General features: G+C 47.3%; 4 protein-coding genes across 5 annotated transcripts in view; 1 reads left to right on the forward strand and 3 right to left on the reverse strand.

Annotated features, from left to right (window-relative positions):
- Window positions 1–80625: 80625 nt before the first annotated feature.
- On the reverse strand, window positions 80626–214397 carry bin3 (bridging integrator 3). The gene is made up of 9 exons (XM_085970912.1): window positions 214282–214397; window positions 202919–202967; window positions 165767–165807; window positions 165461–165522; window positions 154722–154858; window positions 152066–152106; window positions 118779–118920; window positions 117064–117198; window positions 80626–82684 (listed from the first exon to the last, which is right to left on the reverse strand). Exons 1-9 carry the CDS (start codon window positions 214287–214289, stop codon window positions 82538–82540), a joined length of 762 nt encoding a protein of 253 aa, XP_085827038.1. The 5' UTR covers window positions 214290–214397; the 3' UTR covers window positions 80626–82537.
- Window positions 214398–254684: 40287 nt separating this feature from the next.
- egr3 (early growth response 3) lies at window positions 254685–259765 on the reverse strand. The gene is made up of 2 exons (XM_085970913.1): window positions 258667–259765; window positions 254685–257427 (listed from the first exon to the last, which is right to left on the reverse strand). The coding sequence occupies exons 1-2, from the start codon at window positions 258827–258829 to the stop codon at window positions 256436–256438; spliced, it is 1155 nt and encodes a 384-aa protein (XP_085827039.1). The 5' UTR covers window positions 258830–259765; the 3' UTR covers window positions 254685–256435.
- Window positions 259766–416516: 156751 nt separating this feature from the next.
- pebp4 (phosphatidylethanolamine binding protein 4) lies at window positions 416517–974657 on the reverse strand. 2 transcript variants are annotated; one of them, XM_085970914.1, is made up of 8 exons: window positions 974531–974657; window positions 970119–970235; window positions 953317–953434; window positions 812664–812762; window positions 607843–607888; window positions 589285–589457; window positions 567806–567922; window positions 418457–418544 (listed from the first exon to the last, which is right to left on the reverse strand). In XM_085970914.1, the coding sequence occupies exons 1-7, from the start codon at window positions 974629–974631 to the stop codon at window positions 567830–567832; spliced, it is 747 nt and encodes a 248-aa protein (XP_085827040.1). In that variant the 5' UTR covers window positions 974632–974657; the 3' UTR covers window positions 418457–418544; window positions 567806–567829. The 2 variants fall into 2 exon arrangements, with proteins under 2 accessions (XP_085827041.1, XP_085827040.1); XM_085970915.1 differs by lacking the exon at window positions 589285–589457 and having other exon boundaries at window positions 416517–418544.
- Window positions 974658–1030875: 56218 nt separating this feature from the next.
- rhobtb2a (Rho related BTB domain containing 2a) overlaps window positions 1030876–1081542 on the forward strand; it is a 75758-nt gene continuing 25091 nt past the window's right edge. The window contains exons 1-8 of the mRNA XM_085970917.1: window positions 1030876–1031305; window positions 1043474–1043675; window positions 1051210–1051313; window positions 1052255–1052440; window positions 1054503–1055494; window positions 1061350–1061468; window positions 1075387–1075537; window positions 1077862–1077950. Of these exons, the coding sequence (XP_085827043.1) occupies window positions 1043496–1043675; window positions 1051210–1051313; window positions 1052255–1052440; window positions 1054503–1055494; window positions 1061350–1061468; window positions 1075387–1075537; window positions 1077862–1077950 (1821 nt within the window). The 5' untranslated portion in view covers window positions 1030876–1031305; window positions 1043474–1043495. The remainder of the gene's footprint in view (window positions 1031306–1043473; window positions 1043676–1051209; window positions 1051314–1052254; window positions 1052441–1054502; window positions 1055495–1061349; window positions 1061469–1075386; window positions 1075538–1077861; window positions 1077951–1081542) is intronic.

Here is a 1081542-nt window from a genome sequence, read left to right on the forward strand (position 1 = left end):
GCCCCTATTACATTTTTACTTATATTTTTTATCCACCCCTTTGTTTTGGTTTTTCCCTCCCCTTTCCTTTTTTTCTCTCTCCCACATGGCAGCTGTCTCCCATTCTGCCAGAACATTTCACACCTAATCTGAGCCGTCTTTTGTCTCCACTAGTCCTATCACCATCTCGTCTCGTTTTGAATACCTCTTAATGTCTCTTCACTTCTTTTGTTCTCTCCCAGCCTGGCCTTTTCATCACAGAATCACAGAAACCCCACAGTGCAGATAGAGGCCATTTCGGCCCATCGAGCCTGCACCGACACATATCCCACCCTATCCCCGTAACCCCACGTATTTAATCCCCCTAACACTAAGGGTCAATTTATCATAGCCAATCAACCTAACTCGCACATCTTTGGACTGTGGGAGGAAACCGGAGCACCCGGAGGAAACCCACGCAAACACGGGGAGAATGTGCAAACTCCACACAGTCGCCCGAGGCCAGATTCGAACCCGGGTCCCTGGCGCTGTGAGGCAAGAGTGCTAACCACTATGCCACCGTGCTGCCCTTTTGATCTATTTCATTCCCTTTCCAGTTTTGAAAAAGGGTTAGACCCGAAACGTCGACTCTAATTTCTCTCCACGGATGTTGCCTGGCCTGCTGAGTTTTTCCAGCATTTTCTGTTGTTATTGTGGAAGAGGTTACGGGTCCTCAAAACAACTCGCGCCATCTGAGAAATGAAGAGAAGGATTAGTTGGAACAGGAGCTCCTTGGAGTGAGAGAGGCAGAAGCCTGGAGCAGAGTGGAGCGAGGCACATGCAGTGATCCGGAGTTGGAAGAATGGAGGATGCAGGCTGGGGCGTATTTGTGGAGAAGATTCCCCAAATGGAATGCAGCGAAAGTGTGGAACAGAGGATGAGGATCGTGCAGTCGATTCGCTTGGGCACAGGGTGGAACTGGGCAAGGGTGTGATGTTGGGTGTGCAGAACTTTATCAAGGGGCAAGACTTAGGCCATGACGTACTGGAATAGTTTGGATTTTGAAGAGTGGAAGGAATCTAGGTGAGAAAAGCGTTAAAAAATTAATTCTTCAGGTGGTAGAGGCACAGGTGAAAGTTTCAGCAGTGGGGAAACAGCCCAGTACCCAAACGGAGAAGTGTGCTTATTCATAATGGGGTCATTTTGACTTCAGATGATCATGTAAAACATCTGCTCAGCCCCACCCCACCCCCCCCCCCCCCCCCCTGTTAAATACTCTACCGATTTTACTTCAATGGAAACCGAAATCAGGAGAGGTGTGAATCAGGGGACAGAGCTGATATTGCCCGTTTTACTCTCGCCCAAAGACACACTGACCCCCAGTGTCTGTCTGCTATCTCCACAGAACAAGCAAAGCCCAGTGATTAGCAGGGTGCTTGTGAAGAACATCACTGACGTTGGCACCAACGCGGACAGAATGAGCTACAGGGCACCGACGATGGGGTCCGCAGGTAGAAAGTCCAGGTCCAGACAGCGAGCTGATTGCTCCTTTTTGGCTTTTTAATGGTCAGTGTTGGAACACATGGTCCATGTTGAACTGTTAACTTGCCGCCACACACACACACACGACAGTGGAAGGCGGCATACCGTGAGGGTGGATGAATATATTTGTTGGCATTGCAATCCGCCACTGAGCATCTGGCATCTGCCGTGGCGACTTGTGCAGCCAAAGCCAATGATCAGTCGGGTTGACTGAGTTCAGCGGTCTCGAGACAGCTTCAGGAATTTGCAATGTGTGATTTACTTCACACGCAGAGGAAACGGATGGTGTGTTATCGACAGAACAGGGACGCTACAAGTAGTGTTGGCATATTTAACATTTTGAAACGTGGGAGCTGCTTTTCGTACCAACGTGTTTAGTTGCAATGTTTTTTTTGCAACCTTGCACTCTGGATAAGTATCGCACCTGGGACTAATTTTTATTGGCAAGCAGCAAGAAGACAGACTGCTGCTGCTCAGTGTTGTTGGAAGCCTGTCCTGTTTAAAAACAAGATTTCTGCAGAACACAGGAGCATGCCACACCCCATTGTGCCACACCCCATTACAGCAGCTCCCACTGCTCCAGCACAGTTCATCGTTCCGCATAGCAGACTCTTGCAATCCAGAATGTGCTTCAACGCAGCCCAACACTAAACAGTCGATCGTGCAGCCGCAAGAGCAATCGCACAGTAAAGTGCAACAGCGCACTGTCCAGACAGAGTGGTGCGCGGTGTAATGGCTCCCAAAACAAGCGCTCTACTCGGATCTCCGGCACGGCAAGAGAGCCCCAGGTGGGCAGAGGAAACGCTTCAAGGACACCCTCAAAGCCTCCCTGAAAAAGTGTAACATCCCATCGACATCTGGGAATCCCTGGCCCAAGACCGCACAAAGTGGAGGAGAAGCATCCGGGAAGGCGCCGAACACCTCGAGTCTCTTCGCAGGGAGCAAGCGGAAGCCAAGCGCAAGCAGCGCGCATCAACCCAAGCACCCCACCCACCCGCCCCTTCAACCACCGTCTGCCCCACCTGTGACAGAGACTGTAGGTCCTGCATTGGACTCATCAGTCACCTGAGAACTCATTTTTAATGTGGAAGCAAGTCATCCTCGGTTCCAAGGGACTGCCTAAGAAGAAGAGTTGTAAATAGGACCACGCCATGTGATCCAGCAGCATAGACAGCACTGCACAATCCAGTACAAAACCAACCAGTCCACCACCACCACCACCACACGCTCCCAACACTTTGGGCTCAGCATTTAGCGCAAAGCTACATCTATTCCTTGCCCCTGTCCTCGCTGTTGCTGAGGCCGAGGCACCGGACCACAGGCAGCAAGCCGTCCCGTTCGCCGTCCAAGACAGCCACACAACACCGTGGGACAGTAACCTTCAAGGAAAGAAGAAAGAACTTGTATTTCTAGAGCGCATTTCATGACCTCCGGACGTCCCAAAGCGCTTTACAGCCAGTGCAGTGCTTTTTTGGAGTGTAGTCACTGTTGTTATGTCGGAAACGCGGCAGCCAATTTGCTCACAGCAAGCTCCCACAAACAGCAGTGAGATAGTGACCAGATAATCTGTTTTTTAGTGATGTTAGTCGAGGGATAAGCATTGGCCCCAGGTCACCGAAGAGAACTCCCCTGTCCAGTACGGTATGTCTCAATGCCTCAGCCTCGAATCAGCAAACAGCCGGGCCCCTCCAATCAGGAGCTGTGATCCATCACTGGCTGCCTTTTAGGGGCATTTCCTGCCTCGACACTCCAGGACACTCACCTGGGGCAGTTACTGAAGCAGCAGTATCTGCAGGTTTTGCTAAATGTTGAGCACACCATAAACTTTGAGTGCATTTTGAAAGGACAACAATGGCTGTCCCAGAAGAGTTAAATCCGGATAATCCAGGTTAGATAAAGGCGGTCATTTGTCAGTAAAGTGCACACTTTTGGCTTCATGCAGAGAAACTGCCATCCCACACTGTGCTCTTATCCACTTGCGCTGTGGTAACTCCATCCACTTCAATGCAGTTTAAGCTCCTGTGGCTTCCAGCACCTGTTCGCCCGCAGTGGGCATGTGGTGAGCTCGTCAAAAAGCGTTAAGTGCAAGTTAATAGATCCTGTTAAAACTGCCAATGTGAGCATTGGATAGCACTGTCTTCAAACCCAGACAGAAAATAGTAGGGTGGGTTTTCCAGCTCCACTGCCGAAGCGGAAGGGCTCGGAATCAACGGCCTCAACCCTTGCCCACACCGCCCTTCTGGGATTTCACAAGGGGAAATCTCTGAAGGTGCAGGACAGGTTAACAAAGCATATGGGAATCCTGGGCTTCATAAATATTGGCATGGAGTATAAAAGCCAGGAAGTTGTGCTAAACCCGTATAAAACACTAGTTCGGCCCCAGCTGGAGTATTCTGTCCAATTCTGGGCACCGCACTTTAGGAAGGACGTGAAAGCCCCGGAGAGGGTGCAGAAGAGATTTACTAGAATGGGTCCAGGGATGAGAGATTACAGTGACATGGATAGACTGGAGAAGCTGGGGTTGTTCTCCTCAGAGCAGAGAAAGCTAAGAGGAGAATTGATAGAGGTGTTTAAAATTGTGAAGGGTTTAGATAGAGTAAATAAAGAGATACTGTTTCCAATGGCTGAAGGGCACAGATTTAAGGTGATTGGCAAAAGAACCAGAGGCGATATGCATTAAAACTTTTTTACGCGACGTGTGGTTAGGATTTGGAATGTGCTGCCTGATAGTGGTGGATACAGATTCAATAGCAGCCTTCAAAAGGGAATTGGATAAATACTTGAAGGAGAAAAAAAATTGCATGGATATGGGGAAAGAGCGGGGGAGTGGGACTAACTGGATTGCTCTTCGAAAGAGCCGGCGCAGACTCGATGGGCCGAATGGCCTCCTTCTGTGCTGTACTATTCTATGATTGACATTGTCCGCATGCCCGATACGAGACTCCCAAAACAAGTGCTCTACTCGGAGCTCCGGCACGGCAAAAGAGCACCAGGTGGGCAGAGGAAACGCTCCAAGGACACCCTCAAAGCATCCTTGAAAAAATGTAACATCCCCACCGACACCTGGGAATCCCTGGCCCAAGACCGCACAAAGTGGAGGAGAAGCATCCGGGAAGGCGCCGAACACCTCGCGTCTCTTCGCCGGGAGCAAGCGGAAGCCAAGCGCAAGGAGCGCACGTCAACCCAAGCACCCCACCCACCCGCCCCTTCCACCACCATCTGCCCCACCTGTGACAGAGACTGTAGGTCCCGCCTTGGACTCATCAGTCTCCTGAGAACTTATTTTTAATGTGGAAGCAAGTCATCCTCGGTTCCGAGGGACTGCCTAAGAAGATGAAGATTCTATGATTCTATGAAAATAAGTGGCAGGCTAAACCAATGGAAGGCAAATTTGAAGGAAGAAAATGGTGTCTAAGCAAATGATACAGCACCTGCACCCCCATTTTATGGTTGGCAAAGTGGAGATGCTACTGCATAAGGTGGGGTGCAAGGAGGGGGTGCTCTGTTTGGCCCCGCAAGGGCACCCTCGCTGGAGGTGCAACATACCTGGCAGGAAGTGGCAGCTAGGGTCAACACTGCATGGAGCACCTGCATGGCCTGGGAACAGGTGTGAAAAAAGGTGGTTCACCTTAAGCGAGACTACCAAGGTAAGATTCCCAACAGTACCACTTAGCAGATAGATGGCCCAAGTGTGTACGCCACACTGTGTTCCCTGCTAGCCTGTTTCTCATTTACTCTTGGCCCAAGGTCTCGCACAACCTTGCAGCTCTTTCATTGCTTCTGCCCTTACACCAGGAGGGCACACACTGAAACTTAGAGCTAACACCAACAGATAGTTCAAATGAAGCAACTTGGAATTAAGAGGAATAGACAGTATATAAGGGAGACTTCCATGATGCCATGAAGCAACCTACCTGCAGAAAGATCATCAACTGGAACCAACACCCCCCAAAGATTGTACTGGCATTTGACATTTTGGGCTACGGGCAAAGGGCAGGGGAGTGAGACTAGCTGAGAGTCGGCACGGGCTTGACGGGCCAAATGGCCGCCTTCCATGCTATGATTCTGTGACATGTGGAGAGAGTTTAATTAATTTGCGTCATTTCAGGATGCACCGTGTGGCAACCGTGATTGCGGTCTGTGTATTTTGCCTCGAATTTGGAGGCAGCTCCCATACTAATTTGCCACGAATATAACATCATTGGCAAAAAAAGATGGGGAAATTAGAATTTTTTTTTACACAGCAAGTTGTGATCTGGAATGAGCTGCTTGCAAGGGCGGTGGAAGCAGATGCAACAGTAACTTTCAAAAGGAAATTGGATAAATACTTGAAAAGAAACATTTGCCAGGGCTATGGGGAAAGAGCAAGGGGGAGTGGGATAAATTGGAGAGCTCTTTCAAAGAGCCGGCACAGGCACGATGGGCCGAATGGTATCCTGTGCTGTGCCGTTCTATGGTTCAGTTGACACAAACTGAAGTCTTAGCCAGATGGCCAAGGCAAGGTATTGAGCACAGGCCTGTTGCTTCCCCAGTGGGAAAGAGGGAAAATTGGCAGGCTCTCGATACTTTGCTTTCCTGTTTCATTCTTCTCCTGCAGAGGCCCAATAGCAGGTCGCTCGTGATATGCCTATCAATTAGTCCAATAAAAGGCGACGAGTTAAGAACGTAACTGAAGGTTTTTATTGGCTAAATAACAGAGCCCACCCTCGTGGGTGATCCGATCCAACAGGGAGGAATACTAGCCAGTCAGCTACCTTTATACCTGGGCAGGTAATGGGCGGAGTCGGAGGTGGTCAGCCCAGGTATAACAGTGCGACAAGAGGCGACCTCGTGTAGTGATGTGACAGTGAGAACAGTGAGAACAATATACAGTGATAACTATAACAGTGGTTTACCACATTCACCCCTTGTTTAGATTAGAGTCCGGCGGGGTGAAGTGTATTACCAGCTCTGGTATGTCAGTCTGTCCGGAGGCTTCGTTAGCCTCTCCGATCGTCGCAGCGGCGGTGTTACATTATCCGGTGTTAAAGCTGGTGTCTGCGTAGTCGGCAAAGGCTCGTGGGGTTCCGGCATGCCGTCTACCTCGGCTGGACTCGGGGGGTTGGGAGGGGGGGGTGAGGGTGCGAGGTCTCGTAAGGAGACAGTGTCCTCCCGTCCGTCTGGGTAAGCCACATAGGCGTACTGGGGGTTGGCGTGCAGGAGGTTCACCTTCTCGACCAGGGGGTCCGTTTTATGGGCCCTCACGTGCTTTCGCAGCAAGACGGGTCCCGGAGAGGTCAGCCAGGTTGGTAGGGTGGTTCCCGTAGTCGACTTCCTGGGGAAGACAAACATTCGGGCATGGGGGGTGGTGTTAATGGCAGTGCAAAGTAGTGACCGGATGGAGTGCAGCGCAATCGGGAGGACCTCTTGCCAGCGGGAGGTTGGGAGGCCCTTAGACTTTAAGGCTAAGAGGGTGGCCTTCCATACCGTCGCGTTCTCTCTTTCCACCTGGCCGTTCCCTCGGGGGTTGTAGCTGGTGGTCCTGCTTGCTGCAATACCCCTCTCCAATAGGAACTGACGGAGTTCCTCGCTCATGAAGGAGGCGCCCCGGTCACTATGTATATAGTTCGGGAACCCGAACAAGGCGAAGAGTTTGTTCAGGCATTTAATGACCGTGTTACTGGTCATGTCTGGGCAGGGGAAGGCAAAGGGGAAACGGGAGTACTCATCAACGATGTTGAGGAAGTACACATTACGGTCGGATGACGGTAGGGGCCCCTTGAAGTCGATGCTCAGACGCTCGAAGGGGCGGGTGGCCTTGATCAGGCTTGCTCTGTCCGGCTTATAGAAGTGCGGTTTGCACTCAGCACAGATCTGGCAGTTCCTGGTCATGGTCCTGACCTCCTCGATGGAGTATGGCAGGTTGCGGGCCTTAATGAAATGGTAGAGTCTGGTGACTCCGGGGTGGCAGAGGTCATTGTGGAGGGTCTGAAGTCTATCACTTTGCGCGCTGGCGCATGTAATGCGTGAAAGAGCATCAGGGGGGTCGTTCAGTTTACCGGGCCGGTACAAGATCTCATAATCATAGGTGGAAAGCTCGATTCTCCACCTCAAGATTTTGTCGTTCTTGATCTTGCCCCTCAGCTTGTTATTAAACATGAAGGCAACCGAGCGTTGGTCGGTGAGGAGGGTAAATCGTTTGCCTGCCAAGTAGTGCCTCCAGCGCCGTACTGCCTCCACAATTGCCTGGGCTTCCTTCTCGACCGACGAGTGTCGGGTCTCGGGGCCCTGTAGGGTCCTTGAGAAGAAGGCTACCGGCCTACCCTCCTGGTTAAGGGTAGCGGCTAGGGCGAAGTCGGATGCATCGCTCTCCACTTGGAAGGGGATTGACTCATCCACTGCGTGCATTGTGGCCTTGGCTATGTCTCCCTTAATGAGGGAGAAGGCCGCGCACGCCTCTTCCGTGAGGGGGAAGGATGTGGTTTTCAGGAGGGGTCTGGCTTTGTCCGCATAATTGGGTACCCATTGGGCATAGTAGGCGAAAAGCCCCAGGGTTCTCCTAAGTGCTTTTGGACAGTGGGGGAGGGGTAGCTCCATGAGGGGGCGCATTCTTTCGGGGTCGGGGCCGATGACTCCGTTCTCTACTACACAGCCAAGGATGGCAAGGCGCGCTGTGTTAAACACGCATTTCTCCTTATTGTAGGTGAGGTTCAGCCGTTGGGCCGTACGGAGGAATTTCTCCAGATTCACGTCGTGGTCCTGCCGGTCGCGGCCGCAGATGGTGACGTTATCTAGGTAGGGGAATGTGGCCTGCAGTCCGTTCTGGTCAACCATCCGGTCCATCTCCCTTTGGAAGACCGAGACCCCGTTGGTGACACCGAAGGGGACCCTAAGGAAGTGGTATAGGCGCCCATTCGCCTCGAAGGCGGTGTACTGGCGGTCCTCGGGGTGGATAGGGAGTTGGTGGTAGGCCGACTTAAGGTCGATGGTCGAGAATACGCGGTATTGTGCAATCTGATTGACCATGTCAGATATGCGGGGAAGGGGGTATGCGTCCAGCTGGGTGTATCTGTTTATGGTCTGGCTGTAGTCGATGACCAGGCGATTTTTATCGCCGGTCTTAACGACCACGACCTGGGCACGCCAGGGGCTGTTGCTCCCCTCGATGATGCCCTCCTTCAGGAGACGCTGCACCTCAGAGCTAATGAAAGCTCTGTCCCCAGCGCTGTACCGCCTGCTCTTGGTAGCGACGGGTTTGCAGTCGGGGGTGAGGTTAGCGAACAGGGAAGGTGGCGGCACCTTGAGGGTGGATAGGCTGCAGGTGTTACGCGGTGGGCGGTTTAACCTTCGCTGGTTGTCGACTGTGAGTGGGGGGAGGGGTCCACCGTATGCTAGGGTTACACTTTGGAGGTGGGATTGGAAGTCCAGCCCTAGTAGGACGGCAGCGCAGAGCTGGGGGAGGACGAGGAGTTTAAAGTTTTTATACTCTGTACCCTTAACCGACAAGGTCACAGCACAGTAGCCGCTAATGTCCGTGGCGTGGGACCTCGATGCCATCGAGATTCGGTTGCGCGTTGGCAGGACAGGGAGGGAGTAGTGGCTCACCGTGTCTGGGTGGATGAAGCTCTCCGTGCTTCCGCTGTCGAACAGGCAGGTCGTGGCGTGGCCGTTTACTTTGATGTCCATCATCGACTTGGACAGGTGGTGTGGGCGGGCTTGATCCAGAGTGACGGAGGCTAGCGTGTAGGTAAGCGAGTCGTTGTCGTCTGCGGGCGAGGCGGTCGTCGGGTCCGGGGGCCCGGTGGCAGTCGGGCGTGGTGTGTAAAATGGCGTCTCCCACGAGGTAGGACAAAATGGCGGAGAAGATGGCTGCCCCCATAACTCACATGAGGCACTATTGGGGTCGGTTGCCTTGATCAAAGATGGCCGCCCCCATGACTCACGTGTGGGGATACTGGCCTCAGTTGCCGTGAAAGAAGATGGCCGCCCCCACAGTTCGCATGAGGCACTGCTGGCCTCTGAAGATCCGCTCCTGCAGGCCTTAGAGAAGTGGCCTTTCTTCCTGCAGGTTGTGCAGGTAGAGTTCCTGGCTGGGCAGCGCGACCTCGGGTGCTTCTCCTGGCCGCAAAAGAAGCAGCCGGCGGCCCGATCGCGGGTGCCCGATGTCGGAGCCGGTACCGGGGGTGGCGGGCCCGGTCGGGTCCGGGACGCCGACGCTGAGGTAGGTCCCGGGGGCGGCGCTGCGAAGGGTATTGCGGTAGGTGTCGGGCCCGAGTCCCAGGGTCGCGAGCAGTACCTGGAAAACGCCTCCTGGTCCTGATGGGCCACCTCCAGGGAGAGAGCGAGGGCTTCAGCTTTGTCCAGGTCGAGGTCTTTAGCTTCAAGCAGTCTTTGCCGTGAGTAGTCGGACCGTAGGCCTTTCACAAAGGCATCGCGGATATTATCTTCCGTATTTTCAACAGCCGTCACCGCTTTAAAGTCACAGTTCCTGCCGAGTGCTCTTAGCGCCCGTAAAAATTCAGCTACAGACTCTCCTGGCTGTTGCGGGCGGGATCTTAGGAGGTGCCTGGTGTACATGTAATTTACCGGGCTGCGGTACTGCTGTTTCAGTAGGTTGATAGCGGCCTCGTACGTAGTCGTGTCCTGTATGAGTGCGTATACTCTCGGGCTCGCTTGGGCGTTCAGAAGTCTTAGTTTGGATCTCTGCGGGGCGCCGGATTCTTCCAGGTAGGATTCGAAGCAGTCCAGCCAGTGTTTGAAGTTGAGGGCTGCGTTTGGTGCCTGTGGGTTTAGATCCAGGTATGGTGGTTTCAAGGCTTGCAGCCAAGCCGGCTGGTGTGGCCCGTTGTCTGGAGGCTGCTGTTGCTGTGCTGCTGGGTGAGCTCCTTGCTGTTGCTGTTCATTATCAGACATCTTTAAAATTTAGCCAATAAAATTGATATGCCTATCAATTAGTCCAATAAAAGGCGACGAGTTAAGAACGTAACTGAAGGTTTTTATTGGCTAAATAACAGAGCCCACCCTCGTGGGTGATCCGATCCAACAGGGAGGAATACTAGCCAGTCAGCTACCTTTATACCTGGGCAGGTAATGGGCGGAGTCGGAGGTGGTCAGCCCAGGTATAACAGTGCGACAAGAGGCGACCTCGAGTAGTGATGTTACAGTGAGAACAGTGAGAACAATATACAGTGATAACTATAACAGTGGTTTACCACAGCTCGCCTGCCTTCCTCACTGGGGAACGACACAGAGAGACTTCAGCGAGGAAAGAAATCTACTTAAAATGGAATATTTTTTCACATAAATACTCTTTTTATAAAAAAAAAAATTAAAAAAAATATTCGCACACAGATTGAAGTGGCGGGGCGGGGTAGATTTTCGAATTTATTCCCTGGATGCTAAACATTGCCTCTGTGGAGTCAGAGAGAGGGTGGAAAGGATTGCACACTCCTAACCGAGCTCTTCCATTAACCTAAGGAGAAGGAAATTCCGGAGGGCATTATTATGAGAGTACCGTCCTCCCCACCTGAATTTCATCCCTTGCTTTCCGCTCAGGTGATGCGCAACTCCCTGACGCTGCGGATGGAAGTCTACCCCGAGGTGTTCTGTCACGAGAGATTGCCCAGCGGCCATTTGTCGACGATGCCCTGAAGCCATGCCACCGCAGTGGAGCGAACAATCTGTCAGAACCCCCAGACTGATGAATGGAGCTGACCATTAACCAGCCAGCTAGCTCTAGACGATTCCCTGACCACTAATTGCTAAACGTCACTCGCCCAACTTGCCCCCCCGGTGACCTCTGTGTGAAAAATGTCCTCATTTGTTTCGCCATCTCTTTGAAGAGGACAGTCCGCCAATTACCAAAAGATCAATGGTGCTTTCGCCTTCGAGCAGGGGGGCTTAGATCTTATTTGTCAGGGCAGGTTCTCTCATGCCGTCATTGTCAATAACAGGTGGGGGAGGGGCAGGATTAACCAATAAAGGACAGACAGCTAACTGAGGAGAGTACATAACCCGGGCAAGACCCCACTGAAAAACATTTGCCAGTCATTTCTAGTATTCTTTTCAAAAGTTGTAATTAATTTTCAAATTTTCTTTTTTAAACTTACAGAGCGAATTTCAAACACTGCCCAGTTCTCTCAGGCATGAGGCAAGCACTTGTCATATTCCAGCTGGTCACGGCGCCCGGTAAGCCGAGTGCAGAGTCTGGTGCCCGGGCTCCACAGACGGCCTCGGCTGCTGATGTCGGTGTGTAATTGAGCCGCACAATCTAGAGCGGGGCCCGGGCGTGACTCCTGGTGTGTGCTGTGTTAACTGATGTCAGCCCAGTGAGCAGTTCGGGACCAACAATTGGCCGGGCCGGGGAGGAGCAAAATCGGCCAAATGCAGATTCTGCCTTAAAAAACCAAAACTAGCAAATATGAACAAAGCGTTAACCCCAAGAAGCCCTTAAGACATTCTCTATTCTTATTCTTAATTACAGACCGCAAACATCAAAGATCATTGTTGTAGCGATCAAAGATCTATTCAGAAGTTAATATAATAAAATACCGCACACAGATTCTCATAGTTAAAAGGTTGACAATTTTTCCCTGACGGTTCCACAAGCTATGCTTTAAAACCGAAGAACCTCTGCAACATCAGGGAATTTGTATGAGTCGCAAGCAGCTATAACACGTATCATCATCATACAAAATAATCTGGTGCACTGCAGTCAACATTGAGATGGATTGTCAAGAGCAAACTTGCATTTTCACAAAACAAAATAGATGAGAAGCAATTCTCATTGGCGGCACACCAGGCCATTCCTTGTCAGAAAAATTCCACTCGTGTCGAATTTTACAATATTTCAACTGCAGTTAAGACACATTGCAGAAAATTGACTCGTACTTGATTAACACTCTCTGGATGCTATCCACAGAATCCAATCACTCAGATTGGAAAGGAACTCTGAAATGGCTCAAAATTATATACAAATCCTTAACCGTTCCTATTTTGACCTACTTTCACAACCTCAGGACGTCCCAAAGCATTTTACCACCAATTAAGCACTTTTGCCGTGGAGGGACTGCAGCGAAGATTCACCAGACTGATACCTGGGATGGCAGGAATGACGTATGAAGAGAGATTGAGTCGATTAGGCTTATATTCGCTAGAGTTTAGAATAATGAGAGGGGATCTCATTGAAACTTATAAAATTCTAACAGGACTGGACAGACTAGATGCAGGAAGGATGTTCCTGATGGCGGGGGAGTCCAGAACCAGACGTCACAGTCTAAGGATAAGGGGTAAGCCATTTAGGACAGAAATGAGGAGGAATTTCTTCACCCAGAGAGTGGTGAAACTGGAATTCTCTACCACAGAAGGCAGTTGAGGCCAACTTATTAAATATATTCAAGAAGGGGTTAGATATATTTCTTAAGGCTAAAGGGATCAAGGGATATGGGGAGAAGGCAGGGACAGGGTACTGAATTTGGATGATCAGCCATGATCTCATTAAATGGCGGAACAGGCTCGAGGGGCTGAATGGTCTCCTCCTGCTCCTATCTTCTATGCTTCTATGTTGAAGTGTAGTCACTGTAGGAAATGCAGCAGCCAATTTGCGCACAGCAAGCTCGCACAAACGGCAATGAGATAAATGACCAGATAATATTTTTTTTTAGTGATGTTGGTTCAGGGATAAATGTTGGCCAGTATATCGGGGAGAACTTCCCTGCTGTTGTTCGAAATAGTGCCATGGTATCTATTACGTCTACCTGAGGGGGCAGACGGGGCCTCGGTTTAATGTCTCATGCGAAAGACGGCACCTCTGACAGTGCAGCACTCCCTCAGCACTGCACTGGGAGTGTCGGCAGAGAATAAGTGCTCAAGTCTCTGGTGTGGGGACTGGAACCCATGAGCCTCTGACTCGGAGGCGAGAGTGCTGCCCACTGAGCCACGGCCATAAGAATGCTAACAGTAGAATGGTCTGCCATCTGTGGCCATGGCGCTGTTGTGTAGCTGTTAGAAATCTTTATTTTGTAAACCAGACACCTAAAGTTACATTTCCTGAGTCCTCGCAAGGGTTGCCAACTCTGGTTGGACACATACGGGAGGTTACATCACAAGATCTGCAGTCTCCAACCATCCTGCCCAAACAGCCTTTTTTTCCCCCAATTTGCAATATTTTTATAACTAAGAAAAGTGTAAAAAGAAAATGTAAAAAAAAACATACAATTTCTTTCCCTGGTTACCCGCAGCAGTGTCTGGGAGATTGATGGTTAGCTCCTGGGCAATCCTGGAGGATTGGCAACCCCAGTCCCCCTCATACCGTGAATACTCATCAGAAAACCACAAGTCCACCGCCCACCATTTTCTGTCCGTGGATGTAAAATGGCGAGCAGTGGGCCTGTGCTTTAACAACGCACGATCACGGAATGCGAGGTACCTCATCGCTGGCAAGGATATACCCTTTCGTGTCCACTCTTCCCACTTATAAGTCTTACGATGTGGCGGGCTCGGCTGTTAACACTGCTTTAAATTAGTTATCACCAGGAGCGAAGCAAACATTAAGCCCTGATCTCACCCTGTGCCCCGCCGACACATTACCCCCTTGACTGGTTTGGGAAAAGGTAATAAACCCCAGTCACTGGGCTTAACACAGAGGTTAAATCTTAGCTAGCATTTTAAAGAGGCCAACTTAATTGTTTTAAGTTTTTATTAATTGTAGGAATGGCCGCTAGAAACCCATGTGCAGGAGTTTTATTCGTTCCTGGGATGTGGGCATCGCTGGCGAGGCCAGCATTTATTGCCCATCCCTAGTTACCCTCGAGAAGGTGGTGGTGAGCCGCCGCCTTGAACCGCTGTAGTCTGTGTGGTGAAGGTGCTCCCACAGTGCTGTTAGAGAGGGAGTTCCAGGATTTTGACCCAGCGACGGTGAAGGAACGGCCGATTATATTTCCAAATCAGGATGGTGTGTGACTTGGAGGGGAACTTGGAGGTGGTGGTGTTCCCATGCGCCTGCTGCCCTTGTCCTTCGAGGGGGTAGAGGTCGTGGGTTTGGGAGGTGCTGCCGAAGAAGCTTTGGCGAGTTGCTGCAGCGCATCTTGTAGATGGTACACACTGCAGCCACGGTGCGCTGGTGGTGGAGGGAGTGAATGTTTAAGGTGGTGGATGGGGTGCCAAGGAGTTGAGCATTCCATTGCAAATCGAAACGAAGATGGCAGTAGGGGGGTGGTTGTGGGTGCGGGCGAAGAATCATAAGGAGTAGTTTTATTACACACACAAAAACCCCTGGTTCCTCAACATAATTCACCATTACAAACACATCCTAAAAATAGGAGCAATCTTTTTCTTGATAATTCACTGGTTAAGCCCCAACCGAATTATTGTGTCCAATTCTGAGCACCACAGTTTAGGAAGGATGTCAAAGTCTCAGAGAGGGTGTAGAAGAGATTTACTAGAATGGTACCGGATGTGGAACTTCAGGTATGTGGAGAGACTGGAGAAGCTGTGATTGTTCTCTTTAGAGCAGCGAAGGCTAAGGGGAAATGTAACAGAGGCGTTCAAAATTATGAAGGGTTTTGATCGAATCGTTTGGGAGAAACGGTTTCTACTGAAAGGAGAGTCAGTAACCAGATGACACAGATTTAAGGTAATTGGCAAAAGAACCAGAGGTGAGATGAGGAGAAATGTTTTTACGCAGCGAGTTGTTGTGATCTGGAATGCGCTGCCTGAAAGGGCGGTGGAGGCAGATTCAATAGCAACTTTTAAAAGGGAATTGGATAAGTATTTACAGCACAGAAACAGGCCATTTGGCCCAACAGGTCTGTGCCGGTGATTATGCTCCACACGAGCCTCCTCCCACCCCTCTTCATCTCACCCTATCAGCATATCCTTCTATTCCTTTCTCTCTCATGTACCTATCTAGCTTCCCCTTGAATGCGTCTATGCTGTTTGCCTCAACTACTCCCTGTGGTAGCGAGTTGCTGAAAAGGAAATATATTGCAGGGGTAGTGGAACTAATTGGACAGCTCTTTCAAAGAGGCAGCACAGGCGCGATGGGCCGAATGGCCTCCTTCTGTGCTGTAAGATTCCATAAAATCACACATTGTTCAGAGCCCCATACTGATGAATAGAAGCTAATTCAAGAATTATTTCAGCTGATAATTTTACTCTGTGCAGTTAAACATATTCTCTACTTATAACTTGGCACGAACGACAACCTGATAGAACATAAGAAATAGGAGCAGGAGTCGGCCATTTGGCCCCTCGAGCCTGCTCCGCCACTCAATAAGATCATGGCTTATCTTCTACCTCATCTCCACTTTCCTGCACTATCCCCATATCCCTTGATTCCCTTAATATCCAAAAATCTATCGATCTTTGTCTTGAATATACTCAATGACTCAGCATCCACAGCCCACTGGGGTAGAGAATTCCAAAGATTCACCACCCTCTTGAGTGAAGAAATTTTTCCTCATCTCAGGCCCAAATGGCGGACCCCTTATTCTGAGACTGACCCCTGGTTCGAGACTCCTTAGCCAGAGGAAACATCCTCCCTGCATCTACCCTGTCAATCCCTGAAAGAATTTTGTATGTTTCAATGAAATCACCTCTCATTCTTCTAAACTCTAGAGAATATAGGCCTAGTCTACTCAATCTCTCCTCATAGGACAATCCCCCCATCCCAGGAACCAGTCTGGTGAACCTTCGTTGCACTCCCTCTAAGCAAGCATATCCTTCCTTAGGTAAGGAGTCCAAAACTGTACACAATACTCCAGGTGTGGTCTCACCAGGACCCTATATAATTGCAGTAAGACATCTTTACACTTATACTCAAATCCTCTTGTAATAAAGGCCAACATACCATTTGCTTTCTTAATTGCCTGCTGTACCTGCATGTTAACTTTTGGTGATTCGTGTACAAGGACACCCAGGTCCCTCTGAACACCAACATTTCCCAATCTCTCACCTTTTAAAAAAATACTCTGCTTTTCTATTTTTCGTACCAAAGTGGATAATTTCACATTTCTTCACATTATATTCCATTTGCCATGTTCTTGCCCACTCACTTAGCCTGTCTATATCCTCTTGAAGCCTACTTGCATCCTCCTCACAACTTACATTCCCACCTAGCTTTGTATCATCAGCAAACTTGGATATATTACATTTGGTCCCCTCTTCCAAATCATTTATGTAGATTGTGAATGGCTGAGGCCCAATCACTGATCCTTGCGGTACCCCACTAGTTACAGCCTGCCAACCCGAAAATAACCCGTTTATTCCTACTCTCTGTTTTCTGTCCATTAACCAATCCTCAATCCATGCTAGTATATTACCCCCAATCCCATGAGCCCTAAATTTGTTTAATAACCTCTTGTGTGGCACCTTATCAAATGCCTTCCAAAAATCCAAATACACCACATCCACTGGTTCCCCCTTATCTATTCTGCTAGTTGCAACCTCAAAAAACTCTAACAGATTCGTCAAACATGATTTCCCTTTCATAAATCCGTGTTGACTCTGCCCAATCCTATTATTATTTTCTAAGTGCCCTGTTATCTCGTTCTTAATAATAGATTCTAGCATTTTCCCTACTGCAGGAAACTTTCGATTAACCGGCCCCAAATAACCGGAACGCTTTATCCACCGGCAAAATTCAGGAGTCGGTTCAGGTAACTTTTTTTACTTTTATTACTTTTTTTACTCTATTTGTTGCTGTGCAGGAGTGTAGCTGAAGCTGTTGCTAAGCTACAGAGACGCTTGCAACTTGTGCCCATTGTTTTGAAGCTGTTGGTCAGCAACAGTGTTTGTTGCTTTATACGGAGCTCCGTATCTTTTACTATAGCGTTCGGTTATCCAGAATTCTTGATGAACCGGCACCACGTCGGTCCCGTCCGTGCCGGATACCAGAAAGTTTCCTGTACTGATGTCAGGCTAACTGGTCTGTTGTTCCCCGTTTTCTCTCTCCCTCCTTTCTTAAATAGTGGGGTTGCACCTTCGAATCTGCAGGAACCGTTCTAGAATCTATGGAATTTTGGAAAATGACACCCAATGCATCCACTATAGCCACCTCTTTCAAAACCCTAGGATGTAGGCCATCAGGTCCAGGGGATCTATCGGCTTTCAGTCCCATTAATTTCTCCAGTACTATTTATTCACTAATACGAATTTCCTTCAGTTCCTCATTCTCGCTGGACCCTTGGTTCTCCACTATTTCCGGGAGGTTTTTTGCGTCTTCCTCCGTGAAGACAGACACAAAGTACAGCAGCCAATCTCCTCACATATAAAAAAAAAAGAGCCAGGCATAATTAAATTAAAACAACTGAAGTGCCTATTAAGTTAATTTTCAGCTAAAGTGGAAGGTATAACCTGCTGCTTAATCATGATGAACAATTTAACCAGCATCTTTGAATAAGCACCGCTGTTTAATTCAGTCCGCGTGGCACTTGGTGAATGGCAGGAACACTTAAATCAAATGTTCGTTCAGCTTCATTACAAATGCACACAGTGTTGGATCAGTGATGCGTGCAGCCATAATAATGTTATTGGGATGCAAATGAGAGGGAGCTGAAACTCAACACGGCTTCCCTCGCACAAAGAATGCTCTTGCCTTGTAATTGTAGCGGGGGATCACAAGCCTCATGTCTGGACTCTCGAAGATAATCGTTTAAAGGGGTGCTGTCCCTTCGTGTGGCTTCACTGGAAATGAATAATAGTGAATGTAAAGCAGGCAGGATGTGAAGAGAGACCAGATCTGGCTAATAACTCTGAGGGCTGCTGCAGCACTTCCTGACCAGAATGGAAAAGCGTCGGGACCTTACAAATTATAAATTATAAACACACACAGTTCTCTAATGCTGCTTTGCAAAATTAAGCATGAGAAATTTCCAGAAAATGATTTACTGTACGCAGAATGTTTGGTGAAGCAAAGCGATGAATCTATTTTTTTGCAAACTAAAAATGTCTTCAGTACCTGAGATGGCTTTAAAGGAGGGAGATTATGCTTAACCTGTATCGAACCTTGGTTAGACCACACTTGGAGTACTGTATACAGTTCTGGTCGCCATATTATAAAAAGGATATCGAGGCACTGGAGAGGGTGCAGAGAAGATTTATAAGGATGGTACCAGAAATGCGAGGGTATATATATCAGGAAAGGATGAACAGGCTGGGTCTCTTCTCTTGAAAAAAGGCTGAGCGGTGACCTAATAAAGGTCTTTAAAATTATGAAAGGTTTTGATAGAGTGGATACAGAGAGAATGTTTCCACTTGTGGGGAAGAGCATAACTAGAGGCCATCAATATAAGACCGTCACCAAGAAATCAAATAGGGAATTCAGGAGAAACTCCTTTACCCAGAGAGTGGTGAGAATGTGGAACTCGCTCCCACAGGGAGTGGTTGAGGCGAATAGTATCGATGCATTTAAGGGGAGGCTGGACAAGCATATGAGGGAGAAGGGAATCGAGGGTTATGCTGATTGATTTGGATGAGGAAAGACGGGAGGAGGCTCGAGTGGAACATAAACGCCGGCACGGACTGGTTGGGCCGAATGGCCTGTTCCTGTGCCGTATATCCAATGTAATCCTGTGTAAAACTCTAGTTGGGCATATTCCTGGAAATTTCATCGAGTGACATCTCACCTCTAACCACCCTGCCAGTCAAACAGACATTTTGTTTAATCCTTCTCCAATATTTTTATAAGTAATAAACAAAAAAAGTGAAAAATACGAACAATTATTTTCAACACCCCTATGATTTTTCTCCCAGACTTTGCTCGCAACAGTGCCCTGGAAATTAACATTTAATTCCTGGAGACTCCAGGGAAAGCCTGGAGGGTTGGCGACCGTACTTTAAAGGAACATTGTCCCGTGAAAGGTCTGGTTAAAGGATGTTGCCACTGCCAATTGCGATATCCAGTGGCACCCGTTTGTGAGTGTTACTTTAATCAGTGCGGTTTTACGATCACTGGTGACCACAGGGGTGTGCCAGCTGGGATGAGGAGGGGAGGTTTCCCAGTGGTAACGAGTGGCAGTGCCCTTAAACAAAACACTGTAGACTGCTGGGGAAAAAAGTTTGGAATTAAATCCTAGCTCGACAGCCTGGCACCTTCCATCAATCTTAGCCCTACCCCATCCAAGCACAAGTGAATGTCCAAGATTGTTGTTCCACTTACTACACTGAGCAAGCAACAACAGCCAGAGTCTAGACCTCATTCCTATGATAACTTAGCTGGTTAAGTAAGTACCAGCAAGGTACTGTACCAGGTTTGGTCAATGCTAAGTCAGCCGTGGCTCAGTGGGCAGCACTCTCTCGCCTCTGAGTCAGAAGGTTGTGGGTTCAAATCCCACTCCAGAGACTTGAGCACAAAAATCTAGGCTAACACTCCCAGTGCAGTACTGAGGGAGCGCTGCACTGTCGGAGGTGCCGTCTTTCGGATGAGACGTTAAACCGAGGCCCCGTCTGCTCTCTCAGGTGGACGTAAAAGATCCCGTGCCACTATTGCGAAGAAGAGCAGGGGAGTTCTCCCCGGTGTCCTGGGGCCAATATTTATTCCTCAATCAACATCACTGAAACAGATTATCTGGTCATTATCACATTGCTGTTTGTGGGAGCTTGCTGTGCAGAAATTGGCTGCCACTTTTCCCACATCACAACAGTGAACACACTGAAAAAGTACTTCAGTGGCTGTAAATGCTTTGGGACACCCGGTGGTTGTGAAAGGTGCTATATAAATGCAAGTCGTTCTTTTTTTTAAGCTGGGGTGATGCAGGAGGGTCGCTGCAGTTGGCCTCATTCATTCTGTGTTAGGGAGGGGAGACTGACCACAATTCAGCAGCCCATGCTAGAAGTTCGCGTGGATACTAGGCACACACGAGCCAGCTTAATGTCTCCTATTGGACAAGCACTCCTTGTCGAAGCTCTCACATGAAGAACAGAAAGTTAGGCAAGGTACCCACTTCCCACGGAACTGTACCCTGGCAAGGATTCGTGAGTCACCAGTTCATTTCCTGCCTGCTCCTAAACATTGAGACTGCCCCTGGTCAAAGTCACCACTGACGTCCTTTGTCACCATGACTTTGGCTTACTATCCCTCCTTGTCCTCTTCGACCTCTCTGTGACATTCCACATAAGAACGTAAGAAATAGGAGCAGGAGTCGGCCTATTCAGCCCCTCGAGCCTGCTCCACCATTCAGTAAGATCATGGCTGATCTTCTACCTCAAATCCAGTTTCCCACCCGATCCCCATATCCCTTGATTCCCATAGTATCCAAAAATCTATCGATCTCAGTCGATAGTGTCCATTTGATGCCCAATTTCAGCTTGACCACTTAACTACCTCTGTGCTGTCCAACACCACAGATGAGTCACTGCCTCCACCATTTAATATTGGGAAAAACAAAGCAATCTTATTTGGCTCCTGCCAAAACCTCTGCCCTTGTCACTGACTCCATTCCCCCCTCCGCAGCTGCTTGTTCGAGTTTAACCAGACTGAGCTTCAAGCCCAAAATATAGGAACATAGGCCATTAACAAACGGGAGAGGACTGTCTGGTCCATCCAGCCTGTCCCATACGATTGTGATGCCTTGTGGATCACAGTAGTTAGACTCCCCACACCACTCAATAGGCGTGTAGGTGATCCAGGAGACCACAGTGGCCCTGATACACTACCTACCTTTTTGTACCAGGTGAGCTCTGGCCCAAAGTGCTTATTTCCATCCCCGTACCTTTGTCCACATCTATCCTAACCTCATTCCCACTGCTGCTGAAATCCTTCTCCGGGCTTTGTTACCACAAGACTCAACTTCTCCTCCCAAGCACAAGCCACAACTCCTAGGAAACTCTGCACTGCTCACCCATCACCCCTACCCTCTGGTAACCTCCACTGATTCCCTCGCCCCCATCATTAAAGTTACAATTCTCGACCTCAATTGCCTGGCCTCGGTTTCTCACTGCTTCGTTATCACTGGAAGAACCTTCAATCAGCCAGCACCTCAGCCACCTCTCAACACCTCTTCCCATCCACAGAATGATACCCAGACTTCAAGGGTTAAGTTACGAGGAGAGGTTACACAAATTAGGGTTGTATTCCCCAAAATTTAGAAGGCTACGGGTTGATCTGATCGAAGTTTTCAAGATATTAAGGGGAATGGATGGGGTAGATAGAGAGAAACTATTTCCGCTGGTTGGGGAGTCTAGGACGAGGGGGGCAGAGTCTAAAAATTAGAGCCAGACCTTTCAGGAGTGAAATTAGGAAACACTTCTACACACAAAGAGTGGTAGAAACATAGAAGATAGGAGCAGGAGTAGGCCATTCGGCCTCTCGAGCCTGCTCCACCATTTAATGAGATCATGGCTGATCATCCAAATTCAGTACCCTGTCCCTGCTTTCTCCCCATATCCCTTGATCCCTTTAGCCTTAAGAAATATATCTAACTCCTTCTTGAATATATTTAATGAATTGGCCTCAACTGCCTTCTGTGGTAGAGAATTCCACAGGTTCACCACTCTCTGGGTGAAGAAATTCCTCATCTCAGTCCTAAATGACTTACCCCTTATCCTTAGAACCTCTGGTTCTGGACTCCCCCGCCATCGGGAACATCCTTCCTGCATCTAGTCTTTCTCGTCCTGTTAGAATTTTATAATTTGGTAGTAAGCTTGGAACTCTCTTCTGCAAATGGCAATTGATGCTAGGTCAATTGTTAATTTTAAATCGGAGATTGATAGCTTTTTGTTAACTAAAGGTATTAAGGGATATGGGCCAAAGGCGGGTACTGTATATGGAGTTAGGTCACAGATCAGCCATGATCTCATTGAATGGCGGAGCAGGCTCGAGGGGCTGAATGACCTCCTCCTGTTCCTAGAAATCTTCTGGCCCATACTTTCAGTCCTCTTTTGTGAAGAGCCTTGAGCCAGTTTCTACGTTAAAGGCACTGAATAAACGCATGTTCCTGAATTCAGGAAAGGTTAGACAGAGTAAAGGGGAGAAAATGGACTGAAGAAAATACAGTGGAACAAGCTAACTGAGGTAATATTCTGACGACTAAATACAATTGCGATTAGTAAGTAATTCACACTCGTTCACACCACCCAGTCTAGCCGACGATAGCTGGTTTAATGAGTCCACAGACCAGCTTTTAGGCTTTGTGATAGTCGAGTGGCATAATGAAACCTGAGAATTTTTGTTAAGAGCCCGCCAGGGTTCTCAAATCCAACAGGCAGCTTTCAATCTAATTTGCTTCTGTATTTACTCTTAAAATTTCGCACCATTTAGGGAATGGAAAGCTAATGTACCTGGCCAAAATGCCGAAATGACTTCTGCGCAGTGCGCAAAAGCCTCTGGAGTTGGTGCGTTAAGCACTTGAGTGTAATCTCTGTAATACAAAGCATTTTTCCAGCAGATGTCTTAAGTGCCTTTTTACTATAGAATTGAAGAAGGAGTTTAGTCTGTATTTCAGGATTTACGAGACGTGCACTAGAATCTAATCGGCCCACAATCTGACGAGTACCATTTAATACTCGTTGGCAGCTGGGATGTTTGCCGTCTGGGGTGGAAATCAGTGAAGGAGTTTATCGGGAGCAATGTTTTCCTGATGCTCTTTTGCCAGAGTACAGGAAAGGAATGGAAATTTAAGGGTGAGTGAAGTGGCGACAAGCACGTGATGGGAATTCCCCGTGCAAGGTTTGGATACTTATTCTGCGTCTGATTTTCAGGTTAAGATCCAAGAGTTTGCACAGCCCCCCCCACCCCCCGGTCCCCAATAAAGGGTGGTTCTTCCAGCTGTTCTCACATTCACCAGATGTTCAAGGGGTGGCACAGGCTTAGATTTAACAGACAACATCTTGCATTATACAGCGCCTTTAATGTAAAACGTCCCAAGGCGCTTCATAAGACATCGGAGCAGGAGTCGGCCATTCGGCCCCTCGAGCCTGCTCCGCCATTCAATAAGATCATGGCTGATCTGATCTTGGCCTCACATCCACTTCCCTGCCCGCTCCCCATAACCCTCGACTCCCTTATCGTTCAAATATCTGTCTATCTCCACCTTAAATATATTCAATGACCCAGCCTCCACAGCTCTCTGGGGAAGAGAATTCCAAAGATTCACGACCCTTTGAGCGATTATCAAACAAAAATTGGCACCGAGCCACATGAGATAGGACAGGTGACCAGAGCTTGGTCAAAGAGGCCGGTTTTAAGGAGCGGCTTAAAGGAGGAGAGAGAGGCGGAGAGATTTAGGGAGGGAATTCCAGAGCTTCGGACCTCGGCAGCTGAAGGCATCGGGAACAATTATGTAAACACTATTGTAGAACATCAGTATGCACCATGTACCGAACTGAACATGGGCCAAGAGCAAAGAATGAGTCGTGGGTCACCCAGGATACCTTCACTTTGCCAAGATAGTACTACTACAATATAGACATTTAAGTAACATTTCTACGTTTCAATTCTATATTTTAATTAATTGTCCAATACTTAGCTCTCTACATTGTCTATGGTTTTGTCCAAAGTGAGACTTGCGCATATACAGGTCATGAATAAGTCCTAAAGCATTATTACGACAGCTTTTGTGTCACCTCTGTGCCCCAAACGAAACACGTGACTTTTCTGTCAGAATCAGGGGATTTGATCGAGTAGATCGGGAGAAACTGTTTCCAGTGGCAGGAGGGTCGGTAACCAGAGGACACAGTTTTAAGATAATTGGTAAAAGAGCCAGGGGTGAGATGAGAATTTTTTTTAACGCAGCGAGTTGTTGTGATCTGGAATGCGCTGCCTGAAAGGGCGGTGGAAGCAGATTCAATAGTAACTTTTAAAAGGGAATTGGATAAACACCTGAAAAGGAAGTATTTGTAGGGCTACGGGGAAAGAGCAGGGGGGAGTGGGCCGAATTGGAGCCGACTCAGGCGTGATGGGCCGAATGGCCGAATGATTCTATCATTCTGTAAAGCTGGCTCCCGGTTAGCGGAGTGGGGCGGAGGAGGAGGTTTAAAGTCTAGTTTGTAACCGCGACGGGAGGGGGGAAACAATGAGGTGAGGAGCGCGTTCCTGAGCGCTCATGACGTGACGGTGGGCGGTTTTAACGCCCTCCTCCTGGCGGTGGCGGCACGGAAATGCCGCCCGGTCGTTCGCCGTTTCTGCCGCGGCGCCCAGGAACGGCATCACTAAAGTGACATCACGGAGCAGTTTTATCTGCGTTTTCTCCCTTCAAAAATGGAATATGAGTTAGGTGGGGAGGGTTCAACATCTTCTCATTTGTTCGGACGCTCACAAGGTCTATTTATAGAGCGCTTTTAACGTAGAAAAACAGCCCAAGGCTCCTCACCAAAAGAACCAGAGGAAACTTGCAGAAACATATTTTATTTATTATACTGGAACGCACTCTGTTTGGAAGAGGTCTAACATTCCTCGGAATATTATATAATGCACGCCATTTGACCGAGCTGTAACTCTTTTATTTCCTAATGTTTTCAACTTCGGTCCTTTTAAGTCATTCACCCTACTTTAAAATGAATCGAAAACCCGCCCGGTCCTTGCGAATGTCTGGAGCGACGTGTGTTGGTTTTAATCACGGAGGCACTTGCGTTCTGTGGAGCTGATCTGTCCTTGGTTCAATCCTTTGCGCCGACCAAACCCCGCCATTCTGATGTGGGGGGGCCTCTCGCGAGGCGCTTTGCAACAAACGGAGCGATAGGCAAATGGCTCCTGGCTCTGAGAGGTGCAGATTGGTGGAAAGGGGGAGGGGAGGGGAAAGGTGCGTAGTTTCGAAAGAAATTGTCTTGTTTGTTAAAAGCAACACTCAAAGACTTGTCTCGTGGTAGAGAAGGAATCGCTCTTGTTCGGGTTGTGGTCCCTATAATTTCCCCCTCTCTGCTGCCACTCCAGATGTTTCACCCAGCAATTACACTCAGCCTCTGAGCCTCAATTACTCAATCCACTCGCCTTAATTACTAAATTAATGCTTCACGAAGAGCAGTAATATTTCAAGTTTTTTCCACAGAAAGAGAAATGAAGATTGAGAGTTTAACCCTCCGCAAGCTTAGTTCGGTTCAGCTGTTTTGTAGAAAAGCTGGTATTTTTCCGATAGTAATGCCTTGAGATCTACAGAAGCAGTGGAATTTTAGCAGTGGCTGTAGTGTATCGTGTGTGAGATTTGTCTTCAGTGGAGTCTGGGGGACATGGACTCCTCCCTGGAGATTTTTCCCACATTATTTAGTGCATTTTGAACTGGGCTTTTTACATACAGGTAGATACTTTTGCTGTGTGTGCCATTTCCTGGTCAGAGTATTTCTTTCCCCCTCTAATATTTTTTGGGTGCGTGGCCCCTTTAACGGGCTGTGTGGCCCCTTCAAATTTCCACGCATGCGTGGGTTTTTAACTGCGCAGGACCCCCAAACCGCCGCGCGTCCACACAGTTTAACAGGAAAATTAGTCGCAATTATAAGATGGTCACCAACGCTCCCTTTAATCTGCGCATGCGCGGTTTTTGCATTTAAAAGCCGGGTGATCCGACTGCGCGGGAGCACGTCCACGCAATTTAAAGGGAACGTTAATGGTCACTAATAAATCCAATAAGGAATTCAGGAGAAACTTCTTTCAATCAAAGGGTAAATATTGCGAAGCTCCATGTCATTAACAAGTCCTTGTACAAAGTGACCACAAAACTTCAGCAGAAACTTCTTTGCCCAGCGAGTGGTGAGAATGTGGAACTCGTTAATGGTGTTCACTTGTGCGACATCGGAGACTGACCGAGAGAGGGGGAGACTGACCGAGAGAGGGGGGGAGACTGACCGAGAGAGGGGGGGAGACTGACCGAGAGAGAGGGGGGGGGAGACTGACCGAGAGAGAGGGGGGAGACTGACCGCGAGAGGGGGGAGACTGACCGAGAGAGAGGGGAGACTGACCGAGAGAGAGGGGGGAGACTGACCGAGAGAGAGGGGGGAGACTGACCGAGAGAGAGGGGGGGAGACTGACCGAGAGAGAGGGGGGGAGACTGACCGAGAGAGAGGGGGGAGACTGACCGCGAGAGGGGGGAGACTGACCGAGAGAGAGGGGGGAGACTGACCGAGAGAGAGGGGGGAGACTGACCGAGAGAGAGGGGGGGAGACTGACCGAGAGAGAGGGGGGGAGACTGACCGAGAGAGGGGGGGAGACTGACCGAGAGAGGGGGGGAGACTGACCGAGAGAGGGGGGGAGACTGACCGAGAGAGGGGGGGAGACTGACCGAGAGAGGGGGAGACTGACCGAGAGAGAGGGGGGGGAGACTGACCGAGAGAGAGGGGGAGACTGACCGAGAGAGAGGGGGGGAGACTGACCGAGAGAGAGGGGGGGAGACTGACCGAGAGAGAGGGGGAGACTGACCGCGAGAGAGGGGGGGAGACTGACCGAGAGAGAGGGGGGGAGACTGACCGAGAGAGAGGGGGGGAGACTGACCGAGAGAGAGGGGGGGAGACTGACCGAGAGAGAGGGGGGAGACTGACCGAGAGAGAGGGGGAGACTGACCGAGAGAGAGGGGGAGACTGACCGAGAGAGAGGGGGGGAGACTGACCGAGAGAGAGGGGGGAGACTGACCGCGAGAGGGGGGAGACTGACCGAGAGAGAGGGGGGAGACTGACCGAGAGAGAGGGGGGAGACTGACCGAGAGAGAGGGGGGAGACTGACCGAGAGAGAGGGGGGGAGACTGACCGAGAGAGAGGGGGGGAGACTGACCGAGAGAGAGGGGGAGACTGACCGAGAGAGAGGGGGGGAGACTGACCGAGAGAGAGGGGAGAGACTGACCGAGAGAGGGGGGGAAACTGACCGAGAGAGAGGGGAGACTGACCGAGAGAGAGGGGAGACTGACCGAGAGAGAGGGGGAGACTGACCGAGAGAGAGGGGGGGAGACTGACCGAGAGAGAGGGGGGGAGACTGACCGAGAGAGAGAGGGGGAGACTGACCGAGAGAGAGGGGGGAGACTGACCGAGAGAGAGGGGGGGAGACTGACCGAGAGAGAGGGAGACTGACCGAGAGAGAGGGGGGGACTGACCGAGAGAGAGGGGGAGACTGACCGAGAGAGGGGGGGGGAGACTGACCGAGAGAGAGGGGGAGACTGACCGAGAGAGAGGGGGAGACTGACCGAGAGAGAGGGGGGGAGACTGACCGAGAGAGAGGGGGGGAGACTGACTGAGAGAGAGGGGGGGAGACTGACCGAGAGAGAGGGGGGGAGACTGACCGAGAGAGATGGGGGGAGACTGACCGCGAGAGAGGGGGGGAGACTGACCGAGAGAGAGGGGGAGACTGACCGAGAGAGAGGGGGGGAGACTGACCGAGAGAGAGGGGGGGAGACTGACCGAGAGAGAGGGGGGGAGACTGACCGAGAGAGACGGGGGGAGACTGACCGAGAGAGGGGGAGACTGACCGAGAGAGAGGGGGGGAGACTGACCGAGAGAGAGGGGGAGACTGACCGAGAGAGAGGGGGGGAGACTGACCGAGAGAGGGGGGGGGAGACTGACCGAGAGAGAGGGGGGGAGACTGACCGAGAGAGAGAGGGGGAGACTGACCGAGAGAGAGGGAGACTGACCGAGGGGGAGACTGACCGAGGGAGAGACTGACCGAGAGAGAGGGGGGGAGACTGACCGAGAGAGAGGGGGGGAGACTGACCGAGAGAGAGGGGGGGAGACTGACCGAGAGAGAGGGGGAGACTGACCGAGAGAGAGGGGGGGAGACTGACCGCGAGAGAGGGGGGGAGACTGACCGAGAGAGAGGGGGGGAGACTGACTGAGAGAGAGGGGGAGACTGACCGCGAGAGGGGGGAGACTGACCGAGAGAGAGAGGGGGAGACTGACCGAGAGAGAGGGGGGGAGACTGACCGAGAGAGAGGGGGGGAGACTGACCGAGAGAGGGGGAGACTGACCGAGAGAGAGGGGGGGAGACTGACCGAGAGAGAGGGGGAGACTGACCGAGAGAGAGGGGGGGAGACTGACCGAGAGAGGGGGGGGGAGACTGACCGAGAGAGAGAGGGGGAGACTGACCGAGAGAGGGGGAGACTGACCGAGGGGGAGACTGACCGAGGGAGAGACTGACCGAGAGAGAGGGGGGGAGACTGACCGAGAGAGAGGGGGGGCGACTGACCGAGAGATGGGGGGGGAGACTGACCGAGAGAGAGGGGGGGAGACTGACCGAGAGAGGGGGAGACTGACCGAGGGGGAGACTGACCGAGGGAGAGACTGACCGAGAGAGAGAGAGGGGGAGACTGACCGAGAGAGAGGGGGGGAGACTGACCGAGAGAGAGGGGGGAGACTGACCGAGAGAGAGGGGAGACTGACCGAGAGAGAGGGGGGGAGACTGACCGAGAGAGAGGGGGGAGACTGACCGAGAGAGAGAGAGAGACAGAGAGAAGCAACAGAGAAGAGAGATAAACAAACAATCAGAAGGGAGAGACAGAGAAATGGCACAAAGAACTTCAGCAACAGCTAAGTGAGAATTCTCTGACTTACTGTGTGGAAAACCAGGGAAGGTTGACCAGTCACTCAGTAATTTCCAGGCTGTAATCTCTCGGTAAGGTCAGGACCGAGTGTTCAGCCAGTCTGTTTGTGGTCACAGGGAACCCGTGAACACTACTGCAAAGAGTGAGACTGACTGTATTTGATGTTTTCATTCTTACTAATGTGAGTGTGAGAGAAATTGTACTTCTCAAACCTTACTGCACTGGCTCAAAGAGTTAAACAAAGTTCGGTTCAATTGATCCCCAACCAAACAATGACGTGCGGAGAAAGTGGACCAGAAATTGTTCAGCTCGCCCTTGTCTTCAGTGTGCAGTGAAACATCACGCTCCCCTGCTCCCAGCCTGCCTAGAGACACCTGACCAGCTTCTCCCAGCAGTGGAGTAATTGGATCCCGAGCCCCACACCCACCCTTTTCAACAGTGGAACCCAGTGTCGGGTCTCCCCCGCGGTGCGTTTAGACCAGGCTTCCCCCCGGGGACCAGAGGGATGTGTGTCCCACATGGCTCGCTATTCACTGTTGCACACGCCCGCCATTTGTCACAGCGCACACGATGGCCCTAAGGTTACATCTCGTCGGAGGACGTCTGCAGCGTGTGCCAATTTACATACAAAATCAGCTCTTGCTGCGGGCTTGCACAGTCATGCGGTGCTATTGTACGGAGCAATCACGTTCTGCCTGCTGACTGAGTTAGCAGCGCACGGTTGTGACCAGTGCAAACCCTGAAGGTAGTTGCCTTTTTCCAGCAGCATGTGTTGGAGAGGGTGCAGAGGAGAGTTTACAGTGACATTCAGTTACGTGGAGAGACTATCGAGAGAAGCTGGGATTGTCCTCCTTCGAGCAGAGAAGGTTAACGGAGATTTAATAGAGGTGTTCAAAATCATGAAGAGTTTTGATAGAGTGGTTCGGGAGAAACTCTTTCCACTGGCAGGAGGGTCGGTAACCAGAGGACACAGATTTAAGATAATGGCAAAAAGGACGGGGGAAATTAGTTTTTTTTACGCAGTGAGTTGTTGTGATCTGGAACGCGCTGCCTGAAAGGGTGGTAGAAGAAGATTTAATGACAACTTTTGAAAGGGATTTGGATAAATACTTGAAAAAGAAACATTTACAGGGCTATGGGGAAAGAGCAGGGGAGTGGGACGAATTGGTAGCTCTTTCAGAGAGCCGGCACAGGCACGATGGGCCGAATGGCCTCCTCCTGTGCTGTAAGGTTCAGTGATTGTACGTGCTGCCAGCACAGAGTATCGCTCGAAAGCTCTCAATTTTGGCATCAAGGGAGATGGAGGCTGGTACGCCGTTCCCCAGGGCAGAAAGCACAGCCAGAGGACGCATCTCCCCAGATGCTCGTGTGTGATTGCCTGCAATCAATTTAGGATTGGCGTCGGCAGAAACCTGGGAACAGCCGAGACGGTAGAGCTGAGGTGCGACTCCACGCTGGTGCCTGTGCTTTGCCTTCATCCAGCTCATATTGGAAAATTATGGGCCAGTTTCCTATATGTACTGGCTTTTCCAGTATGCCATTGCTCCGTGGCTCAGTGGGCAGCACTCTCGCCTCTGAATCTGAAGGCTGTGGGTTCAAGTCCCACTCCAGAGCACAAAAATCTAGGCTGACACTCCAGCGTAGTACTGAGGGAGTGCTGCACTGTCAGAGGTGCCGTCTTTAGGATGAGACGTTAAACCGAGGCCCCGTCTGCCCTCTCAGGTGGACATAAAAGATCCCATGGCCCTGTTTTACTGTTGAAGAACAGCAGGGGGATTCTCCCCGGTGTCCTGTGTCAATATTTATTCCTCAACCAATATCATTAAAAACCGATGATCTGGTCATTTATCACATTGCTGTTTGTGGGAGCTTGCTGTGCGCAAATTGGCTGCCGCGTTTCTTACATTACAACAGTGACTACACTTCAAAAATACTTCATTAGCTGTGAAGGGCTTTGGGATGTCCTGAGGTCATGAAAGGCGCAATAGAAATGCAAGTCTGTCTTTTATGCAAGGGCACTGGGCCTTGTAGAATTTACCTTTCCATCTCTTGGTTTCTCTCTCATCACTGTTGGGGAACTTGAAGAATGGGGGTAAAATTAATAACAAATGAAATTAAAAGTAGAAACAGTTTCAATCCAACAACTTGCATTTATATAGCGCCTTTACTGTAGTAAAACGTCCCAAGGTGTTTCACAGGGAGCGATTACCAGACAAAATTAGATGCCGAGCCACATAAGGAGATATTAGGGCAGGTGACCAAAAGCTTGGGCAAAGAGGTAGGTTTTATGGAGCGACTTAAAGGAGTAGAGGTGGAGGGGCTTAGGGCCCAGGCAGCTGAAGGCATGGCCGCCAATGGTGGGAGCGAAGGAAATCGAATCCCACTACATAATAAAAAAAGAAAGAAAAATTGCGCCGCTCACAATACTCCATGGTTACTGGACCACACACGGATGCCCAGATCGCACATTCGCACTAAGTAGGTTTTTTCGACAGTGAGCTGAATTTAAAATCTTTGCGTTGGTCACTTTCAGCTACTCTCCTTTTGTCAGCTGCCTCTGTTGGCGAAGAGCCCAGTAAAGCTGCAGGGGACTGAACCGCGTTACAGAGCCCACGGCAACTTGTTCAATCAGAGCAGTACCCTGGCAGTCAGCCCATGCACGCATCCTCCAGCTAGCGGGAAATCTTCACATTCCATCGTGCAGTGTTACAGAATATAGGAACCCCTGTGATAATAGGAACGATTTATACAACCCCGCCTCCCCCCCCCACCGCCATCACCTGCCATTCTTACCCACTCCCCGCCCTGCCCCCACATCCCCCTCCCCACTTAACCTCCCGTAATCGACCCTAAATACAGTGATTTAAAAATTTTTTTACCCCCTCCCGCTTTATCTGTTAATTTGTCCTGACTATTAAGCTATTCGAGATAAACTAAGAATGAAAGTGGTGAAACTGAGAAAGGCACTTAACTGAAAAAATCTGATTTTGTTCATTATTTTGCTGGTTGCTTATGCTTTGGTCCACATCCTTTCACCCTATCAGCATATTCCCTTCTCCCTCATGTGTTTATCCAGCTTCCCCTTAAATGCATCTGTACTATTCGCCTTAACCACTCCCTGCGGTAGCGAGTTCCACATTCGCACCACTCTCTGGGTAAAGAAGTTTCTCCTGAATTCCCGATTGGATTTATTAGTGACGATCTTATTTTTATTGCCCCTAGTTCTGGTCTCCCCCACGAGTGGAAACATCTTCTCCACATCTACCCTATCGAACCCTTTCATAATTTTAAAAACCTCTATCAGGTCACCCCTCAGTCTTCTCTTGTCTGGGGAAGAGCCCCAACCTGTTCAATCTCCCCCGATAGGCATAGCCTCTCAGTTCTGGTGTGATCCTTGTGAATCTTTTTTGCTCCTTTCCCAGTGCCGCTATCTCCTGTTTATAATATACAGAACTCTGCCAAAAATGCTGACCAAAATATTTTGATGAGAATGTTGGAGGCTAAATTAGTGAATAACAGGAGGTTCCTGTTGCTCTGTTACAATATTACACATCATACCACAAGCATTCTAGACACCTTTAGTGGGCCAAATAATCAGGCATCACCAGAGCAATCAAGACATCTCGGCTTTGTTGGAGTTGGCCAGACATGCTCCTAATACTTAGCATTTTCTTTTGTCTAGTCATAATTACGCTAAGCTTGTGGGTTTGGCGGAGGTGATAGGAGGTGCGGTCTTATAATGCACACCCTTCATCCCTCCCCCGCCGACAGTCATCCTTGAGGTTACTTACCTCATTGGGGAACAGCGGCCCACGTAAATCAGCACTAATTACAGAAACGTGCGTGGAAACTGCAAATCTCCAAGCGCTGTTTACCCATCAGAGTTGTTGTGCGTCGCGATAAAATTTGAACCCTCCGGTAATTTGAATTAAGCAGTTGCATTAAAACGGCACAGGAGCCCTTTTAAGTACGATTCACGTTCGAACTATACCGCAGTTCAAATTAAATAACTCTGAATTAATAGGCGTACACTACAGTGCAATTTTTTTTTCATTCATTCACGGGATGTGGGCGTCGCTGGCATGGCCGGCATTTATTGCCCATCCCTAATTGCCCTTGAGAAGGTGGTGGTGAGCCGCCTTCTTGAACCGCTGCAGTCCGTGTGGTGAAGGTGCTCCCACAGTGCTGTTAGGGAGGGAGTTCCAGGATTTTGACCCAGCGACGATGAAGGAACGGCCGATATATTTCCAAGTCAGGATGGTGTGTGACTTGGAGGTGGTGGTGTTCCCATGCGCCTGCTGCCCTTGTCCTTCTAGGTGGTAGAGTGTCAGACAGTTGGTGGCACGCTCGCCTCTGAGTCAGAAGGTTGTGGGTTCAAGTCCCACTCCAGAGACTTGAGCACAAAAATCTAGGCTGACACTCCAGTGCAGTACTGAGGGAGTGCTGCACTGTTGGAGATGCCGTCTTTCGTATGAGACGTTAAACCGTCTGCTCTCTCAGGTGGACGTAAAAGATCCCATGGCATGATTTCGAAGAAGATCAGGGGAGTTCTCCCTGGTGTCCTGACCAATATTTATTCCTCAATCAACATCGCTAAAACAGATGATCTGGCCATTATCACATTGCTGTTTGTGGGATCTTGCTGAGCGCAAATTGCCTGCCGCGTTTCCCACATTACAACAGTGATTACACTCCAAAAGTACTTCATTGGCTGTAAAGCTCTTTGGGACGTCCAGTGGTTGTGCAAGGCGCTATATAAATGCAAGTCTTTCTTTCTTTCTTAGCGGACGTGGGTTTGGGAAGTGCTGTCGAAGAAGCCTTGGCGAGTTGCAGCAAGATGGTGAACACTGCAGCCACGGTACGTCGGTGGTGGAGAGAGTGAATGTTTAAGGTGGTGGATGGGGTGCCAATCAAGCGAGCTGCTTTGTCATATTATGTGTATCTGAGATAAAATCTGTTCTGATTGATGTACACCATTAGATATACAAGGGAGGTGTGTGCAGTCAACCTCACTCAGCACTATAGAAGCTTCAGATAATAGACGTTCGACAGGTAATGATTATATTTTTGTGAAAAAATAGCCTATAGAATGTATGATCATTAGCTTTAGTAACCAGTGCACAACTCGAAGGTACCTTTATAAGACAGCTAAAGGCAGACTTGCTGTTCTCCTTCAATCAGCTTCCCTCCATAGTACAAATACGTCAACAGTTAAAGAAAGAACTTGCATTTATATAGAATCATAGACTGATACAGCACAGAAGGATGACATTCGGCCCATCGTGCCTGTGCCGGCTCTTTGGTAGAGCTATCCAATTAATCCCAATTCCCCCCGCTCTTTCCCCATAGCTCTGCTCATTTTTGCACTTCAAGTATTTATTCAATGCCTTTTTGAAAGTTACTATTGAATCTGCCTCCACCGCCCTTTCAGGCAGCGCATTCCAGATCATAACAACTCGCTGCGTAAAACATTTTTTCCTCATATCGCCTCTGGTTCTTTTGCCAATCACCTTAAATCTGTGTCCTCTGGTTACCGACCCTTCTGCCACTGGAAACAGTTTGTCCTTATTTACTCGATCAAAACCCTTCATGATTTTGAACACCTCTATCAAATCTATTAACCTTCTCTGCTCCAAGGAGAACAATCCCAGTTTCTCTAGTCTCTCCACGTAACTGAAATCTTTCATCTCTGGTCCCATTCTAATAACTCTCCTTTGCACCCTCGCCAAGGCCTTGACATCCTTCCTAAAGTGTGCTGACCAGAATAGCGCCTTTCACGACCTCAGGATGTCCCAAAGCGCTTTGCAGCCAATAAATTACTTTTGAAGTGTAGTCACTGTTGTAATGTAGGGAATGCGGCAGCCAATTTACGCACAGCAAGCTCCCACAAACGGCAATGTGATAACGACCAGATAATCTGTTTTTAGTAATGTTGTTTGAGGGATAAATATTGGCCCCAGGACAGTTGGAGAATTAAATGTCAGCTTCAGTTATTGGTAGCACTCTTGCTCGAGTTTGGAGGTTGAAGATTCAAGCGCCACTCCAAGACTTGAGCACATAGTTCAGATAATTCAAAGGCAGATAATTCCGTGCAGCTCTGAGAGGTGACTGTCGGTGGTGCCGCCTTTCAAGTGAGACACATGATTGTTCGTCTTAATAGAAAAGCTTCCACTGCACAAATTGAAGAAGAGCAGAGAGGCCTTCCCATGTCCTGGCCAACATTACTCCAACCGACACAGCCCCAAAAACAGATTATCAGGCCTTTCATCTCATTTCCTGTTTGCGGGATCCTGCTGTGCACAATTTGCCTGTTGCGTTTGCCTACATTACAACAGTGATCAACAGCAATGCGTTGGCTGCAAAGCATTTTGGGACTTTGAGGTTGTATAAAAGCCAGGTTCTTTGCGCGAAAGTTGTAAAGTTAGGAAACACTTCTACACGCAAGGAGTGGTCAAAGTTTTGGAACCCTCTTCCGCAAAAGCTGTTGATGCTGGGCCAATTGTTAAAATTCCAACACTGGGAAAATCGTCCGCTCGCTATTTTGGTAGATAAACAGCCCGCGACCGTTCACCGCTGAGCACGTTAACGGGAATGGTGAGCAGATACGCGATAGTTCCCCAAGTGAACTGAGAGAGTGCAGGAGGACAAGGAAAAATCACCGGGGCCTGTTCTTCACCATCAAACTACCGGTTACATCGTGGCATTGCATTGGCCTGACAACAGGTTTCCTGCCCTGGTGGCTAGAACGTGGCAGAAGGGATACCTAGAATCATAGAATCACGCGGCACAGAAGCAGGCCATTTGGCCCATCGTGCCTGTGCCGGCTCTTTGGTCGAGCTCTCCAATTAGTCCCACTCCCCCCTGCTCTTTCCCCACAGCCCTGCAAATTTCTCGTTTTTAAGTATTTATTCAATTCCCTTTTGAAAGTTATTATTGAATCTGCTCCCACCGCCCTTTCAGGCAGCGCGTTCCAGATCACAACAACTCGCTGTGTAAAACAGATTTTTCCAGTCGCCTCTGGTTCTTTTGCCAATCACCTTAAATCTGTGTCCTCTGGTTACTGACCCTCCTGCCACTGGATATCAAAAATGTGGTAAAATTATCACTTAGCTTCACCCCTTTGCCTTTCCGGGTATGATGCGGCCCGCAGTAAATACGCAGCTTCAGTTTTGGTCAGTCATTGTGCACCCGAGCCCTAACATTGGCGCTAGGAGTCAGTCTCAGCCGCTTGCTGTTCCCCGTCCTTGGAATGATACCCGGACTCCAAGGGTTAAATTACGAGGAGAGATTACACAAACTGGGGCTGTATTCCCTGGAATTTAGAAGGTTAAGGGATGATTTGATCGAAGTTTTTGAAAGATATTAAGGGGAACTGAGAGGGTAGAGAGAGAGAAACTATTTCCGCTGGTTGGGGAGTCTAGGACTAGGCGGCATAGTCTAAAAATTAGAGCCAGACCTTTCAGGAGTGAAGTCAGGAAACCCAGACGGTGGTAGAAGTTTGGAACTCTCCTCCACAAATGGCAGTTGATGCTGGGGGCCAATTGTTAATTTTAAATCCGAGATTGATAGATTTTTGTTAACCAGAGGTGTTAAGCGATATGGGCCAAAGGCAGGTAAACGGAGTTTGGTTGCAGATCAGCCACGATCTTATTGAATGGCAGAGCAGGCTCGAGGGGCTGAATGGCCTCCTGTTCTCATGTTCCTAAAAGAGCCTCTATTTCCACAGCTGTGCAAAGTGAATTAATTGCCCAATACCTTTTGGACAGACTAATTGAATGCAATTATTTTCAAGGACCCCTCAGCCCACTAACTGTCTCCCACCCGTGAGATTTAATTCAACAGGAGCAAGAGTAACCAGAGCAAACAGGATTCGTGTTTGGTAATTAAAGGTGGCAGGACTGAAACATTAGTGAAAAGCTTGTAGTTTGACTTACCATGCTGCTGACTGCAAGTGTCATTGTACGCTTTGATGCTGAACTGGGACCTGTACAAACTTTGACACAAGACAGTGTCACCAAATCTGAGATCTAAACTTGGCCTAATTCAAACTATCTTTGATTTGATGGTGTCTTTTTCTTAAAAGAAAAAGTTAGTGCAGATCAACAGAATTTTGATGTGATTCTCTCTCTCTCTGCCTCTGTCAATGATGTTGGCGACTTTAAGCTTTGCATCAAAGGTAAGCACATTTGCTCTCTGTTTTATCTGTCGCAGTGATTCAGTGAATGTTTTTCAGGTTTGCATCTGTTTTGATACTAAATATTTAAAAGCAGAATTCATGAATTGTGCAGACTGTTCCCGGCGCCGTAATTCTTGAAATTAACTTCCCGAGTTATGATATATTTTTGAGAGGATGTTGAAATCTGCATATAATGGATCGGTGATTGTAAATGTGACGCAGGTTGTGCTTTTAATACTTGCACAGAAACTTTATTCCTCTTTCTTGGAAATACTTGAATACAGAACAAGGCCCAATCACAACTTCCTAACGCAAATACACTGAAAACAATGGGAGCAGAGAATAGGTCCACATACCAGATGCACAGCCGGACAATGTAGGCTAATTACAAAGTTGTGATTAAGCTTCCCTGCTGATGGAATGTGTGAAATCACAAGCTGACGTCAAACTCCGAATGGTTATCTCTTTCTCCTCTGAGTTACCTCGCCTCCAATCGGCGCTGTCTTGTGGCCACAATCATTCACCGGGGCTAAAAGGGGTGTGTTATCAGGGCAGGTTGCACAGACTAGGCTGGTGTTCCCTTGTCTATAGAAGATGAAGAGGTGGTCCAATTGAGGGAGTGGGACTAATTGGACAGCTCTTTCAAAGAGCCATCGCAGGTACGATGGGCCGAATGGCCTCCTGTGCTGTATCAGTCTATGATTCTGTTAGATGATTACAGGATTTGTTAGGGTCGAGAGAGAGAAACTATTTCCTCTGGTGGGGGGAGACCAGAACAAAGGGGTATAACCTTAAAATTAGAGCCAGGCCGTTCAGGGGTGATGTCAGGAAGCACTTCTTCACACAAAGGGTGGTGGAAATCTGGAGCCCTCTCTCCGCCCCCCCCCCCCCCCCCCAAAAGCTGTTGAGGCCGGGGGGTCAATTGAAAAATTTCACAACTGAGATTGATAAATATTCTGATGAAGGGTCCCAGACCTGAAACGTTAACTCTGTTTCTCTCTCCACGGATGCTGCCTGGCCTGCTGAGTATTTCCAGCATTTTCTGTTGTTATTTCAGATTTCCAGCATCCGCAGTATTTTGCTATTGATAAATATTTCTTGGGTCAGGGTATTAAGGGTTACGGAACCAAGGCAGGTAAATGGAATTGAGGTGCAGATCAGCCATGATGTAAATGAATGGCGGTACAGGCTCGAGCAGCTGAATGGCCTCCTCCTTGTTCCTAAGATGGTCCTTGCATTAATGCATTCAATGCCCAAAGGAGCTGTCATTACAGTGGAACCGTTGGAGGACGTCCAATCCCCTGACCTTCTCGCACATCCCGTTTACACTTTGACTTTCGTTCTGTCGCGATCGCAGTCAGGGTTGCAAATCCAGAGTGAAAGCAGCATCTGGGCTGTTGCAAACCATCCAGCTACAGCATAACTGAGGGAGCTGGTGTATAATGAGGCGATGGTACAGCACAGTCACTGTTCCCCTGTGTGCACTAACTCTTGTGCTGCGAATACTGCAGAACTTGTGTCTTCATCGCCGTGATATTCGAATGAGTTCATCATTTGTACGCATTTCTCCAGCGCCTTTCACGACCTCAGGACGTCCCAAAGTGCTTTACAGCCAATGAAGCACTTTTTGAAGTGTGGTCACTGCTGTAATGTAGGAAACGCGGCAGCCAATATGCGCACAGCAAGCTCCCACGAACAGCAATGGGATAAATCAGCAGATGATCTGTTTTAGTGATGTTGTTTGACGGGTAAATATTGGCCCCAGGACACCGGGGAGAACTCCCCCCAGCTCCTCTTCAAAATAGTGGCCGTGGGATCTTTTACGTCCACCTGAGAGGGCTCGGTTTAACGTCTCATCCGAAAGACGGCGCCTCCGACAGTGCGGCACCTCCCTCAGTACTGGCACTGGGAGTGTCGTCGGCCTGGGCTTATGTGCTCAAGTCTCTGGAGCGGGACTCGAACCCACGACCTTCTGCTACCCACTGAGCCTCGGCCGATGAAGCTGGCAGCCGAAGCAGTGTGGTGGAGCGGATTCCTCCTTTCCCACCTAATAGTCACTGAGGTATCTTTGCATTGCTAAGCTGTAAATGGAATTTAGGATTTATTAAACTCTGAACCAGTCCCTACAATTACTGAATAAGTGTAATATTTACAGAACAGGCGCAGAGCTAGAAATGCTGTCGTCATCACTCACAACATCTCGAGATATTATGACGTATGAGGAGAGATTGGGTCGATTGGGCTTATATTCGCTAGAGTTTAGAAGAATGAGAGGGGATCTCATTGAAACTTATAAAATTCTAACAGGACTAGACAGACTAGATGCAGGAAGGATGTTCCCGATGGCGGGGGAGTCCAGAACCAGGGGTCACAGTCTAAGGATAAGGGGTAAGCCATTTAGGACTGAGATGAGGAGGAATTTCTTCACCCAGAGAGTGGTGAACCTGTGGAATTCTCTACCACAGAAGGCAGTAGAGGCCAATTCATTAAATATATTCAAGAAGGAGTTGGATATATTTCTTAAGGCTAAAGGGATCAAGGGATATGGGGAGAAAGCAGGGACAGGGTACTGAATTTGGATGATCAGCCATGATCGCATTGAATGGCGGAGCAGGCTCAAGGGGCCGAATGGCCTACTCCTGCTCCTATCTTCTATGTTTCTATGTTTATGCATCAGACTGGTGTCAGTCACCTCATTTATTAACAGTTTCATTGTTTGACCTTCAAGCTGTGGGTTGAAGGTCGCCATGGTGATTTGAGCTCGGGCCTACCCATGCAGCCTGTACAGTGAAAGCAGGCCGCACACTGTCGGCAGTCAGCGGGAGTGACAGAAGTTAAACTGTCGGCAGCGAAGGATTCCGCCACATTAATGGTTTTTACATTCTCACCCTCGCGTTCAAATCCCTCCATGTCCTCGCCCCTCCCTACCTCTGTGACCTCCTACAGCCCTCTGAGATCTCTGCGCTCCTCCAATTCTGGCCTCTTGCGCATCCCCTGATTTCCATCGCTCCACCATTGGCGGCCGTGCCTTCAGCCGCCTGGGCCCTGAGCTCTGGAATTCCCTCCCTAAACCTCTCCGCCTCTCTCTCATTTAAGTTGCTCCTTAAAACCTACCTCTTTGACAAAACCTCTAATTCTGCCCTCCTGAGGATCCCTGATTATAATCGCTCAACCATTGGTGGCCGTGCCTTCTGTTGCCGAGGCCCTGAGCTCTGGAATTCCCTGCCTAAACCTCTCCACCTCGCTACCTCTCTTTCTTCCTTTAAGAGGCTCCTTAAAACCTACCTCTTTGACCAAGCTTTTGGTCATCCGCCCTAAATTATCCTTATGTGGATCGGTGTCATTTTTTTGTCTTAAAATACTCCTGTGCAGCGCCTTGGGACATTTTAACTACGTTAAAGGCACTATATAAATACAAGTTATTGTTGTTAGCTGTCCTAATATCTCCTTATAGAATCATAGAATAGTACAGCACGGAAGGAAGCCATTCGGCCCATCGAGTCTGCGTGGCTCTTTTGAAAAGCAATCCAGTTAGTTCCCCCGCACCCTGCTTTTTCCCCATATGCGGCTCGGTGTCAAAATTTGTCTGATAATCGCTCCCATGAAGCGCCTTGGGGAATTTTACTACGCTAAAGGCGCTGTATAAATGCAAGTTGTTGTTATTATTATTGCCGTCCTTACCCGGTCGAGGCCTGTACGTGACTCCAGTCCCACAGCTACTTGGTTGACTCTTAACTGCCCTCAGAAGTGACCTCCTCAGTTCAAGACCAGCACCACCTCCTCACGGGCAACTAGCGATGGGCAATAAATGCCGGCCTTGCCTGCGACACCCACATCCCAAGAATTAAATGAAGAAAACGTTAATTATAAAGAGCAGAGCGTCCTCCCTTCTGATGTTTTGGCCAATCTTCCCTGACTTCTGATGAAGCACATTTTTGGGTTATCACCAGTGTGTAAAACAAGTGGAATTCCTGTCACCTGGTCGAGCTATTTCAGTCTCTCCATCTTGGGTTTTGGAATGTTGTAAAGCGAACTTGCTTTGATTCGAGCAAGTTACACCCCACACACTCGTTATTTTGGGGGCTTTCTCAACAATTTGTCAGTGGAGCACGTTCTTCACAAATGTGAAACCCTCAAATGAAGATCATTCTCGTGCCCTCCTCAAATACATCCTCGCAATCCCAACAAGCATTAGAAGATAAAACTGTAGACCGACATCGGAATAGACGAGCGAAATTAAAATATTTTGTTTAGAGCTAAGGGGCACAGTCTCGGGATAAGGGGTCGGCCATTTAGGACTGAGATGAGGAGAGATTTCTTCACTCAGAGGGCGGTGAATCTTTGGAATTCTCTACCCCAGAGGGCTGTGGATGCTGAATCATTGAGTATATTCAAGGCTGAGAGCGATAGATTTTTGGACTCTGGGGGAATCGAGGGATATGGGGATCGGGCGGGAAAGTGGAGCTGAAGTCGATGATCAGCCATGATCTTATTGAATGGTGGAGCAGGCTCGAGGGGCCATATGGCTGACTCCTGCTCCTATTTCTTATGTTCTTACAGTGTCACAATTGTAAGTCCGTGCATCATATGCTTGAACTACGGAAGTAAAGTACCAGTCAATGATTCGAAGTTGGCAGTTATAAATAACTACAGAAGGAGCAGGAGCATACAAAGGGCAGTCAGTTCATTGTAAAACAGCAGTACCTCGCCACTGATGGGACAAAGTCCAAACATTTGTTGGGTTTGATCGGACGTGCTCAGTGTCGATCATTTCCTATTTTAAGAGGTTTAGTTTGAGAAGGCAAAGCTCTCTCACGGGTTTTGAGATGGAACTTTTTTTCTGATTTGGGCTCAAGTTTAAACTCCATCAATCTAAGTTGGACTCTCTTTAAAAATCCAAAGTCAGTGTTGTTCTCTGCCGGGTTTCCCATATTTCTCTCATTTTGGGATACTTTTTCTTCCATCTTTAGGTCCCTCTATGCCGCACACCATTCCCCCAGTGAGAGGGAAGGCTCCCAACATCTTTTAAGGCATCCAGCAGCGCTGGTCAGTAACTGAATACTAACATAAGAAATAAGAGCAGGAGTCGGCCATTCGGCCCCTCGAGCCTGCTCCGCCATTCAATAAGATCATGGCTGATCATCGACTTCAGCTCCACTTTCCTGCCCTATCCCCATATCCCTTGATTCCCCTCGAGTCCAAAAAATCTATCGCTCTCAGCCTTGAATATACTCAAAGACTCAGCATCCACAGCCCTCTGGGGCAGGGACTTCCAAAGATTCACAACCCTCTGAGTGAAGAAATTCCTCCTCATCTTGGTCTTAAATGGGCTTATCCTGAGACTATGCCCCCTAGTTGTAGACACTCCAGCCAGGGGAAACAGGCCTAAATGGCCGACCCCTAGGTAGCGCTTAAGAACAGACTAATTTACTCAACGTGCAGTTTTCCTTTGTCCCAAAACCTTGTTTGTTTTCTTCAGTACCTTTCCCAGACAGGCTGGCTGGAATCCGGCAGGGAACCGTAAGTACGAACCATTCGTTGGCACACCAACACCTTGTGCTGTTGGGCATCCTCAATAACTTCACTTCACCTTGCAACCAGCTCGTTTAAAAGTCTGACAGGGTAAAATATAAGATCGAACGAGCCCTTTTTTGTTGTTGACCAAAGCACTACCTTAAACAGCTAGTGGACAGTGCAGCTGTAACCCAGACTGGCTTGAGTGGAGCATTTAACACCGAGGAGCTACATTGACATATCTATGCCCTTTGAATTGATTCTCATTAATTATTAAGTTTATGTTAAGTGCAAATGATTTTTTTCCCCCCTCCCAGTTTACATTTTGAGAACCAGTGGAGTCAGATCTTGCATAATTGCAACTTTAAAAAAAAACTTTCCTCCAGAGTGTAGCTTTATTCCGATAACACTGCCACGAGAATTGTGTTTCTCTTATTTTAACCAGCAATAATCATTTGAACCTCCAGACTAATCTAGCACAAGGCACTAAGTATCTATTCCGTAACCCACAACCCCTGAAGTCCAAAGGCAATGCCATAGAACCTCATGGAGGGTGAGCTGTGAGACAATCGAATCCCAGTGGCAAAGATCTCGGTGAATATTACATAGAATTCTGCAGCACTGAAACATTGCCGGTGTTTATGCTCCACACGAGCCTCCTCCCATTCTATTTACTTCATCTCACCCTGTCGACATAACTTACTTTTTCCTCCCTCATCCACCTCTCTAGCTTCCCCTTAAATGCAGGAATATATATTTTCTGTGCAACAGCGACTACACTTCAAAAGTACTTCATTGGCTGTAAAACGCTTTGGGACGTCCTGAGGTCGTGAAAGGCGCTACAGAAATGCAAGTCTGTCTTTCTTATTAATTTACCCACGTTGCATGCTAAACTGCAACAAATTCCATTTGGAAATTATGCAAATTCAAAACATTTTGAGCGGGATCGGGGGGGGAGTTAAAGGCGATGCTTGTACCCTATTATTTCCTCTACATTTTTACATCTTTTTTCTTGACTCTACTTCACCCAGCGAGTGCTTGTATTTGCTGACATCCACTTAATCTGATTTCCATTTCAGTGGTGACAGTCAGTTCATGCTGTCGGGTGGCGGTGCTCTCTGCCCTTTCATACTGCCCCTCCAGACTAAACCATTTACACACTGGGGGCGGGGGGGGATTGAAAGTACCACACAGTCTCCAGGAGAGCTGAACTGTTCCCCCACAATTTTAATTTCTCTATAAGTAACTTGCAGGGCTACGGGGATAGAGCGGGGGAATGGGACTGACTCGATTGCTCTACGGAGAGCCGGCATGGACTCGATGGGCTGAATGGCCTCCTTCTGTGCCGTTATGACTCTTATGACAATATATTTTGAACTCATCTGACCACTAGAGATGCACTAACAATTCTCTTAAATTCTTTCGGATGAGACGTTAAACCAAGGTCCCGTCTGCTCTCTCAGGTGGACGTGAAAGATCCCGCTGCCACTATATCGAAGAAGAGCAGGGGCGTTCTCCCCGGTGTCCTGGGACCAATATTTATCCCTCAACCAACATCACTAAAATATTGATTATCTGGTCATTGTCACATTGTTGTTTGTGGGAGCTTGCTGTGCCCACATTGGCTGCCACATTACAACAGTGACTACACTTCAGAAGTATTTAATTGGCTGTAAAGCACTTTGGGACGTCCGGTGGTCGTGAAAGGTGCTATATAAATGCAAGTCTTTTCTTTCCTCTTTCTTAAATGCTTTGACTTAATGGAGGTGAGTGGCAGGGATCAGTCGTAATGGGGCAATCATAAAATGTGACTAAAAGCTTTCTCACTGGCGAAGAGCAAAGAGACCTGCAGCCAGATTTAGGGGAAGAGGAATTTACATGTTCATTGATAATTTTGAGTGGTTATAGTAAACATAGAATGATCACCTGAAATTGTTTAGCTTCTTGGGAAAGAAATAATCCAGTTAGATGGAGTATTTTGTTCATTTAAGCTTTTGGATATTTAATGTCCTTCGCCGCTTTGAAAAAATCTTACCATCTCACAATTATATTTTTAAAAAATTACTTTTAAATGTTCAGTGTTGAATCAGAACTGTTTAGGTTGAATTAGTATTAAAAAGAAATATTTACTGGCGCTTACTACAGAACAGTTCTAACTGAAACCTGAAACTATACCGACCAGAAACCCTGTGGATGGATGGAAACAAAAACAAGGTTCGGATGGCACAACACATCAAAAATAACCCATTTCCCCGCCTCCCCCCCCAACAAAGCTAACATGCCAGTAGACAAAGAGGAGTGAAGCAGATTGTTCGGTTATGTGGAGAATGAATTGATCATGTGTGAGCAGAAAAACTGCAAACCCAGTTCCAACAACTCCCTGTGATAGGAGCAGCCCCCAGCACTGAATTCAAAGCGGGAAGTGTGCAGTTAAAGCCTTTTCTCTGTCTTTTGGCTGATTGTTACAGCTGTTTCTCTGCACAAACTGACAAGCTCTTGTATGTATTTTACAGTCCCTGTAGTTTTGACCTGGAACCCATTTATTCATTTGCATTTATAGGTGCATGAAAATATCTACATTGCAGGGATACTCTCAGCCCTGACTGTTCCTATTTTTCCCTACTCACTTTCTGATTTAAGGATTTGGTATATCTGAACAACTTCTTGGGGACTGCAGTGCAAGATACAGTATTTTCAAACTACAACTTAAATCGCCGTACCTTCCTCCATAGTTCTTTGTAGTTAAACCATTCTCCAAAGGCAATATTTCACCAGCTCCACTTGTTTGACTCCCTCCTTGAAATAGCACAGCAATGTTTCCAAGTCCATGTTACTGTGTGGTACCTGCACAGATTAAACCTCTCGCACTCTCTTCCATTGTTTCTTTGCAGAAAGATCCAGCCAGGACAAGCAGAAGTTGTGCTCCCCCGAGCTGTTCAGTTAGCTGCATTTACTGGCAGTCTCACTCTCTCTCTCTCTCTCTTTCTCTGAGCTCTCCATCTCCTGGGGTAGCAAACAGGCTGACAAGGCTTGAGCGTGCACACACTGCCTTGGCTCTGAGGCTGGCAGACTCGCCGCTGTCCAACTATTCTGCTCCACCACCCCTTCTCATTACACATTCAACCCACAGGAGGCTCTGCCGCTGATTGGCCATCGGGCTGAGCAGGGACTTTCTCTTTTAAAGGGACAGTCTCCCTTTCTGCTCCATCTACTGAGCCTGGCCCCTCAACCTGCCAAAAATAAAAAAAGAACATCTTCACAAAGCGCGTGCCGCACTGTGCACCTAACCAGTCATATACGGAGTCAGTCTCCCTCCATTTCTCCACCTCGGCTAAAAAATTAAAGCTTTCTCCCCCCCCCCCTCTATTCAACTGTTAAAACGTTAGTAAAGAATTAATAGATTATTTGGTGCTGACTGACCTTTTCAAATAATAATTAATACAAAAAGATAAATCGGTTCCAATCCAGCCTCAGCTGCCGTTCTCACTCACATGTTCCCAGACACCGAGTTGCTGATCTGTTAGAAAGACTTGTATTTTTACAGCACCTTTCACAACCTCCGGATGTCCCAAAGCGCTTTACAGCCCATGAAATACTTTTGTAGTGTAGTCGCTGTTGTAATGTGGGAAATGCAGCAGCCAATTTACGCACAACAAGCTCCCACAAACATCAACGAGATAGATGACCAGATAAACTCTCTTTTTCGTGGTGTTTGTTGAAAGATATTGTCCCAGGACACCAGGGAGAACTCCCCTTCCCTTCTTTGAACTAGTGCCGGGGGATGTTTTATATCTCCTCCTGGATTTTGTGCTCAAGTCTCTGGAGTGGGACTCGAACCCACGACCTTCTGACTCCGAGTGCTTCTCACTGAGCCACGGGTTAACGACGAGGTTGTTGGAGACGAGTGTTTTACTGATGGGAGTGAGGGTGAATCAACCCTGGCACATTCTGGTTGCATTTGACCATACTGGCTGACAGAAGGACGCTGGCAGTACCCACAGCGGCGTCTTTTGACTGTAATGTTTCCTTGCTGACAGCTCTCCTGATTGCCAGCGAGCTCCCATGTCATTGCGATGCGAATCCATATCAATTAATCGTTACTCAGCACGTAAAGTGCTTCACTGCCTGATAAAAATGATGGAATCCAAGTCTGGTCCACAAGAGCTCTGCCTTAAAATAGCACCTCGAGCAACAGAAAGGGTTGCAACGAGAGCCAAAAAGGACATCCTCATTCCGTCAATGCCTGAGAGATCTTCTCACCAAACATTGAATTTCTGGGTAATGTTTGTTTTCACTGATTTCAGCCAGACAATAAAATACCGATCAGTAGGTAATCAATTATACTCGGGATCAGCAAAAAAATACACTCTACAAATCAGCATGCTGACACGCACCTCATCATTCGTTAATAATTCAGTCTAAACAAACCCAGTAGGGAAGGGGGAAAGTGACAAAGAGCAGATAGTTTTCACACATTGCCTGAGGTCTGGCAGTAGATTATGCTCTCTCTCTCCTCCTCATGAACCAACCTTAAAACCTGCCTCTTTGACCAAGCTTTTGGCCACCTGTCCTAATATCTCCTTATGTGTCTCGGTGTCAAATTTTGTTTGATAATCGCTCCTGTGAAGCACCGTGGGACATTTTACTGGGTTGAAGGCGCTGCATAAATACAAGTTGTTTTTGAGATCAGCCCCCTGTCCCGAATTGCCGTGTCTTCAGCTGCCTGGGCCCTAACCTCTGGAATTCCCTCCCTAAACCTCTTCGCCTCTCTCTCCTCCTTTAAGACACTCCTTAAACCCGACCTCTTTGACCAAGCTTTTAGTCACCTCTCCTAATATCTCCTGATGTGGCTCGTGTCAAATTTTGTCTGATCAGCATCTTGGGAGGCTTTACTACGTTAAAGGCGCTAATTAAATGCAAGTTGTTGTTGTTGTAAAATGTGAGCTGAAACCTTGTGTGTTGGCAGGCTGTTCCCCCATGGGGGGCACCATGGCCCAGCCTGGTCCTGCGCTCTTCCATTTTTAATACACGTGCCCATCCAGCAGGGCTGGGGGGGCGGCGTCACCGGATGGCGATCAGGATGAGCAGCCCTGCCAACTCGCCCCCCCTCCCCTCTCCAGCCCAAGGGCACTGCAAACAATTGTCGTGGCCCCCCTTGCTCCCACCTTGGCTTGAGATCTGCGACCTCAGTGTAGATTGGAGATTGAATCTGGGGTCCTGCAAGATCGCGCAGCTCACTGCGGGAGCTCGCTACGTGTCTCCGAAACCACGCGTTCTGTGCTCGAAAGGTTCCTGATCCCTGGCTGCGAGGCTTCCCGACAAGTCTGTGCAAGGTTGTGTGTGTAATGTCTCTTGAGTTGCTGTACCGATGCCTGTCAAGAACCCTGAGCATTTGTGGGGTTAACTCTGCTCTTTGTGCATGCGGATCCGAGATAACAATGCTTTCGCAAAGCGGGCAGGTGCCAAAAAAACGTGCTCGTGCTTGCCTGAGTGCAAACCGGTTCTTATTCAAACACAACTGAACAAGTGGGACACGGCTCAAGAAAGGAATGTAACTCTGTGCAAGCCTCTGCATATTGAGTATCTGAGCTGCACAGGACGTGTATTAGTCTGGGAACAGCCTTACTCACGGGAGAGTGCGATTTTATAGGCATTCCTCCCACCTTTCCCTGCCTATCCTCTCCCCGCCCCACCTTTCTCTCCTGAATGTCTGGCCCATTGCTAAGGTGCAGCTCTCCCTGTCCTGGTGGTCTTCCAATACCTTTCCCAAGTGGCAACTATTTGTCTCTGAGCCTTGACAATGCAGGTCTTGAAGATGTTCTTAACGTGCACTTGAGTGGCTCTTTGAGGCCTCAAGATCTTCCTTCCAATTGTTACAGTTCTTCTAAGAATCGGTGCCATTTCAGTCGGTGTTACAACGCACTGAGAGATCTGAAACAATGATCCTCTTAGGCAATATTACACTGAATTAAGAGTTTTGCCTTTATTAAGGACACCAGCAAACCATTTGGGCGCAAGAAGAGGAACAATACTAAGATCTAGATCGGTAATTCGTGTTCTACTGCGGTCCACAGTGAGACAACACTGGGATCCCCACTGCTTATCGCTGCCTCTGGTCCACACCCCCCACTTGAGATCAGATCGGGGGTGCAGTGTTGTCACTAATCTTTACAATTATCATTGATCGCAAGATCTGTGTTTCATACTCTGTGTGAGAGGTTGCAGCCCCTATTTAATTATTTTGAGGGCTGCTGCTCAATTTTTGGTTATATTTTAGCCCTTACGCCCCCCCCCCCCCCCGATCTTTGGCTACTCGATGCAAATGGGGGGTCGGGCAAGTCGGAGGACTTGCTTGTGGGTCTGCACCAGGGCCTGGCGAACACGGCTATCCTCAGGCCGAGGATGAGTGCAGTCCGTGGGCAGGATCATTCTGCCTGCCTGCCTCTCTTCCGTGCTCTTGCTCATGGCCCTGGTGAGGGTGCGTGCGGTGTCTGCCGGTACCTTTGGGGCCTTCCGTGACCGGTGGGCTAACCTCCTGGATCCCCAAAACCTTTCCATCATCTGCAAGGCACAAGTCAGGAGTGTGATGGAATACTCTCCACTTGCCTGGATGAGTGCAGCTCCAACAACACTCAAGAAGCTCGACACCATCCAGGACAAAGCAGCCCGCTTGATGGGCACCCCATCCACCACCTTAAACATTCACTCCCTCCACCACCGGCGTACCGTGGCTGCAGTGTGTACCATCTACAAGATGCACTGCAGCAACTCGCCAAGGCTTCTTCGGCAGCACCTCCCAAACCCGCGACCTCTTCCACCTAGAAGGACAAGGGCAGCAGGCGCATGGGAACACCACCACCTCCAAGATCCCCTCCAAGTCACACACCATCCTGACTTGGAAATATATCGGCCGTTCCTTCATCGTCGCTGGGTCAAAATCCTGGAACTCCCTCCCTAACAGCACTGTGGGAGTACCTTCACCACACGGACTGCTGCGGTTCAAGAAGGCGGCTCACCACCACCTTCTCAAGGGGCAATTAGGGATGGGCAATAAATGCTGGCCTTGCCAGCGACGCCCACATCCCATGAATGAATGAATAAATAAAACAAATACCCTGGCAATAATACTATGATTTAGATTAAAAGTTTCCTTTTGTTTTGTTCAGATTAGACTTGTGTTTAAATTATTCTATTATCTGTGCTTCCTGAACAGAGGCACTTACAGAAATGTTTATCTGTTGATGACACTGGGCAGCAACAACAACAACTTGTATTTATAAAGCGCCCTTAACGAAGTAAAACGTCCCAAGGTGCTTCACAGGAGCGTTAGCCGACTAAATTTGACACGGAGCCACATAAGGAGCTATTAGGACAGGTGACCAAAAGCTTGGTCAAAGAGGTCGGTTTTAAGGAGCGTCTTACAGGAGGTGAGCGAGGCGGAGAGGTTTAGGGGGGGAATTCCAGAGCTTAGGGCCCAGGCAACTGAAGGCACGGCCGCCAATGGTGGAGAGATTAAAATCGGGGATACTCTAGAGACCAGAATTGGAGGAGCGCAGAGACCTCGAAGGGTTGTAGGGCCAGAGGAGGAGCGTCACTCTTGTTGGTCAACTAAAATAGATATTTGGCAGTCTCCCTTTCAAACCGATCACCTCCTCTGTCATTTACTAGTGCAGTGTAGTGTGCTATAGTGTCTGAAATATGACCGCACGGATAGGTGTATCCTCCTTGTCAGCAGGGATCAGCTCCCTGCTTTCCACATCACTGCCTCCCCAGTCCTGCCTATTGTTGGTCTGAGCTGAAAGCAGAGCGACGACGCTTTGCCTCCCGGACAGAGGGGGGCGGTGGGGGGCACGCTCCAAGGCCTCTGTTTTCTCTGCAGCTTAACCATCAGGACCTGCCAGCGTAATCCTGTAATCACACAGGTTCACCTCACCTACCGAGAGCCTGCTGTCAGCACACATTCAGGGGGCAGGAGCCTGCATGCAGAGAATCCCGATTACCCAATTCCAACCCCAGGGAATTTAATGGGAGGGACTGGAAGCATTTCCGAGCAGCCCGGCCAGGTTTAAATATTCAACTGAGAACGGATTCTTGTTGGACACAAATGTTCTGTTTTGGCTGAAAGGGCTGTTCTTAGTCTTCCGTTAATCACAATTTAATTTTCTTAAACCTTTTTTTTTAGCTAATTATCCCCCCCCCCCCCCCACAGAGGTACGGTCAGCAGCTATCCTACCCCTCACCCAAGCGCCCAGTCTTCAGTGAGTGTCGTTAGGCTATTTGACTGTGGAGGCCTCACAGTGGAGGTGGTCCTTTTCTGATTGCACAGCGACCAGCTCCATTCACAACTCGTCCGATGATGAAGCAGCCCACGTCAGAGCCAGGATAAGATCCAGACTGGCGTTGACAAGTGGCGGCTAACGTTTGGGCCAAGTAATGACCGCCTTGAACAAGAGAAAGTCCAGCGACCCCTTGACCTTCAATGACACTACTATCCCCGAGACCCCTACCAACACAATCCTGGAAGTTAACATTGGCCAGAAGCTGAACTGGATCAGTCCAATCAAGGCTTAAAAGATTAAATTGTGAGGATAGGTTGCGCAAACTTGGCTGGAATTCCCCTGTTTATAGGCTTGATTTAGTCGAGCTATTTAAAATGCTGAAGGGATACGATCAATCGGATAGATACAGAGAAACTATTTCCTCTGGTGGGGAAGTCCAGAACAAGGGGGCATTACCTTAATATTAGAGCCAGCCATTCAGGAATGAAATCAGGAGGCACTTCTTCACACAAAGGGTGGTGGAAATCTGGAACTCTCTCCCCCAAAAGGCTGTGGATGCTGAGGGTCAATTGGAGCTTTCATGACTGAGATCGATGGATTTTTCTTGGGTAAGGGTATCGAGGGAGACGGAGCCAAGGCAGGGAAATGGAGTTGAGATGATCTGATTGAATGGCGGAACAGGATCGAGGGGCTGAATGGCCTCCTCCTGTTCCTATGTGGCTACAAGAGCAGGACCGATGCTGGGTATTCTGCGACGAGTGGCTCACCTCCTGACCCCTCAAAGACTCTCCAGCACTTACAGGGAAGGCTAAAGTCGGGAAACATTGGCAGTGGACAAGGTCCCGCTCTGTCAGAGAATTACTGCCCATATTTCTAGGGGAGGTGGGCCTAAATGATCAAAGACACCGCTTCATTCAGATAGCGCCAGGGTACTGTAAAAAGTGTGTTGGATAATTGATTTACTGTCACAGAATGAATAGCCGATGGGTGTTTGAGTTGTAGATTTCAGTCTATAGAACGGGGTTCAAAGGCAGTCAACACGCCCAGCCCAGCCCATAGCCGAGGCTCGCTCTGTAAACAGCAACGATTGCCTTTGGGAGAACTTAGTAAACTTTACACTGCAATACTCAAGTAGGAGTCAAACTGGAATTTGTCAGGTTTGTGTGTGTTTAGTGCCTGGGTCATACAACCTCAACGTGGCTGGCATCTCTCACACAGACAGGTGCTAATGAATCCTGAACTCTGGGTGGGAACCCATGCTTCTTTAACGATTTGAATTTAATGCGATATTAATCGCAGTCTCGCTGATTTGTGTCCCCCATTGCTTAATTCCTTTCAAGACCAGAAAGTCCTGAAAAATAAATCGCAGACACAAACTCCTGCAGAAAGAGAGACGTGCGACAACACCACCAACAGCTTGCATTTATATTGCATCTTTAATGTAGAAAAACATTCCAAGGCACATTGCAGAGGTGTAAGGGAAACTAAAAACTTGGATATTATACATTGCAAACAACTCCCTGATAATTCAAAGTTGCGATTTTGCACTAAAAATAATTCAGATTAAACAGTGTAAATAACATAGCGAATTAGGAATTTAAAATAATGTTGAATAATCAGACAATTTGATTGAAGTGACTCTGAATTGAGGAGTGGACTGTACAGCGGTTTGCAGAGGTACGGAATGCATCAGTGTAGATCCACATCTGAGAGCTGGTCCATTCTCCATTCATTCTGCACAGTCTCCTTACCTAAGGAAGGATATACTTGCCATAGAGGGAGTGCAACGAAGGTTCACCAGACTGGTTCCTGGGCTGGGGGGATTGTCCTATGAGGAGAGATTGAGTAGACTAGGCCTATATTCTCTAGAGTTTAGAAGAATGAGAGGTGATCTCATTGAAACATACAAAATTCTTACAGGGCTTGACAGGTTAGATGCAGGGAGGATGTTTCCCCCTGGCTGGGGAGTCTAGAACCAGGGGTCACAGTCTCAGAATAAGGGGTCGGCTATTTAGGACTGAAGAGGAGAAATTTCTTCACTCAGAGGGTGGTGAATCTTTGGAATTCTCTGCCCCAGAGGGCTGTGGAGGCTTAGTCGTTGAGTATATTCAAGGCTGAGAGCGATAGAGCTTTGGACTCTCGGGGAATCAAGGGATATGGAGATCAGGCAGGAAAGTGGAGATGAGGTAGAAGATCAGCCCCGATCTTATTGAATGGCGGAGCAGGCTCGAGGGGCCAAATGGCCGACTCCTGCTCCTATTTCTTATGTTCGAAGTAAAAGAATTTGCATTGTATATACCTGTAGCGCCTTTCACGACCTCAGGACGTCCCAAAGCGTTTTACAGCCAATGAAGTACTTTTTGAAGTGTAGTCACTGTTGTGATGTAGGAAAAGTGGCAGCCAGTTTACGCATAGCAAGATCCCACAAGCAGCAACGTGATAATGACCAGATAATCTGTTTTTAGTGATGTTGGTTGAGGGATACCTATTGGCCCAGGCAGCAGCAGTGGCTTAACTAACATGGATCTGAAGTCTTCAAGTTAAACCTCAGGCACCCGTGATTTTATTGAAATAACGGACAGGGATAGCACGGCAGCTTTGGGTTGGTCACAGAATATACGGCACAGAAACAGGCCATTCGGCTCAACTAGTCTGTGCTGGTGTTTATACTCCACACGAGTCTGTTGTCTGACAACAAAAGTGGGTGTGCAGAGGCTGGAATGGTCAGTGAGTTGGACTGATAAGGTAGATAGAGAGAAACTATTTCCGCTGGTTGGTGATTCTAGGACTGGGGGCATAGTCTAAAACTTAGAGCCAGACCTTTCAGGAGTGAAGTTAGGAAACACTTCTACGCAAAGGGTGGTAGAAGTTTGGAACTTACTTCCGCAAACGGCAATTGATGCTGGGCCAATTGTTAATTTTAAATCGGAGATTGATAGATTTTTGTTAACCAAAGGTATTAAGGGATATGGGTGGGTATCTGGAGTTAGGTCACAGATCAGCCATGACCTCATTGAATGGCGGAGCAGGCTCGAGGGGCTGCATGGCCTCCTCCTGTTCCTATGCTCATTAACAGCTAGGACCAATCACCCATAACTGAGGCAAGATGTGAATCCACCGGCCTTCCTGCTCGTGATTCTTCTGAAGGGTTTATCAGTGTGATCTCAATATAGAGGCATCAAAACGTTCTGACCCCAGCTGGAAGCAGCCATTTGTAATGCTCAGCCTCTTGACAGTTCTTGTCTCAGGGGCTGTGAGAGTTGAAATGTTATTATTTGTCTTATTCATTGAAAGTATTGATTTTCTATTTTCATTAAACTTGCATTCACTCTTTTCATTGATAAATAGAAGGGCCTTTTACTGAATCTTCATCCCGACTGCAAGGATGTTTACGCTGAGGAATGGAACATGTAACACTGAGCACTCCCAGAACAGTGGTTTCCAACCTTTCTGTTTCAGGATCCCTCTCCCTGCAGACTATGGCACTCTCCTGGGATAACCCCAGCAAATATTGACACAATCCCAAGGCAACCCTGCAAATATTGACACAATCCCGGGGAACCCTCTCTAAATATTGACACAATCCAGGGAACCCTCTCTAAATATTGACACAATCCCAGGGAACCCTCTCTCTAAATATTGACACAGTCCCGGGGAACCCTCTCTCTAAATATTGACACAGTCCCGGGGAACCCTCTCTCTAAATATTGACACAATCCCGGGGAACCCTCTCTCTAAATATTGACACAGTCCCGGGGAACCCTCTCTCTAAACATTGACACAGTCCCGGGGAACCCTCTCTAAATATTGGCACACTCCCAGGAACCCCCTACCCTAATTTACTAAAGACACTTGGGTCCATTCTGCAGTGATCTTCACTGGGAGGGGAGCAGGAGGATCTCGGGAGAAGTTTGGGATAGTCGGCTTGCGCCCATTTCATACCTTGACTTAATGAAGGACCCAGGCTTAATGCAACCATATTTAAATGATCACCCAACACAATTCATACTGAACATGATCTTTTTCCCCTTTTATTCCCCTTAAGGTGCAATGCAAGTTGATAAGGTTATTAAAGAAACATCCTGGGCTTTTTAAATAGAGGCATTAAGTACAAAAGCATAGAAGTTATGCTAAATCATTATTAGTTAGGCCTCAGCCACAGTATTGTGTCCAATTCTGGTCACCACACTTTAGGAAGGATGTCAAGGCCTTGGCAAGGGTGCAGAGGAGATTTACCAGAATGGTCCCAGGGATGAGGGACTTCAGTTACCTGGAGAGACCGGACAAGCTGGGATTGTTCCCCTTAAAGCAGAGAAGGTTAAGGGGAGATTTAATGGAATTGTTCAAAATTATGAAGGGTTTTGATAGAGTAGAGAGGGAGAAGCTGTTTCCAGTGGCAGGAGGGTCGGTAACCAGAGGACACAGATTTAAGATATTTGGCAAAAAAACCAGAGGGGGAGATTAGAATGTTTTTTTCCGCAGCGAGTTGCTGTGATCTGGAATGCGCTGCCTGAAAGGGCGGTGGAAGCAGATTCAATAGTAACTTTCAAAAGGGAATTAGATACATGCTTGAAACTGTAACATTTGCAGGGCTATGGGGAAAGAGCAGTGGGAGCGGGAATAATTGGAGAGCTCTTTCAAAGAGCCGGCACAGGCACGATGGGCCGAATGGCCTCCTCCTGTGCTGTATCATTTTTATTGCTCATTTGGGAATGGAAGCAAAGGAACCGCCATGTCCCAATGGAGCTCTTAAAGGGGAATGGGTTTGTTTTTGCAATGTTTGCAGTACCTTTTAGCCTTACATTTTTTTTTCCATATTTCGGAGGGGGGTTTTTTTTCCTGAGGGAAAGTTTTGGAAGCTTTTTGTTTTTATCTTGGATTCGTTTCTAAAGTGCCTCACATACAGTATTCCAGGGTGGAGGTACAATGGAAGGAAAGCAATGTCGTTCACAGCCTTCCCTCTGCACTGCACCAACTGTGTGGTTTAACCCACAACCTTTGAGAGTGTCTCCTACTGAACTGTCCGTCATTTTCATCCCCTTCATTGTGAAAGGGCCGATGGTGTGGTTCTTTACAACGAGCACCAAGCAGGCCTGTGGTGGAGCGATTAAAATCGGGGATGCTCAGGAGGCCAGAATTCGAGGGGCGCAGGTATCTCGGAGGGTTGCGAGACTGGAGGAGATTACAGAGATAGGGAGGGGGGTGCGAGGCCAGGGAGGGATTTGAAAACAAGGATGAGAATTTTAAAATCGAGGCGTTGCTTAACCGGAAGCCAATGTAGGTCAGCGAGCACGGGGGGGGGGCGGGGGGGTGCTGATGGGTGAACGGGACGGGGCAGCAGAGTTTTGGAGGACCTCAAGTTTACAGAGGGTAGAACGTGGGAGGCCGGCCAGGAGTTCGCTGGAACAGTCAATTCTAGAGAAAACAAAACAAATCCGCAATCTGCATCCTTGGTCAGGCCAGGAGTCCACTGGGAGCCTGTGGTTATCAAGGTTAAGATGTCAACCGAATCATTTAAAAAATAATTTATCTTTTTGTTTGGTTGGAGTTTTCAATTTACTGAGCCATGAATTTCTCCGCCACAAGCTCCTATTTGTTGGCACCAGGTGAAGGCAGCCCTCGGAATCCTGCTGGTTTTCAATCAAAATAACAAACTGAACAGCTGATAAAAAAGCAGATCAATATTTTCAATGAATAACACAAATGATAACCTTTGCATCACTGAGATTCCCTGGAGCAAACTGAGCCTCGATAATCCCCTCAGGACACTGGCTATTATTACAAATGGGCAGCTCAGAATAAACAGCTGGGGTCAGAAAGCTATTTAGATATTTTCAATTTCATGTTTTTGTAGTTCTTCCTTAAAAAAAATAAAATTCTGGCTAGATCTGACCAGAAAATGTGAGCTATTTTATACAAAGACAAAATAAATCTGTACTCTATAGAGAGTTCAAGATAAGACATGTTTCCTTAAAGGATTGAGGTACAGTATTCACCTAACACTTGGCATCTGTGCCTTCAGCTGTCTCGGCCCTGAGATCCCTAATCCTTTTTGCCTCTCCACCTCTCTCTCCTCCAAGACCCTCTTTAAAACCCACCTCTTTGACCAAACTTTTGGTCACCTGTCTGAATATCTCTTTATGTGATGAGGGTGTCAAATTTTGTTTGATAATCGTTCCTGTGAAGCAACTTCGGACGTTTTACTATGTTAAAGGCGCTATATAAATGCAAGTTGTTTGGTTCAGTGTCAATTTATTTTTGATTGTGAGGACGTGGTTCTACATTAAAGCATGAGATAAAAAATGTCTTCTTCATTCTCAGGATGTGGGCGTTGCTGGCAAGGGCGGCCTTTATTGCCCATCCCTAGTTGCCGACTGTGAGCTGCCATCTTGAGCTGCTAGTGTCTTGCTCGGCCAGTTAAGAGTCAACCACGTTGGTGTGGGACTGGAGTCACATATAGGCCCAGATCGGGAAAGGACGGCAGGTTTCCTTCCCTGCAGGACATTAGTGAACCAGTTGGGTTTTTACACCAATCCGACAGCTTCAGGGTCACTTTTTTACTGAGACCAGCTTTTTATTTCCAGATTTTTAAAAACTGAATTCAAGTTCTCAAACTGCCACGGTGGGATCTGAGCTCGTGTTCTCTGTATTACTGGTCCAGTATCGTAACCACTGCACTACCGTACCTCGAAAATAAAACTTACTGTATTTATTGTGTAAAAAAAAATCACGACTTAATTCAAGTGACAGTATAAATTAATTTTCTTTAGACTGAAGAACTTTCTCAGAAGCCCTTTATTTGGAATCGGTGGAAATAAAAATGGGGAAAAGATGGGAAACATGCTGTCGGTTCACGGTCGCCCATTGTACCCTATTACACAAAGACAGCATTACCCCCTTTGAATGTCACCCAGTGGGCATTTCCACATGGAATCTACAGCACAGAAACAAGCCATTCGGCCCCACTGGTCCATGCCGGTGTTTCTGCTCCACACGAGCCTCCTCCTACCCCTCTTCATCTCATCCTGTCTGTATTACCCTCTATTCCTTTCTCCCTCGTGTTTACCTAGCTTCCCCTTAAATGCATCTGTGCTATTGTATCAGTAACTAGTGGTGTTCCGCAGGGGTCAGTGCTGGGTCCCCAACTCTTTACAATCTATATTAACGATTTGGAGGAGGGGACCGAGTGTAACATATCAAAGTTTGCAGATGATACTAAGATGGGAGGGAAAGTAGTGAGTGAGGAGGACAAAAAAAACCTGCAAGGGGACATCGACAGGCTAAGTAAGTGGGCAGAGATTTGGCAGATGGAATACAATACTGGAAAGTGTGAGGTTATGCACTTTGGCAGGAAAAATCGTAGAGCAAGTTATTATCTTAATGGCAAGAAACTGGAAAGTACTGAAGTACAAAGGGATCTGGGGGTCCTGGTGCACGAAACTCAAAAGGTTAGTATGCAGGTGCAGCAAGTGATTAAGAAGGCCAATGGAATGTTGTCTTTCATTGCTAGGGGGATAGAATATAAAAATAGGGAGGTATTGCTTCAGTTGTACAAGGTATTGGTGAGACCGCACTTGGAATACTGCGTACAGTTTTGGTGTCCATACTTAAGAAAGGACATACTTGCTCTCGAGTCAGTACAAAGAAGGTTCACTCAGTTAATCCCGGGGATGAGGGGATGGACATATGAGGAGAGGTTGAGTAGATTGGGACTCTACTCATTGGAGTTCAGAAGAATGAGAGGCGATCTTATTGAAACATATAAGATTGTGAAGGGGTTGGATTGGGTGGATGCGGGGAAGATGTTCCCGATGATGGGTGAAACTAGAACTAGGGGGCATAGTCTTAGAATAAGGGGCTGCTCTTTCAAAACTGAGATGAGGAGGAACTACTTCACTCAGAGGGTGGTAGGTCCATGGAATATGCTGCCCCAAAAAGCTGTAGAAGCTACATCATTACATAAATTTAAAACAGAAATAGACAGTTTCCTAGAAGTAAAGGGAATTAAGGGTTACGGGGAGCGGGCAGGAATTTGGACATGAGTCTAGGTTCGGATCGGACATGGCCCTGTGGGTAGCGGAGCGGGCCCAGGGGCCGTGTAGCCTGATCCTGCTCCTATTTCGTGTGTCTAATTCTGTTAGATGCAGGAGATGGTTCTGTGATAGTGGATTGGCGGTTAGGATCAGATCAGCCATGATCTTATTGAATGGCGGAGCAGGCTCGAGGGGCCGATTGGCCTACTCCTGCTCCTATTTCTTATGTTCTTATTCACCTCAACCACTCCTTGTGGTAGTGAGTTCCACATTCTCACCACTCTCTGTGTAAAGATGTTTCTCCTGAGTTCCCTATTGGATTTATTTTTGACCACCTTATAGTAATGACCCCCTCGTTTTGGATTCCCTCAAGTGGAAATATATTCACGTCTACCCTGTCAAAGCCCATCATAATTTTAAAGGCCTCTATCAGGTCACCCCTCAGCCTTGTCTTTTCTAGAGAAAAGAGCCCCAGCCTGTTCAATCTTTCCTGATGGGTATAACCTCGCAGTTCTGGTGTCCACCTTGTAAATCTTTTTTGTACCTTCTTCAGTGCTTCTATATCCTTTATATGTAATCCGGAGACCAGAGCTGTGCCCAGCACTCCGAAATTCCTTTGCCCACTATTTTAACAGAGGATTAACCCATTTTTTTTCAAGCAGGTCAATGCCTCGGATAAAATAGTGGGACAGAAGAGGGGCACGGGATTGGGCAAAGTTGACGTGTCCAATCGACAGCCCACAACCCACGTGTGGTCCTTGAGCTCTGGAAATCCAGCGCACAAAGCCCAGGGCTAGTCCAATCTATTTGCAGCATTTCCATCTTTGGCGCACATCGGGAATGCCTCCATAGAAACATAGAAAAATAGGAGCAGGAGTCGGCCAGTCGGCCCTTCGAGCCTGCTCCGCCATTCAATATGACCATGGCTGATCCTCTATCTCAATACCATATTCCCGCTCTCTCCCCATACCCCTTGATGCCTTTTGCGTCTAGAAATCTATCTATCTCCTTAAATATATTCAGTGACTTGGCCTCCACAGCCTTCTGTGGTAGAGAATTCCACAGGTTCACCACCCTCTGAGTGAAGAAATTTCTCCTCATCTCAGTCCTAAATGTCCTATCCCGTATCCTGAGACTGTGACCCCTCGTTCTAGACCCCCCAGCCAGGGGAAACATCCTCCCTGCATCCAGTCTGTCTAGCCCTGTCAGAATTTTATACGTTTCACTCCATCCATTAACTTCATCCACAAATTAACGGGAGCATTGATTTAAACTTCCCGTGTAGCCCATCGAGGTCCCCTGGTGATCCGTGTAGACCAGAAGCTTGGCCACTCCTGCGTCAGGTGATCAGACACCAAGATCCCTCGTTAAAATGGGGCATCCTCGCAAACTGACTCGGTAATTTTGTGTTCACTTCTGTCGCTTACCTCCCGAGATCCCAGTTTCTGAAAATCCAGCTGTTGAAAATCTCTGTGCTGTGGCTTTGAACAAAATGCTGTGGATTGCGCCCCCACACCACTCCCCCCACCTTGCTCCCTCTTGCACGCTCCCAGGTACTAATTCATCAAAAGGCCGTGCCGACAACTATCGCTCAACCATGGCCTACTCCTGCTCCTGTTTCTGATGTTCAATGAACGGATGCTGTGGGTGTGCTTCCTTCCTCGTGGTTGCCAACTCTGGTTGGGCTTATTCCTGGAGGTTGTATCACGACCTCCCAGTCAAACATCCTTTTTTTTTCTCCCATCCCCAATATTTTTCCTTCTCCCATCCCCAATATTTTTCCTAAGAGAATGGAAAAAAAAAACACTTTTTTAATGATTTTTTTCTCCCGAGTTTTGCTCACGGCCGTGTCCAGGAGTTTAATCTTCAATTCCTGGAGACTCCAGGGCAATCGTGGTGGGCTGGTGTCCCTATTCCTTCTGTGACTGTGAGGATACCAGGGAAATAAGCCTGGGCTTCTCAGCAAACTGCCCTTGGGTATGGCTCTCGGCTCAGCTGACTGAAGGAGACAAACGCTTGCTTTTAAGAAGCGAGTGACTGTCAGGAAGATGGGACGACTGTTTAAAGGAAGTGACCAGAAGGACACGTTTTGTTATAGTCCCTTGTGATTTTGAATCCTGCTTAAACGAGGTTAGATTCTCAACCTTTCTCCGGATCCCCCGTCCCTGTGGAGAGAGAAGTGCGGCATTAATGGAACATCGAGGAATCACAGGCGGCTTTGAGGAGTAATTCAGATTGCTCAAAATCTGCATCTTGTCAGCAGGGAGTTGAAACCTTTTCATTATTGCTTGCGATAAAAATGTTACAGTGCACCGCGGGTTTAATCCGTCTCATGAGGGAGATGACAGAATAATTGGTGCCGGATAGACAGTTGTTTCTGTTTCGAGCTGTGCGAATGTTAGAGCTGAGTCTCTGTTGAACCTTTTTTCCAATTACGCATGGTTTGCCGTGTTAGAATTCAACAAAGATCTTTAGCGGAGTGAGCAGAGCCGATCAGATTCTTGAGACCTGCTCTCATTCGACACCCTTAGGCATCAAACCATTTGCATTCAAGGCTGCTTTTCCAAGACAGATACCAATCTCAGACTGCAATTTGTAGATTCCAATGCACTGTCGGCAAAGCAGAGTTATACTGGTGGTCGCGCCTTGCTGTCAGTTGCAGTAAATCCCTTGGAGCATACGCAGGGCCGCAAATATTGTAATAAAGCAGCACTGTAAAAGAGATGTGGGAGGTTCACTGCCCGCACTCTCCGCGTTATATAATGTGGCTTGCTGGAGGTAGCAGGGTGCCCAAGGTGAAGACGTGTGAGAGTTGAGCAGTACAGCGTATTGAGATTGTGATGCACACCTCCCACGTTCCAGGGAAGAGCAAGGGGTATGGGGAGAAAGCAGGGACCGGGTACTGAACTTGAATGATCAGCCATGATCGCATTGAATGGCGGAGCAGGCTCGAGGGGCTGAATGGCCTACTCCTATCTTCTATGTTTCTATGAAAGATAAAATAAGGGGAGACATGTGACCAAGATAGCGGGCAGGGGCCAAGACAACGGGCAGTGAAGTTTGCCAGGAAGTGGCCAAGTGTGCAGATTCCAGCAACACTTTCTGCTGCACATGGCAGCACTGTACAAAATCTGGTGGATTGGGTGACTTTAATTCTGTAAATTCCGTCCTTCTCAATCAGTGCACTTGTCCCACTCCAGAGACTTGAGCCCGTAATCCCGACTGACACTCCAGTGCAGCGCTGCACTGTCGGAGGTGCCGTCTTTCAGATGAGATGTTAAACCGAGACCCCGTCTGCCCTCTCGGGTGGATGTAAAAGATCCCACGGTACAATTTTGAAGAAGAGCAGGGGGGAGCTCTCCCTGGTGTTCTGACCAATATTTATCCCTCAACCAACATCACTAAAACAGATGATCTGGTCATTATCACATTGCTGTTTGTGGGAGCTTGCTGTGCGCAATTTGGCAGCTGCGTTTCCTACATTACAACAGTGACGACACATCGAAAAAGTACTTCATTGGTTGTAAAGCGCTTTGGGACATCCTGAGGTCATGAAAGGGGTCGTAGAAATACAAGTATTTCTTTCTTTAAGCACAGGCCCACCATTCCTTCGCACAGGCCCACCATTCCTTCACACAGGCCCACCATTCCTTCGCACAGGCCCACCATTCCTTCACACAGGCCCACCATTCCTTCGCCCAGCATGGCCACTGGTTCCAAGCGAGCGACTCAATGGCATGGTCCTCGCCTCTCTTCACAGGCCACCTTCTTGCGCAGACGGACGTTTATCTCCGACGTTGCTTTCTGAAGTATTTACAGAGGTCGCAATGAGGGAGTGTTACACTATCATTTGCATTGAAAGTGGAAAGATAAATATTTACATACATAAACACTGACCTCTCCTGCTTTGGTTTTTGGTAAAACGCTGAAAAAGGTTAACTCAACAGAGCCTGTCAAATAGAAGAGATTAAACCTGAGTCGCAATCTTGATTCTCTCCCTAAATCTCACCGCCCCTCTCTCCTCCTTTAAGACACTCCTATAAAACCTGCCTCTTTGACCAAGCTTTTGATATTACCTGTCCCTAATATATCCTTATGTGGCTCGGTGTCAACTTCTGTTCGATAATCGCTCCTGTGCAGCGCCTTGGAACGTTTCACTATGCTAAAGGCGCTATATAAATGCAAGTTGTTGTTGTTGTTTACGGCTGAGGCAAAGGCGAGGTACTTGGGTTTGGATAAGCTGAGGTAATCAGCAATTAAAAATCGCAGAATAGAAACAGCTCGGAGTCCAAGTTTGACGTCAAGCTGATGAGCTGAAGTGTGGAATCCTGATTCCTGCAGTACTTTATCTCAGCGAAGGTGCTGACTGTCCTCTTGAAATATGATTCCCGCCACGTGTAACTTCCATTATGTAAAAGACAAATTAATTATTTTAACCTAACTTAAATAGAACTTTGGTATTTATCACCCGCAAAGTCTGAGGTAATCGGGTTATATTTGCCACTGAAGTTACAACCTCTGTAATAGAATGCAGTGCAGCAGACTGGATAAGATGGGTCCTCTTTTGCCCTGCTGTTAATGCCGTTGGGTCTGTTTACAGATCAGTCCCAGGCCATCCATTCTGTGTGGGGCTCTGGCCGTTTGCTAATGTGTTCCTTATTGTTTGTCCAGGTTGAGTGTCTTTCTGGGTTTTCACTGCACTCGTTGGCTGTTTCACTGGGTCAGTTGGTACCAACGAGCACAAAGTTCTGTGGATTTGCGCCCAGCTGCAAGATTTGGTTGCGATATTGGGGAATTCTGCGATGTTGGAGGTGCCGTCCTTTGGATGAAACGAGACTCTGTGAACCTGCCCCCTGGTGGCCGTAAGCGATCCCACTTAAAGAACATCAGGGACTTCCCCTGGTACCTTGGTCAACATTCCTCCCTCAACCAACAGCGCCAGATTAATCTGCTCGTTCAGCTGCTGTTTGTGGGATCTTGCTGTGTGTAAATTGGCTGCTGTGTTTGCCTGTATAACACCGCACCTCAAAGTATTTCACTGGCTGTGAAACACTTTGGAATTTCCTGAGGATGTGAAAGGCGCTATATAAATGCAAGTTCATTCTTTCTGTCATTTTGTCCCTACGATTTCTCCCCACTATCAGTCCTGGGAATTCTTATTCCTTCTCTTTCTCTTCAACAACAAAATTCACAAAAGAAGTTCTGAGATGCCAAAGTGAAATGGGTTTTCTGTGGTGCAGGTGAACAATATTAATATCAATATAGTTAGAACTCCATGGGGTTATTACCGTTATTAGCTAGATAGAGTGGATGGGAAGGACCGATTTCCCTTAGCACTGAGGTCAATAACCAGGGGGCGTAGATTTAAAGTAATTGGTAGAAGGATTAGAGGGGAGTTGAGGAGAACTTTTTCACCCAGAGGGTGGTGGGGGTCTGGAACTCACTGCCTGAAAGGGTGGTCGAGGCAGAAACCCTCATCACATTTAAAAACTACTTGGATATGCACTTGAAGTGCCGTAACCTGCAGGGCTACGGACCCAGAGCTGGAAAGTGGGACGAGGCTGGGTAGCTCCTTTTCGGCCGGCACAGACACAATGGGCCGAATGGCCTCCTTCTATGCCGAAAGAATGTTCCTGATGGCGGGGGAGTCCAGAACCAGGGGTCACAGTCTAAGGATAAGGGGTAAGCCATTTAGGACAGAGATGAGGAAGAATTTCTTCACCCAGAGAGTGGTGAACCTGTGGAATTCTCTACCACAGAAGGCGGTTGAGGCCAATTCATTAAATATATTCAAGAAGGAGTTAGATATATTTCTTACGGCTAAAGGGATCAAGGGATATGGGGAGAAAGCAGGGACAGGGTACTGAATTTGGATGATCAGCCATGATCTCATTAAATGGCGGAGCAGGCTCGAGGGGCCGAATGGCCTACTCCTGCTCCTATCTTCTATGTTTCTATGATTCTATAAATTGGTGGAGATTAACGTGCTGAACAAGATGTGATGTTAATTTTTATTCTTTAACTGAGGAGCTTTGGCTCCAGAGGAAACGTGGCTGTTTTTATTCAATAACCTAAGAGTTTGTTGCACTTTTCACCGCGGTTACTCCAGGAACCCTGGTTTTCAAGCCATGTTGGACTGACCTCTGGTGGCGACACCTTGCATGTGCTGCACCTCGCAGAAGTATTTCTGCAAGGGATCTCTCTCGACAGAGATTACTTGTCCCAAGGATTTTGCTTTCCCAATGATGTGTTTTTTAATCTCCTGTCGAAACGATAATGCAGGTTGTGTCCAGTGACCTGTAAAGCGTAATCTGTTCACACTGGTCAGCAAACGTCCACTCCAACAATTAATGTGCGCTGACATGAGAATAAGTGGGGTATTTACTGAGGAAACACTTTTCGGCTCCAGGGAAAACTCTGCTAAATTTATGAAGCAACTCGAAAGGTTGTGGCGTTTTAATCCCAGGTGGGGAAGGACTGAACTCTGGTGGCGACCAGTCAGTGCTTGCCCCAGAGCTCCTCAGCACTAAATAACAATTCAAATGTGTACCCTCCTCAGAAACCACCACTCTGTGCACCTATTCTCACAAGCAGGGAACAGTAGTGCAGTGGTAATGTCAGTGGGCCACTAATCCAGAGGCCTGGACTAATGATCCAGAGACGTGAGTTCGAATCCCACCACTGCAGATGGGGAATTTAAATTCAGTACATAAATCTGGAATAAAAAGCTAGTAACAGTAACTATCGGATTGTGGTTAAAAATCCCATTTGGTTCACTAATGTCCCGGTCTGGCCGATATGTAATTCCAGACTGTGGTTGATTCTTAACTGCCCTCTGCAATGGCCCAGCAAGTCACTCAGTTGTAACAAATCGCTACGAAAAACAAGAATGATAATAAAACCGGACGGATCACCTCAGCACCAGAACTCTCTCCCTGACAGCACTGTGGGAGGACCTTCACCAAACGGACTGCAGCGGTTCATGAAGGCAGCTCACCACCTTCTCAAGGACAATTAGGGATGGGCAATAAATGCGGCCCACAGTGACGCCCATAAACGAATTTTAAAAAAATTAAGCCTCGTCTCACTATCATATACTGATGCCATGTTACAGGAATAAACTTGTGGGCAAATATATTCGCTGAATTTTATTCCAAGTCCTTTGATTATTTGAGAATGGCACAAACTTTTGTACAGATTTTTTTGAGTAGGCACTTGGCCAAGAGGGGAGCAGTGTCCCAGGACCCGACTCTCCGTGTCGAACGTACACTGCGCTGCGTATTTTAAAATAAATCACTCAAATTTACAACAGCTTGCACCTTCTGTAAACTTGAGCTCATCCAAAACTCTGCTCCCCGTGTCCTAACTCGCACCAAGTCCCATTCACCCATCACCCCCTGTGCTCACTGCCCCGTGTCCTAACTCACACCCAGTCCCGTTCACCCATCACCCCCTGTGCTCACTGCCCCGTGTCCTAACTCGCACCAAGTCCCGTTTACCCATCACCCCCTGTGCTCACTGCCCCGTGTCCTAACTCGCACCCAGTCCCGTTCACCCATAACTCACACCCAGTCCCGTTCACCCATAACTCACACCCAGTCCCGTTCACCCATCACCCCCTGTGCTCACTGCCCTGTGTCCTAACTCACACCCAGTCCCGTTCGCCCATCACCCCCGGTGCTCACTGCCCCGTGTCCCAACTCACACCCAGTCCCGTTCACCCATCACCCCCTGTGCTCACTGCCCCGTGTCCCAACTCACACCCAGTCCCGTTCACCCATCACCCCCTGTGCTCACTGCCCCGTGTCCTAACTCACACCCAGTCCCGTTCGCCCATCACCCCCGGTGCTCACTGCCCCGTGTCCCAACTCACACCCAGTCCCGTTCACCCATCACCCCCTGTGCTCACTGCCCCGTGTCCCAACTCACACCCAGTCCCGTTCACCCATCACCCCCTGTGCTCACTGCCCCGTGTCCTAACTCGCACCCAGTCCCGTTCACCCCCTGTGCTCACTGCCCCGTGTCCTAACTCACACCCAGTCCCGTTCACCCATCACCCCCTGTGCTCACTGCCCCGTGTCCTAACTCGCACCCAGTCCCGTTCACCCATCACCCCGTGCTCACTGCCCCGTGTCCTAACTCGCACCCAGTCCCGTTCACCCATAACTCACACCCAGTCCCGTTCACCCATCACCCCGTGCTCACTGCCCCGTGTCCTAACTCACACCCAGTCCCGTTCGCCCATCACCCCCTGTGCTCACTGCCCCGTGTCCTAACTCGCACCAAGTCCCGTTCACCCATCACCCCCTGTGCTCACTGCCCCGTGTCCTAACTCGCAACAAGTCCCGTTCACCCATCACCCCCTGTGCTCACTGCCCCGTGTCCTAACTCGCACCAAGTCCCGTTCACCCATCACCCCCTGTGCTCACTGCCCCGTGTCCTAACTCACACCCAGTCCCGTTCACCCATCACCCCGTGCTCACTGCCCCGTGTCCTAACTCGCACCAAGTCCCGTTCACCCATCATCCCCTGTGCTCACTGCCCCGTGTCCTAACTCACACCCAGTCCCGTTCACCCATCACTCACTGCCCCGTGTCCTAACTCGCACCAAGTCCCGTTCACCCATCACCCCCTGTGCTCACTGCCCCGTGTCCTAACTCGCACCAAGTCCCGTTCACCCATCACCCCCTGTGCTCACTGCCCCGTGTCCTAACTCGCACCAAGTCCCGTTCACCCATCACCCACTGTGCTCACTGTCCCGTGTCCTAACTCACGCCAAGTCCCGTTCACCCATCACCCGCTGTGCTCACTGCCCTGTGTCCTAACTCGCACCAAGTCCCGTTCACCCATCACCCGCTGTGCTCACTGCCCCGTGTCCTAACTCGCACCAAGTCCCGTTCACCCATCACCCACTGTGCTCACTGTCCCGTGTCCTAACTCGCACCAAGTCCCGTTCACCCATCACCCCTGTCCTCTGCTGCCCGTGTCCTAACTCACACCCAGTCCCGTTCACCCATCACCCCCTGTGCTCACTGCCCCGTGTCCTAACTCGCATCCAGTCCCGTTCACCCATCACCCCGTGCTCACTGCCCCGTGTCCTAACTCACACCCAGTCCCGTTCACCCATAACTCACACCCAGTCCCGTTCACCCATCACCCCGTGCTCACTGCCCCGTGTCCTAACTCACACCCAGTCCCGTTCGCCCATCACCCCCTGTGCTCACTGCCCCGTGTCCTAACTCGCACCAAGTCCCGTTCACCCATCACCCCCTGTGCTCACTGCCCCGTGTCCTAACTCGCACCAAGTCCCGTTCACCCATCACCCGCTGTGCTCACTGCCCCGTGTCCTAACTCGCACCAAGTCCCGTTCACCCATCACCCCCTGTGCTCACTGTCCCGTGTCCTAACTCGCACCAAGTCCCGTTCACCCATCACCCCTGTCCTCTGCTGCCCGTGTCCTAACTCGCACCAAGTCCCGTTCACCCATCACCCGCTGTGCTCACTGCCCCGTGTCCTAACTCGCACCAAGTCCCGTTCACCCATCACCCGCTGTGCTCGCTGCCCCGTGTCCTAACTCGCACCAAGTCCCGTTCACCCATCACCCCATGCTCACTGTCCCGTGTCCTATCTCGCACCAAGTTCCGTTCACCCATCACCCCTGTCCTCTGCTGCCCGTGTCCTAACTCGCACCAAGTCCTGTTCACCCATCACCCCCTGTGCTCACTGCCCCGTGTCCTAACTCGCACCAAGTCCCGTTCACCCATCACCCCCTGTGCTCACTGCCCCGTGTCCTAACTCGCACCAAGTCCCGTTCACCCATCACCTGCTGTGCTCACTGCCCCGTGTCCTAACTCGCACCAAGTCCCGTTCACCCATCACCCCCTGTGCTCACTGTCCCGTGTCCTAACTCGCACCAAGTCCCGTTCACCCATCACCCCCTGTGCTCACTGCCCGTGTCCTAACTCGCACCAAGTCCCGTTCACCCATCACCCCCTGTGCTCACTGCCCCGTGTCCTAACTCACACCCAGTCCCGTTCACCCATCACCCCCTGTGCTCGCTGACCTACATTGGCTCCTGGTCCAGCAACACTTCAGTTTTAATTTTCTCATCCTTATATTCAAATGCCTTCATGACCTCGCCCCCCCCATCTCTGTAACTTCTCCCAGCCCCACAACCCCCCGAGATCTCTGCGCTCCTCTAATTCTGGCCCCTTGAGCATCCCCCTGATGTCCTTCACTGCACCATTGGCGGCCGTGCCTTCAGCTGCCTGGGCCCTAAGCTCTGGAATTCCCTCCCTAAACCTCTCCTCTTCACTACTCTCCTCCTTTAAATCGCTCCTTAAATCCTACCTCTTTGACCAAGCCTTTTGTCACCTGTCTTAATATCTCCTTATGTGGCTCAGTGGTTTGCCTACTAACCCTCTTGTGGAGCGCCTTGGGATGTTTCACTACATTAAAGGCGCTATATAAATACAAGTTGTTTTTGTTCCTTAAGTAAAAGGATGTCGAGGAGGTGCTTTACAAGGGACAGATTGACATTGAAGGGGTTTGATCCCATTGGTGTATGCTTTCTGGCTGATTTGATCTAAAGAGGCCCAACCTTTCTTTGACACTTCTGTAGACCACAGAAGTTTAATCATAGAGGTTTCTAGCAGAGGAAGAGGCCATGGTGCCTATGCTGCCTCTGCTAGAATAATCCAAAACTAATCCCACTGCCCCGCTCTCTCCCCATAGCCCCATATCTTCCTCTACTTCAAATATTTGTCCATTTTTCCCTTGAAAGGTGTAATGATCTCTGCTTCAACCACTCTCTGTGGCAAAGACATTGCAACCTCCTTCTGCAGAAGGAGGTTTCTCCAAACCCCTCTCCTCTCATATCTTCATGTCATGTCCTTTGCTCAACTCTCATTGAGTAGACTAGGTCTATATTCTCCAGAGTTTAGAAGAATGAGAGGTGATCTCATTGAAACATACAAAATTCTTACAAGGCTTGACAGGGTAGATGCAGGGAGGATTTTTCCCCTGGCTGGAGAGTCTAGAACCAGGGTCACAGTCTCAGAATAAGGAGTCGGCCATTTAGGACTGAGATGAGGAGAAATTCCTTCACTCAGAGGGCAGTGAATCTTTGGAATTCTCTACCCCAGAGGGCTGTGGAGGCTCAGTCATTGAGTATATTCAAGGCAGAGAGCGATAGATTTTTGAATATCAAGGGATATGGGGATAGTGCAGGAAAGTAGATGATCTTATTGAATGGCGGGAGGGGCCGAATGGCCGACTCCTGCTCCTATTTCTTATGTTCCCTCAATCTGTCTAAGTGACCTGGATTGCCTGGGGCAGCCCAATTTCAATTTGAAGACTTTGGTTTGTCACCAAACCGTTGCCCCATCTCTGTATCTTTGCTATCAAGTGCCCGCCCATGCAGCTGGTCTGATTGGTCAAAAGGCACCATGCCAGCTGTTCACTGCTCCAATCCAGGCGAGCTATGACTTTCTTTCAAATTCGCACCGGAATGAACACCCGGGCATGGCACGGTGTAAAGAAGGCTTTCTCCTGTCGCTGGCTACACAAAAGGAGTCGGGCAGCTTCCTGCCTCCGAAGCACTATCTAGTTTGAGTGACGAGCCGAGCACTTGTACATCTTCCTTCAGCAAGCAAGAACTTAGGAGGGAGCCCAACGCGATGGGCTAGAGTGCATCAGGTGGCTGTGCCATCGTTCCATGATTTGAGGGAAATTTTGGATTCTGTTCAACGCTGCTTCTTTGCTAGAATTTCCTTCCCAAAACTCTGCCATTTCGCTGCCCTTGCCTGCAAAAGCCTTGCATCAACTGCGAAGATGATTATCCGTGTCTTTAGGAGGACATAGTAGGTTCGTTGACTGAGCAGATGGATGTCAGATGAAGGTTAATATAAAGAAATGTGAGGTGATATGTGTCAGGAGGATGACTAAGGAGGGTATGTGCACTGAATAGGAAAACTTTAAAAGGAACAGAGACTTAAGGTGCAGAAATACAAACCTATAAAACTAAGGTTTATATCTGTGCTAACTGGTGGTTGGAGTACCTGGCCTAGCTACAAAGCACCTGGCTACAAGTCTTACTCTCGTTGGGAGACAGAAGTGGTGTTTTTGTCTTGAAGGTAGAATTCTAAATGGTGCGAGCACAAAAGGATGATCACTGTGCAGAGAACTGCCTTTGACTCCCAATGGTGATAGGTTGGAGTTTGGGTTATCCTATTCGAATTCTGAAGTAGAAATACCTCCCAAAAGGATCACTTTCAGGCATGGTGTCTGGTGGCTGTGCGGTTAGAGGGTATGGCTGATGATCCGAAAAGTATTGAGTTCAAGTCCCAGCTAGGGCCTTAGTTATGAGCGAAGATAGAAAAGGCTAGATTAGTTAATTTAATGGTGAGCTCAATGCGGAGTAAGATCTGATGCAAACTCAGTGATAATCGTAGGGTGTGCCACCAGAGACTGCTGGTTTTACTACTCTCTACAACTAAAAATTTCCAAAATAAATCACTAAAACCTCATCCAGTGTCAATGATAGGATTTGAACCCAGGCCAATTTACTCTTTTAGAGGCATTGCTCTGCTGCTCTGCCACCAAAGCTTTCACACTAAGAACATTTTGGAACTTAAACTTAACATTTGAGTACCACAGTTGTTTAACCATAAGATAAATACATTAGGAGAAAAGTACAACCTTGTCATAGCAAGTGGTCTAATGGGTAGAGCACTTGAAACATGCTCCGAGAACAATACTCTCAGTATTGTGGTTCAAATCTTTGCTGAACGTATAGCAATTAACTTTATGCACATTTTAATTAATTACAATTATAAATTGTTCCAATTAAATTGATAGTTAAGTATCTCAAATTATTTCAATAGAGAGATACATGTTTGTAAATTCAACTCTCCAGTGACCTTGCCATTTGTGCAAGTCTCTTGCGATTGATGTCACCACTCAGTGAAACGCGGGCATTCCTTGTAAGCAGGACACTCGCACTCACAGCTCCAACAGGCTTCAGATCATAGCAATACAAAGTAGTGATGGAGCTCTGCCTGGTGAACTTGCAGCTAGACCAGGTGAGAGCTTCCCATCTCACCAAATGCAGAGGGCAGGTGTCTGCACAACACTGTATATCGAGCATGCACACATTGCCCAGGTTGTGCCTCTCTTCTTCTAACCATCGCTCACTGCGGTGTTGTTTGGGAGCCACGCTGACTCTAATTAACTCGCTGTAATTTGCTGGTGTGTTGTGATTAATTTTCACTGACCTGCAGTTATGCTGCTGGCCACACGAGGGCAGACTGGCACCAAACCTGTGAGGAAGGAAGTGGCCAGTCTAGTCTGTTCAAATCAAAGAAGGTCTTTTGTGACATTTTTCAACTTAACAGTTTGGTCACAACATTGTGAAACCCAAGTGGAATCTCTGGCTGAAACCGAGATCAAATGCACCATTTAGATGTGATTGAAACAATCTTCGATAGCAGTGCAAAAATCTTTTAAAAAATCCCCAAATCTCAAAGCTGCATAATTTTACAGAAATTGCGAATGACAAAATTTCACGAGATGTGCATTGTGGAACCACGTGGCACATTTGTGTCACAAGCTGGGGGGAGGGTCACAGAGTAATGGGATATGAGTCGCGCCCCACATTCTGCCCTTGTTCGATTATGGAGAAGTAGTGGCAAAGCATTAGGACTGAGTTAAAGAAAGACTTGCATTTCTCCAGCGCCTTTCATGACCTCAGGATGTCCCAAAGCGCTTTACAGCCAATGAAGTACTTTTGAAGCGTAGTCACTGTTGCAATATAAGGAAACATGGCAGCCAATTTGTGCACAGCAAGCTCCCACAATGGGATAATGACCAGATAATGTTTTTTGGTAATGTTGACTGAGGAATAAATATTGACCAGGACAACTCCCCAACACAAAGTCTCACAGGCTCTTTGACATCCACCGGAGAGGGCAGACGGGGCCAGTTTAATCCGAAAGACGGCACCTCCGACAATGCAACGCTCCCTCAGTACTGCACTGGAGTGTCAGCCTGGATTATGGGCTCAAGTCTCTGGGCTGGGCCTTGAAGCCACAACCTTCTGACATCAGTGGTGAGAGTGCTACCTACCACAAAGCCAATTCTGACATGTTACCAGGGGCCAGTGAGCCGCAAGACAGCTAAAGGTGAGGTAGAGTTCTGAAAGATAATTACAAGAGTGAAATAAGTATCTTTTATTGCTGCAATTCCTGTTACATTGCATAATTCTGCATGGTTGTCAGATAGATAGATAGTGGTGCAATGGTTTTTAGATATATGGCTGCCTCCGATGCTAATAGAATTGGCTGCTGGATCAATTTGGTTGTGTCACTCCTGACCTGCGACAGGTGGCTTGGGGATATATCTCCTGGGCGGATGTTGTCCCTCTATCCACCAGGTTCAAGTTGGGAAGCAATTTTCAGTGAATCTTTCCAGGTTGACTATTAAAGGCTACCTTATCATAGAAATTTACGGCACAGAAGGAAGCCATTTGACCCATCGTGTCTGTGCCGGCTGAAAAGGAGCTGTCCAGCCTAATCCCACTTTCCAGCTCTCGGTCCGTAGCCCTGTAGGTTACGGCACTTCAAGTGCATATCCAAGTACTTTTTAAATGTGATGAGGGTTTCTGCCTCTACCACCCTTTCAGGCAGTGGGTTCCAGACCCCCACCACCCTCTGGGTGAAGAAAGATCTCCTCAACACCCCTCTAATCCTCCTACCAATTACTTTAAATCTATGCCCCTGGTTATTGACCTCTCTGCTAATTCTTTTCACTCTATTTGGACCCCTCATAATTTTATACACCTCAATTAAATGCCACCTCTGTGCCAAAGAAATCAACCCCAGTCTATCCAATCTTTCCTCATAGCTAAAATTCTCCACTCCAGGCAACATTCTCATAAATCTCCTCTGTACCCTCTCTAGTGCGATCACATCCTTCCCGTGATGTGGCAACTAGAACTGTGCGCAGTATTCTAGTTGTGGCATAACCAGTGTTTTATACAGTTCAAGCATAACCTTATATTCTGTGCCTTGGCTCATAAAGGAAAGTATCCCGTATGCCTTCTTAACCACCAAAAGAAATTGATAGCAGTTCACACCAACTTGGCAGATGACAGGATCCCGCCGAACAGAACCCAATGCACCATGTTACTAACATGTTGGATTGTCTTTATATTTTTGGTTCTCGGATGTGAGCGACACTGGCGAGAGAAGATGGCAGAAGCCACTTCAGCTAAGAGTCAACCATGTATTGAGAGTCTGGAATTATATGTAAGCCAGACCAGGTAGGGGTAGCAGGATCCCTTTCACAGTCATCTTATTCCTAAACCAGCCCACAAATTTTCCAAATTTATTAAATTCAGTTTTACAACTTGCCACAGTGTGTTTTGAACCCTCTACCTCTGGGTTGCTCATCCAATACCCAAATCACGAGGTTACTGAACTCATATGACTTAGAAGCCAACATCCATTTAACCTTTACCACATTTTAACCAGTTTTTTTTTGCAATTCTCAATTCTGCACCTATCTTAAGTTTCATGAAATGCAAACGGCACAAAATTAGTACACGATCGGAGCCATCCTGCCATCAACCGCTGGGCAGCCTGTTTAAGTCAGGCAGGTCGAGGTGATTCATCACCCAAAAATAAAGGTGATGTGCAGGTCAACGAAATGTGGGACAGCCTCGGGACCCATGGTGTGGGTCAGCAGTACCTCCCTGATGCATGAAAGGGAAGCTAAAATAATATTTCAATGAGTGAAGCATTATTTTTTGCATTACAGTATTGTCCTATTTATGGCATTGACCCATCGAAAAGTGAAATACTTACACATTTCAGTCAGTTATTGTGAGCTGTGGTAATGTTTCAATGACATGTTACTTCCTGAAACAATTTGCCATCTTTTTTTTAAGGCTGGGCCTATTTTTAAAAGGATGGCGTTGTGACCATTGAATGGGAAGTGTTGAGACCTTCCATCTCCTTGGAAGCCCTCAAACGAGGACAGTTTATCGATCATTTAAGAAGGATTGAATTTCTTCTCAGGAATCTCCCCAAGTTATTTCATCATCAGTCCGATGACAAGATCTCTTTGGAAAAAGAGTGAAATTTAGGAGGCGGGAGAAAGCTTTTTACGTTTGGCAAGTTAAGCTTTCTCCCTCTTATCCATCTCCAACAACACTTCCTGCTCCCCTCTCTCCCCAAGCTGTGACAAGTATTGCCCATCCCCTTTCAATTGGTGAACACAAATTTTAGCAGTATGACTTTTGCGGGAAAGTTACAAGTTGTCCATGGAAGGCAACTGTCTAGCTACCTTTGAAAATGGAAATGAGAGCTGTCCTATGGCTCAAGTTGCTGATGACAAAATGTAGCCAAACAACACAAATCGGAAGGTCCCAGCTGCAATGTCCTTTCTGTGCGGAGTTAGTTACTCTCGGCAAGTGCAGGAGGAACACTACAAGTGGTCCCTGTGCCAAGGAATGCAAAAATCAGCCTTGGTTACCGTTCCCAATTGTATTCACTGGCCCTGCAGGAAAGCGAAAGCACCAGGTGAGATAGATTCAGGTACAGGCCTGCTTCCCCACATGACCAAATAGTCTGGACTCGCACAGGAAGAATAGCCACTTAGGCAAGGTAGCCTTGGGAAAGTCCCATCAGTGGGACTGTACATCTTCAGGAGCATTGCAGGGCAGGGGAGAATGTGAAAAGCAGACATGAGGCGAGAATGATTGCACCTCTCTGAGTCCTGTCGCTGTATATCTCAAGTCGCAGCAACCACGACCGAGGCAACACAAAACAAGAGTAATTGCCAAGAACTGACAACTGCAAAACGCTGTGTGCTCAGCCACAAAGGTCATTCTTCTCTTCCAAAAAGGGGTCCCACGGTTAGGTTGGTGTGAACAACATACAAAACAACTTGGGGAGATTCCTCAGAATGAATTAAATCAAACCAGTTCCAGGGCCTCCAAGGAGATTAAACATTTCAATGCTTAACCGCTCCCCAAAAGGTACAATGTCAATGGGCCACAATCCAAGGCCATCGCAGCTGTTGGCCATGATTTGTTTTGGGAACTCAGAATGGAATACCAGTATTTGTTACCTGGAATGAATCCTTCCTTGCTAAAACAGATAACTCTCACATACCAAGATCCAAATAAATCATTTTAGCCAGGAACTGTTGACTAGACTGGAGGACAGACTGACCTTATACCACCACCCACCCCACCAAAAACCCTTCTGCCTCTCCACCTCCCTACCTCTCCATCTCCCTCTCCTCTTCCCCCACTGCCTCTTCCTCCCTCTGCACACCCCCGTCTCGACGCCCCTCCTCCCCAACTCTTCTGCCTCTCCAACTCCCTCCCTACCTCTCCTCTTCCCCACTCTGCCTCTCTTCCTCCCTCCACACCCCCCACCTTCCCCACTCTGCCGCTCCACCTCCCTCCCCCTCCCTACCTCTCCTCTTCCCCCCACTCTGGCTCGATTCTTCCCTCCGCACCCCGCCTCAACGCCCCTCCTCCCCCTGGACCGCTTATACCCTCGTTAAAACCCACCTCTTTGACCAAGTTATTGCCCACCCCTCCTAACCTTCTTTGGCTCCACTGCCCTCAGCGCCATGGGATGACGTTAAAGGCACGCTATAAATGCTGCTGTTCACAAGGCCGGGGGACCATTACAGAGGAACCTCACCGAGGAGTAACACGCACTGTTGTTGTGTGCAGTTGTAGAAGACAAATCAGATTATTTTTTTGCAGAAAGTCTGTGTCATTTTTCTTCAAAGAAATGTTTTTATTAAGTTTTATTGTGTCCAGTCCCCTCAGAGAGGCAATAGGTCCTCATGGAAAGTGGGCAAAAATGGAGGTGTTGCATGCCTGAGGTGCCAGCTGCAGCCTGCATCTGATCACACAAATATCATCCAGGAATGAGAGAACATCTGCCATGTTTGTTTTATGATAAACATCTCGACATAATTGTGCTTTGAGAAAAACAATAATCCTAGATTTTTTTCTTTCACGAAATGCGCTGTGCATCAAAGTGATGAGTGTCTTTGTTCCAGTTTCTGATTTCTTACTCATATCAGTTATCCCCATTATAATCGCAACAATCCCAGACATTCCTCACAGGAAAAAGTTTCCCCCAACATGACACATCTCCAGAACAAAACTAGAAGTTTACCTCACTTTGGTCATCTACGTGTACCTTCTCAAACTTCCACAGATCTCGGATAAAGATAGCTTAAAATAGTTTGAAGATATTATCAGGGCTGCAGGTCTCCGGTTACTTGCAAGTTCACTCAGGAATAGTGAACGGATGATATTATTCCACAACTGGGGACTTTGTTCTGGCAATGTTCACTCAGCACAGACTTGTGCAGCACTCACGTCAGAAGTTCCTAACTTGCTGTGGGGAAATGGCAGGTCACAATTTAAGGATCCGATGCATGAAAGTGAATGATTTGCATGGATACAGATCCCACCAGGCTATCTGATGCATTGAGGTGCAATTTTTGCCTCCACTATGTTAAGATATGAGAGTAGAACATCTTGTGTTACTAAAAATTTAGGGAGGATTTTACAGTAATCCTCTTGCACCTATAGGATAGGAAGGATGTTCTTGCCATTGAGAGAGTGCAGCAAAGATTCACCAGGCTGATACCTGGGATGGCAGGAATGACGTATGAGGAGAGATTGGGTCGATTAGGCTTATATTCGCTGGAGTTTAGAAGAATGAGAGGGGATCTCATTGAAACTTATAAAATTCTAACAGGACTAGACAGACTAGATGCAGGAAGGATGTTCCCGATGGCGGGGAGTCTAGAACCAGGGGTCACAGAATAAGGATAAGGGGTAAGCCATTTAGGACAGAGATGAGGAATTTCTTCACCCAGAGAATGTTGAACCTGTGGAATTCTCTACCACCGAAGGCAGTTGAGGCCAATTCATTAAATATATTCAAGAAGGAGTTGGATATATTTCTTGAGGCTAAAGGGATCAAGGGATCAGGGGAGAAAGCAGGGACAGGGTACTGAATTTGGATGATCAGCCATGATCTCATTAAATGGCGGAGCAGGCTCGAGGGGCCGAATGGCCGAGTCCTGCTCCTATCTTCTATAGGGTAGAGTACAATTTATTTTAACAGTCCTTCGATGAGGTACAGCATGTTGCTTTATAACTCAGGATGACAAAAGGGACACTCATCTATTTAACAATTTAAAAACACTGGTCAATAGAGCTGTGCGATTGTTTGGTTTTACAATACAGTGACGTGAAGTGGTTGGGTCAGACCCCATTTGCTCACCATCGTATTTAGAAATTAAAATGTGGATCCGCAGTTGCTGTATTTTGCAGATACACGTTTTTAAAAATGAGATTCTGATTCATCAGGTCATAAATAGTTGCAGTAAATCCAAACTTCCAGTGGGGGTCACTGTCTCCCACTGCACAATCCACATGCAAAATAACCCCTGTCCCTTTAAATTAAAGAATTACCACAACTTTGAAGAAAGTTATCCAGAGCAGGGGAAAGCTAATATTGACTCAGGCCGGCTCCCCACTAATGACTTTCTGCGGGCTGGATGGATCCAGGCTTCCGTGAAAACGTCTGGATCGAGTCCAGGAGCACGCAAGGCCTTTTCCATAATCTCCAGCCCTGGAGTGGCTCAGGGAGGCACCCAAGACCCAAAGAAGTGAGCAACTGGTGTGTAAAAATCAACCACTAAAAAATGAGAGAGATGGCACAAGTGAGAGATAGAGAGGGAGAGAGAGATACACAGACAGGAAAAGAAAACTGTAAAAAAGCCTTCCGCCTCATCGTTTCCTCTTTCAATCCCTCATGGACGTTAGTGTTTAGCAATATCATTTAAAGATGCTCCTAACAGAAACTAGAGTCTGAATCACACCTTTACATTCACTCTCCCAGGCCAAGTTTAGGGGAGTGACTTGTCCCAAAGTGGAAACACAGGGGCCTGCTGAGATGTTTGAGTGTTGCCAAATGAGTCTAGTCTAGAAATCTATCGATCTCCTTCTTCAATATATTCAGTGACTTGGCTTCCACAGCCTTCTGTGGTAGAGAATTCCACAGGTTCACCACCCTCTGAGTGAAGACATTTCTCCTCATCTCAGTCCTAAATGTCCTACCCCGTACCCTGAGACTGTAACCCCTCGTTCTAGAATTGTGGGGGTGGGTCCTCTCATATGTCTGGCCTACCCAGTGTGTGCGAGGATGGCGGATTGAGGGAGAGGAGAAGAGCGAAGAAGGGAAGGGACTCAGAGACTGCTGCAAAAAGGAAATAAAAACAGAAGCATTAAATATCTTGCCTCCGCAGTGTTTAAAGTGTTAAGACATCAGAGCTGAACATCTCGTATTACTGCAAATGTAGGAGGCCATGGGCAGTAACTGAAGTATTTCCTCCCAAGAAAACAATAAAATGGGTGGAAATCTTATACAGGATTTTACAGTAACCTTCTCGTACTTTCAGGTACAGTCCAATAGCAGTTGTTGATTATGTAACACCTTAAATTCTTCACAGTAGATTCCTTGAAAGCAGAAAGGTCGTCCCTTGTCCTGCAGGAGTGCCAACAGCCCATTAATCTAATAAAATGACCCATGATGATAAATCAGTCCGAGTTAAAGAGACTAAATAATGCCTTGGCTTCCATCATTTTTAAATCACATTGACTTTTAGTATTAAATATAACACTTAAAGACAAAAGACGTTTCTCTGAAAACTGTCTTCAACACAAGACCCAGTAGTACTCAGTGAGAGGAATGAGTTTGAAACTGGCCATTGTGAATTAGAACCCTTGACGTTTACAGCACTGATGGAAAATTGAAACGTATAAAATTCTTACAGGGCTTGACAGGGTAGATGCCGAGAGGCTGTTTCCCCTGGCTGCAAGGTCTAGAACTAGGGGCATAGTCTCAGGATAAGGGGTTGGCCATTTAGGACCGAGATGAGGAGAAATTTCTTCACAGAGGGCGGTGAATCTTTGGAATTCTTTGCCCCAGAGGGCTGTGGAGGCTCAGTCATTGAGTATTTTCAAGACTGAGAGAGAGATTTTTGGGCACTGAGAAAATCAAAGGATATGGGGATAGGGTGGGAAAGTGGAGATGAGGTAGAAGATCAGCCATGATCTTATTGAATGGTGGAGCAGGCTCAAGGGGCCAAATGGCCGACTCCTGCTCCTATTTCTCATGTTCTTATGAGGCCATTGGGCCCATCAAGTATCTCAAGTACTGTCTTCCTTCAGTCCATTCACAAGGAACTATACTGATGGGCAAAATGGAGGCCAGGACCTCAAATGCTAGAAGGTGGTCTGATCGATACGGCTTCCTCGACTTTCCACTGTTGCCTGGTGGCTCCAGCCTCGCACCTTTTGTGGCAGAGAGTGATTTGCTTCCAGTCGTGCAGCAGTGTCTTTATGAACCAGCCACTGTTGGTAGGCGGCGATGACTCGCTCTGACTTGCTCTTCTCTCTCCCTCCCACTCGTCAGCCTCGACGGCAACAGCAACCCAAGATCTGGCATTCAGCTGAGAGGGGAAATCTCCACATCCCATCACTCCACGTTGCCCCGGGGGAAACGGTTTTAAAAACTTGTGCGCTTCCCAGTGCCAACTACTGTGGGCCTGCAAAACAGGTGACCCCATCACAGCGACAAGAGTCGGTATCGTGCTGGTCTAGTGAGCTTTTAATGGAGTTCAGGAGACAAGACAACTTGATTCGTCCTGCACAGGGACTGAGGATTCCACAGCTCTGAAGGAGACTCGAGACAATGCTTATTAACCCGCAGAACATTATATACGGACATCCAACATTATTTACAAACATTACAAAATTACATCTTTTTAAAGCTAATTGAGTGCAAAGTGAAGCACCTTTTATGTGCTAGTGCATTTTTCTTGTATCAGAAACCAAGAGAAATAGTCAATCAAACAGCTACATTTCCCATCACCCTTCAACGCGCAAAGAATAGTCCCACATTTTCTTCATATCTCGCTTCTCCACCCCGATGGTTTAGTGTTGGTGCTCAGAGCTCTATAAGTCAGCAGTGTTAGGACACGACTCCATCAGCGAACATGAACACTACACGCACCACGAAGCAAATATACAATACAGCAATTTGGTACAGGGTAACTGGGTAACACGTGACAAAATGTGCGCTTAATTTAAAAACGTGAAACACATTCAGTACTAAAAAAAAATAATGGGGGTGTGTCAAAGTTTATTGTCTCCTTGGGCCCCAATTTAAATCCAGTAATTTAAATGCATCTCAAAGCGCAGACACCAAAAGATTGCGGTGTTCTGACTTGGGGTTTATTCACCAATGCGGCAACTGCACCAACAGCCCTTTCCCAACCTCACTGAATTCAAACAAACGATCAACCACTAAATAAGAGAAGGGGCAGACAACACCAAGTCGCCTGGGCTTCGAGGGTCTGATTGTCGGAAGTTGGGAGTAGCATGTGGCCCGTGGGCTCCAGTTTGGACATCCCTGGGATCAAGTAACAATTTTCTCTCCATAAAGTCTATAAAGATATATTAAAAATGTGTGTAGTGTCTGGTACAACACCAAGTTTATCAGAGTCAGGCACTCTGACCCATCACCAGTAATTTATATCACCCTAATAACGAGTTAAACACTCCCTTTAAATTAACTATTTTTGCCCGGTGCAAGAATTTAAATACAACTTTCTTATCTTTGTGTTAAACTGACTAGATTCCCCTCCCAAGGATGAGATGGCCCACTGAAACACCCCTCCCCAACGAACAGGAACTCATGGATCTTAATGAAACTCTGCCTGCTGGATTCCCACATTGGACAGAGACTCTAACAAACTGGATGTGATGGATTCATTGTAACTGCAACACTTTAGGGGCAGGACAGAGGTTCATGGCCCACTCCTCCCCGATTCCAAACAATGCTTCCCGGGATAGGTAGTCACAGAAATCACAGAAACCCCACAGTGCAGACAGAGGCCATTTCGGCCCATCGAGCCTGCACCGACACATATCCCACCCTATCCCCGTAACCCCACGTATTTAATCCCCCTAACACTAAGGGTCAATTTATCATAGCCAATCAACCTAACCCGCACATCTTTGGACTGTGGGAGGAAACCGGAGCACCCGGAGGAAACCCACGCAAACACGGGGAGAATGTGCAAACTCCACACAGACAGTCGCCCGAGGCCGGATTCAAACCCGGGTCCCTGGTGCTGTGAGGCAACAGTGCTAACCACTATGCCACCGTGCTGTTGGGCCATTGGGCACTTCATAAACAAGGAGGGAGTGAGTATGAGAAGTGAGCCATTCTCTGCAATTTCCTACCGACCGGTCAAACTCCAGGATCGGCAGAAGCCGGAGAATAGGTCACTCGCTGCCCACCAACTTTGGCCGCGGAATGTAGAAAAGGGAAAGGGGTTAAAAATGGAAGATCTCAATCATAATCCATCGACATTGCTGCTTTTCCCCAACCCTAACAAAAAGTGTACCCGCAAGTGATTCCCCATTTACACACAAATGTGGCTTACTCTGAACACTAGACAGAGCCCAGCATTGAATAAGTGTGCAGTTTACGTGATTCAGTCATCTGCCACTATAGAGAGGGCCCGCAGATCATTGAGTTTCGCTTCGTTTTCCTTCTCCCGTTGTTCGTCAGTGATTCCCTGCTGGTCAATCTGGCCAGTGAGGTCTCCAAATATCTTGGACATTTCTGTATAGTACACAACCTGCAACAGAAACAGGAGGTGAAGCTGATGTTCCGAATACATGCCTCAGACTCTGCTACAAATTACAACTTTACAGTGACCACGTGGTCAATCTGCCATTCTGGCCAGGCACATTCAATTCGGGTTGCCACCTCCGTTGTGCCATTGTTGCACTGTGCTGGCTGGCATTTGAGCAGTGGGACGAGTGGGGGACCTCTATATACATTGTGCACTCGCATCACTGTGCACAGATCATATTGCTTGGGGCTTGTTGACTGCAGTGAGTGCAGCCCGACAGATTGGGAAAAAAATTGTATTTATGTAGCGCCTTTCAGGACGTCCCAAAACGCTTTACAGCCAATGAAGTACTTCTGAAGTGTAGTCACTGTTGTAATGTAGGAAACGTGGCAGCCAATTTGCACACAGCAAGCTCCCACAAACTGCAATATGATAACGACCAGATAATTTTGTTGTGATTTTTTTTTATTCGTTTATGGGATCAGGGCGTCGCTGGCAAGGCCAGCATTTATTGCCCATCCCTGATTGCCCCTTGAGAAGGAGGTGGTGAGCCGCCTTCTTGTACCGCTGCAGTCTGTTTGGTGATGGTACTCTCAGTGCTGTTAAGGAGGGAGTTCCAGGATTTTGACCCAGCGACGATGAAGGATCGGCGACATACTTCCAAGTCAGGATGGTGTGCGACTTGGAGGGGAACTTGCAGGTGGTGGAGTTCCCATGCGCCTGCTGCCCTTGTCCTTCCAGGTGGAAGAAGTCGCGGGTTTGGGAGGTGCTTCCGAAGAAGCCTTGACAAGTTGCTGCAGTGCATCTTGTAGATGGTACACACTGCAGCCACGGTACGCCGGTGGTGGAGGGAGTGAATGTTTAAGGCGGTGGATGGGGTGCCAATTAAGCGGGCTGCTTCTCGAGTGTTATTGGAGCTGCACTCATCCAGGCAAGTGGAGAGTATTCCATCACACTCCTTACTTGTGCCTGGCCTATGTGACTCCAGACCCACAGCAATGTGGTTGACTGCCCTCTGAAATGGCTTAGCAAGCCACTCAAGGGCAATTCATTGCACTTAGTCTTATCACGGGCTTTTTGCGTGTCTGATACAGCACGGCTCCTTCTACAGGGGATCTGGGACCTGTGAGAGCAGGAAAAGCAACAGTGTGTCTCCTTAACCAATCAGCTTGAAGAATCCTCACTAAGCCACGCATGGTCTAAACCAGGAAGTCTGAGCTAGAATATTTAATTTAATGTAAAATCATGTACAGAAGGCAAAATGAAGAGTGGGAAAGAAAGATGGGATTGAGAGAGAGAGAGAGAGAAAAAGAGACAGAGAAAGAAAAAGTAAAAAGAAATCATTTTAATTTTAATAAAATCTCCAGTAACTCAAATCTGATGGAATGACACTCCAGGGCAAAATGGACAGCAACCTCCGGATTTCCAGATAACTGCGAATGCACGGACGCCGGAAGTTGCTGTCTGATTTACTCCATCATTACGGTGAGCGCCGTTAGCCTCGCCATTATTATTACCACAAAATACGGGCCAATGTTTGCAATATTGGGGAAACAAATCCAACAGGATCAGAGAAAGGGTTTTCCATTTAGTTTGATGGTTACTTTTGGGTCTTTGAAAACCTTTTTTAAAAATGTGTTCCTGGGATGTGGTCGTTGCTGTCCTTTGAGGTGGTAGAGGTCGCAAGTTTGGGAAATGCCATCAAAGAACCTTGCTCCCCACTCAACAAAATTTTTAAATTGACAGCATCAAAACTGAAGTACATCATCAGTCCACTGAAAACCTTAGACAGACTGGGCCTGAATTTGTGGTTGGAGGCTTCCCGCAGGCTGCTGCCTCCAAATGGCAAAAAGTCTACGCACCTGCCTGATGGTCCTGGATCCAGGGAGACTCTCGCTCCTGGGCCTCTAGGCGTATACATGTGGAGAGGCCCACGTATCCCGGGGCGCAGGCAGTTTGCAAATGCCCCTGGGATCACGTGGACCGGCCCAACTAATGAAAGAAGGGGGGTCCCCATTCATCCATACATACGGAAACCCCATGGGCATGAATGGGGATCACATAAAAAACATTTACATACCAAATACAATTTAAAAATTACATATTTAAAATGTATTAAAATACAATTTAATTAAACATTTAAAACAAAAATTAAATTTTCTGGAAAATAAATTTAAATGCTTTAAAGGGGCTAAAAATAACCTTAACTTATTTTACAAGTGTTTTAATGCTTAAATAATTGAATTTTTTTTTTTTAATATTCATTTAATCTCTTACGCTGGTAAAAGCAGGCCTTACTGCTTTTACCAGCCGTAAGAATGTCGCGGGCATTCACTGGACAGTCGTTGGGCAAATAGCCCAACTCCACCCACGGGTGTCCATTTCCTGGGGATGGCTAGGATCTGTCAATTAGATTTTTGGCAGATTGCAAGTTCTGGGTTTTCACACGGGGGCCCTTATGGGCGCATATGCATCCGTAGGCACCGGAAAATATGGGCCATTGTGCAAAACTCTGTGCTTATCCAAGCTAATCTGGGTTATTCATAGCAACTGGCACTTCTGCGCCTCTTGTCAGCTGTGGCCCAGTTGGTAGCACACTCGCCTCGGAGTCCGAAGGTTGTGGGTTCCAGTCCCACTCCAGGGACTTGAGCACATAAAGCTAGGCTGACACCAGTGTAGTGCTGAGGGAGCGCTGCACCGTCGGAAGTGGTGTCTTTCGGATGAGACATTAAACCGAGGCCCTGTCTGCTCTCTCAGGTGGATGTAAAAGATCCCATGGCACTATTGCGAAGAAGAGCAGGGGGGGGCGGTTCTCCCCAGTGTCCTGGCTAATATTTATCCCTCAACCAACATCACTAAAAACAGATTATCTGGTCATTATCACATTGCTATTTGTGGGAGCTTGCTGTGCACAAATTGGCTGCTGCATTTCCCACCTTACAACAGTGACTGCACTTCAAAAAGTACTTCATTGGCTGTAAAGCGATTTGAGACGTCCGGTGGTCATGAAAGGCACTATAGAAATGCAAGTCTTTCTTTTTTTTAAGTCTAGACTTTCCAAGATTGTATATAACACTCAATCTAAACGTTGCCCGACAGGATGTGGAATGACCTTTACTAGAGTAGATAGTGACAATCTTCCCATGCACTCAAAAAAGTCATCAAGATAAGCCATAAGCTGATAAGTTTCCCTTCAGCAGGTACCAGCTAGCTAGAGCTGCAACAAACATCTTGAAAATGATCTGTGCTACGAGGGGAATCAAAACAAAGGTGAATCTTTTCTGTTTCAGGAACACACTGGTCTCGCCCAACATGAGGCAGAGCTCTAGATTGCTCTAAATTCAAGGTAGTTGATCTGAAATGAGTCATATGGAAGAAATCACACCCCTTTGAACCCCCAGCACCTCTTACGTGGGATCACCATCTGGTGAAGGAGGCATCAATAAATCTAGCTACTACTGAGGGTGAAATGTTGCTATTCTGGATCCAACCCTAGAACGTGTTGAGCACTTTGACTTATAATACTTTTCAGGGTGATGACAAACAATATATCAGCAGGTTCAACTAGATAAGTCACTACACTTCAAAGTAATTTGTTGTCCGCAAAGCACTTTGGGATGTCTACGATGTAACAGCACTGATCAGCAGAGTAAACTTCCCCTGGTGTGGGAGAAACCATCAAGAAACATCTTCTGCGTAAGATAGGAGAAAGATAACTAAGAGCCCGCTTCCAAATGAGGCTGCGTATCGCGGGTTGGGAGTGGATCAGCGGAGGCCCAATTGGAGGTCGTCCTCAAATGTTAAGTGTCCCTGGTGGCTTGTCCCCAAAGTGTGGTGACCATTTCCTGACTCTTTGGGGGAGCTTGAACAAGAGGAGGAATCAAGAGAACAGATTTTAAAACGTTAGGAAAACTGAAGAAAATAGGGACTGAAAAAGCTTGAGGAAAAACTCAACTCACTTATACCCCAAAACAGCCAGCGAAACACGACCAGAAGATGAAAGTAAAGAACCAAACATTATATGGAATGCAGTACTTGCACATCGAGATAGCAGAAAAGCCCATTTAGCATGAACAAGTATACCATGATCAAAGTCCAAAAGGCATGACATTCCCCCGGGCTCTCTCCACTGGGCAATTAGTCCCTCCATTGATATTTGGGAGATAAACAAATGAAGAAGAGTCTGCACTATGAGAGTAGATCCAGAAATTTGGTGCCTAAACTTTTATGATTTTTCAGAGGCAGTAATTAATATTAGTGCAGCTAATGACTGAGCAAATAATGAATCAAATTGAAACTGTGCAGAAAACATTATTCTTTTCATTTTGAGATAGAGATATGTTCACCAGCAGGTTTCTCAAAACTAATAGACACTTGACATTTGCTGGAGAAACAGCTCTGATAAATCAATAGCTGACTGTATTGACAAACAAATCCGGTTGAGAAATGGGTTGGTCCAGACAGACACTCAAAAGAAAAGAGCCTTTGTTTCATGTCTGACCCCAAAGAACAAATATGGATTCTGCACAGTTAGCATCAGAATATTGTGATTTGACCTTCTTAATTATATGAAGAAAAATAGCTTCAGGCATGTAGAAGCCAGTTCAAGATTTTCCAACTTAACAAGATAGCTCAAAACACAACATATTCTCAGCCAACATCACCATAATCTAATTTTGTCAGATTTTATTCAGCGCAATTTTGAAAGTTAGGGAGATAGCTGCAGTTTATTTTTTGTTGAAACCACACTTGAGGTCAAGTGTGAAATACATCATCACTTTGCATCCAATGGCAACAGCTGGATTAAGGAGACCTCAGTTTATATCAAAGCTCTGACCAGCCTTTCAACGGCCCTCTGCAGAGGAGTGGTCAGTTTTTGGCTGGATTGAATGATGAATGTTGTTGGAGGGTAATGCTGCATTTCTGGGTTGGAGTGGGAGAAGACAATACTTTGCACGACACGTTTGCTGCTTTCTGAACCTAATAAAGACTGGGAAGAAGTCTAAAGCAAATACTACAAAAGTTGAAGCGGCCAAGCAATAGGAGGATTGTATCTTCAGTATGTTTTGAGTTCTTTCATTACAATATTTCATCAACTTAATACATTAAGCACCGCTGTTTCCACGTACCGGAAACTTTTTTTTATCCGGCACCGACGGGACCGATGTGGTGCCGGTTCATCAAAAATTCCGGATAACCGAAAGCTATAGTAAAAGATACGGAGAGCTGGCAGCTTCGTATAAAGCAACAGACCCTGTTGCTTAGCAACAAGTGCAGAACAATGGCCACAAGTTCCAAGCCTCTCTGTTGCTTAGCAACAGCTGCAGCCACACCCTTGCACAGCAACAGATCAAGGAAGGCAAGTAGAATATGAAGTAAAACTTACCTGAACCTACTCCTGAATTTTGCTGGTTAACCGAGATATCCGGTTATTTAGGTGCCAGTAAATCGAAAGTTTCCTGTATCATTTTTGGAAGATACAGATTTAGAGGTGAGGTACCTCACCAATATTGCAAAACAGATCTTCGGATACTTGGTGTCAATGGATATAAAGTGGACTAAGTGCCCTGAAATGATCACTGCTTCCCCCCGAAAAGACTGCAAGCAGTGATGTAACAAAAGGCCTCACAACCAGAGAGAAGATTCAGTTTTCATGATAACAGTGAAGGTTATTTTGCTGCTAAAGGTTAAATGCTTTTATCTCGTGCAGATATCAAAGAAAAACTCGATTAACTCAGCGGTACCCCTCCCACACTTTAGTAGACGAGAGAAAAAAAAAGGACTCGCATTTATCACAACCTCAGGACGCCCCAAAGCATTTTCCAGCCAGTGAAGTACTTTTGAAGTGTAGGCACTGTTGTAATGTAGGGAACGCCGCAGCCAATTTGCGCACAGCAAACAGCAATGTGATAATGACTGGATAATCTGTGGGGTTTTTTTTTTAGCGATGTTGGTTGAGGGATAAATATTGGCCAGGATGAACTCCCTATCTCTTCGTCGAAATAGTGCCGCGGAATATTTTACGTCCACCTGAGGACAGACAGGGCCTCGGTTTAACGTCTGATGCTCAGCACTGCACTGGGAGCGTCAGCCTAGATTATTTGCTCGAGTCTCTGGAGTGGGACTTGAACCCACAATCTTCTGACTCAGAGGCGAGAGTGCGGCCCACTCAGCCACAGCCGACACATAAAAGCCAGCCCCATAATATGCCTCAGCTATTTTGAATATTAATAATAGCACAACAAAAAGAAGCAAACATCATTTATTTATGTTCAGAGATGGGTGTATACACAAACAACAAATGTGGGTCAAGCACAAGAATTATATTTTGAAATGGCAATTGAAGTGATGCTTCCGCCATATTAATACTTTAACATTTTCTTAAACTGAATTTTCAGCAGGACATTCAGTAAGTTAATAAAAATGCCAAAATGGTTTTTTTTAAAAAAATGACAAGTACTGTTTTAAGTGTGACCTCACGCGTCCAGGCTAAATCAGTCATTCTGGCTAACGGGCATAAAGGGATCAACAGAGATACAAAGGCAGGAGTGGAAAGTATGGCTACTCGACAGCTTGCAGTTTACAACCCTCATAAGTCGCACTTGGGAGGAGAAATGTCTGCAATTAAGATATTAGAGGCCAGTTCTCATCTCTCACCTGTCCTCCAGACAAGGTCATTCTAAGAAGTAGCAGCTCCAACTGCCCTTGAGGTGGGCTGCTGGCAGTACCAGAACTGAGGAGGTGGGAATATTTGAGGGGGAAGTGTTTCCGAAAACTGTAGGGACAATAGAGATGGAAAGTTGTGGATCCAAGTCCAGAACAAGACCACTCCGGGGCAGTTCCAATAGATGAAGGAGCCCAAAGCCTCTCCACACTGTTAACCCCTGCTTTGCTCATCCTCTTAAACATTTAACTGTATTCGCTGCTCACGATGTGGTCTCCTCTGCATTGGTGAGACCAGATTAGGTGATCGCTTTGCTGAACACCTCCATTCAGTCCGCAAGCGTTAACCTGAACCTCCAGTCGCTTGAGATTTTAATTCTCCGCCGCACTCCCACGACAATCTCTCTATCCTCAGCCTCCTACACTGTTCTAATGAAGCTCAACGGAAACTCTAGGAACAGCACCTCATCTTTCGATTAGGCACTTTACAGCCATCCGGACTCAACATCGAGTTCAACAATTTCAGACCATAACCACTCCTCCCATTTTTTCAGCCAGCTGGTGCTGCTAATGGTTCTGCTGTTGCCATTTACACCTCCTCTAGACCCATCTTTTGTTTCTTTACTTGCCCCATTACCCATTTGCCTTGTACCGTCACCCCTTTTGTCATTTAATCTCTCCTGCCTTCCACCCTATCACAGAACCTTCCCTTTTGTTCTTTCCTCCCCCCTTTCACTGCCTCTGAACTTGCTTAAAACCTGTTACATCTCCAACTGTTTCCAGTTCTGATGAAAGGTCATCGACCTGAAACGTTAACTCTGTTTCTCGCTCCGCAGATGCTGCCTGACCTGCTGAGTGTTCCCAGCATTTTCTGCTTTTAGTACAATTTCACTAGTTATTTAGAAAGTTTCCCGATACATTTGTCTTTCAGATTGTTTATGGATAAGGTTTTCTTCATATTTTTATGCTGAACAATTAGAAAAACATCCCGCTTTCCAAAGCAAATACCTTTCAAAAGGATACCACAGTGATTCATGGCTTTAACTGAAAGCTACCCTGGGTTAAGGGTAAATTTTGTAACAAGCCCTACACTTGATTGCACTTAGAAAGCTCCTAAATATCGGTTTGTGGGAGTTGCCATCGGTTAGAAGAGGGTCTGAATACATACTAGCTGGGGTAAGGAGGACAGAAAGTCAGTGGTTTGTAGAGGGCTCCAGAAATGTCAAAAGAGCTGCTGTTTTCTGTTTGTTTTTCAAACTTTTATTCACACTCCGATTCTAGCCAACAGGAAATTGCAGGCAGGAACAGGCATCACTTCTGTGACTGACTCAGTGAAGGAACGAGGGGGCTCAATCTCCTTTTCCTGGTTTTAAAAAAATCTTATATTTAAATCTTCATATGTCAGACCGAGTAATTATTTAATCTGGACATCGTGGTTGAAGACTTTCTTTAAATAGCCGCAGTTACATTGCGATGCAGTCTTCATCAGCAAAATTATGCATATTATTTTTGTAAAATTGACACTTAGTAGTTTCGAATCAACCCATAAAAACAATCAGCTCCAGTCCAGTGTGCCAGCTGCCTCCAGATTATGGCTTTGATGGTGATGCGTGCTCACAATACACTTTTCCTTCTCTTTCAAATACTTAGAATTTAAAATCTTGAGGCTTGAAATGATAGTTTCCCTAAATTAGCAGAAAGGACTTTCCAACACATTTGACATTCATATTATCTACAACACTCAACTTTCTTTCTCAAGTGCCTGAATGCATCATTGTCTCGCAATTATGCCCCCATCTCTTCTGGTTTAAGACTATCCAAACAGGTTTCTGCCATGCCCATGGCACTGAGACTATAAACAGCATCCTGCGTGACCACCACCAAGACTCACTCACTGCCCCTCAACACGACGGACCACCCCAGTACTGCCTGAACATCTGTTCCGTGGTCCATCTGTATCCAGGTTCCACGCCTCCTTCAAATATCTACAATGCAGTAACACTTCCAATGACTTAGCCCACTGCACCTGCACAGTCACCTCTGGTGTAAGTCAGGGCTCCCCCTCTTCATGATTTATATGCTAGCCCTGTGTGATAAAATCTTGAAGTGCAGGTAAATCTTTTACATGTAGCATGGCACTCAATATTTCAATTTTGATTCTGAACTCATTCATTTCTCATCTGTTATTAGCACCAATGAAAAGTATGGAGAGAAGTATTCAGAAGAGTGCAACATAGAAAAATAGGAGCAGGAGTCAGCCATTCGGCCCTTCGAGCCTGCTCCGCCATTCAATATGATCATGGCTGATCCTCTATCTCAATACCATATTCCCGCTCTCTCCCCATATCCCTTGATGCCTTGTGTGTCTAGAAATCTATCTATCGCCTGCTTAAATATATTCAGTGACTTGGCCTCCACAGCCTTCTGTGGTAGAGAATTCCACAGGTTCACCACCCTCTGAGTGAAGACATTTCTCCTCATCTCAGTCCTAAATGTCCAACCCCGTATCCTGAGACTGTGGCCCAACACCAAAACCCTATAATGTTATTAAACTTGCCTTTATATTGACTCCTGTTCACTATATTTGCAGAAATAGCACTAATGTAGACATTTATTGTATTTTTTTAAATTTCAAATTACTGAAGTGAGAAATGCAGAGTTGATGTTCCATTTTCTTCTGTCTGCAAAAGCTCTAAAAACATTGATATTACACTTTTCACCTCAGTTTACCCTATAATTGCAAACATTAAACCAACGGCACTGTTTTCATGTAAACTGAGAATCGAGGCAATGAATTGGCAATTTGTGTTCAAAGTTATCGAGTTGCCCCGAATCTACCGGTAACGTACAATCCATATAAAGCACCATTCTTCTACAACACATTCATCTCTGTGGACACTAACAGAAACGGACAGGTATGGGAAGGTTCCTATAATAATTCCCAGACTCCCACCAGCCCAGTGCGTTGCTTAAAGTCGTGAGCTGCTCCACACATTGGTCAGGTTTGGTAGAAAGAAAAACATGCTCGTCAGCCAGGCACCTCCTCAAGCCCCACACACAGGCTGTTTACACGCCAACAGAGACGAGGTGCTAGATCTATCTCGCGATGGCTTTCTTTTTTTTTGCCTTTTGAAAGCCCTTGTATGTGGAGACTGTATAAAACTAGTAAGCTGTGTCGACTGGCTGCCTTTTAAATGCTTATTGCATTGCCATTTGAACAGTGTGTGTGTACAGCAAGTATCTTTTCAGTCAGCAGCAGTTGTGAATCAACGGAAGGACTTCAGCTTAGCAGGATCAATAATAGCTGTTGAGAAACATTCTAAAAATTCTGCAGCAATATTTCTCACACCATGTATTTCATTCCAGGCAGCCAAATCTCTTCGGTGTCAACTGAGCTTACCTCTTGTAAATTTGGGTCAAACACCTTCATCCCACACAGTTGCACTGCTCAGCTCGTCCCCAGCTACTTGCTAATGGCAGTGTGGGCTGCAGTGAGTAATACGGCTATGACTGGCTTGTGAACTGCACCCAAAACGCAGCCCCCACAGCCAGGGAGGCATCGAGCATCCTAATCACATCTTCAAGAAATGCCCTGTTGCTCGTCATTTTTTTTAAAAAGTCAATAGTCCCGACTGGCTTCGTTTTTTTAAAAACAGTTTTAATAAGATTTATAGAAAAATCTGTGCAGTCAACAGATGTTGAACACTGCTGCCCTATCATAAAAATTATCTGGATTAAATCTCAATAGGGTGAAATTACTAAAAAATTAATTGTCTGCCACTTATATTTCTAGCTGGTTACAGAGAGATTTTTGTTGCGGTTTCCTTGTGTTCGTGGTGAGAGATGGCGGTACTGGGGACAGAGGGCATTTTTATAATCAAGCTCCTGGGAGATCAGAAAGAACACAGATCACACGGAACAAACAGCAAGCTCTACCAAACACTGCTGGACTCTGGTAGTTCACCGTCAGAGCAAGCCCTCGTGAGGTCACGTGGCTTTTCCATTTCCCTACATTTGACCAGGAGTGGGTGGGGAGATTTTCAGGTGGGTGGCTTATATACTGCTTTGAAATGGGTTATGGGCCACACAAAAGGGACATTCAAGTCCCAGAGGCAGTTCAAAGAAGCACCACAATCCTGATTTCAAGCATCAAAGTTACGGGGAAAGACTGGAGGAATTCGGGCTTTTTTGCCTTGAAAGGAAGTGACCGAACCAGAACCAGATATAAAATCTGATAAAGCAGAAGACGTTCTCAAAAATGACTCTCAAACTAAACCATGACAGTAAGATCAGGAACATTGGAACAGGAGTAAACCATTCAGCCCCTCGAGCCTATTCCGCCATTCAATTAGATCATGGCTGATCTGTATCTTAACACCATTTACCCGCCTTGGCAACCCTCAATACCCTTACCGAACAAAAATCCATCAGTTTTCATCATTTCAATTGACCCCCAGCCTCAACAGCTTTTTGGGGGGGGGGGGGGAAAGAGAGTTCCAGATTTCCACTCCCCTTTGTGTGAAGAAGTGCTTCCTGACATCACCCCTGAACGGCCTGGCTCTAATTTTAAGGTTCTGCCCCCTTGTTCTGGACTCCCCCCACCAGAGGAAATAGTTTCTCTCGATCTAGCCTATCAGCTCCTTTAATCATCTTAAACCTCAGATAGATCACCCCTTAATCTATTATACTCAAGGGAATACTAGCCTAGTCCATGTAGCCTGTCCTCATAATTTAACCCTTTGAGCCCTGGTATCATTCTGGTGAATCTGCACAGCTCCCCCTCCAAGGCCAATACAGCCTTCCTGAGGAGCGGTGCCAACAACTGAACGCAGTGCTCCAGATGGGGTCTGACCGGATCCGGCTTTATATAAACTGCAATAGCACTTCCACCCCTCGTTATTCCAGCCCCCTTCAGATAAAGGCCAGCATTCCATTCGCCTCTTAAATTATTTTTTGTACCCGTCCACCAGCTTTTAGTGATTTCTGTGCTCGGACCCCTCAATCTCTTGGTTCCCTCCACAGTTCCGAGCTTCTCAACATCCTGCTTTCTTGGGTCCGAAGTGGTTGACCCACGGTGAACTCCATCTGCCACAGTTTTGCCGAGAGAGCACAGGTAAAAACTAGTGACGGGCAAATTTAAGAATGGCATCAGGAATTTCTTCTTCACTGAGCGATCAATACATGGAATGGATTTCAGGTGAATGTGGAAAAAGCTGGAATAATTGAAGAAACAACTGGATGCGATGATGCGGGAGGCAGTGTTATCTTCCAATATAATATCCTGTAACCCTGGGCAGAGCATAAGCAAATTTAACCTGCTCTGACTAATGGTAGAAGTGTCGTACCTAAATTTAAAAATAAAACCATCCGTGATTAAACTTAAGACTGGCCTCATCGTGAACTCCATTGGACTGACCGGGCAGTAGCTCCAGAGAACCTTCGTATCCTTCGGCCAACAGGTTTTTTGGTGATGGTGAAATAAACCCCAATGTTGCATCAATTAAACAGTACATCAAAAATTGGGGACTGCTTCAACCGTAGAATTTTAACCCACAGAGTGCAAAGAAATGCTCAAGCATTCAAAAATGATGAGGGTTTTTGATAAAGGTAAATGGGGAAAAACTATTTCCAGATTGGAGAGTTGGTAACTAGAGGGCTTAAATTTAAGATCGTCACCAGAAGAATTGAGAGAGATGAGGAGAATTGTTTAGGCAGAGGGAATACCCTAGCAGAAGCAGAATCCATGATAGCTTTTAAAAAAGGAAAGTGTGTAAATATTACACAAGATTGAATAGGATATACGGCACAGAAACAGGAGACACGGCCCAACCAGTCCGTGCCGGTGTTTCTGCTCCACTCGAGCCTCCTCCAGGCTTTCCTCGTCTACCTCTATTCCCTTCTCCCCCATGGGTTTATCAAATCCCCAAACACTACAGACTAAGTAACAAGAGAGGTGGATTATAAATAGCTGAGAGAGATTCAAATACATTTTTAAGCAATGCAAGAAGTAGACAAGAATGTTATTGGGAGAAACATAGGAGAGTATGTACAGGGCTAGAGCAAGCTCTGTAGTTCATCTGGACAACCCCAATCCACCTGGCTAGTGTCAAGAGCAATTCTTCTCGCTTGCCTGAAATGCATCGATACTATTCGCCTCAACCACTCCCTGTGGTAGCGAGTTCCACATTCTCACCACTCTCTGGGTAAAAAAGTTTCTTCTAAATTCCCTATTTGATTTCTTGGTGACTAGTTTATATTGATGGCCTCTAATTATCTGAATATATTTGAAAATATATATATATTTTTAAAGGCTATGGGGCAAGAGCAGGTAGAATGGGACTACGCGTGTAGCTCTTTCAGCGAGTCAGCACAGGCACGATGGGCCGAATGGCCTCTTGCTATACTGTAAAATCCTATGATTGCAGCAGCAACACAGGGAGAGGGTGTAAGCGTCTTATTTTTGTTTGGGGGATGGGGGAGAGAATACTTCTGGCCCATATTTTATCACAGTCCAAACATCCTCCAAGGGCGCCGCAGCCGCATTCATACTTTGAGCCACCAAATGCCTGAGTATTTGAGCAGCAAATTAAATGCAACTTGGATCAGAAAAAAACTGCTGCTGCGACCTCTCGTTATTTCTGCAGGCAGTACAAGGCTCGATACCGAACCCTCTGGAAAATAGAATAGCAAAATACTGCGGATGCTGGAAATCTGAAATAACAACAGAAAATGCTGGAAATACTCAGCAGGCCAGGCAGCATCCGTGGAGAGAGAAACAGAGTTAACGTTTCAGGTCTGGGACCCTTCATCAAAACTGGAAAAAGCTGGAGATGGAACAGATATTAAGCAGGTACAGAGACCGGGGGGTGGGGGGTTTAGGAGGGGAGGAAGGAATTGAAAGAACATCCTGTACTTTTGTAAGAGGCAGGAAAGATAAAATGTTGCAAATGGGAATGGCAAAAATCATACTGCATGAAAAATGGGGGCAGGGGTAATTATCTGAAATTGTTGAACTCAATGTTGAGTCCGGCAGACTGTAAAGTGCCTAATCGAAAGATGAGGTGCTGTTCCTCGAGCTTACGTTGAGCTTCATTGGAACAATGTAATAGGCCGAGGACAGAGAGATCAGAGTGGGAGTGAAGTGGAGAATTAAAGTGACAGGCGACCGGAAGCTCAGGGTCACCCTTACGGACTGAACGGAGGTGTTCCGCAAAGCGGTCGCCCAATCTGCGTTTGGTCTCCCCAATGTAGAGGAGACCGCATCGTGAGCAGCGAATACAGTATACTAAATTGCAAAATAGGTCTGGAAAATAGGTCCTGTTCTTTCTATTTACAGGACATTGTTCAGTCAGTCATGGCTTTGTGCGGTGGGTTTACGCCTACATGGAACCAAGACGACTGAACTGATCAAACACGTCACTTGGAGCACGGAACGCTTTGCTGCAGGGAGTGGCTGAAGCAGAGGCTATTGGATCTTTATAGATAAACATTTGAAGCAGAGGTAATTACCAGATAGAAAGACTTGCATTTCTAGAACACCTTTTGCAAAGCGCTTTAAAGTCAGTGAAGTACTTTTGAAGTGTAGTCACTGTTGTAATGTAAGAAACGCGGTAGCCAACATTCGCACAGCAAGCTCCCACAGTGGTGACCAGGTGCAAAACAGATAGTTGCATTTGTCGAATCACAAAAAGGGAACACACATGTCTGGGGTTTTTTTTTGTAAATAAGTATAACTGTCAGAGCATGAACAGGAGATACTGTGTAGAGACGGGGGGGAGTTTGGATCATAATCTGTAAAAGGAACAATGTCGCTGCCTGTGAGGTGCACATTAACTGAAGTATTGTTACCACTCTTCAGAGAAATAAAAGCACCAACTATCCAACCTGGAGCCCAGGCTGGCCGGCAATCTAATCTACCAGCCTCACTTGTGACTTTTCTTTTTGTTTAGATCTTGGTCGGGCCACCACATGCTGTGAAGTGTGCATAATGACACCGACCGTCACTCTACTACAGTCGAAGGATAGCGAGCAGGAGAAACTCTTTTATACAGACAGTTGTGAGGCTGTAGAATGCACTACCCAAGTTAGTGATTGAAGCAGAGATCAAGTCAACATTGGAGAATAGGTCAGACGAGTGGTTAAACGAAAGAGGGATAAAGTTACTGCTCTTGCGGTTGGTAAACACCACTCAAGACAGGTTGTGTTTGCCTGTTGTAATTTAAACCAGGTATCTTCTCCAGGTTCAAATCAGGGGAGAAGGGGAGGGAGAGGCACAATGGGCCAAATGGCCTCCTTCTGTGCTGTATCATTCTATGAGGGAGGAGAGGGAGGGAGGGAGGAAGAGGAGGATCGTTCCGTGTGGAAATATTGGGGGTGGGGAGTCGGGTGATGGTGGAAATGTTGCTCAGTTGGGGGGGGGGGGGGGGGGAAGGGAGGGAGGGCCAGGGCAGTGAGGAAATGTTGCTGAGGAAGTCGTTTGTCAGAGGGCACGGGGGAGGCGTGTGAAAAGGTTTCTAAGTGGAGGTGACATTGGCTACTCATAGAATAGAATCATAGAAATTTACAGCACAGGAGGTGGTAATTCGGCCCGTCGTGTCCGTGCCGGCCGTAAAAGAGCGATCCAGCCTAATCCCACTTTCCAGCTCTCGGTCCATAGCCCTGTAGGTCACGGCACTTCAAGTGTATATCCAAGTACTTTTTAAATGTGATGAGGGTTTCTGCCTCTACCACCCTTTCAGGCAGTGAGTTCCAGACCCCCACCGTCCTCTGGGTGAAGACATTTCTCCTCAACTCCCCTCTAATCCTATCAATTACTTTAAAGCTATGCCCCCTGGTTATTGACCTCTCTGCTAAGGGAAATAGAGTGGATCCACTCTATCTTGACCCCTCAACATTTTATACACCTCAATTAAATCTCCCCTCAGCCTCCTCTGTTCCAAAGAAACCAAGCCCAGCCTAGCCAACTTCCAACTTTGGTCATTCGTGGCGGATGGGGTGGGGGCGGAGCAGGGCCAAATCTGGGAAGAAATGTTCGACTTGGTGAGGTGGGAATGTTGCATTTGGCCATACTGGATGCAGGGGGGGCAAAGCTGGATCCGAGGACGAGACAATGCAGAAAGATGAAAGCACTCTGGGGGAAAAAAACAGGCCTGCGATCGTGGCACAGGGAATCCAGGGCATGAAAGGAAAGGACTCTGCTCACTTTCATGTTCCTATTCAAAATAACCAGAGAGAATATTCAACTTATTGCTGGTGAATCGGGGTTGGCTGTAGAGGAGACAAGGTCGACGGACGGAGCAACGGGACAGTCTGAACTCCGCTTAGACCGTAATTATTTTTTTTCAGTAGCCAAGACATCAGGACACTAAAAACTTAGAACAAAAACATTTGGTTAAAAATACAACAATATAAAAGTTTTATTGAACAAATAAATAACTACCTCTGGAAACTCGAAGGGGGGGGGGGGGAAGGCAAGAGGGCGCAGACAGCAGAAAGGCTGCTTCAGTCGCCGATCGCACAGTGTGACAAGTCAACATCGGCAAAATGTGGAGGTAGAAAATTAGAATGGGGAAAAAACTGACACAAAAATACAAATTCAAGTGGCACAAATGTATTATTATTATGCACACATCGATAACTCATGGTCACCCTATAAAAAGATTAATTGCTATTAGATCTCGCTAAAATAATGACATTCTGATAGCAGCTACACCTGAGCAGTTAGCTTAACAGTTGCAGTTGGGAGCCCATACCCGAGCATTCTGTCACACTGCGAGTTGATGTACTAACATGCTACGCATCATGGATGCATCATGGATTAAATGAGCCAAGAAACACTTTTTGAAGAGAAATGTGCCATCAATCCAATCTAGTTTAGATGAAGTACTGGAGCTGGCAGCATTACAGCTGGTGGCAGTACAGCAAAGGATTAAAGAGAACTCATCGGTACCATGACAGCATGAGGAACCATATTAGTGACACATGCAGAGGGAGCGGAGAAACAGGCCATTGGAATTAATCACAGGCAATTATATCTGTTCCAATTCCAGTCTATCTTAAAATGAGTTGCTAATCAAATTAAGACGTCGAGGCCCTTCTTGACATTTATTTCGACCGTGGGAGCTCATTATAGCAATTTTATACACCCCTCAACTTTAGGCAACTTAAGGTCAAAAGTTTGACGATTTCTCATCTGGAGTTCTGCAGTTGTTTAATGCACTCAGAGCTATCTATCTCTTGCGTGGCATTTTCTCTGAACTGACAAGCAGGAGCAATAGGACGCTGCGTTCCATTCTTACAAAGATCCAAGCAATCAATGATGCAGTATTCATCAACCGCCTAAACACTGGGTCACAGTTTCAGGGCAATTCACATCAGTTACGTCAGTAGCGAAATGCTACTTACACTAATTAGTACCATTTCTTGGTTAGAAAAAAAAACCTGTACAGACAGACTTGTTTTTAAATTCCTCTCCCCACCCAATTTACTCCCTACCTTCTCTCCTGAAGACCTCCTTACTGGGGCAAAGGTTTCACAGGCACCAGTTGCCCTCCACTGCCTCACTTAAGTGGCCATTTCTTTTTGAATTTGTTTTAAAAGGAGAAGGTAGCAGAGGAGAAAATGGTAATGTGTAGCAAAGCCTCCGGCCTCTGCCCTCTGATCCCGTGCGAGAAGGAAGCCATGGAGCACAACGGAAGGCAGGCAACAGTGGGAGGGGGCGATGAGGAAATAGGAGGGCAGGTGCGTTCATTCTGCTTCGCTTCTTCTGTCATCCCGTTGTCCACCGTATTGCTGGCCAGCAACCCATATACTGAAAACCTCACGTCAACCTGAAATCATCCAAAACTCGGCTACCCTTGTACTAACTCGCACCGAGTCTCATTCACCCACGTGCTCGCTGACCTACACTGGCTCCTGGTTAAGCAACATCTCGATTTTAAAATTCTCATCCAGGTTTTCAAATTCCTCCATGGCCTCGCCCCTCCCTATCTCTGTAACCTCCTCCAGCCCCACAACCCCCGCCAGCTTTGGTCATCTGCCCTAATTTCTCCTTATGTGGTTCGGTGTAAAATTTTGCTTTATGACACTCACATGAAGCACCTTGGGATGTTTTACTACATTAAAGGCACTATATAAATACAAGTTGTTGTTGTTGTTATACTCAGTGTGTTCATCAGCAACCCATTCTAATCTCTCTCTCCATCTTGTTTTCCCTCGAGATGTGGCTGAAAGAAGGGCTCTCTGCTTCCACCCTGCCGGCACTTCATTGCATGTGCCATCAATCACTTTCTCCCTGCTGAGGTAGGAAAATTAAAAAGCAAAATGCTGAGGTACAGAGGGATCTGGGGGTCCTTGTACATGAATCACAAAAAGTTAGCATGCAGGTACAGCAAGTAATTAGGAAGGCAAATGGAGTGTTGGCCTTTATTGCAAAGGGAACGGAGTATAAAAGTAGGGAAGTCCTGTTACAACTGTACAGGGTATTGGTGAGACCACACCTGGAGTACTGCACAGTTTTGGTCTCCTTATTTAAGGAAGGATATACTTGCATTGGAGGCAGTTCAGAGAAGGTTGACGAGGTTGATTCCTGGGATGAAGGGGTTGTCTTATGAAGAAAGGTTGAGCAGGTTGGGCCTATACTCATTGGAGTTTAGAAGAATGAGAGGGGATCTTATTGAAACATAAAAGATTCTGAAGGGGCTTGACAGGGTGGATGCAGAGAGGATGTTTCCCCTCGTGGGGGAATCTAGAACTAGGGGGCATAATTTCAGAATAAGGGGGCACCCATTTAAAACGGAAATGAGGAGGAATTTCTTCTCTCAGAGGGTTGTGAATCTTTGGAATTCTCTTCCCGAGAGAGCCGTGGAGGCTGGGTCATTGAATATATTTAAGGTGGAGATAGACAGATTTTTGAACGATAAGGGAGTCGAGGGTTATGGGGAGCGGGCAGGGAAGTGGAGTTGAGGCCAAGATCAGATCAGCCATGATCTTATTGAATGGTGGAGCAGGCTCGAGGGGCCAAATTACCTACTCCTGCTCTTACAGCTTATGTTCTTATGAGCTCCAGCCCAAAGACCTCTACCCAGAAGGGCATTAGACTCCGAGTCAGTGGGGTGTGTACAAGTGACACACAGAGGAGGAGGAGTCCAGGGTGGAACAAGAGGGAAGAGTCACTGGCATACGTTTCAGCAATGCTGCCCCTCAGTTGAAGAGCCTGGGGACCCAGATGAGGTTGCTGGCAGAGCAGAAAACGTATGTGCAGCCACTGGCGATGGTCTCAATGTGCAGCAGATGGCGGGTCAGTTGAAAGGGCTGTGCAGCCACCCCAATGGATTACTTCACAGCACAGAATGCCCAGGCCGATCTGCAGAGAAGGTCCCAACGACAGAGGCTATGAGGGCAGTCTGTGTTACTGCCGTGGTTGTTCAGACTGCTGCTAGAGGTCTGGGCGCCAGATTGGAGCGTGTGGTCCTTTCTATTCTCCAAACGATTGGGGCTGCGATACAGGCAGGTACATCCACTGATATCATTGGAACAAATAGGACTGCTTTCTCGCACAGCCAATGCACGGTGCCAAAGGTATGACAGGAATGTGCTCATAGGATACTGCTGTCCTCCCACCAGCTCTTTCAGAAGCCTGAATATGACAGAAAGGATGCTGCAGCAGCATAAGAGATACATCTGGAGATGGGGCCATCTCATGTCCAGAGAGACACAGCACTCAGCCACCTCACGCCCTACTCCAAGGTGCAGCACTAGATTAGGTTTACGAGTTCAAATGGCACACACTGGCAACAAGGGGACGCACAGCGATAAGAAGACAGAGGCACGTGCTGACGGTACTGGTTGTAAGTAAAATGATGGCCGTGCTGAAGTAGTTGTGTGCACAGACATTGTTTTTGGCAAGGTTTGGAAGTGGTTTTGCTGAGGTAGTATGAATGGGAGCTGTGTGAGTTGATGCGCACAGAGAAGGTCTGTGCAGGATGGCATATTTGTGGTGGGAAGGGGAAAGATGCAGACAGGACTGTTCATACAGTGGCCATCAAAAGAAGGTCTCCTGTATCATATGGGACAAATGGCTCTTGCACCCCACAACAGTGTCATCCTCCAGATAGATGGCACTTCTCTGGCAGATCCCACCCTACTTCTCTTAGCGACCTTCATCCTCTGGGGCTCTTCGATACACCGTGCAGCACACTACTACCATCTTTCAGATTCTAGGTGGATGATAGAGCAGAACACCCCGCAGATCGATCCAGGCGCCTAAAAAGCCCTCAAAATCTCATGTGTTTTATGGCTGGGGCAAGAGTGTACCTCGTTCCACCAGTGCTCAGCTGGTGACCTCAGAGTGCCACAGGTCTCGCTGTAAAGGCTAGCCTTAATCTTCCCAAAGTATCGTGTGAGAGAAACCAGCATTGTATGAAACAGTTGGTGGTCACAACAGAGCAGGGTAGTGAGAAAATGGAATCCTTTCCCATTACGTACATCAACAGGATGGAACAACAACAACAATTATTTATATAGCGTCTTTAATGTCCCATGGTGCTGCACAGGAGTATTATAAGCCAAAAAATTTGACACCGAGCCACATAAGGAGAAATTAGGGCAGGTGACCAAAAGCTTGGTCAAAGAGGTAGGTTTTAAGGAGCATCTTAAAAGGAGGAAAGAGAGGTAGCGAGGCGGAGAGGTTTAGGCAGGGAATTGCAGAGCTTAGGGCCGAGGCAACAGAAGGCACGGCCGCCAATGGTTGAGCGATTTTTATCAGGGATGCTCAGGAGGGCAGAATTAGAGGAGTGCAGATATCTCGGGGGGGTTTGTGGGGCTAAAGGAGATTACAGAGATAGGGAGGGGCGAGGCCATGGAAGGATTTGGAAACAAGGATGAGAATTTTGAAATCGGGGCGCTGCTTAACCGGGAGCCAGTGTAGGTCAAGGGAGCACCATAGCTGTGTGGGTACAACAACGAACTCTGAACTGTGGTAGACCGCTGACTGCTTTAATTACAGATAACATCATAGGCAGCAGGAAAAGGCAGAAGCAAAATACAAGAATCAAACTTACACTACACACTAACATCCTGCAGTTATTCGAGAAGGACAAAGTCTTTGGTGATGCACACGAGCTTGTTCTTACTTAAGGAGCTCTACCTTCCTCCCTCCCTTTCTCTCCATAGAACCACAGTCAATTGGAAACTGAAGGATGGCCACCTAGCCTGCTTTTTTATACATTGGGTCCCTTCCATGTAGAAGCAGTCCTATGCAGATTGGATTCAATAAGGTGGACCCGAGCATACCAAGAATACATAAAGCAATGGGTTAATGTCCTATTATCATGGTTCCACTCAGTGCTCACACCGTTCCAATCTGCCAACAGTTTTTAGATTGCTATTACCAAGACAAAATCATAAAGTTGCAGAGAATCCCGTGGGAATAAAGAATGAGTTTTGTTTTGGGCAGCCAGTGGATACGCAACAATAAAAGTAGATTTAGGACAGGCAGCCACACTGAACAAATTAATGAGGGCTATTTGCGTTGCAGACGTGTGTATTGACCAGGCCTAGACTAACCACCACGGAACAAAGGAAATTTCATAGACATTCCAAACGCACAGCTGGCTGATGTTACTTTGAAAACCTATTTTCCTACTTCAAATTAAAAAATTCCAAAAAACTAGACCAAAATTCCCTACCTTGTCTCTCCAGCTGTCAAAGGTCAACTATCTCCAAGAAGACAACCTTGGCACAGAGGATTGACTTAAAGTAAAAGAATCATGATTGGTACCAGGGAAGTGTGCGTGATTGTGTGATGACCAGGATGGAGTGGAAGTCCTTGTGGTTCACAGTATTGCATTTGGGGTCTCGGAAGGCTGCGCATATCGTCAACACAAATTTTGGGAAATTGCACAATATAGAAGAATTGCAGTGCCCAGTCATTGCTGCGTTTTCCTGGAAAACGTGAAGAATATGTTTTGCCCTGGTGAATAAAGCATCAGTGACACTTTGTGCCTCGACTGACATTCACCCAAAGAACCCATCCAGACACCCATCACTGCCTCCTTACAAGCAGCAACCTCGGCTGCCCCATCCTCCTGCCTAGTGTGCCCACTGGGGGCTAACCTCCTTCCTGTCCCGCTTGCACCAGAATCATCCTGAAGAGCAAAGATGACCCTGGGCTCCTATTCCCCCCCGCCCCCAATACCAACCATCTCTTTAAACCGTTCTCCCAGCCTCTTCCACCCATTCAGCTTCTTCTTCCTTTTGCCCACCAACCCAAACCTCCCCACCATCACACCCATAAATCTGCCTCTCTATACTTTCTCTCCCATCTTCACTCATGCCCTCTCTGAACTCATCTCATCCATGAGTCCCAGCCCGTTGACTCCATTCCATCTAAACAACTGACCACTCAACTTCTCTTCTTGGTCTCTACACTGGCTGACATTGTAAATAGTTCCCTCTCCTCAGGTACTGTCCCCTCCCTTTCAAAACCACCGTTGTGACACCCCTCCCTGGTAAGCAACACTCAAGGGCTGCAGCCAAAATTTAAAGGGATGCAGCCACTTTTGTGGTCAGATTGGGGTGGGGTGGGGGGGGGGGGGGGGGAAAGAGAAGAGGAGGGAGGAAAGAGAGTGGGGGAGGAGAGAAGCTGTTCCAGCCTTTCCGAAGGCTGCAAATATTTTACAACCATTTTCCAGCTTTTCCAATGAGGCAAAAGTGGCCAGAAAAATTCAACGAATGGCAAAATAAATGTGGAGGCAAGATGTGGCCAAGAGAGCAGCACTCCCTGTATGGTATCTGGGTGAGGTGGGAGATGCTGGCGCATGAAGCAGGTACGAGGAGGGGTTGCCATCCAAGGTCACTCTCCCCATGGGACAGCAGTGCCGCATGCCTGGCAGCAGTTAGCACCCAGGCTCAATGGTGTGTACAGTACATGGGAACACATGTAGAATAGGATTACATAGAATATACGGCACAGAAACAGGCCATTCAGCCCAACCAGTCCATGCCGGCGTTTATGCTCCACTCGAGCCTCCTCCCATCTTTCCTCATCTAACTATCAGTATAACCCTCGATTCCCTTCTCCCTCATATGCTTGTCTAGCCTCCCCATAAATGCATCTATACTATTCGCCTCAACCACTCCCTGTGGTAGCGAGTTCCACATTCTTACCACTCTCTGGGTAAAGAAGTTTTTTCTGAATCCCCATTTGATTTCTTGGTGACCATCTTATATTGATGGCCTCTAGTTATGCTCTTCCCCACAAGTGGAAACACTCTCTCTGTATCCACTCTATCAAAACCTTTCATCATTTTAAAGACCTCTATTAGGTCACCCCTCAGCCTTCTCTTTTCAGGAGAAAAGAGACCCAGCCTGTTCATCCTTTCCTGATTGGTATAACCTTGCATTTCTGGTATCATCCTTGTAAATCCTTTTTGCACCCTCTCCAGTGCCTCTATAACCTTTTTATAATATGGCGACCAGAATTGTACACATCACTCCAAGTATGGTCTAACCAAGGTTCGATACAAGTTTTGCATAACTAAGGTGGAATACCTTTAGAAAGATGCCATGGCAAGACACTCACTTAACAGAAAGATGATCAAGTTAGCATATCTGCGGAGTGTGCGCATATATGAATTGCAGGGGTCTGTCTTTTTAAAACTACAGAGCCTAATTGCTCCCAAGTAAGCGCTGGGTGACTTCAATTGAAACTAAATGATAATCAGAACACAAAACTTGTCTTGTCTGCCAAACTAATTTGCCCAATGTATACCACTTTCCTCAGCGAGTTGTGCTGGTTCAGTGGAGCGTAGGCTGCAGCACAAGCAGGAGAATCACCAACATCGCACTCATGGCTGTGTGTTAGAATGTTTCTTTCATGAACGTGAAAGACTGGCCACTGAACAACAGAAGCATAGAGTCACCGCCTATTGCCCAAGTAAAAGATGGAACACATCATTCAACAGAGGCATTCTCCAGTTTCTGGGGGGAACCCCTGTACGTTTTTGCTGAGAACTTGCTTGTCTTTTCACATCCCTCAGAAATGTGATGCTTTCTAAGAAACTCGGGAGGATGCAAATTAAGTAAAGAGGAAGCATTAACAAGATTAGGTAATCTGGAATATTAACTTGAAAATGATGGGTGTTTCCCCCCCCCCCCCCCCCCAAAAAACATAACTGATTGTTTTGAATCCCAGCCCAGTTTTCAATGCTAACTTGTTTACCTGACAAAACACGAGCTGAAATTGAGTGATCCAGATCTTGTGCTGAATCTAATCCACAATTAAGCATCCCTCCATACTTTTGAATAGCTGATTGGCGTGGACAGGGCACGAATGTGGAAGTTGCCACAAAAAAAAAGCCTCAATGCACGACACTACATCCCCCACAAGGGGAATGCACAACACATCTAGTACAACCAGCTGTCTCCCACGTTCACGTTTCAAATCCGTGACATCTAGTGGCTGCAGTCAAGCACTGAACAGGCTGCTGCTTTTTTTGCATATCAAAAAAAAGGATGTATTCCAGGGCTTCGCAATCACAGCAAAGTTCACAAATATTCGTGGCCAGATTTGGAGTGGGATGTCTTTGAAGTGCAGTCCCCTCCAGGTGTTCTGATATATATTAAAGTTTCAAAGTTTGCAGATGACACGAAACTCGCAAATGGAGTAAGCAGTGAGGAGGATAGTAGCAGGCTTCAAGAGGACATAGACAGACTAGTGAAATGGGCAGACACGTGGCAGATGAAATTTGATGCTGAGAAGTGTGAAGTGCTGCATTTTGTAAGGAAGAATGAGGAGAGGCATTATAAACTAATGTTAAAGGGGGTGCAGGAACAGGGACACCTGGGGGTTTATGTACAGAAATCTTTAAAAGTGGCAGGACAAGTTAATAAGGCTGTTAAAAAAGCATATGGATTCTGGGCTTTATAAATAGAGTCATAAGAACATAAGAAATAGCAGCAGGAGTAGGCCAATCGAACCCTCGAGCCTGCTCCGCCATTCAATAAGATCATGGCTGATCTGATCCTAACTGCCAATCTACTATCACAGAACCATCTCCTGAATCTAACAGAATTAGACACACGAAATAGGAGCAGGATCAGGCTAAACGGCCCCTGGGCCCGCTCCGCTACCCACAGGGCCATGACCGATCCGAACCTAGACTCATGTCCAAATTCCTGCCCGCTCCCCATAACCCTTTACTTCTAGGAAACTGTCTATTTCTGTTTTAAATTTATGTAATGATGTAGCTTCTACAGCTTTTTGGGGCAGCATATTCCATGGACCTACCACCCTCTGAGTGAAGTAGTTCCTCGTCATCTCAGTTTTGAAAGAGCAGCCCCTTATTCTAAGACTATGCCCCCTAGTTCTAGTTTCACCCATCATCGGGAACATCCTCCCCGCATCCACCCGATCCAACCCCTTCACAATCTTATATGTTTCAATAAGATCGCCTCTCATTCTTCTGAACTCCAATGAGTAGAGTCCCAATCTACTCAACCTCTCCTCATATGTCCATCCCCTCATCCCCGGGATTAACCGAGTGAACCTTCTTTGTACTGACTCGAGAGCAAGTATGTCCTTTCTTAAGTATGGACACCAAAACTGTATGCAGTATTCCAGGTGCGGTCTCACCAATACCTTGTACAACTGAAGCAATACCTCCCTATTTTTATATTCTATCCCCCTAGCAATGAAAGCCAACATTCCATTGGCCTTCTTAATCACTTGCTGCACCTGCATACTAACCTTTTGAGTTTCGTGCACCAGGACCCCCAGATCCCTTTGTACTTCAGTACTTTCCAGTTTCTTGCCATTAAGATAATAACTTGCTCTACGATTTTTCCTGCCAAAGTGCATAACCTCACACTTTCCAGTATTGTATTCCATCTGCCAAATCTCTGCCCACTTACTTAGCCTGTCTATGTCCCCTTGCAGGTTTTTTATGTCCTCCTCACTCACTACTTTCCCTCCCATCTTAGTATCATCTGCAAACTTTGATATGTTACACTCGGTCACCTCCTCCAAATCGTTAATATAGATTGTAAAGAGTTGGGGACCCAGCACTGACCCCTGTGGAACACCACTAGTTACTGATTGCCAGTCTGAGAATGAACCATTTATCCCAACTCTCTGCCTTCTGTTAGATAGCCAATCCTCTATCCATGCCAGAATATTACCCCCAATCCTGTGATTTTTTTATCTTAAGCAATAATCTTTTGTGTGGCACCTTGTCAAATGCCTTTTGGAAGTCTAAATACACTACGTCCACTGGTTCCCCTTTATCCACCCTATATGTTACTTCCTCAAAGAACTCCAGCAAATTTGTCAAACATGACTTCCCCTTCATAAAACCATGCTGACTTTGTCCTATTAAATTATGATTATCCAAATGTCCTGTTACTGTCTCCTTAATAATAAACTCCAAAATTTTACCTACCACAGATGTTAGGCTAACCGGTCTATAGTTTCCAGCCTTCTGTCTACTGCCCTTTTTAAATAAGGGCGTTACATTAGCAGTTTTCCAGTCTGCCGGGACCTTTGCCGAGTCCAGGGAGTTTTGGAAAATTATTACCAATGCATCCACAATCCCTACCGCCACTTCCCTCAAGACACTAGGATGTAAGCCATCAGGTCCAGGTGATTTATCCGCCTTGAGTCCCATTATTTTACCGATTACCACGTCCTTAGTGATTTTGATCGTGTTTAGCTCCTCCCCCCCTATAGCCCCCTGTTTGTCCAGTATTGGGATATTCTTAGTGTCTTATACTGTAAAGACTGATACAAAATATTCATTGTGTTTTTGCCATCTCCATATTTCCCACCATTAATTTCCCGGTCTCATCCTCTAAGGGACCAACATTTACTTTAGCCACCCTTTTTCTTTTTATATAGCTATAAAAACTCTTACTTTCTGTTTTTATATTTTTTGCTAATTTACTTTCATAATCTATCTTCCCTTTCTTAATCAATCTTTTTGTTATTTTTTGCTGTCTTTTAAAGTTTTCCCAATCCTCTATCCTCCCACTAGATTTGGCTACCTTATATGCCCTTGTTTTTAGTCAAATACTATCCTTAATTTCTTTACTTAGCCACGGATGGCTGTCTTTTCTTTTACACCCTTTTCTTCTCAGTGGAATATATATTTTTTGGAAGTTGTAAAATAATTCCTTAAATGTACACTACTGATCATATATCGTCTTACCCTTTAATCTATTTTCCCAATCCACTCTACTCAATTCCGCTCTCATACCTTCATAGTCTCCTTTATTCAAGCTTAGCGCACTTGTTTGAGATCCAACCTTCTCACCCTCTAATTGAATATGGAATTCAACCATGTTATGGTCACTCAAGGAGGCTGAAGGGATGTAACCTGTCACCCCTGATCCTCTCTAACTTTTACCGCTGCACAATAGAGAGCATCCTGACGAACTGTATCACAATATGGTATGGCAGCTGTAGCTACTATGACCGGAAAGCCCTGCAGCGGGTAGTCAAAACTGCCCAACGCATTACCGGCACCCGGCTACCGACCATAGAGCACATATACCAGAAACGCTGTTTACGGAGGTCACGGTCCATCATCAAAGACCCTACCCACCCCAGCCACAGTTACATACTGCTCAAGAAACCCATCCCTAATACACTCAATGAACTCATCCTCAAGGCAGCCCTGCCCAATTTGATTTGTCCAATTAATATGATAGTTAAAATCCCCCATAATTATAGATGCTCCCTTATTACAAGCCTCAACTATTTCCTGATTGATACTCCGTCCAACAGAGTTGCAACTGTCCGGAGGCCTATAGACTACGCCCACTAGTGTTTTTTTCCCCTTATTAAGTACAATAGCAAGGAAGTTACGCTAAACCTTTATAAATCACTGGTTAAACCTCACCTGGCGTATTGTGTCCAATTCTGGGCATCAAACTTCAGGAAGGGCGTGAAGGCCTTGGAGAGGGTGCAGAAGAGATTTACTAGAATGGTACCAGGGATGAAGGATTTCAGTTAGATGGAGAGACTAGAGAAGCTGGGGTCATTTCTCCTTAGAGCAGAGCAGAGAAGAGAAGATTAAGAGGAGATTTGAAAGAGACCTTCAAAATCATGAAGGGTTTTGATAGAGTAAATAAGAAACTGTTTCCACTGTCAGGAGGGTTGGTAACCAGATTTAAGGTAATTGGCAAAAGAGCTAGAGGTGAGATGAGGAGAAATAATGAATGCAATCAGCCTCCCCCATGGGGAAAAGCAATTCAAGTGGCAATAGCTAGAATGATGTGGAGATGCCGGTGTTGGACTGGGGTGGACAAATGTAGGAAGTCACACAACACCAGGTTATAGTCCAACAGCTTTATTTGAAATCACAAGCTTTCGGAGCGCTGCTCCTTTGCCTGACGAAGGAGCAGCACTCCGAAAGCTTGTGATTTCAAATAAAGCTGTTGGACTATAACTTGGTGTTGTGTGAATATCTAGAATGATACAGTACAGAAGGAGGCCATTCAGCCCATCGTGCCTGGGCTGGCTCTTTGAGAGAGCTATCCAATTAGGTCCACTCCCTGGTCTTTCCCCATAGCCTTGAAAATTTGCTTTTCAGGTATACATCCAAATCCCTTTTGAAAGTTACTACTGAATCTGCTCCCACCGCCCTTTCAGGCAGCGCATTCCAGATCACAACAACTCGCCGCGAAATGAACTTTCTCATCTCATCTCTCCTGTGGCTCTTTTGCCAATTATCATCAATATGCAGTCTTGCATGTCCACATAACACGCTGCCAAACAATCGTTTCTCAATGACAGGCATTTTTAATCACATTAAAACTATTTCTACCAAACAACAGTAAAGAGAAGCATGGACTGACCCCGTAAGCTCAGAGTTCTGCAAAAATAAGCCTCGAGTGGTCAACATGACGATTTTGGTTTCCTAAAAGTTTGACTTTTACAAACGTCAATAGTTCACTCCCACTCGCACAAAGGTAAAGAAGAATTCCACACACGTAGCAAATAACCTTTGAAAGTAACCCAAACTTTCCAACCAAACTGAGACCAACTTTTGCATAAAGATAAAAAAAACAGGAATTATCAAAACACTATACATGGGACTTTTCTGACATTAAAAACCACAACTACAAATATATTTTCACTGCAGCCAAACAGCAACTTGCTGCAGAATCCACTCATAATATAATGATTATGTAAAGGTAGAACATTTTCATTGATTTGCAAAAAGGAACACACCTGATCACTAAACTCTGAACGAAAGGTGAGCTGCCTAGATTGGCAAATACGACTTTACACATTCCTTGCAGGGTTACAACACTGAATGAACAGGATCCAAGTCCAGATCTTCAATCACATTCATTCAGATCTCCAAAGGTTTTATTTAAAACAAGCTAAGAGGAAATTCTGAGGTATTTGCTTTACACAGCAATAGAAAATATTTTGGTATCTGTTCTTTGTTGAACATGCTCTCACATGGGCAACAGCTGAGGCACTACAGCTTGCTTATGAGTACAGGAGGGTCGGTTAATGGATATGGTTTTTCACTTAAATTTACAACAAAACAAATAAATGACCCAGCTTCCTTTCTGGTGCAGCCTACACACCTGTAACATCATAACCTGTCTTTTCTCGGTTTGTTTATTTCTAGCATTTGCCGTTTGTCCACTTTGTAATAAAGTTGCTCAGTGGGTTGCATTCTCGCCTGTTGAGCCAGAAGGTTGTGGTTTTGAGTTCCACTTCAGAGACTTGAGCCCATAATCTCGGCTGACACTCCCAGTGCAGTACTGAGGGAGTGTCTTTTGGGTGAGGCGTTAAACCGAGGCCCGTTCTGCCCTCTGAGGTGGATGTAAAAGATCCACGGCATTATTTCGTACAACAGCAGGGGGGCTTTCCCCGGTGTCCTGGCAAATATTTATCCCTCAACTAACATTACTGAAACAGATTATCTGATCATTATCGCATTGCTGCTGTGCGCAAATTGACGGCCACATTTCCTACATTATAAAAGCGACACCACTTGAAAAAGCGCTTTGGATGTCCTGAGGTTATGAAAGGCGATATATAAATGCAAGTTTTCTTTTCTTTTACGTTCAGGAGGAGCAAGACCTTGAATCTGCTTTTACTATTTTGTCACAGGCTTCACGTTTGCTAAAATTGGAACTAGAATGTGGTTTAACGCAATCAACATTTCAATGCAGTTTCCAACTGACCCATGGTGGGCATTTTGTTGCTCTGTTTGATCCTCCTTATACATTTCTCAATCCAAGTCTGTTTGGAGGAAACTTTAAGATCAAACAAGTAGTGCATCCACAGCTCTCGAGGCAGAGCGTTGGTTTTCCAACCCCGAGGATCAGGGGTTTTGAATCCCAGCCTCAATCATTTGAACTTGGCTGACTTCCTTTGGCAAGAGTTTGCCAGCTCTTGGCCGAGCTAGTGGAAGGAACGCCGCACATTATCAAGCCACCGCACCTCAGAAAAGGGAGGACATGTTGGCAAAGGCCAGTCCTACCCCGCAGAAGCAGCTCTTTCATCAGTTGGTTGCGAAGTGAGGGTGTCAACAGCCAGAAATTAGTTTTCATCCAAGAAAGCCCAGCCCATCTGGCTAAAGGATAAACAGGCAGAAAGTGAGCTTTTTTCCCCCCAAAGCCGCTGAAGGTTGTGCCAACAAGCTACAAGATTCTAATTCTTCTCATTTGAGGGAGATTATTTCATTTATACTTGAGAAATCAGCAAGTAGAATCTGGCAGGTTAATGTTACACTGAGATTACAGGTTGTTTATCAGATTTGTTTTCAGAATATATACGGCATTTTGGGGAAAATACAAACTTAAATTTTTTTTAAAGCTTAAGATCAGTTGTGACTGTTCCCCCTGGCACTGTAGTCCTTGAAACTTTTGTTGGTATGGCTGCTGTATTTTGCAAGTCAAAAGTCAATACGGAAAGAACTAATCGAACTGAGAACTGACCAATAATTAATTGGAATTTCAAACAATATGCTAAATAGCCACGGTTAAAAGTTTTCATGGGAGAGAACTGAAATTAGAGGAATGTAATTAAACTGGTAGGTCAAACAGCTTATAACTCTCAAATTCTGCACAATGACTACCTGACCAGCAAGCTGTAGTGAATTTTGTGAGTCAGTGCTCCATCTTTAGCCCATAGATCCTGCTGTAAGACCAAGCTGTAGTCAATGAGTGTCTGCCATTTATTGCCCATAGACCATAGCGCAAATCAATGGCCCAGAAATTCGGGTCCCAACGCGCGAGTACGCACGGGGTACACACGCGTCGACCCAACCAAAGTGCCGGGTTCCTGCATGCACTGCGCATGCGTGGGAAACCGGCACTTCCGTTCCCCTGAAAGAAGGGGTTCAGAGGTCGAACGCGTGCGCCGGGGAGGCAGCGCGTGCGCATGGAACTTACGGTTTTTTGCAGGTTTCTCCGGGAGGGTAAGTCTCCAGCAATTACACATGTAAAAAGCAGTCGCAAGGCCGGCTTTTAACAAGGTAAGTGGTGAATTAATTAAAATTAAAACATTTTTTCCACAGGTTTATTATTTTTAAATACTTTAAAGAAAGGTAAGTTTATTTTTAGCCCCGTTAGAAAATGTAATTATTTTTTCAAAAGTTTAAATTATTGTTTAAAATAGGTATTTCATGTAATTTATAGTTATTTTTAAAAAGTGATTTTTAAAAATTTATTTGAAGTTTTAGTGACGTTTTGGGGCTTATAGTATTTATAGGTTAGACAGCATTTCTGTCAAACTTATGAATGAAGCATTCCCTGCTACCATTGGCTCTCCATGGCCCACGTGATCCCAGGGGACGCTTCGAACTAACTGCGCCCCTGGGATACGCAAGCACTGCGCGCCGGCAGTTGGAGGAGGCCCAGAATCGGAATCCCACACGGGCCCACAGCTCAACGGCCGGCGCGCTAGGTAAGTGCAGGTCGGGGGCTTGCACCCGCAGGAAGCCTCCGACCCGAATTTCTGGGCCAATGTGTTTTATGCTCCATCTGCCATCTATACCCTGCTGCAAAAGGTGTTCACGCTTCACCTATAGCCCCGCACACCACTAGTGTAAGGTAGAGCATAGATTTTATTTAATCTTCACTGTTCGCCGCTAAATTTCTCTGCGATCCTGTGGATCTAACAATTTGTCAACTGCGATCACCTTGGGTCAGCTGACTAATTCTGCACCATTACCAACAGGTAAATCTGCTCACACGCTCATTATAAAAGTGAGCTGATTATTATATAATTTACTGTGCAACATTTCACTCTTGTGGTACTGAACTACCAGAACACTTGCTGAACACTCCTGCCAGCGCCACTCAGATTCTTAAGAACACAGAAGAACATAAGAATTAGGAGCAGGAGTAGGCCACACGGCCCCTCGAGCCTGCTCCGCCATTCAATAAGAACATGGCTGGTCTTCTGCAGCCACTCCACTTCCCTGCCCTTTTTCCATATCCCTTGATTCCCCTAGAGTCCAAAAATCTATCTATCTCAGCCTTGAATGTACTCAACAATTCAGCATCCACAGTCCTCTGGGGTAGAAAATTCCAGAGATTCACAACCCTCTGAGTGAAGAAATTCCTCCTCATCTCTGTCTTAAATGGCCGACCCCTTATCCTGAGACTATGCCTCCTAGTTTTAGACACTCCAGCCAGGGGAAACAACCTCTCAGCATCTACCCTGTCAATGCCCTTCAAAATCTTGTATGTTTCAATGAGATCACCTCTCATTCTTCTAAACTCTAGAGAGTATAGGCCCATTCTACACAATCTCTCATAGGACAGCCCCCTCATCCCAGGAATCAATCTAGTGAACCTTTGTTGCACCACCTCCTTTAAGAACATAAGAAATAGGAGCTGGAGTAAGCCACTTGGCCCTTCATGGCTGATCTTCTACCTCATCTCCACTTTCCTGAACTATCCCCCGTATCCCTCGATTCCCTTAATATTCAAAAATCTATCGATCTCTGTCTTGAATATACTCAACGACTGAGCCTCCACAGCCCTCTGGGGGAGAGAATTCCAAAGATTCACCACCCTCTGAGTGAAGAAATTTCTCCTCATCTCAGTCCTAAATGGCCGACCCCTTATCCTGAGACAATGCCCTCCAGTTCTAGTCTTCTCTTGATAGACCAATGATGCCTAAAGAAAATGCAGTGCATGTTACAACAGACTATACTAGGAACACAGTCCTGACTCACTGCACACAGAAAACCAGGAAATACATTTTTCCAGAGATGAGTGAAATAATTTTTCCTTTTTTGTTTCGTTTGCAACCACAGGCAGGTATGGTCCCTGGAAAATCCCAGATACACTAGAAGCTATTAGGAAGTTTTTCAAATTTAATGCAAAACCACACAATACAACAGATTGCACCAAAGGGAATGTACCTCATCAAAGAGAGTTTCTGGTAAACAAATCAGACAAGAAAAGAACACCCATTTTCTGCTTTAAGTTCTTAGTGTCAGCCGTGGCTCAGTGGGCAGCATCCTCACCTGTGAGTCAGAAGTTTGTGGGTTCAAGTCCCACTCCAGCACAAAAATCCAGGCTGACACACCAGGCGGATTCATACTGTAGCTTGTACGTGCCTTCAAAAAGCAATCACCGGGTGCACAATCAGTCTGTAATCTAAGCAATCACAGTGATTCCCGTGTTAAGGAATTCATGTGCTGCAAAGAGATTCCCCCTGTCCGGTGTCACTCCGTCTGTCTCCTGCTCTGAAACCGATGACTTGGAACTAGATTATCTTATTGACAAAATATCCCTGCAGCGTCCAAACAGACCACAAGTCACTGGTTTGATTCCCAGTCTGTGCTGCATTAGCAAATCTCAGGCAGGGCAACATTTGGTACAACTGGCCTCAGAAACCTTGAAGTAGAAAATCAGTCACTTCTAATCAGTATATAGTGACTCCCGCTGGTGCGTGTGCATGTATACCTGTGTGTATATAAGTGTACGTACGTGCAAGAATGGATGGGGACCTTGGTCAGGAACAGGACAAGGCTCCACTGCAATCCAAAGTGGATTAGCGTCCCAATACCCAAGAAGATTTTACATGAAGAATAGCCACTTGAACAAGGTACTAGAGTTTAGTCAGCACTCGCAGAGTCATACCCCATCGAGGGTTAGTGCCTTCAGAAGAGAGGAGTAAAGTGGGAAGGAATAAGCTGCTGTATCTGGCAACCATTACTGTCTCATCTCGGCCTTTGGAAACATTTCAACACCTGACCTTCAGCGACGTATTGCTTCAATCCCAAATAGTGATTTTAGAAAACAAAATTGTGCAATCATAAAGCTGTATGGCAATTAAAGTGAAAGAGTATAAGGTGTCCATAAAATATCCAAGATTTAAACAGTAGTTTCCCATTTTCTCGCTCAGAAACGCTGCGTTCTGCTCAAACGCTCGTCCTACACACGTACTTTAGTGTGAAGTGAAATCTACGGGTTGCAGACGAGTGCACCAATCCTACTCGCGAAACACAGCAAACTGTGAAACATCATGCAAAGCACTCTAATCACTTGAAGCAAACTCAAAAGCACATATCCCATGGAACAGCAGCCCATCGCTATCAATGGATCTGAATGGCTACCTACAGAACCCATTCTGCTCCAGTGCTGGAGAGATAACTGGCTTATACTGAGCAACTGGTAACCGAGTCCGAGGAAATAGACAGCACGAGAGTTAGGAAAAGTCAAACCAGCGTGCCTACCTGTGCACGAATCAGAGCTTCAAAGCTTGGTTGAAAGTAATCAATGCGACTATTGTAAAACTTTGGCATCTCTTCAAGTAGCTGCTTGTTTTTGGCTTCAAAATCTTCGCGGACTGGCCTTAGCTCCTCTCTTGCCTAGAAAATAGAAACAAGCGAAGAAATGTGATCTTAGGGTTTTGTACCATATTTTAGACAGGCAATGAGGAACTAGAGCTGGAAACAGCTGTTAAGAGGGGAAACAATGGATTGGCCATTGCCGAGTTCAGCTGATCCTGACTGAAGTTTGAGACTAATTCTCAACATTTATTGCTAACACAATTGGGAAGATATTCAATCTGGTCGTGGAACTATATTTTAATCAATTAACAACCTGCACACAAATTATATTTTTATAGAACGACAAAAAGAGAGAATCAGCCGTAAGCAAAGACCGAAATATGCGAAGAAAGATACTTATGTACACTGCAAGAAGGATTCAACCAGCCAAAAATAATCAGTCCAAATGATTTAACCTTTTGAGGACCTCAACAGCATTTCAGATTGAGTGCTGCTGTCGGTTGTGTGAACTCTGCCCAAGTAAACTGCAGAATTAACTTGCTCTGAATCAGCACGAGAGATCTTTGCTTAGCTGCAATTAACCTGGATAAGTAGCCTCATGTGCAGTGAGGAAGAAAACTAAGATTAATTTTTTTGCTTCAAGAATACCATGTTAAAAATATTATTTTACATTATTATTGAACTGCAGTAGGTCAAATTTTAGTGTTTTACATAGCCATAGAGTCAAAACTGCACAGAAGGAAGCCATTCAGCCCATCGAGTCGGTGCCGGCTCTCTGTAGAGCAATCCAGTCAGTCCCATTCCCCCGCTCTATCCCCGTAGCCCTGCAAGTTTATTTCCCTCAAGTGCCTATCCAGTCTCCCCTTGAAAACATTGAGTGTCTCATGTTACATGAAAGAGGGATATGTCTTTTTAAACTGAAATTGCCACGATAGTTAGTGGGGCAAATGGCAGACTATGGTTCTTTTTACATAAGAACATAAGAAATAGGAGCAGGAGTCGACCATTTGGCCCCTCGAGCCTGCTCCACCACTCAATAAGGTTTTTTTGATTCACTTTTTTGTTACTCTCTCCCCTTTCCCGCTTCAAATATTTTGTCCTCTTCCTGTTTCCATTTGACCAACCCTTTCGGCTCCTCCAATGACTCCGCAAGCTTATCCAATGATCAGATATGCCAGGAAGGTGTCTGGTTCAATACCTGCTCTGTGCAGAGTTTGCTGATCTTGGCTGGGGCAGCAGTGCAGTGGATTCAGCGCCGTGGGTTAGGGCGAGGAATACACTGGCTCCAGTTCCTGATCACTATCCAGCAACCCGTGATGCGTGGACGTCAGGATTGGGCTCAGCCGTGTGGTTGGCCAAATGTCCTGTCAACGTTGTCAGTCAAAGCTGCTTTTCCCTTTATCTGATCCATGCTTGGAGAGGAAGGTTGAGTGAGCGAGAGGAGGGAGGAAAATCAATGGGGAAAAAAAAATCTGTTGCTGCTTTTTCTCCCCTCTCTCCTGTAGACCACAATTGGTTGGAGCGCTTCCTATTCTACAATCACTCTTTCTGGCTCACTTTGCATTGGAGAATAGGGTCCAAAGTGTGTATTTGAAATCTCGTCAACCCTTCCACATTCCTTACAAAAAATGCCAAGGAGAGTCTTGTTCCCACCTTACCTGGTGAAGCTTCACAAGCACAGGACCAGATTTCTCCTTCTCTTCATATTTTTCCACCTTGGACTGCAATCTTTTATAGTCCTGCAACGCCTGTTCGCGTCTCTTCACCGCCATGTTCAGACTTGGGAAAACGTTACTGAACCTTGATAACAACAGAAAACAAATGAGGAAAAGCTGCTAAAATGTCAGAGTTATGGACTCGAGCGTGGTACAGTCAGTTATAAAGCCCACCAGGCACTTGCACTCTGAGTCAGAAAGTTGTGGGGCAAAATCCAACTCCCAAGACAGGAGCTATCTACGTGCAGCACCAATGTAATGCTACACTGCCAGGGGTGTCATTTCTCACAAGAGATACGAAACCAAGGCCCCGTCTGCCTGTTTAGGTGGATGTAAAAATAGAATCATAGAATGGTTACAGCACAGTAGGAGGCCAATCGGCCCATCAAGCCCGTGCCGGCTCTCTGCAAAAGCACTTTAGCTCGTCCCACTCCCCTGCAAATGTTTTTCCTTCAGTTACTTGTCCAATTCCCTTTTGAAAGCTACCACTGAATCTGCCTCCACCACCCTTTCAGGCAGTGCATTCCAGATCCTAACCACTCACTGCATAAAAAAGTTTTTCTTCATGTCGCCTTTGGTTCTTCTGCCAATCACCTTAAATCTGTGTCCTCTGGTTCTCGACCCTTCTGCCAATGGAAACAGTTTCTCTCTATCTACTCTGTCCAGACCCCTCTTGATTTTGAACACTTCTATCAAATCTCCTCTCAACCTTCTCTGCTCTAAGGAGAACAACCCCAGCTTCTCCAGTCTATTCACGTAACTGAAGTCCCTCGTCCCTGGAATCATTCTCATAAATCTTTTCTGCACCCTCTCTAAGGCCTTCACATCCTTCCTAAAGTGCGGTGCCCAGAATTGGTCACAATACTCCAGTTGAGGCCGAACCAGTGTTTTATACAGGTTCATCATAATTTCAACGCTTTTGTACTCTATAGCTCTATCCATGAAGCCCAGGATCCTGTATGCTTTTTTAACTGCTTTCTCAATTATTGTTTCTAAAAGCTTCCCCACTGCCGAGGTTAAACTGACTGGCCTATAGTTGCTTGGTTTATCTTTACACCCTTTTTTGAACAAGGGTGTAACATTTGCAATTCTCCAGTCCTCTGGCACCACCCCTGTTTCTAAGGAGGATTGGAAGATTATGGCCAGTAACTCCGCGATTTCTTCCTTCACTTCCCTCAGCATCCTAGGAAGCACCCCATCTGGTCCTGGTGACTTATCTATTTTAATTACAGCCAGCCTTTCTGGTACCTCCTCCATATCAATTTTTATCCCATCCAGTATCTCAACTACCTCCTCTTTGACTGTGACTTTGGCAGCATCTTTTTCCTTAGTAAAGACAGATACAACGTACTCATTTAGTACCTCAGCCATGCCCTCTACCTCCATGCATAGGTCTCCATTTTGGTCCCTAATTGGCCCCACCCCTCCTCTTACTACCCGTTTACAGGAAACTTTGTTATATCCGGCACCGACAGGACCGAGCTGTTGCCGATCTATCAAAACTGCCGGACAGACAAAGTTAATGTTGAAGCATACGGAGATTATCTGACAACAAACACTGTTGCTTAGCAACAGCTTCAAACAGTCGGCCTGTACCTTGGAAGCATCTCTGTAGCTTAGCAACAGCTTCAGGGAGACCTTCCAAAGCCTGACTGTTGGGGGAAAAAAAGCCACAAGAAGAAAAACAACCTAACAGAACGGCTCCCGATTTCTGCCGGTAGATCAAGGTTCCCGGACATACAACCTCCGGATAAACCAAAGTCTCCTGTACTATTCATATGCCTAAAGACGACTTTTGGTTTCCCTTTTATGTTAGCTGCCAATCATTCTCATACAAAAGATCCCAAGGCACCATCCAAAGAAGAGCAAGTAGTTCTTCTCAAATTCTCACCACCATACTTCCTCAAACAACCACCAAAAAAGCCCCAAACTGATGGATCACTCATCTCACTTATTGTTTGTGGCTGTGTGTGAATAGTCTGTTGCAGTTGCCTATGTACCAACAGTGATTTGCACTTTTAAAGTACTTCATTGGATAGGAAGCACTTTTGGGACATTCAGATCAATTACTTGGTGACTAAGTCCGAACCAATATTCCACTGCTACTTAACATGACATAAGGATCAAAGGCGGGTAAATGGATTTGAGGTACAGGTCAGCCAAGATGAAGTTGAATTGCGAAACGGGCTCGAGGGGCTGAATGGCCATCGATGACAAGTTGGTGCTCCAACGTGTTCTGCCAGATACCATCTCCCCCTCTCAGAGATCGAGGATGATGCGAGGCAAATTGGTTCTACAAAATAGTTTTGCACATCATCTATAGAGGATGGTTTTGAAGCACAAGCGGTGCCGATGTTTAAGAGAGGATCTGTGAATAATGACCACTGGAAATGGATGTATTGGCACTTCTTTAAAAACTGCTGCAACTCTCCTTCATACACGTGTCTGTTCTAAGAAGGTTCCACACCGCACATGTTAACCCGTTCTTTTTTAGATGCTGACTGGCTTGCTGCATTTTCTATTTTCACTTCAGATTTCCAGGACCTGCGTAGCGTCTTCCTCGAGCATTCCCAGGTCAATGGCACGAGCGGCACAATGTTACCACAAAAAATGCACCTCAATGTTGAACCTATGCGAGGTCCCGCTTTCAGCAACAGTGCGACACACTGCTTTCGTACACGATCAGAGATCACAAGGGCCTCCACAAATCAATACAAAACTTGTTCAAATTCGGAGGAGCTTAACGCTCAACAGTTTCACTGCAGATGTATAAAAGCACATCATACAACACAAACTGGGCAGAGCTAACTGTTTCAGTGACCAATAGCAAATCTTTCAGTGCCAGACTCCAATCTTCTATGAACAGGAACAAAGTCCCTTTTACTGCTATGCTTTTGGCCTACACCAACTGCCATCATTCAAGTACTCATTTTGAGATTTTCTCTTTTAGTTAGAAACTTAAATTAAGCAAACTAACTATTTTTGTGCGGGGCTAAAGTGCTTGTTCTGAAACTGGAACCCAGATTCGTTTTATTTTGCCATTTGGCAGGGTGCCCTTTCGCTGCTTCCTCATTCCATGCTGTAGCCCTCAATTGGGAGGGACAGGACAGTTTGGGATGCTGGCTTCTGCCTCGCTATGAGCAGCAGCAGCTCAGAGGACGTGTCCTTTTGTCGGGGCAGGACAGGGGCTGCTAATTTGCCCTCCCACTGGAAATGGAGCGTTTCCCACTGCAGCACAAAGCTTCAAGTGCCAGGCAAAACTTACCCAGGCTGGGTCTCTTTCCTCTTGAAAAGAGAAGGCTGAGGGGTGACCAAAGAGAGGTCTTTAAAATTATGAAAGGTTTTGATGGAATCGAAACAGAGAGAATGTTTCCACTTGTGGGGAAGAGCAAAACTAGAGGCCATCAATACAAGCTAGTCACCAAGAAATCCAATAGGGAATTCAGAAGAAACTTCTTTACCCAGAGAGTGGTGAGAGTGTGGAACTTGCTATCACGGGGAGTGATTGAGGTGAATAGCATCGATCCATTTAAGGGGAGGCTAGTTAAGCACATGAGGAAGAAGGGAGTCGAGGGTTATTCTGATGGAGTTAGATGAGAAAGGATGGAGAAAGGCTCGAGTGGGGCATAAACACTGGCATGGACTGGTTGGGCCGAATGGCTGGTTTCTGTGCTGTACATTCTACATAATAAGGATGAATGTCAATCAAATCAAATCAACTTTTATTGTCATTGTTAGTGCACAAGTGCAGTACAACGAAATGTAGGCTTGCGGCTCCCGAGAGTGTACATTTAGATTAAGACATTTAAACATTCAACATACATTTGGCTTGTAATACATTAACATAACCATAATAAAGTGCATTGGCAGATGTGCAGGCTTTAGAGTTTATTTGTGGAGTTCAGTAGGATGACAGCCCTGGGAAAGAAGCTGTTCCTAAATCTGGTCGTACGGGTGCGAATGCATCTGTAGCGTCTCCCACATGGCAGGAGGGTGAATAAACTGTGGCTGGGGTGGGTAGGGTCTTTGATGATGGACCGTGACCTCCGTAAACAGCGTTTCTGGTATATGTGCTCTATGGTCGGTAGCTGGGTGCCGGTAATGCGTTGGGCAGTTTTGACTACCCGCTGCAGGGCTTTCCGGTCATAGTAGCTACAGCTGCCATACCATATTGTGATACAGTTCGTCAGGATGCTCTCTATTGTGCAGCGGTAAAAGTTAGAGAGGATCAGGGGTGACAGGTTACATCCCTTCAGCCTCCTTGAGTGACCATAACATGGTTGAATTCCATATTCAATTAGAGGGTGAGAAGGTTGGATCTCAAACAAGTGCGCTAAGCTTGAATAAAGGAGACTATGAAGGTATGAGAGCGGAATTGAGTAGAGTGGATTGGGAAAATAGATTAAAGGGTAAGACGATACATGATCAGTGGTGTACATTTAAGGAGTTATTTTACAACTTCCAAAAAATATATATTCCACTGAGAAGAAAAGGGTGTCAAAGAAAAGACAGCCATCCGTGGCTAAGTAAAGAAATTAAGGATAGTATTCGACTAAAAACAAGGGCATATAAGGTAGCCAAATCTAGTGGGAGGATAGAGGATTGGGAAAACTTTAAAAGACAGAAAAAAATAACAAAAAGATTGATTAAGGGAAGATAGATTATGAAAGTAAATTAGCAAAAAATATAAAAACAGATAGTAAGAGTTTTTATAGTTATATAAAAAGAAAAAGGGTGGCTAAAGTAAATGTTGGTCCCTTAGAGGATGAGACCGGGAAATTAATGGTGGGAAATATGGAGATGGCAAGAACACTGAATGAATATTTTGTATCAGTTTTTACAGTAGAAGACACTAAGAATATCCCAACACTGGACAAACAGGGGGCTATGGGGGGGGGGGGGGGGAGCTAAACACGATCAAAATCACAAAGGAAGTGGTACTCGGTAAAATAATGGGACTCAAGGCGGATAAATCACCTGGACCTGATGGCTTACATCCTAGGGTCTTGAGGGAAGTGGCGGTAGGGATTGTGGATGCATTGGTAATATTTTTCCAAAACTCCCTGGACTTGGCAAAGGTCCCGGCAGACTGGAAAACTGCTAATGTAATACCCTTATTTAAAAAGGGCAGTAGACAGAAGGCTGGAAACTATAGACCGGTTAGCCTAACATCTGTGGTAGGTAAAATTTTGGAGTCCATTATTAAGGAGACAGTAACAGGACATTTGGATAATCATAATTTAATAGGACAAAGTCAGCATGGTTTTATGAAGGGGAAGTCATGTTTGACAAATTTGCTGGAGTTCTTTGAGGAAGTAACATATAGGGTGAATAAAGGGGAACCAGTGGACGTAGTGTATTTAGACTTCCAAAAGGCATTTGACAAGGTGCCACACAAAAGATTATTGCTTAAGATAAAAAATCACGGGATTGGGGGTAATATTCTGGCATGGATAGAGGATTGGCTATCTAACAGAAGGCAGAGAGTTGGGATAAATGGTTCATTCTCAGACTGGCAATCAGTAACTAGTGGTGTTCCGCAGGGGTCAGTGCTGGGTCCCCAACTCTTTACAATCTGTATTAATGATTTGGAGGAGGGGACCGAGTGTAACATATCAAAGTTTGCAGATGATACTAAGATGGGAGGGAAAGTAGTGAGTGAGGAGGACATAAAAAACCTGCAAGAGGACATAGACAGGCTAAGTAAGTGGGCAGGGATTTGGCAGATGGAATACAATACTGGAAAGTGTGAGGTTATGCACTTTGGCAGGAAAAATCGTAGAGCAAGTTATTATCTTAATGGCAAGAAACTGGAAAGTACTGAAGTACAAAGGGATCTGGGGGTCCTGGTGCACGAAACTCAAAAGGTTAGTATGCAAGTGCAGCAAGTGATTAAGAAGGCCAATGGAATGTTGGCTTTCATTGCTAGGGGGATAGAATATAAAAATAGGGAGGTATTGCTTCAGTTGTACAAGGTATTGGTGAGACCGCACCTGGAATACTGCGTACAGTTTTGGTGTCCATACTTAAGAATGGACATACTTGCTCTCGAGTCAGTACAAAGAAGGTTCACTCGGTTAATCCCGGGGATGGACATATGAGGAGAGGTTGAGTAGATTGGGACTCTACTCATTGGAGTTCAGAAGAATGAGAGGCGATCTTATTGAAACATATAAGATTGTGAAGGGGTTGGATCGGGTGGATGCGGGGAGGATGTTCCCGATGATGGGTGAAACTAGAACTAGGGGGCATAGTCTTAGAATAAGGGGCTGCTCTTTCAAAACTGAGATGAGGAGGAACTACTTCACTCAGAGGGTGGTAGGTCCATGGAATATGCTGCCCCAAAAAGCTGTAGAAGCTACATCATTACATAAATTTAAAACAGAAATAGACAGTTTCCTAGAAGTAAAGGGAATTAAGGGTTACGGGGAGCGGGCAGGAATTTGGACATGAGTCTAGGTTCGGATCGGACATGGCCCTGTGGGTAGCGGAGCGGGCCCAGGGGCCGTGTAGCCTGATCCTGCTGCTATTTCGTGTGTCTAATTCTGTTAGATTCAGGAGATGGTTCTGTGATAGTAGATTGGCGGTTAGGATCAGATCAGCCATGATCTTATTGAATGGCGGAGCAGGCTCGAGGGGCCGATTGGCCTACTCCTGCTCCTATTTCTTATGTTCTTATGTTCTTAGGAAATATAGGCACTGCTGGGCCTTCTTCACCAGAGAGGAGGTATTGAGGGACCAGGAGGGGTCTTCCGTGATGTGGACTCCGAGGAACTTAAAGCTGTCCACCCTTTCCACCACAGCCCCATTGATGTGGATGGGGGGGGTGACTTCGCCTTTAGACTTCCTGAAGTCCACAATGATTTCTTTGGTTTTCTTGATGTTGAGGGCCAGGTTGTTATCGGCGCACCACTTCACGAGATGCTGGACCTCCTCCCTGTAGGCTGACTCATCGTTGTTGGTGATCTGGCCTACTACCGTGGCATCATCCGCAAACTTGATGATGGTGTTGGAACCATGAACAGCCACACAGTCGTGGGTGAAGAGGGGGCTCAGCACACATCCTTGTGGGGCCCCCGTGTTCAGGGTCGGGAGGGGGGGGGGGGGGGGGAGGGGGGGGGAGAGGTGTGGTTACCTAATTTGACAGACTGGGGTCTGTTTGTTAGGAAGTCCAGGGTCCAGTTGCAGAGGGAAGTGTTCAGGCCAAGAGTTTGGAAGCCAGCTTGTTGGGGACGATAGTGTTGAATGCTGAGCTGTAGTCTATGAACAGCATTCTGATGTAGGTCTCTTTGCCATCTAGGTGATTCAGTGCCGAGTGTAGAGCAGTTGTGATTGCATCCTCCGTTGATCTGTTTGCACGATCGGCAAACTGGTGTTGGTCAAGAGAGGCGGGAACACTGGCTTTGATGTGAGCCAGGACCAGTCTCTCTCAACACTTCATTATGATGGGTGTGAGTGCGACAGGTCGATAGTCGTTCAGGCACGTCACAGCCGTTTGTTTTGGCACAGGAATAATGGTAGCGGTCTTGAAGCATGTAGGGACTACTGGGATGGAGCCTGGAAGCTGAACCATGACGAGAAAATATAAGATAGCGAGGAGTGACTAACCACACTGGAACTCTTTCCACTGGTGCGGAGAAGGCCGAGAGGGGAGACTTAGTCAAGCTTTTTTTTTTAAAGTTAGAAGGGTTTGGATAAGATCACTAAGGAAATACTACTTCCTCTGACTGGAGAGTCAATGATGAGGGGTCAGTAATTTATGATTGTAACAAGGGAGAGTGAGGAGAGGTGTGAGGAGATATTCCTTTATACAGAGGGTTGTTGGAACACGTATTGCTTTGCCACAAGGAGCAGTTCAAGCAAAGACCATTGCATCTTATGAAGGAAAAATGGATAAATATTTGAATCAGTGGAAGATCCTGGGCTACAGGGAAGAGACTGGGACAGTGGGGTTCATTTTGCATTGCTCTGGCAAACAGCTGGCACAGACATGATGGGCCAAATGGCCTCCTTCTGTGCTGTAATCATTCTATTGCTGGTCTCTCTACACCAGAGCTTGTTGGCTGCTGGGCACCTGTGGGAATAGTCGGTAGCCTGCTGAAATGTACAGTGGCTGCTGCTGCAAGCAGTTTCTTTTTGGAGTTTATACCCGTCTTTTCTCACCTGCATACCACAGTTAGTGGAACTATCAAAAAAAAAGTGGACCAATTCACCAGCTTGGTGTGGGTCTATTCGCATCTCATTTAAAAGGCGAGCAATGCCCAACTGTAAAGAACACGTCCCAAACAAGCACTGGTGGACCCGGCTCTTAATTAGGGCAATTCTTTCAACAAAGGTATGTGGTGAGCAACTCCCAATGAGATCTCTTCATCTGCACGTTATACGGTGATATTCCTAGCAGGATAGGGAATCTCATTTTGTTGAAGTGCTGGGATTGGACATTCGTTTCCACCAGTAGGTGTCGTACTGTCAGTTCAAAAGACTTTCCTTGCCAAAGAAAATCTCAAAAATCGGAATTATACAGAATGACGTAGAAGTTACAGCACAGAACAAGGCCATTGGGCCTAACTGGTCCATGCCAGTGTTTATTCTCCACACGAGCCCCCTCCCACCCTACTTCATCTCACCCAATCAGCATAACATCGGAACAGGAGGCCATTCAGCCCCTCAAGCCTACTCCACCATTCAATTAGATCATGGCTGATGTATATCTCAACTCCATTTTCCCGCCTTGGTTCCATATCCTTACCTAGCAAAAATGATCAATCTCAGTTTTTAAATTTATGATTGACCCCCAGCCTCAACGACATCACCCTTGTTCGGCCTTGCTCTAATTTTATAATTTTATGCGCAATGGTCCATGCCAGTGTTTATTCTCCACACGAGCCCCCTCCCACCCTACTTCATCTCACCCAATCAGCATAACATCGGAACAGGAGGCCATTCAGCCCCTCAAGCCTACTCCACCATTCAATTAGATCATGGCTGATGTATATCTCAACTCCATTTTCCCGCCTTGGTTCCATATCCTTACCTAGCAAAAATGATCAATCTCAGTTTTTAAATTTATGATTGACCCCCAGCCTCAACGACATCACCCTTGTTCGGCCTTGCTCTAATTTTATAATTTTATGCGCATTCTTTGGGGAAAGTGAACCAGACAGTAAAAAAAAGTGAGAGAATACAAGTAGCATCCTTCATGTAAGTGAGAGATAAAGAGTAAGTGAGATTAAAATTGAGGGAACAATGTTGTGTTGTGGCAGAAATTGTGAATATTCATTGTCACCAGCGGAAGAAAAAACGATAGGATGAGGCCCAGTCAGAAAGATATGGAAACATTCAAGACTTGCCCTACAAAGATGACAGCATGTGTATCTACAGAATGCCAAGGCTGGGGATAAAAAAATGATTGCTGGAAGGACAGCAGTGGGAGAAATGGCTCAGGCACAATAAATGAACGTGGGATTGTTGTGCAGTTCTGCTCAGTGTACAACCTTGTGGTGGAAGGTACACTTCATGCACGCAAGGATATCCGTAAAGGAGTCAGGGAGATCCACAGATGACAGTACGAAGAAGCAGTTTGATTACACTGCAATCAACAGGGAATGGGAAAGTACAATAAATATCAGACTGTACAGAGATGCATATTTAGGAAGTTACCAATATTTACTAACCTCCAAACTCAAAAGCAAGACTGAAGTGTATGGAAACAGAGAAGCCAGGGAAGGAGAGCAAGCAGCAGGTTGGGTGGATTTCAATGCAATAACATTTCTCTCAGTCAGAGATGGGCAAAAGGTCACTTTCTAACAAAGTCAAGAATGGATTTACCTTCAACCACAGAATGAGAGCAGGAGCAAACAGTGGGTCAAACTTCCTGATGAAGAAGCCAGAAACAAGCCAAAGGCTGAAAAGGCGCAGGGAGTTGGCAAAACAGTAGCACAAAAAAAAATCAAGAATCGTGGAGATAAAATACAACGCACTCATCAAATATCTATGGATGCAGGAAAAAGAAAATGAAGGACAATTAGTCTTTGAACAGAGCTACCAAAAAGTGACAACTCTCAGACTGTTTATCTACTCTGATCACTGAAACTTGTCTGCCGACAAAGGCCAGAGAAGAAACTTGACTCCATCAACATCAAAGATACTTGAGATCAGCGGGACAGATAAGGTGAAGAAAAAGATAGCCAGAAAAGAAACCCTGCAACAGCTAGTAAGCCCACGTGTGGACAAAAGCACTTCAGGTGGCTCAGTCGTGCTCAGAATGCAAGACTCCGGAATATTGTGCCAAACATCAAAATTGGCAGCTGAATGGAAAAAGGAAACGTGGAAGAACAAAGACCCAGCAAAGCCATGTAGAAAAGGGCCTTCCAGAAGCTGGCAACATGCGCGATAACTAGTCAAAACACAGGAATGTGGCAACAGGAGTAGGCCGTTCAGCCCCTCGAGCCTGTTCCGCCATTCAGTTAGACCATGGCTCATCTGTATCTCAACTCCATTTACCCGCCTTGGTTCCAAAAGCAGAGCGGAGTGGGAAAGGCCAGCATTGGGTGTGTGTACCCAGTGCACTGAAGGGCCTATAGATGGCTGGGTCATTACAAGAACCATTTTTTTTTAATGTTTGCAGAAATTTTACAGCATTCAAAAGAAGGCTTTTATTCATTAAGGTTCCTGGTCCAGGACCAGCATAAATCAAAAAAGTGGTTTGTGTCCAGCACTACTGGCTCCCAAACCTAAAACCATCCCACACCCTCGGGAGTTCATGACTGCCTGTGTAACCAAGGTTTCCAAGCAACTTGACTTAAACATCATCTTTACATTTTAAACCAATCACAAACAAATGCTACGTTTTACACGTATAAACAGAAGATGAGAGAGCTGTATGACAGGTATGTGTGTGTGGTTAGAGAAATATTACACGTGTGTGTGAAAAACAAATAAAATTGCAACTCACAGCAAAAAAAAAATTATGGGGGATAGTCAATACTGAGGAGGACTGCAACAAATTACAAGAGGACATTAATAAACTTGCAGAATAGGCATATAATTGGCAAATGAATTTCAACATAGTTAAGTGTGAGGTATATCTTGGCAAGAAAAATAAGGAGGTCACAAATTACTTGGAAATTAAGAATCTAAATGGGGTAGAGGAGCAAAGGGATCTGGGAGTGCAAATACACAAATCACTAAAAGTAGCGACACAGGTTAGTTAATAAGGCCATAAAAAGCAAACAAAGCACCAGGGTTTATTTCTCGAGGGATAGAATTGAAAAGTAGAGAAATTATGCTAAACTTGTATCGAACCTTGGTTAGACCACACTTGGGAGTACTGTGAAGTTCTGGTCGCCATATTATAAAAAGGATATAGAGGCACTGGAGAGGTTGCAAAAAAGATTTATAAGGATGATACCAGAAATGTGAGGTTTTCCCTATCAGGAAAGGATGAACAGGCTGGGTCTCTTTTTCTCTTGAAAAGAGAAGGCGGAGGGGTGACCTAATAGAGGTCTTTAAAATGATGAAAGGTTTCGATAGAGTAGATACAGAGAGAATGTTCCACTTGTGGGGAAGAGCAAAACTAGAGGCCATCACAATCACAATGTTCTGATCCACTAACTGTTCAAATTCATTTTTGTGCTAAAAATGTCAAAATTATTCAATAATCAGAATTAAGCAACATAAATTATAAGGCTAGGGAAGAATTTAGTGCCCAGGAAAATTCAACTTCCCAGATAATTCAAAATAAGGGTCTTGGAATTAAGAGGAACAGACTGTACTGTGATTTCAGCTGCTGTAACAGTTAATGATCCACCTTTGCACCGTGAAGCAATCAGTCTTGATATTTTACTCTCATTAGCTTTTCTTGTCCATCCCCTGTTTAACATCAGCACAGCCAGTGTAGGTTGGAAAGTAGTAAATGGTTTCTGGCTTAAAGATTAAACCCCAACAAGCTATCTCTATTCACTATTTAATAAGTCAGAATACAATTTAGTTGATATTCGCTATATTGTCTACAATAAAGTGTGGGACTGAATTTCAGAGTAAAATGGGTTAAAGGGGTTCATCACACTGTCTTTTCTTTTAATTCTGCGATTAACATTTAACAGGAGTCGAATTTGGTGCTGAAGTTTCTGACTGGCTTCATCCAGAAACTGTGTCCACTACATTAATCTAAGCAGCAGGTTGCTAGCCCCACTAGCCTGAACCCACAGAGAGGAACTTGTGCCTCACTTGGGGGGGGGGGGGGGGGGGGGGGGAACCTGACAGAGGAGAGAGAGATGAAACAAATCTAAAAGTGAATAAAAACAAATTGTAACTTCAACATAATCAGTTTTTAAGGATAAAGCTACGCAAGACTAATGCCTTAGAAGTCGAAACAACTAAAGTGAGGCAAAATAGTGCCAAGTAAAGAAAGAACTTGCATTTTTACAGCTCCTTTCACAACCTCAGGATGTTCCAAAGCGCTTTTCAGCTAATGAACTACTTTTGAAGTGTAGTCACTGTTGTAATGTAGGAATCGCAGCAGCCATTTTGTGCACAACAATCTCCCACAAACAGCAATGAGATAAATGGCCAGATAATCTGTTTTTTTAATGATGTTGGTTGAGGGATAAATATTGGCCAGAACTCCCCTGCTTTTCTTCAGAAGATTGCAGTGGGATCTTTTACATCCACCTTCTATGAAAGGCAAGAATGAGAGCAGGATCAAACAGTGGGTCAAACTTCCAGTTAAGAAAGCCATAAACAAGACAAAGATTGAAAAGGCGAAGGGAGTTGATAAAACATTAGCACAAAAAAATTCAAGAGTCATGAAATACAAAGTACTCATCAAATATCTGTGCATGCAGGAAAAAGAAATTGAAAGAACTATTAGGGGGAAAAATTTGGTTGCTTTGCGCCCTGGGAGGGCACTAACGGGGCACAAAGCACCTAGCGCCTGGGCGCGGCGCCGCTAAAGCCGCCCGCGAAATTCAGCGGGAGGTTAGCGGTAGCTGGTAGCGCCCCGCGGCACAGCACCTCCGGCAATGACATCATCACCGTGCGCAGGGCCCAGCTCGCGCCCCGGCTGCAAACTTGGCTTGCGCCCCCTGACCTACAGCCGGCGCTATGCTATGTCCAACAGGGTTAGGGTGACTTTTTTGCAGCTGGGGCAGCACTAATTAAAGGGCAGGTGCCGGGCGGACATTTTTTATTGGGCCGCCTGCCAGCACCTGCCTCCTCTTGCGGGGTGCTGGCCGTGATCGGTCAGTCCAGCACTCCGAGTGCCAGGTTCTTTTGCCAGCAACCCGCTCCCCTGTGGTTCAGCAGAGCCCCGGTGCCCTCCCCTTTAATCAGGGGAGGGAGGTCTGCAGTACCGCGGCGCAATGTGCCAACGCGCGCGGCGCTGCTGCACGTAGCGCTGTGATATTCAATGGGAGCGCCCCAAGAGGGAGGGGTAGTGCTTCCAGTAGCGCCCCGCCTCCTGCTTGGGGCGTAACCATTCAATTTCGGGCACGGGGGCGCTAACCTTTTCCCCGGTGAAGTTATCGCCCCAAAGGGGGTGCGAGCAAATCTGCCCCCCTTAGCCTTTTAACAGAGCTACCAAAAACGATTGACCAGGACAGGCGTATGCCAGAGGTGACAACTTGGGATCCATCAGTAATGGGTTACAGGATGGCAGTGTTCATTCTGGGACAAGACCCAAGTGGAAAGGTGAAATAAATCCTGTTGCAATGCAATCGAAGGCACAACATTCAAGTTCATGCTGCCATTACATTATGCATTTTTTCCTCTGAGTCAGAAGGTTGTGGGCTCTCAGTCCCACTCCAGAGACGTGAGCACAAAAATCTCGGCTGAGGGAGTGTAAACTGTCGGAGGTGCAGTCTTTCGGATGTCATGTTAAACAGAGGCCCGTCTTCTCTCAGGTAGACGTAAAAGATCCCCTGGCACTATTTTGAAAAGCAGAGGAGTTATGCCCACTGTCCTGGCCAATATTTATCCCTCAATTAACATCACTAAAACAGATTATCTTCTCATTATCACATTGCTGTTTGTGGGAGCTTGCTGTGCACAAAATTTGCTGCCGCGTTTCCCACAATACAACAGTGACTACACTTCAAAAAGTTTGGCTGTAAAGCGCTTTGGGACGCCCTGAGGTCATGAAAGGCACTATATAAATGCAAGTCTTTCTTTTTGTTCTGTCTTTCTGGGTTTTGTATTTTAACTTGCGCTCGCCAAACTTCAGGGTCGAAAATCAGAACTAATGGTTCACGTTCAAACCTTAAAAAGCTATTTAAGTGATGTAAAAACAGCAAGCAAATGCTGTAGGGTCAGAACTGTTCGTAGTACTAAATCTTGGCAAGAACTCAGAAGAACAGTTTTATCAACACTACATAGCTTTTCTGAAATTCTCAGTAGCTGATCACACACCAATTTTAGCTGAAATCGGCAACACATCAAACTTCACTGGGTTCAATCCACTAATTCACCAATACTTAGCATTTTGAAATTCTTTCAAAGAAAATTCCCAGGAAAGTATTGAGAAATGCAACCAAATTATTCAGAAGAATTTGCAACCCTGCCTTCATTGACTAACAAGGAAAAAGCGTGGCTGTTAAATATTCAAGAGAGCAAACACCTGAGGCCACTCCCAGACCACTTCCGTGTGGAATTTGTTTTAAACAACACAGGATAATTCATCAGCGCTTTGTTGCCTGCAGTCAGGCAATAAAGCGTCCATCCAATAGTAATGATGTATTTACAGGGGTGGATTATGTAGTTCTTTCTGTAAAAATAAGTCAATTCCCAGCAAACTGATGATAATTCTAATGAGCAGAGGAGATATTATTTTGGATTACCTTTGCACAAGCTTAGTTGCTCTGTCCTCCTTTGGTGGAGCTGAGAGATTTGGGGAAAGTTTTCTCAAAGTGGCTCCTTGAAAGTTACTCAGCAATTGGCTTTCCGGCCCAAGATTTGTTTAGCTATGAACCATTATAACTAGTTTTTTTGTTGTTGAGAAAGTGATTTTCAAGTGTTTTTAAAAGGCCAAACATGACTCACTTCTGGAGGAACCGCACATGTTTTCAACCATACCAAGTGGGACAGGAGGCGAGTATGTCACAATTCTTGGAGTGGAGCTGGAGTTTGAAGTAAAAGGGTGATGAAATAAGCTGGTCTGCTGCCAAGCTATGATGACTGTCTCATTTTGTTTCCCTTCCCTGAATGAACCGAATACTCCAGGGCAGGCTCACAAAGAATGTGCTGCTAGTCTGTGCCGAGTAACCATAGGTTCGTAACACAGAAAGGAGTGGAAACTTTGGAGCAACAGCGATCCCACTATCTTGTGTATTCCTGTGCTACGGTGCTCAAAAATAACAGGCTGAGTGGGATCACTGAATGCCAAGTTCCTGCTCATGGATATATAACTTGTATTTATACAGCGCCTTTAACACAGTAAAATGTCCTACGGCACTTCACAGGAGTGTTATCAAACCGAGCCACATAAGGAGATATATGGGCGGACGACCAAAAGCTTGGTCAAAGAGGTAGGTTTTAAGGAGTGTCTTAAAGGAGGAAGGAGAGGTAGAGAGGTTTAGGGAGGGAACTTCAGAGCTCAGGGCGGAGCGATTAAAGCAAATAGAAAGCCATAGTTTGACAATATGCTACCCTCACAGCACCACGAGCCCCTAACATGCTGTGCCGCGAGTGCCAGATGAGTCGACACCCACATAGAATTACAACCTCAACTGTTCCACTGCGAGAAGAGCAGACACTTTTCGGAGGGCTAACTAGCTCTCAGAAGGAGTCTGAAAGCAGCCCACCAGCAACTGGTGCATGACACGGGGAGACCAGCGGGAAGTACTGGGGGTACAGCCGTGGCTCAGTGGGTAGCACTCTCGCCTCCGGGGCAGAAGGTTGTGGGTTCGAGTCCCATTCCAGAGACTTGAGCACTTAATCTAGGCTGACACTCTAGTGTAGTGCTGTGGGAGCGCCGCACTGTCGGAGGGGCCGTCTTTCGGATGAGACGTTAAACTGAGGCCCGTCTGCCCCCTCAGGTGGACGCAAAAGATCCAATGGCACTATTTCAAAGAAGAGCGGGGGAGTTCTTGGCCAACATTTGTTCCTCATACAACACCTGAAAACAGATTATCTAGTCATTATCACATTGGGAGCTTGCTGTGCGCAAATTGGCTGCCTCGTTTCCTACATTACAACAGTGACTATACTTCAAACAATACTTCATTGGTTGTAAAGCATTTTGGGACATCCTGAGATCATGAAAGGCACTATGGAAATACAAGTCTTGCTTTCTATAATTGTACATTAATTAAAAAAACACTATCTAATAAGTAGGATATCTTTACAAGTATATTACTTTGTTCGTAAATTTCCCATGACGCCACTCATGGTGAGTCAGAGGATTCACTGTTTTATTATAGGGCTGTTTATGCCACGTCGGGGTAATGTCAGGGACATGGATTTCTAGGACTGAATAATAAAAATTGTATTTCTACTGAATGGTATTCTGGAATTTTTACTGACCGCAGCCCAGTAAGACATCCAAAATAATGGCGGAACAAGTGATGGTAAACCGTGCCTTTGAGATTCTTCTTGCATGAGAGTTGCCAGTGATGGCATTGCCTGAGAGAATCGGTGTGCAGCCTCACCGCTGTTCTTGGGTTGACGTAGAATGTTGAGTTGAGCAGCTCCTGTGCTCGTCGGGAAAGCATGGAGGTCTGATTTGAATGCGAGGCTTTGGTGCTGCTCTGGTCATGGAGGAGGACTGAAACCTGACCACATCCTTTCAGTTGATCCTGACATTGGATAGGTTATTCTCAAGTCTGCTGGTTTTACCTGGCTATGGACTGTACGGAGTCCTGGACCAAGATATGTACTTTTTCTTCCCCCCGCCTGACTGTCAAACAGTGTGATCGTATTTGTAGGATACAGGCGATGATAAATAGGACTAAACATTCTTTTCATTCCTCCACCAGCTTTCCCAGCCAACTTCACGACTTGCGTGCTGTATAAATCACAAGGAGATGTCACCAACAAGGGAAACGACACTTGCGGCGACATCCACCAGGTTGTCAACGAAACAGAAAAGTTGAGTTGGCCGAAAAATATTTTCCCAATGGTCCCTAGGAAGGACTTTCTATTCATTTTGCTGAAAGGGATCAAACAGACAGCAGATGGTGGGTCAGGATCTGCAGCAAAACTGTGGCTGGACTCGCGCCTTGCAGCAGTGGCAAATCCTCGCCTGCGGACTAAGACAGACGTTAGCTGCAATGGCAGACTCACGTCGTCACTTTCAGTTGCAACACACACTGGTGCCAGAGCGAAATGAGTCAATGAGTATCGTATTTAAATCTAACAATGCTTTCATCACGCAAGCCCATTTACAGAGGCTTAATCTGACCTTTCGTCATAAGCAGCACAAGCACTTACTTGTGCAGGCAAGACGACTCAGACAAAAACAGGCATTGTGGAGGTTGTGCGTTTGGACCCTTCAGGAGGTTATAGTAGAATTATTCTAATTATGACTAAGGGATGCTGCACACCTTTTCTAATGAGAAAATGTCAGACCTTTTGTGTAATATGATCTACTCTGACGTTTTATTCAGATTGCTGCAGCCTGAAGGAACAGGGAAACAGAAGTCATGCAAATTGCCTTTCACAGTACATACACTATATCTATATATTATATATATATATAATATACACACACACGCATCTTTTCAAAAAAAACAGCTCATCGCAGTTGCAAACACAGCCTCCAGTAAAATGTCACTCAGCCAAGCTATAATGCATTTGCCTCCACTTGCCCATCCAGCCCTTTGCATTTACATAGATTCCACTTGTAACCACTTGCTTTCAAGTGTCACCCGATCTGCGTAAACAAGTAAACCAAAGCTATTGTTTCAGACAGACCTGCTGCTTGTACACAGTACAGGTTACTTTCATGAAAAGGAAAGGTAGTAATTACATCAGATCCAATATTGTTGTTAAGTACAATCTGACGCCGGTTAGCTAAATAGGTAAAGATTAGTGTTCCATAATCAGGTCTCAAGTTGCAGAAAATTAATGATTAACTTCAATAAACAATACTTTGGTGGGGATAAAATAACTGAATTTAAATGAAACAGGGGGAAAGAATTTCTGGGAAATGAGACATTAGCACTGTGATAAATTCTTTCGTTGAAACAAAACTGGTTAGTAAAAGAATTTGAAAATTGCTAATACTGTATACCGTAATGGAAGTGTGAAGGTCACAATGTGAACTAATGAGCGACAATGTTGGGATAAATTACAAGGAAGTTATACAACAAATGGATTCAAAAGACTTCCTAAACCACGAGAATCAAACTTAAACATTTCATAATCACCCTGAATTTTTGCCAACTTTCCTGCAGCTCACTTCTACACTACTTTTAAAATATATACATATATATATATATATATTACAGTCTTTTCAAATTCATTATTAACAATTTCCAAAAGCCTATCCACCAAACTGAAAAAGGTTCTTCAAAACAAAGGTTTCTAACAGTTGGGAGTTCAATCAATGTGAAATACTGTGACACAAGTAAACGTAATCAGGAGAAGTGACCTCAGATAAAATACAAACCCTTGTGGGAAGGGATGTCCAAATTGTGGCCCCTGAACCACGAGTGGCTCGCAAGCCATTGCAGTCTGGCTCTCAAAGCCCTGACAACTCAGACTATAGAAGACTGCAGCACTGGACGGGACCTGTCAGCCCATCCTGTCCGTCACGTCCTTGCTAGAACAATCCAAAACTAATCCCACTGCCCAACACTCTCTCCATAACCCTGTATCTTCCTCCGCTTCAAATATTTTATCCAATTTTCTCTTAAAAGGTGCAATGGTCTCTGCCTCAATCACTCCCTGTGGCCAAGTATTCCATGCTCCAACAATCCGCTGTGTAAAGAAATTTGTTATAATTGGTCTCCTCACTCTCAGTGACAATTTTGAATTTGTGACTCCTCATCACTGACTTCCAGAGGACAACCAGAGGAAATGGTCCTTCCCGGTACATTCCATCAAAACCCTTCATAATTAAAAAAAAACCTCTATTAAATCTCCCTCTCTGCTCCAGTGGAAATAGTTCCAGTTTCTCAAGTCTCCCTGGCATCATCCTGGTGAATCTCTACTGTCCACTTGCTATAGTTTTAATGTCGTTTCTATAATCGGGTACCCAAAACTGTACACAATAGTCTAAACAGTGGCCTAACCAATGCTTTATTATCATTACCTCAAAGCCCAGGCAACTCGGTCCTATTTGTACGTATATTCTTCTTTGTCTTGTTTGAACATTGTGGGCCTGGAGGATTGGAAAGTGTTGCTTTTAATGCTGTTGCCTCATGTTGAGATCTACGCAACTGGAGATCTACGCAAATTAGCAGGGACTTGGATTTGAACTTTATCCGCCATCCCCAAGGCTCCATGGTATACACCTATGTGTCCTGCAAAGGCTAAAGATTCAGTATGGCTGCGAGAGAGTCCTCATGGCTTTTATGGTGGTATGTGGACTCAAAAGGACAAAAACCATACTAAGAACCTATACAAGTCTGTAATTCAATTTCTAAAAAGTGCGCGTGTTCCCGCTGTGAAAAATATCCAGTGCTACCGAACAAGGAGTCAACAGTACAGATGAGACCACCTCAGAAATGGCGGATCCAAATTATTAGTGGAGAATATTGAAATTGTGTTGAACCAAATTTTTCTAAAGTTCTCCATTTTCTTGTTTTCTCCCAGAGAACGGAAAGTGAATCTGTACTGGATTTGATGGAGAAAAATGAGGAGCTGACAATGATTATATGGCAATTATTTCCTTGAGGATCAGAAACCATCTCATAAACCATGAAAATGAAACCCAAGTGTCAGCCATGCTCAGTTGGCAGCACTCTCGCCTCGGAGTCAGAAGGTTGTGGGTTCAAGTCCCACTCCAGAGCTTTGAGCACAAAATCCAGGCCAACTCTCCAGTGCAGTACTGAGGAAGGTGTCATCTTTTGGATGAGACATTAAACCGAGGTCCCGTCTGCCTTCTCAGGTAGATGTAAAAGATCCCATGGCCACTAATTCAAAGAAGAGCAGGGGAGATATCCCCGGTGTCCTGGTCAATATTTATCCCTCAACCAACATCACTAAAACACAGATTAACTGCTATCATCACATTGCTGTTTGTGGGAGCTTGCTGTGCGCAAATTGGCTGCCGCGTTTCCTACATTACAACAGTGACTACACTTCAAAAGTACTTCATTGGCTGTAAAGCGCTTTGGGATGTCATGAAAGGTGCTATATAAATTGAATAGAAAAGTCTTTTATTGGAATGAACTCAGAGATTATTAAACATTTCAAGTCAGTTCAATGTTTTGTTGATTTTTTTTACGTGTTTCAGCATGGTTTTATTCCATTTTAGGTCCCTTTTCTCACCAGTAGGAGCCGTTATGAAGATGTTGGGTTACAATTAACAACAGACAATGACAACCTGTGTGTAGTTGGTACTTGAATATGGCTACAGTGAAAGACAATTGTGATATAACCACTGTAGGTTTAGCGAGCAATCAGAACCAACAGTTGGTTACCTGGAGGCAACCAAGTTAATATATTTAATGTTTGAAGTGGAATATTGGTCTGGAAGGGGACGGTACGGTTAGTCAAAAATACTTCCCCCTACAAAGACCATGAAAAGAAAAGTTGGAAAACCTCCAAGCAAAAATATTCCCATTTAAGCCTATCCAAAAGCTTACCACAACAAGCCAGACAAGGCCCAGTTCAGTGAGAATATCCCACTGACCTGTCTTCAGCCAGTTGCTATTAGTCAACAGAAATCAGCAGCCTCCCAATAATCATTCCAGCACAACAGTGGTATTATAAAGTTCTGTACCAGCAAGGAGCCGAGCCAGGATGCTCCTTAATAAAGATTAAGGGTTACAATAAAGATCAGATTTGGAGTCAATGCCAAACCTCAATTGCTGGAATTGCAGTCAAAGACCCTACAGCTGGATACATCATCCAGACGTGTCTTTTTCAGTCAGGAGACACCAAAACGGGCAGGTGTCCAGCAGGCTGTATTTTGATGGATGCAAGAGAGACCTTCTGCTCTCTGGGAGAAGATAGAGTAAATATGTTTGTTTTTTCTAAAAAGGCTGGTCTCTGCCGAATTGACTTTACCCCTTGGCCCCTTGGGAGAGTACTCCTGGATCGTAGCCACCTTTGAGCCTGAACTGGATGATGAGCGGTTTCACAAGCTTATTCGCATGGAACAAGAGGTCTAATGAGCCACTTATCCCTGCTTAATAAAAGGAACCTTTCTAGGAATTTATACTAAGACTCTGTTTTCTTTCTTTTATTTAAGGTTACTCCTGCAACACCCATTTTTGAATCATCGAGTGTTGAGAGAGTGGCGGCTGATTACTACACAACACAATGCTAAACCACTGGAATGGGAGCGGTTTCTCACTCTCTAAGGGTGTGGATTTAATACTGGCCCTGTAATTAGAGACCGCGTCCACCTCTTATAATTTGACAATTTATAAACTACCACATCACAGTATACTGATAACACTGTTAATTCATAGCAGTGAAAAGGCCCCATGGAACTCTGTTGTAGGTTCAAGTAGAGAGAGACTAATCTGCCAGACACACTTGCAATGTGCTCCATCAATTGTAAGTGGGAGGACTCTCTCAGGAATATCCATTCACTGTCTCCAGCTGCATGAGCTCAAGCCTGGTCCTCCCACACTCGAGTACATGGAACTCAAATTCCACAAAGGGGAGACGGTGGGCTCTTTGGTGAAAGGGAAAGCGAGTAAATGCAGCCAACACTCATAAGAACCTAAGAAATAGGAGCAGGCCCCTCAAGTCTACTCTGCCATTCAATAAGGTCATGGTTGATCTTCTACATCAACTCCTCTTTCCCACCTGATCCCCATATCCCTTGATTCCCTTAGAGTCCAAAAATCACATCGCTGTTTAAGTTAGGGATTTACCACATCCCAATCTGTCCCTGACCAAGTCAATGCTCACTCATCCCTGTTAAGATCCAGGTCCAATTATTACTCCCCTTTTCCTTGCACCATCATCCCTTTTGACATTTAATCACTCCTACCCTCCACGCCATCAGACCTTCCCCTTTGTTCTTTCCTGCCCCCCAACCCACAATTTTTCCCTGGCTCTGTACTTGCTTAAAACCTATCCGTCACTAATCTTCCAGTTCTGATGAAAGGTCATGAACATGAAATGTTAACTGTGCTTCTCTATCCACGGCTGCTGCCGGTTTTGAGGAGCAGCATTTTCTGTTTTTAATTCAGATTTCTGGCATCCACAGTATTGTCTTTTTGTCTTGTTACAAATATTGTGATCCACCTGGATTTGTTCCCTTGAATAGAATTCTAACCTCAAAGTTCTATTGGCAAAGAGCGACTTAAGTCCAACGTGAAAATGGTTCGAGGCGTGTTTCTATTGTCACCTTCTGACTTGCAAGACAACAATTGCCGACCCCTTATTCTGAGACTGAGACCCCTGGTTCTAGACTCCCCAGCCAGGGGAAACATCCGCCCTGCATCTAACCTGTCAAGCCCTGTAAGAATTTTTTATGTTTCAATGAGATCACCTCTCATTCTTCTAAACTCTAGAGAATATAGGCCTAGTCTACTCAATCTCTCCTCATAGGACAATCCCCCCATCCCAGGAACCAGTCTGGTGAACCTTCGTTGCACTCTCTCTATATCCTTCCTTAGGTAAGGAGACCAAAACTGTACACAATACTCCAGGTGTGGTCGCACCAGGGCCCTATATAATTGCAGTAAGACGTCTTTACTCTGATACTCAAATCCTCTTGTAATAAAGGCCAACATAACATTTGCTTTCCTAACTGCTTGCTGTACCTGCATGTTAACTTTCAGTGATCCGTGTACAAGGACACCCAGGTCCCTCTGAACACCAACATTTCCCAATCTCTCACCATTTAAAAAATACTCTGCTTTTCTATTTTTCCAACCAAAGTGGATAACTTCACATTTCTCCACATTATATTCCATTTGCCATGTTCTTGCCCACTCACTTAGCTTTTCTATATCTCCCTGAAGCCTACTTGCATCCTCCTCACAACTTACATTCCCACCTAGCTTTGTATCATCAGCAAACTTGGATATATTACATTTGGTCCCCTCATCCAAATCACTGATATAGATTGTGAATAGTTGAGGCCCAAGCACTGATCCTTGTGGTATCCCACTTGTTACAACCTGCCAACCCAATAATGACCCCTTTATTTCTACTTTCTGTTTTCTGTCCGTTAACCCATCCTCAATCCGTGCTAGTATATTGCCCTCAATCCCATGACCCCTGATTTTGGTTAATAACATGAGGACAAGGAATTGGAGACGAGACTTCAAGCTTTTCAAAACAAAATGCATGTGTGGAGCACACGAGGAGTGACCCCCTTTAAATGAAGCCAGTATCTGATATTGAGAACACACTGGTGGAGCATTTACGTGTTATTAAAGTGGCACGTTATTCTCAACCAACAGTGGCGAGGCACACAAGGAAGTTGAGACTGAGTAGACTAGGTCTATATTCTCTAGAGTTTAGAAAAATGAGAGGTGATCTCATTGAAACATACAAAATTCTTACAGGGCTTGACAGGGTAGATGCAGGGAAGATGTTTCCCCTGGCTGGGGAGTCTAGAACCAGGGGTCACAGTCTCAGAATAAGGGGTTGACCATTTAGGACTGAGATGAGGAGGAATTTCTTCACTCAGAGGGTGGTGAATCTTTGGAATTCTCTACCCCAGAGGGCTGTGGAGGCTCAGTCATTGAGAATATTCAAGACAGAGATCGATAGATTTTTGAATATTAAGGGAATCAAGGGATATGGGGATAGTGCAGGAAAGTGGAGATGAGGTAGAAGATCAACCATGATCTTATTGAATGGCGGAGCAGGCTCGAGGAGCCAAATGGCCGACTCCTGTTCCTATTTCTTATGTTCTTAAATATTTCTGCTCCTGGTGACAAAATATTAATTTAGAAATAACTTTTGCTTTCACAGTACATGAATGGGCAGAGTTTGCCATTTCCATGCTGTTGTGATAGTAGTTACTATCAGTCCAGTCAAAGTTAAGTAATTCCAGCTTTTATGTGAGTCCCAACAGAGTGAACTATGTCTACCGAATTGGTCCTTTGCTTTGATAACGGCTTTAATTCTGTTGCGGAGCCACTACTGTAGATTAAGGATTCCAAGGTTTGAGGGAATAATCAAGTAAGAAAGAGAAATTGCATTTATATAGCGCCTTTCACAACCTCAGGACATCCCAAAGCGCTTTACAGCCAATTAAGTATTACAGGAATGAATGTTTAAAGGGTTATCGCCAGTCTCAGCCATCTCGTGTGTTAAATCAGCCTGTCAGCAGTCTTGTGTGGGTACTAGCACGGAAGTGGACTTGGTATGGTTTTAATTTAGCTTCTTGCTCTGCCAGACAACATTTCCATATTGCAGCCTTTAAAAGACAATAAGCTGGTTTGACCACAAAAATGGAGATAGCTGACTGATCAATATCAGTTCAGAATCATAGAAGAGTACAGCACAGAAGGAGGCCATTCAGCCCATCGAGTCTGCGCCGGCTCTTTCGAAGAGCAATGCAGTTAGTCCCACTCCCTGGCTCTTTCCCCAATTTTTTCTCCTTCAAGTATTCAAGAAGAATGAAAACAATCCCTGTCCGCTAGCAGAAGGCACCACTAGCTACCTTCAACGCAATAAATAAATCAGGAACCACCATATCGCAAAAACTGTTCCGTGCTCTCTAACTCATTTCAATGAATAAGCTGTGATTGGTGTTTAGTTGACCGACATTCTTATTTGTTTCCACAGAAGGTTAAAAAAAAACTCTCTCTGGTACTAAAATCCATAGACAGAGCGAATAGCTGCCAATTAGCTGATAACTTGTTGCTTAGTGACATAGCATCCGAAGTAGCAACAGAACTGAACTCATTTCAATATTTCAGGCAGCACTGAATATCAAAATGAAGGGACTGCTGGCTTTCAGAGTCACTGATCAAAGCCTGAATGTTTCCTTCTGACAGTTTTGCCGGCGCTGACTCGGATAATAGCGAGCGAGTGGGGAAAGGAGTCAGAAGCTGTCACCGAGAAGCTCAGGCAGGGATTGAGGCAGCAAGCTACAGCAGAATTTTTTTAAAATCCTGAACAAACCAGTTGCACCGAACATTGGTATAGCAGCACACTTGTGCAATGGATGTCAGTTCCCCGCACAGCAAGCTCCCGGTATCACGCAAAACTGCTAAATAGAATGAAGGGAAATCAGAGGTCGAGGCATCCGTTTAACTCAAACACACCTCCTTTCCCTGCCCCTAACCCCGACCATTGTTAATTTTTCTCCCATTCTTTCCTGCGGTTTCAGAGGCACTTGCACCTCTCCAGCAAGTGACTGTTCTCCATGTATCAGCCGAGATAGTGACTATTGGTGATCTATCCTGATAGCAGACCTCCTGAACCCAATCTTGTCCGCTCCAAAGTCTGCACACGGGTACTTTCCAGCACATGGGGTGGGTGGGGGGGGGGGAGGGTCAATGAACACCTACCGACAAGGAGTGGTAAGCCAAGCTTGACTTTCTCTTCCCTGGCCATGGGGCAACCGTGGTGTCCGACCTGAGGTTAGCTAACTCAGCACAGACAGAGGAATCGAAGCTGTGACGACCTGTTCTGTGCACTTTCTAGTCATACATTCTCTGCCATGTGGGCGTCGCTGGCAAGACCACGATTTATTGCCCATCCCTTGTTGCCCCGAGAAGGTGCTGCCGAGACCTCTTCTTGAGCCGCCCGCTGCAGTCCGTGAGGCGCAGGTGCTCCCACAATGCTATTCTTTGCAACAGTTCGATACAACCAAGTACTTTGTTAGATCACTTCAGACGGCAGTCGAGACTCAACCATATAGGCCAGACTGGGGATGGTCAGCAGGTTTCCTTCTCTAAAGGACGTTAGTGAGCCAGATTGGTTTTTAATGACAAAAATCACACTTTCGTGGTCACTTTTGCCAGTTTTTTATTTCCAGATTTTAAAAAAATGAATTCAAATTTTCAAACTTCTGTGGTGGAGCTTGTATTCATGTTCTCTAGATCATGTTCTCAGGTTAGTACCGTGCTATTTTCCTTGGCTATTTCTCTACCCATTAAGCCCTGGCCATAACCTTCACTTGGAACAGCTTCACTGACTCACACCGATTAATTTTAAGGCAGCACAGGCCTCTGAACAGAACATCTGCCCACCCTCTAACCCACTGCATTGATTGGGAACGCCTTAAGAGGGGAAAAATATTTTTTTTAAATAAAATAGCACAAATGTGAGAAGTGAAATAAATATTTCTCATCGAGACATGTGGGTTCCTGTGACAATCATTGCATTGATACTGCCTTCTGGGTTTTTTTTTTGGGTCAATTCAAAATATTTCAACACCCATTTCTGCTGTCATTTAGGTCCCGCCCTGAGTACACACTATTCCCCAGCTGTGAAAACGTATGAAACCGCAGAATATTGCTGGGTCCACAATCTCAGAATGGAAAGTTTAAAAAAAATATATATGGCTTTGATTTTTGGGAGTGGAAATGCTTCGGCAGTCATCGAAGTGTTAAAAGGTTTGACGGTACAGTATTTACAAAAGAATCGAGCTGATCACCGAGATGGGAAATAAATCGGCAAACAGTGTAAACCATTATGCACAGTTATTCAAGTTAAAGGAATGCACAGAACTTTTCCACAGCCATTATGCTAATATATACAGACTGACGGCGAGAATTCGTGATTACATCATGCATTCCGCAGCCTACGTCACGCGGCAGCTTCTTCCCCACTGCAGCAGATGTGCAATCTTAAGCTGTAAATCAAGTAAAAGCAACCGAGAAAGAGGAGGCATCGGATATTTAAACAGCCTTCAGGAATGCCTGCTGTCCCCAAAGTGATCCTACACGTCCGTCCGTCCACCCACCAGGAAGTGGAAATTGAAACCAGTCTGTTCCGGCCAAGTGGTTTAAAATGTGAGGCGCTGCTAGCAGTATTTAAAAAAAAAGGCTGAATGAAAGGGAAATGTGAATTCATTCATTGAACTTCAGGCATGATCTACTGAACAGTCAATGAACGAGCAAAGGAAGTGCACGCAGAAGGCAGGAAAGATTCACAAAGAAAGAAAGAGTGGGGAATTTATTACACAGGATACACAGCACAGAAACAGGCCATTCGGCCCAACCAGTCCATGCCGGCGTTTATGCTCCACTCGAGCCTCCTCCCGTCTTTCCTCATCTAAATCTATCAGCATAACCCTCAAATCCTTGCTTCCTCGTGTGTTTATCTAGCTTCCCCTTAAATGCATCTATACTATTTGCCTCAAATACTCCGTGGCAGCGAGTTCCACATTCTCGCCACTCTCTGGGTAAAGAATTTGCTGCCAGGTTTCCAGCATCCGCAGTATTTTGCTTTTGTTTTAGAGTGTAAATGGAGAACAAGTCCCAGTCTCACACTCTGATTGGGAGCTCCACCTCTATTTCTCTTTCACAGAGCTGAAAATGTTTCCGGACACAAACCCATTCCAGTTATTTTAATCAAGTCTTGCTTGGTTGGGGTGTGTAGAGTGGATCCGAGCGGTTTCTGTTGTAAAAAAAATCAACTGCTTTTGTTTCTACTTCTCAGAAGGATGTGCAAATCAGTAAAGATTTGCAATTATAACTAAATACAAGTCGTTCATTGGCTGTGAAGCACTTGGGATGTGAAAGGCTCTATATAAATGCATGTTTTTTCAGGATGCATGCTCACGGACGTTGCTGGGAGACAGGAACTTGCATTCTTTCTGAATGCTGGACCTTGGAGTGCACTGCTGCAGAGTATTTCTGAGTCTGAATACAGCGTAGCCCTCAAAAATAAGTCTTGGTCCGAGCTCCATCAATGTGAGAGAGAGATAGAGATATCAGGGCACAGGAGAATATGCTGCAACTCGGAATATTTAACCATTTAACAAAAAAATACAGAAACAATACTGTGGGACATCGACAACAACTAGCATTTATGTAATGCATTTAACCTAGTAAACCGTGCCAAGGTGCTTCACAGGAGTGGAGCATTATTAAACAAACTTTGACACCGAGCCACAAAAGGAAATTACGGGCCATAATTTGCAAAGGCAGGGCATCGAACGACGTCTGCTGTTAGTCAGACTTGCCCTTGCACGTTTAGGTTTTAAAAAAAAATTCTGTGGCAAGCTGGTGAAAGTCCAAACTGATAACATCGCAGCGAGGGAAACCGGGCATCTGGGACCCAGGTGAACAGGGAAAGCAACAGGGTGTCTCCTTAACCAATCAGACTGAAGGACTGTGAACTTAACAGCGTGTGGACTGAGAAGGAAGTGTAAAATAGTGGGTGAATTCAGTGTTAAATCAGGTAAAGAAAGATAAATAAAGAGTGGGAAAGAAATATTAGATTAAGAGAGGGAAAGAGAGACAGGAAGGAAAAGTTTTTAAAAATGCAAATTTTAAAATTTACATTTTTATAATCTCCAATAAATAAAACCTCAAGAAATGAGACCCCACACTTGTAATAGTTAATTTTCAGTGCCAGAGAGGTTGACTGGCAGTAATTAACACATCACCTCGCTAAAAGGGTACTTGGACTGAAATGGACAAGGCAACTTTCAGTGGTGAGTTTAGTTCATATCTACCATGCAAATATAGCAACTTCAAGCCATTCAATACATATTTCAATGGTGAAACAGACAGCAAGATGCCATTTTCTCAAAACTAACAGCGAAGTGATGCAACTCAGACAGCAACTTTTGGATATTCACATATCTGGCCCTTGCCTGAAGTTGCTGTACAACTTGAGCATGAATAATAGCGAGCGCCATTAGCCTCACTGTTATTCTGACAGCAAACTTTTGCCCATTAAGAGGTGACCCAAAAACTTGGTCAAAGACATCGGTCTTAAAGAGTGTCTTAAAGGAAGTAAGATAGGAAGAGAGACAGAGAGGTTTAGGGAGGGAATTCCAGAGCTTAGGGCCTCGGCAGCTGAAGGCACAGCCACCAATAGAGCGATCAAAATCGGGGATGCATAAGAGGCCAGAATTGGAGGAGCGCAGAGATCTCAGAGGGTTGTAAAGCTGGAGGAGGTTACAGAGGTCGGGAGAGGTGAAGCCATGGAGGGATTTGAGCACAAGGTGGAGAACTTCAAAACATCACTGGATAATATAAAAATATACCAAAACCTTTCCAGAGCCAGCCTACATATGAACAAATCGATCAAGTCTGTCTTGATACAAATTATAATTTCCTTTTCCTTTATGATTTTGGTAATGTGTAGGAGTTTGGGTCTCTGATTTGCAGATCAGATCGGTGTGGAGACCTTGTACGAGGGTTAATTAGATTATGCTTCATCAAGGCATTAATTAGACATACAATGCCTAGGTCAGGTGTAGCTGACAATTCTTTATGTTGTTTGACGCACCATTGTCTCTTTGATCTGGCTTGATCAACAGCTTCTTATCAAGAGGTCAAATGCTGGTTTCCAATATAAAACAGCTATTATTCTAGTCTAGTACACTTTTATTTGTTTCTAAGGCAACATCGGAGCTCCACGTCGACGGCAAGCATGTTACCTCATCCATATACAAACACAACAGTAAGCTAATAAAAGGCAGCGTCCTCCGAAAGACTTGCTGTTTATTGAACTTTGTGAACGAAATGGTCCTAATGAAGGCATTTTAAAAATCTTGTAGACTGATTAAGTATTTGTTTTATAGGTATTTGCACAGTGTTCTGCTGTGTTCTGTATAATCTTACTTCTTGTAAATAAATTTGATCTGTAATTTTAGCCTGAATGATGCATTGTGACAGGGTGGTACTTTTCCACCTATCACAGTGATCAGGGAGGCAGCTGGTGCAACCCCCGGTGCGTAATAACTCAGTAAAAGGCTAAATTTTAATCCTGTTGCAAGTTACCACTGTTCACAGCATGCATGAGGCTGTACGTTTCTGGTAATAGGCACTGCAGGTCTGCCAATGGAGACTGAATTTTGCTGCAAACACAAGTTGAGTTTGGAGAGAGAGAGCGCACAAAATTTAAATAGTCGCTGTGGATTATCTTACCAGTAAATCGGCGTTTATTTTAATTTTGGGCTGTTTCAGCAATCATTATTTTTCTCATGTTACCTCTTCACAAATATGTGTAGTTGGTTTTATTTTACCAGGCAGCGTGGACCTAACTGGAGGCGCTATCAGCGGCGGCAGTGTTGAAACAGCGGGAGACCGGGCAGCGCGGACCTAATTGGAGGCGGTATCAGCGGCGGCAGCCTTGAAACAGCGGGAGACCAGGCAGTGCGGACCCAATTGGAGGCGGTATCAGCGGCGGCAGTATTGAAACAGCGGTAGACCGGGCAGTGCGGACCGAATTGGAGGCGCTATCAGCGGCGGCAGTATTGAAACAGCGTGAGACCAGGCAGTGCGGACCTAATTGGAGGCGGTATCAGCGGCGGCAGTGTTGAAACAGCGGGAGACCGGGCAGTGCGGACCTAATTGGAGGCGATATCAGCGGCGGCGGTACTTGAAACAGCGGGAGACCGGGCAGTGCGGACCTAATTGGAGGCGGTATCAGCGGCGGCAGTGTTGAAACAGCAGGAGACCGGGCAGTGCGGACCCAATTGGAGGCGGTATCAGCGGCGGCGGTACTTGAAACAGCGGGAGACCGGGCAGCGCGGACCGGTGAGAGTAAAGAATTGAAAAGTAAGCAAAGCGTGACGTCACCAGAAAGCAGGTAAGTGATTGGTTGGTGAGTTTTTCTCTATCTCTCGCGTTTTTCCAAACTTGGGCGTCTAAATTTAAGCCCTTTGGTGTAGATCAAAAGATGTGTGTCCCAAATTTTAAAAACAAATTAATTAATTAATTGAGATGGGAGACCAGGCAATGTATTGTTGTTGTTGAAGTAGGAGCTGGTGGACACCATTGAGGTCCAGGGCGACCACATCTGCAGCAAATGTTGGCAGCTCGAGGAACTTCGGCTCAGAGTTGATGAGCTGGAGTCCGAGCTTCGGACACTGTGACACATTAGGGAGGGGGAGCGTTACCTGGACACCGAGTTCCAGGAGGTAGTCACACCCACTAGAGTAATTACTTCCAATTTGGCCCATGGTCAGGGACAGGAGGGTGTGACTACAAGCGAGGCAGGTATTGGGATCCAGGAGGTAGTGATTGAGGAGCCTCAGCCCTTGGCCTTGTCTAACAGGTACGAGATTCTTGCTCCGTGTGTGGACGAGGGCAGAGACTGCAGGGAGGATGAGCAATCTGACCACAGCACCGTGGTACAGGGAGCCATTCAAGTAGGGAGAGTAAAAAGAAATGTTGTAGTGATAGGGGACAGTATAGTCCCAAAGCGCTTTACAGCCAATGAAGTACTTTTGAAATATAGTCACTGCTGTAATGTAGGAAATGCAGCAGCCAATACGCACACAGCAAGCTCCCACAAACAGCAACGTGATAATGACCAGATAATCGGTTTTTAGATCCAAGTCATAGACGTTGCTACAACAGGCAGTCACAATGATAAATCACCACAACTAGCTTCTGGAATGTTCATAAGTTGATTTTTAAGACACTCCCAATTGTTTGAGCTTTGTGTATTGTACAGTAAACGACATGTACATCATCATCAACAATATATATATATGCGTGTGTTGATACAAAGGACAACTGTAGTAACTCATCTTATAAAAATGTTATCTGATTAAGTGCCACTCACGAACCAATAGTATGCCTCCCATTGGAATAGTCCGACACTGAAAACTCATGAGACTTTCCTTTGAAGTTATTTTCACTTCCCATGCTTGGCAGGTTGATGGCATGAATGAGCTGGCCTGAAATTTTTATTTTGTGCGTGAGGAAGCGACAGAGACAAAATAATTGTTGGTTTTGCGAAACAGCATTGTGTGTGTGTGGGTGTGTGGGAGGCAGACTCTTGTTTAGCTTAGTTCAGTGATGTCATCACTGATGAAATCCTAATTCCTGTCAAATGGCTACCTTTAGCATGAAGCAGGCTTGAAGATTGAAAAGGGTTAGCTTTGCATTTTTACTCGACGCCCATGTTTGAAAGTGACCTCCAGCAGTGGGGCCGGTTTGCTGAAAATTCCATGAACCAAATCAGTGAGCGTCACTGGCAAGGCCAGCATTTATTGCCCATCCCTAATTACCCTGGAGAAGGTGGTGGTGAGCCGCCTTCTTGAACCGCTGCAGTCCGTGTGGTGAAGGTACTCCCACAGTGCTGTTAGGGAGGGAGTTCAAGGATTTTGACCCAGCGACGATGAAGGAACGGTCAATATATTTCCAAGTCAGGATGGTATGTGACTTGCAGTGGAACTTGCAGGTGGTGGTGCTCCCATGCGCCTGCTGCCCTTGTTCTTCTAGGTGGAAGAGGTCGCGGGTTTGGGAGGTGCTGTCGAAGAAGCCTTGGTGAGTTGCTGCAGTGGATCTTGTAGATGGTACACACTGCAGACATGGTGCGCCGTGGTGCATAATAATCAATTGGGGGGCTGAACAATAAACCATTATGTGCAAGAATGGAAATTTCAATTCGAATTGCACTCAACTGGGCAATCCATCTCCGCTTCCCCGACGGAGCTTGTTTGATGCTCTTGACCAATCTGTTACGTCTGACAGAATCAAACTGGCTGTGGAGTAAGATTGGGGAGGTGGGGGGGGCAATAGCTGTAATTTAAAGTAACCCCTGCTGGCTTGCCAGCTGAGGAATATTTGCCTCAACAGCTGTGAAGCTGAACATAGTTTTTAATTTTGCTATTCAGTGGAAATAGACAACGATCTTTGTGACTCAGATTTGCTCGGCCTGTGACTCTAACTCATTGGTTGAATCATCTCCTAGAAACTCCCAACCCACCCACTCAACTCTCCCCCTCTCCACCCCCACCCAAGTGTTCAACAAATGGCTACGAGCCATGGGAACTATGTTGTGGTATTGTTTGTGTCTGAAAGTTCCTCGAGCTGATTCCAACACTCAAAACACTCCTCAAATTCTTCTGACCCCAACAGCATCCCAACAAAATAGGAGAAACCGGCAAAGCTTTCACTGCAGCTGCTGCACAAACTGTTCATTCACTTCTTTCAAACAAGTAATCGATACGTAGGTTCAATACTTCAGCAAGAATTAACATTTAGCTGTCAAATTGTTGTACTTACTTTTTTAAGGGTTCAATGGCTGTTTTCTGAATCTGATTGACCTGATGAAGAAAGGTAGGATATTTTGCATAAATTTAGCATTATGAACTGTGATATGAAGTATAACTTGTACATAATAAATGATGCACAGGGGACACTATGAATGAGTAAGGACAGAAATAAACTGGGTAGTTCCACTGGTCTGCAGTGTAAATAATTTTTATACATGATGCAGGGGACAATTTAAACAACTTTTACACGTGACTACCTCCCATTACATCACGTTCTGGGAATGATCTCTAAAATCATTTAAGCACAAATGAAAGTATTTAATTGATAGAGCCCTCGCGACACCAAGTACTATTGCTTACATTTGTGAAGAGGCGTGGGGAGAAGATTTGGCCCATGACTCGACAAGAAAGTAAAAAGTAGCCCTTTCCAACTTAGCCATCGTCCTGTCTCTCAAGTCTCAAATACTTGCCTTAACGGATAAGGGTGCGAAGTAACCAACACCTCATACCTTAAAATCTCATCTCTGTATTTAAATCCCTTCATGGCCTCGCCCTTCCTCATCTCTGTACCTCCTCAAGCCCGACAACCCCAGACCACAAACTTTGTCCTCTTGTGCAGCCCTCCTTCCCTCACTTCGCCCCACCACTGGCGACCATGCCTTCAGCTGTCTAAGACCCTCCCTCAGGAATTCCCTCCCTAAAATCCTCCACCTCTTCCCCCCACTTTCAAACTATACTTAAAACCCACCCCTGTGACCAAGCCTTTGGTCACCCCTCCTAATATCTTATTCCCATGCCCAGTCCATTTTCTGAAGTGATTCGGGGCATTTTTCTACATTGAAGATGCTTATATGAATGCAAACTGGTGTCGTCATGAAATACTGGGTTTTACAGCAAGAGATATAGAATATAAAAGTTGAGATGTAATGGTGAAACTATATAAAACCACAGTACGTCCACAGTTGGAGTAATGCGTGCAGTTTTGGCTTCCACACTATAGAAAGAATGTTTGGGCAACAGAGAGGGTACAGCGCAGTCACTGGGACACTGCCTGGTATAAGGAAATACAAATACAAAGAAAGACTTAGAAATCGCAAGAACAGAGGATATTATGGGGTGATTTAATAGAGCTGTTTAAAATTATGAAGGGATGGGACAGACTGTTTCCAATGATTGAAGGGTCTAGAACAAGGGGACATTTATATCAGATTAAATACAAGATTTAGGACTGAGAACAGGAGAAACTTTTTTTTTTCTAAACACAGAGGGTTGTGAGACTTTGGAATGCATTACCTAAGTTAGTGATTGAAGCAGAGACCGGGGCAACATTTAAGAATAGATCGGTGGTTGAAGGAAACGAGAATGAAGAGATATAGTTAGAATCAACGTTCCCTCTAATTTCTATGGCGCCATTCAAAATACCACGCATGTGCGGTTTTGCATTGAAAAGTCGGCAAACCGGCTGCGTGGGATCCCTGGAGCAGCCACGCAGCTTAAAGGGAACGTTAGTTAGGAATACTGCTTGTGTGTAGGACAAGCACCAGCATGAACTGATTGGGTCAAATGGCCTGTTTCCGTGTTGTAATTTCGATACAATTCAATGCATTTTTCCCCCCCCCCCGTTCAAGGCAGTATTTATTGACTGTCCCCAGTTGCTCTGAAGGCACGGAGTCAAAAACATAGCGTGCGACTGAAGTCTCATGTAGGCCAGAGCAGGTAGAGTGGCAACTTCCCTTCCTCGAAGGATAGTGGTGAACCATTTGGTCGTGTGTACGACAATCTGGCATCTTCCATGGTTATTTTCTGGTGCCAGCCCACAGATTACTAGTTTTTAATGAGTTTAGTTTCACAACTTGCCATGGTGGGATTGCAACTCATTCACCCGGATTACTAGTTCAGTTCCATAACCAGTAGGCCACCGTCTCCCAACCGTTCACCAATTCAGAGAGAGCGCTGTGCGTACGTCTAAGCCTATACATGTCCTCGGCCCGAGAATCTGACTCGCAGCTGTCAATATAAATGCTGGCTATGAATGGATAACATAGCTACAAGAACCGTCAGTACAGTAGAATTGCAGCCATTAGAGTCAGAGACAGAGTGTCCAGGAAACAATTCACCATTCATTACCAGGGCTACGGCTTATGCCACATCACACTTCTAAAAATTTGTTCTCACGGTCCCGGCAAGGCCATATTTATTGCGATTAGTTTTTACGTCCATCTGAGAGGGCAGGCGGGGCCTCGGTTTAACATCTCGTCCAAAAGACATCACTCCTTCAGTAATTCATTGGGAGTGTCAGCCTAGATTATGAGCTCAAGTCTCTGGAGTGGGACTTGAACCTGCAACCTTCTGTGAATGGGATGGTGGGCCTTTCAAACCTTGCGGCAATCATTTTTACAACTGGGTGGCTTGTCCATGAAGGCAATTTCCCAGGGCATTCGTGAACCAGGTAGAGTTTTACCAAAGTACAGCATCTTTTATAGTCAGTTTTCAGTTGTACCAACCCATGAATCATCAGAATTTGGATTTCACAATTTGCTGCAGTGGGATTGACAACCTCTGGGTTACTAATCTAGCACCGTTACCACTACACTACCCTACTGTTGCAATCTTCTGTCCGATGCCATTTATAACATGCCCTACTCGTGTGCAAATAAAGTACAAACCTTTTCCTGATTGAAGGCATCCATTCGACGCATTGCAGTGTCCAGAGCAGTCACCGTCTCCATGAACATCTGATCTTGGTCACACAAAGGGTTGGTCAGCAGATCAGAAGAAATTTTCACTGCGGATTTTGACATTGCTAAAAAGAAGAATATTACAATCCTTGTTTAAAAAAAAGTCACCAATGATGGGAAGAAGCCGATCTTCATACATGCCGTCCAGTCAAATGTCATTATTCTGGAGACTGGAGAGAAAAATAATTGTTGGAACATTTAATACTTTCATATGACATTCCCCTATCCGCTAATATAAATGGGTTAATGTCTCCACTAAAATAGCAGAGAACTGTGATAAAAATGCGTTAACATTCATCCACTAGTAACACAACTTCTTCAGTGTTGTGCAGAGTATCCATGCCCAATCCTGCTCTCTTCAACAGAATACAACATTACAGATTTAGCCAACTTTTAATCTATTAACTTAAAATCCAGGAGTATAAAACTGCGCCTTGGCGCGTGGTTCCCATATTATCAGTTTAATGGGAGTGATGTACGTTCCGATCGGACATCGATTCCTGAATGGCTTTTGTATTCACGATGCTGAGAGAGTCGTGGATAACACATTTGATGAGGTGGTCACACCGCAGGTAAGGGCTGCACAGGCAGAAGGGAAATGGGTGACCATCAGGCACAGCAGTAGAGGCAGGCAGGTAGTGCAGGGGACCCCTGTGGCCATCCCCCTCTCAAACAGGTATACCGATTTGGATACTGTTGAGGGGGATGACTTACCAGAGGAAGGCAGCAGCAGCCAACTTCCCGGCACCAGGGGTGCTTCTGCTGCTCAGGAAGGGAGGAAAAAGAGTGGGAGAGCAATAATGGTAGGGGATTCTATCGTAAGGGGAACAGATAGGCGTTTCTGTGGCCGTAGACGTGACTCCAGGATGGTTTGTTGCCTCCCTGGTGCCAGGGTCAAGGGTGTCACTGAACGGCTGCAAGGCATTCTGAAGGGGGAGGGGGAACAGGCAGAGGTCATGGTTCACATTGGGACCAACGACATAGGTAGGAAGAGGGATGAGGTCCTGCAACAAGAATTTAGGGAGCTAGGTAGCAGATTAAAGAGCAGGACCTCAAAGGTTGTAATCTCTGGATTACTCCCGGTGCCACGTGCTAGTGAGTATAGGAATAGGAGGATAGAGCAGATGAATGCGTGGCTAAAGAGTTGGTGCAGGAGGGAGGGCTTTAGTTTCCTGGATCACTGGGCCTGCTTCTGGGGAAGGTGGGACTTGTACAAGTCGGACGGGTTGCACCTGAACCAGAGCGGGACAAATATCCTTGCAGGGAGGTTTGCTAGCACTGTTCGGGGGGGTTTAAACTAAAATGGCAGGGGGTTGGGAACCTGAGCAGGGAGACAGAGGAAAGGGAAACAGGGATAAAAGCAAAAGATAGGAAGGAGAAAAACAAAAGTGGCAGTCAGAGAAATCAACGGTTTAAATCAAACGTGGCCACAGTAAATAATAATTCTAATAGGTCTAAGAGCGTTAAAAAAACAAGCCTGAAGGCTTTGCGTCTTAATGCGAGGAGCATTTAATAATAAACAATAAAGTTGATTATGATTATGATGATGATGTGGATGAATTGGCTGCGCAAATAGAGGTAAACGAATATGATTTGGTTGGGATTACGGAAACGTGGCTCAAGGATGGCCAAGACTGGGAACTCAACATCCAGGGGTATTCGATATTCAGGAAAGATAGGCAAAAAGGAAAGGGAGGTGGGGTAGCATTACTGGTTAAAGAAGGGATTAATACAATTGTAATGAAGGATATTAGCTCTGATGATGTGGAATCTGTATGGGTAGAATTGAGAAATACTAAGGGGAAAAAAACATTAGTGGGAGTGGTATATAGACCTCCCAACAGTAAGGCGGAGGTTGGGGATGGCATGAAAAGGGAAATTAAAGAAGCGTGCAATAAGGGCACAGCAGTCATTATGGGTGACTTTAATCTACATATAGATTGGGCCAACCAAATTAGTAACAATACTGTGGAGGAGGAATTCCTGGAGTGTTTACGGGATGGTTTCCTGGACCAATATGTCGAGGAACCAACCAGAGATCAGGCCATCTTAGACTGGGTATTATGTAACGAGAAAGGATTAATTAGCAATCTTGTTGTACGAGGCCCCTTGGGTCTGAGCGATCATAATATGATCGAATTCTTCATTAAGATGGAGAATGAAGTAGTTGACTCAGAGACCAGGGTCCTCAATTTAAATAAAGGAAACTACGATGGTCTGAGGAGCGAGTTGGGTAGGATTGATTGGGGAATGGCACTCAAAGGGTTGACGGTGGATAGGCAATGGCAAACATTCAAAGACCGAATGGATGAGCTACAGAATTTGTTCATCCCAGTTTGGCATAAAAATAAAACAAAAAAGGTGACTCAACCGTGGCTAACAAGGGAAATTAGGGATAGCATAAGATCCAAGGAAATGACATATAAATTGGCCAGAAAAAGCAATAATCCTGAGGATTGGGAGCAGTTTAGGATTCAACAAAGGAGGACAAAGGGATTAATTAAGAAAGGGAAAATAGAATATGAGAGTAAGCTATCAGGGAACATAAAAACTGACTGTAAAAGCTTTTATAGATATGTGAAGAGAAAAAGATTGGTGAAGTCAAGCGTAGGTCCCTTGCAGTCAGAATCAGGGGAATTTATAATGGGAAACAAAGAAATGGCAGACCAACTAAATACATACTTTGGTTCTGTCTTCACAAAGGAGGACACAAATAACCTCCCAGAGTTGCCGGGGAACATAGGGCCTGACGAAAGGGTGAAGCTGAAAGAAATCAGTATTTGTAGGGAAATGGTGTTAGGAAAATTGATGGGACTGAAGGCCGATAAATCCCCAGGGCCTGATAATCTACATCCCAGGGTACTTAAGGAAGTGGCCCTAAAAATAGTAGATGCATTGCTGGTCATGTTCCAGAACTCGATAGACTCTGGAACAGTACCCATGGATTGGAGGGTAGCTAATGTTAACCCACTATTCAAAAAAGGTGGTAGAGAAAAAGCGGGGAATTATAGAACGGTAACCCTGACATCGGTAGTGGGGAAAATGCTAGAATCTATTATAAAAGATGTAATAGCAGAGCACTTGGTAAGCAGTGACAGGATTGGACAAAGTCAACATGGATTTACAAAAGGTAAATCATGCTTGACTAATCTACTGGAATTTTTGGAGGATGTAACTGGTAAAATAGATAAGGGAGAACCAGTGGATGTGGTGTATTTGGACTTTCAGAAGGCTTTCGATAAGGTCCCACATAAGAGATTAGCGTGCAAAATTAAGGCACATGGGATTGGGGGCAAGGTATTGACTTGGATAGAGAACTGGTTGGCGGACAGAAAGCAAAGAGTTGGAATAAACGGGTCATTTTCCGAGTGGCAGGCAGTGACTAGTGGGGTACCGCAAGGATCGGTCCTAGGACCCCAGCTGTTCACAATATATATTAATGATCTGGACGAGGGAATTGGATGTAATATCTCCAAATTTGCAGACGACACAAAGCTGGGTGGGAGGGTAAGCTGTGAGGAGGATGTCAAGAAACTCCAGTACGATTTGGACAGATTGGGTGATTGGGCAGAAACATGGCAAATGCACTATAATGTGGATAAATGTGAGGTTATCCACTTTGGTGGCAAAAACAGGAAGGCAGATTATTATTTGAATGGCAATAGATTGGGAGAAGGGGAAGTGCAGAGAGACCTGGGTGTTCTTGTGCACCAGTCGCTGAAGGTAAACATGCAGGTGCAGCAGGCGGTTAAGAAGGCAAATGGTATGTTGGCCTTCGTAGCAAGAGGGTTCGAGTACAGGAACAAGGATGTCTTGCTACAGTTGTACAGGGCCTTGAGTATTGTGTGCAGTTTTGGTCGCCTTACCTGAGGAAGGACGTTCTTGCCATGGAAGGAGTGCAGCGAAGATTCACCAGGCTAATACCTGGGATGGCAGGAATGACGTATGAGGAGAGATTGTGTCGATTGGGCTTATACTCACTGGAGTTTAGAAGATTGAGAGGGGATCTCATCGAAACCTATAAAATTCTGTCAGGCCTGGACAGACTAGATGCAGGAAGGATGTTTATGATGGCCGGGGAGTCCAGAACCAGGGGTCATAGTCTAAGAATAAGGGGTAAGCCATTGAGGACTGAAATGAGGAGGAATTTCTTCACCCAGAGAGTGGTGAACCTGTGGAATTCTCTGCCACAGAGGGCAGTGGAGGCCAGTTCATTAAATATATTCAAAAAGGAGTTGGATATATTTCTTAAGGCTAAAGGGATCAAGGGATATGGGGAGAAGGCAGGGACAGGGAACTGAATTTGGATGATCAGCCATGATCTCATTGAGTGGCGGAGCAGGCTCGAAGGGCCGAATGGCCTACTCCTGCCTTCTATGTTTCTATGTATTGAGCCAGCCAACAATGGCCCGAGCTGCGTATCGACATTCCCCTATCTTGCAACACTTGTCTAGTTCTGAAAAGGTGCTTTGCCAGTATCCTCGCTCCCAGGATAAAAGAGAGGGAAGAAATGTACGGAATGTAACATTTGGAGGATTGGGAAACAACAAGCACATATTACAATAGCAAAATACTGCGGATGCTGGAAATCTGATATTATTCCCATTTGCACCTCCTTTAGACCCATCTTCTGTCGCACTGCCGCCCCCTTTTTGCCTTGCACCATCATCCCTTTTGACATTTAATCTCTCCTGCCTTCCACCCTAATCACAGACCTTCCCTTTTGTTCTTTCCTCCCCTTCCCTGCCTCTGTACTTGCTTCAGACCTGTTGCATCTCTGGCTTTTCCCAGTTCTGACCTGAATCATTTACTCTGTTTCTCTCTCTCCACAGATGCTGCCTGACCTGCTGAGCATTTTCTGTTTTTATACTACATATTGGCCCAGAAATTAGGTTCGGGGGCTTGCCGCGCGTGCAAGCCCCCGATGTGCACTTACCCGGCGCGCCGACAGCTGAAGCCTGGGCCTGCTTGGAATTCCTGTCACTGGCCCGGTTCAGCTGTCGGCGCGCTGTGCTTGCCTGATCCAGCGGCGTAGTTAGTTCGGTGTGCCGGCTGGGATCAGGTGAGCACTGGGCAGCCAATCAGGGGAGGGAAAACTTCATTCATGAGTTTGATAGTAAGAACTGTCAAACTCATGAAAAGTATGGGCGCCCAAAACACTACTTAAACTTTAAATAAAATTTTTAAAAACATCCTACTAATTAAATGAACTATAAATAACTTTAAAAAACTATTTTAAACAATTATTCAAATTTTTAAAAAAAATAATTTTTTAAGAAATCAGGTCTAAAAGTACTTGCCTTACTGTAAAGTCCTTAAAAACAATAAAGCTGTGGAAAAAATGTTATAATTTTAAATAATAGACCACTTACCTTAAAGAATCAAGTCCTTACGTTTCCTTTTTACATTTCTAAAAAGTTGAGGCCCTTACACACGGGCAAACCTGTAAAAAAGGAAGTTCAACGTGTGCGCGCAGAGTCCTGCGCGCACGCGTTGGACCTCTGAACCCCTAGGAGGAAATGCCGGTTTCCCGCGCATGCGCTGTGCATGCTGAAATCCGGCACTTCCAACGGGCCCACGCGCGAGTACCCCGTCCGTACTCACGTGTTGGGACCGGAATTACTGGGCCCTTATTTTGTTACCAAGTTTGGGGCGGGGGGGGGGGGGGGGGGGGGGCGGGGCAGGGAAAGGAAAGAGAAAAAGCTCGATTCACATTACTCAAACAAATGAAGCAGAATGCATCAGGCTTCGTGTTATGTATAAGTTAGTGGTATTTTAATAATTACCAGCAGTTAGTGGAAAATGGGACTTGTACATTAATGGAAGTTGTGCACCTGACAGTGCATTTCAAATCTCTAGGTTTGCTGTTTCGTTATTCTCACAATTCACCCAGTAAATTGCAATCATAGCCCATTTCTCTGAGTCATTGACAGGTTTGATGTTAACTCTTCTTGATCTGATCCCATCGGCATCAAATAACAGGACAAAACCCAGCATGCCGTGCCCCACCCTTTCAGAGTTCGATTCTGGTGCTCTGGTGATGTCAGCCCGTGGCTCAGTGGGTAGCACTCTCGCCTCTGAGTCAGAAGGTTGTGGGTTCAAGTCCCCACTCCAGAGACTTGAGCACGTAATCTAGCCTGACACTGCAGTGCAGTACTGAGATTAAACCAAATCTCGCCTACCCTCTCAGATGGGCAACAACAACTTGTATTTATATAGCGCCTTTAACGTAGCAAAACATCCCAAGGCTCGGCACAAGAGTATTTCAAGACAAAAAATTTGACACCGATCCACACAAAAATAAACTGGGGGCAGGTGACCAAAAGCTTGGTCAAAGAGGTAGGTTTTAAGGAGCGTCTTAAAGTAGGAAAGAGAGGTAGCGAGGCGGACAGGTTTAGGCAGGGAATTCAAGAGCTTAGGGCCCAGGCAACAGAAGGCACGGCCACCAATGGTTGAGCGATTATAATCAGGGATGTTCAAGAGGGCAGAATTAGAGGAGCGCAGATATCTCGGGGTGGGGGGCGGGGGGGGTTGTGGGGCTGAAGGAGATTACAGAGATAGGAAGGGGCAGGGCCATGGAAGGATTTGAAAACAAGGATGAGAATTTTGAAATCGAGGCGCTGCTCAACCGGGAGCCAATGTAGGTCAGTGAGCACAGGGGGGTGGGCAAACGGGACTTGGTGCGATTTAGGACACGGGCAGCCGAATTTTGGATGACCTCAAGTTTATGTAGGGTGGAATGTGGGAGGCCAGCCAGGAGTGCATTGGAATAGTCAAGTCTAGCAGTAACAAAGGCATGGATGAGGGTTTCAGCAGCGGATGAGCTGAGGCAAGGGCGGAGACGGGCGATGTTACGGAGGTGGAAGTAGGTGGTCTTTGTTATGCTGCGGATATGTGGTCAGAAGCTAATTTCAGGGTCAAATACGACACCAAGGTTGCGAACAGTGTGGTTCAGCCTCAGACAGATGTTAGGGAGAGGGATGGAGTCGGTGGCGAGGGAACGGAGTTTGTGGCGGGGACCGAAAACAATGGCTTCGGTCTTCCCAATATTTAATTGGAGAAAATTTTTGCTCGTCCAGAACTGGATGTCGGACAAGCAGTCTGACAATTTAGACACCGTGGAGGGGTCGAGAGAAGTGGTGGTGAGGTAGAGCTGGGTGTCGTCAGCGTACATGTGGAAACTGACGCTGTGTTTTCGGATGATGTCGCCAAGGGGCAACATGTAGATGAGAAATAGGAGGGGGGCCAAGGATAGATCCTTGGGGGACACCAGAGGTGCAGGAGCGGGAAGAGAAGCCGTTGCAGATGACTATCTAGTTACGATCAGATAAATAAGAATGGAACCAGGCGAGTGCAGTCCCACCCAGCTGGACGACGGTGGAGAGGCGTTGGAGAAGGATGGAGTGGTCAGCCGTGTCAAAGGTCGCAGACAAGTCAAGAAGGACGAGGAGGGATAGTTTACCTTTGTCACAGTCACAAAGGATGTCATTTGTGACTTTGATGAGAGCCGTTTGGTGCTGTAGTAAGGGCGGAAACCTGATTGGAGGGATTGAAACATGGAATTGCGTAAAAGATCCCATGTCACTATTTCAAAGAAGAGCAGAGGAGTTCTCCCCAGTGTCCTGGGGCCAATATTTATCCCTCAACCAACATCACTAAAATAGATTATCTGGTCATTATCACATTGCTGTTTGTTTGCTGTGCGCAAATCGGTTGCCACATTTCCTATATTACAACAGAGACAACACTTTAAAAAAAAAAAATTTTTTTTTTTTTATATAAAAGTACTTCATTGGCTGTAAAGTGCTTCGGGATTTCCTGAGCTCATAAAAGGCACTTTTTAAATGCAAGTCTTTATTTTTTACTAGATCTAGCGGATACCAAGAGGAAGGTTAAAAATGTACAAATTTAGGGAGTGCAATCCAGAATGTTTCAAGTTGCTTTTCACTAAAATGCTGATTTCTCTAAAGGCAGCTACATATTCCCTGTCAAGCTGAAGACAAGTAATACATTAAAGGTGTTTTATTTCCAGCATTCAACATTTAAAAAAAAAACTCAACATCCAGCTTGAGTTGCAGTGTCAATTATCACTTTAGTGTGAGTCATGCAACATTCACTATTTCTTTTTGTCAGTGACCATTTAGCTCCATTATATAACATGCATCCACATCTCTCATGTTATTTTAAAAGTATAATGGGTGCAAGAGCTTGTGCAAAGCAAAAGCACATCTTGAGGTTCTAATGTGCCGCAATTATCCTTCGGTTCGAATATGTAATCATATACTCATACTTTGTTGTCACTGTACTTAGTTCATGGCTCTGTGTCCATAGCACAGAGGGACATGGAGTGAGCCTTGCGGATGCCCCCAAGGATTTCTTCTAGTCTGTCGTATCGACAGTGAAGTGCCCTGCTGCAGCTAACTCTTGCAGCCATGGCCAATCTCCCCGATACGCTCCTGTTTACTCTTTGGTATCTGCTGCCTAATATTAAATCTTAATTGGTTCCTGCCAAGTAAATAACCTTTGTAATCAATGATCACGAATGTAGAATGAAGAGGAATTTACATTCATTAGATGTTCCCCTATGAGTATGTTTCACAGGAAATCTTTCTCCTTCATTTGCTAAGAAACAGTGAGCTCTCAATGATTCAGCAGTGGTGCATCGGGTGAATAGACATAAAGGTCACTGGGTAGGAAGCATCATGCTGACTCAATTGTTTTTTTTGGATGGGAGTTAAGAGAGTTTTCAGAGACTTGAGCACAAAAATCTAGGTTGACACTCCAGGGCAGTACTCAGGGAGTGCACAGAATCGGAATCCCTATTATCCCTCTATCCTCGAGCACAGAATCCGAATCCCTCTTACCCCTCTATCCTCAAGCACAGAATCCATATCCCTGTTACCCCTCTATCCTCGAGCACAGAATCCGTATCCCTCTTACCCCTCTATCCTTGAGCACAGAATCAATATCCCTGTTACCCCTCTATCCTCGAGCACAGAATCGGAATCCCTGTTACCCCTCTATCCTCGAGCACAGAATCCGTATCCCTGTTACCCCTCTATCCTCGAGCACAGAATCCGTATCCCTGTTACCCCTCTATCCTCGAGCACAGAATCCGTATCCCTGTTACCCCTCTATCCTCGAGCACAGAATCCGTATCCCTGTTACATAAGAACATAAGAAATAGGAGCAGGAGTAGGCCAATCGGCCCCTCGAGCCTGCTCCGCCATTCAATAAGATCATGGCTGATCTGATCCTAACCGCCAATCTACTATCACAGAACTATCTCCTGAATCTAACAGAATTAGACACAGGAAATAGGAGCAGGATCAGGCTACACGGCCCCTGGGCCCGCTCCGCTACCCACAGGGCCATGACCGATCCGAACCTAGACTCATGTCCAAATTCCTGCCCGCTCCCCGTAACCCTTAATTCCCTTTACTTCTAGGAAAATGTCTATTTCTGTTTCAAATTTATGTAATGATGTAGCTTCTACAGCTTTTTGGGGCAGCATATTCCATGGACCTACCACCCTCTGAGTGAAGTAGTTCCTCCTCATCTCAGTTTTGAAAGAGCAGCCCCTTATTCTAAGACTATGCCCCCTAGTTCTAGTTTCACCCATCATCGGGAACATCCTCCCCGCATCCACCCAATCCAACCCCTTCACAATCTTATATGTTTCAATAAGATCGCGTCTCATTCTTCTGAACTCCAATGAGTAGAGTCCCAATCTACTCAACCTCTCCTCATATGTCCATCCCCTCATCCCCGGGATTAACCGAGTGAACCTTCTTTGTACTGACTCGAGAGCAAGTATGTCTTTTCTTAAGTATGGACACCAAAACTGTATGCAGTATTCCAGGTGCGGTCTCACCAATACCTTGTACAACTGAAGCAATACCTCCCTATTTTTATATTCTATCCCCCTAGCAATGAAAGCCAACATTCCATTGGCCTTCTTAATCACTTGCTGCACCTGCATACTAACCTTTTGAGTTTCGTGCACCAGGACCCCCAGATCCCTTTGCACTTCAGTACTTTCCATTAAGATAATAGCTTGCTCTACGATTTTTCCTGCCAAAGTGCATAACCTCACACTTTCCAGTATTGTATTCCATCTGCCAAATCTCTGCCCATTTACTTAGCCTGTCTATGTCCCCTTGCAGGTTTTTTATGTCCTCCTCACTCACTACTTTCCCTCCCATCTTAGTATCATCTGCAAACTTTGATATGTTACACTCGGTCCCCTCCTCCAAATCGTTCATATAGATTCATATCCCTGTTACCCCTCTATCCTCGAGCACAGAATCCGTATCCCTGTTACCCTTCTATCCTCGAGCACAGAATCCGTATCCCTGTTACCCCTCTATCCTCGAGCACAGACTCCGTATCCCTGTTACCCCTCTATCCTCGAGCACAGAATCGGAATCCCTGTTACCCCTCTATCCTCGAGCACAGAATCCGTATCCCTCTTACCCCTCTATCCTCGAGCACAGAATCTGTATCCCTCTTACCCCTCTATCCTCAAGCTCTTCTATGGCCATTCAGACACAAACATGTTTGTGAATGTGGTGAAAAGACTGCTTTGCCTCCCTGTCTCCAGGCAGTTGGCTTTCCAGATTACCCACACTCCTCCCAGTTCATCTTAGTGCAGCACATGTACCTACCTACATCTGCTTCAGTACTTTTCTTCATGTCTTTGTGAAGTTTCTTAATCTGATCTTCCAGCCTAAAGACACAACAGGAATTAAATAAACATTCTCAAAGTTGGTGAACATCTCACGCTGGAAAAATGGGACTATTTTTATTGCCACAAAGGATTTACATTTTCTGTCTGAATTAAATGTTTCAACTCAATGCCATCAACCAATCAAACATTGTGCTTAGAAAACACAAAATTAAAGAACAAGTAGCTTTAAAAAGGCAGCGTCGTATTTCTTCAATTTGTGCCTGATTTTAAGTCTTATACTTACTGTTGGAGCTTGCCATATTCTCGCTCAAAATCTCTCTCCACCTGCAAATTTAAAATAGGAGAAAAAAAATCAATCAGCAAAATGATGAAAGATATAAAGGACTCGACGTGACGGTTGGACTGTGACAGCTTCTGTACAAAATCCACATTTCAAAATCAGCATGGTAAGCATTCGTAACTCTAAGTTAGCAGAAGCGATAAAATTATCAACAAGCTGGTCAATTTACGATTGGGCGATTGTTCGTAGAATCATAGAATAGCACAGTACAGGAGGCTGCCATTCGGCCCATCAAGTCTACGCCAGCTCTTTCAGTCAGTCCCACTCCCCCGCTCTTGCCCCAGATCCCTGCAATTTTTTTCCTTCAAGGATTTATCCAATTCCCTTTTGAAAGCTACTATTGAATCTGTTTCCACCACCTTATTAGGTAGTGCATTCCAAATGCTAACCACTCATTGTGTAAAAATGTTTTTCTTCATGTCACCTCTGGTTCGTTTGCCAATCACCTTAAATCTGTGCCCTCTAGTTATCGACCCTTCAGCCAATGGAAACAGTGGCTCCATAAAAATCTCTTCATAGTTTATTACAGTATGGCATTGGCAAGGAATGCCATGCATTACCGGGGCTAAGTGGGAGCAATTGGTAGAAAATTTCACCAATACTGTACTCTTCCCACATACAACCAAGGGCACGAGGGTCGTATTTCCCTTCAGTCTTTTCTTACTCAAAACACACATTAATTTTTCTTTTGCCCGAGATACAGTAGTCCTCTTTATTGAAATTATCTGATCATTTTCTTTAAAGCAGAAAAATTAGTGTAGAGCACATGTAGGAACATATCTGTATACAGTATCAACTTGTTAAAACAGTCGTCATACTCAGGTGAACAGTTATGAAATCTGTGACTGCCTTATTAATACCATAAATGAAATCAGGGGATGGTCTAAACCGGGCCTTTGTAAGTGATGTGTATGCGGAATGCAATTTTAGATCTTCGCTACATGTGATAGGTTGACACTTTCTAGACTGAAAACCGCGGTTCAGGAAAGGTCAGGTGTTTCACCCTCTTCCCTTACTACTAGAGAGGAGACACGTAAAATTGGGAGGGAGAATGACCTTGGGCTGAACTCCCTGGGGCCTGGTGAAGCATCATTCAGAAGGGGTGGGGGTTATCGAACATTCTGCTCTCTTGGCCAGGAATGGAGCGTAAAATGGAGCGGACAAGGAAGGTGGAAAAAAAATACCTCATCACTAAACCAAACAGTATCGCACAAAAAGGTTAACAAGTACGCAGCATGCTTTTCACACTTGGGGAATGTTTACTATCGAAATCCCCAGCTGTGTTGGGCAGTGGGCTAACTCCAGTCCGATGCCGCCTTTGAGACGTTTATACTGCAGCTGCGGTGTGCAATCACGGGAAAGATCCCATTCAACTGCTGCTCCAAAGAATAAACTAAGGACACTGAACAACGCCTATAAATAACCACCAGACAGGTGAGTACACTGAAGCCTAATTTAACTGCCTTACATATTATCTCTGTTGTCTTTGATGCTGTTTTTCTGTCCCTCCTCTTCTGCCTCTAGAATTCCCTCCCTGAACCTCTTTGCCTCTCTAACTCTCTCCTCCTTTAAGACGCTCCTTAAAACCCACCTGTCCTAATAACTCCTTATGTGGCTCGGTGTCAAATTTTGTTTGATAATCGCTCCCATGAAGCACCTTGGGACGTTTTACTACGTTAAATGCGTCATTTCTCACACTTCTCTTCCACTTTTCTTTTCCATTTTTCTCCACATAACTCTTCTTTTCTGCTTCTCTCTTTGTACTTTTCTGCTTTTAATCCTTCTCTTCTTACAGTTATGGTGACAGGCATGGTGGGGAATAAAGGCACCAACAGCTGAAGGCTGCATTTGGGGTAGGAGAAAATTTGGCACTCAGTGACTCCCTTCCCATCCCTTAACCCGGTCATGTCCCTCACCTCTTCACGTTCCTTACCAGAACAGGCTCGAGGGGCTGAATGGCCTTCTCCTGTTCCTATGTTCCGTCCACTCCCCTACTCCCATCATTACCCCTGCCTCTTTCTGTTTGAACTACTCACTGAACCCTGTATCCTGAACTCCCCCTTGCTCTATTGTCACTCATTTCACACTTAACCCTCCATCCACCTCTCACTTCCACCTGCAGCCCCTCGCCCTCAAACTTACATTCTTCCCCAGGTCCTCCCTTCCTATCAAATCAAATTAGAATGTGGAAAGAACCCGTCTGTCTTTCTCTGCCATTTTCTCTCTTAACCCAACCCCTCTTTCTCTTGCAAACTTCTTTGAACTCAAGCCACTCCTTCTCCTCCCTCCCTACCTTCTTGTTTCCCTCAAGAAGCTTTGCTTGCTTTCAAGATTAAACTTTTACAATAACAAAGGAAGGAAACTGTGTGCCTCTCCTTCTATAAACTTTAGAAAATGTATCTCACAGGTCTTAGAAATTAGAACCAGTCTCACAGGTGTATGTGATCAGCACTGACCATTTTGAATTGTCAACAAAAGCGTGTAGCGATGAGTAGCTGGCTTCAAAATTCAAGTTCTTTTTAAAAATTGAACATGAACCTGAACAAAGACACCCTCATCCCCTCCCTCCCTCTGCTTAATACATTTTCTGAAATTTATAGAACACAAAACAAAAGCTACAACAGCTGTATAATTAGCATGCTGTCCTTTTTCTCTCGCACAGACACGTCAAAAAAAAAGTTTTTCCTGTTACGCTCTTGAAAATTGTCCCCTTGTTTGTTCTTCAATACTTCTTGAAGAAATGCTGCTGGGCAGAAAGTGCTAGCAGCTGAAGAAAATATTCCACCATTTTGTTGCCCAAATAAAAATAAATTCCCCGATAGGCACTTTCATAGAATTTTACAGCACAGAAGCAGGCCATTCGGCCCAACAGGTCCGTGCCGGTGTTTATGCTCCACACGAGCCTCCTCCCACCCCTCTTCATCTCATCCTTCTATTCCTTTCTCCCTCTTGTATTTATTTTGCTTTCCCTTAAATGCATCTATGCTATTCGCCTCAACTACTCCATGTGGTAGCCGGTTCCCGCTGCTGCACTCACCGCTCTCCACTGGTTTAGGAGCCACGCTGCCATCGGTAAAAGGCCTTCACCCGGAGGGCTATGGCCCAATCCGCGACTTCCGGCCGCCTTCTGTCCACCTCAGCCGCCAGTCTCCGTATCTTCGTCTCCCGTCTCCAAAGCCCATTGCTAAACTCACCAGCTGCCTCGGAGACAATGACCCACCTCCTGACGTACATGGGACGGGATCAGGCTAGGGATCAGGTGGAGCGGCTGTTCAGCCTCAAAGCCAGGCTTTGGCAGTCCGGACAGAATCCATTGGCGGCATTGACTTTGAGTGAAGAAGTTTCTCCTGAATTCCTTATTGGAATTATTAGTGACCATCTTATATTTATGGTCCCTAGTTTTAGCCTCTTCTTGGTATCATTCTCCCTGCACACACTCTATTTGCATCTGGTTCTGTGCAAGAAGCTTTGAACTAATTTCTGGAAGACTGTGTACAGTTTGGCACTCATAATGCTAAATCTTTCATGTGCTCACCAGTCCACAACCATTGACAACAACATGTACACATCATATATAATGCAAGTGCAGCTGCAGACTTGGCCGAGTTACTTCTGTTTAACGTACAGGTAGACTATCCTTTATCCGAACTTCCGAAAACCGAAAACCTCTAAAAAACCAAAAGTTTTTTCGTTCAGCGTAAGTCGTGCGCACGACCCCGACCCCCGCCGACCCCCCCCCCGCCGACGCCCGTGCCAACCCCGACCCTCGCCGACCCCCACCCCCGACGACCCCGCCCCCCCCCCCGCGACGACCCCCCCGCCGACCCCCCGACAAATTTCCCAGTCTTATAAAATACCTTCTGAAATCCGAAATTTTCCGAAAACCGAAACACGGCTGGTCCCGAGGTTTTCGGATAAAGGATAGTCTACCTGTACTTGGGTTTCTTTACAATATTAACCAGATCTTTTAGTTGGATTACTTCAGCCCCCCTGAAGCGGAAGACCTCTTTTCCTGGGTGGGATAACATTCCAAATTCCTCCAGCTTATCACGTGACAATCCCTCTCTTGCCTCTAGAACCCACCCCTTTCAGAAGTTTTCGCGTCTCTCTCTCTCTCTCTCTGCTTGTTGACACTACTTTGATGAGTGCTCCTGCAAAATACCTTCCCTGCCTGCCTTCTCCTAAGCTACAAACCCACAGTCCTATTCGCTCTACCCCAGTCTATTTACTTCAGAGCAGCATCGACTTAGAGGTAACCTGATAGAGGGGTATAAAATAATGAAAGGGCTGCATAGCATCCCTATTGATAGATTATTCCAGTTTAACAGATTGTGGAGACCCAGGGGGCATGTTTAAACTATTTAAGAGTAGGAATAGACCAGATGCTGTGCGGTTCTTCCTTTCCAGAGATTCTGGAATGCGTTGCGAGCTGGTGCAGTGGGTGCGAACTCTCTGGACTGGTGCCTGACTGGGACAGGGGTCACATCAGATAGAAGGCAAGTGTTTTTCGAAATAATACTTTGTCCATGTGATCTCCTGGTCTAGTTTCGAGAAAGACGGGAGAGGAAATTTACAGAGTATTGGCCTGGTTTTTTTCCGGTTTTTGTGGTGTGGGGCAGGGTGATGGACCAGCTGGTCTTTTCCTGCCTGTTTGTATGTACCTCAATGCATCCTCTACTTGCAATCAAGACTCAGGGCACAGACTCCTAATCCAACTCATTCCTTCCCAGAGCCTCGAAACTTTTACATAAGATCATAAGACGTCGGAGCAGGAGTAGGTCATTTGGCCCCTCAAGCCTGCTCCGCCATTTAATAAGATCATGGCTGATCTGATCTTGGCCTCAACTCCACTTCACTTCCCCGCCCGCTCCCCATAACCCTCGACTCCCTTACCTTTCAAAAATCTGTCTATCTCCACCTTAAATATATTCAATGACCCAGCCTCCACTGCTCTCTAGGGAAGATAATTCCAAAGATTCACGACCCTCAGAGAAGAAATTCCTCCTCATTTCCGATTTAAATGGGTGCCTCCATATTCTGAAATTATGCCCCCTGGTTCTAGATACCCCACGAGGGGAAACTTTTCAACTACTTATCCTGCCTCAGCCTTCAGTACCTCCTATGCCCTGTAGGTTTTTATTTATTTCGTGACTAGTAGCTGCAGTATGGGTTCTAGCCAGGCAACACCTCATATATATATATAAGCTGGAGTGCCCGGCGGTGCCGAGGCTTTTTCGAGGGCATGTTGTTATTGGAAGAGAGAGAGCGCGCGCGACTGGGGGGGGAGGCGGGAGAGGGGAGGCGGGAGGCGGGAGGGGAGTCCCCGAGCCCCACTCCCCGATGTCCCAAGCCCCGCCCCCAATGTCCCGAGCCCCGCCCCCAATGTCCCGAGCCCCGCCCCCAATGTCCCGAGCGCCGATCTCCCGAGGCCCGATCTCCGCCCCCCCCAATCTCCCGAGGCTCGCCCCCCGCCCCCATGATCTCCGGAGCCCTGCCCTCCCGAGCGCCGATCTCCCGAGGCCCGAGCCCCGCCCCCCGATGTCCCGAGCCCCGCCCTCCCAAGCGCCGATCTCCGCCCCCCCCGATCTCCCGAGGCTCGCCCCCCGCCCCCATGATCTCCGGAGCCCCGCCCTCCCGATGCGCTCTCCCAAGCCCTGCGCGCGCGCCCTCCCGAGCTCCGCCGTCCTGAGCACCGGCCTCCGGAGCCCCGCCCTCCCGCTCTCCGGAGCCCCGCCCTCCCGCTGCGCTCTCCCGACCCCCGCGCGCGCGCCCTCCCGAGCTACGCCTTCCCGAGCCCCGCCCGAGCTGGCTTCAAGACCAGAGAGACACCGCCGCGCAACCTACCGCGTGAGTCCCGGCCGGACTCAAGTCGCGCTCCGGGCGGAAGATGACGCAGACGCTGACTCCCGCCCCGCCCGCCTTTACTAAGATGGCGGCGGTGGCGATGCTCGGCTCAGGCCCGCCCCCTCCAGCCTTCACAAAGATGGCGGCGATCGCTGGCCTTTTGTTGATAGCGACGGGAGGCGCCTAGCTCGGGCGTGTCTGGTCAACAGACGCCCAGGCTTTGAGGCCTGGAAAAACGGTGAAAGGTAGGAAAATTATAGAGGTTAGACAAAAGATTTACAAATGAATTAACTTTTTTAAAAAACAATGTCGTCTTTTAAAAGCAACTTTTTTTTTGCTGGAAATGTAGATTTGAAAAGAAACACGCAGAAAGCGGAAAAAAAGAAATGAAAAGTTTGGAATCAAGATGGCGGCGACTCACCTCGGTTCAGAACGAAAAGGCCCGCCCCCACACGCACCGATTGGTGGACCATCAGGTCACCGAGGCATAGGATTGGTCAATCGTCCCGTCACTCGACCGTCGGAGGGCCCGCCCGCACGCGCCAGGAACCCGCCGTACGATTGGTCGACCTCGACGCTAATGAGCGGAATGTTGAAAGTTTTTTGGATACCGCGGGCACAATTTTTGTCCGGCCGAAACGTAAATACGCTTAGGACGGTTCTGGAATCGTCAGCTTTCTTTTGATGTAACACACGTGTAGGTACACTCTATAACTTTCGAGTTTATTCAATACAGACAGACAGAAGTAGAGAGAGAGAGAGGGAGAGAGAGAGAGAAAGAGAGATAGATAGATAGATAGATAGATATAGATAAGCCCAACAACAGAAAATGCTGGAAACACTCAACAGGTCAGGCAGCATCATGGAAAGAGGAACAGAGTTAACGTTTCAGGTCGATGACCCTTTGTCAGAACGCCTCATATATATGCATAAATATAGTGTCTGGCTCCAACTGCAATTCTCCAGCCCAGAAGAAGCTCTGCCGACGTTTTCACAGACACGTACACAGACCTCCTCTCCCAGCAGTTACAATTTCAGCTTCAGACGAGGTTAGCGGGAGAACCTGCCCTCTTTAACCAACTCCGAGTAAGTGCTAAATTTTGCAAGGAGGTCCCAGCACCTCGCCACTACCAAGAGTACTTTTTTTTATTTTTTTTTTAAAGCAGTTTTGGTACCACAGTGAGTTATCGGTGTCAAATCCATCCTCCAAGTGATCTTCCGGCCGTTTCTCTGATGCCCTAACTCTGGAGTTATACTGCTGCTGTTCACAGAAATGCTCAAGTTGCATCCGAAAGGTCCACTCTGTGTGCCCGAATCACACTTCCTAATTTACCTAGCTATTTTAATAAACCTTTTCATTCTTGTTGGGACCCCGGATAATGGCCCTTAGTCCTTCAAATAAACCAATGCATAAAATTGGGAGGAATCACGTACAATGTTTTCAATTTATGTCATGCTGGATCTCTGCAGCCTACAGCGAAGGTGCACCTTCTTGGTATTAATGCCTCTTTTCAATGAAGTGATACAGAAGCAACTTTACTGTGGCCCAGTCAGCACCAGCGCTGGCACTAAAAAGAACGATTTTCATTGCAGCCTAGATAATTTCGGTGACACCATTTGACCCGCCGAACACTCAGATCGATGAATCATTCACAGTATTAAGGACTGGCCATTCACAGTGATTAGCGTGGCAATAACAATAATCAGCAACTCAATCTATTGCGACATTTACAAATGTCACAAAAAAAATCACTGGTGACAACATTTGGGGAACAAAGTGGGATGTATAGATAGCCCTGGCATTGCATAATTACAGTGAAAGAATACTTCAGGAAATTGTTGCAAAATCATGAAGGGTTTTGATAGAGTAGATAGGGAGAAACTGTTTCCAGTGGCAGGAGGGTCGGTAACCAGAGGACACAGTTTTAAGATAATTGGTAAAAGAGCCAGGGGTGAGATGAGAATTTTTTTTAACGCAGCGAGCCGTTATGATCTGAAATGCACTGCCTGAAAGGGCGGTGGAAGCAGATTCAATAGTAACTTTCAAAGGGGAATTCGATGTATACTTGAAGAGCTATGGGGTAAGAGCAGGGGAGTGGGACTAATTGGATAGCTCTTTCAAAGAGCCGGCACAGGGACGATGAGCTGAATGGCCTTCTTCTGAGCTGTAAGATTCTATGGGGGAAAAATACGGTTGCTTTGCGCTTCCCGTTAGCGTCCTAAGAGGGCGCAAAGCAACTAGTGCCCGGGCACGGCGCCTCCTGCGAAATTCAGCGAGAAGTTAGCGGCGGCGATGACCAGTAGCGCCCCATGGCGCTGTGCCGCCGGCGATGGCATCATTGCCATGCGCAGCGTCCCAGCCGCGATCTTCGGGAGCGCCCCCTTACATACCGCCGGACGCCATGTCCAACGGGGTCAGGGGGGCCTACCTACAGCCAGGGAGGCGCTATTTAAAGGCGAGGCGTGGGGCGGACATTTTTGTTGCTGGCCGCCTGCCAGCACCTGCCTGCGCTCCCGTCCCTGGCCTCCTGAACCCCCCCCCGCACCCCGCGGAGTGCCGGCTGCGTTCCAAGAGCCCGGCACTTCTCTTCAGTGCCGGGCTCTTTTGCCAGCACTCCAGATCCCCGGGGGCCCAGCTGGGCCCCAGGTCACGTTGCACAAGGCCCCTCCCCTTTAAGCAGGGGAGGAAGGCCTGCAATACCGCGTGCAGCACAATTTGCCACAGCGCCATGCGTAGCGCCGCGATATTCATTCACAGCACCCCAAGGGGGATGCGGGGTGCTTCCAGTAGCGCCCCGCATCCCTCTTGGGGCGCTACCACTCAATTTCCGTTGCAGGGGAGCTAATTTTTCCGGGGTGCTACTTTTAGCGCCCCAAAAGGGGGCAGTACTCAATTTTTAGCCATGATTTTAATTTTATTTTGTGAGCCTTTGCCAGGATCCTGCCACTTACCCAGGCCAAAAATTAAACTTACCTACAGATGCAGATCTTTAATGATCCCGTGCAGGCCCACGTTTAACGGTACAGAGAAGAAAGAAACATGCTTGTCTTGAGAAAACCTACCACGGTACTGCAACCGAACTATACCCTATAAATGAGCAAAGTAGACATGCCACAACGATTCTCCTCTTAACTTGTGATACCCTTGGCTGGAGCTGCATGCAAAGGGCTCAGACAAATTTGAAGAAAGACCTGCGCCTTTCATAACCTCAGGATGTCCCAAAGTGCTTTACAGCCAATGAAGTACTTCTGAAGTGTAGTACTGTAGAAATTTACAGCTCTCTCACAGCTTAAAACGCTGCAGGATCCATTTTCTAGCTGCAACCTAAAATTGGAATTAGTGTTGCCCTTCCATCTGTAAAGACATTCCCAGAAAGCAATATTCCAAGAATAACTAGGTGAACGGTCCATCACGCAGGATAGGTGCACTTGGGTGTCACTGTATGCGCGCTTCAAACCTCCAACATTTCAACGTGACTTTTCGGCTTGCTGGAGAAGGTGGCACAAAAAATAGGATGGAACAAGTCCACTGTGAAGGATGGCCCAGCACTTCTACAAGATGCCCATCGGATACTCAATACTATCTTAGTGGCTGCACGAGCTTTGTCACATCTGTGTTCATTTGGCTTTCCGACATTACAACAGTGACTACTAGGTGGGAAAGTGAGTTGTGAGGAGGACACAAAGAGATATATAGACAGGTTAAGTGAGTGGGCAAGGAGGTGGCAAATGGAGCATAATGTGGGGAAGTATGAAATTATCCACTTTGGTTGGAAGAACGGATGAGCAGAATATTTTTTTTTTTTAAGTGAGAGACTGGTACAGGAAACTTTGATTTATCCGGAGGTTGTATGTCCGGAATGCTCGATCTAACGGCAAAAATCAGGAGCCGTTTTCTATAAGTTTTTTTAGTTCTCGTTCTTTTTTTTTTCCCGGTCTGTAGCTATAGCAACAGCTTCAGCTAGAGACGCTTGCAGCTGCAGCCGACTCTTTACAAGCTGTTGCTAAGCAACAGTGTTTGTTGTCAGATACGGAGATGAAAACCTCCGTATGCTTCCACATTAACTTTGTATGTCCGGCAGTTTTGATAGATCGGCAACACGCCGATCCCGTCGGTGCCGGGTATCACAAAGTTTCCTGTAAATGTTGGTGTGCAGAGGAATTTGGGTGATCTCGTACACAAATCACAGAAAGTTTACATGTAGGTACAGCAAGCAATTAAGGCAAATTGTATGCTAGCCTTTATTGCAAGAGATTTGGAGTACAAAAGAAAGCAAGAAAGACTTGTGTTTCTATAGCGCTTTTCATGGCCACCGAACATCTCAAAGCGCTTTACAGCCAATTAAGTACTTTTGAAGTGTAGTCACTGTTGTAATGTGGGAAACTCGGCAGCCAATTTGCGCACAGCAAGCTACCACAAACAGCAATGTGACAAGAGTAAGAAAGTCTTGCTGCAATTACATAGGGCTTTGGTGAGACCACACCTTTTGATAAGGTCCCGCATAAGAGGTTAGAGTGTAAAGTTAAGGCACATGGGATTGGGGGCAAGGTATTGACTTGGATCGAGAACTGGTTGGCAGACAGAAAGCAAAGAGTTGGAATAAACGGGTCTTTTTCCGCGTGGCAGGCAGTGACGAGTAGAGATCGCTCCTTGGACCCCAGTTATTCACAATATATATTAATGATCTAGACAAGGGAACTAGATGTAATATCTCCAAATTTGCAGGTGACACAAAGCTGGGTGGGCGTGTGTGCTGTGAGGAGGATGCCGAGAAACTCCAGGATGATTTGGATAGGTTGGGTGATTGAGCAAAAGCATGGCAGATGCAATATAACGTGGATAAATGTGAGGTTATCCACTTTGGTGGCAAAAACAGGAAAGCAGATTATCTGAATAGCAATAGATTGGGAGAAGGGGAAGTGCAACGAGACCTGGGTGTCCTTTTGCACCAGTCGCTGAAGGTAAGCATGCAAGTGCAGCAGGCGGTTAAGAAGGCAAATGGTATGTTGGCCTTCATAGCGAGAGGGTTTGAGTACAGGAACAAGGATGTCTTGCTGCAGTTGTACAGGGCCTTGGTGAGACCACACCTTGAGTATTGTGTGCAGTTTTGGTCGCCTTATCTGAGGAAGGATGTTCTTGCCATGGAAGGAGTTCAGCGAAGATTCACCAGGCTGATACCTGGGATGGCAGGAATGACGTACGAGGAGATTTTGGGACGGTTGGGCTTGTACTCGCTGGAGTTCAGAAGAATGAGAGGGGATCTTATTGAAACTTATAAAATTCTGACAGGACTGGACAGATTAGCTGCAGGAAAGATGTTCCCGATGGTCGGGGAGTCCAGAACCAGGGGTCACAGTCTAAGGATAAGGGGTAGGCCATTTAGGACAGAAATGAGGAGGAATTTCTTCACCCAGAGAGTGGTGAACCTGTGGAATTCTCTACCACAGAAGGCAGTAGAGGCCAATTCATTAAATATATTCAAGAAGGAGTTGGATATATTTCTTTAGACTATAGGGATCAAGGGGTATGGGGAGAAAGCAGGGACCGGGTACTGAAATTGGATGATCAGCCATGATCGCATTGAATGGCGGAGCAGGCTCAAGGGGCCGAATGGCCTACTCCTGCTCCTATCTTCTATGTTTCTATGTTTCTACACCTGGAGTACTGTGCACAGTTTTGGTCTACTTATCTAAGGAAGGATATACTTGCCTTCGAGAGGGTGTAACGAAGGTTCACTAGATTGATTCCTGGGATGAGAGGGTTTTCCAATGGGGACAGATTGAGTAGATTAGGCCAATACTCTCTGGAGAATGAGAGGTGATCGCACTGAAACATTTAAAATTCTTAGAGAGCTTGTTAGATCGAGGTAATTTCAGTGGACCACACTGATTTGAGGTCAACACACTGAAATAAAAGTTTGCGAGTCCGGTGGTAAGTTTTAAATAGTCGATTTATTGCATCACTTGATTTACACTGTTTGACTTCCTTCAGCAACTAACATCATATTCAAAATGGCTGGTTTTTATACAGCAGCAGATGTACCCACCCCCTTTATTACCATTGGCTCAGCAGCATGCATGCAGAGCTATGGTTGGTTCAACTACATCACACTGATTGGATCTCTGATACATCAATCATTCCTTTGTTCTCTAGTTAAGCAGAATCATCACTTCCAGTTTTAAGCTAAGATCAGCACTTTCACAGTTTAAGCTAAATCAGCATTTTCATTGTTCTCAGTTTTTAAGTCAGCCGATGTGGCGTTACCAGCTGTGATTGCATCTGATACATCACACCATCCTTTGGCATGTGGTCAGCTTAAGCATAATCTGATTTCTTTAAATCATTAGATTTTAATCATATTAAAATCTATGTTATTAAAATATATATATATATATTCCCTAACAGAGCTTGACAGGGTAGATGCTGACAGGCAGTTTCTCTGGCTGTGGAGTCTACAACTAGGGGGGTCACAGTCTCGGTATAAGGGGTCAGCCATTAAGGACGGAGAGGAGGAGAAATTTCTTCACTCAGAGGGTGGTCAATCTTTGGAATTCTCGACCCCAGAGGGCTGTGGAGGCTCAGTCGTTGAGTGTTTCCCAGACTAAGATCGATAGTTTCCCTGCCACTATGGTTGCTGGGTAAAGAACCACCCATTGTATTGAAAATGTTTACAGTGCTGTTACCGCCGAATTGGAGCCTGAACGGACCCAGTGATATACAGGGTCGACGTATACCCAACTTCGACTTATAGAGCAATAAACTCAGACTACTGCGGACCTTGCTGGAATGTGCGAGTACACTTTTATTTACAGAGCGCTCTGGGAGAAGTGCTATACACCCCCTTGGTGCAACAGCCAGCTTCTCAGCTTTACAATAGCAGCCGCGCTCCTTTTATACAATTTAAAAACAGGAAAGATACCATATTACATTAATTCCTTGGCCAATCTGGTACTTTAGCATCCTTTAACTTTGGCCAATCCGATACCTCAGCAACCCTTAATCACATTCTGTCAAAAAAAAGTTGATTATATTATTATACCGTTAGCAAACAACTTAATTATATTACTGTTCTGTACAAGTGACATCACACGTTTGGTGTAAGCAGATCAAGTCAGCTGTCTGTTATGCCAGTGTCTGCAAAATGTCAATGAATGTCAAGTATTTCAGCAGGCACTACGGTGCCATTTTAAAATTTCCTCCAACAGTGCATACATTGACCATTTTGAAAATAGGGACACATGCAAAAAAAGTCAGCTGATGCCAGCCCCCAAGGTGTCCGTAATTGACAGATTTTACAGTATATGAGTAATTTGAGACATGACATGTGGTACGTCTCGGAAGGAACATGTGAATTTGGACTAACAGCAGAAAATGCTGGAAAAACTCAGCAGGTCAGGCAACATCCGTGGAGAGAAATTTGAGTTGACGTTTTGGGTCGAACCCTTCTTCAAAACTGGAAAGAAAATCTGCGATCTGACAAAAGAAGTAAAAGAAACAAAAGCAGAGAAAGAGACAATAAAAGGTGTTCGAAGCTAGACGAGATGGTAATAGGCTGAGATTAGGTGTGAAGTGTACTGGCAGGGCAAGAGATAGCTGCCAGGTGTGACAGAGAAACAAAAGGGGGGGGGGGGGAAAGGAGTGGAAAAATTACAAGAAAAATGTAATAGGAGCCGAGGTTATGATCTGAAATTGTTGAACTCGATATTGAGTCCGGAAGGCTGCAGAGTGCCTAATCGGAAGATGAGGTGCTGTTCCTCGAGTTTACGTTGGACCTATGGTTCCCAAAGCTCTCCACCACTGGGGGTTTTCCTCACCTCATGTCTGGGTCTGTTCTAGACCGATTGAAAGGGCTGGATTTTCTCAAATGGGAAGTTTTTGGAGGCGGGACTGCTGCTTGCCGGCTTTCAATCCCGCCTCCATCAGCTTCTGGCCAACCAGCGGGATTTCCCCCTGACTGACCTTGTTAAGCCCGCCCAGCGGACTCAGCAAGCCAATTAGGGGGAAGTCAGTGACCGAGCACATCAACGTATGACGTGTCATCTGTCAAGAGCTTTTGAAAGAAGAAATGTCATCGTTTGACAGCTCTATGAAGCTCTCAAACACTGACATTCTGTGTAGTTTGATGAGTCCTTGTGATCAGGACTCATCAAACCTTTCAACTTTGCAGAAATCACCTGGCTGTTGGGTCGGAGGATCCAACAGCCAATCTGCAAAATCTACAATGAAGATGTCAGGACTCTGGCTCCACAACGGCTGAAGGCTGTAAGGAGAAACAAAAGTAAGTTAACATTTTCTAACACTTTACACTCACCTCACATACTTACCACGCCACACTTGCACCCATCACTCACCTCTACATCTCACTTTCAGACCCCTCCGATCCCCGCAGACCTCATCTTCACCTCCTACACCCTGGTGCGGTTCCCCCTGGTCGGGAAGGCCGCACTTCACCAAAAATTGGGATAATCCTATTTTCTGCCTGTTAACTACCTGTTAATAGGCGTTAATCCCTTCCCGCCTCCAAGGAGACGGGACCCGGGGCTGGGCGGCTTCCCGCCTCCTGGCAAGAGGGCACGGAGGCGGGTTTGCCATCCGCCCCCAAATTCTGCAACTTTCCCAGCAGTCCCGCCTCCATGGGGCTGAGAAAATCCAGCCCATAGAGATTGATCGCTGTGATTAGTCTACAACTCCATGGTCCCTGTATCATGGTAAAAGGCAAACTAGATGGACCTTGATCTTTTTTTCAATCGAGCAATTCCCATGTCCCTATTAACACTAAATTCACGATTGAAATGAAGCACTTGCACATATGGTGTGGCAGCACTGTGGACTGGTCAGAGACCAGTGATTTGAGGACGGATTCAGTGAAATGGGAGCCTCGCCCAATCTCTTACACCCTTGCACTGGTGAGCCCGATCTCCACTGGCAGCACAATCTGCCCTGAACGGCAATCGAACTGAGGAATATTCCCGGACTGGACCCAACGAGTCACTTGTCAGTATAACACAAGAAAAATACGTAATTTTACCTGTTCTGTGCTGCAGGCTTTTGCTGCACTTACAATGCAGGAAGAATTACTTCTTCAAATTCAATCAGAGCTGCCATTTTCCAACAGCATTGAAGCCTCTGAGGCCTCTGCAAGTGGCAACATGCGCAAGCGTTCCGCCGCATGCCATTCTATCACGTGCCACGCCAGCTAGAGTTGCATTGGGGCTGGTTGCACAGGAATTCAAAATAAATAGCCTGGGTGTTAGATCGGTTCAGTTAACAGTGACACTGTTATTTGCCCTGGATTTCCAAACTGAAGAAGCAACTGCATTGTGCCCATTTAATTAAAGACTTAGCAATACTGTGCATTAAGAGAGGCAAAGCGTAATTGGTCTGTGGTTTAACAAAGCTACTGTTTATCGGTTACTGTACTTGCCTCAAGCAAAAGATTTTTTTTATATATCAAGAAATTGTCCTGCTTTGCCGAGTTAGGATGCTTCCATATATGTCATAACAAATCAGCACACTCCTGGTCGTTATCATTCTGCCCAGCATTGGTGCAAGGGGCAATAATATGTAACCGCTGTGCACTATATACCAAATCAAGTGACTCTCAGCAAGTTTCTACACTTGCAGAACATCGACAGTCACTAAAGTTATGTAGAGAAACAGCTACTTCGCCTGGCTGGAGTGTCTAGAACCAGGGGGCATAGTCTCGGGAAAAGGGGTCGGCCATTTAGGACTGAGATGAGGAGGAATTTCTTCACTCAGAGGGTGGTGAATCTTTGGAATTCTCTACCCCAGAGGGCTGTGGAGGCTCAGTCATTGAGTATATTCAAGACAGAGATCGATAGATTTTTGGACATTAAGGGAATCAAGGGATATGGGAATGGGGGGAGAAAGTGGAGTTAAGGTGGAAGATCAGCTATGATCTTTTTGAATGGCGGAGCAAGCTGTATGGCCTACTCCTCCCACACCCTCAACTAGGTCCAATGATTCCTCACCCACTAGTCTGCTCGACCTGAACACTGCACTCGGTCTGGACTCCCCTTGCGGAATGCCTTGGGCGGTTGGCTAGTACTGTTAAGTGTCCTGTGTCTGTGTCAGCACAGTGTCGTGTGGCAGAGTCGCTTCACTTTCCTTTCACCAATTGGATCTCGCGACCAAAGGCCACTATGCCTTCAACCAAACATGTTCTCAAATTCCAGATCCCACAGATGACCATCTTGTCAACTTGCCCATTCAATCAATCATATCTCGGCAACAATCAGATCCCAGAACCATCTCTGTGGTGCAAGTTCTGATTGGTTCAATCATTAAAAACTTGTTATGTTCTGCTCCAAAGCAGGATTTCATGCAAAGTACAGCCATGACACAAGATCCTTACCCACCCCACTATATACTCCTGGAGATAAACTTTATTACCTCGGTAACACTGGGGGAAAAAAATCAACAGGCTCAACTCGGAGTGCAACTTACCCCGCGAGCAGCCGGCCACACTCCTATACCCAGGGCCAGCCCAGTTCAGGGGCCCGAAAGTGAACTGCCTAAGCACAGGAGACAAGCCCGTGCTGCTGACTAAACCGCTCCCCGCGCTCAGCTGCTCGATTTGCCCGTTCCATGTTGTCCTACTTTCTCCCCACTCCCACAGCCCAGGCCTGCCTATAGGAGAGAGAGAGACAGAGAGAGAGACAGAGAGAGAGAGACAACGAGAGAGAGAGACAACGAGAGAGAGAGACAACGAGAGAGACAACGAGAGAGAGGGACAACGAGAGAGAGAGAGACAACGAGAGAGAGAGACAACGAGAGAGAGAGAGACAACGAGAGAGAGAGACAACGAGAGAGAGAGAGACAACGAGAGAGAGAGAGACAACGAGAGAGAGAGAGACAACGAGAGAGAGAGAGACAACGAGAGAGAGAGAGACAACGAGAGAGAGAGACAACGAGAGAGAGAGACAACGAGAGAGAGAGACAACGAGAGAGAGAGACAACGAGAGAGAGAGACAACGAGAGAGACGAGAGAGAGAGAGACAACGAGAGAGAGAGACAACGAGAGAGAGAGACGAGAGACAACGAGAGAGAGACGAGAGAGAGACAACGAGAGAGAGACAACGAGAGAGAGACAACGAGAGAGAGACAACGAGAGAGAGACAACGAGAGAGAGACAACGAGAGAGAGACAACGAGAGAGACAACGAGAGAGAGACAACGAGAGAGAGACAACGAGAGAGAGACAACGAGAGAGAGACAACGAGAGAGAGACAACGAGAGAGAGACAACGAGAGAGAGACAACGAGAGAGAGACAACGAGAGAGAGACAACGAGAGAGAGACAACGAGAGAGAGACAACGAGAGAGAGACAACGAGAGAGAGACAACGAGAGAGAGACAACGAGAGAGAGACAACGAGAGAGAGACAACGAGAGAGAGACAACGAGAGAGAGACAACGAGAGAGAGACAACGAGAGAGAGACAACGAGAGAGAGACAACGAGAGAGAGACAACGAGAGAGAGACAACGAGAGAGAGACAACGAGAGAGAGACAACGAGAGAGAGACAACGAGAGAGACAACGAGAGAGACAACGAGAGAGACAACGAGAGAGAGACAACGAGAGAGACAACGAGAGAGAGATGAGAGACCATGAGAGAGACGACGAGAGAGAGACGACGAGAGAGAGACGACGAGAGAGAGACGACGAGAGAGAGACGACGAGAGAGAGACGACGAGAGAGAGACGACGAGAGAGAGACGAGAGAGAGAGACAACGAGAGAGAGAGAGACAACGAGAGAGAGACAACGAGAGAGACGAGAGAGAGAGAGACGAGAGAGAGAGAGACAACGAGAGAGAGACGAGAGAGAGACAACGAGAGAGAGACAACGAGAGAGAGACGAGAGAGAGACAACGAGAGAGAGACGAGAGAGAGAGACGAGAGAGAGACGAGAGAGAGAGACAACGAGAGAGAGACGAGAGAGACGAGAGAGACGAGAGAGAGAGAGAGAGTGAGAGACGAGAGAGACAACGAGAGAGAGACAACGAGAGAGAGACAACGAGAGAGAGACAACGAGAGAGAGACAACGAGAGAGAGACAACGAGAGACGAGAGAGAGACAACGAGAGAGAGACAACGAGAGAGAGACGAGAGAGAGACACGAGAGAGAGAGACAACGAGAGAGAGACAACGAGAGAGAGACGAGAGAGAGAGACGAGAGAGAGAGACGAGAGAGAGAGACGAGAGAGAGAGACAACGAGAGAGAGAGACGAGAGAGAGACAACGAGAGAGAGAGAGAGACGAGAGAGAGAGACGAGAGAGAGACAACGAGAGACAACGAGAGAGAGAGAGACAACGAGAGAGACAACGAGAGAGAGAACGAGAGAGAGAACGAGAGAGAGAACGAGAGAGAGACAACGAGAGAGAGACAACGAGAGAGAGACAACGAGAGAGAGACAACGAGAGACAACGAGAGAGAGACAACGAGAGAGACGAGAGAGAGAGAGACAACGAGAGAGAGACAACGAGAGAGAGACAACGAGAGAGAGACAACGAGAGAGAGACAACGAGAGAGAGACAACGAGAGAGAGACGAGAGAGAGACAACGAGAGAGAGACAACGAGAGAGAGACGAGAGACAACGAGAGAGAGAGACAACGAGAGAGACAACGAGAGAGAGAGACGAGAGAGAGAGACGAGAGAGACAACGAGAGAGAGAGACGAGAGACAACGAGAGAGACGAGAGAGAGACAACGAGAGAGAGAGACAACGAGAGAGAGAGACAACGAGAGAGAGAGACAACGAGAGAGAGAGACAACGAGAGAGAGAGACAACGAGAGAGAGACAACGAGAGAGAGACAACGAGAGAGAGAGACAACGAGAGAGAGACAACGAGAGAGAGAGACAACGAGAGAGAGAGACAACGAGAGAGAGAGACAACGAGAGAGAGAGACAACGAGAGAGAGACATAATCCTGCCCATTGCACTGTACGGTAGTGAAGTATGGGGCCCGCTAAATCACCAAAGCTACACTAAATGGGAAAAACATACAATAGAAGCCCTACATGCAGAATTCTGCCGAAGCATCCTTCGCACCCAAAGAAAAACGCCAACAAATGCATGCAGAGCCGAACTAGGCAGATACCCACTGATAATAAACATCCAAAAACGAGCACTAAACTTCCTAAATCACCTCAAATCTAGCTCCCCAGACACCCTTCATTTCAAAGCCTTTCAGACCCAAGAGCTAAACCCAGAAAAGAGTCCCCTGAGTCAGCTGCTACGGAAACTAAGTACTCAGCCGGACCCTGACCAGCCCCAGACCAACACAGCCGTCCAAACACCAATCCAAGTGAACCAAATCATTAAAAAATGCAAAGAAACCTACCTGGAACATTGGAACAAAATAACCGAAAGCCAAAGCAGATTAGAATGTTACCGGGCCCTAAAAAGAGAATATAAACTGGCAGACTACCTCACGACCATCAGAGACACAAAACAGAGACAGACCCTCACCAGGTACAGACTAAGCGACCACCAACTGGAAATTGAAAAAGGCAGATACAAGAAATCCTGGCAGCCTAGAGAGAATAGAATATGCGATCAATGTCTGGCTGGCGAGGTTGAAACAGAAATGCATTTCCTCCTAAAATGCGAAAAATTCAACACATCAAGAAACATATTATTCAACAAGCTAAGCCAAACAACCCCAGATTTCAAGGAATTGGATGATCTGTCAAAATTGAGATTAGTCCTAGAAGGAGACAGACCATACCTTGGGGCCAAATATGTAACAACATGTCACAACCTGAGGACTGTTTAAAATTAAGACTGTTTAAAATTAATATTGAACGTACCAAATGAAGTACAAAGACTGTTTAAAATTAATATTGTTTAAAAGTAATATTGTATGTACCCAACAAATGTCAAATCGATTGACACCTACAGAATGTTGGAAAACTGTACCTTTTTGCTATGTAAGCTTTGGCAATATGGTTCTCTGTAAACTTTCATGCCAATAAAGCATTTTAATTGGAAATTGGAATTGGAGAGACAACGAGAGAGAGAGACAACGAGAGAGAGAGACGAGAGAGAGAGACAACGAGAGAGAGAGACAACGAGAGAGAGAGACAACGAGAGAGAGAGACAACGAGAGAGAGAGACAACGAGAGAGAGAGACAACGAGAGAGAGAGAGAGAGAGACAACGAGAGAGAGACAACGAGAGAGACAACGAGAGAGAGACAACGAGAGAGAGAGACAACGAGAGAGAGAGACAACGAGAGAGAGAGACAACGAGAGAGAGAGACAACGAGAGAGAGACAACGAGAGAGAGAGACAACGAGAGAGAGAGACAACGAGAGAGAGAGACAACGAGAGAGAGAGACAACGAGAGAGAGAGACAACGAGAGAGAGAGACAACGAGAGAGAGAGACGAGAGAGATAGACGAGAGAGAGACAACGAGAGAGAGAGACAACGAGAGAGAGAGACAACGAGAGAGAGAGACAACGAGAGAGAGAGACAACGAGAGAGAGAGACAACGAGAGAGAGAGACAACGAGAGAGAGAGACAACGAGAGAGAGAGACAACGAGAGAGAGAGACAACGAGAGAGACGAGAGAGAGAGACGAGAGAGAGAGAGACGAGAGAGAGAGAGAGAGACAACGAGAGAGAGAGACAACGAGAGAGAGAGACGAGAGAGAGAGACAACGAGAGAGAGAGACAACGAGAGAGAGAGACAACGAGAGAGAGAGACAACGAGAGAGAGAGACAACGAGAGAGAGAGACGAGAGAGACAACGAGAGAGAGAGACAACGAGAGAGAGAGACAACGAGAGAGAGAGACGAGAGAGAGAGACAACGAGAGAGAGAGACGAGAGAGAGAGACAACGAGAGAGAGAGACAACGAGAGAGAGAGACAACGAGAGAGAGAGACAACGAGAGAGAGAGACAACGAGAGAGAGAGACAACGAGAGAGACGAGAGAGAGAGAGACAACGAGAGAGAGAGACAACGAGAGAGAGAGAGACAACGAGAGAGAGACGAGAGAGACGAGAGAGACAACGAGAGAGACGAGAGAGAGACGAGAGAGACGAGAGAGACGAGAGAGACGAGAGAGACAACGAGAGAGAGACAACGAGAGAGAGACAGAGAGAGACAACGAGAGACAACAAGAGAGAGACAACGAGAGAGAGACAACGAGAGAGAGACAACGAGAGAGAGACAACGAGAGAGAGACGAGAGAGACAACGAGAGAGAGACAACGAGAGAGAGACAACGAGAGAGAGACAACGAGAGAGAGACAACGAGAGAGAGACAACGAGAGAGAGACAACGAGAGAGACAACGAGAGAGAGACAACGAGAGAGACGAGAGAGAGACAACGAGAGACAACGAGAGAGAGACAACGAGAGACGAGAGAGAGACAACGAGAGACAGAGAGAGAGACAGAGAGAGAGACAACGAGAGAGAGACAACGAGAGAGAGACAACGAGAGAGAGACAACGAGAGACAACGAGAGAGAGACAACGAGAGACGAGAGAGAGACAACGAGAGAGAGACAACGAGAGAGAGACGAGAGAGAGACAACGAGAGAGACAACGAGAGAGAGACGAGAGAGAGAGAGAGACAACGAGAGAGAGACAACGAGAGAGAGACACGAGAGAGAGAGACAACGAGAGAGAGACAACGAGAGAGAGACGAGAGACAGACGAGAGAGAGACGAGAGAGACAACGAGAGAGAGACAACGAGAGAGAGACAACGAGAGACAACGAGAGAGACAACGAGAGAGAGACAACGAGAGAGAGACAACGAGAGACAACGAGAGACAACGAGAGACAGAGAGAGAGACAACGAGAGAGAGACAACGAGAGAGAGACAACGAGAGAGAGACAACGAGAGAGAGACAACGAGAGAGAGACAACGAGAGAGAGACAACGAGAGAGAGACGAGAGAGAGACAACGAGAGAGACAACGAGAGAGAGACGAGAGAGAGAGAGACAACGAGAGAGAGACACGAGAGAGAGAGACAACGAGAGAGAGACAACGAGAGAGAGACGAGAGAGACAGACGAGAGAGAGACGAGAGAGACAACGAGAGAGAGAGAGACAGAGAGACGAGAGAGAGACGACGAGAGAGAGACAACGAGAGAGAGACAACGAGAGAGACAACGAGAGAGAGACAACGAGAGAGAGACAACGAGAGAGAGACAACGAGAGAGACGAGAGAGAGACAACGAGAGAGAGACGAGAGAGAGACAACGAGAGAGAGAGACGAGAGAGACGAGAGACGAGAGACAACGAGAGAGAGACAACGAGAGACAACGAGAGAGAGACAACGAGAGACGAGAGAGACAACGAGAGAGAGAACGAGAGAGAGAACGAGAGAGAGACAACGAGAGAGAGACAACGAGAGAGAGACAACGAGAGAGAGACAACGAGAGAGACGAGAGAGAGACGAGAGAGAGAGACAACGAGAGAGAGAGACAACGAGAGAGAGAGACAACGAGAGAGAGAGACAACGAGAGAGAGAGACGAGAGAGAGACGAGAGAGACAACGAGAGAGACAACGAGAGAGAGACGAGAGAGAGACAACGAGAGAGAGACAACGAGAGAGAGACAACGAGAGAGAGACAACGAGAGAGAGACAACGAGAGAGAGACAACGAGAGACAACGAGAGAGACAACGAGAGAGACGAGAGAGAGAGACAACGAGAGAGAGACAACGAGAGAGAGACAACGAGAGAGAGACAACGAGAGAGACGAGAGACAACGAGAGAGACGAGAGAGAGAGACAACGAGAGAGAGAGACGAGAGAGACAACGAGAGAGAGAGACGAGAGACAACGAGAGAGAGACAACGAGAGAGAGAGACGAGAGAGAGACGAGAGAGAGACGAGAGAGAGACGAGAGAGAGACGAGAGAGAGACAACGAGAGAGAGAGACAACGAGAGAGAGAGACAACGAGAGAGAGAGACAACGAGAGAGAGAGACAACGAGAGAGAGAGACAACGAGAGAGAGAGACAACGAGAGAGAGAGACGAGAGAGAGACAACGAGAGAGAGAGACAACGAGAGAGAGAGACAACGAGAGAGACGAGAGAGAGAGACAACGAGAGAGAGAGACAACGAAGGAGAGAGACAACGAGAGAGAGAGAGAGAGAGACAACGAGAGAGAGAGAGAGAGAGACAACGAGAGAGAGACAACGAGAGAGAGACAACGAGAGAGACAACGAGAGAGACAACGAGAGAGACAACGAGAGAGAGACAACGAGAGAGACAACGAGAGAGAGACACAACGAGAGAGAGAGACAACGAGAGAGAGAGACAACGAGAGAGAGAGACGAGAGAGAGAGACAACGAGAGAGAGAGACAACGAGAGAGAGAGACGAGAGAGAGAGACGAGAGAGAGACAACGAGAGAGAGAGACAACGAGAGAGAGAGACAACGAGAGAGAGAGACAACGAGAGAGAGAGACAACGAGAGAGAGAGACAACGAGAGAGAGAGACAACGAGAGAGAGAGACAACGAGAGAGAGAGACAACGAGAGAGAGAGACAACGAGAGAGAGAGACAACGAGAGAGAGAGACAACGAGAGAGACAACGAGAGAGAGAGACAACGAGAGAGAGAGACAACGAGAGAGAGAGACAACGAGAGAGAGAGACAACGAGAGAGAGAGACAGAAATGCATTTCCTCCTAAAATGCGAAAAATTCAACACATCAAGAAACATATTATTCAACAAGCTAAGCCAAACAACCCCAGATTTCAAGGAATTGGATGATCTGTCAAAATTGAGATTAGTCCTAGGAGAAGGAGACAGACCATACCTTGGGGCCAAATATGTAACAACATGTCACAACCTGAGGACTGTTTAAAATTAAGACTGTTTAAAATTAATATTGAACGTACCAAATGAAGTACAAAGACTGTTTAAAATTAATATTGTTTAAAAGTAATATTGTATGTACCCAACAAATGTCAAATCGATTGACACCTACAGAATGTTGGAAAACTGTACCTTTTTGCTATGTAAGCTTTGGCAATATGGTTCTCTGTAAACTTTCATGCCAATAAAGCATTTTAATTGGAATTGGAATTGGAAATTGGACAACGAGAGAGACAACGAGAGAGAGAGACAACGAGAGAGAGAGACAACGAGAGAGAGAGACAACGAGAGAGAGAGACAACGAGAGAGAGAGACAACGAGAGAGAGACAACGAGAGAGAGACAACGAGAGAGAGACAACGAGAGAGAGACAACGAGAGAGACAACGAGAGAGAGACAACGAGAGAGAGACAACGAGAGAGAGACAACGAGAGAGAGACAACGAGAGAGAGACAACGAGAGAGAGACAACGAGAGAGAGACAACGAGAGAGAGACAACGAGAGAGAGACAACGAGGGAGAGACAACGAGAGAGAGACAACGAGAGACAACGAGACACAACGAGAGAGACAACGAGAGAGAGACGAGAGAGACGAGAGAGACAACGAGAGAGAGACAACGAGAGAGAGACGAGAGAGACAACGAGAGAGACAACGAGAGAGACAACGAGAGAGAGAGACAACGAGAGAGAGAGAGAGACGAGAGAGAGAGACAACGAGAGAGAGACAACGAGAGAGAGACAACGAGAGAGAGACAACGAGAGAGAGACAACGAGAGAGACAACGAGAGAGAGACAACGAGAGAGAGACAACGAGAGAGAGACAACGAGAGAGAGACAACGAGAGAGACAACGAGAGAGAGACAACGAGAGAGAGAGAGACAACGAGAGAGAGAGAGAGACAACGAGAGAGAGAGAGAGACAACGAGAGAGAGAGAGACAACGAGAGAGAGAGACGAGAGAGAGACAACGAGAGAGAGACGAGAGAGAGAGAGAGACAACGAGAGAGAGAGAGACAACGAGAGAGAGAGACAACGAGAGAGACAACGAGAGAGACAACGAGAGAGAGAGACAACGAGAGAGAGAGAGACAACGAGAGAGAGAGACAACGAGAGAGAGAGACAACGAGAGAGAGAGACAACGAGAGAGAGAGACAACGAGAGAGAGAGAGACGAGAGAGAGAGACAACGAGAGAGAGAGAGACGAGAGAGGAGAGAGGAGAGAGAGAGACGAGAGAGAGAGACAACGAGAGAGAGACGAGAGAGAGAGAGACGAGAGAGAGACAACGAGAGAGAGAGAGAGACGAGAGAGAGAGACAACGAGAGAGACGAGAGAGACAACGAGAGAGACGAGAGAGAGACGAGAGAGAGACGAGAGAGAGAGAACGAGAGAGACGAGAGAGACGAGAGAGAGACAACGAGAGAGACAACGAGAGACGAGAGAGACGAGAGAGACGAGAGAGACGAGAGACAACGAGAGAGAGAGAGACAACGAGAGAGAGACAACGAGAGAGACGAGAGAGAGAGAGACAACGAGAGAGAGAGAGACGAGAGAGAGACAACGAGAGAGAGAGACAACGAGAGAGAGAGACGAGAGAGAGAGAGAGACAACGAGAGAGAGACAACGAGAGAGAGAGACAACGAGAGAGAGAGACAACGAGAGACGAGAGAGAGACAACGAGAGAGAGACAACGAGAGAGAGACAACGAGAGAGACAACGAGAGAGGCAACGAGAGAGACAACGAGAGAGACGAGAGAGACAACGAGAGAGACAACGAGAGAGGGAGACAACGAGAGAGGGAGAGACAACGAGAGAGAGACGAGAGAGAGAGACAACGAGAGAGAGAGACAACGAGAGAGAGAGAGACAACGAGAGAGAGAGAGACAACGAGAGAGAGACAACGAGAGAGAGAGACAACGAGAGAGAGAGAGACAACGAGAGAGAGAGAGACAACGAGAGAGAGACAACGAGAGAGAGAGACAACGAGAGAGAGAGAGACAACGAGAGAGAGACAACGAGAGAGAGAGAGAGACAACGAGAGAGAGACGAGAGAGAGAGAGACAACGAGAGAGAGAGAGACAACGAGAGAGAGAGAGACAACGAGAGAGAGAGAGACAACGAGAGAGAGAGAGACAACGAGAGAGAGAGAGAGACAACGAGAGAGAGAGAGACAACGAGAGAGAGAGAGACAACTGTTGTGTATGTAACCTGTTCCACCTTAAGAGAGCTTAAGCCTGTTCCACCTTAAGAGATGTACTACTTTCTCAGGCTGCTGTAGACGTAATACCGGGGGTGAACACACCGGTATATAAGCACTGTGCAGTAATCTTGTATTCAGTATAGTCCCTACCTCCAACCAGTAAAGACCTGTTTTTATTGTTACTTATTAGTCTGTGTCTTATTTAACTAAATAATTCACAGACTTAACACTGGCGACGAGTCAGGTTCTTACCCTGCGGCAGTTATTCCACGGCGGTTGAAGAGAGGTTTCAAACCACACCACCCCACTGGAAGCGACAGGCATTAGGACCCTGAAGCCTCCATCAGCTTGTGAACCGGAGTAGAAGACAGGGCTGGGGAAGACAGAGGTACAGGGCGATAGCGATCGGCAGATAAGGGCCGGGCCGCTTTGAAGTGAGGGGCGCAGCCGGGCCATCGATCGCAACCACCGATAAGGGCCGCACTCGGGCTGAAAGGGCAGCGGCTGCAGAAATTGAAGGCGCGAGAGCCGCGGTGCACAGCGCGGGCCATCGATCGCGATCGGGAGATAAGGGCTTTGGAGTGCGAGGCGCAGCCGGGCCATCGATCGCAAGCACTGATAAGGGCCGGGTCGCTTTCAAGTGCGAGGTGCAGCCGGGCCATCGATCGCATCCACTGATAAGGGCCGCACTCGGGCGATCGCGGCGAAGATAAGGGCCGCACTCGGGGGCTGAAGGGAGACGGCGTCGGGGGACGGGTGAAGACCGTCAAGCGCGGGAAAACCGCCATTTTGTGGGCGGAGGACGACGGCAAGAGCGGGAAGCCGCCATCTTTGATAACAAGTAAAGAAAAGAAAATCTGAGAAATTGCAAATCTACAATGCCTAAACACGGGAATATTAGCACCTTTGATAGTGACCTCGAAGATTGGGCCATATATGTTGAAAGAGTAAAAAATTATTGTAAGGCCAATAAAATTCGTGACCAAGACAAAGCTCTAACATTATTAAATTTAATGGGTGCGAAGACATACGGGCAATTGAAACACCTGTTATCACCAGATGAACCGGCGGATAAGACGTTCGATGAGATTGTTACTGTCCTGAAAGATCATCTAAACCCCACGCCGCTGATGCTAGCGGAACGATTTAAATTTTACGACAGAAGGCAGCTACAGCATGAAAGCAATGCTGAATATTTGCTGGAATTGCGTAAATTAGCAAAATATTGCCAGTTTGGAACGGGACTGACAGATGCACTACGAGACAAATTTGTGTGTGGTTTATTTAAACAGGATACACAAAAGCGACTGCTCGAGGAGAATGAGCTGACGCTTGAGAAGGCGGTCACTATGGCAGCAGCACACGAAGCCGCAGCGAGAGGCACGGCAGTAATGCAGCTACGGTCACCGGAGCTCAGTGCACACAAATTGGGTGAGAGTTCTGGCAGATGTTATCGTTGTGGAAAGACAACGCATGATCAGAACCAGTGTTGGTTTAAAAACCAAGAATGTAGAACTTGTGGTAGGCTTGGACATATAGCTAGAGTATGCAGGTCAGGGAAGAAGACCAGCAACAAGAAGTCACCGCAAGGAAAATACGCAAAAGTACACAAGGTGGCCGAACAGGAGTCCGATTCAGACGCTAGCAGTAATGAACTGGCTGGCTTAAGCAGTATTGAACTGGCTAGCTTAAGGGTACTCAACGTTGGTAAGGGTGCAGACCTCCAGACAATTTGGGTTACTCTTCAGATAGAAGGAGTCCAAGTAAAAATGGAATTGGACACTGGATCGGCATTGTCGGTCATGAATAAGAAAGATTACAGAAGGTTATTCCAACATATTCCCCTACAGGATACGGAGATTATATTGACAACCTACACAGGGCAGAGAGTGTACCCCATCGGGACAATAAAAGGTTGCAGTGGCCAACAAGGGCGAAGGAAGTCAAATAATGGACTTATATGTGCTACCGGAGGGAGGTCCACCACTACTAGGCCGGGAGTGGTTTAGAAACATAAATATGGACTGGCATTCGCTAAAAGCCATAAAGAGTGAGAACTCGGTGCAGATAATCAGCCCAGACTCTAGAACTGATGATGGTCAGACCAACCCATGTGCAAAAGACAAAGTTTCAGCACAGAATTCCACTGAGCAACAACAACATAGTTTAACAGAGAATTCTGAGTCTGTCAAGTCGACTGATATGCACATTTTTGAGGGACACTGGGCTCGAACTCAACTCCATTTCAAACTACAACAGCAATTAGAACAAATGATTCGCCGTTTTGAGCAAGAGATGAATGAAATAAAAAAGTTCTTTGTTACAGAGTGGGAGAATCTGGAAAGGCAACAGAAGCAACTGATGGAGAAAATGGAGCAGGAGCACACCAACCATCTGCGCAAGGAGGCCGAACGAATCAAAGCTGATTCAGGTTCTGAAGGTGCGTGCCATAATCTGGTGTCAGAAGAGTTAACGGTCAGCCAACTTCTTCATATGCTGAGGGACAAGACTCTGAAATGGGAAAAACTTGAACACGAGCTGCGATCTTCAAAGGAAAAGGGTTCGGAGCTCTCAAAAGTCATTGAGATGGCTGATGTGACGACACAGACTGAAACGACTGCAACAGAGCAGCCATTGGATGCCAAAAGTACGCTGACTCACGTCAATGTAGAACAACAGACCGCTGAAACAGCTGCTCCGGTAGAGGGATTGCATAGTCCGATCAATCAATCTCCAAAGGAAGTTGAAGTATTAAAATCACAAATGAGGTCACTAGTAAACGACTTGCTGAAAGCCCAGAAAAAGCTGGATGCAGAGGTACACATGAAGAAGTCTCTTCAGGAAAGATGTCTGGATTTGGAACAAGAGCTGGCTAACGTCCAGCTGGGTATGGAGGAAATAGACGACCCTCTCACTGGTCTAGCTCAGGACGACACCGAATATTACCATGACCTGGTGGACGACACCGAATGTTACGATGTCCTGTCCTGCCCAGCTTGTAACTTCGACTCCCAAAGTGCAGAAATCATGGAGGAGCACCAAAAGTCTACGGAACATCGGGAGAAGCTGGCTCTACGACGGAAACAGGAGGAAGAGAAGGAGGAACTGCGCATGCAGCTGGCAGCTGTGGCAGCTGACAATGGAGCCCAGAGAGTCTCCAAGAAGCAGAAAAGGAAAAGTAAAAACAGAAGATGACCCATCTGAACCATTATCACCTCTACCAGATCACACACGTGGTCCCACCGAACGGAGCCAAATCAGTTCGGAAGTTCAAGCTGTTAAATCCATGAAAGGACTATTGAATGAGTAACGTGAACCGACTACACCACAGAGATTGAATCTGTGAACTGTTTTCCGCAGAGACTGAATCTGTGATATGTTACGTTAAACATGAAGTTATATATGTATATATGTTATTACGTTATGTTAAATGGGGGGATGACTATAAAGCTAAGAAGGGAGGAGTGTTGTGTATGTAACCTGTTCCACCTTAAGAGAGCTTAAGCCTGTTCCACCTTAAGAGATGTACTACTTTCTCAGGCTGCTGTAGACGTAATACCGGGGGTGAACACACCGGTATATAAGCACTGTGCAGTAATCTTGTATTCAGTATAGTCCCTACCTCCAACCAGTAAAGACCTGTTTTTATTGTTACTCATTAGTCTGTGTCTTAATTAACTAAATAATTCACAGACTTAACAACAACGAGAGAGAGAGAGACAACGAGAGAGAGAGAGAGACAACGAGAGAGAGAGAGAGACAACGAGAGAGAGAGAGAGAGACAACGAGAGAGAGAGAGAGACAACGAGAGAGAGAGAGAGAGAGAGAGAGAGACAACGAGAGAGAGAGAGACAACGAGAGAGAGACAACGCGAGAGAGAGCGCGAGAGAGAGAGAGCGCGAGCGAGAGAGCGCGAGAGAGAGAGCGCGAGAGAGAGAGCGCGAGAGAGAGAGCGCGAGAGAGAGAGCGCGAGAGAGAGAGCGCGAGAGAGAGCGCGCGAGAGAGAGCGCGCGCGAGAGAGCGCGCGCGAGAGAGCGCGCGCGAGAGAGCGAGAGAGAGCGCGCGCGAGAGAGAGAGAGAGAGAGAGAGAGCGAGAGCGCGCGCGAGAGAGAGCGCGCGCGAGAGAGAGAGAGCGCGCGCGAGAGAGAGCGCGCGAGAGACCGCGCGAGAGACCGCGCGAGAGACAGCGCGTCTTGCTATCTTGCTCCAGACAACTGATACAGATGAAAAATCAACAGTGCAGAAAGAAAAATAGCAGATTGAGGTATAATCACAAACTGCAAAGTTGACAGGGAAAAATGTTGAAGCAGGTCCAAGGAAAGAGTGAAATCAGCATCAATCTCACTGTTACAGCATCACAGTTTAGGGATTTTTTCCCCTCTGCTTTTTATGTTTATTGGAATAAATGGTACTGAAGTTGTCCACGTCACTTTTGATGTCAAGCATACAAAAGAAACCAGGTAGGGTTTCCTCTCCTCGGAGGCGAGTACGCCAGGAAGCATCAATAACCCACGCCTGGATAGATGTGTGAATGCTGGAGGACGGAGTCAAGATCGGCTGTGGGCCTCTCTATAGCCTCTCAACACTCACACGTGAGGAATGGTCACGTTGATGAGGTACTGGAGGTCACGGAGCCCGACCCCAGTAACCGTCAGTTCCTGCAGGAGAGGGCAGGAGAAATTGTCAAAAGAAAACGGTGTTTCTTGGTTTGTATTAAAACCTATCTTCACAGAATCTACAGAATCTACAGCAGTGCAGATAGAGGCCATTTCGGCCCATTGAGCCTGCACCGACACATATCCCACCCTACCCCCCGTAACCCCACGTATTTAATCCCCTAACACTGAGGGTCAATTTATCATAGCCAAATCAACCTAACCTGCACATCTTTGGACTGTGGGAGGAAACCGGAGCACCCGGAGGAAACCCACGCAAACACGGGGAGAATGTGCAAACTCCACACAGTCGCCCGAGGCCAGATTTGAACCCGGGTCCCTGGCGCTGTGAGGCAACAGTGCTAACCACTATGCCACCGTGCTTCTTCTTTGACCAAGCTTTTGGTCACCTGTCTTATTATCTTTTTGTGGCTCGGTGTCAGATTTTAACGCTCCTGTGAAATGCCTTGGGACGTTTTTACTACATTAAAGGCACGGTGTAAATAAATACTATTTATATTGACATTGTACACAGGAGCATTATCAAACAATATCTGGTGCCAAGCTGCATTAAGAGATTGGGGCAGGTGACCAAAAGCTAGTCAAAGAGGGAGGTTTTGAGGAGCGTCTTAAAGTCGAAGAGAGGCGGAGCAGTTTAGGGAGGGAATTCCAGAGATCAGGACCAAGGCAGCTGAAGGCACGGCCGCCAATGGTGGAGCGATGAAAATTGGTGACGCGCGAGTTGTTGATGCCTGCAGAAAAATAAAAAGTGTTCTGAACACAGCCGTCAAACTGCAAAGAAGGCTGACTGCTGTGCCTGTCTCTCTATGTACCGGTCTTTTAACACCTCTGTGGTATGTAGACATTATAACACTGGAGCCAACAAGGTGACTGTACTTAATAAACTACCTGATAAGACTTGCACAGGTGGCAATAGCAGTTGCCAAAAGAATTTGGCCATGGGTGTGCCTCACAAAGTGATTTCCACAATTATCGTATCAATCCATTATTGAAACGTCCATCAGCTTATTGAAATTCTTTGGTACTAATCAGTTCGACACTATAGCACTGATTTCCCAACCAAACCAAACACTCGTACAATCAAGCCTCATGCTTGCTTGTCACACTCAGGATATGTTTTGTCAGCACTCAATTCGCACAAAAGCTTGTTACACTTGAGAGAGTTGAAGAAAATGCAAAACATTGTCCCACTCCAGAGACTCGAGCAGACAACCCAGCACGATATTCCAGTGCACTGCTGAGGGAGCGCTGCACTGTCAGAGATGCCGCACTTCCAGTGAGACGTTAAACTGAAGCCCAGTCTGCCCTCTCGGGTGGATGTAGGAGATCCCTCGACAGTCGAACAGGAGAGTTCTCCCGATGTCCTGGCCAACGTTTATCTCTCAACCAACAGTGCCAAACCGATTATTTCACGGTGGTTAGTTGGGACCTTACTGTGCGCAAATTGGCTGTCGCATTTACCTACATTACAACAGTGACTAGAAAGAGGAAGGAACTTTAATATCCTTCGAGTCCCAAAGTGCTTCACAACCAATGAAGTACTTTGAAAGTGCCGTCACTGTTGTAATGTAGACCACACTTCAAATGTACCTCACTGGCCATGAAGTGCTTTGGGACGTTAGTTCCTTCTTTCAGCTCTCCCACATCTACTGTTAGCTGCTTATGAACCTGCATCAGTGCCACTTATGATGGGGTCTCTGGCCGAGACCGCCCTACCAACGAAGTTGGAGGAGGTCAAGTAAAAGTAAAAGGGCTCTGGGTGGGGAAGCAATAGAATCATAGAAATTTACAGCACAGGTGGCCATTCGGCCCATCGTGTCTGTGCCGGCCGAAAGAGAGCCTACCAGCCTAACCCCACTTTCCCGCTCTCGTTCCGTAGCCCTGCAGGTTACGGCACTTCAAGTGCATATCCGAGTACTTTTTAAATGCAATGAAGGTTTCTGCCTCTACCACCCTTTCAGGCAGTGAGTTCCAGACCCCCACCACCCTCTGGGTTAAAAAAGATGTTCCTCAACTCCCCTCTAATCCTTCTACCAATTACTTTAAATCTAAGCCCAAATAGTTGTGGAAGAATAAACCAACAGAAAGCTGAGGAAACTTGTATTTAATGTCTATTCAATTAAACTTTGTGAGGGCAATGTTAGCTTTTTCCACATAGTGAAACAAATAAAAGCTCTGTAACACCCCAGTTTCAAGGCTTTAATCATAAGCTTATCAATGACAAGGTGCTGGCCTGTCAATATTTGGACACAGTGATAATAGCTGCTACTATTTGCTCAATTGATCGTTTCCTGCAGTTGGTACTTTTTTTTATATTTTGCGGTTTCCATGAAATAGCTAACAGGACGTTTTCCGACTCTTGTTTAGTAAGAGTCAACGAGATTCGCTTCCAACTCAACTAGGCATTATTTTCACAAATGTTTTACTCTAATTATCAGAGCGCAGCCCGCATTATCTGCTGCAACGGGAGGGGCCTTTCTGGGGGGACAACAGAAGTCGGTGAATAATTGAGAGTGCGTGCATTTTGGTTAGACAGGGATGGTGCAGCAACATCATGCGCGGTAGAATGAAAACAAATATAATACAGTACAAATCTTTCTAAGGCTGTGAGCTTCCTTTTGGAGATTAGCATTAGAGTAAGGCTCTGTCCCGTGAAAATTCTCCTGGATAATCTGGGACGTCGAGAATAATCGAGGTTCCCCTGTGCACATCTGTAAAACTTTGTGGGGAAACACAACTGAACTCCAGCGTGTTAAAACACATGCTGCCAAATTTAAACGACCGATCGATAAAAATGAAAAAACCCCAACCCCACCCAAAGCAGCACTGCTGAAATCAGTAGAACGCTAAACAAAATTGTGACTCAATAAAGTAACCACTCAAGCCTCAGGGCAAATTATAATACATTAATAACACTGTGGTGTTGCGCTGTCTACCAGACAAGACTGCTTACACAACTTTACAGTTTGTAAGATATACACCACGGGCTGCGTTGGAGCACGTTACAAGGCTGTGGCGCTTGTGGTGACATCATCAACATCAGCAAAGCTCTTCTGAGCCCCGGAGCTTCCCGCAGCTCCCTTCGACACAACTGCTTCATTATATAGGTGTGTGCACCAACCATTGATTATGGTGTGCAGCCTTCCACAATCTGCCAGGACAGTCTTCTGAGCTATGTCACGTGGCAGGGTAAGATTATGCAACCTCATTTCTACAAGAAAGCTGCTGATACAATACATTAGCACCAACAATTATCTCTCACTGCAACGAATGGTTATAATTCGTGCTCTGTTGTATCGCACGTAACTTTGCACGTTACAAGTTGTATAATAATCATCACGTTTCCCTGCTTTGTACGCTATTAAAGATCACTGCTTTATCACCACTCTTGCCCAAACTAAATATTTATTACTACATTTAAGGTGCCTTAAGAAACATAAGAAATCGGAGCAGGAGTAGGCCATGCGGCCCATCGAGCCTGCTCCACCATTCAGTAAGATCATGGCTGATCTTCTACTCCACTTTCTCACCCTATCTCCATATCCGTTGATTACCTTAGTGTCCAAAAATCTATTGATTTCAGCCTTGGATATACTCAACAACTGAGCATCCACAGGGGTAGAGAATTCCAAAGATTCACAACCCTCCGAGTGAAGAAATTCCTCCTCATCTCAGTCCTAAGTGGGCAACTCCTTATTCTGAGACTATGACCCCTAGTTCTAGACTCTCCAGCCAGGGGTAACAATGTCTAAGAACTGTTGAGGAGGAAAGATGTGCGTCCAGTTACACAAATTATTACAAGCTAGTGCACAGGTACAAATAGGCTAAACTGATGCCAATTCAACTGGCCGCTTTGTAAACCCAATCATTAAAAAAAAACACACACAAATATTTTCTAAGATTTAGCTTTTCAGTCCCCAGTGTAGTTTTTCAAACAAAGCAAAGCAAACCCCAAATAACACAAGGGTGACCTTGCACATCAGTGTTAGAGCGCAGGTTCTCCAAGGGAATCCCCTTGCTCTGCATCACACATCGCATTGTTTGTTGAAGGCAAATGACAGATTATTACACAAGAAGCCCTATGACTATAAATACTTTTATAATGACATATGTGGAGACAGTCTTCAGGTATGTATCCACAAATTCTATCATATTTAAACCTTTCCATAAAACCCACATTTTAATTCATTTCTTTGTTACATAGGTTGTACAGCACAGAAACAGGCCATTCAGCCTAACTGGTCTATGCCGATGTTTGTGCTCCACACAAGCCTCCCCCCACCGTACTTCATCTCACCCCCAACAGCATATTCTTCTACAGGAAACTTTGGTTTATCCGGAGGTTAACTGTCCGGAATGCTCGAGCCACCGGCAAAAATCAGGAGCCGTTTCGTTAGGTTTTTTTTCTTTTCGTTGCTTTTTTTTCACCAGTCAGGCTCTGCAAGGTCTCGCTGAAGCTGTTGCTAAGCTACAGAGACGCTTGCAAGGTACGGCCGACTGTTTAGTAGCAGGGTTTGTTGCCAGATACGGAGCTCAAAATCTCTGTATGTTTCAACATTAGCGCTGGTTTGTGCGGCAGTTTTGATGGGACGGCAACAGCTCGGTCCCATCGGTGCCAGATAGCACAAAGTTTCCTGTATTCCTTTCTCCCTTGTGTGTTTATTGAGCTTCCCCTTAAATCTATGCTGTTCGCCTCAACCACTCCCTGTGGTAGCGAGTTCCACATTCTCACCACTCTCTGGGTAAAGAAGTTTCTCCTGAATTCCCGATTGGATTTATTAGTGACTATCTTATATCTGTGGCCCCTAGTTTTGGATTCCCCCACATGGAAGCACCTTCATTACGTCTACCCTATCGAATCCCTTCATAATTTTAAAGACTTCTATTAGGTTGCCCCTCAGCCTTCTCTTTTGTAAAGAGAGCCCCAGCCTGTTCAGTCTTTCCTGATAGTTGTAACCCCTCTGTTCTGGTATCATCCTTGTAAATCTTTTTTGCACCTTCGCCAATGCTTCCAAATCCTTTTTTGTAATATGGAGACCAGAACTGTGCACAGCGCTCGGCGTGTGATCTAACCAAGGTTCTCCACTTCTCTGCTTTTCAATTCTACTGCTCTCGAAATGAACCCCAGTGCTTTGTTTGCATTTGTGATGACCTTGTTAACCTGCGTTGCTACTTGTTGTAACGTCAATAGTGAATTGCCAAACAAATCAAAGACGGAGCTACTGTAATAATTCGTTGAGCAAGCAGACAGCCCTCAAAATAAAAATAACATTAAACACAACTGAAAGATTTTCCTCTTAGTTTTAGTTTTTTTTTAGAAAATAAATTTCAAGAACTGAAGATACACTGCCCTGAACCCGAGATGACCCAGAACGCTCCAGAGGTAGTGTCAGAAAGTTAACACGACGAATCATAGGATAGTACAGCACAGGAGGAGGCCATTCGGCCCATTGAGTCTGTGCCTGCTCTTTCGAAGAGCAATAGAATCATAGAAACGATACAGATCATTTATCTGCATTACAACAGTGATTATCCTTCAAATGTAATTCATTGGCTGTGAAGTGCTTTGGGATATCCTGAGGATGTGAAAAGCGCAATATAAATGCATGTTTTTCTTAAAAACAAACAACATCCACTTCCTGCAAACATAATACTTACTTCCTGTCACGCTTTGCTGATTGGTTCAAAGTAGAGCAGCAACAATTCAGAACTGAAGCGGTAGGGAACATGAATGAAAAGCGACAAAATCGGCTAGAAAATTACCAGTGAAAAACTACGAGGGGATGTCACAGAAACAAAATCAAGATGCGGAGGCAGCCTCGACCAATCAGCCCTGGTGCAAATCCAAATTGGCAGCCCGGCAAAGTAGAGGGTTTCTACTTTATAATAACGTATGGCAAAATGGGAAATATAGAAGCAAACCAAATGTTTGCAAGTAAGAGCTAAGGGGGCAATTACGCATGTTTTGATTTTCATATCCATTATTATGGGGATTATTACAGGAATACTGTATCATGTAATGCACAATCTACTATTCGGCTGTTAAGGAACGATTGTGTGTCTTAAGGCCATAAAGTCTATTGGTTAAGTAATCACAGCAACAGGTCAGAGTTTAATAATGTTTTGGTGTAGGAACAGTGCCTGCAAGTTTCAGGACTTCAGGCCAGAAGCACCCAGCAATTATACGACAGGTTAACTTCTCTGGAACGAGAAGGCGGCACATTGGACACAACAGGCCGTTTAACTGGGCATGTGCGCTCGCCGGGAGTCTGATTGTCGCGTAAATAACGCATAAAGTGCTGTTAGCCTCTCTGTTATTTTTACAGAAAAATCTGGCCCAATCTGTTTGTATACATCAGATTTTGGAGAGATGGTGAAATTTCAGTTTCATATTATGCCATGCTAATACCCGTGACTTCAAAAATACACACACCCAAACTGAACAAATTAATAAGGAATCCTCCAGCAGCAGGGGCCGATCGGGAAAACAAAGTATTCTCCAAGTTTGACGTCTTCTACTTACAGTCTTTGGTACAATCTGCTTCTTAGGCTGACCAATCTTGAAAGGAATCCTGCAAAACAAAATTCAAATTTTACCATTTCAACTCTGTACAGTATTTGCTCAGAGCCCCACTTTACAGTGATGGTCACAAAGTGCTGAGTGAACATTAAACCCTGCTACTCTAACGTACTTCTTGCACACGCTAGATGTCTCCCCATACTGTGTCAAAAGATAATTAATGGAAACAGAACACACAAACACTTTTGTGTTATGGTGCAGTACGTCCAATACTGCAGAGTCCAACTTGTTCAAGAGCGCACTGGCCAGCGACTCCACTATTTATTGATTTGAAATACAAGAATGAAATAGAAGTTATGAGTATAACGCTTTAAATCACACAGTCAGCGGGCAAGCGAGTGTTCTTCACTAACTTTGCTCAGCGACAATGCTCAGTCGTTGAATATATTCAAGACAGAGGTAGATAGATTTTTGGGCACTAAGGGAATCAAGGGATATGGGGAGAGGCCGGGAAAGTGGAGTTGAGATAGAAGATCAACCATGATCTTATCGAATGGCGGAGCAGGCTCGAGGGGCCGTATGGCTGACTCCTGCTTCTATTTCTTATGTTCTCACGTAACCCCAAACAGCCACTCTCGTGAATGCTGTACCGTGGAAACATTGTTAACTGGTCTGTGTCCGCAGGCTGCCAAAGAGTAAGAGGGTCCAACTCCTGCCGATTTCAACTGTGCCAGCTTGAGGAGTTGTAGAGTTTGGGAAGGGCGAGAGGCAAAGTAAAGCACCTACTAAAACCTAGAGTTTAAATAGAGATCGTTCAGTCGCTCTATGGATTCTGGGATAGCCTTAATTCCCCTCAGCATTTCCTTGCTTTCTTTCAAGAGGACGAAGCGGAGGAACAGGACTGAATCCTACTCTCAACGTCCCACAGCCTAGGGGGCTGTGAATGGAGGCCTGAATGTACCATAAGCCACGGGCCTGTTGTGAAGACGACACCAGGCTGCATCAAGAGTACCACTTGAGTAAGCTGAAAGCTTTTTTGCAGCATCACCTGTGTCAGCTGTGGCTCAGTGGGCAGCACTCTCGCCTCGGAGTCAGAAGTCCCACTCCAGAGACTTGAGCACAACAATCTAGGCTGACAATCCAGTGCAGTACTGAGGGAGTGCTGCACTGTCGGAGGTGCCGTCTTTCAGCCGAGACGTTAAATCGAGGTCCCGTCTGCTCTCTCAGAGGAATATAAAAGATTCCATGGCACTATTTCAAAGAGGAGCAGGAGAGTTCTCCCCGGTGTCCTGACCAATATTTATCCCTCAATCAACATCACCAAAAAGCAGATGATCTGGTCATTATCACGTTGCTGTTTGTGGGATCTTGCTGTGCGCAAATTGGCTGCCACGTTTCCTACATTACAACAGTGACTACACTCCAAAAGTACTTCATTAGCTGTAAAGCGTGTTGGGACATCCTGAGGTCGTGAAAGGCGCTATAGAAATGCAAGTCAGTCTTTCTTTCTGAAAACAGCTCCTCCCCTGCAGCTATTTCAAGCACTCAGTTTCTACTGACCATGTGAGGAACTCACTGGGATGAGTTGGCATCCTTTGCACGCAGCATATTTGTAAAACAGCCTTCCCATCCCAACCTTGCTACTCAAGGATAACCATTTCTGAATTAACAGATGATAAAATACAGACAAATGGCTCGAAACCCAAGAAGCCACAGTGATCTATAACCAAAACTAACCGGCATCAGAACAAGAGAGACAGTACAAGAGGTCTGACAAAGTAATGGTAGAATTATTGCAGTTACGGTATTATTGTTGGCCTAAAGTTTTCAACGGGTACTCACGATACACAGAAGATAGGAGCAGGAGTAGGCCATTCGGCCCCTCGAGTCTGCTCTACCATTTAATGCGATCTTGGCTGATCATCCAAATTCAGTACCCTGTCCCTGCCTTCTCTCCATACCCCTTGATCCCTTTAGCCTTAAGAAATATATCTAACTCCTTCTTGAATATATTTAATGAATGCAGTTTTAAAAAAATTGTGCCACATCAGTTTCTTATATTTTTCGATACAAACTGATCCTCAATACTCCAACTACCAGAGTTTAAATAATGCTTTAAGTTTGTAATTATAGAATTTCAAATTGCTCAATCCTTTGTGAAGTTTGATCTTTTGAAACTTATTATTGACAATTTTGGAGGCAAGGAAATCACCTTGTATTCTCAGTGCCAACGTTTGATAAGACCCATTGGAGAAACGTCAGAGAGCGCTCAAAATGCAAGCGGCACTTCATCCAAGGTAACTCAGTTTAACACGCCACGGACAAATGACCTCACCCAGTGATTTCTATCATCTACAATCAAGTAAAAAAAAAAGGGAATTGCACAAACAGTTATACTCGTCATTCTGAGAACAGCATCAGTAAAATATCAGTTGACTGTCTGAAAACCACAGAATGAGTATTAAAAGGACAGAGATGGGTAACAATAGCAAAGAGCAGAGTGAATAGAGAAGGTATGAATAGTCGGCTGGATAAAGGAAGGGTTCTATAAATGATTATTTTTATCTAGCATGTTCTGAAAAAATTTCTATCATTACAGCATCAATATTACAGTGAGAAAGACACTCCTTATATCTCAACTGTATTATTGCTGCAATATTACATGATTCGTGAGCCTGGTCGTGTGTGAGATAAACTGACAGGCCCACAAAGGAAAGAATTCCTTGCAGATGCCAGTGGTCTAAGGGCAATTAAAAATGTTCCATTCTGTAGACTGAGAAAAGATATGTCTCATTCACTTGAATTGTTTTGCAATACCATTTCTGGAACATCACTGGAAGGTGCCACCCTGTTCATTGTCACAATAGGACAGCCGAGGTTGCTGCAACAGAACGTTTGGAAACAGACTTCTTGCTTTGCCTCACACTCCCAATTTTCTCTCGCTTCCCGCAGGTGCTCCACAGCCAGCAGTCCTCACCTCGCGGCTGGTGAGCTACACCCAAGTGTCAGGAGGTTATTTGGCTATATGAGGCATCACAGCCAGGCACAAACCTTCTGTTCTGCATAACTTAGTACGACAGTATATGGCACATGTGCCCACTGCACCATCGGGAGAAACAATTGCAGAATTCATTTGAAACCAAGTGGAATAAAACAATCCACAATGCACAAAAAAAATTCCTTCAGATTACAGGAAACCCTGTGCTCTTTATATTAATTGCCCTCTGCAATTTGACCAAATCAATACGTTGGGGCCGACTTCAGTTCGCTGAATGGACTGCTGTGTGGCAAATGTCATTTAATGTGGACAGTGCAGTGTCATGAACTCGGGGCAAGAAAATTCCAGGCCAGTAAAAGTAGCTGATCGGTACCTGGAACAATAGCGGATCGTGCATTAACAAAGTGGATCAACCTTTATTCTTTTTAATGTTGCTTCAAATGAGAGCTGGTTTTTTTTTTATTTGCCGATGGGCAGAAAACAAAAAGCTAGACCTGCAATCTCACTGAATTTACAGACTGCTTAAACGCTGACAGTCCTGAGAAGGCACAGCGGGTCAGTCAGCGATGGCTCCACCATCAAATCTGACAGAGTCTCCCCCCCCCACATCCAACCTGTTATTAGTCCGTCCTTTCTCTTCCAAGTGCAGGTGGATCTGCCTTGCTCTTGCAGCATTTGCAGTTTTGATGTGACTGTTTTTGTATTGATTTGCAGCCAGCGGCTCCAGTAGCTTGGGTCTCCCGCAGCAACAGGCGGACGAAGGTAAAACGAACAGCTTCTGTTAAACTGGCAGCCAGGGAGGCCTGTTGTTCCACGGGGTCTTGGAGCCTGCTGGTGGGCTGACTCTGGCCACTGAAGGAGTCGCAGCACCATTTGGGAATGTCCCTTGACGATGTCAACAGAAACCAGGCGAGCACGACATCTTCACCGTTATAACGACGCCACGCCGTAATTACACTGGGCAAGCGCAAATCCCCAATTCACAAACAGGCAAACATGAAGGACATGGAAAGAGCAGAAGGCCCATCAAGCCGACTCCACACCTTATGTTGGCTCGAGAATTGCGACTAAACACTTCCTAACCCCGCCACACCACAGGGTGAACAGCAAAAAACCCGGTGCCGATAGGGGAGAAAATACTTCTTCAGGCGATCAAAATCAGTTCAGGAGATCACATGGACCATGTGTTATCCACTTACCTTCTATTTAAATTTGTCAAGGCAACTTTGCTTACATACAACGTGTTTTGCCATTGGCTCAGAGGAGGTCCGTTGTTGCAGGTCTCCAATATAAAACAAGAGTGTTCTGACAATGGCAACCAAAAACTAGTTGCATAATAAGTGACCACCGCAAAATGGTAACTACAATGGCCACCACATCACCACTTTCAGCCCTTGAACACTGACTGCATTCTTTACAAAAGCAAAATACTGCGGATACTGGAAATCTGAAATAAAAACAGAGACTGCTGGAAACACTCAGCAGGTCAGGCAGCATCTGTGGAGAGAGAAACAGAGTTAACGTTTCAGTTCTGATAAAAGGTCATCGACCTGAAACGTGAACTCTGTCTCTCTCGCTCTCTCTCTCTCCACAGGTGCTGCCTGACCCGCTAAGTAATTCCAACATTTTCTGCTTTTACTGCATTTTCGTAAGCTGTGCCAAGCCCCGCACCACTTCACTGGGGTCAAGACGGTGGCTTTAAAACATGTGCATTATACACCTGTGCCCACTGCACCGTTTAAGCCAGTACAACCCCTGGTTTCCAGGGCACGTCTAGCTCAAGTACGGTGCCTGGGAATGAGATCTGGTAGCAGGAAGCTGCACTGCAGACACAGTTCCCTCATCCTGCCCGCAGGCCAGGGGTGGGACTCCATTTCCAATCATTTTTTTATTGCCATTTCAAATGAATTCCACGCACTTGAACTCAATGACTTGCTCATAGGAGAAGTGCAATTCGTTGACTGAAAACCTCGGCCCTTCATGAACAAGAAAATGAATCTTTGACAACAGTCCCAGTTGCACTCGCCTATAAAGCTGGACTATGTAATTACGGCATTAGCAAAGGTCCTCACCAATGGGGAAAATCACCGTGCTCAAACTAAACAAACGATCACAAAGCAACGTCCACAAAGAAAACTCTCAGAACAAGTTCAGACCAATGAACAATCCCCATTGTCATCAACGCTGAGCCCACAGGAACAGAAGAAAGAAATGTCACCATTATCTTTCCACTGGCTTTCTGGAACTTGGACAAAAACATTCGACAATGGAACTGCAATAAAACCCAAGATGTCCTGAAGAAGAGTGTTATTATTTTGTCAGCTTGCAGGACAGACAAGAGTCCAGTTCAAACTACAGCCTAGATTGTCTTAAATGTTGACCCGAGCAGTGATTATACACTTGAGATCACGGGGCAGCATATGAATTGCGGCATGCTTCAAATTCCGATTAATATTGAATAAAGTGCTCTTTCACGATATTACAAGCAGCATTTTGGACATTGTGTATTTGCATGCACTTTGCTGCTATTAAAATGAGCACAGCCTGCCAGCCATTCAGAGTTTTATCAAGGGCAATTGTACAGGCTTGCAGTGGCAAACCTGCGATGCCAGAGGCCTCGTGTTCAGATGCAAATAAGGTCGCATTTGCACAAGTGCTGACAAAGTAAGAAAATCAATGTCAAAGAATATTAACTGTGCAGGAAACATTCCAAATAGCTCGGCGTGGCCTTGGCATTCAAAGTTTAAAAAGTGAATTAATAGCGGATTTCTTTTCTCTCCCAATTAACAATGCCACTGAGCACTGAAACCGCCATCACTTGGGGCCGCTGGTGACTTGAGCTCTACAGCAGCAGCATAAAGGGCCACGTGTGTGTGTGCGTGTGCACTTTGGATTTTATTCATTCTTAGCTTTCGCATTGACAAACACTGCCAGTCACCTCGTCTATTTAGCCATTTCACCGATACCTTGTCTTTGCTCTGCAAAAAGCTGATAATGCAACACAAAGTTCCCAGTGCTCTAAAGCTGGACTGATCGTCACTTTTGATGATATTTTCTTAGCAGGGCAAAAAAGTAACAATGATAATTCTGTTCAAGCGTAAAGCACTAACCTCACAGCTCACTGATTATGGTTACTCGACTTAGTGTATGTGTCAACCAACAAACATGGGCTTCAGCCACCTGGGCCCCAGCGGCGACTCTCTCCCTAAATCCCTCTGCCTCGTCTCCTTTGAGGACCTCTTTAAAAGCCACTTCTTTGGCCAAGCTTTTGGTCATCCCTCCTATTCTCTTTGCTTGGCCCATCAGCCATTCTCCTCATGCCTGTCTGGGAAGCACTTTTGGACATTTCCTGCGTCAAGGGCATCACGACACAAGTTGTTGATACTCAGATCCACGAGAAATGCAGGACGGGATTTAACAGCTGCCAAATTTCCTGGGGGCTGAGGTACCAGGCAAAGGAACAGGAGGAGGCCATTCAGCCCCTCGAGGACTGTTCTGTCATTCAATTAGATCATGGCTGATCTGGATCTTAACTCCATCTACCCGGCTTGATTCCGTAACCCTTAATACCTCTGCTGAACAAAAATCTAGCAATCTCGGTTTTGAAATTTTTAATTGACTCCCAGCCTCAACAGGGGAAAGAGTGTTCCAGATTTCCGCTACCCTTTGAGCGAAGAAGTGCGTCCTGACATCACCCCTTGAACGGCCTGGCTCTATAAGACAATACTGTCCCCACTGAGGACAATCGAAGCACTCCCGTGAGTAGGATGGGACGGGAAAGACACGGTCAACACTGCTGTTTGCAATGGGAGAAAGGCAGGACCCTGAAGCACCTCAGGCACCACCACTTGAACCAAAGAAACAAATTCAAGTGGTCGACAAGTTGAATACCTTAAAAGACTTGTCTTAAAATCTGAGAGACAGAAATCACAACCTCTCAGGGAGCTTAAAGTCGTAATGAAACACCAGAGGAGAAAAAACATTGCTTTTCAGTTTGATGGTCTGCAGCAGCCCAGTGGCATAAGCCATTAGTGTGATGTGCCTCTATTCCAATCGCAGCTTCCCTGACATCTGGTCTCCGGAACTGTGTAAATTGACAAGTGAGCGTACTCCAGAACCAATGAATGTATAAAGCTTCTTACAAGGGTTTATAAATCATCTCCACAATCTGTGCGCACAAACATTCAGTACATTTATTGTTAACTTCCAGATTTGGGAATTTTGAACTTCTCTTTAGCAGCTTGGTATTTGTTGATTTGAACTACAACAACCACCACAACTTGTATTTATATAGCGCCTTTAACGTAGTAAAACATCCCAAGGCGCTGCACAGGAGTATTATAAGACAAAAAATTTGACACCAAGCCACACAAGGAGAAATTAGGGCAGGTGCCCAAAAGCTCGGTCAAAGAGGTAGGTTTTAAGGAGCGTCTTAGAGGGGGAGAGAGAGGTAGCGAGGCGGAGAGGTTTAGGCAGGGAATTGCAGAGCTTAGGGCCCAGGCAACAGAAGGCAACTTGTTGTATTATTATTGGCTTAAATCCCTCTGCAATCAAGTGCTTCATAGGAACAGGAGGAGGCCATTCAGCTCCTCGAGCCTGTTCCGCCATTCAGTGAGATCATGGTTAATTTATATATTAACTTCACCTTGGTTCCATAACCCTTAATAACCTTGCCTCACAAAAATCTCTCCGTTTTGAAATGTTCTACCGACCCCTAGCCACAACAGCTTTTGGGGGAGAGAGTTCCATGTTTCCACTACTCTTAGTGTGAAGAATTGCTTCCTGACATGACCTCTGAACGGCCTAACTCTAATTTTAAGGTTATGCCCCCTTGTTCTGGACACCCCCACCAGAGCCAAGAGCTGCTTTTATTTCTGAAAGCACTTGCATCCAAGGGATGTCTTGAATTTATTAGTCAGTTTTGTAAAGAAATTGCATTTATAGCGTCTTTCACGACCTCAGGATGCCCCAAAGCGCTTTCCAACCAATGAAGTACTTTTGAAGTGTAGTCACTATAGTAATGCAGGAAACGCGGCAGCCAATTTGCGCACAGCAAGCTCCCACAAACAGCAACGTGACAATGACCAGGTCAGCTGGGGCTTTTTTTTTTTAATGATATTGGCTGAGGGATAAATATTGGCCCAGGACTCCCCTGCTTTTCACAAAATAGTGGCCGCGGGATCTTTTACGTCCACCCGAGGGGGCAGACGGGGCCTCGGTTTAACGTCTCATCCGAAAGGCGGCACCTCCGACAGTGCTGCACTGGATTGTAAATCTAGATTTTGTGCTCAATTCTCTGGAGTGGAGCTTGAACCCATGACCTTCTGGTTCAGGGGCGAGAATACTGAACCACTCTTGTCGCATTTACATGGGCAGTAAATAGATAATGAATCCACAAGGTGCACTTAAACACTGGGCCAACATTTGTGATCGGAGGCTTCCCGCGGGCGGACGCCTCCGACCGGCAAAATGTCTCCGAATTTACCCGGTGGCCTGGGAAGAATGACGGCTTGCGCTCCTGGGCCTCTCCGGGTCCGCGCAGGCAGAGCGCCACGTATCCCAAAGGCGCATGCGGTTCGTCGGCGCTCCTGGGGTCACGTGGGCCGGCCCAACCAATGGAAGGGGGGGAATCCCCATTCATACTTTTGACAGCTGTGTACGTACAGAACTGTCAAAAGGATGAATGGGGATCACCTAAAAAAAATTTTTAAAACCTTACATATTTAAAATTTATTAAAATGCCATTTAATTAAATATTTTAAACAAAAATTTAATTTTTTGAAGGAAAAATTTTAATGTTTTTATGGAGCTAAAATTAAACTTACCTTTTTGAAGAGTATTTTTAATTTATAAATGAGTTAGCAAATTTCATTTTTCTATTTTTTTTTAAGCTCTTAAGCTGGTAAAAGCAGGCCTTACGTCTGGCTCGAGGGGCCAAATGGCCTACTCCTGCTCCTATTTCTTATGTATGTTCTTATAAACCTTCTGTGGCATTGTAGCATTCTATAAGGGCCATATGCAGACTCGCCCCATACAATATAGTGTACAGACAATACAGAAGGTGTCTTTGTGACAGGACTCTATATTGCACAACACACTATTTTAACCTAGTGGTAGCACGGTCACCCAAGTCAGAAGGTTGTGGGTTCATGGCCCACTCCAGAGACTTGAGTCCATGATCTGGGCTGACACTGCAATGCAGTGCTACACGTCGGAGGTGCCGTCTTTCAGATGAAGCCCAGTCCACCAGTCAGATGGATTTAAAAGATCAAATGGCACTGTCTGGCCAATATTTAACCCTCAACTAGTATCACTGGAAAAAGCTCATCTGGTCATGGATCTCTTGCTCTTTGTGGGAGCTTGCTGTGCGCTAATTGGCTGCCACGTTTCCTGCATCACAACAATGATTACACTTCAAAAAGTACTTCATTGGCTGTAAAACGCATTGGGAGGGCCGGTGGTCGTGAAAGGCGCTATATAAATGCAAGTCTTTCTTTTCTTCTCATTATAATATTTCCTTACATTACAACAGTGACTACACTTGAAAAGTATTTCATTGGCTGTGAAGCGCGTTGGGACGTCCAGAGGTGATGAAAGAACCGATACAAATGCAATTTTTTTCTTTCCTAACATTTGTTAAAAATAAATCTGATAAATAAGTTAACAAAAACAGTTGGTGGTGCAGTATATCCTGTGTGGTTTGGTTTCAGCGCAGGTGGAGATAGGATGGGTGTGAATCGGTTTGTGTGTGATGTGGGTTCAACATGTTTGTTTATTCTGTGAACACTCAGAACAAATCAATTTTCAAAAGAAAGACAACTACTGTAACCAGAATCGGACATCGCACGTACAGCCTTGCAACCCTACTGAACCTGAACCAGGACAACCTGCAGCCAGTGCACACAGCCACAACGACTCTGCTGCTGTATTAACAAGGAAGAGAAGAAAGAAAGACTTTCATTTCTATAGCACATTTCACGACCACCGGACATCCCAAAGTGTTTACAGCCAATGAAGTACTTTTTGAATTGTAGTCACTGTTGCAATGTAGGAAATGCAGCAGCCAATTTGCACACAGTAAGCTCCCACAAACAGCAATGTGATAATGACCAGCTCATCTGTTTTTTTTAGTGATGTTGGTTGAGAGATAAATATTGGCCCAGGACACCGGGGAGAAATCTCTGTTATTCAAAATAGTGCCACGGGATCTTTTATGCCGACCTGAGAGGGTAGACAGAGCCTAGGTTAAACGTGTCATCGAAAAGGTAAGAGGGAACTTTGGAAATAATCGCACACACTGGGCAACATTCTAAAAGTTACTGCCTGCCTACCACAAGTCCCGGATCCAGCCCCGCTCCCCGTTCCGGCCCACAGCTCAATACTGGATCCAATCCCAATCGCACTCCTCGCCCAATCCACCTCAATCTGTCCCAGACGTCCTCCCAACTCTCGTTCCATCCCCCTCTATCTCCAGTACCAGGACTAAGGGACTGGGGCCAGTCTCCCCCTTCCCAGGGACTGGGGACCAATCTCCCCGCCCCCTCTCCCCACAGGGACTGGGGGGCCAATCTATCTCTCTCTCCCCCCCCCCCCCCCCCCACCTCTGGGGACAGGGGACCAATCTCTCTCTTTCCCCCCCCCCCACCCCGGGGACTGGGGGCCAATCTCTTCCCCCCCCACCCCAGGGGCTGGGGGCCAATCTCTCCCGCCCCCCCCCCAGGGACTGGGGGCCAATCTCCTCCCCCACCCCGGCGACTGGGGGCCACCCTCCCCGCCCCCCCCCCCCCCGGCCGGGGACTGGGGGGCCACTCTCCTCACCCCCACCCCGGGGACTGGGGGCCACTCTGTCCCACCCCGGGGACTGGGGGCCACTCTGTCCCCCCCCCCCCCCACACACCCCGGGGACTGGGGGCCACTCTGTACCCACCCCCACCCCAACCCCGGGGACTGGGGGCCACTCTGTCCCCACCGCCCCCCCACCCCGGGGACTGGGGGCCACTCTGTCCCCACCCCCACCCCCGGGGACTGGGGGCCACTCTCTTCCCCACCCCGGGGACTGGGGGCCACTCTTCACCCCCCCACCCCGAGGACTGGGGGCCACTCTTCACCCCCCCACCCCGGGGACTGGGGGCCACTCTTCACCCCCCCACCCCGGGGACTGGGGGCCACTCTCCCCCCACCCCGGGGACTGGGGGCCAATCTCCGGGGGTTTGAGGCAATTTTTTCCCCTTCCCCGATTTTCAGGCCTACTCTACTCTCACTCAGAAGCCTGCCGCTCGATTTCCACGACCGCGGCCTCTCGCGGTTCCTGTAAGCCGGCCCTCATCCACGGCCCCGGCCCTCACTCCTCAATCCCCGGGTTGCTCACCAGCTCATGCCGCCTTTTTTCTCTCTTTCTTTCTTTCCGCGGCCTCCCAGTTCTCCGCCCGTCGCCTCACAACCCGTCGCCTGGAGACAGGGGTCACGGCCGCGGGGAAGAGGGGTCAAAGGGTCACGCACGGCGGTGGGGGGGTCAGCGGCGTAATGACGTCATCCAACCCCTGGAGCCGGAAGTTGCTGCAGATCAGAACTGCACAGAGCAAGATCCCACACTGCACCCTGCACACAGCAAGATCCCACACTGCACACAGCAAGATCCCACACACTGCACACAGCAAGATCCCACACACTGCACAGCAAGAGCCCACACTGCACAGCAAGAGCCCACAAGCCCTTTCACTGACATTACTACAGCTTTAAACACAATTAAACCTAAATGATTAATAGTAAAAGAAGAAATACTTACATTTCTACAGCGCCTTTCACAACCTCAGGACATCCCAAAGCGCTTTACAGCCAATGAAGTACTTTTGCTGAAGTGTAGTCACTGTTGTAATGTAAGAAACACGGCAGCCATTTTGCGCACAGCAAGCTCCCACAAACACCAATGTGATAATGACCAGATAATCTGTTTTCTAATGGTGTTCACTAAGGGGTAAATATTGGCCCGGATATTGGGGAGAACTCTTGCTCTTCTTCGAAATAGTGCCATGGGATCTTTTACGTCAACCTGAAAGGGCAGACAGGGCCTCGCTTTAATGTCTCAACGAAAGACGGCTCCTCCGACAGTGCGGCACTCCCTCAGCACCGCACTGGGAGTGTCAGCCTGGCTTTTGTGCTCAAGTCCCTGGAGTGGGGACTTAAACCCACAACCTTCTGACTCAGAGGCGAGAGTGCTGCCCACTAAGTAAACAACAGTAAATATTAAACAGCAAAGAAATGAACCCGTTGACATGAGGAAAAACATTTTTTTTACGCAGCGAGTTGCTCTGATCTGGAACGCGCTGCCTGAAAGGGCGGTGGAAGCAGATTCAATAGTAACTTTCAAAAGGGAATCAGATAAGTACTTGAAAAGGAAAAAATGTGCAGGCCTGTGGGGAAAGAGCAGGGGGAGAGTGGGACTAATTGGAGAGCTCGTTCAAAGAGCTGGCACAGGCACGATGGGCCGAATGGCCGCCTTCTCTGCTGCATCGTTCTATGATTCTATTATCCTGCAGCAACAAAAGAACAAGCAAATATGGTACTTGGGGAAATCAACAGGAAAATCTTCCATGGCATGAGGAGGGTTGCCAACCGGAGTCTCCATTAATTAAAAATAATCTGCAAAACACCGCTGCAGAAACCCAAGAGAAAAATCATAGAGGGCATTAAAGTGAATGGTTTTTTTTTTCTCTCCCCACGTTTGTTCATTATGTATAAAAATATTGGAGATGGGAATAAAAGCAGTTTGACTGAGAGCCAAGATTCATCCAACTGGGTAACGTAAAATTTATTTGCTTTGTTTTAAAATAAGTTACACCGTGTGAAACAGGAATTTGTAAATGTAACAATGTCCTCCCGGGGAGCACAACAAACACAGACACACTCCCAGAGATTCCCACAAACACAGACACACTCCCAGAGATTCCCACAAACACAGACACACTCCCAGAGATTCCCACAAACATTGACACACTCCCAGAGATTCCCACAAAAACTGACACATTCCCAGAAATTCTCCCACACACTGACACACTCCCAGAGATTCCCACAAATACTGACACACTCCCAGAGATTCTTGTTGTGTCCGTGTATAATAAGACACAGACTGCGGAGAACGGTACAACAGGTGTTTACTCACCGTGGCTCACAGTGGAACTGATCTGTACAGATCACTACTCAGGGCTATATACAGATGTGGTCACTGCCGGTACTGCAGTATACATGAGCTGGAAAAGATAGTTCCCCACTTAAAGGTACATACTTTACAATTCCTCCCCTTTTAGATTAACAGTACCATAACACTCATTTAACAATTAAATATCAAACTAATTACAATTAACACTTTTAACATGCAACATTAGCTGAAAATAGCTTTAAGTTCCTCGGAGTCCACATCACGGAAGATGTTTGTGGTCTACATTAATGACTTGGATATGAATGTAAAAGGTATGATCAGTAAGTTCGCGGATGATACAAAAATTGGTAGGGTGGTAAATAGCGAGGAGGGTAGCCTCAGTCTGCAGGACGATATAGATGGGTTGGTCAGATGGGCGGAACAGTGGCAAATGGAATTCAACCCGGAAAAGTGCGAGGTGATGCACTTTGGGGGGATTAACAAGGCAAGGGAATACACAATGAATGGAAAGACCCTAGGCAAGACGGAGGGTCAGAGGGATCTGGGTGTGCAAGTACACAGATCCCTGAAGGTGGCGGAACAGGTGGATAAGGTGGTAAAAAAGGCATATGGGATACTTGCCTTCATTAGCCGAGGCATTGAATATAAGAGCAAGGAGGTTATGATGGAGCTGTATAAAACACTGGTTAGGCCACAGCTGGAATACTGTGTGCAGTTCTGGTCGCCACACTACAGGAAGGATGTGATCGCGTTAGAGAGGGTGCAGGGGAGGTTCACCAGGATGTTACCAGGGCTGGAGCGCTTCAGCTATGAAGAGAGACTGGGCAGATTGGGTTTGTTTTCCTTGGAGCAGAGGAGGCTGAGGGGGGACATGATTGAGGTGTACAAAATTATGAGGGGCATAGATAGGATGGATGCTGAGGAGCTTTTTCCCTCAGTAGAGGGGTCAATAACTAGGGGGCATAGATTCAAGGTAAAGGGCGGGAGGTTTAGAGGAGATTTGAGAAAGAACTTTTTCACCCAGAGGGTGGTTGGAGTCTGGGACTCACTGCCTGAAAGGGTTGTGGAGGCAGGAACCCTCACAACATTTAAGAAGCATTTGGATGAGCACTTGAAATGCCATAGCATACAAGGCTACGGACCAAATGCTGGAATATGGGATTAGATTAGACAGGGCTTGATGGCCGGCGCGGACACGATGGGCCGAAGGGCCTCTATCCGTGCTGTATAACTCTAACTCTATGACCTCTCCTGGTCCCTCAATACCTCCTCTCTGGTGAAGAAGGCCCAGCAGCGCCTATCTTTCCTAAGGAGGCTGAAGGGATGTAACCTGTCACCCCTGATCCTCTCTAACTTTTACCGCTGCACAATAGAGAGCATCCTGACGAACTGTATCACAGTATGGTATGGCAGCTGTAGCTGCTATGACCGGAAAGCCCTGCAGCGGGTAGTCAAAACTGCCCAACGCATTACCGGCACCCGGCTACCGACCATAGAGCACATATACCAGAAACGCTGTTTACGGAGGTTACGGTCCATCATCAAAGACCCCACCCACCCCAGCCACAGTCTGTTCGCCCTCCTGCCATCTGGGAGACGCTACAGATGCATTCGCACCTGTACGACCAGATTTAGGAACAGCTTCTTTCCCAGGGCTGTCATCCTACTGAACTCCACAAATAAACTCTAAAGCCTGCACATCTGCCAATGCACTTTATTATGGTTATGTTTATGTTAATGTATTACAAGCCAAATGTATGTTGAATGTTTAAATGTCTTAATCTAAATGTACACTCTCGGGAGCCACAAGCCTACATTTCGTTGTACTGCACTTGTGCACTAACAATGACAATAAAAGTTGATTTGATTTGATTTATATATTCAGTCTTTGGGGAGGCTTCCTGATCCTTTCTGGATAGCGCCTTTCCCGAGTGTCTTGCTCTTGGTGCGGAGGCGATTCTGGCCCCCTGTCGTCGGTTGGTTCATCAGCTTCCGATGCTACTGTTTCTGGGGTAGATGCGACCTGTACGTCGGGTTCATCACCAGGTACGTATGGGCGAGGCATGGGGTTGACTTGTTCCTGGGACTCTAGGATCTGGTCAGCATGGCGTCTCACGATGCTCTCCCCAACGTCCACTGTGTACATTAGTGGGCCCTGCCGTGTGCATATCGTTCCTGGCTGCCATTTTTCTGTTCGGTAGTCATGGGCCAAGACTGGTTGCCCTACATTGAAGCTCCTTGTTGGCTTCTCATGGATGTGCTGGAATTGCTTACTCTCAACATCTCTTCGTACGTTTGGTCTGAGCAAATCCAGGCGAGAACTTAACCTTCGGTTAAAGAACATCATGGCTGGGGCCTGGTTGGTGACTGCATGTGTCGCATTCCGGTAGGCGAACAGGAAATTGTCCACCTTGTGCTGCAGCGGAATGTTGTCATTGTACATAGCCTTTATTGCCTTCTTAAAGGTTTGTACGAACCTCTCAGCCAATCCATTTGTGGCTGGATGATACGGGGCGGATGTGTAATGCCTTACCCCATTCTTTTTCAAGAACCTCCGGAACTCTTCGGACACAAACTGTGGTCTGTTGTCGGAGCAAATCTGTTCTGGCAAGCCATTCCTGGCAAAAATGGTCCGTAGGACTGCAATAGTTTTCTCTGTGGTGGTGGAGGACATTTTGATGACCTCAAGCCATTTCGAGTGCACATCCACGGCTATTAAAAACATTGAGTCCATGAATGGACCAGCAAAATCAATATGCACCCGTTGCCATGGAGATGAGGGCCACTCCCATGGGTGTAGAGGGGCTTGTGGTGGTGCATTTTGGACTTTCTGGCATCCTGAGCAGCTCTTGGTCAGGTCCTCGATTTGTTTATCGATTCCCGGCCACCACACATAAGCCCTGGCTAGGCTTTTCATTTTTACCCCTCCCAGATGACCCTCATGAAGCTCATTGAGCACTCTATCCCTTAACTTGGGTGGAATTACCACTCGGGATCCACACATCAAGGTCCCCCGGCACACTGACAGCTGTTCTCTCCTTGTCGAGAATGCTGGCAACAGTGAGTCACCATGTGCTGGCCATCCCTTCACCGTCAAATCATATACCCGAGACAGTGTCAGGTCATTTCGGGTTTCCTTTTCGATACCAGCGTTAGTTACCGGTAGGTATTCAACGATAGTCGAATGGAATATTTCGACAGGATCCACTGCTGGTGCTTCCTCCGCAGTAGGCAGTGGCAGGCGTGATAGCCCATCAGCATTTCCATACTGTTTCGTGCCCTTATATTCAATCTCATAGTGGTGCACCCCAAGAAAAAGTGACCATCTTTGTAGTCGTTGCGCAGTCATCACCGGAACGCCCTTCTTCGGATTAAAAATGGAGACAAGAGGCTGGTGATCAGTCAGCAAGGTGAATTTCTGCCCGTGCAGATAGTGATTGAACTTTTTCACTCCTCACACTAGGCTGAGGGCCTCCCTGTCAATCTGGGCGTAGTTACGCTCGGCTGAGGTTAGTGATCGTGACGCAAAGGCTATTGGCCTCTCTGAGCCGTCTGAGAATTTGTGCGACAGCACCGCTCCAATGCCGTAGGGTGACGCATCACATGCCAACCGAATCGGTAATGCTGGGTTGTAATGGGCGAATACCTCTTTCAATGTGATTCGTGTTTTGCTCTTCTGGAAAGCTCGTCTACATTCATCACTGTAGTGTATGTACCCGTCTACCTTTAAGAGAACTATTGTATGTAACCGTTCACCTTTAAGAGAACTATTTTAGGTGTGGCACTACTTTGTTTGGCTTCTGTATACTGTAATACCGACGGTGACCACACCAGTATATAAGTGTTGTGTCAGGATTTATTGGGCAGATTCGCCCTGACCTTCAAATAGTAAAGTTCTGTTTTAAGTTACTCTGGTAGTCTGTGTATTAATTAACTAAACAACCCACAGACTTTACAGTCACTCCACTTCCATGGCACCCCAGTTTGCAGTAGGGTGTTCAGTGGGTGTAGTATTGTAGACAAATTTGGCAAGAACTTATGGTAGTAGTTTACCAGCCCGAGGAACGACCTCAGTTGCGACACATTTTCCGGTGCTGGAGCCTTGACTACTGCCTCAATCTTCTCTGGGGACTTATGTAACCCCTCTTTATCGATAACGTGGCCACAATACGAGATCTGTTTCCTAAAAAACTCGCATTTGGGGCGGTTAGCTCGGAGCCCATATTCCTGCAATCTAGTGAGCACCTGCTCCAGGTTGGCAAGGTGATCACTGTCATTTTCGCCCGTGACCAGGATGTCGTCCAAATAACACTGGGTCCCTGGGATCCCTTGCAGGACTTGTTCCATTGCCCTCTGCCAAATAGCCGGAGCTGATGTTACCCCGAATACCAGCCGGTTGTATTAGTAGAGACCTTTATGGGTGTTGATTGTGAGGTATTTTTTTGATGCTTCTTCTACCTCCATTTGCAGATATGCCTGAGCCAGATCAATCTTAGTGAAGCGTTTCCCTCCAGATAGCGAGGCGAAAATATCTTCAATCCGCGGAAGTGGATATTGTACAGTGTGAAGGACCGGGTTCACTGTTACCTTAAAGTCCCCACAGATGCGAACCTACCTTGGTTCCCCAGGCGTGCTGCTCAACGACTTTTTCATCACAGGGACGATGGGTGTAGCCTACTCGCTCCAGTCTACCTTGGACAATACACCTGAACGTTCCAGACTCTCCAGCTCTGCTTCGACGGCTGGGCGGATCGCATAAGGTACCGGTCTGGCCTTAAAAAATTTTAGCCTTGCGTTTTCTTCAATTTTAATCGTCGCTGTCCTGCCTTTTATTGTTCAGAGTCCTTGCTGGAACACTTCTTTCGCGTCAGTTAGGATCTTTGACAGTCGCCCAGGTGTGACGTCGTCATCCTTTTTGTCAGCCACAGTCAGTGCCTGTATGGAATGCCAATCCAGTTGTATTTTCCGGATCCATTCACGTCCCAGTAATGGTGGTCCTCCATCTTGCAATACATACAGTTCTAGTTTTGGTGTTTCCTTACCGTTATATATAACGGTCACCCTTATTTTTCCTTTGGTGTAGACTTTTTGCCCCGTGTACGTCTTCAAAATAATTTTTGTGTCTCTCAAGGGTATGTGTGAGAATAGCCGCTCATAGTCCCGTCGGTTTATGACTGTTAGGGCTGATCCTGTGTCCAATTCCATCTTTACCTGGACTCCTGCTATCTTGAGAGTGACCCAAATGGTTCGGTGATCCTCCGTTGTGATCACATTATGTAGTTTCAGACAACTCAGTTCCCTGCTTTCGGCGTCGTTATCACTCTTTTGTTCATCTGAACTATTCTCTGTCATCTTATGTACCTTCTTGTACTTTTCTTTGATAGGTTTCTTATTGCTGGTTTTCTTTCCCGACCTGCAGACTCGTGCTATGTGTCCTACTTTTCCACACTGTCTGCACACTTTGTCTTTCAACCAGCAATCATTCTGGTCGTGTGTTGTTCTGCCGCAGCGATAGCACTTTGCTTGTGCCATATTCTTGCGGTCTCTGTTGTATCTCTGCAGCGCCCTGTGCTGCTGCTTCATATGATACCGCAATGCTGAAAGCCTTTTCCAGCGTAAGGTCCTTTTCAGATAAAAGCCGTTTCTGGGTTTCTTCACTTTGAAGCCCACACACAAACTTGTCCCTTAAGGTATCTGCCAGTCCCGCTCCAAACTGGCAGTGTTTCGATAGTTTGCGCAGTTCTGTTAAATAATCAGCATTGCTTTCATCCTTATGCTGGTTCCGTTTGTGAAACTTGAATCTTTCTGCTATCAGCAGCGGTGTGGGGTTTAAATGTTCCTTTAGTATCGTTACTATGTCTTCAAAACTCTTTTCCATTGGCTTCGTTGGGGTTACTAGATTTCGTAATAAACCATACGTCTTTGCACCCATTAAATTTAACAATACCGATGCTTTCTTGTCATCTGACACCTCATTTGCCTTGCAGTACACCTCTATTCGTTCGACATATGTAGTCCAATCTTCGACTTCATTGTCAAATGCGGTGATACTGCCACTCTTCGGCATTTTGGGTGTGGTTTAAAATGGCGTCGCCCAATGGCTTAAAATGGCGTCTCCCACGCTTTCCTTCCTCCCCTGCTGCTGCCAACGCTGCTCCCGGCGGTTCTCGTGGCAATGGCGGCGCCCTGTAGGTTTCACGCGCTTCTCCTGCGCTACTGCCAACGCCGCTCTCGGCGGTCCTCGTGGCAATGGCGGCGCCTCGCGGGTTTCTGCGCGTCTCTCTCTCCCTCTCTCCGACGCTGCTCGGCCCCTGAACACCGGCTGCGCCCTGTGCGCTCTGCCCTCTCTCTCTCTCCCTCGTCGACGCTGCTTGGCCCTTTGCTGTGCCGCTCGGTCGTCATCCTCGTGCCATCCTCGTCGCCAATGTTGTGTCCGTGTATAATAAGACACAGACTGCAGAGAACGGTACAACAGGTGTTTACTCAACGTGGCTCACAGTGGAACTGATCTGTACAGATTACTACTCAGGGCTATATACATGTGGTCACTGCCGGTACTGCAGTATACATGAGCTGTAAAAGATAGTTCCCCACTTAAAGGTATATACATTACAATTCTCCCACACACTGACACACTCCCGGAGATTCCCACAAACACTGACACACTCCCAGAGATTCCCACAAATACTGACACACTCCCAGAGATTCCCACAAATACTGACACACTCCCAGAGATTCCCACAAATACTGACACATTCCCAGAGATTCCCACAAATACTGACACACTCCCAGAGATTCCCGCAAACACTGACACACTCCCAGAGACTCCCACAAACACTGACACACTCCCAGAGATTCCCGCAAACACTGACACACTCCCAGAGACTCCCACAAACACTGACACACACCCGGAGATTCCCACAAACACTGACACACTCCCGGAGATTCCCACAAACACTGACACACTCCCAGAGATTCCCACAAACACTGACACACTCCCAGAGACTCCCACAAACACTGACACACCCCCAGAGTGTGATGAAAATACTGACACACTCCTGCGGGCCACCTGCCCAAGCTACCCTAAGAACAACAGTGCTATCTTTGCCAAGAAATCTTTGCCAAGAAAAAAACATTTTTATTAAAATACAGCAACAGAAATAGCGTACCTTTTCGCCAATAAAATACACAGAAACCTGGTGACATTACAAGCCCCGAGGGTTGCCAACTCTGGTTGGATGTATTCCTGAACGTTTCATCACATGAGCTCTCGCCTCCAACAGCCCCACCCCCACGCTCCCGCCATTGGTCAGCCGACATGGCCACTGACACACTCCCAGAGAGCCTGGATGCTTCTTCTCCACTTTGTGCGGTCTTGGGCCAGGGATTCCCAGGTGTCGGTGTGGATGTTGCACTTTTTTAAGGAGGCTTTGAGGGTGAAGCGTTTCCTCTGCCCACCTGGGGCTCTCTTGCCGTGTTGGAGCTCCGAGTAGAGCGTTTGTTTTGGGAGTCTCGTATCGGGCATGCGGACAATGTGACCCATCCATCGGAGCTGATCGAGCGTGGTCAAAGCTTCGATGCCGGGGATGTTGGCCTGAGCGAGAACACTGACGTTGGTGCGCCTATCCTGCCAGTGGATTTGCAGGATCTTGTGGAGGCAGCGTTGGTGGTACCTCTCCAGTGCTTTGAGGTGCCACTGCTGTACATGGTCCATGTCTCTGAGGCATACAGCAGGGCGGGTATCACTGCTGCTCTGTAGACCATGAGCTTGGTGCCGCGTTTGAGGTCCTGGTCTTCAAACACTCTCTTCCTCAGGCGACCGAAGGCTGCACTGGCACACTGAAGGCGGTGTTAGACTTCGTCGTCGATGTCTGCCCTTGTTGACAGTAGGCTCCCGAGGTATCTATTAGGTGGAGGTATATGCAAAGAGATTTACATTAGATGTCAAGAGGTGCTTCTTCTCCCAGAGAATCGCGGACCTCTGGGACTCGCAGCCGCCTCGTGCGGCGGACACCGACTCGCTGAATTCCTTCAAGCGAGAGCTGAACTGGTTTCTGGCTGGGGCGGAGATCACCTCGTACAGAAAAAAAAAGACTTGCATTTATATAGCGTCTTTCACGTCTCAAAGCGCTTTACCGCCAATGAAGTGTAGTCACTGATGGAAAGCGGGAAACGCGGCAGCCAATTTGTGCACAGCAAGCTCCCACAAATAGCAATGGGATAAATGACCGGATAATCTGTTTGTTTTTGTTATGTTGGTTGAGGGATAAATATTGGCCAGGACACCAGGGAGAACTCCCCTGCTCTTCTTCAAAATAGTGCCCATGGGATCTTTTACATCCACCCACGAGGACAGACGGGGGCTGGGTTTAACGTCTCATGTGAAAGACGGCATCACCGACAGTGCAACACCTCCCTCAGTACTGGCACTGGAGTGGTTAGCTTAGGTTTTTGTGCTCAGCTTTACTGGAGTGGGATTTGAACCTACAATCATTCTTACTAAGACATAAATGTGCTACCCACTGAGCCACAGCTGAAGGTAGGAACTGTAGGGAATTCAGGGCCAGCGTGCTCTCCTGGACTAGTCTCGGTCGCCCAGCTGGGTCGGTAGAGGAATTTCTCAGATTATTTACCCCACCCCCCCAATTTGACCTGATTTTTTTAAATCTTGTTTTTCGCCTCTCCCTGGAGATCACATTGCAACAGTGACCACACTTCAAAAGTACTTCATTATCTGTACCGTGCTTTGGGCTGTCCCGAGGATGCGCTATAGAAATACAAGTCTTTCTTTCATCTCTTTTGTAAAAGTTGAGTTTCAATAATGGTAGTGTGGCGTTGCCACATTGGGGAAACACTGGCCTAGAAATTCCCTTGGGTTTGCGCCCATTTAGGGGCGCAAGAGTGGGTTGCGCCGGAAGTTGCGTCGCCGCTGAAATTAGGTGGGCCTTTAAATCGGCGTAAGCCGGTAGCGCTGCGCCAGCACCGATGACGTCATCGGTGTGCGCAGCGCCCCGGTACCGCCCGAAACCACGCCGATCCCCATCTTCAGTAGCGGCCGCCTCTTCCCTGGCGGCCGCTAACAACGTTTTGAAAACCTGGCCGTACTGCAGCCTTAGAGGCGCTATTTAAAGCGGAGGTGCGGCCGGCCACTTTTTCGGCGGCCGCCTGCCCGCACCTCCTTCCCCGGCCTCCTCCACCCCCCCCCCGCGGCATTGCCGGCTGGTTTCCGTGGAGCCCGGCACTTCGCCGTTGTGCCGGGCTCTTTTGCCGGCACTTTCAACGGGGCTCCGGCCGTTGCAGGCACCTCCCCCTTAAGAGAAGGGGGAGGCCTGCAGTACAACAGCCTGCCGCTCCGCATCGGGTGGCGCAGCGGGACCGGCAGCGCTGAAATTCACTTTCAGCGCCCCAAGCGGGGCGGGCACACCCTGTACCAGCGCCCGCTTCCGCTTTGGGGCGCTGAAAGTGAATTTGGGGCGGGCACAACTGGCTCGGCGGCGGGCGCTAAATTTCCGGCGCAAACGTGCTGGCGGGGCGTCACCAAATTTATAGGCCACTGTGTGTATGTAGATAAACCTGTATAATCCCCTTTTAACTGCTGTATTCCCCTCCCCCCGCAAGACAGTTGCAAGCTGAGAGGAATAAGGCATGTTCAGACTTGCCTGCTGCTAAGAGAAGGAAAACCAATCAGGTTCCAGCAGGTGACCAATCCGTGAGTCATCACAGGTTCGCGGGCTTTACGAATTCAGTACTGTATTGTGAGAGTTGGAGTAAAGACCTATTTCTTGTAGCTCGCTGTGTTGCCTATTTCTTTACGCGGGAGACCGTAGTCTCCCACATTGGTGACCCCGAATGTCGGCGGCCGAAGCCCCCGACTCACGTAGCCCTACAGAGGCCAGCAACGACCCGACGGCAACCAGCAGCAGCCCGATGTCGGCCGGCGCCGCGTCCTTGAAGCTCCCCACCTTCTGGGAACACCAAGCACCAGCTTGGTTCGCGCACACGGAGGCCCAATTCACCCTTCGCAGGGTTCAAGACGATGAAGAAAGGTACCTCCACGTAGTCTCAGCACTAGCAAGCTCCACCGCCGCCGAAGTTCTCGACCTGCTGGGGAACCCACCACAGACCGGCAAGCACTCAACCATTAAGGGCCGCTTGCTGCAGGCTTACGGCCTGTCCGGGGAGGCGAGGGCCCGTAGGCTTCTTTCACTACCAGGCCTCGGCGATTCTACCCCGACCCAGTTGATGAGCTGGATGCTTGCGCTCCTGGGCTCTGAACTGCAGTGCTTCTTGTTTCAGGCCCTTTTCCTCAGCCTGCTTCCTCAGCAGGTACAGACTGCCCTCGCGGGGTCCCCGATCACGGACTGCGTACAACTGGCAGCCGCCGCGGACAAAGTCTTCGCCGTCGCCCAACTCGGCTGTGCAGCCGCGAGGCTCCCCGACACCACCGAGCGCGCACCGCCACGCCAGGCCGCAGAACTATGCTACTACCACGCGCGTTTGGGCCACGAGGCCCAACGCTGCAGAGCACCCTGCTCTTTCGATCAAACCAAGATGGCTGCCCGGCCCAACGCGCCAGCCCCGTGCCGCCGTCTAGGCCCGCTCGACCGCACCCCCGCTGCCACAATGGCCATCGGCACCGCAGGTAAACTGCTGTACATAACCGACACCCTTTCAGGGCGCAGATTCCTTTGCGACACCGGAGCCCAATGCAGCATAATTCCTGCCTCCCAGCTCGACATCCAGGCAGGCTGCAGCGGCCCACCCCTCGTGGTGGCAAATGGCGCAGCCATCGCTACTTTTGGAAAGCGACGGGCCGAGGTTTGTTTCAACGGCCAGCGATTTACGTGGGATTTCGTGACGGCCTCGGTGGCACATCCCTTGCTGGGCGCCAATTTTCTTTGTGCCCACGGACTCCTGGTCGACATCCGCGACAGGCGCCTGATCGACGCAGCAACTTTCGCTTCACTGGCCTGCCAGCAGAGCAACAGCCCGGCCCTCGTCGGGTCCTGCTCTGCCCCGGCGGATGACGACTACGCCCGCCTACTCGCAGATTTCCCGAGGCTCACACAACCGACCTTCTCAGCCGCGGCAGCCAAGCATGGTGTCGAGCACCACATCGCCACTACGGGACCACCAGTGTTCGCCCGAGCCAGACGCCTGGACCCAGCCAAGATGGCGGTGGCCAAGGAAGAATTCGCCACGATGCAGAAACTGGGCATCATCCGCCGCTCGAACAGCCCCTGGTCGTCCCCCCTCCACATTGTGCCCAAGCCGGGCAGTGGCTGGCGCCCCTGCGGCGACTACAGACGGCTCAACGACGCCACCACGCCCAATAGATACCCCATTCCGCACATCCAAGACTTCTCGGCACACCTAGCAGGAAAGTCCGTCTTTTCCAAGGTCGACCTGATTCGCGGCTACCATCAGGACCCCGTCCACCACGCAGACGTCCAGAAGACGGCGGTCATCACCCCCTTCGGACTGTTCGAGTTCCTGCGCATGCCCTTCGGGCTCAAGAACGCCGCACAGGCCTTCCAACGGCTCATAGACTCCGTCCTACGGGACCTGAGCTTCCTGTTCGTCTATCTGGACGATATCCTCGTGGCCAGCACCAGCAAGGCCGAGCACATCGCGCATTTGCGCTCTCTTTTCCAGCGCCTCAGCCAACACGGGCTAATTGTCAACCCGGCCAAATGCCAGTTCGGAGCAGCCCAAATTGACTTTCTCGATCAAAGAATCTCGCCAAGGGGAGCCATTCCCCTACCTTCCAAGGTGCAGGCGGTGGCGGACTTTCCCCAGCCCACCTCGGTCAAGGCGCTGCAGTAATTTTTGGGGATGGTCAATTTCTATCACCGTTTCGTGCCCAAGGCCGCCTCACTCATGCGCCCTCTCTACGAAGCCACCAGGGGCAAAACGGGCAAAGAGCAACTCACCTGGTCCAGCGAGATGGCGACAGCCTTCCACCAGACCAAAAGCGCCTTGGCCAACACCACACTACTGGCCCACCCCATCCCGGGCGCCAAGACCGCCCTCACCACGGACGCCTCGGATTACGCTGTCGGCGCTGTCCAGCAACAGTGGGTCGAAGGCGCGTGGCAGCCACTGGCATTTTTCAGCCGACAGCTGCGCAAGAACGAGCAGGCCTACAGCACGTTCGACAGAGAGCTCCTGGCCCTGTTCCTGGCAATCCGGCACTTCCGTTTCCTCCTGGAAGGCCGGCCGTTCACCGCATTCGTGGACCACAAGCCGCTCACTTTCGCCATGGCCAAAGTAACCGAACCCTGGTCCGGGCGCCAACAGCGCCAACTCAACTTCATCTCGGAGTTCACCACGGACACCCGCCACGTCGCCGGCAAGGACAATTTGGTGGCTGACTGCCTCTCAAGACCCTCGCTCCACGCAGTGCACCCGGGCGTCGACTACGCCAGCATGGCGAGAGACCAGGCCGCCGACGCGGAGATCCAGGCCCTCAGGATGTCAACCACCAGCCTCACTCTGGCCGACATCCACTTCCACGCAGCCGGCACAACCCTCCTGTGCGACGTCTCAGTCCCCTCGCCTAGGCCGGTCATCCCATCCGCCTGGCGCAAGCGAGTTTTCGACATCATCCACGGCCTCTCACATCCAGGGATGCGTGCGTCTCAGAAACTCATGTCCGCCAAGTTCGTCTGGCCTGGACTCCACAAGGATGTGAGAGACTGGACCAACACATGCGTGGCGTGTCAGCGCGCTAAGGTCCAGCAGCACACCAAGGCGCCATTGGAGTGCTTCCCGGTGCCCGAGAGGCGTTTCGACCATGTTCACGTCGATCTGGTAGGCCCCTTGCCGCAGTCGCACGGTTTCACACACCTGCTCACGATCGTCGATCGCACCACCAGATGGCCCGAGGTGGTTCCCCTCGCCTCCACCACCACGACCGACGTCGCGCGAGCATTCGTCTCCACATGGGTGGCCCGGTTCGGCGTGCCGACCAACATATCCTCGGACAGAGGCCCCCAGTTCACCTCCCACTTGTGGAATGCCATCACCGCCGGCCTCGGCACCAAGTTGCACAGGACAACAGCTTACCACCCGCAGGCCAACGGGCTCTGCGAGCGCTTTCATCGTTCCTTGAAAGCCTCCCTCCGCGCCAGCCTGGCCGACACCAGCTGGATCGACAAACTACCCTGGGTCCTCCTGGGATTGCGCACCGCGTCCAAAGAGGACCTCCGCGCCTCCACGGCCGAGATGGTCTACGGCCAACCGCTCAGAGTACCAGGCGACTTCCTCCCCCTGACAACGGAGCCGTGGTCGGCCGCCAGACAGCTTTCCCTGCACCAGGACGCGGCCCAGCAATTCCGTCCAGTGCCCACTTCGCAACACGGCCCGCAGCCGTCCTATGTGCCTCGGGACTTACGACATGCGGAGTTCGTCTTCGTGCGCCGGGACGCGCACAGAGGCCCGCTGCAGGCACCATACACCGGCCCCTTCTCAGTATTGGAGACGGGGGACAAAGCTTTTCTTATCGATGTCGGCGGGAAGCCGGACCTTATTTCAGTAGACCGCCTCAAATCGGCGCACCTGGACCTCAGCTTCCCGTTTCGTCCGGCTCTTCCCCCACGGCGGGGCAGACCTCCCGCATTGGTGGCGGCCCCACAAGAGAACCAAGACACGCCAGAACCTTACTTCCCGGCCGCCACCCCACCTTCGCCGGCAGCCCGTCCAGCCAGCCCACCGGCAAACCAGCCACCAGACCAGCCGACGAACCAACCTGCCGACCTCCCAGACAGCCCTCCTCACACGCCAGATGGCTACTACAGCCGCTACGGCCGTTTGGTCAAACCTCCGCAGAGACTGACTTTTACAGTTAACGAGGATTCTGGGGGGGCGTATGTGGCATTGCCACATTGAGGAAACACTGTGTGTATGTAGATAAACCTGTATAATCCCCTTTTAACTGCTGTATTCCCCTCCCCCCGCAAGACAGTTGCAAGCTGAGAGGAATAAGGCATGTTCAGACTTGCCTGCTGCTGAGAGAAGGAAAACCAATCAGGTTCCAGCAGGTGACCAATCCGTGAGTCATCACAGGTTCGCGGGCTTTATGAATTCAGTACTGTATTGTGAGAGTTGGAGTAAAGACCTATTTCTTGTAGCTCGCTGTGTTGCCTATTTCTTTACGCGGGAGACTGTAGTCTCCCACAGTAGTGTGTTTTTTTTCACTGCTGTTGTGGGAGTCTGACCGTACTCTGGAACGGAGTAACTCCGAGGTTGGGATAGTTCATTGGGATGTAGGATACCTTGCACTGCCGGATTAGTGCTGTTAGCTCAGGGAGCAGCACTCTTGCCTTCAAGTTAGAAGGTTGTGAATTCAAGTCCTGCTCCAAGAGACTTGAGCACAAAATCTAAGCTGACCACCTCACTCAGAGATGCCACCTTTCAGACAAGCTAAATTGACACCCTCTCCGCTCTCTCAGGTGGACGTGCAAGGTCCCATGGCACTATTATGAAGAAGAGCAGGGGAGTTCTCCCTGATGTCCTGGCCAACGTTTACCCCTCAACTGACATCACTAAAAAGCATATTATCTGGTCATTTATCTCATTGCAGTATGTGGGAGCTTGCCGTGCGCTAATTTGCTGCCACATTAAAACAGTGACTACACTTCAAAGAGCACTTAATTGACTATAAAGCACTTTGGGACATCCAGAGGCTGTGAAAAGTCAGTATATAAATGCACGTTTTTGTTGATTTTTTAAGACACCTTTTACATCGAGTTACATCATGTCTACAACACAGAAACAGGCCATTTGGCCGGTGTTTATGCTCCACACGAGCCTCCTCCCACCATTCTTCATCTCACCCTCTCAGCATCTCCTTTCTCCCTCATGTGTTTATCCAGCTTCCCCTTAAATGTATCTGTACTATTCGCCTCAACCACTCCCTGTGGTAGCGAGTTCCACATTCTCACCACTCTCTGGGTAACGAAGTTGCTCCTGAATTCTCCTAATATTGGATTTATTAGTGACTATCTTATCTTTTTGGCCTCGAGTTTTGGTCTCCCCACAGGTGGAAACATTTTCTCTACCTCTACCCTATCGAACCCGTTCATTGTCTTAAAGGCCCTAATCAGGTCACCCCTGAGCTCAGCCTTCTCTTTTTCAAAGCATTTGCAAGTGGTTTAATATTTCCAGGCAGGCATGAGATGGTTTTACCACTTACTGAAGCAGAAATAGACAGTTGGCACAGCTAGCTGAACGTCTACTGTAGTTTACGCCAAGTTTCAGCCATGCATGCCTGGACTGTAATCCTGTTTGGCGTCCTGCCAAAAGCTGGTCAGAGTGCATTCCCAAAACAGGTAATTCCGGTAACCTGGTAAGATAGTTGGAGGGTGGGACGCACCATCAAGGTGTTTCAGTCTGCTGCTTAAATAGTAAAAACAGACAATGTTGCGAGTGTCAACCTGAAGGACAAACAAAAAGAAGGCTTCATTTTTTTTTAAGTGCCTTTCATGACCTCAGGACGTCCCAAAGCGCTATACAGTCAATTAATTATTTTGGAAGTGTAGTCACTGTTGTAAATCTAGGAAATGCAACAGCCAATTTGCACACAGCAAGCTCCCACAAACAGCAACGTGACAATAACCAGATAATTTATTTTAGTGATCTTGGTTGAGGGATAAATATTGGCCCAGGTCACCAGGAGAACTCCCCCTGCTCTTCTTCCAATAGTGGCTGTGGGATCTTTTACATCCACCCGAGAGAGCAGACGGGGCCTTGGTTTAACGCCTCATCTGCATGACGGCACCGCCGACAGTGCAGCACTCCCTCAGCACTGCACTGGAGTGTCAGCCTGGAGTTTGGTGCTCAAGTCTCTGGAGTGGGACATGAACCCACAACCTTCTAACTCAGGCAAGTGTGGTACCCACTGAGCCACAGCTGACGCCATTCTACCGCTCCATGGCACAACACAAGAAAGCATCGACCAATTGTGACACTGCATTAAATACACCTTTATTATCATTAATAATGCAGATGATTCATGTGTAGCATATAATTCTGCTGGAAGGGAAGTCCTAAAATTTGTTGGCATCGCCCAATTGTTACCAAATTTCAGCTCAGCTCCTTCCGCAGGTAGCACTGACCTCGTCAGTACTGTTGTGTGCAATCTTAATGTCCATTCTTACCTGTTGCCTACTTGTGCGTGCGTCCTTAACAATGGGCAGACTAGTCAGTGAGGTAATGCCAATGAAGAAATTCAAAATACCAAGAAGAAATATGTAAAACAGGTGAACTAACAGGACAATCTGTGTTTCAGGAGAAACCAATCATTTGCATTCTCACAGTACTTTTTCAAATGTTGGCCTTTATCACAAGGTAGTTGGAATAGAAAAGTGAGGAAGTGATGCTTCAGTTGTACAGAGCCTGGGTCAGGCCCCACCTGGAGCACTGGGTTCAGGTTAGGGCACCGCACCTGAGGAAAAATATTGGCCTTGGAGGGAATACAGCGTAGATGTAGATTCACCAGAAATGATAGAAAGGAAAGAGAGACTTACATTTCTATAGCACCTTTCATGACCACCGGACGTCTCAAAGCGCTTTCCAGCCAATGAAGTACTTTTTGAAGTGGAGTCACTGTTGTAATGTAGGAAACGCGGCAGCCAGTCTGCGAACAGCAAGGTCCCACAAACAGCAATGTGATAATGACCAGATAATCTGTTTTTGATATGTTGATTAGGGTTAAATTATGAGGACCGTTTGCATAACCTTGATTTGTAATCCCCTGACTACAGAAGATTGAGGGGTGATATAATCGAGTTGTTTAAAATGATAAGGGGATTCAATCGGGTAGATACAGAGAAGCTGTTTCCTCTGGTGTGGGGTGTTGGCGGGGGGGGGAGTCTGGTGGGGGCTCAATGGCCTCCTCCTGTTCCTCAGTTCCTCTAAGAACACAAGAACATAAGAAATAGGAGCAGGAGTCGGCCATTCTGGCCCTTCGAGCCTGCTCCACCATTCAATGAGATCATGGCTGATCTGCCTCAACTCCATTCACCAGCCCTATCGCCATATCCCTTGATGCCCTTACTACTCAGAAATCTATCGACTTCTGTTTTGAATATACTCAATGACTGAGCCTCCACAGCCCTCTGGGGTAGAGAATTCCAAAGATTCACCACCCTCTGTGTGAAGAAATTTTTTCTCATCTCAGTCCTGAATGGCCTACCCTTTATCCTGAGGCTGTGGCCCCTGGTTCTAGACTTCCCAGCCAAGGGAAACATTCTCCCAGCATCCACCCTATCAAGCCCTGTAATAATTTTGTATGCTTCAATAAGATCCCCTCTCATTCTTCTGAATTCAAGTGAATACAGGCCTAGTTTACTCAATCTCTTCTCATACGACAGTCCCGCCATCCCAGGAATCAATCTCATGAACCTTCGTTGCACTCCCTTCTATGGCAAGTATATCCTTCCTTAGGTAAGGAGACCAACATTGTACACAGTACTCCAGGTGTGGTCTCACCAAGGCCCTATACAATTGGAGTAAGACTTCTTTACTCCCGTACTGAAATCCGCTTGTAATGAAGGCCAGCATACCATTTGCCTTCCTAATGGCTTGCTGCACCTGCACATTCATTTTCAGTGACTCATGTACAAGGACACCCTGGTCCCTTTGAGCATCTGCATTCCCCAATCTTTCACCATTTAGGAAATACTCTGCCTTTCTGTTTTTTCTACCAAAGTGGATAACTTCACATTTATCCACATTATATTTCATCTGCCATGTTCTCGCCCATTCACTGAGCCTGTCAAGATCCTCTTGAAGCCTCTTCACATCCTCTTCACAACTGACACTGACACCTAGCTTTGTATCATCAGCAAATTTGGAAATGTTACATTTAGTCACCTCATCCAAATCATTGATATAGATTGTGAATAGCTGGGGCCCAAGCACCAATCCTTGTGGTACCCCACTAGTCACAGCCTGCCATCCTGAAAAAGACCTGGTTATCCCTACTCTTTGTTTTCTGTCTGTTAACCAATTCTCAATCCATGCTAGTATATTACCTCCAATTCCATGTGCCCTAATTTTGTTCACCAGCCTCTTGTGTGGGACCTTATGAAAATCCAAATACACCACATCTACCGGTTCCCCTTTGTCTACTCCACTAGTTACATCCCCAAAGAACTCCAATAGGTTTGTTAAACAGGATTTCCCTTTCATAAATCCATGTTGACTCTGCCCAATCTTACTACTGTATTAGTTTCTAAGGCCTAGAAATTCAGTGGCCTGCGCCACCAGTTTGCGCCCAAAGAGGGCACTAAGTGGCTTTTGCGCCACTGGCCACACCTACCGCGATATTTAGCGGGGCGCTAATGGCGGCGTTAGCCTGTAGCGCTGCGCCGCCACCGATGACGTCATCGGTGTGCGCAGCGCCCCGCTATCGCCCCGCTATCGCCCCGCTGGCCATATTTGGTCGCGCCCGCCTCCTCAGCGCCGGCTGCAAATAGCGACCGGTACACAGGGGCCTACCTGTGGCGGTAGTGGCGCTAGTTAAGGTGGAGGTGCGGCCGGCCGCTTTTTCGGCGCCCGCCTGCCCGCACCTCCGTCCCCGGCCTCCTACACCCTCCCCCCGCGGCATTGCCGGCTGTTTCCCGAGAGCCCGGCACTTCTCCTTGGTGCCGGGCTCATTTGCCGGCACTCGCAAGCGGGGATCGTGCTGTTGCAGGCACCTCCCCCTTAACAGTGGGAGGAAGGCCTGCAGTACCACAGCATGCCGTGCCGCAGCGTGTGGCGCTGCGGCCCTTAGTGCGCCGAAATTCAGTTTCAGCGCCCCAAGCGGGGCGCGGGAAGCCTCGTTTAGCGGCCCGCTTCCATTTGGGGAGCAGAAACTGAATATCCGGATGGCGCAAGTGGCTCCGCACGCAGCGGTAATTCCGGCGCCCAGGCGAGCTTGGCGCCCCAAACTGAATTTTTAGCCCTAAGTGCCCAGTTATTGCATCCTTTATAACAGATTCCAGCATTTTCCCAACTACTGATGTGAGGCTAACAGGTCTGTAGTTCCCCGTTTTCTTTCTCCCTCCTTTCTTAAATAGTGGGGTTACATTTGCTATCCCCCAATCTGCAGGAACTGTTCCAGAATCTATAGAATTTTGGAAGATGACAACCAATGCGTCCACTATCCCAATGGCCACCTCTTTCAAAACCCTAGGATGTAGATCATCCGGTCCTTGGGATTTATCGACTTTTAGTCCCATTAATTTTGCTAGTACTGTTTTTTTTACTAATAATAATTTCTTTAAGTTCCTCATTCTCGTCACACCCTTGGTTTTCTCGTATTTCTGGGAGGCTTTTTTGTGTCTTCCTCCGTGAAGACAGAAACAAAGTAATTATGTGATTTCTCTGCCATTTCCTCATTCCCCATTATAAATTCTCCCGTCTCTGAATGTAAAGGATCTACATTTACCTTCGCCAGTCTTTTCCTTTACACATACCTATAGAAGCTTTTACAATCCGTTTATATATTTTTCGCTAGTTTGTGCTCATATTCCAACAACCAATAGAATTTCATGTACAGCAACCTACTTTGAAGTGCAGTGACGGTTGTTAAGTAGAAATGCTTGGGGATAGAAGAAAAACTGTATCTTGTGAAAACATGGTAAGTTCTCTGAATCTGGTAAATATTAAATTAAGGGCATCTTACCAGGGAAATGCTTGCAATGTATATATAGGACAATATGTAGTAGGATGAATGACTCATTAAACTGTGCTGTTGTTTGCATGACTGATCTAACGAGATGGTATTAAAGCCTTGAGATATTTTCTGAAGACTACCATCTTTTACTTACAAAAAGAAAAAGAAAACAAATGAAACAAGCTAGAAATGATAGAATTATAGTCGTTCCCGGTTTGGGAGGAAGCCTTACTCTGCACACCATAGTGTAAATAATGTGTTTACATCTCACTGCACGTAGTGAGCTGAGGAAATAATCATTTTTTTCCCCCTAATAATTGAAGAATGATTTTTCTTTAAATTAGTTTCCTCAGGGCTCGCATTTGGATTTCAAGAAATAAAAAAAGCTGCCGTCAGTAACAGTGACCGCGAAGCTGTGCGATTGTCGCAATTGGTTCACTGATGTCCCTTTAGGGACGGAAACCTGCCGTCCTTACCCGGTCTGGGCCTATAGGTGACTCCAGTCCCGCACCGACGTGGTTGACTCTTAACTGCACTCTGACATGGCCCAGCAAGACACTCAGTGGGGCAACTAAGGGAGGGGCAATACAGGAAACTCTTTTATCCGGCACCGACGGGACCGGTGTGGTGCCGGTTTATCAAAAAGTCCGGATTACAGAGAGGTATAGTAAAAAGGTACCAGAGCTCCATACACAGCAACAAATTCAGGCTTCCCTGTTGCTTAGCAACAGGTGCAGGAACTCCAGCCACAAGATCCAGGCATCCCTGTTGCTTAGCAACAGGTGCAGGAAACCCGGTTACACAGCCACAGATCCAGGAACGGCCACTAATATGAAGTAAAACTTACCTGAACCTACTCCTGAATTTTGCCGGTTGACAGAGATTTCCGGTTATTGAGGTGCCGGTAAATCGAGAGTTTCCTGTAAATGCCGACCTTGCCAGCGATGCTCACATCCCAAGAATGAATTAAAACATTTCTTTTTTTTTTAAAATCGGACGTTTTTCGGTAGAGGGAAAAATGTTACTAAGACGCAGAGAGTAGAAAGGGAAATTAAATTTTAAATGAGCAGGTTAATATCTCGGACAGCGGGGTGCCACATGAAGGCGTTAAGCATTCATCCGCTGTTGCCGCTGATGGCTCAGTGAGCTTAATGGAATGGACAGGACTCCCATTCTTCTGCTGAACTGAGACGTTGCCAATGCTGCATCAAATCATCCACATGAGGCTGTGTTTATAGAGGAACTGTCGAGAGTGGAGGTGCAGCCTGCAGCACCCTAGTTATACTGAAATAAAAACAGAAAATGCTGGAAATGCTCAGCAGGTCAGGCAGCATCTGTGGAGAGAGAGAAACAGAGTTAACGGGCTGGATTTTGCCAATGGGGAGCTTTTGGAGGCGGGACTCCCACTGATCGGGTTTCAGTCCTGCCTCCAACAATTTCTGGCCAACCCACGCTATTTTCCCTTGATTGACCTTGTTAAGCCCGCCCAGCGGGCTCAGCAGGCCAATTAAGAGAAAGCCGGTTACAGAGAACGTCAGTGTATGACGTTTCATCTGGTGAATTGTCCTCGTTTGACAGCTCTGTGAAGCTGTCAAACACTGACGTTCTCTGTAGTTTGATGAGTTCTTGAATTCAAGACCTCATCAAACCTCTTTCTTTTGTAGAAATTAGATGGTTGCTGCATTGGAGAATGCAGCGGCCATCTGTCATCTCTGCCGTGGAGGCCCGAGACTCTCCGCATACCCACCGACTGAAGCCTGCAGGAAGAAACAAAGGTAAGTAAACTTTTTCCAACACTTTGCACTTACCTCAGATACTCATTTCTCCACACTTGCACCCATCACTCACCTCCACAGCACACTTTTGAACCCCTCCGACCCCCGCAGACCCACTGCTCGCCTCGCTGACCCTGGCAGGTTTCGGAGCCTTCGGGAAGCCCGCACTAGTGAGGGCAAAATGGTGATAATCCTATTTTCTGCCTGTTAACTACCTGTCAACAGGCAGTTAAGTGGCTGTAATCCCTTCCCGCCTCCAAGGAGACGGGACCCGGCGCGGGACGGCTACCCGCCTCCTGGCAAGATGGCATGGAGGTGGGATGGCGATGGGTTGGGCACCCGCACCCAAATTCTGCCATTTACCCGGCAGTCCCTCCTCCAAACCTGCCTCCCCAGGGCTGGCAAGATCGCGCCCAACGTTTCAGGTCGATGACCCTTCGTCAGAACTGAAACGTTAAACTCTGTTTCTCTCTCCACAGACGCTGCCTGACCTGCTGAGTGTTTCCAGCATTTTCTGTTTTTATTCCAGATTTCCAGCATCCGCAGTATTTTGCTTTTGACCTTAGTTATACTGTTGGCTCTGAGGGCGAGTCCTGATATATGACTACCGATCAACTTGTCGTCCTATGTCAGCACATTGGATTCCACGTTCAACGTGAACGCAAAGGGCTGGACTCGCACTGTAATTCAGACTGGCATGGCTGCAAAAGAGGAAAAATCTTGCATTCAGAATAGCGCCTCTCATGACCTCAGGACATCCCAAAGTGCTACACAGCCAATTAATTACTTTTGAAGTGTCGACTGTTGTAATGTAGAGAGCCTCATCGGCTAATTTGCACACAAACTTATAAAATTCTAACAGGACTAGACAGACTAGATGCAGGAAGGATGTTCCCGATGGCGGGGGAGTCCAGAACCAGGGGTCACAGTCTAAGGATAAGGGGTAAGCCATTTAGGACAGAGATGAGGAGGAATTTCTTCACCCAGAGAGTGGTGAACCTGTGGAATTCTCTACCACAGAAGGCAGTTGAGGCCAATTCATTAAATATATTCAAGAAGGAGTTAGATATATTTCTTAAGGCTAAAGGGATCAAGGGATATGAGGAGAAGGCAGGGCCAGGGTACTGAATTTAGATGATCAGCCATGATCTCATTGAATGGCGGAGCAGGCTCGAGGGGCCGAATGGCCTACTCCTGCTCCTATCTTCTATGTTTCTATGTCCCAAAAATGAGATAAACAACCAGATAGTTTCTTTTAGTGGTGTTAGGTGGAGGAAAACATGTTAGCCAGTACAACTTCTCACGTACACCAGAGAGTACAGTATTTCCCTCGATGCTGCACGGTCAAGATTGTGTGCTCAAGTTCTAGGAGTGGGACTGGAACCGCACAACCCTCTGACTCAAAGGCACGAGTGCCCACCCACTGAGCCACAGCTTCCACCTACAAATGCCTGTGACACATATATGACCAGTCTGGGCGGCAGTTATCGTGTCACTTTTTACACGGAGGGGCAGCAATTCCGAGTGCCCATCAAACAGCCTCCAGGAGACCGCCTCACACAGCTTGGGCTTCACCCCATGTGTGAAGTGGGATTTAGAAAGTGATCAGAATCCTTTGGACCATATGAACTGTTTTTTTTTAAACTTACTGCCGCATCATTTCAATGTTGTGAGAAAGTGCGGAACCCTCTCTGGGTGGCCAGAGTGCAATTTGCAACCAATTGCAGCCAACAGTATAATTAGGGTGCTGCAGGCTGCGCTTCCACTCTCGACAGTTCCTGTATAAACACAGCCTGATGTAGATGCCTCTTTAGTATGTGAATAATGTGAGTGGTAATTCAGAACTCTAATGCTTTGGGAGAAAACTTGCAAAAGATGCTCATACGAACATCCGGTTATTTGATTCTGTTCAATTCTCAGCAGTCTGCTCCCTCAGATTTTAAATCTCTGCAATAAAGCTACAATGACATTGAACTATCTTTCGAAGTGGACTCAATGATTTTTAATGCTTTCCTAACATGCACAATAATGCAGAGCGTCCCGTACCTCACTGGCCCTCTCACTCAGGCCTCCAGCACGTCCTTCACTCCATTTCCTCGCCACCTTCAAGGGCAAAGTTTTCAGGGCCTCGTCCACACTCTCTGGAACCCCCTCCCGCCGCCCCTCCACTTCGCTCCCCACCTTCTCAAAACTCCAAAGCTCTTCAGCCGGGCTTGTGGTCCGCAGACCTTATTACTGTTCCCGAGACTGTTAACCAGAAGCTAAACCATCCTCAGATACCGTTCATCACTGAAGGTAAGCATGCAGGTGCAGCAGGCGGTTAAGGTATGTTGGCCTTCGTAGCGAGAGGGTTTGAGTACAGGAACAAGGATGTCTTGCTGCAGTTGTACAGGGCCTTGGTGAGACCACACCTTGAGTATTGTGTGCAGTTTTGGTCGCCTTATCTGAGGAAGGATGTTCTTGCCATGGGAGGAGTTCAGCGAAGATTCACCAGGCTGATACCTGGGATGGCAGGAATGACGTATGAGGAGAGATTGGGTCACAGAATCACAGAATCACAGAAACCTCACAGTACAGATAGAGGCCATTTCGGCCCATCGAGCCTGCACCGACACATATCCCACCCGATCCCCGTAACCCCTACACCAACACATATCCCACCCTATCCCCGTAACCCCACGTATTTAATCCCCCTAACACTAAGGGTCAATTTTTTTTTTATTTTTTATCATAGCCAATCAACCTAACCTGCACATCTTTGGACTGTGGGAGGAAACCGGAGCACCCGGAGAAAACCCACGCAAACACGGGGAGAATGTGCAAACTCCACACAGACAGTCACCCGAGGCCGGATTCGAACCCGGGTCCCTGGCGCTGTGAGGCAACAGTGCTAACCACTATGCCACTATGTCGATTGGGCTTGTACTCGCTGGAGTTTAGAAGAATGAGAGGGGATCTCATTGAAACTTATAAAATTCTGACAGGACTGGACAGACTAGATGCAGGAAGGATGTTCCCGATGGTCAGGGAGTCCAGAACCAGGGGTCACAGTCTAAGGATAAGGGGTAGGCCATTTAGGACAGAAATGAGGAGGAATTTCTTCACCCAGAGAGTGGTGAACCTGTGGAATTCTCTACCACAGAAGGCAGTAGAGGCCAGTTCATTAAATATATTCAAGAAGGAGTTGGATATATTTCTTAAGGCTAAAGGGATCAAGGGATATGGGGAGAGAGCAGGGACAGGGTACTGAGTTTGGATGATGAGCCATGATCTCACTGAATGGCGGAGCAGGCTCGAGGGGCCGAATGGCCTACTCCTATCTTCTATGTTTCTATGATGACGCTCTTCTTAAGTGCCTTGGGATGTTTTGCTATGTGAAATGCGCTATATAAATGTAGGTTGTTGTTGTTACTTGTACACTCTCCCTCAGCTGGTTCACTGATGTCTTGGGGGCGGGGGGGGGGGAAGGGAACTTGCCACCCCTACCTGGTCCGGCCTACATGTGACTCCAGTCCACACCAGGTGGTTGACTCTTGCTGCCCTCTCAAGTGGTCCAGCAAGCCACTCGGTTGTCCAACAAGCACAAATAAAGAAGGCCCACCACCACCTCCTCAGGACAACTAGCGATGGGCTGCAAGGACTACTGAGAACAAATTGAACAACATTCCTAAGCAACACAAAATGAGCAGCTGGGTGTGCCCGACACTGCTACAAGCTTTCCTCGGGCCAACATGAATCTTGGCCCAGACGGTTTTCTGCCGACATTTACGAAGAAATGATTGGTGAATTGGCTGGCCTATTCCCAGAACATTGTTATACAATACAAGGGTATTTTGGGCTACAGAAACAAGGCGGGCAGATGGAGTTAAGATACAGATCAGCAATGATCTAATTGAAAGACAGAACTGGCTTGAGGCGCTAAATGGCCTCCTCCTGTTCCTATGTAACATCAGGACTTTTTGGTTAGTTTAAAAAAAAAATTCGTTTATAGGATGTGGGCGCTGTTGGCAAGACCAGCATTTATTGCCCATCCCTAATTGCCCTTGAGAAGGTGGTGGTGAGCCGCCTTCTTGAACCGCTGCAGTCCGTGTGGTGAAGGTACTCCCACAGTGCTGTTAGGGAGGGAGTTCCAGGACTTTGACCCAGCGATGATAAAGGATTGGTGATATACTTCCAAGTTAGGATGGTGTGTGACTTGGAGGTGGTGGTGTTCCCATGCGTCTGCTGCCCTTGTCCTTCTAGGTGGAAGAGGTCGCGGGTTTGGGAGGTGCTGCCGAAGAAGCCTTGGCGAGTTGCTGCAGTGCATCTTGTAGATGGTACACACTGCAGCCACGGTGCGCCAGTGGTGGAGGGAGTGAATGTTTAAGGTGGTGGATGGGGTGCCAATCAAGCAGGCTGCTTTGTCTTGGATGGTGTCGAGCTTCTCGAGTGTTGTTGGAGCTGCACTCATCCAGGCAAGTGGAGAGTATTCCATCACACTCCTTACTTGTGCCTTGTAGGTGGTGGAAAGGCTTTGGGGAGTCAGGTGGTGAGACACTCGCCGCAGAATACCTAGCCTCTGACCTGCTCTTGTTGCCACACTATTTATGTGGCTGGCCCAGTTAAGTTTCTGGTCAATGGTGACCCCCAGGATGTTGATGGTGGGGGATTCGGCAATGGTAATGCCGTTGAATGTCAAGGGGCGGTGGTTAGACTCTTGCTTGTTGGAGATAGTCATTGCCTGGCACTTGTGTGGCACGAATGTTAGCTGCCACTTATCAGCCCAAGCCTGAAAGTCGTCCAGGTCCTGTTCCATGCGGGCATGGACTGCTTCATTATCTGAGGAGTTGTGAATGGCGCTGAACACTGTGCAGTCATCAGCGAACATCCCCATTTCTGACCTTATGTTGGAGGGAAGGTCATTGATGAAGCAGCTGAAGATGGTTGGGCCTAGGACACTGCCCTGAGGAACTCCTGCAGCGATGTCCTGGGGCTGTGATGATTGACCTTCAACCACCACAACCATCTTCCTTTGTGCTAGGTATGACTCCAGCCAGTGGAGAGTTTTCCCCCTGATTCCGATTGACTTCAGTTTTACTGGGGCTCCTTAATGCCACACTTGGTCAAATGCTGCCTTGATGTCAAGGGCAGTCACTCTCACCTCACCTCTGGAATTCAGCTCCTTTGTGCATGTTTGGACCAAGGCTGTAATGAGGTCGGGAGCCGAGTGGTCTTGGCGGAACCCAAACTGCGCATCAGTGAGCAGGTTATTGGTGAGTAAGTGTCGCTTGATAGCACTGTCGATGACACCTTCCATCATTTTGCTGATGATTGAGAGTAGACTGATGGGGCGGTAATTGGCCAGATTGGATTTGTCCTGCTTTTTGTGGACAGGACATACCTGGGCAGTTTTCCACATAGTCGGATAGATGCCAGTGTTATAGCTGTACTGGAACAGCTTGGCTAGAGGCGCTGCTAGTTCAGGAGCACAAGTCTTCAGCACGACAGCCGGGATGTTGTCGGGGCCCATAGCCTTTGCTGTATCCAGTGCGCTCAGCCGTTTCTTGATATCACGGGGAGTGAATCGAATTGGCTGAAGACTGGCTTCTGTGATGGTGGGGACCTCAGGAGGAGGCCGATATGGATCATGTAAGATGTTCTTACATCTTTCTACAAAAATTAATATCAACTTAAAACAAATCCAACAACAACTTGCATTTATATAGCGCCTTTAACGTAGTAAAACGTCCCAAGGCGCTGCACAGGAGCGATTATCAAATAAAATTTGACACCGAGCCACATAAGGAGATATTAGGACAGATGACCCAAAGCTTGATCAAAGAGTTAGGTTTTAAGGAGCGTCTTAAAGAAGGAGAGAGAGGTGGAGAGGTTTAGGAAGAAAACTCCAGAGTTTAGGGCCTTGGCAACTGAAGGCACGGCTGCCAATGGTGGAGCGATTAAAATCGGGGGATGCTCAAGTATCATAAACACAGATGTACATAGATTTTAGGTATAAGATTGTATTTGAATGACTGGGTAGTCAATTGTTATGTCTTATGAATGAGATAAACATTCTGTTTACTATTGTTGATTGAAGTTTGTTGGATGTGTATCAGATGATTTTGTAAATGCTAGCAGACCTCCCGTGCTGTTGCTCACGCTGAGTTGGAATGTTCACTGGTTTATAACAACAACAACTTGTATTTATATACATAGATACATAGAAGATAGGAGCAGGAGTAGGCCATTCGGCCCTTCGTGCCTGCTCCGCCATTCGATGAGATCATGGCTGATCCTTTAATTCAGTATCCCGTCCCCGCCTTCTCTCCGTAACCCTTAACCCCTTTTGCCCGTAGAAATATATCTAATTCCCTCTTAAATATATTTAATGAGCTGGCGTACACTGCCCTCTGTGGCAATGAGTTCCACAGGTTCACCACTCTCTGAGTGAAGAAATTCCCCCTCATCTCTGTCCTAAATGGTTTAGCCCTTATCCTTAAATTATGTCCTCTAGTTCTGTTCTCACCCGCCAAGGGAAACATTCCTTCTGCATCCAGTCTGTCTAGACCTGTCAGAATTTTATACACTTCTATGAGGTCCCCTCTCAATCTTCTAAACTCCAGTGTGTACATCCCTAAACTACATAGTCTCTCCTCATAGGTCATTCCCGCCATTCCTGGTATCAGCCTGGTGAATCGCCGCTGCACCCCCTCCATGGCAAGAACATCCTTCCTCAGATGAGGCGACCAAAACTGTACACAGTACTCGAGGTGTGGTCTCACCAGTGCCTTTAACGTAGTAAAACGTCCCAAGGCGCTGCACAGGAGTATTTTAAGACAAAAAATTTGACACCGATCCACATAAGGAGAAATTAGGGCAGGTGAGCAAAAGCCTGGTAAAAGAGGTAGGTTTTAAGGAGTGTCTTAAAGGAGGAGAGAGAGGTAGAGAGGCAGAGAGGATTAGGGAGGGAATTCCAGAGCTTGGGGCCCAGGCAACAGAAGGCACGGCCACCAATGGTTGAGCGATTATAATCAGGGATGCTCAAGAGGGCAGACTTAGAGGAGTGCAGATATCTCGGAGGGTTGTGACGGGAGTTTAGGTCATATGGGGAGAACAGCAGGGCTACTGATTAACAATGACTCAGTAAGTCAAGTTCCATTTTTATTAACTGGTATTCTAGGATTTGTACTGGTGCTTTAGGGATTGAATTCTACGAGTCCACCCATTATTCTACGAAAACCGCAATGATTGGCCTTTGTATATCTCCCATGGCGTTGCTCACAGTGGTTCGACCTGTTTTATAAGAACAAGGGTGTTACACCAAGTAATATTATCAGAGACTCTGATTTAGCAGCACTGGGGGCAGCGTGGTGTCTGGTAATAATGAGACAGGGTTTCAGGGTCTAGCAATACTTTGAAGGGGAGGTGGGAATCCCAAGATCTGGGCGAGCTGGAAGGTACTCCTGTAATTCTAGGAGCCCTGGGATAGGCCCTGAGATAGTCATAGAGTCAGAGTTATACAGCACAGAAAGAGGCCCTTCGGCCCATCGTGTCCGCGCCGGCCATCAAGCCCTGTCTATTCTAATCCCATTTTCCAGCACTTGGTCCGTAGCCTTGTACGCTATGGTGTTTCAAGTGCTTATCTAAATGCTTCTTGAATGTTGTGAGGGTTCCTGCCTCTACCACCCTTTCAGGCAATGAGTTCCAGATTGCAACCACCCTCTGGGTGAAAAAGTTTTTCCTCAAATCCCCTCTAAACCTCCTGCCCCTTACCTTGAAACTATGCCCTCTGGTTATTGACCCCTCTACTAAGGGGAAAAGTTCCTTTCTATCTACCCTATCTATGCCCCTCATAATTTTGTACACCTCAATCAGGTCCCCCCTCAGTCTTCTCTGCTCTAAGGAAAACAACCCCAGCCTGTCCAGTCTCTCTTCATAGCGGAAGCGTTCCAGCCCAGGTAACATCCTGGTGAATCTCCTCTGTACCCTCTCCAATGCAATCACACCCTTCCTATAGTGTGGCGACCAGAACTGGACACAGTATTCCAGCTGTGGCCTAACTAGCATTTTGTACAGCTCCATCATAACCTCCCTGCTCTTATATTCTATGCCTCGGCTAATGAAGGCAAGTATCCCATATGCCTTTTTAACCACCTTATCTACCTGTCCTGCTGCCTTCCTATCTACCTGTCCTGCTGCCTTCAGGGATCTATGTACATGCACACCAAGGTCCCTCTGATCCTCTGTCCTTCCTAGGGTCCTACCATTCATTGTGTATTCCCTTGCCTTGTTAGTCCTCCCAAAATGCATCACCTCACACTTTTCAGGGTTAAATTCCATTTGCCACTGTTCTGCCCATCTGACCAACCCGTCGATATCATCCTATAGCCTGAGGCTTCCCTCCTCACTATTTACCACTCCACCAATTTTCATGTCATTTGTGAACTTACTGATCATACCTCCTACATTCATAGCTAAATCATTAATGTACACTACAAACAGCAAAGGACCCAGCACCGATCCCTGCGGTACACCACTGGACACAGGCTTCCAGTCACAAAAACAACCTTCAACCATCACCCTCTGCCTCCTGCCACTAAGCCAATTTTGGATCCAATGTGCCAAATTGCCCTGGATCTCATGGGCCCTTACCTTCTTGACCAGTCTCCCATGCGGGACTTTGTCAAAAGCCTTACTGAAGTCCATGTAGACCACATCAACTGCACTGCCCTCATCCACACACCTAGTCACCCCCTCGAAAAATTCAATCAAATTGGTCAGACATGATCTCCCCCTGACAAAGCAATGCTGACTATCCTTGATTAATCCTTGCCTCTCCAAGTGGAGACTAATTCTGTCCCTCAGAATTTTTTCCAATAATTTCCCTGATGTTAGGCTCACTGGCCTGTAATTCCCTGGTTTATCCTTACTACCCTTCTTGAATAATTGTACTACTTTAGCTGTTCTCCAGTCCTCTGGCACCTCCCCTGTGGCCAGAGAGGTTCTGAAAATTTGTGTCAGAGCCCCTGCAATCTCCTCCCTTGCCTCACACAGCAGCCTGGGATACATCTCGTCTGGGCCTGGGGATTTATTCACTTTTAAGCCTGCAAAAACCTCCTCCCTCTCAATACTAATTTGTTCAAGTATATCACAATCCCCCTGCCTGATTTCTATGTCTACATCGTCCTTCTCCATAGTGAACACAGATGCAAAATATTCATTTAAAACCTCACCTACATCTTCTGGCTCTACACACAGATTGCCACTTTGGTCCCTAATGGGCCCTACTCTTTCCCTGGTTATCCTCTTGCCCTTAATATACTTATAAAACACCTTGGGATTTTCCTTTATTTTGCCCGCCAGTGTTTTTTCATGACCCCTCTTCGGTCTCCTAATTTCTTTTTTAAGTATCCTCCTGCACTTTCTATACTCCTCTAGGGCTTCCACTGTTTTCAGTCCTTTGTATCTGTCAAAAGCCTCCCTTTTTTCCTTATCCATTCTCATATATCCCTTGACATCCAGGGTTCCCTGGGCTTGTTGGTCCCACCCTTGACGGGAATATGTTGCCATTGTACTCTCTATTTCCTTTCTGAAAGACTCCCACTGCTCTGATGTGGATTTTCCTACAAGTAGCTGATCCCAAGCCACTTTGGCCAGATCCTGCCTTATCATATTAAAATCGGCCTTCCCCCAATTTAGAACCTTTATTTCCGGTCCATCTTTGTCCTTTTCCATGACAACCTTAAATCTCACCGAATTATGGTCAGTCGCCAAAATGCTCTCCTACTGACACTTCTACCACTTGCCCAGCTACATTCCCCAGAATTAGGTCCAGTACCGCCCCCTCTCTTGTAGGACTTTCTACATGCTGGCTCAAAAAGCTCTCCTGGATGCACTTTAATAATTCCACACCCTCTAAGCCTTTCACACTAACTATCCCAGTTAATATTGGGGAAGTTGAAATCCCCTACTATTACCCTATTATTTCTACACTTCTGAGATTTGCCTACATATCTGTTCCTCTATCTCCCTCTGACTGTTTGGGGGCCTATAGTACACTCCCAGCAAAGTGCTTGCCCCCTTTTTGTTTTTAAGTTCTACCCATATGGCCTCATTAGAGGAACCTGCTAAGATATCATCCCTCCTTACAGCAATAATTGACTCCTTGATTAATATTGCAACACCCCCACCTCTTTTACAACCCCCTCTGTCTCGCCTGAAGATTCTATACCCCAGAATATTGAGCTGCCAGTCCTGCCCCTCCCTCAACCATGTCTCTGTGATAGCAACAATATCATACTCCCATGTGTTCATCAACACCTTCAATTCATCTGCCTTACTCGCAAGACTCCTTGCATTAAAATAAATGCCATCCAGCCTTGCCATACTCCCTTGTGCCATTACATATTTGCTCTGCCTTCCAGGCTGCCTTGCTTTTTCCTCTATATTTGGCTGTGCATCACCCCCTACTATAGCTCCACTCCGTATCCCATCCCCCCTGCCAAGTTAGGTTAAATCCCCCCCCCAAGCAGTACTAGCAAACCTCCCCACAAGGATGTTGGTCCCGTTCCGGTGCAACCCATCCGACTTGTACAGGTCCCACCTTACCCAGAAGCAGACCCAGTGATCCAGGAAACTAAAGCCCTCCCTCCTGCACCAACTCTTTAGCCACACAGTCATCTGCTCTATCCTCCTATTCCTATACTCACTAGCACGTGGCACCGGGAGTAATCCAGAGATTACAACCTTTGAGGTCCTGCTTTTTAATCTGCTACCTAGCTCCCTAAATTCTTGTTGCAGGACCTCATCCCTCTTTCTACCCATGTTGTTGGTACCAATGTGAACCACGACCTCTGACTGTTCGCCCTCCCCCTTCAGAATGCCCTGCAGCCGTTCAATGACATCCTTGACCTTGGCACCAGGGAGCAACATACCATCCTGGAGTCACGTCTGCGGCCACAGAAACATCTATCTGTTCCCCTTATGATAGAATCCCCTGTCACTTTTGCTCTCCCACTCTTTTTCCTCCCCTCCTGTGCAGCTGAGCCACTCATAGCGCCACCGACTTGGCTCTTGCTGCATTACCCTGAGAAACCATCTCCCCCATCAGTATCCAAAACGGAAAATCTGTCAGAGAGGGAGATGGACCCAGGGGACTTCTGCACTACCTTCCTAGTTCTTTTACTCTGTCTGGCGGTCACCCATTCCCTGTCTGCCTGTGCACTCTTTACCTGTGGTGTGACCATCTTGTTAAACGTGCTATCCACGAAGATCTCAGCTTCGCAGATGCTCCACGGTGACTCCAGCCGCAGCTCCAGCTCCAAAACGCGGATTTTGAGTAGCTGCAGCTGGAGACACTTCCTGCACATGTGTTCGACCTGGATACCTAAAGTGTCCCTGACTTCCCACACAGCACAGGAGGAGCACTCCACGCTGCCGAGCTGCCCTGCCATGTCCTACCCTTAATTTACTCCCTTTAAATTAAAGAATATTAAACACACTAGGGACCTTCCTTCCCTTTAAACACTACTTACTCTAAACTAGAAACCTTACATTTACTTTAATGACTGTAATGTAGAAATACTGTAGAAATACTCACCGCTGGTTCTCTGTCCCCTCTTGTGCAGCTTTTTAGCTCCTGCTCTCCTGGAAGCTGACAAAGATAGAAAAAGAAAGGAACACCTCACCAAACTCACAGCTTAACACTCTGTTCCAATCTGCACTCCATGACAAACTGCACTCTAGCCTCCCTTATTTATACTGCTGAGATTTAAATAAGTGAGCTCTCTGGCAGTTACAGAACCAGATTAGACCATTAATGAATTAATTACTCTCACCTGCTCTCCAGCACAGAGCTTGCTTAGCCCTGCCCAAGCCTGGAAGAAACTTAAAACTTGAAACAGTAAATTTAAATGCTAATTGCAAGCACACAAGACTAGAATTTATAAAAATAAGAGATTAACCTTTAAGATTTACTCCCTCACTCACCAAACTCGCAGTTTAACACTCTGTTCCGATCTGCACTCCGTCTGGGTTCACCGGATGTTAAGCAACAATTTGTATTTATACAGCGCCATTAACATAGTAAAACATCCCAAGGTGCTTCACAGGAGCGATTATCAAACAGAATTCGACACTGAGCCACATAAGAAGATATTAGGACAGGTGACCAAATGCTTGGTCAAAGAGGTCAGTTTTAAGGAGCGACTTAAAGTAGGAGAGAGAGGCGGAAAGGTTTAGGGAGGGAATTCCAGAGCTCAGTAATAAAGCACTTTCCCAGTATCAGAATGATAAAAGAATGGTTAGGGAGGAAGTTAAAACTATAAATGGGAAAAGTGGCGGAGTAATTGAAAACTGAAGGAAAGTCTAATGTGATTTAATGATTATTGTCTAGAAATATTCACCAGGGTGGAAATTACTGACTCAGGCTCCACAATGAAATCCCCAGCGGATTTTGAAATCAGTACGAAGGAGGTACATGATTGGTTAAAGGGACTGAAGATTAATAAATTCCCCGAGGCAAACGGCATATAGATTCTAGGGTGATTAAAAAGTCTAGGGAGGAATGTTCTGGGGCATTGGTGCGAAAGACTCATTGATTACTGGAGAGATTCCACAAGATTGGGAGCAATCATTACAATGTTACAAGCAACCATTCCTACAATACAACAGTGACTACACTTCAAAAGTACTTAATTGGCTGTAAAGCACCTTTGGGACGTCCTGGGGTTGTAATAGACGCTGTAGAAATGCAAGTCTTTCTTTTTTTTCAAGCATACTATCAGCATTTAAACAGAGAGACGAATTTAACATGCTCATTAATGTAACAATAATATAATCAAAACCATCGTAAAGGCTGGACCTGAAAAGCGATAACTTCCTAAGAAATAGCCAGCATGGACGTAGATGGGCGAAATCCTGCTGTACAAATCTCCTTGACTTCTCTGGGGAAGTTGCAATTAAAGTAGACAATTCCACCAATTATGTATAACATACAAAAGCAAAATACTGCGGGTGCTGGAAATCTGAAATGAAAACAGAAAATGCTGGAAATACTCAGCAGGTCAGGCAGCACCTGCAGAGCGAGAAACAGAGTTAACGTTTCAGGTCGATGACCCTTCGTCAGAACTGGGAAAAGTTGGAGATGGAACAGGTTTATAAGCAAGTGCAGGGGCAGGGAAAGGGGGGAGGGGAGGAAAGAAGAAAAGGGAAGGTCTGTGATAGGGCAGAAGGCAGGAGAGATTAAATGACAAAAGGGGTGATGGTGCGAGGCAAAAGGAGATGGTAATGGGACAAGTTAAGAAACAAAAGATGGGTCCGGAGGAGGTGTAAATGGCAACAGCAGAACCATTAGCAACAGCTGCCGTCCGCAAAAATGGGGGCAGTGGTTACGATCTGAAGTATATAGTTATACCCCAATTATATAGTTTATTTCAACAGTCAGAAAGGCCTTGACGAGGTCTCACATGGAAAATGAAATCAACAAAACCAAAAGGCCTTGAGAATGTAGAGTAGAATGTGGCAATGGGAAGGAATTGGATAAATAATAAGAAACAATACATGTGAGAGGCACAGTGTCAGCACGGGGCGAGGTTCTGCATGGAGTACTGCGTGGCTCAGCACTCTGACCTCTCTTTTATCAATGTAAATTATGTGGATTGATAACCAGTTGTAAGCTTGTTAAATTTGTAGATGGCAACAACAACTTGCATTTATATAGCGCCTTTGGCGTAGTAAAACATCCCAAGGCGCTTCACAGGAGCGTAAATCAGACAAAAAATTGACACCGAGCCACATAATGAGATATTAGGATAGGCGACCAAAAGCTTGGTCAAAGAGGTCGGTTTTAAGGAGCGTCTTAAAGGAGAGAGAGGTGGAGAGGTTTTGGGAGGGAATGACACTAAAATAGGGAAGTACGATAGCAAAATACTGCAGATGTTGGAAATCCAAAATAACAGACCTCACCGTCCTTGGCCTCTTGTATTGTTCCACGGAAGCTCAACGTAAACTCGAGGAACAGCACCTCATCTTCCGATTAGGCACTCTGCAGCCTTCCGGACTCAATATCGAGTTCAACAATTTCAGATCATAACCTGGCCCCTATTACACATTTTTTCTTGTAATTTTTCCACTCCTTTTCCCCCCCCCCTTTTCCTTTTGTTTCTCTCTCACACCTGGCAGCTATCTCTTGCCCTGCCAGTACACTTTACACCTAATCTCAGCCTATTACCATCTCGTCTACCTCTTTTGTTTCTTTCACTTCTTTTGTCCGATCGCAGCCCTGCCTTCGATCTAATTTCTTTTCTTTCCAGTTTCGACCCAAAACGTCAACTCAAATTTCTCTCCACGGATGTTGCCTGACCTGCTGAGTTTTTCCAGCATTTTCTGTTGTTATTTAAAATAGAGGAAGCATTGGCTAGACAATGTACTTAATAACTTGCAGAAGGATATCGATCAGTTATGCAACTAAATGAGAAAATAGAAAATTAAATCCAATAAAATATTGTATATTGGGTGAAACAATGTAGATTTACATCAAAGGAGAGAGAGTTGGAGAGAGAACTGGAGTTACATTACTTTCAATGTGGAGACAACGAGGAGAGATAAAATAGCAAATAGAAGGTTGGGATACAAAGGCAGAACAGTGGAGTATAAATTGACAGCGGTTATGCTGAAGGTTTATAATACAATGGCCAGACGATATTTGTTGTACTGTGTACAGTTTTGGTCATTGGATTCAAAAAGGGTTGGAGAGGGTGGAGAGACGTTCAGCAATATTGCTCTCCCAAGTGTAAAGGGGGTGTGCTCTGCAGAAAGATTAGAGATGGTTAACTTCTACTGTCTCAAGAGGCGGGGGAGGGGGGGTCCTCATTAAGGTACAAAAAGTATTAATTGATATATTTAAAGATATAAAATAACAACAGAAAATGCTGGAAAAACTCAGCAGGCCAGGCAACATCCTGGAGAGAGAAACAGAGTCAACGTTTCGGGTCGAAACCCTTCTACAGAACTGACATTAGCAGTTAATACTAATGCTATTGAATATGCTGCTGGGTGTCTGGGTGAGTGAGTTGGAATATCGCAGGGACCAGCTTCCAGGGGCTGACTGGCCTTTCTCACCACTGAATTTTGTTCTGATCTTACCGCCTACAACAATTAGGTTGCTAACAAAATAAGTAAGTTAAATTTACACATTCCTTGCGATTCTAATGAAATATGATGATAGATTGTGCAAGTGAACACACGAGATCACTCGGGCCACAATGGGATGAAATTGAACTTCTGGGATTCTGTGGGAAGTCAGACGAGGGTTTAAAGCAACTCTCAAGTGGATTGGAGATGGTGGGGCCAGTGTTTAATCTAGAAAAACATAACGTGCTAGGAAAAATTGGGCGGTCAGCCTGGGCCTCACGAGCACACATAAAGTGCTGAATCCTTTGCTTTGCGACATAGGACCTTGTGCAGTGGTTTGCAGAAGCTCGCCACTTGTACCAGCGCCATACCATTGCACCGTGGGGTGAAATTGTACCTTCGGTGCCCGTTATTTCACGAGGCAAAGGCGGGTATTTAAATGGCTGGTCGTTCACCAAGATCCTGGGTCCATACAACAACAATACTATCATGCAGACTCCGCCATTGGTGTTAGGCTGCAACTATGTGTGTTTATCTGCAATATTTTTTCCGTTTTCTGCGGAGAATGCTCTTGCCTCCACAGCCTCCGACAACGAAGCAATCTGTGCACAGTTCCAGACTATTCTTCGGAACCTTCCTACCCGGCTTCCCCAACTTATATACAAATAGCAACGAATAGCAGAAACCTGTAATAATGAGCACCAGGTTGAGCTGTCCCGAGGCCCGCACTATGTTGGGAAATTAAGTCATTAATTAAAGACTTTTAAGACTTGAGTTTGGTATTTATTAAATTGTTCCTCAGTGTCATGTGAAATCAAATAAACTTTATAATGTTTGTGTTTAATATTTTATAATTCCCCTTTTGAAACTAAATTAATAATTTCCCCTTTGATGCTGCGCTTCATTCAACATTTCGGTTAGTTTTATTTGGCACGAACTAAATAAGTCTTTAAAGTGAATGATTAATCAAAGGTTCGCTGTAATCAATTTTGCTGGGATCATTTTAATTTGGTAACAAGCCTCACTGAATTATTACAAAGCACTTGCTACAACGCAAGTTTATTATTCACTTTACGCAGCCAATATCTCAACTTTGGGAAAAGACTTTTAAAGTGTTTATTTTTTTCCTATTGATTAGTTTCTATGTGTTACAGAATTAAAGTCCAGCTGTTCTTGGGGTATTCATAGATAGACAGATAACCATTGTCGACTTGGTTTATTGAGGGATTTTTGGAGCAGCATTATGCTGGGAATTTGACCCATATTTTCCAAAGCTCCAGCCTCTCTTGATATATTTTATTTAGCTTGTCGGAATACTTATTGCATTATTAATTGCATTTCAAATAGTTTTCTGTATGATCAGTGGTTATTATATGGAATACCTGGGTGATGTTATCTGATAAGTGAGTTGATGCGCAATGTTATTGAAATGTTTCTCTGCTCCTTTAGTCACTTTCTATAAACTTCGTGATTTTTTTAAAGAAAGACTTAAAGAATGCTAGATTTAGAAATTCTCAGACTATCTCTGAGCTGAAAGGTCTATTGCAGAGAATTACATAGAATGTACAGCACAGAAACAGGCCACTCGGCCCAGCTGGTCCATGCTGGTGTTCCTGCTTCACACGAGCCTCCTCCCACCCTCTTCATCTCACCCCATCACCATATCCTTCTATTCCTTTCTCCCTCATGTGTTTATCTAGCCTCCCCTTAAATGCATCTCTGCTATTCCCCTCAACCACTCCCTGTGGTAGCGAGTTCCACATTCTCACCACTCTCTGGGTGAAGAAGTTTCTCCTGAATTCCCTCTTGGGTTTATTAGGGACTGTCTTATATTGACGGCCCCTAGTTCTGGTCTCCCCCACAAGTGGAAACATCTTCTCTACGTCTATCCTATCAAACCCTTTCATAATTGTAAAGACCTCGATCAGGTCACCCCCTTAGCCTCCTCATTTCTAGAGGTTTGGATTGGGAGAAAACGTTAGACTTAATGTTGCAAACACAGGGATCGGGATAACAGGGAATGAGAACAGAAAACAGCGGGAGATAGGCAGACCAAAAAGGGATTGAGAGAACGACTCAATTTAATGTAGTCTAGAGTTTTTAACTCTTGAAATTGGAGTCAATAAAACACAGGGGTTTTCTGAGCAAACACAATATATTTATGTCTCAACATTTGCGCACGGTGCAAATGGTACAACAATACATTAGTTATCTTTCAAATGCCTATACTTTAACTAAATTACAGTATTTGCATTACAATAGACAAAAAGCCAATGAGAACATCGGTGAGGAATCACCATCTCTTCACAAAATCAAGCCTGTACCTTATTATAAGGTACAATTAAATCTTAAAAATAAAGCCACAAAATATAATACATCTCTGTTCAAAATACTGTACTTTATGCAAAAATCTTCCAGGAAAAAAGCATTTCTCACAAGTTTCTTCTTAACTGTAAATATCAAACCATTTTGATCCCATGTCTGACAGAAAACTTTTCACATGCAGACATTACAAACTGTATAGAGCCAAAAAAAACCCATCTGCCATGAAAGAAGAGCTTAAAACTTTTTTGCGCACAGATTCCATGGAAAGAAATGTTATCGTGCAGTAACATGCTTTGATATTAATGACTGGGAGTGCTCAGTCAAGGTGCCGAAGTGCTCCCCCTTTTTTAAAAAAAAAAACCAAAATGACAAAAAAAGGGGAAAATGAACAACACAAGTTCTGATTGTACAAGTGACGTGGTTGACCTGCGTTCCCATTTGCGGCTGCTCCCCTGATCCAACCCAATGATCCTGTTTGTCTTCTGAAACTGCAGTACACACACACACACACACACACATACAAGTCAAAAAAGATAGCATCAATTCAAGGGAGACAGGACACAACACACTCGGTCTGTCTGGTGGTTGTTAGAGGGCAGGGAGGGGTGGGTGGGGGGGAGGGGGCGGCTCCCGAAGACAACGTAGGTGCTTCTTGACTTTTTAAAAATGTTTTTAATGTGATTGTTATCATTTTGAACTCTCGGCTCGCAGTTCACTGGGTAGCAATTTTACCCTCCCGAGATTTAAAGAGGAAAGCAAGTTGTGCAAAGTTGGGAGAGCAAACAAGTATTCTTGGTGAGGTGATGGGAAGAGTCTGTCTTGAATTGGATCAGTTCATAAAATCTGATGGGGTTATAAACAGGTTACTGTGCCCAACAGAAGATTGATGCTGAGCACGTGGATTATCAAAAGTGTGCTCAATAAAAGTCCACTGGATTTCAGTAGTTCTGTTGTTTTAGGGGGACAGTATTCAAGGTCTGTGTTGTCTATTAGTAGTTGCATTCTTCAAATAACATGTCAACAAGATAAACCAAGGGAGCGTTCACTGCATTAAGGTCTGACATTGATTTATTCATCAACGAAATTGTTCCTGATTGTTGCTTCACGTCGCAGTGCTAAAATATTCCACCGTGGTGGCTGCCGCTTTCGGAGCTGCGCCGTAATTACGCTAAGCATTGGCGGAAGGGTTGCGACTGAAACGCACACTCATCAAAATCTGCGCAGAGCAGGTCCACCAGACTTAGTGGAGCTTTCTGAATTGTTGCATCCTGGGCCGTTCGCCAGTAACCGAATTGGGTGCAATTTCACATTCACGGTTGCGCCCCCAGGAAAAATGGGCGCAGGTGACCTCGGCCCCGGAGTAAAAGGTGCAAAAGTCCACTGCACAGAAGGTGGCTCTTTGCGGCTGTGTGCACGGCCGTGCTCACCATCGATTGGTGCTTTAGTACAATTCAACCTCTCGCGTTTTTGCACATTGCGAGAAACCAGTCTAAGCACAGGTGGTCACCGTGTTGGTTGTTGCCGGATTGGGTGCCGTTGGGTTCTTGTCCAGTTTTTTGTCCTTCTGTTTGAGGTGGATCTTGGCGTGCCTCTTGCGCTCGTCGCTCCGGGCAAATTTGCGCCCGCAGAAGTCACAGGAAAAGGGCTTCTCGCCAGTGTGGGTCCTGATGTGAGTGGTCAGGTGGTCGCTGCGGCTGAAGCTTCTCATACAGATGCGGCACTGGAAGGGCTTGTGGCCCGTGTGGATCCTCAGGTGTCTGGTCAACTCGTCTGATCTGGAGAACCTGCGGTCGCAGCCCTCGGCTGGGCAGGCGTGGGGCCTTTCGTGGACAGGGGTTTTGCTGGGCCGGTTGGGGTACTTCCTTGGCCGGATGGGTTTGAGGGTCAAGGGCTGTGGGTGGGGGCTGAAGTTAGCGGGCATCTGTTTGGAGTCCGTGTAGGCTTTGATGGTGGTGAGTGGGGTGAGAGGAGGGGGGATTCTGATGGGGTCCACAGAAGAGGCGAAATGTTTGTGTTCTGTGATGGAGCCCAGATCATTCTGGTGATGGAACAGGTTGTAATCCGGAATGACGGAAAAGATATTGCTATCTTGGGTAGATTTGGAGTGATAATCCTGGTTTGAATATGGGTTGGGAGTGGTAGTAGCAGGGTTGTGATAGACCTGCTCCTGGTACATTTCACTGCACTGTGGGTAAGAGTTTGGTCCCTGATAAAGCTGCTCCATCTCGCCCTGGTTTTGTACCATGGTGCAGGCTGTAGATGTCTGGGTAGTGGTTGAGGGGGAGTGAGAGACCCCGAAGAAGCCCGCCAAGTTGATGATGTTTTCTGAACACCAGTTCGAGCCCCCAAGTGGCCCAGGAGGGGAGTCGAAGGCAAATTTGCCCAAGTATGTGAGAGTCTGATTGCGGCTGGAGGTCGGCAGAGTATGAGGGTAGGACAGGTCCTGATTACCTTTGTCCATTCCAACGTCCATCAGTCCGTCTGAGCGGGGGAAATGAGAATGTCCATCATTAGTCTTTCAGTAATAATAATAATGCTACTTTAAAATGGTTAATATTCACCTTATTATATACGTATTGTACATATAGCTACAGATACACACCTACACCTCGCCCTAACACACAAACACATTGCTGTATAATTGAGTTGGCGTTGAGCAATTGTAGGCTATTTAAGTGTTTGTTCAAATGTTGACGCTAGTTTGTATGGTATTATAACTGATGGTAAACCGCAATAAAACCCGGACTAAACACACCAACAGGAAATGCTCCAACACTAAAGTCACTGCGTGTACGCGTGTCCGTTCATCCCCCGGTGCTCCCACCTCCACCTTAAAACCAAGTGGTCACAATGTCAAGATGTGTAAATAATAAAACCCTATATTTTATTTAACGTGCAACTTCTCTATTACATATTCAGCTGCGGCATACACGAGCTAAAAGACACATGACGGGGGTGCTATTGTGTATATTAAAACAACTGCAATATAGGGTTCAATATCCTACATTGCAGAGTTTCATGCACCTAGTGAGAAATATGTATTTAAATATATCGTGTTTGCCGGATAGTTGTACAGTCCTATTGTGGAGAGCACTTTGTAATCGATGACTTTGGTAGAATACTCGGGGACTCCATTATATTCTAGATGCTAAAACTATATCGTATTCCAATTTATGAATATACTACAGTATAAACATCACTGGGAATATTTTAATGCAGCATTATGGATATAGTTCAGATATTTATTAATTTATAAGCCTCTTTAATAATTTATATTATTCCTGGGTATCAAACCTACATATTAACTACAGAAATGTTCCAAATACAAAACGCGATATATTAAACAAGCTACCATGTCAATCTCACATTTAACCAACTCCATGCTATAGAGACAAGCAATATATTGTATTATTCCAGATCGTACAACTCTAGTATTGCTGTAACTGTACAGCATTCTAGATAATAACAAGAACCATTCGGGCCAGTCACAATACAGTGTAGTAATCCACTGTCATGTACATTGATATCACTTCGGCACAGCACGGCATTATTGCATGCAATATCTCTACATTGCAATTGTAAATCCGAAACATAATTAAATATCTATACATTTATTATTAAATGCACAAAAAAAAGACCCGTTCAACACCAAATCGAGTGCATCAATATTACTTTATAATCGCTCATTGACATTGAGGTGAGGCAAGTGAGGTGTCTTACCTCCACCCATCTGACTGTAGGCGCTGGCTGAATCCGAGTTAAAAATGTTCATGGAGGTAGGCACCGCCGAGACAATCTCATCCTCAGGGTAGATACTATCCTGCAGGTGGTTCAACAAACTACTCATCGTCACTGGGATCTTCTCCACTATCTTCCCTGTCATATCAGAGCGCAAACAGCGGGGGGATCCTCTTCCAATAAATGAATAACAGTCGCAGATCACAGCGAATGTATATATATATATATATACAGAAATAGAAATATAGATTTCCTTTTACAATCCGCCAGGCTCTTCCAAGCTGAATTAGATTGAAGCTGTAGTTATTGAGTTAATATCAGAGAGAGAAAAAAATTATTCAATCTATTTCTCTCTTGTCTCTGCTGAAAGCTTGCAATGCAATACTGTACTGCTGGAGAAATATGGTCCTCCGGTATATATAGAGCGAGAAGGAAAGCCCCATGACGCAGGTGCCCTTACATGGACATGCACAGAGCCGAGCTGTGGTGACGTTGAAGGTGGAAGCGCACCATGGAACATTGGGGCTCGCAGCTGAGTGACAAGAGCCGAGCCTCAGGGGAATCAGTGACCCAGCCCAGGGACAGCCTTTGCAAAAAAAACCCGGCAAGGCCAGTTTAAAAAACAATAATCCGGGGAAAGGATTGCATTGTTTCAACGCACGGGTGCATAAAAATAATATATTTTTTTAAACCCGCCCGCAGCTGCACAAATCGCCCTTGCATATGTTTTTTTTTGCAGATTCGACCCGCAGCCCAGAGAGAGAGAGAGAGAGAGAGAGGAGTTGCTGCACTTTTGCCGGCTTTTGCCATCTTCGAGCTGACTGGAACTCCATATTAGGGCAAAGCCCGGTCGACGTCACGGCACTCCCCGTCCAAATTTGGCTCATTTTCCGGTGTATGTGTGTGTGGTTCTGGTCCCTGGAGTGGAAAATACTGTCTGATCGGAACCCACATCCTTAAAAAGCAGCGACGTAATGGTTACTTCTGGGCACTCTCAGATTTAAAATTGTAAAGTAGGAAAAAAAACAATTAAAAAAATAACAACGCTTCAGCTCATCCACTTCCTGATTTGAAAGTAAGATTTTTTTTTGGTGTTTTATTCTGTCCCCTCCTCTCGTTAGTTTCAGAGCCATTTTGATTTCTTGTACCGACTTTTAAGCCTGGCTTAAATACACTCAATTGGGATAATAGCAGATGGCACCGTGGCAATTAGAGCAGCGATTGTCACAATCAGTCTGATGGCACATCCTACAATTAGCAGCCAGTCAGCTGGGCGCGATTGCAAAGTTGCTTTCTCTCTCTAGCTCTCTCTCTCTCCCCCTCTCCCCCACCCCCTCCCCAGGCCTGAACATAACAGGCAGGCCTGCCCCCAGCTCACTTAATATCAATTATTTAACAACAACCATTTATTTTCAAAACACAATATATGTATTTTTAAAATGGCGATCAGCACTGAGGAGCAATTGATCTGAAATGCACAAAGTGACTGTCCTGAAATAAATATCTTTAAAGCGAAACTGTGCATAGTTCCAGCTTTATATACAATCAAATTCTTCGACAAATAATAACAGGTAGATTAACATATGCAATAGTTTATTATATATATATAAAGTAGGTATTTACTTATTATTGTATGCAGTGCCTAAATGGGGCACGGTGCTATATCTGGCTGTAGACCATGGGTAAGATGTTGCTCATGGGTGTCATTCTACATGTCATGTGATAGGTGCACCTTTTCATGTCTTAGACCCCCCCAGCCCCCTCAGCACTGCTGGCGAGCATTGGTCCACACCGCTCGCTGGCATTGGTCAGCACCGCTGGTGGGCATTGGTCAGCACCGCTGGTGAGCATTGGTCAGCACCGCTGGTGGGCATTGGTCAGCACCGCTGGTGAGCATTGGTCAGCACTGCTGGTGAGCAAAGGTCCACACTGCTCGCTGGCATTGGTCAGCACCGCTGGTGGGCATTGGTCAGCACCACTGGTGAGCATTGGTCAGCACCGCTTGCTGGCATTGGTCAGCACCGCTGGTGAGCATTGGTCAGCACCACTGGTGGGCATTGGTCAGCACTGCTTGCTGGCATTGGTCAGCACCGCTGGTGAGCATTGGTCAGCAGGGTTGGTGGGCATTGGTCAGCACTGCTCGCTGGCATTGGTCAGCACCGCTGGTGAGCATTGGTCAGCAGGGCTGGTGGGCATTGGTCAGCACTGCTGGTGAGCATTGGTCAGCACTGCTCGCTGGCATTGGTCAGCAGGGCTGGTGAGCATTGGTCAGCACCGCTGGTGGGCACTGGTCAGCACTGCTGATGGGCATTGGTCAGCACCGCTGGTGGGCATTGGTCAGCACCGCTGGTGAGCATTGGTCAGCACCGCTCGCTGGCATTGGTCAGCACTGCTGGTGGGCATTGGTCAGCACCACTGGTGGGCATTGGTCAGCACCACTGGTGGGCATTGGTCAGCACCGCTCGCTGGCATTGGTCAGCACCACTGGTGAGCATTGGTCAGCACCGCTCGCTGGCATTGGTCAGCACTGCTGGCGGGCATTGGTCAGCCCACAGTTTCCAAGTATTTCCCAGTAGGCCATATATTTCAAGATGCAATACAATCTCAAGATCCCTCCCAATTTTTTTTTAACAGATTTTTTGCACATTATTAAGCAATGTCTGCTTTATACCGGCCCTGCATCACTGCCCCCTACTGGCCCCAGATACGTTAAGACCAGGATGGCCACACCCCGGTTCCCACGTCTTAGAGACACCTGTAGGACACCTGTAGGAGGCCTGATAGCAGGCTGTAGCTGACAGTGCCTATCTTTGCTCATGCGGCGGAATAAAGGGACTGGGCAAGGACCGGGTGCGCGCCCTAACCCTAAAATGCAGAGCTGTCGTTGAGACAGTTTCCTGCCGGCTCCCACTTCATAAATACAGGTGGGCAGTCCCTGCAGGCACGCTATGGCAAAAATAATAATGGTTGTTCTGGTGGCGATGGGGTGTTGCCCGAGGCTCTCCGCTCCCAGTATCGTGTACTTTGGTTTTTACTGATTGACAATTCAAGATGTCACTGGGTCCCATATCTCGGCTGTGTTCAATCCACTCTGCACCGGTTGATATATACGCCTATTGCTCGGCGTTAATTCTAACCCTTCAAAAGGGCAATCTGTGTGTCTTAGAACCCTCAGCAGGTAACGCTCGTTGTGATACAACTACAGGGACTTTGAGTATTCGGGATGAACTTGGCATTGTTGCAAAGCGAAAAGGGAAGCAAAACGCTGCTGGCAATCTGAAATAAGAACAGAAAATGCTGGAAATACTCAGCAGGTCAGGGCACCATCTGTGGAAAGAGAAACAGAGTCAACGTTTCAGAAGTGAGGGGAGGTCATCGACTGGAATACATTAACTCTGCAACCTACAATGTCCAACATTTCATAGAATGGTCCAGCAGGAGGCCATTCGGCCCATCGGGCCTGTGACATAAGTAGCAAACTAGCAAATAGACGTACATGCATTTATATTTGTAAAAAAATATGCTTTTCTTTCAGTATTTGGCTAGTTAGGCTGAAGGTAGCAGCATGTCAGGTTGCACATGTCCGCCAATGACACCCAGCTCGACCCCTCCACTGTCTGTGATTCGTGGTGTGGAGATGCCGGTGTTGGACTGGGGTGGACAAATGTAAGAAGTCACACAACACTAGGTTATAGTCCAACAATTTTATTTGAAATCACAAGCTTTTGGAGCGCTGTTCCTTCGCCAGGTGAAGTGGAGAGATGCCTATAGACACAGATTATATAGTCAGAGAATAATGCCAGATGATTACAGGTAATCTTTCTAACTGCCATTTATCACACCTCGGCAGAGAGATAATCACAGCAATCAAAGGTGTGAATGGTGTCCAAACAGGTTAGTCAGGAAAACATTACATCAAAGAACAATGAGGTGGGGTCACAATGGGTCAAATGTTGCAGATGCTGGGGTCTGTATGAAAAACAAAAAACAGACAAAAAAAATTTTTTTTGGCTGGAAATCACAGCAGGTCTGGCCGCATCTGTGTAGAGAGAACAAGCCAACGACGACTCGAGTCTGGGTGACCCTACGTCAGGTGGGGTTACATGTAGCATGACACGAACCCAAGATCCCGGTTGAGGCCGTCCTCATGAGTGCGGAACTTGGCTATCAGTTTCTGCTCTACGATTTTGCGTTGTCGTGTGTCTCGAAGGCTGCCTTGGAGAATGCTTACCCGAAGATCGGAGGCTGAATGTCCTTGACTGCTGAAGTGTTCCCCGACTGGAAGGGAACACTCCTGCCTGGCAATTGTTGCGCGGTATCCGTTCATCCGTTGTCGCAGTGTCTGCATGGTCTTGCCGATGTACCATGCTCCGGGGCATCCTTTCCTGCAACGTATGAGGTAGACAACGTTGGCCGAATCACATGAGTATGTATCATGTACCTGGTGGGTGGTGTCCTCACGTGTGATGATGGTATCTGTGTTGATGATCTGGCATGTCTTGCAGAGGTTGCCGTGGCAGAGTTGTGTGGTGTCGTGGTTGCTGTTCTCCTGAAAGCTGGGTAATTTGCTGCGAACGATGGTCTGTTTGAGGTTAGGCGGCTGTTTGAAGGCGAGTAGTGGAGGCGTGGGGATGGCCTTAGCGAGGTGTTCGTCGTCATCGATGACATGTTGAAGGCTGCGAAGAACATGGTGTAGTTTCTCCGCTCCGGGGAAGTACTGGACGACGAAGGGTACTCTGTTGGTTGTGTCCCGTGTTTGTCTTCTGAGGAGGTCTATGCGATTTTTTGCTGTGGCCCGTCGGAACTGTCGATCGACGAGTCGAGCGTCATATCCCGTTCTTACGAGGGCGTCTTTCAGCGTCTGTAGGTGTCCATCGCGTTCCTCCTCGTCTGAGCAGATCCTGTGTATTCGCAGGGCTTGTCCATAGGGGATGGCTTCTTTAACGTGGTTAGGGTGGAAGCTGGAGAAGCATTGTGATTCGTCACAATGCTTGTCCCACATCCAGCACTGGCTCTTTCAATAATACAGGTTGGAAGGAGCCACAGTGGCTGGAATTTGTTTCAGAGTCCCCAGAGTTTGTTCTTAGTTGTGAAAATATACCCCACCCTATATATATATTTATATACACTGGTGCTTTGTTGTGTTCCATCAACTGAACAGGTTGTGCCATCAATCTGCATTAATTATTCCCCACCCCAGGTATTTTTCAAAAATGCTGTGCAGTGTCCTCAGACTCACTGCTCAGGCTCCCCATCAAGTGTCAGGTTTCAGACAGTTCTGGTTTCTATTCACAATCTTGACGCAGAACGCTCTGCTGTGGCAATCTAAAAATCAAAAAAAATATAAGCAACAAAAAAACCCCCCAACAGAATGTGATTTTCAGTGAAATCTCCTCCATTAAAAAAAACATTTTTCTTTCTGATCTGATCCAGGGATTCGCTGCACACTCTATCGCCTGTGATCAGTTTAATGTGCAATACAAGGTTGCACTTTCCTCAACAGCATAGCCCCTAATCTTGCAGTAAGACGTCAGCGCAACTTTGCAAATTGAGAAATCAATAGCGTTTTATGAAAATGTTTTATCAGCTCGGTGTGTGTCCCTCCTCCCCACCCCCGACGCTCCTGTGCTCCTTTGAGGAAGGTGACAGTGGGCTGGTGAGCCAGGAAGACGGTGCATGCAAAGCCAGCCTGAAGAGGGCAGTAGCTGGAGCTGAACTTGACCAGGCTCCTGTCTCGAAGGAGCGCCTGTGTTGAGCAGGCAATCACTGCACGCCCAGGAATAAAGGGATTCCCCCGAATGACGTCTGTGCTTCCAATGCTCACAGGTCCAGGCAGGATTCCGATACCTGCAACAAAAAAAACAAACTGACCTCCCACGCACCGCAGTGGAAAGATCTCCCAAGGCAGGCTCTGCTCTGCTGACATTCCGACTCTTAAAAGGGGCAACATTCAAGTCGCTGAAATTTGAGGGATATTTTTCTTTCTGTCGCTTTGCAGCCCAGTGGACAATAAAAACTGCAGCCACATCAGTGTTCAGACAAATGCAATGGTCTGGAGTTAATTTCATGGGTAAACTCAGACTCCTGTGATTTCACCAAACATGCGGTGACATTTTTCCACGTGTTTGAAAAGGGTAGAATCCCTGGGACCAGAAAGGGCCATTTGCACACACACAGACACACACCCGCACAGGATCGGCCGCGTTCCGGGCTCGACCCGGTTTATTTAATCTGGCGTGAGGGCTGATCAACTGCAAACACATATTCAAAACAGCCGAAACTCGGTGAAATTTCTTCGAGACTCGAACAAGTGAAAGCATCCTAACGCCAGCTTCAGTTACGGCCGATATGACTCAGGCTGGCTCCACTCCACAGATGGCAATTCCGAGGTCGAGCAATGTGTGGCCATCAGTGTGCTCCGTGGATTATCTGAAATTGTGAATCACTCTCTGGTAATTTAACCTGTTGGCCAGACGCGTGGGGACATTTCAGGACCTGCTTTCTTCTTTGACCCAATTGGTACTTTCTGATCAAGATTCCCAGTACAAACTGATCAGTATAACCAGCTTATGTGTAACAAGCTTACACCGATCAGCAACGTTCCCCTTAAGCTGTGGGGCCGCGCAGCGCTCCGCAGGCTCCGCGCAGCCGGCTCACCGGCTTTTAAATAGAAAAAACGCGCATACACGGAATTCTGAATGGCCCGCGCAGTCTGTTAAGGGGGCCGCGCGGGCCAAAATAAAAGAGGGAAATTGGACTCTAGGGGGATGTGGCGATTGGGCAGGAAAGTGGAGTTGAGGCCGAAGATCAGCCACGATCTTACTGAATGGTGGAGCAGGCTCGAAGGGCCGTATGGCCGACTCCTGCTCCTAATTCTTAGGATCTTATGGAACATTGCCGATCAGTATTTATACCGATCACTAAAACCAACTTATTCTGACTAGTATAACTAACTTATACAGACGAGTATAATCCACTTGTACTGATCAATATAACCGATGGAATGTGTGCAGGTTTCATTTGAATGAGTTTTGGTAACGTATTTTTTTAAATTTGTTTTTATGGGATGTGGGCGTCGCTGGCAAGGCCAGCATTTATTGCCCATCCCTAGTTGCCCTTGAGAAGGTGGTGGTGAGCTGCCTTCTTGAACCGCTGCAGTCCGTGTGGTGAAGGTGCTCCCACAGTGCTGTTAGGTAGGGAGTTCCAGAATTTTGACCCAGCGACGATGAAGGATCGGCGACATACTTCTAAGTCAGGATGGTGTGTGACTTGGAGGGGAACTTGGAGGTGGTGGTGTTCCCATGCGCCTGCTGCCCTTGTCCTTCTAGGTGGAAGAGGTCGCGGGTTTGGGAGGTGCTGCCGAAGAAGCCTTGGCGAGTTGCTACAGTGCATCTTGTAGATGGTACACACTGCAGCCATGGTACGCGGGTGGTGGAGGGAGTGAATGTTTAAGATGGTGGATGGGATGCCAATCAAGCGGGCTGCTTTGTCCTGGATGGTGTCAAGCTTCTTGAGTGTTGTTGGAGCTGCACTCATGCAGCTAGTTGCCCTACCTTTCCCCCTCGTAGTAATGTACCTCAACTGTACCCGAACTATCTCTTTAAAGGTTCGCTTACAGTTTTGCCTGCTAATCTTTGATTCCAGTTTACCCGGGCCAGATCCATTCTCAACCCACTGAAATTTGCCTTCCTCCAATTAAGTATTTTTACTCTAGATTGCTCCCTGTCCTTTTCCATAGCTAATCTAAACCTTATGATACTATGATCACTGTTCAATAAATGTTCCCCTATTGACACTTGCTCCACTTGACCCACCTCGTTCCCCAGAACCAGATCCAGCAATGCCTCCTTTCTGGTTGGGCCGGAAACGTACTGACCAAGAAAGTTCTCCTGAACACATGTCAGAAATTCTTCCCCCTCTCTGCCCTTTATACTATTATTATCCCAGTTTATATTAGGATAATAGAAGTCCCCCATTATCACTACTCTATAGTTCTTGCATCTCTCTGTAATTTCCCTGCAAATTTGCTCCTCCATATCTTTCCCACTAGTTGGTGGCCTAGAGAATACACCTAGTAGTGTAATGGCACCTCTATTATTTCTTAACTCTAACCAAATAGATTATGTCCTTGACCCCTCCAGGACATCCTCTCTCTCCAGCACTGTAACATTCTCCTTAACCAATATTACCACCCCACCTACTTTCTTTCCTTCCCTATCTTTCCAGAGCACCTTATATCCAGGAATATTTAATACCCAATCCTGCCCTTTTTGAGCCAGGTCTCTGTTATCACCACAACATCATGTGGCTATTTGCGCCTGCAGCTCACCAACCTTACTTACCACACTTTGTGCATTTACACACAAAGACTGTAAACTTATCTTACACCATCCTGTGTTCTCTTAGTCTGACCCCACCTAATACCTTACTATTTCTTACTCTAGTGCTATCCGTATCTCCCAATCCTTTGTGCCCTTTGTTTCTCCTTTCTAATGCTACATCCTGGTGCCCATCCCCCTGCCAAATTAGTTTAAACCCTCCCCAACAGCACGAGGAAACCTACCCACAAGAACATTGGTTCCGGCTCTGTTGAGGTGCAACCTGTCCGGCCTGTACAGGTCCCACCTCCCCCAGAATCGGTCCCAATGTCCCAGGAATCTGAGGCCCTCCCTCCTGCACCATCTCTCCAGCCACGCATTCATCTACTCTATCCTCCTATTTCTATACTCACTAGCTCGTGGCACCAGGATTGTTACCTTTCGGTCATTCGGCCCATCAAGCCTGTGCCGGCTCTTTGAAAGGGCTCTCCAATTAGTCCCACGCCCCTGTTCTTTCCCCACAGCCCTGCAAATATTTCCTTTTCAAGTATTTATCCCATTCTCTTTTGAAAGTTGTGACTGAATCTGCTTCCACCGCCCTTTCAGGCAGTGCATTCTAGATCAGAACAACTCACTGCGTACATTTTTTTCTCTTCATCTCCCCTCTGGTTCTTTTGCCAATTATCTTAAATCTGTGTCCTCTGGTTACTGACCCTCCTGCCACTGGAAACAGTTTCTCCTGATTTACTCTATCAAAAACCCTTCATAATTTTGAACACCTCTATTAAATCTCCCCGTAACCTTTTCTGCTAGAAGGAGAACAATCCCGGATTCTCTAATCTCTCCACACAACAGAAGTCCCTCGTCCCCAGTGCCGTTCTGGTAAATCTCGAAGGCCTTGACACCACTGTTCCTGTTAAGCTGCGCAGCCGCAGCGGTCTGGAGGTCCCGCGCGGGCCACCAACTGGCTTTGACACGGAAGAAACCGCACATGCGTGAAAATTTGAATGGGCCGCGCAGCCAGTTAAAGGGACCGTGCACAAAAAAAAAATGAGAGGGAACATTGCTTGGCACCCTTCCTAAATGAAGATGACCCAATATCCCACCACTGTTTAACACTGGAGCCATTGAGTTGCCGAATGTAGTGTAGATTTCAGATCACTAACGCTAACAGTCCAGGAGATGCTTGCATGTCTTAAAATTTTACTTTCCGATTCAAAATTTATCCTGTATCTGGGAGCAGTAAAGTTTCTGCACGAATCACAACTTTAAAATAACTAAATGTGAAATATTTTTTCTGTCAAACATATAGATGGAACAGCTGAAACAATACGTTTCTATATCAGTCATAAATGAATGAATATCAATTGATAAATTATTGCCTTGCATTTTTTTTACAGCAAGGAAACTGTTGCATTAGGAATTCCAAGTGTAGCCTAACCTCAAAGAAGGAAAAGAAGAGACAAATTAGCTATAATTTCAAGCAATCAAATCTCTTTCAGTGGCATCAAACTGTATATAATATATACTGGGCAATTTCCCTGTAATCAACTGCAAATTATTTCTCAATAAACCTGCAGCAGTGACGTCAGAGGACAGTTTACAGCCCTTCCACGAACATTAAACTGGCCTGTGGTATTGATTAAAATAGTGGCATTTCAACCAACATTAGCAGCAATTATCAGCTTAATTACACTAGCAAACTTGTTCTGTATGCGTTATATAAAAATAAAATGCAGCAGGAACTCATGCCAGGGCTTTAATCTGATCTACAGGTTATGTGCTCAACTCCTGATCAAACTGCAACCTTGTCATTCATTCTCTGCTGATCATTATTCCAACACAAAAAAACACGTCCTAAATACAATACTCTACCTCCTGTAGCTCTGCGTCAGCCTTCAATCAGCGGTAGCACGCTTGCCTCGGAAAGTTGTGGGTTCAAGCCCCACTCCGGGACTTGAACACCTAAGGCGGGAAATTCGGCCAGGTTGGGCTCGTTTTACAGTCAAACCGGCGCAAAAGCAATCAAAATGGCGGGCGGGCGGCGTGCGCGGACATTCTGAGCCGGAAGCGTGCCGCCCGCCATATTCGAATATTATGGGAATGGTAGCGTAGTGGTTATGTTACTGGACTAATAATCCAGAGGCCGGGACTAATAAGCTGAGTGACGTGAGTTCAAATCCCACCACGGCAGCTGTGGAATTCAAATTCAGTTAATTAAATAAATCGGGAATTAAAAAAGCTAGTATCAGTAATGGTGACCATGAAACTACCAGATTGTTGTGAAAACCCATCTGGTTCACTAATGTCCTTTAGGGAAGGAAATCTGCCGTCCTTACCCGGTCTGGCCTATATGTGACTCCAGACCCACAGCAATGTGGTTGACTCTTAACTGCCCTCGGAAATGGCCTAGTATGTACCAAACTGCTACGGCAAAATCAGTCCACCACCTTAAACATTCACTCCCTCCACCACCGGCGCACCGTGGCTGCAGTGTGTACCATCTACATGATGCACTGCAGCAACTCGCCAAGGCTTCTTCGGCAGCACCTCCCAAACCGACGACCTCTTCCACCTAGAAGGACAAGGGCAGCAGGCACATGGGAACACCATCGCCTCCAAGTTCCCCTCCAAGTTATACACCATCCTGACTTGCAAATACATCGGCCGATCCTTCATCGTCGCTGGGTCAAAATCCTGGAACTCCCTCCCTAACAGCACTGTGGGAGTACCTTCACCACACGGACTGCAGCGGTTCAAGAAGACGGCTCATCACCACTATCTTCTCAAGGGCAACTAGGGATGGGCAATAAATGCTGGCCTTGCCAGCAACGCTCACATCCCATGAACAAATAAAAAAAAAATATTTGAATAGCATCAGAAGAGGTGCTCTGGGCCTGCCCCTGAAACAGGCGTTATGCACATTTCATATGCAAGTAAGCGGCCGAATGCCTGTTCGCTGCCTGCCGCCTTTGACAAATTGCTTTTCCTGAAGACAATCTGACATGAAATCTTGTCGTTCATGTGTAAATGACTTATGAAATGATACTGGGCGGCCTACTGGTGGCGCTGTCCAGGGAGAGTATAAATACTCGGGCATGGGCCCAGCTTGCTCAGGACATTCTTTAACAGGAACTAGTGAAGGACACAACTAGACCTCCATGTTGAAAAACAGTTGATTAAAGCCTTGTTTAATACTTAGACTAAGTGCCTAGTAGTTTTCTGATGTCACAATCGATGCTGGAAAAGCTGCATTCAGTGTTTGGCCTAACCAGCGGGACAACAGCAGGTTGCCACCAAAAAGGTGCATTTTGTAAAATATACTGCGATGGATGCGGACCCTGGAGGAGCAGGAGTGTTCCACTATGGCTCCGACCGTTGCCCGCACCCGCTCGGCCCACTCCCAGTCGCCTCCCTTTCTTCCGATCGCTTCCCCCGCCCTCTCCTGGTCTCCTGCACCCACCCCGCCCCCCCCTCCGCCCCCGCCGGTCGCCACCGATTGCTTCCCCTTCCCCTCTCCTCGGACCTACCCGAGGGCAGCTGCCAGTGACGCAGTGGCCCGAAGTTACAATACCCTTTGCCGGAGAGCTGCCTGGGGATGTCCAGCAGGAGTGTGGCAGCTCGCTGGTCTTGGGTAGGTGAGGGCTGAGGCCCAATAGGCCGACCCGTTGTGGCACCATCCAATTTCTAGGCCATAATCTCAGCTGACACTTCAGTGCAGTACTGGCGGAGTGCTGCACTATCAGAGGCATTGGCTTTCTGATGACATGTTAACCGGGGGCCATGTCTTCCATCTCACCCGGATGTAAAAGATCTTATGCTGCTATTTGAAGAAGAGCAGGGGTGTCCTGGCCAACATTTATCCCAAAACCAACATCACTAAAATAGTTTAATTTGTCATTTATCTCATTGCTGTTTGTGGGAGCTTGCTACACGCAAATTGGCTGCCGTGTTTCCTACATTACAACAGTGACCGCACTTCAAACGTACTTCATTGGCTGTAAAGCGCTTTGGGACATCCTGAGGCGGTGAAAGGCGCTATAGAAATGCAAGTCTTTCACTTCTGGGGCAATTAATAATACAGGAAACTCTTGATTTACCGGCACCTAAACAACCGGAAATCTCTGTTAACCGGCAAAATTCAGGAGTAGGTTCAGGTAAGTTTTACTTCATATTAGTGGCCGTTCCTGGACCTGTGGCCGTGTAACCGGGGTTCCTGCACCTGCACAGGGAAGCCTGGATATGTTGCTGTGTACGGGGCTCTCGTACCTTTTACTGTACCTTTCTGTAATCCGGACTTTTTTGATAAACCGGCACCACGCCGGTCCCGTTGGTGCCGGATAAAAAAGAGTTTCCTGTATTCACTTCTGCAACATTCTCCAAAGAAAGAAAGAAATAACCTGTCAAGTTTTTTTTTTAGTGATGTTAGTTTTAATGACCTTGGCTGGAGGATAAATATTGGGCCAGGACACTGGGGAGAACTCCCCTGCTCCTCTTCGAAATAGTGGCTATGGGATCATTTACATCCACCTGAGAGAGCAGACGGGGGCCTCGGTTCAACGTCTCAACCGAAAGACGGCACCTCCGACAGTGCAGCACTCCCTCGGCACGAGCACTAGAGTGTCAGCCTAGATTTTGTGCTCAAGTGTCTGGAGCGAGACTCGAACCCACAACCTTCTGACCCAAGGCGAGAGTGCGACCCACTGAGCCACGGCTGACATAAAATGAATGGGCAGCGCCAGAAATGGATGCAGTTGAGCCTAAGTTTGGCGTTTCCCCTGGGCCCCACTGTGAAACAGTATCTATGTAACGTCTGGTTGTGTTGATGACTGACGTCTTGTACACACTGTGAACAATTTTGTTTTACGCACCCTGTTCTGAATAGCTTGTACTTGAATAAATAGCATTGCTTTGTAAAAATAGAAATCTTCTATTTATGTAAATAAATATTGCACGCTGTACCCAACTTCCAAGCAGGCAAGAGTCCCTGCACAGTCAGGGCCGGTTTGCCAAAATAAACCCAATCACAGAGCTGACATTCTCTCCTTGTTTTGTAAGTGGGCAAAATGTCAAGGTTAACAAATCGTCAAGAAAACCGTGGGAACCCACGTGCTCGAGATGTGCGGTTCCTGTGAATGGAATGCCGTTAGTGGCAGTGAGAAAACCCAGCAGCCAAGCTCGATGCGCCTGCAATGATGATCTTTTGATGCTTTTCAAGCAGCTGATGACTTTGCTGATACCAGAAAGTCCAATAATTTAGCCACGGAATGGATCAGGGCAGTAGCAAGAAGTGCGTATCATGAACCAGGACCTGCAAGTCTTGGTGAACGCTGTTGCTTTGCTCCAGACAACATCTCTCCACTCACCCATACAGGGACCATCATTGGATCTTGTGGAGTATTTGATCACTCAATCTTTACCCATACTTACAACCAATTCTCAACCCGGAGCCATTTGTCTCCAGTGTAACAGTTTTGTTCCACGTCTTAACTACTTTCTGAGGAGATGGCTTGAGGAGTGTCAGCCATGGCTCAGTGGGTAGCACTCTGAGTCAGAAAGTTTGGGTTCAAATCCCACTCCAGAGATTTGAGCACAACATCTACGTTGACACCCCAGTTCTCCCCAGTGTCCTTGACAATATCCCTCAACTAACATCATTAATAAAACGGATTATCTGATCATTACCACACGTGGGATCTTGCTGTGTGCAAATTGGCTGCTGCGTTTCCGACATTACAACAGTGACTGCACTTCAAAAGTACTTCATTGGCTGTAAAGTGCTTTGGTACGTCCTGAGGTTGTGAAAGGCGCTATATAAATGCAAGTTCATTCTTGTCAATTGTAAAAAATTATCCCTCTCATTTTATGCTCACAATCTAAACTAAACCATTCAACGATGCCTCTTAGCATTTTAAGGATCTGGACTATCCCTTCCTTCAATCTTCTTTGCTCTGATGAATGAAAGCTCAGCTCTGTGAGTCCCTTCTCACAACTTGAGAGCCCAATCCCAGAATCATTGTCACTTTTCCCTGAACCCTTTCCATGCATCAGTGGCCCGGAAATTCCTTGGAGCCGCTCCCGCTCCCTGCCACAACTTCCGGCAAACTCATGGCTTTGGAGCAGGAGCAGCTGCAAGGGACATTCTGGGCCAATGTCTTTTTTCAAGGCCAAGTGCCCAAAGTCACACACAACACAATATTTGAAATCTGGCCTCGCTCGCAATCTCTAAAAGGTTAAAATAATGTCCTTACCCTTAATCTCATGAAAAATGTTTCCTGAAGATAAATCTGTAGTTCACAATAGAACAGCAATCCATCCTCTCTCTATAAATGCCAAAAATATCAAGGACTATAAATGCCAATATTACACTCACAGTCTGGTGCAAAGATACATGGACTACTGGGTAACAGATTCAAACGAAACGTCCATGGTTTGGTGACAAAATAGGGGTTTATAAAATACTAACCATGAATGGCCCATCATGTCTACTATGAAAATAGCCAATGAAGTGCTGAGCATTAACAGAAATTAAAATTTGAGGCATGGCAGTTGAGTTTGTTTGGGAATGCGGGATTTTATCGTGTCTTGCTGCCATCTTGCCGTCAATTGGATCAGTCCTTAAGCTATCTGCTAATGCGCATTAGAGCAAAGGGATCAGAATTCAGCCAATTGCCAGTAACACCAGTGCTTCAGTTAACAGTTTAAGTCTGATTAATATCATCAACACCACTTAGGTGTATATTTAAATGATTAATTTTGTAATCCCAGAGTGTATGATGCAATGAATGGCTTGTGTTCACAGAGCAAACACAATAGCTACTGACTGCATTCTGGGCAGTAAAATCAATGGAGCATATCAGTGATTTTACTGTAAGTGCTGTTCCTCCACTGTCACGCTCTGTAACTCTCCGAGTCAGTTCACTAGAGTTGGCATGTGTACTGTTTAAACAGGATAGTTAAAAAAACTTACAGAAACATTGAGAAGCAAAAGGGACATTGAGGATGATGATTTTTTTATATATATAAAATAAGATAATAATTATGACTACTGGACATTTACTGTCAATAATGTTGTTGGGTGTGGGTTTATCAGCTCTTTGTGAGATTATGTTAATCTAACTTAACTCACTCCTCCTTCATTGTGACCCCCACATCACTGCCAACACTTAAAATAAATGGCTGATCTGTCAAATCTTGCAGTGAAATTATCCTCACAAAAAGCATTTGACAATTTTATTTTATTCAGCGTAGATTAAAGAGACACATATCATTTTCAATACAGTGGCATTCCCTGCAAGTGAGACGATGCTGATGGAATTTATAATGAGCTTAAAAAAAATGAAAGGATTTCCCAGTTATTTTTTCATGATAGTGGTGCCTCTTTAAACCTGATGGAAAACCGGACCTTCGGACAATGTAAAGATAAAACTGCTGTGCACCATTCAATGGAAACCAGCGTGAGTTATTGCTGGAGGCCCTTGGAGACTCTTCCAGCCTTGGCTCAGTGGGTTACGCTCTTGCCTGTGAGTCAGAAGGTCGGAGAGTCCAGTCCCATTCCAGAGATGTGGGCAAATTATTCCGGCTGACACTTCGGGGGCGATTTTGCCAGCCCTGGGGAGGCGGGTTTGGAGGCGGGACTGCCGGGAAAATGGCAGAATTTGGGGGCGGGTGCCCAACCCGTCTCCATGCCATCTTCCCAGGAGGCGGGTAGCCGTCCCGCGCCAGGTCCCGTCTCCTTGGAGGCAGGAAGGGATTAAAGCCTATTAACTGCCTGTTATAGGATTATCCCCTTTTTTCCCTCACTAGTGCGGGCTTCCCGAAGGCTCCGAAACCCGCCAGCTCAACGAGGCGAGTACTGGGTCTGCGGGAGTTGGGGGGTGCAAAAGTGTGGTGTGAAGGTAAGTGATGGGTGCAAGAGTGGAGAGGTGAGTATTTGAGGTAAGTGGCAAGTGTTAGAAAAAGTGTACTTACCTTTGTTTCTTCCTGCAGGCTTCAGTCGGTGGGTATGCGGAGAGTCTCGGACCTCCGTGTTGGGAATGACAGATGTCCGTTGCATTCTCAGATGCAACAACCATCTCATTTCGGTAAAAGAAAGAAGTTTGATGGGGTCTTGAATTCAAGACCTCACCAAACTACAGGGAATGTCACTGTCTGACAGCTTCACAGAGTTGTCAAATGATGACAATTCATCTTGATAGATGAAACGTCATACGTTGACATTCTCTGCAACCGGCTTTCCCTTAATTGGCCTGCTAAACCCACTGGGCGGGCTTAACAAGGTCAATCAAGGGAAAATAGCGTGGGTTGGCCAGAAGGTGTTGGAGGCGGGACTGAAACCCGACAAGTGGGAGTCCCGCCTCCAAAAGCTTCCCATTGGCAAAATCACCCCCTTCAGTGCAGTACTGAGGGAGTGCTGCAGTGCCAGAGTGGTCGTCTTTCAGACGAAATTGAAACCAGTCTGCCTGTACAGGTGGACATAAAAAATCCCACGGCGCTATTTGGAGAAGAGCAAAGGAGTTCTCCCAATGGCCTGTCCTACATTTATCCATCAACCAGCACCGCCAAGAGCAGATTTGTGTCACTGTTTGGGGAACAGATTTATGTCACCTTGGAAGGGGAGAAAATTGGGGGAAAAGTTTAAAAATCTTTAAAATCCTGTTTACTATTTATGAATAGTTTTGTTGTTGTACAGTAATAATGACATCGTTGTTTTAAAAGGGATATTGAGCTTGAAGGGAGCTGAATTAATATACATAATAACAGTATCTTGCATTTATATAGCGCTTTTAATGCAGTAAAATGTCCCCAGGTGCTTCTCAGACAAAAAATTGACACCGAGCCAAAGAAGGAGACATTGGGGGAGGTGAGCAAAAGCTTTAGGGAGGGAATTCCAGAGCTTAGGGCCCAGGCTGCTGAAGGCACGGCCGCCAATGGTGGAGCGATGGAAATAGGGGATGTGCAAGAGGTCAGAATTGGAGGAGCGCAGAGATCTCAGAGGGTTGTGGGGCTGAAGGAGGTTAGAGAGATAGGGCGGGGCGAGGGCCATGGAGGGATTTGAAAACAAGGATGTGAATTTGAAAACTGAAGCGTTGCCGGACCGGGAGCCAATGTAGGTCAGCGAGCACAGGGGGTGATGGGTGAACAGGACTTGGTGCGAGTTAGGACACAGGCAGCAGAGTTTTGGATAAGCTGAAGTTTACGGAGTGGACATGGTGGAAGGCCGGCCAGGAGAGCGTTGGAGTGGTCGGGTCTAGAGGGAACAAAGGCATGGATGAGGGTTTCAGCAGATGAGCTGAGGCGGGGATGGAGACGGGCGATGTTACGGAGGTGGAAGTCGGCGGTCTTGATGATGGAGAGGATATGGGGTCGGAAGCTCAGCTCAGGGTCAAATAGGATGCCAATGCTGCAAACAGTCTGCTTCATCCTCAGACAGTGGCCAGGGAGAGGGATGGAGTCGGTGGCTAGGGAACAGAGTTTGTAGCGAGGACCGAAGTCAATGGTGTCGGTTTTCCCAATATTTAACTGGAGTAAATTTCTGCTCCTGCAATACAAGCAGCGTGACCAATCAGAAACAGAAGAGGCGTTGAGAGAGCTAAGGTAGTGCTGGGTGTCATCAGCAAGTATGTGGAACTTGACGTTGTGTTTTCGGATGATAACTGAAATGTACTCAAAACTGGGCATCCATGAGGCGCTGTGGGCCATCAGCAGCAGCAGAATTGCATTCCACCACAATCTGTAACCTCATGGCCCGGCATATCCCTCACTCTACCATTACCATCAAGCCAGGGGACCAACCCTGGTTCAATAAGGAGTGTAGAAGAGCATGCCAGGAGCAGCACCAGGTGTACCTAAAAATGAGGTGCCAACCTGGGGAAGCTGCAACACAGGACTATATGCATGCTAAAAAGCGGAAGCAGCATGCTATAGATGGAGCCAAACGATCCCACAATCAACGGATCAGATCAAAGCTCTGCAGTCCTGACACATCCAGTCGTGAATGGTGGTGGACCATTAAACAACTAACGGGAGGAGGAGGCTCCATGAATATCCCCATCCTCAATGATGGTGAAGCCCAGCACGTGAGTGCAAAAGACAAGGCTGAAGCGTTTGCAACCATCTTCAGCCAGAAGTGCCAAGTGGATTGTAACGTCCGTGTGTAATTGAGACACGGACTGCAGAAGTTGGTTATAACAGGTGTTTACTGAATGGAGACAAAACTGGAACTACTATACAAAGTTACTACACAGGCTTATATACAGGGGTGGTCACTACTGGTACTGCAGTATACAGGGGCTGCAGAATATAGTTCCTTCTTCAAGGTACATACACTACAATTCCTCCCCTTTTAGCTAAACAGTACATAACATTTGATTAATAATTAAATAACATATTTACAATTACAGTTGCTATATACATTAGCTGAAGTTAATCAATTATAAATTCAGTCTTTGAGGAGGCTTCCTGATTCTGTCCAGATAACGCCTCTTTGGGGTATCAGGTTCTTCTGGCAAAGTTGATTCGGGATCAACGTCGTTGTTTGGCTCGTCTGCTTCCAATATCACCGATTCTGAGGTAGATGCAATTGGTACTTCGGTTTCATCACCAGGTGTATAGGATCGTGGTGTAGATTTGACGTTTTCCAGTGACTCTAGAATCTGGTCAGCATGGTGTCTTACAATGCTCTCTCCAACGTCCACGGTATACATTAGAGGTCCTTGCCGTGTGCAGATCGTTCCTGGCTGCCATTTCTCTGTGCGGTAGTCCCGGGCCAAAACTGGTTGACCTATCTTGAAACTCCTGGTTGGCCTTTCATTCATATTCTGAAACTGCCTGTTCTCCACATCTCTTCTGATGTTTGGCTTAACCAAATCCAAGCGGCATCTTAGTCTTCGATTGAAGAACATCATGGCTGGAGTTTGGTTGGTAACCGCATGTGTCGCATCGTCCGGTAGGCAAACAAGAAGTTATCCACCTTGTGTTGTAGGGGTATGTCTTCATTACACATTGCCTTGATAGCCTTCTTGAATGTTTGAACGAACCTCTCAGCTAATCCATTGGTGGCTGGATGATATGGGGCGGATGTGTAATGCTTAACACCATTGTTCTTTAAGAACCTCTGGAACTCTTCAGACACAAACTGTGGTCCATTGTCGGAGCAAATCTGTTCAGGCAGCCCATTTCTGGCGAATATGGTTCGTAAGACTGTGATAGTTTTTTCTGTGGTGGTTGAGGACATTTTTATTACCTCTGGCCACTTTGAATGTGCATCCGCTGCAATTAAAAACATCGAGTCCATAAATGGACCAGCAAAATCAATGTGTACCCTTTGCCATGGAGATGAGGGCCACTCCCATGGATGTAGAGGGGCTTGTGGTGGGGCGTTTTGGACCTTCTGGCATCCTGTACAGCTCTTGGTCATCTCTTCGATTTCTCTATCGATTCCCGGCCACCACACAAACGCTCTGGCTAAGTTCTTCATTTTTACCCCTCCCAGATGACCCTCATGAAGCTCATTGAGCACTCTATCCTTCAATTTGGGTGGAATTACTACTCTGGATCCACACATCAAGGTTCCTCGGCACACTGACAGCTGTTCTCTTCTCGGCGAGAATGCTGGCAACAGTGGTTCGCCATGTGCTGGCCATCCCTTCACCATTAAATCATAGACCCTGGAGAGTGTCGGGTCATTTCGTGTTTCCTTTTCTATGTTTGCATTCGTCACAGGTAGACATTCGACTATGGTCGAGTGGAATATCTCCACAGGATCCACTGCAGGTGCTTCTTCCACCGTCGGCAACGGTAGGCGCGACAATCCATCAGCATTCCCATGCTGTTTAGTTCCTTTGTACTTGATGTCATATTGGTGTGCCCCTAGGAAAAGGGACCACCACTGTAGCCGTTGTGCTGTCATTATCGGGACGCTCTTCTTAGGGTTGAAAATGGAGAGAAGAGGTTGATGATCAGTTAGTAGAGTAAATTTCTGTCCGTGCAGGTAGTGATTGAACTTCTTCACCCACCACACCAGGCTGAGGGCCTCTCTGTCAATCTGGGTGTAGTTACGCTCGGCTGCAGTTAACGAGCGTGATGCAAAAGCTATCGGCCTCTCTGAACCATCAAGGGATTTATGTGACAATACCGCTCCAACGCCGTAGGGAGACGCATCACACGCCAGTCTTATCGGTAGTGATGGGTTGTAGTGAGCCAATACTTCTCTTGAGGTGATCAGGCCTTTATACTTCTGAAAGGCCCGCTTACATTCATCGCTCCATTTCCATGCTACTCCAGTTTGTAGCAGGGCGTTCAGTGGGTGCAGAAGTGTGGACAAATTCGGCAAAAACTTATAGTAGTAATTCACCAATCCGAGGAATGACCTCAGTTGCGACACATTTTCAGGCGCTGGAGCCTTAACTACCGCTTCAATTTTGTCAGGGGACTTATGTAACCCCTCTTCATCAATCACGTGGCCACAATACGATATTTGTTTCTTAAAAAACTCGCACTTGGGGCGATTGGCTCGTAGCCCATGTTCTCTTAGTCTCGTGAGCACCTGCTCTAGGTTGGCAAGGTGTTCACTGTCATTTTCACCTGTCACTAGGATGTCGTCCAAGTAATACCGAGTCCCCGGAATCCCTTGCAGGACTTGTTCCATCGCTCTTTCCCATATAGCCAGAGCTGATGCAACTCCGAATACCAGTCAATTATACTGGTAAAGACCTTTGTGAGTGTTTATCGTGAGATATTTCCTAGAGGATTCTTCAACCTCCATCTGCAAATATGCTTGCGCTGGGTCAATTTTTGTAAAACGTTTCCCTCCAGATAGTGAGGCGAAAATATCTTCTATCCTCGGAAGAGGATACTGTACTGTGTGAAGGACTGGGTTCACAGTCACCTTGAAGTCCCCACAGATGCAAACCTTCCTTGGCTCCTCAGACCTATTGTTTAACGTTTTCTTCATGACAGGAACGATGGGTGTCGCCCACTCGCTCCAGTCTACCTTAGTTAACACGTCTGCATTCTCCAGATTCTCCAGCTCTGCCTCGACGGCTGGGCGAATTGCATACGGTACCGGCCTTGCTTTGAAAAACTTGGGAATTGCATTCTCTTCTATTTTTATCGAGGCGGTTACGCCTTTAAGAGTTCCCAGTCCTTGTTGAAACACCTCTTTAGTGTTAGCCAAGATTTTTGACAATCGTCCAGGTGTGACGTTGTCATCCTTTTTACCAGCCACAGTCAGTGCCTGAATGGAGTGCCAGTCTAAACTTATCTTTCTGATCCATTCACGTCCCAATAACGGTGGTCCACCATCTTGCAGTATGTACAGATACAATTTCTGTATTTCCTTGCCGTTGTATTCGACAGGCACCCTTATTTTCCCTCTGGGGTATACTTTCTGCCCCGTATATGTCTTCAAGACAATGGATGTGTCTTTCAAGGGTATGTGTGAGAATAGCCGCTCGTAGTCTCGTCGATTCATGATGGTCAGGGCTGATCCTGTATCCAATTCCATTTTGACTTGGGACCCTGCTATCGTGAGGGTGACCCAAATGGTTCGGTGATCCTCTTTTGTGATTACGTTGTGTAGTTTGAAACAGCTTAGTCTCTTGTTCCCGGATTCACTATTACTCTTCTGGTCTTCGGAACTACTGTCCGTCATCTTTTGTACTTTCCTGTACTTTTCCTTAGTAGTCTTTTTGTTGTCGTTAGTCTTCTTCCCGGACCTGCAAACTCGTGCAATGTGTCCCATCTTTCCGCATTGCCTGCATGTTTTGTCCTTGGACCAGCAGTCCTTCTGGTCATGAGTTGTTCTGCCACAGCGATAACATTTTGCAAATCCCCGTGTCATTTCATGGGTGCCGTATTCCTGTGGCTTTTGTTGTATTTCCGCAGCTCCCCTTGCTGCTGCTTTGTATGATACTGCCACGCTGAAAGCCTTATCTAGCGTCAGCTCTTTCTCTGAGAGTAACCTCTGCTGGGTTCCTTCACTCAGGAGTCCACAGACAAATTTGTCCCGTAGGGTATCTGCCAGTCCTGCTCCGAACTGGCAGTGCTTTGATAGCTTGCATAGTTCCGTAAGGTAATCAGCATTGCTCTCATCTTTATGCTGATTTCTCTTGTGGAATTTAAATCTTTCTGCTATCAGCAGCGGTGTAGGATTTAGGTGTTCCTGTAGGATATCAACAATTTCGTTAAAACTCTTCTCCATCGGTTTGACTGGAGTGATCAGGTTCCGCAATAGGCCGTACGTTCTTGCGCCCATTAAGTTTAGTAGTACCGATGCCTTTTTCTCATCGGCTACTTCAGTTGCCTTGCAATATACTTCGACTCTTTCCACATACGTGGTCCAGTCTCCTATTGCATTATCGAAGGCAGAGATATTGCCAGTCTTCGGCATCTTGGAGATCTAAGATGGCACCTCCCGCGCTTTGCCTTCTTCCCCGATTGAACGAAATGGCGCCTCCCACGCTTTGCCTTCTTCCCCGCTGGATTAAGATGGCGCCTCCCGCGCTTTCTGTCTTATCCGCTGCTGCCAGCACTGTTGCTGGCGTTTTTATGCCTTGATGGCGACGCCCTATGGTCTTCGCGCACTTCCCCCCGCGCTGCTGCCAACGCCGCTCTCCGCGGTCCCCGTGGCAAACTGCAGCTCCTCGCGGCTTTCTGCGCTTCTAATTTCTTTTATTTTAATTACTGTTCCCATCGTCAGAGCAGACCCTATGGGACACTTCCTTCCCTCTTCTCGGGTCTGTACGCTGCCCGGCTTCGTAGCACCGGCCGCGCCCTGTGTGCTCCACCCTCTCTCTCTCTCTCCTCTTCCCGACAACGCTGCTCGGCCCCGTTGAAAAGCCATCCGATCGAGCTCTAGCCCACCGTAGCGCAGGAAGGATCAGTGTACTACCTGCCAGCAGCCCGATTAGCTGGAACACCATAGACTGGATAACCAAGCCCAGCTCTCGACAGCCTCTCCTGCAAATCTTCGAATTCGATGAATCAGAGGGCGGTTGCCCACAGTCGACGCCTGTTTCTTCTGTTTGTTTTTTTTTCTTTTTGGATTTCTTCCTTCTGGCTTCGACCTCTAACAACTTCGCTTCAGGGATGGATCCCCGTGAGGTGGTGCAGAACTGTCGGTAAGTTCGGATCTGTTCGTCGCCAATGTAACGTCCGTGTGTAATTGAGACACGGACTGCAGAAGTTGGTTATAACAGGTGTTTACTGAATGGAGACAAAACTGGAACGACTATACAAAGTTACTTCACAGGCTTATATGCAGGGGTGGTCACCACTGGTACTGCAGTATACAGGGGCTGCAGAATATAGTTCCTTCTTCAAGGTACATACACTACATAGATGATTCATATCGGCCTCCTCCTGAGGTCCCCACCATCACAGAAGCCAGTCTTCAGCCAATCCGATTCACTCCATGTGATATCAAGAAACAGCTGAGCGCACTGGATACAGCAAAGGCTGTGGGCCCCGACAATATGCCGGCTGTCATGCTGAAGACTTGTGCTCCAGAACTAGCCGTGCCTCTAGCCAAGCTGTTCCTGTACAGCTACAACACTGGCATTTATCCGACAATGTGGAAAACTGCCCAGGTATGTCCTGTCCACAAAAAGCAGGACAAATCCAACCCAGCCAATGACCGCACCATCAGTCTACTCTCAATCATCAGCAAAGTGATGGAAGGTTTCATTGACAGTGCTATCAAGCGTTACTTACTCACCAAAAACCTGCTCACTGATGCCCAGTTTGGGTTCCGCCAAGACCACTCGGCTCCCGACCTCATTACAGCCTTGGTCCAAACATGGACAAAGGAGTTGAATTCCAGAGGTGAGGTGAGAGTGACTGCCCTTGACATCAAGGCAGCATTTGACCAAGTGTGGCATCAAGGAGCCCTAGTAAAACTGAAGTCAATGGGAATCAGGGAAAACTCTCCACTGGCTGGAGTCATACCTGGCACAAAGGAAGATGGTTGTGGTGGTTGAAGGTCAATCATCACAGCCCTAGGACATCGCTGCAGGAGTTCCTCAGGGCTAACCATCTTCAGCTGCTTCATCAATGACCTTCCCTCCAACATAAGGTCAGAAATGGGGATGTTCGCTGATGACTGCACAGTGTTCAGCGCCATTCACAACTCCTCAGATAATGAAGCAATCCATGCCCGCACGGAACAAGACCTGGACGACGTTCAGGCTTGGGCTGATAAGTGGCAGGTAACATTCACGTCCCACATGTGCCAGGCAATGACCATCTCCAACAAGCAAGAGTCTAACCACCGCCCCTTGACATTCAGTGGCATTACATCGCTGAATCCCCCACCATCAACATCCTGGGGGTCACCATTAACCAGAAACTTAACTGGACCAGCCACATAAATATTGTGGCAACAAGAGCAGGTCAGAGGCAAGGTATTCTGCAGCGAGTGTCTCACCTCCTGACTCCCCAAAGCCTTTCCACCATCTACAAGGCACAAGTAAGGAGTGTGATGGCATATTCTCCACTTGCCTGGATGAGTGCAGCTCCAACAACACTCAAGAAGCTCGACACCATCCAGGACAAAGCAACCTGCTTGATTGGCACCCCATCCACCATCTTAAACATTCACTCCCTCCACCACTGGCATACCGTGGCTGCCATGTGTACCATCTACAAGATGCACTGCAGCAACTCAGGAAGGCTTCTTTGGCAGCACCTCCCAAACCCGCGACCTCTTCCGCCTAGAAGGACAAGGGCAGCAGGCGCATGGGAACACCACCACCTCCAAGTTCCCCTCCAAGTCACACACCATCCTGACTTAGAAGTATATCGCCGATCCTTCATCGTCGCTGGGTCAAAATCCTGGAACTCCCTCCCTAACAGCACTGTGGGAGTACCTTCACCACACGGACTGCAGCGGTTCAAGAAGGTGGCTCACCACCACCTTCTCAAGGGCAATTAGGGATGGGCAATAAATGCTGGCCTTGCCAGTGATGCCCACATCCCACAAAGGAATAAAAAATTGCTGAAGCACCCTTTGCTAATCACTGGATGTCTGCTAATCAGCTCTCTCACACAACTGAGCTCATTAACTCCTCTTGGTGAGTTCATCAGAATTCAGTATTTCAACAAATCACTCAATGGAAAAATAACAAAAAAATAGTAAATTTAACCTTAATTTTTTTGCTTTTTTTTTTAACAACCTACAGTTAAATAACGCTTTTAACAGAGAAAAACGTCCCAAGGCGCTTCACAGGAGCGTTATCAAAGAAATGGATGCTGAGCCAAAGAAGGATATTTTCGAAGGGGCAATGAAAGGCTTGGTGAAAGAGGTGGGTTGGTCTTAAAGGAGGAGAGGTTGAGGGAGGGAAATCCAGAGCTTAGAGCCCAGACGGCTGAAGGCACGGCCACCAATGGTGGGGCAAAGGAAGTGGGGGAGGTGCAAGAGGGCAGAGTCAAAGAAATGGAGAGATGAGGGAGGGGTTGTAGGGCTGGAGGAAATTACAAAGGGAGGGGTGAGGCCATGAAGGGACTTGACGGACAGACAGATGGTTTGGGCAAGGTAGTGGACTATCCCCATGGGTGAGGAAAAGAGAAGGGGAGAAAACTGGCAGGACAAAGCGAAGAGGGGGTCCTGATGGCGAGTTTCCCTTCAACCACACACACACACACACACAACTTGGAACGGATTGGAGTTGCCGAAAAAAGACTGTGAGATGAGCACTCTGCATTCGAACCGCAATTTTATTTTATCACTACGTTTGGTTGCCCTATGTCTTATATGCTTCGTGCAGTGAGTGAAAGGCATCGTGACAGTGGTATAACATGTTGAAGGGTGGGGCGGGTGTCCATTATTACGTCAACAAGCTACACTGAGAGCAATTAGTGAAAAGATAGCACACATCTGTGTTGGTCTGGTTTACTGGTTCCAGTAAATGGTAAAAGTTTATGCAAATGTTGCTGTCTGGTTAATGAACTTCTCAATAATCAACTGCCGCTCTCTTTAAGGGTTTCTTTTACTTGGAGCATTTTTGCGTGAGGCTTCAGATGTTTATTTTCCGTTCTCAGCCGTGGTCTCAGAGCCAGTGATCCCCTTGAACTGCTTTCTCTGCCCTTACAATGCACTCCAATGACAGACGCTACTGACGTTGTGGAGCCAAGCACCTAAGAGGAAATAACAACAGAAAACGCTGGGAAAACTCCGCAGGCCAGGCAGCATCCGTGGAGAGAGAAACAGAGTCAACGTTTCAGGCCGAAGACCTTTCGTCAGAACTGGAAAAAAGCAGGAAATGGAACAGATTTTGAAGCATGTTTAGGGGCTGGTAAATGGGGGAGGGGAGGAAAGAACAAAAGGGAAGGTCTGTGATAGGATGGAAGGCAGGAGAAGTAAAGAGACATTAAGAGATATTCAAGGCAAGAGGAGATGGTAATGGGACAGGTTAAGAAATAAAGGATGGCTCGAGATGGAGTGTGAATTGTGCTGGCAGAATGAAGGACAGCTGCCATGAAAAAAAAAGGGAAAAAAAAGCACAAACAAAAAGTGTGGATAAAAAATATATATATGTGATAGGGGCCGAGGTTATGATCTGAAATTGTTGAACTCTATGTTGAGTCCAGAGGGCTGTAAAGTGCCTAATCAAAAGATGAGGTGCTGTTCCTCGAGCTTACGCTGAGCTTCCGTGGAACAATGCAAGAGGCCAAGGACGGTGAGGTCTGAGTGGGAGTGGAGCGGTGAATTAAAGTGACAGGCCACCGGGAGCTTGGGGTCCCCCTTACAGACTGAACGGAGGTGTTCCGCAAAGCGGTCACCCACTCTGCGTTTGGTCTCCCCAATGTAGAGCAGACCACATCGTGAGCAGTGAATACAGTATACTAGATTGCAAGAGGTACAAGTAAATCGCTGTTTCACCTGGAAGGGGTGTTTGGGGCCCTGGACAGTGGGAAGGGGGGAGGTATAAGGGCATGTGTTGCATCTCCTGCGCTTGCACGGGAAGGTGCCGGGTGAAGGGGAAGGGGTGCTGGGGGTGATAGAGGAGTGGACTAGCGTGTCGCGGAGGGAGCAGTCCCTACGGAATGCTGAAAGGGGAGGTGAGGGGAAGATGCGTTTGGTGGTGGGATCACGCTGGAGGTGGCGGAAATGGTATAACATGTTGAATGTGGAGGCTGGTGGGGTGAAAGGTGAGGACAAGGTTTACTGTGGGACAGTAGCTGATTTGTTTATAAATACCTGCTAAATATTCATAATGGTGGATGTGTTGACATACACAACAGTCACTGCACTTCAAAGTAATTCACTCTCAGGCTGATTCACACTTCTAGGAGGGAGAAGCATTCAGAGATGACACATGGCGGGTGGTTGTGGGTGTGCAGCCTGTGATCTTTTGCCATGTGCCTCCTGTGAGTGCAGAACCAGCCCTTGTCTGTGAAAACTTTGAGATATCTCTGAGAGATGTGGTAAGGCACTGATGATGTACTTGAGGATTCAAAGACAGAATCTATTTGGTTAGAATTAAGGAACAATAGAGGAGCTATTACACTGTATACTACAGCCCACCAAATAACGGGAAGGAGATAGAGGAGCAAATTTACAGGCAAATTGCAGAAAGAGGCATGAGATTTAGAGTCGTGATATAGGGGGACTTCGATTATCCTAATATAGATTGGGACAGTAACATTGTAAAGGGCAAAGAGGGGGAGGAATTCCTAGCAAGTTATACAAGAGAACTTTCTTGATGAGTGTGTTTCCAGCCCAATGATGAAGGAAGCAGTGCTGGATCTAGTTCTGGGAAATGAAGTGGGGGCAAATGGAGCATGTTTCAGTGGGAGAGCATTTGGGAAAGAGGGATCATTATAGCATTAGGTTTAGAGTAGTTATGGAAAAGGACAAGGAAAAATCAAATGTGAAGATATTCAACTGGAGGAGGGCTAATTTCAGTGAGTTGAAAAGGGATCTGGTCCAGGTGGATTGGAATCAATCAGAGTACCCTTCATCGTCCAGTACTTCCCCGGAGCGGAGAAACTACGCCATGTTCTTCGCAGCCTTCAACATGTCATCGATGATGACGAACACCTTGCTAAGGCCATCCCCACGTCACCACTACTCGCCTTCAAACAGCCACCTAACCTCAAACAGACCATCGTTCGCAGCAAATTACCCAGCTTTCAGGAGAACAGCGACCAGGACACCACACAACCCTGCCACGGCAACTTCTGCAAGACATGCCAGATCATCAACACAGATACCATCATCACACGTGAGGACACCACCCACCAGGTACATGGTACATACTCATGTGACTCGGCCAACGTTGTCTACCTCATACGTTGCAGGAAAGGATGCCCCGGAGCATGGTACATCGGCGAGACCATGCGGACACTGCGACAATGGATGAACGGACACCGCACAACAATCGCCAGGCAGGAGTGTTCCCTCCCAGTCGGGGAACACTTCAGCAGTCAAGGACATTCAGCCACCGATCTTCGGGTAAGCATTATCCAAGGCGGCCTTCGAGACACACGACAACGCAAAATCGTCGAGCAGAAACTGATAGCCAAGTTCCGCACTCATGAGGACGGCCTCAACCGGGATCTTGGGTTCATGTCACGCTACATGTAACCCCACCTGACGTAGGGTCATCTAGACTTGAGTCGTCATTGGCTTATTCTCTCTACACAGATTCGGCCGGACCTGCTGTGATTTCCAGCAAAAAAAATCTTTTTTTTTTATTGTTCTTTGTTTGTTTTTTGTTTTTCATACAGACCCCAGCATCTGCAACATTTGACCCCTGGTGACCCCACCTCATTGTTCTTTGATGTAATGTTTTCCTGACTGATGTGTTTGGACATCATCCACACCTTTGATTGCTGTGATTATCTCTCTGCCGAGGTGGGATAAAGGGCAGTTAGAAAGATTACCTGTAATCATCTGGCAGTGTTATCTGACTATATAAGCTGTGCCTATATGCATCTCTTCACTTCACCTGACGAAGGAGCAGCGCTCCGAAAGCTTGTGATTTCAAATAAAGCTGTTGGACTATAACCTGGTGTTGTGTGACTTCTCACATGCTTCGTGCAGTGAGTGAAAGACATCGTGACAATGGTATAACATGTTGCAGGGCGGGGCAGGTGTCCATTATTACATCAACAAGCTACAGTGAGAGCAATTAGTGAAAAGATAGCACACATCTGTGTTGGTCTGGTTTACTGGTTCCAGTAAATGGTAAAAGTTTATGCAAATGTTGCTGTCTGGTTAATGAACTTCCCAATAATCAACTGCCGCTCTCTTTAAGAGTTTCTTTTACTTGGAGCATTTTTGTGTGAGACTTCAGATGTTTATTTTCCGTTCTCAGCCGTGGCCTCAGAGCCAGTGATCCCCTTGAACTGCTTTCTCTGCCCTTACAATGCACTCCAATGACAGACGCAACTGATGTTGTGGAGCCAAGCACCTAAGAGGAACTAACAACAGCAAACGCTGGAAAAACTCAGCAGGCCAGGGCAGCATCCATGGAGAGAGAAATAGAGTTAACGTTTCAGGTCGATGACCTTTCGTCAGAACTGGAAAAAAGCAGGAAATGGAACAGATTTTGAAGCAAGTTTAGGGGCTGGGAAAGCGGGGAGGGGAGGAAAGAACAAAAGGGAAGGTCTGTGATGGAAGGCAGGAGAAGTAAAGAGACATTAAGAGATATTCAAGGCGAGAGGAGATGGTAATGGGACAGGTTAAGAAACAAAGGATGGCTCTAGATGGAGTGTGAATTGCGCTGGCAGAGTGAAAGACAGCAGCCATGAAAAAAAAAGGGGAAAAAAAAGCACAAGCAAAAAGTGTGGATAAAAATATATATGTGATAGGGGCCGAGGTTATTGTCTGAAATTGTTGAACTCTATGTTGAGTCCAGAGGGCTGTAAAGTGCCTAATCGGAAGATGGGGCGCTGTTCCTCGAGCTTACGTTGAGCTTCCGTGGAACAATGCAAGAGGCCGAGGACTGTGAGGTCTGAGTGGGAGTGGAGCAGTGAATTAAAGTGACAGGCAACCGGAAGCTCAGGGTCCCCCTTACGGACTGAACGGAGGTGTTCCGCAAAGCGGTCACCGAATCTGCGTTTGGTCTCCCCAATGTAGAAGAGACCACATCGTGAGCAGCGAATACAGTATACTAGATTGCAAGAAGTACAAGTAAATCGCTGTTTCACCTGGAAGGGGTGTTTGGGGCCCTGGACAGTGGGAACGGGGGAGGTATAAGGGCATGTGTTGCATCTCCTGCACTTGCACGGGAAGGTGCCGGGCGAAGGGGAAGGGGTGCTGGGGGTGATAGAAGAGTGGACTAGGGTGTCGCGGATGGAGCGGTCCCTACGGAATGCTGAAAGGGGAGGTGAGGGGAAGATGCGTTTGGTGGTGGGAATCACGCTGGAGGTGGCGGAAATGGTGGAGGATGATCCGTTGAATGTGGAGGCTGGTGGGGTGAAAGTGAGGACAAGGTTTACTGTGGGACAGTAGCTGATTTGTTTATAAATACCTGCTAAATATTCACAATGGTGGATGTGTTGACATACACAACAGTCACTGCACTTCAAAGTAATTCACTCTCGGGTTGATTCACACTTCTAGGAGGGAGAAGCATTCAGAGATGACACATGGCGGGAGGTTGTGGGTGTGCAGCCTGTGATCTTTTGCCATGTGCCTCCTGTGAGTGCAGAACCAGCCCTTGTCTGTGAAAACTTTGAGATATCTCTGCGAGATGTGGTAAGGCACTGATGATGTACTTGAGGATTCAAAGACAGAATCTATTTGGTTAGAATTAAGGAACAATAGAGGAGCTATTACACTGTATATTACAGCCCACCAAATAACGGGAAGGAGATAGAGGAGCAAATTTGCAGGCAAATTGCAGAAAGATGCATGAGATTTAGAGTAGTGATATAGGGGGACTTCGATTATCCTAATATAGACTGGGACAGTAACATTGTAAAGGGCAAAGAGGGGGAGGAATTCCTAGTAAGTTGTAAATGAGAACTTTCTTGATGAGTATGTTTCCAGCCCAATGAGGAAGGAAGCAGTGCTGGATCTAGTTCTGGGAAATGAAGTGGGGGCAAGTGGAGCATGTTTCAGTGGGAGAGCATTCGGGAAAGAGGGATCATTATAGCATTAGGTTTAGAGTACAGGAAACTCTTTGGTATCCGGCACCGACGGGACCGGCGTGTTGCCGTTGATCAAAAATTCTGGATGACGGAGAGGGTTATCTACCGAGGGTATTTTTAACAAAGAAAAATAAAAAAATCAAGAAATGTGCAGTATACAGTAATTGGGTACTCACCTACAGAATGTTGTGTTAAATGGATGGTGGAAGATGCTTGATTAAGTACAGTACTGCCAGTTGAGGGTAATGCAATGCAATGACTACCAGCAGCGTGGGAGACACACAGTACCCCTGTAAAATGGCGGATCGGAAGAGACTACCGGCAGCGCGGGAGAGTCAGACTCCTGTTATTGAGGGGTTCGGACTCCCGACAGCGCCAAGAAGCCGAGTAGTGGCAGTTTGGAGAACTACCCCCACTGACTAACTCGGCCACCACGGGAGACTCGGACTCGGCAACATTGCCGGTTATTGAGGTGTTGTTTTCGGAGTGAGAATTTTGCCGGTTAATAGAGAGTTCCGGATAATTTAGGTGCTGGTTAAACGAGAGTTTCCTGTAGTTATGGAAAAAGACAAGGAAAAGTCAAATGTGAAGATATTCAACTGGAGGAGGGCTAATTTCAGTGAGTTGAAAAATGATCTGGCCCAGGTGGATTGGAATCGAAGATTGGCAGGTAAAACAGTAAAGGGGCAAGCCTTCAAAGAGGAGATTGTTCGGGTACAGACCAGACATATTCCCACGAGGGGGAAAGGAAGGGCATCCAAAGCTAGAGCTCCCTGAATGACTAAAGATATAGGGGGCAAAATTTGCCTCCTTTGCGCCCGCTGCTAGCACCACCGGGGGCGCTAACAGGGCACAAAAGGCTTATCGCCCAGGCGGGGTGCTAATAGCTCCTGCTGAGAAATTCGGCGGGGGCCTGGTGCTATTGGCTATCGACCCCTTAGCACCCTGCGGCCGAAAATCAGCTGCGCCCCGCAAGGCTGCCATGGGCGGTGTCAGCGACAGTCTCGTGGGAGGCGAGCCGGGCCGCACGCCGCTGGCGGGGTGCTAATTAAAGGGGCGGTCCGGCTGTGCCCCGTGCCAACATTTTTTATTTTACCTCCAGGTCGGCCGCCTCTTGGCGGTCCTTGGTGTGGTACCGTGGCCGCCGTCACGCCGTCCGGCGCCGCGTCTCGGGACCGGGCTGCGGCCATGGTACCATGGCGCCCTGGTGGGCTAGTGGAGGCTGTCAAATGGCCTGCAGAGCGCGCAGCGGCCCTCCCCTTTAACGGAAGGGGAGGGTTTCTGAAACGCGTCAGCGCTATGCGGAGCGGAGCACCAATTTGCCTCGTAAAAGTGGTCACTTTGTACAAGGCTTTGGGATGTGAAAGGGGCTATATACTCAAGCTCGTTCATTCTTTCTTTCTTTCTTTCCTGAACTGGTGAGCTCCATCGGAGCGCCGGGTTGGTGCACACAGCTCCATGCAAATGATGCCCGGGGACTCAAAATGGCTCGGGCCTCACGTCAGCAAGAATCGACTGGGCGGCAGGACCGCTACAGCTGCCGACAGCCCGTTTTGCGCCAAATATTTAAATTGGCCCCATAGCGCAACAGAGGGGCTTATGGTGCTGGTTTCTGTGTGTACAGACAAGACAGACGGAGGCTCTAGCATCGAAGGTGGAGCAGAGGAAAGGAGGATGCGAAATAGAGCAAAGCCGCAAGAACTGAGGGCACGCACGAGCACGAAGAGGTTGCAGTGGTAGAGTGGGCTTTGTAACGGAGGACAGAAACTTTGACTGCAATGTGGTTGGCAAACAAAGAGCCAATGAAGGTTAGTGGTGACGCGACTTAGTGCAGATTGGGTTATGGGTGGGTGCGTTGTGGATTAGCTGGGCTGGAGCTTGAGAAGTCAATGAGGAGAATATTGGAGATGCTGGGCATGAAGGTGACGAAGGTGAGGTTTCGGCAGCAGTGAGGTGAGCTGAGGGCACAGGAAGAGATGGAAATACTTGACATAAACTTCCAAGATGGTTCAATGGGTTGAGGCAGGAAGGTCGCAGGTTTGATCCCTCCTCTGTTGAGTTTGCTGATTTCAGACAGGACGGCCATTGGGAATGATACAACTCGCTTCCACTCTCCAGGAATTCAGAGGAGAAAATCAGCCAAGATTCCTGCTTCTCATTACTATCCAGCGACTGCTTTTGGAAAGTGCAGATGTGTGGACATCAGGTGAAGACAGGATCCAGCTCGCTGTAATGCCCCTTACAATTGAGTTGCCTGTCCAGGCTCACACATGTAATATATCCACTTGAGTCAAGTACTGGAGCACTATAAGGCCCACTAAGCCTGCTCCTATCTCTGACTCCTTCACGGTGAGGATGAAGATTTGGAATTTGATGTGTTGCGAGACGAAGAGCATTTGGAGGTTAGCGAAGACAGCGATCGTGGAGGAAGAGGACACAGCACGGAATTTGCCAGTGCTCAGTGAGCTCCTGTTTGGGTTAAAGGAGGTGGTTTTTCTGCTCTTGGGACTGATCCTGCTGCCTGCTCTTTTCTTCAATTGCCCTTCTCCATCCTTTGGAGATGGACCATGAAGTGACCTGACTGAGGACGTTGTGAAACTCATTGATTGAAGGGAATCGGGGACACCGGAATTCTGAATTAGGCTCTCTGAAGAGAGGCTCCATTAACTGAGCACTGCAACTACCAGGCACAGTGTAAAAAATTCAAAGGAGCTGATGGCCTAACTCCGTTCTTACCATGTGCACTGTGACACAAACAGTAACAGTTACACGCAACACAGTTGTGTGCACCATGCGTGAAAAAATGATTCCATTCGGCAGTGAGAAGCGGAGTTTCACATCTCTAAATTAACATGCATATCTTTATTTGGATTTATTTCTGGTGGACTTTTGTGTCAGTACGGCAGAGATTATATTTGGTACGCTGGAGAGCAGACAGGCTCGCAGATCGCAGGAAGGTTGAAGAGGCTTTTTTTAACTCCTCAGTCACAAAGTGGCTAAATCTTTTCATTGCAAAAATCAACCCTGAGATGCTTGAGAGGGGCCTGTCCCATTGCGATCTCTGGTATAAGGTGGCTGAATGTGTATTGTAGGGGCCGAGAATTGGAATTTCCCACAACATTAAATTATGTTGCGGGGACGGGGTGGGTGAAAGTAAAAATACTGTGTGTTACTAATGACAGAAAGGAAGTGACGCATGGTTTAAAGAGTTGCAAAAATGTAATTCTGTGCCATCAAGAAGACAATAAAATCCATAATCTTGGGAAGATAAAACCAAGTGGTGATTCCTGCTTTGTGCTACAGGATGTGATGGAAATAAAAGTTGCTTTTTAAGAACGATGCTCGACTATAGTGGGAATAGCTATTGTCAAAACTACAACAATGAGAAATTGTTGAAGGACTACTCAGAAGAGCAATTTGTTTCTTTCTGAATTCGACTTAAATGGGTTCGACGGCACTCAAAATCTAATTGCACTAGAAGTTGGAAAGTACAATGAGGTGTGTCATCTGGAAAAAAATAAAGATGATTTCGAAATAAATGCCGGGGGGGCAGACCCCACCCTCAAAACGAGTTCTGCAGTTGAGTACTGCAGGCCACCCCCGCTCAAATGTAAGATCATCATATTACCAATCCCAAGGGTTTAGACTGACTGAGTAAACAGACCAAGAATAGACTGGTAAGAGACTGCTTTATTCCAGAGAGATTTTACAACAAAAGCTACTTCTCAGGTCGCAGAGATGCCTGGTACTCTGTGTGGAGGTGCACCGTACCTACTGCTGCTGCTTAGAAAGGGGCAGGAAAGTCTCATTAACTGTCTAAGAAGAAAAATAAGGAAGTCTTGCATTTATACAGCCCCTTTCGCAACCTCAGGACGTCCCAAAGCCCTTTTACAGCCAGTGAAGTCCTCTTTGAAGTGGAGTCGCTGCTGCTGCAGGGTAGGAAAGGTGGCAGCCAATTGGCGCACAGCAAGATCCCACAAGCAGCAATGTGATAATGACTCAGATAATCTGTTTTAGTGATGTTTTTTGAGGGATAATTATTGGTCAGGACACTTGGGAGAACTCCCCTGCAGTAGTACTGTGCAATGCTCTAAACGAAACTGCAATGCTTCAAACAGAATTATTGCTATGTGATAAACAACTGGCATAGATTTTTTTTTAGCAAGTCATTTTACTTCTTGCAGAGTGGATGTGTAGGGGGTCTGCATTGTGCAGAGCAGTAGGTGCTGAGCTTTGTCCTCTGGATCTTGGGCCCAAATCTACTCCAGACTGATGGGACGATAGTTTCGACTGGCTCCTAACTATAAGGGTCTTCCTCAATCCAGCCCGAAGCTGGGCACCAATTGGTACCGAATTAGCAGTCTCCCTCCAATAGAAGAACAAGACAGTGTGGGAAATGGGGAAATTTAGGCTTGCCCTTCTGAGGTTGCGATAGGGTTACTAACTCTGGTTGGACACCTGGAGGTTTCATCACATGGCCTCATGCCTCCAACTGCCCCGCACCGGCCCCACTCCCACCATTGGTCGCCCAACATGCCCATCCTCGTGGTGCCCCACCTTCAGTGTCAGCTGTGGCTCAGTGGGTAGCTCTCTCAATCGATTAATATATGTTACAGGAGACAAATTAAACTTCAGGTTTTGATGTTAAAATGTGGTGGCGGAATGGCTGTGCAGAGCGGCAGAATTGATTTGTATCATACAATGAAATGATCATGATATTGCAAATGTTCTTAATGTTCAATAAAGTATATCAATAATTTAAAAAGAAGTGGGTAGCTCTCTCGCCTCTGACTCAGAAAGTTGTGGGTTCAAGTCCCACTCCAGAGACTTGAGCACAAAAATGAAAGCTGACACTTCAGTGCAGTACTGAGGGAGAGCTGCATTGTCGGAGGTGCTGCCTTTTGGATGTGATATTAAACCGAGGCCCCGTTTGCTCTTTCAGGTGGATATAATAGATCCCATGGCACTATTTCAAAGAAGAGCAGGGGGAGTTCTCCCCGGTGTCCTGGACCAATATTTATCCCTCAACCAACATCACTAAAACAGATGATCTAGTCATGATCACATTGCTGTTTGTGGGTGCTTGCGGTGCACAAATTGGCTGCCGTGTTTCCGACACTACAACAGTGACCACACTTCAAAAAGTACTTTATTGGCTGTAAAGCGCTTTGAGACGTCCTAAGGCCATGAAAGGCGCTATATAAATGCAAGTCTTTTTTTTCCTTTTCTATCTGATGCGATCTCTGCTCCAGCCAGGAACCGGCCCAGCTCCCTCTTGAAGGCAGAGAGTCGGCGCCCCCACAGCAGCGGGCAATGCGTCCCAGAGGCTCACTACTCTCTGGGAAAAGAAGAATCACCCAACATCCAGTCCATTCCTACTTCTTAAAATATCTGTAAGGCAGCAAGCTCAGTCAACTCCTCCCATCTCCACCTCACGTACCTTATCCACATCAATCCAATACACACAATCAGCAAAACAAATTTGGGGAACAGTTCTCTGGTGCACATCAGGTTTATCCGCAGGTGGACAAAGATACCACAGAGGGCAGAGAAATGTCCTATTTTCCACAAAGCTAGAGCTAGAAGTTCCAGTATAACAAAGGTCTTTGCCTTAAAATTAATGGAAAGACAATTGGGCCAGGTTCTGTAAGAGTTGGGTGATTGTCGCTGCTCAAGTTTCCTCTCTGCGTTCCGCCTGGATGATGCTTAACGCCCAGGTGCTAACGATGACAATCTACCCCAACATCTTAGTTTTGGAATTATGCTGTGTGTCCCCTGAAAGTGCAACTGCCTCTGCTTAAAAGTCTTCATGCAGTATTGTACGTCTACAACTAAACTGCCCGTGGCCCTGCCTTTGTCTTAAAATTAGGTGAAGGAAAATTGGGGCGGGTTCTTTAAGGGTTGGGTGAACCCCCCGCCCAAATTTCCTCTCTGATGCTTAATGTCCAGGGGTATGAGTATTTTTATATAAAAGATGGCAACTGAGTTGGGAGGGAGACTTCAGGAACTCACTCCACATTGCCGCATACTAGTCAGATCCTGCTACACAGTTACAGGCAATCTCTTGTAGTATTTTCCCATAGTAAGTCAGGGAATATGGCCTCTTCCTTACCTGTCTCGGCTGTTCTCGTGTTGCTCTTTCATTCACCGTTTCTCCTCCACTGGTTTTGTCTCTCTCTTTCTTTTTTGCGATTAACTCTTTCCTTGGCTTGTTATGGTGTGGTGGGGAAGGGAGCCAGTGATGGCTGCAGGCTGCATTTGGAGTGGGGCAGGGGGAGGGGTGGGGGCGGAAATGTGGTCCACAGTGGCTTCCTCCCCATCCTCTTGCCTAATCACTCGTGCTTCCTCACCCCCTCACACCCATTGCATCCCTTAACCCTTCACCTTCCCATTACCCACTCCTCTTCCTACTTCCCTCTCACCTCCATCCCTACTCCTACTTCTTCCCCCTTGAACTGTTTGCTCAACCCCTTTATCCTCCCCTTCTGCTCGCTCCATTGTCACTCACTTCGCCCGTAAATCTCCATGCACTCCCCCTACTCTCATGTGCTCCAGCAAGGGCAGTTGACAAGAGGCCAGAGGCCCCCTCACCAGTTTCCCTCCTCCCCTCTCCTAAAGAGGCTTTGCTTTTTTTCAAAACTCAACTTGTTCCTTTTTTAAGAAGAAATCAAATTAGATTGAGGAAAGGCATTGTCCGTCTTTCTATTTGTGTCTTCCCCTCTGTCTCACAGACGTTAGAAATTGCATCACAGGTGTAAGCCATTTGTACTGATCTGTTCGCACTGTCAATAAAATACAGGTGAGGTAATGAGTTGGGTTCAAAATTCAACTTTTTTTTAATATGACCTGAAGAAAGACACATTTTTTCCACTCTAATCTCTCTCTCTCTCTCTCTCTCTCTCCCTGACTCCAATATCTCAACAGGTATGTCATCAGAACACACTCACATCTCTCACTCACACACACACACACACACACACACACCCTCTTTGTTTAAAAAAAAACCCACGCATAGGGAACGGTAGCGTAGTGGTAATGTCACTGGGCTATTAATTCAGTCAGGCCTTGGCGAATGATCCAAAGATGTGAGTTTAAATCCCACCACAGCAGCTGGGGAATTTAAATTCAGTTAATTAAATGAATCTGGAATAAAAAGTTAGTATCAATAACAGTGACCATGAAATAATTGGATTGTTGTAAAATCCCATGTGGTTTACCAATGCTCTTTAGGGAAGGAAATCTGCTGTCCTTACCTGGTCTGGCCTATATATGACTCCAGGCTCACAGCAATGTGGTTTCCTCTTAACTGTCCTCTGAAATGGCCCAACAAGACACTCAGTTGTCACCACCATCTTCTCAAGGACAATTAGGGATGGGCAATAAATGCTGGCCTTGTCAATGACGCCCACATCCCATAAATGAATTAAAAAAAAGAATTTTACCCAAGTGAAGCTTTTAAAATTTCCCCTCTTTGAATAATTTTGAAAAACATTTGAACAGAACCTGCTGGAAACTGAAGAAGAAACGTTCCCCAGTTACAGGTGACTGATCGATACTGATGCATTCTGAGAAATTGGGTGCACTGCACATGCTCAGACCACACAATCTGCGTTCAGCTCACAGGGTCACAGCTCTGGGCAAAAATCTCAACTCCAAGCCCAGGCTTTTGGAAGAGCCTGGGCCCTTCAAGTAAAAAGTTTAATGAAGGCATTGCAAGACAATTCAATGGGTAAATTTCATCATGTTATCGTGAAATATGTATTTTTACATTGTTTAAAAATCTTGTTTAAATCCTTTTTTTTCAGACATTTGTAAGCTCAGTCACTTTAGGGAAAAAAATGGTAGGTGAAAGAAATTTCAGAAAGCATTTTGAGAGAATTGTGGGAATGTGGTGACCATATTGCTTAATCAGCGTGATGAGTTTGCACAGGTATTTTTCACCATAGATGTCGACATAGCAATTTATAATGTCAAAAGTTGACCCAAAAAGTGTAACAAAAACATAACAACAGGAAGTCACAGACACAGGAAGTGCGTGCATATGTAATCTATTTTAATATATTATGGACATAGATGTAGATCTGCTGTTGTCATTCCAGAATTTCCAGCTTCGTTTTATGTTTTCATCATTCATCAGATTTCCTTTTATCTCTCCCAGTTGATTCTCCACCACATCTGTTCAAGGTGTGGCTCAGTGGCAGCATTCTCATATCCGAGTCCATAGTCCAGGCTGACACTTCAGCGCAGTACTGAAGGAGTGCTGCACTGGACCTACGACTTACATGGGTCTTCCATTCTGCCGTTGCAATATCTCACTCTCTAGCGGTCCCCTGTTCCAATAAATTAATTGAGCCAGGTGTCAACGTGCTTGTTTCGTGACACAAAATTGGATTATGACAGGCTGCTGTGATGGACCTGTGTGAATTTGCAGGACCCACTCCGTCCACTTAGTTTGGGGTGGCGGGGTGGTGGGGGGGGGGGGCGCGGGGGAGGGAGGGTGGGAGAGGCTATTCAAAGAAGAAGAAACTTGTAACATTGTCTTGTGCTTTCACTCTGCTGTGGGCTTGTTTGAGGCTGACTTAGCAAACGGAACGATGTCAAACTAACATCTGTGCTTAAGAATTAGTCAAATCAGCTTTTAACAGGAAATTGGGGGCAAAGGACCATAAAAGAAAGGCAGGAGATGGTGCACAGATGTTAGTGTGACATTGCTCTCCAGCACCCTGGATTAAAAGTGAAAGTGCCTTGAGTGCACCAGTATTAAAACCAGGACCAGTACCGAGGGGACCAGGACCAGTACTTTGGATACCAGCCCGGACCGGTAATTGAGACAATACTGAGTGTACCACACCAGAGCCAACAAAGCCAGAACTGTTGTCAAGGGTAGACAGATCAGGGCAGTAACAGGACTAGTACTGATATCACAACCAGATTTGTACCAGAGTCGCTCCTTTGGTTACCAGATCTGTACTGAAGTTACCATTTGAGAGTACTGGGGCCAGCTAGTGAAACGGGTTCTGAATAAGTGCCGGGCAGCTCGTGAGGTCCAAGGGAGGGGGTACCCGATTGCCGTTGGGGAACGGGTGTCAGTGCAAGAGCTGAACCAGGACAGTTGACGAAGTACGCATGACAGAGCTGTACAAGCAATCCCCGGTGCCACTACAAGTTGTTCAAACTCATTCTTTCAGTCCAAAGGTTCTGGGACCCGAACCGAAATGTCAATGGAATGAGTTGGGGGCTAAGGGTAGGAGAACATGCATTACAAAAGGAGCATGTGCCTAGCCAACAGCTCATTTTATTGGTGTTTCTCCCTTTCTGTGATAGAAGTGTAACCACAGCATCAACTTGGATTTATACAGCACCTCTAACGTAGTAAAATGCCCCAAGGTGCTTCACAGGAACGTTATCAGACAAAATTTGACACCGAGCCACATAAGGAAATATTAGGACAGGGGACCAAAAGCTTGGTCAGAGGTCGGTTTTAAGGAGCATCTTAAAAGAAGAGAGAGAGGCGGAGAGGTTTAGGGAGGGAATTCCAGAGCTTGGGGCCTAAACACCTGAAGTCACGTTCGCCAATGGTAGGGGAGGAAAATCGGGGATGCGCAAGAGGGCAGAGTTAGGGGAACACAAAGATCTTGAAGGGTTGTAGGGCTGGAGGAGGTTACAGGGATAAGGAGGGGTGAAGCCATGGAGGGATTTGAACACGAGGATGAGAATTTTAAATTCTAGGTTTCGGTGGCCTGGGAGCCAATGCAGGTCAGCGAGCACAGGGGGTGATGGGTGAGCGGGACTTGGTGCGGGTCAGGACACGGGTCAGCGAGCACAGGGGGTGATGGGTGAACGGGACTTGGTGCGGGTCAGGACACGGGGCAGCGAGCACAGGGGGTGATGGGTGAACGGGACTTGGTGCGGGTCAGGACACGGGGCAGCAGAGTTTGGGATGAGCTCAAGTTTACGTAGGGTGAAGGATGGGTGATTGGAAGCTAGCCAGGAGAGCAGCGGCTCCTCAAAGTGCATCAGCGGCATTGGGAAAAGCTGATGCTTGAAAAACCAGCACCAGATGCTCATAGTTTGCTTAGCAGTCGTAGTGTTGTATTTGCTAGTGTAACATAAATATGTAAATTACCCATACTATGGGAAAACGCAATCTAAAATAAATCCAGACTTTCTAATTTGTCTTGCTGTTCTGCCCAAGTCATTCCTTGAGCTTGATGAGTCATGTTCTCCAACATTTAATGTGCAATTTGGGGGCTGTAATAAGCCTGTGGGCGGGCTTACCACTCCTTATCACATTTTTTCTTCAGTAATTTATTCTCAGTTCTGAACCACTTTTGCCAAAAAACCTTAGGTAAACACTGAGCAAGTAAGAATGTGTACATGAGGGGGCGGCCTGGATAATTGGAGGCTGCTTGCTGCAGGTTTGAAGGTTGTGCCAGGTCTTTATTTTGCCACATATTTGGAGCACCCAACAGGACATGTTTTTGAAGGGGGAAGGAGATTATTGCTCTTTAGAGAAATCGCACTTCAACAAGACAGAAGGAGACAGAAGTATAAAATTACGAGGGGCCGAGATAGAGTGGGTTGGAAGGACCTATTTCCCTTAGCAGAGAGGTCAATAACTAAATGCACCACACAGATACAGAAATACACAGAGAATATCACAGCTAAACACGCTCCAACAAAACTGCATAAATTCAGGAGCCTGGAATATTCTTACTCTTCACCAGACTAGGCAGGGCAGGCAAAGATTTTCTTTTCCACTCTCAAGGCTTGGGTATGGTTTCCCAGTCACCGCCCTTTCTGAAACCTTGCCCAGGTAGCCATTCTCTGTGTGTCAGTCTAACCAGTGAACGTCAGTCGCAACTCAACCATGGAATGCATCATGCCTTTGTCTGATGTCCATACAAGAAAAAGTTCCAGTAGCGATGACTGGATAGTGAGCAAGAGTGGAAATTCTGGGGGATCTTACCTTACCTATCCCGGAGGCTCCGAGACCATTAGCAGCACCCCAAATGCTAGTCCAGCTGAGGTTACCAGCTCATTCTGGATTAGGGATTGAACCTGGACCCTCTGGTTTTCTATGGCCCTGGGCAGGGGAGAAAAATGATACCAATAATCAACTATTGCTGTCTCATAATGACACTGCACACAGCAGATAAAGCTGCTAAGCTGCTAATTCACATCTCGTTGGTGCTGTATTCCTTTTATACATCTCAGTGTTACCCAAAGTATATTTATGGTATGCGGTGATAGATGCTGATCATTCTCTAACAACTGGTACAACTGGCATATGTCTCAGTGTCAGCTCCTCTACATACATCAGAACATAAGAAATAGGAGCAGGAGTGGGCCATACGGCCCCTCGAGCCTGCTCCGCCATTCAATAAGGTCACAGCTGATCATCCACCTCAACTCCACTTTCCCACCCTATCCCATGCATGTCCCTTGATTCTCCTGGAGTCCAAAAAACTATCTATCTCAGTCATCTGGGGCTGAGAATTCCAAATATTCACCACCCTCTGAGTGAAGAAATTCCTCCTCATCTCAGTCTTAAATGGCCGACCCCTTATCCTGAGACTATGCCCCCTAGTTCTAGACTCTCCAGCCAGGGGAAACAACCTCTCAGCATCTACCCTGTCAATCCCCTTCAGAATCTTGTATGTTTCAATGAGATCACCTCTCATTCTTCTAAACTCCAGAGAGTATAGGCCCATTCTATACAAGCTCTCATCATAGGACAGCCCTCTCATCCCAGGAATCAATCTAGCCTTCGAGCCTTCTCCGCCATTCAATAAGATCATGGCTGATCTTCAACCTCAACTCCACTTTCCCGCTTTAATATATTTTAATATTATTTGATATGTTTTACAGATTTACTTTTATATCAAACTATTTGAGAGCTTAGCAGGTGATAGAGGTGCCTTTATGCATTTGTCCAACATCGAAGATGGACAGGAACTATATAATATAAAAACAGAAAATGTTGGAAATACTCAGCAGGTTAGACAGCATCTGTGGAGAGAGAGAGAAACAGAGTTAACGGCTGGATTTTGATTGAGGAGGCGTGTAGGAGGCGGGACTACAACTTTCGGGGTTGTAGTCCCACCTCCATCGAGTTGTGGCCAACCCACGCGATTTTCACTTGATTGACCTTGTTGAGCCCGCCCAGCGGGCTCAGCAGGCCAATTAAGGGCCACCCAGCAACAGGTGATGTCACAGATTGACATTTCATCTGTCAAAAGCTTTTGGGTAGGATTGATTGGGGAATGGCACTCAAAGGGTTGATGGTGGATAGGCAATGGCAAACATTCAAAGACCGAATGGATGAGCTACAGAATTTGTTCATCCCAGTTTGGCATAAAAATAAAACAAAAAAGGTGACTCAACCGTGGCTAACAAGGGAAATTAGGGATAGCATAAGATCCAAGGAGACGACATATAAATTGGCCAGAAAAAGCAATAATCCTGAGGATTGGGAGCAGTTTAGGATTCAACAAAGGAGGACAAAGGGATTAATTAAGAAAGGGAAAATAGAATATGAGAGTAAGCTAGCCGGGAACATAAAAACTGACTGTAAAAGCTTTTATAGATATGTGAAGAGAAAAAGATTGGTGAAGTCAAGCGTAGGTCCCTTGCAGTCAGAATCAGGGGAATTTATAATGGGAAACAAAGAAATGGCAGACCAACTAAATTCATACTTTGGTTCTGTCTTCACAAAGGAGGACACAAATAACCTCCCAGAGATGCCGGGGAACATAGGGCCTGAAGAAAGGGTGGAACTGAAAGAAATCAGCATTTGTAGGGAAATGGTGTTAGGAAAATTGATGGGACTGAAGGCCGATAAATCCCCAGGGCCTGATAATCTACATCCCAGGGTACTTAAGGAGGTGGCCCTAGAAATAGTAGATGCATTGCTGGTCATCTTCCAGAACTCGATAGACTCTGGAACAGTACCCATGGATTGGAGGGTAGCTAATGTTAACCCACTATTCAAAAAAGGTGGTAGAGAAAAAGCGGGGAATGTAAGCCTGACATCGGTAGTGGGGAAAATGCTAGAACCTATTATAAAAGATGTAATAGCAGAGCACTTGGTAAGCAGTGACAGGATCGGACAAAGTCAACATGGATTTACAAAAGGTAAATCATGCTTGACTAATCTACTGGAATTTTTGGAGGATGTAACTGGTAAAATAGATAAGGGAGAATCAGTGGATGTGGTGTATTTGGACTTTCAGAAGGCTTTCGATAAGGTCCCACATAAGAGATTAGCGTGCAAAATTAAGGCACATGGGATTGGGGGCAAGGTATTGACTTGGATAGAGAACTGGTTGGCGGACAGAAAGCAAAGAGTTGGAATAAACGGGTCGTTTTCTGAGTGGCAGGCAGTGACTAGTGGGGTACCGCAAGGATCGGTCCTAGGACCCCAGCTGTTCACAATATATATTAATGATCTGGACGAGGGGATTGGATGTAATATCTCCAAATTTGCAGACGACACAAAGCTGGGTGGGAGGGTAAGCTGTGAGGAGGATGTCGAGAAACTCCAGTACGATTTGGACAGATTGGGTGATTGGGCAGAAACATGGCAAATGCACTATAATGTGGATAAATGTGAGGTGATCCACTTTGGTGGCAAAAACAGGAAGGCAGATTATTATTTGAATGGCAATAGATTGGGAGAAGGGGAAGTGCAAAGAGACCTGGGTGTTCTTGTGCACCAGTCGCTGAAGGTAAGCATGCAGGTGCAGCAGGCGGTTAAGAAGGCAAATGGTATGTTGGCCTTCGTAGCAAGAGGGTTCGAGTACAGGAACAAGGATGTCTTGCTACAGTTGTACAGGGCCTTGGCGAGACCGCACCTTGAGTATTGTGTGCAGTTTTGGTCACCTTACCTGAGGAAGGACGTTCTTGCCATGGAAGGAGTGCAGCGAAGATTCACCAGGCTGATACCTGGGATGGCAGGAATGACGTATGAGGAGAGATTGTGTCGATTGGGCTTATACTCACTGGAGTTTAGAAGGTTGAGAGGGGATCTCATCGAAACCTATAAAATTCTGTCAGGCCTGGACAGACTAGATGCAGGAAGGATGTTTATGATGGCCGGGGAGTCCAGAACCAGGGGTCATAGTCTAAGGATAAGGGGTAAGCCATTTAGGACTGAAATGAGGAGGAATTTCTTCACCCAGATAGTGGTGAACCTGTGGAATTCTCTGCCACAGAGGGTGGTGGAGGCCAGTTCATTAAATATATTCAAAAAAGAGTTGGATATATTTCTTAAGGCTAAAGGGATCAAGGGATATGGGGAGAAGGCAGGGACAGGGTACTGAATTTGGATGATCAGCCATGATCTCATTGAATGGCGGAGCAGGCTCGAAGGGCCGAATGGCCTACTCCTGCTCCTATCTTCTATGTTTCTATGTTTGTATGACAGATAAAATATCAGCGTTTGACAGCTGTTTGAAGCTGTCAAACACTGACAATCTGTACTCCAAGTCAATTCCTTCCTCTCAGGCTGATTTAGAGATCTCTCCAGAACAGAAAGCTGAATGCTGCAACTTTTGACAGCTCGCGACCATTCTGCTTTCTGTGCCGGTGAGATGAGGGACTCCCGAGACCTGAAGGAAGGAAGGCCGTAAAGGTAAGTAAATGTAAGTAAAACGTCTTTAAACACTTTACACACACCAAACACACTTACCTCTGCACTCATGCACCCATCACTCACCTGAACACCGGACATCTCGAACCCCCCAAGCCCTTCAGCCCAACAGCCCGTCTCGCTAACTTGGCGTGGTTTGGAGCCGTCGGGAATCCCACACTTCAGCAATAAAAATAGGGATTAGGCTAAAAACTGCCTGTTAACTACCTGTTAACAGGCAGTTAATTGGTACTAATTCCCTTCCCGCCTCGGGGAGGTGGCTCCCAGCACAGGTCGGGTATCCGCCTCCTTTGAAACTGGCATGGAGGCGGGTTGGGGGCAGGATGGGTTCGTGCCCCCTGATTTCGAGATTTTAACCCCCCACATGCCTCCAATCCTGCCTCCACGGCCCAATGAAAATCCTGCCCAACGTTTCAAGTCGATGACCTTTCATCAGAACTGAAAAAAGTTAAGAGATGCAACAGGTTTTAAGCAAGTGCAGAGGCAGAGAAAGGGGGGAGGGAAGGAAAGAACAAAAGGGAATGTCTGTGATCGGGTGGAAGGCAGGAGAGATTAAATGGCAAAAAGGGATGAGGGTGCGAGGCAAAAGGAGATAGTAATGGTAGAGGAACCACATAGATGGGATAAATCTCTTCTGTACATTCACAAAATGAAATGAGGTGAAATTGATCACACAAGTGAAAAGACGCGAGCTGTGCACACTTTAATACTGGGGATTAGTCAACTAGCTTCAGTTTAAATATTTGGGTCGCTTTGACAGAAACTTTAACCTGGATCTGATCTTCTAGTTGCTATCAGTTTGGGTTCAGATTTCTTGCTGAACCGACAGTTTTGCGACTTTTCAATAAACTTCAGAGCTCTGTGCCTGGACTGGAATTGGATTCTCCTTCCAACTTGTCCTTTCAATTCAGTCAATATCCAGAAGAAGGAGCTGGATGCAACCACTCAAATCCTACCTCTCCTCAGTAAACTTTAGAGAGAGACTAAGAGCATTCATTGCCAATGTCATGACACAATAGGAATCACAATGACATCTATGGGGGCATGCCTAGAAGGTTCAGGAATAACGTGAGGAAATCCACCTGTTAGTGCCATTCTGAATATTTATTTTACCCGTGGCTGTTTACGAAGCTATCAATAGGATGTATAATGTATGGAGCTGGCGTTTCTGTGCTCTAATGGAGATTACAGCATTGTGTGAAACAGATGTCGAAACTGTTATGTATTGTGTGTTCTATTGTGTGTTCTCCTCCCACCTGTGGTGGCGCTGTCACAGGAGATAAATGGTTGGGTGTTCTCTGTTAAGTTTAGCTCTCTTTGTTCGGAACTTTCCAGAACATCCTTTCCTTCCAATAAAGCACTTCATGTTTGAATCTCTGAGTTCTGAGTCCTAAATTGTGTCTAGGTAGAAAGGTACCGACACAACAAGTGGCAACGAGGAGCGGATGAATCTGTGCACGTTACGGGTGCAGTGAGTAAACAGAAATTTTAATTTGAAATGTGAGATGGCTACTATATTAGGAAACATCGGTGATTTTGATGAAAATGTGGAGCGATGGAGTGCATATACGGAACGTTTTGACTATTTTGTATTGGCGAATGCGGTGGCAAATGAAAAGGTCGTGCCTACCTTTTTGAGTGTAATCGGGCCGAAGACATTCAATTTACTTCGCAGCCTCGTGCAGCCAGATAAGCCAGGAACTAAAACATATAAGCAACTAGTGGAAATTCTTGGAGCACATTTTTCACCAAAACCTCTGGTTATTGCTGAGAGATTTAGATTTCACAAACGGAATCAAGAGGAGGGGGAATCAGTGACGATGTTTATTGCTGCTTTAAAAAGGTTATCAGAACACTGCGAGTTCAAGGAGGTGCTGAAGGACACCATTAGAGACAGACTCGTGTATGGTCTGCAAAATGCAACCACACAGAAGCGCCTTCTTACTGAGGACAACCTTACTCTTGAAAAGGCCATTGAAGTTAGTGTCTCCATGGAGATGGTGGAAAAGGAGGCTCACCAGTTGAGTTCAACAGGGAGAGTTCACAAGGTGTCGTCTGAGCCTAAAGGTGCGCGGAACGGCACATGTTACCGTTGTGGGAAAACGGGCCATCACGCTAATGACTGCTGGTGTACGGAGCTGGAATGCCGAAATTGTGGCAAAAAGGGTCACATTGAACGCGCCTGTAGAGGTAAAAAAAGAACAGACAGAGCTGGGAAGCATGGAAGCAAAATGTCTGTATTTGGACAAGAGAGGAAAAAGAGTGTTCATTCAGTGCAGTATGATGGAACAAGCAAAACAGAGGGGAGCGACACCTCTGAGGAGGAAGAGGTGCACATACTGACGGTTGCAGGTGATTCAAATGGCTACTGGGTGTCACCACTGGTGGAGGGACAATCAGTGCGGATGGAGGTGGACACAGGCGCGGCTGTGTCCCTTGTTTCAGACACTGTCTACAACAAAATGCTAAAGCATCTTACCCTTCAGCCGACAAACATTGTGTTAAAGACGTATACCGGCGAACCTGTGGCCATGAGAGGCGTCATTGAGGTGACAGTTAAATTGAACGGACAGACTGCAAAACTGCCACTATATGTGGTAAAGGGAAATTACCCATCGCTACTGGGACGTGCGTGGCTAGAGAAAATCACGCTGGACTGGCCTGCAGTCCGCATGATGTCAAAAGGGGAGTCAGGTCTGACTGCAGTGTTAAACAAACATGCAGAACTCTTCAATGGGGAACTTAGGAGCATGAAAAAGATCAGCGTGAGACTGGACATTAAACCTGACAGCAAGCCGAAGTTTCACAAAGCCCGAGCTGTACCCTATGCAATTAGGCCAAAAGTTGAGGCTAACTTGGAGGCCTTAGTCGAGAATGGAGTCCTGGAGCCTGTGAGCGTGAGCAAATGGGCCACACCCATTGTTCCTGTCCTGAAAAAGGATGGATCTGTTCGAATCTGCGGGGATTTTAAAGTGACTATTAACCCGGTGCTGTCTGCGGAACAGTACCCTCTTCCCCTCATTGATGATCTTTTTACGGGCCTGGCCGGAGGGCAAAAGTTCAGCAAAATAGACTTATGCCAGGCTTATCTACAAATGCATGTCGATGACAAATCAAAGGAGCTGCTGACAATTGTGACACACAAGGGGCTATACAGGTACTGCCGCCTTCCGTTTGGAATTCCGTCGGCCCCTGCTCTATTCCAAAGGGCAATGGATCAGATTTTGAGTGGACTGCCAGGAGTCCAGTGCTACCTGGACGACATCCTTGTCACTGGGACAAATGAGGAGGATCATCTTCTGAACTTGGATGCGACACTACAACGACTGAAAGAGTACGGACTCAGAGTTCGTAAAGACAAATGTGAATTCTTTCAGTCTTCAGTTGAGTACCTGGGGCATGTGATTGACGCTACTGGCCTGCATAAGGCGCCGTCAAAGGTCAAGGCGATCGTGGAGGCCCCAGCACCCCAGAATGTGAGCCAGTTACGTTCATTTCTGGGGCTACTTAACTACTATGGGAAGTTTATTCCAGACTTAGCAACATTGCTGAAGCCGTTACATCAGTTGCTATGTCAAGGCAAAACATGGAAATGGACTGAACTGTGCAACGAAGCTTTCGCCCAAGCAAAGAAAGCATTGCTGAAATCGGAGGTCCTGACACACTTCGACCCAAAGCTACCCGTGCAGCTAGCATGTGATGCATCACCATATGGTGTGGGAGCAGTCATATCCCACATCATGCCTTCGGGTGAAGAGAAACCTATCGCCTTCACATCACGCACCTTGAACAAGGCCGAGAGTAACTATGCGCAGATCGAGCGCGAGGCCTTGGGAATCGTTTTTGGAATTCGAAAATTTCATCAGTACCTGTTTGGGAGAAGGTTCACACTCCTGACGGACCACCGTCCATTGACTTCAATCTTCGGGCCCCACACCGGAATTCCGTCTCTCGCTGCAAGCAGGATGCAAAGGTGGGCTTTACTATTGTCAGGACACACATACGACATCAAATATCGCAAATCAGACTTGCACGGCAACGCAGACGGTCTCTCGAGGCTACCCTTGCCTGTTACTCCCCCAGAGCCTCGTCAGATAGACATCTTCTACTTTAGACAAGTGGAGGGAGCACCTGTCACTGCAGTTCAGGTGCGAAGGTACACCCGCAACGATCCAGTCCTGTCTGAGGTAATGGACGATGTCATTCGAGGGAGAGCTATTGGAGATTCTCCTAGTTTGAAACCTTACATTTCAAAAAGAAATGAGCTCTCCGTCCAGGCAGGTTGTCTTCTTTGGGGATGCCGTGTCATCATTCCGCCACCTCTGAGGGAACCTATACTGCAACAACTTCATACAGGCCACAGTGGGATGGTTCGGATGAAGGAAATGGCAAGAAGCTACTTCTGGTGGCCAGGTCTCGATGGGAATATTGAGGAGAAAGCCAAAACATGTTCCCCATGTCAAAGGGTCCGGAATGTTCCACAGCTGGCAACCCTACACCCCTGGGATTGACCTGCAGAAGTGTGGCAGCGAGTACATGTGGACTTCGCCGGTCCTTTTGAAGAGAAGATGTTTATGGTGGTTGTAGACGCTCGTAGCAAGTGGCCGGAGGTCGCTGTGATGAGGTCTACCACGGCAGAGAAAACAATTGAGAAACTTGGTGAGATGTTCAGCCGTTATGGCTCACCGGAGCAACTCGTAAGTGACAACGGTCCACAATTTGTATCACAGGAGTTTGCAACCTTCCTGCATGTGAATGGTGTCCAACACATCAGGTCTGCGCCCTATCATCCCTCTACTAACGGCCAGGCAGAAAGGTTCGTGCAAACTTTGAAGCACGCCTTGAAGGCATCGCATGGTCAGGGCTCAATCCACCAACATCTGAATAGCTTCCTGTTGTCCTACAGGAACGAGCCGCATGCCACAACCAAAACTTCCCCCGCTTCGCTCATGATGAAGAGGCAGTTGCGGACAAGTTTTGACTTACTCAAACCTCCAAGGGCAGAGCAGGTTGTCCATCGTCAACAACAAGCTCAAGTTGAAAAGAGAGAGAAAAGAGCCAAGGAGAGACGGTTTCATCCGGGAGAGCACGTCCTAGCTCGAAACTACAACACTGGACCGAAATGGGTTCCTGCTACGGTGATCGCGCAGACGGGCCCTGTGTCTTACACGGTTGAGACTGCTGAGGACGTCGTCTGGAGAAGACACACAGATCAACTGTTGCTAGGAGCAGAGACAGCCACAGAGGCTCCAACGGCTGGTTGGCCTGAACTGTTTCCGGATGATACCGCAAACCAGCATCCTTTGCCACAGTGCTCTTCTCCAACACAGGAAGTCAAAGAGACTGTTCCACCTGTGCAAACTCCTGACTTTCGACTGACACAGGCGCCTTCTCCATCCAGGCCTGTGTCAATGCCTACTGCTGTGGAAGCCAGCGATGACCGCCGGTATCCTGTCAGAGAGCGGCGGCCTCCAAGACGCTTGGATCTGTAGGCTTAGTGACTTACCCACAAGACTGGGGCAGAATAAACCCCAGGGTAAAGTCAGGGGTTGAGGCAGTCTACCTCTACCCTAGGTTTGTTGAGTGCATTGAAAGTAACTTACCTGTTGAGGAATAATGTGGACCTTCCATTTAAGAGGGGAGGAAATGTTATGGATTGTGTGTTCTATTGTGTGTTCTCCTCCCACCTGTGGTGGCGCTGTCACAGGAGATAAATGGTTGGGTGTTCGCTGTTAAGTTTAGCTCTCTTTGTTCGGAACTTGCCAGAACTTCCTTTCCTTCCAATAAAGCACTTCGGCCTAGAAATTGGGTTTTGGCTTAGCCAGGGCTTTAGCGCCGGAAATTAGTGCCGGCGCTAAGTCCCCTGCGCGCGCCAAAAATTCAGTGGCGCCGCGCCCAAACGGCTGCCGGCGCTACTGAAGGGTCTTAGCGCCTGGAAAAGGGCGCTAACTGCCGTTTCGCGCCGCAATTCCGGCACTGCGGCACCCGATGCGGTGCGGCAGGCTGGGGAAGTGCAGGCCTCCTCCTTCCGTTAAGGAGGAGCTGCCTGCACCCGGCCGCGGCCCGCGCAAATCTCCTCAAAAATGAGCCCGGCACCTCGGACAAGTGCCGGGCTTGCATCTGTTCCGGGGGGGGGGGGGGAGAAGTCCGGGGAGGGAGCTGCGGGCAGGCGGCCGGCGGGAAAGCGGCCGGCCGCCGCGCCTCCTTAAAGCGCCGGCGCAGACTCCGGCAACACTCGTTTGCCGGAGTCTTAGTTGCGGCTGCCACTGGCGAGGCGGCCGCAACTGAATTTCGGCTTGGGGCCGGGTTACCACGGCAACCGGGACGCTGCGCACACCGATGACGTCATCGGTGCCGGCGCAGCGCTACCGGTCTACCGCCGCGGAAGGGCCCCAGGCAATTTAGGAACCGGCGCCAATTGCAGCGCTAGGCCCTCTAGCGCCGCAAAATCGGTGCTAAGGGCACTGAATTTCTAGGCCTGTATGTTTGAATCTCTGAGTTCTGAGTCCTAAATTGTGTCTTGGTAGAAAGGTACCGACACAACAGAATCGAAATAAAAAAGCAAAAAAAAATTGTGAATTCTGGAAATCTGAAACTATTTTGTAATTTGTTTGGATTGATTTACTACCGTATTTGGCACTCGCCTATAATATTTGTTGGGTGTGTAAAGTGTTTTCCAATATCCCTTCATTTCACTGGGGAGTGCGGTTGAGAATGAGATGACTAAATTTGTTTATGTACATTGGAAGTATACGTGTGCAATTTAGAGAGCACTCAACAATGAGGTGAGTCTGTGAATATATAAATCCCTAAGTTATACTTTCAGGATAACAGCCCTATTAACAAAGGTCTCAACACAGAGTTAAGGAATATAGACACTGGACATAGTCCTATTTTCTGGTAATCTCACCTTCAGAAAGAGATCTAATAAAAAACACACATTTAACTCGCTGAAACTGTCTTCAGCACTTGGGAGATTTTTTTCTCGAACATTAACAAGACTTAAACTGTCCTTTGTTATGCGATCAGAGTTTCTTTCGTGTTGCCTTGCTGACGAGGCTCTTTGTTATTAACTTCAATTAGAAGTGGCTTGTCAGAAAGGCTGAAGGGATTCCATGTGTTGTGTGGTTTTAATAAAGGAAGCTTCTTAGAGAAAATGACAGAGCTTAGTTAGGGGCTTTGCAATAACTCTGTGCTGGTGCAATATAGTATCCGTAAATTCTGGCTCCACTAAGCAAGAACAGCTGGATGAGCAGATGTTGCACCACTGCAGTTCCTGCCATTAGTTATATACCCTTAATTTGAAAACAAAATGTTTCCTTTATGTAAGTGCTTTTTAATTACACTGGATAATTTTTTTTCCAATTTCTATGAATGTTGCAGTTTACCACAGTGGAGATAGAAATTATATTTCACTGCAGTGAAATATAATCTTTGATGTATGATTCCCACTTCACCATAGAAACTGCCCAGCAACCAATCAGAAACAACAACCGTTTACATTACTTACACAAACCTTTTCTCTCTCTGACTGACACCAGCCATAGAGCCACAATTGATTAAAAAAAAGCGGGCGGCAATATGGAATCAAATCAAACTTGTTTCCTATGGACATATTGGGACAATTTAAACAGAAGCTGGTTATAGAAGTGCCTGTGCTTTCAATAAGCCTGTCTGGTCCAAATTCTCAATTGGAAGAAACGTATTTAAATGCCCTGAATTGAATGCCATATAACTCAGTACCTGGCTCCAATGAACTAGTTAGCAATAAAGGACTTGTCAAAATGTGGTCAGTGTTTGGTTTGTCCCACTGAGTTGTATAGTTTGCAGCCGGTTCTTCTGCATCGTACCTCAGCATCTGGCATGTCAATCTCACGAGGGAGTTTTGCTCTTGACAAATACAACAACAACTTGCCATTTATATAGCGTCTTTAATGCAGTAAAACGTCCCAAGGTGCTTCACAGCAGCCGAATGAGGCAACAACAAAAAAATTCAATGTTGATTTGGTATTATTGGGCCCCGCCCCCAAAATGCAAATGTTCTCATCTTTTTGTACCTTTTGAAAAGGTCATTCAATTGAGCTATGATTGGCGATCAGAACGGGCAACTAAAGTAAGCGAACCGTGCTCTTGCTGTCTCAGAAACTGAAGATTATCGAGGGTAGGAATGGGCCAACAAAGAAAAGCAGGAACAGCAGACAAGCGTTTGAGCATGCTCCCTCTGCAGTCTGTGCTACTGACAGAAGTAAGGGCAAGATCATGGAGGAGTCGCAGCAAAGTGCTAACACCAGCGAGGAAAGAAAATGTCAGGGCAACGCTCCAGATCAATGAAGACCCTATTGTGCTGACACACTCACAATTAAAAGAGCAACAATAAATAGAGAAGACAAACTAGGCACAGCAAAAGTCACTTGCTGATAGACTGGTGTTCCACTTGAGCCTGCAACTGGCTGGCTGTACCAACAGCAGTGGACTCATGCATCAGGTTCAAACAAACTCTCAAAAATAGGAGATGCTGATAAGGTGCCTGATGCGTCTTGGTCAAGAGCTGACCGACCGTCCATCCTTGCTGAATAAGCAGCTTCTAGACTGACGCTGCTACAGGGGTGAAGGTGCCATCTCTTGGATGAGACGTTAAAGACCTGTCTTTTCAGGTTGATGTTTAAGATCCCATGGCACTGCTCGAAAAAGTGCAAGAGCCTCTGATGATGTCCCAGTCAGTGTTCTTCCTTCAACCAACACCATCATAAAAATACATTAACTGTACCTTCATCTCATTGCTGTTGTGGGATCTTGCTGTGTGTAAAATGTAGGCAAATGCAACAGCCATTTTACACCTCGAGCAATTAATGTTATATGAAGCGCTCTGGGCGGTCACGAGAGATGTGGTCAGGCAAGGCATGAATACAAGCGGCAGAAATTTCTTTAGGGTTTCTATCATTCCGCCGCGTAACATGTGTAAACTGGCCTTCCGGCGAACTTGCGCCAAAGTCACGCCGGCGGAGAGGAGGAAGCCACGAGGAAATTCACGGTGCCGTGCTTTTTCTTTTTTCCGATTACACCTTTTATGGCCATGATGCCAACCAATGATGGAGCACAAATCAAAAGTTAAAATGGAAGAACATTGCAACTTAATGTAATCTTTCTCTTACCTCATGTTCATCCTACACTTTGTGATTGCATCATTGTTTCTGTTGTGTCGGTACCTTTCTACCAAGACACCGTTTAGGACTCAGAACTCAGGCTACGAGCGTCTACAACCACCATAAACATCTTCTCTTCGAAAGGACCGGCGAAGTCCACATGTCCTCGCTGCCACATTTCTGCAGGCCAATCCCAGGGGTGTAGGGTTGCCAGCTGTGGAACATTCCGGACCCTTTGACATGGGGAACATGTTTTGGCTTTCTCCTCAATATTCCCATCGAGACCTGGCCACCAGAAGTAGCTTCTTGCCATTTCCTTCATCCGAACCATCCCACTGTGGCCTGTATGAAGTTGTTGCAGTATAGGTTCCCTCAGAGGTGGTGGAATGATGACACGGCGTCCCCAAAGAAGACAACCTGCCTGGACGGAGAGCTCATTTCTTTTTGAAACGTAAGTTTTCACACTAGGAGAATCTCCTATAGCTCTCCCTCGAATGACATTGTCCATTACCTCAGACAGGACTGGATCGTTGCGGGTGTACCTTCGCACCTGAACTGCAGTGACAGGTGCTCCCTCCACTTGTCTAAAGTAGAAGATGTCTATCTGACGAGGCTCTGGGGGAGTAACAGGCAAGGGTAGCCTTGAGAGACCATCTGCGTTGCCGTGCAAGTCTGATTTGCGATATTTGATGTCGTATGTGTGTCCTGACAACAGTAAAGCCCACCTTTGCATCCTGCTTGCAGCGAGAGATGGAATTCCGGTGTGGGACCCGAAGATTGAAGTCAATGGATGGTGGTCCGTCAGGAGTGTGAACCTTCTCCCAAACAGGTACTGATGAAATTTTCGAATTCCAAAAACGATTCCCAAGGCCTCGCGCTCGATCTGCGCATAGTTACTCTCGGCCTTGTTCAAGGTGCGTGATGCGAAGGCGATAGGTTTCTCTTCACCCGAAGGCATGATGTGGGATATGACTGCTCCCACACCATATGGTGACGCATCACATGCTAGCTGCACGGGTAGCTTTGGGTCGAAGTGTGTCAGGACCTCCGATTTCAGCAATGCTTTCTTTGCTTGGGCGAAAGCTTCGTTGCACAGTTCAGTCCATTTCCATGTTTTGCCTTGACATAGCAACTGATGTAACGGCTTCAGCAATGTTGCTAAGTCTGAAATAAACTTCCCATAGTAGTTAAGTAGCCCCAGAAATGAACGTAACTGGCTCACATTCTGGGGTGCTGGGGCCTCCACGATCGCCTTGACCTTTGACGGCGCCTTATGCAGGCCAGTAGCGTCAATCACATGCCCCAGGTACTCAACTGAAGACTGAAAGAATTCACATTTGTCTTTACGAACTCTGAGTCCGTACTCTTTCAGTCGTTGTAGTGTCGCATCCAAGTTCAGAAGATGATCCTCCTCATTTGTCCCAGTGACAAGGATGTCATCCAGGTAGCACTGGACTCCTGGCAGTCCACTCAAAATCTGATCCATTGCCCTTTGGAATAGAGCAGGGGCCGACATAATTCCAAGCGGAAGGCGGCAGTACCTGTATAGCCCCTTGTGTGTCACAATTGTCAGCAGCTCCTTTGATTTGTCATTGACATGCATTTGTAGATAAGCCTGGCATAAGTCTATTTTGCTGAACTTTTGCCCTCCGGCCAGGCGCATAAAAAGATCATCAATGAGGGGAAGAGGGTACTGTTCCGCAGACAGCACCGGGTTAATAGTCACTTTAAAATCCCCGCAGATTCGAACAGATCCATCCTTTTTCAGGACAGGAACAATGGGTGTGGCCCATTTGCTCACGCTCACAGGCTCCAGGACTCCATTCTCGACTAAGGCCTCCAAGTTAGCCTCAACTTTTGGCCTAATTGCATAGGGTACAGGTCGTGCTTTGTGAAACTTCGGCTTGCTGTCAGGTTTAATGTCCAGTCTCACGCTGATCTTTTTCATGCTCCCAAGTTCCCCATTGAAGAGTTCTGCATGTTTGTTTAACACTGCAGTCAGACCCGACTCCCCTTTTGACATCATGCGGACTGCAGGCCAGTCCAGCGTGATTTTCTCTAGCCACGCACGTCCCAGTAGCGATGGGTAATTTCCCTTTACCACATATAGTGGCAGTTTTGCAGTCTGTCCGTTCAATTTAACTGTCACCTCAATGACGCCTCTCATGGCCACAGGTTTGCCGGTATACGTCTTTAGCACAATGTTTGTCGGCTGAAGGGTAAGATACTTTAGCATTTTGTTGTAGACAGTGTCTGAAACAAGGGACACAGCCGCGCCTGTGTCCACCTCCATCCGCACTGATTGTCCCTCCACCAGTGGTGACACCCAGTAGCCATTTGAATCACCTGCAACCGTCAGTATGTGCACCTCTTCCTCCTCAGAGGTGTCGCTCCCCTCTGTTTTGCTTGTTCCATCATACTGCACTGAATGAACACTCTTTTTCCTCTCTTGTCCAAATACAGACATTTTGCTTCCATGCTTCCCAGCTCTGTCTGTTCTTTTTTTACCTCTACAGGCGCGTTCAATGTGACCCTTTTTGCCACAATTTCGGCATTCCAGCTCCGTACACCAGCAGTCATTAGCGTGATGGCCCGTTTTCCCACAACGGTAACATGTGCCGTTCCGCGCACCTTTAGGCTCAGACGACACCTTGTGAACTCTCCCTGTTGAACTCAACTGGTGAGCCTCCTTTTCCGCCATCTCCATGGAGACACTAACTTCAATGGCCTTTTCAAGAGTAAGGTTGTCCTTAGTAAGAAGGCGCTTCTGTGTGGCTGCATTTTGCAGACCACACACGAGTCTGTCTCTAATAGTGTCATTCAGCACCTCCTTGAACTGGCAGTGTTCCGACAACCTTTTTAAAGCAGCAATAAACATCGTCACTGATTCCCCCTCCTCTTGATTCCGTTTATGAAATCTAAATCTCTCAGCAATAACCAGAGGTTTTGGTGAAAAATGTGCTCCAAGAATTTCCACTAGTTGCTTATATGTTTTAGTTCCTGGCTTATCTGGTTGCACGAGGTTGCGAAGTAAATTGAATGTCTTCGGCCCGATTACACTCAAAAAGGTAGGCACGACCTTTTCATTCGCCACCGCATTCGCCAATACAAAATAGTCAAAACGTTCTGTATAAGCGCTCCATTGCTCCACATTTTCATCAAAATCACCGATGTTTCCTAATATAGTAGCCATCTCACATTTCAAATTAAATTTTCTGTTTACTCACTGCACCCGTAACGTACGCAGATTCGTCCGCTCCTCGTTGCCACTTGTTGTGTCGGTACCTTTCTACCAAGACACAATTTAGGACTCAGAACTCAGAGATTCAAACATGAAGTGCTTCATTGGAAGGAAAGGAAGTTCTGGAAAGTTCCGAACAAAGAGAGCTAAACTTAACAGAGAACACCCAACCATTTATCTCCTGTGACAGCGCCACCACAGGTGGGAGGAGAACACACAATAGAACACACAGTACATAACAGATTCAAATACAGTAGATCAATTTTTAGGTTTTGTTGAGACATTTTCTGGTCCCGATGATGGCCGTCAGTTGTTGAGGCCTGTGGGTTTTTAGAATCATCGAATTTTAGAGCACAGGAAGAGGCCACTTAGTCCCATTCCCCTGCCCTTCCCCCATTTGGCTCGTCACAACCATGCCCACTTAGGGGTAAAAGTATCAGGTGCCCGCTGCAGGCGTGCGCTGGGAGCGCTCATAGCAAAATCGCGCCCTCCCAGGCCGTGACTTTCCGTCCGTTAGCTTTAATGGACGGAAGATCGTGGACTTAAAGGGCACAACTTTCAACATGTGTTCCCAGTTTGAACAAGAAGTGGACACAATTAGAATTTTACCACTTAGTCCTAATTCCCTGCCCTCTCCGCATACCCTTTCAAATGCTTCTTTTTCAAATATTTATCCACTTCCCTTTATTTTGGATTCAGATTTCAGCCCTAGTTCCAGTAGTGCATTCCATATCCAGAAAACCTTCTGTGTAGCAAACACATTTTTCCCACCCTCTCCCTTTATTTTTTTGGGGCTGATCTAAAGTGTTTGCCTTCTAGTTACCAAATCACTGGCCAGTGGAGTGGTTTTCCCTTATTTATATTATCAACACCCATCATCGTTTAACCTTCTCTTTTCATAGGAAGGTAGGAACAGGAGGAGGCCATTCAGCCCCTCGAGTCTGTTCTGCCATTTAGTGAGATCATGGCTGATCTGTGACCTAACTCCTTCGGCCCATATCCCTTAATACCATTGGTTAACAGAAATCTATCAATCTCAGATTTAAAATTCACAATTGATCTGGCATCAATTGCCGTTTGCGGAAGAGAGTTCCAAACTCAGGGTGGATAAAGGGGAACCAGTGGATGTAGTGTATTTGGACTTCCAAAAGGCATTTGACAAGGTTCCACACAAAAGATTACTGATCAAGATAAAAAATCACGGGATTGGGGGTAATAGACTGGCATGGGTGGAAGATTGGCTATCTAACAGAAAACAAAGAGTTGGGATAAATGGTTCATTCTCGGGCTGGCAATCAGTAACTAGTGGTGTTCCGCAGGGGTCAGTGCTGGGACCCCAACTCTTTACAATCTATATTAACGATTTGGAGGAAGGGACCGAGTGCAACATATCCAAGTTTGCCGACGATACAAAGATGGGAGGGAAAGCAGTGAGTGAGGAGGACATAAAAAACCTGCAAAAGGACATAGACAGGCTAAGTGAGTGGGCAGAGATTTGGCAGATGCAATATAATGTTGGAAAGTGTGAGGTTATGCACTTTGGCAGAAAAAATCAAAGAGCAAGTTATTATCTAAATGGAGAGAAACTGCAAAGTGCTACAGTACAAAGGGATCTGGGGGTCCTGGTGCATGAAACACAAAAAGTTAGTATGCAGGTGCAGCAGGTGATCAGGAAGGCCAATGGAATCTTGGCTTTTATTGCAAGGGGGATGGAATATAAAAACAGGGAAGTCTTGCTGCAGTTATACAGGGTATTGGTGAGACCACACCTGGAATACTGCGTGCAGTTTTGGTTTCCATATTTAAGAAAAGATATACTTGCTCTCGAGGCGGTTCAGAGAAGGTTCACTCGGTTGATTCCGGAGATGAGGGGGTTGACGTATGAGGAAAGGTTGAGTAGGTTGGGACTCTACTCATTGGAGTTCAGAAGAATGAGAGGCGATCTTATCGAAACATATAAGATTGTGAGTGGGCTTGATCGGGAGGATGCGGTGTGGATGGGTGAGACTAGAACTAAGGGGCATAATCTTAGAATAAGGGGCTGCCCTTTCAAAACTGAGATGAGGAGAAACTTCTTCACTCAGAGGGTAGTAAATCTATGGAATTTGCTACCCCAGAGAGCTGTGGAAGCTGCAACATTAAATAAATTTAAAATGGAGATAGACATTTTCCTAGCAGATAAGGGAATTAGGGGTTATGGGGAGAGGGCAGGGAAGTGGACGTGAGTCTAGATTCAGATCAGCCATGATCCTATTGAATGGCGGAGCAGGCCCGAGGGGCCGTGTGGCCTACTCCTGCTCCTATTTCTTATGTTCTTATGTTCTTAAACTTCTACCACCCGTTGTGTGTCGAAGAAAATGACTGAAAAGAGCCCCAGTTTCTCTAAGTTCTCCTCAGAACTAAAGTCTCTCATCCCTGTGATCATCTGATTCAACAACAACAACAACTTGTATTTATATAGCGCCTTTAACGTAGTAAAACATCCCAAGGCGCTGCACAGGAGTATTTTAAGACAAAAAATTTGACACCGAGCCACATAAGGAGATAGTAGGGCAGGTGACCAAAAGCTTGGTCAAAGAGGTAGGTTTTAAGGAGCGTCTTAAAGGAGGAGAGGCAGAGAGGGAGGGAATCCCAGAGCTTAGGGCTCAGGCAACAGAAGGCACGGCCACCAATGGTTGAGTGATTATAATCAGGGATCCTCAAGAGGGCAGAATTGGAGGAGCGCAGATATCTCGGGGGGTAGTGGGGCTGAAGGAGATTACAGAGATAGGGAGGGGTGAGGCCATGGAGGGATTTGAAAACAAGGATGAGAATTTTCAAATCGAGGTGCTGCTTAACCGGGAGCCAATGTAGGTCAGCGAGCACAGGGGTGATGGGCGAACGGGACTTGGTGCGAGTTAGGACACGGGCAGCCGAGTTTTGGATGACCTCAAGTTTACGTAGGGTGGAATGTGGGAGGCCAGCCAGGAGTGCGTTGGAATTGTCAAGTCTAGAGGTAACAAAGGCATGGATGAAGGCTTCAGCAGCAGATGAGCTGAGGCAAGGGCTGGAGATGGGCGATGTTACGGAGGTGGAAAAAGGCGGTCTTTGATATGCTGCGGATATGTGGTCGGAAGCTCATTTCAGGGTCAAATATGACACCAAGGTTGCGAACACAACACAATAGCAAAATACTGTGGATGCTGGAAATCTGAAATAACAACAGAAACTGCTGGAAACACTCAGCAGGCCTTTTGTCAGGGTCATCGACCTGAAACGTTAACTCTGTCTCTCTCTCTCTCCACAGATGCTGCCTGACCTGCTGAGTGTTTCCAGCAATTTTAATCATCTGATTCAATCTCTTCTGTACCCTTTGCAGCATGAACACTGGGCACAATATTCTGGCATGCAAGCTCACCAATGATTTGCAAAGATTTCGCTCGATTACTTTGCTTTTGCACTCCCTGCCCCATTTGTAAAACGTAGGATTCCACATATTTTCGATTACAGCCGTATTAATTTATCCTCCCACTTTTAAGTTTCGATTACCAATAGTGTGGCGAGTGCTAGCAGTCTGATTCAGAACTGGATTTTGGTGTCTTAAAACTGGTGCTTAGAATCTAAAGTTAAAATTAAAATCCCCTCAACGGACTTAAATGTGACAAATATAACAGAGCTTTCGAGCAGGTACATTAGCAGGCTGTGGGATTTGGGAATATTTACAAATCGTTTTATCCTCATTAGCCATCGGTGCGAATATTCACAAAACGTTTGTGGCGCTGGGTGCCATCCAAACTCCTGTGGAAAATAGGCGCTTCCAACTTTTTTCTTTTCATGCACGAAATCAAAAGTAAGGTGGTCCAGTCCATCGTGTGAGAACAGAAGCAGAAACTCCACTGCCTGCTCCTATGAAAAGTAACAGGAGCTCAGGGGCACAATCGACTCACAGTCAGCACAATATCTTTGAAAGGAGACTCTTGAGTGACAGTGATCCCCTTCGCAACAGGCTGACGAGCAGCCATCTGCTCCTCCCATATTGCAAAGAGCGCTGTGGCCATTACACACGCTATACACGTAATAAAAGTATGAAAATCAGTACGACACTTCTCAAGGATGGGTCAGATGGGACAGTGCACTGGAGCCACTGCCTACCTGCAGGAATGCTGCTTGCTAAAAGCTGCTAAGCTTGCCTTCAGGCACCACTTTCTCATTCAAACACAAAAGCTAAATACTGCGGATGCTGGAAATCTGAAATAAAAACAGAAAATGCTGGGAATACTCAGCAGGTCAGGCAGCATCTGTGGAGAGAGAAACAGAGTTAACGTTTCAGGTCGATTACCCTTCGTCCCACTCCTGATCTCATGATGGAGCGAAGGACGTTGGTGAAGCAGCTGAAGATGGTTGGGCCAAGGACACGCTCCTGCAGTGTTGTCCTGGGACTCTGAAGATTTGCCTCCAACAATCACAACCATCTTCCTTTGGTGTCGAGTATGAGTGCAGTCAATTAATTTTAGCGGAGAGGAAGAAATGGAGAAGGAGGAGCGTTGATCCCAGCTCGGTCAATGTCCCACGGCAGGCAGGCTGCCGATGGAGGCCCATTGGAACAAACGTGCCAAGGGCCAGATGTGACCAGCAGCCGGCAGGAGGTGGGCTGGAAGCAGTTCGAGCTTGTTCTGTACTACTTATTGCCTAGTTTTCCACACAAACTGAGGTTCATTTTCTTGAACTTCGAAGAGGTGAAAGAGATTCCTTAACAAGCCCAGTTAACGTTTCAGGTCGATGACCCTTAGAACTGGAAAAAGCTGGAGATGGAACAGGTTTTTAAGCAAGTGTAGGGGCAGGGAAAGAGGGGAAGGGAGGAAAGAACAAAAGGGAAGGTCTGTGATAGGATGGAAGGCAGGAGAGATTAAGAGACAAAAGGGATGATGGTGCAAGGCAAAAGGAGATGGTAATGGGACAAGTTAGGAAACAAAAGATGGCTCGAGATGAAGTGTAAATGGCGATGGTTGAAAGATTGACAGCTGCCATGTGAGAGAGAGAAAAAAAATGGAAAAAAAAGATAGGGGCCGAGGTTATAGAGTCATAGAGTCATAGGGCTAGATTTTCAGTATAGACAGTTTTGGGGCGCTAACCTTAGCGCCCGCCCGAAGTTAGCGCCCGCCCCAAAGTAGCGCCCCGTTGCCGGAAATTCAGTGGCTTCGCCCTAAGAGAGTGGTGGAGCGCTAAAAGAGGCGTTCCACTCCTACCTTTAGGCGCTAAGCCGGCGGTCCAGAGGGATAGCGCCCAGGCGGGGCGCAGCACGGGTGCGGTCATTTTTGCACTGACAGCAGACCCCGTGGTGCCGACCAGCTCTTAAAGGGGGAAGGGACGAATTGGTCTGCTGCCACGCCCTGCACACTGCAGCCTTGCAAAGAGGCCTCAACACTGCTGCTCAGCCCCAGGGAGTCATGGCAACGCCAGAGAAGGCCCGTCAGCGTGCCCTGCGCTTCTCAGAGGGTGATCTGGACATAATGGTCACAGCTCTGGAGGTGAGGCGCAAGATCTTGTTTCCAGAGAGTGGGAGGAATCCAACCCACCATGACTACACCAAAGCCTGGAAGCAGATCGCCCAGAGGGTGACGTTCACCGGCGAGGCCCCCAGGACCCACAAACAATGCCGTAAGAAATACAACGATCTGACCAGGATTGTGAAGGTGAGTAGCCTTTCCAGTCTCCTCCTCATTCTTGCATGTACACCTGACATGATGGGCAAAGGGACCTGAAAGTCCTATTGGCCAGCCCTCAGCCAGCAGCATTGGGACAGTCATGAGCATCAAATGGCCATTCGGCACTCTACACTTTGGCCAAGCTATTCCACCATGGGAGGCAGTGCACACTACATCAGGGCTTCACTCTGTCCAAGCTATTCCACCATGGGAGGCAGTGCACAGTACATCAGGGCTTCACTCTGTCCAAGCTATTCCACCATGGGAAGCAGTGCACACTACATCAGGGCTTCACTCTGTCCAAGCTATTCCACCATGGGAGGCAGTGCACACTACATCAGGGCTTCACTGCGCACTTACAGCCCGTCCTTTCTCTTGCAGGCTAAAGTAGCGTTTAATCGCCAGGCCCGTGCCGGGGTGGCCGCGCCAAGCTGCAGAAGCTCACTCGGCTGGAGGAGCGCGTGTGTGTGCTCATGGGAGCCCGTGTGATTGTCCCCACAGCGTGCGGTGTATCCGACCCTCCACTGCCCGGCAATGGTAAGGACCTCGCCTTTTGGCCCTCTCGCGTCGCACTGGCCCATCCGAGCTACCTCCTTTGCCACTGTCCCACCAATGCGCTGAATCCCACCAGTCCTAACTCCCTCGCTGACGCCGTCTCCTCACTCTGAAGCTACTCTTGTGCATTCCTGCTTTCAGCTGGTGACGACCAGGACCCTGAAGCTGCCAGTGACAGCACCTCCGACCAGGAGGAGGAGGAGGAGCAAGCCGGACCTTTGGGGGAACAGTCACGTCCCGCAGGAGAGGAGGAAATGCTTGACACCTCCTCACTGGACGAGTGCCTGGAGGAACTGTCGCAGGGCAATGCAGCTTCTGGGACCAGTGGCGTCCAGCCACCCAGCAGCCGTGCGCGTGGCCCGCGGCCTTCCCCCCAAAGGGGGGAAGGATCAGAGGGGAGTGCTGCTGCTCGGCACACTCGCCGTCACCAACGCGGCAAGGGTCCCCTAGTTCGGCCCCCTCCTCCCCAGCGGGAGAGTCGCGACTCCAGTCCGGACACCTTCACTTCGGAGGAGGTGCGGAAGCTGGATAAGATGGCCGACGACTCGGACCGGCGCCACACGGAGCTCATGAGCGTGGTGGGGCGCATGCCTGAGGCCATCGAGTCGCTGGCGACCAGTGTGCGCGAGTTCGGGGCAGCAACTGCCGCGACTGGCCGCATGCTGACTGATGCCGTCAAGACCCTGGCGGATGTGATGCGCGCGCACACCAGGACCACAGGGCCACTCACTGCTGCCACACGCGCTGTCTCAGGCAGGCATCGCCAGGGCAGGCGCCGCGCTGGACCATCCCAGCAAGCCGCCCGTCGGCTGATTGCTGCGGATCCTGCAGTGCGGGCCCGGCCGAGTGCCACCGCGCCACAGCACCAGCCAGCGCATCCCAGACGCCAGCTGGCCCACATTGCGCCATCCGTCGCCGCCATTCCCCCTCTGGGGCGTCAACGGCAAGCGGCTGCAGCTGATGGTGGCCAGGCTCAGGTGCGCCACTCAGCAGACGGCCCCTCGAGGCCCAAACGCCGTGTAGGCCGCCCCCCAGCGGCATCTGGCGGAAGGGCATCTGAGCCTCAGGCGCCTTCCCCCAGCCTCGCAGCAGCCACTGGGCAGAGCTTGCGAAGGAGCAGCAGGCAGGGCAGGGGAGGCAAAATGCTGGCCAAGGTCTCGCCCTCGCGGGCCACTCAGTAGAGGGTGTGGGCAGCTTTCCTTTAATATGGCGGTGGCCATCTTTATTTTGCCCATGGTTGTGCTTTTGGAGGGCTTATTTTTTGCGTTAGGCCGACGTTGAGGCCCGGTTTGAATAAAGGTGGAGTGGCTCCTCCCCAGTTTGTGCGACTGAGTCGTTTGTTGGGCTTTTTGTGGGGCCCGTTTATTGTTTTTGGGGATTCATGTGGGAAGGGCTTTTCATTTTTGTGCAATAAAAAATTATCTTTATTCATGCAGTCTCCATGGTTGTTCTTCTTAGTGTTTGTTGGCTTCGCCGGCTGAGGGGTTGCGAAGCGGCTGCATTCATCTTCCCTCATGGCCCCTGGCCATTCCCTGACAGGGGGCTTAGAAGTACCGTGTAATAAGGTGGCGTCGTGCGGCCCTTGGCCCTGGTCGCTCCCTCCTGGGAACGTACTCCTGCTCCTCCTCCTCCTCCTCATGCTCCTCCTGCTCCTCCTCCTGAGGTGCTGGTCCAACGTCAGGTGGCAGTGCCTGAGTCCTGCGGATAGCCAGGTTGTGTAGCATGCAGCAAACCACCACAAATTGGGAGACCCGGTCCGGCGAATACTGGAGAGCTCCTCCGGAGCGATCAAGGCAGCGGAACCGCTGCTTGAGGACCCCAATAGTTAGCTCGATGATGTTGCGGGTGGTTTGATGGCTCTCGTTGTAGGCCTCTTCAGCAGCGGTCCTGGGCGCGCGGAGCGGGGTCATGAGCCAGGTGCACAAAGGATAGCCTTTGTCCCCGATGAGCCATCCTCTTGGGGGAGGCTGTGCCTGGAACATGTCATGCACAGTACTCTGCCGCAGGATAAAGGCATCGTGGCTGCTGCCTGGGAAGCTGGCATTGACTGCCATGATGCGCTGCTTGTGGTCACATACCAGCTGCACATTCAGAGAATGGTAGCCCTTCCTGTTGCGATACTGCTCGCCATGCTCCAGAGGGGCCCGCAAAGCCACATGCGTACAGTCAATGGCGCCCTGCACCAAGGGGAATTCCCCGAGTCTGGCAAATCCCAATGCGCGCTGATGCTGGCTCTCGAGGGCCATGGGGAAGGAGATGAATTGGCTTCTCCTTCTGAACAGTGCTTCGGTCACGTGGCGGATGCAGCGATGCGCGCCATACTGGGAGATGTTTGCTATGTCCCCAGCAGCGTATTGGAAGGAGCCGGTGGCATAGAAGTTCAATGCCACCGTCACCTTCACTTCCACCGACAGAGACGTCCTGCACCTGAGCTTTGGCCGCAGATCTCGGCGAAGCAGGTGGCAGATCTCTGCAATCACCTCCTTTCGGAATCGGAGCCTTCTAACACATCGCGCGGCACTCATGTTTAGGTAGGAGCGCTGCTGGCGGTATAGCCTGACTGGGTAAGGCCTACGTGGCCGACGCCTGTAGCCCCCTCTGCCTCTAGCCAGGGCTGCCCCTCTCACAATGCGTCTGCGAGCCCTACGGACATGGCGCTGCAGCTGCGCGTTGGCACCCCATGCAGCCCCCATCAAATCCTGGCAAACAGTCTAATTTCCAAATGGCCACTTGCAGCGCTATTGCCTGAGTCCAAAAATACCCGGCTCTTGCTGCTTGAAACCAGTTAGCTATCCTCCTTGTTGTGTCTCCAGAAATGCGTTGCACAAGACTGTTTTCTGAAAAAAGGATGGCCTTTATACTGGAGAGGACGTTCCCTTTAATTAGCGCCCCCCGGGGCCCGCGCTGGTTGTGTTGCGTTCCTTTTTCCAAACGCTCCGGCCGCCCGCCGCACAATGGGGCGGTCCGACTGAAGTTTGCAATCGGGGCGGCCAAAGGGCGTTGCACGAGGATGTGACGTCATTTTCTGCGCGCGCATCCGGGCGGGCGCTAAACTTTGCGCCGGCGCTAACGGGCAACTTAATTTGGGGCGGGGCGCAAACTGCGCTGCGCCCGGGCGCTACACACATAGCGCCCGGAAATCACTTCTCTTAAGGCGCTAACTGCTGGCGCAAGCTACTGAAAATCTAGCCCATAGAGTTATACAGCACGGATAGAGGCCCTTCGGCCCATCGTGTCCGCGCCGGCCATCAAGCCCTGTCTAATCTAATCCCATATTCCAGCATTTGGTCCGTAGCCTTGTATGCTGTGGCATTTCAAGTGCTCATCCAAATGCTTCTTAAATGTTGTGAGGGTTCCTGCCTCCACAACCCTTTCAGGCAGTGAGTTCCAGACTCCAACCACCCTCTGGGTGAAAAAGTTCTTTCTCAAATCCCCTCTAAACCTCCCGCCCTTTACCTTGAATCTATGCCCCCTAGTTATTGACCCCTCTACTAAGGGAAAAAGCTCCTCAGCATCCATCCTATCTATGCCCCTCATAATTTTGTACACCTCAATCATGACCCCCTCAGCCTCCTCTGCTCCAAGGAAAACAAACCCAATCTGCCCAGTCTCTCTTCATAGCTGAAGCGCTCCAGCCCTGGTAACATCCTGGTGAACCTCCTCTGCACCCTCTCCAACGCGATCACATCCTTCCTGTCGTGTGGCGACCAGAACTGCACACAGTATTCCAGCTGTGGCCTAACCAGTGTTTTATACAGCTCCATCATAACCTCCTTGCTCTTATATTCAATGCCTCGGCTAATGAAGGCAAGTATCCCATATGCCTTTTTTACCACCTTATCCACCTGTTCCGCCGCCTTCAGGGATCTGTGTACTTGCACACCCAGATCCCTCTGACCCTCCGTCTTGCCTAGGGTCTTACCATTCATTGTGTATTCCCTTGCCTTGTTAGTCCCCCCAAAGTGCATCACCTCGCACTTTTCCGGGTTGAATTCCATTTGCCACTGTTCCGCCCATCTGACCAACCCATCTATATCGTCCTGCAGACTGAGGCTACCCTCCTCGCTATTTACCACCCTACCAATTTTTGTATCATCCGCGAACTTACTGATCATACCTTTTACATTCATATCCAAGTCATTAATGTAGACCACAAACAGCAAGGGACCCAGCACCGATCCCTGTGGTACCCCACTGGCCACAGGCTTCCAGTCACAAAAACAACCTTCGACCATCACCCTCTGCCTTCTGCCACTAAGCCAGTTTTGTATCCAATGTGCCAAGGCACCCTGGATTCCATGGGCTCTTACCTTCTTGACCAGTCTCCTGTGCGGGACTTTATCGAAGGCCTTACTGAAATCCATGTATACCACATCCACTGCGTTACCCTCATCCACACACCTAGTCACCCCCTCAAAAAATTCAATCAAATTAGTCAGACATGATCTTCCCTTGACAAAGCCATGTTGACTATCCCTGATTAATCCTTGCCTCTCCAAGTGGAGACAAATTTTGTCCCTCAGAATTTTTTCCAATAATTTTCCTACCACTGATGTTAGGCTCACTGGCCTGTAGTTCCCCGGTTTTTCCCTACTTCCCTTCTTGAATAATGGTACTACATTAGCGGTTCTCCAGTCCTCTGGCACATCCCCTGTGGCCAGAGAGGTCCTGAATATATGTGTTCGAGCCCCCGCAATCTCTTCCTTTGCCTCACACAGCAGCCTGGGATACATTTCATCCGGGCCTGGGGATTTATCCATTTTTAGGCCAGCTAAAACCGCCAATACCTCCTCCCTCTCGATGTTAATATGTTCGAGCATATCACAGTCCCCCCGCCCTATTTCTATGTCTACATCGTCCTTCTCCATAGTGAAAACAGATGCAAAAAATTCATTTAGAACCCCTCCTACATCTTCCGGCTCCACACACAGATTGCCACTTTTGTCCCTAATGGGCCCTATTTTTTCCCTAGTTATCCTCTTACCCTTAATATACTTATAAAACATCTTAGGATTTTCCTTTATTTTGCTCGCCAGTGTTATTTCATGGCCCCTCCTTGATCTCCTAATTTCTTTTTTAAGTATCCCCCTGCACTTTTTGTACTCCTCTAGGGCTTCCTCCGTCTTTAGCCTTTTGAATCTGCCAAAAGCCCTCCTTTTTTCCCTAATCCATTCTCGTATATCCCCTGACATCCAAGGTTCCCTGTGGTTTTTGGAACCACCCTTGACCTTTACGGGAACATGTTGCCATTGTATGATCTCAATCTCCCTTCTGAAAGCCTCCCATTGCTCCGATGCGGATTTTCCTACAAGTAGCTGATCCCAGTCCATTTTGGCCAGATCCTGCCTTATCGTATTAAAATCGGCCTTCCCCCAATTTGGAACCTTTATTTCCGGCCCATCCATGTCCTTTTCCATGACCACCTTAAATCTTACCATATTATGGTCACTGTCACCAAAGTGCTCACCTACTAGCACTTTTTCAACTTGGCCAGCCACATTCCCTAGAATTAGGTCCAGTACCGCCCCCTCTCTTGTAGGACTTTCTACATGCTGGCTCAAAAAGCTCTCCTGGATGCACTTAAGAATTCTACACCCTCTGAGCCTTTCACACTCTGACTATCCCAGTTAATATTGGGGAAGTTGAAATCCCCCATTATTATTACCCTATTATTTGCACATTTCTCTGAGATTTGCCTACATATCTGTTCCTCTATCTCCCCCTGACTGTTTGGAGGCCTATAGTACACTCCCAGCAAAGTGCTTGCCCCCTTTTTGTTTTTAAGCTCCACCCATATGGCCTCATTAGAGGAACCTGCTAATATATCATCCCTCCTTACTGCAGTAATTGACTCCTTAATTAATATTGTGACACCCCCTCCTCTTATACCTCCCCCTCTGTCTCGCCTGAAGATTCTGTACCCCGGAATATTGAGCTGCCAGTCTTGCCCCTCCCTCAACCATGTCTCCGTGATAGCAACAATATCATACTCCCATGTGTTTATCAACACCTTCAGTTCATCCACCTTATTTGCAAGACTCCTTGCATTAAAATAGATGCCATCCAGCCTTGCCCTTATATGTTTGCCCTGTCTACCAAGCTGACTTGTTTTTTTCCCTATAATTGGCAGCACATCACCCCCTATTTCAGCTCCCCTCTGTATCCCATCCCCCTGCCAAGTTAGTTTAAACCCCCCCCAACAGTGCTAGCAAACCTCCCTGCAAGGATATTTGTCCCGCTCTGGTTCAGGTGCAACCCGTCCAACTTGTACAAGTCCCACCTTTCCCAGAAGCAGGCCCAGTGATCCAGGAAAGTAAAACCCTCCCCCCACACCAACTCCTTAGCCACTCATTCATCTGCTCTATCCTCCCATTCCTATACTCACTAGCACGTGGCACTGGGAGTAATCCAGAGATTACAACCTTTGAGGTCCTGCTCTTTAATCTGTTACCTAGCTCCCTAAATTCTTGATGCAGAACCTCATCTCCCTTCCTTCCTATGTCGTTGGTCCCAATGTGGACCACGACCTCTGCCTGCTCACCCTCCCCCTTAAGAATGCCCTGCAGCCGCTCAGTGACATCCCTGACCCTGGCCCCAGGGAGGCAACAAACCATCCTGGAGTCACGTTTGCGGCCACAGAAACGCCTATCTGTTCCCCTTACGATAGAATCCCCTACCACTATTGCTCTCCCACTGTTTTTCCTCCCTTCCTGAGCAGCAGAAGCTTCCCTGGTGCCAGGAAGCTGGCTGCTGCTGCCTTCCCCTGGTAAGTCATCCCCCTCAACAGTATCCAACTTGGTATACTTGTTTGAAAGGGGGATGTCCGCAGGGGTTCCCTGCACTACCTGCCTGCCTTTGTTGCTCCGCCTGATGGTCACCCCCTGTGCAGCCCTACCCTGAGGCGTGAACAACTCGCTAAACGTGCTATCCACGAGCCTCTCAGCATCGCGCATGCTCCAAAATTCATCCACCTGCAGCTCGAGCACTGTAATGTGGTCTACAAGTAGCTGCAGCTGGATGCATTTCCCGCACACATGGTCGTCAGGGACACTGGCAGCGTCCCTGACTTCCCACATGGAGCAAGAGGAGCAGAACACGGGTCTGAACTCTCCTGCCATGACTTACTCCTTTAATTAATTAAAAAATTTATTCAATACCCCAGTTACAGGTATACTCTAGGGCGCTTTATTTACCAACTGTCCCCACTACACCAGAGACCCTAGAAATTTAACACCACAGAAGTCAAGCTTGTATTGAAAAGAGAGAAATACTCACCAACCAATCACTTACCTGCTCCCTGGTGACGTCACACTCTGATTACTTTTTACCTCTCTCCCCGCTGCTGAGTTGGTGTGCCTCGCTGCTCTCCGGTTTTTATACCGGGCTCCGACTCACTGCTCCCGCTGGTCCCGACTGGTCTCGGGCCTCGCTGCTCTCCGGTTTTTATACCGGGCTCCGACTCACTGCTCCCGCTGGTCCCGACTGGTCTCGGGCCTCGCTGCTCTCCGGTTTTTATACCGGGCTCCGACTCACTGCTCCCGCTGGTCCCGACTGGTCTCGGGCCTCGCTGCTCTCCGGTTTTTATACCGGGCTCCGACTCACTGCTCCCGCTGGTCCGGTCTGAAATTGTTGAACTCGATGGTGAGTCTAGAGGCTGAAAAGTGCTGAATCGAAAGATGAGGTGCTGTTCCTCAAGCTTACGTTGAGCTTCATTGGAACAGTGTAAGAGTGGAACACTGTTGTTAAGTCTGTGTGTTCCAGTTATATTTAAGGTCAATTACTGACACAGACTACAAGAATAACTTTTCAATAGGTCTTTACTATTCGGAGGTCAGGGCTGTACTACCCTGCAAATTACTACACAGCACTTATATACTGGTGTGGTCACCACCGGTATTACCGTATACAGCAGCCAGAGAAAGTAGTACATCTCTTAAGGTGGAACAGGTTTAAGTTCTCTTAAGGTGGAACAAGTTACATACACCACAATCCTCCCTTTTTAGCTTAACAGTTATATCCCCATTTAACATAACATAATAACATATATACATATACAACTTCATGTAGAAACAGTTCAAAGGTTCAGTCTCTCAGGAGGCCTCCTGATTCAAGTTGGATAACGCCTTTCAGGGGTCTCTGATTCTTGTTGCTGAGGTAACTCCTCTAGTTGGTCTCTTATGTCTTGGACATCATCATCAGGTACATTCACTGCCGAGGTAGATGCTTCAGGTTCACTAACTTCTTCCACGGTTGTCTCTGTCATAACCATGGGTTCGGCCCTTGTTCTCGATTCCACCAGTTGGTCAGCATGACGCCGTATTACATTTTTACCAACATCTACCATGTACCTCAGGGATCCTTGTCTGGCCCGAATTGTTCCGGATTGCCATTTCTCGTTTCCATAGTCCCTGGCCAACACTGGTTGTCCTACCTCGAAACTCCGAGTGGTCTTGTTATTTATATGCTGGAACTGTTTGTTTTCAACTTCCCTCCGCACATTTGGTTTTAACAAGTCCAACCTGGACTGCAACCTCCTGTTGTAAAACATCATGGCAGGACTTTGGTTTGTCACTGCATGAGCGGCGTTTCGATATGCCAGTAGAAACTTGTCCACCTTATGTTGTAGTGGAATCTGATCTTCGCTCATGGCCTTTATTGCCTTTTTGAATGTTTGTACAAATCTCTCGGCCAACCCATTTGTAGCCGGATGATATGGGGCAGAGGTATAATGTTTCACCCCATTCTTCTTTAAGAATTTTTGGAATTCTTCTGACACGAACTGTGGTCCATTGTCGGAACATATTTGTTCTGGCAATCCGTTCCTTGCGAATATCGTTCTTAACACCGCAATTGTCTTTTCTGAAGTAGTGGTAGTCATCTTGATCACTTCTGGCCATTTAGAATGTGCGTCCACTGCAATTAGAAACAGGGAGTCCATGAATGGACCAGCAAAGTCAATATGTACGCGTTGCCATGGGGCTGAAGGCCATTCCCATGGATGCAGCGGTGCAATCGGAGGTGCATTTTGCACTTTTTGGCACCCTGAGCAGCTTTTCGTCAGCTCCTCTATCTGTTGGTCGATACCCGGCCACCACACATAAGCCCTAGCAAGGCTTTTCATCTTGACTCCCCCCAGATGACCTTCATGCAGTTCCTTTAGAACTCTTTCCCTTAACTTAGGAGGAGGGCAGCACGGTGGCATAGTGATTAGCACTGTTGCCTCACAGCGCCAGGGACCCGGGTTCGAATACGGCCTCGGGTGACTGTCTGTGTGGAGTTTGCACATTCTCCCCGTGTTTGCGTGGGTTTCCTCCGGGTGCTCCGGTTTCCTCCCACAGTCCAAAGATGTGCGGGTTAGGTTGATTGGCTATGATAAATTGACCCTTAGTGTTAGGGGGATTAAATACGGGGATAGAGTGGGATATGTGTTGGTGTAGGGGTTACGGGGATCGGGTGGGATATGTGTCGGTGCAGGCTCGATGGGCCGAAATGGCCTCGATCTGCACTGTGGGGTTTCTGTGATTCTGTGATTCTGTGAATAATCACTCTCGTTCCATACATCAATGTTCCTTGACAGACAGACAGCTGGTCTCGTCTTGCCGAGAATGCCGGTAACAGAGAATCACCATGTGCTGGCCATCCCTTCACTGTCACCTCGTAGACTCGGGACAGTGTCGGGTCGTTCCTGGTTTCTCTTTCAATACTTGCATTGGTGACTGGTAAACACTCGATGATGGTCGAGTGAAATAACTCAACAGGGTCAACCTTCATTGTCTCCTCTTCTTCAGGTAGTGGCAGGCGCGACAGCCCATCAGCATTACCATACTGCTTTGTACCTTTGAAAAGGGACCATCTCTGGAGTCTCTGTGCTGTCATCACCGACACACCCTTCTTAGGGTTAAAAATGGATACCAACGGCTGATGGTCTGTCAGAAGCGTAAACTTTTGGCCCTGCAGGTAATGATTAAACTTCTTTACTCCCCACACAAGGCTGAGAGCCTCCCTATCTATCTGAGCATAGTTGCGCTCAGCGGAGGTCAATGATCTGGATGCGAACGCGACTGGCCTCTCCGTGTCATTTGGCAACTTGTGTGAGAGTACTGCCCCAATACCATATGGAGAAGCATCACAAGCCAAACGAATAGGCAGTGTTGGGTTGAAGTGAGCCAACACTTCCTCTGAGGTTATCAATTCCTTGCTTTTGCGAAAGGCCTTCTTACAGTCCTCGCTCCACTCCCATGGTACTCCCTTCTGCAAAAGAGCGTTCAGCGGGTGCAGTACCGTGGATAAATTTGGCAGAAACTTATGGTAATAGTTAATCAATCCTAGGAACGACCTCAACTGAGATACATTAACCGGAGCGGGAGCCTTCACAACCGCTTCGATCTTGTCAGGAGACTTATGAAGTCCCTCCTGGTCAATGACATGGCCACAGTACGAGATCCGCTTCTGAAAGAACTCACATTTCTGCCGATTAACTCAAAGTCCATATTCTTTCAATCTGATGAGCACCAGTTCCAAATTTGCGAGGTGTTCCTCGTCACCATCTCCTGTAATCAGAATATCGTCCAGGTAACATTGTGTGCCTGGAATTCCCTGTAATACCTGCTCCATGGCTCTCTGCCAAATTGCTGCAGCCGATGCCACTCCAAAAACCAGTCTATTATACCGGTACAAGCCTCTATGCGTGTTGATCGTGAGGTACTGGCGTGACTCTTCCTCAACTTCCATCTGTAAGTACGCCTGCGCCAGGTCTATCTTGGTGAAGTGTTTCCCGCCCGACAATGAAGTGAAGATATCCTCAATCCGCGGAAGCGGATACTGCACCGTGTGAAGCACCGGATTAACAGTGATCTTGAAATCTCCACAGATGCGAACCTTCCCTGGTTCTCCCGGCTTGTTGCTCGAAGGACGTTTCATCACGGGAACAATGGGCGTAGCCCACTCACTCCAGTCTACCTTAGACAGTACTCCTGAACGTTCTAGCGCTTCCAGCTCCGCTTCCACAGCAGGTCGTATCGCATAGGGTACCGGTCTGGCTTTGAAAGATTTTGGTTGTGCATGTTCTTCAATCTTGATGTTTGCCGTAATTCCTCTCAGTGTTCCCAGTCCCTGCTGGAACACCTCTTTAGCATCGTCCAATATTCTGGACAATCGTTTAGGTTTGACATCTGTTTCCCTGGCATCTACCGTTAGTGCTTTTAAGGAATGCCAGTCCATATCCATTTTTCTAATCCACTCCCGTCCCAGTAGTGGTGGACCTCCTTCAGGTAGCACATATAAGTCCATTCCTCGGCTTTCTTTGCCCTTGTGGACCACCTTTACCTCTATCTTTCCGATGGGGTATACTCTTTGCCCCGTGTATGTTTTCAATACAATCTCCGTATCCCGTAGGGGAATATGTTGGAATAACCTATTGTAATCTTTCTTATTCATGACCGTCAATGCTGATCCAGTGTCCAATTCCATCTTCACTTGGACTCCTGCTATCTGAAGTGTGACCCAAATTGTCTGGAGGTCTGCTTCCTTACCAACGTTGTGTACTCTTAAGCTACCCAGTTCATTACTGCTGGCGTCTGAATCTGACTTCTGTTCTTTCGAACTGTTCTCTGTCACCTTGTGTACCTTTCTGTACTTTCCCTGCGGTGACTTTTTGTTGCTTGTCTTCTCTCCTGACCGGCATACTTTAGCTATGTGACCAAGCCTGCCACATTTTCTGCATTCCTTATTTTTGAACCAGCACTGGTTCTGATCGTGCGTTGTCTTTCCACAATGATAACATTTTACTGTACCCAAGACCATTTGATTTGTGCTGAGTTCCGGTGACCGTAGCTGCATTACCGCCGTGCCTCTCGCTGCGGCTTCGTGCGATGCTGCCATAGCGACAGCTTTATCAAGCGTCAGCTCATTCTCCTCAAGCAGTCGCTTTTGTGTCTCTTCTTTTAACAATCCACACACAAATTTATCTCTTAGCGCATCTGTTAGTCCTGTTCCAAACTGACAGTACTTTGCTAGCTTATGCAATTCAATTAAAAATTCAGCATTGCTTTCATCTTTCAGCTGCTTCCTGCTGTAAAATTTAAATCGTTCCACCAGCATCAGCGGCGTGGGGCTTAAATGATTTTTCAGGACGGTAACAATATCCGCGAAAGTCTTATCCGTCGGTTTCTCTGGTGATAGAAGGTGTTTCAATTGCCCGTGTGTCTTCACACCCATTAAGTTTAATAAGGTTAGTGCTTTCTCCCCATCTGGTATCTTATTTGCTCTACAATAAACTTCTATGCGTTCTACATACGTGGTCCAATCTTCGATGTCGCTATCAAAAGTATTAATGTTCCCATGTTTAGGCATCTTTGCAATTTTTTTTTCCCAAAATGGCGGCTTCCCGCGCTTGGCGGTCTTTCCTGCGCTCGTCTTCTTCACCCGCTGGCTGCAATGGCGATTGCTGTGCTGCTGCCGGTCTCGCCTCCCCAGTGGTTAACAACTCCCCCGACGCTGCTTCTACTCCACCGCGGTTCCCGTGGGCATTCGCGCTTCCCTGCCGTCGCGCCTCGCAGCCCTTCTTGCAGCCCGGTTATGTGCACCCGCTGCGTTCGAATTCACCGCGGCTCTCGCGCCTTCAGCTGCCCCAGTCGCTGCGCCTTTCGGCCCGAATGCGGCCCGGCCCTTTTCACCGGCCGCGGTCGATTTCACCGCCCTCTTTCCTCCGTCTTCCCTCCCCTTCGCTACAGCCAACGCGGCCGACTTTCGCTGATTGGCTTACCCACCACCGTGGTAGAAGGAAGATAGCTGTCTGCCGCTGATGGGGGCTTCGAGTTCAGAATTTCTCTTCTTCACTCCGGGTCCTCGATGCCTCCCGCGCGACGTGCTGTTCAGCAGGATGGTGAGGGTGGATGCCTCTTCTCGACGCCTGTTCTGAGGACGAAGCTGCCGTGGATGTAAACTGCCGCAGGGTAAGATCGGACTCGTCGCCACTGTTAAGTCTGTGTGTTCCAGTTATATTTAAGGTCAATTACTGACACAGACTACAAGAATAACTTTTCAATAGGTCTTTACTATTCGGAGGTTAGGGCTGTACTACCCAGCAAATTACTACACAGCACTTATATACCGGTGTGGTCACCACCGGTATTACCGTATACAGCAGCCAGAGAAAGTAGTACATCTCTTAAGGTGGAACAGGTTTAAGTTCTCTTAAGGTGGAACAAGTTACATACACCACAACTGTGACATCTCCAGCTTTTTCCAGTTCTGATGAAGGGTCATCGACCTGAAACGTTTACTCTGTTTCTCTCTCCACAGATGCTGCCTGACCTGCTGAGTATTTCCAGCACTTTTTGTTTTTATACCACTTTCTCATTGTTTTAGCGGAACCATTGTTTTAGCGAGTTGTTGTGAAAGTCTTCGTTCCACACATCCTGCTCTGAAGGCTCTGCTGCAGAGTCACCGGCTGGTTTTTTTTTCTGTCGTGCACGTTTCTTGCCACCCAATACTTAGACTTTGCAATCTGTTTTGTAAAAAAAATGTAAAGGGCTTCCTGCCTTTGCTATCGTAGGGGACACTCCAGTGAAGAGTTAACTGAAGCACTGTGTCGACAAGCACCCACTGATCATGATAGTTATCTGACCGACATCACTAAAAAAACAGATTATCTGGTAATTATCTCATTGCTGTTTGTGGGAGCTTGCTGTGCGCAAATTGGCGGCTGCGTTTCCGACATTGCAGCAGTGACTACACTTCAAAAAGTACTTCATTGGCTGTAATTGAGTAGATTGGGCCTATACTCTCTGGAGTTTAGAAGTGTGAGAGGTGATCTCATTGAAACATACAAGATTCTGAAGGGGATTGACCGGGTAGATACTGAGAGGTTGTTTCCCCTGGCTGGAGAGTCGAGAATTAGGGGGCACAGTCTCAGGATAAGGGGTCGGCCATTTAGGGCTGAGATGAGGAGGAATTTCTTCACTCAGAGGGTGGTGAATCTTTGGAATTCTCTACCCCAGAGGGCTGTGGATGCTGAATCATTGAGTATATTCAAGGCTGAGATCGATAGATTTTTGGACTCTAATCGAGGGATATAGGGATCGAGCGGGAAAGTGGAGTTGAGGTCGAAGATCAGCCATGATCTTATTGAATGGCGGAGCAGGCTCGAGGGGCTGTACAGCCTACTCCTGCTCCTAATTCTTATGCTCTAATGTTCTTAAAGCGCTTTGGGATGACCTGAGGTCATGAGAGGCACTATATAAATGCAAGTCTGTCTTTCTTTCTTTATGACACACTGGTCAGCAGCAACCAGCAATAAACGGCTGCTTAAACTTTTCAAAATTGCTGCCTTCCCTAAGGCCTAGAGTATCATTGCCTGTACACATGTTCACAGTGCACCAACCATGTTATGACATATCCAAACATCAAGGGTTATTATTCTGTCAACATGCTACTGGAATGTGATCCCTGAAAGTTAAAAAAAACTACATCTCAATGCACGAATCCTGGGGAAACATGATCCTTTTATTCTGGGCCAAACAAATGTCTCATGGGTTTTTGAGGAGAAGGAAGGATGGAAGGCTTCTCAGAGTTATGTGTAACCGTCACTATAACCCACAACTGCTGCCATACATTTGCAACTGAGCGCAAAAGACAAGGCTGAAACCTTCGCGACCATCTTCAGCCAGACATGCCAAGTGGATGATCCAGTGCAAGGGCTAATTTTCTGCTTAGATGCTCCCGGCATCGAGAGACTTGCTGGTTGGGGAATCACAGGGCCACAGAGCTGGAGGCAGTGAGTCTGTAATCGGTGCTCCTTGCAAGCACCACTTGTTTCCTCACTTCTTCTTCTTCTTCGGCAGTCTCTCGGGACCGAGGATGACTTGCTTCCATACTAAAAATGAGTTCTCAGGTGACTGATGAGTCCAATGCGGGAGCTACAGTCTCTGTCACAGGTGGGGCAGACGGTGGTTGAAGGGGCAGGTGGGTGGGGCGCTTGGGTTGACGTGCACTCCTTGCGCTTGGCTTCCGCTTGCTCCCGGCGAAGAGACTCGAGGTGTTCGGCACCTTCCTGGATGCTTCTCCTCCACTTTGTGCGGTCTTGGGCCAGGGATTCCCAGGTGTCAGTGGGGGTGTTGCACTTTTTCAAGGAGGTTTTTGAGGGTGTCCTCGAAGCATTTCCTCTGCCCACCTGGGGCTCTCTTGCCATGTCGGAGCTCCGAGTAGAGTGCTTGTTTCGGGCACGCGGACGATTTGGCCCGTCCATTGGAGCTGATCGAGTGTGGTCAAAGCTTCGATGCTGGCGATGTTGGCTTGAATGAACGCTGTTGGGGTTGTCCATGAGGGTCCTGACGCTCTAGGTCCCGAACTTCATTTTAAAGGGTGGAAGATGCCTGTTCATGAATTCTTTTAATGTGGGGTGGCAGTTGCACACCAGCTACCACACGGCTTGACAGAGCAAGGTCTTGGTCCAATGGCAAGGGGATCCAAGACGATTGGAGACCAGGCTCTGCTACATCGGCCTAGCACACACACACACAAACATACTCCTGCTGTCCTCCCCCCTTGTTTTCTCGCCAGCATATTAGTGAGCGGTGTTCCGTCACCCGAAGACTGAGTGCGACAGTCCAGTAAAGGGGTTACCAGAACGTGGAGGGTCTTGTCACTAAGTTGCACTTTTTCTTGATTGTTTTTGACCTATTATCCAAGTATATTCCACACTCCACAGCATCATTGACAAACTGCTCAACATTTATTTATACCGATTATGTGGCTCAAAGGCTGCTTGAGAAGCCTTAAAGAGTCATTAAGTGTGTTGGGTGCTAATTTTTCACCACTTCTATCTAAATCCCATTCTCAGGAATTGAATGTCTCAGAGCTCTGCACTCGGCCAATTTCACCAGCAGGTTAAAAAAACTGGGCCTTTCGCCCATCCTTTAAGAAAAGGGAAAAACACAGCCCTGAGGTTAAAAAGGAACTCACTTTTAGCCCCAGGAGTAATCAGCTATCACACCGCTGCACTTTGCTCCGTGTTAGGGTTGGATCTCCTCCATCCAACTGCCCCCCCGCCGCCCCCACACTCCCGCCATTAGTCGCCCAACATATCCATCCTCGTGGCACCTTCTGCGGCCAATTAGAAAGCGAACGGATGATTCTTGAGTGTCAGACAAACAGCCTTTCCTTTTCCAACTCCCACATTTTTTAAACTAATAAACAAAAGTGTTGATAGGTAATGATTTTTTTTTTTTTTTAACATGCCCCCCCCCATGATGTTTCTCCTGGGTTGCCCTGGAGATCTGGAGCTTCATCTTCAGTTCCTATAGATTCCAGGGCAATCCAGGAGGGCTGGCAACCCCTGCTCTGCGCAGAAACACGACAACATCTTCTGCAAGGCCCAAAAGTATAGGTGACTGACTTAGAAAAGTATCACGGGGTAAAAATATTGCCTCATTCGTTCATGAATTAAGAACGAAAGTTGAGGTTACAGGCAGTGACTTGACACAGTTCACGCTACGCATACGTACGGTGGGTAGGATAGTTTCTAAAACTATTAATGGAAAAAGGAAGTGAGGCCTTGATAACTTGAGCAGAAATAGAAATACAGAAAAATAAAAATTTCAACCACTTCCCATGCCGCCACGTCACAGGTACCATCACATGGTTCACAGCTACAAACGAGGCAATAGCAGTGCTGACTTCACACAACTTCCTGCATCACTTGTGCTTTTTTTCCTATTTTCTACGGTAAACAGGCAGTTGTCAAAACCACCACAAACAGTACATCCTGATAAGGCTCTGCTGTTACAAACAGCAGCGTGTGTTGCAGAGCGAATTCCACTTAACTCCTCAAGATTGTGCTTTCTTTTGTAGTGGTACAATCCACCCAGGTTCAAAATACTCGCATTATTCAGAGAGCTGCTGCAAATACACGAAAAAAAATGCCCCCCCTGCTGCTGTGCTGTCATTTTATTTGTGATTATTTGGTAGGAAGTTGCAGGGGTAGTAGCTGTGGCTGTAGCTTGGCGCAGCGCTGTGACAAAGGCCAGACTGAGAGGAGCTGAAACTGTCCGGGTCCTGGTCTCGGGGATTTATACCGGGGATTGCTTCTGCTGCTGATCTCCAGCGCTGGAGCATGCCGGGGAGTCAGTGGGAGGTCACCTCTGTGCCCCGTGCCACTAGGGTTACATCTCGGGCACCCGTCCGCCAAAGGAGATTGGAAATCCTGGTGGAGTAATCTAGGTCCAGTGGCGGCGGCGGCAGTGCCACCTTTAACCAATATCACGAAGCCCCAACAGGCCCCTTTATAAGATCTACTGGAGCCCAGGGCCAAGGCCCCAGCTGGGGGGTGATTTTGCCAATGGGGGCGAGTTGGAGGCAGGACTGCTGCTTGGCGGGTCGATGTCCCGCCTCCATCGATTTGTGGCCAACCCACGCTATTTTCCCTTGATTGGCCTTGTTAAGCCCGCCCAGCCGGCTCAGCAGGCCAATTAAGGGGAAGCCGGTTACAGAGAACGTCAGCCTATGACGTTTCATCTGTCAAAAATTTTTGACAGATGAATTGTCATCGTTTGACAGCTCTGTGAAGCTGTCAAACACTGACATTCTCTGCAGTTTGATGAGTTCTTGAATTCAAGACCTCATCAAACCTCTTTCTTTTGCAGAAATGAGATAGTTCTTTCAATGGAGAATGCAACGGCCATCTGTCATCTCTGCCGCAGATGTGCGAGACTCTCCGCATCCCCACCGACTGAAGCCTGCAGGAAGAAACAAAGGTAAATACACTTTTTCTAACACTTTCCACTTACCTCAGATACTTACCTCTCCACACTTGCACCCATCACTTACCTCCACAGCGCACTTTTGCACCCCTCCAACCCCCGCAGACCCACTGCTCGCCTCGGTGACCCTGGCGGGGTTCGGCGCCTTCGGGAAACCCGCACTTTTGTGGGTGAAATGTGGATAATCCTCTTATCTGCCTGTTAACTACCTTCCCCTTCCCGCCTCCAAGGAGACGGGACCCAGCGTGGGTTGGCTACCCGCCTCCTGGCAAGATGGCACGGAGGCGGGTTGGGCACCCGCCCCCAGATTCTGCCATTTTCCCGGCAGTCCTGCCTCCATACCCGCCTCCCCAGGGCTGGCAAGATCGCGCCCCTGGTCTCCGCATCCATCAATTGGAAGGCTGCTCTGCCTCTTCTCACTGGGTATTCAGACTCCCTACCCGGATACAACCACAGCATACAAGGGGGTAGAAGTTATGCCGCAGCTGTGCAAAACCCTGGTTAGACCACACCTGGAGCACTGTGAGCAGTTCTGGGCACCACACCTTAGGAAGGATATATTGGCCTTGGAGGGAGTGCAGTGTAGGTTTACCAGAATGATACCCGGACTCCAGGGGTTATTTTGTTTTCCCGGGAAATGGACGTTCTGAGTTTGTATTTTTATTTTTCCGTAATTTTTATGGAAGATCGGCAGAAACAGCTCTTCTGCTGGAGAACCGCCTTGCAGAAATTCCAGGCAGAAGCGTTTGTGAAATCGGAGAAGAGGGAACAAATAAAAATCATCTTGTCATTCCAGACGACAAACCACCTGACTATTATGTGGCGCCTGGCTTTATTTTTTAAATGAAACAATAAAAATAGCCTTTGGACAACAGATGAATGGTTAAGGTGTAAGGATCCTCTGCTGTTTTGGGGTTTATTGAGTCTAAGGATAGTACATCCTACACAGCCTCTGTGATTTAAAGTCAGACGCACTCAATGTATTGAAGAACTGTTGCACGTGTAAATGGAATAGCTTCTTTGGATTGCAGTGACGTCTCACCAGAGCCACTGACGTCAGAAAGTGCAGAAGAAAGGTGGAGGAGAGGTGCTTACAGCCAATTGGACGCTGCTCACTCGGACAAAGGGGTACAGTCTGACGTAAGAAAACTACTAGGCACTTGGTCTAAGCGATAAGGAAAGCTTTAATCAACTGTTTTACAACATGGAGGTCTAGTTGTGTCCTTCACTAGTTCCTGTTAAGAATGTCCTGCGCAAGCTGGGCCCGTGCCCGAGTATTTATACTCTCCCTGGACAGCGCCACCCGCAGGCCGCTCAGTATTATTTCATAAGTCTTTCTTTCATGAATGACTGATTCATGTCACAGTCCATTTTCTGAACAATGGCCGAGGGGTTGCTACTCCCTTATGCCACAGCACAGAGCATTAAGAGGGCAGGAAAGACCATCTCTGGGGGCAATTCTAACTTTGAGTCATCCCCGGTGTCCTGGGGCCAATATTAATCCCTCAATCAAAATAACAAAAACAGGTTATCTGGTCATTTATCACATTGCTGTTTGTGGGAGCTTGCTGTGTGCAAATTGGCTGCCGCATTTCCTACATTACAACAGTGACCACACTTCAAATAGTACTTCATTGGCTGTAAAGCGCGTTGGGACATCCTGAGGCCATGAAAGGCGCTATAGAAATGCAAGTCTTTCTATTTCTTTCTTTGAACCATAGTGTACAATGGGCACTAGCAAATTAGCCACCCGCTACACACCACAGTCGAGTTTCCTTTCTATTGAAGTCAGTGGAAATTATCCGTCACCCACGCTCAGTTATCTGTCAGGGGCTAAGGGGGCTGAACAGAGGCAAGATATTGCCACAACAGGAGGCATGGGAAATTGGCGGGAGAGCCCAGGCTGATTTTGTACCGGGGCCGAGTTTCCCATCAATGCTGTGTCTGAATAAAGACATTCCAAATGCATCTTGTCAGGATAAATGAGTAAAAAAAAAATTGTAGCATCAAAATGCCTTTGTAATAAAGTAAAAACTTATTTGTTTTGGTCAGCCAAGTGTCTGCTACATGGAAAAACGTGCCACAATGTTTAAGTGTCTTCGATCCAAAGTGCAGAAGATAAAGTTTCTGACTGTCCAAAATGGATGTACAAACTTTCTCCCTATAGGGACGCACCTGACTGAGCATAGTCCAAAGAGCTTAAGTGCAGGTTGGCAACAGTCAAGCCCTCATGTGCACAGGGTCCCAGCCATCTGAATCCGTAGAAACATAGAAGATAGGAGCAGGAGTAGGCCATTCGGCCCCTCGAGCCTGCTCCACCATTCAATGCGATCATGGCTGATCATCCAAATTTAGTACCCTGTCCCTGCTTTCTCCCCATATCCCTTGACCCCTTTAGCCTTTAGAAATATATCTAACTCCTTCTTGAATATAGTTAATGAATTGGCCTCAACTGCCTTGTGTGGTAGAGAATTCCACAGGTTCACCACTCTCTGGTTGAAGAAATTCCTCCTCATCTCAGTCCTAAATGGCTTACCCCTTATCCTTAGACTGTGACCCCTGGTTCTGGACTCCCCCGCCATCGGGAACAGCCTTCCTGCATCTAGTCTGTCTAGTCTTGTTAGAATTTTATAAGTTTCAATGAGATCACCTCTCATTCTTCTAAACTCTAGCAAATATAAGCCTAATCGACCCAATCTCTCTTCATACGTCATTCCTGCCATCCCAGGTATCAGTCTGGTGAATCTTCACTGCCTCTCTCCATGGCAAGAACATCCATGCAGCTTACCAGCCCAGAGCACTGGTGAATTTTCTGTTGCTTGTCCAGACCATCCTGCTGAGTTGCAGGGTTTCCTGGAACCGTGAGAATCCCAGCTTCCAGTGACAGGTCCACCCCTCCAGGTCTAATTAGTGAAGCATCCAATCATCAGCAGCTCTCTGGATTACTGCGCACTTGCCTGGTATCAGACACCGGATTACCAAGTCTGCCAGGTCGGTGCTTCTGTTTCGATCTTCCATTGGCAGCCGGGTCATCTTGGGATCAACTTGACCCAACTTATCTTCCCCCCCCACCACCGCAAAAGTAGGGTCATCATGAGTTGCTCATTACAAAACTGACAAACGTGATTGAACCCTTGCAAGGAGGACCTCAGATACCAGGAACTCCTTATAAATGGAACGGTGAACAGTACAACTCACCATCAAACGTGAGAGTGCAATGCCGCCATCCTTCTAACCACAGTTCTAACACACGGCACGCCCCCTTGAATAGTGCTGCCAGTAGGTGGAGGTGCGGAGTTTCAGCAGGGACTGTTTCTCGATTTGGGACAGAATTATGGTAGGCACGGAGCCCTGGTTCTTTCAGCACGTCTTACCCGACCTCCCAGCAGCTTTTGTTCCAAGCTTCACAATTTCCTCGTCAGCTAGATGGGGGACATCCACCCTCAACGTGCCAGCTACCTCAATGATCTAGTTGGTCCACTCCCAGGCTGTGCACACATCGCCATACGAACATACGACTTAGGAGCAGGAGTAGGCCACTCGGCCCTTCGAGCCTGCTCCGCCATTCAATAAGTTCATGGCTGATCTGATTACTCCACATTCCCGCCTACCCCCTTGCTCACCAAGAATCAATCTACCACAGCCTTAAAAATATTCAAAGACTCTGCTTCCACCGCCCTCAGAGAAAGAGAGTTCCAAAGACTCACGACCCTCTGTGAGAAAACATTTCTCCACATCTCTGTCTTAAATGGGTGATCCCTTGGCCTAGAAATTCAGTTGGTTGCGCCAGCAGTTAGCGTCTTAAGAGAAGTGAATTTCGGGCGCTATGCGTGTAGCGCCCGGGCGCAGCGCAGTTTGCGCCTCGCCCCAAATTAAGTTGACCCTTAGCGCCGGCGCAAAGTTTAGCGCCCGCCCGGCTGCGCGCGCAGAAAATGACGTCACATCCTCGTGCAACGCCCTTTGCGTGCCCCGATTCCAAACTTCAGTCGGACCGCCCCATTGTGCGGCTGGCGGCCAGAGCGTTTGTAAAATGGAACGCAACACAGCCGACGCGGGCCCCGGGGAGCGCAAATTAAAGGGCACGTACCCTGCAGTATAAAGGGCAGCCATTTGGCAGCAAACACTCTTGTGCAACGGATTTCTGGACACACAACAAGGAGGAGAGCTAACTGGTTTCGTGCAGCAATAGCTCAGGTATTTTTGGACTCAGGCCAAAGCGCTGCAAGTGCCCTGTTGGAAATTTGACTGTTTGCCAGCATTTGATGGGGGTTGCATGGGGTGCCAACGCGGAGTTTCAGCGCCATGTGCGTAGGGCTCGCAGACGCGGGGTCAGAGGGGCAGCCCTGGCTAGAGGCAGAGGGGGCAACAGGCGTCGGCAACATAGGCCTTACCCAGTCAGGGTATACCGCCAGCAGCGCTCCTACCTCACCATGAGTGGCGCGCGATGTGTAAGAAGGCTTAGATTCCGAAAGGAGGTGGTTGCAGAGATCTGCCACCTGCTTCGCAGAGATCTGCGTCCAAAGCTCAGGTGCAGGACGTCTCTGTCGGTGGAAGTGAAGGTGACGGTGGCATTGAACTTCTATGCCACCGGCTCCTTCCAATCCGCTGTTGGGGACATAGCTAACATATCCCAGTTCGGCGTGCATCGCTGCATCCGCCAGGTGACCGATGCCCTTTTCAGAAGGAGACGCCAATTCATCTCCTTCCCCATGGCCCTGGAGAGCCAGCATCAGTGTGCAGTGGGATTTGCAAGACTCGCGGCCTTCCCCTTGGTGCAGGGCGCCATTGACTGTACGCATGTGGCTTTGCGGGCACCTCTGGAGCATGGCGAGCAGTATCGCAACCGGAAGGGCTACCATTCTCTCAATGTGCAGCTGGTGTGTGACCACAAGCAGCGCATCCTGGCTGTCAATGCCTGCTTTCTAGGCAGCTGCCACGATGCCTTTATCCTGCGGCAGAGTACTGTGCATGACATGTTCGAGGCACAGCCGCCCCCAAGAGGATGGCTACTCGGGGACAAAGGCTATCCTTTGTGTACCTGGCTCATGACCCCGCTCCGCGCGCCCAGGACCGCTGCTGAAGAGGCATACAACGAGAGCCATCAAAGGAGCAGAAACATCATCGAGCAAACTATTGGGGTCCTCAAGCAGCGGTTCCGCTGCCTTGATCGTTCCGGCGGATCTCTGCAGTATTCGCCGCACCGGGTCTCCCAATTTGTCGTAGTTTGCTGCATGCTACACAACCTGGCTCTCCGCAGGATTCAGGCACTGCCACCTGACGTTGGACCACCACCTCAGGAGGAGGAGCAGGAGGAGGAGGAGGAGGAGTACGTTCCCAGGGGGGAGCGACAAGGTCCAAGGGCCGTCCGTCGCCAGCTTATTGAACGTAACTTCTAAGCCCCCTGTCAGGGAATGCCTTGTGGCCATGAAGCAAGATGAATGCAGCCGCTCCGCAAGCCCTCAGCCGGCGAAGGCAACAAAGACTAACAAGAACAACCATGGACACTGTCTGAATAAAGATAAATTTATATTTGACAAAAATGAAACCCCTTCCCACATGAATCCCAAAAACAATCAACGGCCCCCACAAAAAGTGCAACAAACGACTCACTCCCACAACCTGGGGAGGAGTAACTCCACATTTGAACAAACCAGGCCTCAACCTCGGCCTTAACGCAAAAAACATACCCATAAACAAAACAACCATGGGCAAAATAAAGATGTCCACCGCCATATAAAATGAAAGCTGGCCACACCCTCTACTTAGTGGCCCGCGAGGGCGAGACCTTGTCCAGCCTTTTGGCGCCCCTGCCTGGCCTGCTGCTCCTCCGCAAGCTCTGCCCAGTGGCTGCTGCGAGGCTGGGGGACGGCGCCTGAGGGTCAGATGTCCTTCCGCCAGATGGCCTTGGGGGGCGGCCTACATGGGCTTTGGGCCTCGAGGGGCTGGCTGTTGATTGGCGCACATGTGCATGCCCACCATCAGCTCCAGCCGCTTGCTGTTGACGCTCCACTGGGGGAGTGGCGGCGACGGATGGCGCAATGTGGGCAAGCTGGCGTATTGGAGGCATTGGCTGGTGATGTCGCACGCTGGCACTCGCCCGGGCACGCACTGCACGATCCGCACCAATCAGCCGAAGGGCGGATCGCTGTGCTGCTGCAGCGCGGCGGGTGTCCTGGCGATGCCTGGCTGAGGCAGCGCGTGTGGCAGCAGTGAGTGCCCCTGTTGCCCTGGTCTGCGCCCGCATCACATCCGCCACTGACTTGACGGCATCAGCCAGCGACTCCATCGCCGGAGGCATCCGTTCCACTACCTCCATCATCATCCGGCCACTCTCGGCATTTGATGCCCCAAACTCCCGCACACTGGTCGCCAGTGACTCGATGGCCTCAGGCATCCGTCCCACCACCTGCATGAGCTCTGTGTGGCGGCGGTCCGAATCCTCGGCCATTTGGTCCAGCTGGCGCGCCTCCTCCGAGGTGAAGGTGGCTGGACTGGAGGCGGGACTCTCCCGCTGGGGAGCAGGGGTCCGAGCTAGGCGACCCTTGGCACGTTGCTGGCGCCGAATGTCCGCAGCAACTGCACTCCCCTCTGATCCTTCCCCCCTCTGGGGGGAAGGCCGCGGCCCACCCGCAGCCCTCCTGGGTGGCTGGACGCCACTGGTCCCAGCAGCTGCATTCCCCTCCGAAAGTTGCTCCAGGCTCTCGTCCAGGGAAGACGTGTCCAACACTTCGCCCTCTGCTGCAGGACCTGAGTCCTCCCCTGATGGTCCGGGTTGCTCTTCCTCCTCCTCCTCCTCCTCCTCCTCCTCCTGTTCGGAGGGGCTGTCACTGGCAGCTTCAGGGAGCTCTTCGTCACCAGCTGAAAGCAGGAAGGCACAAGAGTAGCTTCAGAGTGAGGAGAGGGCGTCAGCGAGGGAGTCATGACTGGTGGCATTCAGCGCATTGGTGGCACAGTGGCAAAGGAGGTAGCTCGGATGCGCAAGTGCGACGAGAGAGGGCCAAAAGGCGAGGTCCTTACCATTGCCGGGCAGCGGAGGGTCGGCTTCTCCGCACGCTCTGGGCACAATCACGCGGCCTCCCATGAGGCCACTCACGCGCTCCTCCAGGGGAGTGAGCTTCTGGAACTTGGCGCGGCCTCCCCCGGTGATGTCGCGGCGCTTGCGATTATTCGCAAGTTTAGCCTGCAAGAGAAAGGACGGGCTCTAAGTACGGTGTGTAGCCGTGACGTAGTGTGCACTGCCTCCCATGGTGGAATAGCTTGGCCAGAGTGTAGCCCTGATCTAGTGTGCACTGCCTCTCATGGTGGAATAGCTTGGCCAGTGTGTAAAGTGCAGAATGTGCAATTGATGCTCATGACTGTCCCAAAGCTGCTGGCTGAGGGCTGCCCATTAGGCCTTTCAGGTCCCTTTGCCCATCATGTCAGGTGTACATGCAAGAATGAGGAGGAGAGTGGAAAGGGTACTCACCCTGACAATCCTGGTCAGGTCATTGTATTTCTTCCGACATTGCACCTTGTCCCTGGGGGCATCGCCGTAGGACGACACCCTGGTGGCGATCTCCCTCCAGGCTTTGGTGTAGACGCGGTGGGTGGGATTCCTGCCAGTGTCTGGGAACAAGATCCTGCGCCTCTTCTCCAATGCTGTCAGCATGATATCCAGATCACGCTCTGAGAAGCGCAGGGCACACTCACGGGCCTTCTCATGCGTTGCCATGGCTCCTTGGGCTCAGCAGCAGTGTTGAGGCCTAGTTTGAAAGCTGCAGTGTGCAGGGCGTGGCAGCAGACCAAATCGTCCCTTCCCCCTTTAAGAGCTGGCCGGCGCCACGGGGTCTGCTGTCAATCAAAAAATGACCGCACCCGCGCTGCGTCCCGCCTCGGCGCTATCCCTCTGCACCGCCGGCTTAGCGCCTAAAGATAGTCGTGTAACGCCTCTTTTAGCGCTCCAGCAACCTCTTAGGGCGAAGCAACTGAATTTCGGCGAAGGGGGCGCAACTTTGGGGCGGGCGCTAAAGTTGGGCGGGCGCTAACGTTAGCGCCCCAAAACTGGCAAAACTGAATTTCTAGGCCCTTATTTTTAAACAGTGACCCCTAGTTCTAGATTCACCCACAAGAGGAAACATCCTCTCCACATCCAGCCTGTCCAGACCCCTCAGGATCTTATATGTTTCAATCAAGTCACCTCTTACTCTTCTAAACTCCAGCGGATTCAAGCCTAGCTTCACAAAACATAAACTTAATCTGAGTCATTGGGCCCAGCATGAGGCTGAGACCTCCTCTAGGGCGCTGGAGCGGACTGCAAACCCCCTTCTCCCTGCAAACACTTCACTTTTTCACCAGACGTCCTCCTCACAGCCCGGTTCTGGACCTCGTACATGAGCCAAAGGAAACCCTTCCTGTCTAAAGATAAGGGGTAAGCCATTTAGGACTGAGATGAGGAGGAATGTCTTCACCCAGAGAGTGGTGACCCTGTGGAATTCTCTACCACAAAAGGCAGTTGAGGCCAAGTCATTAACTATATTCAAGAAGGAGTTGGATATATTTCTTAAGGCTAGGGGGATCAAGGGATATGGGGAGAAAGTTTGGTACTGAGTTTGGATGATCAGCCATGATCTCATTGAATGGCTCCTATCTTCTATGTTTCTATGTTTCTTTGTTACACACCAGGGGAGTTTTTGAATCAGGAAGAAGAACCATTTGGGCACAAGTCTTACCACGGCTTAAGCTGCTTTTTGGAAAAATAAAAACACAAATACGGGGGTAAAGATTTCGGCCTAGAAATTCAGTAGCGTTCGCCAGCCGTTAACGCCTTAAGAGGGGTAGATTTCCAGCGCTAGGCACTTAGCGCCCGGGCGCAGTCCGATCTGCGCCTACGCCCAACTTCAGTTGACATTTAGCGCCGGCGCAAAGTGTTTGCGCCCGCTCAGCTGCGCGCGCAGCTTATGACGTCATTTCGTCGTGCAACGCTGTTTGTGCGCCCCAAACCGGAAATTCAGTGGCGCCCGCCCAATGTGGGCGTGGCGCTGTTAAGAACTGTGAACTGGAACGCAGCAGAGGCCCTGCGGGCCTCGGGGAGCGCTAATTAAAGGGCACTTAGACTGAACTATAAAGGCCAGCCATTTTGCTGCAATGACTTTAGTGCTTTGGATTTCTGGACAGAGACCAAGGAACAGACCTTACTGATTTGGGACAACATAGGAGAGGTATTTTTGGCTTCTGGCCAGAGCTTGGAAATTAGACTCATTGTGATTTCACTGTTTGCAAGTTTATTATGGGGGCTGCATGGGGTTCCAACCCTCAGTTCCAGCATTATGTGCGAAGGGCTCACAGACACTGTGTGAGAGGGCCAGCCATGCCTAGACGCAGAGGGGCCATCAGGCGTCGGCAACGTAGGCCTTACCCACTCAGGGAATACCGCCAGCAGGTGTCCTATCTCACCATGACTGCCGCGCATTGTGTTAAGAGGCTGCGCTTCAGAAGGGAGGTGGTTGCAGAGATCTGCCAGCTGCTTCACAGAGATCTGCGTCCACAGCTGATGTGCAGGACGTCTCTGTCGGTGGAAGTGAAGGTCACGGTGGCTCTGAACTTTTATGCAAGCGGCTCCTTCCAAGCCGCTGCTGGGGACATAGCGAACATCTCCCAGTTCGCCGTGCATCGCTGCATCCGGCAGGTCACCGATGCCCTTTTCGCAAGGAGACACCAATTCATCTCCTTCCCCATGACCCTAGAGAGGCAGGAGCAGCGTGCAGTCGGATTTGCCAGGATCGCCGACTTCCCCATGGTGCAGGGCGCCATTGACTGCACGCATGTGGCTATGCGGGCACCTATCGACAATGCCGAGGATTACCGCAACCGGAAGGGCTACCATTCCCTCAATGTACAGCTGGTGTGTGACCACAGGCAGCGCATCCTAGCTGTCAATGCCCGCTTTCCAGGAAGCAGCCATGATGCATTTATCCTGCGCCAGACTACTGTGGCTGACATGTTCGAGGCACAGCCTCCACCAAGGGGATGGCTTATTGGGGACAAGGGCTACCCTTTGTGTACATGGCTCATGACCCCGCTCCGCGCGCCCAGGACCCCTGCGGAGGAGGCATACAACGAAAGCCATCAAGCCACAAGGAACATCATAGAGCAAACGATTGGCGTCCTCAAGCAACGGTTCCACTGCCTGGATCGTTCCGGCGGATCTCTACAGTATTCGCCGGATAGAGTCTCCCAGTTCGTCATCGTTTGCTGCATGCTGCACAACCTGGCTATCCGCAGGACTCAGGCACTGCCACCTCGCGTTGGACCACCACCTCAGGAGGACGAGCAGGAGGACCATGAGGAGGAGGAGGAGGAGGAGGAGTACCAGCCCAGGAGGGAGCCACAAGGTCCAAGGGCCGTCCGCCGGCAGCTTATTGAACGACACTTCTAGGCCCCCTGTCAGGGAATGGCTTGTGGCAATGAACGCACCTGAATGCAGCCGCTCCGCAAGCCCTCAGCCGGTTAACGCAACAACCACTTGAAACATGACACCTGGACAAGCTGAATAAATAAAAAGCTTTATTTAACAAACTCAGGGCCCTTCCCACATGAAACAGAAAAACAGACAAGACCCCCAAAAAACAGTCAAAAACATATCTCACTCCCACAACCTGGGGAGGAATAACAAAAATTGTCCTTCCAATTGGCCTTCATCCTCGGCCTTACCAAAATAAGCCCCCCCCCTCCAGAACACAAACACCCCCATATAAAAAAACATTTGCCTTCATCTTCGGCCTTACCAAAATAAGCCCCCCCCTCCAGAACACAAACACCCCCATATAAAAAAAACAGTTGGCAACACACTCTACTTGGTGTGCCGAGAGGGCGAGTCCTTGTGCAGGCTTCTCCGGCCCCTGCCCGACCTGTTGCTCCGCCTCAACCTGGGCCCTGTGGGTGTTGCAAGGCTGGGGGAAGGCTCCTGAGGGGCACAATGCGTGACGGCAGATGCCCTTGGGGGTCGGCCTGCATCAGTCTCTCCAGCAGCTCGTCGCACCTTGGCTGGGGGAGTGGCAGTGGCAGCTGCAGCAATGGGGGCAAGCTGGCTGATGCCAGGCGCTCGCTGGTCGCCAGAGACACTGGCACTCGGCCGGCCTGGCACTGCAGCAAGCGCTGCAATCTGGTGAAGGCCAGACCGCTGTCCTGCAGCAGGGCGGCGGGTGCCCTGGCGATGCTTCCGTGACACAGCGAGTGTGGCAGAAGTGAGTGCGCGAACTGCCCTGGTCTGTGCCCGCATCAGATCAGCCAGTGTCTGGACGGCACCACTCATGAACTCGCGACTCGCGTCCTGTGCTGCCGCGAGTTGCTCGACACCCCTGGCCTGTGCTGCCGCGAGTTGCTCAACACCCCTGGCCTGTGAGTCCCCGAAATTGGCCACACTATGAGCCAGGGACTCAATGGCCTGAGGCAACTGTCCCACAACCCCCATGAACTCGTTGTGGCGCCGCTCCGAGGCCACGGACATTTCATCAAGGAGGCGCACCTCCTGGGCGAGGACCGTCTCCGGACTGGAGGGTGGACTCTCCCTCTGGGGAGAAGGCTGCCGAGCTGCCCGACCCTTCCCGCATGCCTGGACGCCACTGGGCCCAGCAACTGCCCTCCCCTGCAACACTGCCCCCCTCTGGGGAGAAGGCCGCCGTGCTGCCCGACCCTTCCCGCGTGCCTGGACGCCACTGGGCCCAGCAACTGCCCTCCCCTGCAACACTTCCCCCCTCTGGGGAGAAGGCAGCCGTGCTGCCCGACCCTTCCCGCGTGCCTGGACGCCACTGGGCCCAGGAGCTACACCCCCCTGCAACACTTCCCCCTGGCTCTCCTCCAGGCAAGACGTGTCCCCTCCATTGCCATCCCCTGGCGCGGATGAGGGTTCCCCCGATGTGCCGCCTTCCTCTTGGCAGGAAGGCACAAGAGTAGCTTTAGAGTGAGGACAGGGCGTCAGCGAGGGAGGCATGAGTGGTGCCATTATGCGCATTGGTGGGACAGTGGCAAAGGATGTAGATCTGAAGCGCAAGGGGAACCAGAGAGGTCCAAACGGTCATGTCCTTACCATTGGGTCCCAGCACAGGGTCGGCATCTCCAATAGCAACGGGGCCAGTCACCCGGCCACGCACGAGTCGAGCCACGCTCTCCTCCAGCTGACTGAGCTGCTGGAACTGGGGACGGCCTCCCCCGGTGACAGTCTGGCTCTTCAAATTCCGCGCCAGCTTGGCCTGCAAGAGAAAGGACGGCCTCTAAGTACAGTGTGGTGCCCTGTTGTTGTGTGCACTGCCTCCCATGGTCGAATAGCTTGGCCAGTGTGTTAAGTGCAGAGAGTGCTATTGATGATCATGCCAGTGCCATAGCTGCGGGAGGAGGGCTGGCCATTAGGCCTTTGAGGTCCCTTTGCCCATAATGTGAGGTGCACATGCAAGGATGAGGAGGACACTGGAAAGGGTACTCACCCTGACCAACCGACTGAGGTCGTTGTACTTCTTGCGGCATTGGTCAGCAGTCCTGGGGACATCGCTGTTGGCTGACACCCTCAGGGCGATTTCCCTCCAGGCTCTCCTGTACTGCCTTCTGGGAGCCTTCTTGCCACTGTCCGGGCACAAGATCTCTCTGTTCTTTTCCAACCCCCTAAGCAGCACCCTCAAAGCATGCTCTGAGAAGCGCTGCGCTCGTTCACGGGCCTTCTGCATGGCTTCAGGCGCTATTTGGGTCCACCAGCAGTGTTCAGGCCTAGCTGCAGGGCTCCACTATCCAGGGCGTGGCTGCAGACAAAGTCGACCCTTCCCCCTTTAAGAGCTGGCCGGCGTCAGGGTGTCTGCTGTCAATCAAAACATGACCGCACCTGCGCTGCGCCAGGCCTCGGCGTTATCAGTCCGCACCGCCGGCTTAGCGCCTAAAGATAGGAGTGCAACGCCAGTTTCAGCGCTCGCCCAAACTCCTTGGCCAAAGCTACTGAATTTCGGCGAAGTGGCCTCCACTTTCCGGCGGGCGCTAACTTTAGCGCCTGCCCGACTTTACCGCCCCAAAAGTGGCTATACTGAATTTCTAGGCCTTCATCTTTACTGCATTGCCAGAGGTGATTACGTCATGGCTGACAACACAGTTATATTACAGGCGAGTGAAGTCTCAAAATGTAAAGCGTTATTTGAGTAATGGAGACAAAACACTGGATCAATCAAATGTCACATCAACCTCAGTTAAATAAATATTTGGTGATTATTAAGTGACTAGAAATTTTTAAATCAAAAAATGTCAACCGCCCTTCCCCCCACCGCCACCACCACCCCCCCCCCACCCACCCCCCACTTTCATGTTGGTGAACAGAATCCCTTTTTTCTGCAATATACTGCGAAAGGAATAGTTTTATTGTGGCAGATTATAATTTGCAGCCCTCTCCCGCTGGGTGTCCCAGGAGCTGCGACACTGATGCCTTCAACTGCTGATGCGGGAGCTTGGCATTGAAGTGACAAGTTGTCAGACGCTGGCAGCCGGAGCTGCCCTGGGTGTAATCATTTGCCCCGGGGTTGTCCTGTGGCGGGTGCCATGCCGCACACCTCAGGTTTGCCTCCTTGGGGCCTACGCCGAGGAAATCAATGGAAATATTGGTGAGCTGGTCGGCCTGAGACCGGCTCATGACGGGGGAGGCACCTTTGGGTCCCATTTTACAGTCGTAGTCACAGCAAAACAAAAGGGTTTGGTTTGTACATTCCAGTATTATTGACTGTAGTGAATTTAGTTTCGGCAAAAGCAATGGTTGTGAGCTAGCTCGCTTGACATTTCCATGCCAAAGGAGACTTTAACTTGTCAATTAAATCTGGGCCAGTGACGCAGAAGAGGTTTAATCCAAGGGGAAAACAAATTAAAATGTTTCAACCATGGGTGCATTTCAGTATATTCATGTGACAATATTCTGACATTAAACCAGTGACTACACTTCAAAAAGTACTTCATTGGCTGTAAAGCAACAAGAGCAGGTCAGAGGCTGGGTATTCTGCGGCAAGTGTCTCACCTCCCGACTCCCCAAAGCCTTTCCACCATCTACAAGGCACAAGTAAGGAGTGTGATGGAATACTCTCCACTTGCCTGGATGAGTGCAGCTCCAACAACACAAGAAGCTCGACACCATCTAAGACAAAGCAGCCCGCTTGATTGGCACCCCATCCACCACCTTAAACACCCACTCCCTCTGCCACCGGCGCACCGTGGCTGCAGTGTGTACCATCTACAAGATGTACTGCAGCAAATCGCCAAGACTTCTTCGGCAGCACCTCACAAACCCACGACCTCTACCACCTAGAAGGACAAGGGCAGCAGGCGCGTGGGAACACCACCACCTCCAAGTTCCCCTCCAAGTCACACACCATCCTGACTTGGGAGTATATCGGCCAATCCTTCATCGTCGCTGGGTCAAAATCATGGAACTCCCTCCCTAACGGCACTGTGGGAGCACCTTCACCACACGGGACTGCAGCGGTTCAAGAAGGCGGCTCACCACCACCTTCTCAAGGGCAATTAGGGATGGGCAATAAATGCTGGCCTTACCAGCAAAGCCCAGATCCCATGAACGAATTTTTAAAAAAGCTCTTTGGGACGTCCTGAGGTCGTGAAAGACGCTGTATAATTGCAAGTTCTTTAGTTCTTTAACATTAATGGATATTACAACTGACACATTAGGAGAATTTGCAGTGAGGATGGCCATTCAAGAGGAACTGGTTGTGTTGTGTTTGCAGCTGCAATCAAGCAATGGAAATAAATGCAAATGTTGAATACCAATCCGTGATCAAAGGAAACATCACAGTACAATCCATTAGACACCAATAAGCAATGTACCTGACCGAAATAGAATCAGAATAATCTTTTACCAAACACTGTTCCATTACAGAAATGTCTAACAGTCTGTGGTCAACAGCTCGGCTACCCACTTCCTCTAAGGCGTTACGTATTTCCTTGATCTTTCAACATAATTAGCAGCAAAATATTTCTACATTTAGAATTCAGTCATCGACCTTGTTTAAAAAAAAAATTAGGGTATAAAACAAATGTCAGGACCCGTGTTTGATTTTAAACGACACTCTGTGGTTTTTGTGTTAGCCGACGCAAGGATCATTGTCTTCTTTCCAAGTCCAGGGCATCATAGAGTGGATGAGCTTGGAGTGCTGGGTATAAATGAAACAGAAACAAAGTGCGCGGCCATTTTCCAGGAAACTCAGCAATTAGCAGCAAACACAAAGCAAAAGAACGTGTGTGCTGATGTGGCCGCTGGAGGAGGATAGACCTGAAGCCAGTGGGTGCCCAGAGGCTTGGCAAGCTATTATGCACAATTCACCACTATCTCACAATGTTCCCCTCACCTGAATTCAGAATTACAATCCCCTCTACCTTCACAGCCCACATAGTAATATAAAGGTGGGCTGAATTCCATCTATTCTGTGTTCCCAACATCTGACAACACCACCGACTCATTTACACCTGGATAGGTCTCTTTGTAATCACACTTTCTCTTTCTGTAAAGTCATGCAGTGAGTTTTACAGATGTGCTGTGATGCAGCGTGATACAAAGAGGGGCAGCACCCCTCCTCCTTGCCCACACAGTGAGTTCCCGATCTCAGTCATATCCCTCCCTTTCTCTGTAACCTCCTCCAGCCCTACAACCTCCCTCCCCGAGATCTCTGCGCTCCTCCAATTCTGGCCACTTGAGTATCCCTGATTTTAATCGCTCCACCATTGGTGGCTGTGCCTTCAGCTGCCTGGGCCCTAAGCTCTAGAATTCCCTCCCTAAATCTCTCCGCCTCTCTTCTCCTTTAAGACGCTCCTTAAAACCTACTTCTTTGACCTTATGTTGGCTTGGTGTAAAATTTTGTTGGATAATTGCTCCTGTGAAGCGCTTTGGGAAGTTTTACTATGTTGAAAATGCTATATAAATGCAAGTTGTTGTTGTTGCTGTTACCCATGCCTGATGCCTCTTTGAATGTGCAATTAAGGGGCCGAATGCCTGCCCGAGATCTCCTCACCAAGATTGGTTAGCCCTGAGGCAGCTGGCGTATTGTGGGCTGCACTCGGGGAAACCAAGCCCCAGAGACCACCTATCAACCAACCAAAGGAACGTACCTGAGTGCGGAGCCGTTAAACCATCGCTGCCGCCACCACCTCCCTCCCTCCGCTTGCCCACTAACGACGCCCACCCCCACCTCAGCCCAAGTCCCAATCTCTAACCCCAGCCCCCACCTGGCCTGCCTCGACCAGTGGCCTGATCTTCCTTCATTCTTTGCCAGTGAGCTCTTAGTGCCTTGTGAATGAAGTTCAAGGTCCAATATCAGGGGCTTCTCGGACCTCACCATTCAGGCGAAGGAATGTGCCCTCCTAAGCGCCCAAAAATGGGCGTGCCTGAATTTCCAGGCCATTGAATATAAAAGGACTATAAAATAATAACTTGTTGACAAACACAGATACACGCCCACTACAGAGACTCAACTGTTAACTGAACAGGAGTCGGAACTAGATCACCTCTGCTTACTGAAATCCAAGTGTACAAGATCCCCACTGATGCTCTGAGATCTTCTTTAATGTTCCATTACCTTTTGTGCAATTGGTTTAATTCAAATGTGAAAAGTGTAGAAACAAGCTATTAATCATCTAAACTAATGGGTTGATAGTAATTAATGTAAAATCTTTTATACAAGTTAAACCTTAAACATTCACTCCCTCCACCACCGGTGCACCGTGGCTGCAGTGTGTACCATCTACAAGATGCACTGCAGCAACTCGCCAAGGCTTCTTCGACAGCACCTCCCAAACCCGCGACCTCTTCCACCTAGAGGGACAAGGGCAGCAGGCGCATGGGAACACCGCCACCTCCAAGTTCCCCTCCAAGTCACACACCATCCTGACTTGGAAATATATCGGCCGTTCCTTCATCGTCGCTGGGTCAAAATCCTGGAACTCCCTCCCTAACAGCACTGTGGGAGCACCTTCACCACATGGACTGCAGCGGTTCAAGAAGGCGGCTCACCACCACCTTCTCGAGGGCAACTAGGGATGGGCAATAAATGCTGGCCCTGCCAGTGACGCCCACATCCAGAGAATGAATTAAAAAAAAAAGTTCATACCAGTTCACGACCTGGAAACATGGTGTGACTTAATGAAATGTTAACATAGAAACATAGAAGATAGGAGCAGGAGTAGGCCATTCGGCCCCTCGAGCCTGTTCTGCCATTTAATGAGATCATGGCTGATCATCCAAATTCAGTACCCTGTCCCTGCTTTCTCCCCATATCCCTTGATCCCTTTAGCCATAAGAAATACATCTAACTCCTTCTTGAATATATTTAATGAATTGGCCTCAACTGCCTTGTGTGGTAGAGAACTCCACAGGTTCACCACTCTCTGGTTGAAGAAATTCCTCCTCATCTCAGTCCTAAATGGCTTACCCCTTATCCTTAGACTGTGACCCCTAGTTCTGGACTCCCCCGCCATCGGGAACAGCCTCCCTGCATCTAGTCTGTCTAGTCCTGTTAGAATTTTTATAAGTTTCAATGAGATCCCCTCTCATTCTTCTAAACTCCAGCGAGTACAAGCTCAATCGACCCAATCTCTCCTCATAAGTCATTCCTGCCATCCCAGGTATCAGTCTGTAGGAATGCAGCATCAAATTATTTGCCAGAGGAGAATTCAAATTCCAGCATTGTTTGTCGCTTTCACTTCTGTTCCCCTCTTCTCCTCTATGAGCAGGTTTAACTGGTTTTGAGCGGAGGCCAGTAACGAATGTGTCCTCTCAATCAAAACAGAGAACCTTTGAAAGCAGAGTCTAACCTTGGGTAAAGGATGGTATTGAAGCAAGATAGCAGAATCTGAGATTGACCGCTTTTTCTGCTGCGATTCCTTTGGGCAGCAGGTTTGCCTGAATCAACCAGCTCACCGGGTGAGGACAGGTAACACTTACCTACAATCCCCAAGCCCCCTCACTCCCCCCCACAACCCCCCCACCTGCCGAGGAGCATCACTGACAGTAGCTGTGGAGGGGCCAACATGGACTCGACTTTATGTTCCTGCTAACCCAGCTTGCCAGGGGCCAAATTGCGGGGGAAGTACAGGGAGAAAGTAAGAGAGAGAGAGGGGGCAAAAGAAATAAGGGGGCACAAAATTCAAAGTTGCACTTCTTGATAACTTGAGTTGCACATTCTCGTCATGTCCTGGACACGAATATATGTTAAAGTTCGTTCAGGGTGATGCTTTAAAGGTCATCAAATGAATAATTTGCAGAAATTAAATGGTTACTTCCTCTCCTTTCTTTATTTAATGCTGATTACACACATGCTTTGTTTTCCCCCCCAAGCTGTGGTGTGTTGCATCGCAGACTTCCTTTATTTTTGAACTTAAAACTTCCTTCCTTGTAATAAGGCATGCTTTCATGATGAGTGCAGTTCGAAGCAGGAAGTTGGCCTATAGGTTAGGTTTTTGTAACTACACTATTATATGTTTGTTAGGACACTCGGTAATTAATCACTTTCACTGATGTGTGGTCCTCCACAGGACGCGTGCAGCTAAAGTGTTTTCTATTAGAACTGGCTGCCAGTTCCTAACCTCTGCCACTCTGCAGCTTTGATGCATCTTGCAAGAATCCGTATGGCTGATCGCCACGAACCAGCCACCAGTTTCAGTCCCCATGGTAAATCCACAACAGACTGCAAACTACAAATGTTCCTTGATCTGTGAGGAAATTATATACAGTGCAAGCTTATACCAAACATGTGGCGGGTGGAGCCCCCGTGGCAGCATCTTCCGCCTAAACTGTTTGCTTTTAAAGAAACAGTCCCAGTCGAAGAGGTCCATGGGTGCAGCATGTGATGGTTAATGAGAATCTATATCACGTGTCATAACGTCACGGACCACAACAGCAGAGCCTTACCTGACTCACCACAGACGCTCGGACCTCACACCTCAGTCTCCTTTCATGTCACTGGTGAAGGGGAAAAAAGTGCCTGTTACTCGGTGATTTCAGTTCATTCTAACTCAGAACTTCCACTATTTATAATACAAAGGATGTTTGTTTTGCCAGTGTCAGCTGTGGCTCAGCTGGTATCACCTTCGCCTCTGAGTCAGGAGGGTTGTGTGTTTAAAAGTTCCACTCCAGGGACTTGATCACATAAAGCTAGGCTGACACTCCCAGTGCGGCGCTGAGGGAGCCCCGCACTGTTGGAGGTGCCGTCTTTCGGATGAGATATTAAACCGAGGCCCCGTCTAGCTCTCTCAGCTGGACGTAAAAGATCCCATGGCGCTATTTTGAAGAAGAGTCGGGGAGTTATCCCCGGTGTCCTGACCAATATTTATCCCTCAACCAACATAAAAAAACAGATTATCTGGTCATTAGCACATTGCTGTTTGTGGGAGCTTGCTGTGCACAAATTGGCTGCTGCGATTCCCACATTACAACAGTGACTACACTTCAAAAGTACTTCATTGACTGTAAGGCGCTTTGAGACGTCCGGTTGTCGTGAAAGGCGCTATAGAAATGCAAGTCTTTCTTTTTTTAATAGAAGCGCAAAATTGTACAAAGTCCATGTTTAAAAAAGTAATCAGGTAACAAAAGAACAGAGATGCTTCATTACTTTTCCTTCAAAGAAAGAAGAAAGACTTGCATTCCTATCGCGCCTTTCACAACATCAGGATATCCCAAAGAACTTTACAGCCAATGAAGTACTTTTTGCAGTGTAGTCACTGTTGTAATCAATGCTCCCTTTAAGCTGTGCGGCCACACAGCGCTCTAGGGGTCCCGCGCAGCCAGCAAGCTGGCTTTTAAATTGAAAAAAAAACGCGCATGCGCGGAATTCTGAATGGGCCGCGCAGCCCGTTAAAGGGGCCGCGCGGCCCAAAAGGAAACGACGGGAACATTGGTTGTAATGTAGGAAACGCGGCAGCCAATCTGCGCACAGCAGGCTCCCAATGTGATAAATGACTGGGTCATCAGTTTTAGGTTAAACTTTTTAACTTGCCACCTCAGCCTCGCAGATGGTTCTGCAGCGGGCGAACAATTGGCATCGCCGGTTTTACGCCCGGACGGCAAGTTGACGATCGACTACAAGGCTGTGTTACTTTTGTCACCAAAATGTTATTTCAAATGAATCAAGTTACAAAAATAATAATTAACATAAGCGTAAATAAAGATAGATCTCCTGCTATTAATAAGTTACAAAGAAAAAGATTGCATTTATATAGCGACTTTCACAACCTCAAGTCGTCCCAAAGCACCTTTGCAGCCAATGGAGTCCTTTCGAAGTGTGGTCAAACTCTTTGTAATTTAGGGAAATGCGGCCGACAATTTGCGCACAGCAAGATCCCACAAACAGCAATGTGATAAATGACCAGATAATCTGTTTTAGTGATGTTGGTTAAGGGGTAAATGTTGACCAATTCCCATAATTTTTAACTTTTGATGCTGGTGATTAAAATATAATGGCAAGAGGGCAGAGCCAGCACATAAAAACACAACACCGGTATCGCACTGGCCCCAATCAAAATAAAACTGAAATAGTGAAAATGTACAAATCAATTCGACTGGACGACCACCTGTTCTTCTGGTGTAAAGTTGGTGTTAGACCCCAACACTTTGCGATCTGATCTGCCACACCTGAACTGCACTGGAAGTGCCCCGGATACAACATTAGCTCGGGCAGCTTTTAGTCATCCAGGGTGCCCGCCTGAAACAGGTGTCAGGCTCCATAAATATGCAGAGCGGGGGCCCTCCAATGAATGCGAAATCGAGGTACAAATAGACCCACATAAAACGCTGGCCCACTGCTAGCGCGTCTGAGATCCCCCCCACCCCCCGGGGTCGCTCGCCTCGCCCACACACCCAAATCTGACCAGGTCGCCACAGGAGCTGGCGGATTTCTCACCCTCCCTGACCTGCGAGCTGCGTCACGCCACCCATTTTGGTGCCCGCAGCGCGCCAGCAGCATTTAAAGGAGACACAATGCTGAATTTAGCTCGGCCCTCAGGCTGGCACGGGCAGGCACGCAGAGAGTCATCACTCCGCCCACTTTGCACCCATTTTGGGGATGTAACTGGTAGAATAGATATGGGAGAACCAGTGGATATGGTGTATTTGGACTTTCAGAAGGCTTTCGATAAGGTCCTGCATAGTTAAAGCACATGGGATTGGGGGTAAGGTACTGACTTGGATAGAAAACTGGTTGGCAGACAGGAAGCAAAGAGTTGGAATAAACGGGTCTTTTGCCGAGCGGAAGGCAGTGACTAGTGGGGTACCGCAGGGATCGGTGCTAGAACCCCAGTTATTCACAATATATATTTGTGATCTAGACGAGGGAACTAGATGTAATATCTCCAAGTTTGCAGACGACACAAAGCTGGGTGGGCGTGTGTGCTGTGAGGAGGATGCAGAGAAACTCCAGTATGATTTGGACAGGTTGGGCGATTGGGCAGATGCATGGCAGATGCAGTATAATGTGGATAAATGCGAGGTTATCCACTTTGGTGGCAAAAACAGGAAGGCAGATTACTTTCTGAACGGCAATAGATTGGGAAAAGGGGAAGTGCAACGAGACCTGGGTGTCCTTGTGTACCAGTCGCTGAAGGTAAGCATGCAGGTGCAGCAGAAGGTTAAGAAGGCAAATGGTATGCTGGCCTTCATAGCGAGAGGATTAGAGTACAGGAGCAAGAATGTCTTGCTGCAGTTGTACAGGGCCTTGGTGAGACCACACCTTGAGTATTGTGTGCAGTTTTGGTCGCCTTATCTGAGGAAGGATGTTCTTGCCATGGAGGGAGTGCAGCGAAGATTCACCAGACTGATACCTGGGATGGCAGGAATGACGTATGAAGAGAGATTGGGTCGATTAGGCTTATATTCGCTAGAGTTTAGAAGAATGAGAGGGGATCTCATTGAAACTTATAAAATTCTAACAGGACTAGACAGACTAGATGCAGGAAGGCTGTTCCTGATGGTAGGGGAGTCCAGAACCAGGGGTTACAGTCTAAGGATAAGGGGTAAGCCATTTAGGACAGAGATGAGGAGGAATTTCTTCACCCAGAAAGTGGTGAACCTGTGGAATTCTCTACCACAGAAGACAGTTGAGGCCAATTCATTAAATATATTCAAGAAGGAGTTAGATATATTTCTTAAGGCTAAGGGGATTAAGGGATATGGGGAGAAAGCAGGGACAGGGTACTGAATTTGGATGATCAGCCATGATCGCATTGAATGGCGGAGCAGGCTCGAGGGGCTGAATGGCCTACTCCTGCTCCTATCTTCTATGTTTCTATGTTTCTATGTAAGTCGAATTTCGCGGCCAATAGTTTATGTTGCTCTTGGGTATCCAGAATACCTGCTGGCAAGACATTCACTTTGCAATATGACGTGGGTGACAGGTTGAGGGATGAAGGTCATCTCAAAGCAAGTTGGTAAGAGTTAGTGATCAGTTTTTAGAAAGCAGCACTTTCAAAAATGTAATGGGTAGAGGTTTTAGTTTATCTTGCAATTTATATTGGAAGATAACCAATTAAAAAATCACGGGGGTAAATTTAACTTTGGCGATTGTGTAAAATGGGCAATATCGAATTAGTCGGCCGGAGACTTGAGCACAAAAATCTAGGCTGACGCTCCAGTGCGGTGCTGAGTGAGTGCTGCACTGTTGGAGGTGCCGTCTTTCGGATGAGATGTTAAACCGAGGCCCCGTCTGCCCTCTCCGGTGGACGTGAAAGATCCCATGGCCACTATTTCGAAGAAGAGCAGGGGAGTTCTCCCTGGTGTCCTGGGGCCAATATTTATTCCTCAATTAACATCACTAAAACAGATTATCTGATCATTATCACACTGCTGCCTGTGGGATCTTGCTGTGTGCAAATTGGCTGCCGCGTTTCCTACATTACAACAGCGACTCCACACCAAAAAGTACTTCATTGGCTGTAAGATGCTTTGGGACATCCTGAGGTCATGAAAGGCGCTGTAGAAATGCAAGTCTGTCTTTTACATCCCGGCTGATTTTTCTTTCCAATGAAGTCAATTGAATGGAAAATTGTGCAGCGTGTATAATGGGCAGCCGATTCCTTAACGCCCATTTTACACATCGGCCAGAGTTAAAATGACCCTCACTGTGCCGTATTATGCAAATACTGACGATGGTTGAGGGCAGGAGGAATAAACTATTGTCCTTCAGCTTACCAGAGTGACTGAAAGTATGTCATGATTTTTCCGCTCTGGAATCTCAGGGACAACCGCCTACTCAAACCTCTTTGTGCTGATAGTTCTTTTAAAACTGACCGAGTTTCAACTCGTTTTTACCATTCGTTCTTGTTTTGCTAACATCTCTGAAAGTTAATGCCAGCCAACGTGAATTAAGGGGCAGTAGTGAAAGTGACTTTCTAACAAGCAGCAGTATTTATCAATTTGGTGAAGCGTTTCTGTTTCAGGGTGCGGAATAAGCTGTATTTTATGTTTCTAAGTGAGGTACAGGAGATGACATGGCTGGGGGTGGGGGTGGGTTGCGGGGGGGGGGGGAGGTAGCGGAGGAAGGGGGTGGGAAAAGGAGGAAGTGATTCGTCTGATGCTCCGGCCAACATGAGTGTGGATCAGGTTTGATGGACCAGCTGGCCTTTTCCTGCCCGTCAGTTTCGTATGTTGGGAATGAGTTGAAGGCAGTAATTGTGCAAATGGCTTAGCAACTTTATTTCCATTTAAAGTTGATATACCTATCAATTCCTCCAATAAAAGGCGAAGAGTTACGAAGGTGACTAAAGGTTTTTATTGACTAAATAACAGAGCCCACTCTCGTGGGTGATCCGATCCAAGCAGGAGGAATACCAGCCAGTCGCTCACCTTTATACCTGGCCTGGTGGGTGGAGCCAAGGCGGAGTCGGCAGTGGTCATCCCAGGTATAGCAGTGTGGCAAGAGGCGACCTCGTACCGTGATACAATAGTGGTCAGTGATACAGTTATAACGAACAGTGGTGAACAGTGCTAACTACTAACAGTGATACGATAGTGAACGTGGTTTACCACATTCACCCCTTGTTTAGAATTAAGTCCGGCGGGGTGAAGTGTACTACCAATTCTGGTAGGTCAGTCTGTCCGGAGGCTTCGTAAGCCTCTCCGATCGCCGCAGCGGTGGTGTTGCCTTATCCGGTGCTGCTGCCTTATCCGGTGTTGATGCTGGTGTTTGCGTGGTCGGCGAGGGCTCGTGGGGTTCCGGCATGCCGTCTACCTGGACTGAGGTTGGGGGGGGTGGTGGCGGTGTTTCCGGATCGGCTGAGGGTGCGAGGTCTCGTAGGGAGACAGTGTCCTCCCGCCCGTCTGGGTACGCCACGTAGGCGTACTGGGGGTTGGCGTGCAGGAGGTTCACCCTCTCGACCAGGGGGTCCGTTTTATGGGCCCTCACGTGTTTCCGCAGCCAGACCGGCCCCGGGGCGGTCAGCCAGGTTGGTAGAGTGGTTCCCGTAGTCGACTTCCTGGGGAAAACGAACATTCGTTCATGGGGGGTGGTGTTAGTGGCCGTGCAAAGTAATGACCGGATGGAGTGCAGCGCTGTCGGGAGGACTTCTTGCCAGCGGGAGGTTGGGAGGCCCTTAGACTTTAAGGCTAAGAGGACGGCCTTCCATACCGTCGCGTTCTCTCTTTCCACCTGACCGTTACCTCTGGGGTTGTAGCTGGTGGTCCTGCTTGCTGCAATACCTCTCTCTAGGAGGAATTGCCGGAGTTCCTCGCTCATGAAGGAGGAGCCCCGGTCGCTGTGTATATAGTTCGGGAACCCGAACAAGGCGAAGAGGGCATTCAGGCACTTAATGACCGTGCTACTGGTCATGTCGGGGCAGGGGAAGGCAAAGGGGAAACGGGAGTACTCATCAACGATGTTGAGGAAGTACACATTACGGTCAGAGGACGGGAGGGGCCCCTTAAAGTCGATGCTCAGGCGCTCGAAGGGGCGGGTGGCCTTGATCAGGCTTGCTCGGTCCGGCCTATAGAAGTGCGGTTTGCACTCCGCACAGGTCTGGCAGTTCCTGGTCATGGTCCTGACCTCCTCGATGGAGTAGGTCAGGTTGCGGGCCTTAATGAAATGGTAGAGTCTGGTGACTCCGGGGTGGCAGAGCTGGTTGTGGAGGGTCTGAAGCCTATCGATATGCGCGCTGGCGCATGTCATTCGTGAAAGGGCATCAGGGGATTCGTTCAGCTTGCCTGGCCGGTACAAGATCTCATAATCGTAGGTGGAGAGCTCGATTCTCCATCTCAAAATCTTGTCATTCTTGATTTTGCCCTTCAGCTTGTTATTAAACATGAAAGCCACCGAACGCTGGTCGGTGAGGAGGGTAAATCGTTTGCCTGCCAGGTAGTGCCTCCAGCGCCGTACTGCCTCCACGATCGCCTGGGCCTCTTTCTCGACCGACGAATGTCGGATCTCGGGGCCCTGTAGGGTCCTTGAGAAGAAGGCCACTGGCCTCCCCTCCTGGTTCAGGGTGGCGGCTAAGGCGAAGTCGGATGCGTCGCTCTCCACCTGGAAGGGGATGGACTCGTCCACTGCGTGCATCGTGGCCTTGGCTATGTCTCCCTTAATGAGGGAGAAGGCCGCGCACGCCTCCTCCGTGAGGGGGAAGGAAGTGGCTTTCAGGAGGGGTCTGGCTTTGTCCGCGTAATTGGGTACCCATTGGGCATAGTAGGCGAAAAGCCCCAGGGTTCTCCTAAGTGCTTTAGGGCAGTGGGGGAGGGGTAGCTCCATGAGGGGGCGCATTCTTTCTGGGTCGGGGCCGATGATTCCGTTCTCCACTACGCAGCCGAGGATGGCAAGGCGCGTGGTGTTAAACACGCATTTCTCCTTATTGTAGGTGAGGTTCAGCCGTTGGGCCGTACGGAGGAATTTCTCCAGATTCGCGTCATGTTCCTGCCGGTTGCGGCCGCAGATAGTGACGTTATCTAGGTAGGGGAATGTAGCCTGCAGTTCGTTCTGGTCAACCATCTGGTCCATCTCCCTTTGGAAGACCGAGACCCCATTAGTGACACCGAAGGGGACCCTAAGGAAGTGGTATAGGCGCCCATTCGCCTCAAAGGCGGTATACTGGCGGTCCTCAGGGTGGATAGGGAGTTGGTGGTAGGCCGACTTCAGGTCGATGGTCGAGAATACTTTATACTGTGCAATCTGATTGACCATGTCAGATATGCGGGGGAGGGGGTATGCGTCCAGCTGGGTATATCTGTTTATGGTCTGGCTGTAGTCGATGACCAGGCGGTTTTTATCGCCGGTCTTTACGACTACGACCTGGGCACGCCAGGGGCTGCTGCTCCCCTCGATAATGCCCTCTTTCAGGAGGCGCCGCACCTCAGAGCTAATGAAGGCTCTGTCCCCGGCGCTATACCGCCTGCTCTTGGTAGCGACGGGTTTGCAGTCAGGGGTAAGGTTAGCAAACAGAGAGGGTGGCGGGACCTTGAGGGTGGAGAGGCTGCAGGTGTTACGCGGTGGGCGGTTTAACGTTTGCTGGTTGTTGACTGTGAGTGGGGGGAGGGGTCCACCGTATGCTAGGGTTACGCTTTGGAGGTGGGATTGGAAGTCCAGCCCTAGTAGGACGGCAGCGCAGAGATGGGGGAGGACGAGGAGTTTAAAGTTTTTATACTCCGTGCCCTTAACCGACAGGGTCACGACACAGTAGCCGCTGATGTCCGTGGCGTGGGACCTCGATGCCATCGAGATTCGGCTGCGCGTTGGTAGGACAGAGAGGGAGTAGTGGCTCACCGTGTCTGGGTGGATGAAGCTCTCCGTGCTTCCGCTGTCGAACAGGCAGGTCGTGGCGTGGTCGTTCACTTTGATGTCCATCATTGACTTGGACAGATGGTGCGGGCGGGCTTGGTCCAGGGTGACGGAAGCTAGTGTGTAGCTGAGCGAGTCGTTGTCATCTGCGGGCGAGGCGGTCGGGCGTGGTGAGTAAAATGGCGTCTCCCACGAGGTAGGGCCCCATGAGGCACTATTGGGGTCGGTTGCCTTAATCAAAGATGGCCGCCCCCATGACTCATGTGTGGGGATGCTGGCCTCAGTTGCCCTAAACAAAGATGGCCGCCCCATGACTCATGTGTGGGGATGCTGGCCTCAGTTTCCCTAAACGAAGATGGCCGCCCCCATAGTTCGCATGCGGCACTGCTGGCCTCTGAGGATCTGCTCCTGCAGGCCTTGGAGAAGTGGCCTCTCTTCAGGCAGGTTTTGCATATGGAGTTCTTGGCTGGGCAGCGCGACCTCGGGTGCTTCTCAAGGCCACAAAAAAAAACAGCCGGCGGCCCGATCGCGGATGCCCGATGTCGGGGCCGGTGCCGGGGGTGGCGGGGCCGGTCGGGTCCGGGACGCCGACGCAGAGGTAGGTCCCGGGGGCGGCGCTGGGAAGGGTGCTGTGGTAGGGGTCGGGTCCGAGTCCCAGGGTCGCGAGCAGTACCTGCTGAATGCTTCCTGATCTTGGTGGGCCACTTCCAGGGAGATAGCGAGGGCTTCAGCTTTTTCCATGCTGAGGTCTTTAGCTTCCAGCAGTCTTTGCCGTGAGTACTCGGACCGTAGGCCTTTCAGGAATGCGTCGCGGATATTATCTTCAGTATTTTCGGCTGCCGACACCGATTTAAAGTCACAGTTCCTGGCGAGTGCATATAGCGCCTGTGAGAATTCGGCTACTGATTCTCCTGGCTGTTGCGGCCGTGATCTTAGGAGGTGCCTAGCGTACATGTAGTTTACCGGGGTCCGGTACTTCTGTTTCAGCAGGTTGATGGCGGTCTCGTAGGTAGTCATGTCCTCGATGAGAGTGTATACTCTCGGGCTCAGTTGTGCCTGCAGGACACTTAGTTTGGATGCCTGAGGGACGCTGGATTCTCTCAGGTATGATTCGAAGCAGACCAGCCAGTGTTTAAAGTCTGCGGCTGAGTTTGCTGCTCGTGGGTTCAGGTCCAGGTACGGCGGTCTGAGGGCTCGCAGCCAAGCTGGCTGGTGTGGCTGTGCTCCTGGGAGCTGCGCTGGTGGCTCCTCCGCCGGTTGTGACTCGTTGTCGGACATCATTAAATTTAGTCAATAAAATTGATATACCTATCAATTCCTCCAATAAAAGGCGAAGAGTTACGAAGGTGACTAAAGGTTTTTATTGACTAAATAACAGAGCCCACTCTCGTGGGTGATCCGATCCAAGCAGGAGGAATACCAGCCAGTCGCTCACCTTTATACCTGGCCTGGTGGGTGGAGCCAAGGCGGAGTCGGCAGTGGTCATCCCAGGTACAGCAGTGTGGCAAGAGGCGACCTCGTACCGTGATACAATAGTGGTCAGTGATACAGTTATAACGAACAGTGGTGAACAGTGCTAACTACTAACAGTGATACGATAGTGAACGTGGTTTACCACAAAAGTGTTATTAGATTCACCAGCATTTTGTGTCTAGTTCTGGAGGAAGCTTACCACAACGACATTTCCTAATCCGCGACACCCTGGTCCACTCCTCGATCACCCCCAACAGCCCCTTCCCTTCCCACGGCACTGTAGTGTATGTACCTTTAAGAGAGAACTACTTTTACAGCTCCTGTATACTGTAGTACCAGCAGTGACCACACCTGTATATAAGCCTTGAGCTGCTGATGCACTGTCGAGGGCTTATTGTTCTGTGATTCACGGAGATACGCTTATTAATCTTCACAATGCCTTATGTCATCCTGGGGTTACGAGGATGATACACTTTGTACGCAGTAAGAACTTGCCTTTTTCAGTTGAAGACGCCAAGCGGATGACTTCATCATGTTCTATCTGTGCTCGGTGTAAACCGAATTTCTTTAAGTCTCAACGAGCTCATCTTATAAAGGCTACTTCTCCTTTTGAACATTTGAGCGTCGATTTTAAGGGGCCTCTTCCTTCAACTACTCAAAACCGATATATATTTACTGTTGTGGATGAGTTTTCAAGGTTCCCTTTTGCTTTTCCTTGTGCAGATGTATCAGCTGCTACAGTTATTAAATGTCTGACTCAACTTTTTGTCATCTTTGGGATGCCTGCGTATATCCATTCGGATCAGGGAAGTTCTTTTATGTCTTCCCAGTTGAAGGAATACCTTCAGAGTCGGGGAATTTCTACTAGTAGAACTACCCCGTATAATCCCCAGGGTAATGGACAGTGCGAATGATACAATGGGGTGATTTGGAAGGCAGTTATGTTGGCTTTGACATCCCGGAACCTTAAGAATACACAGTGGGAAATGGTACTGCCTGATGCCCTGCATTCCATTAGATCATTGCTTTCAACGGCTACTAATGTGACCCCCCATGAAAGGCTCTTTAACTATCCGCGGAGATCTACTACGGGATATTCGGTACCTTCATGGCTTACTATGCAGGGACCTGTGCTGCTTCGATGCCATGTTAGATTGTCAAAATATGATCCTTTGGTGGAGGAGGTGGAGCTGTTGGAGGCAAATTCCCAATATGCTCATATTCGATTCCAAGATGGGAAAGAAAGTACTGTTTCAATTAAAGACTTGGCTCCTTGTGGGGGCCAGCCCTCTTCTGAGGATATTAACAATAGTCATGATTCAGATAATGTGGATGCTGTTACAGATACTACGAATATTTCCAATCCGATTGCAGATAATTATACTTCTATTAGTCAGCCCTTGATAGATGTTTATGACCGTCCCAGTTTACCTTCTGATGGGATTTCTAATCCGGAAACCGTTGAAAATCGGGATATGGATAGCCTTCCTGCTGAAGATACTTCTGTGCCTTCTGGTGTGGGAGGGCAAGGAATTTCACCAAGGTTAAGAAGGTCGACACGAACAAGATATCCGGTCGACCGATTGAAAATGGACTTTTAAATTGATAGTAATGTTTTAAAATTGTTGAAATATTATAGTATATTGTTTTAGTTGAGAGATACTTAATACTTATGTGCAATGTTACTATTTGTTGTTGTTCACTTAGTATTGTGTCATGTGAACAGTTTTATTTTTGTTGTGCATAGTTTTAGTTGTAAATAATTAATTATAAATTGTAAAGGTTATTTAGGTTGGAGTATATTTTAAAAGGAGGGGTGAATGTGGTGATTATTCCTTGTTTAGTAAAAGTATTGTGATTGGTTGTTTGTTAACTGCCTTGGGATATATGTTGTAATCTCATTGGTAGTTGATGATCACATGATGTGTTGTGGCCACCTTAAATTCAGTTCTTTTCCAGCTTTGGTTGGGACTGGATGTGGGAAGATGTGCTGCAGATTTTAAAGTTAATAAAGCCTAGCTTTGGAAGGCAAATCTATTCTTTATTTCAATTTATTAACTTTATGTTAGAATGGAGTGATATCTTCAACCAGAACGATTCAAGGCTGACCCCAATTCTGCTGGAGTGGATGATAAATGGAAACATTGGTATTGTACATTTAAAAACTTTTTGGGCGTGTTGGATCAAGAGTCTCTAAATAAGCTGAATATGCTGATCAACTACATTGCTCCGGATGTATATAAATATATTTTGGACTGTAAAACTTATGAAGTGGCTATTTCTACATTGGAAAAGATTTTTGTTAAACCAAAGAATGAAGTATTTGCACGTCACCTTCTATCTGCCCGTAGGCAGCAGGTGGGAGAATCTTTGGATACTTATTTACAAGCACTTCGGTGCCTTAGTGTTAACTGTAATTATAAGGCCGTGACGGCTGAAGAATATAAGGAAGAATCGGTACGGGATGCCTTTATTAATGGATTACTGTCTAGATCAATTCATCAGCGGTTGTCAGAAAATAAGACTTTGGATCTTAAAAGTGCTTTTGAGCAAGCTTCTACATTGGATGTGGCTCAGAGAAGTTCGGATTCTTATGCTCTTTTTAATCGGCCTGCGACTATGGTTTCGGCAGTTTCGGATGAAAAGGAATTATGTGGACTTAATGGTAGTGGTTTACTAGATTCTGAAACAGTTTCTACTTCGGCGGCTGTTGCCTCTAGGATTCAGAAGTGTTATTTTTGTGGGAATATCCGGCACCCTCGTCTGAAGTGTCCTGCTCGGGAGGCTGTGTGTAGTAAATGCGGCAAGAGAGGTCATTATGCACGCGTGTGCAAATCATTAGGTTCAATTACCTCCTCCTCTCCTGGTGTGGGAGGGCCCTCCTCCACTACCTCCTCTGTGACTATTCAGCCTTTAGATAGGGCGTTTATTGCATCAATTTCTGCTGCATTTGCTCATGGCCTAAACAAAGCTATAGTTACTGTAATGATATCAGCAAATAGTGATGATATTTGTCTGTGTTTGATTACTTATGCCTTACAGCATATTTGTCTGTGTTTTTGATTGCTTGTGCCTGAGCAGCAGAGGTCATGTGACACAGACAAGCAGGCTGACAGTTTTACTTTTGGTTTTGATTCTAGATGCATCACAGCATGGTGTGTCTTGTAAAAGGCTGTATAAAGAGTTGAATATACTTTAGATTAAAACTCATTCTCTTTCATAAATGAGTCGTTATTGAACCCACAAAGAAATCAATACAGTTACGGCTCAAGTTAATGGGTTGGAAGTGAAGGCCCTTATAGATACGGGCAGTACTGAGAGTTTTATAAGTCTTCAGTTTGCGAAGGAGAAGCATTTGAAAATTTCGCCTGTTACGTATCAGGTGTGTATGGCTCAGACGACCCTTACTTCACAAATAGCTGGTTGTTGCTTTGTGAAAATGATTCTTCCAGGTAATACGTACACTGATATACGCCTATCTGTTTTGCCTAATCTCTGTGCGGATATTTTGATTGGACATGATGTGCTTCAGTTACACGAGTCTCTTAGTCTTTCATTTGGAGGGACTAAGCCACCTTTATCTATTTGTGGATTAACCTCTTTATCTATTTCTCCATTATCACTTTTTTCCAATTTGATGTCGGATTGTAAGCCAATTGCTACCAAGTCAAGAAGATATAGTAGTCAGGATAGAGAATTTATTAATTCTGACGTTCAACGTCTCTTATTGGAAGGAATCATTGAACCTAGTTGTTCGCCTTGGTGAGCACAGGTAGTTGTCATGACTAACGAGAGACACAAGAAACGAATGGTGATAGACTATTCCCAAACTATTAATAGGTATACTCAATTAGATGCGTACCCTTTGCCTAAGATTGATGAGCTTATCAACAAAGTATCTCAGTATAAGGTTTTTAGCACTATTGATTTAAAGAGTGCTTATCATCAGATTCCTATTGTTAAGAAGGATCAACCATATACGGCCTTTGAGGCTGGTGGAAAGCTGTATCAGTTTTGCCGAATACCATTTGGTGTTACTAATGGTGTTGCTTGTTTTCAACGGGCAATGGATGCTTTTATAAGTGATAACTCCCTCTCTGACACCTTTTCATACTTAGATGACATCACAGTGTGTGGCAAATTAAGGGTGGAGCATGATTTTAATTTAAAAAGATTCCTTCAAGCTGCGGAAAAAGTTGGTTTAACTTTTAACAAAGAGAAATGTTATCTTTTCGACTACTGAGGTAAATCTATTGGGGTATATTATCTCGGGAAACAAGATTAAACCAGATCCAGAACGTTTGCGACCATTGATTGATTTACCTTGTCCTACTAATTCTAAGGCTTTGCAACGAGTTGTTGGACTGTTTTCTTATTATTCTAATTGGATTGCAAATTTTTCACGGAAGATCCGGCCTCTTATTCGGGTTACGACATATCCTCTATCATGGGAGGCCAGGACATGTTTTGAGAATTTTAAAAAGGATATTTTAGGAGCAGTTGTGCATTCTATTGATGAGCAGGTTCCCTTTGTGATCGAGACGGATGCTTTGGATTTTGCAATTGGGGCTACTCTGAACCAAAATGGAAGACCTGTGGCCTTTTTCTCACGTACTTTGAATAATAGTGAAAAAAGACATTCTTCAATAGAGAAAGAGGCATACGCAATAGTAGAAGCATTGCGTAAATGGAAACATTATTTATCGGGGCGACATTTCACGTTGGTAACTGATCAAAAATCTGTGTCCTTTATGTTTGATGTTAAACATTTTGGAAAGATCAAAAATGATAAAATAATGAGATGGAGGATTGAGTTGGCATGTTACCATTTTGACATAGTTTATCGTCCGGGGAAGGATAATGTTGCTGCTGATGCACTGTCGAGGGCTTATTGTTCTGTGATTCACGGAGATACGCTTATTAATCTTCACAATGCCTTATGTCATCCTGGGGTTACGAGGATGATACACTTTGTACGCAGTAAGAACTTGCCTTTTTCAGTTGAAGACGCCAAGCGGATGACTTCATCATGTTCTATCTGTGCTCGGTGTAAACCGAATTTCTTTAAGTCTCAACGAGCTCATCTTATAAAGGCTACTTCTCCTTTTGAACATTTGAGCGTCGATTTTAAGGGGCCTCTTCCTTCAACTACTCAAAACCGATATATATTTACTGTTGTGGATGAGTTTTCAAGGTTCCCTTTTGCTTTTCCTTGTGCAGATGTATCAGCTGCTACAGTTATTAAATGTCTGACTCAACTTTTTGTCATCTTTGGGATGCCTGCGTATATCCATTCGGATCAGGGAAGTTCTTTTATGTCTTCCCAGTTGAAGGAATACCTTCAGAGTCGGGGAATTTCTACTAGTAGAACTACCCCGTATAATCCCCAGGGTAATGGACAGTGCGAATGATACAATGGGGTGATTTGGAAGGCAGTTATGTTGGCTTTGACATCCCGGAACCTTAAGAATACACAGTGGGAAATGGTACTGCCTGATGCCCTGCATTCCATTAGATCATTGCTTTCAACGGCTACTAATGTGACCCCCCATGAAAGGCTCTTTAACTATCCGCGGAGATCTACTACGGGATATTCGGTACCTTCATGGCTTACTATGCAGGGACCTGTGCTGCTTCGATGCCATGTTAGATTGTCAAAATATGATCCTTTGGTGGAGGAGGTGGAGCTGTTGGAGGCAAATTCCCAATATGCTCATATTCGATTCCAAGATGGGAAAGAAAGTACTGTTTCAATTAAAGACTTGGCTCCTTGTGGGGGCCAGCCCTCTTCTGAGGATATTAACAATAGTCATGATTCAGATAATGTGGATGCTGTTACAGATACTACGAATATTTCCAATCCGATTGCAGATAATTATACTTCTATTAGTCAGCCCTTGATAGATGTTTATGACCGTCCCAGTTTACCTTCTGATGGGATTTCTAATCCGGAAACCGTTGAAAATCGGGATATGGATAGCCTTCCTGCTGAAGATACTTCTGTGCCTTCTGGTGTGGGAGGGCAAGGAATTTCACCAAGGTTAAGAAGGTCGACACGAACAAGATATCCGGTCGACCGATTGAAAATGGACTTTTAAATTGATAGTAATGTTTTAAAATTGTTGAAATATTATAGTATATTGTTTTAGTTGAGAGATACTTAATACTTATGTGCAATGTTACTATTTGTTGTTGTTCACTTAGTATTGTGTCATGTGAACAGTTTTATTTTTGTTGTGCATAGTTTTAGTTGTAAATAATTAATTATAAATTGTAAAGGTTATTTAGGTTGGAGTATATTTTAAAAGGAGGGGTGAATGTGGTGATTATTCCTTGTTTAGTAAAAGTATTGTGATTGGTTGTTTGTTAACTGCCTTGGGATATATGTTGTAATCTCATTGGTAGTTGATGATCACATGATGTGTTGTGGCCACCTTAAATTCAGTTCTTTTCCAGCTTTGGTTGGGACTGGATGTGGGAAGATGTGCTGCAGATTTTAAAGTTAATAAAGCCTAGCTTTGGAAGGCAAATCTATTCTTTATTTCACACATATACCCTTGAAAGCTACAGAGATTGTCTTGAAGACGTACACGGGGCAAAAAGTCTACCCCAAAGGAAAAATAAGGGTGAAAGTGATATATAAAGGCCAGGAAATACCTAAAATGGACATATATGTATTGCCAGATGGAGGACCACCACTACTAGGACATGAATGGATCCGGAAGATACAATTAGATTGGCATTCCATACAGGCACTGTCAAAAATGCTAACTGACGCAAAAGAAGTGTTCCAGGAGGGACTCGGAACACTAAAAGGCATAACAGCAATGATTAAAATAGAGGAAAATGCAAGCCCAAAGTTTCTTAAGGCCAGACCAGTGCCTTATGCGATCAGACCAGCTGTCGAAGCAGAGCTGGAAGGGTTGGAACGTTCAGGAGTACTGTCCAAAGTAGACTGGAGCGAGTGGGCTACACCCATCATTCCTGTAATGAAGAGGTCGTTGAGTAATATGCCTGGGGAACCAAAGAAGGTCCGCATCTGTGGGGATTTTAAGGTGACAGTGAACCCAGTCCTTCACATGGTACAATATCCGCTTCCACAAATTGAGGATATTTTTGCCTCGCTATCTGGAGGTAAACGCTTCACCAAAATTGATCTAGCCCAGGCGTACTTGCAAATGGAGGTAGAAGAAGCCTCGAAACAATACCTTACGATTAACACTCATAAAGGTCTCTATCAATACAACCGGCTGGTGTTCGGGGTAGCATCAGCTCCGGCTATTTGGCAAAGGGCGATGGATCAAGTCCTGCAAGGGATTCCAGGGACCCAGTGTTATTTGGACGACATCCTGGTCACGGGCGAAAATGACAGTGATCATCTCGCCAACTTGGAGAAGGTGCTCACCAGATTAAAGGAATATGGGCTACGAGCTAATCGTCACAAGTGCGAGTTTTTCCAGAAGCAGATCTCGTATTGTGGCCACGTCATCGATGAAGAGGGGTTACATAAGTCCCCTGAAAAGATTGAGGCAGTAGTCAAGGCTCCAGCACCGGAAAATGTGTCACAACTGAGGTCGTTCCTCGGGCTGGTAAACTACTACCATAAGTTCTTACCAAATTTGTCCACGGTATTACACCCACTGAACACCCTACTGCAAACAGGGGTACCATGGAAGTGGAATGAGGAACGTAGACGAGCTTTCCAGAAGTGTAAAGAATTGATCACATCAAAAGAGGTGTTGGCCCATTTCAACCCAGCACTACCAATTTGTTTGGCATGTGATGCATCACCCTATGGTATTGGAGCGGTGCTGTCGCACAAATTCCCAGACGGGTTGGAGAGGCCAGTAGCCTTTGCATCTCGGTCACTAACCTCAGCCGAGCGCAACTACGCCCAGATTGACAGGGAGGCCCTCAGCCTCGTATGGGGAGTAAAAAAATTCAACCACTATCTGCATGGGCAGAAGTTCACCTTGCTGACTGACCACCAACCACTTGTCTCCATCTTTAATCCTAAGAAGGGCGTTCCAGTGATGACTGCACAACGGTTACAAAGATGGTCCCTGTTCCTAGGGGCGAATCAATATGAAATAGAATATAAAGGCACGAAACAGCATGGAAACGCTGATGGGCTATCGCGCCTGCCACTGCCTACTGTGGAGGAAGCACCAGCAGTGGACCCTATCGAAATATTTTATTCGTCAATAATTGAACGATTGCCAGTAACGAACGCGGATATAGAGAAGGAGACCCGCAATGATCCGACGCTGTCTCGGGTATATGATTTGACGGTGAGGGGATGGCCAACACATGGCGACTCACTGTTGCCAGCATTCTCATCCAGAAGAGAACAGCTGTCAGTATGCCAGGGGACAGTGATGTGTGGATCCAGAGTGGTGATTCCACCTAAGTTAAGGGAGAGAGTGCTAAATGAGCTTCATGAAGGTCATCTGGGGGAGTGAAAATGAAAAGCCTTGCTAGGGCTTATGTGTGGTGGCCGGGAATCGATCAACAAATCGAAGACCTAACCAAGAGCTGCTCAGGATACCAGAAGGTCCAAAATGCACCACCACATGCCCCTCTACACCCATGGGAGTGGCCCTCCTCTCCATGGCAACGGGTGCATATTGATTTCGCTGGTCCATTCATGGACTCAATGGCCTAGAAATTCAGTATAGCCACGTTTGGGGCGCTACAGCCGGGCGGCCGCTAAAGTTTGCGCCCGGCGCAACTTCGCGCCACCTTCGCCGATATTCAGTGGCATCGCCCCAAGAGGTTGCTGCTGCGCTAAAACAGGCGATGCACGACTATCATTAGGCGCTAAGCCGGCGGCCCGGGGCGATACCCCCGAGGGCGGGCGCAGCGCAGGTTCGGCAAGTTGCTGATTGACGGCAGACACTCTGGCGCCGGTGAGCTCTTAAAGGGGGAGGGTGGATTTGTTTGCCTGCCACGCCCTGCACACTGCAGCCCTGAAGCAAGGCCTGACCACTGCTGCTTGATCTGTACAACGCCCAGGACTATGGAGAAGGCCAACGTTTGCACCCATTGCAGCCCCCATTATATGTTTCCAATCAATGCTATGGCTCTGAAGTTAAAGACAAGTGCAAAGCTGTGGCCTGAAGCCACAAGTACCTGTGCGAGTGTTGAGCCAAACCACAAAGCTCTCTACCTTTGTCTCTCTGCAAAGATCCGTCTCTCACAAAGAAGGAGTGTTGCAAAATGGCTGCCATTTCTACTGCAGGAGGAGTGCCCTTTAATTTGCGCCCCCCTCGCCCCGCAGCGACTGGGAACCGTTCCCCTCTACCAGTCGCTAGGGGCGCCAGGCGCACAATAGGCCGGCGCCACTGAATTTCCGGTTTGGGGCGCACAAAGGGCGTTGCATGATGAAATGATGTCAGGATCTGCGCGCGCAGCTGAGCGCGCGCAAAGGCTTTGCGCCGCCGCTAAATCTTTACTGAAGTTGGCCTAGCGCCCCACATCTCCTCCTCCTAAGGCGCTAGCGGCTGGCGCAAACAACTGAATTTCTAGGCCAATGTTCTTAATAGCAGTGGATGCTCATTCGAAATGGCCTGAGGTGATAAAAATGTCCTCAACCACTACAGAGAAGACGATTGCAGTCCTACGGACCATATTTGCCAGGAACGGCTTGCCGGAGCAGATTTGCTCTGATAATGGACCACAGTTTGTGTCCGAAGAGTTTCGAAAATTTATGAGAAGGAATGGGGTAAGGCATTACACATCCGCCCCGTATCATCCAGCCACCAATGGATTGGCTGAGAAGTTCGTACAAACCTTTAAGAAGGCGATAAAGGCCATGTGCGACGATGAAATTCCACTACAGCATAAGGTGGACAATTTCTTATTAGCCTACCGAAACGCGACACATGCAGTTACCAACCAGACCCCGGCCATGATGTTCTTTAACCGAAGGTTGAGATCTCGTCTGGACTTGCTCAGACCAAATGTGCGAAGAAATGTTGAAGATAAACAATTCCAGCACATCAATGAGAAGCCGACAAGGAGCTTCAACGTAGGACAACCAGTCTTGGCCCGTGACTACCGAACAGAGAAATGGCAACCCGGAACGATATGCACAAGGCAGGGGCCATTAATGTATACAGTGGATGTCGGGGAGAACATTGTGAGACGCCACGTCGATCAGATCTTAGCGTCACAGGAACGAGTCAACCCCATGTCTCGCGTCCCTGGGGATGAACCTGACATACCAGTAGCATTTACCTCAGAAACAGTAGCAGTGGAAACGGATGAAATAACCGACGAAAAGGGTCCAGAATCGCCTCCGCACCAAGAACAAGAACCTCAGGAAAGGCGCTATCCCAAAAGGATCAGGAAGCCACCCCAAAGACTGAATCTATAAATGGACTATTGTTGTTTAATGTACATGTTAAAGTGTTAATTGTTATTTGAACATTATGGGTATTACTAATCTAAAAGGGGAGGAATTGTAGTGTATGTACCTTTAAGAGAGAACTACTTTTACAGCTCCTGTATACTGTAGTCCCGGCAGTGACCACACCTGTATATAAGCCTTGAGCATGCCTCTGTACCCCAGTCTTGAGACTACCTTACTCCAGTAAATACCTGTTGATTGTTAAGTTACAGCATCCGTGTGGTTATTGAAAAACATCATACTCTCAGAATCACGGATCTAACAGGCACCTTCTCGAGCAAGCACAGGAGATGCAACACCTGCCCTTTGACCTCCCCCCTTCCCACTGTCCAGGACCCCAAAAACACCTTCCAGGTGAAACAGCGATTTACTTGTACTTCTTGCAATTTAGTATACTGTATTCGCTGCTCACGATGCGGTCTCCTCTACATTGGGGAGACCAAACGCAGATTGGGTGACCGCTTTGCAGAACGTTTCCATTCAGTCCGCAAGCGTGACCCCGAGCTTCCGGTCGCCTGTCACTTAACTTCTCCGCTCCACTTCCTCTCTGACCTCTCCATCCTCGGCCTCTTACACTGTTCCAATGAAGCTCAACGTAAGCTCAAGGAACAGCACTTCATCTTTCCATTGGGCACTTTATCAGCCTTCTGGACTCAACATCGAGTTCAACAATTTCAGACCACAACCTCTGCCCCTATTTTTTCAGACGCCAGCTGTTGATGATTCTGCCGTCTCCATTCACACCTCTTCTCGACCCATCTTTTGTTCCTTTACTTGTCCCATTCCCGTCTTCGTTTGCTTTGTACAATTGTACCTTTTGTCATTTAATCTCTTCTGCCTTCATCGCCACAGATGCTGTCTGACCTGTTGTGTATTTCCAGCATTTTTCTGTTTTTATTTCCTAATAATGGTCGCACGTCAGAATTTGGAATTCTAACTGGAGCAAAGCGATTTTAAATTGCAGAACTGAAGAGGGGCTGTGATGGATTTTTCTTTAAATTGCCGCCCACTTTAGGGCAGATTTGGAGTGGTAAACTGAGTAAATGGGGGCAGTAATGCACACTGCCTCAGAAACTCTCACGAATCCAGCACCGCACCACAATTTTCCTGGAAAATAAATCGCCATTCCCTGTTGAGGCAGAGAACCTGCTCACCTGGTATTTAAATGGGGCGAAGAGCTAATCTAGTTTACAGCTGCCGTATTTGTATATAACAAAACAAAGACTTTTTAATTGGTTATCTTCCAACAAAGCTGGCAAGATAAACTAAAACCTTTACTCATTCGGTTTTTAATGTGCTCTGATCCATTTCCCCCAACTTCTGTACCAAACCTACCCCACATAATCACCCTCACTGTATATTTTTTTAAATTTGTTCATGGGATGTGGGCGTCGCTGGCAAGGCCAGCATTTATTGCTCATCCCTAGTTGCCCTTGAAAAGGTGGTGGTGAGCCGCCTTCTTGAACCGCTGCAGTCCGTGTGGTGAAGGTACCCCCACAGTGTTGTTAGGGAGTTCCAGGTTTTTGACTCAGCGACGATGAAGGATCGGCAATATACTGCCAAGTCAGGATGGTGTATGACTTGGAGGGGAACTTGGAGGTGATGGTGTTCCCATGCGCCTGCTGCCCTTGTCCTTCTAGGTGGAAGAAGTTGCGGGTTTGGGAGGTGCTGCCGAAGAAGCCTTGGCGAGTTGCTGCAGTGCATCTTGTAGATGGTACACACTGCAGCCACGGTACGCCGGTGGTGGAGGGAGTGAATGTTTAAGGTGGTGGATGGTGCCAATCCAGCGGGCTGCTATGTCCTGGATGATGTCGAGCTTCTTGAGTTTTGTTGGAGCTGCACTCATCCAGGCAGAAGCAGCACCTGTAAGGTATCCCTATGATATAAAGGGCAGAGGATGAGGACTTGGAAGAGGCTAGATCGGATGTTCTTAGGGTGAGGCATTGCAGAAGATGTTTGTTCCCTACATCCACATACCCACTCACCAGGGCTGACAGACCGAGAAGGCCTTACTTTAACTTTTCTGAACTTCAATATCTCAGAAGCCTGTGCTTCCCCCTGGAGGCTACTGGGGGGATTTGGCAACTGCTGGCTGAAGACCTGCAGCCCACATCCAGGGAAACGGCATTATCTGGTTGGCCAAGATTGTCACTCTGTGAATTTCTTTGCAACTGGTTCCTTCCAGGCAATGAGCACTTCAACAGCTGTCAATCTGCTCAATGACTCCTTCACCTCCACCAATGATGCCCTATTCCCAGTGATACATTGACTTTCTCCTATCCTGGCCATTCCTCCTGGTATGACCTCCATCTTCACTCCGTCATGTCCAATGGGCACAGATTTGAGTGTGCCTGGTGCACGACTAGTTTAGCCAGCCATCACTAGATCTATCTGAGGCACATCAAGAACAATCAGGCCTCCCTCTCTTCTGCTAAAACCGCCCACTACTCTAGAATCACCCTGCAGACAATGATCCCCAGCTTCTTTTCTCCACTACCAACCATCTCCTTAAACCCCTCTCCCCTGTCCCCCCACCCACCACCATCATCTCAACAACAAGTGTGGGGAGCTCATTGACTAAGATGATCATCTGTTCCACTGCCTCTGCTGCTCCCCCCCCCTCGCCGTGCCCACTAAGCCCAATCTCCTCTCAGACTCCCTCTGCCCTAGCCTTAACCCAAATCTCTCTCCTGTTTCTCTCCTATCTTCCCTCAAGCCATCTTTGAGTTCATCTAATCCAGATCTTATTCCTTGACCCCAGTTCCATGAAACTGCTGACCACCCAACTTGTTAAATATTCCCCTCCCCTCAGGTATTGTCCCCCTCCCTGTTAAAACTGCCAATGCTACACATCCCTTCTCATAAAACCCACACTTGACCCCTTTATCATTGCAAACTACCGTCCCATTGTCCATCCTCTCTTTTTTCTCCACGTTTCTGAACAAATCTGAGCCCATGTTTCCCACAACTCCATGTTCGAATCTCTCCAATCAGCTTCCTGTTCCTGCCACAGCATTGAAAAGGCCCCAACCAAAGGCATGAATGACATCCGCTGTGACGGTGACACATTATCCCTTCTCATGTTCCTCGACCTCTCCGCAGCCTTTGACATGGTCGATCACACCAGCCTCTTCCAACACCTTTCCTTCATTCTTCAGCTCCTTGGGATTTTCTTCCTTGGTTCCACTCTTGCTTATCTGACTGTTGCTGGAGCATCTCCAGCAATGGCTTCTGCTGCCACACTGTTACCTCCAGGGTCCCCCAAAGATCTATCCTTGGTCCCCTCATCTGCCTCATCTTGATGACATCATTTGTAGACCTGAGGAGGTGGGTTGGGGGCGGGACTGCTGGTTTCTGGGTTCTAGTCTCGCCCCCAGCGACGTCTGATGAATAAACGCTATTTTCCCTTGATTGGCCTTGTTAAGCCCGCCCTGCGGGCTTGCCGGCCAATTAAGGGAAAGCCAGTGTCAGATGACGTCAGTGCATGACGCTTCATCTGCCAATTTTGTTAAAGGGACAGGCCCCATAATTTTTTGACAGATGAATTGTCAGTGTTTGACAGCATTGACGTGCTGTCAAACACTGACAATCACTGTCCAAAGGTGAGCCCTTGCACCCAGGCTCACTAATGACTCTCTCCTTAGGAGAAAACAGATGGCAGCTGCATGTGAGATTGCAGAAGCCATCTGTCAATTCTCCCAATCAGATGAGGCTTCACAGAAACATCAAATCTTGTCACCTGCAGATACATAGAAACAGAATAAAAATATTTCTCACTACATTCTCTCACCTGTCGTATTTACCTGTGCACCATTGCACCCATCACACTACCTCTGCAGCTGTCATTTGCACACTTACACTGCAGCAGACCCACAGCTCGCCTTGCTGACCCTGGCGGGGTTTCCCGCCGTCAGGAAGGCCGCATCAGTAGGCGGAAAATGGGGGAAAGCCTCTTAACTGCCTGTTAAAAACCTGCTAACAGGCAGTTAATTGGCTCTAATTCCCTTCCCGCTGCTAGGAGACGGGTCCCTGCGCGAGTCGGGGACCGGCCTCCCGGGAAGATGGTTCGGAGGCGGGCTGGGAGCGGGGGTCGGGACCCGCTCCCAATTTTTCCCATTTTCCCAGCAGTCCCACCTCCAAACCTGCCTCCTCAGGGCTGGGAAAATCCAGCCCATGGGGTCAGCTTCCACGTGTAAGCTGACAACACCCAGCTCTACCTCTGCAACACCTGTCTTGACCCCTCCATTGCCCTCTTTGTTGTCAGGCTGGTTTTCTGATACCCAGTCTTGGATGAGCTGCAAATTCCTCCAGTTAAGCATTATGAAGACTGAGGCCACCTTCAGCCCCTTGCCACCAATTCCTCCCCGGCCACAGTCTCAGGCTGAGCCAGACCTCGGCATTCCGAACCCATATAGCAACCATCACCGAGACTGCCAACTTCCACCTCTGTACCGTTGCTTGTCACTGCCCCTGCCTCAGCCTATCTGTTGCCGAAACCCTCACCCATGCTTTTTGTCAGCTCAGACTTGACCATTCCATTACTCTCCCGGCTAGTCACCCATTTGCCACCCGCCATGAAACTTTAGTTCATCCAAAACTCTGCTGCCCGTATACCATCCTGCGACATGTCCTGCTCACCCAACACTCCTGTCCTTATTAACCTACATGGGCTTCTGATCCCCAACGCCTCAAATTTGGAATTGCCTTGTGTTTAAATGCTTTCATGGCTTGGCTCCTCCCTATTTCTGTTCCGGATGGAGCATCTTCTGGCTGTGGCAAAGAGTGCCGAGCCCATATCTGAAGCTCCGATAACCCAGGAGTGAGAGGAGAATTCAGCCCATTAAACTCTTACATAGATTGTTAAAACTATTGTGGACTGACTCATATTGTAAGATTGAAGTGGACGCTAGATTGGGTTAAAACCAGCTGACCCAGGGTGTATAAGTGAAATTGGTGGCAACCTCACTTGACACCATAACCAACTCAAGATATATGTTGATCAGAACAAGATGGATAGTGAGCTATTTTTAGCCTGTAATTACTTTTTTCCTTTTTGCACAATTAACTGCAGGGCAGTGTGTGACCCGCAGCAGTTTGCAGTAGAAATTCTTTCACAAGTGGGAACAACTCATGACTCACGAGTGATACAGACACAAAACAGTTGTCATGGCTTTCGGGCCCAAGTGGAAGAAATTTGGTGATGCACACCGAAGCCGGACTGATCTTCTGCAGATTTTACCACTTGTTTTTTTTAGCTTGATCACTTCGTGTAGTGAATGAAAACGTCTGATTTTACTGAAGCGAATGGTCATTTCAGTGGCCAATGAAATTGTTGACTGGATTCTGTGATGCTTCCTCATTTTATGCTCTGGAAGAGGGTTTTGAGAATTGGAAGCTTGTCAAGGGCTTGTCCTTTCCCACTTTTGGCTGGTTGTAAACCATTGGAAAGCTTCAAGTTCTCACAGGGGTGTCGCCAGACCATCTGTCTCCGATCCTTTGCTTATTTATAGTATTTAGCAGAGGCATGTTGCGTTACAATTTGTTCTTAATTCAGCAAATCTCCTATGGCCACACTCATGGTGAGTCAGAGGTGTTGTAAGAGCAAAGATTGTTATGTCTACTCACACTATCAGGGACACTAATTTATCAGCACTGGGGGCAGCCTTGAGTCTGGCAGTAATGGAATGGGGCTCAGGGTCCAGCAATACTTTGAGGGGTGGGGTCCCAGGGTCTGAGCACTGAGATGGGGTTCCTACAGTTCTGAGAACACTGGGGCTTCAGAGAAACATAGAAACATAGAAGATAGGAGCAGGAGTAGGCCATTCGGCCCCTCGAGCCTGCTCTGCCATTTAATGAGATCATGGCTGATCATCCAAATTCAGTACCCTGTCCCTGTTTTCTCCCCATATCCCTTGATCCCTTTAGCCTTAAGAAATATATCTAACTCCTTCTTGAATATATTTAATGAATTGGCCTCAACTGCCTTTTGTGGTAGAGAATTCCGCAGGTTCACCACTCTCTGGTTGAAGAAATTCCTCCTCATCTCTGTCCTAAATGGCTTACCCCTTATCTTTAGACTGTGATCCCTGGTTCTGGACTCCCCCGCCATCGGGAACATCCTTCCTACATCTAGTCTGTCTAGTCCTGTTAGAGTTTTATAAGTTTCAATGAGATCCCCTCTCATTCTTCTAAACTCTAGCGAATATAAGCCTAATCGACCCAATCTCTCCTCATACGTCATTCCTGCCATCCCAGGTATCAGTCTGGTGAATCTTCGCTGCACTCCCTCCATGGCAAGAACATCCTTCCTCGGATAAGGCGACCAAAACTGCACACAATAGTCAAGGTGTGGTCTCAGCAAGGCCCTGTACAACTGCAGCAAGACATCCTTGCTCCTGTACTCTAATCCTCTCGCTATGAAGGCCAACATACCATTTGCCTTCTTAACCGCCTGCTGCACCTGCCTGCTTACCTTCAGCGACTGGTGCACAAGGACACCCAGGTCTCGTTGCACTTCCCCTTCTCCCAATCTATTGCTGTTCGGAACACTGGGGGCAGCCTTGGTATAGTTGCTGGGACCTGGAATCACTGGGAGAGAGGATCCGGGAGCATTGAGGAAGGAGGTTTGAGGGTCTGGGAGCATTGATCGTAGCCCTGGGTTCAGAGAGCACGCGAAGGCGGTTTAGGGATTTTTGAGCATTGAGAGGGTCCCGGGATCTGGAACTGCTGGTGGCGGGGAAATCCTGGAAAACAGAGTCCAAAATTCCAGCTGGTGGTATATATACTGGAAAGGGGTCCGGTAGAATTGGGGATTGCTGGGATCTAGCAGAATTTGGAGGGCGGGAAAGTCTAGCAGCCTTGGAGGGGGCGGGAAAGCGAGAAAATAGGACTTGAACTGCGCTTCGCTCCTTTTAGACCATCAGGCCCCAGCCTCCACTGCAATCCAGTCTGCCAGCCTCTGACACCCATCTGTAGCTCATTTTGCATCATCAGGCCCCCACCCACCCCTCCCTGCCGTTAGCCGGATCCTATCTTTATATGCAATCTTATGTTTATAGCAATTTGTGTGTTGCTAGTGTGTTTGCTAACTTATACAGTCTTTAATAAACATCGGTTTCCATAAACAAACAAAAATTACCTCATAAAGTTAGTGGCCCACAAATTCGGGCGTTGGGTGCGCAGGGTGCATGTGGGGAAGCTCAGGGGGGCGCAGGGATGTGCGGGGGTGGGCGCTTGGGGTGCGGAAGGATGCACAGGGTGCACAGGGAGGGGGTGCTCGGGGGCGCGGGGGAGTGTGTGGGGGGCTTGGGGGCGTGGGGGAGTGCGTGGGGGCACAGGGGGCGAGAGGGAGTGCGTGGGGGGTGCAGGGTGCACGGGTAGTGGGGGCTCAGGTGTGCGGGGGAGTGCGTGGCGGGCTTGGGGGCGTGGGGGAGTGCGTGGGGGGCTCGGGGGAGTGTGTGGAGGGCTCGGGGGAGCAGGGGAGTGCGTGGTGGGCTTGGGAGCGCGGGGGAGTGCGTGGGGGGCTCGGGGGCGTGGGGGAGTGCATGGCGGGCTCGGGGGCGCGGGGGAGTGCGTGGGGGGTGCAGGGGACGAGGGGAGGGGGCGCAGGGGAGTGTGTGGGGAAGTGCAGGGTGTGTGGGGAGGGGGGCTCGGGTATGCGGGGGAGTGCGCGGGGGGCGCCGGGTACATTCCCTGTACCTAAAATGGTGAGGCCCGAGGCTTTACACCCGGTGGTAAAATCGGCGCTAGCTTCCTGCCCGCCACATTGAGGCCTTAGTAGCTCAAGAAATAGGCGCCCGCGAGCATCAATTTTTAGGTCAGCGAGTTCATTGATTACACAGTTTCCCAGTTTTTAATATAAAAATTGTAATTAAAAAAAATCCGTTTACCTCTAAAAATGGTTCAGTTGAAAAAAATATTTTAACTGAACATTCAACTTTTTGACTGAGGAAGAAGAAATCTGTTCTCGATCAACTATCTTTGAGAGTTCAAAAGAAAGCGCAGGTGTGTCAATCACAGGTATCACCCAGGTGTGTCAATCTCAGGTATCACCCAGGTGTGTCAATCTCAGGTATCACTCAGGTGTGTCAATCACAGGTATCACCCAGGTGTGTCAATCTCAGGTATCACTCAGGTGTGTCAATCACAGGTATCACCCAGGTGTGTCAATCTCAGGTATCACTCAGGTGTGTCAATCACAGGTATCACCCAGGTGTGTCAATCTCAGGTATCACCCAGGTGTGTCAATCACTGGTATCTGTGTCAATCTCAGGTATCACCCAGGTGTGTCAATCTCAGGTATCACCCAGGTGTGTCAATCACTGGTATCACACAGGTGTGTCAATCTCAGGTATCACCCAGGTGTGTCAATCACTGGTATCACACAGGTGTGTCAATCACAGGTATCACCCAGGTGTGTCAATCACTGGTATCACCCAGGTGTGTCAATCTCAGGTATCACCCAGGTGTGTCAATCTCAGGTATCACCCAGGTGTGTCAATCTCAGGTATCACACAGGTGTGTCAATCACAGGTATCACACAGGTGTGTCAATTACAGGCATCACTCAGGTGTGTCAATCTCAGGTATCACCCAGGTGTGTCAATCACTGGTATCACACAGGTGTGGCAATCTCAGGTATCACACAGGTGTGTCAATCTCAGGTATCACTCAGGTGTGTCAATCACAGGTATCACTCAGGTGTGTCAATCTCAGGTATCACCCAGGTGTGTCAATCACTGGTATCACACAGGTGTGTCAATCTCAGGTATCACACAGGTGTGTCAATCTCAGGTATCACTCAGGTGTGTCAATCACAGGTATCACTCAGGTGTGTCAATCTCAGGTATCACACAGGTGTGTCAATCTCAGGTATCACACAGGTGTGTCAATCTCAGGTATCACTCAGGTGTGTCAATCACAGGTATCACTCAGGTGTGTCAATCTCAGGTATCACAGGTGTGTCAATCACAGGTATCACACAGGTGTGTCAATCTCAGGTATCACACAGGTGTGTCAATCTCAGGTATCACACAGGTGTGTCAATCTCAGAGGTATCATCGCATCACTTTACTGACTCAACACTTCACAATAGAAAAGTTGTGCATATTTTAAATGAGACTTAGCTGAAATAAATCTTTGGAAATTCAATCTCCGGTTTGTTTCAAAGGGGGAAATATTCGGTATCGACCATTTTGGTGCGCTAACACAGCCCGTGCGTGAACTTTAGCGCTGGTGACCGCGAAATTCAGTTTTAGCGTCCCAAGAGGGAAGTGGAGCGCTAAATCAAACGCTGCACACTCCTCTTAGTGCGCTAAAGCCAGAGAGGGGCGCAACCGCACAGCGCTACTCAGGTTCCGGCGCTGTCAATTACAAGTCCTCAGACAGACTGGCGCCTTCCAGTTCTTAAAGGGGAGGTTCAATCATGCTGCACAGCCTCACCCTGATCTTTGCTGCTGCAAGGAGCTGCAAACCATCCTTGAGAAATCTCCTGGCTGATCAGAGGCCCAGGGAGAGAGCTCGCCGGTTCAGTGACCAGGCTTTGGAGGCTCTGGTCGCGGCCGTGGAACGCTGACGGGCAGCGCTCTTCCCGGACACTGGCAGGAGGCCATTGCCGCAGGACTTCAGAAGGATGTGGAGGGAGGTCGCCCAGGAGGTGGGGGCCAGAAGTGTGGTCCACAGGAATCCCGCCCAGTGCCGCAAGAAGTTCAACGACCTCACGCGGGTGGTCAGGGTGAGTAGATGCTTCAAATACCTCTACATCCCACGATCTCAACCTCACTCTGTGCACAGACGGTGTAAACCGCCAAATCCCCAACACTCACCCACCAACTATGCCCACCCTACTAAAAGTCACAACCACATCTCACGCCTTGCATACATTAACAGCTATTCAACTATGGTAGGCACATCTGCCAAGCACATGGCTGCACACTCACTCACACACTGCCCTTTTTCTTGCAGGCCAAGCTTGCTCATAACAGGAGGGAGCAGCAACGCACGGGAGGAGGTCAGGCGGAGCTGCACCCCCTCACGGACCTGGAGGAGCGAGTGTACAGTATCATTGCGGCCCAGGTCGTGGGCGCTGTGGCCGTTGGAGACGTCGACCTCCTTGGGGACAACAGCGGTATGTTCATCACCACTCCCTCTTCTCTCATACCACTTCCCCATCACACCACAAGCCCTAACCACTTTCCATCTAAGTATACTGTCTCCATTCCTCGCTCCCTTCCTGTCCCCCTCCCCTGACGTTAAACCCACTCTTGTGCCTTTATGCTTTCAGATAATCAGCCACCATCTGACCAGCCTGTCCCTCAGCCTCCCAGTCGCAGCGACGCGGGAGAGGAGGAGGAACAACAAGCCAGAGCCTCACTGCCTGTGTCTCCCGAGGGCGAGAGGTCCGATAATGGGACCACGTGGTCGCTGGAGGGGAGCAGAGGAATTGGGTCTGATGTGGGTGAAGCTCCGGGACCAGCGGGCTGCAGCAACACCACGGGGAAAGGGAAGCTAAGGGGCCATCATCCCAGAGGGTGAGTGAGCGCGCGAGTTCTGCTGCACAGGACTCAGGTGGGGACCTTGATGTGAAGGCGATGACCACGCAGGCGATGAGCATGTACACCAAGCTCATGGGTGTAATGGCTAGGGTGCCTGAGAGCATGGGTGCTCTGGCTAGGAGCGTGGAGGAGTCCGCCTCCAACATTGCACTCACCTCTGCGCAAACCTTCAAGCCCTTCCTTGGCAGTTTGTGAAGGATGGTTTCCTCGCAGAGAGACCGTGGGGACCCAGACCTCATGCCGCGTGTCATGGGTGAGGGGGCAGCAGCTACTGCAGCACAGGCCGAAGCAATGCAACGGTTTCGTGCTGTAATGGAGTCAGTGGTGGGTGGCATCCAGTCTCAGAGTGCTCTCATGCAGTCTCAGATTGATGCCACGCAAGCGCTGACTGCTGCCATCATTGCTGGGTCGCACACAGTCCACCGGGGATCTCACGGTGCTGCAGCAAGCCTGCAATCTGTGCTCGAGCAGGTTGCTCCGGGTGCTGAGGGACTGCCCCGGGGGTGTGGCAGTGTGTCGGTCGAGCAGGAAGGTGCTGTCCTCTCTCAGGATGACAGCATTCCTGCTCCCACCACTGCCACTCTGCCATTGCACTTGCCACAGCCTGTAACCCAGCCAGCCCAGACTGTCTAATGAGGCGATCACGAACGGCCCTGTCTAATGAGTCGATCACAAACGGCTCTTGCAGGAGGAAGATTGAGTGACTCCCTCCTCCGTTGTTGCTGCTCCTCCTCCCCCGCCTCCTCCTTCTCTTCTCCCTCTTCCTCCTCCTGAGGTGGACCTACAATCCCTGGTGGCAATGGCTGGGCCCCCAGAATGGCCAGGTTGTGCATCATGCAGCACACAACAATGAAAAGGGAGACTCGATCAGGGGAGTACTGCAGGGCTCCTCCAGAGCTTTAGCACCCCGATAGTCTGTTCGATCAGGATCCTGGTGGCGCTATGGCTGTCATTGTATCCGTGCTGAGCAGGAGTGTTGGGGTTGCAGAGAGGTGTCATCAGCCAGGTCATCAGGTGGCGAGTGGATAACCCTTGTCTCCGAGCAGCCAGCCGCGAGCTTCATGTGGTGGGTGGAATAATGCTGGGACTCCAGTCTCACGCAGGATGAATGCATCGTGGCTGCTGCCAGGATAGCGGGCATTGACGGCGAAGATGAGCTGTCTGTGGTCGCACACCAACTGAACGTTCAGAGAGTGGTAGCCAAATTTGCGGTTGCTGAACACCTCTACATTGTAATGAGGTGCCCGCAATGCCACGTGGGTGCAGTCAATGACGCCCTGAGCCATGGGGAAGCCTGCTATCCTTGCAAAGCCACATGAGCGTTCATCTGGTTTCTCTCTGGTCATAGGGAATGAGAAGTACTCCCTTCTCCTTCTGTACAGAGTGTCTGTCACCTCCCAGATGCAGCAATGAACGGCAAACTACGAAATGTTTGCAATATCCCCTGTTGAAGCCTGGAAGGAGCCGCTGGTGAAGAAATTGAGAGCGACTGTGACCTTAACTGTCACTGGGAGAGACGTCCTGGTCCTGATCTGAGGCTGGATGTCTGGCTGCAGGAGGTGGCAGAGCTCAGTGAGCACCTCCTTGCTAAGGCACTGCTCCTCTGAGAGATGAATGTAGGAGAACTGCTCCCAGAATACCCTGAGTGGGTAAGACCTGTTGAGAGCCCTGTTGGCCCTCCTCCCTCTGGCCACGTTTTGCAATCTTTCTCTCTGCCTCCGCTGCCTCTGACGGTGACGCTGGAGGGCGAGGTCCAGTGCCAGTACAGCCCCCATTAAGTGTTGGAAATGTTGCACTATCAAATGTAACCCAAATGAAAGTGATAATTTTTTCTCAGGAACGAAACTCCTTTAAGTAGGAAAAGCTCAAATGGGTCAAACTGCCTGTCTGCTTCTGTCAAACTGACAAAGAAGCATTGTTTGCCGACTATAAACAAACTCGGAAGTTCAAGCCTTTAACTAGCGCTCCTGCAGCTCTCATCCAACTGCAAACCGCCTCCTCTATTTGTTGTTGCTAATGGCAGGCGCTGAGGCAGAGGTCGAGAGCATATTTCCGGTCCGGGGCGTTGCGCGGCCGGATGATGTCACGATCTCCAGCCACAGGTGGGCGTGGCGATAGTGGTTAGTGTCGCTGCAAACCGCCAGGTGAATTTCGCCGGGGGCGCCAACGTTGCCGCGCCCGGGCGGAAAGTCGTTAGCGCCCCCCCGGAGGCACTAAGGTATCCAATTTCAAGCCTAAAGTCTTTAGAGGAAAAAAAGCAAATAAATTCTCAAATCCTCACGGGGTGAGGGTTCATGCCCTTCAAACCTTCAACTCCTGGTGATGCACAGATTGCTTGCTGGGAAATCTTGCAACCTGCACGCGCTCAGAACACACAGGCGTGACTGAAAGCTCTGAACAAATGTTGTGAGCTATTTTCTTCATTTTTAAAATTCGTTTTATGGGATGTGGGCATCGCTGGCAAGGCCAGCATTTATTGCCCATCCCTAATCGCCCTTGAGAAGGTGGCGGTGAGCCGCCTTCTTGAACCGCGGCAGTCCGTGTGGTGAAGATGCTCCCACAGTGCTGTTAGGGAGTTCCATGATTTTGACCCAGCGATGATGAAGGAATATATTTCCAAGTCAGGATGGTGTGTGACTTGGAGGGGAACTTGGAGGTGGTGGTGTTCCCATGCACCTGCTGCCCTTGTCCTTCTAGGTGGAAGAGGTCGCGGGTTTGGGAGGTGCTGCCGAAGAAGCCTTGGTGAGTTGCTGCAGTGCATCTTGTAGATGGTGCACACTGCAGCCACGGTGCGCCGGTGGTGGAGGGAGTGAATGTTTAAGGTGGTGGATGGGGTGCCAGTCAAGCGGGCTGCTTTGTCCTGGAAGGTGTCGAGCTTCTTGAGTGTTGTTGGAGCTGCACTCATCCAGGCAAATGGAGAGTATTCCATCACACTCCGTGACATAAGAAAACTACTATGCACTTGGTCTAAGCGTTAAACAAAGCTTTAATCAACTGTTTTACAACATGGAGATCTAGTTGTGTCCTTCACTAGTTCCTGTAAAAGAATGTGCTGAGCAAGCTGGGCCCATGCCCGAGTATTTATACTCTCCCTGGACAGCGCCACCAGCAGGCTGCTCGGTATTATTTCATAAGTCATTTCCACATGAATGACAAGATTCATGTCACTCCTTACTTGTGCCTTGTAGATGGTGGCAAGGCACCGTCTTTGTGTAGTTGCTTCCTAAATCATGCAGAGGCCGGAGGTGGGCTCTGTCACTCCCAATTTTCAATTCCGCACACAGGGAATTGCTTATAGGTGTCCTAGGTCAGTGCAGAGTGGAGGCAACTTGCTGCCCCAGAGGACAATTAAAGGGTGAGTCAAGTCACTCCGTCTTCTTCATATCCTAGAGTGACACTGGCAGAGGATCAGAGGGCAAATAAATATAGTAAGAACATAAGAATTAGGAGCAGGAGTTGGCCATTTGGCCCCTCGAGCCTGCTCCGCTATTCAATAAGATCGTGGCTGATCTTCTACATAAACTCCACTTTTCCGCCCGATCCCCATATCCCTTGATTCCCTGAGTGCCCGAAAATCTTTAGATCTCAGCCTTGAATATACTCAACGACTGAGCCTCCACAGCCCTCTGGGGTAGAGAATTCCAAAGATTCACCACCCTCTGGGTGAAGGAAAGCGTGTTCTTGTTGTGATGCTGCAGGATCTGTGAGATGAACAGTTAATTGGCACCCTGTCAAAGTACACTAACGGACTCGATAGACTATATTAAGTTAGGAGACACTTAGAAATGAGGAAATAACTCATAAAAGGAAAACAAGGGGGTGTTGAGATACCGCGGCAAACGTGGGAGTCGAGACCAGAGCCAGTGAAACAGTACAGCTTTTTAATTCGGCCTCATGGCAAAACAGGAACTAGAAAAGCCCGCGCATCCACTTAAATACTTTCCAGACAGGAAGTGCTCCCGGCAGCCTGTCCCTGCGGGAAACAAGTTGCTGGAGGAAAGGGCCCCCGGCTGGGGGCTTCTGCTTAGACTGTCTGTGCCACCGTGAGCGGATTATGTCCAGTGGTGGCGTGTCGCCACAGAGCTCCCCCCAGAATCCGCTTAGGAGGAGTGGACGAGTCGTGACGGTGGTCTAATGGTTCTGCCGCAGCGGCTCTGAGTGGTCGCCGGTCTGGTTGGTTGGGTCGGGCGGTTCGCCGCCGGCTGTGCTGGCTTGCCGGGGGGATGGCCTCTAGTTGGAGGCTGGGCCACGGGGACCTGTTCCCCTGGTTCGGTGTGTGCTGGTTTGAGCCGGTCGATGGAGACTGTGTCGACCCTGTCGGCGAGTCGCAGCTTGAAGACCTTGTCCCCGGTTTGTAGTACCTCGTACGGTCCGTCGTACGGGGGTCGCAGGGGCCCACGGTGCACGTTGTGTCGCACGAAGACGAAGCGCGCCTGCTGTAAATTTGGCGGGACGTGAGGTGCGAGTTCGCCGTGTCGGTTGACCGGAAGTGGGGCGAACTGCTGAGCGGAAGAGAAAGAGTTGAGCCGCTGCTGTTCGGCTGACCAAGGCTTGGTAGGCTCCGGAAGGAATTCGCCTGGGACGCGCAGCGGTTGTCCGTAGACTAACTCCGCTGCCGAGGACTGGAGGTCTTCCTTGACCGCGGTGCGTAGGCCGAGTAGCACCCACGGCAGGCGGTCAGTCCAGGTACTGTCCTGCAGGCCGGCGCGGAGTGAGGCCTTGAGTGACCTGTAGAAGCGTTCACAAAGTCCGTTGGCCTGCGGGTGGTACGCCGTGGTGCGGTGGAGCGTCACCCCGAGGTTGCGTGCTGTGGCCGTCCAGAGTTCGGAGGTGAACTGGGCGCCTCTGTCGGAGGTTATGTCGGCCGGCACGCCGAACCTCGCAACCCAGGTGTTAACGAACGCCCTGGCGATGTTGGCTGTGGTGGTGGAGGACAGCGGCACTGCCTCAGGCCAGCGTGTGTAGCGGTCGACCATCGTGAGTGATATACCTATCAATTCCTCCAATAAAAGGCGAAGAGTTACGAAGGTGACTAAAGGTTTTTATTGACTAAATAACAGAGCCCACTCTCGTGGGTGATCCGATCCAAGCAGGAGGAATACCAGCCAGTCGCTCACCTTTATACCTGGCCTGGTGGGTGGAGCCAAGGCGGAGTCGGCAGTGGTCATCCCAGGTATAGCAGTGTGGCAAGAGGCGACCTCGTACCGTGATACAATAGTGGTCAGTGATACAGTTATAACGAACAGTGGTGAACAGTGCTAACTACTAACAGTGATACGATAGTGAACGTGGTTTACCACATTCACCCCTTGTTTAGAATTAAGTCCGGCGGGGTGAAGTGTACTACCAATTCTGGTAGGTCAGTCTGTCCGGAGGCTTCGTAAGCCTCTCCGATCGCCGCAGCGGTGGTGTTGCCTTATCCGGTGCTGCTGCCTTATCCGGTGTTGATGCTGGTGTTTGCGTGGTCGGCGAGGGCTCGTGGGGTTCCGGCATGCCGTCTACCTGGACTGAGGTTGGGGGGGGTGGTGGCGGTGTTTCCGGATCGGCTGAGGGTGCGAGGTCTCGTAGGGAGACAGTGTCCTCCCGCCCGTCTGGGTACGCCACGTAGGCGTACTGGGGGTTGGCGTGCAGGAGGTTCACCCTCTCGACCAGGGGGTCCGTTTTATGGGCCCTCACGTGTTTCCGCAGCCAGACCGGCCCCGGGGCGGTCAGCCAGGTTGGTAGAGTGGTTCCCGTAGTCGACTTCCTGGGGAAAACGAACATTCGTTCATGGGGGGTGGTGTTAGTGGCCGTGCAAAGTAATGACCGGATGGAGTGCAGCGCTGTCGGGAGGACTTCTTGCCAGCGGGAGGTTGGGAGGCCCTTAGACTTTAAGGCTAAGAGGACGGCCTTCCATACCGTCGCGTTCTCTCTTTCCACCTGACCGTTACCTCTGGGGTTGTAGCTGGTGGTCCTGCTTGCTGCAATACCTCTCTCTAGGAGGAATTGCCGGAGTTCCTCGCTCATGAAGGAGGAGCCCCGGTCGCTGTGTATATAGTTCGGGAACCCGAACAAGGCGAAGAGGGCATTCAGGCACTTAATGACCGTGCTACTGGTCATGTCGGGGCAGGGGAAGGCAAAGGGGAAACGGGAGTACTCATCAACGATGTTGAGGAAGTACACATTACGGTCAGAGGACGGGAGGGGCCCCTTAAAGTCGATGCTCAGGCGCTCGAAGGGGCGGGTGGCCTTGATCAGGCTTGCTCGGTCCGGCCTATAGAAGTGCGGTTTGCACTCCGCACAGGTCTGGCAGTTCCTGGTCATGGTCCTGACCTCCTCGATGGAGTAGGTCAGGTTGCGGGCCTTAATGAAATGGTAGAGTCTGGTGACTCCGGGGTGGCAGAGCTGGTTGTGGAGGGTCTGAAGCCTATCGATATGCGCGCTGGCGCATGTCATTCGTGAAAGGGCATCAGGGGATTCGTTCAGCTTGCCTGGCCGGTACAAGATCTCATAATCGTAGGTGGAGAGCTCGATTCTCCATCTCAAAATCTTGTCATTCTTGATTTTGCCCTTCAGCTTGTTATTAAACATGAAAGCCACCGAACGCTGGTCGGTGAGGAGGGTAAATCGTTTGCCTGCCAGGTAGTGCCTCCAGCGCCGTACTGCCTCCACGATCGCCTGGGCCTCTTTCTCGACCGACGAATGTCGGATCTCGGGGCCCTGTAGGGTCCTTGAGAAGAAGGCCACTGGCCTCCCCTCCTGGTTCAGGGTGGCGGCTAAGGCGAAGTCGGATGCGTCGCTCTCCACCTGGAAGGGGATGGACTCGTCCACTGCGTGCATCGTGGCCTTGGCTATGTCTCCCTTAATGAGGGAGAAGGCCGCGCACGCCTCCTCCGTGAGGGGGAAGGAAGTGGCTTTCAGGAGGGGTCTGGCTTTGTCCGCGTAATTGGGTACCCATTGGGCATAGTAGGCGAAAAGCCCCAGGGTTCTCCTAAGTGCTTTAGGGCAGTGGGGGAGGGGTAGCTCCATGAGGGGGCGCATTCTTTCTGGGTCGGGGCCGATGATTCCGTTCTCCACTACGCAGCCGAGGATGGCAAGGCGCGTGGTGTTAAACACGCATTTCTCCTTATTGTAGGTGAGGTTCAGCCGTTGGGCCGTACGGAGGAATTTCTCCAGATTCGCGTCATGTTCCTGCCGGTTGCGGCCGCAGATAGTGACGTTATCTAGGTAGGGGAATGTAGCCTGCAGTTCGTTCTGGTCAACCATCTGGTCCATCTCCCTTTGGAAGACCGAGACCCCATTAGTGACACCGAAGGGGACCCTAAGGAAGTGGTATAGGCGCCCATTCGCCTCAAAGGCGGTATACTGGCGGTCCTCAGGGTGGATAGGGAGTTGGTGGTAGGCCGACTTCAGGTCGATGGTCGAGAATACTTTATACTGTGCAATCTGATTGACCATGTCAGATATGCGGGGGAGGGGGTATGCGTCCAGCTGGGTATATCTGTTTATGGTCTGGCTGTAGTCGATGACCAGGCGGTTTTTATCGCCGGTCTTTACGACTACGACCTGGGCACGCCAGGGGCTGCTGCTCCCCTCGATAATGCCCTCTTTCAGGAGGCGCCGCACCTCAGAGCTAATGAAGGCTCTGTCCCCGGCGCTATACCGCCTGCTCTTGGTAGCGACGGGTTTGCAGTCAGGGGTAAGGTTAGCAAACAGAGAGGGTGGCGGGACCTTGAGGGTGGAGAGGCTGCAGGTGTTACGCGGTGGGCGGTTTAACGTTTGCTGGTTGTTGACTGTGAGTGGGGGGAGGGGTCCACCGTATGCTAGGGTTACGCTTTGGAGGTGGGATTGGAAGTCCAGCCCTAGTAGGACGGCAGCGCAGAGATGGGGGAGGACGAGGAGTTTAAAGTTTTTATACTCCGTGCCCTTAACCGACAGGGTCACGACACAGTAGCCGCTGATGTCCGTGGCGTGGGACCTCGATGCCATCGAGATTCGGCTGCGCGTTGGTAGGACAGAGAGGGAGTAGTGGCTCACCGTGTCTGGGTGGATGAAGCTCTCCGTGCTTCCGCTGTCGAACAGGCAGGTCGTGGCGTGGTCGTTCACTTTGATGTCCATCATTGACTTGGACAGATGGTGCGGGCGGGCTTGGTCCAGGGTGACGGAAGCTAGTGTGTAGCTGAGCGAGTCGTTGTCATCTGCGGGCGAGGCGGTCGGGCGTGGTGAGTAAAATGGCGTCTCCCACGAGGTAGGGCCCCATGAGGCACTATTGGGGTCGGTTGCCTTAATCAAAGATGGCCGCCCCCATGACTCATGTGTGGGGATGCTGGCCTCAGTTGCCCTAAACAAAGATGGCCGCCCCCATGACTCATGTGTGGGGATGCTGGCCTCAGTTTCCCTAAACGAAGATGGCCGCCCCCATAGTTCGCATGCGGCACTGCTGGCCTCTGAGGATCTGCTCCTGCAGGCCTTGGAGAAGTGGCCTCTCTTCAGGCAGGTTTTGCATATGGAGTTCTTGGCTGGGCAGCGCGACCTCGGGTGCTTCTCCTGGCCACAAAAAAAAACAGCCGGCGGCCCGATCGCGGATGCCCGATGTCGGGGCCGGTGCCGGGGGTGGCGGGGCCGGTCGGGTCCGGGACGCCGACGCAGAGGTAGGTCCCGGGGGCGGCGCTGGGAAGGGTGCTGTGGTAGGGGTCGGGTCCGAGTCCCAGGGTCGCGAGCAGTACCTGCTGAATGCTTCCTGATCTTGGTGGGCCACTTCCAGGGAGATAGCGAGGGCTTCAGCTTTTTCCATGCTGAGGTCTTTAGCTTCCAGCAGTCTTTGCCGTGAGTACTCGGACCGTAGGCCTTTCAGGAATGCGTCGCGGATATTATCTTCAGTATTTTCGGCTGCCGACACCGATTTAAAGTCACAGTTCCTGGCGAGTGCATATAGCGCCTGTGAGAATTCGGCTACTGATTCTCCTGGCTGTTGCGGCCGTGATCTTAGGAGGTGCCTAGCGTACATGTAGTTTACCGGGGTCCGGTACTTCTGTTTCAGCAGGTTGATGGCGGTCTCGTAGGTAGTCATGTCCTCGATGAGAGTGTATACTCTCGGGCTCAGTTGTGCCTGCAGGACACTTAGTTTGGATGCCTGAGGGACGCTGGATTCTCTCAGGTATGATTCGAAGCAGACCAGCCAGTGTTTAAAGTCTGCGGCTGAGTTTGCTGCTCGTGGGTTCAGGTCCAGGTACGGCGGTCTGAGGGCTCGCAGCCAAGCTGGCTGGTGTGGCTGTGCTCCTGGGAGCTGCGCTGGTGGCTCCTCCGCCGGTTGTGACTCGTTGTCGGACATCATTAAATTTAGTCAATAAAATTGATATACCTATCAATTCCTCCAATAAAAGGCGAAGAGTTACGAAGGTGACTAAAGGTTTTTATTGACTAAATAACAGAGCCCACTCTCGTGGGTGATCCGATCCAAGCAGGAGGAATACCAGCCAGTCGCTCACCTTTATACCTGGCCTGGTGGGTGGAGCCAAGGCGGAGTCGGCAGTGGTCATCCCAGGTATAGCAGTGTGGCAAGAGGCGACCTCGTACCGTGATACAATAGTGGTCAGTGATACAGTTATAACGAACAGTGGTGAACAGTGCTAACTACTAACAGTGATACGATAGTGAACGTGGTTTACCACAGTGAGGAGATAAGTTTCGCCTTGCGATGGCGGCAGGGGACCGACGATGTCGACGTGTATGTGGTCGAAGCGGCGGCTGGGTACCTCGAAGTCTCCCAGGGGTGCTTTGGTGTGCAGCTGTACCTTAGCCCGTTGGCAGGCGAGGCAGGAGGTGGCCCAAGTCCGAACATCTCTGCTGAGGCCGCGCCAGACGAAATGCTTGGAGAGGAGTTTGACGGATGCGCGGGAACCCGGGTGAGAGAGCCCGTGGAGCGCGTCGAAGACGCGGCGGCGCCAGGTCTCAGGGACGACCGGCCTGGGGTGGCCGAGTGAGATGTCGCAAGTGACTGCCGTGGCTTCGGGCCCGTGCGCGACCTTGGCTAGGCGTAGCCCTGGCAGGCTGGTAGCCGCCGAGAAGAGGTCTGGGTCCGTGAGCTGGTCCGCTGCTAGTTGTGCGTAGTCGACCGCGAGGTGATTCGCACAGACGGCGGGACGGGAAAGGCAGTCGGCGACCACGTTGTCTCTACCGGAGACGTGCTGAATGTCCGTAGTAAACTCGGACATGGCCGCGGGCTGGCGTTGCTGCCTAGCGGACCAGGGTTCGGTGTGCTTGGTCATCGCGTATGTGAGTGGCTTGTGGTCCACATACGCGGTGAAGGGGTGGCCTTCCAGGAGGAACCTGAAATGGCGGACCGACAGGTGGCGCGCGAGAAGCTCGCGGTCGAAAGTGGAGTATTTGACCTCCGGGGGGCGCAGTTGGCGGCTGTAGAAGGCAAGTGGCTGCCACGCGCCATTGACCCACTGCTCGAACACGGCCCCGACCGCGTGGTCGGAGGCGTCGGTGGTGAGCGCGACCCGGGCATCGGCCCTCGGGTGCGCGAGCAGAGTGGCGTCGGCGAGCGCGTTTTTGGTGGCGTCGAAGGCGGCTGCCGTGTCAGTGGTCCAGGCTACGTCCATCTTGCCGGATTTTCCTCGGAGGGAGTCGTATAGGGGCTTCATGAGGGCTGCAGCTCTGGGGATGAACCTGTTGTAGAAGTTCACCATCCCGAGGAACTCCTGGAGGCCCTTGATGGTTGTGGGGCGGGGAAATTGCTGGATGGCCTGCACCTTGTTGGGCAGGGGGACGGCCCCAGCAGGGGTGATGCGGTGACCGAGAAAATCGATCTCGGTTCGGCCGAATTGGCACTTCGCCGGGCTGAGGATGAGCCCGTGTTGGGCTAGGCGCCCGAACAGGATGCGAAGGTGTTCGAGGTGTTCCTGTTTGGAGGAGCTGGCCACGAGAATGTCGTCTAGATAGACGAATAGGAAGTTCAGGTCCCGGAGGACTGAGTCCATAAGGCGCTGGAAAGCCTGTGCTGCATTCTTGAGGCCGAAGGGCATCCTCAGGAACTCGAACAGGCCGAATGGGGTGATGACGGCCGTTTTGGGGATGTCCGCGGTGTGTACGGGGACTTGGTGGTAACCGCGCACCAGGTCGACTTTGGAAAAGACGGTTCGTCCGGCCAGTCGGGCCGAGAAGTCCTGGATGTGTGGCACCGGGTATCGATCGGGGGTGGTGGCGTCGTTGAGGCGGCGGTAGTCCCCGCAAGGGCGCCAGCCTCCGCCGGGCTTGGGGGCGATGTGGAGGGGCGAGGCCCAAGGGCTGCTGGAGCGGCGGATGATGCCGAGTTGTTCCATGGTGGTGAACTCGGCCCGCGCGATTTCCAGCTTGGCCGGGTTGAGTCTGCGGGCGTGGGCTGAAACTGGGGGGCCGGTGGTGGGGATATAGTGTTCCACCCCGTGCTTGGCGGCTTTGGCCGAAAAGGTCGGGTTAGTGAGGGCGGGAAACTCAGCTAGGAGTGCCGAGTAGTCGTCCGTGGCTCTGGCGAGGCAGTAGGTCATCAGGCCGGCCGAACGGGCCGGGGTTAAGGCGCCGGGGATGGGGGCCATAGTGTTGATGTCGACGAGGCGGTGCCTCGGAATGTCGACAAGGAGGCCGTGGGCGCGTAGGAAGTCGGCGCCGATGAGTGGGCAGAGGACCTTGGCTGTGAGGAACTCCCAGCGGTAGCGGCGGCCCGCGAGGTCGAGCGTGACCATGCGGGTGCCATATGTGCGGATGTCAGAGCCGTTGGCTGCAGCCAGTGTGATACCCCGTGTGCCGCGTTGGATCTCGAGGGCGGAGGCGGGGGTGATGCTGTGCTGGGCCCCTGTGTCGCACAGAAATCGGCGGTTGGTTCTGTCGTCAGTGACGTACAGTAGGGGCTCCTTCTGCCCCGCGGCCATCGCGGGGGCCGGTGCGGGGGGGGGTTTGAAGGTACACGGTGGCGTGCAGCGTTGAGCCCTAGCGCCAAAACGGGTGTGGTAGTAGCAGTGACCCGGAGTGGTAGGGCGGTCGGGCCTAGCGGCCCAGGAAGACCGCGTGGTCGTTGCCGTGAGGTCGGGCGCGACGTCGTGAGCGGCCTGTGCAGAGAGCAGCCGGTCGGCCTTTTCGGCTATATCATTCAGGTCCGTGGAGTCGGACTCCACAATGAGCGGGCGGATGCTGGCGGGGAGCTGATGAATGAAAAGCGTGCGAAAAAGGGCGCCGGGATTTTTGTCGTCTGAGAGGGACAGCATGTGGAAAAGCAGGTCTGATGGTGAAGCGTCACCAAGGCCGGGGAGGTCCAGGAGTTGGCAGTGGCGCTGGTAAGAGGACGTTTGAAATTTTTTAAATAGCGCAGCCTTCAGATGTTCGTACTTGCCCTCCGTTGGTGGATTCTGCAGCGCTGCCCAAACCTTGGGGACTGTAGCGTAGGTGAGCGAGGCGACGAGGTAGTCGTACTTCGTGGCGTCGACTGTAATGCCTTTCAGCCGGAATCTGGACTCAGCTTGAACGAACCAGGCTTCGGCGAGGTTCTCCCAAAAGTCTGGTAATTTAACCGTGACTGCGTTTGTATCCGCCATGCTAGCTTAGGATTCGTCCTGAGCGTCGGGGTCACCAGTGTTGAGATACCGCGGCAAACGTGGGAGTCGAGACCAGAGCCAGTGAAACAGTACAGCTTTTTATTTCAGCCTCATGGCAAAACAGGAACTAGAAAAGCCCGCGCATCCACTTAAATACTTCCCAGACAGGAAGTGCTCCCGGCAGCCTGTCCCTGCGGGAAACAAGTTGCTGGAGGAAAGGGCCCCCGGCTGGGGGCTTCTGCTTAGACTGTCTGTGCCGCCGTGAGCGGATTATGTCCAGTGGTGGCGTGTCGCCACAGGGGAAAGATAATTAAAAAGATCTTCAAAACTGGTGAGGCTCATGGGCTGGGACCACTGCTGCAGGTGTAGCGTGCACTGACCTCATGCGACCAAGTAAAGTCAATTCATTTGCATATTTCTTGGTGCCTAGGGTGTAACACCACATGGATTAAGAGCTACAACGCCAAGCGCCAAGAGTCAGTGAAAGGCCGCTGGCTGCCCGTGAAGGGTCTCCACCAAGTTCAAATTGAAGGTCTGCCTGTTGTGCTGCCTCCTGAAAAGTGGGCCGCAATGTACGGGTGGCCTTTCAACAAGCAAATGGCCACTCCGGAGTGAAGTATAAACAGGCCTCCCCTCAAGCGCCACGATTGGACTGGGTGCCTACAGCACCACTGAGAGGCTGCAGTCACATTATGTGGAGACCCTCCAATTTACTTAATAATTGGGGCCTTAATGAGGTTCGGGCACAGTTGGTGCACGGACCCCTGCTTCCCGCCCACACTGCTCTACGGTCAGCACGCAGGACGTAGAGTCGGCTCCGGGCCTTTGTACGCGATACTGTAGAGCCTCGGCACCCAAAACACCACAGCGTTTCGGGCATTGCTAGCTCCATAGTGCTGCCTCTTAATTTTAACTTAGATATGTAGGAAAAGTGAATGATAGTGTGGGGACATATCTATGCAGCGACATTCAAGTCTGTACTCATCATTCCTTGCACAGTGAGATCCCAATCTCAGCTGGACTGTTGCAGAGAGGCAGCTGACACTTGCAAGGTGCTTCTCACTGGGAGGAAAAGTCAAACGGAAAGTAACCTTGGCTTGGTCTCCACTAGGAGCTAACTTCAACTTGCAGTGTGGCGCAGGTCAAGGCTAAGAGCAGACAGTCTACCCAGTCTCTTATCCAGGGGACTATTGTTAGAAAATCTGAAACGGGAGAAGATCAGCAAGAGGAAATAAAATAAACGGGTCATAATCGTTGCTCACCGATGTACCTCTTCTATTGCTATCGAAATGCTAACAACTCTACCATCATGAACAGCCGCTGCAAAGGCAAATTTAAAAAGTGCACATCTGAAAGCAGAAGTGGGATGGGTGGTGGTGGAGGGTATCTGAAGATAACACAGGAGCACCAATAAACAAAAGTGTGAGACTTGTTTATTTCTGTAGGAAGTATAGTTGCCAAAGGTGGGAAGCATGAGAACGAGATAAACTATTGGGATTAGGAAAGCCAGTGGGAGTTGCAATTGGGCTTGCAAACAATCTGGAGGAGTGTAGTAATCTGAATAGACGTGGTTAGGATTCCTGCCAGGATGCATGATCAGACTATTACTGTACTGAGTGAAAAGCTGGTTCCTCAGAAAGACAGATGAATGTTAATGAGTTTTTCACCATGGCTGGCTTGGTAGGATATTCCATATTAAATACAACAATTTCATCACTAATAAAGCAGTCGGCAGACATAAGAACTAAAGAACAATGAGTCCCTTTGAAAGTAGGGACAAGCGAGAAGGTTAAGATGGGTTGAGCCATTTGTAGAGAATGAGTAACAAGCGAATTCCCCCTGGCAAGCAATCAACAGAGAGCAGCAGCAACACACAACATAAAAGAAACATTTCAGAGCGCTTTACAAAGGGGAGCGTTGGCCAACGGAGAGGAAAAGGAGGGATGCTGGGGGAAGAGGGAAGCAAAGGCATGGTTGAGTAAGTTTTCATTTTTAGAGGGAGCGGTAGCAAGACAAAATAGTCTTGGGAGAGAATTCCAGAGAGTCGGGCTTCAGTGACTGAAAGGTTGGCCTCCAATGATGGCGCGGAAGGAACAGGAATCAACTGGCATTAAAGGGGTGGAGGGTATGACATGGGATAGACAGCTGGAGACGATCACTCAGCTAGCAAACCCATGGAGGCACTTGAAAACAAGGTCAAGGATTTTGAAATTGATTCACTACGGTACAGTGAGTTCAGCAAGGCCAGTGGTGATTGGTGTGTGGGAAAAGACCTTAGGGGCTGGATTTTGTGAATGGAGATGTGCTGGAGGCGGGACTGCTGCTTGTCGGGTCTCAGTCCTGCCTCCGTCATGTTCAGGCCAACCAGCCGGATTTTCCCGATTGACCTTGTTAAGCCCACCCTGCGGGCTCAGCAGGCCAATTAGGGGGAAGTCAGTGACAGAGCACGTCAATGTCTGATGTGCTATCTGTCAAGACTTCTTGAAAGAAGAAATGTCAGCGTTTGACAGCTCTGTGAAGCTGTCAAACACTGACATTCTGTGTAGTTTGATAAGTCCTTGTGTTCAGGACTCATCAAACCTTTCAACTTTGTAGAAAGCAGATGACTGTTGGTTCGGAGGATCCAACAGCCAGTCTGTGAAATCTACAACGAAGATGTCGGGACTCCAGAACCCCCACGGCTGAAGGCTGCAGGCAGAAACAAAGGTAAGTGAACATTTTCTCACACTTAACACTCACCTCACATACTTACCACTCCACACTTACACACATCATTCACCTCTACATCTCACTTTCAGGCCCCTCCGACCGCCGCAGACCACCTACTCGACTCCTCTAACCCGGCGGGGTTCTCCGAGGTCGGGAAGCCTTCACCTGAAAAGGTAAAATGGCACTAATCCTTTTTTCTGCCTGTTTACTACCTGTTAACAGGCAGTTTAGAAGGATTTAATCCCTTTCCCGCCTCGAGGAGACGGGACCCAAAGCAGGACATCTTCCTGCCTCCTGGCAAAAGGGCACGGAGGCGGGATGGGGGCGGGTTTGCCATCCGCCCCCACTTTCTGCAACTTTACCGGCAGTCCCGCCTCCATGCCCGCTTCCTCGGGGCTGACAAAACCCAGCCCTTGGTCTCAGAGATACACAGGCTTTATAGCACAGAAACAGGCCATTCGGCCCAACTGGTCCATGCCAGTGTTTATGCTCCACACGAGCCTCCGCCCACCCTACTTCATCTCATTCTATCAGCATAACCCTCTATTCCTTTCTCCCTCGTGTACTGATCTAGCTTCCCCTTAAATGCTGCTATGCTAATCGCCTTAACTTGCCCATGTGGTAAAAAGTTGCCAATTCCACGCACTCTCTGGGTAAAGAGGTTGCTCCTGAATTCTTTATTGGATTTATTAGTGACTGTCTTATATCTATGACCCCAAGTGGAAACATCTTCTCTGCATCTACCCTGTCAAATTCCATCATAATTTTAAAGGCCTCTATCAGGTCACCCCTCAAGCCTTCTCTTTTCTAGAGAAAAGAGCCCCAGCCTGTTCGGTCTTTACGAAGAAAGGTATGAAGCAAGGACAGCTAAGTTAGGGGTTTGTACACACATTCCAATCTTGGCTGGGCTGTCTGGAGAGATGGAAATGTAATTCCCTCATCAAGTGGGAGAGCCAAAAAAGGGCCCTCTGACAAAATCTGGTGGATGGTTGCAGATTTGTGTTGGCAGAGGTTTAGCTGCAGATTACAGGTGCATGATACAGAGCAGAGCTCAGACGGAGAGAAAATAATTTTTAAACAGGTGACCAAACACAAGAAAACCTGCTGAAATCTTGCATTTTACTGGAGAACACTGTACTGTTTATTGACGTAACTTTTTACACGCCGTATTCAGATTAGCTGAAGTTTGTGAAAGGTGGAGGCAAGGAAGGCATCTGAGAAGCCGATCGTTGAGGCGTGAATTAGGATTGCAGCATTGGTTGGGGGGTGGGGAGAGGTGAGGGCACAGGAGGGCTGTGCTCTTGGCGAGGGATTGGTTCTGGGGTAAAAAGTTCAGCATTGGGTGAATCCCAATCCCAAGGCTGCCAACAACTAATTTCAGTCAGCAGGTGCAGCAGGCGGTTAAGAAGGCAAATGGTATGTTGGCCTTCATAGCGAGAGGATTCGAGTACAGGAGCAAGGCTGTCCTGCTGCGGTTGTACATGGCCTTGGTGAGACCACACCTTGAGTATTGTGTGCAGTTTTGGTCGCCTTATCTGAGGAAGGATGTTCTTGCCATGGAGGGAGTGCAGCGAAGATTCACCAGACTGATGCCTGGGATGGCAGGAATGACGTATGAGGAGAGATTGGGTCGATTAGGCTTATATTCGCTAGAGTTTAGAAGAATGAGAGGGGATCTCATTATAAAATTCTAACAGGACTAGACAGACTAGATGCAGGAAGGATGTTCCCGATGACGGGGGAGTCCAGAACCAGGGGTCACAGTCTAAGGATAAGGGGTAAGCCATTTAGGACAGAGATGAGGAGGAATTTCTTCACCCAGAGAGTGATGAACCTGTGGAATTCTCTACCACAGAAGGCAGTTGAGGCCCATTCATTAAATATATTCAAGAAGGAGTTGGATATATTTCTTAAGGCTAAAGGGATCAAGGGATATGGGGAGAAGGCAGGGACAGGGTACTGAATTTGGATGATCAGCCATGATCTCATTAAATGGCGGATCAGGCTCGAGGGGCCGAATGGCCTACTCCTGCACCTACCTTCTATGTTTCTATGAAGCAGGCAGCCAGGGAGGTTGCTGGAATTGGAACCAGAAGCATAAGTGCTGGCGGGAGCCAAAAAGGATGGTCTTAGTTTTTGGTGATAGTGAGCTAAAGGAGATTTTGAATTACCCAGGAGCTGAGGGTAGACATGCAGTTGGAGATGGGGTGGTAACAGGAATCATTCGTGGTGTTTGGAGGGATAGAGTTGAACATCATCATACGCATGTTTTAAGCTGAGAGCGTGCTTTGCAGATGATATCACTGATAAGTAACATGTTAATAATGAATGGATGTGACCCTGGGACACACCCGCGGTGACTGTGCAGGCACAGGAGGAGAAACAGCTGAGGACAAGGTCAGAGGAGAGGAAGCGGTTAACAACGTGGCCAAGCATCAACCAAGAAGGCGAGGTTGGGTAGTCGGTAGCTGGGTTAGAAGGGATCATAGGAACAGGAGTAGGCTATTCAGTTTCTCGCTCACTCACTTTAAACACACAACGCAGCTTCTTTTCCTCAAATAATTTCGAAAAAGAACAGAGCAGAAATTGCAACTAGCTAAAGAAAAATCTTCCATCAACTCAGCTGAGCAAATCCTGGGAAATTGGGTACACTGCACACGTTCAGACTGCACAGTCTACATTCAGCTATCAAATTCATACCTCTAGGCAAAAGTGTCCACCCAGGCTTTCCATTCAGGCACTGCACCGGCAACAGTGAGGCAGGCGGGCACTACCACCGCCTCTAGAGATGGTCATCTGACCCTGGCCATATCTTTGGTCTCAGGGTCATTATGGGAGACAGGCCCCTTGACCTCTGCTGGGGAGTCATGCCACTCTGGAGGTGGAGTCAGGCCGTGGCTGGAGAAAATAGCAGCCAGTGTGCAGCCTCCGCAAACATTTATTTTTATACCTTTACACTTCTTGGTGGAGCCTGTACATGGCTGGACTATGAAAGCCATTGCTCAGGCCTCACTTCTGCATTTGGTTCAAAGCACCCCCCCCCCCCCCCGCTGCCAACAGGTGGCCCCTAATGCCCAGTATTGCAACAGCGCAAATAGTGGGAAAGGTGGCCGAGGCCATGTTCCGTCATTAGTCTTTGATTGACATGTGATTGGCGGGGGCATTTGCCCTGCCGGAATTGCCCTCCAGAAAACAAGAGGAGCTGGGGATGTGGCAGAGCATCTTAGCATGGCAGGTATTGGCGAGTCACATCTGTTGCAAGGTCGTGTGTTGCTGATATCGTTGCAATGCTTGTTCCTCTTGTGTTTCCATTGTTGTCCCTGAAGAGCCACCACAGTTGCATGCCCAGAGGATGCTGAGCCTAACACTTCACAGCACACACTCCGGCACTCCCTGCACCTGCTGCAAGCACCAGCACAGGAATATCCACGCTGGGAAATTCCGATTTAGACTTTGAGGAAGGAGCATTGAGCGCAGCACACAGCACAAGTCAGGAGCAAGTCCAGGTGGCAGCAGAGGAACAGGAACAAGCTGGCAGGAAGGCCAGCTCAAGGGAACCCTCAGCTGCTCAGCTCTGAGACTGGTGTTGTGTAGAGCTTGTATACAAAAGAATGCTGCCTTCTGAGCAGCATCAATACATGCAGGGAACGCCCGTTTTACATCCAAAACATGAGCCCTCATGCACTGAAAGTCGGGTCTCGATCTTTCAGGTCTGTTTTGCAGAATGGGCCTGTTGTCATTTTGAATTGGGGCTTCTTTCAGTCGTCCAGCCCGCTTGAATGAGATTGACGGGCGCCTATTTATGCTGATGAAGGTACCGCGCTTAAGGACCCAAAAAGCCCTATTCTACATCTCTGCCATCCTATTCCCCAATTTCAAATCAGCCACGCAAATCATGGGCGAGGACAGGCTGGAGGGCGCCATTTCTAGCGATATTTAAAGGGATCATCATCTGCTCTCAGGTAAATCAATGGTCAGTGTATTTGGACTGCTCGTGTGCTGATTTTGTGCTTTTTGCGACTTTTGGCTGATGAAACTGGCAATTGATTGTGAAAGTAATATGGTGAGTAACAACAACAACAACAAATTGTATTTATATAGCGCCTTTAACGTAGTAAAACGTCCCAAGGCGCTTCACAGGAGTATTAAAAGACAAAAAATTTGACACCGAGCCAATAAGGAGAAATTAGGGCAGGTGACCAAAAGCTTGGTCGAAGAGGTAGGTGTTAAGGAGCGTCTTAAAGAAGGAAAGAGTGGTAGCGAGGCAGAGAGGTTTAGGCAGGGAATTCCAGAGCTTAGGACTTAGGCGACAGAAGGCATGGCCACCAATGGTTGAGCGATTATAATCAGGGATGCTCAAGAGGGCAGAATTAGAGGAGCACAGATATCTCGGGGGGTTGTGGGGCTGGAGGAGAATACAGAGATAGGGAGGGGTGAGGCCATGGAGGGATTTGAAAACAAGGATGAGAATTTTGAAATCGAGGCGTTGCTTAACCAGGAGCCAATGTAGGTCAGCGAGCACAGGGGAGATGGGCGAACGGGACTTGGTGCGAGTTAGGACACGGGCAGCCGAGTTTTGGATGACCTCAAGTTTACGGAGGGTAGAACGTGGGAGGCCAGGCAGGAGTGCATTGGAATAGTCAAGTCTAGAGGTAACAAAGGCATGGATGAGGGTTTCAGCAGCGGATGAGCTGAGGGAAGGGCGGAGATGGGCAATGTTATGGAGGTGGAAATAGGTGGTCTTAGTTATGCCGCGGATACGTGGTCAGAAGCTAATTTCAGGGTCAAATACGACACCAAGATTGCGAACAGTGTGGTTCAGCCTCAGACAAGTGTTAGGGAGAGGGATGGAGTCAGTGGCGAGGGAACGGAGTTTGTGGCGGGGACCGAAAACAATGGCTTCGGTCTTCCCAATATTTAATTGGAGAAAATTTCTGCTCATCCAGAACTGGATGTCGGACAAGCAGTCTGACAATTTAGAGACTGTGGAGGGGTCGAGAGAAGTGGTGGTGAGGTAGAGCTGGGTGTCGTCAGCGTACATGTGGAAACTGATGTTGTGTTTTTGGATGATGTCGCCAAGGGGCAACATGTAGATGAGAAATAGGAGGGGGGCCATGGATAGATCCTTGGGGGACACCACAGTTAACGATGCGGGAGCGGGAAGAGAAGCTTTTGCAGTTGATTCTCTGGCTACAATTAGATAGATAAGAATGGAACCAGGCGAGTGCAGTCCCACCCAGCTGGTCGACGGTGGCGCGATGGTGTGGTCAACTGTGTCAAAAGCTGCAGACAAGTCAAGAAGGATGAGGAGGGATAGTTTACCTTTGTCACTGTCACAAAAGACGTCATTTGTGACTTTGATGAGGGCCGTTTCGGTACTGTGGCAGGGGTGGAAACCTGATTGGAGGGATTCAAACATGGAGTTGCAGGAAAGATGGGCATGGATTTGCGTGGCGACAACATGTTCAAGGACTTTGGAGCGGAAAGGGAGGTTGGAGATGGGACGGTAGTTTGCAAGGACCGTGGGGTGAAGGGTTGGTTTTTTGAGGAAAGGGGTGATGACGATAGATTTGAGGGAGAGTGGGATAGTACCTGAAGAGAGAGAACCGTTAACAATGTCAGCTAACATAGGAGCCAGAAAAGGAAGTTGGGTGGTCAGCAGTTTCGTGGGAATAGGGTCGAGGGAGCAGGAAGTGGGTCTAATGGACAAGATGAGCGTGGAAAGGTCATGAGGGGAGATCGGAGAGAAACTGGAGAAAGATGTGGGATCAGGGCTAGGGCAGGGGAAACCTTAGAGGTGGGCTAGGGGAAGGAAGGGAAGCGGCAGAGGCAGCTGAACAAATGGTCTTAATCTTAGAGACAAAGAAGTCCATGAGCTCCTCACACTTGTTGTCGGAGGTGAGGGTGGAGGAGGCAGGGGAGAGGGGTTTAAGAAGACGGTTAGCAGTGGAGAATAGAAGCTGATTCTGGAATAGTGAGCAATTTTAGCAGACGAGAGCAGGACCCAGTAATGCTTTATGTGGTCCAGCCATACCTGGTGGTGAATGGCTAAACCAGTTGTCCACCATATCCGTTCGAGTAAGCAGAAGGTCTTCTGGCAAACTTCTGATTGTTTTTACACTGTTGCTGTGGCTGGAAGAAGAGGACGAGGATGAGGATGAGACATTCTTGGCTCAAGTAGGGAGCTTAGAAGGGGAATCAGCAGTGGGGGACCAAAGTGGCCAAAAGTGTAAATTTAGTAAGAAATCAAATAAGCAGTGATAAAATAATGCTTGTTCATCATTTTGTTCAAATTATTGTACTAAAATTGGATATAGTTCTTTATAAAGTTACAATCTATTTGAGATTTTTCACTTGTTACACGTACAATTCTAAGTGATCCAGTCTGACTAGATGATGTCTATAAAAGGACCACTTGTTATCTTATGTTATCCGATGACATTTTGTTATCTTGAGTTATCTTACAAGATATTCACAGGGTTTAGAGTCAAGAGGAACACAAAATCGTGTGACTGGTAATGCAACATGTCACAGGTCATTAACAGGCGACGAAAAGGTCAATTTAAAACTGCAACCAAATTAGAAAATGCAGTAATTAAAATATTGGCTGCAGCCTGGGTGAGCAACTTGGTAGAAGTTGAGCTGAATTTTCCCAGTCGCCTCATCCTGGCTGTTCCAGGAAATGGAGCCTTGTTGAAATTCCCCAGTACTGAGGCAGCTTGAAAACCTGACGATGCGGCAATACCACGCCAATCACTGCAGCACCATGTTTCAAACACAGCTTCGAGTACCGTGCACCCTGAAAATTCCCACATTACTAATAACTGAAAGGTCACGATCTATATCTGAATTAGCTGACCACATTTGTTTACTTCTGAGAAATTATACACAGCGCTTTTCTAATTCACCGGTTACAGTGCTCTGTAATCTAGTTAACTTTAATAGCTCGGATGGCTCTACTACTGTGTTAGGGATTTTCCCTATGTAGGCTATTTTAATACAGGTTCGGTGTTTCCCCAGGCCACATTACCAGACTGTGTTTGTATCAAAGTGGAAAGACGATGATCAAATGTACCATGAGACCAATAGTTGCCAATCCCTGCGCATGTACACTAATCCCGGCCCGTTGGCACCTGCACCAGATTGACTACCCGGCTCTTGGGTACAACATGAGAAGCTCTGTCTCAGGACTGCTGGTGCCTGGTGTTCAGTGCAACCACTTCATGAAGTATTTTTATAGCCAGAGTAAATTGGTTCCTGAATCTGGGTGACGCATACTTTCAATTAATGCCCCAAACCCATTTCAATGCCAGTTTCGGACAATGATTAAGACTGCTACTGGCACACTTAAGTTCTGATACCAAATATTCCTTGCACTAAAACCCAGTGTTTAAATCCACTGAAATCTACATTTGAAACTTTACTGGCAACCGGTAACTCTGTTGTTTCCTTGTATTTCATTGGATGTGAAGGCTTAAAAAGGCATCACTTTCAACTTTTCATTTATGCAGAGGGGAAACAACTGCCATTTGTTCCTCTCGCCACTTAAGAGTGCCTGCTTTAAATGGACGCCCCCATACAAAACCGCTGGTGGGATTATCACTCCCTCTGCTCAGCAGAAGCTGGACGGACTGGGAGTTCAAACCGTGTGGTACGTTTTACTGCTTCGCGGCTGTTTTAACACCAGGCGGTTAATGCGTCAGCCGGATTCAGGCAGACACCCCAAAAAAATGTACAAATCAGCAGCCTATTGTTTAGACAGGACACCAAATCAATCTTAATGGCCTACTGGCACAGTGGAGCTTCCAGCGTGGTTGCTCTGACCAGTAAAACCTACTGGAGCAGAGGAGGAACTGCAAGGGAAGTTTGGACCTCTCCCGACTGGGGCTCCCCCAAGTTCTTCCCATGAAAATCTTCTGAACCAGCCCTCCCCCCGTGACTTACCTGAGTGCCAATGGGTGTCCTCCAGGCTGGGCAGGGTGGCAGCTGGCCAGGGTTTTTCAAATCTTTTCATTCATTCATTCACGAGATGTGGGCGTCGTTGGCAAGACCAGAATTTATTACCCATCCCTCGTTGCCCTTGAGAAGGCGGTGCTGAGCTTTCTTCTTGAACCGCTGCAGTCCGTGTGGGGAAGGTATTCCCACAGTGCTAGCTGTGGCTCAATGGGCAGCACTCTCACCTTTGAGTCAGAAGGTTGTGGGTTCAAGTCCCACTCCAGAGATTTGAGCACACAAATCTAGGCTGACACTCCAGTACAATGCTGAGGGAGTGCTGCACTGTCGGAGGTGCCGCCTTTCAGATGAGATGTTAAATTGAGGCCCTGTCTGCACTCCCAGGTGGACGTAAAAGATCCCATGGCACTATTTTGAAGAAGAACAGGGGAGTCATTCCTGGTGTCCTGGCCAATATTTATCCCTCAACCAACATAACAAAAACAGATTACCTGGTCATTATCACATTGCTGTTTGTGGGAGCTTGGTGTGCGCAAATTGGCTGCTACATTACAACTGTGACTACACTTCAAAAAGTACTTCATTGGCTGGAAAGCACTTTAGGTGGTTGTGAAAGGCACTATATAAATGCAAGTCCTTCTTTGTGTTAGGTCGGGAGTTGCAGGATTTTGACTCGGTGATGATGAAGGAACGGCCGATATATGTCCATGGACTGGGGCCTCCCACGGCGATTCCTGGGTGGGAAGTCTGGCGCCCCTCTTCTACTGGCTGCCCTTCAATAGTTGCCATTTGTAGTCTGTGAATCCCAATTATCTGGGGAATGTTATCTTCACTCAGGAGTATAAAGTATTTTGGTTAGGATGATGCCATTGCCAGAAATTTCACACCTGCCGCTTTGGGAAGTTTACCCCCAGTCCCATTTATTCGGAGATCGTGGTTTGCAGGCGCTTTTCAACCCAAGTAAAGCACTTTGGTGCCAAAAATTAAAACAGGTAACTGATCCACTCCCATCAGTTTCCAGGTTAGGTTAAAATTACCCTCACTGTGTCTGTCGCCAGCTCTCGATCCTCGGCTGGAGCTGTCTATACACATTTCCCTTGCCCCATATCCTTTTATATCCTTCCTTTCCAAATACTTATCCAATTGTCACTTGTGGTAAAAAGTCAATTAATCAGAAAAAAAAGTGAAGGAAGTTGATGCGGGAGAACAACACAAGCTCTGCTCCAAGGATACACAAGATCTGAACTTGACACAACATGAAAGCTTTCCCGCCTCTGTGCAGTTTGTAAGTGGATTGATTTTTTTCTCCCATTGAAGCCAACAAAAACCCTACTTTTCCCAGCATTACACAGTTTCTCTAAATGCATGAATATGCCTGTCAACTATTTTGTAACTAATTGACCTAACTCAAAAACAATACTTATTTCAGTCTTAACACCGCTGTGTCAGTCAGAAATATCAACCCACAGGTATGAAAATTTCAAATCTTTCCACAAGCAAAATGTGCTCGTTAACTGTCACAGTTGCTTTTGTTTTTTGCTTTGCAGAAACACAAACCACACTGGCTTGTTATCCCAGTGCTGTTGCCAACAGTGTGAGGTTCCTGCACATGTAACTAGGACAGCAAGATGTCGGGATAATTGGTGCAGATACCCACAAACGCCAGTCACACAATGGCCTCGATACTAAACCCCTCACAATGGGCAGGAGAGGGTCGGCGGGTTAAAGAGTTAAATACGGGGAATGTGACACCAACCCATCGCGCACGCGCCCCCGCCTTTTTTACGGTGGCGGATATCGGGGTGTCCGAGTGTTCCACCATGGTGAGGCAGGACACTTAATTAATGTATTTAAATCGGGCTCCCACAGTGCAATTGGGAGCTGGATTTAAAATTGACTGCTGGTGCACGGGTTTCCCGGGGGTCGGGAAACCCGGCAATGAAAGGAAGACGGGAGCTGCTGGCTCCACAAATGTGCCACTTTCAGCACTCCTTGTGGGCCAGGAGGAGCAGCAGTGCTCCTCACTGGCCCCTCAAGAAAGCCTTTGGCCTCCCGCAGCCCCAATCGCCAGCCTTCTGCCCCCAGCCCTCCCGATTGCTGACCTCTCTCCAGCTCACATTATCGCAGCCTCTTTCCTTCCTCCCAATTGCGGGCCTCTTCACCCCTCCCGATCACGGACCTATCTGCCATCTCCCAATTGACAGGGCCCGTCTCCAAGTGTCCTGCCACTGGTGTTTCTGTCTGACTGCCAGCCGGCCAGGCTGTCCCATTTGGTTGGCTGCCGGACGGGAAACGGAGCTGAAAACTGTTCATGAGATCCTGCCTTTATGTTGGGCAGGACCTCCGCATCCCCTGATGCTTCTACACTTCGTCAGTCCAGTGTTTCAGCTCTACTTCGACAGGAACACCCGATACTCCCATGGTTCATGGTACGTCTTGGTAGGACCACCAGTGCTGCAGAGGAGTGCTACAATAAGGCACACATGAAGATAAAAACAAGAACTAAGCAAGCCATTGGATGCTCCAAGGAAGGCTCCAGTGTCAGGATAGGCTCCGGGGGTGTCTTGCAGTATGGCCCCAGCACCGTCTTGAAAATTGTAGGTAGTACGTTTCGTGCTTCACGGCTTTCTAATCAGGAAAGGATGCCGGAGATCCTGATGTTGACGCTGAAAACCTAGAGGCGGAAATTTGAAATGGCGGTCTCTATAAGGATACAAATAACTGAGAATAAGGAAGATATTTTCTACAAGTTAGGACATGATGTTAAATATAAATTTGGCAACAGAGAGATGGGAGAGTACTTTGTCTTTGATGCACTTAATAATATGTTGAAAGATCAAACATAAGTTACATCTCATTCAATTTGTGAGTCCCACTCATCAAACAAGCTAATCTAGAAGTGGATATCTAGGTCATGGGGTGGCAAAATCAGAAATGTATTTTGTCTGATTTAGTTAAGTCTTTGTGATGAGTAAGTTGGATGCATTTTTCACTACATCAAGCAACATTTTATTTGTTGATTCTAAACTACAGAGACACAGGAGGAAAAAAGTGAGTAAAAATGAAACTCCAGGAGGATAAAGTAACAGCAGTTCAGTACTCACATACCAGATCACCAGCTAAGCATCAATAGCACAGTACCTGTATTTTCTTTTGTCAACCTTAGTTAGTTTATCAAAAATCAATTCAATGGACAATTCAAAACGTACCAGTCTTAATTTATTACCCAAGTCATGAAACTTAGAAAATAAATTCTGCTCACTTGTTAGTCAATATTTAAAATAGATAGTACTGTCGTCTTATGATGAGCCAATTATTACTTGGGAAGCAATTGGGTAACTTTCTCTATAGCCTCAAATACACCTTTGTTTTAAAAAAAGTACTTTCAAATTTCCATGATTGAACAGGTAGAAGAAACGTGAGGCAGTCTGGTGTTCCCAGTTCCAGCCCTCGTCATGTCAGTCTTAGGACGACCCATCACTCAGACTCGACCATCCTCACTCGCTCAGGTGAATGGAGTCATGTAGAAGCAAGGATTTAGTTGGGGGAAAGAACTGAAATGAGCAAATATCACTCAAGAATGGAGAAACCTTGGCTTTTCATCCTAGATCTGGGAGGTGATCTTCCAAAGGTATATAACACAGTCAGGGGAATGGAAAAGATAAATCCAGAATATTACTTTAAATTAAATCATTGGAGTAGAACAAGGACACATAGGTTCAAACAAACAGAAGGAAAATTTTGTACTGATATCAGGAAGTTCTTCAACATGGAATCGACCTCCAGGTAAGGTAGTGGGAGCGATTTAAGCAACAATTAGATGTTGTAAGGGGAGAACTGCAGGTTCTTTCCCAATTGATGGAGCGAATAGTCTTCCTCATCCTAATTATCTTGTGATCTTGTGAAGAAACAGTTTTCTTTTAAAAAGTACGTACAGAGTAGTGGTCATGGCTAAAGACAACCACCTTGGTCCTCAGACTGACGAGAAGGGCTTTGCTGTAATAATTAGCCATTTTAAAAAAATGTAGTTGGACCTAAATGTGTCTTGATATGATAGTGTTTCCACAAATATTTCTCATGATGTATGGCCAAAACACAACTGAACCAGGAAATTCATATCCGTATTACTCAGTCTAATTGCACAATCAAACGAGAAACAGGAATAGAAAAAGAATCTGCTCTCCACCTCTCAAACTAATGATTTCTGGAATAAAAACAGAAAATGCTGGAGATACATTTTCTGTTTTTATTTCAGATTTCCAGCATCTGCAGTATTTTCTTTTTGTAATGATTTCTGGAGTAGGTTTGGTAGAATTAGGTTTTATTAAACGTCTCACCCCCAACTCTTCTCCTCTCCCCAAAACACCCTCATGACATTTCAATTTCCTTATAATCTAATAATATTTTGGTGTAATATTGCCCAACACACATCGATTAGTGCTGAATTAAATGCTCAGAGCTGAGCCCGGGACCTAAATCCACTGAGAACTGCCAGATGACACTTGAATTCATTTTACTTAGGATTCGTGGTAACATTTAGGCAGGAGACCTTCCCAGCCATAGGAGATCGGTCTGTCTGATTAAAAAAACCCTGAAAGAGACGGCAACCTATCCTTTCTCAGTACTAACACGCAGAGATTAAATAAAGCTACCTAAATATCATGGATTTTTCTGTTCCTGTTATTGCCGATAGAAAATTTTCAATTCTCAGTTTCAGTTGCAATCATGACACTGACAGGGGGTTATCCCTCATTATACATTTTTTTTGTTGTAAAACCTGTGTAGGCAAACAACAAAAAGCACTATCTTATCATGCCTTGGTATTAGTCAAGCAAATGCAGTGAAGGAGTTGTTCTGGTGGTGGGTGTAATGCAAAGCTGAAGTTCCTCTTTGAAAGCTTTCATAGTATTGCCATTCTTTCAGTCTTCAAAATTCTGGATCTTCAGTACGGTTGATGCCACTGAGCTTCCAAGGTTGAACCTGGACAAAAACGAATCCACGTTCCAAGAACCTGAGCCAAAAAATAAAGCAACATGAGTGTAAATCAACCACGAGTTGCAGAGCTGATGTTAACACTCTACAATGGAATCCTGTTAACTGTAATCTGTTGAGGCATGCAAAAGTTGTTTATAATCCAACTTGCCTGTATATGTAGGAATGGGTATATCAGAACTAGCATACTAAGGGATTTGTAAACATTTGCTTATGTCAGGTTTGTGTATGTAGATTTGAAGATTTTAAGCTGTTAATATGTTAGAATTACCAGATAGCAGTGAATGACTGCAGGGTTTAATGTGCTCTCGGGATTCAGAAAATGATCAAAAGGAATGTTTATGACAACACATGTAACTCCAAGATATGATTTCCACCTTGTAATCCTTTCGTTTATCTTGTGTTCTTTCCAATATATGCTACATATTTCAGTTTATGTTATTGATGAGGGAGGCTTCTTGGTAAAATTCCAATACATTTTTTATATATGTCTTTACAATCTTGCTACGTGTAATGAACAGGGATATCGACTCCCTTAAACTGGTTAGTCCTTATCCATTTCTACCCCAGTGTTGTTTGTAAACACAATGTGAGGCCTGGAACATGCCTCATTATTATGTTCCGGCTGAGGGCTTAAGGTGAATACGGTGGGGCGGGGTGGGTGGGTGTGGGGGGTGGTGGGTGGGGAGAGCGGGGGGATTGGGGGGCGCGGGGGCGAGGCAATCTGGAGGGGATGAGCAGTGGCCGGCAGCAGCCCTCAGTTTTATCATGGAGCTGGGAGGAGCACCCCTGAGCCTCCTGGCTCCACGTAAAGGGAAGTATTTTTTAGGGTTAGGGTTAGGCGGCCTCCAGTGATCCCTTTAAGTCGGCCTAATACCCGTTTTAGGCACCAGGCCAGAGATTTCTCTACTGCCCTTGAACCGATAAGGTGTTGTACATGGTTCTGATGGTCTCAGACACGGTGGCTGGATCCCTAAATTGGGCCTATTTGCACACGTTTTTCACCCGGAAAATGGACGTAACGAGGTCCAATATTGCTCCCACACTTTCCAGGAAGGACCAATGGACAGCAACCAGAAATTTTACCTTACTAAGGCTGAAGGCACTGAAGCTAACTGTGGCAAAAGATTTCTGCCCCGGTTGGGATCAGCTAACTTAGCTTGGGACCATACTTGTGCTAAGTACTGCATTATTGCCACCTACCGCCCTCCCTCAGCTGATAAATGGCCACTCAGTAGTAACAAACTGCTACGAAACAAAATAATGAGAAAGAAACCGGACGGACCACCCGGCATCGACCTCGGCACCGGCTACAGACACTGCAATGGCACATCCAGCCCAGTCAACACTGCAAAGTCCTCCTCGCCAACATCTGGGGACTTGTGCCAAAATTGGGAGAGCTGTCCCACAGACGAGTCAAGCAACAGCCTAACATAGTCATACTCACAGAATCATACCTTTCAGCCAATGTCCCAGATTCCTCCATCACCATCCCTGGGTATGTCCTGTCCCATCGGCAGGACAGACCCACCAGGGGTGGTGGCACAGTGGTATACAATCGGGAAGGAATGGCCCTGGGAGTCCTCAACATTGACTCTGGACCCCATGAAGTCTCATGTCTTCAGGTCAAGCATGGGCGAGGAAACCTCCTGCTGATTACCACCTACTGCCCTCCCTCAACTGATGAATCAGTACTCCTCCATGTTGAACACCACTTGGAAGAAGCACTGAGAAGAGCAAGGGCACAGAATGTACTCTGGGTGGGGGACTTCAATGTTCATCACCAAGAGTGGCTCGGTGGCACCACTACTGACTGAGCTGGCCGAGTCCTGAAGGACATAACTGCCAGTCTGGGCCTGCAACAGGTGGTGAGAGAACCAACATGAGGGAAAAACCTACTTGACCTCGTCCTCACCAATCTACCTGTCACCAATGCATCTGTCCATGACAGTATTGGTAGCAGTGACCACCGCACATTCATTGTGGAGACGAAGTCCCGTCTTCACACTGAGGACACCTTCCATCGTGTTGTGTGGCACTACCACTGTTCTAAATGGGATAGATTCAGAACAGATCTAGCAGCTCAAAACTGGGCATCCAAGAGGCACTGTGGGCCATCATCAGCAGCAGAATTGTATTCCACCACAATCTGTAACCTCATGGCCCGACATATCCCTCACTCTACCATTACCATCAAGCCAGGGGACCAACCCTGGTTCAATAAGGAGTGTAGAAGAGCATGCCAGAAGCAGCACCAGGCGTACCTAAAAATGAGGTGCCAACCTGGGAAGCTGCAACACAGGACTACATGCATGCTAAAAAGAGGAAGGGGCATGCTATAGACAGGGCTAAGCGATCCCACAATCAACGGATCAGGTCAAAGCTCTGCAGTTCTGCCACATCCAGTCATGAATGGTGGTGGACCATTAAACAACTAACGGGAGGAGGTGGCTCCATGAATATCCCCATCCTCAATGATGGTGGAGCCCAGCACGTGAGCGCAAAAGACAAGGCTGAAACGTTTGCAACTATCTTCAGCCAGAAGTGCCGAGTGGATGATTCATATCGGCCTCCTCCTGAGGTCCCCACCATCACAGAAGCCAGTCTTCAGCCAATTTGATTCACTCCACGTGATAACAAGAAACGGCTCAGCACACTGGATACAACAAAGGCTATGGGCCCTGAAAACATCCCGGCTGTCGTGCTGTTCCAGAACAAGCTGCACCTCTAGCCAAGCTGTTCCAGTACAGCTACAACACTGGCATCTATCCGACAGTGTGGAAAACTGCCCAGGTATGGCCTGTCCACAAAAAGCAGGACAAATCCAATCCGGCCAATTACCGCCCCATCAGTCTACTCTCAATCATCAGCAAAGTGATGGAAGGTGTCATCGACAGTGCTATCAAGCAGCACGTACTCACCAATAACCTGCTCACTGATGCCCAGTTTGGGTTCCGCCAAGACCACTCTGCTCCTGACCTCATTACAGCCTTGGTCCCAACATGGACAAAGGAGCTGAATTCCAGAGGTGAGGTGAGAGTGACTGCCCTTGACATCAAGGCAGCATTTGACCAAGTGTGGCATCAAGGAACCCTAGTAAAACTGAAGTCAGTGGGAATCGGGGGGAAAACTCTCCCCGATATCTAGCACAAAGAAAGATGGTTGTGGTGATTGAAGGTCAATCATCACAGCCACAGGACATCGCTGCAGGAGTTCCTCAGGGCAGTGTCCTAGGACCAACCATCTTCAGCTGCTTCATCAATGACCTTCCCTCCAACTAAAGGTCAGAAATGGGGATGTTCGCTGATGCCTACTGCAGCAACTCACCAGGGCTTCTTCACCAGCACCTCCCAAACCCGCGACCTCTTCCACCTAGAAGGACAAGGGTAGCAGGCGCATGGGAACATTACCACCTCCAAGTTCCCCTGCCATTCACAACTCCTCAGATAATGAAGCAGTCCATGCCCGCATGCAACAAGACCTGGGCGACGTTCAGGCTTGGGCTGATAAGTGGCAGGTAACATTCGCGCCACACAAGTGCCAGGCAATGACTATCTCCAACAAGCGAGAGTTTAACCACTGCCCCTTGACATTCAATGGCATTACCATCGCTGAATCCCTGACCATCAACATCCTGGGGGGTCACCATTGACCAGAAACTTAACTGGACCAGCCACATAAATACTGTGGCAACAAGAGCAGGCCAGAGGCTGGGTATTCTGTGGCGAGTGCCTCACCTCCTGACTCCCCAAAGCCTTTCCACCATCTGCAAGGCACAAGTCAGGAGGGTGATGGAATACTCTCCACTTGCCTGGATGAATGCAGCTCCAACAACACTCAAGAAGCTCAACACCATCCAAGACAAAGCAGCCCGCTTGATTGGCACCCCATCCACCACCTTAAACATTCACTCCCTCCACCACCGACGTACCGTGGCTGCATTGTGTACCATCTCAAATCAAAATCAAATCAACTTTTATTGTCATTGTTAGTGCACAAGTGCAGTACAACGAAATGTAGGCTTGCGGCTCCCGAGAGTGTACATTTAGATTAAGACATTTAAACATTCAACATACATTTGGCTTGTAATACATTAACATAAACATAACCAGAATAAAGTGCATTGGCAGATGTGCAGGCTTTAGAGTTTATTTGTGGAGTTCAGTAGGATGACAGCCCTGGGAAAGAAGCTGTTCCTAAATCTGGTCGTACGGGTGCGAATGCATCTGTAACGTCTCCCAGATGGCAGGAGGGCGAACAGACTGTGGCTGGGGTGGGTAGGGTCTTTGATGATGGACCGTGACCTCCATAAACAGCGTTTCTGGTATATGTGCTCTATGGTCGGTAGCCGGGTGCCGGTAATGCGTTGGGCAGTTTTGACTACCCGCTGCAGGGCTTTCCGGTCATAGTAGCTACAGCTGCCATACCATACTGTGATACAGTTTGTCAGGATGCTCTCTGTTGTGCAGCGGTAAAAGTTAGAGAGGATCAGGGGTGACAGGTTACATCCCTTCAGCCTCCTTAGGAAATATAGGCACTGCTGGGCCTTCTTCACCAGAGAGGAGGTATTGAGGGACCAGGAGAGGTCTTCCGTGATGTGGATCACGGATCAAGATGCACTGCAGCAACTTGCCAAGGTTTCTTCGGCAGCACCTCCCAAACCTGCGACCTCTACCACCTAGAAGGACAAGAGCAGCAGGCACATGGGAACACCACCACCTCCAAGTTCCCCTCCAAGTCACACACAATCCTGACTTGAAGTATATCGCCATTCCTTCATCGTCGCTGGGTCAAATTGCTCCCTAACAGCACTGTGGGAGTACCTTCACCACACGGACTGCAGCGGTTCAAGAATGCGGCTCACCACCACCTTCACAAAAGCAACTAGGGATGGGCAATAAATGCTGGCCTTGACAGCGATGCCCACATCCCAGAAACGAATTTTTAAAAATCCCTTTGCGATCTCTCTGGAGCTTTTGACACAGTTGACCACACAATCTTCCTCCATCACTTTTCCTCCGTTGTTCAGCTGAGTGGGATTGCCCTTGCTTGGCTCGACTCTTACCTATTCGATCAAAGCCAGTGTAGCTTCAGCAATTACTTCTCTTCCTGCTCCCAAACCATTACCCATGAAGTCACCCAAGGATCTATCGTTGGCTCCCTCTTCTTCAACATCTTATGCAGACAAGGGTTCAGCTTCTAGAGGTTGGCTGACAACACCCAGCTCTACCTCTCCACCACCTCTCCCGACCCTTCCACTGCCTCTATGTTGTCAGACTGCTTGTCCGATATGCAATAATGGATGAGCTACAATTTCCTCCAGTTAAACACTGGGAAATCTGAAGCCATAATTTTTAGCTCCGGCCACAAACTCCATAGCCTTGCCATCGATTCCATCCCCCCAGACTGAAACATACTGTTTACAATCTCGGCTCCTACTTGACTCTGAAGTGAGCTTCTGATCCCATATACTCTCTGACGTAAGAAAACTACTAGGCACTTGGTCTGAGTATTAAACAAAGCTTTAATCAACTGTTTTTCAACATGGAGATCTAGTTGTGTCATTCACTAGTTCCTGTAAAAGAATGTCCTGAGCAAGCTGGGTCCGTGCCCGAGTATTTATACTCTCCCTGGACAGCGCCACCAGCAGGCCGCCCAGTATTATTTCATAAGTCATTTCCACATGAATGACAAGATTCATGTCACTCTCCATTATAAAGACTGCCCACTTCAGCCTCTGTAACATTACCCATCTCTGACCCTGCCCCAGCCAATCTGCCATCAAACCCATCATCCCATCCATGCCTTTGTCATCTCCAGACTCAACTATTCCAATGCTCTCTGGGCCACCCTCCCATCCCCCATCCTCTATAGACTTCAGTTCATCTCAAACTCTGCTGCCCGTTTCCTATCCCGCAACAGGTCCTGCACACCTATCACTGCTGTCATTGTCGACCTACACTGGCTCTCAGTCGTCAAATGCCTTCAATTTAAAATTCTCAGCCTCATGGCTTTGCCCCTTTGTATCTGTAACCTCCACCAGCCCTATAACTTGCCCTGATCTCTCGGTTGCTCAGACTCTGGTCTTTTGTCCATCCCCCACCCCCCATTCTCCCCACCATTGACAGACCAAACTTCAGCTGTCTCAACCCCACACTCTGTAATTCCCCCCCTAAAACCCACTGCCTCTCCACCATCCTCTGCTTCAGGACACTCCTTAAAACACACCTCTTTGAACAAGGTCACTCCTCCTAATATCTCCTTGTTTGGCTTGGAGTCCATTTTTGTCTGATTACATCCCTTGTACTGTCTTGTGAAATTTTGCTATGATAAAGGTAATATAAATGCAAATTGTTGTTGTTATATCAGAATTTCCTTTAAGAACTTGTCAGACAAGAACAGGTTTCCAATGAACTGGATCTCGATGATATTTCTTCCTCATGTCTTTCTGACATTCATATATCTTTGTTATGTGCAAGCACTCATTTTATTTATCTCATTTTCTGAGTAGGATTTTGTTATTTTTACTGTTCTATTTCTTACTGACAATTGGGCCCATTTAAATTTTTTTAATGCAGGCAGTAAGTCTTGAGCATTTGGATACATTTTCCTTTTGAGCTTTTTTACCCATTGGGGTTGCGGTTTGCAGGGATTATTTGAATCCCTGTTTCAAAATGCACAGTGTTCTCTTGGAGGTAACCCTGCTCTATGGCTGTCCTTTAATTTCTCCCATTAGTCATCTAATAATAGCCCGCAATCACACATTGTGGCTCACAAATTCACAAATGGGAGAAAGCTGTCATTCTTGTTGCTGCAACTATAACCAGAATTTTCCCACGGAGGTGTCCACCGGCTACATTTTGCTTTGTACTTTTTATATTTGCTTTGTCATTCAACTTAAATGCAAATGGGTTCATAGTCATTTTTCACTTTGCATTAAGCAATGTGTCTATTAACTGTTGAGAGGTGAATCCAGTTTCTTTGATTAACTTGATTTTCGCCCCCTCACTTGAGGTCTTCACAAAGCCGTCAGGAAAGCTGAGCAGACAATCCGCTCTCAGATCTCTGCTTATTTTGATCTTGAGACTACTTGTAAAAGGTGTGTGAAACTGGTTAGGGTGTTTCACCAATTGATATTCCCTCTCTCACTGTAAGGGCAGGATTTTCAGTGGGCCGTGGAGTCGGGATTGGAGACGTGGGGGGGGTTAAAATCCCGAAATCAGGGGTCCCGACCCCATCCCGCACCCAAACCCGCCTCCATGCCAGTTTCAAAGGAGGCGGGTACCCGCCCCGCACTGGGACCCGCCTACCCGAGGCAGGAAGGGATTAGTGCCAATTAACTGCCTGTTGACAGGTAGTTAACAGGTAGTTTTTAGCCTAATCCCTATTTTTAAGGTTGAAGTGTGGGATTCCCGACGGCTCCAAACCACGCCAAGTTAGAGGAGTCGGGCCGTCGGGTTGAAGGGCTTGGAGGGGTCGAGATGTTGGTGTTCAGGTGAGTGATGTGTGCATGAGTGCAAAGGTAAGTGTGTTTGGTGTGTCTAAAGTGATTAAAGAAGTTTAAACGACCTTTTACCTTTTCAGCCTGTAGTGTCCGTGTGTAGATAAAGACACTGAAGACAGGAGTTGGTTCATAGGTATTTACTAAGCAAGTCTGGGGGGGGGGGTTTCGAAAGGATATACACAATACACAGGCTTATATAGCCCAAGTGGCAATTACCGGCATTACGCACACCTGGGGCTCTTAAAGGCACATACACCATAATTGCTCTTAAAGGCACATACACCACAATTCCTCCCCTTCTAGCTAACTAGTACATCATATTTTAAGTAATTATTAATTACATGTTATATGCAAAATAATATACATTGCTGTATTAATTAATTATAAGTTAGTCTCTCAGGGGGCTTCCTGACTCGGTCCGGATAACGCCTCGGGGGTGTAGTAGTTTCTGGTGGTGTAGTAGGTTCTTCTGGCAAGGCTGATTCGGCTTGAAGGCCAGTGTCGGGTTCATCGGGCTCCAGTATCACCGGATCGGAGGTAGATATGGGTATCTCTACTTCATCGTTAGATGTATAGAGTGGTGGTGTAGGTTGTCCCTTTTCGGATGACTTGATGATTTGGTCAGCATGGCGCCTTATTATGCTTTCTCCGATGTCCACGGTATACATCAGTGGTCCTAATCGTGTGCAGATAGTTCCAGGCTGCCATTTCTCGGTACGGTAGTCCCGGGCCAAAACCGGTTGGCCTATCTGGAAGGCCCTAGTTGGCCTTTCATTCATGCCCTGAAACTGCCGGTTCTCCACGTCCCTTCGGATGTTGGGCTTGACCAAATCCAGCCGGCATCTTAGGTTTCTATTGTAGAACATCATGGCGGGAGTTTGGTTAGTAACCATATGCGTTGCATTCCTATATGCAAATAAGAAGTTATCCACCTTGTGCTGAAGTTTTATGTCTTCATTACCCATGGCCTTGATGGCCTTCTTGAAGGTCTGGACAAACCTTTCAGCCAATCCATTGGTGGCGGGATGGTATGGGGCGGACGTGTAGTGCTTTACCCCATTGTTCTTTAAGAACTTTCTGAATTCTTCGGACACAAATTGCGGTCCATTATCAGAACATATCTGCTCCGGCAGCCCATTCCTGGCAAATATGGTCCTTAATACTGTGATGGTTTTTTCCGTGGTGGTGGAGGACATCTTTATTACCTCCGGCCGCTTGGAGTGTGCATCAACTGCGATTAAGAACATTGAGTCCAAAAATGGACCAGCAAAGTTGATGTGCACCCTTTGCCAGGGAGATGAGGGCCACTCCCATGGATGTAGAGGGGCCTGTGGCGGAGCATTTTGGACCTTCTGGCATCCTAGGCAGCTCTTGGTCATGTCTTCGATGTCTCCATCGATACCTGGCCACCATACAAACGCCCTAGCTAGGTTCTTCATTTTCACTCCACCCAGATGCCCCTCGTGAAGCTCCTTTAGCACTTTATCCTGGAGTTTGGGTGGAATCACCACTCTGGATCCACACATCAAGGTTCCTCGGCACACTGACAGCTGTTCTCTTCTTTGCGAGAGCTGGCAACAGTGGTTCGCCATGTGCTGGCCATCCCTTCACTGTTAAATCGTAGACCCGTGAGAGAGTAGGGTCATTTCTTGTCTCCCTTTCAATGGCAGAATTTGTCACCGGTAGACATTCCACTATGGTAGAGTGGAATATCTCTACTGGGTCTACTGTAGGTGCCTCTTCTATCGTTGGCAACGGTAGGCGTGATAAACCGTCAGCATTCCCATGCTGTTTTGACCCTTTGTATTCAATGTTGTATTGGTGTGCCCCTAGAAAAAGGGACCACCTCTGTAGTCTTTGTGCCGTCATAATGGGGACACCTTTTTTAGGGTTGAATATGGAGATGAGGGGTTGATGGTCAGTCAGCAAGGTAAATTTTTGTCCGTGTAGGTAATGGTTGAATTTCTTCACTCCCCATACCAGGCTGAGTGCTTCCCTGTCTATCTGGGCATAGTTACGCTCAGCTGAGTTCAATGGGCGTGACGCAAAAGCTATCGGCCGTTCCGAGCCATCAGGGAATCTATGGGACAATACCGCTCCTATGCCGTAAGGGGATGCATCGCACGCCAGTCTGATTGGTAGTGATGGGTTGTAATGAGCCAAAATTTTCTCGGATGTGATTAAGTCTTTACATTTATGGAAGGCACGTTTACAGTCTTCGTTCCATTTCCAAATCACTCCTGTCTGTAGAAGATCATTAAGAGGGTGTAGAATAGTTGATAAGTTCGGTAAAAATTTATGATAGTAATTTATTAATCCCAGGAATGACCTTAATTGTGAAACATTTTCAGGTGCTGGGGCTTTTATGACTGCTTCAATTTTTTCAGGTGACTTATGCAACCCTTCCTTATTAATTATGTGGCCACAATATGATATCTGATTTTGGAAAAATTCGCACTTGGGGCGATTTGCTCGTAGGCCCCGTTCTTTCAGCCTAGTGAGCACCTGCTCCAAATTGGCAAGGTGCTCGTTGTCGTTTTCTCCTGTTATAAGGATGTCATCTAGGTAGCATTGAGTCCCCGGAATCCCTTGCAGGACTTGCTCCATAGCTCTTTGCCAGATAGCTGGAGCTGATGCTATTCCAAAAACCAGTCGATTGTACTGGTACAGGCCTTTGTGTGTGTTTATTGTGAGATACTTTTTAGAGGTCTCCTCAACCTCCATCTGTAAATATGCCTGTGCCAAGTCAATTTTTGTGAAACGTTTCCCTCCGGATAGTGAGGCGAAAATATCTTCTATCCTCGGAAGAGGATACTGTACCGTGTGAAGGACCGGGTTTACAGTCACCTTAAAGTCCCCACAGATGCGAATTTTTTTCTGTTCCTCAGAGTTATTTTTCAATGTTTTTTTCATGACTGGAACGATGGGTGTTGCCCATTCGCTCCAATCTATTTTGGATAATACGCCTGCCTTTTCCAAATTCTTCAGCTCTGCCTCGACTGCCGGACGTATTGCGTATGGCACCGGTCTTGCCTTAAAAAATTTTGGAATTGCTGTATCTTCCACTTTTATTGAGGCGGCGATGCCTTTCAAGGTTCCTAGTTTCTCTTGAAACACTTCTTTGGCGTTGGCCAAGATGTCTTTTAATCGTTCAGGTATGATGTCATCATTGTTTTTTTCCTTACTGGTCACCGTCAGTGCCTGAATGGAGTGCCAGTCTAAACGTATCTTCCTTATCCATTCACGTCCCAACAACGGTGGACCACCATCTTGTAGAATGTATAAATACAACTTTTGTATTTCTTTGCCGTTGTATACCACAGGCACCCTTATTTTTCCTTTGGGGTAGACTTTCTGCCCCGTATATGTTTTTAAGATAATGGATGTGTCTTTTAGAGGTATATGCGAAAATAGCCTCTCGTAATCTCGTCGATTTATTACGGTTAGAGCTGATCCTGTATCTAGCTCCATTTTAACTGGGGACCCTGCTATTGTGAGGGTAACCCAAATGGTTTGGTAATCCTCTTTGGCAAGTACATTATGTAATTTGAGACAGCTTAGTCTCTTGTTTCCGGAGTCGCTATCGCTATTCTGGTCTTCGGAGCTATTGTCCGTCATCATTTGTACCTTCCTGTACTTTTCTTTATTGATTTTTTGTTTTCTGTCAGTGGATTTATTTTGTCCAGATTGGCATACCCGTGCAATGTGTCCAATCTTACCACATTGCCTGCATGCTTTGCCCTTGAACCAGCAGTCCCTCTGGTTATGGGTGGATCTGCCGCAGCGATAACATCTTCCGAACTCCTGTGTCACTTTATGGGTGCCGAAGTCCTGTGTCTCTTGTTGTATCTTTGCAGCTCCTTTTGCTGCTGCTTCGTATGATACAGCCATACTGAAAGCTTTGTCCAATGTTAAATCTTTTTCAGAAAGCAGTCTTTTTTGTGTTCCTTCACTTAAGAGACCGCAAACAAATTTGTCTCGAAGATAATCCGATAGTCCTGCTCCGAATTGGCAGTACTTTGATAGCTTTCTTAATTCGGTTAGGTAAACAGCGTTACTTTCATTCTTGTGTTGATTTCTCTTGAAGAACTTGAATCGTTCCGCTATCAGCAGCGGTGTTGGGTTTAAATGCTCCTGCAGGGTATCAACAATTTCTTTAAAAGTCTTGTCCTTTGGTTTGGCTGGAGTGATTAAATTTCGTAACAGCCCGTATGTCTTCGCGCCCATTAAGTTCAGAAGTACTGAAGCTTTTTTTTCATCTGTTATTCCATTTGCAGTGCAATAAACCTCTACTCTTTCCACGTGTGTGGTCCAATCTTCTATTTCGCCATCAAAAGCCTCAATATTACCAGATTTAGGCATTTCAGAAAAGATATGGCGCTTCCCGCGCTTTTTTTTTCTCTCTGTAGCAACGATATGGCGCTTCCCGCGCTTTCCGCCGCTGCTACCGATAACAACGCTGTTTTACTGTGGTTTCAGTTTATTCACTGTTGGAGACTCGTTCCCGACGGAGGTCTAAACGCTGACCTGCTTGCCGCGCCGGCCGTCTCTCGAGTGCACCTTCCCAGTCCGTTATTGCTTGCCTCCGATTTCGCTGCCTGTCTCAGCTGTAGAGCCCGCCGCTGGAGCTCCAGCCTGACGCCCAGGAAGGATTAGCGCAGTACCTGTCACCAGCTTGGCCAGCTGGTGAAACCACAGTTTCTCTTACTTCCTTGAGTCTTCTGGACGCTGGAGGAATCGATGTCCTTGAGGTGCTGCCGAATTGCAGGTAAGTCCGTTTCCACTTCGTCGCCACTGTAGTGTCCGTGTGTAGATAAAGACACTGAAGACAGGAGTTGGTTCATAGGTATTTACTAAGCAAGTCTGGGGGGGGGTTTCTAAAGGATATACACAATACACAGGCTTATATAGCCCAAGTGGCAATTACCGGCATTACGCACACCTGGGGCTCTTAAAGGCACATACACCATAATTGCTCTTAAAGGCACATACACCACACAGCCTTCCTTCCTTTAGGTCCCGGGAGTCCCTCATCTCACCGGCACAGAAAGCAGAATGGCTGCGAACTGTCAAAAGTGACAGCCTTCAGCTTTCTGTGCAGGAGAGATTTCTAACTGAGTCTGTGGAGAAGGACTCATGTTAGAAGTAAGACTGTCAGTGTTTGACAGCTTCAAACAGCTTTCAAACACTGATATTTCATCTGTCAAAACCTCTTGACAGATGAAATTTCAGTCTGTGGTGTCACCTGTTGCCGGGTGGCCCTTAATTGGCCTGCTGAGCCCGCTGGGCGGGCTCAACAAGGTCAATCAAGTTAAAATCGTGTGGATTGGCCGCATTTCAATGGAGGCGGGACTACAACCCCGAAAGTTGTAGTCCCGCCTCCAACCCGACTCCTGAATGAAAATCCTGCCCAAAGTGTTTAGCCTTGGCCTGGCACTTCCCCCCTGGCGTGGAGCCCATCATGTGCCACAGTGAATCATCCTGAAAAAAATTGTTTTGCTTGGAAAAACAAACAGCTATATCCTTTAGTAAGTTACTTTTTATCACCTCTCCCCGCACTCCAGTCAACATGAGTTTTCAATTGAGGATGGGAATAAACACTGCTTCTCTCCTAGGTCTCTGCCAATGCCTCTCTATGGCTTGCTGCAAAGAGGGGTCCCATCCTCACCTTTGAGAAATCACCTTGTTTTGGAGCCTCTTGTCGATGCTATAGTTTTTATTTGGAAATTTACAGGAATGTGAGCAGAAACTTTCATCCAACGGCTCCTTGGCACGGCATCCTTTAATGTCAAAGTGCCGCCTCCGAAAAGAGACATTTATATATAAGAGCCGGTGCAGGCATGATCGGCTGACTGGCCTCCTTCTGTGCTGTATGATTCTATGAATCTATAAAAGTTGAAAACATAATTCTACTTCTTGATTTTAACATTTACCCATCAATAAGAACATAAGAAATAAGAGCAGGAGTAGGCCATATGGCCCTCGAGCCTGCGCCGCCATTCAATAAGATCATGGCTGATCATAATAAGATCATGACTAATCATGTAAGAATTTTGACTTAGCATTATTAACCTTTAATAATAAGAACCTTTTCAGGGCCAAGCCGCAAAGAAGCTCATCGCCTATAGTCCGACGAGCCATTGGGGACTAAATGTGCATGTTTAGACAGGGATTTAAATTATAAAGCAAACAGCAACCCCAATGGGTAAAAAAGCTTGCAGTTTGGCACAGGTTGAAAGGCAGATGCATCTTCCACTCAAATCGTCGTCATTTAATCCCAGCATTAAAATAATAAAATGGGCCCAATTATCAGGAAGAAACGTAATAGTTAAAAACAAAATCCTACTCAGAAAATTAGATCAAAAAATCTATAAACAGTCAGTTTACCTACAGCTGATGCAGTTGCTAGGAGATTCTCCTCTACTGCTATGGTGATGGGTTTTAGTTTCATTAGCAAGGCTGGGGCACCTTTTAAACACCCGATCATAGCAGAAGTGGCACATCTCCTAGCAACAGTTACAGATAGGTAAGCTGCTTTTGCTTTTTTTCTTATTCTATGATTATGGAAAAATGAACAAGCCATTGTGCATTAATCATGTGATCTTGCATACCAGAGGTGGCTTGTGGAGAAGTTTGTGATCTGGAATGCACTGCTTGAAAGGGTGCAGGAAGCAGATTCAATAATAACTTTCAGAAGGAAATTGGATAAATACTTGAAAAGGAAAAATTTGCAGGGCTAGGGAGAAAGAGCAGGGGAGTGTGATTAATTGGATAGCTCTTTCAAAGAATCGGTTTTTCCTGGAGTGGGCCTTTGGCGTAGCGGTAGCATCCCCGCCGCTGGGCCAGAAGGCGTAGGGTTTCGAACCCCACTCCAGACAGTCCCGGCAAGTGGAGTCGGAGCTCCGGCTCTAAATTCTAGGTTGACATCCAGCGGGATACTTGCGTCCATGGGTGGGTGTGGGTGGCCCCCCCCCCTCGTATGGGTTGTGGGAGCCCGTAAAACCCTCCCGCCATAGGACTAACCACCCTAATGGCTGGTACGAAGATGGTTACGGTCACAGAAGGAGCGTTAATCGCAGCCAGAAATCCTTCCACCACTTCATACAGTTCCCCAAAGGGAACAGTGTGAAGACACGTACGACGATGACCGGCTTTCCCTTAGTTGACCAGTAAGCCCGCAGGAAGGTCAATCAAGGGGAAATAGCGTGGGTTGGTCAGACGTCACTGGGGGCAGGACTGAAACCCGGAAACCAGGAGTCCCGTCTTCAGCACGTCTCCATTGGTAAAATCCAGCCCTCGACTTAGTTGGTATTGGACTGTGGATACTTGTTTTGTTTTACATAAGTACATTTTTAATCCTTAACGCAATATTCAATACACATACTGTTCTATCTGTATGGCATTCCTGTACATTTTGCTGGGTAAGGAACTAATTTCTTTTGGATGTGGCCTTCTTAGCTGCATAGCAGCAGCGATGCTGGTGAAGTTAAATAGAGCCATCTGTTTACTGTAGGCATTACCAATATTACGCAGTAAATCAGAATCCTTCTTCTAAGCTGACAGATCAGTGCAGTGCTGAGGGAGTGCTGCACTGTTGGAGCTGCCACCTTTCAGGTAAGACGTTAAACCAAGATGTTAAACCAAAGCCCCCTCTGCCCTCTCAGATGGACGTAAAAGATTTCTTGGTCCAATTCAAACCAGAGCAGAGCAGATCTGCCGCTGTTCGGGCCAATATTTATTCCTCAACCAACATAATTAAAAAATAGAGTATCTGATCATTATCTCACTGCAGTTCGTGGGACCTTGCTGTGTGCAAATTGGCTACTAAATTTTGCCTACATTACAACAGTGATTACTCCTCAAAAAGTACTTAATTGATTGCAAATCGATTTGGGATGTTCTGAGGTTGTGAAGGGCGCTATATAAATGCAAGTTCTTCTCTTGGTTATTTGTTCATAACTGTGCGCATAAAAAATACATTTATGATTTCCCTACCAATAACAAACAAAGGAATTCTTTCCGCATATGCGCTCCAAATGGCCTATGGGACAACACAGGCCGTACATCAGAAAGACCAATAAGAATTCAATTTCCTGCTGCAGTGGTATATTTTTGACGTCAGTCTTTCACTACATCTAACTATTCAGAGCATTGCAAAATTACACTTATGCGGCTCTTTGAAAGCAGTTGAAATATTATAGAGACTGTTCTTGTTTGCTTCTTTTCCAAATGCATATTAATAGACGGCAGCAATTCCAAATCAGCCATTCGAGCAAATGCAAGGATTCCACAACAAATACAAGTTGATGAGTAGCCTGGGAAAATAAGTTGGTAGCTTTGAGGATGTCATAAACCATGATAAGAAACTGTGAGCTAGTTATAAATATCACCCACATACCAAGATTAAATTATAGCCTTAAAATCACTGCAAGTCTGTCATTTTCTCATTTACATGGTTTAGTTGGTGTTTTTTTCCTATTTCTTAATCATGTTTACACTGACAAGTGTCTAACACTACAAACCAATACCTTGATGCATAATGATGATCAACGAAAAGACATTAATGCCACATGATACCATTTCAGTATTACTGGCCTTTGCGTTGCAGTTGATTACCAGAATTTACTGTCTTTGGTATAAAAGTTGCAAAGTTTGAGTTGCTCGTTTGATTTGCTTAAATATCAGACTGTGTCTGATGCAAAGATAAAATCACTTCCTTGATTTAATTAGCCGTATTGTTCTTTTGATTGAAGAAAACGGAATTGTCCCATTGTGAGTATTTGTATGTTCAATGCAGGCATGCAAATTATTCTCATCACCCACAAGATAATTTAGGTAGTCACCATTATATTTGTGACCTCTGGTATACTATTGTTAATTGGATATACATAATTATATAGAGTTATTGTCGAAATTGTCTGGGAAAAACGAGATCTTGGAGCCAGATTTAGTTGTGCTCACGGATACCATTCGCCCAGTTTCACAGTGGTTTACATTAAGATGAAGTGGAGGTGCTGCTGCATGAGATGAGGTCCATATGAGGATGACTACCATACGTGCCACTGAAAGGCATGGATCAGCATGCCTAGCAAAAAGAGGTAGCCGCACTCAGTAATAACAGAAGAAATAGGAGCAGGAGTAGGCCATTCAGCCCTTTAAGCCTGCTCTGTTATTCAATATCATGCCTGATCTTCTACCTTAACTCCACCTTCCCGCACTATCCCTCGAGTCCCTTAGTATCCAAAAATCTATCGAGCTCTATCTTGAATATACTCAATGACTGAGCATCCACAGCTCTCTGGGGTAGAGAATTCCAAAGATTCACAACCATTTGAGTGAAGAAATTTCTCCTCATCTCAGTCCTAAATGGTCAAGCCCTTATTCTGAGATTGGGGGCGATTCTCCCATTGGAGGCGAGATGGAGGCGGGTTTCGGTTTGGGTGGGTTTGAAACCCGCCTCCACTGATAGTTTTCAAAAAATGGAGATTTTCCCTTGATTGGCCACTTGATTTCAGAGGTGTGCAATGCCCTTGGTCAATTAGTGTTTTGGGGCTGAAACCCGCCTCTGTTGACATCACTTTTCCAGTCTGATTTTATGGCTTCTTGCTCCCTTAGCTCATTCCACAGGATTTCTGCCTTTGCTGCACCACCTGCAACATATTCTGAGAAACCACAATGTCCAATTCCAAGGCAAGGGCCTCCCTGAGGCTCTCGGATGAGGCGCAGCAAATGTTGTTTGAGGGGGTATCAGCTAGCAGGGAGGTGCTCTTCCACTCATCTGAGAGGAAGAGGCCTCCGAAAGAAGGCTGTGTGGGTACAGCTGGCAAGGGATATAACCTCCAGATCTGTGTGCAGATTGGGAGAATGTTTTTGTGTATTGATGAAATGCCATCCCTGTTGGAAAGCATTAAAATGATTTGATGCCAAAATGTTGGCGCTATGGCATCTGTTCTTTCGCCTTAAGCAGCTCCACATTGTGGGCTCTGTCACACTTGTGTTGTCGGGTTGGTGGCCTGAGTGAAAGGAGGCCAGAGAGTCATGTCCATTGTCAATGATGTCTTAGGATGGAGCCAAGGACATGTGCCAACTTGGGCAACCTGACATGAATCAGTCATTCATGAAAGAAAGACTTATGAAATAATACTGAGCGGCCTACGGGTGGTGCTGTCCAGGGAGAGTATAAATACTCGGGCACGGGCCCAGCTTGCGCAGGACATTCTTAACAGGAACTAGTGAAGGACACAACTAGACCTCCATGTTGTAAAACAGTTTATTAAAGCTTTGTTTAATGCTTAGACCAAGTGCCTAGTAGTTTTCTTACATCACAGCCTATGCAAATCTCGCCATGATAAGTTCACCCCTTGCATCCCGGGCAGCCATGTGCTCGCGCGCTGCCGCTGCTGCTGCTCCTCCTGCTCAGCCTCCTCCTCCTCCTCCTCATCTGAGGAGGGCTGAAACTGAGCCACTTGCTCCTCAGGAAGCTGCAAGCCATGACGCTGTGCGATGTTGTGCAGTGCACAGCAGACCACGACCATTCTGGAGAGCCTGTATGGTGTATACTGTAGGGGTCCACCTGATCGGTCAAGGCAATGGAAGTGCATCTTCAACAACCCAATGGTTTGCTCGATGATGGACCTGGTCGAAGTGTGGCTGGCGTTGTAGCACTCTTCTGCCTTATTAGCTGGCCTGCTGATCGACATCATGAGCCACTTCTTCAGGGGGTAACCTTTGTCACCAAGGAGCCATCCGTGAAGTTGGTTTGGCGGATTGAAAAGCGGAGGAACACAGGAGTGGTTACACACCAGCTGTACGTTGAGGGAGTGGAAGCCTTTTCGGTTGACAAAGATAGCTGGGTTGTGATGGGGTGCCCTAAGGGCCACATGTGTGCTGTCTATGACGCCCTACACCATTGGCATGCCTGCCATATTTGCAAAGCCAACCGAACGGGCAGTTATACTTGCTTGAGAACTGGATGTAATTGTGGGCCTTAGCAAAAAGGGCATCGGTAACCTGCATGATGCAACTGTGGGCGGCCGACTGGGAGATGCCGCTGATGTCTGCTGATGATCCCTGGAAGGAGCCTGAGACAAAGAAGTTGAGTGCGGTGGTGACTTTGACGGCCACTAGTAAGGGGTGTCCACCCGTTCCTCTAGGCACCAGGCCTTGCTGCAGCAGGCCGCAGATCTCTTGGACAACCTCTCGCGAAAGTCTCAGCCTCCTTTGGCACTGCTGCTCACTCATGTTGAGGTAGCTCATCCTTTGTCTGTAAACTCTCTGTCGGGGGTATCTCCTGTGGTGAGGTGCCTCGGTGCGCTGGCGCCTTCTGCCCTGTGCAGCATCAGGTGGCTGAGCAGGAGGTTGGGGCTCCTGCTGCTGTTGCTCCTGAGCTGCCTGGATCTGCTACTGCCCTGGGTGCTCCTCATCCAAGGTCGATGGAGATAGAAAACAAAGGTTCCCATGCTGCTTGCAGATGCCTCATTGCAAGTGGGGAGAGGATCTTCCAAGGAGGTCCCACAGTTGAAAGATTCAAGCTGCAGCACCTTCGACTTCGGAAGGCCTTCTAAAAGTGCTCAAAGACCTTTTAAAGCAAAGTTCTAGCACTTGCAAGTAATCCTTGATGAAATAAACAATGTATTGTTGGACCTGCAGCTGTGAGGAGACCACCCACGAGTCAACCCGCCAGGTTTACCCGGCGTGGTTTAGGAGGGTCTTGGAACACGCCGAAATGCTCGAAAAATCACGAGGGCCTCTCAAAATAGGCTTAGAGAGGCTCTTAACGAGCATTTAATGATGTTAAGTAGCGCTATGGCCAGCTGGAGGCGGGACCGTTTCCCGACCTCCAAAACCGGCACCGGCAAAATCCCGCGGAGGCGGGTTCCGAACCTGCCCTCATTGATTCTGATTTTCCCGCCTTCAAACCCGCCTCCTCCGACGTCAGAAAATCGCTCCCAGAGACCCCTAGTTCTCATCTCCTCAGCCAGGGGAAACATCCTCCCAGCATCTATCACCTCATTCTTCTAAACTCCAGGGAATATAAGCTGAGTCTACTCAATCTCTCCTCATAGGACAATCCCCTCATCCGAGGAATCAGTCTAGGGCACGATAGCAAATATCGTTCCTTAGGTAAGGAGACCATATAAACACTACATCCCCTGCAAGATCTGGGACGAGACACGGAAGAATATGACATTCTTTAAGGAAGCTGCCAAAGTAAGTCTGCCCAGCAGTTCTATATACCAGGTTCATAGCCTACAGAAGCATGTGACGAAGTATTACCAGGCAAACTGTTGCACATTTACTGATGCAAAAATTATGATGCAAAAATTACACAGAACATTAAGGGGGAACAATTTGGTTGCTTTGCGCCTCCCCTTTGCGCCCTAGAGGGCGCTAATGGGCCGCAAAGCAACTAGCGCCTGGGCGTGGCGCCGCCAACGCCTCCCACAAAATTCAGCGGGAGGTTAGCAGTGGCGGTAACCGTTAGCGCCCCGTGGCGCTGCGCCGCCGGCGATGATGTCATCGCCATGCGCAGCGCCCCGCTCGCACCCCTGCCGTGATCTTCGGTAGCGCCCCCTGACTTACCGCCAGATGCTATGTCCGACGGGGTCAGGAGGGCTTTCCTGCGGCCGGGGCGGTGCTAGTTAAAGGGGAGATGGCGGGCGGCCATTTTTGTTGCTGGCCGCCTGCCAACACCTGCCCCCGTTGCTGTCCCCGGCCCCCGTGAAGCCCCCCCAGCGAGGTGCCGGCTGCTCTCCCTGAGCCCGGCACAGGAGGCCAGCACTCCCGATCCCTGGTGGCCCAGCTAATAAGGGGAGGAAGGCCTGCAGTACTGTGGCGCGACGTGCCGCGGGGCGCTTCCTGTAGCGCCCCTCCTCCTTTTCGGGGCGCTGCCTGGGAAAATCAGCCACGGGGACGCTAATATTTTGGGGGCGCTAAAAGTAGCGCCTCGGCGAAATTAGCGCCCCAAAGGGGGGGCGCGACTCCATTTTTCCCCCTAAAGCTTTGTTATTGCTGACCATATGTCATCCTAGAGCACACATGACAGCTGTAACTAATAATTGAAATCCTTGGCACAATCCCATCTTCATATATAAAAGCATTGTAACACAACTGAGCTGCATGTTTTCTTCTTGACACTTACGATGGGCTAAAGCTTCGGTAAATGTCTGTCACTATGCATTTGCTTCTTAAACTTACAACATGTCATGACGACTTCTCTGCTTTCACAGCAAGATAGCACCTAATAGGCAGAACAGAACCAAACTGAAGGAGGGCATCATAATTAGAAGTCCATAATTCCTGCAACAAGCTAGTCTACAATAGCATCAAAGGGGTAAGAGAAGGTGAAACCACCAGCTTTCTATGGGCCAGTACCATCCAGGGGTTATGTCTCATCCCCATTCTCACTCACTCCAACAGAGGCATCCCAACATTGACTCCGGACCCCATGAAGTCTCATGGCTTCTGGTCAAGCATGAGCAAGGAAACCTGCTGCTGATTACCACCTACCGTCCTCCCTCAGATGTTGAACACCACTTGGAAGAAGCACTGAGATTATCAAGGGCACAGAATGTACTCTTGGTGGGGGACTTCAATGTCCATCACCAAGAGTAGCCCACTACTGATCGAGATGGCCGAGTCCTGAAGGACATAGCTGCCAGTCTGGGCCTGCGACAGGTGGTGAGAGAACCAACACGAGGGAAAAACCTACTTGACCTCGTCCTCACTAATCTACCTGTCGCAGATGCATCTGTCCATGACAGTCATTGTGGAGACGAAGTCCCATCTTCACACTGAGGACACCCTCCATCGTGTTGTGTAGCACTACCACCGTGCTAAATGGGATAGATTCAGAACAGATCTAGCAGCTCAAAAGTGGGCATCCATGAGGCGCTGTGGGCCATCAGCACCAGCAGAATTGTGTTCCACCACAATCTGTAACCTCATGGCCCGGCATATCCCTCACTCTACCATTACCATCAAGCCAGGGGACCAACCCTGGTTCAATAAGGAATGTAGAAGAGCATGCCAGGAACAGCACCAGGCGTACCTAAAAATGAGGTGCCAACCTGGGGAAGCAGCAACACTTGACACATGCATGCTAAAATGCGGAAGCAGCATGCTATAGACAGAGCTATACGATCCCACAATCAACGGATCAGATCAAAGCTCTGCAGTCCTGCCACATCCAGACGTGAATGGTGGTGAACCATTAAACAACTAACGGGAGGAGGAGGCTCCATGAATATCCCCATCCTCAATGATGGTGGAGCCCATCACGTGAGTGCAAAAGACAAGGCTGAAGCATTTGCAACCACCTTCAGCCAGAAGTCGTCTTCTTCTTAGGCAGTCCCTCGGAACCGAGGATGACTTGCTTCCACATTAAAAATGAGTTCGCAGGTGACTGATGAGTCCAATGCGGGACCTACAGTCTCTGTCACAGGTGGGCCAGATGGTGGTTGAAGGGGCGGGTGGGTGGGGTGCTTGGGTTGACGTGTGCTCCTTGCGCTGCCTGCGCCTGGCTTACGCTTGCTCCCGGCGAAGAGACTCGAGGTGTTCGGCGCCTTCCTGGATGCTTCTCCTCCACTTTGTGCAGTCTTGGGCCAGGGATTCCCAGGTGTCGGTGAGGATGTTACACTTTTTCAAGGAGGCTTTGAGGGTATCCTTGAAGCGTTTCCTCTGCCCACCTGGGGCTCTCTTGCCGTGCCGGAGCTCCAAGTAGAGCGCTTGTTTTGGGAGTCTCATATCGGGCATGCGGACAATGTGACCCGTCCATCGGAGCTGATCGAGCATGGTCAAAGCTTCGATGCTGGGGATGTTGGCCTGAGCGAGAACACTGACATTGGTGCGCCTATCCTGCCAATGGATTTGCAGGATCTTGCCGAGGCAGCGTTGGTGGTACCTCTCCAGTGCTTTGAGGTGCCTGCTGTACATGGTCCATGTCTCTGAGGCATACAGCAGGGCGGGTATCACTGCTGCTCTGTAGACCATGAGCTTAGTGCCGGGTTTGAGGTCCTGGCCTTCAAACACTCTCTTCCTCAGGCGACCGAAGGCTGCACTGGCACACTGTGGCGGTGTTGGACTTCGTCATCGACGTCTGCCCTTGTTGACAGTAGGCTCCCGAGGTATGGAAAGCGGTCTACATTGTCCAAGGCCTTGTCGTGGATTTTGATAATCAGGAGGGGTAGTGCTGTGTGGCGGGGGAAGGTTTGTTTTACGGATGTTTAGTGTAAGGCCCATGCTCTCGTACGCTTCGGTGAAGGTGTTGACGATGGTTTGGAGTTCGACCTCTGAGTGAGCGCAGACGTAAGTGTCGTCTGCATACTGTAATTCGACGACAGAGGATGGGACGACCTTGAATCTGGACTGGAGGCGACGGAGGTTGAACAGTTTCCCGTTTGTTCTGTAAATTAGCTCCACTCCAGTGGGGAGCTTACTGAGGGTGAGATGGAGCATTGCAGCAAGGAAGATCGAGAAGAGCGTTGGAGCGATGACACGGCCTTGCTTGACCCCAGAAGTGCCGAGTGGATGATCCACATCGGCTTACTCCTGAGGTCCCCACCATCACAGAAGCCAGTCTTCAGCCAATTCGATTCACTCCACTTGATATCAAGAAACGGCTGAGCGCACCGGATACAGCAAAGGCTGTGGGCGCCGACAACACCCCTGCTGTCGTGCTGAAGACTTGTGCTCAGGAACTAGCCGCTCCTCTAGCCAAGCTGTTCCAGTACAGCTACAACACTGGCATCTATCCGACAATGTGGAAAACTGCCAAGGTACATCCTGTCCACAAAAAGCAGGACAAATCCAATCCAGCCAATTAGCGCCCCATCAGTCTACTCTCAATCATCAGTAAAGTGACGGAAGGTGTCGTCGACAGTGCTATCAAGCGGCACTTACTCACCAATAACTTGCTCATTGATGCCCAGTTTGGGTTCCACCAAGACCACTCGGCTCCCAACCTCATTACAGCCTTGGTCCAAACTTGGACAAAGGAGCTGAACTCCAGAGGTGAGGTGAGAGTGACTGCCCTCGACATCAAGGCAGCATTTGACCGAGTGTGGCATCAAGGAGCCTGAGTAAAACTGAAGTCAATGGGAATTGGGGGGAAAACTCTCCACTGGCTGGAATCATACCTAGCACAAAGGAAGATGGTTCTGGTGATTGAAGGTCAATCATCACAGCCCCAGGACATCACTGCAGGAGTTCCTTAGGGCAGTGTCCTAGGCTCAATCATCTTCAGCTGCTTCATCAATGACCTTACCTCCAACATAAAGTCAGAAATGGGGATGTTCGCTGATGACTGCACAGTGTTCAGCGCCATTCACAACACCTCAGATAATGAAGCAGTCAATGGCCACATGCAACAAGACTACACTCAGTCTTAGGCTGATAAGTGGGAGGTAACATTCGCGCCACAGAAGGGCCAGGCAATGACTATTTCCAACAAGCGAGAGTCTAACCACTGCCCCTTGACATTCAACGGCATTACCATCGCCGAATCCGCCACCATCAACATCCTGTGGGTCACCATTGACCAGAAACTTAACTGGACCAGCCACATAAATACTGTGGCAACAAGAGCAAGTGTGATGGAATACTCTCCACTTGCCTGGATGAGTGCAGCTCCAACAACACTCAAGAAACTCGATATCATATAGGACAAAGCAGCCCGCTTGATTGGCACCCCATCCACCACCTTAAACATTCACTCCCTCCACCACCGGCGTACCGTGGCTTCAGTGTGTACCATCTACAAGATGCACTGCAGCAACTCGACAAGGCTTCCCAAACCCGCGACCTCTACTACCTAGAAGGACAAAGGCAGCAGGCGCATGGGAACACCACCACCTCTAAGTCACACACCATCCTGACTTAGAAGTATATCGCTGATCCTTCATCGTCGCTGGGTCAAAATCTTGGAACTCCCTCCCTAACAGCACTGTGGGAGTACCTTCACCACACGGACTGCAGCAGTTCAAGAAGGCGGCTCACCACCACCTTCTCAAGGGCAATTAGGGATGGGCAATAAATGCTGGCCTTGCCAGCGACGCCCACATCCCATAAACGAATAAAAAAAAACACCGGCATGGATTGGTTGGGCCGAATGGCCTGTTTCTGTGCCGTAGATCTTATGTAATCCTATGTAAGCCTGAAACAGCAGTCTGCCAATGGACCAAGATGGCACAACACTTCACAGCACTCTGCATTCCTCTCATTAACCTTTCCAACCAGCAGCACAACAACATACATCCCTGATGATTCAGTTAGTGAACTTGAAGTAGCATCTGGTATTCCAAAAAGTTGGGAGCAGCAAGTGGTGGTCCCAAAAGAGAAGACAGTACCTGCGGAACACTATCAAGGACATTCTGTACTTTGGTAAATGCAGCAGTGTAGTGAAATTGGGCCATATTATGCTTCTTTTGTATTCAGCAAATGAGGTCTATTTTAACCTGAAACAAAAAGAGCTCAGTATACTGGTAGTCTTGTCTTTCACTGGCAGTGCCAACCCTATGGCACAGATTGGCCACAGATATCCTTGCAGCATATGAACATGAGTATGCCATTCAGCCCCTCAAGTCTGTTCCGTCATTCCATTAGATCATAGCTGATCTGTACCTCAACTCAAGTTCCATATCCCTTCATACGATTACACATCAAAAATCTATCAATGTCAGTCTTGAAAATTTCAATTGACCCAACATCCACAACATTTTGGAGGAGCGAGTTCCAGATTTCCGCTAGCCTTTGTGTGAAAAAGTACTTCCTCATTGTTTTGAAAATAAGGGGGCTCTGTGTGTGTACACCTCTAGTTTGTGCAGTAATATTTAAGGATGACTGAATAGTGATCTGGAGCAGAAGTCTCAGTGATGTTTTCCCCTTTTTGAAGTCTGGGGCTAAGAGGCAATCATCGTATCCCTACAGTCGCTGCTGCCAACTCAAAACAAACAGGGCATCCAACCCAAGACCTTCCTCCTTTCTATAGTTCAGCTGTTCCCTAACCAACTGAGCCATTGGTGAGCTCTGTTGGATCACATTAACCTCCGTAACAAAAGGTCAGCTTTAAACAGTCACATATGTTGACTGTGACTCAATGCCCCTCCACATCGTCTTTGACCTCTCCACTGCCTTTGACATCATCGAACAGGAACAGAAATAGGGGCATGGAAAAAAATAGAAATGACAGGTAACTTATTGAAATACTTCTTGAATTGCAGCCATTTCAGGAGCATTGTAGCGAGTGCCATGCCTCTGACATAAAAGCTCTGGGGATGAGAATAGGGTTCAGATTAAATGACCGTTGAAATAATAGCAGGACTATAATTGACAAACACATTACAATTCCCCTGGTACATTCATTCAGGGCGTTCACTTCAATTTTCAAGTGTTCTCTCTCGATGTATCTTGTTCCTACTGTCACTTATTGTTTTGGTCAGCTGGGTGGTTACGATGTACAAAAACCCATCACCATCTCCAAATTCTGTTAATGTCAGTGCAACTGTCACTTAGTTTATAATCTAATTTATTTGATCAAAGACAAGCAAAACAAATTTAAGAAGCCAAACCATCTGCTGACTATAGTGAACTCCAAAGTTAGCAAGGATTTTAACCATGTCAGTGATGTGATTGATAGATTTTTGTTAGGCAAGGGTATTAAGGATTACGGAACCAAGGCGGGTAGATGGAGTTAAGATACAGATTAGCCATGATCTAATTGAATGGCGGAACAGGCTCGATGGGCTGAAGAGCCTACTCCTGTTCCTATGTAATCGCCTTTGCTTCCATCATGTGCCAAGATAATCACTGGCATGGTTATGCCGTTCAACAACACTTACACAGCATCTTTTAATGTAGAAAAATGTCCCACAGCAAAGCGGGACCGGACACTGAGCAGCAGTATGACAGCTGGTTTAGGGGATTGTTAGAAGTTTCAATTTAAGAGGGAGGTTTTGAGGAAGTCTTTGAAAGTAGGAAGAGATGTGGTAAGGCTTTGGGAAGAAAGTGCTGAAATGTGATGACTGAATTCAGTATTGCTTAATTTGCCACTTTTCAATGAGGGGTTGTGGAACGTCACCTTTCAATTTTTAATGAGAGATAAACATCTCAGTTGTATTGTTTTGATTGTATAGAGAAAATGTGCATACTCTTTCGTCTTGTCTTTTAACAGATCATTGAAAAATTGTCTTTTGGTGAGACATTAAATCAGGGTCTCATTAAAGATCCCATGGGATTGTTTAAATAAGAACAGAGGGTTTTCCTGGTGGCCTAGTCAGCAATCGCACATTGGTAGCTCTCTCGCCTCTGAGTCAGCAGGTTGTGGGTTCAAGTTCTGCTCCAGAGACTTGAGCACAAAATCCAGGCCGACACTCCAGTGCAGTACTGAGGGAGTGCTGCACTGTCGGAGGTGCCGGCTTTAACATAAGAACATAAGAACATAAGAAATAGGAGCAGGTGTAGGCCAATCGGCCCCTCGAGCCTGCTCCGCCATTCAATAAGATCATGGCTGATCTGATCCTAACCGCCAATCCACTATCACAGCACTATCTCCTGAATCTAACAGAATTAGACACACGAAACAGGAGCAGGATCAGGCTACACGGCCCCTGGGCCCGCTCCGCTACCCACAGGGCCATGACCGATCCGAAACTAGACTCATGTCCAAATTCCTGCCCGCTCCCCATAACCCTTAATTCCCTTTTCTTCTAGGAAACTGTCTATTTCTGTTTTAAATTTATGTAATGATGTAGCTTCGACAGCTTTTTGGGGCAGCATTTTTGGATAAAACGCTGAACCGAGGCACCATCTGCCCTCTTTGGTAGACGTAAAAGATCCCATGGCATTAAACGAAGAAGAGAAGGAGTTCTCCTCAGTGTCCTGGGCAATATTTGTCTCTTGACCAACACCTGAAACAGATTATCTGGTCACTATCTCATTGCTGTTTGTGGGAGCTTGCTGTGCGCAAATTGGCTGCCACGCACCCTACGTTACAACAGTGACTACACTTCAAACGTACTTCATTGGCTGTAAAGTGCTTGGGATGTCCTGAGATTGTGAAAAGTGTTAAATAAATGCAAGTTATTTTGTCTTTTTTTTAAATTCATTCATGGGATGTGGGCATCGCTGGCAAGGCCAGCATTTATTGCCCATCCCTGATTGCCCTTGAGAAGGTGGCGGTGAACCGTCTTCTTGAACCGTTGCAGTCCATGTGGTGAGGGTAATCCCACAGTGCTGTTAGGGAGGGAGTTCTAGGATTTTGACCCAGCGACGATGAAGGAACGGTGATATACTTCCAAGTCAGGATGGTGTGGACTTGGAGGTGGTGGTGTTCCCACACACCTGCTGCCCTTGTCCTTCTAGGTGGAAGAGGTCGTGGGTTTGGGAGGTGCTGCCAAAGAAGCCTTGGCGAGTTGCTGCAGTGCATCTTGTAGATGGTACACACTGCAGCCACGGTGCGCCGGTGGTGGAGGGAGTGAATGTTTAAGGTGGTGGATGGGGTGCCAATCAAGCAGGCTGCTTTGTCCTGGATAGTGTCGAGCTTCTTGAGTGTTGTTGGAGCTGCACTCATCCAGGCAAGTGGAGAGTATTCCATCATACTCCTTACTTGTGCCTTGTAGATGGTGGAAAGGCTTTGGGGAGTCAGGAGGTGAGACACTCGCCACAGAATACCCAGCCTCTGACCTGCTCTTGTTGCCACAGTATTTATGTGGCTGTTCCAGTTAAGTTTCTGGTCAATGGTGACCCCCAGGATGTTGATGGTGGGGGATTCGGTGATGGTAATGTCGTTGAATGTCAAGGGGCAGTGGTTAGACTCTCGCTTGTCGGAGATAGTCATTACCTGGCACTTGTGTGGCGCGAATGTTACCTGCCACTTATCAGCCCAAGACTGAATGTAGTCCAGGTCTTGTTGCATGCGGGCATAGACTGCTTCATTATCTGAGGAGTTGCGAATGGCACTGAACACTGTGCAGTCATCAGCGAACATCCCCATTTCTGACCTTATGTTGGAGGGAAGGTCATTGATGAAGCAGCTGAAGATGGTTGGGTCTAGGACACTGCCCTGAGGAACTCCTGCTGCGATGTCCTGGGGCTGAGATGATTGACCTCCAACCACCAGAACCATCTTCCTTTGTGCTAGGTATGACTCCAGCCAGTGGAGAGTTTCCCCACCCCCCCCGATTCCCATTGACTTCAGTTTTACTCGGGCTCCTTGATGCCACACTCAGTCAAATACTGCCTTGATGCCAAGTCACTGTCACCTCACCTCTGGAATTCAGCTCCTTTGTCCATGTTTGGACCAAGGATGTAATGAGGTCTGGAGCCGAGTGGTCCTGACGGAACCCAAACTGGGCATCAGTGAGCAGGTTATTGGTGAGTAAGTGCCGCTTGATAGCACTGTTGACGACACCTTCCATCACTTTGCTGATGATTGAGAATAGACTGATGGGGCGTTAATTGGCCGGATTGGATTTGTCCTGCTTTTTGTGGACAGGACATACCTGGGCAGTTTTCCACATTGTCGGATAGATGCCAGTGTTGTAGCTGTACTGAAACAGCTTGGCTAGAGGCACAGCTAGTTCTGCACGACAGCCGGAATGTTGTCAGGGCCCATCACCTTTGCTGTATCCAGTGCACTCAGTGGTTTCTTGGTATCACGTGGAGTGAATCGAATTGGCTGAAGACTGGCTCCTAGAGAGCAAATAATACAAATGACAACAGAGAAGGTCATAGACTTAGGTAGCAGTGGGGAAATTAAAAACCAGAGCATGTCAAGAAGGGGCAGAAGGTATGGAGTAAAAGGTAAAGTAATAAAAAAGGGCAAAAGCAGGAACTAAGTGTCACAAAACATATTTGAAAGTTCTCTATCTGAATGCACGTAGCATTCGTAACAAAATAGATGAGTTAATGGCACAAATAACTACATATGGGTATGATCTTGTGGCCATTACAGAAACATGGCTGCAGGGTGACAATGCCTGGGAATTAAACATACCAGGTTATTTAACGATCAGGAAGGAAGGGGAGGTGGGGTGGCTATGTTAATAAAGGAAGGAATCACTGTAATACAGAGAAATTATATTGGGTCAAAAGATCAGGACAATGAAACAGTTTGGGTGGAGGTAAGGAATAATAAGGGGAAAAAAACACTAGTGGGCGTAGTCTATAGGCCTCCGAACTGTGGCAACTCTGTTGGACGGAGTATCAATCAGGAAATAGTTGAGGCTTGTAATAAGGGTAAGAAGTCACACAACACCAGGTTATAGTCCAACAGCTTTATTTGAAATCACAAGCTTTCGGAGCGCTGCTCCTTCTTCAGGTGAAGTGGAGAAATGCATAAAGACACAGCTTATATAGTCAGAGAATCATGTCAGATGTTTACAGGTAACCTTTCCAACTGCCATTTATCACACCTCGGCAGAGAGATAATCACAGCAGTCAAAGGTGTGAATGGTGTCCAAACAGGTCAGTCAGGGAAACATTACATCAAAGAACAATGACCCACGGCGAAGAATCACTGAAAAGACTACACGATAACATCAACAAGTTCCATCCCACCATCAAACTCACCATGGACTACTCCTCAGAATCGGTCTCATTCCTGGACACACGAATCTCCATCAAAGACGGAAACCTCAGCACTTCACTCTACCGCAAGCCCACGGACAACCTCACGATGCTTCACTTCTCCAGCTTCCACCCTAACCACGTTAAAGAAGCCATCCCCTATGGACAAGCCCTGCGAATACACAGGATCTGCTCAGACGAGGAGGAACGCGATGGACACCTACAGACACTGAAAGATGCCCTTGTAAGAACGGGATATGACGCTCGACTCGTCGATCGACAGTTCCGACGGGCCACAGCGAAAAATCGCATAGACCTCCTCAGAAGACAAACACGGGACACAACCAACAGAGTACCCTTCGTCGTCCAGTACTTCCCCGGAGCGGAGAAACTACGCCATGTTCTTCGCAGCCTTCAACATGTCATCGATGACGACGAACACCTCGCTAAGGCCATCCCCACGCCTCCACTACTCGCTTTCAAACAGCCGCCTAACCTCAAACAGACCATCGTTCGCAGCAAATTACCCAGCTTTCAGGCGAACAGCGACCACGACACCACACAATCCTGCCACAGCAACCTCTGCAAGACATGCCAGATCATCAACACAGATACCATCATCACACGTGAGGACACCACCCACTAGGTACATGGTACATACTCATGTGACTCGGCCAACGTTGTCTACCTCATACGTTGCAGGAAAGGATGCCCCGGAGCATGGTACATCGGCGAGACCATGCAGACACTGCGACAACGGATGAACGGACACCGCGCAACAATCACCAGGCAGGAGTGTTCCCTCCCAGTCGGGGAACACTTCAGCAGTCAAGGACATTCAGCCTCCGATCTTCGGGTTAGCATTCTCCAAGGCGGCCTTCGAGACACACGACAACGCAAAATCGTCGAGCAGAAACTGATAGCCAAGTTCCGTACCCATGAGGACGGCCTCAACCGAGATCTTGGGTTCATGTCACGCTACATGTAACCCCACCTGACGCAGGGTCATCCAGACTCGAGTCGACATTGGCTTGTTCTCTCTACACAGATGCGGCCGGACCTGCTGTGATTTCCAGCCAAAAAAAATGTTTTTTGTCTTTTTTTTGTTTTTCATACAGACCCCAGCATCTGCAATATTTGACCCCTTGTGACCCCACCTCATTGTTCTTTGATGTAATGTTTCCCTGACTGACCTGTTTGGACACCATTCACACCTTTGACTGCTGTGATTATCTCTCTGCTGAGGTGTGATAAATGGCAGTTGGAAAGGTTACCTGTAAACATCTGACATGATTCTCTGACTATATAAGCTGTGTCTTTATGCATTTCTCCACTTCACCTGAAGAAGGAGCAGCGCTCCGAAAGCTTGTGATTTCAAATAAAGCTGTTGGACTATAACCTGGTGTTGTGTGACTTCTTACATTTGTCCACCCCAGTCCAACTCCGGCATCTCCACACCATGGCTACTATCGACACCACAAACTGCCGGCTCAAAGTGGAGAGGATCTCCAAGAAGATCGCGCATATTGACACAGACATCAAGTTTCTACAGAGATGCAAGAAGGCAGACAAGATCCCGAAAGGACTACAGATCACTAACCCACTCAAGTCGACCTACAACACAGACTACGCTGAGAGACTCTGCCGTCGTACCTCTCGCACACTCCTCAACCATCTCGTACACCAGCTCTACAGCAGATGCCGCAACCTCGAAACCGAGATGGAGTCCATGTTCTCAGCCTGTGCTCAGGACGCAGCAGACCAGCTACGAGACACCGCCAAACAAACAAGGCAACGGAACTACGCTACCAACATGCACACCAAGAACAGGAAGCTTGAGAAACTTGGCATCACCAGCAGCAGCAACCAAGCCTCCCCCGGTACCACGGTTGAAACCACAGGGAAATCCATCGTCAACCTGTCCGACCACACCCTTCAACCAGACGAAATTGAAGTTCTCAGCCGAGGGCTCAATTTCTGGGGGGAAAGTAGTGAGTGAGGAGGACATAAAAAACCTTCAAGGGGACATAGACAGGCTAAGTAAGTGGGCAGAGATTTGGCAGATGGAATACAATACTGGAAAGTGTGAGGTTATGCACTTTGGCAGGAAAAATCATAGAGCAAGTTATTATCTTAATGGCAAGAAACTGGAAAGTACTGAAGTACAAAGGGATCTGGGGGTCCTGGTGCACGAAACTCAAAAGGTTAGTATGCAGGTGCAGCAAGTGATTAAGAAGGCCAATGGAATGTTGGCTTTCATTGCTAGGGGGATAGAATATAAAAATAGGGAGGTATTGCTTCAGTTGTACAAGGTATTGGTGAGACCGCACCTGGAATACTGCGTACAGTTTTGGTGTCCATACTTAAGAAAGGACATACTTGCTCTCAAGTCAGCACAAAGAAGGTTCACTCGGTTAATCCCGGGGATGAGGGGATAGACATATGAGGAGAGGTTGAGTAGATTGGGACTCTACTCATTGGAGTTCAGAAGAATGAGAGGCGATCTTATTGAAACATATAAGATTGTGAAGGGGTTGGATTGCGTGGATGCAGGGAAGATGTTCCCGATGATGGGTGAAACTAGAACTAGGGGGCATAGTCTTAGAATAAGGGGCTGCTCTTTCAAAACTGAGATGAGGAGGAACTACTTCACTCAGAGGGTGGTAGGTCCATGGAATATGCTGCCCCAAAAAACTGTAGAAGCTACATCATTACATAAATTTAAAACAGAAATAGACAGTTTCCTAGAAGTAAAGGGAATTAAGGGTTACGGGAAGCGGGCAGGAATTTGGACATGAGTCTAGGTTCGGATCGGTCATGGCCCTGTGGGTAGCGGAGCGGGCCCAGGGGCCGTGTAGCCTGATCCTGCTCCTATTTCGTGTGTCTAATTCTGTTAGATGCAGGAGATGCGTCTGTGATAGTGGATTGGCAGTTAGGATCAGATCAGCCATGATCTTATTGAATGGCGGAGCAGGCTCGAGGGGCCGATTGGCCTACTCCTGCTCCTATTTCTTATGTTCTTATGGCTTCTGTGATGCTAGGGACCTCAGCAGGAGGCCGATATGGATCATCCACTCAGCACTTCTGGCTGAAGATGGTTGCAAACCCTTCAGCCTTGTCTTTGCACTCACGTGCTGGGCTCCACCGTCATTGAGGATGGGGATATTCATGGAACCTCCTCCTCCCTTTAGTTGTTTAATGGTCCACCACCATTCACAACTGGATGTGGCAGGACTGCAGAGCTTTGATCTGATCCGTTGATTGTGGCGTCGCTTAGCCCTGTCTATAGCATGCTGCTTCCGCTTTTTAGCATGCATGTAGTCCTGTGTTGCAACTTCCCCAGGTTGGCACCTCATTTTTAGGTACACCTGGTGCTGCTCCTGGCATGAAGGGTCCCAGACCTGAAACGTTAACTCTGTTTCTCTCTCCACGGATGCTGCCTGGCCTGCTGAGTATTTCCAGCATTTTCTGATGCTCTTTTACACTCCTTACTGAACCAGGCTTGATGGTAATTGTAGAGTGAGGGATATGCCGGGCCATGAGGTTACAGATTGTGGTGGAACACAATTCTGCTGGTGCTGATGGCCCACAGTGCCTCATGGATACCCACTTTTGAGCTGCTAGATCTGTTCTGAATCTATCCCACTTAGCACAGTGGTAGTGCCACACAACACGATGGAGGGTGTCCTCAGTGTGAAGACGGGACTTCATCTCCACAATGACTGTGTGGTGGTCACTGTTACCAATGCTGTCATGGACAGATGCATGTGCGACAGGTAGATTGGTGAGGACGAGGTCAAGTAGGTTTTTCCCTCGTGTTGGTTCTCTCACCACCTGTCGCAGTCCCAGACTGGCAGCTATGTCTTTCAGGACTTGGCCAGCTCGGTCAGTAGTGGTGCTACCGAGCCACTCTTGGTGATGGACTTGAAGTCCCCCACCCAGAGTACATTCTGTGCCCTTGCTACTCTCAGTGCTTCTTCCAGGTGGTGTTCGACATGGACGATTCATCAGCTGAGGGAGGGCGGTAGGTGTTAATCAGCAGGAGGTTTCCTTGCCCATGCTTGACCAAAATGTGTTCGCTGTGTAACAACAGTCACTCCACATCAAAGCAATTTGTTGTATGTGAAACATTTAGCTTTCTGAGACATATAATTAAGGAACTATGTAAATGCAAGTATTTCTCATCCTTCTGGATCAGTACTGTTTGTATAACACTATTTTGAGTGAGATGGTGCAATCCACGCGGAGATAAATAGGAACAATCAAAAAAGCAAATAACTGTGTGACTAACAAAGGGAAAAATGAGTCAGCATTAAATACAAAATATTTACAATTAAAAACCAGAAGATTAATTTTATGCATTTAGTGTTGTTTTGCAAGTTTAACACTTAAAAGAAAATCATTGCTCTGCATTAACAACATGGAATGTCCCAATTATTTGCATTGCTGCTGGAGGGCTCCATTGGAGCAGTCAATCTGCCATTCCTCTTTTGAGAACGAAAGGTCTCTAGCAACTGGAGATGGAAGGATTCCACTGCTCAAATACTCCAGGGTGATTCAGAATATTTTATTAAATTATTAGTAAGTATGAGCAAGGCCTCTGACCAGTTTTGAACCATGACAGAACCCAAGACAGACACAGTTTAACTCAGTTTCAGAACAGTTCAATTTTCTGCATCAGTGCAGCTGCTGTAAAACCAGGAGGCAACATCAGGAGATTCACTGATAATCTCTGTTATGAAATAAATACATATGATTTAATTTTAAAACTAATGAGCAAGACATTTGCTTATCACGGGTTTAAGTACACAAGTATATACTGCCTTATATAAACTAAGGGGGAAAAATTCTGTTGCGCCTGTAAGATTCGAAATTTTCAGCAATAATCACGCAAGAAAACAGGATAAAATAAGACAGTTTATTGACCAAAGTAAGCTTGCACAGAAAAACCTTTGATAAAAGGGCATACAAAATGGCCGCCGGGCCTCGTGATCAGTTTCTGGACCATTTGATTTCTGTTACTGCAAGCCAGACAGGCTTGTGGATTGAAGACAGTGAGCCCGCGAAAGCCAGTATCGGGAAACCGAAACTCAGGGAAACAGCATACATATTCAATGGATTCTAAGTACAAGACAGTTTCAGGCAAGCAGGATGGGACCCATCAAGATATGGGCGGACAATGCATGAACACTTAAACCCATTTAATGTACAAAGGAGAAACCGTTTAACAGCCATCAAGGGAAATCTCCAGACCGATCAATATGCGAACCGAGTCACGGTGACAATGTAAAAGACATTAAAAGACATTATCGGCCAGGAAGGCCAGTTAAGTTATCACCGGCTCCCGTTACAAGACAAAGCGCCCCTGCAGAGATTTCTGCCCGCCAAAATCTTACAAAGATTGGACTATGATCTGGCGGGAGATAAGGCTGGCCCAAAAAGGGTATAAATATGGATTTTGAAAAGTCCATCAGCGCCTCTTCTACCTCGGTAGCTTCGGAATCGATCAAGACGCTTCTTTTTAAAGACGCTTTGGACGGACAATTTCGGTGAAAAGACAACGTGGTCGGTGTTCAGCCAGACAAGGCTCGGCCACGACGGGAAGACGACGAGGGTGGCCCGGGTGCTGTTGTCGGGAGATCATCGACGACCCAGGCCGAAGGAGAAGACACCCTCGGGAAAACGACGATCCAGGCCGGAGAAAAGGACACGCCGGGCCTAGCACTTCCGTGCCTCAACATCCCATCGAGGTGTTGTTCTGTTCCATGAACCCAAATCCACAACAGACTTGGTGGATTTCAGCCATGACGAGCACTCACCGAGGCTGTGTCCACTGCCTCATCGCCTGAGAGAGAGAGAAAAACAAGCTGCGCCAGAAGTTTCCAAATCCACGTGACGACGGAAAGCTGTGCCAGAAAGGCTGCGAACCCCTCCTTTTGCGATTCTGATATTGGTGAGCATGATCCCGAGTTCCTCAAGTCGAAACTTAGTGTAGGTATTAGGGGAGGGAGTAAGGTTAAATCGTAATGTGTTCCCCCTTTTTCGACGTGCCGTGTGTTCCCCATTTCCATAGAGTCAAGTTCATAAATTTGTGCATGATTGTAGTTACTTTAATCTGTGCCTATTGTAGTGTCCGTGTGTAGATAAAGACACTGAAGACAGGAGTTGGTTCATAGGTATTTACTAAGCAAGTCTGGGGGGGGGGTTTCTAAAGGATATACATAATACACAGGCTTATATAGCCCAAGTGGCAATTACCGGCATTGCGCACACCTGGGGCTCTTAAAGGCACATACACCACAATTGCTCTTAAAGGCACATACACCACAATTCCTCCCCTTCTAGCTAACTAGTACATCATATTTTAAGTAATTATTAATTACATGTTATATGCAAAATAATATACATTTCTGTATTAATTAATTATAAGTTAGTCTCTCAGGAGGCTTCCTGACTCGGTCCGGATAACGCCTCGGGGGTGTAGTAGTTTCTGGTGGTGTAGTAGGTTCTTCTGGCAAGGCTGATTCGGCTTGAAGGCCAGTGTCGGGTTCATCGGGTTCCAGTATCACCGGATCGGAGGTAGATATGGGTATCTCTACTTCATCGTTAGATGTATAGCGTGGTGGTGTAGGTTGTCCCTTTTCGGATGACTTGATGATTTGGTCAGCATGGCGCCTTATTATGCTTTCTCCGATGTCCACGGTATACATCAGTGGTCCTAGTCGTGTGCAGATAGTTCCAGGCTGCCATTTCTCGGTACGGTAGTCCCGGGCCAAAACCGGTTGGCCTATCTGGAAGGCCCTAGTTGGCCTTTCATTCATGCCCTGAAACTGCCGGTTCTCCACGTCCCTTCGGATGTTGGGCTTGACCAAATCCAGCCGGCATCTTAGGTTTCTATTGTAGAACATCATGGCGGGAGTTTGGTTTGTAACCATATGTGTTGCATTCCTATACGCAAATAAGAAGTTATCCACCTTGTGCTGAAGTTTTATGTCTTCATTACCCATGGCCTTGATGGCCTTCTTGAAGGTCTGGACAAACCTTTCAGCCAATCCATTGGTGGCGGGATGGTATGGGGCGGACGTGTAGTGCTTTACCCCATTGTTCTTTAAGAACTTTCTGAATTCTTCGGACACAAATTGCGGTCCATTATCAGAACATATCTGTTCCGGCAGCCCATTCCTGGCAAATATGGTCCTTAATACTGTGATGGTTTTTTCCGTGGTGGTGGAGGACATCTTTATTACCTCCGGCCACTTGGAGTGTGCATCAACTGCGATTAAGAACATTGAGTCCATAAATGGACCAGCAAAGTCGATGTGCACCCTTTGCCAGGGAGATGAGGGCCACTCCCATGGATGTAGAGGGGCCTGTGGCGGAGCATTTTGGACCTTCTGGCATCCTAGGCAGCTCTTGGTCATGTCTTCGATGTCTCCATCGATACCTGGCCACCATACAAACGCCCTAGCTAGGTTCTTCATTTTCACTCCACCCAGATGCCCCTCGTGAAGCTCCTTTAGCACTTTATCCTGGAGTTTGGGTGGAATCACCACTCTGGATCCACACATCAAGGTTCCTCGGCACACTGACAGCTGTTCTCTTCTTTGCGAGAATGCTGGCAACAGTGGTTCGCCATGTGCTGGCCATCCCTTCATTGTTAAATCGTAGACTCGTGAGAGAGTAGGGTCATTTCTGGTCTCCCTTTCAATGGCAGAATTTGTCACCGGTAGACATTCCACTATGGTAGAGTGGAATATCTCTACTGGGTCTACTGTAGGTGCCTCTTCTATCGTTGGCAACGGCAGGCGCGATAAACCGTCAGCATTCCCATGCTGTTTTGACCCTTTGTATTCAATGTTGTATTGGTGTGCCCCTAGAAAAAGGGACCACCTCTGTAGTCTTTGTGCCGTCATAATGGGGACACCTTTCTTAGGGTTGAATATGGAGATGAGGAGTTGATGGTCAGTCAGCAAGGTAAATTTTTGTCCGTGTAGGTAATGGTTGAATTTCTTCACTCCCCATACCAGGCTGAGTGCTTCCCTGTCTATCTGGGAATAGTTACGCTCAGCTGAGTTCAATGAGCGTGACGCAAAAGCTATCGGCCGTTCCGAGCCATCAGGGAATCTATGGGACAATACCGCTCCTATGCCGTAAGGGGATGCATCGCACGCCAGTCTGATTGGTAGTGATGGGTTGTAATGAGCCAAAATTTTCTCGGATGTGATTAAATCTTTACATTTATGGAAGGCACGTTTACAGTCTTCGTTCCATTTCCAAATCACTCCTGTGTGTAGAAGATCATTAAGAGGGTGTAGAATAGTTGATAAGTTCGGTAAAAATTTATGATAGTAATTTATTAATCCCAGGAATGACCTCAATTGTGAAACATTTTCAGGTGCTGGGGCTTTTATAACTGCTTCAATTTTTTCAGGTGACTTATGCAACCCTTCCTTATTAATTATGTGGCCACAATGTGACATCTGATTTTGGAAAAATTCGCACTTGGGGCGATTTGCTCGTAGGCCCCGTTCTTTCAGCCTCGTGAGCACCTGCTCCAAATTGGCAAGGTGCTCGTTGTCGTTTTCTCCTGTTATAAGGATGTCGTCTAGGTAACACTGAGTCCCCGGAATCCCTTGCAGGACTTGCTCCATAGCTCTTTGCCAGATAGCTGGAGCTGATGCTACTCCAAAAACCAGTCGATTGTACTGGTGCAGGCCTTTGTGTGTGTTTATTGTGAGATACTTTTTAGAGGTCTCCTCAACCTCCATCTGTAGATATGCCTGTGCCAAGTCAATTTTTGTGAAACGTTTTCCTCCGGATAGTGAGGCGAAAATATCTTCTATCCTCGGAAGAGGATACTGTACCGTGTGAAGGACCGGGTTTACAGTCACCTTAAAGTCCCCACAGATGCGAATTTTTCTCTGTTCCTCAGAGTTATTTTTCAATGCTTTTTTCATGACTGGAACGATGGGTGTTGCCCATTCGCTCCAATCTATTTTGGATAATACGCTTGCCTTTTCCAAATTCTCCAGCTCTGCCTCGACTGCCGGACGTATTGCGTATGGCACCGGTCTTGCCTTAAAAATTTTTGGAATTGCTGCATCTTCCACTTTTATTGAGGCGGTGATGCCTTTCAAGGTTCCTAGTTTCTCTTGAAACACTTCTTTGTCGTTGGCCAAGATGTCTTTTAATCGTTCAGGTATGATGTCATCATTGTTTTTTTCCTTCCTGGTCACTGTCAGTGCCTGAATGGAGTGCCAGTCTAAACGTATCTTCCTTATCCATTCACGTCCCAACAACGGTGGACCACCATCTTGTGGAATGTATAAATACAACTTTTGTATTTCTTTGCCGTTGTACACCACAGGCACCTTTATTTTTCCTTTGGGGTATACTTTCTGCCCCGTATATGTTTTTAAGATAATGGATGTGTCTTTCAGAGGTATATGCGAAAATAGCCTCTCGTAATCTCGTCGATTTATTACGGTTAGAGGTGATCCTGTATCTAGCTCCATTTTAACTGGGGACCCTGCTATTATGAGGGTAACCCAAATGGTCTGGTAATCTTCATTGGCAATTACATTATGTAATTTGAGAGAGCTTAGTCTCTTGTTCCCGGAGTCGCTATCGCTCTTCTGGTCTTTGGAGCTACTGTCCGTCATCATTTGTACCTTTCTGTGCTTTTCCTTATTGATTCTTTTCCCGTTAGTGGATTTTTTATTTTCAGATCGGCATACACGTGGAATGTGTCCCACCTTTCCGCCTCGCCTGCATGCTTTTTCTTTGAACCAGCAATCCCTCTGGTCATGGTTGGATCTGCCGCAGCGATAACATCTCTCGAAACCCCGTGTCATTTCATGGGTGCCGAAGTCCTGTGGCCTTTGCTGTATCTTTGCCGCTCCTATTGCACTGAAAGCCTTGTCCAGTGTTAAATCTTTTCCAGAAGATACCTTTTATTGCGTTTCTACACTTAGGGGATCGCAGATGAATTTGTCTTGCAGAGAATCTGCCAGTCCTGCCTCGAATTGGCAGTGTAGGGTATCAACAATCTCCTCAAAATTCTTGTCCATCGGTTCGGCTGGAGTGATTAAGTTGCGTAACAGCTTGTATGTTTCTGCGCCCATTAGATCCAGAAGCACTGAAGCTTTTTTTTCATCTTCTATTCCATTTGCAGTGCAAAACACCTCCACTCTTTCTACATATGTGGTCCAATCCTCTATCTTGTTATCAAAAACATCAATATTGCCAAAGTTAGGCTCTGTTTCGTTATCAAAAGCATCAATATTGCCAGAATTAGGCATTTCAAAAAAAAATATGGCGCTTCCCGCGCTTTTTTTTTCTCTCTGTAGCAACGATATGGCACTTCCTGCACTTTCCCGCCGCTGCTACCGATAACAACGCTGTTTTACTGTGGTTTCCGTTTATTCACTGTTGGAGACTCGTTCCCGACGGAGGTCTAAACGCTGACCTGCTTGCCGCGCCGGCCGTCTCCCGAGTGCACCCTCCCAGTCCGTTATTGCTTGCCTCTGATTTCGCTGCCTGTCTCAGCTGTAGAGCCCGCCGCTGGAGCCCCAGCCTGACGCCCAGGAAGGATTAGCGCAGTACCTGCCACCAGCTTGGCCAGCCGGTGAAACCACAGTTTCTCTTACTTCCTTGAGTCTTCTGGACGCTGGAGGAATCGATGTCCTTGAGGTGCTGCCGAATTGCAGGTAAGTCCGTTTCCACTTCGTCGCCACTGTAGTGTCCGTGTGTAGATAAAGACACTGAAGACAGGAGTTGGTTCATAGGTATTTACTAAGCAAGTCTGGGGGGGGTTCTAAAGGATATACACAATACACAGGCTTATATAGCCCAAGTGGCAATTACCGGCATTACGCACACCTGGGGCTCTTAAAGGCACATACACCACAATTGCTCTTAAAGGCACATACACCACACCTATGACGTGTATTTTGTAATGCTTCAAACTGTTTAAAAATAAAAGCATCGATTTCGTGCTATTCAACCTGGTCTATTGAGTCCTTTTCTCTGCACTACAGTTCTCTGCATCTAAGTCCAAGGTCTAGAACCGTAGGGGAGAGTGGGTCGAACCACTCAAGGGTAATTATTGCACAAAGCCTGGCAGGAGACCAGAACGAGCAAGAGAAACCCCCTACAGAAATGGCGACCGCGGCAGGACCTTGGCAGCAAGAAAGTAGTGTGTTAGATCAAGGTCTGAATAAACGAAATGTGATGGATGAAAGAATAGTGGATTATGTTTTTGGAAAGGTAAACCTCACAAAACAATGGATATCTGACCTATTAAGGGATAGGCGCCCGCTAGACGCAGCCATCAAGTGGACAGAGGGTAAAGAGCATAAGAAATCTGTAGAAAAGGCGGTCTGGCTGATGTGCTACAAGAAGCAAGTCCAGCTTTTGGACCAAGTCGTTGTAGCACAGACAGCCCAGATCAAAGGGTTGCTTACAGAAGTAGAGGAAAAGGTTGCGGGAGGTCAAAAACTGATTGAATCGCTTAACGCGCTGAATCAGGAACGCCAATCCACAACTCACCGCCACGAAACCCGAGTAGAGTATTTAAAATGTCAGGTCATTGAAGCCAAGGCCTGTGAAGGTAGAATGAGAGAAAGGTGTTTCCGTCTAGCTAAGCAAATAGAGACCCAAGAGGAAAAACTTCTGGGAGCCAGGGCAGCATATAAGATGGCCATGGAGGATAGATCTGAGAGCACCGACCACAGCGCTTGCCGCCGGGAGCAAGAGGACCTGAGAACGGCCCTAGCCAAGGCAAACGGGTTGGTGTGTCTCATAAACCCACCAGCGAGCCAGCTATTGCTAGCCAAGGAATCCAAAAGACCGATTCCACAAGAGATAGTTCAGGAACCAACCCCCGAACCCTCTGCGCCTCCTGCTTATGATGAGTCTTGGACTCTGGGAAAGGAAACGGAGACGGTAGATGAAGAGATTCTTGAGGTAGAGCAACACCAGATAGTAGAGTCGGGGCCGGCGCCGATGTGTCCAACTCGACACCGGAGGCTCGGTCCGAACGAAGACAATGGCGAGGACGGACCCCTTGTGAATCAGATCATAATGCCCCACAGCGCACAACAGCTGAGGGCAATGATAAGTCACATCCCAAAACTCTCCGAGTCAGGAGATCCCTCCGTCCATTTTAGGGACATAGAGCAGACCGCAGCCGTTAATGACTGCGACGGGGTTGAACAGTCTAAGATGCTGCTGTTCTCCCTGGACAGCTCGCTCCTCCAGTGTCTCCCTGACGAGAGCAAGAGAGGGCACAGGGAATATGGGTTGTTACAGGACGAGATCCTGGAGATTATAGGAGAGGGTGACGGAACTCCGTTCCTCCGTTTAGAAAAGACAGCGCAGCTAGAAGGAGAACCCCCACGGGCTTTCGCCGGAAGGTTGTGGCCCGTGTATCGACGCAGCTGCCCGGGAGGACCGGACCGGAACGCGCTAAATGGTGAACAAAGGGCTCATTGGCTCCGGTGCCTGGTAGCAGGTTGCCTGCCAATAGTGAGGGAGCAGGCCAAAGCATGGTTTGACCCCACTAACGCCCGCTCCACGGAAGACGTAGTGCTCGATCAGCTCACGATCAGTTACAGGAACAACAAGGGTAGGAAAACGCCTGTTTTAAAAGGAAAGGTACATGAGGTAAGGCCCGCAGCTTCTGCTGAAAAGGAATGGCATCAGGAGGGGAATCGCCCTCCCCAAGCCAAAAGCAGTTGTTACGGGTGTGGGAAGGAGGGTCATTGGCGCAGGGACTGTAGAAATCCATGGAAGGATAATAGAGGGAGATTCCCCGCAGCCCAAGCCCAAGCCCAGACCGTTGCCCCAGCACCAGCCCAAAACCCAACCGTTGCCCCAGCACCAGCCCAAAACCCAACTGTAGCCCCTGCCTCAACAAAAGGAGGTGGTGCGGTTGTGGATCCCGCTACGATTGAGTCAATTTTAGAGACTATGCGGTCTCTGATGACCTCGCAGGGGAAGGTAGCAGTCGCCAACAGCCCTATCGCTCCCGAGACCCCAACCGAAGCACCTAAATGACTGACGCCTGCGCAGCCCGTCTACTTGTGTCCGCTCCGCTATGACGCCTGGAGAAGACCTGTGGTGGAAATGGAGGTGGAAAGGGAAAAGGGTAGTTACCTGTTGGATACGGGAGCTTCGTGCACCGTGATCCACACAGCTAGACCTTTTGCCTCACCTCTGTCCACCCAGGCTCCATTCTCGGTAGCGGGTTTCACAGGCAGAGAACAGGCTGGCGCGTACTCCATCCCGCTCTCCATTCATTTGGGAGCACTCCACACCACATGGACGTGTATCCTATTGAAGTGGAGTGAGGGGGGTGGAAAAGGCATCCTCGGGGCTGATTTCTTGGTGGAACACGGGATCCTCATGGACCTGAGAAATAATTGTCTCTGGGGAGCCGAGAGCGGTTTAGGTAAGGTAGTTGTAATCCCAGGGAGGGGAGAAAAGGGGGCCCTGTGCACCATGAAGCTGTCAGGAGGTTACGATCTCGAGCTCATGGTAGCGAACGTCCCAACGGACTTGCAGGCGTGTGTGTCGGAAAATCTGACCGCGTTTGCCACCCACAAGCACGACTGTGGGAGAGTCACTGGGTTTGAAGTCAGCGTAGACGGGAATCCCATGATCCGACCCCAAAAGCAGTCTAACTTCCCCAAGGAGGCAGAACCCGACATGGAGACCGCAATATCTTCATTGGTGCAGCAGGGCGTATTGAGACCAATAGCCACTCACGTGAACTCCCCCTTATGGCCGGTAAAGAAGCCGGACAATTCGTGGAGAGCTACGGTGGACTACAGAGTCCTCAATAGTAACATCCCAGCCTGCGCGCCCACGGTAGCAGCAGTTGCAGACCTAATAGGGAGTATTCCAGCATCGGCGACAACGTTCACGGTGCTGGATATCTCGAACGGTTTTTGGTCCATTCCGCTGCGGCGGGAGGATCAATACAAGTTTGCCTTTACTTTCAAAGGGCAACAGTACACTTGGAACTGCTTGCCACAGGGTTTTCACAACAGCCCCAGCATTTTCCATCAATGCATGGCGGGGAGTTTAAAAGAATTTAGCCAGCCCAACCAGATAGTACAGTATGTGGACGACTTACTCCTGTTCACGGACACAAGGGAGGAGCACGGCCCACTATTAGCCGAATTATTGGAGCTGTTAGAAAGGAAGGGTTTCAAAGTAAACCCAAAGAAAGCACAGATCGGCCAGCAGGAAGTCAAATTCCTGGGTCTGGCCATCCGCGCTGGAGAAAGAGCCATAGATAAGGCCAGAAGGGAATCAGTACAAGATCTGCCGATCCCCAACACAGTAACGGGTGTAAGGTCCTTTTTGGGATTGACCGGGTACTGCAGAGATTTCATCGAGGACTATGCTGCCACAGCAGCCCCGCTACTCCGACTCTTACACAAGGGGATCGAGTGGTCTTGGGATGAGGGGTGCCAGGCAGCATTTGAGAAGTTGAAAAGAGATCTGCAGACCACGCCAGCCCTAGGGGCCATAGATGGGGGAGAGGAGTTTTTCCTGGAGGTAGCCGCTAGTGGGGACAGCCTGAGCGCCATGCTGCTCCAGGAGCGGCACGGCAAGCTGAGACCAGTAGTTTATTCCTCCAGGGTGCTCACAGATGTAGAGAGGAGTTTCTCCAATTGCGAACGGCATCTCCTGGCCACGCATTGGGCTGTGAACAGATCAGTGATCTTCACAGGAACCTCTCCCATCACGCTCCTCACCCATCACACCCCCACAAAGATGCTTCTGGATGGAAGGATTAAGGATGGGACCGTAAGTAGCGCTCGGATTGCGCGCTGGACCCTCCTCCTTTCCCAGATGGATCTCAAAGTTAAAGGCCTCTGCGAGCCAAAGCTCGCAGCCAACATGGTATATCCCGGAACAGCCCATCGGTGTTCCGTAGAAGGGGTATGGGAGGTCAACATAGGTTTACGGGCCGGGATACACCCCACAGGCCGCGAAATCTACGTAGACGGTTCCAGCACTGTATCTGCTGGCGAACGACTCACAGGGTGTGGAGTTTATGACCCTGCGGCAAACATTGCCCTGGCAATTAAGCTCCCCAGCACTATGAGCGCACAGCAGGCTGAACTGTCCGCGGTGGCGTATGTGGTTACCCACCCCGAGATTTTCCCAACCCCATACACGATTTGCTCAGACAGCATGTTCACATGCAATTCGTGTACGGAGTACCTCGCCATCTGGTCCCGCCGCGGATATACCTCCGCGGACGGACGGCCTTTAACAGTTAAGCCCTTGCTGGAAAAGATCCTGGCAGCTGTGGGGGAGGAAGGGGAAGTGTTCATCCATAAGGTGAAGGCTCATTCCACCACAGAACCCCGCAGTCAGGGCAACCGGCAGGCGGATGCGCTAGCCAGGGAGGGTGCCCGCAACGGCATTCTCTGGGACCCCTATGGACCCGGACCCGTGGCGGCGATCCAAGGCAGGGAGGGAACTCCAGGGAACACAGGGGTGACACCGCCCCCAGACCTAAAGACCGTCCAAACCCTGGATCCCGCCCTAAAAACAGTCCTAAAAGCCATCACAGAAGGCAAGCAGGTAGAGGGTCCATACAGTACGGCAGCCCTCTCAGTCAAAGAAGGCATGCTGTTCCGAGAGGAGCAGTGGGTTGTGCCGCAGCAGCACCGGAGGGAATTCCTGCAACTGGCCCACGAGGGTCCAGGGGCAGGACACCCCGAGCCTGAGGTTACCTGGCAGCGGGTAGAGCAGGCGGGATGGTGGCCGGGACTTCGGGACGATGTCCGCGAGTTCTGCATAAGCTGTCTTGTGTGCGCTGCAAACAACCCAGACCCCCACAAAAGGAAGGTGCCCATGGGGCACATCAGGAGGGTAGAGGGACCATGGCAGTCGATTCAGGTCGACTACATAGGGCCCCTGCCCGCCGCCCAGGGAGGATATAAGTACTGCCTTGTCCTGGTAGATGTGTTCACCAAATGGGTAGAAGCTTTCCCGTGCAGAACAGCTACGGCACTGGGCACTGCTAAGATCTTGATTCGGGAAGTGTTCTCACGGTGGGGACTCCCCCGTTTTGTAGAGTCCGACCAAGGGAGTCAGTTCACCGGTCAAGTAATGCAGAATGCCCTCATGCTCTTGGGCATTGAGGGGAAGTGGCACGTAGCATACAATCCCCAGTCATCCGGGATTGTTGAACGCATGAATCGGACCCTCAAGGAAAAGCTGAGGAAAGAGACAATGGGCTCGCCCCAGAAATGGGCAGAGGTCCTGCCTTTAGTCCTCATGGGGATCCGGGCCAGCCAGTCCAAAAGTACGGGGTATTCCCCGCACGAATTAATGACTGGAAGGATCATGCGAACACCCACCCATGTACTAGCCCCGGTGCTCACTGAGGGCCAGCTCCGAGAGGTGAAGCGAGACAAATTCGTCCAAACCCTTTTGGAGCGCCTGAAACAGATTTATGGGCAGGCGGCTGGGAACATGGGAAGACAGTATCAGGGAAATCGACTGTTACTGGAACCTCGTAAGCAACAAGAGTGGGTAGTCGGAGACCAGGTCATGGTCCGAAACTATGCCAGGGTAGGGAGTTTTGAACCATTGTACATGGGGCCTTACAGCATTGTAGACAAGGCCAGCCCCATGGTTTATGCAGTGAAGGTGCCCCGACGTACCAAATGGTTTCACATTAACCAGTGTAAACTGTTTAAATCGGGTGCACAAGGGCCAACGACAGGGACCAGGTCTGAGAACAAAAATCCTCAGCCGGTAACAGAGTCACAGACCACACAGTCTGGAACAGTAGCCTGCGTGAAGGGAGGGGCCACCCCATCGGAGTGGGAGGTCTCCCCTCTAATTTGGGATTCGGACGAGGAAGAGCCCGAACAGCTCGACCTCGCCTTAGACCCAATCACGGAGGAGGAAGAGTCAGAGGACGACGATCCCGCCCTCGACTCAAGCTTGGGGGAGGTAGGGAATGGGGGCGGAGACTCACTACCTGTAGGGACAGGTGAGGCGGAGTCGGAAGCCACAAATCCCGGCCCCGGGGGGGTGGAGCCTGAGGGAGGGGAGCTGGAGCCGGCAGCTGTGGTGGAACCACAGGCTGTGACGGTGACAGTCCCAACCCCCGGTCCATCAGCCCCGGGAGCCTCACCCAAAGCAGCCCCTCGTAGGTCGACTCGAGCGCCCCACCCCAGAAAGTTTTGGCCAGATTCTCCCCATCCTTCCCAACCTCGGTTTAGAGCAGCCCCAGAAAGGCATGGTTCCCGTTCAACAGCGACAGGCTGCGGGGGATCAAAGCCGAAGGTCAGTGCAGCCCCACCACAGGGTGCGGCACGCTGCAGCCCTCACAGGAATTCAGTAGGCCGCCCGGCGGAGGGCGGCGCTGTACATAAGTTAAGTTAGGTAATTATGATGATAGTTTAAGGAATATAAAGTTTACAGTGTTAAGAAATGTTAAGAGTACAATTTTGAAGTCTGCCCGGTATGTGTGCTTGTTTGGAAGCGGGGTCTAGGAACCCGCGCGTCCATTTAATTAGGCCAGCACCTATTGGGAGCCTGGCTACATCATTTTATTGGTTACAGAAACCTGGGATATGATGAAAAAGATTCTCATCGTGTTCGTGGCGATCGGGTGCGGGTGGGCCTACCGAGGCCGCACCAAGGACGTCATCATCTTCGGGTGTTCCGGGGACACGGCCCCCATTGCGACGGATGGGACAGGGGAGCGAGAGGTTGAGGAAACCGCCACCTACTTCCACCAGGGGAGATGGCCAGGTTGGCTGGGGACGAATTCTACGGAATACTCCAGCAATTTCGGTTTTGCCTACCAAGAGACTTCGTTAACGTGCCCTCGGGTGAGGATCCTTGCACCCAGAGTCAGCGTTACCGTGGGAAAGAGGATCTGTCTGGTGTGTAATGGGAACGTACCACTAAGGCGATGGTGGTGGCTGCGAAAGCTGGGAAAGGACATGAAGAACTCTACGGTCGAGTGGGAGCGACTGGGTAATAATACCCATCGGACTATTACGGGGACTCACGGACAATTACGTGTGTGTTGGGACAAATGGTGGGAACCAGATGAAGGAATATATGTCTGTATGTGGGGTTCAAAACACGTTTGCCCCAAGGGCGTATCCATCTTCTTCCAGAGGCAGTGGCAGGATGAAGGAAAGGGGATGAGATGGGATGTCAGCACTCGAGCGTGCGGAGCCCCATACTCCCCTATTCCGGTAAACGCCACTGAACTCATCATCTGCCCATGCAAGCCCCTGCCCACGCTTCCGGTAGCACTAGCCCAGAAAGAAGGGTGCCCCACCACCACAAAGGGACCCGGGAACGGTTTAGTATTGGTACCCACCAGTCAGGTGCTGTACCAAGGGGTACACTACGCGGTGGCCTCAGTGATTTTAAACCTCACTGAGGTACGATTGCCGGAGTGGTGTCCCAAAGAAACGGAACAATTATACCAGGTCCTGTTAACCCGAATGTTTAAACAGTTTTACGAGTTTGACTTTGCCGACATCGACAAAGACAAATTATACACCACACCACCAGAAGTTTTGGATTGAGTCGGGAGGCAAAGAAGGGGTACAGTAAATGACATATTCACTGCTTTTAATACCGGGACATCTGTCGTCAACGCTCTAGATAACGTGGAGCTGCAGACACAGATCAACGGTTTAAAAGCCCAGTTAAGGAACATACTGACAGACGAAAATAAGGTAGTGGGTTCTGAGTTACATGAAGACCAGGCCATGACACTACACTTTAAGGAAATAATAGCTGAGCTGGAGAAACACGCGAGAACGGTAAATGCGCTCATTAAGGAGGATCGGAATGCGTCCGATCAAGCTGCGCAAAACGAGGCCTGTGTGCTATATGGGGCGTGGTTACTGGGCGAGGGCCGCAGTAATCTTGAGGATTTAAAACAGGGTTTGGTCCCGTCCTGGATCAGCAACAAGCACTTGCTAGCGCTCCACCCTTTTGAGAATGCATTAAGCCCGTGCCAGCTCAGACTAGCTGCAGAAGCGTACCCAGTCCCAGTGGACTGTGGACGTTCGAATCATACTATCATGGGAATAGTGGTAAGAATGCCGGTGTTGGGTCCCACAGCAAAGCCCGCCCCGGTATACAGGGTGGAGAATATTGGAATCATTCAGGGGGGCGCGCACATTCGTTACGCAGTGGTCCCGCCTTACGTCATCAGATGGGAGCGTACAATGACAGGCACCGACCTCTCGGGGTGTCGGAGCCGGGGAGCACACATCATCCTGTGTCCCCAGCACTTGAATGCCTTTTTGAAACCACAGTGCGGGTTCAGAACCGCTAGCGCGAAGCCGATAAATTGCACCATGGAGGCAATGGCAGAGGACCATGTGCCCCCGCAGGTAGCATATATCGGGGGTGGGACATACTGCGTCACCACTGCAGCGCCTCACTACCGCTACGGACAGCACGAGTGGTGTTCGATCAGTGATAGCAGTTTCTGTTTCAAACCCAGGGCCGAGGTTCAAGTGGCACAACAACGAATTGTCCCCATTCCTGCACCCTCCACCGTTCACCTCACTGTAAAAGAGAATTTCACGGACTTGCAACGATTCGTCGCACATTTTGGTTATGTCATTCCCCCTCTTCCCGAACACCTCACCAAGATTTTAAAAGCCGTTATAGTTTCACAGAAACATTTTTACACACTGGAGCAGAAGACTTTAGAGATAGGAAAAGACAAATTGGACATTGTCATCCCACCATGGCGGGACTTGTTCACTAACATAGAGGTCCCGGCCTGGATTAGAATAGCATCCCACATCCTAGTAGTGTGTCAGGTTTTAATTGTGATATTTTTGCTGTTCGTGCATTGCAAGAGAGGCAAACGCCTCCAGAGGCATGAGAACACAGGAGAATGGAGAGAACGCTATGTGCGAATGGGGGAAGAAGACACCCCACTTTAAGCTGCTAGTATTGAAAGTTAGGCGTCCCTCCATTTCTAGATTTTGGCCATTTGCGCGTTTTTTTGAGTATATGAATATTGTTATGTCATTAGTCGTTGTTAAGTTTTTGGATTAATAAAAGGTGTATGCAGGTGGTGCAAGAGGGTATCGACCCCTGCACATCTGACAGATGAATGTGTTATAGTTCAAGAAGTACTGCCTATGATTGTCCAAATGTGCACAAGGTCATTTTCGTTTTTTTCGGAAATGGGGACTGCATGGGTCGAGAGGGTCATAGATAGTTAAGTGCCAGGAATGTTTGGATGTGGGGAATCAGGGAAAATTTGCTCACCAAGGATCATTGATACCTCTAGCAAGCTATCAGTATCACAGGGGGGGCCTGTAAGATTCGAAATTTTCAGCAATAATCACGCAAGAAAACAGGATAAAATAAGACAGTTTATTGACCAAAGTAAGCTTGCACAGGAAAACCTTTGATAAAAGGGCATACAAAATGGCCGCTGGGCCTCGTGATCAGTTTCTGGACCATTTGATTTCTGTTACTGCAAGCCAGACAGGCTTGTGGATTGAAGACAGTGAGCCCGCGAAAGCCAGTATCGGGAAACCGAAACTCAGGGAAACAGCATACATATTCAATGGATTCTAAGTACAAGACAGTTTCAGGCAAGCAGGATGGGACCCATCAAGATATGGGCGGACAATGCATGAACACTTAAACCCATTTAATGTACAAAGGAGAAACCGTTTAACAGCCATCAAGGGAAATCTCCAGACCGATCAATATGCGAACCGAGTCACGGTGACAATGTAAAAGACATTAAAAGACATTATCGGCCAGGAAGGCCAGTTAAGTTATCACCGGCTCCCGTTACAAGGCAAAGCGCCCCTGCAGAGATTTCTGCCCGCCAAAATCTTACAAAGATTGGACTATGATCTGGCGGGAGATAAGGCTGGCCCAAAAAGGGTATAAATATGGACAATGGAGCCCAGAGAGTCTCCAAGAAGCAGAAAAGGAAAAGTAAGAACAGAAGATGACCCATCTGAACCATTATCACCTCTACCAGATCACACACGTGGTCCCTCCGAACGGAGCCAAATCAGTTCGGAAGTTCAAGCTGTTAAATCCATGAAAGGACTATTGAATGAGTAACGTGAACCGACTACACCACAGAGATTGAATCTGTGAACTGTTTTCCGCAGAGACTGAATCTGTGATATGTTACGTTAAACATGAAGTTATATATGTATATATGTTATTACGTTATGTTAAATGGGGGGATGACTATAAAGCTAAGAAGGGAGGAGTGTTGTGTATGTAACCTGTTCCACCTTAAGAGAGCTTAAGCCTGTTCCACCTTAAGAGATGTACTACTTTCTCAGATTTTATTTTCTTTACTTGTTATCAAAGATGGCGGCTTCCCGCTCTTGCCGTCGTCCTCCGCCCACAAAATGGCGGTTTTCCCGCGCTTGGCGGTCTTCACCCGTCCCCCGACGCCGTCTCCCTTCAGCCCCCGAGTGCGGCCCTTATCAGCGGATGCGATCGATGGCCCGGCTGCGCCTCGCACTTGAAAGCGGCCTGGCCCTTATCTGCCGATCGCTATCGCCCTATACCTCTCTCTTCCCCAGTCCTGTCTTCTACTCCGGTTCACAAGCTGATGGAGGCTTCAGGGTCCTAATGCCTGTCGCTTCCAGTGGGGTGGTGAGTGGTGAGGTTTGAAACCTCTCTTCAACCGCCGTGGAATAACTGCCGCAGGGTAAGAACCTGACTCGTCGCCAGTGTTAAGTCTGTGAATTATTTAGTTAATTAAAACAGACTAATGAGTAACAATAAAAACAGGTCTTTACTGGTTGGAGGTAGGGACCATACTGAATACAAGATTACTGCACAGTGCTTATATACCGGTGTGTTCACCCCCGGTATTACGTCTACAGCAGCCTGAGAAAGTAGTACATCTCTTAAGGTGGAACAGGCTTAAGCTCTCTTAAGGTGGAACAGGTTACATACACAACAATATGGATTTTGAAAAGTCCATCAGCGCCTCTTCTACCTCGGTAGCTTCGGAATCGATCAAGACGCTTCTTCTTTTTAAAGACGCTTCGGACGGACAATTTCGGTGAAAAGACAACGTGGTCGGTGTTCAGCCAGACAAGGCTCGGCCACGACGGGAAGACGACGAGGGTGGCCCGGGTGCTGTTGTCGGGAGATCATCGACGACCCAGGCCGAAGGAGAAGACACCCTCGGGAAAACGACGATCCAGGCCGGAGAAAAGGACACTCCGGGCCTAGCACTTCCGTGCCTCAACATCCCATCGAGGTGTTGTTCTGTTCCATGAACCCAAATCCACAACAGACTTGGTGGATTTCAGCCATGACGAGCGCTCACCGAGGCTGTGTCCACTGCCTCATCGCCTGAGAGAGAGAGAAAAACAAGCTGCGCCAGAAGTTTCCAAATCCACGTGACGACGGAAAGCTGTGCCAGAAAGGCTGCGAACCCCTCCTTTTGCGATTCTGATATTGGTGAGCATGATCCCGAGTTCCTCAAGTCGAAACTTAGTGTAGGTATTAGGGGAGGGAGTAAGGTTAAATCGTAATGTGTTCCCCCTTTTTCGACGTGCCGTGTGTTCCCCATTTCCATAGAGTCAAGTTCATAAATTTGTGCATGATTGTAGTTACTTTAATCTGTGCCTATGACATGTATTTTGTAATGCTTCAAACTGTTTAAAAATAAAAGCATCCATTTCGTGCTATTCAACCTGGTCTATTGAGTCCTTTTCTCTGCACTACAGTTCTCTGCATCTAAGTCCAAGGTCTAGAACCGTAGGGGAGAGTGGGTCGAACCACTCAAGGGTAATTATTGCACAAAGCCTGGCAGGAGACCAGACCGAGCAAGAGAAACCCCCTACACGCCCCCTTTCGCACCCCGAAAAAGTTAGCACTCCGGGCCGTAAATTGAGTGGTAGCGCCCCAAGCAGGAGGCGGGACGCTTGGAAGCGCTCCCCCTCCCTCCTGGGGCACTACCATTCAATATCACAGCGCTAATTGCAACAGCACCACGTGTCGGCACGTAGCGCTGCAGTACTACAGGCTGATTAAAAGGGAGGGGCCTAGCACAGCGCGCACCGGGGCCCCGGGGAGCGGGGTGCCGGGAAAAGAACCCGGTACTCAAGAGGAGTGCCGGGCTGACCGATCGCGGCCGGCGCCCCTCATGAGGAGGCGAAAGGGGGCAGGTGCTGGCAGGCGGCCCCAAAGAAAATGGCCGCCCGGCACCTGCCCTTTAATTAGCGCAGCCGCGGCCGCAAAAACACCACCCTGACCCTGTTGGACATTTCGTCCAGCAATAGATCAGGGGGTGCGACCGAATTTGGCGGCCGGACCACTGTGCATGGTGATGACCTCATCTCTGGAGGCGCAGCGCAGCGGGGCGCTACCGCCGCTGCTAACCACCCGCTGAATTTCGCGGGAGGTGTTAGCAGCGGCGCGCCCGGACGCTAATGGGAGGCGCAAAGCAACCCAATTTTTCCCCCCTAAGTCCCTTGGGTACTGAAACTCACAATAAATGTACAATTTCACATTAATTTTAACTTACTACAATTTGGCAGAAAAGAGGCATCAGCCCCAATTTTAACTGCCGGTGGGTGTCGTACGAGTGGTGGTGAGGATGATGGGAAACCATTTGGTCCTCCGCAGTGTGAGGCCCGGGTGCTTTTGACATCCGGGCCTTATCCACATGGCCCACATGAAGCACTAGCTGGTTGACGGCGGGAGTGGGATTTCAGGACACAGACAATTAATGGATTTATGCTGATAACAAGACTCATATGAACAGTAATCTTGATGAGCATTCTGAAGCAACTGCCAGAATGCTATTTGTACCTGGAAGGCGTCAAATATGAATGGGCTTGGATAGTTGATGTGGTAAAATGGACCAGCCAGCACTCTGAGTTTAACAACCATTAAAATGCAGTGAGATACCTAGCTGGAGGGTGCTTCAAGGTCTGAGACCCCATCTGGTCATGGTTCTACACGAGCGGAAGAGGCTTGCTGTCCATCATTCTGGGGCTACTTTGGGGCAGTGCAGGAAGTTTAACTTCCTCGCTGAAGTTTGTCAGAAAACACCGAGACGTTGGTACTAGATGGAAAATGCTGATTATTGGCATAAAAGTGTTGGTTGGTATGTGTTACCAGTATTACCTTTACTCCCATTGTTTATTTCTGGATACCAGGGAAAATGGAGCAAATACATGTATTAAGCAAACATTCATTTTCAAGAAAAGGCCTCTTAGCCTCCATGCGAACTTGTCTGTAGCCTTTGAGCAGGCCAACGGGAGTTGATGGCATGAAGAAGTCTCTCAATAATTAAAACAATTCAGGAATATGTTCTGGGCTACTTTGGTGTGGCTTACTCGGTAACTTACAGCATTGTCTACCCCAACTAGATGTTGTGCTGAGTGTCAGCCTGTGGTTCAGGCACCAGTGACCAAGTTAAATCATATCTTGACACAGGGGCAGAGTGTAAATCCCACCCTGTTTGCTTACATACCAAAGGGCCAAGATTGTCGAAAAGTTCTGACGAAAGGTCATCGACCTGAAACGTTAACTCTGTTTCTCTCTCCACAGATGCTGCCTGACCTGCTGAGTTTCTCCAGCATTTTCTGTTTTTATTTCAGATTTCCAGCATCTGCAGTATTTTCTTTTTGTGACCAAGATTGTCTGTTGGGAGACATACTCTGCGCCACAGTTTGGAGGTGTCACAAAGTCAAACGCAGTGCTCCAAGCTCCGAGTGATTGGTTTGCCAGGTGGACTTGTTCTCTGTTCACCTTGCCTCAGCACAATTTAGCTGGATATGGGTCGCCCATTCATATCGAGCGACAACCATTACTAATATCATTGAGGTGGCTATTGTAGGCCTCCCTGAACAATGCTGTGCTCCTGGGACCACCATTCCAGATTTCTTGCTGAAGCCTGGGAGTCACTTTAACCTAACCTGCCCCGGGTTTTCCGCCCATTTTACACCTGCCCCATTTTACTCCAAGCATAAACCTCTGGTCTATCTCCACTGACTTTGATAATACCAACCTGTGAAGCGATTACCACAGAAGCAGGTTCAGCTGCAAGGACCTCACAATACTATTAGCATTTGGGAACACAAGGTGGCAGCTGCCATTAAGCTGAAAACAAGTAGACAGTGTCCTGCTGAAATGTTGACCCTTGTGAAGAAGGGACACCAGTTCCTAAAGGGCTTCAAAGCAGTCTGACCTTTTTCCGGGGCTGTTCCAAGCAAGACATCTATGAATACCATGTCGTGCTGTCGTATTTTGGCACTAGGAGATGAGATTTCTCATGCTTGCTGGACAGCTGAATAATGGCCACACAGTAAGATACTGGATGGCAATCAGTGCTCCTGCAACAGCACCCCTGCAGGGTGCTTTAGGGGAGGAAAAATGACTGCTGAGAAATATATATATATTTCTTTTAAACGTCCACTCTAGCAACAACACCTAAATTACTAGTAAATGTAAACTTTCAAACTAGCAGCATTTCGTTTGTAGGGAACTATTGTTTAGGCAACAAAGGTGAATGGTTATGTTTAGGTATTTGTAAATATACAAGTTAGATATCCAGGCCTACACACACCAGCAGAAAACCACATCTTGATAATGGATGCTTACCTCTGTAACAACTTGGCTTGAATTTAGTTATTTCTGTGCTCTACAACATTGCACCGGGTTTTGTGGAGGTGTCTTAAAACTACACAGTTCCGTCCGTGGTATCCTGTTGAACTACAGATACCTACTTCTGACATTTTCCTGCATCACTGACTTCTGCCTCTCTTGGTCCCAGCAGTTCCTTCTTAGTCACCCTGCAAAGAGCAGATCAGTGCTGCACACACACACACACATACACGTCTTTGCCAGGATGACTCATGCTCTCGGACACCATTACTGGTGGCTCCAGTCAGATGCTGCAGTGCTGGGTAGTTGGGGATTTCCGAATCTCTGCATTGCTGAACTCAACTTGACGAGAAAAGATTTTTTTTTTTTTAAAAGCTGATTTCTTTCAACTGCCAAGTCTTTTCTCTGACCTATCCTCCAAATGTTATGATTTCCATTCTTTCAGTATTGTGAAGCCATTTCGAAATCATAAGAACATAAGAAATAAGAGCAGGAGTAAGCCATACGGCCCCTCGAGCCTGCTCCACCATTCAATAAGATCATGGCTGATCACTGACCTCAACTACACTTTCCCGCTCGATCTCCATATCCCTTGATTCCCCTAGAGTCCAAAAATCTATCGATCTCAGCCTTGAATATACTCAAAGACTCAGCATTCACAGCCCTCTGGGGCAGAGAATTCCAAAGATTCACAACCCTCTGAGTGAAGAAATTCCTCCTCATCGCAGTCTTAAATGGCCTACCCCTTATCCTGAGACTGTGCCCCCTAGTTCTAGACACTCCAGCCAGGGGAAACAACCTCTCAGCATCTACCCTGTCAATCCCCTTCAGAATTTTGTAGTGTTTCAATGAGGTCACCTCTCATTATTCTAAACTCAATAGAGTTTAGGCCCATTCTACACAATCTCTCATCATAGGGAGCCCATCTCATCCCAGGAATCAATCTAGTGAACCTTTGTTGCACCGCCTCCAAGGCAAGTATAAATCAAACTAGATGAGCCCATTAATCTTTCAACTTTAGAACAGAGATGTCCTAATTAGTTTTATATTCACATTTGTTTTCCCTCAGTATCCCCTCATTTTCCATTATAGCAATTACAGGAAACTTTCGATTTACCGGCACCTAAATAACCAGAAATCTCGGTTAACCGGCAAAATTCAGGAGTAGGTTCAGGTAACTTTTATTACTTGCCTTCCTCCATTTGTTGCTGTGCAAGGGTGTGGCTGCAGCTGTTGCTAAGCTACAGAGACACTTGCAAATTGTGGCCATTGTTCTGAAGCCAGGGTTTGTTGCTTTATACGGAGCTCTCAGCTCCGTATCTTTTACTATAGCTTTCGGTTATCCGGAATTTTTGATGAACCAGCACCACGTCGGTCCCGTCCGTGCCGGATAAAAAACGTTTCCTGTATAACTTTTATTGGAGCTATCAGCGCCAGTCAGTATCACCACGACAGCAACATTAGCTATAACAAACTCATTTTTGAAACAAATTATTGTAAAAAGATAGAAAGAGGATGACTGGATGGCACAGTGAGTTAGCACATTTGCCTTGCAACTCTTGAGATTGGAGTTTGAGTCCAATCCAAATGGCTGGATCAGAAATCTGCTGTGACTGTTGCCTTCTAAGTTGGGTTCTATGTGAAATAATATCAGCACATTCAGTTGAATAGGAAGCTGTTCCGAATTTAGCACTAATCAGCAATTGCATTTAGACAGTTGGTGTGACAAATGGAAAATGGTTTGATGTGGGATTATTCTTTTGAGGTTGGGGTCAAAGTACATTATTGTGGTAGGGTAGAGGTAACTTTTTTCACATCTATACATTCTTCCCCCCTCCTTCTTCTGCCATTTTTTCTACCTTTCTCTCATGAAGGCACTGACTCCTGGCCAATTGGTCATCCTAAATGCAAGAGGCTAGCCATGAATGTCAGCAGGCTTTTCGCCTGCGGGGGCATGACCTTCAAATCCAATCTAGTTCTTGCCTGAAGTTCACACATGCATTTGCCAATAGCAATTGCTGGACAGCAAGCAGGAGAATGAAACCTGGCAGAAGGTCCCCTCCCAGAAGTACAGTAGCCAACAATAGCACCCCAAATGCTGCCCCAGATTGCGATTAGGGTCAGGAGGGAGCCAAGTGGAGTACTAGCAGCCAACCTGCAATATAGGGATGACACTGCAAGTGACAGTCAAGGCACAGTGTAAGATCAAGTTCTGAATGTACTATGTGATTCGTGCTGTCTGAAAATATGCGTGGCAACTTCTGACAAAACACAAAGTTGGAGCAGGCAACACCTTTGCTGCGGCAATGAATGTAACGTTAAACTCATTGAACTTTTGCTACGTACAGCTATGCAGCAAGGATGCTTATCTCCACTAAGAACGCATTAATTCTCCCGATATACGATGGACATTTTGACTGAAAGTGACCATAGCTGGATAGACATGACACCCAATTATTGTGCTGGCACACTCAATTTCAAACAGGAAATTAAACCTATTTGACGAGTTAACAGAATAAACAACAGTACAAAAGCAACCTTCACTTGACATCAGAAAACGTATGGACTATGAGGTGCAGTGTGTCAGAATATCATCCTGTCACCTCTTTCTCGGTTTCAATTACGCTCATGCAGGCAGACTGGATAATGGATTCTGTTGAAATGAATCCATGTAGCTTCTATCTACAGTACTTCAAATGACACCAGCCAACAATAGAGAACTGTCGCTGAATTTAGTACTAACTGGGCAATCTCATTCAGCGAGGTGCAAAGTCGGGTGCTGGAAACAGAAATGCGATACTTGTATAGTAGTGGATGGCCTCTGAGGTGGTATTGAAGATAGGATACTAATTGTATTGTGTGGTACTGTTAAAAAAAAATCCATTTTCTTTTGGACTGAGCTTGAATTTTGCATTTTAGTTCAATATCAGGGTGGTCACAGAACCTAAATATCCAATCCCAACATTCTGCAGCATGCGGTGTGTTTCGGCACTGTCAACTCCACTGTACCATAGTTCCATAACAGTGTCTGGACCAATTAGAGTTAGTGTGTTAGAAATGCTGGCTTTACTGTGGCTTGTAGGATCTCGTACAAATATCAAATACTTATTTCTTTCCTTATCCTAACGGTGACACAGATTCCACCACCAGGCAGCGATAGGACCCATGCACCTTCCATGGACTTTGAACAACTTATCACAAAGATGAGAAGCTATGATGGGGTGAAGCAGAATGAATAAGAACAGGAAAAATAGTCTAATTTCAACAAGAAGCCAGCAATCCTGCTGAAATGAGGACAACTACCCTGACTTCATGTTCCAACTCCTCCATCTACTTCTGATGGAGCAGTTAGTGTTTTTTTAACTCAGAGACATCACCAGTGTTCAACAAGTCAAGGCTGTGCTTACCTAAAGCAGCCAGCGAGTGGCATCTGAACTGATCTGAACTGTGAAAATGTGAGAACATTCTAATAGGTCTGAAAGGGCTTAAAGATATTAAGCTTTTCATGTATCTCTGGAAATCTCCCTGCAAATGAGTTTACAGTCATATTATTGACACAATATGGAAACATTCTTTGTATCCTACATCATCAGATAATGTTCTGCAAAAAGTACGCTGAGTTCAAACAACACCGTCAGCATATTTCACCACTATATAAAGGACAGGCAAGGTGAATTACAGCTATAGACGCAGTCTTGAGTTGCAAATTCAAAAGCAGTGAGGACCCTCTTCATGGCTATGTCCATCCTCTGACACCTAACATCCAGTATAAAATAAATACAATATATTCCCTATTTCTTTATGAAAAATGGCTGGTGCCATACAAAAATAAATCCATTATCCAGGTGAAGAGAGCATTGTTAATGAACAACAGATGTGTGATGTCACAAGCCGAATCACGTAATCGACATTTAGCACTGGAGAGGCAAAGTGTCAAAAATAATCTGTGTGCTCACAAAAGAATTTGCAGTTTACAGACATAATTATGAAAAAGAGAGTGCTGAAGTACCTTGTATGTATTGTGATGCTGTTAAGAGCAGCAGAGATAGGGAGCGGGAAATTGGTCTTTGTTGTACTAGTTTTCCGGGCGTAAAATGGGAGCAACGAGAACCAATTTTGGGGCACAACATCCCGAGCCTGATCTCCGCCGTAAATAGACCGACAAGTTCATCCAGTTTTACAGCGGCCTAACCAACGGTCCTTAATGGCTGGAGGCTGCCGAAGAAAAGGTAAATACATCCTTTTTCACTCCTCCTGGCTCCACAGCACTACTGCCGGCCCTCTTCCCGCTCTCCTTTCCCACCCCCCAGGACTTAACTGAGAGCCGCTGCTGGCAACCGAATCCACATTGGTCCCATCGGCGACCAAGGAGCTGCTTCTGGAGGTGAGACAGGCACCCACAGTTCACCGGCAATATTACAATGAGGTCAAAGGCCCAATTTCTGTCAGGTTCAGCCTAGCACTGGAAATGCGCGGTCAGTTAGGCCCCCAAAATAGGAACCATAATGAATATCTAGCCCTGGGATTTTCAAAGACTTACTCTGAATTTATTTACTTTTCATCAACAGCTCAACTGACAAACTAATGTACCAATATTCTACATCAGGACAAAGTCATGTCGATGTGCAACATGTACCTTCTGAAAATCCCGTGTTCTCGCACTTTTATCAGAGAGTAGTTATTAGTTTCCCTGGGGGCAATTTTGTGAATGGAGGCGGGACTGCTGCTTGTCGGGTTTCAGTCCCGCCTCCATCGAGTCGTGGCCAACCCACGCTATTTTCCCTTGATTGACCTTGTTAACTCCACCCAGCAGGTTTAGCAGCCCAATTAACGGAAAGCCAGTTGCAGAGCACGTCACCGTATGACGTGTCATCTGTCAAAAAATTTTGACAGATGAATTGTCTTCGTTTGACAACTCTGTGAAGCTGTCAAACAGTGACAATCTCTGCAGTCTGATCAGGTCTTTACAGAATTGAGATGTTTGTTGCATCTGAGAATGCAACGGACATCTCTCATCTGCAACACGGATGTGCGAGACTCTCCGTATAGAAACCGACTGAAGCCTGCAGGAAGAAACAAAGGTAAGTACACTTTTAAAAACACTTAGGACTTACCTCAGATACTCACCTCTACACTCTTGCACCCATCACTTACCTTCACACCACACTTCCGCACCCTCCCGACCCCCGCAGACCTAGTTCTCGCCTCGCTGAGCTGGCGGGTTTTGGTGCCATCGGGAAGCCCGCACTTGTGAGGGCAAAAACGGGATAATCCTATTTTCTGCCTGTTAACTACCTGTTAACAGGCAGTTAATAGGCTTTAAATAGCCTGGATGACGTTCAGGCTTGGGCTGATAAGTGGCAGGTAACATTCGCGCCACAGAAGTGCCTGGCAATGACTATCTCCAACAAGCGAGAGCCTAACCACATCCCCTTGACATTCAATGGCATTACCATCGCCGAATCACCCAATATCAACATCCTGGGGGTCACCATTAACCAGAAACTTAACTGGACCAGCCATCTAAATACTGTGGCAACAAGAGCAGGTCAGAGACTAGTTATTCTGTGGCGAGTGTCTCACCTCCTGACTCCCCAAAGCCTTTCCACCATCTACAAGGCACAAGTAAGGAGTGTGATGGAATACTCTCCGCTTGCCTGGATGAATGCAGCTCCAACAACACTCAAGAAGCTCGACACCATCCAGGACAAAGCAGCCCGCTTGATTGGCACCCCATCCACCACCTTAGACATTCACTCCCTTCACCACCGACGTACCGTGGCTGCAGAGTGTACCATCTACAAGATGCACTGCAGCAACTCGCCAAGGCTTCTTCGACAGCACCTCCCAAACCCACGACCTCTTCCACCTAGAAGGACAAGGGCAGCAGGCGCATGGGAACACCACCACCTCCAAGTTCCCCTCCAAGTCACACACCATCCTGACTTAGAAATATATCGCCGATCCTTCATCGTCGCTGGGTCAAAATCCTGAACTCCCTACCTAACGGCACTGTGGGAGTACCATCACCATATGGACTGCAGCGGTTCAAAAAGGCGGCTCACCACCACCTTCTCAAGGGCAACTAGGGATGGGCAATAAATGCTGGCATTGCCAGCAACGCCCTGGTCCCATAAACGAATTAAAAAAAATTCCTTCCTGCCTCCAAGGAGACGGGACCCGGCGCGGGACGGCTTCCCGCCTCCTGGCAAGAGGGCACGGAGGCAGGTTGGGGGCGGGTTTGCTACCCGCCCCCAAGTTCTGCCGTTTTCCAGGCAGTTCCGCCTCCATACCCGCCTCCTCGGGGCTGAGAAAATCGCCCCCCACCGTTACAGATGTATGTAACATGGATGTCCCATTAAAATCCCTTGTTGACAGTAATTTACACCAATTTGTTAATCAAAATGGTTTCTTTGGGGGCGATTTTCTCAGCCCCGAGGAGGCGGGTATGGGGGCGGGTCTGCTGGGAAAATGGCAGAATTTGGGGGCGGGTGGCAAACCTGCCCCCAACCTGCCTCGGTGCCCTCTTGCCAGGAGGCGAGAAGCCGTCCCACGCCGGGTCCCATCTCCTTGGAGGCGGGAAGGAATTAAAGCCTTTTAACTGCCTGTTAACAGGTTAACAGGCAGAAAATAGGATTATCCCCATTTTGTGCCCTGAAGTGCGGGCTTCCTGACCTGGGGGAACACCGCCAGGGTGTAGGAGGCGAGCAGTGGGTCTGTTGGGGTCGGAGGGGTCTGAAAGTGCGCTGTAGAGGTGAGTGATGGGTGCAAGTGTGGAGTGGTAAATATGTGAGGTGAGTGTAAAGTGTTAGAAAATGTAAATTTACCTTTGTTTCTTCCTGCAGCCTTCAGCCGCTAGGGAGCTGGAGTCCCAACATCTCCATTGTAGAGATCACAGACTGGCTGCTGCATCCTCCGATCCAACAGTCACCTGATTTCTGCGAAGTAGAAAGGTTTGATGAGTCCTGACCACAAGGGGGGAGAAATTGGGTGTTAGCGCCTAAAGAGGCAGTCAGTGGCTGTAGCGCCACTGGCTGCGTCTCCGGCGATATTCAGTAGGGGCGCTAATGGTGGCGTTAGGCATTTGCGCTGCGCCGCCACCGATGGCGCCATCGGTGTGCGCAGCGCCCCATTCGTGCCCCGTTCGCGATATTTGGTAGCGAACGCCGCAATTGCGCCGCTCGCTACCCGTGCCCGGTTCACGGGGCCTTACTGTGCCGGCAGCGGCGCAAGTTAAGGTGGAGGTGCGGGGCGGCCGCTTTTTCGGCGGCCGCCTGCCAGTACCTCCATCCCCGGCCTCCTAACCACCCCCCCCGCGGCATTGCCGGCTGTTTCCCGAGAGCCCGGCACTTCTCCTTGGTGCCGGGCTCATTTGCCGGCACTCGCGAGCGGGGATCACGCTGTTGCAGGCACCTCCCCCTTAACAGTGGGAGGAAGGCCTGCAGTACCGCAGCGTGCCGTGCCGCAGCATGTGGCGCTGTGGCACGTTGCGCTGCAATAGTCAGTTTCAGCGCCCTAAGAGGGACGTGGAGCGCCTCGAGCCTTGCCCCGTCTCCCTCGAGGGGCACTGAAACTGAATTTCTGGCGATCGGTATCACTCCGATTGCTGCACTAAATCCTGCGCTCAGGCGACTTTTGCGCCACTTTGGCGCCCCAACCCAATTTCTAGGCCAAGGACTCATCAAACGACACAGAATGTCAGTGTTTGACAGCTTCACAGAGCTGTCATACGTTGACATGCTCTGCAACCGGTTTCGCCCTAATTGGCCTGCTGAGCCTGCTGGGCTGGCTTAACAAGGTCAACCAGGGGAAAATCCCGCTGGTTGGCTAGAAGCTGACGGAGGCGGGACTGAAACCCGACAAGTGGGAGTCCCGCCTCCAAAAGCTTCCCATTGAGAAAATCAGCCCTTTTACTTCTGAAGTTCAGCAGGATCAGCATTTTTCCCTATCAATGATTCTTTTCCTTACACTACCTTTCCATTCTCTTTAATTTTTTGTTAATTCTAGTATCTTATTCATCTTATTCATTTTGCCCATTTCATATTTTATTTTTATATTTCGGGGGCCTGAAATTATGGTGTGGGATACGAGCAGGTGAATACTTCACACATTTGTCTGAAACATACATAGAAACATAGAAGATAGGAGCAGGAGTAGGCCATTCAGCCCCTCGAGCCTGCTCCGCCATTCAATGCGATCATGGCTGATCATCCAAATTCAGTACCCTGTCCCTGCTTTCTCCCCATATCCTTGATCCCTTTAGCCTTAAGAAATATATCCAACTCCTTCCTGAATATATTTAATGAATTGGCCTCTACTGCCTTCTGTGGTAGAGAATTCCACAGATTCACCACTCTCTGGGTGAAGAAATTCCTCCTCATTTCTGTCCTAATGGCTTACCCCTTATCCTTAGACTGTGACCCCTGGTCTGGACTCCCCGACCATCAGGAACATCCTTCCTGCATCTAGTCTGTCCAGTCCTGTCAGAATTTTATAAGTTTCAATGAGATCCCCTCTCACTCTTCTAAACTCTAGCGAGTATAAGCCTAATTGACCCAATCTCTCCTCATACGTCATTCCTGCCATCCCAGGTATCAGCCTGGTGAATCTTCGCTGAACTCCTTCCATGGCAAGAACATCCTTCCTCAGATAAGGCGACCAAAACTGCACACAATACTCAAGATGTGGTCTCACCAAGGCCCTGTACAACTGCAGCAAGACATCCTTGTTCCTGTACTCAAACCCTCTTGCTACGAAGGCCAACATACCATTTGCCTTCTTAACCGCCTGCTGCACCTGCATGCTTACCTTCAGCGACTGCTGCACAAGGACACCCAGGTCTCGTTGCACTTCCCCTTTTCCCAATCTATTGCCATTCAGATAATAATCTGCCTTCCTGAAATTCATTTGAGGAGAAATGTTAACACATTTGGAATTGTATTCAGAAAACTTTCAGGGCCCTAGTTTTTAAATAGTTTCCCCTTATTTCAGTTTTGTTCTTTTCTACAACCCCCTGAGATCTCTGCACTCCTCCAATTCTGGCCTCTTGAGCATCCCCTAATTTAATTGCTCTACCAATGGTGACCATGCCTTCAGCTGCCTTGGCCTAAGCTCTGGAATTCCCTCCCTAAACCTCTCGACCTCTCTCTCCTCCTTTCAGACGCTCCTTAAAACCTACCCCTTTGACCAAGGTCATTTGTCCTCATCTGTACTTCAAAAGTACTTGATTGGTTGTGAAGCACTTTGGAGCGTCATTAGGTCATGAAAAGCATACATTGGGCAACTAGGGATGGGCAATAAATGCTGGCCTGGCGACGCCCAGATCCCATAAGCGAATAAAAAAAACATAATTGCAAGACTTTCTTTTTTTATTTAGTCATGTTTTGCTCATTTATTTCCATGTTATCCTTATTTTATTCAGTATTTTTATTATTTATGAAATGTGTAAATTTAATTTGTACATTTCTCTGTATTTTTGTGGCCTTATGTGGCTCGGTGTCAAATTTTGCTTGATAACGTTCCTGTGAAGTGCCTTGGGACATTTTACTATGTTAAAGGCGCTATATAAATGCATTTTGTTGTTGATGTTTTAACTTGTGCTTAGTTTCTTTACAAACTCTTATTTTTTTACCTGGTTTTCCTCCTTGTTTTTCTTTTCCCTTTAATTGTTTATCTGTATTTTAATTCCTACATTACACTTCAAAAGTACTCATTGGTTGTAAAGCGCTTTGGAACGTCATTAGGTCATGAAAGGCACTACGTAAATGCAAGGCTTTCTTTTTTTATTTAGTCATGTTTTGCTCATTTATTTCTGTGTTATCCTTATTTTATTCACTTTTTAAAAATTTATAAAATGTGTAAATTGTATTTGTACATTTCTCTGTATTTTTTCATCTATAGCTCAGGCAGTAAGCATTTAATTCTCCTCTGGGCAGTGAAGGGGGTGGGGGGAAGAGAAGAGAGGGGGCGAATTGGTTTCATCTGTTCATGGTTGGTATCGTGAGTCAGCAAGGCATTCCTTTGGGGGTGGAATGTATGCTGCCTGCCTAAATCTCCCACCATCCAATCAGGAAAAGCACTGAAGGTGGTGGAGAATTCTGTGTTTACGACCACCCCATGCAATCTAACTGTAAGGAGGAAGGAGCGTGAGTCATAGAATTGCAAAGGAATATAAATAGCAGTTTGGTGATTATGCAATATGTAATCTAAAGGCAAATTTTCTTATGTTAGGCTTCAATGTACATGAAAATTAGACAGGTGAGACATTATCAGACATAGGATTCAAAAACTGAAATGCCCAGACCATTCACTCTTACAGCTGAGAAAGCTTTCTAATTTAGTTACCTGGCTAATTATCAAGAAAGCAAAATCTTCGCAATAACTAGCTCACTTTGGATAAATCTCCATAATTGAATTGTTTTTCCAAAGTTGGTGATTTCTGTCTTCTGCTTGATGGACTAAAAGATGAAGTCCCAGTGATTGCTCCATTACGTTTGGTTGGTACAGTCCCTGGGATGTCCCACCCTCTCTTTGCAGTGACTCTCAAACGTGAGATTTAAAGAGCTGAAATTTATTTCCTGATTATTTTACTCTCCAACGGTCTGTAACGTGATAGGAATTTTTGCCATCCATTATTTACCACCAGTTAATGGCCAACTGTCTTGTTATACGAACACATTGCATTATAGCTTTACTTTTTCACTTTTTATGTGTATATGCATGCATCCATATGTTTTCTTTGAATTGGAAAAATAAAAACTATTTAGTAAACCTCCCAACAAACCCAGTAAACCTCATTTGTATGGCAACATTGCAGAAACATTTTCAAAATCCCCAAATAACTGGATACAATTTGATAAAGCTAAATTAAATGAATTAAAAACAGAACCTGTCAACAAAATGCAGTCAAGACCAAAGCTTACAAATAATGCAGCCTTATAACTGAGACTTCCCTTTAAATCTGTCATTTCACGTAATCCTCAAACACCCCTTTCTGTAGCCTGTGCATCTCGTATTTCCTCTGAAGAGACTGACGTGGTGCATTTCAGCAACATCTTCTAAGGTTTACAGATCCTTTGCTAAACTCTTCTTATTGTCACAATGCTGATTATCTTCAATTTTTCCTCTCTAATTTGGAATGATAGTGAGCAGGCTGCGCTATACACCCAAATTACTACCACTTGAAATCATTTATACTTTTGCTCTCGCTTTAGTTATTATTTCCCTTCCTTGGAATCCCCCAGATTATGCACCCTGCCACAGTTAGGAGAGGAGGGAAGCAATCTGCTCCAATAGCTCAGCCAAAGACACGAGGAAGTAAAATTGGGAATGCTAATCTCAGTTGTACTATCACAGATGTCAACCAGCATCCTACCAACTTGCCCAGACAATATCACATCCTAATACAATTACAACAAAGCTACCATTTGTGCCCATCAATCTCTCTTCCCGCTCTCAATTTTTTGACTAAACCACCCTCCAAAGGCACTGTGACTTGGCTCATGTTTCGAAAAACATGCCTGTGGTGAAATACCAATCTTACATTTGTATGTCAATTTTTTTTTTTGCAGTCACAGGAGATGTGTTGACATTTTAAATGGTGCTTTGATTCTCAGCAGACCAAACCAAACTTCAAATGGAAAGAAAGATTTCCTCAAGGGAAGGTCTTTGTAAAATTGGGCAAAGATGTGTGAAGCCATTCTTGAATTATTTTCTGGAAATGAAGGATGATGCTGTCGTCATGTCAATTTTAATCATATCAAAGTCAAGGAAATAAGCTTCTCCTCTAGGGTACTTGTCTTTAACATTTGGTGAAGCACTATTAAGCCATTGTGGAGCTGTTTTAATCATGGAAGGACTGATAGACAGTTGCAAAAACTGGATCATCATTGTGCACGTAACATTGAAGTCATTCACAGAATCAAGAGTTACAAATATTAATTAGAAATATATTATTTTAGAATAAACAAATACCTTATTTTCTTACCTTTCAGTTTAAAAAAAATCTTTCTGTGCTTTCCTGTCTTGGTCTCTTTCACTCTCTGTCCGTTTTTTCTGTTCTCTCCTGTTAGTCTCTCTGCTTCCCCTCGTTTTCTGCATCTCTTTACATTCTCAGCCCTTCCACTTCCTCCATTTTCACTGTCCTGTACCTGCTGTGTTGGCTCCTTTCCCCAGCCCAGTTCGTCTCTCTGATAATAACATGAAACAAATCTTTCCTAGTTTAAATAACTGTATTTTACACAAGAAATCTGACCGATCTTGTTCTCAATAGCTGCTCACAAATCCAGCTCCACCACCACCCACCCACCAGCTGATTGTATGTAGAGAGCTCTGTGTTGAAAATAACTGGTGCGATACCCGACCTTGGATTACTTCATGATATCTTCGGGAGGATAGTGAATGGACTCCCGCCGCTCAGAATTTCCATTATTTGTCTTGATAAACACATGAAATAAATAATTCAGTAAAATGTAAGAAAAAAATAATTGTCAATGAAAAGCCTTTCAGAAGTTGATAAACTGAGCAACGTGAAGAATGTTTGAGTTTATAGAAAGAAAAAGTACTTTTTTGTAACATTTGGTGAAGTTGAACACTGAGTGAAAAAATGTACAAACCTCCCAAGGTTTCCAGGCTTTGTATATTCTGTAAATTTGTCGGTGAGATTTTGTTCAGAATTGACTCTCAAAACAAAATGGTTTTGATCTCTGCCAATCGCATTGAATACTAATGTCCTACATTACAACAATGACTGCACTTCAAAAGTACTTCATTGGCTGTAAAGCGCTTTGGGACATGCTGAGTTTGTGAAAGGAGTGATATAAATGCACATTCTTTCTTAATATATGCACTAGGAGATGGTGCAGTCTGCTCCATGAGGGCTCACTGCTCTCCAATTTTAACTAAAGTTACTACTTTGACGATGCCAATATAGTTTGATGGTAGGGTCATAATTTACACACAAGTTTTCAACTCAAATACTTCAGGCACTTTAGAATTGATTCACAATATACCTGTATCTTGATACCACTGTATTAACAACACTGTTACACGTTTAACATAATGCCTCTCCTGTGATACCAGTAACTTAATACCGGATCAGAAGACTACCAAACGGGTTAAAAGGTGGCAAAGGAGTATCCCTGAAACCAAGTTCTTCTTCTATCTGGAGTCCAAGCTATTCCACGGCCTTATCTCCAAAACACTGAAAGCCGTCAGGGTCCTGCTTTAAATATGCAGATTATGTCATGGGGCTCTGACTACAATTTTAACAATAGGGTGCCAGGACACATGATTAGAGGAAAAAATTACTTAAAATATTTCAATTTTCATTCTATTGTTGGCATTTTAATTGTCATTCAGATAAGCTTTGCTTTGCAGTGTGAAAATATAGCACAACCACTGCCACTTTAGCACTGTGCAGTTTCTCCCCTCAAACCCTGTGACTTGAAATGTGGGCCTGCAAATATTAGCATCTGAACTATTATCGTATTAAAGTAGTGAAATTTCTTTGTTCACTATTGTAAAGAGGCACAGATAATCAATGGGTTAATGCCTTCATTAAAATAGCAGATAAAGGAATTTTATATCATCACGTTAAGTGTTCAGATGCTAATATTCAAAGAGTCTGATTTCAAGACATTGGTTTGTAATGCTGTGGATGATGCTGTTAGTTAGTTCTAATTGCAATATAAACAGTCAGCATATAGGGCATAACATTCCCAAGTTAAGCAATGAACATCAGGCTTTTAAAATTCAGAATAGTAGTGTTAAAACCAGGGAAGGGAATTTTCAGATTTACAGTTTTAATACAGTTTGCTTTTCTGAGGTCGCTCCCTGGCCTTTGCCAATGTTTGCTCATGTGGGTTCTCAGTGCTGTGAACGTATTCTGTTAAATAGGGTGGGCTGGCCGTAATTACTACCCACCCCTAGTTTTGCAGCTTCGGGCAATAAAGCAAGCAAAAGCATTTTTAACACCATACCACCTCACAAAATATGTATTCTTAAATATCACCTGACTTTGAACGGTTGGAGTCTTGCCCGCAGTGGAGCAGGTCTGCAGCTGTCAAGCCCTATTAACTTTGCCTCTGGCCTGTATTTTATTGCCAGGCTTAATACCACTTCTTCCCCTTTGCTCTCAACTGGTAGCGTAGTGTTCTAATAAGGGAGATCGGAACTTGCACAATCCCAGCAGCTCAGATATTTAAAATACATTTTGGAGAAGTTTTTTTTGAGTGTAGTATCTTTCAGGATAAAATAAAGTACCGCCACCTGTTAATGACTAAGGAACACTGGGGGGAAAATTCGGTAAGAGGGCGCTAACGGGGTGCAAAGCAACTAGTGCCTGGGCGCAGCGCCGCTAACGCCACCCGCGAAATTCAGTGGGAGGTTAGCGGCGGTGGTAACCGTTAGCGCCCTGCATCATCGGCGTGCGCAGCGCCCTGCTCGTGCCCCGGCTGCGATCTTCGGTAGCGCCCCTTGCCTTACCGCTGGACGCTATGTCCGACGGGGTCAGGGGGGCCTACCTGCAGCTGGGGCAGCGGTATTTAAAGGCGAGATGCCGGGCGGTCATTTTTGTTGCTGGCTGCCTGTCAGCACCTACCCACTTTGCTGTCCCTGGCCTTTTGTGAAGCCCCCCTGCAGAGTGCCGGCTGCTCTCCGTGAGCCTGGCACTTCTCCGGGTCGCGCTGCGCTGGGCCCCTCCTGTTTAATAAGGGGAGGAAGGCCTGCAGTACCGCGGCATGTAACACAGCGATCTTGACTCGCAGTGCCCCAAGAGGGAGGCGGGGTGCTTCCAGTAGCACCCCGCCTTCCTCTTGGGGTGCTACCGGTGAATTTCAGGCGCGGGGGTGCTAACTTTTTCAGGGCACTCAAAGTAGTGCCCCGGCAAATTTAGCGCCCCAAAGGGGGTGCGACCCAATTTTTCCCCCACTGCCTCTAGTAGAGAAGAAGTCACAGAATTGTGTCACCTACATGAGAAAAAGCTGCTAACAACAGATGGATGATCATGACAGCCACCAGTAAGGTGATCACTGCTTTTTATCGCGAGCTTCTTTTGGGCTAGTGATGGAGACATCAGCAGTATCAGCCAATTTTCTGTCCACAGAAGCATCCAACAGGTGACTGATGCTCTATGCAGGAGAGTCAACACCTGCATCTCTTTTCTCACGGACCAGCAGCAGCACTATGACAGAGCAAACCTGGAAATTGCTTCCCCAAAAGTGGTGGATACTGGGTCAATTGAAATTTTCAAGACAGAGAGTGATAGATTGTTGTTGGGTAAGGGTATCATGGGATAACAACAACTTGCATTTATTTAGCGCCTTAAACATCCCAAGGCACTTCACAGGAGCATAATCAAACAAAAATTGATACTGAGCCAAAGAAGGAGATATTAGGACGGGTGACTAAAAGTTTGGTCAAAGACAGAGGATGAGAGAGAGGTGGAGGGGTGGAAAGGTTTAGGGACAGGATTTCATAGCTTAGGGCCAAGGCAGCTGAAGGCACGGCCGCCAATGGCGGGGCGAAGGAAGTTGGGGCTGCACAAGAGGCCAGAGTTGGAGGAGCGCAGAGATCTCAGAGGGTTGTAGGGCTGGAGGAGGTTACAGAGCTAGGGAGGAGCAAGGCCACAGAGGAATTTGAACACGAAAATGAGAATTTCAATATTGAGGCGTTGGTGGACCGGGAGCCAATGTAGGTCAGCGAGCACAGGCAAAGATATGGAACAAAGACAGCTAAATGGAGTTGAGGTACAGATCAGCTATGATCTAATTAAATGATGGAACAGGCTCGAGGGGCTGAATGTCCCACTCCTATTCCTATGTTCCTATATTTCATAATGCTTCAGTGCACGGGCTCTTGCATGCTGAATAAGGGCTCGAGAAGCGCTGACGTAGATAGGAACCATTTCAGACCAAACAACTTGTGAAACTGCTATGCTCACTAATACTCTTAACTATTTTAGCACTAAACAAACCAGACACGTATTGAAGGAAATGCTATAACATACTTAGTCTACCTTCATAAAACATGATTATTGCAGTAACAGTCATCTTCAATTCATCATTGATCTACTGGCCATCAATTAGCAAATTTTATCAAAGGGTATTGGAAATGGAACTCTTTTAAATGGTGTTTAGTAATATAAGATGTTCAGTGCTCATCACAAAACTTGGCCCACCAGCAAAATGCAAAAAGTTCTTATCTTATCAAAAGATCTAGTAACCTAATGACCATCCAGAGCTATGTAGCTCACAGAATACGTTGGAAGTGCCAACGAGCTGCACTTCATGGAGAAAACAGATCTGCTCTATGAACTCAGCTAACTCTCCCGTCAAAGGTGATCCCTTATATCTGGAGTTACTCTTTCCTCGTTCCCCATTATAATTCATCCCAGATGTATATCTCACAGTAGGTCTGAGGTCATGGCTCAGAGGTGAAGTACTGTGACCTCATTTCCATTTGATTATTAATGTCACTATGTGGTCTGCTACACTGTCATTCTGGATGAAATCACCATCAGGAGCCCTGGAGTGGAAATAGAATGTGGTAGGACAGGATCTGCATGTGTATTTGCGCCACATATACTACGTATGCAATTATAAAGGAAAATTCATTGATCCTGTACTCTCAGTGGGAGCTATGTTCAAAAGAAGTGCAGGATTGGCAAATTCATCCGTAGAAGATCCCGTATTTGGTCTATGCAGTACAATTCTTTTTTAGATTAGTCAGAAAATCTAGGATTGTATAGACTTTCAGACTTTTTAAATAAAAATTAGCATTAGAAAAACAAAGTAGAAATACAAGTGTGCCTTAAAAGCTGACAGGACTTCCAGTGCAAGTCAAAAAAAAAGTAAGACATTGTGGCATGTCAACTTCAGGTGATCCTCAAAAATGGTCTCAATGAGTGTTAACTATGAAGCCCATTTAAGGAGGGGAAAAAAGATCACAGCCATTAGGGCACATTACGTCTAATCAACCTTAAATGAATACACTGTGTATCACATGTAGGTGTATTATCAAAATATGAAGCAGATCTGAATGTATTGTACGTCTCTTGTGGTCCCCCACTGCCCCATTACCACAGTAAAACCACAGAAAGTTAGTCAAATATGTAAAACAAAAACTGCCAGTCAGGTCTCAGTGGTGACTGAATATGTGCAGACACGGTTTGTACAGTATGTTGCTTACTCTAGATTAGCTCCTTTTTAAAAGCATTTCCTGCTCAGATTTTTATCAGGAACTGAATATAGTGTGCTGTCATTTGGCAATACTATAAAGCAATGAGTCATTTGTTTTAATCTGCTAACCAAATAGATCAGCAGTTCTGGTTCCACATCTTGAAAATACCTACACACTACAGACATGTTCCATGAGGCGTCAATTCAAGCTTAAGCCACAGCTAGGAAGTATTTGGTAATGGAAAGTTGAATTTAGAAATTCAGAAAAAAGACTTAATTTAATGGAAAATAACTAACAGGAAGTAAATTCAACGTAAACAGATGTTTCAGTTCCTAAAGCCAGATTGCATTATGTTAGGTAAACTCAGAGAGATAAAAATAGTTTGTGCCAAAATAACAATCAACTATTTCAGTTTCCCCTGCACCCCCCACCCCTATGGGATAAGGAAAGAAGGACAAAGATTTCCTCTGCAATATAAGTGTAGAGAAATCTTAAAAGTCATTGTCAACGAACAAGCTTATGATTTTGCAACAGCGAGTAGAGAGCTGAAATCTTCCTCCAAATCATACAAGAGTTGGAGTCCACAGCCTGTGTCTACCGCCTCTAGGAGGAAGGAGATGTGTTAGTGAATGGCTAGGACATGAATGTATGCAATAAATTAGGAGGTTTGTGTCATTCAGTTGTTTTAGTAATTGAGTAATCTAATGTCAATTGGAATGATAAATTTAATATCGGACCAATAGACACCCATGCAAAATCAAGTTCTTGGTAAAACAAGCAGTTAGATACTGACATTACATGATGAGGCACGCCTTGATTTTAGTTGGCAGATAAGAATGAAGACTTTTAAATAAAACTGCTTTAATTGTGGGGAAAGGACAGGGAAAAGTGTCTAAAGGGATAGCTCTTTCAGAGAGCTGGCATAGCTGCGATGGGCCAAATGGTCTCCTTCTGTGCTGTAAAAGTCTGTGGCTGGCAACTTCCTGGGACCTGCTCCCGCTCCGCCACCGTAACTTCGCCGTGAATGTACAGCACAGAAATGAGAGCAGCTCTGAGGGAATTTCTTGGCTCCGGTTTCAAGTGAAACTTTGTAAATGCAAATTCTTGCAGAAAAATCTTTTCCCAATCCCAGTAGAAATTCCATTATAGTCAGTTGAGAGTTTTAACTTGATAAGGCTCCTGATAAGAACTACTTATCAGAGAGCTTGGACCTGTGGGAGAGCAGCAGCGCGACCGGCGGCACTTAAAACCGGCGGGTTCAGCAGAGGCGAGGTCAGAGAGCTTGGACCTGTGGGAGAGCAGCAGCGCGACCGGCGGCACTTAAAACCGGCGGGTTCAGCAGAGGCGAGGTCAGAGAGCTTGGACCTGTGGGAGAGCAGCAGCGCGACCGGCGGCACTTAAAACCGGCGGGTTCAGCAGAGGCGAGGTCAGAGAGCTTGGACCTGTGGGAGAGCAGCAGCGCGACCGGCGGCACTTAAAACCGGCGGGTTCAGCAGAGGCGAGGTCAGAGAGCTTGGATCTGTGGGAGAGCAGCAGTGCGACCGGCGGCACTTAAAACCGGCGGGTTCAGCAGAGGCGAGGTCAGAGAGCTTGGACCTGTGGGAGAGCAGCAGCGCGACCGGCGGCACTTAAAACCGGCGGGTTCAGCAGAGGCGAGGTCAGAGAGCTTGGACCTGTGGGAGAGCAGCAGCGCGACCGGCGGCACTTAAAACCGGCGGGTTCAGCAGAGGCGAGGTCAGAGAGCTTGGACCTGTGGGAGAGCAGCAGCGCGACCGGCGGCACTTAAAACCGGCGGGTTCAGCAGAGGCGAGGTCAGAGAGCTTGGACCTGTGGGAGAGCAGCAGCGCGACCGGCGGCACTTAAAACCGGCGGGTTCAGCAGAGGCGAGGTCAGAGAGCTTGGACCTGTGGGAGAGCAGCAGCGCGACCGGCGGCACTTAAAACCGGCGGGTTCAGCAGAGGCGAGGTCAGAGAGCTTGGACCTGTGGGAGAGCAGCAGCGCGACCGGCGGCACTTAAAACCGGCGGGTTCAGCAGAGGCGAGGTCAGAGAGCTTGGACCTGTGGGAGAGCAGCAGCGCGACCGGCGGCACTTAAAACCGGCGGGTTCAGCAGAGGCGAGGTCAGAGAGCTTGGACCTGTGGGAGAGCAGCAGCGCGACCGGCGGCACTTAAAACCGGCGGGTTCAGCAGAGGCGAGGTCAGAGAGCTTGGACCTGTGGGAGAGCAGCAGCGCGACCGGCGGCACTTAAAACCGGCGGGTTCAGCAGAGGCGGGACCAAATCAACAGCAGAGCAGAGAGGCCCACAGCCCCGAGACCGGAGAAGCAGCGGACCTGCGCGGGAGCAGCCCGAGGCGGGAGAGCTTAAAGGCTTGAGAGGGAGCAGTCAGAGGCACCGACCAATCCAGGTTCCAGGAGAGAGCTGGTGCAGTCGGGAGAGCAGGAGGCCAGTAACTGCTGGGGCAGTCGGGAGAGCAGGAGGCCAGTAACTGGTGAGTTTAAAAGCTCACCTTTCGCGGGCTTTTTCTTTCACAGCTGGTGCAGTCAGGAGAGCAGGAGGCCAGTAACTCTTATATAAGTGGAGCTGTTGCTAAACCCGAAACACTACAGTGTAGTGTCTCCCACCCTTCCACCTCCTCTAACCTTTTAGGGGTTAGGGGAAGTTGAAAAGGTAGGTTCAATTTATTTTATTTCAGGAGCCTAACCTAGGTGGAAAAGGTTCCAGGACAGGAGGCGGCAGTGAAAATACAACACCAGAAAACAGGTAGGTGACTGGTTGGTGAGTGCTTTCACAAACTTATTCTAAGTAGAATTCAATAATTAAGCTAAATCGTAGTAAATAAAAGGGTCTTGTAAGGGTTAAGTCATGGAAGGGCAGCTCAGACCCGTGTCATGCTCCTCCTGTGCCATGTGGGAAATCAGGGACACTGTCCCTGACAATTATGTGTGCAGGAAGTGTGTCCAGCTGCAGCTCCTAGCGGACCGCATGGCGGCGCTGGAGCTGCGAATGGACTCACTCTGGAGCATACGCGATGCTGAGGATCTTGTGGATAGCACATTCAGTGAGTTGGTCACACCGCAGGTAAAGGCTAGCTCAGACAGTAAATGGGTGACCAAAAGGCAGGGTAAAGGCAGGAAGGTAGTGCAGGAGTCACCTGCGGTCATCTCCCTCCAAAACAGGTTTACCGTTTTGGGTACTGTTGGGGGAGATGACTTATCAGGGGAAGGCACCAGCAGCCAGGTTCAGGGCACCATGACTGGCTCTGCTGCACAGAAGGGCGGGAAAAAGAGGGATAGGGCTATAGTGATAGGGGATTCAATTGTAAGGGGGATAGACAGGAGTTTCTGTGGCCGAGACCGAGACTCCAAGATGGTATGTTGCCTCCCTGGTGCAAGGGTCAAGGATGTCTCGGAGCGGGTGCAGAGCATTCTGAAGGGGGAGGGGGATCAGCCAGTTGTCGTGGTACATGTAGGTACCAACGATGTAGGTAAAAAGAGGGAGGAGGTCCTACAAGCTGAATTTAGGGAGTTAGGAGCTAAATTGAAAAGTAGGACCTCAAAGGTAGTAATCTCTGGATTGCTACCAGTGCCACGAGCTAATAAGTTTAGAGAGAGTAAGATAGATAAGCTAAATACGTGGCTTGAGCAGTGGTGCAAGGGAGAGGGATTTAAATTCTTGAGGCATTGGAACCAGTTCTTGGGGAGGAGTGACCTGTACCAAGGGGACAGTCTACACCTGAACTGTGAGGGAGCCGATGTCCTCGGGGTAATATTTTCTAGGGCGGTTCGGGAGGATTTAAACTAATTTGGCAGGGGGATGGGAACCTAGGTAGTGGAAAAGAGGGAAGTCATATGAAGTCAGAAATAGATGGTGGAAAGGTGAGAAGCAATAAGCAAAGGAGAGAAACACAAAGGGCCAAACTAATTCATAATGAGAGTGTGAAAAAAGCAAGCCTGAAGGCTTTGTATCTTAATGCTAGAAGCATTAGGAACAAGGTGGATGAATTAGTTGTGGAAATAGAGGTAAACAAGTATGATTTGATTGGGATTACAGAAACGTGGCTGCAGGGTGGGCAAGGCTGGGAACTTAACATCCAGGGATATACAATATTTAGGAAGGATCGGCAAAAAGGTAGGGGAGGTGGGGTAGCATTGCTGGTAAAGGAGGGGATTAATGCAATGGAAAGGAAGGATATTAACTCGGATGAAACGGAATCTGTATGGGTAGAAATGAGAAATAGCAAGGGGAGGAAAACGTTAGTGGGTGTGATATATAGGCCTCCAAATAGTAATATGGAGGTGAGGGAAGGCATAAAAAGGGAAATTAGAGAAGCGTGCGATAAGAGCACAGCTGTCATCATGGGTGACTTTAATTTACATATTGATTGGACTACCCAAATTAGTAAAAATTCTGAGGAGGAGGAATTCCTGGAATGTTTTCGGGACGGTTATCTGGACCAATATGTCGAGGAGCCGACTCGAGATCAGGCCATTTTAGACTGGGTATTGTGCAATGAGAAGGGACTTATCAGCAATCTTCTTGTACGAGGCCCCTTGGGTCAGAGCGATCATAATATGATCGAGCTCTCAGTCGAGATGGAGAGTGAGGAAATTGAATCAGAGACTAAGGTCCAGAACTTAAATAAAGGGAATTACGAGGGTATGAGACGGGAATTGGGTAAGATTGATTGGGTGGTGTTTCTGGGGGGATTGACAGTGGATAGACAATGGCAAGCATTCAAAGATAGAATGGAAGAATTCCAGAACATGTTTATACCGGTTTGGCACAAAAATAAACCTAAAAAGGTGACTCAACCGTGGATAACGAGGGAAATTAGGGACAGCATAAAATCAAAAAAAAGGGCATATCAACTGGCAAAAAAAAGCACCAGACCGGAAGATTGGGGGCAGTACAAGATACAGCAAAAGAGGACAAAGGGATTAATCAGGAAGGGGAAAATAGAATACGAAAGTAAACTTGCAGCAAACATAAAGACAGACTGCAAAAGCTTTTATCGGTATATCAGGAGGAAAAGACTGGTAAAATCCCAAGTCGGTCCCTTGCAGTCCGATTTGGGAGAATATATAATGGAGAATAAGGAAATGGCAGACCAATTAAACTCATACTTTGGTTCTGTATTCACAAAGGAGGACACAAATAACCTCCCAGGAATATCGGCAAACATAGGGACTAATGAGAGGGAGGAGCTGACAGAAATTAGTATCTCTAGGGATATGGTGCTGGGTAAGTTGAGGGGACTGAAGGCCGACAAATCCCCGGGGCCTGATAAACTACATCCTAGGGTACTTAAGGAGGTGGCCCTGGAGATAGCAGATGCTCTAAGGATCATCTTCCGGAACTCCATTGACTCGGGAACAGTACCCGTGGATTGGAGGGTAGCTAATGTTACCCCAATATTTAAAAAGGGGGGTAGAGAGAAAGCAGGGAATTATAGACCAGTAAGCCTTACATCGGTTGTGGGCAGAATGCTAGAGTCCATTATTAAGGATAAAATAGCGGAGCACTTGACAAATGGGGAAAGGATCGGACAGAGTCAACATGGATTTACAAAGGGTAAATCGTGTTTGACTAATCTGCTGGAATTTTTTGAGGAAGTAACTGGTAAAATAGATGGGGGAGAGCCAGTGGATGTGGTGTACCTTGACTTCCAGAAAGCCTTCGATAAGGTTCCACACAAAAGATTATCATGCAAAATTAAGGCTCATGGGATTGGGGGCAAAGTATTAACGTGGATAGAGAACTGGCTGGCGGATAGAAAACAGAGAGTTGGAATAAACGGCTCGTTTTCGGAGTGGCAGGCAGTGACCAGCGGGGTGCCGCAAGGATCTGTCCTGGGACCCCAGCTGTTCACAATATATATAAATGATCTGGATCAGGGAATTGGATGCAATATTTCCAAATTCGCTGACGACACTAAACTAGGAGGAGGGGTGGGCTCTGATGAGGATGTCAGGAGGCTACAGTGCGATTTGGACAGGTTGGGGGAATGGGCGGATACGTGGCAGATGCACTATAATGTGGATAAATGCGAGGTTTTACCACTTTGGGGGTAAAAACAGGAGGGTAGATTATTATCTAAACGGCAATAGATTGGGAGATGGGGAAGTGCAGAGGGACCTGGGTGTTCTTGTGCACCAGTCACTGAAGGAGAGCATGCAGGTGCAACAGGCGATTAAGAAGGCAAATGGTATGTTGGCCTTCATATCAAGGGGGTTCGAGTATAGGAATAGGGATACCTTACTACAGCTGTACAAGGTGCTGGTGAGACCGCATCTGGAGTATTGTGTACAGTTTTGGTCGCCCCATCTGCGGAAGGATGTTCTTGCCATGGAAAGAGTGCAACGGCGATTCACCAGGCTGATACCTGGAATGGCGGGAATGACCTACGAAGAGAGATTAAATAGTTTGGGCTTGTACTCACTGGAGTTTAGAAGATTGAGAGGGGATCTCATCGAAACATATAAAATTATGGCAGGCCTGGACAGGCTGAATTCAGAGAGAATGTTTCCAATGGCTGGGGAGCACAGAACCAGGGGCCACAGTCTAAAAATAGCGGGCAAATCATTTAAAACAGAGATGAGGAAGAATTTCTTCACTCAAAGAGTGGTGAGCCTGTGGAATTCCCTGCCACAGAGGGCTGCGAAGGCTAATTCAATAAATATTTTCAAGAGAGAATTGGATATATTTCTGAAGGCTAAGGGGATTAAGGGTTACGGAGAAAAGGCGGGGACGGGGTACTGAACTGGTAAGATCAGCTATGATCTCAGACGAAGATCAGCCATGATCTCATTGAATGGCGGAGCAGGCTCGAAGGGCCGAATGGCCTACTCCTGTTCCTATCTCTATGTTTCTATGTTACTTTGGTGGTCTATTGCAGCAGAGTTGACTGCTTGGTTATGATTGATATCAATAGGGGATATGCAGGGGAAGAATTGTTGCAGTGCAGTTTAATTGGAAATCTAGGTTCGTGGTCATGATTCCCCTCAACATTAGCTCCCAGTCTTATCCAGACTATTAGTGAACAGAAATACAAAAAGAAAATACTGCAGATGCTGGAAATCTGAAATAAAAACAGAAAATGCTGGAAATACTCAGCAGGTCAGGCAGCATCTGTGAAGAGAGAAACAGAGTAAATGTTAACTCTGTTTCTCTCTTCACAGATGCTGCCTGACCTGCTGAGTATTTCCAGCATTTTCTGTTTTTATTTTATATTAGTGAACAGGTGCTGAATGAAGGCCAGATGTTTCCACACAGTGAGGTAACAAACATTAACAGGCAAAATAACCAGAGATGCTTTGGCACATCATTTAGGAAAGCCTGAGTATATATGTAGCTTAAAAAGGGAGAGAAAAAGTTAAAAGGTAGCTAAAAAAATAAAATAAAAAGTGAATTAAAATCCAACAGGTTTACTAATGTCCTTCAGAAAAAGAAAGAACCCTTGAAGCCATAATGTTGTATGTGTATGCGCAATGATACTCTAGGCCTTAGGGACGACAGCAATTTTGAAACGTTTAAACAGCCGTTTATTGCTGGTTGCTGCTGACCAGTGTGTCATAAATTAAGAAAGACAGACTTGCATTTATATAGCGCCTTTCACAACATCAGGACGTCCCAAAGTACTTTACAGCTAATGCAATACTTTTGAAGTGTAGTCACTGTTCTAAAGTAGGGAATTGCGGCAGCCAATTTTCACACAGCAAGATCCCACAAACAGCAATGAGATTATGATCAAATTATCTGTTTTAGTGATATTAGTTGAGGGAAAAATATTGGCCAGGATGCCAGGAAGAACTCCCCTGCTCTTCTTTGAAATAATGCCTGGGATCTTTTGCATCCAAGTCACACAGCATCTTGACTTGGAAATATGTCGCGTTCCTTCATCGTCGCTGGGTCAAAATCCTGGAACTCCCTCCCTAACAGCACCATGGGAGTACCTTCACCACACGGACTGCAGCAGTTCAAGAAGGCAGCTCACCACCACCTTCTCAAGGGCAATTAGGGATGGGCAATAAATGCTGGCTTTGCCAGCGATGCCCACAAATTGTGAACGAATAAAAAAAAGGTCCACCTGAGAGGGCAGACGGGGCCTCAGTTTAATGTCTTATCTGAAAGACAGCACTTTTGCACACTGCAACACTCCCTCAGTACTAAATGAAATATCTCTGGAGTGGGACTATGAACCCATGATCTTCTGACTCTAAGAAGAGAATGCTATCAACTGAGCCATGGCTGAAAAGCTACTATACCCTACCTGTTCTGGCCTCGATATGACTCCAGTTCCACACTATGCGGTTGACTCTAAATGTTCTCAGGCTACAAGGCGTGGGCAATAAATACTGCCTTTCAGTGCATTCACAAAATCAAATGAAGAAAAAGTTAAATGGTACCTGCAGTATTGTCCCACAATCAAAATCATCTCTGATTGCTAAGCTTATTTGGGTGTTTTTATATTTGTGGTATCTTCTTGCGTTCTTTTCAGTTCTTTTGCATGTTCTTCATTGTTTTCTTCCCTCTTTTCTCCCAAGTCCACACACAGGAATTGTTTTGCTAGTCACTGTGAGTCTGTCACAGTAAAGATTAACCCGCAAAGGAGTGCATTCCAATGATATAATAGCTCTCCAATATTTTGCCTGAACAGCCATTCTTCCAAATGTGAGCCCTAGCAGCGACTGTCAGCTGGCTGGTGGCTCATGGATCTCATCCCTACTCAACATCTCCACATGCACACTTTCCAACAGGAGCGATTGGATCATGATCAGAAGAGGGAACACAGAGACTGACTTGAGTCCTCCCCTGCCCAGCTGCAGTGTCCTTAACCCTTCACCAGCAGAGATCAGCCTAGATCAGGCAGTAAACTTGTCTTTCATATTTAGTCTTTGATTTGTTTCTGTTCCCATTTCTGCATATCTAGTCAAGATGGGATACAGGAAATATCTGAGTAAGATTGTACAGTTGTACTACTATGTTTCTGCCTCTAGATGTTGCTAATGTGCATTGTGTTTAAATGGCACTTTAGTGGCGCCAAGTGGCAGAACCAAGAACTACAGAAAAATCACACAAAATGTTCTCTCCATGGGTCTGACAGAGGACAGGGAGTGCTTTCTGCTATTTTGCAATCCAAATTGGGATGAAGAGGTCCCAAATATCTAACTTCAGATGCCTGGATTTTTCCTTCACCTCTGTAGCTGTAATTACTTCTTGTGCACACAAAGTGGAACTCAGAACCAAAGTCTAGGGCAATGATAGCTTACTCATGGCCTACACAACATGATTTTCCAGTCTTGTGTGAGTTCAGTAGGCTTCACAATAACTTCCTGACTCACTAATTTAATAAGTAAGCTTCAGGAGACCCTGGTTACTCATGATGCATTAATGGACATATTTAACCAGCCACAACCCCCAACTAACCCCTCCCTCGAGTATCTCCTGTCTGTATTCTGCCGAAAAATGTGAACATATATACTCAAGTTTGCAAAACGTTTCATTTTTAAATTTTTGCATCAACTCCAATTTCTTATTTATTTTCTCCCCTTATAGTTAAATACTATTCCTGGTGAAGATAACAAGTAGTTTATGTCAGTTGTAGGGTGTCAGGACATCAGACATGGTACGTAGTGTGAACTCCCTGTGAAAAAGTACTCGAGCTTAATTCACAAATCTTATAGAAATATCTTTGCATACATGAAATCACAGGTAATGTTATGGATTGATGTAATGGCACTACAGTGAGAGATGATGTATCCAATAGGTTTTAAGATAATAATGGCAGAATAGAGAAATTTTAGATCTTATGTGTATCTGGCCTCCTGCGGAATTTGTAAATCAATTCAAATATTATACCGAGGTTATAATTTGATAAATCTGTGGGTAACCATGGAAACAGAGCACGCAGCCATTGCTACAGAGGCTGCATGCTTCTTTTGCCCAGAGTCTGCCCATCGCAATGAAGAGATGAATTGAAGTGGACACGTTCTGGTGATGGTGGCCTGGAGATCCCTTTGGAGCCTATCTGGGCATTGGTCTGAGTGGAGCTGGTACACTGGTGCCATGTGTGAAAAGACACAAAAAGACGTTTCAGTCAGTGTGGAGACAAATCAAAAACATTCAAATCACTGTCTGAAGGCAGTTGAGGTGAAACTGATGCTGGTATTTTGGGATTCCTGGCTGTCACCAGAATTTATCCCTAGCACTCCACCATTGATAGCAACATCTTCTAGATTCTATGCAGAGGCCCTCAACTATTGATTTGTTACGTTCTCATTGAAAGAGTGAGTCTCGCTAACGTGGGACCTTTTAAAATTCGGTGATTTCAAGTTGTGATCATCCTTTATATCCCTTTATTTGTTCTGGTTTTCAACACTTCTTGCTTAAATTGAAGATACTGGTTTGTACAAGTTACCTAGGCTGGCAATGCTCAGGAGCAAGATTAACATGAGAAGAGACAGTGGCCTAGAAATTGGTCCGTGTGGGCGCTACTCAGACTATTCAGACCCAAAAATGGCGGGCAGGAAGCATGCGCAGATTTCCAGCCGGAAATACGCCACCCATCATATTGGGGAAGGGTAAACAAGAGGCGTCCTTTACCCATGCCGGAAGTGGGCGTTAGGCTCGTTGCATATGCAAATAAGGGGCCATTTGGCCCAGCTCCGCCCCCCACCCCATCCGCCACGAATGACCAAAGTTGGAAGTTGGCTAGGCTGGGCTCGGTTTCCTTGGAACAGAGGTGGGTGAGGGGAGATTTAATTGAGGTGCATAAAATTTTGAGGGGTCAAGATAGAGTGGATCCTCTCTATTTCCCTTAGCAGAGAGGTCAGTAACCAGGGAGCATAGCTTTAAAGTAATTGATAGGATTAGAGGGGAGTTAAGGAGAACTTTCTTCACCCAGAGGGTGGTGGGGGTCTGGAACTCACTGCCTGAAAGGGTGGTAGAGGCACTTTTAAAAAGTACTTGGATAATCACTTGAAGTGCCGTGACCTACAGGGCTATGGACCAAGAGTTGGAAAGTGGGATTAGGCTGGATCGCTCTTTTTCAGCCGGCACAGACACGACGGGCCGAATGGCCTCCTTCTGTGCTGTAAATTTCTATGATTCTAACGTCTGTTTGAGGTTCAGTCTCCTTGATTGGTTTGCTCTGAGACGGCCGGCACCATCACGGACTACACTCAGGGAAAACAAGCCCTATCGATCAAGAAGGGAAGTAATTTTCCTGAATATGGAGTTGGGAGGGGCAGGAGTTCTGCTCCTGATCCCACATTAAAGGAACCAATTGGCGCCACTCCCCCTCCCCCTCCCTATCGCTGCTGCTCCCGAACTGCGACACCCAATCTCATCCGTTCCCAACCGTAACCCCCCCCCCCACATCTCCACTGCTCCCGGCCCCGTGTTCCTTGGCCCCGCAATCCCCAGATCCACTTACCTTACACAACACTTTGCTGGCCTGAGGCCCAATATCTAGGGAGCCTTGGCCTCACCATTCAGGCGCAGCGAAAGTCCCCTGCGGCCCCCACACATAACGAAACCACTGAATTTCTGGGCCACTATCATTAATTCAAGTGTGTTTCAGCACCCACTGTACATGCTAAGTCAGTTTTCTCACGCACTCAGACTCAGTTCAGCTTCTGATAGACGTAAGTACCTCCAATGATGTCATCAGCAATCACTGTTTACTAAACTCAATACTTTAGGCGGTAACTCACTATCGCCAATCAATCTCCAGCACTTGCTGACATATTTCCAAACAACAGAACAAAGCCAATAGATAATAATCATCATTTTTCAACCGTTTTTAAAAGGGCTGTAGGTGGCAAGACTCTCTTTAATGCAGTCAGCATTAAGTTTAAGGCCTTTAACTCAACCACAACAGGATTCTGAAACAGTGACTGTGACAATTGTTAAGGGCAAATGCAGTGGGTCCTGGTGCAGAACTGAATGCAAAATCTGTGCCGAGCTAATCAACTAAGCCTGGGATGATGAAACAGTGAGTTTAGACGCTACTCTACCTTACACTCAAGGCTGCCACCTCCAGTTGTGGTCACAGAAAATCCCACTGCTTCAGAACAAGCACAAGCAAATATTTTTACTGATGTGTAAGTACACAACATATGACCACTTTCCAAACTTGTTTTAATGGGGATTTCCCCACCTTTGAAAAGGAGAGTTTGACCTAATGGAATAAAGTACACGCATTCAGTGCAAGTCTATAACTGTCAGCACTTACTGATGCCCACGTTCTTTATTTACTGATACAACCATGTTAGCATTTAACGCCTTTGACACAATTTTATGCATTCCTAAGAACAATTTGAAACAATATTAGACATGGTATTCCTGGCACATTCTTACCTAAAATTATTATATGAATAAATCCCAAATAACACATCCCATAATTCTACCTTTTTAAAAAAATGTATAAAGACTATAACTCGAGATTTGCTAAAGATAACCAGTTTTTCCAGGGTTCCAATTCTAACCACTGTGTATAATGTGGTGCAGAGTCATAAAAAATAACCTAGTCCACCACATATGACCGTGATAAGCTGAAATTACATGCATAATGCGGCTTTAATAGCCAGTTTAAAAATATATATTTAAATATATGCACAACAAATCAAATCAGATAGACAAGGAGGTAAAGTCCACAGTTGAGAAGGTAGCATGACCAAGATGGTGAACGCTGAGAAAATGTTAAATCTTTTAATTTTATGACTTATTTGGCTGTAAGGGTTGAAAATGTCAAGGGGAAAATCCCTTAGGTTCATAGAATCACACAACACAGAAGGAGGCCATTCGGCCCATTGTGCCTGTACTGGCTCTTTGAAGGAGCTATCCAAGTAGTCCCATTCCCCTTCTTTCCCCATAGCCCTGCACATGTTTTCCTTTTCAAGTATTTATCTGATTCTCTTTTGAAAGTTATTATTGAATCTGCTTCCACCACCCTTTCAGGCAGCGCATTCCAGATCATAACTTATTGCATAAAAAAAATTCTCCTCATCTCCCCTCTGGTTCTTTTGCCAATCATCTTAAATCTGTCCCCTTTGGTTACTCACCCTTTTGCCAGTGGAAATAGTTTCTCCCTATCTACTCTATCAAAACCTTTCATCATTTTTTTAACATCTCTATTAAATCTCCCCTTAACCTCACTGCTCTGCTCCAAGGAGAACAATCACTGATTTTCTAGTCCCTCCACATAACTGAAATAACATGCTGTTGTACATCCAATTCATTTTACATCTGATCTTTCAGTGTCCAATACAATCACTCCCTACCAAAAAGGTGGGAAGAAAAACTGTTCTATTTCCCAGCAGTACAGTTCTATGCTTTAAAAAGTAGAAATAATAAATAAATAACAAAGGATCTTTTCTTGCCAAATTCCCATACTTCGATTTCGAGATGTGCACACAGACCCCCAAGCAAGAAAACAAAAGCCTTGCAGAAACGCTGGATCAATAAAAGATAATGTTGCTATTGCTGTTTTTGGAACCATTTCAGCCGGGCACTGGGTACTATTAAAACATTCTTCCAGCAGATGTTTCTGTGAATTAAAGCACGCTCATGTGATGTTACTTGTTTCTCAGATGGAAGAAACTAGATAACAACTGGTTCATTCCCAAGGGCTATGAACTACAAGGATGTCCCATATGCTTATTTACCATTGTTGTTGGCTTTGTTACAATTATTATTTTCAATTTAATTTCAAGTGGAGCTTCTGTGCGATAGACTGTAAGCAACTCAGCCAGACAAATGCAGGGGAGGTCAGAAACTGCCTGTGGTTCTTGGTCAGCAGATAAAGCAGAAACAATGTACCAATTTGTACACAAATCACAGTCAATTCAAGTTTGCTCAATTCACGTCCATTACGAATTATTCACAATTTGACCCCGCTTGGACTGTTTCTGATGTTGAATTGTTTATCCCGGGTGAATGTGGACCAAGTGCTGTAACAGGTAACACTTAAAGGTACCTGGAGAATGTACAGCACAGAAACAGGCCATTCCGCCCAACTGGTCTATGCCGGTGTTTATGCTCCACACGAGCCTCCTCGCACCCTACTTCATCTCACCCTATCAGCAGAATACTGGGGGAAAAAATTGTAAACAATGTCACAGACTTACATACACTGCTTTCAATTATACATTTAGACTGCATATAATACATGAAAAATCTGTGTTGATGACATCTGAGAAATGAATGTCGACTTATAAATGTTACCACAGAATTATGACTGAGGAATCCATGACTTGATATCACTATCAGCAGGTACTAAAATCAGCTGAGTTTATTGTTCCATAGCTAGAATTAAGTTATAAAACAACAGTTCCTCCTGAATAGAAATACGCAGCAGTTCTGTCGAAGATCCCACTCAAAATGTTATACTGAGTTTTCTCTTTTCAGATGCTGTTGTGTATTTCTAGGCCTAGAAATTCAGTTGCGTTCGCCAGCCGTTAGCGCCATAAGAGGGGTAGATTTCGAGCGCTAGGCACTTAGCGCCCGGGCGCAGACCGATCTGCGCCTACGCCCAACTTCAGTTGACATTTAGCGCCGGCGCAAAGTGTTTGCGCGCACTCAGCTGCGCGCGCAGCTTATGACGTCATTTCGTCGTGCAACGCCGTTTGTGCGCCCCAAACCGGAACTTCAGTGGCGCCCGCCCAATGTGGGCGTGGCGCTGTTAAGAACTGTGAAGTGGAACGCAGCAGAGGCCCTGCGGGCCTCGGGGAGCGCTAATTAAAGGGCACTTAGACTGAACTATAAAGGCCAGCCATTTTGCTGCAATGACTTTAGTGCTACGGATTTCTGGACAGAGACCAAGGAAGAGACCTTATTGAATTGGGCCAACATAGGAGAGGTATTTTTGGCTTCTGGCCAGAGCTTGCAAATTTGTCTCATTGTGATTTCACTGTTTGCAAGTATATTATGGGGGCTGCATGGGGTTCCAACCCTCAGTTCCAGCATTATGTGCGAAGGGCTCGCAGACGCTGTGTGAGAGGGGCAGCCATGCCTAGACGCAGAGGGGCCATCAGGCGTCGGCAACGTAGGCCTTACCCACTCAGGGAATACTGCCAGCAGGTGTCCTATCTCACCATGACTGCCGCGCAGTGTGTTAAGAGGCTGCGCTTCAGAAGGGAGGTGGTTGCAGAGATCTGCCAGCTGCTTCACAGAGATCTGCGTCCACAGCTGATATGCAGGACGTCTCTGTCGGTGGAAGTGAAGGTCATGGTGGCTCTGAACTTTTATGCAAGCGGCTCCTTCCAAGCCGCTGCTGGGGACATAGCGAACATCTCCCAGTTCGCCGTGCATCGCTGCATCCGGCAGGTCACCGATGCCCTTTTCGCAAGGAGACACCAATTCATCTCCTTCCCCATGACCCTAGAGAGGCAGGAGCAGCGTGCAGTCGGATTTGCCAGGATCGCCGACTTCCCCATGGTGCAGGGCGCCATTGACTGCACGCATGTGGCTATGCGGGCACCTATCGACAATGCCGAGGATTACCGCAACCGGAAGGGCTACCATTCCCTCAATGTACAGCTGGTGTGTGACCACAGGCAGCGCATCCTAGCTGTCAATGCCCGCTTTCCAGGAAGCAGCCACGATGCATTTATCCTGCGCCAGACTACTGTGGCTGACATGTTCCAGGCACAGCCTCCCCCAAGAGGATGGCTTGGGGACAAAGGCTATCCTTTGTGTACATGGCTCATGACCCCGCTCCGCGCGCCCAGGACCCCTGCTGAGGAGGCATACAACGAAAGCCTTCAAGCCACAAGGAACATCATAGAGCAAACGATTGGCATCCTCAAGCAACGGTTCCGCTGCCTGGATCGTTCCGGCGGATCTCTACAGTATTCGCCGGATAGAGTCTCCCAGTTCGTCGTCGTTTGCTGCATGCTGCACAACCTGGCTATCTGCAGGACTCAGGCACTGCCACCTCACGTTGGACCACCACCTCAGGAAGACGAGCAGGAGGACCATGAGGAGGAGGAGGAGGAGGAGTACCAGCCCAGGAGGGAGCCACAAGGTCCAAGGGCCGTCCGTCGGCGGCTTATTGAACGACACTTCTAGGCCCCCTGTCAGGGAATGGCTTGTGGCAATGAACGCACCTGAATGCAGCCGCTCCGCAAGCCCTCAGCCGGTTAGCGCAACAACCACTTGAAACATCACACATGGACAAGCTGAATAAATAAAAAGCTTTATTGAACAAACTCAGGGCCGTTCCCACATGAAACCCAAAAACAGACAAGACCCCCAAAAAACAGTCAAAAACATATCTCACTCCCACAACCTGGGGAGGAATAACAAAACTTGTCCATCCAAATGGCCTTCATCCTCGGCCTTACCAAGACAAACCCCGCCATAGAGAACACAAACACCCCCATATAAAAAAACATTTGCCTTCATCTTCGGCCTTACCAAAATAAACCCCCCCCATAGAGAACACAAACACCCCCATATAAAAAAACATTTGGCAACACACTCTACTTTGTGTGCCAAGAGGGCGAGTCCTTGTCCAGGCTTTTCCGGCCCCTGGCCGGCCTGCTGCTCCGCCTCAACCTGGGCCCTGTGGGTGTTGCAAGGCTGGGGGAAGGCTCCTGAGGGGCACAATGCGTGACGGCAGATGCCCTTGGGGGTCGGCCTAGACGAGCTCCGGCCCTGGAGGGGCCGGCTGCTGACTGCTGCAGCTGTGGCTGGGGAGCATCAGTCTCTCCAGCAGCTCGTCGCAGCTTTGCTGGGGGAGTGGCAGTGGCGGCTGCAGCAATGGGGGCAAGCTGGCTGATGCCAGGCGCTCGCTGGTTGCCAGAGACACTGGCAGTCGGCCGGGCTGGCACTGCAGCAAGCGCAGCAATCTGGTGAAGCCCAGACCGCTGTGCTGCAGCAGCGCGGCGGGTGCCCTGGCGATGCGTGCGTGACACAGCGAGTGTGGCAGCAGTGAGTGCCCGTACTGCCCTGGTCTGTGCCCGCATCAGACCAGCCAGTGACTGCACGGCACCACTCATCAACTCTGCACTCGCTGCTTGTGCTGCCCTGAAATCGGCCCGACTCGCGTCCTGTGATGCCCTGAATTCTTCGTGACCCCTGGCCTGTGCTGCCCCGAATTGTTCGTGACCCCTGGCCTGTGCTGCCGCGAGTTCTTCTAAACCCCTGGCCTGTGAGGCCCCGAAATCGGCCACACTATGAGCCAGGGACTCAATGGCCTCAGGCAACCGTCCCACAACCCCCATGAACTCGGTGTGCCGACGATCCGAGTCCGCGGACATTTGATCAAGGAGGCGCACCTCCTGGGCGAGGACCGTCTCCGGACTGGAGGCCGGACTCTCCCTCTGGGGAGAAGGCAGCCGAGCTGCCCGACCCTTCCTGCGTGGCTGGACGCCACTGGGCACTGGAGCTACACCCCCCTGCAACACTTCCCCCTGGCTCTCCTCCAGGCAAGACGTGTCCCCTCCATTGCCATCCCCTGGCGCGGATGAGGGTTCCCCCGATGTGCCGCCTTCCTCTTGCTCCTCGTCGTCCTCCTCTTCCGAGGGACTGACACTCGCAGCCTCAGGGACCTCCTCCTCACCAGCTGAAAGCAGGAAGGCACAAGAGTAGCTTTAGAGTGAGGACAGGGCGTCAGCGAGGGAGGCATGAGTGGTGGCGTTATGCGCATTGGTCGGACAGTGGCAAAGGATGTAGATCTGAAGCGCAAGGGGAACGAGAGAGGTCCAAACGCTCATGTCCTTACCATTGGGGCCCAGCACAGGGTCGGCATCTCCAATTGCAACGGGGCCAATCACCCGGGCACCCATGAGTCGACCCACGCACTCCTCCAGGTCACTGAGCTCCTGGAACTGGGCACGGCCTCCCCCGGTGACAGTCCGGCTCTTCAGATTCTGGGCCAGCTTGGCCTGCAAGAGAAAGGACGGCCTCTAAGTACAGTGTGGTGCCCTGTTGTTGTGTGCACTGCCTCCCATGGTCGAATAGCTTGGCCAGTGTGGTGCCCTGTTGTTGTGTGCACTGCCTCCCATGGTCGAATAGCTTGGCCAGTGTGTAAAGTGCAGAAAGTGCTATTGATGTTCATGCCAGTGCCATAGCTGCTGGAGGAGGGCTGGCCATTAGGCCTTTGAGGTCCCTTTGCCCATAATGTGAGGTGCACATGCAAGGATGAGGAGGACAATGGAAAGGGTACTCACCCTGACCAACCGAGTGAGGTCGTTAAACTTTTTCCGGCATTGGTCACCAGTCCTGGGGACATCGCTGTTGGCTGTGACCCTCTGGGCGATTTCCCTCCAGGCTCTCCTGTACAGCCTCTTGGGAGCCTTCTTGCCACTGTCCGGGCACAAGATATCTCTTCTCTTCTCCAAACCCCTAAGCAGCACCTTCAAATCATGGGCAGAGAAGCGCTGCGCTCGCTCATGGGCCCTCTGCATTGTTGCTGGCGCTATTTCTCTCCAGCAGCAGTGTTTAGGCCTAGCTGGAGGGCTGCAGTATCCAGGGCGTGGCAGCAGACCAAGTCGACCCTTCCCCCTTTAAGAGCTGGCCGGCGCCAGGGTGTCTGCTGTCAATCAAAACATGACCGCACCTGCGCTGCGCCCGGCCTCGGCGGTATCAGTCTGCACCGCCGGCTTAGCGCCTAAAGATAGGGGTGCAACGCCAGTTTTAGCGCTCGAGCAAACTCCTTGGCCAAAGCTACTGAATATCGGCGAAGTGGCCTCCACTTTCCGGCGGGCGCAAACTTTAGCGCCCGCCCGACTTTACCGCCCCAAAAGTGGCTATACTGAATTTCTAGGCCCTAGCCTTTTATTTCTGATTTCCAGCAATTCAGATTTGATTTTTTATCTCTGTTCTTCCTACCTTCCAAATTGCACAGCACTATTTAAAAGTGACCAGTAAAAGGCAAGGACATTCCATCTTCAGCTACTGAATTTTGAAATAATGATCAACTCTTCAGCTGTTGAGAAATTTACAGAATAATCATGCCTGAAAGTGTGAGATAATGATCCCCTATTATCCAATAAAAACGTTATGAAAAATTACTGTGTCACCACACAATAATGTTATGTGCCGAAGGTTCCTGGTGGGAGTAGCAAAGGGAATCCTGTTTGATTCCAGGGCACAGCTGACGACCAACTTGTTGGAATTCATAAAGGTCTTAAAATAATTCCACGGGATACAAGCAGACAAATACTTAACACTTTGGTATTTTAACTGGGGTAGTAACACTGTTAGTTTAATCAGGGTAATGCCTCTTTTAAAATGGTGCAGGAAGGATTCTCACACAAACATATGAAGTGTCTGCATCCTCGTAAACCAAGGCATAATTTCAAGTCTATTGTCTTTCCAGTGTCTTTTAAAATGTATTCGTTCATGGGATGTAGGCGTCGCTGGCAAGGCCGGCATTTATTGCCCATCCCTAATTGCCCTTGAGAAGGTGGCGGTGAGCCGCCTTCTTGAACCGCTGCAGTCTGTGTGGTGAAGGTACGACAGTGCTGTTAGGGAGGGATATCCAAGATTTTGACCCAGTGGCGATGAAGGAACGTCGATATACTTCTAAGTTAGGATGGTGTGTTACTTGGAGGGGAACTTGGAGGTGGTGGTGTTCCCATGTGCCTGCTGCCTTTGTCCTTCTAGGTGGAAGAGGTCGCGGGTTTGGGAGCTGCTGCCGAAGGAGCCTTGGCGAGTTGCTGCAGTGCATCATGTAGATGGTACACACTGCAGCCACGGTACGCCGGTGGTGGAGGGAGTGAATGTTTAAGGTGGTGAATGGGGTGCCAATCAAGTGGGCTGCTTTGTCCTGGATGGTGTCGAGCTTCTTGAATGTTGTTGGAACTGCACTCATCCAGGCAAGTGGAGAATATTCCATCACACTCCTTACTTGTGCTTGTAGATGGTGGAAAGGCTTTGGGGAGTCAGGAGATGAGACACTCGCCACAGACTAATTAGCCTCTGACCTGCTCTTGTTGCCACAGTATTTATGTGGCTAAACCAGTTAAGTTTCTGGTCAATGGTGACCCCCAGGATGTTGATGGTGGGGGATTCGGCGATGGTAATGCGGTTGAATCTCAAAGGGCGGTGGTTAGACTCTCGCCTGTTGGAGATAGTCATTGCCTGACACTTGTGTGGTGCGAATGTTACCTGCCATTTATCAGCCCAAACCTGAATGTTGTCCAGGTTTTGTTGCATGCGGGCATGGACTGCTTCATTATCTGAGGAGTTGTGGATGGCACTGAACACTGTGCAGTCATCAGTGAACGTCCCCATTTCTGACCTTATGTTGGAGGGAAGGTCATTGATGAAGCAGCTGAAGATGGTTGTGTCTAGGACACTGCCCTGAGGGACTCCTGCAGCGATGTCCTGGGGCTGTGATGATTGATCTCCAACCACCACAACTAGGTATGACTCCAGCCAGTGGAGAGTTTTCCCCCCCGATTCCCACTGACTTCAGTTTTACTAGGGTTCCTTGATGCCACACTTGGTCAAATACTGCCTTGATGTCAAGGGCAGTCACTCTCATCTCACCTCTGGAATTCAGCTCCTTTGTCCATGTTTGGACCAAGGCTGTAATGAGGTCGGGAGCCAAGTGATCTTGGCGGACCCCAAACTGGGCATCAGTGAGCAGGTTATTGGTGAGTAAGTGCCGCATGATAGCACTGTCGATGACACCTTCCATCACCTTCTAAAGTGTGAAGACCCTTTTGTTTAATTTTTACTGTTTTTTAAGATAGATTCTGTTCACTAATGTTGAACGGCAGCAGTATGCTGAAATCACCAGCACACCAATCAGCAGCGTATAGAATAATTTTCTCCTAAAGGTTCATTGATCTCTACACATTATTTGTGCAGCTATATTTTACAATATATAAAAGCTATATAATTTAAACAAGTGTGCCATGTATGTTCCTAATCTACCTAACTATCCCTCTATCCCTTCCACCATACAAAGCAAGAATTAGTATCCAAAATCAGAACAACTCTTGCTATCGTTGAGAGAATGGCATTTAATGTTGCAGCACCAATGCACAATGCCCATGGAGCTTCCTGATCTCAGCAGCAATGTGCAGGCAGGCACAGAGCACAGGCCATGTGTCTTCCCACAAAGAGTAGGAAAAAAAATCAGATTAAATTGTTGCCGGGTTCCTGCCTACATTCCAGTGGCCTTCTAAAGAGTAGCTTTAGAAGGCATTCCAGGATGTGGAAGCATGTTATCCACCCTTCATAGTTGGTGAATGGCCCAGTCAAACATAAGCAAGGAGAGGGAGGAAATATGCTTTAATAAACTACAAGGTCATTTTAGGTTTATTAAATAATGAAAGGGCTGGATTGCATGCCTATTGATAGATCATTTTAGTTTGACAGATTAGGGAGGACCAGGGGACAAGCATTTCAACTACACAAAAGCAGGAATAGGCTAGATGCTGGGCAGTTCTTTTCCTAGAGAGTAGTGAGCCTCTGGAACAGGTTGCCGGCTGGTGTGGTGAGTGCTAACTCTCTGCATGCCTCCAAGAGGGAGCTGGACCGGTTATTGGCTAAGACAGAGATCCTATCACAGAAAGTAAGTTGATTGCAGATAATCAACAAATGGTTTATGTGATCTTCTGGGCTGGTTTTGATCACCTGAGGGGGTGATCAGGGCCCACCCTTATTGGCCTTGGTTTTTTTTTCTGCTTTTGTGCTTCACCCCAGAGATTACATGGCTGCTGCGGTGAAAGGGGCGTGGGGGGGGGGCTGGTTGTGTAGCAGGTAGTGTCTACTCACAATGCTCCATTGAAACATAGAAGATAGGAGCAGGAGTAGGCCATTCGGTCCCTCGAGCCTGCTCCGCCATTTAATGAGATCATGGCTGATCATCCAAATTCAGTACCCTGTCCCTGCTTTCTCCCCATATCCCTTGATCCCTTTAGCCTTAAGAAATATATCTAACTCCTTCTTGAATATATTTAACGAATTGGCCTCAACTGGCTTTTGTGGTAGAGAATTCCACAGGTTCACCACTCTCTGGGTGAAGAAATTCCTCTTCATCTCTGTTCTAAATGGTTTACCCCTTATCTTTAGACTGTGACCCCTGGTTCTGGACTCCCCCGTCATCGGAAACATCCTTCCTGCATCTAGTCTGTCTAGTCCTGTTAGAATTTTATAAGTTTCAATGAGATACCCTCTCATTCTTCTAAACTCCAGCGAGTATAAGCCCAATCGACCCAATCTCTCCTCATACGTCACTCCTGCCATCCCAGGTATCAGTCTGGTGAATCTTCGCTGCACTCCCTCCATGGCAAGAACATCCTTCCTCAGATAAGGCGACCAAAACTGCACACAATACTCAAGGTGTGGTCTCACCAAGGCCCTGTACAACTGCAGCAAGACATCCTTGCTCCTGTACTCGAATCCTCTTGCTATGAAGGCCAACATACCATTTGCCTTCTAACCGCCTGTTGCACCTGCATGCTTATCTTCAGCGACTGGTGCACAAGGACACCCAGGTCTTATTGCACTTCCCCTTCTCCCAATCTATTGCCGTTCAGATAATAATCTGCCTTCCTGTTTTTGCCACCAAAGTGGATAACCTCACATTTATCCACATTATACTGCATCTGCCCAATCACCCAACCTGTCCAAATCATACTGGAGTTTCTCGGCATCCTCCTCACAGCACACACGCCCACCCAGCTTTGTGTTGTCTGCAAACTTGGAGATATTACATCTAGTTCCCTCGTCTAGATCATTAATATATATTGTGAATAGCTGGGGTCCTAGCACCGATCCCTGCGGTACCCCACTAGTCACTGCCTGCCACTCGGAAAAAGACCCGTTTATTCCAACTCTTTGCTTCATGTCTGCCAACCAGTGCTCTATCCAAGTCAGTACCTTACCCCCAATCCCATGTGCTTTAACTTTACACGCTAATCTCTTATTGGTCTCCAGACATGATGGCCCTGATTTTCGGGCAGCTGTCGGGCGGCTTTTCAAGCGGCCGTGGTCTGAAAATCGCGGAAAAAGCGGGTCGGGATCCCCCACCTGATTCCCCGCCCCGTCCGACTTTCGGACTGCCGTTTTCACGCGCCCCGCTTCAGTCCCGCCCGCCGCTGGCGGGACTGGTCGTCGGAGCACTAACAAGCAATTATCTGCTTGTTGAAGTGGATTTTCCCATGCCGTTGCGACTTTGGGGCTTTCCCCACCTGAAACCCGCCTGCGGGGAACCCCGCCGATGAGAGCTGGCGTGAAAACAGCTGGCTTGCTTGCTTGCAGCAGCAGGTCGCTGAGGGCTGAAGATATTTAAAGAGGCAGCATTTGCAGGCTGCAGGACCTTGTTGATCAAGGCTTGGGGGAACTATTTGAAGCCTTAGGAGCAGCTGCAGAAAGTTGGAGCCTCACACACTTCTTCAGTGTGAGCTCCTGGGAAGCCCCTCTCACCACCCTAACTCAGGACCTCCTCAACCGAGGCATCTGCTAGAAGCATGGGAGGCCTTTGGCACCTTCCCTTCCTGGCATTAGAGGATCTCCAACAGCAGAGGTGGCAGCAGCAGAACCAGGAACAGCAGGATGATTACCAGGAGCACCAGGCTACTGCTCACTCACCTGAAGCTGCACAAGCCAGAAGGGGCCAGCGCTTGGAAGTGGCTTGAGAGCACCTTGCTGCGCTTTAGGAGGCCAGTGGGACCCGTTTCTGCACTGGCAGTCCTACTCAGAAGGACTTCCATGAAGATCTGTTTTCTCTGTTCAACAGATGGCCAACGCTCCTCAAGAGATGTCATTCTCTTATGAGCACTCACCATGTTTTCCGTACCCTGGCGAGTTATCTCCTCCATGGAGGTTGCCAACCTCCATGGAGGAGATTCCCGTGCTGCGTTCATGCACCAATGACTCCACAAAGGCTCTGCTCATGGTCGCTATGGACTCCTCCATTCGCTCCACACTCGCAGCGACCCTGGAGACAAAACCTGCCAGAGACTCCTGCATCTGTGCATGGAGATCCATCACCTCTTCTCTTGCGGATGGACCCAGAGGCAGAGGGTCGAGATGCAGCGCAGCTGAGCTGAGCTGGCAGAGCCCTGCACCCTCCGACGAGGACTCTCCACTGCTGTCCCTGTCTCCAGAATCTGCTGAGGCTCACTTGTCAGCTGTGAAACACCAGGTGACAACACTACTCTATGTCCCGAAGGTCCCCCCGAGGTGTGAGTGTCTGCGCTGGTGTTGGGTGCGCTTACTTCTGCTGACGCTGCACCCTCAGAGGTTGGAGCTTCCTCTGAGGAGTCTGGCTGCACGGCCTCTTCCTCCTCCACAGTGAGGACGGGGGCTCTGGATGGTACTGTGGGGGAGTAAAGGAAGGAGTTAGAGATATAATGCCAAGGTTCCTCTGGTGACTCCCAGCGAGTTGGCATCTGCTGACACCTGCATCCATGCAGCATTGGTCTCAGTGGGAGGCCTCTTCCTCCCTGACCTAGGGAAGAGGACTTCCCTGTGGGCCCTAACCCCATCCAATAATGCCTGCAGTGAAGCCTCGTCGAATTTGAAGGCAGCTCGGGGTCTGGCACTGGCCACAGCTGCTGCAGGCTCCTTATGCCATCCTGTATGGTTCATTTGGAAGCCTTCAGAGGATGCAGTGCTTGCCATGGACCTTGAAAGCACCACGAATGATGACATCATACTGTGGGGATTTCTGACTCGATTTAGACAATTAGCAAGGCTTCCCACATGCTGGGAATTAATTGGCCAATTGAGGGAAAATTGCGTGGGGCTGGCTGACACTTTTTTATGTGTGTCAGAAACCCCACATTCGGGGAAATCCGACCATTTCCCACACAAACCGAAAATCGGGGCCGATGAGTGCGGGCAGGTTTGATGGACCACCTAGACCTTTCCTGCCAATCATTTTTGTATGTTCATATACTCTCAGACAGATAATTGTGAGCAGCTATTTTTTCCTGACATCTTACACACTCAACAGCTGTAACATTTGATACTCCATTCCCAAACCAGCGTCTTTCTTTGCTTTCCCGCTCCCTCTGATCATTTATTGCCGACTGCGGCTCTCCCATGCTCCCTTATTAGAATTCTCTTCTATGTCAAAGTTGCAGTTCATGCTTCTGCAGAATTAACTTTCCTTAAATAAATGTCAGCTACTAGCTTTTCCAGTGGAAATAGTTTGAGCAAGTTAATAAATTTGAAAATTAACACTGGTGCAAGCCTAAGTTTTGTGACAGCACCAACTCACCTGACAACTGGAAACAGAGACCCTGGTCCACAAACCACTTGTGTAATACAGAAATATATTAACCGCTTATGAGTGGGCTCTGCTGGGAAGTGCATTTCTGTATTGGTAATTGTTCCAGATGAGTTTCATTTTATGCTTTTATTCATTGTGATTTTTTTGAAGTGTTCATTTCCAATCACCTTAACCAAGCAAATGCAAATTATTCTTGCAACAAAATACTGTCAAATCGTTGATATGCAAATCCAATATAGGTAAATGCAAAAGGAATTTATAAAGTGCCAATTTCCCCCTGACAAATAAGCACAAAGCCACTGTGCTCACTTCTGCTTTATACAAATCTGGCGAGAAACAGCCCTGGCATCCCCAAGTACAAACCCAACACGAGATTCTGTTCTCACGGAATATTAAAAGAAAAGACAAAATGATTTTGTTGAAAAAAATGCATTGTGAACACATTACCAGCTGTAAAGAGTTAAAATGGTTGATGTGCCAACATCACAAAGATAAATGGTAATGATAAGCCTGTGTCTATGCATGGTGGTAATCATTAATGATCTCTATGAGTCACACAAGCATCTTCAAAAGTACTGTTGAGGGAGGGGGTGGTGGTGGGAAAGAGGAGTATTACAGAACTCTTATCCATTAATCATATGAATGCTTTTTATATCACCATACAGGGATTTTACACCAAAACCACAGGATGCTTAGGAAAGAAAATGACCTTTTCTGAGAGACTTTTTTCATTGGAATACAAGCCTAGGCTTCTATTAAAGAGCTTGTTTACAATGGGATTGAGAGTACGGTGTAGGGGAAGGAAAGATTCAGTATCTCCTCTCTTTTTCCCTCTTTTATTTTCTTCTCATTTTCTTATTTTTTGCCCTCATGAAATCTTACCTTCAGGCAAGCAAGGCACGGATTTCTTCACATCTTCAATAAGAATTTTGGAAATCTAAAATCAGAAAATACCATCTGTCCCAGCAAGCTCGCTCCTTCCAAAGGCCCATCACCCCACCATGGGCTCACATTATCAGGGAGCTTCCAAGAAAATAAAGATCTGTGAAATTTTGGCCAGAGCTCTAAAGGTAATCTGGTAAAAGTCTAGCTTATTAATCTGATGCTACAACAGAACAGTATTCAATCCTAATAAATTCCACTTCATGGTCACAATAGTACAAGAACCATCGAGTCCAATGGAGCATTTTGTCATCTGTGCCTGCTTTTATCACTTGAATCCCACATCCTGGCCACGATTTCGCCCACCGAGGCGGGTCCGGTGCGGCAGGGGTGCAACCCTGCTGCTGGCTCCAGCCGCTCTGTGAAATGAATTTCATGCTGATTGGGCTTGTTAAGCCCGCCCAGAACATTTGCCAGCCAATTGAAAGAAGCGGGTCTGATGATGTCACTTGATGACACGTCATCAGCCGGTTTCCATAAAGGGACCATATGCAAATTGAGGTGCTGCAAACACTGACAAGCACTGCATAGAGGTGCATGGCTGCACCCATGCTCTCCCACGACTTCCTCCATATGCTTATGGAGGGAGTCACAGCACGCAGGAAGGTTCTCTTCCCTTCCCATGGGCAGAAGAGACCTCTCTAGGAGATCAACACAGTCTGGTTGCACATTGCACAGGAGGACACAAACAGGGGTGTCTTTAGGAGGACCAGGCTGCAGTGACACAAACGTTTCAATGATCTCAGTTGATCATGAAACGTTACTGCAAAGCCACATTCAACTTCATCCTGCTGTGCCACTTATCACATCCCCATCACTCTGCCTTCCCTACCCTACTCCTGCACATCCTTACTCACACCAACGTACCCTGCACCTCTACCCCTCCCTCTCTATCTACATTATCACTTCCCCATCACACTCACCCTCATCCTAATCCAATCATACCAACTAACAAAACTTGAATGTTTTAGCCAATGTTCATGTGAAGTTTCTGTTAATGTGCTGTCAAACACTGATGTCTTTATTTCAACACTTTGCATTCTTGGACAGATTTGTGTGCACCTTTGGAAGTGGCTTAGTGAGTTGCAGTGAATGGTGAGACATAATGGTACCCCCCGCAATGTTGATGAGTGTGAAAGGAATGGCTTGAGCATTGTAGGAATGCTTTACGGTGTTGGTGTGGGGTGGTGCCAACCTGGCGCATCATGTGCCAGCCAGGTGTACAGTGTCAAGTGAAGTAAATCTGGCTATGGTGAGGCCGTCCCAGGCAGCAATGTGGTCGGGTGCTGATGCCCTGTGTCCTGTGCAGCACCAACTGATTGCGGAGAAGGTTGGTGTTGTTGTTGGTGCTGCTGGTGTTGGGGCTGATCGTGCTGGGATTCTGAGGACCAAGGTGAGATTTTTTCAAGGGCACCGATGCTGATGGAATAGATGGCAGGTGAGGTTGAGATGACAGAAGTGATCTGTCAATGATGAGAGAGGTTGTTCTAATGAGGTGACACTGGATAGAGAGTTTGCTCCAAACACTTGCAAGCTGCATAAAGCTCAATCTGTCTTCCAAATGCAGTAAGCAACAGCTTCTAACCTTGGAAAGTGAACACCTATGCAATGGGAACTTTTATAGACCATTTGCAGCTGTCAAGTAAAGAAACCATCACATGCTGACACAACATCCGACCTCCTTACCTGACGTCATCCCCGAGCAGCAGGGAAGCCGCTGGCGAACTCTAAAAATCTAAAGGTGAGCTTAAAATAGTTTTTAAGTACCTGTTAACAAGCTCCTAATAATCTAAATTGCCTCCCCCGCCGCTTAGTGTCTGTTTAGCGATGACAGACCCAACATCTGGGAGACTAGCGTGGAGGCGGGTTGACAGCAGGTTCCCTACCCACTGTCAAAAAAAAAATTCCATGCTGACCCGCCACCAAATGAGCCTGCTGACCCCCTGAAAAATACCCCCCTCTCCCCTGCCCCCGAGTCTACACTGAAACAGATGATCTGGTCATTATCTCATTGATGTTGGTGGGAGCTTGCTGTGTGAAAATTGGCTGCCACGTTTCCTACATTGCAACAGTGACTACATTTCAAAATGTGGAGATGCCGGTGTTGGACTGGGGTGGACAAATGTGAGAAGTCACACAACACCAGGTTATCGTCCAACAGCTTTATTTGAAATCACAAGCTTTCGGAGCGCTGCTCCTTCGTCAGGTGAAGTGAAGAGAAGCATACAGGCACAGCATATCTGCTGTGCCTGTATGCTTCTCTTCACTTCACCTGACGAAGGAGCAGCGCTCCGAAAGCTTGTGATTTCAAATAAAGCTGTTGGACTATAACCTGGTGTGTGACTTCTCACATACATTTCAAAAGTAATTCATTGGCTGTAAAGTGCTTTGGGATATCTTGAGGATATGAAAAGTGCTATATAAATGCAAGTTCTATCTTTTCTCTTTTACATACAATGCTAATGTCATTTGTATTGCATTATTATCCCTTGCTACACATGTTCACGGGTTTGCTTAGTAATGTATTCAGGGGTAAATTAGAGTTGCCAGCTTTCTGAGTGTAAATGCCCTGCAATGGACAGGATTCAATTCTCCCAAGGAGGGTGTGAATTGAATTCTAAGGTGCTAAAGTGCTTACAGGAGTTGTGATCTTTCAGTCCTATAGTTTGATTAAGAGATGAACCTTTAGCACTTAATTTTTTTTAAATTTGTGGTCATGTAAAGGGAGTTTGAGAAATTAAACATTTGATTGATTTGCACCCAGTAATGGCATCAGATGCTCACAAGTTAGGCAATAGCAGTCAGTCAGATGCACTGAAGACTCCTAACTCTTCTTTGCATAATATCATACGATCTTCAATGTCCACCTAAACAGGCAGAAGGAGTTTGGTATAAAATCGCATTGGAATGATGCCATTTCTGACAGTGCAGCACTCCCTCAGTATTGTATCTGGATTCAGTCCAGGTTCCAGTGGTAACTATCTCCAGGTACCAACCTTTTCCCCTCTTAGTACACAGTTTTAGAGCACATATTGCTTGGTTTCTGACTTATTTCACTTGTCTTCCTGTTGCAGTCATTTGCTGCTGATGTACAGCTTTCTTAAACAGGGATAGTATGGGCCAATGACTCTTTGTAGCTGGCACCAATACAAGTTTGTTGTTAGTTAACAGGAGATAGGCCTGCAAGAGAAAACTCAACTGAGTCCAAAAAATTGTTGCGTGCTATGTGTGGAATAGTAGGTGCTAATACATGTCCCACCATTCTGTGAATGGCTTGACCACAAATATGCTCGAGATCAACTTTAGGAAAAAGCTTCCACATGGTGAAATATTAGTCTTACGTGGCCTCGCTCCAGAAGCTTTGCTTTGCCAAAAATGTGTGACTTTTCTTCTTTATTTGTTAAAAGTCTGGTTGAGTTTCGTTACAAGGCTCTATATTGTAACTATTTCCTTGCTCCTTCTGACACTCTTCAATCACTGGCCTGGCTCTCTAGACCCTCTCCCCAGACCCTTGTACCTTTCAAAAAAATCCTCAAAACTTTTCTCTTCAACCTTTCTTTCATCCCAACTTTTCTGTTTTATCTTTGACTTAGAGTCCACCATCTTTCCTCTGCCTATAAATTGCTTTGAAGCATCTCTCTGTACGTGAGGAGTACTACAGAAATGTACTTTGCTGTTCTTAAATTTTATTCTCGACAATGCTGATGGTACAGAATAGAAATGAGGCATTTATTGTGATGGAAACCAGTTAACAAACTATCAATATGCACGAAACTAATTACCCTGTTTATATTACAGCCTGCCTTTTTTGTAACCTATTTACAGTACTGCAGTGATTCCAATTTGAATTATATTTGTCTGTTGAATTCGCTGGTTCTTAGCACTGAATCATTTACAATAATAGCTGGAGATGAAAAGTACCCAGTTCAAAGCTGTAATATCGCAAGAACTTGAGCATCATAGTCCCTCCATCAGCAAGCCTTACTGCCATTTCCTTGGTACAGATGGTTGGAAAGAGACTTTGAGATGTCAGTTTTTATCTCAATGCATCACGAGACATTTGATTCAATCACTGAGCTTTAGGAACAAATCAAATCTGGTTGGAAACTGGAGACAGAGAAAGTTTCTTTTTTATTCAACATCAGTTGTGGATATTCTTCACTTTTGTGTTTGTTTCCCCAGCTCCCTTGATCCATTTGTACTGTACACTCCCTTGGTGAGAAAGCAGACAGGGAATATGCTTCCAGGTCTCTGCCAATACCAGTCATAAGTTGGCCACTCTGAAATATATGACAGAGTCGTCAAGACTGTTTGCCCTGCGATTTTTTTTTCTTCCTCTGGCCTCTATTTAACATTTTCCCCTGATGGCTGATACCAATACCAAGAATTCACTGAGTGTAGTACTGCAAAATCTCCCATGTTCTAGAAAGCACTGTTGTTCACACAAAGGGCAGTGGAAATCTGGAACTCTCTCCCCCAAAAAGCTGTTGAGGCTGGGGGTCAATTGAAAATGTCAAAACTGAGATTGATAGATTTTTGTTTAAGGTTGACGGAACCAAGGCAGGTAGATGGAGTTAAGGCACAGATCAGCCACAATCTAACTGAATGGGGGAACAGGTTTGAGGGGCTGAATGGCCTACTCCTGTTCCTAGGTTCCTTAACTCTGCAACTTTTACAAAACAATTAGGGGTGGTGTTAGGACTGTGCAACCCTTGCAATTGTTTGGGGCCCTGAGTCAGTCAGGGGTCCCCAGTGGATCCGCTGTGCTTAGAGTGTGTGTAACTCATAGGCCCCGATTTTCTGCCAGCCGTCAGGCGGCTTTCCAGGCGGCCGGGGGCTGAAAATCGCAAAGAAAGCGGGTCGCGACCCGCCTGATTCCCCGCCCCGTCCAACTTTCGGACCGCCGTTTCTCCACGACCCGCTTCAGTCCCACCCGCCGCTGGCGGGACTGGCCGTCGGAACACAAATCACCAATTATTACCTTGTTTAAGTAGATTTTGAGGGGCCGTTGCGATTTTGGGGCTTTCCCCACATGAAACACGCCTGCGGGGAACCCCGCTGATGAGACCTGGTGTGAAAACAGTTGCCTTGCTTGCTTGCAGCTGCAGGTCAATGAGGACTGAAGAGATTTAAACAGGCAGCATTTGCAGGCTGCAGGACGTTGTTGATGAAGGCTTGGGGGAACTTTTTGAAGGCTTAGGCACAGCTGTAGAAAGTTGGAGCCTCACACACTTCTCCAGTGTGAGCTCCTGGGAAGCCCCTCTCACCACCCTAACTCAGTGCCTCCTCAACGGAGGCATCTGCCAGAAACATGGGAGGCCTTTGGTACCTTCCCTTCCTGGCATTAGAGGATCTCCAACAGCAGAGGAGGCTGGAGCAACTCCAGCAACAGCATCACCAGCAACACCAGCAGCACCAGCAGGAGCGGCAGGCTGCGGCTCACCCACCTGAGGCAGCACAGGCCAGAAGGGGTCAGCGCATGGAAGGCCGTCGGCGCAGGAGATACCCCCCAAACAGGGTGTACAGACACAGGGTCAGCTACCTCAACATGACTGAGCAGCAGTGCCAGAGGCGGCTCCGACTTTCGCGAGAGGTTGTGACTGACATCTGCGCAATGCTGCAGCAAGACCTGGAGCCCAGAGCAACAGGTCCACACTACTTGCCAGTGGCCATCAAAGTCACCACCGCACTCAACTTTTATGCCTCAGGCTCCTTCCAGGGATCAGCAGCAGACATCAGCGGCATCTCCCAGGCTGCTGCACACACATGCATCACGCAGGTAACCGATGCCCTCTTTGCCATCGCGCACAATCACATCCATTTCACCAGGGATCGCGCAAGTGTGAGGGTGTGAGCGCGTGGATTCGCTCAGCTGGCAGACTTTCCAAGGGTGCAGGGCGTCATTGACTGCACACATGTGGCCCTTAGGGCACCCCACCGCAATCCAGGAGTTTTTGTCAACCGCAAGGGCTTCCACTCCCTTAACGTTCAGCTGGTGTGTGACCACAAGAAGGTGATTTTACATGTTTGTGCCAGGTTCCCTGGCAGCTGCCATGACTCCTTCATACTGCGCCAGTCTACTGTGCCTCCGTTATTCAGTCCGCCAAACGAACTTCAAGGATGGCTACTTAGAGACAAGGGATATCCCCTGCGCTCTTGGCTAATGACGCTGTTGAGGAGAGCAGCCAGCGAAGCTGAGGAGCGCTACAACTCTAGCCACATTACCACCAGATGCATTATCGAGCAAACCATCGGATTGCTGAAGATGCACTTCAGATGCCTCGATAGATCAGGTGGAGCCCTACAGTACTCATCAGCCAGGGTCTCCAAAATCGTTGTATGCTGTGTACTTCACAACATGGCACAGCGTCGTGGCTTGCCAATTCCGCAGGACCAAGAGGCTCCTCACAGAGCCGCCTCAGATGAGGATGATGCTGAGGAGGAGGAGGAGGAGGAGATGGAGGAGGAGGAGGACGGAAACGAGCATCCTGCAGTGGCCCGCCAACCAGCGGCACCAGTGCGCGAGAACATTGCTGGGCGGAATGCAAGGAACGCACTCATCCTGGGCAGATTTGTGTAGCCTGGTACATCAAACACTGCAGCCTCACTGCTTCTTAACTGACCATGGACAGTGGCCCATGCCTGCACTTTCCAACAACTTTGACCAGCTTGCAGTCATCTGCAAGTTATCCTAAGGCCTCTATGTGACATCCCCATTCGCCAAATGACAGACATCATAACTGCAGCAGCTGGCACCAGATTTTTTATGTACAGGAAAATGATGGCATTAAAACTATTTACAAGACTGGATGGTGGAATAGTTCTGTGAATGTGAGCATAGAGAGAGAGGGAATGGGTAAGGGTGCATGGATGTGACTGTGAAGTGGGATGTGGAAGAAGAGATTGCTGAAGCTGAGTGCTGTTGGGGAAATGGTGTGGAGATGCCGGTGTTCACTTCACTTGACGAAGGAGCAGCGCTCCGAAAGCTTGTGATTTCAAATAAAACTGTTGGACTATAACCTGGTGTTGTGTGACTTCTTACTGTTGGGGAAAGGCAATGGGGATGAGGTTGAGGGTGATGGAAACTTCATACTTACTTTCCCTGTGCGGTGAAGGTCATGGAAGCGCTTCCTGCACTGCAGCCAGGTGCGACGGGTGACACCCAGAGAGTTTACCTCTGCTGCCACCTCCATCCAGGCAGCCGTGGACTCTTTGGGAGGCCTCTTCCTCCCTGAGCGAGGGTAGAGGACCTCCCTGTGGGCCCTTACCCCATCCACCAAGGTCTGCAATAACGTCTCGTTGAATTTGGCCGCAGCTCGGCCTCTGCCGCTGGCAGCAACTGGTGCAGGCTCCTCTGCCATTGTGCAAGAGTGGTTGAGAAGCCTGCAGAGGTGGAGAAGCTTGCTGGACACTTTGAAAGCACCACGAATGATGACATCATACTGTGGGGCTTTCTGACACAAATTGGACAATTAGCAAGGCTGCCCACATGCTGGGAATTAATTGGCCACTTGAGGGAAAATTGCTTGGAGCTGGCTGACACATTTTTTTGTGTGTCAGAAGCCCCACATTCAGGGAAACCCGACCATTTCCCACACAAGCCAAAAATCGGGCCCATAGAATTGCAAATTAAATTGAATTGTTTGCAGAGCTAATGTAACTCCACTATTTAAAAAAGGTGGTAGAGAGAAAACAGGAATTATAGACCGGTAAGCCTGACATCGGTAGTGGGGAAAATGCTAGAGTCCATTATAAAAGATGTAATAGCAGAGCACTTGGAAAACAGTGACAGGATCGGACAAAGTCAACATGGATTTACAAAAGGTAAATCGTGCTTGACTAATCTACTGGAATTTTCTGAGGATGTAACTGGTAGAATAGATAAGGGAGAACCAGTGGATGTGGTGTATTTGGACTTTCAGAAGGCTTTCGATAAAGTCCCGCATAAGAGATTAGCGTGCAAAGTTAAAGCACATGGGATTGGAGGTAAGGAATTGACTTGGATAGGGAACTGGTTGGCAGACAGGAAGCAAAGAGTTGGAATAAACGGGTCTTTTTCCGAGTGGCAGGCAGTGACTAGTGGGGTACCGCAGGGATCGGTGCTTGGACCCCAGCTATTCACAATATATATTAATGATCTAGACGAGGGAACTAGATGTCATGGGCAGGATTTTCGTTGTGCATGGAGTCGGGATTGGAGGTGTGTGGGGGGTTAAAATCCCGAAATCAGGGGTCCCGACCCCTTCCCGCACCCAAACCCGCCTCCATGCCAGTTTCAAAGGAGGCGGGTACCCGCCCCGCACTGGGACCCGCCTACCCGAGGTGGGAAGGGATTAGTGCCAATTAACTGCCTGTTAACAGGTAGTTAACAGGCAGTTTTTAGCCTAATCCCAATTTTGATGTTGAAGTGTGGGATTCCCGACGGCTCCAAACCACGCCAAGTTAGAGGAGGCGGGCCGTCAGGTTGAAGGACTTGGAGGGGTCGAGATGTCGGTGTTCAGGTGAAGGATGTGTGCATGAGTGCAAAGGTAAGTGTGTTTGGTGTGTCTAAAGTGATTAAATAAGTTTTACATACCTTTACTTACCTTTTCAGCCTTCCTTCCTTTAGGTTCCGGGAGTCCCTCATCTCACTGGCACAGAAAGCAGAATGTGCGAACTGTCAAAAGTGGCCTTCAGCTTACTGTGCAGGAGAGATTTTGAACTGAGTCTGTGGAGAAGGACTCAGGTTAGAACTAAGACTGTCGGTGTTTGACAGCTTCAAACAGCTGTGAAACACTGATATTTCATCTGTCAAAAGCTCTTGACAGATGAAATTTCAGTCTGTGACATCACTTGTTGCCGGTGACCCTTAATTGGCCTGCTGAGCCCGCTGGACGGGCTCAACAAGGTCAATCAAGTTAAAATCGAGTGGACTGGCCGCATCTCGATGGAGGCGGGACTACAACCCCGAAAGTTGTAGTCCCGCCTCCAACCCGACTCCTGAGTTAAATTCCTGCCCAATAGCTCCAAGTTTGCTGACGACACAAAGCTGGGTGGGCGTGTGTGCTGTGAGGAGGATGCAGAGAAACTCCAGTATGATTTGGACAGGTTGGGTGATTGGGCAGATGCATGGCAGATGCAGTATAATGTGGATAAATGCGAGGTGTTCCACTTTGGTGGCAAAAACAGGAAGACATATTATTATCTGAATGGCAATAGATTGGGAAAAGGGGAAGTGCAATGAGACCTGGGTGTCCTTGTGCACCAGTAGCTGAAGGTAAGCATGCAGGTGCAGCAGGCGGTTAAGAAGGCAAAGGGTATGTTGGCCTTCATAGCGAGAGGATTTGAGTACAGAGCAAGGATGTCTTGCTGCAGTTGCACAGGGCCTTGGTGAGACCACACCTTGAGTATTGTGTGCAGTTTTGGTCGCTTTATCTGAGGAAGGATGTTCTTGCCATGGAGGGAGTGCAGCGAAGATTCACCAGGCTGATACCTGGGATGGCAGGAATAACGTATGAGGAGAGATTGGGTCGATTAGACTTATATTCGCTAGAGTTTAGAAGAATGAGAGGGGATCTCATTGAAACTTATAAAATTCTAACAGGACTAGACAGACTAGATGCAGGAAGGATGTTCCCGATGGCAAGGGAGTCCAGAACCAGGGGCCACAGTCTAAGGATAAGGGGTAAGCCATTTAGGACTGAGATGAGGAGGAATTTCTTCACCCAGAGAGTAGTGAACCTGTGGAATTCTCTACCACAGAAGGCAGTTGAGGCCAATTCATTAAATATATTCAAGAAGGAGTTAGATATATTTCTTAAGGCTAAAGGGATCAAGGGATATGGGGAGAAAGCAGGGACCGGGTACTGAGTTTGGATGATCAGCCATGATCTCATTAAATGGCGGAACAGGCTCGAGGGGCCGAATGGCCTACTCCTGCTCCTATCTTCTATGTTTCTGTGAGACAGATCCTGGCCGTGCTGTTATTCACTTCCTTTTTACCTGTTTGTCCTTTTCTGTTAGGTCATCCAATTTTCTCTATTTATCTTTTTAAAGTTGGCAAATAAGCAGGTGACAAAGCTCAGACAACTGAATTGAATGCAGATGAAGTAGGAAGTTTGTAGTCCCATTGTCTCGTGAAATGTAGGGCCCCCAAACTGAACCTCTGCACGGGGCCCTCCACAAGGCAAATGTGTCCCCTGCACCAAGTTGACAAAGAAATGTTCAAATATTACAGGGGAAAAATTTGGTTGCTTTGCGCCTCCCGTTAGCTCCCTAAGAGGGCGCTAACGGGGCGCAAAGCAACTGGCGCCCGGGTGTGGCGCCGATAACGCCTCCTGCGAAATTCAGCGGCAGGCTAGCGGCGGCGATAACCGGTAGTGCCCCGTGGCGCTGCGCTGCCAGCAATGACGTAATCGCTTGCGATCTTCGGGAGCGCCCCCTGACTTACTGCCAGATGCTATGTCTGATGGGGTCAGGGGGACCTATCTGTGGCCGGGGAGGCGCTATTTAAAGGTGAGGTGCGGGGCGGCCATTTTTGTTGCTGGCCTCCTGCCAGCACCTGCCTCCGCTCCCGTCCCTGGCCTCCTTACCCACCTCCCCTGCGCGGAGTGCCGGCTGTGCTCCATGAGCCCGGCACTTCTCTTGAGTGCCGGGCTCTTTTGCCGGCACTCCCGATCCCCGGGGGCTCAGCTGGGTCCCAGGTCGCGCTGTGCAAGGCCCCTCCCCTTTAAAAAGGGGAGGAATGCCTGCAATGCCGCCGGGTGACGTGCTGCAGCGCCACGTCGCGTCACGATATTCCCTCGCAGCACCCCAAGAGGGAGGCGGGGCGCTTCCAGTAGCGCCCTGCTTACCTTTTGGGGTGCTACCACTCAATTTCCGTCGCGGGGGGCGCTAATCTTTCCGGGGTGCTAAACTGAAGTTAGCGCCCACTCAATTTTTAGCCCTACATGTTGTAATAGGACGAACAGGGATGTTACTGAAGAAATATGCTATCTCCCGAGAAGGAATCATTTAAATCACGTTTCTATGGAAACAAGGCATTTGAAAACAGGTCTGTGAAGGCATTAAAGAGTTTGGCATAGTATCTCAACCTACCTTCAAATTAGGCAATAATGATTGAGAAGGTGTGGGTTTTAACCCACTCGGGTTCACTGCGGCATGAGGCAAAACCAATTGAAGGGATAAAAACATTTTAGAAATGCTCTCCAATAGATGACTGGCTTCATTATGATCCAATATTTCCAATAACTCCCATTTTTATAGAATATGAAATTCCTTAAAAAAATAATAACTTACTATGTTTGTCTTACAGACCATAATTAGAATTAAAAAGATTGCAAGAGATACTGGAAATCTCAATTAAAAACAGCCAATACTGGAAAAACACAGCAGCATTTGAAAGGGAAAGACAGATTTAGGTGAGAGAGGCCATGAAAGGCAACATGAGGGACAGGCTGGAAAGGACTTCGCTGCAGATGGACAAGAGGAACAGAGAGAGATCTGAAGGCTATAAACAAATTGAAATGGTAGTAATTCATATCAATTGCTTTTAGCAATGATATAAATGGTATGCAGCGAGCAACATAACTGACTCATCCCTGCTGTTCCTGTTTGTTACGGTGCCCAACATCACTCACTGTAACTACCACTGCCCTTTGTACATCCTTTCAAATCTGCTTTATAATTTTCTTTCTTGACATCTTTCAGATTAGCTGCATCACACCCCAGTCTGAAAATAATACCAATGAGAAATTTGGAACTATGAATAACATTTAACTAAGTGTACAAGATACAATTGAGCAAACTCCTCTTCCTCCATAATGAAGACATTTTTTCTGATGAACGAATCTGAATTTTCAGGACCTTCTAGCAGTAACAGCACCATTTTCAGAGCTTGAATGTGATATTGTAAAATGATATTAAAGTTGATCGAATTGCACAAATTAATTTTTTTTTTACAATATGTAGGTATTATCATTTAATTTCATTGGCAAGTATTCCCACTGTATCTACCAGACTAAAAGAACATTTACTAGATGTAACAAACAGTTATAAACTTATATTCTACAATGATCTGATGTGTTAAGTACATAGAATTACATTACATCGAATTACAGCACAGTAACAGGCCAGTCGGCCCACCTGGTCCACACCGGTGTTTATGCTCCACATGAGGCTCCTCCCACCCTGCTTTATCTAACCATATCAACATATTCTTCTATTCCTTTTTTCCTCATGTACTTATCTAGCTTCCCCTTAAATGCTTCTATGCTACATGCCTCAACCACTCCCTGTGGTAGCGAGTTCACATTCTGGGTAAAGAAGTTTCTCCTGGATTTTTTATTTGCTTTATCAGTGACTCTTGTATTTATGACCCAAAGGGGATGATTTTGCCAATGGGGGCACGTTGGAGGTGGGACTGCTGCTTGTCGGCTTTTAGTCCCCTCTCCATCAACTTGTGGCCAACCCATGCTATTTTCCCTTGATTGACCTTGTTAAGCCCGCCCGGCGGGCTTAGCAGGCCAATTAAGGAGAAGCCGGTTACAGAGAACGTTAGCGTATGATGTTTCATCTGTCAAAAATGAATTGTCATCATTTGACAGCTTTGAGAAGCTGTCAAACACTGACATTCTCTGTTGTTTGGTGAGTTCTTGTACTCAAGGCTCACCAAACCTATTTTCTGAGCAGAAAGCAGATGGCTGTTGCATCGGAGAATGCAGCAGCCATTCTGTCATCTCTGTCGTGGAGATGCCGGAGCCTCTGGATCCCCAACGATTGAAGCCTGCGGGAAGAAACAAAGGTAAGGAAACTTTTTCTAGGACTTTTCACTCACCTCACATACTTACCTTTCCACACTTGCACCCATCACTCACCTCCACAGCGCACTTTTGGACCCCTCCGACCCCCGCAGACCCACTGCTCGCCTCGCTGACCCTGGTGGGGTTTCCCGACGTTGGGAAGTCCGCACCTCTGATGGAAAAATGGGGATAATCCTCTTAACTGCCTGGTAACTACCTGCTAACAGGCAGTTAAGTAGCTGTAATCCCCTTCCCGCCTCCAGGAGACGGGACCCGGCACAGGTTGGGTACCTGCCTCCTGGGAAGATAGCACGGAGGCAGGATGGGTACCCGCCTCCAGATTCTGCCGTTTTCCCGGCAGTCCCACCTCCATACCTGTAGTGTATGTGCTTTAAGTCAGAACTACTTTTTACAGCTCCTGTATACTGTAGTACCGGCAGTGACCACACCGGTATATAAGCTGTGCGCATGCCTCTGTACCCCAGTCTAGAGATTACCCTCCTCCAGTAAAGACCTGTTATTTGTTTATGTACAGCATCCGTGTAATTATTTATCCACTGAACCACGGATCTAACAGTGGCGACGAGTGTTGATGCGAATCTACCTGCAACATAAAAAAAAAAGTCGAGTCCAGGAACACGGGCGTCGACCGCGAGTAACCGCCCAGCAGTCAGGCAGAGATCCAACTTCGCTGGGGAGGCTGTGGAGAGCCGGGCTTGGTTCCCCAGCCACAACGAGCAGTAAGAGACTGACGACAGGTCCAGAGCAGACCCTTCCCGAGCAGTGGCGGCTGGAGCCGACCGACGGCAGAGAGAGAGAGCCGGGCAGTGTCGACGGGGTAAGAAAGAGGGTGAAGAGAGCAGGGCGCAGCCGGGGGTTGATCACCGAGCGGCGCCGAGAAAAATACTGCAAACCAGAGAGAGAGAGGGAAAGAAACAGCCGGGTTCTAGACTGAGCGGCGTCGACAAATATCAAGAGAAGAACGCGCAGAGCACAGCCAGGGATCATGGGCTGATCAGGGTCCGCGGGGCGAAGCAAGGGGAGACGCCATTGAGCCGCGGAGAAGCAGGGAGAGCGCGGGAGGCGCCATTGAGCCGCGGAGAAGAAGGAAGAGCGCGGGAGACGCCATTTTGCGAAGCCGCAGCGGAGAAGACGGGCAAGTGCGGGAAGGAAGGAAAGCGCGGGAGACACCATTTTGTGCCAGCGGAGAAGAAGGGAACGCGCGGGAGGCGCCATTGGTGATAGTTAACGCACAACCAAGGATGCTGAAGAGTGGCAGTATCTCTACGTTCGACAATGAAGTCGAAAATTGGGTGACATATGTGGAACGTATTGAGGTGTACTGCAGGGCGAATGAAGTGCCAGATGCTAATAAAGCACTGGTTCTGTTAAATTCCATGGGTGCAAAAACTTATGGGTTACTGCGAAATCTAATAACCCCAGAGAAGCCGGTAAACAAGAATTTTGAAAGCATAGTAGAAATCCTACAGGACCACTTAAACCCCACACCGCTGCTGATAGCAGAACGATTTAAGTTCCATAAAAGGAACCAACACAAAGACGAAAGCAATGCTGAGTACCTAACGGAACTGCGCAAGCTATCGAAATACTGCCAGTTTGGAGCGGGACTAGCAGATACGTTAAGGGACAAGTTTGTGTGTGGGCTACAAAGTGAAGGAACCCAGAAACGGCTTCTATCAGAAAAGGACCTTACGCTGGACAAAGCTTTCAGTATGGCAGTATCACACGAAGCAGCCGCAAGGGGCGCTGCAGAGATATAACGGAGACCGCAAGAATATGGCACCAACGAAATGACCTATGGAACAGGGAAGTGCTATCGTTGCGGCAGAACAACACATGACCAGAAAGATTGTTGGTTCAAGGACCAAGTGTGCAGACTGATGCGCCTCAATAACTTCAAGGCTCAAAGTTAACTGGATAAAACAAGGCTTTTATTAGCAAAGAAAGATGCCTGTGTCTTCACCTAGCATTCTGCTGTTCTGCTGCAAGACAAGCCTGGGCTTGTCTTAAGTAGGGCCAGGTATGGGCGGAGCCGACACACCCAATGGGGAGAAAGGGGGCGGTGCACTATATACAATACAAGGTAAAAACACAGGAGCAGGCAATACAAACACAGGAGCAGGCAATACAATATATATAGTTAAATACAGAGTCTGATGAATGACATATTTCATCACATTCACCCCTTCTACAGATTTAGTCTGTCCGGGGGTGTGATAGTCCTCTGTGACCGACGTAACGGTTGCGGTGCCGCGGGTGCCGGCTGGGTGTCCCGGTGACCTCCTGGGTCTCTGCCGGGGGCGCCACCGGGGTTGTTGAAGGAGTAGGTGGTGGGGGTACCGTTGGCTGGTGTTCTTCTGGGGGTGATGAAAGAATAGTGGGTGGAGTGGGTGGGTAATTGTTGTTGTGGTTGTTGTCGTTGTTGCTGTTGTTGTTGTAGTCGTTGTCGTTGTTGCTGTTGTTACCGGCTGGGGCGAGGTCTTTTATGGACACAGTGTCCTCCCGTCCATCGGCGTGCCGGACATACGCATATTGTGGGTTGGCGTGGAGCAGGTGTACTGGCTCCACGAGAGGGTCCATCTTGTGGCCCCTCACATGCTTCCGCAAAAGTACCAGACCTGGGGTGGAGAGCCATGACGGTATGGATACGCCTGAGGTGGATTTCCGGGGAAACACAAACATTAGCTCATGAGGCGTGGCATTAGTGGCGGTACACAATAGTGACCGTATTGAGTGGAGCACATCTGGGAGGACTTCCTGCCAGCGGGAGATAGGGAGGCCCTTGGTCCTTAGAGCTAGAGTGACTGCTTTCCAAACTGTCCCGTTCTCTCGCTCCACCTGACCGTTACCCCGGGGGTTGTAGCTGGTGGTACGGCTCGTGGCAATCCCTTTGGACAGCATGTACTGGCGTAGCTCTTCACTCATGAAGGACGCCCCCCTATCCGTGTGGATATAGCTTGGCATACCGAACAGGCAGAACAGGCTGTTGAGGCATTTAATGACCGTGGCGCTGGTCATGTCTGGGCAGGGGAGGGCGAATGGGAAACGGGAGTATTCGTCCACAATGTTCAGGAAGTAAACATTGCGGTCGACGGACGGGAGGGGGCCCTTGAAATCTAAGCTAAGCCGCTCAAAGGGCCGTGTAGCTTTGATTAGGTGGGCTCTATCAGGGCGGTAGAACCGAGGCTTGCACTCAGCGCAAGTGCGGCAGTTCCTGGTCAGAGACCGAACTTCCTCAATCGAGTAGGGTAAGTTGCGGGACTTTATGAAGTGGAACAGCCGTGTGACCCCTGGGTGGCAGAGGTCGTTGTGGAGGGTCTGTAGCCGATCCCCGGTGGCGTTGGCACACATCCCTCGTGAGAGGGCGTCGGGGGATTCGTTAAGGGCCCCCGGCCGGTATATGATGTCGTACTCGAAGGTGGAGAGCTCGATCCGCCACCTAAGAATCTTATCATTTTTAATCTTCCCCCTCTGTTTATTATTGAACATAAACGCTACCGACCGCTGGTCGGTAAGTAGGGTGAAGCGTTTGCCGGCTAGGTAGTGCCGCCAGTGGCGCACTGCCTCCACGATGGCTTGGGCCTCCTTTTCCACGGAGGAGTGTCTGATCTCGGGCCCCTGGAGGGTCCTCGAGAAGAAAGCTACGGGCCGCCCCGCCTGGTTGAGGGTGGCCGCCAAGGCAAAGTCAGACGCATCACTTTCCACTTGAAAGGGAGTGTTCTCGTCCACTGCCTGTAGCGTGGCCCGCTCAATATCCTGCTTAATGCTTTTGAAGGCAGCATGGGCCTCAGCAGAGAGCGGGAAAGAGGATGCTTTCAAGAGGGGGCGGGCTTTATTGGAGTAGTTAGGGACCCATTGGGCATAATACGAGAATAACCCCAGGCACCTTTTCAGGGCTTTGGGAGTGTTGGGCAGGGGCAGCTCCCGTAGGGGGCGCAATCGGTCGGGGTCTGGTCCGATTTCCCCATTCTCCACCACGCTGCCTAGTATGCAGAGGCGCGTGGTGTTGAAAATGCACTTGTCCTCGTTGTAAGTGAGTTTGAGTTTTTGTGCGGTTTTCAGAAGCCTCGCGAGGTTTGAGTCGTGGTCCTGTTGGTTGTGGCCGCAGATGGTGACGTTGTCGAGATAGGGGAAGGTTGCCTGCAAGTGGTGGTCATCGACCATGCGGTCCATCTCCCTCTGAAAGACCGAGACCCCATTCGTCACCCCAAAGGGGACTCTGAGGAACTGGTAGAGGCGTCCGTTTGCCTCGAAGGCGGTGTACGAATGGTCCTCTGGTCTGATAGGGAGCTGGTGGTACGCTGACTTGAGGTCGATAGTGGAGAACACCCGGTATTGGGCAATTTGGTTCACCATCTCGGATATGCGGGGTAGCGGGTAGGCGTCTAGTTGGGTATAGATGTTGACTGTTTGACTATAGTCAATCACCATCCGCTTCTTCTCGCTACCCCTCACCACCACCACTTGGGCGCGCCACGGGCTGTTGCTGCGTTCAATAATGCGCTCCCTCAGGAGCCTGTCTACCTCGGTCGCGATAAACCGCCTGTCCTCCCAGCTGTACCTCCTGCTTTTGGTCGCTATTGGCCGGCAGTTAGGGGTAAGGTTCGCGAATAGCGAAGGTGGCTTTACCTTCAGGGTAGCCAGACCGCACACTGTGAGGGGCGGCTGGGTCCCACCGAAATTGAGCGTGATGCTTTGGTGGTGGCACTGAAAATCCAGGCCCAAGATCACGCTCACACATAAATCCTTCATAATTAACAGTTTAAAATTATTATATACAGTGCCTTTAACGGACAATCGTACCGCGCAGTAACCCGCAATAGTCGATATCTGGGTTTTGTCGGCCATAGAGATCGTGCCCTGAGTAGGGACTATAGTTAGAGAGAGTCGTTGTACCAGACCAGGGTGAATGAAGCTCTCCGTGCTCCCGCTGTCAATTAAACATTTAACCTTGCACCCGTTTACCTCGATGTCCACCATCGATTTGGATAGTGGGTGCGGTCTGGACTGGTCCACTGTGATCGACGCCACTGTAGGGCCCTGATCGGGACAAGATGGTGGGCCACACGAGGCCGGGTAAGATGGCGTCCACGATGTCTGCTCGCGAGATGGCGGACCCCACGAGGTCGGACAAGATGGCGTGCAAGATGGCCGCTCCCACGGCGCGCACGCGGCGGTGGCGGGTTTGCCTGCGGGGTTCCCTCTGCACACCTTCCCAAAGTGCCCCTTCTTACCGCACTTACAGCAGGTGGTGCCTTTCGCCGGGCACAGGTTCCTGGTGTGCTTCGGCTGCCCGCAGAAGTAGCATTTGGGGCCCCGATGCGTCGCGGCGGTCGTAGGGCTTCTGGGGGGAGAGCAGGGCCCCGACGGTGTTGGGCTACCGGGCGGGGAAGATGTCTTCCAACATGGCGGTGCCCTTGGTGCGTACGAGGCGGCGTGGGCTGCGCGGCCTGAAGAGTAGGAGTCAGAGTTCTTCTGAGCCACATCCAGCGATCGCGCTGTGTCCACAGTCTGTGTCAGATCTAGGCCCGTTTTCTCTAGCAGTCTCTGCCGGATGTAATTAGAGCTAAGGCCTGCGATAAAGGCATCCCGAATAAGCTCGTCTGTGTATACCGTGGCTTTCACGTCTTTGCATTTGCAGTCTTTGCCAAGCACTTTTAGGGTGACTAGAAAGTCCTCTAGCGACTCTCCGGGTCGCTGTGTGCGGGTAGCAAGCAGATGCCTGGCATACACCTCGTTGGTAGGCCGCTGATAGTGGGCCTTTAGAATGTTGCAGGCATCCAGGTAGGTGGCGGCGTCTTGGATGAGTGGAAAAACCCGGTGGCTTACCCGATTCTGCAGGATCCCGAGTTTCACATCTCCAGTGGCTCTAGAGGCTGTGACGGCTTCGGAGTTGGCCATAAAAAATTCCAAGCACTGGAACCAGTGTCCAAACCGTGCCGATGCATCCGAAGCATGCGGGTCCAAATCCAAGCGTTCCGGTTTCAAAAGTTGATCCATCGTTGAAAGTTTGCTAATAAAATTGATGCGCCTCAATAACTTCAAGGCTCAAAGTTAACTGGATAAAACAAGGCTTTTATTAGCAAAGAAAGATGCCTGTGTCTTCACCTAGCATTCTGCTGTTCTGCTGCAAGACAAGCCTGGGCTTGTCTTAAGTAGGGCCAGGTATGGGCGGAGCCGACACACCCAATGGGGAGAAAGGGGGCGGTGCACTATATACAATACAAGGTAAAAACACAGGAGCAGGCAATACAAACACAGGAGCAGGCAATACAATATATGCAGTTAAATACAGAGTCTGATGAATGACATATTTCATCACACAGACAGTGTGGGAAAGCAGGACACATAGCAAGAGTCTGCAGGTCTGGGAAGAAAACCAACAGTAAGAAATTTCCACAGGAGAAGTACAAAAAGGTACACCAGGTGATGGGCAGTGGTTCAGACGAACAGAAAAGTGACACAGACTCCGGAAGCAAGGAGCTGGGTTGTCTGAAACTACATAATGGCCCAGTAATTCCTGTCGGGGGCTTGCCGCGCGTGCAAGCCCCCGATGTGCACTTACCCGGCGCGCCGACATCTGAAACCTGGCCCGCAGTGGATTTCCTGTCAGTGGCCCGGTTCTGATGTCGGCGCGCTGTGCTAACCTGACCCAGCGGCGTAGTTAGTGCGATGTGCCGGCTGGGATCAGGTGAGCACTGTTCAGCCAATCAGGGGAGGGGAAACTTCATTCATAAGTTTGATAGTAAAGACTGTCAAACTCATGAAAAGTACGGCACCCCAAAACACTACTTAAACTTTAAATAAAATTTTAAAAAGCATCCCAATAATTAAATTAACTATGAATAACTTTTAAAAAACTATTTTAAACAATTTATCAAATTTTTGAAAAAAATAAATTTTAAAAAAATAGGGTCTAAAACTAAACTTACCTTACTGTAGATTCTTTAAAAATAATAAACCTGTGGAAAAAAAATTTCTAAATTGTACTAAAAGACCACTTACCTGTAAAACTAAGTACTTACGTGTGGTTTTTCAATGCGTAAAAACCGGAGCCCTTTACACATGCGCAAATCTGTAAAAATACAGGAAATCCAAGTCGCACGCGCTGCCCAATACCGCGCATGCGTTCAGCCTCTTAACCCCTTGGGTCAGGGGACAGGAAATGCCGGTTTTCAGCGCATGCGCTGTGCATGCTGAAAACCGGCAATTCCTCCTGGCACACGCGTGAGTACCCTGCCCGTACTCACGCGTTGTGACAGGAATTACTGGGCCAATGTAACCGAAATGGAGGATCACCAGACTATCTGGGTTACACTCAAGATAGACGGAGTCCAAGTGGAAATGGAATTGGACACAGGGTCAGCTCTAACAGTCATAAATCAAAGAGACTACAAGCGGCTATTTTCACACATACCCTTGAAAGCTACAGAAATTGTCTTGAAGACGTATACGGGGCAAAAAGTCTACCCCAAAGGAAAAGTAAGGGTGAAAGTGACATACAAAGGTCAGGAAATACCTAAAATGGATATATATGTATTGACAAATGGAGGACCACCACTGCTAGGATGTGAATGGATCCGGAAGATACATTTAGATTGGCATTCCATACAGGCACTGAAGGTGGAGGCCAAAAAGGATGACGACGTCACACCTGGACGACTGTCAAAAATGCTAACTGACGCAAAAGAAGTGTTCCAGGAGGGACTAGGAACACTAAAAGGAATAACAGCAACAATTAAAATAGAGGATAATGCAAGCCCAAAGTTTCTGAAGGCCAGACCAGTGCCTTATGCGATCAGACCAGCGGTTGAAGCAGAGCTGGAAGGGTTGGAACGTTCAGGAGTACTGTCCAAAGTGGACTGGAGCGAGTGGGCTACACCCATCGTTCCTGTAATGAAGAGGTCGTTGAGTAATACGCCTGGGGAACCAAAGAAGGTCCGCATCTGTGGGGATTTTAAGGTGACAGTGAACCCAGTCCTTCACACGGTGCAATATCCGCTCCCACGAATTGAGGATATTTTCGCCTCGCTATCTGGTGGTAAACGCTTCACCAAAATAGATCTAGCCCAGGCGTACTTGCAAATGGAGGTAGAAGAAGCTTCGAAACATTACCTTACGATCAACACCCATAAAGGTCTCTATCAATACAACCGGCTGGTGTTTGGAGTAGCCTCGGCTCCGGCTATCTGGCAAAGGGCGATGGGTCAGGTCCTGCAAGGGATTCCAGGGACCCAGTGTTATTTGGACGACATCTTGGTCACAGGCGAAAATGACGGTGATCACCTCGCTAACTTGGAGAAGGTGCTCGCCAGATTAAAGGAATATGGGCTACGAGCTAATCGCCACAAGTGCGAGTTTTTCCAGAAACAGGTCTCGTATTGCGGCCACGTCATTGATGAAGAGGGGTTACATAAGTCCCCTGACAAGATAGAGGCAGTAGTCAAGGCTCCAGCACCGGAAAATGTGTCACAACTGAGGTCGTTCCTCGGGCTGGTAAACTATTACCACAAGTTCTTACCAAATTTGTCTACGGTATTACACCCGCTGAACACCCTACTGCAAACAGGGGTACCATGGAAGTGGGATGACGAACGTAGACGAGCTTTCCAGAAGTGTAAAGAATTGATCACATCAAAAGAGGTGTTGGCCCATTTCAACCCAGCACTACCAACTCGTTTGGCATGTGATGCATCACCCTACGGCATTGGAGCGGTGCTGTCGCACAAATTCCCAGACGGGTTGGAGAGGCCAGTAGCCTTTGCGTCTCGGTCACTAACCTCAGCCGAGCGCAACTACGCCCAGATTGACAGGGAGGCCCTCAGCCTAGTATGGGGAGTAAAAAAATTCAACCACTATCTGCATGGACAGAAGTTCACCTTGCTGACTGACCACCAACCACTTGTCTCCATCTTTAATCCTAAGAAGGGCGTGCCAGTAATGACTGCACAGCAGTTACAAAGATGGTCCCTGTTTCTAGGGGCGAATCAATATGAAATAGAATATAAAGGCACGAGACAGCATGGGAACGCTGATGGGCTATCGCGCCTGCCACTGCCTACTGTGGAGGGAGCACCAGCAGTGGACCCTATCGAGATATTTTATTCGTCGATAATTGAACGATTGCCAGTAACAAATGCGGATATAGAGAAGGAGACCCGCAATGATCCGACGCTGTCACGGGTATATGAATTGACGGTGAGGGGATGGCCAACACATGGCGACTCACCGTTGCCAGCATTCTCATCCAGAAGAGAACAGCTGTCAGTATGCCAGGGGACAGTGATGTGTGGATCCAGAGTGGTGATTCCACCCAAGTTAAGGGAGAGAGTGCTAAAGGAGCTACATGAAGGTCATCTGGGGGGAGTGAAAATGAAAAGCCTTGCTAGGGCTTATGTGTGGTGGCTGGGAATCGATCAACAAATCGAAGACCTCACTAAGAGCTGCTTAGGATGCCAGAAGGTCCAAAATGCACCACCACATGCCCCTCTACACCCATGGGAGTGGCCCTCCTCTCCATGGCAACGGGTGCACATTGATTTTGCTGGTCCATTCATGGACTCAATGTTCTTAATAGCAGTGGATGCTCATTCAAAGTGGCCTGAGGTGATAAAGATGTCTTCAACCACTACAGAGAAAACGATTGCAGTCCTACGGACCATATTTGCCAGAAACGGTTTGCCAGAGCAGATCTGCTCTGATAATGGACCACAGTTTGTGTCCGACGAGTTCCAAAAATTCATGAAAAGGAATGGGGTAAGGCATTACACATCCGCCCCGTATCATCCAGCCACCAATGGATTGGCTGAGAGGTTCGTACAAACCTTTAAGAAGGCGATAAAGGCCATGTACGACGAGGATATTCCACTACAGCATAAGATGGACAATTTCTTATTAGCCTACCGAAACGCGACACATGCAGTTACCAACCAGACCCCGGCCATGATGTTCTTTAACCGAAGGTTGAGATCTCGTCTGGACTTGCTCAGACCAAATGTGCGAAGAAATGTTGAGGACAAACAATTCCAGCACATCAACGAGAAGCCGACAAGGAGTTTCAATGTAGGGCAACCAGTCTTGGCCCGGGACTATCGAACAGAGAAGTGGCAACCCGGAACGATATGTACAAGGCAGGGGCCATTAATGTATACAGTGGATGTCAGGGAGAACATTGTGAGACGCCACATCGCTCAGATCTTAGCATCACAGGAATGCGTCAACCCTATGTCTCGAGTACCTGGGGATGAACCCGACATACCGGTAGCATCTACTTCAGACCCAGTAGCAGTGGAACCCGATGAACTACCCGATGAAAGGGGGTCAGAATCGCTTCTGCACCAAGAACAAGAACCTCCGGAAAGGCGCTATCCCGAAAGGGTCAGGAAGCCGCCCCAAAGACTGAATCTATAAATGGACTTTTGTTATTGAATGTACATGTAAAAATGTAATTGTTATTTGAATATTAAGGGGGTATTATTAATCTAAAAAGGGAGGAATTGTAGTGTCTGTGCTTTAAGTCAGAACTACTTTTTACAGCTCCTGTATACTGTAGTACCGGCAGTGACCACACCGGTATATAAGCTGTGCGCATGCCTCTGTACCCCAGTCTAGAGATTACCCTCCTCCGGTAAAGACCTGTTATTTGTTTATGTACAGCATCCGTGTAATTATTTATCCACTGAACCACGGATCTAACAATACCCACCTCCCCAAGGCTGGCAAAATCGCCCCCCTAGTTTTGGACTTCCCCACAAGTGGAAACATCGGGCTCGATTTTGCCAGGCCCGAGGAGGTGGGATTGGAGGTGTGTGAGGTGTTAAAGTCGCAAAAACTGGCGGGCGGGCCTGAACCCGCCTCCATCCCGCCTCCGAGCAATTTTCCCACATGCGAGTTTTCTGACCCCGTCTCCATCCCGCCTCCAAGAGGCGGGATGGGCCCTTAAGGCCCTTAACAACCAGTTAAGTGCCTCTATAATCCCATTTTGAGAGGCCGTTCTGATTTTAAGTTTTCCCACATGCTGCACGCCTCCTCTGAAACACGCCAGTGAATCCTGGGGCCGGCACAAGTGGATTGCTTACTAACAGCTGCAGCTCCACCATTAAAAAGGAGTTTTCACCAATCATCATTTGCAGGTGGCAGAACTTTGTTGTCTCAGGTCTGGGGGAACTTTTAACAGGCCTACTCATTGGGCCAGAAATTCCAGGCCAGTAGCGTGAGTACGGTCGGCTTACTCACGCTTCTGGCCGTTGGAAATGCCGGCGTTCAGCATGAACAGCGCATGCGGGAAACGCCGGCATTTCCAGACCTCGAGCGCGTGCGACTGCACAGGCAGCGCTTGCGCAGTGAACTTCGTGGATTTCATTCATGAAATCCGTGAGGTTAAGTCCTTAGAAGTTACACTGAAAAAAAGCAAGTGTAAAGTGGTTCATTGGCTGCGGAGGAAGATATATTTTATCGTGGAGCTTTTGAAATGCAATATTTTTGTTTGGGAAAGGGAGGGAAGTTATTTTAAGAAATTTTAAGTAAGTTTTAAAGTTAAAATTTTTTAAATTTTTTTTTTAAGGGTTTTCAGAACGGTAGGTAGAAGGAGCAATTGTGGCTGTGTGAATGGAATGTGAGAATGAGTTATGTATGTATGTCCACATATATTCCTTTACGTATATGTATGTATGTTTTATATTCCTTTACTATGAATGTATGTTTTTAATTATGATTTTCCAATAAGTTACTTTCTCTGAAAGTCATAATTAAATAATACATTCATACACATAAGTAAAGGAATATATACATAACACGCAAAGGAATATATACAGACATACATACTTTCAGAAGCTCCACGATAAGAAATATCTTCCTCCGCAGCCTCTTTAGCAACTGTACCCATGCTTTTTTCATGTGTAAGTTGTAATGACTGGACCTCACTGAAAGCATTAATGAAAGCGGCGAATTATACTGCGCACGCGCTGCATGTGCAGTCGCACGCGTTCTGCCTCTGAACCCCTTCGTTCAGAGGACAGGAAATGCCGGTTTTCCCCACATGCACTGTGCATGCTGAAAACCGGCATTTCATCCGGCCAGATGCGTAAGTACCCCGACCGTACTAGCGCATTTGGAAGGGAATTATTGGGCCAACATTTTACATGTCAATAAAATAAAAAATTTAACACTTGCACGACTTGCCCCCTCGCATCTGCGACTGAGGGTCCAAGGAGGTCCATTGCGCAAGAGGTCATCATCGGACGTATCCTCACACTGTTCCCTTTGGGGAACTGTATGAAGTGGTGGAAGGATTTATGGCCGTGATTAACGCTCATTCCGTGACCGTAACCATCTTTGAACCAGCCATTAGGGTGGTTAGCCCTATGGCGGGAGGGTTTTACGGGCTCCCACAACCCATCTGAGGGGGGGGGGGGTCCACCAACACCCACGGACGCAAGTATCCCGCTGGATGTCCACCCAGAATTTAAAGTTGGAGCTCCGACTCCACTTGCCGGGACTGTCTGGAGTGGGGTTCAAAACCCTACTCCTTCTGGCCCAGCGGCGGGGATGCTTACTGCTACGCAAAAGGCCCACTCCGCACAAAAGGTGACACCCATACGTTTCCTGCGCCTTTTCCCTCCCCGTGACTGGAGCCCTATGCTGCCATTTCACGTTGCTAATCGGATTGGGCGTTTGTCATAGCGGTAGGATCCCCGCCGCTGGGCCAGATCAGGGTAGGGTTTCGAACCCCGCTCCAGACAGTCCCGGCAAGTGGAGTCGGAGCTCCAGCTCTAAATTCTGGGTTGACATCCAGTGGGATATTTGCGTCCGTGGGTGTGGGTGGCCCCCCCTCCTTGTATAGCTTGTGGGAGCCCGTAAAACCCTCCCGCCATAGGACTAACCGCCCTAATGGCTGGTTCAAAGACGGTTACGGTCACGGAATGAGCGTTAATCACGGCCATAAATCCTTCCACCACTTCATACAGTTCCCCAAAGGGAACAGTGTGAAGACACGTATGATGACGACATTGCTAAATAAAAAAATGGAATTAAAAAAATTCTTTTAGGGCTTTTAAAAGTCTTTAAATTGCTTTAATTCTCTTTAAAACTACTTCAGATTACTCAAAATAATGTAAACATTTTAAAAAGTTTATAAAAGTTACCAAAATCTTCAAAAAACTTCCAAAAACCTATTTAAACTGCTGCTTTGCATGTAAAAAAGCAAAGCAGCTTGACAGAAACATTGGGGGCGTGTCCAGTGAAACTGAGACCTCAAGGGGCGTGTCTCACTTACACTGCACGCTCCTGGGTCCGCGCTGGCTGCACTCCTGGGCGGCGTGACGTCATACGCTGCCCGGGAATGTGCTTTCTATTTCTCCAAGTTCAGGCGTCCCAGAAGCTGATCGGCAGGAGCGCGGGGTAAGTGCAAATACGGGGCTTGCACGCGCTGCAAGCCCCGTTCTGGAATTTCTGGCCCATTGTTGTGGAAGTTTGGAGCCTGACACCCATCTTCAGTGTGACCTCCTGGGAAACCCCTCTCCCCACCTTGAATGAGCGCTTCCTCAACTGAGGTGTATACCAGAAGAATGGGAACCATTTATTTCCTTTCCTCCTGGACATCAGATTCAGACGAAGACCAGCTGCAGCAGCAGCAGAACCCTGAACAGCAGCAGCACCAACTGCTGGAGCAACAGCAGGAGCTCCAAGCTGCTGCTCACCCACCTGAAGCTGCACAGGCCAGAAGGCGCCAGCGCATGGAAGCCCGTCAGTGCATGAGATACCCCCCAAACAGGGTCTACAGACAGAGGATCAGCTACCTCAACATGACTGAACTACAGTGCCAAAGGAGGTTCAGACTTTCGCGAGAGGTAGTGGGTGACATCTGCACAATGCTGCAGCAAGACCTGGAGCCCAGAGGAGCAGGTGGACACCCCTTACCAGTGGCCGTCAAAGTCACCACCGCACTCAACTTTATTGCTTCAGGCTCATTCCAGGGATCAGCAGCAGACATCAGCGGCGTCTCCCAGGCGGCTGCACACACTTGCATCACGCAGGTAACCGATGCCCTCTTTGCCATCGCGCACAATCACATCCATTTCTCCAAGGATCAAGCCAGTGTAACTGCACGTTCGGTTGGGTTTGACAATCTGGCAGGCTTTCTAGGGGTGCAGGGCGTCGTTGACTGCACACATGTGGCCCTTAAGGCACCCCATCACAATCCAGGTATTTTCGTCAACCGCAAGGGCTTCCACTCCCTCAACGTACAGCTGGTATGAGACCACAAGAAGGACATTTTGCATGTTTGTGCCAAGTACCCTGGCAGTTGCCATGACTCCTTCATCCTGCGCCAGTCTAGTGTGCCTCCGCTCTTCAGTCCGCCAGACCAACTTAACGGATGGCTACTTGGAGACAAGGGCTATCCCCTGAAGACGTGGCTAATGACGCCGTTGAGGAGCCCATCCAACGAAGCTGAGGAGGGCTACAACTCCAGTCACATTTCCACCAGATCCATAATCGAGCAAACCATCAGCTTGCTGAAGATGCGCTTCAGATGCCTGGATAGGTCAGGTGGAGCCCTGCAGTACTCAGCAGCCAGGGTCTCCAGAATCGTCGTGGTTTGCTGTGCACTTCACAACATGGCACAGCATCGTGGCTTGCAGATGCCTGAGGAACAAGTGGCTCATCACATAGCCTCCTCAGATGAGGAGGAGGAGAGCGACAATGACCAGCTTGCAGAGGCGCATCAACCAGCGCCAGCAGCATGCGAGCACATTGCTGGGCGGGATGCAAGGCACGCACTCATCTTGGCCAGATTTGCTTAGCCTCGCCAATCAAGCACTTTTGCCTCGCAGCTTCTTACCAAAGCATCGACAATGGCCAAGAACCTGCGGTTCCTACCACTCTGACCACCATACTGACAATTGCAAGTCATCCTAAGCCCTCAATGTGGAAGCCCCATTCGCGATATGACACACGCCACAACTGCAACAGTTGACATCAGAATTTTTAATGACAATAAGCAACTGATGGCTTTTCAACATTAAACATAACATTTCGCCCAAGTGACTACCCTTGTGACTACTTGTGCATTATCTTCCTCTTACGCGTGTTCCTACGTGGTGCTTCCCCTGTGGCTTCAGCAGATGTGGAGGCCCCTTGCTCACTTTCTTGCTGCTCCTGTCTCGACACCTTTGACGGGTGTCCTCTGGGGTTGCGAACCTGTGAGGGCTCGGCAACAGTCTGCTGCTCCTGCGGCTGTGCAGGGGTTGAAACGCCGATCTCAGTTGGGTGGGGACTCTGGTGGGGCTTTGACCGAGGACTCTGCAGTGGCATGGTCGTGTGAGTGCTTGGAGAGGAGCCCCCACTTCCTTCTTGTCTGCCACCAACATCCCTCTCATGGGTCAGCCCCACTTCAGAGCTAGCAAGTGGCTTGACAGCACCTTGCTGCAATTCAAGGGGGCCATGAGGACCCTTTTCTGTACTGGAAGTCCTACTCCCCAGGATCTGCCTGAAGGTCTGGTTTGTTTGCTCAAGAGCTGACCATCGCTCCTCAAGAGATGTCAGTCTATTCTGAACAAATACCATGTTTTCCATACCCTGGCGACTAAGCTCCTCCATGGACGTAGCCATCCTCTCCTCTACCGTAGCCATCCTCTCCTCTACGGTAGCCAGCCTTACCATGGAGGTAGCCATCCTTTCCACGGAGGCTGCCATCCTTTCCGTGGTGATGCGTTCATGCGCCAACGCCTCCACAAAGGCTCTGCTCATGTTAGCGATGGACTCCTCCATTCGCTCCACACTCGCAGCGACCCTGGAGACAAAACCTGCCAGAGACTCCTGCATCTGTTTCTGGAGTTCCAGCACCGCTATCCTTCTGGATGGTCCAGGACGCACAGGGTCGACATGCAGCTGAGCCGAGCTGGCAGAGTCCTGCGCCCTCCGACGAGGACTCTCCACTGCTGTTCCTGTCTCCATCATCTGCTGATGCTCACTTGTGAGCTGTGATACACCAGGTGACAACACTACTCTATGTCCCGAAGGTCCCACCAAGGTGTGAGTGTCTGCGCTGGTGCTGGGTGCGCTGAATTCTGCTGACGCTGCGCCCTCAGAGGTTGCAGCTTCCTCTGAGGACTCTGGAGGCTCAGGCTGTTCCTCCTGGATAGTGGGGACGGGGGCTTTCGATGGTCCTGTGGGGGAGTAAAGGAAATAGACAGAGATGTGAGGCCAAGGTTACATGCACATTGAATATTGCAGATGATCAAAAGTCAATCTGTTAGAGCATCAGAATCATTATCAGTGACTCATGCAATGTCAATGAGAGAGATGATAAACTATTCTGTTACCAGCTTGCTCTGATGCACCGTCTGTCCGTCCCCCACTTGCGCATCCTCCTCCACTCCCACGATCTCCAGAGCCGCCTCCTCCCAGGGGGTGAGCTGGGCTACTGAGGGTGGCTCTCCTCCTGTCCTCGCTCTTTCCCTCTTATTGTGGGCTCTCTTTTCTTGCAATGAGGGAGACAAGTGGAGTTTGAGTGAGAATGAAGGAGTGAGTGTAGAGAATCCATATCATTGATGGTTAGGAGACAAAGATGGAGTGAGGTGGCAAGACCAAGGGCCCTCCCTGTGTGTTGTAAGTTGTTTTCATAGCATCACAGCGATAGGGAGTGTGAGGGCTGCATAGTCGAATAGTTAGGTGAATGTGACCATAGAGAGAGAGGGAATGGGTAAGGGTGCAGGGATGTCAGTGTCAAGTGGGATGTGGAGGAAGAGGTTGTCAAAGCTGAGTGCTGGTGAGGAGAGGCAATGGGGATCAGATTGAGGGTGATAGGAAAGTCATACTCACTTTTCCAGTGTGCAGAAGGTCATGAAACCTCTTCCTGCACTGCAGCCAGGTTCTGTGGCACATAGACAAAGAGTTGACCTCGTGGGCCACTTGCATCCACATAGCTTTCGTCTGCTTGGGAGGCTTCTTCCTCCCTGAGGAAGGGAAGAGCACCTCCTTATTTCCTCTTGCTTCCTCCACCAGAGCTTGCAGGGCGGCGTCATCGAACCTTGGTGCAGACTTTGGCCTACTGCTGGACATATTGGCTGGAGGAATCTATCACAGCAAAGGGCATAAGGTTTGCAGTCTGCAGAAGAAGCAAGGCCGCTTGCAGGCCTTAAATCCAGCAGCACTGACGACGTCGGCGGAGGCGACTTTCAGGATGGAAAGACTAAGTGGGCCAGGGGGTCCCACACGCTGGAAATCAATTGCCCAATTCGGGGAAAATTGCATATTTTTCCCACATCAAATTGGAGTCGGGTGGCTAACACGAAAAGCGGCTGACACGCCCCCAGCCCGCACCAATGGCAAAATCCAGCCCATCTACCCTATCAACCCCCTTCATAATTTTAAAGACCTCTAATCAGGTCACCCCTCAAGCCTTCTTTTTTCTAGAGAAAAGAGCCCCAGCCTGTTCGGTCTTTACGAAGAAAAGTATGAAGCAAGGACAGCTAAGTTAGGGGTTTGTACACACATTCCAATCTTGCTGGGCTGTCTGGAGAGGTGGAAACGTAATTCCCTCATCAAGTGGGAGAGACAAAAAAGGGCCCTCTGACAAAATCTGGTGGATAGTTGCAGATTTGTGTTGGCAGAGGTTTGGCTGCAGATTACAGGTGCATGATACAGAGCAGAGCTAAAACTGAGAGAAAATAATTTTTTAATAGGTGACCAAACACAAGAAAACCTGCTGAAATCTTACATTTTACTGGAGAACACTGTACTGTTTATTGACGTAACTTTTTACACACTGGTAGTGCAACCTGAACCAATGCAATATGCACCTTCACATTTAAACCAGTGTCGCTTTGTAGGGCATCCCTCTAGATCAACTCACACTAAGGCTTTCTCCAGAGACTATTTTTAAAATTCTTGACATGCTATTTATTGCAGTAATTGAATCAATTGACATTCTCTCAGTGTCTGCAGTTTCTTCATTAAGCAAAGTAAATTCAACACGTGATGAGCCCACAGCTCACCTATATTCCAATAAAGAAGGGCAATCTCTGTCTTACAAGTACAATAACAGCAACACATAATACGAGTGATTGCAATGAAATGCCGTTAACTAGCTATTCTCTCAGAGGTAAATTATATTCCCTTTTATTATTGGCCTTAACAATGGTAGCCTTCCATTCTAGTAAATATATAAGAGAAGCAGTGGCTGTCATTTCTAAAGCCGTAGTTTCTCTGGATCTTGGCTTGTTTGTGGCCCTAAATCAGACGTTCACCACTGAATTTCCAATGTAAGAGATTCAGCAATGTAATTGCAGTGATCAAGGTGGTCTTGGCTCTAACTCTCGGAATATGAAGCTGGCACCTTTGGCAGACGATTCCCTACAGAGGGAGGTTTCAATCTCAGCTGGGGCAACTGGGGAAGGCACTGACAGGCGGCATGATGCTTCTCCACAGGGAGAGGTTGAAAATTGGCAGATAAAGCCTTTTGCTTGTTCACCTCTGGCTGCGTGCAGGAAATAGTCATTCAGTCTCCAGATTGAGGCATGGGTGTACTTGGAGAGGAAGATTTAAAAAATAAACTCTAGTCAGAAAGTTTACCTTTAAATACAGATAGTTAAATTATTTTTAAAAAACCAATAAAAATAAAGACATTGTGTGAATTTCCTCACAGCTCACAAAACAAAAACAAGATTCTGCAGTACTGTCGTATTTATTACAGCAGTCACACTAGAGATTCATCTATTTCATCTCTTGTCTCCCTCAGGATTCGAGAGTATATCCCAGCTGACGTAGCTGCTCCTTTATTCAAAACACACATCTATGACCTCCATATACAGTACAGGGCTAACTTTGCAAGTTTGTGCTCCAGTTTCAGGGCTTTGCCTGCTGGGAGTGCATATCAGGAACTTGGGCACATTGCTGTAATGATTTTCCATCCATTAACTCCTGCATTTATAACATTACCCAGACATTGTAAACATTCCTGAGCCAAAATAATTGTCTACAGTTTTCACGAGTGGAAAACCTCATTTTACACCTGTCATTTCCTGATTCGCTGTCATATTTCAGGCTGATTCATCTTTGAAATGATCTTGTTCTTGTCTGCGCTCCTTCCAACATCTTTTTCTTTTGGGAAGGTCTCGATGTCAGTTTCCTTAAGCACTTTTCTTACAAACTCAAACCTGAATCTGTTACTCTCTGTCATACTGAGTTCACATAGCCCAGGTCTAACAATTTATCTCGCTCTCACTATGTTGCTTGTGGAAAACACATAGGTTTCCCGGTACATTGCCTGCCATCTTGGAAGGCAGAAAATATTCACAATACTACGCCACTGATCAGATGTATTTGAAGTAAAATGACTCACAGAGGCAGAAACTTAGCCAAATTATTAAATGATACATTTCAGAATTTACAGTTCACATAATTGGTGACTGCAAGAGTCCAGTGTTTCCACAGCTCCTTTGGCAAATACTCTAAGTGCTGAACATACGAAAATGACAGGCAGGAAAGGACCTAGTAGTCCATCTAGCCTATCCTAGGAAGCTGCTTACGCCATTCCCTCGCTCCAGATTCATTTAGCTGCATAAAGGACAGGTCCAAAAACTAGCAGTCAGCCCTGGGACATTTACCCATCTGATCTCCTTTTACGACAAAGCACCTTTTTATCCCCGAAGAAGTCAAGCAAATAAACCGTTAACAGTCTTCGCACCTTCGGAAACAATGCATTGTAACAGTTGAGTTTAATTCCTAGGACTTTTCCACATCTCCACTATACTATTTTAACACATAACAGTAAAGAGAAATCGCATATAAGCCTTCCTCATTATCCCAGAATGAATCTAATGGATAGAAAGTTGAGATGAATATTTCATGCAAAGTATTCTTAATCAATCTAATCCCGATGAAAGATACTTACAATGCAGCCAGACATGTGGATCAGCCATCCAGACCAACCTTACCACAGAATAAAGGACATTTTCACAATGATGTCCCTGGGACATAGGCTGGGAATCTCCTCGGAATTGCCGTAACTTTGTTGGAAGAGCAGCAGAAACCACGGCTATGCATGTAAACATGGTCTCCACTGCACTTCCCACAAAGTTACGGTGCGAAGCAAGGTGCAGCTCTGAGGAAATTCCCAGCCATAGTTAATCCTTAATACTGACATTGTTTCAGCTATCTCAAACTACATCAAACTAAAGACAAGAAAAATCCTAATTTTGTCACTGAGCTATATGGTTGCAAACCCTCCAATTATTACAAACATGGCTCTCTTTTTATCTGTCTTGCTTCCATCATTGCTAACATAAAAAAATCTAACAGGAACTGTTGCCCTCAATGCATTTCTGTGCTTCATCCTGTCCTGAAGCATGGTTTCTCAACATGGCACATGATCTCTCTTGAGCAGATTGAGAATCCAAGGCAAACAGAGGAGGATGCTGAGCTGCAATAGGAACATAAACACTCGAGATACTTAAAATAGCCACTGGTCACTGGAAAAACTTAAATCACTGGGCACCCTATGGCCTAGAAATTCAGTATCGCCACGTTTGGGGCGCTACAGCCGGGCGTTCACTAAATTTAGCGGCCGGCGCAACTTAGCGCCACCTTCGCCGAAATTGAGTTGCATCGCCCCAAGAGGTTGCTGCAGCGCTAAAGCAGGCGATGCACGACTATCATAAGGCGCTAAGCCGGCGAGCCGAGGCGCTACCACCGAGGGCGGGCGCAGCGCAGGTGCGGCGAGTTATTGGTTGAAGGCAGACATGCTGGCGCCGGTCAGCTCTTAAAGGGGGAGGGTCGATTTGGATTGCACCCACGCCCTGCATACTGCAGCCCTGAATCTAGGCCTAAACAGAGCTGCTTCAAGAACGCTACGCCCACGACTATGGAGAAGGCCAGGGAGCGAGCGCAGTGCTTCAGCGAGGGTGCCCTGAAGCTTCTGGTTGGTGCAGTGGAGCGCAGGTGACCTGTCCTCTTCCCTGACAGTGGCAGGAGGCCGCTGCCCAGCGAGTACAGAAAAGCCTGGAGGGAGGTGGCGAACAGAGTGACCTCCAACAGCTTGGTCCCCACGACACCCACGCAGTGCAGAAAAAAGTTCAACGACCTCACTCAGGTTGTCAGGGTGAGTACCCTTTCCAGTATCCTCTTCATCCCTGCATGGGCACCTCACTTTATGGCCAAAGGGTCCTGAAAGCCCCAATGCCCTGCCCTCATCCAACAGCTATGGGACTCTCATGAAAATCACATGCACATTCACCACTTTACACACTGTCAAGGCTATTCGACCATGGGAGACAGTGCAGGCAAGTTGAGGGCTTGACACTGTCAGGGCTATTCCACCATGGGAGACAGTGCAGGCAAGATGAGGGCTTGACACTGTCAGGGCTATTCCACCATGGGAGACAGTGCAGGCAAGATGAGGGCTTGACACTGTCAGGGCTATTCCACCATGGGAGACAGTGCAGGCAAGATGAGGGCTTGACACTGTCAGGGCTATTCCACCATGGGAGACAGTGCAGGCAAGATGAGGGCTTGACACTGTCAGGGCTATTCGACCATGGGAGACAGTGCAGGCAAGATCAGGGCTTGACACTGTCAGGGCTATTCGACCATGGGAGACAGTGCAGGCAAGATCAGGGCTTGACACTGTCAGGGCTATTCCACCATGGGAGACAGTGCAGGCAAGATGAGGGCTTGACACTGTCAGGGCTATTCCACCATGGGAGACAGTGCAGGCAAGATGAGGGCTTGACACTGTCAGGGCTATTCCACCATGGGAGACAGTGCAGGCAAGATCAGGGCTTGTCACTGTACTCAGAGGCCATCCTTTCTCTTGCAGGGCAAGCTGGCCCACAATCGGAGGCAGCAGCGATGGATCGGGGAGGCCGTCCTGACCTTAAAGACCTGAGCGACCTGGAGCAGCGAGTGGAGCGGATAATGGGAGGCCGGCTGATTGGCCCCGTCGCCACTGGAGATGCTGACCCCGTTCTGGACAGCAATGGTAAGGTCATCACCTTTTTGACCTCTCTCTTTCCACTTGTGCCTCACACCAGCATCCTTTGCCACTCTCGAACCAATGCAGTGCATTGCAGCACTCATGCCTCCCTGCTTTCAGGTGATGAATCGCCAGGTGAGGAGGCGGGCCCTCAAGCTGGCACTGTGACTGATTTGAAATTCGAGGAGGAGGAAGAGGAAGCCGGCCCATCAGTGCCACCCTCAGCCGAGGCAGCCCATGGCCATGATGGGGACACGTCTTCCCTGGAGGGGAGCAGGGGGGAAGGGTCTGATGACGGTGAAGCTCTGGGGCCCAGCGGGCTGCAGTAACGCGGGAGGGGTGGGGAAGCTCAGCGGCCTTCTCCGCGGAGGGTGAGTGCGGCCTCCAGTCCTGCTACGGTGAGCGCAGAGGAGGTGCGGCTCCTTGGTGAAATGGGCGCCCAGGCTGAGTGCAGGCACATTGAGCTCATGGCTGCAGTGGCAAGGATGCCTGACTCCATAGAGTCACTGGCAAGGAGTGTTCAGGAATTCGGGGCAGCACAGGCCAGGAGTCTGCAGGACTTCGGGGCAGCACAGGCCAGGAGTCTGCAGGACTTTGGGGCAGCACAGGCCAGGAGTCTGCAGGACTTCGGGGTAGCACAGGCCAGGAGTCTGCAGGACTTCGGGGCAGCACAGGCGACTTCCAGCCAAGTACTTAGTCGTGCCATGCAATCACTGGCTGGTCTGATGCAGACACAGATCAGGGCCACACGGGCACTAACTGCTGCCACCCTCGCTGGATCGGCCAGGAATCGCCGGGGCCCTCGCCGCGCCGCAGCAGCCCAGCAGTCTGTGCTTCAGCAGATTGCTGCGCATGCTTCAGTGCTGGCCCGTGCAAGTGCCAGTGTATCGGCCGACCAGGGAGTGCCTGTGCTCTGTCAGGTTGGCAGCATTCCTGCTGTCAACACTGTTACTCCTCCACTGCAGCTGCCACCACCCGTAGGACAGACTGCTGCCGCCCAAGCAGAGTTGGAGCAGTCAGCAGCCGTGCCCTCCAGGCCCAGAGCTGGTCCAGGCCGTCCCCCAAGGGCATCTGCCGACTCACCATCTGACCCTCAGCAGCCTTCCCCCAGCCTGGCTGCAGCCACTGGGCTCCCATTGAGGAGGAGCTGCAGGGCGGGAAGGGACAAATCGCGCAAGCGAGGCGGATCACCCTCGCAGGCGAAAAAGTAGAAGGTGTGGCAAAATGTTTTTTATATATGAAGGCCGAGAATGTTGTTTGTTTTTTATATGAAGGCCGAGAATGTTGTGCTTGTTTTTTATGTGAAGGCCGAGAATGTTGTGTTTGTTTTTTATATGAAGGCCGAGAATGTTGTGTTTGTTTTTTATATGAAGGCCGACAATGTTGTGTTTGTTTTTTATATGAAGGCCGAGGATCATGGTCATTTTTGTTTAACTGTTTTTTTCATTTTCTCCAGGTTGTGAGAGCCAGTTATGTGTCTGACTGTTTTTTGGGGGGTTTCTCTGTATTTGTTTGTCATGCGGGAAGGGCACAGAATTTGTTAAATAAAAAATTGTCTTTATTCAGATTGTCCATGTTTGCACTTTGAACTATTTGTTGCCTTGACCGGCTGAGGGTTTGTGGAGCGGCTCCATTCATGTTCTTTCAATGTCACAAGCCATTCCCTGAGAGGGGGCCTAGAACCGACTTGCAATAATCCGCCGACAGACGGCCCTTGCACTTTGTGCCTCCCTCCTGTCTTGGTGCTCCTCCTCCTCCTCCTCTGGTGGTCCTCCTATGTCTGCTGGCAGTGGCTGAGTCCTGAGGATAGCCAGGTTGTGCAGCAAGCAGCACACTACAACGAAATGGGAGACTCGCTCAGGCGAGTACTGAAGGGCTCCCCCGGAATGGTCCAGACAGCGGAACCGTTGCTTGAGCACGCCGATTGTGTGCTCAATGATGTTCCTGGTTGTTTGATGGCTGTCATTGTATCGTTCTTCAGCAGGGGTGCTGGGCGCAGGGAGCGGGGCCATCAGCCAGGTGCACAAAGGATAGCCCTTGTCCCCGACAAGCCAGCCTCCTGGGTGAGCCAGGGCTTCGAAAATGTCTGCCACAGAAGTCTGGCGCAGGATGAAGGCATCGTGGCTGCTGCCTGGAAAGCGGGCATTGACAGCTAGTATGAGCTGCTTGTGGTCACATACCAACTGGACGTTGAGCGAATGGTGTCCCTTCCGGTTGCGGTAATCCTCGGCATTCTGCAGAGGTGCCCGCAAAGCCACATGCGTGCAGTCAATGGCGCCCTGGACCATGGGGAAGCCCGCTATTCTTGCAAATCCCATTGCATGCTCTTGCTGCTTGTCCGGGGTCATGGGGAAGGAGATGTACTGACGTCTCCTTCTGAAGAGGGCATTCGTCACCTGGCGGATGCAGCAATGTACCGCGAACTGGGAGATATTGGCAATGTCCCCAGTAGCGGATTGGAAGGAGCCGGTGGCATAGAAGTTGAGAGCCACTGTGACCTTCACTGCCACCGACAGAGACGTCCTGCTCCTCAGCTGTGGCTGCAGATCTCTCTGAAGCAGGTGGCAGATCTCAGTGACCACCTCCCTTCTGAATCGCAGCCTCCGAACACACTGCTCCTCAGACATGTTCAGATATGAGAACTGCTGGCGGTATACCCTGGGTGGGTATGGCCTCCTGTGCCGACGCCTGTTGGCCCTTCTCCGTCTGGCCATGACTGGCACTCTCTCTCGGCGTCTCTGAGCCCCTTGAATGCAATGCAGAAACCCAACGTTTCCACCCATTGCAGCCCCCATTATATGTAGCGACTCAAGGCTATGGCACTGAAAGTTAAATCCAAGTGCAAAGCTCTGGCCTGAAGCCAGAAGTACCTGTGCGAGCGCTGAGTCAAAGCAGAAAGCTCTCTCCCTTTGTCTCTCTCCAAATCTCTCTCTCTCACACAGGAGTGAAACAAAATGGCTGCCACAAAGAATGCAGGAAGAGTCCCCTTTAAATAGCGCCCCCCCGCACCCCACAGCGACTGGGAACCGTTCCACTCAACCAGTCGCTGGGGGCGCCAGGCGCACAGAAGGGGGGCGCCACTGAAGTTCCGGTTCGGGGTGCACCAAGGGCGTTGCACCATGAAATAACGTCAGGATCTGCGCACGCAGCTGAGCGGGCGCTGCGGTTTTGTGCTGCGGCTAAATCTTGACTGAAGTTCGCGCGAGGCGCAGATCGCGCCGCGTCCAGGCGCTAGCCGCTTCGCGCCCCACTTCTCCTCCTCCTAAGGCGCTAGCGGCTGGCGCTAACAACTGAATTTCTAGGCCCATGTGTTTTCCACTAATGTTGGAGCCTTTGACATTGCTCAGAGGAGGAAATTAAGCACCTTGATCTTGAAATTCTGGAAACAGTAAGAGAAGCCAACATACATATGGAAAAGACAGTGGAAAGTAAGGAAAGTAACTAATTGGTGAAAATTAATGAACTGTAATTAAGAAGCCTCAACTATTGAGTTGTGAAAGTAATTGTACTTTTAAAAAATTGGGCCTTTATTTTAACCTGAGTGGTTGCTGTCGTTTCAGTGGCTCTCATTTCTTAATCTTTTTCAGCAGCAAAAACTGGCAGATAGGTTTGAGCAAAATTCCCAAGTCCTTGGATATCATTAACCCTGGTTTTAATTTGTGCAGCAGTCTTCTTAGTATTGTACAATCTGTGAAATAATAATCACGCTCACAAATTTTTCAACAGGTTGCAGAGATGTAGAATGTTTCAGTGATTTAAATTCGCCATTTTCGTATTTGAAGGGGGAGTGTCAGCAACAGGAACCGTCTGAAATCCAAGCATTGAGAAGAAATATGACCCTTTTTTTGTTTCTGCTTCGTGGAATATTTTTGGCAAAATAACAACTGAGCACATGACTGGGAGCATGTGCCTAACTAAGAGTTAGTATCGGACAATGTGACGGGGGCTGGAATACAAAGGGGTGGAAGTTATGCTACAGTTGTATAAGGCCCCATCTGAAGTACTTTTTAAAAATTCATTCACGGGATGTGCGCGTCACTAATCCCTAATTGCCCTGGAGAAGGTGGTGGTGAGCCGCCATTTCAGAGGGCAGTTCCGGGTCAACCACGTTGCTGTGGGTGTGGAGTCACATAAAGGCCAGACTGAGTAAGGAGGGCAGATTTCCTTCCCTAAAGGACATTAGTGGGCTTTTATGACAATCCGGTAGTTTTGTGGTCACCATTACTGATACTTGCTTTTTATTCCAGATTTTCATTTAATTAGTTGAATTTAAAATCCCATGGTGGGATTTGAACGCTTACCTCGGGATCATTAGTCAAGGCCTCTAAATTACTAAAATAAAAACAGAAACTGCTGGAAACACTCAGCAGGTCAAGCAGCATTTGTAGAGAAACAGAGTTAACGTTTCAGATCGAAGACTCTTCATCAGAACTGGAAAAAGTTAGACAATAGCAAAATACAGCAGATGCTGGAAATCTGAAATAACAACAGAAAATGCTGGAAACACTCAGCAGGCCAGGCAGCATCCGTGGAGAGAGAAACAGAGTTAACAGACCTGAAACGTTAACTCTATTTCTCTCTCCACGGATGCTGCCTGGCCTGCCGAGTGTTTCCAGCATTTTCTGTTGTTATTTTGGAAAAAGTTAGAGATGTAACAGATTTTTAAGCAAGTGCAGGGGCAGGATAAGGGAGGAGGGGAGGAAAGTCAAAAGGGAAGGTCTGTGATAGGATGGAAGGCAGGAGAGATTAAAAGACAAAAGGGATGATGGAGCGAGGCAAAAGGAGATGGTAATGGGACAAGTTAAGAAACAAAAGATGACTCTAGTTGAGGTGTAAATGGTGATGGCAAAATCATCAAAAGTTGCCATGTGAGAGAAAAAAAAAGAAACAAAAATAAGGGCCGAGGTTATTGTCTGAAATTGTTGAACTCGATGTTGAGTCCAGAAGGCTGTAAAGTGCCTAATCGAAAGATGAGGTGCTGTTCCTCGAGCTTACGTTGAGCTTTGTTGGAACAGTGTAAGAGGCCGAGGACAGAGAGATCAGAGTGGGAGTGGAGCGGAGAATTAAAGTGAGAGACGACCGGAAGCTCGGGGTCACGCTTACGGACTGAACGGAGGTGTTCCGCAAAACGGCCACCCAATCTGCGTTTGGTCTCCCCAATGTAGAGGAGCAGCGAATACAAAAAACTAAATCGTAAGAAGTACAAGTAAATCGCCGTTTCACCTGAAAGGAGCTTTTGGAGCCTTGGACAGTGGGAAGGGAAGATTACTCTAGATTACTAGTCCAGCAACATAACCACTATACTACTGTACCACGATTACTTCTGGGCACCACACCTCAGGAAGGATATATTGGCCTTGGAGGGGGTGCAGCGCAGATTCGCCAGAATGATACTGGGGCTAAAAGAGCTAAATTATGAGGACAGATTGGATATTCCCTTTTATGCCCTTCAGTAAGATTAAGGGATAATCTAATTGAGGTGTTTAAGATGATTAAAGAATTTCATAGGGAAGATAGAGAGAATATTTCCTCTGGTGGGGTGAGTCTAGAACAAGCAGACATAACCCTAAAGTTGGAGTTAGGCTGTTCAGAGGTGATGTCAAGAAGCCCTTATTCACACAAAGGGTAGTGGAAATCTAGAAATTTCTCCACAAAATGGCTGAGGGTCATGAAACTGTCAAAACTAAGACCAACAGATTTTTGTTAGGTGAGGGTATCAAGGGAAATGGAGAAAAGATGGGTAAATGAAGCTGATGTACAGATCAGCCATGATCTAATTGAATGGCAGAACAGGCTCGAGGGGCTGAATGGGCTGCTCCTGTTCCTATATCAATTTAAGAGGTTGCCCCAGTCAGTATCGAGCCTTTGTTGTGCATTTCAGTGCCAGTGTTATCATTCGGAAGCAAGAACCCTGAGGATCTCAGCACTTCTCAACAGCTGCAGAGGACCTAACAGATAATGCGTGATTTCCAAGCAGATCTTTATCTGTCAGAAGATATGGCATGGCATGTCTCCACAAGCTGTATTTGAAGCTATAGAAATGCAAGTATATTCTCCAAGGAAGGAGATATATGAAACAATCTTTTGTAAAATGATTTTATGGAGAGACGACCTCACACTGGAAGCACCTCTTACCCATCTCCTTCAATTAATCCAGAATATTTCAGCAAACTTCTCTTGCTAATTCACCTTTCTCATACAGTCAGTGCAGTAAATCCTTCAAACCAGTCCTCCCCATTCATGTCACCAACATCGAATGTTGAAAATACATTAAAAAGAAACAGCAGATGCAAAAACACCAAAGCCGAAGGTTTTTTTTCAGTAAATGGCTTAATTTTTTAAGAAGTGGTAACGGAGAGATAACCTCTGAGGTTGGAGGATGTGTTAATAATTGACTTAATCAAAATCTAAACAAGAAACAATAAAAACTTTTATAGAGGATTTGTGTAAAGGAACTGAATGCCTTCTCATGAATTTTTAAAATCTAATTACCAAGAGAAAGGCTGTGTTCATAACTCAGATCAAAGAAGTTGTGAATGAGTTATAGTCAGCCCCATAAGTGCAAACAAAACCTGGATTTCACTGGGAAGCACTAAGCAGAATTCATACCATTGTATTTTTAAATACGTATTATTATGCATTATGTCATTTTCCTTAAGCTCAGAAACTTGAGTAACTGCTGCTTGATATCAGAGCCATTGCGATGATACTTCTAGTTACACATTTTTGGGGCTATACAGCTGTTAAAATGACAGGAATTAATATTTTACTTTAAAAAACTAAATACCATTGGAGCTAATAAGTCACACGCTACAAGTTGAGTTTACAGGAGCTCTCTTGTCTCCAGTGTGCCTTTTTAATTTTTATTTGTTGTTAGTTATATTATACAATTATAATTTTGTTGTTGTTTTCCTACATGTCCTTTATTTTCCTGTTCACCTGGTCTTGACACCTCGGCAACTGATAGGATGGTCTCTCCACCTGCTCCTAGACGGCCATCAATGCCATCTGTATCTGGCCATCAGTGGACAACAGGCACTGCCTGGGTATGACTCAAGGGCAACTAGGGATGGGCAATAAATGCTGGCCTTGCCAGCGACGCCCACATTCCATAAACGAATAAAAAAACAAAAACTCTCTCCTCCAATTCTTCCTCCTCTACTTAGCACTTGCCACTCAATACAGGTCAAATTGGGAAAGAAGATGGATTAGGAAACTGATGTGTTTCCCAATTCTGAGACTCAAAGGGGGCGATTTTCTCAGCCCCGAGGAGAAGGGTATGGAGGCGGGACTGCCGGGAAAATGGCAGAATTTGGGGGCGGGTGGCAAACCCGCCCCCAACCCACCTCCATGCCATCTTCCCAGGAGGCGGGTAGCCGTCCCGTGCCGGGTCCCGTCTCCTTGGAGGTGGGAAGGAATTAAAGTTTATTAACTACCTGTTAACAGTTAGTTAACAGGCAGAAAATAAGATTATCACAAGTGCGGGCTTCCCGAAGGCTCCAAAACCCACCAGGGTCACCGAGGCGAGTAGTGGGTCAGCGGGGGGTCAGGTGCAAGAGTGTAGAGGTGAGTAACTGAGGTAAGTCCAAAGTGTTTTTAAAAGTTTCTTCCTGCAGGCTTCAGTCGGTTTCTATACGGAGTGTCTCGCACCTCCATGTTGCAGATGAGAGATGTCCGTTGCATTCTCATATGCAACAAACATCTCATTTCTGTAAAAGAAAGACGGTTGATGGTGTCTTGTATGCAAGACCTCATCAAACTACACAGAGGGCTGGATTTTGCCATTGGGGTCGGGCTGGGGCGTGTCAGGTGGTTTTCGTGTCAGGACCCCGACTCCGATGTGAAGTGGGAAAAAAGTGCGATTTTCCTCTAATTGGGCACTTGATTTCCAGTGTGGGAACCCCTGGCCCAATTAGTCTTTCCATCCTGAAAGTCGCCTCCGATGACGTCATCAGTGCTGCTGGATTTAAGGCCTGCAAGCAGCCTTGCTTCTTCTGGAGACTGGAAACGCTTTGGACATTGTATGAAGGACTTCATTTACCTACCAAGTCCACCAGCAAGCAAAAGTGTGCACTTCGATTTGATGAGCCCTCCCTCCAAACTCTGGTGCAGGGCGCAAGATCTAATAAGGAGGTGCTCTTCCCTTCCTCAGGGAGAAAAAAGCCACCACAACAGACTAAAGCTGTGTGGCTGCAAGTGGCCCAGGAGGTCAATGCCATCTCTATGTGCCGCAGAACCTGGCTGCAGTGCAGGAAGAGGTTTCATGACCTTCTCCACACAGGAAAAGTGAGTATGACTTTCTCATCACCCTCAATCTCATCCCCATCGCCTCTCCTCACCAGCACTCTGCTTTGCCAACCACTTCCTCCACATCCCACTTGACATTGACATCCCTGCACCCTTACCCATTCCCTCTCTCGCTATGGTCACATTCACTTAACTATTCGACCATGCAGCCCTCACACTCCCTATCACTGTGATGCAATGACAACAACTTACAACACACAGGGAGGGCCCTTTGTCTCCTTCTAAGCATCTATGCTATGGATTCTCTGCACTCACTCCTTCATTCTCACTCAAACTCCACTTGTGTCCCTTATTGCAGGAAAAGACAGCCCACAATAACAGGGAAAGAGCGACGACAGGAGGAGGGCCACCCTCAGTAGACCAGCTCACCACCTCGGAGGAGGTGGCCCTGGAAATTGTCGGGATCGAGGAGGATTCCCAAGTGGGGGACAGACAGGCGGGTGCATCACAGCAAGCTGGTGACAGAATAGTTTGGCACCTTTCTCATTGACATTGCATGAGTGACTGATAATGATTCTGATGCTCTAACAGATTGACTTATGATCATCTGCACAATTCAATGTGCATGCAACCTTTACCTCACATCTTTAACTCTTTCCTTCACTCCCCCACAGGACCATCGAGAGCCCCCGTCCCCACTGTCCAGGAGGAACAGCCTGAGCTTCCAGACTCCTCAGAGGAAGCTGCAACCTCTGAGGCCGCAGTGTCAGCAGAATTAAGCGCACCCAGCACCAGCGCAGACACTCACACCTCGGTGGGACATAGAGTAGAGTTGTCACCTGGTGTATCACAGCTCACAAGTGAGCATCAGCAGATGGTGGAGACAGGGACAGCAGTGGAGAGTCCTCGTCGCAGTGGAGAGGATGCTCCCAGCTCGGCTGCGCTGCATGTCGACCCTGTGCGTCCGGGACCATCCAGAAGGATAGCGGTGCTGGCACTCCAGGAACAGGTGCAGGAGTCTCTGGCAGGTTTTGTCTCCAGGGTCGCTGCGAGTGTGGAGCGAATGGAGGAGTCCATCGCTAACATGAGCAGAGCCTTTGTGGAGGCATTGGCGCATGAACGCATCACCATGGAAAGGATGGCAACCTCCTTGGAAAGGATGGCTACCTCCATGGTAAGGCTGGCTACCGTAGAGGAGAGGTTGGCTATGGTAGAGGAGAAGATGGCTACGTCCATGGAGGAGCTTAGTCGCCAAGGTATGGAAAACATGGTATTTGTTCAGAATAGACTGACATCTCCTGAGGAGCGATGGTCAGCTATTGAGCAAACAAACCAGACCTTTATGCAAGTCCTCTGGAGTAGGACTTCCAGTGCAGAAACGGGTCCTCATGGCACCCTGCAGTGCAGCAAGGTGCTGTCCAGCCACTTGCTAGCTCTGAAGTGGGGCTGACCCATGAGAGGGATGTTGGTGGCATACAAGAAGGAAGTGGGGGCTCCTCTCCAAGCGCTCACATGACCATGCCACTGCAGAGCCCTCGGTCAGAGCCCCACCAGAGTCCCCACCCAACTGAGATCAGCGTCTCAACCCCTGCACAGCCGCAGGAGCAGCAGACTGTTGCCGAGCCCTCATAGGTTCGCAACCCCAGAGGCCGCCCGCCAAAGGTGTCGAGACAGGAGCAGCAAGAAAGTGAGCAAGGGGCCTCCACATCTGCTGAAGCCACAGGGGAAGCACCACATAGGAGCACACATAAGAGGAAGATAATGCACAAGTAGTCACAAGGGTAGTCACTTGGGTGTAATGTGTTTAATTTTGAAAAGCCATCAGTTACTTATTGTCATTAAAAATTCTGATGGCAAACTGTTGCAGTTGAGGCGTGTGTCATTTCACTAATGGGACTTCCACATTGAGGGCTTAGAGCGACTTGCAATTGTCAGTATAGTGGTCAGAGTGATAGGAATCCGCAGGTTCTTGGCCATTGTCGATGGTCTGATAAGAAGGTGCGAGGCAAAAGTATTTGATTGTGCAGGCTAAGCAAATCTGGCCAAGATGAGTGCGTCTCTTGCATTCCCGGCCAGCAATGTGGTCACGCTCTGGCGCCTTCTGGCCTGTGCAGCTTCAGGTGGGTGAGCAGCAGCTTGGCGCTCCTGTTGTTGCTGCTGCTGTTGGTGGTGCTGTTGTTCATGTCTCTGCTGCTGCCGCGGCTGGTCTTCGTCTGAATCTGATGTCAAGGAGGAAAGGAAATAAATGGTTCCCATGCTTCTGGTATATGCCTCAGTTAAGGAAGCGCTCAGTCAAGGTGGCGAGAGGGGTTTCCCAGAAGGTCACACTGGAGATGGGTAACAGGCTCCAACAATGGGTATGCCTGCTGAACATTCCCCCAGACCTGAGACAACAAAGTTCTGCCACCTGCAAATGACCATTGGTGAAAACTCCTTTTTAATGGTGGAGCTGCAGCAGTTAGTAAACAATCCACTTGTGAGGCCGCCAGGATTAACTGGCGTGTTCCAGAGGAGACGTGCAGGACGTGGGAAAAGTGGTAAAATCAGAAAGGTCTCTCAAAATGGGATTATAGAGGCAATTAAGTGTTTGTTAAGGGCCTTAAGGGCCTATCCCGCCTCTTGGAGGCGGGATGGAAATGGGGTCAGAAAACACGCATTTGGGAAAATCGCTCGGAGACGGGATCGGGCCCGCCTGCCATTTTTTGCGATTTTACCAGCTCACACACCTCCAATCCCGCCTCCTCAGGCCTGGCAAAATTGAGCCCAGAATGTCAGTGTTTGACAGCTTCACAGAGCTTTTCTTCTTTCAAACATTCTTGACATGACACGTCATACGCTGACGTGCTCTGCAACCGGCTTCGCCCTAATTGGCCTGCTAACAAGGTCAATCAGGGGAAAATCCCGCTGGTTGGCCAGAAGCTGATGGAGGCGGGACTGAAACCTGACGGGCTGGATTTTCATTGGGCCGTGGAGTCGGGATTGGAGGTGTGTGGGGGGTTTAAAATCGTGAAATCGGGGGTCCTGACCCCATCCCGCCCCCAACCCGCCTCCATGCCAGTTTCAAAGGAGGCGGGTACCCGCCCCGCACTGGGAGCCGCCTCCCCGAGGCGGGAAGGGGATTAGTGCCAATTAACTGTCTGTTATCAGGTAGTTAACAGGCAGTTTTTAGCCTAATCCCTATTTTCATTGTTGAAATGTGGGATTCCCGACGGCTCCAAACCACGCCAAGTTAGCGAGGTGGGCTGTCGGGATGAAGGGCTTGGAGGGGTCGAGATGTCCGGTGTTCAGGTGAGTGATGGGTGCATGAGAGCAGAGGTAAGTGTGTTTGGTCTGTGTAAAGTGTTTAAAGAAGTTCTACTAACCTTTACTTACCTTTACAGCCTTCCTTCCTTCAGGTCTCGGGAGTCCCTCATCTCACCGGCACAGAAAGCAGAATGGCCGCGAACTGTCAAAATCTGCAGCCTCTGCTTTCTATTCCGGGGAGATCTCTAAATCACCCTGAGAGGAAGGAATTAACCTGGAGTACAGATTGTCAGTGTTTGACAGCTTCAAACAGCTGAGAAACGCTGATATTTCATCTGTCAAAAGCTCTTGACAGATGAAATTTCAATCTGTGACGTCACCTGTTGCCGGGTGGCCCTTAATTGGCCTGCTGAACCCGCTGGGCGGGCTCAACAAGGTCAATCAAGTCAAAATCACGTGGGTTGGCTAGAACTTGATGGAGGCAGGACTACAACCCCAAAAGTTGTAGTCCCGCCTCCGACCCGACTCCTCAATGAAAATCCAGCCTGACAAGTGGGAGTCCCGCCTCCAAAAGCTTCCCATTGAGAAAATCACCCCCAAAGTGTTGGGGGGAGAAATTTGGTTGCTCAGCGCCTCCCGTTAGCAGCTCCGGGGGGCGCTAGGAACTTAGCGCCTGAGCATGGCAATTTTAGCGCTGCTCGCAAAATTGACCAGTCGTTTTGTGGCAGCGCTAAACACTACCGCCACAATCTCCTGCGCCCGCAGATCGTGACGTCAGTCAAGCGTGCATCGCCCCGGACCAGATATTGAGTCATGCCCCCTGCCTTAACGCCTGCCGCTAGGAATGACAGGTAGAGGGGAACATTTTCAAGTCGGGAAGGGGCTGGGGGAGCGCTATTTAAAGGCGGGCGCTTCCTGCCTTTTCTTGTCGGCAAAATTTTTGGTTTTAACACTATCCTAAGGAGTTTCGGCCCTCAGCGCCACTTCTGATGTTCCTAAGCTCTTTCCCTGGGCCTATCCATTAGTGCTTCTAACACAATTGCTTTTGAGGTCTCTCCAGGCTGAGATTCAAGGCTGCAATGAGCAGGGAGTGGCTGGCCAGCAAGATGGCCCCTCCCCTTTAAGAACTGGACGGCGCCAGTCTGTCATGGTAATTGGCATCGCCTGAGCTTCGGTAGCGTTCTGAGGTTGCGCTTCGCTCCCTGACGTTTGCGTCTTAAGAGAGGTGCGTAGCGCCTGATTTAATGCTCAAATCACCTCCAGGGGCAATAGAGGCAAATTTTGCAGTCGGAGGTGATAATTAGCGCCCGGCCGATATTAGCGCCCCAAAATGGGCGATACCGAATTTTTCCCCCTTGATGTTTTAACACTGAGCACCACCATACTGTCCTCTGGAGCACATTTATAAGTTTATGGACTAGATGGTCCCCCACCGTGCAGGGTGAATACTCTGCATACGAATGGTGATAGCTGAGGAGCCCCAGATATTGGGCCTCACTGGAATGAAGACAGTGCTGTTGGAGGAATGGGCAAAGATCAGGACGTTGCTAGCACCACATCAGCCCATAGGTAAGAGATGGACTCGGGTAGGGATCACTGGCCTTGGGGGTTTGCGAAACTAAGGCAGTTAGTGCAGATATGCCCACATTCAAACTGTGAGTGTGGCCCCATTTTGCTGGACTTGCAAAATCAGGGCTTCAACCTTGGTATACTGTGGTTTTGTTCCTTTCTAATTTTTCTGCAATCCTATCTGCAAGAGAAGACACGTCAAGTGTAAGAGAGATGGAGATCTTCCACCTTTTTCACAAAGTAAACAAAATTAGAACCGTGAATTATTTTGTGACACATCTGCAGTGATGTGAAGGAGATCCTTTTCAATAAAATGACCTGACAGTCACACTTTTTAAACATGCAAATTAATATTTGTCAAATCTTTTATAGTAGCATCAACCTATTGCACTGAAGGTCACAGGTGAATGGGGAAAATAAATGGTTTCCTGTTTCATTCTGTAAGTAATCCTGAGGGATATGTTGACCTGTCTAGGACAACCTGGTAGTTCTTTTTCCTTTTAAATATATTTTTTCTGATGTCAATTGTGAGTAAAAGCTGAGTAATTACCAGTGCCCTCCAAGACAGTTTTAATGCCGCAAATTAAAAGCTCCTCTCGCCCACTGCAGTGTTCACACAGTTTGACGTTTAATGCAAATTCCTCTGGCAAGAACTATTCCATGTGTACAAGAAATAGACATAGGTGGTTATTTGTTCAATGAAGATCAAGTTAGAAGTTCTATCAGAAAACATTTATTGCGCTCACATGCACGGTTCCCTGGCCAAGGAGTCATGCTCCCAGACTTGCTCTTTGGTTATGGGGAGGCTAATTCAGCAACAGTCAGAAACTGGTATCAATGATCCCGTCTCGCTCAGCAATGAAAGGATTTTTCACTGCAATGCAATTTTCATGCACCTTTATACATCTCATTTGTAGTAAGTTGAGACAAAAGTCTAAGTAGAGTGCACAGCATATATTTGCTTTGGGTAAACACAACAGTGACAGCTTCAGTGTGAAGTGGGTTCGCTTTGCACCAATGTTAAAGTTGTAGTATAAATCTGGAGTCAGGGCCCAGCCTTACCCAGGAGTGAAGCAGAGTCTCTGGAGTCAGGTTGACACTACAGCTATAATTACATGGAATCTTACTGCACAGAAACGGGTCATTTGGCCCAACTGGTCTATGCTGGTGTTTAGGCTCCATACGAGCTTCCTCCCACCTTACTTCATCTCACCCTATCAACATATCGTTCTAATCCTTTCTCCCAACACGACTGTTGCAGTGTAAATGCAGCCTAATTTGTGAGTTTGGTGAAAAGACCCTAACATTTTGAAATCCTAGCTTGAATTCTAATCTATTCTCGGTAACCTTTTCAGTATACGATAAAAGGTGAAACATACTTGTGCTAAATTTGTAAACCTACCCAACCGTAAATTGAATTCACCCACCCCATTATTATGGTGATTTAATACAGTACTATGCAAGCTTTATAGCAATTCAAATGATTACTGGTTATTTATTACATAATTTGGAGGCCTAACCCATACAATATTACTCCCAAACACCAAATGAAAGAATATAAAACTCCATAAATAACAGCTATTTTACTTCTACATTTTTTATAAAAAAGCAGACACACCAAGATATCCTTAGTCAAGCTGAACTTTAAAAGGAGCCACTTTGGTCTTTTGTGTGGGCTCGTGTGGGTGTCAGGTATGCTAAATTAAAAGTGGGAGAAATTACTGTGGAAAGCAGTTCGGATATCTTAGTCATGTTTGGACAAACACAATAAGTCATCTACATACGACCTAGAACTTTAGGGTATTATTGATAAAGGTATCAGCAATGGAACATTTCTCTTGGTCTCAATGATAAACCTGAATTTAATATTCATTCCAGGGCCAATGCAGTCCACAAATGAAACATGTTAATGCGGACAAACTACAACTGCCTGAAGCAGGATTATTTTCTTAGGTACTCCACTTACCCATAAGGTAAATGGAATGCAGGACAATGACTTAGTCTGGTGAACAAAAAACGTATTTAACTTCTCTCCTCTTTACACAGGTCAGGCGCAATTCCATCCTATGGTGTTGCTCGAAGGGCCTCTGGAGACAGTAGCAGTACCTCATTCACATTTACGCACTGCCACAAAAGCTTTGGCTTCTAATGGCGGCATCAATGAAATGTAAAAGCGCCATAAGGGTTGAGTGTCAGCTTTGCAATTGGAGTTAATGTTGCAGGTAAGATGTCCCGACATCCTGTCAGAATAGTAAAATACACTTGTGTGTGTGTCTCTGTAATGTTTTGGAGATCTGTAAAGAGCTTACACATCAATATTTTGAATCGGTGAAGAAAAAAAGTCACCGTTAAAGCCAAACAATTGAGAAAAGAAAATGTTGCTACGTGCTTAATTTTTCATATCCTTACCTAAGGAATTTGCTTCATTTTTAGTCAGTGAGAGGACTGTATCGGCTGGATGCTCATAAAGGAAGAACTGGTAGTGATGGTACCCTGTGCCAGATGGTGGGGTGGGTGGCCTGTATCCTGAAATGCAATGAAACAAAATTAAAGTCATAAATACCAACATTTTCACATTAAGGGGTCCTTTACTGAGAAAGCTATCACACGACTTATTTTTTTAAATTAGATAGATTTATCAAGCACATCAGCTCCCTCAAATGTGCATTACATTCACTCTGGCTTTCTGAGGTAATCAGCATAAAAGTTAGTGTCAAGTGATGCGGAACTTTTAAATAGCTAGGTGCTGATATTGTAACCACAGTCATTGTACATAAAAACAATACAAAACCATATTTGAGTGATGCAGTGTGTGAAAATGTTGTGCATTCACATTTAAGACCAGTACACAATGCCAAAATAGGATGGAATAAAAGTCTCCTTTCTCTAAAATCTGTAATAGTCCCCAATGAAATGTCTTGGCTGATGTCAACAGAGTTCAAAAGGAGAGCGAATTAGTTCAGCTAATCAGTTTGGATTCAAACCAGTCTTATGACATAAAAGGGCAGTAACCCCCACTGCACCTAAACCATGTCCCTTCACTTGCTATTTATAATATGTTTTATTGTGAAATAAAATTGTAAACAGTGTTGCTGGCCTTCAATAATTAACTCAGGAGCACAATAGAAATTTAATAATAGACTGAATTTTATTCTTTGGAATAATACCAGGTGTATATTTATGTGCTCCAGAAATACATAGAAGTTGCAACACAGAAAAAGACCATTCGGTCAAACCAGTCCTTGTTGGTGTTTACCCTCCATTCGAGCAAACAGTTCTAATCACGTTATCCCACCCTGTTCCCATATCCCTTGAAACCCTTTTCCTTCATAGAGTCATAGAGTAATACAGCACGGATAGAGGCCCTTCGGCCCATCGTGTCCGCGCCGGCCATCAAGCCCTGTCTAATCTAATCCCATATTCCAGCATTTGGCCCGTAGCCTTGTATGCTATGGCATTTCAAGTGCACATCCAAATGCTTCTTAAATGTTGTGAGGGTTTCTGCCTCCACAACCCTTTCAGGCAGTGAGTTCCAGACTCCAACCACCCTCTGGGTGAAAAAGTTCTTTCTCAAATCCCCTCTAAACCTCCCGCCCTTTACCTTGAATCTATGCCCCCTAGTTATTGACCCCTCTACTAAGGGAAAAAGCTCCTCAGCATCCATCCTATCTATGCCCCTCATAATTTTGTACACCTCAATCATGTTCCCCCTCAGCCTCCTCTGCTCCAAGGAAAACAAACCCAATCTGCCCAGTCTCTCTTCATAGCCGAAGCGCTCCAGCCCTGGTAACATCCTGGTGAACCTCCTCTGCACCCTCTCTAACGCGATCACATCCTTCCTGTAGTGTGGCAACCAGAACTGCACACAATATTCCAGCTGTGGCCTAACCAGTGTTTTATACAGCTCCATCATAACCTCCTTGCTCTTATATTCAATGCCTCGGCTAATGAAGGCAAGTATCCCATATGCCTTTTTTACCACCTTCTCCACCTGTTCCGCCGCCTTCAGGGATCTGTGTACTTGCACACCCAGATCCCTCTGACCCTCCGTCTTGCCTAGGGTCTTTCCATTCATTGTGTATTCCTTTGCCTTGTTAGTCCCCCCAAAGTGCATCACCTCGCACTTTTCCGGGTTAAATTCCATTTGCTACTGTTCCGCCCATCTGACCAACCCATCTATATCGTCCTGCAGACTGAGGCTACCCTCCTCGCTATTTACCACCCTACCAATTTTTGTATCATCCGCGAACTTACTGATCATACCCTTTACATTCATATCCAAGTCATTAATGTAGACCACAAACAGCAAGGGACCCAGCACCGATCCCTGTGGTACCCCACTGGCCACAGGCTTCCAGTCACAAAAACAACCTTCGACCATCACCCTCTGCCTTCTGCCACTAAGCCAGTTTTGTATCCAATGTGCCAAGGCACCCTGGATTCCATGGGCTCTTACCTTCTTGACCAGTCTCCTGTGCGGGACTTTATCGAAGGCCTTACTGAAATCCATGTATACCACATCCACTGCGTTACCCTCATCCACACACCTAGTCACCCCCTCAAAAAATTCAATCAAATTAGTCAGACATGATCTTCCCTTGACAAAGCCATGTTGACTATCCCTGATTAATCCTTGCCTCTCCAAGTGGAGACAAATTTTGTCCCTCAGGATTTTTTCCAATAATTTTCCTACCACTGATGTTAGGCTCACTGGCCTGTAGTTCCCCGGTTTTTCCCTACTACCCTTCTTGAATAATGGTACTACATTAGCGGTTCTCCAGTCCTCTGGCACATCCCCTGTGGCCAGAGAGGTCCTGAATATATGTGTTAGAGCCCCCGCAATCTCCTCCTTTGCCTCACACAGCAGCCTGGGATACATTTCATCCGGGCCTGGGGATTCATCCACATATCTAATCTTGAATGATGATATAGTTTCTGCCGAAACCACTAACCCTGGAAGTGAATTCCGCACCTTCACAACTCAGTGTGAAAAAGTTTCTCCAGCTGTTGGATGCAATATCCATCCCTTCCACTACCAGTGCAATGTGGCGACAGTATCTACTGGCTACAGGAATGCAGCAACTCAAACAAGCTTACTTAACATCACCTTCCGGCCCCTTGACTTCTACCACTGAGAAAGACAATGTCATGGGAACACCAGCACCTCCAAGTTGCTCTCCAAGTCATATACCACCCTAACTTAAACACTAACTGCCACTTCTTCATTGCCGCTGGCCAAAGTCTTCAAATTCCCTAACTTACAACATTGTGGCAGCACCATCGCCACAAGAACTTCAAGAAGGAGGCCCACCAACGCCTTCTCAGGGCAACTAGGGATGGGCAATAAATGCACATTTGCCAGTATTGTCCACGTCCTGAGAACAAATACACAGCTAGTGCAGTTTAGGAGCCAAGGTGGAGGATTATGGTTCTGAAGGAAGGCTCTTGATGGGAATTGTACCAAAGTATGAGTGCTGAGCAGAGGCTGGGCGGCTGAACCATAGTGAGAAAGAACTGAAGTGCAAGTCATTCCTGAACTCTGTACACAAGTCTTTGAAAGCTGTTGGAAAACAGCACTGATAGACATATGGGAGCAGACTGGCTGACTGCCCAGGGAGTGGTGCATGCACTGTGTTAAAATGAATGAAGACTGTTAATTCACTACTAAATTGTTCAGCTGCACCATATTTTTTCCCCATAGTTTAGTTTCATGGATCCAGAGCACCTGTCTGTAATTTCAAACAGTGTTCAAGATAAAAATGAGTTTGCTTTGTGATATACCTATCAATTCCTCCAATAAAAGGCGAAGAGTTACGAAGGTGACTAAAGGTTTTTATTGACTAAATAACAGCCCACTCTCGTGGGTGATCCGATCCAAGCAGGAGGAATACCAGCCAGTCGCTCACCTTTATACCTGGCCTGGTGGGTGGAGCCAAGGCGGAGTCGGCAGTGGTCATCCCAGGTATAGCAGTGTGGCAAGAGGCGACCTCGTACCGTGATACAATAGTGGTCAGTGATACAGTTATAACGAACAGTGGTGAACAGTGCTAACGATAGTGAACGTGGTTTACCACATTCACCCCTTGTTTAGAATTAAGTCCGGCGGGGTGAAGTGTACTACCAATTCTGGTAGGTCAGTCTGTCCGGAGGCTTCGTAAGCCTCTCCGATCGCCGCAGCGGTGGTGTTGCCTTATCCGGTGCTGGTGCCTTATCCGGTGTTGATGCTGGTGTTTGCGTGGTCGGCGAGGGCTCGTGGGGTTCCGGCATGCCGTCTACCTGGACTGAGGTTGGGGGGGGTGGTGGCGGTGTTTCCGGATCGGCTGAGGGTGCGAGGTCTCGTAGGGAGACAGTGTCCTCCCGCCCGTCTGGGTACGCCACGTAGGCGTACTGGGGGTTGGCGTGCAGGAGGTTCACCCTCTCGACCAGGGGGTCCGTTTTATGGGTCCTCACGTGTTTCCGCAGCCAGACCGGCCCCGGGGCGGTCAGCCAGGTTGGTAGAGTGGTTCCCGTAGTCGACTTCCTGGGGAAAACGAACATTCGTTCATGGGGGGTGGTGTTAGTGGCCGTGCAAAGTAATGACCGGATGGAGTGCAGCGCTGTCGGGAGGACTTCTTGCCAGCGGGAGGTAGGGAGGCCCTTAGACTTTAAGGCTAAGAGGACAGCCTTCCATACCGTCGCGTTCTCTCTTTCCACCTGACCGTTACCTCTGGGGTTGTAGCTGGTGGTCCTGCTTGCTGCAATACCTCTCTCTAGGAGGAATTGCCGGAGTTCCTCGCTCATGAAGGAGGAGCCCCGGTCGCTGTGTATATAGTTCGGGAACCCGAACAAGGCGAAGAGGGCATTCAGGCACTTAATGACCGTGCTACTGGTCATGTCGGGGCAGGGGAAGGCAAAGGGGAAACGGGAGTACTCATCAACGATGTTGAGGAAGTACACATTACGGTCAGAGGACGGGAGGGGCCCCTTAAAGTCGATGCTCAGGCGCTCGAAGGGGCGGGTGGCCTTGATCAGGCTTGCTCGGTCCGGCCTATAGAAGTGCGGTTTGCACTCCGCACAGGTCTGGCAGTTCCTGGTCATGGTCCTGACCTCCTCGATGGAGTAGGTCAGGTTGCGGGCCTTAATGAAATGGTAGAGTCTGGTGACTCCGGGGTGGCAGAGCTGGTCGTGGAGGGTCTGAAGCCTATCGATATGCGCGCTGGCGCATGTCATTCGTGAAAGGGCATCAGGGGATTCGTTCAGCTTGCCTGGCCGGTACAAGATCTCATAATCGTAGGTGGAGAGCTCGATTCTCCATCTCAAAATCTTGTCATTCTTGATTTTGCCCTTCAGCTTGTTATTAAACATGAAAGCCACCGAACGCTGGTCGGTGAGGAGGGTAAATCGTTTGCCTGCCAGGTAGTGCCTCCAGCGCCGTACTGCCTCCACGATCGCCTGGGCCTCTTTCTCGACCGACGAATGTCGGATCTCGGGGCCCTGTAGGGTCCTTGAGAAGAAGGCCACTGGCCTCCCCTCCTGGTTTAGGGTGGCGGCTAAGGCGAAGTCGGAGGCGTCGCTCTCCACCTGAAAGGGGATGGACTCGTCCACTGCGTGCATCGTGGCCTTGGCTATGTCTCCCTTAATGAGGGAGAAGGCCGCGCACGCCTCCTCCGTGAGGGGGAAGGAAGTGGCTTTCAGGAGGGGTCTGGCTTTGTCCGCGTAATTGGGTACCCATTGGGCATAGTAGGCGAAAAGCCCCAGGGTTCTCCTAAGTGCTTTAGGGCAGTGGGGGAGGGGTAGCTCCATGAGGGGGCGCATTCTTTCTGGGTCGGGGCCGATGATTCCGTTCTCCACTACGCAGCCGAGGATGGCAAGGCGCGTGGTGTTAAACACGCATTTCTCCTTATTGTAGGTGAGGTTCAGCCGTTGGGCCGTACGGAGGAATTTCTCCAGATTCGCGTCATGTTCCTGCTGGTCGCGGCCGCAGATAGTGACGTTATCTAGGTAGGGGAATGTAGCCTGCAGTTCGTTCTGGTCAACCATCTGGTCCATCTCCCTTTGGAAGACCGAGACCCCATTAGTGACACCGAAGGGGACCCTAAGGAAGTGGTATAGGCGCCCATTCGCCTCGAAGGCGGTATACTGGCGGTCCTCAGGGTGGATAGGGAGTTGGTGGTAGGCCGACTTCAGGTCGATGGTCGAGAATACTTTATACTGTGCAATCTGATTGACCATGTCAGATATGCGGGGGAGGGGGTATGCGTCCAGCTGGGTATATCTGTTTATGGTCTGGCTGTAGTCGATGACCAGGCGGTTTTTATCGCCGGTCTTTACGACTACGACCTGGGCACGCCAGGGGCTGCTGCTCCCCTCGATAATGCCCTCTTTCAGGAGGCGCCGCACCTCAGAGCTAATGAAGGCTCTGTCCCCGGCGCTATACCGCCTGCTTTTGGTAGCGACGGGTTTGCAGTCAGGGGTAAGGTTAGCAAACAGAGAGGGTGGCGGGACCTTGAGGGTGGAGAGGCTGCAGGTGTTACGCGGTGGGCGGTTTAACGTTTGCTGGTTGTTGACTGTGAGTGGGGGGAGGGGTCCACCGTATGCTAGGGTTACGCTTTGGAGGTGGGATTGGAAGTCCAGCCCTAGTAGGACGGCAGCGCAGAGATGGGGGAGGACGAGGAGTTTAAAGTTTTTATACTCCGTGCCCTTAACCGACAGGGTCACGACACAGTAGCCGCTGATGTCCGTGGCGTGGGACCTCGATGCCATCGAGATTCGGCTGCGCGTTGGTAGGACAGAGAGGGAGTAGTGGCTCACCGTGTCTGGGTGGATGAAGCTCTCCGTGCTTCCGCTGTCGAACAGGCAGGTCGTGGCGTGGCCGTTCACTTTGATGTCCATCATTGACTTGGACAGATGGTGCGGGCGGGCTTGGTCCAGGGTGACGGAAGCTAGTGTGTAGCTGAGCGAGTCGTTGTCATCTGCGGGCGAGGCGGTCGGGCGTGGTGAGTAAAATGGCGTCTCCCACGAGGTAGGGCCCCATGAGGCACTATTGGGGTCGGTTGCCTTAATCAAAGATGGCCGCCCCCATGACTCATGTGTGGGGATGCTGGCCTCAGTTGCCCTAAACAAAGATGGCCGCCCCCATGACTCATGTGTGGGGATGCTGGCCTCAGTTGCCCTAAACGAAGATGGCCGCCCCCATAGTTCGCATGCGGCACTGCTGGCCTCTGAGGATCCGCTCCTGCAGGCCTTGGAGAAGTGGCCTTTCTTCAGGCAGGTTCTACATATGGAGTTCTTGGCTGGGCAGCGCGACCTCGGGTGCTTCTCCTGGCCACAAAAAAAACAGCCGGCGGCCCGATCGCGGATGCCCGATGTCGGGGCCGGTGCCGGGGGTGGCGGGGCCGGTCGGGTCCGGGACGCCGACGCAGAGGTAGGTCCCGGGGGCGGCGCTGGGAAGGGTGCTGTGGTAGGGGTCGGGCCCGAGTCCCAGGGTCGCGAGCAGTACCTGGTGAATGCTTCCTGATCTTGGTGGGCCACTTCCAGGGAGATAGCGAGGGCTTCAGCTTTTTCCATGCTGAGGTCTTTAGCTTCCAGCAGTCTTTGCCGTGAGTACTCGGACCGTAGGCCTTTCAGGAATGCGTCGCGGATATTATCTTCAGTATTTTCGGCTGCCGACACCGATTTAAAGTCACAGTTCCTGGCGAGTGCATATAGCGCCTGTGAGAATTCGGCTACTGATTCTCCTGGCTGTTGCGGCCGTGATCTTAGGAGGTGCCTAGCGTACATGTAGTTTACCGGGGTCCGGTACTTCTGTTTCAGCAGGTTGATGGCGGTCTCGTAGGTAGTCATGTCCTCGATGAGAGTGTATACTCTCGGGCTCAGTTGTGCCTGCAGGACACTTAGTTTGGATGCCTGAGGGACGCTGGATTCTCTCAGGTATGATTCGAAGCAGACCAGCCAGTGTTTAAAGTCTGCGGCTGAGTTTGCTGCTCGTGGGTTCAGGTCCAGGTACGGCGGTCTGAGGGCTCGCAGCCAAGCTGGCTGGTGTGGCTGTGCTCCTGGGAGCTGCGCTGGTGGCTCCTCCGCCGGTTGTGACTCGTTGTCGGACATCATTAAATTTAGTCAATAAAATTGATATACCTATCAATTCCTCCAATAAAAGGCGAAGAGTTACGAAGGTGACTAAAGGTTTTTATTGACTAAATAACAGCCCACTCTCGTGGGTGATCCGATCCAAGCAGGAGGAATACCAGCCAGTCGCTCACCTTTATACCTGGCCTGGTGGGTGGAGCCAAGGCGGAGTCGGCAGTGGTCATCCCAGGTATAGCAGTGTGGCAAGAGGCGACCTCGTACCGTGATACAATAGTGGTCAGTGATACAGTTATAACGAACAGTGGTGAACAGTGCTAACGATAGTGAACGTGGTTTACCACACTTTGTTTGCTTCTAATGACCTTACAACAATATTAGTTGCTCCTTACAATCATTTCATTAGAGGAGTCAAACATCTAATCTGACCCCATGATCTGTATTGAAGGATTACAACAGGATCAATTAAAAAGATATTTCCAGGTAATGGAGACGTTAATGTTTTAACAAAGTCAGTGAACCACAACATGTCGAAGATATTGATGGGAACAGAGAAATATAGATCTAGAAATCACTGCTTGTAATATTAGCATACTGAACGTTTGTACAATATTCCTCAGTTCACAATTATTTTAAATAGGATAATGCCTCCTGTAAAATAGCTAAGGAAAGTCATAAAAATGCTTTAAGTGAACATCCTCTAATGTTACCAAATGTAATTCTAAGCCATTCTGTTTATCACACAAGTTGGGTTGGTTTCACAAATTAATTACACCTAAAGTCCTGAATGATACATCAACATTTGCACCATGACTGTGATTGATAAACTCTTTATAAATTCTAGTGCCACCACACACTTTTTTCATGGATTTATTTCTTATATTGAACAGTTTAAATTAAATGAACAGTTTGGGCTTTTCTAACTTCAAACCACAAATGCTTCCCTTTTTACCCTTGCCAGCAAGACAAAGTCAATTTAAAAGTTATTTTGTTGTAGTAACATAGAGGAGAATTTTAACCCCCTATGATGGGTGGTAGAGAGAAAACGGGGAATTACAGACCGGTAAGCCTGACATCGGTAGTGGGGAAAATGCTAGAGTCCATTATAAAGATGTAATAGCAGAGCACTTGGAAAACAGTGACAGGATCGGACAAAGTCAACATGGATTTACAAAGGGTAAATCGTGCTTGACTAATCTACTGGAATTTTTTGAGGATGTAACTGGTAAAATAGATAAGGGAGAACCAGTGGATGTGGTGTATTTGGACTTTCAGAAGGCTTTCGATAAGGTCCCGCATAAGACATTAGCGTGTAAAGTTAAGGCACATGGGATTGGGGGCAAGGTACTGACTTGGATAGAGAACTGGTTGGCAGACAGAAAGCAAAGAGTTGGAATAAACGGGTCTTTTTCCGAGTGGCAGGCAGTGACTAGTGGGGTACCGCAGGGATCGGTCCTTGGACCCCAGCTATTCTCAATATATATTAATGATCTAGACAAGGGAACTAGATGTAATATCTCCAAATTTGCAGATGACACAAAGCTGGGTGGGCGTGTGTGCTGTGAGGAGGATGCCGAGAAACTCCAGGATGATTTGGACAGGTTGGGTGATTGGGCAGAAGCATGGCAGATGCAATATAACGTGGATAAATGTGAGGTTATCCACTTTGGTAGCAAAAACAGGAAGGCAGATTATTATCTGAATGGCAATAGATTGGGAGAAGGGGAAGTGCAACGAGACCTGGGTGTCCTTGTGCACCAGTCACTGAAGGTAAGCATGCAGGTGCAGCAGGCGGTTAAGCAGGCAAATGGTATGTTGGCCTTTGTAGCCAGAGGGTTTGAGTACAGGAACAAGGGTGTCTTGCTGCAGTTGTACAGGGCCTTGGTGAGACCACATCTTGAGTATTGTGTGCAGTTTTGGTCGCCTTATCTGAGGAAGAATGTTCTTGCCATGGAAGGAGTTCAGCGAAGATTCACCAGGCTGATACCTGGGATGGCAGGAATGACGTATGAGTAGAGATTGGATCGATTGGGCTTGTACTCGCTGGAGTTTAGAAGAATGAAAGGGGATCTCATCGAAACTTATAAAATTCTAACAGGACTAGACAGACTAGATGCTGGAAGGATGTTCCCGATGGTCAGGGAGTCCAGAACCAGGGGTCACAGTCTAAGGATAAGGGGTAGGCCATTTAGGACAGAAATGAGGAGGAATTTCTTCACCCAGAGAGTGGTGAACCTGTGGAATTCTCTACCACAGAAGGCAGTAGAGGCCAATTCATTAAATATATTCAAGAAGGAGTTGGATATATATTCTCAAGGCTAAAGGGATCAAGGGGTATGGGGAGAAAGCAGGGACCGGGTACTGAATTTGGATGATCAGCCATGATCACATTGAATGGCGGAGCAGGCTCGAGGGGCCGAATGGCCTACTCCTGCTCCTATCTTCTATGTTTCTATGGGACAGTATCAAGGCCGGGGGGGGCGGGGGTGGTAAATTGATGAAAATGTGAAACCCGACCCCAGCCCTCCGCAAACCTGCCAACTTCTGGTTTAACCACGGCGGGTTTGAGGTCAGCCGAGTAACCCGCTCTGGTGAGGCGGGTCAATGATTTTAGCAGCCATTTAAATTTAACGCCTGCGGACGGGGTTTTCCAGGGCTCGGGAAACTTGTCAGCTAAAGGGAGGTGGAAGCTGCCGGCTGCAGCAGGTAAGGGCTATTCCAGAAATAACAACAGAAAATGCTGGAAACACTCAGCAGGTCAGGCAGCACCATGGAGAGAGAAACAGAGTTAACATTTCAGGTCGATGACCCTTCGTCAGAACTGGAAAAAGTTAGAGGTGTAACAGATTTTTAAGCAAGTGTTGGGGCAGGGAAAGGGAGGAGGGAAGGAAAGAACAAAGGGAAGGTCTGTGATAGGCTGGAAGGCAGGAGAGAATAAGAGACAAAAGGGATGATGGTGCAAGGCAAAAGGAGATGGTAATGGGACAAGTTAAGAAACAAAAGATGACACTAGATGAGGTGTGAATGGCAATGGCAGAATCATCAACAGCTGTCATGTGAGAAAAAAATGGAAAAAAAAATAGGGGCCGAGGTTATAGTCTGAAATTGTTGAACTCGATGTTGAGTCCAGAAGGCTGTAAAGTGCCTAATCAAAAGCTTACGTTGAGCTTCGTTGGAACAGTGTAAAAGGCCGAGGACGGAGAGATCAGAGTGGGAGTGGAGCGGAGAATTAAAGTGACAAACAACCGGAAGCTTGGGGTCACGCTTACGGACTGAACGGTGATGTTCCGCAAAGTGGTCACCCAATCTGCATTTGGTCTCCCCAATGTATTCCAGTACTGCCTGCAGTCTAGGAAGAGCAGGAATGCTTCCCATCGACATCTCAAGCAAACCAGCCATGATCTGATCTCTCTAACCCCCAACGTTTTCCATCCACCCCGCGATCTCTCCCTCCCTCCTCTCCGCTGCGCTCCGAGCCCCACTCCACCCTCAATCTTCTTGATTGCCGAGGACTGACCCGGGCTGCTGCCTTGTAGCCGCACAGCTTTCCTGCCCAGCAATCAGCCAGCCTCTCATTCTGGCCAGCTGCCGGGCCGGAAACGGAATAAAACATTTCAAATGAGGTTATGCCGTTAAATTCAGCAGGAACTCCGCCTTCCCGGTGTTTCCCGCCCACTGACAGATGCCCCCACTCCCTCCCCACCTCCCTAAATATTGGGACCATAGTGTTTCACCTTCTAAAGCAGCCTTAGCACCTTTAGTGGGGATTGATTTGCTCCAAAGTGCAGCATAGCATGTGGATAACGTGATGATGAACCACTGTGCTGAGTGGTTATTGTTGGTGGCAACGGAAGTTAGATAAGAGCTGGGGTTTTCTGCTCCTATGCGCACTAGCTTACGATTTTCTCCCTGCTCTTTATTAGAATGAATGGGTGGGGAATTGCAGGTTGGTGAGCAGGGAAGTGGGAAACCCCGACAAGGTGTCAAAAAGTAAAACACTCACAGCGATTAAAAAACACTTGCACACTCTGCTTTTCGTTTTACTATTTTGCCAATAAACGCACAGGAAGGTTAAAGTTCACCTGCATACGCCATGCAAATATGAGTACTGAGATCACATGTCCAATGACTGTGCCTATTACTCATTTTAGATTTATGAATCAATCAGAAATGCAATTAGCCACATTTGTTCCCAATTAGCCACGTGTGGCTACAGGCTAATGTAGTGCTGTAGAAACACATCTGATCAGCAGGACACATGGTGGCAGAGCACTGCAACATTCTTTTCAAGCAGTCACTTTGAAAAACATAAATAGAGCAATCTTCTTATCTAAGCTTCTGCGCAAAATGCACAGTTAATACTATTCATGAACAATGGTCCTGTAAGCACCAAGGCAAACTTGCAGTGTTCCGCCAACTTGCTTCCTGCCTTGTTTACAGCAGGAATTTACGAACTACAAACTAAAAAGTCAGCTGTGGCTTGTGGGTAGCACTCTTGCCTCTAAGTCAAAAGGTTGAGGGTTCAAGTCCCACACCAGAGACTTGAGCACAACAAATCTAGGCTGAAGCTCCAGTATAGTACAGTGGGAGTGTTGCACTGTCGGAGGTGCCGCCTTGCGGATGTGACGTTAAACCGAGGCCCTGTCTGCTCTCTAAGATGGATGTAAAAGATCCCAGAGCAGAGGAGTTATCCCGGTGTCCTGGGCCAATATTTATCCCTCAATCAGCATCACTAAAACAAATTATCTGGTCATTATCATGTTGCTGTTTGTGGGAACTTGCTGTGTGCAAATTGGCTGCCATGTTTCCTACATTACAACAGTGACTACACTTCAAAAGTACTTAATTGACTGTAAAGCGTTCTGAGGCTGTGAAAGGCACTATATAAATACCTGTGAATGCTCTCAACAGCTTTAATCTCAATATATACTTCTGCAGAGACCTGAAGAAGATCCAGGATCATATAGAGGTATATAAGATAATTATGGAAAAGATAAATCTGGAATATTACTTTAAATTGCAAGAGTAGGGCAAGGGAACATAGATTGAGGCTAGTAAAAAGTAAATTTAAGACTCATCTCAGGAAATTCTTCTTCACACATACATATGGATTAGACTTCCAGATAAAATAATACAGGCAAAAAACCCTGGGATTGTTCGAGAAACAACTGGTTTGGGTAATGGGGTAGGATCTAGGATGGATGAATTAAGATGGGACGAATGACCTTCCTCATCCATGATCATGTTGTGATCATGCGTAACAAAGAAATTACCGCTTTAAAACTTTATGTAGTCTTTGCAGTCCAAACAGCCCCCACCAGTATCAGTGACTTGCTTTCAGATGATCTGATCATTGTTTAACTTGCAGAGTTCCACTGTCAGCAGGCAGCGCACACATTATACAGCGGCATGCTCACAGCGAGAAAAATGACTGCAATTTCCATGCAACATCAACTTTTATCTCACAGTTCATTAAACTCCATCTTGTTTTAAAATGGTCAGCTGTATAAACGCATTGGCTTTGGCGAAGCAGATCATGCTCTGATGGAAATCTGTGTGCTGTGCTTGTTATAGACAAGTTTATTTAATAGTGTTTGAAGCAGCTTTATCCAGTTTTGCTACATGAAATATAACTGTTAAAAATAAAATGTGCATACAACTAAATCCAATGATAATACTGATGTGACGCCACTGGATATGGGAATATTAAACGGCAGTGCCATGAAGTGGGAAAACATAGGTTTCAGCTCTCATTCTGCGCTGTTCCCATTCTGAACCATGCGACAAAGGAAGGGTAAAATGGAGAGCAGGTCCTCACTGAAAGGCATGGAGGCGGCAGAGAGATGCTGTATCTGTGCACTGAACCTGACAACGGGTGAGGAAATTTGCTGGTCTCAGGAAAGTTGCGAAGTTAAGTACAGTATTGCTCACATTTTGCTTAATTTCGAAATGTTGCCTTAACAACAATTCATTGTAAGCTTAGTGCAGCATCACTGGCAATTGTTCAAGTAGTTTCCAAACATACAGGAATGCCAGCATTTCATCAGGGCACTCTACATTGCTCCCATCGCAATGTGTTTGCCACGTGGGCCATTAAATGTGCCAAGCAATGAACACAAATCACACTATACTCGAATGTTGGATGTTCATAGACTTGCATACAGGCTGCTGCTCTGGACATCTGGATGACCCAGATCTTCTGCTTCATTCTTTATTCCAGATGCCATTTTTTTATCTGCTTGAAGAAGACCGCAGAACAGGTGCCAGTGCCTGCAAACACACGGGAGAGCCATCATGTAACTTTGTCAACCCTACCCTCCCCATGTGTCCTTCGACAGTCCTTTGTATCTGCGTTAATGTAGCTGGCTGTCCTTTGTACAAATGATCGCCTTAGTTTTGCAGAGTGGTTTGTTAATGGCAAAGACTTTGGGGGTGATTTTAACCCTATCTACCTGGCGGAAACCAGGCAAGTGGGTAGTTAAAATCGCCCAGGTTACTGACCCGCCCTGGAGCTACCGGGAGCTGGCCATTCCTGATTTTAACCTACTCGACTGAGCAGGTAGCAAGAACACTAGCCCAAAGCTGGCCGGGTCCAACTTTATATATGCATGTCGAGTCCCGATGACATCACTGGGAACCGTGTGCAACTTTGACTTGCCGACCTGATTGGGAAGTCACAGTGGCTTTTCTGCCAGGTGAAGACAGTGAGGAAGAGGATCCAGGGCCAGAAGAGGCCCAAACAGTTCAGTTTATTTTACTTTTCTTAGGGGGCCAGAAGGAACTGGAAAGCTCAGGCCAACCCTACAGATCGCGAGACCCCTGTGGGACGGCCCCAGCAGCCAATCACGCCTCCTACTTGCTATCAGCGGGCGGCCTCTGCACCGGTAGGCCGGCGAGATTTAAATAAACCTTGGAATTACAATACCTTGGGCCTCATTTCTGGAGCAGCAGGTGCTTAATATCAAAGAACGAGAGAAATTTAAGGTTTAGACACCTCTAGTGAGCTATGACTTTGACAAAAGCCACAACGGATCCAGAGGTAAGATACAAATTTTATAGACAGGAACACCTGTGGAGTTACAAATACAACTACAACCGAAAGATTAAGGTGCTGCCAAGCTGTACTATTACCGTCCTCACCGCTTATAGCAGGCACGTTGGTGTTAACACGATTGGCCCGCTATAAGCGGTGGACGGTAAAACCATCATAGGTTGTAGGAATGAAACATTAGCCCCAGATACTCTCTAGACCAATCAGAGTGTAAACTGTTAATTCGGTTTTGTTAAAAGGGGAATTTTTTAAATGATTAAACTGCTACAGGCTTCTTCTACAGGCAAAACTGGGCTACCTGTGGAAAAAAATGGTTCAGCTTTCCTCCCATACCTATTACCTATCTCGTACATCAATCACATCCCGATATTGACTGGGAATGATTGAATGAATGACATCTGTGTAGTGTATGTGCCTTTAAGAGCCCCCTGTGTACTGTAATGCCGGTAATGGCCACTCGGGCTATATAAGCCTGTATATTGTGTTGCATCAGTTAGTTCACCTCCAGACTTTGTTCAGTAAACACCTGTGAAACTAACTCCTGCCTTCAGTGTCTCTATTAACACACGGATACAACAGTGGCGACAAATTGGAAACGGACTTACCTGCAATTCGGCAGCACCTCAAGGACATCGATTCCTCAGACGTCCAAAGTCGAAGAAAAGGAAGAGAAAAAAAACAAAAACTGTGGTTTCACCAGCTGGCCGAGCTGGTGGCAGGTACTGCAATAATCCTTCCTGGGCGGCAGGCTGGGGCTCCATCGGCTGGCTCTGCAGCGAGGCCGAGCAGCGAAGGCGGAGGCAAGCAGAAACAGACGGGGGGGAGCACTCGGGAGACGGCCGGCGCTGCAAAGCAGGTCGGCATTCGGACCTAGCAGAGGGGGGGAAAAGTCCCAGAGAGTCCGGCGGGAACGAGTCTCCACCTGTAAATAAAAAAATAAAAAAACCTGCGGAAAACAGCATTGTCAGCAGCAGCAGCGGCAGGAAAGCGCAGGGAGCGCCATATTTTTTTCTGCAAGAAAGAAAGGAACGCACGGGAAGCGCCATTTTTTTCCAGGATGCCTAAGGCTGGCAATATTGATGCTTTTGATAGCGATATAGAGGATTGGACCACATATGTGGAAAGAGTGGAGGTATATTGCACAGCAAATGGAATAGAAAATGATAAAAAGGCATCAGTACTTCTAAATCTAATGGGCGCAAAGACATACGGGCTGTTATGAAACTTAATCACTCCAGCCAAACCAAAGGACAAGAATTTTAAGGAAATTGTTGATACCCTACAGGAACACTTAAACCCAACGCCACTGCTGATGGCGGAACGATTCAAATTCTTCAAGAGGAATCAGCACAAGAATGAAAGTAACGCTGATTACCTCACCGAATTAAGAAAGCTATCAAAGCACTGCCAATTCGGGGCAGGACTGGCAGATTCTCTTCGAGACAAATTCATCTGCGGTCTCCTAAGTGAAGGAACAGAGAAAAGGCTGCTTTCTGAGAAAGAATTGACACTGGACAAGGCTTTCAGTATGGCTGTATCATACGAAGCAGCCGCAAGAGGAGCTGCAGAGATACAGCAAAAGACACAGGACTTCGGCACCCATGAAATGACACAGGGTTTCGAGAGATGTTATCGCTGCGGCAGATCCACCTATGACCAGAGGGACTGCTGGTTCAAGGACAAAGCATGCAGGCAATGCGGAAAGATTGGACACATTGCACGGGTATGCCGATCTGGACAAAAAAAATCCATGGACAGGAAAAAAAAAATCAATAAAGAAAAGTACAGAAAGGTACAAATGATGACGGACAGTAGCTCCGAAGACCAGAAGAGCGATAGCGACTCCGGAAACAAGAGACTAAGCTGTCTCAAATTACATAATGTAATTGCCAAAGAAGATTACCAGACCATTTGGGTTACCCTCACGATAGCAGGGTCCCCAGTTAAAATGGAGCTAGATACAGGATCAGCTCTGACCGTCATAAATCGACGGGATTACGAGCGGCTATTTCCGCATATACCTTTAAAAGACACATCCATTATCTTGAAAACATATACGGGGCAGAAAGTATACCCCAAAGGAAAAATAAGGGTGCCTGTTATATACAACGGCAAGGAAATACAGAAGTTGTATTTATACGTTCTACAAGATGGTGGTCCACCGCTGTTGGGACGTGAATGGATCAGGAAGATACGTTTAGACTGGCACTCCATTCAGGCACTGACGGTGACCAGTAAGAAAAAAAATGATGATGACGTCATACCTGAACGATTAAAAGACATCTTGGCCAATGCCAAGGAAGTGTTTCAAGAGAAACTAGGAACCTTGAAAGGCATCACCGCCTCAATAAAAGTGAAAGATGCGGCAATTCCCAAGTTTTTTAAGGCAAGGCCGGTGCCATACGCAATTCGTCCAGCAGTCGAGGCAGAGCTGGAGAATTTGGAAAAGGCAGGCATATTATCCAAGATAGATTGGAGCGAGTGGGCAACACCCATCGTCCCGGTCATGAAGAAAACGTTGAATAATGATAAATCTGAAGAACAGAGAAAAATTTGCATCTGTGGAGACTTCAAGGTGACTGTAAACCCGGTCCTTCACACGGTACAGTATCCTCTTCCGAGGATAGAAGATATTTTCGCCTCACTATCCGGAGGGAAACGTTTCACCAAAATTGACTTGGCACAGGCATATCTACAGATGGAGGTTGAAGAGGCCTCTAAAAAGTATCTCACGATAAATACACACAAAGGCCTGTACCAGTACAATCGACTGGTTTTCGGAGTAGCATCAGCTCCAGCTATCTGGCAAAGAGCTATGGAGCAAGTCCTCCAAGGGATTCCGGGGACTCAATGCTACCTAGACGACATCCTTGTAACAGGAGAAAACGACAACGAGCACTTTGCCAATTTGGAGCAGGTGCTCACTAGGCTGAGAGAATGGGGCCTACGAGCAAATCGCCCCAAGTGCGAATTTTTCCAGAAACAAATATCATATTGTGGCCACATAATTAATAAGGAAGGGTTGCATAAGTCACCTGAAAAAATTGAAGCGGTCCTAAAAGTCCCAGCACATGAAAATGTTTCACAATTAAGGTCGTTCCTGGGATTGATAAATTACTATCATAAATTTTTACCGAACTTATCAACTCTTCTGCACCCTCTTAATGAACTGCTACAAACAGGAGTAATTTGGAAATGGAGCGAAGACTGTAAATGTGCCTTCCATAAATGCAAAGGCTTGATCACGTCCAAGGAAGTTTTGGCTCATTACAACCCATCACTGCCAATCAGACTGGCGTGCGATGCATCCCCTTACGGCGTAGGAGCGGTATTATCGCATAGATTCCCTGATGGCTCGGAGCGGCCGATAGCTTTTGCGTCACGCTCATTGAACTCAGCTGAGCGTAACTATGCCCAGATCGACAGGGAAGCACTCAGCCTGGTGTGGGGAGTGAAGAAATTCAACCATTACCTACACGGACAAAAATTTACCTTGCTGACTGACCATCAACCCCTCGTCTCCATATTCAACCCTAAAAAGGGTGTTCCCATTATGACAGCGCAAAGGCTACAGAGGTGGTCCCTTTTTCTAGGGGCACACCAATATGACATAGAATACAAAGGATCAAAACAGCCATGGGAATGCTGACGGTTTATCGCACCTACCGTTGCCAACGGTAGAAGAGGCACCTACAGTAGACCCAGTGGAGATGTTCCACTCTACCATAGTGGAATGTCTACCAGTAACAAATTCTGCCATTGAAAGGGAAACGAGAAATGACCCGACTCTCTCACGGGTCTACGATTTAACAGTGAAGGGATGGCCAGCACATGGCGAACCACTGTTGCCAGCATTCTCGCAAAGAAGAGAACAGCTGTCAGTGTGCCGAGGAACCTTGATGTGTGGATCCAGAGTGGTGATTCCACCCAAACTCCAGGATGAAGTGCTAAAGGAGCTTCACGAGGGGCATCTGGGTGGAGTGAAAATGAAGAACCTAGCCAGGGCGTTTGTATGGTGGCCAGGTATCGATGGAGACATCGAAGAAATGACCAAGAGCTGCCTAGGATGCCAGAAGGTCCAAAATGCTCCACCACAAGCCCCTCTACATCCATGGGAGTGGCCCTCATCTCCATGGCAAAGGGTACACATCGACTTTGCTGGTCCATTTATGGACTCAATGTTCTTAATCGCGGTTGATGCACATTCCAAGTGGCCGGAGGTAATAAAGATGTCCTCCACCACCACGGAAAAAACCATCACAGTATTAAGGACCATATTTGCCAGGAATGGGCTGCCTGAACAGATCTGTTCTGATAATGGACCGCAATTTGTGTCCGAAGAATTCAGGAAGTTCTTAAAAAACAATGGGGTTAAGCACTACACGTCCGCCCCATACCATCCCGCCACCAATGGATTGGCTGAAAGGTTTGTCCAGACCTTGAAGAAGGCCATAAGGCCATGGGTAATGAAGACATAAAACTTCAGCATAAGGTAGATAACTTCTTGTTTGCATACAGGAATGCAACACATATGGTTACAAACCAAACTCCCGCCATGATGTTCTTCAATAGAAGCCTAAGATGCCGGCTGGATTTGCTCAAGCCAAACATCAGAAGGGACGTGGAGAACCGGCAATTTCAAGGCATGAATGAAAGGCCAACTAGAACCTTCCAGATAGGTCAACAAGTTTTGGCCCGGGACTACCGTACCGAGAAATGGCAGCCTGGAACTATTTGCACACGACTAGGACCACTGATGTATACCGTGGACATTGGAGAAAGCATAATAAGGCGCCATGCTGACCAGATCATAGAATCATCCGAAAAGGGACAACCTACACCACAACTCTATACGCCTAATGATGAAGTAGAGATACCCATAGTATCTACCTCCGATCCGGTGATACTGGAACCAGATGAACCCGACACTGGCATTCAAGCCGAATCAGCCTTGCCAAAAGAACCTACTACACCACCAGAAACTACTACACCACCGAGGCGTTATCCGGACCGAGTCAGGAAGCCTCCAGAGAGACTGACTTATAATTGATTAACTGCAGCAATGTGTAGATTATTGTTCTTGTAACATGTAATTAATGATTACTTAAAATATTATGTTCTGGTTGGCTAAAAGGGGAGGAGTTGTAGTGTATGTGCCTTTAAGAGCCCCCTGTGTACTGTAATGCCGGTAATGGCCACTCGGGCTATATAAGCCTGTATATTGTGTTGTATCAGTTACTTCACCTCCAGACTTTGTTCAGTAAACACCTGTGAAACTAACTCCTGCCTTCAGTGTCTCTATTAACACACGGATACAACAATCTGTATCAATGTAATTTGAGAAAATATAAAAAGGGCTTCTTTGCTGCAATACAAGGAGAAATAGTTTGTTACTACATCGGTAAGTACGGGGGATTGAACTGCCCAAATAGCTGGTGCACTTAATGGGGGAGAAATTGAGTATAGCCCCGTTTGGGGCGCCAGCCTCGCCAGGGCGCTAAAAGTAGCGCCCCGGAAGCATTCGCGTCCCCGCACCGGAAATTGAGTGGTTGCGCCCCAAAGGGAAGCGCGGCGCTACTGGAGGCGTCCCGCATCCCTCTTGGGGCGCTGCGAGTGAATATCATGGCAGTACGTGCCGCAGCGCCACACGCTGTGGCACGTCGCGCTGTGGTATTGCAGGCCTTCCTCCCCTTCTTAAAGGGGAGGGGCCTTGTGCAGCGCGATCTGAGGCCCAGCTGGGCCCCCGAGGATCGGGAGTGCAGGCAAAAGAGCCCGGCACCGAAGAGAAGTGCCGGGCTCTTGGAGCGCAGCCGGCACTCCACGGGGGGGGGGGCGGGGGTGGTTCAGGAGGCCGGGGACGGGAGCGCAGGCAGGTGCTGTCAGGCGGCCAACAACAAAAATGGCCGCCCCGCACCTTGCCTTTAATTTGCGCCTCCCCGGCTGCAGGTAGGCCCCCCTGAACCCGTCGGACATAGCGTCCAGCGGTAAATCAGGGGGCGCTGCCAAATATCGAGGCCGGGGCGTCAGCGGGGCGCTGCGCACACCGATGATGTCATCGGCAGAGCGCTAACGGTTAGCGCCACCACTAACGTCCCGCAGAATTTAGCGGGAGGCGTGGGCAGTGCCGCGCCCGGGCGCCAGTTGGCTTGCAACCCACTTAGCGCCCTCTTAAGGCGCTAATGGGTGGCGCAACCAACTGAATTTCTCCCCCAATGTGTTTTAAATGGTGACTTTGTAACTGACTTCTTTGACACTAGCAAATGGTCAGTGCCACTTGTCTGATATAGGTTGGCTGCCCATGATAAGTGTGGACGGTGTAGGTGGTGGGGACTGTACTTGAAAAATCTGCAAAGATAGCATGCTTTGTCTGTTTAACTCTTTTATAAAATGTTTCAACATGCTTTTGTTACCTCCAGACTTGACTATTCCAAAGCTCTCCTCACCGGCCTCCATAAACTTGAACTCATTCAAAACTCTGCTGCCCGTATCCTAACCCGCACCAAGTCTCACTCACCCACCACCCTTGTGTTCGTTGACCAACACTGGCTCCCAGTCCACCAACACCTCGATTCTAAAATTCGTATCCTTGTATTCAATCCCTCCATGGCCCCTCCCTATCTCTGTAACCTCCTCCAGCCCTCCAACCCTCCAAGAGCTCTGCATTCCTCCAACCCTGGCCTCTTGTGCTTCCCCCATTCCATTTGCCTCATCATTAATTGGACCTGTATGTAACATAAGGATGGATCCTAATTTATTGCCTAAAGTGGAAATGTACCTGTTGGGCATATTTCCTCTGATCTTCCTCCTCCACCACTTGCAAACACAAAGGATGCTTAGCAGGATATCCTTTATTCTTATATATGCAGCGCACAACAAAATGTCCCTGGGGGAAAATGCAAATATAGCAGATGCGATGTGGCTTGAAGAAGCTCCCAGTTGAGTAATATTCTGGCAAAAGAACAAAGGGGCTAAATAATAAAACAGATAAACAGCGAAGAAGCACTACAATAGGTACAAATGAGTGAAGCGCAACAAATTCAAACAAATGAGTCCACCTTAAGAGACAGCACCCAACATACGCAAAGGGTCTTCCCATGCAGTACCAATTTAGACAGGCTTTGAGCATCTGAACAGTTACTCAAGCACTCCAAATAAACTGAGGTCCCATCTGCCCTCTCAGGTGGACGTAAAAGATCCCATGATATTTTGAATAAGAGCAGGGGAGTTCTCCTGGTGTCTTGGCCAATATTTATCCCCCAACCAACATCACTAAAACAGATTATCTTGTCACTATCTCATTGCTGTATGTGGGAGCTTGCTGTGTGCAAATTGGCTACATTACAACAGTGACTACATTTCAAAAAGTACTTCATTGACTGTAAAGCACTTTGGGACATCCTGAGGTTGTGAAAGGCACTACATAAATGTCTTTCTGACTTTCTTATTATCAGAGCTGCACTACGCAGGCCCTGTGCACTCAGCAAGCCTCAATGTCCCACAATGCCAGGTGGCGGTGCCTGGCGCACAGTGGCACAGAGCATCGCATTATCTGCTACATATTCAAACACACACACTGCTAGTTTTTTAAAATTAGCTTTATATGCATGAGAATTCAAAAACAAACTACAGAACTGTAATGTACAAAAAAATTGAAACACAGGCTGCCAATCAGGGTGATTCTGCGCCACAATGCTGTTTATGTTACTTTATAATGTGGCAACATGGTAATCTTTTAATTCATTGACATAAACTTTGGTTTCTAGCAGGTAATCTCCAAATGCCACCTTGAAAAAAATGACAAAACATTTCACAGTTTTAAACTGCTTTGGATAGTTCTGATGTCTTTATTTGATAGAATTAAATTCTGAATATAACATTTACATTTTTTTCTGAAGGGCAGGAATATTTTCATTTTATCTGCAGATAAAGAAATGTTTGGTGGTTTAATAGCATTATTTTCATTTATTTGATTTGATTTCCCTTCTCCAGCGACCCCCCCTTGTCATACCTCCTTCAGCAAGTTGCTGAGGGTTACCTCCGCCCTACTGTGCCAGGTGGGATTGAGTTGGTGACTTTATGACTAAACCATTCCTCATCTTATTAAATGAGAACTCATTCCCAGCCAGTTGTTTAGACAGGCCAATAACATCAGCAGCATCATAGCTGGTTTTGCCTCAGTTAACCCATCAGCTTCCAGGTGAATGATGATCCGCTGCTGGCAGGGACTGACATTCCCTCAATTCCTGAAGAATCTTTACATGCAGGCTTCTTGGAAATAATGCAGCTCATTAAGGAGCTTCACTATGATACAGTTTCCTGCTGGGGTATCTTGTGGTTAGAGAGATGCTGGCTGGAGCAAAAGAAAATAAAGTTAGTCATGCAAATGAATATATATGACACTAATTTTACATTTTTAACAAAATGCTCAAAAGAGAAATGACTGATATTTTGAAGATACAACAATCAGATTTTTCACAAAATTTGAACAGGCACTTCTTCCAATGTTTCAGATAAACAGAATTAGAGGACATGTTATTTTCTGGCGATTGAATGAGGCAACATAACCAGCTACATGAAGGAACACTAGCATTTCTCACTTTAATACAGAAAACATTTATGGATCCCAATAATATTCGATCAGGGAATCAGCAACCAGGATTTCATTGCTACCATCATGATGATTAGGGAGCTGGATGATGAACAGCAGCTTTCCAAAGATCACGATTAAGCATGTGGTATAAGGAAGAGCATAGAAGGATGAAAATATTGAAGAGTGAAGATGAGAAGGTGAAAATAGGTGGTTGAGTTTCAAAGGATACCAGAAAGAGCTCAAGAGATGCAATGCTTTTCTGGCTTTCAATGGAAAGAAATAACATAGGATGAGGAAAAGAGAGGCCAGTTGACCCTGTCAAAGATTGGGGGAAATGTTCAATATGCACGGTACAACCTGCATATAGCTCAGTTTTACAGAAAAAACACAAGCACCTTATCGGATAAGTTGAATATGTCCCCTTGTTACTGGATAATGGACAATTCAGCAGTTGCTTCTTCAGAAGACTTCTCCCTTCACTCTGACTCATCTTGATTAGGATGGCTTTCCCTCAACCTCCATTAATATTGCAGAAGTCAACTCCACATGTTACCCTGATGTCCTGACTGCAATTACTCTAGAAAAAAACATAGCAGTCATCCATGTTAGGATCTTACCAAAGAATAATATAAATGAAGAGAGAGAATTTAAGTTCAGAACAAAATTACTCACCTTGCACCAAGTCTATCTGTACAGGTGACTTTGGCTCTTGGCTGGAAGTGGAAGCCAGGTACTCAGCACAGTGCAGAATGGAAAGTGATTTGGTTCCCATCACTGTGGCTCAACTTCTCCATCTCATACCAATATTCAGCATTCAGATTCTTCAACCTTGTCTAAGTTTGGGAAGTCACACAACACCAGGTTATAGTCCAACAGCTTTATTTGAAATCACAAGCTTTCGGAGCGCTGCTCCTTCACCTGATGAAGGAGCAGCGCTCCGAAAGCTTGTGATTTCAAATAAAGCTGTTGGACTATAACCCGGTGTTGTGTGACTTCCCACATTTGTCCACCCCAGTCCAACACCGGCATCTTCACATCTTGTCTAAGTTTGCATGACATCTTTGTGGATGTCTAGCTGCCAGCATTTTAAAAAATCTCTTAAAATCAGCAGCACACCCATGGAATCCATTTGAGCAAAAAGCAATAACAATCTGTTGAGAAGGTTTGATGAAGATGGGTGGGAGGAGACTCATGTGGAGCATAAACACTGGCAAGGTCCAGTTGGGCCAAATGGCATATTTCTGTGCTGTAATTCTATGTCTATGCCACTCTACATCACCCTGTTTTTGTTTCTTCACTTACTCTGCAACACTAATTCAGCCATGTTTCCCTCACCAAAATATTAGGATTAAAAGTGTTTATATGAGGGTGCATATGGTGCAGCAAACAAGTTTTGGATGATGAGGGTGTTGGAATATATTTTAATCTAAATCAGGTCTAATAAGCCTAAATTAATAAGATTAATAGACTCTTAGGCAAATACAGTATTGAAATGTCACATATTTTGTACTCGATAAAGTGGATTCCATCTAATGCTATTTCCATGTCCTCATTTTCTGAAGGCCCGATTCTTTTTAGTGGATGCGCATTCAGATCTGTCACTTTCTGTTGTCAGTTCTTGCCTATTGCTACATGACTTTTGTATACAGAATTCATGTGCACACATGCTTTTCATTTTCATTCATTTCTGACACCAGCCAGAAACAAGCACCAGCAGCTCCCTTGAAATGGGATACATAATCAGACGCTGCAAAAACTTCAGTGGCAGTCATTGACAAAACTGAGTGACTTATTTCATAGTGGCCTAATTTTGTAAAATACTTCATCTTGAATATTTTTCTGAGGGAAATATATATTGGTGTTAACCCCAGTTACTGTCACTGTTTCAGCTGGCAAAGTGTTGGTGTCAATAACAGGAACCTGTTTTATTGATCAACAGCAGCACACTTCAGAAAATGGTGTCAATGGAATACTAATGAAGCCTCTACATGTAGCTTTAAGGTTTTCGTGCCAAGGACCAGCAAAGCCTCAAAAGCTCTGTTTACAATGGTGGCTAGCAGGGAAAGTAGATCACGGCTACACAGAGGCTGAGCTCACAGCTGGACAAATAAAAGAGAGATTGGCAGACTCTAAATCAAAAGCACGAAGAACACTATGGGGTAGAGGTTGGTATGAATTGCGCCCATTTTGCGGGCGTAAAACAGGCGCAAAGCATACCAATTTACCAGTGTGACGGCCCGACTCAATGTGCAGGCGTTGGTCCCATTGCTAAATTCATGTGGCCCTTTTTTGTAGTTGTCCCGGTGGAAGTAAATTTGCGGCCTAACGCCTATTGAAGGTAAATTAGTCAGCGATAAGCGGGGCAGGCCTGCAGTATCTTTAAAGGCAGCACTCCTCTTACTTTTCTTAACAATACAATCATTTCCAAGAAATAGGCTTTACATTGCCTTCTTTACCTATTACCTGATTATTTTGATCATTATGCTTTACGCTTATGACAGAAGGAAAAGGAGAATATGATTATCACAGTTTTTAGTAATTTATCAGCATGTAAAGATATCATGTACTTGCACACATTTAAACTCTGTTTTTAAATGGATCCTCAGCTTCCTTTTTTGGAAGCACTTATTTTATTGAATAACTTGTATTTTAATGGAACTCTGTTCAAAACCTGAACTGATAATCCTGACATTAAGGCCCAAAGTACTCAAGGTAAAGTGACTCTGGATAGAGGAACTGTGGAAGGATGAAAAGCAGAGTAAGAGTAAATGGATGATTCTCAGATTGGCAAAGTGTAACTGGCAGTGTGCCCCAGGGATTGGTGTTGGGACCTCTCCAAACACATAAAAGATTTGGACATGGGCACAGAGGGAATAATACGTTTGTGAACAATACCAAATTAGATGGCATAGTAACCTGTGAGGAAGAATGCGTGTGTCTGCTAGAGGATGCAGATAGGTCAGGGGAATGGGCAGATATTTGGCAATATGAGTAAATCTGAAGTAAATCTGAAATTTTGGGAAGTAAAAAGAGAGAATGGAAAAATACCCTAAATGATAAAATTCTCATGGAGTGATGAAGAGAGAGGTCGAGGAATATAGGTGCACAGACCTTTAAAAGCAGGATTGCAGATAGAAAATGCCACAAGAAAGGGAATTTTTGAATTCAAAAGCAAGATGATGATAAATAAATAAAAAACATTGGCCTCGATATTAACGTCCCCCCACCCACCCTGTCCCAAGGAGATAACTGAAAGCACAGGTGAAGAGGCAGATTTTAAGGAGGCTTTTGAAAGTAGGAAAGGGTGTAGCAAGATGAAGAGATTTAGAAGAGGTCCAGACTGTCAGGGAAATGGGGGCTCAAACTTCTGCTACAAATGGTAGATCGGCAGGAAGGGGAAGCAGGCAGTAGAGCAGAGCTGGAAAAGCACAGGGTGTGGACAGGGATGAAGGGCTGGTGGGGGCTGCAAAAGGTAGAAAGAGGCAAGACTGTGGAGGGACTGGAAACAAGGACAAGGATTTTGAAATCAATGCAACAGAGGTCAGCAAGGATTGGGGTGATAGGTGAGCAGGATTTCGACTGAGTTAAAGGAGCTATATAAGTTGTTGTTGATTTGGTGTGCCACAGGTAGCAAGTGTTGTGTGAGGCAGTGTTCATGTAAGATGGAGTTCAGGAGGATAACAAGGGGCATAAATTTAAGATTATTAGAAACATAAAGGGGGAGATTGGAGATTTTTTTTCATGCAAGGGTTATTAGAATATAGAACATGTTATCGCAAGTGGCCATTCAAGTGGAGTTAATCACGGCATTTGAAAGTGAATTAGAGAAACACTTAAAAGAAAAATATTAAAGAGTATGGGAAAAGAGCTGGGAAATGAAATGAAAGTAGATAGCTCCAAAGTGGAGCTCATACTGGCAAGGGCACAATGAGCTGGAACTCCTACAATAAACTCTTACAAATGTGATTCAAACAAATCAGATAGCGCATTCCAATGAAATTCAAGAACGTTGCTGCATTTCATTGAATTTACTACTGCACAATGGTACATTTTTCCGGCAGCTGCATTCGGTACAGACACCCATTTCTTTTATTGTTGTGTAAAGATCAAGTGTCAACTAACTCATTCTAAAGTCAGTATCAAAGTTTTGGACAAGGTTGTTATCTCATTTTATCATGCATTTAACAATTTTCTGTAAATTATCTACACATTCTGGCCCATAGTGATGATGTAGAATCAAAAATGAAAACTTCCTTCCTTTATCCTTCCTATCATAAGGATAAAGGAATCAACATTCCACTGATGTAATATTTTTTGTCACTTTTCCCCTACTAAATGGATGCAACATACTTTGCCATATCCCACAACTAACATTCAAAGGAAAATCTTGTCCTATTTGTAGCTCAGTGGGTGACTGCACCACCGTGTATGGTGCTGAGCCAACCAGGGAGGTCCCAGATTCAATCCCTGGTCTGTGCTGAGTTAGCTCATCTCTGTCGGAGTGCTTGTGAAACAAAGCCAAATTAGCTTTTAATCAAGCACTGTTGCGCTCATCACAGACAATTTCACTCATTAAGAGTGGCAATCTCTCATCTCGGTTTAAAAATGCAACCGACTTTTGTGAATGTCACTCTTAAAAATAAACATAGCTCCATATGTTTAAGTGGGTTTGCAATCTGTGTCACTCTTGCTAATCGTAAATGTCACCAAAAGCAGTTCCCTGATGCAGTTACATTCTGAACACTGTAACACAGAGGGAGCGGTAGCATAGTGGTAATGTCACTGGGCTAGTAATGCAGAGACGTGAGTCCAAGGCCCCGATTTTCTGCCAGCCGTCGGGCGGCTTTCCAGGTGGCCGGGGGCCGAAAAAGCGGGTTGCGACCCCCCCCCCGCCTGATTCCCCGCCCCGTCCAACTTTCGGACCGCCGTTTCTCCGTGACCCGCTTCAGTCCCGCCCGCCGCTGACGGGACTGGCTGTCGGAACACAAATCACCAATTATTACCTTGTTTAAGTAGATTTTCCGGGGCCGTTGCGATTTTGAGGCTTTCCCCACGTGAAACACGCCTGCGGGGAACCCCGCTGATGAGACCTGGCGTGAAAACAGTTGGCTTGCTTGCTTGCAGCTGCAGGTCAATGAGGACTGAAGAGATTTAAACAGGCAGCATTTGCAGGCTGCAGGACCTTGTTGATGAAGGCTTGGGGGAACTTTTTGAAGGCTTAGGCACAGCTGTAGAAAGTTGGAGCCTCACACACTTCTCCAGTGTGAGCTCCTGGGAAGCCCCTCTCACCACCCTAACTCAGCGCCTCCTCAACGGAGGCATCTGCCAGAAGCATGGGAGGCCTTTGGTACCTTCCCTTCCTGGCATTAGAGGATCTCCAACAGCAGAGGAGGCTGGAGCAACTCCAGCAACAGCATCACCAGCAACACCAGCAGGAGCGGCAGGCTGCGGCTCACCCACCTGAGGCAGCACAGGCCAGAAGGGGTCAGCGCATGGAATGCCGTCGGAGCAGGAGATACCCCCCAAACAGGGTGTACAGACACAGGATCAGCTACCTCAACATGACTGAGCAGCAGTGCCAGAGGCGGCTCCGACTTTCGCGAGAGGTTGTGACTGACATCTGCGCATTGCTGCGGCAAGACCTGGAGCCCAGAGCAACAGGTCCATACTACTTGCCAGTGGCCATCAAAGTCACCACCGCACTCAACTTTTATGCCTCAGGCTCCTTCCAGGGATCAGCAGCAGACATCAGCGGCATCTCCCAGGCTGTCGCACACACATGCATCACGCAGGTAACCGATGCCCTCTTTGCCATCGCGCACAATCACATCCATTTCACCAGGGATCGCGCAAGTGTGAGGGCGCAAGCGCGTAGATTCGCTCAGCTGGCAGACTTTCCAAGGGTGCAGGGCGTCATTGACTGCACACATGTGGCCCTTAGGGCACCCCACCGCAATCCAGGAGTTTTTGTCAACCGCAAGGGCTTCCACTCCCTTAACGTTCAGCTGGTGTGTGACCACAAGAAGGTGATTTTACATGTTTGTGCCAGGTTCCCTGGCAGCTGCCATGACTCCTTCATACTGCGCCAGTCTACTGTGCCTCCGCTATTCAGTCCGTCAAACGAACTTCAAGGATGGCTACTTGGAGACAAGGGATAACCCCTGCGCTCTTGGCTAATGACGCCGTTGAGGAGACCAGCCAGCGAAGCTGAGGAGCACTACAACTCCAGCCACATTACCACCAGATGCATTATTGAGCAAACCATCGGATTGCTGAAGATGCGCTTCAGATGCCTTGATAGATCAGGTGGAGCCCTACAGTACTCATCAGCCAGGGTCTCCAAAATCATTGTGGTATGCTGTGTGCTTCACAACATGGCACAGCGTCGTGGCTTGCCGATTCCGCAGGACCAAGAGGCTCCTCAGAGAGCCGCCTCGGATGAGGATGATGCTGAGGAGGAGGAGGAGGAGGAGGAGGACAGAAACGAGCATCCTGCAGAGGCCCGCCAACCAGCGGCACCAGTGCGCGAGAACATTGCTGGGCGGAATGCAAGGAACGCACTCATCCTGGGCAGATTTGCGTAGCCTGATACATCAAACACTGCAGCCTCACTGCTTCTTAACTGACCATAGACAGTGGCCCATGCCTGCACTTTCCAACAACTTTGACCAGCTTGCAGTCATCTGCAAGTTATCCTAAGGCCTCTATGTGACATCCCCATTCGCCAAATGACAGACGCCATAACTGCAGCAGCTGGCACCAGATTTTTTATGTACAGGAAAATGATGGCATTAAAACTATTTACAAGACTGGATGGTGGAATAGTTCTGTGAATGTGAGCATAGAGAGAGACGGAATGGGTAAGGGAGCATGGATGTGACTGTGAAGTGGGATGTGGAGGAAGAGATTGCTGAAGCAGAGCGCTGTTGGGGAAAGGCAATGGGGATGAGGTTGAGGGTGATGGAAACTTCATACTTGCTTTCCCTGTGCGGTGAAGGTCATGGAAGCGCTTCCTGCACTGCAGCCAGGTGCGACGGGTGACACCCAGAGAGTTTACCTCTGCTGCCACCTCCATCCAGGCAGCCGTGGACTCTTTGGAGGCCTCTTCCTCCCTGAGCGAGGGTAGAGGACCTCCCTGTGGGCCCTTACCCCATCCACCAAGGTCTGCAATGACGTCTCGTTGAATTTGGCTGCAGCTCGGCCTCTGCCGCTGGCAGCAACTGGTGCAGGCTCCTCTGCCATTGTGCAAGAGTGGTTGAGAAGCCTGCAGAGGTGGAGAAGCTTGCTGGACACTTTGAAAGCACCACGAATGATGACATCATACTGTGAGGCTTTCTGACACGAATTGGACAATTAGCAAGGCTGCCCACATGCTGGGAATTAATTGGCCACTTGAGGGAAAATTGCGTGGAGCTGGCTGACACATTTTTTTGTGTGTCAGAAACCCCACAGTCGGGGAAACCCGACCATTTCCCACACAAGCCAAAAATCGGGCCCCAAATCGCACCACGGCAGCTGGGGAATTTAAATTCAGTTAATTAAATAAATCTGGAATAAAAAGCTAGTATCAGTAATGGGAACCATGAAACTATCGGATTGTCGTAAAAACCCATCTGGTTCACTAATGTCCTTGAGGGAAGGAAATCTGCCGTCCTCACCTGATCTGGCCTATATGTGACTCCAGACTCTTAACTGCCCTCTGAAATGGCCTAGCAAGCCACTCAGTTGTAAGAAACCGCTACGAAAAACAATAATAAAGAGTGAGACTCGGCATCGACTACGGCAACAGCACACCCAGCCCAGTCGACCCAACAAAATCCTCCTCACCAATATTCCCCATCCCTAATTGCCCTTGAGAAGGTGGTGGTGATCCGCCTTCTTGAGCCGCTGCTGTCCGTGTGGTGAAGGTACTCCCACAGGGCTGTGGGGTGGGGAGTTCACGGATTTTGACCCAGCAACAATGAAGGAATGGCTATATACTTCCAACTTTGGATGGTATATGACTTGGAATGGAACTTGGATGTGGTGGTGTTCCCATGTGCCTGCTGCCCTTGTCTTTCTAGGTGGTAGTGGTCGCGGGTTTGGGAGGTGTTGTCGAGGAAGCTTTGGTGAGTTGCTGCAGTGCATCTTGTCGACGGTACATACTACGCCGGAGGTGGAGGGAGTGAATGTTTAAGGTGGTGGCTGGAGTGCCAATCAAGCAAGCGGGCTGTTTTGTCCTAGATGGTGTCGAGCTTCTTGAGTGTTGTTGGAGCTGCACTTATCCAGGCAAGTGGAGAGTATTCCATCACACTTCTGACTTGTGCCTTGTAGGTGGTGAAAAGGATTTGGGGAGACAGGAAGTGAGTCACTCACCACAGAATACCCAGCCTCTGATCTGCTCTTGTAGCCACAATATTTATGTGGTTGGTCCAGTTAAGTTTCTGGTCAATGGTGATCCCCAGCAGGTTGAAGGTGGGGGATTGAAAGTGGTTGCACCTAGGAAACTGACCTGAGGAACTCCTCCAGCAATGTCCTGGGCTGAGATGATTGGCCTCCAACAAGATTCTTCCTTTGTGCTAGGTATGACTCCAGCCAGTGGAGAATTTCCCCCGATCCCCATTGACTTTAATTTTACTAGGGCTCCTTGGTGCTATACTCGGTCAAATGCTGCCTTGATGTCAAGGACAGACACTCCCACCTTACCTCTGGAATTCAGCTCTTTTGTCCACGTTTGGACCAAGGCTGTAATGAAGTCTGGCGTCGAGTGGTCCTGGTGGAATCCAAACTTAGCATTGGGTAACAGGTTATTGGTGAGTAAGTGCCGCTTGATAGTACTTGGATGACACCTTCCCTCACTTTGCTAATGATTGAGAGTAGGCTGATGGGGTGATAATTGGCTGGATTGGATTTGTCCAGCTTTTTGTGGACAGGAAATACCGGGTAATTTTCCACTTTGTCAGGTAGATGCCAGTGCTGTAGCTGTACTGGAACAGCTTAGATAAAGGCGCGTTTAGATCTGGAGCAGAAGTCTTCAGCACTAAGCTGGGATGTTGTCGGGCCTATAGCCTTTTCTGCATCCAGTGTGCTCAGCCGTTTCTTGATATCACGTGGAGTGTATCAAATTGGCTGAACTGACATCTGTAATGGTGGGGACCTCAGTGGATCATCCACTTGGCACTTCTGGCTGAAGATGGTTGCGAAGGCTTCAGTCTTCTCTTTTGTACTCGCGTGCTGGGCTCCGCCATCATCGAGCCTCCTCCTCCCGTTAGTTGTTCAATTGTCCACCACCATTCATGACTGGATGTGGCAGGGCTGCAGAGCTTTGATCAGATACGTTGGTTGTGGGATCGCTTAGCTCTGTCTATAGCATGCTGCTTCTGCTGTTTAGTATGCATGTAGTCCTGGTGCTGTCACTGGCGTGCTGTTCTACATTCCTCATTGAACCAGGGTTTGTCCCCTGGCTTGATGGTAATGGTAGAGTGAGGGATATGCCGAGCCATGAGGTTGCAGATTGTGGCGGAATACAATTCTGCTGCTGCTGATGGCCCACAGTGTCTCATGGATGCTTTGAGCTGCTAGATCTGTTCTGAATGTATCCCATTTAGCACAATGTAGGGTGTCCTCAGTGTGAAGATGGGACTTGGTCTCTACAAGGGAGAGGCTGAGGCCTTAAAATAGAAACTTTAATAAAAGCAATAAAAGACAATTCAATTAATAAATGTAATGCTATTGCCAATTTAAAATTTTTTTTTTGCTTAAATGCTTAATTTTGGGAATAGAATCTTCAGTAACTCAGAAAAAGTGGCAGTCGAAAATAATTTTCACAAATCATTCTAAGCGAATTGTGGGAAACCAGAGACCAAAAATGCACAGAATGGCGAGTTTAACAGTCAAAACCCATTCGAAATGTGGACATCGAAATTTATAATAGAAAAACGTGATGCAAAAAGTCTGACAACAGGAAGTCAAGTTGAACAGACAGGAAGTGCACATAGACGTAAGATTTTTAATAAGATACAGAGGGATATATAGAAGGCAGGTAAGATGCAGTCCCTAGGTTGCTGTGATGTGAAACTTGGAGGCCGTGGTTCTACAGGCTGGGGGAGAGACAGGAGGATAGTTTGCTATTGGGGGGAGAAGTTGAGCAGATGGAATGTGTTTCTCCTTAAGATCCCTCTCATGCACCGCAACAGCCAGTTTGAACAAAACTGGTAGAAGCTAAGGAACATAGCATCTGCCTGATTTTTCGGTCACAGAGTTGTGTGTGGTATGAGGCGACAGGGGGAAGGGGGGTGTGGGGAGGAGTGGGGAGAGAGAGAGACAATAGATAGTACAGCATTTACCAGATCTAAATTTTGCTGTGAGGTTGTAACAAATGTGTTAACATGTTGGTACAAATTTCTATAGTCTGCTATTTTATTTCATAATAAATGGGTTCGTTTTTTCAAAAATTGTAACAAAGGAATCGCCTACAAACTTGTTTCTAATATTGCACAACATGACTTCTTCCCTGTGTTTCTTTCATATTTCGCTTTAATGAAACATGACACAAAAAACGATTTCAATGTAATTGGTGTTCGTCTATGTACAAAGTTTGCTTTCAGTTTCATGAACAGAAGTATGATCATTGCAAGACTGCAATGTTCTCATTATTACTGCCACCAAATTGCTGGTACACAAAAGCTTCTGTGCAAGTCTGATATAAGAGCAATATGATGTCAACTTCAGTAACCACAAAACTAGAAGTTATAGGCCTAGAAATTCAGTAGGCTTTGCGCCCACTTTTCGCCCAAAGAGGGTTTCTGCGCCAGTGTAAGAGGGTGCGCTGATATTCAGCGCTGCGGTAATGGCGGCGGTAGCCGGTAGCGCTGCGCCGACACCGATGACGTCATCGGTGTGCGCAGTGCCCCGATTCTGCCCCGCTTCTGGCCCAAACCCCATATTTAGTTGCGGCCGCCTCTTCTGCAGCGGCTGCAAACAGCGCTGGAAAAACGGGGCCGTACTGCTGCGCAACTGGGGCGCTTTAAGGTGGAGGTGCGGCCGGCCGCTTTTTCGGCGGCCGCCGGCCCGCACCTCCCTCCCCGGCCTCCTACACCACCCCCCCCCCGGCGGCATTGGTGGCTGATTCCCGCGAGCCCGGCACTTCTCCGTGGTGCCGGCCTCATTTGCCGGCAGAATCCAGCGGCGATCTCATGGCTGCAGGCAGCTCCTCCTTAAGAGAAGGAGGAGGCCTGCAGTACCCCAGCCTGCCGCACCGCATCGGGTGGCGCAGCGGCAGCTGGAGCGCTGAAATTCACTTTCAGCGCCCCAAGCGGAGGCGGGCACACCCTGGAACAGCGCCCGGTTCCGACTTGGGGCGCTAAAAGTGAATATCTGGCGGGCGCAACTGGCTCCGTGCGCAGCGCTAACTTTTGGGCGTTAGCCTGCTGGCGGGCCTTAACTGAATTTCTAGGCCATAGACTTTAACAAGTTGGGTTTTAATCACTAAGATCAGAGCTAACATCTCAACACACTGACTGGCTCGCAGGAATGAGTCATACAGATCCTGGGATCTTTATGTAAGAGAAGTCAGGGGCGGAGCCAAGAGCCAAGACCTGGAACCTTCCAGGTTAGTCAGGAAAGAGGAAGTGAAACTATACACCGTGTGGGGGAGGGTAATATACATGAGTGCAAAACGAATACAGGCAAGAACGAATACAGGCAAGACAAACAGATTTCATTACATTCACCCCTTCTTTAGATTTAGTCCATCGGGGTGATGTTTCTTAAAAGTTGGTATAAGTGAGTCTGTCAGGAGGTTTTGCGGTTCTCAGTGATCGGCGCAAAGCCGGTTGGGGTGCCTCTAGGGGAGTGGATTCTGGTTCCTCCGCTGTCCGGGCCTCCGCAGCGTCTTCCAGGTTATCTGCAGTGTCCTCCAGGTTAAAGTTGGGTATTGATACCTCTGGGCGTCCTGTCTCTTTTTGGTGTAGGTCTTCCTCGGGTAGTCTCTCATCGTTCTCTCCGCTCCCCGAGGGAGCGAGGTCTTTTATGGAAACAGTGTCCTCTCGCCCGTCAGAGTATTCGATATAGGCGTACTGAGGGTTTGCATGGAGGAGCTGTACCTTTTCCACAAGGGGGTCCGTTTCATGGCCTCTCACGTGCTTCCGCAATAGTACTGTCCCCGGAGACGTCAGCCACGCGGGTAGAGATATGCCCGAGGTCGATTTCCGGGGGAAAACGAACATCTTTTCGTGAGGGGTAGCGTTAGTGGCTGTACATAACAGAGACCTTATGGAGTGGAGCACGTCTGGGAGGACTTCCTGCCAGCGGGAGGTCGGAAGGCCTTTTGACTTTAAGGCTAACGTGACAGCCTTCCAAACAGTAGCATTCTCCCTTTCCACTTGCCCATTACCCCGGGGGTTGTAGCTAGTGGTTCTGCTAGTGGCTAGCCCCTTTGAGAGCAAGAACTGGCGCAGTTCGTCACTCATAAATGACGTCCCCCTATCGCTGTGTATGTAGTTCGGCATGCCAAACATGCAGAATAGATTACCGAGACACTTGATGACCGTGGCACTGGTCATGTCTGGGCAGGGAATGGCGAAGGGGAAGCGGGAATATTCATCAATGATATTGAGGAAGTATACGTTACGGTCGGCAGAGGGAAGGGGTCCCTTGAAGTCCAGACTTAGGCGCTCGAATGGCCGTGTGGCTTTGATAAGGTGTGCACGGTCAGGCCTGTAGAAACGAGGCTTGCATTCCGCACAGATGCGGCAGGCTCTGGTCATTGCCCTGACCTCCTCGATGGAGTGGGGCAGATTGCGGGACTTTATAAAATGGTATAGTCGGGTGACCCCTGGGTGACAGAGGTCGTTGTGGAGACCCTGTAATTTGTCCGTATGAATGCTGGCACACATTCCCCGCGATAGGGCATCTGGGGGTTCATTAAGGGCTCCCGGCCTGTACATAATATCATAGTCGAACGTGGATAGTTCGATCCTCCACCTGAGTATTTTGTCATTCTTGATTTTCCCCCTTTGTTTGTTATTAAACATGAAAGCCACCGACCGCTGGTCGGTGAGCAGGGTGAAACGTTTGCCGGCTAGGTAGTGTCTCCAGTGCCGCACTGCCTCCACTATAGCCTGTGCCTCCTTCTCGACAGAAGAGTGCCTGATTTCAGGTCCCTGAAGGGTTCGGGAGAAGAAGGCCACAGGTCTCCCAGCCTGATTGAGGGTCGCAGCTAAGGCAAAGTCTGACGCATCGCTTTCGACTTGAAAGGGAATGCATTCGTCCACTGCACACACTGCAGCCCTTTCAATGTCCTGTTTAATACTGGTGAAAGCCTCCCGAGCTTCAGCTGATAGTGGGAAGGACGTCGATTTAATGAGGGGTCGGGCCTTATCAGAGTAATTGGGCACCCATTGGGCATACTACGAAAAAAATCCCAGGCACCTTTTTAAAGCTTTGGGATTGTGTGGCAGGGGCAGTTCCTTTAGGGGGCGTAATCAGTCAGGGTCCGGTCCAATTACCCCATCTTCCACCACACAGCCGAGGATACAGAGACGGGTTGTGTTGAAGACACATTTGTCTTCGTTGTAGGTTAGATTCAGCTTTAGGGCAGTTTTTAAAAATCTCGCAAGATTTAGATCGTGGTCTTGCTGGTTGTGCCCGCAGATAGTGACATTGTCCAGATAGGGGTAGGTAGCTTGTAGTTTATTCTCGTCAACCATGCGGTCCATCTCACGTTGGAAGACCGAGACCCCATTTGTTACCCCGAAGGGCACTCTGAGAAAATGGTAGAGGCGTCCGTTCGCCTCGAAGGCGGTGTATGGGCGGTCCTCCGTTCTAATGGGGAGCTGGTGATACGCGGATTTGAGGTCGATAGTCGAGAAGACTCGGTATTGCGCAATCTGGTTGACCATTTCTGATATGCGGGGTAAAGGGTAGGCGTCCAGCTGGGTATAAATATTAACAGTCTGGCTGTAGTCAATTACCATCCGTTTCTTTTCGCTATTTTTAACTATGACTACTTGGGCACGCCACGGACTGGTACTGCATTCAATAATGCCTTCCCGCAGGAGTCTGTCCACTTCCGCCTTGATAAAGTGTCTGTCTTCCAGACTGTGCCGTCTACTTTTGGTCGCTATGGGCCTACAGTTCGGAGCGAGATTAGCAAATAAAGAGGGCGGGCTGATTTTTAAGGTTGATAGGCCACAGACTGTGAGTGGCGGCTGGGACCCGCCATATGCTAGCGTGACACTTTCGTGGTGGCACTGGAAGTCCAGGCCCAAGATTACATTAACACAGAGTTCTGGCATCACGAGGAGTTTAAAATCCTTGTAGTCCGTGCCTTTTACAGTCAGTGTTACCACACAGTAGCCCAAAATGTCCGAAGTGTGGGGCTTAGCAGCCATAGCAATTCTGCTCCGTGTAGGGGTTACCGTTAATGAGTGCTGCCGTACCAGGCTAGGGTGGATAAAACTCTCGGTACTCCCACAGTCAATTAAACATTTCGTTAAATTCCCGTTTACCTGTATGTCCATCATGGATTTTGTCAACGGGTGTGGCCTGGATTGATCCACCGTGATCGAAGTCACTGTTGGGCCCTGGGCGGCTGTTGAGTCGGGAAAAGATGGCGGATCCCAAGATGGCGGCCCGCACGGCACGCACGAGGCGGTAACGGAGTTGGAAATCGGATTCCCCCTGCAGACTTTGCTAAAATACCCCTTTTTCTTACATTTGAAGCATGTAGCGTCCTTCGCTGGGCATCGTTGTCTGGGGTGCTTGGCCTGGCCGCAGAAGTAGCATTTCGGGCCTCGAGACATTGCCGCTGTAGTAGGACTCCTGGGTGAACTTCAGTGTGGGGACTCCGGCGGTGTAGAGCTGGTCTGAGACCTGGATGGGGAAGATGGCTGATTCCAAGATGGCGGCCCGCTCGGCGCGCACGAGGCGGTGAGGGCCGCATGGCTGGAAGAATAAGAGTCAGAGTTTTTCTGGGCCACGTCCAGCGATCGCGCAGTGGCCACTGCCTTTTTAAAGTCCAGGACCTCCTTCTCCAGCAGTCTCTGCCGGATATAATTCGATTTGAGGCCCGTGATGAAGGAATCGCGGACCAATTCGTCAGAGTACACGTTGGCCGTCACGGCCTTGCAGTTACAGTCCCGGACCAAGTCCTTTAGGCCCTGTAAGAAATCGTCCATTGATTCCTCAGGTCGCTGCCTGCGTGTAGCCAGCAGATGTCTGGCATACACTTCGTTTACTGGCCTCTGGTATTGGGCCTTCAGGATAGTGATGGCCTCCGTGTAAGAGGTGGCGTCCCGGATGAACGAATAAATCCAATTATTAACGCGAGTAGTCAGTAGACTCAGTTTATCTACTTCGCTAGCGGATGAGGCCCTCACGAAGAGTTCGAAGCATTTGAGCCAGTGTCCAAATTGATTTGATGCTTCAGCAGAATGTGGATCCAAGTCCAGACGCTCTGGTTTTAGGAGTCGATCCATCCTAGTATTCTTTAGTGATTAAAATTGATGTGCCTTCAATAACCACAAAACTAGAAGTTATAGACTTTAACAAGTTGGCTTTTAATCACTAAGATCAGAGCTAACATCTCAACACACTGACTGGCTCGCAGGAATGAGTCATACAGATCCTGGGATCTTTATGTAAGAGAAGTCGGGGCGGAGCCAAGAGCCAAGACCTGGAACCTTCCAGGTTAGTCAGGAAAGAGGAAGTGAAACTATACACCGTGTAGGGGAGGGTAATATACATGAGTGCAAAACGAATACAGGCAAGAACGAATACAGGCAAGAGAAACAGATTTCATTACATCTATGTACAAAGTTTGCTTTCAGTTTCATGAACAGAAGTATGATCATTGCAAGACTGCAATGTTCTCATTATTACTGCCACCAAATTGCTGGTACACAAAAGCTTCTGTGCAAGTCTGATATAAGTGCAATATGATGTCAAAAGTAACTAGAGGAGTGTTTCTTTAAGGTGCAATAAAATTAAGTCAAAGTAACTGTCCAAATGCACTAATTGTGACATCTTGTGGTGAATCTGTACCCATGATCTTTTCCTGAAGGGAGAAACAGGTTAATCACTGTGCAGTGAATGTGTGTACCACTTGCTGAGTTTGACTAGTCCTTTACATTGTATATGAATATACTGCAGGCACAGCTCCAGCAGGACCCAAACAGAGCTTTGATGCTGTTTATGGGTGTGTTTCCATACCGTTAAAGTGTTCAAATGAAGGTCCCCATGTAAATCGGGTGGCACAAGGCCTATAAATACTACCTCGCATTAGTACCAGCTTTTAGAAAATGTGTTTCAGGAATATAAACTAGCCAAGTGCTGTTGGGTTTTTGGTGCATTAGAAAAAGGTATTTTCAGTGTCCTTAGTTTCACCTTTCCAGATACAATTGTATTTTGTATGAGTCACTATATTTGACTTCAGTTTTATTCATCTGTACAAAGAGGCATTCAGAAAGTCTTCAGGCAAGTAAAATTGACCCTATGGGTACTTTTAACACAACAAAAATGTCAGTGGGAGAATATACCTTTAAGATCACTGTGAACAGCCTTAGTTGTTCTCTTTATTCTGCAAGAATTAATAAGCACACCTCCTCTTCTGACTAAGTCACTGAGCAATACTTGTGTCATAGAACTGGAGGAGTGTTTGTCCCAGCCCCCTACTTGTAGCTGAAGGTGGAATGGTAGGGGTGAGTGGCTATGATGGGGGTGGAAAACAGCACATAAGCAGAGAAGTGATCAATGAATGCTTACCTGAGAGTATCGTGCCTTGAACCACTCCAGCCTGTAGAGCTCTCCCCTGTCAGTAGAAAATGAGAAGGATAAGAGATACTGAAAAATACGCTTGAAGATTCTTGATAGATTAGTATTGTACAGCTTCAAACAATAAGTAGCCTACAACAATTATTCAGATTTTCCCCACAATATAACACTGGGTTCCCTTAACCTGCATCAGCCTCCTAGAATGAAGGCCTGTTGGTCTGGCTCACCATTCTATGACAGCATTAACCAATCTTAAGTATTAAGTACAATTGCAGAGTAAAACCGCCTCTTCCCTGCTCCGAGAAGGAGCCTAAACCCAATCCAGATTACAACTCCTAAATTCACCATTTCTCACACCGGCCATCCTCACAGCTCCTATAGCAACATTGCCAATATGTGCCAAATTGCACACAAATTTGTGCTGTGGAATAACACTAAGTGGTAACTGGTTTGAGTCTGCTTTACTTATTCCACATTGGATCCTTAAAATAAGACTGAAGTCTGCTCTGGATTTAAACCCAAATCCCTGATGTGGAAGGATCGTGTGCCAGCCCACAGCATCATCGGTACCCCATAAGAAAAAAAATCTTTAAACTGAAGAATAATAAAGGACATGAGGACAAGGTAGAAGACTGATGGTCTCTTCCTTCTTCCTCAAGTTAGCAAATTTAAGGCCGTTTATACATTCATTTCACATGGGGCAACATGGACTCACCGGTGGGAATTTTGAATTTGTGCGACAGTGTAAAATGAGTCACAGCAAATTGGCAGCCCATTTTACATCTCTCCTGTAAAACGGGCTGCCGATTCGCTGTCACCCATTTACACAATCACACCAAGTCAAAATTATCCCCACTGTCTTCAAAAAATATGTTAACTGGCACTCACATTTAAACCCCTAACACATTCTCATGCAGGCAGTTATAGATTCAAATGCCGCTGAGAATTGTTTCTAAAAACCCAAGTTCAGCACAGAACTAGCGAGCTGTCAGTTACTCGTCATCTCTTAGACTGCTGATCAAGATTGCCTTTCCTACCCAGATCTGCAAAATCAGTTCAATACACCCCCAAATCTCAGACTAGTGTTCCTGTAAAACAAGTGCAAATGTCCATTAGGGCACCGTAGCTTTATCTTTTGATTTACAGTACAGTAGCAAGTGCCAAATATGGTAGAGACAGGGCAATATGTTGTTTGTGAGAGATTTGCTGGTTAATAATGTTCAGGTAGGAACACAAAACTGTCATTGTCATACATTCGAGTGAGCAGATGTCTTAAAATTCAAAAGCTGCTTCATAAGTTACTGAGAATTTTGTAGATTTTTGATTTGTAAGGGGAAAGTGTTGACAGATAATATTTGCGATGGGAAAGCTAAATAAGAACTGGCATTTGGAGAGAAGGTGCGCGTCAAAGGAAACCTTGGAAGGGCCACAGCTGTGATTGAACTTACAGAATGGAGTGGGAGAACGGGGTAGTGCGGGAAGATTGAAACGAGGAAATGCACAGTAAAAATACAATGGTGTGGCCCAATTAGGATCTGCAATTTCCTCCAGTTTATCCAGCAGCCTCAAAGACAGCATCATACTGAAAAGTTGTGACTCTATTGTGAATATGTAACAATTCTAATGATGAAATCTGCACTGTCACTTATGTCATCACAAACAAGTACAAGCACAGGAGGAAAAACATCTGTATGTGTTACATTTATCCTGCTGGCAAAATCATGGTGGGTACGTGGTGTTTCCCATAGGGTAAATGTAGCACACAGAGGAACATACCCTTGCAGTTTGGTTTCAAGTTACCTTTTGAACTAATATGATCTTAGAAAAGTACCATTTCATCATGTAACCTTTATTTCAGTAGTAACGGCATATTTTCAAGTGGGCACATATATCTGTGTGCAGATTGAACACAGAGATGTATGTTATAGTCCACAATTACTGTTATTAGCAGCTAAACCCTTGGCATGCTCGTATGATATTCCTCTATCTGCCATCTTAATGCAACCATTGATCCATTTAACTGCACCACAATAGCAGGGAGGAATGTCATATGAGAGCACTGAGCACTCGTCTCCTAATATTAACAGTCGTTTGTTGGTTTATATGTTTACATGTATATACTTATTGATGCACACGCAAATCTGTGTTGAAACCAGCCACCAAGTGTGTATAATGTACACTGCACCACTCTCAAAAGAGAAAGAAATGAAACTAAATAGCCTGGGGTGGAAAGTAAATTCCTGTATCATTTCTGCAGAAGGTCAGAATCACATTTCTCAGCTAACATACAGTCAAGTGTACAACCATAAATCAATGGCTTACAAGACTGTCCTTTTACCAAGGGGCTGAGTTCAAATCCAGTCCAGACAGCAGTGATAATGATCATTTTCCTCCGAAAGTTCCAAGTAACATTAATTTGAATAATCTTAGCATCATTCACAGTGGGCACAAGCCCAATGTATAAAGCTACTTGGAAACCTGGCACAACTCAGCTAATTATGTCATTTCAGTGAATGCTTAATCACTCTCAAATCTTAGTCTTTTCCATCTTTGCCATTGCACACTCATCCATTGTGTATATGTTTCATTTTGTATATTTTGCCTGTCGTTTATCAGCACTAAACTTCACCTGCTATTGCTCAGCCCATACCTTAATTTGTCCCGATCCCCAGAAATGCTATCAATCTCCTCTATAGTTGTTAGCTGGCCACATAGGGTGAATACTCAGCACATTTTATGGGAGAGAAATTCGGTATCGCCCCGTTTGGAGTGCTAAATTTTGAAATCGTGAAAAATTAGTGCCATGCGCTAATGAGTCTGAGGTTTCTCTAAATTGGCTTTTAGTGTTCCTGGAAAGAGCTGGAGTGCTAAATCAAGCGCTAATGACCTAAGCAGGGTGCTACAGGGGTGCTACCAGCAGAGCGATAATGAATTTCAGGTGCTATGCAATCAGGAATGATCCTTCACACTGGCCCCTTCCAGCTCTTAAAGGGGAGGTTGCATCATTATGCAGGTCCTCATTATCAGCATTGTTGGCTGTGAAGGCAGCCTGCTAGGAACTCAATCCCCTGATCATGATGGCTGATCCCACTCCCAGGGAGAGAGCTTGTCGTTTCACGGACGAGGCATTGGTCGCGGGAGTGGAGCGAAGGAGGGCAGTGCTGTTCCCGGACACTGGAAGGAGGCCATTGCCTCAGGTATTCAGAACAATGTGGAGGGAAGTGGTCCAGGAGGTCTCAACCAGTAGTGTGATCGTATGCAGCCTGTCACAGTGCCGGAAGAAATTCAACGACCTCACTCGGGTTCAACAGGTCCTACATACCAGCATCTGAACCTCAGTCTGTACACACTGTACAAACCACCACAGCCCCATTACTCACCCACTAAGCATCTGCACCTACTCAAACTTGCATCCACAGCTCATGCCTTGCCTGCAATCACAGCTATTCAACTATGGCAGGCATATCTCCCAAACACATAGCTGGACTCTGACTCGCACACATTCGTTTCTCTTGCAGACCAAGATGGCCCACAATAGGAGGGAGCAGCAGAGAACAGGCGGGGGTGATGCGCAGCTCCAGCAGCTCTCAGACCTGGAGGAGCGAGTGCTGCGCCTCATTGGGTAGCAGGTGGTGGGCGGCGTGGCCACCCTTGGGGGCAAAAATGGTATGTTTATCCCCTCTCCTTCTCTCATCCTACTTCCCCCTCACACCACAAGCCTTTCTCAATTTCCAGCTCCTGATGCTGTCTTCATTCCTTGCTCCCTTCCTGCCCCCCTTCCCTCACCTTAATGTGAGTCTTTTGCCTTTATGCTTTCAGAGAATCAGCAACCAGATGACCAGCCTGTCCCTGATCCTCCCACTAAGAGTGAGGAAGGAGAGGAGGAGGAGCAAAGCACCACATCACTGCATCTATCACCCGCAGGCGCCACCTCAGATACTGGCACTACGCGATTTTTAGAGGCAAGTTTAGTAGAGGGGTCTGCACAGGGTGATACACCGGGGACGAGCGGGTAGCAGCAAGGCCAGGGGGGAAGGTTAGCTCGGGAGCCAGCTCCCCAGAGGGCGAGTTCGCGGGCGAGTTCTGCTGCGCAGGACTCCGATGAGGACCTCGATGGGGAGGCGTTCACAAGAATGGTGATGAGCATGCACACCGAGATGATAGGTGCAATGGCAAGAGTGCCCGAGAGCCTGTCGGCAATGGTAAGGAGTGTGGAGGAGTCCGCCTCCAACATTGCACAGAGCTCTGCGCACACCATGGAGCCCATCCTTGGCAGTCTGCAAAGGATGGTGGACTCTCTGAGAGACCGTGGGGACCCAGACCTCATACCGCGTGTCATGGGTGATGTGGCAGCATCCATTGCAGCACAGGCGGAAGCTATGCAATGTCTTAGTGCTGTAATGCAGTCAACGGTTGATGGCATCCAGTCTCAGACTGCTCTCATGCAGTCGCAGTTTGATGCCACAAAAGCTCTGACTGCTGCCATCATTGCTGGGACCACCACAGTCCACCGGGGATCTCAGCAGCAGCCCACGAATGTGATGCAGCAGATTGGTGGGGATGCTGAGGTGTTGCTCCACGGGAGTGGCAGTGTGTCAATGGAGCAGGAACCTGCTGTCCTCTCTCAGGAGGACAGCATTCCTGGTCCCACTATTGCCACTCCGCCATTGCCCTTGCAGCTGCCTGTCATGCAGCTAGCCCAGACTGCCGCTGCCCATCCTGAGGTGGCGCAGTGTACAGCCGGGCCTTCCAGGTCCAGAGCTGGTCGAGGGCACCTTGCAACGCCATCTGTAGTTTCTGGGACCGACACTCAGCAGCCTTCCACCAGCCCTGCTGCAGCTACTGGGGAGACATTACGTAGGAACACTAGATCAGGAAAAGGCACTGTAAATAGGGCAAGTAAGGGTTTGCACAAGGGTGATTAGCTATTATTGTTGCTGTATATATGTGGTTGCTTATTTTGGATAAATTTCTTATTGGAATGTTGCAAAAATGGTGCTGTGTCTCATTTCAGCTTTGGGGTGTGATATGGAATAAGAAATTGTTGGAATGATGGGGACTGGATGAGCAACCGGGAAGTGGTCTCAAATTCATTGCAGTCTGATGAGGCGGTCATGGACCACCCTTCCACAAGGCTGGATCCTCCGTCGCTGCTGTTCGTGCTCCTGTTCCTCCTCCTCCTCCTCATCCTCCTCCTGCGATGGTGCGACTGTGCCTGGTGGCAATGGCTACACCCTCATAATGGCCAAGTTGTGCAGGAGAAAAGGGTCACTCGCTCAGCCAAGTACTGGAGGGCTCCTCCCGAATGGCCAAGGCAGCGGAACTGTTGCTTGAGCACTCCGATGTTCCTAGTGGCAGCATGTCTTTCATTGTATGAGTGTTGGGCACGAGTGCTGGGGTTGCAGAGGGGTGTCATGAGTCAGGTGGAGAGCGGCGAGCCCTTGTCTCCCAGCAGCCATCCGCTAGCTTGATGTGGTGGCTGGAAAAGTGCTGGCACAGGATGAAGGCATTGTGGCTGCTGCCAGGGTAGCGGGCATTGACGGTGAGGATGCGTTGTGTGTGGTCGCACACCAACTGCCAACTGCACATTAAGTGAGTGGTAGCCTTTGCAGTTACGGAATACCTCAGGATTGTTGAGGTGCCCGCAAAGCGACGTGGGTGCAGTCAATGGTGCCCTGCACCATGGGGAAGTGTAAGTGCAGGGTTCTCAAAATTCCCGCACTCCCCAAATTATGGATCAAGGGACCCTGTTTGGACAAGTTATTAAAAACAGGGTACCCAAAATGGCTTCTGTAACCTCGTGACCAAAACCAACAGGATTTTTAAAGCAGGGCTCTGCAGACAGGCAGGCCCGGAGACGAAACTTAAAATGCAGGAATCTGTGAAAAGACTCTGAAGCCAGACAGCCAAAGTAAACACAGAATATGCATTCATTCGACTTGAAACAGATCAAGCTAGAATGGGCCTAAAATCGAGGCCATTAGGTTTCTGCATATTTAATCGGTAACAGCTCACAGTAGCCATCAAGTCAGGATGGGGACAATTAAGTTTCATCCATGACAAACAACCAGGACATCGGGGCCATTAGACTCAGAGACAACCACTCCACAAGTCGTTAAAATAAATGGCTGTAATCATTTTAAACGAGCCCGCCAAAAGTTAGACAAAGGACTGACCTGATTTGGCGCGCAGATAAGGATTGAAGAACGGGTATAATTGTAGGCCCATCAGTGCCAATCGCTCTCTTGGCTCTTGACTCTTGCTCCTGCCCTCAGCTTGTGGCCTTGGCCTACTGCCTCTCGTTCTCGTGCCCTGGCCTCGTGGCGGGCCCTCTTCTCACTCCCCGCGCCGCTCAACAACCAAGGACACCCATTACACCGGGGCCAAACGCGGGAGAACGAGACCCAAGTTCAAAACCACACAGGACACACAGGCCACAAATGGGCAGACGAGACGAGACGAGACGAAGAAGAAGGTAAACCGGTAAAGGCAGAGAAGGGCAGCGGAAAGACACATTTGGGGACAAACGCCCAGTTATAAGCTGGTGTTTGGTGAATAAGTTGGCATTTACATGCATGGACAATAAAACCCCAGAGTCATAGCCCAGGTGAAGAATAAGCTGGCGTTCAAAGAATGGGCAGCAGCGTCCATGACGAAAAAACTGGCGTTCGAAGCATGGGTAGTAAAATCATTTGGACGATAAAGACCGCCAACCGACCCCCAACCGCAGCAATACCGTCGAAGACCGCCCGAGGAAGAAGAAGACCCATCGTGACTCGACGACGACATTAGCTGAGAAAAAGGAGGGTGCGTCGCATAAACAACTTCAGCGCCGCGCCCTGAGACCACGTGGCGACAGGATACCCCAAAGGACAGCAAGAGCGGACCTCAAAACCAACCCAATTAAAGCAACAGGTTTTGGATCGGTGAGCATGAATTCCTGGCCCCTCAGAGCTTAATCTAGTTAGGTATAGGGGGTGGGATAAGGATAAGGGGATTGTTAATGTAGTTGTTTTCCATCGATGTGCCGTGTGTTCCCCATTCCCATATAAGTGTAAATTGTTTATGCCTGTATTTCATACCAGTAATTTTCATAAGATTGTTTTATTCTGCTTTTAGTAAAATTTTGGTTTTCTTGCACCAAACCACTTGTCTACTCGATTTTCTGTATTGCCGCCTGTACTTAAGTCCGGTGTCTAGAACCCAGGGGTGTGGGAGCGATTCGAACCGTTCAAAAGACAGTCAGAGGCGAAGCTGACTGGGCGCACGCCACCCCCTACAGAAGCCCACTATCCTGGCAAAGCCACATGCACGCTCACGCTGCTTATGAGGTTATGAGGAAGCAAATGTAGTCCTTTCTCCTGCAGAGAGCATCTGTGACCTCGCGGGTGCAGTAATGGACGGCAAACTGTGATATGTTAGATATGTCTCCAGTTGCACACTGGAAGGATCCGCAAGGTGTAGAAATTGAGGGCGACGGTGGCCTTGACTGCCACTGAGGGAGACATGGGCCTAGAAATTCAGTTGTTTGCGCCAGCCGCTAGCGCCTTAGGAGGAGGAGACGTGGGGTGCTAAGCGGCTAGCGCCCGGGCGCAGCGCGATCTGCGCCTCTTGCGAACTTCAGTTAAGATTTAGCGGCGGCGCAAAACCTTTGCACGCGCTCAGCTGCACGCGCAGATCCTGACGTCATTTCATGGTGCAACGCCCTTTGTGCGCCCCGAACCGGAAATTCAGTGGCGCCGGCCTATTGTGCGCCTGGCGCCCCTAGCAACTGGTAGAGGGGAATGGTTCCCAGTCGCTGCGGGGCGCGGGGGGCGCTAATTAAAGGGGACTCCTCCTGCAGTATAAATGGCAGCCATTTTGCACCACTCCTTCTTTGTGAGAGACGGATCTTTGGAGAGAGACAAAGGTAGAGAGCTTTCTGGTTTGGCTCAACACTCGCACAGGTACTTGTGGCTTCAGGCCACAGCTTTGAACTTGTCTTTAACTTCAGTGTCATAGCATTGATTGGAAACATATAATGGGGGCAGCAATGGGTGGAAACGTTGGGCTTCTCCATTGCATTCAAAGGGCTCAAAGACGCCGTGAGAGAGTGCCAGTCATGGCCAGACGGAGAAGGGCGAACAGGCATCGGCAAAGGAGGCCTTACCCACCCAGGGTATACCGCCAGCAGTTCTCATATCTGAACATGTCTGAGGGGCAGTGTGTTCGGAGGCTGCGATTCAGAAGAGTGGTGGTCATTGAGATCTGCCACCTGCTTCACGGAGATCTGCAGCCACAGCTGAGGAGCAGGACGTCTCTGTCGGTGGCAGTGAAGGTGACGGTGGCTCTCAACTTCTATGCCACCAGCTCCTTCCAATCCGCAACTGGGGACATTGCCAACATCTCCCAGTTCGCGGTATATTGCTGCATCCGCCAGGTGACCAATGCCCTTTTCAGAAGGAGACGTCAGTTCATCTCCTTCCCCATGACCGTTGACAAGCAGCAAGAGCGTGCAATGGGCTTTGCAGCATTAGCGGGCTTCCCCATGGTGCAGGGCGCCATTGACTGCACGCATGTGGCTTTGCGAACACCTTTAGAGAATGCCGAGGATTACCATTCGCTCAACGTGCAGTTGGTGTGTGACCACAGGCAGCTCATCCTAGCTGTCAATGCCCGCTTTCCAGGCAGCAGCCACGATGCCTTCATCCTGCGCCAGACTTCTGTGGCAGACATGTTCGAGGCCCAGCCTCACCCACGAGGATGGCTTCTCGGGGACAAAGGCTATCCATTGTGCACCTGGCTGATGACCCCGCTCCGTGTGCCCAGCACCCCTGCTGAAGAGGGATACAATGACAGCCATCAAGCAACCAGGAACATCATTGAGCAAACAATCGGCGTGCTGAAGCAACGGTTCCGCTGTCTGGATCGTTCCGGGGGAGCCCTCCAGTACTCGCCTGAGTGAGTCTCCCATTTCGTTGTCGTGTGCTGCATGCTGCACAACCTGGCTATCCGCAGGACTCAGCCACTGCCAGCAGACATTGGAGGACCACCAGAGGAGGAGGAGGAGGACCAGCACAGGAGGGAGGCAGAAAGTGCAAGGGCCGCCCGTCGGCGGCTTATTGCAAGTCGGTTCTAGGCCCCCTCTCAGGGAATGGCTTGTGCCAATGGCAGAAGATGAATGTAGCCGCTCCACAAGCCCTCAGCCGAGCAGGGCAACCAGGACTTCCAAAAGAAAGAATGGACAGTGCGATTTAAGAACATTTTTTACTGTGACACCTCTGTGCCCTTCCCACATGACAAACTAATGGCGAGAAACCCCCCCCCCAAAAACACAAATACACCAGTCTCGGCCTTTACAAGTAAAACAAATATACCAGTTTCGGCCTTTAAATATGAAACAAATACACCAGTCTCGGCCTTTATAAGTAAAACAAATATACCAGTCTCGGCCTTTAAATATGAGACAAATACAGCAGTCTCGGCCTTTATATATGAAACAAATACACCAGTCTCGGCCTTTAAATATGAAACAAATACACCAGTCTCGGCCTTTATATATAAAACAAAACATTTGGCCACACCTTCTACTTTTTCCCCTGCGAGGGTGATCCGTTTCGCTTCCGTGACTGGCCCCTACCCGCCCTACAGCTCCTCCTCAATGGGACTCCAGTGGCTGCAGCAAGGCTGCTGAGGGTCAGAGGGTGAGACGGCAGATGCCCTTGGAGGTCGGCCTGGACCAGATCTGGGCCTGGAGGGGTCGGCTGCTGACTGCTCCAACTCTGCTTGGGCGGCAGCAGTCTGTCCAACAGCTGGTGGCAGCTGCAATGGAGGAGTGACAGTGTTGGCTGCAGGAATGCTGCCAACCTGACAGATCACAGGCACTCCCTGGTCGGCTGATACATTGGCACGCGCACGGGCCAGCACTGCAGCATGCGCAGCAATCTGCTGAGGCACAGACTGCTGGGCTGCTGCGGCACGGCGAGTGCCCCGGCGATGCCTGGCCGATCCAGTGAGTGTGGCAGCAGTTAGTGCCCGTGTGGCCCTGGTCTGTGTCTGCATGACAGCAGCCAGTGAATGCACGGCACGACTGAGCACTTGGCTAGAAGCCGCCTGTGAAGCAGCAAAGTCCTGCTGACTCCTAGCCTGTGCTGCCGCGACGTCCTGCAGACTCCTGCATGTGCTGCACTGAATTGTTGCAGACTCCTGGCCTGTGCTGCACTGAATTGTTGCAGACTCCTGGCCTGTGCTGCCGTGACGTCCTGCAGACTCCTGGCCTGTGCTGCCCCGAATTCCTGCACACTCCTTGCCAGTGACTCTATGGAGTCAGGCATCCTTGCCACTGCAGCCATGAGCTCAGTGTGCCTGCGCTCAGCCTGGGCGCCCATTTCCGCTAGGAGCCGCACCTCCTCTGCGCTCATCGTAGCAGGGCTGGAGGCCGCACTCACCCTCCGGGGAGAAGGCCGCCGAGCTTCCCCACCCCTCCCGCGCTGCTGCAGCCCGCTGGTCCCCGGAGCTTCACTATTCTCCGACCCTTCCCCCCTGCTCCCCTCCAAGGAAGACGTGTCACCATCATGGCCATGGGCTGTCTCGGCTGAGGGTGTCCCTGATGGGCTGGCTTCCTCTTCCTCCTCCTCTATGTCTGACTCGGACACAGTGCCAGCTTGAGGGGCCGCCTCCTCACCTGGCGAGTCACCATCTGAAAGCAGGGAGGCACAAGAGTTGCTTTAGAGTGAGGACAGGGCGGCAGCGAGGGAGGCATGAGTGCTGCTGTGCACTGCATTGGTTCGATAGTGGCAAAGGATGCTGGTGTGAGGCGCAAGTGGAAAGGGAGAGGTCAAAAAGGTGATGACCTTATCATTGGTGCCCAGAACAGGGTCAGCATCTCTAGTGGCGACGGGGCCACTCAGCCCGCCTGCCATGATCCGCTCCACTCGCTGCGCGAGGTCGCTCAGCTGTTTCATGTCAGGACTGCCTCCCCCGGTCTGTCGCTGCTGTCTTCTGTTATGCGCCAGCTTGGCCTGCAAGAGAAAGGACAGCCTCTAAGTACAGTGTCAAGCCCTGATCTTGCCTGCACTGCCTCCCATGGTCGATTAGCCCTGACAGTGTCAAGCCCTGATCTTGCCCGCACTGCCTCCCATGGTCGAATAGCCCTGACAGTGTCTAAAGTCCTGAATGTGCAAGTGCTTTTCATGACAGTCCCATAGCTGCTGGATGAGGGCTGGCCATTAGGGCTTTCAGACCCGTTTGGCCATAAAGTGAGGTGCACATGCAGGGATGAGGAGGATACTGGAAAGGGTACTCACCCTGACAATCCGAGTGAGGTCGTTGAATTTTTTCCGGCACTGGGTTGGTGTCCTGCCAACCACGCTGTTGGACGTGACCCTGTTTGCCACATCCCTCCATGCTTTCCGATATTCGGCGGGCAGCGGCCTCCTGCCACCCTCAGGGAAGAGGATATGGCGCCTGCGGTCCACTGCGCCAACCAACAGCCTCAGGTCACCCTCGCCGAAGCGCTGCGCTCTCTCCCTGGCCTTCTCCATTCTCCTGGGCGTGGAGCTGTTCCAGAAGCAGTGTTCAGGCCTTGCCTTAGGGCTGCAGCGTGCAGGGCGTGGCAGCCAAGCAATTCCACTCTCCCCCTTTAAGTGCTGACCGGCGCCTGACTGTCTGCCCTCAATGAGCAACTCGCCGCACCTGCGCTGCGCCCGCCTTCGGTGTTTGCGCCCTGGATCGCCGGCTTAGCGCCTAATGATAGTCGTGCATCGCCTGCTTTAGCGCAGCAGCAACCTCTTGGGGCAATGCAACTGAATATCGGCGAAGGTGGCACTAAGTTGCGCCGGGCGCAAAAGTTAGCGAACGCCATGCTGTAACGCCCCAAACGTGGCTATACTGAATTTCTAGGCCATGGTGCTCCTGATGTGAAGCTCGAGGTCTGGCTGCAGGAGGTGGCAAGCTCTATGACCACGTCCTTGGTGAAGCGGAGCCTTCTAAGACATTGCACCTCAGTGAGATTGATTTAGGAGAAATGCTGCCAGAATTCACTGTGAGGGTAAGGCCTCATGTTGAGAGCCCTGTTGGCCCTCCTCCCTCTGGCCACATTTTGCAATCTTTCTCTCTGCCTCCGCTGCCTCTGACGGTGGCGTTGGAGGGCAAGGTCCAGTGCCAGTACAGCCCCCATTAAATGATGGAAATGTTGCACTATCAAAAGTAATCTAAATGAAAGTGATAAATTTTTCTCAGCCAGAATACTCCCTGAAGTTGAGAACGCTCAAAACGCCTGTTCGCTTTTGTCAAACTGACAAGGCAGCATGCTTTGCCGACAAAAAAAAAGTTGACGTCTTTATATAGCGCTCTTCCAGCGCACATCCGACTGCATTCCGCCTCCTTTACCTGTCGTTACTAACGACAGGCGCTCAGGCAGGGGGTGAGAGTGAATTTCAGAGCCGGGGCGCTGCGCACCCGGATGACGTCACAATCTCTGACCACAGGAGATAGGGAGATAGGCTAGTGGTTATTGCTGCCGCAAACCTCCACTTCAATTTTGCGGTGTCAGTACTATCGCCGCGCCTGGTCGCAAAGCTGGTAGCGCTCCATTAGAGCCCCCTGGAGGTGCTAAGGTGCCCAATTTCTCCCATTTGGTTTTTTAACAATTTTCTGCTAAGAATGTTAGGTATGTAATCAAGGTCCCTTTTCCTTCTAAAACCTCCTGATTCTATCAGCACTACTTAAATGAGAATTGAGTCACAGGAACAAACTTGAGAAAATTGTTTATAATTTCAGTTAACATAAAAAATTCTGATTTCTAAACTTTACTTACATACTTTACATACATATAAAAAAAACAATGGCCTGGAAATTGCGGTCGGAGGCTTCCCGCTGGGATACGCCACCAAACTGAAAAAAAAATGAACTTATCTGCTGTGTCCAGAGCTTCGGACTAATCCGGTCCTGGGCTTGCAGGCATACACCTGCATAAACGCTCACGGATCCCGGGGCGCATGCAGTTTACAAACGTCCCCGGGATCATGTGGGCCAGGCCTACCAATCAAAAAGGGGGATACATAAGAACATAAGAAATAGGAGCAAGAGTAGGCCAATCGGCCCCTCGAGCCTGCTCCGCCATTCAATAAGATCATGGCTGATCTGATCCTAACCGCCAATCTACTATCACAGAACCATCTCCTGAATCTAACAGAATTAGACACACGAAATAGGAGCAGGATCAGGCTACACGGCCCCTGGGCCCGCTCCGCTACCCACAGGGCCATGACCAATCCGAACCTAGACGCATGTCCAAATTCCTGCCCGCTCCCTGTAACCCTTAATTCCCTTTACTTCTAGCAAACTGTCTATTTCTGTTTTATATTTATGTAATGATGTAGCTTCCACAGCTTTTTGGGGCAGCATATTCCATGGACCTACCACCCTCTGAGTGAAGTAGTTCCTCCTCATCTCAGTTTTGAAAGAGCAGCCCCTTATTCTAAGACTATGCCCCCTAGTTCTAGTTTCACCCATCATCGGGAACATTCTCCCCGCATCCACCCGATCCAACCCCTTCACAATCTTATATGTTTCAATAAGATCGCCTCTCATTCTTCTGAACTCCAATGAGTAGAGTCCCAATCTACTCAACCTCTCCTCATATGTCCATCCCCTCATCCCCGGGATTAACCGAGTGAACCTTCTTTGTACTGACTCGAGAGCAAGTATGTCTTTTCTTAAGTATGGACACCAAAACTGTATGCAGTATTCCAGGTGCGGTCTCACCAATACCTTGTACAACTGAAGCAATACCTCCCTATTTTTATATTCTATCCCCCTAGCAATGAAAGCCAACATTCCATTGGCCTTCTTAATCACTTGCTGCACCTGTATACTAACCTTTTGAGTTTCGTGCACCAGGACCCCCAGATCCCTTTGTACTTCAGTACTTTCCAGTTTCTTGCCATTAAGATAATAACTCGCTCTACGATTTTTCCTGCCAAAGTGCATAACCTCACACTTTCCAGTATTGTATTCCATCTGCCAAATCTCTGCCCACTTACTTAGCCTGTCTATGTCCTCTTGCAGGTTTTTTATGTCCTCCTCACTCACTACTTTCCCCCCCATCTTAGTATCATCTGCAAACTTTGATATGTTACACTCGGTCCCCTCCTCCAAATCGTTAAAATAGATTGTAAAGAGTTGGGGACCCAGCACCGACCCCTGCGGAACACCACTAGTTACTGATTGCCAGTCTGAGAATGAACCATTTATCCCAACACTCTGCCTTCTGTTAGATAGCCAATCCTCTATCCATGCCAGAATATTACCCCCAATCCCATGATTTTTTACCTTAAGCAATAATCTTTTGTGTGGCACCTTGTCAAATGCCTTTTGGAAGTCTAAATACACTACGTCCACTGGTTCCCCTTTATCCACCCTATAGGTTACTTCCTCAAAGAACTCCAGCAAATTTGTCAAACATGACTTCCCCTTCATAAAACCATGCTGACTTTGTCCTATTAAATTATGATTATCCAAATGTCCTGTTACTGTCTCCTTAATAATGGACTCCAAAATTTTACCTACCACAGATGTTAGGCTAACCGGTCTATAGTTTCCAGCCTTCTGTCTACTGCCCTTTTTAAATAAGGGCGTTACATTCGCAGTTTTCCAGTCTGCCGGGACCTTTGCCGAGTCCAGGGAGTTTTGGAAAATTATTACCAATGCATCCACAATCCCTACCGCCACTTCCCTCAAGACCCTAGGATGTAAGCCATCAGGTCCAGGTGATTTATCCGCCTTGAGTCCCGTTATTTTACCGAGTACCACTTCCTTAGTGATTTTGATCGTGTTTAGCTCCTCCCCCCCTATAGCCCCCTGTTTGTCCAGTGTTGGGATATTCTTAGTGTCCTCTACTGTAAAGACTGATACAAAATATTCATTCAGTGTGTAATGAAATCTGTTTGTCTTGATTCTGTATTCATTTTGCACTCATGTATATTACCCTCCCCCACGGTGTATAGTTTCACTTCCTCTTTCCTGACTAACCTGGAAGGTTCCAGGTCTTGGCTCTTGGCTCCGCCCCTGACTTCTCTTACATAAAGATCCCAGGATCTGTATGACTCATTCCTGTGAACCAGTCGGCGTGTTGAGATGTTAGCCCTGATCTTAGTGATTAAAAGCCAACTTGTTTAAGTCTATAACTTCTAGTTTTGTGGTTATTGAAGGCCCATCAATTTTAATCACTAAAGAATACTAGGATGGATCGACTCCTAAAACCAGAGCGTCTGGACTTGGATCCACATTCTGCTGAAGCATCAAATCAATTTGGACACTGGCTCAAATGCTTCGAACTCTTCGTGGGGGCCTCATCAGCTAGCGAGGTAGATAAACTGAGTCTACTGACTACTCGCGTAAGTCATCGGATTTATTCGTTCATCCGGGACGCCACCTCTTACACGGAGGCCATCACTATCCTGAAGGCCCAATACCAGAGGCCGGTAAACGAAGTGTACGCCAGACATCTGCTGGCTACACGCAGGCAGCGACCAGAGGAATCAATGGACGATTTCTTACAGGGCCTAAAGGACCTGGTCCGGGACTGTAACTGCAAGGCCGTGACGGCCAACGCGTACTCTGACGAATTGGTCCGCGATTCCTTCATCACGGGCCTCAAATTGAATTATATCCAGCAGAGACTGCTGGAGAAGGAGGTCCTGGACTTAAAAAATGCAGTGGCCACTGCGCGATCGCTGGACGTGGCCCAGAGAAACTCTGACTCTTATTCTTCCGGTCATGCGGCCCTCAGCGCCTCGTGCGCACCGAGGGGGCCGCCATCTTGGAATCAGCCATCTTCCCCATCCAGGTCTCAGACCAGCTCTACGCCGCCGGAGTCCCCACACAGAAGTTCACCAAGGAGTCCTACTACAGCGGCAATGTCTCGAGGCCCGAAATGCTACTTCTGCGGCCAGGCCAAGCACCCCAGACAACGATGCCCAGCGAAGGACGCTACATCCTTCAAATGTGAGAAAAAGGGGCATTTTAGCAAAGTCTGCAGGGGGAATCCGATTTCCAACTCCATCACCGCCTCGTGCGTGCTGTGCGGGCCGCCATCTTGGGATCCGCCATCTTTTCCCGACTCAACGGCCGCCCAGGGCCCAACAGTGGCTTTGATCACGGTGGATCAATCCAGGCCACACCCGTTGACAAAATCCATGATGGACATACAGGTAAACGGGAATTTAACTAAATGTTTAATTGACTGTGGGAGTACCGAGAGTTTTATCCACCCTAGCCTGGTACGGCGGCACTCATTAACGGTAACCCCTACACGGAGCAGAATTGCTATGGCTGCTAAGCCCCACACTTCGGACATTTTGGGCTACTGTGTGGTAACACTGACTGTAAAAGGCACGGACTACAAGGATTTTAAACTCCTCGTGATGCCAGAACTCTGTGTTAATGTAATCTTGGGCCTGGACTTCCAGTGCCACCAGGAAAGTGTCACGCCAGCATATGGCGGGTCCCAGCCGCCACTCACAGTCTGTGGCCTATCAACCTTAAAAAATCAGCCCGCCCTCTTTATTCGCTAATCTCGCTCCGAACTGTAGGCCCATAGCGACCAAAAGTAGACGGCACAGTCTGGAAGACAGACACTTTATCAAGGCGGAAGTGGACAGACTCCTGCGGGAAGGCATTATTGAATGCAGTACCAGCCCGTGGCGTGCCCAAGTAGTCATAGTTAAAAATAGCGAAAAGAAACGGATGGTAATTGACTACAGCCAGACTGTTAATATTTATACCCAGCTGGACACCTACCCTTTACCCCGCATATCAGAAATGGTCAACCAGATTGCGCAATACCGAGTCTTCTCGACTATCGACCTCAAATCCGCATATCACCAGCTCCCCATTAGAACGGAGGACCGCCCATACACCGCCTTCGAGGCGAACGGACGCCTCTACCATTTTCTCAGAGTGCCCTTCGGGGTAACAAATGGGGTCTCGGTCTTCCAACGTGAGATGGACCGCATGGTTGACGAGAATAAACTACAAGCTACCTACCCCTATCTGGACAATGTCACTATCTGCGGGCACAACCAGCAAGACCACGATCTAAATCTTGCGAGATTTTTAAAAACTGCCCTAAAGCTGAATCTAACCTACAACGAAGACAAATGTGTCTTCAACACAACCCGTCTCTGTATCCTCGGCTGTGTGGTGGAAGATGGGGTAATTGGACCGGACCCTGACCGATTACGCCCCCTAAAGGAACTGCCCCTGCCACACAATCCAAAAGCTTTAAAAAGGTGCCTGGGATTTTTTTCGTATTATGCCCAATGGGTGCCCAATTACTCTGATAAGGCCCGACCCCTCATTAAATCGACGTCCTTCCCACTATCAGCTGAAGCTCGGGAGGCTTTCACCAGTATTAAACAGGACATTGAAAGGGCTGCAGTGTGTGCAGTGGACGAATGCATTCCCTTTCAAGTCGAAAGCGATGCGTCAGACTTTGCCTTAGCTGCGACCCTCAATCAGGCTGGGAGACCTGTGGCCTTCTTCTCCCGAACCCTTCAGGGACCTGAAATCAGGCACTCTTCTGTCGAGAAGGAGGCACAGGCTATAGTGGAGGCAGTGCGGCACTGGAGACACTACCTAGACGGCAAACGTTTCACCCTGCTCACCGACCAGCGGTCGGTGGCTTTCATGTTTAATAACAAACAAAGGTTGAAAATCAAGAATGACAAAATACTCAGGTGGAGGATCGAACTATCCACGTTCGACTATGATATTATGTACAGGCCGGGAGCCCTTAATGAACCCCCAGACGCCCTATCGCGGGGAATGTGTGCCAGCATTCATACGGACAAATTACAGGGTCTCCACAACGACCTCTGTTACCCAGGGGTCACCCGACTATACCATTTTATAAAGTCCCGCAATCTGCCCCACTCCATCGAGGAGGTCAGGGCAATGACCAGAGCCTGCCGCATCTGTGCGGAATGCAAGCCTCGTTTCTACAGGCCTGACCGTGCACACCTTATCAAAGCCACACGGCCATTCGAGCGCCTAAGTCTGGACTTCAAGGGACCCCTTCCCTCTGCCGACCGTAACGTATACTTCCTCAATATCATTGATGAATATTCCCGCTTCCCCTTCGCCATTCCCTGCCCAGACATGACCAGTGCCACGGTCATCAAGTGTCTCTGTAATCTATTCTGCACGTTTGGCATGCCGAACTACATACACAGCGATAGGGGGACGTCATTCATGAGTGACGAGCTGCGCCAGTTCTTGCTCTCAAAGGGGATAGCCACTAGCAGAACCACTAGCTACAACCCCCGGGGTAATGGGCAAGTGGAAAGGGAGAATGCTACTGTTTGGAAGGCTGTCACGTTAGCCTTAAAGTCAAAAGGCCTTCCGACCTCCCGCTGGCAGGAAGTCCTCCCAGACGTGCTCCACTCCATAAGGTCTCTGTTATGTACTGCCACTAACGCTACCCCTCACGAAAAGATGTTCGTTTTCCCCCGGAAATCGACCTCGGGCATATCTCTACCCGCGTGGCTGACGTCTCCGGGGACAGTACTATTGCGGAAGCACGTGAGAGGCCATAAAATGGACCCCCTTGTGGAAAAGGTACAGCTCCTCCATGCAAACCCTCAGTACGCCTATATCGAATACTCTGACGGGCGAGAGGACACTGTTTCCATAAAAGACCTCGCTCCCTCGGGGAGCGGAGAGAACGATGGGAGACTACCCGATGAAGACCTACACTACAAAGAGACAGGACGCCCAGAGGTATCAATACCCAACTTTAACCTGGAGGACACTGCAGATAACCTGGAAGACACTGCGGCGGCCCAGACAGCGGAGGAACCAGAATCCACTCCCCTAGAGGCACCCCAACCAGCTTTGCGCCGATCCCTGAGAACTGCAAAACCTCCTGACAGACTCACTTATACCAACTTTTAAGAAACATCACCCCGATGGACTAAATCTATAGAAGGGGTGAATGTAATGAAATCTGTTTGTCTTGATTGTGTATTCGTTTTGCACTCATGTATATTACCCTCCCCCACGGTGTATAGTTTCACTTCCTCTTTCCTGACTAACCTGGAAGGTTCCAGGTCTTGGCTCTTGGCTCCGCCCCTGACTTCTCTTACATAAAGATCCCAGGATCTGTATGACTCATTCCTGTGAACCAGTCGGCGTGTTGAGATGTTAGCTCTGATCTTAGTGATTAAAAGCCAACTTGTTTAAGTCTATAACTTCTAGTTTTGTGGTTATTGAAGGCCCATCACAGTGTTTTTGCCATCTCCATATTTCCCACCATTAATTTCCCGGTCTCATCCTCTAAGGGAGCAACATTTACTTTAGCCACCCTTTTTCTTTTTATATAACTATAAAAACTCTTACTATCTGTTTTTATATTTTTTGCTAATTTACTTTCATAATCTATCTTCCCTTTCTTAATCAATCTTTTTGTTATTTTTTGCTGTCTTTTAAAGTTTTCCCAATCCTCTATCCTCCCACTAGATTTGGCTACCTTATATGCCCTTGTTTTTAGTCGAATACTATCCTTAATTTCTTTACTTAGCCATGGATGGCTGTCTTTTCTTTTACACCCTTTTCTTCTCAGTGGAATATATATTTTTTGGAAGTTGTAAAATAACTCCTTAAATGTACACCACTGATCATGTATCGTCTTACCCTTTAATCTATTTTCCCAATCCACTCTACTCAATTCCGCTCTCATACCTTCATAGTCTCCTTTATTCAAGCTTAGCACGCTTGTTTGAGATCCAACCTTCTCACCCTCTAATTGAATATGGAATTCAACCATGTTATGGTCACTCATTCCAAGGGGATCCTTTACTAGGACATTTTTAATTAATCCTGTCTCGTTACACAGGACCAGATCTAAGGTTGCTTGCCCCCTGGTCGGTTCAGTTACATACTGCTCAAGAAACCCATCCCTAATACACTCAATGAACTCATCCTCAAGGCAGCCCTGCCCAATTTGATTTGTCCAATTAATATGATAGTTAAAATCCCCCATAATTATAGATGTTCCCTTATTACAAGCCTCAACTATTTCCTGATTGATACTCCGTCCAACAGAGTTGCCACTGTTCGGAGGCCTATAGACTACACCCACTAGTGTTTTTTTCCCCTTATTATTCCTTATCTCCACCCAAACTGTTTCATTATCCTGATCTTTTGACCCAATATCATTTCTCTGTACGGAATCCCCATAAGCATTTAGAAATCCTCAAATAAATAAAATTTCACCCCACTTAAATAAAAATAAATGATCACATGTTCAAAATTAATTAAAGCATTTAAAATAAAAATTGTATTTTTTGAAAAATAAATGTAAACATTTTAAAATGGGCCAAATTTTACCTAAACTAAATTTAGATGTATGTGTATGTTTAATTTATTTTAACATTTATTTTAACCCGTATGCTGGTAAAAGAAGGCCTACGCCTGCTTTTACCAGGCGTAAGGGTTTCATGGGCAATCGCTGGGCAGTGGTTGGGCAAATAGCCCCACTCGGCGCCAGCGATAGTGATTTTGTAGCAAATACGATGGATCAGCCCAAGCGAAACTTGACAGATCGCAAGTTCCAGATTTTCGTGCATGCAGAAACCTGGAACTTGCGGGGCCATTCTGAAGGCTTCTGCTGTCGGAAGCACCATAAAATCCAAGCCAACAAGTACAGTACACAGTCACAGAGGTATTTCCTCTGTTATAGAGGATGAAACTTTAATGAGTATGCCACACAGGACTGAAGCTATAACAGAGAGACAGGGATCCTCTATTTGAAAGAGATCATTGTTTTATGGTGGGAACTTTAATTGCTCATCAAATGGAAGATTAAATGCACATTTCTATAATCAATAATGATTTGTTTACAATGGCATGTAAACGGTATGATGAGCTGTGAAAGAAAAAAAGCATGTATTTTGTCTTTGCATGTCCTGGAGTCCCAAACAAGAGCTCATCAACATGTTAAAATGGAGGTGTTATAGGGTGTGTGTAACGGCACAAAAGATGATGGGCTAAAAATTTGAGTAGCGCCCCAATTGAGGCGCCAGCCTTGCCAGGGCGCTAAAAGTAGCGCCCCGGAAACATTCGCGCCCCCGCACCGGAAATTGAGTGATTGCGCCCCAAAGGGAAGCGCGGCGCTACTGGAGGCACCCCGCATCCCTCTTGGGGCACTGCGAGTGAATATCGTGGCGCAACGTGCCGCTGCAGGCCTTCCTCCCCTTCTTAAAGGGGAAGGGCCTTGTGCAGCGGGATCTGGGGCCCAGCTGGGCCCCCGAGGATCGGGAGTGCAGGCAAAAGAGCCCGGCACCAAAGAGAAGTGCCGGGCTCTTGGAACGCAGCTGGCAATCCGCGGGGTGGTGGGGGGGGACGTTCAGGAGGCTGGGGACGGGAGCGCAGGCAGGTGTGCTGGCAGGCGGCCAACAACAAAAATGGCCGTCCCGCACCTCGCCTTTAATTTGCGCCTCCCCGGTCGCAGGTAGGCCCCCCTGACCCTGCGGACATAGCGTCCAGTGGTAAATCAGGAGGTGCTGCCGAATATCGCAGCCGGGGCGTCAGCGGGGCGCTGCGCACACCGATGATGTCATCGGCAGCGGCGCAGCGCTAACGGTTAGCGCCACCACTAACGTCCCGCGGAATTTAGCGGGAGGTGTGGGCAGTGCCGCGCCCGGGCGCCAGTTGGCTTGCGACCCACTTAGCGCCCTCTTAAGGCGCTAATGGGTAGCGCATCCAACTGAATTTCTCCCCCGATATGTGCAACCTCTGTGAAAATGTAACTCGGCAAAACCGAGCAATTTTCAATCCAGCCAGAACAATGTGGTAATGGCAATAGCTCACTTATGGAATAAACTCAGGATCAAACAAGACACCGAGGTTGCATAACACTGCATTTTGCCAGGGAGGGTGAGGGATTGGGAGCCAGAAGCATGTAGGTGCTAGCAGGAGCTGAAAAGCATTGGTTTGGTTTGTCCATGTTCAGCTGAAGAAAACGTCAACTCACTTAGGGCTGAATGTCAAACAAACGATCAATAGTGGTAGAATTAGGTGCCATTGGTCTACATTTGGAAACTGACCCTGCAAGACAAGAAATATCATCGATAATAGGAGGGGTCCAAGGTTTGAGGTCTGGACATGCCAAGGATGGCCATGCACGTATGAGAGGAGAAGTCATTGAGGAGCTGGTGACTGAACGGAGGCAGGAAAGAGTGGAACTATAAGGAAGTGGTGCATGCAGATCAATCACCAATAGTGGTGAAGAAATGAAGTGGTCAACGTGTTGAAGGTGGGAGAAAGCCACAATCAAAGAGAAAGTTTTCTGACCAGGCTGGTCTGGTGCTGTCGGCAGAGTAGAGATTGGATTTGAGGGACTCGAATAAGGAAACTGAGAGAGAGGACAATGGAAAGAATGAGTATGTTGGAGATTGGGCTTTAGAGATGTGAAAGGTAGGTTTTTAAAAAGATGAAATCTTCCCTGTGACCACCCCTGGATGAGCTGGTCACTCGCTTTGCTGCGTTCAGGCCCAGGAGTTAAAAATCGAGTTCGAGATGTTTTTGGCTGCAACCAGCTCAGAGTTTGTCCAAACCTTCTCCTGCTCTTTTCTTTAATCATATTCTCTGAGTCATTCACTTGTAACAAAGCATTTGTGCATCACTTCACCGTGTAACTCATTCTATTGAAAGCTATAAGTGAAGCCTGTTCACAAGCATACCATTGCAACTCATCCTCCTCTCTCTTTCTCTCTGTGTGTTAGAGGAGACCAAGCCAGGCTCATACTTCACTGAGGGGGACTGCCCTTGCTCTCCATCACCTACAGACATGTACCTGTAGCCATGATGCCACAGAGGACATCAGCAACATCAGTGAATTGCAGGTGTTAGAGATATTATGAAGGTGAATAATGAGTTGTTGAGAAGACATTGCATTTTTTCTCATGGCAAGATTCCCCAAAATTTAGGGTGTCACCCATGTATTGGCTCCTGCACACAATTTCTTTGCTTAAGAACTGCAAGGGTTTCCACTCCATCAATACACAGGTCATCTGTGACCATCAAAAATAGGATCAAGCCAGTTTCCCAGGTCGCAGTCATGATGCCTTCATTTTAAGGCAGTCCACTGTGCCAGTATAGTGCAAAATTGGCTCCTGGGAGACAAAGGCTCAGCACATTCCCCAGACAGCCAGAAATATCAGCAGGGCACAGAGAGAAGAAGAACCAAGACACTACCAGGATCATCCCTGAACATGAGGCCTCTAACTTCAACCTTCCTCCTCTATACCCTCTGGCCCAAAAATATGCAAGAAAGCATCTTCAAATGCACACAAGGGCTTGATGTTTTGTGGGCCTGCTTCAGACCCCCTCTGCTTTATTCTGTTATGTGACATATTGGCCCGCATGCATAGTTGAAAGGTTACAGACGTCAGGAGCAGATATATTGAGATCCAAGTACCCATCCTTCAGCCCACTGTAGGTGTGATTGCATGGATATACATCCTGTAGCAAGATCCAGTAAACCTGTTTTCTCCTGAATTCACAGCACACCACCAAACTGACTTAGTTTGCCTTACAGCAAATGAGTAGCATCTTCAATGATAATTAGTAACCAGATGAGATGCGAAATTGAGCTGCAGCGGTTTCCGGCTGTAAGTATAGCACGGGTGTAAAATGCAGCATTCTCATCTTTGCCCTGAGCAGGGTTGTGGTCAGAATTTTTACCAGTTTTGGTCAATACCAAATAAATTAAATTAAAAGCATATGTGACTTTTGAAAAAGTCTCACATCCTTTTTTTTGTAAATGTAAGAAAGCTAAGTGCTTAACTTGATCTAAAAAAGTCAAAAATTACAGGTTAGTAAAAGTAAAAAAAGTTGTTGAGAAATCGGTCTCATTTAGCATTGTACTGTATTTCTTTGCTGAAGAGACAGTTCAGCAAAGTAGCTACTTGGGTTGTGGATAAATTGAAGTATCAAACAACCCCTCACAATAAAATGGAGTACACTTCATCCAGCAAAATTCTTTTCATAAGTCGTCGGATCTTTCTTCTAACAGTGTGTATTAGTGTTTTAAAAGCTTACTGCTATAAAAGTGCAAAGTTAAAAGCCAGAGAATGTCAAGATGAATAGCTTTAATCATATCCCATTTTGATTTTCCCTCAGCAAATATATATAGTGCTGCATCAACCAAGCAGATTTCACCAATGCTATTTATCATTCCAACTCTCCTGTAGATCCTCAGCTAATGAACTGTACAGCTTCAGCTTTTAACTGGGCAACAATCAAGGCTGAAGTCTGCGAAGTGAAGCTTCTGACAGATTGTGCATCTCGTTGTGTTAAGTAGCTACTTTCAGTTCAATTTCTCTACCTCCCTCTTTCATAATCCCCTCCTGTAGTGTTTCAGTACCATCTTCCAACAGTGTTAGCCATGGCTCACTGGTAGCACTCTCATCTGAGGCAGAAGGTTGTGGTTTCAAGTCACACTCCAGAGACTTGAGCACAACATCTAGGCTGGCACTTCAGTGCAGTACTGAGGGAGTGCTGCACTGCCAGAGGTGCCATCTTTCGAATGAGACGCTAAACAAGGCCCGAACTGCTCTCTCAGGTGAATATAAAAGAGCCATGGCATTATTTCAAAGAAGAGCAGGAGAGTTCTCCCCGGTGTCCCGGCCAATATTTATCCCTCAACCAACATCACTAAAACAGATGATCTGGTCAATATGACATTGCTATTTGTGGGAGCTTGCTGTGCGTAAAACGGCAGCCGCGTTTCCTACATTACAACAGTGACTACACTTCAAAAGTACTTCAATGGCTGTAAAGCGTTTTGAGACGTCCTGAAGTCATGAAAGGTGCTATAAAAATGCAAGTTCTTTCTTCTAACAGCTTGAACAAGAGGCCAACACCTCCTCCACAACTTCCCATAATAGGATTGCTCTGGCTGCTCACCAATTATTATTAATAATGGCTTTTATAGAATCATACAATCACAGAATGATACAATCATAGTACAGAAGGAGGCCATTCGGCCCATCGTGCCCGTGCCGGCTCTTTGGTAGAGCTATCCAATTAATTCCACTCCCCTACTCTTTCCCCGTAGTCCTGTAATTTTTTTCCCTTCAAGTATTTATCCAAATCTCTTTTGAATCTGCTTCCACCACCCTTTCAGGCAATGCATTCCCGATCACAACAACTTGCCGCATAAAAAAAGTTTCCTCATGTCGCCTCTGGTTCTTTTGCCAATCATCTTAAATCTGTGTCCTCTGATTACCGACCCTTCTGCCACTGGAAACAGTTTCTCCTTATTTACTCTATCAAAACCATTCATGATTTTGAACATCAAATCTCCTCTTAACCTTCTCTGCTCTAAGAAAATAACCTCAACTTCTCCAGTCTCTCCACATAACTGAAGTCCCTCATCCCTGGTACCATTCCAGTAAATTTCATCGACACCCTCTCCAAAGCCTTGACATCCTTCCTAAAGTAGCCAGAATTGAACACAATACTCCAGCTGAGGCCTAACCACTGTTTTATAAAGGGTTTAGCACAACTTCCTTGCTTTTGTACTCTCTTCCTCGATTAATAAAGCCAAAGATCCCGTATGCTTTTTTAAACAGCCTTCTCAACTTGCCACCTTCAAACTTGCCACCTTCAAATATTTGTGTACAGACACCCCCAGATCTCTCTGTTCCTGCACCCCTTTAAAGTTGTACCATTTAGTTCATATTGCCTCTCCTCATTCTTCCTACCAAAATGTATCACTTCACACTTCCCTGCGTTAAATTTCATCTGCCACGTGTCTGCCGATTTTAGCAGTCTATCTATGTTCCCCTGAAGTCAGTTACTATCCCCCTCATTGTTGACTATATTTCCAAGTTTCGTATCATCTGCAAACTTTAACATTATGACTTGTACAGCCAAGTCCAGGTCATTAATTACGATTAATTAAGAAGGGGAAAATAGAATATGAGAGTAAGCTTGCAGGGAACATACATAATCATAATAATCATAATCAACTTTATTGTCATTGTTAGTGCACAAGTGCAGTACAACGAAATGTAGGCTTGCGGCTCCCGAGAGTGTACATTTAGATTAAGACATTTAAACATTCAACATACATTTGGCTTGTAATACATTAACATAAACATAACCATAATAAAGTGCATTGGCAGATGTGCAGGCTTTAGAGTTTATTTGTGGAGTTCAGTAGGATGACAGCCCTGGGAAAGAAGCTGTTCCTAAATCTGGTCGTACGGGTGCGAATGCATCTGTAGCATCTCCCAGATGGCAGGAGGGCGAACAGACTGCGGCTGGGGTGGGTAGGGTCTTTGATGATGGACCGTGACCTCCGTAAACAGCGTTTCTGGTATATGTGCTCTTTGGTTGGTAAACTGACTGTAAAAGCTTTTATAGATATGTGAAGAGAAAAAGATTGGTGAAGTCAAGTGTAGGTCCCTTGCAGTCAGAATCAGGGGAATTTGTAATGGGGAACAAAGAAATGGCAGGCCAATTAAATACATATTTTGGTTCTGTCTTCACAAAGGAGGACACAAATAACCACCCAGAGATGAAGGGGAACATAGGGTCTGATGAAGGGGAGGAACTGAAAGAAATCAGGATTTGTAAGGAAATGGTGTTAAGGAAATTGATGGGACTGAAGGCCGATAAATCCCCAGGGCCTGATAATCTACATCCTCGGGTTCTTAAGGAAGTGGCCCTAGAAATAGTAGATGCATTGCTGATCATCTTCCAACATTCGATGGAATCTGGAACAGTACCCATGGATTGGAGGGTAGCTAATGTTACCCCACTATTCAAAAAAGGTGGTAGGGAGAAAACGAGGAATTACAGACCGGTAAGCCTGACATCGGTAGTGGGGAAAATGCTAGAGTCCATTATAAAAGATGAAATAGCAGAGCACTTGGAAAACAGTGACAGGATCGGACAAAGTCAACATGGATTTACGAAAGGTAAATCGTGCTTGACTAATCTACTGGAATTTTTTGAGGATGTAACTGGTAAAATAGATAAGGGAGAACCAGTGGATGTGGTATATTTGGGCTTTCAGAAGGCTTTCGATAAGGTCCCGCATAAGAGATTAGCATGTAAAGTTAAGGCACATGGGATTGGGGGCAAGGTATTGACTTGGATAGAAAACTGGTTGGCAGACAGAAAGCAAAGAGTTGGAATAAACGGGTCATTTTCCGAGTGGCAGGCAGTGACTAGTGGGGTACCGCAGGGATCAGTCCTTGGACCCCAGCTATTCACAATATATATTAACTAGCTGGGGGGGCCCGGCGTTGCCAGGGCAGTTTAGAGGGCCGCGTGGTTGTCGGCCGGCCGCTGCCACTCCCCCATTCTGTGTCTCGGGCCGAGCGGTTGTCAGGCCCGGCCTGAGTGACCCCAACTCACCTCCCGCGGGCCGCCGCAGCTGGTAAAAGCAGGGGGAAAAATGGCGGCAAAGGTTCGGGAGGCTGCAGGATTAGGTCCCGCCCGTGATGCACCGATTGGTCAACCATCAGGTCACTGAACTGTAGGATTGGTCAACCATCACGACACTCAAAGCTAATGAGCGGTAGGATTGGTCAACCGCTAATGAGCGGATTTTTGAACGTTTTTTGTATACTGTCCGAACAATTTTTGTCTGACCAAAAAGTAAATACGCCTATGACACTCCCCTGATCATCAGCTTTCTTTTGATATAACATATGTGTAGGTACGCTCTATAACTTTTGAGTGTATAGCGGACAGACAGACATACAGACAGACAGACAGACAGACGGACAGACAGACACCACTATTATATATATATATACTAGCTGAAGTGCCCGGCGGTGCCGAGGCTTTTTCGAGGGCATGTTGTTGTTGGAAGAGAGAGAGAGAGAGCGACTGGGGGGGGGGGGAGAGAGAGAGAGAGACTGGGGGGGGAGAGAGAGAGCGACTGGGGGGGAAGAGAGAGAGCGACTGGGGGGAAGAGAGAGAGCGACTGGGGGGAAGAGAGGGAGGGGAGGGGAGGGAAGAGAGGGAGGGGAGGGGAGGGAAGAGAGGGAGGGGAGGGAAGAGAGGGAGGGGAGGGGAGGGAAGAGAGAGAGAGGGAGGGGAGGGGAGGGGAGGGGGAGGGGAGGGGGGGAGGAGGGGAGGGGAGGGGGAGGGGAGGGGGGGGGAGGGGAGGGGGAGGGGGGAGGGGAGGGGAGGGGGGGAGGGCGGGGGGGGAGGGGAGGGAGGGAGGAGGAGAGCGGGAGGGGAGGGGATGGGCGGGGGGAGGGAGGGGAGGGAAGAGAGGGAGGGGAGGGGAGGGGAGGGAAGAGAGAGAGGGAGGGGAGGGGGGGAGGGGGGGAGGAGGAGAGAGCAGGGGGGAGGGATGGGCAGGGGGAGGGAGGGGAGGAGGGGGGGAGGAGAGAGGAGGGGGGGAGAGAGGAGGGAGGGGGGGAGGGGAGGGGAAGAGGGAGAGTCCCCGAGCCCCCTGATCCCCGTCCCCCCAAACTCCCAAGCCCCCTGGTTGGCCCCCCCCGAGACTCGCCCCCCACCCCCGAGGCTCGCCCCCCCCCCGCCACCAACCAAGCACCGAACTCCGGAGGCGCGATCTTCCGAGCACCGGCCTCCCGAGCTGGCTTCAAGATTGCGGCTGTGCGAGACGGCCGGCGGGCCCGGTTGCCAGGGTAACCCTTGACGCTCACCAAGCCCCGCCCCCCGGCCAAGCCAGAGAGAGACGCCGCGTCTCAGCTGCTCCTGCTGCGAGCGCACCCTTTAGTAAGGTAGCGGCGCTGGGCTGAGGCCCGCCCCTCCAGCCTTCGAGTGGGGCCGGGAGGTGCCTAGCTCGGGCGTGGGTGCGGAGGAGAGACCGAGGCTTCGAGGCCTACCTGGAAAAACGGGGAAAGGTAGGAAAATTAATGAGATTAGATAAGTTAATGACTTTCCAAATCATTTTTTTTAAAAACAATATGTGTTTTAAAAGCAACGTTTTTTTTAAAGACGCAGAAAGCGGGAAAAAGAAAGGAAAAGTTTGGAATCAAGATGGCGGCGACTCACCTCGGTTCAGAACGATAAGGCCCGCCCACACACGCACCGATTGGCCCGGCGGCACACGCCAGCAACCCGGCGTACGATTGGTCGAGCTCGAGGTCACTCTGTCGCTAATGAGCGGATAATGAGATGCTAATGAGCGGAACGTTAAGGTTTTTCGGATACCGCGGGCGCGATTTTAGCCCGGCCGAAACGTAAATACGCTTAAAACCGTTTTGGAAAGGTAAGCTTTCTTTCGACGTAACGCACGTGTAGGTACGCCCTGTAACTTTCGAGCGCATAGCCGCCCAGATGCACACGTGCAGACAGACAGAAGGACAGACAGAAGGACAGACAGAAGGACAGACAGAACGACCGATTTATATATATAAGATAATAGATGATCTAGACAAGGGAACTAGATGTAATATCTCCAAATTTGCAGGCGACACAAAACTGGGTGGGCGTGTGTGCTGTGAGGAGGATGCCGAGAAACTCCAGGATGATTTGGACAGGTTGGGTGATTGGGCAGAAGCATGGCAGATGCAATACAACGTGGATAAATGTGAGGTTATCCACTTTGGTGGCAAAAACAGGAAGGCAGATTATTATCTGAATGGCAATAGATTGGGAGAAGGGGAAGTGCAATGAGGCCTGGGTGTCCTTGTGCACCAGTCGCTGAAGGTAAGCATCCAGGTTCAGCAAGCGGTTAAGAAGGCAAATGGTATGTTGGCCTTCGTAGCGAGAGGGTTTGAGTACAGGAACAAGGATGTATTGCTGCAGTTGTACAGGGCCTTGGTGAGACCACATCTTGAGTATTGTGTGCAGTTTTGGTTGCCTTATCTGAGGAAGGATGTTCTTGCCATGGAAGGAGTTCAGCGAAGATTCACCAGGCTGATACCTGGGATGGCAGGAATGACGTATGAGGAGAGATTGGGTCGATTGGGCTTGTACTCGCTGGAGTTTAGAAGAATGAGAGGGGATCTCATTGAAACTGATAAAATTCTGACAGGACTGGACAGACTAGATGCTGGAAGGATGTTCCCGATGGTCGGGGAGTCCAGAACCAGGGGTCACAGTCTAAGGATAAGGGGTAAGCCATTTAGGACAGAAATGAGGGGGAATTTCTTCACCCAGAGAGTGGTGAACCTGTGGAATTCTCTACCACAGAAGGCAGTCGAGGCCAATTCATTAAATATATTCAAGAAGGAGTTAGATATATTTCTTAAGGCTAAAGGGATCAAGGGGTATGGGGAGAAAGCAGGGACCGGGTACTGAATTTGGATGATCAGCCATGATCACATTGAATGGCGGAGCAGGCTCGAGGGGTCGAATGGCCTACTCCTGCTCCTATCTTCTATGTTTCTATTAATATATACCAAAAAGAGAAATGGTCCTAATACCGACCCTGAGTGACCACCAGTGTTTTCTTCCCTCCAGTCCGAAAAAGAATCATTCACCACTACTCTCTGCTTTCTGTTCCTTAGCAATTTTGTATCCACGCTGTCACTGTGCCTTTAATCCCATGGGCTTTAATTTTGCTAACAAGTCTCTGTGGTTAGATGTAGCCACAGTTAGCTAAATAATAATCTAACAAAAATAGTGCACAACTTTTTTTTAATTTGTTTATGGGATGTGGGCGTCGCTGGCAAGGCCAGCATTTATTGCCTATCCCTAATTGCCCTTGAGAAGGTGGTGGGGAGCTGCCTTCTTGAACCGCTGCAGTATGCTGGGTGGTCCATCCGGTTTCATTCTTAGGGCTAAAAATTGAGTAGCGCCCTGGAAAAATTAGCATCCCCGCGCCGGAATTTGTGTGGTTGCGCCCCAAGAGGGAAGCGGGGCGCCCCGCATCCCTCTTGGGGCGCTGTGAGTCAATATTGCGGCATTATGTGCTGCAGCGCCACATGCTGCGGCACGTTGCGCCGCGGTATTGCAGGCCTTCCTCCCCTTCTTAAAGGGGAGGTGCCTTGTGCAGCGCGACCTGGGGCCCAGCTGGTGCAGATCAAGAGAAGTGCCGGGCGCCGGGCTCTTGCAGCGCAGCTAGCACTCCGCGGGGCGGGGTGGGGGGGGGCGTTTCAGGAGGTCTGGGATGGGAGCGCAGGCAGGTGCTGGTAGGCGGCCAGCAACAAAAATGGCTGCCCCGCAGCTCTAAATTGCGCCTCCCCGGCCGCAGGTACGCCCCCCTGACCCTGTCGGACATAGCATCCGGTGGTAAGTCAGGGGGCGCTCCCGAAGATCGTGGCGTGAGCATGCCAATGACGTCATCGCCAAAGCGCCGCAAGGCGCTACCAGTTAGCGCCACCACTAACCTCCCGCTGAATTTTGCGGGAGGCATGGGCAGTGCTGCACCCGGGTGCTAGTTGCTTTGCGTCCCGTTAGCGCCCTCTTAAGGCGCAACCAACTTAATTTTTCGCCCTTCTTGTTTTGTTTGGTAGCGGTTTGATACAACTGGGTGACTTGCTGGGCCATTTCAGATGACAGTGCTGTGGGTCTGGAGTCACATATAGGCCAGACCAGGTAAGGACAGCAGTGAGCCAGATGGGGTTTTTACGACACTCAGATAGTTTCATGACTACTGGATTTATTTAATTAACTGAATTTATATTCCCCAGCTGGCGTGGTAGGATTTGAACTCATGTCTCTTGATCATTAGTCCAGGGCTCAGGATTATTAGCCAAATGACATCACCACTATGCTACCATTCCCCCTGTCAGCTATCAGCTTATTTCCCCGGTTGGCTGATGATCTTTATATTACTGTACATTTTAAGATGGGAAATTTGGGGGAGAAATTCGGTATCACCCCGTTTGGGGCACAATTATCGGCTGGGCGCAAAGTTTAGCGCCTGCCGCAAATTATCGCCTTCGACTGCAAACTTGGCTTCTGTCGCCCCTGGAGGTGATTGCAGCGCTAAATCAGGTGCTACACACCTGTCTTAAGGCGCAAAGGCCAAGGAGCAAGGCACTAACTCAGAGTGCTGGCGAAGTTCAGGTGATGTCAGTTAGCTATGGAACACAGACACACTGGCGCCGGCCAGTTCTTAAAGGGGAGGGTCAATCTTGCTCTCCATCCACATCCTACTCATTGCAGCCTTGAATCTCGGCCTGGAGAGACCTGTACATCAAATCTGCTGGAAAGAACAATGGAGAGGCCCAGGGAAAGAGTTCAGAGTGCAGCCCCCATAGTCTCTTCTAAATCGATGCAAGGAAGGTCAAATCAAAATGAACCTGCAAAGTGCTGCTCAGTACCCAAAACTCCTTCAGACAGTGTTGAATCTCTCCAGAAGTCTCTCTCTCTCTCTCAGAATGCGTGGTGCAAAAATGTCGGCGACAAAAAAAGGCAGGAAGCGGTCGCCTTTAAATAGCGCTCCCCCAGTCCCTTCCCAACTGCAAAATGTTACCCTCAACCTGTCGTTGCTTGCGGCAGGCGGAAAGGCAGGGGCCGCCACTCAATATCTGGTCCGGGGCGCTACACACTTGACTGACATCACAATTTGCGGGCGCAGGAGATCGTGGTGGTAGTGTTTAGCACCGCCGCAAAATGTCTGGTCAATTTCGCGAGCGGCGCAAACATCGCCACGCCCGGGCGCTAGTTGCTTTGCACCCCATTAACGCCCTCTTAAGGTGCTAACAGGAGGCGCAAAGCAACCAAATTTTTCCCCCTTTGTGTTTTCATGTGAGCTGCAATATTAAACAATTACTAGTGCTCACTTCCAGACAATGTCCTTAGTCCAAAAGCACACTGATGTACAGTCTATAGAGCCCTGCGGAAAGTTAACCTCCACTCCAGGTGGTCCACTGTGAACATGTCTCTGATCCACAAAGTTATTCAAGTACCAAGATTGCAATAATTGCCCATTACCATCTCCTTTCGCCTTGCACCATCATCCCTTTTGTTTATAATCTCTCCTGCCTTCCACCCTATCACAGACCTTCCCTTTTGTTCTTTCCTCCCCTCTCGCCTTTCCCTGCCCCTGCACTTGCTTAAAAATCTGTTACATCTCTAACTTATTCCAGTTCTGATGAAGGGTCATCGGCCTGAAATGTTGGGCTCGATTTTGCATTGGGGGCGGGCTGGGGCGTGTCAGGTGGTTTTCATGTCAGGACCCGGGCTCGGATGTGAAGTGGGAAAAAAGTGCGATTTTCCCCTAATTGCGCACTTGATTTCCAGCGTGTGGGAACCCCTGGCCCAATGAGTCTTTTCATACAGAAAGTTGCCTCCGATGATGTCATCAATGATGCTGGATTTAAGGCCTGCAAGCAGCCTTGCTTCTTCTGGAGACTTTAAACTTTATGCCCATTGTTGTGATCGCTTCATTCAGCAACTATGTCCAGCAGCAGGCCAAAGTGTGCTCCAAGGTTCGATGAGGCCTCCCTCCAAGCTCTGGTGGAGGAAGCAAAATCAAATAAGGAGATGCTCTTCCCTTCCTCAGACAGGAAAAAGCCTCCCCAGCAGACTAAAGCTATGTGGATGCAAGTGGCCCAGGAGGTCAACTCAATCTCTATGTGCCGCAGAACCTGGCTGCAATGCAGGAAGAGGTTTCGTGACCTTCTCCGCACAGGAAAAGTGAGTATGACTTTTCCATCACCCTCAATCTGATCCCCATCGCCTCTCCTCACCAGCACTCTGCTTTGCCAACCTCTTCCTCCACATCCCACTTGACACTTGCATCCCTGCACCCTTACCCATTCCCTCTCTCTCTATGGTCATATTCATAAGAACATAAGAAATAGGAGCAGGAGTAGGCCAATTGGCCCCTCGAGCCTGCTCCGCCATTCAATAAGATCATGGCTGATCTGATCCTAACCGCCAATCTACTATCACAAAACCATCTCCTGAATCTAACAGAATTAGACACACGGAATAGGAGCAGGATCAGGCTACACGGCCCCTGGGCCCGCTCCACTACCCACAGGGCCATGTCCGATCCGAACCTAGACTCATGTCCAAATTCCTGCCCGCTCCCCGTAACCCTTAATTCCCTTTACTTCTAGGAAACTGTCTATTTCTGTTTTAAATTTATGTAATGAGATGTAGCTTCTACAGCTTTTTGGGGCAGCATATTCCATGGACCTACCACCCTCTGAGTGAAGTAGTTCCTCCTCATCTCAGTTTTGAAAGAGCAGCCCCTTATTCTAAGACTATGCCCCCTAGTTCTAGTTTCACCCATCATCGGGAACATCCTCCCTGCATCCACCCGATCCAACGGCTTCACAATCTTATATGTTTCAATAAGATCGCCTCTCATTCTTCTGAACTCCAATGAGTAGAGTCCCAATCTACTCAACCTCTCCTCATATGTCCATCCCCTCATCCCCGGGATTAACCGAGTGAACCTTAGAGTCATAGAGTCATAGAGTAATACAGCACGGATAGAGGCCCTTCGGCCCATCGTGTCCGCGCCGGCCATCAAGCCCTGTCTAATCTAATCCCATATTCCAGCATTTGGTCCGTAGCCTTGTATGCTATGGCATTTCAAGTGCTCATCCAAATGCTTCTTAAATGTTGTGAGAGTTCCTGCCTCCACAACCCTTTCAGGCAGTGAGTTCCAGACTCCAACCACCCTCTGGGTGAAAAAGTTCTTTCTCAAATCCCCTCTAAACCTCCCGCCCTTTACCTTGAATCTATGCCCCCTAGTTATTGACCCCTCTACTAAGGGAAAAAGCTCATCAGCATCCATCCTATCTATGCCCCTCATAATTTTGTACACCTCAATCATGTCCCCCCTCAGCCTCCTCTGCTCCAAGGAAAACAAACCCAATCTGCCCAGTCTCTCTTCATAGCTGATGCGCTCCAGCCCTGGTAACATCCTGGTGAACCTCCACTGCACCCTCTCTAACGCGATCACATCCTTCCTGTAGTGTGGCGACCAGAACTGCACGCAGTATTCCAGCTGTGGCCTAACCAGTGTTTTAAACAGCTCCATCATAACCTCCTTGCTCTTATATTCAATGCCTCGGCTAATGAAGGCAAGTATCCCATATGCCTTTTTTACCACCTTATCCACCTGTTCCGCCGCCTTCAGGGATCTGTGTACTTGCACACCCAGATCCCTCTGACCCTCCGTCTTGCCTAGGGTCTTTCCATTCATTGTGTATTCCCTTGCCTTGTTAGTCCCCCCAAAGTGCATCACCTCGCACTTTTCCAGGTTAAATTCCATTTGCCACTGTTCCGCCCATCTGACCAACCCATCTATATCGTCCTGCAGACTGAGGCTACCCTCCTCGCTATTTACCACCCTACCAATTTTTGTATCATCCGCGAACTTACTGATCATACCTTTTACATTCATATCCAAGTCATTAATGTAGACCACAAACAGCAAGGGACCCAGCACCGATCCCTGTGGTACCCCACTGGCCACAGGCTTCCAGTCACAAAAACAACCTTCGACCATCACCCTCTGCCTTCTGCCACTAAGCCAGTTTTGTATCCAATGTGCCAAGGCACCCTGGATTCCATGGGCTCTTACCTTCTTGACCAGTCTCCTGTGCGGGACTTTATCGAAGGCCTTACTGAAATCCATGTATACCACATCCACTGCGTTACCCTCATCCACACACCTAGTCACCCCCTCGAAAAATTCAATCAAATTAGTCAGACATGATCTTCCCTTGACAAAGCCATGTTGACTATCCCTGATTAATCCTTGCCTCTTCAAGTGGAGACAAATTTTGTCCCTCAGAATTTTTTCCAATAATTTTCCTGCCACTGATGTTAGGCTCACTGGCCTGTAGTTCCCCGGTTTTTCCCTACTACCCTTCTTGAATAATGGTACTACATTAGCGGTTCTCCAGTCCTCTGGCACATCCCCTGTGGCCAGAGAGGTCCTGAATATATGTGTTAGAGCCCCCGCAATCTCTTCCTTTGCCTCACACAGCAGCCTGGGATACATTTCATCCGGGCCTGGGGATTTATCCATTTTTAGGCCAGCTAAAACCGCCAATACCTCCTCCCTCTCGATGTTAATATGTTCGAGCACATCACAGTCCTCCCGCCCTATTTCTATGTCTACATCGTCCTTCTCCATAGTGAAAACAGATGCAAAAAATTCATTTAGAACCCCTCCTACATCTTCCGGCTCCACACACAGATTGCCACTTTTGTCCCTAATGGGCCCTATTTTTTCCCTAGTTATCCTCTTACCCTTAATATACTTATAAAACATCTTAGGATTTTCCTTTATTTTGCTCGCCAGTGTTATTTCATGGCCCCTCCTTGATCTCCTAATTTCTTTTTTAAGTATCCCCCTGCACTTTTTGTACTCCTCTAGGGCTTCCTCCGTCTTTAGCCTTTTGTATCTACCAAAAGCCCTCCTTTTTTTCCTAATCCATTCTCGTATATCCCCTGACATCCAAGGTTCCCTGTGGTTTTTGGAACCGCCCTTGACCTTTACGGGAACATGTTGCCATTGTATGATCTCAATCTCCCTTCTGAAAGCCTCCCATTGCTCCGATGCGGATTTTCCAGTAGCTGATCCCAGTCCATTTTGGCCAGATCCTGCCTTATCCTATTAAAATCGGCCTTCCCCCAATTTAGAACCTTTATTTCCGGCCCATCCCTGTCCTTTTCCATGACCACCTTAAATCTTACCATATTATGGTCACTATCACCAAAGTGCTCACCTACTAGCACTTTTTCCACTTGGCCGGCCACATTCCCTAGAATTAGGTCCAGTACCGCCCCCTCTCTTGTAGGACTTTCCACATGCTGGCTCAAAAAGCTCTCCTGGATGCACTTTAAGAATTCTACACCCTCTGAGCCTTTCACACTCTGACTATCCCAGTTAATATTGGGGAAGTTGAAATCCCCCATTATTATTACCCTATTATTTGCACATTTCTCTGAGATTTGCCTACATATCTGTTCCTCTATCTCCCCCTGACTGTTTGGAGGCCTATAGTACACTCCCAGCAAAGTGCTTGCCCCCTTTTTGTTTTTAAGCTCCACCCATATGGCCTCATTAGAGGACCCTGCTAATATATCATCCCTCCTTACTGCAGTAATTGACTCCTTAATTAATATTGCGACACCCCCTCCTCTTATACCTCCCCCTCTGTCTCGCCTGAAGATTCTGTACCCCGGAATATTGAGCTGCCAGTCTTGCCCCTCCCTCAACCATGTCTCCGTGATAGCAACAATATCATACTCCCATGTGTTTATCAACACCTTCAGTTCATCCACCTTATTTGCAAGACTCCTTGCATTAAAATAGATGCCATCCAGCCTTGCCCTTATATATTTGCCCTGTCTACCAAGCTGACTTGTTTTTTTCTCTATAATTGGCAGCACATCACCCCCTATTTCAGCTCCCCTCTGTATCCCATCCCCCTGCCAAGTTAGTTTAAACCCCCCGCAACAGTGCTAGCAAGCCTCCCCGCAAGGATATTTGTCCCGCTCTGGTTCAGGTGCAACCCGTCCGACTTGTACAAGTCCCACCTTTCCCAGAAGCAGGCCCAGTGATCCAGGAGAGTAAAACCCTCCCCCCTACACCAACTCTTTAGCCACGCATTCATCTGCTCTATCCTCCCATTCCTATACTTACTAGCACGTGGCACTGGGAGTAATCCAGAGATTACAACCTTCGAGGTCCTGCTCTTTAATCTGTTACCTAGCTCCCTAAGTTCTTGATGCAGGACCTCATCCCCCTTCCTTCCTATGTCGTTGGTCCCAATCTGGACCACGACCTCTGCCTGCTCACCCTCCCCCTTAAGAATGCCCTGTAGCCGCTCAGTGACATCCCAGACCCTGGCCCCAGGGAGGCAACAAACCATCCTGGAGTCACGTTTGCGGCCACAGAAACGCCTATCTGTTCCCCTTACGATAGAATCCCCTACCACTATTGGCCTCCCACTCTTTTTCCTCCCTTTCTGAGCAGCAGAAGCGTCCCTGGTGCCAGGAAGCTGGCTGCTGCTGCCTTCCCCTGGTGAGTCATCCCCCTCAACAGTATCCAACTTGGTATACTTGTTTGAAAGGGGGATGTCCGCAGGGGTTCCCTGCACTTCCTGCCTGCCTCTGTTGCTCCGCCTGATGGTCACCCCCTGTGCAGCCCTACCCTGAGGCGTGAACAACTCGCTAAACGTGCTATCCACGACCCTCTCAGCATCGCGCATGCTCCAAAATTCATCCACCCGCAGCTCGAGCGCCGCAATGCGGTCTACAAGTAGCTGCAGCTGGATGCATTTCCCGCACACATGGTCGTCAGGGACACTGGCAGCGTCCCTGACTTCCCACATGGAGCAAGAGGAGCAGAACACGGGTCTGAACTCTCCTGCCATGACTTACTCCTTTAATTAATTTCTTAATTAATTCTTTGTACTGACTCGAGAGCAAGTATGTCCTTTCTTAAGTATGGACACCAAAACTGTACGCAGTATTCCAGGTGCGGTCTCACCAATACCTTGTACAACTGAAGCAATACCTCCCTATTTTTATATTCTATCCCCCTAGCAATGAAAGCCAACATTCCATTGGCCTTCTTAATCACTTGCTGCACCTGCATACTAACCTTTTGAGTTTCGTGCACCAGGACCCCCAGATCCCTTTGTACTTCAGTACTTTCCAGTTTCTTGCCATTAAGATAATAACTTGCTCTACGATTTTTCCTGCCAAAGTGCATAACCTCACACTTTCCAGTATTGTATTCCATCTGCCAAATCTCTGCCCACTTACTTAGCCTGTCTATGTCGCCTTGCAGGTTTTTTATGTCCTCCTCACTCACTACTTTCCCTCCCATCTTAGTATCATCTGCAAACTTTGATATGTTACACTCGGTCCCCTCCTCCAAATCGTTAATATAGATTGTAAAGAGTTGGGGACCCAGCACTGACCCCTGCGGAACACCACTAGTTACTGATTGCCAGTCTGAGAATGAACCATTTATCCCAACTCTCTGCCTTCTGTTAGATAGCCAATCCTCTATCCATGCCAGAATATTACCCCCAATTCCGTGATTTTTTATCTTAAGCAATAATCTTTTGTGTGGCACCTTGTCAAATGCCTTTTGGAAGTCTAAATACACTACGTCCACTGGTTCCCCTTTATCCACCCTATATGTTACTTCCTCAAAGAACTCCAGCAAATTTGTCAAACATGACTTCCCCTTCATAAAACCATGCTGACTTTGTCCTATTAAATTATGATTATCCAAATGTCCTGTTACTGTCTCCTTAATAATGGACTCCAAAATTTTACCTACCACAGATGTTAGGCTAACCGGTCTATAGTTTCCAGCCTTCTGTCTACTGCCCTTTTTAAATAAGGGTGTTACATTAGCAGTTTTCCAGTCTGCCGGGACCTTTGCTGAGTCCAGGGAGTTTTGGAAAATTATTACCAATGCATCCACAATCCCTACCGCCACTTCCCTCAAGACCCTAAGATGTAAGCCATCAGGTCCAGGTGATTTATCCGCCTTGAGTCCCATTATTTTCCCGAGTAGCACTTCCTTAGTGATTTTGATCGTGTTTAGCTCCTCCCCCCCTATAGCCCCTTGTTTGTCCAGTGTTGGGATATTCTTAGTGTCCTCTACTGTAAAGACTGATACAAAATATTCATTCAGTGTTTTTGCCATCTCCATATTTCCCACCATTAATTTCCCGGTCTCATCCTCTAAGGGACCAACATTTACTTTAGCCACCCTTTTTCTTTTTATGTAACTATAAAAACTCTTACTATCTGTTTTTATATTTTTTGCTAATTTACTTTCATAATCTATCTTCCCTTTCTTAATCAATCTTTTTGTTATTTTTTGCTGTCTTTTAAAGTTTTCCCAATCCTCTATCCTCCCACTAGATTTGGCTACCTTATATGCCCTTGTTTTTAGTCGAATACTATCCTTAATTTCTTTACTTAGCCACAGATGGCTGTCTTTTCTTTTACACCCTTTTCTTCTCAGTGGAATATATATTTTTTGGAAGTTGTAAAATAACTCCTTAAATGTACACCACTGATCATGTATCGTCTTACCCTTTAATCTATTTTCCCAATCCACTCTACTCAATTCCACTCTCATACCTTCATAGTCTCCTTTATTCAAGCTAGCACGCTTGTTTGAGATCCAACCTTCTCACCCTCTAATTGAATATGGAATTCAACCATGTTATGGTCACTCATTCCAAGGGGATCCTTTACTAAGACATTTTTAATTAATCCTGTCTCGTTACACAGGACCAGATCTAAGGTTGCTTGCCCCCTGGTCGGTTCAGTTACATACTGCTCAAGAAACCCATCCCTAATACACTCAATGAACTCATCCTCAAGGCAGCCCTGCCCAATTTGATTTGTCCAATTAATATGATAATTAAAATCCCCCATAATTATAGATGTTCCCTTATTACAAGCCTCAACTATTTCCTGATTGATACTCCGTCCAACAGAGTTGCAACTGTTCGGAGGCCTATAGACTACGCCCACTAGTGTTTTTTTCCCCTTATTATTCCTTACCTCCACCCAAACTGTTTCATTATCCTGATCTTTTGACCCAATATCATTTCTCTGTATTACAGTGATTCCTTCCTTTATTAACATAGCCACCCCACCTCCCCTTCCTTCCTGCCTGTCCTTCCTGATCGTTAAATAACCTGGTATGTTTAATTCCCAGGCATTGTCACCCTACAGCCATGTTTCTGTAATGGCCACAAGATCATACCCATATGTAGTTATTTGTGCCATTAACTCGTCTATTTTGTTACGAATGCTACGTGCATTCAGATAGAGAACTTTCAAATAAGTTTTGTGACACTTAGTTCCTGCTTTTGCCCTTTTTATTACTTTACCTTTTACTCCATACCTTCTGCCCCTTCCTGACACGCTCTGGTTTTTAATTTCCCCACTGCTACCTAAGTCTATGACCTTCTCTGTTGTCATTTTTATTATTTGCTCTCTCGGAACCTCCCCCCCACTAGTTAGTTTAAAGCCCTCTCTACAGCCCTAGTTATATGATCCGCCAGGACTCTAGTCCCAGCACTGGCCAAGTGAAGCCCGTCCCAACGGAACAGCTCCCTCCTGCCCCAGTACTGGCGCCAGTGTCCCAGGAAGCAAAACCCATTTCTCCCACACCAGTCTTTGAGCAACACATTTAACTCTCTAATTTTATTTGTCCTATTCAACCATGCAGCCCTCACACTCCCTATCACTGTGATGCAATGACAACAACTTACAACACACAAGGAGGGCCCTTTGTCTCCTTCTAAGCATCTATGCTATGGATTCTCTACAATCACTCCTTCATTCTCACTCAAACTCCACTTGTGTCCCTCATTGCAGGAAAAGAGAGCCCACAATAAGAGAGAAACAGCGAGGACAGGATGAGGGCCACCCTCAGTAGCCCAGCTCACCACCTCGGAGGAGGCAGCCCTGGAAATCGCCGGTATCAAGGAAGATTCGCAAGTGGGGGAAGAACAGACGGGCGCATCACAGCAAGCTGGTGACAGAATAGTTTGGCATCTCTCTCATTGACATTGCATGAGTGACTGATAATGATTCTGATGCTCCAACAGATTGACTTATGATCGTCTGCACAATTCAATGTGCAGGCAACCTTTACCTCACGTCTCTAACTCTTTCCTTTACTCCCCCACAGGACCATCAACAGCCCCCATCCCCACTGTCCAGGAGGAACAGCCTGAGCTTCAAGACTCCTCAGAGGAAGCTGCAACCTCTGAGGGCGCAGCGTCAGCAGAATTCAGCGCACCCAGCACCAGCGCAGACACTCGCAGCTCGGTGGGACCTTCGCGAGATAGAGTAGTGTTGTCACCTGGTGTATTACAGCTCACAACTGAGCATCAGAAGATGGTGGAGACAGGGACAGCAGTGGAGAGTCCTCGTCAGAGGGCGCAGGACTCTGCTAGCTCGGCTCAGCAGCATGTCGACCCTGTGCCTCCGGGTCCATCCAGAAGGAGAGCGGTGCTGGAACTCCAGGAACGGATGCAGGAGTCTCTGGCAGGTTTTGTCTCCAGGGTCGCTGCGAGTGTGGAGCGAATGAAGGAGTCCATCGCAAACATGAGCAGAGCCTTTGTGGATGCATTGGCGCATGAACGCATTACCATGGAAAGGATGGCAACCTCCGTGGAAAGAATGGCTACGGGAGAGGATGGCTACGGCCATGGAGGAGCTAAGTCGCCAGGGTGTTGAAAACATGGTCATTGTTCAGAATAGACTGGCATCTCTTGAGGAGCGATGGTCAGCTATTGAGCATAGAAACCAGACCTTCATGGAAGTCCTCTGGAGTAGGAATTCCAGTGCAGGAACGGGTCCTCATGGCCCCCCTGAAGTGCAGCAAGGTGCTGTCAAGCCACTTGCTAGCTCTGAAGTGGGGCTGACCCATGAGAGGGATGTTGTGGGCAGACAACAAGGAAGTGGGGACTCCTCTCCAAGCACTCACACGACCATGCCACTGCAAAGCCCTCGGTCAGAGCCCCAACAGTGTCCTCAGCCAACTGAGGTGGGCGTCTCATCCCCTGCACAGCCGCAGGAGCAGCAGACTGTTGCTGAGCCCTCACAGGTTCGCAACCGGAGACGACGGCTGCCAAAGGTGTCGAGACAGGAGCAGCAAGAAAGTGAGCAAGGGGCCTCCACATCTGCTGAAGCCATCGGGGAAGCACCACGTAGGAGCACGCGTAAGAGGAAGATAATGCACAAGTAGTCACAAGGATAGTTGCCTGGGTGTTATGTTGTGCTTATTTTTGATTGCCATCAGTTGCTTGTTGTGATAAAAAATTCTGATGGCAAACTTTTGAAGTTGTGGCCTGTGTCATTTCGCAAATGGGACTTCCACATAGAGGGCTTAGAGCGACTTGCAATTGTCAGTATGGTGGTCAGAGTGATAGGAATCCGCAGGTTCTTGTCCATTGTCAATGCTCTGGTAAGAAGGTGCGAGGCAAAAGTGTTTAATTGTGCAGGCTAAGCAAATCTGGCCAAGATGAGTGCATCCCTTGCATCCCGGGCAGCAATGTGGTCGCGCGCTGGCGCCTTCTGGCCTGTGCAGCTTCAGGTGGGTGAACAGCAGCTTGGCGCTCCTGTTGTTGCTGCTGTTGTTCATGGTTCTGCTGCTGCTGCGGCTGGTCTACGTCCGAATCTGATGTCCAGGAGGAAAGGAAATAAATGGTTCCCAGGCTTCTGGTATATGCCTCAGTTGAGGAAGCGCTCAGTCAAGGTGGGGAGAGGGGTTTCCCAGGAGGTCACACTGGAGATGGGTGTCAGGTTCCAAACTTCCACAACAATGAGTAGGCCTGCTAAAAGTTCCCCCAGACCTGAGACAGCAAAGTTCTGCCACCTGCAAATGACCATTGGTGAAAACTCCTTTTTAATGGTGGAGCTGCAGCTGTTAGTAAACAATCCACTTGTGAGGCCATCAGGATTAACTGGCGTGTTCCAGAGGAGACGTGTAGGACGGGGGAAATGTGTTAAAATCAGAAAGGCCTCTCAAAATGGGATTATAGAGGCAATTAACTGGTTGTTAAGGGCCTTAAGGGCCTATCCCGCCTCTTGCAGGCGGGATGGCAACTGGGTCTGAAACCCCGATTCTGCGAAAATTGCTCGGAGGTGGGCTGGAGGCGGGATCAGAGCCGCCCACCATTTTTTGGTGATTTTAACACCTCACACGCCTCCAATCCTGCCTCCTCAGGCCTGGCAAAATCGAGCCTGTTAACTCTGTTTCTCTCTCTCCACAGATGCTGCCTGACCTGCTGAGTATTTCCAGCATTTTTTGTTTTTATTTCAGATTTCCAGCATCCGCAGTACCTTGCTTTTGCAATGATTGTGTTGTGGTATCACGACTGGATTTCATTTTTTTCTTTTGTTGTGATAATCTGTTTTAAAGAAATGATCATGGGGCACTGCAGCCACAGAGCATGTTGCAGCACTGGCACATAGTGGCATCGAGACGGCACGATGTTGCTCAAGTTGCTGAGTTCCCAATCTTGGGCGTCGCACTGTGTGGAAGCACTGAGGAGGAGTGAATGTCACCAGCTGCCCAGTCTCACTTCCTAGCATCATTTTAAAGTAACATAGTTTGATGTTGGAGAGAAAATAATCTTTAAAAGGTGGTGAGGAAAGTTGAAAAAAAACTTTAAAATGAAAGAGTACTAATGTCAACCAAAAAGATCAGTGATTCAGTACACCAGAATGTTGTGGCATTAATCATGCCAATCTTCCTGCAAATCACCTATTTAAAAAAGCTCCTAGTTTCAGTTAGTATTGAATTTTCTTCTGGTCTACACTGGTCAGACTAGAGTAAGAAATTAAAACCAATTGGCCCAGAAATTCGGGTCCCAACGCGTGAGTACGCACGGGGTACTCACGCGTAGGCCCAACAAAAGTGCCGGTTTTATGCATGCACTGCGCATGCGCGGGAAACCGGCACTTCCGTTCCCCTGAAAGAAGGGGTTGACAGGTGGAACGCGTGCGCCGGAGAGGCAGCGCGTGCGCATCAAACGTACGTTTTTTGAGCAGTATGTAACTGAACCAACCAGGGGGCAGGTAATCTTAGATCTGGTCCTGTGTAATGAGACAGGATTAATAAAAAATGTCCTAGTAAAGGATCCCCTTGAAATGAGTGACCATAACATGGTTGAATTCCAAATTTAGTTGGAGGGTGAGAGAGTTGGATCTCAAACCAGCGTACTAAGCTTAAATAAAGGAGACTATGAAGGTATGAGAGCAGAGTTGACTAAAGTGCACTGGGAAAATAGATTAAAGTGTAAGACGGTACATGAGCAGTGGTGTACATTCAAGGAGATATTTCACAACTTTCAAGAAAAATACATTCCAGTGAGGAAAAAGGGGTGTAAAAGAAAAGACAGCCATCTGTGGCTAAGTAAAGTAATAAAGGATAGTATCCGACTGAAAACAAGGGCATATAAAGTAGCCAAATCTAGTGGGAGGATAGAAGATTGGGAAGCATTTAAAAGCTAGCAAAGAATAACTAAAAGATTAATTAAGAAAGGGAAGATAGATTATGAAAGTAAACTAGCAAAAAATATAAAATCAGATAGCAAGAGTTTCTACAGTTATAAAAAAAGAAAAAGGGTGGCTAAAGTGAATGTTGGTCCCTTAGAGGACGAGACCGGGAAATTAGTGGTGGGGAACATGGAGATGGCAAAAACGCTGAACAAATATTTTGTATCAGTCTTTACAGTAGAGGACACTAAAAATATCCCAACACTGGACAAACAGGGGGCTATGGGGGGAGGAGCTAAACACGATTAAAATCACTAAGGAGGTGGTACTCGGTAAGATAATGGGACTAAAGGCGGATAAATCCCCTGGACCTGATGGCTTACATCCTAGGGTCTTGAGAGAAGTAGTGGTAGGGATTGTGGATGCATTGGTGGTAATTTTCCAAAACTCCCTGGGACCAGATCTAAGATTACCTGCCCCCTGGTTGGTTCAGTTACATACTGCTCAAGGAACCCGTTCCTAATGCACTCTATGAACTCTTCCTCAAGGCTGCCCTGCCCAATTTGATTTGTCCAGTCAATATGAAAGTTAAAATCCCCCATGATTATAGCTGTTCCCTTATAACAAGCCCCAACTACTTCCTGATTTATACTCCGACCAACAGAGTTGCAACTGAGATTGGGGTTGAGGAACATTGTTGGGGCAGAGTAGAGTAAGTTTAACTCAGCATCTGGCTGTGGTTTACCTAACCTGGGAGTGCTTGATGCTGACACTGGAAGTCTTATATGGGAAGAGTTCCAATCCCCAGCACTAATTTATTTTAAATGCATTTTTGCACTTTGGTGAATTCACATGGGAGAGGTTGTCACTTTAGAACACAGCTGTGATTAAAAACAGAACAATACTGAACACTGTATTACAGATCTGCAGTTCTACGCCTATATTTTAATTTTAGTCTATGCAGGAGTACAAATATTTGTCATGCAAGCCCATAATGAAAACTAGAGGCAGTTGCGGCCTGTGATAATCTCCAGTAAAGTGAGACCAAAAATGATGATAGACTACAGTCAAAAACTGAAAAAGATTACCTCCGGGTTTCATGGCAATTTAACATTTTGCCCCACTGCAGTTAAAAATAAATATTTCTGTGCTTCAGCATCAAATTTATAGCCAACAATAGCTCTTCCACTGTCATTAGTAATTATTAGCAGTAACCTTTCAGAGGCTCTTTTCCAATGTATAAATATTTATGAATAGGATCTGTACACCAAGTTCAAATAATCTGTTTATGAGTGATGTGGTGACACAGTGCACTGATGTATCAACTTCTTAAAGTGTGTAGGGGTGAAAGTCGAATTTGGCGGTAGAGAAGAACATCAGACAGGGTGTAAAACAGGCTGTTGGTTTGCTTTCGTCCGATTTGTGCTACTGCGGATGTCAAATTTCACCCCCACAGACTTTAAGACACAGTTAAGGCAATGATTACCGAGTCATGTAGGCTTGATCCCTGGTCTGTTGGCTGATGTTAACCACAGCTGCAGTCGGAGTGCTGTAATTGGCCTCGCCACCCCTGGCTGGGGGTTATTGTGCCCATTTCTGATCGCTATCCAATGACCTCTGCTTGATAGGAACTGAATCAAACTGTGATGTCCCCAACAACAGGAAAGCTCGTCACCACTCATTCTCTGCATTCTCACAGGAGGAACAGCCACTAAGATAAAGGGCCTGATGTAAGAAAACGACTAGGCACTTGGTCTAAGTATTAAACAAGGCTTTAATCAACTGTTTTTCAACATGGAGATCTAGTTCTGTCCTTCACCAGTTCCTGTTAAAGAATGTCCTGAGCAAGCTGGGCCCATGCCCGAGTATTTACACTCTCCCTGGACAGCGCCACCAGCAGGCCGCCCAGTATCATTTCATAAGTCATTTCCACATGAATGACAAGATTCATGTCAGGGCCCATGGAACCATATGCCATGCAAGGAGTCAATACCTTTGCAAGAGGACAGGAGCAGAAGAATATTGGCAGGAACAGGAGGAGAATAACACGTGGTTCCATTGCATGGTGGCTAAGATGCATCTTTCATACATCGCTGTTCAATTTTAACAGTTACCTAACACGCTAACCTGCCAGCCACGAGTCAAAAATAAAACTTCAGACTAAATAAATGTTTGCATAAGTATTAAATTTCAAATGTAGGAGGTGAGAAATTTGATTACGTTACTTCAATATACCTCAAGTCTAAATATGTTCAGCAAAATTGTTTATGTAAAATCTGGTGGAATTTCCCTATATACAGAAAAATCACTGTTCACAGGAATTTGCAGTACAATTATTGACACTCTTTCAGAATTAAATGTTTGAAGTAAATATGACATAACATATAAATGGTAAAACTTGGAACACTGCTTTCAGCTTTACATTCTCCCAGTTTTTGTGGAACACATGCAACGCGAATTTTGAATCTTTGGTATGCAGAATATTTTGTTCAATAAATTTATTGCGTGAGTACAACTCAGTAGAAACAATGCTGGAGTGATGGACTCCACACTGTTTATGTTACAATTGTGTCATGAAAGTTTGCGGAAAATGAAATCACCAGGAAGTCAGAGGCAGAAAGTGTCTCAAAGCTGGTAGTTTCCAGCCATGTCTGTGACAACAGTGCCTCCTTTAGCTGCAGTGGAAAATGAAGTGGCGATGGGGGGGCGGGCGGGGGAGGAGTGGGGCTATAGGGGTGATTTTTTAAAAATACAGAATAAATCAGGTGGGTGTCCACTCTGCCTGACCGATAACATCACTGTGAGGCCCAAAGCATTTTTCTGGTGGGGTCTCATTACAATAACATCGGTGAGCTGCCAGCATTGAACGAGCACCGACAGGCTGATTGCGGGGGACGAAGGATCCAGTGGCGCCTGCGCACAGCAAAACCGTAAGTGGAGTACTGGCGGGTGCAGTGGTGCAGGTGGCAGGGGGGAGGAAATCCTGGGGGGAGGGGGCGGAGGTGGGTATCAGCAGTGGGTGGGAAGATTTTTGTGAGGCCAAGATGAGCCTTCATGGCCCCCAAAAATCATTAGCAAAGCTTTTCAAAATAATTTTTGAGTGGACTGCCCTTTAAGGACTGCTGGTTCAGCTGCTCAATGCTCAGTTCCACCGCATCGGCTATGGTGTATGACCCCAATTTGTAGATTGTAAAGTAGGCTTCCACAAAGATACACAATGAGGCAGTAATTCCTCCCCAAACGCGTGAGTACGGAAGGGGTACTCACGCGTCTGGCCGGAGGAAATGCCGGTTTTCAGCATGCACAGCGCATGCGCTGAAAACCGGCATTTCCTCTCCTCTAACCCAAGAGGTGAAGAGGCTAGTGCGTGCGCTGTAGGGGGCAGCGCGTGCGTCTTGGATTTCCTCTGTTTTGGGGGATTTGTGCATGTGTAAAGGCCTCCGGTCTTTACGCTTGTAAAAAGCACACGTAAGTATTTATTTTTACAGGCAAGTGGTGTTTTAGTGCAATTTAGAATTTTTTTTTCCACAGGTTTATTATTTTAAAGAATCCACAATAAGGTAAGTTTAGTTTTAGACCCTTTTTATTAAAAAAAAAAAATTTCAAAAAAAAAATTGTTTAAATTATTTTTTTAAACTTATTTATACTTAATTTAATGATTGGGGTGTTTTTTAAAATTTTATTTAAAGTTTAAGTAGTGTTTTGGGGTGCAGTACTTTTCATGAGTTTGACAGTTCTTACTCTCAAACTTATGAATGAAGTTTCCCCTCCCCTGATTGGCTGAACAGTGCTCACCCGATCCCAGCCGGCACATCGCACTAACTACGCCGCTGGGTCAGGTTAGTACAGCGCGCCGACATCAGAACCGGGCCACTGACAGGAAATCCACTGCGGGCCAGGTTTCAGATGTCGGCGCGCCGGGTAAGTGCACATTGGGGGCTTGCACGCGCGGCAAGCCCCCGACACCAAGTTCTGGGCCATTACCTGCCTGATCACTGAAGGACTTTCACTTTCCTCTACTAAAAGGAAGCAGTTTCATTGCCACTCATCTGCTCCTTGTGACTAAGGACGTTTCTTCAGCAAAAGCAAAATGTTTTGGAAAAAAATAACCCTGTGTAGCTCTCTTAAAACTATTTTCATCCAGTAACTTCCCAATCACTGGTGAAGCTATGTGCAGCTAAGTGGTACGAGAACCACTTCACAGCCTGTACAGAGGGTGCTCCTACAGGGTCCTTATTGATTATTAGCATGATGATTTGCTGGACAAGTTTGTAATGTGGCAAGTCAGATCAATTTCATGAAAGGGTCCTAAAACCAGTGTAGGGCCCTTACTTTAATATTATGATGAGCTTTCTGAATACTTTCGGTACACCCCCTGGAGTCACCTGCTCCAATATGGTGGGTGGTGCCCTTCTGGCGCGGGTTGGGCACATAGGTGCCTGTTTCAGGCATGAAAAACGGGCCGTTATATTTTCAACCTCCATGCAAAGATGAACGGTCATAAGATCTACTTAAAATTGAGTTTGTGCAACTGAAGTTAGCTAGCCTATAGTAAGAAAGAAGGTTTACATTTCTCATGGCTGTTAACACACAAGCACTGATATGAAATCCAAGTATGCAGGAATTAGATAAATGCACACCTTTGAGTTAATTATTGGCATTAAATATGGGAATCAGTATTCTTATTTACAAGTGAATCATCCAACTTTTTTTCTACAGCCATGAGTGATCTCCTTAACTTCACAGCTGTCCTGATGCAGGACAATGCAGAACAATGAAGGTTTGGTGGATAATTGAAACTGCTTTTCATGGAGAGGGGTGATTACAGGTTTTCGCAGCCAATTCAAACTATTCGATAGCCACCTTAGTCCAAGAATAACTAGGCATGGCCCCCACCCCCCTTCCCCAGCTCAGGTTATCAGTGCAGATATTCTTACTTCAGCCCTGATATGCTGATCATTTCTGCTTGATATTTTTATCTAATATTAAACTCCAATAACTTCATGCATAGTTCATTTAGACTACTGTGTTTTTTTCATGCTCTTATTGTGCAGATCACCAATACAACAATTCTATAAATAACACTCGCTAGAAAACAAACTTTATTGCTTTTAAATTTGCCGTAACAAAAAAATACAAAAGACAACATTCCACCATTCCTGCCATTTTGGATCTGCACCAACTCAGGATTGAGCAGCCACACACACACACACACACCTACACCAAGTAGCTTGGCCTTGTTTCCATGACAAACTTAATTGGATGACTGCCAGGACAGTCACTACTGTGTGTTTGAAGGTGGGAGAAGCTATGTTGAGGATGGAAGATTCTGTGTTTCGGAGAAGTGATTTTGGTGACAGCCAAGCTGAATCCATTTATCCAGCAAGATATAAATAGTGCACCTATTTCATGTGCATGCTTGTCGTTGGCGTACCAATGTTAACTTGAAAATCTCAGGAGTCTTTGTACACTGAAATGAAAGAGCAAGACAAAACCTATATGCTTAAATGTATTCTAAGATTATTCATTCCCATTTGACGTGCTCCTTGTAAATGGAGAAACTACAACTGTGCGATTTAGTTTCTAAAATGTTCAAATAAAGCAATAATAAACAGATTCATCAATGTGGATTTATATTCACAGCCATCATTTTGAAAAAGTTCTGTTTGCAAAATATACAAATATACTCTCGTTCTTTGTGTTTGTATAGTTAATACGGATTGAGACAAATATTCCACTTTTCGGTAAATGAAAGATTGAGTCCTAGTTTACCAGGAAGATAAAAAGGAACCCTGCAGTTGATAGCTGCCTGCAGATTTTTTCTTTAACTCTGGAAATGTATATACTTGGCAGGCATCCGATGACAGAAAAAAGTGGAGCTTTGTTATCACAGATTCTTATAATCACTCGAACCCCATGAGTGAATATGTTCCATCTCTGGCATTGCCTGTTCTATAATATATACACCTTTACAACTTTTCCAGAGCATTTCTGCTGTAGTTTTCCCAACAGACTTCATATCTTCCAATTCTGCAACTAACCACAAGAATAATGGCCATGGCATTTTGGTATGTGACTGTGTCACATGACTATAAAAAGGAACATTTCACATTATATTCCAAGACCAGTGCTATATCGATGTCAATAAGAGATGGTTTTACTAAAAAATAATATACTACTTTTACTCCTGTATATATTAAGTGTTATCATTTCAAATCTCTTATTACAGCAAGCATGTTTCCTTAACCCAATGCTACTTAGGGACACAAGAACACAGGAACAGAAGTAGGTTATTTAGCTCCTTGAGCCTGTCCCACCATTCAATGAGATCATGGCTGATCTGTGGCCATATGCCCGCCATTTCCCCATATCCATTAATACATTTGGTTAACAAAATCTATCAATCTCAGACTTAAAATTAACAATTGACGTTGCATCAACTACTTCGGGCATAGTTGGCTGTGGAATTGATACCTTGATAAGATAAAGCCCCAAAACATTTAGATATTTAGAACGACATTGTCAGGGCGCGAACTTAATAGCGCTGAGGGGGTGGGTTTGGAGGCGGGTCCGCTGTCAAAATAGCAAAAATTGACAGTGGGTAGGAAACCCGCTGTCAAGCCACCTCCACGGGTCTGTCAGCGCAGAACTGACCTGACACCAAGCGGCAGGGTATACAATTTAGCTACTTAAATGGCTTGTTAAGAGCCAATTTAAGAGTATTTTGAGGCTTACTTCTAATTTAACCTTCTCCCCCATGGGTTACCCGCTGTTCGGGGAACACGCCAGCTCAAGCTGGTGTGTTTTGAGTCTGCTCGGAAGTTTGTGAAAAGCTGACAGCTGCAGAAGTGGTGTAAAGGATGCCATGTTGCAGATGGTGAGTTTCAGGGCAAAGAAAATGTTGGTTACTGCATTTTTAATACATATAGAGATTTCTTTAGCTTACAAGTTTTTAGATCCAACTGTATGTCCAGTGCCACCTCATTGGGAGAACATCTCTCACCATTGACAGATCGCTTCTGTCATCTCACCTGCAGCTGCCATCTATTCCAGCAACATCGGAGCCAATGAAACAATCAGACCTTGGTCCTCCAATTCCTTCCATGATCAGCCCCTACACCAACATCACCAACCTCATCACCAACCTTCTCCGCCATCACCTGATGCTGCACCGGACACAGGGCATCAGCCTCTGACAAAATAGCATGGCATCACTGATATACCTATCAATTCATCCAATGAAAAGCGACGAGTTAAGAAAGTAACTATAGGTTTTTATTGGCTAAATAACAGAGCCCACCCTCGTGGGTGATCGGATCCAACAAGGAGGAATACCAGCCAGTCGACCGCCTTTATACCTGGGCAAGTAGGCGGAGCTATGGGCGGAGTCAGCAGTGGTCAGCCCAGGTATAACAGCGTGGCAAGAGGCGACCTTGTGTAGTGATACAACAGTGTAAACAGTGATAACCATAGTGTAACGATATAACAGTGATAACCATAGTGTAACGGTAGTGAACGATAAAAGTGGTTTACCACATTCACCCCTTGTTTCGATTTGAGTCCGGCGGGGTGAAGTGTACTACCAGTTCGGGTATGTCAGTCTGTCCGGAGGCCTCGTAAGTCTTTCTGATCGGCGCAGCAGCGGCGGCGGTGTTGCAGTCTCCGGTGTTAATGCTGGTGTCTGCGTGGTTGACGAAGGCTCGTGGGGTTCCGGCATGCCGTCTACCTGGGCTGGATTTGGGGGGGTGGTGGGGGGTAACGGTGGTGTCTCAGGGGTGCCCGAGGGTGCAAGGTCTCGTAAGGAGACTGTGTCCTCCCGCCCGTCTGGGTATGCCACGTAGGCGTACTGGGGGTTGGCGTGCAGGAGGACCACCCTCTCAACCAGGGGGTCCGTTTTATGGGCCCTCACATGCTTTTGCAGTAAGACGGGCCCCGGAGAAGTCAGCCAAGTTGGCAGCGTGGTTCCCGTAGTCGATTTCCTGGGGAAAACAAACATTCGTTCATGGGGGGTGGCGTTAATGGCAGTGCAAAGCAGTGACCGGATGGAATGCAGCGCTGCCGGGAGGACTTCCTGCCAGCGAGAGGTTGGGAGGCCCTTAGACTTTAAGGCTAAGAGAACGGCCTTCCAGACAGTCGCGTTCTCTCTTTCCACCTGGCCGTTCCCTCGGGGGTTGTAGCTGGTGGTCCTGCTTGCAGCGATACCTCTCGCTAATAGGAACTGGCGAAGTTCCTCGCTCATGAAGGAGGAGCCCCGGTCGCTATGTATATAGTTCGGGAACCCGAACAAGGCGAAGAGGTCGTTCAGGCATTTGATGACCGTGGTGCTGGTCATGTCTGGGCAGGGGAAGGCAAAGGGGAAACGGGAGTACTCATCAATGATGTTGAGGAAGTACACATTACGGTCAGAGGACGGGAGGGGCCCCTTAAAATCGATGCTCAAGCGCTCGAAGGGGCGGGTGGCCTTGATCAGGCTTGCTCTGTCCGGCCTAAAGAAATGCGGTTTGCATTCGGCACAGGTTTGGCAGTTCCTGGTCATGGTCCTGACCTCCTCGATGGAGTATGGCAGGTTGCGGGCCTTAATGAAGTGGTAAAGTCTGGTGACCCCGGGGTGGCAGAGGTCGTTGTGGAGGGTCTGCAGTCTATCAGTTTGCACGTTGGCGCATGTACTTCGTGATAGAGCATCTGGGGGTTCGTTCAGTTTACCAGGCCGGTACAAGATATCATAATCATAGGTGGAGAGCTCGATTCTCCACCTCAAGATCTTGTCGTTCTTGATTTTGCCCCTCAGCTTGTTATTAAACATAAAAGCGACCGAACGCTGGTCGGTGAGGAGGGTAAATCGTTTGCCTGCCAGGTAATGCCTCCAGCATCGTACAGCCTCCACGATCGCCTGGGCCTCCTTCTCGACCGAAGAGTGTCGGATCTCAGGGCCCTGGAGGGTCCTTGAGAAGAAGGCCACCGGTCTCCCCTCCTGGTTGAGGGTTGCGGCTAGGGCGAAGTCGGATGCGTCGCTCTCCACTTGGAAAGGGATAGACTCATCCACCGCGTGCATTGTGGCCTTAGCAATGTCTCCCTTAATGAGGGAGAAGGCTGCGCACGCTTCTGCCGTCAGGGGGAAGGAGGTGGACTTCATGAGGGGTCTGGCTTTGTCCGCATAATTTGGCACCCATTGGGCATAGTAGGCGAAGAGCCCCAGGGTTCTCTTCAGCGCCTTTGGACAGTGGGGGAGGGGAAGCTCCATGAGGGGGCGCATTCTTTCGGGGTCGATGACGCCGTTCTCTACAACGCAGCCGAGGATGGCAAGGCGCGAGGTGTTAAACACACATTTCTCCTTATTGTAGGTGAGGTTCAGCCGTTGGGCCGTACGGAGGAATCTTTCCAGATTAACATCGTGGTCCTGCCGGTCGCGGCCGCAGATGGTGACGTTATCTAGATAGGGGAACGTGGCGTGCAGCCCGTTCTGGTCAACCATCCGGTCCATCTCCCTTTGGAAGATCGAAACCCCGTTGGTGACGCCGAAGGGAACCCTAAGGAAGTGGTAGAGGCGGCCGTTCGCCTCGAAGGCTGTATACTGGCGGTCCTCAGGGCGGATAGGGAGTTGGTGATAGGCCGACTTAAGGTCGATGGTGGAGAATACCCGGTACTGCGCAATCTGATTGACCATATCAGATATGCGGGGAAGGGGGTATGCGTCCAGCTGGGTGTACCGGTTTATGGTTTGGCTGTAGTCGATGACTAGGCGGTTTTTATCGCCGGTCTTAACGACTACGACCTGGGCACGCCAGGGGCTGTTGCTCCTCTCGATGATGCCCTCCTTCAGGAGACGCTGCACCTCACAGCTAATAAAAGCTCTGTCCCCGGCACTGTACCGCCTGCTCTTGGTGGCGACGGGTTTACAGTCGCGGGTGAGGTTAGCGAACAGGGAGGGGGGCGGGACCTTGAGGGTGGATAGGCCGCAGGTGGTATGCGGTGGGCGGTTTAAAGGCTGCTGGTTGTCGACTGTGAGTGGGGGGAGGGGTCCACCGCATGCCAAAGTGACACTTTGCAGGTGGGATTGGAAGTCCAGCCCGAGTAGGACGGCAGCGCAGAGCAGGGGCAGGACGAGGAGTTTAAAATTTTTATACTCCGTGCCCCTAACCGACAGGGTCACAATACAGTAGCCGCTGATGTCTGTAGAATGGGACCTCGATGCCATCGAGATCCGGTTGCGCGTTGGCCGGACAGTGAGGGAGTAGTGGCTCACCGTGTCTGGATGTATGAAACTCTCCGTGCTTCCGCTGTCGAACAGGCAGGTCGTGGCGTGGCCGTTTACTTTGATGTCCATCATGGACTTGGACAGGTGATGCGGGCGAGCTTGGTCCAGTGTGACGGAGGCTAGTGTATGGCTGAGTGAGCTGCTGTAGTCTGCGGGTGAGGCGGTGGTCGGGTCTGGCGACAAGGTGGCGGTCGACTGTGGTGGACAAAATGGCGGTGCCCACGAGGTTGAATAAGATGGCTGCCCCCACAACTCACATGAGGCATTGCTGGTGTCGGTTGCCTTGATCAAAGATGGCCGCCCCCACGACTCACACGAGGGGATACTGGCATCTGTGGCCTGGATGAAAGATGGCCGCCCCCACAATTCGCATGAGGCACTGCTGACGTCTGTGGCTCTCCCCCTGCAGGCCTTAGCAAAGTGGTCTTTCTTCTGGCAATGGGAGCAAGTCGCGTTTCTCGCAGGGCAGCGCGTCCTTGGGTGTTTCGCCTGGCCACAGAAGAAGCAGCCGGCGGCCCGATCGCGGGGGTCCGATGTTGCAGCCGGCACCGGGGGTGGCGGTCCCGATCGGTTCTGGGATGCCGACGCTGAGGTAGGTCCCGGAGGCGGCGTTGCGAGGGGTATTGCGGCCGGGGTCGGCCCGGAGTCCCAGGGTCACGCAGTACAGTACCTGGAATACGCCTCGAGGTCCCGATGGGCCACTTCCAGGGAGCGGGTGAGGGCTGCAGCTGTGTTCAGGTCGAGGTCCTTTGATTCGAGCAGTCTTTGCCGTGAGTAGTCGGACCGAAGGCCTTTCACGAAGGCATCGCGGATATTCTCTTCAGTATTTTCTGCAGCCGTTACCGCTTTAAAGTCACAGTCCCTGCCGAGTGTTTGTAGCGCCCGTAAAAATTCATCTACAGACTCTCCTGGCTGTTGCGGGCGGGATCTTAGGAGGTGTCTGGCATACATAGAATTTACCGGGCTCCGGTACTGCTGTTTCAGCAGGTTGATGGCGGCCTCGTATGTAGTAAGGTCCTGTATGAGTGCGAATACTTTAGGGCTCACTTGGGCGGTCAGCACTCTTAGTTTGGATCTCTGAGGCACGCCGGATTCTCCCAGGTAGGATTCGAAACAGCTCAGCCAGTGTTTGAAGTCGAGGGCTGAGTTTGCTGCCTGTGGGTTTAGATCCAGGTACGGCGGTCGGAGGGCTCGCAGCCAGGCCGGCTGCTGTGGCTGTTGTAGCTGGGCGTCTGACTGGTCTGACGGTTCGTTAGACATTTTTAAAATTTAGCCAATAAAATTGATATACCTATCAATTCATCCAATGAAAAGCGACGAGTTAAGAAAGTAACTATAGGTTTTTATTGGCTAAATAACAGAGCCCACCCTCGTGGGTGATCGGATCCAACAAGGAGGAATACCAGCCAGTCGACCACCTTTATACCTGGGCAAGTAGGCGGAGCTATGGGCGGAGTCAGCAGTGGTCAGCCCAGGTATAACAGCGTGGCAAGAGGCGACCTCGTGTAGTGATACAACAGTGTAAACAGTGATAACCATAGTGTAACGATATAACAGTGATAACCATAGTGTAACGGTAGTGAACGATAAAAGTGGTTTACCACAATCACCATGGCCAGATTTACTTCACGACGCTATAAACGCTGGCTATCACATGATGCGCCAGGTTGACACCATCCCACACCAGTACCGTGAAGCATCCCTTTAATGTCCAAGCCATTCCATGCACACTCATCTCTATAGTGGGGCGGCAGTGGGGGGGGGGGGAAGTTATGTCTGAACATTCACTGGAACTCAGTAAGACACTACTCAATGTGCGCTTAAATCTGTCCAAAAAGGGGCACTTTTGGAAAAAGAGATTTCACTGTATGACAACACATTACCAGAAACTTCACATGGACATTGGCTAAACCTCTCAAGTGCCCACCCTTGTGTGTTGTTAGTTGGTATACTTGCAGTAGGATGAGGGTGAGTGTGAGGGGTGGTTAGTGAGATGGGGATGTGATAAAGTAGATAGAGAGGGTTGGGTGGAGGTGCAAGTTAAGTTGGTGCCCTGGGGAGGTCTCTTCCGCCCTTGGAAAGGAAGAGAACCTCCCTGCGTGCTGTGACTCCCTCCATAAGCATATGGAGGGAGTCATTGGAGAGCCTGGCTGCAAGTGCTCACCTTTGTGTGGTGATTGTCAGTGTTTGAAGCACCTCAATGCTGTCAAACACTGACAGAACAACTGTCAAACTCTTTAAGGAAACCGGCTAATGACGCGTCATCAAATGACGTCATCAGACCCGCTTCCTATTAATTGGCCGGTAACAAGGCCAATCAAGGGAAAATCACGTCTGCACCCGGAAACCAGCTGTCCCGCCCCCATCCCACATCCTCCATTAAATTCACGGCCTCAGTCTCCCTGAGCTTGCGTAAATGAGATTTGGATGTATATTCAAGTATGCAATCGAACTTTGTATTCAAGGGGTTAAATCGCTAAAAATGAGGTCGGGGCGGGGGGGGAAACTGATACAACCACAGCCAACCTTTAAAACTAGAATTGTTTTTTAATTGCACGAAAAAGTTAGACATAATGAGACATGGTAATATTATTAAGGCATGATGGCAGAGTCCAAGGGTGCCACCTCTGAAATGTCTATTAGCTTAATAGTTGTCTGCAAACAACCTACATCGCTAAGTATTCATCTGTAACTGTCTGCAAAGCACAATTGGCTACCAGACTGTTAACACAACCAATTGACAGAGCACTGCTAATGTATGGCTTTGCACTGGAACTATAGAATGCCTTGTTACACAACCATTTAAGCTTTTAAATTATGTGGTGAACATATGACATTAAACTACTAACACAGCAGTTGTTCAAATAATCTCTAAACTCTATACTGATTTCCCTTTTTTTAATCATAACGTTGAAGTTAAGATGTTTCCATTGGGTTCAATGCACAAATATGAAACCAGCTATCCTCACTTTGGCATCCACATCACCCCTCCCACCACCCCCACCGCCACCCACAAGAACAGATGCATGTAAGGAGGACAAAACTGGAGTGTGTTCATATTGTGTCTAGCTTTTCTGCTTTCCTCATTCTCAGCATGTGCACCATGTGTTTTGCATTTAGCACAGGTAGCACTGGTCTGTGAGCCACAGTAATTCTTGCTTTTTTCCCCCAGATCTTTTATTTTCAAAATGAGGAAAACACAGATACAGATTTATCCAAATTACACCAAAAGGGAAGAATGATGCTTACTTCAGGCCAAATCAACAATAACAACTTGCATTTATATAGTGCCTTTAACGTCGTAAAATATCCCAAGGCGCTGCACAGGAGTGTTAACAAACAAAATTTGACACTGAGCCACATAAAGAGAAATTTTAAAAAGTGAGCTTGGTCAAAAAGGTAGGTTTTAATGAGCATCTTAAAGGGGGACAGAGAGATAGAGATGTGGAGAGGTTTAGGGAGAGAATTCCAAAACTTGGATCGGAGACAGCTGAAGGCACAGCCGCCAACGGTGGGGCGATGGAAATCGGGATGCGCCAGAGGCCAGAATTGAAGGAGCGCGAAGATCTTGGAGGGTTGTAGGGCTGGAGGTGCTTACAGAGAGAGGGAGGGGCGAGGCCATAGTGGGATCTAAACACAAGGATGAGAATTTTAAATTCAAGGCTTCGCCAAACTGGGAGCCAATGTAGGTCAGTGAGCACAGGGGTGATGGGTGAACGAGGCTTGGTGCGACTTAGGATACAGGCAGCAGAGTTTTGGATGAGCTAAAATTTACAGAGGATGGAAGGTGGGAGGCCGGCCAAGAGAGCATTGGAATAGTCGAGTTTTTTATATTCGTGGGATGTGGGCGTCGCTGGCAAGGCCAGCATTTATTGCCCATCCCTAATTGCCCTTGAGAAGGTGGTGGTGAGCTGCTGCAGTCTATGTGGTGAAGGTGCTCCCACAGTGCTGTTAGGTAGGGAGTTCCAGGATTTTGACCCAGCGACGATGAAGGATCGGCGATATACTTCTAAGGGGAACTTGGGAGGTGGTGGTGTTCCCATGCGTCTGCTGCCTTTGTCCTTTTAGGTTTGGGAGGTGCCGCCGAAGAAGCCTTGGCGAGTTGCTGCAGTGCATCTTGTAGATGGTACACACTGCAGCCATGGTATGCTGGTGGTGGAGGGAGTGAATGTTTAAGGTGGTGGACGGTGTGCTAATCAAGCGGGCTGCTTTGTCCTGGATGGTGTCGAGCTTCTTGAGTGTTGTTGGAGCTGCACTCATCCAGAAAAGTGGTGAGTATTCCATCACACTCATTTCTTGTGCCTTGTAGATGGTGGAAAGGCTTTGGGGAGTCAGGAGGTGAGACACTCACCACAGAATACCTAGCCTCTGACCTGCTCTTGCTGCCACAGTATTTATGTGGCTGGTCCAGTTAAGGTTCTGGTCAATGATGACCCCCCAGGATGTTGATAGTGGGATATTCAGCGATGGTAATGCTGTTGAATGTCAAGGGGCAGTGGTTAGACTCTTGCTTGTTGGAGATAGTCATTGCCTGGCACTTCTGTGGCACGAATGTTACCTGCCACTTATCAGCCCAAGCCTGAACGTCGTCCAGGTCTTGTTGTATGCGGGCATGGATTGCTTCATTATCTGAGGAGTTGTGAATGGCACTGAACACTGTGCAGTCATCAGTGAACATCCCCATTTCTGACCTTATGTTGGAGGGAAGGTCACTGATGAAGCAGCTGAAGATGGTTGGGCCTAGGACACTGCCCTGAGGAACTCCTGCAGCGATGTCCTGTGGCTGTGATGATTGACCTTCAACCACCAGAACCATCTTCCTTTGTGCTAGGTATGACTCCAGCCAGTGGAGAGTTTTCCCCGATTCCCATGACTTCAGTTTTACTAGGGCTCCTTGATGCCACACTCGGTTAAATGCTGCCTTGATGTCAAGGGCAGTCACTCTCACCTCACCTCTGGAATTCAGCTCCTTTGTCCATGTTTGGACCAAGGCTGTAATGAGGTCGGGAGCCGAGTGGTCTTGGCGGAACCCAAACTGGGCATCAGTGAGCAGGTTTTTGGTGAGTAAGTGCCGCTTGATGGTACTGTCGATGACACCTTCCATCACTTTGCTGATGATTGAAAGTAGACTGATGAAGCGGTAATTGGCCGGATTGGATTTGTCCTGCTTTTTGTAGACAGGACATACCTGGGCAGTTTTCCACATTGTCGATAGATGCTAGTGTTGCAGCTGTACTGGAACAGCTTGGCAAGAGGTGCGGCTAGTTCTGGAGCACATGTTTTCAGCACGATAGCCGGGTAGGAAAGTTGGAGGTAGCAAAGGCATGGATTAGGGTTTCACCAACCGATGGGTGAGGCAGGGTGGAGGCAAACAATATTACGGAGGTGGAAGTAGGCCGTCTTGCTGATGGAGAGGATATGGGGTTGGAAGCTCAGCTCATGGTCAAATCGGATGCCGAGGTTGCGAACAGTCTGTTTCAGCCTTAGACGGTGTCCACGGAGGGAGTTGGAGGCGGTGGCTAAAGAATGGAGTTCGGGGACTGAAGACAATAACAAAACCTGCCATACATTGTTCCTGAACTTAGATCAAGGCAGATGGTGCATAGAGGTTAATGCAAAGTAGTACTTCATGTTACGTCATGGTACATCAGTCTGGACCAAATGAAACACACAAGTACGAACAGGAACTAGCATGCTCCCAGTTGGAGAGAGGCCATGCTCTAAAATTCTGATGTAATCAGAGGCAAGACAGCAGGGAAGCAGTTATAGACGGATTATCTCAAACAGTTCCTGGATGGATGTGTAGTTGAAACAGAATGTAACTAGGTAGCCAAATTAAAGTTTTCAATTTTGTTAGTCCTGTTTCAACTATGGTCAGGAGAGGAGTTCCTGCAGAGGGAGTATCAGGAGCTAGAAGCTAAATTACAAGGCAGGATATGAAGGTTGGCAGTCTCCCGATTACTATCCAAGCCACATGCTAATTGGCATAGGGGTAAACAGATCAGGATTGTAAATGCATGGCTGAAAGACTGGTGCAGAAAGGAGGGGTTCCATTTCATGAGACACTGGCATGAGTACTGGGACAGGAAGGAGTTGTACCATTGGGACAGGCTGCACCTGAACTGGGCTGGGACGAAGGTCCTAGCGGAAAGGATAAATAGGGCTTTAAACCAATAAATGGAGGTGGGTTGTGGTGGAAAGAATAGTAAAAATGATAACCTAAAGAGTGGTTATAATTATCACACAGACTGGGAGAAGCAGAACAGCACAAGTTGTAAAGATACCAAATTTTTGGAAATGGCCCAGAAATTCAGGTGGGGGGCTTCCCGCGGGTGCAAGCCTCCGACCTGCACTTACCTAGCGCGCCGGCCGTTGAGCTGTGGACCCGCGTGGGATTCCGATCCTGGGCCTCCTCCAACTGCTGGCACGCTGTGCTTGCGTATCCCAGGGGCGCAGTTAGTTCGAAGCGTCCCCTGGGATCACGTGGGCCATGGAGAGCCAATGGTAGCAGGGAATCTGTATTCATAGATTTGACGGGAAGACCTGTCAAATCTATGAATACAATTCAGCCCCAAACCATAACTAAAACTTCAAATAAATTGTAAAAAAAAAATCACATTTTTAAAATAACTATAAATTACATAAAATAACTATTTTAAACAATAATTTAAATTTTTGAAAAAATTAATTACAGTTTCTAACAGGGCTAAAAATAAACTTACCTTTCTTTAAAGTATTTAAAAATAATAAACCTGTGGGAAAAAATGTTTTAATTTTACTTAATTCACCACTTACCTCGTTAAAAGCAGGCCTTGCGACTGCTTTTTATAAGCGTAGCTCCTGGAGACTTACCCTCCCGGAGAATTCTGCAAAAAAAACAGAAGTTCCAGGCGTACGCGCTGCCTCTCCGGCGCACACGTTTGACCTGTGAACCCCTTCCTTTAAGGGAACGGAAGTTCTGGTTTCCCGCACATGCGCAGTGCATGCACGAAACCGGCACTTTTGTTGGGCCTACACATGTACCCAGCGCGTACTCACCTGTGGGGACCCGAAGTTCAATGTGTTTTAGAACAAGCCATACCAGATTTAGTGATGATTAACGAGCTAGAACTTGTTAACAACCTGACGGTACGGGAACATCTTATGAACAGTGATCTAAACATGATCAAATTTGATGCTAAGTTTGAGAAGGGGAAAGGAGAGTCACAAACCAAGGTCTTAAACTTAAGTAAGGCTGACTTTGAATGAGACATAAACTGGGCTGAACTGTTAACGGGTAAACCAACAAACAGTGGGAGGTATTCAAAGATGTATTTAGTACAACAGGAGACCAGTACTTACTCCTAAAAGGCAAAAGCACCACTTGTGTAGTTAGGCAACCATGATCAACAAATGAGGCAAGATACAGTATAAAGCTAAAAGAAGAGGCTTACAGAAATGTGGAAATCCAGCAGACCGGGAGAGCTATAAAAAGCATCAAAGGGATACAATGAACGTATTAAGACCTTCAAAAAGGGCTACGTTTTTATAAACATATTAAGAGAAAGAGAGCGGCTAAGGGAAATATGGGCACAGACGCAGGTGATGCTGTATTTGACAATAAGGAATCACAGACTTGTTAGGTGAGTACTTTGCATCTGTCTTCACATTAGAGAAAGAGAACAATATACCATCAGTACAAGGTAAACTAAAAATAAATCAAACAATGTAACTTACTGGATTTAATATAAGTTTTTTTTAAATGGTAATGGAGAAAATAATGAGACTAAAGATAGACAAATTTCTAGTATCTGATGGTTTTGACTCCAGGGTATTATAAGGAGGTAAGGAAATTGCAAATGCGTTAGTCATGATCTTCCAAAACTCTCTTGTTTTGGGAATTGTGCTGCTGGATTGGAAAATTGCAAATGTCACTCCATTATTTAAGAAGGGTGGAAGAGAGAAACCAGTTAACGATAGACCTGTCAATCTAATGCCAAATGTGGGGAAGTTACTAGAATCTGTCATTAGGGACAGAGTGACTAAGCACTTGGCCAAATTTGAGCCGATCAGAGAGTCAGCATGGATTTGTGAAGGGTAGGTCATGCTAGACTAATTTAGTTGAATTTTATGAGGTCACTAACATGGTGGCTAGTAGAGTGTCTATGGACGTTATCTATATGGATTTCCAGAAGGCATGTGATAAGATTCCACACAAGAGATGACTAGAAAAAAGGAAAGTGCACAGAATTGGAGGCGACCTTGTGACATGGGCTGAAAATTAGTTAGGAGGTTGGAGGCAGAGAGTAGGGATAAAGGGTACATGCTCAGATTGGCAGGATATGACAAGTGGTGTTCCCCAGAGATATGTACGAGGGCCTCAGCTTTTCACATTTATCAATGACTTAGATGAAGGAATAGAGAGTTATATATCCAAGTTTGCAGATGACATGAAGTTGGGAGACACAGTAAGTAGTGCAGTTGGAAGCATCACATTACAAAGGGATACAGACAGATTAAGTGAGTGGGTGATACTGTGTCAAATGGAATTCAATGCGGGGAAGTGTGAGGTCATCCACTTTGGATCCAAAAAGACAATTCGGAATATTTTCTAAATGGTAAGAAACTAGGAACTGTAGAGGAGCAAAGAGACTTGGGTGTCCATGTACATAAATCACTAAAAGCTAGTGGACAAGTACAAAAAGTAATCAAAAAGGCTAATGGAATGCTGGCCTTTATCTCAAAGTAGGTTGGAATAAAAAGGCGAGGAAGTGATAGTTCAGTTGTATATAGCCTGAGTCGATCCCCATCTGGAATACTGTGTTCAGTTCTGGGCATCGCGCCTCAGGAATTATATACTGGCTGTGGAGGAGGGGTGCAGCGCAGATCCCGGGGGTTAAAGGCGTAAATTATGAGAACATGTTCCATAAACTTGGCTTGTATTCTCTTAAGTATAGAAGATTGAGGGATGGTCTAATCGAGATGTTTAATATGACAAAAGGATTAGATAGGACAGCTAAAGAGAAATGATTTCTCTCTGGTGGGGGAGTCCAGAACAAGGGACGCAATCTTAAAATTCGAGCCAGGTCATTCAGGATTGAAATCAGAAAGCACTTTTTCCACACAAAGGGTAGTAGAAATCGGTAGATGTTGGGCCAACGAGCTTTCAAGACTGAGATCGATAGATTTTTGTTCGGTAAGGGTATCAAGTGATCTGGACCAAAAGCAGGTAAATGGAGTTGAGGTACAGATCAGCCATGTAAAAGCACTTAGTTCAAGCCCTGAATCTACCTGACAGGCATGGATCCTGTTCTACACGTCTATTTCTTTATTTGTTCTTGGAATATGGGCACACTGCCCTTCCCTAGTTACTCTAAAGGCATTAAGATTTAACCACAGAGGTTGGAACTGGAATCACCTGCAGGCCAGACCGGGTAGAGATGGCAGGTTCCCTTCCCATTTGTGAACCAGTTGGGATTCTGCAACAACCTGGTGCAAATGGCCAATTAATTAATTAATTAGACATGTTGGGATTTGAACTCAGTCTTTGGGTTGCTAGTCCAATACCATAACCAGCAGGCTACCATACATACCCTGCTGTATAATCAAAGAATACAGATCGAAAACCCTGCATTCAAACAAAGAAAGTGATTCATGCAATTCAAAGAAACAATCCAGTGGCATTAGATTGTTTCAATAAATGCCTTCCAAAAACCACTTATGGGCTATTGGCACTTCTTACTTGAAAATAAAAACTAGTGATTATGTAGTATAGGGTCAGCCAATTGCAATTCCATTTCTGAGAAGTGAAAGGGACAGAAAAATAAAATTAATTATCACGCATATCTTCTACATCTACCTGCAATTTTGTTGGTCTTTATTTGACCACAAACATGCTGCTCCCCTTTTGCAAATTTACTTTTCAACGAGCACCCAAACATACCTCGTTAAAAAAACAAAATGACAGAATGAAATTCTTCAAGTTTCCTTGAACATATTTGCAGAAATTCTGCTGTATAGAAGAGCAATATCTGAGTGAATTCTGGTCAAATAAATATTTCTACTAAGTGACGAGAACTGTGGAAAACAAGCTATTCCCTTACGAGGAAATGAGTGCAGTTTTAAAGCCCGCAAATGAAACAAGCCAATAGAATACTGCTTTGACTGAATTATTACGGGACATGTTTCTTATTTACCAAGATGCATAGAATGAAAAGCAAACAAGGAGAACAAGCGTTTCAAAGGTAAATCTTGTTCAGTTTTTATGTTCATCTGAGTCACTGAGCATGAATCATTGTTTCCCTTCCTTGTGGCTTTCCAAGTAAATGATAAATTATACAGTGAACATAAAGCAGGGGGAGGGGGAGAGGCCTAGTCTGGACAGGGAGCAGTGGGTGGACGCAAGGGTAGGCAAAAGACCAATGAAAATACATTGTGAAACTTACCATGACTTAATAAGAGCATGGAATTTTGGATTATACAGTATTTGCATTCTGGTCTAACATGATTATATATTTTTTAAACTGCTCCCTGTCTTCCATTCAGCAATTTTGGTGACAAATTCCCTTCGAGGGGTCTTGGTAGTAGACCGTTGTACTGTCCTCCCTGTTGTCAGGGTTAATAGTGAGCACCTGAAGAGGAATGGAAATTATAAAGAACCATTACCAATTAACTGTAAATGCTAGAATGGATTTGGGACTTGGTCCTTTAGAATCTTTTGGCAAATTTGGGTTCAGTTCAGCTGGTTGTTTTACACCCCACTCAATCTTACATCGACTTTAGTGGAGAGTAAAATCAGGCGGGGTGTCAAACTGTACCCACCCATTTGACACCAGGCGGGTTAGGTCAAAATTATTGGCTGCGGTTCAGTAACAACACTGTTTATTCATCAAAAAAGTGGTGACTAATTGATCCAGTATTAAGCTGTGACAATTAACCCTGCAATCGTTACAGATGTTTATTCATTCAGACACTGTAAGGCTCCAGGGACCAGTGACAAGTACACTCGTTACCATAGTCTTTTACAGATTTTAATGGTTAATTATTTTGCAAAGATGGACCTAATAGAAGTAAATCTTCCAAATCAGAACTTTTAACAGAGCTGAAAAAAATTGCTTTAAAAATTGGTTTTCACCCATTGAAGTCTCAGTTTTTCAAAACTTCTTCCCAGCTTGAAAATGGACAGTGGGAGTCAACGGAAAGAACCAATAAGGTAAGTAAGACATCGCAATTACTTTTTTCGGGGCGGGTGGAGGGGGGCAGGTGAGAACAACAGTTAGAGAAGCTGGGAGAGATTAGATAGAAAAAAAATTAAAGTTAAAATTACCAATAGGGGAGATCTAGAATGGGAAATACGAGACAAAGACGGAGCAATAGGGACAACAGAGTGAAACCGAATTCATAATTTTTATTTCAAAATTGTTTTAAGTGTTTGTTTTCTAATCGGGTTAATATCACAATAATAAAGCTGTCTTTGGCGTTATATTAACTCTACGACTGTATTATTGGTGCACCCCCACTTCATGTCTCGCTCACCCTTGTAAGGGAGCGATTTAAACCCTGTCCATTTAGCGGGACCCGGGCAGTTAGAATTGCCCGTGGGACTTATCTGCTAAGGTCTCAAAGGTTCCGATTTTAACCTGCTCTTCTGAACAGGCGAGAAGGTCACTCCGGCAGGGTTCTTCTTAAACATGCAGATGGAGCTGCAATGCGTCATCCAGTGCCAGACTACTATTTTAGCCAGAGGCCTGTGCAGGTAAGCCGCTGTGGCTTTCCTGCCAGGCCAACCTGGCGGGGAGGAGAGTCGGGGCCAGAAGAGGTCCAAAAAGGTAGGTGGTTTTCGTTTTCTGACTTTCTGTGCAAGGCCAGAAGTTGCAGGGGTGCTTCTCGGGGCTCCACAAGGAAAGTTTAGGCTTCCCTTTCCCAGGGGTTTCCCCCTCTCAATTGTGAGGCCCTCCTGTACCCACTACCAGCAACTTACCTGAATGCCAGGGACTGTTTCTTCGGTCCCCGTTGGCTGCCTCCTGCTACCTGACATTTCACTCCTGGCCAGCCACCTGCCATTTCCCGCTGGTTTTGGGTGGGAGACTGACTGAGGCTATGCAGATGAGACTCAGGAGTTAAAATCACCCCGGCCCCCCACTGCCGAGGTCGGGACAGTTTGCTGCTTGCCTCGGCCCCAGCCTGCCTGACTCCTGCCCAGAGTTAAAATTGGGGTGCAGTTACTGAGTGAGAATGCCAACTTAAGACCAATGCTTCCTCTATTGACTATTTGTAGTGAAACTATATGTCTTCAGGAAGATTTTCTCTTTGTAATTTGTAGAAAAATTGTAAATGTGTCTGCGAAATACATTTACTATTTCACTACATACATTGAGAAATATTCCTTCTTGAAGAATGAACTAGCCTCCTTCACACCCTCGAGACGTCTCAAAACACTTCATAGTCAATGAATTACTTTGTTGAAGCGCAATCACTATTATTATGTAGGCAAACACGGCAGCCAACTTACACACAGCAAGGGTCCACAAACAGCAAGAGATAAATGACCAGTTAATTTGTTCTTGTGATCTTGGTTGACTGATAAATGTTGGCCATGACACCAGGAGAATTCCCTGCTCTTCTTTGAATAGTGCCATGGGATCTTTTACGTCCATCTGAACAGGCAGACAGGGCCTCAGTTTAATGTCTCTTCCAAAAGGTAGTACCTCCAACATTGCAGCACTCCCTCAGTTAGTAGTAGTTTTCACATTTTTAAATGTAGTTTTCCTCTCCCGGTTTAGCTTTCACCAAGACTTAGACCACTCCCAGCACGAAGGAAGATGGAACTGCACCTAGGCCTCTGCTGATACCCTTCCTCGTGTGAAGGAGGAATAAGGAAACCACCTAGTCCTTGGAAAATAAGTGTCTAAATGGGGTACAGGCGCAAATCATTAAAAGTGGTAATGCTAGTAAGGTTAACAAAGCCATAAATAATGCAAACAAATCACTAAAGGAATTTCTAGAGGATTAGAATTCAAAAGCAGAGAAGTTCTGTTAATCTTATATAGAACCTTTGTTAGACTACACTTAGAATACTGTGCACAGTTCTGGCCTCCGTACTACAAAAACAATATAGAAGTAGAAAGTGCAAAAAAGATTTACAAGGATGGTGCCAGAACTGAGAGGATTTACTTATCAGGAAAGGCTGAATAGGCTGAGCATCTTTTCTCTAGATAGGAGAAGACTGAGACGTGAATTCATAGAGGTCTTCAAAATTACGAAGGGGTTCGATATGGTAGACGTAGAGAAGATGTTTCTACTTGTGGGGGAGTCTAAATCTAGGGGCCATAAATATAAGATAGTCAGTAATAAATCCAATGGGGAATTCAGGAGAACCTTCTTTACCCAGAGTGGCAAGAATGTGGAACTTGCTACCACAGGGAGTGGTTGAGGCAAATAGCAAAGGGGAAGTTAGATAAGTACACGGGAGAGGAAGGATATGTTGATAGGGTAAGATGAAGTAAGGCAGGAGGAGGCTCATGTGGAGCATAAACACCAGCATAGATCAGTTGGACTGAATGGCTTGTTTCTGTGCTGTAAAATTCAATGTAATTCTATAATAAAATTCCCTGTACTGTGATTTGCATCTTCCCTGAAAACATGGTTGAGATTATGGGGGGAATTTTCCCATCCCTGGGGAGGTGGGTATGGAGGAGGGACTGCCAGGAAAATGGCAGAAACTGGGAGCGGGTACCGACCCCACTCCCAACCCATCTCCGTGCAATCTTTCCAGGAGGCGGGTCCCCGAGTCGCGCAGGGACCCGTCTCCTCGAGGCAGGAAGGAGATTAGAGCCAATTAACTGCCTGTTAACAGGTAGTTAACAGGCAGTTTTGAGGCTTTTCCCCATTGTACGCCTGCAATTGCGGGCTTCCCGATGGCTGCGAACCTGGCCAGGGTCAGCGAGGCGAGCAGTGGGTCTGCGGGGATGAGAGGGGTCGAAATGTCAGCTGTAGAGGTGAGTAATGGGTGCAGGTGTGGACAGGTAAGTATGAGAGGTGAGTGAAAAGTGTTGGAAAAAGTTTCCTTACCTTTGCTTCTTTCTGCAGGCTTCAACCGTTGAGGATCCGGAGGTGCCTCATCTCAACGGCAGAGATGACAGAATGGCTGCTGCATTCTCAGGTGCAGCAGCCATCTGCTTTCTGCTGAGGAGAGAGATCTTGGTGAGCTTATGTGCAAGGGCTCAGCTTAGAACAGAGATGTCAGTGTTTGACAGCTTCTCAAAGCTGTCAAACGCTGACAATTCATCTGTCAAAAGATTTTTCGACAGATGTAGCGTCATACACTGACGTTATCTGTCACCGGCTTTCCCTTAATTGGCCGGGCTTAACAAGGCCAATCAAGGGAAAATAGTGTGGGTTGGTCAGACGTCGCTGGGGGCGGGACTGAAACCCGGAAACCAGAAGTCCTGCCTCCAGCACGTCTCCATTAAGAAAATCCAGCCCTTAGAATTTGTCAGCTGGGAATCATGTCCTGCCATTCCATTACACCATTAAAATATATTGTTGTATCTTGTCATAATTAACTGAGCAACTAATGTATAACTTGGCTGAACAAAATTAACGGAAAAATCTGGGCTTTGTTTAGTGTGACATCAAGCTGTTAATGTAAAAAACTCTAAATTCATTCAACCAGAATGTTTTACAGATTTAATAATGATTTAATGTGGCAAATATTCAATTAATCTTTTCTAGAAACGACAGGATATTTAAAAATAACTGGCTAGCACAACCTTAATCCAGCTTGTAATACCTTCAGTGCACTGCTTCTGTCCTAAAACATTAAACCAGGCAGATACCTATTAACATTCTGCAACAACATTAATGGATATTTCTCTAAGAAAGCAACAGGACATTAGAAAATTCTAGAATTTTCTGACAAGCTCAGTTCTAACATCTGTCACTTGAGTTGATCATTACTTAACAAAATGGTTTTAGTCACACACGGCGAGATTTGGGTAGCCGCTCAGTTGTTTGTCGATGGTATTAGTCTGCAGGGTGTTGCTGAGCCCAGTTAGGCTTCACTCAATCATGTCTAGTGCGCTCCCTCAGCACACATTGCAGGGATGGGAAGCCGAGAACTGATAATTGGAATCCTCATAAAGAAAACACAAAGATGACTTTCTTAAGTTTTTTTTGTTGCTTAACACAGCCACTCACCACCACCCCACTCCCTTTTCAGTTGTAGTACAGGAAACTCTTTTTCATCCGGCACCGACAGGACCGACGTGGTGCCAGTTGATCAAAAAGTCCGGATTACAGAGAGGTATACTTACCAAGGTACGAGAGCCCCATACACGGCCACAGGTGCAGGAGCCCCAGTTACCCGGCACTTGTGCAGGAGTCCCGGTTACACGGCCACAGATCCAGGAACCCCAGTTACACGGCCACTAATATATAGTAAAACTTACCTGAACCTACTCCTGTATTTTGCCGGTTAAGAGAGATTTCCGGATATTTAGGTGCCGGTTAAAAGAGAGTTTCCTGTACTAAAATTGGCCACTCTGAAATTTATGAGAGTCCTGGCTAATGGTCTGACTGAGAACCGAAAAAGTATCCTTTGCAGCAACCTGAGTTGCTTCCAGAATAACAGGGGTCAACTTTAAACTAACTCACCGGGTGGTAAACCCACAGGATTGGTGTTTGTTGAAATTAATGGATGTTCTCGCACTGAAACTGGAAAGAAATTCATACAAAGCACTAAATTAAACTCCATAATTATCAATGGCAACAGTACAATCAGTTTGGCAACCAATTGTGCAATGTTTGAGAGCACTAGTTGTGCCACTGAACAGGTAAAGCAAGTTTGCATTGCATTTGTAATTTTGTCATGGTGGGTTTCTAATTTTAACAGTGTCATTAAGAGGACAAGGAGGACAAAGAGAAAGCCAAACATTTCTGGAGGACATTATATATGGGAAAAAATTAGTGACTTTTATTGTAAGGCATTTATTAATTTTTATTCCTTTCTCCTTCCCTGGATTCCTTGCGCCACCTACCATTCCAGCTGAGAAGATTATCAGAGAACCTGCGTAGCTAACTCCATACCTAGCTACTGGGAGATGTGTAAAGTGGCTTGGGATAATTCTCCCTTCGATTGGCTTGTACTTATTTTAAAGAAGTGCCTTGGCCTTACATAATGCTTTTCCCATAATGCTAGCTGGGAATGGTGATTCACTGTGCAGGGAATTCCTGAATCTGCATCATACCACTCCACATGTATTTATCTTAGAACTATAGTCTGATAATAAATTGCTGTATAAAGCCAGTAATAATTAAAATGTGTGGGTCCATTTAACCACTTCACCATTTGTTTCATTCTAAAGTGATCAAAACAAAAATGCAATTTTGACAGTAGCAGTCATTGAATGGAACTTGGATTCTCGAAGATTCTGGGTTCAGTTTATTCATGTTTGTGCAACTCTTACTTAATGGTTGATGGTCCTAGATTATAGTTGAACACATAATCGAGGCTGACATTTTAGTGCAGCACTGAGGGAGTGCTGCATTGTCTGTGGTTGTGTCTTTCAAACAAGGCGTTAAATGGAATCCCCAACTGCCTGCTCAGGTGGATGTAAAAACACCATTCGAAGAGGAACAGGGAGTTCTTTCAGTGTCTTGGCTAATATTCCTTCTTCAAACAATATCACCAAAAACACATTATATGGTTATTCATTTATTGTTTGTGGGACCTTGCTGTGTGCATTGGTAATAAAAATACTTTGGGATGTTCTGAGGACATAAAAGGCATTACATAAATGTAAATTATTCCTTCTTTCTTTCATCCATTTGATTATCAAAATATGAAAGTGGTGGCTCTGACCATTTATGTAAGTATATGAACCCATAATCAATTGTAACCCATAATGACAGAATACTTTGACTACAGGAATTTGGATATCACTGGACCCTGGGACAGGCATAAGTAGGCACATATGTCCCAATCAAATTTGTACTCTTCAATGGATGAACTTCATAACAGGTCTGAGTTGTTATTATCTTGTAAAAAAAAATAAAGCAAAGTGTACTGCAATAGGTTTCATCATATTTTATGATACAATCTGAAGTTGAATATTCATTGTACACCCCCACCTTTTGTTTAAAAAATGCAGGCAATAACAGCTAATAATTGGTACTTGTTCCACATATTTTTTGCATGCATCAAGTCAGCGGATGGGTGGATATTTCAATTCCTGCTATAGCACGTACCATAGAGACAAAGCCTGCTAATTCGCTTGTCATTTAATGCATGGTTAGAAAAATAGTTATCAATTAATTATTTCTTGTGCAGAACTACAGCTACATGTAGGCAACGTAACAACAGGGACGCTATGACTCTATGGATGGGCTAGCTGTGCCCATCCCACAGCTTGTAGGCAGCTATCATTTTTAAGAACAAAATTCCTGTACAGCTATTTGGTGGAAGCAGTATTCTTAGAAAGGGAGAAACTTACAGCTATTTATACATCAATTTTTGTAAGAAGTCTCACATCCCTTGATTTATTTCTAAATCATCCAATTTCAGTTTTTTCTGTTACCTGCCTTTGGGAGATATCTGGAATAGTAGCAGAGTCAGGTAGCCCTAATGGTAGAGCACTCCTAATCAGAAGGTTGGCATTCAAACCCCGCTGCAGGAATTTAATCTGTATTTGCTTCACTGGTCTGTTATGTTCTACAGAAGTATATTCCCTAATGATCAATCGTAGAAAGACATCAACAACAGCCATTGAGAAGTCTATGACTGATCATCTGCCTTCTCAGTTCAGGAAGAAAGCAGAGTCCTATATGAACAAAAATATCGGCCCAGAATTTACTGGAAAAAATAACGGCGTGTGAACAACGCACGGCGTTATTAATGTACAAACTGGCCAGCAACTTGTGGTGAGGAAGATACCCCGTGAATTACAAATTGCGCCGCTTGGCTGTTAACTTCGCGAAAACAGTATCTTGCCCTTAACCTCCCCGTTGATTTTCATGAAATTGCTGCATTTGTACATTAATGCCCATTAAATTCACCACAGAAAGTTAAGAAAGTTAATAGCGCAAGTATCCTTTCAATGACATGGTTGTTAATGACTGGCAATCAACCTCTCTTACCCAGAAAGTGAACAATTAAAAGTGTGGAGTCTCATTCCTTCAGGTAGTGAATTGTTGTTGGAGATTTTTTAAATGTCAAATTTTAAAATTTTAAATGCTTTTTCTTACTTATCCTTTGTCTCTCTCTCTCTCTCAATCCAATCTTTCTCTCCCTCTCTTCATTTCTCTTTCTGTACCTGATTTGAAGTTGGATTCACCCAATCTAATTCACCCTCCTTCTCAGACTTTCCTCTGATTATTTCTCAAAACTTTAAATCTCATTGGTTAAGGAGATACACTGTTTTTCCTGTTCTTCACCAAGGTCCCAGATGCCCTGTTGCCCTTGCTTTGCCGTTATCAGCTCGCACTTCCTGCAACTTTGTGGGCAAACATTTTTTGAGATGAAGGGTGCAGGAACAGGTCTAACTAACAGGGCACGCCATGAGATGTCCTGTACCAGCAAATTCTGGGCCAATGAAACAAAAGCATTTTATGGTAGTGTCAAACAAAGGTGAGATTCACATTATAAGAAAGGAAACTAAACTCAGTGCCCTTGGCCCTTCAATTTGGTTTATTATTTTTTAAAAATGAGTGACCATTTCAGGTCACACCAAGTTTGGCAAGTAGGTATTGTGGACAGGTAGCCTTGAGATACAAGCTTGCGATCATCTGGTTGTAAGATTGGAACACTGCCCCATATACTTGTAATGCACGACAAAAATAGATTCAATCAAATCAGTTCTAGACTGGTGCACAGATAGTATCTAGGATTCATATCACTTCCTGGGATCATAAATAAGATATTCCTCTTTAATTTGAAGACATACTTATTTTAAATTAATAGTAAAAAGGAAATGAGGTTTTACGATCACAGGTTTATTATACAAAGTCTTGTGCCGCGTGTATGTGTGTCACACTCCATTGAACAGATTCTAAATTGATGGATGGAAAATCGGGTGAGCTTCATCACATGGTACGTGATCCTCTCTGTCTTAGGCTGTGGGTTCAAGCCCCAGTCCAGAGACTTGAGCACATAATCTAGACTGACACTCCCAGTGCAGAACTGAGGGAGTGCTGCACTGTTGGAGGTGCTGTCTTTCAGAAGAGACATTAAACCAAGGCCCAGTCTGCCCCCTCGGGTGGTCACAAAAGGTCCCCTAGAACTACTCAAAGAAGAGCAGGAGTGTTCGCCCCAGTGACCTGACTAATATTTATTCACTGTTGTTGGACTTTAAGGGCTCGATTTTAATAGCCCTGAGGAGGCAGGTTTGGAGGCGGGTCGGCAGCGAAAATTGGAAAAAATAGCTTCAGACTGCCAACCCGCCTCCATCCTGCCCCCATGCAATTTTCGTGAGTGTTGGGTCAGCCGCTCCCAAACTGACCTGACTGGAACCGGTGGGACAGGTAGTTAAGGCAGTTAACAGCTAATCCTATTTTGATAGTGGTTTCCCATTTTCGAGCTTCTGGCTCCTGTTTCCCGTCTTGTCAGAAACAGGCTAGCTTCAAGGAGATGAGTTGCTGGAGGACATGATTTGTAGTCATTGGTGGAGCACTTTAAAAGCACTCCTGAAACATGGCTGCCATTCAAATGCAACAACTTTGTTGTTGGAGGTTTGGGGTAAGATTTTGCACATCTACTGACCTTGTGACTGTTCAAGCTGACACCCATCTGCAGTGTGACCTGAATGGAATAATTTCAGGCCACTTCGACTGTGCGCTTACAAGCTTCTTGCCTCAAATGAAATCTATAGCAACGGGATGGGAAACATTTATGTCCTCTCATCCTGGTCCTCATAATCGGAGGAGTGGCAGCCGTGTGGCTCAGCGCAGATCTTCATCGGAAGAGGAGGAGAAGGACGAGGAAGAAGCGGAGGAGGAGGAGGAGGGTGAGGAGGTGCGCCTTGCGTGCCCTGTTGTGACCAATGCAGCATCCCTCCAGGTCAATGCTGCCCGTCAAGCAGGGTATGCACACTGCCATGCCACATTCGCATAAGCTTACTCTTCAACCATAGGTGGCTACCATATGGCTCTCTAATTGTAGGCGACATTCCTCCAACGTCATACATCATCTCTGGTATACCCGGTTATTTCCTATCACTTTCACCATCAGCATTACAAATGCAAGTCGCCCTGAGCCCTCAATGCGCATTTGCCATTTCCCAGAACACATAGGGCTGGATTTTCTCAATGGAGACGAATTGGAGGCGGGACTGCTGCTTGTCGGGTCAATGTCCCGCCTCCATCATCTTCTGGCCAACCAGCGTGATTTTCCCCTGATTGACCTCGTTAAGCCCATCCTGCGGTCTCAGCAGGCCAATTAGGGGGGAAGTCACTAACAGAGCATGTCAACATCTGACGTGCTATCTGTCAAGACTTCTTGAAAGAAGAAATGTCAGTGTTTGACAGCTCTGTGAAGCTGTGAACATTTTTTAACACTTATCACTCACCTTACATACTTACCACGCCACACTTGCACCCATCACTCACCTCTACATCTTACTTTCAGGTCCCTCTGACCCCCACAGACCTCCTTCACATCACCTCCAACCTGGCGGGATTCCCCGAGGTCGGGAAGCCTTCACCCGAGAAGGTAAAATGGCACTAATCCTTTTTTCTGCCTGTTAACTACCTGTTAACAGGCAGTTAAAAGGATTTAATCCCTTTCGCGCCTCCAGGAGACGGGACCCGAAGCAGCACATCTTCCCGCCTCCTGGCAAAAGGGCACGGAGGCGGGTTTGCCATCCGCCCCCACTTTCTGCTACTTTACCGGCAGTCCCGCCCCCATACCCGCCTCCTCGGGGCTGAGAAAATCCAGCCCATAGGCTACACAATCAACTGTTTGCCATCATTTTTCTTTACGACATGACAAAGCAAGTACAGGCAGAAAGATAATGACAAAACACTCACGTGAATCCCCTTGTGACTATAGGTGCTTAATCTTTCTCTTACACATGCTTCTACGTGGTGCTACCTCTGTGGCTTCAGCAGATGTAGAGGCACCTTGCTGACTAGGATGCTGTGCCTGCTTAGACGCCTTTGGTGGGTGTCCTCTGGGTTTGGGAGCCTGGGAGGGCTCTTCAACAGTCTGCTCTTCCTGCGGCTGTGCAGCGGCTTCAACGGCCAGCTCAGTTGGCTCTGCAAAGTTGCTCTCTGACCGAGGGCTCCACAGTGGCATGGTCGTGTGAGCGCTTGGAGAGGAGCCCACACTTCCTTGTGGCCTGCCACCAACATCTCTCACATGTATCTGCACTGGCAGTCCTCATCACAAGGACAGCCATGAAGCTCTGGTCTCTCTGCTCAATAGCTGCCCATCTCTCCTCCAGAGATGACAATCTATTTTGAACATTCACCATGTTTTCCTGACTCTGGCGACTTATTTCCTCCATGGCAGTAGCCAGCCTTTTCATGGAGGTTGCCATCCTATCCATGAAGGTTGCCATCCTATCCATGGAGGTTCCCATCCTATCCATGGAGGTGCGTTCATGTGCCACTGCCTCCACAAAGGCAGTGCTGATGTTACAGATGGACTCCTCCATTCTCTCCACACTTGCACTTACCCTGGAGGCAAACCCTTCCAGAGACTCCTGCACTTGTTCCTGTATTTCCCGAACCGCTCTTTTTCCGGATGGCCCCAGAGGCACGCAGCTCAGCAGAGCTCGGAGATTGCTGCGACTTCCGCCGAGGACTCTCCACTGCTGTCGCTGTCTCCACCATCTGCTGATGCTCACTTGTGCGCTGTGATAGACCAGGTGGCAACACTACTCTAACTCGCAATGGCCCCACTGAGGTGTGCGTTGCTGTGCTGGTGCTGGGTGCGCTGAGTCCTGATGATGCTGCTCCCTCAGAGTCTTCAGGTTCCTCTGAGTCGTCGTCTGGCTCTTCATCCTGGATCGTGGGGAGTGGGGCGCTCGATGGTCCTGCGGGAGAGTAAAGGCATGAGTTAGACATCTGATATTGATGCAGCAGATGTCTTTTGTGCAGATGATACAAAGTGATTCTCTATGAACATCATATGCCATTGTAGTCAATCACGAAATGTCAATGAGAGGGATGAAACTCTATTCTGTCACCAGCTTCATCTAGTGTGCCCGTCTCTCCATCGCTCACTTCCAGATCCTCGCCACCTCCGATAATTTTGTGTGCAGCCTCCTCAGCACTTGTCAACGTTGCTAGGGTTGGTGTGCCTCCTCTGTCTGTGCTCTCTCCCTCTTATTGTTGGCTATCTTTTCCTGCAAGGAGGGACACAAGTGGAGTTTCAACCACAGTGATGGAGTGAGTGTGAAGAATCCCTACCATAGAAGCTTTGAGGGAGACCAAGATGGAGTGAGGTGCCAAGAGGAAGCTAGCTCCCTGTGCGTTGTTAATTGTTGTCACTGCATAACAGTGAGAGCGAGTTTAAGGGCTACATAGGCAAGATGCTGAAGTGATTCAGTACAGAGACAAAGATGGATAGGTAAGGGTGCAAGGGAAGTAAGGGTAAGGTGGTATGTGGTGGAGCAGGCTTACAACGCAGAGTGCTAGTGATAAGAGAAGGGAAGCAGATTGAAGGTAAGTGTGATGGGATACTCACTTTTGATGATCGCACAAGATCATTAAACCGTTTCCTGCACTGGATCCAGGTGCGTGAACAAATGGACCTTGCGCTGACCTCCTCGGCAATGTGCAGCCAGGCTGCCTTGGTCTGCTGAGGAGGCTTCCTCCGGCCATCTGGAGGGAAGAGAATCTCCCTGCGCCCTCTTACAGCATCAACAAGAAAATGGAGGGACTCATCATTAAAGCATGGAGCTGCCTTGCCTCTGGAAGAACTCATTGTAGTTGTCACAAATTCACAGTCCATCAGAATCCAGAAGACAAAGGCTGAGGCTGAATGGAAGCATTAAAAGCAGCTGATATGGTGACGTCATCAGAGGTGGCTAGGGGACCCGTTCGCACTCATTAGACCGGCCAGCACACCCCAATGAAGTCAACAAGGTGATTTAATTAAAATCGGAAATCCACAGCTGATCCCGCCGGAAGCGGCTCCGGAAATCGCCCACCACGCAACCCAACTCCAAGTCGCCTCGGTAATTAAAATCGCGGCCTAAAAGCCTGATTTTAAAACTATATTTGCTTTTTCCCTGATCAAACAGTTAGGCTACTGGTATCTCGATCGGTGGTTTCTTGAGCTAATGGTTTACTTCATACTGTGCAAGACTTGTTTAGGTTGGACTAGGTGTCAGTTTTCTCACCATTTTTCATGTAGAGGAGCAAGTGACATTGGCTGCCTAGCTTACTTTAAGAAAGCAGCAGAACAGTGGACCTGAATTAAAGCAGCGGCAGCGACGAGCGGATAAAGAGTGGCCAGAGAGCGGACCTGAATTAAAGCAGCGGCAGTGGTGAGAGGATAAAGAGCAGCCCGAGAGCGGACCTGAATTAAAGCAGCGGCAAGAGGGTAAAGAGCGGCCTGAGAACGAACTGGAATTAAAGCAGCGGCAAGAGGATAAAGAGCGGCCCGAGAGCGAACCGGAATTAAAGCAGTGGCAAGAGGATAAAGAGTGGCCCAAGACGGACTTGAATTAAAGCAGCGGCAGCGGCGAGAGGATAAAGATCGGCCCGAGAGCGGACCTGAATTAAAGCAGTGGCGGCGGCAAGAGGATAAAGATCGGCCCGAGAGCGGACCTGAATTAAAGCAGTGGCAGCAGGGAGAGGATAAAGAACAGCCTGAGAGCCGACCTGAATTAAAGCAGCGGCAGCAGTGAATCAGAGAATCATAGAGCGAACCGGAATTAAAGCAGTGGTGAGAGGATAAAGAGCGGCCAGGAGCGGACCTGAAATAAAGCAGCGGCAGTGGTGAGAGGATAAAGAGCGGCCTGAGAGCGGACCTGAATTAAAGCAGTGGCAGCGGCGAGGGGATAAAGAGCGGCCCGATAGCGAACCTGAATCAAAGCACAGCAGCGGCGAGGCTCCGATTCAAAAACAACAAAAATATCAAAGAGTGACGTCGCAGGAGGTTGGTGAATATTACAGCTTTATTTTGCTCTCCTAAGTTAGGGAAGGGGGTTAAGTTAAGAGCTGACAAACGGTAACTTGTTGAAATTAATAACTTAAACTAGATAAAATAATCAAACAATAAAACTAAAATATCGATTGAATAAATTAATTAATAAATAAAATAAGGTTAGAGGTGGCAGGGCAGGCGGTGTGTCGTAACTGCAGCATGTGGGAGTTTGTGGAGAGCATCGTGATCCCGAGCAACCACGTCTGCAGTAAGTGTCTGCAACTCAAGGAACTTCGGCTCAGAGTTGTTGAGCTGGAGTACGAGCTGCAGACATTGCGATGCATCAGGGAGGGGAGAGTTACCTGGACACTTTATTCCAGGAGGCAGTCACACCCTTTAGGTCAAGTAGTACTTTAGAGTTTGTCAGTGGTCAGGGACAGGAGGGTGTGACTGAGAGTCAGGCAGGTATGGGGATCCAGGATGTAGTGATGGAGGAGCCTCAGCTCTTGACTTGTCCAACAGGTACGAGGTACTTGCTACCTGTATGGATGAGGAAAAGGACTGCAGGGAGGATGGGCAAACTGACCATGGCACCGTGGTACAGGGGGCCATCCAAGTGGGGGGAGAAGGAAAGAATCTGGTAGCGGTAGGGGACAATATAGTCAGGGGGATAGATACTGTTCTCTGCAGCAGCGAGAGAGTCCTGAAGGCTGTGTTGCCTGCCCAGTGCCAGGGTTAAGGAGTCTCCTCGCGTCTGGAGAAGAAGTTGGAGTGGGAGGGGGAGGATCCAGTTGTCGTGGTCCATGTAGGAACCAACGACACAGGTAGAACTGAGAATGAGGTTCTGCTGAGGGAGTTTGAGGAGCTAGGGTCTAAATTAATAAGCAGAACCTCCAGGGTAATAATCTCTGGATTACTACCTGAACCACGCACAAATTGGCATAGGGTCAAGCAGATCAGAGGGTTAAATGTGTGGCTCAAGGAGTGGTGTGGGAAGAAGGGGTTTCAATTCATGGGGCACTGGCACCAGTACTGGGGAAAGAGGGAGCTGTTCCATTGAGACGGGCTCCACTTAAACTGGGCTAGGACCAGTGTCCTGGCGAATTGAATAACTAGGGTTATAGATAGGGCTTTAAACTAAAAAAGCGGGGGAGGGGTCAGGAATGGGGAAATTTAGAAATCTAAAGAGAAAGGTCAAGGCAATAGTGCACTGTAGCGATTTGGGTAAAAATAAGCAGTGTGTGACAGGGAGGGACAGGAAGTTTAACGGTAGCAGTGCAGCAACGAAGAAGGTCAAAGCAGGGAATAATGGCAAAAAATGTAAATTAAAGGCTCTTTATCTGAATGCATGAAGCATTCTTAACAAGACAGATGAACTCGTGGCACAATTAGAGATAAATAGGTTTGACCTAATAGCCATTACAGAGATGTGGTTGCAAGGTGACCAAGGTTGGGAATGAAATGTTCCAGGGTATTTGATTTTTCAAAAAGACAAGCAGAATGGTAAAGGGGGGGGGTATCCTTGATTATAAAGGATGACATAATAAAGGTGTACAAAATAATGAGGGGCATAGATAGGGTAGATAAAGAGGAACTTTTCCCCTTAGTGGGGGGGTCAATAACAAGGGGGCATAGGTTCAGGGTAAGGGGCAGGAGATTTAGAGGGGATTTGAGGAGGAACTTTTTCACCCAGAGGGTGGTTGGAATGTGGAACTCAATGCCTGAAAGGGTGGTGGAGGCAGGAACCCTCACAACATTCAAGAAGCATTTGGATGAGCACTTGAAATGCCATTGCATACAAGGCTATGGACCAAATGCTGGAAAATGGGATTAGACTGGACAGGGATGGATGGGCGGCGCAGACACGATGGGCCGAAGGGCCTCTTTCTGTGCTGTAAAACTCTATGACTCTATGACTCTATGACAGTAGAAAGGATCTTGGCTCAGAAGATCAGGAAAGAGAATCAATATGGGGGGAGATGAGGAATAACAATGGGCAGAAAACACTGGTGGGAGTAGTATATAGGTCCCCTAACAGTAGCTATGCCGTTGGACAGAACAGTAATCAAGAAATAGCAGGAGCTTGCTACAAAGGTAATGCAGTAATTGTGGGGGACTTTAATCTTCATATAGACTGGACAAATCAAATTCGCAAAGGTAGTCTGGAGGATGAGTTCATGGAATGCATTCGGGACAGTTTCCTGGAACAATACATCATGGAACCAACCAGGGAACACGCTATTTTAGATCTTGCATTGTGTAATGAGACAGGGTTAATTAGCATTCTCATATTAAAGGATCCTCTGGGGCAGAGTGATCATAATATGATAGAATTTCACATTAAGTTTGAGATTGACTTGCCTAAGTCAGAAACTAGAGTCTTAAACTTAAATAAAGCCAATTGCATAGGTATGAAGGGCGAGTTGGCTAAGGTAGATTGGAAAAATAGACTAAAAGGTATGGTGGTAGAAAAGCAGTGGCTAGCATTTAAAGAAATATTTCATAATTCTCAACAATAATACATTCCATTGAGAAACAAAAACTCCACAGGAAAAGTGATCCATCTGTGGCTAACTAAAGAATTTAAGGATAGCATTAGATTGAAAGAAGATGCTTATAATATTGCGAAGAACAGTAGTAAGCCTGAGGATTGGGAGAGTTTCAAACACCAGCAAAGGACGACCAAAAAATTGATAAAAAGGGACAAAATAGAATACGAGAGAAAACTAGCAAGAAATATAAAAACAGATTGTAAGAGCTTCTACAAGTATGTAAAAAGGAAGAGAGTAGCAAAAGTAAATGTTGGTCCCTTAGAGGCTGAGACAGGAGAAATTATTATAGGAAATAAGGAAAGGGCAGGAACGTTAAACAAATACTTTGTATCTGTCTTCACAGTAGAAGACACAAAAAGCATACCAAAAATGACGGGGAACCAAGGGTCGCATGAGGGTGCGGAACTTAACGTAATTAATATAAATTGAGAAAAAGTACTAGAGAAACTATTGGGACAAAAAGCCGACAAATCCCCTGACCGGACGGCCTACATCCTAGGGTTCTAAAAGAGGTGGCTGCAAAGATAGTGGATGCATTGGTTTTGATCTTACAAAATTCCCTAGATTCTAGAACGTTCCCAGCGGATTGGAAGATAGCACATGTACACCACTATTCAAGAAAGGTGGGAGAGAGAAAACTGGGAACTACAGGTCAGTTAGCCTGACATCAGTCGTTGGGAAAATGCTGGAATCCACTGTTAAGGAATTGGTATCAGGTCACTTAGAAAATCATAACATGATTAGGCAGAGTCAACATGGTTTTATGAAAGGGAAATCGTGTTTGACAAATTTATTAGAGTTTTTTGAGGATGTAACTAGCAGGGTAGATAAAGGGGAACCAGTGGATGTAGTATATTTGGATTTCCAAAAGGCATTCGAGAAGGTGCTACATAAAAGGTTATTACACAAGATAAGGGCTCATGGGGTTGGGGGTAATATAGTAGCATGGACAATAGCGTAGCTATTTTACTTTACAAATGTAAACCGCAGGCCAAAATCACACCAACCCTGTATGATTTAGAAGAAAATTCCATTCACAGAATTAGTTTTAATACACTTGTAAGGTCAACAAATTGCAAATTATCCTGGCATTTCCGGGCTTTCCGGCCCCTGACAGGTGCCCTTGCTCCCTTCCTGCCTACCTGTAAATATCGGTGCCATTGTATTTATAGGGTGTGCTTTTACCCATCTCATAGTAGTTGACAATTTCTTTATCTGACTCACCGTGTTTGATTCTTATAAGTATATTCAGCTTACCCTGAAATATTAAGTGAAATGTATTCATAACAGAAGAATATAAAAACTTAAGAAATAGGGGCAGGAGTCGGCCATTTGGCCTTCGAGCCTGCTCCGCCATTCAATGAGATCATGGCTGATCTTCTGCCTCAATTCCATTCACCGGCCCTATTGCCATATCCCTTGATGCCCTTACTAGTCAGAAATCTATCGACTTCTGTTTTGAATATACCCAATGACTGAGCCTCCACAGCCCTCTGGGGTAGAGAATTCCAAAGATTCACCACCCTGTGTGTGAAGAAATTTCTTCTCATCTCAGTCCTGATGGCCTACCCTTTATCTTGAGGCTGTGGCCCCTGATTCACCCCAGCTAAGGGAAACATTCTCCCAGTATCCATCCTATCATGCCCTGTAATAATTTTGTATGCTTCAATGAGATTTCCTCTCATTCTTCTGAATTCAAGAGAATGCAGGCCTAGTTTACTCAATCTTTTCTCATACGATAGTCCCGCCATCCCAGGAATCAATCTCGTGAACCTTCGTTGCACTCCCTCTATGGCAAGTATATCCTTCCTTAGGTAAGGAGACCAACATTGTACACACTACTCCAGGTATGGTCTCACCAAGGCCCTATATAATTGGAGTAAGACTTCTTTACTCCTGTACTCAAATCCTCTTGTAATGAAGGCCAGCATACCATTTGCCTTCCTAATGGTCTGCTGCATCTGCACATTCACTTTCAGTGACTCATGTACAAGGACACCCAGGTCCCTTTGAGCATCTGCATTCCCCAATCTTTCACCATTTAGGAAATACTCTGCCTTTCTATTTTTTCTACCAAAGTGGATAGCTTCACATTTATCCACATTATATTCCATCTGCCATGTTCTCGCCCACTCACTGAGCCTGTCGAGATCCCCTTGAAGCCTCTTCACATCCTCTTTGCAACTGACACTGCCACCTAGCTTTGTATCATCAGCAAATTTGGAAATGTTACATTCAGTCCCCTCATCCAAATCATTGATATAGATTGTGAATAGCTGGGGCCCAAGCACCGATCCTTGCGGTACCCCACTAGTCACAGCCTGCCATCCTGAAAAAGACCCGTTTATCCCTACTCTTTGTTTTCTGTCTGTTAACCAATTCTCAATCCATGCTAGTATATTACCCCCAATTCCATGTGCCCTAATTTTGTTCACCAACCTCGTGTGTGGGACCTTATCGAAGGCCTTCTGAAAATCCAGATACACCACATCTACCGGTTCCCCTTTGTCTACTCCACAAGTTACATCCTCAAAGAACTCCAATAGGTTTGTCAAACAGGATTTCCCTTTCATAAATCCATGTTGACTCTGCCCAATCTTACTATTAGGGGTTGATTTTCCCGCAGGTGCGGGGAATTTTCGGGTTCCCACACGAATGTAAATGGGTCTGGCAGATTGATGCAATTTTCCCTCAATTGGCCAATTCATTTCCAGCGTGTGGGAACCCTTGCTAATTGACTATGTCCAGTCAGAAAGCCCCACAGTATGATGTCATCATTCGTGGTGCTTTTAAAGTCTATAGCAAGCATTGCAACCTCTGCAGGCTTCCATACGAACCACACAGGATGGCAGAGGAGCCTGCAGCAGCTGTGGCCAGTGCCAAACCCCGAGCTGGCAGCAAATTCGACGAGGCTTCACTGCAGGCATTGTTGGATGGGGTGAGGGCCCACAGGGAGGTACTCTTCTCTAGGTCAGGGAGGAAGAGGCCTCCCACTGAGACCAAGGCTGCATGGATGCAGGTGGCAGCAGATGTCAACTCGCTGGGAGTCACCAGAAGAACCTGGATACAGTGTCGGAAGCGATTCCATGACCTTCACTGTACAGGAAAAGTAAGTATGAAATTTCCACCACCCTCAAACTGATCCCCATTGCCTTTCCCCACCAGCACTCAGCTTTAGCACTCTCTTCCTCCACATCCCACTTCACAGTCACATCCATGCACCCTTGCCCATTCTCTCTCTCTCTATGCTGACGTTCACATAACTATTCCACCATACAGCCCTCACACTCCCTCTCACTCTGATGCTTTGAGCACAACTGACAACACACAGGGAGGGCCCTTGGTCTTGCAGCCTCACACCATCTCTGTCTCCCTCTAAGTATCTATGCTATGCAATCTCTACACTCACTCCTTCATTCTCACTCAAACTCCACTTGTCTCCCTCACTGCAGGAAAAGAGAGCTCACAACAACAGAGAGCGAGCCAGGACTGGAGGAGGCCCACCCTCAAGAGCCCACCTGACCCCCTGGGAGGAAGGAGTCCTGGAAATTGTCAGGGCTGATGTGGCTGCGGAAGCTGGGGAAGGAGAGACAGGGACAGGCCCGCAAGCTGGTGACAGAATAGTTTTCCATCTCTCTCATTGACATAGCATGAGTCGCTGTTATGATTCTGAAGCTACATCATTTGGACTTATGAACATCTGCAAAATCCAATGTGCATGTAACCTTGGCATCACATCTCTAACTCTTTCCTTTACTCCCCCACAGGACCATCCGACCACTGCGGAGGAGGAAGAGGCTGAGCAGCCAGATGCCTCAGAGGAAGCTCCAACCTCTGAGGCGCAGCGTCAGCAGAATTCAGCGCACCCAGCACCAGCGCAGACACTCACACCTCGGTGGGACCTTCGTGAGATAGAGTAGTGTTGTCACCTGGTGTATCACAGCTCACAAGTGAGCATCAGCAGATGTTGGAGACAGGGACAGCAGTGGAGAGTCCTCGTCGGAGGGCGCAGGACTCTGCCAGCTCAGCTCTGCTGCATGTCGACCCTCTGCCTCTGGGTCCATCCGCAAGAGAAGAGGTGATGGATCTCCATGCACAGATGCAGGAGTCTCTGGCAGGTTTTGTCTCCAGGGTTGCTGCGAGTGTGGAGCGAATGGAGGAGTCCATAGCGAACATGAGCAGAGCCTTTGTGGAGTCATTGGCGTATGAACGCATCACCACGGAAAGGATGGCAACCTCCGCGGAAAGGATGGCTACAGTAGAGGAGAGGATGGCTACGGCCATGGAGGGGCTAAGTCGCCAGAGTGCTGAAAACATGGTGAGTGTTCAGAATAGACTGACATCTCTGGAGGAGCGATGGTCAGCTATTGAGCAGAGAAACCAGACCTTCATGGCAGGCCCTCTGAGTAGGACTGCCATTGTAGAAATGGGTCCACATGGCCCCCCTGATGTGCAGCAAGCTGCTCTCAAGCCACTTGCAGGCACTGAGGGGGACCTGACCCATGAGAGGGAGATTGGTGGCAGACCTCAAGGAAGTGGGGGCTCCTCTCCAAGCGCTCACACTTCCATGCCACTGCAGAGCCCTCGGTCAGAGCCCCGCCGGAGTCCACGCCCAACGGAGATAGAGGTCTCAACCGCTGCACACCGCAGGAGCAGCAGACTGCTGGCGAGGCCTCACAGGCTCGCCACCCCAGAGAACGCCCACCAAAGGTGTCGAGACAGGAGCAGCAGGAAAGTGAGCAAGGGGCCTCCACATCTGCTGAAGCCACAGGGGAACCACTACGTAGGAGCACGTGTAAGAGAAAAATGAAGCACCACTAATCACAAGGGTAGTCACTTGGGTGAAATGTTGTGTTTATTTTAAAAATGCCATCAGTTGGTGATTGTAAATAAAATTTCAGATGGCAACTTCTGCAGTTGTGGCGTGTGTCATTTCGCGATTGGGGCTGGAGGTCCTCTAATGCCAAGAGGGGAAGGAAAAAAAGGCCTCCCATGCTTCTGGTAGGTGCCTCAGTTGAGGAAGCGCTGAGTGAGGGTGGCGAGAGGGGCTTCCCAGGAGCTCACACTGGAGAAGTGTGTGAGGCTCCAACCTTCCACAGCTGTGCCTAAGCCTTGAACAAGTTGCCCCAAGCCTGAAACAGCAAAGCCCTGCAACCTACAAATGCTGTCTGATTAAATCTCTTCTTTCCTGATTGACCTGCAGCTGAAAGTAAGCAAGCCGACATTGTTCACACCAGGTTTCATCAGCGGGGTTCCCACCAGACGTGTTTAGCGTGGGAAAAGGCTGAAAATAGCAAGGGCCCCTTAAAATGGCATTAAAGATGCCAATTATTGGTGATTAGGCTCCCGACGACCAGTCCCGCCAGCTGCGGGCGGGACTGATTCGGGTCGGATTGAAACGCCGGGGTGAAAGTCGGACGGGGCGGGGAATCAGGCGGGGGGGGTCACGACCCCCTATTTTTGCGATTTCTCCACCCCCCCCTCACATGCCTGAAACCCCGCCTGACAGCTCCAGGAAAATCGATCCTAGTTTCTAAGTGCCCAGTTATTGCATCCTTTATAATAGATTCCAGCATTTTTCCAACGACTGATGTGAGGCTAACAGGTCTGCAGTTCCCCATTTTCTCTCTCCCTCCTTTCTTAACCAGCGGGGTTACATTTGCTATCCCCCAATCTGCAGGAACCGTTCCAGAATCTATAGAATTTTGGAAGATGACAGCCAATGCATCCACTATTCCAATGGCCACCTCTTTCAAAACCCTAGGATGTAGGTCATCCGGTCCTTGGGATTTATCGACTTTTAGTCCCATTAATTTTGCTAGTACTGTTTTTTTACTAATAATAATTTCTTTAAGTTCCTCATTCTCGTCACACCCTTAGTTTTCTCGTATTTCTGGGAGGTTTTTTGTGTCTTCTTCTGTGAAGACAGAAACAAAGTATTTATTTAATTTCTCAGCCATTTCCTCATTCCCCATTATAAATTCTCCCATCTCTGACTGTAAAGGACCTACATTTACCTTCGCCAGTCTTTTCCTTTTCACATACCTATAGAAGATTTTACAATCCGTTTTTATATTTTTCGCTAGTTTGTGCTCATTCCATTTTCCCTTTCTTTATCAATTTCTTGGTCCCCCTTTGCTGATTTCTAAAAAGATCCCAATCCTCAGGCTGACCGCTTTTTCTGGCAACTTTACAAGCTTCCTCCTTTGATTGAATACTAGCTTTAATTTATTTTGTTAGCCATGGTTGGATCACTTTTCCTTTTGTGCTTTTATGCCCTAGAGGAATATATGTTTGTTGCAAATTATGCATTATTTCCTTCATATTTGCAGTTCCACACAATTAAGGTCACTACTTTCTATCTGCATCGAATAATGTTGGCACAGACAGTGTTCAGTAGCAGGATTGTACTGCATGTGTGTGTGTGCCAGCTTGGGCACTTAGCTTTTTATGAAGTTGTTGCGTAATATTTGCAGGGTTCTGATTCCTTACAGATTCAGATTGGTGGCTCAGATCAGATGTTTTCATTCGTGACATAGCCTTTGTTTTCTTGAAACAAAAGTGTCTCTTTCATAAGAACATAAGAAATAGGAGCAGGAGTAGGCCCAACGGTCTCTTGAGCCTGCTCTGCCATTCACAAATTAGAATCATAGGATCATAGAAATTTACAGTACAGAAGGAGGTCATTCATCCCATCATGTCTGCGCCAATCAAAAAAGAGCTATCCAGCCTAATCCCACTTTCCAGCTCTTGGTCCGTAGCCCTGTAGGTTACGGCACTTCGAGTGCACATCAAAGTACTTTTTAAATGTGTTGAGGGTTTCTGCCTCTACCACTCTTTCAGGCAGTGAGTTCGGGACCCCCGCCACCCTCTAGATGAAAAAAGTTCTCCCCAACTCCCCTCTAAACCTTCTACCAATTACTTTAAATCTACGCCCCCTGGTTATTGACCTCTCTGCTAAGGGAAATAGGTCCTTCCCATCCACTCCATCTAGGCCCCTCATAATTCAGTTCATGGCTGAATTTCTACATTAACTCCACTTTCGCCCTATACCCATATCCCTTGATTCCCTTTAGTGCACCATCCCGTGAGAGGAGTTATCTCCTAAATTCTTGTGCAATGTGTTTGAGGGATCTCTGATAGACCTAATGGAAGACAGAATCACAGTCCAGTCAAATGCAGCAATCTCTTGAAACTCCCTACAGCTGCTGAAGCAGGCTATGTACTTGTTTTAATTGGTACTGGGGAGCGGATGGACCCATGTGGAGAGAAAATAACTCAAACAATTGAGCTGGGAGGAGCAGGGAGCTGAAACACCAGTGTTGAAAGAATAGCATTTGTATTTTTGTTGCATTGAAACAAAAGCAAAAGGTGATGCCCAGTTAAAATCTCTGTTGGCATGCATTAACAAAAATTGATGTTTATATCAGATAATCACTTACTGTACATGGACAAGCTCACAATCACTTACAATGCACATGTTCTCTCCAGCTAACTCTCGCAACAGTTAAACAGATTCTGAAATAGCAGATGAGAAATTATACACATCTTAATTACCAACAAGCCATATGTGTCAGCTGTGGCTCAGTGGGTAGCACTCTCACCTCTGAGTCAGAAGAGTGTGGGTTCAAGTCCCACTCCAGGGAGTTGAGCACAAAAGTCTAGGTTAACACGCCAGTGCAATGCTGAGGGGATGCTGCATTGTCGGAGGTGCCGTTTTTCAGATTGTTGTAGTCCTGAAAGTTGTAGTCCTGACTCCTCAATGAAAATTCAGCATCCGCAGTGTTTTGCTTTTGTATTAATGTTCATTGCTGTTCTTGTTTCGACATACAACACCACTTATCATGAGGAATCAAAGCAAAACTGATGATCCCACATATTATGGCTAACCGATCACTGGCCCTGGTGTTACACAAGGTTCACCGTTGCACCAATGTTCCCTTTAATTTTTTTTGGGTGCGCGGCCCCTTTAACGGGCTGCGCGGTTCATTCATTCCCGCGGACATGCGTTTTTTATGTTAAAAAGCTGGTGCTCCGGCTGTGCAGGAGCTCCTGTCAACAGTGCAGCCACGCAGCTTAACGGGAACATTGCGTTGCACCCTTTTTGGTGACCTGCGCACTGAAAGCAGCAGTGAGTTGGTCAAATTTCCTGACAACATAAAATAGGGGGAGCAGTCGAGCTAGTAGATACAGCAAAATATCTGCAAAAGGATTTAGACTTGAAATGGAACTGCGCAGATACTGGCAAATGAAATTTCACACTGATATTAATGTAGCGTATTGGACGCAGTTTGATAAAATGTTAGACATAAATATACAATGATGGAATTGAATTAGTAAAAAAAAAAGGCAGACATTCATTTAGATAGTGTGTTTAAGAAAATTGGCAAATGAACCAGAGAGGATATGAGGAGAATTATTTTTTACACAGCAAGTTGTTATGATCTGGAACTCGCTGGCTGAAAGGGTGGGGGAACCAGAGTCAGTAGTAACTTTCAAAAGAGAATTGGATATTTACTTGAAAAGGAAAATTTTGCAGGGCTATGTAATTGGATAGCGCTTTCATCGGTGCAATGGGCCAATTAGCCTCCTTTCGTGCTGTATGACGCTGTATGATACCAAACAATGAATTACTTTTTGGAGTGCGTGACTGTTGTTATGTTGGCAAACACAGTAGCCATTTTATGCACAGCTGATCCCACAAACAGCAAGGAGATGAATGGTGGTTAATCAATATTTTTTTCATGTTCTTTGAGGGAGGAATGCTGACCAGCACACAGTAGATTTTTCAAAACAGTGCTATAAGATCTTGAACATCCATCTAACAAGCAGACAGCACCTTGGTTTAACATCTGAAGGATGACAATGGAATCCCTCAGTAATACACAGAAGTGTCAGAAATGTTATCGGCATAAACTATGAAAAAACTAAAGTTTAACCTTTACAATCTAGAAACAAACTGGCTAAGAGTGTATCTCACTTAATTATATAAATATTAAATGGCATAGATGAAATGATCCTAATGTACTACTTTGAAGTACACCAAGAAAGTTGGACTAGGTGAAATAATTGGGACTGAGTGGAAAAATGAATTTGGAACAAATGTAGCAGAATAACAGTGATTAAAAGAGTTATAAATATTTGCAATTATCTATCAAACAAGATAGTAGAGGGAAAAATCTTGGAGTTATTCAAAATACAACCAAACGCGATGATGACTGAGTTAATGTTCTATCGGGATGTTTCAATCGACTTCGCTCGTCTTTGATGATCCTTAATTTCTAAATGTAATTAGCATTAACGTTTCAATTAGAAATGGAGAAAGAGGCTGTACAAATCAATCAATTAAAATGAATTAGATCTTGAATTGATGAAAATTGCAACACTCGATTAGACAAGTTGTTATTGGTGCCAGCCAGTATGGATATGGTCGACTACTGTTGATGGATTTAATTTTTTCTTCCAATCTTACAGAACAAAAATCTATTACAATTAAAATAAATTAATAACAATACTGAAATGTATCTTGGATTTCTAGTATGTTAGCCCCAATAACGATAATTTGACTGACTAGATCTCTGATTTCATCCAGAGTGAAGCGAACACGTTGTTGTGCACAACACTAAAGACAGCTTAGGCAGAAGACAAATCATTTTTATGATGGTTTACATTGTCCAAAATTATCAAGCAAGTTTAATAAGTGGCAGAACTAATACAGCATGTGGGTTGAAACGATTTCACTTTTGAAGTGTAGTCGCTGTCGTAATGTAGGGAAGAAAAAACATGTTCTCATATAGTTCCTATTAGTATCAGCTGAATATTAGCATAGGCAGACTCCTTCAGAAGGTCATGCACAAAACCTATTAACTACAGTAATAAGCTTTACTTGGTATGGAGTGGTGGGGGAGGGATAGATGGGAGAACCAGAAGAGGAAAAGAAAGATATTGGGGTCGATTTTAACTCAGGTGCGGGGAATTGGCAGGTTCCCCGAATTTAGCGTTTCCCACACGAATCTAAATGGGTCTGTGAGATTGATGCAATTTTAACTCAATTGGCCAATTGATTTCCAATGTGTGGGAAGCCTTGGCAATTGAGTATTTCCAGTCAGAAAGTCGCAGAATATGACATCATCATTGCTGCTGCTTTTAAGGTCCACAGCAAGCCTTGCTTCTTCTGCAGGCTTCCAAGCTTCACCATTAAGATGGCACAGGAGCCTGCAGGAGCAACGGCCAGCGGGAGGGCAAGAGCTGCCCCCAAATTTGATGAGGCTTCACTCCAGGCATTGCTGGATGGTGCTAGGGCCCACAGGGAGGTCCTGTTCCCTTCTTCAGGGAGGAAGAGGCCTCCCAGTCAGACCAAGGCTGTGTGGCTACAGGTGGCTGGTGAAGTCAACTCCTTGGGGCTCACACGGCGCACCTGGATGCAGTGCAGGAAAAGATTCCATGACCTTCATCGCACTGGAAAAGTAAGGATGAAGTTTCCATCACCCTCAATCTGATCCCCATTGCCTTTCCTCACCAGCACTCAGCTTTAGCAATCTCTTCCTCCACATCCCACTTGACACTCACATCCATGCACCCTTACCCATTCCCTCCCTCTCTATGCTCACATTCACATAACTATTCCACAATGCAGCCCTCACATTTCCTCTCAATCTTATGCTTTGAACACAACTGACAACACACAGGGAGGGCCCTTGGTCTTGCAACCTCACTCCATCTTTGTCTCCTTCTAAGTATCTATGCTATGCAATCTCTGCACTCACTCCTTCATTCTCACTCAACCTCCACTTGTCTCACTCATTGCAGGAAAAGAGAGCTCACAACAGGAGAGAGCGAGCCAGGACAGGAGGAGGGCCGCCCTCATTAGCCCAGCTCACCCCCTGGGAGGAAGGCGTCCTGGAGATTGTCGGGGCTGACAGAGATGCGGAAGTTGAGGAAGGACAAACAGGTGCATCCCCGCAAGCTGGTGACAGAATAGTTCTCCATCTCTCTCATTGGCATTGCTTGAGTCGCTGATAATGATTCTGAAGCTACATCATATGGACTTATGATCATCTGCAAAATGCAATGGGCATGTAACCTTGGCATCACATCTCTAACTTTATCCTTCACTCCCCCACAGGATCATCGAGAGCCCCCATCCCCACTGTGCAGGAGGAAGAGCCTGAGATGCCAGACTCCTCAGAGGAATCTGCAACCTCTGAGGGCGCAGCGTCAGCAGAAATAAGCGCACCCAGCACCAGCGCAGACACTCACACCTCGGTGGGACCTTCGGGACATGGAGTAGAGTTGTCACCTGGTGTATCACAGCTCACAAGTGAGCATCAGCAGATTGTGGAGACAGGGACAGCAGTGGAGAGTCCTCGTCAGAGGGTGCAGGACTCTGCCAGTTCGGCTCAGCTGCATGTCGACCCTCTGCCTCTGGGTCCATCCATAAGATCAGAGCTGATGGAACTCCATGCAAAGATGCAGGAGTCTCTGGCAGGTTTTGTCTCCAGGGTCGCTGCGAGTGTGGAGCGAATGGAGGTGTCCATAGCGAACATGAGCAGAGCCTTTGTGGAGTCAGTGGCGCATGAACGCATCAACACGGAAAGGATGGCTACCTACGTGGAAATGATTGCTGCCTCCGTGGTAAGGCTGGCTACCATAGAGGAGAGGATGGCTACGGTAGAGGAGAGGAGGGCTACGGTAGAGGAGAGGAGGGCTACAGCCATGGAGGAGGTTAGTCGCCAGGGTATGGCAAACATGGTGAGTGTTCAGAATAGAATGACATCTCCAGAGGAGCGATGGGCATCTATTGAACAGAGAAACCAGACCTTCCCATCATAATCATAATCATAATCATAATCAACTTTATTGTCATTGTTAGTGCACAAGTGCAGTACAACGAAATGTAGGCTTGCGGCTCCCGAGAGTGTACATTTAGATTAAGACATTTAAACATTCAACATTCATTTGGCTTGTAATACATTAACATAAACATAACCATAATAAAGTGCATTGGCAGATGTGCAGGCTTTAGAGTTTATTTGTGGAGTTCAGTAGGATGACAGCCCTGGGAAAGAAGCTGTTCCTAAATCTGGTCGTTCGGGTGCGAATGCATCTGTAGCATCTCCCAGATGGCAGGAGGGCAAACAGACTGTGGCTGGGGTGGGTAGGGTCTTTGATGATGGTCCGTGACCTCCGTAAACAGCGTTTCTGGTATATGTGCTCTATGGTCGGTAGCCGGGTGCCGGTAATGTGTTGCGAAGTTTTGACTACCCGCTGCAGGGCTTTCCGGTCATAGTAGCTACAGCTGCCATACCATACTGTGATACAGTTCGTCAGGATGCTCTCTATTGTGCAGTGGTAAAAGTTAGAGAGGATCAGGGGTGACAGGTTACATCCCTTCAGCCTCCTTAGGAAATATAGGCGCTGCTGGGCCTTCTTCACCAGAGAGGAGGTATTGAGGGACCAGGAGAGGTCTTCCGTGATGTGGACTCCGAGGAACTTAAAGCTGTCCACCCTTTCCACCACAGCCCCATGGATGTGGATGGGGGTGTGACTTCCGCCTTTAGACTTCCTGAAGTCCACAATGACTCCTTTGGTTTTCTTGATGTTAAGGGCCAGGTTGTTATCGGCGCACCACTTCACGAGATGCTGGACCTCCTCCCTGTAGGCTGACTCATCGTTGTTGGTGATCTGGCCTACTACCGTGGTATCATCCGCAAACTTGATGATGGTGTTGGAACCATGAACAGCCACACAGTCGTGGGTAAAGAGGGAGTAGAGGAGGGGGCTCAGCACACATCCTTGTGGGGCCCCCGTGTTCAGGGTTAGGGGGGGGGAAGGTGTGGTTACCTAATTCGATAGACTGGGGTCTGTTTGTTAGGAAGTCCAGGGTCCAGTTGCAGAGGGAAGTGTTCAGGCCAAGAGTGTGGAGTTTGGTGGCCAGCTTGTTGGGGACGATAGTGTTGAAAGCTGAGCTGTAGTCTATGAACAGCATTCTGATGTAGGTCTCTTTACCATCTAAATGATTCAGTGCAGAGTGTAGAGCAGTTGTGATTGCATCCTCCGTTGATCTGTTTGCATGATAGGCAAACTGGTGTTGGTCAAGAGAGGCGGGAACACTGGCTTTGATGTGAGCCAGGACCAGTCTCTCGAAACACTTCATTATGATGGGTGTGAGTGCGACAGGTCGATAGTCGTTCAGGCACATCACAGCCGTTTGCTTTGGCACAGGAATAATGGTAGCGGTCTTGAAGCATGTAGGGGCTACTGCCTGGGCCAATGACAGATTGAAGATGGCGGTGAAGACATCAGCCAGCTGATCAGCACATTCCTTGAGTACCCGTCCAGGGATGCTATCAGGTCCAGCAGCCTTTCGTGTGTTCACTCCGTGTAGAACACCCCTTACGTCGGAGGGCGACAGAGTGAGCACCTGGTCTTCCGGGGGTGGCAAGGCTTTGGTAGCCGGCTCCCTGTTGTCCCTGTCAAAGCGAGCATAGAAGTTGTTAAGCTCCTCCGGAAGGGAGGCATCGCTAACCGGGGGGCTGGTGTTTTTACTCTTGTAGTCAGTGATGGACTGGATGCCTTGCCACATGCGCCGGGGGTCCGAGTTGTTGTGGAAATGATCCTCTATCCGCAGTGTCTGTTTCCTTTTGGCAGTCCTGATACCCTTTTTTAGGTTGGTCCTAGCTGCACTGTAAGCCGCCGCGTTGCCAGATTTAAATGCTGCGTCGCGTGCTTTCAACAGCGAGTGGACCTCTCCGTTCATCCAGGGTTTCTGGTTGGGGTATGTCCTGATATTTTTATGGGTCGTGACGACCTCGATGCAACTGTTAATGTAGAATAGCACTGTGGATGCATATTCCTCGATGTCATTATGGGCAAACATGCCCCAATCAGTGCGTTCGAAGCAATCCTGAAGCTCCGAGACTGCCCCCTCTGGCCATACTTTCACTGATCTCACTGATGTTCTCACTCTTTTGATGAGCAGTTTGTATGCCGGGGCTAGAAACAGGGAGAGGTGGTCAGACTTCCCAAGGTGGGGGCAGGGAATGGCCTTATAAGCATCTACAATGCTCGTGTAGACTTGATCCAGTGTGTTCTCCCCTCTTGTGGGGCAGGAAACATTCTGGTGGAATTTCGGCAGTATAGATTTTAGGTTTATGTGATTGAAGTCCCCCGCGATCATAAAAGCTCCGTCTGGGTGTGCAGTTTGTTGTTCGCTGATGGCCCTGTAGAGGTCCTTCAGTGCTAGTTTGGCATTAGCATGTGGTGGGATGTAGACCGCAGTGATGATAACAGCCGTGAATTCCCGAGGCAGGTAGAAGGGTCTGCACCTTACCATGAGGAATTCCAAATCAGCCGAACAGGATCTATCGATTATGTCCGTGTTAGTGCACCAGGCATTGTTAGTGTAAATGCACAAACCGCCTCCCTTGCTCTTACCGGAGTCTGCAGTTCTGTCGGCGCGGAAGACCGTGCGTCCTTCTAGCTGGATGGTGGTGTCAGGGATGCCGTTGTTCAACCAGGTCTCTGTGAAGATCATGGCACAGCATTCCTTTGTCCTTTTCTGTGAGGAGAGGTCAAGTTTGATCTCATCCATTTCATGGAAGCCCTTCTTGTTGTGTCGGAACCTTTCTACCTAGACACAATTTAGGGCTCAGAACTCAGAGATTCAAACATGAAGTGCTTTATTGGAAGGAAAGGAAATTCTGGAAAGTTCCGAACAAAGAGAGCTAAACTTAACAGAGAACACCCAACCATTTATCTCCTGTGACAGCGCCACCACAGGTGGGAGGAGAACACACAATAGAACACACAATACATAACACTTCTGAGTAGGACTGCCATTGCAGATACGGGTCCCCATGGCCCCCCTGATGTGCAGCAAGGTGCTCTCAAGCCACTTGCAGGCACTGAGGGGGACCTGACCCATGAGAGGGAGGTTGGTGGCAGACCTCAAGGAAGTGGGGGCTCCTCTCCAAGCGCTCACACTTCCATGCCACTGCAGAGCCCTTGGTCAGAGCCCCGCCAGAGTCCACACCCAACGGAGATAGACGTCTCAACTCCTGCACAGCCGCAGGAGCAGCAGACTGCTGACGAGCCCTCACAGGCTCGCCACCGCAGAGGACACCCGCCAAAGGTGTCGAGACAGGAGCAGCAGGAAAGTGAGCAAGGGGCCTCCACATCTGCTGAAGCCACAGGGGAACCACTACGTAGGAGCATGCGTAAGAGGAAAATAAAGCACAAATAGACACAAGGGTAGTCACTTGGGTGAAATGTTGTATATTTTGTAAAAATACCATCAGTTGTTTGTTTTGCATAAAAATTCTGATGGCAACTGCTGCAGTTGTGGCATGGGTCATTTCGCGAATGGGGCTGGAGGTCCTATAATGCCAAGAAGGGAAGGAAAAAAAGGCCTCTCATGCTTCTGGTAGATGCCTCAGTTGAGGAAGCGCTGAGTGAGGGTGGCGAGAGGGGTTTCACAGGAGGTCACACTGGAGAAGTGTATGAGGCTCCAACCTTCCACAGGTGTGGTTAAGCCTGGTAAAAGTTGCCCCAGGCCTGAGACAACAAAGTCCTGCCACCTGCAAATGATGACTGATCAAATATCCTCTTTAATGGTTGACCTGCAGCTGATAGTCAGCAAGCCAATAGTGCTCACGCCAGGTTTCACAGGCGTGATCCCCACCAGGCGTGTTTTACGTAGGAAAAGGGATAAATAGGCAAGGGCCTGTTAAAATGGGATTATAAAGGCCAATGAGAGCTGTTTAAGGGCCCTAAAGACCAGTCCCTGATTCGGGACCATCAGACACACCTGGGTTAAAATGGCTAGGTGTCGGGAACCAGGCGGGGGGGGGGGGTCTTGACCCCCAGGTTTTGCGATTTTAACCCCCCGCACGCCTCAAAGCCCACCTGACGGCTGAGTTAAAATTAAGCCCATTGTCTGCAGGATGAAATAAAATCAAACTACTAAAAGATGATTATGATTCATCAAATAATTCGTTTTATTTTGTGTTTTCTTATTAATTTTTGAATACTTTTGGAACTTCAGAGTTGATTAAATTATTGAAGAACTATATGTGACTCCAGTTGCATCACAATGTTTGGACCCACAACTCCTCCAAGCCCTTTTACCGGATGACTTTAAACAAGAAAAAAAATCAATAGAAATATACACAACAAAATAACATTAAAATTAATTGTAATTCCTTTTATGTGTTTTATTATAAGGATGCTGAGGGGGAGAAGCACTCTTCAATCAAATAAAAATTCATTAATCCTGTTTGCATTTTTAATTGCTATTGGTGCGGTTCTACAAACTAGAGTAGGCAGGCTTGTGTTTTTTTAAATAACAACAGAAAATGCTGGAAAAACTCAGCAAGTCAGGCAACATCCGTGGAGAGAAATTTGAGTTGACGTTTCGGGTTTGACCCTTCTTCAAAACTGGAGAGAAAAGGAACTAGATCGAAGGCAGGGCTGCGATCGGACAAAAGAATAAAAGAACCAAAAGAAGTAAAAGAGATTAGAAGCTAGACGAGATGGTAATAGGCTGTGATTAGGTGTAAAGTGTACTGGCAGGGCAAAAGATAGCTGCCAGGTGTGAGAGAGAAACAAAAGGAAAGGGGGGGGGGAAAGGAAAGGAGTGGAAAAATATAAGTGAAAATGAAATAGGGGCCGAGGTTATGATCTGAAATTGTTGAACTCGATATTGAGACCGGAAGGCTGCAGAGTGCCTAATCGGAAGATGAGGTGCTGTTCCTCGAGTTTACGTTGAGCTTCCGTGGAACAGTACAAGAGGCCAAGGACGGTGAGGTCCGAGTGGGAATGGAGCGGTGAATTGAAATGACAGGCGACCGGAAGCTCAGGGTCACCCTTACGGACTGAACGGAGGTGTTCCGCAAAGCGGTCACCCAATCTGCATTTGGTCTCCCCAATGTAGAGGAGACCGCATCGTGAGCAGCGAATACAGTATACTAGACTGCGAGAAGTACAAGTAAATCGCTGTTTCACCTAGAAGGGGTGTTTGGGGCCCTGGACAGTGGGGAGGGGGGAGGTATAGGGGCAGGTGTTACATCTCCTCCGCTTGCACGGGAAGGTGCCAGGCGAAGGGGAAGGGCTGTTGGGGGTGATAGAGGAGTGGACTAGGGTGTCTCGGAGAGAGCGGTCCCTGCGGAATGCTGAAAGGGGAGGGGAGGGGAAGATACGTTTGGTGGTGGGATCACTTTGGAGGTAGCGGAAATGCCGGAGGATGATCCGTTGAATGTGGAGGCTGGTGGGGTGAAAGGTGAGGACAAGGGGAACCCTATCGTGGTTCCGGGAGGGAGGGGCAGGGGTGAGGGCAGAGGTGCGGGAGATAGAACTGACACGGTCGAGGGCAGTGTCAACCACGGTAGAGGGGAATCCTCGGTTGCGGAAAAAGGAAGACATGTCTGAAGCACTGGTGTGGAAGGTGGCATCGTCGGAGCAGATACGGCGGAGGCGGAGAAACTGGGAGAATGGAATAGAGTCCTTACAGGAAGCGGGGTGGGAGGAAGTGTAGTCCAGGTAGCTGTGGGAGTCAGTGGGCTTGTAGTAAATATTGGTCGATAACCTATCCCCAGAGATGGAGACGGAGAAGTCGAGGAAGGGAAGGGAAGAGTCAGAGATGGACCATGTGAAGGTGAGGGAAGGGTGGAAATTGGAGGCAAAGTGAATGAAATTGTCAAGTTCGGGGCGAGAGCAGGAAACGGCACCGATACAGTCATCAATGTATCGGAAAAAGAGGTGAGGGAGGGGACCCGAGTAGGACTGGAACAAAGATTGTTCCACATAGCCCACGAAAAGGCAGGCATAGCTAGGACCCATGCGGGGACCCATGGCAACACCTTTGATTTGGAGGAAATGAGTGGAGTTAAAGGAGAAGTTGTTCAATGTGAGAACAAGTTCAGCCAAGCGGAGGATTGTGGTGGTGGATGGGGACTGGACGAGCCTCTGTTCAAGGAAGAAGCGGAGTGCCCTCAGGCCATCCGGGTGGGGGATGGAGGTGTAGAGGGATTGTACGTCCATGGTGAAAAGGAAGCGGTTGGGGCCAGGAAACTGGAAACTGTTAAAGTGGCGGAGGGCGTCCGAAGAGTCGCGGATGTAGGTGGGAAGAGACTGGACAAGGGGAGAAAAGATAGAGTCAAGATAGGAAGAGATAAGTTCCGTAGGGCAAGAACAGGCTGAAACGATGGGTCTTCCAGGGCAGTCCTGTTTGTGGATCTTGGGAAGGAGGTAGAAGCGGGCTGTGCGGGGTTGGGGAACTATGAGGTTGGTGGCAGCGGGGGGAAGATCTCCAGAGGAGATGAGGTCAGTGACAGTCTTGGAAACGGTGGTTTGATGTTCGGTAGTGGGGTCATGGTCCAGGTGGAGGTAGGAGCAGGTGTCGGAGAGTTGGCGTTCAGCTTCCGCTAGGTAGAGGTCAGTACGCCAAACAACAACAGCACCACCCTTGTCAGCGGGTTTAATGACAATGTCAGGGTTGGATCTAAGAGAATGGAGTGCTGCAAGTTCAGAGGGAGGTAGGTTGGAGTGAGTGAGGGGAGCAGAGAAATGGAGACGGCCGATGTCACGGCGGCAGTTAGCGATGAAAAGATCTAGAGAGGGTAAGAGGCCAGGGGGAGGGGTCCAGGTAGAATGGGAATTCTGCAAGCGGGAGAAAGGGTCAGTTGTGCGGGGGGAGGACTCCTGGCCAAAGAAGTGGGCACGGAGACGAAGGCGGCGGAAAAAGAGCTCAGCATCGTGCCGAGCTCGAAATTCATTGAGGTGGGGGCGTAAGGGGATGAAGCTCAGGCCTTTGCTGAGGACTGATCGTTCAGGGTCAGAGAGTGGAAGGTCAGAGGGGATAGTGAACACACGGCAGGGGGTGAGATTGGGAGAAGGGGGGTCAGAGGAAAGTGAAGGGGAAGAAGGTTCCGGAGGGGCGTTGGTGTCCAAGAGTTGATGAAGCTTGCGATCCTTGACATCGGAAAGGAAGAAGAAAAGTTTTTTGTTGAAGCGTCGGATGAGTCGAAGGATGAAGTGGAACTGAGGACCCGGACAGCTTTGAGATAGAGTGCGCCGGTGTTGCTGAAGAGAGAAGTCGAGTGTGTTAAATTATGGGATGTGGGCGTCGCTGGCTTTACAAAGCCACTAATTCTCACCCGGCCTAAATGAGTATTTAACAAGTTAATATTTAACTATGAGGGACAGGGTGACTGAGCACCAGGACAAGTATGAGCTGATCAACGAGAGTCAGTGTGGATTGGTGAAGGATAGGTCACGTCTGACTAATTGTGTTGAATTTTTTGTGGAGGCCACCAACATGGTGGATAAGGAACTCCACGTGATCCCACCACCAAACGCATCTTCCCCTCACCTCCCCTTTCAACATTCCGTAGGGACCGCTCCCTCCGTGACACCCTAGCCCACTCCTCTATCACCCCCAACACCCTTTCCCCTTCACCCGGCACCTTCCCGTGCAAACGCAGGAGATGCAACACATGCCCTTATACCACCATTGATGGCTGTATCGGTGCCGGTTCCTGCTCTCGTCTTGAACTAGATAATTTAATTCACTTTGCTTCCAATTTCCACCCTTCCCTCACCTTCACATGGTCCATCTCCGACTCTTCCCTTCCCTTCCTCGACTTCTCCGTCTCCATCTCTGGGGATAGGTTATTGACAAACATTCACTACAAGCCCACTGACTTGCACAGCTACCTGGACTACAATTCCTCCCACCCTGCCTCCTGTAAGGACTCTATTCCATTCTCCCAGTTTCTCCGTCTCCGCTGCATCTGCTCTGACGATGCCACCTTCCATACCAGTGCTTCTGACATGTCTTCCTTTTTCCTCAAGCGAGCATTCCCCTCTACAGTGGTTGACATGGCCCTTGACCGTGTCCGTTCTATCTCCCGCACTTCTGCCCTCACCCCTGCCCCTCCCTCCCGGAACCATGACAGAGTTCCCCTTGTCCTCACCTTTCGCCCCACCAGCCTCCACATTCAACGGATCATCCTCCGCCATTTCCGCCACCTCCAGCATGATCCCACCACCAAACGCATCTTCCCCTCACCTCCGCTTTCAGCATTCCGTAGGGGCCACTCCCTCCGCGATACCCTAGTCCACTCCTCTATCACCCCCAACACCCCTTCCCCTTCGCCCGGCACCTTTCCGTGCAAGCACAGGAGATGCAACACATGCCCTTATAGCTCCCCGCTTCCCACTGTCCAAGGCCCCAAACACCCCTTCCAGGTGAAACAGCGATTTACTTGTACTTCTTGCAATTTAGTATACTGTATTCGCTGCTCAAGATGTGGTCTCCTCTACATTGGGGAGACCAAATGCAGATTGGGTGACCGCTTTGCGGAACACCTCCGTTCAGTCCATAAGGGGGACCCCGAGCTTCCGGTTGCCTGTCACTTTAATTCACCGCTCCACTCCCACTCAGACCTCACCGTCCTTGGCCTCTTGCATTGTTCCACGGAAGCTCAGCGTAAGCTTGAGGAATAGCACCTCATCTTTTGATTAGGCACTTTACAGCCTTCTGGACTCAACAGAGAGTTCAACAATTTCAGATCATAACCTCGGCCCCTATCATATATATATATATATTTTATCCACACTCTTTGTCTGTCTTTTTTTCTTCTCCCCTACATGGCAGCTGTCTTTCATTCTGCCAGCGCAATTTACACTTCATCTAGAGCCATCCTTTGTTTCTTAACCTGTCCCGTTACCATCTCCTTTTACCTTGAATAAACATAGAAACATAGAAACATAGAAGATAGGAGCAGGAGTCGGCCATTCGGCCCCTCGAGCCTGCTCCGCCACTCAATGAGATCATGGCTGATCATCCAAACTCAGTACCCTGTCCCTGCTTTCTCCCCATATCCCTTGATCCCTTTAGCCTTACGAAATATATCTAACTCCTTCTTGAATATATTTAATGAATTGGCCTCAACTGCCTTCTGTGGTAGAGAATTCCACAGGTTCACCACTCTCTGGGTGAAGAAATTCCTCCTCATCTCTGTCCTAAATGGCCTACCCCTTATCCTTAGACTGTGACCCCTGGTTCTGGACTCCCCCGCCATCGGGAACATCCTTCCTGCATCTAGTCTGTCTAGTCCTGTTAGAATTTTATAAGTTTCAATGAGATCCCCTCTCATTCTTCTAAACTCCAGCGAGTATAAGCCCAATCGACCCAATCTCTCCTCATACGTCATTCCTGCCATCCCAGGTATCAGTCTGGTGAATCTTCGCTGCACTCCCTCCATGGCAAGAACATCCTTCCTCAGATAAGGCGACCAAAACTGCACACAATACTCAAGGTGTGGTCTCACCAAGGCCCTGTACAACTGCAGCAAGACATCCTTGTTCCTGTACTCGAACCCTCTCGCTACGAAGGCCAACATACCATTTGTCTTCTTAACCGCCTGCTACACCTGCATGCTTACCTTCAGCGACTGGTGCACAAGGACACCCAGGTCTCGTTGCACTTCCCCTTCTCCCAATCTATTGCCGTTCAGATAATAATCTGCCTTCCTGTTTTTGCCACCAAAGTGGATAATCTCGCATTTATCCACATTATACTGCATCTGCCATGCATCTGCCCAATCACCCAACCTATCCAAATCATACTGGAGTTTCTCGGCATCCTCCTCACAGCACACACGCCCACCCAGCTTTGTGTCGTCTGCAAACTTGGAGATATTACATCTAGTTCCCTCATCTAGATCATTAATATATATTGTGAATAGCTGGGGTCCTAGGACCGATCCCTGCGGTACCCCACTAGTCACTGCCTGCCACTCGGAAAAAGACCCGTTTATTCCAACTCTTTGCTTCCTGTCTGCCAACCAGTTCTCTATCCAAGTCAGTACCTTGCCCCCAATCCCATGTGCCTTAACTTTACACGCTAATCTCTTATGCGGGACCTTATCGAAAGCCTTCTGAAAGTCCAAATACACTACATCCACTTGTTCTCCCTTTATATTCTACCAGTTACATCCTCAAAAAATTCCAGTAGATTAGTCAAGCACGATTTACCTTTTGTAAATCCTGTCACTGTTTTCCAAGTGCTCTGCTATTACATCTTTTATAATGGACTCTAGCATTTTCCCCACTACCCATGTCAGGCTTACCGGTGTATAATACCCCGTTTTCTCTCTACCACCTTTTTTGAATAGTGGGGTAACATTAGCTACCCTCCAATCCATGGGAACTTATCCAGAGTCTATAGAATTTTGGAAGATGACCAGCAATGCATCTACTATTTCTAGGGCCACTTCCTTAAGTACCCTAGGATGTAGATTATCAGGCCCTGGGGATTTATCGGCATTCAATCCTGTCAATTTCCCTAACACCATTTCCCTACAAATACTGATTTCATTCAGTTCCTCCCTCTCATTAGACCCTATGTTCCCCGACATCTCTGGGAGGTTATTTGTGTCCTCCTTTGTGAAGACAGAACCAAAGTATGTATTTAATTGGTCTGCCATTTCTTTGTTCCCCGTTATAAATTCCCCTGATTCTGACTGCAAGGGACCTACACTTGACTTCACCAATCTTTTTCTCTTCACATATCTATAGAAGCTTTTACAGTCAGTTTTTATGTTCCCTGCAAGCTTACTGTCATACTTTATTTTCCCCCTCTTAATTAATCCCTTTGTCATCCTTTGTTGAATCCTAAACTGCTCCCAATCCTCAGGTTTACTGCTTTTTCTGGCCAATTTATATGTCCTCTCCTTGGATCTTATGCTTTCCCTAATTTCCCTTGTTAGCCACGGTTGAGTCACCTTTTTTGTTTTATTTTTATGCCGAACAGGGATGAACAAATTCTGTAGTTCATCCATGCGATCTTTAAATGTTTGCCATTGCCTATCCACCGTCAACCCTTTGAGTAACATTCCCCAATCAATCCTACCTAACTCGCGCCTCATACCAACGTAGTTTCCTTTATTTAAATTCAGGACCCTAGTCTCTGAGTCAACTACTTCACTCTCCATCTTAATGAAGAATTCTATCATATTATGATTGCTCTGCCCCAAGGGGCCTCGCACAACAAGATTGCTAATTATTCCTTTCTCATTACATAATACCCAGTCTAAGATGGCCTGATCTCTAGTTGGTTCCTCGACATATTGGTCCAGGAAACCATCCTGTATACACTCCAGGAATTCCTCCTCCACAGTATTGTTACTAATTTGGTTAGCCCAATCTATATGCAGATTAAAGTCACCCATGATAACTGCTGTGCCCTTATTGCACGCGTCTCTAATTTCCCGTTTAATGCCATCCCCAACCTCTGCATTACTGTTTGGGGATCTGTATATAACTCCCACTAACGTTTTCTGCCCCTTGGTATTTCTCAGCTCTACCCATACCCATACAGATTCCACATCATCAGAGCTAATATCCTTCCTTACAACTGTGTTAATCTCCTCTTTAACCAGCAATGCTACCCCTTTTTGCCTGTCTTTCCTGAGTATTGAATACCCCTGGATGTTGAGTTCCCAGCCTTGGTCACCCTGGAGCCATGTTTCCGTAATCCCAATCATATCATATCCGTTTACATCTATTTGCGCAGCTAATTCATCCACCTTATTACGAATGCTCCTCGCATTAAGACACAAAGGCCTAAAAATTCGGTTGGTAGCGCCAGCGATTAGCGCCTAAAGAGCCCGAGAATTGGGGCGTTACCCAACGTTCGGCTGGGCGCAGTGAATATAGCGCCACGTCCCGTATTGAGTATTCTTTTAGCGCCGGCGCTAACTCTTTGCGTGCGCCCGCGGGCGCAGGCAGGTCATGACGTCATTTCAGTGTGCAACGCCTTTTTGGCGCCCCGGACCGGATATTCGGTGGCGCCCGGAACCTTTGCGCCTAGCGCTGTTAGTGACGGTTCGATGGAACGTTACCAGGCCCTTCTCGTAGTCGGGGGGCGCTATTTAAAGGGGACAGCTCTAGTATAAAAGCTGCAGCCACTTGGCCTGTTCATTGTGATCGTTGCTGGAGAGAGTTGGTGAGCTACTGTGGAGCAGATATTTTGGGATTTAGTCTTAGAATACTTGGGACCTTCAAACCTGTCCGGAGCAGTTGGAGCGCTACACCTAACAGCGTTTTGACCGACTGGCATCGGAATGGGAGCTGCTTTGGATGGCAACGTCCTCATGGCCGGACACTGTGAAGGGGCAGAGAGACGGCGGGAGAGAGGGCCGGGATTAGCTAGAAGGAGGAGGGTCAATGGAGGTTGGCCAATCCGAGGGTACGCTGCGAGGGTATTCAGGCAGCAGGTCTCATACCTTGCAATGTCGGAGGAGCAGTGTGTGCGAAGGCTCCGATTCGGGAAGGAGGTTGTAACTGAGCTGTGCCACCTGCTTGCTCAGGATCTGCAGCCGCGTCTACGGTGCAGGACCTCTCTGTCGGTGTCCGTTAAAGTGACTGTTGCCCTCAATTTCTATGCCACCGGATCCTTTCAGGCAGCCACTGGGGACATTGCGAATATCTCTCAGTTTGCAGTCCATTGTTGCATCCGGCAAGTTACAGCTGCCCTTTATAGACGAAGGCGTCAATTCATCAACTTCCCTCTGAGCCTGGAGAAGCAGGCGGAGCATGCGCAGGGCTTCACTGCTATTGCAGACTTCCCCATGGTGCAGGGGGCGATTGATTGCACACACGTGGCTTTGCGGGCACCATTGCTCAATCCTGAGGACTTCCGCAACCGCAAGGGGTTCCACTCCCTCAATGTGCAGCTGGTCTGTGACCACCGCCAAATGATCATGGCAGTCAACGCCCAATTCCCAGGGAGCAGCCACGATACCTTCATCCTGCGGCAGACCTCAGTTTGTGACCTTTTTGAGGGGCCGGCTCGCCCACGAGGCTGGCTTCTTGGGGACAAGGGCTATCCTCTCTGCCCATGGCTCATGACACCACTCCGTTTGGCCGCCACCCCAGCAGAAGAGCTGTACAACAGCAGCCATCAGGCAAACAGGAACATTGTAGAGCACACTATTGGTGTGCTCAAACAGCGTTTCCGCTGTCTGGATCATTCGGGGGGAGCCCTGCAGTACTCGCCGGAGCAAGTGGGTCACATCGTCGTCGTCTGCTGCATGCTCCACAACTTGGCGATTCGACGCACTCAGCCAATGCCAGCTGTCCCTCAAGGTCCAGCAGAGCAGGCGGACGAGGAGGAGGAGGAGGAGGACGAGGAGCATGCGGACGAGGAGGAGGAGGAGGAGGAGGAGGAGGAGGAGGAAGATGGGAGGGCTCCTGAAAGTGGAAGGGCCATCCGTCAGAGGCTCATCAGGACTCGGTTCCAGGCCCCTCTGGCGGAATGATGGGTGTCATTCGTCCTGCGCACTTCGGATCTTTGAAAGGCTCTGAAGGCCAGCATGACTGTAAATAGTTACGTGTACCATTGCAAATTAAAACTTTTCTTTATTGTCACAAAAGTCCTTCCTTCCAGCATAACAACGTCATGTCAACAGAGACCATAACTAACAAAATAACAGTTAACTCTTCGGCAAAGCCGCAAAACTAAACAAACCATTTCCAACAATCACAACAGGTGAGGGAGTCCTTGAATTTGGCCAAAGAAACGTCTCTGCGCCTCCCTCTACTGCTGGCCCCTTGATGGAGAACAACTTCTCTTTCGCGGTCGGCCCCTTCCCTCCCTGCTGCTCCTACGTAATTGAACCCCAGTGGCGGGGTCAAGGCTGGGGGACGCCTGCTGACTGTGTGGAAGCGCAGAAGCCCCTGAGGGACGGCCTGGCCGACCTCTGGTCTTGGAGGGTGCGGACGCAGGCTGCTTGATCTGAGCATGGCTGGAAGCAGTGTGCCCTGCAGGTGGTGGCAGCTGCACTGCAGACGTACCAGCGGTGGCATGAGCAATGGTCACCTGCCGAGAGAGGACACCTGCACCATGGTCGAACGACACACTGGCTCTCTGAGGGGACCGGTTCGGCTCAACCGCCACAATCGCCTGCTCCACTGATTCCTGGCCTTGTATGGTACTGGAAGGGCCCGGGGTGATCCTAGCTGATGCAGATAGGGTGGCTGCAGCGAGAGTTCGCGTGCCTCAATCTGGGTGTGGACGAGGCCAGCAAGTGACTGCGTGGCAGCAGTGAGGACCTGTGTGGCAGGTGCCAGTGCTTCGGAGAAGCCCTGGACAGTTCTTTCCATTGCTTCGGACAAGGCTGGAGCAGTCCGTTCCACTGCCTCGGACAAGCCCTGGACAGACCTTTCCAGGGATTGTCCGAGGCTCTGAACAGTCCTTTCCATAGCAGTCTCGAAGCCCTGGACAGTCCTCTCCATTGCTGCCCCGAAGCCCTGGACAGTCCTCTCCATTGCTGCTCCAAAGTCCAACACACTCTTTGCCAGTATTTCTATCGACTGAGGCATCCTCCCCACTGCAGCCATCAGCTCAGTGTGCCTGAGCCGGGCCTGGGCGCTCATTTCAGCCAGGCTACGCACCTCCTCTGCACTCTGTGCAGCAGTCATCACTCCCTGCCTTGGACTCCGGGGAGCCGGTGGCCGAACTTGCCTACCCCCCCCGCGCTGCTGCATGCCGCTTGTTCCGGCAACTGGCTCATCAGCAGAGCCCCCCACCCTCCCCTCCAGGGAACTACTATCCCCAGTCTGCAGATGTGTACGCTCCCCTGAAGTTGGAACGGATGGTCCGGCTTCCTCCTGATCCTCGCCTCCGGAGGCACTGGCACTGGCAGCTTCAGGGCGCAGATCCCGAGCTGGTGATGCAGCATCTGAAAGCAGGGAGGTGGAAGAGTGGCTTTAGCAAAAGGTCAGGCTGGCGGCAAGGCATGCCAGATTGCGGCAAGGCTCTGACATGGCTGCACATTGAGGAAGCATGCTGGTGGGGGGACCAAGTGGAAGGAGACAGCTGAAAAAGGAGAGAGCCTTACCCTCACTGTCGAGAAGGGGGTCGGCAGCTGCAGTGGTAACAGGACCACTCAGACGTCCTCCAAGAATCTGGTGCACTCTCTCCTCGAGATCCGTGAGAGTGACCACTTGTGGAGGTCCGCCACCGGTTCGACGCTGGTCCTTTCGGATCGTCGCCAGCTTGGACTGCAGGGGAAAGAAGGGGAAGCTCTGTTACATGATGCCTTGAGAGATCATCTCATGCCCCCAAGGTGCAAGAGGTCTTACATGATGCCTTGAGAGATCATCTCATGCCCCCCATGGTGCAAGAGCCCTGACATGATGCCTTGAGAGATCATCTCATGCCCCCCATGGTGCAAGAGCCCTTACATGATGCCTTGAGAGATCATCTCATGCCCCCCATGGTGCAAGAGCCCTTACATGATGCCTTGAGAGATCATCTCATGCCCCCCATGGTGCAAGAGCCCTTACATGATGCCTTGAGAGATCATCTCATGCCCCCATGGTGCAAGAGCCCTTACATGATGCCCTGAGTCAAATGTGCATGTGTGTGCCCAGAAAGGGCCATGGGTGCTTGCTGACAGATGGCCATTGGGGCATCATGGCAAGAGGGTGCACGAAGTCAGGTGCAGATGGAGGGAATCAGAAGTTTGCATAAACAACACTCACCCTAACGACCCGAGTGAGGTCGTTGAATTTCTTCCTGCACTGAACAGGGCTCCTGGTCGCCATGCTGCTGGAGTTGACCCTCTGAGAAACATCCCTCCAAGCTCGGCGGTAATCCTTTTGATTCGGCCTCCTGCCATTGTCAGGATACAGAACATCTCGACGGCGCTCCACTGCGGACACCAACTCCTCCAGAGCCTCAGTGCTGAAGCGCTCTGCTCTCTGTCTCACCTTCTCCATCCTGACCAAGTTTTTTGCGCCAGAAAAGGAAGAGCGCCGATTCTGAGGCCTACAGGGCGTTGAGTGTGGAAGCTGAGGCTGACTGACCCACCCCTTTAAGAGCCGGCCGGCACCTGGAAGTCTCGTGGTTATCAGTAATTGAGATCACCTGCGCTGCGCCCGTCCGCGCCGATATTGGGTAGCGCCGGAAGTTTTGCGCCTTAGGAGGCCCGTGCAACGTCTGAATTCGCGCCTCAATCCCCTTTGGGGGCAATGCAACCCAATATCGCGCCAGGCGGCGATAAGTTTCGTCTGGCTATAAACTTTGCGCAGCGCCAGTTCTAACGCCTCAAGCGGGGCGATACCCAATTTCTAGGCCAAAGCCTTCAGGCTTGTTTTTTTAACACACTTAGACCTTTTAGAATTATTATTTACTGTGGCCATGTTTGATTTAAACCCTTGATTTCTCTGACTGCCACTTTTGCTTTACTCCTTCTTGTCTTTTGCTTCTATCCTTGTTTCCCTTTCCTCTTTCTCCCTGCACAGGTTCCCAACCCCCTGCCATTTTAGTTTAAACCCTCCCCCACAGCACTGGCAAACACTCCCCCTCGGACATCGGTCCCGGTCCTGCCCAGGTGCAAACCGTCCAGTTTGTACTGTTCCCACCTCCCCCAGAACCGGTTCCAATGTCCCAGGAATTTAAATCCCTTCCCCTTGCACCATTCCTCTAGCCACGTATTCATCTGAAATATCCTTCTATTTCTACTCTGACTAGCATGTGGCACTGGTAGCAATCCTGAGATTACTACCTTTGAGGTCCTATTTTTTAATTTACCTCCTAACTCCTTATATTCAGCTTTTAGGACCTCATCCCGGTTTTTACCTATATCGTTGGTACCTATATGCACCACGACAACTGGCTGTTCACCCTCCCTTTCCAAAATGCTCTGCAGCCGCTCCGAGCCATCCTTGACCCTTGCATCAGGGAGGCAACATACCATCCTGGAGTCTTGTTTGCATCTGCAGAAACGCCTATCTATTCCCCTTACAATAGAATCCCCTATTACTATAGCTCTCCCACTCTTTTTCCTCCCATCCTGAGCAGCAGAACCAACCACGGTGCCAGGAAGTTGGCCGCTGCTGTCTTCCTCCGATAAGCCATCTCCCTCAACAATATCCAAAGCGGTATATCTGTTTGAGAGGGGGGTGGCCACAGGGGACCCCTGCACTACCTGCCTGCGCCTACTACTCTGCCTGGTGGTCACCCATTCCCTTCCTGCCTGTGCAGCCTTTACCTGCGGTGTGACCAACTCATTAAACGTGCTATCCACGACGTCCTCAGCATCGCGAATGCTCCAGTATGTATCCATTCGCAGCTCCAGCGCCGCAATGCGGTCTGCCAGTAGCTGCAGCTGGATACACTTCCTGCACACATGGTCGTCAGGGACACAGGAAGTGTCCCTGATTTCCCACATAGTGCAGGAGGAGCATACCACGGCGCTGAGCTGTGCTGCCATGGCTTACCCTTTAATTAATTCAAATTAGATTAAATCAAATCAATCCCACCAATTACACTACAATTAAATATCTCTTACTGTCTCTTAACCTCTTCCGCCTTCTATCCTATCACAGACCTTCCCTTTTGTTCTTTCATCCCCTCCCCCCTTTCCCAGCCCCCACATTTGCTTAAAAATCTGTTCCATTTCCTGCTTTTTTCCAGTTCTGACAAAAGGTCAGTGACCTGAAATGTTAACTCTGTTTCTCTCTTCAGAGATGCTGCCTGACCTGCTGAATTTCTCCAGCATTTTCTGTTTTTATTTCAGATTTCCAGCATCTGCAGTATTTTATTTTTGTAACTGTCTGTGAATGTTGTCCATATGGGCTTCCAGAAGGCATTTGATGAGGTTCCACACAAGAGATTAATAGCAAAAATTAAAGGTCACAGAATTGGAGGTAGCCTTGTGACATGGGTTGGTAAAGGGTTGAGAAGTAGGAGACAGAGTAGAGATAAAGGAAACATTCTTTAATTGGCAGGATGTGACAAGTAGTGTTCCACAGGTGTCTGTACTGGAGTCTCGGCTTTTCACCATATATATTAATGACTTGGATGAAAGAATAGAGTTGTATGTCCAAGTTTGCAGATTACACTAAATTGAGAGGCATAACAAGTTGTGTAGTTGAGAGCAAGAAGTTACAAAGGGACATTGACTGGCTAAGTGAGTGGGCAAAACTATGGCAGATGGAGTTCAATATGGGGAAGTGTGAGGTCATCCACTTTTTATCAGAGAAAGTCAAATCGGAATATTTTCTTAATGGTGAGAGACTAGGAGCTGTTTCGGAGCAAAGGGATTTAGGTGCCACTGTATACAAATCACTAAAAACTAATGTATAGGTGCAAAAAGAAATCAAAGAGGAGAGTGGAATATTGGTTTTTATCTCAAGTGGTTGGGGGCGGGGATTAGAATATAAAAGTTAGGAAGTGATGCTTCAGTTGGATAAGAGCCCATCTGGAATATTGTATTCCGTTTTAGGTACTGCACCTCGAGAAAGAAATATTAATCTTGGAGGGGGTGCACTGCAGATTCACCGGGGCTTAAAGGATTAAATTATGAGGACAGATTGCAAAAACTTGGTGTGCATCCCTTGAGTTTAGACAGTTGACGGGTGATATAATCAAGGTATTTTAAATGATAAAGTGATTTAATAGGGTACAGACAGAGAAACTATTTCCTCTGGTGGGGCATCCAGAACCAGGGGGCATAATCCTAAAAGGAGAACTACGCCAGTTAGGAGTCAAATCAGATGTTGCCTGACCTGCTAAGTGTTTTCAGCATTTTCTGGTTTTTTTTCCAGATTTCCAGCATCAGCAGTACTTTACATTTTTTAAAAATCTATGATAAACAGCTTTACGAACATAGGAACCGGAGCAGGTCATTCAGCCCCTTGAACCTGCTCCGCCATTCAATTAAATCATGTCTGATCTGCACCTCCATGCCTTTTCTCCAAATCCTTTGATACCCTTACCGAACAAAAATCTACTGATCTCGACACTGAAAATTTCAAATAACCCAGCATCCAGAGACTTTTGGGGGAGAGAATTCCAGATTTCTGCCATTTGGATACCTAGAACCAATAATCAGAAGCGGAGTGGCATCCCAGCTTCGTGCACCTTTGATGCCAGCTATTAAAAAACGTTCAGGCACCAGGCCATTTTTATCAGCATTGGCTGAAAGAGGAAGCCTGGCTTAGAAAGCGGCGAAAAATGGTCGAGCATGAATCAAATAAAAATCAGATATTTTGGTAAGAGCTCCAGTTAATATGCTAGTAACTAGATTCATGACAAATTGGTCATTAATTTAATTTAGTAACCCACTCAGCAAATTTATAAGTATCTTGTTAATTTTGAGTATTGCCGACAGAGACAAATAAAGTGCAGCTAATTTCTTTTTTTTTTGCCTTCAGGCTATTTGCTCAGTAGCAACCGCGACCATAAACTGCAATGAAAAGGAATCTCAGCTGAACAGTTCTGACAGGTGATGATGTACACAGACTTTAGCAATATACACATTTGCACATGGGTGCATACTGCACTCCTGTGCTGAACTGTCCACTGACTGACCTGTGCTGCCTCTTGTGAAATGACTTGAAGTTTCAGCACAGCTTTCCACCTCACTGAAAATTTCTACTGCCTGCTTTTGAAGAGCTATTATTGAAGGAACACGACAGGATGGAGTTTCAAATTTAACTAACAAAGAGGTCCCAATGATGGTGATGAGTCAGCAAATCTTTCACATGGGTAGTTTAATCTAACAAAAAATAAAATCTCCATTCACGTGCACCTTTTGCTGCTGCTCTGGATTCGAGGCCATTACTTCTATCTTCCTTTTTCTCCCTCTCTCTTGACCCCACGTGGGCACTTCCCTCCTGTCTTCTCCCATTTCTGTCACCCAGTCAGGCCACCTTTTTTTCTCTCCTCTTGGGTACTTTGTCTCCTCTAATTCTTACATCAATCCATCACTACTCCTCTGCCTTCCTACTCTCCTGCTGCCATTAAAGATGAATCCCCGTTGGATAAACCCACAGCTACCCTCTGTGCCAGCTTTGGTATTCTCTGAATGGCCCATCAAGGCACCTGTCTATGCCTCCTTATGAGTAGCAATCCCAACTGGCCCATCGTCCTCTCTTACTAACCTTCCTGTCCAGTGCGCCCACTGGGAGCTAGCTTTGCCAACCTCCTTCCCAACACACTCATCCCAACCACTGCTGCTGCCCTGGACTCTGTCAATGCACCTATAATCACCACCCCTCTTTGGATTTCCTTCTTGCCATCCATGACTTTATTGTGGACTAGCTGAAGTGCCCGGCGGTGCCGAGGCTTTTTGGAGGGCATGTTGTTGTTGGAAGAGAGAGAGAGAGAGAGCGACTGGGGGGAGGGGGGGAGAAGAGAGAGAGAGAGCACGACTGGGGGGGAAGAGAGAGAGCGACTGGGGGGTAGAGAGAGAGCGACTGGGGGGAAGAGAGAGAGCGACTGGGGGGAAGAGAGAGAGCGACTGGGGGAAGAGAGAGAGCAGGTGGGGGGAAGAGAGCGGGTGGGGGGAAGAGAGCGGGGGGGGAAGGGAGGGTGGGGGGGAAGGGAGGGCAGGGGGGAAGGGGGGAAAGGGAGGGGGGGAAGGGGTGGGGGGGAAGGGAGGGGGGGAAGGGGCGGGGGGGAAGGGGCGGGGGGAAGGGGCAGGGGGGAAGGGAGGGGGAAGGGAGGGGGGGAAGGGGGGCAGGGGGGGAAGGGGGCGGGGGGGAGAAGGGGGGGCGGGGGGGGAAGGGGGGGCGGCGGGGGGGAAGGGGGGGGCGGGAAGGGGAAGGGGGGCGGGAAGGGGGGGGAAGGGGGGGCGTGGGGGCCCAGGCCGAGAGCCCCGCTCTCTGAGCCCCGCCCCCCCCCCGGCCGAGAGCCCCGCTCTCCAAGCCCCGCCCCCCCCCGGCCGAGAGCCCCGCTCTCCGAGCCCCGCACCCCCCCCCGGCCGAGCCCGATTGCGGCTCTGAGAGATGGCCGGCGGCCGAGCCCGATTGCGGCTCTGAGAGACGGCCGGCAGCCGAGCCCCGCCACCCCCCCCGGCCGAGCCCGATTGCGGCTCTGAGAGACGGCCGGCGGCCGAGCCCCGCCCCCCCCCGCCGAGCGCGGAACAGAGACGCCGCGTCTCACCTGCTCCTGCTGCGCGCGCACCCTGACCCTCGTGGCTGACGCCGTTGCCCTGGGTAACGTGACACGGCGGGGGGGGGGGGGGAGCGGTGTGAGGAGCTTAGCAGAAGCGCAATCACCTAGCTCGGGCCTGGCTGGGCAAGAAAGGCGCAGGCTTTGAGGCCTAAGAAAAAAACGGGGAAAGGTAGGAAAAAGAATGTTCAGGTTAGAGAAAATATTAACAAATGAGTGATTTTTTTAAAAACAATTCAATATTATTTTGGTGGAAATGTATATTTGAAAAGAAAGACGCAGAAAGCAGGAAAAAGAATGGAAGCAAGATGGCGGCGACTCACCTCGGTTCAGAACGATAAGGCCCGCCCACACACGCACCGATTGGTCGACCGTCGGGTCACCAAAGCGTAGGATTGGTCAATCGTCCCGTCACTCGACCGTAGGAGGGCCCGGCCGCACGCGGCAGCAAGCCGCCGTACGATTGGTCGACCTCGAGGTCACTCTGTCGCTAATGAGCGGATAATGAGATGCTAATGAGCGGAATGTTGAAGGTTTTTGGGATACCGCGGGCGCGATTTTAGCCCGGCCGAAACGTAAATACGCTTAAAACCGTCTCGGAAGCGTAAGCTTTCTTTGGAGGTAACGCGCGCGTGGGTACGCCCTGTAACTTTCGAGCGCATAGCCCGCCAGACGCACACGCGATGACAGACAGAATGACAGACAGAATGACAGAATGACAGAAGTACCGATTTATATATATAGATGATTACATGGACATCTGGCTTTGACTGAAATTTGGCTCATGAGTGGCCACACCTTGCCCCTTACTGAAGCCTCCTGGCCTGGCTTTATACCACTGAAACTTATAAAATTCTAACAGGACTAGACAGACTGGATGCAGGAAGGATGTTCCTGATGGCGGAGGAGTCCAGAACCAGGGGTCACAGTCTAAAGATAAGGGGTAAGCCATTTAGGACAGAGATGAGGAGGAATTTCTTCACCCAGAGAGTGGTGAACCTGTGGAATTCTCGACCACAGAAGGCAGTTGAGGCCAATTCATTAAATATATTCAAGAAGGAGTTTGATATATTTCTTAAGGCTAAGGGGATCAAGGGATATGGGGAGAAGGCAGAGACCGGGTACTGAATCTGGATGATCAGCCATGATCTCATTGAATGGCGGAGCAGGTGCGAGGGGCCGAAAGGCCTACTCCTGCTCCTATCTTCTATGTTTCTATGTTTCTATATACCCGCCCAAATCACCACGGTGTCTATGTGGACCTTAGCAACAAGTCACATCTGGGTCTCTTCCACTACTCCTCTGCTACTTTCTCCTCCTTTGAACACCTCACCATATGCCACTGCTCTAAAATCCTTGTTGTCTTTTGCGCCCCACTAAGCCCCAGCCCAAGTTTCTCACCGAGATATCCTCACTCTTTTCCTCCCTTAGTCTCTGCAGTGAGAAATTCCTTATCTTCGGTGATTTCAATCTTCATCTCAGCTCCCCTTGCAATTTCTCCTCTGATTTTACTGCCCTCCATATAAACTCTCCTGCCTCTCATTCTCACAGCCAACTCCTTGACCTGGCAATCTCCCGTGACCTCACTACTCCCATTGCCTCAATCACAGACAAGGCCATCTCCAACCATTTTCCCTCAACACCTGACCCCCTTCCAACCCCACTTCCTCTGTCCATCCCCTAAATACATACAAGTACAGTTGTATGTGATTTGGCGGACATACAGAGAAGGGGGAGGCGTTGGAAGGGGTGCAGGGGATGTTGGTGGTGGGGGATACAAGGAAGTGGTCAGAGATGCTATGAGTAGCAACCCCAACTGGCCCATCGTCCTCTCTTACTAACCTTCCTGTCCAGTGTGCCCGCTGGGGGCTAACTTTGCCAACCTCCTTCCCAACACACTCACCCCATCCACTGCTGCTGCCTTGGGCTCTGTCAGTGCAAGATAAAACCCAACATCTTAGCCTTGGCTCTTCATTCACCACAATACTCCTGCAGCCATCGATCTGCTTAAACACTCCCTTATGTCTTTCAAAGGCAAATCCTTTGATGCCCTTGTCTACAGCAAAAACGTTACCCGCAATCCCGTTGAACCATGGAATGACCCCCATCTTTGCTCCAAGTCCAAGAGGGGTAGACTTGAGTGTATCTGCCAAACAACTGGTTTAGCCATCACAGATCTGGCGGACCTCATCAACCGCTATTGGGTCACATTCTCCTCTGCCAAAACCGCACACTACTCCAGGATCATCCTGGAGAGCAAACATAATCACCAGCTTCTTTTCTCCACTGCCAACCATCTCCTTAAATCCCTCTCCCCTACATCATCCTCCACCCTTACCTCCAACAACAAGTGCAAGGAGCTCATGGACTTCAGGAACATGGATGTCTTGCTGCAGTTGTACAGGGTCTTGGTGAGACCACACCTTGAGTATTGTGTGCAGTTTTGGTCACCTTATCTGAGGAAGGATGTTCTTGCCATGGAAGGAGTGCAGCGAAGATTCACCAGGCTGATACCTGGGATGGCAGGAATGACGTATGAGGAGAGATTGAATCGATTGGGCTTGTACTCGCTGGAGTTTAGAAGAATGAGAGGGGATCTCATCGAAACTTACAAAATTCTAACAGGACTAGACAGGCTAGATGCTGGAAGGATGTTCCCGATGGTCGGGGAGTCCAGAACCAGGGGTCACAGTCTAAGGATAAGGGGTAAGCCATTTAGGACAGAGATGAGGAGGAATTTCTTCACCCAGAGAGTGGTGAACCTGTGGAATTCTCTACCACAGAAGGCAGTAGAGGCCAATTCATTAAATATATTCAAGAAGGAGTTGGATATATTTCTTAAGGCTAAAGGGATCAAGGGATTTGGAGAGAAAGCAGGAACAGGGTGCTGAATTTGGACGATCAGCCATGATCTCATTAAATGGCGGAGCAGGCTCGAGGGGCCGAATGGCCTACTCCTGCTCCTATCTTCGATGTTTCTATGTTCCCTGAGATTGGACCATCTGTTCAGCTGCTTCCCTCCGTTCCTCACCAAGCCAAACCTCCCCCAGGCTCCCCCTGCCATATCCCTGAACCCTCTCCTATCTGCCCTCATGCCCTTTCTGAGCTCATGTTGTCCATGAGACCCATCTCCTGCTCCCTTCACCTCCGTTCCCACTGAACTGAACACCAACGTTCTTTTCTTGGCCCCCATGCTAGCTAACGTTGTAAATGGTTCCCTCTCCTCAAGCACTGAATTAGAAAGGTCATATGCAAAATAAGAAAAAAACATTTTTAGGAACAGAAAAAGGACATTGTGCCCAACAACGTGCCCATTTTCTCATAGATCTGCCTGCCTTCACACTAGAACTCTCAAGAACCCCCTTCCCTCTCCAAAAATGCCTCAAAATGTATCAGGAACCAATTTCAGTGTCCTTCCCTTGTAACATATTATACAACTCTTTGGTGAGGAGGTAAAGCTGAACTTCCCTCATAACATTTAACCTTGTGTCTCCTAGATTTGAACCTGGGTCAACTTTATCAGCCATCTTCAGAATTTTGAAAACATCAGTTTAACATCTCAAAGTCTCCTGCATTCCAAAGAAAACAAGCCCAATTTATTTTCTTCAATACTTGTAATGCTAATACCTTTGTAGCTGTTTGACACAACTGAGTGGCTTGCTAGGCCACTTCAGAACCCAGTTAACAGTCAACCTCGTTGGCTGGTGCCAGCCACTATGATTTCACTTCAAAAGATACCTCTCATTAATGTCAAACTGGAACATTCCCACAAAACAAGTGATAATATTGCATTCAAATAGGCCAACAATACGCTAATTCATTCAGCTATAGGTTCTGCAAGTTACGGATCTTGCACTCCCATTGAGAAGACACAACTGTTGGGTTTCTACAAGGTGATAAATTCATGTTTGGTTCACAGGACCAGCTAAATATGTTGCACGGATTTAAAAACTCAGCCACATAATACTGTGGCCACAAGAGCAGGCCAGAGGCTGGGTATTCTGCAGCGAGTGTCTCACCCCATGACTCCCCAAAACCTTTCCACCATCTACAAGGCACAAATCAGGAGTGTGATGGAATACTCTCCACTTGCTTGGATGAGTGCAGCTCCAACAACACTCAAGAAGCTCGACACCATTCAGGACAAAGCAGCCCGCTTGACTGGCACCCCATCCACCACCTTTAACATTCACTCCCTCCACCACCGGCGCACCGTGGCTGCAGTGTGTACCATCTACAAGATGCACTGCAGCAACTCATCAAGGCTTCTTCGACAGTACCTCCCACACCCACGACCTCTTCCACCTAGAAGGACAAGGGCAGCAGGCGCATGGGAACACCATTGCCTCCAAGTTCCCCTCCAAATCACACACCAGCCTGACTTGGAAATGTATAGCTGTATTGCTGTTTCTTTATCATCGCTGAGTCAAAATCCTGGAACTCCCTCCCTAACAGCACCATATGGGTACCTTCAACACACAGACTGCAGCGGTTCAAGAAGGCGGCTCACCACCACCTTCTCAAGGGCAATTAGGGATGGGCAATAAATGCTGGCCTTGTCAGCGATGCCCACATCCCATGAAAGAATAAAAAACTGACCCCCACCTCCCATCCGCAACACCCCCCCCACCCACCACCTCCACCTGCACCACCCAAAATAAAAAATATGGATCATCCACTTCCAACTCCAATCACATTACTGCGTGATGGCTACCAAAAAATTTTAGTTCCATAATTGAAGAACGTTTCACATATGTATCAATATTATGTGAAAAACTACAAAGGATTTAATTCCAAAAAGCAGGCTCTGTAAATGTCAGTATTAAATCAATGCCGTGATTTATTGCCTATATTCAGTATTAATTTGTGTAAGGCCAGTTGCGCTTGATCACACTGTCCCCACATCAAGCACTGCATTTTGTTCTCATGAGCAGCAATATTCAAAATCACACTGTCATAGTTAGAAACACTTCTTAAAAGAAAAACTGTACTTCAGTTCTCAAAGGGTAAATGGAACAATATCATTTGTTAACTTCGGAAAACTGGAGTTGGCTGCTTCTAGGTTTTGCTGGTTTTCAAATATTTGGTGACATTTCTAAAACAGTGATGCCAAAGGGGTGTCAGGCAGTGAACAGAAGGAGAAGGCTATACCTTGTAGGTGGAAGGAAATCCAATTAGTTATGCAGCATGAGTGTGTCTGTGTGGGAGTAGGTGTGTGGGGTGGAGGAGGGAGTTCCTGGCTCATCCCAATGACAAATCATTAGAACACGAATTAACTAGCCATCACCTTGGGAACAAGATAAAGGGCTTCCCTGAGTAATGCCTTACTCCCAAGCACGGCTTACTTTAAGGCTGTGAAATCATCATCCGAAAATTAACACAAGGGAACACTGTGACTAAGCAGCAAGTACAGTGTGTTTGTGAAAGTTCCAAATGCTTAAAATAAAAACTAGTTATCTCCCACAGCATTATTCATGCGTATGCTGTGGCCTGAAGTCTTATTTCTATTATTACTATTTCTTATTACTGCAGCTTGCACTAAGGTCCCGGGTAGGTGATTGCCCCGTGCTGTTGCTCTGACACTTCGCTGCTATCCTTCATGTTTGGGGCTCAGGACGCACCCCTTTATATTTTATTTCCGTTTCTAGGCAAACATTATTTTATGCACCTTTCATAAAGTCTCCTGTTTTAGTTCAAGCAAAGCACCCTTCTGAATCCAGTCAATTGTTCCTTTTATCATTCTCCTCTCCAAGGGTGGCATCTCCCTTTGGTTTGTTCTCCTGCAACTTGTTCTCCCAATCAGCTCTGCAAAATTCTCAGCAGAGAGGTGAACAGGCAAATCAGCTGATTTCCCAATCAAGTCAACACTCAATAAGGATATCAGCTGATCTTCCAGTAAGCTTGCTTAAAGCTCCCTCTCTCACTATGAAGCAACACCCCACTGTCGGGTAGACTCGGGTGTCAGCATCACTCCACTAACTGGTTCAAGGGTCCGAATGAAACAGGAATGGGAGCCTGACTGCCAGCTAGTACTGGCAAGCAAACAGTCAGGGAGCAGGCTGGGTGGCGAAGTAGGATTGGAGAGCTAAGCAACTACAACAACAACTTGTATTTATATAGCATGGTTAACATTGTAAAACGTCCCAAGGTGCTTCACAGGAGTATTAAAAGACAAAACAATTGTCACCGAGCCACATAAGGAGAAATTAGGGCAGGTGACCAAAAGCTTGGTCAAAGAGGTAGGTTTTAAGGAGCATCTTAAAGGAGGAAAGAGAGGTAGCGAGGCGGAGAGGTTTAGGCAGGGAATTCCAGAGCTTAGGGCCCAGGCAACAGAAGGCATGGCCACCAATGGTTGAGCGATTATAATCAGGGATCCTCAAGAGGGCAGAATTAGACGAGCACAGATATCATAGAGTCATAGAGTCATAGAGTTATACAGCACGGATAGAGGCCCTTCGGCCCATCGTGTCCGCGCCGGCCATCAAGCCCTGTCTGATCTAATCCCATATTCCAGCATTTGGTCCGTAGCCTTGTATGCTATGGCATTTCAAATGCTCATCCAAATGCTTCTTAAATGTTGTGAGGGTTCCTGCCTCCACAACCCTTTCAGGCAGTGAGTTCCAGACTCCAACCACCCTCTGGGTGAAAAAGTTCTTCCTCAAATCCCCTCTAAACCTCCCGCCCTTTACCTTGAATCTATGCCCCCTAGTTATCGACCCCTCTACTAAGGGAAAAAGCTCCTCAGCATCCATCCTATCTATGCCCCTCATAATTTTGTACACCTCAATCATGTCCCCCCTCAGCCTCCTCTGCTCCAAGGAAAACAAACCCAATCTGCCCAGTCTCTCTTCATAGCTGAAGCGCTCCAGCCCCGGTAACATCCTGGTGAACCTCCTCTGCACCCTCTCCAACGTGATCACATCCTTCCTGTAGTGTGGCGACCAGAACTGCACACAGTATTCCAGCTGTGGCCTAACCAGTGTTTTATACAGTTCCATCATAACCTCCTTGCTCTTATATTCAATGCCTCGGCTAATGAAGGCAAGTATCCCATATGCCTTTTTTACCACCTTATCCACCTGTTCCGCCGCCTTCAGGGATCTGTGTACTTGCACACCCAGATCCCTCTGACCCTCCGTCTTGCCTGGGGTCTTACCATTCATTGTGTATTCCCTTGCCTTGTTAGTCCCCCCAAAGTGCATCACCTCGCACTTTTCCGGGTTAAATTCCATTTGCCACTGTTCTGCCCATCTGACCAACCCATCTATATCGTCCTGCAGACTGAGGCTACCCTCCTCGCTATTTACCACCCTACCAATTTTTGTATCATCCGCGAACTTACTGATCATACCTTTTACATTCATATCCAAGTCATTAATGTAGAACACAAACAGCAAGGGACCCAGCACCGATCCCTGTCGTACCCCACTGGCCACAGGCTTCCAGTCACAAAAACAACCTTCGACCATCACCCTCTGCCTTCTGTCACTAAGCCAGTTTTGTATCCAATGTGCCAAGGCACCCTGGATTCCATGGGCTCTTACCTTCTTGACCAGTCTCCTGTGCGGGACTTTATCGAAGGCCTTACTGAAATCCATATACACCACATCCACTGCGTTACCCTCATCCACGCACCTAGTCACCCCCTCAAAAAATTCAATCAAATTAGTCAGACATGATCTTCCCTTGACAAAGCCATGTTGACTATCCCTGATTAATCCTTGCCTCTCCAAGTGGAGACAAATTTTGTCCCTCAGAATTTTTTCCAATAATTTTCCTACCACTAATGTTAGGCTCACTGGCCTGTAGTTCCCCGGTTTTTCCCTACTTCCCTTCTTGAATAATGGTACTACATTAGCGGTTCTCCAGTCCTCTGGCACATCCCCTGTGGCCAGAGAGGTCCTGAATATATGTGTTAGAGCCCCCGCAATCTCTTCCTTTGCCTCACACAGCAGCCTGGGATACATTTCATCCAGGCCTGGGGATTTATCCATTTTTAGGCCAGCTAAAACCGCCAATACCTCCTCCCTCTCGATGTGAATATGTTCGAGCATATCACAGTCCCCCCGCCCTATTTCTATGTCTACATCGTCCTTCTCCATAGTGAAAACAGATGCAAAAAAATCATTTAGAACCCCTCCTACATCTTCCGGCTCCACACACAGATTGCCACTTTTGTCCCTAATGGGCCCTATTTTTTCCCTAGTTATCCTCTTACCCTTAATATACTTATAAAACATTTTAGGATTTTCCTTTATTTTGCTCGCCAGTGTTATTTCATGGCCCCTCCTTGATCTCCTAATTTCTTTTTTAAGTATCCCCCTGCACTTTTTGTACTCCTCTAGGGCTTCTTCCGTCTTTAGCCTTTTGTATCTGCCAAAAGCCCTCCTTTTTTTCCTAATCCATTCTCGTATATCCCCTGACATCCAAGGTTCCCTGTGGTTTTTGGAACCACCCTTGACCTTTACGGGAACATGTTGCCATTGTATGATCCCAATCTCCCTTCTGAAAGCCTCCCATTGCTCCGATGCGGATTTTCCTACAAGTAGCTGATCCCAGTCCATTTTGGCCAGATCCTGCCTTATCCTATTAAAATCGGCCTTCCCCCAATTTAGAACCTTTATTTCCGGCCCATCCCTGTCCTTTTCCATGACCACCTTAAATCTTACCATATTATGGTCACTGTCACCAAAGTGCTCGCCTACTAGCACTTTTTCCACTTGGCCGGCCACATTCCCTAGAATTAGGTCCAGTACCACCCCCTCTCTTGTAGGACTTTCTACATGCTGGCTCAAAAAGCTCTCCTGGATGCACTTTAAGAATTCTACACCCTCTGAGCCTTTCACACTCTGACTATCCCAGTTAATATTGGGGAAGTTGAAATCCCCCATTATTATTACCCTATTATTTGCACATTCCTCTGAGATTTGCCTACATATCTGTTCCTCTATCTCCCCCTGACTGTTTGGAGGCCTATAGTACACTCCCAGCAAAGTGCTTGCCCCCTTTTTGTTTTTAAGCTCCACCCATATGGCCTCATTAGAGGAACCTGCTAATATATCATCCCTCCTTACTGCAGTAATTAACTCCTTAATTAATATTGCGACACCCCCTCCTCTTATACCTCCCCCTCTGTCTCGCCTGAAGATTCTGTACCCCGTAATATTGAGCTGCCAGTCTTGCCCCTCCCTCAACCATGTCTCCGTGATAGCAACAATATCATACTCCCATGTGTTTATCAACACCTTCAGTTCATCCACCTTACTTGCAAGACTCCTTGCATTAAAATAGATGCCATCCAGCCTTGCCCTTATATATTTGCCCTGTCTACCAAGCTGACTTGTTTTTTTCTCCATAATTGGCAGCACATCACCCCCTATTTCAGCTCCCCTCTGTATCCCATCCCCCTGCCAAGTTAGTTTAAACCCCCCCCAACAGTGCGAGCAAACCGCCCCGCAAGGATATTTGTCCCGCTCTGGTTCAGGTGCAACCTGTCCGACTTGTACAAGTCCCACCTTTCCCAGAAGCAGGCCCAGTGATCCAGGAAAGTAAAACCCTCCCCACTACACCAACTCTTTAGCCACGCATTCATCTGCTCTATCCTCCCATTCCTATACTCACTAGCACGTGGCACTGGGAGTAATCCAGAGATTACAACCTTCGAGGTCCTGCTCCTTAATCTGTTACCTAGCTCCCTAAATTCTTGATGCAGGACCTCATCCCCCTTCCCACCGATGTCGTTGGTCCCAATGTGGACCACGACCTCTGCCTGCTCACCCTCCCCCTTAAGAATGCCCTGTAGCCGCTCAGTGACATCCCTGACCCTGGCCCCAGGGAGGCAACAAACCATCCTGGAGTCACGTTTGCGGCCACAGAAACGCCTATCTGTTCCCCTTACGATAGAATCCCCTACCACTATTGCTCTCCCACTCTTTTTCCTCCCTTCCTGAGCAGCAGAAGCGTCCCTGGTGCCAGGAAGCTGGCTGCTGCTGCCTTCCCCTGGTGAGTCATCCCCCTCAACAGTATCCAACTTGGTATACCTGTTTGAAAGGGGGATGTCCGCAGGGGTTCCCTGCACTACCTGCCTGCCTTTGTTGCTCCGCCTGATGGTCACCCCGTGCTGCCCTACCCTGAGGCGTGAACAACTCGCTGAATGTGCTATCCACGACCCTCTCAGCATCGCGCATGCTCCAAAATTCATCCACCCGCAGCTCGAGCACCGCAATGCGGTCTACAAGTAGCTGCAGCTGGATGCATTTCCCGCACACATGGTCGTCAGGGACACTGGCAGCGTCCCTGACTTCCCACATGGAGCAAGAGGAGCAGAACACGGGTCTGAACTCTCCTGCCATGACTTACTCCTTTAATTAATTAAAAAATTTATTCAATACCCCAGTTACAGGTATACTCTAGGGCGCTTTATTTACCAACTATCCCCACTACACCACAGAAATTTAACACCACAGAATTCAAGCTTGTATTGAAAAGAGAGAAATACTCACCAACCAATCACTTACCTGCTCCCTGGTGACGTCACACTTGGATTACTTTTTACCTCTCTCCTGGAACCTGGGTTGGTATGCCTCTGACTGCTCCCTCTCAAGCCTTTAAGCTCTCCCGCCTCGGGCTGCTCCCGCGCAGGTCCGCTGCTTCTCCGGTCTCGGGGCTGTGGGCCTCGGTGCCTCTGACTGCTCCCTCTCAAGCCTTTAAGCTCTCCCGCCTCGGGCTGCTCCCGCGCAGGTCCGCTGCTTCTCCGGTCTCGGGGCTGTGGGCCTCGGTGCCTCTGACTGCTCCCTTTTAAGCCTTCAAGCTCTCCCGCCTCGGGCTGCTCCCGCGCAGGTCCGCTGCTTCTCCAGTCTCGGGGCTGTGGGCCTCGGTGACTCTGACTGCTCCCTTTTAAGCCTTTAAGCTCTCCCGCCTCGGGCTGCTCCCGCGCAGGTCCGCTGCTTCTCCGGTCTCGGGGCTGGGGGCTGGAGGGTTGTGGGGCTGGAGGAGATTACAGAGATAGGGAGGGGCGAGGCCAGGGAGGGATTTGAAAAAAAGGATGAGAATTTTGAAATCGAGGTGTTGCTTAACCAGGAGCCAATGTAGGTCAGCAAGCACAGGGGTGATAGGGGAACAGAACTTGGTGCGAGTTAGGACAGGGGCAGTCGAGTTTTGGATCACCTCAAGTTTACATAGGGTAGAATGTGGGAGGCCAACTAGTAGTGCGTCAGACAAACAGTCTGACAATTTAGAGACTGTGGAGGTATGGGAAAAGAGGAAGCAGAGCAGTGGAGCTTGGACTCGGAAAATGGGTGTGATGGGATGTGAGCAAATAAAGCCAGGTCAACAGGGGCCAAAGTGAGAAGAGCAAGATTGGGCACTGCTGACAAAACAGTAGTGCTGGTAGTTGCTGGGAGGGAGTGCAAACTGAAATCTGCCGAATCTCTGTCCCTGCATGCCCTATCTTTACCAACATAGCTCCAGAGCCCTGTCAATCAAACAAAACACAATCAAGACAGTCACATGTTGACTTGCAGCCAACATTACAGCTAGGAAGTGACACAGCATCGTAGAATCTGACAGCACAGAAAAAGGCCATTCGCCATATCGCACCCGTGTCAGCTCCCGAGAAAAATGTCAAGCTTCGTTCCACCTTCCCATTTTTCTCTTTCAAATATTTACCCAGTTTCTTTTTTAAATGATTCTGCTTCCACCTTTGTTTTTGGTAGGACAATCCATATTCTAACAAGTCTCCGTGTAAAAACAATCTCTCAATATCTCGCTTTGTTCTTTTGCTAAGAATCTTAAATTCATGCCCTCCAGTTACTGACTCACTGATCAGGGCAAATAGTTTTTCCCATTTCCCTTTTTCATAATTTTGACGGTCTTTATTAGATCTTGTCTAACCTTTTTTGTTATACTGAAAAGAGTCCCAATTTCTCTAGTCTCTCCTCATAACGAACACTATGGCCGAGAATTTAATAGAGGAAGCAGGTTGGAGTCGGGTTGCCTGGTGGGCGGGTTCCAGTCCCACTGCCGGTTTCAGCCGCTCCCCAATATAGATTTTGAGTTAAGTGGCCTCATTAAGGCCGCCATGCACGTTACCTGGCCAAGTGAGTGGGATCGGGTCTGCTGCTTGCCTCTGCTGATGTCACTCATTCAGTTGTTTTTAAAGGGCTCCTTGTAGCCCTAGCTTCTCATTTGGTTTCTGCTGCTCTGGGAATCGTCCAGCTCATGATGGCTACTACAAGGGCAAAGGCTTAGCCAAGATTTGCTGACGACTCCCTCCAAGCTCTTGTGGAGGGAGTAAGAGGGCGCAGGGACATTCTGTTCCCTCACGATGGCCGGAGGAAGCCTCCTCAGCAAACAAAGGCAGCCTGGCTGCGAATTGCTGAGGAGGTCAGCGCTCGGTCAGTTTGCTCACGCACATGGGTCCAGTGCCGAAAACGCTTCAATGGCCTTTTGCGCTCATCCAAAGTGAGTATCACATCACATTTTACTTCAATCTGTTTCCCTTCATTTCTCATCAACAGCACTCTGCATTGTCAGCCTGCTCCTCCACATCCCACTTTACCCTTACTTCCCTTGCACCCTTACCTATCCCACTCCCTCTATGTACAGAATCACTTCCCCATCCTACTATGCACACTTGCTCTCACTGTTATGCAATGACAACAACTAACAACGCATAGGGAGGCTCCTTCCTCTTGGCACCTCACTCCATCTTGGTCTCCCTCTGTACTTCTATGTTATGGATTCTTCACACTCACTCCATCAATCTCGACGAAACTCAACTTGTGTCCCTCCTTGCAGGAAAAGATAGCCCACAATAAGAGGGAGAGCGCGAAGATCAAATCAAATCAAATCAAATCAACTTTTATTGTCATTGTTAGTGCACAAGTGCAGTACAACGAAATGTAGGCTTGTGGCTCCCGAGAGTGTACATTTAGATTAAGACATTTAAACATTCAACATACATTTGGCTTGTAATACATTAACATAAACATAACCATAATAAAGTGCATTGGCAGATGTGCAGGCTTTAGAGTTTATTTGTGGAGTTCAGTAGGATGACAGCCCTGGGAAAGAAGCTGTTCCTAAATCTGGTCGTACGGGTGCGAATGCATCTGTAGCGTCTCCCAGATGGCAGGAGGGCGAACAGACTGCGGCTGGGGTGGGTAGGGTCTTTGATGATGGACCGTGACCTCCGTAAATAGCGTTTCTGGTATATGTGCTCTATGGTCGGTAGCCGGGTGCCGGTAATGCGTTGGGCAGTTTTGACTACCCGCTGCAGGGCTTTCCGGTCATAGTAGCTACAGCTGCCATACCATACTGTGATACAGTTCGTCAGGATGCTCTCTATTGTGCAGCGGTAAAAGTTAGAGAGGATCAGGGGTGACAGGTTACATCCCTTCATCCTCCTTAGGAAATATAGGCGCTGCTGGGCCTTCTTCACCAGAGAGGAGGTATTGAGGGACCAGGAGAGGTCTTCCGTGATGTGGACTCCGAGGAACTTAAAGCTGTCCACCCTTTCCACCACAGCCCCATTGATGTGGATGGGGGTGTGACTTCCGCCTTTAGACTTCCTGAAGTCCACAATGATTTCTTTGGTTTTCTTGATGTTAAGGGCCAGGTTGTTATCAGCGCACCACTTCACGAGATGCTGGACCTCCTCCCTGTAGGCTGACTCATCGTTGTTGGTGATCTGGCCTACTACCGTGGTATCATCCACAAACTTGATGATGGTGTTGGAACCATGAACAGCCACACAGTCGTGGGTGAAGAGTAGAGGAGGGGGCTCAGCACACATTCTTGTGGGGCCCCCGTGTTCAGGGTCAGAGGGGGGGAGGTGTGGTTACCTCATTTGACAGACTGGGGTCTGTTTGTTAGGAAGTCCAGGGTCCAGTTGCAGAGGGAAGTGTTCAGGCCAAGAGTTTGGAGTTTGGTGGCCAGCTTGTTGGGGACGATAGTGTTGAATGCTGAGCTGTAGTCTATGAACAGCATTCTGATGTAGGTCTCTTTACCATCTAAGTGATTCAGTGCCGAGTGTAGAGCAGTTGTGATTGCATCCTCCGTTGATCTGTTTGCACGATAGGCAAACTGGTGTTGGTCAAGAGAGGCGGGAACACTGGCTTTGATGTGAGCCAGGACCAGTCTCTCGAAACACTTCATTATGATGGGTGTGAGTGCGACAGGTCGATAGTCGTTCAGGCACGTCACAGCCGTTTGTTTTGGCACAGGAATAATGGCAGCGGTCTTGAAGCATGTAGGGACTACTGCCTCGGCCAATGACAGATTGAAGATGGCGGTGAAGACATCAGCCAGCTGATCAGCACATTCCTTGAGTGCCCGTCCAGGGATGCTATCCGGTCCAGCAGCCTTTCGTGTGTTCACTCCGCGTAGAACACCCCTTACGTCGGAGGTCGACAGAGTGAGCACCTGGTCTTCCGGGGGTGGCAAGGCTTTGGTAGCCGGCTCCCTGTTGTCCCTGTCGAAGCGAGCGTAGAAGTTGTTAAGCTCCTCCGGAAGGGATGCATCGCTAACCGGGGGGCTGGTGTTTTTGCCCTTGTAGTCAGTGATGGACTGGATGCCTTGCCACATGTGCCGGGGGTCCGAGTTGTTGTGGAAATGATCCTCTATCCGCAGTGTCTGTTTCCTTTTGGCAGTCCTGATACCCTTTTTTAGGTTGGTCCTAGCTGCACTGTAAGCCGCCGCGTCGCCAGATTTAAATGCTGCGTCGCGTGCTTTCAACAGCGAGCGGACCTCTCCGTTCATCCAGGGTTTCTGGTTGGGGTATGTCCTGATATTTTTATGGGTCGTGACGACCTCGACGCAGCTGTTAATGTAGAATAGCACTGTGGATGCGTATTCCTCGATGTCATTATGGGCAAACATGCCCCAATCAGTGCGTTCGAAGCAATCCTGAAGCTCCGAGACTGCCCCCTCTGGCCATACTTTCACTGATCTCACTGAGGAGGAGGGCCCCATAGGAGGAGGGCCACCATTCCTTGTGACGCTGACAAGCGCTGAGGAGGCTGCTCACGAGATAGTTGGAGGTGGCGAGGAGCTGGAAGTGGGGGACGGAGAGACAGGCGCATTAGATGAAGCTGGTGGTAGAATACATTTTAAACCCTTTTTTATATTTCATGATTGACTGAAATGGCAAATGACGTTCATAGAGATTGACTTTTCATCTGGATGTGTCTGCTACCTAAATATCAGATGTCTAACTCATGCCTTTACTCTCCCACAGGACCATCGAGAGCCCCCTCCCCACTGTCCAGGAGGAAGAGTCGGACAAATCCTCAGAGGAACCTGCAGCCTCTGAGGGAGCAGTGTCACCAGAACTCAGCGCACCCAGCACCAGCGCAGAGATGCACACCTCGGTGGGTCGATCACCACATGGAGTAGTGTTGTCACCTGGTGTATCACAGCTCACAAGTGAGCATCAGCAGATGATGGAGACAGCCACAGCAGTGGAGAGTCCTCGTCGGAGGTCGCAGGACTCTCCTAGCTCTGCTCAGCTGCATGCAGACGCTGTGCCTCTGGGGCCATCCAGAAAGAGAGCGGTGCTGAAACTTCAGCAACAAGTGCAGGAGTCTCTGACAGGTTTTGCACCCATGGTAACTGCGAGTGTGCAGAGAATGGAGGAGTCTATCTCAAACATGAGCACTGCCATGGTGGAGGCAATGGCGCATGAACATGCCTCCATGGAGAGGGTGGCAACCTCCTTGGAGGACATAACTCGCCAGGCTCAACAGAGCATGGTGACTCTTCTAAATAGATGGTTTGCTATGGAGGATAGATGGGCATCTATTGAGGAGAGACACCAGAGGTACATGGACATCCCCGTTATGAGGACTGTCAGTACAGAGACGGGTCCTCATGGCCCCACTGATGTGCAGCAAGGTGTTCTCCAGCCACTTGCTAGCAGTGAAGTGCGGGTGACCCATGAGAGGGATGTTGGTGGCCGACAACAAGGAAGTGTGGGCTCCTCTCCAAGGGCTCACACGACCATGCCACTGCGGAGCCCTCTGTCAGAGCCCCAGACTCAGCACCCAAATGAGATGGCCGTCTCAGCATCCGCACAGCCGCAGGAAGAGCAGGCTGTGGAGGAGCCCTCCCAGGCTCCCAAACCCAGAGGACGCCCGCCAAAGGCATCTAAGCAGGCGCAGCATCAAAGTGAGCAAGGTGTCTCTACATCTGCTGAAGCCACAGGGGAAGTACCACGTAGAAGCACGCGTAAGAGGGAGTTAACACACAAATAGTCACAAGGATTGTCACTTGGGTGTTTTATTGTGTGAAAAAGTACCGCTTGTCATCCAGAATGTGATTGTATTAAACAAAAGTGATGGCAAAGATTTGAAGTATTGGCCTATGTCTGCTGAGAAATGGAAGTTGCACAGTGAGGGCTCAGGGCTACTTGCATTTGTAATGATGGTGGTGAGAGTGATAGGAAAGCACCGTTAATTGGACAGATGATGTATGGCGTGTTAAGCAGCTCGTCCTGACATTCATCTCCATCTGCCAGCCACCTGTGGTTGAAGCGTAAGCCTACGCGAATCTGGCATGGATGAGTGCATCCCTTGCCTGACAGCCAGCAATGTGGTCGCGTGCTGCTGGATTGGCCACATCCAGCCCCGTAAGGCATGGCTCCTCGTCCTCCTCCTCTTCTTCCGAGGAGGCTCTGCGCTGAGCCACTTGTTCCTCAGGCAGCGCTAAGCCACGCTGCTATGCGATGTTGTGCAGGGCACAGCAGACCACGATGATTCTGGACACCCTGGCTGGTGCATACTGCAGGGCTCCACCAGATCTGTCAAGGCATCGGAATCGCATTTTGAGCAAGCCGATGGTTTGCTCAATGATGCTTCTGGTCAAAATGTGGCTCACATTTACCGCTCCTCAGCCTCGTTTGATGGCCTCCTCATGAGCCACTTTTTCAGGGAATAGCCCTTGTCGCCAAGTAGCCATCCGGAAAGTTGGGATAGCGGATTGAAGAGCTGAGGCACAGTAGACTGCCGCAGGATGAAGGAGTCATAGCAACTGCCAGGGTACTTTGCGCAAACATGCATGATGATCTTCCTGTGGTTACACGCCAGCTGGACGTTAAAGGAGTGGAATCCTTTGCGGTTGACAAATACAGCTGGGTTGTGATGGGGTGCCCTAATGCAGTCTACGACACTGTAGGGGGTTTCTCTTGCTCGTTCTGGTCTCCTGCCAGGCTTTGTGCAATAATTACCCTTGAGTGGTTCGACCCACTCTCCCCTACGGTTCTAGACCTTGGACTTAGATGCAGAGAACTGTAGTGCAGAGAAAGGACTCAATAGACCAGGTTGAATAACACGAAATGGATGCTTTTATTTTTAAACAGTTTGAAGCATTACAAAATACATGTCATAGGCACAGATTAAAGTAACTACAATCATGCACAAATTTATGAACTTGACTCTATGGAAATGGGGAACACACGGCACATCGTAAAAGGGGAAACACATTACGATTTAACCTTACTCCCTCCCCTAAATACCTAAACTAAGTTTCGATTTGAGGAACTCGGGATCATGCTCACCACTATCAGAATCGCAAAAAGGGGTTTGCAATCTTTTAGCACAGCTTTCCGTCGTCACGTGGATCTGGAAACTTCTGGCGCAGTCGATATTCTCTCTCTCTCTCTAGGCGGCGGGGTAGACACAGCCTCGATGAGCGCTCGTCAAGGTTGAGATCCACTAGTTTCGATTTGGGTTCATGGAGCAGTCCCTGCCACCAATGTGATGTTGGAGAAATGGATGCACGTGTCGAGGCCTTGCCTGGCTAGGCTCGGAATGTCCTTTTTATCCGGCCTGGATCGTCGGTTTTTTCCCGAGGGTGTCTTCTCCTTCGGCCTGGGTCGTCGATGATCTCCCGACAACAGCACCCGGGCCACCCTCGTCGTCTTCCCGTCGTGGCCGAGCCTTGTCTGGCTGAACACCGATCGTGTCCCGAAATCGAAGTGCTGCCTTGCACTGAAAAGTCCGTCCGAAGCGTCCTCGAAAAGAAGAAACGTCTTGGTCGAATTCCGAAGAAGTGAAACGTGAACTTGATCCTGGATCTGTGTAGCCGTCACCGTCACTTTGATGGACTTTCAATCCATAGTTATACCCTTTTGGGACAGTCTTATCTCCCGCCAAATCATAGTCCTGTCTTTGTATTAATTTTGGCGGGCAGAAATCTCTGCAGGGGCGCTTTGTCTTGTAACAGGAGCCGATGATAACTTAACTGGCCTTCCTGGCCGATAATGTCTTTTAATGTCTTTTGCATTGTCACCGTGACTCGGTTCGCATATTGATCGGTCTGGAGATTTCTCTTGATGGCTGTTAAACGGTTTCTCCTTTGTACATTAAATGGGTATGAGTGTTCATGCATTGTCCGCCCATATCTTGATGGGCCCCATCCTGTTTGCCTGAAACCGTCCTGTACTTAGAATCCATTGAATATGTATGCTGTTTCCCTGAGTTTCGGTTTCCCGATACTGGCTTTCGCGGGCTTACTGTTTTCAATCCACAAGCCTGTCTGGCTTGCAGTAACAGAAATCAAATGCTCCAGAAACTGATCACGAGGCCCGGCGGCCATTTTGTATGCCCTTTTATCAAAGGTTTTTCTGTGCAAGCTTACTTTGGTCAATAAACTGTCTTATTTTATCCTGTTTTCTTGCGTGATTATTGCTGAAAATTTCGAATCTTACAACACCCTGCACCCTTGGGAAGCCTGCCATATTTACAAAACCAACTGCACACGCGGTTATACTGGCTTCATCCGTGGAGAAGTGGATGTAATTGTGCAACTTTGTAAAGAGGGCATCGGCAACCTGCGTGATGCCGGTGTCTGCGTCCGACTGGGAGATGCCACTGATGGCTGTAGCTGATCCCTGGAAGGAGCCCGAAGCAAAGAAGTTTGCGCGGTGGTGACTTTGACAGCCACTAGTAAGGCATGTCCACACGCTCCTCTGGACTCCAGGTGTTAGTGCAGCATTGCGCAGATGTCAGCGACTACCTCTCGCGAAAGTCTCAGCCTCCTTTGGCACTGCTGCTCACTCATGTTGAGGAAGCTCATCCTCAGCCTGTAAACCCTGTGTTGGGTGTGATGAAATATATTCCATTCATCACTGCCTGTTTTCTGTGTCTTGTAACTGCCTGCTTTCTGTGTCTTTTCCCTTCCCCCAGTCCTCATGTATTATGTATTGGAATGTGCTGGAATTGGTTGTGTGCAGGGCTCCGCCCATACCTGGCTCCTTTGTAATCTAAGTTCAGTCGGGCATCAGCCTCCTGAAGGAAGACATCTCTCTAGTTTACGTGTTATGTTCTAAGTTAATAAAAGCCTTACTTTTGTTCTGCTAACTTCGAGTCTCGGAATAATTGAGGCACATCAATTTTATTAACTTAATTTTCAACACTATGGATCAACTCCTGAAACCCGAACGTTTGGATTTGGACCAACATGCTCCGGACGCATCAGCACGCTTCGGACACTGGTTTGACTGTTTGGAATTCTTCCTGGACAATTCCGCAGCCGTCAAAGACGCTACGGACACTGCGAAGATGAGACTCGGAATGCTACGGAATTGGGTAAGCCACCGGGTTTATCCCCTCATCCAAGACGCCGATACGTACCTGGCCGCCTGCAACATCTTAAAGGCGCATTACCAGCAGCCTACGAATGAGGTGTATGCTAGGCATCTACTCGCTACTCGCGCACAGCGACCTGGGGAATCGGTGGAGGAGTTCCTAAGCATCCTGAAAAAGCTTGGCAAGGACTGTAAGTGCCGAGATGTAAAAGCCGCAGTGTACACCGACGAGCTTGTTCGCGATGCCTTTATCACAGGCCTCAGCTCCACTCACATCCGGCAAAGACTGCTGGAAAAAACGGAGTTGGACCTGAAACAGGCTGCGGACACCGCGCGGTCCCTGGAGATGGCCCAGAGAAACTCGGACGCCTACTCTTCAGCCCGCGCCGCCCACGCCGCCACGTGTGCGCCGAGGGCGCCGCCATCTTGGAAGGCATCTTCCCCGCCCGGCAGCCCGACACCGGCGGGGCCCAGCTCTCCCCCCAGAAGCCCTACGACAGCCGCGACGCGTCAAGGACCCAACTGCTACTTCTGCGGGCAGCCAAAGCACACCAGAAACCTGTGCCCGGCGAAAGGCACCACCTGCTTTAAGTGCGGTAAGAAGGGGCACTTCGGGAAGGTGTGCAGAGGGAACCCCGCCGGAAGACCAACCGCCGGAAAACCCGCCACCGCCGCGTGTGCGCCGTGCGAGCGGCCATCTTGGACGCCATCTTGCCCGACCTCGTGGGGTCCGCCATCTTATCAGCAGACAGCGTGGACGCCATCTTGTCTCGATCAGGGCCCTACAGTGGCATCGGTCACAGTGGACCAGACCAGGCCGCATCCGCTATCCAAATCAATGGTGGACATCGAGGTAAACGGGTGCCGGGTTAAATGCTTAACTGACAGTGGAAGCACGGAGAGTTTTATCCACCCTGAACTGGCACAACATCTCTCCCTAAAGGTGGTCCCTGCTCAGGGTACCATCTCTATGGCCGATAAAACCCAGACATCGACCATTCTGGGTTACTGCACGGTACAATTGTGCGTTAACGGAACTGTGTATGATAATTTTAAAGTATTAATCATGAAGAATCTATGTGCGAGCGTGATCTTGGGTTTGGATTTGCAGTGCAACCACCAAAGCATCACGCTCAAGTACGGTGGGTCCCAGCCGCCCCTCACAGTGTACGGTCTGGCTACCCTGAAGGTAAAGCCGCCTTCGCTATTCGCGAACCTTACCCCTAACTGCCGGCCAATAGCGACCAAAAGCAGGAGGTACAGCTGGGAGGACAGGCGGTTTATCGCGACCGAGGTAGACAGGCTCCTGAAAGAGCGCATTATTGAACACAGCAACAGCCCGTGGCGCGCCCAAGTGGTAGTGGTAAGGGGTAGCGAGAAGAAACGGATGGTGATCGACTATAGTCAAACGATCAACAGGTACACCCTACTAGACGCCTACCCGCTACCCCGCATATCAGAAATGGTGAACCAAATCGCCCAATACCGGGTGTTCTCCACCATCGACCTCAAGTCAGCGTACCACCAGCTCCCTATCAGACCAGAGGACCGCCCGTACACCGCCTTCGAGGTGAACGGACGCCTCTACCAATTCCTCAGAGTCCCCTTTGGGGTGACGAACGGGGTCTCGGTCTTTCAGAGGGAGATGGATCGCATGGTCGATGACCACCACTTGCAGGCAACCTTCCCCTACCTCGACAACGTCACCATCTGCGGTCACAACCAGCAGGATCACGACTCGAACCTCGAGAGGTTCCTGAAAACCGCACAAAAACTCAACCTCACCTATAACGAGGACAAGTGCGTTTTCAACACCACGCGCCTCTGCATACTGGGCAGCGTGGTGGAGAATGGGGAAATCGGACCAGACCCCGACCGATTGCGCCCCCTACGGGAGCTGCCCCTGCCCAACACTCCCAAAGCCCTGAAAAGGTGCCTGGGGTTATTTTCTTACTATTCCCAATGGGTCCCCAACTACTCCGACAAAGCCCGCCCCCTCTTGAAAGCATCCTCTTTTCCGCTCTCTGCTGAGGCCCACGCCGCCTTCAAAAGCATTAAGCAGGATATTGAGCGGGCCACGCTACAGGCAGTGGACGAGAACACTCCATTTCAAGTGGAAAGTGATGCGTCCGACTTCGCCTTGGCGGCCACCCTCAACCAGGCGGGGCGGCCCGTAGCTTTCTTCTCGAGGACCCTCCAAGGCCCCGAGATCAGACACTCCTCCGTGGAAAAGGAGGCCCAAGCCATCGTGGAGGCAGTGCGCCACTGGCGCCACTACCTAGCCGGCAAACGCTTCACCCTACTTACCGACCAGCGGTCGGTAGCGTTTATGTTCAACAATAAACAGAGGGGGAAGATTAAAAATGATAAGATTCTTAGGTGGCGGATCGAGCTCTCCATTTTCGAGTACGACATCATTTACCGGCCAGGGGCCCTTAACGAATCCCCTGACGCCCTCTCACGAGGGATGTGTGCCAGCGCCACCGAGGATCGGCTACAGACCCTCCACAACGACCTCTGCCACCCAGGGGTCACGCGGCTGTTCCACTTCATAAAGTCCCGTAACTTACCCTACTCGATTGAGGAAGTTCGGTCTCTGACCAGGAACTGCCGCACTTGCGCTGAGTGCAAGCCTCGGTTCTACCGCCCAGATAGAGCCCACTTAATCAAAGCTACACGGCCCTTCGAGCGGCTCAGCTTAGATTTCAAGGGCCCCCTCCCGTCCGTCGACCGCAATGTTTACTTCCTGAACATTGTGGACGAATACTCCCGTTTCCCATTCGCCTTCCCCTGCCCAGACATGACCAGCGCCACGGTCATTAAATGCCTCAACAGCCTGTTCTGCCTGTTCGGTATGCCGAGCTATATCCACACGGATAGGGGGGCGTCCTTCATGAGTGAAGAGCTACGCCAGTACATGCTGTCCAAGGGGATCGCCACGAGCCGTACCACCAGCTACAACCCCCGGGGTAACGGCCAGGTGGAGCGAGAGAACGGGACAGTGTGGAAAGCAGTCACCCTAGCTCTAAGGACCAAGGGCCTCCCTATCTCCCGCTGGCAGGAAGTCCTCTCGGATGTGCTCCATTCGATACGGTCGCTATTGTGTACGGCCACTAATGCCACGCCTCATGAACGAATGTTTGTCTTTCCTCGGAAATCCACCTCAGGCGTATCCATGCCGTCATGGCTCTCCACCCCAGGTCCGGTACTCGTGCGAAGGCATGTGAGGGGCCACAAGACGGACCCTCTCGTGGAGCCAGTACACCTACTCCACGCCAACCCCCAATACGCATATGTCCGGCACGCCGACGGAAGGGAGGACACCGTGTCCATAAAAGACGTCGCCCCAGCCGGCATCAACAACAGCCACGGCAATAGCAGCGACGACGATCACAGCAACCCTTACCCACCCACTACTCTTTCATCACCCCCGGAAGAACATCGACCAACGGCACCCCCACCAACTACCCCTTCAACAACCCCGGCGGCACCCCCGGCAGAGACCCAGGAGGCTACCGGGGACACCCAGCCGACACCCGCGGCACCACAACAGCCACGTCGGTCGCAGAGGACTATCAAACCCCCGAACAGACTAAATCTATAGAAGGGGTGAATGTGATGAAATATATTCCATTCATCACTGCCTGTTTTCTGTGTCTTGTAACTGCCTGCTTTCTGTGTCTTTTCCCTTCCCCCAGTCCTCATGTATTATGTATTGGAATGTGCTGGAATTGGTTGTGTGCAGGGCTCCGCCCATACCTGGCTCCTTTGTAATCTAAGTTCAGTCGGGCATCAGCCTCCTGAAGGAAGACATCTCTCTAGTTTACGTGTTATGTTCTAAGTTAATAAAAGCCTTACTTTTGTTCTGCTAACTTCGAGTCTCGGAATAATTGAGGCACATCATTGGGGTTATCTCCTGCGGCGAGGTGCAGCTCTGCGCTGACGCCCTCTACCCTGTGCATCATCACGTGGCTGAGGAGAAGGTTGATGCTCCTGGTGTTGGTGCTGCTGCTGTGGTGCCTGGTTGTGCTGCTGCCATGCTTGCTCTTCCTCCGAATCTGACGACCAGGATGAGAGGATGCAAATGGTTCCCATACAGCTGATATATATCTCAGTCGAGGAATAGAGGTTGTTTGCGCTCAGCCAAAGTGGCCAGAGGGTATTCCAAGGAGGTCACACTGCAGATGGATTTCAGCTCGAACACTCACAAGATAAGAAGAGCTGCAAAATGTGTCCCAAAACCTCAAAGCACTAAGTAGTGGCATCTGAAACTCAGAGATGTTGCAGGACTGCTTTTAAACTGTTCGAGCAGCTGCCAACAATTTCAGGTCCTTGCTAAACCCAGCACAATGCAGCTGGTGTGTTTGTCTGACGACAAGCAGCAAGCAGAAAAAGCTGCAAAATCGCAACAGCCAGTTAAAATAAGATTATCAAGGCAGTTAACAAGCTGTTAACTGCCTTAAGTGCCTCTCCCGCCGTTTGGTGTCGGGTCAGATCGGGAATTGCTGACCCGACATTTGCCAAAGTAGCGTGGAGGCGGGATGGCGGCGGGTTCGCAACCCGCTGTCAATCTTTTAGATTTTCACGCCCGACCCGTCTCCAAACCCACCCTCTGAGCCCTATTAAATTCGTGGCCTATGCTTCTCCTGTATCATCTTAGTAAATCTCTCTTGTACCCTCTCTGGGACCTTGATATCTTGCCTAAAATGGAAAGAACTGTGGCCTAACCAACGACATATAGATGTAGTATTACCCTATAGCTTTTGTACTCTATACACCTATTTATAAAGTCTCGGATCCCACATACTTTTTAGCAACTTTATCCACTTGGCCCTCCCACTTTTAAAGATTTGTGTTTCTGAACCCCTAAATCTCTGAGCTTTTTTGAAAGTTTTCCCATTGAGTATATATATCCTCTCCTTATAAATCCTTTTATATTATGCTTCCTATACCCAATTCCAGATCATCATTTATATAATAAAGAGCAATGGTCTCAGCACTGACCTCGTTTACATCCCTCTAGTCCACAGAACATTCACTAATCACTACTCTGTGCTCTGGATCCTTTAGTCAGCTTCCATGCTATGCTGCCACATTCCCCTTACTACTGCAGGCGAAATTTCACCAACAGGCCCTCTATGCAGTGCGTTTATCAAGTCTGTTATTTCACACACTGTTATTTCCTCAAAGAACTCTGTTAAATTTGTCAGACACAACTTGCCTTTTACAAATCCATGAGGCTTTATTAACCCATGTCTTTCCAGGCAGGTATTAACATTATCCCGTATTGTGGTCTCTAGAAGCTTACCCTCAGCCAATGTTAGGCTGACTGGTCTATAGTTTACTCTTCTCAACAACATCAGCAACCCTCCAGTGCTCTAACACAAGGACCCTGATTTTGGTCTCTCAAACATCCAATCTTTCAGCAGGAACGGAGCGGTAAACATAACATAAGAACATGAGAAATAGGAGCAGGAGTCGGCCATTTGGCCCTTCGAGCCTGCTCCGCCATTCAATAAGATCATGGCTGATCTTCTGCCTCATCTCCACTTTCCTGAACTATCCCCATATCCCTCGATTCCCTTAATATTCAAAAATCTATCAATCTCTGTCTTGAATATACTCAACGACTGAGCCTCCACAGCCCTCTGGGGTAGAGAATTCCAAAGATTCACCACCCTCCGAGTGAAGAAATTTCTCCTCATCTCAGTCCTAAATGGCCGACCCCTTATTCTGAGACTGTGACCCCTGGTTCAAGACTCTCCAGCCAGGGGAAACATGCTCCCAGCATCTACCTGGTCAAGTCCTATAAGAATTTTGTATTTTTCAATGAGATCACCTCTTATTCTTCTAAACTCTAGAGAATATAGGCCTAGTCTACTCAATCTCTCCTCATAGGACAATCCCCCCCATCCCAGGAACCAGTCTGGTGAACCTTCATTGCACTCCCTCTATGGCAAGTATATCCTTCCTTAGGTAAGGAGACCAAAACTGTACACAATATCCAGGTGTGGTCTCACCAGGGCCCTATATAATTGCAGTAAGACATCTTTACTCTTATACTCAAATCCTCTTGTAATAAAGGCCAACATACCATTCGCTTTCCTAATAGCTTGCTGTACCTGCATATTAACTTTCAATGATTTGTGTACAAGGACACCCAGGTCCCTCTGAACACCAACATTTCCCAACCACTCACCATTTAAGAAATACTCTGCTTTTCTATTTTTCCCTACCAGAGTGGATAACTTCACATTTCGCCACATTATATTCCAGTTGTCATGTTCTTGCCCACTCACTTAGCCTGTCCATATCCCCTTGAAGCCTCCTTGCATCCTCACAACTTACATTCCCACCCAGCTTTGATATTTGGTCCCCTCATCCAAATCAGTGACTTCAGTAGTAGGCAAAATGCTAGGATCTATTATTACGGACATGGTAACAGGGCACTTAGAAAATAATAGCTGAGGCCCAAGCACTGATCCTTGCGGTACCCCACTAGTTACAGCCTGACCCGTTTATTCCTGCTCTCTGTTTTCTGTTCGCTAACCAATCCTCAATCCAAGCTAGTATATTACCCCCAATCCCATGAGCCCTAATTATGTTTCATAAACTCTTGTGTGGCATCTTATCGAATGCCTTCTGAAAATCCAAATACACCACATCCACTGGTTCTCCCTTATCTATTCTGCTAGTTACAACCTCAAAAAACTCGAATAGATTTGTCAAACATGATTTCCCTTTCATAAATCCGTAATTGACTCTGCCCAATCCTATTATTATTTTCTAAGTGCCCTGTTACATTGTCCGTAATAATAGATTCTAGCATTTTGCCGACTACTGATGTCAGGCTAACTGGTCTATAGTTCCCTGTTTTCTCTCTCCCTCCTTTTTTAAATAGTGGGTTTACATTTGCTACCTTCCAATCCGTGGGAACTGTTTCAGAATCTATGAAATTTTGGAAAATGACAACCAATGCATCCACTATCTCTATAGCCACCTCTTTCAAAAACCTAGGGGGGAAAATGCATTTTTTTGCGCCTCCTGTTAGCGCCTTAAGAGGGCGCCAATTGGGGCGCAAAGCAACTAGAGGCCGGACGCGGCGATGTTTGCGCCGCTCGCGTAATTAACTAGATATTTTGCGGCGGCGCTAAACACTGCCGCCACAATCTCCTGCGCCAGCAGATCATGACGTCAGTCGAGTGTGCAACGCCCCGTTAGCGCCCCGGACCGGATATTGAGTGGCGCCCCCTGCCTTACCGCCTGCCGCTAGCAACGACAGGTTGAGGGGAGCGTTTTGCTGTCGGAAAGGGACTGGGGGAGTGCTAATTAAAGGCGACCGCTTCCTGCCTTTTTTTGTCGGTGACATTTTTGCACCACGCATTCTGAGAGAGAGAGAGAGACTTCTGGAGAGATTCAACGCAGTGTGAAGGAGTTTTGAGTACTGAGCAGCACTTTGCAGGTTCATTTAGATTTGCCCTTCCTTGCTTCGCCAGCGCTCTGAGGTAGCGCCTCGCTCCTTGGCCTTTGCGCCTTAAGACAGGTGTGAAGCGCCTGATTTAGCACTCCAATCACCTCCAGAGGCGATAAAAGCCAAGTTTGCTGTCGGAGGCGATAATTAGCGCCAGGCGCTAAACTTTGCGCACGGCCGTTAATGGCGCTCCAAATGGGGCGATACTGAATTTTTCCCCCCTACTATGTAGGCCATCAGGTCCAGAGGATTTATCAGTTTTCAGTCCCATTAATTTCTCCAGTGCTATTTTTTTACTACTACAGGTAGACTATCCTTTATCCGAACTTCTGAAAACCGAAAACCTCTAAAAACCGAAAGTTTTTTCGTTCAGCGTAAGTCGTGCGCACGACATGACCAGAGTGGCGCACGACTTACGCTGAGCAGGGCAGAGGGTCACAGAGTTCCCTCCTGGGTAGGAGATTGCAGGCCGAGCCGGGCAGTGTGAAGGAGGTACCGGGAGAGTGAACCCAACAATACAGCGGCCGGTCCGATAGCTGCAGCAGCCCGTCTGATATTCTTTTCTCCCCCCGACCCGACCCGACCCGCGGCCCGTCCGATATTCTTTTCTCCCGACCCGACCCGAACCGCGGCCCGTCCGATATTCTTTTCTCACCCCTGACGACCCCCCCCCCCCGGACCCCCCCGGCCTCGGACCCCCCCCGACCCCTCCCGACCCCGGACCCCCCCGACCCCGACCCCACTCCCGGACCCCCCCGACCCCGACCTGAACCGCGGCCCGTCCGACATTCTTTTCTCCCCCCCCACCTGACCTGATTTGCGGGCCAGCTTAGTAGGAGTCAGCTGATATCCGGCTTTCCAGAGAAGCAGGAAGGGGAATGAGACACAGAACAGTCGCAAGAGGTAGCCTGAACTTTTAAAATTTATATTAAATACAAATTTCCCAGTCTTATAATAATACCTTCTGAAATCCAAAAAATTCCGAAAACCGAAACTCAGCTGGTCCCAAGGCTTTCGGATAAGGGATAGTGTACCAGAACTAATTTCTTTCAGTTCCTCATTCTCACTAGAGACTTGGTTCTCCACTATTTCCGTGAAGTTTTTTGCATCTTCTTCTGTGAAGACAGACACAAAGACTGGAATTTTGCTGGCGCTAAGGGGGCAGGTTTGGAGGCGGGACATCCGGCTAAATCGCAAAGATTGACAGCGGGTAGGAAATCCGCTGTCAACCCGCCTCCAATCAATCTTCCCAAGTGTCAGGTCCCCGATTTGCGCATGGACCCGACACTTAGTGGCGGGAAGAGGATTATCGCCACTTAACTGCCTGTTAAAGGTTAACAGTGTAGCGGTTCGTGTAGATCGCCACTAAATAAGAGAGTTTGACTTCGACGAACTATAAATAAGTTGTTTATTTACAGGAACAGGCTAATTACAGCAGGTAAGATAGCAGGTAAGATGGCTGACTGTAGGAGCACCGTGGTGTAGGTCTTGTCCCAGCGGGGACTCCACGAGGACTGAGTTCGCAGTCCTGTGGGGAGCGTGATGACGTCATCACGCTCTGCTGTGTGTTCCCGCGCTTTGGGAGTGAGAGAGAGAGAGAGAGAGATTGGGAGTGAGAGAGAGAGAGAGAGATTGGGAGTGATGCGCGTTGTTGCGTCGCTGGCCGTTGAGGCCGAAGTCGGGAGGCCGGGCTGTGCCGGTGCTTGCCGCGGGAGCGGAAGATTGCGTCACTCCCGTCGGCTGGCCGTTGAGGCCGAAGACGCTAGGCCGGGCTGTGCCGGCGCACGCACATCACGTCGTACGTGACGTGACGTCAGCGCGCTAGGGCGCGCCTTAAAGGGGCAATGGCCCCAACAGGTAAGTTAAAAAGGCAACGGCCCCAAAAGGTAAGTTAAACATACAGGCCTAGAAATTCAGTGCCCTTAGCACCGATTTTGCGGCGCTAGAGGGCCTAGCGCTGCAATTGGCGCCGGTTCCTAAATTGCCTGGGGCCCTTCCGCGGCGGTAGACCGGTAGCGCTGCGCCGGCACCGATGACGTCATCGGTGTGCGCAGCGTCCCGGTTGCCGTGGTAACCCGGCCCCAAGCCGAAATTCAGTTGCGCCCGCCTCGCCCGTGGCAGGCGCAACTAAGACTCTGGCAACAGAGTCTTCTCCCAGTGTGCGCCGGCGCATAAAGGTGGAGCGGCGGCCGGCCGCGTTCCCGGCGGCCGCCTGCCCGCACCTCCCTTCCCGGACTCCTGCATTCCCCCCCCGCGGCCCTGATCAGTGTCTCATGCGAGCCCGGCACTTCCCCGAGGTGCCGGGCTCAGATGTCGGGTCAATCCGCCGGACAGTTGTCGGCTGCAGGCAGCTCCTCCTTAACAGGAGGAGGAGGCCTGCAGTTCCCCCGCCTGCCGCACCGCATCGGGTGCCGCAGCGGGGGATTAGCGCCGGGAAACCCAAGTTCACGCCCGTTTTGAGGCGCTAAAGGAGGGTTTTAGCGCCCGCCGCCGTCTGGGCCCGGCGCACCCGAATTTTCGTCGGGCGCTGCCGCATTACCGCTGGCGCAAACTTTCTGGCGCTACAGCCCTGGCAAGACCAGAACCCAATTTCTAGGCCACCGTAAGGTAAGTTAAAGGGAATTATGTGTCTCAATGTAAGGGACAACCAGTGGTACTGCCATAACAGCCTCTTTTGCAATTTTGACTTTTCTACTTCGGGCTTCCTGACGTCCGGACACGCCAGGTAAGTGTGGCGTGTTGTGAGTTTGATGTAATGTTTCTGCATTGATGACAGCTGCAGAAGTGGTGTGAAGGCTCCAATGGTGCACTGGTGAGTTTCAGAGGTAGGGAAATGTTGGGAAATTCATTTTTAATGCATTTAGAATTTTCTGTAGGTAACAAGTTTTGAATTGTATGTGTAGTCCCACCTCATTGGGAGAACCTCTCTCACCAGTGACAGATTGCTTCTGTAACCTCACCTGCAGCTGCCATTTGTTCTAGCCTAAGGAGGGATTCACTGGAGAGCCTGGGTGCAAGAACTCACCTGTGAACAGTCATTGTCAGTGTTTGCAGCACCTCAATGCTGTCAAACACTGAGAAATTAGCTGTCAAAGAAAAAGTGTGCGTGGTCCCTTTAAGAAAACCGGCAGATGGCACGTCATCAAATGACGTCATCTGGCTGGCTTCTTCTTAATTGGCCGGCAAGCCCGCGGGACAGGCTTAACAAGGCCAATTGACATAAAATCACGTCCGTGGGCCGGATGATATTGGGGGCGGGACTGGAACCCGGAAACCAGCTGACCCGCTCGCAAGCCGCATCGATCGATAAAATCGCGGCCAAAGTATTTGTTTAATTTCTCTGCCATTTCCTTAGTCCTCATTATAACTTCTCTTGTCTCAGCCTGTAAGGGACCCACATTTATTTTTGCTAATCTTTTCCTTTTTACATACCTATAGAAGCTTTTACAGTTTGTTTTCATGTCTCTCGCTAGTTTACTCTCATATTCTATTTTCCCTTTATCAATTTCTTGGTCCTCCTTTGCTGAATTGTAAAATCCTCCCAATCCTCAGGCTTACAACTCTTTTTGGCAAAATTATAAGCCTCTTCTTCCTTTGATCTAATACTATCTTTTTGATCTCATTGAATGGCGGAGCAGGCTCGAAGGGCCGAATGGCCTACTCCTGCTCCTATCTTCTATGTTTCTATGTTTAACTTCTCTTGTTAGCCACGGTTGGACTACATTTCCTGTGGGGTTTTTGTGCCTTAAAGGAATGTATATTTGTTGTAAATTATCTATTAATTCTTTAAATGCTAGCCATTGCTTGTCTACCGTCATACCTTTTAATGTAGTTTCCCAATCTACCGAAGCCAACTCACCCCTCATACCTACGTAGTTTGCTTTGTTTAAATTTAAGACCCTAGTTTCGGATTTAACGAAATCACTTTCAAACTGAATATAAAATTCTATCATATTATGGTCACTCTTCCCTAAAGACCCCTTTACTACAAGGTTAGTAATTGCACAATATTAGATCTAAAATAGCCTGTTCCCTAGTTGGTTCCTCAACATACTGATGTAGGAAACTATATTGCATATATTCCATTAATTTGTCCTCCACACTATTGCTACAAATTTGGTTTGCCCAGTCTATATGTAGATTAAAGTCCCCCATGATCACTGTATTACCCTTGTTACATGCGTCTCTAATTTCCTGATTTATACTCTGCCCGACATTACAACTAATGTTTGGGGGCCGATAAACAATTCCCACCATGGTTTTCTGCCCCTTGCTGTTTCTTAGCTCCACCCAAACTGATTCTACTTCTTGATTTTTGGAGCTAAGATCCTTTCTCTCTACTGTCTTTATCCCATCCTTTATTGTCAGGGTTACCCCTCCTCCTTTTCTATTTTGTCTATCTCTTCTAAATGTTAAGTATCCTGGAAGGGCTGGATTTTACCAGCCCTGAGGAGGCGGGTTTGGAGGCGGGACTGCTGGGAAAATGGGAAAAATTGGGAGCGGGTTCCAACCCCGCTCCCAACCCGCCTCCAAACCATCTTCCTGGGGGGCGAGAAGGGGGTTAGAGCCAATTAACTGCCTGTTAACAGGTAGTTAACAGGCAGTTAAGAGGCTTTTCCCCATTTTCAGCCTGCTGATGCAGCTTTCCGACGTCAGGAAACCCCGCCAGGGTCAGTGAGACGAGCTGTGGGCCTGCTGCAGTGTAAGTGTGCAAATGACAGCTGCAGAGGTAGTGTGATGGGTGCAATGGTGCACAGGTAAGTATGACAGGTGAGAGAATGTAGTGAGAAATATTTTTATTCTGTTTATATGTATCTGCAGGTGACGAGATTTGATGTTTCTTTGAAGCCTCATCTGATCGGGAGAATTGACAGATGGCTTCTGCAATCTCACATGCAGCTGCCATCTGTTTTCTCCGAAGGAGAGTCATTGGTGAGCCTGGGTACAAGGGCTCACCTTTGGACAGTGATTGTCAGTGTTTGACAGCACCTCAATGCTGTCAAACACTGACAATTCATCTATCAAAAAATTATGGTGCCTGTCACTTTAACAAAACCAGCAGCAAAGCGTCATGCACTGACGTCATCTGACACCATTGCTTGTCTACCGTCATACCTTTTAATGTAGTTTCCCTACAGGGCGGGCTTAACAAGGCCAATCAAGGGAAAATAGCGTCAGGTCAGGCGTCGCTGGGGGCAGGACTAGAACCCGGAAACCAGCAGTCCCGTCCCCAACGCGCCTCCTCAGGTAAGATCGCGGCCTTGGTTCCCAACCTTGGCCACTTTGCAACCACATCTCTGTTATGGCTATTAGATCATACCTGTTCATTTCTATCTGCGCTGTTAATTCATCTATTTTGTTGTGAATGCTTCGTGCATTCAGATATAGTGCCTTTAACTCTGACTTATTTCTATTTTTCCCTGATGTCACCTTAGTCACTGATGCCTCATTAACTTTGTTACTCTCTCTGTCCCTTCCTGACCCACTCTGCTTATTTTTACCCAAAACGCTACTCTGCTCTAGTGCCTTGACATTTCTCTCGCTGCTTTTAAATTTACTCTTTCCTGAATCCTCCCACCACCACCCCCCTTCATTAGTTTAAAGCCCTTTAGTTTAAAGGGACCAAAAAGACCAAAAATAAACTTACTGCCGACTACCCATCCGAGGCCCAACTGCTGCCATTTTTGAGTGGGCTTTAATTTAAGCAGCCAGTGCTCCTGCCATAAAGAAGACCCATCGACTACATAGGGTCAAAACTAGCAATCCTTAAAGGAATTGGCTGGAAGCAGCTCTGGTAAGGTAACAATAAAACACAATTTTTTGGGCACTCTTTGGCAGCAGGATGAGCATACTTGCCCTCCCTAGACCGCACTACTCATTCTCCTCTCTTTCATTAATACTCTTGTCGTCTCCTCTGATTGGCCCAGCCCTCCCCTTTAGTCCCTTGCTGCTGGCCTGTACTCCATGGATGTCCTGCTGGACTTTACTACGATGTGCTGGCAGGTTGCCAGTTCAATGCAACTGAGGCCCGACCATCAAAATGGTTTGTCAGACACAACTCTTTCTGGAGGCATTGGGTGAGGTAACAGAGAGCATTATTGAAAGGGAGGAGGATTAGTAGTGTGGTGTAGAGAGAGCAATTATGCTCATCCTGCTGCCCAAAGAGTGGCAAATAAATTATGTTTTATTGTTCCCAGAGCTGCTAGTTTCATCATTTCTTGGCATTGATTTTCATCTTTGCAGGCAGTGGGCGGGGTTATACAGAGACTCTGCTATTTCCACTCAGACATTCCTAAGAATTCTAGGATCCATGACATCAGGGCTCTTTTCCAATTTGAGTGCCATCAATTATTTTAGTGCTATTTCCTTATCTATAGTTATCCTATCCAATTGCACCAACATCTCCTTGTTACCCTTCATTCCCAGTACCACACTCCTGTGAAAACAAAGGCAAAGTACTCTTTTTGTATCTCCACTATTCCTTCATCCTCCATAAAAAGGTTTTCTTTTTCTTTGTTGATTACCCGTTCTTTAACGAATATTTTACTCCATAAAATCCTTTACTAATTCCCTTTATGTTACCAGCTAGTCTTTCTTCACACCTTCTCTTAGACTTTTTAATTGTTTTTGGATTCTCTCTGTACTTTATTTATTCAGCTTGATATCATTTTGTATTGTATATTGTATATTGTACATTGTATTATTAAACTAGATTTGTCATATGCTTCTTTTTTAAGTCTTATTTTAATTTCTCTACTCAACAAAAAGCATTACTGCTCGACTATCCGGTACCCTAATCGCCCTCAGTTTAAACTTTTCCCATTGTTTGTGTATGATTTTATTTGCCAGTTTCTCTTTCCTGTTCACCTGGGACAGTTCCTATTTCACCTCACTGAAATTTGTTTTTCAGTCAGGTGTCTTCATCTTTGACCTTTCTCACTTCTCTTCCATTTTTATATTGAACCTAAATATGCTAAGGTCAGTGTTTACGAGATGTTCTCCTCTTACATTGGGCCAGAAATTCCAGGCCAGAAGCGTGAGTGCGGTCGGCTTACTCACGCTTCTGGCCGTTGGAAATGCCAGCGTTCAGCATGAGCAGCGCATGCGGGGAACGCCGGCATTTCCAGACCTCGAGCGCGTGCGACTGCACAGGCAGCGCTTGCGCAGTGAACTTCGTGGATTTCATTCATGAAATCCATGAGGTTAAGTCCTTAGAAGTTACACTGAAAAAAAGCAAGTGTAAAGTGGTTCATTGGCTGCGGAGGAAGATATATTTTATCGTGGAGCTTTTGAAATGCAATATTTTTGTTTGGGAAAGGGAGGGAAGTTATTTTAAGAAATTTTCTGTAAGTTTTAAAGTTAAAATTTTTTTTTTTTTTTTAAAGGGTTTTCGGAACGGTAGGTAGAAGGAGCAATTGTGGCTGTGTGAATGGAATGTGAGAATGAGTTATGTATGTATGTCCACATATATTCCTTTACGTATATGTATGTATGTTTTATATTCCTTTACTATGAATGTATGTTTTTAATTATGATTTTCCAATAAGTTACTTTCTCTGAAAGTCATAATTAAATAATACATTCATACACATAAGTAAAGGAATATATACATAACACGCAAAGGAATATATACAGACATACATACTTTCAGAAGCTCCACGATAAGAAATATCTTCCTCCGCAGCCTCTGTAGCAACTGTACCCATGCTTTTTTCATGTGTAAGTTGTAATGACTGGACCTCACTGAAAGCATTAATGAAAGCGGCGAATTATACTGCGCACGCGCTGCCTGTGCAGTCGCACGCGTTCTGCCTCTGAACCCCTTCGTTCAGAGGACAGGAAATGCCGGTTTTCCCCACATGCACTGTGCATGCTGAAAACCGGCATTTCATCCGGCCAGATGCGTAAGTACCCCGACCGTACTAGCGCATTTGGAAGGGAATTATTGGGCCAACATTTTACATGTCAATAAAATAAAAAATTTAACACTTGCACGACTTGCCCCCTCACATCTGCGACTGAGGGTCCAAGGAGGTGCATTGCGCAAGAGGTCATCATCGCACGTATCCTCACACTGTTCCCTTTGGGGAACTGTATGAAGTGGTGGAAGGATTTATGGCCGTGATTAACGCTCATTCCGTGACCGTAACCATCTTTGAACCAGCCATTAGGGTGGTTAGTCCTATGGCGGGAGGGTTTTACGGGCTCCCACAACCCATCTGAGGGGGGGGGGGCCACCAACACCCACGGACGCAAGTATCCCGCTGGATGTCCACCCAGAATTTAAAGTTGGAGCTCCGACTCCACTTGCCGGGACTGTCTGGAGTGGGGTTCAAAACCCTACTCCTTCTGGCCCAGCGGCGGGGATGCTTACTGCTACGCAAAAGGCCCACTCCGCACAAAAGGTGACACCCATACGTTTCCTGCGCCTTTTCCCTCCCCGTGACTGGAGCCCTATGCTGCCATTTCACGTTGCTAATCGGATTGGGCGTTTGTCATAGCGGTAGGATCCCCGCCACTGGGCCAGATCAGGGTAGGGTTTCGAACCCCGCTCCAAACAGTCCCGGCAAGTGGAGTCGGAGCTCCGGCTCTAAATTCTGGGTTGACATCCAGTGGGATATTTGCGTCCGTGGGTGTGGGTGGCCCCCCCTCCTTGTATAGCTTGTGGGAGCCCGTAAAACCCTCCCGCCATAGGACTAACCGCCCTAATGGCTGGTTCAAAGATGGTTACGGTCACGGAATGAGCGTTAATCACGGCCATAAATCCTTCCACCACTTCATACAGTTCCCCAAAGGGAACAGTGTGAAGACACGTATGACGACGACATTGCTAAATAAATAAATGGAATTAAAAAAATTCTTTTAGGGCTTTTAAAAGTCTTTAAATTGCTTTAATTCTCTTTAAAACTACTTCAGATTACTCAAAATAATGTAAACATTTTAAAAAGTTACCAAAATCTTCAAAAAACTTCCAAAAACCTATTTAAACTGCTGCTTTGCATGTAAAAAAGCAAAGCAGCTTGACAGAAACATTGGGGGCGTGTCCAGTGAAACTGAGACCTCAAGGGGCGTGTCTCACTTACACTGCACGCTCCTGGGTCCGCGCTGGCTGCACTCCTGGGCGGCGTGACATCATACGCTGCCCGGGAATGTGCTTTCTATTTCTCCAAGTTCAGGCGTCCCAGAAGCTGATCGGCAGGAGCGCGGGGTAAGTGCAAATACGGGGCTTGCACGCGCTGCAAGCCCCGTTCTGGAATTTCTGGCCCATTATCTTTCTTCCCCACTTCATTTCCAAGAACTCCATCCAGCACTGCCTCTTTCCTTCTCAGATTAACAACATGCTGATCCGGACACATTGAAGAAACTCTACCACTTTCTTTGCCACTCATTTAAGTCATCTATTAGTATAGCCTGTTTTTCTAATTTGTCTACATATCTATCTCAATTCCACTGTTTAGCAGACTATAATGTACTGTATGCCCAATAAAGTAACAGCTCCTTTCTTGTTATTTAACCCTAACTGAATAACTTAAGCTTTTGTACCGTCGCTTATATCATCCCTATGTTCTAGTGTTGTAACGGAATCATTGACTCACACTGCCATGCTGCCTTCCTTTTTTCCTACTCTAGCCCTGAGGAACGCTCAGCTCCCAATCCTGCCCTAGCATGAGCCATCATCTCCGTTAATGCTATTATAGCAGACAGAGTGGTCACGTAAGTACTATTGGCCAATAAGATTTCTCGAAGACGACACGAAGAATTGGAATGGTCATGTGATGACCACTGTCCAATGAGATCACTCAAAGGGCTGTACACCAATTTTTACTGTTATTTTTTATTGTAGATGTTACAGGAAACTTTTTTTAATCCGGCACGGACGGGACCGACGTGGTGCCGGTTCATCAAAAATTTCGGATAACCGAAAGCTATAGTAAAAGATACGGAGCTGAGAGCTCCGTATAAAGCAACAAACCCTGGCTTCAGAACAATGGCCACAAGTTGCAAGCGTCTCTGTAGCTTAGCAACAGCTGCAGCCACACCCTTGCACAGCAACACATGGAGGAAGGCAAGTAATAAAAGTTACCTGAACCTACTCCTGAATTTTGCCGGTTAACCGACATTTCCGGTTATTTAGGTGCCGGTTAATCGAAAGTTTCCTGTAAGTGTTATGCACCAAATTTAAATGACAGCACACTTAATCCAGACCACACAAGGCCACATAAAAATTGAGAGCACAGCAATCCTTGTCGGACAAAAGCTGTTGTATCATCAGATATTCTGCCATGGCCTATGACATGGAAAAGAAATCAGATTGTGCAATCTAAAACATTATCAGCAACTTAGGAAAAAATATTTGTAATTATAGAGAACTAGGTAAAATGCAAAGCCTGTCTTGGTGGAATTTCTATTTTGTTAGCATTCCATTGTCATGCTTAAAAATCACGATGGGAAAAACAAAAATTCTATTATCGGTATAAACTTGAATGTTGCTGACTTGTACGTGTACCAAATGACACAGTAACATGTCTGAAAATAATAAATAGATAGTTAGTCAACGCTGCCTGCGTTTGCTGTCAACTTGCTGCATTTTTATATTGGTCCTTGTCATCAGACCTTCCTTAATTTCTTTATCTGCTTCCAAAGCTCCTGACTTGTGCTCCAACTACAGCTAGAAATGCAGTTTAAGATTCATCATTTTTTTTCTGTGCGCTCATCAAAGTAAACAATGTCCATGCTATGGAACTGAGCAACACAGATTTATTCTTACAGTACTCAGCCATGAAAATGTGCCTCAACCCGAATCACAGAACATCTACTGCTCCAGTGATACATTCTGATTTCCAACACTCTGCCTATGACCTGTCAGAAGACGATTTCCCAATTAGTGCCAATTAGTGCTGAATTTCAAAACTTGTGTCCAATGAGACAGAACAGGACTGTCCCCTTCGCCTCAATTGGATTCAAACCCAAGAAAGTCAGAGTTTAAAGGAACATGTTCTGACACCCAATTCCCAAGACATTGGCCCAGTAATTCCGGGCACAACGCGTGAGTAAGGATGGGGTACTCACGCGTGTGCCCGGAGGAATTGCCGGTTTTCAGCATGCACAGCGCATGCGCTGAAAACCGGCATTTCCTGTCCTCTGACCCAAGGGGTTAAGAGGCAGAACGCGTGCGACTGCACAGGCAGAGCGTGCACAGTGAAATTCCTTTTTTTTTCCAGAGTTGCCTGAGTGTAAAGGCCTCCGGTCTTTACGCGTGGAAAAACCAGACGTAAGTATTTAGTTTTACAGGTAAGTGGGCTTTTAGTGCAATGTAGAAATTTTTTTTCCACAGGTTTGTTATTTTTAAAGAATTTACAGTAAGGTAAGTTTAGTTTTAGACCCTATTTTTTAAAATTTTATTTTTTACAAAAAATTGATTAAATGTTTAAAACATTTTTTAAAACTTATTTATAGTTAATATAATCAGTGGGATGTTTTTTAAAATTTTATTTAAAGTTAAAGTAGTGTTTTGGCAGCCCATACTTTTCATGAGTTTGACAGCTCTTACTGTCAAACTCATGAATGAGTTTCCCCTCCCCTGATTGGCTGCACAGTGCTCACCTGATCCCAGCCAGCACATCGCACTAACTACGCCGCTGGATCAGATAAGCACATCGCGCCGACATCTGAACTGGGCCTGTGACAGGAAATGCAAGCAGGCCTGGGCTTCAGATGTCGGCGTGCAGGGTGAGTGCACATCGGGAGCTTGCACGCGCGGCAAGCACCCGATCCTAATTTCAGGGCCATTAGCATTTCAAAATATCACTAAGTACCATCTCCTGCTTCTATTTTGTGCCCCATAAAATGATGACTAGTTGTCAATCTATTTGCTCTACTACTGTGGAGTACTGTAAACTAATCTAAATAGACAGGTAACTTAAACATCTAATTAGAGTTAAATACAACTTAAGATTTAGTAAGTGAGAATAAAGAAATACTGTGCAACATTAGATCAAGTTAAACTATTCGCACAATTGAAACAACAGACTGTCAATAATTTAATAGATTGACTTGATATTCATTCAACTGACAGTCTCTTCTTCTGAAGTTTTCTGATAAGACATCAAACAGGCAGACAGATGTGTCAGAAGAATAAATTTAAAAATCCAAATTACTAAAAAGTAAAGCTGTTTATAGAGTTTGCACCGATCCCAAAATTAGTTGGAGGAAAAATTCAAGATCGGACCCATTCAGGTTCTGGTGAATAACATGACATCACTCATACACAAAGGGACAATCTGTAGCTTGTGGCCTTTCAGCTCATTCACAGAACCTGTGGATACTGCAGCTGTAGCTTCATATTTGATATGCTGAACTCCCAACCAAATGTTAGACTAGGATAGAAGGGAATGTTTCGCAGAAAGACAGTGCCAGCAGTTTCCACATTCAAATAAAACAGTTTTATTTTTAATTCATTATGCATATATTTCACAATTCCCATTTGGATGAAAAATTTACCACGTGCTTATTCCTAATTTACATAAAAAAAGAAAAGAAAGACTTCCATTTATATAGCGCCTTTCATGACCACTGGATGCCCCAAAGCGCTTTACAGCCAATGAAGTACATTTTGAAGTGTAGTCACTGTTGTAATGTAGGATAGTCTGTTTCAGTGATGTTGGTTGAGGGATAAATATTGGCCAGGACACCGGAGATAACTACCCTGCTCTTCTTCAAAATAGTGCCGTGGGATCTTTTACTTCCACCTGAGAGAGAGCAGACGGGGCCTCGATGTAACGTCTGATGCGAAAGGCGGCACCTCTGACAGTGCAGCACTCCCTCAGCACTGCACTGGAGTGTCAGCCTAGATTTTGGTGCTCAGGTTCCTGGAGTGGGACTATGAACGCGCAACCTTCTGACTCAGAGGCGAGGGTGCTACCAACTCAGCCACAGCTGACATTATGTATGTGATGATTGCTAAAGATTTTGGGTAGCACGTTATTTTGGGCGGTAGTTCAAAACGGGAGTATAAAATTGTCGCCTGTTGTACTCCACACCACATATTCAGTTCCAATGATTTCAATTGAACTAAATATCGGGTGGGGCGTATAGCGGGCGACTGATGTGATACCTACCACCCGTTTAGCGCCATCACCCAAGGTGAATTTCTACTCCACTGTCATCTCCCAACATTTCGTTTTCCTAACACCTTCTCTCTCAATGGCCTTGTAGGGTTTAGTAGAGTGGAAGTGTCTTGGAGGAAGGGGAGGAGACTAGATTTGAGGGGTGAATTTAGCACTATTTATTGCATAGTACACAGCAGGGTATTTCATGATGAAGCCTGACGTAATGAATCGCCAAATTCTTATTCTGTAGAAGATGGTCCTGAAATTCCGTGCCATTTTCAGCGGGGCTGTAGCGTTAAATTGGGGCAAGTAGTTCCTCTGGTCAGCAATCTGGGGTAGAAACCATTTCCGCTGGTTTTCTGACCCAAATTTTTTCCCCGCTGCTCCCTCCACCACCCCCCCGAATTTTCTAGCGTGATTTAGTCCCTCCTGCGATCCACCTGCCCAATCCGCATGCACCTAATTTAAATTTAAATTAACTAAGGGCTGCTGGTACTGCAGCCTCGAATTCACACCTACAATTGCATAGAATTACATGGAATTTACAACACAAAAACAGGCCATTTGGCCTATGCTGGTATTTATGCTCCACACGAGCCTCCTCCCACTCTATTTATTTCATCTAACCTGATCAACATATCCTTCTATTCCTTTCTCCCTCATGTACGGATCTAACTTCCTCTTAAATGCACCTATGCCATTTGCCTCAATGTTCCACATTCTCACCACTCTCTGAGTGAAGAAGTTTCTCCTGAATTCCTCATTGGATTTATTAGTGCCTACCTTATATTTATGGCATCTAGTTTTCGACTCCCCCACAAGTGGAAATATCTTCTCTGTGTCTACCCTAGCAAAGCCCTTCATAATTTTAAAGACCTCTCTATAAGGTCACACCTCAGCCTTCCCCTATGTAGGAAAAAGAGTTCCAGCCTGTTCAGGTGTACAATGTACTAGGACTAAGTTAGAATGAGAAATATAAGGCACAGCTGTTGACAGGATGAGTAAGTTAGGAGTTTTGAAGCCCGGAGATTGCTGAAACTTTCAGTGCCAATTACTGTAGCTAGGAACAACCATTTGGAGTGATTTTTTTTTGCATTCAGATGACACTGTCTAAGACCACCAAGAGATTTTGACCCTCCCTCAACCATCACAGTGAGGGCTCCTCGGGAGCAGGTAGGTCATTCCCTATGAGCATACCTTTGTATATTATTATGCACGAGGAAGAGGAGCAGCAGAGGATAGAGGAAAGGAGAGTGAAGCAGCATTTCAAGAGGATGCAACCCACAAGATAGTGTGCCCTCTCAAGTGGCAGCTTTAAAAATACTCTCCAGATTACATTTTCACTTCTCAGCTGAGGTATAAGATGGTCAGGCAAAGTCTGGAAGACCAAGGAGGCATTTACAGAAGTTACATGCTAGCTTTGGGGTTTTAGAATTGCAATCACTGGAGTAACTCCCTCCTCACCACCAACTATGGATTGCTGTCCTTGCAATATCTGCTAGAGGAAGCACTGGTTTTCAGTTGGTCTAAAAATCTGTAATTTCCCTTCATTTTTTTTGTAGTTATTTTTTTCTTGAGATGCTGGCGATAGTACACATGTATGGCTGAGAAGGCGGAGCTGGACCTTCTGTTTTGTACTGATTGTTTACTCCAACGCACTCCTGGCTGGCCTCCCACATTCTACCCTACGTAAACTTGAGGTCATCCAAAACTCAGCTGCCCGTGTCCTAAGTCGCAGCAAGTCCCGTTCGCCCATCACTCCTGTGCTCGCTGCCCTACATTGGCTCCCAGTAAGCAATGCCTCGATTTCAAAATTCTCATCCTTGTTTTCAAATTCCTCCATGGCCTCGCCCCTCCCTATCTCTGTAATCTCCTTCAGCCCCACAACCCCCCGAGATATCTGCGCTCCTCTAATTCTGCCCTCTTGAGCATCCCTGATTCTAATCGCTCAACCATTGGTGGCCGTGCCTTCTGTTGCCTAGGCCCTAAGCTCTGGAATTCCCTTCTTAAATCTCTCTGCCTCTCTACCTCTCTTTCCTCCTTTAAGACGCTCCTTAAAACCTACCTCTTTGACCAAGCTTTTTGTCACCTGCCCGAATTTTTCCTTATGTGGCTTGGTGTCAAATTATTTGTCTTATAATACGCCAGTGAAGCACCTTGGGATGTTTTACTACGTTAAAGGCGCTATATAAATACAAATTGTTGTTGTTTGCACAACTGAGTGCCTTGCTAGACACTTCAGATGGCATTAACAGTCAACCACATGGTTTGGGACTGGAGTCACATGTTGCCTGGGTCCCTCCCTGAAGGACATGAATTTTTGTAACAATCTGGCAGCTTTCACAACCATTTGTCTCGTGCCAGCCTACAAATTAGCAGATTTATTGAATTTAGTTTCACAATTTGCCACACTGGAATTTCTAGTCCAGTACCATAACCAGTACACTCCTATTGATGTTTAATAATGGGGCTCAGAGGGCTGCAATTTCCAGACCTCATCCACCATAGTTGTGAATTGGATGATAACCTGTGAAAGGACAAGGACTGTTAGAAAAGTCACTCTCTTCCTTGTACAGCTCCTCAGAATATGTCGTATGTATTTCTGCCCGCAGTATTCTTTAAAAAGAGGAGATATCCGCAACCTGAAAATTCCAATCAGACCTTCATATCGTTGACAGTGGAAGTGGAATACACATGCCCCCAAGCTCCTTAATGAAAGCATTCATGTGTGAAATACATCAACCAGTGGAGGATAGTCTAAAGTGGGCACAAATAATGAACTGAACATTATTTGATGCTGGGCCAAACTGTGGGGAAGGGAATATGATAAATAGGGCCGCAAAACCTTGGAGAATATAAAAACACGAAACTGGGGTTTTCGAAGCTTTCTTAGCTTTCAGATGTACTAAGAAACACAATCTATGACAATGACATAAACGTGATAGCTCTCTGTGCCGATGTAGTTTGTAATTGGTACAAAGGAGGTTTTTGACATTGGCACTGAAGATTTTTTTTCTTCTGTATCAATGCTGACTCACCACAATTTGGCATCTACTTGCCATGTCACAGCAAATTGATGACTGCCTGATATCTAAAGGTATAACTAGTGACCACTGCTCATTACCACCTAGTAGTCACTCAGCATACATCTGACTGATACAGGTGAGCTTCAGAGCTATATCTAAAACTGACAATAGTGGCTAGGAACTCACAATGTCTCGTGATGGTGCCAATATATGAAATGCAGAAGGAGAAAGTCACACAGATAATGCCCAACATCATTAAGTCACCAGTATGAAACAGATCTCAAAGTGGTTCTCGCAATTTTCCAGTTGCTCGTCTGGCTGAATTCTAATAGTATGTGAAGGATATAGAATGAAAAACTGACATTTTAGGACAATACAGAATGTGGTTTCCTTTTGAATTTAAGATTCAGTGGTACTGTTGTACCAACAGTAGGGGGAGCTCTGATTTACATCTAGCCCAACACAATTACTTCGTGCATGTTTGAAAAAAGTTCACCAATATCACATTCATTTACAAACATGCACTAACAACCCCCTTTCCCACCAAAAGATTTAACTATATCAATTTAGTCTCCCATCAGATTTTAAGAAGGCATACACTATTACCAATTGCAAGCCACTGGTTTTGGATGCAATCCTTAAAACACCAGTAAAATTTCCCAAATCCCAAATGTAATAAAAATGCAATTTGACTTATTCAGTCACTATAAATCTGTGGCACTAATTACAGATGGGTTGAATCACGGAATGTGATCCCCAAAATATCAATAATGTCCTGGAATAACAAATAGTCCAATGGAATTTGAATTATTCACTCAGTATAAACCAGTGCCCCTGCCAACATGCAATGGTAGTCTGATCTGGCATATTTTGCATACAGCACATGTCAAATCAGCTCTGTTGCTATGGAACTGGGCAATAATGTATGACTTCGAGCCTCTGGATTAAAACTGCAGCAGTCTGACAGTGAACAAACCCATAATTCCCATCCCATTTATCCAATATTAGTTCTGGTTTATCACTAGTTAATTAGGAAAGCTATAGATAATTATCCATTTTCAATCCTCTGCCATTATAGACAGCAATTAGAAAAAACAAGCAATTGTGCTGTAAAACAATTACAGAAACTCAGGAAAAATTTAGTGTTTTATTTGGTAACACAAGCATTTCTAAAGTATATGCTGAGAAATTTAAAAAGTAGGCCAGAAACATGCTCAATCCTTCTTGATGTTTGGCCAGGATCGTATCCAGGTTTTTTTTTCAGTATTCAAAACAGGCTTGTAAAATGTCATGGAAATGGAAAACTATAACTTAAGTGTCTCAAATATAAGCTGTCATGCCTCAAATATCACACATCTATTTTTTTAATGCTTAAATTAAAACTGGAACTACTGGTGAAGGGGTTAGTAAAATAAAAAAATTGCCTCCCTGCAGACAGCTCAGTGGCTTTCAGTAGGCCCTAATTATATGGGCATTAATTAGCTCACCCTGAAGTAATGTTTAATTAGGCTGCTAATCAATTGGAGGTCAGTCAGTAAGGCTAAGAACCCAATACAGCTCACTAGAATCCTGCCTATTCTGCTCAGTCATGTGTCAACACTTGGAAGTGTGTTAATTCAGCTAGATATTGAATGTGTAACTTTTAACACATTTGATGAAGTCCCTGAATAAACAAAAAAGTGTTGGAATGTAACACATATTGTGTTGAATTCAACACACTGTTATTCAGAAGGTATAAATATAAAATGATAACAGCATACATTCTGTTTAAAGCAACGTTAAATCTTACAGTTGCCGAAATGTGGCTGCTAGGAAGAAGGAAAAGAAAAAAAAGCAAGCATTCTGCTTTACCCAGATACTCGCATTTGCAGGTGCCTAGTTTTTAAAAACAAAACTATTTTTGCATCCAGATTAGTTCAGCCAGCCCCATGCAGCAGTCAGTCTAATTTAGGAGAATGAAAAGCCCTGAGAGTGTGCTAGCTGGCTACGGGAGTCCAGACAATGGAGCTGTCATTTTTCTTGGTGTGATAGAATGAAGAGTGAAGCCCACCCAACCATACGGTAGTCAGGACGCTGAATTTGTAACAGGTTGCGGATGAAGAATCAAGATCAGTCTGGGACAACTTGTAGAGGAATAGTGATCAGATCAATTGAATACGGCATCTGATTGTCACAATAAACCATGTATTTTGGCCCCTTGAGTTGCCATGACCTTTTTTTCTCTTTGCGAAGAATAGTGATTAAATGATCTAACCAATGGCAATTAGGAAGACCAAAGCCATTGTATTTTTTGTATAAAACATATGTTCAGCATGCCATCAATTTGATTGACTTGATAAAAAAATGTGGTGAAGACTATACAGTTGATAATTGTTTTGGGATTTTTGCATAGGGAATTTCCATTATAAATAGATGCCCTTATCCCCAGTAAAACCCTTACTCTTCCCACCCTGGTCGTTCCTCTTGGTACCCCATCTCTGCTTCCTTAAATCCAATGGATGCCGATCTGAACGTTTATGGCACACAACTGGTTTAGCCATTCATTGCCAGATATGGCTGGACCACACTTAAGATGATCAGGCCCTGCTCTCCTCTGACAAAACTGTTCACTACTCCAGGACCACCCTCGAATGCCATGATAACCCCCGGCTTCATTCCTTCATTGCCAACTGTCTCCTTAAACCCATCTCCCCTGCCCTGCCCCCCACCCCCCACACCTCCAACAACGTGCAAGGAGCTCATGGGCTTCTTTGTCCCTAGGATTGAAACCATCCAGTCAGCTGCCTCTGCTGAATCCTGCCTTCCCCTTTCCCACCATGCCGAACCTCTCCCAAGGTTCCCCACCGCCGCCGTAGCCCTGAACTCGCATCTTTCTCTAGTTTCTCTCCTATCTCCCCTCATGCCCTCTCCGATCACTTTTCCATGAGACCTACCTCCTGCTCTCTCGATCCTATTCCCACAAAACTGCTGACCACCCAACTTCCCTTCCTGGCCCCATATTAGCTGATATTGTATATAGTTCCCTCTCTTCTAGTACTTTTTTGCTCGCTTTCAAATCTACCGTCATCACCCCCTCCTTGACCACTCTGTCCTTGCAAACTAGTGTTCCATCTCCAACTTCCCTTTCATCCATAAAGTCACTGAGCGTGTGGTCTCCCAAATCCCTTCCCATTTTTCCCGCAACTCCATGTTGGAACTATTATGTCCGTGTGTAATTGAGGCACGGACTGCAGGATTTGGTTACAACAGGTCTTTACTGAGTGGAGACAAACTGGAACTAACTATGCAAAGTTACTACACAGGCTTATATACAGGGGTGGTCACTACTGGTACTGCAGTATACAGGGGCTGCAGAATATAGTTCCTTCTGCAAAGTACATACACGACAATTCCTCCCCTTTCAGCTAAACAGTACACAACATTCGATTAATAATTAAATAACATATTTACAATTACAGTTGCTAGATATATTAGCTGAAGTTAAGCAATTATAAGTTCAGTCTTTGAGGAGGCTTCCTGATTCTGTCTGGATAACACCTCTTTGGGGTATCAGGTTCTTCTGGCAAAGTTGATTCGGGATCAACGTCGTTGTTTGGTTCGTCTGCTTCCAATATCACCGATTCTGAGGTAGATGCAATTGGTACTTCGGTTTCATCACCAGGTGTATCGGATCGTGGTGTGGAATTGACGTTTTCCAGTGACTCTAGAATCTGGTCAGCATGGCGTCTTACAATGCTCTCTCCAACATCCACGGTATACATTAGGGGTCCTTGCCGCGTGCAGATCATTCCTGGCTGCCATTTCTCTGTGCGGTAGTCCCGGGCCAAAACTGGTTGACCTATCTTAAAACTCCTGGTTGGCCTTTCATTCATATTCTGAAACTGCCTGTTCTCCACATCTCTTCTGATGTTTGGCTTAACCAAATCCAAGCGGCATCGTAGTCTTCGATTGAAGAACTTCATGGCTGGAGTTTGGTTGGTAACCGCATGTGTCGCATTCCGGTAGGCAAACAAGAAGTTATCCACCTTGTGTTGTAGGGGTATGTCTTCATTACACATTGCCTTGATAGCCTTCTTGAATGTTTGAACGAACCTCTCAGCCAATCCATTGGTGGCTGGATGATATGGGGTGGATGTGTAATGCTTAACACCATTGTTCTTTAAGAACCTCTGGAACTCTTCAGACACAAACTGTGGTCCATTGTCGGAGCAAATCTGTTCAGGCAGCCCATTTCTGGCGAATATGGTTCGTAAGACTGTGATAGTTTTTTCTGTGGTGGTTGAGGACATTTTTATTACCTCTGGCCACTTTGAATGTGCATCCACTGCAATTAAAAACATCGAGTCCATAAATGGAGCAGCAAAATCAATGTGCACCCTTTGCCATGGAGATGAGGGCCACTCCCATGGATGTATAGGGGCTTGTGGTGGGGCGTTTTGGACCTTCTGGCATCCTGTACAGCTCTTGGTCATCTCTTCGATTTCTCTATCGATTCCCGGCCACCACACAAACGCTCTGGCTAAGTTCTTCATTTTTACCCCTCCCAGATGACCCTCATGAAGATCATTGAGCACTCTATCCTTCAATTTGGGTGGAATTACTACTCTGGATCCACACATCAAGGTTCCTCTGCACACTGACAGCTGTTCTCTTCTCGGCGAGAATGCTGGCAACAGTGGTTCGCCATGTGCTGGCCATCCCTTCACCGTTAAATCATAGACCCAGGAGAGTGTCGGGTCATTTCGTGTTTCCTTTTCTATGTTTGCATTCGTCACAGGTAGACATTCGACTATGGTCGAGTGGAATATCTCCACAGGATCCACTGCAGGTGCTTCTTCCACCGTCGGCAACGGTAGGCGCGACAATCCATCAGCATTCCCATGCTGTTTAGTTCCTTTGTACTCGATGTCATATTGGTGTGCCCCTAGGAAAAGGGACCACCTCTGTAGCCGTTGTGCTGTCATTATCGGGACGCCCTTCTGAGGGTTGAAAATGGAGACAAGAGGTTGATGATCAGTTAGTAGAGTAAATTTCTGACCGTGCAGGTAGTGATTGAACTTCTTCACCCCCCACACCAGGCTGAGGGCCTCTCTGTCAATCTGGGCGTAGTTACGCTCGGCTGAAGTTAACGAGCGTGACGCAAAAGCTATCGGCCTCTCTGAACCATCAAGGAATTTATGTGACAGTACCGCTCCAATGCCGTAGGGAGACGCATCACACGCCAGTCTTATCGGTAGTGATGGGTTGTAGTGAGCCAATACTTCTCTTGAAGTGATTAGGTCTTTACTCTTCTGAAAGGCCCGCTTACATTCATCGCTCCATTTCCATGCTACTCCAGTTTGTAGTAGGGCGTTCAGTGGGTGCAGAATTGTGGACAAATTCGGCAAAAACTTATGGTCGTAATTCATCAATCCGAGGAATGACCTCAGTTGCGACACATTTTCAGGCGCTGGAGCCTTAACCACCGCTTCAATTTTGTCAGGGGACTTATGTAACCCCTCTTCATCAATCACGTAGCCACAATACGATATCTGTTTCTTAAAAAACTCGCACTTGGGGCGATTGGCTCGTAGCCCATGTTCTCTCAGTCTAGTGAGCACCTGCTCTAGGTTGGCAAGGTGTTCACTGTCATCTTCACCTGTCACTAGGATGTCGTCCAAGTAACACTGAGTCCCCGGAATCCCTTGCAGGACTTGTTCCATCGCTCTTTGCCATATCGCCGGAGCTGATGCTACTCCGAATACCAGTCGATTATACTGGTAAAGACCTTTGTGAGTGTTTATCGTGAGATACTTCCTAGAGGATTCTTCAACCTCCATCTGCAAATATGCTTGTGCTAGGTCAATTTTTGTAAAACGCTTCCCTCCAGATAGTGAGGCGAAAATATCTTCTATCCTCGGGAGAGGATATTGTACTGTGTGAAGGACTGGGTTCACCGTCACCTTGAAGTCCCCACAGATGCGAACCTTCCTTGGCTCCTCAGACTTATTGTTTAACGTTTTCATCATGACAGGAACGATGGGTGTCGCCCACTCGCTCCAGTCTACCTTAGATAACACGCCTGCATTCTCCAGATTCTCCAGCTCTGCCTCGACGACTGGGCGAATTGCATACGGTACCGGTCTTGCTTTGAAAAACTTGGGAATTGCATTCTCTTCTATTTTTATCGAGGCGGTTACGCCTTTAAGAGTGCCCAGTTCTTGTTGAAATACCTCTTTGGTGTTAGCTAAGATTTTTGACAATCGTCCAGGTGTGACGTAGTCATCCTTTTTACCAGCCACCGTCAGTACCTGAATGGAGTGCCAGTCTAAACTTATCTTTCTGATCCATTCACGTCCCAATAACGGTGGTCCACCATCTTGCAGTATGTACAGATACAATTTCTGTATTTCCTTGCCGTTGTACTCGACGGGCACCCTTATTTTCCCTCTGGGGTATACTTTCTGCCCCGTATACGTCTTCAAGACAATGGATGTCTCTTTCAAGGGTATGTGTGAGAATAGCCGCTCGTAGTCTCGTCGATTCATGACGGTCAGGGCTGATCCTGTATCCAATTCCATTTTGACTTGGGACCCCGCTATCGTGAGGGTGACCCACATGGTTCGGTGATCCTCTTTTGCGATTACGTTGTGAAGTTTGAGACAGCTTAGTCTCTTGTTCCCGGATTCACTATTGCTCTTCTGGTCTTCGGAACTACTGTCCGTCATCTTTTGTACTTTCCTGTACTGTTCCTTAGTAGCCTTTTTGTTGTCGTTAGTCTTCTTCCCAGACCTGCAACTCGTGCAATGTGTCCCATCTTTCCGCATTGCCTGCATATTTTGTCCTTGGACCAGCAGTCCTTCTGGTCATGGGTTGTTCTGCCGCAGCGATAACATTTTTCAAATCTCCGTGTCATTTCGTGGGTGCCGTATTCCTGTGGCTTTTGCTGTATTTCCGCAGCTCCCCTTGCTGCTGCTTCGTACGATACTGCAACGCTGAAAGCCTTATCTAGCGTCAGCTCTTTCTCTGAGAGTAACCTCTTCTGGGTTCCTTCACTCAGGAGTCCACAGACAAATTTGTCCCGTAGAGTATCTGTCAGTCCTGCTCCGAACTGGCAGTGCTTTGATAGCTTGCGTAGTTCCGTAAGGTAATCAGCATTGCTCTCATCTTTATGCTGATTTCTCCTGTGGAATTTAAATCTTTCTGCTATCAGCAGCGGTGTAGGATTTAGGTGTTCCTGTAGGATATCAACAATTTCGTTAAAACTCTTCGCCATCGGTTTGGCTGGAGTGATCAGGTTCCGCAATAGGCCGTACGTTCTTGCGCCCATTAAGTTTAGTAGTACCGATGCCTTTTTCTCATTGGCTACTTCGTTGGCCTTGCAATATACTTCGACTCTTTCCACATACCTGGTCCAGTCTCCTATTGCATTATCGAAGGCAGAGATATTGCCAGTCTTCGGCATCTTGGAAATCTAAGATGGCACCTCCCGCGCTTTGCCTTCTTCCCCGATTTAACAAAATGGCGCCTCCCGCGCTTTGCCTTCTCCCCCGCTGCTGCTAGCGCTGTTGCTTGCATTTCATGCCTTGATGGCGACGCCCTATGGTCTTCGCGCACTTTTCCCCCGCGCTGCTGCTAACGCCGCTCCCCGCGGTTCCCGTGGCAAACTGCAGCTCCTCGCAGCTTTCTGCGCTTCTAATTTCTTTTATTTTCCCGTCGTCAGAGCAACCCTACGGGACACTTTCCTCCCTCTTCTCGGGTCTGTACGCTGCCCGGCTTCGTACCACCCTCTCTCTCTCTCTCCTCTTCCCGACAACGCTGCTCGGCCCCGTTGAAAAGCCACCCGAACGAGCTCTAGCCCGCCGCAGCCCAGGAAGGATCAGTGTACTACCTGCCACCAGCCCGATTAGCTGGAACACCATCGACAGGATAACCAAGCCCCGCTCTCGACAGCCTCTCCTGCAAATCTTCAACTCCGATGAATCAGAGGCGGTTGCCCACGGTCGACGCCCGTTTCTTCTGTTCGTTTTTTTTTCCTTCTGGCCTCGACCTCTGAGAACTTCGCTTCAGGGATGGATCCCCATGAGGTGGTGCAGACTGTAGGTAAGTCCGGATCTGCTCGTCGCCAGTATTATGTCCGTGTGTAATTGAGACACCGACTGCAGGATTTGGTTACAACAGGTCTTTACTGAGTGGAGACAAACTGGAACTAACTATGCAAAGTTACTACACAGGCTTATATACAGGGGTGGTCACTACTGGTACTGCAGTATACAGGGGCTGCAGAATATAGTTCCTTCTGCAAAGTACATACACTACAGGAACCTCTCCAATTAGGTCTGCCCCTGCCACAGCACTGAAATGGCACAAAGTTACAAACGGCATCCTATGTGACTGTACCCATGGCGCACTACCCCGCTTATCCTTCTTGACCTGCCTGCAACCTTTGGCAGAGTTGACTACATTTGCCTCCTATAAGGCCTCTGCTCCATTGTCCAGCTGAGTGAGACTTCCCTCGCCTGGTTTCACTTATGTTTATCCAGTCATAGTCAGAGAATTCCCTGCAATGGCTTCCCTTCCTGCCCCGTGCCATTGCCACTGGAATTCCCCTTCTATTTCTCTTCTACATGCTGCCCGTCAGCAACATCATCCGTAAACATATCAGGTTCCACATGTACGCTGACAATACCCAGCTATACCTGACTACTGTCTCTCTTGGCCCCTTCACTGCCTCTGTATTGTCAGACTGCTTGTCCAAAATCCAGTCCTGGATGAGTTGAAATTTCCTCCAATTGAACATTAGGAAGGCCAAAGCCATTGTCCACGACTCCTACCACAAACTCCATTCCCCAGCCATCGATTCCATCTTGGCTACTGTCTCAAGCTGAACTAGACTGTTTCCAACCTCAGCATTCTACTTGACCGAGTGGCGCTTCTAATCCCTTATCCTCTCCATCACCAAGGCCTCCTGCTTCCACCTCTGTAGTATCGTCCATCTCCGCACCTGCCTCAGCCCAACTGCTGCTGTAACCCTCATCCATGCTTTTATTACCTCCAGACTCAGCTATTCCATTGCTCTCCTGGGTGGTCTCTCACCTTCCATAAACTTAAGCTCATCCAAAACTCTGCTGCACATATTCTAACTCGCACAGAATCCCATTCACCCATTACCCCTGTGCTCGCTGACCTACATTGGCACCCAGTCCAGCGAGGTCTCGATTTTTAAAATGTTAACCTCGTGTTCAAATCCCTTCGTGGCCTCGCTCCTCCCTATCTCTGTAAGCTCATCCAGCCCTCCGAGAACTCTGTGTTCCTCCAATTCTACCCTCTTGTGCATCTCCCACTTCCTTCGCCCCACCATTGGCGGCCGTGCCTTTACCAGTCTGTAGCCTGGTCCCTAAGCTCTGAAATTTCCTCCCTACACCTCTCCATCTCTTTGTCCTCCTTGAAGATGGTCCTTAAAACCTACCTCTTTGACTAAGCTTTTAGTCACCTGGCCTAATGTCTTCTTCTTTGGCTTGTTGTCAGTTTTTGTCTGATTATGCTCTTGTGAAGTGCCTTGGGATGTTTTAGGCACTATATAAATGAAAGATGTTCTTATAAATGTGGACATTGGAATTTATAATGGAAACATTGACAGGAAGAGCATACAGACATAAGATTTCTAACATATTATACAGATAGAAATAACTTTATATATTAACTAAAATGCAACAACTTTCTTAGTGCCCCTTTAATTTTGCATCTCACCTACAAAATACGACTGTGAATATACCACCTGTAAGTTATGTAACACAGCCCCACTTTGTGTATTATTACAACACTAACATCTCAAAATACTGAGAGTTTCACAGTCCATTTAACATGATCATTTTTCTTCTTTTTAAATCAGTCAGATTTAGGCTGCAACTGTGCCGATACTTTTGTGTAAATGCAAACTGGTTTTAAGGTGGGCATGAGTATGGAGGTGCCTGTATAACTTGGCATCAAGTCTCAATTGGCCACCCAAGTAAGCTAAAGGACTCCTACCAGTTGGCCTTCTCACACCATTTAGACTTGGCACCAAGTAGAGCATAACTTCAGTCTGGAGTGCTCATAGGCACTTTATGTACTTAGTACTGAGTCTTTTTATATTCCAGGTAAGCAGAAACTACTGGCTACTTTCTCCTAACATAAAAAAGCTTGGCTGCAGTGGCTCAAATAACCACGCCAACACTCGGGGCGATTTTCGCTAAAGAGGTGGCCAAGATGGGGTCTTAAGCTGAAATGCCAGTTTAGCCCACGTTTAGTGCAAGACGCCATCTTTGGTAAAGGAGTTGAAGTCAGCGCTAGGAACGGCCTCCGGGAGGCTTGCTAAACAGCTGATTGCCACTTAAAATGCCTGCTAGCGCTCATTAAAGAGGCTAGCACAGTGTCAGCTGTGGCTCAGTGGGTAGCACACTCGCCTGAGTCAGAAGGTTGTGGGTTCAAGTCCCACACCAGGGCCTTGAGCACATAAATCTAGGCTGACACTCCAGTGTAGTACTGGGGGACTGCTGCATTGTTGGAGGTGCCGTCTTTCAGCTGAGGCGTTAAACCGAGGCCCCGTCTGCTCTCTCAGATGGACGTAAACGATTCCATGGCACTATTTCGAAAAGCAGGGGAGTTATCCCCAGTGTCCTGGCCAATAGTTATCCCTCAATCAACATAACAAAAACAGATTATCTGGTCATGATCACATTTCTGTTTGTGGGAGCTTGCTGTGCACAAATTGGCAGCTGCATTTCCTGCATTACAACAGTGACTCCACTTCAAAAGTACTTCGTTGGCTGTAAAGCGCTTTGAAATGCCTGGTGGTCCTGAAAGGCGCTTTATAAATACAAGCCTCTTTCTAGCGTTCCAACTTACGTCCTCTTCTAACAGCGATCAGCTGTTTGGGCAAAAACACGTTGTTGATGCCGATTTCAAGCTACTTAAAGGGATACTCACCATTTAAAGGGATACACCATTTCATGGTCACTGCTGCTGGAGCTGGGAAGAGGACCTCGGAAACACATCGGGAGACTTTCTGGGACACTTTGTCAAGACTTCACCAACACTTGATTAACATTTATTCCAGAAATTCTCTGAGGACTTCACCTAAAAAGAGTAAGTGCTGTGCTACTCTACCCTATAGGAGTGCTTGGTCATGGGCATCTTGCTAGAGGTCCCCCTTGGTCTGTACGAAGAATGGGAGGAGGACATGAGGCCAGGCAGATAAGCACCAGCTGCTGCAGGAGAGAGGGCCAGGAGGGCGGCGTTCTCCCCTGCAGGTAGAGGACATCCCTCCTCCTCTGGACCTCCTCCACCAGGGCCTCCAGTGCCGAATCCAAGAATCTGTGTGCCCTCTCCCTCGGTCCCTGAGCCATCCTGCAATGTGCCACTGTGTGCCAGCCAGAGCACTCCATACCTTCAGTGGAATTGTTAGCGAGGAGCCCAGATATACTGCTCTATGAAAATTGTGTCTAATCAGCACTTGAGTATTAAATCTGAAGGTATCTATTTAGCACCTCCAGATAAATTCAAATTACGGTAACCAGCTATTAGGACCAAAATTGTGTGCAAAATCCAGATTTTCAAATAGGCTAGTCTTATTTGCACTGCACCTGTTTTCACCCTTTGGCCAAAGTAACCCCCTCAATGTCTAAGCTCACAATTAAATAATGGCTTCTTGAGTCAGATACAGGACAGTTGTTGCTGCATGAGTCAGGAGAGGAAGGAAGAAAATTGGAGAAAAATATAAGGGCCTAGAAATTCAACTTGGGCAGTGGTGCAAAACAGGTGGTATCGGATCAGCCGCCCGTTATACGCAGCACCTAAAGTGAGTATCAGGCGCTGCGTGTAACGGGCGGCCAATCCGATACTACCCGTTTTGTGTCACCGCCCAAGACAAATTTCCAGACCAAGGTGTCTTGAGAAAGTAAAAAGTTGTGTTTGATATTTCAGAGAATCAGGTTTCTTTCTTAAACATGGTGTTATCTCAGCTGCTGGATTAAATTACAATTAAATTAAACTCATTTTTAATATTGCATACTGAATCTATTAGATAAATTATTTCTTGATGTGGTTTATTCATTTTTGTTTGCTTTCAAATAATTTTTTATTTTAAAATTTAGCTAACAGAATATTGGTACTGGAATCAAGATGGGTATTGATCTAGTAATATCACCAGGAATGTTAGAGGCACCTTACTGATCCACCATAGTTATAGAGAGCGCATGTCTCCAGAACACAATATTGCAAAGACACAACAGTTAGTGGATGACACCACAAGCCTGCAGCCATAATTATGGCGAGATTGAGAGCAGTGCAGTACATTCACCCAGACATTTATTATTACTGTGCTCCTGTCATCTCCCTCATTGCTTCTGTAAATGTCTTGTGCAATAATGCAATAGAATTTCTAAGAAGTATGGTCAACGCACTTTTTTGACTGAACAACTGTATTTCTTTCAGAAATCAATAAAACACATTGTAAAAGTTTTCTTTTAAATAAAGCACAAAGCAGTTATCTTTTCAGCTGTTAAGCTTTTTATACCAGAAAATACATTGGGCCGTATATTCCGATCCCTACGGGTGGGTACGCGCAGTGTACACACCCGTAGGGACATCGGAAATGCCGGTTTCAGACATGCCAAGTGCATACGCTGAAAATTGGCATTTCCGATCTGTCAGGAATGCTCTTGACAGATCGGGCGCCTGCCCGGGAGCAGGGACTCTGCGGGCAGATTGTTCCGTTTTCTGGAGAACCTCCGCCCGCAGAAAACCCTTAGAAATCTTACGCCTGGTAAAAGCAGGCATAAGGCCTGCTTTTGCCAGCAGAAGAGTTGAAAAAAAGTTTTTTTTTTTAAATTTCCACTCATTTATTTATCATTTAAAAATACTTTTAAAAAGGGTAAGTTTATTTTTAGCCCTGTAAAAAACTTTAATAATTTTCAAAAAATTAAATTTTTGTTTAAAATATTTAATTTATTGTAATTTCAACTCATTTTTAAAAAGTGATTTAAAAAAATTATTGAATGTTTTACAGTATTTTTGGGGTGATCTCCATTCATATATTTGACAGGTCTATCTGTCAAGTGTATGAAGGGAGATTCCCTTCTTCTATTGGCTCCCCATGGCCCACGTGATCCCAGGGACGCTTGCGAACCGCCTGCGCCGCTGGGATACCTGGGCCCTGCGCAGTTCGAGTTTGGAGAGGCCCAGGAACGAAAGTATACGCACCTTGGGAGCTCTCAGCTAAGTCCATAGATTTTTTCCAGAGTGGAAGCCTCTGCACGCAGGAAGCCTCCGATTGGAAAATACGGGCCATTGTGTGCCACAGTGTTATAATTTGGGAAGGATTGCAATGATAGGCTTCAACCATCAGAATATTCAACTTGAGCTGTCATTGAGTCAGTCCAAACAGGATTTAAGCCACAATTCTGAGCAAAATGACAAAAATGGGGTTGTGTTGACCATTGGCTCATGCTCACCTGCACTGGCAGCACAGAGGGCGCCGAATTTTATCATGGGAGACCCTAATTTGAATAGGCTACTGGCATGTGAACTGCTTGTCCAGAGAGCTACGCCCATAGCACATTTGGCTGGGAGGTGCAAAATTTGGTGAGGCAGTAAGTCTTAAAGTGCTACAGCACCATAAAATGGGTTGTGTTGTGGTGGTGGCAGAAACTTGGACTAATTTTTCACAACGGCACAGCCAAAACACATGGGAAACTTTAATATCTTTAATCTGAAAGTTGGAGGTTCTGCTGCAGGGGGTATGTAAAAGAAGGATGTCCCTATTTGGGGATGAAAGCCACTCCACAGCAGAAGCACAAGCGCAAGCTGCATGAAGAGAGGTCACGACTGAGTCCCTCATACTTGGTTGTAACTGAGGTACACGTTTGTGATCATCAGCAGAGGGGTAAAGGTAAGTGTCATAGAGAGTCATAGAGTCATAGAGTTTTACAGCACAGAAAGAGGCCCTTCGGCCCATCGTGTCTGCGCCGCCCATCCATCCCTGTCCAGTCTAATCCCATTTTCCAGCATTTGGTCCATAGCCTTGTATGCAATGGCATTTCAAGTGCTCATCCAAATGCTTCTTGAATGTTGTGAGGGTTCCTGCCTCCACCACCCTTTCAGGCATTGAGTTCCACATTCCAACCACCCTCTGGGTGAAAAAGTTCCTCCTCAAATCCCCTCTAAATCTCCTGCCCCTTACCCTGAATCTATGCCCCCTTGTTATTGACCCCCCCACTAAGGGGAAAAGTTCCTCTTTATCTACCCTATCTATGCCCCTCATTATTTTGTACACCTCAATCAGGTCCCCCCTCAGCCTTCTCTGCTCCAAGGAAAACAACTCCAGCCTGTCCAGCCTCTCTTCATAGCTGAGGCGCTCCATCCCAGGTAACATCCTGGTGAATCTTCTCTGCACCCTCTCCAAAGCAATCACATCCTTCCTATAGTGAGGCGACCAGAACTGCACACAGTACTCCAGCTGTGGCCTCACCAGCGTTTTGTACAGCTCCATCATAACCTCCCTGCCCTTATATTCTATGCCTCGGCTAATGAAGGCAAGTATCCCATATGCCTTTTTAACCACCTTATCTACCTGCTCCGCTGCCTTCAGGGATCTATGTACATGTACACCAAGGTCCCTCTGACCCTCTGTACTTCCTAGGGTCCTACCACTCATTGTGTATTCCCTTGCCTTATTTGTCCGTCCAAAATGCATCACCTCGCACTTTTCAGGGTTAAATTCCATTTGCCACTTTTCCGCCCATCTGACCAACCCGTTTATATCGTCCTGTAGCCGGAGGCTTTCCTCCTCGCAATTTACCACCCCACCAATTTTCGTGTCATCTGTGAACTTACTGATCATACCTTTTACATTCTCATCCAAATCATTTATGTAGATCACAAACAATAAGGGACCCAGCACCGATCCCTGAGGTACCCCACTGGACACAGGCTTCCAGTCACAAAAGCAACCTTCGACCATCACCCTCTGCCTCCTGCCACTCAGCCAGTTTAGGATCCAACGCGCCAAGGCACCCTGGATCCCATGGGCTCTTACCTTCTTGACCAGTCTCCTATGCGGGACTTTGTCAAAAGCTTTACTGAAGTCCATGTAAACCACATCCACAGCATTTCCCTCATCCACCCCACTAGTCACCCCCTCGAAAAATTCGATCAGATTTGTCAGACATGATTTACCCTTGACAAAGCCATGCTGACTATCCCCGATTAATCCTTGCCTCTCCAAGTGGAGATTAATTTTGTCCCTCAGAATTTTTTCCAATAATTTCCCCACCACAGATGTTAGACTCACTGGCCTGTAATTCCCTGGTTTATCCCTGCTACCCTTCTTGAATAATGGTACTACGTTAGCTGTTCTCCAGTCCTCTGGTACATCCCCTGTGGCCAGAGAGGTTCTGAAAATTAGTGTCAGAGCCCCTGCAATCTCCTCCCTTGCCTCCCACAACAGCCTGGGATACATCTCGTCCGGGCCTGGGGATTTATCCACTTTTTGGCCCGCTAAAACCGCTAGCACCTCCTCCCTCTCGATGCTAATATGTTCAAGTATGTCACAGTCCCCTTGCCCGATTTCTATGTCTGCATCGTCTTTCTCCATAGTGAACACAGATGCAAAAAATTCATTTAAAACCCCGCCTACATCCTCTGGCTCTACACACAGATTGCCACTTTGGTCCCTAATGGGCCCTACCCTTTCCCTGGTTATCCTCTTGCCCTTAGTGTGTTTCTCAGTTTTACACAAATTTGCGTGGGGCCCATCAGGCACGGTACAAACAAGTTGGGAATGGCCACATACTCTGGTAGGCACTATTTAAAGGCATTGCACACAACCATTGTTCTTTTGCTATTTTTTTTACTCTTTCCTACGCCAAAGCTGAATGGCACACTATAGTTGCATGTAAAGGTGGCATCGGCAGCCAAGGGACAACAAACAGATGTTCAGGTATCCAGCCAGAGGTACTTCCCTGTTGTTAGAGGTTTCTCAGCAAGGTCAGAATCCATGCATACAGATGGTAGCCCTGGTGTCTTAACAGTTAAACCCCTCCCCACAGTGGGTTTTTTTTATATTCGTTTTTATGGGATGTGGGCGTCGCTGGCAAGGCCAGCATTTATTGCCCATCCCTAATTGCCCTTGAGAAGGTATGGTGAGCTGCCTTCTTGAACCGCTGCAGTCCGTATGGTGAAGGTGCTTGCAGGATTTTGACCCAGTGACAATGAAGGATCGGCAATATACTTCTAAGTCAGGATGGTGTGTGACTTGGAGGGGAACTTGGAGGTGTTGGTGTTCCCATGCGCCTGCTGCCCTTGTCCTTCTAGGTGGAAGAGGTCATGGGTTTGGGAGGTGCTGCCAAAGAAGCCTTGGTGAGTTGCTGCAGTGTATCTTGTAGATGGTACACACTGAAGCCACGGTACGCCGGTGGTGGAGGGAGTGAATGCTTAAGGTGGTGGATGGGGTGCCAATCAAGCGGGCTGCTTTGTCCTGGATGGAGTCAAGCTTCTTTAGTGTTGTTGGAGCTGCACTCATCCAGGCATGTGGAGAGTATTCCATCACACTTCTGACTTGTGCCTTTTAGATGGTGGAAAGGTTTTGGGGAGTCAGGAGGTGAGACACTCGCCGCAAAATACCTAGTCTCTGACCTGCTCTTGTTGCCATGGTATTTATGTGGCTGGTCCAGTTAAATTTCTGGTCAATGGTGACCCCCCAGGATGTTGATGGTGGGGGATTCGGTGATATTAATACCGTTGAATGTCAAGGGGAGGTGGTTAGACTCTCACTTGTTGGAGATAGTCATTGCCTGGCACTTCTGTGGCGCGAATGTTACCTGCCACTTATCAGCCCAAGCCTGAACATCGTTCAGGTCTTGTTGCATGCGGGCTTGGACTGCTTCATTATCTGAGGAGTTGTGAATGGCGCTGAACACTGTGCAGCCATCAGCGAACATCCCCATTTCTGACCTTATGTTGGAGGGAAAGTCATCGATGAAGCAACTGAAGATGGTTGGGCCTAGGACACTGCCCTGAGGAACTCCTGCAGTGATGTCCTGGGGCTGTGATGATTGACCTTCAACCACCACAACCATCTTCCTTTGTGCTAGGTATGACTCCAGCCAGTGGAGCGTTTACCCCCGATTCCCATTAACTTCAGTTTTACTGGGGCTCCTTGATGTCACACTCGGTCAAATGTTACCTTGATGTCAAGGGCAGTCACTCTCACCTCACCTCTGGAATTCAGCTCCTTTGTCCATGTTTGGACCAAGGCTGTCATGAGGTTGGGAGCCACGTGGTCTCGGCGGAACCCAAACTGGGCATCAGTAAGCAGGTTATTGGTGAGTAAGTACCGCTTGATAGCACTGTCGATGACACCTTCCATCATTTTGCTGAGGATTGAGAGTAGACTGTTGGGGCGGTAATTGGCTGGGTTGGATTTGTCCTGCTTTTTGTGGACAGGACATATCTGGGCAGTTTTCCACATTGTCGGATAGATGCCAGTGTTGTAGCTGTACTGGAACAGCTTGGCTAGAGGCACGGCTAGTTCTGGAGCACAAGTCTTCAGCACGATAGCCGGGATGTTGTCGGGGTCCATAGCCTTTGCTGTATCCAGTGCGCTCAGCCGTTTCTTGATATCACGTGGAGTGAATCGAATTGGCTGAAGACTGGCTTCTGTGATGGTAGGGACCTCAGGAGGAGGCCGATATGGATCATCCACTCGGCACTTCTGGCTGAGGATGGTTGGAAACGCTTCAGCCTTGTCTTTGCACTCATGTGCTGGGCTCCACCATAGAGGATGGGGATATTCATGGAGTCTCCTTCTCCCGTTATTTGTTTAATGGTCCACCACCATTCACGACTGCATGTGGCAGGACTGCAGAGCTTTGATCTGATCCGTTGATTGTGGGGTCACTTAGTCCTGTCTATAGCGTGCTGCTTCTGCTTTTTAGCATGCATGTAGTTCTGTGTTGCAGCTTCCTCAGGTTGGCACCTCATTTTTAGGTACGCCTGGTGCTGCTCCTGGCTTGTTCTTCTACAGTCCTTATTGAACCAGGGTTAGTCCCCTGGCTTGCTGGTAATGGTAGAGTGAGGGATATGCCGGGCCATGAGGTTGCAGATTGTGGTGGAATACAATTCTGCTGCTCCTGATGGCCCACAGTGCCTCATGGATGCCCAGTTTTGAGCTGCTAGATCTGTTCTGAATCTATCCCACTTAGCACGATGGTAGTGCCACACAACACGATGCAGGGTGTTCTCAGTGTGAAGACGGGACTTCGTCTCAACAATGAATGTGCGGTGGTCACTGCTACCAATACTGTCATGGACAGATGCATTGGCGACAGGTAGATTGGTGAGGACGAGGTCAAGTAGGTTTTTCCCTCATGTTGGTTCTCTCACCACCTGTCGCAGGCCTAGACTGGCAGTTATGTCCTTCAGGTCAGTAGAGGTGTTACCGAGCCACTCTTGGTGATGAACATTGAAGTCCCCCACCCAGAGTACATTAAGTGCCCTTGCTACTCTCAGTGCACCTTACAAGTAGTGTTCAACATGGAGGAGTACTGATTCATCAGCTGAGGGAGGGCAGTAGGTGGTAATCAGCAGGAGGTTTCCTTGCCCATGCTTGACCTGAAGCCATGAGACTTCATGGGGTCCGGAGTCAATGTTAAGGACTCCCAGGGCCATTCCTTCCCGATTGTATACCACTGTGCCACCACCCCTGGTGGGTCTGTCCTGCCGGTGGGACAGGACATACCCAGGGATGGTGATGGAGGAATCTGGGACATTGGCTGAAAGGTATGATTCTGTGAGTATGACTATGTTAGGCTGTTGCTTGACTAGTCTGTGGGCCAGCCTTCCCAATTTTGGCACAAGTCCCCAGATGTTGGTGAGGAGGACTCGGGCTGGGTGTGCCATTGCAGTATCTGTAGCCGGTGCCGGGTGGTCCGTCCGGTTTCATTCTTTTTATTGTTTTTCGTAGCGGTTTGTTACAACTGAGTGGCTTGCTAGGTCATTTCAGAGGGCAGTTAAGAGTGAACCACATTGCTGTGGGTCTGGAGTCACATACAGGCCAGACCAGGGAATAACAGATTTCCTTCCCTAAAGGACATTAGTGAACCAGATGGGTTTTTATGACAATCCGATAGTTTCATGGCTACCATTACTGATACAAGTAATTATTCCAGATTTATTTAATTAACTGATTTGAACTCACGTCTCTGGATCATTAATCCAGGCCTCTGGATTACTAGCCCAGTGACATTACCACTACGTTACCATTCCCCTATTTTCTTCTCCTTCAAATTTTATAGGCACCATGGACTGCCATATCATTGAGGAATCATGGCTGCTTCCTGAATAATGGTATGATGTACATAATAACATTTCTGTGGACAGATATTAACTGAACATTAAGTGCAAATCCTTTCTGTTCATGTAGGCCACAGGGTTGATATGAGGAACCCTAATGCCTACATGCGTTCCATTTATGGCAGTTTGCTCAAGGGTACTGTCACCCAGTGAAAGCTCTGCACCTTGTCCAGCTGATGCCTCCTTCCCACAGAGAAAGTGATGAAAGTATTGCCATCTGCAAACATGGACTTCCTTAACATGTGTATGACAGAATTTCTGATGTGGCAGGTGTTCTTTGTGGTGGTTTGAAGAATCCAGTTGTCATAACCATCACTTCTAGAGGATGAGCAGATCCCGTTCCAAATGTTATCTGCAGCATCCTACAACAGATGGCACACCTCTGTGACAGCCTCTTTTGTGACGTGGAGGTGGCTACTGCAGGTCTCCTCTGACAGATCCAGAAATCTGTGATGAGCTCTATAACTGCAGATCCTGAGTAGTCCCAGTTTTGGACAAAATCCCTCAGCTGTCATTGTATCTGCATTTGTTGTTCCCTCATGAACACATTTTCATCAAAATTATGCAATATTCATTGTTAATGAGCCTTGCATTTTCACAATCTCATTGTGCCCTTGAAAACGTCTGTTACAAAATGCAGTGTGCAGAAATTTGGGAGCACCCAATTTTACAGCGCAAGCCTGCTATCAGAGTCTTGTAAAATCAGGGCTACAAAGTACCACAATTTAAACATTCTTCATTTACTTGATTATTTTTCTGTAGAAGTCTAGTGAAATTGACCCGAATGTCATGAAAGCGGGGTTGGATATTTTATCAAGATGTGTTAAACTAGCTAACTTTTGGCATGAACTAAAATTATCTTGTTTACATCTATTACCTAATTTACCAACTCAAAGGGAAATAATTTTCTTTTGACATGTCAGGTAAAGAAAGGAGAAATAACTTGCATATATATCATGCTGTTCATGTCCTCATAACATCTCAAAAGATCTTCACAGCCAATTCATTACTTTTTGAAAAATAGTGGCTATTGTTTTGTAGGCAAATAGAGCAGCCAATTAGCACATAGGAAGATCCCACAAACAGCAAATTAGATAAATGAACATAATTTCTGAGCACAAGCTTCTGTCACTTGGAGGCAAAGATGAAGGTGAGGCTTTTTTTCCCTTGGTAGGATGGAGACATTGAAAGGGACATCAAAATGGCTCAGGATGCATATCTTGCAGCATACAGTGACGCTGGCAAAAACCTTGCTCTCTCAATTAGAAAATATGTGTATAAGGAGAACTGAAAGAGGGGAGGAAACCTATTTTTCCAAAGGGGAGGGGGGGGGTGAAAGGGATAGTCTAGTGAGGTTTTCATGAGCAGAATATGCAGTTACCAAAATAATCATATGGTAACTTTAGTAAACTGTTGCACATTCTTCTGCCTTTATTGCCAGACTAACACACAGTACTAAACAGGTATAAACACATGCGATCTATCCCTATCGCCTGGATACTTCCCATTAGGCAAAATACAAGTAGTCATATTTATCTGGTATTTGTATTCAGCTTGCAATGGAATTCATTACATTACAATAGTGACTATACTTCAAAAGGTGTATCATTGGCTGTAAAGTATTTTAGGATGCCATAAGATCATGAAAGATGTTATATAAATGTAAGTTTTCTTTCTGTAACTAATCTGTAAACAGGATACTTTGCTTGTGCATCATAAGGAAGTACAGGAAACTTTGGTTTATCCGGAGGTTAACTGTCCGGAATGCTCGAGCCACCGGCAAAATTCAGGAGTCGGTTCAGTAAGTTTTTTTTCTTTTCGTTGCTTTTTTTTCACTAGTCAGGCTCTGCAAGGTCTAGCTAAAGCTGTTGCTTAGCTACAGAGACGCTTGCAAGCTACGGCCGACTGTTTAGAAGCTGTTGCAACAGGGTTTGTTGCTAGATACGGAGCTCAAAAGCTCCGTATGTTTTAACATTAGCGCTGGTTTGTCCGGCAGTTTTGATGTGACGACAACAGCTCGGTCTCGTCGGTGCCGGATATCACAAAGTTTCCTGTAGATGATATTAGAGAAAGGACAAATTGTAGCAGTGAAACAGAAAAATCTCATACTTCTAATTCATCTTCTATTTACTCCCAATTTTTGATTCAAATTAAATATTAACATTGTAGTATATTGGATAGCTTTCTATAATAAGATGGTGTCTTTCAGCAGTTTTGTACATATTTAGGAAGCATATCGAGATGAAGAGTTCAGTAATCCCTGCGAAGTAGAGAAGGGTTGATGCTGACTCAGGAGTTCCTTGGGGAGAAAAACGCAATGTATATGAGGTATTGGACATGGTTAGAAAACAGCAACAAATTCACATACCATTTTGGGGCACTGCTGGGGTAAAGACATGTTTTTGTACTGCATGTTATTTATAAATAAATATGATGACTTTAATTATAGTACTATAAACATCAAAACTTAACTAAACTACCCAATGGATTGTTAAAATATAGCTTCTCCAGAACAATCAAAAGGTTGTTGGGGGGGAAGATTTGGTTGGTTTGCGCCTCCCGTTAGCACCTTAAGAGGGCGCTAATGGGGCGCAAAGCAACTAGCGCCCGTGCGATGTTTGCGCCGCTCAGGAAATTGACTAGACATTTTGCAGTGGTGCTAAATACTACCACCACGATCTCCTGCGCCTGCAGATCGTGACGTTAGTCGAGCGTGCAACGCCCCGGACCGGATATTGAGTGGCGCCCCCTGTCTTACCGCCTGCCGCTAGCAACGACAGGTTGAGGGGAGCGTTTTGCAGTCGGGAAGGGACTGGGGGAGCGCTATTAAAAGGCGACAGCTTCCTGCCTTTTTTTGTCGGCGAAAGTTTTTCACCACGCTTTCTGAGTGAGAGAGAGACTGCAGGAGATATTCAAAGCTGTGTTGAGGAGTTTTGGGTACTGAACAGCACTTTGCAGGTTCTTTTTTATTTGATCTTCCTTGCATCGATTTAGAAGAGACTATGGGGGCTGCACTCTGAGCTCTTTCCCTGGGCCTCTCCATTGTTCTTTCCAACAGATTTGATGTACAGATCTCGCCAGGCCGAGATTCAAGGCTGCAATGAGCAGGGTGTGGATGGAGAGCAAGATCGACGCTCCCCTTTAAGAACTGGCCAGCACCAGTGTGTCTGTGTTCCATTGCTGACTGACATCACATGAGCTTCACCAGCGCTCTGAGGTAGCGCCTCGCTCCTCGGCCTTTGCGCCTTAAGACAGTTAAGACAGGTGTGCAGCGCCTGATTTAGCGCTCTAATCACCTCCAGGGGCGATAAAAGCCAAGTTTGCAGTCGGAGGCGATAATTAGCGCCAGGCGCTAAACTTTGCGCCCGGCCGATAATCGCGCCCCAAAAGGGGGCGATACTGAATTTCTCCCCCTTGGTCTTTTAATATAAATCGGCTCAAATCTATCAGAACATCTCATAACAAGACAACTTTCATTTATGATTATGAATTATAATTATTATGATCATTCCTGGTAAAAAGAGTTATTGTTGCTAATACATAGGAATTCTAATCTAAGCATAATCATGGCAGTAACATAACATTTTTATGTAACTAGTCAATGTGTTAATCAGTATTCAAATGCACTGATAGTTCACTGCTAATTTGTATTAAGTGACTAATGCATGTATGGAATTTCATATGAACTTCATATGAACAGATCTGCTCCAGAATTGTACAGCTGATAGTAAATGAATGTGGCGAGGGGAGGGCAAGGAATCAACAGCTATGAAAATGATACTCTCAAATATAGCTGGAAATATTTTAAAACGAGTGTAAATGAAACACTTATGCAAGTGTTTGTAAAGTTAAAATCTTAATCAACCCCAAAGTCCACTGCTGTCAATAGTACACAAACTGAATTCAGAGAAAGGTTTTTTTTGTAGTTCCAAGTTTTTATCAAATTCTTGTACTCATCAGAGTAAGGAATGTCAGTGCTAGGAAATGGAATGCTTTTTCACTATTGTCACAATGTCTGCAGCAAACACTCCCAGACCAGGAAAAGCACAGGTAGACATAGAGTAAAGCTGCCTCGATTCTGTCTCTATAATAGGCCCAAATCAAGAGCACCTCCACTGCACCAGTGTGGCATTTCCATTTTCACATCAGCCATACTGAAAGTTTACTAAGGATTTTAATGTCTTAAGGCAGCCCAACCAGAGCAACCACTGATTCCTTAGTTCAGATCTCTTAGTCTTGGGAAATGTCTTGAGGCCAGTGCTCCAAAGCAGTGGAACTGTAATGATTTTCTGGTGATGCTTGTATCTGGTACCACAAATATTGCAACTGGGAGCACGTTTGGAATTGTGCAACCCGAGAGGACTGCGCATTCTACCTGTTTGGTCCTCAAGCTGTTGTGTGGAGATTTCATGAGGACAATGTGATGAAATATTTCCATTCATCACTGCCTGTGACTGAGATCGGTTTCAGTGTCATTTCCCTTCCCCCAGACCTCATTGTATTGTGTACTGGAATGTGCTGTATTGTATACTGGAATGTGCTGGAATGTGCTGTGTGTAGGGCTCCGCCCATACCTGGCCCCGTTTGTAAGCTAGCTTCAGTCTAGCCCCAATCTCCAGAAGGACGACATCTCTCTCGCTTACGTGTTTCGTTCTAAGTTAATAAAAGCCTTGTTTTGTTCTGCTACCTTCGAGTCTCGGAATTATTGAGGCACATCAATTTTATTAACTTATTTTTTCAACACTATGGATCAACTCCTGAAACCCGAACGTTTGGATTTGGATCAACATGCTCCGGACGCATCAGCACGCTTCGGACACTGGTTTGAGTGTATGGAATTCTTCCTGGACAATTCCGCAGCCGTCAAAGACGCTACGGACGCTGCAAGGATGAGACTCGGAATTCTGCGGAATTGGGTAAGCCACCGGGTTTACCCCCTCATCCAAGACGCCGAGACGTACCTGGCCACCTGCGACATCTTAAAGGCGCATTACCAGCAGCCTACGAATGAGGTGTATGCTAGGCACCTGCTCGCCACCCGCGCACAGCGACCTGGGGAATCGGTGGAGGAGTTCCTAGGCACCCTGAAAATGCTTGGCAAAGACTGCAAGTGCCGAGATGTAAAAGCCGCAGTGTACACTGACGAGCTTGTTCGCGATGCCTTCATCACAGGCCTCAGCTCCACTTACATCCGGCAAAGACTGCTGGAAAAAACGGGGTTGGACCTGAAACAGGCTGCGGACACCGCGCGATCCCTGGATGTGGCCCAGAGAAACTCGGACGCCTACTCTTCAGCCCGCGCCGTCCACGCCGCCACGTGTGCACCGAGGGCACCGCCATCTTGGAAGGCATCTTCCCCACCCGACAGCCCGACACCGGCTGGGCCCCGCTCTCCCCCCAGAAGCCCTACGACAGCCGCGACGCGTCAGGGACCCAACTGCTACTTCTGCGGGCAGCCAAAGCACACCAGAAACCTGTGCCCGGCGAAAGGCACCACCTGCTTCAAGTGCGGTAAGAAGGGGCACTTCGGGAAGGTGTGCAGAGGGAACCCCGCCGGAAAACCAACCGCCGGAAAACCTGCCACCGCCGCGTGTGCGCCGTGGGAGCGGCCATCTTGGACGCCATCTTGCCCGACCTCGTGGGGTCCGCCATCTTGTGAGCAGACAGCGTGGACGCCATCTTGTATCGATCAGGGCCCTACAGTGGCATCGGTCACAGTGGGCCAGACCAGGCCGCACCCGCTATCCAGATCAATGGTGGACATCGAGGTAAACGGGTGCCGGGTTAAATGCTTAATTGACAGTGGAAGCACGGAGAGCTTTATCCACCCAGAACTGGCACAACAACTCTCCCTAAAGGTGGTCCCTACTCAGGGTACCATCTCTATGGCTGACAAAACCCAGACATCGACCATTCTGGGTTACTGCACGGTACAATTGTGCGTTAACGGAACTGTATATGATAATTTTAAAGTATTAATCATGAAGAACCTATGTGCGAGCATGATCTTGGGCCTGGATTTCCAGTGCAACCACCAAAGCATCACGCTCAAGTACGGTGGGTCCCAGCCGCCCCTCACAGTGTGCGGTCTGGCTACCCTGAAGGTAAAGCCGCCTTCGCTATTCGCGAACCTTACCCCTAACTGCCGGCCAATAGCGACCAAAAGCAGGAGGTACAGCTGGGAGGACAGGCGGTTTATCGCGACCGAGGTAGACAGGCTCCTGAAACAGCGCATTATTGAACGCAGCAACAGCCCGTGGCGCGCCCAAGTGGTAGTGGTAAGGGGTAGCGAGAAGAAACGGATGGTGATCGACTATAGTCAAACGATCAACAGGTACACCCTACTAGACGCCTACCCGCTACCCCGCATATCAGAAATGGTGAACCAAATCGCCCAATACCGGGTGTTCTCCACCATCGACCTCAAGTCAGCGTACCACCAGCTCCCTATCAGACCAGAGGACCGCCCGTACACCGCCTTCGAGGCGAACGGACGCCTCTACCAATTCCTCAGAGTCCCCTTTGGGGTGACGAATGGGGTCTCCGTCTTCCAGAGGGAGATGGACCGCATGGTCGATGACCACCACTTGCAGGCAACCTTCCCCTACCTCGACAACGTCACCATCTGCGGTCACAACCAGCAGGATCACGACTCGAACCTCGAGAGGTTCCTGGAAACCGCACAAAAACTCAACCTCACCTACAACGAGGACAAGTGCGTTTACAACACCACGCGCCTCTGCATACTAGGCAGCGTGGTGGAGAATGGGGAAATCGGACCAGACCCCGACCGATTGCGCCCCCTACGGGAGCTGCCCCTGCCCAACACTCCCAAAGCCCTGAAAAGATGCCTGGGGTTATTTTCTTATTATTCCCAATGGGTCCCCAACTACTCCGACAAAGCCCGCCCCCTCTTGAAAGCATCCTCTTTCCCGCTCTCTGCTGAGGCCCACGCCGCCTTCAAAAGCATTAAGCAGGATATTGAGCGGGCCACGCTACAGGCAGTGGACGAGAACACTCCATTTCAAGTGGAAAGTGATGCGTCTGACTTCGCCTTGGCGGCCACCCTCAACCAGGCGGGGCGGCCCGTAGCTTTCTTCTCGAGGACCCTCCAAGGGCCCGAGATCAGACACTCCTCCGTGGAAAAGGAGGCCCAAGCCATCGTGGAGGCAGTGCGCCACTGGCGCCACTACCTAGCCGGCAAACGCTTCACCCTACTTACCGACCAGCGGTCGGTAGCGTTTATGTTCAATAATAAACAGAGGGGGAAGATTAAAAATGATAAGATTCTTAGGTGGCGGATCGAGCTCTCCACCTTCGAGTACGACATCATTTACCGGCCAGGGGCCCTTAACGAATCCCCTGACGCCCTCTCACGAGGGATGTGTGCCAGCGCCACCGGGGATCGGCTACAGACCCTCCACAACGACCTCTGCCACCCAGGGGTCACGCGGCTGTTCCACTTCATAAAGTCCCGTAACTTACCCTACTCGATTGAGGAAGTTCGGTCCCTGACCAGGAACTGCCGCACTTGCGCTGAGTGCAAGCCTCGGTTCTACCGCCCAGATAGAGCCCACTTAATCAAAGCTACACGGCCGTTTGAGCGGCTCAGCTTAGATTTCAAGGGCCCCCTCCCGTCCGTCGACCGCAATGTTTACTTCCTGAACGTTGTGGACGAATACTCCCGGTTCCCATTCGCCTTCCCCTGCCCAGACATGACCAGCGCCACGGTCATTAAATGCCTCAACAGCCTGTTCTGCCTGTTCGGTATGCCGAGCTACATCCATACGGATAGGGGGGCGTCCTTCATGAGTGAAGAGCTACGCCAGTACATGCTGTCCAGGGGGATCGCCACAAGCCGTACCACCAGCTACAACCCCCGGGGTAACGGCCAAGTGGAGCGGGAGAACGGGACAGTATGGAAAGCAGTCACTCTAGCTCTAAGGACCAAGGGCCTCCCTATCTCCCGCTGGCAGGAAGTCCTCTCGGATGTGCTCCATTCGATACGGTCGCTATTGTGTACGGCCACTAATACCACGCCTCATGAACGAATGTTTGTCTTTCCCCGGAAATCCACCTCAGGCCTATCCATGCCGTCATGGCTCTCCACCCCAGGTCCGGTACTCGTGCGAAGGCATGTGAGGGGCCACAAGACGGACCCCCTCGTGGAGCCAGTACACCTACTCCACGCCAACCCCCAATACGCATATGTCCGGCACGCCGACGGAAGGGAGGACACCGTGTCCATAAAAGACGTCGCCCCAGCCGGCATCGACAACAACCACGGCAATAGCGGCAACGACGATCACAGCAACTCTTACCCACCCACTACTCTTTCATCACCCCCGGAAGAACACCGACCAACGGCACCCCCACCAACTACCCCTTCAACAACCCTGGCGGCACCCCCGGCAGAGACCCAGGAGGCTACCGGGGACACCCAGCCGACACCCGCGGCACCGCAACAGCCACGTCGGTCGCAGAGGACTATCAAACCCCCGAACAGACTAAATCTATAGAAGGGGTGAATGTGATGAAATATTTCCATTCATCACTGCCTGTGACTGAGATCGGTTTCAGTGTCATTTCCCTTCCCCCAGACCTCATTGTATTGTGTACTGGAATGTGCTGTATTGTATACTGGAATGTGCTGGAATGTGCTGTGTGTAGGGCTCCGCCCATACCTGGCCCCGTTTGTAAGCTAGCTTCAGTCTAGCCCCAATCTCCAGAAGGACGACATCTCTCTCGCTTACGTGTTTCGTTCTAAGTTAATAAAAGCCTTGTTTTGTTCTGCTACCTTCGAGTCTCGGAATTATTGAGGCACATCAGACAAGTTGGAAAGAGGATACCTAAGGAGGACATATTGTGAAGGCCCCAATTGAGATCTGTCTAAATTTATGAGGACCTTGAGGACCTTAATGACCTGCTTGGCAGTTCTTGATCCAGTTTCCTGAGCTGGGCTTGTATGAATCGATCACCAAGTTAAGCATGCATATGTAAATACTGCAATCAGAGAAAGGCTGTTAATACTGACAGGTACTTCGTAAACTGTCTGGTTGCAAATTATTATATATATAAAGCGGTTGGTGTCTCTGTCTCTGTGTCCGCTATACACTCAAAAGTTATAGAGCGTACCTACACATATGTTGACGAACCTACACATATGTTATATCAAAAGAAAGGTTATGATCAGGGGAGTGTCATAGGCGTATTTACTTTTTGGTCAGACAAAAATTGTTCAGACAGTAGACAAAAAACGTTCAAAAAACGTTTAAAAATCCGCTCATTAGCAGTTGACCAACCCTACCGCTCATTAGCGTTGACTGACGTGATGGTTGACCAATCCTACACTTCAGTGACCTGATGGCTGACCAATCGGTGCGTCACGGGGGGCGTTTCATTCCGTGTGTGGGCGGGCCTAATCCTGCAGCCTCCCGAAACTTCGCCGCCATTTTTTTCATACCGACAGTGACAGCACCAGCACAACAAACCCCCACATTGTGGCTCCGGCACAGTATCCCGCTCCCGGCCCGCCTGAGCGGGAGGTGAGTTGGGGTCACTCGGGCCGGGCCTGACAACCGCTCGGCCCGAGACACAGAGCGGGGGAGCGGCAGCGGCCCGCCGTGAACCGCGCGGCCCGAGACACAGAGCAGGGGAGCGGCAGCGGCCGGCTGTAAACCGCGCGGCCCAAAAAAGCCCTGGCAACGCCAGGCCCCCCCAGCTAGTATCATATAAACAAGGAGTATTCTAGATGAGTGTGTTCAATGTCAAGATCTTACTGTTTTATAAAAGTAGATATCCATGAGTTCCAAAGCTGCTAGTGAACCTTTCAAATAGGTCAGCTGAATAACTGCAACTTGTCATGTTGCATTTCTCCCCTTGACAAAGTCATCAAGACCCAGGATGAGTCAAAAACCTCCTTTGCTTTTAAGGATAATTAATTAATAGATGTACATCTCTTCACATTTCTGCCCACAAGGAATTCCATTGCTTCAGATAGTAAACAGATTGCATAACCAAAACTTCTCGAATAAGTGCACCCAAAATAACCCAAGAAAATACTAATGGATGACAGTTCTCCCAGAATCAAAGCATGAGCATCCCTTGCAGTCTCTCTTACCCAAGAATCTGACATGATGATGTTCCATTCAGACGATGTAGAATTTTTCCCACCTACCCACCACCAACCCCAAAACTTAACAGCAAGGGATATGATTTAAGGCTAGCCTGACAGCGGTGGGTCTTGAAAACCATGTTCCGAGCTGTATCCCCAGACTCTAGCATGGTTTCCAAGTGTAGGGAAGATCATGATCAGCCCTCAGGCCAGGCTGAGATTATGGCCCCACTATTTGCAATTCAGCCATTGCAGGATTCTAGTCAAGTTAAACCTAACTGAAGTGTGACTCACCTTGATTCGAAAGAAGTGGCATCCTTAGCCAGAATTGAGCTGAACGGGTCAAATTCAGGAAACAAACATCAGAACAAATCCAGATTGGTTTAATTTGGATTTGAAGATAAATTAATATTTCATCCCTACATCTGCACACTATTTCTATTGATGGCGCTCTTTCTTAATTGCATAATTGGCAGAAACAGGCCCTAATCTTCAGTCTCAGTCACTGAATGCAACTTGCTGAATAAAATGTAAGATCGAAGAATATATTTATAATAAACCCAATTGTGGTTTCAGTCATATGACAGCGCTACCTGTCCACTGTAGTTTCTTTATGCGATACGCCTGCTGTCTTCAACAATGAGCTTTGTAATGTTATGCAAAAAGGTGACTCACCAGCACTGTTCTTTATTTTCATCCTCCTCTTCAATATTCAGCATTATCATCTTATTCACTGTCATTGTTAAAGACATCAGGGGCAGAAAAATAGATCTTTGATCAGGAAAATTCAATGTATAATACTCAACAACCTGCTAGCCCAAAGGAAGGAAAAAGATCAGATGCTCTTGATCAATGATTCACAATTTTTTTCAGGCTGGGACTCACCCAAAAAAAATCATAGTCACTCAGTGCCCATTAAATTATGGAAACCATTTCAAAATAAATAAAGATGGGAAAGTCAGTTCAAGGCTTTGGGAAAGGTTACTTTACCCAGATTACTTTCTGTGCCTTTGAAAGAGAAAACCATTCTGCAGTTCATTCCCAAAAAGACAAATTTATATTATTTTATTTCCCTGTTAGTGACTGTCCTGACACAAGGTAAGTATGCTGTGCCAATACATTTTCGTATAACTCAAAGATTATTCCTAAAATATTAGTCTGTGTAAAATAACTGAAATAGTGCGGCAGTTTATTGAGGAAGGATGTGATTTTGTTAATGTGTAGTGAATTTCTATCACTGTATTGTAGATATATAGATATAATATATAACATATACCTAAAAAATAAAATAAAATATGGTATCCAGGGGCCACTTAATTCCCTTTACGCTTTCCTGTTGTATTTTTTTCTGTCACCTTGTTACATAGAATTACATAGAAGTTACAGCACAGAAACAGACCATTCGGTCCAACTGGTCTAAATAAATATAAAATAGTCACTATTAAATCCAATAAAGAATTCAGGAGAAATATTTTTAACCAGAGAGTGGTTAGAATGTGGAACTTGCTACCACATGAAGTGGTTGAGGCGATTAGCATAGATGCATTTAAAGGGAAGTTAGAGAAGTACATGAGGGAGAAAGGAATAGAAGGATACGTTAATGGGGTTAGATAGAGAAGGGTGGGAGGAGGCTCGTGTGGAGCATAAACACCGGCACGGACCAGTTGGGTCGAATAGCTTGTTTCTGTGCTGTACATTGTATGTAATATAGCTTACTATGCAATATGTGATGTTCAGGTGCCATTATGAACCGTTTAAACATCATTCTCCCCACTTATGTTGTGATTAGAAGCCCACCATTGTGCTTCAGCTTTAAATGTGTAAACCTTCCAAAATATCCATGGTTTCACATGCATATATCTTCCTTTTGGGTATTTCAGCATTTGGTTGCTGATTTCTCTTTTAATGGACAGCACTGTATAAAAAATCTTCTGTAAATTGTGCATTTTGATGCACAGCAAAAATCCACAGCCTAATGAGCATTTAAAGCTGTTCAAATTAACATCTGTGTAACAAGTATTTTAAACAGATTGTTCCGTACTAATCATTGCTATATGACCTGTAATTATTCATGATAGTAAAAACAAGAACATCTGTATCACTTATAATATAGTAATGTTTACTCCACACACATGAAACTTGGGAATCCATTTAGCAGCAGTTTCAATGGTTTTAAGCACATAACATTGGATCCTATTTTGCTTTTCAAAATGCTTTTGCTTTGCAAGCCCATGACTTTACTGGTGGTAAAACAGTCAGCACTACCCTGTTCTAAATTTGAAGAATCCAAAGACATCTCACTCCCAAAGAAAGGCACATTTACCGTCAGGCCAACCGTCAGTTATCGATTTTCTGTGCGAACCAGTTCCAGGCCATTTTGCTAACTCATTACACGACAGCACTTCCACTACAGGACAAAGGTAATACTGTTACTTTGTGATGCAATGGAACCAGCAGTTGTGGTGGTGTAAATAGGGAACAAACTTACACCACAATAGAGTTTCAGATGGCAGAGCTCGAAAATTTTACATTGAATTTGCAGCACAGAAACAGGCCGTTCAGGCCAGCTGGTCTATGCTGGTGTTTCTGCTCCACATGAGCCTCCTCCCACCCGACTTCATCTCACCCTATCAGCATATAACCCTATTCCTTCCCCCTCATGTACTGATCTCACCCTATCACTATATCTTATATTTATGACCCTTAGTTTTGGACCCCCCCACGTGGAAACATCTTCTCTACGTCTACCCTATCAAACCCTTTCATAATTTTAAAGGCCTCTATTAGCACCCCTCAGCCTTCTCTTTTCTAGCGAAAAGAGCCCCAGCCTAGTCTTTCCTGATAGTAATATCCTCTCAGTTCTGGTATCATTCTTGTAAATCATTTTTGCACCTTCTCCAGTGCCTCTATAGCCCTTTTATAATATGGAGACCAAAACTGTGCACACCACTCTTAAGTGTGGTCTAACCAAAGTACTAAATAACTTTAGCATAACTTCTCTGGTTTTTAATTCCATTCCTCTTGCTTAAATGCATGCAGTGCACAATGGTTACTGGCCACCTGTGATGACGGTGAGTTTTCTGCTGAATGACAAGAAACGATAGTGTAGGTAGGTGTTTTCAACTCGTGGAAAACAGAATAGATGGTCTCACTTACATTCATATGGTCTGGGCACAAGCAAAATTGCACTGCAATATTGGCTCTGGCACAGCAAAACTTGTATTGCACTGGTGCCAAAAAATATACATGACAATGGCAGTTTAAGCATAACTTCTAAGTTGTAAATAACTCATTTCCTGACAGCTACATAAAAGTTCAAATGTATATCTAAATGACACAATCATTTCACTTTCACATTCTCTTGCATAACGTTTTTTGCTGTTTTCTACAGCTCTACAAACAAAATATAAAACATCTGCTCAAGAGCACATTCCTTTCTATAAATACTATTTCCATGGCTCCCAAAGGCAGCCTTCTGGAGATGGTCTAAATACTGTTAAAACTCAATTTGCTGCAGTTACTTTCCAATTATCAACTTATTTGTTTTTGCTTAATTCCACAGGACTTGAAACCTCCTGACCAACAGTCTTTAAGTACCCCCACTTTCAGAGCAACAGATCCTTTGCCAAGTCTCTTGCACTGTTCTAATGCGAAAGTTGTCGTATGCTTTGTGGGTTGTGTAAGACTCAATTAAGTCAGGGAGACTGGGTGATGCAGTGGAAGTGTGTACTGTATTTTCATTCTTGGACATGAGTTTGGATCCAGTCAAAGTGATGGGATGCTTGTCTGCTCTTTCCACTCACGTTTGTTTGTCACCTTAGCTTTAAGGATTGATTTTGGTCCATTTTAAAATTGATGTCTCACTCTTCCATTTCAGTCAATCCTCCCCAAATGTGCATGCGACCTGGCATTTCCTGGTCAAGAAGGTTGGTAGGTGACTTTCTCCCAAGCTTCTGTCAATACTAATTGAACTGGCCAGTATATTTCTGACTTATATAAGAACAGCCTAAGAGGATCCTTATTTTTTTTCTTCCTCGTGATTGAATGCCTAACCTCAGCTTGTTGGCTCTCCCAATGACTCAGACAAGAACAAGAATTCATTGTGTGGGAAATTATGGTCACACATCCTTGTCCTACCAATATCTGCATCGCCCACCTCAAGGTTTATATACACACATTATAAATATATCATGTACGACTCCCAAAGACAGCCTTATAGAAAGGGATGCTGTATCTCTAAGGCAGATAGACAGAATGCCAGAGCAGCTTTGATGTCACTTTTCTGGTGTGATCTCTGTTGCTTGGATACAGAGGATTGTTTCAAATGGGACTCCGTGTTTACAGTCTGCTGACTGCATTTATACTGGAATCAAATTGCCTGCAGGAGAATCTAGTTTCTGCTCAGAAATAAATCAGAAATTCATTTTTTTTAATCTTCCAGGATTAACAATTGTAGACATTAAAAATTGCTTAAATGTATTGTGTAATATGTTTTAAAAACAGTTCAAGACAGGGAATGTAAAAATTTCCCAGACAAAATTCAGAATAGAGTAGGCACTCTAGCATTATGTTATACCCCCATTTTACATTTAAATGCATAAATGACAATGAAGTTCAAGTGTATAGCGCTCCAGTAATATGAACCTCTGCAGCTGGAAAGTATTCTTCCAATAATCTGATAGTTTTGTTTTTCTTTGCGAGAGCCACTAGCCACTAAGGCTTAACTAATATAACGTTTGGGTGAGCGGTGTTCCTGCCATTTGATTTCCTCCATTTGCCTCCTCCAACACACCCACCAAAACACATGTATGAAGGTGCACCAAGTTGTTGCAAGTTTTACTCTTAATATATGCAGCTAATTGTGACCAAAGATTTTAAACTGTCATCCAAAAAAAATTCAGACTTCTGACTAAAACGTAGCGAACAAATGTCAACCCTTCGAAGAATACAGCGACACACCCAAAACATGCCAAAAATAAGAAGAATTATATTTCTTCAAAATATTTATGCATAAAACATTATGAAACAGGAAATGGTTTGTAATTCCATGCAATTCACTAATTCTACTCAATTCAATACCAGAAATTTCAAGAAAATAATTCTTGTGGATTATTTTGACAGCTAAAAAGGTGTTGCCAGATTCAAAGGGTTTTAATAGTTACTACGGAATCTCCTGTGGTGTTGTTCATTATCCCAGTATCAGGGAGAGGTGTTTTTGCCAGCTGCAGTGTTAGGGAGTTAGGCCAGAGGCTGTTGGATACAGTATTGAGGAGCAGAGTGTGGGAGTGGGAGTTCTTAGGTTATAGACAGTTGCTTGCAGCATCAAGAATGAAGTGGCTCTGGGCCAATATTTATTGGGAAGTAAGGAGGGGAGTCAGAGTTGAAGCACACTGGAAGGGCCTGTGTGGTGGCGGGGGGTGGAGAAGGGGCGGGGGGTGGAGAGGGGGCGGGGGTTAAGGGAACAGAGGCCGCGATTTTGTTGACCTCGGTGGGTCCGTGGTGGGCAATGTCGGTGGCGGGTCTCGACCCTGCTGCTGGATCCATTCCGCTGTCTGGAATGAAGTTACCTTGATCGAGCGCATTTCCCAGTCCAATTAAAGGAAGCGGATCGGGTGACATCATTTGATGATGAGTCGTCAGCTGGTTTCCTGAAAGGGACCATGTTCAAATTTATTTTGACGTTTGTGCTGTCAGTGTTCTACAGCATTGAGCTGCTGCAAACACTGACAAGCACTGCACAGAGGTGCAGGGCTGCACTCAGGCTCTCCCATGACTCCCTCCATATGCTTATGGAGGGAGTCACAGCACACAGGGAGGTCTTCTTCCCTTCCCATGGGCGGAAGAGAACTCCCCAGGAGATCAACACAGTCTGGTTGCACATTGCAGAGGAGGGCACAAACAGGGATGTGGTCAGGAGGACCTGGGTGCAGTGCCGCAAATGTTTCAATGTTCTCAGTAGATCATGAAATGTTAGTACAAAGCCACACTCAACCTCATCCTGCTGTGCCTCTCATCACATCCCCATCACTCTGCCTTCCCTACCCTACTCCTGCACATCCTTACTCACACCAACTTACCTTACACCTCCACCCATCCCTATCTATATTATCACATCCCCATCTCACTAGCCACCCCTCACACTTACCCTCATCCTAGTGCAATCATACCAACTAACAACACACAAGGGTAGGCACTTGGTTGTTTTATGCAATGTTCATGCAAAGTTTCTGTTAATGTGGTGTCAAACATTGAAACCTTAATTTTCAACACTGCATTCTTGGACAGATTTGTGGACACTTTGTAAGTGGCTTAGTGAGTTGCAGTGAATGGTGAGACATAACTGTACCCTCCGCAATGGTGATGAGTGTGAAAGGAATGGCTTGGACATTGTAGGGATGCTTTATGGTGTTGGTGTCGGGTGGTGCCAATCTGGTGCATGATGTGGCAGCCAGGGTGTACAGCGTCAAGTGAAGTAAATCTGGCCATGGTGTGGCCATCCCTGGCCTCCTGGGCAGCAATGTGGTCGGGTGCCGATACCCTGTGTCCTGTGCAGCATCAGTTGATTGTGGAGAAGGTTGGTGGTTTTGTTGGTGCTGCTGGTGTTGGGTCTGATCGTGGTGAGATTCTGAGGACCAAGGTGAGAGAGTATAAAGGGCACCTATGCTGATGGAATAGATGGCAGGTGAAGTAGAGATGACAGAAGCGACCTGTCAATGGTGAGAGGTGTAATGAGCTCAGACTGGATGGAGACTTGTGCAAAGACTTGCAGCATGGTGAATCTGTTGTGGAAATGCAGTAAGGAACAGCCTGTGGCTGAGGGAAGATTTCTCTGTAAGGTGGGAGTTTTACTTTACATTTGAAGCTGTCAAGTCAACAGCTGATTCAATGGCTATTCATCTCCCGCCTCAGCTTAACAGACATGATCCCCGAGCATCGAGGACTCTGTGGGCGAGCATGTAAAATCAAAAGGTGAGCTCAAATTCATTCTTAATGATCTCTGAACAAGGTCATAATTACCTGAATTGGGTCCCCCGCTGCTACGTGTCAGGTCTCCTCAGCGCTGACAGATCCGACATGCGTGAAAGGTGTGTGGCAGCGGGTTCACAGTGGGGTCCTGACCCACTAGGTGAAAAAAAACACTTTCGTACCCGACCCGCCACCTATCACGCCTGCTGGCCCCCTGGAAAATCTCGGTCAGAGTAAAAGTATAGGCAGAGTGGGTAAAATACCCAGAGTGCAGGATTAGCTGGTGGGAAGCAAGACGGCAAAATATGAGTTGAATTTTTTTCCCAACAATCTGATTGGTGTGTGGTGTGGTATCATATGGTGAGAATGTATCACCAGCCACGTTAAGATGTGCACTACAATACCATTAGTATACAATATTGCATTTGTACAAATACAAACACATGACTTTAATATATATAGATTCACAGCAGCTATAAACTGTATAGAAACAGAATAATCCTCGGTGCAGCAAGAAACTCTAAAAACACATATACAAAAAATGTTTCTTTCTTTTTGGTTCCAGAATTCTAACTCATTATATGTTAATTCGGTGAGTCACTCCAAAGTTCCAGGTGTGGTAACAGACATGGATAGTGTTGTAAACACAATATGTACAGGATATTTCTATGAAATGATTATCATATTATAGTAGTTTTCAGAGAAAATATTCACAGGAATAGAAATGGCCATATGTTCAATATGTTTCTTTTTTTTTAATACATTAATGAGCTACACTGAGTTAATCCATTTTAAAAATGGAAATATATTTTTCCCTTACTCTATTTCACTTCAATATTTTCTACGATTAATACAAACACTTTCGAATAAAATTCTGTATTCGTACACTGGGGCTCCAATACATTAAAATGTTGCATGGTTTTAATTATGGTTACCCATAATTTCACAAACAGTGGGTTTGCAATCATAGGGGACGATTTTCTCAGCCCCGAGGAGGTGAGTAAGGAGGCGCGACTGCCGGGAAAATGGCAGAATTTGGGGGTGGGTGGCAAACCCGCCCCCAACTCGCCTCCACGCCATCTTCCCAGGAGGCGAGTAGCCGTCCCGCGCCGGGTTCCGTCTCCTTGGAGGCGGGAAGGGATTAAAGCCTATTAACTGCCTGTTAACAGGTTGTTAACAGGCAGTTAATAGGATTATCCCGTTTTTGCCCTCACAAGTGCGGGCTTCCCGAAGGCTCCAAAACCCGCCAGGGTCACCGAGGCGAGTAGTGGGTCTGCGGGGTGCAAAAGTGTGGTGTGAAGCTAAGTGATGGGTGCAAGAGTGTAGAGGTGAGTATCTGAGGTAAGTCCTAAGAGTTTTTAAAAGTGTACTTACCTTTGTTTCTTCCTGCAGCCTTCAGCCGCTGTGGAGCCGGAGTCCCCAACATCTCCATTGTAGAGATCACAGACTGGCTGCTGCATCCTCCAATGCAACAGTCACCTGATTTCTGCAACGTAGAAAGGTTTGATGAGTCCAGAACACAAGGACTCATCAAACTACACAGAATGTCAGTGTTTGACAGCTTCACAGAGCTTCTTTCAAAAATTCTTGACAGATGACACATCATATGTTGACGTGCTCTGCAACTGGCTTCGCCCTAATTGGCCTGCTGAGCCCGCCAGGTGGGCTTAACAAGGTCAATCAGGGGAAAATCCCACTGGTTGGCCAGAGGCTGATGGAGGCGGGACTGAAACCCGACATGTGGGAGTCCCGCCTCCAAAAGCTTCCCATTGAGAAAATCACCCCCATAATTGTACCTGCGATGTCGGCTGCGATTTTGCCGGCCCTCAGAGGGCGGGTTCGGAGGCGGGTCAGCTGTTAAATTCAAAATGATTGACAGTGGGTCGGTAACCCGCCGTGAACCCGCCTCCATGCAAGTTTCCAAAGTGTCGCGTCTGTGATTTCAGAACAGACCCGACACCAAGCGGTGGGTGAGACAGTTAAGATAGTTAACTGCTTGTTAACTACTATTTTTCTATTTTCCCACATTTTTAATGGGGTTCCCGTCGTTCAGAGACCACGTCAGGTAAGCAGGTCAGGTTCTCTATGTCTCCCCATTGCTGTGAATAGGTAACAGCTGCGAAAGTGGTCTGAAAGCTACCATTTCACAGCTGGTCACTTTCCAATGTCAGAAGCTTGAGCCTTCAGGACTTGGAAGACACTTTTAAGCTGTATGCAGTTTGGAAGTGTTTGGAGTAAACTCTCTATCCATTGTCACCTCCTTGGAGCAAGCTCTTTCGCCATTGACAGCTCACTTCTGTCATCTCAACTTCAGCTGCATTGTATTCCAGCAACATTGGTGGCCTTGAAAAAATCTCACCTTGGTCCTCTGAATCCGTCCACAATCACCCCAACACCAACATCACCAGGCATACTAACATCACCAACAACAACACCAACCTTCTCCGCAATCACCTGATACTGCACAGGACACAGGGCATCAGCACCCGACCACAATGCTGCCCGGGAGGCCAGCGATAGCATCACCGTGGCCAGATTTACTTCATTTGAAGCTGTACACCCTGCTGCCACATGATGCACCAGGTTAACACCACCCCTCACCATCACCATAAAGCATTCCTACATTGACAAAGCCGTTCCTTTCACACTCATCACCATTGCGGGGGATACCGTTATATCTCGTCATTCACTGCAACTCACTAAGACACTGCCAAAGGTGAGCACAGATCTGTACAATTAGGCAAAGTGTTGAAAATAAAGATTTCAATGCTTGACAACACATTAACAGAAAATTTACATGAACATTGCATAAGACACCCAAGTGCCTACCCTTGTGTGTTGTTAGTTGGTATGATTGGACTAAGATGAGGGTGAGTGTGAGGCGTGGGATGGGGAAGTGATAATGTAGATAGAGAAGGATGGTTGGAGGTCAAGGTAAGTTGGTGTGAGTAAAGATGTGCAGGAGTATGGTAGGGAAGGCAGAGTTATGGGGATGTGATGAGTGGCACAGAAGGATGAGGTTGAATGTGGCTTTGCAGTAACATTTCATGATCTACTGAGATCATTGAAAGGTTTGCGTCACTGCAGCCAGGTACTCCCGACGACATCCCTGCGTTTGCCCTCCTGTGCAATGTGCAACCAGGTTGTGTTGATCTCCTGGGGAGGTCTCTACCAACCATAGGAAGGGAAGAGAACCTCCCTGCGTGCTGTGACTCCCTCCATAAGCATATGGAGGGAGTCATGGGAGAGCCTGGGTGCAGTCGTGCACCTTTGTACAATGCTTGTCAGTGTTTGCAGCACCTCAATGCTGCAGAACACTGACAGCACTACTGTCAAATTGAATGTGGCCCTGGTCCCTTTGAGGAAACCGGCTGATGACGTGTCATGAAATGATATCATCAGACCCGCTTCCTTTTAATATGCCGGGAACCCCGCAGGGCGGGCTTAACAAGCCCTATTAACGGAAAATCCTTTTGACAGAGCGGCTGCAGCCGGGAGTGGAACCAGAACTCGCCAACCAGCTATCCCACCGCAAACCTGCCTCCGCTGTAAAATCCAGCTCGTCGAGTCAATTTTTTTGAAAAATATAAATTATTTGGTGAATTCTGTTGAGTCTGTGTTTACAAGTGCAGTTATGATGAATAACAGGACACAGACAACAGAATTAAGTAAACAGGTCTTTAGTGATTGAGGGTCAAGGCGGGAACTGAGGTACACTTGCTCCGCAGGGTTTATATACCGGTGTGGTCACCACCGGTACTACAACGTACAGGAGCCATTAAAAAGTAGTCCATCACTTTAAGGTATCCTCTTAAGGTAGTACAGGTTACATACACTACAATTCCTCCCCTTTTAGCTTAACAGTGGACACCCCAATTAATACACTACATGAATAATATACATATATACAATTTACACACAAGAACTGTTCAAAGATTCAGTCTCTGAGGAGGCCTCCTGATCCGGCCCGGATAACGCTTTTCAGGGATCTCTGGTTCCCGTTGCTGGGGTGACTCATCCAATTGATCTCCTATGGATTCAACATCATCCAATACGTTCGAGTCTGAGGTAGATGCTACAGGCTCAATAAGTTCTTCAACTGGTGTCTCTGCCGTAGACATGGGGTCGACCCTTGTTCTCGATTCCACAAGTTGGTCAGCATGACGTCGTATTACGTTCTCTCCAACGTCTACCGTGTACATCAAAGGTCCCTGTCGTGCACAAGTTGTTCCAGGTTGCCATTTATCATCCCTATAGTCCCTGGCCATCACTGGTTGTCCTATTTCAAAACTATGAGTGGCCTTTTTATTTACATGCTGGAATTGCTTGTTTTCGACTTCCCGTCGCACATTGGGTTTTAACAAATCCAACCGGGACCGCAACCTTCTGTTATAGAACATTATGGCAGGGCTTTGATTTGTCACTGCATGCGTGGCGTTTCGATACGCCATTAGGAAATTGTCCACCTTGTGTTGTAGTGGAATATGATCTTCACTCATGGCCTTTATTGCCTTTTTGAACGTTTGTACAAATCTCTCGGCCAACCCATTTGTAGCCGGATGATATGGGGCAGATGTATAGTGTTTCACCCCATTCTTTTTCATGAATTTCTGGAATTCTTCTGACACGAACTGTGGTCCGTTGTCTGAACATATTTGCTCCGGCAATCCATTCCTTGCAAATATGGTTCTTAGAACTGCAATCGTCTTCTCAGAGGTAGTGGTCGACATCTTAATCACTTCTGGCCATTTAGAATGTGCGTCTACTGCTATCAAAAACATGGAATCCATGAATGGACCTGCAAAGTCGATATGCACACGTTGCCATGGGGCTGAAGGCCATTCCCACGGATGCAGCGGTGCAATTGGAGGTGCGTTCTGAACTTTTTGGCACCCTGAGCAGCTTTTAGTCAGATCCTCCATTTGTTCGTCTATACCTGGCCACCACACATAAGCCCTAGCAAGGCTTTTCATCTCGACTCCTCCCAGATGACCTTCGTGCAATTCTTTTAGAACTCTCTCCCTTAATTTAGGAGGAATAATCACCCTTGTTCCATACATCAATGTTCCTTGACATACGGACAGCTGTTCTCGTCTGGCTGAGAATGCTGGTAACAGTGGTTCGCCATGTGCTGGCCATCCCTTCACTGTCAAATCGTAGACCCGAGACAGTGTCGGGTCATTTCGGGTCTCTCTCTCAATACCCGCATTGGTGACTGGTAAGCATTCGATGATGGTCGAGTGAAATATCTCGACAGGGTCAACTGCCGGTGCCCCTTCCGCTGTAGGTAGTGGCAGGCGCGACAGCCCATCAGCATTACCATGCTGCTTTGTACCTTTGAACTCAATATCATACTGATGTGCCCCTAGGAAAAGGGACCATCTCTGAAGCCTCTGCGCCATCATTACCGGAACACCCTTCTTAGGGTTAAAAATGGAAACCAACGGCTGGTGATCTGTCAGCAGCGTAAACTTTTGGCCATGCAGGTAATGGTTAAATTTCTTAACTCCACACACGAGGCTGAGAGCCTCCCTATCTATCTGAGCATAATTGCGCTCAGCGGAGGTCAATGATCTGGATGCAAAAGCGACTGGCCTTTCCGAGCCATCTGGAAACTTATGTGAGAGCACTGCCCCGATACCATATGGAGATGCATCACAAGCTAAGCGAATAGGTAGCGTTGGGTTAAAGTGAGCCAACACTTCCTTAGAGGTGATCAATGCCTTGCTCTTTTGAAAAGCCCGCTTACAATCATCGCTCCACTTCCATGGTATTCCTGTTTGCAAAAGAGTGTTTAGTGGGTGTAACACCGTGGATAAATTTGGAAGAAACTTGTGGTAATAGTTAACCAACCCGAGGAACGACCTCAACTGGGATACATTTTCCGGTGCTGGAGCCTTGACTACAGCTTCGATCTTGTTAGGGGACTTATGGAGCCCCTCCTGGTCAATGACGTGGCCGCAGTACGAGATTCGCTTTTGAAAGAACTCGCATTTCTGGCGATTAGCTCTGAGCCCATATTCTTTCAATCTGATGAGCACCTGCTCCAAATTCGCGAGGTGATCATTATCGTTATCTCCTGTAATCAGGATGGCATCCAGGTAGCATTGTGTGCCTGGGATTCCCTGCAATACCTGCTCCATGGCCCTTTGCCAAATCGCTGGAGCCGATGCCAATCCAAAAAACAGCCTATTATACTGATATAAGCCCTTATGTGTGTTGATCGTGAGATACTGTCATGACGTTTCATCAACTTCCATCTGTAGGTACGCCTGCGCCAGGTCTATCTTGGTGAAGTGCTTTCCGCCAGACAGCGAAGCGAAGATATCTTCGATCCGCGGAAGCGGATATTGCACCGTGTGAAGAACTGGATTAACAGTGATCTTGAAATCGCCACAGATGCGAACCTTCCCAGGTTCCCCAGGCTTGTTGCTCAACGAACGCTTCATGACAGGAACAATGGGTGTAGCCCATTCGCTCCAGTCCACCTTCGACAGTATCCCTGGACGTTCTAGCCCTTCCAGCTCTGCTTCCACAGCAGGTCGTATTGCATAGGGCACCGGTCTGGCTTTGAAAAATTTTGGGTTTGCTTGTTCTTCAACCTTGATGGTTGCAGTAATTCCTTTCAGTGTTCCCAGTCCCTGTTGGAACACCTCCCTAGCATCGTCTAAGATTTTGGACAGTCGTTTAGGTTTGACGTCGTCCTCCTTACAGGCATCCACAGTCAGTGCTTTTATGGAATGCCAGTCCAATTTTATTCGCCTGATCCATTCCCGTCCTAGTGGTGGCGGACCTCCATCAGGTAACACGTACAAGTCCATTTTCTGACTTTCTTTACCATTGTAGACCACATTTACTTTTATTTTTCCTTTGGGGTATACTTTTTGCCCAGTGTATGTTTTCAATACAATCTTCGTATCCCTCAGGGGAAAATGCGAGAATAACCTTTTGTAGTCTTGCTTATTTATGACCGTTAATGCCGACCCTGTGTCCAGCTCCATCTTCACTTGGACTCCTGCTATCTGGAGCATGACCCAGATAGTTTGGTGGTCTGCTGTGTTACCCACATTATGTATTTTCAGACAACCCAGTTCCTTGCTGCTGGAGTCTGAATCCGTCTTCTGTTCATCCGAACTGTTCTCTGTCACCTTGTGTACTTTTTTGTACTTCTCCTGTGGTGACTTTTTGCTGCTGGTCTTCTTTCCTGACCGGCATACTCTCGCTATGTGACCAAGTTTGCCACATTGCCTGCATTCTTTGTTTTTGAACCAGCACTGGTTCTGGTCATGCGTTGTCCTTCCGCAACGATAGCACTTTACTGCGCCCAATGCCATTTCATTGGTGCTGAATTCCAGTGGCCTTTGCTGTATCTCTGCAGTGCCCCGTGCTGCTGCCTCGTGGGATGCTGCAATGCTGAAAGTTTTGTCCAGCATAAGGTCCTTTTCCTCTAGCAGTCGCTTCTGGGTTCCTTCCCTTAGGAGCCCACACACAAACTTATCTCTCAGTGCGTCTGCTAGTCCTGTTCCGAACTGGCAGTACTTTGCTAACTTGCGCAGTTCTGTTAGGAATTCAGCGTTGCTTTCTTCTTTATGTTGAATTCTTCTGTAGAATTTAAACCGTTCCGCTATCAACAGCGGTGTGGGGTTTAAATGCTCTTGCAGGATAGTAACAATATCCGCGAAACTCTTTTCTACCGGTTTGTCTGGGGTTACCAGGTTCCTTAATAACCCGTACGTCTTCGCACCCATCGAGTTTAATAGGGTTAGTGCTTTCTTATCATCCGGTACATCATTCGTACTACAGTAAACTTCGATGCGTTCCACATAAGTGGCCCAATCTTCCACATCGTTGTCGAAGGCAGTGATGTTACCCGTTTTCGACATCCTTGCTGAGTTTCTTCTTTCCCTTCGGATATTATTTAATATGATGACTTTTTAAAAATTAAAGATGACTGCTTTTCCCGCGCTTGGCGGCTTTTCCCGCGCTTGTCTTCTTGCCCTGCCGACTCAAGATGGCGATTTCCGCGCTGTTGCTGTCCACGCCTCCCAGCTGTCCTTCCTGCCTTTCTTTTCCCGTGTATACGCTTCCTTGCGCTGCTGCTCTTGTTGCCCCGCCGCTCCCGCGGTCCTTGAGGCAATAAAGCGCCTTCCTGGCTGCTGCGCGTCTCTGCCCCAATTGCAGTTTATTTTAAAACTGCTTTTCAGCGCTTCTTCTGCGCTGTTGCGCCGCCGCTCCCGCGGTCCTTGTGGCAATAAAGCGCCTTTCTGGCTGCTGCGCGTCTCTGCCCCGATTGCAGTCCGGCCCCTGACACCGGCTGTGGTCGTGTCCTCCGCCCTTTCTCTTTGTTTTTCCTCCCCTTCTCCCTCTGACAACTCGGCCGACTTCCCCCCCGTGCCGCTCGATCGGGCTTACCCGCCACTGTCGAAGAAGGGATGATCACTGCCTGTTGCTGATGTTGGACTTCGTGGCCAGAAGACCAAACCGGGTTCTCGATGGCCTCCCGTGCGATCCTCCTTGGAATGGACCCCAGAATCAGTACTGGGGGAGGTGATGCAAAACTGCCGCTAGGTACGATCAGACTCGTCGCCACTGTTGAGTCTGTGTTTACAAGTGCAGTTATGATGAATAACAGGACACAGACAACAGAAGTAAGTAAACAGGTCTTTAGTGATTGAGGGTCAAGGCGGGAACTGAGGTACACTTGCTCCGCAGGGTTTATATACCGGTGTGGTTACCACCGGTACTACAATGTACAGGAGTCATTAAAAAGTAGTCCATCACTTTAAGGTATCCTCTTAAGGTAGTACAGGTTACATACACTACAAATTCCCTTTTTTCATGCTCATCAAGGTGAGGGATGTCAATGCAGGAGAAGGAAACTCTCCACCTAAGTACAGCACAGTTACTCTGCCCAATAACATTCCTAAACCCCACCTACTGCAGAGCACAGAGAGTGATTTTTTTCCAATTGTCACACGAGCTTTATTACCTCTGACTAAAATTCCCAATTTAATGCCAGTTCATACTAAATTCTGGAAATGATCGGGGCGATTTTGCCAATGGGGGTGCATTGGAAGCAGGACTGCTGCTTGTCGGGTCGTTATCCCGCCTCCATCGACTTGTGGCCAACCCACGCTATTTTCCCTTGATTGACCTTGTTAAGCCCGCCCTGCGGGCTAAGCAGGCCGATTAAGGGGAAGCCGGTTACAGAAAATGTCAGCGTATGATGTTTCATCTGTTGACAGATGAATTGTCATCGGTTGACAGCTCTGTGAAACGGTCAAACACTGACATCCTATGTTGTTTGATGAGTCCTTATATTCAAGACCTGGCAAGATGGCACAGAGGTGGGTTGGGGGCAGGTTGGGCACCCGCCCCCAGATTCTGCCATTTTCCCGGCAGTCCCGCCTCCATACCCGCCTCCCCAGGGCTGGCAAGATCACGCCCTTTGTGTCAGGAACACACAGTCTCTACTTATTTCACTTAGAACCGCTAAGCAGGCAGAAAGATGTGGGTTTCATTCCACTGTCTTGCCCAGGTCCCAGAGGTGAAAGAACAGTCTGCCAGTTCACTGGACAGCTGAAGTTCTATAAAAAACATATAATTGGGGAAAAAAGGAACCAGTAGATTCAGTTCAAACACTATTTTTGTACCGTAGATCACCTCCACGAGGTTTTTTGTGATCCTTGTCAAATGAGCCTACAGTACTTTCTGATTACTTCTATTCCCACTGAATCCACAAGTTACTCTCCACTCTTATACAAAATGTAATTGTCACATCACTCCTCCACCACAGCACCTATAACAATCAACACCTTAAACCCATTCAGAATTACAATCAATGTCAAAGTCTCAATAACATCAGCAATGTCCACACCAAAATAAGTTTGATGATGTTATGTGATGCACAGAAAAGTAATAAATAAAACAATGCTGTAGGTAGGGTAAAGCTATATACTGTACTAAGGTTAAAAGTGCATGTATGGGCCAAACAGGGATGTTTCTCTAAATGCAAAGCCCAAAATCCAAGTTAATGCCCTTCCCCCTCCAGGATTAAAACCATAATTGTGATGCCATGCCTAATAGACCAGATCCGAGCATCTCAGTCTGCTGCAACACCTGATTATTAGAATTTTAACAATGATTATTTCTATCAGGTTTATTAACAGGAACACTCAAGGAGGTCTCACTTGTTATACAAGAGATAAATGTATCATACATAACAGGGAATACTGGGATCAGAATTTGTGCTGCTGGTTGAGAGTTCAGCACTCCATCAATGGAGCTATCATGCTGCTGTAAACAAATTAGTAAAAGCACAAGCATAAAAACGGATATCAAAAGCAAATTTTTTAAATGTGATGCACTGCATTGTGAGGAAGTTAATCACGCCTCGCAACTCATCATCAGACACTACTTACAGGTATGTTGGTCACCAACCAATGTCTCCAGTGACGGTATATAGGATTTTTCCTGTTAGGGGCATCAGGATCCACCATTATCAACACGTACGTCCTGTCCTGTTAGATAGATATGGTGGGACACATTTAGAAATATCGCGCTACATCAACACACCAACAATCACCATGTTACAATCATATGACTCAAACTGTAAAGATATCAGGATAGATCGGATCTTAATCTAAGATACAGGGCAAATATTTCACAAGCAAATGTTTGTTTTTAAATATGAATTCAACACACAGCAGATCACATCCTATGTTCTTGTAGCCAAAATCAAAGAAAATGAATGGGTGCAGATATTAGAATATTTATATCTTGCAATACCACCCACAGGATTTGGCTGTGGCCATCACAATTACTAATAAGCCTATCACCTCCCATCCCATATGAAGTTGTGGCCCAGGTTGTCTTCTTAACCCAGAATCTCACTTTCTCTCAACCTGTTCAATTTGAAAGTCAATCTTTTAAGTACCAAGAATATGGATAAATAAATAAACTGGTTTTCTAATAATCTAATTTTTCAATTCCAGGTTCAGTGTGACAAACAATGGTTTCAAAAATAATTATCCAACGTTCCTTCTGATCAAGTATAAGCCTGGTGTAGTTGCTTGTCCAAAGGAAGAATAATATTCCTGTCATTAAGGAGGTTATAATTATTTTGTTTGCTAAGATCCAAAAGATATTCTTTCTGGATAATACCATTTCTTTGTAAACACTTTGTTATGGTCTTTTTTGGTTAAGATTTTTATTTATGTCCGATATTTTAAATTGAGGCCTGCAAAAACATAAAATTGTGCATTTCTTTGCCTGTGTTCAAATGGGTCTGTAACCATGATTGATAACCAAAATGTTTCCAACACCACTGAAATTCAACAAATCAACAAAAACAAAAAAGCAGAGTTTGAATTTAAATCAGATTTCAGGAATAGTCAAAGAACCCACGTTTCAAGTTGGATCATGTCAACTTTTCCTTCCCTCCAGCCAGTGATAAAATGCCTATCTTACACTTGGAAAGACATCAAGCTGAAAAACAAGGGCTGTATGGACTGTGTGTGTGCAGCATCAGTGCATTTCTTCCTCTCTCTGATTCCCTTCTCCATGTTCCTGGTGGTTCTGATCTTTCAAAGGTGTTCTCAATCACGTCAACCCCACCCTTCCCTTATTCACTCTCCAACTGTGTGTGGATAGAAAAAGATGTATTTTCTTTCTTTTCAAGGTTGCTGACTGAGACATTGATACAGGTGAAAGAAATTGTTGCGAACGCCTCAAGCAGCAAGGATCAGAAAGCCATTTTTTCCAGCAGGAGGCAGAACTACAAAGTGTGTCAATGTTGGCTAATAAGTTCAAATACGATGCAGTCCCGAGAGCCAGCCAGTAACCACCTGATCAGGCATTCAGCCATTTGGTCTGCAATGCCACTTCTTATTATAATTTTCTTGTTTCACTGTCACTTGATCCATCATGATTATCATGAACAATCCAATCTAAGTTATCATAAAGAAACACGAAGTAAATAAGCCAGTTGACTGCTCCATTCTGGACTGTGAAAAACCATTTCATTTTGCTGAAATGGATCAACATTTTTGACTAACCTCCTGGAGATGTAAACAAATTAAAAGAGCATCTATAAAAGAGCATCCTCTACTGATAATATTAACTTTATAAAAATTTATATTTTGACGTTCATCAAAGTGAGGGATCAATACTGAAGATTTGAACATTCTTCCAATTTAGCATGAAGCAATCCAGACTGGGTTTATTACTGCCACATGTAGAGCAACTTGCACATCACAAGTCTCCCGATCTATTCAAGAGGGTCTTGGATCAGCTGCATCAACCCCAAATGCTGATGGTGCAGGCAAACTTATCAAATGCACTACTCCATGCTCCGTCTGGAGCATTGCTGAAACATCGGGATTAGGGCTGCCGCAGGATCCTCCCAAGAGACTTGTAACGTACAAAAAAGCTTCTTCTGCACTGCCAAAACAATGTACCTTAACCCTAAACACACAGGAACACTCCCTAAATGCACCAATAATAATGATTGCATTTCCCCACACCAACCATTTTATAATTTCTCTGACTGGATTGGCAATTTGTGCTGTAGACACATGCATATTTAGTCCAAGAATGCCTAAACTCATTTCACACAGAATCTCTGCAGAGCAGAACATTTTACTGTAATTCCATCAGTCCAGGTGGATTTCATCCTAGATCCCAGAACATAGCATGCTAACCTAGTCTCTAAGTATTTTGTTCCAAAATTCCCATTATCCGTTATGATTTTATTGTAATTGCCAGAGACCTCATGTGTAAATACAATGAGGCCATACTCCATGACAGAACCTCTCACCACTTATCACAAGGGAAAACATAAAAAATCATTTCATAAACATGTAACAGGAGAAGATGCAAGTCAGTGAGCTCTCTCTTGGTGTCCCTTAGGTTCCTCTGGATCTCTTTCCTATACACTGAATCACAGTATACTTCAAAATACACCAAAAAAAAGGGCCAAGAGTAAAGATTTCCCACTAGACCCCCCAAGGAAATAAATTCTGCCATTCAGCCCCTGAAGCCGGTTCCACCATTCACTTCGATCATGGCTGATCTCTATCTTAACTCCATTTACCTTCCTTAGTTCCATTCCCTTTGCCCTTGCCTAACAAAAATCAATCAATCTCAGATTTGAAATTTTCAACTTACCTAGCCACTGCAGCTTTTTGAGGGAGAGGTAGAGCAAGCCTTTGGCTTAGTGGTAGCATTCCCGTCTCCGAGTCAGAATCTGTAAAGTTTGAACCCCGCTCCAGACAGTCTTGGTGAGTGGAGGTTCTGAGGCTGTGAGTTTACCGGCGCTCAGAGGGCGGGTTTGGAGGCGGGTCGGGAGTAAAAATCAAAATGATTGATGGCGGGTTCCAAACCCGCTGCCATCCTGCCTCTACGCAACTTTGCAGAGTGTCGGGGCTGCAAGTCCCAATCAAACCAGACACCAAACAGTGGGAGAGGCACTTAAGGCAGTTAACAGTTTGTTAACTGCCTAGATAATGCCTGTTAAATCTCATCATTCATCAAGAAACGAATCATGAAATAACGCTGTACGGCCAGCTGGTGGCGCCGTCCAAGGAGTATAAATACTCGGGCGTCGGCCCCAGCTTTTCAAGGAACTAGTGAAGTACAACTAGACCTCCATGTTCTGAAACAAGTTGATTAAAGCCTTGCTTTAGCTCAAACCAAGTGCGGAGTGAGTTTTATTATGTCAATGCCTTTTTAACTGGCTGTTCCCATTTTAAGAAGTTTTCAGCGTGTTGCCAGTCGTGCGACAAACACACCAGCTGATTGTGCCGGGTTCAGCAAGGATCTGAATTGTTGACAGCTGCTCCTGCAGCATAAAAGCGGAGGTGCAACATGGCTGACTTTCAGATGAGAGAACTTTGTGCTTTGAGGTTTTGGAACATATTTTGCAGGACTTTTGAGCTTGTGAGTGTTTAAGCTAAGATCCATATGCACTGTGACCTCCTTGGAAGACCCTCTGGCCACATTGGCTGAGCGCTTATAACATCTCTTCCTCAACTGAGATATATACTAGCGGAATAGGAACCATTTATAACCTCTCATCCTGGTCCTCAGAATCGGAGGAAGAGCAGCCACAGCAGCAACAGAACCAGCCACAACAGTTGCAGCAACAACAGGAGCGCCAGGCTTCTCGTCAACTACCTGATGCTGCACAGGGCACAGGCCGTCAGCGCAGGGATGCACCTCGTCGCAGGACATACCCCCAACACAGGGTTTACAGGCAGAGGATGAGCTTCCTCAACATGAGTGAGCAGCACTGCCAAAGGAGGCTGAGACTTTCGCAAGAGGTAGTCGCTGACATCTGCACAATGCTGCACCGATGCCATCTTTGCAAAGGTGCACAATTACATCCACTTCTCCACAGATGAAGCAAGTGTAACTGCGCGTGCGGTTGGCTTTGCAAATATGGCAGGCTTCCCAAGGGTGCAGGGCATGTTAGACTGCATACATGTGGCCATTAGGACACCCCATCAGAACCCAGCTGTATTTGTCAACCGCAAGGGCTTCCACTTCCTTAACATCCAGCTGCTGTGTAACCACAGGAAGAACGTTATGCATGTTTGCGCCAAGTTCCCTGGCAGTTGCCATGACTCGTTCATCCTGTGGCAGTCTACTGTGCCTTAGCTCTTCAATCCGGTAAGACAACTTTCCGGATGGCTACTTGGAGACAAGGGCTATCCCCTGAAAAAGTGGCTAATGACACCGATGAGGAGGCCATCAAACAAAGCCACATTTCCATCGGAAGCATCATTGAGCAAACCATCGGCTTGCTCAAAATGTGATTCAGATGCCTTGACAGATCTGGTGGAGCCCTAAAGTACGCCCCAACCAGGGTCTCCAGAATCATCGTGGTCTGCTGTGCCCTGCACAACATCGCACAGCAGCATGGCTTAGCGCTGCCTGAGGAACAAGTGGCTCAGCCCACAGCCTCCTCGGAAGAGGAGGAGGAGGAGGCAGATGAGGGACGCCTTGCGGGGGCGGATGTGCCAATTCCACCAGCACGCAAGCACATTGCTGGCCGTGAGGCAAGGGAAGCACCTGTCCATGCCAGATTCACGTGATGTAACACTTCAACCACATATGGCTGGCCCAGTTAAATTAAAATCCTGATTTGGGAGCGACTGAAGCCGGCAGCGGGACCGGAAGCCGCCAAGCACTCAACCCGACTCCAATGCACCTCCGGTGGAAAAATTGCGGCCTGAATTCTGGGTTAACAACAGTAACAACTTATATTTATATAGCGCCTATAACGTAGTAAAATGTCCCAAGGCGCTTCACAGGAGCGTTATCAGACAAAATTTGACACCGAGCATCATAAGGAGATATTAGGGCAGATGACTAAAAGCTTGATCAAAAAGGTAGGTTTTAAGGAGCTTAGGTCTTAAAGGAGGAAAGAGAGGTAGAGAGGCGGATAGGTTTAGGGAGGGAATTGCAGAGCTTAAGACCTCGACATCCAATCGGCCTGTGAATCCTTCCACTATTTCACACTATTTTTCCAAGGGAAGAATATCGAGATATGAAAACAACAACTGTATAGGCCCAGCAAACTGTACACATTTTGTCTCACTTTTGAGTAGTAATCTTGATGATGCATGTATGGTAGCTATTTACACCGCATACATGTTGATCTGTGTGTGTGTGTATAAGAGTTAGCACATCTATTCATTTTTCAAATGTCAAACCTGGAATGTGTGTCCCTTTTTTGCACTATTTGTTCATATAGCAATACATGCAAGTACTATTTATGTAAAAAAAAAGCACAAATTCAGGCTAAACAACAGGGCATCTCTGGAAATTTTTTGCTTGTGCCAACAGCCTTTTGTTGGTCACAGGAATGATGCCCGGCTGCAACAGCTGAAAGGCCAACAATACAATTTCTTGTTAAATGACACACTCTTCAATTGAGAATAAGAATGTCTTCCTGCTGGTGAGAAAACAGCACTGGTATGGATTTGTGCTGCATGAAGTCTAAACATTTTGTGGGCACAACATATTGTGTTAGTAAAACTTCACAGTATTAATGACTGACTGCCGGCAATCTGCTAAACCATATGATGAGTTGATCATTTGACATAAAATAGTGTTAGCTTTGCCACTTTTCTGATAACAGGACTATACAAGACTGAGAACCTCTCTGTACGCACTATCCACAATGAATCACAGATTTCTCAGTTTGTATTTTTGGAAGTACCCTATACACAAACTAAAATTACCCTCAGCAGTATTCCCTAATGTATTGTAAAATCATGTGCATAAGTTACGCATCTTTTCATGTCTGCTAAACAGATTAGAGCAACTTACACTTGCTTGACATGTAACTGCCTTTTTGTTATAAAAAAAAGGAAGTGACTTTACACCAGATTTTAAAGCAGCAAGAAAGTATGAGGAAGGTTGTTGGGCATTTCAAGTCTGTTCTTTCTACAAAGCATGTGCAATCTACCCTATTGTGGGCTCTACCCCGATCAATGAACCATTTATCATCAATCACTACTTATCCCGAGGTGGTGGTAGTGGGCCTTCTTCTTGAACCGCTGCAGTCCTAATGCTGATGGTGCTCCCACAATGGTGTTAGGTAGGGAATGCCAGGATTTTGACCCACCAATGATGAAGAAACAGCAATATAATGTCCAAGTCAAGATGATGCGTGACTTGTAAATGATTGTGTTCCCATAACATTGCTGCTCTTGTCCTTCTGGGTTAGAGAGGTCACAGGAAAGAGACATGCTGTTGAAATAAGCTTGGTGAGTTGCTGCCACATGTCCTGTAGATTCTACATACTGCAGCCACAGTGCACCAATGATCAAGGAAGTTGAGAATGTTGAGTAAAATGGCAAAGAGTGCTGATCAAGCAAACTGCTCTGTCCAGGACGGTGTCAATGTTCTTCAGTATAGTTGTGGCAGCAATCCTTCACCCAAACATATAATTATGTAGAAAGAGTTAATTGGCACAGCTTCAACTTTTCCACAGATCCACTACTTTACAAGGAAAATCAATTATATTGGAACAAGAGTAAGGCATTCAGCCTCTTGAACCTGCTCCACTATTCAATGAGATCATGGCTGATTTGTACCTCTACTTCATTTACCTGCCTTTGCTCCATATCCCTTGACACGCTTATCAAACAAAAATCTACCTATCTCATTCTTGTAAGCTCCAATTGTCCGAGCATCCACAGTCTTTTGGGAGAGAGAGGTACAGATTTTTACTCCCTTTTGTGTGAAAAAATGCTTTCCGGTTTCACTCCTGAATGGTCCAGTTCTAATTTTAAGATTATGTTCCCTTGTTCTTGATTTCCTCACCAGAGGAAATAGTTTCTCCGTATCTAGCCTCTCGAATCCTTTTAACATTTTAAACACCTTGATCAGGTCACCGAATCTTTATACACAAGGGAATACAAGCCAAGTTTATGCAATTTATCCTCATAATTTAACCCCCTAAGCCCAGGTATCATTCTGGTGAATCTGCGCTGCACCCTGTCCAAGGCTAGTATATCCTTCCTGACGTGCGGTGCCCAAAATTGAACTCAGTACTCCAGATGGGGTCTGACCAAGGCTCTATACAACTGAAGCATAACTTCACCCCACTTTGTATTCCAGGCCCCTTGAGATAAAGGCCAACATCCCATTAGCCTTTTTGATTGCTTTTTGTACCTGTCTATGCGATTTTAATGATTTGTGAACTTGGATTCCCAAGTCTCTTTGTTCCTCTACCGTTTCTAGTTTCTCACATTTAGAAAATATTCCGATTTATCTTTCTTGGGTCCAAAGAGGATGACCTCACACTTGGCCATATTGAACTCCATTTGCCATAGTTTTGCCCGCTCACTTAATCTGTCTATTTCCCTTTGTTGCTTCCTGCTCCCATTTGCACTCCTTACTGTCCCTCCTAACTTAGGGTCATTCTTCTGATCTCTGGTCTTGTTTGAAACCTGTTAATTTTAATCCTGTTTCCTCTATTGACATAGGCCAAGTCAAGTAGACTGCTTATATCAACTTCATCTGTGCCTCACAGCATTTAAGGCTTAGATCATGACCTCCCATTGCTTTCAATAGAAGAAATAATGAGGTGGAAAAAAGTTAATGTACTGTGAATCCCTGAGTTAAGTGAGACTTGTAGTTTTGGACAAAAATGAGTTGCTACTTTTTCAAAAGAGAAAATCTGTATTTTTTTTCTCCCAAACACAAGTTCTTGGCTGAAATCGTCTATTAGTTGAGTTCCTGACCTCAGCCAGAGAAACCTGTCTGGAGAGATGACAAGCAGAGGCAAGATATTTCCCTTAAATGAGACAATATAATTTGAGTTACTCAAGCACAGAGGTATAAGTGGTTTCAGAAAAGTGCTGGCACCAGAGAGTTACACAACGAAGGTAATTCTTTGGGGGAAAAAGTATTTTTTTTTAACGAATGAGTTTCACTAAATGCAAAGTCACAGCAGTTTAACTTTATCCACACTTGGATTGCATTTTCCGAAGTAAATACTCTAAGACATGTTTATGCAAAAAATGAGTAGGGCTATTTTTCCAAAATCAGAACTTCTTAAACAAAAAAAGGTTAACCTTCTTTCCATTTCTACTTAGGTTAGTTACCAGTCTTTTAGCTCAAGTACAGTACAGCATGTTCTGTATTATTTTATTCAACTTAATCTCCTCTACAGTCAAATGCATCTGAAACTATCAAGTGCAATGAAAGATTGACAATAAAGAATGGTTTCCTTATGACAAAAACCTAAATAAAATTCAAGTGGAAATTAGTTTATTGTTTGCCAAGAGAAGATATGAAGAGGTCCTGGTGAACGTTATGATATAAAATATGGCATATACCTGAAATCAAGCCTGCCACATTTAAGTAAAACAAATGTGAAATAGCCATCAATTATTTTGCATCATCAAGGACATTAAATTAATGTAGCATTACGTGTCAGCCGTGGCTCAGTGGGTTGCACTCTTGCCTGGAGTGTGAAGGTTATGGGTTCAACTCCCACCCTAGAACCTTGAGCACAAAATCTAGGCTGACACCTCAGTGCAGTACTGAGTGCTACAGTATCAGAGGTGCCATCTTTTAGATGAGACGTTAAACCGAGGCCCCATCTGCCCTCTCAGGTGGATGTAAAAGATCCCATGGCACTATTTCAAAGAACAGGCGAGTTCTCCCCGGTATCCTGGCCAATGCTTATCCCTCAAATGGTCATTATCACATTGCTGTTTGTGGGACCTTGCTATGTGAAAATTGCTGCCTTGTTTCCTACATTTACAGCAGTGACTACGGCCGCGATTTTATCGGCACTGAGAGGGCGGATTTGGAGGCGAGTCAAGGGTTAAAATAGTTTTGACTGACAGCGGGATGCGATCCCGGCCTCAACCCGCTATCATGCCACTTTGCCAAATGCCGGCTCTGGGAATCCCGATCCGTCCTGCCACCAAGCGTCAGGAGAAGCCCTTAAGGCAGTTAACACCTTGTTAAATGCCTGGATAAGCCTATTTTAACAGCGGTTTTCGATTTTATAACATTTTCTGCGTGTTCCACGCCGTTCCCAAACCACGCCAGCTGATTGTGCCGGGTTCACCAAGTGCCTGACTTCTTGACAGCTGCAGCTCCAGCATAAAAACGGAGCTCTAACATGGCTGACTTACAGATGACATAACTTTGTTTTTTCAGGTCTTAGAAATCTTTTTGCAGGTCTACTTATCTTGTAAGTGGTGAAGCTGAGATCCATCTCCACTGTGACCTCCTGGGAAAACCCTCTCCCCACATTGACTGAGTGCTTATAGCTTCTATTCCTCAACTGAGATATCTACCAGCAGCATGGGAACCATTTATACCCTCTCATCCTGGTCCTCAGATTTGGAGGAAGAGCAGCCGCGGCAGCAGCAGGACCAGGCACAACAGCAGCAGCAACAACAGGAGTGCCAACCTCCTCCTCACCTGCTGCACAGGGCAGAGGGCGTCAGCGCAGGACTGCACGTCGCCGCACAAGATACCCCCAACACAGGGTTTACAGGCCGAGGATGAGCTTCCTCAATATGACTGAGCAGCAGTGCCAAAGGAGGCTGAGGCTTTGGCGAGGGGTGGTCACTGACATCTGCGCAATGCTGCAGCAACACCTGGAGTCCAGAGGAGTGGGTGGACACCCCTCACCAGTGGCTGTAAATGTCATCACCGCCCTCAATTTCTTTACTTCAGGGTCCTTTCAGGGCTCATCAGCAGACATCAGCGGCACCTCCCAGTCGGCTGCACACACTTGCATCATGCAGGTTACCGATGCCCTCTTTGCAAAGGCGTACAATTACATCCACTTCTCCATGGATGAGGCAAGTGTAACCGAGCGTGCGTTTGGCTTTGCAAATATGGCAGGCTTGCCAAGGGTGCAGGGCATCGTAGACTGCACACACGGGTCCATTAGGGTATCCCATCACAACCCAATTGTATTTGTCAACCGCAAGGGCTTCCACTCCCTTAACGTCCAGTGGGTGCGTAACCACAGGAAGAACATTATGCATGTTTGCGCCAAGTAACCTGTCAGTTGCCATGACTCGTTCATCCTGCAGCAGTCTAGTGTGCCTCTGCTCTTCAATCCGCCAACCCAAATTTCCGGATGGCTACTTGAAGACGTGGCTAATGACGCCGTTGAGGAGACCATTAAACAAAGCAGAGGAGAGCTACAATGCCAGCCAGATTTCCACCAGAGCCATCATCGAGCAAACCATCAGCTTGCTCAAAATGCGATTCAGATACTTTGACAGATCAGGTGGAGCCCTACAGTACTCAGCAGCCAGGGTCTCCAGAATTATCATAGTCTGCTGTGCACTGCACAACATTGCACAGCATCGTGCCTTGCAGCTGCAGCTGCCTGAGGAACAAGTGGCTCAGCGCATAGTCTCCTCAGATGAGGAGGAGGATGGGAATGAGGATGAGGAGGAGGAGGAAGACCTTGCGGAGGCGGATCAGCCAGCTCCAGCAGCACACGAGCACATTGCTGCCCGTGATGCAAGGGCTGCACTAATCTTTGCCAGATTCGCTTAGGTAGACGAATCAAACAGATGTGGCTGGCACCTTCTTATCACACCATACACAATGTACAAGAACCTGTGGGTTCCTATCACTCTCACCACCATCATTACAAATGCAAATCGCCCTGTGCCCTCAATGTGCAACTTCCATTTCCCAGAACACATAGGCCAGAACTTCAACTGTTTGCCATCACTTTTGTTTAATACATGCACAAAAGGATGACAATGCCAAATATTAAACACAATAAAAGACAACAGAACAGAACACCCAAGTGACTACCCTTGTGACTAATTCTGCTTTATCTTCCTCTTACGTGTGCTTCTACATGGTGCTTCCCCTGTGGCTTCAGCAGATGTGGAGGCACATTGCTCACTTTGATGCTGCTCCTGCTTCGACACCTTTGGTGGGTGTCCTCTGGGTTTGCGAGCCTGTGAGGGCTCGGCAACAGACTGCACCTCCTGCGGCTGTGCAGGGGCTGAGATGCCCATCTCAGTTGGGTGAGGACTCTGGTGGGGCTCTGACCGAGGGCTACGCAGTGGCATAGGAGTGTGAGCGCTTGGAGAGGAGCCCACACTTCCTTGCTGCCTGCCACCAATATCCCTCTCATGGGTCAGCCCCACTTCAGTGCCAGCAAGTGGCTGGGCAGCACCTTGCTGCACATCAGGGGGGCCACGAGGACCCGTATCTGCAATGGCAGTCCTACTCAGAAGGACATCCATGAAGCTCTGGTTTCTCTGCTCGATAGCTGCCCATCGCTCCTCCAGAGATGTCAATCTATTCTAAACATTCACCATGTTTTCCTGACTCTGGCGACTTATTTCCTCCATGACCGTAGCCATCCTTTCATCTACTGTAGCCATCCTTTCCATGGAGGTAGCCATCCTTTCCACGGAGGTTGTCATCCTTTCCATGGTGGTGCGTTCATGCGCCATTGCCTCCACAAAGGCACTGCTCATGTTAGACATGGACTCCTCCATCGTCTCCACACTCAGTAACCCTGGATGCAAGACCTGCCAGAGACTCCTGCACTTGATCCTGGAGTTCCAGCACCGCTCTCTTTCTGGATGGCCCCAGAGGCACAGGGTCCACATGCAGCTGAGCAGAGCTGGGAGCGCCCTGCGGCCTCTGATGAGGACTCTCCACTGCTGTCCCTGTCTCCACCATCTGCTGATGCTCACTTGTGAGCTGTGATACACCAGGCGACAACACTACTCTATCTCGCGAAGGTCCCACCGAGGTGTGCGTATCTGCGCTGGTGCTGGGTGCACTTAATTCTGCTGATGCTGTGCCCTCAAAGGTTGCAGCTTCCTCTGAGGAGTCTTCCAGCTCTTCGTCCTGGACAGTGGGGAGGGGGGCTCTCGATGGTCCTGTGGGGGAGTAAAGGCATGAGTTAGACATGTGATATTAACGTAGCATGCACATCGAATTGTGCAGATGATCATAAGTCAATCTGTATGAGCATCAGATGTCATATCAGTCACTCATGCAATGTAAATGAGAAAGATGAAAATCTTTTCTCTCACCAGCTTGCTCTGCTGCGCCCATCTGACTGTCCCCCACTTCCAGATCCTCATCACCTCCGATTACTTCGAGGGCAACCTCCTCAGCGTTAGTGAAATGGGCAATGGAAGGTGGCCCTCCTCCTGTTCTAGCCCTCTCCCTCTTATTGTGGGCTCTCTTTTCCTGCAATTAGGGAGACAAGTGGAGTTTGAGTGAGAATGATGGCGTGAGTGTAGAGAAGCCATAGCATAGATGCTTAGAAGGAGACAAAGGTGGAGTGAGGTGCCAATACCAAGTGCCCTCCCTGTGCGTTGTTAGCATTGCATAACAGTGATAGCGAGTGTGAGGGCAGCATAGTCGAATAGTGAAGTGATTCTGTACATAGAGAGAGGGATGGTTAAGGGTGCAAGGGATGTAAGGGTAAAGTGGGGTATGCAGGAGTAGGTTGACAATACAGAGTACTGGTGACGAGAGGAGATGGGGAGCAGATTGAGGGTAAGTGTGATGTTACACTCACTTTCCCTGAGCATACCAGGTCATTAAAACTTTTTCTGCACTGGACCCAGGAGCGAGTATACAACGAACTGGAGCTGACCTCCTCAGCAATTTGCAGCCAGGCTGCTTTGCTTTGCTGAGGAGGCTTCCTCCATCCAGAGGATGGGAATTGTACCTCCTTGCGCCCTCTTACTCCATCCACAAGAACAGGGAGGGAGTCATCATCAAAGCGGGGAGAAGCCTTGGCTCTTGAAGCAGTCATGGGAGCAGTTGCCAGCAATAAACCCAACATAAAAGGATAAGAATGAAACAAGGCTGCAGGGGCCCCTTAAATGCAGCTGGCTGACAGATGTCAGCAGAGGCGAGCAGCTGACCTGAAATCACTAATTGGGCCGAGTAGCACGCACGCAGAGATTCAATAGGCCAATTAAGGTAAAATTGCAATTTCTGACCAGCTGAGAGCGGAGGCAGGACTGGAACCCACAGACCACCTGACCTGCACCCAACCCGCCACCAATGATGAAATCGCGGCCTACACTTCAGAAGTCCTTCATTGGCTATAAAACGCTTTGGGACTTCCTGAAAGGTGTTATATAAATGCAAGTTCTTCTCCTTCTACATGATCAGCTCCATATATCCAACCTTAAATTTGGGTAATACTAGATCAAATTTTTTCTACCATGTCTAAACTTTAAGACAACCAGGGCTGATATTAAAACAAACTTTCCAGTGGGACTGATAATGTCACTGGCTTTCAATGGTGTTTTGCGGCATTCAAAGATTTCTCCAGAAGAAGCAGTCCATGTCCTAAGCCTGATTTTCCTGCATCATCTAAACTTGGCTTCTGCACATCAGAAACAATGGAAGATGGTGCTTTAGGGGAAAGAGTGACCACCTGCAAAAGATGGACAGGCACATTCTCTTCGACCTGAAACGTTGACTCCGTTTCTCTCTCCACGGATGCTGCCCTGGCCTGCTGAGTTTTTCCAGCGTTTTCTGTTGTTGATTCAGATTTCCAGCATCCGCAGTATTTTGCTATCATATTAGTGTTTGGTTCACTGCCACCTCTCTTCTAGGAATTTCCACCTTGAAGAAGTTCTGCTCTTCTCTTCGACAGGATCTCCGTTTGTCTCTTCAACCTTGTTCTCTCCTGCTTTCTATCCTATCTCTGACATTCCCTTTTGTTCTTTCATCCCCTCCCCCTTTCCCCAGCCCCCACTTGCTTTAAAATCTATCCCGTTTCCTGCTTTTTTACCAATTCTGACGAAGGGTCTTCGACCTTTTTTAAAATTCATTGATGGGATGTGGGCGTTGCTGGCTAGGCCTGCATTTAGTGCCCATCCCTAATTGCCCTTGAGAAGATGGTGGTGAGCCACCTTCTTGAACCGCTGCAGTCCATATGGTGTAGGTACACCCACAATGCTGTTAAGAAGGGAGTTCCAGGATTTTGGCCCAGCGACAGTGAAGGAACGGCGATACAGGTCCAAGTCAGGATGGTGTGTGGCTTGGAGGGGAACTTGTAGGTGGTGATGTTCCCATGCGTCTGCTGCCCTTGTCCTTCTAAGTGGTAGAGGTCGCGGGTTTGGAAGGTGCTGTTGAAGGAGCTTTGGCGAGTTGCTGCAGTGCATCTTGTAGATGGTACACACTGCAGCCACAGTGCGCCGGTGGTGGAGGGAGTGAATGTTGAAGGTGGTGGATGGAGTGCCAATCAAGCGGGCTGCTTTGTCCTGGATGGTGTCGAGCTTCTTGAGTGTTGTTGGAGCTGCACTCATCCAGGCAAGTGGAGAGTATTCCATCACACTCCTGACTTGTGCCTTGTAGATGGTGGAAAGGCTTTGGGGAGTCAGGAGGTGAGACACTCGCCGCAGAATTCCCAGCCTCTGGCCTGCTCTTGTAGCCACAGTATTTATATGGCTGGTCCAGTTCAGTTTCTGATCAATGGTAACTCCCAGGATGTTGATAGTGGGAGATTCAGCGATGGTAATGCCATTGAATGTCAAGGGGAGATGGTTAGAGTCTCGCTTGTTGGAGATGGTCATTGCCTGGCACTTGTGTGGTGCGAATGTTACTTGCCACTTGTCAGCCCAAGTCTGAATGTTGTCCAGGTCTTGCTGCATATGGACACGGACTGCGTCAGTATCTGACGAGTCTCGAATGAAACGTTGACTCTGTTTCTCTCTCCACGGATGCTGTCCTGGCCTGCTGAGTTTTTCCAGCGTTTTCTGTTGTTATTTCTACCAGTCTATTTCAGTTCAAATCATGGAATGGGGCGAGGTAGGGAGGAAAGAAGATCAAAACTTCAAAGTTGGCAAAAAGAGAAATAAAAGCTGTTGGACTTACTGGGCTGGATTTTGATTGAGGAGGCGTGTAGGAGGTGGGACTACAACTTTCGGGGTTGTAGTCCCGCCTCCATCGAGTTGTGGCCAACCCACGCGATTTTGACTTGATTGACCTTGTTGAGCCCACCCAGCGGACTCAGCAGGCCAATTAAGGGCCACCCGGCAACAGGTGACGTCACAGATTGACATTTTATCTGTCAAGAGCTTTTGACAGATGAAATGTCAGCGTTTGACAGCTGTTTGAAGCTGTCAACCACTGACAATCTGTACTCCAGGTTAATTCCTTCCTCTCAGGCTGATTTAGAGATCTCTCCAGAACAGAAAGCTGAATGCTGCAGATTTTGACAGCTCGCTGCCATTCTGCTTTCTGTGCCGGTGAGATGAGGGACTCCCAAGACCTGAAGGAAAAAAGGCTGTAAAAGTAAGTAAATGTAAGTAAAACTTCTTTAAACACTTTACACACACCAAACACACTTACCTCTGAACTCATGCACCCATCACTCACCTGAACACCGGACATCTCGACCCCTCCAAGCCCTTCAGCCCGACGGTCCGCCTCGCTAACTTGGCGTGGTTTGGAGCTGTCGGGAATCCCACACTTCAGCAATAAAAATAGGGATTAGGCTAAAAACTGCCTGTTAACTACCTGTTAACAGGCAGTTAATTGGCACTAATCCCCTTCCCGCCTCGGGGAGGCGGGTCCCAGCACAGGTCGGGTATCCGCCTCCTTTGAAACTGGCATGGAGGCTGGTTGGGGGCGGGATGGGTCGTGCCCCCGATTTCGAGATTTTAACCCCCCCACACGCCTCAAATCCCGCCTCCATGGCCCAATGAAAATCCTGCCCACTGATTTTCAAACAGAGTCATTTTTATGAAATTAAACAAATATGTTTTATAGCACAACCTCCGAAATTATAGTGCAACTAAAATTGTTTATCATGTTACTTTTTCTTACAGAATTCAGTACATTTCCCAGTTAATTGCATAGCACTGTACAATGTAATACAAAATGTAATCGTGGCTTATCACTTTCCAAATAGTAATTTATTCCCTGCTAAAACGTTAATTATGGAGGACACTTCCAATTAAGCACAAATTTACCAAATTAAGTCCCTAAAGCCTTAAAAATACCACCTCTAATAGGATTATACGACAAGACCTTGTTCTGCAAATGGTCTCCATGGTAACAACAAATACTGAACGTGCCTCAGTTAATAAACCCAATTTTAGCAACTGGGCTCCATCTGGATTCAAAATGGTTTTGGTTAAAGCTGCATTATCCCTTTCAAATGATCTACTTCTGAATTCCAGGTCAAATTCATTTGTTCAAAAATCAAGCCATTACTGATTTCCACATACTTTGCCTGACTTGCGATTGCAGTGTGACCTCAGGTGAACAGAGTGCTGTAATCAAACTTAAATAACCTTTAAAATTAAAATGATCATGTCACAACACTTAAAAATTCTACAAATCAGAACAACATATTTTTATCTGGTTACAAATTTTAATGTTGGCTTTCAAAAGCATGAAGAAAGGAGCTATGTGGTATTTTGTAATTCAAATGGCTTAGCACTTAAGCTCCTGAAGCCCCAAAGCTGGTTGTAACCCAAAACTTGTGTGCCTTAGTCCTGTGAGGTGCCATTTCTCACATTTCTCAGATTCACCACTGCTCAGTAAGAAACAGTTCCATTAGGGATAGGGAGAGAAAAAAATAATCGTGCCTATCTTGCCTCACCAGCAATAATGAATGATGTAGTGGCATTGAGAATCACCGCATAGAAATTTACAGCCAAGACTATTCTGACCTGCCAGTTAAAGGTGATGGAAAGGCTTCAATAAAAAAGGAAAAAGGGATCAAATAGTTTGGAAATAGACGCATACAGAATCAGGACATAGTATTGGGACAGGCATGTATTTTGATCATGCTCTGTTAATGGTCATTTCAAATCACATTACTGGGAGATAACATAAAAAATCATGCCATGTTCTCAATTTTGATGTAGAAATGACTTAGCAGAATTCAAAAAAGGCTTAACTAACATATATTTTAATTACAACTGCATATTATTATTATTGTGGCAAGAGTGATAACGTGGGTGCATTGGGATGGGCAGGGAAATCAGTACAAACACGCAGTAAATAGAAGAAAACCTGTCGCGGCCAGTGTGCAATTTCTCAGAAAGGGGGTGGGTCCTTGTTTCTGAGAGTCCGTGTGTTGGTGGGTGGTTATGTGTAGACACATGCATGGCTAAATGTGTTGGGGGCAAAATGGAGTAATTATGAGGTATGAGATTAGCTGTCTCAAAACCTTATTTCAAAGTGTTATTTGTGGTGGCTTCTTCAACAAGATAGAGCTCTAATAACAATGATGGCATCGGCAGTGGTGCTCACTGTTTTGTTGTTATTTACGGTTCTATTGCAACATTCCTCCCAAAGTCTTAAATGCACTTATGACATCAATATATTGCACTGAATTTGAACTGAGCTGGAAGAAAACAAATTTACAGTAAATTTCTAAATCAATTAATTTTAATAGTTTTCTAATTACATGACCAGATCGTCATAAGAATTGCATATCATCAGCGATCCACTGAACAGTATTCAGGAATTGAACTCTGTACCCAAAACAACACTGATGGAGAGAAAGTGGAATAGCAGGATGTCACGGAGAACCTAAACTCTACCCTACCAAGCACTGTAGCCTGTAATTCCTAACCTATCTAAGTCCCTTCAGCACCCTCTTTGCCTTAAAATGGCTAGTGAAGCACTTCTGTTCTTAGTTTATTAACTTACAGTTTGTGTATTTTAAAGAACCATACCTGGGCTTTTAGCAGAATGTCAAGATACTGGGGGAGGTGCTTTATCATTGTTTAGTAAAATGTTGTTTTGTCATTGGTCACACACACTCCTCTGATGGCGAGCAGCAATTGACACGTTATCTAACAATTTACTAGAAGTAAAATATTCCGATATGAGCCAAAGTTGCGGTCAATTCAACCTCGCTGCGAGACCAACAGGACAATACATATTTTTCTGAGCATATTTTTTCCAGTATTCAGAAATAATGGAAGAATGAATACATTTATACAAGGAACTAGATTACATACACTTGCCAAGAAATTGGATTGCGCCCAAATCGGCCTGGTAAGGCTGGTAGCAGGACCATGGCAAGTTGGTCCATCGGCGTCATTAGGATTGTGTGGGCGAGCTGCGAGCACCATTCGCGGCCCGAGTCAGCTCACTGGTTGCGGAGCGGAGGCCAGCAAGTTCGGCCAGCTCAGACACCAGTCAAGAGGCTCAGAAAGGTCCGAAGAGGGGGAGGGTGACTCCACAATAAGTTAAATCAAAAGCATTTAGAAAGAAAGAACTTGAATTTAAATAGTGCCTTTCATGACCTCAAGATGTCTCAAAGCACTTTACAGCCAATTAAGTACTTCTGAAGTGTAGCCACTGCTGTAATGCAGGGAAACGCGGCAGCCAATTTCTGCTCAGCAAGATCCCACAAACAGCAAGAAGATAATGACCAGATAATCTATTTTAGTGATGTTATGTGAGGGATAAGTATTGGCTAGGACACCGGGGAGAACTTCCCCTGCTCTTCTTCAAACTAGTGCCATAGGAACTTTTACAATCACCTCAGAGGGCAGACGGGGCCTCGGTTTAACGTCTCATCCGAAAGTCGGCACCTCTGACAGTGTAGCGCTTCCTCAGTATTGCACTAGTGTCAGCCTAGATTATGTGCTCAAATCTCTGAAATAAAACTTACGTTTTGTGTTGCTGCTTCCAGCAGTCCCTTTAAGGAACACTGGTTCGATTGCCAAGTGCCTGAAAAAACTGGCAAAAAACAGTTTCACAAGGGGACCTCAAACTGGCGTTATGTTAATTGCACATATGAAAATAGGGGGCTTAATGCCAGTTTCAGGCGCACACCCTGGACGGCCACTAAGCAGCCCTATCCAATAGGGCAGGCATGCGCTTCTGTCGTGGAAACAGCAAGTGCACACGCTCGGCATATTGGACCCTTAGGGGTTGATTTTCTGCCAGCCGTCGGGCGGCTTTCCAGGCGGCCGGGGGCCGAAAATCGCCGAAAAAGCGGGTCACAACCCCCACCGCCTGATTCCCCGCCCCATCCGACTTTCGGACTGCCGTTTCTCCGCGACCTGCTTCAGTCCCGGCCGCCGCTGGGGGGACTGGTCGTCGGAACACTAATGACCAATTATTACCTTGTTGAAGTAGATTTTCCGGGGCCGTTGCGAATTTGGGGCTTTCCCCACGTGAAACACGCCTGCGGGGAACCCCGCTGATGAGACCTGGCATGAAAACAGTTGGCTTGCTTGCTTGCAGCTGCAGGTCAATCGGAGAAGCTGCGATTTAAAGGGACAGCCCTTGTATGTTGAAGGACCTTGTTGTTGCAGGTCTGGGGCTACTTCTTCAAGGCTTAGGCACAGCTGTGGAAGGTTGGAGCCTCACACACTTCTCCAATGCGATCTCCTGAGAAGCCCCTCTCGTCACCCTCACTCAGCGCTTCCTCAGCGGAGGCATCTACGAGAAGCATGGGACGCCTTTTTTTCCTTCCCTTCTTGCCATTAGAGGATCTCCAGCAGCAGAGGCGGCAGCCGCAGAACCAGCAACAGCAGGATCAGCAACAGGAGCACCAGGCTGCTGCTCACTCACCTGAAGCTGCACAGGCCAGAAGGGGCCAGCGCTTGGAAGTGGCTTGAGAGCACCTTGCTGCGCTTTAGGGGGTCATGGGGACCCGTTTCTGCACTGGCAGTCCTACTCAGAAGGACTTCCATGAAGATCTGGTTTCTCTGTTCAACAGATGGCCAACGCTCCTCAAGAGATGTCATTCTCTTATGAGCACTCACCATGTTTTCCGTACCCTGGCGAGTTATCTCCACCACAGAAGGCGGTTGAGGCCAATTCATTAAATATATTCAAGAAGGAGTTAGATATATTTCTTAAGGCTAAAGGGATCAAGGGATATGGGGAGAAAGCAGGGACAGGGTACTGAATTTGGATGATCGGTGGCATAGTGGTTAGCACTGTTGCCTCACAGCGCCAGGGACCCGGGTTCGAATCCGGCCTCGGGCGACTGTCTGTGTGGAGCTTGCACATTCTCCCCGTGTTTGCGTGGGTTTCCTCCGGGTGCTCCGGTTTCCTCCCACAGTCCAAAGATGTGCGGGTTAGGTTGATTGGCTATGATAAATTGACCCTTAGTGTTAAGGGGATTAAATACGTGGGGTTACGGGGATCGGGTGGGATATGTGTTGGTGTAGGGGTTACGGGGATCGGGTGGGATATGTGTCGGTGCAGGCTCGATGGGCCGAAATGGCCTCTATCTGCACTGTGGGGTTTCTGTGATTCTGTGATCTCATTAAATGGCACAACAGGCTCGAGGGGCCGAATGGCCTACTCCTGCTCCTATCTTCTATGTTTCTTAAAATTAAACCATTACAAAGAAAAATCATATTTATTTGTGCCCCATGACATTTTTTGAATCCGTTTGCTTTAACAGCATATACTGACAGGGTCACTGGCAGGTTCGACAATGGCCAGCCGGTTCCTAACGCCAGTTTCACGCCTGAGTGGTAAGTTGAAAGTTTACCCTAATAATTCTTAATTTAGAGATTTAAGAATCGTTGAGATTCTGAATATTTTCAGAAACAACTGCAACGTGCATTTATAGATAACCATAGAAAGATGGGCAATGCGCCAAAGGAGAGATTAGGAAGGTTGTAACAACAGTGCTGCTAGACTGAGACATCGAAAGTCAAACAGAATAATCATAACAGCATATGAATGTGGACTCATAAAATTTTAAAGTTTGAAGAACCCAAATTAATGAGTACATATAAAGTAATTCACCTCAGCATGCGTCAACCTTTTCACAATAACCCTCATGACGTACTCAACAATAATGCTTTGAGAAATATTTAGAAGAAAATCCATACAACTGCAGGAAAGGATATTAAATGTACGCTTAAAGCTTTTTTAAAAGATTGTGGAGGCAAAACTCCCTCATTAGACTGATTTAAACGTTTACTTTGACAACAGACATGAATGGGTTTAATGTCATTAGTGCATGTTTGTAGTGGCCCATCTGTAACAGGATGCTATTTGCTTTGGCGCTTACATAGCACTGATTTTGAATGTAGCAATACACCAGATACATACTTGTATGTATTATAATTATCAGGAATAAAAGGGAAAAAAATTAATATTTGGCTATTTTGAAAATGAAGCAGTTTAGAAAATTATTATATTGATAAACTGATATTTTATTAGAACACATTTCCTCTTCGTACAGGTGAATATCTTTACTCAATCATATTCAATAATTGTGTGGGTGGCAGAATTTTGTACAAGTTGGAGATCATATAGGGAGGAGTTTGGGAGGCGGGTAAGGAGGGTATTTGAGAAGTCGAGTATTGAGGTAACAAAAGTATACATAATAATTTAATTGAGGGGCTCAGATGATGAAATAAAATGGAATTGTTACTTGTAAGCAGTTTGTCTTCTGAACCCCAAAACATTATTTTCACAGTAATCATTTCCACACATCAATTAATTTTTATAGAATAGTTATTACGTAACTTTATTACAGGAATTCAACCTTGAACTTCAGTACATCTTGCAAAACAACTTCAAGGATGTAACTGGTAGAATAGATGAGGGAGAACCAGTGGATGTGGTGTATTTGGATTTTCAGAAGGCCTTTGATAAAGTCCCACATAAGAGGTTAGTGTGCAAAATTAAAGCACATGGGATTGGGGGTAATATACTGGCATGGATTGAAAATTGGTTAACAGACAGGAAACAGAGAGTAGGAATAAATGGGTCTTTTTTGGGGTGGCAGGCGGTGACTAGTGGGGTACCACAGTGATCAGTGCTTGGGCCCCAGCTATTCACAACATATATTAATGATTTAGATGAGGGAACCAAATGTAATATTTCCAAGTTTGCTGACGACACAAAACTAGGTGGGATTGTGAGTTGTGAGGAGGATGCAAAGAGGCTTCAAGGCGATTTAGACACGTTGAGTGAGTGGGTAAATACATGGCAGATGCAGTATAATGTGGATAAATGTGAAGTTATCCACTTCGGTAGAAAAAACAGAAAGGCAGAGTATTATTTAAATGGTGATAGATTGGGAAATGTTGATGTACAAAGGGACCTGGGTGTCCTTGTACACCAGTCACTGAAAGCAAACACGCAGGTGCAGCAAGCAGTCAGGAAGGCAAATGGTATGTTGGCCTTCATTGCAAGAGGATTTCAGTACAGGAGCAAGGATGTCTTACTGCAGTTATACAAGGCCTTGGTGAGACCACACCTGGAGTGCTGTGTGGAGTTTTGGTCTCCTTACCTAAGAAAGAATATACTTGCCATAGAGGGAGTGCAGCGAAGGTTCACCAGACTGATTCCTGGGATTGCAGGACTGTCATATGAGGAGCGATTGGATCAACTGGGCCTGTATTCACTAGAGTTTAGAAGAATGAGAGGGAATCTCATTGAAACGTATAAAATTCTGAAAGGGCTAGACAGACTGGATGCAGGGAGGATGTTTCCTCTGGCTGAGGGGTTGAGAACGAGGGGTCACAGTCTCAGGATACGGGGTAGGACATTTAGGACTGAGATGAGGAGAAATTTCTTCACTCAGAGGGTGGTGAACCTGTGGAATTCTCTACTACAGGAGGCTATGGAGGCCAAGACACTGAATGTATTTAAGAAGGAGATAGATAGATTTCTAGACACAAAAGGCTTCAACGGGTATGGGGAGAGAGGGGGAATATGGTATTGAGATAGAGGATCAGCCATGATCATATTGAATGGCGGAGCAGGCTTGAAGGGCCGAATGGCCTACACCTGCTCCTATTTTTCTATGTTTCTATGCTTCAAACTAGTTAATTGGATACGTTATATGCTCAATAAGGAAAGCATTACCTTGGCTAAATGACATTGCAGGATTTTCCAAGCCCACAATCAATAACTTCAAAACAATTCTATCCTACTGTGCATACTTTGAAGCAAAGATATGTGAAAGTTTTGATGGAGTGGACCATCCTAATCTCTTCTATTATAAGCAGCATGCTGGCCAAGTGCCAACTCATAACAATGTCAATCTCAGTAAGTCCAGTTTTCACTGTTGGAGATGGAACCGGTTTTTAAGCAAGTGTAGGGGCAGGGAAAGGGGGGAGGGGAGGAAAGAACAAAAGGGAAGGTCTGTGATAGGATGGAAGGCAGGAGAGATTAAGAGACAGAAGGGATGATGGTGCAAGCCCCTACACTTGCTTAAAAACCTGTCCCATCTCCAACTTTTTCCAGTTCTGTCATCGACCTGAAACGTTGGGCTGGATTTTATCACTGGGAAGCTTTTGGAGGCGGGACTGCTGCTTGCCGGGTCTCAGGCCCGCCTCCATCAGCTTCTGGCCAACCAGCGGGATTGTCCCCTGATTGACCTTGTTAAGCCCACCCAGCGGGCTCAGCAGGCCAATTAGGGGGAAGTCACTGACAGAGCACGTCAATGTCTGACGTACCATCTGTCAAGATTTCTTGAAAGAAGAAATGTCAGCATTTGACAGCTCTGTGAAGCTGTCAAACACTGACATTCGGTAGTTTGATGAGTCCTTGTGTTCAGGACTCATCAAACCTTTCAACTTTGCAGAAATCACCTGGCTGTTGGTTTGGAGGATCCAACAGCCAGTCTGTGAAATCTACAATGAAGATGTCGGGACTCCGGATCCACAGTGGCTGAAGGCTGTAGGCAGAAACAAAGGTAAATGAACATTTTATAACACTTTATACTCACCTTACATACTTACCACTCAACACTTGCACCCATCACTCACCTCTACATTGCACTTTCAGACCCCGCCGACCCCCGCAGACCTCCTACTCACCTCCTACACCCCGGCGGGGTTCCCAGAGGTCGGGAAGCCTGCACTTGGAAAGGTAAAATGGGACTAATTCTATTTTCTGCCTGTTAACAGGCAGTTAATAGGATTTAATCCCTTTCCCACCTCGAGGAGACGGGACCCGGGGCAGGATGGCTTCCCGCCTCCTGGCAAAAGGGCACGGAGGCGGGATGGGGGCAGGTTTGCCAGCCGCCTCCCCATTCGGCAACTTTACTGGCAGTCCCGTCTCCATACCCGCCTCCTCGGGGCTGACAAAATCCAGCCCGTTAACTCTGTTTCTCTCTCCACAGGTGCTGCCTGACCTGCTGAGTATTTCCAAAATTTTCTGTTCTTAATTCATCCAAACTGGGCAATGTTGGATTTGTTGAGATTCAGCTTTATTTGCTTAATTTGGATCAAATTTGAGCTGGTCCAAATACAATGACAATGTTGTGACACACAGGGCTCAGAGTGCGGGTTTGGAGGCGGGTCCACTGTCAAAATCACAAATATTGACAGCGGGTCCATATTCCACTGTAAACCCACCTCCTTGTCAGTTTCCCAAGTGTCGGGTTTGTCATCCCTGAACAGACCCGACACCAAGCGGCGGGGCAGCCAATTTAGATAGTTAAAAACTTATTAAAAGGTAGTTAAGAACCCATGTACTTACCATTTTACCAGGTTTTCAACGATGTTCCCAGAGAGCAGGTATCATGTCAGGTAAGTATGTCGGGTTCTCAATGACTGTGGATTGTTGTGAATAGGTGAAAGCTGCACAAGTGGTATAAAACCTACCATTTCACAGCTGTTCACTTCCCAATCTTAGAAGCTGGAGCATTAATGATTTGGAAACCACTTTTGAGCTTTATCTGTCTATCCACTGTCACCTCCTTGGAACAACCTATCTCAACAATGACAGATTACTTCTGTCATCTCAACCTCACCTGCCATCGATTCCATCAGCATGGTGCCCTTGAAAAAATCTCACCATATTGTCACCACTTTGCCTTCTTCAGAATTCCAACATGATCAGCCCCAACACCAGCTTCACCGGGCACACCAGCAGCACCAACATCCACACCAACCCTCTCCGCAATCAACTGATGCTGCACTGGACACAGTGCATCATCACCCATGTGCATTGCTGCCCAGGACGCCAGCGATGGCCTCACCATGTCCAGATTTGCTTCACTTAACACTGTACGCCCTGGCTGCCACATGATGCACCAGGTTGGCACCACCCCACACCAGCACCATAAAGCATCCAATGTCCAAGCCATTCCTTTCACACTCATCACCATTGGGACGGGGGGGACGTTATGTCTCACCATTAACTGGAACTCACTAAGGCACTTTCAAAGGTGTACACAAATCTGTCCAAGAAGGCAGTGGTGACAATAAGGATTTCAATGCTTGACAACACATTAACAGAAAGTTTACACAAACATTGGCTAAAACACCCAAGTGCCCTACCCTTGGGTGTTGTTAGTTGGTATGATTAGACTAGGATGAGGGTGAGTGGAAGGGAAGAGAACCTCCATAAGCATATGGAGGAAATCATGGGAGAGCCTGGGTGCAGCCATGCACCTCTGTGCAGTGCTTGTCAGTGTTTGCAGCATCTCAATGCGGTAGAACACTGACAGCACAACTGTCAAAATGAATGTGGATATGGCCCCTCTAAGGAAACCGGCTGATGACGTGTCATCAGATGACATCATCAAACCCGCTTCCTTTTAATTGGCTGGGAACCTCGCAGGGTGGGCTTAACAAGCCCAATCAGGGCAAAATCACTTGGAGGAGGTGGGATGAATACGGGTGCGGAGTTTGAGGCCGCTGTCCACTCCGGCCGCACCAGACTCGCCACGGCTGGCGAAATCACAGCCACAAAATCTGAAGCTGTCTACAAAACTAACTGCATGCACCAAGCACTGAATATTGAATTATGGCTGGACATGAGACCATAGGGATTGTACAACACTATTTACTGGAGGCACCAAGTGAATGGAGGGTAATTCTCCAAAAGTAAGAGTAAAATATTATCTGGAACATGACTGCTCACCACCTGGAGTTTAGTTAGAAAGTTTTATTAGCAGAGGCTTAGGGGCAGTTAGCTGCCTTCCTTGCTTAAACTTTCTTCCTCAATGTTTTACAAATATCTAAATTATGAACATAAGAATGTACAATTTTGGAACAAACCCTTTAGCCAGACCCAAATAGTTCATCTTGCTTTCTTGATTTTAGGTCAACAGTTCTTAAGTTAAGAAACTGACCTCAAAAACCCTTAAGTAGAATGTCTCAATGAAAAGGGGAAAAAGTTGACTGAAATCAGGATGCCATAGTTATCCTGACAGGATTCTAAAAAGATCCCATTTATCCTAGTTAACAGTGTTCTTCTGCATTGTAAGCTTTACACCAATGTTATTCCAGGGCACTCATGTTCCCCCATTCTCAGCTGTGTCAGTTGTGAGATTTTCATGGCCTCCTGTAAGATCACTCTCTCACATCTTCCTGGACTCAATGGCCTAGAACTTGGTGTCGGGGGCTTGCCGCGCGTGCAAGCCCCTGATCTGCACTCACCCTGCGCGCTGACATCTGAAGCCCGGGCCTGCTTGCATTTCCTGTCACAGGCCCGGTTCAGATGTCAGCGCGCAGTGCTTACCTGATCCAGCGGCGTAGTTAGTGCGATGTGCCGGCTGGGATCAGGTGAGCACTGTACAACCAATCAGGGGAGGGGAAGGTTCATTCATGAGTTTGAGAGTAAGAACTGTCAAACTCATGAAAACTACGGGGGCCCAAAACACTATTTAAACTTTAAATAAAAATTTAAAAAACATCCCAATCATTAAATTAAGTATAAATAAGTTTAAAAAAATAATTTAAACAATAATTTTTTTTTTTGAAAAAAATAAATTTTTAATAAAAAGGGTCTAAAACTAAACTTACCTTATTGTAGATTCTTTAAAATAATAAACCTGTGGAAAAAAACATTCTAAATTACACAAAAACACCACTTACCTGTAAAAATAAATACTTACGTGTGCTTTTTACAAGCGTAAAGACCAGAGGCCTTTAGACATGCGCAAATCCCCCAAAACAGAGGAAATCCAAGACGCACGCGCTGCCCCCTACAGCGCACGCGCTAGCCTCTTCACCTCTTGGGTTAGAGGAGAGGAAATGCCGGTTTTCAGCGCATGCGCTGTGCATGCTGAAAACCGGCATTTCCTCCGACCAGACGCGTGAGTACCCCTTCCGTACTCACGCGTTTGGGGAGGAATTACTGCCCCTATCAGTCATTCGCAGCTTCAGCCCAACATTTCTCCTTCCTGTTGTCTAAAGGAGAAAAAAATTATGGAGGTAGGGCTTTCCCCGTAACTGCAGTGCTAGTGTAAGGATGTGATTAAAAGGAGAGGGCATATTCATCGCGAAGTAGGAATGAGAAAATGTACCTGTAGGCAGACCTGAGTGTTTAAAAAAACTTTTAAAGTAGCTTAATTCTTAGGTGAATGTTATATTATCCACACAAAACTATCACTCGATGGGAGGGAGCTGTGCATTTAAACTAAGGACACCAAAGAACAAAACTAAGATCATAGTACAGTAATCATGCATTTACTGGCATCCAAGTTAAAAATGTTGAAAACTGCAGAAACTGGAGAAAATGTCTCATCCATTAATTTCCCCACCAGGAGAAACATTATTTAATTCATACAGCATGTAGAGAGGGAAGCAGGTCAGCCTCAAACTATTGAAGAAAATTCATCTCTCAGAGGATTAATTCAACCAACATATAGTGCGATACCGCATAGGTCACCTGGGTGGATCGAAACATGAGTCACAGGGGACAGGTTGTAGTAAGTTGGAACCTACTATAACAGGAAACTGTAATTGAATCTGGTGGGTAAAATTCAATGAGTTACAGTTCTGTCATTAAAGTTAACTCGTTTAAGCGTTTTCATGCACCTCAGACTGAACGGTGTCACAGTCCAACCATTTCACTGCGCACTTTATCCTTTTCAGAGAAAGCCCCCTCACCTCCCTGTGCCCAGTTAAAGATAAGTTCACAGAAAGTCACCGCTTTAGGGTCACTTGGAAAGATTGATTTTGCTGATAGAGAATTTCAATCTTACTTATTTGCCCAACAACTTCACTTGCAGCAAAACAGTCCAATGAAGTAACCACTTTTTGAGAAGTAAAGGAAGTAGGTTGTGCGTGCCTGTGCCTGCCAAATCCTGTCCTTTGTCTTCCAGAACTTTGCATGCCCATCCTGTAAATCGCAGTGATATTTTTTATTTAAAAAAACTAATTTCCCTTTATTCTATTTTTCCCATAAATTGCAATTAGCTTCCACAAATCATTCTTCCATTGGGAGGGAAGCAATTGATCTTAGACATAATGGGTTAGGCCTGTTTTCAGGGCAAAAATCCGTGCGACACCAGCAGCACGTGCCTAATCACGTGGTCGGTATCAAACTGGTAAATTGGTCAGGGGCCTTCATTATCATGGGCTGCCAGCATTAGTCCTGCTGTTGATTGATAGCTAGCCTAATCGGGACCTTCAATTTTTGCCGTTCCCACCGCAATTTAAAGGCAGCCTGCACAACTTAAAGGCGAGGTGCACTTTGTCTGCAGACAACCTGAAGGCAGCTCAGGAGATGGCAAGAGAAGCAGATACTTCAAGGGCCCTTCGCTTTTCCAATACTGCAATGGATGTCCTGGTGGAGGAAGTTGTTAGGAGGAGGGACGTCCACTTCCCATCGAGCGGCAGGAAGATATTCCACAAATGTTGTATCCGTGTGTTAATAGAGACACTGAAGGCAGGAGTTGGTTTCACAGGTGTTTACTGAACAAAGTCTGGAGGTCAACTAACTGATACAACACAATATACAGGCTTATATAGCCCGAGTGGCCATTACCGGCATTACAGTACACAGGGGGCTCTTAAAGGCACATACACTACAACAAAGCTACTCTAAATTCTTTGAAAAAAATGACACGGTAAATGTAGGGGACATAACTTTCAGTGTGAAGTATTCCCTCATGCAATTTATAATTCTAATTTCCAAAAGGAATTTTATTTTTAATACTATTGTCAAAGACTCACAAAGATCTGCCATTTGGCCCTCAAAGTTGCCACAGAGCTGTAAAGCTCATCTGAGCAACAGGTCCCATTAGTTCGTAGCTCCTTAGGATCTAGTCCAGACCTTTTTGATCCTAGATGCCAGGAAGACATTGGAGATGCAAATCATTATTTGCTATGGTGTTAAGCTGCACTAAATTTTCCAGTCTCCAGTATGTGTGTCTTTTGTTCCTTGCCCATTGCTGAACCCTTTGGTGTCACTTTCTGTTACTAACAAGATCTAACAAAGTGATGATAGTTAAATATTAATCACATTACAGCAATATTGTAATTTAATTTGACAATCAAAATTCCTTCGGCAACCACTGTGTTGAAAGCACAGTTGCTTAAGCAATTAAGATTGTGCAAATACGGCTTTACTTAAAAACATTTTTAAAACTGTCCCTCAGGCAAAAAACTCCAGTATCAAAATCTCTTACCTTAGAGAAGTTATTTTCACTGCATGTAACAGATCAGAGCAATTTACATAAATAATGCATGTGGGGAATTTGTAATGGCATTCAGAGGATTTGTATTTTAAACGTACAGAACACAGCACATAAAGCTCTTATTGGTTTGTGAGCACAGGAACAGGAGTTGGCCATTCAGCTCCTCGAGCCTGTTCTGCCATTCAATTAGATCATGGCTGGTCTGTGTCAACTCCATCTACCCCGCTTTGTTTCGTAACCCTTAATACCCTTGACTAACAAAAATAAGCATCATACAAGACCTATATATCCTTCACATAGTTATGTTAACCATCTACAGTAGGAAATAAATACAGATCTTCCATTGCTAGTTTGGCCTGATCTCCAATATTGCTCTTCTGTTATGCTAAGCACACAATGTACCTAGTTTAAAGTGTACATGTCATGCCAGCCATACACAAGTCGTGCAACACAGTCGCCAGAAAATTGCTACCTTTCATCCATTTCGTGCCTGAACACAATCAGGGTACTTCTTTTCAAACACTTTGAGAATCCCATTCTGATACCTTCACAAAAACATCAGGCCATACTTAACTTGTAGAATGACAGCAGTGTCCGATGTGAAGTTACAATTGTTAATGTGCACTTCTAAAATGCTCTGAACTGTTGACTTCTAACAGCAGATGGGTACAAATACAGCACAATAAATAACAGCTGTTAAGTCAATCACCTAAATGGGAGGGAGGTAGATGAAGAAGGTGATCTTGTGTGACTTGAAATAGATACTTTTGTAACAGTTAAATGTAATCAAACTGTAAATGTATTGATCTTATTAATTTTGCTATGACACAACTCCACAATAGTGTTAATTACAAAATCATTTTTTGACTTTGAATTGCTAATATACTGTCATATCCAACATTTTTAATACAATCTTGATCAATTGAAGTAGATGTAATTGGACTGGCAACTTAATAAAATAAATAATTTTGCAACACTACTTTTACATTATTCATCACAAATTTTGGCTTTGGAGTGATTGGCCACTGAAGGTTGAGATGTTTGCTTCTATTATGGAAATCTTCCTAAATTGTCTTGTTCCAGCTATTTAGAGGACATTGTTACACAATTTGTTTTGGAAATGCAACACCTCTTATCCCAGTTACACATGTCAAAAAGTTCATGCCAAATTGTTGGTATTGATTGACCTAAGCTTGGAGTGAGCTTTTGGCTTAGTGACAGCATTCCCCACTCTGAGTGAAAAGGTGAAGGGTTTGAGCACCACTCCACTCCACTCCACAATCTGGTCACTCAATACTGGCTCATCATCCAGCGAGGGACTCATGTCTGAACTGAGTGACCACTGGCTCAGAGGAAGCATTCCCCCCTCTGAGTGAAAAGGTGAGGGGTTTGAGCACCACTCCACTCCACTCCAGAATCTGGTCACTCAATACTGGCTCGTCATCCAGCGAGGGACACATGTCTGAACTGAGTGACCACTGGCTCAGAGGAAGCATTCCCCCCTCTGAGTGAAAAGGTGAGGGGTTTGAGCACCACTCCACTCCACAATCTGGTCACTCAATACTGGCTCATCATCCAGCGAGGGACTCATGTCTGAACTGAGTGACCACTGGCTCAGAGGAAGCATTCCCCCCTCTGAGTGAAAAGGTGAGGGGTTTGAGCACCACTCCACTCCACAATCTGGTCACTCAATACTGGCTCGTCATCCAGCGAGGGACACATGTCTGAACTGAGTGACCACTGGCTCAGAGGAAGCATTCCCACCTCTGAGTGAAAAGGTGAGGGGTTTGAGCACCACTCCACTCCACTCCAGAATCTGGTCACTCAATACTGGCTCGTCATCCAGCGAGGGACACATGTCTGAACTGAGTGACCACTGGCTCAGAGGTAGCATTCCTGCCTCTGGGTTAGCAGAAGTGGGTTTGGGTCCCACTCTTGACGGCCTGGCGAGCGGAGACCAGAGTGCTAGTTCTAAATATTGGGTTGACATCCAGCGGGGTACAAGCATCCGACGGGTGTGGGTGTGAGTGTCAGTGTGGGTGTGGGTGCCTCCCCATCTAAATCGTGGTGGGACTCTTTAGCCTTGGTTGCAGCCCACCTAGGAGAAAGTACACTGAAGATAAAAACTGCGAGGAGGGCAACGGAAAACCACCTCAGCTACTCTTCCCCAGCAAGTGACTCAACAATCTCATTTGTCAGACTTGTTCGGACTAGCCGCAGAGCAGAACACAATAGATAATTCTATTAAAAATTGGAAAATAGGTACATTAAAAAAAATGTTACTGTGAATCTGGTATAACATTGATAAAACTGGAACAATGCCCTTTTTAGGACAGTTCAACAGAGAGGGCCATGGTTATTATAAAATCTCCTCATGCTTATTTTTAAACAGCAGACAAAACAAAAAGACTTAATGATATCTAGACGACCAGATAGCTGAGGAGCAAAAGAGGGGATTAGCTGAAGGCAGACCCTCATAACTTCCATATAACAGGACCAACTCAACATCATATCTTGGACACAGCACACCATATAAAAAGCTTCAGACAGATAAATGCTGAAGGGGCTAAGGCTGAAAGGCTACACATTTACTCCAAACCTGAAACCTCACAACTAACCATTGCAGACATCAGTCTAAGAGGAAACAAATACTATGGGCTCGATTTTGCCAGGCCCGAGGAGGCGGGATTGGAGGCGTGTGAGGTGTTAAAATCGCAAAAAATGGCGGGCGGCTCCGATCCTGCCTCCGAGCAATTTTCTCAGAATCAGGGTTTCAGACCCCGTTTCTATCCCGCCTCCAAGAGGCATTTAACTGGTTGTTAAGGGCCTTAAGGGCCTATCCCAGGCGGGATAGGCCCTTAAGGCCCTTAACAACCAGTTAATTGCCTCTATAATCCCATTTTGAGAGGCCTTTCTGATTTTAACACTTTTTCCCCGTCCTGCACGTCTCCTCTGGAACACGCCGGTTAATCCTGGCAGCCTCACAAGTTGATTGCTTACTAACAGCTGCAACTCAACCATTAAAAAGGAGTTTTCACCAATGATCATTTGCAGGTGGCAGAACTTTGTTGTCTCAGGTCTGGGGGAACTTTTAGCAGGCATACTCATTGTTGTGGAAGTTTGGACCCTGACACCCATCTCCAGTGTGACCTCCTGGGAAACCCCTCTCCGCACCTTGACTGAGTGCTTCCTCAACTGAGGCATATACCAGAAGCATGGGAACCATTTATTTCCTTTCCTCCTGGACATCAGATTCGGACGAAGACCAGCCCTGGCAGCAGCAGAACCATGAACAACAGCAGCACCAACAGCAGCAGCAACAACAGGAGCGCCAAGCTGTTGTTCACCCACCTGAAACTGCACAGTCCAGAAGGCACCAGCGCGCGACCACATTGCTGCCCGGGATGCAAGGGACGCACTCATCTTGGCCAGATTTGCTTAGCCTGCACAATCAAACACTTTTGCCTCGCGCCTTCTGACCAGAGCATCGACAATGGTCAGGAACCTGCGGATTCCTATCACTCTGACCACCATACTGACAATTGCAAGTCGCTCTAAGCCCTCAATGTGGAAGTCCCATTTGCGCAATGACACAGGCCACAACTTCAACAGTTTGCCATCAGAATTTTTTATCACAACAAGCAACTGATGGCTTTTCAAAAATAAACACAACATAACACCCAAGTGACGACTTGTGCATTATCTTCCTCTTTCGCATGCTCCTACATGGTGCTTCCCCTGTGGCTTCAACAGATATGGAGGCCCATTGCTCACTTTCTTGCTGCTCCTGTCTCGACACCTTTGGCGTCCGTCCTCTGGGGTTGTAAACCTGTGAGGGCTCGGCAACAGTCTGCTGCTCCTGCGGCTGTGCAGGGGATGAGACGCCCATCTCAGTTGGCTGAGGACTCTGGTTGCGCTCTAACCGAGGGCTTTGCAGTGGCATGGTCGTGTGAGCGCTTGGAGAGGAGCCCCCACTTCCTTGTTGTCTGCCACCAACATCCCGCTCCTGCGTCAGCCCCACTTCAGAGCTAGCAAGTGGCTTGACAGCACCTTGCTGCACTTCAGGGGGGGCCATGAGGACCCGTTTCTGCACTGGAAGACCTACTCCAGAGGACTTCCATGAAGGTCTGGTTTCTATGCTCAATAGCTGACCATCGCTCCTCAAGAGATGCCAGTCTATTCTGAACAATGACCATGTTTTCAACACTCTGGCTACTTAGCTCCTCCATGGCCGGAGCCATCCTCTCCTCTACCGTAGCCATCCTTTCCACGGAGGTTGCCATCCTTTCCGTGGTGATGCGTTCATGCGCCAGTGCCTCCACAAAGGCTCTGCTCATGTTTGCGATGGACTCCTCCATTCGCTCCACACTCGCAGCTACCCTGGAGACAAAACCTGCCAGAGACTCCTGCACCTGTTCCTGGAGTTCCAGCACCGCTCTCCTTCTGGATGGACCTGGAGGCACAGGGTCGACATGCCGCTGAGCCGAGCTGGCGGAGTCTTGCGCCATCCGACTAGGACTCTCCACTGCTGTCCCTGTCTCCACCATCTGCTGATGCTCACTTGTGAGCTGTGATACACCAGGTGACAACACTACTCTATCTCGTGAAGGTCCCACCGAAGTGTGAGTGTCTGCGCTGGTGCTGGGTGCGCTTAATTCTGCTGACGCTGCGCCCTCAGAGGTTGCAGCTTCCTCTGAGGAGTCTTGAAGCTCAGGTTGTTCCTCCTGGACAGTGGGGATGGAGGCTGTTGATGGTCCTGTGGGGGAGTAAGGGAAAGAGTTAGAGATGTGAGGTAAAAGTTGCATGCACATTGAATAGTGCAGATGATCATAAGTCAATCTGTTAGAGCATCAGAATCATTATCAGTGACTCATGCAATGTCAATGAGGGAGATGCCAAACTATTCTGTCACCAGCTTGCTGTGATGCGCCCGCCTGTCCGTCCCCCACTTGCGAATCTTCCTCGACACCGGCGATTTCCAGGGCCGCCTCCTCTGAGGTGGTGAGCTGGGCTACTGAGGGTGGCCCTCCTCCTGTCCTCGCTCTTTCCCTCTTATTGTGGGCTCTCTTTTCCTGCAATGAGGGACGCAAGTGGAGTTTGAGTGAGAATGAAGGAGTGAGTGTAGAGAATCCATAGCATAGATGCTTAGAAGGAGAAAAGGGCCCTCCCTGTGTGTTGTAAGTTGTTGTCATTGCAGCACAATGATAGGGAGTGTGAGGACTACATGGTCGAATAGTTAAGTGAATGTGACCATAGAGAGGGAATGGGTAAGGGTGCAGGGATGTCAGTGTCAAGTGGGATGTCGAGGAAGAGGTTGGCAAAGCAGAGTGCTGGTGAGGAGAGGCGATGGGGATCAGATTGGTGTGGAGATGCCGGTGTTGGACTGGGGTGGACAAATGTAAGAAGTCACACAACACCAGGTTATAGTCCAACAGTTTTATTTGAAATCACAAGCTTTTGGAGCGCTGTTCCTTCGCCAGGTGAAGTGGAGAGATGCCTATAGACACAGATTATATAGTCAGAGAATAATGCCAGATGATTACAGGTAATCTTTCTAACTGCCATTTATCACACCTCAGCAGAGAGATAATCACAGCAATCAAAGGTGTGAATGGTGTCCAAACAGGTCAGTCAGGAAAACATTACATCAAAGAACAATGAGGTGGGGTCACAAGGGGTCAAATGTTGCAGATGCTGGGGTCTGTATGAAAAACAAAAAACAGACAAAAAAAATTTTCTTTGCTGGAAATCACAGCAGGTCTGGCCGCATCTGTGTAGAGAGAACAAGCCAATGACGACGCGAGTCTGGATGACCCTACGTCAGGTGGGGTTACATGTAGCGTGACATGAACCCAAGATCCCGGTTGAGGCCGTCCTCATGAGTGCGGAACTTGGCTATCAGTTTCTGCTCTACGATTTTATGTTGTCGTGTGTCTCGAAGACCACCTTGGAGAATGCTTACCCGAAGATCGGAGGCTGAATGTCCTTGACTGCTGAAGTGTTCCCCGACTGGGAGGGAACACTCCTGCCTGGCGATTGTTGTGCGGTGTCCGTTCATCCGTTGTCGCAGTGTCTGCATGGTCTTGCCGATGTACCATGCTCCGGGGCATCCTTTCCTGCAATGTATGAGGTAGACAATGTTGGCCGAGTCACATGAGTATGTACCATGTACCTGGTGGGTGGTGTCCTCACGTGTGATGATGGTATCTGTGTTGATGATCTGGCATGTCTTGCAGAGGTTGTCGTGGCAGGGTTATGTGGTGTCGTGGTCGCTGTTCTCCTGAAAGCTGGGTAATTTGCTGTGAACGATGGTCTGTTTGAGGTTAGGCGGCTGTTTGAAGGCGAATAGTGGAGGCGTGGGGATGGCCTTAGCGAGGTGTTCATCGTCATCGATGACATGTTGAAGGCTGCGAAGAATATTGCGTAGTTCTCCGCTCCGGGGAAGTACTGGACGACGAAGGGTACTCTGTTGGTTGTGTCCCGTGTTTGTCTTCTGAGGAGGTCTATGCGATTTTTTGCTGTGGCCCGTCGGAACTGTCGATCGACGAGTCGAGCGTAATATCCCATTCTTACGAGGGCGTCTTTCAGCATCTGTAGGTGTCCATCGCATTCCTCCTCGTCTGAGCAGATCCTGTGAATTCGCAGGGCTTGTCCATAGGGGATGGCTTCTTTAACGTGGTTAGGGTGGAAGCTGGAGAAGTGGAGCATCCTGAGGTTGTCCGTGGGCTTGCGGTAGAGTGAAGTGCTGAGGTGTCCATCTTTGATGGAGATTCGTGTGTCCAAGAATGAAACCGATTCTGAGGAGTAGTCCATAGTGAGTTTGATGGTGGGATGGAACTTGTTGATGTTATCGTGTAGTCTTTTCAGTGATTCTTCGCCGTGGGTCCATAGGAAGAAAATGTCGTCGATGTATCTGGTGTATAGTGTTGGTTGGAGGTCCTGTGCAGCGAAGAAGTCTTGCTCGAACTTGTGCATGAAGATGTTGGCATATTGGGGTGCGAATTTGGTCCCCATGGCTGTTCCGTGTGTTTGGGTAAAGAACTGGTTATCGAAGGTGAAGACATTGTGGTCAAGGATGAAGCGGATGAGTTGTAGGATGGGGGATCAGATTGAGGGTGATGGGAAAGTCATACTCACTTTTCCTGTGCAGAGAAGGTCATGAAACCTCTTCCTGCACTGCAGCCACGTTCTGCGGCACAGAGATTGAGTTGACCTCCTGGGCCACTTGCATCCACACAGCTTTAGTCTACTGGGGAGGCTTTTTCTTCTCTGAGGAAGGGAAGAGCACCTCCTTATTCGATCTTGCTCCCTCCACCAGAGCTTGGAGGGAGGCTTCATCGAACCTTGGAGTACACTTTGACCGACTGCTGGACATAGTTACTGAATGAAGCGATCACAACAATGGGCATAAAGTTTAAAGTCTCCAGAAGAAGCAAGGCTGCTTGCAGGCCTTAAATCCAGCAGCATCGATGACGTAATCGGAGGCGACTTTCTGTATGAAAAGACTCATTCGGCCAGGGGTTTCCACACGCTGGAAATCAAGTGCCCAATTAGGGCAAAATCGCACTTCTTTCCCACTTCACATCGGAGTCAGGGTCCTGACACGAAAACTACCTGACATGCCCCAGCCCGCCCCCAGTAGCAAAATCAAGCCCTCTGACTGGCCTCACAATCCCTATAGATCCAGGAATGTGCAATCTTCTGTGTTGCCAAACACTGGAAAAATTCTGGGTTTGAAATTTTCAGTCATGAGGTATATATCAGAGGCGTTAGCTCTTATCACGAGACAAAAGCGTCAGGCTTTGACCATCATATTGTCTCAGGATTAATGGCATGGATATATTTTCCTTCTCATCTTCTGTCTCTTCTCTACCTTATCCTTCTTTCTCTCTTCCCTGTCCACCTGATTGAAGGACATCCAAATAAATAACACTTCAGCTTTAACCTCTGTTGCTCTTCAGTAATATTGCTGCACCAAAAAGCTGCGAGGCAGTATTTGACAAAAAATGTTCTACTTGAGTTAAAATTTGATTAGTAATGAAACAACCAATTTGTACCTCAGTAATTAAACCTAAATCAAAACACACAAACAATGGTGGACACAATGCATTATAGAATCATAGAATCAAACATCACAGAAGGAGGCCATACGGCCCATTGTGCCTGTGCCGGCTATTTGAAAAAGCCATCCAATTAGTCCTACACATCCGCAGTTTCCCCATAGCCCTGAAAATTTCTCCCCTTCAAGTACGTATCCAATTCCCTTTTGAAAGTTACTGTTGAATCTAGTTCCGCCACCCTTTCAGGCAGCGCGTTCCAGATCGTAGCAACTCGTTGCATAAAAAAAATCTCCTCATTTCACCTCTGGCTCTTTTGCCAATTACCTTTAATCTGTGTCCTCTGGTTACTGACCCTTTTACCACTGGAAACAGTTTCTTCTTATTTACTCTTTCAAATACATCTGTAGCGTGACAGGACAAAGTTCGGTTCTCCCCGCCATTGAAATTCTCAACTGTGCCGCAATGTTAGTGAAATGGGTTTTAAGGTGTGTGTTGCTGAAAGCAATAAATGCTTCTTCCGATTGTGTTTCCATAGATACGGCTGAAGAACATCAGCTTGCAGGGCCAGAGGCTGCAGGGACATCCAGCTCACACCACACAGTGTGACTCACTGCACCTGCAGTAAACATCAGCCCAGGGATATCCACTCCAAGGTGTTGAGATGCAGAATGACAGTTAGGAAACGCCATGTGAAGCACACAGCGTGAGTGAGGATCAGCAAGTACAGGCAGCAGCGAAGGAGCAGGAAGGTGCTGATCAGAGGCAGGCTCAGAGCCATGCCCGGATGCCGAGTTGCAGCAAGGGGTTGCCAACCTTCTAGGATAGTCCTGGAATCTCCAGGAATTAAGAATTGATCTCCTGGACACTGCTATGAGAAACCCGGGAGAAAAATCAGAAGGAGCATTAGGAAAATTGTGTGTTTTTTTCATTTTCTTTATCAATTATAAAAATATTAGAGATGGGGGAAAAGGCTGTTTGACTGGGGGCGCAATTGGATGCTGGAGGTCATGTGATGAAACCTGCAGGAATACCTCCAACCAGAGTTGGCAACCTTAGTTTCAGGGATGGCTTCATCAAGGACCTATGTACAAAATAATCCTACTTTCTGAGCACCGTCAATTCATCGAGTCCATTGAGGTTGTGCAAAACACAATGGCCGCAATTTCGCTATCGGAGGCGGGATCGCGGCAGGAGAGGTTGTTGGCGGGTCCAGCGCTCCGCAAAAAGGATTTTACATTAATTGGGCTTGTTAAGCCCGCCCTGCGCATTACCCGGCCCAATTACAAGGTGCGGGTCTGGCGATGTCACCTGATGGCATGTTTGTTGCCGGTATATTTAAAGGGGCCATGTCCCCATTTGCTCTCAATTCTGATTTAATGTTCCCGAGTGCTGGTTCAGGCAACAATGACTGCAGATAGACAAAGAGATGCGCCACATTTCAATGATGGCTCCCTCTATGTTCTTGTGGAGGGAGTCAGAGGACGCAGGGAGGTTCTATTCCCTGGGGATGGAAGGAGGAGACCTCCTCAGCAGACAAAGGCAGCCTGGCTGCAAATAGCTGAGGAGGTCACTGCAAGGTGTGTTCTTGTTCGCACCTGAGTGCAATGTAGGAAGAGGTTTAATGATCTTCTGCGTTCAGGAAAAGTGAGTATAAAAGCACTTACCTTCATTCTGCTGTGCCTGTCATCACATCCCCATCACTCTGCATTACCAACCCTACTCCTGCACATCCTTACTCACCCCAACATCCCTTGCACCATCACCAGCCCTCTCTCCCTATGTACAGAATCACATCCCCTTCTTACTATGCACCCCTCACACTCACCCTCATCATTATGAAATGACAACAACTAACAACTCAAAAGGAGGCAACTTCGTATTGACACCCCACTCCGTCACAGTCTCCCTATAAACATCTATCCCATCCATTCTTTACAGTTATTCCATCACTCTCACTCAAACTTCTCTTGTTTCCCTCATTGCAGGAAAAATGAACTCACAATAAGAGGGAGAGGGAGAGAACAGGAGGAGGACCGCCATCATTGGCTGTGCTCACCAACGCTGAGGAGGCAGCTCTGGACACAACAGGAGTCGTTGACCAGCCTGAAGTGGGGGACAGAGAGAGGGGCTCAGTAGAGCAACCTGGTGAAATAATGATTTTCCAGACATCTTAGTTGGCATTCATGAGTGACTCATATGGGGTCTGATGTCAAAAGAAATTGAATGCTCATCATGTACATAATGGGATGCAATCTACATATCGCATGTCTAACTCATGTCATTATTCTCCCACAGGACCATCAAGAGCCCTCCCCACTGTCCAGGAGGAAGAGCAGGAGCTTTCCTCAGAGGATCCTCCAGCCTCTGAGAGAACAGCATCAGCAGAAATGAGTGCACCCAGCACCAGCGCAGGGACGCACGCCTCGGTGGGTCCTATGCGAGATAGAGTAGTGTTGTCACCTGGCCACAAGTCACAAGTGAGCAAGATCAGATGGTGGAGATGACAGCAGTGGAGACTCCTCTTCAGAGGCCGCAGGAGTCTCCTGGCTTTGCTGAGCTATGTGCAGACCCTGAGCCTTGGGGGCCATACAGGAAGAGGGCAATCCTAGAGCTTCAGGAACAAGTTCAGGAGGCTCTGACAGGGTTTGCAACCATGGTGACTGCGAGTGTGCGGAGAATGGAAGCGTCCATCTCAAATATGAACAACGCCATGGCACACGCATTGGCAACTGTAGGTTCCGCCATGGAAAAGATGACCACCTCCATGGAGGACATAAATCGCCAGGCTCAGGAGAACATGGTAACACTTCTAAATAGATGGTCATCTATGGAGGATAGATGGGCATCTATTGAGGAGAGAAACCAGAGTTTCATGGACGTCCTTGTTATGAGGAATGTCAATATAGACATGGGTCCGCATGGCCCCACTGATGTGCAGCAAGGTGCTCTCCATCTACTTGCTAGCAGAGAAGTGCGGGTGGCCCATGAGAGGGATGATGGAGGGAGAGGACATGGAAATGGGGGCTCCTCTCCAAGCAATCAAACATTCACCACCTTGTCAACGCCTCGGTCAGAGCCCCAGATGCCTCCCCGGACAGTGATGGCCGAGGCTGGCCCTGCACAGCCGCAGGAGGAGCAGACTTTGGCGGGGCCCTCAAAGGCTCCAAAACCCAGAGGACGACTGCCAAAGCCGTCTAAGCAGGAGTAGCAGGGAAGTTAGCAGGCTGCCTCTATATCTGCTGAAGCCACAGGGGTAGCACCACGTAGAAGCACGCGTAAAAGAAAGATCCCATATAAATCGTCACAAGGGTAGTCACTTGGGTGATTTGCTACATATGAATGTTAAGTTTCTGTTCTTTTACTTTGTTGTAATAAATTAATTTTTTCTGAATGTTTGCATTCGTTGTCATATGTGTGCTCACAATTGCAAGTGGATGTGTGAAGGGTAAGGGCACCTTTTATGTCTAGCAATGGTGGTGACAGTGCAAGGAATGCACAGTACATTATAGAGATGCTCTATGGTGTTGAAGTGGGGTGCTGCCAACCTTCATACGCATGTCTGTGCTACATAAAGTTAGGTGAATCTGGCATTGATTAGGCCATCTCTGACACCACGGGCAGCAATGTGCTCGCATTCTGGTTGCATTGGGACAGCCGCCTCCTCCAGGTGTTCCTCATGCTGAACCTCATTCTGCTCCTCCTCCTCCTCCTCCTCCTCCCTCTGAAGGGGCTGTGCGCTCTGCATCTTGTGCCTCATGCAGCACTAATCCTCACTGCAGTGCTATGTTGTGCAGGGCACAGCAGGCAACGACGATTCTCGAGACCCTGGCTGGTGCATACAAAAGGGCTCCACCACATCTGTCTAGGCATCTGAAGTGCATTTTAAGCAACCCTATTATTTGCTCTATGAGACTTCTGGTGGAAATGTGGCTTTGATTATAACGCTCCTCAGACCCATTTGATGACCTCCTCAATGGTGTCATTAGCCACGTCTTCAGGGTCTTGATCGAGCATTGTGCAAAAGTCTGCGACTACCTGTTGCGATAGTCTCAGCCTCCTTTGGCACTGCTGCTCAGTCATGTTGAAGAAGCTCATCCCCTGTCTGTAAACCCTGTGTTGGGTGTATCTCCTGCGGCGCGGTGCAACCCTGCACTGTTGCCCTCTGCCCTGTGCAGCAGCAGGTGGTTGAGGAGATGGTTGGCGCTCCTGTTGTTGGTGATGCTGGTGCACCTGGTTCTACTACTGCTGTGGCTGATCGTGGTCAGATTCTGAGGACCAAGGTGAGAGAGTATAAATCGTTCCCATTCTGCTATTATATATGGCAGGTGAGAAGGAATCTGTCAATGGGGAGAGAGGTTATTCCAAGGAGGTGACAGTGGATATAGAGTTTACACCACACACTTACAGCCTCAATAAAGATCAAATGTGACTTCCAATTCCTGAAATCAGCAATCTCTGACATTGTAAAGTGAACAAATGTGAAATGTTAGCTTTTATACTACATTTGCAGCTGTGAACTCCCGACCTACTTACCTGACGTGATCTCCGAACAATGTGAACCTCGTTAAAAATGTGGTAAAATAGAAATAGGCTGGTAAAATAGTCGTTAGCAAGCGTTTAACAAGCATTTAACTATCTTAAATGCCTCCCCGCTGCTTGGTGTCGGGTCTGCTCTGCAATCGCAGACCCAACACTTTGGAAACTTACATGGAGGCGGGTTCAGAGCGGGCTCCCAACCCGCTGTCAATCATTTCGATTGTGACAGTGGACCCACCTTCAAACCCACCCTCTGAGTGCCGGTAAAATCGCGGTCAATGGGTCCACAACCCTTCACAGAACTACATCCACCTGGGACCGTGCAACGCCTCCAGTTGCATCTAGAGCATGCTCCCAGCACATTTCTGGTGCAACGAGTCTGTCTCTGATTTCCACTTCATCAAACAGCATAATGCACATACTTGTGCTGCCACTGCTCGGGAGCAGAACATCAACCTTATCGTGCACAACTGGTGTGCCTCTTTTTTTTTAATCAAGGAAATATATAATCGTGACAAAATTAAATCTATTAAAAGACCAACAAATATTCAGTACGTAGAATTTATAGCAAAAGATTTCTTTAAACCAGTTGTTCCCATTGAGGAAGCACCATTGTGAAAACAGGCCAGGGGTAGCTACATTGCAACTAATCATTAATTGAATCTAAGCTATGAAATGTATTGGAGGATATTGACAAACTGAGCTTCTTACTACAGTCAATTGTAAGGTACAACAGGAGAGCATGAAAAAGCTGCTCAAATAATCATGTTAGCTCTACTTTATCTGTTTATGAAAAAAAATCTATGCAGCACTCATTACAATCATAAAAGATAATTATGCCAATTAATTACAAAAAATCAAGTGCTTACAGCTGTTAATCTGATAATAAATGAAAAGCAGCACTGTAAGAATTGTGTCTATGAAAAAACAACCCAAGTCTTAACTGTTGCTACCGACAATTGTCCAAATATAATATTCAGCTCAGTGTATGAAAACTGTCCCCTTAAAATGAACATTTCCAATAATATTCTGTCCACTGTAACATGGTAAATATTCAATGCCAAATCCTCTCTCTGCTTCCTTTTGAACAAATAAAGAATTGACACTGGACCATCCAACACTTGGAAAATAGCAAAGCTGAGGTTTTCCATATTAATAATTGACAAGACATCTCAAAATATTAGCTGCATCAAATTCTATTTGACTGGGCAGGGAAGGGGGAAGAAAGGTTGAAATTTCTAGAAAAATCAAACCGAGGTCTGAAGAAGAGTTACATTTAGCCCAGAACCGTGAGGAGATGTGTGTTCAAGGCGGAGGAAGATCAGAAATAGGCCAGATCGGGCCTAGAATTGTCAGCTTCAAGCCACGGAGAAGAAATGAAGCCCTGGAGCTTCAAGGCTTTATTATAACTCCATTAACTATCTTTTAGGAATGATATTAGAAACACTAGGAACAGCTTGATATGGTTCAGTGAACAGCAGGAAATTCTTGCTTTGAATAATTAACTCTTTCAACACTGACTTTCACGGAAGGAAGGGGGAAGGAGGTAATAGATGCAGTAATATTACAGAAGTACAGTTGTTATGCAGGTTTAAGTCTACTCACATTCAATCCTTAGGAGGTTCATAAGATAAAATCTATGTTAATAACATCAATTCGATTCATTACAGAATTTTCTTTAATATATGCCTGCCGCTCACACTGAAAGAGTTACAGTATTAGCAGTAAAAAAATAAGAAAAGCTTATTGACTTTTGGATACAGTGCCAGCTTTGGCACTCTACTCACATGACAAATTAAATGAACAAATGTGTCACATGGCAACACCAATTAGCATCAACTGTAGCAATCTGCGAGCTGTGAAAGTGGTTTTATTACAGCAGGTATGCCAGGTCACGCTTTTGTTCTGAAAAATGTGGTCTTGTGCAATAATAACTCTACCTTCTGTTTTAAACTGGCAATGACTGACGAGTAGGAAATGTTAACCCACTTCTTGGGAGCTCTTCAAAAATGCACAATTTCAAGAGCAGAATAGGCTCATAGGATCTTGAACAGGCAGACAGGACTTTAGTTTAATATCTTATCCAAAAGGATGACAAAGATTTCCAATTCTGACAATTATCAAACGACACCCATGTTGAAAGTGTGTGTCAGTGCATTTTGTGAAATGACAGGGACAGGTTCAGGCTCCCCTTAAGAGCAGTCATTTAGACAAGGCACCAGGGGGTTGGCAGGGCTTGTGGAATTATGTTGCAGAATGAGTTCTTGTCTTGGGGATAGGAGGATAGAAAGGCAACAAATCAGGGGAGAAATACCTTGTAATTTTTTGAAGGCTTTTGCAGGAGCATTATGAGATCATATTTCCTACTTTATTTGCAAACTGGTAAAAATTCTAAGTGATAGACGGCAGGTGTAACAGTAGATTATATCTGATCATTGAAGAACATATTATCATGTAACTGACTGGTATAATCAATTGTTCCTGAATATATATAGTCAAGAAGCACCAAATATAACTGTCTGAAGAGTGAATTAAACCTGAGAAAAACAGTTAACAGCATTGTCCATTAACTGGCCCTATCAGGCTAAAGAGCGGATAATACTGTCCACTGATGTCATAAGAAGCTAAAACAGCATTACTTAAAAGTGCTATCAGTCACTGGCGGGCATCTTGCGCCACCTTATTTGAGACCTGCCAGCCCCTTTGCACACTGTTTGCAGTTCCTTGTTTATATCATGATTACGAGCTACCTCTAAAACAAGCTGATCCTTTTGTTGGGAATCACGGTAAACAAGCCACTTCCTCCACAAGTATCTCTGTTCATTTCTGCAATTATTAGTTGGCCATTTGAGTCACTTCACACAATTAAAAAAATCATCCTCCAAAATTATCATAGAAAATGTGGTGGAGGTAGTAAGATGGAGGCAAGATTAGCAAACGTCTTACAGCAATTTAGCCAAACTAGTTTCCATTTTCAGTGGTGAAAGTAAAATAATAGCAGCCGGTTTTGTTGCTCTGGTTATTTCTGGAGTTTTCTTGCAAGTACACAGACAGGAACCAAGGTATTAATTATATATTTAAATTACAGTTGGAGAACACTGGGATTCAAAAATGCAATGAGTTAGACAAGACAGGTTGCCTGCATAAATCGCTAACTTGTAAATTTTAAGACTGTAGGTTGCAAAGAAATAATTTTGTTTCAGTATCCATTTAACCGAGAGGGTGAGGTGACAGAAATAGATTCAGAAACACAAGCTTCAATTTTAACTGGGGGTGAGAGGCGAGCTGACCTAAAGTCGGGGCCATTTTAACTCCCAGACCTCATTTAAAAATACCAGGCCCGAATCTGGCACCAACAACGTAAAACCGGGAACAGTCCCTGGCAGTCAGGTGCACAGTGCGGGAGGGAATAGGGGATAGTGATCGGGGAGGGATGCCTGGGGCCCTAGTTTTCTTCCTGGCTCACAAGGCAACCTTTCCTTTAAAAAAAAATCACGTATCTTTTCAGCTTTCTTTTAGGTCTGCTGTGTCTTTGCACCGGGTTTCTTTCCCGAAGACAGCACCAGGTGCCAACCTCGCAACACAAAGTTGAAATATTGTCAACGTCCAATTGACGACATCAGATCCCGACTATTGCATTTCAATGAGGCCCTCACACGCCTCCCGAAACCCGGGTGTTAAAACACCGGCCACACTGGGTGCAGGGACAAACTGCTGCCTCATGCCCCGTTCTCAGCGGTTACAAGGGGTTACATTTGTCCGTATAACGTCAAAGAAAATATGAACATGTTTTAAGAACATGAGAAATAGGAGCAGGAGTAGGCCATTTGGCCCCTCGAGCCTGCTCCGCCATACAATAAGGGCAAACATTTGGCAGATGAGTATAATGTGGGAAAGTGCGAGGTTATCCACTTTGGCAGGAAAAATAAAAAAGCAAACTATTATTTAAATGGAGAGAGATTACAAAATGCTACAGTTCAGAGGGACCTGGGGGTCCTTGTGCATGAAACACAAAAAGTTAGCATGCAGGTACAGCAAGTTATCAAAAAGGCAAATGGAATGTTGGTCTTTATTTCAAGGGGGTTGGAGTATAAAAGCAGGGAAGTCCTGCTACAACTGTACAGGGTATTGGTGAGACCACACCTGGAGTACTGCGTACAGTTTTGGTCTCCTTATTTAAGGAAGGATATACTTGCATTGGAGGCAGTTCAGAGACGATTCACTAGGTTAATTCCAGAGAGGAGGGGTTTGACTTATAAGGAAAGGTTGAGCAGGCTGGGCCTATACTCGTTGGAATTTAGAAGAATGAAAGGTGATCTTATCGAAACATATAAGATACTGAGGGGGCTCGACAGGGTAAATGCAGAGAGGATGTTTTCCCTAGTGGGGAAATCTAGAACTTGGGGGCACAGTCTCAGAATAAAGGGTCACTCTTTTAGAACTGAAATGAGGAGGAACTTCTTCTCTCAGAGGGTTGTAAATCTGTGGAATTCTCTGCCCCAGAGAGCTGTGGAGGCTGGGTCATTAAATACATTTAAAGTGGAGAGATACACATTTTTGCAAGATAAGGGAGTGAAGGGTTATGGGGAGCAGGCTGGGAAGTGGCTTTGAGCCCAAGATCAGCCATGATCTTTTGAATGGCGGAGCAGGCTCGAGGGGCCAAGAAGCCTATTCCTGCTCCTATTTCTTATGTTCTTATGTTCTTATGATGACGCGTCATCTGCCGGTTTTCTTAAAGGGGCCACACACAATTTTCTTTGACAGCTGATTTTTCAGTGTTTGACAGCATTGAGGTGCTGCAAACACTGACAATCACTGTACATGGGTGAGCCCTTGCACCCAGGCTCTCCAGTGACACCCTCCTTAGGCTAGAACAGATGGCAGCTGCAGGTGAGGTTACAGAAGCGATATGTCACTGGTGAGAGAGGTTCTCCCAATGAGGTGGGACTACACACACAATCCAAAACTTATCACCTACAGAAAAGTGTAAATGCATTAAAAATGATTTTCCCAACATTTTCTTACCTCTGAAACTCACCAGTCTACCACTGGATCCTTCACACCACTGCTGCAACTGTCATCAATGCAGAAACATTACAGTAGACCCACAGCACCCCACACTTACCTGGCGTGGTGTCCGGATGTCGGGGAGCCTGCAGTAGACCTGTCAAAATTGCAAAAAACCTCTTAACTGCCTGTTAACAAGCAGTTAAGTGCCTATAATCCTCTTCCCACCGCTAGGTGTCGGGTCCATGCGCAAATCGGGGACCCAACACCTGGGAAGATTGTTTGGAGGTGGCTTGACAGCGTGGTTTCCGACCTGCTGTCAATCTTTGCAATTTTGCCAGATGTCACACCTCCAAACCCGCCCCCTGAGCACCGGCAAAATTCTGGCCTTTGTGTCCTCGTCACAACTTGCTATCCCACCTATCTTTGTATCATCAGCAAATTTGGCTACAGTACATACGGTCCCTTCATCCAAGTCATTAATATAGATTGTAAATAGTTGAGGCCCCAGCACTGATCCCTGTGGCACCCCATTAGTTACAGTTTGCCAACCTGAAAATTACCCATTTATCCTGACTCTTTGTTTTCTGTTAGTTAGCCAATCCTCTATCCATGCTAATATATTACCCCCAACCCCGTGAACTCTTATCTTGTGCAGTAACCTTTTATGTGGCATCTTATCAAATGCCTTCTGGAAATCCAAATACACGACATCTATTGTTTCCCCTTTATCCACCCTGCTCGTTACATCCTCAAAGAACTCTAGTAAATTTGTCAAATTTGTTGTTAGGTTCTCAACGATGGTTTGTGCAAACTTATTTTATTTTAAATCAAGGGGAACATCTTGTTCCTGAAGAACAGAACTCACCCTCACCTCCCCCAAAGCAATGCTCTACAGAACAACAACTTGCAATTATGTAGCACCTTTATTACATAAATAAACCAAGCTGGTTCACAAATAGACATAAGGAAAATGGATGCTGAACCATGATGGGAGAGATCAGGATGAGTTACCAAAGGCTTAGTCAAACATTTGAGAAGGTTTTTATACTTATATCCACTTTGGTTAACAGATCCAAAAAGTATTGTTTGGTGAATGACTTCTCCATAGAATCATAGAATGGTTACAGCATGGAAGAAGGCCATTCGGCCCATCGAGCCCATGCCGGATCTCTGCAAGAGCACTTCAGCTAGTCCCACTCCCCTGTCCTTTCCCCGTAGCCTTGCAAATGTTATCCCTTCAGGTACTTATCCAACTCCCTTTTGAAAACCATGATCGAGTCTGCCTCCACCACCCTTTCAGGCATTGCATTCGCTGAGTAAAAAAAGTTTTTCTTCATGTCGCCTTTTGTTCTTCTGCCAATCACCTCTGGTTCTTGATCCTTCTGCCAATGGGAATAGATTCGCTATATCTACTTTGTCCAGACCCCTCATGATTTTGAACACCTCTATCAAATCTCCTCTCAATCTTCTCTGCTCCAAGGAGAACAACCCCAGCTTCACCAGTCTATTCATGCAACTGAGCTCCCTCATCCATGGAATCATTCTCGTAAATCCTTTCTGCACCCTCTCTAAGGCCTTCATATCCTTCCTAAAGTGTGGTGCCCAGAATTGGACACAATACTCCAGTTGAGGCCGAACCAGTGTTTTATACAGGTTCATCATAATTTCCACACTTTTGTACTCTATACCTCTATTCTTGAAGCTCAGGATCCCGTAAACCTTTTCAACTGCTTTCTCAACCTGCCCTGTCACCTTCAATTTGCGCACATATACCCCTTGGTCTCTCTGTTCTTGCACCCCCTTCAGGATTGTTCCCTTTAGTTTATATTTCCTCTCTTCATGCTTTCAACCAAAATGTATCACTTCACACTTTTCTGTTAAATTTCATCTGCCACGTGTCCGCCCATTCCATCATGTCCTCTTGAAGTCAATCACTCTCCTCTTCACTGTATTTCCAAGTTTTGTGTCAGCTGCAAATTTTGAAATTGTGTCCTGTACACCCATATCCAAGTCATTAATATATATCAAGAAAAGCAGTGGTTCTAGAACTGACCCCTGGGGAACACCACTGTATTCCTTTCTCCAGTCCGAAAAACAACCGTTCACCCCTATTCTCTGTTTCCTGTCACTTAGCCAATTTCGTATCCATGCTGCCACTGTCCCTTTTATTCCATGGGCTTCAACTTTGCTGGCAAGCCTATTATGTGGCACTTTGTCGAACGTCTTTTGGAAATCCATGTACACCACGTCAACTGCATTGCCCTCATCAACCCTCTCCATATGGCAAAATTCCAGATACTGACTGCAGTCATCTTTTGATCATTGGCAAAGTAATGACCGTGGCTTTGGATGAATCCACTTTGGAATTCAAGACCAAATCAAAATTTCAGGGCAAATGTGAGCCACAGGCCCATTCTATCTATTGTTACACTTCGCATAACCTGCACTGACAGCAGCGATTTCTCAATCAAGCTTAGACATTGAATGCGACAATAATGGCCTACAAAAGAAATTGTAATCCTCCGCTGGTTTTCCAATATGAATTTTCTGATTCCCAGAATGATCATTGTAGCCTCACATCAATATAAACATTAAGCAGATAAAACTTATGTGATTGTAGTAACCAGGTTATACATAAAATACATGAAGTATAAACCATTACTATATACAATTGGTTACAAAATGCAAAAATAAAATCTGTGACAGCTGAAAACTAACTGTGGCCACTCTGCATAGTTGCCTAATGGACGTTTTCATCAGTTTGAGTGGGACAGGGTTAAGTCTGCGTTATTTCAGCACATTTTCTGATCGTCTAACTGCAAGTTCCCATGGCAATGGCCAATCAGAGCAGGGCATCGGATCATTGTCATGAAAGTCTTAGTTGGGTAATGAGAAAATTCAGCAACACAAATCTAATAAATTTCCATGATTACTCTATAGTGTGTGCCCATATACACACAAATGCATGCGTTGGGGGGGGGGCGCGGGGGCTTGTATCTACCGTCTTATAAATCATTATCTCTCAATGCTTCCAATGCATTTGTTGTTAGCTAATATCTGGATCTAGGAGGTGAAAAAAGATTGGTAGGGGTACTTGTCCTGGGCTCACATTGTTAAATATCTAGGTATAGAGACAAAGGCTGGATTTTCTCAATGGAGACGTGTTGGAGGTGGGACTGCTGCTTGCCAGGTCTCAGTCCCACCACAATCAGCCTCTGGCCAACCAGCGGGATTTTCCCTTGATTGACCTTGTTTAGCCTGCCCAGCGGGCTCAGCAGGCCAATTAGGGGGAAGTCACTGACTGAGCACGTCAATGTCTGATGTGTCATCTGTCAAGATTTCTTGAAAGAAGAAATGTCAGCGTTTGACAGCTCTGTGAAGCTGTCAAACACTGACATTCTGTGTAGTTTGATGAGCCCTTGTGTTCAGGACTCATCAAACCTTTCAACTTTGCAGAAATCACCTGGCTGTTGGTTCGGAGGATCCAACAGCCAGTTTGTGAAATCCACAATGAAGATGTCGGGACTCCGCATCCACAGCGGCTGAAGGCTGTAGGTAGAAACAAAGGTAAGTGAACATTTTATAACACTTACCTCTCACCTTACATACTTACCACTCCACACTTGCACCCATCACTCACCTCTACATCTCACTTTCAGACCCTTCCGACCCTCGCAGACCTCCTACATCCCGGCGGGGTTCTCCAAGGTCGGGAAGTCTGCACTTGAAAAGGTAAAATGGGACTAATCCTTTTTTCTGCCTGTTAACTACCTGTTAACAGGCAGTTAATAGGATTAAATCCCTTCCCCGCCTCGAGGAGATGGGACCTGGGGCAGGAGGGCTTCCCGCATCCTGGCAAAACGGCACGGAGGCGGGATGGGGGTGGGTTTGCCAGCCGCCCCCACATTCTGCAATTTTACCGGCAGTCCCGCCTACATACCCGCCTCCTTGGGACTGACAAAATCCAGCCCAAAGTGTAAAAGCATATAAAACTGTTGCTGGACGAATTTGGCTGTACCTAAAAACTGCCAGCAAATGATGTAACTAGTCAAGAGGAAAAATACAGGCAATATAAATGAGCAATTTATTTAATGTTTTCCTTGAACCATTGACTAATACTTTCTCCATATCCATACATAATCAAAGTAGGTCAAAGATCCAGCATCTTTGGGGATTGTAATTGGTGATGTTATTGGGGAAACACTGTGTGTATGTAGATAAACCTGTATAATCCCCTTTTAACTGCTGTATTCCCCTCCCCCCGCAAGACAGTTGCAAGCTGAGAGGAATAAGGCATGTTCAGACTTGCCTGCTGCTGAGAGAAGGAAAACCAATCAGGTTCCAGCAGGTGACCAATCCGTGAGTCATCACAGGCTCGCGGGCTTTACGAATTCAGTACTGTATTGTGAGAGTTGGAGTAAAGACCTATTTCTTGTAGCTCGCTGTGTTGCCTATTTCTTTACGCGGGAGACTGTAGTCTCCCACAATGTTAACAATAAAATTGCTAATACTAAAATAGATGAGGATATTGTTTAGAAAGATTCAGGAACCTGAAAAAAAAATCAGGCTGTCAGACCAGATGATATCCACCCGCGGATCCTTAGGGAGATGAGACAGGTGCTATGCGAGCCCCTTGCCTGTATCTTTAAATAGTTCACTGGAGGAGTGACTGCTGCCTTAGACTGGAAGGAGACTAATGCAAGTCCAATTTTTTAAAAGGGGGTTCAAGCAGAACCGGGTAACTATTGGCTCATTAACTTGACATTAATAGGTAAGATACGTGAAGGAATCATTAGGAATGCACTATATAACTGGAACAGAGAAGGCCATATCAGGGACACCCAACACAGCTTCCGTAAAAGGTTATGTCTTACCAATTTGATTCGAAAGGCATTCGACAAAGTGCCACATAATAGGCTTGCCAGCAAAGTTGAAGCCCATGGACTAAAAGGGAGAGTGGCAGCATGGATTCGGAATTGGCTAAGCGATAGGAAACAGATAGTAGCAGTGAACAGTTGTTTAATCGGACAGGAGGAAGGTATACCACAGGGTGTTCCCCAGGGGTCGGTTCTAGGACCACTGCTTTTCTTGATATATATTCATGACTTGGACGTGGGTGTACAGGGCACAATTTCAAAATTTGCAGCTGACACAAAACTTGGAAGTATAGTGAACAGTGAGGAAGAGAGTGACAGGCTTCAAGAGGACATAGACAGACTGGTGAAATGGGCAGGCACATGGCAGATGAAACGTAATGCAGAAAAGTGTGAAGTGATACATTTTGGTCGGAAGAATGAGGAGAGGACATATAAACTAAATGCTACAATCCTGTAGGGGGTGCACGAACAGAGAGACCTGGGGGTATGTGTGCACAAATCATTGAAGGTGGTAGGGCAGGTTGAGAAAGCAGTTAAAAAGGCTTACGGGATCCTGGGCTTCATGAATAGAGGTATGGGGGTGATTTTGCCAATGAGGGCGCGTTGGAGGCGGGACTGCTGCTTGTCGGGTTTTAGTCCCGCTTCCATCGACTTCTGGCCAACCCACGCTCTTTTCCCTTGATTGACCTTGATTGACAGCCCAACATGCTGAGCAGGCCAGTTAAGGGGAAGCCGGTTACAGAGAACGTCAGCCTATGACGTTTCATTTGTCAAAAAATGTTGACAGATAAACTGTCATCGTTTGACAGCTCTGTGAAGCTGTTTGACATTCTCTGTTGTTTGAGGAGTCCTTGTATTCAAGACTCAACAAACCACTTTTATGAGCAGAAATTAGATGGTTGTTGCAGCGGAGAATGCAGCAGCCATCTGTCATCTCTGCCGGTGAGATACTAGACTCTCCGCATCCCCATTTGTTGAAGTCTGCAGGAAGAAACAAAGGTAAGTAAACATTTTCTATCACTTTTCACTCACCTCACATACTTACCTCTCCACACTTGCACCCATCACTTACCTTCACAGCGCACTTTTGCAACCCTCTGACCCCCACAGCCCCACTGCTCGCCTCGGTGACCCTGGCAGGGTTTCCCGACGTCGGGAAGCCCACGCCTCTGTTGGAAAAATGGGGATAATCCTCTTAACTGCCTGGTAACTACCTGTAATCCCCTTCCCGCCTCCAGGAGATGGGACCCGGCGCGGGTCGGCTACCCGCCTCCTGGGAAGATGGCACGGAGACGGGATGGGCACCCACCCCCAGATTCTGCCATTTTCCCGGCAGTCTCACCTCCATACCCGCCTCCCCAAGGCTGGCAAGATCGCACCCTTAGAGTACAAAAGTGTGGAAATGATGATGAACCTGTATAAAACCCAAGGGGTCTCGCACAACAAGATTGCTAATTAATCCTTTCTCATTACATAATACCCAGTCTAAGATGGCCTGATCTCTAGTTGGTTCCTCGACATATTGGTCCAGGAAACCATCCCATATACATTCCAGGAATTCCTCCTCCACAGTATTGTTACTAATTTGGTTAGCCCAATCTATATGTAGATTAAAGTCACCCATAATAACTGCTGTGCCCTTATTGCACCCATCTCTAATTTCCCGTTTAATGCCATCCCCAACCTCCGCATTACTGTTTGGAGGTCTGTATACCACTCCCACTAATGTTTTCTGCCCCTTGGTATTTCTCAGTTCTACCCATACAGATTCCACATCATCAGAGCTAATATCCTTCCTTTCAATTGTGTTAATCCCCTCTTTAACCAGCAATGCTACCCCACCTCCTTTTCCTTTTTGCCTATCTTTCCTGAATATTGAATACCCCTGGATGTTCAGTTCCCAGCCTTGGTCACCCTGGAGCCATTTTTCCGTAATCCCAATCATATCATATCCGTTTACCTCTATTTGGGCAAGGTACTGACTTGGATAAAGAACTGGTTGGAATAAACGGCTCTTTTTCCGAGTGGCAGGCAGTGACTAGTGGGGTACTGCAGGGATCGGTCCTAGGACCCCAGCTATTCACAATATATATAAATGATCTAGACGAGGGAACTAGATGTAATATCTCCAAGTTTGCAGATGACACAAAGCTGGGTGGGCGTGTGTGCTGTGAGTAAGATGCCAAGAAACTCCAGTATGATTTGGGCAGGTTGGGTGATTGGGCAGAAGCATGGCAGATGCAGTATAATGTGGATAAATGCGAGGTTATCCACTTTGGTGGCAAAAATAGGAAAGCAGATTATTATCTGAATGGCAATAGATTGGGAGAATGGGAAGTGCAACGAGACCTGGGTGTCCTTGTGCACCAGTCGCTGAAGGTAAGCATGCAGGTGCAGCAGGCGGTTAAGAAGACAAATGGTATGTTGGTCTTCATAGCGAGAGGGTTTGAGTACAAGAACAAGGATGTCTTGCTGCAGTTGTACAGGGCCTTGGTGAGACCACACCTTGAGTATTGTGTGCAGTTTTGGTCGCCTTATCTGAGGAAGGATGTTCTTGCCATGGAGGGAGTGCAGCCAAGATTCACCAGACTGATACCTGGGATGGCAGGAATGACGTATGAGGAGAGATTGGGTCGAATGGGCTTATACTCGCTGGAGTTTAGAAGAATGAGAGGGAATCTCATTGAAACTTATAAAATTCTAACAGGACTAGACAGACTGGATGCAGGAAGGATGTTCCCGATGGCCGGGGAGTCCAGAACCAGGGGTCACAGTCTAAGGATAAGGGGTAAGCCATTTAGGACAGAGATGAGGAGGAATTTCTTCACCCAGAGAGTGGTGAACCTGTGGAATTCTCTACCACAGAAGGCAGTGGAGGCCAATTCATTAAATATATTCAAGAAGGAGTTGGATATATTTCTTAAGGCTAAAGGGATCAAGGGATATGGGGAGAAGGCAGGGACAGGGCACTGAATTTGGATGATCAGCCATGATCTCATTGAATGGCGGAGCAGACTCGAGGGGCCGAATGGCCTACTCCTGCTCCTATCTTCTATGTATCTATGTATCTATGTAAAACACTGTTTCGGCCCCAACTGGAGTACTGTGTCCAATTCGGGGCACCACACTTTAGCAAAGATGTCAAGGCCTTAGCGAGGGTGCAGAAGAGATTTACGAGAATGATTCCAGGAATGAGGGACTTCAGTTACGTTGATAGACTGGAGAAGCTGGGGTTGTTCTCCTTGGAGCAGAGAAAATTGAGAAGAGATTTGATAGGGGTGTTCAATGACATGAGGGGTCTGGACAAAGTAGATAGAGGGAAACTGTTCCCATTGGCAGAAGGGTTGAGAACCAGAGGACACAGATTTAAGGTGATTGGCAAAAGAACCAAAGGCAACGTAAGAAAAAACTTTTTTACGCAGTGAGTGGTTAAGATCTGGAATGCACTGTCTGAAAGAGTGGTGAAAGCAGATTCAATCACGGCTTTCAAAAGGGAGTTGGATAATTATACGAAGGAAAGAAATTTTCAGGGCTATGGGGAAAGGGCAGGGGAGTGGGACTAGCTGAAGTGCTCTTGTGGAGAGCGGGCACGGGCTCGACGGGCCGAATGGCTGTCTTCCGTGCTGTAACCATTCTATGATTGAATTTTTTGAAGAAGTCACCAAGTTATAGGTGAGGGTAACCTTGGATATTGTCTACCTTGACTTTGAGAGAACTTTTGTTGAGGTACCACATAAGGCTTAAGATAAGATAGAATCTTATGGAATGAGTGGTAATCTGCTGCAGTGGATTGAGAATTGGCTGAAAATGTTTGTTCATGGATTTGGATCTGCTTGGAGACCAGTTACCAGTGCTGTTCTGCAGGGATCGGTGTTAGGATCTTTGCTATTTACTATTTTCATTGATGATCTAGATGTAGGTGTTGGGGGAATTATCCGCAAGATATGTGAGAGAGATAGAACCATAGAGGACGCTCAATTATTACTAGCAGATTGCGATGTGCTGGGGGATAGGGTCAGTGTTTGGCAAATGATGTTAAACTCAGAAAAGGAAGTGTTATGCATGTAGACAGGTCAAATGTTAAACATACATACACCCTGCAGGGAAAAGAATTAAAGCCAGTGGTGAAAGAAAGTGATCTGGGTGCTTAAGTGCATCAATCTCCAAAGATCCATGACCAATGCCGTGAAGCTATAGCTGAAGCGAACACGTTGCCTGGGTGTATTCACAGGACAACTCACTATTTTTAACCTACCATTTTGTCCTTGTACAAGACATTGGTTAGGCCTCAGTTAGAATACTGTGTCCTCTTTTGGTCTACTCACATGGTGGGGAATATTGAGGCTTTGGAAAGGGTTCAGAGGAGGGCAACAAGATTAATTTCCAGTTTAAAGCACCTTAGCCAGAAAGGCTCAATGAGCGGGAAGAAGCGTCGAATTAGGGGTGATTTGATCAAGGTTTATAAAATAATGAAGGAGCTAGATTTGTGTTTGTGTGGACCAGTTATTTCAACAAAAATGGTTAGGGAGGACCAGGAGTCAAGCTTACATTATGCAAGAGAAGAACTAGGTTGGATGTTTGGCAATGTTCCCCAGAGAAGTGGAACAGGTTGCCGGCCCATGCAGTGAACAGTGAATCGCTATTTTCGTTCAAGCAAGAGCCAGAACTGTTTCCACCTGGGGCAGGGATCACCTCTTACAGGAAGTAGGTACCCGGCAATATAAATCAGGATCAATGTGATCTCCTGTACTAATTTTGATTGCCTAAGGGGGTCGAAGCGGAATTTTCCAATTTGTTTTTTTCCCTAATTAGCCTGGATTTTTATCTTGTTTTTCACCTCTCCCAGGAGATTGCATGGCTCCAGGTAGGGTGGGGTAGAAAATGTATTGTAATGCAGAAGTCATCAAAACTTTATGGGACAGGCTGGATGGACCATTAGGACTTGTCCTGTCTGTCATTTTCGTAAATAGTGTGCTTCACAACCTCAGGATGTTTCAAAGCGCTTCACAGCAAATGAAGTATTTTTGAAAAGTAGTTACTGTTGCACTGATGCCAAGATAGGCATTGTCATGATTTTAAGACACCATGACAGAAACCAGTAAAGTGTATTCTAATCAATTATCCAAATGAGAAAAAAGCTGTTGTTCATTCTTTTCCTTTTATTCTTACAAATTATGTTACATTGCAAGTGCAGTGTATTCTATTATTACATAACGACAACCCCCAACCTTCTCTCAATTAATTCAGACAATGAGCATTCCACTATACTGCCTGTACACCAAGAATGCAATTGAGCTTAAACAAGGGCTCTCAGACCCTCTGTACTGCACGCTGTTCCGATGCCATTACTATTCTTATTAGTGTTGTCATGGAAACTGTCCAAGAGATGATGAGGAATCCAACTGCAATAGTATAACAGTATAATCTGATCCCTTTGGATATCGTAGGTTATTTCTGTGATTGATGATCATATCATGGGGAATGGCATGAGGGATGCCGTTTCCTGTTACTACTTTTGTGGAAAATACCAGCAAACACTGCACATTATACACATGATAAAATGAGGTCTGTAGGTAGTCTGGGTATTGTGAGTAAAGGGTGCTTACCAACTAACCAACCACAAGGCCATGAGGTTCAAGTTCGAGAGCTGTCTGTCACTTGACTCTGCCTTGCTTATCACTGGTTTACCGTTTCTCAGCCATGCTGTTACATGGAGTGCACCTCAGGAGAAAAACAGACAACGGCCACCTCCAGTTCCCATTGAATGATATTATATGGGATGGGAAGATCCACTGCTCATGATTCCTTCCCTCCTGGCTAATAGAGAATACATTGTGCCAAATGCCTCCAAGAGGGAAAAGCTGGAGAGCAAGTTAAAACAAAATTCAAAGCATTGCATTTATCGCTCAGCTACGCATAAAACGGGGGGAAAATTTGGTTGGTTGCGCCACCCATTAGCGCCTAAAGAGGTCGAGAAGTGGGGCGCTAACCAACTAGCGCCCGGGCGCAGCGAACCCTGCACCTCTTCCCAAATTGAGCGGACATTTAGCGCCGGCGCTAAACCGTTGCGCCCGCTCACCGGCGCACGCAGATCATGACGTCATTTCAGTGTGCAACGCCCTTGGGGCGCCCCGGACCGGAAATTCAGTGGCGCCCCCCTCCGTTCCGCCTGTTGCTACCAACGACAGGTTACCTGGAACGTTTCCCAGTCGCTGTCGAGCTGGGGGGGGCGCTATTTAAAGGGGACTCTTCCTGGATTATTAGTGGTAGCCATTTTTGGACCACACCTTCTGTGAGAGAGTGAGAGAGTTGCTCAGAGACAAACAGAGAGCCATTTCTGCAGTGAGCCAGCACTGGCTGAGGAACTTTAGCCTTCTGAACATAACTTTGCAGTTGGTAAGCTTCTCAACCGGCCTAACTTTCAGTGCGCACTTACTATGGGGGCTGCATTGGATGGGAACGTCGTGCTTCTCAATCATATTGACAGGGCACAGAGACGCAGGGATAGAGTGGCAGGCATGGCCAGACGGAGGAGGCTCAACAGATGTCGGCACACAAGACCTTATGCTGCCAGGGTTTTCCGCCAACAGTTTTCGTATATCAACATGTCGGAGGAGCAGTGTTTCAGAAGGCTGCGCTTCAGTAAGGAGGTGGTCACTGAGCTCTGCCACCTGCTTCAGCCAGATCTGTAGCCTCAACTAAGGTGCAGGACATCTCTGTCGGTGGCTGTGAAGATCACTGTGGCTCTAAACTTCTGTGCCAGCTGCTCCTTTCAGGCCGCTGCTGGGGACATTGCCAACATCTCACAGTTTGCGGTGCATTGCTGCATCCGTCAAGTGACTAATGCCCTCTTTAAAAGGAGACGGCAGTACATCTCCTTCCCAATGACCCCGGACAAGCAGCGAGAGCGCGCAGAGGGCTTCACAAGGATAGCGGGCTTCCCCATGATGCAGGGCGCCATTGACTGCACGCATGTGGCTTTGCGGGCGCCTCTAGAGAATGCGGAGGATTTCCGCAACCGAAAGGGGTTCCATTCTTTGAATGTGCAGCTGGTCTGTGACCACCGACAGCTGATACTCGCTGTCAATGCCCACTTTCTAGGCAGCAGCCACGATGCCTTCATCCTGCACCAGACTTCTGTGGCAGACCTTCGAGGCCCCGGTTCACCCAGGAGGCTGGCTTCTCAGGGACAAGGGCTATCCTCTGTGCCCCTGGCTGCTGACCCCGCTCCGTTCGCCCAGCACCCCTGCTGAAGAACGATACAACGAGAGCCATCAAGCGACCAGGAACATCGTGGAGCACACAATCGGCGTGCTGAAGCAACGGTTCCGCTGTCTGGACCATTCCGGAGGAGGAGTCCTTCAGTTCTCACCTGAGCGAGTCTCCCACTTCGTGGTTGTGTGTTACATGCTGCATAACCTGGCAATCCTCAGGACCCAGCCAATGCCACCAGACATTGAAGCACCAGCAGAGGAGGAGGAGGGGGAGGAGGAGGAGCAGCACCAAGACGGGAGGGAGGCACAAACTGCAAGGGCCGTCCGTCAGAGGCTTATAGCAAGTCGCTTCTCGGCCCCTCTGAGGGAATGCTTTCTGCCATTCCAAGAACATGAATGGAACCGTTCTGCTACCCCTAAGCTGGTCAAGGCAACAATTTGTGCAAAGAACAGACATGGACATTGTGAATAAATAAACTTCTTTATTTAACAAACTGTGTATCCTTCCCGCATGACAAAGCAATGGAAACAAACACCAAAACAAACAGACTGCCACATAACTGGCTCTCACACCCTGGAGACAATGTCCAAAACATAACTGGCTCTCACACCCTGGAGACAATGTCCAAAACATAACTGGCTCTCACACCCTGGAGACAATGTCCAAAACATAACTGGCTCTCACACCCTGGAGACAATGTCCAAAACATAACTGGCTCTCACACCCTGGATACAATGTCCAAAACATAACCAACATTCAGACCAGCATCCTCGGCCTTGAATGAAAGAAATAACATAATTTAGCAACACCTCCTTCTTTTTGCCCCTCAATGGTGATCTGCTTCCCTTGCGGAATTGCCCCCTTCCCGCCCTGCAGCTCCTCCGTAATGGGACCCCAGTGGCTGCAGCAAGGCTGGGGAAGGCCTGCTGACTGTCCGAAACCAAGACCGCAGATGCCCTTGAGGGACGGCCTGGACCAGCTCTGGGCCTGGAGGGCCCGGCTGCTGACTGCTCCAACTCTGCATGGGCGGCAGCAGTCTGTCCTACAGGCGGTGGCAGCTGCAGTGCAGAAGTGCCAGTGGTGGCATCAGGAATGCTGTCATCCTGAGAGCGGACAGCAGCTCCCTGGTCGGCCGACACACTGGCACTCTGACGGGGCAGCACCGCAGCATGCGCAGCAATCGGCTGGTGCACAGATTGCTGGCCTGCTGTGGCGCGGTGAGGGCCCCGGGGAATCCTGCCCGATCCAGCGAGGGTGGCAGCAGTCAGTGCTCGCGTGGCCTCAATCTGCGTCTGTATGAGACCAGCCACTGACTGCGTGGCAGCACTCAGCATTTGCGTGGCAGTTGCCAATGCTGCGCCAAAGTCCTGCACACTCCTTGCCTGTGCTGCGCCAAAGCCCTGGACACTCCTTGCCAGTGTCTCAATGGAATCGGGCATCCTTGCCCCTGCAGCCATGAGCTCAGTGTGCCTCTGCCCAGCCTGGGCGCTCATTTCTGCGAGGGCACGCACCTCTTCTGCGTTCTGTGCAGCAGCACTCGCGGCCCGACTCGCCCTCCGGGGAGACGGCCCCAGAGCTTCCCTACCCTCCTCGCGTTGCTGCAGGCTGCTGGGTCCTGGAGCTGCATCCTCCTCAGACCATTCCCCCCCGCTCCCCTCCAGGGAAGGCGTCTCCCCAGTCTGGACATGGGCTGGCTCGCCTGAGGGTGGCACGGATTGTCCGGCTTCCTCCTCCTCGTCGCATCCAGAGTCATTCGCACTGGCAGCTTGAGGGCCCGCCTCCCGAGCTGGTGATGCAGCATCTGAAAGCAGGGAGATTCAAGAGTGGCTTTAGCGAAAGGACAGCGTGGCAGCAGGGGATGCATAAGTGCTGCAATACTCTGAGTTGGCTCGAGAGTGAAAAAGCATGCTGGTGTGGGGAACAAGTGGAAGGAGAGATGTCAAAAAGGTGATGACCTTACCATTGCTATCTACAATGGGGTCGGCATCTCCAGAGGCGACGGGGCCAATCATCCGGCTTGCCACAATCCGATGGACTCGCTCCTCCAGGTCTGTGAGGGTCTGCAGGTGAGGCCGGCCTCCTCCGGTCCGATGCTGTTGCCTTCTATTATGGGCCAGCTTGGCCTGCAAGAGAAAGGACGGGTGTGAGGAAACCTGCAGCCCTGATCTGGGATGACATGCTTCCCATGGTCGATTAGCCCTTACATTATGCTGCCCTGATCTGGGGTGACATGCCTCCCATGGTGCAGGAGCCCTTACATTATGCACAGAGCTGAATGTGCGTGTGTGTTTCCAGAAAGGGCCATGGGTGCTGGATGACAGCTGGCCATTGGGGCTTTGCACACCCTCTGGCCATAAAGTGAGGTCCAGATGGAGGGATGAAGATGATTCTTAAAAAGGCACTCACCCTGACGACCCAAGTGAGGTCGTTGAACTTCTTCCTGCATTGCACAGGAGTCCTAGGAACCATGCTGCTGGAGGTGACTCTGTTGGAAACCTCCCTCCAAGCTCTGCAATAGTCGCTGTGTTGAGGCCTCCTGCCATTCTCTGGGTAGAGTACAGATCGCCTGCGCTCCACCGCACTAACCAGAGCATCCAATGCCCCCTCGCTGAAGCGCTGCGCTCTCTCCCTGGCCCTCTCCATGTTCAGGCAGTTGTCGACGCCACAGGTAGGTTACCGCCGAGTTTGAGGCCTCCGATGCACAGGGTGCGGCTGGAGATGATGATCAATCCGCCCCTTTAAGAGCTGTCCGGCGCCAGCATGTCTAGCTGCACTCGATTATTGACAGCACCTGCGCTGCGCCCGCCCGCGGAGATATTGCGTCGTGCCGCCGGGTTAGCCCCTTAAGACTGTCGTGCAGCGCCTGATTTAGCGCCGCAATCACCTTCAGGGGCGCAGGTACCCAATATCGCTGGAGGTGGCGATAATTTGCGCCTGGCGCTAAACTTTGCGCACCGCCAATACTAGCGCCCCAAACGGGGCGATACCGAATTTCTCCCCATATCTTTCAGTTGAAACAGACTGCCTCTGAAGCACTAATGAGATACAGTGTTGGTATAGGTTAATATAAAGCACTCAAACATATATTGAAGTTACTCCACTAAAACATTTAGCGCTATTCATCTGCAGCAGAAGAGCATATTTACATTCTGCTCGGATATGCCTGTATGAAACTGTTCTTGAGGTCCACAATCATTCCATATTCACCAGGGTGGCATTTATTAATGGGATCCATAAACATAACACAATGCTAAGTCCAGTGATGGAAATACATCTTAGGAACCATCCACAATGTTTCAGGGTGAGTAAAACTAACAAGTATGTGGAACTGCAAAAATCATGTAAACTTTGAGCTCCAACAAAAAAAATAGCACTGACAGTCCAGATTAGTACAACCTATTCTATAGTAAGCACAGAACAGATATGACTACACGAGTTGTACCACTGACTATACAGCAAGCTTTAATTGTTGATTTTTTTTTTATAAACAGGTGACAATAACTCTTTCAAGGCATTCCTCCCTCCCCGTACTATTTATTGAAACGCTTCATGCCAAGCGCCATTCCTGATTAAACAGGTAACTCCACCAACACCACCCTAAAATTGGCAACATAGAGTTGCACAAAAGCAGCACATGGTTATGTCCCCCTCCCTCACTATGGGAAAGTGCCTGGCCTCGGCTTAGTACCTTCTGATATCACAGTTGAAGAGGACGGGGACTTCACCAGGTGGAGGATGACATGCACAAACACACATCCTATTACTTCAGAGCTTTGCTAATGGAGCAACCTGTGACAAAGTTGATTAAAACTTGCCATATTTTGTGCCCATTTCAACCTACCATTGCCATTAGTACATAGCTTCTGAATACACAGAGTACAATGACAAGTCACATTCCGAAAAAGGCGGAATTCTTTTATGGTTATAACTGATGGTTTGGCATGTTATGCTAAAATAGAAGGTGGAGCTTTAATCTGCTCAAAATGTCATAGCACAGCATCAACATTTAGTATGTTAAGAACTCGCATTGCGCTGCATCTGCTATGCTCATTCTAGGCATTTTGGCTTTTGCCATGCATTAATTCTCACTTTTTTTTGATTAACTAGATAAGTTCTTTATAATATTCATCAAAAACCATTAGTGCCCACAGAGTTTACGCCACATCTCTCTCACTCTCTCTGCCCATAGCAGTCCCTGCAGCTTTCCTCCATGTCTTTCACAGTTTTACAACATTGAAAGCAGCAGTTCTCTTGTCACGACTTTTCTGGTTAACGCCATCTACCAAACTGGCATGATTTCTGGCTTTGACATCTGTGGCATGAACATCAATTACTGTTACATACACCAATACCCCATTAAAAGAGTCTCTCCAACCAACTACTTAAATATGAAATTTAAATTGTGCTATAAAAATTTAAAAAATAGACTTGTATTATAATCAGGGTGTACAAGAAAACAATGTAATATGATCTTTATTGCACGTGACTCTTGCTCAGAAGTGATTAGATCATGCTTGGACTTAAAATCTGCATACACATCACCCACAATTTGCACCTGCACCTAAACTACCCACCCACACCCCTCCCTGCCCCACCTTCTTAGACTTATACCAATCTCAAATCTCCACCACCCAGAACCCCTTCATCTTTTATGGTAGATTACGCAAAGCTATTTAAATTCAGCTAAATATAGTTCAGTATGTCTGAGGCACTTATATCCACAGAAGTTTTCAATCCTGTAATCTATAATGCAGAAGACCTTTTATTGAAAACCTAATTCTGGCAAGTGACAGAGGTAATTCAGAGATCTGAGTGGCAATATTTTGCAACCAGATAGTCCTGAGTATGACTTCTGGAACTACCCACTTCCTAAATCTTCCAGCTCACAGCTTTACTATTTTGTCATTTCCTGATTATCGGAATGGAGAATCTGGAGAAGAAAAGCCAACTCTAATCATTTCATTCCACCCCAAGTGCTCCTCAGGGTGGAACAAAATGACCAATGTCAGATTGGTTGAAGCTTGGAGAATTCCACTGGCTGGGTCACCTTAACTGGCAGGTGCAGCAGGCGGTTAAGAAGGCAAATGGTATGTTCGAGTACAGGAACAAGGATGTCTTGCTACAGTTGTACAGGGCCTTGGTGAGACCGCACCTTGAGTATTGTGTGCAGTTTTGGTCACCTTACCTGAGGAAGGACGTTCTTGCCATGGAGGGAGTGCAGCGAAGATTCACCAGGCTGATACCTGGGATGGCAGGAATGACATATGAGGAGAGATTGTGTCGATTGGGCTTATACTCACTGGAGTTTAGAAGATTGAGAGGGGATCTCATCGAAACCTATAAAATTCTGTCAGGTCTGGACAGACTAGATGCAGGAAGGATGTTTATGATGGCCGGGGAGTCCAGAACCAGGGGTCATAGTCTAAGGATAAGGGGTAAGCCATTTAGGACTGAAATGAGGAGGAACTTCTTCACCCAGAGAGTGGTGAACCTGTGGAATTCTCTGCCACAGAGGGCGGTGGAGGCCAGTTCATTAAATATATTCAAGAAAGAGTTGGATATATTTCTTGAGGCTAAAGGGATCAAGGGATATGAGGAGAAGGCAGGGACAGGGTACTGAATTTGGATGATCAGCCATGATCTCATTGAATGGCGGAGCAGGCTCGAAGGGCCGAATGGCCTACTCCTGCTCCTAGCTTCTATGTTTCTATGTTAACTAAAACAAGCGAATTAAAGAGATGGGGGAAAAAGATTGCTAAAATATTCATAGTATTTACTCTATATGCAGTTTTGATCCATAATATAGTACAGTCTATAATGCTTATACAGGAAACTCTCGATTTACCGGCACCTAAATAACCGGAAATCTCTGTTAACCGGCAAAATTCAGGAGTAGGTTCAGGTAAGTTTTACTTTATATTAGTGGCTGTTCCTGGATCTGTGGCCGTGTAACCGGGGTTCCTGCACCTGTTGCCATGCAACAGGGACGCCAGGATCTGTGGCCGTGTACGGGGCTCTCGTACCTTTTACGATACCTCGCTGTAATCTGGACTTTTTGATAAACCGGCACCACGCCGGTCCCGTCGGTGCTGGATAAAAAAGAATTTCCTGTATATGTTTTGAACTTACTCGGTCAATAGGCAAATCAATTTCACTGGAGAATGAGATCCAAGATTAGGGAAAAAAATTGGGCTACATTTTCTTCTGTTTGCTAATTTTAGCAAAAAAGTAGAGCATAAAGTAGGAAACACTGCTTCATACTCACATCTACTTTTTCATTGGAGAATAGCGAATGGAGGAGAATATAGCCTTTTATCCTTTTATGATATCAGACTGTTCACTGGAAAATTTTCTTATTAACAGTATTTGGTTGCAAGCCTCTAGTGCATTTTTTTGTTGATACAGCCTGACGAGCTCCCCCCATGATTCCTTGAGCAGTAGACTGCTCAGTTCAGAGCACACTGATCTACAACCAATAGTGCAATGCAGGGAGCCAGGTGTGCCTGTTTGGAAATAAGGAAGGAAAACTTGAGACTGGTTTTGTGGCAATACTGACAAGTATCTGGGAGGTAGCGCCAAGGGTTAAAGAGTTATGCAAATGGAAGTAATATTGTTGTTAGCATTGGGTTTTGTTGAGTGATAATCCCTTTAAAGCAATGTTTGAATTAAACAAGTATTTGTTAGACATGACGACATTTCAAACAGCTCAGTGTGCATTAAAAAAATGAGAATGCCATCAGCATTTGGTTTGAAAGAACTGGTCTTCTGCAGATAAAACTAAATTCATTAATTATTTTGTAAAAGAAGATTTATTCAAAGCTTATCGCCCCTTGTACAATTAACAGCAGTAACCACTATTCAAAATTTAATTGCCCTACAATGTAATTTAAAAAAGAAAATCTGCTCCAAAGTGATAACTGTCGATGTGCACGTCACCAGGAGTTGCTCCACTCCTACACACTAAATATTTATTTAATGAGGGAATTCCTGTCACAACGTAGGCACACATAATGCTATTCTGTGAGTGCCTCAAACATCAGAGTTCTAATTACTGTGGGAAAGCTGATCAATATATAAAGTTGGCCTGCACTTCAAGTTGCCTTTCTACCATACTTTAAACTCTACTCACTTTTGAAACGCTGGCATGAAAGATTTCACTGTTTTGGAGAGGGGATCAATTTCTTTGTACATCAAGGTGAGGGAAGCTCTGAATTCCCTCCCTGAACCTCTCCGCCTCTCGACTGCGCTCTCCTCCTTTAAGACGCTCCTTAAATCCTACCTCTTTGACCAAGCTTTTGGTCACTTGTCTTAATATTTCTTTATGTGGCTCAGTGTCAAATATTGTTTGGTAACACTCCTGTGAAGTACCTTAGGACATTTCACTACAGTAAAGGCAAGTTGTTGTTGATGTCTGATTCACTTTTTGTACCGAACACCAACATTTTGTTTAATTAACTGGATGTCTGATGTGCATGGAATCCAAACTGCTGTGAAATGCACGTAAATAGTTTTGGTTTTCTGGATTTGGTGTTCGCACTTACCTCCTGTAGTTAATTCTTACGCCCAGGGAACATAAGCATAGGATGGCAAAAGCCATGACGTGGGGTCCTGCGCATATGCACAGGGACACACACGCCTGGCTAAAACAGTGAAGCTTGCCAACTGAGTATTGAAAAGATCCCCCTGCTTGTCCAAGTCGGAGTACTCTACAATGGGGCAATAGCTTGCAGGGATCAAGTGCAAAGAACCACAGCCCCCAGTAACACATCAGTTGCAGCATGGGTCAGATCGAAGATAAAGCTCCCTTTCCACTGCCACAACAATCTGCTTAACTACAACCTGAGATAAGCAACAACAACTGTGTAATTAATGTGACACTTCCATTTCTCATAAAGGCCCAGAGGTTTCAGTGACGATCATTCCCAACTGCAGACAATTCTGTGCTTCAAACTGGCAGCAAGTGAAAACCGAGGTCAGACTGTCCAAGCTCATTATTCTTAAAACCTCCAGAGAGCAGGCCTGAAACTCTGCTTTCTAGGTTGGATTTAAACCCAAGCCCAGAGTTGAAAGAGCAATATTCTACCCCGACTACTGCACAGTCCCCATAATAAGAACATGAGAAAACTTATGCGTGAGAAAAGGTCATTCAACCCATTCAAGTTCATTCTCATAATACAGTACCGTCCCCATTATGGCATCTAATTGTATTTTGAATAATGTTCGGATTCAGGCCTCTCCAAGCAATCTTTATTAATACCCATGGCAGATTAGCGTTTGCAAACACAAACCTTTGTTCCCTATGAACTAAAAGTTACAACTTAAAACAGGTGAGAGTAGCATGCCATAGGAAGAACAATTACCCTTTTGCCGCTAGGTTACACACTAGAGATTACTAATCATGTACCCCTGTCCTCTCCAAAAGATGGAAAATACCACAATGTCAGACAATATTCTTTAGGTTAAAACCACATTGAATTTATTATAAGAATTAAGTATATATGCAATAAAACTCCAAGGGGGAAAAATTGGGTTGCTTTGCACCTTCCGTTGGCGCCAATGGGGTGCAAAGCAACTAGCGTCCGGGCACGGCGCCGCCCACGCCTCCTGCGAAATTCAGCGGGAAGTTAGCGGCGGCGCTAACCGGTAGCACCCCGCAGCACGGCGCCGCCAGCGATGACGTCATCGCCATGCGCAGTGCCCCGGCCACGATCTTTGGTAGCGCCCCCTGACTTACCACCGGACGCCATGTCCGACGGGGTCAGGGGGGCCTACCTGCGGCCGGGGAGGCGCTATTTAAAGGCGAGGTGCGGGGTGGCCATTTTATACGCTGGCCGCCTGCCAGCACCTGTCTGCGCTCCCGTCCTCGGCCTCCTGAACCGCCCCCCCCCCTCCCCCCCACCGTGGAGTGCCGGCTGCGCTTCAAGAGCCCGGCGCTTCTCTTGAGTGTCGGGCTCTTTTGCTGGCACTCCTGATACCCGGTGGCCCAGCTGGGCCCTGGGTCGCACCGCGCAAGGCCCCTCCCCTTTAAGAAGGGGAGGAAGGCCTGCAATACCAGGGAACGTAGTGCCGTGATATTGACTTGCAGCGCTCCAAGAGGGATGCGGGGCGCTTCCCTCTTGGGGCGCAACCACTCAAATTCCGGCGCGGGGGCGCTAGTGCCCCGGCAAAGCTAGCACCCCAAATGGGGCACTACCCAATTTTTAGCTCCAATTGTGATAGCATCCACAGCCTTTTGGGGGAAGAGAGTTCCAGATTTCTACTGCCCCAAGTGTGAAAAACTGCTTCCTGATTTCACTCCTGAATGGCCTAGCTCTAATTTTAAAATCATGTCTCCTTATTACTGATTCCCCCATCAGAGGAAATAGTTTCTCTGTATCTACCTAATCAAATCCTTTTAACATTTTAAACACCTCAATCAGATCAGCCCTCAATCATCGATAGTCAAGAAAATACAAGCCAAGTTTGTCCTCATAATTTAACCCTCCAAGCCTTGGTATCATTCCAGTGAATCTTTGTTGCACCCTCTCCAAGGACAATATATCCTTCTCGTGGTGCCGTGCCCAAACCTGAACACGGTACTCCAGATGGGGTTTGTCCAAGGCTCTATACAACTGAAGTATAACTTGCTCCCCTTTGTTTTCCAGCCCTCTTGAGATAAAGGCCAGCAATCCACTGGTCTTTTTGATTGATTTTTGTACCTGTCTACTCGTTTTTAATGATTTGTGAACTTGGACTCCCAGATCTCTGCTGCTCTACATTTCTTCGTTTCTCACATTTAGAAAATACTCTGATTTATCTTTCTTGGGTCCAAAGTGGATGACCTCACACTTGCCCACATTGAACCCTATTTGCCACAGTTCTTCCCACTCACTTAATCTGTCTCTGTCACTTTGCAACTTCCTGCTCCCATCTGCACTATTTACTATCCCTCCCTAACTTCAGGTCATCTGCACACTTCAATATATAACTCTATTCCTTCAGCCAAATCATTAAGAAATATGGTTAAAAGTTGAGAGTGAAGGATGTGATGCAGGTGAGGAAAGTATTCAGAGTGCTGGGAGGAGAGCAGGGGGCAGGATTGTTGCCAGGTATTATGTAGACGGAGGGAGAAATGAAGACCGATGCTCATCCTTGTTGCTCTTCTCAGGTAACTGAGATGTTTCTTGCATTTAATTCAGGTTGTGGTGGTGATGCTCCTGAAATTCAAGCTCAGCAACTTCTCTCCAGGTCTGCTAGATGTCGGGCTTTGGAATCTTCTTCCCATTCCTGGGAAAGAGAATATCCTTCCTTGCCATGACCCCTTCCAGTAGAATCTCCAGGGAGGCATCGGAGAACTTGGGGACAGCCTTGTGACTCATTTTGGAAGAATCAGCGCTGTATTAGCCAGCCATCCAGCAGATGTGAATGCAACCTCCCTTTAAGAGGTGCATTCACGCTTTAAATAGGCCGCGGACGGCCCACCAGATATCCCTCACTGCAAGAGGGTGGAGGCCTGCTCCCAATGTAATTAGGCTAGAAGCCTGCCAATCATATTATAATGAGGCCAAGCAGTTAAAATCAGCTGGGTCTCCTGCTGCTGGCATTATGCGGGTTTGCCGCCCGCCCTGCCTGAATCTTGCTTCCAGTTAAAATTTCCCCTTGTGTGTCCAGCAATAGGCAATGTCTCACAGCTGTTGCCAGTGTCCAAAACCAGTTATGTTAATTATCAAGGTTTTGCACAGAACTGCCTGCTGTCAAAGGCTCTCATTTCACAGATTATATAAAAGGAAAGTGAAAAGAATGAAGTTGAGCTGAAACAGTATAAAAAGTTTTCTGATAGAGATCTATAAAAGATGATATCCTAATATATATTCCACTGAGGAAAAAGGGGAGTAAAAGAAAAGACAGCCATCCGTGGCTTAGTAAAGTAATAAAGGATGGTATCCGACTGAAAACAAGGGCATATAAAGTATCCAAATCTAGTGGGAGGATAGAAGATTGGGAAGCATTTAAAAGCCAGCAAACAATAACTAAAAGATTAATTAAGAAAGGGAAGATAGATTATGAAAGTAAACTAGCAAAAAATATAAAAACAGATAGCAAGAGTTTCTACAGCTATATAAAAAGAAAAAGGGTGGCTAAAGTGAACGTTGGTCCCTCAGAGGATGAGACCGGGAAACTAGTGGTGGGGAACATGGAGATGGCAGAAACGCTGAATAAATATTTTGTATCAGTCTTTACAGTAGAGGACACTAAAATTATCCCAACACTGGACAAACAGGGGGCAATGGGGGGGCGGGAGGAGCTAAACACGATTAAAATCACTAAGGAGATGGTACTCGGTAAAATAATGGGACTTAAGGCGCATAAATCCCCCGGACCTGATGGCCTACATCCTAGGGTCTTGAGAGAAGTGGCGGTAGGGATTATGGATGCATTGGTGATTATTTTCCAAAACTCCCTGGACTCAGGAAAGGTCCCGGCAGATTGGAAAACTGCTAATGTAACACCCTTATTTAAGAAGGGAAGTAGACAAAAAGCTGGAAACTATAGACCAGTTAGCCTAACATCTGTGGTTGGCAAAATGTTGGAGTCCATTATTAAGGAAACAGTAACAGAGCATTGGATAAACATAATTTAATAGGACAGAGTCAGCATGGTTTTATGAAGGGGAAGTCATGTTTGAGAAATTTGCTCGAATTCTTTGAGGACGTAACATACAGGGTGGATAAAGGGGAACCAGTGGATGTAGTGTATTTGGACTTCCAAAAGGCATTTGACAAGGTTCCACACAAAAGATTACTGATCAAGATAAAAAATCATGGGATTGGGGGTAATATACTGGCATGGGTGGAAGATTGGCTATCTAACAGAAAACAAAGAGTTGGGATAAATGGTTCGTTCTCGGGCTGGCAATCAGTAACTAGTGGTGTTCCGCAGGGGTCAGTGCTGGGACCCCAACTCTTTACAATCTATATTAACGATTTGGAGGAAGGGACCGAGTGCAACATATCCAAGTTTGCCGACGATACAAAGATGGGAGGAAAAGCAGTGAGTGAGGAGGACATAAAAAAACCTGCAAAAGGACATAGACAGGCTAAGTGAGTGAGCAGAGATTTGGCAGATGGAATATAATATTGGAAAGTGTGAGGTTATGCACTTTGGCAGAAAAAATCAAAGAGCAAGTTATTATCTAAATGGAGAGAAACTGCAAAGTGCTACAGTACAAAGGGATCTGGGGGTCCTGGTGCATGAAACACAAAAAGTTAGTATGCAGGTGCAGCAGGTGATCAGGAAGGCCAATGGAATCTTGGCTTTTATTGCAAGGGGGATGGAGTATAAAAACAGGGAAGTCTTGCTGCAGTTATACAGGGTATTGGTGAGGCCATACCTGGAATACTGCGTGCAGTTTTGGTTTCCATATCTAAGAAAAGATATACTTGCTCTCGAGGCGGTTCAGAGAAGGTTCACTCGGTTGATTCCGGAGATGAGGGGGTTGACGTATGAGAAAAGGTTGAGTAGGTTGGGCCTCTACTCATTGGAGTTCAGAAGAATGAGAGGCGATCTTATCGAAACATATAAGATTGTGAGGGGGCTTGATCGGGTGGATGCGGTGAGGATGTTTCCACTGATGGGTGAGACTAGAACTAGGGGGCATAATCTTAGAATAAGGGGCTGCCGTTTCAAAACTGAGATGAGGAGAAACTTCTTCACTCAGAGGGTAGTAAATCGATGGAATTTGCTACCCCAGAGAGCTGTGGAAGCTGCAACATTAAATAAATTTAAAACGGAGATAGACAGTTTCCTAGCAGATAAGGGAATTAGGGGTTACGGGGAGAGGGCAGGGAAGTGGACGTGAGTCTAGATTCGGATCAGCCATGATCCTATTGAATGGCGGAGCAGGCCCGAGGGGCCGTATGGCCTACTCCTGCTCCTACTTCTTATGTTCTTATGACTTGACATGTAGCAGCATGCCACAGGGTGCTGAGGTACAAATTCAGAGTAAGCCCGTAATCTCACCTGTATCACTGAAAAGAGCTGCCAGAGAAAGAAAATCGTTGCTTTGAGTCTGCATTTGTACAATTTCTAGTCATTGACTTAGAGTCGCATCTACAGAGGCCTGGAAGTAGGTCATGCACCTACTCATTCACCTCTCAGATAGAACTGACATGTGGCCCAGGATTACTTTTGGGGGAGAGTAGAAAAATAAAGGAAATGTAACAATTGTTTTTGTTTTTTCAAAAGGTAGCTGGAAATTTATTTTTGAACATGCCAGACTTTTTAACAGATGTTTTTAAAATCTTATCTCAAAATATCTGAAAAATAAGAGGTAAGGTTACTTGCAAGAAGCTTCACAAGTTCAAGAAATAACTTCATGCAGTGAATAAAATTTGATATTGATATTTAATTTTTAATGCACGATTCATAACCCTCACCAAATGTTCCACAGTGAACAAGGTCGAAAACCTGATGGGCAATCATTAATCTTTCTGGTTATGAATTTTCCTTTGAAGCTTGAATCGAAATGTTATTTTATAATCATGTTAAATATTTTATTATGTATAAAATGCTAAAAACAGCAAAATCTGTGAAAATTATATAACAATAGCAGATCTTCCATGGCATTGCTCACTGTGAGAAGACGAATATGTCATTTTATAACAACAGGGATGTTATTATGGAATACTCAGTATTCATTATCAGTTTAGTGTCTGCATGAAATGTATAATTTTAATTTTTTTTAATGTTACAAACCTTACTTTCTGCCTTGAATATTCAAATCTGTGAGAAAGATAAAATGGAACAGGAAAGGTTTTTGGAAAAAAAATAAGCTATTTGACTGGTTCAGTTCATTCCTACTTTTACTGGTAGATTTTCATCACTTCTTGTTACTGAATTCAGATTTATTGTACCTAAAAAGATTTTTTTTGAGTGATATGATTGGTTCAGTTTCTGTTTTTTCCCCATTTGATACATTTTCCCCGATTGCTCATTGTTACAGGGCTGTGTCTATTAGTTGTTCTTATGGAGAAATGTGAAGTTATCCACTTTGGTAGGAAAAATAGAAAAGCAGAGTATTTTTTAAATGGTGAGAGATTGGGAAATGTTGGTGTTCAGAGGGACCTGGGTGTCCTTCGACATGAATCACTGAAAGTTAACATGCAGGTACAGCAAGCAATTAGGAAAGCAAATGTTATGTTAGCCTTTATTACAAGAGGATTTGAGTATAAGAGTAAAGGGCCTAGAAATTCAGTAAGGCGCTGCAAGCTTTGCGCCCAGTTACCGCCTAAAGAGGGTTTCTGCGCCAGTATAGGAGGTTGCGCTGATATTGAGCTCGGCGGTAATGGCAGCGGTAGCCGGTAGCGCTGCGCCGGCACCGATGACGTCATCGGTGTGCGCAGTGCCCCGTTTCCGCCCCGATGCCGGCCCGACGCCCATATTCAGTTGCCGCCGCCTCCGCCGTGGCGGCCGCTACTAACATCCGGAGACCAGGGCCTTACTGCAGCCTTAGTGGGGCGCATAAAGGTGGAGGTGCGGCCGGCCGCTTTTTCGGCGGCCGCCTGCCCGCACCTCCTTCCCCGGCCTCCTCTACCACCCCCCCCGCGGCATTGCCGGCTGCTTTCCGCGAGCCCGGCACTTCTCCGTGGTGCCGGGCTCATTTGCCGGCACAATCCAGCGGCGATCTCCCCGTTGCAGGCACCTCCACCTTAAGAGAAGGAGACCTGCAGTACCGCAGCCTGCCGCACCGCATCGGGTGGCGCAGTGGCACTTAGAGCGCTGAAATTCAGTTTCTGCGCCCCAAGCGGGGACGGGCACACCCTGGAATAGCGGCCGTTTCCGACTTGGAGCGCAAAAAGCGAATATCGGACGGTCGCACATGGCTCCGCGCCCAGCGCTAACTTTTGGCCGTTAGCCGGCTGGCGGGGCCATAGTGAATTTCTCGGCCAAGATGTCTTACTGCAATTATATAGGGCCTTGGTGAGACCACACCTGGAGTATGGTGTACAGTTTTGGTCTCCTTACCTAAGGAAGGATATACTTGCCATAGAGGGCGTGCAACGAAGGTTCACCAGACTGATTCCTGGGATTGGGCGGGGGGGGGGGATTGTCCTATGAGGAGAGATTGAGTAGACTAGGTCTATATTCTCTAGAGTTCAGAAGAATGAGAGGTGATCTCATTGAAACATACAAAATTCTTACAGGGATTGACAGGTTAGATGCAGGGAGGATGTTTCCCCTGGCTGGGGAGTCTAGAACCAGGGGTCACAGTCTCAGAATAAGGGGTCGGCCATTTAGGACCGAGATGAGGAGAAATTTCTTCACTCAGAAGGGTGGTGAATCTTTGGAATTCTCTACCGCAGAGGGCTGTGGAGGCTCAGTCGTTGAAACACAGAAACATAGAAACATAGAAGATAGGAGCAGGAGCAGGCCATTCGGCCCCTCAAGCCTGTTCCGCCATTTAATGAGATCATGGCTGACCATCCAAATTCAGTACCCTGTCCCTGCCTTCTCCCCATATCCCTTGATCCCTTTAGCCTTAAGAAATATATCCAACTCCTTCTTGAATATATTTAATGAATTGGCCTCCACTGCCTTCTGTGGTAGAGAATTCCACAGGTTCACCACTCTATGGGTGAAGAAATTCCTCCTCATCTCAGTCCTAAATGGCTTACCCCTTATCCTTAGACTGTAACCCCTGGTTCTGGACTCCCCCGCCATCGGGAACAGCCTTCCTGCATCTAGTCTGTCTAGTCCTGTTAGAATTTTATAAGTTTCAATGAGATCCCCTCTCATTCTTCTAAACTCCAGCGAATATAAGCCGAATTGACCCAATCTCTCTTCATATGTCATTCCTGCCATCCCAATATCAATCTTCGCTGCACTCCCTCCATGGCAAGAAAATCCTTCCTCAGATAAGGCGACCAAAACTGCACACAATACTCAAGGTGTGGTCTCACCAAGGCCCTGTACAACTGCAGCAAGACATCCTTCCTCCTGTACTCTAATCCTCTCGCTATGAAGGCCAACATACCATTTGCCTTCTTAACCGCCTGCTGCACCTGCATGCTTACCTTCAGCGACTGGTGCACAAGGACAGCCAGGTCTCGTTGCACTTCCCCTATTCCCAATCTATTGCCGTTCAGATAATAATCTGCCCTCCTGTTTTCGCCACCAAAGTGGATAACCTCGCATTTATCCACATTATACTGCATCTGCCATGCATCGGCCCAATCACCCAACCTGTCCAAACTGGAGTTTCTCTGCATCCTCCTCACAGCACATACGCCCACCCAGCTTTGTGTCGTCTGCAAACTTGGAGATATTACATCTAGTTCCCTCGTCTAGATCATTAATGTATATTGTGAATAGCTGGGGTCCTAGCACCGATCCCTGCGGTACCCCACTAGTCAATGCCTGGCACTCGGAAAAAGACCCGTTTATTCCAACTCTGCTTCCTGTCTGCCAACCAGTTCTCTAGCCAAGTCAGTACCTTACCCCCAATCCCAAATGCTTTACCTTTGCACGCTAATCTCTTTTGCGGGACCTTATCGATAGCCTTCTGAAAGTCCAAATACACCACATCCACTGGTTCTCCCTTATCTATTCTACCTGTTACATCCTCAAAAAATTCCAGTAGATTAGTCAAGCATGATTTGCCTTTTGTAAATCCATGTTGACTTTGTCCAATCCTGTCACTGTTTTCCAAGTGCTCTGCTATTACATCTTTTATAATAATTTTCCCCACTACCGATGTCAGGCTTACCGGTCAATAATTCCCCGTTTTCTCTCTGCCAACTTTTTTAAATAGTGGGGTTACATTAGCTATCCTCCAATTCATGGGAACTTTCCAGAGTCTATAGAATTTTGGAAGATGACTGGCAATGCATCTACTATTTCTAGGGCCACTTCCTTAAGTACCCTAGGATGTAGATTATCAGGCCCTGGGGATTTATCGGCTTTCAATCCCGTCAATTTCCCGAACACCAATTCCCTACAAATACTGATTTCATTCAATTCCTCCCTCTCATTAGGCCCTATGTTCCCCAACATCTCTGGGAGGTTATTTGTGTCCTCCTTTGTGAAGACAGAACCAAAGCATGCATTTAATTGGTCGCCATTTCTTTGTTCCCCATTATAAATTCCCCTGATTCTGACTGCAAGGGACCTAAGCTTGACTTCACCAATCTTTTTCTCTTCACAAATCTATAGAAGCTTTTACAGTCAGTTTTTATGTTCCCTGCAAGCTTACTCTCATATTCTATTTTCCTCCTCTTAATTAATCCCTTTGTCCTCCTTTGCTGAATCCTAAACTGCTCCCAATCCTCAGGTTTGCTGCTTTTTCTGGCCAATTTATATGTCCTCTCCTTGGATCTTATGCTATCCCTAATTTCCCTTGTTAGCCACAGTTGAGTCTCCTTTTTTGTTTTATTTTTATGCCAAACAGGGATTAACAAGTTCTGTAGATCATCCATGCGATCTTTTATGTTTGCCATTGCCTATCCACCGTCAACCCTTTAAGTAACGCTCCCCAATCCATCCTAGCCAACTCGCGCCTCATACCATCATAGTTTCCCTTATTTAAATTCAGGACCCTAGCCTCTGAGTCAACTACTTCACTCTCCATCTTAATGAAGAATTTTATCATATTATGATCGCTCCTCCCCAAGGGGCCTTGCACAACAACATTGCTAATTAATCCTTTCTCATTACATAATACCCAGTCTAAGATGGCCGGATCTCTAGTTGGTTCCTCGACATATTGGTCCAGGAAACCATCCCGTATGCACTCTAGGAATTCCTAGTATTGTTACTAATTTAGTTAGCCCAATCTATATGTAGGTTAAAGTCACCCATGATAACTGCTGTGCCCTTATTGCACGCATCTCTAATTTCCTGTTTACTGCCAACCCCAACCTCAGCATTACTGTTTGGGGGTCTGTATGCAACTCCCACTAATGTTTTCTGCCCGTTGGTATTTCTCAGCTCTACCCATACAGATTCCACATCATCAGAGTTAATATCCTTCCTTACTATTGTGTTAATCTCCTCTTTAACCAGCAATGCTACCCCACCTCCTTTTCCTTTTTGCCTGTCCTTCCTGAATATTGAATACCCCTGGATGTTGAATTCCCAGCCTTGGTCACCCTTGAGCCATGTCTCCATAATCCCAATTATATCATATCCGTTTACATCTATTTGCGCAGCTAATTCATCCACCTTATTACAAATGCTCCTCGCATTAAGACACAAAGGGGGAGGAATTCAGTTGTAAGCACCAGCCGCTAGCGCCGATAAGTGGGGCGCGAAGCGACTAGCGCCCGGGCGCGGCGAGACCTGCGCCTCTCACGAAATTGAGCGGACATTTAGCGGCGGCGCAAAACCGCAACGCCCGCTCAGCTGCGCGCGCAGATCCTGACGTCATTTCATGGTGCAACGCCCTTGATGCGCCCCGAACCGGAACTTCAGTGGCGCCCCCCTTCTTTCCGCCTGGCGGTCCCAGTGACTGGTTGACTGGAACGGTTCCCAGTCGCTGTGGGGCTGGGGGGGGCGCTATTTAAAGGGGGCTCTTCCTGGCTTCTTAGTGGTAGTCATTTTTGGACCACTCCTTCTGTGTGAGAGAGAGAGAGATTTGCAGAGGGACAAAGGGAGAGAGCTTTCTGCATTGACTCAGCGCTCGCACAGGTACTTCTGGCTTCAGCCCAGAACTTTGCAGTTGGATTGATTTTTCAGTGCCATAGTCTTGAGTGGCCACATATTATGGGGGCTGCAATGGGTGGAAACGTTGGGTTTCTGCATTGCATTGAGAGGGCTCAGGGACGCCGAGAGACTGCCAATCATGGCCAGACGGAGGAGGGCCAACAGGCGTTGGCACAGGAGGCCTTACCCTCCCAGGGTATACCGCCAGCAGTTCTCATACCTCAACATGTCTGAGGAGCAGTGTATTCGGAGGCTTCGATTCAGAAGGGTGGTGGTCACTGAGCTCTGCCACCTGCTTCAGACAGATCTGCAGCCTCAGCTGAGGAGCAGGACGTCTCTGTCGGTGGCAGTGAAGGTGACAGTGGCTCTCAACTTCTATGCCACCGGCTCCTTCCAATCCGCTACTGGGGACATTGCCAATGTCTCCCAGTTCGCGGTGCATTGCTGCACCCGCCAAGTCATGAATGCCCTCTTCAAAAGGAGACGTCAGTACATTTCCTTCCCCATCACCCTGGACAAGCAGCAAGAGCGCGCAATGGGATTTGCAAGAATAGCGGACTTCCCCAGGGTCCAGGTCGCCACTGACTGCACGCATGTGGCTTTGCGGGCGCCTCTAGAGAATGCCGAGGATTACCGCAACCGGAAGGGGTTCCATTTGTTGAACGTCCTGTTGGTGTGTGACCACAGACAGCTGATACTAGCTGTCAATGCCCGCTTTCCAGGCAGCAGCCACGACGCCTTCATCCTGCGCCAGACTTCTGTGGCAGACCTTTTCGAAGCCCCGGCTCACCCAGGAGGTTGGCTTCTCGGGGACAAGGGCTATCCTTTGTGCACCTGGCTGATGACCCCGCTCCGTGCGCCCAGCACCCCTGCTGAAGAACGATACAATGACAGCCACCAAGCGACCAGGAACATCATTGAGCACACAATCGGCGTACTAAAGCAACGGTTCCGCTCTCTGGACCATTCCGGGGGAGCCCTTCAGTACTCGCCTGAGCGAGTCTCCCATTTTGTTGTAGTGTGCTGCATGCTGCACAACCTGGCTATCCTCAGGACTCAGCCACTGCCAGCAGACATTGGAGGACCACCAGAGGAGGAGGAGCAGGAGGAGGAGGAGGAGGAGCAACTAGACAGGAGGGAGGCACAAAGTGCAAGGGCCGTCCGTCAGCGTCTTATTGCAAGTCGGTTCTAGGCCCCCTCTGAGGGAATGGCTTGTGCCATTGAAAGAACAAGAATGGAACCGGTCCGCAAACCCTGAGCCGGTCAAGGCAACAAATAGTTCAAAGAGCAAACATGCACAATCTGAATAAAGACAATTATTTATTTAACAAACTCTGTGCACTTCCCGCATGACAAACAAATACAGGGAAACCCCCCAAAAAAGTCAGACACATAACTGGCTCTCACAACCTGGAGACAATGAACAAGAGTTAACCAAAAATGACCATGACCCTCAGCCTTCACTAAAAAAAATCACAGCATTCTGCCACACCTCCTACTTTTTGGCCTGCGAGGGTGATCTGCCTCACTTCCCACCCTGCAGCTCCTCCGCAATGGGACCCCAGTGGCTGCAGCAAGGCTGGGGGAAGGCTGCTGAGTGTCAGATAGTGAGTCGGCAGATGCCCTTGGGGGATGGCCTGGACCAGCTCTGGGCCTGGAGGGCCCGGCTGCTGACTGCTCCAACTCTGCATGGGCGGCAGCAGTCTGCCCTACGGGTGGTGGCAGCTGCAGTGGAGGAGTGACAGTGTTGGCAGCAGGAATGCTGCCAACCTGACAGAGCACAGGCACTCCCTGGTTGGACGAGACACTGGCACTCGCACGGGGCAGCACTGAAGCATGCGCAGCAATCTGCTGAAGCACAGACTGCTGGTGTGCTGCGGCGCGGTGAGGGCCCCGGCAAATCCTGCCCGGTCCAGCGAGGGTGGCAGCAGTTAGTGCTCATGTGGCCCTGATCTGTGTCTGCATCAGACCAGCCAGTGACTGCATGGCACGACTAAGCACTTGGCTGGAAGCCGCCTGTGCTGCACCGAAGTCCTGCAGACTCCTTGCCTGTGCTGCCCCGAAGTCCTGCAGACTCCTTGCCTGTGCTGCCCCGAATTCCTGTACACTCCTTGCCAGTGACTCTATGGAGTCAGGCATCCTTGCCACTGCAGCCATGAGTTCAGTGTGCCTGTGTTTCGCCTGGGCGCCCATTTCTGCAGGAGCCGCACCTCCTCTGCGCTCACTGTAGCAGGACTGGAGGCCACACTCTCCCTCCGGGGAGAAGGCCGCCGAGCTTCCCTACCGCCCCCCCTGCATTGCTGCAGCCCGCTGGGCCCCGGAGCTTCACCCTCTTCAGACCCTTCCCCCCTGCTCCCCTCCAGGGAAGACGTGTCCCCATTATGGCCATGGGCTGCTTCGGCTGAGGGTGGCACTGATGTTCCGGCTTCCTCTTCCTCCTCCTCGCCTTCTGAATCACTCACAGTGGCAGCTTGAGGGCCCGCCTCTTCACCTGGCGAATCAGCATCTGAAAGCAAGGAGGTACAAGAGTTTCTTTAGCGTGAGGACAGGGCGGCAGCGAGGGAGGCATGAGTGCTGCAATGCACTGCATTGGTTCGATAGTGGCAAAAGATGCTGGTGTGAGGCACAAGTGGAAAGAGAGAGGTCAAAAAGGTGATGACCTTGCCATTGCTGTCCAGAACGGGGTCGGTATCTCCAGTGGCGACGGGGCCAATCAGCCGGCCTGCCAGAATCCGTTCCACTTGCTGCTCCAGATCGCTGAGGTCTTTAAGTTCTGGACGGCCTCCCCCGGTCCGTTGCTGCTGCCTCCTATTGTGGGCCAGCTTGCCCTGCAAGAGAAAGGACAGGCTCTGAGTACAGTGTGAAGCCCTGATCTTGGCTGCACTGCCTCCCATGGTCAAATAGCCCTTACAGTGTGAAGCCCTGATCTTGGCTGCACTGCCTCCCATGGTCGAATAGCCCTTACAGTGTGAAGCCCTGATCTTGGCTGCACTGTCTCCCATGGTCGAATAGCCCTTACAGTGTGTAAAGTGGTAAATGTGCATGTGAGTTTCATGAGAGGCCCATAGGTGTTGGATGAGGTCTATGCTAGACATCTACTGGCCACAGCCCGACAAGGGCCAGGGGAATCGACTAACAAATTCCTTCAAGAACTTCGCAGGCTCAGCGTAGATTGTAACTTTCAGGCAGCCTCAGCTGAGCTGTACCGCGAAGAAATGATTCGTGATGCTTTCATCTGCGGGATTGCCTCTCCATTTATACGCCAGCGTCTACTAGAAAGTAAAACACTTGAGCTACAAAAGGCTTTTGACCTGGCTTGTTCTCTGGATTTGGCAAAGAAAAATGCAGACCTCTATCAGCTGCCCAGATCTCGATCTGCTGCTGTAACTGCAACCAGACGATTCAAGTGGCCTCAGGTGAACCCTATCATGGAGGAATCTAATCCTGATGATAATTCTGATGAAGAAGAGGAGGATGACCCTACTTTAGCAGCCTCTTGGCAATCTAGGAAGGAATGCTTCATGCTTCTTTTGTGGAGATTCTTTTCACCCTAGGAAATTCTGCCCTGCTCGCAATGCGATCTGCAGTCATTGCGATAAAAAGGGACACTTTGCAAAAGTTTGCCAATCAAGGGCCTCTACGAGGGCCTATCCAGCTAAGGCCTACCGAACTGCCCCAATTAGGGCCTATCAAGATGCTCCGGCTAGGACCTATCAAGCTTCCTCTCGCGCTCTCTCCCGAAGAAGCACACCTAGAGTTTCAGCCACTCTCTGTGCAACCACACCAATTACAGCTGCTTGCCCACAGAACCGGTTTCAGGCAGCTGCAAAAGTTTCAATTAATGGGCATACCTTAGATGCCTTAATTGACTCAGGAAGTACTGATAGTTTCATTAGAGAACAGATTGTTGCGAAATTGAAACTACATATCTTCCCATCGGACCAGGCAATTGCGATGGCTCAGTCATCACTTAATACCAGAATCTCCGGCTTTTGTATTATTGATATGACACTTAATGGTCGCATGTATCCCTCCACCCGACTTTCGGTGCTCAAGGACTTATGTAGTGATCTCATCTTAGGGCTGGACTTCCAAAAACAGCATAAGAAACTCACCATTGAGTTCGGCGGATCCAAACCTGGACTTACTATTTCTAATATACTGTCTAAATTACCATTTTGTGCATTATCAGCAGCTTCACTTGATGAACCCTCATTATTTGCCAGTATTCCTCCTCGATGCAAACCAATAATAACGAAATCGCGGCGCTTTAGTCAAGAAGACCAATCTTTTATTGAGGCTGAAATCTCTCGACTTTTAGCAGAGGATATCATCGAACCATGTTCGTCGCCCTGGCGGGCTCAAGTCGTCATCGTCAAGAACCCTCTAAAACCTCACAAACAACGACTATGCATTGATTATTCGCAAACCATCAATCAATATACTGACTTGGACGCCTACCCATTGCCACGCATTGATGATATGGTTAATAAACTGGCCGAATACAAAGTGTTCTCAACTTACGATTTAAAAAGTGCCTATCATCAGGTACCCTTGAAGGTCTCAGATAAGCAGTACACGGCCTTTGAGGCTAATGGACGGCTGTACCAATTTCGTCGCCTCCCATTCGGGGTTACTAATGGAGTGGCTGTCTTCCAACGGGCAATGGATGGCCTGGTTAAGCAGGAAAACTTAAGGGACACTTTTCCCTATCTTGATAACATTACTATTGCAGGTCACGATCAACAGGAACACGACGCCAACCTCCAAAAATTTCGGGATGCCCTCCATCACCGTAACTTAACTTTGAATGAATCTAAATCTGTTGAGTCGCAACCGACCATCAACATCCTAAGCTACTGCGTAGGCAATGGTATCATTAAGCCAGACCCAGAAAGACTTCGCCCGCTCCAAGAGCTCCCGTCACCTAAGAATCCGGCTTCTTTACGTCGGGCTCTCGGTCTGTTTGCATACTACGCTAAATGGATTCCTCATTTTTCAGACAAAATCCAACCCTTGCTGCATGCTAGATCATTTCCATTGGAAACAGCGGCTGTTGCAGCCTTTAACCTTCTCAAAAAAACAGTTGGAGAAAGCGGCTCTTCACTCCATCGATGAGAATCTCCCTTTTATAGTCGAATGTGATGCCTCGGAGGTGGCGATCTCGGCTACTCTAAATCAGCAAGGTCGTCCTGTAGCATATGTCCAGGACCTTACAAGGTGCCGAGCTACATTATCCTCCGGTTGAGAAGGAAGCCACAGCCATCATAGAGGCGGTACGGAAGTGGAACCATTTCCTAGCTCGCCAGCACTTTACATTAATCGCGGACCAGCGATCAGTCGCCTTCATGCTCGATAATCGAAAACGAACCAAAATTAAGAATAATAAAATACAGCTTTGGAGGATGGAACTGGCCTCTTTTGGTTACGCCATTCACTATCGACCTGGCAAGGAGAATGTGGCCCCGGATACCCTCACACGAGCATTCTGCTCCACTATGTCGTCCTCTAATCTCATAGATGTCCATAATGGATTGTGTCATCCTGGCGTTACGCGCATGCTACATTTCGTACGATCACGGAATCTCCCTTTTTCGACTGGAGATGTAAAGAAAATGTGCTCAGAATGCCGGCTTTGAGCAGAATTAAAACCTCAGTTCTTCCGCCCCTCAGATGGTATGCTCATACACGCAACCCAACCGATGCAATGACTTAGCATCGATTTTAAGGGCCCAGTGCCCTCTTCAACTCGGAACACATATTTGCTCACCATGATTGATGAATATTCACGTTTTCCATTTGCCTTCCCCTGCTCCAATATGCTGGCGTCCACAGTAATCTGCTGCCTTGAGCAGGTATTTTCTCTCTGTGGCATGGCGGCTTACATTCACTCGGATCGGGGTCCATCCTTTATGTCAAGGGAACTCAAGGACTACCTCTCAGAACGGGGAATTGCTATAAGCAAAACGACGCCATATCATCCCATCGGAAATGGGCAGGTAGAGAGGTATAACGGTATCATCTGGAATTCCGTACATCTTGCTTTAAGATCTCGGGGCCTACCAAACCAGCAATGGGAAGCAGTGCTTCCGGATGCATTGCACTCTATATGGTCCCTTCTTTCTACAGCCACAAATACTACACCTCATGAGCGGTTCTTTGGATTCCAGCGTCGCTCATCTTATGGGACATCCCTCCCGTCGTGGCTAACTACTCCTGGACCTGTACTACTCCGAAGATACGTTCGGACGTCTAAAAATGACCCTCTCGTAGACGAGGTCGAACTAACCGATGCCAACCCCACCTATGCATACATACGATATCCCGACGGCCAAGAATCTACCGTATCATTACGGGATCTGGCTCCCTGCCCACCAGGACCTAGTGGGACATCGAGTGATGGTATTTTACCAGGAGCCTCTTGGAACCTACCGGGTACCCCTCTCCAGGATCCTGATCTGACACCAACTAGCTTGGTGCCGGTAGAACCCCGTACTCCCAGTACCGCGCACCAAAGTACTGATCCGCCACAGACCAGCTCTGCACCTCCCTCTGAACAGAGACAGACCGACTCTGCACCTATTGGGGCTCGTACACGAAGCCATGATCTCCCCGACCCTTCACAGGGTAATCCAGGCCACACAGACTCTGACCAATGGCCAACAGCATGTAAGCGGACCAGAGACCCTCTACGACGGGAACCCAAACGGGTGCGGCTCTTCCTCGTTCGGCGGCTGCGGAATAAAAGGAAGACCACAGCCTTCTAATCTCGCAGGAGGGAAGAATGTAATAAGAATAAATAACTTCCGGATGAAGTTATGTGCACATCACTTCCTGTGAACTGTGAACTCTGTGCATACATCACTTCCGGTGCATACGTCACTTCCTGTGTTTGGACTAGTATAAATACTGAACTGCTCAGTATGGTAAAAGGGCTTCTCCTAGAGGCATGGTGAAGACCGCTCTTGTATATAGTATAATTATAAGTTGCTTAAAGCTTACTTTAAAGTTCCTTGATGTGTGAGATTCCTTTTTACATCACCTTCTTAACCGCCTGCTGCACCTGCATGCTTAGTACCATTTGCCTTCTTAACCGCCTGCTGCACCTGCATGCTTAGGGTCCTAGGTACCATGCTGCTGGAGGTCACTCTGTGTGCCACCTCCCTCCAAGCTATTCGATATTCGTTGGGCAGCGACCTCCTGCGACTGTCCGGAAAGAGGATAGCTCGCCTGCGCTCCACTGCGCCAACCAGAACCTTCAGCGCCCCCTCACTCAACCGCTGCGCTCGCTCCCTGGCCCTCTCCATGGTTGTAGGCGCAACAATGTCGCAGCAGGTCTGTCCAGGCCGAGAATCAGGGCTCCAATGTGCAGGGCGTGGCTGCAAGCCAAATCGACCCTCCCCCTTTAAGAGGTCACCGGCGCCAGCGTGTCTGCCTGCAATCGCTAACTGGTCGCACCTGCGCTGCACCCGCCCTTGGTGGTAGCGCCTTGCCTCTCCGGCTTAGCGCCTTAGGATAGTCGTGCAGCGCCTGATTTAGCGCACCAAGAACCTCTTGGGGCGAAGCAACTCAATTTCGCTGAAGGTGGCGATAATTTGCCGGGCGCTAAATTTAGCGCACGCTTGACTATAGCGCCCCAAACGTGGCGATACTGAATTTCTAGGCCAAAGCCTTCAGGCTTGTTTTTTTTAACAGTCTTAGTCCTTTTAGAATGATTATTTACTGTAGCCCTGTTTGATTTACACCCTTGATTTCTCTGCCTTCCACTTTTGCTGTTCTCCTTCCTGTCTTTTGTTTCTATCCTTGCTTCCCTTTCCTCTGTCTCCCTGCACAGGTTCCCAACCCCCTGCCATTTTAGTTTAAACCCTCCCAACAGCACTAGCAAACACTCCTCCTCGGACATCGGTCCCAGTCCCGCCCAGGTGCAAACCGTCCAGTTTGTACTGGTCCCACCTCCCCCAGAATCGGTTCCAATGTCCTAGGAATTTGAATCTCTCCCCCTTGAACTATTCCTCTTGCCATGTATTCATCTGAAATATCCTTCTATTTCTACTCTGACTAGCACGTAGCACTGTTAGCAATCCTGCGATTACTACCTTTGAGGCCCTATTTTTTAATTTACCTCCTAACTCCCTATATTCAGCTTTTAGGACCTCATCCCAGTTTTTACCTATATCGTTGGTATCTATATGCACCGCGACAACTGGCTGTTCACCCTCCCCCTCCAGAATGCCCTGCAGCCGCCCCAAGACATCCTTGACCCTTGCACCAGGGAGGCAACATACCATCCTGGAGTCTCGTTTGTGGCCGCAGAAACACCTACCTATTCCCCTTACAATAGAATCCCCTATCACTATAGCTCTCCCGCTCTTTTTCCTCCCGTCCTGTACAGCAGAACCACCCATGGTGCCAGGAAGTTGGCTGCTCTGCCTTCCCCCGATAAGCCATCTCCCTCAACAATATCCAAAGTAGTATATCTGTTTGAGAGGGGGATGGCCACAGGGGACCCCTGCACTACCTGCCTGTGTCTACTACTCTGCCTGGCGGTCACCCATTCCCTTCCTGCCTGTGCAGCCTTTACCTGCGGTGTGACCAACTCATTAAACGTGCTATCCACGATGTCCTCAGCATCGCGAATGCTCCAGTATGTATCCATTCGCAGCTCCAGCGCCACAATGTAGTCTGCCAGTAGCTGCAGCTGGATACACTTCCCGCACAGATGGTCGTCAGGGACACAGGAAGTGTCCCTGATTTCCCACATAGCACAGGAGGAGCATGCCACGGGGCCGAGCTGTGCTGCCATGACTTACACTTTAATTCATTTAAATTAAATTAAATCAAATCAATACCACTAATTACACTAAAATTAAATGATATACTCAAGGGCCCTTGTTTACTAGCACTCCCCGCTACACAACAGAGACCTTAGAAACTATAACCACAAAAATTAAGACCTTCTAAACTTTATAAACTATTAACCTTAACTGTCAAACTATAGAGTAGTGTAAATACTCACCTGGCCGTACTCACCCAATCAGCTGCTTCCTCTTGCCCTAGTCACTTTTTGAATTGAATTGAAGCCTCTGAGGAAAAAAGCCTGCGAAACTGAGTTTAAATATTCACTGTACCGCCGCTCTCTCTGCTCCCAACACCGGCCTCTTGAGTATATTTAAGACAGAGATCAACAGATTTTTGGATATTAAGGGAGCAAGGGATATGGGGATAGTGCAGGAAAGTGGAGTTGGGGTCGAAGATCAGCCATGATCTTATTGAATGGCGGAGCAGGTTTGAGGGGGCAAATGGCCTACTCCTGCTCCTATTTCTTCCGTTCTTATCTGAGCTGATCAAAAAGCGTGACACCAGTGGGGCAGTAAATGTGGGCATGCATATGGTTTTTATTTTAAATTCATATTTACCAGTTGGTTTGTTCCCATATTTTGGGCCAATAATATTCACAATACCCATCTGCACATGGTAAATACTCTCCCCATATAAGCCCTACCTTATTTAGAGAAAGGGAAAGTAGCATAGTGAACAAGATTTTTTTTCTTTTAGGCCTCACTTAGTATGTATCACTCTGTTTGGTGATGAAACAACCTAATTGTTATGTTTTGCAATAGATAAACAGGAAACAGTCAGTGTAGAATGACTGAGCATAGGGCTAAGATGTGCACTTTATAGTCTCGAGTCGGCATATATGGCTGAGCATTAAAACATTGCAAGATTATAGATTCGATCAAAAAGAAAAATTCAGGGATGAGTGTTAGATTAGATCAAAGGATGCCCTTATATTTCAATATAAAAGCACCTAAGCAATTCAACAGTTTGGAAAAGTATTACTGTGAATGCAAAGCCAAAACCTTCCTGATTTCTACCCGTGCAATTGTTGGTTGAATGCATAGGACCCTCAGTTGAACAGTACTAAATTCAGATCCTATGCTGGAAGCACAGACTTAGCCGGAGGTGTCAGGAGGAATATGCCTTTCTGCCTTTCCTAAAACAGATGACAACAGCTGCTGCCGAGGTATCTTCGGTAGACAGTGTAGAAATATTAAATATTAATGCAAATGAATCAAGTTTTAGTTCAGCATTGTAAAAATCTTTGCTGTAATAAAAGATCAGGGAGGGTACAAGTGATTAGGTGAATGAAGTAAGTACCAGGGACAGAGTCATTTATGTTTTGCATTTTACCACTTTTGTGGAAAGGAAGTATATGAGTTATAAATTAAATGAAGTCCAAAAAAGTCTACGTTGTTGCTGCTGAACATTCAAGTTGTCTGAATTTGGTGCGCTCTACAAGGTATAAACTATCTTCCCTCCAATAGTAAGGTATGTGCTCCACGGCAGTAATAGACTGATATTTTTAAAAACAGTTCATTAGTAGAAGCGAGAGAAGGAGTTTATTATTACATGAAGATTTCAAATTTAGTCAATGAATAGTAATCGGATATTGCTCCCGTTGTCAAGTGAAACAAATCAGCTATCACCTGAAAACAACAATTTATGGTCAGAGGAAACTGAGGTCGGAGAATTATCAGTCAGAAGTTCTGGACTCAAGTTGATTATTGGTTTCTGTTTCAATTAAAAGGTACACTTCAAATAAAGGCATCACCTGTCTGACAACCAAAGACGTAACGCAAGTCCTTCCTGAATGTTCCAGAGTATCATTTGATGCCCATGAGGAAGAGATGAGAGTCTCTACAGAATGGGCTGATGTTTACCTCTTCAGGCAAGCCCTGTTTGTTTCCTCCTATTTAGGTGCGAAGTGTTGTTTACTTTAACCTAAATAGTTCAATTGGCTGCTTTGAGGAAAACATGTTCCAGTGCTGGGGTTTTATCCTGAACTTCTGGGCAAACATCATTTACCACTAAAAGGACTAAAAGGATGAAAGCTACAAGCTAGCTGCAATTCTGTGACCCCTACACCCTTGTCCAATAGAGTCTGAAGGGCTTTCTTTAGACATCAGATAAAGTCTTTTCAGTCAGACTTGTCTGGGAGCTGGTAATCATTATTGGGTAAAGATTTCCCAAGTCAATCTTTTGCCCTTCCTCTTCCCCAATTCCACTTTTCTTACTGCTGTCTGGTGGAAAAGAGTGAAAGAAACATGGCTGCGTCTACTTGCAACACAAGTGTGTTGGACCAGTGTTTATGCTCCCCATGAGCCTCCTCCCACCCTACTTCATCTCACCGTATCAGCATGTCCTTCTATTCCTTTCTCCCTCATCTATGCCAGTCACCTCAACTACTCCTTGTGGGAACAAGTTCCACATTCTAACCAGTCTCTGGGTAAAAATGTTTCTCCTGAATTCCTTATTGGATTTATTGGTGACTATCTTATATTTATGACTCCTAGTTTTGGACTCTCCCACAAGTGAAAACATCTTCTCTACATCTACCCTTTCAAAACCGCTTCCTAATTTTAAAGACCTCTATTAGGTCAGCCCTCAGCCTTCTCTTTTCTAAAGAGCCTCCAGCCTGTTTAGTCTTGAACATTTTCATGCAGATTTCATGGAGTTAAACAACCTTTGCTAACTTTGCTGAATAGGACAAAAAAATGTAACACAGAGTACTGAATGTACAGACACACAGACTATTTTTTTATTTGAAACATCTATTCTGGAAACAATGAAGGAATTAGTTAAAGATCAGGTCTATAATCTGTAATACTAAGCTACTGCCCTACGTGGGCAGAGTACTATAAAATTCAAGATATATGCTCTGCAGTCTGCTTAAGTGCAGCAGTTGGAAAAAAACATTTTGCACTCCATCCACGTCTCACAGGGGATCCCCTTTGTAAAAGAACTCTGCTTCAAAGAGGTCGGTGTTTGCTGCTGAACTGTCTGGGAGATCCTGCGTGGGATGGCATGTGGGCTCTCCTCAAATGACAAGGCTCTTCTCTGCTTAAAACCGAGGCATAGCACACACGCAGAAACAAAAATCATCGCCTGTACAAGGTGTGTGGGGGCTGCAGAACTCCTCCTCCTAAAGGGGGTGATGACAGCTGGAGGCTTTGCTAACTCATCACAGGCTGTGAAGCCAGTAATAGGCAGCTAGGTCAACATTAAATATTTCCACCCACCAGATAGCAAACAATACAAAACCACTGCCTAAAAGGACGTGATCGCCAATCTGTTTTTTCAAATATTGTAAAAATGACAAAATTAAGCCATTAGAAAAATAAGGCACATTAAACCTAATATTAAATTTTCTAGTCCCTCAGTTATTAGATGTTGCCAGAAGTCTTTTCCGTATTTCCGTTGATTTAATTAGGTTCTTTTTAATTATATTTCAAATATATTATACCACAAAACACAAGTCTCTGTACTTGCTCTGCTGAACACAAAGGATGTCCATAATTGGTGTGAATGTACAGCAGTGAAATAGGCCATTCGGCCCAACTGGTGTAACACTCCGCGTATCCTCCTCCCACTCTAATTACCTCTTCCCACTTTTCCCCCATGTCCCTCTATTCCCTTCTCCCTCATGTATGAATCAACCCTTCCTTTAATATGTCAATGCTACCTTCTACAACCACTGCACGTAGCAGTGAGTTCCACATTCTCACCACTCTCAACCTAAAGAAATTCCTCCTAAATTCTCTAGTTGACCTGCTAAAGCCTATCTTATATTTACTCCCCCTTGTTCTGGATTACATAGGATATACAGCACAGAAACAGGTCACTCAGCCCAACCAGCCCATGCCGGCATTTACGTTCCACTCGAGCCTCCTCCTGTCTTTCCTCATCTAACTATCAGAATAACTCTCTATTCCCTTCTCCCCCATATGTTTATCTAGCCTCCCCTTAAATGCATCCATACTATTCGCTCCAACTATTCCCTGTGATCGCGAGTTCCACATTCTCACCACTCTCTGGGTAAAGAAATTGGATTCACCCACAAGAGGAAACAGTTTCTCCACATCCATCCTGTCGAGTCTCTTCATAATTTTAAAGACCTCTATCAGGTCTTCTCTTTGCCAGAGAAGAGAACCCCAGCTGCATTCTCCCAATATCCTTGTAAACCTGTTCTGCACTTTCTACAATGCTTCAATATCCTTTTTGTAGTATGAAGACCAGAACTATGCACAGTGCTCCAAGTGTGATCTAACCAAGGTTCTATATACACTCGATGTTACCTCCCTGCCTTTGTATTCTATTTGTCTAGAAAAAACAACCCCAGTACTTTGTTTGCACTCTTTATGGCTTTATCAACTTGCATTTCAACTTTTAGCAATTTAGGTATCTGTATTCGCATATTCCTGTGTTCCTTTACCCCATTTAGTTTAACTCCCAAGGAATAATTGACTTCTTTAGTCCTCCTACCAAAATGAACCACCTCACACCAGTTCATTTGCCAGGGAGGGTGGGAGGATTCAGGAAAGAGTAAATTTAAAAGCAGCGAGAGAAATGTCAAGGCACTAGAGCAGAGTTTTGGGTAAAAATAAGCAGAGTGGGTCAGGAAGGGACAGAGAGAGTAACAAAGGTAATAAGGCATCAGTGACTAAGGTGACATCAGGGAAAAATAGAAGTCAAAGCTAAAGGCACTATGGCCTAGAAATTCAGTTGTTTGCACCAGCCGCTAGCGCCTTAGGAGGAGAAGTGGGGTGCTAAGTGGCTGGCGCCCGGGCACAGCGCGATCTGCGCCTCTCGCGAACTTCAGTTAAGATTTAGCGGCGGCGCAAAACCTTTGCGCGCGCTCAGCTGCGCGCGCAGATCCTGACGTCATTTCATCGTGCAACGCCCTTTGTGCGCCCCAAACCGGAAATTCAGTGGCGCCGGCCTATTGTGCGCCTGGCGCCCCTAGCGACTGGTAGAGGGGAACGGTTCCCAGTCGCTGCGGGGCGCGGGGGGCGCTAATTAAAGGGGACTCCTCCTGCAGTATAAATGGCAGCCATTTTGCACCACTCCTTCTTTGTGAGAGACGGATCTTTGGAGAGAGACAAAGGTAGAGAGCTTTCTGGTTTGGCTCAACACTCGCACAGGTACTTGTGGCTTCAGGCCACAGCTTTGCACTTGTCTTTAACTTCAGAGCCATAGCATTGATTGGAAACATATAATGGGGGCTGCAATGGGTGGAAACGTTGGGCTTCTCCATTGCATTCAAAGGGCTCAGAGACGCTGTGAGAGTGTGCCAGTCATGGCCAGATGGAGAAGGGGCAGCAGGCGTCGGCAAAGGAGGCCTTACCCACCCAGGGTATACCGCCAGCAGTTCTCATATCTGTACATGTCTGAGGAGCAGTGTGTTCGGAGGCTGCGATTCAGAAGGGCGGTGGTCACTGAGATCTGCCACCTGCTTCGCGGAGATCTGCAGCCACAGCGGAGGAGCAGGACGTCTCTGTCGGTGGCAGTGAAGGTGACTGTGGCTCTCAACTTCTATGCCACCGGCTCCTTCCAATCCGCTACTGGGGACATTTCCAACATCTCCCAGTTTGCGGTACATTGCTGCATCCGCCAGGTGACCAATGCCCTTTTCAGAAGGAGACGTCAGTTCATCTCCTTCCCCATGACCATTGACAAGCAGCAACAGCGTGCAATGGGCTTTGCAGCATTAGCGGGCTTCCCCATGGTGCAGGGCGCCATTGACTGCACGCATGTGGCATTGTGGGCACCTCTAGAGAATGCCGAGGATTACCGCAACCGGAAGGGCTACCATTCGCTCAACGTGCAGTTGGTGTGTGACCACAGGCAGCTCATCCTAGCTGTCAATGCCCGCTTTCCAGGCAGCAGCCACGATGCCTTCATCCTGCGCCAGACTTCTGTGGCAGACATGTTCGAGGCCCAGCCTCACCCACGAGGATGGCTATCCTTTGTGCACCTGGCTGATGACCCCGCTCCGTGTGCCCAGCACCCCTGCTGAAGAGCGATACAATGACAGCCATCAAGCAACCAGGAACATCATTGAGCAAACAATCGGCGTGCTGAAGCAACAGTTCCACTGTCTGGATCGTTCCGGGGGAGCCCTACAGTACTCGCCTGAGCGAGTCTCCCATTTCGTTGTCGTGTGCTGCATAACCTGGCTATCCGCAGGACTCAGCCACTGCCAGCAGACATTGGAGGACCACCAGAGGAGGAGGAGGAGGAGGAGGACCAGCACAGGAGGGAGGCAGAAAGTGCAAGGGCCGCCCATCGGCGGCTTATTGCAAGTCGGTTCTAGGCCCCCTCTCAGGGAATGGCTTGTGCCAATGGCAGAAGATGAATGTAGCCGCTCCACAAGCCCTCAGCCGAGCAGGGCAACCAGGACTTCCAAAAGAAAGCATGGACAGTGCGATTTCAGAAATTTTTTTACTATGATACCTCTGTGCCCGTCCCACATGACAAACTAATGGAGAGAAACCCCCCCCAAAAACACAAATACACCAGTCTCGGCCTTTACAAGTAAAACAAATATACCAGTCTCGGCCTTTAAATATGAAACAAATACACCAGTCTCGGCCTTTACAAGTAAAACAAATATACCAGTCTCGGCCTTTAAATATGAAACAAATACACCAGTCTCAGCCTTTAAATATGAAACAAATACACCAGTCTCGGCCTTTAAATATGAAACAAATACACCAGTCTCGGCTTTTATAAGTAAAACAAAACATTTGGCCACACCTTCTACTTTTTCCCCTGCGAGGGTGATCCGTTTCGCTTCCGTGACTGGCCCCTACCCGCCCTGCAGCTCCTCCTCAATGGGACCCCAGTGGCTGCAGCAAGGCTGGGGGAAGGCCGCTGAGGGTCAGATGGTGAGACGGCAGATGCCCTTGGGGGTCGGCCTGGACCAGCTCTGGGTCTGGAGGGGCCGGCTGCTGACTGCTCCAACTCTGCTTGGGCGGCAGCAGTCTGTCCAACAGCTGGTGGCAGCTGCAATGGAGGAGTGACAGTGTTGGCTGCAGGAATGCTGCCAACCTGACAGATCACAGGCACTCCCTGGTCGGCTGATACATTGGCACACGCACGGGCCAGCACTGCAGCATGCGCAGCAATCTGCTGAGGCACAGACTGCTGGGCTACTGCGGCACAGCGAGTGCCCCGGTGATGCCTGGCTGATCCAGCGAGTGTGGCAGCAGTTAGTGCCCGTGTGGCCCTGGTCTGTGTCTGCATGACAGCAGCCAGTGATTGCACGGCACGACTGAGCACTTGGCTAGAAGCCGCCTGTGAAGCAGCGAAGTCCTGCTGACTCCTAGCCTGTGCTGCCGCGATGTCCTGCAAACTCCTGGCCTGTGCTGCACTGAATTGTTGCAGACTCCTGGCCTGTGCTGCACTGAATTGTTACAGACTCCTGGCCTGTGCTACCCCGAATTCCTGCACACTCCCTGCCAGTGACTCTATGGAGTCAGGCATCCTTGCCACTGCAGCCATGAGCTCAGTGTGCCTGCGCTCAGCCTGGGCACCCATTTCCGCTAGGAGCCACACCTCCTCTGCGCTCACCGTAGCAGGACTGGAGGCCGCACTCACCCTCTGGGGAGAAGGCCGCCGAGCTTCCCCACCCCTCCCGCGTTGCTGCAGCCCGCTGGTCCCCGGAGCTTCACTATCCTCCGACCCTTCCCCCCTGCTCCCCTCCAGGGAAGACATGTCACCATCATGGCCATGGGCTGCCTCGGCTGAGGGTGTCCCTGATGGTCTGGCTTCCTCTTCCTCCTCCTCTATGTCTGACTCGGACACAGTGCCAGCTTGAGGGGCCGCCTCCTCACCTGGCGAGTCACCATCTGAAAGCAGGGAGGCACAAGAGTTGCTTTAGAGTGAGGACAGGGTGGCAGCGAGGGAGGCATGAGTGCTGCTGTGCACTGCATTGGTTCGATAGTGGCAAAGGATGCTGGTGTGAGGCGCAAGTGGAAAGGGAGAGGTCAAAAAGGTGATGACATTACCATTGGTGCCCAGAACAGGGTCAGCATCTCCAGTGGCGACGGGGCCACTCAGCCGGCCTGCCATGATCCGCTCCACTCGCTGCTCGAGGTCGCTCAGCTGTTTCAGGTCAGGACGGCCTCCCCTGGTCTGTCGCTGCTGTCTTCTGTTATGCGCCAGCTTGGCCTGCAAGAGAAAGGACCGCCTCTAAGTACAGTGTCAAGCCCTGATCTTGCCCGCACTGCCTCCCATGTTCGATTAGCCCTGACAGTGTCAAGCCCTGATCTTGCCCGCACTGCCTCCCATGGTCGATTAGCCCTGACAGTGTCAAGCCCTGATCTTGCCCGCACTGCCTCCCATGGTCGAATAGCCCTGACAGTGTGTAAAGTCCTGATTGCGCAAGTGCTTTTCATGACAGTCCCATAGCTGCTGGATGAGGGCTGGCCATTAGGGCTTTCAGACCCGTTTGGCCATAAAGTGAGGTGCACCTGCAGGGATGAGGAGGATACTGGAAAGGGTACTCACCCTGACAACCCGAGTGAGGTCGTTGAATTTTTTCCGGCACTGGGTTGGTGTCCTGCCAACCACGCTGTTGGATGTGACCCTGTTTGCCACATCCCTCCATGCTTTCCGATATTCGGCGGGCAGCGGTCTCCTGCCACCCTCAGGGAAGAGGATATGGCGCCTGCGGTCCACTGCGCCAACCAGCAGCCTCAGGTCACCCTCGCCGAAGCGCTGCGCTCTCTCCCTGGCCTTCTCCATTCTCCTGGGTGTGGAGCTGTTCCAGAAGCAGTGTTCAGGCCTTGCCTTAGGGCTGCAGTGTGCAGGGCGTGGCAGCCAAGCAATTCCACCCTCCCCCTTTAAGTGCTGACCGGCGCCTGACTGTCTGCCCTCAATGAGCAACTCGCCGCGCCTGCGCTGCGCCCGCCTTCGGTGTTTGCGCCTCGGATCGCCGGCTTAGCGCCTAATGATAGTCGTGCATCGCCTGCTTTAGCGCAGCAGCAACCTCTTGGGGCGATGCAACTGAATATCGGCGAAGGTGGCGCTAAGTTGCGCCGGGCACAAAAGTTAGCGAACGCCATGCTGTAGCGCCCCAAACGTGGCTATACTGAATTTCTAGGCCTATATCTGAATGCGCAAAGCATTCGCAACAGAATAGATGAATTAATAGCGCAGATAGAAATTAACAGTTTTGATCCAATAGCTATAACGGAGACGTGGTTGCCAAGTGGCCAAGGTGGGAACTAAATATTCCAGGATACTTAACCTTTAGAAGGGATAGGCAAAATGGAAAAGAAGGAGGGGTAACCTTGATAATAAAGGGTGGGATAAAGACAGTAGAGAGAAAGGATCTTAGCTCCGAAAATCATTAAGTGGCATCAGTTTGGGTGGAGATAAGAAACAGCAAGGGGCAGAAAACATTGGTGGGAATTGTTTATAGGCCCCCAAACAGTAGTTGAAATGTAGGGCAGAGTATAAATCAGGAAATTAGAGGCGCATGTAACAAGGGTAATAAGTGATCATGGGGGACTTTAATCTACATATAGACTGGGCAAACCAAATGTGCAGTAATAGTGTGGAGGACGATGGAATGTGTGCAAGATAGTTTTCTAGATCAGTATGTTGAGAAACCAACTAGGGAACAGGCTATTTTAGATCTAGTATTGTGCAATGAGAAAGGGTTAATTAATAACCTTGTAGTAAAGGGGCCTTTCGGGAAGAGTGACTTTAATATGATAGAATTTTATATTGAGTTTGAAAGTAGTTCAGTTAAATCCAAAACTAGGGTCTTAAACCTAAACAAAACAAACTACGTAGGTATGAGGGGCGAGTTCGCTACAGTAGATTGGGAAACTACATTAAAAGGTATGACGGGAGACAAGCAATGGCTAGCATTTAAAGAATTAATACATGATTTACAACAAATATAAATTCCTTTAAGGCACAAAAACAGGAAAAGTGGTCCAACCGTGGCTAATAAGAGAAGTTAAAGATAGTATTAGACCAAAAGAAGACACTTATAATGTTGCCAAAAAGAGTAGTAAGCCTGAGTATTGGGAGGATTTGAGAATTCAGCAAAGGAGGACCAAGAAATTGATAAAGAAAGGGAAAATAGAATGAGAGTAAACTAGTGAGAGGCATAAAAATAGATTGCAAAAGCTTCTATAGGTATGTAAAAAGGAAAAGATTAGTGAAAGTAAATGTGGGTCCTTTACAGGCTGAGACAGGAGAAATTATAATGGGGAATAAGGAAATGGCAGAGAAATTAAACAAATACTTTGGGCTCGATTTTGTCAGCAGTGTCGGGATGGTGGTGGGATAGCTGGTTGTCGGGTTCCAGTTCTGCTCCCGGCTGCAGCCGCTCTGTCAAAGGGGCTTTCCCTTGATTGGCCTCGTTAAGCCTGCCCTGTGGGCTTCCCGGCCAATTAACAGGAAGCAGGTCTGATGACGTAATTTGATGATGCGCCATCAGCCAGTTTCCTTAAAGGGACCATGGCCACATTGAGTTTGATAGTTGTTCTGTCAGTGTTTGACAGCATTGAGGTGCTGCAAATACTGACAAGCACTGCACAAAAGTGGACAGTTGCACCCAGGCTCTCCAATGACTCCCTCCCTATGCTTATGGAAGCAGTCATAGCACGCAGGGAGGTTTTCTTCCTTTCCAAGGGCGGAAGAGACCTTCCCAGGACACCAACGTAGCCTGGTTGCACAGTGCACATGAGGGCAAAAGCAGGGATGTCATCAGGGGTCCCTGGCTGTAGTGGCACCATACTTTCAATGATCTCAGTGGATCACGAAACGTTACTGCAAAGCCACACTCAAACTCACCCTGTTGTGCCACTCAACACATCCTCATCACTCTGCCTTCCATACCCTTCTGCTGCACATCCTTACTCACACCAACTTACCTTGCACCTCCACCCATCCCTCTCTATCTACATCATCACTTCCCTCACACTCACCCTCATCCTACTGCAAGCATACCAACTAACAACACACAAGTGTAGGCACTTGAGAGGTTTAGCCAATGTTCATGTGAAGTTTCTGGTAATGTGTTGTCATACAGTGAAATCTATATTTTCAACACTGCCCCTTATTGACAGATCTGTGCACACCTTGAGAAGTGTCTTACTGAGTTCCAGTGAATGTTGAGACATAACTTCCCCCACCCCCCGCTATGGTGATGAGTGTGCATGGAATGGCTTGGACATTAAAGGGATGCTTTACAGTGCTGGTGTGGGATGGTGTCAACCTGGCGCATCATGTGGCAGCCAGGGTTTACAGCGTCAAGTGAGGTAAATCTGGCCATGGTGATAACATTGCTGGCCTCACGGGCAGCAATGTTGTCAGGGGCTGATGCCCTGTGCAGCATCAGGCGATGGCGGAGAAGGTTGGTGTTGTTGTTGGTGCTGCTGGTGTGCCTGGTCATGTTGGTGTTGGGGCTGAGCATGGAAGGAATCAGAGGAACAAGGTTAGATAGTTTCTAGGACTCTGATGTTGCTGCAACAGATGTCAGCTGCAGGTGAGGTGACAGAAGCGATCTGTCAATGGTGAGAGAGATTGTTCCAATGAGGTGGCACTGGACGTACAGTTGGCTCTAAACACTTGCAAGCTAAAGAAATCTCTATGTCCTACAAATGTAGTAACCAACAGTTTCTGCGCTCTGAAACTGACCATCTGCAACATGGCATCCTTTACACCACTTCTGCAGCTGTCAGCATATCAGATACTTCAGAGCAGACTCAACTCACGCCAGTGCGAGCTGGTGTATTCCCCAAGCAGCGGGTAACCCGTGAGGGAGCACGTAAAATTGGAAGGAAGCCTCAAAATACCATTAAATTGGCTCTTAACAAGCCATTTAATTAGGTCAATTGTCTCCCCCGCCGCTTGGTGTCGGGTCAGTTCTCTGCTGACAGACCTGACACCTGGGAGACTCGCGTGGAGGCGGGTTGACAGTGAGTTTCCTATCCGCTGTCAATCTTTGCTATTTTGACAGTTAACCCGCCTCCAAACCCGACCTCTGAGCGCCAGCAAAATTCAGCCCTTTGTGTCTGTCTTCAAATTTCAATTCCTGAGTCTGTATATGGTAACCAATAGTGGTCCCAGCACGGATCCTCCCAGGACACCATTTCACACTTTCTGCCAAGAAACTTCCCTTAACCGCTACTCTCTGGTTTCTGTTTTGTTGCATCCATTCTGCTCCCTGACTCCACATGCCCTGACATTTTTCCTGAGACTCTTATGTGGCTCCTTATCAAAGGCCTTCTGAAAGTCTGTATATACCACATCCACTTCATTGCCCTTGTCTACAAAGATTCACTAGATTGGTTCCTGAGATGAGATGGTTCTCCTATGAGGGGAGATTGAGTAGAATGGGCCTATATTCTCTGGAGTTTGGAAAAATGAGAGGTAATCTCATTGAAACATAAAAGATTCTGAGAGGGCTTGACGGGGTAGATGCAGAGAGGCTGTTTCGATTATGTCTGTGTGTAATTGAGACACGGACTGCAGGAGTAGGTTACAACAGGTGTTTACTGAGTGGAGACAAAACTGGAACTACTATGCAAAGTTACTACACAGGCTTATATACAGGGGTGGTCACTACTGGTACTGCAGTATACAGGGGCTGCAGAATATAGTTCCTTCTGCAAAGTACATACACTACAATTCCTCCCCTTTTAGCTAAACAGTACATAACATTCGATTAATAAGTAAATAATATATTTACAATTACAGCTGCTAGATACATTAGCTGAAGTTAAGCAATTATAAGTTCAGTCTTTGAGGAGGCTTCCTGATTCTGTCTGGATAACGCCTCTTTGGGGTATCCGGTTCTTCTGGCAAAGTTGATTCGGGATCAACGTCGTTGTTTGGTTCGTCTGCTTCCAATATCACCGATTCTGAGGTAGATGCAATTGGTACTTCGGTTTCATCACCAGGTGTATCGGATCGTGGTGTGGAATTGACGTTTTCCAGTGACTCTAGAATCTGGTCAGCATGGCGTCTTAAAGTGCTCTCTCCAACGTCCACGGTATACATTAGAGGTCCTTGCCGCGTGCAGATCGTTCCTGGCTGCCATTTCTCTGTGCGGTAGTCCCGGGCCAAAACTGGTTGACCTATCTTGAAACTCCTGGTTCGACTTTCATTCATATTCTGAAACTGCCTGTTCTCCACATCTCTTCTGATGTTTGGCTTAACCAGATCCAAGCGGCATCTTAGTCTTCGATTGAAGAACATCATGGCTGGAGTTTGGTTGGTAACCGCATGTGTCGCATTCCGGTAGGCAAACAAGAAGTTATCCACCTTGTGTTGTAGGGGTATGTCTTCATTACACATTGCCTTGATAGCCTTCTTGAATGTTTGAACGAACCTCTCAGCCAATCCATTGGTGGCTGGATGATATGGGGCGGATGTGTAATGCTTAACACCATTGTTCTTTAAGAACCTCCGGAACTCTTCAGACACAAACTGTGGTCCATTGTCGGAGCAAATCTGTTCAGGCAGCCCATTTCTGGCGAATATGGTTCGTAAGACTGTGATAGTTTTTTCTGTGGTGGTTGAGGACATTTTTATTACCTCTGGCCACTTTGAATGTGCATCCACCGCAATTAAAAACATCGAGTCCATAAATGGACCAGCAAAATCAATGTGTACCCTTTGCCATGGAGATGAGGGCCACTCCCATGGATGTAGAGGGGCTTGTGGTGGGGCGTTTTGGACCTTCTGGCATCCTGTACAGCTCTTGGTCATCTCTTCGATTTCTCTATCGATTCCCGGCCACCACACAAACGCTCTGGCTAAGTTCTTCATTTTTACTCCTCCCAGATGACCCTCATGAAGATGAAGCTCATTGAGCACTCTATCCTTCAATTTGGGTGGAATTACTACTCTGGATCCACACATCAAGGTTCCTCTGCACACTGACAGCTGTTCTCTTCTCGGCGAGAATGCTGGCAACAGTGGTTCGCCATGTGCTGGCCATCCCTTCACCGTTAAATCATAGACCCAGGAGAGTGTCGGGTCATTTCGTGTTTCCTTTTCTATGTTTGCATTTGTCACAGGTAGACATTCGACTATGGTCGAGTGGAATATCTCCACAGGATCCACTGCAGGTGCTTCTTCCACCGTCGGCAACGGTAGGCGCGACAATCCATCAGCATTCCCATGCTGTTTAGTTCCTTTGTACTCGATGTCATATTGGTGTGCCCCTAGGAAAAGGGACCACCTCTGTAGCCGTTGTGCTGTCATTATCGGGACGCCCTTCTGAGGGTTGAAAATGGAGACAAGAGGTTGATGATCAGTTAGTAGAGTAAATTTCTGACCGTGCAGGTAGTGATTGAACTTCTTCACCCCCCACACCAGGCTGAGGGCCTCTCTGTCAATCTGGGCGTAGTTACGCTCGGCCGAAGTTAACGAGCGTGACGCAAAAGCTATCGGCCTCTCTGAACCATCAAGGAGTTTATGTGACAGTACCGCTCCAATGCCGTAGGGAGACGCATCACACGCCAGTCTTATCGGTAGTGATGGGTTGTAGTGAGCCAATACTTCTCTTGAAGTGATTAGGTCTTTACTCTTCTGAAAGGACCGCTTACATTCATCGCTCCATTTCCAAGCTACTCCAGTTTGTAGTAGGGCGTTCAGTGGGTGCAGAATTGTCGGCAAAAACTTATGGTAGTAATTCACCAATCCGAGGAATGACCTCAGCTGCGACACATTTTCAGGCGCTGGAGCCTTAACTACCGCTTCAATTTTGTCAGGGAACTTATGTAACCCCTCTTCATCAATCACGTGGCCACAATACGATATCTGTTTCTTAAAAAACTCGCACTTGGGGCGATTGGCTCGTAGCCCATGTTCTCTCAGTCTAGTGAGCACCTGCTCTAAGTTGGCAAGGTGTTCACTGTCATCTTCACCTGTCACTAGGATGTCGTCCAAGTAACACTGAGTCCCCGGAATCCCTTGCAGGACTTGTTCCATCGCTCTTTGCCATATCGCCGGAGCTGATGCTACTCCGAATACCAGTCGATTATACTGGTAAAGACCTTTGTGAGTGTTTATCGTGAGATACTTCCTAGAGGATTCTTCAACCTCCATCTGCAAATATGCTTGTGCTAGGTCAATTTTTGTAAAATGCTTCCCTCCAGATAGTGAGGCGAAAATATCTTCTATCCTCGGGAGAGGATACTGCACTGTGTGAAGGACTGGGTTCACCGTCACCTTGAAGTCACCACAGGTGCGGACCTTCCTTGGCTCCTCAGGCTTATTATTTAACGTTTTCTTTATGACCGGAACGATGGGTGTGGCCCACTCGCTCCAGTCTACCTTAGATAACACGCCTGCATTCTCCAGCTCTGCCTTGACGGCTGGGCGAATTGCATACGGTACCGGTCTTGCTTTGAAAAACTTGGGAATTGCATTCTCTTCTATTTTTATCGAGGCGGTTACGCCTTTAAGAGTTCCCAGTCCTTGCTGAAATACCTCTTTAGCGTTAGCTAAGATTTTTGCCAATCATCCAGGTGTGACGTCGTCATCCTTTTTACCAGCCACAGTCAGTGCCTGAATGGAGTGCCAGTCTAAACTTATCTTTCTGATCCATTCACGTCCCAATAACGGTGGTCCACCATCTTGCAGTATGTACAGATACAATTTCTGTATTTCCTTGCCGTTGTATTCGACAGGCACCCTTATTTTTCCTCTGGGGTATACTTTCTGCCCCGTATACGTCTTCAAGACAATGGATGTCTCTTTCAAGGGTATGTGTGAGAATAGCCGCTCGTAGTCTCGTCGATTCATGATGGTCAGAGCTGATCCTGTATCCAATTCCATTTTGACTTGGGACCCTGCTATCGTGAGGGTGACCCAAATGGTTCGGTGATCCTCTTTTGCGATTACGTTGTGAAGTTTGAGACAGCTTAGTCTCTTGTTCCCGGATTCACTATCGCTCTTCTGGTCTTCGGAACTACTGTCCGTCATCTTTTGTACTGTCCTGTACTGTTCCTTAGTAGCCTTTTTGTTGTCGTTAGTCTTCTTTCCAGACCTGCAAACTCGTGCAATGTGTCCCATCTTTCCACATTGCCTGCATATTTTGTCCTTGGACCAGCAGTCCTTCTGGTCATGGGTTGTTCTGCCGCAGCGATAACATTTTTCAAATCCCCGTGTCATTTCATGGGTGCCGTATTCTTGTGGCTTTTGCTGTATTTCCGCAGCTCCCCTTGCTGCTGCTTCGTACGATACTGCCACGCTGAAAGCCTTATCTAGCGTCAGCTCTTTCTCTGAGAGTAACCTCTTCTGGGTTCCTTCACTCAGGAGTCCACAGACAAATTTGTCCCGTAGGGTATCTGCCAGTCCTGCTCCGAACTGGCAGTGCTTTGATAGCTTGCGTAGTTCCGTAAGGTAATCAGCATTGCTCTCATCTTTATGCTGATTTCTCCTGTGGAATTTAAATCTTTCTGCTATCAGCAGCGGTGTAGGATTTAGGTGTTCCTGTAGGATATCAACAATTTCGTTAAAACTCTTCGCCATCGGTTTGGCTGGAGTGATCAGGTTCCGCAATAGGCCGTACGTTCTTGCGCCCATTAAGTTTAGTAGTACCGATGCCTTTTTCTCATCGGCTACTTCATTTGCCTTGCAATATACTTCGACTCTTTCCACATACGTGGTCCAGTCTTCTGTTGCATTATCGAAGGCAGTGATATTGCCAGTCTTCGGCATCTTGGAAATCTAAGATGGCGCCTCCCGCGCTTTGCCTTCTTCGCCGATTGAACAAAATGGCACCTCCCGCGCTTTCTGTCTTCTCCGCTGCTGCTAGCGCTGTTACTGGCGTTTTTATGCCTTGATGGCGACGCCCTATGGTCTTCGCGCACTTCCCCCCCCCCCACGCTGCTGCTAACGCCGCTCTCCGCGGTCCCCGTGGCAAACTGCAGCTCCTCGCGGCTTTCTGCGCTTCTAATGCCTTTTATTTTCCCGTTGTCAGAGCAAACCCTCCGGGACACTTTCCTCCCTCTTCTCGGGTCTGTACGCTGCCCGGCTTCGTAGCACCGGCCGCACCCTGTGTGCTCCACCCTCTCTCTCGCTCTCCTCTTCCCGACAACGCTGCTCGGCCCCGTTGAAAAGCCACCCGATCGAGCTCTAGCCCGCTGCAGCCCAGGAAGGATCAGTGTACTACCTGCCACCAGCCCGATTAGCTGGAACACCATAGACAGGATAACCAAGCCCCGCTCTCGACAGCCTCTCCTGCAAATCTTCAACTCCGATGAATCAGAGGCGGTTGTCCACGGTCGACGCCCGTTTCTTCTGTTTGTTTTTTTTTCTTTCTTCTTTCTGGCCTCGACCTCTAACAACTTCGCTTCAGGGATGGATCCCCATGAGGTGGTGCAGAACTGTAGGTAAGTTCGGATCTGCTCGTCGCCAGTATTATGTCCGTGTGTAATTGAGACACGGACTGCAGGAGTAGGTTACAACAGGTGTTTACTGAGTGGAGACAAAACTGGAACTACTATGCAAAGTTACTACACAGGCTTATATACAGGGTGGTCACTACTGGTACTGCAGTACACAGGGGCTGCAGAATATAGTTCCTTCTGCAAAGTACATACACTACAGTTTCCCCTGGCTGGAGAGTCTAAATCTCGGGGGCCAAGTCTCAGGATAAGGGGTCAGCCATTTAGGACTGAGACGAGAAGGAATTTCTTCACTCAGAGGGTTGTGAATCTTTGGAATTCTCTACCCCAGAGGGCTGTGGATGCTCAGTCGACGCTTATATTCAAGACTGAAATCGATAAATTTTGGACTCTCAGGAAATCAAGGGATATGGGAATCGGGTGGGAAAGTGGAACTGAGGTCGAAGATCAGCCATGAACTCATTGAATGGCGGAGCAGATCGAAGGGCTGTATGACCTACCCCTGCTCCTATTTCTTATGTTCTTAATACTTCTTCAAAGAATTCAATAAGGTTGGTTAAACATGACATTTCTTTTAGAAATCCATGCTGATTATAATATATTATATTTTCTGTCTCTAGATGTTTTGTCATTGCATCTTTTAGCAAAGATTCGAGTATATTTCCAACCACTGAAGTTAAGCCAATTGGCCTATAGTTCCCTGGATTAATTCTAACTCACTTTTTGAAAATAGCATTTACATCTGCTGTTCTCCAGTCTTCCAGCAATATTCCTTCATTGATTTTTTATAAATTGATTCTATTGCCTTTGCTATCTCCTTCCCAGTTTCTTTGCGTGTCCGTGGGGGCAATCCATCTGGACCTGGGGTCTTGTCCTCCTTCGGTTTGGCTTATTTGAATTGCATCCCTTTTCTTTCCATCTTAACTGTTGTGATATCCCTTTTGACATCTTCTAATATTGTCACTTCTTCTTTGTTAGCCTCTTCATTGAAAACTGAGGCAAATTATCTATTCACAATCCCTTCCATTTCAGTATCTTCTCATGTGAGTTTATCCTGCTCATCCCTCAGTGGCCCTATCCCCATTTAATTCTCCTTTTGTTACTTATGTGCCAACAGAATAATTTACAACTTCTTTGTACATTCTTTGATATTTTAATCTCATGTTTCCTCTTTGCCTCCCGAATTGTCATTTTAACCTCTATCCTGAGCTCATCATATTCTCCTTTGTCATCCTCTCCTTTATTGTTTATGTACTTTGCACATGAATTTTTCTTGAGATTCAATCTTATCGCCTTATTCGGATTCTTATTTTTTAGTGGAATATATTTCTCTTGCACTCTATCAATCTTTCCTTTAATGTAAGGGGCCTGGTGGCTAGAGGGCGGGGGTGGGGGTGGAGGGACAGGTGTGGCGGCAGAGAGGAGTGTCTAATATCTCCATTTTTGGCTCAGCACTTTTCTCCTTTCCGCATTTGGGAAGTGCCTTGGAACATTTTTCTACATTAAAGGCACTATATATATTCAATCTCTTGTTGTTCAGTATGTACAATAATCGTAAACACATATATAAAGTACACGATTACAAGCTCCCCTGATAGCTTAGAGACAAAATAAACTGTTTCTGAGCCATAGACACCAGTAGCTTCCAGATTCAAGTCCCAATCTGTGATTTTAGATGGTCTCAGCGACAGGAACACTATAGTTAAATTGCAATTCCCCGGGTTAAGGTTAGATGGTCTCGGCGACAGGAACACTAAAGTCAAATCGCAATTCCCCGGGTTAAGGAAGGAGTAATTAGCCAGAATTCCCACTCCTGACTGTTATCCAGTAGCCGGAAGTTGGTCAAGGACAGAATCCGCTTGGCTGTGATATTCTCCACAGTCAAACAGCTTTCCAACACACCAAAGTTCACAATACCACATGGATCAGGTATCGGCAGTCAGGCAGTGCCTGTGAAACCATATCCCAGCAAGACAGTCAATACTTTCAGTACAAACAGCAAACAGAATAAATCTGTGACGACCAGATAATAGGTATATTAACTCAAGACAAAATTTATATGAGTTTAGAGGGTCCGAAATCTGAGCGTGTAACTATCAATATGGTCAAGTCTCAGAGAGAAAGAAAATCACTAGAAATCCACTAAGTATCACAGATCTTTCAGCCACTAATTCTGTCAGTGTACTATGTGAAGACATTAGTAGCATCTAGTGGCAGGAACCGAGAACTAGAATGTAATGCATATTTTTGTATTGCTATTCCCAGCTGATCTGCTCCTACACCACAGGCCAGTGGTATTTTACACCCCTGACTCTTGCAAATACTAATTCAAAAGATGACAGGAGTGTATGTGAGTGTTTGACCCCAGTCACAGATTCAGCTCTCTAGTCACTTAAAGTTTGCTGCTTTAAACAGAGAGTTTCATTAATTTTCCACTGTGTATTATGCAGCAGTAAAGTTTTTCTATCTTGGGAGCGGAGGTAGAGTGAGAATTGCCATAATTTCTACGGGGCATCAGGTATAAATGTATGGTCTTTTTCTTTCAGTGATCATTCAACAATACAAACGATCTCTCCTTCACTTCGGGGGAAGAAAAAGCGACGAATAAAATACAGAAAATAAAGAGAAACAATGAGTGCACGTTAAAAAATATTAAAGGGTCATTTTCTATTTTCTGGATAACTGGCAACAATCAATGGTTTTAGTTTACTAACAGAAAAAATCTGCAGATTTAAATTGCAGATACATGATGGATATATCCTGGCCAGCAGTGAACACTGATAAATATCTGCAGTGGCCTAGTGGTACAGTAAAAGCCTAACAACACAAGAGTCAAATTCAAATCGCTTCGTGGAAAGCTGTGACATACAATTCAATAAAATCTGGACTAACACCAGAAAAATAACCGTGAAAGTTTCCAGATTGTCATTAAAATCCAACTGCTTCACTAATGCTCTTCAGGTAAGGAAGCCTGTCGCCTCTATCTGGTCTGGCTGACACATGGCTATACCCACAATTACATAATTGACTCCTAATACTCTCTGAAGTGGCCCCAGTTAAAAAACAATCATTGTAAAGTTATAGAATCACAGAATCACAGAATGGTTACAGCACAGAAGGAGGCCATTCGGCCCGTCGAGCCCGTGCCGGCTCTCTGCAAGAGCACTTCAGCTAGTCCCACTCCCCCGCCCTTTCCCGTAGCCCTGCAATTTTTTTTTCCTTCAGGTACTTATCCAATTCCCTTTGGAAAGCCACAATTGAATCTGCCTCCACCACCCTGTCAGGCAGTGCATTCCAGATCCCAACCACTCGTTGCGTAAAAAAGTTTTTCCTCATGTCGCCTTTGGTTCTTCTGCCAATCACCTTAAATCTGTGTCCTCTGGTTCTTGACCCTTCCGCCAATGGGAACAGTTTCTCTCTATCTACTCTGTCTAGACCCCTCATGATTTTGAACACTTCTATCAAATCTCCTCTCAACCTTCTCTGCTCTAAGGAGAACAACCCCAGCTTCTCCAGTCTATCCACGTAAGTGAAGTCCCTCATTCCTGGAATCATTCTCGTAAATCTTTTCTGCACCCTCTGTAAGGCGTTCACATCCTTCCTAAAGTGCGATGCCGAGAAATTGGTCACAACACTCCAGTTGGGGCCGAACCAGTGTTTTATACAGGTTCATCAAAACTTCCTTGCTTTTGTACTCTATGCATCTATTTAGGAAGCCCAGGATTCTGTAAGTTCACAAACAAGAAAATGGGAAAGATCTACAGCAATGATCCAAGCATTGTGTCTGGATAAGACTAAGGCAATCTCAGCCCAGTTGACCTTCCTCACTCATATGAGGGATGGTGCCCAAATTGGGAGAGCAGTGCCACAGCCTAGTGAAGCAATAGGCTCACATCGTTGTACTCTCAGAATCGTATCTGCCAGCCAACAGCCTGGACTCATCCATCACCACCCCTGGGAATGTTCGGTCCCACTGGGAGGATAGAACACCAGAGCTGCAAAAAGGTTGAAATGCAGTCAGGTGGGAGTGGCTCTGGGAGTCGTCAACATTGACTTCAGACCCCATGATGTCTCATGGTTTCAGCTCAAACAAGGTCGAGGAAACCTCCTGCTGCTCATCACCTCACTCCACCCTCGGCTGATGAATCAGTGCTTCTCCAGGGTGCACATCACTTGGAGGGAGTTTTGAGGGAGTCAAGGGCATAGAATGTTCTCCGAGAGGAGGACTTGAATCTCCACCACCAACAGTGGCTCGGCAGTACCTCCACTTACCGAGCTGGCCTAATCCTGAAAGACATAGCTGCCAGACTGGACATGTGCCAGAAGGGAAGGGAGCCACTACAAGAAAGTAACCCATCTGACCATGTCCTTACCAACCTACCCTTTCCAGGCACATCTGTCCACAATAGCATTGGCAGTCTGTACGAAGACAGTGGAATATAATTTCATTATAGCCCAGGAATGGACAGCAAAATTAGAAAAGCTGGAAAATTAGCGCCAGGCGCTAATGCTTTAGACTGCATGCAAAATTAAGTCTCACTGTTCAAAGAAATGATTGGGGCGCGAATTCAAACCTTAAAGCCCAAGCTCATTGGCGTTACACTCAAAAGGTGAACCAGTGTCAGGTGCAGTCTAATCGCTAGTCATCATTGCCAAAGGCTTTTTCCAGGTCTTAAAGGGGAGGTTCGTTGATGCTGCAGAACCTCATTCTCAGCATTGCTGGTTGTGCAGCTGCCTCAGCAAGCAGCAGCAGGTCAAGTAGAAGAAGCCGTTCTGATGGCAGATCCACGCCCCAGGGAGAGACCCAGCAGATTCTGCAATCAAACATCGGAGGTGTTGGTGTTACATAGAAACATAGAAGATAGGAGCAGGAGTAGGCCATTCGGCCCTTCGAGCCTGCTCCGCCATTCAACAAGATCATGGCTGATCATCCAAACCCTAGCACCCGGTCCCTACACCGACAGCCATCCCACCCAAGCCCTATCCCCGTAACTCCGTAACCCCACGTATTTTAATCCCCCCTAACACTAAGGGCCAATTTTTATCATGGCCAATCAACCTAACCCGCACATCTTTGGACTGTGGGAGGAAACCGGAGCACCCGGAGGAAACCCACGCAAACACGGGGAGAATGTGCAAACTCCACACAGTCACCCGAGGCCGGATTTGAACCCGGGTCCCTGGCGCTGTGAGGCAACAGTGCTAACCACTATGCTCTACCCAGCAAGTGGCAGGAGGCCCTCGTCGCAAGTCTTCCGCACCATGTGGAGGGAGGTAGCCCAGCACTTCTCGGGCAGCACTGTGGTCCCCAGGACCCCCACACAGTGCAGGAAGAAATTTAACGACTCACTCGGGTGGTCAGGGTGAGTCAATGCTTAAACAAATGCTACATACCACCATCTGAACCACAGTCTTCACACGCTGCCCAAAGCACCACCCCCAGCACTCACCCACCAACAATCTCTACCTACCAACACTCACACCTACATCTCGCACCTTGCACACAATGACAGCTATTCAACTATGGCAGGCACATCACCCAAACACATTGCACCACACTCACTCACACACTTTCCTTTCTCTTGAAGGCCAAGGTGGCTCACAACAGCAGGGAGCAAGAGCGCACAGGCAGGGGACAAGCCGACACCCAGCCACTGTCTGCGCTGGAGGAAAGAGTCCTGCAGATTATTGGGCGCCAGGTGGTGTGCGCCGTGGCCAATGGCGACGTTGACCTCCTTGGAGACAACAACGGTATGTTCATCCCTACTCCTTCTTCTCACATCCCACTTCCCCCTCACCCCACAAGCATTTTGCACTTTCCGGCTAATCATGCTGTATGCATGCATTTCTCCCTTCCCACCCCCCTTAACCTGACTTTTGTGCCTTTATGCTTTCAAATAATGAGCAAGCACCTGAGCAGCCTGTCCCTGAGGGCACCTTTAAGAGGCAGGAGAAGAGGACAAGGAAGAACACCGCATCACTGTATGTCTCACCCGCGAGCACCAGTTCAGATACTGGCACTACGCGTTCTTTAGAGACTAGTATAGTAGCGGGATCTGCACAGGGTAAGGCACCGAGGACGAATGGGCTGCAGCAAGGCCAGGGGGAAAAGGACCAGCTCCCTGGAGGGTAAGTTTACGCAAGAGTTCTGCTGCACAGGACTCAGATGAGGACCTCGATGGGGAGGCGTTTAGAAGAAGGGTGATAGGTGCGTACACGGAGATGATAGGTGCAATGGCAAGGGTGCCCGAGAGCCTCACAGCAATGATAAACAGCACGGTGGAGTCCGCCTCTGCGCACACCATGGAGCCCATCATTTCCAGTCTGCAAAAGATGGTAGACTCCCAGAAAGATCGTGGCGACCCAGACCTGATGCCGCGCGAGATGGGCGATCTGGCAGCTTCCATTGCAGCACAGGTGGAAGCGACGCAACGTATTAATGTTGTAATGCAGTCTCATGCAATCTCAGCTTCATGCCACGCAAGCTCTGACTGCTGTCATCGTGGCTGGGTCTACCACCATCGACCGGGGCTTTCACAGTGCCACAGCAGGCCAGCAATCTCTGCTCCAACAGATTTCTAGGGATGCTGAGTTGCTGCCCCTGGGGAATGCTCGTGGGTCAGTGGAGCAGGAAGCTGCTGTCCTCTCAGGATGACAGCATTCCTGCTCCCACCACTGCCACTCCGCCATTGCCCTTGTCACTGCCTGTCATCCAGCTAGCCCAGACTGCTACAGCCTATGCTAAGGTGGTGCAGTCTACACCCAGGCCCTCCAGGCCCAGAGCTGGTCGAGGGCGTCCTGCAAGGCCATCTGAAGTCTCCCACATAGACACTCAGCAGCCACTATTGGGCCAACACTTCGTAGGAGCACTACAGTAGACAAATGCACAGTAACGAGAGGCACTAAGGAATTGCACAAGGGTGAATAGTTCATATTGTTGTTGTAAATATGGGTTCACTGATTATTGATGAACTTATTAATTCAGCTTAGATTCTTTTGTGGTGTCTCTTATTTCAGCTTTGCGTTGTGACATGGCATGCGACAGGGATGGAATGATGCGGATGTGGTGAGCAACAGGAATCTGGGGTTTAATTTATTGGAACCGCAGTCTGATGAGGTGATCATGGACCACCCTTCCGGAAGGCCAATTGAGTGGCTGCCTCCTCCCTCGCTCCTGTTCCTCCTCGTCTTCCTCTTCCTCCTCCTTCTCCTCCTCTCCCTGAGGTGGTCCCGCAATCCCTGGTGACAAGGGCTGGGCCCTCATCATGGCCAAGTTGTTTCTTCTTAGGCAGTCCCTCGGGAGGATGACTTGCTTCCACATTAAAAATGAGTTCTCAGGTGACTGATGAGTCCAATGCGGGACCTACATTCTCTGTCACAGGTGGAGCATTCGATGGTTGAAAGGACGGGTGGTTGGGGTGCTTGAGTTGACGTGCGCTCCTTCCGCTTGGCTTCCGCTTGCTACTGGCGAAGAGACTCGAGGTGTTCGGCACCTTCCCGGATGCTTCTCCTCCACTTTGTGCGGTCTTGGGCCAGGGATTCCCAGGTGTTGGTGGGGATGTTGCACTTTTTCAAGGAGGCTTTGAGGGTGTCCTTGAAGCGTTTCCTCTGGCCATCTGGGGCTCTCTTGCGTGTCAGAGCTCCGAGTAGAGCGCTTGTTTTGGGAGTCTCGTATCAGGCATGCGCACGATGTGACCTGTCCATTGGAGCTAATCAAGCGTGGTCAAAGCTTCGATGCTGGGAATGTTGGCCTGAGCGAAAACACTGACGTTGGTGCGCCCATCCTGCCAATGGAGTTGCAGGATCTTGTGGAGGCAGCGTTGGTGGTACCTCTCCAGTGCCTGCTGTACATGGTCCATGTCTCTGAGGCATACAGGAGGGCGGGTATCACGACTGCTCTGCAGACCATGAGCTTGGTGCTGGGTTTGAGGTCCTGGTCTTCAAACACTCTCTTCCTCAGGCGACCGAAGGCTGCACTGGCACACTGAAGGTGGTGTTGGACTTAGTCATCGACGTCTGCCCTTGTTGACAGTAGGCTCCCGAGGTATGGAAAGTGGTCCACGTTGTCCAAGGCCTCGTCGTGGATTTTGATAATCGGGGGGCAGTACTGTGTGGTGGGGGCAGGTTGGTAGAGGACTTTGTCTTACAGATGTTTAGTGCAAGGCCCATGCTCTCGTACGCTTCGGTGAAGGTGTTGATGATGGTTTGGAGTTCAACCTCCTAATATGCGCAGACGCAAGCGTCGTATGCATACTGTAATTAGATGAGTGAGGATGGGACGACCTTGGATCTGGACTGGAGATGACAGAGGTTGAACAGTTTCCCCTTTGTTCTGTAAATTAGCTCCACTCCAGCGGGGAGCTTACTGAGGGTGAGATGGAGCATTGCAGCCTGGAAGATCGAGAAGGTGCGATGACACAGCCTTGCTTGACCCCGGTCCGTACGTGAATTGGGTCTGTCGTGGAACCGTTGGTCAGGATCACAGCTTGCATGTTGTCGTGAAGCAGGCGGAGGATGGCGACAAACTTTTGAGGGGCAGCCGAATTTGAGGAAGACACTCCATAATCCCTCATGGCTGACAGTGTTGGAGGCCTTTGTGAGGTCAAAGGTGGCCATGTACAGCGGTTGGCGCTGTTCCCTGCATTTCTCTTGTAGTTGACGCACGGTGAAGATCATGTCCATTGTGCCCCTTAGTGGGCGGAATCTGCATTGCAACTCTGGGAGGAACTCTTCAGCCACTGGGAGAAGGTGATTGAGGAGGATTCTTGCGATGACTTTCCCTGTGGCAGACAACAGGGAAACTCCTCTGTAATTACCGCAATCGGACTTGTCACCTTTCTCGAAGATGGTCACAATTACGGCGTCTGAGATCCCCTGGCATGCTCTCCTCCTTCCAGACAAGAGAAATTCGTTCATGAATTCACGCCAGTAGTGCTTCTCCGCCATGCTTTAGTGCCTTGGCAGGGATTCCATCTGCTCCTGAGGCCTTGTTGTTCTTCAGTTGTCGGATGGCTTTTTCAACCTCATGCCGGGCTGGGGTTGTGCTGAGGTGGTGGCGGGTAACATGCTGCGGGATGGAGTTGAGGACACTCGCCTCGAAGACAGAGTCTCGGTTAAAGAGATCTTCAAAGTGCTCCTTCCAGCGGGCACTGACTGCCTCCCTGTCCTTGATGAGTACCTCTCCATTCTTGGCCTGCAGTGGGGTAGGACCTTGGGTGCATGGGCCGTAGGTGGTCTTGACTGTGCTAAAGAATCCACACCCATCGTGGTTGTCAGCTAGCTGCTGGATCTCCTGCACTTTCTCCACCCAGCATCAGTTCTTTAGGTCACGAGTTTTTTGTTGGACCTTGGCCTTCAGACGTCTGTAGAGCTGCTTTCTTGCTCTCTAGTTGTTTTGCTGTTTCCAGATCAGGAATGCCTTGAGCTTGCGGCTTATTAGCTCCTGGATCTCCTGGTCATTCTCATTGAACCAGTCTTGGTGTTACCTGGTCGAGTAACCGAGCGTTTCTTCACAGGTGCTGATTATGGAGGCCTTGAGTGCAGACCAGGCACTGTGGACACTGTGTCTCTGCATCACTGGGAGTCATCAGGTTGGTTGTGAGGCGCAGGTGGAATGGATTCTTCAGGTTTGCCTTTCCAGAAGGTGTAGCCACTGCCTTGCTCCTTGAGCTGGCCTTCCCCTGCCCGCCAGGTCCTGCTTAGGGCGGTAATGTCTGTATCGAAACCTCTGAGCATCCGGGCAACGGTAGCAGTCACTGTTGGGGCTGTCCATGAGGGTCCTGACGCTCCAGGTCCCGAACTTCATTTTAAAGGGTGGAAGACGCCTGTGCATGAATTCTTTTAGCGTGGGGTGGCTGTTGCACACCCGCTACCACATAGGCTTGACAGAGCAAGGTCTTGATCCAATGGCAAGAGGATCCAAGACGATTGGAGATGAGGCTCTGCTACAACAGCCTATCACACACACATACTCCTACTGTCCTCCTCCCTCCTTCCCAAGGGTCCATTCTGCCTGGGTTTCATAGGATGCATTGTGGTCCTCCCGACCTCGCTGTTGGCCCGTGCTGCACATTCCCTGGGCCCCGACCACGCTGCTGGTCCACACTGCGCCACTCCTGGGCCTTGACCTCACTGCTGGGCTCGTCCTTGCTCCTGGGTCCCGGCCGTGGACATGAATGATGTTGTCTCTCACAAGATCAAATTAGCACTGATATTCTGGTGAAGGTTAACCGGTGGGAGGGTGGTGGAGCCCCATCAGTTTTTTGTATTTGTGTCTGTATTTGTGTTTGTATTCCTGGCCCCGACTCGCCTTGCGATCCCTGGCCCCGAGCTTCCCTTGCAATCCACTAGTCTCTAGATCACTAGTCCAGTGGAGAAGCTTAGTCTTGATGGCAGAGAGGTCTGGGAATTTGGAAGCTAAGTTTAAGTGAAGAGCCAGTCCCAAGTTGTTTAGCATGCAGCAGACCACCATGAAATGGGACACCCACTCAGCCGAGTAGTGGAGGGCTCCTCTCGAGCGGTTAAGGCAGCGGAACCGTTGCTTGAGCACTCCGATGGTCTGCTCGATGATGTTCCTGGTCGCAGCATGGCTGTCATTATATGAGTGCTGGGCAGGAGTGTTGGGTTTCTATGTTTCTAAGCTCATTTGCAGACTGCAAGACGCCATTTTACTTATCTAAGGGAGTCATGAGGTGGAGAGCGGATAGCCCTCATCTCCAAGCAGCCAGCCGCGAGCTTGACGTGGTGGCTGGAAGAGTGCTGGCTGCTGCCAGGACAGTGGGCATTGACACTGAAGATTACCTGTCTGTGATCGCACACCAACTGCACATTAAGTGAGTGGTAGCCTTTGCTGTTACGGAAGATCTCAGGATTGTTATGCGGTGCCCGCAAAGCCATGTGGGTGCAGTCAATGGCGCTCTGCACCATGGGGAATGCCGCTATCCTGGCAAAGCCACATGAATGCTCATCCTGCTTCTCTCTGGTGATGGGGATGGAAATGCAGTCCCTTCTCCTACTGTAGTGAGCCTCTGTGACCTCCCTGATGCAGCGATGGACAGCGAACTGCAAGATGTTAGCTATGTCTCCTGTTGCAGACTGGAAGGATCCGCTGGCGAAGAAATTGAGGGCAACGGTAACCTGGACTACCACTGAGAGAGCTGTGGTCGCCCTGATCTGAGGCTGGAGGTCTGGTTGCAGGAGGTGGCAGAGTTCGGTGACCACCTCCTTGGTGAAGCGGAGCCTTCTAATACACTGCTCCTCGCTTAATTGGAGGTAGCAGAGTTCTCGGAAGGTAAGGCCTCCTGTTGAGAGCCCTGATGGCCCTCCTCCTCCTTCTGGCCACATTACAACAGTGACTACACTTCAAAAGTACTTCATTGGCTGTAAAGCACTTTCAGACGTCTGGTGGTCGTGAAAGGCGCTATATAAATGCAAGTCTTTCTTTCTTTTCTTTCTTGCTGCCTCCACTCCCTCTGCCGTAGATCCTGGAGGGCCAGGTCGACTGCCAGTGCAGCCCCCATTAATGTAAGTCAAGTGTAGCACTTTGATATTTTTTAAGAATAAATGTAACTATTTTTTAGTTACCACAACACTCCTGATACAAAAGAACCTTTAAATTACTTAATTAAACTGTTGCACAATGTCAAACTGACAAGAAAGCACTGAAACTCCACTAACCTGAGAGCTGCGATTCATTACTCATGGTCCCTTTAAAAACGTCCCAAGAGCCGGCTTCCGCCTGCTTGACACCTCCTCTCCCTGTCGCTGTCTGGTCGAGGCGTTAAGGTAGGTGGCGAAAATCAATTTTGTAGATCGGGCACCAAGTGAGTGTTACGTCATGATCTGCCTGCCGGTGAAGTCCCCGGCGGTACCCGGCAGCGCAACGGGGGTCCGGATTTGCCGTGCGTCGTTGGATTCGCCTCGCCCCGGCGCTACTGCATCCCTGTTGGCGCTAATGGGAGGTGCTAACCAACTGAATTTTTCCTCCAATGTCTCATCTCCACTATATACTGTGGCATTGCCACCATGCTCAGTGATGCAGATTAAGTTCAGATCTAGCAGCCAAAAAATGGGCATTCATGAGGGACTGTAGGCCATCAAAATTCATTCATGGGATCTGGGCATCACTGCCACGGTCAGCATTTATTGCCCATCCCTAATTGCCCTTGAGAAGGTGGTGGTGAGCTGCCTTCTTGAGGTGCTAATCAAGCGGGCTGCTTTGTCCTGGATGGTGTCGATCTTTTAGAGTGTTGTTGGAGCTGCACACATCCAGGCAAGTGGAGAGTATTCCATCACACTCCTTACTTGTGCCTTGTAGATGGTAGAAAGGCTTTGGGGAGTCAGGAGGTGAGACACTCGCCGCAGAATACCTAGCCTCTGACCTGCTCTTGTTGCCACAGGGCGGTGTTTAGACTCTCGCTTATTGGAGAATGGTGGTGGACAATCAGGCGGCTAATAGCAGGAGAAGGTTCAATGAATATCTCCATCCTCAACCATGGTGCAGCCCACCACGTGATTTGAGACCTATCTGAAGCATTTGCAAGTTGCTTCGGTCAAAATTGCTGAGTGGATTACCTTATTCGGTGATCTGCCAAAGTTCCTACCATCAAAGATACCAGTGTCCAGCCAATTTGGTTCATTCCATGTGATATTAAGAAGCGACTGAGTGGACTAGACACAGCAAATGCTCTGGACCCTGACAGCATCCTGGCTGCGGTGCTGAAGCCCTGTACACCAGAGATAACTATTCCTCTAGCCAAACTGTTCCAGCTACGACACTGGTACAGGTTATTAATCCCTTATCCGAAACCCTTGGGGCCAGATGTGTTTCGGAATTCGGATTTTTTCGGATTTCAGAACGGTAGGGGTATCTGCAGCTCTTTTTGACATTTTCACACTGAAATTAAACTCAAAATCACAAAATCGCAAAAAATATCAGAGCAGCAGACGCACGTGTGACTGGTAGCAGCGCTGAGACACAACTGACGCCTCACACCTGCGTGGGTCAAGCATCGGCCACATCGGGTCATGTTTGGTGCCACTCAGGTCATGTCGTGCACACGAGTGACGCGCCACGAAAAAACTTTCGGTTTTCAGAGCTTTTCGAATTTCGAAATTGCAGATAAGGGATTGTGGACCTGTATCTGCACCACAGTGCGAAACTGGTATGTACTGTACACAAAAACAGGGTTACCCTAATTCGGTCAATTACTGCCCTATCAGCTTCCTCCCAATCATAGTAACAGCAAGCAACACAGCTTCTGCCAGAACTCGGCTCCAGACCTCTTCATCGTCTTGATGCACAAATATGGATACAAGAGCTGAATGCCAGAGGGAAAGTGAGAATGGCTCCATTCAACATCAAGGTAGCATTAAACTGGATATGGCGCCTGTTGCGTCCGTGTATAATAAGACACAGACTGCAGAGTACGGTACAACAGGTGTTTACTCAACGTGGCTCACACTGCAACTGAACTGTACAGATTACTACTCAGTACTATATACAGGTGTGGTCACTGCCGGTACTGCAGTATACATGAGCTGTAAAAGATAGTTCCCCCCTTAAAGGTATATACATTACAATTCCTCCCCTTTTAGATTAACAGTACCATAACACTCATTTAACAATTAAATATCAAACTAATTACAATTAACACTTTTAACATGCAACATTAGCTGAAAATAGTCTATTTATATATTCAGTCTTTGGGGAGGCTTCCTGATCCTTTCTGGATAGCGCCTTTCCCGAGTGTCTTGCTCTTGGTGCGGAGGCGATTCTGGCCCCCTGTCGTCGGTTGGTTCATCAGCTTCCGATGCTACTGTTTCTGGGGTAGATGCGACCTGTACGTCGGGTTCATCACCAGGTACGTATGGGCGAGGCATGGGGTTGACTCATTCCTGTGACTCTAGGGTCTGGTCAGCATGGCGTCTCACGATGCTCTCCCCAACGTCCACTGTGTACATTAGTGGGCCCTGCCGTGTGCATATCGTTCCTGGCTGCCATTTTTCTGTTCGGTAGTCGCGGGCCAAGACTGGTTGCCCTACATTGAAGCTCCTTGTTGGCTTCTCATGGATGTGCTGGAATTGCTTACTCTCAACATCTCTTCGTACGTTTGGTCTGAGCAAATCCAGGCAAGATCTTAACCTTCGGTTAAAGAACATCATGGCTGGGGCCTGGTTGGTGACTGCATGTGTCGCATTCCGGTAGGCGAACAGGAAATTGTACATAGCCTTTATTGCCTTCTTAAAGGTTTGTACGAACCTCTCAGCCAATCCATTTGTGGCTGGATGATACGGGGCGGATGTGTAATGCCTTACCCCATTCTTTTTCAAGAACCTCCGGAACTCTTCGGACGCAAACTGTGGTCCGTTGTCGGAGCAAATCTGTTCTGGCAAGCCATTCCTGGCAAAAATGGTCCGTAGGACTGCAATAGTTTTCTCCGTGGTGGTGGAGGACATTTTGATGACCTCAGGCCATTTCGAGTGCGCATCCACGGCTATTAAAAACATTGAGTCCATGAATGGACCAGCAAAATCAATATGCACCCGTTGCCATGGAGATGAGGGCCACTCCCATGGGTGTAGAGGGGCCTGTGGTGGTGCATTTTGGACTTTCTGGCATCCTGAGCAGCTCTTGGTCAGGTCCTCGATTTGTTTATCGATTCCCGGCCACCACACAAGCCCTGGCTAGGCTTTTCATTTTTACCCCTCCCAGATGACCCTCATGAAGCTCACTGAGCACTCTATCCCTTAACTTGGGTGGAATTACCACTCAGGATCCACACATCAAGGTCCCCCGGCACACTGACAGCTGTTCTCTCCTTGTCGAGAATGCTGGCAACAGTGAGTCGCCATGTGCTGGCCATCCCTTCACCGTCAAATCATATACCCGAGACAATGTCGGGTCATTTCGGGTTTCCTTTTCGATATAAGCGTTAGTTACCGGTAGGTATTCAACTATAGTCGAATGGAATATTTCGACAGGATCCACTGTTGGTGCTTCCTCCGCAGTAGGCAGTGGCAGGCGTGATAGCCCATCAGCATTTCCATGCTGTTTCGTGCCCTTATATTCAATCTCAGTGATGCACCCCTAGAAAAAGTGACCATCTTTGTAGTCGTTGCGCAGTCATCACCGGAATGCCCTTCTTCAGATTAAAAATGGAGACAAGAGGCTGGTGATCAGTCAGCAAGGTGAATTTCTGCCCGTGCAGATAGTGATTGAACTTTTTCACTCCCCACACTAGGCTGAGGGCCTCCCTGTCAATCTGGGCGTAGTTACGCTCGGCTGAGGTTAGTGATCGTGACGCGAAGGCTATTGGCCTCTGAGCCGTCCGAGAATTTGTGCGACAGCACCACTCCAATGCCGTAGGGTGACGCATCACATGCCAACCGAATTGGTAATGCTGGGTTGTAATGGGCCAATACCTCTTTCGATGTGATTAGTGTTTTGCTCTTCTGGAAAGCTCGTCTACATTCGTCACTCCACTTCCATGGCACCCGAGTTTGCAGTAGGGTGTTCAGTGGGTGTAGTATTGTAGGCAAATTTGGCAAGAACTTATGGTAGTAGTTTACCAGCCCGAGGAACGACCTCAGTTGTGACACATTTTCCGGTGCTGGAGCCTTGACTACTGCCTCAATCTTCTCTGGGGACTTATGTAACCCCTCTTTATCGATAACGTGGCCACAATACGAGATCTGTTTTCTAAAAAACTCGCATTTGGGGCGGTTAGCTCGGAGCCCATATTCCTGCAATCTAGTGAGCACCTGCTCCAGGCTGGCAAGGTGATCACTGTCATTTTCGCCCGTGACCAGGATGTTGTCCAAATAACACTGGGTCCCTGGGATCCCTTGCAGGACTTGTTCCATTGCCCTCTGCCAAATAGCTGGAGCTGATGCTACCCCGAATACCAGCCGGTTGTATTGGTAGAGACCTTTATGGGTGTTGATTGTGAGGTATTTTTTTGATGCTTCTTCTACCTCCATTTGCAGATACGCCTGGGCCAGATCAATCTTAGTGAAGCGTTTCCCTCCAGATAGCGAGGCGAAAATATCTTCAATCCGCGGAAGTGGATATTGTACGGTGTGAAGGACCGGGTTCACTGTTACCTTAAAGTCCCCACAGATGCGAACCTTCCTTGGTTCCCCAGGCGTGCTGCTCAACGACTTTTTCATCACAGGGACGATGGGTGTAGCCCACTCGCTCCAGTCCACCTTGGACAGTACACCTGAACATTCCAGACTCTCCAGCTCTGCTTCGACGGTAGGGCGGATCGCATAAGGTACCGGTCTGGCCTTAAAAAATTTTGGGCTTGCGTTTTCTTCAATTTTAATCGTCGCTGTCATGCTTTTCAGTGTTCCGAGTCCTTGCTGGAACACTTCTTTCGCATCAGTTAGGATCTTTGACAGTCGCCCAGGTGTGACGTCGTCATCCTTTTTGTCAGCCACAGTCAGTGCCTGTATGGAATGCCAATCCAGTTGTATTTTCCGGATCCATTCACGTCCCAGTAATGGTGGTCCTCCATCTTGCAATACATACAGGTCTAGTTTTGGTGTTTCCTTACCGTTATATATAACGGTCACCCTTATTTTTCCTTTGGGGTAGACTTTTTGCCCCGCGTACGTCTTCAAAATAATTTTTGTGTCTCTCAAGGGTATGTGTGAGAATAACCGCTCGTAGTCCCGTCGGTTTATGACTGTTAGGGCTGATCCTGTGTCCAATTCCATCTTTACCTGGACTCCTGCTAACTTGAGAGTGACCCAAATGGTTCGGTGATCCTCCGTTGTGATCACATTATGTAGTTTCAGACAACTCAGTTCCCTGCTTTCGGAGTCGTTATCACTCTTTTGTTCGTCTGAACTATTCTCCGTCATCTTATGTACCTTCTTGTACTTTCCTTTCGTAGGTTTCTTATTGCTGGTTTTCTTTCCCGACCTGCAGACTCGTGCTATGTGTCCAACTTTTCCACACTGTCTGCACACTTTGTCTTTGAACCAGCAATCATTCTGGTCCTGTGTTGTTCTGCCGCAGCGATAGCACTTCTCTGTTCCATATGACATTTCGTTTGTGCCATATTCTTGCGGTCTCTGTTGTATCTCTGCAGCGCCCCGTGCTGCTGCTTCATATGATACCGCAATGCTGAAAGCCTTTTCCAGCGTAAGGTCCTTTTCAGATAAAAGCCATTTCTGGGTTCCTTCACTTTGAAGCCCACACACAAACTTGTCCCTTAAGGTATCTGCCAGTCCCGCTCCAAACTGGCAGTGTTTCGATAGTTTGCGCAGTTCTGTTAAATAATCAGCATTGCTTTCATCTTTATGCTGGTTCTGTTTGTGAAACTTGAATCTTTCTGCTATCAGCAGCGGTGTGGGGTTTAAATGTTCCTTTAGTATCGTTACTGTGTCTTCAAAACTCTTTTCCATTGGCTTCGTTGGGGTTACTAGATTTCGTAATAAACCATACGTCTTTGCACCCATTAAATTTAACAATACCGATGCTTTCTTGTCATCTGACAACTCATTTGCCTTGCAGTACACCTCTATTCGTTCGACATATGTAGTCCAATCTTCGACTTCATTGTCAAATGCGGTGATACTGCCACTCTTCGGCATTTTGGGTGTGGTTTAAAATGGCGTCTCCCAATGGCTTAAAATGGCATCTCCCGCGCTTTCCTTCCTCCCCCGCTGCTGCCAACGCCGTTCCCGGCGGTTCTCGTGGCAATGGCGGCGCCCTGTAGATTTTGCGTGCTTCTCCTGCGCTGCTACCAACGCCGCTCTCGGCGGTCCTCGTGGCAATGGCGGCGGCTCGCGGGTTTCTGCGCGTCTCTCTCTCCCTCTCTTCAACGCTGCTCGGCCCCTGAACACCGGCTGCGCCCTGTGCGCCTGCCCTCTCTCTCTCTCCCCCGTCGACGCTGCTCGGCCCTTTGCTGTGCTGCTCGGTCGGGCTCTAGCCCGCCGCTGTCCAGGAAGGGTCTGCGCACTACCTGTTGCCAGCCCGTTTCGCTGGACCACCTCGACTGGAAAGCCAAGCCTGGCTCTCGTCAGCCTCCCCCGCAATTCTCGAGTCTCTGCTGGATGACTGGGCGGTTGCCCGTGGTCGACGCCCGAGTCTCTGGCCTTGACCTCCAATCCACTGATCTCCAGGAACGAATCCCCGGGAGGTGATGCAGAGTTGCAGGTAGGTTCGAACCTGCCTCGTCGCCAATGTTGCGTCCGTGTATAATAAGACACAGACTGCGGAGAACGGTACAACAGGTGTTTACTCAACGTGGCTCACACTGCAACTGAACTGTACAGATTACTACTCAGTACTATATACAGGTGTGGTCACTGCCGGTACTGCAGTATACATGAGCTGTAAAACATAGTTCCCCCCTTAAAGGTATATACATTACAGCACCAAGTAAAACAACTCAACGGTGGTCAAAGGAAAAACCCTCCAGCGGCTAGTATCACAAAGGAAGGTGGCAGTGGTTGTCAGGGGCAAGTCATCACAGCCCCAGGACATCACTGCAGGAGTTCTGGATTTCCTTGGCCCAACCATCTTCAGCTGCTTCATCAATGACCTTTCGTCCGTCATAAGGTCAGGGGTCGGGATAATGATTCCACAGCGTTCAGCTCCATTCACAACTTCTCTGATAATGAAGCAGTTCATCCCAGCCTACAGCAGGATCCGGATAACATACAGACTTGGGCTGACACGTGGCAGGTATCATTCATGCCTCACAAGTATGCCTCACAGGTAATAACCATCTCAAACAAGAGAAAATCCAGCCATCTCTTGTGACCCTCGCCAAGTCACCCTAAACATCCTGGAAGTCACCACTGACCAGAAGCTGAACTGGACCAACCATATCAACACTGTGGCTCAAAAAACAGGGCAGAGCTGGATACTCGGAGATGGGTGGCTACCCTCCTGATCCCGCAAAACCGCACCACCGTCGACAAGGCTCAAGTCAGGAGTGCGATGGAATACTCACCACTAATTGGATGGGTGCAACTGCAACAACGCAAAAGAAACAACAACACTGAGGAGAGAGCAGTTCACTTGATCAGTGCCCCTGTCACTGGATTCAATATCCATTCCCTCCATCACTGGCGCACTGTGGCTGCAATGTGTGTGATCACACCGCCTTCCACTGTGATTTCTAATACCTAGAAGGACAACAGCAGTAATATTGTGTGTGCACCATCACCTCAGAGTTCCCCTCCAAGTCATACACCACCCTGGCTTGGACATATATCATTATTCATTAATCATTGCTGGATCAATATTCCGGAATTCCCTGCCAAATATCATTGTGGAAGCACAATCACCACAAGGACTGCAGCAGTTCAAGGAGAAGGCCCACAACCACCGTTTTAGGGCAATGGGATGAGCAATAATATATGGCCTTGCCAGCATCACCTATATTACATAGAAAATACAGCACAGAAACCGGCCATTCACCCCAACCAGTTCATGGCAGCATTTATGCTCCACTTGAGCCTCCTCCCATCCTTCCTTATCTGTCTCTTTCAGCATAATTCTCCATTCCCTTCTCGCTGTATGCTAATCGAGCTTCCCCTTAAATTCATCTATACGATTGGCCTCAACCACTCCCTGTGGTCGCGAGTTCCAAATTCTCACCGCTCTCTGGGTAAAGAAGTTTCTTCTAAATTCTCTATTTGATTTCTTGCTGACCATCTTACATTGCTGGCCTCTATTTTTGCTCTTCCCCATAAGTGGAAATACACTCTCTCTGTGTCATCATATACATCCAGCGAACAAATAAAAGCAAGTGTATAATGTAACTCACATGTGACCAAGTTGCAAATAAGTTCATGGTCAATTTGATAGTGACATGTTTATCATATTTTACTGCTGACCACAACATATTCTATTTCACTGCATTCTTAAAATATAATCCTTCAAAAGTAATTTACAGTTTTACAACACCATCATCCTGAAATATGAAAAAGTTCTATTGTCCTCACACTATATATGGAATAAACTAGGTGCCCATGTGAGTATAACTATTGTTATCCTACTGAACTAATGCTAAACCAATGCTACAGGTAATGGTTAAACACTAGTGCAACAGGGTAAAAATATTTATACAATGCATGTGGCCGTTAGAACGCGGTTTGCTTTAAATGCAATTTGGCTTAATTGAAAGCACTCTCACTCAGGAGAACTTTATAGGTCCAAACTCAGCTCCAACACCTGAGCAGATCATTTAGCATGACTCTTCAATGCTACCACATTGAAGGAATGCCGCTTTGTCGTAAATGTCACCCTTCAGACAACATGCCAAACTGAAGAGTCTGTCTGCGCTTCTAGTGGTTTAGTGGATGCCAAGGTTCCCATGGCACGATTCGAAGAACAACAGGGAGTTCTCCCACTGTGGCAGCCAACTATCTTTCCTCAACCACCACCAAGAAAACAAATCAACCGGTCATTCATCTCACTGATGCTTCTGTTTTTGCTGATTGCCTACATAGAAAAGTGACCACTTTAAAGTAATTCATTGTATATGAAACGCTTTGGAACATTTGAGAGAGAAGTGATAAGGTACTTTTGCCTTTCTTTCCAATCCTAGTGCAGAAATTACAGACAATCACCTATAAAAAAACCTAACACCAGCCAACTAGCAATATTGCAGATGCTGCTGAAGCAAAATCTTCTTTTGGGAAATAATCTCGATTAGTTAATTCTGCTGAACATTTGTTAATTTCTGGAAATCCCACTTTCACACAATGGGGATACTTTGCAGTGAAAGTGAACATAAGCAATGAAATGTACAAATTGATTAGGATAAGCTTGCTTCATTCAGTTCAGTCTCAGCTAATTGTCTAGGTGTCAGCTGCAGCTCAGTGGTCGCACTTGCCTCGGAGTCACAAGGTTGTGGGTTTAAGTCCCACTCCAGAAACTCCAGAGCACAAAATCTAGGCAGACACTCCAATGCAGTATTGAAGGAGTGTTGCAGTGTTGGAGAGGACGCTTTTTGCAATGAGATGTCAAATCGAGGCCTCATCTGCTCTCTCAGGTGGACATAAAATATCCCATGGCACTATTTGGAAGATGAGCAGGAGAGCTCCTCGGTGTCTTGGCCAATATTTATCCCCCAACCAACATCACTAAAACAAATTATCTGGTCATTTTCACATTGATGTTTGTGGGACTTTGCTGTGCGCAATTTTGACTCCTGCATTTCCTACATTATAAGAGTGACTACACTTCGAAAATATTTCATTCACTGTGAAGTGCTTTAGGACGTCCTGAAAGTTGCTATTTAAATGCAAATTCTTTAATCTCTTTCTTAAATGCAACAATGCCCGACCTAGTAACTATACCAACTGTTGATCATTTCTAGTATTTTATCCATGCACCTGATGAGCCACGGAGAATATTAACAGGATGGAATACTTCTCTCCTCACTTAATCATATATGTGGAAGTTATTAGTAAAGACATACTGGTCATTGTTCAAAGTCAAAATGCTGGGAACAAATAAAAAGAAAAATTCACCACAGTCAGTGAATGGCTCATCATTCACGTTACTAAAAGTGAGAACAGAAGAAATTGTCAGTAATTTAATTGACGTGAAGCAATACGTTTTACCACCAGTGATTTCATTGCCAGTACTACACAGTGCACTTCCTATAACTCATTTACTCACATTCTCTTTCAAGTGATATACTCTCTCTAACCTTTCATTTTCATCAGTACCTGCAGCTGTGTTACTAGGTGACTACTTAATCCAATCACAGATCTGATTTCATGAAATTGGAAACCTGTGTTTTGAGGATGAAAATGACAGCCCAGTCATAATTTGGGCCCAGAAAGAGCATCCTCTGAGTTTGCATGAGCTGAAACAACCTATTATAGTCAGCAGGATAAAAAAAATATTCATACAATATATATGTGTTGTCTTTGGGATGGTGGTTTACAAGCAGTAGTTTATACTTCAAACAATCAGCCACATAAATCTCACATGATGGTCTATTTGTCTTCCAAATGCATCAAACACAATTATCTGAAAACGATGACAAACACACTTGAGTCACAGATGCAAGAGTGCATGCTCTACAACTGATTCACTCCATTACAATCCCATTTTTTCTGTGTTTGCTGTGCAACATCAACCCCAACTTCCAAACTCAAACTAATGCTATCAAAAATGGGGAAGACTGCATCGCAGACCTATACAACACAACAGCCAAAACAATATAGAATCACAGAATGATACAGCACAGAAGGAGGCCATTAAGCCCACCGTGCCTGTGACGGATCTTTGAAAGAGCGAGCCAATTAGTCTCACTCCCAGCCCTTTCCCCATAGCCCTACAATTTTTTCCCCTCCAATTCCATTTTGAAAGTTACTATTGGATTCGCTTCCACCAGCCTTTCATGCAGTGTATTCCAGATCAGAACAACTCGCTGCGTAAAAAGTTCTCTCTCATCTTCCCTTCTGGTTCTTTTGCCAATGACCTTAAATCGGTGTCCTCTGGTTACTAACCTTTTTGTCACTGGAAACAGTTTCTCCTTATTTACTCTATCAAAACCCTTCAAGATTTTGAACTCCTCTATTAATCTCCCTTTAACCGTCTCTGGTAAACGAGAACAACCCCAGCTTTTCTGATCTCTCCACGTAATTGAAGTCCCGCATCCCTGGTAACATTCTAGTAAATTTGCTCTGCACCCTCTCTAAGGCCTTGTCGCCCATCCTAAAGTGTGGTGCCCAGAATTTGACACAATACTCCAGCTGGGGGTGAACCAGTGACTCAAAGGTTTAGCATACCTGCCTTGCTTTTGCACGTTAAGCCTCGGTTTATAAATCCAAGGATCCCGTATGCTTTTTTAACATCTTTCTTGACTTGTCCTGCCACCTTCAAAGATTTGTGTATGAACAACCACAGGACTCTGTTCCTGCACCCCCATCATTACAGCACCACCACTGGCAAGATGGTACAGTTACAATGTGACAAAATTAGATAGGAAGTTTTCATTATAAATGTGACCGACACAATTTATAATGGGAAAAATTCACAACAGGAAGTAAGATTTTATAGGCAGGAAGTGTACACAGATATAACATTTTAATATATCATACAATTTATTGGCTATCTGGAAAGAAGTCAGGTGGTCATTTGTCATCTGACATAAAGGGGACGATTTTGCCAATGGGGGCGCGTTGGAGGCGGGACTGCTGCTTGTCGGGTTTTAGTTCCGCCTCCATCGACTTCTGGCCAACCCACGCTATTTTCCCTTGATTAACATTGTTAAGCCCGCCCAGCGGGCTTAGCAGGCCAATTAAGGGGAAGCCGGTTACAGAGAACGTCAGCCTATGACATTTCATCTGTCAAAGATTTTGACAGATGAATTGTCATCGTTTGACAGCTCTGTGAAGCTGTCAAACACTGACATTCTATGTTGTTTGATGAGTCCTTGTATTCAAGACTCACTAAACCTCTTTTGTGAGCAGAAATTAGATGGTTGTTGCATCGGAGAATGCAGCAGCCATTCTGTCATCTCTGCCGGTGAGATGTGAGACTCTCTGCATCCCCAACTGTTGAAGCCTGCAGGAAGAAACAAAGGTAAGTAAACATTTTCTATCACTTTTCACTCACCTCACATACTTACCTCTCCACACTTGCACCCGTCACTCACCTTCACAGCGCACTTTTGTACCCCTCCGACCCCCTGCTTGGCTCGGTGACCCTGGCGGTGTTTCCAGAAGTCAGGAAGCCCACACCTCTGTTGGAAAAATGGGGATAATCCTCTTAACTGCCTGGTAACTACCTGTTAACAGGCAGTTAAGTGGCTGTAATCCCCTTCACGCCTCGAGGAGATGGGACCTGGCGAATAGTTAAGTGAATGTGACCATAGAGAGAGAGGCAATGGGTAAGGGTGCAGGGATGCAAGTGTCAAGTGGGATGTGGAGGAAGAGGTAGCAAAGCAGAGTGCTGGTGAGGAGAGGCGATGGGGATCAGATTGAGGGAGATGGGAAAGTCATACTCACTTTTCCTGTGCGGAGTAGGTCATGAAGCCTCTTCCTGCATTGCAGTCAGGTTCTGTGGCTCATTGATATGGAGTTGACCTCCTGGGCCACTTGCAGCCACACAGCTTTAGTCTGCTGGGGTGGCTTTTTTCTCCCTGAGGAAGGTAAGAGCACCTCCTTATTCGATCTTGCTCCCTCCACCAGAGCTTGGAGGGAGGGCTCATCGAAGCGTGGAGCACACTTTTGCCTACTGGTGGACACAGTCGATCAATGAATTCCTTACTACAATCACCATAAAGTTTGCAGTCTCCAGAAGAAGCAAGGCTGCTTGCAGGCCTTAAATCCAGCAGCATTGATGACCTCATCGGAGGCGACTTTCTGTATGAACAGACTCATTGGGCCAGGGGTTCCCACACGCTGGAAATCAACTGCCCAATTAGGGGGAAATCGCACATTTTCCCCACTTCACTTCAGAGTCGGGGTCCTGACACGAATGCCACCTGACACGCCCCAGCCCGCCCACACTGGCAAAATCGAGCCCCAAGTGTTTCGCGCAGTGTGAAGAAAAAAACCAAATCAATAGTACCTTCACTCAGTAAAAAATGCAGGCAACAGGTATTAATCGGTTTAACTTCCAGAGTCATCAGTTATATACGCCTGTAACATTTTAGGAGGGAGAAATAAGAAAATTGGATCAGACAATCTTTTTTCTCAAATTCTGTTGCTAGAATATTTTTCATATCAGCCAGTTAGGATCTTTCTCATGGTGTAGTTTCTAATGGAAGATGTCATATTGGCAACATATTTAACTTTCTGGCTAACCCCAAAATGGCAAGAAGACGGAATTTGTTTTTAGTAAAGAATTCATGCAAAAGAAATCTTCAACAAACTGCAAATTGACATGGGGGAGTTTGCAGCCCTGATTCTGATCTCTTGATTAAATGAGTCTAAGATCTTCCTAACAATAACAGTCACTATATTTTAAAAGAGGTTGGCCTTTTCCAGATCGCTTACTCAGTCGACAACCTCAGGAAGCTGCACAGATTTCAGATAGGCACCATCCTCTTGTTTCTGCAAGTGCTAATTGTCTAATGTACATTTGAAGATGTAGTGCAGTGATTGCGTACCTGTACAAAAACACCATTTTACCAAAATCTAAAAAAGCTCTGATACAAATTCAACAGAAGCAGTCTGTAGTTAAAACAAAGCCAAACTACGCTTTTGAAATGAGAGGTAATGCTCTGTGGAGAGAATCTACAGTATGTTTTTATATAGAACTGAAAGTGTGTTTGAAAACTCAGTAAATGAAATACATATCGATTTGACCTAAAAAGTAATCTGTTTTACTGACTGCCACCAACACTAGCAATAAAGAAAAATCATGTAACACAGTTTTGCAGATAATATGACCATATATCATAGGCAGTTACGAAAGCACTCGAGTGATCTATCATTTGATACTGTAACTGCTTAGGTGCAAAATTTTACAAATTTACTTTAACTGTAACTTTTCTATTTTCTTTTATCAATGTTCTTTTTTTTTGTTTAGCTGAGCAATATTCATAAATCAAGCAAAGAAACTGACCGCAGACACAGCGGCTGTAGACCTGACACCAATGCTGAAATTCCATCTGCTAGATACTCTAAAGCTGATTGCTTAAATGAGAACAATCGTACCTTGAGCTGCAGGATCGACTAAAGCAGTGAATTAGAATCAGCTGGTGTGCAGGAGGCAATACTTAATCACAGTCAATTCATCATAACCTTTTATGGGGAGGGAATGGAAACAGAGAAAGTGGGAGCCGCAGATCTGTAAGGAGTGTACACAGTATTTAATACTTAAGTACTGCAATAGTATTTGTCTGCTGTGTTCACAAATTTATGAAGATTCGCTTTAAAAAGACGCTGTGCATTGTGGTAAACCTTCAGAAACAATAAAAGCGTAAAAATGTGACATCTTTATCCTGATTATACAACTTTTGATTATTTTTTATTAAAGCTGTAATACCCTTTTGCTGACGTCACTCACCATTTTACAGAAGCCAAGAACAAATCATTGACTACATGTAGATAAGACGTGAAGTTACCAAAAGGCAAGTGGTAGAAACATCATTTTTTTGAAAATGAGGTAGGGTGTGAATTTGTTAGCTAGCTGCTGCAGAAACATGCAAGTGTTCAGCTATAATGGAAGTACTGTGTATAGAAAATTTATGGCAACAGATGAAGTGACATCAGAAAAGAGTAGTGAGCGATGTAGGCAATGCTTCAATGAGTGGGAGCGGCAGAAATTGCAAATACTAATATCAATGAAAAGAACAATAACTTGGATGGTATGAAAGGTCTGAAAAGAAACACAAAAGTATAACAACAGTAGAGAACTGGGCAGAAAAGAAGAGAAAGAAAACGAAAACATAAAACTACTAGAAGGAGGAAGGCCTCTCACTCAACGCATTCAGCTGGCCGCATCATTCAGTTCCAATTTTTGGACCTACAATAATCATTTGTCATCCTTCTTAGTCCAAACCCATATCCACTTTAGTTCCTGTGTAAATAGGAAAGGAAAAAAAAAGGCAGATGAAAACTGGCAAGGAGAAAGAGAGAGCAACACTCAGAGGAGGAGAGAGAGCGCAAAATAGAAAAAGAGAAATATACCAGGAGAGTATTCAGGACTTGAACAGCATCACAAATCTACAGGGTGGTCATAAATTCTCTGAGTTTTGTGCTCACAGCTTACTCCATCAATTCCATCCCCTGTTGACATTTCTCCCCCTCCCAACAAGCCATTATCTTGCAGTACTTGCACATGTATAATCAAGACTAAAGGAAGGTCCAAAGGTCGATTGTCCGTGATGAAGGCTTGCATATCAAATAATTTATAAAGTTTACAAAGGTAAATTCAATGTTAATACTTCAATAATACTGTGCCAACAGTCCTGACATAGGGGATAAGATTTCTAATCACATTTTCTGCTTCTGTGAATCTCTTTCATCCCCTTATGCTTTCTGTCTTGTCATCAACAAACCAGCCACCACTGAACTTCAATCCTTTCTTCCCACAGAGACTACTTTCTCTCTCCCAAATTGACCCATTCCTCCTTCCCAATGCTGTTTCCCTTGCTTCACTTTTTCCTAGACCAGGATTTCAAAGTCGCTCACCTCTGCCCCTTTCTCTGAAGCCCCATTTTGCCTAACACCTTCTGCTGGCCTCAAATTTATTTCCTCCCCTTCTTTGGATCACAGTTATGGGACCAAATGCAAACTAACTCCTCAACAACAATGAAGGTCACTGACAAAAACTATTGCACATTGTAGAAATGTCTACACCCAACAAATCCTGCACTCCAGAGGAAGCAGGTGCAAGAAGCAATGGGGAAAGAAAATATGTAGTTATAACATTGATTTTGCCAAAATTCAGATGCTGTGCTATTGCAGTTAAATTCTGATCACTTAATATTATTCTATTGCAGATTAAAGAATTTTATTCAAAGGAAGACCATCGCGAATTCTCAAGTTTTACAATCACTTCTCCTGCTCACCCTGCAGATTCGTGAAGGCATGGGCATTTATCAGCACATTTCTAATTTGCTAGCTGCAATCGCCATGTCAATCTTTCACTGCAAGGCGGGAGGACCAGGTAACAACTAAGGGGTCATCAGCACTGCATTCAATGTCATCTCACGTTATTTCACATTTGCATTTAGATTAATTGGCTAGTATTTTCAAGCTTTCAACTGTTGAAATGAAATGCTTCAAACAAGATTTTCATTATAGGTGCTTTTGCAGTGGACAATGCGTGGAATGGTCATTTGTTTGACATACTGTTGTTTTTACCTGAACTTATAGGTTCGGACCTTATTATTCATTTTGAGTTCCTGCATGCGCAGCATACTGCCTCTGGATCAGTATTTGTATTTGGGTACAGAATAATGTATTTCTCCACGATTAGACCTCTTTGTATTGCAAAGTTGTGTAGAATGCAACAAACAATGATTTTGAAGCCCCTGATAGTGCTGTACTCTAAGGCACCCCCTGCCCTGTTGAGGTATCTGAATGCTACCATAACGTATCCATGGTATGACCTCAACTGACTCTAGCAGTTTGGACCAACTTGTGTCTGCTCTCTGCTTCTGCCCATGACTAGTGACCATTAACCATGAGGTGCTATCCTTGCTGTCTGACTTTTCATTCAAATAAAGGTGGCAACGATAACTGTTTTACAATAAATGCATCTTAATGGCTGCTTGAAAAGCCGGCATTGACTTGCATGATCTCAGCTGCTGATCACTGACCAAACGAACATTGATGGAACAGAATCCCTTTCAGCTGGTGTAGGCCATTGGTCATGCTGAGGGGCCCAGATGGCCACATTGCTAACATCAACAACTGCAGGATTTTGGGTAACTCAGCAGTCTGATGAAATTGGACAGCCCTGTTAGGCTGCTATTGCTGTTCAGTGGGAAAGCTAATGAAAAAGTTGGTCCTCCTGTACAATGCATCAATCACCTGTTTGATAAATCTGCCAACTGTAAATTGCCTTATATTGAAGATGTTCCCAACTGTAGCCCAAAACCAGAAAGGGACATACAATTTGAGCACCATCTTTCACTGCTAGGGCAATCCCTTTGGTGGCTATTGTCTGCTGGACTGTTGGCATGGTCCTCCAACTGCCTCCCTAATAACTGTGAGGCTCCAGTGTCAGCCATGGCTCAGTTTTTTTTTTATTCATTGATGGGATGTGGGCGTCGCTGGCTAGGCCTGCATTTAGTGCCCATCCCCAATTGCCCTTGAGAAGATGGTGGTGAGCCGCCTTCTTGAACCGCTGCAGTCCATATGGTGTAGATACACCCACAATGCTGTTAGGAAGGGAGTTCCAGGGTTTTGGCCCAGCGACAGTGAAGGAACGGCGATACAGGTCCAAGTCAGGATGGTGTGTGGCTTGGAGGGGAACTTGTAGGTGGTGATGTTCCCATGCGTCTGCTGCCCTTGTCCTTCTAAGTGGTAGAGGTCGCGGGTTTGGAAGTTGCTGTTGAAGGAGCTTTGGCGAGTTGCTGCAGTGCATCTTGTAGATGGTACACACTGCAGCCACAGTGCGCCAGTGGTGGAGGGAGTGAATGTTGAAGGTGGTGGATGGAGTACCAATCAAGCGGGCTGCTTTATCCTGAATGGTGTCGAGCTTCTTGAGTGTTGTTGGAGCTGCACTCATCCAGGCAAGTGGAGAGTATTCCATCACACTCCTGACTTGTGCCTTGCAGATGGTGGAAAGGCTTTGGGGAGTCAGGAGGTGAGACACTCGCCACAGAATTCCCAGCCTCTGGCCTGCTCTTGTAGCCACAGTATTTATATGGCTGGTCCAGTTCAGTTTCTGATCAATGGTAACCCCCAGGATGTTGATAGTGGGGGATTCAGTGATGGTAATGCCATTGAATGTCAAGGGGAGATGGTTAGAGTCTCGCTTGTTGGAGATGGTCATTGCCTGGCACTTGTGTGGTGCGAATGTTACTTGCCACTTGTCAACCCAAGTCTGAATGTTGTCCAGGTCTTGCTGCATATGGACACGGACTGCGTCAGTATCTGACGAGTCTCGAATGGTGCTGAACAGTGTGCAATCATCAGCGAACATCCCCACTTCTGACCTTATGATGGAGGGAAGGTCATTGATGAAACAGCTGAAGATGGTTGGGCCTAGGACACTGCCCTGAGGAACTCCTGCAGTGATGTCATGTGATTGAGATGAATGACCTCCAACAACCACAGCCAACTTCCTTTGTGCTAGCACTCTCACCTCTGAGTCAGAAGGTTGTGGGTTCAAATCCCACTCTTGAAATTAGAGCACAAAAAAATCTAGGCTGAAATTCCAGCGCAGTACTGAGGGATTGCAGCACAGTCACAGGTGCCGTCTTTCAGATGAGATGCTAAACCGGGGCCATGTCTGCTCTCTTAGGCGGATGTAAAAGATCCCACAGCACTGCTTCGAAGAGCAGGGGAGTTATTCCCGATGTCCTGGCCAATATTTATCCCTCAATCAACATCAGTAAAACAGATTATCTGGTCATTATCACACTGCTGTTTGTGAGAGCTTGCTGTGTGCAAATTGGCTGACCAACAGATCTGATGTCCTATTACTGGCCTGTGTTGAGTTAGCAGATGTCAGCCAGGGCAGCGGTGGTCAAATTAGATTAGCCTTAGCTTCCCTAGGCTAGAGAAAAGAGAAAAAAAATCACTATCCTGTGATTCCTGCTGGAAAGTGTGAATTTATGGACATTCGGTGAGAATATCATTAGCCTTTGCTTTTCAACCTCTCCACAATTGAACAGTCTAGCAACACTAACTGTTCAGACTCGCACAAAGAATAACCTACTGGGCAACACATGGCCATTTTGGCTCCATATGTAGGTAACACATTCCGACAAGAAAAAATGCATCTGTTGCCCAAATTTGCTCTATTCTCCCTCAGCTAACTTACCTTCCGTGCAGCACTCTTCCCTCTGTCAACCTCAGCTGCTATATGGAGAAAAGTTCAGGAACTAAAATAAAAATGTGAAAAAAAGTAGGAAAGTATATATTTTGTTGATCCCCTACCTACATAACAACAACTTACATTTATATAGCACCGTTAACATAGGAAAACATCCCACGGCACTTTACAAGAGTGTAAACAGACAAATATTGACACCGAGCCAAAGAAAGAGATGTTCAGATGGGTGACCAAATACAGTTCATTACAACACAGTGCAAAACGGTTAAATGAATGATTTTGCCATGTAATTTTATCGACTTAACCATTCTATTCTTTTATCTGGTTTAACTCTTGTAGCATGTTTGGCAAGAATTTAACAATAGAATACAAATTGGAATTACAGTACTGTAAAAATGGTCACACAGTTGTTTTGGATAACTGAAAATATATTTATGTAATTTGCTTCATTACAACATTCACATCACAGTGCAGCACAATAAAGGAAATCCAAAAATTTTTAAAGGGCATAAAGGCCTAGAAATTGAGTGGGGTTAGCGCCCAATTAGCGGCGCTGGAGGGCATTGCGCTGGAATTATAGCCGTTTCTGAAATTGACTTGGGCCTTACCATCGGCGTTAGCCAGTAGCGCTGCGCCGGCACCGATGACGTCATCGGTGTGCGCAGCGTCCCGGTTGCCGTGGTAACCCGGCCCCAAGCCCAAATTCAGTTGCGCCCGCCTCGCCCGTGGCAGGCGCAACCAACGATTGTGGAAAGGGTTCTTACACGCCTTTGCGCCGGCGCATAAAGGTGGAGCGGCGGCCGGCCGCGTTCCCGGCGGCCGCCTGCCCGCACCTCCCTTCCCGGACTCCTGCATCACCCCCCCCGCGGCCCTGATGTGTGTGTGCTGCGAGCCCGGCACTTCCCCGAGGTGCCGGGCTCAGATGTCGGGGGAATCCGCCGGTCAGTTGTCGGCTGCAGGCAGCTCCTCCTTAACAGAAGGAGGGGGCCTGCAGTTCCCCAGCCTGCCGCACCGCATCGGGTGCCGCAGCGGGGGATTAGCGCCGGAAAACCCAATTGAACGCCCGTTTTGAGGCGCTAAAACCCTCCTTTAGCGCCCGCCGCCATCTGGGCCCGGCGCAACCGAATTTTCGTCGGGCGCTGCCACATTAACGCTGGCGCAAAATTTCTGGCGCTACAGCCCTGGCGAACCCACAACCCAATTTCTAGGCCAAAATCTTTTTTAAAAAGGACCATTAATAACAGATTAATCACATCTAGAGATGGAGTTTCCATTATTCACAGAGATAGAGGCCCCGATATTAATGGAGAGGCAGAAAGGGAAGGAGAGAGCCTGGGAGCAGGCAGAGAACTCGACAAGGCTAGGGACGTGGAGCCACTGTGGATATTAACGGCAGAGCCTCATTTAAATAAATCACTGCAGGCACCCGCCCAGCAGCCATCCAGATTGACAGCCTAGCTGGCGGGCGAGAGCAAAGATTAGCAGCAAGAGGGAACGTGAAAGATTGGGGCTGCGATTGGAGCTGAGGAGGCCGAAGGCTTCCTTGTGAGGCCTTGGAGGGGGAGCAAGGAAGCTCTCCTGCTCCTCCTCGCCCATAAGGAGCATAAAAATAAGCTAAGTTTTAAAACTTACCAGGCCTTTTCTGGCCAGTCAACTCCTCCCGACTAGTTGCTGCTGGCGGGCATCAGGCAGCATAAGACACCCTCTGTGGGGAGGTTAAAAATCAGTCGCGGCACCGATGAGATGATCTGGCTGCAACTTTTGCATGTTAAGTAGGCCCCCGTCTGCTTTTAGCAGGAGCCTCATCCAGGACCTGAATCACCGGCGTAACTACTATGGCGGTGGGGAATGGGTCGGATTGCTCGATCCCGATATTGTATATCCCCACCAGTCGGGAGATGGTGGGCGGGATTAAAATCGAGGCCAGAGTTTCTGCCACAGTTTGCTGCCAAAGGGTTTGTGCACTGCAAAAACACGGGTAAGCTATAAGCGTTACAAAGCTTGAGCATTAGCACTTGATGAGGCGGTTGTACATGTACACCTAAACCAAAGTGTTTGTCACATTGATACCAAGAAGTGCTTGAGCCCCAACACCTGACGAGGTGAAAAAGACTCTGAAACATTACTGAAATTTGTATTGGGCAATCTTCACACCTAGACAAAAACACTTGCAAAAAGAGCTTAACACATTGATTGGCAAAAAGGGCTTAACACATCAGGGTAGAGGTTCCGCTTTGGGCACAATCTGGAAATTGCTCCAAAAATGCGTTCAAAATTGCTCTGGTTAGGTTACAGTTTAAGTTTCCGATAACATTTATTTGTATAATCACAAACATAAAATCTTCCATGAACCGGCACAATCAGGCAACGTAAGAGAAAGTTGTTTTTTTTCTTTTCATTATGAAGCATTCATTGATGTATTTAAGAGCGGTAACCTGGTGCAGCTTTATGAATACAACTGAAAATGGGTATGATGGGCCGAAAGGCCTCTTTCTGTGCTGTATGATTCTATGGGCAGGATTTTCATTGGGCCGTGGAGTCGGGATTAGAGGCGTGTGGGGGGGTAAAATCCCGAAATCGGGGGGGGGGGGGGCGGGGCACGAACCCATCCCGCCCCCATGCCAGTTTCAAAGGAGGCAGGTACCCGACCCGCACTGGGACCCACCTCCCCGAGGCGGGAAGGGGATTAGTGCCAATTAACTGCCTGTTAACAGGTAGTTAACAGGCAGTTTTTAGCCTAATCCCTATTTTCATTGGTGAAATGTGGGATTCCCGACAGCTCCAAACCACGCCAAGTTAGCGAGGCGGGCCGTCGGGATGAAGGGCTTGGAGGGGTCGAGATGTCCGGTGTTCAGGTGAGTGATGGGTGCATGAGTGAAGAGGGAAGTGTGTTTGGTGTGTGTAAAGTGTTTAAAGAAGTTTTACTTACCTTTACAGCCTTCCTTCCTTCAGGTCTCGGGAGTCCCTCACCTCACCGGCACAGAAAGCAGAATGGCCGCGATCTGTCAAAAGTTGCAGCATTCAGCTTTCTGTTCCAGGGAGGTCTCTAAATCATCCTGAGAGGAAGGAATTAACCTGGAGTACAGATTGTCAGTGTTTGACAGCTTCAAACAGCTGTGAAACGCTGATATTTCATCTGTCAAAAGTTCCTATCAATCTGTGACGTCACCTGTTGCCGGGTGGCCCTTAATTGGCCTGCTGAGCCCGCTGGGCGGGCTCAACAAGGTCAATCAAGTCAAAATCCCGTGGGTTGGCTAGAACTCGATGGAGGCGGGACTACAACCCCGAAAGTTGTAGTCCCGCCTCCTCAATGAAAATCCAGCCCTATGTATTTTGTGGGTTTAACTCTCCGAATTGTCACATCGAAACATATGTTTATGTCCCGGTATCTATTTCATTTGCCCCAAATTATGAAGCCGTAGACTAGAGCACGCCATGTTCAAGAAACCCAATCCTGCAAGCATTTTAAATTCACCATTTGCTCTCAAAAATGTATTTACCAGGATCTCCCTCTTCATAAAACAAAGTCTGCTTTTCCCCACAACACGATTTCCAAACAATACTGGAATTGTCTTGGAGAAAGCTATCCAAGTAATAAAATATGATGTGATCTACTTCAAATACAATACTTAAAACCTCTTTCCATTTCAAAAGATGTCACTCTTTTCTGTGAACATTTTTTTTAAAGCTCCTGCCCTCGTAAAAAAAAAACTTGCAACTGTGGCATGACTAATTTTTGATTGTGTGCGGCTTCATGTTATCTGACATCCTTTGGTAGTTGTCTCAAAGGGCCACAACAGGAAATATACTTATTTTTGTTGGCCATTGAAATCTTATTATGGAACCGTTAAGAAAATGGAATGAAGTTGTAAATAAAATGATGGTTAAGTGCTACAACTGATTCTGTTAACCATACAATGACAAAGCAGCAAAATGAAGACATAACAAGTGGCAGCTATACGTCACAAAGCATTATGCAACAAGAGCTGCATAATGATAAGCTCATATTCAGCTGTTTACTGGTTAACGTGTCATGTAGCATGTATTATTACACTCTATCCAAATTAATGCTATTACCTTCATGAAAAAGTATATTTTCACGTGTCAGTTTAACATTCTGATTGAAGAACACATTACGTCAATTATTCAGTCAAAGAACAAGCACCTAGCTGTAATTCCATGTCCACCATGTAAAACACTGGACTTTTAGAAGCATTCAATGAACACAAAGTGCTGGATAAGGAGTTAAAATAAATCCCATAAAACAGTCATTTCAACAATCCAGAACACAACTGCAGGGGTCCAAGAACAATTTCATTTGGAGCGTCTGTCTAAAATGCATTTGTTATTAAGAGAATAATGGATTCTTGCAAATGATTAAAACACATTAATCGAATTACTATATTCAGATGACATCACAAACTTTCAGTGTCAAACTTAAACAGTAATTTGAACCAAGAGCTTAAATTAAAGTTTTAAAAATCACTACTTGATCTACATTATTATTCATAATACAGGCAGCTTTAATGTCATATGATAAATTATTATTTTTTCTCTGCAGCTGACATAAAGGTGCTCCATGTCTTGTGTGCTTAATTGCATTCGTACACGACTGTTACATTCTTAGTGCAGGTTTATTGAATAATAATCTGCAGTTGATTAGTGAAGAAAATCTATGTTCAGCGCACTCTCGAGAACAGATAGGAAGGAGTGAGTTACAAAGAAATCATATCACTGTGTTCAGATGAACCCTGAATGAAACTCTATTGTTCTATTGCCATCTACTGTTACATTATTTCCCCTGTAGTCTTTCCCTACTGTCCTTTTATTATCAAATCATTAGATGCATTTTTTAAAAGACATTTTGGAGAAGTAAATAGGCTTCAGCAGTTGCAAATTCTAAACTGACGTGCTCATATCACTGCAGGATTATCAGAATTTAAACTTCAGTTGATTATTGTTAATATTCTATATGTAAGTAAATAAAATGTGTCCATGTGTCTGTCTGCTTTCTTGCAACTGATTAGCCTTTGCTAACCACATAATCATTGACATATTATCGGTCATTTGATTAGCAGCAGCCAATCAGATGCTAGAAAACAGATGGGCAGTGCTTTACATGCGTTACAACCACAAGAAAAAGATCAGCCGTATCGTCAAGTTCAGAGGTCTGCCCACATCCTTAAAAATCCCAGCATGTGAAGGAAGGGGTAATGTTATACTCACCCTTCACTTGCAGAAACTGAACCCTACATCGATTCTGCATCTCTAAGACCTCTTCAATACCTGCAAGCAACCTCAGTCTGAGCCCGGAATGCAGTCATCCTCAAATCCAGGGCCACCAAACACTCCGCCCAAGATCAGGTTTCAAGCTTTCTCCTAACGCTGTCTCAGCCCCAAGTTCTCCCGCACACACAGCCTTGGCCTTGGGCCCGAGCTCTGCTTCATCCTCAGAACCGAGCATGTTCCCAACTCCCCAAGACCCAGCTCCATACTCCATCCCAGCGCCACATCAACCAACCAACATCTACCACTACATGCAGCTTCTGGCCTGCTCCCCTTCTCCAATCAAGCCTCAAGCCTGGCTCCAGCCTCAGCTCAGCCCAAGACCTTTGGCCCAGAACTGAATCATGGACTTGGTTGAACACCACAAACCACAAGAGGACAGGCAGAAAATCCAAGTCTGAAACATGGCAGTAGCACATTACTGAATTTTTATTTACATATTTTTAATTAATTTAAAAATTATTAATTAAAGGTAGTCTGTAACACCACAAGTAATAAACTACTACTGTAAAATAATTGTATGAAACAAGATGGTTTATATAATTGTAGACAGGCAGATAAAAAGTAATTCCTATACACTTGGAAGACAATTGCACCACTCTGTGGTATAATAAAGACAAGGCTTACTGTAAATTGGAATCCAGTTTTGTGACTTGAAATGCTTCATATTCTGGTATTTTTATCAAAATACAGCCAATTGTGGTGCAATTCTATAATCCTAAAATTGCTGCTTTGAAATATTCCATAATCTACTTTTGTTCTTTAATCTCAAAAGATGTTACTTTGCACAGAGGTAAGTTGCTCACAGAGTAGCCTTCAAAAACCATAGTTAACTAGTAGTTAAGCTAAGATCTTAGATGTAAGCAATACATCAAAAGCTGCTTTTACTGCTGCAATATACCTGCTTAGCTTGAGGAAATCTAACACCTGGTGCTCCCCATTCTCTGCTCAGCTGTCGACATTTTGAGATGATAGTGCAGGCTACATTTCCCAATTCTGGGTAAGTCACTTCGAGTTCGCTGAAAATAAAGAGAATGTTTTTATGAGTATCATTATCAACAGAATATAAACTGCAAAATGAGAAAAAATCTTCTCTGAAATGTTCAATTCAGCTAAAGGAAGGATGGAATTTTTATTTCAATCAGCTGTCCTGTCACAGTAGGGCGACCCCTGCAGCTCAATGGGTAAATGCACATGGTATGGCATTGGAGGACCACATTTAATCTTTGCTCTGTGGCGACTTAGCTGGTTATAACCAGACAGAACAAATTGCCTGTGGCATTGGGCAAGTGAAGATGAAAAGCTCCCAACCAAGGTTTCCAATTAAGTAACAAGCTTTCCAATGTTGCTCGTCACATTATCTGCCTGCCTCTCTTCTGCGGCTACGTTCGTGCCCAGGTGTCCCTGGAGATGGGGCACACGGTGTCCACCGGCACGCTTGAGGCCTTCCGTGACTGGTGGGCACCAGAGGGACTGGAGTGCTTCCTCACCCCAGAAAATAGAATTTTGATTAAATTTGTTAAGTTTCCTTTAATTTTTGTTTAAGTTACAGTTTTATTAGTTGTGCCCCTTTAAGGAGCACTTGCTTCCTTTTGTAAAATCGGTGATGGCAATTGCCATCAATCACCGAAAGTAACAAAAGAGTTGGTCCTCACATTATCAAAACCCTGCCAATACTTGCCCTCTCGGCTTACACTGATGAATAGCCACCTGGGTAAGATACCACCAGTAACTATGGAACCTGGAAACCTTCAATTTAGAATGGCTCATTAACAAACCATGCAGTATCAGCTTGGCTCTAAGTCAGAAGGTTATAAGTTGAAACATCACTTCAGGATTTAAGCACATAATCTATGGTGACACTGCAGTGTAATACTGAGGGAATGCTGCATTGTCAGAAGTGCGGTGCTTCATGAATATTAATCCAAGGTCCCACCTACTTGTTTAGGTGGAGGTTAAAGATTCCATTGCACTGTTTGCAGAAGAGTAGAGAACTCTTCTGGTGTGCTGGCCAACATTCAGTCAATACCACCAAAAATCAATTAATTCATCTCATTGTTGTTTGTGGATTTTGCTGCTGCCTGGCATGTGAAGAGCCACGAGATAGAATAAGGTGCTTTATAAATTATGTCTTTCCTTTTTACATGTTAAGCCATTGCAGAACAAGGAGAGATAAAATGTTATTGTGGTATTAAATCCTCAATAATAATTGTGCACAATAATCACAATACACATGAAAAAGATGGTGGGAGGAGAATGTTGAGTTAGTGCTAAGATAAAGACTTACCAATTTTTGTTATGTGAGCCAAGCTCCATTTGTAATAACAATAGAAAATGCTGGAAATACTCAGCAGGCCAGGCAGCATCCGTGGAGAGAGAAACAGAGTTAACGTTTCAGGTCTGAGACCCTTCATCATCCATTTGTACTTGGAAGATACTCAAAGAGAACTAAAAAAGACATGATTATAACCTAAAAATAATCTTGGACTGAAACAAGCTAGGGCTGACCACCTAATAGACAACTACCTAACACAGTCAAAATAAACACGCTTAAGATTTCAAAAATGGACAGAGGGATTAAGGGAACACAGGCTGAGCCAAGAGAAGATGAAGATTATGAGCTGAATGACCTTTTCCGATTGCTACATTATTATTTTCTTAATAAATAACCATCTTCTTCCTTCTTAGGCAGTCCCTCGGAACTTGCTTCCACACTAAAAATGAGTTCTCAGGTGACTGATGAGTCCAATGCGGGACCTACAGTCTCTGTCACATGTGGGACAGACGGTGGTGAAAGGGGCGGGTGGGTGGGGTGCTTGGGTTGATATGTGCGCCTTCCGCTGTTTACGTTTGGCTTCCGCTTGCTCCGGTGAAGAGACTCGAGCTGTTTGGCGCCTTCCCGGATGTTTCTCCTCCACTTTCTGCGGTTTTGGGCCTGGGATGCCGGTGGGGATGTTGCACTTTTTAAAGGAGGCTTTGAGGGTGTCCTTGAAGAGTTTCCTCTGCCCACCTGGGGCTCTCTTGCCGTGTCGGAGCTCTGAGTAGAGCGCTTGTTTTGGGAGTCTCGCATCGGACATGCGCACGATGTGGCCCATCCATCGGAGCTGATAGAGCGTGGTCAGAGCTTCGATGCTGGGGATGTTGGCCTGAGCGAGAACACTGACATTGGTGTGCCTATCCTGCCAATGGATTTGCAGGATCTTACGGAGGCAGCGTTGGTGGTACCTCTCCAGTGCTTTGAGGTGCCTGCTGTACATGGTTCATATCTCTGAAGCATACAGCAGGGCGGGTATCACTACTGCTCTGTAGACCATGAGCTTCGTGCCAGGTTTGAGGTCCTGGTCTTCAAACACTCTCTTCCTCAGGCGACCAAAGGCTGCACTGGCACACTGAAGGCGGTGTTGGACTTTGTCATCGATGTCTACCCTTGTTGACAGTAGGCTCCTGAGGTATGGAAAGTGGTCCACGTTGTCCGAGGCCTTGTCGTGGATTTTGATAATCGGGGGGCAGTACTGTGTGGCGGGGGCAGGTTGGTATCCTTTGTCTTACGGATGTTTAGTGTAAGGCCCATGCTCTTGTACGCTTCGGTGAAGGTGTTGACGATGATTTGGAGTTTGACCTCCGAGTGTGCGCAGACGCAAGCATCGTCTGTATACTGTAATTCGATGACAGAGGATGGGACGACATTGGATCTGGACTGGAGGCAATGGAGGTTGAACAGTTTCCCATTTGTTCTGTAGATTAGCTCCACTCCAGCGGGGAGCTTACTGAGGGTGAGATGGAGCATTGCAGCCCGGAAGATCGAGAAGAGCGTTGGTGCGACGACACAGCCTTGCTTGACCCCGGTCTGTACGTGAATTGGGTCTGTGGTGAATCCGTTGGTCAGGATCACGGCTTTCACGTCATCGTGAAGCAGGCGGAGGATGCTGACAAACTTTTGAGGGCAGCCAAATTTGAGGAGGACACTCCATAATCCCTCACGGTTGACGGTATCGAAGGCCTTTGTGAGGTCAAAGAAGGCCATGTACAGCGGTTGGTGCTGTTCCCTGCATTTCTCTTGTATTTGACACGTGGTGAAGATCATGTCCATTGTACCCCTTAGTGGCCGGAATCAGCCGGAATCTGCATTGCGACTCTGGGAGGAGCTCCAGCCACTGGGAGAAGGTGATTGAGGAGGATTCTTGTGATGACTTTCCCTGTGGCAGACAGCAGGGAAACGCCTCTGTAACTACGGCATCTCCAAGGTTTCCTGGCATGCTCTCCTCCTTCCAAATAAGAGAAATGAGTTCATGTATTCATGCCAATAGTGCTTCTCCGCCATGCTTTCGTGCCTCGGCAGGGATTCCATCTGCTCCTGAGACCTTGTTGTTTTTCAGTTGTTGGATGGCCTTTTCAACCTCATGCCATGCCGGGCTGGGGTTGTGCTGAGGTGGTGGCGGGTAGCATGCTGTGGGATGGAGTTGAGGATACTCACCTCGAAGACAGAGTCTCGGTTAAGGAGATCTTTGAAGTGCTCCTTCCGGCGGACACTGACTGCCTCTCTGTCCTTGATGAGCACCTCTTGGCCTGCAGTGGGGTAGGACCTTGGGTGCTTGGGCCGTAGGTGGTCTTGACTGCACTAAAGAATCCACGCACGTTGTGGTTGTCGGCTGGCTGCTGAATCTCCTGTGCTTTCTCCACCCACCATCTGTTCTTTAGGTCGCGAGTTTTTTGTTGGACCTCGGCCTTCAGGTGTCTGTAGAGCTGCTTTCTTGCTCTCGAGTTGTGTTGCTGTTTCCAGATCAGGAATGCCTTGCGTTTGCGGCTTATTAGCTCCTGGTCATTCTCATCGAACCAGTCTTGGTGTTTCCTGGTCGAGTGACCGAGCGTCTCTTCACAGGTGCTGATTATGGAGGCCTTGAGTGCAGACTAGGCGCTGTAGACACTCTGGGCTGGATTTTGTCATTGGGGGCAGGCTGGGGGCGTGTCAGGTGGTCGGCAGGTCACGACCCCGTCTCCGATGTGAGGCAGGAAAATTGAGCGATTTTCCCCTAATTGGCTACTTGATTTCCAGCGTGTGGGAACCCCTGGCCCAATGAGAATTTTGGTGCTAAAACTCCCCTCTGATGAAGTCATCTATGCAGCTGCATTTAAGGCCTGCAAGCAGCCTTGGTTCATTTTCTGCCTTACAACTTTTGCTTCATACTTCTGAGGGATTTGTGCTCCAACCATGTCAAGCAGCAGACCAAAGTATGCACCCCAACTCGATGAGAACTCCCTCCAAGCTCTGGTGGAGGGAGCAAGAGCGAATATGGAGATGCTGTTTGCTTCTTCAGGGAGGAAAAAGCCTCCCCAACAGACCAAAGCTGTGTGGCTGCAAGTGGCACAGGAGGTGAATGCCATATCAATGTGCAGCAGAACCTGGCTGCAGTGCCGAAAGAGGTTTCATGACCTTCTCCGCACAGGAAAAGTGAGTATTCCATCCACATGACCCTCAATCTGATCCCCATTGCCTCTCATCACCAGCACTCTGCTTTGTCAACTTACTCCTCCACATCCCACTTGATACTTACATCCCTGGACCCTTAACCATTCCCTCTCTGTGTGTGTGTTCACATTCACTTAACTATTCAACTGTGCAGCCCTCACACTCCCTCTCACTGTGATGCAATGACAACAACTTACAACACACAGGGAGGGTTCTTGATCTTGGCACCTCACTCCATCTTTGTGTCATCTCTACACTCACTCCTTCATTCTCACTCAAACTCCACTTGCGTCCCTCATTGCAGGAAAAGAGAGCCCACAATAAGAGGGAGAGTGCGAGGACAGGAGGAGGGCCACCACTACAGAGGAGGCCAGCCCTGGAGATCGTGGGAGTCGAGGAGGATGCGCAAGTAGGGGACAGACAGATGGGCGCATCAGAGTTTTTCCATCTCTCTCATTGACATTGCATGAGTGACTGATATTGATTCTAATGCTCTAACAGATTGACTTATGATCATCTGCACAATTCAATGTGCATGCAATGGTTATCTCATGTCTAACTCTTTCCTTTACTCCCCCATAGGACCATCGGCAGCCACCCTCCCCACTGTCCAGGAGGAAGAGTCTGAGCCCCCAGACTCCTCAGAGGAAGCTGCAGCCTCTGAGGGCGCAGCATCAGCAGAATTAAGCGCACCCAGCACCAACGCAGACACTCACACCTCAGTGGGACCTTCAGGACATAGAGTAGAGTTGGCACTTGGTGTATCACAGCTCACAAGTGAGCATCAGCAGATGGTGTAGACTGGGACAGCAGTGGAGAGTCCTCATCGGAGGTCGCAGGACTCTGCCAGCTCGGCTCAGCTGCATGTTGACCCTGTGCCTCCGGGTCCATCCAGAAGGAGAGCGGTGCTGGAACTCCAGGAACAGGTGCAGGAGTCTCTGGCAGGTTTTGTCTCCAGGGTCGCTGCGAGTGTGGAGCGAATGGAGGAGTCCATCGCCAACATGAGCAGAGTCTTTGTGGAGGCATTGGCACATGAATGCATCACCATGGAAAGGATGGCAACCTCCATGGAAAGGATGGCTACCTCCGTGGTAAGACTGGCTACTGTAGAGGAGAGGATGGCTACGGTAGAGGAGAGGATGGCCACGGCCATGGAGGAGCTTAGTCGCCAGGGTCTTGAAAACATGGTCATTGTTCAGAATAGACTGACATCTCTTGAGGAGCGACAGTCAGCTATTGAGCATAGAAACCAGACCTTCATGGAAGTCCTCTGGAGTACGACTTCCAGTGCAGAAACGGGTCCTAATGGCCCCCCTAAAGTGCAGCAAGGTGTTGTCAAGCCACTTGCTAGCTCTGAAGTGGGGCTGACCCATGAGAGGGATGTTGGTGGCAGAGAACAAGGAAGTGGGGGCTCCTCTCCAAGTGCTCACACGACCATGCCACTGCAGAGCCCTCGGTCAGAGCCCCACCAGAGTCCTCACCCAACTGTGATCGGCATCTCAGCCCCTGCACAGCTGCAGGAATAGCAGACTGTTGCCGAGCCCTCACAGGCTCGCAACCCCAGAGGACGCACACCAAAGGTGTCGAGGCAGGGGCAGCAAGAAAGCGAGCAAGGGGCCTCCACATCTGCTGAAGCCACGGGGAAGCACCACGTAGGAGCACGCGTAAGAGGAAGATAAAGCACAAGTAGTCACAAGGGTAGTCACTTGGGTGTTCTGTTGTGTTTATTTTTGAAAAGCTATTCGTGGCTTTGTGATAAAAAAAACTTGATGGCAAACTGTTGAAGTTGTGGCCTGTGTCATTTCGCAAATGGGACTTCCACATTGAGGGCTTAGGGCGACTTGCAATTGTCAGTATGGTGGTCAGAATGATAGGAATCCGCAAGTTCTTGGCCATTGTCGACGCTCTGGTAAGAAGGTGTGAGGCAAAAGTGTTTGATTGGGCAGGCTAAGCAAATCTGGCCAAGATGTGTGTGTCCCTTGCATCACGGGCAGCAATGTGCTCGTGTGCTGCTGCCGCTGGTTGATGCGCCTCCTTAAACTGCTCGTTGTCGCTCTCCTCCTCATCATCCTCCTCATCCGAGGAGGCTATGCGATAAGCCACTTGTACCTCAGGCATCTGCAAGCACGATGCTGTGCCATGTTGTGCAGTGCACAGCAGACCATGACGATTCTGGAGACCTTGGCTGCTGAGTACTGCAGGGCTCCACCTGATCTATCAAGGCATCTGAATCACATCTTCAGCAAGCTGATGGTTTGCTCGATTATGGAGCTGGTGGAAATGTGGCTGGAGCTGTAGCGCTCCTCAGCTTCGTTGGATGGCCTCCTCAATGGCGTCATTAGCCACATCTTCAGGGGATAGCCCTTGTCTCCAAGTAGCCATCCGAAAAGTTGGTCTGGCGGACTGAAGAGCGGAAGCACACAAGACTGGCGCAGTTACTGCCAGGGTGCTTAGCACAAACATGCAAAATTTCCTTGTTGTGGTCACACACCAGCTGCACGTTGAGGGAGTGGAAGCATTCGCGGTTGACAAAAATACCTGGAATGTGATGGGGTGCCTTAAGGGCCACATGTGTGCAGTCAACGACGCCCTGCACCCTTGGAAAGCCTCTCAGATTAGCAAATCCAACTGCACGCGCGGTTACACTTTGAGGTGCCAACTAGAGAACAGGCTATCCTAGATTGGGTATTGTGCAATGAGAAGAGGTTAATTAATAATCTTGTTGTGCGAGGTCCTTTAGGGAAGAGTGACCATAACATGGTAGAATTCTTCATTAAAATGGAAAGTGAAGATGTCCAATCCGAAACTAGGGTCCTAAATCTAAACAAAGAAAACTACGTTGGTATGAGGAGTGAGTTGGTTATGATAGATTGTGGAGCTTCATTAACAGGCATGATGGTGGATAGGCAATGGCTAACATTTAAGGAACGAATGCATGAATTGCAACAGTTATACATTCCTTTCTGGCACAAAAGGAAAAGTGGCACAACCATGGCTAACAAAAGAAATTAAGGATACTATTAGGTCCAAAGAGGAGTCATATAAAGTTGCCAGAAAAAGTAGCAAGAATGAGGATTGGGAGCAGTTTAGAGTTCAGCAAAAAAGGACCAAGAGATTGATTAAGAGGGGAAAAATAGAGTATGAGAGTAAACTTGCAAGGAACATAAATGCGGATTGTAAAAGCTTCTACAAGTATGTAAAAAGAAAAAGATTAGTGAAGACAAATGTAGGTCCCTTTCAGTCAGAAACGGGAGAATTTATAATGGGGAATAAGGAAATGGCCAAGCAATTAAACAAATACTTTGGTTCTGTCTTCACGGAAAAGGACACAAATAACTTCCCAGAAATGCTAGGGAACCAAGGGTCTAGTGAGAAGGAGGAATTAAAGGAAATTAGTATTAATAAAAAAAAGTGCTAGAGAAATTAATGGGACTGAAAGCGGATAAAGCCCCAGGGCCTGGTAATCTGCATCCCAGAGTACTAAAAGAGGTAGCCATGGAAATAGTGGCTGCATTGGTTGTCATCTTCGAAAATTCTATAGATTATGGAACAGTTCCTGCAGATTGGAGGGTGGCAAATGTAACCCCACTATTTAAAAAAGGAGGGAGAGAGAAAAGAGGTTAGTGTGCAAAATTAAAGCACACGGGATTGGGGGTAATATACTGGCATGGATTGAAAATTGGTTAACAGACAGGAAATAGAGAGTAGGAATAAATCGGTCTTTTTCGGGGTGGCAGGTGGTGACTAGTGGGGTACCACAGTGATCAGTGCTTGAGCCCCAACTATTCACAATATATATCAATGATTTAGATGAGGGAACCAAATGTAATATTTCCAAGTTTGCTGACGACACAAAACTAGGTGGGATTGTGAGTTGTGAGGAGGATGCAAAGAGGCTTCAAGGCGATTTAGACACGTTGAGTGAGTGGGCAAATACATGGCAGGTGCAGTATAACGTGGATAAATGTGAAGTTATCCACTTCAGTAGGAAAAACAGAAAGCTAGAGTATTATTTAAATGGCGATAGATTGAGAAATGCTGATGTACAAAGGGACCTGGGTGTCCTTGTACACCATTCACTGAAAGCAAACACGCAGGTGCAGCAAGCAGTTAGGAAGGCAAATGGTATGTTGGCCTTCATTGCAAGAGGATTTGAGTGCAGGAGCAAGGATGTCTTACTACAGTTATACAAGGCCTTGGTGAGACCACACCTGGAGTACTGTGTGCAGTTTTGGTCTCCTTACCGAAGAAAGGATAGACTTGCCATAGAGGGAGTGCAGTGAAGGTTCACCAGACTGATTCCTGGGATGGCAGGACTGTTGTATGAGGAGAGATTGGGTCAACTGGGCCTGTATTCACTAGAGTTTAGAAGAATGAGAGGGAATCTCATTGAAACGTATAAAATTCTGACAGGGCTAGACAGACTGGATGCAGGGAGGATGTTTCCCCTGGCTGGGGGGTCTAGAATGAGGGGTCACAGTCTCAGGATACGGTGTAGGACATTTAGGACTGAGATGAGGAGAAATTTCTTCACTCAGGAGTGTGGTGAACCTGTGGAATTCTCTACCACAGAAGGCTGTGGAGGCCAAGTCACTGAATAGATTAAAGAAGGAGATAGATAGATTTCTAGACACAAAAGGCATCAAGGGGTATGGGGAGAGAGCGGGAATATGGTATTGAGATAGAGGATCAGCCATGATCATATTGAATGGCGGAGCAGGCTCGAAGGGACGAATGGCCTACTCCTGCTCCGATGTTTCTATGTTTTTACACTTGCTTGATCCTTGGAGAAGTTGATGCAATTGTGCGTGATGGCAAAGAGGGCATCGGTTACCTGCGTGATGCAAGTGTGTATGGCCGCCTGGGAGGTGCCGCTGATGTCTGCTAATGATCCCTGGAATGAGCCTGAAGCAAAAAAGTTGAGTGCAGTGGTGACTTTTACGGCCACTGGTAAGGGGTGTCCACCTGCTCCTCTGGGCTCCAGGTCTTGCTGCAGCGTTGCGCAGATGTCACCCACTACCTCTCGCGAAAGTCTGAGCCTCCTTTGGTACTGCTGCTCAGTCATGTTGAGGTAGCTCATCCTCTGTCTGTAAACCCTGTTTTGGGGCTATCTCCTGCGGCGACGTGCTTCCATGCGCTGGCACCTTCTGGCCTGTGCAGCTTCAGGTGGGCGAGCAGCAGCTTGTTGCTCCTGCTGTTGGGTGCTGCTGTTGTTCCAGGTGCTGCTGCTGCCGCGACTGGTCTTTGTCCGAATCTGATGTCCAGGAGGAAAGGAGGTTCCCATGCTTCTGGTAGATACCTCAGTTGAGGAAGCTCTCAGTCAAGGTGGGGAAAGGGGTTTCCCAGGAGGTCACACTGGAGATGGATCTCAGCCTCAAAACTTCCACAAAGAGTAGGCCTGCTAAAAGTTCTCCCAGACCTGAGAAATCATTCTGCCACCTGCAAATGATCAGTGTTGAAAATGCCTTTTTAATGGTGGAGCTGTAGCTGTTAGCAAGCCATCCACTTGTGAGGCCGCCAGGATTAACTGGCGTGTTCCAGATGAGATGTGCAGCACAGGGGAAATGTGTTAAAGTTAGAAAGGCCTCTCAAAATGGCATTATAGAGGCAATTAAGTGCTTGTTAAGGGCCTTTCCCACCTCTTGGAGGCAGGATCGAAACGGGGTCTGAAAGGCCGCTTTTGGGAAAATTGATCAGAGGCGGGCTGTGTAATGATCAGTAACATGTCATTCCAGAATGGTACACTAGGTGGAGCTGTATGTTTAGTAGTGGGCTACCCACAAGGCAGTAGTCAAGATGGATGCCTGTATACTAATCCATATGGCTGAATAAATGACTAGCTCAAGCTAGCTGTTCATAATGAAAACGTCTATTTATTTATGAACATAACATGGTACCAGGATTGGTAATATCTACTGAATATTGTGAAACACAACATGGAGAATTTGAAGCCACCGGAGGGTTTGAAACTCACGGGGAATGTCGACTGCAATTGGCGGACTTTCAAACACATAGTGTTAGCAGATGCACTATCCCGAGCACCCACAATGAGTCATGTGAGCTCTACTGAGGAAGACGTGGATGTTCATGTGAGTATGGTCACTGCTGCGCTGCCCGTGTCAGACACAAAATCAAAGCAAATAGCATAAGAAACAGTAAAAGATACAGTGTTACAAACAGTAATAGAGAACATTCATCATGGTTGGCCAAAAGGTTCCTGTCCAAAGTACTATCACATCAGGTCAGAGTTAAGTGTCGCAAGTGGACTATTACTAAAACAGAACAGAATAGTCATTCCACAGGCTCTATGTCAAGACATGCTCAAAAGGATTCATGAGGGACACCTCGGAATTGAAAAATGCAAAAGGAGAGCAAGAGACACTGTTTATTGGCCTGGCATAAGTAAGGACATTGAGAACATGATAGGCAAATGTGAGACATGTCAGAAACACCAAAACAAACAAGCAAAGGAACCAATGATAGTAGCTGACTTACCAACAGCACCATGGCAAAAGGTTGGTATGGACCTCTTTCATTTGAATGGTAAAGACTATCTAATAGTGATTGACTACTATTCTAACTATCCTGAGATGGCACTGCTCTCAAGCACATCAGCAAGCAGTGTCATAATGCATGTTAAATCCATCTTCGCCAGACATGGAATTCCCAGGATTGCCGTTAGTGACAATGGTCCGTGCTTCAACTGTAAGGAGTGGCAACAGTTTGCAGCACATTATGACTTTCAGCACATCACATCCAGTCCTCTGTATGCGCAGTCGAATGGTAAGGCAGAGAAAGGTGTTCAAGTTCTCAAACAGCTACTGAAGAAAGCAACAGAAAGCAAGTCTGATCCTTATCTCGCCCTGCTGAGCTACTGAGCCTCCCCTTTAGACTGTGGTTCTTCAACTGCTGAACTCCTAATGGGTCGCAAGTTGCACACCACGCTACCCTGCTGTGCAAAAGAAAAGCAGAGTAAGGAACTAAGACAGAGACTTCAACTGTTAAAGCTGAAACAGAAATCAAACTATGACAAGTCATCCAAAACTCTGAAACCATTGACAAGGGATGATGTTGTCAGGATTGAGGATCCAGATGCATGGAACAGGAAAGCTACAGTTCTTGAGGAAGTAGGACCAAGGTCATACACCGTTAGAACTGAGGAAGGACAGATTCTCAGAAGGAACCGCCGTTCCCTCCTGAAAACACAAGAAACTATCCAAGAGCAAATCGATGACAATGCCGCAACTGAATCTTGTCACTCACCACCAGAACAATCTAACACAAACACACATACAGGCTCTCATGAAAACACATCAGACTTACCTGTGCTGAGAAGATCCACACGTGAAGTAAATAAGCCTGATAGACTTAATCTTTGAGTACAAAGAAAACTATAATAAAAGAATGAAAAGCTTAGCGTTCATAAAGTAAAGCTTTGAAAATGTGTTGACTGTTGTGAAGATGTTTATGTCGTTATGATTGATTGATATTGATTGATATTGATTTTGTTTGACCTCAAAGAAAGGGGGATGTAATAATCAGTAACATGTCATTCCAGAATGGTACACTAGGTGGAGCTGTATGTTTAGTAGTGGGCTACCCACAAGGCAGTCGTCAAGATGGATGCCTGCATACTAGTCCACATGGCTGAATAAATGACTAGTTCAAGCTAGCTGTTCATAATGAAAACGTCTATTTATTTATGAACATAACAGGCTGGAGGCGGGATCTGAGCCGCCCGCCATTTTTTGCGATTTTAACACCTCACGCGCCTCCAAACCCGCCTCCTCGGGCCTGGCAAAATCCAGCCCTCTGTGTCTCTGAATCACTGGGAGTCGTCAGGCTGGCTGTGAGGTGCAGGCTAAATAGGGCTTTCTTAGCAGGGTCTTTGAGTGCTCCAGCGTTGATTTTCCTGCGGCATTGTTTCTGCTACCGCCGCTGTTTTGGGGCTACATTGATGGAGATGACAGAGCGAATTGGGCGGTGGTCTGTCAAGCAGTCGTCAGCTCCTGTCATGACGCGGGTGATGCGGATTTCCTTGCGGACCCTCGCTCGGACGATTTTCTTAATAAATAATCATAGAGTACTAGCCAAGAGGAAACTTTCAGGTTTTACCCAGACTACAAGTACAACTAGAAAAGCCATGAACTATGAATTGTCAGCTTTGAAAGACTGTTGCTGCCAGCAAAATTTCCTGTTCATTTTGTGCCAGCAGGCAGCAGAGGTGTTTTGTGAATAAAGAAATACAAAGCACATCTGTACCACCCAGTGGCACAAATTAGCTACTACAGGAACTCTGCCTTGTATATGATGAAGAGAATAGATCGTGTTCAAGCAGACAGTTTGTTCCAACTAACTAGGTTAGGGAGGACCAGGAGTCACAATTTTAAGCTGTATAAGGCCAGATCAAGATGTCAGGAGGTGGTTCTTTTCTCAGAAAATCGCAGGCCTCTGGAACAGGCGGCCAGCTCGTGCGGTGGACGCCAATTCGCTGAATTCCTTCAAGCGAGTGCGGGGCCTGTTTCTGGCTAGGGTGGAGATCACCTCAAACGACAGATAGGTACTGCATAGCATTATCGGGGACAGAGTGATCTCCTGGACTCGTTTTGATCGTATAAAGTGGGGGTGGGGGCGGAGAGGAATTTCACAGATTTTCTTTTCCAAATTGGCCTGGGTTTTTTAAATCTGGGTTTACGCCTCACCCAGGAGATCACATGGTTTTGGGTGGGGAGTACATGTATTGTGATGCACGTCACAATTGTGTGGGACAAACTGGATGGGCCAGAGGGTCTTTACATGTCTGTCATTATTCGGATATAATTAAAGAGACATTATTATTTTTCCCTCATTGTATTTCATGCCACCATTATAATTATGGATAAGCTGTGAATTAATTTGAATTCAATGCTTGTGAAAGATTTTTTTTATTAAACCCAAATGGTGCCATCTAACTGAAAATAAAAATAAGAATCCATAAGCCATTAAAGGAAGGATATAAAAGTAACAGAAAAGATGCAACATAAATTCACTAAGATGTTAACTGGGGTGAGGAGTTGCGGTTATGAAGAGAGATCCAAGAGCTGAGGGATTTTCACCAGAGCTCAGATGATTGAAGAAAAACCTAATAGAGGTCTTCAAATTTATGAAAAGGTCAATAATGACAGATTATTTCATTAGCCAGACAGAGGGCACAAATTTAAGACACACACCAAAAAAGTAAAGCTTTTAAAGGGAATTTGATAGTTGCTTACAAATGAGAAATATTAAAGGGTTATAGAAGATAGTAGGAGAGTAATATTAGATTTAAAGGCTCATGTGAAGGAAAACACCAGTGCAAACTTATGGGCCGAATGGCCTGTTTCTGTGCTGTGACAAGGCCAGAATTTTCTTTCTTCTCATCTTCCCAAAAGCAATATGCTTAGGGTTCATTGATAGTTATTGATCAATGCTGTACTCAGCATTTATAAAGAATGTCTATTGCCTATTATGTAAATACTACAGGAAACTCTCTTTCAACCGGCAAAATTCAGGAGTAGGTTCAGGTAAGTCAGGTAAGTTTTACTATATATTAGTTGCCGTGTAACTGGGACTCCTGCACCTGTGGCCGTGTAACCGGGGTTCCTGCACCTGTGGCCGTGTACGGGGCTCTCGTACCTTGGTAAGTATACCTCTCTGTAATCCGGACTTTTTGATAAACTGGCACCACGCCGGTCCCGTCGGTGCCGGATAAAAAAGAGTTTCCTATAGTATTTTTCCAGAGACTTCAAGAGACAATTTCACATTACATTAGAACTATTACTACAATTAGAAATATGACGCTACATCCAAAATCTTAGCAAATCATCTCCACATTGTTATCATTTAGTCTCTCCACACAGACCAGCTGAAAATGAAAATCAAAAATTATTCAATGCATTTTTTGCCAATATTACTCATCCACAGCAATATTTCTGTAGCAGGCTTTAGAAACAGAATGTAAATCAACAACAAAAGAAAATAAATAAAACTTTAGTTATTGTTGTCTGAAAAGAAAGCAATGCATTTTAGTTCTCCTGTGGTTTTGTGAGTGTTGGAATTCAGTGTGATATCTCTGCACCATTGACTGTGTGTGTGTGCACGTGTGCTAGCGCACACGCATATAAGATGCATGAATGTCCAGGTTCATTCCATTCAAGTACAGCTCACTGTGTCTTGCACTCGGCATTCTCTCTCGCTCTGCAAAGAGACTCAGTCTGCACCTCACTTCTCTGTAAATCCACTGATCATTTTTTAAAGCTTTATCTCCTCTATCATCACTTCGCTTCTCTTTTCCACCTCCCTTTTGTTTCTGTTTAAGTTAAGCACTTGTCATGACAGCAACAGCTGGCTCTCTCTCTCTTTTAAGCACTGCCTCTCACTTCTTGAGTGGGAAACGGGCATGCCAGTTCCTGCTAACCATCCCAGATGCTGGTTGCACCAATGCCATGCTGTGCCATGGGAAAGTAAAAGGAAATAGAAAGAAGTTGGCATGAGAGTCATCCCAGATACCTCTGCTTACCCAATAGTAGTCAGCTTAAGAATAGATCAGACCTCATGGAAGGCCGAGGGGGAGAAATTGAGTCGCGGGGGCGCTAAAATTAGAGCCTCCACAGCTGAAATTGAGTGGGAGCACCCCAAGAGGGAAGCGGGGCGCTATTGGAAGCGCCCCGCCTCCCTCTTGGGGCGCTGTGAGGGAATATAGCAGCGCTACATGCTGCAGCGCCATGTGGCATTGCATCTTCCTCCCCTTCTTAAAGGGGAGCGGCCTTGCGCAGCGCGACCCGGGGCCCAGCTGGGCCACCGGGGATCTGGGTGCTGGCAAAAGAGCCTGGCACTCAAGAGAAGTGCCGGGCTCATGGAGCGCAGCCGGCACTCCGCGGGGGGGGGGGGGGGCGGCGGGTCAGGAGGCCGGGACAGCAGCGGAGGCAGGTGCCGGCACCCCACCTTTAAATAGCGTCCGGCGGTAAGTCAGGGGGCGCTACCAAAGATCGCGACCAAGGCGTTGCGCACGGCGATGATGTCATCACCGGCGGCGCAGCGCCATAGGGCGCTAACGGTTGCCACCTCCGCTAACCTCCCGCTGAATTTCGCGGGAGGCATTGGCGGCGCCGGGCCTGGGCACTAGTTGCTTTGCGTCCCGTTAGCGCCCTCTTAGCGCGCTAACGGGAGGCACAAAGCAACTGAATTTCTCCCCCCATATGTGTACTTCCTGGGCCTTGGTGAAATCAAACAAGGGGAGGCGAATAACGCCAAAACTGAGTCATTGACATAGATGGGTTTATACTTACATTCTCCATTACGCCAACCCTATCCATATTCTTCTGCAATTAGCATCTGTGAATTACCATGTCATTCTGACTTGCAGCACACATTATTCATCATGCAACAAGAACCTCAACCATTCAAGTGGCCAGAATGTGACAATAGGTGATGTTTGGCACAGATTCCTCATTTAGTTTATTTTCGGATTTTCATTGCTGTTGTTCATTCAAAAAAATGAAATCAAAAAATATCAAATAACATTGGGGAGAAGGAGAAAACACTGCAGTGGATATATAAAGAAATGAAAACTAGATTAAAAGGAACTAAATCAAACTGAATATACAGGAAATTTTCTGGTATCCGGCACGGACGGGACCGACATGTTGCCGGTTCATCAACAATTCCGGATAACCGAACGCTATTGTAAAAGATACGGAGCTCAGAGCTCCGTATAAAGCAACAAACCCTACAGCTTCAAAACAATCGGCACAAGTTGCAAGCGTCTCTGTAGCTTAGCAACAGCTTCAGCTACACCCTTGCACAGCAACAAATGGAGTAAAAAAAGTAAGTAAAAGTAAAAAAAGTTACCTGAACTGACTCCTGAATTTTGCCGGTTGATAGAGCGTTCCGGTTATTTAGGGGCCGGTTAATCGAAAGTTTCCTGTATTGGGTTAATTGTAAAGAGCCTCCACTGTCATGTAATAAAACTGCACTAGCTGTTCAGTGATGCCTATATCGATATTAAGAAAGTGCCTCTCGATCAGAAAGTCAGCGGTGTAATGTGATTATAAAGCGGCTGTGTGTGTACCAATTTCAGTCAATTGGCTTGTCACCATATTGTGATTAATGGATGTCCAGAAGATGAGCGTGAGTGTATTTCAGCAGCCAATTTTAAACTGTGGCACAGTACACCTTAAAAGCTCAGAGTTACTCTATTTTGTTTCTCTCTTACTTGCCTGCAAATACAGCTGCCATGACTTTTTTCAACAAGACACGTGTTCAAAGAATCTACTTTCTGATGAGTAAGAATGTCCAGTGCAACCAGAAGAACAACAGAAACAGGCCACTTCATTCTGAAAGATAAAACATATTTACTCCCCAAGAACTTGTGAAACATTATACAATTCTAGACCAATACACACTGATGTTGGGACCCTGAATTTGAGTCCCAGTCTCAAGTGACACTTGCACTTTGGTGCAACCCATCGATAAACATTTTTAGTCCAATCTACACCCAATTGTTTTCTTCAACAGCACATCATTTTGTAAAACGAAAAATGTTTGTTTTCCTCTCAACAGTCCCATAAATATTTTTACTTTGTCCTGACCAGTATTTATCCCTCAACCAACATCACTAAAAACAGATTATCTGGTCATTATCACATTACTGTTTGTGGGAGCTTGCTGTGCGCAAATTGGCTACCGTGTTTCCTACATTACAAAAATGACTACACTTCAAAAGTACTTCATTGGCTGTAAAGTGCTTTGGGACGTCCGGTGTTCATGAAAGGTGCTATACAAATGCAAGTCTTTCTTTCTTGCCCTATCTTACTGTTAAAATAGTGTCTTTCTTTTTTGAGCCAGCTTATTGGCCAACCTGGCCATGTATCACTTTCTAGCAATCTCACTGATTAATAACCATGTGACTATCCCAAATTCTCCCAATTACATTGGTCCATCATTGGCCATTGATTGTTCTATGTTTGATGGACCAATGTCACCAAAGGCAGGCCAGGTGGGCAAGGATTTGATAGGTTTCAATATATATATCATAATAATGGTTATTACTTTACACTTTGGTATACATAATGTTTACATAATGGTATATCACTTTACAACCTTCTGAACTCAACGTCAAGTTTTACAATTTCAGATCATAACCATTTTTACAGCCAGCTGGTGCTGGTAATGGTTCTGCTGTTGCCATTTACATCTCCTCTAGACCCATCTTCTGTTTCTTTACTTGTCCCATTACCACCCCCTTTTGCCTCACACCATCATCCCTTTTGTCATTTAATCTCTCCTGTCTTCCACAGACCTTCCCTCTTGTTCTTTCCTCCCCCTCTCCACTTTCCCTGCCTCTGCACTTGCTTAAAACCTGTTACATCGCTAACATTTTCCAGTTCTGATGAAAGGTCACCGACCTGAAACGTTAACTCTGTTTCTCGCCCCACAGATGCTGACTGAGCATTTCCAGGGGTGTTTTACTCCATTTTCTGTTTATATTTCAGATTTCCAGTATCCACAGTATTTTGCCTTTGTATATCATAATGATGTCTGGCTCCCTCCCAATCCCAGCTCTGGCTACGGTTATGGTATCTGCTTTAACACACTCTGCTACAGTGGCCCCTCATGTCCTTCTTCATCTCCTGCCCTTACTCTACCTTACAGAGATGCCAGCTACAGATACCTACAACGTTAACTCTGTTTCTCTCTTCACAGATGCTGCCTGACCTGCTGAGTATCTCCAGCATTTTCTGTTTTTATTTGAGATGCCAGCTAAGTTACCCTATCCAAGCCACCACCAATGTCACTGCAGCTAGTGGTCCCTGCTTTTCGTTGCTACAGTCTGTGCCAATTACTGTGCTCGCCAAGCAGCACAAAGCTCAAGCATCCACCTTTGCTCACGCCAAGAGTTACTTGATGTCAGCTTGTGTGATAGTCGGGGTTTCACAATCAGCCTCTGGAGCTCTTGGTTAGGAAGAGGCATAATCAACCTCAGTTCCTGCTACTAAACACTATCCATTAACTCCTGCTCTAAGTGCACGCAGGTAGAAATCAAATGGGATCAAGATCAAGTTAGGATAGCATCAACACCTTCAGAGAAGAAGTGTAGAAAATTAATGAGAAACAGAAATCAATGTCATCTCGATCACAAGGGGTGTTTTACTCCATTTTTCTGAAGTTTCCCACTTCCAAACTGACATGGTGGGCAGTGACAGCTTACATACTTTAACAAGGTAATATTGCGCCATGCAATTTGACAATCAATGATGTTAAAACTTATTTCACTTCAATTACAGGAAAATATTACACCCTGTATGCATTACGATTGTACAGTGATTCCCCAAAGTCATTCTCTTCCTAATATCAGCTGAAGCCAATTTCATTCCTCCCATTAACAACTCAGTACACTTCTTAATTTTCCCCATAAATTATACTCAGCTGATCTTGTGTATGTTACGTCACACCTCTCAAGTGTTTTTCTCAAATTAATTATCACTAGTTTTCTTTTTTCCCAAATTAATTTTTTTCATGACCATGATCACACATTCCAGTTACTTTGATTCAGTACATTAAAAAAATGATTATCCCTGCAATATAGATTATGTAAAATAACAAATACCATGGGGATTTTACATGATCACACACACACAAGATTGTAATTCAATCTTTAGTGTACTGTAGTTTAAATAACTGTATAAATTTCTCAATATTTATTCTTGCAATTTATGAAGACTTCAGAACCCCTTCAGCCTTAGAATACTTGTATTTATTCTGTTCTGTTAATGAAAATTAAATCAAGACATGAAAGACAACTTTGTGATAAGCATATTGTATTTCTGTTTATTTCAAAGGATTTATGCAAAAGTTGTCCTTTTTTGAAATAACATGTGAAAAATATGGTGACCTTATTTCAAGATAGTTACAGATGAGAAAGATCCTTTGGTCCATATTAGTTCCTCTATCGAGAAGCACTTTACAGTCATAGAATCACAGAATCTTACAGCACAGAAGGAAGCCATTTGGCCCATCGTGCTTGTGCCAGCTCTCTGAAAGAGCTATCTAATAAATTCCACTCCCCCATTCTTTCCCCATAGCCCTGCGATTTTTTTCCTTTTCAAGTATATATCCAAATCCTTTTTGAAATTTACTATTGAATCTGCTTCCACTATCCTTTCAGGCAATGCATTCCAGATCATAACAACTCGTGTGAAAAGACGTCTGCTCATCTACCCCTGGTTCTTTTGCTAGTTATCTTAAATCTGCATCCTCTGGTTACTGACATCGTCAGCATCTAGACATCTGCGAGCAGTGAGAGTCCAGCATCCTGACACAAAATGGCTAGGTTAAGGACGCAACCATGTAAATTAAAAAAAATCCATGGATCTCAGTGACACTATGGCAGCTGGTACCTTGTGTATGCAAATACAACCGTTACCTTCAGAGCCTTCAACATCAGAAAAATCAGCAGTGAGATGTTATAATCAAAGTGACAGAATGCGACATATTGGCCAAATCTCACTCATTTTGGTTTAAAACAATGATCAATAAACAACAACTTGCATTTATAGAGTGCCTTTAACGTTGTAAAATGTCCCAAGGCACTTCACAGGAGTGTTACCAAACAAAATTTGACACCGAGCCATATAAGGAGATATTCGGACAAAGTAGGTTTTAAGGAGCGTCTTCAAGGAGGAGAGAGGCGAAGAGTTTTAGGGAGGGAATTTCAGAACTTAAGTTGGTCCAGTTGGTTAAATTCACTGAATACTTGCTCCCAGTGGAGAGCTGCCCAGGGGGCATAGATTTAAAGTAATTGGTAGGAGGATTAGAGGGGCGTTGAGGAGAACTTTTTTCACCCAGAGGGTGGTGGAGGTCTGGAACTCACTGCCTGAAAGGGTGGTAGAGGCAGAAACCCTCATCACATTTAAAAAGTACTCAGATATGCACTTGAAGTGTCGTAACCTACAGGGCTACGGACCGAGAGCTGGAAAGTGGAGTTCAGCTGGATAGCTCCTTTTCAGCCAGCACAGACACAATGGGCCGAATGGCCTCCTTCTGTGCGGTAAATCTCTATGATTCTATGAACGGGCTTCACAACATTTGTAGCTCTATCTCAGATAGATCCATGCTCCCTTTGGACAGGATCCAGACAGGAGTAATTTACCATTAAATGGATCTGTCATCCCCATGACCCATGAAGCTCACTCTGAACAGCTCCCATATGTTGACAGCTCCAATGCAAACAAATGTAGACTCCATTCTCATCGGGAGTGCTGTTTACTTTTCAAAGCAAAACAGTCGACATTTTCGTTTAAAAACATACTAAAAGTCACTAAAAAAGTGAGAGTTGACAGCTCTGGTGACTTGTGTGAAACAAAATATTCCACCTTCCACAAGCTGTGACCGAGGAGGGGAAAAAAACACTCGTTATGAAATAAATTCACCTCATTTTTTAAAAATGTTATTTGCATTAAAAGGAAATATGCAATTTATAGGCAATATTGCAGATTCTAGCGGGTCAACAACAACTGGCGCTAAATACCAAGTGTAAAATACTAAAATCGCGCTTTATTTCTATTCCAGCCGAGAAAATAAAATACTTTTACCTCATGATTTGACAAAAAAAAATCATAAAAGGGCTTACCTGTTGACAATAGCCGATACTATAATTTCTAAGGCCGAATGGCGAGGAATCGGTTGGTATTTTGAAAACAAAACGGACGAGACCCCCTCGCGCGACGTCATTTAACCCGGGCCCAGCCAGAGGCCCCGCCCCCCGAGCCATCCTATTGGCGGGGGCACCCGGCCGGCGAGGCGTTGATTGGCTCGCGGCGACGTCAATCTGGCTCGCGGCGACGTCAATCATCCCCGCGTCAACCAGCTGCTGGCAAACTGGCCCTTTCCAGGGGGTAAGAAGTTATCTTGGTCCTTTTTTTAACTCTTCGAAGACTCCCAGCAGAACTTTTTCATTGGCAGGTAAATTCACTGCTACTTGAATAGACTGGAGCGCAAAAAGTCCATGCTGACATGCCCAGTGCGATGCTGAGGGAGCGCTGCACTGTCGGAGGTGCCGTCTTTCGGATGAGACATTCAACCAAGCCTGCCTGCTCTCTCCAGTTGATGTAAAAGATCCCATGGCCACTATTTCGAAGAAGAACAGAGGAGTTCTCCCCGGTGTCCTGGGCCAATATTTATCCCTCAATCAATATTACTAAAAACAGATTATCTGGTCATTATCACATTGCTGTTTGTGGGAGCTTGCTGTGCGCAAATTGGATGCTGCGTTTCCCACATTACATAGAAACATAGAAGATAGGAGCAGGAGTAGGCCATTCGGCCCTTCGAGCCTGCTCCGCCATTCAACGAGATCATGGCTGATCATCCAAACCCTAGCACCCGGTCCCTACACCGACAACCATCCCACCCATACCCTATCCCCGTAACCAACAGTGACTACGCTTTAAAAAGTACTTCATTGGCTGTAAAGCACTTTGGGACGTCCGGTGGTCGTGAAAGGCGCTGTATAAATCCAAGTCTCTCTTTCTTCCAAAGAGACAATTGTTGGCAATTACATTCAGATGAGCTTGTACCTAAGAAAAAGTCTATTTTGAAAAGTGAGCGCTTGCAAATGACTGTTGCAAATAGATCCTTATAGTTTTATTCTAACAATTTTCAGCTGAAATAAGTTTCCTTTTTAATAGCCACGTAGGTTTCCCTTATTTATTTTGAGTATTTCAGACGTGTAAAAAGAAAATCACAACTCCTCCGATAATGAATGAAGCAGCCTATGCCAGCCTACAGCAGGACTTGCATAACATCCAGACTTGGGCTAACAGGTGGCAGGTAACATTCGCACCACATGAGTGTCAGCTAATGACCATCTCGAACAAGAGAAAGGCCACCCATGACCTTTAACAGTCCCACCATGACTGAGTCCCCCACCATCAGTGTTACCATAGAGTACAGAAGATTAAGGGGTGATCTAATTGAGGTGTTTAAGATGTTTGAAGGATTCGGGTCTGCCCTCTGATGTGGATGTAAAAGATCTAATGATATTTTTTGACAAACAGCAGGAGAGTTGTTCGCAGTGCTCTGGTCGATATTTATCCCTCACCCACCATCATTGAAAAGCAGATTATCTGGTCATTATCACATTGCAGTTTGTGGGAGCTTGCTGTGCGCATACTGGCTGCCTCGTTTCCTACATTACAACAGTGACTACACTTCAAAAGTATTTCATTGACTGTAAGGCGTGTTGGGGTGTCCTGAGGTTGTGAAAGGTGCTATATAAATGTAAATACTTTCTTTCTTTCTTCTCTTCCTTATATCACTCACCTGCAGAGGGGATTCTATCTTTTCTAATGACATCCCTCCTGGCAACTCAGCTTAGAGCTGGCAAATGTCATCACGCAAGAGAATAAATGCCAGCAACTGATGAAATATACAATTCATGCACTAACAAAATATAGGATTAAGAACATAAGAACAAGAATTAGGAGCAGGAGTAGGCCACACTGCCCCTCAAGCCTGCTCCGCCATTCAATAAGAACATGGCTGATCTTCTACCTCAACTAAACTTTCCCGCCCTACCCCCGTAGCCCTTGATTCCCTCCGGGTCCAAAAATCTACCACTTTCAGTCTTGAATATATGCAGGCTGTGCATCCACAGCCCTCTGGGGTAGAGAATTCCAAAGATTCACAACCCTCTGAGTGAAGAATTTCCTCCTCATCTCGGTTCTAAATGGCCGACCCCTTATTCTGAGACTTTGGCCCTAGTTCTAGACTCCCCAGCCAGGGGAAACAACCTCTCAGCATCTACCCTGTCAATCCCCCTCAGAATCTTATACATTTCAATTAGATCACCTCTCATTCTTCCAAACTCCAGAGAATATAGGCCCATTCTAGTCAATCTCTCATCATAGGACAGCCCTCTCATCTCAGGAATCAATCTAAGGAATCAATCTAGTGAACCTTCATTGCACTCGCTCTAAGGCAAGTAGGTAATGAGACCTAAACTGTACATAGTTACTAGTCTATTAAAATGTAGAACTGATACTGGAAAATAGAAATTGATATATTAAAAGGTGAAATTATCACTGAAATTTAGGCCTAGAAATTCAGTTCGGACGCTATTGCGGCGCTAAAGTCGGGCGCTCGTCAAATTTAGCAGCCGCCAGAAAGTGCAGGCGAGCTCGCCGAAATTCAGTAGATTTGGCCAACTTTTTGGCCGAGCGCTGCAAAAGGCGTTGGAACCCTGTGTTCAGGCGCTAATCCGGCGATGCAGCCTGATAACGCCGATTCCGGGCGCAGCGCAGGTGCGATCATGTGGTGAGTGTCAGCAGACACCCTGACGCCGGCCAGCTCTTAAAGGGGGAAGGGTCAACTTTGACTGCAGTCACGCCCTGCATGCTGTAGCCCTGCAACTAGGCCTCAGGACTGGTTGTGTGCCATATCAACGCCTGGAGGTCATGGAGAGGGCCCGTGAAAGAGCCCAGCGGTTCTCTGAGCATGCGCTGGGTGTGCTCCTTCATGGGGTGCGCAAAAGAAGACGGGTCGTGTGCCCGGCTAGTGGCAGGAAGGCTCCCAGGAGCCAGTTCAGGGAGGCGTGGACCAAAATTGCCCGGAGGGTCTCCTCCAACTCCGATGTTCCCAGGAGTGCGGACCAGTGCCGCAAGAAATACAATGACCTATGTCGGCTGGTCAAGGTGAGTACCCTTTCCAATGTCCCCCTCATCCTTGCATGTGCACCTCCCATTAGGGCCAAAGGGACATCCAAGGTCTAATGCCCAGCCCTGCTGCCGCTGCAATGGCACTTGCATGTTAATCAATAGCTCTTTCTGCACTTACCACACTGTGCAAGCTATTCCACCATGGGAGGCCTCACACACAGCTACAGGGCACCACACTGTGCAAGCTATTCCACCATGGGAGGCCTCACACACAGCAACAGGGCACCACACTGTGCAAGCTATTCCACCATGGGAGGCCTCACACACAGCAACGGGGCACCACACTGTGCAAGCTATTCCACCATGGGAGGCCTCACACACAGCAACAGGGCACCACACTGTGCAAGCTATTCCACCATGGGAGGCCTCACACACAGCTACAGGGCACCACACTGTGCAAGCTATTCCACCATGGGAGGCCTCACACACAGCAACGGGGCACCACACTGTACTTAGACGCCCTCCTTTCTCTTGCAGGCCAAGCTGGCGAGGAACGCCAGGAGCCTGCGTGTCACTGGTGGAGGCCCTCACGATTACCAGGAGCTAACGGCTCTGGAAGAGAGGGTGGCCCGACTGCTGCATCACCCGGTGATTGGGCCTGTGGCGCTCGGCGATGCCGACCCTATACTGGAACCCACTGGTAAGGACAGGACCGGGTGCACCTCTCTCCTTGCCCTCGCGCATCAGATCTACATCCTTCCCCACTGGCCGAAAAATGTGCATAATGCACCAGTGCGGCCTCCCTCGCTGTCGGCCTGTCCTCACTCTAAAGCTACACTTGTGCCTTCCTGCTTTCAGCTGGTGAGGAGGAGGTGCTCCCTGAAGCCCACACAGCCAGGCCCTCGGAGGAGGAGGACGTCGAGGAGCAGCAGGAAGGCGCCACCTCGGGGGAACCCTCCTCCGCTCCAGGAGATGGCAATGAAGGGGAGACGTCTGGCGTGCCGGAGAGCCAGGGGGAGGCGGGGGAGGGGAGCCCCGAACCTGGTCCCAGTGGCATGGACGCACGCGGCAAGGCTCCGGCGGCACACCAGCCTTCTGCCCAGAGGGGGGAGGCGGTGGAGGGGAGGGCAGAACCTGGTCCCAGTGGCGTGGCCGCACGCGGCAACGCTCCGGCGGCACGCCAGCCTTCTGGCCAGAGGGTGGAGGCGCCCTCCAGTCCGGACTCGGACGTCGCCCAGGAGGTGCGCCTCCTGGACGAGATGTCGGCGGCGTCGGAGCGCCGGCACGTCGAAATCATGGAGGTGGTGGCACAGATGCCTCACGCCATCGAAAGCCTCGCTCAAAGTGTGGTGGCTTTCGGCCAATCCCAGGCCAGGGGCCTAGAGCTATTCGCAGCAGCGCACGCCAGGGGGGTGGAGCTCCTTGTGGCAGCGCATGAGAGGGGGGTCGAACAACTCGAGGCAGCGCAGCACGCCAGTCGCCAGCTGAGAGGTGCTGTGCAGACAATGGCACTGCAGATGCGGGGACATGCCGGCGCAGTTGGGGCACTGACTTCTGCCACCCTCGCACTGGCGCAGAGGCGTCGCCAGGCCAGCCGCCGCCCTGCTGCCGCACACCGGTCTGGCGACCAACAGTTTGGCGCGCTTGCTCCCCGGCCAGGCCGGCCGAGTGCACGTGTGTCTGGCGCCCAGCGCGCGCCTGGCATCACCCACCTTGTCCCCATTGGTGCAGACGAGCCTGCGACTCCCCCAGCCAGGGTGCAAGGAGCTACTGCAGCCAGTGAAGAGGGCCACCCACAGCTGCAGCAGCCACCAGCCGGCCCCTCCCGGGCCCGCCCTCGTGTAGGCCGACCCCCAAGGGCATCTGGCGAGACGCCTTGTCGCCCTGAGGATCCTTCCCCCAGCCTCGCCACTGCCTCACGGCCCAGCTTGAGGCGCAGCAGCAGGACGGGCCGGGGCAAAAGACGGCTGTCGACAGACTCGCCCTCTCGCCACACCGAATAGAGTGTGTTGAGCGAGGGTTTGGGTGATGCGGGGGCTTCTGTTCTGGGGGGCATTATGTGGTTTGGTTTTATGGGGGTCTTTGTGTTGTGGGGGGGGCTTGTTTTTGTTAGGCCAGTGACGAAGGCCATTTGGATGGTGATGTTATGTTAGTCCTCCCCAGGTTTTGGGAGTGACAGAAGTTTGTTACTGTTTTTTGGGGGTCTTCTCTGTTTTGCTCTTCCATGTGGGAAGGGCCCTGAGTTTTTGAAATAAAGATGTTTATTTATTCACCATGTGCAGGTGTCATGTTTCAAGTGGTTGTTGGGTTAACCGGCTGAGGGCTTGCGAAGCGGCTGCGTTCAGTGGGCCAGGCCATTCCCTGACAGGGGGCCTAGAAGTGTCGAGCAATAAGCCCCCGGCAGACGGCCCTTGGACCTTGTCGCTCCCTCCTGGCCTGGTGCTCCTCCTCCTCAGGGTCCTCCTGCTCGTCCTCCTGAGGTGGTGGGGCAATGTCAGGTGGCAGTGCCTGAGTCCTGCGGATAGCCAGGTTGTGGAGCATGCAGCACACCACGACGAACTGGGAGACTCTATCCGGCGAATACTGAAGAGACCCGCCCGAACGATCCAGGCAACGGAACCGTTGCTTGAGGACGCCTATCGTTTGCTCTATTAGGTTCCTTGTGGCTTGATGGCTTTCGTTGTATGCCAGCTCCGCTGGGGTCCTGGGCGCGCGGAGCGGGGTCATGATCCATCTGCACAAAGGGTAGCCCTTGTCCCCGATAAGCCATCCCCTTGGTGGAGGCTGTGCCTGGAACATGTCAGCCACAGTAGTCTGGCGCAGGATAAAGGCATCGTGGCTGCTTCCTGGGAAGCGGGCATTGACAGCTAGGATGCGCTGCCTGTGGTCACACACCAGCTGCACATTTAGGGAATGGTAGCCCTTCCGGTTGCGGTATTGCTCGGCATTGTGGATAGGTGCCCGCATAGCCACATGCGTGCAGTCAATGGCGCCCTGCACCATGGGGAAGGCCGCGATCCTGGCAAATCCGAATGCACGCTGCTCCTGCTTGTGTTGGGTCATGGGGAAGGAGATGAATTGGTGCCTCCTCGCGAAAAGTGCTTCGGTGACCTGTCGGATGCAGCGATGCGCGGCGAACTGGGAGATGTTCGCGATGTCCCCAGCAGCGGCTTGGAAGGAGCCGCTTGCATAAAAGCTGAGAGCCACCGTGACCTTCACTTCCACGAGAGAGACACCCTGGACATGAGCTGTGGCTGCAAATCTGCATGAAGCAGCTGGCAGATCTCTTCAACCACCTCCCTTCTGAAGCGCAGCCTCTTAACACAATGCGCCGCAGTCATGGTGAGATATGAGACCTGCTCCCGGTATTGCCTGACTGGGTAAGGCCTACGTTGGCGACGCCTAATGGCCCCTCTGCGTCTAGGCATGCCTGGCCCTCTCTCAAAGCGTCTGCGAGCCCTTCGCACAAAATGTAGGAACTGAGGGTTGGCCCCCCATGCAGCCCCCATTACAAAGTTCCAAACAGCAAAATCACAAGGATGCAAATGTCAAAGCACTGGCTAGAAGCCAAAAATACCTCTCCTATGGTGTCCGAAATCAGTAATCTCTGTGCCTTGCTCTCTGTGCAGAAATCCAAACCAGTCAAGTCATTGCAGCGAAATGGCTGGCTTTTATGGGTGAGTGGATGTGCCCTTTAATTAGCGCTCCCCGAATCCCACAGGGCCTCTGTTGAGTTCCATTTCACAGTTCTTAGCAGCGCCACGGCCACATCGGCCGGGCGCCACTGAATTTCCGGTTTGGGGCGCACAAACGGCGTTGCACGACGGAATGACGTCATAAGATGCGCGCGCAGCTGAGCGGGCGCTAACACTTTGCGCCGGCGCTAAAGCCCAGCTGAATTTCGGCGTAGGCACAGATCCGGCGGTGCCCGGGCGCTAAGTGGATAGCGCCGGAAATCTGGCGCTAACGGCTGGCGCAAACAGCTGAATTTCTAGGCCTTAGTCTTTATGTACTGGAAGTGTACAGGATTAGGGACAGACGTGAGAGTCGACAGATTCCCAAGCCTAAACAGTACCAGCTGCAGGAAAAATGTGCTGTGTGATAAGATAACTGGTACTCACTGGTACAAACAATGGAATTCATCTCATTAATTGAACCATAGATAATGTAAATGTTCGCTCATTAGTTTCTCCCTTTATGGAATTGATTTAACTCTTCTTTTGGCAAAATCATGTAATGGGTAGATATACCAGTGGTCACGTACACCTGGGACCTGAGAGTTGGAGAAATTTTGAGCAGCTCTGAGTACACACCTGGGAGCAAAATAGGTGAGCAGAGATCGTGTGTCGTCTAAATTGGGAATGTATGATCTGTTGATGTTAGTTTGTTTACAGGACTTTATACTCTGTTCCACTCTTGAAACTTTGAATTACCAGTAAAGCCTATTAAAAAGGACTATATCGTAGTGTGTCTTCATTCGTAAACAAAATTACTTCAAAGACCAGTCAAATGTGAAGTTACCATTTGATCCACCGTACTGTCGAGCAACTATATTGTAGTAGCTGTCTCTCACTGGAACACCATGTTCAGCTAAATTTGGAAAAGGTAGCAGCTGGATCACTGAAAAGAAGACATTGTCCTAGTTATGTTACATGACTGAGAGCTTTGAAGGGACTTGCATCCTGAACAGTCAGCAGTCTCCTCAACCTCGATCAGCTGGAGCACCAAAAGGATGTCTTTTTTTAACCATTGTAAATAATGCTATAAGCAGAGTGAAAACAACTGCACAAAATCACAAGATAGTATCAAGAGTAGCATCTACAGGAAACTCTCGTTTAAACAGCACCTAAATATCCGGAATTCTCTAATAACTAGCAAAATTCTCACTCCGAAAACTACAGTATACAGTCGTTTATAAGTTTTGTTTTACTGTTAAGTAATTAAAGAGTTATGGATTACCCTCAACTGGCATTACTGTACTTAATCAAGCATCTTCCACCATCCATTTAACACAACATTCTGTAGGTGAGTACTGCACATTTCTTGATTTTTTAATTTTTGTTTGTTAAAAATAGCCTTGGTAGATATACCTCTCTGTTATCTGGAATTTTTAATCAACCGGCACATCCCGGTCCCGTCGGTGCCGGATACCAAAGAGTTTCCTGTACGTCTAATGATGCTGTTTACAGTCTTGATTCTAAGAAGCAAGAACAGTTTTCCAACCCATCATATATCAGACATTTGTGCTGAATGCTACAGATTCCAATATCTCAGATCCTGAAAATGTCCCACAGAACAATATGGTGATATGATTAGAGATAGTATAACATTTAAATTTGTATTATTCTTGTGCCGATACCTGGAGACTCATTCCATAGCAGTCATGTGCTCAAACCAGAAGTTTTCTTTTTTTTAATTGTTTTTATTGTTGTCAGTAACATGGCTCTTCTGCTGCTTCAGTCACCGGATCATGTTTGGATCATTAGAGTGTTCATATGGTACCGGGGCTAAAAGGGTTAAATTATGAGGACAGGTTGTGCTTGTATTCCTAGAACTAGGGGGCATAATCTTAGAATAAGGGGCTGCCGTTTCAAAACTGAGATGAGGAGAAACTTCTTCACTCAGAGGGTAGTAAATCTATGGAATTTGCTACCTCAGAGCTGTGGAAGCTGCGACGTTAAATAAATTTAAAACGGAGATAGACAGTTTCCAAGCTGATCAGGGAATTAAGGGTTATGGGGAGCGGGCAGGGAAGTGGACGTGAGTCTAGGTTCGGATCAGCCATGATCCTATTGAATGGCGGAGCAGGCCCGAGGGGCCATATGGCCTACTCCTGCTCCTACTTCTTATGTTCTTATGTTCTTATTCCCTTGAATATAGAAGATTGAGTGGTGATCTATGGAGGTGTTAAAACAACAACAACTTGTATTTATATAGCACCTTTAACGTAGTAAAACGACCCAAGGTGCTTCACAGGAGTATTATAAGACAACAAATTTGACACCGAGCCACAAAAAAGGAGAAATTAGGGCAGGTGACCAAAAGCTTGGTCAAAGAGGTAGGTTTTAAGGAGCATCTTAAAAGGAGGAAAGAGAGGCGGAGAGGTTTAGGCAGGGAATTCCAGAGCTTAGGGCCCAGGCATCAGAAGGCACGGCCACCAAAGGTTGAGTGATTATAAACAGGAATTCTCAAGAGGGCAGAATTAGAGGATCGCAGATATCTCGGGGGGGGTGGGGGGGCTGAAGGAGATTACAGAGGTGGGGAGGGGTGAGGCCATGATGGGATTTGAAAACTAGGATGAGAATTTTGAAATTGAGGCGTTGCTTAACTGGGAGCCAATGTAGGTCAGCAAGCACAGGGGGTGATGGGTGAACGGGACTTGGTGCGATTTAGGACATGGGCAGCTGAGTTTTGGATGACCTCAAGTTTACGTAGGGTGGAATGTGGGAGGCCAGCCAGGAGTGCGTTGGAATAGTCAAGTCTAGAGGTGACAAAGGCATGGATGAGGGTTTCAGCAGCAGCTGAGCTGAGGCAAGGGTGGAGACGGGCGATGTTACGGAGGTGGAAATAGGTGAAGGATTAAAGGATTTGATAGGGTAGATAGGGGAAAACTATTTCCTCTGGTGGGGGGGGGTCCAAAATAAGGGGGCATAACCTTAAAATTAGAGCCAGGCCGTTCAGGAGTGATATCAGAAAGCACCTCTTCACACAAAGGGTTATGGAAATCTGGAATTTTCTCACCCAAAAAACTGTTGAGGCTGGGGATCAATTGAAAATATTAAAACTGAGATTGATAGATTTTTGTTAGGTAAGGGTATTAAGGGATATGGAACTAAGGGGGTAAATGGAGTTTAGATAGAGATTAGCTGTGATCTAATTTTATGGTGGGACAGGCTCGAGGAGCTAAATGGCCTCCTCCTGTTCCTATGTTTCGATGTACCTATGTTCCTTCCTATAGTGCATTGAAGCAGTTAGATAGCTCCAGAAATTCTGCCTGTTGTTTGCTCAGCACCGGTGATGGCATATGGTTTGGTAGTGCTGGCTGTCGGAAAGCCGTGGTCAGTAGCAATTGGGTCCCCAAAGGCAGTGATCAGTGGAACCAAAACTTGCTGACTGCATTGCATGGCCTCTGTTTGGCAGCCCTGACCCTGTTATATTGGACAGCAATGTGATTTCTTTCATAGTTCAATCATCATTAACGAACTAGATGAACCGAATGATACTTATCTGTGAGCCACTGGATCAAAATCACCCAGGAGAGAATGTCTAACTTTATCTTGTTTCCATGTCTACTAATAACCATGATTGATTGATCTCTGCTGGTTCAGGTTACACAAAAATATGGGTGTATTCTCAGAAAATTAATTTTCTCTACAATTTATGAACCTCGCACGGAAAATCTCTTGCAAATTCACAGACACAACATTGCAAAACAAACAAAATGCAATTGCATGCCTTTCCCAGGAACCTACTTGTGAGAAAAAAAAAAGTGTTTTGCAGGAACATTCAGGTTCACAAAGGCTTTGAAAATCTTTGGTGCCAACCAACAGCCTTCTGCCACCCGAAATTCTGCGCCCGCCCGCCTGCCTGCCAGCTGCCATTTCAGGCGGGCAGATGACCAGTTGCATGCAGATTAGGCCTGGGAGTTAAAATTACTCAGGTCTCCAACTGATGAGGTCGGCAGCGGGGGAGGTGGGGCGGGAGGGCGTGTTTGGTGCCCGCCTTACCTTCGTGCCCAGTTAAAATCAGGGCGCTTTTATCTTGAGTATAGGTTGTCTGTTCCTGTCAGGTGTGTTTTGCCTACAAAAACAGTGACTACACTTCAAAAGTATCCTACTGGCTTAAAAGTTATTTGGGACGTCCTGGGGGCAAAAAAGCGCTTATATACACACGTGTAAATTCCGAAGCATGTTTACAAAGTAGCAGCGGAAGTCTGGCATTCAAAATGTTAAGGGAGGAATGGTGTCATAGAATGTCCTAGACATGGATACGTTGAGTTATTGATGAACGTTTAGTGTGAGCTTTGGTTATGTGGCCTCAATGAACATTGACAAAGTGGCAACTTTCAAACCAAGTTGACTTTTTTTTAAAGTAAATGATAAACATTCTAATTGCTTTTAATGCAGTTGTGTGACGCATTTGTCTTGCTTGGATAAATTTTAGTTAATATTCTTCTGTGAAAAACCAGGCAACCTTGCTGTTCAGTTTTATCACCCAGTTGAATGCCTCCGAGTGTTGTTGTTATTCTCAGCTTTTTCTCTTGAACCATAACTTTCGTTTCCGAGAGCTCGTGTTTGAAAATAATTTGATTTCTGCCTCATACCATAATTAATAGTCATCATACTCACTGCTCCCATTTTCTTAGACAGTGGGTGCTGGTAATAGTTCTGCTGTTATCATTTACACCTTCTCTGGACCCATCTTTTGTTTCTTTACTTGTCCCTTTACCACCCTCTTTTGCCTTTTACCGTCATCCCTTTTGCCATTTAATCACTCCTGCCCTCCACCCTATCACAGACCGTCCCTTTTGTTCTTTCCTCCCCTCCTTTTCTCTGGCTCTATACTTTTGCTTATAAACTGTTAAATTTCTAACTCCTTTCAGTACTGAAGAAAGGTCATTGACCTGAAATGTCTGTTTCTCTCTCCACGGACGCTGCCTGACCTGTTGGGTGTTTCCAGAATTTATGATTTTATTTCAGATTTCCAGCATCCGCAGTATTTTGTTTTTGTTTTAGTGCTCCCAATGATTGTTCCAGATTTCTTAACAGGACGTTCAGATTCAGGGATTCTGAACATTGGATACTCTGGTGTTAGGAATTACCAGTGAAGTCATTTTCAAATCTGAGTTCTTCAATAGTGTGCTCGTGAAAGGGTTAACTCGGTTGTCCTTTCTTGCCCTTGTGAGTGAAAGGAATTTTCTCATACCACAGATAGCATCTTAATTCATCCCCTGCCCCCCCACCCCATCCCGTTGCAGATCCTAAAAAGCTACATTTGTGCTAAACAGCTGTTTCTTCTGTTACATTTTGTTGTGGCAGGCTTCAGTGGGCTCCTGCCTTCTTCTCTCCTATGTTGTACAGTGCCTGAGGTTATCATTGGGTCACATGAACGGGTGGGTACATTGTGGTGGGGCTTGTTTCCTCCGGTTGGAACTTGAAGAGTCTGAACATTTTTTACAACCTCCCCTTTCAGAGTTGCTGCTGAACTTGGAATAACTGCTACCTGTCCAGTGAAGTACAGCGACGGTCTGTCGTGACTTTTGAGGGGAACCGTACTTTCATCAGGTACAAAACATTTTAAATCGAAGGATTAAAAAAAGAGTGAAATAAAAGAAAGTGATTCTTTGCAACTGAAGTTAGTAGAGCAGCGCTCGGGAAGCACCGAGTGCAGGGGCACAGGTAGGGTTGCCAACCCTCCCTGGATTGCCCTGGAGTCTCCAGGAATTAAAGATGGATCTCCTGGACACTGCTTCGAACTACCCAGGAGAAAAATCAAAAGGGTATTAAAAAAATGGTGTGTATTTTTCATTTTTATTTATTAGTTATAAAAATATTGGAGGAGGATAAAAGAAAAGGTTGTTTGACTAGGCGGGGTGGTTGGAGGTGGGAGGTCGTGAGATGAAACCTCCAGGAATACGTCCATCCAGAGTTGGCAACCCTAGGCACAGGTCTAACTAAGCACTCCGAATCTCAGTTCTGCTGCCTCAGGAGGTGCTGAGTGAAGGGCAATCTGTCTCCTTTAGGGGGTAGGGATAATTGAAGGTGTACCTCTCCCAGGCCACCCCAGCACACCTCTAGATGTGGTGTTGTCGAGGAGCAGGCTGCTTGGTAGCCCTATTGGCAATGGGAGGTACCTGGCCTGGGGCGAAAAGGGTGAACCTGTGTGAGAGGAAGAATGGGAAAAGCAGGATGCAGGCCCTTATTGGAGGAGAACATACCCTGAAAAAAGGAAAAATTCTTCCAATAAATGTCTGTAGCTCAAATTTCTTTAAAAAAAATATTTGTTATTTACAAATATACAGAAACATACATAGAGTCAGCTGGATTTTGTCAATGGGGACGTGATGGAGGCGGGACTCCCACTTTTTGGGTTGTAGTCCCGCCTCCATCGACTTGTGGCCAACCCACGCTATTTTCCCTTGATTGACCTTGTTAATCCCGCCCAGCGGGCTCAGCAGGCCAATTAAGGGACACCTGGTTACTGGTGATGTCAGTGATTGACATTTCGTCTGTCAAGAGCTTTTGACAGATGAAGAATCAGCGTTTGACAGCTCTGTAAAGCTGTCAAACACTTACAATCTGTCTTCTAACTTGAGTCCTTCTACTCAGACTCAGTTAGCAATCTCTCCAGACCAGAAAGCAGAATGCTGCAGCTTTTGACAGTTCAGCAGCCATTCTTCTTTCTGTGCCGGTGAACTGAGGGACTCCCGAGAACTGAAGGAAGGAAGCCTGCAGGAGAAAGTAAAGTAAGTAAAACTTATTAAAACACTTTACGCTTACCTCACACACTTACCTCTGCACACATGCACCCATCATTCACCTGCACAACGAACATCTCGACCCCTCCAACCCCTTCAGACCGACGGTCCACCTCGCTAACTTGGCGTGGTTTGGAGCCATCGGGAAGCCCACACTTCAGGGCTAAAAATAGGGATTAGGCAAAAAACTGCCTGTTAACAGGCAGTTAATTGGCATTAATCCCCTTCCCGCCTCGGGGAGGCGGCTCCCAGCACAGGCCGGATACCCGCCTCCTGGGACATTGGCACGGAGGCGGGTTGGGGGCGGGATGGGTTCCTGCCCCCCGATTCTGCAATTTTCCCACCACTCCCGCCTCCAAACCCGCCTCCACGGGGCTTGGAAATTCGAGCCCATAGAGTTATACAGCACAGAGAGAGGCCCTTCGGCCCATCGTGTTCGCGCCGGCCATCAAGTCCTGTCTATTCTAATCCCATTTTCCAGCACTTGGTCCGTAGCCTTGTATGCTATGGCGTTTCAAGTGCTCATCTAAATGCTTCTTGAATGTTGTGAGGGTTCCTGCCTCTACCACCCTCTCAGGCAGTGAGTTCCAGATTCCAACCACCCTCTGGGTGAAAAGGTTTTTCCTCAAATCCCCTCTAAACCTCCTGCCCCTTATCTTGAAACTATGCCCCTGGTTATTGACCCCTCTACTAAGGGGAAAAGTTCCTTTCTATCTACCCTATCTATGCCCCTCATAATTTTGTACACCTCAATCAGGTCCCCCCTCAGCCTTCTCTGCTCTAAAGAAAACAACCCCAGCCTGTCCAGTCTCTCTTCATAGCTGAAGCGCTCCAGCCCAGGTAACATCCTGGTGAATCTCCTCTGCACCCTCTCCAATGCAATCACATCCTTCCCATAGTGTGGCGACCAGAACTGCACACAGTATTCCAGCTGTGGCCTAACTAGCACCTTGTACAGCTGCATCATAACCCCCCTGCTCTTATATTCTATGCCTCGGCTAATGAAGGCAAGTATCCCATATGTCTTTTTAACCACCTTATCTACCATACAGACCGAGATAACTGAATGTTGAATGCTAACTTATTCAGTGATACTGGGGCGGTTCTGTCATTGGGCAATAAAATGTCATCCCGTACTCCTAGGCTCACTTGTACCTCACTGGTTGAGTGGGAGCGTGATTGCATCAGATGAAAAGAGCCCCAATTTCTCTAGTCTCTCCTCATAGCTGCCTCACATCCTTGGTACCATCTTAGTGGATGTCATCTGCACCCTATTCATGGCCTAGACATCCTTCCCAAAGTAGGTTGCCCAAAGCTAGACGCATCATTCTAACTGCAGCCTAACCAATGTTTGTATCGGTCCATTGCCTCCTTACTCTATACCCCTATTTGTAAAAGGATCCCACATACATTATTTTTTTCAACAGCTTCATCAGCTTGTTTTTCCACTTTTTAAGAAGTGCGCTTTCAAACCCCGTACGTCTCTCTGTTCCGCCACTCTTTTTAAAGCTTTACCATATGGTGTACATATCCTCTCCTTATTCTTTCTCCCAAAACAGATCAGCAACTAGAATGGGTTTCCAGGAAGAGTGGCTGTGCGCAGGTCACAGGACTCAAAGTAGAATCAGTTTGGGTGGAGCTAAGAAACAGCAAGGGGCAAGAAAACATTGGTGGGAGTTATTTATAGGCCCCCAAAGCAATAGTTGTAATGTAGGGCAGAGTATAAATCAGGAAATTAGAGGCGCATGTAACAAGGGTAATCATGGGAGACTTTAATCTACATATAGACTGGGCAAACCAAATGTGCAGTAATAGTGTGGAGGACGAATTCATGGAATGTATACAAGATAGTTTTCTAGATCAGTATGTTGAGGAACCAACTAGGGAACAGGCTATGTTAGATCTAGTATTGTGCAATGAGAAAGGGTTAATTAATAACCTTGTAGTAAAGGGGCCTTTAGGGAAGAGTGACCATAATATGATAGAATTTTATATTGAGTTTGAAAGTAATTTAGTTAAATCTGAAACTAAGGTCTTCAATCTAAACAAAGCAAACTATGTAGGTATGAGGGGCGAGTTGGCTAAGGTAGATTGGGAAACTACATTAAAAGGTATGACGGTAGACAAGCAATGGCTAGCATTTAAAGAATTAATACATAATTTACAACAAATATACATTCCTTTAAGACACAAAAACCTCACAGGAAAAGTGGTCCAACCGTGGCTAACAAGAGAAGTTAAAGATAGTAATAAAAACAGAAAATGCTGGAAATACTCAGCAGGTCAGGCAGCATCTGTGGAGAGAGAAACAGAGTTAAAGTTTCAGGTCGATGACCCTTCGTCAGAACTGACAAAGTTAAAGATAGCATTAGATCAAAGGAAGTGGTTTATAATACAGTAGAGTAGTAAGCCTGAGGATTGGGAGGAATTTAGAATTCAGCAAAGGAGGACCAAGAAATTGATCAGGAAAGAGAAAAAAGAATATGAGAGTAAATGAGCAAGAGACATAAAAACAGATTGTAAACATTTCTATACATATGTAACTAGGAAGAGATTAGTGAAAGTAAACATGGGCCCATTAGAGACAGAAACAGGAGAAATTAGGTATTAGCAATAAGGAAATGGCAGAGACATTAAACAAATACTTTGGGGGTGATTTTCCTAGCCCCGAGGAGGCGGGCTTGGAGGTGGGACATTTGGCACAATGGCAAAAACTGAGGGCGGGTTCGGAACCCACCTCCGCGTAATTTTGCCGGAGGCGGGTTTGATGGGTGCGATTCAGTCCCGCCTCCATCAGTCGGGAGAGGTAGTTAATACCCTTAAATAGTAGTTAAGGGCCTCTATAATTCTATTTTGTCAGGCCTTTGTTATTTTACCACATTTTCAGCGTGTTGCACGACTCTTCTAAACCACGCCAGCTAATCCTGGCGGGTTGACAAGTGGATGGCCTCCTCATGGCTGTAGCTCCACCATTAAAATGGAGCTTTCATCAGGGAGCAGTTGTAGGTGGCAGAACTTTTGTTCCAAAGGTCTTTCAGCACTTTTAGCAGGCCTACTAAAGTCGGAGGTGCTGTAGCTTCTATCTCTCAACTATGGGACCTCCTTGGAAGACCCTCTCCCCACTTGGACTGAGCGCTTCCCCAACGGAGGTACCTGCCAGCAGCATGGGAACCATTTATTTCCCTTCACCATGGACCTCAGATTCGGATGAGGAGCAGCCACGGCAGCAGCAGAACCAGGCAGCTCAGCAGCAACAGCAGCAGGAGCCCCAACTTCCTGCTCACCCACCTGATGCTGCACAGGGCAGAAGGCACCAGCGCATGGAAGCATGTCATGCAAGGAATGCACTCATCCTGGCCAGATTTGCATAGGTTGCCCATTCTGGCACATGTGCTTGGCTCCTTCTTAACACACGATAGACAATGGACATGACTCTCTGGCCTCCTTTCACTCTGACCACCAACCTGACCACGCAAGTGTCGCAGAGCCCACAATGTGGAGCTGCCTAAGCCAAAATAACAGATGCCATCACGCCAACACTTTGCCATCACCTAATTTTAATACATTCCCACAGGGATGGCATTTCATCAATAAACAGAATCAATCACCCAATCTGCACACAGATCTGGAGGTTATATCCCTTGCCAGCTGGACCCACACAGCCTTGGTTTCTTTGGGAGGCCTCATCCTCTTCCTCCCAGATGAGGGGAAGAGCACCTCCCTGCTAGCTCTCGCCCCCTCAACCAGCATACCCAGCGCCTCATCCGAGAACCTCGGGGAGGCCCTTGCCTTGGAGCTGGCCATTCTTCAAGGAGATAACAGCTTGGAGGTGGTGCAGCATTGACCAAAAACCAATGGAATGAGCCAAGGCAGCAAGCAGCCCTTAAATGAAGCTGGATAAGTGACGTCAGCAGAGGCGACTTCCAGTCCCCAAACACTAATTGGCCCAGGGGAACCCACACCTCTGTAATCAACTGGCCGATTAGGGGACAATCGCAAATTTTTCCCACCTCTCAGTGGAGGCGGGTTTGGAACCCGCCAAAACTGAAACCCGCCTCCAACCCGCCTCCATTGGGAAAATCGTCCCCTTTGTATCTGTCTTCACGGTAGAAGACACAAAAAACATTCTGGAAATAATGGGAAGCCAAGGGTCTAGAAAGAATGAGGAACTTAAAGAAATCAGTATAAATAAAGACATAGGGGCCAATTTTCCTGGAGCCATCAGGCAGGCTTTCAAGCGTGTGGGGGGGGGAAAAAAAAAAAAAATCGCAAAAATAAGGGGTCGCGACCCCCCCCACCCCCTGCCTGATTCCCTGCCCCATCTGACTTTCACCCAGGCGTTTCTGTCCGACCCGAATCAGTCCCGCTCGCAGCAGGGGGGAGTGGTCTTCAGGCACCTTAATCACCAATAATTGGCATCTATAATGCCATTTTAAGGGGCCCTTGCTATTTTCAGCCTTTTCCCACGCTAAACACGCCTGGTGGGAACCCCGCTGATGAAACCTGGCGTGAACAATATCGGATTGCTGACTGACTATCAGCTGCAGGTCAATCAGGAAAGAAGAGATTTAATCAGACATTATTTGTAGGTTGCAGGACCTTGTTGTTTCAGGCTTGGGGCAACTTGTTCCAGGCTCAGGCACAGCTGTGGAAGATTGGAGCCTCATACACTTCTCCAGTGTGAGCTCCTGGGAAGCCCCTCTCGCCACCCTCACTCAGCGCTTCCTCAACTGAGGCACCTACCAGAAGCATGGGAGGCCTTTTTTGCCTTCCCCTCTTGGCATTAGAGGACCTCCAGCCCCATTCGCGAAATGACACACGCCGCAACTGCAGAAGTTGCCATCAGAAATTTTATTTACAATAACCAGCTGATGGCATTTTTCAAATAAACACAACATTTCACCCAAGTGACTACCCTTGTGTCTATTTGTGCTTTATTTTCATCTTATGCATGCTCCTACGTAGTGGTTCCCCTGTGGCTTCAGCAGATGTGGAGGCCCCTTGCTCACTTTCCTGCTGCTCCTGTCTCAACACCTTTGGCGGGCGTCCTCTGGGATGGCGAGCCTGTGAGGGCTCGCCAGCAGTCTGCTGCTCCTGCGGCTGTGCAGGAGTTGAGACCTCTATCTCCGTTGGGTGTGGACTCCGGCGGGGCTCTGACCGAGGGCTCTGCAGTGGCATGGAAGTGTGCGCGCTTGGAGAGGAGCCCCCACTTCCTTGAGGTCTGCCACCAACCTCCCTCTCATGGGTCAGGTCCCCCTCAGTGCCTGCAAGTGGCTTGAGAGCAGCTTGCTGCACATCAGGGGGGCCATGTGGACCCATTTCTACAATGGCAGTCCTACTCAGAGGGCCTGCCATGAAGGTCTGGTTTCTCTGCTCAATAGCTGATCATCGCTCCTCCAGAGATGTCAGTCTATTCTGAACACTCACATGTTTTCAACACTCTGGCGACTTAGCTCCTCCATGGCCATAGCCATCCTCTCCTCTACTGTAGCCACCCTTTCCACGGAGGTTGCCATCCTTTCCGTGGTGATGCGTTCATGCGCCAATGACTCCACAAAGGCTCTGCTCATGTTCGCTATGGACTCCTCCATTCGCTCCACACTCACAGCAACCCTGGAGACAAAACCTGCCAGAGACTCCTGCATCTGTGCAATGACAATAAAGTTGAATTATTATTATTAATTATTAATAGATCCATCACCTCTTCTCTTGCAGATGGACCCAGAGGCAGAGGGTCGACATGCAGCAGAGCTGAGCTGGCAGAGTCCTGCACCCTCCGACGAGGACTCTCCACTGCTGTCCCTGTCTCCACCATCTGCTGATGCTCACTTGTGAGCTGTGATACACCAGGTGACAACACTACTCTATCTCGCGAAGGTCCCACCGAGGTGTGAGTGTCTGCGCTGGTGCTGGGTGCGCTGAATTCTGCTGACGCTGCGCCTCAGAGGTTGGAGCTTCCTCTGAGGCATCTGGCTGCTCAGCCTCTTCCTCCTCCGCAGTGGGGACGGGGGCTTTGGATGGTCCTGTGGGGGAGTAAAGGAAAGAGTTAGAGATGTGATGCCAAGGTTACATGCACATTGGATTTTGCAGATGCTCATAAGTCCAAATGATGTAGCTTCAGAATCATAACAGCGACTCATGCTATGTCAATGAGAGAGATGGAAAACTATTCTGTCACCAGCTTGCGGGACTGCCCCTGCCTCTCCTTCCCCAGCTTCCGCAGCCACATCAGCCCCGACAATTTCCAGCACTCCTTCCTCCCAGGGAGTCAGGTGGGCTATTGAGGGTGGGCCTCCTCCAGTCCTGGCTCGCTCTCTCCTGTTGTGAGCTCTCTTTTCCTGCAATGAGGGAGACAAGTGGAGTTTGAGTGAGAATGAAGGAGTGAGTGTAGAGATTGCATAGCATAGATACTTAGAGGGAGACAAAGGTGGTGTGAGGCTGCAAGACCAAGGGCCCTCCCTGTGTGTTGTCAGTTGTGTTCAAAGCATCAGAGTGAGAGGGAGTGTGAGGGCTGCATGGTGGAATAGTTATGTGAATGTGAGCATAAAGAGAGAGGGAATGGGTAAGGGCGCATGGATGTGACTGTGAAGTGGGATGTGGAGGAAGAGATTGCTGAAGCTGAGTGCTGGTGGGGAAAGGCAATGGGGATCAGTTTGAGGGTGATGGAAACTTCATACTTACTTTTCCTGTACGGTGAAGGTCATGGAATCGCTTCCGACACTGTATCCAGGTTCTTCTGGTGACTCCCAGCGAGTTGACATCTACTGTCACCTGCATCCATGCAGCCTTGGTCTCAGTGGGAGGCCTCTTCCTCCCTGACCTAGGGAAGAGGACCTCCCTGTGGGCCCTCACCCCATCCAATAATGCCTGCAGTGAAGCCTCGTCGAATTTGCAGGCAGCTCGGGGTCTGGCACTGGCCACAGCCGCTGCAGGCTCCTCTGCCATCCTGTGTGGTTTGTATGGAAGCCTGCAGAGGTTGCAATGCTTGCTGTGGACCTTAAAAGCACCACGAATGATGACATCATACTGTGCAACTTTCTGACTGGAAATAGTCAATTAGCAAGGGTTCCCACACGCTGGAAATGAATTGGCCAATTGAGGGAAAATTGCATCAATCTGGCAGACCCATTTACATTCGTGTGGGAACCCCGACATTCGGGGAACCCGACAATTCCCCACACCTGCAGGAAAATCGGCCCCATAGTACTGGAGAAATTAATGGGACTAAGTGGCGACAAATCCCCTGGACCTGACGACCTGCACCCTAGGGTTTTAAAAGAGGTAGCTGCAGAGATACTGATATTAATCTTCCAGAATTCCCTAGATTCTAGAACAGTCCCCAAGGATTGGAAGGTAGCAAACATAACCCCGCTATTTAAGAAAGGAGGAAAGAAAAAACGGGGGACTATAGGCCAGTTAGCCTGACATCAGTAGTAGGCAAAATGCTGGAATCTATTATTAGGGAAGTGGTAACAGGGCACTTAGAAAATCATAATATGAAACGGAAATCGTGTTTAACAAATCTGTTGGAGTTTTTTGAAGATGTAACTAGTAGGATGGATAAAGGGGAACCAGTGGATGTAGTGTATTTGGATTTTCAAAAAGGTTTCGATAAGGTGCCACACAAGAGGTTATTACACAAAATTAAGATTCATGGGATTGGGGGTAATATATCAGCATGGATTGAGGATTGGTTAATGGATAGAAAACAGAGAGTAGGAATAAACGGGACTTTTTCAGGTTGGCAGGCTGTAACTAGTGGGGTACCGCAAGGATCAGTGCTTGGGCCTCAGCTATTTACAATCTATATTAATGACTTAAATGAAGGGACTGAGTGTAACGGATCCAAGTTTGCTGATGATACAAAGTTAGGTGGGAAAGTAAGCTGTGAGGAGGACGCAAAGAGGCTGCAGAGAGATATAGACAGGTGGACTGAGTGGGCAAGGGCATGGCAAATGGAATACAATGTGGGGAAGTGTGAAGTTATCCACTTTGGTAGGAAAAATAAAAAAGCAGAATATTTTTTGAATGGTTAGAGACTGGGAAATGTTTGCACTTAGAAGGACCTGGAGGTCCTTGTACATGAATCACAGAAAGTTAACATGCAGGTACAGCGAGCAATTAGGAAAGCAAATGGTATGTTAGCTTTTGTTACAAAGGGATTAGAGTACAAGAGTAAAGGGGATCTAAATTCGGTTGATTTGCGCCTTCCGTTAGCGCAAATCAACCAGCGCCAGGGTCGCACCCCGGCTGTAATATTCGGTGGCGCCCCCCCGACTTACCGCCAGATGCCATGTCCGCCGGGGTCAGGGAGGCCTACCTGCAGTCGGGGCGGCACTAGTTAAAGGGGAGGTAGTGGGCGGCCATTTTTGTTGCTGACCGCCTGCCAGCACCTGCCCCCGTTGCTGTCCCCGGCCCCCCGTGAAGCCCCCCAGCGAGGTGCCGGCTGCTCTCCGTGAGCCCAACACTCCTCTTGAGTGCGGGCTCATTTGCCGGCACTCCCAATCCCTGGTGGCCCAGCTGGGTGCCAGGAGGCGCTGTGCCAGGCCCCTCCCCTTTAACAAGGGGAGGAAGGCCTGCACTACCGCTTCCAGTAGCGCCCCATCTCCCTCTCGGGGCGCTACCTGGGAAAATTAGCGCCCCGACGAAACCCCCAGAAGTCTTAGTACAATTATACAGGGCATTGGTGGGGCCACACCTGGAGTACTGTGTACAGTTCTGGTCTCCTTACCGAAGGAAAGACGTACTTGCCTTAGAGGGAGTGCAGTGAAGGTTCACCAGACTGGTTCCTGGGATGAGGGGATTGCCCTATGAGGAGAGATTGAGTAGACTAGGCCTATATTCTCTAGAATTTAGAAGAATGAGAGGTGATCTAATTGAAACATATAAAATTCTTAAGTGGCTTGACAGGGTTCATGCTGGGAAAATGTTTCCCCTAGCTGGGGAATCTAGAACACGGAGTCACAGTTATAGAATAAGGGGTCGTCCATTTAGGACTCATATCAGGAGAAATCTCTTCACTCAAAGGGTTGTGAATCTTTGGAATTCTCTACCCAAGAGAGCTGTGGATGCTCAGTCGTTGAGTATATTTAAGACAGAGGTCGATAAATTTTTGGGAACGAAGGGAATTAAGGGATACGGGGATAGTGCGGGAAGGTGGAGTTGAGGTAGAAGATCAGCCATGATCTTGTTGAATGGCGGAGCGGGCTTGAAGGGCCAAATGGCCGACTCCTGCTCCTATTTCTTATGTTCTTATGTTTTTATGACTCATTTGAGGAAGTAATAGATGCTGCTAGGGGGAGATGGTAAGACTGGAATTCCGGAAAGATGAGATGAAATGGGTAGAAGGGCCTTCCTTATCCAAAACTATCTTGCAATCTGTGGGGTTAGTCAAGCAGCAAAACTTTAATTTATTTGCACCCAATTGAAAATGCCATTGGCACAGCTTTAAAATATTTCTTCTGAACACAACAGGCTCTTTTCACATTCTGGGCAGTGTCACTGGAGACTGCTCGTAGCCCTTACAGGTTGTATTGTCAGGAATGCACCATAGAAATGTGCGTTACTTGCCTTTCCGCACCCGCAATCAAGGAAATAGTGTATGGACAGAAGATCCGTTAAGTCCAGAGCAAATGAACATGAAATAAACAGTAGGGAATAAGAAACCATTGTCTCTCCACAGTTTTAATATGAAACCATTGTTTGAGAGATTCCTCCCTCCTTTCTGATACTCAAAACCCAAAGAGGTATTTAAATTCTTCAATGGTGTTTCTTTAAAGGTCACTCTTTTTAGAATGTGAAAGTTAACAAAGTTGTCCACAATAGAGGGTTCTGTTACAAAATGGAGAAGTAGGTAGGATTACTGTTATGAAATAATATAATCTGTCGGTAAATTGAAAGGATTAAGCTGTTTTAAAGAAAAACCGCTGATAAATACTTGACTTAATAAAAAATGCCCAGAGCTTTGTTTAAAAGGTTTGCATTATTAGTGTACTTGAGATTATACCATAATCCCCTTGATACTAAAATTAAACTTGTGTAAAGGCTAAATCTTCCCCCATACTCAGCAAATGTGCGACACGATAGGGGTTGTCTCAAGATTTGCACATGAAAGTATAGTTCAAGATGCTCAGGGACCTGATATGCTTCAAAAGTACCTTTGTGAATGTGTTTTTTGCAATGTTGTATATCAACTGCCTACATGTAGATGGAAATTGCTTTTGTAAGTACATGAACTCTAAGTTGGCTTATCTGTGTTGAATGCAATTTGCAGTTTAGTCACGCATTTTAACAGTAAATCTCACACTTAGCTCATACAGTGAAAGATCACTGTTCTCCTTTCACATATGTCTTAAAGAATATCCCCTCTTGTTGGTGCTCCTGATCTATTTTACAGAAAGAAAGACTTGCATTTATATAGCACCTTTCATGACCTCAGGGTGTCCCAAAGCGCTTTACAGCCAACTAAGTACTTTTGAAGTGTAGTCGCTGTTGTAATGTAAGAAACGCGGCAATCAGTTTGGGCACAGCAAGGCCACACAAACAGCAATGTGATAATGACCAGATAATCTGTTTTTTAGTGATCTTGATTGAGGGATGAATATTGGCCAGAACACCAGGGATAACTCCCCTGCGCTTCTCCGAAATAGTGCCCTGGGATCTTTTATGTCTACCTTAGAGGGCGGTTTAATGTCTCATCTGAAAGACGGCACCTCCAACAGTGCAGCACTCCCTCAGCACTGCACTGGAGTGTCAGCCTAAATTTTTGTGCTCAAGTCTCTGGAGTGGGACTTGAACCCACAGCCTTCTGACAAGCCAAGTAATGTTTCATAACAGACCTCTGAACTCGGTTCAAATTAGATTCATTCCCTTTTTATACCTATTCACCTGAATTCACATGACGATGGGCTAATATTAAGTTTATTACAAATGTGGCTGCTGAGGCCCCACAATATAGCTCACTATTGCATTGAACCAGACAGATCAGGAAGGTACTATGCTCGATCCCTGATCTTTGCTTCGTCAGCTTATCTCAGCTGCGGCAACAGTGAACAGTATGTGGCTTCGATTTTCCAGGGCAAAGGAGGGGAAAAAGCAGCCAAGAATCATCGATTCCTTCTTAGGAATCCCTGCTGGATGAGGCATGTGTAGACAACAGGTGAAGTCATGATAAGGATACGCTGTGATCTCTCCAAGCTGAAATAACCTGCCAATACTCAATGGCTCCGAAATTCCATTCCGTTTTCAGCAGTTCTCCAGCTTTAAAATCAGGGCAACGCCATTTCTCTGGTCAGCAGATTGGAGCAGGAGCCCTTTCCACAATTCACCTGCTGAGACCCCTTGCACCTAATTTAAATATCATTAAATGAGGGCCAGTGGCGCTGCAGCCTCAAACTTTCTGTATTTATACTTACAATCCACTAGCGGTAAGTTAGAATGAGAAATATAGGCCTAAAATTTGCAGGAGCGGGGCATCTCACGGCGTGCCCTGTTAGTTAGACTTGTCCCTGCACCCTTCAGCTCAAAAGATTTTTGCCCGCTAAGTTGCTGGAAGTGCGAGCTGATAACGGCGCAGTGAGGGCAACAGGGCATCTGGGACCTTAGTGAACAAGGTGACAAACAGTGTATTGCGGGGCTGAACGGCCTACTATGTTCCTAAGTAACACTTGGGTGAGAAAATTATTGGGTGCAGTGTAACACCTTTTGCCGTTTTTCTGTTTTAAGGCTGGCCTTTCAGAGTAAGAAGAGAGCACCTAACTGCTGAGGTAAAAATGGAGCTTCCACCTTCAGAACTGACTGAGTAAGTTACACACCAAAAGCAATGACTGTGCTCTGAGTTAGTCGACAATCCAGGAACTTAAAGGTGATAATAAAATAAAGCCTAGACATTACTGTCAGCAATATTAGCGGATGAATACTTAACACATTTGTACAACATGCCTTTATCCAATATGTGTCCTGACGAGGTTTTGGTTCCGAGGAGTACCAGTATGCTTGTGAAATTTGCCTGTTTGCAGTAAACACCATAGAAAAATGTTGGGGGAAATTCCAAGCTATAACAGTGGGCCTATTAGCCTCCAACTGGCAGTGGACAGGCTTTGGATAGGAAATACTTGTTGAGAAAGAAACATGCAAATTTAGTGAGTTGGCGATTAAAGGCAGTAATTGGAGTAAGACTAGGTAATTTGGACATCAAAACATCAATGTGCAGACTATCCAGTTTCCAGCACAGCTCATATCAAACACTAAAGATTTGGGTGTTGCCACAGACAGCAATGTTGTCGCTTTTGGTAAGTGTCAAATGCAATGCAGGTAGGTGGAATTTGAATTGGTTACAGTGTCAGCAGTGCTGTTCTACTGGAGTTGCAGCCTTCAAACAGTTTTCCCTGGCTGCAGAACCTGAAATTGTAACACTAGGCATCTCTTCCATTATCTTTTGTCGTTAGTAGCAAAGGCTAGCTTATGGCAATGCCTACTTCTGATTGTCATATTTATGCTCAATTGCAGGCAATTAGAATTCAAAATTTTGGATAGAGCACATTATCAACCATAATTTATGCAATACAAGTTCAGCATAGCCAGGTCACATGTCAAAACCCACCTGAGTTCGTTTAACTTTAGTTTCCCCTGTATTGTGCTCTTCTGAAGACAGTGACTCATGTGAGGTTCCCATAGCACACAGCAGCCATCCAGTGCCTCCTCTAAGTGGCTTTTCTTCATATATAAACTTGAGCCTGTTTGATGGTCTGGACCATCGCAATTGAGGCCGCTCCTGACCTTGCCTGGTGTCCATACACACACTCCTTTCAATATTGGACACGAGAGGCCCATCATTGGAAACCTCGGCCAGCCTCCTGGGTGCAAAGCTCAGTTGTAGCAATCACACAGCTAACAGTGGAGTTACAAGCACAAATCAGGGATTAAACCTGAGACCTTCTGTTAATGACTCGGCACCACATCGTTTAGCCATCAGGAAAAAAGGAGGGGCGCTAAACCATCTCATTACTGTCGTGAATAGTCATAGATAGGGAAGACAAGATAAAGGTTGATTTGGCCTTCGGTTCTGAGACTGATTCTAAGCAACCAAAGTATGAGTTCAGTTACTAAAAATATATTCACATGCCTTAAAACAAAATCTGGGTTGTCAGGGCAACACAGGGGGAGCTGTGCACAGCATCTGTCTTTGGCATACTGCACCTGAAAGTATTTACTCCACGGTGCAAAGTGGAGAATATTCTGTTCCCCAGCACTCTCGCTTATCAAGGAATAATTTCCTCTGCTGATCACGAAGTTCGGATGACTATGAATTATCAACCTATTAAATTGCAACTTTTCCCCCCAAAAAAGCATGTTTCACTTGACCTCAGCTGTAGGGGACTGCAGCAGAGTTTCTGCTCAAAAAAATTATTAGTTTGTTGCAAGAATATGATCCATTAAGAAATGTAGTTCTGCCAATTGCACTAATTCTCGATATGACAGAAAATTATTTTTGCAGATATTGTATGAAAGATAAGTGATGCATATTCAGAACTCCATAAAGCTTATTACTGTAAATACTCAATTCAATTCAATTCAATTCAAATCGCTTTATTGGCATGATAAGGTACATCTTATGTTGCCAAAGCATCGAAAAACATTTATGGTTGAACACATAAACGCAGATCTATTCATACAGTGTATAAACAGATATATCCCTGAGTGTATAAATATACATTCGTATAATTTGTATATACTCTTTTCTTAGGTTTACTGGTTGTCCCTCTGTTTATGGCAAGCTGTAACATAGTGTGCCGCTAAGGTTACACAGTTTCTCTGTTCCCCTAGTAGGTATGGGAGTTTTTGGTCATCATTCAAATTTCTGAATTCAGGGCATATTTGTGTGAATTTTTGGTAGAAATTCTCCCTGATGCCCTGATATTTTCCACAAGCTGTGAGGAAGTGCATCTCTGTCTCCACCAGTCCCTGACTGCAGTGAGAGCATATCCTGTCCTCTCTTGGCAGCCGGGTCTGTCTGTGTCTGCCTTTTTCGATCGCCAGGCTATGTTCACTAAGTCTGTACCTTGTCAAGGTTTTTCTCAGTTTGCTATCCTTTACCATGGTCAGGTATTCAGCCATGTTGTATTGTCTGTTTAGGGCCAAGTAGCAATTGAGTTTGTTTTGGGTTTTTGTTGTTTCTGCCCAATATGACAGGTATTTTTCCTTTTGCTTAGTGACAATTGTGTTGGGTCGAATTCTCTGTGCTACGATGTCACTGTCCTGGGGCTGGTTATTGTTAGTAGTGTTAGTGGTTGCTTCACTGAGTCCCAGGACTAGTTGACTGAGGGTATTCTTCTTTATGGTCCTCTCTTGGCATTTCAAGGCTTCGTAATGATAGCAGTGGGGGTTGCTCATTTTTAGGTGTTTCCAAAATTTGGTGGCTCTTTTTTGGATAGTAATTATTAATGGATATTGGCCTAGTTCTGCCCTGCATGCATTGTTTACGGTTTTCCTTTGAGTCCGGAGGATACTTTTACAGAATTCTGCATGTAGGATCTCAATTGGGCGTTTGTCCCATTTTGCAAATTCTTGTTGTGTTAGCGGTCCCCACACCTCACTGCCATAGAGTGCAATTGGTTCAATTACTGATTTAAAAATTTTGAGCCAAATGCTAATTGGGATTTCTATTTGGATTGATCTTTTAATGGCATAGAAAGCCCTTCTAGCTTTCTCTTTCAGTTCATTCACAGCCAGATGAAAATTTCCCATAGAGCTGATTTTTATGCCCAAGTATGTGTAGTTAGTGGTTTGTTCGATTTTAGTTGTTCCGAGTGTGAAATTTATTCTGGGTCCCTGATGTCTGGATCTTTGCTGGAACACAAGGACTTTAGTTTTTTTGGGGTTTATTGTCAGGGCCCAGGTCTGACAGAATGACTCCAGCAGATCCAGGTTCTGCTGTAGACCCTCCTTAGTTGGTGACAGCAGAACCAGGTCATCTGCATAGAGGAGGAATTTAACCTTGGATTCATATAGGGTGAGGCCAGGTGCTGTAGATTGTTCAAGTAGTTTTGCCAACTCATTTATGTAAATATTAAAGAGTGTCAGTGAGATGGGCGAGCCCTGCGTCACACCACGCCCCTGTGGGAAGTATTTTGTTTGTTTGTCTCCAATTTTAACTGCACATTTATTGTTTGTATACATTGATTTAATTACATCATATGTTTTTCCCCCTACACCACTTTCAATAAGTTTCAAGAATAGACCGTCGTGCCAGATGGAATCGAAAGCCTTCTGGAAATCTATAAAGCAGGCAAAAATTTTGCTTTTGTTTTGATGAACATGTTTGTCAATTAGGGTCTGTAGGGTGAAGATATGATCTGATGTTCTATAGTTTGTTAGGAATCCAATTTGGCTTTTACTCAAGACATTGTGCTCCTCAAGGAACCTTCCCCAGGTTACTGTTTACACAGATGCCTCGATAGTTATTTGGGTCAACTTTGTCCCCACTTTTGTATATGGGCGTTATGAGTCCTTTGTTCCAGATATCAGGGAAGTAACCGACACTCAGAACCAAGTTGAAGAGTTTCAGTATAGCCAATTTCATTTTATCGTCCGTGTGTTTAATCATCTCGCTTAGGATGCCGTCTGCACCGCAAGCTTTTCCTGGTCGCAGGTCCTTGAGTTCAATGGGTTCATTCAAACAAAGCAAAACATGTGGAAAAAGGCCAGAAGCACTGAGAAGATTTATACTCTCAACATTTTGATGAGGAAAGTAACAAAAGGCTGCTTCGGAGTATGTTTCTGTGACATTTGCATCAGAAGCCAAACTGAAAACTATCAATAACCCAATAAGTTTAAAATAAAAAACACAAAAAAACCTAAATATGGACAGCAGTTTGATCAGCACTGCAAAGAGAAATAAAGGTTATTGTTTTCATCAAAAGCATTAACCTTTTGTTATTTAATCTCTCCTGCCTTCCACCCTATCACAAACCTTCCTTTTGTTCTTTCCTCCCCTCCCTCTTTCCACTGCCTCAGTACTTGTTTAAAACCTGTAACATCTCCAACTTTTTCCAGTTCTCTCATCGATCTGAGCTGTTGGGCTGAATTTTACCAGCCCTGAGGAGGCGGGATTGAAGGCGGGTCAGGTGGGAAAGTTGTAAAAAATGACGGTGGGTTCCGATCCCGCCGTCAACCCGCCTCTGCGTAACTTTCCCAAAGGCGGGCTTGCAGACTCGGTTTCGGTCCCACCTCCAAGTGGCGGGATAGGCCCTTAAGGCACTCATCTGCTACTTAACGACCTCTATAATCCCATTTTGAGAGGCCTTTTAAATTTTGCCACATTTCCAACGTGCTGCACGTCTCTCCTGAAACACGCCAGCTAATTCTGTCGGGTTCACAAGTGGCTGGCTTCCTAACAGCTGCAGCTCCACCATAAAAATGGAATTTCAACAAGGATCAGTTGCAGGTGGCAGAACTTTGTTTTCTCAGGTCTTGGAGAACTTTTTGCAGGTCAACTGATTTTGGAAGAGGTGAAGCTGAGATCCATTTCCACTGTGACCTCTTGAAGAAGACACACTATAAGGAAGTCAGGACCCAGGAGCGAGGTCGAGGATGATACCCAAGTGGCAGACGGACAGACTGTCCAGGAGGAAGAGTCTGAGCTTCCAGACTCCTCAGAGGAACCTGCAACCTCTGAGGGCGCAGCGTCAGCAGAATTCATCGCACCCAGCACCAGTGCAGGCACTCACACCTCGGTGGGACCTTCGGGACATAGAGTAGTGTTGGCACCTGGTGTATCACAGCTCACAAGTGAGCATCAGCAGATTGTGGAGACAGGGTCAGCAGTGGAGAGTCCTCGTCGGAGAGCGCAGAACTCTGCCAGCTCGGCTCAGCTGCATGTCGACCCTGTGCCTCGGGCCCGTCCAGAAGGAGAGCGGTGCTGGAACTCCAGGAACAGGTGCAGGAGTCTCTGGCAGGTTTTGTCTCCAGGGTCACTGCAAGTGTGGAGCGAATGGAGGAGTCCATCGCGAACATGAGCAGAGTCTTTGTGGAGGCATTGGCGCATGAACATGGAAAGGATGGCTAACTCTGTGGTAAGGCTGGCTACCGTAGAGGAGAGGATGGCTACGGCCATGGAGGAGCTTAGTCGCCAGTGTATGGAAAAGATGGTAATTGTTCAGGCTAGAATGACATCTCTTGAGGAGCGATGGTCAGCTATTGAGCATACAAACCAGACCTTCATGGAAGTCCTCTGGAGTAGGACTTCCAGTGCAGAAACGGGTCCTCATGGCCCCCCTGAAGTGCAGCATGGTGCTGTCAAGCCAGTTGCTAGCTCTGAAGTGGGGCTGACCCATGAGAGGGATGTTGGTGGCAGAGAACAAGGAAGTGGGAGCTCCTCTCCAAGCGCTCACACGACCATGCCACTGCAGAACCCTCGGTCAGAGCCCCACCAGAGTCCTCACCCAACTGAGATGGGCGTCTCAGCCCCTGCACAGCCGCAGGAGCAGCAGACTGTTGACGAGCCCGCACAGGTTCGCCACCCCAGAGGACGGCCGCCAAAGGCGTCGAGAAAGGAGCAGCAAGAAAGTGAGCAAGGGGCCTTCACATCTGCTGAAGCCACAGGGGAAGCACCAAGTAGGAGCACACGCAAGAGGAAGATAAAGCACAAGTAGTCACAAGGTTAGTCACTTGGGTGCTGTGATGTCATGTATTTGGACCAGCCATCCTTTTCATTGTATTATAAACAGATTTAATGGCAAACTGTTGAAGTTGTGGCCTGTGTCATTTCGCAAATGGGACTCTCACATTGAGGGCTTAGGGCGCCTTGCAATTGTCAGTATGGTAGTCAGAGTGATAGGAATCCGTAGGTTCTTGTCCATTGTGGATGCTCTGGTAAGAAGGTGCGAGACAAAAGTGTTTGATTGTGCAGGCTCACCAAATCTGGCCAAGATGAGTGCGAGCCTTGCATCCAGGGCACCAATATTGTCATGTGCTGGCGCCTTCTGGCCTGTGCAACTTCAGGTGCGTGACTAGCAGCTTGGCGCTCCTGTTGATGCTCCTGCTGTTGGTGCTGCTGTTGTTCAGGGTTCTGCTGCTGCCGCAGCTGGTCTTCATCCGAATCTGATTTCCAGGAGGAAAGGAATTAAATGGTCGCCATGCTTCTGGTATATGCCTCAGCTGAGGAAGCGCTCAGTCAAGGTGGGGAGAGGGGTTTCCCAGGAGGTCACACTGGAGATGAGTGTCAGTGTCCAAACTTCCACAACAATGAGTAGGCCTGCTAAAAGCTCGCCCAGACCTGAGACAACAAAGTTCTGCCACCTGCAAATGATTATTGGTGAAAACTCCTTTGTAATGGTGAAGCTGCAGCTGTTAGTAAGCAGTCCACTTGTGAGGCCACCAGGATTACCTGGTGTGTTCCAGAGGAGGCATAGAGGATGGGGGAAATGTCTAAAAATGGGAAATGCCTCTCAAAATGGGATAATAGAGGCAATTAAGGGGCTGTTAAGCGCCTTAAGGGCCTATCCTGCCTCGGAGGCGGAATGGAAAGGGGGTCAGAAAACACACATTTGGGAAAATTGCCATCCTTTCCACGGAGGTAGCAATCCTTTCCGTGGTTATGCGTTCATGCGCCAATGCCTCCACAAAGGCTCTGTTCATGTTAGCGATGGACTCCTCCACCCCCTCCACACTCGCAGTGACCATGGAGACACAAACTGCCAGAGACTTCTGCACCTGTTCCTGGAGTTCGATTAAGCTTTCCTTCTGGATGGACCCGGAGGCACAGGGTTGACATGCAGCTGAGCCGAGCTGGGAGCACCCTACGGCCTCAGACGAGGACTCTCCACTGCTGACCCTGTCTCCACCATCTGCTGTGATACACCAGGTGACAACACTACTCTATCTCCCGAAGGTCCCACCGAGGTGTGAGTGTCTGCGCTGTTGCTGGGTGCGCTTAATTCTGCTGACGCTGCGCCCTCAGAGGTTGCAGGTTCCTCTGAGGAGTCTTCCGGCTCAGGCTCTTCCTCCTGGACAGTGGGGAGGGGGGCTGTCGATGGTCCTGTGGGGGAGTAAAGGAAAGAGTTAGACATGTGATATAAACGTTGCATGCACATGGAATTGTGCAGATGATCATATGTCAATTTGTTTCATGCAATGTCAATGAGAGAGATGCAAAACTATTCTGTCACCAGCTTGTTCTAATGCGCCCGTCTGTCCGTCCCCCACTTCCACATCCTCCTCGGCTCCCCTGATCTCTAGGGCCGCCTCCTCAGTGCTGGTGAGCTGGGCTATTGAGGGTGGCCCTCCTCCTGTCTTCGCCCTCTCCCTCTTATTGTGGTCTCTCTTCCTGCAATGAGGGACACAAGTGGAGTTTGAGTGAGAATGATGGAGTGACTGTGGAGAATCCATAGCATAGATGCTTAGAAGGACACAAAGATGGAACGAAGTCCCTAGACCAAGGGCCCTCCCTGTGTGTTGTTAGTTGTTGTCATTGCATAACAGTGATAGGGAGTGCAAGGCCAGCATAGTCGAATAGTTAAGTGATTGTGTACATAGAGAGAGAGAGGGATGGTTAAGGGTGCAAGGGGTGTAAGGGTAAAGCGGGATGTGGAGGAGGATGTGCTGAGCCTGCTGGGCGGGCTTAACAAGGTCAATCAAGGGAAAATAGCGTGGGTTGGCCACAAGTCGATGGAGGTGGGACTACAACCCAAAAAGTGGGAGTCCCGCCTCCAAAAGCTCCCCATTGACAAAATCGAGCCCGATGTGTTTATTTTAAATGGTGTAACACTTTTGCTAAAATAGTGGATAGTGGAATGATGTAAGACTGCATTTAGCATTCTTCTGTTAAAATCACCAACTATGATTTCTACAGTTTCATGGCTGCTATCTGCCTTCAGGTACCTCATCAAAGTTGCTATTGTTCATGTATGAGCCAAGACAGTGAGTGTTGGTGTGCTCTCCAATCATCGCAGTTGTGCTTGACCCTGTCTTCACTTAACATCCACCTTATCAACTTTCCAGCAGGGGTACATAAGGATCATGAGCAGGAGCCCTGATTGATTTTACCTCTCCACAACTTGGAGACACTGCAGCATATGCACAGCCCCCATGACCCCAGGTGCAATCATAGAATCATAGCACAGAAGGAGGCCATTGGGCCCATCGAGTCTGCACCGGCTCTTTCGAAGAGCAATCCAGTTAGGCCCACTCCCCCGCTCTTTCCCCATATCCCTGCAATTTTTTCTCCTTCAAGTATTTAACCAATTACCTTTTCAAAGCTGCTATTGAATCTATATCCTATCAGGTGGTGCATTCCAAATCCAAACCACTCGTTGTGTAAATAGGTTTTTCCTCATGTTGCCCCTGGTTCTTTTGCCAATCACCTTAAATCAGCTAATTCAACACGGACCAAGGATGAACCTGAGATCTTGCTGTTCTGTATGGCTAAGCATGACACAACACAGTGTGTCTATCCACTGCACAATCTGGGGGAACCGCAGTCGGCAAGAAATACACTGGTTACAAAATCGTGGTTTTCCGATTGGTGCTATTTTACCATGAATGGTAACCCAGTTGCTTCTGATGTCAGAGTACTGGTGTTTGAGTAATGCCAATCAGAAAATCTAGGCTTATGTGATTTTGTCTGGTGAGCATTTCTCGCAATGATTTAAAAAGAGTAGTAATGCTGCCCTCTCCCATTGCATAGTTGAATCATCTGGCAATGCTGTCAAAGCACTTTATTAAATAATGGCCACTTGAGCTAGACAGCAGAGAGCACACAGTAGCCATGGAACCGTACGCCAGCAAGGAGTCAGCACCTTTTGAGGGGGAAGGGAGGCCGAGAGGAGAAAATTGGCAAGGAACAATAAACCTAACCATAGAACGTCCACAAACCTCAAGTAAAACCGAATCTGCAAGCACAGAAACAAAGGCAGCTGCATCCTGCCACACTGCAGTGAGCAGTAAAGAAGCATTGTTGCACAGCTGCATCAATTCTTTAAGAGGTCTGTTACTTGGAACATTACAAAGCGCTCAACATGGGTGTGTTGGTTTTAAAATGCTTTGACGTATAAAAGGAAGAACTTACTTTACAAGGCCTGAGCTCATTTGTTTATTTGGTTTTTGTCTGTTGACAGACCCCTCTATCGCGAGTCTCCTCCTCCACCCCAGCCCCCAGCCCCCAGCCAATGTACCAATCTCTGACAGAGAAGTTGGATAGGATCTCCGCTAGTACCTGGCTATGAAGAAGTACAAGAGAATGATCTGTGGTAACTCACCTACCAGTTTTCCCTCTTTGCTGTGGGCAGATATCTGGTCCCACTGAATCACAGAATCATAGAATGGTTACAGCACAGTAGGAGGCCATTCGACCCGTCGATCCCGTGCCAGCTCTCTGCAGGAGCACTTCAGCTAGTGCCACTCCCCCGCCCTTTCCCTGTAGCCCTGCAACTTTTTTTTCCTTCAGCTACTTATCCAATTCCCTTTTGAAAGCCACAATTGAGTCTGCCTCCACCACCCTTTCAGGCAGTGCATTCCAGATCCTAACCACTCGCTGCATAAAAAGTTTTTCCTCATGTCACCTTTGGTTCTTTTGCCAATCATCTTAAATCTGTGTCCTCTGGTTCTTGACCCTTCCGCCAATGGGAACAGTTTCTCTCTATCTACTCTGTCTAGACCCATCATGATTTTGAACACTCTATCAAATCTCCTCTCAACTTTCTCTGCTCTATTGGGCGTGGCTAAGATTAAGAACTCATCGTGCCTTGCTACTTAGCTCCTTAGAGCTTGTTTCAGGATATTTTTCACAGTTCTTGCCTCTGCAAATGCTCTTTTTAACCGTAAGGACTACCTTTCAATTTTCTTTTGTAAAGTTATACCATTTTTCACAGGAGGCTGAGGTGCAAATTGTCTGTTAAATTCTCTGTCATAGATGGCATGGCAGGTACAAAGCTGTAGCACTGGGCTCACAAGCAAGGGAGTTGAATTTTACCAGTTGTAATCAGGTTCTCTAAGGAATGGGAAGGAGGACTGGGGAAAGATTTTTCACCACGATACTTCAACTTGTCCACAGGTAGATGGACTGAGGAGGAATGTCGAGATTACCTTTGGAGATGTCTGTGAGCTGAACATTCATTCCTTCCTGATTGAGGAGGACAGCATGGATACGGGGGTGGTGGAGGGGGGCGGGGGAGGGAGTGCAGCGGGATAACTTGTCAAATCCAGCCTATCCATAATACCTGCATTTTCCCTCTGATGTTTATCCTCTGTAATCTCTTACATTCACACAGTCCTACTCTTGTAAGGACAGCTAGCAGTGTAGGTGTTGCTGAGTTGGTGGTTTTACTCTTTAATGCTAATCTCAGCAGGGTAAGGGCTTGAATTTATATCTCAATTAACATAAAGTGATCAGCTAACTGGATCATTTTATTTTGTTCTGTGGAGTCTTATCATTCGGAATAAGGTGATCAGAAATTGACCACGGTGGTATGACATATGATTAATGAATTTGCGATTATTTTCTCACTCCTGGCAGTAGAATTATTTTAAACAATGAAAAATCAGTACTTTTACAACAAAAAAAAGAGATGAAAGTAAAAATTCTGTTTTGGCATGTTAGTAGCAGGAACAGTGCAAAGCTAGACATTCTGCCAACTGGAGCCAGACACAACTTGCGGGTTGCCATCTAATTAAGTATTGACAGCTATCTCCTGCCCACTCAGTGGCCTGCTTGTGGGATGAGGAATATTGTCGCAGTACTGCAGCTATTTAAAGGGCCGCAGCATCTACCTGAAGTTTGAGTTGCAGTTTCTGATTGAAGAAATTGTGAAAGGTGTGTAATAATTACAAATGATGCGCTCCAGAAGTACAACTCTGAGGTTTACTGATGGAGTAGTGGGCTGCTACTCCATAAAATTGTTCAAAGAAGGGCTGGCCAGTTCAGCACTCTAGGGCACCATCCCCAGAAGAAATCTATCCGGGATGCCTGGCAAAAGGTCACCAACCGAATTAATCCTGTGTCCAACACACAGAAGGCATAGTTACAATGAAAAAGAAGGCAGCAGACCCGGCAAAGCTGCTAAGGTAAGGCTACCCGGTGGTTCCCAATACCAAGTAAATGCCCCAATGTATGCTGCTCCAAACAAAACACTTAGACATCTTACACACAACAGGGCACACATTTAATCTGCAACTTACAACTGATACCTTTGTCACCTAACATCTTAAAAGGGCTGTCATGAATATCACCATTCATGTAGAAATGACTCATGAGATAACACTGGGCAGCCAGCTGGTGGCGCCGTCCAAGGAAAGTATAAATACTCAGGTGTGGGCCCAGCTTGCTCAGGATGTTTTTGTAACCAGGAACTAGTGATGTCACTAGAAATCATGGTTGTGAAATAGTTGATTAAAGCCTTGCTTTATACTCAAACCAAGTGCTTCGTAGTTTTCTTACGGCAAGGGCTTTACACCAAAAATCCTTTTAACAAAACCAAGTTTCGCGACGTGTGCTCATTTACTCGCAAACCGACAATGCAATGTAGGATGGATACTTCAGTAGCACTGTATGTGACCTTGCTACATCCAACATCTCAAGATTGCTCCTCTGCCAGAGGATCCTGAAACTTCGAGGGGGCGATTTTAACCCTACCCACTTGGCGGAAACCAGCAGATTGGGGTCCGATAACAGTCCATTAAAGGCGCAATGTAAAGGCAACTTGTTGTTGTTGTCATCGGGCCTGACTGCGATTCTAACTCAGGCCAGAAAAGGGAAGGCGCCTTGGCTTTCCTGCTAGGCTGAAAGAGAGCCGGGAAGAGGACTGGGCCCAAGCAGGTAGGTTTTTTTGACTTTTGTTTCAAGGGCGAGGAGGAGCAGGAGTGCTGCTCTATGTCCCACAAGGAAAGTCGCAACCTCCCGTGCCCCAAACTCTGCCCAACCACCCCCCCTCCCAACTTTTCTCCCACAAGACCCTCCTGGAAGCCTCTTCCCCCACACCTCATTCCGGGCAGGAAGTGGATCAGCAACATGTTATTGAAGCCCGGGAGTTAAAATAGGCCAGGTCTCCCACCAGCCCTAAACGTACCCAGAATTAAAATCGAGCTTCAAGTCCTCGACTGTACTCAAATGGCCATGCTGGATATTATTGGAGTGGAGGGAACAGGAAGAATGGGGAAGGGTGAAGCTAAAAATGTCCCCCTACTGACTCATTTTCACAGAGACATACACACAGTACAGTGCCAGTGCAGCCGTGTTTGAAATGCTGCCTTGCAACAACTTTGTAACATATGTTCCTTTTCTGTTTTTGTCAGTGACCAGTCTCAGTATCACAGAAGAAGGCAACACCTCACACCACCCATCATCACTCAGACCAACTGTCACAGGCACCAGCGCAGCTACATACTCGCTAGAGGGTTTAGGTGTTGATCTTAAGCATGCATGAAGAGGAGCAAGTGTTCCTGGCAGTGATGGAGCAAGAACCTGGTGGTGGGAGAGCAAACCCTCTTCATCCCTTAACTGCAAATTCTAGGGATTTCAAGCTTGCAGAGTTTGCTTATAGAAGACAATTGCTGCACCAGTCAATAGATTCAGTTCAAAACGCCCTGTGAGGGCTAGCTACAAATGTGGACTCCATTCCTGTGCCGATAGTCACCGGTTCAAAGTCTTGCGTTGTTCAAATCCACCTGCCGCAGTTGAGAATCAGTTATGTCACGTCTTGGCTATGCTCGACACAGTGCTATGTTTTCCCAATTTAGGGAGGAGGACAGAGCGCAGACATTACATTCTTCTTTATACACAGCGAGTTGTTATGATCTGGAATGCACTGCCTGAAAGGGCAGTGGAAGCAGATTGAATAGTAACTTTCAAAATTGAATTGGATTAATACTTGAAGTGGAAAAATGTGCAGGGCTATGGGAAAAGAACAGGAGAGTGGGATTAATAGGATAGATCTTTCAAAGAGCTGGCACAGGCACACTGGGTCAAATGCCTCCTTTGTGTGGAGAGTTATTTTTTTTGTACTAATCAAGGTGTGGAAAATCAAATGCTGCAGACTAAGGGCTGGATTTTGTCAATGGGGACGTGATGGAGGCGGGACTCCCACTTTTTGGGTTGTAGTCCCACCTCCATCGACTTGTGGCCAACCCACACTATTTTCCCTTGATTGACCTTGTTAAGCCCGCCCAGCGGGCTCAGCAGGCCAATTAAGGGACACCTGGTTACTGGTGACGTCAGTGATTGACATTTCATCTGTCAAGAGCTTTTGACAGATGAAAAATCAGCGTTTGACAGCTCTGTGAAGCTGTCAAACACTGACAATCTGTCTTCTAACTTGAGTCCTTCTACTCAGACTCAGTTAGAGATCTCTCCAGACCAGAAAGCAGAGGCTGCAGCTTTTGACATTTCAGCGGCCATTCTGCTTTCTGTGCTGGTGAACTGAGGGACTCCCGAGAACTGAAGGAAGGAAGCCTGCAGGAGAAAGTAAAGGTAAGTAAAACTTATTAAAACACTTTACACTTACCTCACACACTTACCTCTGCACACATGCACCCATCACTCACCTGCACAATGGATATCTCGACCCCTTCAACCCCTTCAGACCGACGGTCCGCCTCGCTAACTTGGCGTGGTTCGGAGCCGTCGGGAAGCCCACACTTCAGGGCTAAAAATAGGGATTAGGCAAAAAATTGAAATCATCAAACCTCTTTCTTTTGCAGAAATTAGATAGACGGTTGTTGCATTGGAGAATGCAACGGCCATCTGTCATCTCTGCCACGGAGGTGCGAGACTCTTCGCATCCCCAACTCTTGAAGCCTGCAGGAAGACACAAAGGCAAGTAAACTTTTTCTAACACTTTCCACTTACCTCACATACTTATCTCTCCACACTTGCACCCATCACTTACCTTCACAGCGCTCTTTTGCACCCCTCCGACCCCCGCAGACCCACTTCTCGCCTCGGTGACCCTGGCAGGGTTCGGAGCCTTCAGGAAGCCCACACTTGTGTGGGCAAAATGGGGATAATCCTCTTATTTGCCTGTTAACTACCTGATAACAGGCAGTTAAGTGGCTGTAATCCCTTCCCGCCTCCAAGGAGACGGGACCCAGCTCGCGTCGGCTACCCGCCTCCTGGTAAGGAGGCAGGTTGGGGGTGGGTTGGGCACCCGCCCCCAAATTCTGCCATTTTACCAACAGTCCCGCCTCCATACCCATCTCCCCAGGGCTGGCAAGATTGCGTCCTGGGAGTCCGAACTAGCACAGGTGAATCGGGAAATTTGTTTTGTCCAATGTAAACTGTTCATGCTGATCTCCTTTCATACAATCAAAGAGAAATCCACATTCCAGACAATTCTGTACTTCTAGCTTTAAACAAAACAGAGAAAACTTTTCAGACGGGAGTTTAATGTTAATGTTACATTTGATCCACTTTGGAAACAAACCAAGGAATGACTCTTATATTCATAAGAACATAAGAACATAAGAAGTAGGAGCAGGAGTAGGCCATACGGCCCCTCGGCCTGCTCCGCCATTCAATAGGATCATGGCTGATCCGAACCTAGACTCACGCCCACTTCCCTGCCCGCTCCCCGTAACCCCTAATTCCTTTATAGAAACATAGAAACATAGAGATAGGAACAGGAGTAGGCCATTCGGCCCTTCGAGCCTGCTCCGCCATTCAATGAGATCATGGCTGATCTTCGTCTGAGATCTTAGCTGATCTTACCAGTTCAGTACCCCGTCCCCGCCTTTTCTCCGTAACCCTTAATCCCCTTAGCCTTCAGAAATATATCCAATTCTCTCTTGAAAATATTTATTGAATTAGCCTTCACAGCCCTCTGTGGCAGGGAATTCCACAGGCTCACCACTCTTTGAGTGAAGAAATTCTTCCTCATCTCTGTTTTAAATGATTTGCCCGCTATTTTTAGACTGTGGCCCCTGGTTCTGTGCTCCCCTGCCATTGGAAACATTCTCTCTGAATTCAGCCTGTCCAGGCCTGCCATAATTTTATATGTTTCGATGAGATCCCCTCTCAATCTTCTAAACTCCAGTGAGTACAAGCCCAAACTATTCAATCTCTCCTCGTAGGTCATTCCCGCCATTCCAGGTATCAGCCTGGTGAATCGCCGCTGCACTCTTTCCATGGCAAGAACATCCTTCCGCAGATGGGGCGACCAAAACTGTACACAATACTCCAGATGCGGTCTCACCAGCACCTTGTACAGCTGTAGTAAGGTATCCCTATTCCTATACTCGAACCCCCTTGATATGAAGGCCAACATACCATTTGCCTTCTTAATCGCCTGTTGCACCTGCATGCTCTCCTTCAGTGACTGGTGCACAAGAACACCCAGGTCCCTCTGCACTTCCCCATCTCCCAATCTATTGCCATTTAGATAATAATCTACCCTCCTGTTTTTACCCCCAAAGTGGATAACCTCGCATTTATCCACATTATAGTGCATCTGCCACGTATCCGCCCATTCCCCCAACCTGTCCAAATCGCACTGTAGCCTCCTGACATCCTCATCAGAGCCCACCCCTCCTCCTAGTTTAGTGTCGTCAGCGAATTTGGAAATATTGCATCCAATTCCCTGATCCAGATCATTTATATATATTGTGAACAGCTGGGGTCCCAGGACAGATCCTTGCGGCACCCCGCTGGTCACTGCCTGCCACTCCGAAAACGAGCCGTTTATTCCAACTCTCTGTTTTCTATCCGCCAGCCAGTTCTCTATCCACGTTAATACTTTGCCCCCAATCCCATGAGCCTTAATTTTGCATGATAATCTTTTGTGTGGAACCTTATCGAAGGCTTTCTGGAAGTCAAGGTACACCACATCCACTGGCTCTCCCCCATCTATTTTACCAGTTACTTCCTCAAAAAATTCCAGCAGATTAGTCAAACACGATTTACCCTTTGTAAATCCATGTTGACTCTGTCCGATCCTTACCCCATTTGTCAAGTGCTCCGCTATTTTATCCTTAATAATGGACTCTAGCATTTTGCCCACAACCGATGTAAGGCTTACTGGTCTATAATTCCCTGCTTTCTCTCTACCCCCCTTTTTAAATATTGGGGTAACATTAGCTACCCTCCAATCCACGGGTACTGTTCCCGAGTCAATGGAGTTCCGGAAGATGATCCTTAGAGCATCTGCTATCTCCAGGGCCACCTCCTTAAGTACCCTAGGATGTAGTTTATCAGGCCCCGGGGATTTGTCGGCCTTCAGTCCCCTCAACTTACCCAACACCATATCCCTAGAGATACTAATTTCTGTCAGCTCCTCCCTCTCATTAGTCCCTATGTTTGCCGATATTCCTGGGAGGTTATTTGTGTCCTCCTTTGTGAATACAGAACCAAAGTATGAGTTTAATTGGTCTGCCATTTCCTTATTCTCCATTATATATTCTCCCGAATCGGACTGCAAGGGACCGACTTGGGATTTTACCAGTCTTTTCCTCCTGATATACCGATAAAAGCTTTTGCAGTCTGTCTTTATGTTTGCTGCAAGTTTACTTTCGTATTCTATTTTCCCCTTCCTGATTAATCCCTTTGTCCTCTTTTGCTGTATCCTGTACTGCCCCCAATCTTCCGGTCTGGTGCTTTTTTTTGCCAGTTGATATGCCCTTTTTTTTGATTTTATGCTGTCCCTAATTTCCCTCGTTATCCACGGTTGAGCCACCTTTTTAGGTTTATTTTTATGCCAAACCGGTATAAACATGTTCTGGAATTCTTCCATTCTATCTTTGAATGCTTGCCATTGTCTATCCACTGTCAATCCCCCCAGAAACACCACCCAATCAATCTTACCCAATTCCCGTCTCATACCCTCGTAATTCCCTTTATTTAAGTTCTGGACCTTAGTCTCTGATTCAATTTCCTCACTCTCCATCTCGACTGAGAGCTCGATCATATTATGATCGCTCTGACCCAAGGGGCCTCGTACAAGAAGATTGTTGATAAGTCCCTTCTCATTGCACAATACCCAGTCTAAAATGGCCTGATCTCGAGTCGGCTCCTCGACATATTGGTCCAGATAACCGTCCCGAAAACATTCCAGGAATTCCTCCTCCTCAGAATTTTTACTAATTTGGGTAGTCCAATCAATATGTAAATTAAAGTCACCCATGATGACAGCTGTGCTCTTATCGCACGCTTCTCTAATTTCCCTTTTTATGCCTTCCCTCACCTCCATATTACTATTTGGAGGCCTATATATCACACCCACTAACGTTTTCCTCCCCTTGCTATTTCTCATTTCTACCCATACAGATTCCGTTTCATCCGAGTTAATATCCTTCCTTTCCATTGCATTAATCCCCTCCTTTACCAGCAATGCTACCCCACCTCCCCTACCTTTTTGCCGATCCTTCCTAAATATTGTATATCCCTGGATGTTAAGTTCCCAGCCTTGCCCACCCTGCAGCCACGTTTCTGTAATCCCAATCAAATCATATCAGCTAGGAAACTGTCTATCTCCATTTTAAATTTATTTAATGTCGCAGCTTCCACAGCTCTCTGAGGTAGCAAATTCCATAGATTTACTACCCTCTGAGTGAAGAAGTTTCTCCTCATCTCAGTTTTGAAACGGCAGCCCCTTATTCTAAGATTATGCCCCCTAGTTCTAGTCTCACCCATCAGTGGAAACATCCTCCCCGCACCCACCCGATCAAGCCCCCTCACAATCTTATATGTTTCGATAAGATCGCCTCTCATTCTTCTGAATTCCAATGAGTAGAGGCCCAACCTACTCAACCTTTCCTCATAAGTCAACCCCCTCATCTCCGGAATCAACCGAGTGAACCTTCTCTGAACTGCCTCGAGAGCAAGTATATTTTTTCTTAAATATGGAAACCAAATTGTTAATATAGATTGTAAAGAGTTGGGGTCCCAGCACTGACCCCTGCGGAACACCACTAGTTACTGATTGCCAACCCGAGAATGAACCATTTATCCCAACTCTCTGTTTTCTGTTAGATAGCCAATCTTCCACCCATGCCAGTATATTACCCCCAATCCCGTGATTTTTTATCTTGTGCAGTAATCTTTTGTGTGGCACCTTATCAAATGCCTTTTGGAAGTCCAAATACACCACATCCACTGGTTCCCCTTTATCCACCCTGTTTGTTACGTCCTCAAAGAATTCGAGCAAATTTGTCAAACATGACTTCCCCTTCATAAAACCATGCTGACTCTGTCCGATTATATTATGCTTATCCAAATGTCCTGTTACTGCTTCCTTAACAATGGACTCCAACATTTTACCAACCACAGATGTTAGGCTAACTGGTCTATAGTTTCCAGCCTTTTGTCTACCTCCCTTTTTAAATAAGGGCGTTACATTAGCAGTTTTCCAATCTGCTGGGACCTTTCCTGAATCCAGGAATCAAGACCTATTTGATTTCCATGGATCTTTCCAGAAATCACGAGTACTGCTCCGTTAATTGGCTGGCAAAGACGGAAATTGGTTCTCAGTTAAATTGTGTTGCGAGCTGCGTTTTTCTCAGGCGCTCCCAAGGGTTGAATTTAGTGCTGGAAGCTGATACGTTTATCTTGGAGAATCAATATTTCTGCACGTCTCCCTTGCTCAGTGCTGCAGCATTTCTGCGTCAGGTTTATTATTTTTTTCAGCTCATAGACAAACGAGCCTTTTCTTTGCGATTCTGTTTTTTTTTTATCTCTCACGGTGCTGCGAATTTCTCCGAGGTGCTGCCGAAGCGCATTATCCCTTCCATCATAGCTGCTCACAGCTGCACAGTCTCCCTCTCCAACTGAGAGGTGCATTCATGGGTCACAGACAACAATCTCTACTACTTATACAACCACTGTAGTTCAGCTGACAGGAGCAACTTGCCACAGGCCAAGACAGCAATAGTTTATTTCCTTGTAGGTACTTAAAACAGGTGAGCTCAATGAGACTGTACATCTCAATTACAAGGAAATATATAGTAACACAAAGACTGGCATTTATATAGCCAGATAGTTTGGGGGGGGCCACTAAATGAAGTCCTGCTGCCTGCTTCTTCCTTAGAAAATCACTTTCCACTAACCACCATTGAAAACACTGCAGGCTGCCTTTAAGTAGTGACCACCCCATTGGATTTCTCATCCTTCTAATTTAGCGAGATGCCCATAGGGTTACATTTAAATGAGGCCCATTCACAAGAGTGACTCGGGCCTCATGCCAACTGCATCAGGAGGGTGGGTTGTAGGGTTCTCAAAATTCCCACATTCCCCAAAAGTTATGGATAAAGGGACCCTGTATGGACAAATTGGTAAAAAGGGCACCCAAAATGGCTTCTGCAATCTCGTGACCAAAAATACAGGATTTTAAAAGCAAGGCCCTGCAAAAAAGGCAGGCACTTTTCAAAATCTGAAATGAAACCTAAAATGCATGCATCTGTGAAGAGACTTTGTGGAGCCAGACAGCTAAGCAAACACAGAATATGCATTCATTTACCTTGGAACAGATCAGGTTAGAATGGGCCTAAATAGAGGCCATTAGGTTTTTGCATATTTAATCGGTAACAGCTCACAGTAGCCATCAAGCCAGGATGAGGACAATTAAGTTTCATAAATGACAAACAGCCAGGACACCGAAGCCATTAAGCATGGAGACAACCACTCCAGAAGTCGTTAAAGTAAATGGCTGTAATCATTTTAAATGAACCCGCCAAAAGTTAGACAAAGGACTGACCTGATTTGGCGCACAGATAAGGAATGAAGAACCGGGTATAATTGTAGGCCCATCGGTAGTGATCGCTCTCTTGCTCTTGCCTCTTATTGCTTGGCCCTTGGCCTTCTGCCTCTCGTTCTCGTGCCCTGGCCTCGTGCCCTGGCTCTCTTCTCACTCCCCGCGCCGCTCAACACCAAGGACGCCCATTACTCACAGAATCACAGAATCACAGAAACCCCACAGTGCAGATAGAGGCCATTTCGGCCCATCGAGCCTGCACCGACACATATCCCACCCGATCCCCGTAACCCCTACATCAACACATATCCCACCCTATCCCCGTGTATTTAATCCCCCTAACACTAAGGGTCAATTTATCATAGCCAATCAACCTAGCCCGCACATCTTTGGACTGTGGGAGGAAACCGGAGCACCCGGAGAAAACCCACGCAAACACGGGGAGAATGTGCAAACTCCACACAGACAGTCACCCGAGGCCGGATTCGAACCCGGGTCTCTGGCGCTGTGAGGCAACAGTGCTAACCACAGTGCCACCGTGCTGGGGTATCTCGTCGCCACACCAAGGGCTAAACGCGGGAGGAGAACGAGACCCGAATTCGAAAACACACAGGACACACTGGCCACAAACGGGCAGACGAGACGAGACGAGATGAAGAATACGGTAAACCGATAAGGGCAGAGAAGGGCAGCGGAAAGATGCGTTGGGGGCCAAACGCCTAGTTATAAGCTGGCGTTTGATGAATAAACTGGCGTTCGAAGCATGGATAGCAGCGTCCATGACAAAGAAACTGGTGTTCGAAGGATGGGTAGTAAAATCAGTTTAACAGTGTAAACCGCCAACCGAGCCCCAACCGTTTTAAAAACTCGTCAGCGACTAAACCGCCCGAGGAAGAAGAAGAAGACGAAGACGCGACTCAACGATGACATTAGCTGAGGAAAAGGAGGGTGATTCGCATAAACAACTCCACCGCCGCGCCCTGTGACCATGTGGCGACGAGATACCCCAGAGGACAGAAAGAGTGAACCTCAAAACCCAACCAGTTAAAGCAACAGGTTTTGAATTGGTGAGCATGAATTCCTGGCCCCTCGTAGCTTAATCTAGTTAGGTATTAGGGGGTGGGATAAGGATAAGGGGATTTTTAATGTATTTGTTTCCCTCGATGTGCCGTGTGTTCCCCATTCCCATATAAGTGCATTATTTTTATATGCCTGTAACTATCTCAGTGATTCTCAGTATTGTGTTTTATTCAGCCTTTTAATAAAATTCACGGTTTCTTGTCCCAAACCACTTGTCTACTCGATTTTCTTTATCGCCGCCTGTACCTAAGTCCGGTGTCTAGAACCCAGGGGTGTGGGAGCGATTCGAACCGCTCAGAGACAGTCAGAAGCGGAGCTGACTGGGCACACGCCACACAAACCCCCTACAGGGTGGAGTGGACGTCTCGCCCACCTTCTGCCCATTTTGCTCCAGACACGAGTATTGGCCCCACTGATTTTGCAGTTCCTTCATAGAGCTGTATATGGGCATCTGTAATGAGTTGGGAGAGCAAGGCAAAACAATTCCTGAAACAGAAGAGCTAAAATTGTCCAGCATAAGAGCATCAAAAATAGCTGTGGGTTGGCTTTGAACGGTCACATAGATTTCCTTTAGCCACTTTAGATTTCTAAATCTACGTACCACTGTTGACCAATCTGGTGCATTGATTACAAGTGTGAAAAGTACAGAGAGTAAAAACACTTCTCATTTCTGAAATATTTTGCTCCTACACACTGAATCAGTTTGGCTTACATTCTACCGGCGATGCTGTTATTCCTGAAATATCAATAGATTGTGGGGTTTTTTGTGAGATATTTGTTTCCTGATATAAAGTCACTCACATGGGAATAAAAGCACAAACTGGAATAGTTTCCCTATAGCTGAATGTCTGGGAACACAGAAATTAGGAGACAGCGTCAATAACCAAACCAGATCTTTCATGATCCAAGATTCTGACACTCAAAGGTATTCAAAAAGAAATCATGTAGTGGTTCAATTCTGTGATGTGGTTTGAAGTCTATGGGGTTTAGTAGATGTTGGATTTAACAAATCGGTACTGAAAAAGTATTTTTGTCAGACATAAACGTTAAAGTTATAAAGGGGTTCGATAGGGTAGATGGAGACAAGGTGTTTCCATTTGTGGGGGACTCCAAAACTAGAGGTCATAAATATAAGATAGTCCAATAAGGAATTCAGGAGAAACTTCTTTACTCAGAGAGTGGTGAGAATGTGAACCTCGCTACCACAGGGAGTAGTTGAGTCAAATAGCATAGATGCATTTGAGAGGTAGACAGATAAGTACATGAGGGAGAGAGGAATAGAAGGACATGTCGGTAGAATGAGGTCAAGTAAAGTGTGCAGAGGCTTGTGTGAAGCATAAACACTGGCATAGACCTGTTGGGCTGAATGGTTTGTTACTGTGCTGTAAACTAGAGAATCCTGGGATGAGAGGGTTGTCCTATGAGGAGAGATTGAGTAGAATGGGCCTATACTCTCTGAAGTTTAGAAGAATGAGAAGTGATCTCATTGAAACATATAAAATTGTTAAAGGGCTTGACAGGGTAGATGGTGAAAGGCTGTTTCCCCTGGCTGGAGAGTTTAGAACCAGGGGTTACAGTCTCAGAATAAGGGGCCGGCCATTTAGAATTGAGATGAGGAGGAATTTCTTCACTCAGAGGGTTGTGAATCTTTGGAATTCTCTACCCCAGGGGGCTGTGGAGGCTCAGTCGTTGAGTATATTCAAGACTGATTTTTGGGCACTAAGAGAATCAAAGGATACGGGGATAGGGTGGGAAAGTGGAGTTGGGGTCGAAGATCAGCCATGATCTTATTGAATGGCGGAGCAGGCTCAAGGGGCCATCTGGCCGACTCCTGCTCCTATTTCTTATGTTCTTATAAAAGCTATGTAATTCTAAAAAAAAAAGACCAGCAGCTATAAAGTCAGTGTGGGTGCTTTTATAATAATGAAAGTGCTGAAATGTAGGTCAGCAGGTTGCTGTTTTCTATGCATGACTGTGTCTGGAATGATAAGCCTGTCTCACTTTTTGTAAGAAGAGTCCATATATATCTGTGCTCCTGAGTGGTTTCCCGGTACTTCAGATGTATTTAGTTCCATAGAGAGATGAGGAGCATTGGCGTGGGAGTTGTAATTTTCGTAACTTTAAAGGCGTTCTGTTTACTTCCTGTCCCAAGTGTAAGGGCCGTATTCTATGTGCCATTATGTTATATTTTTGCACCAAAATAAGACAAGTATAAAAATATATTTTAATTATCCAAATAAAATTTCTGTAGTTGTTCTTATTTATCATATTCTACTTCAAAATAGTCTATTCTCAGAATCACAACATTAAACCTCATTATTACAAATTTATAAAGACTAGCAAAATAATTTCCTGTTGGTGTTCATTTTATTGACCTTCAAAGTTCTTTAATGACTGAACTTTCATTGGGATCAGTGGAAGGTTTGTTGTAATGGAGGAATGCGACAGCATGGTTTGGGTGGTAGGAGGCTCATGTGGAGCATGAACACCGGCACAGATCAGTTGGGCTGAATGGCCTCTTTCGGTGCTGTAAATCCTACGCAAATCTACGTGAGCTGGCATGTATTGCCCATCCCTACTTGTCCTTGAGAAGGGGGTGGTGGGCCTTCTTTTTGAACCGCTGCAGTCTATGTGGTGAAAGTGCTTCCACAGTGCTGTTAGGTGGGGAGTTCCAGGATTTTGACCCAGCAATGATGAAGGAATGGCGATATATGTCCAAGTCTCCCTGACGTGGAGGGGAACTTGGAGGTGATGGTGTTCCATGCAGCCTTGTTCTTCTAGGTGGTGGAATTCGGGGGTTTGGGAGGTTCTGGTGAGTTGCTGCAGCTCATCCTATAGATAGTACACACTGCAGCGCCAGTGGTGGAGGGACTGGATGTTTAAGATTTCCCTGTATTATGAATTCACTATTTTTGCCAAGCCCACTGGCACCAATATGGAGGCAGAGAAAGCTAGTAGAGGTCAGACATTTCTCCTAGGGAAATCAGGAGGTTTTCTTTGTTCCTGGGCCTATCGTATGCATTTCCTACTGACTGTTTACTTAATGATGTTAACATACATTAACATCACTCATGAATGAATGAGCTGGGAGCTGATCGCATGAATGATACTTTGGCTGCTGAATGATATTTTGTGCAAAGGAAATTGAGAAAAGTGAAAGATGATACTTCACAAAAAATCTGTTTGGACAATGCAATTGGGTAATTATTTTTCCAGTTGCTTCCGACCACATATCCGTGGCATAACTCTGACCACCTATTTCCACCTCCGTAACATCGCCTGTCTCCACCGCTGCCTCAGCTCATCCCCTGCTGAAACCCTCATCCATGCCTTTGTTACCTCTAGACTTGGCTATTCCAACGCACTCCTGGCTGGCCTCCCACATTCTACCCTAAGTAAACTTGAGGTCATCCAAAACTCGGCTGCCCATGTCCTAACTCGCACCAAGTCCCGTTCACCCATCACCCCGTGCTCGCTGACCTACATTGGCTCCCAGTTAAGCAACGCCTCAATTTCAAAATTCTCGTCCTTGTTTTCAAATCCCTCCATGGCTTTGCCCCTCCCTATCTCTGTAATCTCCTTCAGCCCTACAACCCCCTGAGATCTCTGCGCTCCTCAAATTCTGCCCTCTTGAGCATCCCTGATTATAATCACTCAACTTTCAGTGGCCGTGCCTTCAGCTGCCTCGGCCCTAAGCTCTGAAACTCCCTCCCTAAACCTCTCCGCCTCGCTACCTCTCTTTCCGCCTTTAAGACACTCCTTAAAACCTACCTCTTTGACTAAGCTTTTGATCATCTGCCCTAATTTCTTATGTAGCTCGGTGTCAATTTTTTGTCTTATAACACTCCTGTGAAGCGCCTTGGGATGTTTTACTACATTAAAGGCGCTATATAAATACAAGTTGTTGTTGCATTACCGTGCATTAACTCCAATAGCTTGGCCGTATCACAGTCACATTTACTTCATTAACATATCATGCATTGTCTGTGGACTACATTGAAGCTGGGAATCTTATTGATTAGATGTGCAGGTTATTTAAGTTGCAGAAACAGTGCCTGCATTTGTTGCATTCTCTCGAGTTCCACTTATCGCTGTGCGTGTACCTGCAGTGTGCTCTGCAGAGGTCAAACAATCGATGACGTGTATTCACATGCTCTGACTTACATTTATAAACTGCTTTGAAGAACCATTAACTGCTTGACTGCTGTAATCCTGAGATGCTCTTTATTTAAGCTCTAACTTTATAAACATGCTTGTGATATCTTATAGTTACAACACACTGTTCCATTGTCATACATTTAAAAATGTTGGTTTATTTCAGAAAGACACCGTGATCTACACAAACAGTAGATCCTATTATCTGGTGCATAGTTGATATAGAATAGAATAATAACCTGCATGGCATTGCCAGCTGCATATTTAAAGCCAAGAATGTGCAAGTTAAATAATATTTATGTGTCAGCCATGGCTCAGTTGGTACCACTCTCACCTCTGAGTCAGAAGGTTGTGGGTTTATGTCCCACTCCAGAGACTTGAGCACAAAAATCCAGGCTGACATTCCAGTGCAGTACTGAGGGAGTGCTGCACTGTTGGAGGTGCTGTCTTTTGGATGAGATGTTAAACCAAGGCCCAGTCTGCTCTCTCAGGTGTCCTGGCCAATATTTATCCCTCAATCAACATCACTAAAAATAGATTATCTGGTCATTATCACATTGCTGTTTGTGGGAGCTTGCTGTGCCCAAAATGGCTGCTGTGTTTTCTACATTACAACAGACTAAACTTCAAAAGTGCTTCATTGGCTGTAAAACGCTTTGGGAGGTCCTGAGGTTGCTATATAAATGAAAGTCTTTCTTTATATTTAAAAACATGGTCGATGTGGCAATTTAATGAAAAGTGTTGTTTGTCTGCCTATGCAATTTGTGTCAAAATATGCCATTGTTTTCAAAAATGCTGCTGTATTACTATAGTGTGTTATCATGGTGAGAGTGATGCATGGCTATTCAGCATTTCTTCCTCGTCATGCATAGAGTTTGTTTCTCAAGAGGCTTCAGCAGTCAAGTTCTTAAACCACATTTATTTTGCACATAAATGACTTGTGTATTATTCACAATGCACCACAGATACTCCACACGACGTATAATTACTCATTACAATTCCTACATTACAATAGTGACTAGGAATTTAGGAACATAGGAACAGGAGGAGGCCATTCAGTCCCTCGAACCTGTTCTGCCATTCAGTGAGATCATGGCTGATCTGTGCTCTAACTCCATATTCCCGCCTTTGGCCCATATCCCTTAATACCTTTGGTTAACAAAAAGCTATCAATCTCCAATTTAAAATTAACAATTGATCTAGCATCAATTGCCCTTTACGGAAGAGAGTTCCAAACTTCTACCACCTTTTGTTTGGAGAAGTGTTTCCTGATTTCACTCCTGAAAGGTCTGGCTCTAATTTTTAGACTTTGCCCCCCTAGTCCTAGAATCACCAACCAGTGGAAATAGTTTCTCTCTCTCTACCCTATCAGTTCCACTTAATATCCTGAGAACTTCGATCAGATCACCCCTTAACCTTCTAAATTCCAGGGAATACAACACTAATTTGTGTAATCGCTCCTCGTAATTTAACCCTTGCAGTCCGGGTATCATTCTGGTAAACCTACGCTGCACTCCCTCCAAGGCCAATATATCCTTCCTAAGGTGTGGTGCCCAGAACTGCTCGCAGTGCTCCAGGTGTGGTCTAACCAGGGCTTTGTATAGTTGCAGCATAACTTCTACCCTCGTGTACTCTAGTCCTCCAGATATAAAGGCCAGCATTCCATTTTGCCTTTTTGCTTATTTTCTACACTTCAAAAACGTACTTCATTGGCTGCAAGGCACTTTGGGACGTCCTGAGGTCGTGAAAGGTGCCATATAAATGCAAGTTCTTTGTTTCTTTCTTTTATAACTAGAATACACCACAGGGAATAATGATTTACAAAAAAATGCAGCTTAAAAGAAACAGACCCAAGAGGAAGTGTAAAATATTCCCCATAATTCACAGTTCTCCCACATGCCAAACATTATACTCCAACTGGGATGGAAGACAGATAACCTCTGCTGATATTGCGTTACAACCAGACTCTGCAAAGCACACAAGAGCCCCCAAGGACAAGTTTTTAAAAACTGTCTGCTCTGTGCTATGGGCTGCTGGAGGATGAATACATGTTGTTATCAGTTACCCTGGAAAATATACCCAGTTATAACATATGAGCAACTTATAGCGGTCATGAGTTTTATGGTTGAATGTCACTCAGATTTCTTTCCCCCCAAATTCACTGGAGCTCCCTGAACTGTACAGAATTATTTCATTTGCACAACATCTAATTATGAATTCAGGATGAGGTCAGCGCTAGAGCAAAAATGTTAATTGACCACTTAAGGATGAGCAAGTGGCCTCCCATTAAATCTGGACTCAGTCCAAACTCTTGAGATTGCTATTCCTTCCAGCTTAGTGGCAAAGTGAAAACTTGGGTCCGCTCCAAGTGGCCACTTTATCGCTGAATTAAAAAAAGTTGAACGCGCCTAAAATGGCCAAGTTTGCTTTTCTCAGTTCAGATAAACTGCCTGAATTTGCATTATCCAAGATCTGCTCTGTCTTAAACCTGCAATTATTGCCAGTGGAAAGTTTACCCTTTGGTTCTGATCATGGATTTTAAATTACATAGAATTTACAATTTAAAAAATTCTCATCCTTGTTTTCAAATCTCTCCATGGCCTCACCCCTCCCTATCTCTGTAACCTCCTCCAGCCCCACAGCTCCATGAGATATCTGTGCTCCTCTAATTCTGGCCTCTTGAGCATTCCCGATTTTAATTGCTCCACCATTGGTGGCTGTCAAGGTCCTAACCTCTGGAATTCCCTCCCTACCCTCCCTAAACCTCTCTCTGCTCCTTTAAGATGCTCCTTAAAACATACCTCTTTGACCAACCTTTTGGTCATCTGCCCTAATTTCTCCTTATGTGGCCCAGTGTCAAATTTTGTTTCATAACACTCCCGTGAAGCGCCTTGGGACATTTTACGATGTTAAAGGTGCTATATAAATATATAAGTTGTTGTTGTGGTGGTTACAGCACGGAAACAGGGCATTCATCCCAACTGGTCCAAGCCGGTGTTTATGCTCCACACGAGTCTCCGCCACCTCTGTTCATCTCACCCTATCAGCATAGCCTTCTATTCTGCAATCATGGATCCAATCCAATGAATCGTGGCATTGCTATTCTTTCCTTCACACCTACTTTGATGGATTTCATAGGTATGAGAAGGCCATCGGTGTTACATGTAGAGTAAGCAGAGATTTCAACCCTGCCACTCAACTCGAGCTCGGTGCCCCGCAGTAATATCTCAGAGCTCTTCCTTAAAAAAGAAAGTCAAGAAAGAGGACATTCTGTTCAAAGTATCCCGAATACATTTTTTGAAAAAAATGTTCCTTGACATTTGTTCTCAGTTCAGCAGAAACACCACCTTGTCAGGTCTCCTTGCCGCCAGGTCACCGTGGTAACATCAGTGATGGCAAGGAGCTGCCTGTCACAGAAATATCCAGCTATGTAGGGAACTAATCAAACAGAAAAAAGAGCCAATTGTTTAGGAAAATGCACCATCTGTATATTTCACTTTAACTCACCTGTTACTTTCCTTAATTTTTCTATTTTATAGCTTAAAATGGAAGAAAAGACAGGGAGTATTATTTCTTGTGTGAAGACATGCTTCCTGATGTCAGTTCTAAACTTGCCTTTGACCAGTTTTTACCTATTTTCCTCACTCTACAGTCAAGGTTTAACTTGGCACACCAGACATTGCCTTAACTGCTGTTGACACAGTTGTCAAAGTATGCGCAGTGAATGCCATTGTTAAGGGTCCAGTTACAATACAGGAACCGTTAGACACTGGTAATAACATCATGATTTGGTTGTTACGATTCCTTTGGTTTTGTTGCAATGGGACTTTGTGGCTTTATTTTAAGCATCGTTCAGTTTGATTGGACCACGTGTTGGTTTATTGTTTTCGTGGTGCTCTGCAGGTGTACTTGTGGTGCTGACTTCCATCAGATGACACTGGGACAACCCAGTGCCACCCCTATTGGTCCAATTAAAATGGGCCCAGGTGGAAGAACTCTGAAAGCAAGCCAATAATGTTGACAAATATTTTGATACACTAACAAGAGAAAATGATTATTGAATTGAAGGAGAATCTCTGAAACAGTCCATTTAAGCTAGATTTATACTATTCTCATCCATGTTTTCAAATCCCTCCATGGCCTCACCCCTCACGATCTCTTTAACCTCCTCCAGCTCTACAACCCTCCCGAAATCTCTGCGCTCCTCCAATTGTGACCTCTTGCATATCCCTGATTTTTATCGCTCCACCATTGGCAGCCGTGCCTTCAGCTGCTGGGCCCTAAGCTCTGAAATTCCCTCTCTCTCCTCCTTTAAGACGCTCCTTAAAACCTACCTCTTTGACCAAGCTTTTGGTCACCAGTCCTGATATCTCCACATGACTCAGTGTCAAATTTTGTTGGATAGCACTCCTGTGATGCGTCTTGTGGCCTTTTACTATATTAAGGGTGCTATATAAATGCAAGTTGTTGTTGCACCTCATGCGACTTCATAGCAGTGTGAGACTACCTTAGATCAGGAGCTGACCCCAGAGTTACATTGTCTCTCACGCTACACCTCGCAATGGTACAAAAATAACAGTATAACTGCAGCCTTAGAAAACGAACTGCCATGTTAGCCACCTGGTAATGTCATTGAGTTGCATTTGATGTTTTTACACTCGAGTTTAGAAGTGTTTTAAAGGTTTTTCATGTATTTAAGCACCAATCAAAGAAATTAGGACATCAGAAATACAATCGCTTCACCAATCACATTATTGCACATGCTCCTGTGTCCCCACAGGATGAAATGTGCTCCTCACTTTATCACAGTGACAGGTCATATTTAAATATCCCGTAAATGATGTGTGCCAATAGATTTAAGATGGTCATGTAAATTACTCAAGAGTATGCTGAATGACGTTGATTTATAACCAGGCATCCTCAAGTAAAATAAGAGGTTGGAGAAGAACAGACTCCAAAAGGGTCAGAGCCACACAGTCACTTATTAGCATCTCTCTCATGCAAATATACTGTCCGAATCCTCTCAATGAACCTCGAGTAGGTTTCCACCCCTTACATAACAAAATTGCACAATTGGCATGTTACTTTCAGGAATTGCATAATGTTGATCCCATACTTGAGTGCACTTGTGTCTACTGGTTATTTGCAATTTAATTTATTTGCATGGATTTAGACTTTAAAAACTATGCCCAAAGCAGGTAAACATTTCCATTATAGCCCCGCAAGTCCCAGACAAGAAGCAAAACAGTTTACGCAGCTCAGTTTCTTTATTACAGTTGGCATATTTCAAACATTACAGAGTCAGAGCAGCTTTAGCAAATGACTCAACACATAATTATTTACGTGCTACAACACAAATCATCCATTGTAAAATTTAGCAAATCAGTAATCCTTACAGATTAGGCTTTGTACATAAATTCTAACTCATATTAAAAGTTAGGGTGACACCAATTTGACGTGTATTTGAGGCATAGAAAGATAAGAGTTATGGACCAAGGTGGGTAGATGGAGTTGATACAGATCAGCCATGATCTAATTGATTGGTGGGACAGGTTCGAGGGGATGAATGGCCTTCTCCTTGGGGTCCAGTGGTCGTGAAAGGCGCTATATCGATGCAAGTTTTTTCTTTTATATATTGAGAGACTACCCTCCCATTGTCTCTTTTTGGGAAGAGGGACTGGAGCAATTGATTAAATGCAACTGAATAAAATATTCAGTGTATTGGTTAATTCCCTCGCCCCTCACTGAATTTCAGCACTGTTTGCATTTTGCACTTGTTTCTTGGACAAGGCGTATTTTGGTTGGGGGAGTCCTACCCTTCCGGTGCTGGCGACGGCCAGATGATTGACGTGGACGAGAACCAATCGGCAGTGGGGATATGCACAAAACCACTGTGACGAGTTGTGGGCGGGGAGGTGAGTGAGCCAATGGAGACGGCCCAAGGGGTCGGGCACAGCGCCTTGCACAATGTTCGCTGCAGAATCCTTTCATTTTTATGAATGAAATAATAGCTGCAGCGTGTGCCGAATTAGCGGCTGCTTTTTAAATGAAAAAAGATCTTATTTAATATATTTTGCAGTCTTTTTCCACCTGATTTAATATCCATTTAATATTTATATGCAGGGTTCTTTATTTCTGCGGAAACATGATTTTTTTAAGTGATTTTTCCCCCTGTTTTTGATTTGTTGCGCGATCATTTTTGTTATTTTATAGCGTGAAGTCATTCATTTTGTTACAATGTCGAATTATTTATTTTTAATTGATGCGCTCTTCAAATGGATACAATGACTAAGATACCTGCGATTCACTGAAGAAGGAGGAGGGGGAAAAGATCTACTTCCTTATTGAAGGAGGATTTACTATCTAAAACGGTGGGTTATGAATTTAATTATTTTTCCGGATATATTTCTCTTAGGTTCTATTTTCGGAAAGGTGCAATTTTTTCCCCATGTGAAGACCTTGCCCGGACGCACCAGTCGCTAAATTGAGCTGGTTGTCTTGGTAACAGGAATCGGGAACACAACGAAAAGGGTAAGGACTCAGCTTAGAACCAGAAAATCTCTGTGCACAGGGGTTGAGGGCTGGGCACATCTCTGAGTAACTAACTGGGCGATGGATGGAGCTTTGCACTCATAGCAGTGCTTGTGGCGAATACAACCCCAGCAAGATGCAACATATTGGCTACTTTTGGTCTCCTGCTGTAGCCGAATATCCCTTGTATGAGTCTAACTCTTGTCTGTCTTGACTGTGTAGTGTTGCGGGAGGGATTAATAAACTCTTTTTAGATAAGAGATTAAAACCTTCACATTAGCTACTTCTGATGTCCTGCTCTAGCCTAATACCCCTTGTATGAGTCTAACTCTTGTAGGTCTCGACTGTGTTGTGTTGCAGGAGGGATTAATAATCCAGCTGTTTAAAAAAAAAAGGTTAAAACCTTAGATTTTTTTTGTATGTGTGGGAAAGGGAAGTACGTACAAATTTGACGTTTATGAGTACTGCAATTCAGATATATCTAACTGTGATAGATTAGTACAATCAAAGGTTATCAAACTAACATTGGACAAGAGCATAAGGCTGATCAGGGCTAAATCCTACAGTTGGGACTTTGCTTCCCCAACGCCCCACTCCCCAAAATTCGTGAAGGCATTGACTCCCTTACTAGGGATCAGTCCCAGTGGTCATTCTTTATTGCCTTGCCCAAGTGGTCACTTTGTGTGTGTGAGCCTTGGCACTGAATATATGGAGAGCATCACAGATGAGCACAGTCTACTTTGCCATCGTTTCTATTTGTTCTTGGGGTGTGGGCAACACTAGTAAGGCGGTGTTTATTGCCCATCCCTGAGGGCATTAAGAGGCAACCACATAATGTGGGACTGGAGTTTCATGGAGGTAAGGGTGACAGAGTCCCTTCCCTGAAGGGCATCTTACGCATGCATTCTGCAAAGTAATTTACCACTATGATTTAGGTACGAAGTAGGAATTTTTGCTAAGCAGGATTTAACAGGATGGATTGGGGGGAAATGTCCAATGTGACTTACTCAGCAATCTTAAGGTAAAGGAAATGAAAGAACTTGCGTTTATATAGCGCCTTTCACCACCTCAGGACATTCCAAAGTGCTTTACAGCCAATGAAGTACTTTTAAAGTGTAGTCATTGTTGTCATGTCGGGAAATCTGCCAGCCAATTTGAGCACAGCAAGCTCCCACAAACAGCAATGAGATACTTGACCAGATAATCTGTTTTAATGATGCTGGTTGCGGGATAAATATTGGCCCCAGGACACCAGGAGAACTGCCCTGCTCAGGTAGCTGTAGTCCTGTTAGTTTCCACCACATATTACTCAATATTTGGGACAAGGAGACAAGATAACAATTAAAAACTAAGCTGAATTATAACAAAGCACAAAGTTTTATTTTAACCATTAATTTCACACAACCCAGTATGGGGTGCAGCATTGCAGGCTAGGAAATACCCACATTTAAACCCTGGTCTGTTGGATTTTTATTTTTGCTCAATAATCCTGGAGGCAAGACTGAATCAATTTGAAGGTATTTGAGACTTGTATAGGATAGACCTGCTTGTGATAGATCAAAGCTGAAAACAGCTATTTTGAAACTGCTGTATCTAGAGGAATGGGTTATTTTCTGTAAGAGTTGCTACAATTTCATTTGTTTAGCCAGTTTTGGTAAGTTGCTCCTGCCCCATAACAGCCAACTTAGTTGCACAGTGATTTCGACCAGAGAACTTGTGTGTCACATAAACAATTACCCTCATTTGCTCACACTGTGGAGGTCACCAGGTGGGAAACCCACCAGATCAGGAGGAACACTGGTTTTACTCCCTGCCCAATATTGCTCTCTGTTGACTTCAGTTTCCTGACGGGGTGGTGGCGGGGGGTGGGTGGGGGGGGGGGGGATCAGGTTAAAATTGTCCCCTGAGGTATCCCAGTTACATTGAGGAAATCCCTCATACTATCTCAATTCAGGGCAAAGTATCTTGCAACTGAGGAAAAATAACCAGTTTTCGGCACAAAATCTGTTAATATTTCTCACACGTGCGACAAACAGCTCCCTCGTAGTACACAGTTTATATAATGTGTTCCAGTAAGGATACTGGGTTGTGGACCCAGAGCACAGGTGAACAATCAGCAGCTCTCTGCCCGTGTTATGCAACAGCTGGCTACTGGATGCTGAGTGAGACTTTTACCGATAAATATCGACCCTTGTTTTGTGCCCTTTCTCAATCAGGTGAAGTGTCTTTGCTATCGCCTGGTGCGCTACCTGATTCTGGAAGAGTCAACATGCATTGTGACCTTGATTCTACCACACTGTGGCACATCAGATCTAAAAATAGTTTTACAGCCATTGCACCTTCCTCCATCAGATGTTCTGATACAAATCAGAGATTTGATTCAAAACTTGAAGTAGAGAACAAAATAATGTTGGGGCAGTCGGCATGATCTGAAAACCAATGATGTCACTTTAGGAGACAGCTCTTGTAACAAAATGCAACACGTGTTATTTTCCCAAATATTTTCGTACATAAATTCACGCTGTTTATTGGAGTTTTATTTGGCAATATCTATCGATTGATAGATTTGTGAGGTTACATATAATTAATATTTGTGTTGATAACTGGGACAGAAATCAAAATAGTGTCCTGCTAAGGTTTTGTGTCGTTTTCAAATCCAATGTGGCTGAAGTCAAACTACTTGCTGCCACTTAAGGTCCAAGCCATGGTTGTCCTGGACTTGCTGTGTGGGGTTTGGGACATTTGGGTTGAAATGCCAAGAGGTGATGCCAGGGACTGACCGCTGTGCTTGTTGATTGGCACCACAGGATGCTACTTCTGTGCCCGCAGACATGAAGCTGTAATATACTTGCCTTCTGCACTCCCATTCTGGAAACGTTAATTACTTCTCACAGAACTACTTTAGCCTGCTGTATTGTTGGTGCAAAGCTGGGAGAGATATTTGTGAACAAACTGCACTACAGCTTGCTATCACTTTAAGCTGCACAGAATTTCTTTGTGTAACCCATGTAACTCCATTATCCAGCGCATTGTTAACATGCCTCAAAAACTATGCCAGCCTCCTCACAACTTACAAACATACAAACCTACGACCATTGATGGACAGGGAAGACCCTCTGGTCTATTCAGCCTGTGCCGCACAACTGCGATGCCTTGTGCATCACAATATCTACACTCTCCACCCCACCCACAAGCCATGTAATCTCCTTGATTGAAATTAAATAAAGACCACTTTTACCAGTGCCTGGAACACTGCTACCCATTAGAATTATTTTTACATGGCCTATTGATAAAAGTACATTTTATTCCTGTCATTTTGAAAATAAAAGCAAATAAACCTGTAATGTTGGCGGAGGAAGCAGGAATCAGAGTCAAGTGTTGCCGCTTAGATTGTCTGCTAATGTGTGCCAATATAAAACAGGTTTCATGTTCAAAGTATGTCATCTAGCATTGTTCATTATTATCTGGATCGATTCGAAGCAAGTCATTCTTTCTGAATATCTGTCTTCATTCAATTGTCCCAATAAAAGTCTATCATCTATTAATCTGATGTCAGCAAAAATCAGGAGGCTAAAGAGAAATATGAAGTTTATAAAGTGGAGCCTTTTGCAGAGGTCACCTGAGGAAGATGTCTTTCGATCTTCTTCAACCAAGTTTAAACGGAGGTTCTGAAATTGCGCTGTGGGATTGCCCTGGACAAATACTTGACATGCTCGTCTCAAATTCTTCTTTCTGATGTTTTGGCAGCGGTGTTAATTCGTTTAAACTGAATGGATTCATACCTCGATTAAAATAGTGAAGAGAAGAATTTGAGATGAGCCTGTTGAGCATTCACCCACAGCATAATTTCAGGATCTTGCTGATTTATAGAGGATTGCATGGAATTTACAGCATAGAAACAGGCCATTCGACCCACTATGCTGGTGTTATGCTGCACACGAGCCCCCTCCCACCCTACTTCATCGCACCCTATGTTTTGATGATTTATTTGCATTTCGCTGTGCCTGTACTCCGGACTCGGGTTGTTTGATTCTTAAGAGACTGTACTAATGTCAGCTGGAGCAAAGCTCTGAGAGCAGTTAACTCTCTGATGGACTTGAATTGCTGTATGTACCTGAATATTGCCTTGTGCTGTGTGATATGTATCATTGTTCTTTAAAGTGTAAGTCCTTATTTTCAACGTGTTATGCTTGTAAAAGCTTTAATCTGTATGTTTAGGCTTCCCACCCCTAACCTTGACAGTTCTGTATTCACAGTGAAAAGACACTTTTCATAAGTACAAAAGCAAAATACTGTGGATGCTGGAAATCTGAAATAAAAACAAAAAAATGCTGGAAATATTCAGCAGGTCAGGCAACATCTGTGGAGAGAGAAACAGAGTTAACGGCCGCGATTTTGCCGGCACTCAGAGGGCAGGTTTGTAGGCGGGTCAGAGGTTAAAGTCGCTTTGATTGACAACGGGTTCCGCACCCGCCATCAACCCACCTCCAAACAACCTTCCCAAGTGTCGGGTCCCCGATTTGCGAATGGACCCGACACCTAGCGGCGGGAAACGGATTAAAGACAATGAACTGCTTATTACCAGGTACTTGTCAGTAGTTTTCAGGCTGTTGTTTGATTTTCCAGCTTTTGGGTCAGGTTTCACGACATCCGGACAACACGCCAGGTAAGTGTGGCGTGTTGAGAGTCTGGTCTAATGTTTGTGAAAAGATGACCACTGCAGAAGTGGTGTCAAGGATGCAATGTTGCACATGGTGAGTTTCAGAGCAAAGAAAATGTTGGTTACTGCATTTTTCATACATATACAGATTTCTTTAGCTTACAAGTTTTTAAATCCAACTGTCCAGTGCCACCTCATTGGGAGAACCTCTCTCACCAGTGACAGATCGCTTCTGTCATCTCACCTGCAGCTGCCATCTATTCCAGTAACATCGGAGCCAATGAAACAATCAGACCTTGGTCCTCCGAATCCTTCCACAATCATCCCAAACACCAACATCACCAACCTTTGCCGCCATCACCTGATGCTGCATTGGACATGGCATCAGCCCCTGACAAAATTGCTGGCCAGGAGGCCAGCGATGGCATCACCATGGCCAGACTTTCTTCACTTGATACTGTAAACCCTGGCTGCCACATGATGCGCCAGGTTGACACCATCCCACACCAGCACCGTGAAGCATCCCTTTAATGCCCAAGCCAAGCCAGTCCATGCATACGCATCATTATAGCGGGGCGGGGGCAGGGGGGGAGTTATGACTGAACAATCACTAGAACTCAGTAAGACACTTCTCAATGTGCGCTTAGATCTGTCCAAGAAGGGGCACTTTTTGAAAGAGATTTCACTGTATGACAACACATTACCAGAAACTTCACATGGACATTGGCTAAACCTCTCAAGTGCCCACCCTTGTGTGTTGTTAGTTGGTATGCTTGCAGTAGAATGAGGGTGAGTGTGAGGGGTGGCTAGTGAGATGGGAGAGGAGGAAAGAACATAAGGGGAGGTCTGTGATAGGGTGGAAGGCAGGAGAGATTAAATGATAAAAGGGATGATGGTGCGAGGCAAAAGGAGATGGTGAAGGGACAAGTAAAAAAACAAAAGATGGGTCTAGAGGAAGTGTAAATGACAACAGCAGAACCATTACCAGCACCTGTCTGGAAAAAAAAAAATGGGAGATCTGAAATTTTTGAACGAAATAAACCCCCCACCCTGACCCTGGCAATGTGAGGCCCGGGCAATTTTAACTATTCCAATGCTTTCCTGGCCGGTCTCCCATCTTACACCCTCCTTAAACTTGAGCTCATCCAAAGCTCTGCCCTCCCTGAGCCTCTGCACCTCTCTCCTCTTTTAAGACGCTCCTTAAAAGCCACCACTTTGTCCAAGCTTTTGGCCATTAAAGGTGCTATACAAATATAAGTTGTTGTTGTTGTATGCTGCTGGTCAGCTGCCGCTTTTGGTAAGGGAAGACTTTACATTAACTCTCGCCATTTTGAAAACGGTGTGATAGGCAGACACAAATATCTCTATTTAGTGCAAGATGACAACTCTGCTTACATCAGAACTCGTAGAAAATGGAGGCTAAGTCAGTGTCGACCCTACTACGCAGTTTACTGTAACTGAGGCAATTGTTGGCTCAGGGATGTATATCAGTTGCAAAGGTAGGCTGTAAAATAAATTACAGCTTTCAGATCATGAGGAACAAGGTCCATTCACAGGATATGCTGTTAAGCTGAAAGAGAAAATGGTACTTTAAAAAAATGTAACAGTTGATATAAGCAATCAGCATCTTAAGGGGTAGAAATTTGCCTTTGGGCAGCAGCGCTAAACGGCAGTATCGCATGGGCTGCCTGTGATACTCCCTCGCTTGATATTCAGTTCTACTAAAGTCAATAGAGCTGAATGTAGGGCAGGGTGTATAACAGGTGGCCCATTTGATTAGCGTTATCACCCAAGATGACTTTCTACCTCGCTATCTTTTTTAATAAATGCTGTCTGTTCTGAGTTGGCTGATGACAGCCCAGGGAGTAGGGGACCTACAGTTTGGGTTTTGTACTCCTGGGCTAGAGAGGGTAAAAATCTGCTAGGCTTCCAACCTTGATTGCTATCCAGTGGCTCCTCTGGCATCGTGTGAATGTTGCTTGAGGAATGGATCGCGGTATGGCTGTGATGCTCCATAAATAGTCTTGTGGCGCTGTATCTAGGCTCCCACTTGGTGAAATTCCAGACAACACCTGATGACTCTGGAATTGTTGCCTTTAGAAGAGGAGGGAAGAGAGTTGAAGGGGGTTGAGGGGTGGGAGAAATGAGATGCAGTGCATTCTATGCATAATTCTAATCTGTATGTGTGAACAGCTGATTGTGTGGGTGCCTGCGTGTATGTGTGTTTACGGAGGCGGGTTGATGCACTTTGAAATCGGCAGGTGGTTACAGATGGCGTTGTGATAATATATTCAGTCACCTTGGTTGTATTATCAAGACTCAATTGGCTGAAGATTAGTTGCATTGGATTAGAACAGTGATGTGATGCTTTGCTGTATTAAATTGAAGACATTGATGTACAGATGGCCCAGCTCTTGCTCATCCTTGAATTCTTTTCAATTGCATATTCCTTGTGATAATTACAGTGACGGGAGCAATCACATGTATTTGGTTATGCTACTGGACTAGTAATCCAGAGGCTTGGACTAATAATCCAGAGAACGTGAGATCAAATCCCACCATAGCACTTGAAAATTTGAATTCAGTTTAAAACATCGGAAAAAATATCAGTAAAAGTGATAATGGATTTTCGTAAAAACCCAATTGGTTCACTTATGTCCTTTAGGGAAGGAAACCAGCCATCCTTACCCGGCCTGTCCTATATGTGACTCCAAACCCACACCAATGTGGTTGACTCTTAACTGCCCTCTGAAGTGGCTCTGCAATCTACAGGAAACTTTGTGCTATCCGGCACCGATGGGACCGCGCTGTTGCCGTTCCCTCAAAACTGCCAGACAAACCAGCGCTAATGTTGAAACATACGGAGATTTTGATCTCCGTATCTGGCAACAAACAACAGCTTCTAAACAGTCAGCCGTACCTTGCAAGCGTCTCTGTAGCTTAGCAACAGCTTCAGCGAGACCTTGCAGAGCCTGACTGGTGAGAAAAAAGCAACGAAAAGAAAAAAAACCTAACGAAACGGCTCCTGATTTTTGCCGGTGGCTCGAGCATTCCGGACAGTTAACCTCCGGATAAACCAAAGTTTCCTGTACATAGTTGTATCAAACCTTGGGCAACTAGGGATGGGCAATAAATGCTGGCCTTGCCAGCATTCTGAGAATGAAGAAAAGAAAAATACCTCAAAGCTCATCTGTTTGAATTGGCTTGTCCTGGCACCAAAAATTGGCAAGTAAGGATGCCAAGCCAACAAAACCACCATACTATCTAGTCTGTCAATCGCTTCTCCAAGAGCTGACCTAAACTCCACCTTTTCGACACACTGCAGGTTGTTAACTATGAGCTACCATCATTTTGAATACCACATAAATAGTCCCATGTTTACAGTCATGAATTTCCAGCTTGGAAACCAGAGATTCATTATATTGTCTTAAAGCAACTAGCTTTAAAAAAAAAAAAAAAAAATGGTCCCAAAACATGGAATCATGACTTTTAATTTGTTACATTTTTATTTCATACTAATATACACGAATTTAAACACTGAGCAGCCCCCTCTCTAACTGCGGCAGGCAGGGTATTATCATATCCCATTGATTTGTTAGTCTGCTGACGTTTTATTCATCAACAATTTGAACTCCATCTGAAGAGAACAGTAGAGAAATAAAGGATCAGCAAACCAATCAATTTATCCAGTTCTGATAAAAGATCACTGACCTGAAACGTTAACTCTGTCTCTCTCTTCACAGATGCTGCCTGACCTGCTGAGCATTTCCAGCATTTTGTTTTTATTTCAGATTTCCAGCCTCTGCAGTATTTTGCTTTTGAATCAATCTTTCTATCTATATATAGATCCACATAGGTGTTAATATATAAATGGTACAACAATGTGCATCTCTTGTCTGGCTGGATAGTCTAGAACTCGGGGCCTAGTCTTAGGATAAGCAGTCGGCCATTTAAGACTGAGAAGAGGAGGAATTTCGTCACTCGGAGGGTTGTGAATCTTTGGAATTCTCTACCACAAATGGCTGTGGATGCTGAATCGTTGAGTATATTCAAGGCTGATGTGTAGATTTTTGGACACTGAGGGAATCAAGGGATAGTGCAGGAAAGTGGGGTTGAGGTCGAAGATCAGCCATGATTTTATTGAATGGCGGAGCAGGCTCGAGGGGCCGTGTGGCCGACTCCTGCTCCTATTTCTTAGGTTCTTATGCCACGTCGCACTTCTGGTGTCGTTTTGATTGGCTCAAATTTCTTGCTTATAAAATAACAACAAATCAGAACTCGGTAGTTTCGGAATAAATGAATCAAACACATGAAAACCGGCCACAAACCTATCAATCAGAAAGTACAAAATGAGTGTGAACATGACAAATGAAGGGTGAGCAGTGAGGAAAGTCTTATTTTTATTTTCCTCAAAGTGACAAATTGCTTTCGGTGACTCGAAGGCGATCAAACTAGTTCCACGAGACCATGGTGAATGGAAGACACATCATCGCCCAGTACCCACCAAACGTTTATATGAGGTGAGGTTGGCCACACTCGGGAACTGGCCCAGCTTCCTTTTGAATGTTTGCAGTAAATCACTGCACGGAACGTCAACTTGTTCCGAAGGTCGGTGACTCTATGAAAAGAGATTCCTCCTGACATCTAACCTAGTTCTATGCTTACGTAACTTATACTCACGTCCCCCGGTTCTCCCTGACCTACCTGTCTTGAATAGCCTATCCACGTGGACTGAATCTTGTACCTTCAGCACTCACTCAGTACTGCACTGGGAGTGCCAGCCTGGATTATGTACTCTGGTCTCCTAGAGTGGGACTTGAACCCACGACCTTCTGACTCCGAGGCGAGTGTGCTACCCACTGAGCCACGGCTGACACCAAGACTGTGGATCAGTAGTGGTGTGAGTGGTTCTAATTTTCCATCCATTCTTATGGGAAGCATGTGGCCTCTGCTTAGCACTTTAATCCGGATAGCATTGCAGAGGCCTAGAGTTCAGTTGATGGGAAGAACAATGAGTGCAAAGCCCCAAAGTATTGCAACCTTTTACAGTGCATACAGCACCAGTTTATTGTGCCACAGCAGTGCCCTTCGTAATGCCATCCGATACTGGCTAATGTAATAGCTGAAAACCTGAGAGCCTTGCGATGCCTTGCGCCTGCCACTAATGCGACTGAAATTAGATCTGATACGTGTGGTGTGCAGAACAATTTCAACAGCACTCCAGTTTCCCAGATCCTTGCTGTGTCTATAAATAGATCCTAGCCCAGTTTGGTCTTGACTCCAGCATTCTGTCTTGCGTTCAGTGACAAGATTGCATTTCAGGACTCTGAGTAGACAGAAGCACAATGATTTCCGTATTTACTCTGTCTTTTAACTATTTGCTCCCTTCTGTGGATATTACAAAGGCACCCCCTTTCCTAGCCCAGGGTGGGCAGGTGCTTCTCATCCCAGGGTTCTTGCAATGGATGGTGAGCAAGAGTAAATCATTCTGAGGATTGCCTGCTAATTCCCCCTCTAATTGAGAAAGCATTTATATAATGCTTTCATGAACTCGGGACATGCCAAAGCATTTTACAACAAAGTAATTTTGCAGTGTAGTCACTGTTTAAATTTGCACACAGCAAGCTTCCACAAACAATAATGTGATCATGACCAGATAATTTGTTTTAGTGGTGTTAGTTGTGAGATAAGTATTGGTCCAGGATACTGGGGAGAACTTCCCTGCTCTTCTTCGAAATAGTACCATGGGTTCTTTAACGTCTACCTGAGAGGGCTTGGTTTAACATTTAGCAACACCTTTGACAGTTCAGCATGCACTCGGTACTGCACTGGAGTGTCAGTCGAGATTTTGTGCTCAAGTCACTGGAGTGGCACTTGCACCCACAACCTTCTGACTGAGGTGCGAGTGCTACTCACCCATGGCTAACTCCATGGAAGTAACAATGTGATTCCAGCCTGTGGTCGATGATGCTTGCACCAATCATGAACCCAACTGCCAAAACCAGCCTGTAACTTCATCATAAATTAATCTGGTTGTGTTCACGTGTATTGTAAATATCATAAACAATGGGTAAGGACTCAGTGAGTTTACCCAGTGACTAGCTGAGTCATGTAGAACAGAAAAGGTCCCAGGTTCAGTCGTTGCCCAGCACCAAGTTAGCTGGGTGGATTGGCGACAAAAGCTTGAAACTTTGCCTGAACGCATCAGGAGAAAGGAAAACTATTTAGGGTTTTTCTGCTCTTGGTCTTGATCCATGTGCTGGAAGTGTGCATGTGTGAACATGACTGGGCTTGTCAGTCTGGCGATATAATCAAGTCTCGTACATGAGTGATGTCCTAAGGGTGCCCAAGGCACCATACTCCAAGCTGGGACGTCTCGCTTCTGTAATCCCCAGCCTACAATTTTTCATCCATTAAATTGAACGGGTGGAAATTCGCAGCCATATCTTCAGTAAGGAGAAAGAGAAAACTTATGAGGGGCAAAAAAAACATTGGATTTGGAGAAATATACGGAATAATTGAAGGATTCAAATGCCACATGAATTCTTGAATAATGTTTGTGCTATTTATAAATACCAGCTGACACGTAAGATTATATTGCAGTCTGGGACTCTGAGCTTTCCATACTTTCATATGCTTTTTCCTGCTAGCTTTATTTGTAAGTAGGAAGTGAAATTTTCATTACACCTTGAGCACAGTGCCAGTCTCTGCTGTGTGTGGTGATATTCACAAGAGCGTATAACCTCCCTTGTAACATTATTGGTGCAGAATTTCCAGGGAACAATGTGCAATAGAAAATTGCAATGTTCAGAGAAAATCTATATATAGCATAGTCTAAATAAAAGGTCATTCGGCTCGGAGATTGAAGCTTGAGTGGTTACTGAAGTGTATTTGATTTTTGAGCAAACTTCATTTGTAAGACGATTTGATTCAGTGCTGTTTCGAATATCAAGTGTGTTTTATAAAGAAAAGACTTGCGTATAGATAATATAGCACCCGTCATGACCTCAGGAAGTCTCAAAGTGCTTTACAGCCAATGAAGTATTTTAGCAGTGCAGTCACTGTTGTAATATAGGAAACGTCATGACTCCCTTTCATTATCAGAGCACCCATAGTGCCACAATTTGCAGCATATTCATATGTACAGCTCAAAGGGCTCATGCGGAGAATGCAGGGCAGTGGGATTAGTGTTTGCAGCCTTCCAGCAACGAGCCAGCACAGCACGATTGGCCGAATGGCCTTCTGTGCTGCGAACTTGGTTCTGCGGTGGGAAGGAAAGAAACATAGTTTTGAACTTTTCCAGTTGGTGCATCTTTTTTAATATGACAATTCTCTTTATCGTGTCTAGCCCACGGTTGACGGATACAGGTATGGACTACGAAAGACCAAACGTAGAAACCATCAAGTGTGTGGTCGTGGGTGACAACGCAGTAGGAAAGACCAGGCTTATCTGCGCAAGAGCATGTAATGCCACCCTAACACAATACCAGTTACTGGCCACTCATGTACCAACAGTCTGGGCCATTGACCAGTACCGTGTGTGCCAAGAGGTAAGCAGCAGATGCACTTTATTATGATGCAGTATAGACTGTGTAAGATCAGTCCCAGTTGATTGTAAAGTGCTCTTAGTGTGAGTGTGTGTGTGTATTTTGCTTTTAATTTTGTGAAACTGTTTACCGAGAAGTTGGAAGTGAGAATCCAAACAATGCAAATGCAACAGTAATATTAAATATTAATGGAAGCTCAAGGAACATAAGAAATAGGAGCAGGAGTCGGCCATTTGGCCCCTCGAGCCTGCTCCACCATTCAATAAGATCATGGCTGATCTTCGACCTCAACTCCACTTTCCTGCACTATCCCCATATCCCTTGATTCCCCTAGAGTCCAAAAATCTATCAATCTCAGCCTTGAATATACTCAACGACTGAGCCTCCACAGCCCTCTGAGGTAGAGAATTCCAAAGATTCACCAGCCTCTGAGTGAAGAAATTTCTCCTCATCTCAGTCATAAATGGCCGACCCCTTATTCTGAGACCGTGACCCCTGGTTCTAGACTCCCCAGCCAGGGGCATCCTCCCTGCATCTACCCTGTAACAATTTTGTATGTTTCAATGAGATTACCTCTCATTCTTCTGAACTCCAGAGAATATAGGCCCAGTCTACTCAATCTCTCCTCATGTTAACTTTCAGTGATTCGTGAACAAGGACACCCAGATCCCTCTGAACACCAACATTTCCCAATCTCTCACCATTTAAAAAATACTATGCTTTTCTATTTTTCCTACTAAAGTGGACACCTTCACATTTCTCCACATTATATTCCATTTGCTATGTTCTTGCCCACTCACTTAGCTTGTCTATATCCCCTTGAAGCCTCTTTGCATCCTCTTCACAACTTACATTCCCACCCAGCTTTGTATCATCAGCAAACATGGATATATTACATTTGGTCCCCTCATCCAAATCATTGATTTGGATTGTGAATAGCTGAGGCCCAAGCACTGATCCTTGCGGTGCCCCACTAGTTACAGCCTGCCAACCTGAAAATGACCCATTTATTCCTACTCTCTGTTTTCTGTCCGTTAATCAATCCTCAATCCATGCTAGTGTATTACCCCCATCCCATGAGCCCTAATTTTGTTTACTAACCTCTTGTGTGGCACCTTATTGAATGCCTTCTGAAAATCCAAGTACACCACATCCACTGGTTCCCCCTTATCTATTCTGCTAGTTACAACCTCAAATAACTGATTCATCAAACATGATTTCCCTTTCATAAATCCATGTTGACTGCCCAATCCTATTATTATTTTCTAAGTGCCCTGTTACCACGTTCGTAATAATATATTCTAGCATTTTCCCTACTACAGGTACTGATGTCAGGCTAACTGGTCTGCAGTTCCCTGTTTTCTCTCTCCCTCCTTTCTTAAATAGTGCGGTTACATTTGCTACCTTCCAATCCATGGGGACCATTCCAGAATCTATGTGGTGCTTCCCCTGTGGCTTCAGCAGATGTGGAGGCACCTTGCTCACTTTCATGCTGCTCCTGCTTCGACACCTTTGGCGGGTGTCCTCTGGGTTTGCGAGCCTGTGAAGCCGGAAAGTTGTGTTGGCGGATTGAAGAGCAGAGGCACACTAGACTGCTGCAGGATGAACGAGTCATGACAACTGCCAGGGTACTTTGCACAAACATGCAAAATGTCGTTCCTCAAATTGAGAGGCCTCGGCCCTTGAGGTAGTCATGGCAACAGTTGTCGGAAGGAAATCCAGCAGCAAATAATGAGAGACTGAACCAAGGCTGCATGGGCCCCTTAAATGCAGCTGGTTCACGGACGTCAGCAGAGGCGAGTTACAGACCCAAAACACTAATTGGCCAGGGGGAGCGCACACACAGGGACTCAATTGCCCAATTAGGGCAAAATCGCAAATTTTTACCGGCTGAAAGCGGCAGCGGGACCTGACCCCCACCCAACCCGCCTTCAATGGGAAAATCGTGGCCAAAGTATTTGTTTACTTTCTCTGCCATTTCCTTATTCCCCTTTATAATTTCTCCTGTCTCAGCCTGTAAGGGACCCACATTTACTTTCACTAATCTTTTCCTGTTTCCATACCTTTAGAAACGTATGTCTCTCGCTAGTTTACTCTCATATTCTATTTTCCCTTTCTTTATCAATTTCTTGGTCCTCCTTTGCTGAATTCTAAATCCTCCCAATCCTCAGACTTACTACTCTTTTTGGCAACATTATAAGCCTCTTTCTTTGATCTAATACTATCTTTAAATTCTCTTGTTAGCCACGGTTGGGCCACTTTTCCTGTGGGGTCTTCGTGCCTTAAAGGAATGTACATTTGTTGTAAATTAATTGCTTGTCTACTGTCATACCTTTTAATGTAGTTTCCCAATCTACCTTAGCCAACTGGCCCCTCATACATACGTAGTTTGCTTTGTTTAGATTGAAGACCCTAGTTTCGGATTTAATTAAATCACTTTCAAACTCAATATAAAATTTTATCATAATATGGTCACTGTTCCCTAAAGGCCCCTTTACTGCAAAGTTATTAATTAACCCTTTCTCGTTGCACTAGATCTAAATTAGCCTGTTCCGTAGTTGGTTCCTCAATATACTGATCCAGAAAACTATCTTGCATATATTCCATGAATTTGTCCTCCACACTATTACTGTAAATTTTGTTTGCCCAGTCTATATGTAGATTAAAGTCCCCCATGATTACTGTATTACCCTTGTTACATACGCCTGTAATTTCCTGATTTATATTCTGCCCTACATTACAACTACTGTTTGGGGGGCCTATAAACAACTCCCACCAATGTTTTCTGCCCTTTGCTGTTTCTTAGCTCCACCCAAACTGATTCTACTTCTTGATTTTTGGAGCTAAGATCCTTTCTCTCTACTGTCTTTATCCCATCCTTTATTATCAGGGTTACCCCTCCTCCTTTTCCATTTTGCCTATCTCTTCTAAATGTTAAGTATCCTGGAATATTTAGTTCCCAACCTTGGCCACATTGCAACCGCGTCTCCGTAATGGCTATTAGATCAAACCTATTAATTTCTATCTGTGCTATTAATTCATCTATTTTGTAACGAATGCTTCGCACATTCAGATATAGTGCCTTTAACTTTGACTTATTTCTATTTTTCTCTGATGTCACCTGAGTCACTGATGCCTTATTACCTTTGTTACTCTTTCCCTTCCTGACCCATTCTGCTTAATTTCACCCAAAACTCTGCTCTAGAGCCTTGACATTTCTCTTGCTGCTTTTAAATTTACTCTTTCCTGAATCTCCCCACCCCCCACCCCCACCACCTTCATTAGTTTAAAGCCCTGTCTACTGCCCTAGTTATTCGGTTCGCCAGAACATTGGTCCCAGCCCGGTTTAAGTGGAGCTCCCTCTTTCCCCAGTACTGGTGCCAGTGCCCCATGAACTGAAACCCCTTCCTCCCACACCACTCTTTGAGCCACGCATTTAAACCTGTAATCTGTTTGTTCCGATGCCAATTTGTGCGTGGCTCAGGTAACAATCCAGAGATTATTACCTTTGAGGTTCTGCTATTTAATTTGGATCCTAGCTCCTCAAACTCCCTCAGCAGAACCTCATTCCTAGTTCTACCTATGTCGTTGGTTCCTACGTGGACCACGACAACTGGATCCTCCCTCTCCCACTCCAAGTTCTCCTCCAGCCACGAGAAGATGTCTTTAACCCTGGCACCGGGCAGGCAACACAACCTTCGGAACTCTCGGTCGCGGCTGCAGAGAACAGTATCTATCCCCTACCACAACTACTTTCCCTTTCACTCCCTCCCACTTGAATGGCCTCCTGCACCATGGTGCCATGGTCAGCTTGCTCATCCATCCTGCAGGCTTTTCCCTCATCCACACAGGCAGCAAGAACCTCATACCTGTTGGACAAGGGCAAAGGCTGAGGCTCCTCCAGCACTGTACCTGGGGTCCCCTTACCTGCCTGAGTTGCAGTCACACCCTCCTGTCCCTGACCACTAACCAGACTTGTACCACTACCTAACCTAAGGGATGTGACTGCCTCCTGGATTAAAGTGTCCAGGTAACTCTCCCCATCCCTGATGCCCCGCAATGTCTGCACCTCAGACTCCAGCTCAAAAACTCGAGGAACTTCAGCACTTGAAGTTCCTCAAGATGCAGGCACTTACTGCAAACGTGGTTGTCCGGGATCACAATGCTCTCCACAAACTCCCACATGCTGCAGTTGCGGCACACCACCTGCACTGCCATCCCTATATGACCTTGTTTTATTTAATTAAATTGTATGGAATTTGTAAATAAGTAACTTAGCTTACAGTGTAGTTTCTTGACTACTTACTTTAGCTAGATTAACTTATGGGTACTGAAATTAAATATCTACCTGTAACACAAAGCACTACAAGTAGTGTTGGCAAAAAGCACCATTCCTTCCCCCATTCTCTGAATTCCCACTCTTTCCAAATTCCCCAAAAAACCACTCTGTTTAAGTACACTCCATTTTACTCCCACTCTGTGCTCTGCAGACCTGTTTACTCTTATACTCATATACTCTAGGAGCCTCACCCAATTTACAAGTGTTTACTCCGCTCCCCTGCTCCTGGTGATTAGCACCTACTCAAGACAAACACAGGCAGCTTCTTTTAACTATAGTTTATAAAGTTCTAGGTTAAAATCAAAATGTTAAGCTAAATTTCACTTTTTACATCTACGACTTACCCATTACTTACCAGAAATTCCCAAATAAAACAATCTGTTTAAGTACACTCCGTTTTAATCCTGCTCTGTGCTCCTCATCTTTCAATCAGGCACTTCACAACCTTCTGGACTCAACATCGAGTTGAACAATTTCAGATCATAACCACTGCTGTTTTTCAGACAGCAGGGCTGGTAGTGGTTCTGCTGTTGCCATTTACACCTCCTCTGGACCCACCTTTTTGTTTCTTTACTTGTCCTATTACCACCCCCTTTTGCCTTGTACTTCATCCCTTTTGTCATTTCATCACTCCTGCCTTCCACCCTTTTGTTCTTTCCTGCCTTTGTACTTGCTTAAAATCTGGTACATCTGTTGCATTTTTCAGTTCTGATGAAAGGTCAACGACCTGAAACGTTAACTCTACTTCTCTCTCCACAGGTGCTGCCTGACCTGCTGAGTAACTCCAGCATGTCCTGTTTATAGTACAATAGTCAATGGCCTAGAAATTCGGTGGGCTGCGCCACCAGTTAGCGCCCAAAGAGGGCACTTAGTGGGTTTAGCGCCACTGGCCACGCCTCCCGCGAAATTTAGAGGGGCACTAATGGCGGCGTTAGCCTGTAACGCTGCGCCGCCACCGATGACGTCATCGGTGTGCGCAGCGCCCCGCTACCGCCCCGATCGTGATATTTGGTAGCGCCCCCCGCTGTAACGCCGGTTGCAATTTGCGACCGGTTCAGGGGGGCCTACCTGCGGCGGTAGAGGCGCAAATTAAAGGAGAGGTGCGGGGCGGCCATCTTTGTTGGCCGCCTGCTAGCACCTCTCTGCGCTCCCGTCCCCGGCCTCCTAACCCCCCCCCCCGCATTTTGCCGGCTGTGTCCCAAGAGCCCGGCACTTCTCCTCGGTGCCGGGCTCTTTTGCCGGCACTCGCGATCTCCGATCGCGTTGCAGCAGGCCCCTCCCCTTTAAGAAGGGGAGGAAGGCCTGCAGTACCGCAGTGTGCCATGCCGCAGCGTGTGGCGCTGTGGCACGTTGCGCTGCGATTTTCAGTTGCAGCGCCCCAAGACGGATGCGGGGTGCCTCGAGTAGCGCCGCGCTTCTGTTTGGGGCGCTCAAACTGAATATCAGGCTGGCACTCGCGGCTCCTTCCGGGGTGCCACCGAATTTCTAGGCCAATGTGTTCTGCTGTATCCGGCACAAGCACGACGGGCCGAATGGCCTCCTTTTGTGCTATATCATTCTATGATTGCTGATATTTAAGGGAGTGAGGTGCTCAATACAGATACATGGTCATCTACAAATGCTTATAGGGTGGGGGAAAAAAGTCCAGGAGATGTAATCTTAAATGAACTTAGAGTGGAAATTAAGATCCAAAATAAAATATTAAATGGGATTTATGCTTGCATCTTGAGCAGTCCAGCAATTTTTTTTATTTGTCCTTGGCCTTTCCTCATATGAAGGCCAGAGTAGGTAGGGGTGGCAGGTTCCCTTCTCTGAATGACATGAGTGAATCAGTTATTTTTTTACAGAAATGCAGCTTTGACGGTCATTGTTCTGGTGGTAGTGTATAGATGACCAGTAAAACAAAAGTAAAATACTGCGGATGCTGGAAATCTGACAGAAACTGCTGGGGATACTCAGCCGGTCAGGCAGCATCTGTGGAGAGAGAAACAGAGTTAACGTTTCAGGTCGATGACCTTTTGTCAGATTTGGTGAATTCAATTTGGCCATGGTGGGATTTGAACTCTCGACCTCTTGGTTGCAAGTCCAGTACCATAATCGCAAAGCTACTGTACCCTCGATTTGTTTTTGTATATGGTAATATAATTTGCTTCAAATCATTATCTGTCGCATGGGTAGATTTCTTCAGGCCTTATTCATAACTGTAATAAACCTGCACAACACAGAAAACCATCGAGCATCAAAAATTGTTTTATCACTAGGTCATGAAATATAATTTATGTTTTTGACATTCAGGAAAATGGTCTGGAAAATGCAACTGGAAGAGAATATCGTTTAAATATGTGTCAGTCGGTAGCACTCTTGCCTGAGTTAGCTGGTTGAGGATTCAAGCCCCCACTCCAGAGACTTGAGCACATAGTCTAGGCTTACACGCCGTGCTGAGGGAGTGCTGCACTGTCAGAGGTGCTGTCTTCCAGATGGGATGTTAAACCGAGGCCCTGTCTGCTTTCTCAGGTGGATGTAGAAGATCTTATGGCACTATTTCAAAGATGAGCAGGGGATTCTCCCGATGTCCTGGCCAATATTTATCTCTCCGCCAACGTCACTAAAAACAGATTATCTGGTCATTATCACATTGCTCTTTGTGGGAGCTTACTGTGCGCAGATTGGCTGCCGCATTTCCTACATTGCAACAGTGACTACACTTCAAAAGCCCTTCATTGGCTGTAAGGTGCTTTGGGACGTCCTGAAGTCGTTAAAGGTGCTATATAAATACAAGTTCTTCCTTTCATATGCACCTGGTTTACCTGTTAAAAATGGGGAAATGACACACTGGCTGCCCAGCGTAAATACTGGGTGATCACCAATAGGTTTTACAAGATCAACGCCCCAATTTGGATATTACTTTGTGGATATTCATTATTTTGTTTTGGCGATGTAGTTCAACGTTCTACTGGCTTTGTTGATTGCCACTCAACATTGGTTGGACATGTTGAATATCAAGTCAACTAAGACACCTAGGTCTCCTTCACTTCTTCCACAACTACTTCAACACCAATAACATGTGCAGCTTAATTCTCTTCTTGTGCGCTGATTGTTTTTGAATGGGGGCGGGGAGGAGACACTTTTAAGCCAAGAGATCTGAATTGCATACAATCACTTCATCAACTGAATCGAATTGGTCTGTTTTTTTCACAGGTTCTGGAGCGTTCCCGCGATGTAGTCGATGACGTCAGTGTGTCGTTGCGGCTCTGGGATACATTCGGTGATCATCACAAGGACAGACGGTTTGCCTATGGCAGGTATAGCAATGCAAACGCTGAACAGATCATTCTTGGGTTAGTTTGAGTGGGGAAATCCCCCTTCCCCAGATTTCTAATTGAAGCAACCAGTCATTCCAGAAAATAGTGAAGCAGTCAACGGCATGAGAAATCTGTGGTCTTCAGAATATTCTGCCGTACTTAAGCTATAGTCTACCCCAAATCAAAAATTTTAATGGAATTGGACTTTTACACCTTTCTACATATGTAATATCCTGCAAAACTTATTTTCAGAGATAACCATTATGAGATGAGAATTAGGAGATTGCACAGAACCAAAATGCTTCAGTTCAGCCGTTTAGCTGCACCACTAACCTTTGCTCTGGAAAGGACACTGCTGCGTCTTTCTGGAAGCCTGGTCAATCTAATTAAGCTGAGATAAAGATTCTGCAAGTGCCAAGGAAGGAGCAGTTTCCTTTGCAACATGTTTTCTCTGTTGTATTTTTTTTTAGATGTTTTCACTGACGAGTGTACCCAATCTGCAATGATTCTACTGGTAGGTGTAGCTTACTTAGAGCCTGAAGCTGAGCTGCTACCGTAAGATTTTATCCATGTGCAATAGATGTTCACCTCAGTTACATACATAGCTAGCCATTGTAGTAGTTAGCGCTCCCAGGCCTCAATAATTAATATATTCAGCAAATCATAGATGCATTTAAGAGGAGACTAGATAAACACATGAGGGAGAAAGGAATCGAAGGTTATACTGATAGGGTGAGATGAAGAGGGGTGGGAGGAGACTCGTGTGGAACATATACACCAGCTGGGCCGAATGCCCTGTTTCTGTGCTGTACGTTCTATATAATAAAATGCAGCTTCATATTCAGCCATTATAAAACTACAGAAATGTTACATTCCTGTGCACAGCTGTCCCAATTTCATTTGGAATTGTAATGGGCTATTTTCTTTTCTCTCTTGCTCAGGTCTGATGTGGTTGTGCTTTGTTTCTCCATTGCTAACCCCAACTCCCTGCACCATGTAAAGACCATGTGGTACCAGGAGATTAAACATTTCTGCCCACGAGCGCCTGTCATTTTGGTTGGCTGCCAGCTGGACTTGCGGTACACTGACTTGGAAGCAGTTAATCGTGCACGGAGACCTCTTGCAAGGTATCGTCTTTAACGGCTGTATTAAAGTCAAGTCCACAAACGCAATCTGTGGTTACATATGTTCAGGATGAATTAAGAATAAAAACGAGCGCTTTCCCCCATGGCTCAATTGAGTTTGTCCAGTAAATTGATGAGCTGTGAAGACTAGGACGTCTTCCTGGACTGTGAGTCAGCTAATCTCAGTCAGAATGGTAAATCCAGTGGCCCTCGGCTGGGTTAGGGAAAGGAATCTCGTCCTGGGTTCCTGCTCCTGATTGCTGTCCAACGTCCGCTGGAGGAAATACACACAAGTGCGCGGATGTTGGGTGAAGGCAGCATTGGGCGAGGTTTTGCCCCGCTCCGCTTGCCCGCCACTGGAATAGTCTGCTCGCACTCGCCGTCCAGGCTCACGAGTGAAGAATGCATACTAGAGTGAGATACCATAGGATGATTAACACCTGTGGAACAACAGCCCATCGTGAGTCAATGTCTTCAGGGAAGGGGAGAAAATCGGTGAAGGGGAAAAGGGGGGAATAAATCAGAGCTGTGCTTTGAGAGCCTTACTCATTTGTTTTTGTTTTGATTTGGATTGTGAGAACAAAAATAGTGGATATGAGAATAAAAATACCAAATTTCAAGCAAGCTTTGACTTTAGACATATTTCCCCCCACCCACCCACCCACAACCTCCCACAGAACAGTGGTTGACTGGAATGAACTCCCAGCGAAATCAACTGATGCACTGTCAATTAACATTTCTTAAAATGTTTGTTTGGAAAGAGATTGAGGATTACATGGATAAATAGTAATAGAGGTGATGGAACATTGAAAGTTTCTAAGCTACTACCTAAGCCATTTGATGCTTTTCTCAATGACATTGCTCATCACAATGCAAAGCTCATTATTTTCCAGCTGCAAAGCTGGCATTGCCTCAGTTATAGATGTAGAAATTGCTGGGTGGTAACATATCAGCTACCTGTATATACACCCCGCTTGATATTCAGTTTCATTGAAGTCAAGGGAAACGTGCACCTTCCTCAGGGAAAGCTTGAAGTCTGCACTGAAGATTTTCAATGACTTTGGAACAGTTGGTAAATCCAAAGTGTTCTGTAAGATTTTTAATGTATTACTAGGTTATAAACAAATCATGGGGCACATTCTAAATATCTAATGCATAATTTGCATTTAATTTCTATGATGGGGTTATAACCAATGTTCCCATTAATTTTATTTCCGTGCGTGGTCCCTTTAACGGGCTGTGTGGCTCATTAAAATTTGCGCGCATGCGCGGTTTCTTCCATTTAAAAGCTGGCGAGCGGCCTGCGCGGGACCTCCAGACCATTATGTGGCCGTGCAACTTAGCAGGAACATTGATTGTAACGGGCAGCTGATTCGATACTGCCTGTTTTGCGCTACCAACAAATTTCTACCCTATAGACTTCTCATTGACCAGTACCTCTCACATTGTAATTATTTCCCCAGATTTGATACGGGTTCTTTTTCTCTCTCAAAGTGGAAACTTTCCCATCTGATTGACACCAACACAATGAAGAGCTAACCGAACTCACAAACAGAACTGGGCAAGTTAGAGGGACTGGTAGCTCCGAGTCTTTCATTTGGGAGTGATATATTCTTGCTACTGGAACTACTAGTTACCACACTGGTCGGGTTTAAAATTCTCAACGACTGAGCCTGTGCTTCGAACTTTATTAAACCTTCCAACTTGTCCACAAGATGTTCAATCTCAGAAGAGCTGCTGTGTTCTGCCAGTACCCTAGTCCCCTCGCCTCAAAATATCATGAACTATAATGCAGATTGGCTGAGGCAACATCACGTTAATAATTCTAAGGTGTATTTTCTAAAATGGAATATATTCTTCCTGTATGCAAAAACTAGATTCAAAAGATCATTTGAGTACCCTAAAAATACCTCAAATATCATGCTTTGACATTTTTAAAGAACTTTGCAAATTGGGTCTAAACAAGCAAGTAGTAATATAATGCTTGAAAACATAAATGCGTTGATTTTTGGGCAATTCTGAGTTACCTTATCCAACTTACATTGTGTTTTTCTTTTATTCACAGGCCAATAAAACACAATGAGATTTTAGCTCCTGAAAAGGGTCGTGAGGTAGCCAAAGAACTGGGAATCCCCTATTACGAAACCAGCGTGGTTGCCCAATTTGGCATTAAGGACGTCTTCGATAATGCCATCAGAGCCGCCTTGATTTCCAGGCGGCACCTCCAGTTCTGGAAGTCACACCTGAGGAATGTTCAAAAGCCTTTATTGCAGGCCCCGTTCCTGCCTCCAAAACCACCACCCCCCATCATCACTGTCCACGATCCTCCCACAACCAACGAGGAGCATCCTGCCCGCCTGTTGGCCAATCCCCTTTGCGCAGACGTCATCTTGGTGCTTCAGGATAAGGTTAAAATCTATGCTCACAAGATTTATTTGTCTACCTCCTCCTCAAAGTTCTACGACTTGTTTCTAATGGACCTCAGTGAAGAGCCAGAGTCGGGTGATGAAAGAGCAGTGAGCCACAATGACAAGCAGGGCAGGGAATATTTAATGAGAGCGGCCAGTTTTGACGTCAGCGAAAGCACAGATGAAGTTCCAACCACCCAACCGTTATCCAATCTTCGGGCCTCTACCAGTGATAGCATCTTGAAACTTAACGCCTACGATAATAGTGCAAGAGCAAAGGCTTGGTTCAACAGAGGAAAGATTCTGTCATCGTGGAGCAGAGCTTTCATCAGTATCCAGGAAGAGGTGGCAGAAGATCCCGTCACCTTTAACCATCGGCTGATGACTGTCGTCAGGATGGACTACTCTGTTCATCCTGATGCGTTCAGCGCAGTCATGCGCTACTTGTACACTGGCCAGTTGGATGAGAACGAGAAGGAGCTGATGCAGATAGCCCACATTGCAGAGCTGCTGGAGGTTTTCGACTTGCGTATGATGGTGGCCAATATTTTGAACAATGAGGCCTTCATGAACCAAGAGATTACCAAAGCATTCCATGTGAGGAGAGCAAATCGTGTGAAAGAATGCCTGGCCAAAGGGACCTTCTCAGGTAAGCGTGTACGGTATGGTTTCTATTTACGTTTAGATACTGATGTGTTTAGCCAGAAGGTTTCTTTTGAAATGGTGATTTTAGTCAGAGGTCCTGGTGATGCAGTGTATTTGTGTATCAACGTACACTACCACAGGGCATATGACATGGTTTTATACCCATAATTCTACATGTCTGTTTCTTATCTCAGCTAAGAGAGCTAAGCCAAGGAGCACTGTTTTCTTTTGTTTAACTGCCAAGGTATAAAAATTGAAGACATCAAATCATCTGGCTGAAGGGTGATGTAGGCCAAGACCTGAGAATTATTTGCCTGTCCACCTTCTTGTTGGTAGAAACATGCTTGGCATTGAAGGCCCTACACATGGCCCACAGTGGTTGAGAGTGTTGAAGCTGGAAATTCTCACTGGTCCATTTGGGGAGCATTTCTATAGTTTAAGGCCAGTTTACGGGGGGGATTTACTGTAGGAATGTATGTGTGTTTGGCCAGTGCTGTACTGGACCTGAGAATACTGGCCTATAAATCCGGGTGCACCCATTTTGAAAAACACAGTGGGGGCGGGGGTGGTCGGGGGGGGGGGGTGCACAGGTCAAACCAATCTTGCAGTGGGGCCTCGAATAGGCGTTAGGCCCATTATTTGCCTATGTGAAGGGCCTGATGCCTATCAGCCGTGGGCACCGAAGACCATTTTTTGGCCTGTATCAATATGGCAGGCAGCGCACTTCCAGCTCATAATGAGCGTGCGCTTCCAGCTCATATTGGAGGTTTAAGAGGCTGTTTGGCACCCGCAAAACAGGCTGCACAGCAGAATTTCAAAGCCACTGTCTCCAGATGAAACATTGCTTATTCCCAAAACTGCCACCCGATAGTGGAGCGCACACACACACGCACGCACGCACGCACGCACAGACACACACACTCACAGACACACACACACACACTGCTTAGTAATGTAGAACATACTAAAGGAAATGTTGCATCTGCTGGGATTGATTATAATTTTACTTCACTGGTATAAATCTAGCCATTACGTCTTAACAAGATCGCAGCATTGGTTTAGATGTTGGGACGAAGCAGAAGACCCATCTGTGCTACATGTAACACAGTAACTAGGAGCCATAAATGTAAGAGAGTCACCAATAAATCCAAGAGGGAATTCAGAAGAAACCTCTTCATCCCGAGAGTGGTGAGAACGTGAAACTCGCTACCACAGCGAGTAGTTGAGGCGAATAGCATAGATGCCTTTAAGGGGAACGTGAAGGAGAAAAGAATAGAAGGATATCTTGATAGGGTGAGATGAAGAGGGGTGGGAGGAGGCTTGAGTGGAGCAGAAACACTGGCATGGACCAGTTGGTCCGAATGGCTTGTTACTGTGCTGTAACTTCTATGTATGTAACTTGGGAATGCCAGATGTTGATGCTTGGGGTGTCCATCACTTCCATCCCTCACCTTGATGAGCGCCAATGTTCACCATCCCTTCCCCCCCCCCCCCCCGCCAAAAAACTAGCAGTGATTCTCAGCAAGGAAACCCAAGTGGCCACAAAATGCTGTGACTGCAGGAATAAGAAGCAGCTGAAAAACATTTGAGGGAATTAAAACAAGAGAAGATGAATAATGCAGCGGCTTCATGGGGGATCATTTGTTTCACTTGAACGATTGAGCATTAACCAGGGCTCTCAGACAACCTGTCGACATTGTATTCTGATGCTCCGCACAGGTAGCAGATGGCGGATGTGCAAGTGAGTATAATTAAAGACCCAATGGTTTCCTTTCGTGATGTTTCTTTGGCTGGAAAACAATCCACACATTCAACAGAGAAGATCACTGTCGTCAGACTTTAGGGAGCTGCAGATTTCAGTAAACAGATTCTCAACAGGGCTCAAGAAGTTGCTAGTAATTTTCAGGTGGCTGCTCTGCATTTTTCCATCTGATGAAATGATTGGAAGATCCGTCCGGGATCAGGTCCTCTTTTCCAGTTTCTTTCCTCGGAGAATTCGCACCGTTGAGTAGTTGTGCTGGAGGCTTTTCTCAGAAATCTATTTGCATTCCTCCTGAGCATTTAATTTTGTGCACATGAAAGGAATTTATGGCAGAGTTGGCTGTGTGCCTTTATGTAAGACGGGAGGATTATGTGTGGGTAGAAAGTAAAGAAAAGCAAGATGCTACTTCTTGCTGAACTTGCTTCTGAAGTGTCACTCAGATTGAGTTCCAAGTTAACAGTCAAAAGACGGAGTTTTGGAAGAAGGTTTCCAAATTGTTCCTTAAAATAGTTCAGATGTAAAGTTTTGTTTTGTATTTACTGGTAGCTCACTGGTTGAGATCTGTGTGTCCTTTTATCCGGTTGCGTGTTCAGGTACTAGTCAGTTTTGGCTGAGGTTGAATCAACCATCGGCAGTTCAAACCTTTGGGCTCCTTTGACCAAAGGTGACACTTGGTCATGCAATGCAAACTGGAGAAGTTTGTAGTCCGGGTAAATACTCCGCTCCACACCGTGTTTTCATCAGATGGCAGTAGCATTCTTTGTCAAACATTGTATTTTTGCAAAAGAAAATCAGAATTTAAAGCCGTGCTACAACTAACACCAAATTTTCCCTCATGAATATTGGGATGTCAAGGCCTTGGAGAAGGTGCCGAGGAGATTTATTGGACTGATAGCAGGGATGCAGGACTTCAGTTACATGGAGAGACGAGAGAAGCTGGGATTATGACCCTTCGAGCAGAGTGTGTTAAGGGGAGATTTAATAGAGGAGTTCAAAATTATGAAGGGTTTTGATCGAGCAGATGAGGAGAAACTGTTTCCACTTGCAGGAGGGTCAGTTACCAGAGGACACAGATTGAAGATAATTGGCAAAAGAACCAGAGGGGAGAGGAAGAGTTTTTTTTTAACACAGAGATTTGTTGTGATCTGGAATGCACTGTCTGAGCAGATTCAATAGTAACTTTCAAAAGAGAATTGGATATATACTTGAAAAGGAAAAATTTGCAGGGCTATGGGCAATGTTCCCTTTGTTTTTTGCACGGTCCCTTTAACTGGCTGAGCGGCCCATTCAAATTTTCACACGTGCAGTTTCTTCCATGTAGAAGCCGATGAGTGGCCTGCGCAGGACCTTCAGACTTCTGCGCAGCCACGCAGCTTAGCAGGAACGTTGGCTATGAGGAAGGAGCAGGGGAGTGGGACCAAGATAGCTATTTCAAAGAGCCGCGCAGGCACAATGGGCTGAATGGCCTCCTTCGGTGCCATGTGATTCTATGATGTGGCTTGAGACGATCCAGAAACAAACAGCAGAGGTGATTTCAGTGTAAGTTGGGCTTGCATCTGTGAAGGAAGATTTGACTTTGAGGTGAGCTGATTGAAGGTTTCAAGATTATGAAATAAATTGACAACAACTGATCGCAGTAAACAGTTTGCCTGGGTGAAGGGCTCATACCAGAGGTACACCAGTTTATAATCGGCAAGTTAGAAGTAAGAGGAAGTAATTCAGGCAAAACATTTCAACCAAAGGGTAATAGAATTGTTGAACAAGTTAGCAGGGAATGGCATAGTAATATTTAAGAGACAATGCGTTTCTGTAGACAGAATTGATTGAGGGATATGGTAGGTGGGATTGATCCCACAGCAAGGATGGGGTCAATGGACAAAATTGCCTTTCCTTGTTCTGAAAGGTCCTTCTGTTGAGCCTGAGCATGCACTGAGAGGTTGGACATGTGATGGCAACACCCTTCCAGATCTCTGCCAGTGTTGCAGTATACAATGCTGCTGATAAAGGACTCTTCCTCGAATATCTCTCTCATCTTTTCCCTCCCAAGCCTGCCCATGAGATAACACCTGACCTTTGCCCGGACGTTTCTGACTCCCGGGATACGGAAGATTGTGGATGCAGATTTGTAATTCCCGGCACTCTGCTCCATTTCTACATGGCCTTTTAAGAGTCGTATATTCAAGTTAACGGGGTACAAGTGAAACCATGTCCTGTTCTGGCCAACAGCTACCAACACTGGAGAGAGTTGGTATTTCTACTTAATTCCTATTAACTATTTCCTCTAGTGTCGGGGGTAGGGGGAGGGGAGTCCAGAACAAGGGGGGAATAACCTTAAAATTAGAGCTAGGCTGTTCAGGAGTGATATCAAGAAGCACTTATTCACACAAAGGGTAGTGGAAATCTGGAACACTCGCTCCCAAAAAAGCTGTTGAGGCTGGGGTCAACTGTATATTTCAAAAATGATTGATTTTTGTTAGGTAAGGGTATTAAGGTGGGCAAATGGAATTAAGATACAGATCAAATTGAATAGCACAACAGGCTCGAGGGGCCGAATGGCATACTCCTGTTCCTATGTTGCTGAACTGCAAGCAGCTGAACTCTGCAGTTAAGGATATCTGCACAAAAAGCGATGTGTCTGTGCTCTTGATTTAATTTGACCTAGAGGGCATTTTAATTTTGTATTAATGTTGCTTTAGACAACTATTTATTTACTAAAGCATAATCTGCTGCTTAATCAAGTATTGAAAGTTTTTTTTAGAAAAGTTATATCTCTATGGATTTCTTGGTGTGCTTAGGTTTCAAAGCTCACGAGGAAATCCAATCAGAGCACAGATGTAGTCAAATACCATAGGCAATTTTATTTCACTGAGAAACCTAGGTGAAAGCCAAGACCCATGTACAGGAATCACAGTATAGGAGATTAGATGAGGTAAATGAAGAACTGATCTTCCAGGAGGCAGTTTTCGCAGTGTGAGTACCATTTGAGATCAGAGATAATGAGGTCAAGGATGTCAACAGATGAAAAATGGACTATGGATGAAACCATCAAAAGTAAGATGTGGCAGCTATTGGCTGGATTTGGCAGAGATATAAAGAAAGTGTACTTGAAGATTTGTAAAAGGCAGGATATTCATTGCCCTCTAAGAGTATGGAGGAGATCAAGCTGTAGGATTCAGCCAGTGCACTGTCGAGGAAATATGCAGCAAAGAATGTAAATGGAATGATCAGCACAAGAGTGGGTGCGGTTAGTATTGAATGGAAATGATTGGTATGCAGAATGAGCAAAATAGGAGTGAGAACAAGGCTCTGAGAGAGCTCCAAGTTGATGGAATTTTAATCGAAGGGTGAGCCATCAATTATTGCACAGAGAGTGCAATTTGAGAGGAATGTCGATAGCTGTGAACAGAGCTTTGATGGAAGACCATAGGTAGGTAGGTATCTTGTTTAGCTGTGCACAATGCCAGCCCCTGTTCAAAGGCTTTGGCAGTGTCCAAGGGGATAACAAATAAACGCTTGGCAAACTCAGGTGAGATTCTTGCACCGAGGATAAAGGTTCCTTTTTGTCGATGGGAGGTTGATCACGAACCTTAACCCTGTATCTGCCCTTCAGAAGCATTTTATCCCAGTAATCTCTTCAGTGGACAGTGGCGACAGTTGGTTTTATGACCTATTCTAGCGCTTGCATTAGTTGGCCACGTCATTTTTAAAGGCTTCTTTAAAATCTGGCCAACATGTTCCATTATGCTGACTTTTCTTAAAAACCGACCTAGAGGTAATGCTGTACATCATTGAGATAATTCTGGGAGTTGGTGTCTTATTTACTGAGGGATCGGATTCAGTGTGGATCAGGATGATCTATCAATGTTTGTACACCTGTCTGGTTAACCCAGTTCATAACGATGTCACCATGGCAACAGCTCAAACAGGTGCATTGCAGCTCGCCTCTGGCATATGTAATTGTGTGATGTTAGCCTTTAAAGCTGTGCAGCTGATCATTCAGACACCACCTGTTATGTTAAACATGCTCAATTTCTGAAGCATTCAGAGGCACTGAGCGGATTGCGATGAACCTTTCCGCTGTTCTTGTTTTACGACAGATGTGGTCTTTAAGCTGGACGACGGGACGATCTGCGCCCATAAGCCCTTGCTGATCTCCAGCTGTGACTGGATGGCAGCAATGTTCGGGGGTCCGTTCGTGGAGAGTTCAACCAAAGAGGTAAGGAAGCAACTGATGGTGGATAGTGGAGGTACAGCTAAGCTTAAATATTATAGGTTGCTAATGCATGGGATACATTAGCCAAAGGACTTGACTTTATGCAAATTCAATGGAAATAAAAATGAGGGGGAGATGTAAACCGAACTGCTGATCTCGCTATCACCTGTTTTACACAATCGCACAAAGTCAAGATCTACGCCAAGGAGTCTCCAGAAGCTGGACCTTTACTGCCTATTGGCATCCAAACCAAATTTGATCAAACTCTGTTTCAAAGGTTTTTCTTCTTTCCCTGTTTAGTATCAGACTTTTATGTGAATTTCAGCTGTCAAGTTACTTACTCACTGAAGAGCAGGTAATCCGAGTCAGACTAGAGTGTAATCACTTCCACCCACAGTGTACCCAAATCATAGAATAGAATCTTACAGCGTAGAAGGAGGCCATTCGGCCTGTCGTGCTGTCTCTTTGAAAGAGCTAAACAGTTTAGTCCCATGTAATCAAAAGAGGAAAATAAAAGTCAATTTTCACACAGTGATGTAATGCCTCTCTCCCTTCCACCCACCCGGCCCTCAAAACTTGCTGATAGTATAACTGCTGAGCCCAGTAGAAAAGGCATTGGGATGTTCCCATTGTCTTGGTCCAGGGAACTGGAGGAAAAAAAATAGCAGTCAGGGTTCCAACTCCTCATCACCATTCAACGACTCTGCTGGAAGTGTGCAGATGCCCTTCATATTCAAACAACCTGAAACTATTCCACAGTCACAAAAATTAGCCACTCGAGTTAAAGTACTGGAGGGTGGCTACTGCCCCTTGATATTGTAAGCCAGGGTTACTTGATTGTAGTAAGGTGAGAAAATCAGAGGTAAAACTAAGAGGGAGGTAATAAGATACTGGCATCACAAACGTGGAAGGAAAAGTGACTATTTACCAGCTGCCGACGTATTTACAGAATGGCATTAGCCCAAAAATCCACGTCGGGTGACATCTTTCACCCATCATCAAAGGCAGATGTTGCAGAAAATGTATTGATCTTTGTAATCTCCAATGCTGCATTGTATCCTGCATTGCAGCTGCATCACCGGGCCAGTACAGCTCAAGGATGCTCACAGTGTGAAATGCTTAGGCTGCATTAAATCTGCAGCAGTCAGTTGGCAATGTGTGCTGTGCAGAAATGACATTTCTTCACTATTTTGCATTCGTATTGAAGGAACATGGCTCGCATCCTGTGTAGGCATTGAAGCGAGTATATTCTTGATCTATAAACCAAAGAGTCTGAATATTACACATCAATGCCAACAGTGACATGAAGTGTCGTTTTCTGTGCCGTGACTCAAAAGAATGGATTCTGTCCAAGGGCACAAACTGTATTTTGGCACGGCAAAATTATTGATGAACTGATTTAACTTTCCTTTTGGTCGAGAATTATCTCTCTAGAAAGTGGAAGCTCTGGCCTCCTGTAGCATTTGAAGAGGCCCATTTTTGTTCTTTTTTTTTTTTAAGAAGAGTGAAACACCAATGTCTTTGACCCTTCCTTCACTTCTGGTCTCCATCTGCTCTCCAACAACCACAACCCTTCTCTCTAGAGTGAGAGGAGGCTCGTGTGGACCATAAATACCAGCATGGACCAGTTGAGCCAAATAGCTTGTTTCTGTGTTGTACGTTGTATGTGATGCGATGTATTTCAACTCTCGCCAAAACAGTTTTACTGCCAAGGCCTGGGTCTATTTTGGAAGTACATTAATTTTAAAGAATTTTATAGTGTCTCGGTGATGTAGATTTACCTTGGTCTTATTAATCAAGGGGCTTGAGTTTAGAATCTTTTGTCTCCTAAAGTTGAGTCAAATCTTGAATCATTGTTGAAGGATGTGGAAGAACTTCCAAATCATCCACCTCGTGCTCAGAGTCATTCATGCATCGTGATATTTTGCTCGTACTGCGATATGTACGTGGGCTGGGAGTACAGTAATGTTGCGGAATTAGCCTCAGTGTTGTGTTTGGCGAAGAAGTGGGTGGGGGGGCGTACTGAGTTGGGTGGCTCCGGGCTTCGTACTGGGACCACTACTGTTTCTAATTTACATGAATGACCTGGATTGAGAAACTCAACGCCAGAGTGTCACATTTGCAAATAATACCAAACTTGGAGGGACAGTGGAATTCAAAGAAGCAACAGAAACTACAGAATGAGTTGGACAAGCTATGTAAACGGCCAGAATGATGTCAGATAAACGTTAATGTAGACAAATGTAAAGTGCTACACTGAGAAAGAAACAACAGATGACACGTGTACCCCATGAATGGTGTTGAAATAGCTCAGGATGGAGTTAAAAATAACCTAGCAGTCTTAGTAAACTTGACACTGAACATGTCTGACCAACGCAGAGAGCTATCAACAAAGCCAATAGGACGTTGAACCACATCGACAGAACAGTAGACTATAACAACAACTTTCATTTATACAGCGCCTTTAATGTAGTGAAATGTCCCAAGGTGCTTCACAGGAGTGTAATCAAACAAAATCTGACACCGAGCCACATAAGGAGCTATTACGATAGGTGACCAAAAGCTTAGTCAAAGAGAGAGGTTTGAAAGGAGCATTTTGATGGAGGAGAGAGAGGCGGAGAGGTTTAGGAAGGGAATTTCAAAGCTTAGCCAGTTGAAGGCATGGCTGCCAATGATGGAGTGATGGAAATCTGGGATGCGCAAGAGTCGGGTACAAATTGGAGGAGACAATGATCAAACTTTATAGCTCTGATCAGACCGCACCTGGAATACTGCATCCACTTCTAATCAGCAAGAAACGAGAGAGGCATTTAAGTGCTGGAGGCAGTGCAGAAAAGGGCCACAAGACTAATCCCTAGTGTCAGGAGTCTAAGTTATGAGGAAACGCCGGAGAAACTTGGGCTTTTGAATCTGGAAAGAAGACAACTGAGAGATCATCTTCTATAAGATTCCAGGTATAGAAAAGGTTAACCCGGAATAGTACTTTAAATTGAATTGTGGGAGTAGAACAAGTGCTAACAGGTTCAAACGAGCGACAGGTAATTTTAAAGCAGACCGATCCCCCCCCTCAGCCTTGATGACCGATGGTGAGATGCTTGGAAGAACTGTGACATACGGAGTGGATTCCTTATAGAGGACCCCACACTACAACCTGAAGGATCGAACCTTCCTCGCAAACAGTGGACAACCATCAACCGCTTCAGAACTAGTCATGGTAGACGCTGCCACCTTCTCCATAGATGGAAGATTAAAGCATCTCCATTATGTGACTGTGGAGCTCTTAATTAGACCCTGGAGCACATCATTGAGCGCTGCCCTCAGAGGAAATTCGCAGGCAGCCTACAAGAGATCCACGTTGTTACACCGGAAGCTTTGACCTGGATATCTGACTTCGATATTGACATTTGATTTGCTACTACCATACGAAAGAAGAAGCAGAAGTAACTTTTTCTTCACACAAAGAGTGATCGATATGTGGAATAAACTTCCAGATAGATCAGTGAAGGGTAAGAAGCTTAACATCATTTAAGAAACAATTGGATTCGACAATCGGGTAGATTTTAGGTACTCTCTGGATGGATGACTAAAGATGGGCTGAATGGCCTTGCTTCCTCCGTAATTATCTTGTGATCTTCTGCGTGCACATTCCTGAGGCTTTATCATTTGGAGCTTGTCTCATTTCTTCTTTTGGTCTTTTTTGGGGAAATCAGGTGACCTTGCAGAGGTATATAAGATTGCTTAGGGTGTAGGGAAAGATGATCTACCTGAGAGCAGTAGTCAGTCCAGGACACAAACTCAGTCCTACTGCTTCGTCGCAAAGTTATTCGATAAATATGCTCTGCCATTAGGCTTCCCACCACATCTCTCTCTCTCTCTCTCCATATATATATTTCTTTATCTATCTATCCATCTCTATCTATCTGCATCCCTATATGTATCTATATACATCTATATCTATGTAAATGAAATGTTACAAATGAGAGTTCTAAATTGTATAAATGTGAGACTAGAACTAGGGGGCATAATCTTAGAATAAGGGGCTGCCGTTTCAAAACTGAGATGAGAAACTTCTTCACTCAGAGGGTAGTAAATCTATGGAATTTGCTACCTCCGAGAGCTGTGGAAGCTGCAACATTAAATAAATTTAAAACGGAGATAGACAGTTTCCTAGCTGATAAGGGAATTAGGGGTTAAGGGGAGAGGGCAGGGAAGTGGACGTGAGTCTAGGTTCGGATCAGCCATGATCCTATTGAATGGCGGAGCAGGCCCGAGGGGCCGTATGGCCTACTCCTGCTCCTACTTCTTATGTTCTTATGTATCATAAAATAGCACTCTTTACCACCACAAAGCATGTCAAGATTTACGAATAAAGAAAGACTTGCATTTCTACAGGGCCTTTCCGACCTCAGGACGTCCTAAAGCACTTTACAGCCAATGAAGTACTTTTGAAGTGTGGTCACTGTTGCAATGTCAGGAAACGTGGCAGCAATCTGCGCGCAGCAAGATCCCACAAACAGCAATGAGATAATAACCAGATAATCTGTTTTAGCGATGTTGCTTGAGGGATCAATGTTCACCAGGACACACTTAAAAATTAAGTTGGGGCTGTAAGAGTCGCTGGAAATAAACAGACTGCGAGACTTTCATAGCAGCAAAGAAAAAACGCGCGTTAGCTTTATTAACTCTCCGCATGGACTGAGGAACCCGGCCTCGTCGCAGGGCTATGACGTCATCACACAATCGACGACTCTTAAAAGGACCCTGCCCCGATAACCCAACCAAGTTTCGTACATAACGTAGAGCGATAACAACATTGGCTATACATAGTGAATTGTGTTACTGTTCCTATGTGGTCTCTGCCACATACATCCCCCCAGAATTCACTAGAACTGGCAATGTCAGTCGTTGAGGGGCCTGGATCACACGGCCGAAACGGCTCCTTAAATCAGGGGCGGGGACCGGGGGTGGGGTCGCATGAGGGTCCTCGGGCGCTCAGTGGTGGACTGAGAGTGCAGAAGCCGGAGGTGGGCCCCGCCGCGGGGGCGGAGCCAACCCAACGGGTCGGTCCAGATCCAGGTGGGCCGGTTTAAGACGGTCCACGGAAATGTAGTCCGGCTTACTGCCGACATCCACCTTGAAGGCCTTGTCCCCGGCTTCCAGGACGCGGAATGGTCCGTCGTAGGGTGGGTGAAGAGGTCCCCGGTGTGCGTCGTGGCGGACGAAAACGTACTCCGCCGCACGAAGGTCGGGCGGAACGTGGGACTGAGGGAGACCGTGCTGTGACGTGGGCACCGGTGTGAAAACCTTGGCGTTGTCCAGGAAGGCAGACCGCTGACGGGCTGCGGACCAAGGGTCCGTGGCGTTGGGGACGAAATCCCCGGGAACCCGCAGCGGCTGCCCGTAGACGAGCTCGGCGGACGAGGACTGGAGGTCCTCCTTGGGGGCGGTCCTGAGTCCCAGCATGACCCACGGGAGTCTGTCGATCCAACTGTCGTCCCGGAGGCTGGCCCGGAGCGTGGCCTTCATGGAGCGATGAAACCGTTCGCACAGCCCGTTAGCCTGAGGGTGATATGCGGTGGTGCGGTGGAGTCTCAACCCGAGGCCTTGAGCGACTGCGTTCCAGAGCTCCGACGTGAACTGGGGCCCCCGGTCGGAGGAGACATCAGATGGGGCGCCGAACCGGGCGACCCAAGTGTTGATGAACGCCCGAGCCACATCGGCGGACGTTGTTGACGACAGCGGGACAGCTTCCGGCCATCGGGTGGTTCTGTCGACCATCGTGAGGAGGTGGGTGAACCCGCAGGAAGGCGGCAGGGGCCCCACCAGGTCCACGTTAACATGGTCGAACTGCCTCTCGGGCACCGTGAAAGGCGATGCACTTTCGAGCGCTGGCATACCACGCAGGTATTGTCCCAGTCGTGAACGTCCTTCTTGAGCCCGTGCCACACGAACTTAGCCGCCACCAGCTTCTGTGACGGCTTCCCGCCCGGGTGGGAAAGGCTATGGACGGCGTCAAAAACCTACCGTCTCCACGGGGCGTGGCTGCCCAGTGGAGACGTCGCACAGGAGCGTGGTGCCAGCATCGTCAAACGCGACGTCCGCTAACTTGAAGGCCTGTGACAGCCGTCCTGTAGGCCTGGACGTCCAGGTCGGAAGCCTGGTCGGCCGCCATGCGGGTGCAGTCAATGCCGAGGTGTACGGCGCTGGCGATGGCCCGGGAGAGACAGTCGGCGACAGAGTTGTTTTTCCCAGCCACATGCCACATGCTGGATGTCCGTCGTGAACTCGGAGACGAAGGAAAGCTGGCGCTGCTGATGGGCCGACCACGGCTCAGAGGCTTTGGCCATGGCGAAGGTCAACGGCTTGTGGTCCACGAACTCCGTGAACGGGCGGGCCTCCAGCAGGAAACGGAAGTGTCGGACGGCGAGGTAGAGGCCGAGAAGCTCGCGATCGAAGGTGCTGTATTTCCGCTCGTTGGGGCGGAGCTGCCGGCTGAAGAAGGTGAGCAGCTGCCAGGTGCCGTTGACCCACTGTTCGTGGACGGCGCCGACAGCATAGTCCGAAGCGTCAGTGGTGAGAGCGATCGGCGCATCGGGCAACGGATGCGCCAGCATGGTCGCGTTAGCCAGGGCTCTTTTTGTGTCCGTGAAAGAATTGGCCATCTCCTCGGACCAGTCGACGGCGAGCTTGGCAGGCTTGCCGTTGAGGGCCTCGTAAAGGGGCCGCATAAGCTGGGCTGCCCGGGGAACGAAGCGATGATAAAAGTTCACCATGCCCAAAAACTCCTGCAGGGCCCTCATGGTGAGGGGTCGCGAAAAATCCTTCACGGCCTCCATTTTCGACGGCAGTGGCACCGCCCCGTCCTTCGTGATGCGGTGCCCGAGAAAGTCGATCGAGGACAGCCCGAACTGGCACTTGGCCGGATTGACGATTAGGCCGTGCTGGCTGAGGCGTTCGAAGAGAGTCCGGAGGTGGGACACATGCTCCATCCTGGAGGCGCTGGCAATGAGAATGTCGTCCAGGTAGTCGAACAGGAATAGCAGGTCCCGTAACACGGTGTCCATTAGGCGTTGAAAAGCCTGAGCGGCGTTTTTGAGACCGAATGGCATGCGGAGGAATTCGAACAGCCTGAACGGGGTGATCACCGCGGTTTTCGGGACATCCTGCGGCCGAACGGGGACCTGGTGGTAACCCCGAACGAGGTCCACTTTAGAGAAAACAACTTTCCCGGCCAGGCGGGCGGAAAAGTCCTGGATGTGTGGAATCGGGTAGTGGTCGGGGGTCGTAGCGTCGTTGAGGCGCCGGTAATCGCCGCATGGGCGCCAACCGCCGCCTGGTTTCGGTGCGATGTGGAGGGGCGAGGCCCATGGACTGTTCGACCGGCGAATGATGCCGAGGCGCACCATCGTGTCGAACTCCGCTTTAGCGATGGCGAGTTTCCCCGGGTCAAGGCGCCGAGCGCGGGCGTAGACAGGCAGACCGGTGGTCGGGATGTGGTGTTCTACCCCGTGCTTGGTGGCGGCGGATAAGAACGTGGGCTTCGTGAGGTCCGGGAACCCGGCGAGGAGGCGGGAAAACTCGTTGGAGGCCGAGAGTGCGCTGGACAACTTCGTCGTGCCGGAACCACTGAGCGAACACGGGAGCGAACTGAAAGTCTCAGCGTTGATGAGACGTCGGTTCTTGACGTCCACCAAAAGGCCATTGGCGCAGAGGAAGTCAGCGCCGAGAAGGAGGGTGGACACTTTTGCTGTAACAAAGTCCCAAGCGAAACGCTGCCCGCCAAAACACAGCGCCACGCTCCGTTTCCCGAAAGTACGGATGGAATTGCCGTTGGCGGATTCGAGGGCGGGGCCGTGGTTTCCCCCCCTGTATGTCTACGGTTGACGCGGGCAGGACGCTCACCTGGGCACCCGTGTCGCAGAGGAAATGACGTCCAGAGTCAGTGTCCGTAATGAATAACAGACTACCTGAACGGCCGACAGCCATGGTAGCTAATGAGTGGGCCTTCGCGTTTCCTGACGCGGTAAAGCTGCACGGGGGCCAGCACTACTTAACGTTGGGGCCGAACTGCGCGTGGTAGAAGCACATGCTTGGGGGCTGCCGCCGATGGGCTGTGGGGGCAGGGCCCCGCATGGCCGCGCAGTACTGTTGCCCGCCGGAGAAAAATTTGTCAGCCTCCTTGGCCAGGGCGCGGAAATCACGAATATGAGAGTTGGCTAAAGCCGACCGTACCTGCCCTGGCAGCTGTTGTAGGAACAGTTCTCTGAAGAGGAAGCACGGCTTGTGTTTGCCCAGGAGGGTTAACATGTGGTCTATCAGTTCTGAGGGCTTGGAGTCGCCAAGCCCGGGTAGAGAGAGAAGCTGGCGTGCGCGCTCGGGTTCAGTTAGTCCAAAAGTCTCTAGGAGGTGCGTTCTCAGCATCGCAAATTTGTGGTGCTCCGGGGGGTCCTCGAGCAGGCTCACGACTCTGGCCACGGTGGAGCTGCCGAGAGCAGAGACGACGTAATAATACTTCGTGTCGTCCGTGGTGATGTCCCGGAGTGCAAACTGAGCCTCAGCCTGGGCGAACCAAGCGGCAGCCTGCCGTTCCCAAAACTCCAGTAATTTGAGAGAAACGGCGTTCGTCGCCATCTCGGGTAAAGTCTTTGGAAACGTCCAAAAGAGAAACGGGGTCACCAATGTAGGAGTCGCTGGAAATCAACAGACTGCGAGACTTTCATAGCAGCAAAGAAAAACGCGTGTTAGCTTTATTAACTCTCCGCGTGGACTGAGGGACCCGGCCTCGTCACAGGGCTATGACGTCATCACACAATCAACGACTCTTAAAGGGACCCTGCCCCGATAACCCAACCAAGTTCCGTACATAACGTGGAGCGATAACAACATTGGCTATACATAGTGAATTGTGTTACTGTCCCTATGTGGTCTCCGCCACAGGGCTAGATTTAAATTTAAACTAAGATGTAGCAGGTGATTTTCGGCATTAATACAAGCTAAAGGTTACTTCATGTTAAGTGTTTGCTGCCTTCGCTTCACCGTAGCTCAGTACGTCTGTACCATGCCATCACTACGTGTTGTACAATCCAACACAGAGTGAAAATGTGGCATAAATCTTCTTTTGTCGCATTAATCAGACAGGAAGCCGTTCAATCATCAAGGGCTTACTTGTACAGATGATGTCAGAACTGACGCTGCCTGAAAGATCGGGAATGCTTTTCTTTATCTTTCAGCAGTAATTAAGCGAGCTGGTGGTGGATGGAGCTCGCAGAGTCTGACCTCCCTTATTTTATGAAGCGCTGCGTTGGCTGTCTGAAGGTTACAGCACTATTTATAGATCTGACCATGAAGCAACGTGATTCCCTTTTATTAGCATTTAAATAAAAAGGATTATGTTGTGTGATACAAATCAACATAGCCATCTTAGAAACAGTACATTAAACAAGTTCCTCAAAGAGGAAAGTGATTTTGTTCGGTCAAAACTGCAGGGTGTTTTTGAATGTTTATTTTGGAGTTTATCACACATGTCGAGGTTAGATTTTGACTTTGTACAACAGTGTTAAACGGATGACAGCGAATCGGCAGCGCATGTTAACATCTCTCAATGACTTCAATGGAAATAACAATTGGGAGAGATCGCACAGTCAAAATTACCCCCACTGTGTGCAAAAGTAGGGCTTCACAGGTAGCTGAGTGAGCAGCTGAGCCATTCGGACAAGGAAGGGTCCGGGTTCAATACCCAGTCTCTGCTGATCTCACCCCTGGGGCTAAAGAGAGAATCCTCAGCAAAGATTTCTGCTTCTGTTTGCAATCCAGCCACCCCTGCTGGAACTGTACATGCACGGACATTGGCTGAGGAAAGGGTCACAGGCAAACAGCCTGCTAACAGTCATAGTCAGGCCCACAGGTGCATAGAAAGAATCTGCATTGACGTAGCACCTTATCACATCCTCATTGTGTCCCAATGGATTACTTTATTGTGTTCCAAAGTGCCGATGTCCCAATGGATTACTTTACTTGAGAGTGCCCATTAGGAACCCATGCCTTTGGAGAGGATGAAAATTGTTCAAAAACACATTAGAAGGTAAAATCGGCCAACTTATTCAAAATGTAGTCAAAACAAAATCTTGAGAGGAAATAAATATTTTAGTATTAAGTACGCTATGCCTTGATTAGAGATACAACTACTGTATTGGAAACATAGACAATCTCAAGGCCATAAAAGACATGCATCTTTTCTGCTGCCCTACCAGATGTAATCAACAATACATTATTCTTCAGGATACTTATCCTGTTTCACCTTGAAGAGATCTAAGCTACTTGCCCCTTGATGCGCTATCAATTACTGAGAAAGACTGGAAGTTAAGAGAGTAACAAACAGGCTTTTATTAGCTAAAGAACGAAGGCATGCCTCTAGTGGTCGACCGGTCCTGACTGCCTGGGGAACTGCAGAGCAGCCGCCTTTATACCAGGGCGTATGGGTGGAGCCAGGGGCGGAGCCAGCTGAGGCATGCACAGACAGGTACAACAATGGGCAAGAGTGAACAACAGTGAAGTGAACAACAGTGAACAACAGTGGTTTACCACACCCCTGCAACCTTGATGAGCTACTCCAAAAACCCAACCACCCTCTTAGTGAAGGCAATGCTTTCAGATGTCCTACACCATTTCAAGTTATGCTCTTGTCCCCATGTTCTTCTATCCTGTACCAAATCAAATATCCCTGACTGGTCCTCTAGGTCAATTGAAAATGTCAAAACTGAGACTGATAGATTTTGGTTTATTAAGGGATAGGCAGGTAAATGGGGTCAAAGATACAGATCAGCCATGATCGAATTGAATGGCAGAACAGGCTCGAGGGGCTCAATGTTCTGCTCCTGTTCCTATGTCCCTTATCAATCAAAACCCTGTCATATCGTACCTCAGTCTTATTCTCTCCAACAAGAGTTCCTGTTCTGGAGCTCTATCCTCAAATGTTTTATTCTCTGGACCTCTAAACATAGGAACAGGAGGAGGTCATTTAGCCCCTCGAGCCTGTTCCACCATTCAACAAGATCATAGCTGATTCTAGTGGCTCTTTTCCAGCTCAGCTAGATCCTTTTCATTGTGAAGGTTCCCGGACTTTCAACTTGTTACCCACCCCTTGCTGTTTACCTGTTAATGTTTGGTTAGTGTACGACCAGTGTCAACTCCTATGCAGCACAAAACACACGTACTGTGAGATTTGTTGGGATGTGTAGCACAAAGGAGCTGGTATTACAAAGTGGGAAAGGTGCTTTCAGTGATGCAACAGCTGTGTTTGTGTTTTACCTAAAAAGTGACAGCTATCCCCTGTGTAAACACTCGTTGATAGTATACACAATTAAATTATGCAGCATGTACATGTACGAGGCATACCGATATTCTGTGTCATGCTGGATATACATGTACAGGAAACTTCGCGATATCCGGCACCGACGGGACCGAGCTGCTGCCGATCTATCAAAACTTCCGGATAGACCAGCGCTAATGTTGAAGGATACGGAGGTTTTCATCTCCGTATCTGACAACAAACACTGTTGGTTAGCAACAGCTTGTAAACACTTGGCCCGTACCTTGGAAGCGTCTCTGAAGCTGTTGCTAAGCTACAGAGACGCTTTCCAGAGCCTGACTGTTTTTAAAAAAAAAAAAAAAAAAATGCTAGGAGAAGAAAAAAAACCTAACCAAAACGGCTGCTGATTTCTGCCATTAGATCGAGGTTTCCGGACATACAACCTCCGGATAAACCAAAGTTTCCTGTACCAGTGTCGGGTATTGTGATAGGTGTAAATATACGAGTCTTAGGTGTGGGGATTGGATAATACTGCAACTTTTATAATTCAATATGTAATTCAGCAACAATTGGATGCATTCTGATTTTTCCTAACTTCGCCGAGTTTACATGAATTCTGATTTCCTATTCTAACTGTGCCCATTCCTGGTAATTGCGAGAGGGAATGGCTCATCAGAATACATCGCACAGGTGGCAGTGAGTTGTGAGTAGGGTCGCCAACTCTGCGTGGACATATTCCTGGAGGTTTTAATCACACAACCTCCTGCCTCCAAACGTCCCGCCCCCACGCACCCGCCATTGGTCGCCCGACACGTCCATCCTCAAAGCCTTCCCTCGCCAATTGGAAAGTGAACCAACTCTTCGTTACCCAATTGGATGATTCTTGACTGTCAGTCAAACAGCCTTTCCCTCACCCCCAATATTTTTACAACGAAGAAACAAAAGTGTTCAAAGAAAAACACACTTTTTTAATGCCCCAATAAATTTTCTCTCGGAGCTGCTCACAGCAGTGTCCTGGTGATTAATCTTTAATTCCTGGAGACTCCAGGGCAATCCTGGAGGGTTGGCGACCCGAGTTGTGACGGGTACAAGTTCCACCACGTGAGGTGTTCAGTCGGATTTCCTACCTGCTGTGCACCCAATTGCAAAGGGACAGCAGTCACAGTGCAGCTCCCAGCACCCGTGAATCCGCAACACATATTCATCAGTTTATACACTGGTATATTCAACATCGTTAAGCCCTCAGTTTTTCATTTATGGACTTGCGGCTTGTATGTAGAAAGAAACAACTTGCATTTATATCGTGTCTTCACAGCCAATTAAGTACTTTATGAAGTGTAGTCACTGTTGTAATGTAGCAACTGCGGCAGACAATTTGCACACAGCAAGCTCCCACAGATAGCAATAAGATAAATGACCAGATCATGGCCCAGAAATTCGGGCCGGAGGCTTCCCGCGGGTGCAAGCATCCGACCTGCACTTGCCTAGCACGCCGGCCGTTGAGCTGTAGGCCTGCGTGGGATTCCGATCCTGGGCCCACGTAGGATTCCGATCCTGGGCTTGCTCCAACTGCCAGCACGCAGTGCTTGCGTATCCCAGGGGCGCAGTTAGTTCGAAGCTTCCCCTGGGATCACGTGGGCCATGGAGAGCCAATGGTAGCAGGGAATCTCTATTCATAGATTTGACAGGAAGACCTGTCAAATCTATGAATACAATTCAGCCCCAAAACATAACTAAAACTTCAAATAAATATTTTTTTTAATCACATTTTTAAAATAACTATAAATTACATAAAATAACTTTTAAACAATAATTTAAATTTTTGAAAATTAATTACAGTTTCTAATGGGGCTAAAAATAAACTTACCTTTCTTTTAAAGTATTTAAAAATAATAAACCTGTGGAAAAAATGTTTTAATTTTACTTAACTCACCACTTACCTTGTTAAAAGCAGGCCTTGTGAATGCTTTTTATAAGCGTAGCTGCTGCAGACTTACCCTCCCGGAGCAACCTGCAAAAAAAAACGGAAGTTCCAAGCGTACGCGCTGCCTCTCCGGTGCACGCATTCGACCTGTGAACCCCTTCCTTTAAGGGAACGGAAGTTCCGGTTTCCCGCACATGCACGAAACCGGCACTTTTGTTGGGCCTATGCGTGAGTACCCAACGCATACTCACCCGAAGTTCTGGCCCCATCTGTTTTAGTGATACATGTTGGCCCCAGGACAAACACCAAATTGAGCCACAGGACCGTTTACATCCACCTGAGAGGGCAGGCGGGGCCTCGATTTAACATTTCCCCGCCAACAGTGCAGTACTGCTTCAATACTGTACTGGAGTGTTAATCTGAATTAGGGGCTCAAATCTCTGGAGTGGAACTTGAACCCACAACCTTCTGACTCACAGGCGAGAGTGCTACCACTGAGCCATGGCTGATACGGCAATACAGCTTTCTCAATTTGAATGTAGCACAGAACAAACTAGCTACGCCATCTGTAAGGGAGAAATTGAGTTGTGGTAATTTTCATCACTAAGTCATTGTGAGGACTTGGTGTTCTCCATGTCATAGCTGCAGTGTGCAGGGACATTACTAATACGTTTTTATGTTTCTAACAGGTGTACTTCCCAAACACAAGTAAGAGCTGTATGCGAGCAGTGCTGGAATACCTGTACACAGGACAGTTCTGCTCTAGCCCAGATCTGGACTCTATGGAACTCATAGTGCTGGCAAACCGCCTCTGTCTGCCCCACCTGGTAGCATTAACAGGTAAGAGTCATGATCTCAACTTTCTTCACCTTGTGTTCGAACAGTTAATTCAAGGTTCACTGACTGAATAATGTTTAGGGAAAAATTAAGTGTGGCTAGTTTTTTTTAAATTACTTTTTAAACGTTATTTTTAAAATCGCTCTCGCCTTCATTCTGCCTGGTCAGCTCAGCGGTCGCACTTTCACCGCTCAGTCAGGAGGTCCTAAGGTCAAGCTACAGTACACGTAATCTCGACTGACACTTCACTATGGCACTGAGGGAGTTGTCCATTGTCGGAGGTGCCATCTTTTACATGAGACTTTAAACTAAGACCAAGTCTGTCCTCAGATGGACGTAGAAGACCCCACGGCACTATTTCAAAGAAGAGGAGGGGAGTACTTCCTGTGTCCTGAGCAACATTTATCCTTCAATCAACATCACTAAAACAGATTACATAGAATTTACAGTACTTCAAAATAGTGCTGTGGGATCTTTTATGTCAACCTGAGAGAGCAGACATGGCCTCTGTTTAACGTTTCAGCTGAAAGATAGCCCCTCTGACAGTGCAGCGCTCCTCAGTACTGCATTGGAGTGTCGGCCTGGATTTTTGTGCTCAAGTCTCTGGAATGGGACTTGAACCCATGACCTTTTAACTCCGAGGCACGAGTGCTACCCACTGAGTCACGAGTGCTACCCACTGAGTCACGAGTGCTACCCACTGAGTCACGAGTGCTCTGATACTCTGACATAATCAGTTTGGCGTTAGCCTGTTCCCAGCGATAGGCTTATTGTGCGAGTACTCTTTGTAGGCAACCACATCCTGCTTCAAAGCCCAACCTTAATTAAACAAGAAGTGGCACGTGCACCCATAGGGTTCAAAGCTGCCTTTTCTGGGACACAAATGAAATAGAGCAGGGCCAGACTGTAGAAACCATCTAGTTTTGTTCTAAGAATATTAAAATCCCCAGAAACTGGGAATAGAAATATCAATCTCTGGAGCCCTCAAAAAAAAAAAAAAAAAAAAAAAAAAAAAAAAACCCAAAACAAGAATATTAACCTTCACTCCAGGGTTGTTAAACTCAGTTTCAAAGCAGGAGTATTCTCCCTCATAGATAATCCCGAAGATGATATTTTTGCTGTGGCTCATGCACAGACACCTATTGCACAGGAGAGTTTTAAAACTAATCTCTGCCTCCTCGACCTTCTACTTCCCACTGCTGTTTGGGCCTATTTTTATGGGACAAAAGGGTGATGAGAATCAGCACAACAAGTGTCTCTTTAAGGGCACCACTAATGTAAGAAAGAAACATGTGGTCCAATCAAAAGAAGCTCAACATGGCAGGAGGGTCAGTGACCAGAGGACACAGATTTAAGATCATTGGCCAAAAATCCAGGGGTGAAATTAGGAGACTTTTTTTACACAGTGAGTTATGACCGGGAATGCGCTGCCTGAAAAGGTGGTGGAAGCAGATTCAATAGTAACTTTCAAAAGGGAATTGGATAAATACTTAATAAGGAAAACATTTCAGGGCTATGGGGATAGAGCAGGTGCGTGGGACTAATTGGATGGCTCTTTCAGAGAGCCGGCACAGGCACGATGGGCCGAATGGCTTCCTTCTGTGCCAACAAAGGCTAAGGGAATCCTTCCCAACTAAATGATAATGTTATCAGTGTCTGTAAGATACTCTGTACCTTGCGGTGCTCACCGGTTGCGAAAGGCCTTGTGCACCTGCAGTTTGGGTCAAAGCTTTTGCTGCCAAGATTTGTTAATCAGTTTCCAATCGTGTGCCAGGAAGCCTTTAAGGGAAAGTATAAAGGTACAAAGATCAGCCACAGCCCTTCCCCAGACACAAATAGAAGGGACAGTAATAGGAATTCGTTTTCAGAATCTAACCTGGGTATTCATCGACTGTGACAACTTTCAGTGTAATTGAATGCAGCTAATAACAGTGCTATTTGTATTCTAACTGGAAAGAATGTCCATTGAAAGCTACAGAAAGCAATTCTCAAAGTGCTGTCTGCGAGACAATATTTATGTTTTGAGATCCAGTAGGAAGTTCTGTGAAAAGGTAAATAAACCATAGATGATCTGTCTCTAGAATTCACTCCCCAAACCCCTCCATCTCTTGACCCTCTTCTACTTTAAGACCTTCCTTCCAACCAAATTTCTGGTTAACCTAATCTCTGCTTCTTTGTATCAGCATCCATTTTTTTCTCACACTTTTGTGAAGCGCTCTGGGGCTTTTGTCTATGTTAAAAGAGCTATATAAGTGCAAGTCGTTGTAAACTTTTGAAGGCCGCTAACTCTCGGTGAATGATTAAATGATTCGATTGGTTTGTTGCAGAGCAGTACACGGTATTGGGGTTGATTGAAGCAACACACTTGGGCGTGGACATAGATGGAGATGTTTTACTGTTCCTGGAAATGGCTCAGGTGAGAGATAGATTTGAAGGATAACGTCAGCTGTTTGTGATCCGAATGAACTTAATACGTTAGGGGGGGAACATTGAGTCACGCCCCCTTTGGGGCGCTAACTTCGCCGGGGCCCTAAAAAATTAGCGCTCTTGCGGCCGAAATTCACCGGTAGCACCCCAAGAGGGAAGCAGGGTGCAACTGGAAGTACTGCAGTACTGCAGGCCTTACTCCCCCTCCTTAAAGGGGAGGGGCCTAGCGCAGTGCGACCCGGGGCCCAGCTGGGCCACCAGTGAATGGAGTGCCAGCAAAAGACCCCAGCACTCGAGAGAAGTGCCGGAGTCACGGAGCGCAGCCGGCACTCCATGGGGGGGCTGCAGAGGAGGCCGGGGACGGCAGAGGGGGCAGGTGCTGGCAGGCGGCCAACAACAAAAATGGCCGCTTGGCACCTCCCCTTTAATTTGCGCCGCCCCAGCCGCAGGTAGGCCCCCTCTGACCCCGTTGGACATTGCGTCCGGCGGTAAGTCAGGGGGCGCTACCGAAGATCGCGGCGGGGCGCGAGCGGGTCACTGCACACGGCGATGACGTCATCGCCAGCTGTGCAGCGCCGCGGGTGTTAAGGGTTACCACCGCCGCTTAATTTCACGGGAGGCGTTGGCGGCTCCGCACCCAGATGCTAGTTGCTTTGCGCCCCGTTAGCGCCCTCTTAGGGTGCTAACGGGAGGCGCAAAGCAACCAAATTTTTAGGCCTAAATCTTTTTGCGACTCAAAATCAGTCCCAAAAATAGTGCTCATTGTGAACCTACTCTAGATTTTGCACATTGGCCACGAACATAGAGATAACAGAAATGTTCCATGGTCACAGGTGTTTTCTGAAGCCTCAGGGATGGGACAGTGGAATTCTTTGCCTCAGTGCAATAAGTAAAGAGATTGCACATAAAGAAATGTAATGCCAAACAAAATGGGGAAAGTCCTTTTTTTTTAAAGTCGCTATATTTTAATTCATTCTCAGGATATGGGTGTCGCTGGCAAGGCCAGCTCTTATTGCACTCCCTAATTGCCCTTGAGAAGGTGGTGATGGGCCACCTTCTTGAACTGCTGCTGTCTGTGTGGTAAAGGTACTCCCACAGTGCTGTTAGGGAGGGAATTCAAGGTTTTTGACCCAGCCACCATGAAGGAAGGGCGATAAATGTCCAACTCAGGATGCTGTGTGACTTAGGGGTGATGGTGTTCCCAGGCACCTGCTGCCTTTGTCCTTCTAGGTGGTAGAGGTCGCGGGTGTGGGAGGTACTGTCAAAGAGGCCTTGGCGAGTTGCTGCAGTACATCCTGTAGATGGTACACCCTGCAGCCACGGTGGTGGAGGGAGTAAATGTTTAAGCTGGTGGTTTGGCTGACGATCAAGCAGACTGCTTTGTCCTGGTGCCGAGCTTCTGGCGTAGTGTTGCAGCTGCACTCATCCAGGCAAGTGGAGAGCAGTCCATTACACTCCTGATTTGTGCCTTGTAGGTGGTGGAGAGGCTTTGGGGGGGTTCAGGAAGTGAGCCACGCTGCAGAATACCCTCTGGCTATGCACCCTACCACTTGACATTTCTGACTGGTGCTTTTACACACAATGCTACCAATACTTTTTGCAGACCTTCAATCTAAATGCTGTGTCATTGAATATATGTTGGGAGTCTTGAGTTTTTGCGCAATTTGTTTTTACACCTTCCAGAACATACTGGTATGTGATGTTCAATCATGTTAAAGCAATCGACAGATACAATTATGGGATCCTCTTCACTCAAGGGAGGACCATATCATTCAGGCTTTTTACCTTCAATTTTACATCAACAGTGAAAGGTAGCTTTGGGGAAATCACCATGCCCCACCATCAGATTCCCATGGCATTTAACTGAACCGAACACTGAAAGATATGTTTTTAGCAGAGATCAATCTAGGAAAATCACTTGTGTTGTTTATAGAGCAATATCAATGTGCAAGTCCCGTAGCGTGTTTCAAACCCAACAGGAAACCAAAGCTCAACAACAACCACTGTTTACACATACTACTGTTTGCAAGATGGAACAAAAAAAAATGAATGGAAAATAGATGATAAATTTAGACAACTTCCGAATGTGGAACACTGGGGTAGTTATTAATGAAGGGAGCAATGATCAATGTTGTGTTAGACTGTTGTAAAAATATTTTCTTCCATGAAAGGCACGGACTCATTCTTGGGCACAGTTTCACAAGTACCCGTAGCCCTCCAGTAAGCCATCTTCATTTCAGTCTCAACAGGGGAGTCATTTGGCTAGTTGAAAGTCGGGACATCACAAACCGTGACCGTGCTGTCCTCAAACACCCAGATGTTCTTTGCAGCAAGAGTTGCTGGATAGAGAAGGAATCCTGGCTAATTTCACATCCCTGCCCCCCCGCCACTCCCCCCGTCCTCTCCCTTCCCCTCTTTCCCCCCCCCCCCACCCTTCTCCTCTTCCCCCCCTTCTCCTCTTTCCCCCCCCTTCTCCTCTTTCCCCCCCCTTCTCCTCTTTCCCCCCCCTTCTCCTCTTTCCCCCCTTCTCCTCTTCCCCCCCTTCTCCTCTTCCCCCCCTTCTCCTCTTCCCCCCCTTCTCCTCTTTCCCCCCTTCTCCTCTTTCCCCCCCTTCTCCTCTTTCCCCCCCTTCTCCTCTTCCCCCCTTCTTCTCTTCCCCCCTTCTTCTCTTCCCCCCTTCTTCTCTTCCCCCCTTCTTCTCTTCCCCCCTTCTTCTCTTCCCCCCTTCTCCTCTCCCCCCCTTCTCCTCTCCCCCCCTTCTCCTCTTCCCCCCCCTTCTTCTCTTCCCCCCTTCTTCTCTTCCCCCCTTCTTCTCTTCCCCCCTTCTTCTCTTCCCCCCTTCTCCTCTTCCCCCCCTTCTCCTCTTCCCCCCTTCTCCTCTTCCCCCCTTCTCCTCTTAGCCCCCTTCTCCTCTTAGCCCCCTTCTCCTCTTAGCCCCCTTCTCCTCTTCCCCCCTTCTCCTCTTCCCCCTTCTCCTCTTCCCCCTTCTCCTCTTCCCCCCTTCTCCTCTTCCCCACCTTCTTCTCTTCCCCCCCTTCTCCTCTTCCCCCCTTCTCCTCTTCCCCCCTTCTCCTCTTCCCCCCCTTCTCCTCTTCCCCCCTTCTCCTCTTCCCCCCTTCTCCTCTTCCCCCCTTCTCCTCTCCCCCCCTTCTCCTCTCCCCCCCTTCTCCTCTCCCCCCCTTCTCCTCTCCCCCCCTTCTCCTCTTCCCCCCTTCTCCTCTTCCCCCCCCCCTTCTCCTCGTCCCCCCTTCTCCTCGTCCCCCCTTCTCCTCGTCCCCCCTTCTCCTCGTCCCCCCCTTCTCCTCGTCCCCCCCCTTCTCCTCGTCCCCCCCTTCTCCTCTTCTCTCCTCTCCTCTCCTCCCTTCTCTCCTCTCCTCTCCTCCCTTCTCCTCTCCTCCCTTCTCCTCTTCCCCCCCTTCTCCTCTTCCCCCCCTTCTCCTCTTCCCCCCCTTCTCCTCTTCCCCCTTCTCCTCTTCCCCCTTCTCCTCTTCCCCCTTCTCCTCTTCCCCCTTCTCCTCTTCCCCCTTCTCCTCTTCCCCCCTTCTCCTCTTCCCCCCCCTTCTCCTCGTCCCCCCTTCTCC

Source organism: Somniosus microcephalus, chromosome 30, assembly GCF_052327205.1.
Source record: "Somniosus microcephalus isolate GS21.2 chromosome 30, FLI_Smic_1.0, whole genome shotgun sequence".
NCBI lineage: Eukaryota > Metazoa > Chordata > Chondrichthyes > Squaliformes > Somniosidae > Somniosus > Somniosus microcephalus.

Excerpts from the sequence above, each read along its gene's own strand:
- bin3 (XM_085970912.1), bottom strand. Across the intron at positions 118,921-152,065 it reads GCCATTGAACCCTTAAAAAA|GTTCAGTAACGTTTTCCCAA; the intron begins GTAAGTACAACA and ends GTTGTTATCAAG. Across the intron at positions 82,685-117,063 it reads AAGCTCTGATTCGTGCACAG|GTTGTGTACTATACAGAAAT; the intron begins GTAGGCACGCTG and ends TTTCTGTTGCAG.
- egr3 (XM_085970913.1), bottom strand. The coding sequence starts at position 258,829 with ATGACAGGGAAGATAGTGGAGAAGATCCCAGTGACGATGAGTAGTTTG. Across the intron at positions 257,428-258,666 it reads CTACAGTCAGATGGGTGGAG|ACGGACTGATGGACGTTGGA; the intron begins GTAAGACACCTC and ends TCCCCCGCTCAG.
- pebp4 (XM_085970914.1), bottom strand. The coding sequence starts at position 974,631 with ATGACGTCGCGCGAGGGGGTCTCGTCCGTTTTGTTTTCAAAATACCAA. Across the intron at positions 589,458-607,842 it reads TCAAGGCACGATACTCTCAG|AATATTACTCAACTGGGAGC; the intron begins GTAAGCATTCAT and ends TTCTTTTGCCAG. Across the intron at positions 567,923-589,284 it reads AGAGGAAATATGCCCAACAG|GATACAGGCCACCCACCCCA; the intron begins GTACATTTCCAC and ends ATTGCATTTCAG.